Source organism: Pelodiscus sinensis, chromosome 1, assembly GCF_052426305.1.
Source record: "Pelodiscus sinensis isolate ZL-2025 chromosome 1, ASM5242630v1, whole genome shotgun sequence".
Lineage (NCBI taxonomy): Eukaryota > Metazoa > Chordata > Testudines > Trionychidae > Pelodiscus > Pelodiscus sinensis.
Window position 1 is genome coordinate 155,222,010 of NC_143052.1, and position 1,138,629 is coordinate 156,360,638.

At 42.5% G+C, this 1,138,629-nt stretch overlaps 13 protein-coding genes, 1 long non-coding RNA gene and 1 pseudogene across 83 annotated transcripts; 8 read left to right on the forward strand and 7 right to left on the reverse strand.

Moving 5' to 3' along the window:
- Positions 1–5,617: 5,617 nt before the first annotated feature.
- Positions 5,618–86,683, forward strand: DCBLD2 (discoidin, CUB and LCCL domain containing 2). 5 transcript variants are annotated; one of them, XM_075914424.2, is made up of 15 exons: positions 5,618–5,851; positions 35,066–35,293; positions 41,567–41,704; positions 43,211–43,262; positions 45,455–45,527; positions 47,706–47,839; positions 51,952–51,992; positions 53,401–53,616; positions 59,695–59,819; positions 75,796–75,943; positions 76,364–76,489; positions 79,104–79,197; positions 79,803–79,852; positions 81,443–81,583; positions 82,787–86,683. In XM_075914424.2, exons 1-15 carry the CDS (start codon positions 5,755–5,757, stop codon positions 83,212–83,214), a joined length of 2,091 nt encoding a protein of 696 aa, XP_075770539.1. In that variant the 5' UTR covers positions 5,618–5,754; the 3' UTR covers positions 83,215–86,683. The 5 variants fall into 5 exon arrangements, with proteins under 5 accessions (XP_075770539.1, XP_075770593.1, XP_075770710.1 ...); XM_075914595.2 differs by lacking the exon at positions 5,618–5,851 and adding an exon at positions 19,897–20,028; XM_075914478.2 differs by lacking the exon at positions 35,066–35,293.
- Positions 58,985–121,294, reverse strand: LOC102443686 (uncharacterized). 4 transcript variants are annotated; one of them, XR_016348573.1, is made up of 11 exons: positions 113,151–121,294; positions 109,704–110,415; positions 109,294–109,356; positions 105,662–105,764; positions 103,689–103,807; positions 100,317–100,418; positions 93,919–94,145; positions 91,803–91,866; positions 89,432–89,494; positions 87,333–87,904; positions 58,985–59,435 (listed from the first exon to the last, which is right to left on the reverse strand). XR_016348573.1 is itself a non-coding variant. In XM_075914979.2 (10 exons), the coding sequence occupies exons 2-10, from the start codon at positions 110,403–110,405 to the stop codon at positions 87,707–87,709; spliced, it is 1,641 nt and encodes a 546-aa protein (XP_075771094.1). In that variant the 5' UTR covers positions 110,406–110,415; positions 113,370–121,294; the 3' UTR covers positions 86,818–87,706. The 4 variants fall into 4 exon arrangements, 3 of the variants coding, with proteins under 3 accessions (XP_075771094.1, XP_075771020.1, XP_006130743.1); XM_075914979.2 differs by lacking the exon at positions 58,985–59,435 and having other exon boundaries at positions 86,818–87,904; positions 113,370–121,294; XM_075914905.2 differs by lacking the exon at positions 58,985–59,435 and having other exon boundaries at positions 86,818–87,904.
- A 142-nt stretch (positions 121,295–121,436) lies between these two features.
- On the reverse strand, positions 121,437–138,419 carry LOC102444078 (cell cycle control protein 50C-like). Its single transcript, XM_006130683.5, has 7 exons — positions 136,036–138,419; positions 133,403–133,513; positions 131,624–131,725; positions 129,028–129,118; positions 126,219–126,359; positions 125,037–125,246; positions 121,437–122,793 (listed from the first exon to the last, which is right to left on the reverse strand). The coding sequence occupies exons 1-7, from the start codon at positions 136,237–136,239 to the stop codon at positions 122,597–122,599; spliced, it is 1,056 nt and encodes a 351-aa protein (XP_006130745.1). The 5' UTR covers positions 136,240–138,419; the 3' UTR covers positions 121,437–122,596.
- Positions 138,420–141,549: 3,130 nt separating this feature from the next.
- On the reverse strand, positions 141,550–497,781 carry CMSS1 (cms1 ribosomal small subunit homolog). Of its 8 annotated transcripts, none has more exons than XM_089775796.1 (11): positions 497,444–497,781; positions 296,309–296,360; positions 167,357–167,457; positions 161,631–161,702; positions 158,467–158,596; positions 153,851–153,910; positions 151,528–151,630; positions 148,777–148,837; positions 147,226–147,313; positions 145,530–145,618; positions 141,550–141,814 (listed from the first exon to the last, which is right to left on the reverse strand). In XM_089775796.1, exons 3-11 carry the CDS (start codon positions 167,435–167,437, stop codon positions 141,731–141,733), a joined length of 768 nt encoding a protein of 255 aa, XP_089631922.1. In that variant the 5' UTR covers positions 167,438–167,457; positions 296,309–296,360; positions 497,444–497,781; the 3' UTR covers positions 141,550–141,730. The 8 variants fall into 8 exon arrangements, with proteins under 8 accessions (XP_089631922.1, XP_089631923.1, XP_075771417.2 ...); XM_089775797.1 differs by lacking the exon at positions 497,444–497,781 and adding an exon at positions 415,682–415,698; XM_075915302.2 differs by lacking the exon at positions 296,309–296,360 and having other exon boundaries at positions 497,444–497,779.
- Positions 186,517–484,473, forward strand: FILIP1L (filamin A interacting protein 1 like). Of its 6 annotated transcripts, XM_075914071.2 has the most exons (7): positions 186,517–186,791; positions 319,480–319,555; positions 358,291–358,565; positions 361,604–361,777; positions 377,832–378,010; positions 463,604–466,343; positions 483,035–484,473. In XM_075914071.2, exons 3-7 carry the CDS (start codon positions 358,308–358,310, stop codon positions 483,221–483,223), a joined length of 3,540 nt encoding a protein of 1,179 aa, XP_075770186.2. In that variant the 5' UTR covers positions 186,517–186,791; positions 319,480–319,555; positions 358,291–358,307; the 3' UTR covers positions 483,224–484,473. The 6 variants fall into 6 exon arrangements, with proteins under 6 accessions (XP_075770186.2, XP_006130747.2, XP_075769956.2 ...); XM_006130685.5 differs by lacking the exon at positions 483,035–484,473 and having other exon boundaries at positions 186,521–186,791; positions 463,604–466,711; XM_075913841.2 differs by lacking the exons at positions 319,480–319,555; positions 483,035–484,473 and having other exon boundaries at positions 186,521–186,791; positions 463,604–466,711.
- A 4,828-nt stretch (positions 497,782–502,609) lies between the features above and the next one.
- Positions 502,610–549,877, forward strand: TBC1D23 (TBC1 domain family member 23). Of its 2 annotated transcripts, XM_075914153.2 has the most exons (19): positions 502,610–502,766; positions 512,173–512,284; positions 512,526–512,631; positions 515,704–515,908; positions 520,632–520,755; positions 524,785–524,909; positions 525,015–525,061; positions 526,122–526,225; positions 526,895–527,017; positions 529,233–529,325; positions 533,209–533,379; positions 535,140–535,182; positions 535,970–536,079; positions 537,486–537,628; positions 538,848–538,892; positions 541,758–541,846; positions 544,488–544,623; positions 546,135–546,329; positions 548,165–549,877. In XM_075914153.2, exons 1-19 carry the CDS (start codon positions 502,615–502,617, stop codon positions 548,244–548,246), a joined length of 2,205 nt encoding a protein of 734 aa, XP_075770268.1. In that variant the 5' UTR covers positions 502,610–502,614; the 3' UTR covers positions 548,247–549,877. The 2 variants fall into 2 exon arrangements, with proteins under 2 accessions (XP_075770268.1, XP_075770345.1); XM_075914230.2 differs by lacking the exon at positions 538,848–538,892.
- A 3,424-nt stretch (positions 549,878–553,301) lies between these two features.
- Positions 553,302–574,278, forward strand: NIT2 (nitrilase family member 2). Its single transcript, XM_006130687.5, has 10 exons — positions 553,302–553,438; positions 556,616–556,734; positions 561,366–561,486; positions 561,626–561,714; positions 563,313–563,406; positions 565,248–565,322; positions 567,357–567,435; positions 568,231–568,329; positions 570,636–570,691; positions 573,271–574,278. Exons 1-10 carry the CDS (start codon positions 553,351–553,353, stop codon positions 573,360–573,362), a joined length of 912 nt encoding a protein of 303 aa, XP_006130749.3. The 5' UTR covers positions 553,302–553,350; the 3' UTR covers positions 573,363–574,278.
- Positions 574,279–577,857: 3,579 nt separating this feature from the next.
- On the reverse strand, positions 577,858–605,519 carry TOMM70 (translocase of outer mitochondrial membrane 70). Its single transcript, XM_075914866.2, has 12 exons — positions 605,202–605,519; positions 598,268–598,441; positions 596,974–597,100; positions 593,462–593,571; positions 591,397–591,545; positions 588,957–589,164; positions 586,134–586,268; positions 585,154–585,261; positions 584,332–584,448; positions 582,579–582,676; positions 581,893–582,015; positions 577,858–579,947 (listed from the first exon to the last, which is right to left on the reverse strand). Exons 1-12 carry the CDS (start codon positions 605,466–605,468, stop codon positions 579,794–579,796), a joined length of 1,770 nt encoding a protein of 589 aa, XP_075770981.1. The 5' UTR covers positions 605,469–605,519; the 3' UTR covers positions 577,858–579,793.
- Positions 605,520–606,199: 680 nt separating this feature from the next.
- On the forward strand, positions 606,200–639,475 carry LNP1 (leukemia NUP98 fusion partner 1). Of its 3 annotated transcripts, XM_075915954.2 has the most exons (6): positions 606,217–608,778; positions 609,276–609,439; positions 615,558–615,791; positions 626,725–626,970; positions 637,101–637,193; positions 638,623–639,475. In XM_075915954.2, exons 3-6 carry the CDS (start codon positions 615,648–615,650, stop codon positions 638,716–638,718), a joined length of 579 nt encoding a protein of 192 aa, XP_075772069.2. In that variant the 5' UTR covers positions 606,217–608,778; positions 609,276–609,439; positions 615,558–615,647; the 3' UTR covers positions 638,719–639,475. The 3 variants fall into 3 exon arrangements, with proteins under 3 accessions (XP_014432765.3, XP_075772069.2, XP_006130750.3); XM_006130688.5 differs by having other exon boundaries at positions 606,217–609,439; XM_014577279.4 differs by lacking the exons at positions 637,101–637,193; positions 638,623–639,475 and adding an exon at positions 629,448–631,653 and having other exon boundaries at positions 606,200–609,439.
- Positions 607,456–642,476, reverse strand: LOC149525657 (uncharacterized). Its single transcript, XR_016348580.1, has 3 exons — positions 642,265–642,476; positions 641,558–641,775; positions 607,456–607,591 (listed from the first exon to the last, which is right to left on the reverse strand). It is a non-coding gene; the product is annotated as an uncharacterized LOC149525657 (long non-coding RNA).
- Positions 642,477–650,237: 7,761 nt separating this feature from the next.
- On the forward strand, positions 650,238–677,334 carry TMEM45A (transmembrane protein 45A). Of its 6 annotated transcripts, none has more exons than XM_006130690.4 (8): positions 650,238–650,510; positions 656,012–656,074; positions 656,928–656,982; positions 662,498–662,708; positions 667,872–668,084; positions 669,174–669,358; positions 672,124–672,269; positions 673,756–677,334. In XM_006130690.4, exons 4-8 carry the CDS (start codon positions 662,519–662,521, stop codon positions 673,847–673,849), a joined length of 828 nt encoding a protein of 275 aa, XP_006130752.1. In that variant the 5' UTR covers positions 650,238–650,510; positions 656,012–656,074; positions 656,928–656,982; positions 662,498–662,518; the 3' UTR covers positions 673,850–677,334. The 6 variants fall into 6 exon arrangements, with proteins under 6 accessions (XP_006130752.1, XP_006130753.1, XP_006130754.1 ...); XM_006130691.4 differs by having other exon boundaries at positions 656,928–656,972; XM_006130692.4 differs by lacking the exon at positions 656,012–656,074.
- Positions 677,335–682,143: 4,809 nt separating this feature from the next.
- On the forward strand, positions 682,144–731,282 carry ADGRG7 (adhesion G protein-coupled receptor G7). The gene is made up of 16 exons (XM_006130737.5): positions 682,144–682,299; positions 696,666–696,767; positions 697,638–697,766; positions 699,157–699,266; positions 701,892–702,038; positions 702,547–702,653; positions 706,259–706,377; positions 706,477–706,587; positions 710,910–711,076; positions 717,037–717,189; positions 719,492–719,604; positions 723,000–723,331; positions 725,419–725,500; positions 726,610–726,771; positions 728,307–728,463; positions 729,959–731,282. The coding sequence occupies exons 1-16, from the start codon at positions 682,188–682,190 to the stop codon at positions 730,169–730,171; spliced, it is 2,316 nt and encodes a 771-aa protein (XP_006130799.4). The 5' UTR covers positions 682,144–682,187; the 3' UTR covers positions 730,172–731,282.
- A 16,309-nt stretch (positions 731,283–747,591) lies between these two features.
- Positions 747,592–782,211, forward strand: TFG (trafficking from ER to golgi regulator). 4 transcript variants are annotated; one of them, XM_075907627.2, is made up of 9 exons: positions 747,798–747,944; positions 752,148–752,266; positions 755,064–755,271; positions 763,168–763,251; positions 768,486–768,632; positions 771,172–771,339; positions 774,670–774,810; positions 778,565–778,654; positions 781,420–782,211. In XM_075907627.2, the coding sequence occupies exons 3-9, from the start codon at positions 755,088–755,090 to the stop codon at positions 781,791–781,793; spliced, it is 1,188 nt and encodes a 395-aa protein (XP_075763742.1). In that variant the 5' UTR covers positions 747,798–747,944; positions 752,148–752,266; positions 755,064–755,087; the 3' UTR covers positions 781,794–782,211. The 4 variants fall into 4 exon arrangements, with proteins under 4 accessions (XP_075763723.1, XP_075763734.1, XP_075763712.1 ...); XM_075907608.2 differs by lacking the exon at positions 752,148–752,266 and having other exon boundaries at positions 747,592–747,944; positions 781,423–782,211; XM_075907619.2 differs by lacking the exon at positions 752,148–752,266 and having other exon boundaries at positions 747,592–747,944; positions 771,172–771,249.
- Positions 782,212–782,834: 623 nt separating this feature from the next.
- Positions 782,835–1,103,498, reverse strand: ABI3BP (ABI family member 3 binding protein). 40 transcript variants are annotated; one of them, XM_075907457.2, is made up of 55 exons: positions 1,103,343–1,103,498; positions 1,012,117–1,012,290; positions 991,073–991,141; positions 987,559–987,691; positions 974,525–974,706; positions 963,558–963,622; positions 947,377–947,428; positions 942,713–942,784; positions 941,485–941,571; positions 941,018–941,095; positions 927,297–927,371; positions 926,485–926,559; positions 922,442–922,522; positions 920,415–920,489; positions 916,715–916,777; positions 916,250–916,324; positions 913,781–913,837; positions 908,624–908,698; positions 905,593–905,664; positions 904,491–904,565; positions 903,234–903,311; positions 902,650–902,724; positions 901,737–901,811; positions 899,938–900,012; positions 898,837–898,911; positions 896,064–896,138; positions 894,641–894,736; positions 891,731–891,811; positions 889,772–889,846; positions 889,350–889,424; positions 885,476–885,550; positions 883,779–883,826; positions 883,239–883,313; positions 879,626–879,673; positions 874,681–874,755; positions 872,155–872,229; positions 870,391–870,465; positions 868,802–868,876; positions 867,182–867,259; positions 860,331–860,405; positions 857,423–857,497; positions 853,545–853,619; positions 852,989–853,054; positions 851,867–851,941; positions 842,719–842,802; positions 838,227–838,337; positions 833,257–833,388; positions 830,984–831,052; positions 826,823–827,035; positions 822,574–822,682; positions 801,067–801,146; positions 796,016–796,045; positions 794,196–794,357; positions 785,845–785,967; positions 782,835–784,199 (listed from the first exon to the last, which is right to left on the reverse strand). In XM_075907457.2, the coding sequence occupies exons 2-55, from the start codon at positions 1,012,241–1,012,243 to the stop codon at positions 784,084–784,086; spliced, it is 4,587 nt and encodes a 1,528-aa protein (XP_075763572.2). In that variant the 5' UTR covers positions 1,012,244–1,012,290; positions 1,103,343–1,103,498; the 3' UTR covers positions 782,835–784,083. The 40 variants fall into 40 exon arrangements, with proteins under 40 accessions (XP_075763572.2, XP_089628983.1, XP_075763477.2 ...); XM_089772857.1 differs by lacking the exon at positions 1,103,343–1,103,498 and adding an exon at positions 1,093,315–1,093,389; XM_075907362.2 differs by lacking the exon at positions 1,103,343–1,103,498 and adding an exon at positions 1,061,548–1,061,735 and having other exon boundaries at positions 903,234–903,308.
- Positions 969,046–974,469, reverse strand: LOC149525658 (uncharacterized; annotated as a pseudogene).
- Positions 1,103,499–1,138,629: the final 35,131 nt, after the last annotated feature.

A 1,138,629-nucleotide genomic window follows, 5' to 3' on the forward strand; every position in this document is an offset into this window, starting at 1 on the left:
AACCTGCCCTGTAGAGTGGTGCCTATCGAGGTGTGGGGCTTCCTTCCACCCCCACTGGCCTAAATTCCTCATATCCCCTTCCCTGCAGGGCAGAAGCCTGTAGTTCCTCCACCCCACTGCAGGGCAGAATCCACAAGCCCACACCTCTACAGTCTTGTAGGTGGAATAGAGAAGAGGGAAAGGAGGCTCCGCAGCTGCATTTTAACTGTAAAATAGCCACATGCCGTTCCCGAGCCAATTTAGCTACACCCTGACAGACTAAGCTGGGATCCATGTGAGCACCACTGTTCCTATTAACAACCACATTCAAAGGTTGCTATTTAAGGAATTCTGCAGTTATTCTAATTAAATCTGATTTGTGTTGAAATGTATTTCTAGAAGCCAGCAAGAGACTGTTTGGATTTAGCTCTCATTCCCTGGAATGATTTTGCTGTGTTTAAATAAAAGGTATTAAAGTAATCACTTGTGATAGTTGTGCTCCAGTGGGACAATGCAGATCACAAAACCCAGAACAAGTGTATGAGAGCTTTGGACAAAGTGTTCTTAGTCAATGGGATCTGGTGATGGAATTAACTTCCAGAGGCAGTTAAGAAAATTCCTAATTTAACTGTCTTTAGGAAATTCTGCAAAACCCTTCCTTTTAGATAATGAAATAGCAATCAACCAAAAGAACACACAAAAATTATAATAAAATAATAAAGTAATTAAAAACCTGTAATGTAAAAACTAGCCCCTAATTAATGACCTAGAAAACATTCCCAGCAGATATTTTACCCCTAGAAGGGGAGAAGTGTTAGAGATTACATGAAGCCCAATAGGGACTTTCTATTGCTATTGATTGTGTGTGGAAGATGCTCTGACACTATGGTGATGATGAGGGCATAGATATATCCTAGAGGGTGATTTATCAATATTCAATAGTTACCACTAATCATGGCAAGTTAACACATTTTCTAATTCAGAAAGGATTATTTTACAATTATGTAGCTGCTTTATGTGCCAAAGGGTGAATTGAATTTCTGTGCCCGGTGAATAAAGCTCAAAGGAATGCGTACATAGATGACTTCTGATTCATGTTTCATTATATGCTGCAGAATTTCTCAGAAATCAGTGCATCCCACAAACTGACATAAAACAGCCTTAGGGAGGACATCTTTCCTTGTTCCCTGTTTTCACATGCATCTCTTCATTGACTGTTCTGTTTCCTTTGCGATAAGGAACACAATCAATTTCCTATGACAACAAATCATCAGTCTAAAATTTCATTTTCTGCACATAGAAAAAATGAAAAGACCCTCTCCCACCATTCACCAAGTATTTGAGACACCAAAGTATGCACCAACACTTTGTTGTATTTTGCTTAAGACCATGTTGAATTCTTGCTGGATTTGGTATATATGGAGTGCCACAGACATGTATAAGGTGACGTAAAGGGTAGGGATGGAGCCAGACAAAATTCTGCAGGTTTCTTTATGAAAGAGGCTCACAAAATCTCCAAATACACCTGAATACAGTTACATAGAATCATAAAACTGTAGGACTACAAGGGTCCTTGAGTGGTCATCTAGACCAGTCCCCTGCATACAACGCAGGACTATGTAATATTTAGACAAAATAGTATGGCTGTGCTAGCTGCATAGAACTGGAGTTATGTAGTATATAAAATCTCTCATACACCAAATACAGGAAGAGACCCTATAGTGTCTTCTTCCATTGGTTGTAAGACTTTAGGCAAACATGCTTCCAGAGAGAATCTCCTGTTAGTTTTGCATTGGGGCAGTTTATGGTTCAGGTAGAACTTGTTTTGTAAACCAAATCTGAGGTTGTTCTGGTCTCTTGCCATATGCCTCCCTTCCCCCCCCCCCCCCCCCCCCCCCCCCGGCAAACAAAACAAAACAAGGCAAGACTTCAGATATATAAAAAATAATTTGTGAATACTGTCCAAATAATAAAAGCAAAAGTCAAGGAAAACAACAGGTTGCAGGGACAAATATAACGCAATGATATGAATTACTGCAACTCACCTGAAGAGAACCATGTCCCAGTCAATGTGATGTGATCTGCCTTAGCAAATATTAACTAACTAATTCTCAAAACAACTCTGAGGTTAGTAAGATAAAGCATCTATAAAATCACTTCATCTACCATGAAACATAGCCGGTAGCCACCCTTAGCTCCAATAACAATAAAGGTTTGAGAGGAAATGTATATGAATACTTTTCAAATTAAAACTTAAAGAAGTAAGAATGGAATCATATGAATTGCAGTTTGGTCAGGGGACACTGTGGCCAGTACCTACAATGACTTTTTAACAGGAGAAGAGAGGAAACTGTGGAATCAGGTTTCATGGCTGTAGAGCAGCCACTTTTCAGAATCTTGGGTTCCAGAAGCCCCATTTGGGTTCCAGAAGCCAGTCCAAGGAGGTTGATGGATGGGAGAAGAGATTCGCAGAAATCTCAGTCAATGGGGCTCTGAGGAGGAAAAGATTCTGAGCTGAAGAATTTCAGCATGATTGCTGTCTCCTCTCTCCACAGCATGGTAAGGGTATGTCTACACTAGCTCGTTAGTTCGAGCTAGGTAGGGTAATGAGGGCAAGCGAAGTTGCAAATGAAGCTCGGGATTTAAATATCCCGGGCTTCATTTGCAACTCCGCTTGCCCTCATTACCCTACCTAGCTCAAACTAACCAGCTAGTGTAGACATACCCTAATAGACTGGAACAGAAAACACTGTGCTTAACTACTCTGACAGGAAGTTATTAATAATATCTAATTTAAACCTCCCTTTATGCAATTTAAGGCCATTACTTATTGTCCTGTCCTCAGTGGCTAAGGAGAACAATTTATCCTCCTTCACTTTATAACGGGCATTTTATATGCTTGAAGACTTGTTATCATGCACCTTCCCCCACCATTTTCTCTTCTCCAGACTAAAGAAACCCATTTTCTTTCAATCTTTCTTCATAGGTTATGTGTTCTAGACCTTTAATCATTTTTGTTTCTCCAATTTGTACACCTTTCCCAAAGTGTTCTGTCCAGAACAGTACACAAAACCCAGCTGAAGCCTTATCAATGCTAAATGGAGTGGAAAAATTACTTCTCATGTTTTACTTACAACACTCATGCTAATATAGCCCAGAATGATGTTCATATTTTTTGCAACTGTATTACATTGTTGACATATTTAGTTTGTGACCATATATAACCCCAGATCCTTTTCTGCAGTACTTCTTTCTAGGCAGTCACTTGTGCAATTATTATTCCTTCATAAGTATAGTATTTTGCATTTTTTTCTTAATGAATTCAATCCTGTTTATTTCAAAAAGTTTCTCTAGTGTGTCAAGATCATTTTGAATTTTAATCTTGTCCTCTAAAGTTCTTGCAACCACTCCTGCACCGCAGTTTGCATACCTTTTTCCCGTCTATACTGGCCCAAATTTTGGAAAAACCTCCTCTTTCGGAAGAGCCCTTCTTTCTCATGGCACAAGGAAGACAGTGCTTCTGAAAGCTCACGTCTGCTCTTCTGCAAAAAATGTCAGAAGAGCAGGCGCGTTCCCTGTATGCGACGGAGTTTTTCTGGAATACCTCTGGTATTCTGAACCCCCTCCCCACAGTCTAGACATAGCCCCAGCTTGGTATTACCTGCAAACTTTATCAGTATTCTCTCTCTGCCATTATCCAATCATTTATGAAAATATTGAATAGACTCAGACCCAGGACAGATCCTACGGGACCCCATTCAATATGCTAACTACTTTTTGAGTATGTTTTTCCAACCAGTTGTACATACAATTTATACTAGCTTTGTCTAGTCTATATTAATCAGACCTATTAAGTCTATGATGAAACATGTAAGCAGTTAGATATTGGAAGAAAAGCTGAAATGATAGTTGTGATACACTCCTTTTTGCAAGCTGGACATTATCAATAGAGATTGAGTGACTCTCTTTAAATTCATTTCTTGGATGTGAAGCTGCTGCCTACAGACAAAACAAAAATAGTAATGTCAAAAACATCACATTTATTTTTCTTCCATTGAATGATCTGCAAATCAAGGTACACATGTTGAACAGTTTTTTTTTATCAATTATGATATTTTTATCCTATGGAATACTTTGCAGGGTGCATTTTCTCCAAATCAGTTTTTTCCCCTTGTATGGGAATGAAGTTTAATGTGTTGACACACCTGTTACGATTCACGTGATTTTTTGGTGTTTTTTCTATACCCCCAGCTCTTGGAATCATATGATTACATAAAACTCTCACCTTCTCTTTTTTTTTAAACAGTTTGTAGCCCTCATTTTTGCAGAATAAAGTTTATAGACATGAACCCTAAAAGGTTCAAAAACTAGAAGACAAATAAAAGGACTGAACATTTTAATACATCATGATTCTAAGCCAATCCTGACTTGTGATTTTTGAATACTTGCAAATGGTTGGCAATACTGAGTCCAGTTCTCTTATGTAGGTGTTTTGACACTGCAAATTCATATTTTTCCGGAAAAAAGTTGGACATATGCTTTGTGAAAATATAGGACACTTAAAGGCATGTGCAAAGCACAGAGAATATATAGGAGTGTGTGGATGAGGCTTTGGGATATTTTAGTGCATAGGCATGTTTCTCCTCAGAAGAATTTGACTCAGACTGGCTACGTCTACACTGGCCCCTTTTCCGGAAGGGGCATGTAAATTTCACTAGTCGTCGTAGGGAAATCCGCGGGGGATTTAAATATCCCCCGCGGCATTTAAATAAAAATGTCCGCCGCTTTTTTCCGGCTTTTAAAAAAGACGGAAAAGAGCGTCTAAACTGGCCCCGATCCTCCGGAAAAAGTGCCCTTTTCCGGAGGCTCTTATTCCTACTTTGAAGCTGGAATAAGACCCTCCGGAAAAGGGCACTTTTTCCGGAGGATCGGGGCCAGTCTAGACGCTCTTTTCCGGCTTTTTTAAAAGCCGGAAAAAAGCGGCGGACATTTTTATTTAAATGCCGCGAGGGATATTTAAATCCCCCGCGGATTTCCCTACGACGACTAGTGAAATTTACATGCCCCTTCCAGAAAAGGGGCCAGTGTAGACATAGCCACTGAGTGACTGGTAGCAGAGAGGTAGCAGTGTTAGTCTGATCTTGGTAAAACAAACAAACAAAAGTTATGTAGCACTTTAAAGACTAACAAGATGGTTTATTAGGTGATGAGCTTTCCTGACTGCTGAGGCTTTGCACATTTGTAATGTAGGGCATGTAACCTGTGCACCTTTTCCTGTCTAGATCTGATTAGATGGGGGGGGGGGGGGTTGGAGCTATTAAGGGCAACCTAGGGAAGAGAGCAGGAGCTGAAGCTATAGGAGTGCAGCCACTTTTAGTGGGGTTCACAGGGGCCAGATTCAAACCAGGAGCAGGTCTCTGCCGCTGGCATTCTGTCCCAGTTCCCTACGTTGCCCTCTGGCTTGGGCACGTTCCCGCCCTGGGGTGTGCGGCGGGGGCACGCTAGGCTCTGGCTGCGGGTACCCGAGGGGCGGAGAGGACGTGGCTCTAGGCGGGGGGGGCAGCGGGCGCGCGTGGGGGAGGGGCGGTTTGTTTCTCGGTGGCGCCTCCCCCGCGCCCGCGCCGCCGTGTGCCTGGGCGGGAGCGGCCCCTCGGCCCCAGAGGCGGGGCGGGGGCGGCCGGGGGCAGAGCCGCGGACCCGGAAGCGGTTGCGCCCACGGCAGGGGGGCGGAGAGCGCGGGCTCGGCGGCGGGATGCGCTGGAGACGCCGCGGGGCATGCTGAGCCCGGAGCGCCCGCTCCCCGCCGGGACCCGGCCGGCGGCCGCGCTGCTGCTGCTGCTGCTGGTGCTGCGGGGCGCCGGGGCGCAGAAAGGTGCGTGCGGGGGCGGCAGAGGGGCAGCCCCGGCGGGAGGGAGGGGGTGGCCGGAGCGGCAGGGAAGCCCCCCCCTTGGCTCCCCCAGGAGTCCCCGGCGGCCCCCCCCCCCGAGGTACCGGGAGACCCGGGGGCGTTGCATCCCCTCGCTCCCCCGGGCCTCTGGCTGGTCCCGCCTGTGCCTGGCCGCCCTCGCCCCGTTCCCCCGCGGCTGCTGCAAACAAAGGGGGCAAGAGGGGCCCTGTGGCCGTAACCCCCTTCCCCGCCCCGGCTCCGGGACCTTCATCGCCGCTCCGAGGCGGGGGGTGTCTGCTGTCCTTGGCCTCGGGGCTTAGAGATGGGCCACCCGACCCAGCCCTCTGCAGTGGGGGCAGAGACGAGGGGCTGCCTGCCTCTGATATAGCCCCTCTGGCTGATTTCAGTTTCCCAGGAGAGCCGTGGTCTCTAGCGGAGGAGATGCCTTATGCAGCCCTTCTCTTTCCCATCAGTCACTGAATTCCCCCCCCCCCCCCCGATTGGAGAGGGAGGTGTGGAAACGCTTCATCGTGGGCCCTAATGTGGGAGAAAGTTGGCTTTGGTTGTATCACTTTAATGGTGCTTCGGCTCGCATTAAAAGATGAGGTGGGAAGCTTTCCTGCAAATGGGATGCATGTGGGAGGATGGCAAATGAAAGTATGATGGAGATGCCTTCTAGGATTTGGGGAACAGGAATCCCTTTCCTCTTGTGTTTTGCATCACACTGTCATGTATGAATTGTTGTGTGTGATTTTCTGGCATGCTCTTTTTCTGAATTGCATGTTGCTGTATTTCTGAGGTGATTTGAAGAGAGGCATGGAAAAAAAACTTTGGGAAATGAAAGTTCAGGAGCTAGAGAGCAAAAGGGCTATACTTATGTTAGAGTGGAGGGTGTATATTTTAAATAAAACATAACTTCTCTAGGATTTCATTAACTGACAACTTGCAGGTTTTTTATCTCTCCACCATGTATACAAACTGGCATCAGGTAGAAGGCAGGAGTTAAGGGTGGTTAATTTATGAAAACAATTACAAACATGGGAGATATATAACATAATGGCTGCGTCTAGACTGGCATGATTTTCCACAAATGCTTTTAACGGAAAAGTTTTTCCGTTAAAAACATTTGCGGAAAAGAGCTTCTAGATTGTCATGGACGCTTTTGCGCAAAAGCGTCCGTGCCAATCTAGATGCGGTTTTGCGCAAGAAAGCCCCGATCGCCATTTTTTCCTTCGGGGCTTTTTTGCGCAAAACAGTTTTTAGCTGTCTACACTGGCCCTCTTGTGCAAAAGCATTTGCGCAAGAGGGCTTTTTCCCAAACGGGAGCAGCATAGTATTTGCGCAAGAACACTGATAATCTTACATTAGATCTTCAGTGTTCTTGCGCAAATTCAAGCGGCCAGTGTAGACAGCTGGCAAGTTTTTCCGCAAAAAAAACTTGCCAGTCTAGACGCAGCCAATGTGTATAGGAACATCTTTTGTAAAACAGATCATAAAATGCACAATTATTTTAGGGAAATTGAGGAGTCTCCTTTTTTGTGAAATAACTGCACTTTAATTTGCTGAAATTTACAAGGCAGCATTTTTTTTAAGATGGTGAAAGAAGTGGGAATGTAACATTAACTATCAGTTTGATCGTATGCTAGAAAAATTGGTTGAGGGGAATTCTCTTAAAATATTAATTCTGTAACTAAGTTTTTAAATAAAATATTTTCCTTTAAATCACTTTTTTCCCCCCAGTTTACTTTATTTCTGACTATCCATTAGAAATAGTGATTCTGGCTATCCAGATATCTCTGTTCTTGCATATATCTTTCACATGGTAAAACAGTAGAAGAAAGCATTTTTTTTAAATTGCCAACTTCAGTGGGACTCAAAGACAGATGTGATTGTTAATCAACATTTAACTCGTTTTTTGAACGGTCGGAGATTGCCCAAAAAGTGGTCCATAGAGCATAGTAATACTATAGTTCTGGCTTGCCATCTTATTTCCAACTATACACATTTAAAAAATATTATTTTTACACATGAAGTAGTGTATTTTTAACATAGTAAAGCAATTGCCCTAGTAGCCACAGGAATGCCACATTGTGAATTGTAAGCAGCAGGAAAAACAGTCCATTTGTTTGTGATTGGGAAGGCTGTTGAACAAGATAAACTCTTAAGATATCAATGAAATAGTATAGGAGTTCCAAAACTAGTTTTCAAGCTGATGGTGTATTTTGAAATCACATTTTAGGACGTCTCTCCTGAATTTAAACATTGCTGTTGTGAGGAACATCACAGAAAAGTTAAATTTCTGTTATGGTGTTAGTTTGAAAAAACAAAAAACCTTTCAAAATACTTCCATCTGATATAATCCATGAAACATTCCATGCAAAACACGAGAAACTATTATATGCAAAATGCACACCTAAACCTATGTTTAAAAGAACATTATTGAAATTGCAAGGATTAACATGCAAAAGTAAGAAAATTCCTATGTAATCTTAATTCAGCCCCCTTGTGCATAGGCATTACGATGCAATCTTTAATTATATGATCATGCTATTTTTTCCCCAAAGGACCCCTGCCTTATTCGGTGTGCATTATGAACAGTGCTCACTTAATGAGAAGCTGATAACTATTTTTTTGCCTCATTGCCCAGTACGAGGGCCTAGGTTTTTTTTTCTGATCTGCACAAACCCTACTCTGAAGATAGCATAATTAATTTCCTTGAGAGCTTTTCTAAGATATTCATTATAATATCAAAGTGCTTGAAAAATGTTAAATTATCTTCACAACACTCTTGTGAGATTTAGCAGGTCTATGATTTCCATTTTACAGATGGAGAGTTGCGACACAGAAGAGTAAGATGAAAAGTGTCCACAGATTTGGGGTGCTCCATTTGAAACACTAGGACTTGAATTTCCAGAGAGTTTAGTGTCACATAGCATTTTATACATTCAGAGCACAGGTTCCATTGACTTCATTTGTGGATATTAATGCTTCTGCTAATCAGACACCAGGGTCTCAAGTCAGTCATGCATAAAATGAGGAGCACATCATCAGTGCCATCCTCTGAAAACTTTGGTTTAACTGATGTGCCCAGCCTCACAAGGAATCGGAGATGGGGAGAGGACTGATTTCTCTGGGGACATTTTCAACTGCCTTAATGATGAGACCAACCTTTCTGTTCTGCAATCCTCTGCTGCATTTACTAAATACCTTCTGCAACAAAGAGGTTGGGGTCATTCATTACACAGTCTTGATTCATCTCCAGAGCAAGTCCATACAGTGCACTGAATGAGACAGGGATTCTGTAGAAAAATGTGATCATGTTGTTAGATTGTTATTAATATGCCCAAGGCAGGGTGGATAAAAATCAGATATTTTTATTAAATCACATTTTTTATTTTTTAAAATCATCAATAAAACACTGAATTTCTCTCATTTAAAAATAAGTTACAATTAAATCGTATCACAAGCAAGCTAAACCTAGACTTAGTCTCATAAAAATGAATTAATGTCTCTAGTCTGTTCAGCCTAAGTACTACCTCCTTGCTTCTTGAAAGTTCTGAGATTCAAGTTTCTGTTTCTCAGCAAACTAAAATCACGTGCAAAGAAAGACACAGGCTGGATAGCATTGTTGTTCTGTGCTTATGTGGTGGTGGAGCTGAGCCAAACAAGGAGGAGTAGTTAGGCACTGTCTTAAAGACAGAGAAGTAATATATAGGAAAGGCCGGAGGCAGAGTTGAAAGGAACAGTGGAGAGGACAGGAAAGAAAAAGGAAAGACGTTATTCAGTACATGCACAGCTTCTCATATTCCTCCACACTTTTGCCACAGAAAAGCTCAGGGCTTCTGGGTGTAAGAGGAACCCTATCAGAATATATTGAAATTCCCTCCCTGGATGAAAAAGGAAAATGTAAGCAAGTGCAAGGAGATGCAGGGGCTAGCTGCAAGAATGAAATGTCACAAGGAAAATTATTGGGAGAATATTAAGTGGATGAAGATATGGATGTGTCCTGAAGTACAATGCGGATCAATTAGCTTGTAACTTTAACTAATTCACTTTGCAATGCAGCATTGTTCAAGACTCTCTCTATGCCTTTTAGTATAAATGTAAATTCGCAAGTTGTCTGTTTGTTAGAAGTTCCCAGGGAAACAAATTAGCCTACCTAATCTTTGTTTAATTAGCTAACTAGGTTTAGGATCTATTATCCAAGTGTACTGCAGATTTCTGTACTGTAAGAGAAATCTAGAGGTGTCCAGTAGTTACTGGGTAGGGATGTAACAATATAACTATTTAAATGGTTAACCAGTGTCCCGATCTTATCAGTTACCATTAACAGTTACATGCATGTTTCTTGTCCCACTCCTGGGGAGCCAGTTGCCATCCTGCACTGCTGGCTCTGTATCCGAGACTGGTATACCAGCTCCCAACCCTGAGATCAGGGTTGGGAGCTGGTATGCATTGGGCCCGAGAAGCTGGTACACGCCGGAAGGCCAGCTGCCATTCCACGCTGCATATTTTGCAGTATAAAGTTTATACTGCGGGGCCTGCAGTGCATTGGTTCCCCAGTAGTGGAGCTAGCCGGCTGTGCTCCTGGGGAGCTGGCTGCACTGTGAGCCCAGCAGTATAAGCCTGCAGTGTGTAACCACTGAGATTCATCAGTTACATGGTTACCTAATTAACCGCCTTATAACATCCCTACCATTGGGTGTAATATTCTTATGTAATAATAAATAATACATGCCCCTTGTCTTGGAACATCATGGCCACAGATCATAATGATGATACTATAAGTCTAGTCCCCGTTTCAAAGATTGAAATGCCCCGCTGGTGGGGAGTCCCTTGCTGACCTCCGGCTTCATGGGGCACTTCTGTTTTGAAATGTACAAGAGCCGCACCAGGGACCCTTGTACATTTCAACGGTGAAATGCTGCTGCTGCGTCCCTGCCCCTCCCACAGAGCTGAAGCTGGGGGCAACCTGCTTTTAAGCTACCTCCCCCAGCACCTCTCTTCTCCCCCTCCCTTGTTCCCTCTTTCTGATAGAGGAAGCATGTGGGGGGGAGTGACTAGCTGACTAGTGTGTTAGCAAACGCTTATCAGATAGTTTATTGGATAGTCGATTAGTCGCTCACATCCCTAAAAGATACTTAGAAGAAGAAACAGAAGAGTGATTCTTTATTTAATGATATATTGCTGCAGTGCCCATTTAATGCATTTTTTAGCCAAAGACTTAAGTATGTTTTCTCCAAGAATAAAAAACAAGTTTCACAAAATACTTCTGTAACAATCATTTTGCTGCAGCTTCACTGAAGAGAGCAAGAGGATCAAAACTTATTCTCCTTCAAGGTGTTCAATAGAATTCTGCACATGATCATTTGAACAATTTATTAAGCACTGGCCTATTCTCATAAAACTTTGTGTGTGTGGGGGGGGGGGGGGGTAGAAGGATATGATAAAATATATATGGAAGTATCTCATCCGAAGTATCTAACATTGGATTAAAGAGGAGTGTAGAGTATATGCTCAGTATACTGAAGCCTGCATTCATAGCCTTAAACAAACTGCCGAGAAATTGCTGCTGCATTGCTGATGTTGCTGAAATTTGGAAGGCACTTCTGGAGACATTGACAAAAGAACTACCTCACCAGAAAGTTAAACTGCAGGCAGTAAAGAAGCAACTCAATCCTGCACTAACTGCAGCTTATTTTCTTGCAAACATTCTCACCCTAAGTATAAAGATAGATGCTAACTTCTGAAGAAGCTAATAATGCCATGGTGTGGACATCTCAGAATCAGTTCTCAGTTATGCCAGTCATAATACATCTTAGGGCTGGAGAGAAACCATTTAATCAGTATATGTTTACTGATGATTTTGTGAACAAAGTCACTACCCTGAATTGGTGTAAATCATTAGCTAGTTACCTTGAAACAGAATTTGTTCAGTTTCCAGGCCAACTTTTCATAACAGTAGCTTCCTCTGCTGCACAAAGATAATATTTTCCAGCCCTATTATTCTGATTCTATTTTCATTTTTTGGTGGTATTCACTCAAAGCTAAGAAATTGACTGGGAGTTGCAAAGACCTGTTTAGGTCTGTGAATAAAAATGACAATGGGAGAAGGGAAGATCATAACTAGCTGTAAAAGTTTTAAGGACACTGTTTGTTTAGTTATGATGACTTGTCTTTTAGAGTTAATTCATTTTTGAAAATTAAAAAAAGTTTAAAGTTTAAAGACAGCTAGCAACTCAGACTGCTGTCATTGCAAATGTGAAACATTCATGTAGCAGTAGAAGACTTTACCACTGTTGTGAGTGCATGCCTCCCACCAGTGTTCCCCGGGTGGGAGGCCTGGGGAAAATGAGGTGTACAGGATCTTTTGAAATGGGGCATTACTGTTGAAAATGCCCCATCTAAACTGCCGTTTTTTTTTCAAAAAGTCCCGTTTAGGGGGAAAAAAAGCAGTGGCTGCCATTATGCAAATGATATTTAAATCCCAGCTTCATTTGCACTTTCCATACATCTAGTTTACAGCTCTCTGCCAACAGAGGGGTGTAGTTTAGCCGTAGCCAGAGACGGGGCCCCCAGCCTGGGGCTGCACAGAGAGCCTGCCTTCGCCGTCCACCATGGCAGTGCTGGGTAGCTTGGTGGTGCAGGGAGTGGGTGGGCTGTGGAAGTGGGACCAGCATTCCTAGGGCCAAGGGGTAGGAGTTTGTGAGGGAGTATTAACCTGGGGCAGTGGCAGGCAAGATAGTGAGCCCTACCCCCAGCCGTCCCCAGCCCCCTTGGTGGTATGGCTGCCTCCCACCGCTTTGGTCACTCTGCAATATAGCTGTCCCCTTGTCTCATTGCCCCTAGTGGTGACTGTGAATATAGCATCCCTCTGCTCAATCCCCTCCCTTTCAATGTTATGGAAAGCAATGGAATTCCTGACACAAACAACCCTGACTTTGCTTTAAGGAAGGCTAAGAGGAAGCTGCATACCAAATTTGGTGTTCCTAGCTGTTACTGTTTGTTAGTAGTTTTTGAACGAACAAACTCACAAATTGATGCACAAATCTCAAATATTTATGATTTAAGTTTTAGTTTAATAAAATAAGGAGTGCTATTGTGTGTGTTTGAGATTTAGTTCTTACCATCCCTAATATACTGGTGCAGCATCTGCAGCTTGACACAGGTAATGAGTAAAGTTAGCTAAAAATAACACAGAGTGTACCCTCCTAGATGTTGTAAAATGGAGTATCGAGTTATAAATTAACAAGTTTTGGTGGTGATATTTGCATAGTTCTTTAAAAATATGTGAAAAAGTATCAGTGGGAAACTTAATTTAAATCAGTGATTTTTTTCTTGATTGTTTAAATCAATCCACCTTAGAACAAGGGGGCTTCTTTAAGGGTTGCAAAGGTTACCCACTAACTTTTGAGTGTTGGACTTTATGTGCTTAATGTTCTTTTAACCTTTTTTTGCACAGGTTGAACCTCTCTAGTCCGGCACTCTCTGGTCCGACAAGATCTATGGTCTGGCATGATTTTAGTTAACCAGATGTCCACTTATCATGAGTGTGGCCAAGTTTGTTTACTGCTACCAGTCCTGGCTCTCAGTGTTCTGTGCTATTATTTAGTTCTAATTTACTTCTAAATGTCTTCTAAGAGCCCAGTAAGCAGTGGAAGTGTTGGTAATGCTGCTAGACAATATTGACCTCCCATGGTTCGGCAGATTCTGTGGTTTGGCATCAGTTAGGTCCCCGGGGAGCCAGACTAGAGAGGTTCAACATGTACATGTAATTTCTCCTAGGTTAAAAATAAAACTAACACAGAAAAAAAATTCCGTTATGTGCTATTGTATTGGCACAAGATTGGAATCTTTATCCATCCCATGGTCCCCTATTTGAGTTGACAGCAATAGTAATTTGTTATCTTGTATGTGTAGAACAGCACTAGAGCACGATGAGACAGTTTGCCTTGAGTTTTATGGCTATTTGCTAACAACAGAAGAATGGTGAAAATCAGGAATGTTTAATTCCATTACAGCTGCGAAGGAAAGTGTGCTTTATTGGGCATGGATTCTTCTGCCATTCCTCCCAAGCTTGATCCATTCTGAGCTTCCCCCTCTTCCAATACAGGGTAAGTCTAGACTACATGCCTCTGTCGACAGAGGCATGTAGATTAGGCTACCAGGCATAGGAAAATTAAGCAGCAATTTAAATAATCGCCGCTTCATTTAAATTTACATGGCTGCTGCGCTGAGCCGACAAACAGCTCATCAGCTGTTTGTCGGCTCAACAGCTCATCAGCTGTTTGTCGGCTCAGCGCTGTAGTCTGGACGCGCGGGTGTCGACATCAAAGGCATTTGTCGACCACCCAGGTATACCTCATCCCAGGAGGCATAGGCCATAGGCCATCCTAGCCTCTTAATCTGGATTCCTCATAACAGTCCAAGTCTCTGGTACTCCCTGGTCTTTTGTGGCTCCTTTGCTTAGCTGTGCCTTTCCTGCTCCTCTGATGTCCCCAATCCCACTGGCTTCCAGTTTCCCTACCTGGCCTCCTTCTCAGTATCTCATTCTTCCCTCAACAATTCCTTCTCCTAGCTGTCTCTGACACATACACACATGGTCTCATCTCCCCTTCCCATACCTCGTTCCTTCTCCCACACTAGTTCCCAGTTGTCTTGCCCAGCCATTCAATCTCCCTTCACCGTTTCGTCCTGGACAACCTTTAATCCCGGTTTCCTCATCTCCCCTCATTCACAGCTCCTTGGCCCGTGTACTCCCAAACATCTGACTCTTGTCCCATCTGCAGTTGAATCTGGCAGTTTCCTCTTCTGTGCTCCCTGGGCTCAGCAGGGAAGTCATTGAGAGCACAGGAGACACAGACTCCCTGTTCTGAGTCCTGGTGTTAGGCCAATGCTGTAGTTACAAGGAAAGTCCTGCTTAGGCCCAGGCTTGGGCATGCCCAGGCAGAAGGAATCCTCAAGGAATTTAGCTATGAAATTCTGGCAAGTGTTGACTGACCATGTGCAAATTGGGAATTTTCAAAGGCAATAACTTATCCACATTTGGGTGGATTTTCATGGGGATGGCAAGAGACATTCCTGACAGAGAGGCAAATTTCAAGTTGTGTGCTTCAAAAAAAATTCAGCCAGAGGCAAATACCCAGAACAAAATATTTCAGTTTAAAGGGCTACAGTTCAGTAAAGTTATAAGCAACTGAAAATGGAGTTTTTTAGTGGGAAGTGCTGGGTAATCTTAATTGGTTGTGCTGTCGCCTCACCGATAATAATTTGAAGGAAGTTTGATAATTTCTCAGGATGCCTGAGTGCTGGGAGGCTTCCAGCTGGGGCATGCCTGTATGGGAGGGTACCTCCAGACAATCCCTTCACCTGCTTGGTGACTGTCTCATTTCTGTATGGTTCTATAAGAAGCAATCCAATTTTCCTGGCACAACCAAACCCTTGCCTTGCTTTAAGTTATGTTAAGAGGAAGCTGTATGCCAAGTTTGGTGTTCCTAGCTCTTAATATCTAAGAAGAGTCCTTGAACAAATAGCTAGATAGACACGCTTAGACAGACAAACTCTTTCAAATATATAGTAGATAGGAAGTAATAGCAGGTAAAATATGCATGCCATCTTGTAATGTTTTTATTCAACATGGAAGAATGTACACTATGATTTCATCAGTATGACAGTAATTGTGAAATATGCAGGATCATTATAATCTCATTTCACAAATAAGAAATGCTACCAATTGCTAGAAAGTTCTTGTGTGTTCTTGGAAATGTTTAAGTTCTGTACTCCACAGTTTCTTCCACATTCTCATTAACAATCAAAAATTAATGTATCAGTTTTTGAGTCTTATGGCCAGAGCTCGACAATTAGTGTAATCTACTTGCCCGTGGCGAGTAGATTACAGGATGGCACAGCTGCGCAGCGCGGTCTGTGCATGTGCAGCGTGCCGAACCGTACGGCTGGCGAGTGGGGCTCGCCGCCGCTTGGCGAGCCCTGCTTATGACCATACTGAACTGTTATCATACATTTGTAAAATTGTCTGCTGTTATAAACACAATGACTATAGATGATAATGAGTAATTAGTGAGGTATTCAACATGCTGTTTCACAAGCTACTTTGTAGCAAGGGCCATATTTAATACAGATTCTCTTGGATCACCACTTATCCTGTTCACATTTGTGCAGACCAAGTTCCTTTGCTCTCATGATTCTATAACATCCCTGGGGTAATGATAGCAGTTGCTTACATGGAAAAGTGATATTGGGAAAGTATTTAATGTATTTTTTAAGCTGCTTTTAATGCAGTTTACCAGCTGGAAATGAGAGAGAGCCAGCATCACGTAATCAGCCAGCTCTCTATGGACTGCATTTTGGGAACTTCTGCATGTAACAGATGTTCAGCTATTGTCTTTTACTCAGTGTGGCCTATTTGTCAGTTAAACCTAAGTAATTTTGGCTGTCCAGGAACAAAATGACCAAGTGAGAAAAGGATGCTTACTTTTTTTCAGCATAGAAATTAAAAAATGTTTCAGTAAAGTGGAATTTATTTAGATCGCTTTCTCTTCTTTATATTAAAGCAATTGGTACAGTTGGGGTGATATATTATGGCGGCATTTGTAGTGACTCCATACTTAAGGTTGTGCTATGATTTACACTTAAAGAAGGAATACATTTCCTTTTTTTCCCCTTTGAATTGAGGCTCTAGATTTGACACACGCAAATGGTTGAGGATGGTTGAATATTCTGTGTCCATTTTTCAGTAACATCTTTTAACTCTTGGCTATGAATCATCTTACAATGTACCACTGTAAATTTAGTATTTTCTCCATTATGCTTTCTTTTAAATGACTATCACCACCACAAATGCCAAACTTCAGAAATACACATGTGGATATAAGCTATATTGAAATTTCAAAATTAAACACATGAAGAATTATTTTCCTTCTTATATCCAGGGTGTGAAAAATCCACTTATCCAAATATTCATGATGAGTAGAAATCTTTCCAGGATGCATGTCACCGACTTCTCAACAGTCTAAGCCTGTACTTAAACAACAGCAACAAAAATTTCTAGTCCTATGGTTGCGAAGATAACCATCCATATGTGAAAACTTCAATTTTAAAGCAATGCATCAGTGTCATTGCAAGCCTGCAGAGACACAATTCAGCTGACACCACTGGTGTTGGATTGCAGGGAAGCACGTGTGGCTGTGGCTGCTGTTAATTAGCCAGTGTAAGCAGGGCTGGCTGCCATTGGGGATACCTCCAAACTTCTGGAGCAGAGGGCAGTGGAGGAGTGCTTCCCCCTAGAATAGAGTAATGTAGGTGTCCAGTGTAGATTGATTTAAATCATGAAACAGGAAACCTTGAATTGAATAGCCAGTTTTAATCTTGTTTTGCATTTGCACTCTTAGTTGTTTTCCTAAAGGAAGGTTTGTTTGTTATTGGTTGGTAAACATTAAAACATGTTGATTTGCACCTAAATTTAGCCTTTCTACTAAATTTGATGCTACTTTTAGATGACAAGGAAGATGTATGGTATCTATACACATGTAGTTAAGTACTTTTTTTAGCTTTGCATACATTTATTCAAATTCTTAATTTTTCATTGTTATATTAAAAAGTAGTGAATGATGCATTTTTTGTTTGCTAGGGAAATGTTTTAGCTGTAATGTTAAATAGCATTTGGATAAAAATGTGCATTTAATTAAAAATGCACCAAAATCAGCATTTTAAAATGTATTATTAGCTACAGAAAATATGTGCAAGATATAGAAGGGAAAAAAAGCGTATCAAACATGTTTTGCATTTAAAACTGATTTTATTAAACAAAGTATTATCTTTAGGTAGTGACAAACTAGTTGAATAAACTTAAATGAAGAAAATATTCTTCCTGCATCTGCAGAAGAGGTTACTGTTGTCAACATCTGGATTAACATGTCAATAGACTATGGCTCCAGATGTTTAGCCAGTGACTTCCATTAGTTCTGTGGATTGACTTATTTGAAGCTGGTCAGCAAACATACTGCTTAGCATTAATTATTTAATATAAATTATTTGAATAGATGATAGTAAATGTAAGCCTCTTAACTAAGTTGTCAGCATTTCAAATTTAATTCAAGATAGATTCCTTTTTTTAAAAATGAACCTGTTTTATATTCAGCTTAGAAAGTCATATTTTAAAAAAAGAAATAATTGATTTGTATCCACCTTGTAGTGTTTCCGAAAAGCCAGGTAGCAAACTGTCTGGCTTCTTGGTACTATTTAATAGAGATCTACTAGACAGAAAGGAATTTTCTAAAGCTTTTTGCTTGGGTGAGTGATGGTGACCCAAGACCACCCCCATCCAAGAACCCTTTGCTGAGGTGGAAAGCTGGAGCTTTGCTGTTGCTGATCATTGGGTTCATTGGGATCTCCCTGCTCCTCAGACTCTTTCTCTTTGGTTGGTAGGACTAAGATCTGTTCCAGGAGGAAGGAAACCTGTATCTTTTACTACACCAGCAAAGGACAATGTGTTTGACAGAATTTATGGAGGGGAGCAGGGGCTTGTCTGGTAGTAATCTGTTTGTGTGGTGTTGGTAACGTACTTTCTTTTTGTGGGATGAGGGGCAACACTAATTTATTTAGTATTTGTATGGAGCCTCTGGCAATAATTAGGATTGCAAATGTCAGCCATCACGAGATAGTGCTCTTTATAAGAATGTAAAATCCCATTTAATTGGTTAACCGGTTAAACTGTTTAATCGATTAACCAATTAAAGGGGGGACTGATTGGAGGGCTGCTCCAGCCTGGAGTAGTCCCTCCCTGTGGGGCACCTGGACCTGCTGGGGACAGAGGCAGCTCCAGATGGCCGGAGCAACCCCCTGTCTGTGACAGGCCCCATAGGGCTGGAGCAGTCCCCTGCCCATGGCAAGCAAGGAACTGCTCCAGTCTAGGGATGTAAGTGACTAGTCGACAATCTAATAAGCATTTGCTTAGTGATTCGACTAGTCGCCTCCCCCCCACCACCTTGTCTGCCTCTGAGAGAGAGGCAGCAAGGTGGGGGACAGGATCTGATGCTGGGGGGAGGCATCTTAAAAGCCAGTCCCCCCCCTCCCCCAGCACTGTCTCCGTGGGGCAAAGGTACAGGGGTGCAGCGGGGAACTGGCAGCACTTCTGCCTTTGAAATGTAGCAAGAACACGGCTCTTGTTACATTTCAAAAGCAGAAGCATCACAGGGAGCCTGGGGCAACCTGGGGACTCAAATAGTCCCTGGCTGGCCCCAGACTCTTGGTGGCGCTTCTGCCTTTGAAATGTAGCATGAGCCGGCAGGGCTCTTGCTATATTTCAAGGGCAGAGGTGCCCTTATCAACTAATTGAATAGTTGATGCAAATTACATCAATTGGATTAGTTGATTAATCTAAATTTAACATCCTTATGACAGCCCCCACTGATTAACTGGAACCCGTAAGCATCACCCATTAAGCATGATGCTTAAGGGTTAACCTTTCACATCCTTAGTTCTTTGGGCACAAGAATTTTAGGGATACCTAATCAGGAGGGAGTATAGCCCAGAACACAGATATATTTGACTTTGCCTGGAGGTATTAGGTGACGTTTTCAAGTCCTGGTCATAACCTAATGCAGTTCTGTCCAGTTTAACTGACAGCTGCTGCTATCCATCAGCTAATTCTGTTTTGACTCTGCCTGCCTGATTCACTGCCTGTATTTTGGACATACTGTGGTGAGTCATGTTGGATATCAGGGATATGGGAAGATGGGGAGAGATGAAACTTTGAGGAAATGGATTAATAATACGGTTAGCAAGGATGTTCAAGAATCTTGGGAGGAACAAGCTTGTATTTGGAGGCTGTGGTAGAAAATATGGGAGGAGAGTGCAGTTCTCCTTGTTGTTGGTTATAGGCATTTGAAAGCCTTCCATGGGACTCTTTAACCATTGGTGCTAAAATTTACCAGTAGTGGTAAATTTCAGAAGAGATGCCTCTTAAGAGTCGGAATTACAATATACTTTTCCTTTTTCTTTTTCTTTTTCAGGTAGTGGTAGTCCTATTGGAGCAGGTTAGATACACATCTGTCAGGGATGATGGTGCTTGGTCCTGCTGTGAGTACAGGGGACTAGATTTGATGACCTCTCAAAGTTCCTTCCGTTTCTAGCATTCTATGATCGTAAGACTTCATATACTGCTCTGTGAATAGTTTCAGTAGTTGCTGTGTTTTCTGTTGCACTGAGCTTTTCCAAGCTGCAACAAAATTAAGTTGAGGTGATTTTTGTTGATTTCACTGCTGCCAACATTCATCTGAAAAATGGAAATGAAAACTGACAGTATTATTGGCTGTGGCTTGTGGAACCTGTGAGTCAGCTGCAATGAAGTGGTCTGATGGCTTAGCAAGACAGAATGCTTTGGTTTAACCTTGGTTTGTGCTATCTGCACATAACTATGAGAGCTAGAAATCTGTATTTAAAAAAAAAAAGGAAGGGAGAGAGAACATGCTCTTGTTTCAGAATATTTCCAGTAGAAGCCTTACCCTTTGGCCTCTTCACTAAACCCAGAGATTTTACCAAATGCCTAGCTTGGATAAGTATGTAAGGAGGCAAGTGATTTTTATCTTCCATTACGTAGACAATTGGTTACTGAAGCCCTTGCCCAAAGATGAATTAAAAAGACATGTTCTCCATTCAGAACCTTAGGTTCCCTCATAAACAAGACCTTGTCTTTCCTGGTCTTTGTCAGCTTTTGGGAACTGCATACTTGTACCCTTGAAGCTATTGCCTATCCTCAGTTTCCTCATTAGGGCACAGGTTTGTATAGCTGTTTATTCTTCGAGTGGTTGCTCATGTCCATTCGAATTAGGTGTGCGCACCGCATAAACTGCATCTTCTGGAGCGTTTTCCCTAGCGGTACCCATAGCGCCAGCAGGGCGCCCCCTGGAGTGGCATAAGTACCCCTGCTGGTGCTCCCCTACCTCAGGGTATGTCTACACTACCCTCCTAGTTTGAACTATGAGGGTAATGTAGGCATATCGCACTTGCAAATGAAGCCCGGGATTTGAATTTCCCGGGCTTCATTTGCATAAGCGGGGAGCCGCCATTTTTAAAACCCCGCTGGTTCAAACCCTCGAGGTATACCGGTAGTTCGGAATAGGAATCCTAGTTCGAACTACCTAGTTCGAGCCCCGTGTAGCCATGCTGCACGGGGTTCGAACCAGCGGGGTTTTAAAAATGGCGGCTCCCCGCTTATGCAAATGAAGCCCGGGAAATTCAAATCCCGGGCTTCATTTGCAAGTGCGGTATGCCTACATTACCCTGCTAGTTCGAACTAGCGGGGTAGTGTAGACATACCCTCAGTTCCTTCTTACTGCCCGTGACAGTCGTTGGAGCGTGTCTCTCTGTTAGTTCAGTTAATGGTTTTCGTTTCTCTTAGCATTGTAGATAGTTCTAAATAGTTCAATTAGTTAGATAGTTAGTGTCTCTTTGTTTTCTTCTCCCCCTTCAGGGGTGAGGAATGCCAGGGCTCCAAGGCTTTAAGGCATGCGCTGTCTGTGCAAAGTTTATGCCCGAAGGAGACCCTCACAACAGTTGTCTGAAGTGTCTGGGTGAGGCCCATCTTACAGACGCCTGTAAGATCTGCAAGTTGTTTAAGCCGCGCACTAAGAGGGAGAGAGACTTTTGTCTAAAACTTCTCCTCATGGAGCCAGCTTTACAGCTAGCACCAGCTGGACATTCTGCGGTGCACAGTGCACCGGCGTCCACGCGTGATGCACCATCTCGAGACCAGGCCTCGGTGTCGAGGGTTCGGCACCGGTCTCACTCCCTGGCACCGAAGAGGTCAAGAGCGTCCTGTGGTAGGTCTCCAAGCTGGAAGTCCAAGTCGGGCCTACACCGCAGTGCTGAGTCTCCGGGGCACACATCCTCATCATGGTGTGGTGTAAGCGAGCGGGGCGCCCATCCAGTCCGGGGCAACTGCCCTCGCACCACCCTTCCACGCCGGACACTTTTGAGGCGGTGCATGATCTTATTAGCCTCACTACCTCCCCTCTGTCGTCGGTTGAGGCGGAGAGGTTGAGGTCGCCTACACCGGAGGCCGTGTTGGCTCCAGTTTCGCCTCAGCACCGGCACGACCAGGCGGTACTGTGGGACCAGTACCATTTGCCTCCACATCAGTGCCGGCCTCGATGCAGGCCACCAGGCTTCACTCGGTGCCTGACTGGAGTTGACCTCCCTCGATGTTGGGGTCTCTTCCAGACCCTGTCTTGGCTGCACCAGTTCCGTATCACCCAGGCCTTGCGGCACCGTCTACGGCACCATCATCGGTACCAGCACTGAGCAGCTTTCCCGGGGTGCCGTTTCAGTCGTTGGCACCAGGCCCTTCAGCATCAGCCTCTTCAGACCGATGCAAGTTTCGGCACCATTACAGGCACCGGCATCGACCCCTGGCCATGCCGGTGCCGCCATCACCGGTGACGTTGGCCTCTTCGGGGTTCGTCTCGCTACCGATTCCGACTTCGGCACCACAACCTGCATTGGAACCTGTCCTCCCGGTACCGCAACCGGCTCCAATCCTGGCACCGGGCTTTGTCCTCCTGGCACCGCTCCACTCCCGGCACCGGGACTGGTTTTCCCAGTGCCGCAACCAGCTCCGCTCCCGGCACTGGGACCCGTCCTCCTGGTGCCGCAACAGGCACCGCAAATGGCACCGGGACCGGTTTTCCTGGTGCTGGCATGCCCTCATCGCATGCACGTGGGCAAATCCGAATTTATGGCCAAGTTTGCCCCCCACTTGGTGGCAGGGCGTTCGTCATCTCCAACTCCCTGGCCTTAGTCGGACTACTCGTCGGATTCTGATGGGGCGTCATTCAGGTCGGAGTCCTCGGGAGCTTCCTCGACTCATAGATCCCGTTCTCAGCCCCAGCGTGATCGTTTGCGGGTGCAGCAAACTTGGCCGCCTCAACCACAATGGCCTTTCTGGACGCCGTGGGCTTACCACCAGTGGCAGGGGCCTGTGCCCTCCTCTGTGGTGTCTGGTGGGTCGGGGCACCATGCGCAGCCGTTGGCGTCACTGTCACAACCCCCTCTTTTCCCCTCTGAGGTCGGTTGCTACAGATGCCGCTGCTGAGCCACAGGCCTCAGTGCCAGAGCCGCTTCTGCAAACGGTGCCGCCTGCCCAGCTGGCTCTTCAACCGGGCCCTACACTGGATCCGGTACTTGTCCAGGAATCGTCGTCATCATTGTCTCCTGATGAAGCCTTGGTGGATCCCGCACCAGCACTGCCTACTATGGATGCTAGAGCTCATCAGGCTCTGCTTAGGTGTCTGGCCTCCAATCTGGGTGTCCCAGTGGAGCCAGTAGTGGAGGACACGGATCCCATAATTGACATCCTCTCGGATGATGCGCCCGCCCGTTTGGCTTTGCCACTTAATAAAACCATGGCCAAGATTACTAATGCCCTGTGTCAGACCCCGGCGACCCTGACCGCTACCTTAAAGGGAGTTGAGAGGCGCTATTACATTCCCCAGTCAGGGAACGAACACCTATACTCCCAACCTGTCCCGGGGTCCTTGGTCGTTCAGGCTGTGGCTCAAAAGGAGAGGCTTCCCCAGCTGGGACCGTCCCTGAAAGCTAGGAAGCCTAAACGCCTTGACCTGATGGGCAGTAAGGTGTATGCCACTGGCGGGGTGCAACTCCGCATTGCGAACCAGCACGCAATGCTGAGTCGTTATGCTTATAATACTTGGCAGGCCATGGATAAGTTTAAGGATAAATTGCCTGCTGAGACCCATCAGGAGTTTGCAGCCATGACTTCGGAGGGCAGAACCATTGTCCGCACGGCCCTTCAGGCTTCCCTGGACGCTGTTGACTCTGCGGCCCGCACCATGGCGTCAGGTGTGATTATGTGCTGTGGTGCCTGGCTGCAGGTGTCTGGAATACCTCCAGACGTCCAAACCACGATCCAGAACCTGCCGTTTGACGGAAAAGCCTTGTTTTCAGAGCAAACGGACTCCAGGCTCCATACGCTTAAGGACACGAGGTCTACTCTCCGGTCCTTGGGGATCCACACGCCAGCCCCTCAGCATCATCAGCTGCCCTACAGACAGCAAGGGAGAATGCAGTCCCAGGTCCCCCATGGGGATTACTGGAGATGCCGTCCTCGTGCCCCCCATGAGGTGCGGGGGCTCTTGCGGGCCCCTCGTCCGCAAGGGGTCGTCGACGTCGCCCAAGAGGGGACAACCTCCATGGGGTTGGTCAAGGCTCCTCCCAGCAGCCCAACCACCAGTTTTGACGGGCTGCTAGAGAGTTGCGCACCAGCCTCCCACCCTGGCCCCCCCGTTTGGGGCCAGGTTATCCTGGTTTGCCCACGCCTGGACAGAAATCACCACTGATGCCTGGGTTCTAAAAATAGTCAGAAATGGCTATATCATCCCCTGCCTGGGCTCGCTCCCTTCCAACCTGCCCGCCCCATCCCTTTTCAGGGACACCTCTCATGAAGGCATCCTCCGTCAGGGTTTTACTCCCGGTATTTCGTTGTCCCAAAACCCAAGGGTGGGGTTCATCCCAGCTTAGATCTCAGGGACCTCAACAAGACTGTGGTGAAATCCAAGTTCAGAATGGTAATCCTGGCCTCGGTTATCCCGGTTTTACAGTTAGGAGACTGGTACGCAACTCTCGGTCTCAAGTTACTTCCATGTGGCAATAAGACCCAGCTACAGGAGGTTTCTACGTTTTATTGTTTCCTGATGTCACTTCCAATTTACAGTGTTTCCATTTGGCCTTTCAACAGCACCCAGGGTCTTTACAAAATGCATGGCGGTCATAGCGGCATGTCTCCACAAAAAAGGGGTACATGTTTTTCCGTACCTAAACGACTGGCTGATTCGTGGTCGTTCCTATGAACAAGTGGAGGCCCATGTTTCCCTCACAAGGGCCCTCTTTGTAAGGCTGGGGCTCATGCTAAATGAGGAAAAGTTGACTCCCTCCCAGCACCTTGAATTCGTAGGTGCCCTCCTGGACACCAGGGTGGCAAGAGCACTCCTCCCCAAAACCAGGTTTCTGTCCATAGTGGAGCTGGTCTCCGAGTTAACCTGGTTCCCCATCACGACCGCTTGGGTCTGCTCGAGGCTGCTGGGACACATGGCGGTATATATGTATGTGGTACGCCATGCTCGAATGAGGCTCAGGCCTCTGCAAGCCTGGTTGGCAAGGGCATTCAATCAGTCCAGGGGTCTCTGGGACATGGTTCTCACAGTGCCTCCGGAGTTGATAGCCTCCTTACAATGGTGGACCGAGGAGGCAGTGGTGTGAAGTGCGGTTCCGTTCACTATACCTCCCCCCTCACTTACACTGGTCACGGATGCTTCCGACCTGAGTTGGGGAGCACACCTGGGGTGTCACAGGACCCAGGGGTTATGGTCCCCTGCAGAGCGGGCTCTGCACAAAAATGTCTGGGAACTCAGGGCAGTCAGGAGAGCCTGCGAGACCTTCCTGTCGAAGCTCTTTCGCCGCTCTGTCCTGATCCGCCTGGACAACATGGCGGCTGTGTTGTACCTCAACAGGCAGGGGGGAGCCCGGTCGCCTCCCCTCTGCCACGAGGCTCTGTGCCTCTGGAACGTGTGCGTAGAGCACGACATAGTTTTGCAGGCAGAGTACCTGCCAGGGTGCAAAAACTTGCTGGCCGATGCTCTGAGCAGGTCCTTCGGAGCCCACGAATGGTCTCTCAAGGATTCGACACTCTGTCAGATCTTCTGCAGTTGGGGTTGTCCCCTACTAGACCTGTATGCCTTGGCACGCAACACCAAGTGCCGGAGCTACTGCTCCCTGTTGGGACTGGGGGAACACTCCTGGGGGTATGCCATGACCGTCCTGTGGCCGGTGGGCATCCTCTATGCTTTCCCTCCGTTTCCCCTAATTCCCAGGGTTCTGACCAGGGTCAAGACCTTCAGGTCCACGGTCATCCTGATAGCCCCTCGGTGGCCCAGGCAGTTCTGGTTCCCTATCCTGGTGGACATGCTCAGTGAGGAGCCTGTAACACTCCTGCTGGTTTGGGATCTCCTGACCCAACCCTGGGATGGGGGGACCATGGTTCACCCGAATCTCAGCTCTCTCCACCTGACGGCCTGGTTTATCTGTGCCTGACCCAACTGGAAAGGGAATGTTTCCAGGAGGTACAGATGGTGCTCCTAAGTAGTAGGAAACAGTCTACCAGGCGGTCGTACGCAGCCAAGTGGCGGCGCTTCTTGTCTTGGGCGTCCAGAAGGGAAATGCACCCGTCCCATGGACCAGTCCCGTCCATTCTGGACTACCTCTTTGAACTTAGGTCCAGTGGCCTCTCTACCTCCTCTATCAAAGTCCATGTGGCATCTCTCTCCGCCTTCCATGTTGGTTTGGCAGGAGTTTCTCTGTTTTCTGACCCTGTAGTCAAAAGGTTCCTTAAAGGTTTGGATAAGTTGTATCCCTCGGTTAGACCCCCTCTTCCCGCTTGAGACCTTAACCTCGTGTTGTCTAGACTTGTCACCCCCCTTTGAGCCACTGTCCTCATGTTCTTTGAAGCACCTCTCTATGAAGGTTGCGTTCATAGTGGCCATTACGTCGGCTTGCAGGGTCTCCGAGGGCGTTAACTGCGAACATGCCCTACCTAGTGTTTACTGACAATAACGTGAGACTCCGCCCTCATCCGGCCTTTCTCCCCAAGGTGGTGTCACCGTTTCATTTGTCCCAAGAAATTTACCTCCCAGTTTTCTTTCCAAAGCCCATGTCTCCCCTAAGGAGCAAGTGCTCCATTCCCTGGATGCTAGACGTGCACTAGCTTTTTATATTGATAGGACTAAACCCTTTCGCAAATCCATATAATTGTTTATTGCTGTTGCTGACAGAGTGAAAGGCTCCTCATATCGACCCAGAGGTTGTCCAGTTTGGTCACAGGGTGTATCAGGGAGTGTTATGCCTTGGCCGGGAAGGTCCCATCCCGGGTTACAGCACATTCCACCAGGGCACAGGCGTCCTCTGTAGCTTTTGAGGCACAGGTTCCAATCACTGAAATCTTCAGGGTGGCCATGTGGTCATCACTCCATACCTTTATGGTGCACTACGCGCTGGCACAGCAGACTAGGGAGGATGCAGGGTTGGGCTCTGCGGTCCTCAGCTCTGTATTGTAAATATGTTGGTTTTATCTGTGTCACATTGCACTTTCTACAGTTTTTCTGTGTTCGCTTAGTTCAGGCATGTCCAAAGTCTGGCCCGCGGGCCAATTGTGGCCCGTGTTCCGGTTTAATACGGCCCCCGCTTCCTCCCCCTCTCCTGGCTCCCCGGCGCTCTTTTGAACTGGCGCGCCTAGCGCGCCGCTTCCGGCTGCACCACCGCCGCCGCCGCCCATGGCCTCCGCGGTCCTAGAGCCTGCCCTGTAGGGCACGTCCGCAGCCCCGCTCCCCTGCTCGGCTGCGGGTTCGCCCTGTCCCCGTGCCGCCGTGAGGCCGGCGTGCCCTGCGCTCTCCACCCGCCTCCGACCCCGTGGGCCCTCCGCCTTGGGGCTAAGAGTGCAGGGACGGCCCTTATGCATGTTCACTTCTTCAAATCTGGCCCTCTTTGAAAAAAGTTTGGACACCCCTGGCTTAGTTGAATAAATTTGTTTGGATTGTTCAACTTTCGTGGACTTTTCTTTCTGGGTGCTCCGACTCCTCCTCCTTGAAGCAGGGTTGGCTTGGAAGTCACTTAATTCGAATGGACATGTGCAACCTCTCGAAGAAGAAAAGAACGATTACTTAACTGTAACTGTTGTTCTTCAAGATGTGTTGCTCATCTCCATTTGATTCCCTCCCTACCTCCCCTTCGTCGGAGCGTCTGGCAAGAAGGAACTGAGGTGGGGAAGCGCCGGCAGGGGTACTTATGCCCCGCCATAGTGGTGCCACTACAGGGGGTGCCTTGCCGGCGCTACGGATACCGCTAAGGAAAACGCTGTGGAAGACGTGTTACGCACACCTAATTCAAATGGACATGAGCAACACATCTCGAAGAACAACAGTTACAGGTAAGTAACCGTTCTTTTCTCTCATATTCCCGTACCCATTTTTTTGAAGCAGATAGGTTAGTTTGTGTACGGTAAAGAAAACAAAATTTGAGAGAGTTCTGTTTTAAAATTGTTACTGTATCCTACATGTTAAATTTAAATTTAAAGTCCAAATACTAAACGTTTGCTGAAAATAAATTTGGTGTCAGAAAGCGGTGCTTCACTTTTTCCATCTGTGATAAAGTGGAAGTGATGGATACTCACCTTACTAAAGCTTTTTGACATCTATGCATAACATTCATTGATTGCTAAGTTATATTAGTCTAGAGCATGGTTAGCACTAAGTAAGTGAAAAAGGATCAAATTGTTATTCTGACATATTTAAAATTGATTCTTTTAATGTAAGAACAAAAGGTTGTAAAATCCATCAAGCACGAAAGGCGTGTTTAAGGCTTTTGGCTTTTTTTCTCTTTGATCCGTAATCCATTGTTCACTCTTAACTCCTTTCTCCATTTGCTTTCTTGCCTCATACCAATGTTTTCTCCCACAGAATAACAGCAATATATTTTTATTTATATTTTGTTTCAAAACAGAACTGTGTGCTAGAATTTGCATTCTCCCAATGTAAAAATTGCATAAACATAAATGATAATGAGTGTGGATAAAGGGCAAACCTGCTTAGCTAGAAGGGAAGGAGAACTCTGAGAGGGAGGTGTCTGATTTTCCACACAATGAAGAGCCACTCCCGCTGAAGTCAGTAGGAGTTCTATGAGTGGGATTGGGTCTGAAAGCGGAAAAAGACTGAAAGACATTTGTAGTTTGGGAACCCTGTTTTCATTACTTTTTGGTATTTCTTTTCCATTTTTTTTTTTTAAGTTTTCCTGCCTTGGTTGAAAGGAATGTAAAGCTGACATGGTATCTTTGCTGCATGGAACAGCAGAACAGTTCTGTGCACATCACCTTATTGGCTCCTCAGAGCAAGAGAAGCCTATCAAAATAGAGGGTTGCATATTCAGAGTTAAAATGAGCAACTTGAAATTCCATTCTTTGCTAATTCATATAAGATCTCTGGTGCTGCCATCATTCCATGCAGTCGAGAGTTAATTTTTCATGATATTGTCTCTTGAATTCCCATTATTTGTTTTTAGAATCTAGTAACTTATGCAGACAAAATCTCAAGAAGCCTAACAGCTATTCTCTCTCCAAACATACACTGCATGCATTAAAATTCATTTATATTTTGATATGTATTTTATATATTTTGCATCCTGTACACTTTGCAGACTGTAATCAAAGTGTCTTTAGATTTGGTTTCGTTTCATGCCATTCCCTTCTCCATGTTAGGAATGGGAAGATAATTTTCTTGTATTAAGTTTCAGATTTTTAAAATGATTTTGATAGAACAACACTAAATGTCATTTGAGCTGCGGGCTGTAGTTCAATTTGTTCTCCAAACAAAGGTCTCCAAGGAAAATTAGAGCAGATTAACTATGCAATGCAGATCTCTAAATTACAAATTGCTTCCAAGATTGGTCTTTACTTAAACACCCTCTTCCACATAAGTACTGTCTTCTAACTTGCTACAAGGGGGTTAGCAGGCTTTTCACATTTTGTGTTGTACCTCATATGGTGGCTATAGCTTTACAATGTCTTTGTATTGGTTTCACACATTTCTTTTGAGAAATTGAAAAGTTAATTGTATTGCAGATTACTCATTCAATCACTTGGCCAGAGCAAATTTTCTGGATGATCTTTTCAAATGTCAGAGATGCCATTTATTAAATACAATAGAACTTGTCCTCCCATTCAAGAAAAATGAGGATGAAGGCTATTAAGATTCTCTGTCTGAATGCTAGTAATCCAATTTAATGCCCGTGTGTCCAGCTCATGAGAAGCTTGATCCTATGATAATTGAGTTTGATGATGACCTTCAGATCAATAAAACAGATGTCATAGTGGAAATGTGCCGGGAGTGCAAAGCACATTTGCAATGAATGTTTCCTCTTTTTCTTGAACTTGCCTTTAGAACATTGCCCCGGATCAAAGACGTCTGCCTCATATGATCAATAATGTCACGTAACTTAGAAACAGAGAAACACTTCTTATGCAGAGAGGTTCAAGTACTACCCTCTCAGAGCCAATAAAACAAAACAAGATTCCCTTGTTTAGCAAGTCTCAGTGGAAACAAATAAAAATAATCCAAATAGTTCTTGAATGATGATGATGTCCTTGACCAACAGTACACTGGGTACTAGACATGCAGCAATAATCCGTAAATTTTTCAGGCATAAGAATCTGAAATTCTGTTTTGATCCCAAATGAGACACTTACCAAAAAGACATTAAAATACATGGCCAGTGTGAGCCACCAGAGACAGTTGATCCTAGTTTGGGCTGCACATGCCAGGTGGCACAAATCAGACCTTCTATGAGTACATGTAATTTAGCAAATATACCCCGCACCCGAATATACCTCGCGTTTTTTTCTATTTGAGTAAAAAAATCTTGTATACCCCACGCACGAATATAACCCGCGGGGTATACAAGACTTCTCTGTGCCGGGGGTATATTTGCTGGGGGGTATATTTATGGTGCGGGGGGGGGGGGGGGATAGCCATTCAACGCCCCAGGTTCCAGCGCAGCTGCCAGCCTCTGGGCGAGGGAGTGCTCATCCCACAGGTTCCTCTGCAGCTACAGGAAGGGGCGGGTGTGCAGGGTTTGTAAAAACAAATATAACACGTGGGTTATATTCGCTAAATTACAGTACCTTGAATATTTCCTCCTATTTCTACCCCTGTCTAGTGTCTGTAAAGCTATTAAGGCCTGATCTACACTGGTTAGATTAGTACAGCTTAAAAAAATAAATTCACACTGCCTAACCATCATAATTACACTGATATGAACCCTTACGTGAACTCAGTTATATTGGTGTAAAGGTTCCTTATGTTGATATAGTTATTTCCCTTTCCATGTGAGAATATTTGTACTGGTACCAATTTAACTGAAACCACACTAGCAACATTGTACTGCTTTATACCAGCATAGTTAAAATTATACAATTTATGCAAGGCCTGAGTGTGATTTTGTTCACTTAACTTTCAGAGATTCTGAAGCAAAATGTACACTTTTGTTCATAAATGGATAGTCAGGTTCTCTACCAGTAAATAAGAAGAGGTTACTTAAGGCCAGTGGAAACAAAACTGAACTTTCTGTACTTTCAGGGGGTGAAACTGTTATATTTATATTGTGTTTAAAAATGCATGTTAACATGTTTTAACTGATACATTTTAAATCCCAATCAAAAAATTTTGCCCTCCCGGTTCAAAGTCAGTGCTGGATGTTTGGGTAATTATGATGATGACATAACTATGTACTACATTGAATACATAATTAACTAAGTCATTCCACATCATGATACAGGAAAAATGTAAGTAGGAAGTATAGAGAATCAGCTGAATAGTTTATTACTTAATATACAACCTGTAATCAGTTGCCATTTATGTTGAAATTATTTTTATGCTTGTGATATATAAATGGTTTTGAAATGTTGGCTATAGGTAAAATATATGATCTGTATGGATGGGCTAAAGAGCTAGATATTTATTTTATAGTTATTAACCCACTGAGTGAGTTCATGCTTTTGAAAGATAAAAATTTTGTCCTCTCTTCTCAGCAGGAAATCCTTTGACTTTGCTGATTACTAGCGAAGGAATTGGAATTTTTTTCCTGAGTTCTAAAATATTCTGAGCAGCAAGGATTTTTACAATTAAGGGCTGTTTTTAGTCAGTTTGCTATAAAATTTCTTAATAAGAAATCTTTCATTCACAATCTTTCTTTTATTGCGAAGCTGAAAAATCTTTTACAAACAAACAATATACAGCTGGTCCCTGACTTACGAACGCATCGACTTACGACCAACCTCCTATTAACCCCATTATGGCTGGTCCCCAACTTACAAACGCACCATCCGCACTTATGAACAGCGCGGCTGTATATAAAAGCATGTATTTCCGACTTACGAACAAATAGAGTTACGACCAGGTGTTTGGAATGTAACCTGTTTGTAAGTCGAGGACCGGCTGTACAAAGTGCACATACACCGCTTCAATGATGAAATGAGGCAACTATTTACTACAGGTTGAACCTCTGTAGTCTGACACTCTAATTCAGCAGCATCCGTGGTCTGCCATGATTTTCATTAGTCAGATCACTTATCATGGGTGTGGCCAACTTTCCATAAAGTTCCTTTACAACCCACCAGTCCTGGCTCTCAGTGATCTGTGCTGTTGCTGTTGTTTAGCTGTCTTCTAAGAGCCCGTTAAGTAGTGGAAGTGTTGGTAAAGGTGCTAGACAATACTGACCACCCATGGTTTGGCAAATTCTCTGGTTTGGCACTAGTCACATTTGGTATACAGCAATGCCTTTTTAGGATAGTAAATAAAAAAGACTTTGTTAATGGGGAATTTAGTTAGAGGTTATATACAGGCAGTCCTCGGGTTACGTACAAGATAGGGACTGTAGGTTTGTTCTTAAGTTGAATTCGTATGTAAGTCGGAACTGGTACATATTGTAGGGGAAACTCTACCCAAACATTTCTCCAGAGCTCAGTTTTATTCTCCCACACCTCACTTCCCTCAGTCCTTTATTCTCAAGCTGAGGTGTCTGCTGAGAAAAGCCGCTCCGCGTCTCCCTGGTCTGCTGGGGGGGGGGGGCGCTAGCTTCGCGTCTCCCTGGTCTGCTGGGGGGAAGCAGCTAGTGCGGGGTTGCCTTACATCGGATCCCTACTTACAAACGGGGTAAGTCGGATCCATGTAACCCGGGGACTGCCTGTAATTATTTCCATTTTGGTAATGGGTCAGTATTATGGAATATAATATATCAAGTGATGATGTATTTAAAACAAAATGCTAAAAATAAGATAAAACAAAGCATTGTCAAATGAGTGCTTTATAACAGAACTTGTGAGTACACAGAAAGCCATTTTGAATACGTTACCTTTCCCAAAAGAAAATACACACTAGGGATGTAAAATCCTGTTTACTTGGCTAACTGGTTAAACATATATTTTAACCCAGTTAACCGTATAGCTTGACTGGTTAGCCAATTAAAGGGCAGTTACCACCCCCCCCCCCACCTGCTACTGAGCTGGAAGTCCCCCTCTGCCAGTGCAGGCAGGGGCTGCTCCAGCATCCTGGTTGGAGCAGCCCCTGCTCGTGGGGTGCCCTGGCTTGCCACAGACAGTGCTGCTCTGGAACAGCTCCTGTTCATGGAGGGTCCTCTGTGGGACTAAAACAACCTCCTGCCTGCTGCAGGTGGGGAGCTACTCCAGCCCCACCATTTAACTTTAACCAGTAACTCTCACCCACTAGGGGTGAGGCTTACTGGTTAACTAGCAATCAGTTAAACCTTCACATCCATAATATACGCTATAGTTTTAAGACCTGTGACTCCTTTCTGTTTGAAATGCTAATCTGAATACTAGCAGCACCAGCAGCTGGAATTTTAGAACATACACGTATCTTGCCTTTTTGAGGTCCTTGCGAGTGCAAAGAAAATAGTTTTTTTTAAAAAATGGAAGGCTCTGCAGGATTAAATCACCAAATATTAGTTTTTGGAGGCTTTTCTGTGCAGTCAACTTGCTGCTACAATCGTTCTAGCAAAAGACACTGTCCATTTTAGGAGGAATTTCTTTTTTGTGCGTGTAGTCATTACATAGTCCTTTGACTTTTTAGCATGGATTGTTTTTTAATCTTAGGGCACAGAGTTGAAGTTTAGTTTATAAAACAATGGCATACCGTGAAAGCTTATATCTATTGTATCAGAAAGCTGTCTTGAAGAGTAATAATAATGATGTCTTCTGTTGAGAGCTGGATTCCCTAAAGAAAAAAGTGAGGGGTGAAATGAATCTCTGAATGGGGAATATAGTGCAGGGAGGGCAGTACTTTTAAAAGACTGTTGAATTGGATTTGTACCTGCATGTCTACTGTTCTTACTTGAATGTGTAAAATAAAGGCTTATTACCTGTACTTTGAATGTGATCTTGTGAGCTGTTGAATATTTCCAAAGGGCCCCTCTGGAAGTGCACTACATCTCCCAGGGTCATGCATTACAGGAATAGCGCAAACCCTAGTATAGTAATTTCATACAACTGACTTCAGTGAGTTGGCTCCTTTGCTTCAAGTGCTAACACAAATATTTCAGTTTGCAGAGAGTTGTTTTATTTCAAATGTTACAATTTAGCTGGGTTGTAGACTTACAGTGAGAACTACTTTCAGGAGAACAATGTTCATTGAGTCCTTATTGTTACTCATGTAGCACTCTCATTTTCAAAGCAGTTTACAAATGCTAATGCATCTTATTGGCTACAGTTCCTAGTCTGCTTTTGAGTAAATACTCATAGGCTGCTTATTTACTTTGCCCTTGTTATAGATGTTTTGCTAATGTGTTTGTAAATTTACAAGCATAAATCAATCACATGAGATCTTTCTACTCACAAATTCATAATTTTCTATACTGTATTATTATTAATACTTTATTATGCAATTATAGTGGGTTTTTTACATTTATAAAGTGGTGGTTCAGAAACCTCCTAGGCATTACTTAAACATAGAAATTGCAGTCCCTGCCCTAAAGAGTGAGCCAAGATTAATACAAATGTATTTTACTGGCAACCAAATACAGTCACCACCTTAAAATTATGCAGTTTATGGCCACACTTCTCTTTAGCTATTTCCAGGGAGTTGCTTTGTTCTCCATTTCCCAAGAGATCATGTTGCGCATCTGTTCCTATTGTCAAAATATTAAGAATGCAGAACCAGCAAATAAACTGTCTTCCTAATTAGAATCACAATTACAATAGGTTTGGATTTCCTCTCTCCTTTTTGTTAAAATAACTTTTGCGTGTGTGTGTCCATAAAATTGAAGAAACACCTATCCCACTGTTTGTGCTATATGCGCTTTTTAAAAAAGCCATCACAGGCATTACCTATTGCAGTTCCCCTGTCAGATGTGCTCAAGATGTGTATTAGGTAATGTTGGACAAATCCTATTTTGTCAGTTATAGTTTCACCCGTCTATTTTGGTTTTGAGCCTTTTCACAATTGTAGTTGGTAAAAATGTCATTTTGAAAAAAATCTCCTGCTGTTCCTAAAGATCAGTTTGACTACTAATGAATGAACGATTTGTGATAACGTTTTTTCTTGTTTTAAGGTGATGGTTGTGGACACACAGTTCTGGGGCCTGAAAGTGGAACTCTTACTTCAATAAACTACCCCCAGACTTATCCTAACAGCACAGTGTGTGAGTGGGAGATCCGTGTAAAATCTGGACAGAGAGTTCAGCTCAAATTTGGTGATTTTGATATTGAAGATTCAGATGCTTGCCATTTCAATTATTTGAGAGTTTATAATGGAATTGGACCTACCAGGACAGAGATAGGTAGGAGCTTTTGTGTCCCTTTGTTTTGTAATGTTTGAATGCTGTTGTGTGGGATAGAACTTGAAAATTTTTCACTCACTATTTGTTTGCTTTCAGAAATACCTTTCAGTAAACTGCACTGTCCAAGAACTAATGTATTAATAGTATATACACCGTAAGTCTTCCCAAAACTCTGGAGGATTGTTACAATTACATTGGGTTCTAAGCAGGCTGGGGCCTGGTCTACCTGTGTATGTGCACAATGCCTAGTGCAGTGAAGGACTTTGGGTGCTACATATATAATGAAATAGAATGAGATGTTTATTATATATGGAGCTAAAGAGTAAATAGGGTGAAGGAGAAAATTTAGTGTATAGTAAAGCCAAATATTCTCCTATTCCCAGAGCAAGAAAATCATGCAAAATGTGTACTATGATAGCATGTGCTCTTCACACTATCAGAAGAAAGTTCACTAGAATGCAGCCAATTTGCTGATGATAGCTCTGTCCTAAAAGCACTCTTTTAGAAGACTTGTTGTTGTACTGTATGGTTTTCTGTTACAGTGGAAGGAAGAATAGAGGTGAAAATCTAACCGTATAAAATGTAAGAAAATAATCCAAAGAAAGGGATTCTCTAGATTTTCTATGCATATACATTTTGGCTGTTTTACACCACCTTCTACAGATATTTCTTTTGGCAATTGTGTGTTTATGTATAATCAAAGAATATTGAACTGGCTAAACCAAATCTTGCTGTAAAAGCACTTGTGGAATACTGCTTTTTTTTCCCCTTCAATCTGACTTGTCTTACTGTTACCTAGATGACTGTGTGAAAATAAGTATGTACCATCTGAGTTCTTGAGCCAGACTCACTCTAAAATAACAAAGCACTGAGGTCCTTAAATGGCAAGGAACGTCCACTCTTGATCAGTGTTACTTTTACAAGTGAGTTAACTGACTCAAATAAATGTTCTACTTCATTTGTTTCTTTTGTCTTTCAGCTGCAGCCAGCTGGCGTGAGTACAGTATGTTGAGCAGTGTCTTTCTGCTAGTAGCAGATTAATTCATGGAACTAATAAGGATGCTAAAAACTTGCAGCCATGGCTAACTCAGTTTCTTGAATTTACATATTTTAAACAGCAGACAGTGGAGAATTTAGACATCTGATTCACATTTTGACCCTGGCTCTTGATGTTGTCTCTAGGCACTTAAGCAAAATATTAATATAGAATTAAGGTGGACAGCATATCTCAGCTGCCAAAAAACTCATAGGAAAATGTTCAGGATTTCATCTCTTCCTTTATAGCCCCTAAAAAATATCTAGGAAATTCCAACTCAGAATTCAGCTTAGCAGGCTTTGGATTTTAGGTTTTATTTATTTATTGCACTATTACGACCAGTAAAAGAATCTTCACTCTGAAGTGTCATCTGAGAACAACCTGAAACTTGGAGGCAATCTTGTGCACCCATGTGTGTATTTTGAATACTCCTTGCCTCTTAACTTTTCTGTGGCCAGCATTCAGACCCTTCTGGTAAGATTACCCAATCCATCCCTGCTGAGCCTCAACCACCTTCATCTGGACTAGGGATATAAAATCCTGTTTAAAAATGTGAAGTGGTTAAACTATATTTTTAACCAGTTAACTGAGATGTTACTGGAGCAGTCCCCCACCCGTGATGTGCCGTGATGGGCCTCGCCAGGCTGGAGTGCCTGCGATGCGGTGGGCTCAGCCAGGCTGGAATAGGCCCAGCAGGTGGGAGTGGGAGGACTGTTCCAGATGGGCCAGGAGCCAGTTAACTGGTTACCCTGGTAATCATACTGGAAGTGCTTACCGGGTAACTGGTTATCCCTTTATATCTCTAAGCTGGACCCCCCCCCCCCAGCAGAGTCCCATTTTCCCTACACTCAGAACTCCCTATGCATCCAGATCTCCCACTGAGATGCCTTCACCCATTGTCCCGCATAGAACCTCTTTACCCCACACTTCGATCCTCATTCCACACTAAGTCCCTCCACACTTGGATCTTGCTTGGTTGAGCTTGCCCACCCGTACCTGGTAGGTACACATTCCTGTGTTTTCTGGGGCAGGCCTGACCCTGGTGCTTTGTCAGGGTTGGGTGAAGCCTCATCACTGAGTCCTTGACTGGTGGAAGTAGTAATAGTAAATTAGAAAGAGTTGATGTTCCATAGTGACCATCACTGGCTAGCTGCTCATTTCAGCTATTAATTAGTACCCAGATATGGATTAGGTAGTTGTTTACTATTAAATATAAAAGCTTGATTAAAATATACTTTCTTCTGGGCTTCTAACTTTGGGATTTAATGCCACTGGTATGGTGCAGTGTGAGAGGCATGATGTATTAATGGAGTCTGCTTTATGACCTTTACATATGTTGGAAGATAATATCTGAATGCTCAAGATGATTTTAGTGAATATTAAATTAATTAATTAACTGCGTAACTTGTCATCTCTAAATGTAATAGTTCATGGATTCATCCTCAAGGAGTAAGGGGCTACGTCTAGACTGCAAGCCTCTTTCGAAAAAGAGTGTATAGACTGCAAGCAGTACTTTCGAAAAAGCAAGCCGCTTTTTCAAAAGAGAGCACCCAGGCAGTCTGGATGTTCTCTTTCGAAAAAGCCCTGTTTGCATTCAAGAACGCCTTTTTTCGAAAGAGCACTTTTGAAAAAAGGCGTTCTTCCTCGTGAAATGAGGAGTACCGCCATCAAAAGAAAAGCCGCATTCTTTTGATTTAATTTCGAAAGAACGTGGCTGTAGTCTAGACACAGGTGAATTTTTTTCAAAAAAAGACTACTTTTTTTCGAAAAAACCCTGCAGTTTAGACACAGCCAGGGAGAAGTTTCTAGTAGATCCCTAAGAGATTAGTTGTTAGTTCAGGTCTGATCGATATTTGTATAACTAACTGGAAAAAACTCCCAAAATAATTTCTGATCAAGTTTGCAGATGGAATCATGCAAACACATACATTTTTTTCACGCTATCTAGTAGTCTTAGCCTTTCAGCTAGTAGTTACTAGCTAAGATTTTTATGCCTTTTTTCTAGCTTCATGTTTGGACTTGCAATATACTTATGCTTGGCAGACTTCCATTTTTATTTTTTATAATTTTTCTGGATAACATCTATTTTTAAGCATTTTTTTATTTTTATCTATTTAAATGTTTGCCTTTGTAGGAAATTGTGGGGAGTGATGTGTCAGACAATTATTGAATGACAATAGATGTTTAGATTTAAAAAAATTAAAGCTTTATAATTGTTGAGAGACAAATAGTCCTCATCACATAATGTACAAAGTAAATATTTTTAAATCAAACTCTAATAAATTCTGATGCAATATTTGACTGTGTTTGCCTATCTGTACATTTTGAATACAGGCAGTCCCCGGGTTACGTACAAGATAGGGACTGTAGGTTTGTTCTTAAGTTGAATCTGTATGTAAGTCGGACCTGGCGTCCAGATTCAGCCGCTGCTGAAACTGACCGCCAGTTCTGACTTACATACAGATTCAACTTAAGAACCCCAGGTGTCCCCAAGTCAGCTGCTGCTGAAACTGATCAGCGCTGATTCCAGGAAGCCTGGGGCAGAGCAACTCTGCCTCAGGCTTCCTGTAGTCAGCGCTGGTCAGTTTCAGCAGCGGCTGACTTGGGGACGCCTGGGGCAGAGCAGCTGGGGTGCTGCTGGGTTGCTCCAGTAGCACCGCTCCTCGGCGCTACTGGACCAACCCAGCAGCACCCCAGCTGCTCTGCCCCAGGCGTCCTGATTCAGCCACTGCTGAAACTGACCAGCAGCGGCTGAATCAGGACCTGGGGCAGAGCAGCTGGGGTGCTGTCGGGTTGGTCCAGTAGTGCCCAGAGCGGGCGCTGCAGGACCAATCGGCAGCGCCCCAGCTGCTCTGCCCCAGGGTCCAAAAAAAACCCTGGTCTGCTGGGGGGGGGGGGGCACACTAGCCGTGCCCCCCCCCCCCCCCCCAGCAGACCAGGGACACGGAGCAGAGCGGCAGCGGGGTGCGCGCCTCTGAGGCTTTGCTCTGGCAAAGTCTCAGAGGCGCGGGACCCCCCGCGGCTGCAGCTTCAGTCCCGGTGCCTGTGGTCTGCTGGGGACGGTCCCCAGCAGACCACAGGCACCCGGACTCAAGCGGCAGCAGCGGCGGTTCCGCGCGCTTCTGAGGCTTTGCTCTGGCAAAGCCTCAGAAGCGCGGGAACCTGCCTGGTGCCCCTGGTCTGCTGGAGACGGTCTCCAGCAGACCAGGGGCACCCGAGCAGCTTACGAACTGGGCTTTCTCCCCCGGAGCTCGCAGGTAGCAATCCGCTACCTCGACCTCCGGGGCGAGAAAGCCCCGTTCGTAAGTGCGGATCCGACGTAAGTCGGATCCGCGTAAGTCGGGGAGTGCCTGTATTGATGGAAATATTTTTCATCAGTTTGTATATGTGTAACTTGACTTTTATTGATATTTACTAATAAAAATCGAATCCTTCCAATCCTAGGGTATACGGTGTTCATTAGGAGTCTGGGTTCATGGTAATCATCAGGCATTGCTACCAACAAGTGTTTTCCCAGAACTAAAACCAGACAGTATTTGAACTAGGGACATAAGTGAGTAGTCGACTACCCCATAAACCCAGGCTTATCGGGTAGTTGACTTGACTACTCGCTACTGTATCAGAGGCAGCGAAGTGGGTAGGAAGCAAGACCCAGTGCTGGGGGGAGCTGGCTTAAAAGCCGATTTCTCCCCCCCCCCCCCCTCCGCAGCACCATCTCCATGGTGCCACCTGCACTGCTGCAGAAGCACCAGGGGGAGCCAGAGGAGGCTGCTACAAAGCAGCCTCTGCTCACCGCGGGCCCAGGCTCACCATGGGTAGAGGCTGCTCCAGCAGCAGTCTCTGTCTGTGGGAGGTCTCAGCGGGGAGCTGGGGGACACACCCCCACCGTGGACAGGGGTTGCTCCCGTGAAGTAGCCCCTGTCCATGGTGGCCTGTGTTGGCCGCAGGCAGAGGCTGCTCTGGCAGCAGCCCCTCTCCATGGGGGATCCCAGCTCTTACCTGAGCCCTGCACCTCCAGCTCTTACTACTTTAAACTGCAGAGCACTGCGGGGGTAGCTCCTGGCCCCGGCATAAACTGGGACTGAGCAAGCCATCCCTTATCAGCTAACCATGTAGTCAATACAACTTTTATTGGCTACATGATTAGTGAATTACTCTCCTCTTAACATCCTTAATTTAAACCTGCTTTGTGCCCTCCAGATCTTAATAATATAGGAACCTGTTGATTTAGTCTTGCTGATATTGGGGCTTAATTCTCATGCAATCTGCCATATGATATTTTCTCCTATTTTACAGTGGGAAAAGGTTTAGGAAAATGTTATCTGAGGAAATGTTTACGAAAATCTGGAAATACTTTGTCTTGAAAAGAGAAGCGTAAAGGGGATATAAGTCTTCAAATGTATAAAGGTCTGTTATAAAGAGGATGGTGATTGGTTGTTCTCCACTGAAGTGACACATGAAATAATGGGCTTAATCTGCAGCAAGGGAGATGTAGGTTAGATATTAGAAAAATCTTTATCTACAAAGCTAGTTAAATTCTGGTAATACGTTACCAAGGGAAGTTGTGGAATACTTATTGGAGGTTTTTAAGAATAGGTGGAACAACCTCCTTTCAGAGATGGTCCAGGTTTATGTGGTCCTGCCTCAGAGCAGGGGTGATGGGTGAATGATCTCTTGAGGCTCCTTCCACCCTGACACTTCTATGATTCTGTGATAGTCCTATTTAAGACTTCTGCTGTTTTAAGATCAAGTTCATAGGTATCTGTGATTGAATCAACAATTGCAATGCAACCGCCTTGCTCTACTACATTTAAAAGGCAGAGGCGCAGCACGGAACCCCGGTGACTCTTACTACATTTAAAAGCACAGGTGCAGCATCTGGGACTGGGTGCGAGCTGGGACAACTAAGTCCCAGCTCGTGCCCAGTCCCCTGCTGCACCTTTGCCTTCCCTATCCCTCTGCAGAGGCGGTGCCAGGGGGAACCTGCTTTCAAGCCAGCTCCCACTAGTTCCTGCTCCCTCCGACCATTGCTGCCTCTGTCAGAGGCAGAGAAGTGACTAGTCAAGTAGTGACTTGACTAGTCACTTACATCCCAAATTTGTACTCTCCATCCAGTCGAATTACTGAGTATATTCTTCACTTAGGCATGTTTCTTTTTAGTATCCGTGTAGTAAGAAAAGTTAATGTGAACTTACACTGAACATAAACAGATTTGTTAATGAGTTTTTTCTTCCTAGGAAAATACTGTGGTCTGGGCTTTCCAATGGACAGTTTAATCGAGTCAAAAAGTAATGAAGTCACAGTACAGTTCATGAGCGGGACACACATTTCTGGTCGTGGATTTCTTGCCTCATATTCAACCACTGAAAAATCAGGTATTTGTCAGATTTAGTTGGTTATTCAGCATAATGATTAAAGTTAGACCTGTATGATGAGTACAAACTTTTTTTTCTGTGTTCTCAACATAAACAGTGGATATCTAAAAATACAAACTCTTACATGTCATCTTAACACTTCTCAACTGTCCTGCCCCCTAGATGCACTAAGTTGTCATTCAGGGTGGGTTAAGGAACGAAACACATGAAGCAGCTGCTTTAGATAGAAGATTAAATACGTTGTTTGGAGTATAAAAACCAAGATGTTAGATGAAAGATTTTTAGAGTAGATCATAGTAATGTGGCAGTACTATGGAATTCTGATCTCTTTCTCTCTCTCTCCGCCCCCTCCCCCCATTCATAGTCTCCTGTAATCTCTATAACTGTTGCATTTTTCTGTTGTGACACACACATATCAGTTTTATTTTTTCTGTCTGATTTAATCCATGTTACCTTGTCCCTGCAGAATCTTATGACTAGAGCCCAGCTTGTGGCTTCTTGTTTGTTTTTCTGCAAACTGCTTCTTTGTTCATCTTTCTTACTTTTATCGTACTGTGGCCTGAAATGGAGACTGCTATACCTGATCTTCCTCTTTCTTTATATTTGATTCTACTTGTGTTCCACCTAGACATCATTAAAAGTGGATGTAGAACTATGTGTGATCCTTTAGTTTTCTGTGGACCACCAGCAAGTATTTTGCTGGCCATATTTTGAAAATCTCATGGTTAGGATTGATGCTACAAAAACGTGGATGAGGTTGTCTTTTCATTCTAAATTTTCATTCTGTGTGTTAAATTTGTGCAAGTTAAATTAATGTGTATTTAAACTTGATAGCTCAGACTGACAGAAATAAACATGTCAAATTTTGATAATGTGGGAAAGGCCGTCCTATGCTTTGTACTTCATCCTGCTCCACATGTGCAAGGTGCAAGTGTTAAAACTCAAAACTCTTATGTAGCGTACTGATTTCATCCTCTCAATTCGGTTTCCTCTTGTAAGCAGAGAATAGGAAGTTCTGACTTAAAACATGCTAGAGTGCACTTATAAGCATTCTGTGAAGCAATACTGTAGATAATAAAAATTAAATTATGCAATATAAATGAACAAGAACAATTTTGTTATGAAGCTTCCGAGGGGTAGCTGAGTTAGTCTGTACAGGATAAACTTAAAAAACAACAATAGTCTGGGTAGCACTTTAAAAACTAACAAAACATATAGATGTTTTGTTATGATGTAACCTTAAATTTGTAAAGTTTACATGTTAAATTCTCAGTGGGTTTCCCAATCATTAGTACAAATTATCAAGGTTCTACTGTACTAAATTCACAGCTAGTATGTTATTTATCAGATATGATGTTTACATTTTGAGGGTTTTTTATTGAACCACACACAGAACTGATGAGCCTGAGAGATTCAATTTGATGGTCTTCATGTATTTTCTAAAAAGTTGGCTAACATCACTTGTCTCTACCTTCTTCCTGACTTAATTTTTTTTTTTCTTTCCAGACCTAATAACCTGTTTAGATAATGCAAGTCACTTTTCTGAACCAGAATTCAAGTAAGACCGATTTGCTTAGTTTCTCCCCGCTTCACTAGATGGTTATTTTAAAGTGGTTTTATTCAAGCTGTTACACAAATCATCTTCCACTATGTCACTTGTTTCGAAGAGAGTGCTTTGGATGGCAAAATCTAAATGATTAAATAACAATCATAAGTTGTGACCTTATTGTTACCAAAAATGAAGATAATTGTTTTATTATGCAGTAGAACCTCGCTAATTTGCAATAAATTCACACACTGAAAAACCAGCTGTGTTCCCACTTTCCAGCCAAAAGTTAATGGTGCTAATGAGCACTCATAGCACTAAGAATTCATTGCTTTTACAAAATAGATTACAAAATGTGCATTGCTTAAAGGGGAAATACACATGTCATCCCAGGTGATAGTACTTTTCTGAAACTGTTTACAGTGCTAGTGACCACCATCACGTCTCCCATACACACTGCTTTTTCATTCCTGGAGGAGGTGTGGTGACCACTCCCCCACGGCCCTTAAACATACTATGGGTGGCTACAGTATCTGTCATAACTTAAATCTAACATTTATCACGATAAAAGCACATTTTGTGATGCATTAGATCTTGATTTTCTATTATTCACTTACTAATTTGTAAATTAATTGCCATTGGCCTCACAATTGGTGTAAATTAACGAGGTTCTTCTGTGATGTAATAGACAGTTGTGTTCATTCTTATGAATGGTATACAAGCCTGGACATCAAGATACACTTATTTGGGAAAAACATGTATTATTTAAAGCTAGAAGGTATTGTAAAGCCAATAAATTAATTTGGGTTACAATACTTACATTTTGGAGGAGCTGTAAACTCATGGAATCCCCACTCTTTCAAGATTTAACCTTTGCAATCCCCACATATTCCACATTAAGGCCCCAATGAACCATTTGCCCATTTATTCAGCAAAGTCTTTAAGCACTTGCTCAAGTCCTACTGACTTTATTGGAATTTGGGCACATGCTTAAGTATTTTGCTGAATAGGGGGCCTAACTGATACCCGTGTATTCCAACTTTCTTCCTCAAGTTTTTGCTTATTTGCGGTAGAGAGTGGCACTAGAAGGTGAATATGTACTTTCATCAGAAATACAGCTATCTTGCCTCCTGCTATGCTCTAAAATAGGGATGTAAGCGACTAGTTGACTGTCCGATAAGCATAAGCTTATCGGAGAGTCGACTAGTGATGCGACTAGTTACTCCCTCCCCCCACTTTGCTGTCTCTATCAGAGGCAGCAATGTGGGGAGCAGGAGCCAGTGCTGGGGGGAGCCAACTTAAAAACCAGTCCTCCCCCTTCCCCCCCCCCCCCCCAGCACCGTCTGCGTGAGGCAGAGATATCATTTTAAAAATAATAATTATAGATCTATAGGCTAATATTATATAAAATAAAAATTACTATTGCAATTTTGACAGCTTCAAAATTTTCAGATATGTAATAATGGTACCAGATATAGGGATATATACTTATTAAAAATGTAGTTAAAGCATGTGCTTTTATGATATTCTTGTCAAATGCCTGGTTTTTATTGTTCTAACTCTTTTTTTCCTGTATATGTGTGTATATATATATATATATATTTCTGATTTATATGCAGTGTTGTATAGCCATGTTAGTCCCAGGATATTAGGGAGACAAGGTGGATAAGGTAATATCTTCTATTGGCCCAACTTCTGTTGGTGAGAGAGACAAACTTTTAAGCTTATGCGAAGTTTCTCTTCAGGTCTGGGAAACATACTGAGTGTTACAGCTAAATCATACTAATCAACACATTTTTCAACAGACCAATTTAACAGGCCTCTTCATCTTTAATGGCCCCTTGAAATGTGTTATCTACTTGTGTTCAACAATCACTTCCACCTTGTATTTAGCTGTGATGCTGAGTGCATTTCCCAGACCTGAAGAGCTCCTTGCAAGTTTAAAACCTTGTCTCTCTCACCAACAAAAATTGGTCCAATAAAGGATATTGTCTCATCTGCCTTCTCTCTCCATTTCTGGCTTGACAGTTGTCAAATTATAACACACTGATAGATGGTGGTTTTACACAGCAATACAGTACAGTATTACAATCCTACCATGTGATAAGTTGTCTGTTCAGAGTTTGATACACAAAACTAAATTACTTTCTAAAATGAAGTGCAATGGCATGCATATATTGACTTTATATTCCTTTTTCTTCCAGTAAGTACTGTCCAGCTGGATGTGTGATTCCTTTTGCTGATATTTCTGGCACTATTCCTCATGGATACAGAGATGTAAGTCTATTTAGACAAAAACATAATGTTCATTTTAAGTTTGATATAAATTTTGCACTTTTTTAATACAAAATCTGCTATACAGGCAGTCCCCGGGTTACATGGATCCGACTTACATCGGATCCCTACTTACAAACGGGGTGAGGCAACCCCGCACTAGCTGCTTCCCCCCAGCAGACCAGGGAGAAGCGAAGCTAGCGCCCCCCCACAGCAGACCAAGGAGAAGCAGAGCGGCTTTTCTCAGCAGACACCTCAGCTTGAGAATAAAGGACTGAGGGAAGTGAGGTGTAGGAGAATAAAACTGAACTCTGGAGAAATGTTTGGCTAGAGTTTCTCCTACAATATGTACCAGTTCCGACTTACATACAAATTCAACTTAAGAACAAACCTACAGTCCCTATCTTGTACGTAACCCGGGGACTGGCTGTATATACTTGTTTTCTATCAGCTCTTTTTCTTTGGCTCTGGGAGTAGATTCTTCCTAATGTGACATGTTACTGATTTTGCTTGGCTATTTAATGGCAGGATCTCTGGACCTTGTCTCTAAGTAGTGGTTAAGCACCTCGTGCTTTTGATTATATCCTCTGTGAAATGTAGATCACTAGAATAATCTTTGGTACTTATAATTCTGTTGGTGGGCTCTCTCAAGCCTGTAACATTCAGGTTTCTGGAAAGGAGTCTAATTTCTTAATGGCATCTTCTGATTTCATGACACTGTAATGGATTTCAATGAACAGCAGTCATATTCTAGCTCTTCCTTACAGAATGGAGTTTATCATGTTCACTATACTGTACTCTGGCTACAAAAATAACTGGTTATGTAGTGTTTACTTTTGTAATGTGAATAAAAGTATCTAAGTTGTGTCTTTAAATGCTAAAAAGAGTATTCTGTGCTGTCTGTTGTCATGGATGGTGCTCTGGCAACAAATAAGTATAGTGAGCAATTATATCTTCTTATACTTTCTGCTAAAAGAAGCAGGTTACAGTAACCAGTTTTTTCCAACTAACTTTTAGAATGTGTATATACACATATTTCCCTTGCCTAGTCTAACCTAAAAGATTCTCAAGAAAATAATCATAAACTGAAAATCACTTGAATCACTTTAGTATGTAAGTTCCAGATGAAGACCTTATTCAGTCATAATGTTGTATTCCATTCACGTTCATTATACTTCTCTTTTAGAAAACAGAAAAATGCAAAGATCAACATTTCATGCCCTATAAATTAAAAAATGAATAGTGCCTATGGATAATGGGGAAACAAATACTGTAAAACTCCATTAGTCCGGCATCCAATGCTCCGGGACTCCTGATGGTCCGGCACCATCAGCAACCCGGAAGTGCTGGGGCAGCCGGACAGGCTTCCCACATTCAGCTGCTGCTGAAACTGACCAGCAGCTGGGGTGCTGCCAGGTTGGTCCTGTAGCGCTGCCCCTCGGGGCTGCGGGACCAACCCGGCAGCACCCCAGCTGCTCTTGGGGATGCCTGGGGCAAAGCAGCTGGCGTGCTGCCGGGTTGGTCCCGCAGCGCCAAAGGACGGCGCTGCGGGACCAACCCGGCAGGATCCCAGCTGCTCTGCCCCAGGGGTCTCCGATTCAGCCGCTGCTGAAACAGATCAGCGGCTGATTCCAGGAAGCTGGGCAGTACCCCAGCTGCTCTGTCCCAGGCATCTCCAAGAGCAGCTGGAGTACTGCCAGGTTGGTCCCGCAGCCCCGAGGGGCAGCGCTATGGGACCAACCGGGCAGTACCCCAGCTCCTCTGTCCCAGGTGTCCCCAAGAGCAGCTGGAGTGCTGCTGGGTTGGTGCCGTAGCGCCGCCCCTCGGCGCTGCGGGACCAACCCGGCAGCACCCCAGCTGCTCTATTGCAGGCATCCCCGATTCAGCTGCTGATGAAACTGACCAGCAGCGGCTGAATCAGGGACGCCTGGGGCAGAGCCGGACTATCGTAAGGGGGGGCTATGAGGGGTCTGGGGTGGCATCCCCTCCCACCCTACTCCAGACGCCTCATAGCCCCCCCTTCTGATAGTCCCGCATATCTGATAATCCGGCACCCCCTGGGTCCTAAAGGTGCCAGATTATCGGAAGTTTACTGTAGCAGTTTCTTTATGGTATAAAATGTCACTGAAACAGTTTGGGGGAGAAAAAGAATTTGAATGTTACTTTCTGTTTTCTTCAAAGTCGTCTTCACTGTGCATGGCTGGTGTGCATGCAGGAGTGGTGTCCAATATTCTGGGGGGCCAAATCAGTGTTGTAATCAGCAAAGGCATTCCATATTATGAAAGCTCTTTGGCTAACAATGTCACCTCAAAAGTGTAAGTATATTTGCCATGCTGTATTCATATATTTAATGCTTACCTCTGGTTTTCATCTCCTATTACCAAATCTGTGATCATCAGTTGTGTCAAAGGGAAAATTATAGTAAAATTACTCATCCATAGGAAGAGCAGATTCTATTCTAAGTAGGTTTTTATGCTGTACTAGTCATTTTTGTAGTATATGATTTCCTGTCCAAATTACTGGAACATCTATGCCATAAGTGAAAAATAAGACTTCATTGCAAAACTAGGGAATTTTCCTGCAAAATTATGCAGCATGAACATAAACTCCTAATAGTTTTTTGTTCTAAATAATAATAATCAGGGCTCAACAAATAATGTAATCTACTCACCTGTGGCGCGCGCATTACAACCTGGAAGAGCCAGCGCAGAGCGATCTGCGCATGCACAGAATGATCTGCACATGCGTAGAGCGCAGAACCGTGTGAAACCACGTGGCTGGTGAGCGGGGCTCGCCACCACTTGGTGAGCCCTGATAATAATAATTATTTGATTGAATATATGCTTGTCTTGCTTGCTACTTTGTAGTTTGTTGTTCATATATACAGGCAGTCCCCGACTTACGCGGATCCGACTTACGTCGGATCCGCACTTACGAATGGGGCTTTCTCGCCCCGGAGGTCGAGGTAGCGGATTGCAACCTGCGAGCTCTGGGGCGAGAGAGCCCCGTTCGTAAGCTGCTCCGGTGCCCCTGCTCTGCTGGAGACCGTCTCCAGCAGACCAGGGGCACCGGGCGGGTTCCCGCGCTTCTGAGGCTTTGCCAGAGCAAAGCCTCAGAAGCGCGGGAACCGCTGCTGCTGCCGCTTGAGACCCGGTGCCTGTGGTCTGCCGGGGACCGTCCCCAGCAGACCACAGGCACCGGGACTGAAGCCGCAGCCGCGGGGGGGTGGGGGTGCCGCGCCTCTGAGACTTTGCCAGAGCAAAGCCTCAGAGGCGCAGCACCCCGCTGCTGCTCTGCTCCCCGTGTCCCTGGTCTGCTGGGGGGGGGGGGGGCGCGGATAGTGTGCCCCCCCCCCCCAGCAGACCAGGCTTTTGTTTTGGACCCTGGAGCAGAGCAGCTGGGGCGCTGCGGATTGGTCCTGCAGCACCCGCTCTGGGCACTACTGGACCAACCCGGCAGCACCCCAGCTGCTCTGCCCCAGGTCCTGATTCAGCCGCTGCTGGTCAGTTTCAGCAGTGGCTGAATCAGGACGCCTGGGGCAGAGCAGCTAGGGTGCTGCTGGGTTGGTCCAGTAGCGCCGAGGGGTGCTACTGGAGCAACCCAGCAGCACCCCAGCTGCTCTGCCCCAGGCGTCCCCAAGTCAGCCGCTGCTGAAACTGACCAGCGCTGACTACAGGAAGCCCGAGGCAGAGTTGCTCTGCCCCAGGCTTCCTGGAATCAGCGCTCCTCAGTTTCAGCAGCAGCTGACTTGGGGACGCCTGGGGTTCTTAAGTTGAATCTGTATGTAAGTCAGAACTGGCGGTCAGTTTCTGCAGCGGCTGAATCTGGACGCCAGTTCCGACTTACATACAGATTCAACTTAAGAACAAACCTACAGTCCCTATCTTGTACGTAACCCGGGGACTGCCTGTATAATAAAACTATATCATTTTTGTCATTCTTACTTCAGTTTTCTTACAGTGGGGTAACTTTTATTTTTTTCCTCTTCCCTTTAAAAAAAATAAATGGCCAGGGAAGGATTTAAACACAATCTTACCCATTTCAGCGTAAAACTTCTGTTTGAATCTGAAAAGCTAAACTTATAGCATGCCCTGTGGCTGACTGATACATTGAGGAAAGAGCAGGTGATTGCTCTTTTTGTTTTAACTGAAACCTGTTTTTCAAGGCTGACTGCTCAGGCAAACCTGAAATTCATGGTGTATGTTTAGATAAATTGTCTGTTTTGAGACCCTACCCCCATCTACATTTGGAAAAATTTCTGAACATTTTCTGCCATTGCTTACCCTTCTTCAGCCCCATTGATGACAGCTGTGTTGGGAGCACTAATGTAGAAAGGCTGTTGGCCACACCTGGCATCTTTAATACTGTATCCTGAAAACTTGTTCAGAGCACATCTAATTGGCATGGAGGAAGTGCCAGTGTGTCTTCTACTCTAGGGATCCCAACATTGCTAATAATAGTGGAGCTGCACTAGTGTGGGTTGCAATGGGAAATATTTAGAAAAAGTTAAGTTTAGACATGTTCTGAATGAGCAATTAAATTTATTTTTTAAGGTATTCATAGCCATGTTTTCTTCTGAAGAACCAACATACCATGTTACAGAGTCTCTGGGACTTTCTGAGGATTAAAGGTTTATATATTGTCAGAAGATCAAAAACTGAACTGGGCTGTTAGTATTTGTTTAATTTTGCAGCATCAGTGCTGCAAAGCTCTTTGAAATATCAGAACCTGTAGAACAGAGCTTAGATTCAGTTTGATCTGTTGATGTTTCAAGTATAGTTGTGCCTGGACGTTGGGAGAAGGAATTCAGAGTAAAGTGGTGGTACTCTTGATTTAGAGTCTCTGTTCTTCAAAAATCCCTGTAAATGAGAGAGGTTTGATTGGGGGTAGTATTTTCTTGTTCAGCTTCATCATTTAAATAGCCAAATGTTTTTAAGTGGCTTTTCTTTTAGATCTATCAATAGCTACACTTTTTAAAAACTTTTATTTGACATTTGAAATCTTTTAGAGTACAGGCAGTCCCCGGGTTACGTACAAGATAGGGACTGTAGGTTTGTTCTTAAGTTGAATTTGTATGTAAGTTGGAACTGGCGTCCAGATTCAGCCGCTACTGAAAGTGACCAGCGGCTGACTACAGGAAGCCCGAGGCAGAGTTGCTCTGCCCTGGGCTTCCTGGAATCAGCCGCTGATCAGTTTCAACAGCGGCTGAATTTGGACGCCTGGGACAGAGCAGCTAAGGCGCTGCTGGGTAGGTCCCCGCAGCGCCACATCTCAGCGCTGCGGGGACCAACCTGGCAGCACCCCAGCTGCTCTACCCCAGGTGTTCCCAAGTCAGCCGCTGCTGAAACTGATCAGCGGCTGATTCCAGGAAGCCGGGGCAGAGCAACTCTGCCTCGGGCTTCCTGTAGTCAGCCGCTGGTCAGTTTCAGCAGCGGCTGACTTGGGGACGCCTGGGGCAAAGCAGCTGGGGTGCTGCCGGGTTGGTCCAGTAGCGCTGAGATGTGGGACAAACTCGGCAGCGCCCCAGCTGCTCTACCGCAGGCGTCGTCGGCGAGAAAAGCCTGGTCTGCTGGGGGAAGGGGGCGCACTAGCTGCGCCCCCCCCCCCCCCCCCGGAGACCAGGGAGATGCAGGTGGCGGGACCGCCGAGACGCGCCGCGGTCCCGCCCGCATCCTCCGCGGCTTTGCTCCACGTCTCCCTGGTCTGCTGGGGGGGGGGGGGGCCTCCCTCCAGCAGACCAGGGAGACGCGGAGCAAAGCCACGGAGCACGTGGGCAGCGGGACAGCCCAGACGCGCTGCGGCTGTCCCGCTGCCCGCGTGCTCCGAGGCTTTGCTCCCCGTCTCCCTGGTCTGCTGGGGGGAAACCCCCCCCAGCAGACCAGGGAGACGCGGAGCAAAGCAGCGGAGCATGCGGGCAGCGGGACAGCCCAGACGTGCCGCGACTGTCCCACTGCTGGGACAGCCGCGGCGCGTCTGGGTTATCCCGCTGCCCACGTGCTCCGCGGCTTTGCTCCCCGTCTCCCTGGTCTGCTGGGGGGGCCCCCCCCCCAGCAGACCGGGGAGACGCGGAGCAGTTTTTCTCGCCCGGGAGGACGCAGGCGGCGGGACCGCGGCGCATCTGGGCGTCCTGCCGCTCGCGTCCTCCTGGGCGAGAAAAGCCCCGTTCGTAATTGCGGATCTGACATAAGTCGGATCCACGTAACTCGGGGACTGCCTGTAGATGCTACCTTGTAGGCCAGGTTTTGGACTGGAGTGCTGAAACAGAGTACACAGTGGTGTTAGCAGGGCTACTTCAATAAGAAAAAATATTTGGGTATGAATAGGTTCCTGGTGTGATGCAGTAGTAGGGAAAAAATAAATGTGAGAACAATTTGCCTTAAATGTTTCATTGACAGTCACAAAAATAGCTTTCTTCTGTTTCCTGCAGAGGACAATTATCTTCAAGTCTCTTCACATTTAAGACTAGTGGTAAGCATTATCACTCTCATATTAATTTTTATATAAACTTACGGAGTGGGAAAAGTGTGGTGTTTTTTTTAAATAGAGCTGTTGTGCTTGCAACGAAGACTTTTTTTAACTGAGTTAATTAAATACCTCTTATGTATTTATGAGTTTTCACTGGATTGTTGTGAGAGTGAATCAGAGTTTAAGGGCTTTGAATATACGGATAAAGGCTTAGTATGCTTGGTATTGACAATTTGATTAAATGAAACCCTTTAATTCAATTGCTCTGAGTCCTATTTCCACTTCCTCATTCTTAAATTTAACCTCTCCATTTCTAGATTTGAAACATTTGAAAATGTATTGTCTCCAGCCCCCAAAGTTATTGTTTAGCCTAGTTATAATTATTTGTCCTTTGAATCTTTCCCCGTATGCTAGTACTCAAGGTTTTTTGTGTGGCTACATAGAAAGAAGTTCTTCTACCTTTTTGTTGGTCTCTTAATGTAGTTTAAAATATAAGAATGTAAATATAAGTATGCTGAAAAGTGGAAAGGTCAGCATTTGCTCATTTTATATTTTTAGTAATTTTTTTACATTCTATTCTATTTTACTTAGTTTTTACAGCAAATGTATTACCTATTGCTGAGTGTTAACTGAGTTTGTTAAAAAATATAACCTTCAAGCCTCTTAATTTATATTCTTCTTTCTTAACTTTCTGGTATTGAGACAACACCTCTTCTCCCCTCTCCCCCAACTGAATGTAACATTTCAATCCAGATGTTTTCTTGCCTGAGCCTTAGCAAGAAACTGTCACACCCTTGCAGTGGTAATATGAATACTCCTGCACATAAAACCACAAACTTCTTTGATCCTTTTTATTGGTGAATATGAAAATTCATATTTATTTGCTGTTCAGCATAATCAGTGTTGCACCTTTTAGAGCATTACTGCTTTTCATGTTTTACCCTTCCTTCCAATATATTTTCCAGATGATTTTCTCCAAGATACATTAGCTGTTGTTTTCCACATTGAATTTCACTTTTCATTATTTTTGTCCCTATTGATGTTTGTAACCCTTCCTAATTTAATTTCCTTTGTAAATTTCATTGATGTGTTGTTTACCCACTATGTAACTCCATTAATGAAGAAATTAATATCAGATTAATGTTGCTCAGTAGCCTACTTGACAACTCTTCTGTAACTGTGTGTTGCTTTTTATCCTTACCCTTTATTTACAGTTTTCCAGTTTGAATTAACTTTGTGAATTTTTAGACACTGAAGTAGATAGTTTACCATGGTATACAATTAAATACCAGATTTGAAAAATCATTTTATTACACAATATAACTTTAATTTAAAAGGAAGAATTCAGAGCAAGAAAATTTGGTTGAGTAACTTTCGATTTTGTATTTTAATCATTTCTTATATTGTTCAGGTTGCTATGGGACACTGGGAATGGAATCTGGAGTAATCCCTGATTCTCAAATTACTGCATCATCAAGTCTAGAGTGGCCTGACCAAACAGGCCTGGTAAACATCTGGACCCCTGAAAGAGCCAGATTGAAAAGGGTTGGACCTCCTTGGGCTGCTTTTGCCACTGATGGATATCAGTGGTTACAAATAGACCTGAATAAAGAAAAGAAAATAACAGGTAAGCAGATCTAAGGTGGCTTTTAAAAGAATATTTGGAAATGTAGGGAACGGGTAGGTTCATAACTGATGGAGTTTTAATCTGGGGGTTATAAATGAATTTCAATTGGCTTCTGACTACGATCAGAACAATATTTCCATGGTCCCTACTTACTCTATCCAAGAAATTCTAGAATTAGAGATGGACAGCTTAGCGGATGGTTTTGCATAAGAGCCACTCAACAAGTTTTGTGTAACTGTTTCTGGTGATTGTTCTTTTGGATGAAAAAGGCTTTCCTGGCTTTCTTATATATATGTCAATTCTGAATTAATTCTTTGTAATGTAGCAGTATGCATTCTTTGAAGTGGATCACCCAAAGAAAAAATTACAGTTTTATGTAATACTTAACTTTTTTTGATCGTTGGCTTCAATCTTTTCGTTTTAGTGCTATCTACATCTTAATTTTCCTCCTTGTTTGTGGAAAAGAATGAAGACTAACAGATATCACTTTTAGATCTTGTTACTAGTCCTCTTTTCTGATTATGTAGTTAGATTTTATATCAACTAACCTTCCTGAGATTTCTTTTCCCCTTGACATTAACAAAAATTGCAGGGTTATACTTCTGCTTAAGATCATTCTTAATTTGAAGAATGATGGATTCCAAGACTCATGCCTTGTGTTGGTCTGATGCTTTCTTAATCACGTTGAAAGCCCTGTGCATTCACTTCTCATTTCATCATCTCTTTCCTTTTCCTGTGCATAAAGTGATATTCTTCTCCCACTTCAAAACTCACTATTTTCACCTTTCCATTTCCTATTAACCTGAACTCTAGCTGTTGTCACTCATCCCTCATTATATTAAAAATATGTAAACAGAACCAAAAAAACCCCAAAAAACAACCCAGGAAAATCACTACATTGAACATTGTCCTTTGCTCTCCCAACAACTGTTTAATTTTCCATTATTCCATGTGGCCTGTTGTCAATTTTTCCTGATTGTTGTACTTAGCGTATAAGGATGTATGAAATGAGAGCCTTGCCAAATGCCACTTTAAAAGGTTGTGTATGTCATGAAACTATAGAAATAGTTATGTTCTTCAAACATTTTCGGTCACATTTGTGTCATGGTGACTTTTTATTATCAGTTTATTAGTGTTTCATACCTTTGAACCCATATCAGTGTTGTAGACCAGAGTTACCTTATTTGATTACTTCAGATGATAAATTCACTTTTATTGACCTACCAAATTAACCAAGTTGGCATTAAATATATGCATATGATCTCCTTAAAGGAATTCCTTTGTTAGTGTTGTAGTTTTCTGTCTTTTAAAGACCTTTTGTCACAAAGTTGAGTTTGGGTGGCAAGATAACTGGTACATTTAATCTGGAAATTCAAAATTGATGCCATGATTTAAAAAAAGAAAAAAGACAGTGAATAGTTAAACAGCATTAACTCTGATCCTATTCACCGCCACTCTTGTGCCTATTTCATCTTGCATACAAAATAGAAGACATAGAATCATAGAACCATGAGATTACAAGGGACAGCAAAGGGTCCTCTACTCTGATCCCCCAGTCAAGAAGCAGGATTTGCTCTGGCTAACCCAGTCAAGAAAACTGGTTATCCAGTCTCTTTTTGAAAACCTCCAGTTAAGAAGATTCTATTGTCTTACTGTTCTTACAGTTCCAAAGTTTCTCCTGAGATTTAATCTAAATGTGCTGTGTTATTGTTGGAACCCATTGCCTGTTCTTCTGTCTGCTGTGGCAAGAGAGGACAGTTTTTCTCCATCATTTTATAACTACCGTGACATCTTGTTGAAGGTTTTTTTATAAGACTGAAATAAGCCTATTAAATCCAGGTGTATTTTGTCTGTGGAGTTGGGGATCTTTGATATAAATGTTACTTTATACTCATATTTATAGGATCCATCACTACCCTTCACTTCTTGTATGGAAACACAACACTTAAAAGGTTCGTCGTCTCCAATTAAGTACTTAGGAGTAATATGTAATAAGTCCTGAGGGAATTCTGCACCAAAAAATTACGAATTCTGTGCATAATATTTTAAAATTCTGTACGTTTTATTTTTCAATAAATAAATGTGGAAAGTCCAGCATGGCAGTGGGGAGAACAGGCCATTGGTTGCACAGAGGTGGGAGATCACCCAGCAGCCCCAGATATGGCGGTGAGGCTGCACATGATCCTGACACAGCGAAAGGGCTGGGAATGGCTTAGAAACATCCTGGGGACCCTGTCCTTCTAAGCCAGGTGTGGGCAAGTGAGCTCAGCTTAGCAGGAGCCAAGTTTGGTGGAGTTTAGTGTGTGGGGGGAAGAGGGGAAGGGAGATTCAGATGTGGAATGAGAGGATTCTATGTGGGGCAGTTTGGGTAGTTCAGCAGGAGATCTGGGTGCTGCAGAAATGGGTGTCTGGGTGCAGCTGGTTGGTGTGGGGGGCTTTCTGATGGCCCAGGTGTGGACTTGTGTGCATCAGTGAGGTGAGTGTTGAAGTGAGGGGGTTTTAGGTGGAGGGAGTCCAGGTGCAGGGTGTTGCAGCTTGGCAGCAGGGGTTTGGCTGCAGTGGGGCTCCAGATATGAGGGGATCAGTGAGGGGAGCTGAGTGAAGGGGAGGGTGGAGTAGGGTAATTTAGATATATGGGTTCTGGGTGCAGGGGAAGCTGCTTCCTGTACAATGACCCCTGACTGACAGGTAATGGGGACAGGAAGCTGAGGGGGGGGGGGTGAGAGTGAGGAGGTTCCTGCAGCCTGGGAAGGTTTCTGGGGGTGAATCTGACCCAGTCATGGACATTCCTTGCTGAGGAAGAGGAAGTCCTGCCCTTGTGCAGCCCAGCCAGGTTTAGCAGCTGAGCCCATTCCAGGGTAGGAGCCACCATCCCTATCTTACAACCGTCCTTACTCCACTGGTAGTGATAAACCACACCGTTCCAGGCACCTGAAATGATGCACCCACATTGCTGTGGAGAGGTGTGTGACCGCCCTTGCAGCTTCCTTTTGCTTTCCCATTGGAAAGGGATTTTTCTGCAGGGAAACAAAGAAATCTGAAGGGTTATGAATATTGTGCATGCGTAGTAGCACAGACTTCCCTCAAGAGTAGTTTGTACTGTATCTCATGTTTTGAGACACATTTGCATTAGGGATGTCAACGTGTAGTTTACTACATTAGTTAATCTTGTCAACTACACCCACGTCCCCTCCACTGTCACTGTATCCGAGGCAGTGGTGGGGCGGGAGAGCGGGAGCTGTTGCCTGTGAGGTGACTTTAAGCAGGCTCTCCACGAGCAGCTGATCTGCCTCCTCCCCCCACCTCTGCACTGCTGCCTGTGATAGCCAGCTCCCTACATGCGCCAGCTCTGCGGACCTGCCTTCGAGGCAGTGAGGGGGGTCAGACAGGAGCCAGTACTGGGGGGAGCTGGCTTAAAAGCTGGTTCCCTCCCAGCACCAGCTCCGTGGTGCTGCCTGCCCCCCTCGCTCATGCCACACTCCTGATTGTCTTGCCCCAGGAACTATCCAATAGTCGTGTAACCACTAAGGTTTGATGTGGTTACATGACTATTCAATTACACGATATCTAACATTGCTAATTTGCATTTCAAACTGCATTTTTTCTTGGGATTTTTCCCTGAGTTGTCATTTCTTGTAAGGAGATGTGAAAGCCTGCCTTGGCTATGTGTGATCTTAAAGAAAACAGATGTAATTTACAATAACTACAGATATAAGGAAGATACACTTCAGTATAAATGCTACATTTGTGTGCAAGCAGCCTCTCATTACATCTGATCTCTTCTCAGTTTTCCTAGTCACTAATAGAGAACAAACTATGAGAGATCTTCCAACTCTAATGCTAGTTGAATATATGCAGGGCTTAGATTGTCTTCAGTCCATAGGCAGCCATGTGATGAATAGAGCTGTAAGGTCCATGAATTACAAAAGTATAATATCCTCAGATTGTAATCTCATTTATGACTGTGTGGTTTTGAGTGCATAATATTTCACGTTCCTTTTTCTACTGTCTCATTCCCCACACTCTTACCATTGTTGTACAGCCTGTGTTCACATTGTTTAGGAGAGACTTTGGACAGACTTTATAGCAAATATATACTTTTCACTTTACTAAAATGGGGTATGTGACAACAAAAGGAGAAAGTAGCCATCTTTCGTTCTTCTATGTTGTGTGCATGTTACTAATATCCATGCATGTACTCTTTCAGCATTCATGTTTCATTCACTTAATCTGTGTGCTTCAAAAATATTTAATTTTAACAATATAGATGGCGGAAGTAGCAATGCTTATTTTAAATCTGCTTTCTGGGTTTTTTTCCCCTACTTTGTAATTTCCTCCATATTGTTACTAAGATATTTGGGTTGTGATCCAGCACAGCAGATATGTGTAAGCTCAACTTTTATGAATAGTCAAATGGGCTATTAGTCATAAAGTTAAGCAAGTGCTTATTGCTTTCCTGGATTGAAGCCTCAATGAGTGGGATGTTTGTGTCAGCTACTGCTACATAGCTGTTAATTCACTGATGTTTTGCAGTTCTACTGCATACTGAACAGGAATGGAGTTTGGAACAAGCAGGTGGCAACTGTTACATGAAGGGACTGATAACTATGAAACAGTTGGTCTTGGTCAGGGTCTGAGGATGTCCTTTACATCAGTGGTTCCCAATCTTTTTTTTATACCGGGGACCGGCAAACCCATTCACAAACTTTCAGCAGACCAGCAACATTTTATTTGCATAGTCATTATTTACAGAAAATGTTACCGGTTCTCCAAAATACGTGCCCCAGGCCCCTCATACACTCCAACCCTGACACCTCTGTTATTCAGCTCTGTCCGCCAGAGCAGCCGCCCACTGGGCAGCCTTGGCTTCTGCAGCTGGAGAAAACCCTGGCTCCCCCCAACCACACAGCAGGCCCTGGCTCCCTCCCGTCGTCTCCCCCTCCCCAGCACCGCAGCTGCTCTCCACGCAGCCCCACCAGGCAGGCTGCATAGCAGCTGTCAGAGCTGGAATTGGGACCACAGTGAGGCTGCCCCAGCCCCAGCTGTGGCACACCTGGCTGCCAGCTGCCCCATTCACCCTGCTGATGCATGGGGAAGTGGGTGGGAAGGGAATCCCCTTATGGGGAACCCCTGTGGGTGGGACTAATTAAAAGTTGGGGGCATGGCCTGGCAATGTGCTGTGTCCCAGCAGGATGGGATTTGCGATGCACCACCAGTCCGCAGGTGTAGGGCAACCATTGCATGAGAGGTTGCATTCTCCTCTTTTTTCTCTTCTGCATTAATTCTTCAAAGTTGTTTCACCTTTTCCGTGTGTGTGTGTGTGTGTGTGTGTGTGTGTGTGTGTGTGTGTGTGTGTGTGTGTGTGCGCGCGCGCATGTGTGTTAATCTGCCTCATGTCAAAATTTAATTAGTTTTAGGTGGAGCAGATATGTTCTTTAACACCTATACTTCAAGAAGACAATCCTAAACTATCCTCTTTTAATTGGTCAGTTCAGTGTTACAGCTGTCTCAGGAATGATCTTTGTAATCCCAGATAACAGTCTCACTGGAACATCAACTTTCATACAACAAACTTTTGTTCTCCTCTTTCCATCTTTGCTCTGATCTTTATACTCTTCTTTTAATTTCATGTCTGTATCGATGCTTTCTATAAAAATGTTTCTTAGACTATTATAATACTTGTAAGTACATGCTTAAGAAAGCTTGTGGTGTCTCAGTACTGCTTTATATATAGATAGTCTGTGAATTCAAAACCAGAGTGGCTTTAGTTTGTCTTTGTAAATCCAGAATACAAGGCCAAAATGCAGCAGACTGACTCCCTACAAAGAAATGCAAAGAAAAAAAAGTTAAGGACGTTTTAGAATAGTAAGTTAAAATAATTATAAGAACACAGTCACAAATGTTTAAAAGGAAAATATTTCAAATATTAACTGATGCAGAAGAGAACATATGCTTGATTCCTCTACCTAAAGTTGCCGTATCCTGGGTACATGCTTTGTATTCTAAAGCAGTGCATGAAAACATTGATGTAAACATTTTTCCAAGCAGACCTATAAATGGAAACCTTTATATTTACAGGTATTATAACTACTGGATCCACCATAGCTGAGTACTACTATTACATCTCTGCCTACCGAATTCTATACAGTGATGATGCACAGAAATGGACAGTATACAGAGAACCTGGTGTTGATCAGGATAAGGTAAAATTAGAATAGACTGTCTAAAGAGACAGTCATAATGAGTCTGTGTATACTGTGTGTATATATATGACTAGGCATAATGAAGAAAATCATCAAGTGACTTTTCTTCACAGCTTGGTAAATTAGTGTTGATCCTTGGGCCAAGAATAGCATATAAGCAAAATTAAATCTGAACTCTCACAAATATAATCACTCCTGAGATGTGGAAAATATACTATTATCCAAATTGATGAGGAATTCCTGGAGAGTATTCATGCTGAAGCTGAGGAAGCTGTCCAACTACAAAAGTCCATGGTATACCACTGGTGGAGGAGGAGATGGTTCAAGGGGGACATGGAAAGCTGGCCACCCCTGTTCCCAACCCTCCCACCATGATTCTGGAGAACTGTTATGCTGTAATGGATGCGGGAGATAAGGAATCACCCCTAGAGCAGAAGAGAAGCCTCATACCCCCAAGGCTGGGAGGTCTGCATCCACTGCTGCGAGAAGGAAATGTAGGGTAGTGGTGGTCGGAGACTCTTTTCTGAGGGGGACGGAGGCACCCATCTGTTGCCCTGACATTTCATCTCGGGAGGTATGCTGCCTACTAGGAGCCCCTATCCGAGATATTACGGAGGCAGTGTCAAGGGTTATCCAGCCTCTGACTACTACCCCATGCTACTCATCCATGTGGGAACTAATGATACTGCAAGGTATGACATTGAGCAGATCAAGAGTTGACTACATGGCTCCGGGAGTATGGGTGAAGGGATTTGGAATGCAAGTGGTGTTCTCTTCAGTCCTTCCTGTCAATGGTAGGGGCCCAGGCAGAGATAGGTGTATTCTGGAGGTGAATGCCTGGCTATGTAGATGGTGTTGCCAGGAGGGATTTGGCTTCCTTGAGCACAGGATGCTATTCCAAGAAGGACTGCTAAGCAGGAATGGGGTTCACTTTTCCAAGAAGGGGAAGGCTGTATTTGGATGCAGACTGGCTAACCTAGTGAGAAGAGCTTTAAACTAGGTTTGACGGGGGCAGGTGAGCAAAGCTCACAGGTAAGTGAAAAAAAGGGAGACCTGGGAGATGGGTCAGAAATAGGAAGGTGCCTGGGCTATAATAGCAGAGATAAAGGATGGACAACGCAGAACTGGGAGGCAAAATCAAATCAGTATCTTAAATGCCTGTATACAAATGCAGGAAATATGGGTAATAAGTAGGAAGAACCTGAAGTGCTAATAAATGAACACAATTATGACAAGTTTCAGAGGGAAAAGCTTAAAAAACAACAAATAGTCTTTAAGGTGCTACTAGTCTAACAAAACATGTAGATGGTGGTATAAGCTTTCATGGGCGCAACCCATTTCTTCAGATGACAGGAGTATTAGAAGTCCAGATCCAAGAATAAATTGGGGGGGAGAAAAAAAGAGGGGGAAAAAGGAGAAAAAAATAGAGAGACTGTGAGTAAATGGTTCAAATAGTTGCAACAGGCTGCTAAGAACAATTAGCACCTCCGTTGTTTGGTTGGTAGGTTAAGTCATAAGATGTGGAAAATAGTGTGCGAGCCAGCCGATGTCCTTGTTCGTACCATTTGCATAAGAATTAAACTTGTAAATGAAGTTGTTCTAATCCTTCTCTGTGTATTTGGCTGATGGAATTGGCCTGAAACAAAACGGTGACTTGGAGATCCATTAATGATTGTCCAGGTAGATTAAAGTGTTCTCCAACAGGTTTTTGTGTATTGCTTTTTTGGATATCTGATTTGTGTCCATTAATTCTTTCCTGTAGGGACTGTCCAGTTTGGCCAATGTACATGGAGCTGATTGCAGGGGTGGGTTCCTGGATGATTATGACCACATGTCATGGCTCCTTCCCCACTCATGGCCCTCAAAAGTACCCCAAAACTGTATCTTTCCAGGCTTTGATAAAAGCTTCCCCCCAAAATCTTAACCTAGATTTTGGGGATAAAAACTTCGCTGCCACCACCCAACTAATGATAAGAAAATCAGGGGAGGGATCGCTTGGGAAATCTTACCCCTAAGTACAAACCAGGACACAAAAATTAACCAATACCAGGTTAATACAATGAAAAGAGAGAGAACTTTTATTATCAACACAATATTCCTGTTGCAAGCATAATGACTAGATGGTAGAGTCACAAAGTAATAACTCATGGAGGGGGGAGCTTAGTTACAAAGGAGACCAAAACCCATTTTAAATGCATAAACATCAGATCCCACTTCCTAAACCATAAAACAATAAAACCTAAAAGATTTATCTAAACTTTACCCTACTTACAGAAGACTGAAGAGTCTATTCTTAGAGGGAGACATTCTGTTTGACTCCCTCAGTAGCTGGAGAGACAACTGCCCAGAACAAAGGAGGGAGAAACCAAACATTCCTTTGTTCTAGTTTGAAATTCCTACCTTCATTCCTCTTGGCCAACTCTACCTGGGTTAGGTATGTTAACCCCTTAGTCCTCAGGCTGCTGGCTAACCCTCATGATCATGACACCACGCAACACCCCTCCATCATAATCATAATCATAATCATCCCAGTGCCAACTCTGCCTACACATCTACACAAGCAATTTCATTACTGGATCCAACCACATCAGCCACCAAATCAGAGGCTCATTTAACTGCACATTCACTAATGTGATCTATGTCATCAAATGCCAACAATGCCCCACTGCCATGGACGTTGCACTCACGAAAGTTCATGATACCATTTACATATTTTGTTAGTCTTTAAGGTGCTACTAGTCTATTTGTTGTTTTTTAAATTATGACATAGTTGGTTTCACAGAGACCTGATGGGATAATATACACAATTGGAATATTGGCATAGAAGGGTACAGCTTACTCAGGAAGGATAAGTGGGGTGGGGGGGTGCCATGTATATTAAAAATGTATACATTTGGACTGAGGTGGAGATGAACGTAGGAGATAGACTTGTTGAGAGTCTCTGGGTTCGGTTAAAGGGGTAAAAAACAGGGGTGATGTCATGCTAGGGGTCTACTACAGACCACCTACCCAGGCAGAAGAGGTGGATGAGGCTTTTTTTAAACAACTCACAAAATCATCAAAAGTGCAGGATTTTTGGTGGTGATGGGATACTTCAACTATCCAGACATATGTTGGGAAACTAACATAGCAGGACACAAATTATCCTATAGTTCTTGGGCTGCATTGGAGACAATTTTTTTATTTCAGAAGGTTTAGAAAGCTATTGGGGGAGGGAGGGAGCTGTTCTAGATTTCATTTTAACAAATAGGAAGGAACTGGTTGAAAATTTGGAAGTGGAAGGCAGCTTGGGTGAAAGTCATCATGACATCATAGAGCTGATGATTCTAAGGAATGGTGGAAGGAAGAACAGCAAAATGGAGACAATGGATTTCGTGAAGGCAGATTTTAGTAAACTCAGAGCTGGTAGGTAAGGTTCCATGGGAAGCAAGACTAAGAGTAAAAAAAATCTGAAGAGAGTTGACAGTTTTTCAAAGGGACATTATTAAAGTGCTTAATGACTTCTTTGTTTTGGTCTTCACCAGGAAGTTTAATGAAGGGATGCCTAATGGAGTTAATGCTAGTGGGAAGGGGGTCGGTTTAGACATTAAAATAAAAAAAGAACAAGTTAAAAATTACTTAGAAAAGTTAGATATCTTCAAGTCACCAGGGCCTGATGAAATGCATCCTAGAATACTCAAGGAGCTGATAGAGGAAGTATCTGAGCCTTTGGCTATCATCTTTGAAGAATCATGGAAATCAGGAAAGATTCCAGAAGACTGGAAAAAGGCAAATATAGTGCCCATCTATAAATAGGGAAATAAAAACAACCCAGGAAATTACAGGCCAGTCAGTTTAACTTCTGTGCCAGGAAAGATAATGAAGCAGGTAATTAAATACAGTAAAACTCCATTAGTCCGGCATCCAATGCTCCGGGACTCTTGATGGTCCGGCACCATCAGGAACCCGGAAGTGCTGGGGCAGCCGGACAGGCTTCCCCCATTCAGCTGCTGCTGAAACTGACCAGCAGCTGAATCGGGGAAGCCGGGAGCAGAGCAGGTGGGGTGCTGCCAGGTTGGTCTCGTAGCGCTGCCCCTCGGGGCTGCAGGACCAACCCGGCAGCACCCCAGCTGCTCTTGGGGACCCCTGGGGCAGAGCAGCTGGAGTGCTGCCGAGTTGGTCCCACAGCGCCAAAGGACGGCGCTGCGGGACCAACCCGGCAGGACCCCAGCTGCTCTGCCCCAGGGGTCCCCAATTCAGCCACTGCTGAAACAGATCAGCGGCTGATTCCAGGAAGCCTGGGGCACAGCTGCTCTGCCCCGGGCTTCCTGGAATGAGCCGCTGATCTGTTTCAGCAGCAGCTGACTTGGGGACCTCTGGGGCAGAGCAGCTGGGGTGCTGCCAGGTTGGTCCCACAGCGCCAAGGGGCGGCGCTACGGGACCAACCCGGCAGCACCCCAGCTGCTTTGCCCCAGGCATCAGGATTCAGCCGCTGCTGAAACTGACCAGCAGCGTCAGTTTCACCAGCAGGCTGAATCCGGATGCCTGGGGCAGAGCAGCTGGGGTGCTGCGGGGTTGGTCTCGTAGCGCCGCCCCTCAGTGCTGCGGGACCAACCCGGCAGCACCCCAGCTGCTCTATTGCAGGCATCCCCGATTCAGCTGCTGCTGAAACTTGACGAGCAACGGCTGAATCAGGGACGCCTGGGGCAGCACCGGACTATCATAATGGGAGGCTCTGAGGGCTCTGGGGTGGCATCCCTTCCCACCCCACTCCAGACCCCTCATAGCCCCCCCTTCTGATAGTCCGGCATATTTGATAATCCGGCACCCCCTGGGTCCTAAAGGTGCCGGATTATCGGAAGTTTACTGTAATTCATCTGCAAACATCTGAAAGAAAATAAGGTGATAGGTAAGAGCCAGCATGGATTTGTAAAGAACAAATCATGCCAAACGAACCCTGATAGGATAACAAGTCTTGTGGATAAGGGAGAAGCGGTGGATATGGTATACGTAGACTTTAGTAAGGCATTTGATAGGGTCTCTCATGATCTTATCAGTAAACTAGGCAAATACAACTTAGATGGGTCCACTATAAGGTGGGTGCATAACTGTCTGGATAACTATTCTTAGAGTAGTTATTAATGGTTCACAGTCATGCTGGAAGGGCATAACAACTAGGGTTCCACAGAGGTCTGTTTTGGGACAGGTTCTGTTTAATATCTTAATCAACAATTTAGATGGTGACATAGAGTGTACTCTCATTAAGTTTGCAGATAATACCAAGTTGGGAGGTGTTGCAAGTGCTTTGGAGGATAGGATCATAATTGAAAATGATCTGGACAAACTGGAGAAGCGGTCTGAGGTAAATAGGATGAAGTTTAATAAGGACAAATGCAAAGTACTCCACTTAGGAAGAAATAATCCGTTTCACACATACAGAATGGGAAGTGACTGTCTAGGAAGGAGCACTGCAGAAAGGGATCTAGGGGTCATAGTGGACAACAAGCTAAATATGAGTCAACAGTGTGACACTGTTGCAAAAAAAGCAAACATGATTATGGGATGCATTAACAGGAGTGCTGTGAGCAAGACACAAGAAGTCATTCTTTTGCCCTATTCTGCACTGAGTAGGCCTCAGTTACAGTATTGTGGTCAGTTTTGGGAACCACATTTCAAGCAAGATGTGGAGAAATTAGAGAAGGTCCAGAGAAGAGCAACAACAATGATTACAGGTCCAGAGAACATGAACTATGAGGGAAGACTGAAAGAATTAGGCTTGTTTAGTTTGGAAAAGAGAAGACTGAGAGGGGGACATGATAGCGGTTTTCAGGTATCTAAAAGGGTGTCACAGGAAGGGGGGGGGGGGAGTGTTCTTCTTGGCCTCTGAGGATAGGACAAGAAGCAATGGGCTTAAACTGTAGCAAGGGAGGTTTAGGTTGGACATTAAGAAAAACTTCCTGTCAGGGTGCTTAAACACTGGAATTCTAGGGAGGTTGTAGAATCTCCATCACTGGAGATATTCAAGAGCAGGTTAGACAGACATCTGTTAGGGATGATCTAGACGGTGCTTGGTCCTGCTGTGAGGGCAGGGGACTGGACTTGATAATCTTACCAGGTCTCTTCAAGTTCTAGTATTTTATCCTATTCAGACATGTCATTCCAACACTTGGTTCTCTTGGGCAGGACCAGACTTTTCAATCAGCAAAAAGGAGCTTGGCTCACCCTTCTAGAAAATTTCCTGGTTCCCTCTGCCTCTTCCCATGAAAGCATTTCAAGCACTTAGAGGAAATAACTCTGAAGTCAGACTAGAATTATTTTGTTTGGCCTAGGTGGGAACATCTGTTTTGGTGTCCGGTATCTTTTGGTCTCTTCCCTCTACCTCAGGGCCACCCTCCCCAAGCTTCAAGCAGAGCCAGAGATAAAAATGCCTTACATGGACAGCTGCCCTGCTCCCAGAGATTCCAGGCAGAGAAATCTTGTTCTTTCTGTATCCGGGGGAACCCTTTTCAGTGAGTGCACTCCTGTTTCTAAAGAGCCCTCCTTCCAGTTGCTCAGATGAATTGAGGAACCTGGCAGGCTGGGATGAAACACATCAGCAATAATTCCCAGCAGTAGCCAAACAGGAAGTCCTAATCAAGAGAATTCAATAGTTGAGAGCAACATCACCATTGCTATAAACAATGGTGTCCTAGTTGTATGTAAGCAGACATACCAGTAACCCACCTCCAAAGCATCCTCAGATGCCTCTTTCTGCATCTTCAGTTTCCTGCATGCCCCTGAGAGTTTGGAGCTGATAGGTTGAATTCTGCTTCAGAGCAGAAAACCTTATTCAGCCTACAGTCACTGAAGAGTTGCCAGTGTTCTCAGCCAGCTCTGGGATAACTAATTCACCATTGCTGATTTTAAACCCTACAGTTACCTGAGAGGGTACCCTTCTGCAGCATTCATTCAGTGGCTGTTGCCAGTCTCAGACAATGAAACTGCTTGGTCGGCATCCCAATCATCAGTATGGATAGTGTAGGATAGCCCACCATCTGAGCTGGTTCTGAGAGCATCCTTTTCCCCTCTGTATACCAAATGTGCCCCCCCTCCCCCGGGAAGGACAGTAAAGGTTAAGTATGTGACTCAGAGGGAATTTCAAACGAGGTGACAGTGATCCCTTCTGCTTTGGACTCCTTTCTCTTGGAGGCGGAGAGAGTGTTCCTGCAATCTATGAGAGGAAGCAAAAGCAGTCTTCATCCTTCCCTGCCTAGCCTCCACCAGAATCTGAGAGAAATTAGACTCAGATCTGAAACTGTTGGAGCTAACCAGTCTCACTCATCCCTCCGTATAAAAGATTAAATCTATAGTTCTAGTGGTGAGAAGCCAAAAGACAGACAGGCATGTACTTAGCTCTCTTAGGATACATCTACATTAGGAAATTATTTCAAAATAACGTATTTTGAAGAAATAACTCCTGAAATAACTATTTTGAAATAGTGTCCACACCACAGGGAAGACCTGAAATTAGTCCGGGGCAGCTTCCCTTAATGTGGATGCGCTACCTCGACTTAGAGCCCCAGGAAGCACTGGGGAGTAATTACTTTGAATGACTCTGGGGAGTAGTTATTTCACAATAGCAGCAGTGGAGCATCCACACTATTGCTGTTTTGTTGAGCTGTATGTTACTGAGTGCTTTGCATGCATAGACAAAGCAGTTCTGGAAGTTAAAGATTAGGATGAGAAAATCCCACCTCTGGCAAGATACCAGAGGAAAGATTTACAAACCTCCAATTTAGGAACAAACACTCCTTTTGAGGTTCTTCTTCATCTGACTTCTGCCAATGAGACAGTAACTTGATGGAGAGAGTATTGGAGTGGATCCTGCAGTAAAAAGTACCAGGAATATTTTCCCCAGCTATCTACCCTGAACAACCAAAATACTTCCCTTTTCTTCTGTACCCATCCAAAAAAGGGATCCTTGTGAATCCATGCTTTTGTCAGCCAATAGTGCACCCCCTTCTTGGATCAGTGGGAGACAGAAGCCTGTAGTAGAATTCCAGTCCTTTTCCACTGATTCCTCCCACTGTGCCCCTTTCTCATTTCCAGTGTCTGATAGAGTATATCCAGAAGCTGGCTGCCCTGAGTCCTCTGCTCTGAATTTCTCCCTGCCCTAAAATCATGTATATACCTCTGTCCTGAGCTCCCCCACAGCCCCACACAACTCCCAGTTCTCTGCCCTGACTGCTGCTCCCCTACTTCCTGCCCTGAGCCCCCACAAGGACCTGGACAATGCTGGGTAAATCCTCTAGTTGCTTACATTAAAAAAAGAAATTGATCTTTGGTAATCCTAGGGAAATTAATCTTAACACATAGAACTGAACATATTTGTTCATCAGAGTCATCATTAGTGTCATCTCCACACATCACATTGACCCTCCTCTATGATGCTGCACTCCCACATGTTCAGACAAGACAGGCTACCAAACGTTTCCATGGTAGTGACCATCTTTGGTCTTGCCACACAAGCATTTGATTAGTTGAAGGATTGACTTGGAGCATGTGGTATTTCGCATATCCTCAGCATCAAGCACAAAAACATAATTGTGAGGAAGTCTTGCGTAGCATTTCCAGACCAACGATGTCTTATGCGAATATCCAAAGCTTAGTAGCACCTCTGTGACACAGTCTCAAAATTTTGTCTTTAAACTTTGTGTTTCTAATAGTTTCTAGGTTTAGGTCAGTCAGGTAAATTGTTAGCTTCAATAGCTCTCAGCATTAGCTTCTTCACCTCCCACTCAAGAACCAGTGGGGCTGACAATGACAGTGGGCCCCAGGGCACGTTGTCGGGGGGTGCGGAGGCTGTTCACAGCGGCTGTGGGGTAGCCGCAACACAGTGACAGGACTGGTCCTGCTTGCTGAAGCTACCCAGGAAAATTGATTAGGTACAGTGAACTTTGGGCAGCCTGAGAAGAAATATATTCAACCATTGACTTTTAATTCTAGCTTTGACTGTCCTCCTCTGGCCTTAAGGTAAAATCTTCACTCTTTAGCCTGAGAATTAGACTCTATGATTATTGTCGAAGATGATTTAATTGGATCATTCTCCTGCCTGAGAATAGAAAGATTTTCTATGTTTTTTTACTTGGATATAAAAGTGTATTTGAATTGTGTTTCTTACCCCAATGTAGTGATCTCCTGCAAACTCCTAATGTGGAATGTAATATGTACTTTGGAATTCCATTGTACAACCAGGACTTCCCTTGTCTGGCAGCATCTGTGGTCTAGCATCCCAATGGATGCTTCAGCCTCGGAGTACCCACAGGGAAAATCTGGGTGCCCTGCCAGCGGCATCAGCATCTTCTCTCCCGTCCTCTCAAAGCTTCTGGTGTTCAAGCTCAAGAAGGGGGAGGGGGAAGCAGTAGCAATGCGGGGGGAGACGCTTGAGGGAAGAGGCAGTATGACTATGGAGCTCTGCAGCCAAGAGTGCATCTCTGTGGCTGGCAGGGGGGCTGGGAATGCAGGCCACTGAAGAGAGGTATTATTTACACGACTCTCAAATAACCACATGAGTAGACTATAATTAGTATAGTATTTTAACTTTCAGTACTCCCTGGCCACAGCAAATTTGCTGTGGCCTCATATTTGGCCACAGAGAAAACTCATTTGAGGTGCCCCCTTCATAGATCAGGACCCCATCCTACTAGGTACACAACAAAAAGACTGTCCCTGTCTCAAAGCGCTTACATTGATCCACAGTCTGGCAGAAAATGCGTGCTTTCTAGGACGTACCGTGATTTCTAGGGGATTTGGCTTTATCTAGACTCTATTCCATCCTATGTAAAGCAGTGCAAAACTTGCAGTTGACCAGAATATAAGACTGTTGTGCATTATATGACTGTACCAGTGCCATAATTTATCTCCACAATTAGATCTTTGTATAAAAGCAAAGACTGTATTGGTATGTGTGTATCTCCACAAGGTGGGAATGAGAGGTTTAGGGTACATGTTCCTGCAATGGAAGACTGCCAATGATTTCTTCTATTAAAGCATGTTTTATAATCCACTGCAATTTGCACTCCATTCTTTTACTTATTTAATGACATAAAATTCCTGAATGAGAGGTCTTATGTTAATCACATGCAATTTACAGTAGATACATTTGTGTTATTGTATAAATAATCTTAAAGTAAGAACGGAGAAACTAATAGAAACAAATAGGAAGACAAAACTCACTCCACACATGGATTGAAAATCTCAAAGGGAACAATACCTCTGGTGTAGATGGGAGTTGATGTATTGATGGGGGGGAGCGAAAAGGCAGGTGTTTTGACTTTCAGTAGGAATTAGCTGTCTTTACAGCCTTTTTCCTGTAGATGGAGCTAAAAGTCCATGTGATTTGTTCTATTGTCAATCCTAGTTATCAATCTGGTTTTCTCAGGCTTGCTAGTGATAGATTATTTCAGCTGAAATTGCCATATATGAGTAAAGTTATCCTATTAACATGCCAACAGAGAAGTGCAGGCTCAAATATACCTTGGCTCCCAGGTTTTTCCCCACCAAGAACGGTCTAGTGATTAGTATTTTTCAAGGCATCCTTCTGCTTACAGTGCAGAGGAAGGAAAATAACTTCCTATTGGGAATCTCATTTCCCTCTCCCTCTCCTCCCCTTTGTAGTTTGAATCAACCAACTCATGCCCTCAAATTTTCAGAGTTGTCTGATCATGTTCAGTACCTCATAGGCAGTGGATTTGGTTTCTCTTTTCCCATAATACATTCAAAGTAGTCATTTTAATGTGTGTATCAAGTATAAGTGGTGATCTAATAGTAACTCTATAATAGGTAGCATTCATTTGATTTATTCGGTGAAAATGATTTGTGGCCAGTAAAGTTCCATGACCAAAACCATCCACTATTTTTTACCATAAACAAACTTAAGGAATTGTTCTTTGAGTAACTACTCGTGCATTTCAACAGGTATGCGTGCCGTGTGCATGATCATGGGAAGGCTTTTTTTCTCCCCACCGATACTCATTGGGCTGGCTGGGGAGCTTCCTAAAGTGACACCTGCATGGTGCGGTAGATGGGGCTCAGCTGGCCCGCTACCTCCTCAGTTCCTTCTTATCAACACTGATGATCGGTGGAGCGCTTGTGCTCTTGCTCTGCAAGATGTTTCTTTTACCCATTTCTTGTATATACTTCAGTAGTTAATACTGTTGGCAGTTAGTTAGCCGAGAGTGCAGTATTTGTAGGAATTTCAAGCCTCGGACTAAAAGAGCAAGATCAGCACTGGAAACTCTTGCTCGTGGAGTCAGCAGTTCAACACCCTGTGCTGGATGGACCTCAACACAGTTGTTTTCAGTGTGTAGAGTGCTGGTTTCTAGGGTTGTTAAAATGTGATTACTTTCCTAATCGATTAGTCGTCAGATTTTCTGTCGATTAGTCAATAAGGGTAGGCAGCGCTCAGTCTGGCGCAGTTCACACCATAAACTCCCCAGCTGCCGCTCTGCATTGCACAGCCTAGGGAAGCTGAGTATGAAGGTGCTGAGTCAGTCCCTGCTCCGTTCATTTCTGTTCATTCATAACCACATGCACACAGACTCACCAGGCTGAATGAAAAGAAACACGTGGAGGAAGGACTGACTCAGCACCTTAGCGTGCGGCTTCCCTAGGCTGCTCAATGGAGAGCGGCAGCTGGTATCTGTGTGGGAGGGGGAGAGGGGTGATGAATGAAAAGAAACATGGGGAGGACAGACTTACTCGGCACCTTCGCACACTGGCTTCTCTCAGCTGTACAATGCAGAGTGGTGGCTGGGAGATGCGACTAATCGATAGTGCTAATTGATAAGCTCCTGCTTATTGGTTAGTCGATTAGTCGCTAACATCCCTACCGGCTTCTGTGCAGAATGCACCAGCTTCAGTGGGACACATCAGTACCTCATAAAGAAGGCCCAAAAGAGCACTAGCATCACTCCCCAGCACGCAAGACAAGCTCCTCTGCCCATCACCTCTCTCCATCTCCAGTGCTGCATAAGGAGGTCAGGCCTAGCAGAGACCAGTTTCCAGCCAAGGCGACCAGCAATCACACAGTCTGTCGGTGCACCCTGCAGTGGGTCATCTTCAGGACAGTATAGAGCTACTGGCACTGACTCCGACCCCGAGGGAGAGGCCATCAATGGCATGGTGTCACTGGGCTCCCCTGGGCAGAAAGTCCTCAAAGACCACCTGGACCTCTCTTTGATGCTGGATACCTTATCTGAATGAGACAGCATGCAGCCCTGGCTCCGTTGCAGTCTGTGCCTCTGGCACTGAAACCAACTGTGGGCTACTATGCTCTGCCCTGGCCTCTGGCACTGTCCTCGCAGTCACCAGTCCTCATGCAGGCACCAGCCACCGTACGGCACTGAGGCAAGCCATGGTCAGCCGCAGAGTATACGTCGGTGTCAGAGGTGGAGTCTGTTGTGTCTTGCAGTGGCTGGTACTGCTCCAGTTCCTGCTCCCAGTGCCATAAGTGGGAAGTTCCTCCGGCCCCACCACTGGCTTGGTCCCCCATTGTGGTAGGTCTTTGCACAGTAACCATTTTGGATGCCTTGGGCTTACCATCAGGGTCAGGGCCTGGTGTCATGAGAAGCTTCGGCAGCCTCATTCCATCAGGCACTTGTGGTTACTATAGTGGCTCCTGATTTTCCCTGAAGGACCCTAAATCTGCACCAGTTCAAATGATGACTCAGCATTTGCCAACAGCCACTGAACCACTAGCCTCTCAGCCTTCCAGTGTCTCTGGGGACACGAGGAACCCCAAAGGACCGGATGATCCTCCCCCACGGGAATCTTCCTCTCCAGACAAGACTGTTGCAGATACGTCCTTATCGCTTCCTGCCCCTGATGCGAGATAACGTCAGGACCTTTTGTGGCAGGTGGCCTGCAATCTAAATGTGCCCACAGAAGAGGCATGGTAGATGCAGAATCAGCGGTGGACATTTTTGCCCCTCAAGACTATCCAGTTTACCACCAGGGTGGTGTGGTAGAACCCAGCCTCCCTTCTTCTGATGATGAAGATGTGGAAAGATGCTACTTGTTCCCCAGCAAGGGTATAAACACCTTTTGTTCACCCACCTCCTGAATCCCTCGTAGTTGACGTGGGTAACTATAAGAAGCAGCAGGGGCAGCTCAGGCTGGCCTCTAAAAACAAGGAGGCAAAGAAGCTGGACCTCATCAGCCGTAAGGTCTGTTCAACTGCGGGGGCTCCAGATTTGCAGCTCAAATCAACAAGCACCATGGAGCTGCTATTCCTACAGTTCTTGGCATGTGCTGTACGCGTTTCAGCAACTACCTGCAGATTTGCGCCCGGAGTCATGGCAGCCCTGGAGGAGGGCAAGACTGTATCCCACACTTGGTTTCAAGTGGCCCTGGATTCTTCTGACTCAGTCACTAGATCAATGGCTACAGGGATCGCCATGAGGTGCAACAACTGGCTGCAGGTGTCTGGTATCCCTCTGGAAGTCCAGACTACTATCCAGGATCTCCATTTTGACTATGTGGGTCTCTTCTCTGAAAAACCAGAGGCGAGACAGCACAACCTTAAGGACTCCCAGTAAACTCTTAAGTCTCTTGGGAGTCACACACCAGCACCTCAGGGCAAACTGTTTAGGTCCCAGGTTCCCTCACACTTCTCCCAGGGCCCCTTCCAGCAAGACTATTCCTGCAGATGGGGCAGAAATAGCGGTCGGTGGCAGCTTTCCCACTCCTCCTCAGCCAGGGACAGGGCCACTCTAAACCACCTTCTGGCCCTAAAACAAGGTGTGCTCAAGGACAGCGCACCAGTCCACTTTCCAGACCTGTCCCCCAGTTTGGCAGTCATCGATCCCACTTTTAATGTGTCTGGGCCAGTATTCCCTTAGATCGTTGGGTCTTCAGCCCGGTAGAGGCAGGATTTTCCATCCAATTCTCTGCCCTTGCACCTCCCTTCCCCGTTCCTCTTCAGGGACCCTTTTCACAAGCAGCTTCTCAATTCAGTCCCTCCTGGAGTTAGGGGAGATAGAGGAGTTTCCTCAGGAATTCAGGGGCTGCGGTTTCTATTCCCAATATTTCCTTATCTCCAAGATCAAGGGTGGGCTCAGGCCCATTGTAGATCTTTCAAAGCTGAACTTGTTTGTGAAGAAATTCAAGTTCTTTATGGCTTCCCTGGTCTCCATCATCCCTTCCCTAGATCCGGAAGATTGGTATGCTGCCCTCAATGTGAAGGATGCATATTTTCGTCATTCCTGTACACCGGCCATTTCTAAGGTTTGTAGCCGGTGGCTGCCACCACCAGTTCACAGTTCCCTCTGCTGACATCTCCATGACACCAAGGTTGTTCATGAAACGCATGACAGTGTTCACTGCCTTTCTACGCAAAGTCCAGATACCTCAATGATTGGCTAATGCTGGCACAGGCAACCTTTGCCACACTGGGTCTTAGTCTCAGCGTTCCCAAACTCAGCCGGTCTTGGCTCAGAGTATAGAGTTCATATCCATGTGAGGGCATTCCTCCCTGAGTTCCACTTTCACATGCTCACAGAGATTATTCCCACCCTGCAGTGTTTCCCTACCACTATGGCCAGGAATTGCATAAGTCTCCTGGGCTACATAGTGGCCTGCAGGTTTGTCGTATGGAACACCAGATTCTGCCTTTTGGCCCCACCAGATCTGGTTTGCCATGGTCCACAGGCCCAACAGGGATCCGCTCGATGTTCTGGTCACCGTAAGAGTCAGTTCTCTACTCTCTGAATTGGGGGCTGCAGCCCCCAAGAGATAAGTGAGTGTGTGTGTGGCGTGGGAGGGAGGGGAGCTCACTAGCCCCCAACCCTCCCTGTCTCTGTTCACAGATGCTTTGGAGATGGGTTGGGGAGCGCACCTGGGTGGACTTGGTACTCAGGAGCTGTGGTGTCAGGCAGAACTCCCCCTGCACATCAATGTCAGGAAACTCAGGACAGTTCGCCTTGCTTGTCAGGCCTTCCTTCACCATCTATGGGACCAGAGCATGGCCATGCTGATGGACAAAAAGGCCACAATATATTATCTAAACAGACAGGATGGTGCTCACTCTTCTCCCCTCTGCCATGAAGCACTCAACCTGTGGGACGTTTGCATCACTCACCAAATCCACCTGCAGGCCTCCCACCTGCTGGAGGCCCAGAACACTTTGGCCAATTATCTCAGCCGCTCTTTCAACACCCACGAGTAGTCTTTTTAGACAGATATCACCCTCTCCATCTTCCAGAAGTTGTGTTATCCCCACGTGGACCTGTTTGCCATTTGGAGCAACAGGAAATGTCATAGGTTCCGCTCCTTTCGGAAACAGTCATTGCTCCAGAATGGATACATTCGATGGTCAGGCCACCTGCTGTACCCTTTCCCTCTCTTCTTCCAGTGTACACAGTCCTCAGAATTCAGCAGGACAGAGGTAGATGTGATCCTTATTGCTCTAGTGTGGCCGTGGCAGCATTGGTTCATGATGTTCCTCAGCCTCTCAGTAGATGTGCCCAAAGGGGCCAGGGAGTGTCTTATATAGTATAGCATATGGGTGCCACTGTTGGCCCTTATGGGTACTGCTGAGGGAAAAACTTCCAGCACTGGTGCATGTGGCAGGCACACGCACCTATGTTGAATGGACATGAGCAACACATCTCGAAGAACACTCGTTACACAGGTAAATGTCTTTTTGGGTTCATACTCTCTGCAATCTTCTTAGTGTATGCCCAAGGTGCCTCAGGTGTTCTCTGCTCAGGATTCATCACTGAATTTGGTCCACTAGTTGGATCATTAGCTTCCCAGACTGGGTACTCTGCAATTAGTCACTCTTTCTTTTTGAGAAGGTTGATCAGTTGTTCAAGGAAACAGGAGGGAGACTCAAATTAAATTGCACTGCCTATTTGGTTAATTGAAATTGGTAAATCTTTCATAGTGAACAATGAACTGGTGTAGCATACATTGAGCTAATAATTCAGTTTTAATGGTGGTTTTTTCTTTTTTCTAGATATTTCAAGGAAACACTGAATATCATCAGGAAGTTCGCAATAACTTCATCCCACCCATTATTGCACGTTTTGTTAGGGTTAATCCCTTAAAATGGCATCAGAAAATTGCAATGAAAGTGGAACTGCTAGGATGTCAGTTTAGCATAGGTAAGAAATTAAAAATGTTTCAGCTGTGTAAGAAATCACTGTGAACCATTAGAATGTTTGTAAATATCACTTAACTTCTGGACTTGTTTTTAGAAAGAAATTAGCTCAAAACTTTTTTTCCTCTAAAATAATGTATTGAGGACATGCAGTAAATCTAATCTGATCATTTAACATCCACTGGATTAACATTTATACAGCTTGGAAAATGCCTGTGTGAAGGTGCTACATGGTTAAGATCTTTGTATCAAGGATCCTAGTAATTTGCTTTTTCTTGTCATGGGCTCATGTTCATTTTGATAAGTCAGAAAAGTGCTCTGGTAAATTGGCAGCATTTTCCTTCCGTACAAAGAGAGCTTCTTGTATGTAAACCAGCACGATGATTGGGTAATCTTTTTTTTTTTCCTAAATATATTTATACAGTTCGGGCTCCAAAATTTACACTACCACCGACATCACAAAGTAGCAACGACTTCTCCATCCAGACTGATAAAACAACCTCCAGTCCTGAGATCAAAAACACTACTGTGACTCCAAGTGTAACCAAAGGTATCAAGTCTTAAGTGGTGATAGTATTTGAGAATGATAGTAAAAGGTCTTATGTGAACTTATTTTCCATTGCTGTTGGTTTCAGGATATTGGAGACAAGGTGGGTGAAGTGTTACCTTTTTTGGACCAACTTCTGTTAGTGAAACAAGAGTTTTCAAGCGTCACAGAACTCTTCCGCTGTGTAGCTCAAAAGTTTGTCTCAACAAAAGTTGGCCCAAGATAGTACCTCACTCACATTAGCTCTCTTATGCCAATGTAGTTTATGTACATGTAAATCCCAAATATGGGATTTACTTTCTGCCCTTTATGGTGCTCAGAATTTATTTTGTTCCCAGGCTGCTTCGTAACAAAATATATCACACTCAATTTTTTGTCTTTAAATATTTATATTACTATAGTAGAAACCCATATGATGGGGGGTGAGGACGGTATTTATAGTGACAGTCTGCCCTCAGATATACAAATCCAGGGGAACAGTGGGGTGTGGCCCACCTTCTATATGAAAGATTTAGAAGACTGGGACTGTTGAGCCTAGAAAAGAGATGACTAAAGAAGGTATAGTAAGAGTTCTATAAAATCATGGTGTCGAAGAAATGAGTAGAGGAATGTTATTTACCTGTTCACATAATACAAGAACTAAGGGTCACCCAAGGAAATTTAATAGGTATCTTGTTTAAAACAAAACCAAGGAAGTAGTTCTTCACACAACACACTGTCAACCTGAGGAACTCATTGCCAGTGGATGCTGTGAAGTTCAGTAGCATAACTGGGTTTAAAAAAGATTTGGTAAGTTCACAAGTTTGCAAGATCATCCCTAGGGGACACGGGCATAGAGCATCCTCCCTCCCAGTGCCCTAGGCCAACCCCTCCCCTGCCAAAAGCCTCTCTTCCCCCCCCCCCCCCCAACAATGTGAACCAAACTGGGGAAGGGAGGGGCTTGCACAGGGCAGCAGCAGGGCTTGGGCCCCTTTCCATGCTCACAGGAGCTGTGGGAGCTAGAACCATCCACAAGCCGTTGGAATGTCATTGACACCTTCAAGGCAATTTTAAGTACTGTAAACTGTTCAGGTTAGGGATGTTAAGGACTAGTCGATGATCCAATAGGTCGATTCCTCCCCCTTGCTGCCTCTATCAAATAGAGGCAGCGAAGAAGGGGGTACTTCAAAGCGGCAGCGCCACACAGCTGGGCCCAGGATATCTCTGGGTTCTGGGGAAATGCTGTGCAGAACTCTGTCAGCTGGAAAGTCCCCATCTGGTCCCGGGTTGTGCTGAAATGCCTGCACGGAGCCAGGATCAACTGAGGGGAGTCTCCAGCTGACTCTGGCTCCTTGTGGCATTTCAAATCAACAGCACAGCATGGAGCCCGGGGTCAGCGGGGGACTTTGAGTCCCCCACTGACCCTGGGCTTCATGCTGCGCTGCTGCTTTGAAATTCACAGGAGCCCCAACTGCGGACTCTTGTACATTTCAAAGCTGGCACCACATGCAGCCCGGAGTCAGTGGGACTTCCCACTGGCCCCGGGATGCATGCGGAGTTCTGCTTTCCTCCTTTGAAATGTACAAGAGCCCTACTGGGGCTCTTGTACATTTCAAAGGAGGGATGCAGAAGTGCCTGTCAAGTAGTCGATGGAAATTCAATGAACTACTTGACTAGTAAAATAACTGTTACTTAACATCCTTAGTTTAGATTTGCATATTCCTGTTATCTAATTTTCTTTAGATTGATGTTCAGGCAAATAGTAATTTGAACTTTGTTTTAAAATAAACAAATACAGTAAACTTCCGATAATCCGGCACCCTTGGGACCCAGGGGGTGCCAGATTATCGGATATGCTGGAGTATCAGGAGGTACTCCGGCGGGGTGCTGTGATAGATCTGCCAGAACCTGCACTGCGTGGGGGGGTCAGCAGGGAACGGCGAAGGGAAGGGCGAACCCTCCGCCGTGTTGCGGGGAGGGGGTGGAAGCCCCATGCAGCCAGCTTGCAAATGGGGAAACTTGTAAGTGGCAGGCAGCGGAGAGGGGGTGAGAAGCAGGCAGCTGTTTAAGGCAGGCGGTCAGGACTGTGGGGGAGAAGGGGGTTGGCAGGGAATGATGCCTGCCTCTCGCCCCCTCTCCGCTGCTTACAAGTTTCCCCGCTAGCAAGCCGGCTGCATGGGGCTTCCACTGCCTCCCCGCAACAAAGCGGAGGGTTCGACGCCCCTCCCCTTTCCTTCCTTAAACAGCTACCTGCCTCTCGCCCCCTCTCTGCTGCCGCCTCTGGGTGGCTCCAATTGTCTGGCTGGCCAGAGCACTTCCAGGTTCCAGTTGGTGCTGGACTATCAGGTAGTGCCGGACCACTGGTTGCCAGACAATTGGAGTTTTATTGTACTTCAGAAATTGAGTCTGAGGCCGTAACTTATAAAAGCTGCTGATTGAACATATATGGAAAGACTGAGCGTTAAATGCATTATTATTATTTAAAATAAGGTGGCATATAGAGGCCAGCCTGGTCAGGACCCCTTGTGTTAGGTGCTGTACAAAACACACAGAAAATTATGGTGTCTTTCCCAAAGAACTTATGAACCAAAAATGCAAAAAGTTATTCTGTCCTACACTTTTGTTTAATGGATTTCAGATGTGGCACTGGCAGCAGTCCTGGTTCCAGTTTTGGTGATGGTCTTCACTTCTTTCATTCTGATCTTAGTGTGTGCGTGGCACTGGAGAAACCGGTAAATGAATAAATAATTAGCACTCATGTAAAATACTTTAATGTAATCTATAGGTATAAAATACACTGCATATATAAGTATGAAAATTGTAGTTAAATCATTTCCAGAAGTGATGTATTAGTTTTAAATAGTCTCATGTACAAAGAGGAAAGGGTCTGCATTTTGAAGACTCCACATTTTATTGATTGGTATTATGAAGGTTGCCTCTATTGATGCTTTTCTTGAATTTTTGGGTGACATTAGTTTGCTGTGGATTTATATTTTCAAACTTGAGCACCAGCTACAGCCAAGAGCGAGCAATCAGGATTTTCACTTTCCAGTCAACCCAAAGGGATCCATCCTAGTATAGGAGCCCAGTGATCTCCTGTCCTGTTGTCCAAGTGAGGAAAAGCTTGCAGAGAGCTGAAATTGGAATGTTCCAGCTTCGTATCCTCCAACAATTGCCACCAGTGATCAGGAATTACAGAACTCATACTAATCTGTAAACATTTTAGTGCTCTAACTTGTCAGTTTTTCTTCTGCAGGAAAATGTTTGTTAAATCAGTATTAATGTTTTTGTATTTGAAAATGGTAGAAAAATGTGCTCAATTTTTTACTTTTTCCAGGAAGAAGAAAGCTGAAGGAACATATGACTTGCCTTACTGGGATCGTGCAGGTAACAGAATGGTGGCAAAATCTCTGGACTCAATGCCAACTTTCATCAGCATTGTTTAGCACACATGGGGCATGTCGATGCAGTATTATTTTGGAATAACATTAGTAATTCTAAAATAACGTAGTGCATGTCTACACAACAAGCCTGTTATTTCAAAATACATTAGAAAAAATGGGCTTCTTACTCTGACTCCTGTAAATCTAGGAGTGTGTGAGTAAGGGAAGTTAGGGAAGAGTGCTCGATTGTGAAAAAACAACGGTTAGACATTGCCAAAAGCCGAAATAAGCTATTTTGACTTGAGCTATGCAATTAGCATAGCTTATTTCTAGTTTAGCCCTGCTATGTAGACATGCCCACACTGTAATGTATGTAATTTCTCAACCAGTGTGGACTGAAAAATGATTCTAACAGTAATACTGAAATCTGAATTTCTATTCCATTCAGACTTGTAACTTTTATTTCTGTAGCTTCAGGGGGTAGCCGAGTTAGTGTTACAGAAAAAAAAACAGGAAGCAAATGGTCTGGTAGCACTTTATAGACTAACAAAACATGTAGATGGTATCATGAGCTTTCGTGGGCACAGCCCACTTCTTCCGATGACCGGAGTTATGATTAGAGGATAAGGAAACTCGAAATAAATAGAAGGGAAGTGGGGGGAGGGTACGGGGGGGAAAGATGTTCTGTTGCCCACCCTCCTACCTCTATGCATAAAGTATCAGGAGAAAGGGTATTAAACCTGAGTAGATAAAGATCAAAGTCAGTGGATGGATAAGGCAGGAAGGATACTATTCGGAAAGTAGTTAGCAACTTCATCGATATTTCTGCGCATTAGTTTAAATAGAAAGACTTTGTTTTTTTCTGACATATATTATTAGATTGCCACTCAGAATCTTATTATACTGACTTGAAAATCTATTATACTGACTTGAAATTCTATAAGGTTCGAATCTTTCCATTTAATATATGAGAAATAAAACAAGGAATCTCATTTGAGCAATAATTTTGTATATACAGTAATCAAATATCCTATGAGTTCTGAATATTGAAGAACATATGTAGGTCTGACATTTTGTAGGACTTTATAGTATTGAAAGTACGTGGCTGTTACAAGAGGAAGGAGAAAAGGTGGAGGGTGGTTTAAATCTGTAGCATAGGAATTGTAATACAGGAGTCCCTTTTGACAAAGAATGCTTGTGTTGTTCAACACAAGTAAGCTTGTGTTTAAAATTACCTAAATGCCCCCAGTAATATTTTCCATGTTATATTTTGAGCCTACCAAAATATCTACATCTGCACAGCAGGACCAGCAATGGTGGTAACACAGAAATTCAGGGCTAGAGTAGTCATTCTGTCCCAGTTGCTTTAGTGAAATTATATAAGTGAAAATGTCCTGTACATAGGGTTAACTAATGTCTTGACATGTCATTTCTGAGGGGAGAGAAGAAAAGTCAGGCTAGTCTCACAGAGACTAAGAAATGTGTAGGATGCTTTTAGCTTCTTTAGTAATTTTACTTGAATGAATTACCAGGGTCTTTTTATTAGCAACATTTTAAGTTCTTACATTATTCTTTTATTTCTAAAATCTGGAAGGATGGTGGAAAGGCATGAAGCAGTTTCTCCCTGCCAAGTCAGCAGAGCATGAAGATACCCCTGTTCGCTATAGCAGCAGCGAAATTAGTCACCTGAGAGCAAGAGAAGTCCCAGCCATCTTACAGACAGAGGAGTCTACAGGTACCAGTTTTTGGCTTAATGTGTGATATGTTTTATACTGCATGAATTTGCTATCATTGAAATCCGGTTTGTGCTCGAGACAGAGAGCACAAGACTTTACTTTGGTATGTTCCTCCATCCTCTTTACCTGTTCTGTCATCTCGTTGTTTAGATTAGGCAACCATAATGTTCTTTCAACTTAATTTGTGTGCAGATGCCTGATGCCAGGTCTATACTGTAAACTTACAGTGGTATAACTGTCACTTAGAGGTGTGAAAAATACACACTCGTGCGATGCAGTTTTACCAAGCTGATAGCACTATATTCATGGGAGAAGCCCTCGTCAGAGGAATAGCATTCTCAATATAGCACTACAGCAGCACCACACAAGTGTTTTCAATAGGCAAACTGAAAAAACACATTCCATCATATGAAATCATATTAACCCTTTTAACAGCACTGTAGAAACCCCTGCCTCCACAGCACAGACCTCTACTATTTGAGTTAACAGAATGACTAACAGAAATAGTAGGTTCCATCTTCTTTGTGGACCAGCACTACAGGGGAATGAGGAAAGCTGCTGCTGACATCAGAGGAACGTAGAGATTCAGGAATCCAGGGTTTAATTCGACTCTGTAGTGGGCTCAAACCCTTCTGCCTGCATGTCGCCCACAACTTGTCCCAGACGTATCTTCCCATCTCCTCATCTTAGTCTCTTCCCCACCCTTTGGAATTGTCTTAGGGCTTCCCTTGCCAGTCTCTCTCACTCAGGATTTGTTTTCTTCCCAGTCTGCACCTCAAGTGACCTATCAAACTAACAAAACTCTACTGAGCATGTATAAAATTATTTTTCATGGGTGAGCAAAAACCACATCTTTGACATCTGGGAATTGGAAAGAGCTAAACCGTTTTAACTGAAATGTAGATCTACCAGGCAGATATCCAGCATGTGAAATTTTCAGCCCAAACAACTGAAGTTTGGCAGTTATAAAGCAAGTGAAATCAGGGTCTTTATAATAGGAAGTCTGTCAAGATTAACTATATATGGTGCTACTGCTCACACTAAAATAGTCTACTGCTGGATTTCTTGTACCTTCTTCTGGAATAGATGGGCCATTGGAATTACCACACTGGACCAAGTCAGTGTTCCTAATGAGGGGCTTCTCTTTTTAATGTAATGCCACTAATCTGTAAATTTCTCTCCTTTTTTGTGGTATTATACAGAGTATGCTCAACCACTGGTAGGAGGAATTGTTGGCACACTTCATCCAAGATCTACCTTTAAACCAGAAGAAGGAAAAGAAGCAAGCTATGCTGATGTGGATCCTTACAACTCACCTGTACAAGAGGTTTATCATGCTTATGCTGAACCACTGCCTGTCACTGGACCAGAATATGCAACCCCAATAATAATGGACATGTCAGGTCATCCCACTGCACCTCTTGGTGTCTCTTCTATTTCTACTTTCAAGGCTACAGGGAACCAAGCTCCTCCCATAATGGGAACTTGCAATAAAGTTACAGGTAGGACAGATAGCTCATCATCTGCACATGCATTGTATGATACACCAAAGGGGATGCCTGGACCAGGTTCTGTAGATGAATTAGTGTACCAGGTACCACAGAGTATATCTCATTTCACAGGAAGTTGAGGAGAACTGAGGTAAGTAATGAATGAGCTTGGGGTAGCAAATGTGGGTTCTTAAAACAAAATTCATTGAAGGTGACGGGATCATGTCAGCTTGCAATCACATTGAATTTTTGTATTATTAAGTTGTAATGTGGAGTTAAACAAAATGTGATATATCTAAGGTCTAGGAAACTAACAATTCTGCCATTTTGTGAAGGTATATACATATGATTAATGCTTGCCTGTTGAGAAATCATGAGAATCCAATTTACTACTGTAAATGAGGAGCATGCTCTAAGATGAACTTCAGAGATTGATAGTGGAAATACTGCCATGCTGAATGAAGAGGAATGATACATTTTCTATAACCTAAGCGCCAAACATTTAGACAATGCTGAAGGTACTGTTCCTGAAATCCACAACTAAGAACTGAGGAACTGCACCCATCTTCCCTAGAAGAAAACGTCAAAAATTCTTACGGAAGTTTCTGGGACTGTTCCTGTTAACTGAACTACAGGACAAAAGTCCCACCACCAACTGTATTGGAAACAGGATTTAGCACAAGTGTTATGCCTTTTGTGTGACTGGCAATCGAGTTGCTGAAAATCTCTAGGTGAGTGACTTCTGAAGGAACAATTTTTTAATGTTATCTTTGCCACGTATTCCAAGTCTCATTGATTTTTAAGGTCAGAAGGGACCACCAGGATCATCTAGTCTAACCTCCTGGCACATTACAGGCCACAGAACCGCACCCCTGCTCTTTTCTAGGGATAGGTTCCTCTCTGTACAAAGACTTGACTCTCTTCTAAACAGCAACTACATTATGATTAGTGTCCTTAATAATTGTTACTTGTGAGTTTATTGCTAGGAAGTGAGACTACTGAATTATCCTAATTGAAGCCTCTGATGTTCCCAGTTGCCTCTGCCATGTGGCTGACAATTTAGTTATTCAAAGAAATTGCAGGTTTATTTGAGACTAATCTTTTTAAAAACTCATAGTGGGTTAAATCAGTAGGAAAGTATTGCTGAGAGAGGACAGACTTTCAGACTTGTGCACAAAAATGCCCAATGAAAGCACATACATGAGTGAAAGTTTGTGCATATGGTTTATTTGCAGGTGCACTGTAAGCAGGTATGTTTTGGCACAGGTGCACTTGAAAATTGGGTCCTTGTGACCCTTCACTAGAATGAAGGGTAAAAATAAATTTTAAGAATCAAGATTTTTTTGTGTGCGCAACAGGTCAGAAGCCACTATGTAACTCATGGGATTTGTCATATACTGGATTGTTTCTACTTTACCTGTATTTTATAATAAAAGCTGTGCTCAATTTCATATTAAGAGAAACAATTTTCTAAAAAGAGATTAGGTCAAAGACATGTAGGTAGAAGTAGATTAGAAAACTCCATAGTTTTGTCAAATGAAAATTAAACCTTCTCTAAATGCTGTTTGAAGATGGCAAATACTGTGACAAATTATTTTAAATCACTTGTCTTGTGGAAACAAAGCACAGCTTGTTATGAGTAATGAAAAACAGCTTTATTTTAATAATATAATAGCACTGTTGGGAAGATAAACAATAATTTATAAATAAGTGACATCCTTGACTACACAGTAGCCCAGTTTTATGGACTTTAATGTTAGAATGTTTCCTATATACATATTTCAAAGGAGCCTTGCTTTTTGTCCAAGGACTGTATAAATGGATACAAACTAGTGACTGTGCCACTCCCCAGTGTTAGAAAATTTTATTCTTGCTGCAAATCAAAAAGATTTACTGACTTTTCCCTTGCTATTTAGTTTTTATAAAATGTGATACGTAATTTATTTTTCTCCTGTTTCTGAGGTACTAAGACTTATCACATTTGTGATTATCTACACTGTTTTAAGGACTGATCCTGCAAACTCTCAACTCATAAGGACTACTTGTACTGATCAGAAAAGTTTTGTAGGATTGGTCTCTAAATGTGAAAGAGGCCTACAAGCATCCGCCTTCTGATGGAAGTTTAAACAATGGACTAGTACAAAGAGGGTTAGTAATTTAGTGGAAGGATAAAATTCTGACAGCTGGTGCTTGTTCTGTGGTATGTGCCTAATTGTATTAATTTGTTTAAAGGAAACTAAGATGTTGGCGATTCTAACTTTTAAAGTGTCTGACAATGCTTTTAAAATAAATTTAATTACACGAACCTATTTGGTCCAATAGGACCATCAATGAAGCTGGACCAGAAAACCCCAGCAGCAGAGCACTGGTCCAACCTGTCAAAACAAACATCACAACTTATTTCATAATAGCTTGAATGGTGCAGGGAAAAAAGATTTGTGTCTGTACCAATTGGAGCACATGAGAACAAGTGAATTTTATTCAAAGCAACTCATTTCTTAAAGCAGATTCAAATTTTAGTAGGAAAAACCATCACAATGCAAAATCCTTCCACAGCAGTAAGTCTCTATAAATAGAAAGCAGCTGATGAAATCAGTAATGACTTAACTTCTTAAAATTTAGATTCTTTAAAGTTGATTTGGTTGTTACTGATCTTAAAAGATCAGGACTTTTTAAAAAAGCCTAAATATTATACAGTTCTCCTTCCAGGTTTACAAAATCTGTTCAGGTTTCTTTTGCTACGTTTAAAACATTTGCCCCATGCATTTGATGAGTTAAATGTATATGCTGCAATAGCAAAATATTGTTAATGTACAACTGCATAATATACATTTGGCAACAAACTTGAACCAATGGGCGTAGTGTAGATTTAACTCAATTTTTGAATGTGAGATGGACAGCTACAGGTGGCATTGTCCCCTGTATAATAAAACCAGAGGTACACTGAAGGGTTCTTTGCTATAGTGGGGGTGGGTAATAATTTGAGGGGGGAATGCACTCCAAGAATTTGGTCAAGGGCACTCTTCCATATTAATGGAGGAGGTTGGGGATAGAGGTTAGGAGCTTGAAGTTAGAGATTGGGATGCAGAGTCTAAGAGGGGGACTTTAGATGAAGGGCACAGTTGTGATCTGGTTTGGGGTGCCAGAGGCAGGCTCCAGCTGGGAGACTTACCTGCTCAGATAGCCTGCCACACCCCCCACACTGGCTCCAAGACCCTGTGGTTTTTGAACAGCTTGGAGGGGGAGGGAGGTGCTTCACAAGCTGCTTGTGGACAAGAGGCAGCTCCCAGTGGCCATTTTCCAGTCAATGGGATTGTGTGGGGGGCAGTGCATGAAACCTCTCCTCCCTCCATTAGACTCAAAGATGTTCAGACCCCCGCAACAGCTGTTCTCCAGCAATAACAACTACAAAATATTGTAATGTTTTGTTTGGTATGAAAAATGTCTATTCTTCTCCCAGAATGTACTTTCTTACCTCAGCATGTACTGTAGTTACTGATTTGTATATATTGCTAGAATTTAGATTGCATAAATAATGATTATGTATTTTAAATAAATGTGTGTATATAAATATAAAAATCATGTTCAAGAATGATCATGTAAAACAAACATCTAGGTTGTAATGTGTATCTTTGACAACTCATACTGAGTCTAAAACTAGAATGCCCTGTACACTTATTTTGTATGGAGGGTTCATTTTTAGGTTGCAGTGTAATTTCAGTGCCCTTAAATTATGACACTATTTCTAGCCTACATACGTTGCTCTTTTCTTGTAGGAGCCAAAGATGTACTCCTTCCACACTATGTATTCAGTTTTTGCTTAGGTGAATCTAGTTCTTCTATAATACATTTAACAATAGGAAGAGAAGGGGCCGATGCTATTTTAATAAATGTAAAATTATGTACCTTCATGGTTTCCTATAGAAACTACTAGCATTAATTTCACATTTTGTAAAAGTTTATTTTACTATGCTGACTGTAACTCAACTCCATTTATTACTTGTTTTAAAGCAACAGGATTTCTAAAGAACAGTTTAGAGGGAAAAGGCTTCCCTTTCCCCACCCCTCCATGCTATAGTATGGTGAATGAAAAGCACTGTTTCTTACAAAAATCCTGGTGTCATGTTGCAGCTAAAATTAATTCCTAACCTAAGCAAGTACTTCTAAATTCACACAGGCACTAATACATAAATTATATATAACTTATATACACACACACACACAATGTGGTAAAAAATAGTTTAACTTTACCACTCACCTTCAGTGCAAAATTCCTGATGGCTTTCACACTTGATGGTTCAAGCACATTAGAGTTCTCTTATGTCTTTCTCTCTAAACAGTCATTAGCCACAAATCTTATGATTCTGGCTGCATCTAAATTGTGAGTAAACAGATTTTATGTCTTTCTCTCTAAACAGTCATTAGCCACAAATCTTATGATTCTGGCTGCATCTAAATTGTGAGTAAACAGATTTTATGTCTTTCTCTCTAAACAGTCATTAGCCACAAATCTTATGATTCTGGCTGCATCTAAATTGTGAGTAAACAGATTATATAACGTGGAGAAAAATGCACGTATCCTGCCAGCCTTAAAAGCTGAGTCGACCTAGTCATCTGAGATTTGATGCAGACTCATTCCAAAAGACCAAGTCTTTTGATAATTTTTTCCCTTTCTAAAAATATATCTGTTCTTCGCAAGAGTCTGTTAAGTCTTCTCTTAAGATAATCATTGTCAAAACCTTGGACATTTTCCAGCACCTGAGAAACAGTAGTCTTCTCTTTTAAAGTGTGCCACTTCTCTATTTCAACTCTTGTGTTACAGAGCTGTACCTAAAAGGCAAAAAGTTAAATACAAACATATTAACTAAAATTAGATGTAGAGGCTATTCATATTTTCCCTCAGCCATAAGTTTTAAAAAAATGCCTGGTGTTTCAAAGCTGCCTTGGGGGCAGCAGCTATGACACTGATAACCAAGGTTTCAATAGTTGGTCAGGTTTTTCTTTGAACTGAGTACTGCATTGACCACACTGGAAAGATTCAAATGCCATCTAGCTCATCAGTGGAGTACCCACAACTGCCAGCAGCATGTGTTTCTACTAGTGGAGAAAATCTGCATATGCCTCAGTGCACATAACATTTATTCTGCACATGCATGGAAAAAGTCAGAGGGAACAGTAATCATGACTACACAGCCACCATACAGACTGTTCAAGGGTGTTAATGTTAGTAATTCTATGTGCACTTTCAACCTAACCTTAATCTCTTACTATGTTGAACAGACTGGGGGAGGAGGGCTGATACAGAGGAGTGAAGGTAGTAGGATAGTGAACCTGCTGCCACTTCAAAGCAATCCTCCTTGAAATTTAACAATTACTTTGTAATTAAGTCTCTATATTAGTATAAGGGAATGTATAAAATACTGAATATTGGGACTAGGGATGTGAAAGTAACTGTTTACAGTTTAACTGATGAGCCTAGGCTCATCAGTTAATGTGTACGTTATACACAGTGCCTTTCCCCTCTCCCCCTGCTGCCTCTGTATCAGCCTGGGGGGGGGGGGGAATACATGTAGAGAACTGACTTAAAAGCCCCTTCCCATGCACACCAGCTCCTGCCTGCCTTCCCCCTTTCAGCAGTTACACATTTACGTAACACTTTAACATCACTTAAAAATACATTTAGGAACCGTAGTTCTCTCATGCTACATAGCCAAGCTAAGATTGATCATGGAATATATATAGGTCAATCTGTCAAGGACAGCCATAAAAGTCTCAATGGGAATAATATCCTGCCAGGTGACATGCAGGGGAAGAGGGGAATGTAATAATGTAGTTAATTAACTGATAAACAAAAGTGTATAGACTACATGCCTTCTCTCCTTCCCCCCTAAAGTAAATTTTTTAAGCATGCTGGCCAGCAGCCCAACTCAGTGCTGGCTTGCACCAGGTCCAGAACCTACCCCTGCTGCAGCTCTGCAGTGTATTAGGAGCCAGGTGGGCAGGCAGCCTGACTCCATTTCAGCTTGCATCAGGTCTGGGAGCTCAGTCCCCCCACCCACTGGGCTACTACCGCCACTGGCTCCCTTCACAGACCAGCTCCCACCTGGCAGGGAGCTCCTTAGGAGCTGCCAGCCCCAGCCCCAGGGACTACAGAATAATCAAGTAACTGATAAGAATTCATGAGGTTAATCAACTATTCAATTAACTGATGATATTTAACATCTCTAGTATGGGCAGCTGAACAACAAAAAAAAGCTCAGGACTATAGTTACTATTTCTGCACAGTGGAAGCCAAGCATTTAGAGTGTGCCACAGCCCCACCTCCTCCAAAACACTGCACCCACATTCATGACTGACCTGAACTTCTGCTAGTTTTGACCTTGCTGCTTCAATTTTGCATTTCAGATGCTCCACATCTTCCTGGTAGAAAATAAAGATTAAATGCAATAGCTATTAAGTGAATTATAGATGGCTAATCCCATGGACAGAGTACAGCAGCCCCTGCAAATGGTGCAGGGCATAATATGTACTGGAATTTCGTATCTGCTCCCCAATGCCTGTGAAAATGATGGAGAAGCCACACTGTACATACATTTCTTGTTATCCTCTACAGTCACTGAAAATCAAATAGGAGGGCACCTTAAAGAAGTGGTCTCCAACCTTTTTACATGTCAGAACAAGCCAAGATCTACCATCCCATCCTTCCCCCAAGACCCTGCCCTGCCCTCGCTATTCTTCTCCTCTCCATCACTTGCTATCCCCAGCCCTTAAGCACTCTACACTGCTGCTTTTTTTTTTTTTTTTTTTAAGATTCTTCTGTAAGAAGAGGTTTTTTTCCAATATTTGGCCTGTCTAGACTGGACCAAATGTCGGAAAAAACCCTTCTTTCAGAAGCCCCCTTATTCCTTGTGGAACAAGGAATACAGGGGTTACCGAAAGACCATGTTTGCTCTTCCACTAAAACAAGTGGAAGAACAAATGCATCCCTGGATTTAGAAGAGTTTTTCCATGATCTCTCTGGAATCCTGGAAAAACTCCTGCACTCTAGCCGTACCCTCGCTGTGTTGAGACAGAATGTGTGGGCCCTGGGATGGGAATGAGGGATTTGGGTGCGGGAAGGGGTGAGGTATAAGGTCTGGGAGGAAATTTGGATGCAGAAGAAGGGGACACTTGTGGGGGTGGAGGCTCCAGGCTCAGGAGGGTTGGTGTACTAAGCAAGCTACAGGCTTGTGGATGTGAGAGGCTCGGGGCAGGGGGGTGCAGTGTATGATGGGCTCAGATCTAGGGTGTGTGCACGTGTGCCCAGGAGTGTTATGAGGCTGTGGCCAGATGGGGGCTAGGCCCCCAATTGAGGGTTTGTTGGCCAGGCTTCATTTTTAAATAAAATACAGTGTCAAACAAAAAAGTTTCTACGTTGTCTTTATGAGAAAGGCAGGGAACCTGTTTTGAGTCAGGGGTCACTGACCCAAAGAAGAGTCATTTGGAGGCTATACATGCGAGATGCAAAAAAAAAAAAAAAAAAAAAAAAAAACCACGCCACCAAAAAACTGCCAAGCCTCACTAATATGGCCCCAACTGTGCTGGTGGGAGGAAGGGACATGGTACTGGGTAAGGGTGCTAGTAGGGACAGGGGCAGGGTGCCAGTGGGGGACGGGGAGAGGGGACAGGGTGCCAGTGGGAATAGGGGACAGGGCACCCCCCGCACCTGCCTCCTCCCAGGATTTCCCCCCCTCATCCCCCGCCCAAGCAGGGAAGCCCCAGTATGTGCCTCCTCTGTTGACTCTGCCCCCCCACCCAAGTTTCCGGCACGCCACACAAACCTAGGGGAGGGGAACAGCCAGCACACTTCCAGAAGCTCCGGAAGTGGCGCGCAGCTGCAGGACTTCCATCCACCCCGCAGGAAGCTGGCACCATCTCCATTGTCGCTGGAGGTAGGTAGTGGGGCTTCTTGGGGGTGGGAAAAGATGGGGAGGGCCCCCGAACGCCTCACAATTGACGGGTTGGTGACCAGGGCCTTAAAGGAAATGCTTACAGCACAGTTCCAGGCTACAAAAGTTCTGCACTTCTAGTTTACTTATCTCTAGAGATGAGCAAAAAGGTTTTTCACATGGAAGGAAAAAAAAGTCAACCAAATTTGCTACCGATCCGTAAACAGTCCAAATGTTTGGATGTGTACAGCTTAGTTTTTCTTGTCAACATGATCAGCCTCATATCCTTCCTTTGTATTTCTAGGCTGAGGCTCCCCCATAAACTAAACTGAAGGTGCTGCAGCTGCCTGAGCTACTAAAGTATAATCTTTATTTTTTAACCAGAAAATTCATGAAAGCTCCATAAAAAACGTGCACAGGCTCTATTTGTAATAAGCAATTTTACCGTTCCCGCACCCCTGCTTTACAAAAATAAGTAATCTTAACCTGCAAGCTTTGTAATAGTGAGTGGGGAAATTGGGCTTCAATCTCTGCACCTTTATCATGCCGCCACCACCACTTACTACAAATCACCTACTTTCAATGGACCAGGCCCTCATTGTCTTTTTTCCATAAACACACTTTTCTGTACTCCCATAGCCCTTCCATCATCTTATGCTGCAAACCATTTTATCTGCTGAACTTGTATCCCAGATACGATTTCTTTACAAGTCTGTATACTGTACTCTAGAAAGCCATGGGAATTATTAGGAGGAGAGGTTATTTCTGAAGATAATGGCAACAAAGATAATGGAACATACTTGTGCTTGCTGTACGCTGTGTTCTGCTTCCTGTATCCGTTGTTTACAAAACCCTCTTTCCAGCCTGGAAAACACACACATTAAAAGTGTCCTTAGTATGCTCTCTAATTCTGATGGTCATCAGAACTCCTTTATGGAATTACAGCCTTTTTAATAAATTGGTGTCAACAGGCCAGAGGACAGGGACGAAAGGGGAATATTTAGTTAATTTAAGAATTTGCATGAGGTTATGTTAAATCCTTCAAAGAAGTGACTTCTTCAAAGAAGGGTTGTTCGAAAAATATAGGTGGTTTTAAGCCACAATGAAATCAATGCAGCAAACTGCTTCTTAGATACAGTTCAAAAGACCATTTAGTGCCATCAGTATTCTCAGATAGGCTCTGCATGCTTGTACCTCAGTATGCTTGCCACCACTGAGGAGTTATGCACGCCGAGCGGCGGTAAGCCCCACTCGCCAGCCGCGCGGTTCTGCGCATGCGCAGATCGCTCCGCGCCGGCTCTTCCTGGGTGTAATCTACTCGCAACAAGCGAGTAGATTACACTATTTGTTGAGCCCTGTGCATAAGGATCATATTCACTTTTAAATAGGTGTAATTCCAATTAGCATTGGGCATGGAACTCAAATCAGTTCAAATGCTGGTTATTCGAGTTACTGGCAAAAGTCTTAAATAAATACAGTGCCATTCTATTCTGAATGGAGCCTTGAGAGCATGATTTGAAATATGCACATTAACTGAAATGCAGTGAAATTAGACTTTTCAAGGGCTTAACAACTGGGGAACCTCTTCTGACACAGTGAAATCAGTGGGACTTGTTCACAGCAACTTTTGCATGCACCCACAATTTGGACCCTGATGTTTTGTATTTGTGACAGAAAAAAGAAATGCCATTGTAAAAACAATACAGCCTTGTGACATTTCTTATCTTCCCATATAAGGCATATGTTAACACTTGTTGCCCTCCCTCTCTGTACAGCTGAATGGACAAAGTGTAGGGAACATCCAGCCAATTGGAATTTGGGATGTAATAGTGTGGTCAATTAAACAGTTAACACTACCCCAATACATGCTTCCCCCCCAGTAAATTTTTTTTTAGAGGGCTGACCAGTAGCCCAACTCAGTCCTGGCTGGCACCGACTCCAGGAGCTACCGCAGCTCCTACAATACTTTCAGTGCAGAACCACAGTGAGGGTAGCTCCCAGAACCCGGCACAAGCTGGGACTGAGTGCTTGTCGTCAACATTTTTGTCAACTATACGATTAACGAATTACACACTTAACATCCCTAACTAGAGTGCAGCATTTAGACATCTATTCAGTATGCAGTTAACCCAATATCAACACAGATAGCTTAGGAACTGCACAAATGAGCCCCATGCTTGCCAGAATATATTACTCCATATTTATAGAAAGTTTCTCACAGCTCAACTTTTCTACTCCCGCAGAATGCACTACATACATGGTAATAAGTCCACCACACTTAGTTTCTTCTCTGCATCCCTTTAATGTAATTCAACAATCCAGCCTGAGACACAAAACCCAGCTTGCACTTGTATTATATATAAGGATGGCTTTTAAACAAGGGATGTTAGAGCGCAAACTAAATGTTTAAACAATGGTTAATGGTGTCAGTTACACTAAAGTCCTGGGGAAGGTGACTTCGCTGCTGCAGGTCAGTGAACTTCCTCGCTGGGAACTGGTTAGGCAAGAGCTGCTCACTCTGCTCCAAGGGAGGTTTCCCTCTGGCAGCAAAGCTAAGTTTTCAGGGGATAAGTTATCATCGGTTAATACTACCGACTACATGCATTCTCTCCCCCTACCCACCCAGTTATTTGAGTTACTGGTTAAAAAAAAAAGTCTTATGTAAATACAGTGCCATTCTATTCTGAATGGAGCCTGAGGATTCAGTTGCCCAAGCACAGCTTCCGAGTCCTCAAACTGGGAGAGGAGAGGGGTTGAGGGAGGAAGGGAAGCTGTAGCTTACGTTTATTCCACAGTCCTACTTTAGTCATGGTATGTTTAAACACTATGAAGTTGCAATTAAGTGTATTAATTAGAAAAAGATTTTCAACCTCCCTCCCCTCCAAAAAAACCTCTAAACCTACTGGTTTCTTCTACCTTATTTCCTGTTTCTGAGGCAACTGGGCAAGGGAATGTTTTAGCATCTTTAGCTCTTTTTGTAGTGCCTGAAGTTCAGCCTTCTCCTTCTGTTGGGTAAGCTGCAGTTTCACAGGATTCAGTTGCCCAAGCACAGCTTTTGGTGGCAACTTTTCAACAGCGTCAGGATCCGTTCTCTTACCCAGGAATGCTCTTCCAAGTTCGACTGTTCTATCATAAGAGGCTTTCTAAAGTAAAGACAGAAAAGAAGAGGTTACTTACCTCGTAACTGTAGTTCTTCGAGATGTGTTGCTCATGTCCATTCTGATTAGGTGTACGCGCGCCGCGTGCATGGATTCCGGAGCTTTTTTCCCTTAGCAGTATCCATAGGGCCAGCAGGGAGCCCCCTGGAGTGGCGCCAGTATACCAGTGCATATATACCCCTGCTGGCCCTCCCACCCCCTCAGTTCCTTCTTGCCGGCTCCTTCCGACACGGGGAGGTGGGTGGGATGCAGAATGGACATGAGCATCACATCTCGAAGAACTACAGTTACGAGGTAAGTAACCTCTTCTTCTTCTTCTTCAAGTGCTTGCTCATGTCCATTCTGATTAGGCGAGTCCCCAGCCATGTCCCCCCTCCGGAGGCGGGGTCGGAAGGTGACTAACTACTATTTTATTATTCTGCAGAACACAGAACTGCCGTCCCGATGGCAGCATCCTCCCTGGCCAGCTGCGTGATTGCATAATGCTCTGCAAAGGTGTGCACCGATGACCAGGTTGCTGCCCTGCAGATTTCCAAGATTGGCACGCAGGCCAGGAACGCCGCCGACGTTGCCTGGGCTCTAGTGGAATGTGCTGTTATGCGCGGCAGTGGTCTACCCGCGCCCTCGTAGCACAGTTGAATGCAGGAAGTAATCCACAAGGATATACGCTGCGCTGAGACTGGCTGACCACACATCCTTTCTGCCACTGAAATAAACAATTGAGTTGACTTACGAAACTCTTGTGTCCTATCTATATAAAAAGCCAACGCCCACCTAACATCCAGGCAGTGCAGAGCCTGTTCCCTGGGCGACGCGTGTGGCTTGGGGTAAAACACTGGCAGGTAAATATCTTGGGACATGTGGAAGTGCCAGACCACCTTGGGAAGAAACCCCGGGTGTGGACGCAACCTCACCTTATCTTTAAAAAACACCGTGTAAGGTGGTTCTGAGGTGAGATCCCTAATCTCTGACACCCACCTGGCCGAGGTAATGGCCACGAGGAAAGCTACCTTATAGGACAGATGTATCAAAGAGCATGAAGCCAGGGGCTCGAACGGGGGCTTCATAAGGGCAGTCAGGACCAGGTTAAGGTCCCAAGCCAGTACCGGAGGTCTCTCATATGGCATCATCCTGTTGACTCCCTTTAGAAATCTTTTAACCAACGGATTGGCAAAGATAGACCTTTGGCCCCCCCGGCGTGGAAGGCCGCTATGGCCACCAGGTACACCCTTAGGGAGGCTGTAGCCAGGCCCTGTTTCCACAGGTGGAGAAGGAATTCCAGGACAGTCGGAACCGCCCCTTCACCTGGAGCGAGCGTCCTGCCCTCCAGCCAAGAAGTAAACCTCTTCCACTTAGCCTTATAAAGGGCTCTAGTGGACGGCTTTCTGCTTTCTAAGAGGACCTCCTGGACTCCTCTGGAGCAGGCTCGCTCCGACACTGGGAGCCACTGAGGAGCCACGCTGCTAGGTGGAGAGATGGAAGGCTCAGGTGGAGTGTCACCCCGGCCTCGCAGCTCTGAGTGATTAGATCTGGCACTGGGGTAGCCTGAGCAGGCTCTCTACAGTCAGATCCACCAGGCTGGTGAACCAGTACTGTTGAGGCCATACTGGCGCTATCAGGATGATCCGGGCCCTCAACCTCTGCACTCCGAGGAGTGCGTCGTGGATCAGAGGGAATGGGGGGGGAAGGCATAGAGTAGGCCCCTGGCCCAGCTGACCTGCAGTGCATCTCCCCGAGAGCCCAGACCGTGCCCCATGTACGAACAGAACTCCCTGCACTTGGCGTTGCTCAGAGTTGCAAACAGGTCCAGGCGGGGAAACCCCCACCTTTGGAAGACCCCGTGAAGTACATCCCACCGTAGCACCCACTCGTGCGCCTGGATCGAACGGCTGAGCCTCTCCGCTAGCCCGTTCCTGGTTCCCGGAAGGTGAGATGCCTCCAGGAAAATACCGTGGGATACACAGTTCCCATAGATCTAGGGCTTCCTGGCACAGGGGAGAGGAACACGCCCCACCCTGCTTGTTGATATAGAACATGGCTGTAGTGTTGTCTGTCAGCACCGCCACCACTCTGTTCTGTAAGTGGGGAAGGAACGCCCTGCAGGCCAGCCTGACCGCCCGCAGCTCCTTGATATTTATATGGAGGTGAGCCTCCTCTGTTGGCCACGTACCTTGCGTCCTGAGGTTGCCCAGGTGAGCGCCCCATCCCACGTCCGAAGCGTCCATGACCAGCTGCACTGACAGGGACGGTTTGGTGAATCGGACCCCCGCACACACCATGCCCTCATCCTTCCACCAGTCCAGCGAACGAAGAATGTCCTGAGGGATAGTCACTACCTTGTCTAGCGGCGACCTCAAGGGGTTGTGCGCTACCTTGAGCCACCCCTGCAATGGGCGCATACGCAGCCTGGCGTGTTGGACCACGTAAGTGCCCGCTGCCATGTGGCCTAGGAGCCTCATGCAGGTCCTCGCTGTAGTAGTCGGGAACTCCTGCAGCCCCTCTACCCGAGAGCGAATGGTCATAAATCTGTCTCTCGGTAGGGACGCCTTGCCCAAAGGCGAGTCCAGATGGGCCCCCACAAAGTCTATGACTTGCGTGGGCTCTAGCAGTGATTTGGCCTCGTTTATGAGGAGGCCGAGACACTCGAACAAAACCCTGGCCCTTGAGACATGATCCAACACCTGTTCTCGAGACTTGCCCCTTATGAGCCAGTCGTCCAGGTATGGGAACACTTGGACCCTGTGCCGCCGCAGAAACGCGGCTACCACCATCATACATTTGGTAAAGACTCTCGGGGCTGTACATAGTCTAAAACGGAGGACTGTAAACTGGAAGTGGTCCTGTCCCACCGTGAACCGTAGGAATTTTCTGTGACTTGGAAAAATTGAAATGTGGAAGTACGCATCCTTTAAATCAAGAGCAGCATACCAGTCCCCCTTTCTGAGCGATGGGATGATGCAGTCTAGCATCACCATCCTGAACTTTGTCTTCCTTATAAAGGGTGTTCAGGTTTCGGAGGTCTAGTATGGGACGCATACCCCCTTTCGCCTTGGGTACTAGGAAGTAGCGGGAGTAGAAACCCTTTCCCCTTACGTCTGGGGGCACTCTTTCTATGGCCCCTAGCGTCAACAGGTTGGACACCTCCTGCTGAAGGAGTGTCTCGTGAGAGGGGTCCCTGAAAGGGAAGGGGATGGGGGGTGGGAGGCAGGGTAGGAAAGGAAGGGGATAGTATATCCCTGCTTCACCAGATCTAGGACCCAACGGTCCGACATGATCTTTAACCATTCCTGGTAAAAGAGGGAAAGATGGTCCCCAAAGGGTGGACAGATAGGCGCTACTGGTACTCTGCCCTTCAAAATGAGGGCTTAAGTTTGGTGACCGGGTGACGGACCTGAGCCTCTCTCGGAGTCTGACCGAGGGCCCCTACGCCTGCCTCTGAAGAGGTCAGGGCGGCTATTTTTGCGGCCTCTCCTGTGACCCCATCATTGTTTTGCCCCCTTCTAGGGTAGAGTCTAGTCTGGAAAGAGCGCCTCTGAGGCGCCGGGGTATGTATCCCTAGTGACTTCAGGGTCGCTCTTAAGTCCTTCAAGCTACGCAGCTTGGAATCAGTCTGCTCTGAAAACAAGGCCGGCCCCTCAAAGGGTAGGTCCTGAATGGTGGTCTGCACCTCGGGTGGGATGCCAGACACCTGCAGCCAGGCACTACGCCTCATAACAACCCCTGTGGCCATAGTGCAGGCTGCCGAATCAGCTGCGTCCAAGGCCGCCTGGAGAGAAGTACGCGCCACTGCTTGTCCCTCTTCCGTCAGGGCCCCGAATTCCTGGCGGGATTCGGGAGGAAGCTGGCTGACAAATTTCTGCATAGACACCCATGTGTTAAAAGCATAACACCCCAGCATCAGTTGCTGGTTAGCTATACGCACCTGGAGGCCCCCCGTGGTGTAGGCCTTCCGGCCAAGTAGGTCCAATCTCCTAGGCTCCTTCGCCTTCGGAGTAGGACCTGGAGGCCCTTGGCGCTCCTTCTGCCCAGCGGCCTGAACCACTATGGATCCCGGAGCTGGGTGGGTAAAAAGATGCTCGTGCCCCTCCTGGAGTACACAGTACCTTCTCTCGACACCCTTCCGGGTCGGTGCAATAAAAGCCGGCGTCTGCCACAGAGTTTTAGACAGCTTGTCCACCATTTTATTCAGCAGGAGCGCCACTCGACCAGGGCCCGCTGCTGCTATGATGTCCACCATAGGATCCAGGTCCTCGTGAACCTCCTTGTGCTGGACCGCAAGATTGACCGCCAGCCTTCGGAGCAGCTCCTGGTGCGCCCTGGAGTCCATCGATGGGGGCTGGGGCACGGGGTCAGCCAGGGCCTCGTCTGGTGAAGAGGACGAGAACTCCCTTGAGGGAATTGCCTCTTCCTCAGCTATCTGTGCCCCTGGTTCCCCCTGGGCAGAGATTTCCACATAAGTTGAGCCCGGCTGGGACATAGCCCCCTGCCCCTGACCAATAACCGGGGGTCTTGGCATCACCACCATAGACAAGCTGTCTCCAGGCGGGGGGGAGGGGGGCTGTCAAGGGGGTGGCAGACGGGGTGCTACTCCTTTGGGACGACCCCGCTGCCGGCCCCGTAGGGGGAGGCCCCTGGGCCTGATGGTATGCCCAGGGCGTCCAGAAAGCCCACTGGGGTTGCCCCTGCCACTGGTCCGCCGGCTCCCAGTGAGATGATCTGACCGATAAGCGGAACCTATGACGGGGCCATGACCTATATGAAGACCTGGCCGATGCCACCAACTCGGCCTCCGACTTTGAAGAGTACTCTGATGCTGACCAGGGAGGGGCCGATGAAGCCTGCACCCTTCCCTGGGCTGCCATGGCTGGTGGCTTGCCCCTGTGCACCGCACGCAGTGCTGGTGGGGGCATGAGTGGAGGTCCTTGCTGCGGCAGTACCCCGCCCAGCTGCATCTGATAGGCCGGTACATAACCCTCCGGTGCCGTCATGTGCAGCGGCGCCGCACCCTGCTGCTGCGCTCCCAAGGTGTAAGCAGGGATCGGTGCCGGGAGAGGCATCAGCGTCGGTGCCGTGCGGGGCGCCTGCTGTGGCTCCGCAGATGGCGCATAGTACGGTGCAGGGCCCTGCACCGGTATACCGGCACCACTCCAGGGGGCTCCCTGCTGGCCCTATGGATACTGCTAAGGGAAAAAAGCTCCGGAATCCATGCACGCGGCGCACGTACACCTAATCAGAATGGACATGAGCAAGCACTCGAAGAAGAATGCAGTGTTTCATTAACAGGAAAAAACACATTTATTGCACAAATCAGCAGGTTTCATATGTTAGAATGCACATATACTTGGTTAACAGATGGTAAATGCTATTAAACACTCATACTTCTAAAAACTACAAATGATCAGGTGTTTATTAGAAGATGTCATCTTAAAAGCAAGATCTGCAGCAGCATAAAGGTGTCTAGCACCATGCTTTGCCATTGGTTCAGTAGCAACTAATTTAGAAGCGTGACACTTCTGAATCAGTAAGACTACTTCCTGCACTATCTTGGTATTTTTAGATCTTCCACATCGAAGTTCTGATCCAACACAATAGCTTATGAAATACAAAATCATAGCACACCTACACAAGCATTCTTCATATGAAGGTTTAAACCACCTTCACTCTCACAACCACAACTCCTTTTAGGTCCTTCAAACAAACATAGGCACACTAGAGAGCAGGCAAACAAGTTATTGCTCATTTTCTATAAGTTGCTGTTTAGCACCACAAGGAACTCCCACCCTATGCACTCACAGGAAGATACTCTAGCAATACAATAATAATAAGAAGATGATATATGGAGATATACCATCTCACAGAACTGGAAGGGACCTTGTGGGGTCATCAAGTCCAGTCCCCTGCCCTCACAGCAGGACCAAGTACCATCCCTGACAGATTTGCCCCAGATCTCTAAATGGTCCCCTCAAGGATTGAACTCACAACCTTGGGTTTAGTAGGCCAATGCTCAAACCACTGAGCTATCCCTCTCCCTATATAGAACATTAAACCACAAGACCTATCCAATCAATATAAAAACTATTACTTGAACTGAAGAAAGGAAACAAAACTTGGCAGTATTAATCATGCATCATAGCTTATACAGAATTGGTCAGTTACCATATGTACAATCTCTTCGTGCACTTTCTTTCGCTGTGCCAGGAGCAGCTCCTTTGTCTGAACCACACTGATTAGTTCCTTTTGTAGATGTAAATATTTTGCCTGCAAAAGCAGTTTGGATCTTAGTATCACATACAAAAGTTATTTAAGTACTGTATATAAATACAAAGCATTTCCAGTTAATAAAAATAAAAAATAATCTGGAGTATACAAAAATAAAACAAACTTTTTACTAAAAACATTTGTGATTCATTTAAAAAAACAAACAAACAAACAAACAAACAAACAAACCCCAAGCCACTGTGTAAAGTTAAAAATCAGATAAAATATTGGAGCTGGTTGCTTACCAGTCTGTATTGCACATAACTTTGCTTTTACTGTTACACACATTTACAGAGCTATTCATCAGCATCTCTCACCCTAGGATGGCCAATATCTGTTTTTATTAAGCCATGTAAGTTGCAAGCTTTATTTCTGTGTTACCGTACAAACACAATACTATTTTGTTACAGAGAAAATGACCTGTTGTATTATATTTCAACTTCATAGCTTTTCAGATCATTAGGTTCCCAAGTGATTTTAATAGATGCTGGCACTGAAAACCTAGACCAGCTGTGTGCTGGAAGCAGGAGCCGGAGCAAGCTGCATGAACCAAAAAAGTGCAGTAGATGCTGCCAAAAGTCAGTAAAAGTACTATCTGCTCTGCACCGTAGTGAGGAAGCCTGGCACTCCATTGCCAACAAGAAACTCCACGGCAGTTGTGTCAAGCCCAGGAATGTATGTGAAGGGGAAAAGATGGCAACAAGGTCAAACAACAGCCAGCCTCCAGCCTCCGCCCTGATGTCTAAGCAGAAATTGGGGAATGAGTTAGGGCATGAGACTGCATGCTCCACCCATGCATCAGATCTGCCCTGCACCTTGGTGATGAGCTAGGTGTCTCCAGGCAGAGATCTGGAGGTCAGTGACCCTGTGTGCTCTGCCCACCCTCTGATCAGCATTTTTTTAAAATACAGGCAGTCCCCGGGTTACGTACAAGATAGGGACTATAGGTTTGTTCTTAAGTTGAATCTGTATGTAAGTCGGAACTGGCGTCCAGATTCAGCCACTGCTGAAACTGATCAGTTTCAACAGCGGCTGAATCTGGATGCCAGTTCTGACTTACATACAGATTCAACTTAAGAACCCCAGGCATCCCCAAGTCAGCTGCTGCTGAAACTGATCAGCGGCTGATTCCAGGAAGCCCAGGGCAGGGGCTTCCTGTAGTCAGCCACTGGTCAGTTTCAGCAGCGGCTGACTTGGGGACGCCTGGGGCAGAGCAGCTGGGGTGCTGCTGGGTTGGTCCAGTAGCGCCGCCGCTCTTCGGCGCTACTGGACCAACCCAGCTGCACCCAAGCTGCTCTGCCCCAGGCGTCCTGATTCAGCCGCTGCTGAAACTGACCAGCAGTGGCTGAATCAGGACGCCTGGGGCAGAGCAGCTGGGGTGCTGCCTGGTTGGTCCAGTAGTGCCCAGAGCGGCGCTACGGGACCAACCGGCAGCGCCCCAGCTGCTGTACCACAGGCGTCCGGAGCAAAACCGCGGAGCACGGGGGCAGTGGGACAGCACAGACGCGCCGTGGCTGTCCTGCTGCCCTCAGGCTCCGCGGCTTTGCTCTCCTTTGCTCCCCGTCCCCCTGGTCTGCAGACCAGGGGGACGGGGAGCAAAGCGGCAGAACACGCGGGCAGCGGACAGCCCAGACACGTCTGGGCTGGCCGCGTGCTCCGCGGCTTTGCTCTGCTTTGCTCCCCTGGGCTGTCCGCTGCCCGTGTGTTCTGCCGCTTTGCTCCCCGTCCCCCTGGTCTGCAGACCAGGGGGACGGGGAGCAAAGCAGAGCAAAGCCGCGGAGCACGCGGCCAGCCCAGACGCGTCTGGGCTGTCCGTTGCCCGCATGTTCCGCCGCTTTGCTTCCTCTCCCTGGTCTGCTGGAGACCAGGGAGAGGGAGGGCCCCGTTCGTAACTGCAGATCCGACATAAGTCAGATCCGCGTAACTCAGGGACTGCCTGTACCCCCACAGCAATAGTAGCAATTTCCAGAAAACATTAGCCCTAATTATGACCATACTAAGCCAGTAGGTTCATACTGTACTATAATGTCAATCCTGGAGACATTGATCAAGAAATTTATAAAAAGTAAGTTAGTTATGCTCTTTCCCAAACTTACTAGACTGACAGCTCTGGAGACCTCCATTACAGATAGAGCACTAGCAGTGCAAATGTCCCCAGCTGCCCTGCTAGTTTGCTTCAGCTCTGAACACGCATGGATAAAAGGATGCCCATTTAATCTTTGGTCTCTCAGACTACTAAAAAGGGTACAAATTATACTACCAGAGAAATTCTGCACCAAAAACTTAATTCTGCACATTATTTTAAAATTCTGCAAAATTCTGTGTATTTTATTTGCCAAAATAACACAATATCACACCAGTTTTAATTATTTTCTCAATGTATTTCAAAATGCCTATCAGCAAGTATGCTGTCAATGCAGAAAACAAAAATGATTCACTCAGGAGCAGACACTTAATGAAACCTCTAAGACAACTCATATCCAGTTGAGGGTGCTAGAGAGGGCTGTGAGGGACTCCCTGACCCAGACAGATGTCCCCTACCTCTCGAGCCCAGCTATAGGCTCTTCTCTGTATACTTTTTCCTGACAGAAGGGACGGGGCATGGCCCTGGCCTTCCTCGCCCTTTGCCAGAGTCAGATCTCCCAGGTCCACTCCCATCCCCAGGCAAATGAGGGTCAAGCTGGTCAGCCAGAGTGAGCACAGACTCTATCCCCATTAGGATGGCCAGTGGCTCTGCAACCCCAATTCTGCAGACAAAACATGAAATTTTACGCAAATTCTGCATTGCACATGCAGAATTCCCCTAGGAGTAAAATCAGTACCAGGACACAGTTTTGAGCTACTTGACTACTGGCTAGACTAAACTTATTTCACACAAATTACAAACTGTTATTAGATATTAACAATCTGGACTGAATTTGAAAGCTAACCCCCCCTCACCCTCACAAATGCAGGGATACATGTCATCAGAGGACAAATGAGCTGCCCAAAGGGGAAAAATCTCAATAACTGTGTAGGAGAGCACACCAAGAGTGGAATACATATGTACAATAACTCAAAAGAAGTGCACAACTTTGTGGCAGCAAAGTGATACCAGAGATTTAGAATTTGGTTTCTTATTAGAGAACTTGCACTGTTACAAAGTGACCAATAGTTCTAAGTGCCCTCTTCCTAGTCTATGTGGGGGTGAGGGAGTGGAAGAGAGATGACTAAACGGATTTTTGTGATCCTTACATTTTAAGATGGAGACTAAAAGACAGACAACCTTACCTTCAATTTCTGTGCTTGTTCTCTATTTTTCATGTATCGAAGGAATTCTATATCTTCTTTAGTGCATTGGTAGTCTTTTATTCTGTTAATCATCATTGATACATTCATCTCATTCAACCCTAATCAAAACAGAAAAACAGTTCAAGGAACTAGAAGCTGAAATAGAGGCTCATTACTGCCAAGTATCTGTATATGCTCCAAATCTCAGGATAGATCCAGTGCCACTATCGTCAATGGGAGTTATTTAGCATCAGTTTTAATAGGAATAAAGATTTAGCTCTTAAAATGCTCTGACAATTATGAGGTGAGCAAAAAGTCACTTATTAGCATGGTAAAAACAGGAAAGAAGCTGTCTGCTTTGTATTCGATAAGCAAAGCAAGGACTTCCTTTCTAATAACTTATGAGACGCTACAGAGGACGGTACTGGGAAAAACACTGTACAGGGAATTTTAAATGAAGATCTCCTGCTAATCTTTAAAGCCGCAATAAAAACAAAACAAAAACAAACAAACCAGTGCTGCCTGTATCAGACACCTCTTTTAGAAGCTGCCGTGATCAATCATTAAAAAGCTTTAAACAAATAAGACACAAAGTCAGAAATATTTTCAGTGTCATAACTTTCTGAAAGTGAGAGGAAGCAGAACTTCAAGTTTAATAGCGATGCTCTAGCATGATAAATAGAATCAAAGTTAAGTAGAAAAACTGCAAACAGGAAAATGCTTCTAACAACATCTATTAAGCCATGGACTTGTCTCCTTGGGAAGTGTTGGAAGCCCTGCAAGTCATTTTAAATAAGGCTGGACAGCAATACAAAATATATTGTGAAGAAACTGACAAGAAGCTGTGAGGAAAGAAGACAGAACTCATGTCTTCTGTTCTCCAACTTCTATAATAATAAGTGTTGCAAGAATGTGAAAATACATGGGCTTGGTGGGACGCTGCACAGCGGGTGACTGCCATTACTGAAGAAGCACTAGGCATAGCTACCATGCAGGGAAAGGTGTCTCCTCTGTGGAAGTGTGGTCCATTTAAAAAAAAAAAAAAAAAAAAAAAAAAAGCAAAAATCAGAAAATGGGGACTGCATGTTAGCACTTTTCCCAGAGATTCATATACAAGGCCTCGGAATGACAAAGGAGAATTAAAGTCATTTACTTAGTCCAGCGCTTGGTGAATTGATTTAGCTAGATTTTGTTTTGAATTTTTTCTGGTTCTAGATGTTAGAACAAACATTACTAAAAAACAAGGTATGCTGATGACCAGGGCTTGATGAATGGCAGAAAAAGCCACTCGCCAGCCCCGCACTGCGCATGCGCAATATGGGCCTTGCACATGCGTGCGCCAAAAACAAACGGGGCGGGGCGCTCAGCTGAAATCTACTCACCACGGGCAAGTAGATTCAATGCTTTGTTGAGCCCTTCTGATGACAGTAACCTAAATAAATTACCTTATAACTATGAAAATAGGCACTGTTAAAATTAGATAAATATAGAACGAGCAATAGATTTTATTTGCAATGGTACCGATTGAAACTTTAGTTCAGCACCCAAGCAGTTTCAAACAAGAGAATTTTTCAGACCACGAAAGGTCAATGTTGTCTAGCAACATTTCCAATGCTACGAGGTTTGTTAGAGGACATTTGGGGTAAATTAGAGATAATTAACAGCACAGAATGCAGAGCTAGGCCTAGTGGCTGTAGACAAATTGTATGGGACCGGGAGAAACTTGGCCACACTTATGAAAAGTGGACATCCAGATAAATAAAATAATTCCTGATAACAGATTTTTCCAGACCAGAAAGTTCTGGACTAGAGGGGTTCAACCTGTACTACTAAAGTCTTCACACCCATCCTAAACTTGCACATGAATTGTGATATATTTAGGAACACATTAGGAACACATTCAGAAGCAAACTAATGGACAAGCATATTTTAAACAAAATGCTCTCTATAAAGATAACAAAACCAGTACATGCCTTGAACTGGTATCTCACTTATTCTCCTGTTTGTTGAAGTAGTAGTGAAACACTTTGGTACCGGACAATCTTGCAGCGGTTCAATTTGTTCATGTAAATTTCGCTGTAAAGGGCAGATGTTTACTATTAGTAAACCAAAAAGAGGCTACATAAAGAATATAAGCTTCTTTGTACAATAGCTGTTGAACAGGAGGATAGAATTCAGGAGCAGGTTCTATATACAGGGATTCAATATACAAGTGACTGAGCATTCAATCCTTTCTACATAAAGCCTGGTCTATACTGGAAAACTAGGTTGATGGTATATCTCTAAGCGATGCGGTTAAGCCAACAGCATGGAACAGACAATTCTAGGTTGATGGGAGAATTTTCTTGTCAACCTAGCTACCATTTCTCCAGGAGGTAACCTCTCCTATTGCTGTAGATAGCATCTACACTGAAGCATTAAAACTGCTGCAGCTGTAGCAATCTGTGTATAGACAGGCTCTTGGATTAGTCAAAATGGGCTGTAGAAAGCAGATAATAGCTTTAAATACCTTAGTAGTAAGTTTATTCCTGGAAAACCTCACTTTTTCCTTGTGAATTATTTTAGGAGTTTGTCTTTTAAGAGCTCTTCTTAAAATGGTCATCTGGGACTTTTGCTTGGCTTTGCAATGAATTTTAGAGGCATTTGTGAAAAAACAACATGCACTTTCTAAACAACTAAACTACTACCTGTAGCTGTCTTTCCTGAAACTGGACTCATGAAGGCAGATATTTACACTCTACAGATTTCATCAGGGCAATCTGTCCACAAAAAATCCTATTCAAGTAACTGTATCTCCACATGGTCACAAAGATCTGCCTGTGCAAGCCAAATTCAGGATCAGAACCTAACTATGCAACAAATTCCTAAAAAAACTACAGTGTGGACTTCAAACAATCTATTTTTTTAAAAATCTTCCTATTCCTATCTCTAAGACTACTAGAAGACTTACTGGGCATTGCCCAGATCCCGTCCAGGGCAGTATGGGCCAGGCAATTTGCCTGGCTGACCTAGGGGCCACAAGGGGAGAGGGCCACAATCAGAGTGCGTCAAATAATCGATTTTAAAGAAAATGTTCACTCTCACTGTTTGATAACCATTAAAAGATGTTGATTTATAACTAAATATACACTTTCCACTAAATTTGGTTCTTCTTGCTAACCAGGAAGATGCTCTATCTACAGTAAACTTCCGATAATCCGGCACCTTTAGGACCCAGGGGGTGCCAGATTATCAGATTTGCTGGACTATCGGAAGGGGGGGGGCATGAAGGGTCTGGGGTGGGGGGGATGCCACCCCAGACCCCTCATAGTTCCCCCTTCCGATAGTCTGGCTCTGCCCCAGGCGTTCCTGATTCAGGCACTGCTGGTCAGTTTCAGCAGCGGCTGAATCGGGGACGCCTGCAGCAGAGCAGCTGGAGTGCTGCCGGGTTGGTCCGGTAGCGCCGACCCTTGGCGCGACGAGACCAACCCGGCAGCACACCAGCTGCTGTTGGGGACGCCTGGGACAGAGCAGCTGGGGTGCTGCCGGGTTGGTCTCACAACGCTGCTCCTCGGCGCTACTGGACCAACCCGGCAGCACCCCAGCTGCTCTGCCCCAGGTGTCCCCAAGTCAGCTGCTGCTGATACTGATCAGCGGCTGACTCCAGGAAGCCCGAAGCAAAGCTGCTCTGCCCCAGGCTTCCTGGAGTCAGCCGCTGGTCAGTTTCAGCAGAGGCTGAATCAGGACGCCTGGGGCAGAGCAGCTGGGGTGCTGCCGGGTTGGTCCCGCAGCCCCGAGGGGCAGCGCTACGGGACCAACCTGGCAGCCCCAGCTGCTCTACCCCCAGCTTCCCCGATTCAGCCGCTGGTCAGTTTTAGCAGCGGCTGAATCGGGGAAGCTGGGGGCAGAGCAGCTCCAATGGTCCGGCTGCCCGGAGCACTTCTGGGTTCCTGATAGTGCCGGACCATCAGGAGGTCTGGCATCTGATGGTCCGGCACATCAGAGTTTTACTGTATCTAAAAACATACATATTTTATTTAAGCAATTCTATAGTACAACTTTCATTTGTTCAGATTAATATTAATATTAAAATTTACATAATTTTTACAAGTGATTTATGTCAAAAGTGCAGGAGGTTTAGAACTTGGAATTTAATTAAAATCCAGCTATATGCAAGTAAACATTTTAAAATTATTTTATTAAATACAATTTCCTAATGCTAAATATGTAAGCAACATATTATCAAAACATATTTTGCATTTAAAACTGACTAAACAAAAGTAGTGTTAGCTAATCAATTGATAGATTATTTCACATCACCATGGACCTGATTTTCCAAGATATTTTATGTGGGATTTTCTGAAGTTTTTAACCAGCTTAGGTGTGTAACAAATCAGTGGAAGTTAGACACCTACTGGGGTTTTCAGAAGCTTCTAAGTGCATCTTGAGATAATCTCACCCCATGCCTTCAAGAGGTTTTAGAATTAGTAGAGCTCTTCCTCTCTCACCAGGTTTTTAATTTATTAGCGAAGAAGAAAACAACTAATCTCTGGCACTGATAAAATTGATCTGCAAAAACTAAGGTAGGGTATCAGTGTTGTATTGTCAAATTTCACACGTCACTGAAAATGTAACTAACAGCATTTTCAACTAGGGATGTAAGCGACTAGTCAACTATTCAATAAGCAAATGCTTATCAGACAGTCCATTTGACTAGTTGCTTCCCCCCGCCCCTTGCTGCCTCTATCCAAGATAGACAGTAAGGGGGGAGGAGGGGAGGGGAAGAGTAGGAGCCAGTGCACCAACTCTGCAGGGAGCAGGGTAGGCAGAGGCACAGCGGGAAACGACGTAAGCGGGGGCTGCTTCAGTCCCTGTTCACGCTAGTTCCCACTGCAGGCGCTTCTGCTGAAATGTACAAGAGCCCCGAGGCTCATTTCAAAAGCAGAAGTGCTGCAGGAAGCAAGGGGGAGCCAACTCAAAAGCTGGTTCCCCCCAGCACCATCTCGGTGTGCCGCCTGCCTCACCTCCTGCTGACTCTGTCTGCAGGGGTCCCAGCAGGGAGCTGGGCCCCATGGCCAGGGGCTGTTGCCGCCAAGCAACCCCTGTTCACAGCGACCCCAAACAGGGGCTGCTTCGGCACCCAACAGTCCCAGCTCACACTGATCGCTGTGCCTCTGTATTTTAAATGCAGTAAGAGCCCAGTGGCTCTTATTATATTTAAAATGCAGAGTTGCAGCATGGGTGACTCTGGAGCTGACACAAGCCAGGACTGCTCAGTTCCAGCTTGAGTCGGCTCCTCTGGAGCTACCAGAGCTGTGGCTCTGCAGAGGCGCTTATCAACTAATCATATAGTCAATACAATAATTGTATTGCATTTTAACATCCTTATTTTCAATAGACATGCCCACATGTTTGCAGAACTACTGGTCTTTTTTCCCAAAAAAGTTTGCATGTTTATGACAGTTAAAATCGTACATAAATAATTTTATAAAATCATTACACTAAAATCTCTTTACTCTGGCAACCCTAGGAAACAAGGTATGCTGGACTGAAGATTTTGCCAGGCCAGGGAGGGTGCTGTGGGATCTGAGTCTGCGCATGAGCAAGATGAGGAGAGGGTGCTTACCTGGTACCCTGCTCCTTGGGGGACACACAGCTCCATGCTGCTCCCAAACACCACCTCCTGCCACTATGGGAGCAGAGGGGAAAAGCCACAGGGGAAATGAGTCACTGTACTGCCCTACCTGTGGGGCACCCTGGCCTGCCACAGACTGGGGCTGCTCCACTGGCATGGCTGAGCAGCCTCTGTCTGCAGCAAGCCAGGGTGCTTGGCTAGGTAGGATGTGTGTTTTTCACCTCAGCAGCGTCCTTTAACTGGTTAAACACTATGTTTAACCAGTTAGCCAATTAAACAGGATTTTACACCCTATTCCATGCCAGAGGTGTTCCCAGATTAGGGACACCTGGAGCATGGAGGGTCAAGTGTATTTGCATAAAACACAATATCAGCTCTAAAACAACTGAAAAATATCTTACCTCATCCTCAACAATAGGTGATGCCACTTCTTTGCCATTTTCTAGAATGTCAGTGGTGTTGTGTTTGTCATCCGGCTGCTGCGTATGTTGGCAAATGGAAAATTTTCTCCTGGGGTAAACCCATGTATCTGAAGCACGAGTCTTTACAGAAGTCTCCGCCTTCAAAAGCTTCTCTAACAGATCAGCATCAACTTGTAATTGAAATGCATCACATTCTGAACGACTAGGTTCAATTACATCTGTTGGATGTCTCTCATTCAGTACCATATGGTCCTTTAAAGCTTCTAATAAAAATTTCCCTTGTTGATTTACATAATTAGGGGTACGAGGAAGTTCTCTTCCTGTGGGAATAATATGGTCTTTGAAAGTTGTTATACTCCATTCTCCTAATTCAGGAATTTTTTTCAAAGAGTAATGTTCTTCTCCCACAAAATCAGTTGCTTCAGATGGCAACAGTTGTAGGATCCCTGAAGCACTTCTTGGAGTTTTCAGACCAAGACAGAGAACATTCTGAGGAACTGGACAAAGGCTTTCATATTTGATTTCAGATTTTTTCTTGTATTTGCCATTCTCTCTCTCAGTCATGCTAAGATTACTAATTTCACTGAGAATATTTTCAGCTTCATCTTTATTCAGGGCAGTTTTAAAGAAACTTGCATCTAATTCCCTTGTCTCCATTCTTCTCCCAGTTGTAAAAAGCATCTCATATAGACTAAGGAAAATGTGAAGAAAAAAGTTAATTTTCTTTGGCCTCCATAACAGGAAAGAGTCTTTATAATATCCGAAGAAAAAAAAACTATAAATTATTTTCATATAACTTGAGACAAAGGTCCATCTAAAGTATGGTTCTATTCAATAAAATGCCACTTTCTTATTCAAAAGTGGAATTCTACTTGTGTATTCAGAATCAAATCTATTTACATAAATGACTAAAGTCTATTGCTTTTCAGCACTGTTAGCCCTGCAGAGCCATTACAATAGCGTAAAAGTTGGACTGTCTTCTGGCTCACTAATCATCAGCAGAATTGTGGCCTTGGTCATTAGGGATGTAAAAGGTTAACCATTTAAACCAGTTAGCATTGTGGCCTTGGTCACAAGGGATGTAAAAGGTTAACAGTTTAAACCAGTTAGTGTTTAAACTGGGTAACCAGTTGGATGGCCAACCAAGCCAAGCTGGAGCAGAGCTGGCTGCGTCACCTGCACTAGAATAGCAGGAATGCAGCCACAGTGGAGTGACCCACCAGGAATGGCAAGCCCTGACTCCAGCTAGGTGGCGCTGGCAGGCAAGGTCATAGCCAGAGCAGCCCAGAAGAACCCAGGCAGGACCCCAGCCTCAGCCAAGCAGGAGTGGTGGAACCCAGTCCCAGCTAGCCTGAGAGGGACAGCAGGACCCCATCCCAGCTGCACCAGAGCCCCAGCCATCCTGAGTTGGCCTTGACAGGCTGGTAGAATCCCGGGCCTGGCCACCCTGAAGTGGGCTGGTAGCTTCCAGCTCTGTCTGCCAACAGTTAACCAGTTATATTGTTTAATTGGTTAACAATTTTCATGGTCATTTACATCCCTATTGGTCACTGTTACTGAATTTACAATTGCCAAAATCCTGACGAGAATGTTTTGGTATTGAGGTAACCAGGAAAAATCACCTTTACTTTTAAATCCCCAATACGAACTTGCATGACTTCTAGTCGTAAAAATCAAGGTGTTGCTTATAAAACAAGCACTTTATATTGAGTCATTGAGAATCAACAAACATGAAGCCTCTCTATGCCATTTTAAAAGTCAATTTTCAGAGCAGAATTGCTCTTGAAGATCCTGAGAAAATCTGAGCTGCAGACTTCCTGGATTCTCTGCGAGAGCAAGTAACCTTGCAATAAATTACACAGGAAATTGCCATGATCAATGCAACTTCAGACATGTCAAAGGCTATAGTCATCAACATTGAAGACTTCTGCTGAATAAGTTTGAGCTACAGAAGGCATCTTTGAGAGTTAAAATAAAAAATTAAAATGAAACATTTTAGTCCACGTCTCCCTTGATTTTATAAAATTCCTGCCTCCTCCAAAAGAAAGTAAAAATTAAGAACAAAAAACCCATACATCTGGGCTTCCACTGTGAATGCAAGTTTCAGGCTAAAGGAAAAAAGATGTTATCCAATTTGGGTGGCAGAAACATAGGAGACTGAACTGGGGTAAGGTTTCCAGTGTATGTTTTTTACAGTATAGCCACCAAGTAAACTCACTAGTGGAGACACCACAAGCATGAACCTTAGGTCTTGTTTGTTTATAAATAACCCAGCATCACTAACTCAGAGGCAGGCAATAATTTTTAAAAGGGGACCACCTCAGAAATTTCTGAATTGGTGCTGGGCCTCCAACAGAAGAGGCAGGGCCTCCAGCGAAAGAGGCCAGGCCAGGCGACTTATTGTGCTCTCTCCCCATCCCTTGAAAGAAATACCAGCTGTTGTAAAACAGTTCCCTCTTGGTGCCTAGCAGGAGATGACCACACACACTCTCCCTGCCCCCAGACCAATCACTGTGTGAAGTCTGACACCCACAAGAGTGTGTGGTGGCTAGAGACACAGCCGGCTGTTTTAAAACAGCCAGTGTCTCTCTAGCTGCTTTGCGCCCCTGGAAGGGTGGGGACAGGACACGAGAGACTTTGTGCACTCCCAGTTCCCAGGCCCTGATGGACCTGGGGGCAGGGAGCACGCAAAGCTAACCCCTCTCCCCCGGCCAAAGGCACTAGCTGCAGGCACTCTTGCAGGGGAGGGGAGAGTTTGTGCTCTCCCCTCCCACCCCTAGGCCCTCACTGGCCTGGGGATGGGGGAACAGCAGGGAACCCAGGGGACAGATCCATTGGCTTGGCAGGCTAGATTTGGCAGCAAAGGGCTCTTTGCCCATTTCTGCTGTAACTACTTTGACTTTGACTCTGAAATAATAGGACAAGCCAGGGTCTGCACCAGCAGACGGGTACATTGAGTATTAGTTTGGTGAAAACGCTGGCTCACCCATGGTCCTGTTAAACCAGTTTTAACATTAGTGGTTTAGCAAAATTGATTTAAAAATCGGTCCTGTTAAACCCCTGAAAGTTCCGAGCAAAGGGGAACCTCAACCAGTTTAACACTGGTCTTTGATCCACTTTGAACTGGTCAGCTCAGGTCTCAGGTTTAACACACACACCCCGCCCCCGGAAGGGGAGAGTAAAGGAGGCAGCGCAGCCTGGTGGCTAAAGCACAGGACTGAGCCGGCGCTTGCTCCTGGATCTGGGCCTGGCTACACTTGTGCGGGAAGCACATGCCCGGCTAGCAGGGGTATATGGCAGCGGCGCGGGCAGCAAGTCCCCTGCGGGCCTGGCTACGCACCCAAGCGGCGCCTCCCCCATCTACTCTGCAGCGCGCAGCAGCGGGACGAGGCCTCTCCCTGCCGCGCAGCGCCCGCCCCGCCTCACCTCAGGCAGCGGGGAACGTGCCACCGCCAGGCCCCGCGGGCACCAACCTCCACAGCGCCCGGTGACCCGACAGAACCAGTATCACCCCAGCGCGCGTCTACACAGGAGCGCCTAATCCGAATTCAGGCAACCGGGAGTGGGGGGAAGAAGCGGCGTCAGGAGTCCCCGGCGCAGCTGCCGAGCAGGACCCGCGCGCCGAAGCACTCGCCGCCGCCTTACCCGCCGCGGCCGGCCCCGGTCCTTATAACCGCTTCTACCTCGCAGCGCCCAACGGCCGCTCTTTCAAACGGCCGCTCCTGGGGGTTTAATTGGGCAGAACGATCAACGCTAGTCGCCAGCTGATTGGCCAGCCGCTCCAGGCCGCTTGGCTGGCTACCTCTCCAGCCAATCAGAGGCGAGCAGCCATGCCGCTGCACCAGTGATTTCTTAAGGGGTGGGAGGGGCGGCCCGCTCGCTGCTGGCTGCCCCCTAGAGGCCGGCCCAGGAAAAGCAGGGAAGGGAAAGCCCTTACCGCCCCCCCCCCCATCTCCTCCCTACCTGCGTGTGCGTCACACACCAGCTTCTAGTCGCAGTCCAGTTCCCCGAGCAGGGGAAGAGAGAGTGGTGCCCTTTATTTTCATTGACAGCCACTGTAGCTGGAGCATCATTAACAGTCACACAGCAGTAAACAGGGAAGGGATGAAATGGAGTCAATGTGGATTTAATGCACAACACTGTAAATCTGACAGAAGGGAGCTGAATTTCACCAATATAAATGAGCCGCTTCAGGCCCAGGTTAATAATCTATAGGGTCAATAGAATTTCTTCATTCCAATAAGATACCTGGTGCTAGCAAAATGAACAAACTATTTTGGTTACATCTCATAAAAGGGCCATACTCTATCAGATCTGACCAATCAGGCTCCATTTTCAAAACACAACAAACGCTGAAAAAAACCATTTTAATTACAGTTATTAGGAGATAAAGAATAGTATACTACTGTTTATAGCATCTATGCCCTGCAGTAAACTGCAATAAAACATTATTTCATTTTTGTGACAGGTACTTAATACTTAGGAAGAATACAAATTACCTGATCAAAACCACATGTGCTTTGCAGAATCATCAGCAAATTTTTAAAGCTGAAATGTTTCCAAGTACTGGTTAAAGCATTCAGTTACTAAAGCAAGAAATACAATATAAATGCCTACAGACAAGATGAGCAAATATAGAGAAAATGCACATGACTTCCCTCAAATGCACAGGAGGATGTGAAAGGATTCTCATGATGGGAAAAATGTCACAAATGCAAATCTAGTTTTATTGAGACACCATGTGACGAGTGTCAGACTTTTCATTTGTACTTCCCATGAAAGATGGTGCCCGCAGGAGCAAAGAACTTCTAGAGCCAAATCAAGTTATTGTTTCAGGACTATCTTAGAGGAACTGAATCCCCAATACCTTTGATTTTCTTTGGAAACCCTTCATCCAAGTAATTGACAAGCCTCAGCTTGCGAGATCACAATCATAGCTCACAGATTCATTCATCACATACTTTCTGTAAGTCCATGCCAGAACTAAATCTACAAGTATGTCTGCCATGATGGTTTTGTGTTTCCAGTCTACCTTATTCTCCTGGAACTACTAGAAGCCTGTCTGATCTGCCAGGGAAAGAAGAGGGGAGATACAGCTCATATCTCCAGGAAATTCCTGCCTCTGTCCCTAAATTCATGTTTGCAGAATGCTTCATCAACCACAGATGACATCTTCAAGACAACTTTCTTCTCTTCAGTGACAGTGTCCCTTTTCACATAGGTATTTTTAACAGGCAAACCTCAACCAAACCTAAGCAAAATTGGTCTAGGGGAGTTCCCCACACCCCACCAAAAGCCTCATAATAATGTAAAACAGTTATTCCTCTGAAAAGCACTCCCTAGCTACACCACCAAAAGCATAAAAATCATACTTGGGTGAAAATTGTCATTTTCTTTTATACCGTATTTCAACCATCAAAGCTCTGAATAAAAATCTTTAACAATCTAGTCGTTACCAGCTGTTAGACTTTTATGGCTTTCAGACTGAAAACAATTAAAAGCTACTGTGAAAAATCAGAGTCTCACATTAAAACCATCTGTCAAATTGTACTATCCAAAGACAGTTGACTTGTTCTTTTGATGACTCCTCCATGCAAGAAGAAATGGCACTGTTAATTGTACTATTATAATCAGTGCATCAAAATGTTTGGGATTAGGTTAAAAGTTCATGGCAGTTCTCAAGTAACAGCAATGTGAATCTCCAGTGCTATCCTCGCTGGCAACTGTATATTGTGAAAGCATCACTGGGAGAATGGCATGTCAACATGAAACACCGAGTCAAGGTCAGGCACTACTTACATCTAACACTGTAATTACCCAGATTATTATAATGACTAACATTTGTAGAATCTTTTTTATATCCAACACCTTTTATAGACTGAACCACTTTGCCCATCAAAGACAGCCTCCTCTGATGTAAAATGGAACAGTTATTTCCCAACACACAGTAACATTACAGAATAGACACTTAGGACAGTTGGAGAGGACAAATAGCATATCCAACTGAAACTGATGGGGAATTTATGCAGGCATAATACAATTACCCAAACTGGAATTCGGTCAGGCAGTCAGTTACTCTTGGAAAATGTGTCACAATATTTTTAATGACTGTGGAGGTCAAGAATAGGTCCCAACAGCCCTGTGTCCATAATGCTATACCAAAGCAGGGATTTAATACTGACTCAAAAGGAAACATGCCACTGGTGCCCCATTATTGCAAGTAATGGAACTTGTTTTAAAATCCTACTTAAAAATAAAGTTGTTCAGATACAGTTCTTGTGTAGGCTGGCAACATGTTGGTTTTACTTTGCTTGTTTAGTGGCAGGAAATGTGTTTTACACTGCAATGCATCATTAAAGTTTACAGCATTATATATATTATTAATAATAATCTCCATGCTGAAGAGCTACTTGTATAGAATAGCTACAGTGTACTATGCCTTTCAGTTACTGTAGATCATAGGCCTTTCACAATAATCCGAGAGTCCATCCTTCTTTTATTTTTGGCCCAGATGAGCTAAGCAAATGTGCCTGTTTGCAACAGAAGAAAACTAACCAAGGCAGACAGATGTTGGATGTTTCTGCATTAGTAATGAAACTAAAAAGCCTGAAAGGGACTTGGCAAATATTATAACCCATGTGCTATTGAAATGTCCTGTAATTCATGCTTCAGTTAATATATATTTCCTATTAATGAAATTCAATCCTGATGGGAGCTGGCAACAAAATATAAGCAGTGTATCAGTTTTTGACATTAAAATATAAATCCCTTGTATGCTGCACTCTCACTTACAAAATAGATTTGGATTCAAAATAAGATTTTTATAGTAGTAAGATATTTTTCTGTATGTAGTTTTAAAGTCAAACTACATCACTTTAAAAGGTAAATATGTCAGAATTCAAATTAGCAATAGATTCAAAATTACAAGTAAATTGATTAAAACACATACACAGACATAAACAAAATACAGAAAAACCCTACTAACCCTAGTCACATTAGCCCAAAATTCCCTCTTATAGGAATCTAGATTGTCACTTGATTTCAATAATTTACCAGTATTATTCAATTATTCATCCCTCCAATTATTTTATTATCCCTAAAACATTCAGATGAAATAAGATTTCATTTACAATAATTTTCTCTGATATTTATCTGCTCTGTAAACAGTTGATGACAAGAAAACCAGATGCCCTGCAACGCTTTAAGCATCTATGATGTCATCAACTCTGGCAAGACAAATTTAGAAGCTTGTGTTCAGCTTTTGGCAGGTGTCCCTTCTTTTTCTGTGTGTAATAAAAATATATAGATCCATATGCTTCCAAGTGCTGGCTACAGTTTAGCATTATAAGATCAGGTTTTAAGTAGTCCTGGCAATGGCTTTGCAGCACTTTCCTTTGCAAGCAAGAATTATGAGTGGAATTATTTTAGACCATTAGGCCACTTATTGGGAAGTGCCAGCATCTTTAAGATTCAAAACATGACTAGTTTTCACAGTAAACAAGTTGACTACAGGCCTCTGTGAACGTAAGGTGACACTGTACAACAAAGTATACAACATTTGTTCAGACAACTGTAATGTTCTATGGGGGGTGAGCAAGGAAGCCAGATCTATATATAGAAAAGGTGGTCACTGCGAGAATTGGGAAAGGCAGAAACAAATAATTGAAAATATATCCATGGTTGTTGCACAGATTACTTGGAACCCTAGCAATATAAGTATTACTCAGACCTGTCCAAACTGCTCACATGCAATATAAACAGTTGTAAGAATGGAGAAATTATGAATGAGGAAAGTATTTGGAAAAAAGAAAAGGTCTGTATGTGTGTGGGAGGAAAGAGAGGGAGAGAGGCTAGATAGGAAGAATAGGTATGGCAGTTGGAATACTAAAAGCAGGTGATACAGAAAATCTGTGTAGGAAATTAGATTATGCCATGAATATAGGAGCCAACCTATGAGAGGTGAGCCAAAAGCAGGTATAATTCCTAAAAACCACCACAGTCATCAAGAAACATTTAAAAATTGTTCTCCTTAGTCTAATTTGCAATCCCAGTTGGGGGAAAGACTGTGCTAAATGAGACATGGCTCAATTACATTTGTTAAACGATTTCCTAAGTATAATTGGGAGCTTATTACATGGACATTGGCCAGTAGTATGGAATTCTTTCTATTCTGTAAAATTGAACGTTAGTTTCAAATGGACCCTAGGTGGTAGAAGGTTACGATTTGTGAATGGACTCAATGTGCTGTACTGATGGTCAGTCCCTTGAATAGAACTCTCGTAAATACCTATCCAATCATTAATGTTGTCATTTTACTATTGAGTCACTCATGTGCCGTATGAAAGATAATAAGTGGGCAGTAAAGGATGAGGAAGGAATGCTTGATCATGCAGATTTCTCTGGGACATGTTTGGGTATACATGGAGCTCAACATGCAGCCCATAGGTGGGATCCTTTGAACATGGCTTCTGTTGAGAACACGATCCACAATGGCGAGGCATCTCCCAGGTGGAGTGAGCATTGAAAGATGCAAGCAGACGGGCTGGCTGGAACAGACGGGTACAGGGTGTCGGCATTTCTAGCCCCCAGAGAGGAGGTGCCAGGAGCGCCAGGGCATAGTGGGAAAGAAACTCTTTGCATATATATTTGCAGGTGTATGCACCCACACATAAGGTGCAGCCCTTGGCATGTGCTGTGAGTATCATTGTGGCCCCCAGGCTTCCAAAGTTGAGTAGCCCTGATTTAAACAATCCTGATAATGTGTCAAATATCACTTTGGAAGGGCACAGAAATTGAGTAATACTCTCAGAAGGCACACAGTGCAGCAATGTGTCATTAAAGAATATTGGGAAATGAAAATTGGCAAATGGTGCCCCCCCCCCCTTATCACTCAAAATGTAACCTGGTCAGCGAAGATTCGAATGAGAGATTCTGTTATCAATGCATTGGAGGGCCTTGCTGAAGTCAGCAGAGGTTGTATGGGGCAATGCTCAAGAAACAAGAGTCACATATCCGCAGGTTAAGTGTGGGTGAGATGGGAAAACTACCACAAGGTTGGGAAAAGACAAGAGACTAGTAGAAGCCAATAACTTGTGGGATGACTTAATGCATTTTAACATAGAAAGTGGAATACAACACCTGAAGCCAGTGATAATCATTTGTCTTATACAGAAGTTAATTATAATTTGCATGTTTTGCTTGTGTTTTGCTTAATAGAGTGGTTATGTGTCTATTGATGCAAAATGTTCACCAAGACATTGTGTGTTCTGGGTTCAACATTTCCAGGTCCATGAACATTAATTGGGAAAGGAGTCTCATGCTGGTATTCTTACATAAGAACATAAGAAAAATGGCCATCCTGGGTCGCACCAAAAGTCCATCTGGCTCAGTATCCTGTCTGCCGGATGCCCCAGAGGGAGTGAAAAGAACAGGGGATCCTCAAGTAATCCCTCTTCTGTCATCCATTTCCAGCTTCTGACAAAGACTAGGGACACCATTCCTACCCATCCCGGCTAATAGCCATTGATGGACCTAAACTCCATGAATTTATCTAGTTCTTTTTGGAACCTGTTAAAGTCCTTGTTTTCACATCATCCTCTGGCAAGGAGTTCCACAGGTTGACTGTGCGCTGCATGAAGAAAAACTTCCTTTTGTTTGTTTTAAACCTGCTATCTAATAATTTCATTTGGTGACCTCTAATTCTTATGTTATGGGAACAAGTAAATAACTTTTCCTTATTCACTTTTTCCACACCAGTCATGATTTTATAGACTTCTATCATTATCCTCCCCACCCCTTAGTCTCCTTTTTTCTAAGCTGAAAAGTCCAAGTCTTTTTAATCTCTCTTCATATGGGACCCATTCCAAACCCTTAATCATGTCTGTTGCCTTTTTCTGAACCTTTTCCAATTCCTGAGATATGTAGGGCATGGATTTGAGTTGTGTATAGCAAGTCCACTGAAGGACAGAGCTAGGAATAATCATCAAATTGATGGTCACCTGTATCGAAGGACTCTGCCACGGACTTATTCAGGCGTGACAGAGGAACAAGGCAGCTAGTGATGCTACTGTAATAATGGACATTCTGTATGGAAATATTAGACAAGAGTGGCAGAACACAGATGGCACCCTGTATCACAAAGCCCACGTATTGTGCAGGAAGACATACTAACTGGAAGGAATGAAGAAGTGTAATAGAGTGTAGAAACAAGTAATGGGATAGTGAGTACACATAAAACAAGAAAAGGAGGTGACATGTAGGATGTAACATGCAGAATTGCATTAGGGATGTAAAGGTGTAACTATTTAAACGATTAACCAAGAAGTATCAACTTATCGGTTTCAATTACAATTACATGCAGGCTCCCAACCCTGCTCCCAGAGAGATGGCTGCTGCCACATGCTGTGGGCTCTGCAATATCAAGCTTATACTGCAGAGCCCATAGTGCAGCTAGCTCCCCGGGAGCGGGGACAGTGGCTGGGAGCTGACACAGGCTGAGAGGCGGCTTATAAACTGGCTCCCACCATGTACCGGCTCTTGGCCCCACTCCATGCTACTTATACTATAAGCCCGCTCCCATCTCTTGGCCCCACTCCCAGGGTGCTGTGGGCTCTTCAGTATATGCATAACCACTAGGATTTTTAACAGTTATATGGTTACATTTTTAACCATTTTTTACATCCCTAGAATGCATATTTTTAGGTGCTGGGACACGTGAAAAGAAGCCTGCTTGTCTGGAAAGAAAAGAGAACAACCAGCAACCTCATCCAGTAAACTGGGCCAGCAAACTAATCTTAGTGCTAGGGAGAAAACAAGTTTATGCCACATATAATGAGGAATTTCGTAACGTATTTATGACAAGCACCTGAATGTCTGGGAGGAGGGGGGACACTTGCATTTAATCCTATTCTGTGCACTGTTTCAGTGGACCTATTACCCACTAAAGCAGCAAATAAACTACATACTTCTTAGCTCAAAAATCTGTCTGTGTCTCTGTGCATTCTGGGTGGTGGGAAAGAATCAGGTCTGCACTATAAACGTACACTGGTATAACTATGTCACTCAGGAGTGTGAACAATCCACACCCATGAGCACTGCAGTTATATCGGCCTACCCCCAGCTGTAGGCTGCATAATGTTGATGGGAGGACTTCTCCCACTGACATAGCAACCAGCTCTCATGGAGGTGGATTAAGTACACTGATGGCAAAAGCCCTCATCAGCATAATAGCATTTTCAATGAAGTTCTACCATGGTGCATCCGCATCGGTGCAGCTGCGCCATTACAACATTTTAAGTGTAGACCCGCCTGTAAGCTCCTAAATGTAAAAACTCTCTTTGCCTCAACTTCCCCATTTGTACAATAAGGCTAATGACTATTTCACAGGGTGATGGGAGGATTACTTAGTTAATGTATGTAATAAGCTCTGGCGATCAATGTTAGGTTTTTTTTTTTTTTAATTTTGGGAAGTTTATAAATGACTATAAAATAGTGAACACAGAAACTCATTTTAAGTAAATGATATTAGCTTTAATTTCATTTGCACTTTCATCATGAAACCTCCCATTAATAGTCATCCATGTTCTCCATGGCAAATTTGACCTACATTCTGCAGCAAGGTTCCTAGATTCTGCAGCAGATTCTGTTCCCTTATGCTTATTTACATTTTAAAAAATGAAGGTTTATAAATGAACTAACCTTGAAAACGAATGACACAATTAAGCAGTCTGTGTATTTATTTTTAGATTAAATTCAATGAAGTTCATCCTGCCCTATATTTTCAATTTGTCTCTGATTTTTCAACTGGCAATGCCATAGAAGTCATCTGGTAAGAAGCTGGAGGTCTTGGCGACTGTAGCGGACTACTGAAGCTTTTTGGCACAGATGAGCAAGAGACAATTTGGGACTATGGTCTAAGCAAGTTAGCTAGATGTTTCTGCTGCAGCGATCGGCAGAGAAATAGTTCATACTGACATTTAAATGGTCATGTTTAAGTTTTAGCCCTATCTTTTTCTTGAGAGTCTGAACTTTAGCTTTTTGATCAGAGAAAATCACTGAACAGCTGACCCTTTACTCCAGCCTGACAGAAAACAGTCTTCAGCTAAATAGCTGCAAAGAAGGTTTAAATGCATTCAGCGAGGAATCAACTCTACTCAACTCCTTTCAGTTAAGCAAGATGATTCTCCCAACTCCTAATGTCCAAAGGTGTACTCCGAAAGGCCCAAATCTCAAGATCGTTACTCAGGCATCGACGCTGCAAAGCTCTTAGAACCCCAATTTTAAAGGCACTTAGGCACCTTACGCCCACTGAAATCAGTGTGAGTTAAGCCCTAAATACCTTTAAAATTAGACCCGTAAGCTTGTATGTAACTTCAAGCATATGAATAGTCCCACTCATTTCAGTGAGAGTGCCTGATGGGTTGGATCAGGGCATCAACTGTTACTCACAGAAAGCTCCCAGTGAAGTCAATGGGAGTTCTACCTGAATAAGGACTTAGATCAGAAGACTGAGTAAGGACCTGGGCGGTTGGCCAGTTGGCTTGGGTATTTGTACTCAATATCCTTTCTGGAGTTTGTAGTTCTAAAATTGCTAAGATTTCTCTTACTGATCCTCATCTTGGACTTTGACGGGCAATCATTAGGGGAAAATGTACTTCTATGTAATTCATATGCTAATAAGACCATAAGCCACCCTGACTGAATTATGTTTGTTTTGGGTTATGACAAATCATCACTTTGCTTATGACTCCTTTGCATTTACCAAATCCATGTCATGACTGAAATGAAAGACAGCATGAAAGGTCCATAGCCCGCCCCAGTGCCCCCGTACACTAGCTCACAGGTGTATCTTGATGTTTGTTCAGAAACCTATGTCATTTGGGATGTCTCTGAAAGTATGTTTTCTTTTTTCTCCGCTTTAAGTGAATTGCAGCAATGACAAAGCCTGCCAGCACTATTACTGCGCCAGAAACCGTGTAGGCGATTCCCAGAAAAAGGTTACTCCCTCCACTCCACGTGATGGTCGAGAGAACCAGCTGCTTTTTGCCTTGAAATTTGGTTACAGGGAAATCTGATTAGGCAAAGTTAAAGTTTCATTAACAATCAGGATGACATAAAAAGTGAGGAGAGTGCAAAAAATACTCTTCAAAGTAGGCAGGAATTTTTGCATTTTTTGTAAAAAAATTTATGGTACTTTTACCTATTCTATATCCCCTTGCCTCTTGTGGCTCCACAAACCCCAAAATGGTTGGGCGAGGGTAAGAAATTCATATACATTTGGTGCATCTACAGTCTTAGCAAAATTACACTGGATTTCTTTAATAATATGATGTCAGATTTATGCACATATAGCTTTGTACTGCAGTGGAGCTGCATCATCATATTTAAAAGCAGCCTGCAAAACTTACTGGGAAAATACCTTTTAGGTTGCTATTGTACTGAATGACCTTTTAGCATTGTCCTTGTCACTTCAGCCTCTGCTATGAGGACACTCAACATAGCATCTTTGTTATGGCCCCACCTCTCAATTCTAAGTCATATTTCTTCATCGAAGGCCTTGTCTATATGGAAGAGTTTTACTATGCATGTCCAAATAGCTATTCCGGTATAAGCCCATGTGTGGACAATTTAATTCAGTTTAACTTAAACCTCTTCCCAAGAAATGTAAACTGGAGGCTCTTAACCATCTAGTCCAGTGGTCCTCAACCAGGAGTGAGTCTACCCCCGGGGTACACAGAGAACTTCCATGGGATATATCAACTCATCTAGATATTTTCCTAGTCTGATAACAGACCACATACAAAGCACTAGCCAAGTCAGTACAAACTAATACAGGTTGGACCTCCCTGGTCCAGCACATTCAGGACATGATTGATTTTATAATTATATAGTTAAAAATGAGAAAGTAAGCAATTTTTTAGTAATAGTGTGCTAAGACATTATGTCTGATTTTTATAGGCAAGTCATTTTTAAGTGAAGTGAAACTTGGGGGTATGCAAGGCAAATCAGACTCCTGAAAGGGGAACAGCAGTCTGGAAAAGCTGAGAGCCACTAACATCAGCTGAGCCAGAAAGTAGCTCTCCCACAGTAGAGTAAGGGGCATCTACACTGCAGCCGAAGGTGTTAATGACAGCTCATGTAAATGTCTCCATGCTAGTGGGACTCTAGCTAGCCCACTAAAAACAAAAGGGAAGATTCTCCCACGATCTTCAGCACGGGCTCCACAAGCCAGCTTGACTCCCAGGACTGCGTACTCATGCACGCAGCCCTCATGGAAGTGCATGCCATGGCATTCTCACTTTTGTTTTTAGTACACTAGCCAGAGAACCACAAGCTGCCATTCACAACCTTGACTGCAGTGTAGAGAAACCTGGAGTGTGTCCACATGGGAATAGATAGTGCTTCCACTATCTGATCTGAGGAAGTGGGTCTGGCCCACGAAAGCTCATCATCTAATAAACCATCTTGTTAGTCTTTAAAGTGCTACATAGTCCTGTATTTTGTTCCACATGGGAAGCGAGAGGAGTATAATTATATCAGTATCAATCCATCCCTCCATTTTTGCTGTGTGGATAAAGCCCAGGTCTCTTATTTTCCCAGAATCTGTACCAAAGCTGGTGTTGCTTCCAGCCACAGTTCATGCCTGAAGCTGCCTCAGCAGTTAACTCTAGTGTCACATATTGGCCTGATAAGGACCATTTAAATGACATATCTTAACTGCACTAGCCCAGGCTGCAGGAAATCCAGGGCTGCCCCCAAACTAGGTTTTTTTTTGTTATATTACTGGCGTACATTACCACACTAACAGGCATCTCCTTTTTTTTACTTAGGATGTTAAATTTAGATTAATCAACTAATCGAATAGTCGATGTAATTTGCATCAACTATTTGATTAGCTGATAAAGGTGCCTCCGCCTTTGAAATGTAGCAAGAGCTCGGGGGGGGCTCCTGTACATTTCAAAGGCAGGGAGCGCGGGGCCAGCAAGGGACTGCTCGAGTCCACAGCTAACCCCAGATTCCCTACATCACTTCTGGTTTTGAAATGTAGCAAGAGCCTTGCTACATTTCAAAGGCAGAAGCGTCACCAGATCCCCACTGCACCCCATGGAGATGGTGCTGGGGGGACCCGGCTTTTAAGTCAGTTTCCCCTGCACCAGATCCTGCACCTCCTCCCTTGCTGCCTCTCTCTGGCAGAGGCAGCAAGGGGGGCAGGGAGGAAGCGACTAATCGAGTCACTCATCAACTACTCACTCACATCCTTATTTTTTACCTGCCTAAAAATTAAGGAGTGCCTTGAACAAGAGGAAAGGATACTGTAGGTAATGTGGAAGGTGTAATTCCCTGCTGGGAGACCATCAGCAAATTGGTTTGTACGGCTGAGGCGACGGTAAAGGTTTCTGAACGTGGCAAAGGCTGACACCCGCATCCAGACGATAAGGTCATCGTTTATATAGCCATTGTTCCTTTCATCCTTCTCATCCAGTAAATAGGCTGGTTTCTGCCAGTAAGGAGGCCTTGCTGTTCCTGCAGAGGAAGATGGAGACTAGGGATGAGCTATAAATGGTTAGAACACCTCTAAGATAGGTAGTTAAAATTATTTAATCCTTCTGGATTTCTGATGTTCAACCAAAAATACAGACCAGACAAAGGTTCTATCCATTATCCACAAGACACAGAGCAGAACACATTTTCCATCCAAAGATCTCAGATCACCTCTCAGACATTAATGAACCTCACCTCACAAAACCTCTGTGGGTGTAGGTACATAGTATTAGCCTCATCTGATAAATGGAGAAACCATTCAGAAGAGGCAAAGTGACATGTACAGGAATAGTACCCCACTCTAATTATAAGGCAACTTTCCCTCCGCATTTCATTGTTCACCTTTATTTTTTTCTTTTTTATTCACTGATTCTTTTCTGGATACGTACAAATGCTCTAAAAGAGCAACACCCATATGCATCTTATTTGTCATTAATTTGAAAGGTGTTCTACAATATTTAGGTTGTTCGTTCTGAAGGGACAGGGGCCGTTTTCGTGTTCTGTGTTTGTACAGCACCTAGCAACATGGGGTTCTGGGCCCATGACTGGGACTACTATATGCTACTGCAATACAAACTAATAGTAATAGCAAAACAGTGCTGATGAACACGTATTTAATATGTGATTCCATTTGGTTAATGCATTTTGCCCCGGACCTTTAGTGGGTGAGGATGAGGAGGAACATAGTGGGGCTCCACTGTCCTGACCGTCTAGAACATCTTTTTTTCTTCATAGCATCTCCCAGTCTCCTTCCCAAATGTGGTGAATTTCCCATTGAAAAGCTGGAGAAGATCTCGTGAGGTTGCTCTCACTGTGCTTCTCCTGGGCAAGTTCTCCTGGGCCTTCAGGAAGAACATTTAGACCCTTCTCCAAGAGATTGTGCCTGTCGCAGAAGATTTCCACAAACAGAAGAAACACTTCTGTACTAAGGCATGGCAATGGAATCATTCTTACCTGCAAATGCAGAAGAAAGATTGTATGATGTTGGATTCCGAAATTTCACATTTTTATCTGACCACCAACTATTTCCATTCTTCAGCAATGGCACTTGGATAGCAGTGGATGAGTTCACATAGTAAAAAAGTTGAACAGTATCTGCAGGTAGAGCCGAAGTAATATATGTTATTAATAGGCCTACAACTTCCAAGAGTCACTCCAGTAGTGAACGTGACCAGATGAAACTCTGAACAGAGTGAGAGGGAGGGAGAAAGAGAGAGTCCTGTGAACAAATGGAAAGAAAAGACTAGGTGAGGGTTTTATCATTACTTTATCATGTACACATTTTGTGTGCTTCACAAATAAAGGACCATTTACCTTTCCTGAATTGGCAATGTAAAAAGCTGACCATATCCCTATTGAAAATTCTCCTTGTGTCACTCTGACAGAATACTCACAGATGCTATCTCATGATTCCTCTGTGATCAAATTCTTGGGATTGTGTCACCTGAAATTGTTTGTTTGTTCTGAGATGCTAGACCAGGAATGCTAGTTACAGTCTATGAAAGGGCTTACTTTTCTAATTACAGGTACTCTGCTTTGGATTTTGTCAGATAGGGTAACTGAAATGAATGTGATCCAGTTTGCAGTTTGAAGTTTCCACTTGCATTTCAGAAACAGGTTCTATTATATGCAAAAATCAAATGTCAAAGTCATATGGAAGAAGACTCATTAACTGAAGCTGCTATAGGCTAAAGCTCCTTTGTAGTTTGTTACCAGCAATTTCTTCTAATCATCTTTTCCAACATCCAAAAAGAAATGAAGGGAAAGTATACTAGAGTTATGTGCTACCCTTGCATTTTTATGGAACAGACTGTAAATTTTTGTCCATGTTGAGAAAAATATGCAAAGAGATAATGGAACAAATAGCTACCACTTTGAACTAATGGATTTTTTAAAAACCTGATAACTAATTCTTTATTAATTAGCTTGTCAACGATAACTTGGTAGCTTCTGAGAACAAAATCAGAATAGCTTTCTCCATGTAAAATCCTGGTGGAGACAGAATACAGATAGTTTTCACCACAATGTTGCTAGCTGAGGTCAACACTAAACCCCCCCACCCGGGGTTTTCCTCAATAAAATACAAAGAGTTAAAAACTACCTGTCCCTTGTCTCTACCAGGATCTTACAGGAGAAAGTTACCTTGCTGTATAAATTGCACTTATTTTTCAGTAAAACTATAACCCACGCCATTCGTGCCTTGGAGAAGCATTCTGATTTGTCTTTATTTCTCTACACACTGAAGTTGTGAGAAGAGGAGCAAGATATACTAATATAACGGTGTCCATATTAGAGTTGCTGTATCAGTATAACTATATCGGGGGGGAAAAAGATACGATTTGCTGTAATTATGCTTGTACAAAAGCAGTTGATGTGCACAAGCTGGCTTTACGCTGATTTAAAACTAGCTAAAAGAGTTTAGTCTGCACATGTAAATTCATCGACAAGTTAAATCACTATAAGCCAGGATTATTTAACCAATACAAGTGTATCCATAGAGAGTTTTGCATCATCTTAGAAACACAATTTTAGTTAAGACAGTGCAACTGTTTGTGCAGATCAAGCCTAAATCAGATTCTCCATAACAAGAATGAGCCACGCACTTTTAAGCTGGTCTCTCTATTGAAGTACGGGTTGGACCTCTGTGGTCTAGCACCCTCAGGACCTGATTGGCCCCGAATGAGGGAATTTGTTGGACCAGGCGAGGTCCCCTGTTACTGGCCCCCCAGCCTGCCTACCCTCTCTGCTACCAGCCCTAGCCGCTCCCCCTGTTGGGCTGCCATGATGGTGCGGCCCCGGCAGCCTGGACTGCCACTTACCCAACCCTGCTGCCACGGCTACAGCAGCCTCAGCCCTGGCCTGGGGCTGCCAAGTCCCTGCCTCGCCTCTGCTACCAGGGATGCTGTGTCCCTGGCCCCACTACTGGGGCTGCCATGGCTGCCGCATCCCTGGCCCTGGCCCAGCTACTGGGGCTGCCACAGCCCCAGCTGTGCTACCACGGCTGCCACAGCCCCAGCTGTGCTACCAGGGCTCCAGCCCTGGTCCCAGACCATGGATGTTACTGGATGAGGGAGCCCCAGTTTTTGGAGGTCCAACCTGTAGAAGTCGAGTTTTTCAGGCTCACCCAGGCAATGTCTAGACCACAGAGTTTTTCCGGGATACAAACATTTTTTTGCAGAAGGGCAGATGAGTTCTTTCAGAAGCCCTATCTTTCTCATGCCACAAGGAAGAAGGGCTCTTCTGAAAGAGGTTTTCCTGAAATTTGGCTCAGTGTAGACAGGCCAAATTTCAGAAAAGCCTCTTCTGACAAAACTATCAGAAAAAGGTACACAAATTGCGGAGCACAATTTGCATACCTTTTGCCGATAAAAAGCGGCAGTCTAGACGTAGCCCCATAGCCTGTTGTCAAGATAGGAAGAATATAAGGTTCAGTCTGTAAAATACTGTCTTCCTCTTTTTCTAGGATACACATTCCACAGTTCCTCAGATCATCTGGGCGAATTCTTGCACTCGCATGGAGTCTCACTAGTAATGTAAGTGAAGTCATTGCAGTGCAGCAATCAGGGTGCTATATCACCTGCAAATGGTTTAACAGCCATATATGAGAGAGAGAGAGAGAGAGAGAGAGAGACAGAGATGTAAGGATCAGAGAACATGCGAAGATCAGCACTTAGACAGGGCTCTGTGAGGTCTCTGGGACACAGAGATATTTAAATTGACTACCTCTGTGCAGGTGAATATATCAGCTGTGGAAGATACTTACCATTGAACATACTGTTGGCGATGGCGCCGCAGGGAGCCATTGGAGTTCCATTTGGATAGGTTGCGAAAGGTGCACAATAGCTGTTCTGAATCTGAACTCAAGGTCAAAGAACAATTAGAAATGTCTTTTCCAGATCAACTTCTTTTGGTCAGTCTTTTACTCTTATTTCCCTCTTTCAGCAAACAAACAAGCAAGACAAAAACACCTTCCAAAAACAAAAGCACCAAATACCCAAGAGTGGTAGGCGTTGCCAGTGCTTTCCAATTACATTAGTGATGGGCCCAAATAGAACGAGACTAGGGTGAGACTTACCTGCTGTGGTCTAGTGGACTGAGGGTTATGTCTATACAGCTGCTGGGAGCATACTTCCCAGCATAGGTAGACTGTTGCTGTGTGACAAATCCACCCAAACAGGGAAAACCAACTGACTACACAGGAGAAATTATGAAGGTGTTTATGCAGAAACTAAACATATTGAAAACAATAGAGACTTGTTTTCTCTGGTCTTCTTTCTGTTCCTATTCATATTTTCCAGACAAGGGAATGCATGCAACACGGAAAAAGCAGCTTAGGTCTGTTAACAGGATTATAAAAAGGCTTTGTCCCATCTGCAGTGGAAGTCCATGGTATAATCACAGCTGTGCTACAGTGATGTTGTAACAATGGGCCTTAATGCTGCTGTAAGGGCAGGCTGATCTGTTAAAAAATGGTTTTGGTTGTCTCAGTCTGTCGGAACTCCATTTGAGACTCCTTCAAGGGGCCTGGCATTCAAAGGCTGACTGTTCAGCACTCAGGGCCCATCTAGTCTAGTACTACAAATAACAATTACAGCGAGTTACAATGTTATAGTCCCTGACTCAGGTGGTTCCATTTTTCAGCACAGACAGGACATTTAACTGTATTCCCAAACTCAGCTAAACACTGGACTTATTTAAGCCTTTACCATGGATTGAAGACATGCATAAAAATGGCTAGGTGTCATCAATTCCCCACGACAAATGCCATATAGCTCTGTCCCCAACTCATGTAAATTGGGTCTAAAACTGCTAGCAAACCTTCAATAATGCTAACAATTCTCAGCAATGGTGATCTGTAGAGACCTCGAAGCACATATCAAAACTCTTTTTCCAGGCACTGAGCTTAGGACAGCTTCCCTGTTCGCATGTTACAACTTCTAAGACAATCAAATCATTTATGTTATCAAAGTTAGAATACCGAATGTACTTAATTACCGAAGCGTTGCAACATCTCTGCAAACTGTGCTAAGTAGGAAAGGTTAGCAGAAAGGCTTATAGTGCCTTCTAACCTCAAGGAGATGACACTCACTAAAGAGCTGAGAAAGGGAACTTAGCCCCAGGGAGCTGACCACATTTCCTATTGCCCACAACTGAGATGGCCCAGATATAGAGCTTCAAAATTTAAAGAAACTGAGGAATAAAAATATTGAGGTCTGTTTTATAATTACAGCCTAGCCTAGAGGGGAAATAGAGGGGCTTTGTTGGAACAAGACACCCCAGGAGGAACTCTGGTGATCTGAAATTACACAGCAACAGAGGAGAAACATTTTTTTAAAAGGCAACTGTGGTTGTAAAACCAAAAAAAAGTTAGAAAGACCCAAAGGCAGGTGTAAGACTAGAAATGATTTTTTAACCAGAGAAATGGGGCACAGATTTATGACTCTCATTTACAGAGCTACTTTTAGTCTATTTCCTCTATAGTCAAGCTGTAGGTGCTGCGATCTTACGACATATCAAATTCTCATTATCCATTTCTGAATGGTGAAGTCACAACCTTTTCCTCCCGACCCTATACTTCCTACCCAACTGCTCCTCCGAAAGAGTGAGAGAGATAAGAAATAGGTCAATTCAGAATAATTCCCTAGCCCATACTAAAAATACCATCCAACAGACATGACTTTGAAGTTGATAAGCATCACTTGTGCGCTCTTGTTTTAAGCTACTATTCCTTTCTAGTTAGTGTTGTAAAAGATGAAGGTTTTCTCTGGAGTGTCAGCTGATAGCCTTTATTTATCCACAGAAACAATGCAGTACGGGCAGTTGCAGTGCAACCTTTCCCATGTTTCCTCAGCTATACCCCCAACCATGAACTGGACAGCCCATTTCTAGGGACAAGAAGACATTAGTCCACTGGGGCCACCAATAATAAATAATCTGTGCTTCTGTAACACCTTCTTCCAGATGATGTCAAAGTGCCAAGAAAACTCCTGTGAATGAAGTCCTGTTGTGTCTTATCCACATTTTACCAATGAGAAAACTAATGCACAGAGCAGCAAAGTGACTTTCCCAAGTTCACAGCAAGTCTGTGGCACAGACAGGAATACAATCCAGACCTCAACTCTCAGACCCATGCTTTAATCCTCCCTCTCTACAAAGACATCATCATTTTCTCACTAGCTCATTTCACATGGGCCACTGAAGAACCAGGAGAAGGACCTAATAGTCAAATGCTTTGTCTCATTACAATTCCCCAGAGCCATCCAGATTCCCTCATTGTGAGCCTAAACGAGGCTAAGGTAATTCTCCACACACTAAGAACCCCACCCGATGAAAATATTGATGCTGTAACAATAACTTACATTTACATCTTGGCCTAGCAATTGTGCATCACTTCTGGAGAGAACATACCGACGATGGTTCTGATAAAAGTTTTGCAGGCGATAGTACATAAAAATATCACCCTAGAATACAAAAGAGAATAACATAGGATGAGGAGAACATAACTAATATAGGTCTTTTTAACAAACTGTTTTAAAAAAACATAGTGGGGAGGAGAGGGGAGGAGGGAATGACAGCCTGATGGATGTGTTGTTAACATTTCAGCTAACTATTTTACCAGAAACATTCACTTACCTTGGGCTTGTGGATTGAGCCTGGAGAGAATACCATGATTTCCCAAGCAAGAAATTTTGTTTAAAGTGGCACTGTTGGCTGTAATTCTGGAAATGTCTGAGTAGTTCTACTGAGGTTACAGTCTCTTTATTTGTAAAGGTTGCAGGATTGGACCCACAGTTTTCTAACTATGTTAAGATTATTAAATGCAATTATCATTTTTAAAAAATAAATAAATGTAAAGTAAAGTTAGAACTTGTGCTTCACTGAAGTGATATAGATCGAGGGTAAAATTTTCAAAAATGCTTACCAGGTTAGGAGTATAAATCTTATTATTTTGAAAAGTGACCTAGGCACTTTGGGCTCCTAAGTCCCTATTGAAAAGGAGACTTGAAGCTTGTCTACATGGTGCCAAAGACCAATCAATGAAGATGTGAACTGCAGAGTGCTCTAATGACCCCTTCAGTACCGCACACCATGCACTGGCTTAGTCCACAGTATTACGTTAATGCTCGGTAGATAACTTTTAATTTGCACCATCCAGGTCTACAAGGGCTAGATAGAGAGCAACATGTTAGAGCAGTTTGCAGTTCACACCCCCATTGGCCTGTTTGCAGTGCAATGTAGACAAGCCCTTAGTTCTTTTGAAAGTGTTCTTGAATCTACAGACCAGCCCTAATACAAGCAGCAGAAATACCAGTTTATACATACAATATGAGAAACTGACATTTTTACTTTTCATTTCAAATGTTCTTCAAATCTCAACCCATTCTTATGGCTGAGGGATTTTCACGTCTAATGTTTTATAGCCCCTTTACTCTGAAGAATCCTAAAACTGCTTTATAAATTTAAACAAACACACAGTTTAAACTTTAAAGGATCACTTTATTCACTACTGAAATGCACCCTCCCTCCCCTAGGACAAAACAGAAGGTTTGCTTTAACAGCACAAAACAACGTTACCCAGCAGTGTAGCACAGGAAATGAAGAATGCCTTTTCCAACTGAAACTGAAGAACAAAATCACTAGCTTTGTCCTAGAACACTGGACAATTAACACTGTAACTTGTGGAAATAGCTGGAGGAGTTTAACTGACTAAAAGTGGCCAGCACTTCAGTTTTATGTCTTGTTTGAAAGAAGGTCCTACCCAACTGCACAGTACCAATTAACACCAGGGAGTGGCACTGGGTCACTACTAAGGCAATGACTCACGAATGATTCAGAAGAAAGAGAAGTCACCTCTTGAATCAACAGCACTTCTTTCAGCTCTGATTTTCAGCTGTGAGGTTTCTAGTCTAAGTATTAATGTAGCTGATCTTGCTTAATTTATGGGAGTTACAAAACGAATAGCAACAATGGTTAAAAGGACATATTTTGGGTATAAAGAGCTGTAGGTTTGTGAAAGATATTGATATAAAGCCCTTCAGGAACTGGCTTAGTGTCATTTAAAGGGCAAAATGTATACTACTTACACATACAGAAACATAGGAACTTTAGTCTATGCTGGGTTCCACACATTTACCTACCGGCATATTTTCCTGCAGAGTGAAGTGGGCGAAACAGTTGCATTCTTTATCCCAGTTAGAGGAGCTTTCACGCAGTTTTGAACAATTCAGACATACATCTGAATAGTCAATCTGTCAAAGAAAGAAACGTGCAAACATTAGGCTGCAAAACTCCACTTGGACTCTCAGCTCTCAGGGTCTACAGTCCTTTCTCTTCAGGCTTGCTTGAGGCAGGCATGCACGTAACCAGGGGTAAAAATTTCAAAAGCCCAAAAGAAACTCTGGAACTTGTGTCTTATTTTTCCAAAGTGACTTATACACCTAGCAACTCTAATCTCACTGGACGTCAGCGGGACTTAGAAGCCACTTTTCAAAGACACATTTGAAAAATCCGACCCCTAACTTAAATCCTGTTCATGAGACTTATGTGCTGATTCCTGAGGGGCCAGTACCCTCACCCATCTGAGGGCAGTGCCTTGCCCTGTTCTATAGCACTCCACCGGTCTCACAATGTGATAAATCCACAGACGCTCAAATAGCTTGGTGCCTGCCCTTCTCAGCCAGACAGATGGTCTGAGAGTGAAAGCTCCGACTGTGATTCATACTCCAACAAAGAGGGTAAGTATACAGAGCTAGGTTCCCTGTTATGCCTAATATCCCACCGGAGGTCCAATTCTTATGTTACCCAGATTCTTTAGCAAGCTTTCTACCAGCCTGGAAGGAGTTCAGACTGGCCTGAAGGCTGACCTGAATTCCGTCAGATGGTAACCATCCCCATAGGTTGTCTGACAGATAACAAGGTCTGGAGTGTTGGGGATTCCTCCCCTCTAATCCAGAGTTGCAGGGAGTTTGCTATAGGAGCCATTTATGCTGTCGCAGCACTGGGGCTACATCTAGACTGCAAGCCTCTTTCGAAAGAGGCTTTTTCGAAAGATACTTTTGAAAAGCCTCTTTCAAAAAAGAGCATCTAGACCGCAAGCAGTACTTTCGAAAAAGCAAGCCGCTTTTTCGAAAGAGAGCACCCAGGCAATCTGGATGCTCTCTTTCGAAAAAGCCCTGTTTGCATTCAAGAACGCCTTTTTTCGAAAGAGCACTTTCGAAAAAAGGTGTTCTTCCTCGTGAATGAGGTTTTCCGCCATCGAAAGAAAAGCCGCGTTCTTTCGATTTAATTTCGAAAGAACGCGGCTGTAGTCTAGACGCAGGGGAAGTTTTTAAAAAAAAAGGCTACTTTTTTCGGAAAAACCCTCGAGTCTGGACACAGCCTCACTGGGCATCCTTAGCAAACAAAAAACAAATAGGGAAATCCCCAGTTGAAGTGTGGGGGATGAAACCAGTTTCTGCTTTTTTCGTCCCACCTGAGCAGCACAAAGAGAGCAGAGCATGAGTGAGAGTCAGGCAAAATCTATATAGAAAAGAGCATTATTTTTAATTGTGTTTAATAGTTTGCACTTATTTTGTATCTTTTATCCAAAACGAGTGCATTTCACAACTCAAAAATAATACCCTGCTACTTTAACATTTAGCAAAAATGTATAACGAGGGCCGACAATTTCTTTTTATTTTTATATTGTGTCCATTATAGTGCATACTTAGACTACAAACGGTAAGAGGCCCAGTTTGGGTTGTGAGACCATCCTAATGGAAAAACAAGCCACATTTTTTTCCTAGAAGGTAACTGTCCCACGCAAAAGACCTTGTACTATTTTGTTTTGTCCCCGCCCCCACCTCCACCTCCAAAGCAATAATCTGGCTGTACGTGTCAGTTCTAGAGGGTGATATATACAGTATGTGTATCACAGATGGCAATGTGCTTTAGCAGTTTGAAGAGAGAACTTGAAGCCCATCCTCATGTGCTGGCCAAATAATTCACTGAGAGACCAAGTGTAAATCATTCCGTGTTTTAACATTACGCACACATCCCATAGAACTGATATTAAATTACCTAATTACAGCTAAACCGGGTTGAATTATTCACTGGGAATACTATAAATTGCAGATTTATCCTTCTTTCCTGTTCACAAGTCAATCACAAATCAATCCTGATGTTTGCTGGTTCTATTAATTATCTAGGCTGTGTGACTGGTACTCATAGCATTGTACTGCTTCCCACGTGGATGACAATTGTTCAAAACTAGAGAAGAACAAATAATGAACTTCTAAACCAATTTATCAGCCCAGTAACAATTTTTGCTAGAGTTGACCATGAATCTTGAAAGATTCGCGGTCATTTACACAAACACTAGAATTCTAAACACTCAAAAAGGACAATGTAATCGGAGGTAACAAGTCAGTGGACTGAATCTAGAACTTTCATTTTGAAAATGGCCTTCAACCTTTTCTATTTGCAGTAGTCATGATTAACAAATGAGGAATCTCTTTGTGTTTTAGAATTCTGGCTTGGCAAATATTTGACATATTTCTAGTGCCTAACAGCATCAGAGTTACCACAGTTTATTTCCTCCCAGGGACAAATGGCAATGTGCCAGATATTTCCATCTGGTAAATTACCACTTTCACATGATGGACTGTGAGCTAATTTGAGTACATCCATGATAGAATCACTACCCCTTTGGTCTGAAGCACAAACAGTTATTTTCTCCCAAACATGAGCCCCCCTCTACTAATACTCATTAAGAAAATGATCCCAAACAAACCTGAATTTCGTTGACGCTTCTTGCAGATAATATTAGGCAGATTCCCACAAGGAGGCAGAAGAGTCCAATGACAAAGAAGCTGGAGAGGACAGTTGAAGCTGTGAGCTTGGGCTTCCAAGCTGGCAGTTTCTGTTGCTTAAATGCGCTGCTATCTGGACATCTGGGGTTACTTTCCTGTGCACTTTGGTTGTCCTTATTTTTCATGCTGTTGCTGTTGGAGAGGAGTGTATCTTTTGGGGAGGGGGTGGAGGGTGAGGGTATCTGGTGTGTTCTTAAGCTTAGTTTTAAAATTGTGAGAGCCTCTCTGATGTCGGACGCTGTATTGTTTCTACAATCCTTTGTTACTTCCTGGGATTACTTATTAACTAGACCTCTTCCTCAATACAAGCGCATCATGTCCGTTGGTGACCTTAATCACTTTAATCAGCTGGTGCTATCAGCCGCAGGTGTACTTTAGTCAGCTACAGGGACAGCATCCCACACACACTGACACTCTGGGAAAGTTACTAAGAGTCTTCTTCCGCTGCCCCACTTAGTACACTAGAACTGTAGCGTGATAAACCCCTTGGAAATGGATGGTTGTCCAAAATGCGTGTAACTCTGAACAAAGCATTATGGTGGATTTTTCAAAAGTTTACAACTGAAAATTGATCTAATACAGCTTGGAAACTTTACTAAACAGAAGAAAAATGCTGCTTTCCCTTCCTCCCCCCTCCTCAGTAGTGGCTATATTTACTGTTTTCCTCCTCCTCCTCTTTTTTTTTGGGGGGGGATGTCTCTTGATTGCATTCTTCCAGTTCCAAATGAGGTGTGTGGATGACTGGCCAGTTAAATCATAACTCTGAGGTTCTACTGTAAAGAGTTTTTTTAAGTTCCACTAGGTTCTGAGCTGCTGATCGCTTGCAGGAGTACTGCCAGCTACTTGAAATGTCTGTGCATAGTCTGGTCCCTTACTCCTTCTCTTCCTTTTATTTCCACAGTCACCCTAAACAGAGCTGTGTTAGCAAAAGCAAGAATGGCGATTACAAGAGGATTCCGTCTTGAATGAGTCCCTGTATAGGATGAGTCCCAAGGCAAAAACTGCAATGCCTTTTGTAAGGGCACAGCATTTGGAAAGTTGATATGACCCTCTGAGTTCTCCAGTGCTTGTTTTGGTACACCCCTCCCTCTATTGTACTTTGAGCACAATGAGCACAACTAGTCCAATGAGTGTATTTTACTCTACATGCTCTATAGAGCCAACACACCCAAGGGACAGCAAATTGGATTCTGACATCACAGTAATCAGAATTATCTAAAATTCTAGTAACAAAAACTTTATTTGCTGTGGAAACCAGATAAACCTCTTGAAAAGAGTGATAAGATTTCTACTCATCACAAGTGTTCAGGGCTTCAGTTTAAAGTCTATTTGAAAGAGGGTCCTACTGCTGCAGCACCATAGCCACTAACACTAGGCAACAGCACTGTCTCACTACTGACTCAGAAGAAAGAAAAGTCACTTCTTGATTTCAGATTCCTACCGGAGCTTGCAAGGCCAGCAGTATGCCAAGAACTCTTTTTACTTGTAAACTGAGCAGCTTTGATCTGCGAGACAAATATGGAGCTCCATGATACTATTATTTACAAGGCACTTTTCAAGATAAGACGGCTTCCAAAGAGAGAGCGGAGGTGCAAATACAGCTCATTTCATGAAGGGTAGTAGGAATGACATCAGATGCACCTGACAAAGTGGGCACCAGCCCACGAAAGCTAATGCCTAAATAAATTTGTTAGTCTTTAAAATGCCACAGGACCCCTTGTTTCCAGTGGAAGACTCAAATTCTGAACATTCTCGTGAATCATGGTTTGTATTATTCTCCTGCAAATAGTCATTTGGCATAAAAAGAACAAACAAGTGGATCTGATTAATTCTTTCCTGGTCCGACATTAGCTGGATTGTATTAGAACGCTACTACGCCATAGTGCACACATGCTATTTAGTAAATATATTAACATCCAGCCATGAGTGTTTTGTCACCCACAATTAGTTTAAAGGTCAAACTCAGGTTCTAATACCAGTAACAGATATAACAGTCGCTGCCTTAGTCACAATGTAATAAATCCCATGGAAGTTAGAATCATAAAATAGTTACATACCTGATATGACAAACGATAGAAAAGGTTATTCTAATAATGTTTTGTTTGCTTGTCAGTGACTTTTCAGGATCCCTCTATTTTGTCCCTACTTACTCCTACTGCTTCCCTCTGAGGAAAAAAATATCACATAACATGAAGGCTACGTCTACACTGGCATGATTTTGCGCAAGAACTCTTTTGCGGAAGAGTTCTTGTGCAAAAACTCTTCCAGAAAAGAGCATCTACACTGGCATCTACAAGAGATGTGCTTTTGCACAAGAGCATCCATGCCAGTGTAGACGCTCTCTTGCGCAAGAAAGCTCTGATGGCCATTTTAACCATTGGGCTTTCTTGAGCAAGAAATTCACGTTGCCTGTCTACATTGGCCTCTTGCGCAAGAACAGTTGCGCAAGAGGGCTTATTCCTGAGTGGGAGCATCATAGTTCTTGTGCAAGAAGCACTGATTTCATACATTAGAACATCAGTTTTCTTGCACAAGAACTCACAGCCAGTGTAGACAGGCAGCAAGTTTTTGCGCAAAAGCACATGCTTTTGCGCAAAATCATGCCAGTGTAGACGTAGCCCTAGAAGATAGGGTGAAGAATATTTGTACTGTCGCGACCACCCAAACTGCTACCCTGGCTTCAGTCCCCAGCAATGTAAAGGGATAAATAGCTGTGTATTGTCTATGTAGTTTGACAATTTAACAAATAGACAATCAACTTTCAATTTAATGCAGTTTAAAAGTATAACTTACTATTCAATAAAAGAACAGAACGCTTGGGGAATATACTGGGTTACTCACCACGTAATACTCGACCAGCCAGCAGAACACAACAAGAAAGTGTTTGACAAACCAGTTATCTGCTGAAGACTGGTGCAGTTTGCTAAACACTATTCAACTGCCTCAGCACATCAAAGGCAAAAGTCCCTGTGTCTCAGGAGTCTCTTCAGGGAGAGCGAGTGGTAGGAGTTGTACTTACCTCCTTCTAGAAAGATGTACAGCCTTTGTCATCTCAGAGTGTGAGACACAAGAGTAAAGTCAAGTGGCAGAACAGGTCTTACACCTCTCTTTTCTAAGGGCTTTAGTCTACACTAGAAATGCTTGGCCAGTACAGAACTCATTAGTACAGAAACCCCAAATGCAGACAAAAGTTCTTTTGTCAGTCCCCAACTATGTTAGTTATGTTAACAGAACTGCTCTTCTTTCAACACAGTTGCACCTACACTAGAGTTTTTGCTAGCATAGCGAAGATGGGTATCTGGTGTGGTTGGTTTCACACTTAAGCCAGGCCAAGGTAGCTATGCCAACAAAACTTTAGACCTGGCCTCTTTTCCTTCCTTTGGAATTTTGTTCTTTAATGACAAATCAACCCTGTCTCCTGGAATCACAACGTGATTTAAAGTGATCTGAGGGCACTGCTAAGCCTTTCCATGCCAAATGGAGGAATGTAATGATATTTTTTGGTTGGAAGAGCTTGTTTAAATGCAATAGTTCTATTTCTTCCTTCAAAAGGGGCTGGGGAATGAATCTGAATCTTGGACAGCACAAAAAGATGGCTATCAAGGTAAAATCTACTAGTGATTAAGTGCTGCCTCTCTCTGCCCAGCTCTCTGGAGGGTGACCGAAAGCAGTGACACTGGAGAGTCTGACAAAACTGGGACCCAACTGCCAAACCGTTGCATTAAAAAAATCAGCAAACAAATCCAAAACAACTCTTAAAATACTCATATGGACTCTCTATACTGCTGAGAGAATCAGATCCTGAAAAGAGCAAGAAATAGGAAAATGCATCTGGGGACGGGCCACTCTGACCTGCCTGTGTTGCTAGGTGGAGAGCTGTCTTTCAGACCTCCCTCATGGCACTTTGTGACCCCTGCAATCCTGCTGTGGTCAAATCATGCTATGTTATAACCTAAGTAAATACTAAGTGAGGTTTAAACTTCTCACTTCTGAACGATATTCAATAATATAGAACTGGCTAGCTAGGTATATAAAAGCGCCCTAAAACGAAGTTCATTAGGCAAGTTCATTAAGCAAAAACATGAATCAAGATGTGTAGTCAAGTCCCCCCCCCCCCATTCCAGTTAAAAAGCAAGCGCACCACCAACCCAACTATCATCATGATCCTACAGCTTCTGCTTCCTAACAAGAGCAACACAGAAGCTGGTGAGATTACTTACATGAATAAGAGGTGCACAAATAGACCATTTTTATGCAGTAGGTATCATGGTAATTGCTCTGTCATAAGAAACACTCAGCCTCCAAAGTTTCCTGTCTGAGCATGAACAGTGCTGAGAGTGCAAGAGCCAATGTTATTTTCAGGATATAGCTTTATGAAATACAGCATTGACAGGCAGGGCCTTCCATAGGAGGGTGCAGGGCACTGAACAAATCAGCCTCCCCACTAGTGTCCTCACCACCTCCTCACCCCTCCACCTGCCACTCTCCTTCTCCTCACTGTCCACTCACTTGTCAAGGGCCTCCTCACCTGCCTGCCCACTAGTCTCCTCGACATGTATCTGGCACCCGCCTCATCCCCCCTCCTGTCGCTCTCCTCTTCACCATCCACCTGCCTCCCTCCTCACAAACCTACCTGTTAGTCTCACTGTCCATCTGGCACATCCCATTTGCCTACCTGCTGCTCATCTCAACATCTATCCACCTGCCTACCACTTCAACCCCTCCCACCTGCTGCTCACCGCCTCACCCACCTGTCTGCTGCTCCCCTCCCCATTAGACTCCTTGGCCTCCATCCCCTGCACTGTCCCCGTCTGCTGCTCTCCTCCTTGCTGTCCACCTGCTTCCTCACCCGCCCCTTGCCTCCCCATTCACTTCTCACCCTGTTTGTCCACACACCTCCTCACCTGAAATTGGGATAAAAGATGTCCCGATCATACATCAGTCAGAACGCAAGACAAAGATCTAAATATTAGGACAATCTGATTTTATCAAAGCATGGGGCCAATTTGCTTTTTCCAAGGGAGGGCTCTGGTGACAGGTTTCATAGAGGATGAGAGCGCTCTAACACATGAAAACGCGTTGGGGATAACTAAATAAGGTACTTAAAGAACGATATGGCTAAAACGTCCGGACTAACTCTGGACTGGTCTCGGTAATGGCCAAATCCAAATGGCAGCAGAGAATGATGGGAATTTTGGGGTCAGAAATGTTCAGAGCTTGCATAGGCTTTTATCACTCCTAGAGGGACAGTGACGTGTCCCTTTGGGAGAGTGGGAGAAGGAGCCAGAAGGAGCTGTGGGAGTCACTCAGGACAGGTACACTCATCGTCAGTATCCTAATGGTAGTAGAGAACCCACACCTCCTGTTTTACATACAACATACATCTTATTTCAATATCATACTGTGCATGCAAGAACAATCTCTGGTACAGAATCTACTTAAAACCCTTTGCTTTATTATAAGAGGGCCAGAAGCAGACAAAACATTGAGATACACGTTTCCGCCAAACATCTCAGAAACAGAAGAACTGAATCCAGTCAGCCACTGAACAGTTGCCTATTACAGACAGTGATAAGTGAAATACAGCTGTAAATTTCATCCTCATAAGTTACACCTTTAAAAGAGTCCCAGCTTCACAGAATCCTCTCTGCACAGCTTTATAATCCCCATTTCCAGAAGGTCAATTGTTTCTTTCCTGATCTGAAGGAAACAAAAATTAAACAAGACATGAAGCAAGGTGATTACTGAACGTGCTCTGTACACACAAAGTTATTCTGTTCAGCTACACACGTTTTATTAGAGGCTGAGTAAAAGAGAGACTTTCACGTACAATGCAAGTTTTACCACAGAAATAAAATGCACTTTAGAAACTGCCTATTTAGTTGAATATTTCCGAGCTTATCTACTTTAAATACCACAAGGTGTATTAGAGAGGAAATATCGAACAACACTTTAGCAAGGCCAGGAATTCCACTGCAGTTATGGTTACACAGAATTCCACCAGGTGAAAAATTAACTATGCACATCAACACGCCCAAGAAGGGTTGCTCTCTGCCCTGCCCTTAACTAGCTTACAGAGCATGCTCTTAGTCCTCAGCCTCCATCTGTTCTGCTGCCTTTTCCACTCCCTCCTAGAAATGAAGTAAATGGGCATTTGGTGGGAGCTGTGGGCACTTCACACCTCTGAAAATCAGGTTATGAGTTTTCCATACCCTACTATAAAAATGTGTGTGTATGTTTCCAATGGCTTCTATGTATTTAAACAAACAGTACTGTGTATTGGCAATAAGATGCAGTAAGTCATCCTGTTAACTCTATGCAACCAAAAGTTATTCTGCAGGCACAAGTTACTGAAGAAGCCACCATGGTTATATTGTAAAAGGGCCTCTGCCTAGTCCACAACTGTACTGGTGAAATTTTTCATCCATGATTACTTATGGATGCAAAAGAATTAGCACATCATCTGACTAAGTCTGCTAATTGAATTGCTAGCAGCTACACCTTTATCATCACTTCCACCTTCACTTAACTGGACACCCAATTAGTTGTGTGATCATTTGAAGGCTCAAAAACTGGAAGCCATTTCTGAAAATCAGGCATCGTCATGTTATTACTTAGAATGATTTATAGTGCTCTTGACATTTTACACAAGTAGCAGAACAAGATTCCTGGCTCAATGAGATTTTAATCCAAGTGTAAAGTTTTGTCTTTGCCAGCATCTAATGTAATTCATTAAAGATTTTTTATCAGATTTTATCTGTTATTTGGTATCTGAGTACAGTTTACTAAAGCCTTCCAAAGATACAATTTTCTGGACTCTGTCTAGTATATTCTGTAGAACCAAACACTGTGCCACAAGATGCTTCACATACATAAATCAGAGTCGTTGAGGGGAAAAACCTTATATATTGTGTTATTTGAGAGATAGCTCAGTATGATTGAAGGGTATTTCATAATGCAAAAGGTACACAAAAGGGCACAGTTTGGGTTACATACTCATCCTTAACTTGCACAATTCCTAAGCTTTTAATTGTGTATTCTTAATGTTTACACTATTTTTTGTCGGCAAACTAAAAGTTAGAGTCACTATTTTGCTACTGCTGTAAGGAATGATTAGGAAGCCTAAGTCTCAGGTTTGCAATAGTGCTGGTTCACATCCAGCCAGATCAGCCAGAATCTGCAGTTTACTGCCTGCAGCTAACTCACAGAAATCCTAGTCCATCTGTATGCCGCATAAGCCTGTATTGCTTTTTGTAATCATAAAGCTTTGTACCATGCCCTTTGCTAACATTTCTGTGATCTATTCCTCAGTATGCAACTAACTTACATATCCTTACAAAATACAAGACTATGTAGCACTTTAAAGACTAACAAGATGGTTTATTAGACGATGAGCTTTCGTGGGCCAGACCCACTTCCTCAGATCAAATAGTGGAAGAAAATAGTCACAGCCATATATACCAAAGGATACAATTAAAAAAAATGAACACATATGAAAAGGACAAATCACATTGCAGAACAGAAGGAGGATGCGGGGGGAGGGAAGGAAGGTGAATGCCAGTGAGTTAATGATATTAGAGGTGGGGAAGGGTAGATGTCTGTGAGTTAATAGTATTAGAGGTGATAATTGGGGAAGCTATCTTTGTAATAAACCATCTTGTTAGTCTTTAAAGTGCTACATAGTCCTGTATTTTGTTTCAGCTACACCAGACTAACACGGCTACATTTCTATCAATATCCTTACAAGTTTCAGTGCAAGTACTCCTATCAAACTCACAGGTTGAGAGGTCTACTACAGATTTACCACAAGGGGGAGCCTCTTTGCTTCACTAAGTGAAGCTACTCACTTTGCTAGTTGTTTTTTCAAGGTATTTTAGCAGACACTGTAGTTCATCCTGGAGCATGAACTTTACTCACTTGGTGGTATGTGATTCTACACACACTAAAATATGTTAAAGTACTGAGCAGGGTGTGGTTTGGGACAATTTTCTTCCTTGTGAAAAAGTCTGTGTTCTGTGCCAAACAGATTATTCTCTGGAGGCTTCAGGTACTGGCTGCTTAGAAAGTCTGGTAGCCCTGTTAGTCTGTAACTTTAAAAACAAGTAGTCCCGTGGCACCTTAGAGATATTCATGCATAGGAGTGAGGTAGCCTTCTCATACTGATTCAAGAGACTAGTGGGGAGTTCTCTCTCTGGGCTGAATACTACTTAGCTATATAGCCTACTACATGTGAAACAGCACAAATACGCACACTTAAGAATGAGAATCCTACAACATGCCACTGAGAAGCACATGGAATCATGAGGAGGAAAAAGTTCTACCGGTGGCCTACAGGCCCGTATGACTTGCTGCTTTATGGTGCCATATTGTTCTAGAGGAGGCTGTAGTGCAGCGATAAGAAACCTTTTTGAATCGGAGACCGCTGACCCACAGAAAAATTAGTTGGGGCCCACACACAAGCAGGAAGCAAAAAAACAAACCAAAACCAAAAGTCCCAAACCCTCACTGATGTGACCCCCAGCTGACAAAGAGAAAGACACTCCTCACATTCTCCTCGCACACCAGAGCTTGGGAGGGCCCAGTCTAGTAAATTTTGTCTGCTTCAGCCCTGCAGTGGGACTGCGGGGGGGGGAGAAGAGGTTGGAGCACCAGTATGGGCTCCCCAATATTGGGGGAGGGGGGTTGAGACTCAGGTGCTGGATCGAGGCATGCAAGGGGCCACATCTGGTCCTCGGGCCTTAAAATCCATACTCCTGCTGTAGTGTGACTTAACAGGCCAATGTGCTCCTTCCATCTTGGGGTCACGTAATGTGTCTTCAAAAATTGCTCAATCCTATTTCCTTTTTTTTTTTCAGTTTTTTAAGGAATCTCTCCCCCAGGAGCAGCTTGCTGAAAGTCTTTAGGAGGGACAGTGTTACTAGCTCACAGACACCTCAGCAGGAAAAGTAGGTAGAGGGCAGCTGGACACAATAGTGCTAGGGATGTCACCATTTAACCTTACCGGGTGATACTTACCAGTTATAGGTTAACCAGCGGCCTGACCGGGTTGAAGCAGCTCCCCACCCACAGGATCCTATTTAAGCAGTTAACTGGTTGAATTTGATATTTAACCAGTTAACTAATTAAGTGGGATTTTACATCCCTAATTGGCACTGTTTACTGATGCTCATGAGATGTGGAATGAAGAAACAAAATTCCTCAGTTCTGAGCTGGAGACACGAGGGGTGCCGAATGATTGGGAAAATGCTAACTCCTTTGTGTTCCTTGAGAATTGATGTCAGAAGTTCATTTCAAATGGAAAGAAGTCCATTGAACAGAAGAAAATCCTGACTTCCCAGGATTCATGCATTAACCATGTCTAGACAGAAAGGTTCAAATAATTACAACATTTTTTAGAAAGGTGGTCATAGTGTACCTCAGGGATATCTATCATCCTCCTCAACTTCTGATCTCTCCAGTTCCAATCCAAAATGAGATACTTCAAGGAGTTCAAGCTAAGGCCATCTGAAAGGGCAACACAAGTCTTACTATGATACAGATAACATGACGTGCTTATCCACATGATTTTTGTCTTTTTCATCCTTTGCTGCCTGTTCCCAGGGCAACACGTCTTTGAACATTATGCACCACATTTGCTGGTTAGAAAACTGATGCAGTGACACTGCAAGCTTAGCTTCCTTGCACATAATCCCATTACTTTTCCAGAAGATAAACACAAAAACAAAGCAACTGCTGTTTCCAAGCTTGCCAAGAGCTAATATCCTGCCTGCAAAGAATTCCCCAGACTTCCTCTTCATGAAACCACAGGAGTTGAATTTCCATGGCTGACGACAAGCTGGTAAATTATAAGGACATGAGCCAGCAAGAACCACGCAGTGGGAACTAAGGATGCTCAGCAATTTGCACAATCAGGCCCGAAACGAGCTTCAGGTCAGCAGTATTGTGAAGGGCTTTGATCATCTTCCATCTGAATGACAGGAGACAAGGCGGCAGCTGGTTCTTTAGGAAATGACCCTCTGCCAGCTCTGCTAACTCTTCCCTATCTAGCTGGTGATGCCCACAACTTTTTTCACTAGCTTTTTCTCAATAACCTCCCACTGCAGTACTGAACTATCAAACAGCCCTAGACATGAAGAACACACGGCCAGCTTCTGGTCCTGGCCTGCCATCTTTCCTGTTGACATATCTTTGGGCCGATGCAGCAACATCAGCTGTATGATGTGTGTTGAGTTTTTGTAACACTGTTGTTAAAAACAAAAACATAGCAACCTTGAAACATCTTGCTGTTCCTGTGGTTTCTGGAGGGAGACACAGTGGAGTCCCATGCCAGAGCCAGCCCTCACCCTCAACCAGGATATAGCTTGGCCAATTGACCTGAAGAAGGAACCATCATGACTGGACTATGGTTAGTATCTTGTGAAATCTTCACTACATTTTGTTTTTATTGCAAATATCTACTTGATAAGCAAAAAAAATATGGGAGAAAAAAAATCTTAGAACTGGGAAAGAGAAGGATGATGAAACGGGCTTTGTCTTTACTACACCTTAAGTCAACGTAAGTTATCAGACATAAGTCGACTTAGTGAAGTAACTCACATGGGCTCAACATGGTGATTACACCATACTTCGTTAGTGGAAATACTCTCCTGTCAACATAGTTTCTGCCTCTTGTTGAGGTAGATTAAGGAAGTCAACACGAAAACGCTCTCTCATCGATTTATCCTGTCTTCACCAGATCTGCTAAATCAATGCCATTGTTTTGATTGCAGCGGTGCTGATTTAGCACCATACTGGTGACAAGCCCAGGGAAACTAAATTCCTACTCAAGACTTTGATGCCTGTCAAATCTAGATTTTTTTTCTTCATTAAAAGCTTGAATTTAATTCTGAATTATGCACAACTCAGTTCCTTTTGTCAAAGTCAATGTGTTTGGCTTCTTGGATTTTTCAACCTTATATTCTTGGCCAGCATTCGAGCAATATCTGAGAGAGCTGATCCCCAAATTCACTGGCTCAGGTTCATCCAAAACCTTCAAATTCCATTGAAGTTTCACTTATTCTGCCAAGTTCAGTATGTCCATTACCAGAGCCCACTGCAGCCTCTTCTCTTACCTTGCTCTACTAGCGCTTTTATCCTTCCAGGTGTTCCTACACCCAGGTGGATGACACCATTCTCCAGCATGTGCATTTGTTCCTTTATCTAATTCAAGGACAGACAAAGAAAATATTGTATCAGCAATCCCTCAAGTGTTTAGGATTCCCTCTTTAAAAACATTTGATTCCACATTGGAGGTAAACTCCTAATATCCCAATAACTCCTCTTAAAACACTACGTAAAGATAGGTCTAAATATAGGGAGTAGTGCACAGCAAGCTGGGGTATAATCTACAGTATTCTAGAACACTGCACAAATCTATCCAGGTGGGCTCTGCTACCATGCATTAAGAGTTCTGTAAGCACACTAGGAATTTTTAGTGTGTGGTAGCGGGATCCACGTGGGCAGTTAATGTGTAGCAGCTAAAGCACAACATACTAAGACAGTCAGACACATATTGTTCATCTCTCAGATTGTACAACTGATACATACAGGGGAAAAGCACCAAGGGCAGTGAGGTGTCCAACTCCCTTTGAAAGTCAAACATTGAAATTCAGTCAGTTGTACCTTTGAAAATCTCACCTCAAGCTCTTTTTCTGAGGTTTGAATAGCACTGGCCTCCCCACAAATAAATCAGACTTCTAGAACTAAGTGCACAACTGGATTCACACTAATCTGCCAAAGTCTGGAGAAGGATGAAATATACTGTGTGTGACATTCACCTGTTTGATGATATTTATATAGAACACAACTTTTTCACTCACCATTCCTTACTTCCTTGCTTGCAAAACACACCCATCATTTGTACTCTCAAACAGGCATTTACTTTGGGTAGCTGAGCATCTGATTCTCCGATTTATGTCCATGAGTGTGGGTGAGGGTATTGTTTTGTGAACGCAAACATATACACATACTGTTTTGGGTTTCTTAAATAGGCACAAAATCAGAGGCTGGTTTGGGGTACGCATGTTAAATATAGATTAATCGGCTAATCGAACAGTTGATACAATTTGCATTGACTATTTGATTAGTTGATAAGTGTGCCCCCACCTCTGAAATGTAGCAGCAGCCTCAGTGAAAGCGCTGCGGGAAGCACGGGGCCAGCGGGGGACTCAAACAGTCCCCTGCTGTCCCCGTGCTCCCCCTAGCATTTCAAAGTGGCAGTGATGCTTGGAGCCCAGGGTCTGGCCCTGGGCTCCACGTAGCACTACTGCTTTGAAGCACCCCCTCTTGTTTCCTCCTCGTCCCACCCCCCGTTCCTGCCTCTTTCTGATAGGAGGGGAGGAGAAGCAACTAGTCTACTAGTCATTCACATCCCTAGTTTGAGGCACAAAATGTTTGCCTGGGTACCATGCAGATTATACAGGTTACTGATGTTCCGATCATAATGTAAGTGCTCACGTGGCACAAACACACACAGGAGAGTTTGAGGAATGAGCAGAGGAATGGCTTGGTTGAATGCCCAGCACTGTGTTGTTGGGGTACAGAGAGGAAGCTATGTGCATGAAAAATATCCTTATAATGTCAAAAGACCCATTTTTATCAAAACTAGCTCTGAAGTTGCTTACCTTTATGTGTTTTGCAAACAATTTCATAACTTTGCAGTCTCCTTTGAATGCTGTCATTGACCTACCAGAGGATAAATTAAAAAATGAGCTCACATATTAAAACTCATATTAGGAATAGACAGTCGGCACAAGAGGGAATCAAAACTTAAGTCAGTGTTTAAGACAAGAGTTCTAAATGAGTTAGGTGCCCAACTCCCACTGACTCCTATCTGAGCTTTGAAAGGCTCCTAAAAAATTATTATTTACATCTATTTGGTACTTATAAAGAGCTACAACAGGACATACATACTAGAGGGTACAGTTTAAGAGAGATGACTACGTATCTGTCGCATAGAGGTATTTATGTAATATGTAAAGGACATGTACTTCTACAACTGACTTCTTTCAAGACTACTGACTAATCAATTGCCAGATTTAAATACAAGAACAATTACAATGTTGAATTATAGGCATATGAGAAAGCATTCTTAACTGGAAATTTAAGGTTTTATTATGATTTATGCAATGCAATTATTGGAGAAATCATCTCTTCTGGCCTGTCCTAACCCTTACTACACAAAGTAATATTGAGATTCACACTCAAGATTTGTGGACCACAACTTGTTTATCAGAAGACCAGACCTGTGTCCTGAGCCTCTGTTCTGGGGCATGGTTCTACGTATAGAAAATGTCACGATCTGTATAATAAACTCAGCAGGAGAAAATGAGTATGGAGCTTAGAAAGCCCCCGTTGAAACAGACTTTTTCCTGAATTCAGGAAGAAAACAATGCCCCCAAGATCTTCCTTTACAACAAAGAAGACTAGAAAGTTTTTTAAATTTTGAAACACGGCTGAGATTCAGCTGTCATCATTTGAAGTCTAGAGCCAGGAGAGGAAACATGACCATCGTTTGCCCACCCTCAACCCAGCACTGTGTTTCTCTGTTCTTCACTCCATGACGTATTGTGGGCTAATCAAGTACAAGGGGAGAATAGGGGAAAGAAAGCAGTTTCCAGCCACTCGGAGCAAGCAGCCAATACAAAGGGTTTTGCCCTGTGATGTCCAGGTCATAGTAAGGGGCAAAAGCCTGCTCTATCTCCAAAACTGCCTTGGCTTAATACACTGAGTGGAAGAGGTGTGAAGGAAAAGAGAGGTAGCAGGGCAAAGGTAAACCAATTCCATCTTCAAGGTGGAAATCAGTATGTGATCTCAAATGCTTCCAGGTTCAGTCCTCCCCTGGAGACCGCTGTCCATCCGTTTGGAAAGGAAAGAATATGACTCCCACAAGTTTGCCAGCCACCTCAATTAATCCCCTTGTTTGGAGATGCCAAGATGTGAGATGCAGAGGCTTAGGCTGAGAAGCTGTGACAATTTGCCCCATTGCTGAGTATGTGTGCGTGGTGCCAGAATGAACAATGTGGACAGTTCTATTCCAGTTTCTAGGGCATTACAAATTGCAGGATTTGCCAAGTAATACAGAGTGATTGCCAGAGAGAGAGAACTTATTTTAAGGCAGCAGCACAAGGGAACAGAGATACAGTGGATCTTTCAACCTTCACTCAGCACACACTGATGTCTGACTGCTTCATTTTGGTCAAGCAACAGGCACATTTCCAGGTGACTGGGGAGTAAAAAATTTCAAAATTCCAAAAGGAGACAATTTCAATTTCCACACTGACCTCCTACTAGGGGTAGCTGAGAAGGAAGAAAGGGGTTCCTGGCCAGGAAGTGTCATTCCATGTCCAGAGCACAGCAGGGTGATGGAGGGGACAGGACTGCTTTCCTTCGAGTTCTGTCAGGGGGCTACTACATCAGTGTCCTGAGCACAGCAGGGTGTACAGAGGTCAGGGCTGGTGTCTGCTAGTCCTGGTCAAGTGGTACGTTAAGGATAGCAGCCTTCCTGACTCCTGATCAAACAATAAATGATTTCCAAGGCTTCACAAGGCACAAGGAAAGCAAAAGTGTCTTCTTCAGCCCTACTCAGATGGTGTATAAGAGCCAGAGCTGTTCAGAGTACGTGGGAGCCATTATAAATATACAGGCACATGAAAAGAAAGGAGTACCAATCAAGAGGAAGTCCAGAGTTAAAGTAAATTCAGTCAGAGAGAATGCTACCCCTCTCATACAGGTAGACTAGTGTTTCTTAACCAATGAACTGTGACCTTGAGGAGCAGCAAGCCCACAAAAGCCAAGTAGGGCCGAGATATGAGGCACTGAAAAATGTATTACAATCTATGATCATGGCTACATTTTCTTTACTTTTTTTACTTTTCTAGTAAATGCAAGGGGGAGGGGGGTCATGAAAATAATGGTGAATATGGGGTTGCCAATCTGAAAAGATTGAGAAACACTAATACAGGACAGATGCATTGGTCTACACAAGCTCTAGATCACTGTGTTTCTGTTGAACTTTGCAATGAAAATGTCCTGACTCTGCAATCGAAATGGTAGTGCTGAGCTATGCATCTTTATGCATTTAATCTGTTCTTAAGCGTGATAGGGTTGTATATCTTTCTAAGAGCAACTATAGTTTACTTTTGGTTTGTAACAAAAGCAGTAGATCAGTGCAGCTAAGTTATTAAGTTCTACTTTAGCCTAACCCAAATACCACAGTACCATGGTTTGGAGGAATGAAGGCCATTGCATCAGTCGAGACTGTAATTGTGTTGGCTAGCAAAGGACAGTGTCCCAGTTTTGCCTTTATGTTTAGAGTTCCAGACAAAACCTCTGACCAGGTGCCAGTCTCAACATCACATTTGCTCTCAACCTACTTAATGAGCTCCAAACAACGGAGAGCAGAACTGCAGACGATCAGCATCAGCATAGACTTCTTCTCCTTGTGGTTTTTACGGAGTTTTGCCCATTTGGGACAAACTGTAACAAGAAATAAAACATACACAGAGAAAGCTATGACTTAAATACACACTGCAATGCTAAATCACGTAAGTACCTGATGAATAGCTGCTGGCCAAAAGAATATACTTCCTGTACACTATTTCACAATCTCAGTTTGCAAAATATGTAAATTAAGATATTTCAAAAAAAAAAAATTAAACAAAATTTCTCATGTTCCAAACAATAAAATATGATTGCTAAATAGGTTACATGAGAAAACACATTATATAAGGGTCAAAATGCAGCCAGTGTGTGAACATGCACTAATCCATTGACTTCATTTGTCCTTAAATTTGCAATGTAATTTGATTTACAGCAGTGTTTTAGAAAGAAAACCTGTTAAATGTGATACACTAATTGCATGTGTACCACAAGAACATAAAAGCAGACCTACTTACCCAGGATAATTTCAGTAGCCAGGGATAAATAGAAATGGTTCAATAAAATAAAGACAACCCACTTAAGCCTTGTCTAACAGTGTTGGTGGCTATAGGATACACATAGTTACATCATGCAGTGACAAACGCAAGCTGCATCAACACTGAGGTGTGTAGCTACACATGGCAGTGAAAAGCTCTGGTGGCGGGGGAGGGAGTAGGGAAATGCTCCAGTGAGGCATAGTTGGCAGAGCCTTTTCCTGCGGTGTCTCCACTGCCAGAGTCTGCCCATGCTGCCAGGAATCTTTCACTGATGCAGGGAAAGGCCCCAGCTGCAGGGAGCTGCCTGAGGCTATGTCTACACGGGGAAGGTTTGGCAACAAAAGTGCCGTCCACATGCAAAAGTCATCAAAAGTGAAAACTGGTCAGATCAGTTTTTCTGCCTTCTATTGTCAACATTTCATGGCCACATTGCTAGTTCCCCTGTCGACACACAGAGTGAAGTAATGCAGGTGAGCATCGCACAGTGCAGTGCTGTGGGAAGGCAGAGCTGATCCCAGTGCTTCTTGGGACTCCCTCTTAGCTCTGTGAGCTCTCTGTGCTGAGAAATGTCAAAGCAGCACAGCAGTCTCTCTAGCCCTCCCCCTGTAGCCGCTGTCTGCCTGCTGCTGTGTTCCTAGCAGGGCAGAACAGAAGCATTCAAATGATTTGTTCTTTGTTCCCCAAATGGAGCATCTCACTCAGCTGTCAGATCTTTCTTGGACCTTTGAAAGGGGAGAGGTGCATGCTTGCAGAACAACAGAGATCACAACACACTGAGCACAGCCATCAGGACAGGTGTTGTGGGATATTGGCAGAAGCCAGTTCTCTCGACAAAGCGAACAGCAGAATCTACACCGGCTCTTTGTTGGCAAGAAAGGGAGGGGAAAAGACAAAAGTCTCTTGCAGGAGTGGAAGTTTTTTGTCACCATACTGGGTGCTTTTCCTAACATAAGTCCCATTGTAGTGTAAACACTCCAACTGTTTACTCACCAAAAGACAGTTTTGGCAACAAACATGCCAGTGTAGATAAGGCCTGAGCTTCTCTCTGCTACCTTGCCCTACTCCCTCCAGTTTTTCACCATGGCCAGAGCCTTTCCCTGTGGCAGGGAGAAGCTCTAACAGCAAGGAGGCAGTGGGTACTGCACTGCTAAAGACAGCAGTGCAAATAGGGCAGCACTATTTGGGCATGTAGAGAGCATGCAGGAGCGTCCCGAAGCCGGCTGCAGCAGCTGGCGCCCTAGGCGGAGCGGCGCAATCAGCGCCCCTGCCTGCACGGCTGTGACATCATCACGGGGCGCCGGGGCACGAGATGCCCTAGGCAGCTGCCTAGCTTGCCTAGGCTCATGGGCCACCCCTGACATATGCCATAAGGTTCTGGCATGTGTATATTTCACCAGCTACAATTCTATTTCTACCCACGCTAGGCAGGCTTGCACTGTATGTAGTCTTCACACTACTGCAAGCACAAACACAACCTTACATATTTAACAAAGCGTGGTCAAATATTAAGTAATATTTCCTAAATATTATTTAAAAGCTAAACTGAACTGAACTATTTCAATGCAGAAAATTAATTTTACAGAACAGAAACATACAGAAACATAAAAGATGCAATATAACTGATTTTATGAATATTTCAAGGTCAAGATTAATGTTCAGTGCGTAGATGTGCAATACTATCTTGTGTAAATCATGAAGCTTCTACTTTCTCTTGAATACTGAACTAGAAAAAATGTTATAAACGTAATTCCGCACTTTCTGTGACCAATATTTTACTCACTTTCCTTCAGGTACGAAGAAAAACTATGGGTGAGGTCATTGGCTGGCAGGAAACAGGAATCTGAAACCGTAAGAGACAAAATGTTTTTGTTGACAGATTTGCAACAGAACAATGGAGTGTGCATACATATATATATTTCTTGGATTAAATCTGTCAGTAATGCTTACTCTTTGAAAACCATGTAGATTGCCTTTTGGAAAAGTAGAGCTTCATGGTCTCTTCTATACAACTGTAATGAGTTTGTGAACTGGTTAACCAAATCATGGTAAAATCTATCAACATAACTGAATTCCTCCTCAGTTATCTGAATGATTTCTCCTCTCACCTACCCTAAGTACAGCATTGTACAACTGATCACATACATAATGGAGGGTTTTCACAAGCCTTTCTAGCATCCCTCAGAAGTTACTGTCAGAAGCATTATGACTTGTTGGACCATTGGTCCAATCTAGCATGGCAAATCCTATTAAAATAATCAGGATTGTATTACAGAATAAAAAAAGACATGGGTCATTCTCTTATCAATTGGGTTACTTTCTCTCCGGACTCCAACATTGCACAACTTTGTAAATTACACTCAATAACAGTTACATAAATATTTACATTAATTTTAATTCCCTATCCTGAATAGCAGGCTTCATCCCAGATATAAATCTGCCAAATTTTACCCTATTCAGTTAGACCAATAGCCATTAGCCTACTACTTTCTGTGAGAACACAAACTCACAGTTTTAACATTTAACTTCCAGATGCATCCTACTGCACCATCATCATGTTGCATGAAACCCAGCTCTTCAAGAAACTTATCTTTAGGAGGGGTATGTTTGGTCATGTAGGTAGGTTAGATTTATTTATTTTTTTATTCTGACAATGGTAAAAATCTCTCTGATCATTTGTAAAATAGCTTACATGTAAATTAAAGGCAATCTGTAAACCCCAATGAGAGGACACAAAAGATTTATGTTTCCACATGATTTGTGTCAAGTACCAAGACTGGGCCGTTTGTTTCCGATACTGTCACTGTGATTCCCCCTTAGAATATGGTTGAAAGGTGGATGGCAGAAAATTCTAGCCTGAGGTATTTCAAAGTGCTAAATGCAGAATGACTTGCACTGAAATCACAGACAGAACTTCACTTGCTAGTTTAACAGCTGTCCTTCTGTTTGCCTCTCCTAGTCTACTACATATTTTACAGAGTTTGTCTGTTTGATCAACAACACCTCCTAAACAGTAAGAACTAGGACCACCAAAATCAGTATACTGCTTCCTCTTATCATAACTAAATCAGTGTAAGGGTTTAGTCGTTTCAGGAAAACGGAATGTGCCTGGAATGAGATTGCTTCTCATAAAACCAAACAGAAAGGAGACAGAATTACAAAATCAAGTACAGTTCTTAAAACTGACATAATGGAGTGAATGTTGAAAGAGACAGAACCAAGATGAGCCAGAAAAACAGGATGAACCTGAAACAGGACTGCTTCTCAATAAACCTTACAGAAAAGAGATAAAACCGAGAAATTTGGAGTAGTACTCTGTTTTGGAGCAGCTAAATCAATAATTAAAGTTTGAAAACTAGAAGACAATATTATCAGAAACAAATTGACTATAGCCCTTTTTTATTAAAATGTAGAGAATGATAAGAGTTTATAGGGATGAAGAAAAAAATATACTGGATGGAATTCACATTTTAAAAAATGTACTAAAATTAAGTTCATAAAAATAACACTGTATTTTGAAAAATACAATCATTTCAATAAAGCAAGTATATTTTTCTTTTTAATTTATTTTTTAAAAATTAAAAGGACCCAAGCAATGCCAGGTAAATCTTCTAGTTTTAAATAATTGATATGAATTGATCATGAGAAATCACTTTGATTGTGGACGCACTTGTAATTATCAACATGTTACTTGTTAAAATGCTGAACAGATCTACCCTCTAATCAGACTAATCCCAGCAGATATCTCTTGTCAGCTGATCCCCAGGCACCCAAGGGGGGAATCACTGGGATTCAAATAAAGTGGAGGCTATATTATCGCTGCCAACTTCACACCACCATTTCTGACTGGGTAGATGGGAAGGCAGACTTCATTTGTAGCTGGAGCACGGCATTACTGCAGTCTTACATTTATACCACCAGAATCTGACCCCTTGTCAGTTCTTATTTGCTTATGTAGTGGATGGGGTCTAAGAGAGGGTGAAGGTGCTCAACACTTCACAGGATCAGTTGATTCATGCTTTTTTTTTTAAATTTACCGATACACCTTCCCTGCACTGTAAGATAAACTGCTAAGATTTCAACCGCAGTTTGAATTCCAAAGGTGAAGCTCTCAATGCTGAATGTGGCCAAAGGGCAGTACAGAAAAGACTTTACAAGGAGTAATTTCACAGCTCTAAATGTCTCTGTTTGGTGATGTCTTCTTATCAGTTCTTCAGGATAGTTGTGTCATCTGTCTTTGTCATTATTTCTCCTAATGAGGGCTCAGGCAGTCTGAATACTGTAACTCATTAATGACTTAATAATGCTGAATGAGTTCAGAGGAAGATATAGAACAGGGGGTGCCAACCCGTAGCTCTTCCTCCCCAAAAAGTGCAGCTCGCGAAGCCGCTCCTGCACCACCACCCCCCAAACAGTCCCCCTTAGTCCTCCTGTGCTCACCGGGGCAGTGATTCAAAATGGCAGCCTTCAATGGGAGCCGGATATGGCCAAAAAGCCTAATCTTGTTTCTTAAAGGGGCAGTCTCTTTTTTTTTTTTTGCTTGACAATTCGGGGGGGGGGGGGGACTTTCCTTTTTTTGGCTCTCTTTGTTAAATGGGTTGGCCACCCCAGATATAGAAGGATACAGTTATTTTAATTTTCTGACTTCAAAGGGAAACTAAATATAAGTTGTGGGTCAATGACTATTTGCACCAACCAGCAGAACTGGAATGCTAACAATACCTTAAAAAACCCAGAAAGGATTAAAACCACATAACTACAGTTTGCAGAAGCCAGAAACCACATTGGCTCAAACCTGAATATTTACGTTTAGTATTTTGCAAACACAACTAAACAACTTCAAGTAGCTGCTCTCTATACTGCCCAGTGAGTTGATATGAATGACTTGACAGCTACTGAAGCCACCAATGCCTTTAGCTTTGTACGCTTCCAATTCCTCCTTCAAAAAAAGAAAGAAAAAACACCCCAAGACCCAATCTATATGGAAATAAGCCGTTTCACTAGCCTAAAGGCCTCTCTAGATAGGAAAGCGACAGGGTATTGTTATTTGCACAAAACCCTATGGACAAATAGAAGTATAAAACGTAAGCGCTTCACAGCAATACAGAGGATAAAAGAGATTTTTAGGATGCAACATGGCAGCAATGGCAAAATTCTCTCCTGATTCAAGAAGAAAGATAAACTAACCCCAGGGAAAGAAGTGAGGGTCAATATAGCATCATATGTCTCTGCATGAAGCTGGGAAGAAAGTGCAGTTAGAAAGACAAGATTTAAACATTCAAAAACATAGAGTGCAGCACAAATCAAAGGCTCCTGGTGGGGGCAGAAGTCACACAGAGTTCAGTGACTATCAATGGGATAAAACAAGAACCAACAATTTGTTGCTGGGGCTTTATTGTCTCCAAGTATACAATATCAATAAATAAGAGCTCAGCATATCTTCATATATAACACAACAATAAGAATTAATACTACAACTTGGGCTCAAAATAAGGAATCATGAAACTTTTTAGGCTAATGCTGTTAGGGGTAAGGTAAGCTACAGGAGAGAGAAGCCATCTAATCCAAAAAGAAAATTGCATTTATTTTTATTACAAACTACTCCTCCCATGCGCACACACACTTTGTGAATTCAAGCTTCTGGAAGATGCTGCATTGACAGCACTGGAAAATTAATTCCACTTTGTTCATAGAACGAAACACACTGCATTGTAGTTTCCTCTTCATCTCAAACCTTTAGAGAGGTGCAATGGGAGCTCAGTCTTCATGCGCTGCCCGTTTTAGCAGTGGGTTCACGAGTCACTCTCTCCAATCAGACTGCCAACACACAGCCAGTTTTGGTACAAAATCCATCCACCAGGCCTGCCAGCTCATTTCATAAAGCTTACTAAATAGCCAACAGGTGATAAGAGCAGTGCATTCAGCATTCCATAACTAATCCAGAATACTATCTGATTACTCTTCCTTCTTTAGAATGTACTTCAGCTCAAGTGAAGCCTTATGTTAAATGTCTGAGTATAGTTCCACTAACTTTAGGAATAAAGCCATTTTGCTGGCTCTCTTTCCCTTGGAAACTGTTACTTAGAAATCTCCATACTTCTATGAAAAAGATACTTCCTGAAATTAATTTTCTGCGTTGATTGGATATGTTGAAACAATGCTTCTTTTTATTTTCTTAATGGCACCGTTTAGAAAACAAAACCATGTACTTATTCCAAAAGAACTCACAACTCAGCTTAAACAGCATAGCAATACCTCAGAAGAAAAAAAAATCTTACAAACACCCCTAGAACTCAGGAGATCTGACTTAGGAAATCCTTTATTTCCTAATACATATGAATCTCCATCCCCCACTCAGAAGGCAATGCACAAGATGTCTCTTGGATGCACACATTTTACCTGGCAGTTTTAACTCTTCTAGTTCAATCACTGAACGTTTACTACCAAAGTGTTGATTAAGCAGCTTTTGTAGGTCTTCAGGGACGCCTGGTTTTGGAGATGATTTTGCAAGAATATCAGAAATTTTCTTCTATTAACAAAAGCAAAAAAAAAAAAAAAAAGGAGATGTAAGGCATTTTCAATATGTTGTTCACTATTTGACAAGCTAACGACAGTCTGTAAGAGTATATTTCTTCATAATCTCAGTGCTAACGTCCTTATAATTGGGCAAATCTACCATTGCTTTCACTGGAGCTGTGTCTAAAAAGGGATGTAAATTAGACACTTCGAAATTGCAAATGAAGCCAGGATTTAAATTTTTTTGGGGGGAAAAAAAGCAGCCGCCATTATGCAAATGAAGCACAGAAAATTTAAATCCTGGCTTCATTTGCAATTTCGAAGTGTCTAATTTACATCCCTTTTTTGAGAAAAGGGATGTAGGCTAGACATAGCTTGGCGTGAAAATTACAGATTGGGTCTACAGCCTGTGAAGATGCACTGTGAAGTAAAAACCAAATCATTTTTACTGTGTACCTCTGTTGTGCATTACTGGCACACTAAAATATTCTCAAAGATTGTACTGGGGAAGGAGGTGGGGTTTTTTCGATGTATTACTTTAGCAGTGATACAAAGCCTCACAAACATATCACAAATCTTACAATAACAGGTGTTTTTTTCTCTTAAAACTCCAGCTACAGGACTCAAGAGATTACTAAACAATTTTAGCTCTCATTACATTAAAAAGATTGCATAGAACAGCTTGGAAACATGACTAGAGAATACCCTAACCACTCAAAACCCCAAAAGCTACAAAAAAAAACCCTCCTCAACTTTTATTTGAAATGTTATTCTTTTTAAATTGATCATGATTGGTGGGGAAGGAGCTAGTGCATGATTTTTGAATGAGTGGGGTTGGCAATAATGTACTAGAAATATCAAGACGAAGTGGGTCTTTGCCCACAAAAGCTTATGCTCCTATACATCTGTTAGTCTATAAGGTACTACAGGACTCCTTGTTGCTTTTGCAGATCCAGACTAACATGGCTACCCCTCTGATACTTGATAGAAATATCAAGAATACCAGGTCTCCATTTATATATTTTTTTGCTGCAGGATATTGGCAAGATCTTCTAGGACAGGAGATAGCTCGTGGGACTGAAACCTAAAGTACAGTTTTCAGTCTCCAACTGGGTGATGGGAGCAGGGATTCTGGGTTGTATACCATAAGGACATTTGAGCAGTTGAAATTTCAACTGCAGAACTATATATAACACTTTGAGACCCACATTTTCATACATCATCAAGGAGAATGGCAAACATTTTAAAAATTCTGAGCAGTCCACCTTTAACAAGCAGTCAAGAAAATGGCATTTTTTAAAGGAAGACTACATTTAGGGCTTCATCTTAATCCCACTTCGTAGTTATAATTTCACTTTCTAATTTCATTAAACCAAAGACAAAGAAAGAGAACCTGGGTTCCTCTTTATTAAAATGATTTTACTACTTTTTAAAAACAGGAGATTTTCAAGCAGAGAAAGCATCTTGGCATGACAGAGGATATTACAATATGGACAATCCTAACAGCCAGACTGTGAACTCTTTATTCGCGTCAGTGACACGTTACTCGCTTGAATGATCCCAGCTAACTGCTCACCCATGGGACTAAAGGGATCATAACCTGGCCCTAAGAAAGCTCTTGAAACCACAGATATCAAGTTCTTTGCCCAGTCCCAAAGCACTTAGGCCTTGATCCAGAACCTTTTGAAAGCACTGGGAGCTTTTGTAACAGATTTTGGCGCAAACCCTTGCAGTGTTCTCAGTGAACAGCAGTAATTAAAGTTCCATCCTGATTTGGTAAAATTTTCCTGCTGTGTAATGACTGCAAGCTGGGCCACATTTTGGAGATGTTTTATAGGGAGCAGTTATCTAGCAGATAATAACCCAAGATCAACAAGACTCTTTCTGCAGAGTACCACAGGATAATTGCCATTTCACTGGCTCATTACGTCATTCACTGACTCACTCAATCCCTTCTGGAAAATTATGGTTCTCTTGAGGAAGATGCTGATGTTAACAAGAAATTCCATAACAGTCAATGCAAGGACACCTGATCACACTCTTTTTCTTCAAGGAGAGCTGGGGGAAAATGTTCTTCACACAGGAAGTTTTATTATTTTTCTTCCAATTCATTCCAGATGCTTAAGGAGCAAAGGATTTTATGTATTTAATTATTTATAAAAGAGAGACTCGTTAGTTTGGGACCTTTAGGTTAGTATGATAAATTTCTTCATGATGATTACTTGACAGGTTATGTGTGCAGACTTTAGTGGCATATTACCACAGAAATAAAAAGTCTAATTAAGCCTCTAATGTTTGCATGAAAACTGGAGGTTTATGATAGGTCTAGTCACTCACTCATTTTCATCCTGGGATGTATTTGTTTTGGCTGCAGCAAAAGTGACATGGTTATTACTGCCGGTGTTGCCTTTAGGGCAAAATCCTCCCATCCCCTGAGGTGTGTGCAAGGTCTAAGATGAAACCAAAACCCTGTGCATCTACTCTGTGAGATAGCTAAGCATTTTAGTCTGTACAGAAAGACAACAAACTTTGTGTTGTATCATCTCCACCAGGACTGTGGAGGGTGCCTGTGGGCGCACACACAGGTCATGGACAGAAAATCAGTACATAACAAGGCCCCCCAATATATCTGCTCTGGGGAGAAAGGGGACCAAAGCACTTTTGCCCATGAAATGCAGTAATGGATTGCCTGGCTGCAATTCCATCTCCCCCAAATGCTCTTGCAATACCTACATTAAGCTCTTTCAGTCAACTTTGAACACAAGCTGTGGCTGGCTAGGTAGATGTGAAGCAGGTATTTGAGTGGAGTTGAGAGAGGTTTCTCTTCTAAGACAGAGCTGATTTTCTCTTTCATAAAACTGGATGCAACGTTGAGTTTCCAGTAAACTACACACAGGGAAACCAGTTTCTAAAACCATTTAAAAGACATCACTGTCATTGTGCTGTCCTGAAACTGGCATGTTTTACTAAAGCAACTGTACCCATCCAGCCCCCAAACATTGTTTGTGTTGAACTTTATGGCAGGAGCAGGAGAGACTTTACAGTACCTTCCTTCTCCTCTTCACCTTCGCAGTGCTTTCTTCTTTTTCCTCAGGCCGAGTCAGAAAACATTCTGCAGGCTGCAAAGCACATGTTGTAAAAAGAGATACATCATCAGAGATATATTACCCGGAAACACCACAGAGCATGATGGTGGGTGGGGGCAGAAGTTGCGTACTGAAATTTAGATTCTGGCAGAGAGAGGAGAAAAATTTATACAAGTCTGGGATAAAACTCTGCTCTATTACAGTGGTGTAAACATGAAATAACTTCTGGAACTACTTCATATACGCAATATGGTAACAGAGAACAGAATAAAAGCACAGAAACCTGAAACATGAGAATCACAGGCACACTTTTATCACCCAGTTTACAGCAGATTTAATACAATAAAAAATCAGATGGGAAATGCGAACAGAGCTTTCAGAAATTAAATACTTTTAATCTCTATTATTGTCTGAGATACTCATTCTAACTTTGCCAAACAGGCCTTTGTAATAAATGGGTACAACCAAACAACCAGCAGGTGAACCATACTGGACAGCCACGAGAGAATAATCAGAAATAATGATTTTTCTCTATTTCTGATTTCCGTTCTTTTATGTTTAAAATGTAACATTTTTCAAGAGACGTTTTCAAATTTTGCTCTGTGCTGTTCCTCATTTTATATCATGAAGACTAATTTTTAGCTCATGAAATGTCTCTTTGGTTCATTTTTCCCCCACTCATGTGTATTTAGGATGATTTGTTTATGAGCACTCAATTTGTAAAGGTGGCAACTAGTGATCTCTCATGTCCAGAGGTCACAGGAAAATTAAATACAGTGGCAGCTCTTGTGCTGTCAGTGGTACATATACAACAATTTGAGACCTGTAGGTGTAGCTGGTAGCTGGAGTATTATTAAAGGGGCTTAGTCCCACTAGCTCCTAAAACCTACCACTGTGAATATGATTAATACAGTTGGCATGTGTTACATTACTAAATTAAAGTCAAACCATCTTCCTAACTCTGCCTGAGATTATAAACGGAGCCAGCAAGGGGAAATCTTTCTGTTGTCCATTTCTTACCTCTTTTATCTCAATCCTACAGGTCACACCATTTCAGCTCCATTGTCTGTGCTGTTATCACTAGGGATATAATCCCGTTTAATCAGCTAACCAGATACATTTATAATTTAACCAGTTAACCCCTTAAATAGGGCTGGTGGGGGGCTGCTCCAATCCAGCCAGGCTGGAGTGCCCCGTCCATGGTGTGCTGCTCCGGCGGGGACAGGCCTGCCATGGACAGGGGCTACTCTGACCGGACTAAAGCATCTCCATCCCACAGCAGACCCTGCTGGGCTGCAGCAGCCTCCTGCCTGTGGCAGGTGGGGGACGGCTTCTGCCCCCGCCAGTTAACTGCACTGGTAAACATCGCCTGGTAAGGGTGGTGTTTACCAGTTAACCAATTAACTAGTCACACCCTATAGTCATCACTGCTATGAGAGGGACAAGACAGGTGAGGTAATAACTTTTATTAAACCAAGGTCTGTTGATGGAAGCTCTGTGTAGTTCAAAAGCTTGTACCTTCCATCAACAGAAGTTTGTCCAACAACACATATTACCTCATCTACTTTGTGTCTCATCTCCTGGGACCAACAGGACTACAACAATTCTGCAAACAATTATTGCTACAGCTTACTTCTATTGTGGTAGCATCTCCAGGATCAGGAGACCATTGTGCTAGATGCTGCACAAATATAATGCCCTGGCAATGTCTCTCTCCCCCTGGGTGCAAGTCTTTCTCTTCTTGTCTAGACACCCAAATAAACCCTACCCACAAGACTGATTCTATCTTGCTGGCCCAAACCAGTTTCATTAGTATCTTGTTTTTTTCTACCCTTCCAGATATATATGTCATAGCTCAGGGCAAGTCGACCTGCATTTTCCCCCTTTCCAGCCTCCTCAGAGTCACCTCTCTTGGGCGAAGACTCCAGACTCCCTTCCTTCTGACTTGGGTTCTTCCAGGCTTCACAGCTCTAGTCCATACTGTGAATTCCCCAATAATTCAGACCGACTAAGGAGCCCTGCTTTGCCTTCTCCTCAAAGGAGACAAGCAGCAGAGGTAGAAGGTACCACACAGTTCTTCATAGCAAGTACATTTTTTATTCTTAAAATAGTCTTATTGAAAGCATTACAGAAAATACATACGATAGAAGAGCCTACACATATGCTACCTCAGCTACACATATGATCACCTCAGCTCCCGTAGGGTTCTGTTAGGTGTCAGTCCTTCAAAACACACACCAGATTTTTTTGTCTGTGGTAACAAGTTCAAAACACCTTTTGCTCAGAACAAGACCACACAAGAATCTGAGAGTCACTGCTTTACACACTTCTGACCTTTGATATTGGGACTCTGAGAACATTTAATCAGAAGATAAGGAGAGTCTCCTTGAGACCTAGCTTCAAAAGGTTGGATCTGAAGGTGGGAATTTGCATTCTCCTCTTCCCCAGTATTTCCTATGAAACCCATTCAGCTAAAAATTCATTCTTGTTTGGCCCACTGTTTAAAAGAGTCCTTTGAAGATCTCGTAATACTTCCCAGCGTTTATATTAAGTCATGTCTCTCCTTTTAGCAATATTACATACAATTCCACATAAACATTTGCATTTTTAATACAGGTTGAATCTCTCTTAACAGGGACTCTCTGTTCTAGCAACATCCCTGGTCCAGCAAGACCATGGATGTCCCAGGACCAGAGAGTCCCGATGGAGAGCTGGGAGCTCTGTAGCAGGACTAGATCTTAGTAGCAGGACTGCTGCTTAGTGGTTGCGGTGTGCAGGGGTGGGAGGCAGCAGAGCCACCCAGCAGCACAACCAGGAGCCCAGCAGCCTTGCTTCCACCCAGCAGCTCAACTGTCCAGTGGGACTAGGAGGCAGCATGGCTGTCCTGTGGGGCCAGGAGCCTGACCGTGGGGCTGCCTGGTAGAGGGGCCAGGAACCTGGGAGTGGGGCTGCCTCCTGCAGCTCTGCCTGGTAAGGCTGGGAGGCAGCAGAGCTACCGACTGAGGCTGAAGCCCAAGCAGGGCTGTTGCCTGGTGGTGCAGCTGAGCCCAGCAAGGGGGCTGCCTTGCAGGGCCAGAAGCCCAGCAGTTGGGCTGTGCGGGCTGGCAGTGGGGCTGTCATGATGGGGCCAGGAGCCCTGTGTGCGGAGGGGCTGGTGGCAGGGGGACGCCAGCTGGGCGGTTGACAGCAAGGCCATGGCTGGGGGGGGGGCAGTGACAGGGAGCCCTGAAATGACCTTCCCTGGTCCCACAAAATCACTCATCAGGGACCGGTCAGGTCCCAAGGGTGCCACACCAAGGAGGTCCAACCTGCATAATGAACTCCCAAAATACTTAAGCAATTCAGTAAGGTTTGTACAGGATATTGCAGGAATGGCCATATTTGTCCCCATGTGGACTAGAGCTTCTCTCCATTCCTAGTCTCCATGTGCGCAGACCATGATTTTCCACTGGACCTAGCCTAGACACATTGGCTATTTTGTTCCACTAAGAAGCACAAGACTCCTTTGGGCCTGGGGAGCTGATGAGCCCAGGAAAACTTATTCAGACACAACTCCACACCATATATTACTGAAATATTCAGATAAATCTAATTACAGTGAATGACTGTAAACTTATGTAAACTTTTGTTGCTGGTTGGTATCTTCAGTAGCTTCAGCATCTTATCTACACGAATCTTCAGACCCTTGTATTGTTTCTCCTACTCTTGCTCATTCTGCAGCTTTTTGTAAATCGCCACTAAAAATAATTATTTGCATTTTTTCCTTCTGAAATGTACTGCGTAGACTACCCACTGATTTTGACCTGGCTCCATGAGCTCTGTATGTTTTTGTGCTATTTTTATATGGAAATTTTAAAAATGCAGAAAAACAGGAAATTTGTGTTGAGACCTTTGATTTATGAACTAAAATGCCATGAATTCCATGTTTGTTAATCATAGACAGAACATAAAATGTTTCCTGTGTTATGTTTCTTATGCAACATCTCTTCACATGTCGCCAAGTTACTGAAAACCCAAAATGTAAACTGAAAACATTCTTGTGTCTGAAAGAGAAAGAGTGAAAGTTTGCATTCCAATTAGTCCATCCACTGAATTTGGGAGTTACTGACAAAATAAACATTTAAAATGGAGACAAACTGTTCTTTTCATTGTGGGTCTGCTGACAGTCTGTGAATTAAACAAACTATCAAAATAGTCTGTAGACTGAAAATATAGATGTTAATAATTCCATTCATATCTCTCCTGACTGGTTCTAGATACCAAGTCCACAGTAAAATAGTTTTTGGAATGGATTAGACAGGAGTGAAATGAATTAAATCTGCAATATAATACGAAGCAGAAATGGAGGTTTCAGGTGAAATGCAAACATTTAGATTACAGGCACCTCTGTAAACATACCTGATTAGTGAACTTTCCTGCAACAAAAGATATTGTAATGAATTTGTGGCTTCATGACACCACACTTCATTGCCCCATGGAGCGTTATAGCTGCTATAGAGCTAAAACTCAGAGCCCTTCTTGGTCCAAAATCCAGGCTTTTAATCCTTAAACTAAAGATCTCTGTGAGCACCACATCATGAGTCACAGTTAAGCAGACTAATTCTATCCAGTAGGAGGCAGTGCTACACCAGCTTATTCTTTTGCGAGGACATTTATTTTATTTTAAATGTTAAGCTGTAGTTAGTGGTGAACTCTCTTTATCTGAGGTTCAAGACGGACAATTGTAGCATAAGCCTCCCCCACATTATTCTGCCAAAGGTCCCTTGTCATGACCAGGCGGTAGATAAATGTTCACTCTCCATGGCCCATTCATTCCCTGATGCCTCTGCACCAAAAAAGGTGGCAATAAATGCTAATGGTATTGCTGACACATGTCCATCACATGCTGGAACAATACCACAAACTTATTTCACCTACGCCACTGAATAGCCATCCTACAATTAGAACATTTGATTACTACTAATGACCTGGGTCAAATAGAAAACTGATGACCTAAAGCAGAAAGATTCTTATCTCATCCCTTAATACCCACCCAGTTCACTCCCATGTTTGTTACCTTGAAGGCAACCCTACAAGGAGACCTTTTAAACTCCATAGTGGGTTAAGGATGACTCTTCTTTCTGCCTACTTCTCAGCTTAGACAGTGAGCTTGCTGCATCTTTTATTAAGTGTATCCTGTGAGGTGCTGAGCATCCTCAATTCCTGCTGATTTCAGTGGGAGTTGAACGTGTGCAACATTTTGAAAAATTGGGTTCTAAAAACGTCCATTACTTGGGACTCAATCATTCCTCACTAAAGTCTAATGGTCTTTTCAATGAGGGCAGGTTCAGGTTGTCTCTCTGGATGCTGTAAATGATAAACTATAAGAATCCTCAGGCAATGTCAACATGAAAAGATTGGCACATCACTTATCCCTACACACACCACTGCACAGTCACCTGACATAAGCCTTGGGAAAGAGATGGGCTATGCTCCCCATTGCATCTGTATAAAATGAGACTAAAGTTATGACTGAACTCTCTTAAGATTAGCACCTAATCATTTCCAAATAATTCAGGCAACACTGCAGTACGAAGCAAGACTTCTGGACAGCAAGTGGAGAAATGCACCATTAATTTAGGGTGGAAAGCCTGATTTCACGATGCATTACTGTCTTTGTGATCAATACATTCACAAATCTTACCAACCTGCTTTCTTTTCTTCAGTGAAGCGGGGTTAGAGTCTAAATCATGCTGCACTGGTTTACTTGTATCGGTTGATTTTTCCATTTCTTCATCAGCAGACGGATCTGAGAAAAAATACAGTTTTTTAAATCCACCTGTTAACTTTCCATTAGAAAAAAAACAACAATAATAGTGACAATGGTTTCTACTAAGAGGGGAGAGGGCTGTCACTATAACATCAGACCCAATTTATTTACATGAAACAACTTCAGCAGCAAGTAGCATAGTTCCAAAATACAAGATATTGAAGATTACTTCCATACTCACTCTTAATATTTTCAATCCTCTGCTCTATAAGGCAAGCTATTTTCCTAGCTTTGTGGAATTCAGTGACTAACCTGACACATGCAGTATTTTTAGTAGCAATTTACAATCCATCCAAGAAATCTCAACAAAAATGGTTCAGCAAAATGACCAAAAATATTCATTCAGTTTTACAAGTTTGGTTACATTGCTCAAATTTATTTCAAGACAAGTAAAAGCTGACCTTGATCCCTGACCCAAGATTTATTATATTCAGTTGTGAACCAATCCTAGATCAGCAAACCAGCGGCAACTCTACTGACAGAATGAAATCATTTTTAAACCATAGAATTGCTGGGAAAACATCCCTTTTTTGCTTGATTTCATGGCATGTCTCTTGGAAGAAGTCAGCTACTTTTCCTCCTGCCCCCACTCTCCCAAAAAGACACAAGACTTGCAGTTTGAGAAAAAAAATACCTCAGGCCAAAAATCCAAACTGCTTTATTAATTACCTATAACAGCAAGAATGTGAAACTTAATAAAATTTTGTTCTATAAAGCTATATCTATTCAATACTAAGTGTAGAATTTTAGGCAATGCAACCCTTATTAGTGACGATTAAGCAATGGCACCATTCCCACTCTTAGAACAAAATGACTAGAAAGCAAAAAACGCTGATGTTTTGAGAAATATAATATGGGCCAAGGAACATTCTTAATTTTTTTAAGGTAGGCACAGGGAACAGAGGCCATTCAAAGACATAACATTAGCCTCTCACTGAAAGGAGATGCCAAGTTAACCCATGAAAGCAGTTTAGATGCTTTTATTCAACAATAAAACTTTCTATTGTAGAACAAATTACTATTGATAATTACTCTTCTGCTAAAAGCTGGAATCCACCTCCTCCTATCAATTTTAATTATTAAAAGTGACTAATTCAATTTCTGTATGAAATAATTTGTAAAATGGTATTTTTCTGCTCTTAATTCATACTGACAGTAGTTGAAATCACCTGAATTCTGTGCTCAGCAGTAGCCTGGTCTAAACAGTTTGCTATTGATTTCAAATGTGAACAATATGATACTGTAAGCCTCAAACTATAGAAGACATACCCATTCATTGTTATGCAACATCTGTGTGACCAGCAACAGTAAGTACTTACAGGCTCCAAAAGCTAATAGAGAGAGACAAAAGAGAGGGCGAATGACCTCTCTTTTGGTACTTACTAACTCACTTTGATTTATTTATTTATTGAAAAATGAAGCATCAGAATGAAAAAGTCTGTTTAGTTTTTACTCCTGCAGAGATGCACCAACACACATTAAAATTTTCTAATGGAAGTTTGGAGATTTTTATGAACTGTTTTTTACACATCAACACAATAATTTGGAAAACACATGGGAAAATCCTAGTATAACATAATGGCTATCAATGATTTTATATATTTATCCCTGGAGAATATTACATTCTAAGTTCCATGCCTTCTCATATTCTGGAGAATCTGAACAACAGTAAGTATCCTATAACTGGACTTTGACAGCTGCTGAGTATAAAGTTTGGAAGCTTGATAGCTAGTAATGGAAGAAAAAAAATCAGCAAACACTCTGTAACAGATTGGATATCCTCTGCCAATCTATTGGATATAGATGGGTGTATAGCAAACTGTAATCACTATAGAACTTTTTGGCATCACGCCCCCTTTTTGATTTTTAAGAAACCCTCACGCCTCCGCCCGCCCCGGGGCTGAAAAACAGAAAAACAAAAATAGCAGCAAAACTTGGGGGAGGTGGGACTGGATTGCCTCGTGCCCCCCGCCCCCGGAATTTCTTCATGCCCCCCCCCAGGGGAAAACGCCCTCCAGTTTGGGAACCCATGCTTTAGAAGGTACCCTGGGTACCACTCTAGAAGGAGGATGGGGATTGAAAAGGAAATGTGTTTTCTCTGTCACAGAAGTAACGGCCCCCTAACCTAGAGGGACCTATTAACAAGCTAATGAACTGTACTCACACCAGAATTGTGGGCCACGAAAGACTAGGCATTCATTTGTCACCTCTGAAAGACCATGGGAGATGTGGAAATCCTCAGAAGAAATTGAACAAAACCATATCCTAATATTGCAGATCTAGAATGGTGGTGAAAATAAGGTTGCCAGATGGTTTCAACAAAAATACCGGACACACTTGACATTACATCACAATCTACATTACATCTTATTTAGAAAATAATGGACATTTCTATTTTCTCATTTTGATTTTCTCAATTTGTTTCCTGAACAGAAAGCTCAAATACTGGACTGTCTGGTTCAAAACCGGACACCTGGCAACTCTAGGTGAAAAATATCCCTGGCTCTAAGTACTGAGTCAAAGGCCAAAGAGGTGTTAAGCTAAACACTTTATTATGAGGAGGAACTATGTACAGAAAATGAAGTAACAAAAGTTTCTACTTTTCTGCATAGGTGCAGCCTGCAACTGCCTTGTTCTGGGTGTCTGTTTCTGGCCCAACAGAAAGGGTGGCATAGGAAATCTAAGGGAGAGTTTGCAGGAAGTGTGGCAAGCCGGAAGCCCCACATGGGGCCAGAAGCAGCAGCCCCACGCAGCACTGCCACTTCCAGCCCTGCATGGGGGCCACCCACGGCCGCCATGGATGGGGAGGCTACTCCCCGAGTACCAGTTAACTGTTACCCGGTAAGCATCACTTATTAAGGGTAAACAGTTACCCTAGTTGCTACAGTATCTTCAAGTGTTTGCTTCTGGGAACTTGGGCAAGCAGCTCATTATACATAGGTGATCACGTCTTCCCAAGGTGAACATGTCAATTTCAATTTTATCCCATAGAATTGTGAGCTGTTTATGTGCTACCTTTGGTTCTTCCTGGGGATGTCAACATGTAGTCCACTACACGATTAACTGATAAGCCTTGGCATATTAATCAATCTTATCGACTACACGCACTCCCTCTGCCCCCGCTGCCTTTGTATCAGATGCAGCGGGGGGGGGGGGGGGGAAGAGGGTAGAGGGAGCCGCTGCCCATGAGGAGCTGGCTTTAAGCAAGCTCCCCACTCCCACCAGATCCGCCTGCCTGCTCCCAACCTTGTGCTGCTGCCTCTGATAGAGAGGCAGCAGCATAGAGGGTGAGGGGGGCAACCTGGAGCCAATACACGTGGGGAGTAGTCTTTAGCTCTCTGCATGTGCCGGCTCTACGGACCTGCCAGCCCCCCTCCTCACTGCCTCCTACAGAGGCAGCAAGGGGAGACAGGCTGGAGCTGGTGCTGGAGGCCAGCCTCTGTCTGCAGCGGGGCCCAGGCTCACTGCAGACAGAGGCTGCTCCATGAGAGGTGGGCAGCCACTGTCCACGGGGAGCTTCGATCTCCATGGATAGAGTTTGCTGCCACCCTATGCTGCTGCCTATCAGAGGCAGCAGTGTGGGGAGGCAGGCAGCTGGTCTGCACAAGGAGCTGTTTTTTAAACACTGCTCCCTTTGCAGGCTGGCTCCTGCCTGCCACCCCATGCTGCTGCCTCTGATACACAGTGGTTTGTGGGGGTACCCTGCAGCTCCTGACTGCATAGGATAGCGGAGCCCCAGGAGCTCTGAGCTACCAGTGATGGTGGGGATGCTACAGTTCCCAGTTGCTGTGGGCAGCGGGGGGACGGGACCCTAGAGTGCTGAGCCACAGCCCTACGTCTCCCCATTTTGCCTGGGCTCATCGATTAACCCTGACAGTTACATGCAGCCACCCTCCCCCACACTGCTGCCTCTATATCAGCCAGCTACCCATGTGTGCCACTCCCACAGAGCCATCTCCCCCCCCCCCCCCCATTGCGGCCTCCCACAGAGGAAGCAGCGTGGTGGGGGGGGGGGGCAGGTGGAAGCTGGCACTTGCAGGGAGCTGGCTTAAAAGCTGACTCCCTGCAAGCACCAGTTCCCCCACACACATGAAAAGGGGAAGTAGAGGGGGAGCTAGTGTTCCTGGGTAGCCAGCTTTCCGTGAGCAATGGCTCCCCCCCACATGAAAATGTCAGCAGTTACACATTTACAAAAATTAACGAATTTTAACATCCCTAATTGTTCCTCCATTAAAGTGTCCCCCACAACTTTTGACTCCAGTGTTTGGTGCTCTTTACATCTCTCTAATCCACGCCAACCTCTCTCGGCATGCCATCATCTGTACAGAATGCGCTGTATATACCGTATTTTCCGGCGTATAGGGCGACCCCCTAATTTTTTAATTAAAAGATAGGGTTTCATCTTATACCCCAGCGCCCCTCCGCCTCCCTGGTTTGCTCCCGGTGTCCCTGGTCTGCTGGAGACGGTCCCCAGCAGACCAGAGGCACCGGGAGCAAAGCCGCAGCAGCTTTGCAAAGCCTCGGGGGAAGCCGGCGGGGGGGAGGGGGGACAGCCCAGGCGCATTCTGCACATGCCAGTGCTGGAACAATTTAAATAGTGGGGATGCTGAGAGCCATTGCACCAAACATATAATAGAAATCACTTCATGTCAGCGGGCACAGCTGCAACCCTAGCACCCTTAGTTCCAGCACCTATGCCTGCATCTACAGTCTACAGGAAGTGTGGCATCTATACACTTGCTGGATGACTTATTCTACTCTAGCATAACTCAGGGAACCTCTGTGGCTACAAGAAGTGACCAGAACAAGGGTCACAGGTTACATTTTAAAAACTTCACATAGAATAAGTTTATTCAAAAACATACATTTCAGTTCAGTTTAGGATATAAAGGCCTCTATAATCTAACCCTGGACAACAGCCATGTCTGTAATATTGTAGATTCATCCGGTTAAACAAATTCATCTAGCTCTTAGAGCTCAGGGGTCTGCATCAGTCGATCACATTTTCACTTCCTTTGTTCCCCTTATAACATAGTAGCCTCTTAGAGGCCCATTGAGAGCGTTTCCTTTTCTGTGCAATAAATCCTATTTTCTTCCACTGTGCCTGTAGATTATGCTCTCCTGTCAGATAGGTGTAGTAGATGTGACCCTCCATTAGTATAAACTGGAAAACTAGGAGTTCCATTATATTTTTGAAGTTTTCACACACCTTTGGTGACCTGCTGGCATCAGAGCCCTATGTAACTCAGCCTAGGATGGTGTCTCTCTCCAGTCCCTTTACTAGCAAGTCTCCAAGGTGTCACCTGGGGGGAGCAACTTCCCTGGCTATAATGAAAAGGTATCCTGCTTTGGCAAATGATAGGTTCGCTCTCTGTTCCACCACCTCACAGGAAGCTGGTAGAGTTACCAACTTCTGCACAACCTGCTCTAACTCTGCAGCATACTCTAGGGCCTGGTTATGTGAATGCAGTCCACCCAACAGTTCAACTCCACCACCCAATCCAGCTGAGTCCATGCAGCAATATATTTGTTCATCTCAGTTCTCAGGATACTTGCCACATATTGTAACTACCAGGCACCGCACAGGGAACAGCTAGCCAAGAAAACAGACAACTCTCTAAACATTTCTTTATAAATCCTAATTTGGCATCTCCAGAAAGGGAAGAGTGAGAGTTCTTAACAGCAAGTTATAAATAACCCCTTCTCTTGTATCTATCCTAATACTCTGACGGTTACATAAATCTAAGAGAGGACAAATGGTGTCCTAGATATAACCTCACAAACAATGCACCACCTGTTCACTGCCTGTCTGAGTTTTGGACCACACTTCACGATGCAAAATCTTTGTCCTCTTCCAGCTTGGAATAAAAAGAAGAGCAGGCTCTGAACACAATAACAAATGTCCTACACGCACAGGCCTCCAGTTGGAGCATGTCTTAACAACCTATTTCTTATTCTAGATGATATCTGGACTTGGCATCTGTTCTGGAAAGAGTCATTCATATGCCCCAATATGGCTTCAAACTATCACTGTTTGTGATGTCATGTCAACTCCAGTTCTAGCAAAGCTAGAATGGTTTTGTGGTGTGTGTGTGCAAATGCCAGAAAGTCAGATTCTGCCACCCTTAATCACATTAAGCAATACCTTATTCTGTGGATAGTTACCCTTACAGTTAACGGGGCTGCTCACGGAGTGAAGCATTGTTCAATGTGAGTAAATGTGGTAGCAGCAGGCTCACAGTTATCAGCATACTCACACTAGGCTAATATGATTTGCTATTGGCTATATTTTCAAAATCCAGGTTATCATGAAGATTTCTCTCCCACAGAAAGAAAGGCAAAAATAGTTCTTGCTTCATTATGTTGGTTGTGGGGTTCCTTAGTGTTCCTTTCAAAGATCCAGAATCTGGTTTGTTAATAAAATGTGGCTCTGCACCTATACCGGCATGTTTGTGACTTGATATCCATGCACAGATGGAACAGTTTGCTGCATGGATGGTGTTATTTAAAGTAACAGGTGTCTGTATCAATTTCCCTATACTGATGTTTACTCTCATATAAGGATATTGCATTTTCAGGTATGGCTTTTGATAGGGATAACTAAATAAAATGGCTATGGCGCTGTTTCACTTTTTCTTTCAGCACCACCAGCTCTATATCACGTCTGCAAGAACTGACAGACTCCCTCTGATCCCAGACACCCCATATTCACACTGTACACACAACACAGCTGCAATAATTCTTGTACAAAACCAGCCTCGTGAGGTACAACATGAAAGCCAATAACACACTGATCATTAATATTACTGTATGATGTTGTTATGACTTCCCTCTGTATGTTGTTTAAGACAAGAGAAGACAGCCTAGCCCAGAGGATAAACAAATGTCTCTTAGCTGAATGTGGTCTATTTCAATTTACATATTAGCAGTAAACAAAGCTATCAGAGTAAACCAGCAGAGAATCTCTTGCTCCTGAGCTTAAGAAATAGTGAAATAACCATGGTTCTTACGTCCCAGAAAAACAAAGGAGACTGAATCCCCAAGAATCTTTCCTGACCTGTAAGATAAAAAAATCTCTACGTCATGGTATACACTTGCTGCTGGGTCACCTCCTTGTGGCTGGGTAAAGGGATTAGCACTTGCCTGGCCTGGCCCCTCCTTCCATTGGTTCTTGCACCCTGCCTCTCTCTGAGTCTTGGGGTGCTCGCTCTTCATGACTCAGCCCACTGATGTGGTCACTATACAGTCCTCTTCTTCTGACATCACACTGGATCAACTGTCCAGATGCCACCTGGACCAGGACTGAGCTATTTCCCAGTGGCTGTTAGAGGAAGTCAGGCCGGCTGACTACCCCCGGATAAAGTTCAGGGACCCTTCCATCAGCAGCTAAATCTGCACAACTTCCACCCTCACTGCTTTTTACCTGGGCTTCTTCCTACTCTGCTTTATGTAGGTTTTCTTCCCCACAACTCCTCTAACAAATCTCTCCCTCACGGCTAGGATCCTGTGACTTTTGGTTCCCTTGGGTCTTCTCCTCCCCCACCTCTCTCAGCCCAGAATGTGGCTGCAGATTCTCCCTGTATCCTCCTTCTGCTGAAAACTTCCTGGCCTTACACAAGCTCAGTTTACTCCTGCCCAGCTGGGCTTATCATTAATTAGCTTTTTTCAGTCCCTAGCTCTCTAGAGAGAGACCATATAGGTTAACTGACCTCTTCTAAGACACCTTAACCCTTTCAAGACTGGTGAAGGATAAACACCCCAATACTATGCTATACATAACAGACAGACTCCATCTTAAGAGACAGGGGCAATGAATCAGTGTTCTCGTCACACACTCCCTGAGGATCCAGTTCATACTGGACAAAATGATTATCCAATCAGCAGACTGTATTCAAAGTCCCTTCTAAGGCTGAATCGACCACTGAGTCTGACACTCCTGATGCAATTCTGACCTTCTCCCTCAACTAGTTCTGCATACTGCAGCTCAATTACTGAGGGATTGCCAGCAACTAAATGCAGCATTAACAGTGATTTATCCTGATTTAATTGCATGAAACATGAATCCCACACAGTCTACCTTAGACTGCTTTAGGGCGACTCTTTCACATATCTTAACCACCTGAGGAAATTGCAGCTAAAGTATGGATGCATAATAACCTCCTAAACAAATTGGTTGGCACTTCTAGGCGAGCAAACCCTCTGCTGTCCTATTATCTGATTAGCCTGCAGCAGAATGCTGTGCTCTGGTTCAGCTCCATTCACCTCACCTCAAGTTGGCTGACACACAATTACACACAACCATGTGCATGGAAGTTGGGATGAGTACATCAGTGCCGTGGTTCCCTGTGTTAAGGAACATCACTCCTCCACACATCAATTGGTGAGGATGATACAGCCAGACTGGTTGAAAAGATCAAATACACATTCCTTTTGGACCACCCAAGAGCTGTTGAAGAACCTGTTGTAGGCCCTCTAGCCTTACCCAGATTTCTCTGTGAAGTCTGTGTAGCTTGAAGAATGGTCTGCAGCTGACATCAGAAACAGGTCTCTTATAACTGACTCAGCCACGAGTGTATCCAACTTTGTCTCCCTACGCTGTTTATTAACCCTTCTGAACTGATTTTGAATGGTCCAGGGTCAATGTATAGCCAGCCTTCCCATCTCGCGCCAATGAGAGGTTCCCACAGGCAACTGTGGCCAGACAGACAATGTCACACATCACTTATGACTGCCCTCTGACCAAAATTGATGGTGGTCTGAGGGCTCTGCACTTTGCTGAGGAGGCTGCCACAAACTAGCCTGGCAAGCACTGCATCTAGTAAGAAGATCTGAGGAGACGAAGAAACTAAGCAATCTGATCTCAGTGATGCCTGCTGGCCAGTAAAAAGCTGGAAAGGAGACTGTACATAAAATAAACAAACACTGTATCTTGCCAGAAAAAGCTTTAGACTTTTAGGTGCATATTATCCCTTTTATTTGCTTGTAGCCATCTTGACCTTTCTCTCTTTCCCTCAAAATAATCTAATCCATGCTCTTTTGTTAATAAGTTTGTTTTACTTTTACTATAAATCATTTCAGTGCTGTGTTTCAAGAGAAGGCTGTATTAACCCTCAATTAAATTAATAAATTGTGACATATTGACTCTAACAAAGTAGCGAACTTCATATTTCTGTGCATACAAAGTGTCAGGAGCTGTGTATTGCACAGAAACAGAGAGAAGCTATGGGGGCTGGAATTCACTGACTGTTCTTTGCCGGTGAGATTTGGGCTAGGAGAGTCTGGAGAGATTTGCTGTGAAAAAGACAGACTGGTGCAGCAGGGGGCTGACATACAGTCTAATCACCAGCAAAAGTCACTTTTGCTGAGATAGAGAGATAACACCATCACTCAGAGCTCTGAGTATTCCTAATAGCATATTACATCCCCCCAGGCACTGGACATTTAAATATAGAAATACCGTCACACATTCATTCTCTCTCTCTCGGTAATCATGAAAGGTTTGCCATGCACATGTAAGATTTCATACTTATTTTTCAAAATTTTATCACATTTTGAACATATCCAGAGCTATAACAACTTTTTTCCATCCACACATAGCAGATCCCCTTTATTGTGTGTCTTATTAAACATCACATCTGCTTAACAGGAATATTTGCCAGGTAACTTTGTCCAGGCTGTACTATTTAATGACAAACAGCAATTTAATGATATACCTGGTCATGAAAATTAAGTACCATTTCTTAGAGAGGGATGCAAGTATGTTCATATTAGTTAAATTGCTGTGGATTTGTGTTTGCTGGCATGATCCCTCATTAATAAACCATTTATCCCTCTTCATGACACTCCTTTACTCTAATGTATGTGACAAATGAGTCAAAAAAATCTTTAACATAAATATCTAACTGCTTAAATGACTAAGAACAATTAATGAAATACATTTGAAATTCTTCCAGGACAACGCAGTCTTGTGAGCCACTGCACAATATGCTGCAGCAGTCAAAACTGCAAAGAAATGTCAGGATACAAAGAGTGCGAACAAATTCTGAAAATATGATCATGCCATTATGTAAGTCAATAGTATTATCTCACTAAAATACTGGATTCATTTCTGGTCTCACTCGTCACAAAAAAATTACAGAATAAAATAAAACAGGCTCAGAGATGGGTGATAAAAATGGCAAGAGGCATGAAGAGCATCTGAAGAGATTGTTAATTGCTTCCTTTAGGAAGGCTAATAGAATAAGAGAGGGATACAAAGTAATGGATGGCACAGACAGAGTTTATCAGGCACTTCTATTTACCCTGTTTCATAACATGGGAATAAGTGATCATTCAATTAAAAAGAAAGCAACAACTTACAAAGATGAAATACTTCTTGTTTCGTTTTTGATACATAACATGTTCCTGACCTACAAGAATCACATCTGTAAGACATCACTGAGGTCAAGATCTCAGCTGGATTAAGAAAACGACCAGATTTTGATATGGATAATTAAAACTATTCACCGTTGCATTAGGACAAAATGATGTTTAGAAGCCATATACTACTCCCGTTTTATGATACGAGGCAGCTGTTGTTACAGATTCATGAAAAAACTTCCCTTACGGGGAGACTAGGCTATCATTGTGCACTTTGGGGTTTCTTTCACCTTTCTCTGCAGCATTCAGTGCTATTCACTGTCAGCGACATGATACTGAGCTAGATGAACAGCAACTTTTCTGGTAATTCCTATATCCCCCTTCCCTTCTCCCCCATTGCCCTCTTTGTGCCATCATGTAGCTCTCTATGAATGGAACATACTTGAAACTGCTTACTTTCTTTTTCATCATTCAAATCATTCACTCCATTGTACATACAACCAAAACTAACCAAGATCAGGATACGCCTAGACTGCAGGCTTCTTTTGGAAGAAACTTTTCCGGAAGAGATCTTCAGAAAAAACTTCTTCCAAAAGAGAACACTGCCAAAGTGCATCGAAAAAGTGACCTGCTTTTTCAAAAGATAGCGTCCACACTGAATGGACGCTATGTCACATTTAAACTGTGATTACTACGGACGGAGTGGCCACCAGGGCACTCTTCTTTTCTCTTTTTCTGAGAAAACTCCCTCGTGTCCACACATGTCTTTTTCTGAAAGAGCTTTTTCGGAAAAGGTGTTCTTCTTCGTAAAATGAGGTTTACCAATGTTGGAAAACTCCCTCTGTTCTTTCAATTTTCTTTCAAAAAAATAAAATAGAGTGTGAACATAAGTGAAGGGTTTTTTCTGGAAAAACAGCTGTTTTTCTGAAAAAAACCTGCCATATACACGCACCCTCAGTCAGAGAATCAGGGAGTGTAACAGAAATGAGCAGGAAAGAAAATAAATTAAACAATAAAGGATAATGTAGCAGCCCTAGTCAGATGTTCTCATAAAAAACCCAAGTTACTACCTAATCTAAAATTAGAGTGTAAGCCTTCAGATTTTATTTGTTCTTACAAGGTGCCTTCTACCCCAGGTGCTGTAGAATAATCAGACTATTTTTTGGTATGCTGTCTTCCTAAACATACTGTGGCATAAAAACTTAATTTTTGATTCTGTAGGTAAGGTCCAACCAGTCAGGATATGAGGTCACCTATTAACAAGAGGGTTTTCTTGTTTAATCAATCAATCAATCAAACAAACACACACATACACCCACACCGAAAAAGAAAAAATGTGCCCTATGCCATACTCATTAACTTAGGAAGAGTTTTATTTTGCATAGCTGCCAGCACAAAGAGAAGTATTTAACTCCTGAAATTACTATGCTCTTGCTTGAAATTTCAGATTACTTAAGGAATAATAAATAACCACCACCACCCAGGCAATTGCACATATTTTTCTTACCTCGGTCATTTAAAAATACCCAAACCCCCTCCCAAACCTCAGAACCTACACCCCCCTCTCAGAGCTTGTACCTTCTCCCATACCATAGCCCCCTGCCTCAGTTCATAGACCCCTCCCATAATCTGAACCTCTCGTCTCCACCACCCATCCCAGAGTCCCTTCCTGCACTCCAAACCCCCTAATTACTAGCCCCACTCCAGAGCTCACATCCCAAGCTGGACCCATCACCCCCTCTCTTAGTCCCAACCGCCTCAGGCCGGAGTCCCCTCCTGCACTCTGAACTCCACATTTTTGACCCCACCCCAGGGCCCTCATCCCCTCCAATACCTCGAGTCAAGGGTGACAATGAGTGAGTGAGGGTGCAGAGAGTGAGTGACAAAGGGAAGGGGGCTGGGCCTCAGAGAAGGGGTAGAGCAAGGGGCAAGGCCACAGAGGAGGGTGGGGTTGGGAGCACGGCAAGTATGTTTGGTTTTGTGTGTGCAGAAAGTTGGCAACCTTTTCACGCTCTCCATAAATTACTTCAAATGTACATTTTACTTCAAGTGTGCATTGTATGACCGCTTCAATCAGGTTCTCCTTTAAACAGAACTGCTGCAAAACAAAACTGCCTTCCAGTTCACCCTAGCTCAATTAGAATTTGCTCGGTTGCCTCCATGCCAGCGCTGCAAACCATGGCTGCTTTTAAAGTAGCAGTACCCCCACACCACTATCCCTCAAAGCAGCTTGTGACAAGCCACTTTCCCTCCCAGCCTAGCTATGATGCTCCATAATGTCTAGGGGAACAGATTGGCTGCTTTTAACAGAATGAGGCTGAATTGGGAGCTGACCAGCAGCTGTCGCATGGGGCAGATTAAAGAAAGAGGCATCTTAGAGGTAGAGAGGTAGAGAGAGAGAGAGAGAGAGAGAGAACTGAGGATGGCAGGTAGGAGTACTTTGAGCTACCTACTGGATGGGATCGTGCTACCCCTAGTAGATGATCAAATGGTTGCCAAGCAGCTTTATTACAAAACCAAAACTACATTTTACCATATTTTTTGTTCTGTTTGTTCAGCCCTAGGCACAATGGGGTCCTGGTCTGTGATTGGTCTTTAATAAATAAATAATAAATACAAAAAATCAACATCATAGAAGAGATCAACTCATCATCAAAATCAGCTACAAGTGGTTGCTTCCCTCACTTCTAAAGCATCACGGTTAATTGGACAAAGAAAAGACTCGAATGGCCAAACGTTTCTGCCCTCCCTCTTAAAAGACTGTATTCAGACGTGCTAGAACTAGGAGAGCTGGTAATACAGCAGCAACCCTGGCTTGAAGTGGATTCACAGTTTGGTTAAATAACTCTAAGCACTCCCACTGTGCAAGCTGTTCCTGTGGCCCTGACTGTTGAGGTCTTCTCTCCTCTCCCCCTCACCTTCCTTTTCCCCGCAATGAAGCAGTACACTGAAGCACTACTGAGAAATCAAGACTGGAAAAAATACTCAAAATGTTTCCCTCTTGGCTAAGAATTAGCAAAACATGTTAAAATTCAGACAATAAAACAAGATTAAATACTAGAAAGCATTAAGATACCAAGTGTAATGACAGGAAATGAAAAATTAAAGTCTAATCACATAAAAGGGCAGAATATAGCTCACTAGATATCCTTGATGTTATATGGAAAGACAGGCTGATTCAGTAAAGTGCCTCTCTTCTTTAAAAATTAATACCGATCTTTCCTTTCCAATGTATTGCACAGGAGATTTTTCAACTTAATACAACTTGTAGAAGTAACTTTTTCAGGGCCTTTTTGGTCATGGGTCCATGACATGGAATCCATTTGAATGCATAGGTATCTCAGCACTTGGGTTCTAACAGCAACAAAGCAAGTAGCTGGGAACTAGCAGAATTACTAGTAGGCACAGTTCACAGTAGCACATGAAGCTTTGCTTTACAATGACTGTGTCTCTTTAGTCCTAGCACCTCTGTCAACCTTTGCCCAGTCTGTTCTTGGCTGCGTAGGCAGAAACCTGACTCCATGGTTACATCACCTCTGAATCTTGCTTATGTTTGACATTCCACTCCTTTCACCAACCATCACACTACACCCTGTCCATCTCCTTCCTTCACTTCTATGCACTGGGCTTCCCTTTTCCAGAACAGGCTTCCTCATTTATTAAGGGCAGTGGACCTCCTAAGCTCTCAAATTGACTTCAAAATCCCTTATTTTAATTGCAATGAGATTCCTGAAATGGTGTGTGTGTAGCCAAAGAAAGCATTGTAATGCACATCTGAGAGTAGACCCATTGGCAGCTGCCCTTTCTGACTGAGCAGAAACAGGCAGTAACTCTGTCCTGTACAAGATATCTTCCCTGGAGATCTTATGTAGCCTATGCCTAATCTGTGGCTGTTATAAACTATCTGCAAAGATTTATATTTTTGGTTCCAAATGACCGTTTCATGAAGGAAAATTCCTAGCAGAATGTGAATATTCATCTTGGCCAATTCATAAAAGAAATTTCTGATGCTGAATTGCCACACAAGTCTGCCGATAGAGTCATCAACATAACTCCCTTCTTCCTTTGCTTAGTGGCAACTTGATCTAAAACTCCTATCATTTCAGCTGGCAAGAACAGTGCTTGATGGCAATGTTTCATGTTATTTTTAGATTCACTCTGACGTAGTCCAGCATGCTTAGTATGCCGATATTAATAGCTGTCATCTTCTGTGTCTGCAAAGAATTCTTCACGGAGCATTTCTAAGAATTTCTTGTTCCTTCAACTCCTCTTTTCATGTTCAACTTTCACCTCCCCAACCCTTTCACAATCAGAGCTGATTCTTTTACACGATTTGTGAATTCACCCTGATTCACTAATTGGAAATGAACCAGACCAGAAAAAGGAATCTAAGAGCAACAGACAGGTAGAAACATCTAACCTAGCACACTGAAATAACATTACAGATCTGCGTCATATGAGATCAGTTCTACAACACTGTAAATTAGACTGACTACTTGACATTTAAAAAAATATTGGATCAAAAAGTAGCACTAGAGAAAGGAGGAACTGTACAAAAATGATAGCGAAAGATCAGCTAGAGATAAAATAGACTGTTATCCTCTTTCTAACCAGCAGTACCTCCTGATACTAACCAAAATTATTGTGTTCCTCTATAATTGAGGGGTATGATGTATTTCACTTCTGCTTTCTGACATAATATGAATACTTTTACACAGGGACAGAAGGCAAATGATTTTAGAAAATGCTCAAGGATTAGGGCGTTCCGATTATCTAAAAATTCCGTTTATCTGAGGGTCCCATCAACCTAGGAAAAACCAATTCACAATAATAGTAAAACTGATGTTTTTAATATTTGGTAGTTTTGTAGTATGAGGCAGTTGGTCTCACATTTCTATTTTGAGTTAAAGATGATTAGTACTTCTTAAATAAAAAAAATTGCTAAACCAGTCATGGTAAACCAAGCCAGGCCTGTGCGCCTGAAGATGTGACAGAAGTGGCTGAGGACAATGATGGTTAACAACGTTTTCTGGTTAACAGAGTGCCAGATAACAAAGGTTTCACTGTACCTGGTTTTCAAATTGTAGGTGGTCAAAGAACAAACCAACAGATACAGTGTGAAGCATCTGACACCCCATTTTACTGTTTTCCCATTCTTGTTGACTTCCTCAGAACTAGCACCTCATTGGAACAAACTGGTGCTTCAAGATGCCTTTATATTTTAACAAGATATGCAAAACAGACCCATCACCAGCCATGACAATGTTAAAGTAACTGATACTCTGTGAACCTTCACTAAACAACTCAAATGCTGCCAGTATTGGATTTAACATTGCGAACACCACTGCCCATTGTTTAAAACAGCAATGGAATACTACATCTAATTGAAAACCATAGAAGAATTGAGAGTTTGATTATAATAACCACCTTAAAATGTGGACAGAATACAGGGGGTTAACACGTCTAATCTTGTGAAAAGTGAGACAGAATTTTGATGGCAACAACTATCCAGGAATTGTGATTTTCCTCAGAAGGTAAGTCAATTGAAAAGCATCATCTAATGAACAATGCTCTGCTTAAAAAATGCCTTTATGTGGAAATTTTAAACTCACCCACATACCCCATTTATTCAGTACTTCTGAAGTACCTTCCTGTAGGCCATTGCCTTTAACACTGGATATGCACATATTACTAGAACTCACTACCTTAGAAGTACTTTCCAAACATTCTAAGGAGAGCACAGTATACAGACAAAGAGACAAAAGCTAGCAGAAGGGAAAAAACGGACAATTCACTTCACTAGACAGAAAATGGGTCTTTTAGAAAGATTAATACAGGGAACACCCAGGCAAAATATCCATAGAGAACTTCGCCTCATCATGAGTTAATATTTATAGTTTAACTTTAAAATTAAAAGGCTTCCCTCAGGCTATGAGGTTTAGGAACAGCCAGAATTTACATAGCCACCTTGCATCTACACCAGAATGTATCTGCAGAAAAGAGCACCGTTAATAAATGCCGTAACAATGAACAATATTCACTTTAGAAAGGATTTTTTTTCTTACTCTGTTCAGGACTGAAGCAATGCAGTCTGCTGACTTTCTGAAATTATGATCCTTCCTTCATTTTGTTATGGTGTGAGGGATGGTGAGGCGGGAGCAGTCTGGCATTTCACCCATTGCTGGTGAAATGGACTGACAGCTCCAAAAACAGACAGATGTTCTCCATACACAGAAGTCATGTTGCATAGGCAGTGGCGGAGCAAGGTTTCCTTGCATTGCCCAACCAATGCATCGCAAATCTTACCTAGAAGAAGCTCCCTCCACACAACCACTTCAACAGAGGATTTGGTCTTAAGAGCACATTCGTTATATACAACTGCCTGCACTCTGCGAGGGAAAGAAACTGGAAGAGGTGTAGCACAACCACAGGCCTCTTTATTAAAAGCATGCTCAAGATACCACAGGAATGCAGTACCAGAAAGCAGAAACCTTGCTAATCCAGTCCATAAACTAGATTATAGATTACTAGAGGGCTGCGCCCCCTGGTTGCTCTGCTCGCCAACCCACCTCTCTCTGGCTGCTTTCGCGGCCAGAGCGCCTGATGATGTCATTCTGTCGCAAAACAGAAAACACTGTTTTATATATAGAGAGAGATTTTCTATGCTAGTCCTGATATCACCTGGCGTCAGGATGAGGAAACATATTACCATAACATCATAACAGTACCAGGGAGTCAATCCCTGAGAATGTACATGAAGAAAACAGAGGCTCCCTAATTCATTTTTCATATTCTCTTTCAAAGTCAAACACCAATTTCCTTTATTAAAGCTGGCTTTTTTGTCCTACAGGAGCCAGCCATAAGATGTGATAACACACAGTCTAATAAATATTCCATTTAATTAATAACAGGGTTTTTTTATATCTTTGACTTTAGCATTGCTGCTCAGGGTATTGCTGTTTTGCTTCTTTCTATTGCTATTCAATCTCTTTTTTTATTTGTAGGCATAAGTTAATCAACGTTAAACTTGCAGTTAAATAAAAGTTTAATACAAATCTGGGGTGTATCTGCAGGGGGAGGGGGTCATATGTATGACACAAGAGGTGACTGTTCCACTCTACTCAGCATTGGTGAGGTCTCAGCTGCTGCACTATGTCCAACTCTGGAGTCACCCTATAGGAAAGATGCGAATGAACTGGGGAGAGAGTACAGAGGGCAACAACAAAAAAGATAAAAGGTTTAGAAAACCTGACCTATAAGGAGAAGTTTAAAACATGGAAACCGGAGAAAGCAAGATGGGGGTGGGGGCAGGGTCTTGATAATCTTCCCACACATTAAGGGTTATTTTAAAGAGGAAGGAGGTCAGCTGTTCTCCATGATCACTGAAGGAAGAACAAGGAGCAATGAACTACTGCAGCAGAGACTTACATTAGATATTAAGAAAAGCTTTCTAACTATATGGATAATTAAATTCTGGAATCGGCTTCCAAGGGAGGTTTTTGAATCCCCTTTGATGGAGCTTTTTAAGAGCAGGGATGTCAGGGAGGGTTTAGGTTTATGTGGTCCTGCCTCAGCATAGGGGGCTGGGCTTCCTTACCTTGAGAGGTCTCTTCCAATCTTACATATCCATGATTCTGTGGTGTGACATTCAATACAAGGGAGCCAACTCGAGGTTGCCAACAACAATCATATTGAAATGAAGAGCACTATTGCAAACAAGCCTATGTCCTGACTTCCCCAATATAATAATAAATGTGGATATAAAAGTTGTTTTTCACACAAGTCAACAAATGACAGTGTAACACAGTTTTATAATATATAGCAAGGTATTTCTGCATCAGCTTAAGAAGAGATATCCTGATACATTACCTCTTAGGGTTAGTGTAAAGCTCACTGGAGTATAAAGATGAATATTGGTTTAAAAGTGCAGTTCTCCATCAAAAGCCCAAAAGGTTTTATTTGTATAATTCACATATTTCCTTTTGCACAACTTTTTCTTCTGCATATACTCACTCTTCCCTGTAAATTGGTGTCAACGTCCCTCACATACAGTATACTAATTTGTAACACTTTCATACATTAAATTCCAGGGTTTAACCCAAACTTTTTTCAAAATCTCAGGAAAACCAGCAACAAAAGGGGAGGGAGTGAGGGAGAGAGAGAAAGAAGGAAAGAAAGAAAGAAAGAAAGAAAATAGATATATAGATCTTGTTATAATGTTATTAATTGAAGCACTATACTACACACATTGCTTTCAGAATAGGAAATGTCATGCCCTTCCTACTCCTACTCATTGTACTTCAAGGCTCTGTAAAATTTTAGGCTGGAAGGTACAAAATGATTCAAAGCAATACCCCATCTGTTATCCCTGTTCCAAGCTTGTATGAAGAATATATGTCTGAAATGACCAAATAAAGAACTGTAACTCTTGATGGAGACTGTAATTACCATAAAAATAGAGTTCATACCTACACTTGTTTGCTACAGACAGATGGCTGCTTGCTTTTTTGTCCCATAACACTGCAGCTCTGTCCCATTAGATTCTCTTTGTGGAGAGTGACAGCCTGTGAGGTCAGTTTTCTGACAAGGTCATCTGCCTTCAGAGTGTGAAGAGAACGGCATAGAAAGTGGGTTGGTTATATTTAGAGTTTGGTCCAAGTCAGTGCCATGGTTCTGCACTGTCTCTCCCTTACAGCGCTGTCTCATGTCTCTGGGTCTAACTCTCTGCTGTTACTCAGTCTACTGAATACAGAGAAAAATCATTTTGAATGACTGTTGGAACTAGGTTTCTCAACTTACTAAAACAACTAAATTTGGAGCTCCGAGAAGGAGTCCTTTATTCTGTAGCTTTAAATAGACAATATTCTTTACGGGAGTGGATTTTCCCCTTTGGAGTAAAAGAGAGAAAATTGAAATTGTCCATAATACAACAAAGGAAGACTTCCTGCACTAAGGTAAGCCTATTTTACACCTTGATGATATCAGCAACATTGAAAAAATTGGGTTGATTGTTTAATGCACCAGACATTATTCTTCTGTTATACCTATATTCCATTTACTCTTAATTTGAAGGCTTTTGGGGGTTAATGTACTGATTACAACTCTGGACAAATTCTCAGCTATTCAACTGATGTTGTACATAATATCAGTTTGCATTATTAATATAGGAAGGAAACAAGAAAATAATAATATAACAGCATGTGTGATACAGTAATCGCTGTATGATTAAACCAGACATAAGAACATCAGAGATATTACAGATTTATTATTAGAAAGAACGCTCCAAAAAAATAAACTGTTATATTCTGAAAGTAAGCAAAAAGCTTGTGTATCTGAGATTATATGTGAAAGTACGCATGTGTGTGCAGTTAGTGATTATATATTATGTGCGTTTAGTAAATGCAAGCTCAGAAAATATGCTGTCCATTGACAGTAAGCTTGCAAAACAGAGTTCACTGCAAGCTGCAAGGAACATTTTTAAATAAAGGTCACTCCAAAAGGTGCTCAAAGCGCTCTCACATTTCCAAGAAAGTTGCACATCTTTACCACAGCTGCAGGCAGGAAACAGGGGTCATATGACAGAGGTGTTTCTTTTCGGCAGAATGCTTCAGACTGATAGCACATTGTTTCCTTATAAACTTAAAAGCAAAAACTGTTTAATTGTTTTCCTTAGCCTTCCTTGGTCTGTTTTGATGTTTAAAAAAAACACACAGATGAAGTATAACATGCCATATGTGGTAAGGATTAGGAAGAAATCTATGCAACTAGAGAGCTAAGACATTTATCAATTACACATTACTGAATAATATAATGCTAATTTCCTTTCAACACTCTCATGATGAACAAAGGAATCTGTTCACTGTGAAGTCTGATATAAGTGAATCTTGGTTCATAATGGAGTAAAGAATCCTGAATTGTTTCAGTGCATTGAGGCACGCAGACTTTAGTTTTGGTTACAGTGAATTTCTATTTAGATCTAAAGACTTTTGGAGGGTGAAAAACTGGCTTTACTTTAAGAGGCTTTCCTATGTATATGCCAGTCCTATTAAGCTGTTTTAATGTAAACAGAAATGATGCTCAAACAATATCGCTCCCATACTTGAAGTATAAAAGTACAATACACTTAATGAAATTAGTATTTTGTTACTGCCAGTCCATTCTTTGGTCCTGAAGGCCTTATGGAGTAATCTGTGAGGTAAGATACACCAAAAGAAAAGATGTAAGAGCAGTTTAATACAATAGCCTCATCCATGCTTATTTCTGTAGCCTTAATAAACAGCTCTACAAGCCTCTCCATTCACAGCAAATGTGGTAGGACAATCAAATGTAATACTTTAGAGTCTATTTTTGCTTTTCTTTTGCTCATGTACCCCCCACTGGAGTTAATGACTGTTATAAGGATAACTGATAAAGCTATTACTAGCCCCCAAGATTGTGACACAGTCTGGATCCATCCCTTGTTCTGCTGGCTGGCAGAACAAATGAAACAGTCCCTAACATACTTCATCACAGGACGTGACCATACATCTTGGCTGTGTCTACACTGGGCCACTTATTCCGGAAAAGCAGCTGCTTTTCCGGAATAACTTGCCAGCTGTCTACACTGGCCGCTTGCTTTCCCGGAAAAGCAATGACGATCTACTGTAAAATTGTCAGTGTTTTTCCGGAAAAACTATGCTGCTCCCATTCGGGCAAAAGTCCTTTTCCGGAAAAACTATTCCAGAAAAGGGCCAGCGTAGACAGCACAGTAGTCTTTTCCGCAAAAGAGCCCCGATCGCAAAAATGGCGATCGGGGCTTTTTTCCGGAAAAGCGCATCTACATTGGCCACGGACGCTTTTCCAGAAAAAGTGCTTTTCCGGAAAAGCATCCTGTCAATGTAGACGCGCTTTTTCCGGAAATACTTATAACGGAAAACTGTTCCGTTTTAAGCATTTCCGGAAAAGGCACCAGTGGCAGTGTAGACGCAGCCCTTGAGGAGGTTGTTACTAATTTACTATGTGATGAAGCTATATCACAATGTATTAATGCAGCGTTTCTCAAACTGTGGGTTGTGACCCCCAGGGGGGCCGTGAGCAACTTAGAAGGAGGTCACAGCTGGATTCAGTTTTTCACTTACGGCCCCTCTCTCCTGAGCTGCGAAGAGTGGCAGGGCGGCGGAAGGTAGCCGCCGGCCAGCCATGCAACGTGGCCGGGGCCGCGGGACTCCAGGAGCGCTGCTCAGCTGCAGCAGGAAGCAAGGCGGCGGGAGAGTGAGGCCAGCGGCAGCGCAGGAGCAGACATGCGAGGGGTCGGCTGGGGCACGGTTGCCGGGCAACCGAACACTTCCCCAGCTGGGAGAGGGTGGGGTCCCTCAGGCAGCAGGCTGGGGGATTGGGACGGGGCAGAGGACCCGGAGGTAAATAAGGGCACGTGGGGGTCAGAGGAGGAGGCAGAGAAGAGGAGGAACCAAAGGGACACGGAGTGGAAAAGAGGCACAGAGGAGAAAGAGATGGGGGGGAAGGAGTCTGCAGGGGGAAGGGCATTGAGGACCGCAAATGCCTTGAAGGAACCCCAGGAGGGCAAGGAGTCTGGTGAGAAGGGGTGAGGAAGCGACCCAGGGCAGTGAGAGTGGGGGTGGGGGGTCACAAATTCATTTAGCATTTTAGGGGGTTGTGGTATCACAAAGTTTGAGCACCCCTGTATTAATGGAATGTAGGTGTATACACTAATTCAACACCACAATGGCTTTCTGAAAAGCAAATGCAATAGGTGGCCATTCTAGAAAACACTCAGCCAATAAGTTTGACATCATCGCACTAGAAGTTCTCCTTACCATCCCCAGTGCAAACTTTTTGCAAAAGCCTACACCTCAACTGAAGCAAAATGCAGGACAATGTAGCACTTTAAAGACTAACAAGATGGTTTATTAGAAGATGAGCTTTCGTGGGCCAGACCCATTTCCTCAGATTAAGTGGGTCTGGCCCACGAAAGCTCATCATCTAATAAACCATCTTGTTAGTCTTTAAAGTGCTACATTGTCCTGCATTTTGCTTCAACTACCCCAGACTAACACGGCTACATTTCTATCACCTCAACTGAGGCATTTGAAGGCTAGTGGCCTTTATTTTAGGAAGAATAATAAGGCAACAAAAGAACACTACCATTCACATGGAGTTAGTTCATCTATGTAACGCTGACCAGTTCAATTCCTGTAATTAATTCCGGCCTCCTTTTTTAATATACCTGCTATTAAACTCTTTTGTATAGCATAGTGTATTAGACTATAAAAATATAATGCTTACATTCTGGCACAATCTCTCACATGCTGAAGGAATTTATCTTGATCACTTCTCCTAACATATAGAAAATTATTCTCTGACCTTTCCTTCTTTCCAATTTCATTTAGCAATGTACTTGCAAGGCTGGAGTATTTGAATGATTTTTGGCACAATAAAATACATAATGGCTGACATCCATTTCCACAAAAGCTCTTCCTAAGAGTTCATGGCTTTTAACAAATAATTGTTCAAGGGCTCTGTCATTGCATAGATTCGGGCTAAGTAGGAGGTGATCGTTCAGATTTTCTGGAGGGTTTTTTAACGTCAGAAAATTGGATTGCATGTTGGACTGTGTGTTACCTTCATTACTGGTAAAGGACTTAGCAGTACAGGTTGTACCTCTCTTAACTGGAACTCCCTGGTCCAGCAACATCTGTGGTCCGGCAGGGACCATGGACGTTCCTGGACCACAGAGCCCAGGAAGAGGGAGGTCTGGCAGCTGGGTAGAAGCGTCATAAGGGGCACCGGCAACTCAGCCAGGAGTCCAGAATACATGTGTGTGGGGGAAGGACAGGCGGCATGGCAGGCAATTCTGGCCCCAGCAGCCGTGGACCCCAGTGGCAGCCAAGGAGCTCTGGTCCTGGCCGCACAGCTCTGGCCCCATGCCTCCGCCCCAACCCCAGAGCTCCAGCCCCAGCTGTGAAGACAGGCAGCTGCAGAGCTCTGTCGCTGCTGCGCAGCTCTGGCCGTGGCACTCTGTCCCAGCAGCAGCGGGCCCAGGGAGAGCCCTGGGGGGCTGAAGGCAGCAGTGGGGCAGGCTGGAGTCCTAGCCTGGTGGCAGCATGTCCACGAGAGGAGGGACCTTCCCTGGCCCAGCAAATCCCCTCATTTGGGACCAGACAGGTCCAGAGGGTGCCAGACCAGCGAGGTCCAACCTGTAGTAAGCAGTTACCAATATAAAATAAAAATACCAACTAGTTTTTGTAGATAGAATTGTCTTTAGATGGATGGAAAGTGGTGGTGCTCTCACATATGCAGAAAGAGGGTGACGGGTCAGCTATTAGATAGCCAGCAAGAACAACAAAACTGAAGTTGAGCAAAAAATTCACGGCATTATTTCATTTTCTGTTGAAGAATCAATTTCCTCTCCTAGTTTCATTGGTGACAGGAAGGAAGAAAAATCAGAGTTGATATTCACAACACAAAGCCCCAAGCTTTGTCTGACCTGCTTTTACAAATTTATTTCCCACAGCCAGACAGAAAAAAAGAATTTTGCCCTTTGTGTGTGGAGATGTCTCAGTGACAACTGAGTGTAGAACAACAGATATTTTGCTCTGAGAAAAACAATGGACTCTACAGCTTGTGCGCTCTCTCACAGTCTAGTACATAGTATAAACAGGAGCATCTCCGACACAAGGCAAATGTAGTGCCCATCTTTAAAAAGGACAATCCAGGGAACTATAAACCAGTCAGCCTTATCTCAGACCCTGGAGAAATCATGGAGGGGATTCTCAAGGAATCCATTTTGAAGCACTTGGAAGAGGGGAAAGTCATCAGGCATAGTCAACATGGATTTACCAAGAGCAAGTCATGCCTGACCAACCTGATTAGCTTCTATGACAAGGTAACGCCTGTGTGGACATGAGGAAGGCAGTGGACGTGATAGACCCAGACTTTAACTAAGCTTTTGATATGGTTTCCCACAGTATCCTTGCCCTTGCAAGCAAGTTAAGAAAGTATGGATTGGATAAATGGACTGTAAGGTGGATAGAAAGCTAACTAGATTGTCGGGCTTAACAGGTAGTGATCAATGCCTCAATGTCTAGTTCATGGTCTGAATTAAGCGAAGTGCCACAAGGGTCGGTTCTAGAGTCAGTTTTGTTCAACATTTTTATTAATGACGTGGATGAGGGGATGGATTGCACCCTCTGCAAGTTCGCAGATGACACTAAGCTGGGGGAGAGGTAGATACATTGGAGGGCAGGGATAGAGTCCAGAGTGACCTAGACAAATTGGAGGATTGAGCCAAAAGAAATCTGATGAGGTTCAACAAGGACAAGAGCAGAGTCCTGCATTTGGGACGGAAGAAACCCAAGCACTGTTAGAGGCTGAGCAGCAGTTTGGCAGAAAAGGACCTGGGGATTACAGTAGATGAAAAGCTGGATATGAGTCAACAGTGTGCCTTTGTAGCCAAAAAGGCTAATGGCATATTAGGGTGCATTAGGAAGAACACTGCCAGCAGATCTAGAGAAGTGATTATTCCCCTTTATTCAGCACTGGTAAGGACACATTTGGAGTAGTGTCCACTTCTGAGCCCCCTACTAAATAAAGGACGTGGACGCATTGGAGAGGTTCCAGTGGAGGGCAACCAAAATGCTTAGGGGGCTGGAGCACATGACCTATGAGGAGAGACTGAGGGAATTGGGTTTATTTAATCTACAGAACAGAAGCATGAGGAGAGATTTGATAGCAGCCTTCAACTTCTTGAAGGAAGGTACCAAAGAGGATAAGAGAGAGGCTGTTCTCAGTAATAGAACGAGGAGCCATGGTCTCAAGTTGCAGTGGGGGAGGTCTAGGTTGGGTATTACGAAAAACTATTTCACTAGGAGAATGGTGAAGCGTTGGAATGGGTAACCTAGTGAAGTGGTAGAATCTCCATCCCCTAGAGGTTTTTAAGTCCTTGCTTGACAAAGCCCTGTCTCGGATGATTTAGTTGGGGTTGGCCTTGCTTTAGGCAGGGAGCTGGACTCAGTGACCTCCTGAGGTCTCTTCCAGCCCTATGATTCTAGGATTCTATGATATAGCTGCTCCCCAAGTTACGACCACCTCCACTTACGACCAAAGCGGTCGTAAATGCAGATCCGAGTTACGAACGGCGATCTGCGCTTACGAACAGTGCGGTCGCCATGTAACTCTATGGGATCCAAGTTACGAACACTTAGAGTTATGGACCAAGTGTTGGTCCATAACTTGTTCGTAACTCAGGAAGTGGCTGTACTGCATTTCAACTGTGCACTAGAAAATATTACCTACATATGGGGAAATTCACCCTCTCTCTCCCAAATACAAAGCAGTTGGCTTTGTATTTTCATCCCAGGAGAGTCTGGGTACAGCTGCCTGCAGTTGACTTATTATGCAGGAACCACCTGAGTTTTGCATGCATGCATTTCTGTGGGAATTTGCATATCTTCTTCTGATCGTATTTTTGAAAGAGGATCTTTTGAAAGTGAAAGTAGTCTGGACCAAAAAAACCCCCCTTTTTTGAAAAAAACTGCTCTTCCTAAAAAAGGAGGTTTACGCGGTTTTTCGAAGAAGGGTTTTTTTTCTGTCCAGACTACTTTCCCTTTCAAAAGATCCTCTAAGACCTTCCTAAAACCAACTCCAGTAAGCAATCCCATTTTAAGGAGATATTTTAAAGTAACCTTTTCTCATTCATTTTCTCCAACTTTTATTTAAAGCCACCTTTTCTAACGGTCTGTTTACTACTAGCTCTATTAGGTCAGTCATTTTCATGGAAAGAAATAATAGTGGAAAAGCTCTCTTATGCAAACAATAAACAGTATTTAAAAATCAATATTAGTTGTGCCAATATATTTTAATTTACCAGAGTATTTGTGGAATCTCCTATTCCACAAACAATGCTGCATGAGAGAGAGAATGCATAACCAAAAGAGGGAAAAAATCAAGACACTTTCAACAATAGACTTTTTAAGATAAATATTTGGGAAGATATCTCTACAAAGAAGTTTAAACTACTTGAAAAATAATGTGCATAGTACAGTGAGCACCGGATGAGTTAGGCCAAATCTTCTTTGTCTTAGTTACATGAGTAGTCCCATTCAATAAGGCAGAAAATGTCACTTATTTTCACATCCTTTGTTAGGTGGGGCAGAAATAACGGTTTGAAGGGCAGTGCTTACTCTTTTGCTGATCCCCAAATGAGACACTAGCATTTGGCTTGTAAATTGTTAATCGGGATCACGCACTACACAAGGGACTTCAGTTGCTGTTGGTGTCACCATGTGAACTCATTTTAAGATTTGGTGTTTTTGTTTGGTCTTCAGAAGTGTTATGCCAAGATCAGCTGTTTGAACTCCCAAATTGGAACAGAAACCTGCGGTAGCTGCTTATGCAAGTAAAGTGGGGCTCAGATATGCTGCTGACAAGAGTGGCATTAGACTCTGAATAGAACAGGACTGCCTACAAGTTAGTTTTAGTCAGCTACTGCAAAAGTCACTCTACCGCTCTCCCAAAAATAAACAAAACAAATCTCTTTTTGATTCCTTTTTGCACATCTTTAGGTTTCAGAATTAAACTCTCCCATTAGCTATATATCAATAATTAGGAGGGGAAATCCCACTTACAAAAGGGTGGGGATGGGTTTTGTTTGTGTGTGTGTGTGTGTGTGTGTGTGTGTGTGTGTGTGTGTGAATACTTAATTTATTTGCACTCATGAAAAGTGACAGATTATAAACAGACTCTAGGGAGGAGGGATAGCTCAGTGGTTTGAGCATTGGCCTGCTAAACCCAGGATTATGAGTTCAATCCTTGAGGGAGCCATGTATGAATCTGGGGCAAATCTGTCAGGGATTGTACTTGGCCCTGCCATGAGGGCAAGGGCCTGAACTAGATGACCTTTCAAGGTCCCTTCCAGCTCTATGAGATGGTATATCTCCATATATTATATTATTATTAACCAATTGACTGGATGCAAATGCACAGCAATCGGTTGCTCTGCAGTTCTTCCTACATAGATGTGCCAGTGCACATCATGCCTCAGCAACAACATACCATGCGGTGTGAGTGCTCAGGAGATAAGTCAGAAAAATTGTTTAATTTCTTGTTGTTTAGATGCGGACAAGCAGACCTTTCAAGTTCAGACTGAGTTGACCCTCCTCGTCAGTTTGTGACACAGAACTTGTGTCAGAGTTAACTTTCTCAGTTAATCCCCCATTATAACTACCTTCACCTGCCCACTAATCAGTCTACATAGAGCAGAGGGGAGAATCCTTTTTGTTCAGGGGCTGCTGACCCACAGAAAAATCATTCGCATCCAACCCCCCAGGCCTTAGGCTCCCCTCCCTGACGTAGAGGGACAAGTATATTGCACATATTCTTTGTATAGATGCCTGTTCCAATCATTCAGAGGAGGTGGCCCCAGACAGTACACTTGGAGTGCAATTATATGCAGATCTGTGGGAAAGGGTGTCAGGTAGTTTTGATTAGGAGTCTGGGGGCAAGAATTCCTGGAGCGAATTCCTAGCTCTAAATTTGACACGGTTGGGATCTTTGGCAAGTCATTAAACCTCCTTTTGCCTCAGTTTGTCCATGTGTAAGTAAGGACCCAGTAACATTTTCTATTGTCAGGACTGAGCCCCTTCAACTGAGCCTGAGGACTGTCTGCCCAGCCTCCAGGCAGCTATATGAGCTCAGCCAGGTTCAGGGGCACGGGACCATTTTGTATAGCGAAGGAGCAAAGAGCCATTGAACCAAACTCTAAACCCTGTGCATAATGGAAAGTAGTTCAATCCAGGGGTGCAAGAACACCCCAGCATGCCCACTTCCAGCACCTATGACTGGGCTGCAATAGGACTGAGGGACTGGCAACCCACCCAATTGGCTGAAGGGTGCCAGGAGCAATAGCAGGTTGCCAGGTGCTCAGCATACTACCTGACTGTTCATGCTCCAGTCTGGCTCCTGACTTGTTCCTGCCCTCTTCAGCCCTGTGTCCCTTTCCCGGCTTCTGACATCAACTCTTACCCTTCACTCTGCATCCTGGCTCCTGACTCTGGCTCCACCCCTTGGCTTTGGTGTCTGGCTCCCGACTCCACTCCTTGGCTCTGGTTCCTAGCTCCTGAGTCTGGTTCTGATCTTTGGCTCTGCTTCTTGGCTCCAACAATTGGCCTCCAGCTCCAGTTCCTGGCCACTCCCCCAACTCCCAGTCTCGTTCTAATCACTGAGCTGGTTTGCCAGCGTTCAGGTTTGTGACACCTACCTTACTGGGGTGGTTTGAGGGTTAATTAAATATCTGTAAAAGGCTATGAGATCCGTATGGGGAGGGGAAGTGCTATAGACACACAGAATTATTAGTGAATTTACTCCCTTCATATTTCCCTGGTACAGTAAGGAGAGAAGGAACATAGAGTCTCTGTGTGATCCACTGAACAAGGAGTGGTTTGTAATGTGCTCCATGTATCTGCCATCGAAATGTCAAGATGAAAAACTAGTAGGCTGTCTCTACTAGAGGCAGCTCTGGCTAAATGAGATACAATTTAACTCTGAAATTACAATTCTGCATAGTAATAAGAAGTATTTGAAGTGTCACTTTCTCATAGCTCTATTAGACAGAAATAGTCTAAGAGAATGTGTTGACACTGAATAAAAAAATGGAGATGGATTAGTCCTATCCAAAGGGTTTGACTGCTGCACACAACCCTAAGGAATTACCAGAGAAAGATTTTGTAAAGACAGGATTGGAAAATATGGTATAGAACAGTGTTTCTCAACCTTTTTTTTTTTTTTTTTTTTTAAATAAAGTACCCCTTTTTAAAAAATTTTATATAAAGTACCCACAGTACCTACAGCTTTCAGACACACAACATTTTTTTCTACCATTGCAACACATTTGTTTAAACAACTTTATCATAGCCGGGCGAGTGATGAAATTTTTGGGTGTAAAATATACAAAAATAATAAAGTGCTATAAAACCTAAAACAAAAATTCAGTTTCCAAATTTCAGTTGTGTTGATGTACCCCCCCGCCCCACAGACTTCTCTCGAGTACCCCTAAGGGTACGCGTACCACTGGTTGAGAAACACTGGTATAGAAGATACAGAAGCAGTATGGGTATGTCTACACTAGCCCCCTAGTTCGAACTAGGGAGGCTAATGTAGGCATTCGAAGTTGCAAATGAAGCCTGGAATTTAAATATCCCAGGCTTCATTTGCATCTTCCCGGGTGCCGCCATTTTTAAATGTCCCTTAGTCCGAACTCCATGCCCGCGGCTACACGTGGCACGGAGTAGGTAATTCAAATTAGGATCTCTAATTCAAACTACCGATACACCTCGTTCCCCGGGATATTTAAATCCACGTGGAACGAGGTGTACCGGTAGTTCGAATTAGAGATCCTAATTCGAACTACCTACTCCGTGCCGCGTGTAGCCGCGGGCACGGAGTTCGGACTAAGGGACATTTAAAAATGGTGGCGCCCGGGAAGATGCAAATGAAGCCTGGGATATTTAAATCCCGGGCTTCATTTGCAACTTCGAATGCCTACATTAGCCTCCCTAGTTCGAACTAGAGGGCTAGTGTAGACATACCCTATCTTCTCCAGACCATGAAGGTCTCAGTGCAAGAGACAATGCTTTGCAAAGCAGATATCCACAGATTCCATGCACAATTTCACACACTGAATTTCTGACTCTAGGCCCTGCCAGTTGCTGTGGTTTCCTCTTGTTTCATCTATAGTAAAACAAATGGCAGGAAAACACACGAAGGTGGAACTTTATCACTGTTATAGAGAAGTCTGAATAAGAAGCACTACTAGTGAAGAAGACAGCAGCATCTAAATATACCAGCTTTCACAGTTGTTTGCCAGTTACCAAAACTAGAATTATTCAAAAGCATTCAATGGTTAAACTACTGAAATAATAAATGTGCTTGTGTCAGGGTCAGTGTGATGTTTTATTAGTTGCACATTGCTGGGAAGGAACATCTATCCATAAGTCACTTCATCAAACAACCAGACCAAAGTAGTGAGAGAAGAATTAATCCTATATACAGTGTTTGGTGATGATGTCTGGTCTGGCTAGAATTCTGACTCAAGTGGCCAACTAGCACTTCTGTGGTAGAGAATGGAGGTTCGGCAGAGAAGGTGTCATCAGGCTTTCATTGAACATAAAGCTTTGGAGACCAAAAACACACACTGGTTGAATGGAAGTTTCAATTGAGTAAGATTTAATTAATCAGGACTGTCTTGTATTCTGAATTCCCATTTACCTCAACTAACTCCACAGACTGAAATACTGATTTTAGAACAGCTTTTAACTTTTTTTTTTAATAAACTCTCTACCATTTCTTGCAAGCCTCAGAGGTAACTTAAGTTATTTTCGATGTTTTCCCATTCCTGTGATGGAGACTTTCAATCCTCTCTCATCCTATAAATCTGTATGGTGACGTAGCTGCTAAATATTGCATATAAATTCAGATGCCAAATCTTTTTCAATATATTTTTTAATTTTTAGGATCCCGAGTTTCCCAGTTAAAAATGATTTTTTATAATTGCAGAACATTTTAAAGATATATAGAGCTCCATTATCTGGATTATTAACAACTCTGATGTCATGAGGTCTGGATATCAAAATATTATTATTACAAAGACATGCCACCATTATATGTAGTTAAAATATTTAGTCACACGTTAGAAAAACAGAATTACTTACAATTTTCTAACCATTCATTATATAACATATATCCAACTCAACAGTGACTGCAGATAAGCAACAAGTTATCCATGCTGAAATCTTGCAAAGTTTCCAGAATAACCCCCAAAGCTGTGATGTATAGTAATTTGTTATATTGAAACTTATCCAATGATATACCTTGACCAATGACAAACCATCAAGCAGTTTAGCCCGACATTTAATGTTTGGGTAAAAACATTGTGAAACCTAGTAGAAATGACTCTATGCACATTTTTAAATTTACAGTAAACACAGGTTTTTTTAAATTTTCTCATTTGCAGACCAAACATAGGAGAACCAAAATCAGAAACTGAAACTTTCTAGAAGTCTAGTTTTATTGCCAGGAGAAGAGGCACGCAAAGAACAAAAACAATATTAACATGGAAACTTAAATTGGATTGGTGAAATCCTCAAGTTTTATTACCCTGAAGTGTTAACAGTAACACTGGAAAGGAGAGAGCATGTCTTTAAATACATGCATTTATTTTAACCTGATAGAGTTTTCTTTCAACATTTTGAAGTTATCACATACTGAATGGCTACAACCAGGCTTCTCAAGTACTTCTCATTGCATAGAAAACCTGAATATTTCTCTGCTCCATTCTGTGAAGGCGATTAAAATGGTATATTCTAGGTTAACATTTGCCTACAACACGACACAGGCAATAATGACCAAAACATGGGACATTTCCTGAGGATTAATTATAGTTAATATTGTCCAGTCGTTAATCCCCAGGAAATGTCCTGAGCCTATATTTATTACTAGTATAAACTAGAGGAAAAAAAATCCATCTTATTTTCTTTTATAGTGGGTAATGCAGTTTCAGTTGGTCTATGCTGCCTGTTTCCATATACAGTACACAATATGAATGCATTGCACGATCGCCGTGCAGACTGCATGAATGATTTCTTAAAAGTCAGCATCAATGATTTCTTAAGAGTCAGTTTGAGGTATACCATATCAAACTAGAATATATACTTTGCTGATCCCTTGTTTCAGGTCCCTGATTTCTTAGGCTTTTAACCAGTCTAGAATCTATCCTACTCCAACGAGTAAAACTCCATTTGCAACTTGTTTCTTTACTATATTTTTCAAATAACTGAACTTCAAGGACTTCACTCTCCTTAAAGGAGAGTGCATGTGAAAATACCTGGAACATAACAGCATGAACATTTCTGAAACCCATGTGTCTCAAAAGCGCAGCTGCACTTGATCCTGTAGCTTTAAATGGGTCCAAGATATCTAACAGGATCCTGGTTCAAAGATAGATATCATCCTCAGTGCTCTGATCTTTATTCTATTCTATTCTATTCTATTCTATTCTATTCTGACAGTCAATGTACTAAGTACAGGAATTTCACTCCAGAAGCTTTTACGGACAGGTCTACACTGAAATTAAATACCCATGGCTGGACTGTGCACACTGACTTGGGCTAATGGGATTCAAGCTATGGGACTGTTTAACTGTGATGTAGACATTCAGGCTTGGTCTGATGGCCAGATTCCCCGCCTCCCCCCATAATCCTAGAGCTCGGGCTCCAGCCCAAGACTAAAAATCTACACCGAGCCCCGCAAACTTGAGTCAGCTGGCACAGGCCAGCCTTCTGTGCTGAGTTCCAGTGCAGACGTTAACTTGCCAGAGTGCAGAGTGTTGCCACTTATAAGAAGAACTAGTGAGCAAATGAGTCTTTTCCTGCCTCATAAGTTTATCCCGACTTCTTAGGATAGAGAGTTCCTTGGCTCAATGCTTTTCGCTAAGAATGACAGCAGCACATTGAATGTACTGCTCACCAAACCCAGAACTTGTGAGCAGAGAGAAGGAGCTCTTTTAGAGAGATGGATCCTAGCCCAAGGAACACTTGAAAGAGAAGGACCATGACTCTGAATATTGACTGGGGCACCAGTGAAGAGTGTGAGCTGTTGCTGTCATTTTTTGTTTTTTGGAATATACACTTTGCTTAGGGCAGGGGTGAGGTACTTTTTTGGGTCAGAGGCCGCTGACCCACAGAAAAATCAGTTGGAGGCTGCACATAAGTGAAAAGAAAAAACCCCCAAATAAACCCTCATTGACATGGCGTGGCCTCTTACTGAGAAGGAGAAAGGCATCTCCCACTTTCCCCTCGCACACCAGAGCCTAGGGTGGCCCAAGCTAGTAGATTTTGTGTTCTCCAGCCCCTGGTGAGGTGGGGAGGAGAGGCTGGAGCACCATCACAGGCTCCCCAATACTGGGGGGAGCCCTGAGTCTCAGGGGCCGGATCCAGGGAAGTCGGGGACCGGAGACTGCATCCAGTTTCCCCACCCCCTGGTTTCGGGGATATGCTGCTGTATTTTGCACATCTCCTTTGTTAGCCCCATGAACTCGGAGAGTAGCAGTAGCCCTTCTCTAACAAAGGCGATAGCCATTGTTTCTAGGCTTTTATCTGAGAGAGGAGGAGGTGCAGTTATCTTACAGCTAGAAAGTAGAAAAGGGCATTTCCAGCAATAGTGGTTATACGGGCACTGGAGTAGGACCATGCACCTCTCTGGCAGTCAATAAAATAGGTGATCCCTCAGGGGAATCATGAACCTAAAAGATCTTAAATGTGTCCCCTTACTACAAGTATCACACCCATTTTACTTGGGTTGCGTTTGAGACAGCTGGAGTTTTTCTGCACAACAGGGAATCTGGGTGACAGCACCGTCTGCCTCAGACAAGAAGAGTAATGTAGAGCTTCAAGGGGCAGGGGTCTAGCCTTTTGGAACGCCATGGTGAGCACTCACAGTGAGGGAGAGCAGCTGCTCATTTCAGCCCGCTGATGAGAATGAGATGAACCACCTGAGACGGTTTCCATTGCCTCACATTTGGTTCTGCAGTCAAGTTAGCGGTCTCTTGGGGATGCCTGTGTTGAAAGCTGCAGACAACGCCACAACCCCCGGAGAGCTCATTTTTCGGGTGTGTGCACTTTCCAACTCTTTGAGAAAATACCCCCATTATTCAAGGCCAGAGCAAGAGGAACCTCCCGGTTTATACTTGTGCAGCTGAACGTAAGGATAGTGCAAACAGGCGTGGTCCAAGCCATTTTACCGGCCAGGGTAGAAAATATGTTCACTGCCCAGCTCTGAACAGCTGAGCAAAACACAACACGCAGCCAGCCAGTCAGAAGAGGGAAGGGGAAAAACAGCAATACAGCATCCTCTGGAGACAGGTGCCCAGAGCAGCCACCCTGGTCCGCTAACTAGAGCAATCTTGAGTACTGTACGAGATGCTCTGAAGTAGATACTAAAGAAGAATTTGAAAGGGCAGCTGGTATAGTAGTTGTTCTTGAGTGAGAATACCTAAAAATTATTTCTGGTATCAGTCAGAATCTGATTTGAATAAGAGAATCAGTGGGACTATTGAATACTTTTCCTTGACTGTGTTGCTTTCTTTCCTTCAGTGTGTTTTGTAGTGGCTTGGTACAGCTGAATAAAAAAAATGAAGTCATAATATTCAGTACCCTGAAATGACTGAGACAAAAATAATGCTCTCATTTATAAAGAGGCTAGCAGTTACCAATCTCACCAGACTGTAAAATAGGCAAGAACTTCTTAAGCATTGCCAAGAATGACTTGCTTCATCCTTGTCTGGAATTTTTTGCTTCTGGCAGGTTGGTTCTTAAAAAGAAGAGAAATTCACGTATTTTGTTGTGCCTAAGGAAGTACAGGCAGTCCCCGGGTTACGTACAAGATAGGGACTGTAGGTTTGTTCTTAAGTTGAATCTGTATGTAAGTCGGAACTGGCATCCAGATTCAGCCGCTGCTGAAACTGATCAGTTTCAACAGCGGCTGAATCTGGACGCCAGTTCTGACTTACATACAGATTCAACTTAAGAACCCCAGGCGTCCCCAAGTCAGCTGCTGCTGAAACTGATCAGCAGCTGATTCCAGGAAGCCCGGGGCAGAGCAGCTCTGCCTCGGGCTTCCTGTAGTCAGCCGCTGGTCAGTTTCAGCAGCGGCTGACTTGGGGATGCCTGGGGCAGAGCAGCTCGGGTGCTGCTGGGTTGGTCCAGTAGCGTGGCCGCTCCTTGGCGCTACTGGACCAACCCGGCAGCACCCCAGCTGCTCTGCCCCAGGCGTCCTGATTCAGCCGCTGCTGAAACTGATCAGCAGCGGCTGAATCAGGACGCCTGGGGCAGAGCAGCTGTGGTGCTGCCAGGTTGGTCCAGTAGCGCCAAGGAGTGGTGCTGCGGGACCAACCAGCAGCGCCCCACCTGCTCTACCACAGTCCCCGGGCTTTGCTCCACGTCTCCCTGGTCTGCTGGGGGGAGGGGCACTAGCTGCGTCCCCCCCCAGCAGACCAGGGAGACGCGGAGCAAAGCTGCGGAGGACCCGGGCCAGACCGCGGCGCTTCCAGATCAGCGCCGCAGTCCGGCCCGGGTCCTCCGCCGCTTGGCTCAGCGTCTCCCTGGTCTACAAGCGACGGAGCCAAGGAGTGGTGCTGCGGGACCAACCAGCAGCGCCCCACCTGCTCTACCACAGTCCCCGGGCTTTGCTCCACGTCTCCCTGGTCTGCTGGGGGGAGGGGCACTAGCTGCGTCCCCCCCCAGCAGACCAGGGAGACGCGGAGCCAAGCGGCGGAGGACCCGGGCCGGACCCGCGGCACATCCAGCTGATCTGGAAGCGCCGCGGGTCCGGCCCGGGTCCTCCGCCGCTTTGCTCCGCATCTCCCTGGTCTGCTGGCTTCCCCAGCAGACCAGGGAGACGGGGAGCAGCTTTTCTCACCCCGGAGGAGGCGGGCGGCGGGACCAGGCGTCCCGCCACTCTAGTCCTCCGGGGCGAGAAAATCCCCGTTCGTAACTGCGGATCCGATGTAAGTCGGGGACTGCCTGTATCAGAATTCCTCAGTAGGAAAAAGCCTCATGGAAAGGTGGATACTATACATGGTAGAGATTAGCCCTCCAATAGCGCAGGATGGCATTCTAAATAGTTATTTCACTTAAACAGCCTGAATACTATGTATCAGGGATGTTAAAATCGTTTATTTAGGTAAACAGGTAACTGCTGAAAAATTACATGTTTACACACCGGGGAAGGGAGGAAAGAGCTAGCACACCATGGAGACGCTTGTACCCCATGCTGCTGCCTCTTAAAAGCTGGCTTCCCACGTGCACCGGCTTTCACCTGTCCCACCCCTTATGCTGCTGCCTCTAATACAAAGGCAGCAGCAGGAGGGCAGGGCTGTGTATAACCGTGAAAGTTAACCGATGAGCCCAGGCATGTTTACACTTTCACATCCCTACTATTAATGTATAACAATCACACTTCAATCTCCTTCCCCAAACTTTATTGGGGAGATATTACTGCATTTCACACATTTCTGGAGCAAAAACCAATTTCTTTGTAATATCTGGGTGAAGTGTTTTAGGGAAGTGAAACATACAAATCCCACCATAAGGAAACTTGTTACTCCAAGGTGATATTGACTCTTTTGAGCTGTGTGTGTCTTGAGAGCTCCTATATTAGACCTAATGAATTCTAGAGGGAAGTCTGGAGCTTAACCATGTTGTTGTTACATGTGTTTCTACAGCACTCACCACTGTAACATGTAGGTATCCTGCAAAATTAAAGACAGATTAATTCTAGTTAGGAGAGTCTTCCTCCCGTGTCCTCTTAAGTTGCTCTGTTGTTCAAACATTCATTTTAGAGATAACTACTGGATATCTCACAATTCAGTTGTTAGGAAGAAACTCTTGCCTGCATACACACACCTAGCAAAATGATGTAAAGATGGTGCAATTCTGACATAATACTGCCAATCACAAGTGCTCACAAATCATGAGTCAGGGCCCCTAAAATGAGATTGGCATAAAATCTCATGATTTTTTAAAAAAGTGAATTCTTATTATTCGCCTTTTCATTCCTGAGCCTTTGCGCTTCATGTTTTCCTTTGTGATCATAAAGGCTGTACAGCTCTTTTTTTTTTTTTAAATGAAAGCTTAGATTCTCTAGTAACCATGGTTCCAGGAGTTGTGGCTTTAAGAAAACCACCAAATATCAAGAGACCTATGATAAAATTTCTAGATCTATGACAAATGCAAGTCCACAACTGCAAACTCTCAGTGCAGAATGCCTTGTTTCTGACATCATGGTTCAAACAGAGCTCCATCCCTGCTAAGTGGGGAACAGAGAGGGGTGAGCAATGAGATAGCTGTGTGCTAAGCCTATTTAGGAACTGGAAGGTTGAGAATTAGGACTTAGATGGTAGCATTTGGGTGACGGGATAAGAAGTTATGCCCCAGCTATGCTTGTTAGGGGGTTAACCTGAAGTGCAGCATATTGTATTTGCTTATTATTTAGAGGTATATAAATTGGAGAGTGGGAAGGAGAGATGAGAAATTAGGAAATTTCTAGATAAATTAAGGCAGTGCTGTGTGCACGCTGCTACTTTCAACCTTTCTTGGTGGGGGACTTCCCATTCCCATTGCTTGCCAGGGCAGTTAGATCAATAGTTACTGTTGTTCTGAGCTGAACCCAGTGCTAACCTTCAGCATACACAGCAGGTGTTAAATGCATCACTTCAGCTCTTTTGAAACCTGAGCTAAGCAGTCTGCTGGTAACACAGTGTGCAAAGTATCTGAATGCTTGGAACTTGCAAGTCTGTACTGAAACTGCCTCTCAAAATCAAAAAGCTGGGCTTTTGCCTTGTTCTAATGCAGTAATTTGATGCTTTACCCTTTTGGCTTTTTAGTCTAAACTCTCAAGCCTTGGTTCCACAAGCAATTATTGCTAGACACAAATGGTTGTTTTCCAGTCTGGAAATAGTTTAGATGGGCCCAAGAATGTAATTGTCTTTATAAAGCTGTGGTTGTTTCTGCTACAAATTACTACTGTAATATTTGCTGTAAAACCCACCATAAAATATCATAGTACTGTCAGATTAAAAACAATTAAAGGGATTGCAGAAATGGGTGCTTGGCAAGGGATCATTTTTCCCAGACAGGAGCCTATGTCTTTATCGCTTCGACTAGCGAAGGAAATCCACTATCATTACTGTAAATCATGGGTGCATTTTATTGCTTTTAAACTGAAATGTTCCGACCTCCTCCCCCTTTTTTCTTTGTTACTAAAGTAAGTCTCATCTCACGTTTTCTTACTTTGTTTTATGTGCAGCGGTCATGCAGATGCACAAAGGGAAGGGTGAATGCAAGGAGGCCTGACCCTTGCACAGAATTTGTGCTCCTCACAGGAAGCAGGCAACAGAAAACTAATCCATCATGGAGGAGAGTGCATGCTGTACTCCTTTAAGAGGTGTATTAGCAACCAACCACATTCCTCCTATACAAAGGGGAGCGCTGGGCTTCGTTCACCTTAACAGCTACTTCTGAAACATTGGTTCCACACCAGCCTAGATACAGCCTAGTGCCTTATATACACAAAAGAGTCTTCTTCCCCCCTAAAGATTGAAGACCTTGATGTCTCCTAAACATCAAGTATGCAGTGAAGATCTCTAGTTCATAGCACTGATTTTTTTTTCTGGGGGATATGGCAAGGGGCTATACATGCATACATGTGTATGTCTAAACCTCAAAACAGCCCACACATGATGCTTTTTTTTACTACAATAAAGAAACAGAACCCGCAAATGTGACTTTACCTATTTTTTTCTTTGTTATGGATTTGCACACAAAAATGTGAAAGTGTGATATGTTTACCCTCATCTTAGAGCTGTGAAATAATGGATTTTTTGTTTTGCTTGCAATCCATTTTTTTTAATTTAGTTAAAATGGAATGTTGAAATGTTTTGAAAATGAAAAAAATTGGAAAAAAAAGGTTCCATTTTGACCATTTCAGAGGATTTTTTATTAAATAAAACTAAGAAATGTATAACTGAAAGGTGGTTTGAACTGAAAATTCTACTCTATTCTTCTGTGGGTTTTGCACTATTGCCCTGTGATCTCAGTGCCTTTGGTGAAAAATCATCACCAAATAGTACGTTAGTTGCCTCAGAGCTAGAATTCTGACTGCCTCCTAATCCAGGCCTCCATAGCTATCTCCAGTCTTGCCATTGTACAGAGGCTATTGCCTCAGCTTTCATAGGCTTCTCTGCAGGCTGTCTTCTCTAATGAGCCCCAGATCCTCCCCCCTCTTTATTCCCCCTATCTCCCAAAAAGGAAAAACTCATGTAAGTTGCTACCAGTGACCAGAAGTCAGTGCATTTAACAATTATTTTCTTCAGTAAAAATTGGATTTAGAACATGTTAGCATGATAAACTTAGAGTCAAAGGAAGCTTCCTAAAGGGTAACAATATAAAAAGAGTACAGATGAACAGTGTCACCCCACCCACACTTCACCATCAAAACAAGTTGGAAAAGATATCATAGTTAATCACACTTTTTTGAAAAGCACATCTTTGATAAGATGAATTACCGATTTTCTGAAGTACTCAGCCCAGATCAACATGATTGGATTTATATCCCTGCCTACCTAAGCATTTATACCACACTCACTGTTATATTATCACATGGCTTCACCCAAAGTAAACAAAAAGTTGCAAAGATATGTAGGCACTCAACTTTATCCAAATATTTATACCTTGCACAAGACCGTGATTGGCAGCCAACATTCCCGTGTATCAGACAATACATGCACTAAGGATGTGAACAAGTAACCAGTTAACTTTACCGAGTGATGCTTACTGGTAACCAGTTAACCAGCAGCCACAGGGCTGCCAGTCCCATCTGTGGATGGGATCTTGCTTGATCAGTTAACGGATTAAATGGAACATTTAATTGGTTAACTGATTAAACATGATTTTACATCCCTAACGTGCACATTCAAGCATTTATCACAATGCATAAAAGCTCTCAAACACTAAGAAGGCTGAAAATACCAAGAGAGGAAACTACTTTTAAATTTCTCAATTTTTTGAGTTTTTAACTTGAGACCGCGTGAGCCTGATTTTCAGCAGTGCAGCTCAGCTTCTGAGGCTCCCACTGGCTGTAACCAAAGCTCTGGATATTCAGACCCACTGAAAAATCAAGTTTGCTCTTTCAAGGAATCTGTTATTTAAGCAATTTGAGGAGAATAAGGAGCTATATGTAATCATTTTGTTCTTTAGCTATACTAGTCTATTTACTTAACTAGTTCAAAGGAGATTCCTAATGCGAGGGCCACATTCAGAGATGATATATGTCCTACCCTAGCCAAATGGATTTGTGTCACCTGCAGTGGCTGTACCACATGAAGGGATTTATCAGTTTGCTACCACCTCTGAGTTGTTAGACTGGGTTTTATTAGCTCAAGCTGTATCTCCTGTTAGGTCCTGAGGTCTCAAGTTCAATCCTCACCACATCCGTTGTCACAAGATGGAAGTAGTTAGTCTCTTCATTCCCCAAACTCCACTGGACCAAATTTACTGTTATACAAGTGCTAGGAAGTCTAAATAGGTGGGAAGGAATCTTCAATCATCACATTGAAGGTCAGATAAACATGCATGTTGCACCAAATTAGATTCTTGGTAGACTCAGACTCCTCTGAATTTGGATGACAGATTAACTACAATTTTCTTTGAAACCATGGCCACATGGCAACAACTCTGAATTTCCCTATTGCCAGTCCACCAACTAAACAATAGTTTAGAGAATCTGCTAGCTAACAGACACAAGTTTTGAGCCAAGACCTTGCCCACGCATGTGGAATGTAGACACGCTCAAATGGACCTGGAGCAGAGAGTGGAATGTTGCTTATACTGGCCAGGGTAAATATATTTATTCAAGTAAAAATGCAAGGAGAGCAGAGAAGCTTTGAATGCTGAACAAAATTATGGTTGAGTCTCTCACACATTATAAATGTTTACAGAAGAGTTCATAATTGTTCTCAGAGTTGTCAGGCTGGATTACTGTCTGCTTAGGTGTCAGTGACAACAACAGACAAAACAACTTCTACTTTATTATGTATATTTTAGAGAGTTACTAATAATTAATCTACTATATATTTCAGTGAGTTTGTCAGTCTATCTGTCCGTCTGCCTGTCTGTCTGTTCAAGAACTCCTCCTAAATGGTAAATAGGACCATCAAATTTGGAATACAGCTTTTTCTTAGCATAACTTAAAGCAAGGTCAGGGATTGGTTGTACCAGGAAAATGAGACTGACTGGAATGGGATTGATTGTCATTAAACCACACAGCAAAGAGACAGAATGACCAGGCAGGTGAAAGGAGCGGGCTGGCGTCACACCCTCTCCCCTTCCCAAAAGTGCTACAGAAGAGCTGAGTGCTTTACAAAGGACGGCAAGTTATCCCCATAATAGGACATGAAGTACAGAAGGATAAAGTGACATATCAGGTGAGGGGTAGTGCCAGAAACAACACCCAAGTCTCCCATTTCCCAGTACGGCTCTTCATTCACTAAATCATGCTAAGTTATTAGTTATCTAACACAAGAGATGTCAGGATTAATTTTTGTCCAGTGCTTTAAAAATGTAATCGGCTATATATAAGCACTAAAGATCTCTATTGCCTTATTACATAGGTGTAATGTCACCGAGTTATCGCTACAGTGGGAACTATATATTCAAATAAATTGGCTTTGATGCAACTAAATTTCAGCCTTAATGCTGCAATTAGAATATGCAGTTGTGTGTTTAATGTTCTTGGATTTTTTAAGTACATTTGTGGAGCTACTAACCAAAGAGGCCCACTATACTTGGCCATGGGAGCAGGGAGGTTGGAGGACTGGGCAGTGTTCTGGCGCCACAAAATTGCTCACAGAGTGTCTGCTTTCTAGCGCCCTTGTCCGTGTGAATAGCTGGGAAGAATGGGCCCTAAAAAGGGTCTGACTGTACTTCCATTCCACAGCCTCTGTGAAGCAAATTCCTATTTCCTCAGACCCTGCAGAACTCCTCACCACACACACAGCCAGGTCACACAGGCTGTATGTGTGCACAAGCAATATAATATGGACCGGAGAGGCATTTTTTGACGATCCAATAATTCAATTGTTGCAATTAGCATGTTTATTCCCAGTATTAGGGCCTAGTTGTGCAATTCTTATTTATGTTGGTAAGCAGATACTTGGAAAAGTAGGGCCCCTTTATTTCAGTAACACTGTTCACATGGCTAAGAGCTCACCCACAGACGCAAGAGAGGCAAAATCAAGCTTGAAAATCAGTCCCACACCAGAAATAGGAAGAGAGTTGTAGTTAGAGGGTAGATTTTCAAAAGCAGTCATCATTGGACTAACATTTCTAACTGAAGTCAATGAACTTCAATCGGAGTAGAATTATGCCCACACTGACTTTCGCCCATAATTATTTAGAGAGGCTAAAAAATGATACAAAGCACGGCAAGTAATATCAACCTTAGAAGTCCCATTCCCCACCCCCATCCTTCTCCTGTCTTTCATACATCAAATTGTGTCAGATTCTTCCACCATTAGCCAAATGCAACTGGGCGAATAGTGATTTATTCTATGTTGGTGTAATCAGCTGGTGTAATCAGATCTAGCCTTACATTTCAGAAGGTATGAAGTTTTAAAGGCTTTATTCCCTCGCTTTCGCTCATACCTCCAGAGTGAGCAAGTAACATTTAAATATATTTTAAAATAATATGAGAACAAGAAAAACGTGGATGAGAACAAGAAAAATACCAGCACACAGGGTAACTTTTTGCAATATAGCATGAGCACCTAGACATAGGTTAAAACTGTCCATGCCCTCTGAAATGTAAGGCTAACTCTGGTTACTTTTACACCAGCATAGATTAAATCAGACTAAGAAGTGCCCGCAAACTCATAACAAAGATAAGAAAAAAATAACAATGTTTATTAAGGAGAGAGAAAAAAAATCTGAATTCGACAGCACTTTACCATCAGACTGAATCTTTTGGTGCCTACATAATTATATTTATTAGTGTCTGTGATTTGGGATCTGCAAATATCCACATAAGTTGAATTATACACATGATGTCCTTTTAAAATTGCTATACATAAGCCCTGCTTTCTCAGATTAGATAATTCATAGGACTCCAGCTCACAGATAAACTCACAACACTTAAATATAGTGAGTGGTATGATGTGTTGGGTCATAGAGATCCCCTTGAAACTGTCACCTGCTAGGCTGATCATAATGCTGAGCCCGCCTACCTGCCCTATGGGGTGCCCAACTACCAATGTTCCCTCTAATTGTTCTCATCCACGTACAGATTTTTTTTCCATTCATGTGTGGAATACATTTTTTCACGTGATCCGAGTCACATGCCAATGTGCACCACCAGTAGAAACACAAAACCTAGCTGTGGGCGCTCTGCTAAAATAGCTGGACAGCAACTGAATTTCTCCTGAGTGGCCACACAAGCACACAACTTATAGGAACACTGTCCACCACCTTATCCTGCTGAACCAAAAGCTGTAGTCTCCCCCCAGCAAAGACACAGAGATGGGGTCACAGCCCACAGCAGAGCAACTCAGCTGTGGAAGGGCTCAGTCGCAGGGACCTGACAAAGTACCCAGGTGCACAGCTCCAGTGGGAACCAAAAGCCCAGATAAATCCATCTTATGCAACATGAAAGTTTTACACAGAGCAAGCTCATAAGTTCACTCCCTTTATCAGTGAAAGAGAGGTATATCCAGATGTTGTCTCATGTATCCCCCCCCTTATTTACTCTGGATTTATTAATAAACAAAAGTGATTTTTATTTTAAGTATAAAAAGTAGGATTTAAGTGGTTGCAACTGATGACAGAAAGATCACAGTAAGTTACAAAGCAAAATTAAACAAAACACGCCAGCTAAGTTAATATTCTAAGAAACTTGTTACATGTAATTTCTTTTTAGGCTAGTCATCTTTCTCACAAGATAGGCAGCTTCCTAGTTTGGGCCCAACTCTTCTCTCTGTTCAGTCTTAGATGTTTCCAGCAGTCATGTTGATGATAAGCAGTGGATGTCATGATGTCCTGTAACTGCTAACTTCCGTATTGTTTGGTTCCTTGCCTATTAATAGATTTTGCCCAATGCTAGAATCCTTTGTGTTCCACTTTAACCCTTTCATTCCTCCATGGAAGAGTACCTCATTCAAAATGGGTTCCACCATCAGATGACTTGGCGACATGCCTTAGGACACAGGTGGGCAATAATTTTTGCCCAAGGGTCACTTCAAAATTTTTTGAAGTAGCTCCGGGCCACCCCAGAAGGGACGGAGCTTAAACAGGAAGGGATGTGGCCTAAATGGGAAGGGGCGGGGCTACCCCACTCTCAAACCATAATGGGGGTGAGGGTGTCCCTTTGCCCCCCTTTCCCACTAGGCACCTATGCCCTGGAAGAAGCTTGACATGTTCTCCCAGCCCCAGGCCAATCAGAGCCTGGGGGCGGGAGAGCACGGGAAGCCTCCCCCCTGCCCTGCGAGCAATGCTTTGAAATGCCACGGGCTCCTCGCAGGGACGGGTGAAGGAAGTTTCATGCAGCTCCCCTGCCCCCAGGCCAATTAGGGGCTGGGGAGCGCACGAAGCCTCCTCCGCTTTCCCCTCCGGCCTGCAAGCACCACATGGTGCCTCAAAGCACCATATGTCATGGCAGGGCGGAAGGAGGCTTCGCACACTCCCCCACCCCCAGCCCAATTTAGACCTGGGGGCAGGGAAGCGCGCGAAGCCTTCTCCGCTCTGCCCCCACCCTGCCAGCAATACACAGTGCTTTGAAGCGCTGCATGCTGCTCATAGGGCGGGGGCAGTGTGGAGAAGGCTTCGCGCACTCACCCACCCCGTACCCCTAATTGGCCTCGGGGCGGGGGAACAGCAGGGCTTCCGCTGGCTGGATCCGGCAATCCGGCCCCTCAGAAGCCTTTTTGCTCACCCCTGCCTTAGGAGGACCAACTCCAGGCTTATGGGAAGCACAAGACTATTCACAGATCATTGTTTTGAGCACCAGGCCATTAAATTCCTTGAAAGCACATACAGTAAAACTCCAATGGTCCGGCATCTGAAGGTCTGGCACTCCTGGTGGCCCGGCACCATCAGGAACCCGGAAGTGCTCCGGGCAGCCGGACCATTGGAGCTGCTTTGCCCCCAGCTTCCCCGATTCAGCCGCTGCTAAAACTGACCAGTGGCTGAATCGGGGAAGCCGGAGGCAGAGCAGCTGGGGCACTGCCGGGTAGGTCCCCTAGCGCTGCCCCTCGGGGCTGCGGGACCAACCGGGCAGCACCCCAGGTATCCCCGATTCAGCCGCTGCTGAAACTGATCAGCGGCTGACTCCAGGAAGCTCGAGGCAGAGCTGTTCTGCCCCGGGCTTCCTGGAATCAGCCACTGATCAGTTTCAGCAGCAGCTGACTTGGGAACACCTGGGGTAGAGCAGCTGGAGTGTTGCCGGGTTGGTCCAGTAGCACCGAGGAGCGGTGCTGCGGGACCAACCCAGCAGCACCCCAGCTGCTCTGCCCCAGGCGTCTCCGATTCAGCCGCTGCTGGTCAGTTTCAGCAGTGGCTGAATCAGGGACACCTGGGGCAGAGCCGGACTATCGGAAGGGGGGGCTATGAGAGGTCTGGGGTGGTATCCCCCCCTTCCCAGACCCCTCATAGCCACCCCTTCCGATAGTCCAGCATATCTGATAATCCGGCATCCCCTGGGTCCCAAAGGTGCCGGATTATCGGAGGTTACTGTACTAGGCTTTCACTAACGCACCTAGATCAATAAACAGCTTTATACTTCATATTTTTAACTTCAACTACAAGAACAACAACATACACACAAACAGAATATACACATTCACGTGATTACAAGCTCTCCAATAATGTTAAATGCCCCATTTTCATAAAACATATTTGAATTAGGCATATTCATATTCAAACATAAAAATATGGGAGCAGAACATTACAGTTGGCCATAGCTAAATTAGCTGGATAGGTGAAGAATTCAAAACTCATCATATCTAATGAACAAACAGACGGCAACTTGGAATGCACATAACTGATCCAATGCTGAATTCAATAATTCAAAAAATGTAGGGTAAAAACTTCTTTTTGTTTTACATCATTTGACAGATTCCAAATCAGAGCATGAGCACACATTTGTGGGGCAGGGAGAAGGGTTGGCAGAAAATCTGACCCTAACTCTTGAAATGCAGGACTTTTCCTACTAGAAGACATCCTTTTTGTTTAAACTCAGGAATGCCGTTTTCATAACGAATGATTACCACATTAAGAACATTCTATTTCCTTTTTTCTTTTTTTTTTTAAAAGCATACTTTCTTTGAATAAAGAACCCTTGTAGCCTAATGCCAGGAATATGCCACAGGTGCCAGTGAATAAACTGACAATTTCAGTGTAAGGGTATTATTAAAAATATCCTCAAACATTCCAGCCCTCTATGAATCAACTTCTGTCATTTTAAGTGACCCACTCAGTTTATTCTCTCATTTCCCAGGTGATGACATGGCAGGTCCTGGGCTTGCTCTTCTGTAACCAGTGCAGGAGAGGCCACTGACTTGGCAATAAGAAAGTGCTTTCGAGCCCGCTGAGGGGAGAGTGTAGGGAAGCCTGTACAGCCCAAGCCACATGACCGAGAGGGTACGCTGATAGTTTGCTATCATTAGTGTATTTTTTCCTCCTTAAAGGCTTTAGTGTCACAACAGCCTGTTTATGAGGAAGTTTTGCAAGCAGCTCCTTCACTGGTAACTTTCCCAACTGTTTGAAGTGGTTGCTAGAAAACTTAATAGGATGCTCTTCCTTCCCCAACAGCCCATGATCAGGATAACAGAGCTGATGTCTGGAACTCTTCCATGGCAAACCAAGGGACTAAATGACCCAGTACAATAGTTCCTACAATTTTGGGGGCTCTGTAGCAGTTTACCTCAGTTCGGCCTCCACCCCCTGTTTTTACTCAAACGATCTGAATTTCACCAGTGGCCAGCAACCCCACTTATTACCTTAATGACAAGCTTTGGATTAACCTTCATATTTTTCAATACTTTGTGCACACTTTCTGTTCAGTTATGTGTGTGTTGATTTGCTGTGGAGTTTGGGCTGCCTCCTACAGCTGCCTTGTGAACTCTGGGAGTCAGAGAACAAGTACAGTAGGGGAGGTCTATGTTGGATATTAGGAAAAACAATTTTACTAGGAGGGTGGTGAAGCACTGGAATGGGTTACCTAGGGAGGTGGTGGAATATCCATCCCTAGAGGTTTTTAAGTCTCAGCTTGACAAAGCCCTGGCTGGGTCGATTTACTTGGGATTGGCTCTGCTTTGGGCAGGGGGCTGGACTTGATGACCACCAGAGGTCTCTTCCAGCTCTATGATTTTAAGTAAAAGGAACACCATGAAAATGAAGTACAGTTAGGCACTGGGGATGCAGCCAGAGCACAGGACAAAGACTGAACCCAAACTGCTTATTAAGGTAGGGAGAGGAAGTCTACCAGGTGGGAAGGCAGCCAACCAGCTGTGTACTGACTAACTTCAATGGGAGTTCAGGACTGCTGTAAACAGAGATATGGGTCTTCCCCCTTCTCAATCCTGTAGCTGAACTGCCACTACATTACTGAACCTTAATGCTTCATTTGACATATAAAATATAAGGTGTGGTTGGTTTAAGAGGATCTCTGGCTAGTCTTGTACCTTTGTAGCAGTGATGCTACTTAACCATTATCCACTGCCTATTACTACCATTAAAACTACTATTTAAATCATTACTACTGCCACAAAGGCCAAGACACAAGATGCCTGCTCATCCATTAAAAGAGTGATAGAAGGATCCTTCACTGGAAAAAGTTGTGCCTGGGTAAGTAATGCAGCAGCATGTGGAAATAGTTGATGGAGATGGAGCAAGCAGACAGTGCCAGGAGGGAGAAACAGAGCTTGGTAAGGATGGCCATAAGGGAGCTGGTTACCTGTTTGAGGTCAGCGGGAGGGAGCTCTTGTTTATCCAGCTCTTAAAAGGTTCAGGTTTTGTTCAGAGGAAGAAGTGCAGTACTAACAGATGTCAAATCTGTTCACACGTTCCTGGATGACAGCAAGGGAACCGCTGATGGGATACCAATACAAGCACTTCCATCAACTGTGAGTACAACTAAGAAACCACGAAGCTATCCACATCAGGTGGCAGGAAGTATTAACTTAGTTTAAATACGGCAATTTAACAGACTTGTTCTTCCTCGGGCCATGCTGTGGAATTACTTTTCACTGCAGCCAACTCCCTTGCTGCTGCTGACATTGACGAAATACCAGGAAGACGAAATATTATTTCCAACAAGCCTGTTCTTTGACTTTGCTCTAAGACCTGTGGTGATTGACTCGCAGAGTTACTCCATCACCTGCTCTGGCTTGCGCACGAACTCCATGTCAAGTAATCTGAGGCAACTTTAGCAATTCAATGCTCACCGCAGCTTTATATCATGGTTTGACCAAGTGGCACAAACACTTAACCGCAATCCTTGACAGCAGCAGGCTGCATGTACTAATCCCCCACTGACATTTCATGTCAGCTCCTATTGTGAAGTTTCAATACACTTCAGTTTAATAACGCGGCTTTTCTAATGCTTTTGGAAGTAAGGAGATGTTTATTGATTATATCTAAATGGCATAACAGCCCTTCCTGGAAGTATGTCACCTTCAGAAACATTGTGCCTTACAAACAGCTAAAGCATGGTCAAGATTGCCTTTGCTAAAAGTACCTTAAACATTGAAGTTCCATGAGGAAAAACAGCTAAGAAATTGATGCAATGTCCATGTTAGCTGGCTCTGAAAAGTGACCTTGCCAACAATGGAAAAAGAACATAATAGTACTATTAATAAAGAAACATTTGAGTACATTATTCATTAACATGGTTAATCCAAACACAGCCACCCACACATTTTCAATGTTCAATATGCACAGTAACAAGTAAAAGCACAATGTACACTGGGAAGTGCTAGCCACTGAAGGAGATGCCCCCAGACTGACACACTAAGTCCCAGCTACAAAACAAAACAACAATTTCCAGTAGTTTCTACTGGTTTCAGTCTTTCCAGAACTTTCTTGCAACAAGATGGACTATTACTGAGAATTACATGAGCAATTCAAATAAAGAAACAATCCAAAATCCATTCAAATAGTGCTAGTGCCCCATAGAGAGTAATGTTACCTTTCCACAGAATATATAAGGAAGTAGCCTCCTAGATGTATTGTTGTCTCCTCAGTGAACAGTACAATAAAAAAAAAACCAGCTAGGTGAACAAAGGAAAACTAAACCAATTATATTTACATAACATTTCTCTCAACGCAGCATTTTGATACTGTAGGTTAAGCAACACTAGTAGAAGTCTAAAGATGAACTAAAAAAACCAAACCAAGTAAACAAAAATAATGCACCTGACACATGCATGGTTTTTCCAAAAAATTAAAACAGTATCCAGTTTTCCATGCTCAAACATGCTTTTTTAGGTAGACTGAGGATAAGGGGAAACAGGTTCTGGAAGCAGGCATGCTGAGGGGTGCTACCGCAATATCTAGATTGAAGTGGTTTCCATTATATATACAGGGTTTGCAGTTTGGCTCAGTGGCTCTCAGCACCTCCCCTATACAAATGGTTTCAGCAGCTCTGGATTAAGAAAAGAGAACCTAGCTAAATGAAGTTAAGAAACTGTCCCAAACTGCTCGCAGAAAAGTCAGTTATTTCCTTCCAACTCATCTCTTTCAGCTAGGGCAAACAATGTACTCAAGAGACATCAATGAGTTCAATCATAGGGATTAACTGAAAAATTAGATAGCCAGTAATTTTTTAACGGGAAATGAAGTCAGAACATGTTTATTCTCTCAGTGACAATATAATTTATGAAGCTTATTACTTGGTCATATAGTAGGAACCAATGTTCTGCTAAACATGAGCTTAAAATTTGGATTTCCCCCCTCCTTTAAAACAGTAGGTCTTTCCAAAAAACCTCTACATATAATCCTGAAGTTTATAAAATAGACAATACACATGCTGTTGCACTTCACCACAGAGAACTACATAATGCACTGAAAATCTCGAAGGAAATGCTAGGATAATATTTAATGGTTGGGTCCCTGGAGCAACGTTTTTCAAAAGACCTCAAGTTTAAAGTTACTGAAACTTCAAAGCTGCTTTGCAGACTTGTAGCTCTGGGCACTGGCTCAAGTTCTTTTAAAATATACTTTAAAATGTACAATAATATAGAACAACAAGGAAAGCAAACTGAGGAAAACTAAAGAAAGTACCTAACAAACAGAAGTAGGTAGACCCTGTATGTAATTATTAGCATACCTGGAAGAGTTTGAAAAGAGTGCCAAGACGACACCTAATTCATATATCACAGTGCATTTTATTTCACACTCTCAGGTGCTAATACTAAGAGTTCTGGGGTTGCTGTTGCACCCCCTGGCTTGAAGTGTTTTCCATTATGCATAGAGTTTACAGTTTGATTAAATGGCTCTAGCCACCCCCACTGTAAAAATCATTCTAGGTTAGAATGTGTTCAGGTTTTCCAAATTTGAGTGAGACTTACTACTCAGTTATGTCTAGACACCTTATAGTATGAAAAGTCACACAACTGCCATGTGACACAATGGCTGCATCCCAGATTACTACTTCTGAACCTTTCAGAATTTTTACTTTCCCAAATTACAGTGCTATCAGCTATGACCAAACTACTATACAATTTCTCCACGCTTGCTCTCTCTCTCTCAATATTGGCTCAGAACCAAGAATTCTGCTACTGAACAACAAGTGCGGAAGAGCTGAATCCCAAGATAAGTAAAAAGAATTACAGCTGACCTCATTAACTCTTCTCCATAGCACATCATCAAGATTGCATCAGGTTCCTGGAAATGTTTATGAAAATTAGGCTTTTATGTTTTACCATCCATGAGCAAATAGTAAATAGCGTTTGGCGCTAATTAAATATACTTGTTAGTCGAAGAAATTGAAAACAGAAAAATTGTAAAAAATGTTCCTAGGTTACAAAGTTACTAATACAATAAGGACACAGAGCTATGGTACCAAGAAATGGCAACATTTAAACCTGCAGATTGGACATATGTGCACATCTATAAACCTTTGGAAAGAACTACAGACCACAAGTTTTTGAACATTCCCTAATGTTCTGGTTTGCGCATTCTAGGGGTGAGATTTTTCAAAAGAACTCAGTGTTGGCTCATCTGTGATCCCATTGAAATCAATAGTAAAAGCTCCCTTTTCTGTCTATGGAAGAGAATTAACTGGCCAATACTAAACATTTTGAAAATTCTATCCTAAATGTTCTTTGTGTTGGGATGAGGACAAGGTGCATGATCCATGTAAATCATTATGTATTTTTCATTAAAAAGTCAAAAGCACAGAGGGTTTGTATTCAAGGAGGTGTTGCTAGCATTCCTTGTCACTGAGATTGTTCTTCCAAGGTGGTATGTTGAAAAATACACATGAACAAAGGCAACTCTAGAAATACTAGTATTTTTAGAGGAAGGGAAAAGGTAAACATTGTGTCCCTGTTTTTTAAATGATTTTGTGCCCACAGTGAAATGCATACCAGTCTTGTGCCTGCAGATCATTCATGTTTCTTCCTAGTACAATAACCCCCTAAATGGATGGTCTGTAGATTTAACATGGGATCTGTGGATCTAAAAGCCCTAGCCTCTGCTGACCAACCTAAAGGACTCAGTCCTGTAGCTAAAGACAAGGGCTGACAAACTTCCCTAGTAATCAAGTCATTAGTAGGGGACAAAGACCCACAGCAGGTTAGGGTGGGTTACACCAGCAATGCACTGCACATACAAAATTGAGAATGCCTGATATTAAAAGAATCATGTAGCAATGTAAGCATTTTTTATTACTTGACTCTGGCATATCTTCCACTTTCATAGAGATGTATATAAAGATTCTTGGTACTAATAAAGGACTGTCGATATGTTTTTAACTGCCATAGTAATTCTATCTCAGAGAATCTGATAAAAGATACCAAATTGAACGAAGACGAAAGAGGAAAAAGCACAGGTGCCCTGTTGGCCACTCTGTCCATAGTGATCAAAGCTAACATGCAAGATAGCGTCCATTCAGATGGCTTTTTCGATGCGCTTTTGCAGTGTGGACACTCTCTTTCGGAAGAACTTTTTCCAGAAGATCTCGTCTGGAAAAGCTTCTTCCGAAAGAAGCCTGCATTCTAGACATAGCCTCAAGTGGCATCTGGACACCAGACTCCCTAGAGACTATGAAAATTCCTGCCTCAATATTATTTTGCTCCAGCCCTGAGCTCTTGAAAGCTAACATGCGTTATCAAAAACTAGTCTTTTTATTTCACATGACTACTTAAATCAAAATTATATTGCAAAAGGTTAGCCCTGCAAAGATCATCTTGCTAAAGACATAAAACAAAGAATCCTGTAAAATAGAACAATTTCAGGGGAAGTGCTCTGTTGAGAGCAACACATTGAGCAAGACATTGAGCAACAAAAAGAGTATTTCCTTCCAACAGCCATTCTTTAATGTTCACCTATAATCTAAAAAGTTAACATTCTACAGATAGTGTTGGTTGAAAATAACATTGGTGGTTTTGGCTTTTGAGTTTTCTGACAAAAAGTCAAAATTTCCTGAGAAAGAGAAAGGGGCAAAGAGAAATTTCCAATCAGCTCTCTCTCATGCAACCTGGGCCATTTACACAGTAAAGAAGCACCCCCATGAACATCTGGAGCATTTAGAAAGCCCAAGTTTGTACGTTATTCCATTGCCAGTACACAGTGAAACAGGATAATGTGAATTTCTATATAATGCCCAATGAACGACACTGCAGATTTTAACTAATATATGCACATTCATCTCAAGTGTGTTGTGAACCTCAAGGCTGAAGGTCAAATGCTTACAAATCGCAAGTGCCTGTGCATTCAGTTCTGTCAAAGGACACAAAAGAATCACAAACCACAATATGTTCCAATAAACCAAAAAGTTTCTTCTGTCCTCTCTGCTTTGTAATTTTACATAGTACCTGGATAAATCCATCTTTAAATATGCTCAGTTTACAAAAGGTGGAGTAATCGTGTCATCTGATGAACTGTGACACACACAATGCACACAAGCATATTAGTAATAAGGACTGATTCCGAGCTCGCAACAATGTGAACGAGAAGTAAATCATCTGAAGTGAATGGTGTTACATCAATGTATGTGAGATCAGAATCAGGCTCCCTTCAGAATTATCTCTAATCCTAAAATCACAGTTACAGCATCCGTGGCCAATGTCCATATTAGCCACGTGTGCACTATCCCAAAAGGAGGTTTCAATTGTATTTATTGTGAGATAATGTTCCCATGACTATGTTAAAGTTATAGCAGGACAGACCAATTACATTTAATTCTTGAAGAGACAATAGCAAACATCTGCACCAATATAGCTACACAGGGAAGACCCTATTTTTTTCATCTTTTTAAGTAACCAGTGACATCGCGCAATGCTTTTCCATAGCACTGCAAAGCTATTGACCCTGCATTTGAGAAAAGTCACAGCTGAGGCCAAGCACACAAAGAGGCAGTATTTCACTTTGCCAGTTGCATGAAAAATGTGTAACACAACATTTCATTTGTAATGTAGTGTTAATTAACATATTTACATATTTAGTTTTGCAATGTAGTGTTAGTTAACATATTTACCACTCTTAGGGTGTGTCTAGACTACAGAGGTTTTTTTTTTTGAAAAAAGTGGCCTTTTTTTAAAAACAACTTCCCCTGCTTCTAGACTGCCACCGCATTATTTCGAAATTAAATCAAAAGAATGCCGGGGGGAGGGTTTGACCATGGTAAACATCATTTTACGAGGAAGAATGCCTTTTTTCGAAAGTGCTCTTTAGAAAAAAGGCATTCTTGAATGCAAACTGGACTTTTTCAAAAGAGAGCATTCAGACTGCCTGGGTGATTGCAGTCTAGATGTTCTCTTTCGAAAGAGGCTTGTAGTCTAGGTGTAGCCTCAGCCAGACAAACCTGACTTTCACTTTCAGAACTAAAAATACATTGCAAAGCTTTTTTTATTAATAGCTATGACACAGACCTCATATTTGGAATTTTCTTCCCTTCATATCTGTGGATTTTCAGGGCATGCGCTACAACCCATCTACCTACCTTACTTGGATTGTAAGTTTCTTGGGGCAGGGACTTTTTGTTTTGTGTTTGTGCAGAGCCTAGTGCAATCAGATCCTGGTCCAGCCCAGGCACTACCAATAATATAAATATTACCTAGCCTCATCACTCCAATATAGGAAAACTTAAACATGGATGAGTTTTCACAAGCCTTCTTGAGCTATAGGAATATTATTAACTCCACTTTACAGATGTACAACTGAGGCAGCCAGTAAAATGGCTGATTAAGGCATTTTTACTCAGGAAAAAAATGGTCCTTCTTCTATGCATTAGCTTGTCAGCATATCCCAGTATGGAGCCCAGGTTTACCTCCGCCAACTAACTAGGTTCAAATTACAATTGACATGGTCTACACTAGGAATGATGCATCCTACTCATCCTACCCGACTAAGATGTTGTAGTCAGTGTGGAACCTATTGAAAGTTCCCCTGTGCCTTATATACCCAACCCTGAATTCTTTTAGCCAGCCCTATCACTTGAGGTCAAGAATGCACCCAGAGCCTCTTCGTGTTCCTATACATGGGCATAAAGAGTGTAGCAGCCATCACACACTGTCAGCCTCCTTGCAATTGGAAGCCTATAATCTGATCAAAAACCACATTTCCTTCTTCATCCTCCCCATCGCACCCCAGTTTAGACATGGCCTTAAAATTGTATCTCTTATCTTTGTCGAATTGAAAGTACCAGCCACCATGCTGGGAAGGTTCCTATCAAAGTTTCTTTGCAGTGGGAGGATCAAGTATGCAAGCAGCATTCTGTACATGTAGAGTTGAAGTGAAGCTGTAATTAAGCCTACAGTGGCCTTGCTTTTGTCATATCCTTGACATCAGGCCAATACACGCTGTGCTTATGTTAAAACAATCCTAAATACAGTATATCTGCAAGTTCATACTCTATGCTGGCTTTTTTATAAGGATTCATATACAAGGAGTTTTAATCTTCTTTGACCTCAGTTACATCAATGCATTTCAGTAAAAGGATCCTCTGGAAAAAGGACAATTTTAATTTAGGAAGAAATCAAGTGGCTATGGTCCACATTAATTGCATTAAGTAATTCTCTTGGCTGTTTTGACAAGTAGGTGTGCATGTAACAACATTAGGAACACAGTAATTTAATCCCAGACCTAAATATGCATTTTTTAACAGAACATACAATCACTAAAACTGAGAGATAACTTAAGACAAAATAAAAATGGGAACACTAAACTTCTCCATAGTTGCTTACAGCAGGAACAAGTACAGAAATGGAAAAATCTATGGAATGGAACAGGGAATAAATTGATAATGTTTCATAGAACTTAAACGAGGTAATTGTTATTGCATGTAACAGAGCAGTGCAACAGAAATACGTATTTATAGTCCGACATATATAGTTAGACGAGACAAACTCTTGTTTACACATTTGTTTTATTCAAAGTATGACCAAGAAAACAATATGTGGTCTTGTTTGTAGCCACTCTGCTCTTGACTAACTTTTGAATTCCAGTGGCATTCAATTATATCCTAGTCCATTAAAAATAATGGAGTAGCGATGGAACAGTCCTGGGTACATTTCCCACAGAAATGTAAATTAAAACTCTCTAGAAGTTTTGTTATGTTAATGCTTAGAGCTAATTCCCGAATGACAGCCCTAGAGACATACCACATGGATATATACGCCATGTGCATCTATGATGGGCATCTGCCCTTCACTGGCCCTTTAAGGGTAAAACCCACCCCTGGGAGAAGGCTGGAAGAGTGGAGCCCACAGCTGAGGCAGAGACAGATAATTAGGGCCCAGGTGGGGCTGCATAAATAAGGGCTCCTAGAGGGAGGGAGGGACAGGCTCTTGCTCTAGCTGTGGAGCAGAAGAGACCTGGCTGCCAGGGAAGCTGGAGGCTTTGAGACAGGGCACTGCTGGGGAAAAGCAGGCAGGGCTGGGGAACTCTGGCCTGACCTCGCTCCCAGGCTGCAGGGCTTGAGGCAAAGCCTTAATGTAGGAGGGCTGCAGGGAAACAGCCAGGATAGGCAAAGGCAGCAGGTCCACACCCCCTTGCCAATAATGAGTGGCTGTTTCAGACTGCCGTTTGCCCTGAGGTAAGGAACTAGATGAAGACTGGCAGAGGGGTCGCTGAGGCAAGGTGGGTATAGGGGGATTGGGAGGGAGGACTCTAGAGTGCAGGGGCACTGACCTAGAACGGTATCAGCAGGCGTGACACCCGCCGAAAGGAGGCATTCCAGGGCTGAAGAACTAATTCCCAAAGTGACCAGCAGGAGGTGCCCTTGGGAATAAGTGCCCACCCCATGACAGCATCCCAGTAGCAATTTGGGGAAGGAAAGCATACAGAATCAATGTGTAAGTAACCCATGTTGAATTCAAAGATGACAAGGACATACACATCATCTCATGAAAGATAATATCTCTGACATAGTTGCTTTGATGTATCCAATTTGTGTGTTATGTTATGTTGGCATAACTACAACAAAGTAAATCAAAATAAAACTGTTGCATACTTGAGAATGCTGCAGCCGCAAAGAGAAAAGAGCTGGTATGTTGGCAACAGCTTTTATTGGCATGCCAAGAGTTCTAGGTCCTGAAAGCAAGATAAAACTGAAACTGAGTTGGGTAAAAAAAAATATTGTTTGTGCTTCATACAATCAAAAAATGTGATATTTCAAAGGAGCTTTAACTATGTGACAGTTTAACCAGCTGCAATGCACCGTTTTCCATTAAAGCCAGGATTTGCACCTAAACTTTATGAGCAAAACTAATTTTTCTTGACACTTGAGGATTAACTAGGACATGAGAGACAACTGTCTAAGGTACTTAACAAGGCCTCCATTAGCACAGTATCTGATCACCTCACAAACTTTTTACTGTTATCCTTACAGCACCCTCTGTGAGATGGGGGAAAGAATAGTTATTTGCATTGTGGTATCTGTGGCTTTTCCAAGATACTGTAGTCAGTGTGAAACCTACTTAAAGTTCCCATGTGCCACATATACAACACTTTAATTCTTTTAGCCAGCATTATCACTTGAGGCTATCCATGGACCCGGAGCCTCCTCATATTCCCATACACGGGCATAGGGTGGAGCAGCCACAACATTCCCTCAGCCTCTTGGCAATTGGAAGACATATCTGCTGAAGATTCTGTAAGTAGGGACAGAGATTGGGTCCACGGCAGTGTTCCCTCTAAGCTCCTGGCAGCACAACTTCACAGGTGATTAATCAGCCCTGCCTAGTCAGTCAGCTCCTGAGCCTCTGACTGGACGGGGCTGATTAATCACCTGTCAAGTTGTGCTGCCATGCAGCTTAGAGGGAACACTGGTCCACAGGATGCACACTGACTACATCTTGAAGAAACACAAATACTGCAGGGTGAGTAACCATTTGTTCTCTGCTTATGTGTCAGCATGAATCCCACTCTCCATGACTGGAAACCAGTATCCTCCTTGGATGGTAGGAATGAGGAGTCACAGTTGATCTAAGTTTGCAGTATTGACATTTCTGCCCTGACTGCCACATCAACTGTGTAAGTTTCAGTGAAAGTCAACAGCTTACTCCATGTGGTTGTCTTGCAAATCTTGGAGACTAACACATTTCTGAAGCAGGCTGTGCTTTGGGGCAATACATCCTGATATTCATTCCCAGGCAGCTAGCAACCAACAGAAATGTACAATATAATACACGTGGTGAGTCTCTGAAAAGACTCTCTGGCTCTTTGATATATCTAAAAAGGCCACAATGAGAGATGGAGAGAAGGATGGAAGGACTTAGTATTGTCTGTGTACTAGAGCTGAACTCCTGAGATGTCCAGAATGAACAAGAGAAGAATGAGATTTCAGAAAGAAGATCAGCAATGGGATACAATTCTGAGATCGCATTGAAATTCCGAGATCACCTTGGGAATGCAGTGGGTGGGTGTCTGCTTACCTGTGAAATATGAGTTCAGCCATTAGGCTTGGATTTTACTGAATCGCCGCATCGACATCATGACAACTAAAATGACCATCTTGATGGTAAGGTGGAAGAATAAACATTCTCAACGAGGTTTGAAGGGAGGTTCCATGAGCTTCAGGTGTGAACTGGGTCTTTAACTGAAGGTCTGGCATGAAGAAAGCCTTTGATCAATCTTGAGGCCACAGGATGTGAAAAAACTGAATGTGACTGAACTTATACTTGATGTACTGATATTGCTCCCAGTTGGACTCAGATTGCTAACTGCCACTCCTGACAGATTCAGGAGCAGCATCTGGTCCCAAATCTTTGGAACTGGAGCTTAGACCAAATTCACATTGTTCTGGGCTGGTTTGATGCCACCATTGGTGCTGGTTCTTTACTTGCTGCCACTTCTTTGCGGAGGGCCTTGGGCATCACCAGACTGCTTGATGAAATGTATAGGTTTGCTGGGTATAGGTGTCTGTGACGGGGCGAACAGGCCCCGCACTGCTGGGCCAGGAGTAGCCCAGGCCCAGCTGGCGGAGAGGGCCCCGCCCTTCTGGGCATGCTCCCAGCAGAGGCCAGGTATAAAGGCAGAGGGAGCCCAGCAGGCAGGAGGGCAGCTGGGGGAGGGAGGAGACCAGGCCAGGCCAGTGTTTTTGCAGCCGCTGGGACCAGAGCCGTTGCCAGTGCTGGACCCTGACACCAAGGACTCCGGGAGACCGGAACGTCCCCACAACCCCGGCAGGTCCTGCCTCAGAGGCCAATGGGCCCCCGGGGAACCGGGGCGCGGTAGGAAGCAGCCCAGGGCAAGGGATACAAAGTTGGGCTCGGCCTGTATCGGCCGGATCCCCCGCCGAGCCGGCAGGAGCCACAGACCCTGCCTAAAGGGCCCTGGGCTGGGACCCGGTGGAGAGGGAGGGCCCGGGTCCCCCTACCACGCAGGCCCCCCCCCCCCCCCGGATAACCAGGCCTGGGGCCAGGAGAGGCTCCTCAGAGGGACTAGGCCTGTGATACCGTATATCCCCTGATAGAGGGGCCTGGACTTTGTGTTGGGACATTGATACCGTATATTCCCCGATAGAGGAGCCTGGACTTTGTGTTGAGACATTGGATACCGTATATCCCCGGATAGAGGGGCCTGAACTTTTGGGGACCTTGGGGGGTGCGGTATAGGCCCGGACTGAGACGCGGGTCAGTATAAGGGAGTCAGCAGCCCCCGTCAGGGGTGTACCCCCTGACAGTGTCTTATCTGCTGGGTCTTCTCTCCTGAATATTCTAATGGTTGAAGATGGGGTCTCAGATCCCATGATTTTCAGATCTGAGTAGAGAACAAGATGCAAACCAAGCATTTACTTGGGATGTGGAATTAATCTATGCAGAAAAGGCATTTCCTGTGCCTATGCATGAGCAGACTAACTCCACCATAGAATGGGGAAAGCATGGAGTTTGTCACCTTAATGTCCTAGATCAGAGGGACTCTGCACAGAGAGGCAGGAATGTACAGGAGGGTCTAAACAAGGAGGGGAGGGACTGTAATGGGGATCTCTATGGATGGACGTCAAAGAATTTTGATCCAGGGTTATTCAGTCCAAGATGAAAGTTAAGCTTTGAAAGCTATTCAGAAGGTGTTTTCAGAAAGTTAGATGATGACAGCTAATGCTGGAGTTGTCAGTAGAGAGGATATCACTAGGGTCCATCCATGGACACACATACACGCACGCACACACACATATGCACACAATACCTTCACAGAGTATAACTGACAAGCAATTTGTTAAGAGAAAAGAAAGACAAAAAAGATCTACTATTCTTCCAAAGCAATATGTCAAAATAATTTTAAAAAATGAACACACCAAGAATGGTGGGAACTAAGTATGAAATCCACTTAACTGTCAGATATATTATTTTGAGATTTCCCCTCCTCAATTGATTTATTATTACACAGACTTTTTTTGTGCACATGCAAAGAAAATGTAACTGAATCCTGAAATAGGGTCAAGATACATGTTTATCACTAAATGAAATTAGTTTGAAAACACAAAACAGAAATAAAGAACCATCTTTTTAAAAAATCACACTTTCTGTGAAAACATGAAAGTCAAATTCATAACAAGGCCCACACTCAAGTGGACGATGGAAAATACTTCTTAACATGAAATTTCCGAAGTATGGCACTTCTGACACACTGCCAGCAATGTAGTAGATAAAACATGGCAGGATACTAATTGTTCTCATGTGTAACCACAGTGACATTACAGAACAGGTTATTTAAAGCCTAGGGGGATTTACTTATGACTCTGGATAAAGAATATTTTTAAAGTATTCCGCTGACACAGTCTGAAAATCTGTTCCAAAAAGCTGAAGCACAAATTTCACAGCTGCTAACACTGATTTACAGTAAGGCAGTTCATGACCTGTAAAATCATCAGAAATCTTTTATCTTTTTGGAATACTTGGCATCCTTCGCTCTTGCAAACAAGTTTTTATATTTTGCTCCTTAAACCATAAAAACGTCATGAGAGCTGTTGGTAGTTTGCAATGAGCTCAATAAGATCAGGGTTGTGTTTTTTTTAATTCCTCAAGCTGTCTAGTGATCAAAACTTAGCAAAGTGCATAAATAACATTTTGTAAGAGGACTGTAAGGTCAGCTGGCTTTATATTCAAAGAACTACAAAATAAAATATCCACAAGATATTATGGCTATCTATTTTTTAGTATGCCGATGGTACTGGCATGCATATCCCTCCCTTCCTCCCCCCAGATAGCCATTTACTTCCCTTTCCTACAAGAACATAGTTTAAAAGAGCATGGTTGCAGTACTTCCATGATATTGTTGTCAACTGGTCATTTTTTCTTTTAAAAACCCTGACATGGAGTCAGTAACATGACTACCAATTATTCTTTTGTGTGAGCATTAATTAATGCCAAAATAGCCAGCAGGACTGAGTTATTAAAATGTTGCTTGGGTTGCAACATTTACAGGATGGGAAACTGATTTATAATATTTTGACAGAATTACTGATGCCAGATTCTGCCTTCAGTTCTATGAGGAAGCTGCACTAGTGTAGCGGAGGACAAAGTTTGTCTTACAAGAAGGATCTTAGCTAGCATTTCCATGTCAGTTTACACAAAAGGGAAAATGAGAGAGAGCTAATACATATTTAGTATTTGCAGATGATTCCTGCGTAAAGATTTAGGTTTTGGCTTTGAGCTATATGCCCTTCTCCTCCTATGATACTGTGAACGTTGTAATCATCTGAGACAATCCATCTAGAGGCCTCCTAGTTTAAAACTATCTTTGTAAAACATGTACTTACATTACCTAACTTCTGTAGACTATTCACCTAAAAGGTACAGTGGGACAGGCTAAGCAAGTTATTTCACGTTTATACCAGTATAATGGAGCAGAATCTGGCCTAGATTTAATTGCCATAAGGTAAACCCTGATCCCGCTGATTTCTGCGGAATAGGACTCAGTTCCAATATTTCATAATGCAAGCACTTAAAAAGCACTTAGGGACCCTAAAACTTGCTCACTCAATATATACATGGAGGCAAAGTATTTTGCTACATCTCACAAATCACCACACAAAGTCAGTCAAAAATACTCACACAAAATTTAAATCCCATCACATTTATGCTCTGTAAATCACCATGCCCCTCTGTGGTATTTATTTACATAAATAAAAGCAATACGTTCTAACTTTACAAAAGAATAAATCAAACATAACAGACTTCCATGCACTCCTTCATAAATAGTATAAAATCAGAAATCAGTGCCTATAAGCACTTTAGTATTTTTTTTAAAATAGAAGTTTCTTTTTGCAAGTCCAGTAGTGTTGTCAACTTTTTTCACTAAGAGAAAAGAGACATTGTGCAACAAATTAGAATAAATATTATTTATTGAACATCAAAAAAATAAGCGAAGTCTTGGCAAAGCAAACAACGATGTTTAACAACCTTTTTAAATTGTCTTGCTGGCTTTTATATTTAGGAAAAAAAAGAGTACTGCGCCATAAAAAGCTTTTGCTAACGTAAAAATTAAACACATGTCTGCTAGAGTTACGAGCATCTTACTCACCAAATGTGATAGCCTGCAGTTATTTGCCATATTTCCACTAATGTGTGTCATAGGCATCAATAAGAATTGTTAGAAAGGGTTTAAAAGTCTCTGAGGACAGTTTAAAATGAAAAACTATGAGCAAGCGATGTCCATAGCATGTCAGTGACAGACATGGAAGCTTTCCTTAGTCTCATGAACAGTTAGTTTTAGACACATACAGTAATTTATTGAATAATAGGTGATTTGCAGAAGCACTACAAAAGGACCATTTCACTACAGGTTGGACCTCCCTGGTCCAGCACCCTAAGGACTTGACCAGCCCCAAATGGGGGATTTTGCTGGACCAGGGGAGGACTTCCTGTCCCCTTTACTTCCATCACTGGCACCTCCCAATGCTGGCTTTGCTACCAGCCCTCCACCGGGACTCTCTGGTCCTGCAACATCCATGCCGGACCATGGATGTTGCCAGACCAGAGAGTCCCAGTTAATAGAGAACAACCTGTATTAAATAGCATATTATACACAATGCTCTGTTTTAAAGCATGTTCTGTTTTCTCATCCAGGAAAAGCAGCACAAAAGCTTTCTTCTTCGAGCCTGACGCAAAATGTATTTGTTGCATTTGGGGTAGAGCAAGTTTTATGTAACTCAGTGAGAGAAGAAGAAAAAGGGGGGAACTTGAGCTGAGGTTTGTAGAATAAGCAGAACAGCAGAAGCACTGCATACTAGTAGAATGAGCATCATGTCTGTCCACACTCACCTAGGATGGGGATAATAAAAACAGAATTACTCATTTCTTGGAGGAGCTGCTGTTTTTCTTTCCAAGTACACACAGCTCTTCCACAGCACAGCAGGATATTCACGCTCCCCAGGTCAAGAGGAATGTAACTAGCCCAACCCACACTCATGTCATTGCATCCCAGCTAATAAACCTAAGATACTTAGAAAGCACCTGTAAAAGAGAGTACTGTACAGAATACAGTACTGCAGTTAGCCGCATCAGAGAGTGTACCGTGAGGAGTTCAGTATGTCAGAGAATGGAAATGGAGATTCTGCAAGTAACTGAGTTTCTGTTCATCCCTTCCTCCATGAAGGCAATTCTATAGATTTCCTGAATCACTTACTAAATAGAATGGGAGCTTTTTTAACGAGCATGAAAGCAATGGATCCTGAAAGAAAGGGGGAGGGGAACACAATAGGAGTGATTTACTAGACTAGTGTAATAATGTTTCCATCTGTAATGGAGACACTGAGGCAGCGAGCTAAAAGGAAGACCAGCTCCCTGTCCAACCAAGAATGCACAGAATCATGGATATGTCCAGAAGTTCTGTGTCCACATACTAACCAAATCAGTATAGCCAACAAATCGCAGGATGTCTCCAAGACAATAATAGGATACAGTGACAATCCAAATATGATCTATGTATCGAGTTGCTTTTATTGTATTCAGTAGGTCTTACCAAAGAGATTCCCACAGCACACTTCTTCTTTAAAGTCCTCCTTTCAAAAATACACTCAAAATTTGAAATAGAAATCTCCTCTCCAACACATTGTATCTGGATTTACAAAGATGGACAATGTGGCTTCTTATTTATAAGTTGCTGCACAGACTCCTCCTTAAGGAGTTTCACCTTGAGGCAAGCTTGAAGCTAAAGACTTACAATCAGGGGCTGAGTGGGTGATAGTGGAGAGGAAAGAAAGTAATGGTACTCTTCGTAGGTGCAACCCACACAATTAGCTCCACTACCTGAGATACTGCTCACAAAAGCCCAGGACACTCAAAACATGATTATGTGCACTCTAGTAGGCTCACTGCTCTTGGCTACTTCTTAAAAACTGAAGCTCCTTGAAGTGCAGATCTAGTCTGAAAAAAAAATGTGAAACTGACAATATGTTACTCAATACACTTTACAATCTGGGAAAAAAACTCCTCAAAAGGACAGTTACAGCCACTCAATCTCATTCTATCAATTTGTCTGATCTCAGAATCTGAGATGTGATGGATGCAGCCAGTTCTTCAAGGGGAGGAATTACAGTGTTCAGAAATCACTTCAGAGATTCAGTACTTTACCATAGACTTTACTTTGAATCCTATTCAAAACATTCTGCTCAGGTATTGCTTTAGGGGTTCTATCTTTTGCCGGAAACAGAAAACATAAGTCTTACCCACTTGTGCTCACCAAAGATGTTAATTCCCAACTCGCTCTCCCAGGCTGGCTAAACTCCAACCTGAATGATTTCATTCCATCTCCCAAGATTCTCTTTACACTTTCAGTTGGATAAGAGATTCTTCAATTTCTGTCCAAAACTGCTACGGTAGCGCACTCTTAAACAGCAGCCATGTTTCATCCCAGAGACGGCCGCATTTCCTCCATATGTCTCTATCTGTTGAATGTTCCTAGGGCATAGATGCCAGTACACTTTTCATTAAGAAAAGTCAAGCTCAAGACTTGTTGATAACTTCAAAGTTTTTCCTTTTGAAAAAAACTTTTTTTTTTCCCCAATGAGCAGTGTTTGGGTTGAGCAAACTACTAACATTTGAAGGAAAGTAACTGCTATTAACAGATACATTTGCAACTTCAGTGATGAATGAAAACAGAGCTGCTAGGAAAGTTTTAACAAGCCAAGTTGGCCAAGGATCAATGGATGAGGTGCTTGCACGCAGCTGCAAAATAACTGATGGAACTTCCTTAGCAATTTTAGCAGCACAAGGACAGATGTTATTCACATTTTATGCAGGAGTGAATTCTCACAAATCGCATCCATCAAGAAATGGAAGTTATGTTCTAATGTTAGTAATCTTGTCAATCACAGAAACTGATTATTGCTCTGTGTAGAAATATTACAACCAAAACGTGGAGATGTGAGCAGAATGAAAAAGCAGCTAATGCCTTAAGGAAGCATGAGAGACATTTGTACTTATCTACTAAATATAAGATTTACCCAGACTTGCTCAGGTCCTTAACTAAATTTTTGTTTTTCTTCATTTAAATCATTGCTTTGGGGTGGGGCTGGGAATGAAAGGTGCAGTATGTAGGCTTCCCCAGGGAGATAGGACTACCCTAGCCTTCTCTCAGTGCAACAGCTTGGGGCCTTTTTCATTTCATTATTAATTTGTTAAGTTCCGATAGTAGACCTGGCATTGTACATGACACAAAATATAGATGATTCATATATCTGAATGAATATATGAATCATTCATAATTCATGAATGAGTTTACAGGCTGTAAATGTACATGATTGCAGTTGCACTATCTATATTTGATATGGAATGGCACCCTAATTGCCCTCCTTTTATTTTACAATTTATGAACACCTGCTCTCACACTAGAGCACTGGGTCATATTTAAGGGAGGAAAGAGAAGCATTTACTCTTTATTAGAAACACAGATTGAGTAGCATTAGGAGACCAATCAACAGGAGGTCAGAATAGATGATTGCAGTGGTCCCTTCTGGGCCTAAAATGAATTAATCAATGAAATACCCCAAATTAAGAAAGTAAGAGCTGCCATACTGGGTCAAGACCATGATCCATTTTGCCCACTATTCTGTCTTCTACAGTGGTCCATTCCAAAGCTTCAGGGGGGAGTACAGAATAGGGCAATTTTGTCTTGATCAATCCCAATCTTCCATTCCCAGTTTCTGGTAAATACGGGCTTCGGGGTTATTTTCGGCATAGGGTTGCCTCCCAGATTCATATTAGCTAACAGCTATCAATGAACCCATCTATCACAAATTTACCTATTTTTTAACCCCGTTATGCATTTGACCATCACAACGTCCCATGATAATGAGTTCCACAGATTAGTTGTGTACTATACGAAAAAGTACTTCCTTTTGTTACTATTAAACCTGCTGTTAATTTCATTGGGTGATCTTGGGTTTTTTTTTAATTTCATGAAAAGGTAAACACACACATCTCAGTTCACTTTTTCAACATCATTCATGATTCTATAGACCTCTATACTCTCCCTTCATAGTCATCTCTTTTCTGAGCTGAGCAACCCTAATCATCTTAGTTTCTCCTTGTATGGAATCCATTCCATTTCCTTGATCATCTTTCTTGCCCTTCTCCCAACATTTTCCAGTTCCACATCCTTTTTTAAATGTCTGGTCAGAAATGGACACAGGGTACAAGGTGTGCACACCATGGATTTATCATTTTCTGTCCCTTACTACATTACTAACACACTGTTAATCATTTTGACCAGTACTACGTTTGAGGAGGAAGTTTTCAGAGAACTTATCCCTGGTTACATCCAAGATCTCTTTCTTGGTTAGTTAACAGTTCATTTAAAACATATCATTGCATGTGTAAAGTTTGGGATTATTGTTTGCAACGTTCATGACTTTGCGCTCAGCAATGCTGAATTTCATCTGCCGTTTTGTCATCCAGTCACCCAGTTTTGTGAGATCCCTTTGTAACTTCTCACCATCTGCTTTGGACTTAACCATTTGGCATATTTTAATATCATTTGCAAACTTTGCCACTTTGCTGTTTCCCCCCCTTTCCATATCATTCATAAATAGGCTAAACAATTCAGATTCCAGTGTTCTTTATTTCCTATCTTTTAGTCAGTTACCTATCCATGAGAGGCCCTTCCTACTTATCTCATGATAGCTTCATTAACTGATGAGCCTTTGATGAGGGACTTTGTCAAATGCTTTCTGAAAATCTAACTATGCTATATGCCCTGAATCACCCTTATTCACATGCCTGCTTGACTTTGACCCTTTTCCAAAGAATTCTACAAGATTGATGATTCCCCTTATAAAAGTCATGACTCTTTCCCCCAACAAACCTGGATACACAGGCTGATTTCAGTGAGAGGTTCAATAGTTCTACAGTTTCATAATGGCAAATTAAGGTTTGTAGACCTATTGCTGTCAATGGGAATAGAACATGATTAGGCACTAAGAGAGAGAACATCAAGTGCATTCAGTTTTAGTGAGAGGCAAGAAGTTACTATAGTCAACACCATTATGCCATAAATATAGTGCTGAAAGCAAATCTGTGTTATGGGCTCATGCCTACTTATAGTTCAACCATAGATTTACAGTAGGTATCTGTTTCATTGGTATCATGGTAACTGAGAAGAAAAACACACCAACCTGAAATAGTAGCACTCATATACCTTATTATGGAAATAGCCAAGTACAAGATTATCATGTGTCCTGAAAACTGAGAATGTTCCCATTTTCAGAGCCTGTCTCAGTTGTCAACACTGTTCTGAACAAAATAAGGTTGGTTTCAGGGCTGGCCTTACCATGAGGAGAACTGAGGTGGCCACCTCAGGTGCCAGAGGATGGGGGTGGAGGGCGCCACTATGATCCAGAGTGTGGAAAATTGTGTCTGCTGCTGGTGTGTATGTAGGTAGCAGAGCAGTACCATGAGAGGAGTAGAACAGGAAGAAGGCAGAATTGAGACCTTTCAAAGTTTTGGCCCAAGCGAGGGAGTATGGGGGTGTCATTTGAGCTCCCTGCCTCAGGTGCCAAAATGTTGTGGGCAGGCCCTGGTTGTGTAGTTTTTACAAGTCCTGCAAACTGTCCCCCTGAGGAAATGAAATTGAAAGGCTAGCTGAACAGAGGTGCACTTCCAGGATCTCTCCTACTTAGGGATGTGAACGGTTAACCAGTGAAGTGGTAAGCTTACCGGTTCCGGGGAACTGGTATGGGCTGGAACAGCTCCCTGCCCACAAGGCCCACTAAAGGCAGGAGCTGCTCTGACCTGCCGGAGTAGCTCCTATCGGGCGGGCCCAGTCTGCCCCCGCCCTCCGCCGCAGGAGGGGCTGCTCTGACTGGCTGGTGCTGCCCTTGTCCGCAGCAGGGGAGTGGCTCTAGCCCTCCTTTCCCAACCTTCCTCCCTTTAATCAGTTAACCAGTTAAACATAATATTTAAATGGCTGATCAATTCAGTGGGATTTTACATCCCTACTCCTAATCAGGCTGGTTACATGTTTCAACACTACCTCCTCCTGAGGCCTCTCAGTGAATGCTCCGATAACCCCCATTTAAAATCACTCACATGCAGGCCCTGATACCCACGCTTCTAGACATCCAAGCTCGCCTGCAGCCACAGAGAAGTCCATGTGGCTCCATGGAAATGTGGGGATCTGTTCACGAGGATCAGTTTGCAAGATCAAGGCCAAAGAGCCAAATCCACCTGATCAGCCTCATCAATATACCCTACCACTATTCTCCCCCGTGCTTCCTCTGCAACTCTACAGGACTCCTTTGTAAGGAGAACTATAGAGTTTAACAGGCATCACATAAATAAGGTACTACAGAAAATACTGTAAAAGCCTCTGCAATTTAATAGACTGCAATTCTGCATCTGTAAGTTTTGCTGAATAATTATATAATTTTTTATTAAATTCCATATGGCTGTTCAAAAAAATCTGCAGCAAGATTATAAATTTCTACTAAAATTCTATAGGAATGTGCCCCCACCCCCAGTTTTTTCCATTTTGAAAACCCAGTCAAATTTTTCAGAGTGGGGGAAAAAAATGATATCTTGTTAAGCATACTTAATAATACCAGATTTGCCATTTCAAAATTACGTGTATTCAAGTTCATCCCACAAAAATAAAGGTAATCAGGATTTCATTTTGAAGAGATATTTTAACCCTCTTGTAACTGCTAAACATATCAAAGCATACCTCCTTTCTCTCCCTTGCCCCTCTCCCAAAAACCCCACCAGCCTTCACATTTCCAGTGGCAGTGCATGAAAAATATCAGCCTGATTGGTAAATGTTTCAGAAGGTTGTGAAAACAGGGGACTGGAATATAAATTCTTTTGCAGTTTTTAATAATAGTGATGGCAACTAGCCCATTACAATTATTGTGCACATTTTCATTTCCACTAAAGCAGTGATTTTCAACAAGGGGTCTGCAGACCATACTTAAGAGGTCAGCAAGCAGTTGTCATTACCACAGAAAAGTGATTTTCAGCCTGTGGTCTGCTCACCACTGAAGGTCTGCAGACTAGGCGTAAGATTTCCAAAAGGGTCCACATCTCCATTCAACCATTTTTAGGGGTCCACAAATGAAAAAAAAAAGGTTGAAAACCACTACATTAAAGTAAGACTACCTATAAGCCCCTTAGTGGGAAAAAGGGATGACAATTTTCTTAGACTGTAATATCCATGACTCCTTTCAGTGCTAAAAGGTCTCAGACGGGTAGCCATCGTGGTCTGAAACCTTAAAAACAATGAGCCGTCGTGTGGCATGTTAACACCAGGAAATTATTTTGAAATAACTAAATTCAAAATAATGCCCATCATGTCCCCACTACAGAGGAGACTCGAAATTAATTCGAGGCAGGTTCCATTATTATGGACGCACTACCTTGACTTACAGCCCCAGGAAGCACTGGGGTAAGTAATTACTTCAAATTATTCTCGGGAGTAGTTATTTCAAAATAGCAGCAGCAGAGCATCCACACTACCACTATTTCAAAAGAAGTGTTATGCCCAAGGAAAGTAGGAGTACAGATTTCAAAGTAACCAGCCTGTTATTTCAAAATAATGGGCTTGGTAGTGTGGACTAGGGAATGTTAAATTTCAATTAATCAGCTAATCGAGTAGTCAATGGAATTTCCATCGACTACTCAATTAGTTGATAAGGGGTGGGATGGGTGCTTGGTGTCCTGGCTGCACTTCTGCCTTTTAAATGCAGTAAGAGTGGCTCTTACCACCCACTTGCTCCGGGTTCTCGCTGCACTGCCTCTGTCTTTAAAATGTGCCAAGAGTCCTGCGGGGCTCTTGCTACATTTAAAGGCAGAGGCGGCACAGCAGGAATCCAGGGCAAGTGGGAACTCAAGCAATGCCCGCCCGCCCCAGGGATTCAGTCCCTGCTCACGTTGTTTCCCTGCTGCACCTCTGCCTCCCCTGCCACCTCCTTATCAGTAGTCGACTAATCGCTTACATCCCTATTGTGGACGCTCCGCTTATTATTTTGAAAGAAGGGGTGTTATTTTGAAATAACTCCCTAGAATCATAGAACCATAGAGCTGGAAGAGACCTCAGAAGGTCATCGAGTCCAGCCCCCTGCTCTAGGCAGGACCAATCCCAACTAAATCAACCCGGCCAGGGCTTTGTCAAGCCAAGACTTAAACACCTCTAGGGATGGAGACTCCACTACATCCCTAGGTAACCCATTCCAGTGCTTCACCACCCTCCTAGTGAAATAGTTTTTCCTAATATCCAACCTGGACCTCTCCCACCACAACTAGAGACCATTGCTCCTTGTTCTGCCATCTGTCACTACTGAGAACAGCCTTTCTCCATCCTCTTTGGAACCTTCCTTCAGGAAGTTGAAGGCTGCTATCAAATCCCCCCTCACTCTTCGCTTCTGCAGACTAAACAGACCCAAGTCCCTCAGCCTCTCCTCAGAGGTCATACGCACCAGCCTCTTAATCATTTTGGTTGCCCTCCGCTGGACCCTCTCTAATGCGTCTACATTGTTTTTGTAGTGGGGGGCCCAGAACTGGACACAATACTCCAGATGTGGCCTCACCAGAGCCGAATAAAGGGGAATAATCACATCTCTGGATCTGCTGGCAATGCTCCTCTTAATGCAACCTAATATGCCATTAGCCTTCTTGGCTACAAGGGCACACTGTTGACTCATATCCAGCTTCTCATCCACTATAACCCCCAGGTCCTTTTCTGCAGAACTACTAGTTAGCTGGTTGGTCCCCAGCCTGTAACAATGCTTGAGATTCTTCCGTCCCAAGTGCAGGACTCTGCACTTGTCCTTGTTGAATCTCATCAGATTTCTTGAGGCCCAATCCTCCAATTTGTCTATGTCACTCTGGACCCTACACTAACTCCCTAGTGTAGACCAGGGCTGAGAACTAACAAATACATTATATCGTGAGCTTTCGTGGGTAAAACCCACTTCTGTTTGCTTTTCCCCGAATCGATGTTTAAAACACAGTCACTAGAAATGTCTGGCATTCTTTTTAGGCCAACTCAGAGAGACCCCAGTGGCCATCTGGTCTGCAGTTCTCAGAAAACACAAAGCTTCCAAAGCACGGCTGTCATGTGCTTTAATAGAAATGGCATTTTCCAATGGAAGCAAATCTGTTAATGTTTAAAGAAAATGGTCATAAGGACTTCCCCTTTTGAGGACTTAAAAATGAAGACGCCAGGAGTTTTATGAGTGAGGCTAAATGACTAAGTGACAACACATTAGGAAAAAAAATTCCTGTGTGTTTTGTACACTTGAAATTAGCTACATTTCTTGTCTGACACAGGAGGTTTTTTTACTATCAGCTCTTATGAAATACAACTCTCAGATGACACAGCTGCGAAGTGTAGGGTTTTTCTGTTCACTAGCTAGCAATGAGGTTTTGTAATTATTTGCTATGGTTGTTGATTGTTGTTGTTATTGTTTATAGTGGGGGTGTTGTGGTCGTTGATGTTAGCCAAAAGCGTGTTAGGCTCTTTACAGACAAGAGAAACCTGAAGACAAAGTTTCTACCTTGTATCTGCTCTATACACAGTATCCATAAGATATTCAACCTATCTGAATACATCAGTTTTATTTTCACAAAATGTTTATAGCCAAGCCATAAGTTATGACACAAGAACACAAATACAATGTAAGCAATACTTGGCCTTCCCCCCCCCCCCCCACCCCCATTTCAGTCTGCTAGCTCACAATGGGATACAACTTGTTGTGGTTTTAAAATCTAGCTTCAGTGCTTGAAGAACACATTTGTAGAAGGGACTGGTATTTCTGGTGTGACAGAGGGAGGGAGAGAGAGAGAGAGAGAAAGAAAGAAAATGTGTGTGAGAACATACAGATGCTCATGCATTTTAAAGTGCAACTATGCAACAATAAGAAGCTATGTGACAGGAAAACACTAGTCGATTAGACAGACATCTGAAAATAGTGTGTCCTTCCCAAAGATTCCATTAACTCAGGACACAGGCAGGTGTGAAGCACCTCCTCCCTGGGGCCTGACCCTGAGGCACTAAAGAGGCATAATAGGCCAAGGAAGACTTGGGAGCTTAGCATCCCTAAAAGCAACTCGTATTACATGGACTGCATGAGGAACATTGCTCATTCTCTACAGCCTTGATTAAGAGGGTCATTGCAGCAAGTCTGAGTAAAAGTGACAGCAAGAGCAAATCACATACAGAAAGAAATGGTCTCTCGGGGACAGTTTCCAAGCCATTATAAATCAAATCCAACACCTTAAACTCCACCCTGGAACTACTATGCAGCAACCGAGAGTGTCATGATCCTGCCAAATAGCAACACATTCAGGACAGTTTTTAAGTAGAGTGAAGGTGTAGGCCCAGGCAGAACACAATGTAGCCATCTAGTCTGAAAATGACAAAGGTTCATATCAAAAACAAAAGGGCTGCCAACCTTCTAGCCAGACATAAGAGGGAAAAACAAAAGACACTTTTGCTCAATACTGCTAGCTGGATAATCACCTGACAGCTGCTGGTGAGCTAAGAGCTCCAAATTGTCAACTCTATTAACAAGCAGTTGGGTACACAGTCTCCGGAGTTGATTAATTTAAACTCATTTGAGTGGGGAAAAAAGTAGAAAGAACCAGAAATGGACTCATTAGCTTAAAAGAGGCAGAGAGGAAAACCTCTGAAAAACAGAAGGGACAGATTTCTGGCAGGAGTTCATGTTAAATTGCTCTCACGGGGTGTTGCCTACTTGTGCAATCATAACATTAACAATTGGTTTGATTCATAAAATGCAACAACAACTAGATTCAGTAGCAATACTTCCTGCAGGCCAGACGATGTTTTCATAAGGCAACTAAGGAGATGTGCCCTCTTTCTGAAATCTTCAAGGGCTTTCCGATACGGATCTGTGGCACGTGAACTGCTGTCTAAACAAATTGTGGATTCTTGAGGAATGACAACAGCGTATCGGCTCCTTCTGAGGTGACAGTGAATGTTGAAAGGATCTATGTTTACTTTATCCCATTGTGGAAAAAAGTGTGCGTAACGTGGTATGGTGTGATGTGCTATTGTGGCAGTGTTTTCTGTCAGTGCTGCACTTCATTTCCAAAACATAGCTGTGTAGGATGAAGTAAGTGTTACACTTCAGTTTCTCTAGTTTACTGGTAAATATTACACTTGGGCTCTAATACTGCAGGAAGACAGAAAATTGAATGAGAGAACAGAGTGTGACACATCCCAGGCACTAGGGATGTTAAATTTAGTTTAATCAACTAATTGACTAATTGATGGATTTTCCATTGACAAGTCAATCAGTCGATAAGCGGGGGAGCTGCAGCAGGATTAGCTCCCACCCAGCAATGGCTCTTCCTTTTAAATGTATTAGGAGCCAACAACATCTTAATACATTTAAAAGATTGAAGCACAGTGGGGGACAGCCAATTCCTGGCTCGCACCGTGTTCCCCAGCTGCGCTTCAGCCCTTTAAATGTATTAAGAGCCTGATGGATCTTAATACAGTAATTCCTCATTTAACTCTATCGATATGTTTCAGAAAATGATCGGGTTAAGTGAAAACGTGTTATGTGGGGTCAATTTTCCCATTGAAAATAATGGAAAAGGTGGGGGTTGCGTTTCAAGCGGTGGGGTCTGTTGGGACTGGGACATAAGGTTGGGGGAGAAAGGGGACTGGGTTACAGCAGGGAGGGGAGGTGTTTGGCTCTGGGGAATGGAAGGGGAGGAGAACTGGATTTGAAATCTATTAAGTATAGCAGGAAAACCAGTCAGTTTTTCTATGCAGGATTATGAAAACCTAATCGAAATCACTTCAGATGGCCAATTAATACAAAAATTTAAAGAAGTTTCTCTGATTACGTTTTGAGGCGGCTTATGTAAAAAATATTCAGCTTTATCAAGATGTGCAGTTCGTCAGTTGTTAACCTTCACCAGCACATACTAGTGTGAAACTGGGTTCTCGAATTATGCAGCAACAAAAACAAAATACAGAAATCAACTGAATGCAGCGCCAGATATGCAAATCCAACTTTTTAGTATTAAACAAAATATAAAAAGAATTTGCCAAGAAAAGAAGAAAAACCACTCTTCACATTGAAAACTGCTAATATAATTCATATTAGTTTTCTAGTTTTAATTTTTTGGACACATTAAATGTGATTTTAAAAAATATGTGCAATTAAATTAAATGTTGCTCTCATGACCTTATTTACCATTTGTTCATTATTATTATCCTTACTTATTTGGGAGCTGAGCGGGGTTGCATGTCATGGTGCTCAGGACCGGCGGCTCTTTTTTTTTTCCCCCTCGACAAAATTTCCTTAGGGGTTTCTCGAAATTCTCCCGAGTTTAAAAGGGTTCTATGGCCAAATAAAATTGGGAAACACTGCTTTACTTGCCCAGGTTTTTAATCTCAGATACGCCCCTGATTAGGTACAGCAATTTTACAATAGCCATTGGACTATACCAGTGCTCTGGATTTGCACTGGTGTAACTGAGCCCGTAAGTGGCCTGATATCTATTACAGACATTTTACTGCTGGTTTTCCATTATTTCAAATAAAATATTTCTTCTTCTTCTTCTTATTATTATTATTATTTGCAGGGCTCGCCGAGCCATGGTGAGCCCTCCTCGCCAGCCGCACTGTCTGGCGTTCTACGCATGCGCAGATCGCCTGAACCCGGCTCTTCTGGGGTGTAATCTACTCGCCATGGGCGAGTAGATTACATAGATTGTTGAGCCTTCATTATTTGCATTATTGTGGGTTTTGCTCTAGTTACAAACCAGGACCCCACTGTGCTAGGCCCAGTACAAACACAGCACAAAAAGACAGACTCTGCCCCAAGGAGCTTACAATCTATGCAGATGGTTACTGACAAAGGAGGGGGAGTACAGGTGAACAATAAGACTACCACATACCTTGTTTCTCCATTGAGCATCGTGACAGGCAGTGGCCTCCACACACCTTCTATTCAACTGTGGTCACGTTTTTTGTAGGCATCACAAGAAAAGAGAGCTTTGAGCAGGGATTGGAAGGTGGATAATGAGGTATCTTGGCAGATATTTAGAAGGAGCACCCGAGCATGAGGATTGGCACACAAGAAGACAGAAAGATGACTGAAAATGTAACAAGTGGAAAATTGAGGCTGTCATTATGGACTGATTGGAGGCAAGCATCAAGAAATAATCAGTAAGGTGGGACCTGAAGGGATTCAAAGTGAATAGAAGCTGTTGGCATTTGATGCAATAAAGAAGAAGGGATGCAGAGAGAGGGATGACATGGCCATAAGAATAGCCATATGGGGTCAGACCAAAGGTCCATCTAGCCCAGTATCCTGTCTTCCGACAGTGGCCAATGCCAGGTGCTTCAGAGGGAATGCAAAGGATATGTACTCATCAAGTGATCCATCCCCTCATCCATTCCCAGCTTCTGACAAACAGAGACTAGAGACACCATTCCTACCCAACCTAGGCTAATAGCCATTGGTGGACCTAACTGAGATGAACTTATCTAGGTTTTTTTTTCACCCTGTTCAAGTCCTAGTCTTCACAGCATCCTCCGGCAAGGAGTTCCACAGGTAGATTGTGCACTGCGTGAAGAAAAACGTCCTTTTGTTTGTTTTAAACCTGCAGCCTATTAGCAACAAGCTAGAAAAAATTATCTTTGCTCCAGCACTGTAAACGGATTTAAGCAGGGAAAGATAGCATTTGTCAAGGACAGAGAGAAGTATGTTGCAATAATTGAGGTGTGAGCTGATGAGAGCCTGGAAGAGAGTTTAACTGTCGATGGGTAGAAAAAGAGAAGTTAGGTGGAAAGAATCTGAACGATTTAGACATAGCCAGGAAGTGAGGATCTACAGAGAGGTCTTAGACAAAATAGTCCTTTTTAAACTACTGCATTTTGTGGCATCTGAGATGCTGCCTAAAGGCTACTTCAATTTTGCAGTGACCACACTCAATAAACTGCTGCTGTGCTAATACACAATTTGTTACGTTTTCATGAAGTCTCATACTTTGATTTAAGGCCTTGCCATTTTAGGTGGACAAAATAAGATGAAAGCCAACATATACTCCTCTCCAAAGATTATATCCTTCCTATCTGGTGCAGTAGTGGTGACCATTTCAGGAAGAAAAATAACACTGCCAGCCACACATTCTGTAATTAAGAGGACTATTGACATGGTCTAACCAGTTAGATTGCTTGTATTTGTTAAACTGGTCGTTAAAGCTACCTTTGAGACCCTGCCTAAGAATTCAGAAACATCATTTCTCATATGGAGTTCTGATTCTAGTTTCTGAATTTTTCATACTTTTATTAAAGTAGACTTAAAACTTTACATTTTATACCCACATAAATGGAACAGTTCTTCCTCTCCTCAAGCTCCCAGCCTCAAACATCCTGGCATACAGTGATCAAACACAATAGGTGACTTATGTTTTTACTGGTTCCTCCAGACTATGATGACATTTCCTAAAACACTGAGCCAGGAAACTATTAATGTTTCTGAAAAACTGAAAAGGATCAGGCTATTCTGAAGGGCACATTCAGCATACAGTGGCTCAGAAGGCTTCCTTTTAGCTGATGATTCAATAAAAAATAATAATATTTAACATTACCCAGCACATTCCAGCATCAAAGTACTTCACAAATTTGCTTTCTAACACCTGTCTGGCAAGGAAGTATTATCCCCATTTTCAATATCAAAATCTAGGTGATTTGACCTAGATCACATGGAGCCAGAATTATAATTCAGGTCTTTTTTCTTCCAGTCTCAGTCCAATAGAATATGGTGACTTTTCAAATCTTGATTGTGTTGACTTCAGCAGCAGAGAAAACAATTGTCTGAAGCTATCACTCTAAAAAACTAGAAGGATCATCTTCTAGGTTTATCTCCGGTTTGTTGCCTCAAGTCTACAACCTGGTCTTTAAAGGGGGGAGGGGCGGAGGGAAGAAGGAACAACTCTCACATGCTTCAGATGTATCCAAGACCAAGTGACAGGTGGAACTAAAGATTATTGAAAAAGTCAGTTGAAATGTATGCACTGTTCAAACAGCTGAGTTTTTCAATGATAGTATAGTACTGAGGGGAAGGGGAGAGTGGAAAGATCCTACACAATATCCAAAAGCGAATACATCAGAACACTACATCATGTTCTACAAAACCTTGTCCATAAGGTAAAACAGGTTAAGGATTAAGCAAGAATTAGGGTCCTCTGATAATATGGGAATGCTATCTTTCATATGTTACATCAAATTAAACATGTTCAAAAGGCATCTGTGCTTTTAAAATAGTAATAGGACTCATTTCATTTGCAAAATATTCTGGGCTTGATTTGGATATTGATTAAATGGGACCATAGCAACTCACCTGAAATCAACAGTGCTAAATAGTTGTAAAAGTGGCCTACAAAGAATCAGGCCCTGAGTGTTCGCAAAAGAGTACTGCAATAGTGTCAAAGAAATAAATATTTAATTCTTCTCTCTAGGGACCCTATTCTGTGCTAGCAGTGAGTTGGACTCAACAATCTAATAGTTTTTTTTTACCTATTTCAATCCAATTACATCACATGGACACAAGATAAAAATCCCATTATTGCATAGTGCCATCTGCTGGGCAAGGAAAGATTGAAATAAATCCATGTCTGCAGCTTCAAAGCGTACTTCGTAGCAGTTGGGTCAGAAGTTACACTGTTCTCAATACACACGCAATGGATTCAGAAGACAGAGTTCAGTGTTCATGATTCCCCTGTAGTGAATTGTGGCTTGAGCAATTTCTGCTCTTGACTGCAATTATGTTCTCAGCAAATAAACCTAAACACTGAATTTGCTACTGTACTGCTGGTTAATCACAATGTACTGATCAGGGTTTCCTTTTAACATTGAAACAGGAGCACAGGAAGTGAAAGCACAATACATTCTTGTATGTTAACTAGTTAACACGAGGCATTTCAGTAGCAAGTTTTCTTAAAGTCCATCTAAAGCCAAGCACATTGTCTGTTCAGTTTCAAACATTTCATCTTTCTCCAACTCAAGCCATGTGTGTTAAAAGAGATATACATGTGTCACTCAACACTGCAGCCCATAAGCTTCACTTCAGTGACTGGAGAACCTCTGGCTGCAGTTTACAGCGGAGGATCCCACCCCATCTTAAACAGTTATTCAGACTGTCCTGTAAACTTCTCAGTGTCCATCTGAAATCTAATGCTGAGATTACTTTTCAGTCACTCTCTAGAGTGCTGTACCTCTGGTGGCCTCAAATTAGGAAGCAAGAGACTCAGATCTAACATAAGCCAGGGCTACGGTGCGGTTTCCGTTTACACGGGGTTCGACACGTGGCCTGTGGGAGGGATCCTTTGAACACGGCTTCCACTGGGAACATGCTCCACAATGGCAAGGTTTCTCCCAGGCAGGGTGAGCACTGAAAGATGCAAGCAGATAGGCTGGCTGGAACTGATGGGTACAGGGTGTTGGTGTTTCTAGCCCCCAGGGAGAAGGTGCCGGGAGCACCAGGGAATTGTGGGAAGTGCTTTGTATTCATGCCTGTCAGTGTAAAAGAAGCTATTTGCATATATACTTGCATGTATAAGCAATCACACTTAAGGTGCGGCCCTCAGCATGTGCTGTGAGTATCATTATAGCCCTCAGAGCTTCCAAAGTTGAGTAGCTCTGACATAAGCCCTAGTCTTCTCCTCATCCCCCATCTCCCTCAAAACCTCATTCTGCAGCTGCTCTTTTGTTGCAGCGCAATTGGGCAGAGAGTGAAATAGGAGTGAGAGTCACTTCATTAACACTCCCTCCTTACTCATGTCCAGGGGCGGGCCATGAATGTAGGCAACCTCAGCAGTTGCCTAGGGCGCCGCGTTATATGTGGCACCCAATGATGACGTCACACCATTGAGGGCCATGGAGGCGGGGGCACCAATCACACATTCTGCCTAGAGTGCCAGTTGCCAGCAGCTCTCCTCGAGCTGCTCCTGCTCGTGAACTTGCAGGGAGGAGGAAAACACAGGTCAAAACGTGGGGGGGGGGGGCATGTAGCCCTGGTATTGTGCGTCCTTCTTCTCCAAAACTGCTGGGTATAGTTTGGGAAGAGGAGAAAAGGAAGTGCTGAGACCACCTGTTCTCCCTCTAGCTCAAGATCTCCCATGGGGCAGAAGGAGGAACAAAGAAACCCTGCAAGTGAGTTGGAAGACCATGAAGAGTAGAGGATAGATGAGGGACAGGCTATGTAACTGACTGGGGTGTCAGGGCACAAGATAGTCTTCCTGGGGAACAGGAGATAGCTAGAAGACTTGACTGGAGAGCCAGAGTAAGGAGTCAGAGAATCAAATATTCATGGATTGTACGGGGGAACGGGGACAGAGGAGCAGCAAATCAGCTGATTAAGGACTGAAGCTAGATTAATGGAGCAGCAGGAGAGCAGAGCACAGACTAATGGAGAATAGTGTGAAAAGGCTAGAAAGAGATGGGAACCCCAGCAAGGGCAACAGAAAGGAAGAGTCGGGACACTGGAGAAGTTGGTCAGGATAAGGGGAGCAGCTACAAGCAGGAGGACAGAACACGGCTTCTTTTGTTTGGCTAGATGTGGGGATAAGCCATCATACGTCAAAAACAACAATTTCTCTGAAGTCCTTTGCTAAAAACAACAGGCCCTAACCTGTCAAGTAAATTTGAAAATTAACTGCGGGGGCTCTTGTACATTTCAAAGGAGGAATGAAGAAATGCCCATCAACTAATCGAGCAGTCAATGGAGATTCCATCAACTAGTCAATTAGCCACTAAAAGATGCTTTCGAAAAAGAGCATCTAGACTGCAATCAGTACTTTCGAAAAAGCAAGCTGCTTTTTCGGAAGAGAGCACCCAGGCAGTCTGGATGCTCTCTTTCGAAAAAGCACAGTTTGCATTACACAGCACCTTTTTTCGAAAGAGCACTTTCGAAAAAAGGTGTTATTCCTCGTGAAATGAGGAGTACCGCCACCGAAAAAAAGCCACGTTCTTTCAATTTAATTCCAAAAGAACGCGGCTGTAGTCTAGACGCAGGTGAAGTTTTTTCGAGAAAAGGCTACTTTTTTCAAAAAAAACCTGCAGTTTAGACACAGCCTAAGTAAGAGCCTGAGAATTTAGCTCTTGCATAGACTAACACAGTAGGTCATCAACCAAATTTTGCCCCCTATAATCCTGAGATCTTGGGTGCTACTGAGATCCATGCTGATGAGTTCCATAGAAAACCACAGACAACTACGTGCTTTCAATAAAATAAGACACAGACATGCTGCTTCTCTTAGCAGCATCCAATATATGCTCTGCTGCCAAACACTGTATTAAGTATCCACAAAACTGAAGATACTGTTGACAAATATCCAAAAAAGGAGTACAAATATTTCTTTTTTAAACATGCTGACTGACTGGATAAACAAGATTATACTGTAATGGATTATCTGATGTGTTTATCAAGGGTAAGACTGAAGCAGGCATAAAAATTCTCTGTGGATAGACCTGGTGTGTATATGTGTTGTGTGTGTATACATGTGTGTCCATCCCATGTGTGACAGGAGCAGAAATTCTGATGTTTGTGTGGCTTGAAGGCAGCAGGTGACCCATAAAAGGCTACATTTTAGCTAAGCCAAGATAAGTGGTATTTTTTGAAGCAAGTCACAGAAAAATGGGAGAAATGGGAAATTCAGGCTAAACTGTAGATGTTTTAATCTGAGATCCTGAATAGTGAGCTGGTCCACTAAGATTCATAGAAGGGTTGGGACAAGATCCCAGGGATAAGGAACATTACCGCCAAGGTTCCTAGAGGATATATGTCACTGATATATCACTAATATACATGCCATACTCAAAGTCTGGCTACAAATACAAATCAGGCAACCACAATTATCAGGAGTTTAAAGAAAGGGAAAGAAAAAACACCAAAGGATGCCAGTCAATCCTCCAGTTTTTCCAGATAAGGTCTTTCAATGATCTAGGTCAGTGGTCCCCAACATTTTGGGGCTGCCAGGCTCCCGTAGGTGGGACTGCGCATGCACCGCGTGTCCGGGGGCGGGGCTGCGTGTGTGCCACGTGCCCGGGGCACAAGAATGGCTTGGGCCAGCCCTGATCACTCGGTGGGTGCACAGAAATGCCCCGGCGAGCGCCATGGTGCCCACAGGCACCACATTGGGGACCACTGATCTAGGTCAAGGAATGCAAAAACTGGGGAACTGTAAAACAGCAAAGTGAAGGTGATTTCAATATAGAGACTGTAGTAACTGATGAAGAAAAGCAGAAAATGAACCATGTGATTCCAATCTAATGACTTCCAAAAATAGTTGAATGCCACAAGCTCAGAGGAAGGTTTGCAAGAAGCAGGAGAGAGTAATGTTGCGGTACTTATTGATTCCTGTTTTTTAAAGGATCCAAGATAGTGGCTCAAATACATTTCAGATTCTGTTGGTCAAATAATTGTTCCATCTGGTGCAATGAATTTCAAAAAATCATAAAAGTTAGTGAAGATATTGATGGCCATAGTTTACCTGCATTTCTTTTGAAATGTAAAAATTCTAACAGAGAACATGACTTGCTCGGAATGCTACTTACCAATCACTGTACAGCTCTCCATGTTCACAATTTTCTGAAGAGGAAGACAAACAAGTAATACAGTATACTGGTAAAAAGTGAATGATGTTTGCCAAGTTTGTAAAAATGGCAACATCTATGTAATAAACTTCCTGACTATGAAAAGAGCAACAGAAGATAAAACCAGCTGTTGCCAGTGGAAGGAATTAGAGCAGTCGCTGTCAGGTAGAATAGACGGGGAGATTCAAAATCAAGCATTAAGAGAAGCTGTGAGATGGAGAGCAATATTGGAAAGAATGTTGGATATTAGTTGATAACTCACTTCAAGAGGTTTTGCATTCCAAGATGATAATCTGACTGGTGATCCACACAACAGTAACCTTGTTGGAACTCTTGAGTTACTAGCTCATTATGACAGCATAACTCATGACAATTTGGCAGAAGTCAAACAGAAGCAGACAGGCAGAGGATGGATCAACCCATGAACTCTAATGAGAGAGTCAGGACACATGTATTGAATTATGCAGTGAAAGCTTGCAGAAAGCCATTCTTGCAGAGAGAGAGAGAAAAATCCATATATTATTTATCATATGGGAGGCTAGTCCTGATGACTCTCACTACAAACCAAATGGTAGTGTTCAGGTTTGTAGTTCAGGACCATGAGAGTAGTGCATTTCATATTCAAGAAAAATTTCTTGAGTTCACCAACTTTGATCAAAAGAGTAGAAAACAGATAAGCAGCCTAAATGCTAAGAATGAGAAGAAAACACTATAACATTCCACATGATGACCATAAAGGTCTGTGATTTAATAATAGTTCTAATATGTCAGGAAAATTAAAAAGCATTCAGGCCTGCATTATGTCAAAAAATAAACATGCTGTATATTCTCCTTACCCTTCTTATTCACTTCATTTCATAGGCATTCATGCTGCAACCACACATTCTGAAATAATAACTCTTTTTGGTAGTGTGCACTGACTTTTCAGGATTTTAGTTCCAGTCCCAGGAGGTAGAAGATAGTAACTAATTAGATGCTCTAATCCAGGGGTGACCAACCAGTTACAGACAAAGAGCCAAAATAGTGCTGGATACAGTGCAAAGAGCCGAGGGAAAAAAGTTGTTGAACCAAAAAACAAAAAAAATAAACCCAAAACCAGGCCATCACTCTTGGTCGAGCAAAAAGTTTGCCCTTTTAAGAGCAGAGCCATTTTAAGGCAGACATTTTAAAGGCCATTTTGAAGTCTGCACTTGACACCGTGACTCCAGCTCTGTCTCTTTTAGACAGAAACATGCTTCCCCTTTAAGAGCCGCGGGCATGGGAGCCGCAATTTTTTCTTTGAAGAGCTGCGTGCGGATTGCAAGCGATGGGATGGCCACCCCTGCACTAATCACTTCATTTTAAATCAGACACATGCTAGGGTGCATGTGCTGAAGCTATCTGTTCAATAACAAAATTTCTCTCAAGTATACTGGAAGCACTGGAATGGGCTCTTGACACACAAAACTTGACCAGAAGTGGCAGTGCTAAAATTGTATTTCATCTTATTTTCACATCTTTTAGTTGCTAGCTTCTGGTATAAAGTTCTTCCAAAATTGGTGAGAGATACAAGATTCTACAAGTGTGAGGAATCTTTCTCGGTTCAGGATCAGTTTTCATTGCCAATATTATGAAGAATTAAAGCAACTCAGAGATCAATGGCTCAGTAGTCTACTGGAAGCATGCCTTGTGGTGGTACTATGGGAATTTTACCATACTTACCACAGAAGAGAGAGCAAATGAAAAATATTTGAAGATGAGACACCTGAGGAATCATGTTCTAATGCCTCTGAAGATGAAACAACCTTCATTCAGAAGGAATGTGTTCTGTGGAACTGTGCATAATGTTACCTCTGAGCTGTAGCACTGATTCAAAGTAACTAATGACATATGTTTACCTTCAGTTCTAAAATATGTTACACTCCAGCCTGAGAAACAAGAACAAGCATCCAAGTGTCTAGTTCTCAAGTACCCCGTGGAACCACATGAAATGTTGCATGGAGGTTGGGGGGGCCTCCAGTGAACTTTTGGAAAAGAACTTGAAATAGCTTATCTGATTTCTCTGACCACTTATCTGACTTAGTGGAATTTAAAAACAAAAAACTATCACTAATTTTTAGTGAGGTATGCACAGTCCTACCCAATTTTTGCACATTGCCAGTAACTGTGGCAGAAACTGAAATAAGTGTCAGCAAGCTGGCACTCATCAAAACATGTGATTAATCTACAATGGTACAGGAACACTTAAGTTATCTTCCAGTTCTGTCCACTGGATGTGAACAGGGGCGGATAAGGGTTTTGCGGGGCCCCGGGCAACACAATTTCATGCCCCCCCCCTTTGACATGGCGCGTGCGCCATGGCACCACAGCGCATGTGCTGGGCCTCTGGAAGCGCGGGGCCCAGGGCAGCCGCCCCGCTCGCCCTGCCCTATATCCGCCGCTGGATGTGAAATCATAAGCAAAATTACTGTAGTGATCCCATTTGTGATTTTGCAATGAAAAGGGTTAAAAAGGCTGTAAAGTGAGAAGGTCTAGCTATGCCATTTCACAAAATTAAATACAACTTTTTCTTTCAGTAACTGTATGGGATAGGTAGGGACTTTGTATAAGAGAACCCACCTAAAACAAGGCATAATGTAGTTTCACACACATGGTCCCAGTTTCTGGGAAGAGTTCCATTGCACATAGTTCTAACCGGGTGTGCGTGTGTGGAAAAGACAAGCTGGAATGCAGACAAGTAACACAGACAGATGGTAGCCTGAACCAGGATGGTGGGTGGCTCTGGGAGAAGCTAGAAAGAGAGTTTTTTGGTCTGGTGCTGGCTGATACCTGGAGCTATAGACAAGGAGGCTATCCCATGCATTTGGTTCCCCCAGAGTTGCAAGAAGCAGACCCTTGTATATTATTTGTAAATAAAAGCATAAAATAAAATATCAGGCTTCATCACCAATTTATATTTTCAGCCGAAACAACACACAAGGCCCCAAATTTTGACTACCTGCTGCAGTTAAAAATGGTAACACTACATATATGAGGCCCTATGCATAGATACATCTTTAGTCTGTATTTTTCTGTTGTTAATATACCTTAGGTCCTTGAATCTTATATGGCTTACACTAGTTTCTCAGATATGAGCTCTGTCTACTAAAATGAAACAACCAATGACTTGAAAGGGAAATAAAAAGTTCAAGAAAAGAAAAAAGTTCTTAATCTCCTCTTCCTCTCCACCACCACATACCTAAAATTATCCACTTTCTCATTCCATAACACCTACCTATTTACTTCCCCCCCAGTAGTCTTCACATCCTAGAATCCAGTGTTGTTTCTACCAAAACCAAATAAAACCACTCCACCTTCTGCAAACAACAACAACTTGTTGAGTTCATTATGCCAGATTTGGCCACCCTTGCTATTTACATATAAGGACATGCACTTTTGATAAATTTACATATAAAAATGAATACACTGTCATTGAAAATGGCATACATTGCTCATTCCTAACGCGTCTATAAATGTAATTACTGTATCTATTTACATTTGGCATGTATCCTACTAATGGCAAGAAAAATATTTTTTCTCATTAAAAATTGATATTATATAGAAAATGTCATTCTCCCATTCTTCACAGAAACACTAAAGAGGGTTCAAATAAACCTATATTTTACTGTTTGGAATTTGGCGCTATTTTAAAGATGTTGAGATAAAACATAAGGGTGACTGACCTGATTCAGCAAGGTGGCTCCACTGACTTCATTAGAACTGAAGAATCCCACTGAGTTGGGGCTGAACTTGAAATGCACAGGTGGCTCCCACTGGCTTCAGTGGGAGCTGTGTGTTTGTGTAACCACCACCAGGCGGGCTTTGAACCTGGGACCTCAGGAGTTGAGTATAGGAGCCTCTACCCTCTGAGCTAAAAGCCAGCTGGCTCCTAGCCCACGCTGTGGAGGTCTCTTGGTCTTAACTGTTGCTGTGATCTAGGTACTACTTGCATTGCTCAGTAACCACACTAGGGGTATGTCTAAACTATATGGCTGTGTCTACATTGGCCCCTATTCCGTAATAGGGATGCTAATGTAGCACTTGGGAATAGGCAAATCCGCGGGGGATTTAAATATCCCCCGCGGGATTTGCATTTTCATGGCTGCCGCTTTTTTCCGGCTTGTAGATAAGCCGGAGAAAAGCGCCAATCTGGACGCGATCCTCCGGAAAATAAGCTCTTTTCCAGAGGATCTCTTATTGAAAGTAGGAATAAGAGATCCTCCGGAAAAGAGCTTATTTTCCAGAGGATCGCGTCCAGACTGGCGCTTTTCTCCGGCTTATCTACAAGCTGGAAAAAGCGGCAGCCATGAAAATGCAAATCCCGCGGGGGATATTTAAATCCCCCGCGGATTTGCCTATTCCCAAGTGCTACATTAGCATCCCTATTACAGAATAGGGGCCAATGTAGACGTAGCCTATGGCTCCGTCGACAGAGCCATGTAGATTAGTGTACTCAAAAAAGGGAAATGAAGTGTCGATTTAAATAATCGCTGTTTCATTCGCATCAAAATGGCTTCTGTGCTGTGCCGATCAGCTGTTTGGAGGCACATCGCAGTAGTCTGGACGCTCCGCAGTTGACAAGGGAAGCCAGTAAACCTCATTCCACAAGGGAGCCCTTGTCGACCGCGGCGCATCCAGTCTACCACGCTGTGCCGCCAAACAGCTGATCGGCAGAGCATAGCAGCCATTTTGATGTATTTAAATCGCCGTTTCATTTCCCTATGTCTAGAAACCTCATCTACATGGCTCCATCAAGGGAGCCATGTAGTCTAGACATACCCTAGGTGTGTGGGTTACATTTGCACATCAAGTGAAATAATCTGCGTTAAGGTTCCTCACCTCCCTGTTTCATCTGCAGTGGGGATTATAATTCTCTGAAAGACTGTGCTGCAGGCCACAGGTGCTTTTCACAAGTTACCTTTGTCACAGAAAATAGTAATTGAATAAAGGGAAACAGTCACCATGCAATCTAATTGTTTAAAAAGAATTAAAAGAAATGACACACACACACACACACACACACACACACACACACGCACACGTTGCCCTGCAAATTCTTACAGCTTTGCAATCAAAGTTTCCTAGCATTTGAGAAATGCTTTTCTTCTCCCTCGTTTCTGTCAGAAATCCGCACAAATAATGGAGGGAAACACACTTGGTTAGCTGGCTAAACAAGCAGAACAGTGAAACAATATATTTAAAAGGTACCAAATGTACAATTGAAAACAACTGAGAACTTTTTTTTTTTTTTTGCTCTGATCAATTTCAGTTAAAGCAGCTGTAGGTATTACTTGTAACAATTATGTACAAAAATGTTATGGCTGGTGTTTGAATTTTAAGGTGATGATGTCCATTTATTTTATCTGACAAAGTGTTGCCCAGGCCCGCCAAAACAGGCGGGTCGGGGGAGGCAGTTGTCCCAAGGCCTAGCGCTTCAAAGGGGCTTGAGGCTCCCAGCTGACACTGGTGCTATTGTGGCAGCAGCTGGAGCCTCCAGCTCTTTAAATTGCCACTGGAGTACCATGCTGCGTGCTCTGTGTGGCTCTGAGGGCCAGGGGACGGGGGCACACAACGCTCCAGGTGACACTGAGGGTTGGTTACCCTGGCTCCATCCCCTTTGCCAGAGGACCCACCCATTCTGGGCACACGGAGCTGCCCTCTCCCCCCTCCCCCTTGCCCAGGGACCCCTAGAGGCTGTTGTCTCCTCTGGAGTGGCTACATCTAATAATAACAAGAACATTTTGAGATTGGCCATAGACTGGCATTTGTTTTCTCGCTCACTGTGGCATACTTTTCGTCTTACACAATACTTACTGTACATATTATAAAGACAGATCGTTGAAAGCTCTCAATAAAGCTTTCACAAACAGTCATGGGGGAAATTTGATGCACCGAAACACACACAACACTTCTAATTGTTTTTCCTTTCCCTTTTTTGTACTCTTTGGTAGTTGTTAAACTAATATTTCCTGATTAGCTCTTCTAACCCAGTGGCTCTTACTTAATCTTTCCAGACCACTGTACCCCTGTCCATTTTGTCTTGTGTACCTCCAAGTTTCCCTTCACTTAAAAACTACTTGCTTACAAAATCGGACATAAAAATACAAAGGCACACTACTGATGAAAAATGGATGATTTTCTCATTTCTACCATAATTTTAAAATAAATCAACTGGAATATAAATATTGTCTTTACATTTGAGTATATAGTACATAGAGCAGAATAGTATACAAGTTGTTGCCTATATGAAATTTTAGTTTGTACTGATTTTGCTAGTGCTTTTAATGCAGATTATTGTAAAAGTAGGCAACTATAAAGATGAGTTCATGTTCCACCTCTGTGTACCCCCAGTTGAGAACAACTGCTGTAACCTCTCTCCCTGCCTTTATGAAGCCTTTTATCAGCCCAGTTTGAGATTTAGATTCCAGTTTCTGAGAGGAGAAGGGTTGGGTTTGCCATAAAAGAGACTGTGGGTCACCACACAAAAACAAACTGCACCACCATAAGTTCTGTTGATTTTACAGTGTCTCAGAGGAGCAGTAGTGTTAGTCTGTATCTGTAAAATGTAGGAGAGCATTTTAACTTCCCTGGATAGTCAATCGTAGATTTAAAAGTAGCCATTCTTCTACAAAGGAATTTCACTACCCAATTACAGAGACAGACAACAGAGCTGGAATTCATTTGCAAATGGCATTGTTACCCTGGACTTGAATAGAGACATTAACTGGTTAACACACAACAAAGCCAATTTCCCTGCCTTTAATATTCACATTCCTACATCCAAAAGTTATGAATGGGACACATCCAGCCCACTTACCGGTAATTAGCTTCATTAACACAGATCCTACAATTGACTGCTAAAATGCTTTTTGCTGTTTTATACATCTTAGATTCTGTTATTTCCGCTCCAACTCATCAGATAAAGTGGGTTTTACCCATGAAAAGCTTATGATTCTATATATACATTTGTTAGTTTCCCAGCTGCTACAGGACTACTAGCTGATTTTACAATATCATTCCATATTTTACACCCCAAATGCTTTCTTTTATACAATTTTTTTTTTCAGTATATGCGGATTCCACAATAGTTAGGAAACAGAGTAACTTTCTGGGGGACAGGGCAGCAGAAAGACCAATGAAATCTAGGACCATATTAGGTGGTCTTTCATAGAACAGTCCTAATTTAACTGTAGATGTCATCAAGGCAAATCTGTAGCAATCCTCATGAATCCAGGTGTCAATCAAGGTTTTAATAAAACTTGGAAGATATTTTCACCGAAGCCAAGTGTTTCATTAGCTATCTTTCTCTAGTTTCTCTGTTTAGATTTCTACATTTATAAAATCTTGCCAAAGCTACCTCTTAAAAGACTCAAGAATGAATTAGCTGATACTTTCCAGGTGGCTATTTGTCACTGAGAAAAGCTTGCAAATGTGGAAAGTTTAGCCTATTCGGATCTTGTTTCTTTTCTGTTGAGAAACTATGCTTAAATGTTATATTACTGGGCTGACTGTGAAAAACAGATGAAAAAGAAACATTCCTAGGCTCAGCCTCAGAGATATTTTAAGGGGTTTTAATTTTTTTATTAAATTATCACTTAATTATTAAAAGAGTGGAGTACTGCAAATGAGACCCAATAAAATAAACTATTTTAATGCCACACAAAGATCTCAAAGTTTTAAGAAGCTGTACAAAATGGAATTTTGAGAGACTAAACAGGTTTAGTTTATTATTAAATATTAAAATAAATTAAATAAATGGGAAATCACTTATTTCCCATAAATAATGAAATAAATGGGAAAGTAAGATGATATATACAGCCTGTTCATATTACAGTTCCCCTTTCTAAATAGCCTGAAGTTCAAACAATGTTATGAACTGCTGCTTAGCAGCAATGAAAACCTGCCTACCACTTCAAGCTACTATAAGGAGTAAGATCCTCCTTTCACTTAGGCCTTATCTACACTAGAGACCTTACAGCAGCACAGTTGTACAGAGGCAGCTGTGCCACTGTAAAATCTGCATAGCTGTTGTATGCCGATTAGAGACAGTTCTCCCGTCAACAATCACACTGCTCCCAAAAAGCGGTGGTTAGCAGGAGAGCATAGTTTGGTGAATTGTAATTTTGAAACCTAAACATTTTCAAAATGAAATCTCTACAACCATTCTTAAAATATTTTTGATGTCTTGTATTTTGGAAACAAAATATTTCTATCTTAGAGAAGGAAGGAGGGTTGGAAAAGGATGAGGAATTTGGTTTTTGAAGAATATCTCATAAGCTAAATAATTATTTGGACATTTGATTCGAGGGTTTGGAATACCAAAAGAAACGTTCAACAGCAAGGGTTAGTTTTCAAACTTTACAGTGATGGTATGCAGTTAACGTTTTGTAGGCTCTTGTGCAAAGGTGGAATTTTTAAGAAAAGATTTCAATGAGGTCATTCCAAGCAAAGGCAGCAGGGAAGAAGACAGACACAACTATGAGCAAGAGAAATGGAAGAGGAAGAGTCTGGTGTCACTATCAGAGCAGAGGGAGCTGGGAGGGGAATCAAAAAGTGAGGATAAAACAGAGATGTACGCAGGTCAGTACCGTGTTGAGCCCTGAAAGATAGAAAGTTAACATGTTCTGTACTGTGCAATGGAGAACGAGTGAGTCAGAGGGAGCAGGGTTAAGTGACATGAAGAAAGGAAGGATTAGGAAAGATGCTTTCGGCAAGCAGCAACTTGGACATGTTTGAGGAGGAAGATTAGCACAACGAAGATCTCAGAGGAACATAATGCAAAAGTTAAGGCACGAGATAAGTGATCCAGCAAGACAGAAAGGAGGGGTCATATTTTAAAGAACATAGGCCAAGAAGTAACAAGACTTTGTTATTGTCTGTGCATTGGGGGAGAAAGGAGAGGGCAGCTGAAGATGATTTTGAGGTTGTGAGTTTAGCTGATAAGAACAGAGAGATACATTTGCAGATAAGCACCTACCTTGACTCTCAAAGTATAAGTAATCTAATCCTATGGAGCACCTGGAACTCCTACTGACTTTCACTGAGAGATCAGGATGTTCAGTACCTTCTAGGATCAGACACCAAGGACTAAATGGTCCTTTCCAACTGAAGTTAGACACCATATTCCAGATATATACAATTAGACATGAATTTAGGTATCTAACTTGTAGGCACACGAAGATGGGAAATTCTGGTCCTAAGTGATTTGAGCAGCCAAATGAAAAACTCTGAACCCACAAAAAACATTCCATTAATCTCTCATATCACTGGAGCGGGCCTCAATAACAAAGGAACATTCCTCATTGTGGAGCCAATCTGACCTGAGGGCCACATGTACATCCTCAAATCTCAATTTTTACTTTTTACCAATTGCTGTTTTTTCCCCCAGAGAAGAAAGAACACTCACCCTGCCATCACCAATAAACTAAAACTGAGACTCACATCTGAGTGGTAAATCACTGTGTCTCAGTCCTGATGAGGATATTTCAGACCTGCAGGCAAGAAAGTAGTTTACTCACTAAGCTCTCAGCCAAGACCCCAATTATTAATATTAATTATATGTATTACTGTTGCTTCCAGATGCCCTAATTACAGAGCCAAAGTCCATAATGCTAGGTGCTACACAGACACAGCAAAAAACAGCCCTTACCCCAAGAAGTTTACAATCTGAGTAATGCTAAATATGGGGGGTGGGGTTGCAATGTAGACAGTTGTCCAGTGGGAAAAGAACTGAAACTACTAATTCATTTCACACAAGCCACTAAACAGTTATCCAATAAGCCAGCGTGTTATCCAATTGTACCTTCTTTCTGTTACTACTGATCAAGGGTGGATTTCAACTGGCAATTTGGAGATAAAGGGCATTGATAACCAGGAATACCTTACTAATTCCCATCCTTGTTGTGTCACCCACCTTATTACAGAAAAAAAGATCCAATAATGTGAAAAAGTTTGAGGTCAAGTACATAAATCCTAGACAAGAGAGCTACCCAGGTTAGATGTATCGAGAGATATGGACACGACGTGTCCCACTGCAACCCAGAAAGAATTGATTTGTCAGGCTTTCTGTGGTTTTGCACAGCTTTCCTGGCATGGAATATATTTCAATAAAAACTCTGGCCATGCCCTAAGTGATTACAGAGACATCCCCAATGTTTTTGGATGACAAGGGCAATAGAAAGCTAAACCATGACCCCCAAATTCCTCTCAAAATGAGAAGTGTAACGTGATTCCCACCCAACACACACATTTTTTTAAACTGTGCCAGAATGCAAGGCATGCTATGACAAATCCTGTATTAAATTTTCCAAGATTTATGCACTCCATGGGGGGCGGGGGGAAGGAAGGAGACAGTTTGAGCACAGTCCTACATCTCTCATAATGAAGAAGCAGCAGCTAAAGGCCCCAGAGCAGCACAAAGGTCAGCAGCAGAGTTCCCTATGATAACATGAAAATAAGAAAATAAAAGGAAGGACAGTTTAACTCTATGCAAACAGAAAATGACAAAATATCCAGTCACTTGCAGAAGATATTCTCCCCTCCCCCCACTATGTGCTACAAGATGCCAAAACCTACCACTATGAAAACCTTTTGCCATGACAGCTGAAAGCGTAAAGAAACTTGCCTGGTTTTTCAATGTTTCAGGTCCAAGATTCTGGGCTTGAGTTAAGAGTAAACTCCCTTCTTCTACAGAGCTTTTGGAAAAGCATTTAGGGTTTCATCTGAAAGCAGTGCTGTGTGAGGCCAGGCAATACAGGAACATTTTAATCACTGGGGTTTCTTTTCCTATAGCTATTTAGATTACAGTAGAGCTTCAGAGTTAATGAAACACCAGAGTTCCAAACTTAACTGTCAGCTAAAAAATAGACCTCGTCCCCAAAGCATGTTCAGTGATGTGCTATGTTAACCGTAAAGCTCTGCTCCTCCTCCCCCTTTTCCTCATGATAAGACCTGATAATTTGCCTGATAAGAAATGGAAACAGTTTCTATTTCCCAGTTTCATTTGGAAAGTGTGTGGCCCCAGAAGAAGACACCCACTCCCCATCAACTCCAGCCATGTTTCTGCCAGCCTAGCTAAATCAATCTCAGTTGCAGCACTGAGCAACAGACTATAATGACAAAACTGTGGAGAAAAAGATTTGAAGCAGAAGCTTCTGCTTGGAGTCACAGGAAGACTGGCCCAGTGGAGGAAAAACTGCTCAGGAAAATCTCTGGAGCAAAGGGGGATAATTTGGGCTTTCGTTCAGAAGTCTGAGAATTCCATTCTCAGACAGAAAAGCTTCATAAACAGACTGCAGAGAGAAAGTGCTGAGCTGGAATTTACATGCAAATTTTGCACCCTGAACCCAGGTCTAAATAAACACATGGGCTGCATCTAGACTGTCATGATTTTGCGCAAAAGCGGCCGCTTTTGTGAAAAATCTTGCTACCTGTCTACACTGGCAGCGAGTATTTGCACAAGAACACTGACTTTGTAATGTACAAAATCAGTGGTTCTTGCGCAAATACTCTGACGCTCCTGCTCAGGGATAAGCCTTCTTGCGCAAGAATTCTTGCGCAATAGGGTCAATGTAGACAGCAACGTTAATTTCTTGTGCAAGAAAGCCCTATGACTAAAATGGCCATCAGAGCTTTCTGGCACAAGAGAGCATCTACACCGGCACGGATGCTTTTGCGCAAAAGCAAATCTTTTGCGCAAAGGCACATGCCAGTATAGATGCTCTCTTGCGCAAACACTTTTAACGGAAAAACTTTTCCGTTAAAAGTATCTGCGCAAAATCATGCCAGTCTAGATGCAGCCACGGAGTAGTTCTGCCATTACAAGAGGTAATTTCCCATTCAGGCACTCTAGCTTTCTCACCGCTTTGGAAGATAAGCCAGATCCATTCTGATTTAGTTAGCGCTGTTGTCACACTCCCATAGCTGTATCCTTTTTTCTTTTCTTTTTTTTTTTCCCCTTCAGCATCTGAGGAAGTGAGTTGTAGTTCATAAAATCTTCTGCTCTAATTCCCTAATAAATTTGTTAGTCTTTAAAGTGTCAATGGACTCCTTATTGTTTTTCCCTCAAGAAAGAAATATGCAACTGACAAACAGATTCAGGGCTGTTAATTCACCAGCACTTGGCTGGTGAGCAGGACTCAACCTCTAGCCCGCATCACAAATGGACCAGGCCAGAAAAGAGGGGGAAAGAACAGATGGAGAAAAGAAGTTAGGAGGAGAAAAAGAAAACCCCAAAGAAGAAGAAGAAAAAAAAAAAAGAGGAAAAGGTGACTAGCCAAAACTCAAATCTGCGAGCAGGAGAAAGGCAGACATACAAATAGAGACATGGAAGTAGCCAAAAAGTTAACTAAATCTGACTTCCCTCCCAAAAAAACGGAAAGAAAAAAAACCACACTGAAATATAAAAGTAGAAGTGGAGGAAAAATAAGGCAGTGATTTTTAATAACTGTACAAAGTTGTTCTATGCAACAAACTGGGTTGAATATTTAATGGTGGCATGCCTGTTTCTAGCAGCATCAACAATTTACAAACTCTATTGGCTATGAACATGAATGGTGAAAGATCTTATGGGTGCTACCAGAATGATCTCCTTTTCTTTTTTGTTATTATTAAAATCAACTGCTTATATAGATGAACACTCAACTCTGCATGCTGGATCAGGGTAGACAGGAGTGAAACAGCTGCTGCTTAAAATGATAAATGCTTGCTCTTCCATTATGATGATTACTGCAAATGTCAAAAGGCCAGCAAATATGCTGAACCACAGAGATGCCAGACCTAATTCTAAAATTTTAGGGTGGGGGAGGGGGGACATTCCAACAATAGCATTCAACTCAGAAATAAAAAACATGATGGCCACAAAAGCAAAGCAGACCTTCCTTTATTGTCTGCAGATTGGAATGTGTCTCAAAAATAGCTACACAGCGATGCATGCTGTGTATGAGACTCGGTCAATGTTTTCATGCTAGCTGCCAATGTCAGAATAGTTTCAAGACCATTTCAAAAGATTACATGACTCCAGCAAGAATTAAAAGAAAAAACGTCTGGGGCCTTTAATAGATTTTTTTTTCTTACTCCTGTGAAGATGAAGCACACAGACAGGCTTTGTTTTAGAAAGGATAGTTCACTGTGAAACAAAGAGAACCAAGATAAAATCCATTATCAGTTTATTAACTGCTAATATGCGTCTCAATTTTCAAAATGGAGAGAAGTGACTAGTGGTGTTCCCCAAGGATCAGTACTGAGACCAATCCTATTCAATAATATTTATAAATGTTTTGGAGAAAGAAGTAAACAGTGAGGTGGCAAAATTTGCAGATGATACTAAACTGCCCAAGATAGTTAAAAGCAAAGCAAACTATGAAAAGCTTCAAAGGATCTCACAAAACTAGGTGATTGGGCCACAAAATGGCAAATGAATTTTAATGTTGATAAATACAAAGTAGTGCATATTGGAAAAAATAATCCCAACTATACATACAAAATGATGGGGACTAATTTAGCTATAACCACTTAAGAGAGAGATTTTGGAATCGCTGTGGAGAGATCTCTGAAAATATCCACTCAATGTGCAGCAGCCGTCAAAAAAGCTAACAGAATGTTAGGAATCATTAAAAAAGAGACTGAGAATAATGACAGAGATCATTTTATTGTCTCTACATAAATCCATAGTATGCCCACATCTTGAATACTGTGTACAGACGTAATCTCAAAAAAAGAGATCTTGGCATTGGAAAATGTTCAGAAAAGGGCAACAAAAATGATTAGGGGTTTGGAACGAGTGCCATATGAAGAAAGATTAAAAAGATTGGGACTTTTCAGCTTAAAAAAAGAGAAGACTAAGGGGGAATATGATAGAGATCTCTAAAATCATGACAGATATGGAGAAAGTGAATAAGTAAAAGCTATTTACTTGTTCCCATAACTTAAGAACTAAAGGCTCACCAAATTAAATTAATAGGTAGCACGTTTAAAACAAACAAAAGGAATTTTTTTTCCACACAGTGCACAGCCAAACTGTGGAACTCTTTGGCAGAGGATGTTATGAAGACCAGGACTTTAACAGTGTTCAAAAAATAATTGGATAAATTAATGGAGGTTAAGTCCATCAATACTTATTAGCCAGGATGGGTAGGAATAGTGTCCCTAGCCTCTGTTTGTCAGAGGCTGGAAATGGATGACAGGAGAGGGATCACTTGGTGATTACACCTGTTCTGTTCACTCCCTCTGGGGCACTAGACATTGGTCACTGTTAGCAGACAGGACACAGGCTATATGGACCTTTGGTCTGACCCAATATGGCCATTCTTATGTCTTGTCTGGAGACAAAAACTAATCTGACTCATCCATGGTTTGGCCTAGTGTAAAAGCTGATAAAGAGTCTTTAAGGTAGAAAATGTATCAGGAGGTGGTTCTGAGTTTTTGTTGTTGTTGTTTCACGGGCAGGGAGATACATAAATAGGCACTAATGGCTGGTGAGGGGCTAATGGCAGGTCAACTGAGAGATACATTGACTCACTGTATCCTTCAGCATCTTCTGCCAGGAGACTCTGGCACCAAATAAAATTTGCTCCTACCATATCATCTCTCAGGTCAATGTGTGTGTGTGGCAGAGGGGGGAGAAACACTACTTCCCCTCACTGAGGTTGAAGCCCACAGCAAGGTGCAGGGGTTTTTATGGGTTGAGGGACATACAATTTACCCACCACTACACTGACAACAGTTAATCTGACCCTATAACAATCACTGAATGGATTTAAACAAAGAATTTATTGTTCTTTGACAGCTCAAACTCCTCCCCACAACTAACTCAACTCTGTTTCTTGAGACGACCAGCACTAAGGTTGAGGACGTAGTTCAGTTTGCCATCCCTTTCAGTTTATGGCAGTGTTTCTTAAACAATTAAGTGGCCACTGCCATGGTGGCTTCTCCCATTGGAATCTGCCCACTGGAAACTAACCTTGAATCAACCCATTTCACATGAACATTCATCAGCTGATTACAGATCTAAATTAGAGACTCACTGATAAGCAGTTCTGGATGCGAGTCTTCTGAGCTGTTCAAGAAGCTTTTGCCTACCCCCTTACAGCCAGTGCTGCAACTTCCCAGTCAAAGAGGAAGCTTCCATTAAAAAAACACTTGCAAAAATACAAATTATTTTTCATGCTCAATACACAATTAAAATCTATATTTTTATTATATGCTTAGGTATAATAAGTGAAAAGGGGTGCACAATGTGCATGGATTAGATAAATACAAATATTTGTGTCATGAGCTAATTTAAACGGTTAAAGACTGATACTGCTACTTCAAAAATGGCACAGCATCAAAGGGGCTAAAATATTACAGACAGACACGAAAGTGAGAGAGCTCTGGCAAGTACTGATAGAGTAACATTTAATTTGAATGAGAAACAGGAGGAATTTAAAGACACATGGCTACAATTCATAGAAATTTATGACCAAGACATTTCTTTTACTGTGATTTTCTTTGTACCATGAGACATGTGTAATGGCTCATTCTTATAAGTGCAACATCCATTCATGTCATGTCTGAGAAATGTAAAGAGAGGGTTTTGAATTTAAGATCCATTGTCTGGCAATACTGTGTGTGTAACCTTAAGCAAAACATCTATCTAAGAAAATTGCCCTAAAGTACTCCTCAACTTAGTATCATTCTCCACCTCTTAAACATCTTTTCTATGTGTTTTCACAGTTCCACAATGTATTTTTGTGAACGTTGTGACACCTGCACTAATGGTCACTCCCAACAGGCTTGCTACATTCCCTTGCTTTCTCATATGATCCTGATCCTGGTCAGGCTTTAATTAAGAGACCGCTATATACTACTCAATTGATTTTTGCTAGTCTCTTGGATGGTACTTTTGCTAGTCCCTTAGGAGGCTTGTCTCTCACACATACACTATATTCAGGCTTATACGCCTTGTCATAAAACTACTGAAAGATAAAAATCACAGATGTTTAATTAATCTAACTCATGAAGTTATAAACAGTGTCCTCTTCTCCCTCATTGGACAATCAATATCCAGGATCCCAGATATGTTGATGTACTTTATAAGCTGGTAGAAAGACTCTGCACAGGAAAAAACACAAGTCATAGGCAGTGAAGTTTTTTCCTGTATTTAAGTTCATACACCTAAAAATTAAACAGAAAAACTCCCCAGCATGATGGTCAGCTCTGCCCTCTGACTTGTGGATGTGATGCCTGACCCTCCCAAAGGCAATCTCTTACCATACCACCAGTCAGGCAACTTCTCTGACAGTTCCTCCTATAACCATTTATTTAAGGAGAAAGGAAAAAAGAAGCGTGAGATCTTAAGAAACCAGGTAGTGCACCTCCATCCTATCACAGACTACTTTACTAACTTACTTTGATTCACCTTGTACTGTTCTGAGAACCTCAGGTAAATGTGTCTGGCTGTTGAGACAACTTGTTTTCCTCTTTGTATAAAACTTCCTGGTGTTTGCAGGGCTGTTTGTTATACTGCTGTAACCATGTTGGTCCAAGAGTATGAGAGAAAAGGTGGGTGAGGTAACATATTTTACTGAACCAACTTCTGTTGCTATGAGGGACAAGCTTTCAAGCTCCACAGAGCTCTTCTGGTCTAGAATACTGTCTAGTCAAAAATTAAATACAATGCATGAAAGAAATGCAGAGAATATATTTCTGCAGCGGGACCCTCCACAGTGAGTGGAGCCCAGCCTATGAATTATGAAGAGGTCTTATATTAAATACAGGCATATATCAGGGAGTCTATACAAAATATAGGGAAGCCAACAGCATGCTCTCCCTACCTGTGTTTCTTTATCAGATGTCAGCTAGGATGAGACACCAGGACAAAGAGAACTTGGGAGCTCCACACAGCTATAACTGCAGGAATGGGTAGAACAAAAACTCATATGGGATTTAAAAAAAAAAAAAAAAGCACAAACTCAAGCAATTTGCTTTTGAGTTTTAAACTCATTTGCTTTTGGCCAGCAAATGAAGGCTGGAATTTGGAAAGAGTGCCTTTGGATAAAATTTCAAAAGCACCCCACTGATTTAAGAGCCCAATTTCAATTTTCAAAAATGACTGGCATAGTACTTTGGGCATCTACATCACTTAAGCACTTTTGAAAAAATACAGTATGTGCTGGTAAAGTCTCATTAAAGACCAAAGAAAAATATTGTTCTGAAAGAAAGCAAAATAGTTTTAAGTAGACAGCCCTATCCAGCATCACTTCATTAATTAAGGATAACCCCTTTCAAAATCATTCTGTTTTACATGCTTCTTATAAAAATAATACATTTTCCAAACAGACCATCTTGTTTTGCTTTTTTTGTTTGTTTGTTTGCTTAATAAACCAAAAACAACACTTGAAGAAAAAGCTCCATGTGGGAGAAGCAGGAAAAAAAAGCACTTTCTCTTGGCAGGAAAAAAAAGCACTTCACGCACATAGCAGGAGCATCACCAATTGCATCACTCTATTGGAATGCTTTATAAAAACTACTTATATACCATTTGGTTTGAAATGCCATAACAGTTCTTGATACTTCACCTATATATTTTTGCATCTATCTGAGAGTCCATTTGTTCAAGAACTCCTCCTAAACGGTAAGAGCCAGGATTACCAAATTTGGTATGGTGCTCCTCTTAGCCTAACTTAAAGCAAGGTGAGGGTTTGTGCCAGGAAAACAGGATGTGCCTGGAATTCGATTGTTTTTCATAACATGGAAGGGGACGGGGCCGAATGGAGGGACGCTATATTCACAGTCACCACTGGGGGCAGTGAGCACAGGGGACAGCTATACTGCAGAGTGACTACTGGGAGCAGCCGCATCACCAAGGTAGTGGCCATCTGGGGAATTAACATGGAATTAACATGTTGCTGGCCACCAACCCTGGTAAATGGCTCCCCTGCCACAAAACCCTACCCACTTGGTCCTTGGCTCCAGCATCAGACTGGGGGGAGGAGGGAAGCATCCTTGGGAGCACTACAAGGGTTTGGTGGTGCAGCCCTGACCCTCATCACAGGAGCCACAGCCCGCTTTCCCCAGCACCACTGGGTTGCCCAGCCCAGCCCTTCTCTTCCCTTCCCCCAGCGCCAGGCCAGGCCAGGCCAGGCGTAGCCCCTTCCCCCCAGGCCAGACCCATGCACTAGTCTCTTTGTGTGCGTGCGTGTGTGTATGTGTGCGTGCGCGCGCACATGTGCACTCCAAGCATATATACAGGCAGTCCCCGGGTTACGTACAGGATAGGGAATGTAGGTTTGTTCTTAAGTTGAATTTGTATGTAAGTCGGAACTGGTACATATTGTAGGGGAAACTCTAGCCAAACATTTCTCCAGAGCTCAGTTTTATTCTCCCACACCTCACTTCCCTCAGTCCTTTATTCTCAAGCTGAGGTGTTTGCTGAGAAAAGCTGCTCCGCGTCTCCCTGGTCTGCTGGGGGGAAGCAGCTAGTGCGGGGTTGCCTCACCCCGTTTGTAAGTAGGGATCTGATGTAAGTCGGATCCATGTAACCCGGGGACTACCTGTACTTGGAACTCTCACAATATAGATAATATTGTGAGAGGTCCTCTTATGATATTTAGTCTACTTCCTAACTTTCATAACCTGATTACTGAGTCCATTAGATTTCAATTTCCCTCTTTACAACACCGAAGAAAAAGGATTATCACCAAGGAAAATAAAGAGGAAATAACACTTGCTATTGGGTAACATTTTTAGACGCGCTCACATGACTGGGGTGCCGAAATTCCAGTCATTTTACATTAACTAAAACACCATAAGCTGTTACTTAGTCCCTCATGCTGACTGGAAAAGATGGCGGATATGTACTAGGATGAGCAGAATGCAACAAGAATTTTATACCACTGGAAATCTGACTTTCAATTTTCCTGAACTGTGGCGATCTCTGCACCAATCCAACTATCCTCACACATCACATTGATAATTCAGTATTGAAGATGCTGAAAGGTAATGTTACTACACACAGCTCTCCATAACAATTTACATTATTCAGACATTTGAAAAATTCATGTTTTTCTGCCTTTGCTAAAACTTGACCCACCTTTGTTTCATTTACTACTGGGTCAACTATGAAAAAAAACCAGTTTTTAATCATGGAAAAATTAGGGGCACTGCCAGCTATTGATTCTGATAAGCTGCTTTAAAGCCTTTACTGATGTTTCTGAGGTTTTTAATTTCAAGTTCCATATTAAAATAGGAGATACAGTTACATAGAGATTACGACACATTAGGCTAAAGGATTATGAGACTTCAAGTGGTTCGACATGCACTAAAAATGAAGTGACTCACTATAGCTGAAATGGAACAGCATGCGGTATGGGAAACGCTCCTCCATTGCTGTAACAACAATTGACAAAGTATAATAGAAAAACACCCAAAAGAAAGCAATGATTCACTATATATTTACACTCAGAGACGTGCATGTTTAAAAATGGTTTATATGAATTAATTGCTGTACAACATATAAGCAATAAAGCTACTCTGATTTACTTGGGGATTAAACTGTATTTTTATTTTTTATATGGAATACTTTATATAACGAGTAACAAAGTATAATCCCTCCCATAAAACAAATAAAGGGGGGCAACTTCTGGGTTCAGCAGATGGGAAGCAATCCTTTGGCTCAATGACTCCCAGAGAAGACAAACCCAGATGAGGTTGTGAGAGACAGGAGGTGGTGTGAAGCTAGGCCGTTGGCAGCTCTTTCATTCTTGAGCTTTAAGGGCTAACCCTTCCCTCACCCCCCAATCATTCCATAGATGCAAAGGGAAAACTCTCTACACCAACATACAGAGCGAAGGATCCAGCCTAGTCTTTGCTAGATAACATGGATTGTTACACATGCTTATAATGTGGTCTGGTTTAGTTTACACAGGTGAGATCAAAACATGTTATAACATGGTCAGAGCTGTAAAGTGTTGGAACCTCATTATAGGAAAATGCATACTGTAGACAGAACTTGCCTGTACGCTACCGAGCCTTTTGACAGTTTGCCTGTGTCCCATTACTTGTATACTGTTGTTCCAGGGAAGAGAGCCTTGCAAGAAAATGAAATACAGAACAGTAGTATAGAGTCTGGCAGCTTCATGGGGTTCTATTTCCTATTTACAAATTAATAATTGTATCCTTAGTTAATGAACTCTGAGGCCAAAAAAGCAACAACATTTGAAGACCAGGATGCAGTTATTGCCATGAACTGTAGCCATTCTTCAAAAGCATTTAACGTCATATCAGTGGGGCCTTCTTCACTTCCCTAAGAGACTATTCCACAGCCCAATGTGTGTGTCAGTCAGAAAATTTCTCCTGCAATATTATTTTAATATTTTGGAGAAAGGGAATTGCTCCTTACCCTGCCCCCTCAAATCCCTGCAATGTGGTAGTACATGTGCTTATTATATGGTAGAGCAAACCACTGCAAGCCAACTAACTTTCCTTACTAGGTAGTTGTAACGCCAGGGAAACATGAGAAAAGTTAAGATTTCCAATGGCTAATCCTTGTACTGAATTGAGAGTTGCAAAATTTCCTCCTGTCTGAAAAGGAGAGGAAATGGGGGTCAATTTAAAAAAAAACGGGGAAGCAGAAAACATTCACCCTGTTTCACCCCTGCCTGTCATGCTGACTGCATTCTGTCTCTTTTTGTAACCAAAATGTATACAACTAATTCTGTTTTCTAGCACTGCAACTGTTGATTGTTGAGTCATCTTTCCTATAAATGTATTTTTTTAAATGATTTTGGCATTGTTCCTTGAAATTCCTGTCTAGCTATGTAATGGAAATTTTGACCTCACACTCTGGTTTCTTTAATATCTCAGATACCGAGATTATGAGTTTGGGAAGACCAGCCAGTTGATGAAGAGAGGCAGTGGAGAAATGCGTACTTTAGAAAGGAACAAAGCTGAACTAAACAAATGAGAAAGTAAATATTTAGTTCTATTGATGTTCGGGTACATTCATAATACTAGAACAACTCATTTGTTACAATTAAGGATATGTTTGGGGTTTTTTTCAGAAGTTTATCATTTGGCTATAGAAAGTAATTCTCAAATTAAACTTGGCATACAAGAACTCAGCCTGGAAGCAATATGTTCTTTTAAGCAGGCCAAATTATAGATTCTAAAAATGTTGTAATTAGTAGACAGAAAGCAAGATTAGTGATATAAGACTAGAGTTATGCATTTATGTAACTAGGAAGACCTCTAACATAATAAGCAATCCGTCAGCATAGTACCGGGTACTCTGAATGTTTTTGTTATTTCAATTATATTTAAGATCAGTGGTTCTCAGCCTCTCCTTCCCATTTGACATTGTGGGAAGAACACGCTGGCTGAGCCCCCTTCTCCCAGAGGGATAAGGCCTGGAAGTTGAGAACATGCGGCCCAGATATCAAAATTTTGTACTGCATCAATCTGCTTTGTAACAATAATACAGCAATAACATTATGTGAGAGATTAGAATGGATTTTCTGGAGGATCATATATTGAATCAGAGAAGCATATATGCACTTTTTTTTTTTATTTACACAGGAAATTGGAATAGGTCAGCTTCTAATTAAAGAAGTAACTTCACAAGACATATAATCCATATGCAACTAGTGAACCCCATCCCATTTAGAATACAGGCAGATACATCTACACCAGACAAAGCTTTTGAGTGGTTCCCATGGTCAGCGCTGGGTAAATCATGTTGTTCCAATGATATGTAGGAAGGGTCAAATGCACAACTCTCTGCGGCTAGGGCTGCCAACAATGAAAGGGGGCTTAATTCCTAATCCCCAGTGCTATCTGGAGTCTTCATATGGAAAGATATTACAGTATGGCTGAAACTGTGGACCGATGACAATCAATGGGTTGAGCTCCCTCAAAGAAGGATACTATTCTGGTCCCTGGCGTTTCTTCAAAGTGATGCCTCCAACAATCGTCTCTATCCTGTCCAGATTTAGTTTAAGATGACTGGTTATTAGCCCATGAGGCCCTCATTATGGTTGGGGACTGCTGTGCCTATACTTAGTGAAAAGGAGACAGAATTATGCTCCTTCAACATACTGATGACGCTGCAGCCTACACTGCCTCAGTCTTCCCCACAGATTTCATTTGCACTTTGGACAAGACCGACCCCAAAACTGGACCTTCTAGAATCTTTGTGGAAGAGCAGTTGCCCTTCACAGCTATCACAGGTCTCTCTGAAAGCAATGAGCACATCCCACACTATTAAAGCAACTATCCATACATGCCAGGACCGGCAATAGTGTTGAGAGCACCTCACAACCAAATGTGTCAAGGACTAATGATAGGTTTTATAATACTAGCATAGATGTCTGTCCTACGTCCATTGCCAGGGGAAAATCAGTTACCATTGCTGTGACACCTGATTGACAAGGATCTCAAGAAAATTTTGTGGGAATCAGCCTGCAACAAGCTTCCCAGTGAAGTTCCCAAGAAATAAACTCTCTTTTCCGGGAATAAGTTATCAGAGAATCTGGAACATTATTCAATGACTTCTCTCTGGCCACCCAGCAGTGTAACCAGAGATAACAAACCGGTGAACAGAAATACCAAATCTCCTGCGTAAGTGTCCCTTGAAATAGTCTTAGGCCAAGATGATTTATGTGGAAAAATTCCTTCATCTGTAATCGGAAAGCGGGACATAGAGCAAGAATCAGGTTAAATATTTACACACACACACATGCAAATGGAGGATGGCAGGATAAAATTAAAACTCAGCCCACTTGTGATTAAGTAAAATTCAATCCACCTGTGATCAAGCCCACTGACAGGGGTGGGTGGGAAGGGGGAAGTTGGCCCGTGTCCCAGCAATTTAAAAGGGTCCAGAGACCCTGGCCACTACTGCTGTTACAGCAGCAAGGGCAGAGGCTGGCGCTTCAGGCCCCTTAAATCTCCACCAGAACCCCTGGGTAGCACTGAAGAGCTGACTGGGGGAAGCTAGTCCTCATCACTGCTCCTTCCAAAGGCCCAGAGCCACCCCTCCCACACACCTTACCCAGAATCTTCGAAGTCGGTCAGCTGCCCTGCCTGTGATCTAAGATAATGCATAGACACTTTTAGTACAACGCATCCCAAAGCGTCCACTAACCACAAACAATCACTGAACACAGGAGTGGAAATGTCAAAAAGCTTCTTTATGACTGTGTTTCCTTTGCAAATAAAGCAGTCGTCGTACAAATCACCCTTTACAGGCCTATAAATATTAATGGTTTCAAGCTCAAGGCGTAGAAATGGAGCTATGGGGACCTAGCCATTGTAATGATGAACATGCAAATGTGCATAATTGAAAGAATTATGTTGGACAGAATATTAAAAAATTACCCAAGTTAATGTGTATGTAGTTATTTGAGCTCCTAAAGAAACTTGCACCAGATGTTTTTAGATGTTACCTCAGCTGCCTCCCAAACCACTATCACGTCTTGTTCTTCCTTATTAAAATACCAATGTTATTAACTGGAACCATGCATGTGTTTCTCCTGGGAAGAGTTTTAAATATTCCATTTATAGGCTTGCTGAGAACTGTGTCTTTATTAGAAATGAAAAAGCACAAGAAATGTAACAAGTCAAAATTCAGTAACAATGACTACATTTAAAAATATATAATATGCAAATGAAAGAGCAAGTAAATATTTTCCCCTGCTGGAAAATACAAGTAACATACAGCCAGAATCATTTTTTGCACACTGGCAGTACTTTCCTGTTAATTGTTAATGAGAAAGACTACACTTTAGTTTCTTTTCCCCCATAAATCACATTTGGAAATCTGGGCAAATGTACCACAGTCATTACCACAAAACCAAAGAACCACAAGAGGGGATGTACTAAAAATGAATTACAATAAACACAACATAAAAATCACAGCTTTACTAGCCACTTCATATCAGATGAAAAGGAACAATGTCAAGTGCTATACAAGCCTGAGATTTGGAAGACCCAGGTTCAATTCCCTGCTTTGCACCACAGAGTTACTGCAAGATCTTAAGCAATTAAATCTGTACCTACCTATTGCATCTGTAAAGCTCGTACGATACCACTTCCTCATCCAATGGTGTTGTGAAGATAAATGCATTAAAAAGCAGGAGGTGTTCTGATACTAGCTCACTTGGAACCATTGAGAACCAAAGATACATAGGTGAAAATTAATAACTGCATGTTATTAATGGGATTCACAAAAACTGTTTTATGCTTCAGTACTTTCTGTTGACTTTCTAGTATCAGCTAGCAGTCCTGTGGCACCTTCAAAACTAACAAATATATTAGATCATGAGCTTTCGTGGGTAAAACCCACTTCATCAGATGAGTTGGAGTCCAGCTCATCTAATGGAGTGGCTTTTACCCACAAAAGCTCATGATCTAATACATCTTGAAGGTGCCACAGGACTGCTTGTTGTTTTTAAAGTTACAAACTAACAAGGCTACCGCTCTGAGACTTACTATCAGACATAAATGCCACCCCAGTGGTTTCTGTGGGCCTATGAATCTGCTATAAGTGCTAGAACTAGCGGTGCTACCGCATCCCGTAGCTTGAAGTGATTTCCTTTATACACAGAGTTTACAGTTTGGTTCAATAGCTCTCAGCACCCACACTACAAATTGTTCCAGCATCCTGGATCTGCTTTCCTCAGCATAAATTTCTCTGTTGTGAATGCTGTGATATCCAGACATCCTCCACTCCTGTTGTTCTTCTGTTCAGTATGATTTAAAAGAACAGCAAGGGGAAAAAAAGATACACACATGGAGAGTGAGAGTAGGTAGAAAAGAACTGAAACAAACTCAGTGATGCAGGAGAAAGAAACTTCTGACACAGAAGGAGCCCAGCTCAGAAACATAATGAAGAGAACATTACATGGTGAAAGCGGCGAGGAGTCCTGTGGCACCTTATAGACTAACTGAAGTGTTGGAGCATAAGCTTTCGTGGGCAAAGACCCACTTCGTCAGAAAGCTTATGCTCCTACACCTCGGTTAGTCTATAAGGTGCCACAGGACTCCTCGCCGCTTTTGCAGATTCAGACTAACACGGCTACCCCTCTGATACATTACGTGGTGAATGATTCTATTCTTAGTCCTCTAAGATTAGTCCTCTTTTTCCCTGTTAGATTAAGGCAGCAAACATTTCTACCAAGGTAGTGATCTTTTATGTCAGGTCATCCTGGATCCAAAGTGCAGTAGCAGCTGAAGAAAGGTAGCTGAAGAAATGTCATCAACTACTGCTAAAGAAAAAAAGTATGAACTAGAGCACTGAGGTAGTATAGTAGTTTAACAACAATTAAAGACACATTGTCCAGTGGAGCAGTATATTTTATCTCAATACAAGAACAATAAGAGCAGGTCTACACTCCAAATTTACAGCACCGCAGCTACAGTGGCTCAGGTGCACTGCTCTAGCATGTCTGGTGAAGACACTCTAAGCCAGTGGTTCCCAAACTTTTTGGCATCACGCCCCCCTTTTTGATTTTTGAAAAACCTTCACTCCTCCCCCCCCAAAAATAGCAGCAAAACTTGTTGAGTAAAACAAGGGGGAAAAAAAGGAACTGAGCGGGGCAGCAAAACTTGATGGGGGGGGAGAGGCTGGGTTGCCTCATGCCCCCCTGGAATTTATTCACGCCCCCCAGTTTGGGAACCCATGCTCTAAGCTGATGGGAGAGAGGTTTCCCAATGGCTACATGACCTCCAACCATACGGAGAAGAGAAAGAATCATCAGGTATGTGAAAAGGGCTGGCTAGGGACGTGTTCCCCTCCCCAACCAAAACTCCCCCAAGCCTCCCACCACTCAGACTCCCTTTAAGGAGGGCACCTCAGCCACTCTACCGCCATTCATATGGGAACATTACTGGCTGTTTCCTTTATCATTGAGTGATATAATTCTGGCTGAAGAGTGCATGGGGCAGATGAACCTAGACCTGCCCCAGATGGGGGACATACACTCCTTCCCTGGCTGAGTCCGCTGGAGCTCCAGCGGCCATGGAAAGGTGCTTGTCACCTGGCCCCCAACTACCACAGTGAGAGATGGCTGGGCTGTCCTCTCTCCCTGAGGCAGCCTGCATACTGAACCCCCCAGCCCCACCCCGGAGCAATGATTCAAATGAAACATGTACATTTTAATTTTATTTTCCAAAAAACAAAAATTGAGTTAAGGAACTGAGCAATGCTGGGTAAATTTTCAAATAGGACTACAACACTGAGACAGGATGTCAGTGCATCAGCATATTAAATTTTAAGTATTCAGTCCCATTATGAAGGTATTATTACATATATAAACAAAGTGCTAATGGATCATGCCCAGCTGACCTCTATCAGTTTACTGAATGTTCCAAATAGGTTTGCCACAGCCCAGGCTGTTTACTCTCCGCTCCAAATAAAAGTTTATAGTTATTTATTATGTACCCTATTTACTATTCAATAGGGAAAAAGCACAGTAGAGGTTCAACAAATGACTCACAGTCAAGAATTATGCATTCTAGTGACACTGCTGCTGACCCATAGAGTAAGACTGGAAAAGTCATTTAGCGTCCCTGTGCTGTCATTTGGGTGTCAGAAAAAAAAAAAAGAGTATGCACTTAATGGCCACAGAAGTGATAGCAGGCTTATTTAACTATTGAAAAGCAGCTTGGGACCACTAGACTATAGATGCTACAGAAGTGGAAAGCATTCCAGAGTATGCAGCACACTGAAGATGAGAAGACACCTTCCCATCCTGACCATACACATTCGTTCCAAAAAGGACACATCAGAACTCTTATTTCCTATCTACAGTGCTCTGATTTTCATGACGTATGTAGGAGGGTTAGAGAATGGGTCTAGAAAAAAAGGTGGGGGGGAATACAGTAAGAGGCTCATACACTGGTGTAGTTTACATTTAGCCCCTTTCGGCATGGGAGCTGACCAAGGGCTTCATGTTGTTCAGTGAAACACAGCTGACTCTGCAGTACAGGATGGCACCCTCTGTACAACAATGTGGAGTGGGAACATTTTGTTCCAAGATACTGAGAACATCCTAAGGCGCTGTTAATAAGGGTTTCTTAGCACTAGGTTGTGCATGTAAGACTAAAACCCTGCATGAGGTGAGAGGAGGCATTGTGTATGATTCTGGGATCATGCCTCAAGAAATATCAGGTATCTGCAGAACAAAGTGGTCCTCCCTTAGAAAGAACACAGCAGGTGCAAATCCCCTGACCAGCCCAGATCAGTTGGCTGGTCAGGAGGGGGAGAAGGCAAGACTATAATCATGCTCAGCTTGCTGCTCTCTTTAGAGAGGCCAGCACCATGCTGTGCAGCAACTTAGACAAGACCGTGTTGCTCAGGAGCTGAGTGTGTAAGGAAAGTTCCGCTCTTGGTAGCAACAATGAAAGGTATAATGCAGGTGTACTTAGGGTTTGACAAGTCAGTGATTAAAACACTCAATTTTGCTCTCCATGATAGTTTCCAGTTGCTACCACTAAAGGAGATGCACCCATGATAAATAATGATTGCAAAGTTTGCTTGGGTAGGGTGCAGAAGATCTGAGAGTATGATGAGTCCGTTTGCAGGGTAAGAAAGAGGTGAATGGATAGAAAAAGCGTTTGGTATCCTCTCCCTCCACCATCTGTCCAAGTCTAGTCACAACCTAGTCTAGAGCAGAAAGGAATTTGGTTTAAAAGGCTTCCAACAACAGGAATGATCAAAGATATTTATATTACCGTATTAAAGGAATGTCATCTACTTCCTCTAGTCCACTTTAAAATAAGAAATAAAATGATTTTTCAGGTACCTGACGCTGAGTCTCCATGCCCGATGCTATGTTTTCACATCCACATTTTCCTAATTTCGGTTGATCTTTTTCTTTTCCTCTATCCCGGTGTCAAAGACCCATACAAAACAAAGAGATAAACTTACTCATCTTCCCTGACCGTACAAAGGAAACACTGAAAGTGACCACCCCTCTCCTCACCCAGCTAGGACTAAAAAAAAAAAAAAAAAAAAAGCTTCCCTAATTAGTAGTAGTAGTCGTAGTACTTCAATACCTACACGCCCCGGTCATGGGCCAGGACCCTGTTGTGTTATGTGCTGTATGAACACACAGCAAATATCCCTGCTTCAGTACCTTTTGTTTTCAACAAATGCACTGTTTCTTGTAACAATACAGTGCAAATATTTTTCTGACAGAACTAGGATTTCTGAGTTGACTGTGACCCTTTAATCAGCATTACCTCAACTTGTAACTCTTGTAATATATGGATAATGGAAATAAACATTTCTCCCTCTGTGCGTCAATTCATGATTAAGCTAAACAAAATTAAAAGTGACAGAGGGCATAACACCAATCGGTCTCTCTGAGTGTTCATCTATACTGCACGTCTGGTTGTGGTTTCAAAGAAATCTGGATTAAATAACATGATTCATATGTGAAAAGGCTGACAATAAACAGGATTTTAGTATCATTCGGTCGTAAAACAGCCAGCATTTGCTCTGCATGTCCACATTATGTCCACAACAATTTTTTTTCCTTTGAGAGCAACATATTAGGTGTTTAATCTGTTCACTTCAAAATTAAAACCTGATTTCTCTCCTCCGCCTCTGCACACCTTTCTATCAACGTTTTAAACTTAAAGCAGAGACACTAAAACCTAACTACTAAAAATACAAGCACCCTTTAAAAAAATCTCATCAAGATAAATTTGTCATTTTGAATAAAGCCATTATGGAATGCTCTCTCTTAGAGAATCATGTTCACTGCAAACCAGGCCATTAATGGCTTGCTTCTGTGAGTCATTAACTGAAGTGGATCTGAAGCCTTTGATCAGTGCAAAAGCTGTTCACTTGTGCATGTTACGGTGTTAGAGTAAATTTAGGCCTATTCCAGGGCAAAGCAACAGAAACTCCTACACAACACTGCATGTAAAGACCCAACCTCTCCCATACTCCATAAGGGTTGGGAATTCTTCACTCCTGCTGTCTTGAACATTCTGTCATGCCTCTGAGTAACAACTGCCTGAAGGAGAGTTTAAGTATGGTAATTATTTAAGTGCATGGGACAAAAAATGACACACTCTTGTGTGGAGTGGAAAAGAAATGATGCAGTTGGGCTCATGTAGGGTTCCTAAGGATATCTTTCTGTTGAGTGTCCTAAACTGCGGTTGACTGAAATCCTTATCTTTTTGGGTAATAATTATGTGATACAATCACATATTGCAGCATATAATACAGTATATGGACGATGACTAAAAGAAGCCAAGCAGAGCAGTCAGGTGCACTTAAAGTCACACTATTTATGTGTGGACACAGAGATTACTATCAATATTTGCCACATTGAAGAACACCACAATTTTTCTGATATTTGAAACAACGACAACAACAAATCTGCAACAAGAAAATTGCCTATTGGGAGACTAGCAATAAATGAGCTATAGCAGCTCTGACTTGGGTTATGAAGTTACCAGAACCTCTGAACAGCATTACATCCTTTATTTACATGACTGCTTAACTGTAGTTTTTATATTTAACAGATGTGGATTACGCAAAGATACTTACAAATGTCTGCTCTGTTTATCAACTATTCTGAAGTACAGTGTTCTAATTGGGCAAAGACAACATGAAGTTTGAGTAGTTTACAAAACTCTAATTGTCTGGTGTCAAGAACCAGGGCCCCAGGATTTCAATCTCAGTCCTGAAATGCACGCTCCCCTTTGTTGCTCTGGGAAAGTCACGTATCATCGGTATGTCCGTTTCCGCACTTGTAAAGCCTACTTCTTACAGGAAGTATTGGGAGGTTAAATGAATGAACATGAAACATTTAATATCACTGTCTAAACTCAGAAATAATGACTTGGCCAAATCCTTCTGTCCATATTTAGGCAAAATGGTAGTTGAAGTCAGAGGATTCCAAGGTGTAGCAGGAAACCTCAACTTGAAGCTACAGAGCCTGAATGGGTAGCAGCTGAGGCCTTTATATTCCTCCACTAGACAATGGTTTTAGTGGTCAACACCAAGAGGCCTATTTATATTATGTTGCTGTTAGATCCACTCCTTCCTCTGCCATATAATTAATGAGAACAAAAGAACGGCCATACTGGGTCAGACCAAGGGTCCATGTAGCTCAGTATTCTGTCTTCCAACAGTGGCCAATGCCAGGTACCCCATAGAAAATTAACAGAACAGGGAATCATCAAGGGATCCATTCCATTGCTCGTTTCCAGCCTCTGGTAAACAGAGGCTAGGGATACCATCTCTGCCTGGCTCATAGCCATCGATGGACCTATCCTCCATAAATTTATCTTGTTCTCTTTTAAACCCTGTTATATAGTCTTACAATATCCTCTGGCAAAGAGTTCCACAGGTTGACTGTGTATTATATGAAGAAATACTGCCTTTGTTTGTTTTAAACATGCTGCCTATTAATTTTGCTAATTCTTGTATTATTAGGCGTAAATAGCACTTCCTTACCTAATTTCTCTACACCAGTCATCATTTTATAGACCTCAATCATATTGACCCATCATTTTATATGTATAGTTGTGATTATGTTTTCCAATGGGTATTACTTTCATCTGCCATTTTGCTGCCCAGTTACCCAAATTTGACAGATCCTTTAGTAGCTCTACACAGTCTACCTGAGACTTAAGTACCTTGAGTATTGTTCAAGAGTGTTGCTTTACCATATAACTACACTTCAGCAGACTTCAGCTTCCTGAAGGGAGGTTCCAAAGAGGAGGGAGAGAGGCTGTTCTCAGTAGTGACAGATGGCAGAACAAGGAGCAATGGTCTCAAGTTGTGGTGGGAGAGGTCCAGGTTGGATATTAGGAAAAACTATTTCACTAGGAGGGTGGTGAAGCACTGGAATGGGTTACCTAGGGAAGTAGTGGAGTCTCCATCCCTAGAGGTGTTTAAGTCTTGGCTTGACAAAGCCCTGGCCGGGTTGATTTAGTTGGGATTGGTCCTGCCTAGAGCAGGGGGCTGGACTTGATGGCCTTCTGAGGTCTCTTCCAGCTCTATGGTTCTATGATTCTATTGCAGCTAGCTGGGGCTCTAAGACCCCATGTGGTGGGAGAGTCCCAAACTTGGGCAGCATGTTTAACCCGAAAGTCTACACTGCAATTAAACAGCCCCTGAGCCTGAGCCCTACATCCCTGAGTCAGCTGGCACAGGGCAGCCGGAGTTTTATTTTCTATTTTCTTATACCCATGGTGATTTCACATTCAGAGAGCTCCCTAAGCTAAGGATTTTCCTCTTAACTTTCTTGGAGTGGCCTTGTGCACTACTACCAGTGTTGTTTGTTTGCCTAAATGCTGAACAAATAGTGTCGTTCACACATTAACAAAGAATCTTTTTTTCCTCCAAGTGCAATACGACTGCCTACATAGTAAAAGGAAAGGAAAACAACTAAAAACACTAATTGAAGTGCATGCAGCTGGCAATCTTTCAATAATTTCCAAGTTATCTAACAGTGTGTCTAACTCCAATCAATCTAGGCTATCTTATATGATTACTTGTCACCATGCTGTCTCTACTGGCTGTATAGCAGGAAGCAAAATTTCACAGATGTGATATTGTTGTGTCGTCATGTTTCACGCAGAGAATGGTTTTAGGTGATCTTGTGTGATTCAACAGATTCCAATATATTAAGTCCAGAAGGGACTATTATGACCTGCTAGCCTGATTTTATGTATAAATACCAGGCATGGAACTTCACCCAGTAATTTCTGCATCAAGCCCATAACATCTGCTTGTGCTATAATATGTCTTTTAGAAAGATATCCAGTCTTAATTTAAAGACTTTGATGGATAATCAACCAAGGTAACTCCTTCCAATATACCCTAAGATGGTCAGTTTATTGTAAGTTCTTTTTTTCCAGTGTTTTTACAGCATTTGGCACAATTAGGTCCTGGTTCACAGTTGGGACTCTTAGGTACCATGGTAATACAAATGAACAAATACATAACACAGCAGTCAAATGTCAGACAAAAAGCTATCAGACAAAATGAGTACATTTATAGCAGTCATTTGGGCTGTAATAAAAAAACTACATGAATTTAGAATGGAGACTACTCTAGGCATGGACCAGACCTTCACTTCTACGTCCTGTAGGGTTCATCTACATCAATGGCTTTCAAACTACGGCTCATGACCCAGTACTGGGTTGGGGAATGTCAGGGTCTCATTGCTGCAGAGGGATCAGGCAATTAGTGTGGGTGCTAAGGGAGGCTACCTGCCTGTCCTGCTATCACAAATTGCGCTATGCCTCAGAAGCAGCTGGCAACAGGCCTAGCTCTTTGAGGGGAAGTCTAAGCACTACCCCTGCCCTGAGCACTGGCTCTGCACTCCCGTTGGCTGGGTACCTGCCATTGGTTGCTTCTGGGTCACAGCATGGTCTGCAGTGCCAGGAAGCTGCCTTACACCCTGTACAGCACTGTTGACCGGAAGCCACTCAAGGTAAGCCCCTCCTGCCCCAGCCCTAACACTCCCACAGCCAGAGCCCCCTCCTAGACCCCAAAGCTCTCATCCTCAAAACCATCCCAGAGCCCACGCTCTAGTCAAATTATGTTGGGTCATGGACATCAACAATTTTTGTCAACTGGGTTGTGAGAAAAAAGATTGAAAACTACTGGTCTACACTGTGGTGTAAGTTCAGGCTCAGGCTCAAGCCTAACCTGCCCTCCATCTACACACGCTAACCCAGGGCTCAGACCCAGGGTACAAGGGTTGACCCTACATTCCAGCAGATACCTAAAAGCCAACAGCTTTGCTAACTTTCTTGACCAGTGATGGGAGCAGATTAAGCAGTTCAAGCGCAAGTACCAGAAGCTCAGGGACCAGAATTGCACCTCATTTCAGGCAACTTGCCAATCTCATGCCCGTTTCATGAGGAGATTGACAGGGGACTGGGCACTGAATCTAGCACAGAGCCAACCATGATGCATGATGACCTGGCTGGCTAGGAGAGTGATCTGCTGTCCCTTGAATACAGCATGTGGACTGCTGGGAGCCAACAACAGACTCTGAGCAAGGAGTATGAAGAGAGACTGTTTCTGAAACCCATTCCAGAGCAGGCTACGGAACAGGATCAGCGAAATGTGTGTCCAAGCTCAATGTCACCATTATAAAATATCCAAACAAATACATGATACACTGGAACTGACCAGCACCACAGTGTGATGAAGTGAATCACATGGGTCCAGTGGGGATTTTCATCTGATGTGCAGATCATACCACTGAGTCCACCAACCTGCCCTCTGGGGCTCCCACCACCCTGTCCTGCAGGGCCAGAAGCTCTTGTCTCCCCCACCGAAGGCACAGAGTTGGGGTAACAACCCCCCAGAAGACACAGACATCGAACCAGTTCAGCTCTGGGAGGGCTCAGCAATAAGGCCATTAACAGCATCCAGGAACACAATCCCCAAAAGAGGACCAAAACTCTTAAAAAATTCAAAAGTTTTACATAGAGAAAAAGCTTTACCCAGAGAAAGCTTATAAGTTTGCCTTCTTTATCAATGAAAGAGAGCAATGCACAGTGGATCTTCTCCCCCTTCAGGTAACAATTATATACACTGGGCTTGATAATAAACTAAAGCGCTTTTATTAAATATAAGAAGTAGGAATTAAGTGACTGAAAGTGAAAACAGACAGATCAAAGTAAGTAACTAAGCCGAAATAAACCAAACATGCCAGCTACTCCTAATAAACTAAGAAGCTTGTTACATGCAAATACTTACTCTAAAAATTGCTAATTATCTCTTTCACGAGGTTGGCAGCCTCCTAGCTTGGGCCCAGTGCTTCCCCCTGTTCAGGTTAGATGCTTCCAGCAGTCATCTTGTGTGATAAGAGGGGGTCTCCTGGATTCTGGCCACTTCTCTATTGTTTAGTTTCCCCTATTTATGTCCCTCTTGCCCAAGGTGGAAATTCTTTGTGTTCAGTTCAAACCTTTCTCCACCTTGAGTGGAAAAGAACCAGATCCAAAATGAGTTCCAGCATCAGGTAATATGGTTATATGTCTTCGTAGTCCCAACCACAATTTGAACTTACAAGAAAAACAAAAAAAACAAGAAATAGTCTAGTAGCCCCTTAAAGACTAACAAAACATGTAGATGGTATCATGAGCTTTCATGGGCACAACGCACTTCACAGGTTGTTGACTTGATGACCCAGCTATTAAGCTCCTAAAGTATCACTAATGGCTTTTACTAGAACAGAGGGATGTAATAGTGTAGACATTTAAATGGGTAACCAATGATCATGAGCCAGGAGATGGCTTAAAAGCTGGCTCCCAGCATGTACCAACTCCCAGGAGTTCTCTACCACTCTGCATTGTTGCTTCTGTATCAGAGACAACAGTGTGGGAAAGCAGCAGGCTCCCCAAGAGTGGGGTGGCAGGAAAGAGCTGATGCGCACTGCTGCCTCTGTTACAGAGGCAGCAGCGTGGGGCAGCAGCTAGTGTTACCACTAAGATTTTCCATCCATGAGTGGAGTGAATTTTATCTGTTGCACCAATATTGAGGACAGGTGCCCAAGTTATTAACAAATATCATATATATATATATATATATATATATATATATATATATATATATATATATATATATATATATATATATATATATATAAAATAAATATTATGAAGAAAGAATACTAAAACATGCCAACTAAAACAAGGGCTAATTAAAGTGCATGACTGTAAATGTTTTTATATGAAGTCAAATAAAAAGAAAATTTATATTGCAAAATTTTCAGTAGCCAACTTCCTCTGTTTATAGCCCTCTCCCAGACCCTTCCCCAGCTGGACTAGATGATCTCACGGGGTCCCTTATGGTAAAACTTGCCTGGATCCTGTACTGAGGAGACAAGAAGTTATTTAAGAGATACGGTGTATATAAACTTTCCTCCATTAACACACATTTACATTCTGCCTCTTCAGGATTAAACTATATGTTTGCAGACTCCATTCACATAAGCTAATCTTAGCATACATGAACATTTGGAATCTTAGTTCATAATAATTACCAAAACAGTATATTTAATTTCCTTTTAACAGCTATTCCACAGCGTTAGATTGTGCTTTATATGTATTTTGATATATGATAGGAGGAACAAGTTTAGCATACTTTTCTAGTTGAAAATCCAAGGGGAAGAAAGGGGAGAATTACAGATAAAGACTATCTTAAGATGTCTGAAAGCTACTTTAGTTGGGTAGGTACTCAGCAGTAATAAGCCTGACTTTTCTGTTAGTCAATTGTATTATGCCACACTAAAACAAATCTACCACCCCAAACAAAAGAGCAGACAATTAAATTAAATACAAAAAAAAAAGTATTTGCGGAAAGTTTTCTTACAGATAAAAAAAGATAACGTGGTGTTTAAGGAAGACTAGAAGGCATACCTGTGTATAAATCAATTTACTGGAAACCTTTTGAACATTGAACAGAACAAAAATCAGTAAAATCAATTGTTGCTCTGACTTTTTTTTACATAAGATTCTAATTATGGAATGGTTGCTAGACTGAAACTAGGGGTCCAAAGAGGAGAAAAGTTGGATTTTCTATTAAAAATAGAAAAAAATAATAGATCAAAAAAGGATAAAGATACCTTATGTATATATATAAAAGTCTGAACTAAAGGCTATATGGTTTAAGTTTTGATTTTCAGTCATTCCTCGCATTGTAGTGGTTGCTGTAAGTTTCCTCGTGGGTGTGTTATTTGTCAGCAGCCTTACTTGCCTGTTTACTTCTTTTCTACTCCCACTCCAAATAAGCATCAAGCTCCAGGCCACTGCAGCCCTCCACCCTATACCTGATATTCTCCCTGTTCACTCAATACCGCTATATACGTCTTCCAAATCATTATTTCCCCCTTAATTTCCCAGTACCTTTCCAGCTCAACCCTGCGTTCCCCAATCGTTCTCTGAGCCAGTCGCAATACGTACTCTACTCCCCTCACCGTGACCCCGACCCCAGCCCCAGCACATAGAGCTGGCTGGAGCTGAGAGAAGTGTTCAGAATAGGGTTGCCACGTGTCCGGTATTCAACCGGACAGTCCAGTTTTTGAGCCCTCTGTTCGGTAAAAAAAATTCAGAAAATACCAGACATGTGCAATGTCCGGTTTTTTCTGCTTTTCCGGCTGGGCGCCCGATGGAAGCCTGGCGGGGGTGGGGGTGGTGGTGGTGGCTGGGAGCCTCTGGTTGTGTCTGACGTAGTAGTGATGCCTTGGGGAGGAGGAGAAGCCCTGTCCGTGCTCCTGAGCGTTGCTGAAGCGCATTGTGGAGCTGTAGCCAGACTCCTTATGCTTCACCGGGACAGTGACCAGGACAGGCAGCACCCTGGGATATGCATGTGCCTGGGTCTGTCCTGCTCCCCGCCAGCCGATTCTCTCCTCCACCCCGCTCCCCCCCGGCCAACCCTGCTCCCCCCAGTCCCTTCCTGGCCAGCCCTGCTTCCTGCCAACCGGTTCTCTTCCTCCCGATCTCCCCCACTATCTCCCCCGCCCCTCCCCCGGGACCAGCCCTGCTTCCCACCGGCTGCCCCCCCGACCAGTCCCGCTGCCCCCAACCCCTCCCCGCCCAGCCCTGCTTCCCGCCGGCTGCCCCTCCATCTCCCTTGGCCAGTCCAACTGCTCCTGAGGCCCCCCCCCGCCAGTCCTGCTTCCCATCCTCCCCCCACGCCCACCCCCACTCCCTTCCTCCTCCTCCCCCATCAAGTGACTCCGGTATTTTTTCTGAAGCTACCTGGTAACCCTAGTTCAGAAGTGCTCAGAAACAAAAACTGTGGCTCAAATTAACACCCATTTCCATTTTTTTTACTAAGCTATTATACCAAAACCCCTTAGCACTAGAATCAGTGGTGTTGGACACAGCCCAGAGATTAAAACCTCAGCAGGCGATCTATATACATTTTCTTCTGAGAATGACTCCTTTCTACACTGGATATGTATTTTAGTCGGGGGAAATATCTTGTAGCCTTTATACTCGCCACTTTCTCAGGCAGCGTGATGTCACCCTCAGCGCATGGTCCCTCTCTAGGACTAGTCTGACTGGTGCTAGGCCAAGCCAGACATTTTCAGTCCTCGCTCAGCCTGCTCCTCAGACTACAAGCCCCAGCCACCTTTGGAGTGGTTCATGCCAATCACAAGTGAGGGGCTTGTAGGGGCTGTGGAGAGGAAGGGACGGCAGACCCCTTCCCTGACAGATGCAACTCGTGGAGGTCATGAGAGGCAGGTATCTGCTTGTGGCTGTCTCAGGACCACTGGGACTGGGCAGAGGTGAGGCGGGACCAGAGTGTGCTCCCAAGCTGCCAACGGGGCTGAGCCCTGAGTGAGCCGGTGCCAATGTGAGCTCCAGGAGGGCAGCAGCTGGGGGACTCTGCAAGTGCAACCTAGCCCCTGGCTTTGCTTTATGAACAAGCAGTGCCCAAGTCCTGGCTCCTGGCTCCCCGAGCTCCACAGCACTGGGGGTGTGTCTAGACTACATGCCTCCTTCGACGGAGGCATGTAGATTAGCCAGATCGGAAGAGGGAAATGAAGCCGCGATTAAAATAATCGCGGCTTCATTTAAATTTAAATGGCTGCCCCGATCTGCCGATCAGCTGTTTGTCGGCAGATCGGGGGAGTCTGGACGCGATGCCCCGACAAAGAAGCCTTTCTTCATCGACACAGGTAAAAAAAAAAAATCACCAGTGATGGAGATTCCACAACCTCCCTGGGCAATTTATTCCAGTGTTTAACCACCCTGACAGTTAGGAACTTTTTCCTAATGTCCAACCTAACCCTTCCTTGCTGCAGTTTAAGCCCATTGCTTCTTGTCCTATCCTCAGACGCCAGGAAGAACAAGTTTTCTCTCTCCTCCCTGTGACACCCTTTTAGATACCTGAAAACCGCTATCGCGTCTCCTCTCAATCTTCTCTTTTCCAAACTAAACAAGCCCAGTTCTTTCAGTCTTTCTTCATAGGTCATGTTCTCTAGACCTTTAATCATTCTTCGTGCTCTTCTCTGAACCTTCTCCAATTTCTCCACATCTTTCTTGAAATGTGGCACCCAGAAGTGGACACAATACTCCAACTGAGGCCTACTCAGCACAGAGTAGAGCGGAAGAATGACTTCTTGTGTCTTGCTCCCAACACACGTTGTTCTTGGCTCCCATGGTCCCAGCTCCAGCTGCAGCACACAGGGCAGCCGCCTGCCATGCAACCCCACCAGCTGGGCCTCATGGCTGTTGATGGAGCAGGAATCCACTGTGCCACCCCCTTTCCAGCAGGAAGGTGAGTGCTGTTGTGCGGCTCTGCAAAGGAGGCAGGTAAAAGGAAAATTTTTTGTGCACAGCTACTCAGGCGCACACCTTACAGGGAACTATGGCGACAGCCAGTGCGCACCAGGAGCCAGAGCATGCTTTACGAATAGGCAGTGCCCAGGTCCTGGCTCCTGGTGAGCAGGCTGCCGCCCTGTGCTCCAGATGCATGTAATCGCTGAAAATTTCAGCACTTACTCGGATAGCCAATGACACTCATTTAACATCCCTACTAGAATACCTGGGCTAATGAAACAGTTTCCTACTTCATAGTTCACACACACGAAAGATACATGCACATTGATACGATATACAGATTCAGTGGATTATAACTTTTAAAATGATATCACACAATGTACTTTGCATAAAGAATTTTGAGTTATGTATATTAATAAGTCTAATTTTTATAAAGTGTGTGGGGGGAGGGCATGACAAACTGGATCAATGTCCAGGTGCTGAACATCACTATCCTATGGGAAGGTGTCATTCACATTACAGGCAGTCCCCGACTTACGAACGGGTTACATTCCGAACACCTGGTCATAACTTGATTTGGTCATAAGTCGGAAATAACCTTAAACGCGCTGTCCGCACTGTTCGAAAAACTTGACGTACATGGTTCTCAATTCTAAAATATTATAATGGGGTTAATGGGAGGTTGGTCATAAGTACGGATGGTCGTAAGTCAGTGTGTTCGTAAATTGGGGAGTGGCTGTATCTCTTAATTAGATAATGATACACATTAACTAGTTTTTGTGTTCCTGTAACTACAGAGCACATGCATCAAATAATGGAATTATTCAAAATCCATCACTAATCTTTAACCTCCGTGTCTCTAAACCAGAAGCCAGCTGACCTCCATCTGGTGGAAAGATGGTTCTTTCTCGGGGTATACTTCAGCCTCTGTGCAGAATCTATTTTGGTATTTCAGTTAAAGAAATGGAAACTTGTGAGCATTATGTTACACTTTTCCAATTTCTGTCACTATTATGCTAGAAGAGTATCAAAGAATTACAGATGCCATGTCGCTGATTGTACATTGGATATGTGAAGGCACTCAAAGGATTATCCTATTCTAAATGGTTCCATTTATTTTTTGCCTGGAAACTTCTGGATGTCAAAACAAACATGGGATAAATGTTTTCCTAAATTGAACTCAGAGACAAATAGACTTTCTTTCCACTGTACATACCATTTGTTAGTAGGCCGGTGCATATTTTCCATCCCTTTACATTCACTGGCACCATCTATACTACATTCTCATCTCTTCTCCTATGAAGAATCTCCTCTAAACCTCATTAGCTAAACTGAAACAAAGTAGTGGAAAGACTCACAAGGACTAACATACATGTAAAAACTACATGTTGATCTCCAATCAACTGTAAAAAGTGGCATTGATTTTAAAAAGCCATTTAAAAACTGCACTAAGTAGTCCTCTGGCTTTTTGATATACAGTTTATACATATGTAACACACACAATAAGATGTTGTATAATTAAGAATCCTCACCACATTACAGTTTTGTATTCACTTAAGCAAGGTCTATTATTTTTAACATAGATAGGGATGTGATTTTTCAGAGACAGACCACCACCTACCACGAGTACAGCCCACAAAGAAATTTCTGTGAGATTCCTCTCATGGAAATCCCTCTTATCTCACAGGGGAATTAGTGGTTCCCTACCCTTCTCTGAAGAAAAGCCACAGGGCCCGCTCCCTAACATGGCATATCCTGGGGCATCTGCAGCTAGGTCTCCAGCATCAGCTCTGGATCTTATCCCTGGCTTTCTGGCATCACAGCTCCATTACAGTCATGCTACCAAGTATTCTCCTTGGCCATGGCTGCCCCTAGCATCTCCCCAAAAAAAGGTTAGCAAGTCCTAGGTTGCATTGTCGTTTCTGACTAAGTTTCACGGGGCTGAAGGGGAAATATTGTGTGTTCTCTCTGACACCCATCTCCAATTATTTATCTATCCCCAAATCCACACCTGTAGAGGGATTTCTGCAAGAGAAAGAGAGGGGGGAAGAACAATATCATAGATATGACTGATTCCCCCTTTCCATAAAAAAGTGGGACGATCCAAGTGTAGAAGGCCTCCTCCTTTCCTGGATATTGGTTTGAGTGGGGTAAACTTACTCCTAATTTTAACTCTGTGGTTAAAAAGACTAAGCAACCATGGAAGCCAAGAGGAAGTTAGTAAGTACCAAAGAACAGCTGAGTAAAGGGGCTTTAAGATTAGCCCCCACTGCATAAGAGTTTCTATGTAAACTCACAGGTATTACATGAGCTAACAATGCAGTCCATTTTAAATATTTTCATTTTCATTTATAGCATCAAAGGTATGCTAAGAAACAGAGAGCACAAGTTTAGGCAGCACCAGAAATTCCATGTTTACAGTACTTTTAATGTGCATAATGAAAATTCATAACTTGGTTCCCACGACTTCAAGATACTAACCGCTTCATCTCTGATGTAAGAGTTGAGGGGGCTTAACAACTAACAACAGGTTATAAACATCTCAGATGGTCCTGAGTACACACTTAAATTCCTATGGCAAATCTGTACATTACTTCATTCTTCATATGTCCTGGATTTCCTTCTATGCCTATAGATAGGATCAGCATCTAGATACAGTACTTGGCAAATGACTATTGTTCCTATTCCTCAACTAATGAGACAGCTAATATGGATATTCCTGCCTTTCTCCTTAATTATCAACAATATTTATTTTAAAGACAGTGCACCAAAGTCTATTGCATTAGTTCTTTCATGTTGGTTACATTGAAACAAAACATTTTGGTCTGGAAAAAAAATGTCAAATTCATGAAGTTAAAACTCAAGATGCACAAAACTGAAGCATTCCAAAGTTAAAAATAATCATTTTAAACTGCAAAAGCTGTGCTGTAATTTTGTGCAGTACAGCATGACATCATGATTTATATAGGGCCAGTACAATAAATCAAACCTCACCTAATTAGAGATCCTACTGCATATCTACATTATTCAGACAAATAATTAAAACAGCACAATCCATAACACAAGCCAGATATGTTTACTAAAATATGTTCTTTTCAATCTTTTTTAGCTTCACTGTTGCTTACAGAGCTTTCACATTTACTAAATTACAGACCTGAAGCTTTTATTTTAGTCTGACTTCACTTTCAAGGAATTCTTCAATTAACTTTACACTGCTTTAAACTCTTCATCCAATGAGAAAACAATCTGTGGTTTCTAACCCCTTCCAATGCCAATGGCTGCCATCCATGTTCAACTTTCAGACATACTTTTCAGAGCCAGGCTCTGTTTGCTTAAAACCAACAAGCTGTCATAGCATTTTGACAAGATATATATATATTATATAAAATGAAAATAAAGGAACATTACTTTGTAATAGGTAAATTTATATGAATAATTAGGTTTACCGTCCCTTTCTAAACAGATTACATCAAAACCTTGGTTAAACCAGAACAATTAACTCAAAATGAAAAGCCCTTATTGATCAGGTTGTTACCAAGTCTTCTGTGCATTTCCTGATCATCCATGACCTGCTCCTTTTTTTTTTTTTTTTTTTTTTTAAATTGTGGAGTTTGTTGAAAGCAGAAGTTTGTGAAATGTCAAAATCTTTGAAGTTCAAGAGAAGGATGCTATCCAGCTAAGGCTACCATCAGTGGAAATGCAAGAACCTTTTCGAATCGCCAGATACCCTGCTGCTGGTGCAACAATAATTTATGATGTACAAGATATCAATGAAAATCATAGAAGAGTTTTAATTTTCTATAATATTTATTAGGAGTAAAAATTAACCAAACCACACTTAACACTATCACATGCAATGCATAACTATGTTTACAAAAGACACGTCAAATGGATTTCCCGTGAGTACATGCAGGATAAATAGGTGGACAGAAGGATCCTTCCAAACTTTTGCTAGACATACTTTTGGTTAAGAAAATATTATGCCCAATCTGTGAAAAATAGAACTGGAGAAATGTTGGCAAGGTAGCAAGAGTGTTGAGGTCAATGGTGTACCTGGGGGTCCTTGCCCAGAATGTTTCAAAGAATCTGACCTATAGAAATAATCCAAATAATTTTTTTTACAAGCTCTCATCTATAGTCAGGTGCACAGCTATTACAATTTCTACAAACCAACAGCTAAGTTAACAGGGCAAGATGCTACTGGAAAAGCACAACATTACTCAATGTTCCTTCCTTTTGTTCTCTTTCACAAGCCTTGCTCCCAAAGGTCCTTGGTGGGGCACAGTAGGAAGCACAAATCTATTGCACTTCAGCTCACGTGTTTATGCAAGCTACATTCTAGAGCAAGTAATGGCAAGTGCTAGGCGTAGTCCTATAATTTAAGCAGCAGTAAATCTCAAGCCCCTTGAAAGAATACATGCAGACATGGAATTATACACGGTCCTCAGTAGCTAACAAGGGGATTAGCTAAATGCTTCGCTCTTAAACCTGATTCTTCCTATCAAGCATGAGTAGTTGGGTGGTGGCACAGGAGCACTCATTAATGCAGGATCACGTTCTGCTTATCACTTTATATTTTGTGTTTCACATTTGTGCCATACACAATTATGCCCTTAATCTTCACCAGATGGCATTTATATTATCACAGTTTCAATGGGCAGCATACACAGAACTGTGATTAATTCTGTCAAGATTTGCTAAAGAAAAAACGATCTCCAGACTCTCTCCTCCCACCCCACCCAATATTCAAACCCTTCTTATCCTTTTCCACTTGACTTTATTTAAACACGGAATAAACAACATTCTTAAAATGTTCAGAAAACAAGTGGGTCAGACGTCCTATTAAAAATCATACTGCAGCAATGTACTGTAAAACTTTGTACATGAGCAAGGAGCATAAAGGTGGGAGGAAGCGATTTCAGTGACATCATTAATCTTAATTCTACAATCTCAAAGAAGCTTTTGGAGAAGTTGTGTAGGTCTTGAGGCCCACGTACGGGAAAGACCAGAATGGCTCCTCTCTATTATATTGTTTTTCCCTTCCCCTGCAAGGAAAAAAAGGGGGTAATTTCAAATTGTCCTGGTGGGCATCAGCATCACAAGATTTCTCTTCTGCAGCTGCCCGTTCTTCTTTCAGGCAAGTTTTGGGTTAGACAGGGATTCTTATTGTCAAAAAGCCTCAGGGGAGCTAGGGCTCAGTTTGAAGGCAAAGGACTTGTGAATCTTTAGGTTTTTGCTTGTTTATGAGGGTGGCATTCCAAGCTAGTTGCATGAGGGGGAGCAAACCCCACACACTTCGTGAAATTATACATGCTATGGTAATCAGTCCGAAAATTTTCCATGCCCCTGTGTGGGAATAACCCTATCAGGGATACGTACTGGCCCAGAATTATTGAATCAAGATCTTCTCTCAAGCTCTTCCACATTTTCCCCAAAACACTTGTCTTCCTGCTTCTTCATCTAATATAAACCATTTTTTGAACAATGGCCAATATCTAATATGTGAACTATTGCTCCTGTTAGTCTGATATGTAATTAAAAGAATCAAAGAAAGAAACCTTAAGTCTCATTTCTATTATAGTATGCCATAATAAACTAGTTTGTAAAGTAAATTTGCTTTGAAATGACTACCAGTCAGGCCAGAAACATAATGAATAATCTTTGGGACCACTATCATAAATGTTTCCTCTCATCACCAGGAAGTGACCAATGATCTTCTAACAAAACCCCAGGATTTCCCAAAATTACTTCTGCAAGCAATAGTAAAAATTAAGAGGTGTCCTCCCCAGAGCAAAGCCACAGACCTATTTTTGTAACGTGCATTTGAAGCCCTATCCTTATAAAATGAAATATTTTCATTCTCTTGTGTAAACTTGTACAGATTGCATGCTATTGATCTTCTGAGTCATGTTTCTGGCAGTAAATTAGTAACCTAGTAGAAAATATAAGTTCTATAGAACAAATGATGTAATGTATTAGTACTTTAAGCCTGCATTTAACTCTTTCAACATACTAGCAAGAGGGAAATGTCTGTACGAATAGGAACATTCAAAGACCTTGAAAACAAGAAAACAAAATATTTAGAGTAAAATTTAAAAGATCACATTTTAATGGGAAGGATTTGGATTAAACTTACTTTAAAAAAATACTTTAAGATTGTGAGCTACATAACACACTCTTACTGCATTTTTTAAAATCGAAAACAGTTCTTTCAATTTAAATGCTATAACAGACAGAACAGGACTAATCAAGCTGCTGAATTTCTAATTGCTTTCTTGTTATCTTGACTCCACAGTAGAGCATCTGCATAAGCCATAAAGAAAACAGCCTTCCCAAAAGTCTTACAATGCTTCATAGGATCACCTCTATTCTATCTGTGCTTACAGAAAGCCAATTGACTAAAAGCTAATGGAATATAGCTGGGGTGGCCAATCTTACCAACCCTCCGAGCAGCATACGACAACCTTTAGAAGTTTGAAAACCAGGGTGCGCCTTCCGGGGCTCAGGACTTAAGCCCCGAGCCCTGGCAAGCATCTTTCATGGGGCTAAAGCCCTGAGACATCCTTTCCTCTGCTGGGCAGATGCTAGAGCTGACACATGCAGTTATGGAGGATCACGTCCCACACCAGATTTTTTGCCGGGGTTTACTGGACCCCTTCAGACACATAGTGCTCCTAGGCCCTTCCCTATTAGGCAGTTGCTGGAGTTGGCAAGCTGGAAGCTAGGGCCCTAAAAGAGAGGTATCAGCAAACAGCTGAGGGCTGCAGAGAGACCCTGCTTTTGCTGCTGCCTCTCCCTGTGGAGCTAAAGTAGTGGCCTCTTCCTGCAGCTCCCCCTTCCCACACAGCTAATACCTGGAACCTGCAGGGATGGGCCACTGAAGGTAAAAGGAAGGGTGCGTTTGGGGCATAAGTAGAGCTGTTGGGAAGAGGAAGTGAACCTTTAATTGGGCCCCACTCTCAGCAGGCATCAGTGGGTTTCTGGCAGAAGGACTCTAGCCACACACATCTCACGGAAGAAGCCCTGAAACTGCCCCTCCCCCCACGTTGGTAGACAGAGAATGGGAGGGTTCTGTGAGCCACATTTTAACGGTAAAAGAGCTACACGTTCCAGTTTGGCCACCCGTGGAATACGGGTTAAAGAAAATTACACACATACATAGATGGCTGCACTCTGGATAGTGTATGTATACAAACTGTATGTGCATTTCAGGCCAAATACTGCACAACCCAGAACAGATGCTCACCAATAATACAGGTTCAGGGGTCCCTCTCATAGGAAGAGCATTCCACCTTCCTTACCACAAATTCATCCAGATAGTTTCAGGAAAATCAGAAATAGTCCGCAGGGGAAATATGTATGTACAAAAGCCAAATGGCAAGGTAGGGCTTGGAGTTTCTGGTGCCAGCAAAGATCAGCATAAAAATCTCCTGCCCTTTACTGGCAACAATGAACAACATGCTCCCAGAATGTGACAGACTCTATAGTGTTAACCAGAGAATACCATCAAGCCATCTAACAGGCAAAAGCACAGAAAAGAAGCACGCCTGCATCTTCTGAGCATTAGAGGACTTAGCCACACAACTTGCACTGATTTTCGTGGAGTGTTATGGCTAAATTCCAAGTAAGTCTTTTCCAATAATTATTTGATTGCAGGATGAAGTTCTTTAGCCTGTGTTATGCAGGAGGCCAGAGTAGATGAACATAAAGATCTTGCCTAGCCCTAAAATCTATGGATATTCAGATGGCATAATTTAAAGATCAGGAGATCTCATTTCCCAGCATGTGTTGCATTACTTCTTTATTTGCTGTCCTTTATAAATGTACAAAACTCAAATGAATACACAGTATGTACAGACTGCAGAAAATGTGCTCTCAATTGCCTTAGATGCCAACAGCTACATACTGTCTAAGTGACACATGGTTTTGACCAAGGAGATAGCAGTATCAGTGTTTCCATAACTCTTTGTGAAGAATTGAGGATTTAAAATGCCTCTTTCCAACATTACCTCATGTCTGGGCCTCTTGCTGATTAATTAAAACTATATAGATACAGAAAAAACAAACATCAGCACTGCAACACTATGTACCAATGTACAGTATCCTTGGCAAAAAGAAATGGCCTGCTGTTCTCAACCAACTCAATTTCCATAATTGTGAACTGTGATCAGACAAGATCTCTTTTCTAAAAAACATTCCAGCAACTGGCAAATGTGTCCAATACACAGGAAATTATATTTATAGTTGCATTACTCTCCACAATGTACCAATTCTCCTCTCACTAGAAGGACCAGTGGCTATTTCTAAATGAATGGTTTTGTCCCTATAAATCTATCATCACAACATACAATCGTTAATTCTAGAGTCCATACTGGTGGGGGGAGGGGAAATATTGCAGAAAGAACCCTTCCACTGCTAAAGAATCCATAAAATAATGACCTATAAGACTTCTCTACTCGAAAGAGCAAGAGTTTGAAATCTTACTTTTGCAATTCTTTGTCTCTTCATTAAATCTGTCTCATGTTAAACATGTGCTTAAGTTTATGCAGAAGAGAAATCCTATACTATCCATGTCCCTAAGTATCTCCAGGAAATAAGGCCTAAACAAGTTGCAGACTCACCTGTACCTGCTAATTATAAACTTCTTTAATATCCTTATATTTTTAACACTGAAAACTGGTTAAAAAACAACAAAAGCATTTGATGTGAAACTTACAAATGCCCTTACAACAAGCATTTAAGAACATGTATAATTACTTGGCAGTCATCGTGTCCTTCATGTTTTTTGCTACGGTTCAGAGAACCATGCAAGTCCGACTTTGAAAAGCAGAAAGCACGAAGCTTTTAATAAAGATCAATGAATACTTTACCACATGAGAAACTCCACCAAAGGCACAAGCATGTTGCAAGAAGTGTTCTTACCTAAAATTAAGAAAAGTAAGAATGATCACTCCTTCTTCCTATATCACACTTTAAAAACACAGTAATTCCAATATAGGGAATGGTGGATATCATAATAACCATGGAACAGCCCAAAGAAAACAAGAACATGAAATTGCCATTCCTTTGATCAAGAAATTAACATTAAGAGGGAGACCACTAATATATACAAACAAGCAATAAAAGAAATTTTGCATTAGTACAGTGAAAGCCAAAGGACTAGGGTGGTGGTGTTTTTTTAAGTTACTTAATAGAGCTGGGGGTTCAACTAAAATGCTAACAAAACTGTACTGAGACCCACATGTGGAGACTTTCAGATGGTCACTTAAGAGAGAGCTTGCCTGCTGGCAATGAAGGTCCTTCATTGAGAAATCTGAACAGGACTGTTCCTATATTTTTACATTAAAATCTCCATGTGCAATGATGTTTTAGAGACGCTTTATTTGTTCAGTAAGTATATGGCAAATCTCCAAAAAGAGTCATATTTTTTGGAGTTTAATGCACCCACATTACACACATCATATATTACTTGAAAGCTTATTTTTATGTCCATTTAGATGAGGCATGATGTAGAGCTAGCAAGTGGTGCTGCATGCCTGTAGGAGAGATGAAACAATGGTACCCCAAATGAAAAAAAGTGTCCCCTTTTTTAAAATAATTCTAGCCATGTTGCAGTATGACTATGTCTACAGATTTTACTATTTAAGTTAATTTTATTTCTTTAATGTGATGTTTATTGGTCAAAGCCACCAAAAGAGAATGTATTAAAATATTTCTATTGGTTTTGCATGAGCAAGATTTATTTTCTCCCAGAAATGACAGCACTATTTAGCATGTGGCAAAAATGGTGAATTTCAACATTTTGTGATAAGCTAACATGAAAAGTTTTCACATCACATATTCTTAATTCTTAAAGAATCTCACAAGTTTTCTCTATTTTTTGACTGAAATTTGATGACCAGTCAGTCTCACTGAAGACTCGGCACCAACAGGAGTATATTCCATGCCCTCAGTTTGTACTGCCTAGTGGGTAGATTGTACTGCCTAGTGGGTAGATATAAACGTATGTGAATACCTAATGTAATGCTATTCGATTTATGAGCTTTTGTACATACAGTGCTGCACCTAGTATGTCTAGTAGAACGGTATTTCTGAAAGTGTTCCGCAGAATCACTTTGAGAAACAAATTAATTGGCTGCCCCGGTTTGTTTATTTACCAGAGCCTTGGCCACAGAGCCTCGTGGCTCCTATTGGCTCCGTTTCACTCTTTGCAGCCCAGGGGAGCCGTGGGAAACAGCGGCCCAGCCCACACCGCTTCCCATGGCTCCCCTTGGCTGCAAAGGAGCCTTGTTACTTGGGGTGCTTCTTACTATGCTGATACAAATCCAAGCCCTGACACCAGTAGCTACCCTATGGCTGCGTCTAAACTGGCACGTTTTTCCACAAAAGCGCTGCTTTTGTGCAAAAACTTGCCAGCTGTCTACAGTGGCCACTTGATTTTGTACAAAAGCACTGACGTTCTACTGTCCATAATCAGTGCTTCTTGCGCAAATGCTTTGATGTTCCCGTTCGGGCAAAAGCCCTTTTCCAGAAATGTTGTTGCACAAGAGCGCCAGTGTAGACAGCTAAAAACTGTTTTGTGCAAAAAAGCCCCAATGGTGAAAATGGCGATTGGGGCTTTCTTGCGCAAAACCGCATCTAGATTGATATAGACGCTTTTCCGCAAAGAGTGCTTTTGCGGAAAAGCATCCGTGCCAATCTAGACACTCATTTCCGCAAATGCTTTTAACGGAAAAACTTTTCCGTTAAAAGCATCTGCGGAAAATCATGCCAGTCTAGACGCAGCCATAGGGTAGCTACTGGGGTAGCCTATAAGTATACAGAAGAGGTTTCATAGTGTCTTCCATCAGCCTACTTACTCTTTGCAGGGTGGCCCAAGAAGCCATTCCAGTCCCATGTCTCTACAGATCCATTTATCCCTAGTTCTTAATTACCAAACACTCAGACTTTTCCCCACGTGGGTTCATCACCCTCAACGGAATGAAACTTGCCCCCAGTTATCAGTTCGTTCGTGTTCGTTCTCGTTCTCGTTCTCGTTCTCTCTCTCTCTCTCTCTCTCTCACACACACACACACACACACACACACACACAATGTGCACAACAAGGAACTAATCGGGATAAAAATAAACAAAGGGTGTTTTTGATAGAAAAATGACAGATTCAAATATGAGAGTCAGCGGAAAGCAAACAGAGACAAGTCACACAGAAAATAAACAAAGACAGAACCTCATGTTTTAAATTACTATATTAGCTAAATATCTTTTTCTAATACATTACCTATTTCCTCTGAACAGTTTCTAATGTAGTTCTATCACAAAAAGGAATATCGGTACAGACAGCGCTCCACCTAGATGTCCTTCATTTCAAACCCCTTGTCTTTTAAGGATCTGCAGGTTTTCCTTTCTTTCTCTCAGACTGTGGTTGTGTTGCTCAGGGGTGTGCATACGCCAGTCCCACTGTGTGATGTAAGTTACACTCACCGAACCACTGATATGGACAGGGCTATATCAACAGGAGAGCTTCTCTCACCAATACAGCTATTGCCACTCACAGGGGCTGAAGTACTTAAGCTGATGAAAAAGTTCTCTCATTGGCTTAGCATCTGCACTAGCCGTGTAAGCTCTTTAGCGTAGCCATAATCTAAGAACATGTCTACACAAGTGACCTTACAGCAGCACAGCTGTACCGATGCAGCTGCATCACTGTAAGATCACTCATGCAGCTGCACTAAATTGGCAGATTCTCTTGTTAACAGCATAAAACCACCTAAACAAGTGGTAGCAGCTGTGTCATATGAGCACTCCCATCAGCAAAACTTACGTGACTTTGGGTGAATTTTTCACACCCTTGAGTGACATATGTTTTGCTGACATGAGTGATAGAGTAGACATGGCCCATGGGGTTTTCTTTTCAGTTTCATATTATATCAATGTTTTCCCCTTAACTCTAACGGTCCACCATTGTCTACTCCTGGCTGGCCAATGGAGTGGTGCATAAAGTTAGCTTCATGTAAATAGCTGGCTTTGGAGAAGACCCTTGCTACTATGAGTTGTACCTGAAATTGTAAAACCAGTCATGAGCATGCGGCTAGTCTATAAACGTAAAGACACATATTTACAACCACAGTCTGTCACATAGCTTATAATGACCAGCCAATTGAAAACATTACAAGCATTCACAAAACACTCTCTTTGGCATATTCTTATACACAACAACAATGTACACAGCCAGCTGATTCAATTTCTCATTCTTTGTGTTTCTCCAATTGGGGTGTCTGGACGTTGATTGTGATAGTCACTTCATACTTCTGCATGTCATTTGTGATGCACTCACTCCTGACTTCTGCAACATACTCCCTCCTTTACACGCATTAACAGAATATGACTTTGTCACTTCCCTATTTTATATTGGGGGGGGGGAAACTGTTGCCAAACTGGGAGAGAGTGACTGACAAGCTGCAATTTCTGCAGCAGGAAAGTTGATAATTGTTCTGTATGACCACCGTAGGAAACAAAACGGACACTTGAATTGCTTGCACCTCCATCTCACCTTCAAAAAGGACAAATCACTAGCTCAACTAACACCTGTGAAGGCTGGTTTGAAGAAGATGTCTAAAGAGCATCTTTGCAAACGAGATCTGGATTCTTTCACACTTAGGTGAAATGTTGGATCAAATGTTGGATCAACCCAGCAACACAGATGGAAAAAAGTGGATGGTGAACTACTGCCTGTGTGTCAAGAGCCCAGTCCCTGCAAAGAACTGTGTACATGTTAACGCAATGAAGATGATGGCAACGCACTGAGATCATAACGCTAAATAAGGTGGCAATGGTGATGTTGACTAGTCATGGCATCTGCAAGCCTACATTTCAATGATACCTGTACACACGGACTACTAGATTTTATTTTATCCTTTAGATTATTGGGATGCCTTGAAGCCACACAGAAATCCAATGTTGTGTCTTGAAATAAAGTACAGAGTCATTAAACTAACAGGAACAATACAGGTTGGACGTCCCTGGTCTGGCACCCTCAGGACCTGACCCGTCCTGAATGAGGGAATTTGCTGGATAAGGGGATGTGCCCTTCCACCGGCCTCCCAGAACACTGCCCCCCCCACCCCTCCAGCTGGCTCCACTCCAGTCCCACTGCCACTTGGCTCCAGCCCTACTGCTACAGGGCTTGGGCTGGGCTCTGGCCCTCTGCTGCCAGCCAACTGGGACTCTCTGGGAACAGAGTTCCCCAGCCGCTGTGATTGTGCTTCTGTCCTACCTGGCCAGGGCTTCCCAGGTCTCTCTGGAACTCCATGGCTGCCCCACTGCTGCCGCGCCAGGATGGAGTTCCACGGCTGCCTCCCCAAGAATGGGGCTCACCTTTACCGATAGTGGGGCTCCCTGCCACTGGACTCCTGACCGGCTTGCGCTCCTGAGCACCAGGGCTCTCTGAGGGTACGTCTAGATTACGTGCCTCTGGCGACAGAGGCGTGTAGATTAGACTACACAGCATAGGAAAATGAAGCAGCCATTTAAATAATCGCCGCTTCATTTAAATTTAAAAGGCTGCCGCGCTGAGCCGATCCCAGGGCATACCTGGGAGGTCAACAAATGCCTTTGATGTCGACCGCGGAGCGTCCAGACTACCCCGCTGAGCCAACAAACAGCTGATCGGCTCAGCGCGGCAGCCATTTAAATATAAATGAAGTGGCGATTATTTAAATGGCTGCTTCATATTCCTATGCCGGGTAGTCTAATGTACACACCTCTGTCGCCAGAGGCATGTAGTCTAGACGTACCCTCAGACCATGGATGCCGCCAGACTAGAGAGTCCTGGATTTAGGAGGTTCAACCTGTATTTCAAAGTGCACTGTTTGCCCTCATTTCAAGGTGTAACGTGTGGATCGTGTCACTGTTTGCCCTCATTTCTATGGCAACAGCACCACTTGATAGCTCCAAATCATGTCTCATCTTAAAGTAGACATGTAAGCTTTCAAATGAGAGCACATTAAGTTAATCATATTGGTGATATCTGCTGCTTCCTTTATCACAAGGCTCCTCTTTATCAAAGTTCCCCTACACTAAAATGCTTATGGCACCTCTTTATTAGAGACATTGGGATCCAAGGGAGGGATCTGGCTAACACTGCATATGATTGCCTTTGAGAAAGATTGAGACAAAAACCCACTGTATGCAGGCTTGTAGGCGAGCACCTTAGCCTCTCATCTACCACAGCTCAGTTCCTCCTCATGGTCTGTAGCATTTGGTAGCTGCTCTATGCACAGTGAAGTGGACAAGAAAGCCTAAGTTTAGGGAAGGAGAAAGAGTAACCTGAATAAAATAAACAGATAGAAACACTTCTGATGGTGAGGGGCTGGATTTTTTTAAAGACTTTGTTTTATAGATCAAGTAATATTTAAATTATGAAAGGGGTTTTCCTATTCTCCGAAGCAGTTTCTTGCAGTAGTAACAGTAAATAGATACAGACCTCTGCTGACACTTCACACATACAGGGAGGGACTACCCCAGGATAAAAGTCTTGTAGGAGAAACAACAACAGATTCCTGGCTAAAAAACCTCATGCATACCTAACAGAGGGATGCTGGCTCAATAAAATAAAGGACATGCTTTCAATGGAAAAAAAAAATTACAGAATCCTCAAACCTAACAAAAATGTACAATCTAGCCGTCACCACTAAACCAGACAGTCCAATGACCTTTTAAATCTCATTGCTGTAAGTAATGTAGCTTGGCATATTGCATTTAATTGTGAATTATCATCGAGCAATTAGTACTGCCCAAACACATAAGAGAAAGCACTTGCCCCCAACAGCTTACAGTGTAAATACACAAAATTGAGAAAGGAAGGGAAATGGGAGCAGAGCGAGAGAAATGGGCTTTATCTATAAACCATGTGGCATAGCCCCAGCTCAGGGCCTTAATGCCCAACACATTTTGCTAAAGTTACAGTCCCACACTACATCTGCCCCGGAATTAAGTCCTGTCTCTTTCCTGATTTTTGTATACTGAGTGTTATCTCTCACAACATGATATAAGCGATAGTTTTATTTCATTCATATAATATTTTGCTTTTTTCACCTTCAAAGTACTTGACAAACAGTAAACAACAGTACTGGAAATTTTGGGGTTTTGGAATTCTTTGGAAATTTGAAATATTAGTGAAAACTAAATTGAAAACAAAAAGGAGGGAATTGTGATTCATTTTCCCCTATATGTTCCTACTATTGATAATATTATCATCTCCATTTCACACACAGTTATTGAGACAGAAAGATATCAAGCATCATAGCCAAGCCAAACGGAGTGTTGGTGTTCAAAGAACTTGGGCATTCCTGGCTCCTTGTCCAGTGCTCAGGTCATTAGAGCATATCTTTTTCTCAGTAGCCAGGCATTTCGAACATGGTTAATGCTCCCTTTCACAAGAAGGAGAAGGAAAAGCAATCTTAAAAGGAGGCAGATAAGGTGGTGCCATATGTCCCCCCACCCCACACACAAATTATAACACAGATAGTCAACGCTGCTGTAATTAATACTGCATTTTCTATTGGAACTTTCAATCAAGATCCTAATGATACAGTTGAGAAGGGAGCAATCTGACCCAACACATGACTCTCCTCAGTAAAATACTGTGCTTTGCATGTTGGATTCTGACTCTAGGTTCTAGCACTGCTTCTCTTCGTATCTTTCAGCCACATTACATCTGTACACTGCCACTGACTGGCATGCACTTGACTGCCAAGAGTATCTGCATCCTGGTTTTGGCAGCTCTGTTTCTATCTGCTTAAGATTGTCTGTCCTTCCTTTAATATCATTTCCTTTCCCCTTCCTTATGATATATGGCACCAGTTGTGTAATTCTATTGGTTTCGTTTTGGGTCATGTTTGTTGTTTTTTTGCTCATATGATTAATTTACATACTAAGAGTGCTAAAAAAATCCACCTTTTATTTATGGGAGCAAGCTAAGCTAACAATTGAAGAGCAGATTTCATGGATTCTCTACAGCACATAAGAGTAATGCCATCTAACAAAGATACATACGTCATCTGCATCCTCCCTTTAGTCTTATTACTACACCATTGTGATTTATACACTGCAAATGGCAATAGAAATACAACACTTGCTCCCATTAATAAAAGATTTTTTCTGCTTTTTTTTTTTTTTTTTTTTTTGAGGAAATAGCACAGTGTTTCTTTTAGTCCTGCTCTATACTAGGGCTTTATTTCAAAATAATCCCCCTTAGGTTGAATTTATAAGCGGAGGGTCCACATTACCAAGTCCGTTATTTCAAAATAAGGGGCTGCTTTACTTCGAAATCTGTACTCCTGCTTTTCTCAAGGAATAACACTAATTTCAAAATAGTTATTTTTAAACAGTGGCAGTGTGGACACTCCAATGCCACTATTTCGAAATAACTACTCCCCAGAGTTATTCGAACTAATTACTCCCCAGTGCTTCCTAGGGTTCAAGTTGAGGTGGGAGTTAAGTTGAATTGAGTTATGGAGCAATAGTTTCCTTGTGTAGACATGGCCTTAGAGACTCATGCTATATTTAGACTGCAAGTTTTTTTTTGAAGAATCTTTTCCGGAAGAGGTCTTCCAGAAAAGCTTATTTCAAAAGAGAGTGTCCTCAGAGCAAAAGCGCAAGGAAAAAGCAATGTGCTTTTTGGAAAGATAACGTCCACACTGTTTGGATGCTACCTCGCATTTAAGTTGTGATTAGCATGAACTGAGTGGCCACCAGGGCACCTGTGTTATTTCCTGGAGGCCTCTTTCAAAGAACTCCCTCTTCTGCATCCACACATGCCTTTTTCCGAAAAAACTTTTTTGGAAAAAGGCTTCTTCCTTGTAGAAAGAGGTTTACTGCTGTTGGAAAAACCCCTCCATTCTTTTGACTTTCTGTCAAAAGCACACAATAGCAATGTTTTTGCACATGGTTTGCTACTTAATTCAAGGAGCTAAGTGAAATTTCCGTTGAAAATTAACTGGGCTGCTGCTGAAGTATAGTTTTTCTGGAAAAACACTGCAGTGTAGACATGTCTTCAGTGAGGGATACTGTAATGTTGTTGGCCCCTTTTGCATATTAAACACTTGACAGAACACAAGAAAAGCTTTAAAAATGAAACATTGAACTGGAAAAACTGTTTAACTTCGGACATTAACAACCCTGATGATTACAGTAAAAATAGTGATGGTGAAGCACTGTGTAGCACTGGCTACAGACAAACAACATGAGAAGGCAAGACACTATAAAGTAATGAACAAAATAAGTTACTTTTGTTCTGAATAAGACATATCATGTATAAGCAGTATACAAACCCCTTATAGAAACTAAGAATTAGATAATCATATAATAGCAGACAATGCACTATAAACGTAACTTGCCTGTCCATTAAAATAACTTGGTTATTTTGGCTCGTTACCCTTGTTATTAAGCTACTGGAGCCAGGATAGTCTTTAGTAATATCTCTTTCTTGCTTTTGGGCCCTTCCTTAATCAGAACTCACATTGAAATGAGGAAGGGGCTTTGGCTGCATAAGGAACACTGAATAGGCCTATTTGCACATAGTTTGCTACTTAATTCAAGTAGCCAAGTGAAATTTCTGTTGAAAATTAACTGGGCTGCTGCTGAAGTCCTTCCTCAAGATCTCAGGTGATAGGTTTTTACATAATACAGTGAAAATATCTATTTATATTTTATTTTTACTTTATTAAAGAAGTTTATGCTACTAATTTAATTTCAGTGAACAAAAGGAAAAAAATAAAACAATTTTTTAAACAAGTTTAAAATATTTCAATGAAAAGCTACTTATAATACATTTCTGAAACTTTTGCAGCTCACATAATGTTAGCATTAGAACAAGAAAGTGCAACACATCAGACTTGTTTCATTGCTCAAGCTGAAAATTATGTAAAAACCTCACACACAAGTAAATGGTGCAGAGTTAGATTTTTCAATTCTTTCAACATTAACATATTCACGGTTTTATCTATAACTCAGTGAAACCAATGCAGATTTCATAATTTTAAGTAGGAAAAACGTAAAAACAATGTTGAGGTGCGCATGAAATTTAACATTGTCTTTTTGAATATATGTATTACAATAATTTTTAATTTCACGATCACTTATTTCATAAATACAGTAACATTCATTTTCAAGCGTACATCAGTCTGAGGGATGTCATTCATTTCCGTCCCAACATTATCTATGCTCTACACAAACTTTGGTTCCCTCTCTTTTTTATTGTTAAAAATATAAGAAATTAATTATGAAACTGCGCTTATAGAAAGAGTTTGGCACGTTAAAAAAAAAAAAGAATCACGAGACATTTTAAAGTTTCAATGTGTCTTTTTTTTTTTTAATCAAACATTTTAGATCTTTTCCAACATATTGTGTCTCCTGTTAGGGCATGGACATGTTGAACAGTAACAGCTGGCTGAAACTTTTCACTACTGCCATACTTAATTTGGATTATGTTGTGTAAAAAGTGTGTGCTGTTTATACACATAGTTGCAGACACAGTGCTACCATAGGCTAAACTTGGGTGTATGAGTGTGCCAAAGACATCATGATAGTCTGATACAGGGAAAAGACTAAGCTTACAAAAGACTGAAAGCCTTCTGCACAATGGTTACTGTCCTCATGCCCACAGTGATCTCTTTAAATGGAACTTGAGACCAGTTGGCATCTCTCAGAATTATGCCCTAAGCCTAACAAATCTAGTGGCAAACTCTCAAGTACACACTACCAAGAGCCTGTACGAAATCGATGTCTTAAAGAAGAATAGAACATAACAGAAAAAGGAGACTGAAAAAGCCCAGACTTGGGAAATCATGAGCCTTCACCTGGTTATATACTGAACACCCCCACACATCCCATGTGCCAGCTAATCACAAGCTAATCACAAGCCTGACTCCCATCTGCTGGAGAAGATCCAAGATTTTAATACACATCAGGGATAAAAAACTTTAGAGGGGTAGCCAAGTTAGTCTGTTACAGGAAAAAAACAACAAATGGTCTGGTAGCACTTTAAAGACTAACAAAACATGTAGCTGGTATCATGAGTTTTCGTGGGCACTGCCTACTTCTTCAGAAATCCGGTCAACTTTTTAACAAGTTTTGTTAGCCTTTAAAGTGCTACCGTACTATTTGCTGTTTTTTAAATTTAGCAGGGATAAAGTTCATGTTCCATCTTCACCACTATCTTAAACTTTTTTGTAACCTTGTTAAGGAATCGATTTACAGTGCGCTTCCCTGGGCCTCAACTCAGGTGCCTGAAAAGCCACAGCAGGATTGAAACATTAGTGGCTTTGCTACAAATTTACCTGTGTGTTTACAATATAAACTTTCATGTGTGTACACATCTATCAGGATGACTAATGAAAGCCAATATCTGCATATGGTCCTAAAGGGAAGCTCATTACTGCTGTCAAGCTATTATCATTAAATCGTCTGGCATTTTAAAAGAGCTAAAGTTGATAAAAGCAGAATTCATCTAAGGACAACAATATCCCCACCGAGTCTTCACAGTTGCGTGAACCTTAAATATCAAATGGCTCTTTCTGCTTAAAAGCTAGGTCACTTATCTGCAAAAATTATATTTAATGCTTCATAAATATAGGGCTTAAAACAAAAGTGCTTCTAATCAGATCTGGCATGAAAAGAAGAAATGCATAGAATGAGGTAAGTGTGATCTTACCCCGCTGAAGAACAGGAGATGGCAATGCGTCAGCACATGACTCACACAGACACTAAACAGTAGAGAGCTAGAGATAATTCTCAGGTAAACTTTGCACGAGCCACTACGTCATCCCTCTTTAACCTTGCTGCATTAATCATGTCACAAATAACTTTATGCAACCCAAGAAGAATGTCTGATTTACAGGGAGAAGGGTAATGTTAACAGAACAAACACTTTGGCATGTCAAGAAATGCAAGACCAACCAGAATTTCATTTCAATTCCTTAACACACCCCAGCAGAAAATAAATCCTTTCCATTCCATAGGAAAATTGCCAGTTCAGGGATTACTGATTAATCAGTTATTGAGAATACAATAAATAATAAAGATGTGCAAATGGGGTGGAGTAAAAAGAGTCTGCTTGAACATGTAACTCAAATCAAAACTTTGTTTTGGAGCTTGTTAAGAAAGATGACAGTGTCTTTCATGGCAAGCGGGCCAGCGGGCAGCTGGAAGTATACACAAAAAAGCCAATCAAAAGAATCCCTCTGTTCAGGGGATTCTTGACTAGTCAGAGAGAGCAAACTTCTGAGATTTCACATAGAGGCCATACATAAGTATGGTCCAGGGTAAACAGGGATTGCTGAGCCCTGTTCATTCCATAAATGATACCTCTAACGGCACAGGAAGAATTCTGATCTTAAGAACAGAAGGTGTCTTCTTAGAAGGTGTCTGAAATTGTTGTGATCCTTTCCATAACATGACACCTGTGAATCAGTGATACAGAATCATGAAATCATAAAAATGTAGGACTGGAAGGGACCTCAAGAGCTCATCAACTTTAGCCTCTGGCAGTAAACCCAGACCACTCCTAACAGGTGTTTGTCCAACTTAATCTTACAAACAAACCCCCAATGACTGGGATTCCACCACCTCTCAGGAAAGTCTATCGCAGTGTTTAATTACTGCTATAGGTAGAAAGTTTTTCTTAATACTTACCTAAATCTCCCTTACAGCAATTATGTCCATTACTTCCTGTCCTGCCTTCACAGAACATGTTGAACAATAGATCCTTCTCTTCTTTATAATATCTCTTATTTGAAAACTATTACTCAGACTTCTTTTCTCAAGCGTAAACATGACAATTTTTTTTAACCTTTCCACATAGGTCAGGTTTTTTTAAACTTTATCTTGTTTGCTGCTCTCCTCTGGACTTTCTCCAAATTGTCCATTTTTCCTAAATTTTAGTAGCCAGAATTGGACACAGTACTCCATCTGAGGCCCCACTAAAGCTGAGTAGAACAGGATAATTACCTTCTGTGTGATAGACATGACACTTATATGAACAAATCTCAGAACAGCAGCAGCCTTTTTCACAACTGCATCACACTGTTGACTGTCATTTGTGATCCACTTCACCGCTCAGATCATTTTCAGCATTACTACCATACAGCGAGTTAGTCCTCATTTTGTAGCTGTGCCTTTGGGGTATTTTCCCCCTAAGTATAGTATTTTTCTCTTGTATTTTCTGAAATTCATCTTGCTGATTTCAGACCAATTCTCCAATTTGTGAAGGGTCATTTTGAATTCAAAACCTATCCTTAAAAATGCTTACAATCTCTCCCAGCTTGGTGTCACCCATACATTTTATAAGCATACTCTCCACTCTCTTGTCTAAGTCATTAGTGAAATACTGACTAGTACCAGACCAAAGACAGATCTTTACAGGACTCAACTAGATACATCCTGGCAGTCTGACAGCAAACCACTGATAGTTATTCTTTGAGAACAGCCTTTCAATCAGTTGTACACCCATCTCATAGTATCTTCATTTATACTACATTTCCCTAGCTTGCTATAAGAATGTGACCTGGAACAGTGTCAAAAGCCCTACACTCAAAATTCAAGATTTATCGTATCTACTGCTTCACCCATCCATTAGGCCAATAACCTTTTCAACAAAGGAAATTAGTTTGGTTTGACATGATTTGTTCTTGATAAATCCATGCTGGCATTTCCTTTTAACTTTATTATCCTCTAAGTGTTTACAAATGGATTGTTGAATAATTTGTTCCAGTATCTTTCCTGGTATTAAAGTGAGGCTGAATGGTCTATAATTTCTCTGCTCCTTCTTGTTCCCTTTTTAAAGAGAGCCACTGTTTTTCCTTCTTCAATGCTCTGACCAAACCCATCCTCCGAGTTCTCCAATATTATTGCTAACAGTTCCAAGGTTGTTTTAGCTAGATTTATACAAACTGTGCATGATTAACAGAATTGCACTGTGTACATAAGGCTATGTAGGACACATCATGTGTAGGCCTGGTCTACACTATCCAGGTTTGTTGATAAAACATATGTCAACACCTAATAGTGGACAAAACAAAAATCGCCAATGGGTGGTCACACTTGCTCCCTCTGTTGACCGATCATGTTCACATTGGGGGCACCATCATCAACAGTGTGAGCAACACATTGTGAGTATGTATCTCAGTGCAACGTCATGGGAAGGCGAAGTTGATTCCTGCACATCTTGGGATTCCCTCAGAGTTTTCCCACAGCCTCCTCAACTGCCGGGAACAGCCCCATGAGTAGCTTTCTGAGGTCTCTGTGCTGAGGAATGCCAAAACAGTACAGCAGTCTCTACCCTCAGTTTCACCCCTCTCTGCAACCTCAGTCTGCCTGTCACTGAGTTCCTAGTGCATGGTAGAACTGGAGTATTCTAATGATTTGATCTTTGTTTTCCAAACGGAGCTGCTTACTCAGCTACCAGATAGTTTCTGGAGCTTTGAAAGGGGAGGGGTACATGGTTGCAGGGCAGCAGAGATCAAAACACTGAGCAGAGCAATCAGGGCAGGCATTGTGAGATGCTGGTAGAAGCCAGTTGTCACAATACAAACAGAAGTGTCTACCTTGGCTCTTTGTCAACAATAAAGGAGGGAAAAGAAAACAAAGGTTCTCATAGGAGTCTACATTTTGTGTCACCGAAAATAGGCATTTTTTCCAACAAAAGTCATATTGCAGAGTGAACATTCTCACTGTTTTGACACCAACAAGCAGTTTTTGGTGACAAAACATGGTAGTGTGGACAATGCCTTAGTGTACAAGACAAATATTTTAATGAATATACCAAGACATCAATTAGGAAAATAAGTGTAAATGTAAACTGTGTTTAAAATTTTTCTTTTTAAAAGATTGCAATATAACCTGGTTTAGTAAAAATGTTTTGTGGGATATACAAAGACTGTTTGAATTAGAATGCATGGCGATTGTACCCTTTGATAGAATGGTTATTTGCAAGGATTGCTGATAATTTGCATGCACCCTACATGTGATTAAAGGTTAAACAATTTACTTTAAAGCTGAGGAAAATTATCCTACAACTGTTCCACTTACATTTCAATAAAGCTTTCATAGCAAGATAGGAATGCTGTTTATTAGACGCACTGCAAAACATGCAGGGCTTTTATCAGGGGAGCTGTGTGACTGACTTCAGTAGAAGCAGGTTCCTACTTGTATTTATTGGAGTGTCCATTGTACAAGAGCTTTCTGAAGTCTCTATATGTGTATGTAAATATCCCCTCAGCATTATTCAATATCCCAGAGCCTGTACTCGTTATTCAGATTATTGCAATTATAGGAAGTGTAATGAATAAGCAGGCAGTGATGCTAAACATGCTGCATGTTTCTCTCTTAGCTCCAGTTTTTTGGAACTTTATTTCATTATGTCACATTAGGGCCCAACCCTGTGAACTGCTGAGCAGCCTCAACTTCAGGACATCAAATCACAAGATAATGGCTTAATTTTCCATATCAAAACCATGTTTTTTCTTCTCCAAATTCTCACTACTCTCATGCATCCATCTCCTCCTCTTCCCCACTTCCATAGCCCACATCTGCATTGCCAGATGCTAGCTGTCAGCTTTACTAGTTGTCAGCTTTATTATTTCTGTATTCATTTTGTTGCTGCTCTCGTTTCCTTTGCACCATTTACTCAGCATGTATCACAACAAATAAATATAATGTTTGTAACTTAAATGTAATACAATACATATCTATATCTATTCTTCTTCGTCCTTGCCACTTCCCTATTAAGGGTCGGCAACTTTCTGCAGCATTCTTCCAAAACTCACGCTATCAGACTGGTCCAGCAACATCTGGTCCATGGACTGTATCTTTGGACTTCCCTCTTGGCTGTCTTCTATCCAATATCATTACAAGTGGCATCCTTCCAGTATAGCTCTCCAATCTCTACTGGCTACACCCACACCAACATGGCCTAGACCTCCGTTAACTTGTCTTCAGTTGGAGAAAACATGCCCCTTACAAACATGTTTCATTCCCTATCAGGAAGTGTCTAAACATTTTACCAGCTCAACATCTTCATTTTCATGACAGAAAGCAAACTGATTTCCTTTCTTGTGACTACCCACATCAAAGTATATAGTTTTACACCTTCTACCCTACTGGCATTTTTGTCACAGAGAACTGGGATGAGTTGCCATTGGCATTACTCTGCTTCAGGATGATCTTGGTATCAGGAGAGCACCAGCAACCATTTAGTCTAATGGCTGACATACTTCCACTCTTATAAGCTCTCAGCCAGCAATATCCTTTGTGGTGAGTCCTCCTCCCTCGGTTAGAGCCTTGGTCAGTATTCATGCTAGCATAATGTAACATGGTCGAGTAAGTGACAAAGATACAAACATTCTGTTCCAATACCTCTGATAGAGACAAATACCTACAAGACCTTTATCAAGCATTCTTAAAATTACAATACCCACCTGGGGAAGTGAGGCAACAGATTGACAGAGCCAGATGAGCACCCACCTACTACAGGACAGGCCCAACAAGAAAAACAACAGAACACCACTGATTATCGCCTAACAGCCCTCAGCTAAAACCCCTTCAGAGCATCATTGACAATATACAACCCATCCTGGAAAACGATCCCTCACTCTCAGACCCTCACCAGCAGCCCATACACCACACCAAAGGAACACTTACCCAGGAACCAATCCCTACTATAAAACTTGTTGTCAACTCTCTCCATGTATCTATACAGGCACCACCATCACAGGACCTAATCACATAAGCCACACCATGATGGCTCCCTCACCTGCATACCTACTAATGTGGTATATGCCATCATGTGCCAGCAATGCCCCTCTGCCACATACATTGGACAAACCAGACAGTCTCTGTGCCAAAGGATAAATGGATACAAATTGGACATCAAGAGAGTAACATATATAAACCAGTAGGAGAACATTTTAACTTCCAACAGCTACAGCGCAACTACAAAGCCCTTGGCCCGAGCCCTGTGAATCCTACTCAGCTGGCATGGGCTACTGCAGATATCCAATACTAGTATAGACATACCCAGAATGTCACAGCTATTTGCGAGATTGAGCAGATAGTTTACTATAAATAGTTTGCACATATTCTAAGGGACCATGCAAGGTGAAGTGGCTCATTTACAGCCCTGTAGTCACTGGACAAAAAGGGGAGTTAATGGATTACAGATTATTGTAATAAGCCTTAAATCCAGTGTCTTTATTCAGACCATGATTTGTAGCATCTAGCAAAGGAATTCAAGTTCCCAGACTTGTCTTTTGAAAATGCTGGTCAGGTTTCCTGTGAGGATGTGGTGTGATACATGGGTTATAGAGTGATTGCTTTGTGAAAACTGTTTCCCTACAGGGGAATATTACCTCACCCATCTTGTCTTGTTCATATATGTGATGTGTCAGTTTTAAACAGAAAAATGTAGAGAGTAAAAATTAAATATAAAGGAAACATAACTTTTTTTTACATCACTTTGGGTAGTGTCTCTAGTGCATTTCATGTATCTTTTTTTAAGTGATTAAAGCTATTTTATTAAAATTAAAACTTGAAAGTCAAGATGGTTCAAAGGCTTATGTAAATGGGTCCTTTCCACCTTCAGTTCACCAATTTAAAACCTGCCGAGATCAGTGACTGACAGCCATTTTCTTCTGGCATCTATTCAGTGACCTACATGACAGAACTTGTTGATGTACATTTGCAACAGGCAGGCATCTGCCTCGCAAATGCATCTAAGCTGTTAATCTCAGCAGACTGGTCGAGGGCTGAATGGACCACAGAGACTAAACTAGCCTCGAGAAATGGTCCTTCCAAAAATAGGATTGAGGCAAACTGGCAGGCCAGTGTCAGGGGAAGCTTGCCCTGCCAATGCCATGCCCTGAAAATGTATTTTACACATTTCTGTGGATTTCCTAGTCCAACCCTATTAATAAAGTATTAAAGTTCACTTCGATGGTTTTTTTTAAAACACTTGGAAAAAATTGAACAAAAAATACAAAACTGAAAAGAATGCCAAGGATCCAGAGACTACGGGCTAAAGAAGGAATTTTGTGAGAAAACAGATTTTACTTTCAAGTTACTCCAGGTTTAGAAACAGTGAACAACACTTATGAAGCCAAACTTGACTGTGGTCTTAGAACAATTACATTCAGACTTCAAATACTGAAATTTGCTTTGTTTATCCAAATCCAAAGCTTTGATCTATGTCCTTAAAACATTTATTAGTGGGCACGTCAGCAGTTTGCCCATAATGGGTATATCTACACAGCCCATGACAAGTCTTCCAGCCCATTTGACAAGACCAGCTTGCAGGGTTCACACTACTGCTCTAAAAGTAGCTTTGTAGACAACTCTTTCAGGTTGTGACTTGGGCTAGAGATCGAGATGTGAAGCATCGGGAGAAGGGTGGACTTCAGAGCCTGAGATACAGCCTGAGCCACAACTTCAAAGCACTGTCTACCCCAGGCGTGGGCAATAATTTTTGATGGGGGGGAAGGGCACCACTCTTAAGAATTTGGAAAGCAGTCAAGGGCTACACTCTTCCATATTAATAGAGAAGGTGGGGGTCTGGGATGGAGGTTGGGTGCAGAAGGAATTTGCAGTAAGGGATTGGGGTGCAGGAGAGGGTGTAGAGTCTAGGAGGGTGTTTGGGTAAAGGAGGCAGTCGTGACCTGTGTCAGAGGACTAGCATGCAGAGGTTTGGGCTGTAACCTGGGACAGGGGATTGGGCTGCTGGATGGGGGTGCAGAGGGTTTGGGTTATGTGGGGTGGGGAGCAGAGGGTTAGGGTGCCAGAGGCAGGCTCTGGCCAAGAGACTTAACTGCTTGACTCCCAGCTAACAGCCTTCTCAAGCAGACACCCTACCTGCTCCACCCTTGCACAAGCTACAGGGGCCATGTGGTTTTTGAACAGCTATGAGCCTGATGAGAAGGGAGGAGGTTGACAACAGGCAGCGCCCATTAGCTGGAAACAGCAGCATACCAGAATGCCAAATTGACACAAGATACACAAGAGTAAATGGAGCCTTCCCTGCCCCCTTTATGTTCCTATACAAGGACCATTCACATTTGCAGATCCTGCTCTGTCCTGACTGAAAAGGCTGCTGATGCAAAGTTAATTATGTTCTTGCCACTGCTCCATCAAAATATACCACTCCTGAAATACACAGCTTAAAAATCCACTTTGCAAAAAGCACGTTTTTCAAGATTAATGATAATTCTTGAGACACTTTTTATTTTTGCGTAATTCTTTTACATAAAAAATGTACAGATGTTTGCCTGGGAGCTTTCCAACAATGTTTTCAGATAGTTCTCTGCTAAAAAATGTTCACTGTGAAATGGCATCTGATTTTGTTCCTTGTGTAAACTTGATTGGTTTGTCAACTTTGCAAAACACATAAAAGTCATTTTATTATAATGACTTCAGAGTTTGAACATATATTTTCATTCTAAATTCCTTCAATATATCTTTTGGCTTTAAAAATATTAATAAGCAATATTATGAGAGGGAGGTCATAGGAATTTATATATACTCCATTTAAATAGAAACATGTACTATAACAGTTTGGTGGTCCAGCGTGAAGGATTACTGTTAATTTAGAAGTGCTATTTTAATATTTAAAGGGCATAACTTCTCTTGCATATATATTATTGAAAGGGCAAAACTGCAGAATTGCAAAGAATAACAATATTTGATGTTTTCTTCAAACAATGAACATAATATTTTGTATATCATATTTTAGATTACAGACGTGTAATACAAAGCAGCCCTTCTCTATTATGTCTGACTTTCTGACAATGGAAGAATGGAAGGTCATACTGTGAAAACATGACAAATTCTGAGAAATTAAAAAAATGTATCCACAGGTTGAACCTCTCTAGTCCAGCACTCTCTGATCCAGCAACATCCGTGGTCTGGCATGATTTTAGTCTGCTGTCCACTTATCATGGGTGTGGCCAAATTTCCCATGGTCCTATAAAGTTTGCTTATAGCCACCAGTCCTGGCACTCACTGTTCTGTCATTTAGCTTTAACTTACCCCGAAATGTCTTATAAGTGTCCAGTAAGCAACTGAAGTGTTGGTAATGCTGCTACACAATATTGACCTACTGTGGTTCGGAAAATTCTCTAATTTAGCACTGGTCAGGTTCCAAAGGTGCCGGACTAGAAAGGTTCCACCTGTACAACCTGTCTGAAATATAGAATAAAGATGAAAACATTTATGGCATTTTGACAATGGAAAGATATTTAAACATATAACTTTCGAAAGAAACTGGGTAACCAAATGCCTTTTGTTGATCTGGTGGGAATGCTGAAGGACCATATAAATTCGGGGTGGACAAAAGGGCTTCTTCGGGCCAGATCCAGCCTGCCAAGCGGGTGGATCTGGCCCACGGAAAATCTGCTGCTGCTCCGCCCCCAAACCAATTAGGGCCTGGGGGCAGGGGAGCACGTGAAGCCTCCTCACACCCTGCCAGGAGCACATGGTGCTGTGAAGCACCAGGTGCTGCTCACAGGGCAGGGGGTAGGTCAGGAGTAGGGTTTGCGCACTCCCCCGCCCCCAGTCCAATCAGCTTCCTTCGCCTGCCCTAGCCACGTGCTCCTTGCAGGGGAGGAGGAGGTTTCCTGTGCTCCCCCGCCCCCACGTCCTGATTGGCCTGAGGGTGGGGGAGCATGCCAAGCCTCTTCCAGGACATGGGTGCCTAGTGGGAAGGGGGGGCAAAGGGGCTCTCCCATCCCCAGACCACTTATGGTTTAGGAATGGGGTAGCCCCACCCTTTCCATTTAGGTCCCGCTCCTTCCTATCTGGGCCCCGCCCCTTCCAGGGTGGCACAGTGCTGCTTCAAAAAATTTTGAAGTGGCCCCTGGGCAAAAAATATTGCCTACCTGATATAAATAGCTTATACAGGTTGAACCTCTGTAGCCATGCACTCTCGGAACCTGACTGGTGCCAAACCAGAGAGTTTGCTGGGCCACAGGAGGTCAATATTGTATAGCAACATTACCACACTTCCATTGCTTGCTGGGCTCATAGAAGCCATTTAGGGGTAAATTAGAGCTAAATAACAGCACAGATCACTGAGAGCCAGAACTAGCGGCTTTAAACACACTTTATGGGACTGCAGGAAAATTGGCTGGACATCCAGATAACGGAAATCATGCTGGATCACGGATATTGCTGGACCAGAGTGTGCTGGACTAGAAAAGTTCTACCCGTATTAACAGGAGCACAACACTAAGGAGAGAAGTATGACAAAGAAAACAATAGAACTCTCCAGGGTTATTAGAAAAAAACAAAACAAACTAAACCCATCACTAAGTTTGCTGCTATCTAAAGAGTGATTAAAGAAAGCAAACAGCTGTTTGGTTCTTAACAAAACAGTTCTGTCACAATGAGTTAAGAGCTATTACACTGTCATAAAGTAACAAACAGCTGTGAAATTGGTCCAAATTTACTTTTCCCCTTTGGATTATTATTCTATTAAGTACTGCAATGAGATGGGATTTGCCACATAGAGCCAGCCCACTGGTCTATCAAGTCCAAATCTAATCTGCTTCTAAGACTGTCCAGTAACTGATGCATGAGAGAAAAGTGAAAATACATAATAAAACCATAGCTAATTATGCAAGATTATACATCAGTAGAGCTCTGCACAGATACAAACTTTGTATCGGCATCCGCATCTATATCCACAAAAATTAGCTGAGAATATCTGCACTGATGTCCGCAGATGAGGCAGACCCATGGATATAAAGTGTATATCCATAAATGTGCAGGGTTCTAAATACAAAATTTGTATTCACATACATATCTGTAAAAATGAGCCATGGATATTGCATCCTATTTGCATTCACATCCACATTTCTATAGATCAGGCAAAGAGTTCTTCCCCAACTCTGAAGCCTACATTTCAATTCCTCTTACTTTAGATCATCACTGATCATAAAAGTATTTGGTATTTTTTGTTTTTAAAGCTATAACAACTTAATGGCTTTCTTGCAGCCAAGAATTCAACTGGCTAACTATATGCAGGTGTGAAAAAAGTACTATCTACTATTCACTCCCACAAAGGAAGGGAGACTAGCTGATTGTCTAATATCTTGGCTTACCACTAACACCTACAATTTGTTATTTTCTTTTCGCTGCAAATGTAGCACTTTGCATAATAACTTAATTGAGCTACATGGGGAATATTCCTGTAACTTCCTCAAGTCCCTCTAAAAAATAAACTGCACTGGGGAATGAACCGGTTACCCAGGAGGAGGGGCTAGATTAGCTCCCTGCCTGCTAAAGGCAGGCTGTCACTCCAGCCCTGCGGGAGGAGAAGGGGGGCACCCCTCCAACCCAGTGGCATGCAAAGCCTAGCAGGGCTCGAGTGCCCCTCCCCCATTCCACCTCCAATTTAATCAGTTAACCCGTCAAACAATATGTTTAACTGGTTAAACAATTTGAAAGAAATGTAACTTGAAACAGAATACATAATTGAACTGAATGGGGCCATTAGGCAAATATCTTTGGATCTGTAAACTCTAGGGATTTAAAATCCCAAATAACTGGTTAACCAGTTAAATGTTAGGTTAGCGTTTAACCGATTAACCAGCTAAGCAGGATCCCTGGCCCCGGGGCTGGGTTGGGTTGGGCTGGGCTACTGCCAGGGAGGGGAGGAGGCTGCCACTGGCTCCCAGCCCCACTGGGGCAGCTCTCCACCCATGGCAGTATCCTGTAAGCATCACCCAATGACCAATTAACCAGTTACCTGTTCACATTGGAAGTAAACCCCAAAGTATATTTCATTAAAATGGACAATATTGTTCTAGCTAACAAAACATTAATCATCTTATTATAAAATTGACTAGAATAGGATTACAGTATATGGTACACTACCTGAAAAAGCACTACCTGTTGGTGGACTATGACATGACCTGTCAGTGACTTGGGAAAAGAGACAATTCATCATGTCAAAAATGCAGTGAGACATCAGCATAGAGTAGTAGAATTTCACAAATCTTCAGAGTTCACTGAAGAGTTATCCAGAATATATGAGCTAATGCAGACTAACTGGTGCCTTCTCCTTCTGCTCTGTCATTATCTATCAGTAATAGATGGTTTAATCCTAAAATTATATTATGTGGTTTTCAGTTTGGCACTAGATTCCAGATGCAGTGGGCAAAATATGAAATGTAATTTAGTTTGAAAGGGCTCTCTGTGTGAATTCAATAAATAAGTTGCCCAGTAAGACCAGAATAAAAATTGTTTTTGTAATTCCAAAAAGTCACATTCAGCTTTTGCTTTTTCTTCTTTATTAGGTTTTTGCTTTTTCTGAACACAGACATCGCTGATTTTATGCCTCAGAGTACAAGAGGCTTTTGGTATTTTTGTCTAGTGCTTTATTTTAGTGACCAGCCTTTATCTCCCTACATCATCAGCTCAACACTCTGTAACACACATGAAAAAAACAAAGTTCCTAACCATTTAATGATCAATATCAGTGCAACACCATTTCTCTGTCATGTCCCCAAATCTGCTATACAAGAGACACTGAACTACACAACAAAGAGGCATGCCTGAAATAGCTGTTTGCCCATTTTAGCTAATAAACATGAATATTTTTAATAGAAAATCCCAAAGTAAAATTTGCCGTATTTTTCTATTTTTCATTATGAAGAAAAATTACATTTTTACTGTTTTATAGGCAGAAGAAATATTTTTTAAAATAAAATACAAATAGAAAGAACACAATTTATATATTTCTTTCATGGACACAAGCCAATTACAAATGAACATGGTCTGTAGACTTTGTAATTTAGATTGTAGAAATTGTAAGGAGAAACAGACTTACTACTAAAATTATTTTTCAGAAATTTACCAAGTTAGGGTATAATCTGAAGCCCACTTAAATCAATGGATATCTTTGCATTAACTTCAATAGGTTTTAGGAGCAGGCATTTAAATAATGCTTACCTATGCTTGTTATAAAACTGTGTTATGAACTTTTTTTTTTTTCCAGATTCATACTATGACACATATTTCTGGACACTGCTACAGTATGTGACCGAGTTTTCAAAAAGAAAACTATAAGACTGGTAGGAAAGATTTTATTTTCATGTTTTAAGAAGTTAATAAATAATCAGTAATGCAGGTTGAACCTCTCTAGGCTGTCTTGGAAAGTGTCTGTTAATCAAACGTGTCAAAGTTTTTCCAAAACTCCTGGTCCTTGGTTTCTTATATCTCCTGAGCTGAATTTAGAATGGTTCATTTATCTGAAGAAGTGGGTTGTACTCATGAAAGCTCATGATACCATCTACATGTTTTGTTAGTCTCTAAGGTGCTGCAGGGCTATTTGTTGTTTATTACGTTTTTTCTATTACAGACTAACACAGCTACCCCTCTGAAATTTGTGCTAAAGGGTACTGTGTTAACATAACCCTTAACGTGAAGTAGGTACTATTTCATTGCACTAGCAATGACTACATAGGGCAGTTACAGCTCAATTAATGCACACTTCAGTTTACATCCGTGTAATTGGTACTGTTGGCTTGTGTAGACAAGCTATCACATAACACTAGCAGTTTCTTTTAGATGTTGTGAGGAGGAACTGAACTGTAGTCAGGCCTACCAAGTTCTTGTCTCTATTAGTTCCTTGCTCTAACCAGTATACATACTCCCAATTCAGTTCTACTCTTTCAGGACTGATTTGACAGTATCCCTAATCGCATGATTTTCTGAGGTAAACCTCCATTCATGGATGATAAGGTAAGGAAACCTTAAAACACCGTGCCATTTCTGTACAATTTCTTCCTCCAAACTCTCGCTCTTCTCTTCATATAACAAAATCTATCCAGGTTCCTCAACTAGTTGTGTCTCATCTATGATCATTCTTCCTCAGAAGCTTATGCCCTAAAAAATCTGCTAGTCTCTAAGGCAAGCTTGGGCAAAATACAGCCCCAAGACGGATCCAGCCCACCAAGACACCAGATCTGGTCCGCGGACACTGTGGGGAGCCCCAGGCAGGCTCTCTGCTTGCCTCGCCCCACGCACACGCTGCTCAGAAAATGGCTGCCAGGCCATTTCTCTTTCAAAACTTGGCCCAGGGTGTGTGTGGGGGGAAAAGGCTTCAGGCACTGACCACATCCCCAGCACAATCCCATTTGCCAGTTTCTGACCAGAAACTGGTCAATTGGAGCTGCCTGTTTGAAAAATAGGCACCACACGAAGCACCTCGCCTCCCACTCTGGGTGGTAGCTAATCACACATGCACATGACCCTGCAGCTTGTGTGGGAGTGGAGCAGGCTGCCTGCCTGAGAAACATGCTGGGCTGCTGGCCAGGAGTCACCCAGATAAGTCTCCCAGCCAGAGCTCCAGCCCTTCCCTTCCCCAACCCTTTGTCCCTCTCACTCCACATACCCAAACCCTCTGCCTCCCTTGTGCACCCATATCCCCTCCCAGATTCGGCACATCAATCCCCTGCTTCAAATCACAATCCTATCCTGTACTAGGTCACAATTCAAACCTCTGCCCCCCAGCCCAGTGCCCCAGGTCACAACTGCCTCCTTCTCTCACCTAGACCCCTCCTGCACCCCAATCTCTTACCCCAAGCTCCCTTCTGCACCCAAACTTTTTCCCAGACCCTGCATTTTCTCCATTAATATCATGGAAGACTGCGGCCCTCAACCACATTTCAAAATTTTGGATTGGCCCCCCCCCATCAAAAATTATTGCCCACCCCTGCTCTAACCATAGCTAATGGCTACTTCATGCCTCACAATATAAAGAGCTACCCACCAACTGTAATGCACAAATTCAATCAAAATCTGCATATCCCTGATCTGTCACAAGAACAATCTCAAACACAGAATTAAAATCACCATCCACAATGCCACCACTTTCCCTGTTAAATTCATCCATGAAAATTGTCATCACTTCTCATTCTCCTTGCCCCAAAGAATCTCCTTCCCATTTGCACATTCCTTATTATTTCCCGAGAACGTAGGCAAAAGGAAGCAAGGAGTGGTCCTGTACCAGCAATGTCCCTCTGCCAGGTAGACTGGCCAGACCAGACAGTCTCTGCATCAAAGGATAAAAGGACACGAATCAGACTTCAGGAATGGTAACACACATAAGCCTGTGGAACAACTGGATTATTCTTTGGGCAATAGGCGAGGAGCCTTTGGACTGGAGCTATTGAAGCATGATTCATGCAGGACAATGGGAGTCTTTGCACTGACTTCAAAAGGCTCTCAGTCAGGATATGAGATTCAAGGTTGCTTCATTTTTTTCTTCATCACACCACCTAGTGCTGGGTGTTGCACAAACACCTCTCCAAGGGGAAATCTGTCTCCTGCACCCGGAGTCCCCCGGCTGACAAATCATATCTTTAGGGGAAGGCGTTTGTGTCTCTTAGAAGGAGCAGGGCACACAAACGGGGGCGAGAGTTTCTTGTCTGAATCTGTCTCTGCTCAGGCTGTACCCAAAGAGACAATCTGCAGCTCCCTTTGTGCATTTACCAGCCAGTTCCTCCCTCCCTGTGGCTGTCCACTAAAGCCAGGAGGAAAATGAAGCTCTGGCTCAATTTTGCTTTCCTACTAGTAGCTTTGGAAGGCAGAAGTTTCGGGGGAACTTCCCAGCACATTATTCTCTCTCCAGAGGTGTCTCAGTCCAGCCTTACCCTGTGACCTGACTCTTACTCTGTCACTAACCCGCCGTAGCAGCCCCACTATGCCTGGGCCGGGGCTACATGGTTCAGTCTGCAATCCTCCTACAAATGGATAGTGATCAGGGCTGGAAGCAGTGCTAGGGAAACTGTCCTCTGTGGGGGCATCTGGTTCATCCTTTTCCAATCCACATGTGCAAACTGGGTCTCAATGCACGGCGTGGGCACTGCACACGAGGGACAGGACACCATCAAAACCAAATGCAGCCCACTAAGCCACCAGATCTGGCCCACGGATGCAATGTGGAGCATCAGGCAGGCTCCTTACTTCCCTTGCACCACCTGCACGCCGCTCAGAAAAGCGGCGGCCACAATCGTTTCTCTTTCGCAGCTGAGAGTCCAGAGGTTTAGGGAGAAAGGCTTCATGTGCTATCCTTCCCCCAGCATAATCCAATTAGCCAGTTTCTGGACAATGGGAGCTGCCTGTTTGAATAACAAGCAGCACATGATGCACCATGCCCCTCTCACCTCCGGCTCACAGTTATTCACACACATAGACTGTCTGAGAAATGTGCTGGGCTGCTAGCTGAGAGTCACCCATGTATTTCTCCTGGCCAGAGCCTGCCTCTGGCACCTCAGCCCCTCCCTTCCCCAATTCTCTGCCCCTCACTTCTGCCCCCCTACTCCACATAACCCAAACCCTCTGCCCCACTCCTGCACACATACCCCTCCCAGATCTGGCACCCCAATCCTCTGCCCCAGATCACAATCCCCTCCTGCCCTAGGTCATAACCCAAAACCCTGCCCCCAATCTCCTGCCCAAGGTCACAACCCAAACCTTGCACCCTCTCCTGAACCCCAGTCTCTTGCCCCAGGTCACAACAGCCTCCTTCCCAGGCAAACTCCCTCCCAGACCCTATACGCCCTTCTGCATGCCAGTCCCTTACCCCAAGCTCCCTTCTGTACCCAATCTCCATCCCAGATCCAGCACTTCTTCCATTAAAATCAAGAAAGAGTGCGGCCCTCGACCACTTTCCAAATTCTTGGCATGGCCCCGCATCAATAAATATTACCCATCCCTGCTCTAAGGAACCACAGGACTCCTTGTTGTTTTTGCAGATTCAGACTAACATAGCTATCCCCTCTGGGACTCATCCACAGAAGTTATGCAGATCTCCCTCATCTTGGGAATCTGGGTTCTGAGAGCTTTCACTGTGGTATAACACTGATCAGCAGAATTGAAGATGGGACCTCTGGAGCTTAGTGCATGAGCTTTAACGCATGCACTTAGCTAATGCTGTAGAGTAGACTGAGTATTATTCTCTCTGCTTCCCGCCGGCTGGTTCTTTCCCCCAATCTCCCCCAGCCAGCCCCGCTCCTCCCAATCCCCTCCCGGCCAGCCCCGCTCCCTGCAGCCAGTCCCTCTCCCCACGATCTTCCCCAGCCAGCCCTGTTCCACCCAACCTCCTCCTGGCCAGCCCTGCTTCCCGCCGGCCAGTCCTCTCTCCCCCCCCCCCCCGTTCCCCTCCCCCGGCCCCCCCTCCTGTTCTGAGATCATGTGTGTCCAGTATTTTTTTGAAAGCCATCTGGTAACCCTACTTCCTCACTCTTCATCTGTTTTTGTCGTCTTAGATTGTAAATGGTAAGGCAAGATTCTCCTACTGTGTATTAGTGCAGCATCCAGCACCGTGATGTCCTAATCCTGGCACCTTGACTGGGGAGTACTACAATACAAATAACAAGCAGATCCTAAATTCAGGTCATTATTCAGTGTTTCTTCTCTACTTGGGCAGAATTCCCACTGACTTCACTGTAAAATATAGTCATCATACAGGACTCCCTCCTAGCAGGGAAGTTTCTTCATATGCTATGAGCAATCACTTGAGTGTTGATGAGAAGCAATTTTACAAGACTGTGGCTATGTCTAGACTACAAGCTTCTTTCGAAAGAGGCTTTTTCAAAGCGAGCTGCTTTTTCGAAAGAGAGTCTAGATGCTCTCTTTCGAAAAAGCACAGTTTGCATTCAATAGCGCCATTTTTCCAAAGAGTACTTTTGAAAGAACGCGGCTGCAGTCTAGATGCAGGTGAAGTTTTAACTGCGGTTTACTGCAATAAAAAAACTGCCGCATTCTTTCAATTTACTTTCGAAAGAACGCGGCTGCAGTCTAGACACAGGTGAAGTTTAAAAAAAAAAGACTACTTTTTTCGAATAAACTCTGTAGTCTAGACACACCCTGTGTTTGAGTAACATAACATAAGAATGGCCATACGGGGTCAGACCAAAGGTCCATCCAGCACAGTATGCTGTCTGCCGAAAGTGGTCAATACCAAATGCCCCAGAGGGAGGGATCACAACAGGTAATCCTCGCATGATACCTCTCCTATCATCCACTTCCTGAGAAATCTAATAGACATACAAATAATCACAGTGCATCTTAAATATCTAACTAACACAGCCAGTGGAACTCATGGCTGAGCTGAAGCATTATTTTATAATCTGGACAGTCCTGAAGATCACTGTGCCTGATTCAGAAAATGAACTAATTTAGATAGCTGATTATTTAAATCACAAAATAGACTGATACTTTCACTCACATGGATCATCGGCCTGTCTGAGCCCTGGTCTACAAAATAACAAGCAGAGTCCACACTACCAACCCTGTTATTTCGAAATAACAAGGGGCTGGTTATTTCAAAATAATAACTCCTGCTTTCCACAAGGAATAAAGGTTATTTCAAAATAGCTATTTCAAAATAGTGGTAGTGTGGACACTTCACCGCTGCTCTTTTGAAATAACTACTTCCCAGAGTCGTTCAATGTACTGTAATTGCTCCCCAGTGCTTCCTGGGGCTCTCAGTCAAGATAGTGCATCCACATTAAGGGAACCTGCCTTGGACTAATTTCAAGGCTTCTCTGTAGTGTGGATGTGCTATTTTGAAATAAGTTATTTCAAAATCATTTCCTAGTGTAGATATGCCCTAAGATACTTATCTGGCCCCAATGACTATCATAAGATAATTACTTCACAGTCTTCAATTTATTTAGCCTCCTGGAAGTATGGAGGTTATACCCATTTTCCGGAAAAAGACCAAGTCACGGAGAGACTGAGAGTCACTTTTTGACTGGAATTTAGGGGCCTAACTCCCACTGCAATCAAGGGTATTAGGTACCTAACTGCATTTAAAAATTCTGACTCTAATTGATTTGCCTAAAGTCACAAAAAATGTCTGTGGCAGAGCAGGAAATTGAACCCAGAGTTCCAGGCTAGCACCCTGACCAACAGGCCAATCTTCTAGTATCCATATGATTAAGACTGATGATACAGAGTCTACCAGTTGTAATCCAGGCACACTAATTTTATCCCATGTGGAGAGCCAGGTTTACATCATTGATGTGGAGGAAAAGGAGAAAATATTTGGGGCAGAACACTGAACAACATAGGTGCTGGAATCATGGGTGTGGGTGTGCTGTGGTTCTCACTATATAAAGGGTTTACAGTTTGATTCAATGGCTCTTAGTGCCCCCATTATAAAAACTGTTCCAGCATACCATGTTTTAAAGCACATCATAAGGCTCCTCAGCATTGCTCTGCAGAGTCCCACTTGGCTGTTTCGCAGAATGCAAAACAAAAAAATATTTACTCAGATGGAACCACAGCAGCATTCCTAAGGTTGTACAAGCAGCAGAAAGTAAATGTAATTTGTTTAGACTCCATCATAAGATGGCACCTTTATTTCCTTCCCCAACTACCACCACAAACTTTGTTTGAGTTCTCAGGCTGGAATACTGGTTGTCTGACCCTACCCTACACTCTCGATATCAGGAGGATTAACAGAAACCATTTTTGTTTTCTCAGAGGAATTTTGCTGCTTTCCTTTGCAGCATGGCATTAAAATTCTCTTATAGTCTCACTGTTAAGATTACATTGGATTTGATGAGGAAGAACCATGACCTTGCAAGACATCAGGATCAAAATTAGCGTCAATGCAAAAAATCAGGATCAAAATTAGCGACAATGCAAAAAAAGGAAAAAAAGGAAGAAACAAACTTTAAAACTTGTGGCAATTGTTAAGTGCTACTTGGTGATTGACCAAATAACACATGCTCCCTAGGAAGATAATTGAGAGCCTGAACAAGAACATCCAGAAATATTCCAGTTTGTGCAAACAACTTTAAAATTACATCATTCCTTCAGGCTTCACTAACAATACATTTTAATCTTGTACTGAACGTGTGGTGTGTATAAATTGGCATCTAATTCAGTTGAGATACAAGCAGCAAGGTTCTTCAAAGATAAATTATCTTGGATGGAATGAAAAAGTTGTTTAATACTTACATAAAATTTAAGGGATCGAGATTCATTTTCAAGTTAAGGCCTTGATTCAGCAATATGTGCCTAACTTTAAGCATGTGAGTAATACTACTGACATTAATGGGACTAGACATGTTCTTAATGTTAGGCACCTTCTGAGATACCTTGCTATATACAAGATTTAGATGAAAAATTAAATATCAAGATTTCCAAGTAACCAGTTTTCATTTTGAAACTCTTTCTGAAGAAAGGAAAAAGTAGTATAAGAGAGTCTAACAAGTACAAGAATATGTACTTTACCTACCTTTTGTACGAGGTGTTTTACAAAGTTCACAGTACCCTCAAGAAATGAGTATCGTTATATTATCTTGTAAGTAAGAGGCAGCATCAGAAACAAAACAGGAATCCATTTGCTGGAGTTATCAGCAATGCAATCCCTGTATGTTGAGATGTAAGTTCAGTTATAGAATCCTATAAAGACCAACATGATTTAGACTAAATATAAAGAGAATTTCCTTACATCTTAAGGAGACTGTGAAATAATTTTCCAAGGAGAATGGTGAAAGGCTCATCCCTGGAAATACTAAAAACTGGACTGGACAAAGCAGTAGGCAGTAACTGAAGGGAACAGCCCTGCATTGGTGAGTTGATCAATTATGAGAGACTCTTTTCCCCATTGTATCTCCAATAGCTATCAACATTCTCTAGGAACTTGGTGAAGAAAGGTAGAAGTTTTGGTTTGGTGCTGCATACATACAAGGCTAGCAGTTACAGTTCCATGTTAAAATGTCAATTAACATGCTCAAAAATACTTGCAGATTCCTGATAATGAATCAATCCCCTCTATTATACACTATGTCAAGAGAAGCCCAGATTATTTCAGCCTAAAAAGATGTATGTATGATAACATTTTTTTTAATCTTATCATATCAGGTTGGCTTCATCATGCATCAATTTAATCACCTCTCCCCAGGCAGCCCTTGCGTAAACTCCATTGGGAGGAAGGAGATGTTGAAAGATAAAGGAGCCTGAAGCAGTTCCCATACTGCCTTTTTGATAAATGTGATAATCAGCTTGTAGTTGGTTTCACAATGTCAATGGCATTAAACTATCATAAGATGCTTTCTAACAGTGGGGATTACTCTGTCATCTTTCTTTTTAATGGCATATCTTGCAATGAAGAAATTTGTTTTTTGACCACAAGAGCACTTACTCTCATTTAGCGCTCTCATGGAAGTGACTGTTTCTTACTCAATAGTAGACCTGAGTCACAGTTTGATAAACATGTTCTAAGCTGCCCTCAAACAGTAGTAATACATAACGTTTTCCTCTGATTCCACACGCATATTATCGTTCTTATGAGACGCATCCCTTCACAAAAAAGCCAATTCCTCAGGATTTTGCAGGGTGTTACCCCAAACTTATATTGTTGCCGCTCATTAACCTAAGATTTTTGTTCAAATAGGGACACTGGACATCAGACATTTCTAAATTCCATTATCTCCCCTCTACAGCGTTTGTACAGTGAGTACAGAAGAGAAAACTGGCAATGTCTTAGGATTTAATATAGATTAGTTCCTAAAATTCTCCTTTCAAGAACTATTCCTTCCCAATGCTCCAAATGTAGTTAAGATAGCACGTATGTAGGACTGGTTTGGTCAGTTCTGCCCAAAAGGCCTTTCTGAGTTAAGTAATATCTCCAGTAAGTCATTTAGTTTGACAGTTCTTCTATTGCATGCAATCTAAGAATGCTCAGTGACAGCAAAATAAATCTTATTACAATTTATATTAAAAACAGCAAAAGTAGATCATTAGTTATGGTCTCGGTGCCATCATGAAAAGCACCATAACTAACTGCCTTCTCAGCAGAGAGGTTAAGGATTGTCTAGACCTGAAGAACCATCTAATGCCTGAAGATGGTTTCTCTAGATCAGGGTTGAGCTTTGTCTAGAATACTGTCTGCCTAGCTCATTCATAGCCACTGTCCATGATGTTTCTGATCTTTTAACGAGACTTCCTCATTCTTCAGGATTGCAATCACCTTTTGCCAGTACTAATTATCCATGGAAAGCTTCAGCGGCAACAGCAGACCTTAAAGTCTTCAACAAATCTGATGGGGAACATGTATTAAAATGTAATGTCTCAGCTCCATTCCATACATAATTTAAATACCCCTCCAACAGAAGGGTAGCAATTTCATTTCATTCCTGTCATAAGAACTTGGCACAGTTCTGTATATAGAAACATGAATAATTTTCTATGGAAATAATTACTCATAGCAACTACCATTTTCAAAATAAAGCATAAGACACGTGACGTTATTCTGCCTTGCCACTGTACAATAGTTAAAGGATGGAAAAAAACCATGTTATAATACCAACTTCCAAGAACTGTAAGTTGACATCGAAATTCTTCATTACACACTATTACATTCGGGATATCATTGGAAGCCACTGATAAATTTATAAGCTAGTACTCCATCTAGAGCATTTATTTTACATATGTAAATATCTGAAACCCAATTAACTCATCAACTGAATTTCAGTGCATTACACTGGACTTGAATTCATTTTTATTATGAAGGGTTTTTTTAAATGTACTTTTACCTTGGAAAGATGGGTGTTAGCTTCCTATGCCTAAATTTGCTTTGTACAGAGCACTTTCTTGTACTAAACAAATGATTTTTCATTTTCTAAATTTCCATGAGAATTAATCTCTACTTTCAAAATCATGGATAATTAAAAAACAAAGTAAAATACATTGTGTACAGGCCAAAATTATTAAACTTTGATGCCTAAAGTTAGGCTCACAAATCCATGTTTAAGTATCTGCATGAAAATTGCCTGATTTTCAGATGTACTCAATGTCTGCAACTCCAAACAAAGTAACTTTTGGGCATAGCAATTTTCATTCAACTTTCCTTCTTCAAAGAGCTGTCAAACTCACTCCTCAGAAGAGGCCTGTGAAATACATCATTCAATATTAACCTCATCATTCAGAAAAAATGGAGGTATGGAGAAGCAACTTGCTTAAGACTACACACAATGACTGTGTCACTGGAGAAAGTTCTTGACTCTTTGTCTTGCTTATTGGACCTCCCCCTCCCCCCGGAAGTGCTTTTCCAAAAAGATTTTAAAGTACTCATCAGATTAACTTCCACTGTTCCACAAAGCTGAAACGACAATATTTTCTGACATTTACCCCTTTCCCCAATGTTCCAGGTCCCATTTCCTCCACAATGAGGAGGAATTAGGACATTGTTTGTTTGCCTGTTTATTCCACCTATGCTGTCTCCTCCCGCCCCCCGTCAAACGTGGGGGAAGAGAATGATCTATAGGAGCAGCCCCCAGATGCTAGGGTTGCCAGGTATCCGGTATTAACCTGGACAGTCCGGTATTTTCACCTCCTGTTCGGTTAAAAAAAATCCGAAAATACCAGACATCTGGCAACCCTACACACACTCAGGAACTGGGCCCAGCCCCCGAGTCCCCCCCCGACCCAGTCCCCGGGCCTCTCCCAGACCCTCCTCCAGCCTCACCGTTCTCTCCCCCCCCCCCCACTTTCCTGTTTCCGCATGGCAGCTCTCTTCCCACACAAAGTAAGAAAAGAAGATGGGTGCTGGAAAAAAAACCAAAAAACCGTAAAGGCCTTAAAAGGGCCATGCTGGGTTTTTTTTTTGGGGGGGGGGGGGTTGGGGGGGGGGGTTGTGCTTAATAACTGTCAGGGTCCTTTTTTTCCCAACAACTTTGATCTCCCTCCCTTTTCCCCCCTCAACAGTGGTTTTTTTTGGGGGGGGGAGGGTGCTGTTCGGTATTTTTGGTTAAACGTCTGGCAACCCTACCAGATGCTCTCCTTTCCCTGACCTTCCCACATGCTAGGTTTCCTCCCTTTCTGGCCTCTCATGCATGACAGAGCAGAGGGATTCACCCTTCAGCACCCATCCTCAACACAAAGCCAAAGGAAGTGACTGGGAACTGCACATTCAGTCTCTCTCTTATGCTCTATTCAGTACAGATTCTTACACCACCCTCATCAAAGAAGTATCTGCACACCATCCAGAAGAGCATGAAAAAACTAACATGGCCTTTTTATTTAGTTCATTTTTCTTTTGTCTTTTTCCTGGCGTGGGGGAGACTGCGTGTGTAGGGTTATGTTTTGGTAGGGTGTGTTTTCTCCCCATTTTCCCCTGCAGATTTTCCTTTCCTTCTGCCCCTCTGTAGTATGCTTCTGGGAAGCAAACTGAATTCTACACCCACAGGAAAGTTTATTAGCAGGGGGCGGGAGCTTAAGACCACAGTCTGCGCCTGCTAATTAAAGCTCTGAGACTGTCACAAGTGGAAACCCTGCCAGGGCCAGGATGGGAACAAAGGTCTTAAGTGCCTCCCCACTCACAATAGCAGTTGTGGGTACACCTGGCACTCATGCATCTTGAAAATGCCTGTAATTCCACTGTCACGTCTGCACACCAAAGGAGCAATAGGCCTTGGCTAAATGAGGCAACTGCAAATTCGACAAAACTATTTCTTACAAGTACTTACAAAGCCAAAAGGTGTCTAACTCTCAGGTGGTCTGTATAATTTCACAAGGATTCTGTTCTTAATATTTTTCAAAGTCTGCACATTTATTACTATAGTCTTGCCTAAGCCCTCAAAACTATTTTTATGAGGCCCTGAACAATAATAATAATTCCGGGTCAAATTAAACTTGCTAAAATGAATTATATCTAGTACAAAATCTTAAGATCTAACAGCCCAACAATCCCAATTACCAGGGAGAACACAGGGCTTGTACTGAATGGAATATTGTTGGCTCTATAAATATATTTGAGAGAGTTTGTCGTCTGTGTGTCTGTCCGTCTAAGAACTCCTCTAAACGGTAAAAGCTAGGACTACCACATTCGGTATTCTGCTTCCTCTTATAACTTAAAGCAAGGTAGGGGTTTGGTTGTGGCAGGAAAATAGGATGTGTCTGGAATGGGATTGCTTCTCATAAAACCATACAGAAGAGAGACAGAATGAAAGGGGCTAGCTGGAGGCAAACCCACTTCCCCCATCCGTGACTGTCCCAGTCCCGAGCTCACACCTCTCAGGTGTTTTCTCCCCCTCCCCCCCCCCAATTTGCACAGGAACATTGCTGGCTATTCCCTTTCACCAGCGAGTGAGGGGAAGTGCATAGTTTGCTACATTCCTCACTCTGGCTGGGCAGTACAGAGGGCAGACAAACCTGGGGCATATGCACCCCACACTAACTGTGCCTGCTAGAGCCAGAGTGGCCATGGAAAGTGAGTCTCACCTGGCCCCAAGCTACTGCAGGGAAGCTACTTCTATACTGCACCCTTCTTCCGCAAAAGCTTATGCAAATGAAGCACAGATTAGCATATTGCCATGCGTCATTTGCATAATTAATTAGGGGCCATTTTTGCGCAAGAGGCTTTTGCGCAAAAAGGACCTTTGTAGATGGCTCCTTTTTGCACAAAACCCCCCTCTTGCGCAAGAGCTGTTCTTCCTCATTTTTTCAGGAAGTTCACTCTTTATTATCAATGTACAATTTAAAAGGACAGTACAGTAAGGTAAATTAGATACATGAAATGATTTTACTTCCATTAATAACACTGTCCAAGATTACTAAAATTGAAAGGATATTTAAAAATATCTTGTTTACCTGTAACCAGCAGTACTTTGCATTCACTTTTTTGCATTTTCCTTAGATTTTACTATGAAAACTATTCTTGGATCTATGAACAGCCCTGATGCTCTCAGTATTTTAATTGGAAATGCTGCAAGGAAATTACTATATCTGCAAGACAACACTATTTGCTCTTGAACTTAAAACAATTAATGAAAAAATATGTGCTTAATGTTAAGCTTTATAAAGTAGTGTTTTGACCAGATAGCCTCTTTGAAACTAACTAACTAACTAACTAATTTTCCCCATCAGATTTGTACTGGTAAGAAAGTTGCATAAATAAAGGCCCAATCCTTCAATTCTTAAGGCTTGTCTACATGCTACTTTAATTCTGTAGCATACTTCAGAAGTGTTGACACAATAGTTTGACGCAGTTTAACTCATCTACTTCAAATTCATACCTTATGTTCTTTCAAATACACTTTCCTGAGACTGGTTTACACTAGAAAATTGGAGCTACATCACAGTTGTGAAAAATTCACATTCTGGAAAGATGTAGTTAGAATGACCTACCTAAGTCTCCCATGTAGACAGCACTAAGTTGGTAAAAGAATTCTTCTGTCAATCTAGTTATTGCCTTATGGGGAGGTGGATTAGGCGTACTTCTTCTGTCAGCATATGTAGTGTCTACACTGAAGTACTACAGCAAAATAGAGCCTGTGCTGTTGCAGCATTTCAAGTGCAGACATGCTCGGAGTCTCCTCAGAAAGGCAAGCCCTACTCATATAAGTAATCCTAGTTCATGTGAATAGTCCTACCAACATCAGTAGGATTATTTGCATGAGTAAAAGTCAAAGGATTTTACCAGGTATACCCTCATTTCTGCAGCGTTCTGCTCAGTAGCAAGTGGAGGAAGGAACCTTTAATTTTTAATAAGGGTAACTCTGTTTTTTCTAACTACACATATTCAGACTGCAAAAAAAGTAACATTCTGCTGTCAGAAAAATATTACAATTTATTACCTGTGATCATGCCTTGCATTCTAAATGGCATGTACTCAAAGCAGGGGTTGTTCAAGTCTGGATATCCTCTTAATCAAGGTAAATCCACTCTACTATTAACGTGTTTTAAATACTTATTCACTCAACAATAACGGAATTGATCAGAATAGAGTGTTAAGAAAATTTATCCTCTTACAGAAATAATATATACTTTTAATCTGCTAGTATATTTTAACACTAAATTCTCACCCGTTCCCTGTTAAAGTACTCATTTCTTACCATTTATGAATGAAACGTCACACAAAACACCTTTAAAAAAATTAAGCAAATGTTCATAAACTAACCTCCTAGATGTTAAAATGTGAAAAACAATGAATGATCCTGGCAGCACCTTAGAGACGAACAAAAAATATAGATAGTATCATGATCTTTTGTGGGCACAACCCGCTTCTTCAGATGAGTGGAGCAAGTGGTCGGCTATGTCTAGACTGCAAGCCTCTTTCGAAAGGCTTTTTCTAAAGATACTTTTGAAAAAGCCTCTTTCGAAAAAGAGCATCTAGACTGCAAGCGGAACTTTCGAAAAAGCAAGCCGCTTTTTCAAAAGGCAGTCTGGATGCTCTCTTTTGAAAAACCCCTGTTTGCATTCAAGAACGCCTTTTTTCGAAAGAGCACTTTCGAAAAAAGGCATTCTTCCTCGTAAAATGAGGTTTACCACCATCGAAAGAAAAGCCGCGTGCTTTCGATTTAATTTCGAAAGAACGCGGCTGCAGTCTAGACGCAGGTGAAGTTTTTTCGGAAAAAGGCTACTTTTTCGGAAAAAAACCCTGAGTCTGGACACAGCCGTCCAGAGGTACAAATAAATAGCAGAAAACATGAGAGACTCCTAGATGTTGGAAGTGATTTTTTTTTCTTCTGATATAAATATCACCTCACAATGCAGGTATGAGCCTCTAGTCTCTAGCTAGATTGATTTGGAAAAGTGCTTTAAGTCATCAAACACAGAGGATGTGATGTACGAGGTTCATAATGAAGTGGACATACTACAAAATGCTAGAGTGCCCCTGTGAAGTGCTGAGCAACCTGAACTCCTAATCGTGTGGTGTGGAGGGTGCTCGACAGTTCTCAGTAGCTTCTATAGTGGGTCCAATGTGTGTTCAACTTTTTGGAGGGTGGAAGATTTGCACATGAACTCAAGTATTCAACAGCCATGTTGTTTCAGTCTCCATCCTCTCACCTCCAGCCAAACAACTGAACAAAGCCTACGTCTGTCCCACCACCAAAACAGCATGCATTGCAACCAAATAAAGGACCCAGTGATTTCCCTTCATTGTCCATGCTATGGATGTTAAAGACTAGTCGACTATCCAATAATATCCGATACTGCTTATCGGATAGTCTGTCGAATAGTCGATTTCCTCGCCCTCCCTTGCTGCCTCTATCAGATAGAGGAAGTGGGGGGGGGGATGGGAAGTGTGGGGGAGAGGATGGGGTACTTCAAAGTGGCAGCGCCACATAGCTGTGCTGCCCCAAGGCAGCATTTCAAAGGGGCAGCCACTGCACAGCTGATCCGCGGATGGAAATTCTATCGACTAGTCAATTTATCATATTTTAACATCCCGAGTCCATGCCACCTCAGTAGCCAAGGTCCAAAATAATATTTTAAATACCTCTGTTAGAGCCGTCTCACACCACCAGCACCCTGATTCCTACCGTTCAACAATCAAGCATCAGGCCACAAACAAGCAACAAACAAGAGAAAATTCACCACCACTCCCTTCTGTATCAAAAAAGGATACTTCAAAACATCCTTCCACCTAACCATGTTGTACTGGTGCCAGGCAGCTTTGCTGGGAATGATCAGAGCTTTGTTTAAAACTTTTATCAGACATATTTCTGAAAGTCCATGAGAATTTACACAGGGATTTACAGAGAACTAAGGGAGTTAAGGCAAACAAGTCCCATATACTTTCAGTGCCCTTATGCCCCTTTGAAAATCCAAGCTTTAAAAATAATATCATTGCATAGCCATGTGTGTTTCTGTGTCTTCCCTCTATCCTTGAATTCCAGCTACCATTAGGGTAAGAATTGCTACAACCCTCTTTATCTGAACAAGTGGAAAAACAGAGAAAGGAACAAATGACAATGTGTTCAAAGACACCTCTGAAATACATGTTACCCCAAGAAGACTGAATTACAACATAATCAGAAACAGAATGAAGTCACAGCTGTGGCTTCAAATCAGGAACATACTTCCTGACGTATGGAGCCTATGTAGCGGAATTGTGAAATCTGCTATCTAATAGCAGAGGACATTTACAAGTTCCACCTCCTCCCCTCCAATCAGAGATGACAACCTAAATACACAAAATTTCAACCAAATAGATTGGGGACATGCAAGAGGCAATTCTACCTTGCATACAGGCATCCATTCCACTTCCTTTTTTCGGTGTGAAGGCAATTTAATTTTACTGCTTTCAAGAAACTTCCTATGAGAAAGCTATGCTTTCCAATGGATTTTTATTGCATTTTCCAAAGTTACATCATTGGAGCTGGGTAAATTCCCAATGGAACTGAAGGGTCTAAAACTGTAAGCTACTACAATAAATAATAATGAATATCATGGCTTATAAAATTTGCAATCTGAACACACAGACAAAAAAGAATTTTCACCTTATATAGTTACTTCTTAAAAACCTGCACTTTTCATGCTCCTCTTTGCCTGCCTGCCAAACATGTACAGCCACCACCACCAATTAATAATATTAACCATGTAATATATATAAACAATCACTCAGAGCCAAAAGCATGATTTTACTTGGGCTCATTTCAGGCAATAAGAAAAAATTAATCACAACAAAAATACCTCTTTGCAAAAAAAGTAATGAGCAACAATAGAGCTCACGTGACAAGCTACATGGAGACTTGTATTTTCTTCAGATTATTATTCATTTGCCTAAGGCCTCAGACACTTTACAGTAGGTAGAAAGTAGAAAATAAAGGGCATGATCCTACTGCCAGTGAAATAAATGGACATTTTGCACAATGAAGTTTAACATAACAAAACAAAACACAAAATCCGTGCCCTAAAAGAGATTATAATCCCAAATCTCAATCATGCAGAAGTGAAGACTCCAACTCCAATCCCCTTCTCTGCGACTAACCTAAGCAGGGCCATAGGAAGCACTCTCTGGAAAGGAAGTCTTCAAGAGAACTGAAGATCTGATCCGGAGAGATCCATGTCCTACTGGTTCCAGTTCAAAAGGAGTTGTGGGAGCTCAGCACCTTTAAGCATTGGGCCCTAAATGTGCGCGGGGGAGGCGGAAGGGAAATGGAAAATATTGAATGACTTCCCATAGGGGCAAAAGTAGAGGTGAGGAAAACCCAGCAAAGCTTGTAAAATGTTTCTATTTTGTGCTACTTTTCAGATGAAGGAAAGCAGCTTAATAGAATATTTGACATAGAACACAAAAGACTTCTGCTGCCCAGTTTATGCAGGTTATTTGGTGTCTAGCATAATATTCACTATGTGTTAATTTACAATTATAAATGTTGTTGAATAAACAAACCAGAGAACAGTAACATGTGAGATCCCACCTTCTGTATTACACAGGGTGTACCCCGGGTGTGTGTGCAAAGGATGCAAAAGCACCCCCTCATGGTTCCCCAAGTAAGCATGCCCTGGCCGGCTAGGGGAAGGCTGGGGCTGATTTCCCTGTGTACTTGGGGGGAGAGAGGAGAGTCACAGAGAATACATTCACACCCTTGCAGTCCACATTTACAAAAAAAAAAGCACACACACCCTCACACAGAAATTTGTGCGCACGGGCCTGTTACAGTGTGCACAGAAGGAAAAACCACGATAACACTATATTCCCCAAACTACTGAAGCACAATGTAGTGGTTCACTGAACATAAAGCAAATCTGAACTCGAGCTTTAGCATGAAAAGGGGAAAATCCAGATTATGAATTAGATGAATGCCCAGAAGTGACAGTACAAAAGAAAACTTACATGGTTTAATTTCTGATTGAATGAACTTTGATGCTTACTTTCAGATTTCTGAGTGGCTGCAGAATAAGGTCACAGGGCTGTGTGAAATCTGTTATGAAACTCAACACCCAAGAATTAATTACAAACTTGAATCTCAACCTAGTTTTGTTGTAATCTAGATGCTTAGATACTATGCTGAAGAGTATGGTATACAATGTCTGGAATAAAATGCTGCACTAAACAGTCTTAAAAATAAGGAAAGTCTCAAACGGGTAGATGTGTTAGTCTATAACTTTAAAAAGAAGTACTGCCTCTCTCCAAGTTACGAACGAGTTACAGACCAAACACTTGGCTGTAACTCGAGCTGTTCGTAACTCGGACCCAATTGAGTTACACGTGACCGCACTGTTCGTAAGCACAGGTCGCGTTCGTAACTCAGGGACCGCCTTTACAACCGCTCCCTGGGAGCTTTGGTCGTAAGTGCGAATGGTCGTAACTCGACCGTTCGCGACTTGGGGAGCGGCTGTAGTCCTGTAGCACCTACAGACTAACCAATAGATATAGATATAGAATCATGAGCTTTCTTGGGCAAAACTCACTTCCTCCGAGCACAGTGGAGAGAAATGAGGGAACACTCACAATTTATAACAGAAAAAGAAGGGGAGAGCACCTGTCAATTGTAGGACCAGTGCTAATGAGGCTAATTGAGTGGGCCAGAAGTGTCCCATACTTAGTTTTTTTATGTCAATTGGGTGTTGAAAGTAAGGAGAGCAGGTTTTATAATGGGCCATCCAGTTCAGGTCTTTGTTCAAGCCACGAGAGAGTGTGTCAAATTTGTATATAAAGGCCAATTCCCCACTCTCTCTCTGTAGCTGGCTTTTGAAATTCCTTTGCAGAAGAGTTTTCAAAAGTTTGCAAATGCTGGATTTGAGAGACATTGACAAACATGTTTAGAGCAAACTTGGGCGACTCATAGTTTTGAATGGTTTACATGAAAAACCAGGTCAATCCAGACACTCAAGCAAGCCAAAAATCAAAGTGTCGATGAACCCTTGTAAACCAAATCTGATTATTGTACACCAATTGTAAAACCCATAAAATGGCTACAACTGAATTTTTAAAATGTTAAGTTAATGTCCCCACTGCACTTATGAACATGAAAAACACCAAATATTTTTGTCTGAAATTCAAGTAGATCATCCCACACAATGCAGGGGAAGCACAGCAGAGGTCTGGACTTGTGCACAGTTGTTTTATTCATGTCTTGATAAAATTATGGGACATCTGTGGGGCTTTTTATCTTTTTCCCTCTTAAAACAAGAGTCATTTACACTCAGACTAAGTAGCAAATGATCAAACAAGTGGAATAATGATCCTAATTGTCCTTTTACTCACTCACCATAGACATGAGTTCATGAGTGAGACAGGCATGCAGTCTCATCAGACATTAGTAAATACTTTTGATCTTCCTTTGAAGAAACTCTTCTCAGGATATTCAAAAGCCTGTGGTTTATTTTCATGTATGCAGGAGAGCAATGGTGAAGAGAACACTCCCACATACAGAAATCTCAGCAAAGCTATGCTTGTTAAACTATCCCTGAAGGAAAAGAGCAGCAAATTAGGATGTGCTCACTGAGCTGTATTAAGTGTACAGTTTCACTCTTCAATCCATGCTGCAATCTCTATTTTCGATTTGACATTTCTTTTACATGTGTAGAGTTCCCATCGCTGTGTTTTACAGTTTACTGTTTTCATTATAGCCTTATCTCCAACTCCACAGCAAAAATCAATGAAGATGGAAACAGAAGGACGCAAGTGGTTAGGAAGCTAATGGGGTGCTGAGAGCCCACACTAACTTTTCTCTTTAAAAATAAAATAATTTTTAAAAATAAAAACAAACAGTAAAATCCCCAAATCTGGTGGTTACTTCCTTTTAATTCATCTAGAACTATAAAGCTGACATTATAAAACCATTTGTTTCTCAAACTGAATTATCTTGAGAGAGCTCAAATTAACAAGAAGTTTTCAGAATATTTTATGCCACTTAATTGGAGTCCACAAACACACATAACCATATACTTTATCACAAACTCTGTATTAGAAGAGCAATTCTGCCTGTCACCACAAGGGGATAATCGGTATATTGCAAGTAACATACTGGCAGGTAAGAGAGTGAAGAGGTAGACTTAATCACAGAAGTCAGGTATGGAAAAGTCACATTAGATGACATCTCATTTTTTTTCCTACCTCTCTCTACAAAATTGTTCTATATTTTGTATCATGAAATCAAACAGAAACTAGACAGAATCACCAAGTCAAGTACAGTCCTCAAAATTAACATAATTGAACGAATGTTTAAAGACATGGAAACAAGATGAGCTAGAAAAAAAAGGATGTACCTGGAATAGGATTGCTTCTCAATAAAGCTTACAGAAATGAGATTAAACAGAGACATTTGGTAGCGTGCTCTGTTATGGTACAGCTAAATCAATGCTTAAGGTTTGAAAACTAGAAAAAAATGCTATTACAAATCAAGTTAATTATAGCCCTTTTTTGTTAAAACATAGTGAATGATAACAGTTTACAGGGATGGAGAAACAAAATACACTTGATAGCTTTCCCAAATTATGGATCTGAGCAATGCTGGGTAAATCTGCTAGTACAGGCAGTCCCCGAGTTACGCGGATCCGACTTATGTCGGATCCGCAGTTACGAACGGGGTTTTTTTCGCCCCGGAAGACGGGAGCGGCAGGACGCCCAGATGCGCCCCGGTCCCGCCGCCCGCGTCCTCCGGGGCGAGAAAAGCTGCTCCGCATCTCCCTGGTCTGCTGGGGGGAAGAACCCCTCCCAGCAGACCAGGAAGACGCGGAGCAAAGCCGCGGAGGACCCGGGCAGCGGGACTGCGGTGCGTCTCGGTCCGCCCCCTGCGTCTCCCTGGTCTGACCTCATCAGACCAGGATTTTCTCCGGCCTGTGGTAGAGCAGCTGGGGCGCTGCCAGTTGGTCCCGCAGCGCTGCTCTGGGCGCTACCGGACCAACCTGGCAGCACCCCAGCTGCTCTGCCCCAGGCGTCCCCAAGTCAGCCGCTGCTGAAACTGACCAGCGCTGACTACAGGAAGCCCGAGGCAGAGTTGCTCTGCCCCGGGCTTCCTGGAATCAGCCGCTGATCAGTTTCAGCAGCAGCTGACTTGGGGACGCTTGGGGTTCTTAAGTTGAATCTGTATGTAAGTCGGAACTGGCGTCCAGATTCAGCCTGTTGAAACTGATCAGCGGCTGATTCCAGGAAGCCCGGGGCAGAGCAACTCTGCCTCGGTCTTCCTGTAGTCAGCCGCTGGTCAGTTTCAGCAGCGGCTGAATCTGGACGCCAGTTCCGACTTACATACAGATTCAACTTAAGAACAAACCTACAGTCCCTATCTTGTATGTAACCCGGGGACTGCCTATACTGTATAAAACTGTTTTGTATACAGCAGGTTTGAAATGTTTTAAATGTGATTACATTTGCCCAGTTAACCAGCATTGCAAGAAATTATCCAATACATAAAAAATTGTATAAATAATTATAATGTAGCCAGGGCCGTCCCAAGGGGGGGCAGGACACAGGGTCTGGGGCAACCCCCTCCCAGTGCCACATGTGGGGCCAGAGGCAGCCCCCACACTATCACAGGCCCCATTCCTTCCCCCCACCACAGGCCCCATCCCCTTGTCTCCTCCTGTGCAAGGCAGCCTGGGGAATTACTGGGGCCTGATGCAGCGGCAGCAAGGTTCACCCGCCCCCACAGGCAGCGGGAGCCAGAACAGCTCAGCAGCCTGCTCCACCCGACTGCGCTACTCTCCCAAGCTGCTGCGCCTTGCTTTTCCATGAGCAGTGGGAACTGGAGCACCTAGGGTGGGGTGCTCTGCTTCCTGCTGCCCCTGAGAAGCCGCATGCCAGGGGCCGGAATACGGCAGCAGGACGGAACAAGCTGCCAGGCCTTTCTGGTTCCTGCTGCCCACATGGCACGAGAGTTGATCCTGCTGCTGCCACCGCCGTTGTGCCAGGCTCCTGTAATCCTCTGGTCCCTCCCAACCATAGGGCTGTTTGCGGGAGGCTCCAGTGGGGCACCCAAAGCATGAAGACTGGGATGCCTACCCCAATTCATCCAATGGATGGGCCGGCTCCAAATGTAGAACTAACATCAATAGCCTGTCAGTGACAGTAGCCTGTACCAGCTCCAGCAGGCAGTTATGGAATGACATGCCGACAGGGAAAGATTCTGCTTAACCTTAACCCTGACCATAAAGGCCAATTCTACACTATGACCCCCGCCCTCTGCCCCTACCATCGATCTAAAATATGAAACTTTGGCTATGCAAATAGTGCAGCTGAATTCGATGTACTTAGACCTACTTATTGCAATAAGGCCAGCAGCTGATGCTCTCCTGTCAACTCCACCTACTCTTCTCATCCTGGTGGAGTACCAGAGTCAACAGGAGTACATTCGGAGGTCAAGTTATCTCATCTAAGCAGACACAATAAATCGACTGCCGGTGGATTGATCACTACAGTAGTTGGAGACTAGGCCTAAGAGTCTCTCTTGTGCCCTAAAATACAAGAATGTATATCGCTTCCAAAACTTTTTAAAAAAATATTTACTTTACCACCCTGGATATTTTTGTTATCCATCAAAATCACAGAAATGTAGGAATGGAAGATGGGACCTTGAGAGGTCATCAAGTCCATCTATCTGTTTTCACCATGTAAACCTAGACCAATCCTGACCGATGTTTGTCTACCCTGTCCTTAAAAACCTCCAAAGATTGGCATTCCATAACCACCCTTGAAAGTCTATTCCAGGACATAAATTGCCTCATAATTAGAAAGTGTTTCCAAATATTTAAGATAAATCTCTCTTGCAGAAGGGTAAGTCCATTACTACTTCTCCTACATTCTCTAGACATGAAGAACAACTGATCACTGACCTCTTTATAACAGCCATGAATGTATTTGAAAACTTATCAGATCCCCCATCATGTTTCTTTTCTCAAGACTATACATCCCAATTTTTCAACCTTTCCTCATAGGTCAGGTTTCTAAGCCATTTATCGGGTTTTTTTTTTGTTGCTCTTCCCTAGACTCTCTCCAATTTGTCCACATCTTTCTTAATGACTGGCACTCAAAACTGGACATGATATTCCAGATGGGACCTCACCAGCATCAAGCTGAGCAGAACAATTGCTTCTCAAGTCTTACTTATGACATTACTGTTAGTATACTGCAGAAAAATATTAACTTTCCCCACTCCCAACTGCTTCATATTTTTGGCTTTTGAGATCTACTATAACCTCTGAGCAGTACTACTCCCTACCAATGTTCCCTGTAAGCCAGGGCTACTCAACTTTGGAAGCTCCGGTGGCCACAATGATACAGCACATGCTGAAAGCCGCAATTTAAGGGTGGTTGCATATATATGCAAATATATATGCAAATATATGCAAATAGCTTATTTCATACTGACAGGCATGAATACAAAGATTAAGGCAAGACTACACAACACCCTGGCCCCATTTAAGTCAGTTCTGCTGATTTTAATAAAATGCAATATTGACCTGATTTCCACCCATATGACAGCACTTTTAATGAGTAATGACAGTCCAGGAATTTAACTACTAAAACGAGCGTCAACAGAAGACTATTATATTGACTCACCGTTGTGGAGTGTGATCCCAGTGGAGGCCATGTTCAAAGGATCCTACCTGCAGGCTGTGTGTTGAGCCCCGCGTAAACCCAAACCGCACCGTGGGCCACAAACAAACGGGTTGTGGACCGCATGCGGCCCATGGGCCATGTGTTGAGTAACCCTGCTCTAAGCTTTTCCATCAATGTGCAGAATAAAATCTGTCATGTGCACCACGGCACATGCAGATGTGCACCACAAGTAGAAACACGTGCTTATGGGCACTGTGGGTGCTCTGCTAAACAGCTGGGTGGCATTTGAATCTCTCCTGGGCACCCACACAAGCACTCAGTTTACAGAGAACACGGCTCCCTACCCAATTATTCCTAATTTTGTAGTTGTGCATTTGATTTTTTCCTCCTACGTGAAGGACTTTTGCACTTGTCTTTATTTAATTTCATCTAGTTGATTTCAGGCCAATTCTCCAATATGCCAAGGTCATTTTAAATTCTAAACCAGTCCTCTCAAGTTCTTGTTTCTTCTCTCATCTTGGTATCATCCACAAATTTTAAAAGCATAAGCTTCACTCCATTATCGAAGTCATTAATGAAAATATTGACTAGTACCAAGCTCTGGAACGATCCTTGTGGAACTGCACTAGATACTCCCTTCCAGTTTGAGAGGAAACCATTTAGAGTACTGTATGGTTTTTCAACCAGCTGTGCACCCACCTTATAGTAATTTCATCTCGACCGCATTTCCCTAGTTTACATATGAGAATATTATGTGGGACTGTATCCAAAGCCTTATGAAAACAAGCCTTGGGTTTATTAATTCCCCCCATCCACTATACCACTAAGAAGGAAATTAGATTGGTTTGGCATGAGTTGTTCTTGAAAAATCCATCTTGGTTGTTATTTATCAACCTATTATCCTCTGGTACTTGCAAACTGACTGGTCAATAATTTGTTCCAGTAACTTTCTAAGTATCAAAGTTACGTTGACTGTTATACAATCAGGTCCCAAGATGCTGGACTAGAGAGGTTCAACCTGTAGTTAAGTAATCCTATAGAAAATAAGACAGGAAACTCCTTTTGTGATGACTACAGGTTGGACCTCCTTGGTCCAGCACGCTTGGGACCTGAGCTGTCCCGGACTAGGGAGTTTGCTGACCCAGGGGAGATCAGTGCTCCCCTGCTGGCTGGGCCGCTCCCGGGTTTCTCTCTCTAGGGGTCCCTGCCCTGCTGCTGGCCCAGCATGACTCCCCACCTTGCTGCCTGCCCTGCTGCCCCAAGGTCTCCTGGCGTCCCCACTGCCAGTCCTGCTGCCACAGATTGTTCTCTAGGGTTCTCAGCTGGGACCACCCACTTGCCACCGGCCCTGCTGCCACCGGAGGTTCCCCAGCTGGGGCTGCGCAGCCACCCCACCCCACTGCTAGAGCCACCTGCTGCCACTGGGGATACCGGTCACCTGCCTCTGCCAGCCTCACTTCAGCCAGGGGGTTACCCAGCTCAGACTGCCCAGTCACCCCAGCCCTGCTGCCAATGGGGGTTTCTCCAGATTCCTGGCTGGGGCCGCCCAGCTGCAGGCAGCCCAGCTGCAGCTGTGGATTCCCCAGCTGCCCCCACTAATGCCCCATGTGGCTCCACTAATGCCAGGAGTTCCCCAGCCAGGGCTGGGGTTCTCCAGCCACTGCCTGGCCCCATTAATGCTGGGGGTTCCGTGCCAGGACAGGGGCTCCCCAGATGCTGCCTGGTCCAGACCACAGATGCTGACGGACCAGAGAGTCCTGGATTTGGGTGGAACACTAGATTAGAATTAAGTAGTCAGGAATCTAGTTTAACTATAAAAGTTGTCATTGACAATAATTCCATGTTATATCAATCTCGAGTCCAGTGTCATTTCCTGCAGTTCCTTTGCTCATCTTTTTAAAGAAAGATACTATGTTTTCTCTTTTCCAGCCTCGAGGGCCTCACCCAGCCTCCATGAGTTCTCAAAGATAACTGCTAATAGTTCTGAGATTGATTCAGTTAGTTCCTTTTCCCTAGGGTAAATTTTTTATGTCTCTACCAACTTAAATACATCTAACTTTTCTAGATATTCTTTAACCTGATCTTTTGCTATTCTGGCTTGTGTTCTTCCCCCTTGTTAATACCATATTAAGCATCCACTCAAAATGAGCTTGCTTAGAGAAAAATGACAAAGTAGGCATTAAACACCTCAATCTTGGTGGTCTCCTTCCTCTTTAAGGCCACGTCTACACTAGACCTGGAAGGTCGGCTTATGGTCTGCAACTCCAGTTATGTAGAATACATCACAGGAGTCGGCTTACTTTAAGCCGACCCGTCAGCTTCCCTTCCTCCTTATGACTGCGAAGAATACAGAAGCCAGATGGAGCTATCCTGAGCATTCAATTTACAAGTCTATACTAGACCTGTTAAATCAAACGCCAGAACATCAATCTCTGGTATGGCAAGTGAAGATGTGCCCTAAGTGTCAAGCCTACACTTTCTTTCATCTTTCTCTTGTTCCCAGTGTATGTCTAGAACCTCTGCTTCAGACCTTTTAGGTCTCTTGCTATGTGAAACTCAGTTTGTCTCTTAGCCTCGCTCTCATTTTGTCCCTATATGCTTGTGCTATTCCTCTGAATTCATTCTTAGCAATCTGTCCACATTTCCACTTTCGGTAGGATCCCTTTTTTCAATTTTAGGTAATTAAAAAGCTCCTGATGGAGCCACATCAGCCTCTTACTTTTTGTGGGGATAGTTAGCTGTTGTGCCCTTAATATTATCTCTGTGTGAAAATGGCAGTTCTCCTGAACTCTAAGTTTTTCTTCTCCAAGCCTATGAACCTATGATCATATCCACCCAAATTTTAATCAATTTCCCAATTCACAACCAATTTCTCTCTGTTAGAATAAGGTTTAAAATTGCTCCTTCTACAGGTACTTTCTCCATGTTCTGAAACAAAAAGTTGTCCATAACACACATTCCAAGAATTTAGTGAACATTTTGTGTCTGCCACCTACCCCCTAACATCTAATCCCATCTTGAGTTAGTAATGTTGAGTTAGTAATGTTAAATTAGTAATGTTTAATCAGCTATTCAGGTAGTTGCTGGAATTGTCGACTACTTGATTAGTCAATAAGGAGGGAAACTGCAGAGCCACAGAAGGATTAGCTCCCAGCCCTAGGACCTAACCCCACTGTGGCTCTGCCTTTTAAATGTATTAAGAGCCTAGTGGCTCTTAATACATTTAAAAGGCAGAGGCGCAGTAGGGGGACCAAGCGCGAGCCAGGAATCAGCTGATTCCCGGCTCACACCCGCGCTGCGTTTCTTCCTTTTAAATATATTAAGAGCCTAGCAGCTCTTAATATATTTTAAAAGCAAAGGCACAGTGTCTGGGACTGGGCACGAACCAGGAATCAACTGATGCTTGGCTCATGCCTGGTCCCCTGCTGAATCTCTGCCTCCCCTGTCCTCCCACAGAGATGGTGCCGGGGGGGAGCCAGCTTTTAAGCCGGCTCTCCACAGCACCAGCTCCTGCTCCCCCCTTTGCTGCATAAGCTTATTGGTCAGTCAATTACTCAACTAGTTGTTTACATCCCTATCTTGAATCCAGCTTAACTTTCTGCCTCAGTGATATCCTGTGGTAATGAGAGCACCCCCAATGAGAGGCCATTTGAAAAAAAATAATTTGTTTAATCAGCTATTCATTTCCCATCTTTCAATTCCAATGAATGTCTCATATTCTGAAAGAGAGAAAATCAGTTTCTGGTCTACTTTCTCTATACCATTCTCTTTTTGTCCTTAAAAAAATACGAGAGTCACATACATCTTCAAATATTGTAAAAATATAAGATCTTAGTCTTTCTGTTACACAGTTGTCTGTTAGCCACTTAATTTTAGGGTACATAGATAAAGGCTGCATTTGGGTATATAATTTGTAAGGTAGGAACATTTTTCTTTTCATGTAGCAGTATTTCCAGCTTTTGCTTTGGATAGTCCTGTAATTACAGACTATACTTATATACTGACAGCTAAATTACAGCAGATGCATAATAAATATTAAACCACAAAAGCTATTTAAATAACGTGAACTGTGTCTTAAGCTCATAAAAAAGGCAAACACACATATACTTGGAATGCAACCTGGCATAATAAATGAACTATAATAATGTTGTGTTTTATTTCAATGGGTGATACTGACGATCCCAGGTGAACATCATGTCTTTGTTTAAAAGGGAGTAAAAGATAATGTAGCTCAGTTTCAGATGTTTAGAACTGTGTTCTTTAACCAGGTTTCTTCAAACACATCAAAAGTGTTTGTCCTCACTGAGAACTAAGTTCCACAGTAAGTTCAATGTATTAGAAAGAAACCATTAAAATTATAAACTAAGCATGTGAATCATTTAAATACAGGTTGAACCACTCTAGTTCAGCACCCTCCGGACCTGAGTGGTGCCAAACCAGAGAATTTGCTGAACCACGGGAGGTCAATATTGTGTAGCAGCATTACCAACACGTCCACTGCTTACTGGGCTCTTCGAAGATATTTAGGGGTAAATTAGAGCTAAATAACCGCACAGAACACTGAGAGCCAGGACTGGCGGCTGTGAACAAACTTTATAGGACCACGGGAAACTTGGCCACACCCATGATATTTGGATATCCAGCTAACGAAAATCATGCTGGACCACGGATTTTGCAATGTCAGAGAGTTCCAGACTAGAGAGGTTCAGCCTGTAGTGAAAAAACATTTCCTTCAGACACTGATATCTCATAAGCTATCCGGTGGAGTTAAATGAACCTCCCCTCTCGGAGAAGAAGGAAGATCAATTTTAGCTAAGAGTAATCTGTCTCCCTTTCCCCCAAAGTTATAAACTCCTGAAAATAGGGTCGTATAATGGCAGAGCTTTGTCACTCATCACTACTTTATAGCAAGCTATATACACTATGTATAGAATAATTTAACTTCCGAATGACTGATGCTAATCATCTTTCCATTGAAATCAATGGAAAAATCTTTGACTGGGCTAAATTCCGCAGGAAATCTAAGTACGTCTACATCTTCAGTATTTAAGTTATATTAGAATACATTCTGATCCCACAGACTATCACCTACATAGAAAAGTTTAAACACCTTTACTCAATCTAGAGGATTTGCAGCCAGTTTAAATGTCGCATATGAAAAAGGAAAGCAACATACAGGAAGGTGCAATAGAACATGTGTTTTTTGAGTAATGGTCTAGGTCTTAGGGTATAGCTACACAGCAGCTGGAAATTACACTTGCTATGTAAGCAACTACTATAGCTGTGTGAACAGAAGAGATAGCCCATGTAATCATGACTTAGAGGCTAGCAGATTAGCGTAAATACAAGGGAAGGTGGTTGGTGGTATCAGAATCAACAAGACAATCTGTAAACCACACTACAAAAGATTTGGAGACCCCTGATCTGAAGATCGTAAATTGAAAATATAGACAGCAAGAGATCTTATCGAAAAGTAGTTCCTGGAGACGTACAATATCTGCAGAATTCTGGTAAAAAAAAAGTCTTCCTATGCCAATTCTGCACAGTCTGTCAAATGATCCTTCCAGACCTTTCCCAGGCTCTCCACATCCTTAAAAAGGGGAGAAAAGTCATAAACTAGACTCAACTTCCACAGCACTGACAACCCACCAGCTGCTTCTTCAGATCATGAATGAAGGAACTAGACTCAACTTCCACAGCACTGACAACCCACCGGCTGCTTCTTCAGATCATGAATGAAGCAAAGACTCAAATCTACCCATCAGCCTAGGAGAGTTTTCTGGAGATGCGCTTTCAGTGCTCTTTTGCAGGCTTGTATTGGCTTCCGAGGCCATGCTGTCAGATCTCAGCAAGGAGTAGCGATGAAGGAAGCTAGTTTATAGGGGAGGAGGGTGTGTCATACCACTTTTACCATGAGTTATTGCTATGGAAGAATGCTCTCTGATGACCTCAAAAGACCCCTGGTGGCAATCTCTGACCCAGATGGGCTCCCTCATGCAAAGAGATGGTAAACTAACCATTAGTCAATGGGAAGAATGTATCAGGCCCCCATCACAGAAATGGCTGTCAAGATGCTCTTTTTTTCTTTCTTTGGAAACATTGAACATAATCGTTTGGAGCCAGATTCTTGCCCAGCTTGAATAACTACTCTTCTGTATTGTGTTGCAACTGCTACACGGTCCTGCCATGAGGGCAGGGGACTGGACGCAATGACCTCTCGAGGTCCCTTCCAGTTCTAGTGTTCTACAATTCTATGCTACTGCAGGATCCTGAAGAAGGTAGGACGAGGAGTGCAGTGCTCCCGCTAAACTGCAGTGGCAGCACAGCTTCACAGGTGATTAATCAGCCCCGCCCACTCAGAGGTTCAGGACTCTGTGCATAAAGCTGACTGACTGAGCCGGGCTGATTAATCTGTGAAGTTGTGCTGCTCTGCAGCCTAGAGAGAACATTGACCAGGAGTCCCAAGTTTTAACAAGACCCTATTACAGAGAGAAATCCAGGACACTTATTTACTCTCCCTGTGACAGCAGCTTGGCTTCCCTGTGATAGCACACCAGGAGGGTCATTGGAGAGCAAGAAGGGAACCTGTCCTGCCCCTGGATCTCCTGGACACCTAATTCCATCTTGCAGACCCTGTCAAGAAACAGAAGCGTTTGCTGAATCTTTGAGAGCTCCCAGGCGAGTTAGCTGTTGAAGAAAAGAACTCTCTTTTTTTGACCATATCCCTTTAAATAAGAGGGTTTTTTTTTTTTTTTTTTTTTTTTTTAAAGAAACACATAATTCCTTGCTTAGTCATGGACTGTTGGAAGGAATACCAAGTTCTCATCAATCCAGGACCTATATCATGGGATTAATGGACGACTTGCTCCTGTGAGCGATTTTGTTAGCTCATAAGTCAATCAATGGCTAAAGGAGAACATACTGATGGGAAAAGGAAAAAATATGTATATTACTTAAAACTGTACAGTATCTGTGGTGAAGTCATCTCTGCAGGATATTTCAGTCTTTCCCACAAAAACAGTGGGGATTTCTGAGCCACCTGCTTATCCACTACTGCCAAAGAGACTAATGCAGTTTCATCTCCCTCGTAATATGATTGAGAGAGTGAGACCAAATTAAAGTCATAGAAACATTCAATCATTTGTTAATGTGGCTCTTAAGGAGAGTACGTTTAAATCTACAGATTAGCCCACCAATACGATTTCTTTCTTAAATGTAAAGAACATTCATGTTAGGAGATTAGGGGGTAAAAACAATTTTACAGGACCTCAACCCCCAAGAGGAGATCCTAAGGTCTTAAACCTCCCTGAAGAAATTACTTCCCCTAACTTTGGCTTTCCAAAGGTGTGTCTACACAGCACCCTTACCTCGAAATAAGCTACGCAATTTACGCTATACAAATTGCGTAACTTATTTCGAGTTAATTTCAAAATAGCTTATTTTGAAATGTGGTGCTGTCTACACAGCACCAAATTTTGAAATAACTCTCTATTCTGAAATGCCCCTGAATTCTCATGGAATGAGAGTTACCGGGACGTTGGAATAAGCCGCCCGTTATTTCAAAATCTATTTTGAAGTAATGAGCTGCTCCAATAGACGCAGAATAGCTATTTCAGGATACTTCCGGTATCCCAAAATAGCTCCACAGTGTAGACATAGCCCAAATGGAGAGAGGGGGAGAGAGTGGAGAAATGCTGCAATTTAAGACCCACTCATTCGTTTCTGGCAATGTGACTGTGACAGGGTCTACAGAGCTGCACTGCCTCTGGTGAGCAGATATATCATCACCGTGCCATGTACACCAAAATGCCTTTGCAAACTCTACCATGAAAGCAAATAAGGGATCATCTGAAGGTAAGTAAACTGGCTGAGGTTGTATAGCTAGTCAGCAAGAGTTCCACATGGGAATGATCACATGGAATAGGTAGCAAGCATAGAATTCTATTGCAATGTTGTAACTAGACAGTAGAAGTACCACCACTGCCTAGTGAATGCTTTACAAACAATAAATACTAAAAGAGAGATGCAAGATGGTATAAGGTCTCCTCCTCCTCCTCTCCTTATCTCGCTGCTAGCAGCTGTTATTCTGTGCAAAAGTTACTGGGGGGAAACTTAATTAGCTCAAAAGAAGAAGATACTACAAAAAGTGATACAGTTGATAGCTCTGTCCTCCAATGGGGATTACATTAATCTTACCTCAGTATGATCTCCATCTCCGCTACAAGAGGGAAGAGTGTCTCTTGATGTGGTTATTATAGTGTATAGCTAAGAGACGGGTATGCAGAGGAAAACATTTTCCACTCATTAAGCTAATGTTCAGAGCCCTGGCTCTAAAGAGCTGACAGACCCTTTAGAGTGCCATGAGACAGCTGATATCCAGAAACTTCATGGTGCTATTAAAACGTTCTCCTCTTCCGTTCATTAACTTTCATGTGGGTGGAAAATGTTGCTTAATGTAAAAAGACAAAAACGCTAGTGGAATGTTTAATGACTTTGTTCCAATTTATGTGTTACACTGGAACCATTCAAAAGCTGACAAACCTTATACAGAAAATCAGTGTAGTCTACACTACAATAGATTATCTCTCTGCAGTGGCCACAGGATAGTACTCTGCAGCCAGTGGGTGGTCTAAACTAGAGGTTTTCAAACTCTGGGTCATGGCTTGTAGGGGCAAGCTGCTAGCAGGCCATGGGACACTTTGTTTACCTGTGCCTCCGCAGGTACGAGAAATTGCAGCTCCTGTTGACCGCGGATTGCCTTTTCCCACCAATGGGAGCTGCAGGAAGCAGAATGGACACAAAGTATCTGAGAACATCCACTATAGACTAAACAGCAAGCCAGCACAGAAAGGGATTTTTTTAACCTTATCTTCACAAACAATGGGAGCGTGAGAGTGATTCTCAATCTGGATTAAAGTAATTAACTGGAATAGTCTTTTGCATACTAATTCCCAACTGTTCTTGATCATCTGTTTATCTTTATTATTTGAAATACACATTGTATGATGTGACACAGTAATACAAATAAACTTTCTTGATTAAAAAAAAAAAACGATTTGTAAACATGTACTAGAAGACATACCCAGCATTGCCCAGGTCTGGCCCAGGGCAGGAGTGGTGCCATGCATCCTAGCAGCTGACTTCTCCCTGGATCAGCCAGGAAGGAGCAGAGGGGACTGTCTTGGTGCTGGCTGCCCGGTGGTCACGGGGTCATCAGAAACCAGCCCAGGGTCAGGTGTGCACCTCAGACAGTGGCTTGACCCCGGGGCCAACTCGGGAGTAGGGGTGGGTCACAGAGAACACCTGCCAGCGCTCCCCGGTGCCAATCCAGGTGTGGGGGAGGCCATGCAGCAGCTTGCAGCTATTCCCCAGGGCAGGCCAGAGTGTCAGCTGCTGCTGGCCTGTAGCTTCCCACTGGGGCACTTGCTGTCCTCCCCCGCTCCTCGCCCCGAGGCCATTCCACAGAATAACTTCCTCTTACTAGACTCTTCCCTTTCCATTTTATGAAAAACAATCAAATTCAAGCCACATCCCATTGTCCTGGCACAACCAAACCCTGACCTTGCTTTCAGTTAGGATAAGAGGAAGCTGCATAGCAAATCTGGTGCTCCTAGCTCTTAAAGTTTAGGAGGTGCTCTTGAACAAATGGACTCAGAGGTGGACAAACAAACAGACACATTTCTAAAATATATAGATAGATTAGAAAAGTACAATGTTCACTCATTGCCAGATAGGCAGGATGCCATTACCACACCAAAACAATGACAGAACTTTAAAAAAAAAAATCAGAACATCAAAAGAAAACACATAAAAGTGCATGAACAAGAGTAACCAAGTGAACCATGTACAAAAACTCTCAACTCTGACATGTTCCTTGTTCTCCTTTCTCTGATTGCTAAACACTTGGTGCTAGGGAGTAGGGATGTTAATTTCGATTTATCAGCTAATCAAGTCGTTGATGGAATTTCCATTGACTACTCAATTAGTCAATAAAGGGGAAGGAGGGTACTTGCTATCTCTGCTGCGCCTCTGCCTTTGAAATGTAATAAGAGCCGTCTGTGGCTCTTGCTACATTTCAAAGGTAGAGGCGCAGTGGGAAACCCCGCACAAGCAGGGACTGAAGCAGTCCCCCTCGCACCAGGTCCGGACTGCTTTTACATTTCAAAGGCAGAGGCATAACAGCTGGGACCCAGCACGAGGGAGGACTGCTTCAGTCCCCAATCACGTCAGGTTCCCTGCTGCACCAATGCTTCTTCTGTCTGCCCCCAACCCCGCACCATGAACATGGTGCTGAGATGAACCATCTTTTAAGCTGGATCCCCCCCAACACCGGCTCCTGCTTCCCCCCACCTCCTTGCTGCCTCTAAAATAGAGACCGGGGAGGGAAGGTGAGAGTACGTGAGTAGTCAACTCAACTACTCTTTTACATCCCTACTAGGGAGCTGGTGGAGGCATCCACAGGAGATGGGGCAATACAGAGGAATGATTGGCCAGTGTTGCCCTGCCCAGCTGCTCCTGGGGCCTGCTTGCCTGGGCCAAGCAGCCATGGAGATTTCCAAGCTGTTTCTGGTCAGCGTGACCTGGGACATAAGCCGTGCCATGGTCAATGTGACAGGCGCAGGTACGCTTGTGATCATAGTGTTTTCAACTGCTCAAACAGCTCTTGCTGCTGAGCTCTGCCCACCTCCCCCTGCCACCATGCTTGTTCCAAGAACTGCAAAGCAAGTGCTGGCTCCTATGCTGAAAGGCTGTCCTGAAGCTATGCAGCTAGCCTCGGCCTTCCCTCTTGTCTTTCCTCGAGCCTAAAATCCCTTTGCTTTGGTGTGGGAACTGCTTGTTGGCCCTGTCCAGAACTTCAACTACGAGTTCATCATGGAATCACTTCCTCTTGCAACGGTCCATGAAGGTACATTTGCCCAGGCTTCTGCCCCAGCATTGGTGAGCTGTGGAGGTTTTGTAGCCTCTACAGGTTGAGGGGCTGGACTAGGACAAGATAGAAAATTATTGTCTCAAAAAGCTCAGTGCAGGAGAACAAAAAAAAAATCCCTAAGGAATTTCTGACATAAAATGTTACTTTTCCAAACTGAGCTTCAGTATGTGGTGAGCAGGATGCTACAGACCACAGAAGCTCCCTAGACACAGCCTGGGTAATTGCAGCAAAAGAAATGCAGAGACAAAGGTAAGTACAAATTCAGACCTCTTTATGGTTTCCTAAAAATTCCAGAACTACGTGGATCTAGGCTACAGGGATATCAATGGCCATGCTAAAAAAGTTTTTTCCCTCCCTATCATTTCAGGCCTTTCATATTCTGGAGGACATATTTTGGTGGTGCCCAACTGGCAAGAGGAGATGCTATTCCAAACTACCAGTGGGACACTTAAAGCATATGCAACATAAGCATTCAAATGGATAGTGACCAAATAACACATCTATCAGTGGAGTAGGCTGGTCCCCAAACTGAGAGGAACACAGAACTTGCCATTCCTGTTCAGACCATTCCTCTGTGAAGTCCAGAATCCTGCTACTAGTTGTAGCCAAAACCTCATGTTTCATAAGAAGAGGAAAACTCCCTTTCCCTGGCCTAAAAGACAATTCTGTACCTGGGGAGGAAATGCCCTCTTGGAACTCTGCAATGCTCAGTTTATAACAAGCAGGCACTTCAGTTTAGAGTGCTGCATAAAGACTATGCAGAACCCTGTAGAAGAAAAATAGAAGTGGCTTTGTGTATTATTTATGCATTTGATGGCATTCTACACTTGCAATATAGTGGTGTATAACAATCAGATGACTGACTGACTGCTTCACCCCTGTATATATTGCAATGATTCTTATTGACCAATTTTACTGGGTCCTATTGTGGCAGGCATTGTACACACATACAGTTATAATCTAAAAGGCAAGGCACCACAGGCAGATAAAACAAACAAGCATGTTGGGTGGGATGTGAGGGGGGAAAAAAGAGGGTAACATAAATATTAGGTGCATCAGAGGGGTAGCCGAGTTAGTCTGTAACTGGAAAAACTTAAAAAATAACTAATAGTCTTGCAACACCTTAAGGTACGTCTAGACTACAGGGTTTTGTCGACAGAAGTTTTGTCGACAGATACTGTCGACAAAGCTTCTGTCGACAAAGAGCGTCTAGACTACATTCAGTTCTGTCGACAAAGCAAGCTGCTTTGTCGACAAAACCCTGTAGTCTAGACACAACCCTATATGCAATAACACCTTCTGTCGACAGAACTCTGTCGACAAAAGGCGTTATGCCTCGTAGAATGAGGTTTACCAGCATCGACAAAACTGCTGAGTTCTGTCAACGTTATGTCGACAGAACTCAGCGGTAGTGTAGATGCAGGTATAGTTTTGTCGACAAAAGTCCACTTTTGTCGACAAAACTCTGTAGTCTAGACACACCCTTAGAGACTAAAAAAACATGTAGATGGTATCATGAGTTTTTGTGGGCACAGCCCACTTCTTCAGATGAATGGAGTTATTAAAGGTCCAGTTTCTAAATAAATAGGGTCTCTAAGGTGTTAGTCTCCAAGCAGCAGCAAAACTATTTGCTGTTTTTATAAATATTAAGATAAGCACAATTCTTAACCAATCAAACTGTAATCACAACATGCCACCTGTCTCGCCATAATTATATTGCGTCTTCCAAATACATTCTAGAAAACGTAAGTTTTGAGGAGGCACTTGAATCAGGAGGTGGTGCTGGACTTATCGTGAGCTCCTACCCTTAAACAGGTATCATGAGCACTTTGCCCAAAACTGTTATATTCTGGCTCTGGGATACCAGAAGAAATAAGTTTCCTCCTATGAGGACTTTAAGAATACTTTAAATTCATTATGTACCTTTGACAATGAGACTTTACCATCATAGAAAATGTCCAACGATACAGGACTCTACTTACCTTTCTATAATGTTCTTAGTCAATATTAACTGATCAATCCATATTTATGTTGAAATACAAGCTTCCTCATCTCTCCTACTCTTTGAATCATCCTCCTGCGGTGAATGGAACATAGTTGCTACTGAGGGGTAGCCGTGTTAATCTGTATCTTTAAAAACCACAAGTAGTCCTGTGTCACTTTAAAAACTAACAAAGGTATAGGATCCTGAGCTTTCGTGGGTAAAACTCACTGCATCAGATGAGCTGGAGACTCTCTAACTCATCTGATGAAGTGGGTTTTACCCACAAAAGCTCATGATCTTTAACCTTTGTTAGCCTCTAAGGTGACATGGGACAACTTATTGTTCATAAATGCTATTATATTTGTTACTAGAAGATTTACCCGGCATTGCTCAGGTCCCTAACTCCATTTTTGTTTTTTGGAAAATAAAATGAAAATGCACATGCTTCATTTAAATCAATGTTCTGAGGCGGGGCTGAGGGTCAGAGGTTCAATATGCAGGCTGTCCCCAGGACAGGGGACAACCCCAGCCCTCTCTCATCACAGCAGCTTGGGGCCAGGTGAAAAGCACCTGTCCAAAGCCACTGCAATTCCAGCAGGCACAGCTGGGAGAGGAATGCACAACCTCCATTTGGGGCAGGACCAGGCTCATCTGCCTTCTGTACTCCTCAGCCAGAGTGAAGAATCCAGTAAACTGTGCACTTTCCCCTTGCTGTGTGACAAAGAGGAACAGCCAGCAATGTCCCCATTTGAAATGGGGCGAGGGGTTCCTTGGGTGGTAGGAGGCATGCCCCCATCCAGCTCCTTTCACCTGCATGGTGATTCTCTTTTTTCGGTATGATTTTATAAAAAGCAATCCCATTCCAGACACATCCCATTTTCCTGGCACAACCAAACCCAACCTTGCTTTAAGTTATGGTAAGAGGAAGCTGTATACCAAATTTGGTGGTATTAAATCTTACTGTTTAGGAGGAGTTCTTGAACAGACAGGCAGAGACAGACAAACTCTGTCAAATATATAGTAGATGTCGTGATAATTGACACTAATAGCCAACCTTATTTAGAGATGTGAACCACAGATCAGTGGTTCAATTCAAGATCAGACAAAAGGAAGAACTCTACTGGAGTATTATTATTCATAAATTCCCAGCAGATCTTTTAGAAAAATGCCCAATCTTGATTAAAAATTTTCCAGTGATGGAGAATCCACCCCAACCTTCGGTAAGTTAATTCAATGGTTAATTACCTTTGTTATTAAATATTTTCACCTTTTTTTCAAGTCTGAATTTCTCTAGTGTCAACTTCTGGCCACTGTAACCAATTGTACCTTTGCCTGCTAGATTGAAGGATTCTCAATTATCATGTTTCTGTTCCCCCTACAGGTATTTTTAGACTGAGGTACAGCCATCCGCTCACTTTCCTTTTGAGAAGCTAAATAGATTGAGTTCCCTGAGTTATGGAATGTTTGTAACAGTAATACTATTTATTTACAACAATGTTTAGGATGTTATATTTATATAAATAATAGTACAAAAAAAACCTCAGTAGGATTGGGGCTCCATTAGGCTAGGCACTGCCATCTGCTCCTTAACTCAAAATAGGATTGCCAGTATTGGTTGGATGTATTCCTGGAGAGGTCATTCCATGACCATCTTTAATTTCTGGAGACTGGAGAACAATCCTGGGGGGGGTTAACAACCCTATCCTAAAAGCTTACCACAAAAAAGGGAGAGCGCTTTAATTCATAAAGATATCCAATAGCAGTAGACAGAGTATGGTACATTATAAATTCCTTCTTGGTGAAAACACTCAATGCATATGTGCCCAATCTGCAAAGTCTCTGGTGAAGTTCCCATGGTCTATATTTAACATTGGAATTTGTGTTATGGATGAAATTCACAAGGCACTAGTTAAGATCCATTTAGATCCTCAGGGCAAAGTTCATCTCAATGCAGTCAGTTCACACAAGTGCCTCTGGATATACTGACCATATTTTCAAACTAATTTCACAGAGATCAGTTGTGGGCCAGAGGCTGACACCCCCCTCCTTTATGTGTGTCTGCAGAATGTGCAGCTCCTGATCACAGTTCTGGCAAGACCAGTATGGCCACAGAGATACCCAGCAGTACCTTGCAACTAGTCAACATCCCCCAGCTCTTTACCCATCTGTTGCAGAAAACAAATGAGGCAGCCTGAATGGCCAGCACCTGCGAGGACGTGCTTGCTCTTGCCAGGGCAGGACTAGCTGCATAGACACCAACACAACCAAAGAGAACACAAAGTGCACTGAACCCTCCATCTCTCTCCTGGTCCAAAGTAGGGCATCTGAGAAAAGGACTGTAATGGTTGGGGCCAAACAGGAGAAGGAGCATTGCTATTGTGGGAGACAACATTAAAAAATTAAGAGTTGGAAGCTCTTTTGCTTATAAAATGGGTCTCTCTCTGACAAACCAGGAGACTTGGTCTCCTTAAGGACCATTTACACCACTAATACAGGATTTGGGTTCCACTTAAGTAGAGTACTCAGACTTCTGTGGACTCTCTCTATACTGAGGTGAATGTCACCACTGATAATTCTCTATGTTCAGTGATGGTTAAAATATTTAACTTCCTTCTCCTCCTCTCCCCTCCCCTTCTAGCTCCAAGGACATAAAAAATGCGCTCCAGAAGTAACAGCACAGAAAGCCCAACCAAATCAAAACAGTGCCAGCCAAGATTAAGAGGACCCCATACGGAAGATACAGTTTATGATGGGAGAGTAAACGTGAAAAGGGAAGAAAAGGAGAAAGATACCAGCACCATCCTAAGAAGCCCCGAATCTGAGAAAAAACAAAGAAGATATTCCAAAAAAGGAGATGACCTCTCTCGAGATGATCTATTATTTCTTCTTAGTGTGCTTGAGGGTGAATTACAGGTGCAGTCTTTTTTTGTTTTATTTTCATTGCATAATTTACTCTGAGTTTGTGAAAATGTGGTTACTTTCCTAATCAAGTAATCAATAGAATTTGTATGGACTACTCAATTACTCAATACGGGTAGGCAGTTACAGTGTTTAGTCTGGCTCACACCAGGTGCCAGTACAACCTGCCCTGCTGCCATTCTGCACTGTAAGGGATGGGAGAGCCAACATGTGGGAAGAGGGCAGCTGGGGAGATTATGCTGACTGACGAGAGAGCTGGGGGACCAGGGACTGAGTCAGCATCTTTGCACACCGATTACCCTGTCCTTTAATATTGCAGAGCCACAGGGGGCTAATTGATAAGCTCCTGCTTATCCATTAGTTGACTAGTTGCTTACATCCCTACTGTAAATATATACTTGTTTTTCTATTTTAGATAGTATACCTATTATAACTGGTACAGGTGTACAAATGTGCAATGTGAGAATACAAAAAAATATTCATCCAAATATCACAGAAAGGAACTCCCAACCCAAAACAAACACTAGAGATTTTCCCTACTCGTCCCAGTATATAGCACACATATTTGAAATGTCAGTGCCATGGTGGCCGAATGGTCCTATTACTCTCAAAGTGTGCAATGACATGTGAATTCATTCCTATTACGAACTCATAAAACCACACAGTCCCCATCATGTATTCTGAATATGATATATTGGTTATATAAATATATTTCACGAATGTTTTAAAAAAAATTTAAAATGTTTATGGGGCATTTCTTGTATCCCTCCTGCAAAGCCAGATGCATTAATTACTTGGAGTCTAATTATACAGGGTTCAGAGGGAGCAATAAAATATCTTAAAATGTACTACAACAGACTTAAAATATCTCAAAAGGTCCATTATATCATGCCCTATAGAGATAGGAATGAGTGTTGGCTTCCACCAAGGCCATGAGATACTGGATTTCAAAATTGTGACATTTTCTATATGTAAAAGCTCTCAACGGCCGGGGCTAAAGGCTGCCCACCTAGGGCAAATATAATTTAGGAGTGAGAATGGAAGTCTGTATTTGCAGAAAAAAAGGAAGGGAGGTTTCTGAGGCAGGGTGATTTAATGAAAGTAAAGACAGCTGTTTGAAACTGCTCATGAGTTTGGAATGTGTGAGAGCAGAGGTCAGGTGAACTGGTCAAGGGTGCACGATAAATGGATTTATCACATGGTTTCACAGTTTAACTTCTGGGAATTACCCATGTTAGTAATTTTATTATTAATATATGTATATGTAGACACATGTTAATACTATATATAATCTGCATATATGTTCCACTGGTCATTCAGACATATAAACGACCAGCTGAGCGTGGCTACACGTGTACACCCCTCCCAAATCTATTGTAAATTCTAGTAAATTATGTTATTTTGGCCTTCTCCATAGGGAAAGTCCTAGCAACTCTTCCCCTCTCTCAAACCCACCAATTCTGCGCCCAAAATATAGGGTAAGTTATTTCATATGAAATCAGGAAGTGATGTGTACAATATATTAAGAAAAACATTGCAGTATGAAACTTTTCCAAAGTTATCACCCATTTACCTGACTTCCCTCTAACTCTAAATCAAAAACCAGATTTCCCAAACATTCTCTCTGAAAACACAATTCTAAGAGAATACATCTCTGTCTAGTTAAAAAAAAGTTTAATCTTCTTTGTAGGTTGTTCCTATAGGTCAGAGAGAAAATACCTTTGCAGAAGAAAGTGGGAACAGAATTTTTTTGAATTCTTTATTTGCCAGAGAACAGTACTGTCAACTCCAAGCCTTTTAAAATTATGACTCTATCCCCAAAAATGATGAGATTATCTTAAAAGTTAGATTGCTAAACATTATAAATCTTGTCTTATTTGGCTTCTGTTTTCCAAGACATTACTTGAGCCCTTTAATCTTTTCTCCATCTCCAGAAAAGCTAAAAACTTTTTTGAAGCTGTTACTTCATGAGAATCACATGACTACAGGAGCTGGAGCTTTAAGAAAAGTACGACACTCGTAATAAAGTTGTGAGACTTAGAAATACTGAGTGCACAACCTGAAGAGGTCATTACAAATTTTTTGTAGGAATTCTAGTATACAATTATTTTAACTGACTTGACTTCATGCATTTCTTTTTGACATTTTTAGACTTAATATTAACAAGCATTCCTTCCCTGCTCACTTCTTGTCATCTATCACCATGAAGAAGAAACAACTTATTCTTAAAAGGGGCATGACATTTTGGGTGGGAAACCTGAAACATCTTCAAGAGGACTAGTTTTCAGAAGCAGAGCTCAAGACCTTCTCTACTCAAGATACTTTATAGTGCCTTGAAGGGGCACACAGGATTGAGAACTCTAATATTACTAGTTACTGTACTTTTGAAAATCTTGGCCTTATGTATTTCATACGCACATGCTCCCTTAGACATAGTCACTTCTGCCTGCTTTAAGGGCAATTAATCTTGTTTTAAAGAGCTGACATTATTGCATGCTTTTGGAATGCATGTTGTGAAAGATCACATCCTCTGCACCATGTACCTCACTGGCTTCAGTGTACAAACATGTATATGTAACAATAAAAGCTGACTACCTCCAAGTCAGTTTAAACAATAAAATGCTGCCTTTATATCCTGTGTGTACAGAGAATACAAACTTCTTTGCTTCCCAAAGTACATGAAAAAACTAAATGAAAATCTAAAAACAAATGCCAATACCTGAATGACATTTTGTTCTAAATTCTTGTACAATGTAAAGTGTGTGCTGGTACAAAAAAAATGAGTTATATAATCTATCTTTAACAAAATACTCATTTATACATTTTAAAAAATTAAAAATTGAATTTTGAAAATACAAAGACCGATATTTCTCTTATAATTTTAAAGTGTTCAGTTTACTAATTATCTCAAGGGTACTTAACATATAATTTGAAGAACTGAAAAAAATATTGCCAAATGTTAATGTAGAAGCTACTCTCTGAAGATGCCAATACATAAAACTAGTTCACTGGAACTCTTTGTGTTTCTGCAGGCTCAGGATGAAGTCATCGGAGTTCTTAAGGCTGAAAAAATTGACCTGGCTTTGCTTGAAGCACAATATGGCTTTGTTACTCCCAAAAAGGTATTAGAGGCACTCCAGCGAGATGCTATTCAAACCAAGGCTGCACAATGGCAAGAGGATATCTATGAAAAGCCTATGGGAGAGGTATGCATAGTAATATACAATATTCACACACAGGGACTAATTATGTTATCAAAGTCAATAACAAAAGTCCCATTGACTTCAGTGGGAGAAGGATATTGCCCTGAGACAGCACAGACTACCAGGTAGCAGAGCAAAGTACAGAATACAGTTTGTTATAAATTATAAGACAACATGATCCAGTTGATTTAGCATGGAGCAAAGACCCAAGCCAATCTTGGCTCCCACAGAAATCGGGAACATGACCCTGGAGAAGTAATTTGCCTTCAGAGAAGAATTCAGCAGGTGAAAACTCCACTGTAGTCAATAAATTTAACCTACAAGATTTGCTTTCCTCATTCACCAGGAACAGGAGGGAAGTTGTAGTAAAAAGTGTTAATTTCTACTCAAACCTTTAAAAGTTAGCTGAACATCTATGTTGTTTAATAGATCAGTTTGCTTTCTGGAGGATCAAATACACACCTGGTACAAGCGGATGTATCTCCATTAGTTTCATGTGAATTTCTCTGCTTGTGCCAGGTGTGAATTTGGTTGCAAAGGCACAACCTTGAGTCTCTTCATGCTCTATGCTCCCAAGTTATGGTGCACAATAACTGACTTTTTATCATTTATTAATATAGGATAGTAGGATCTGATTTTTTTCTATTTATTCAAATTACTGAAGTTTACAATCATCAAAGCAGAAATGTAACACTAATAATTAAGCAAAAGAAGTCCTCCTTTCTAAGCTGTTTCTCTGAATTTAAATTGTGATCCCCAGTGTCTATCACTTACACAAAAAAACTCTGTTAATTCAAATACATTCTTGAATGTCCTCCTTCCATTCAGATAAACACGATTGTAGTGTTCATTATAGATTACTGTTATTTTAAAAAGTAATTAACATGACTTCTTCCATCCAAGTGTTTTCCAGGATCTGTAATAGAAAAATACCTAAGTATACAGAGTTCATTTCACAAAAAATAATGTCAGGCAAAAGGTCAGCAGTCATTCCAGGAGCTCCAAATTTAAAATCACTAGCTATAATCTAAAAACAGATAAAGTTAAATTGCAGAGGTTAATTTATTTTAGAACACTGTGGCATTATATCATAGATACTTTGAATATGAATGGAAATGATTTGAAGAACAGTCAAAAGAAGTTTATAAATGTTAAGTGCACTGTGCTGTTTTGCGTAAGTTTAGGCACAGGGGTTATTGTTTTGTCCTCTAACACTTAATAGCACCAAAAGGATTTTTTTAACATCGCTGGACTTAAGCAGTTAAAAAGACAGAGCTACACATTGTGAACATGGCACAAAAGAAATAGATCCTTGGTACTCTGTACATTTCAGTAATCCAAATGACTGACAAACTTCATAGCATATTTTTAAATGTTTTAATTTATTTTATGTTTTAGGGATAAATTTAGTTTTTTGTTTGCTTTTTGTAAATATGTACAAAAAGTGAGGGAAAACCATACTGTGGGAAAAAGGACTCTGTGAACTTCCCTATGTAGCTCTGGTATATATCTCTGTTCTGGCTTGTTGTGAGCATTTTCTACTAGGGTTACCAGATGGCTTAAAAAAAAATACCGGACACACTTGATCTCAGATCGCAGCCAGGGGGAGGGAGGGAGAGAGGGAGAAGAGAGTGGGGGAGGGGGGGTTGGTGTGATGCAACCAGCTGGGAGAGGAACGGGGCTGGCCGGGAGAAGCGGCGCTGGTTAAGGGAAGAGAACCAGCTGGCGGGAAGCAAGGCTGTCCAGGAGGGGGGAGGGGGAAGCGGGGAACCAGCTGGCGAGAAGCAGGGCTGGTTGGGAGGAGGGAACGGGGTTGGCCAGGAGGAGGTCGGGGGGAGAGAATTGGCCGGCGGAGAATTGGCCAGGGGGAGAGAATTTGCCGGTGGGGAGAGGGGCTGGCCCGGGCGCATGCAGATCCCGGGGTACTGCCCGTCCCGCGCACAGTCCCAGCAGAGCGCACAAGCAAGTTCAGCCCCGGGGATTCCATCCCCTCCCTCCTTTCTACTGCATAGTTGCATACTGCCTGGCTGGTAGACATGCTCACGCAGTGTGACTCACGCAGCATGAGCATGTCTACCAGCCAGGCAGTATGCAACTACGCACTGAAACTCATAATAAGAAAACTTAATTAGAAAATACCGGACATTTATATGTCCGGTATTTTCTCAATTTCTTTCCCGGACAGAAAGCTAAAATACCGGACTGTCTGGTTGAAAACCGGACACCTGGCAACCCTATTTTCTCCCCATCTTGACAACTATGAGATGGTTTTGTGAAATATGTAGAACAACACCTTCAAGGGGTGAAATGTAGAAGGCCCATATTCAGTTTAAACTGTGGACTTGATTCAAATGTTAAGTCTGATTAAGAGCACTGCTAAGGGCAAGAAAAATACACTGTTTTATCTGTCCTTGAACAGATTCCAAGTGGCGTCGTAGCAGCAGGGAACTTGGTCTTTTAATCAGGAAAAGTTTGAGGATCCCTATGTGATCTGATTGATCTCCAGGGGAACGGACAGCCACGCCAGCCCCCTAAGCGAAGTGGGGGTTGGGGCCTGGCTCTATGCTCCCAGAAGAGGCGGGGCCTCTGGTGGAAGAGATGGGGCCGTGGCAGCAAGTGCGCCATGCCAGTCCCTGCCCAGCCCCGACTAGAGCATGGTGCACCCTCCCCCCTCCACAGTCCTTAGAGCCAACTGGAGCACACTGGGCAGTGCTTTGGCAGCAATTTAAAGGGCCCAGAATTCTGGACCCTTTAGAATTGCTAAGCCCTGAAGCAGTTGCTCCCTTTGCACACCCTCCTCCTGACCCCCCATCGGTGGGCCTATTGATCTCAAAGGCTCTTAGGGCTTGTCTAGACTACTGCTCAAGTCAATGTAATTTATGTTGCTCAAGGTGTGAAAAAGCCACCCCTTTGACTTAAAGCGATATCTATACCACATTATGTCAGTGGAAGCACTCCAACCAACATAGCTTCCACCTCTCTTTGAGACGGAGTAATTTTGCTGATGTCAGAGCACTTCCTTTCGCCATAGAGCGTTTTCACCAGTCACACTACAACGGCACAACTGCTCAGATGTCAAGTGATAATGTAACTTAGCCCTTTGTTGGACTCTACTTCATTTCGTGGGTCACTCCACCTAATCATACCATAATGTTACGATTGTTTTAGGAGACTTAAAATTGTGCTGGGGGCTTTGGTGCTTGGAGAGCTGCTTTCTTAGGAACAAGACTGAGAACACCACTTGATTTCATGTAATCCAAGAAATCCACCAAAGCAGAGAACAGAGGCAAACTCTTTCCCTCATTGCAGAGCTGATTCTGAATAAGTGAGCTAAAAAGCTGGCCTTCCCTTGGCTGTGAAGGATTTTTTTTTTAAAGCAGAAAAACTATCAAATCAAATTTTCTTTAGTTAGGAGTAATTTCTCTGTACAACCAAAGGAAAGGTTCTTGCTCCCTATGGTCAAACATACAATAAATGATTTTATATTGATAGGAAACCTATTAAGAAAAAATAGGATTATTTTTATTTTGTTTTTGCTTTTTTAATTATATATAAAGAATGGTTAAAAGGATTTTTATTCCCTTGATAGGTTTTAATGGGAGAAATGCGGGTTCAGTCTCCTTCCCAGAACATAATGTATGACAGTAAAACCAATAGGTGTCATATCAAAATACCAAAAAAGTAACAAACTAATTTTTATTCAGACCAACTCCAACACCTACCAAAACATTCAGGGATTTTTGTTTGAGTTGTTGTTTTTCCTGGAAGGAGGTGGGGCAGTTGTTCTGTGAAGATTCATTGCTCTCATCCAGTTAATAAAGGCTTCCCAGAATTCCCAGTGTATATACCTAAATTCTCAATGGAAAATGATGTGACATTTCTGATATTTTCAGCTGAAAATTAGAATGAAAAAACTTCAAACATCCAAGCAGTTGTCACTGTTTGGAAGCAGGTGATTCTGAAGATCCATTGCCCTACAGGAAGGGGAAGTTAAAAGACCCTAGATCTATGGCTGCTAATGTTGAATAGGTTCCATTTTTAATTTTTAGTACAGGCAGTCCCCGGGTTATGTACAAGATAGGGACTGTAGGTTTGTTCTTAAGTTGAATCTGTATGTAAGTCGGAACTGGCGTCCAGATTCAGCCGCTGCTGAAACTGATCAGTTTCAACAGCGGCTGAATCTGGACGCCAGTTCTGACTTACATACAGATTCAACTTAAGAACCCCAGGCATCCCCAAGTCAGCTGCTGCTGAAACTGATCAGCGGCTGACTCCAGGAAGCCCGGGGCAGGGGCTTCCTGTAGTCACCCACTGGTCAGTTTCAGCAGCGGCTGACTAGGGGACGCCTGGGGCAGAGCAGCTGGGGTGCTGCTGGGTTGGTCCAGTAGCGCCGCCGCTCCTCGGCGCTACTGGACCAACCCAGCAGCACCCAAGCTGCTCTGCCCCAGGCGTCCTGATTCAGCCGCTGCTGAAACTGACCAGCAGTGGCTGAATCAGGACGCCTGGGGCAGAGCAGCTGGGGTGCTGCCGGGTTGGTCCAGTAGCGCCCAGAGCGGCGCTATGGAACCAACCGGCAGCGCCCCAGCTGCTGTACCACAGGCGTCCGGAGCAAAGCCGCGCCATGGCTGTCCTGCTGCCAGACGCGCCGCGGCTGTCCTGCTGCCCTCGGGATCCGTGGCTTTGCTCTGCTTTGCTCCCCATCCCCCTGGTCTACAGACCAAGGGGACGGGGAGCAAAGCAGAGCAAAGCCGCGGACCACACGGGCAGGGAGACCAGGGAGAGGGAGGGCCCCATTCGTAACTGCGGATCCGACATAAGTAGGATCTGCGTAACTCGGGGACTGCCTGTATTTCAAAAACTGATCTAACCTCTTTAAGCTAAAAATCGGTCTCAATTTTCTTAATTATTTGCTAACCACAAAGCACTGATCCATGGTCAAGAACATGTTTATAACTTATACATGAGATGTAACTTATTTTCACTGGGATCAAAGAGGAGAGAGTTGATGTTTTGGTGGAAAAGATTATAGCAGTCCTTTGACAGACTCCTAGGTTGTCTCTGGCAAGGGTGTCCCCCTTGAGGTAAACACTGAGGAAAAAACAGGGAGATTGGTTCATTCCCCTTCCTCCCCCCAAAAAAACAAGATGTATAAGACAAGACAGGAGTTATTAGAAAGGATTCCTCCCTGCCTTGGACTGGACAGTAAAGAGTCCAGACTTCAATTCCAGCTCACAGAATGACTGGCACGTCTCAAAACAATTCTTTCATGTTAGGCGGAGAGGTTCTCTTCTTAGTGACCGCTTTCAGAATGGAGTCCAGGTGTTAGAGAAGAGGGAGGAAATGAAGCTATGGTGAGATTGTTCCCCACAAGGTGAATCTAGAAAAACTATGAGAGCGTCCATGAACTGAGGATATAAGCTTCAAAACGGATGGACTTCAGGTCAATGCTGCTGAGGTTGTAAAAACCTATCAAAGCACATGAAAGGTTTCTATGGATCAAGGGATGTTGTCTTAGATATGAAGTAGCTACCCTAGAGGTATATATGGTGAAGATGAAAGTCGTCATACTCAGCCAGCTGGCAGGTTTTCCTGACTATATTACACACTGTATGATCTGGAGCAGTGGTCCTCAACGCGGTGCCTGCGGGTGCCATGGCACCCGTTGGGCCATTTCTGTGCACCCACCGAGTGATCAGGGCTGGCCCCGCCTGCAGGCGCACGGGCGGAGCCAGCCCCTGGGCTCATGGGTGGCGCCGGCCCCAGGCGCGCGGCAGTTAGGCGGCCCCACCCCCGGGTGCGCAGCGCGAGGTCTGTGCTGGCCCCGGCCCTGGGCATGCAGCGTATGGGGGGTGCCAGCCCAGGTGTGCGGCACAGGGGCGGCACTGGCCTCTGGCGCGCAGCACATGGGTGGCCCCGCCCCCAGGTGAGCAGCACAAGGGCTGTGCTGGCCCCGGGCTTGCAGCGTATGGGCAGTGCCGACCTGGGCGTGTGGCATGGGGCGGCGCCGGTCCCAGGAGCGCAGCACATGGGCGGCCCCGCCAGCGGGTACGCGGTGCATGGGCGCTGCCGGCTCCTCGGCGCGTGGCACAGGTGCCAGCTCTGGGCACGCAGCGCATGGACGGTGGAGGCCCCACATCCGGGTGCGCGGGACATGGGCTGTTCTGGCCCTGGTCGCGCTGCGTATGGGAAGCCCCACCCCTGGGTGTGCAGCACAGTTGTGGCGCCAGCCCCGGGAGTGTGGCACACGGGTGGCGCCAGTTCCAGGCATTCTGCGTATGGGTGGCCTCGCCCCCAGGTGCATGCGCAGCCCCGCCCCCGGGTGCCCGGCATATGAGCAGCCCTGTCCCCGGGAGCCCGGCAGCCCCAAAAGGTTGGGGACCACTGATCTGAAGCCTTAAAAGGCTTGGGTGATACCCTGAAGAGACTGTACCAACCGCAGCTGCCACTGAGAAGCAGGAGTACAACTTAGGGACAACTCTACTCTATCCTATATTAGTTCTTGTACAATCCTCATCACTGCAGAATCTGAGCACCTTCCAGTAATGCTTTTAGTAACGTGACTAATGCCTGTCTCATGTGTTTCATTTGCCTGCCCTGTGAGAGAGAGACTGGACTGCTCATGAATAACCCTGACTTCAGACTGGTTGCCATTTGTCAGACAGATGATAGGAAATGCACCAAACTTATTGATGGCAACTGCATGATAGAAGCTCCTTCCCCAACTTTGAATTTTTTTAATGGGATAGGAGGATTAACAGTCTCCTCTCTTTTTCTCTTTTAATATGCCGGTCATTAACAAACATCTTCATAATTAGAACTCTCTATGGCCACTGGTAGCTTAGCTATAGACCAGCAATTTTGGACCTCATGTTCTGAAGCTCAGAAGCTTGCCATCACCTTCCTCTCTGGTCAGACTCCAAAGGGTCCTAAACTGAGATCTGTCCAGTACACCTCCCATCATCTTGAATGCTCAACTTCCAGATGGGGTGGGATGGGACAGGCACTAACATAGTGCATCTATTTAGCCCCGATCAAGTTTTAATCCATCTGTTCAAGACCAGTGCTGAAAGTCAACCAGCTGTGAGAATGATACACTCTTACCACCTATTAAATAAAGCACATTCCATGGCGCATCTCTCTATTGTTGGCCCCAAATTTCAAATGTCCATCAAAGTAGACAGGCAGTGCCCATGGGTTACAGGAGGGCAACAAGTAACAACAGTACTGGAAACTTGGCAACTAGAACAAGCATATTTTCTCTAAATAAGCACTTGGCTCAAACAATGTCGGAAGGGAGAAAAAAAATGCCATTTATTCAGGAAGAGCTGAATCTCTGTCTGCACAGTGCTTTATCATACATAAACTTAAAACAATCTTATTTATATGCACATACTCTAACGGTACATTATTTATTAATTTATTATCTGAACACTGGATTTATATAAAGAAAAGCAACTCCGAGTTTTATACTGGCGCAGTGCCACTAAACACAAACCAGCCTAGAGAAAAAGTTTCAGAATCCAGCTCGAGCACAACAGATATCAGGCAAGCTATTCTGTTTTGCTTTTAGATAGCAGTGGGTGGTAAAAATGTTTCTAAATGATTAAATTCCTGTGACTTTCTAGCTTGTGAAACTATCCAGTCTTATGCAAGAACTAGGCTCTTATTTTTCCATTGTATTGTACGGTATGTCCAAGTGCTAGATGTAGCAAAAACAAAACAACAGATCATTTAATCAAAAATGTGTAATCCTATTTTTAGTGGATATTTGCAGGGTTGTTTGTCATCACTTTCTTGACTCTTTAGTCAGACACGGTATTTAGAGCCTATTTTTGCAGATGCAGTATTTGGCCAGGGAGATTTGTGAGGCAATCATGCCTATTCAGAATTCTTACATCCACTATTTATTGGGATTGCAGTTCATACCCTTCCAATCCTAGAGTTGCCGGTACAAAGTACAATGGTGAAGGATAGCGTTACCTTTTGCCCCCCCCTCCCTCAAGCGTCTTAGAGTGCACTCCACCCCGCGACAAGCCCTTCACCTGCACCACTCTCAAAGCAGAATCAAGGGGATTGCCACAGGTAGGCCTGGCTAGGCCCCAGTCCTCCCACTTAGCATGTGGGTCCATCCGAATCTAAGCAAGAGTGTAGAGCTGCCACGATCATGACTAAGGCAACTGAAATCCAGAACGGAGTCATGTGCCTTCCCTTCAGAAAACTACACTCTAGTCAGGGCCTACCCAAATCCCCATTCCTAGATACGCCACTGAGCAGAACTCCACAACTGCGCACTCTGAGATCTGTCCCCTGGCTACAGCACTGTGTGTACCAACAGTGATTGCTCAGAAGCTCTGGGGTCAGCTACCTACAAAACTTTCCTTCAGCAGTGAACAGTGACCCTACCAACCTTTTCAAAATGGAGTATTGTTTATTTTCAAAGGCACAATCAAAGCATAACAAGCAAGGAGGAGGCTTTTTTAACACAATAAACACTCCATACATCTATTTGTCCTATCTAGAGGCTGAGGCAAGCCTCATTATCACCCTCACCCTTCTGGGAACTGGTGTTCAGTCTGCTCTCCAGGATCCTTGCCTCACTCTCCCTTGTTCTACAAGAACCTGTCCCTTTATCCACACCAAATTCTTTGTCCTAGTTTTCTACCCAGCGATGTCCCCATCCCACCTGGTTATAGCCAGACTGTTGTCTCAGTGAGGCCAGAGGCAAAACATCAAAGTGAATGATAGCTGTGTTGTCCATTAAGTATCAACAAATGGAACAATGTGAATTTTTGTCCACTTTCTTGCATACATACAAGTACCACTGATTTAATAACCCCCCGGTAATTACAGCAAACACCACGATAAAACATCAACCAGATAGAACACATAATATTTATAGAATACTACAGGCAGCTCCCACGTCCCTCACACAAAAAAAATCACAAAGAAGAATATTTTCCCCTTGTTAATACCATTTATTCATATCAGATTGACTACCGTGAGCACACATTTCCAACATTCATTTATGTGCTAGGAAACCAGCCATTCCTTTATGTTTAGCTTTAATGAAATGTAAGCCAAGAAGTTTCATACAGTTTTCTAAGACCATAATTTCCACCCTTTGGGAATTGTATGCACATTTTTTGATCAGATGGACCTCTCAGCTTCTGGCTTCCTTCCTCCCTGTCCCCACAGATACATACCCTCAAAAATCTCAAGTCTGGCACCTCCTATCAAACCAGCGAGTGACCTGTGCCCCACGCTACAGAGGAAAGTGTAAAAACATCAGGGCCTCTGCCAATCAGATTTGGGGGAAATTTCCTTCCAAGCCTCAAATATATGATGATCAGATAAGGCACTGAGTATGTGGGCAAAACCTTCCAGTCAGATGCCTAGGAAAGAATGCTCTGTAGTAACTCAGAACCTTCCCCATATGTCAAGGAATTGAGAATTCTTTTTTATTTATAAGTCTTCTCTAACTCAGTCATTTAGATTGAAAGTAAATACTTGGATAATTGCAGACTTCTACTTTACACTCCTCCGATAATTTTTTGCGTAAGAAGGAGATCTCAAGAGCATCATAGAGGCCCACGTGGAACCATAAACCCCAAATTAAAAAGGCCCAACATTACCATGCTTGCCATTTGCACCCCAAAGTATCATACCAATCATAGACAATAAAGTATATATAAAGAAGAGTGTCATTACAAATCAGAAATAGTGCCTAAGTAAACAGGAAAGAGGACCAACTAAGGGCAGTAGGCTGATCTTTCAATTCAACAACCTTCAGTCCCTAGAATTCATGGCAGAATTTAGTCAAGTGTACTGTAAGGGGGAGATCGTGGTTGCTGGTAGAACAGCCATATGTAGATTTCAAAGAAGAAAACATTTTTCACAACTGAGAGAGAGATTCTTTTAGCCTGGGAAGTCAAGACTGTCTTGATCAAAGGACTTCCAATCCTGACTGACTGATGGAGGCTGGAGAAGAGCTGTTTCATTTTATGTTTTACTTAATCAGGCTCAAATACAGGTCCCTATAATAATAAAGGTCTTTTGCCACTTTGAAGAAGAACTGAAACGGATATTTACAGAAGTAGAAAATGTCTTCTCATTCTGAATTTTGACTGAAATGCTGGAATTCATTGCATTCTGGTTACACAAAGAACTTTCCCTCACCCAAGAAATAATGGCTAGGAAAGACAGGAAACAATAACTGGGAAGAAGCAACATATGAAAAAACACATATGAAAAATAATCTTTTCTGTCTGGATCATCAACTTGCCAATGCTTCGGATTGCCACATGCAGCCCATCTGTCATCCTCCGAACACTGCAAAGTCATCAAGGCTGTCACATTTTGGAGAGCAAACATCTACAAGCCTTATAGCATTAGCTGGGATCAGCAGAACCTTCCAAGTTTACCACGCACAGCTGTTTATGTCGGAGATTTCAACAGACGTCAAACAGCTACCAATCATCACATGCATAAAGAAGCATCAGTTGGACCTGCACAAAACCAACGTGGAGAAATATTATGCGGCACTGGGACAGAGCATAATAATGATACCATACCAGCACATCCCCTCAGAACAGGGTTACAGGCATTTCTATAGTCATCTACAAAGCAGCTACTAGAGCCATTCCATGCCCTGTCTACATCCTCTGCCTTGAAGAAGAGCATGCTGCTCTACTCAAGCAGTATGAGTCAACCAGTGACCTGGACATGGTCGAACCCATAAAACTTTGAGCTGTGCTCAGCATGCCAGATGAGAGAAAGAGACTAAGAACCCAGATTTTATTTCTTCCCACTGGAAATGCTTGCATTTACTTTGTTGCTTTGAAATAGCTCAGCAATCACCTACAGAAAACTGATCTTCTCAGAGTGCTAAACAAATAGCCAGGCACCTGCTTCATATGAGAAACGGACCACCAGAAAAAAGCAAAGAATCAAATCCAGAGTGAGTGGAGAGTGTTCTACAAGCAACACAAATTCCATAGTTTGCCCCGAACCTTTCACAGTTCCGGAAAGAAAGTTATATAATATCACATTTGGCATGACATCATTCCAGAGTGCCAGAAAATTCTTGGCTCACATGCCTGCTCTTGGCTAGCTCAATTCTTCACAAGGGTCACCATAAAAGGAAGATTGCTGAAAAGCTGGCATATCAAGTCACTGGTCTCCCAAAACCTAGTGAAGACCACCACCTAGTAAAGAACAGGCATTATACTACTACCCAATATCATTGCTTTCTATGGGCTCATCTAGACTATGCTGAAGTATCGAAAGAGAATATGCAAATTCCAATCTCACTTTCGAAAGCGGAGCTTTCTTAAGTGAAAGTAGTTAAGATGCGTTTTTTTCGGCAACCCTCCCTCTTTTTCGAAAAGACGTATAAACCTAATTTTTTGAGGAAAAGTGGCTTTTCAAAAAAGGGGAGGGTTGCTGAAAAAAACGCGTCTTGACTACGTTCACTTTCGAAAGCTCTGCTTTCGAAAGTGAGATCGGATGAAGATATGCAAATTCCCACTGAATTTGCATATTCTCTTTCGACACTTTAGCGAAGTCTAGATGAGCTCTAAGTGTCCCAAAGTTCTAGAGTACCTAATTTTACAGCAATACCAGAGTTGGAGAATACTTTGAATTAGGGATGTAATAGTAGTCAATTCACCAATAAGAAAAGCTTATAGGTTAACAGTATCGACTTCATACATTCCCTGAACCTTTGCCGCCCCCCCCCGCCTGTAATTTTTTTTTAGCAGGCTGGCCAGCAGCTCGGCTCACTCACAGCTTGCGACGGGCCTGGGACCTACCCTGCTGCAGCTCTGCATTTAAAGTGTATTAGAAGCTGGGCAGGCAGGCAGCCCAGCTCAGTCCTGGCTCAAATTGGGTCTGGGACCTACTTCCACTATGGCTCTATATTTAAAATGTATTAGGAGCCACATGGGCAGGCAGCCAAGCTCAGTTCCAGCTCACGCCGGGTCCGGGAGCTCAGACGTTCTCTGGACAGGAGCTGCTGCCACCCCTTGCTGCTGCTTCTTTATTAGAGGCAGCAGCACTGGGCGACAGGCAGCCTGTCTGCAAGGGGAGCTGGTTTTTAAACTGGCTCCCCTCATGGACCAGCTCCTGCCGGGCAGCCTATGCTCTGCCTCTGTATCAGAGGCAGCAATGGCACGGAGTGGCAGGGGGCTCCTTAGGGATGAGACCAGAGTGCACTGGCTGCTGGCCCTGCCCCCAAGGACTATAGAATAGTCGACAAACTGATAAGAATTCAACTATTCAATTAAGCAATATTTAAGGTTAATAAGGTTACTCGACTATTCAATTAACCAATATTTAACATCCCTACTTCGAATGTCAAGCAAGCAGGCTATCAACAAGGTCAAAGCACATCTAACCAAGATCTTGCACTAACCATATTCCTTTGAAATAGTTTTCAAAGAAACTTCAAAAACAGATGCTGTTTTTTGTGACCTCACCACAGTGTAATACATGATGTGGCACATGGGTCTACTTGTTAAAATATCAAGAAGCCTTCCTCTCATGGGTTACAAATGCCATCAATCTGCTACTCTGAGACAGATGGTTCAAGGTACATGTGGGTGAGAAAACAAGTGCTTGGAAAAAAAACAGATGAACAGTTCCCCCAGGAGTCTGTTCTAGTCCCAGTCTTCTTCAATCTACTTGCCACCAACCCAGTCATGGACATTCATTTATGCACACAATCTCTGCTGTGGGCTAGACCCTGAGTGATGATGCTACAAAGCTGGTTGACTACTACAAGATCTAGCACATTCAGTCTTGCACCAGCAAGACTGTAGCACATTCCACCTCCTCCATGCCAATTCTAAAAGGAACTACTCTTCATAATGAATGCCCAGAAGTTGAAGCATGAAGCATGCCCACTTTATCGAGGGCATGATCCTTGACTAAACACTGACATATATTAGTCACCTCAACAAGACAGCAGCAAAAGCCAAGACATGCAACCACCTTCTCAACAAATTGGAAGATTCTTTTTGTGCAGCAGATGCTCCAACAGTAAGGGCTTCAGTCCTTGCCATTTAATACTCGATAGCAGAGTATTGTGCCTCAGTAAGAGTGGGCTGGTGCACACTCAACTTGTTGACATCCAACTCAATTCAGCAATGCACATCATCACAGGAACTCTCTCTCTGACTCATCTTCCATGGCTTCCAGTTCTGAATCACATTGTTCCCCCTAACATTAGAAGGGAGAATACAGCTGGCAAGCTACTCGAGAAGCTCCGAACCAACCCACACTTGCCCTTGTTTGACGACCCTTTTAGCCCACATGTCTTTCATCATGACACCTACTGTGGTTGAAGCTGCCATGACAGGATATGACAGCAGAGTCTCTGTGGCAGGAAGACTGGTGCTTAACACCAACCATCAATCAGTTCCTCATCACAGAATCTACTGCTCACCCAACTGACTTTGACCTACCATGTCATCAGTGGTGCTTTCTGAACCAATTCCAGACTGAGTAAGGCCTCTGTGCAGCCAGCCAGCACCATGGGGGTCTTGGAGACAATCCAATCTGTCGCTGCAGGGCAGACCAAATATTGATACACATTGTTTAGAAGGCTCATTAACCAAATTCTGCTGTGCCCGTAGATCTCCTCTTGGCTACTAAAATGCTATTGCTTGGTTTGGCGAATACACACGTGCAAAAATAAATAAATAAATGTGTCTGATTTTGTCACTAATGTCAGCATCACCAAATCAGTCAAGAACGATTAAAGAAGAGGAAAGACAGCCCACCACATCTATTTGAAATAAACCATACACAGGCCAATAAACCTGCAGAAAGATTACAAAGAGTCTGGGTTATGTCCTAGGGATGATACTGGTCCTGACTCTGGGATCCACAGGGGAAGAACAAAGAATGTTTGTGCTCATCCAAGGAACGTGTGTGTTTGTAACAGGTTGGCACGCACCTCACCTGAGCAACTCTTGTCTGGCCAAGCGTGTTTGCCTGTGCTGCCCTTTAAAAGCCTTTCTGGCTACTCAGCCCTCTGGCCGAGTCACACTCTTTTACCTAATCACAAACTCCTTCCAGGGTAGGCCCATCCTGGTACCCTCTGTAGAGTGTCTCTCTGAGTCAGTCTCTCAGTCTGTTTCTCCACTCAATAGGAGAGTGGTACCTTCAGGGTTTCTCCTCCTGGAGACAGGGTCCTGAACAGCTCCTCACTCTGAGTTGTCCCTGGTTCTGCCAGCCAGCCCCCTTGACCTTCTCCCTTCAGATCTGGGCTTCAACTGAGCTGCCTCTGGTTCCGCAGCTCCTTTTGGAGTCCTCCCTGACCCGATTGGCCGGTTCTTCCAGCTCCTCCTTAGCCTCTTGGAGGACTTCTCTATGGCCCCCTTGGCCTTAGGGCTTAGCCCCATTACAGCGTAATTCTAGACGTAAGGGCAGAGGTATAGTGCCTACATTTTCCATTGTCTCATCTTGGCAGGACCTTCTATGAGCATTAACTGAAAATGAGCATAATGCTCTTTGGTATTAAATTCTTTGTAATGAGTTGTGGCCTGGAGGAACAGGAAGTGACTTATGGGGGAAAAGATGCAGCAAATGAAATCAAGATCTGGGCCTGCTGTACCAGTGCTGATGATTTCTGAATCAGCATAAAACACTAAAAAACAGTCATGACCTACTAATACTGAATGTGGTTAAAAGAAATCCCTAGCCTATATTGAAGACTACCTTTCCAGAAAAAAAGGGGGGAAATCAGCATGATCAAGTCAGCACAGGAATAATGACAACCTTCAAAACGGAAGAAAATGAAGTAATGGGACATAGATTCAGAATTCCTTCTAATTTCTCTGGCTGCTAAGCAATTCTTCTCATACTTCCACTACAAAGGGTCCTAAGTGCAAAATCCTACCCAGTTTTTCACAAGTATTCCTGCACATTTTAGGTGAACTGAATTTTAAAAGGTATCAAGTCTTCTCACAACATTCAGCTTAATCAAGTATCAATTAATAAAGCATCACTCCAGTTACACCAATTGCAATATAAACATTTAAGCCACTTCAGAAAATTAAAATATGTAGCCTAAATTTTCAAAAAGTGATTAGCAATGTTTAAGCATAAGACATATGTAAAAGGGACCTGAAAATGGTGCATGTTTACCCTCTGCAAGTCATGCTCATTTAAGGTATCTCAAGTTGTAGACCTACAGAACAAGGCAACCCAAACCACTAACTACTTGTAAAAATGTAGGCTTCTATTTCTAAGATGCATACTTTTCTTTGAAACAATCCTGTCACATAATGAAAATAACTCCGCATTGTTTAAAATTAGTTGGTCTCCTACCAGTTTTGTTATTTTTCGTAAGGTAAAACATTCAATTGTGTACATCCCACACAGAGGAGGAAGTGCAGCCAAGTGTAATAAACATAGTATAGAACCAGAAACTGAGTTCGAATCTAGGCTTTACTATCCATTGATTATAGTTCCTTGATGGAAATCACTTCTTGATATATGCACCTACCTCACAAGGATGTTGTGAAAATCACTGTTATAGTTTGTAAAAGGTTTAGTGTAAAACACTGAATTGGTGCTTAGTATTATTTCAAATGGGGAGCTGAAATTAGGATGGCTATTTTGCTTAACAACAACAACAACATCTCCTGCATAAAGTAAAGAGCACTCTATGCCAAGACATCTGCTTCTCAACCAAATTATTGATGATACGAGCACAGCTCTGGGAACAGTAAATGTTAATAGCGGCTAAGGACCTAGCTGTTGAACACAGCAAAGTTGAGAATCCCACAGAAAAAACCCTTAATTTACTTTACAATTTCTCAACAACAAAGTAGTGGAATTAAATAATAATAGATTCCGAAGAACTTAGCCATCCGGTGATAAAGTCTATTTTACAGTAGGTTAAACTTTGGGCCTTCACTATTTAAAAATGTCTCTCTAAAAGATTATATTGATAGCCAAGAAAGAATTTAGTATAATCTGTGGTGAACAAATAAACACTAAAGCAAGTAAGAATTTTACACCACTGCAAGAGTTTTTCGTTCTTTTGCAGCTTGACAAACTTGTTGAGAAACAGAAAGAAACTCACAGACGAATGCTGGAGCAGCTTTTAATGGCAGAAAAATCACACAGACAGACTCTATATGAGTTAGAGGATGAGAAGAGGAAACATACAGAGTACATGGAAAAGAGTGATGCATTTACAAATCTACTGGAACAAGAACGAGAAAGGTAAGGTTGCCTTGTATTTGTTACCAAAGTGTTACTTAATTAAAAAATGACTTCTAAGTGGCTCTCTACTTTCTCACTCTGCGTTAAGTCTAAAATCAGAAAATAATCTTCAAAACAAAATGTTTTGAACATTCACGTGTCAAAGAAAATACTACTAACACACACACACACACACACACACACACACAAAACCACCAATGTACACAATTCTGTGCAGCCGGTGAAGTGAGCCTCATCCCAATCAACTTACAGCTTCCTATTTTAACAAGGATATTATACTATAAATCACACAAATGTATGAACACGTTATAAGCTAAATGCAGCACGGAACAGGTGTAACTTTCAAAATTTTGAAGGACGTCAGTGTGCAGGACAGTATGAAAGAAAGGCATGCAGTCTGGGGTGGGGGGAAGGAGACTAATTATCTAGGTAGGAAATGGGCTGATTGAAAAGAACCAAGACAGGGTAGAAAAAGGCTGAGAGGAAGTTATTAACGGCTTCCAACAAGAGGAGAAAGCCTTCAAGCACCTTCAATGGTATCAAAACAAAAGTTTCTTTCTAACATGCAAGCCTGAATTGCCACAAACATCCTGCATAAGAACAGTATGAAGATTTTGTATTGCATCCCATAACAGAAGGATGAAAAGAGTCTGATGTTTGTCTGTTAGTTTACTGTCTTTAAGAAATAACTTTTAAAATATCTGGCCTCTTTGAAACAGAAATTATCCCTAAACATATCCCCAAAAGGTATAGGAAAAAATAATTGAGGATCATATCCTATTCCCTGGACAGCTACTCCAGAAGATATGAGAATATTGTCTCTATTTCCTTTTGCTTAAGAACAGCTTCCAGATGGAAATGTTTGGGTGTGAGAACGTCAAGCCTATTCTAAACCCACATGATGCGTAGATAATTCTTCCTCTGCTTCGCCTGTATAACATCACGTCTCATGTACTTTGGCAATGTTAACTACTTTCACCCTTCCTGCTGCACCCCTCTCATTCAGTGCTGTCAAAAACAGCATACATGCTTTCTACCAAGGACAAATCCATGTGTATGGAACTGCTATTAAAAATAAATGCTGTACACATAACAGAAGAAAAAACTGCCTTATTCATAGATAAATATAAACAGATGTAGAGGGACATGGACATAGAAGAGCAGGGTCCTCAGGAGACACATAGTGGGCTTTTACTGCAAGCACGATACTGTAAAATATTGATATATCAGGAGCCAAATCACACAATGGTCCATGTTGTGGTCTACACTCTTCTTCCCAAGCATGCACACCTCTCTCAAAAAGTAAGATAAACTCACTTCCAAGAGCTTGAGCATAATAACCCAAGAAACTAAATCAAACAAAATGTTACATGAGCTATATTCAAATCAGTGAGTGTGTACACAGAAGGAGAGCTGAACTCCACAATCCTTGTAAAATTAGAGGGGGGGGGGGGGGGGGGGGGGGGGGGGGGGGGGGGCAAACATACAACTAAGAACCTTAAGGAATAAATAAATAATAATAATATTGTAAAAGATTTACACTATTATCTGCTGCATTTAGTAATATCTGCAGATGGAGCAGGGTGGAATTACTGAGGTGACTAATTAGACCTTAGAGGATGTAATACTAGATTTCAGATTATGTCCCAATTTCTGTGTTTTCTTTGGAGAGCTCATTTTATGTGGAAAACCCTAAAGGAGTGTGATGTCACATGTTGAGCAGAGTCCAAAATGTTTGCCAAGTGATGTTGCCATCAAGATCTCTAAGCAATTGCCTGCCATATTGGGCGGGGGGCGGGGTAGGAGAGTAAAAGGAAATCTCACACAAGTTAAGGCAAAGCTCCCTTAATGTTATGCTGTACAGACTGAGGTTTGAAAAACACACACAAAATGATTTCTCCTTTCAATATTCCCACCTAATTATCAATATTCTGAGTACCTGAGGTTTACATCTGCTTGTGAACAAGCCGAGCAATGTGAAAAGCTTCCCATGTAAAGCAATGCCAATGATCTGGGGGTTTATTTTTTATTTTATTCTTTTTTAGAGAGCAGCCAGTTTTCTGTAAATGTAGTTTAACGGATTTTTCACATAAGAAAGAAGCAGTCTTCTCCTGCAACATTTCAATTTCAAAGCAAAATCCAGAACTTTTGTTCTACTTTGTCTCATGAAATAATGAAATTACAGTGTATTAAAGAAAGCTTAACTGTGGAAGGGTAACATGAATGAAAGCCAAATGGGATTATGAGTAATAAGGGATTATGCATCCAAAATAATACTTGGATCTCTTGGATCAGACTTTAGTTATGCTGGAACATTAGAGATTGTTATTTAAATGCTAGTGAGAATAGAAGAACTATCAGTCAGCTGCAGCTCTTATTACTGAGTGCCTTTTTCAAGGAGAGAATGATCATCTTCCAATCTCAACAGAAAGCAACCATCTCCTATTTCAAGGTGTGCAAGAGCCAAGAGCTGAAATGATGAGTTTTCAGTGACAATCTTGGTGATTAACCAGTCACTTATTTATCCCCTCCCCTCCAAAATAAAATAAAAACCACAATTCTCCATCTTTCTGCTGAGTTAGTCTCCTCATACATTGCTTTTCTTTGCAACCAAACAGATCTTATGGTTTAATCCTACAAAATGCTGAGTACCCTGGCTCTGATCCAACAAAGCACTTAGGCATATGTTTAACTTTAATCATCATAGGACTAGTTTGATAGACTTTGTGGGATGGCAACAACACATACATTGCAACATCAGAAATTTAGGTTTGCAAGAAGACTAACGCTAGATTTTGTCTCATCTTGTCCCACTATCTTGTCCTATTGAAAACCAGTCCGCTTGCTGCTAAAATTTTTAGTTTTTTCATTGTTTTAAAAATCTCCTTTCTTGTTGCCATCCTAGAAAAAACACTCCATGGCCTTTTCTCATTGGGAAATACAAAATGGTTTCTAAAGTGCATTTGAATAGTTAATATCCCCTTTCTGAGATTAACTGTAGAGATCAGATGACACATATTGAATTTATTTTTCCTAGGGTTTTTTGCTTTTTGTTTTTTAATTGCTGCTGGTTTGTTAGTAACAGGAGGAAAACTGAACAATGCTTTCATTACTTTTATTCATTCACAATCACATGTGCCCATTTTATATTAAACTTATTTTATTTATAAAAACATAATAAAATAAATAAAGGAACAGAAATTATTGCAAATGCTTCAGTAAATTTAAGGACTGCAATGAGTAAACACTGGTTTTCCTTTATTTTTTAACACACTGCCAACTGTACAACAGATTGCTCTTTGCAATTTTTGCCAGCCAACAAAACAAGCAGAATGTTTTGAAGACTACAGGGGCCACTGGACAACAAGGTGCAGACAACAGATGATAACTGGAAATGTCTTTCACATTTAGGCGCAAAGTACAACCCACACGTGCGCTGGCCAGGCAGGAATGCATTTGCATCAGTGCTTCATATGTAATGATAGAGGTGCAAGCAATTTTTTCTTTCTTTTTACTTTCGTAACTGATGTGGGTGGTTCGTCAGGGAGGCTGGGAGAGGCAAATGCCTCCCCAAACAGTCAGGGATGGCCTCACCCACGCTCCACACTTACACCCCTGCTTCAGCTGTGCTACTGAGTTCTAGGGGGTGGACTCACCTCTGTCTGCCTTCCGGGATCAGGGATGCTGCCGCAGCACCACTATATATTCTTCTCAGTGCTTCAGTGGTAGTGCCACATGCTCTCCCTCCTGGTGCTCCGGGACTGGGGCGGGTACAGGTACTAGCTACCTTGGGGTGGGAGGTGGCTATGAGGTGCAAGCTCTGAGTTCCAGGATGCACATAAGGGGCAAGGCCATGGGCAGTGGGTAAAGCCCTGGCTAAGGGAAGGAGCCCCCAGCCCTGCCTGAAGTAGGGATGTTAAATTCTGATTAATGAGCTAATCAAGTAGTCAATGGAATTTCCATCGACTACTCGATTAGTCGATAAGAGGGCGCTCGCTATCCCTGCTGCCTCTCTCCCTTTGAAATAGACAAGAGCTGCCCCTGACACCTGTACATTTCAAAGGGAGAGACTCAGCCTTGCCTCTCTCCCTTTGAAACGTATAGGAGCCCCCCACAACTCTCGTACATTTCAAAGGGAGAGAGATAGCAGGAATCCTAACTACTTGCCACAACATGCAATATGATTAATAAAGTGGGAGCCGTTTTACAAAACACTTAGGCAGTTTGATTAAAAAGCCTGAAGAATTTAAAAAAAAAAAAGTTACAAGAAATGTTAGGCTTTCATTTTAGCATCGATCAAAACCAGACAAGGTTATATACACTACCAGCCCATGAATAAGGGAATACATACAATAACATTCTCCTATGAGGAAGGCCAGGGAAGAACCTACTCCAGGCATGGGCAATAAGTGGCCCATAGGCCGGATGTGGGTTCACCAGGATTAGCCCCGGTGGGCCACCAGATGCTTTATTTACCTGCATGTCCACCAGTACAGCCACTTGCAGCTTCCATTGGCCCAGAAACGTGATCCACGGCCAACAGGAGCAGCAAGTGTCTATAACACCAAGGGCTTATCCTTGCAAATTACGTCTAGCTCATGGGCTGCTTATTACCAGCCTGACCTTAATTTTCCTTAAATTGATTTCCTAGTAGAGGAGATTTTCATCTCCATGAGCACAACTAATAATATACTTTTTTGAGAAAAAGCAAGTGCAATGGCATATAGCATGAATTTCAGGGGGAGGGGACTCTTCAGACAGTTTCTCAGATACCCAAAGCCCTATCGCACTCACAGACTCTTTGCCTACACAGACCTAGAACACCGGAGAATCCTAGAGAAGGATGCCCCTGGCATGCATCTGTGTGATTCATTTGCCTTCATGTAACAAGGAAAACAAGAATGCCTCGCAATTCCTATTGTTAGGCATGGAGGGAACAGAAGAATAGGTCCTTTCTCCCGCATTTAACTTGTCACTACTTGGTCAGACATCACCCATGCCCATCTTCTTAAAGATGTAAAACTTTTTCCTCTGTGCATTTTAGTTTTTCTCCAGCTATTTTTCATTCAAACTAAAGAGAAAAAAAATGTTACTATAGACTTTGTGGCATGCCAACAAAAGCCATCAATTAAAAAAATCCAAATATAAAATTAAATCAGATTATGGTATGCAACTGATAGTTTTACAATATTTAATTCTAGCAGAGTTATAGAAATGTTTCATATAGTTACGCATTGTTAGTGTCTGTATTTAAGTGACAGGTGAAGTAACTGACTATCAGACTATACTGACACAGTTATTCAATACTGATTGCAAAGACATTTGGAATCCATTTAGACAAAAAGGTACTATATACTGTAAATGTAACTTCAGATTTATTGTCTTTAATTCTGACATATTCAAGAGATACTTTATAGGATACAAAAACACCATACTGTATATTTTACAATGGAGAATTCACTATTCTACAACAACAATTCATATTTTCATTTTAAACAATTCATCTTTTTAGGTATTCTAAGAAGCATGACACTGTCTATATAAAATGTTACAAGCAAAAGTAAACACTTATGACTTATTTATTCTATGTGTGACCAGCAGTTTTTAATTTCATGCACACTAAACTATTGTTGTAGATTGCATTGTACTCAAATGCAATCATTTCCTTTCGGTTTTCTGGCAATGGGTTATATATTACATATGCCTGAGACTATGTCTTGCAAGTTGTGAAATGGATGCCAGATCTCTGTTCATTTGACCTTTTTTCATGGGTATCTAGTGTATGTAGGTGAATGAGTGAGACCCACCACAAACACAACTTTAGCACTGTAATTCTATACAACACCCCAATGGGACAGGTCTACAACTAATACCACTGAGGCATAAAGACAAACTTCAGGAAGTGATGCACACAGATTTTACCTCATGCTTGTGTATGAAAAACCTACATAAAATTACATAGCATAACTTTCAACAGATGTTGTGAAGCTTAGGTCTTGTCAAAATCCACATGATTCTAAGGTTTTCAGAGAGTTCCTTGAGCATAATGCAGGGTTAAAATAATGATACAAATATATTATTTTTTAAGTGAAAGTAAAATCAAAGAAAGCAGAAAGTCAGAGGTAGAACAGCTTTTGGACATACATTAAGAACTCGTTTTTTCTGTATGTTAGATTAAAATAAATGTCTTCAAAATGCAAAACAAACAAAAACAATTCACTTCCTTTACAATCAGTGTAAAATGCAACAGTAAAAGCATTCATTAGTTCAGTGTCATTTTAAAATGTTTTACCTATTACAAATTTGGATATAGACCAAAGGACTGTATGTCAAGTTCATTTCTGCCTCACTGAAGCCAGTGAAGTGAGAAATAGGAATTAGGAGGCTATTACTATTTATTTATTTATTTATTTATTTAGATAATCATTGAAAAGATGCCTACGTGCAGGACTAGACATCTTGAAACCAATTAAAATCATAGGCAACATTGCACAATACAAGACTTCAATCTGCTTAAAACTTTAACAAAATAAACAAACCAATAGTTAACTTCACCTCAGACATTTGGCTGGGGAAATTGACATGCCCTGTAACATACCCTAAAGGTCAATGGGGCTAGCCTGTATCAGACCAAGAAAGGAGAGTGAATTTGTAAATCATTTGGCCCTCTTAAAGTGTGCTTTACCAGTAGTTCCAAGTCTGTCTTTCTAGTTCGCAGGTACCAGAATATTTAGGGCTTCATAAATCATCACCAACTCCATATATTCTACCTAGAATTTAACCAGCAACCAGCACAGATCATTGAGCACTACTGTAATGCATTTCTCACAAGATGCTACTTTCACCAATCAGATAGTCACATTTGGCCTCGGTTTAACCTTACAAATTATAGAAGTGCAATGGCATCACTACAGTTAAAGTTGTGTTAACTTCCTTTTTATAGGTCATGCTTTATTACGTTTCTCTAAAACTGACATGCTTAATTGGTTTCCTTTGAAATTTGTATGCTTCCAGAGGACCCATGATCATCCCTAATGCTTCAGAGGGTGGTGTTTAAAAAGTAAACTACACAGAATATTTTTTCTGGGGGAGGGGTTGAGAGGGGAATCTCTGCCTTGCCCCTGCAAGTGGCTGGCTGAAACACTGAAGCATAGCTTTTAGAAACATAAGACAAATGGGAAGGGAGCCCCAATGCATTAAAGCCAGGCCCCCTTGAGTATCACAAGCAACCCCATCATACAATTACATTCACAAATTTGTTCATCTCGCTTAAAACTAAGTTATTTGCCCCCACAACTCCTATTAAGAAACTGCTCCAGAACCTCACTATTCAGTTGATTAGAAATCTTCTAATTTTCAGCCTCAGTTTGATTCTGACTAGGTTATAGTCATTTGTTTTCATGCCACCACTGTGCTTAAGCTTACATAGGTCTTTACTCTCCCCCATGGCTGCCCTGGTGGATTGAGGAAAAATGCTGATGCCACTGCACTAGTGAACGTTCCATCACTCACATATCTAGTCCGAACCTTTGCATATCTGTGTAATAGTAATTCATGTTTCTTGCTACAAGTTGTCTTTGTTATAACCTGTTTATTTTCTGGAGTGGTTTACTATGAACAGAGCAGAATAGACAGCAGCTGGTCTAAAACAATTTTTTTTATACTGGGTACAGAGAAGGATGGCTCACATAGGCTGTGGTGATGAGGCTAACACCATGATGAGCAATGAGGTGGGGTGGCAGACAAGTTTTTGGATTGGTTGTTTGAGAAAATATATATTTTACTAGTTCCTGGGTAATGGAGTGCAAGTGGCTATTTCTTGATCTAAAGGTAGATTAATATGGCTCTTACAAAAACACGTTGTAAAGGGTGTTTGGAAATTATAGTGTGGCTAGGTTGTGGGGGGAAGAAGGGTTATTGGTCCTTTACTAGCATTAGATAGGATCCTGTGGGGGAGATGAACAGGGTGTGAAAAAAGCTTGTACATTTCAGCAACTCTGGTGCTGGCAGAGTGAAGGCACGTGTGTTATTGGGCCATATTGGGGCATTGTGGAAAGGCAACAGAGTTAAGTTTCCAAGGGCAACCTTAATGGTTCACTTCCAGGTTTTCAGATGTTTTGAGTTTTCTTCAACTGTAAACTCTGCACAGAAATAAAATACCTCGAAACAATAATTAACTCTGCTCTTTTGTGGTGGAATAAGACTGGGCGTGTTGCTCCATGCATAGCACATTCTAATCTTAAAGTGACTATAAAGCATGGATGACACTAATAAGATCTGTGCCTGAAAGAAGCAGATATACATTTCTGGCTAAGGGCACGTCTTCACTACAAGCTGGATCCATGGCAAGTAACTGATCCAGTGGGGGTCAATTTATCACATTTTTATTACATCTAGTAAAGACATGATAAATCGATTGCCAACTGCTCTCCACTAAACTCCACCAGACAAGTGGATAAGCGGAGTTGACAGGAGAGCATCCACTGTTAACTTACTGATATGAGGACACAGCAGTAAGCAGACCTAAGTACATTGACTTCAACTATGTTATTCACATAGTTGAAGTTGCGTAACTTAGGTTTATGGTAGATAAGGCCTTAGTGGAAAAATGTGGCACTGACATTTCTAAATGGGAATCTGAAAAAATGTTTCGCGTATAGAAAATCTCTAGTTCATTTCCTTGGATGGAAGAAAAGGGTTGCGAAAGCGTTACTATGATTTTCCAAAATAAGATGTTGTCAAGGGAAAGGTTATATGCCTGTCTGAGAAGAAAAAGGTTATATGCAGTTAAGATCTCTTCCTGTGACAGAAATATTGATCAATGTTAAAGTGCTATAATTAGTCTTATAACTTAACAAGACAACAAGACAAAAATGACCATGAGAAGAAATAACATAAGCCAATCATCAGTAATGAGGCATTCAATCTAAACTCATAATTAAATTTCCCATGGCATAATATGAACATTAATTATTTAGGTCTTGGCTACAAAATTACTGAAGATTTTTACATTCGCTATATACCCATACATACAAGTGTTCTTATGGATCACATGTACTATTGGAGCTCAACAGAAAAATGAATGCCACAATACCAGGAATCTGTGCTTAAAACAGCAGTTTTAAACACAGGAATAACAAACACAAATAGGAAAAGGTAACTGAATTACTGGCTACAAATCTACTGAGAACTACAATAAAGACTGTTTTAAAATCACCTCAAAATTCCCTTAGCTGAAAATGCAACTTTTCATGCATCCACAAATATTTTCTTTCTTGAATCTGTAGTGTATACCACAAATGACAACCAAACGAACATGTACATTCAGAAAAGGTAATACATAAATGTACTCAAAAGTGTGACCATCAAGCAGAGTGACTAAGCTGAAATAGCAGTGCATTGTATTTGAACCACACAGTCTGTGTCTTTACTTAGGAAAGTTGGGACAAAGACATAGGATATGTGTATATGCAAAAATAGCTTCTTGGGAGTTACACCCCCCCCCCCCAAAAGTTAGGATGTAAACTTGAATACATTTGCTTTTTTATTTCTTCCATTTCAAAATACAATATTAGGCAAATGGATGCCTCATGAAATAGCAAGACGGACTGGTACAGGAATATCTATTAGCCTACTTGGACTTAGTAGGATTGCTCTCCACAATACACTGTCTACTGCTTTGTCCAGTCTAGTTTCAAATGTCCTAAGCTCTTTCACTCATTGCTCTGGGCACGTTAATCCTGGTTAGAACCTTTGTACTCTTTAAATATTTGTGGACAGTAATGTCCCCAATATAAGTTACACATTTTGGTCATCAGCTGAAATCAGTGGGGAATAAAAGGCATTAGCCTGAATGCAATAAGCTTGTTTGTCTCAGTAGAGTTCCAAAAGTCCACCTCACCTCAGAACTCGGGCATTCGGTAACACGCCAAAGCAAGGCTTAAAAACTGTCTTTGTTGGCAGACTGAGAAAAAAAAAGACAAGGAATGAAAAGACAAGAATCTAACATTCATTTTACCCTAGAGGCTCAGGTCAATGATGAGGGACATGGACAGAGAGAGGGGCATGTCAAAGCTTGAACTACTGATCCTCATATGACAGTTCTGTGGAGAGAAGACTTTAGTGTTCACGGCTATCCATACAGCACCTTTCAGCAACTATAAAATTCACTTTAAAGTGTACAATTAAAATTGCTGTCCTAGTTTGAGTGTGATCGGTTGATGAATATATCAAAGTAGTAAAAATATTTCTCCATAAGGCATATTTTTATTCCCCTCAGGGACACTTTCCAATAATTAGCTGGAAATACAATTATATTGAAAATGTGCAAATAACACCCTCCCCCCTCCCCTACCACACACCAGTGGGAATGAAAATAACGCGCGCACACACACACACACACACACACACAACCCCCCCCCAGAGGGAATGAAAATAAAAAATACCAAAACTGGAGAGGAGAGTTCAAACCACAGGTTCCCAAAATGCACGACTATGTTACAGCCAAAAAATTCATTCTTTATAGACTTAATTGTACCACTATAAGCCACATCTAACATCCAGGCTCATATCAGTCACTAGTACTATTGTCAGACTTCCTTCTGTGTTTCGTAAATGGGCCAACTCATGGAATCCAGAAAAGAAATTGGCCAGGCAATGTATCACCAAGAGCTTTGCTTATAGGACTGCCTTTGACAATTTGCCCCTGCATTCTTGTATCCAGGAAACTCTGTGCAACACAGAAAAGAGTATTGATAGTGTCAGCTTGGAGTTAAGTTATTATAAAAGGCCATTAAAGAGACTGCTCTTCAGAACAATAATACTTTATTTCTGTCTTGGGGATGGCTCTGAACATACATATCTTGGGCCAACTCCTGAGACCAAAATGCCTGTTACTATACTGACTTCAATGGTAGTTCCTGTTATTCCACACCTCACAGTGTTCGGTCCATTACCTAACACTGTAAAATTACTCATCCACACTGTTTGATGTAAAGAGCTGAGTATACTCAAACCCCAGGTTATCCAGAACCTTGAAGGAGATGCTTTACACCTCTCAGAATCAGTCCCTCACTCAAACAACTCCCAGTGAAGTAAATAGGAGTTTTAAATTAGTAAGGACTTAAAAAGGACTATATGATTTGGCCCATGGACAGCAATATTCCCTCTAATCTTTTCTATCCATGTGCGGAATAAAATTTTTATGTCCACCAAGGAATGTGTGAATGTACAGCACCAGTAATGCTCTGCTTCTCCTCTGGGCAGCATTTGAATTTCTCCTGAGTGGCCACACAAATGCATAGCTTACAGGGACCACTGATGAAGAGAAAATTCTAGTAGTTGCTTTGTTCTGTAATAGTTTGGTTAACAAGTTTCCTAGAAATACCCAGCGTTAAGGAACTTGATCTTCGAGTAAAAATAAGATTCTTCAACAGAACTGGGACAATTCAGTTTGGCATTTCTAACACTGTTTTCCAAGGCTGTTTTCTGTTCACAGCTTCTTTAAAAGTCAGATGTGAGGTAAGGGAACACATCAGAGGCAGCTTCAATTAAAGCTACTGGAACACATGGCAATTATTTATTTCCAAGAAAAATATAACGGTATTAACAGACAGACTTTTTAATACCTTTCAAGCTGTACCACTAGTTAAGACATCTCTGGTCATGAAATAGCAATGGGCAGAATTATGGAGCGGTCCTCTGAAGCAGCCAGTATTGACTGCTGCCAAGATACCATATTTGTTTTGGTGTCGCGATTCATGTTTTCCTGGGCCAAATCCTGAAGCATTTCTAGTCAAAATGCCAAAGACACTGCCTATGCAAACATGAGTAAACCGTGAATGAGGACCTAAGGATAGCAGTCGAAAGAACATTACTTTAGGTGAGTCATTTGCAGAGATGTACGCCCAGCTAGAAACGTTCCGGCAAGTAGCCACCTCTTTGTTTTTTATAATTAGCTAGCACAGTCAATGGATAGAAATATTTGTTCTTCAGTCACACATCTAAAAACATGATGTGATAGGGAAGAATATTTTATTTTTGTCTTCCTCTGTGTTTTCCAAGAACCTGTCACAACAGGGCCCTGATGCTGCTGGAGGCCTTTTAGCTCTACTGCAATATACATATTTATTTGGATTTGTGAAAGTGCACCCATCTGATACTCTTAGTGTATGTGTGTTAAAGACAAGTGATAAGTTACCAGCTCTTCTCCCTCTTCAAGCTGTCAAAAATGATGAATATGGCCCTACTTAAATCCTATTACACCCAAATCTAACTGCTCCTTCCTTGAAAGACTGGAAAAATCATCTTCCTGAACCCACATAGGGAAATAAAATTCACTAGACATAGGAAAATTCTTCCAACTTCTCTTGCAACTACCTCTTTTGCTCTGCTGCCTCATTTCAATTTGCACAGATACTTAGAATGTCATGAGATTGGAAAACTGACAGCACCGTACAGTAACCTGACATCTAACATCAAAACCAGTGAATTTGATTGAAAGTCAAACGGCCTGATTTTCAGGGATGCACAACACCTGCAACTCCCTTTCTAATGAAGTGTGCTCAATAGTTCTGAAAAATCACATCATTTATTTAGATGTCCAGACAGAAAATGAGGCATGCTCATACGAAAATTGAGACTATATTTTATTTGGGAGACTATTAGAGAAGAACGCTACATAACTGAAATCCTGAAAAGCCTTTTTTGTTTCTTGGAATAGTCTTGCCAGCAGAATTTTGAATTTATTTGCATTCGACCAGATGGGAGAGCGAGCCAGTTTGTGTCTAACTGGCTTTCTAACAAGAAAACTGAGAAATCTGATGACATATTTGGATAAACATGCTCACTGAATAGTTACTTCAGCTTTTATATCTCTTCAGTTTTCCATAAACTTCTGAAATCCGTATAGACAGGATGTAAGCTAACTTTAGCCAACACAAACAAAATAAACAATGAAAACTCAAAGGACCTTGTAAACATGCTTATCCAAGCCTCACAACTGGAATACAGTGGGACAGCCAGAAAATCTGAGTTATTAATCAGTAGTCACTCACATCTCTTACTGAAGCATCATACCTGTAGATCATCTTCATTTCAGAACTAAATTTTCTCATGATCTATGAGCATACGTTAACAGACAACACTGTAACTCTGACTGTCAGACTGATTAAAGAACAGAATTTGGAGAGTTCACCCCCAATTAAAAGTGACGGGAGACAATTGCTTGTACATCCTTCAGAAAATTTTTAATGTGATAGTCTGCCCTGGAAACAAGTGATGGTTGAAATATCTTATTTCAGCCCCACATACTAGGGCAAACACTGCACTGATTTGTATCCTCAAGAATGTGGCCCAAGAAAAAGTGACCCATTTGAAAATCTTTTCCCCAAAAGAGAATGAAACAACAGGATCTTCATTGCTCTTTGCCATTAAACATCACACACCCAATATCCCAAATGTTGAGGCAAATATTTTGCAGCGTACTACTACTGATCTGTTTGGGTTTCCACTCTTCTAAATTTTGCTGTAATATCAGCTTTTATGTCTAAACCATGTGACACCGTAAACTTTGCATGAATTCAGTTTTAAGCCACAAATCATTCCAGATTTGCTGGACAGGCCCTCAAACTTAACAAATAATTATAGAATTAGCTAAGTCTGAATTTCATGTATGTAACAAATCTTAAAACCATGACAATTTTACATAATGTTACATCATACTGCTAATATTAAACAGAGCACTGTAGCTTAAAAACTTGAGGTCATACCTACTGAGCGATCTCAGTCTTCTTAAATGAAGTATGCAATCCTGCAATGGAGACCTCAGAACAAAGCTGCAGCCCACCTCAGTGTAATAAATTAATACTTCTATTTAGACTAGCTATGTTATCTGCATTACAGTGTCACCCAGAGAACAATAGTTATTCCAAAAAACAAGATACATATCAAAATAGTTATCTTCCTGACAAAAGAAAAACAACTCACCCGTTTTAAATATGCAGTGCTAAGACAATGCAGTTCCCCCTCTGAAGTTACTAAATAAAAATGCTACCTCCTTACTCAACAGATCTGATCCCTGTGTGTATTAATTTATATCTGCTGACTGTGACAAAACATAAGGATTTTAGTGCTTTTTTATTTCTGTATGCCTTGCTGCAGAATTATTACAGCTAAAAAAAGAGACGCTGCTGGATTTGTACACCCAACAGAAATGTTTACCCCATTCCAGTCAGTTACATCTGTGCATGCCCATTTATTTTTATGATGATGATGAAGGAGAGTTCCCCCCCCCCCCCCTTAATTCTCAGATTCCAGGCAGAGTCTGAAGGCCTTGAAGTTAGCAAACAATCCATTGAACATGACTTGATGAAAATCATTCAGGGTCAATAAGGATGGAAATTCCTTTTATATAGGACACAGTTTCGAAAGAGAACTACACAAATTATTTGAAGGTACATATATGTCAACATGACAAGTTTGCACAAAAGAGATCTGAGGAAAAGATTTTGATCTGAGGAAGTGGGTCTGGCCCACAAAAGCTCATCATCTAATAAACCATCTTGTTAGTCTTTAAAGTGCTACATTGTCCTGCATTTTGCTTCAACTACCCAAGACTAACACGGCTACATTTCTATCACAAAAGAGTAGGACAGCTATATGCCTTAGCACAGTCATGCTGCTTGTGTTGCTGAATCACTTAAACACTTACAAATATCCCACCTGTAGTAATGAGTCCATTCAAATGAACCCAAAAAGTCAGAACACCTACTGTAAATTAGCGTATATAACCCACACCCATGCATAACCCTCAGTTTTTCCTAAACATGTAAAAAAAAGTCTAAGATAAGGCGCGCATGTGTATAGCCCGTGGGTTATATACGTTACTTTAAGGTACCTGGTAATTGCAGAGAGTGCAGGCGAGCTGGCTGGCCTGCATGAGGGGAGCAGCAGTCACGCCCAGGCAAGTAAAATTAAACTTGTATACCCCACGGACACGTATACCCCGCAGGGGGGTTGCGGGGTTTGTAAAACTTTGTATAACCCGCGGGTTATATGCGCTAAAACATGGTACTTTTTCTTGTAAGTTGCTGTTTCACTAAGCAGTAGCTCTACATTAAATCATGATATTTTCCACAAAGGTTAACATTCAAAAGCCTGCCTTTACCACACACAATTAAAGAGACAATCTTGTTTCTGAGGATTTTGAGATGTGGAGAGCTGTTGTGACACCTAGATAAGGAACAGAGGTTTGTTTGTTTTTCTTTAACAAAGAAACAGTGCAGGGAGGGAATTAAAAGCAGCTGTGCCTTTAAGAAAAAAACAATACTTTTATAAAGAAATATTTAACACCGGGATTTCCAAGTATTCAGCACCCACAAAACAGGCTCATTATGACAGTTCAGTGAAGTGAGGCCAGATTTTGAAAAGGCCCCCAGCACCTCCTATTGGAAAATCTGGCTCCTCAGTTTAGATGCCTAAATGGGAGCTGAGCTCCTTTGAAAACCAGGCTAATGAAGATTCTTTCTGGTGAAGCCGCAATATAGCAGAGGTGCTACATTATAACTGTGGCTTATCTGAATGCTTCACAGGTCCTGTTCAACAAGAACCACCCAAGTGTTGTAACCAGGCAAGAGACACATGTGATGCATCAATTCCTGAAACATGCAATGGGGGCTTCTAGGTACCTCCCTCCCATGCAGAGCATTCCTCTGCTAAATAGCAATATAGACAGTGTGGGCGGGGATGCTCAGACCCAGGATATTGGTAAACATGAGGGGCAGTCTACATTGTAGCTGAAGGTTTAATTTCCAGCTCAGGTAGACAAACACATTAATTTTGATTAAGTGAGCATGCTATAAATAGAGTGTAGTTTCAATGTCATGGGTGGTCCTACAGACAGGCTAGTCACACAAGTACTTACTGATGGTTTCAAAGGGAACCGTCCTGGGGCAGCTAGCCAGTGGTCCCATGGCTATACCGCTATTTTTAGCACCCTTGCTTAGCACTAGTGTGCATGCACCTACCCAACCTGTAAATTACAACTGCAGTTGCAGGGTACACAGACTAGGGATATTAAATATCTGTTAACTGAATAGTCGATTAACCTCATGAATTCTTATCAGCTGACTATTCTATAGTCCTCAGGCAGCCCCTGTCTGGGGGAGACGCAGCACAAGCAGTAACTGACTATGGCTGGCTGCCCGCCTGGCTCCTAATACACTTTAAATACAGTGCTGCAGCGGGGGAAGGCCCAGGACGCAGTGCAAGCCGGGACTGAGTTGGGCCGCTTGCTGCCCTGCTAAAAAATTACTGGCAAGGGGTGGGGAGAGAAATGCGTGTAGTCTATAGCATTAACGTATAAGCTTTTGCTTATCGGTTAATTGGCTATACTATTACATCCTTAACACAGACCTTAAGACTGCTTTTGCAAAGCAAATTCAGGACCCTGTGGAAAGCCACACCAGGTTGTTGTAACTCTCAGGTTCCTGTCCTTATTCGGTAAGGAAATCTTTGTCGAGATGTCTTCTCTACTCAACTTTCCTAATTAGACAATGGAAACAGGAATCAAGAAATAACTTGCTGTGTGTGGCTGCAAGACATCTCCCAGCACTGTGCCTCAGTTTCTCCACATGTTAAACTGGGATAATGATAAAAAACTAAAATATCAGCACTGGAATAATCTATTACCTTTCACAAAATGCAGGAGGACATTAAAATGACAAACACACAAGATAAAAGCACAAACACAGGAGTATAGGTAGTACAGATTATGGGGTGTAATTAGCATACACAGTTCTCTTAAAAATTTATATTTTTAAATGAATTTATTACCCTGGGTCCATCCTTCCTCAGATACGTCAGCTGTTAATACATTAATCATTCTAATTCTCTTAATTCTTTTACCTTTGTCATCATTTTAATACATATTCTATACATGTATTGCTGCTGTTGAAACACATTTATTGGCCATTGTCACAAGAATTCTCAGTATGTATCTTTGCTGATTTTAAGTAAATCAGGCCCCTTCTCTGATACCACAATAGGGATTATGAGCGCTAAGTTCCCAGAGTTGGCTCATGCGTCACTTTTCTATCACAGGCCTTTCAATTTGTGAAAATCCCAGAATCCTCTCTCCTGGGTCTTGTACTAATAGTTTGCTAATGGAATTTATGTGACCAAAACCCCAAAGTTAACAGGAAATGGTACAGCAGGGATTTATGCACAACTAACCAGAAACAAAATGGATGCCTTCTCATTAAAGGTCCCTGATTTTAATCCAAAAACTCTTCTCACATATACTTAGTCAGATATTTCTGGTCTAATGGCTAGAAGTGCACCACAGGGCCTCAGGAATTCCGAACTCTATTCCATACTTGGTCAGTGACTTTGGCAGCACCTCACTTAACTTTTCTGATACAGAAGCTTCAGGGGGTAGCTGAGTTAGTTTATAAAGTGCTCCCAGAGCACTTGTTTTTTAAGTTTATCCTGTACAGACTAACACCACATGTAGATGGTATCATCTTCAATGACCAGAGTTTTGAGTTTAGGATGTGCAGACCCAAAATAAATAGGGGAGAAGGGGGAAGGAAAAGAAAGGAAGGGGGTGGGAAACAAGGAGCAGAGGGTATGAAAATATCAAAGGGAAAAACAAGTAGGCAGAACTGGTAACCTATAAGCACCTAAAGATTGGATAGTTAAAAGATAGTTCCTCCCCCCCCCCCCTCCATTTATTTTGGGTCTGCACATTCTAAACTCAAAACTCCGGTCATATGAAGAAGTGGGCTGAGCCCACAAAAGCTCATGATACCATCTACATCAGGGGTCTCCAACCTTTTTAAGCACAAGATCACTTTTTGAATTTTAAGTGCAATCCAGGACCTACCTCAAACCCAAATACCTTTGCTGGGCCTCCTTAATGCCCCTTCTCCGGAGCCCCACCCCAGCTCACCCTACTCACTCCATCCTCCCTCCCTTTCATCAGGCAGCAGCAGAGAGTCGGGGACAGGCTCTGCCCTTGGTCTCCTTGGGCTAAGGGATTTGCAGTGATAGAGGGGCTCTGAGCTAAGCTTGGGGCAGGGAGTTGGGGTGCAAGAACGGGTTCAGGGTACAGGCTCTGAGAGGGACTTCGGGTCCAGGGGGCTCAGGGCTAGGGCAGAGGCTTGGGGTGTAGGAGGGGTTCATGAGCAGTTTGGGATTCTGGCTCCAGCTGAACAACTTCATATCTCAGGTGGCTCCTAGGTGGTGGTGCAGTGGGGCTAAGGTAGGTCACCCCTGCTCTGGCCCTGCACCACTCTCAAAAGCAGCCAGCAAGCTCCCTCTACCCCCGTTCTGTGGAATAGGATACAGAGTGGAAGAGTGGGCATCCTAACATCAACTCCCCCCAGCTTTCCCTTCCCTGCCCTGCCCAGCAAGCAGGAGGCTCGCAGTGTGCATATTCCCCCGATACACATCTCCAGCCCCACCTGCAGCCCATGGCAATTTCAAACCCACCAGGAGCCCCCACCACAAGTGCAGCCGGGATAGATGGCTTCCTGCAGCTAGCTCCATGCCACTGTTGGCATGTCCCTGTGGCCCGGGGAAGTTGTGTGCAGAATAGGGATGAAATAGTGTAGTCAATTAACCAATAAGCAAAAGCTTACAGGTTAATGCTATAGACTACATGCATTTCCACCCTCCCGCCAGTAAATTTTTTAGCAGTCTGGCTCAATCCTGGCTCGCATGGAGTCCAGGGCCTACCCCCGCTATGGCTCTGCATATAAAGTGTATTAGGAGCCAAGTGGGCTGGCAGCCCAGTTCAGTTCTGGCTCATGCTGTGTCCGGGAGCTCAGCCCGCTCCCCCCACATGAGAGGTAGCAGCGTGGGGCGACAGGCAGCCAGTCTCCAGGGGGAGCTGGTTTTTAAACTAACTCCCCTTGTGCACCAGCTCCCACCTGGCATCCATGCTGCTGCCTCTGATACAGAGGTAGCAACACGGAATGGCAGGGGGCTCCTCAGGAGTGGGGCCAGAGCACATTGGCTGCCAGCCCCACCCCCAGCAACTACAGAATAGTCGACTCACCGATAAGAATTCATGAGGTTAATTGACTATTAAATTATCCTTAGCACAGAACCGTCCTATCCATAGGTGTAAGCTGTGAAACTACTAACTCATTTTGTGAAATTAACTAAATATCAGTGATGCCAACTTTCCTGATTTGATCACACGCTTCCTGGTAATTGCCACTTCTTGTTATTTCTTTTCCCTGAGAAGCCCCAGCCCCATTATAAGAATTGAAACAGATCTGGGAACTTCACTACCCGATGCCTCCTGAAGCACTATCACCTGTGATTACTCTGACTTAGTAAGTTATATTTGTTTGTTGGGGCATGGTATTAGAAGAGACTCCCAGCCTTCTTTTCCTTTTCTTTTTTAAAAGGAAGACTTTGGGTCTCATGGTTTGTGGACGAAAGCTAGAAAACATGCCCCAAGTTCTGAACTTTTGGGGTTGGCAATACTGTACATGCAAGTTGATAGTGGACCCCCGTGTCCAAGAGCCCAGAGACCAGGATCCAAAAATGGACTGATCCCACAAAGGAAACTGAGCCCTCACCCTGACACCTCCATGTCCTCATGCTAGGATCCCTCCCCCCCCCCCCCCCTCCCACTAACATCCGTGTCCTTGCACTGATGTCCTGCTTCTTCCCACAGCTAACATATGCATCCTTGAGCAGGGATCCTCCGCCCATGCCCAGGGTAACCAAAACTGAAACCTACTGGCTGCAAAAGCTCATCAGCTCAGGTGGCTCTGGCCAGTGCAGTTTGCATCACAGCAGAGGCTTCCCGGACTAAGCAGTGCCCTCTGTGGCCAGAGGGGTCTGTGTGCTGCTGGCAGCTCTGTGCGAGGATGAATCCCTGTGTGCTGCCCACCTTCCCCACCCTGGACCAGCAGCTACACAGGCTTGATTAAATAATTTTTGACCTATTTCATGGGCCAGATTAGGGAAGTACTCAGGTCACAGATGGCCCCCTGGCTGGGAGTCTGAGACCCTTGTCGTAGAGGGAAAGCAAAGAGGCACCAGAGAAAAAGTCCTGAGGGACCCTGAGAGAGAAACAACTGAGAGGACTGGCTGCTGCAAAAGTATCAAGAAGGATAAGGAACAGAAGTTATCACTATCCTCTGTGTCTCCCAGTGCACCTCATTTTCTGTGTGTCTTTTGAAATGTAAGCTCCTCAAACAGGGTTTGTCTTTTGTGTCTCGTGTACATGTTGTTAGCACTTTCCTAATAACATTTATCATAAGGTCCCTGCCATAAGCTTACAACTTAATTCATGTTTGGAGTTCAATATTTATGAATAGCTGTGATATCTTCAGATGAAAGGTGCTCTCTCTCCTCCTCTCTCAAGTATTATTACTGCACAGCAGATCATTGTGCCTGTATAACAGATAGCTTGTGTGTTAGTTCTTTTCCTTCCATGGAAAACAACCTTTTGGAAACATCGTAAATTTGAAAAAACAGAATCCTAAAAGTCACTGGAAGCTATATATTTTACACATGCCTACCAACTTTCAGTCGCTCTTCAGTTGTCGGGAACAAAGGGAAGCAGGGTTGGAAAATAATCTGTGTGTAGAGGTTGAATTATTTCTTACAAGGTTCCACTTGGCAGTAAAAGACTAAAAGCAGTTAGAAAAATTGGTGCTACAGCCAAAAAAATACAATTAGGAGTAAAGAAAAATATCTTCCCAAACTTACCACTTTTTCCCCTCCATATTTAAGATCAATATTTTTATTTATCAACAAGGGAAAAAACTGAAATATACCCAGTCTAAGGGTGCCTATATTTTTTAATTACTGAAAACTTACAAAAATTTACATTTTACATTTACAGTTTACATTAAGAACCTGAGTTTTGTTTAAATGTTTAGTTTGAAAATAGGTAGAGCCAAGATGCTGGTAAAGTAAATTGTGTATTATCATTGTCAGCATAAATTACAGGTCTTACTTTGCTGTAATCCTTTGCAAAGAGATGCTGGCAAAAAGCCAAACAAAAGTGCATAATTTAAAACACTCAATCACTTACATTATGAGGCATTTGGTTAGTGTTTAATAGCTTCTCAAGGGACAGGGAAATTGCTAAAGTGCATTGTTTTGACATGAGCTAAAATGAGTCATCTCTCGTCACTACATTTTTGACAATTTAGTATTAATTTTTAGATTAATTTAAAAATTATAATAGAACATCTTATATGTATGCATATACATACACACATACATATTATGCACAGTATAGACAAAATTAATTTTGTTAAACAATTTTTCAAAGAAAATGTCCTTTATTATTGAAGCTATTAACTAGAATGTTTGTGTTTAGGAGGCTTTTTAATTGACATTTTATCCATTTTACCTGGCTTCTATACACCATCTTGTTACTTTACATAGTTTTATAAGAGGAGACTTTATAAAAGCAACTTAATAACGTCTTCAGAAGGTAGATCAGGATCTTCTGTTCTTCCTATCTCGTAATACAAGACATTCAAGTAAATTAAAAGGTGGCAAACTCAAAACATAAAAATATTTTTTCATGCAATTTCATGCATATTTCAGCTGTGAAACTCATGGTCACAGCAGGTTTTAGAGGTCAAGAATTTAGTAAGATCCAAAAATTGACCCGCCATCTATATGAATGACAAGAATATCCTGTAGGGTTGCCAACTCTAGAAGCTATTTCCAGGAGATTTTTTCCCTCCAATATGACGTAATGTCATTTGCTTAAAATATTCTACAGGTTGAACCTCTCTAATTTGGCACCCTCGGGATTTAACTGGTGCCAAATCAGAGAATTTGACGAACCACGGAGGTCAATATTATCTAGCAGCATTATCAACACTTCCACTGCTTATTGGGCTCTTAGAAGACATTTAGGGGTAAATTAGAGCTAAACAACAGCACAGAACAGAGAGCCAGGACTGGTGGCGGTAAACAAACTTTATGAGACTGAAAGAAAGCCATAATAAGTGGACATCCAGCTAACTAAAACCATGCTGCACTATTAGGGTTACCAGGTGGCTTCAAAAAAAAAAAAAAAAAAAAAAAAAAATACTAGACACACTTGATCTCAGATGCGGGGGAGAACTGGCTGGGAGGGGAGTGGGGCTGGCCGGGAGGAGATAGGGGGAGTCGGGGGCAGCGGGGCTGTCTGGAGATCTGGGGGGGGGGGGGGGGAGGACCAGCCGGCAGGAAGTAGGGCTGGCTGGGAGGTGGTCAGGGGAGCGGACCTGGCTGAGGGAAATTGGGGGGGGGAACCTGCAGGAAGCAGGGCTGGCTGGCGGGGGGGGGGGGGAGGAGTGGGACTGGCCGGGGGGTGGGGAGTGGGAGGAGAGAATCGGACAGCAGGGAGTGGGACTGACCCGAGCACACGCACTCCCGGCTCAGCACAAGCAATTCCATCCTACCCTGGCTCCTCCCACCCCCATGTAGATGCGTATTTCCTGGCTGATAGACACTCACGCAGCGTGAGCATGTCTGCTAGCCAGGCAATATGCAACTACGTACTGACACTCCTAATAATAATAAAACGTACCTAATTAGAAAATACCAGACATTTTACATGTCCGGTATTTTCTCAATTTGTTTCCCAGACAGAACCCTCAAACCCGGACACCTGGACTATGGATGTTGTTGGACCAGAGGGTGCTGGATTAGAGAGGTTCAACCTCCAGGATTGCTTTCAGTAGTCATCGGGAGGTCAATGATAATTCTGGGAGACTCCAGGCTAGTCCGGGAGGGTTGATAACCCAAATACCCAGAGTTACAGCATTTAAAAAAAATTAGAAGATTTTTAATTCTTCACGGCTTAGGCCTACATCTCTTGGAGATCAAAATAAGATCTAGTGTGGGAGACAGATTACTTATATCGGTGAGATTGTTATACAGGCAGTCCCCGGGTTACATGGATCCGACTTACATCGGATCCCTACTTACAAACGGGGTGAGGCAACCCCGCACTAGCTGCTTCCCCCCAGCAGACCAGGGAGACACGAAGCCAGCGCCGCCCCCCTCCTCCCCAGCAGACCAGGGAGACAGGGAGCGGCTTTTCTCAGCAGACACCTCAGCTTGAGAATAAAGGACTGAGGGAAGTGAGGTGTGGGAGAATAAAACTGAGCTCTGGAGAAATGTTTGGCTAGAGTTTCCCCTACAATATGTACCAGTTCCGACTTACATACAAATTCAACTTAAGAACAAACCTACAGTCCCTATCTTGTACGTAACCCGGGGACTGCCTGTATCTCACTCTGAAGCAGCTGGTGCAAGCCAGTGTTGGAAACAGCATACTATGTCAGATAAGCCTTACATCTCAACCAATATAATGAGACCTAAGGCCTCTGTTACAATCAGCAACTGACATCACTGTTTTTGCCATTATATCATGCCACACGTAACATGACAACTCAAAGGGAGAACAATAATACAATCTCCTATCTATACCAGTTCCAAAGACTTGCTTCCAAAGCTAGTTGTGTTGCGTCCTCTTCAGTGTTTTCCAGCGGTAGGTATGTTCTGTAATTCTTTATACTGTCTGACTTGTTACCTCATTTTAAACCCTCTGAATATGGATACAAATAAATTTTGGATTGCTCCTGGGATCTGGAAATGCTGCATGTGATTAACTGGAAACAGGAAGCCCTTCCAGATAAGGTAATAAACCAGGTAGAGGACAAGAAAGGAATGAGATGCAATGGGCTTTGCATGTGGGAAAAACCCTTTATATAAGAAAGCAGGGAGAAATATTATTGCCATGAGGGCAACAGCACTTTTCTAATTTCAATTGATTAATGAAGACTTACCTCTCCCTTCCTTTTCAAGCTATTCCATTAAAAACAGCTTAGAATGTGAAAAACTGGGGAGGGCCACTTTAAAATTGTCATTGATTTATTTGTGATGTACAAAGAAGGACCGTTCTTAAGGAAGAAGGACTTTAAGGCTTGTGGGTGGTTCTTTTTATTTCTGCATGTTTTTCTTTTAGAAATTCAGATCCCCTTTGGATAATTAGGAGGTCTACGGACACCAAGGCAGTGGGTATCCTAAAATTAAGCTTGATTCATTGAGAAGGGAAGTGTATTTTATATACAACATTTAAAAGATGTTTGTGCATGGTGGTAGTGACAGGACGGAATGTCAGATTTGACTTTTTGAGCATATATTTATCATTTTACCTACTGGGATGAGAAGCTCTTTTTGTTAAACACTCAATACTTAAGAAGCTATATTTCTGGATGCACCAAGGGAGATGTCCAGCAGAAAAAGAAGGAAGATTAAAAATGGCACGGCTAATAATTCTTAGATTAAAAAAAATGAGAGAGAAGTATTAGGGAAAATTTTCTTGTGACTTTTTTAATCCATCATAAACAAAGGACAACCCTGCAACCAATGTCCCAGTCAAGTCAATGGGACTTCCTACATGAGTGATAATTTTCAGGATCAGACCACTGTGATTTGGGATGTAAGCAACTAGTTGACTACCTCATAAGCCTGGGCTTATGGGTAGTCGAGGCACTACTCGACTAGTCGTGTCACTACTCAATTAGTCCCCACCCCTTGCTGCCTCTGAATCAGAAGCTGTAAGGGAAGGGGAAGGAGGCAATGCTGGGGGGAGCGAGCTTAAAGCCCGCTCCCCCCAGCACTGTCTCCGCAGGGGACAGTGGAGGCAGCGGTGCAGCGGGGGAAACAGCGTGAGCGGGGACAGAAACAGTCCTCGCTCATGCGGGGTCCTGACTGCTGCCTCTCTTCCTGCTGCACCTGCCCGCGGCTCTTGGACATTTCAAAGGGAGAGGCGCAGCGGGATAGTGAGCGTCCCTCCCGCCCCTCAACTTATTGAGTAGTTGATGGAAATTCCATTGACTACTCGATTAGCTAATTAATCAAAATTTAACATCCCTGTCTATGATGTAAAATTTCCAGCCAATTTCAGTGAAAACTCTTACTCTTGCAGCACTTTAAATTAGACTTTTTAAACAATAAACTAGAAGTTATACTGTAGGGAACAATCCTTCCTTAACAGGGAGAGAAAGATGATCTAATAGATTCCCTCCCTCCCCCCTCCATCTTTGACACCAGAGATTCAGCCTCATAGTTCTACCTACACAGGGTAGGTACTCACTGTTTTCTGCACTCATGTAGATAAGTTCTGTTCCTGCCAAGCTCCAAACATACTTTGCTCACTTGCTGGCAGCTGTACTGAGAACATGTATCTATGCAGGGCCTTCTGTTCCAAGGAAGACCAGTGCTAAGTACAAACTAGAAATGTGGGAAAAGAAGCCTTGGAAAGAGGGAAATAGACTGTAGATGGTGCCAGCAATTAATTGACATTAAAAGGACATGGATCAGTTGAGATACATCCTATGCCCTCATTGTTTCCCCTTATCTCTCATGAAATATTTAGCATTACAAACAGTGTGTGTTTAAGAAAAAAATTTCTTGTGGTGTTTTGTTTTAAATTTTATTTTATGAACCAACAATTGTTGGGTGGTGGTTGCATTATTACACAAGAAATAGTTTGTCAGTTAACTTTACTCAATTTTAATTGTGCTATCATATGGGTTTTTAATTGTCTTTCATATGCTTTGGGACTTGCCATGGCTGAATTAAAGGGTTTTGCCTCAGTATACTGGTTAAATGTACCAATCTAACCTCCATTCTCTGCTAGTGGGAAAAAGCAGACGGTCCTTAATGTTCTCAGAAAGCCATGATATATTGCTCAACTGTGAAGCTGTGGTCACAAAGTATGATATTTTTATCCACTGAGAAACTCCACAGAATTTGCACAACCTTTTTAATCATCAGGGTTGTAGGGTATACACTGTCAAGATATGTATGTGCATGCAGGTGGGCATTGATTCATCAAGTGTCTGATTTTTATTTCCTGAAGTTAACTTGTGTAACTCCTACAACCCTTCCACGATAAGCGAATTCAGCGCTTCTCCCTTACCTTTCTCTCTTCCTATCCCCTGTACCCAGCTACAACTCTGCCTCCCTCCCATAGCCTGAATGCTCAATGAGATGTTTAATATTGATAAATGCAAAGCAGTGCAAAAACATGATCTCAAATATACATATAAAATGATGGGGTATAAATGAGCTGTTACCACTCAGGAGAAAGATCTTTGTGTCACTGTGGATAGTTCTCTGAAAACATCCATTCAATGTGCAGTTCCAGTCAAAAAAGCAAACAGAACATTGGGAATCATTAAGAAAGGGATAGATAATCAGACAGAAAATATCATATTGCCTCTGTATAAATCTGTGATATGCCCACATTTTGAATGCTGCATACAGATATGGTCGCCCCATCTCCAAAAAGATGGCTTGGAAAAAGTTCAGTAAAAGGCAACAAAAACGATGAGGGGTATGGAAGGGCTTTCTTCTGAGGAGAAGTTAATAAGACTGGGACTTTCCAGCTTGAAAAAGAGAAGACTAAAGGGGGGGAGAGACACAAATGAGGTCTATAAAATCATGACTGGTATAGAGAAAGTAAATAAAGAATGCTATTTACTCCTTCCCATAACACAAGAACTAGGGGTCAAACGAAATTAATAGGAAGCAGGGTTTAAAACAAACTGAAGGCAGTATTTCTTTACACAATGGACAATCAACCTGTTAATCTCTGCCAGAGGATGTTTGGAAGGCCAAGACTATGAGTATGGCTAGCCTACAAGTTTTTGTCAGAAAAAGGTATGCAAAATACACTCCACATTTTTGTACCTTTTTCCCCGATTCTTTTGTCGGAAGAGGCTTTTCCAACATTTGGCCTGTCTAGATTGGGCCAAATGTCAGGAAAAAAAAACCTCTTTTGGAAGCCCCCTTCTTCCTCATGGAATGAGGAATACAGGTACTTACGAAAGAGCATGTTTGCTCTTCCACACACGAAAAAGGGGAAGAGCAAACACGTTCCTTGAACACGGCAAAGTTATATCCCCCAAACCCCACACAGTCTAGCCGTACCCCAAAACAGAGTTCAAAAAAGAACTAGATAGATTCATGGAGGATAGTCCCATCAATGGCTATTAGCCAGGATAGGCAGGGATGGTGTCCCTAGTTTCTGTTTGGGAATGAATGACAGGAAATGGATCAGTTGATGATTACCTGTTCTGTTCATTCTCTTTGGGACCCCTGGCATTGGCCACTGTCAGCAGACAGGATAGTGGGCTAAATGCACCTTTGGTCTGAACCAGTATGGCCGTTCTTATGAATTTCCTCAGACCCATTTTACAGGTCTCTCAGGCATTCGACTCACTTTACCTGAGCTACTGCCTCACTCTGCCTTGATGCTGGAATGACTGCCTGCTGCTTATTGCACTGCCATCTCCTTCTAGTCCTTAAAAGAAGGACCTCGGAAACTGGGAGTGATGGCAGGAATTCAGGAGACACACATGCCGAGGAAAAGGGAGGGAAGACAACCAAACATCTTCCTTTTTTCCAGTAAAACAATATGTCCATGTCCAGAATCATCTCAGGCTAAAGGAGCCACCTCTTTTACACAAGCTATTACACGGTTGATATCTTAATAGTTAATCTTTTGTGATCCATCAAACACAAGACATGAAAACTATGAGGAAGATTATGCACATTGCTCAGTGTGCTGATAACACTCCAAATTTCCACTAGCTTTTTGGAGATTATCATATTCAGAAGAAGTTATCTACAAAAGAGACATCACATACATTGCAACCTTTGGCTCAATTTTGCATATCTGCAGCAGGACCCAGATATCACCGTGACCTTATTTTCCTCTACTGTCTGAGTAAGACAGTGATGGAGACCAAGTTGTCTGGGCCTCCCCTAGAACAAACTGAAGTGATCCAAGTAAGCTGAGGACCCATTTGGAGACTCTGACAAGTCTATTGATGGGGTTTGTTTGTCTATTGTTCATGTAGTTTGTCATTGAAAAGCAGGGTTGAGTGTGTTCTTTCATTCTCACTTGCATCTGAATTATCTGACAACAGCAATAGCTTTGAGTATTTTATTTCATATCTGGCTAAAAGGTGGCATTTGTTTGCCTCAGTTGCAACCCCAACTTAGTTATCCTCAAGACTAGAGAAATGCAGTGGTTCTCTAACCTTTCGGGGGAAGAGGGGAAAGAGAGAGAGAGAAGCCTTGTCATGGATCTAGCTTCTTTCCCAAAACCTCACTTGTGGTTCGCTAAGTACATCATTCTTTAGACCACTAGGAAGATGTTCAAAGACTGCAGTTTGAAACTACAAGACTAGACCAAACTTCTATAACTGTAGTCACTTATAAAGATCACTACGAATTCAGCTTGTGCAGAATATTGTGACAAATATCCTTATTAAAAAATAAAACCTTTGCCTTCAAAGGTGTTGGCCAAATTAAGGGTAAGGTCTGTGTATAATTAGTTAGTAACAAAAGCCTGTGCATCTTCTCTGATTTTGTTTTATATCTGCCAACTCATTTTTCACTTGTTGTTTTAGTAATGCCTATAAAAAGGCCGGGAAATATCCATAATTACCAGAACTGACTAGAAAAAAAATCTAGTGAATTTAATTTGTTTGGTTTGGGAAATATTTTTATTCCCTATAACCATGCAGTTATAAATGAAGCTGACTGTTCTCATTTGTGACATATCCTACATAGACACACAAAAAGGGTCTTAAAATTCAAGGTTAAAATATATTTTGTGATGTTTATTCTATGAAAAAGAAGAAACATTTATTAGTGTTTTAAAGCCAAAAAATGTAAGTTCTTGTGAAATTCCTAACATGGTGAGCATGATATTTCAACATGTATGTATACAGCCTTCAACTCACAGTATCCTGTGTCATATCTTTTCTGTGCATACTTTCTAACATTTCATTTATTTTCCCATGAGTAAGCTATTTTAAATATATTTTAATTTTCAACTGCCTCAACTAGCCAGTATGTTGGTGTTCACATCATTTAAGAACATGCAAAAATTTGAAATTTATATACAAGGAGCATCAAAATGCATTACGGGCTTTAAAAAATAGGTTTACTCAGTATCTCCTCAATGAGCATATTACACTCCCGGATAATTTCTAAGCATCTGGTTAGTAAGAACCATGTTTTCCTCTACCTGTTAACAGGCTGCTTTGATTTGCTTATATAACACAGGGGTGGGGAACCATTTTTGGGTCAGGGGCCACTGACCCACAGAAAAATCATTTGAAACCCCACAACAAACCTTCACTGATGTAGTCCCCAACTGAGAAGGAGAAAGACACTCTCCACATTTTCCTCACACAGCAGAGCCTTGGTGGGCCCAGGCTTGAAGATTTTGTGCACTCCAGCCCCACAGAGGGGCAGGGGACTGGAGCACCATTGCAGGCTCCTCAGTACCGGGGAGCCAGATCCAGAATTCAGCCCCTGGGCCTGAGGCTGCCCACCCCTGATATAAAGGCTCCATAGCCAGCCTCGCAGCTCCCCTGGGCTTCACTTCCCATGGCTCCCCTTGGCTGGAAATGGCAAAGAAAAGTCCACGGGAGCCACAAGGCTCTGTGGCTATGAAGCCTTTATATAAACAAAACTCATTAGCAGCTTTTAAACCTCTATCACTCAAAATGAAATCTATCCAATAGGAAGGCATTGAGTGTGTTCAGAGGACTAGTAATGGGATATGAATATCATTTCTAGTTCACTATTTCAAATGCTGTATGCGTTGATAGTACTGGACATTTGTTCCCAACTAATGACTACTTGGCAGCCTAAGTCAAGTGAGCATGCTAGTCCTTCTAGCATGCATACAATAATTCATTTTTCACCTACACAATTGTGGCTAATTGGCTTCTCTCTTTTTGTCAGCCTCAGAAGAGATGGCAAAGATTGAATACTCCACAGAGACAAATCTAGCACCTGAACAATTGTGTCATGCTATAAAAGGGCAACAAATTCCAAGTGTAAGCTCCTGTAAGGTCATCTTACACACTGACTACCCAACTATAACTCTCCAGTGACTCAGTCACTATGCCAAGAGAGAAGAGAATACCTGGAGATATTTTGGTGAGGACTGGTTGAAAAATCTCTGGTAGGGAAAAAAAAATGAATCAATTCTGTGGCACTCCCACTCAAGCACCAGCACTCTTGGAGACAGATTATGGATAGAGTACTAGGAAACAGAGAGGGTTTCTCCTGACTTGCCCCATAGTAACCCACCTATTTCAAAACATGAATTAGACCCAAATGTCGGGGGTAGTAATTATGCAGCACAGTGGTAGCCATACCAGTCCCAGGATATTAGAGAGAAGATGACAGTAATTGTTCCAACACCAACACCCTAAAATTCAAGTACTAAATCAGTGTTTATTTAGCCTTGAAAATATTGTACAATATGCTATGCTACCTCTTCTTTATAGTAAGTATAGTGGTTCCCATAAGACTTTTACCACTTGATTTCCCAAGAACTTTGTTCAACTCCAGTTTTATCACTCAGGTTCCTTTATCTGGAATATAGGAAAGTTATGCTGAGTTGATCAGACTAAAGTGTTACACAGCAAACCTTTTCCTTCTTCTACAATTACAGATTTCATTGCATTTCTATATGTTGCATTGCACGTTTTTAGCTTGGCTGGATTACTTGGCAGGAACCAACCCCAGTGCAGCATGCTCTGTCCACATATTATCCATGTTCAACCTACTTTTTACCCCATCTCTACATTCCTAACTTACTTCTGTGCTCATTGTTATTTTATTTGGGTTAAATGGCTCCCTGGGTATTCTTCCTCCTATCTAAGCTGGCTCAAATATTCTGTCTTCACTTTCGCTTATTTAAGTTATACAAATGCTTATTCAAGTTACACAAATACGCCATTTTCAGCCTGTTAATTAATTTAGTCCCCTACCCCTGTCTTCCAAGAAATCAGGCCTCCCTCCATGTTTGTTTGTTTATTTCTGGCCAATTCTACATTCCTACTATGAATGAATACATAAAGTTATGTAAACTATGTCAGATTATTGTGAATTTAACGTGAATTAAAAGCCATTATACTTCCATTTTCAACTTTACTTACCCCCCTTCCTTATGATGTGCTAATTTTTTGTGTATGAGCAAGGGAGTGTTTTTATACCCAGGTTTCCTCACTCTACTTCTCGGCAAAGATTCCCTACATCACACACACATCCTTGTGTGCCACCCCCTTTGGAAGCTGCCCAGCCCTGGGTTTAACTTGCATGCAAGGCAAGCTATTAAGGAACTGGAAAGATACAGACTATATACAGAAATCCTGCCTAAGTGGGGCATACAGTTTTTTCTTTAAATAAATCATCCTTCAGTAGTTAAGTGTACCAATTATGTGGCTAACATTAGGGCAACAAATTTTCCCTTGCCTTCCTATTGCCATATGCCTGTCATTTTTTCCTACAGTTTCCATTCACTGTTTCAAACATGTGTTGCCACTTATGTGCCAAGAAAGGAATCTCTGAACTACCCCCTTTATGTATGATGAAATGGCAGACTGAATGGAGCCAGGGAGAGCACCATTAGCAGTTATTCACACTTCTGTTTTCTCTTAACTTCCTTTTCTTTAAAGTTTATTCCTTCTATGCAAGGATGTGTAACTATAAAGACATCCATGACTCATGCTGCAGAATATATAACTTTAGTCATGTATTGCAAAACCGAGGGTTTTTTTTAAAAAAAAAATAAAGGCCACCTTAAATAAACTTTTTCTCCTTTACATTTCCAGATGGCGAATTCTTTTGTGAATTGCTTACCGAAGCATCAAACACTGGTAATCCAACATTCTTTTCTTGTAAACTCATTGCTACAGTTTACCAGTGTTTAGGATCCTATCTTTTTAAGGATCACTTGTTCTTTTAGCATTAGATTAGGTTGTGCATTTTTAAGTTTTTCAAAAGCTGTAGACGTCAGAAAATAATGAAAAACAGCATTTTTCTCCCATAACAAAGCGATGAAGGGAAAAATCCCTGTACACATTTCTCCACAGAATACAGAAAGAAGTGTTCAGTAAGAAATTAACTTAAAAAAATCATATTGAGCCAGTGCGATGGCTCCATCCGTTCTCCTAAGGATTGCTCCTATTGCGAAATGGACAAAAGTTGGAAATCCAGCTGAGCGAGAGCCCAAGAGAGCAGGTTATCTAAGTTCTGTGCTAGCTCAGTAAAGCAAAGTCAGTTGTTAGGTTATGAGTCATGCACTGAAATGGATGATAGCTCCAAACTATCCATTGTAGGTTTCCCAACAGTGGAGCGTGGTAACAGGAAGTTAACCCATCTGAACACATGTTAAAATATGGGATAAAAATAACCAAACATTCCCAAAGTGAGTCATTCTAGCTGGACAGCATAAGTATAAAATAGATTGTAAAAACAGAATGTGTTGAATAGAGCTAAAGAGATAAAATAACATTCAGTAACAGCTGTAATAAATCTTTCAAAAATAAAAGATTGAAAAAAATACTAAAGTACAATTGAATCTTAAAATTGTCAGGATTAAGTAGAGTTTCAACTCAAATATAAAAGCAATTGGATGTGTGCAGTTTACAACCAATATATTATCTGCACAAAATGTCAACTTTGTGGGATCACATCAAGACTATGCAAACTCTAGGCAACATGTACTTAACCAGCATTAATGATGTACAGTAATGAATGGTAATTTCTACACACACACACACACACACACACACACACACACACACACACACACACACACACACACACACACACACACACACACACACACACACACACACACACACAAAGACTCTCTTTATAAGGTAAAAACCATTGTGAATAATTTGTGTTTAAAAATAATTGCATAAAATCATTTTTGTCTTAACATCATGCTCATATTGATTAACTTTATAAAATAATTTTTAAAGGTGTATTAAAAATAAGTTAAAATGAAATTACTAAAGAGAATGTATCTGCTAAGAGCCACTGACTTCTAGAGCTCTTATATTCTTATGAATTTTATTTCATTTAAATTATTCAGTGGACAAACAGCAACTCCCCATAACATGTTCTTAAAAATTATTGCATTTAAATAATATGCAGTTAGGTATAGAGGACTGCAGAGGTTAAGTATTGTCAAAGGAATTTCAGGTTTTGCCCTGCACTGCACAAGATTTAAGTCAGGGTATAATCTATTAATTTTATATGAAGATACAGGTTGGACCTCCCTGGTCCAGCACCCTCAGGACCTGACTGGTCCTGAATGAAGGAATTTGCTGAATCAGGGGAGGTCCCCGCCACCAGTCTCCCAGGACATGGCCCTTCCCTTCTGCTGGCTCTGCTCCAGCCCAACTGCTACAGGGCTTGGTGCTTGGCTCTGGCCCACATCTGCCAGCTGATTGGGGCTCTCTGGGGATGGAGCTCCCCAGTCGCCATGGCTCTGCTTCTGTCCCGTCTGGCTGGGGCTTCCTGGGGACAGGACTCCACAGCTGCCCCACTAGGTTGGAGCTCAGTGGCTGACCGGCTGCTGCCGTGCCAGGCTGCTGCTGCACCGAGTTGGGGCTCTGCAGCTGGGCTCCTGACCAGCTTGCACTCTTGGACACGGGCCTTCTCTAGTCCAGCAACATCTGTGATCCTACCAGAACATGGACGTTGCCAGATCAAAGAGTCCCAGATTTTGGAGGTTCAATCTGTACTTAAATAGTTGAAAGTGTAGGTCTGCTCTGCAAAAGTCATTGTAAAAATGACAGTTTACAAGTGCTCCACATTAATTACCTCTAAACAACATCCAATTAAACATGCTCCATTTACAAGGAAAATTATATTTTCCCTTAAGCGTCAGTCCTGCAAACTCAGCCTTTGATCTGAGAGTCAAGCTGAGTGTTCTTTTCCTCTTGCTCATCATCATCAATTCAAAAATTCTGCAAGTGACTGCTATCACTGATTCTTGTGCAATCTCACTGGCAGAATTTAGTAAGCAATTCTCTTGACTTGCAAGAAAGAGGGAAAAAATTCCAGTTCACAATCTCCTCATGGGGCTATCTGTGCAACCATAACAGACATAAAATGCACCTGTCACTTAATGTGAGCAAATATGACCTAAGAGTTCTCTAGAGTAAGTGTTGCACTATTTTCTCAGCAATTTTTAAGGAAAACTGTACTTCAAGTAGTTTTTACCAAAATGGTTTTTCAACAGCAGGAATGAGAAAAGAATTCATTAACGGGACCTATCAGCACATATTGTGTGCTTTGTGTCTTCAGCCTTCACTGATGGGATGCAGTACACAAGAAAGTTCTGTGATTTGAACAATCCCCCAGGAAAGGGCCTTTGGTATAAGCTAAGCAGGCAATGGACAAGATGGATCTAAACCTGTACTATATGATCTGTCAAAAATAGGTATGTCCCAAATCCCTCAGGAGTATATATCAGCCCAGATACCCATTCAACAAAGAATCCTTGTTTGTAAGGGCAGATGAACAAGAGGCACATTTAGTGCTCATAACCCATAATTCTTTGTGCTCACATCTGCTTTGGAACACTGCTAGGGTGGATACAAAGATTATTGGAAAATATGGAAAACAAGGGTATCTGCCCCCACCTTAATGAGCAACAAGGAGCTCTTCCAATGGAATGCCACACACAGAGGAACAGATCATTTGCTGAGCTGGATGGTTAGTGAGAGGAAGCAAATGTCAGGGCACCAATTCCCATCTTTGGCTTATAGTAATTACAATTTGCATATCATTTTACTTCTCCAAAAACACTTTTGAGACAATATTTACTAATTACCAAAGTAAAAAGCACAGCCTTATTCTTTCTTGGGAGGGTATAAGGGTAGAAGTATTAAATGGTTAGACGTAGAAACTCTCTGTTGTCAGATGTGAACGGATACAACTACTGCAGCATCTGAAATAAAAAGACTTCAAGCTTCTTTAGCATCTTTCATCCAAGGATCTCAAACGTTAGAAATGTTATAAGCCAGCGATATTGTCTCCAATTTATAGAAGAGAAAATGGATGCCTACACATTTGAGGGAAGCAGTCTCTGACTTTGGGTGCCCAAAAAAGAGTTCAGGTAATAGTGGGGGTGCTCTGAAGGACAAATCTAAAATGTTTGTGATAAAATCTGACGTAAGTCAGTAGTGTTTTGTTATGGTATCTAACCATCATCAACAATTTAGATGATGGCATGCAGTGGTTCCCAAAAAACCAAATAGCAGCAAATAGGGCCAAAAAACAAAAATAGCAGCACAACTTGCGCACAGGGCAGTGGGGGGGGGGGGGGCGGGCAGGGTTGCCTCACACATGCCCCCCAGTTTGGGAACCCATGGCAGAGAGAGTATGCTTATAAAGTTTGCGGATGATACCAAGCTGGGAGGGGTTGTAAGTGCTTTGGAGGGTAGGGTCATAATTCAAAATGATATGGATAAACTGGAGAAATGTTCTGAGATATTAAACTTCATCCTAAGGACAAAGGCAAAGTACTCCACTTAGGAAGGAACAATCAGTTTCACACATACAGAATGGGGAGCGACTCTCTAGGAAGGAATACTGCTGAAAGGGATTTCAGGATCATAGTGGACCACAAGTTAAACATCAGTCAACAGTGACACGCTGTTGCAAAAAACCCAAACATGATTCTGGGATGCATTAACAGGAATGTTGTGAGCAGGACACAAGAAGTCATTCTTCCACTCTACTCTGTGCTGATTAGGCCCAGTGGTGGCCATCAATACAAGCGAACTTGGCGGTCGCCTAGGGCGCCAAGATAACCGGCCATTGAGGGCTTTGGGGGCGGGGTGCCAATCGCGCATTTCGCCTAGGGAGCCAGTTGCCGGCAGCTTGTTTAGGGCCGCTCCTGATTAGGCCCCAATTGGAGTACTGTGTCCAGTTCTGTGCACCACATTTCAAGAAAGATGTGGAGAAACCGGAGAAGGTCCAGGGAAGTGTGACAAAAATAATAAAAGGTCTAGAAAACATGACCTGTGAGGGAAGACTGCAAGAACTGGGCTTGTTTAGTTTAGAAAACTGAGAGGGGACATGATAGCAGTTTTCAAATATCTAAAAGGGTGTTACAGTAAAATGCCAATAGTCGGGCATCCAACTGTTCGGCACTCCTAATACTCCGGCATCAAAATGCCAAGCACTCCTGACCAGCTGATTAAAAAGCCTGCCACTCAGCACACGTGCTGGCTGTAACCAGAGGGAGCATAAGGTTGTGGGAGGGGAGGATGGAGTGGGATCCTGTTACAGTATGGAGAAGAGCGTTTTGCTTCAGGGAAGAGGAAAGGGGAGGGGAGGGCGAGAAGGATCAGATTATAGCACAGAGGATATGCGAAGAGGAAAGGGGAGGAGAGAGAGAGGGAGATTGTGTCCTGGCCAGCTGTTAAACCGTGCAGCTGTATCGGACCTCCTGATTCTCCGGCAAATCTGATAATCTGGCACCATCTAAGTCCAAAAGGTGCCAGATTATCAGAAGTCTACTGTACAAGGAGGAGGGAGAAAAATTATTCTCCTTGGCCTCTAAAGATAGGACAAGCAGCAATGGGCATAAATTGCAGCAAGGGAGGTTTAGGTTGGACATCAGGAAAAACTTCCTGTTACGGTGGTTAAACACTGGTTTAAACTGCCAAAGGAGGTTGTGGAATCTCAATCACCAGAGATATTTATGAGCAAGTTGGATAGACATCATCAGGGATGATCTAGCTTGGTCCTGCCATGAGAGCAGAAGACTGGCTCAATGACCTCTCAAGGTCCCTTCCAGCTCTAGGATTCTATGATTCCAGCCTAAGGGCAGCTAATTACACAGACCTAATTCTAAAGTTATTGAAGATTTAACTATGATCCTCAAACTGAAAACTCAATCCACAGAAAAACTAAAAAATAAGTATATGCTAACCATATTGTTCAAGGTAGTGATTCTCAAACTGGGCAGCAGCACCACTCTGCAAAAGCTGCTAACGGGCGGCTCTGGTTTGTTTACTTAATGGCTTTGCAGCCATAGAGCCTTGCGGCTCCCATTGGTCGCGGTTCAATGTTTGCAGCCAAGGCGAGCTGCGGGAAGGGGAGCAGCCCATTAGCAGCTTTCACAGAGCGGGGCTACAGTCTACTTTGACAAACACTGCCGTAAGCTCAGTAGATCAGTTGCAATTCTTTTACATTGTAATTTTTGAGAGCTTTCATTTCAAACATGAGACACCTATTTTAAAAAAAATCAGTTTGTAAAAACAAACTTCATTAAAATTATAATAGAAGGAAAAATATCAGAACAATAACAATGATATTTTGATATCACTTTCACACAATCTGAGAAATATAAACCAATACCACATCCTCAATAAAATTCTTCCTCCATGTTAGATCAGTTTTGAATTTGGATATTTGAAGTGGCCTGGCAAACAATTTTCCACATATGGTATTTAACAAGTGAACAACACTAAAAGGGGTTTAAATTAGCATAATAAGACAAGCTTGATATTCTATAACTGAAGAGATTTCCTTTCCAAGATTTGTAAGTGGATCACTCCAATAAATTAAACCAATGATTGTGTGGAAATTGTGCTCTTTTATTTCAATTCATTACAGAAGCAATGAAACTATTTCAACAAAATGGTCAGTAAACCTAGCTGTAAACCCCCCCGCCCACAAACACACAAAAAACCCCAACACACACACACACACACACACACACCTTACCCAGTGCTTACATATTTCTTCCTGATTTGACCAATACACTGGTATACTTACAACTTATAATGTGATGCCTGGGAAAAGACTGATTTCATAAGGTTACTTCTTCCACAGGTAACTACCATTTAACAACTAAATAAGACTTTGCTCTGATGGTGTAATGTTCTTAATTTTATATCCCACTACAGACCTTTTGTGCATGCAAAGACGAGTATAGAAATGATTCCCCAATTTCTGCAGAAAAGGACCTGGGGATTACAGTGGATGAGAAGCTGGATATGAGTCAACAGTGTGCCCTTGTAGCCAAGAAGGCTAAGGGCATATTAAGGTGCATTAGAAGGAGCATTGCCAGCAGATCTAGAGAAGTGATTATTCCCCTTTATTCAGCTCCAGTGAGGCCACATCTGAAGTATTGTGTCCAGTTTTGGGCCCCCCACTGTAGAAAGGATGTGGACACATTGGAGAGGGTCCAGCTGAGGGCAACCAAAATGATTAGGAAGCCGGAGCACAATACCTATGAGGAGAGGCTGAGGGATTTGGGTTTGTTTAGTCTGCAGAAGAGAAGAGTGAGGGGGGATTTAATAGCAGCCTTCAACTTCCTGAAGGGAGGTTCCAAAGAGGATGAAGAAAGACTGTTCTCAGTAGTGACAGATGGCAGAACAAAGAGCAATGGTCTCAAGTTACAGTGGGGGAGGTCTAGGTTGGATATTAGGGGAAACTGTTTCACTGGGAGGGTGCTGAAGTACTGGAATGGGTTAGGTAAGGAGGTGGTTGAATCTCCATCCCTAAAGGTTTTTAACTCTCGGCTTGACAAAGCCCTGGCTGGGTTTATTAAGTGGGATTGGTCCTGCTTTGGGCAGGGGGCTGGACTTGATGACCTCCTGAGGTCTCTTACAGCTCAATACGGCAGTGCACAGGCAATCCAGGAAGTGTTTGGAGAATGTTGGAGATAACTTCTTGGCACAAGTGCTGAAGGATCCGACAAGGGGTTGTGCGCAGCCTGACCTTCTGCTCACAAATAGGGAGGAACTAATAGGGGAAATAGAGGTGGGTGACAACCTGGGAAGCAGTGATCATGAGATGGTAGATTTCAGGATCCTGACCAAAGGAAGAAAAGAGAGTAGTAAAATACACACCTTGGACTTCAAAAAAGCAGATTTTGACTCCCTCAGAGATCTGATGGGCAGAATCCCCTGAGATGCTAACATGAAGGGGAAAGGAGTCCAGGACAGCTGGCAGTATTTTAAAGAAGCCTTATTGAAGGCACAGAAAGAAACCATCCCGACGCGTAGCAAGAGAGGCAAACATGGTAGGAGACCGGATTGGCTTACAGGGGAAATACTTGGTAAACTTAAGCACAAAAAGGAAGCTTACAAAAAGTGGAAGCTTGGACAAATGACCAGGGAGGGGTTTAAATGTATAGCTCGAGAATGCCAGGGGGTTATCAGGAAGGCGAAAGCACAAATGGAATTGCAACTGGCTAAGGATGTGAAAGATAACAAGAAAGGTTTCTACAGGCATGTTAACAAGAAGAAGGTGGGTCAGAGAGGGTGTGTGGCCCCTACTGGATGAAGGAGGTAACCTAGTGAGAGATGATGTGGGGAAAGCTGAAGTACTCAATGCTTTCTTTGCCTCTGTATTCACGGACAAGGTCGGCTCCTGGACTTCTGCGCTAAAGTGACGCAAGATGGGATGAAGATGGACAGCCCGTGGTGGGTAAAGAATAGGTTGGGAACTATTTAGAAAAGCTAAACATACACAAATCCATGGGTCCGGACTTAATGCATCCGAGGGTACTGAGGGAGTTGGCAAATGTCATTGAGGAACCATTGACCATTATCTTTGAAAAGTCATGGAAATCGGGAGAAATCCCAGATGATTGGAAAAAGGCAAATGTAGTACCCATCTTCAAAAAAGGGAAGAAGGACGATCCAGGGAACTATAGGCCGGTCAGTCTTACCTTGGTTCCTGGAAAAATCATGGAAGGGATCCTTAAGGAATCCATTTTGAGGCACTTGGAAGAGAGGAAAGTGATTAGGAATAGTCAGAATGGATTCACAAAGAGCAAGTCGTGCCTGACCAATCTGATTAGCTTCTATGATGAGATAACTGGCTCGGTGGACATGGGGAAGTCAGTGGATATTATATACCTTGACTTTAGCAAGGCTTTTGATACGGTCTCCCACAATATTCTTGCCAGCAAGATAAGGGAATGTGGATTGGATAAATGGACGGTAAGATGGATAGAAAGATGGCTAGAAGGCTGGGCCCAGTGGGTACTGATCAACGGCTCGATGTCAGGATGGCGGTTGGTTTCTAGCGGAGTGCCCAAAGGTTCGGTTCTAGGACTGGTTTTGTTCAATATCTTTATTAATTACCTGGATGAGGGGATGGATTGCACCCTCAGCAAGTTTGCGGATGACACTAAGCTAGGGGGAGAGGTAGATATGCTTAAGGGCAGAGATAGGGTCCAGAGTGACATAGACAAATTGGAGGATTGGGCCACAGGAAATCTGATGAGGTTCAGCAAGGACAAGTGCAGAGTCCTGCACTTGGGATGGAAGAATCCCAAGCATAGTTACAAGCTGGGGACCAACCAGTTAAGTAGTAGTTCTGCAGAAAAGGACCTGGAGGTTACAGTGTATGAGAAGCTGGATATGAGTCAACAGTGTGCCCTTGTAGCCAAGAAGGCTAATGGCATATTAGGTTGCATTAAGAGGAGCATTGCCAGCAGATCCAGAGATGTCACTATTTCCCTTTATTCGGCCTTGGTGAGGCCACATCTGGAGTATTGTGTCCAGTTCTGGGCCCCCCACTACAAAAAGGATGTGATCGCATTGGAGAGGGTCCAGCGGAGGGCAACCAAAATGATTAGGGGGCTGGAGCATGACTTATGAAGAGGCTGAGGGACTTGGGTCTGTTTAGTCTGCAGAAGCGAAGAGTGAGGGGGGATTTGATAGCAGCCTTCAACTTCCTGAAGGGAGGTTCCAAAGAGGATGGAGAGAGGCTGTTCTCAGTGGTGACAGATGGCAGAACAAGGAGCAATGGTCTCAAGTTGTGGTGGGAGAAGTCCAGGTTGGATATTAGGAAAAACTATTTCACTAGGAGGGTGGTGAAGCACTGGAATGGGTTACCTAGGGAAGTAGTGGAGTCTCCATCCCTAGAGGTATTTAAATCTCGGCTTGACAAAGCCCTGGCCGGGTTGATTTGGATGGGATTGGTCCTGCCTAGAGCAGGGGGCTGGACTTGATGACCTTTTGGGTCTCTTCCAGCTCTATGATTCTATGATAATTATGACAATGTAATGTTACCACGGAAGTGACTTGGTTGTACCAGTTTCAAGCCTCTCAGCACATCTGCATGCCTGATGTGAACCAGAAGTCTGAGCATTTTGAGTTTGAGCTGATTTGCAATGTAACTGTTAAAGTGCTGTGCCTACTCTCCTGAACAACCTGGCTTGTGAGTTCTCCTTAAACTTCTGACACAAAATAATGTTCTACCTTTGATTTGAGAGAACAATTATTTCAAAATTCACTTCATTTTCTAAATAAGTTACCTAAAAATATGGTTTCAGTTTCACCTAGCAGTTCTTAAACTGTGATCCATGGATCACAGATGGTTGACTCATTAGGATGGCAGGTTATGTGGTCTAATTTACACTAAATCATACTCCAAATGGAATCAATCTCAAAAACTTGCATTTGTGATTAAGCCTAAGAATACTAAAGATATGAAGAATGTATTTTCTAGCAGTGTATTAAGATCATGATAATCATGAGAAATGCATCCAGGCAAAGGAAAACTTACATAAGAACTGCCATACTGGGTCAGACCAAAGGTCCATCTAGCCCAATAGCCTGTCTTAGAACAGCTGGTCACCAAGCAATCCCTCACCTGTAACCCATTCCGTGCTTCTGACAAACAGAAGCTAGGGACACCATCCATGCCTGTTCTGGCTAATAGCCATTGAGGGACCTAACCTCCATGAATTTATCTTGAATTTATCTAGCTCTTTTTTGAACTTTGTTATAGTCTTGGACTTCACAACATCCTCTAGCAAGGAGTTTTATAGGGACTGAGTGTTGGGTAAAGAATGTGTGTTTGTTTTAAACCTGCTGCCTATTAATTTCATTTGGTGACCCTAGTTCTTGTGTCTTTATTCATTTTCTCCACATTTTATCTTTAACTTTTTTCTTCCAGCAGCATCAGATCAAAGGAATATATGTAGGATCTGTGCATTTCTTAACAGATACCAGATACATGGGCAAATATTTTATAAATGCAATCTGTAACTGAAAGATGTGAAGGATTTTTACTAATCAGAACGTCCTTAAGGTTTAAGACATAAGTTTTACAATAAAGTCACACATTTCTACAATTCTCATTGTTAGATAAAGTGGAAACAGCAATATTTGTATGTCCTGTGACTACAGGTTGAACCTCTCTAGTCCAGCATCCTCAGGACCTGACCAGTGCCGAACCAGAGAATTTGCAGAACTGCAGAAAGTCATTATTGTCTAGCAGCATTACTAACATTTCCATTGATCACTGGGTTCTTAGATCATTTAGGGGTAAATCAGAGCTAAACAACAGCACTGAACACTGGGAGCCAGGACTGGTGACTGTAAAAAAAAACTTTATGAGACTGCAGGAAACTTGGCCACACCCATGCTAAGTGGACATCTGGCTAACTAAAATCATGCCAGATCACAGATGTTTCAGGATCAGAGATTGCCAAATGAGAGAGGTTCAACCTGTATTTACATTTTTTATACATCTCTGGCTTAGTCCTGGTCTATTACTAAAACTTAGATTAAAACATCTGGGAATTCATTCATTCCCTAGAGGGCTAGCTCTACTGCTTATAAGATATCCTTAAAAGATGCCTACAAGAATTAATTTCTGGTAACAATGGAGCAATGACAATGAGTCAAAATATATTTAAGCAACCCAGACTCTGACAGCTATATGCGTACAGTACTTGCATTGACAGCACTATTACAGTAATGCGTTGATGTCACCAAAACAAATGTCAATGCTGTATTTGAAGCAAGGTCTTGAGAAACACTGCTGATAAATCTCTCCTTCCAAAGCATACCCAAGACATCTCAAAAGCCACAAGAACTGAAGAAATCAGGAACCTCAGGCATATCAACCATAAGAGCTTAACCAGACCCCATTACATCACCCTGAGTCAAACAATGTTTAAAGTAGCTGATAAAAGAAATGCTATCATGTCCTGAAGCAAACTTCTTGGACATACTTTCAGATCTAAAAGTCTTTTAACACAAACATCTGTAAAAGATTTGAATGGGTGACAATACATTGCATGTGTCACTTGATTTTTCATTTCCAATTCAAAAGTAGTGCATTATTAGTTTCTGGTATTTGTGTACATGGGGGTACTCTTCTCTCTTCTTTTAAGGGTTAGAAAAATTAGTTTTGCCTACTGTCCCATTGCCTACTGTCTCTCAGACAGAACTAACAACTATGGTGTCATTATACCCTTTTAACAGTGCTAATGTTGTAATGTGAATACCTGTTCACTATGAATTGTATAGAAAAATCTCATTCCTGTCACAATATTCATCAATAACTTTCAGGCATTACTGACGCTGGTTTAGAGTCCCCATTAATATTACAAGTTAAAGTGTCAAGTACAATTTTCAGGACTCATAGGTCAAAGCCATTTCATCCATGCCAAATAAAACGTTTATTCCTATTGTATTTGCTTTATAATCTCGGCCATTCCTTAGCTGTGATAAGGCTTTCCTCTACCAGGATAGCTTCTGCTAATTTAGTGTCATTGTGTCCACTCCACCTTCTTCCTTTCCACATCAGAGATATAAAGTATTAACCAGTCACATGTGCTACCTCCTCTCTGTTCTCTATTAAGAATACCATGAAATAAACAAAAAAGACATAATGAGGCTATATCAGACTACACAAAAAATGCAAAGTATTCAAAAAATATTGAACATGCAAATAGTAATCTAGGTCCAATGGGTCATGACTGGATCTTACAGACCAGCACAGAAAGGTTCAGGGATTGAGAAAAGATATCTAGTGTAAATTATCCTTAAGTTCCTCATCACATGTTAAGTTCAAACTTTTGTATTGTATTGTATTGCACTGTAAAAACTTAAATACAATGAACAGTCCTGAAGCACCTTGCTGTGCCCATGAAAGCTCATGATACCATCCACATTTCTTGTTAGTTTCATAGGTGCTGCAGGTATTTGGTGTTTAAGGTTTTTCAGTAATAGACTAACATGGCTACCTCCTGAAACTTTTGTATTGTATTGTATTATTTACACATATAGAGCCCTATGCCCTGTACTTTGGAGGGCCCTGCACTTCAGGGAGATATGGGGTCCAAGATGGCCTGGAGGGGGACCTGGAGGAGGGCCTGACTGTGGCAGTAATGAATGACCTAGTCCCATCCTGCCCTGTTCTGTTCCGCTGGCTCCCAGCATGATTGGGAGAGAGACAGAAGCTGGAAAGAGGCAGGGCAAGGGTATGGAAGAAGGTATGGAAATGGGGGTGAAGCAGGGGCAGGAAGAGGCAGAGGGGCCAAAGGAGGTCATCTCAGGTCCTGCACCCCTCTAGGCATGGTCATGTGTGAGTATAAAATTAGCAAAAAAAAAAAAAAGATAACTTTGTCATTGTACAGAAAAGATTCTAGAAGTGCTGTTTATTGTACTGCAGCAGAGTAAGACAATTTTCCTACCTCGGCCCTGACTTCTGGGTGTACCTATGAATAAACATTTGCATTTTCTAAGGAGAAAAAACAGTGCCTAAATCTCTTTTATCTATAGAATCATCCAAGAGCAAGTAAGTTTTACATTCTTGTGAAAACATTCTTCCGTCGCAACATCACCATTAGGAAAGAGAGACATGTAAAAGAAATAGAATAATTATTATATGGAATATGCCTTATGCTAGGCCAGCTCAGTTTATCTTTCTATTAAGTAACAATGTAACATCTCTCAGAGGATCAATCATTAATACCCCTAATTTTAAAATTAATTTTGCAGAAGAACTGTATACTTTATTGGACATTCGATTTTTTTGAAATCAAAAGTTCTATCACTACAGTAAAACAAACCAATGCATCTCTTAGCATATACTTAGTCATATACAAAACAAAATCAAACACAAACATATGTGCTGTGATTATAAGCCAACTTTGTTTATGGACTGCATTTATCCTTCATCTAAAGAGCATTAAACTTTACATTATTATTATTAATTATTATTATTATTTGCATTATTGTAGTTCAAAGAACACCAGTCATGAACCAGGATCTCGTTGTGCTAGGAGTTGTACAAACACAGAACACAAAGATGGCTCCTACCTTAAGGAGCTTACTATCCAAGTATAAGATAAGAAACTAGAAATGGATACAGACAGGTGAGGGACTACAGGGAAATAATATGGCAACATAGGTTAGTATGATCAGTAGTGGTCTGAGCGCACCAACAGCATAACCATTGAACTGACTGTGAGGGGCAGCACGGGAGAAAGCAAAAGGTGTTTAACAATTTAAGAAGTTGATGGGAGCACTGACGGCTCAATATGGAATGAAAGGTGATTCATAGGCTGGAGAACTGGCTGTGAAGCTTGTGTTTGATGCAATACAAGGTAAGGAGTCAGTGGAAAAATGCAAAATGAAGGGGTGACATGATCCAAAAGCAGACTAGAAAAATAAGAATCTGGGTTTGAAGGCTGGAGCCAATGTAAGCCAAAAGTGAGATTCTATCAAAATCCCTTTAATTTGGAAAAAGTTATTGTGGGCAATAACATTACAAGGAACAGAACATAAATTTTATCCACCCATTTTATTAAAAAAATTATAAGAGAGCTGAAAAGTTAATTGGAAGTAAGTGAGGTAACACACACACACAAAAACCCACCAACGACACAATGTCTTCACACTATAGAAAACCATTTGGAAGAGAGTGTATGAGGCAACTGGAATTTCAGAAAATGGAAGTTTTGGTGTGGGGTTTTTTGTTAACTATGAATTGATTTGAAGGCAGTCCCTTGTGCCCCAGCAAAGTTTCCTGGAACAAAACACACTGTGATTTATTCAAGCATTTAGATTATCCCATTATATGGTATTCTGAGCAACAGTTCAGTCTTCTGGAAGTGTACCTGGAGGTATCAGATTGATGAAAGCATTCCCAAATATCAACGTATCCCTATTATGGCTGAATTTAAGAGGATAGCATCTCTGCTGACTTCTCCTTCAGAAGTTTCCATAAAAGGGCAGGTTAACCAGTACCCCTCTTAATGTATTCCCTCTCCTCCTACCTCAAGGACATTGTGAAATTTTTGTTGCAGTCTTCAGCAGCAAACTAGTATCAGAAACCTGCAAACAAACTCTCTCAAAACCCAAGAGACTCCCTTGAGTAGTACCAGCTATGGACAATGCTCATACAAAAAATGAAGTATATATTATACTCTAGGAGATCAAGAAATTCCATAAATACTTTTCCAGACTAGAGAACTGAACCACACAACCAAGACAAATTCCTAAATCATTAATTCATCAGATAGCACAGCATTTCTAAATCCCAAATGGACCAAAGTTTTTCAAGTCATGTAACATCCCTAGAAATCCACAGTTCAAAACAGTCCATCTGGGATGTATTAACCACTGTGTTAGTTCATCATACATTCCTCAAGCAGATACCAAAATGATCAGTATCCTTAAAATACTGTGATAGCTATTGTGTTGTTATTCAGCGATTAGTGTCTGGCTATTGGGATAGTGAGAAGCAGAGCTGTGTTTACTTAGGAAGGAAAGAGAACATTTTCTTTTAGTGACAGAGAACCCTAATAAATATCATTTGCGGTATATATTGTATTTATGTTTATACAGATAGAAAATAAGCAGTTGTGAAGCTGTAATTATGAGTACTGCTAACAACTCATTTATCTTTAGCAAAACCCCACTGTAATGGCTGTACTTTCACTGGCTAGAGCTGCAGGCAAGGGGAGATGGGAAGACACAGTAGAAAAAAAATCATAAGAATGGCCATACTTGGTCACACCAAAGGTCCATCTAGTCCAGTGTCCTGTCTGCCAATGGCGGCCAGTGCCAAATGCCCCAGACGGAGGAAACACAACAGATAATCATCATGTGATCCCTCTCCTTTCATCCATTTCCAGACAAACAGAAGCTAGGGACACCAGTCCTATCCATCCTGGCTAATAGCCATTGATGGACCTAACCTTCATGAATCTATCTAGCTCTTCTTTGAACCCTGTTAAAGTCCTAGCCTTCACCACATCATCTGGCAAGGAGTTCCACAGGTTGACTGTGCTGAGTGAAGAAAAACTGCCTTCTGTTTGTTTTAAATCTGCTGCCTGTTAAATTCATTTGGTGACTCCTAGTTCTTATATTCTGGGAATATATAAATAACTTTTTCCACACCAGTTATGATTTTGTGGACTTCTATCATATCATCCCCTCAGTCTCCTGTTTTCTAAGCTGAAAAGTCTAAGTCTTTTTAATCTCTCTTCATATGGAAACTGAGCCAAACCCCTAGTCATTTTGTTGCCCTTTTCTAAACCTTTTCCAATGCCAATATATCTTTTTGGAGATGAGGTGACTACATCTGTATGCATTATTCAAGCTGTGGGCATAGAATGGTTTTATATAGAGGCAATAAAATATTTTTTGTCTTAATCTCTATCACTTTTTTAATGATTCCTAAAATTCTATTTGCTTTTTTGACTGTCGCTGCACACTTAGTGGGATGTTTTCAGAGAACTATCCACAATTACTCCAAGATCTCTCCCTTGGGTAGTTGTAGCTAAATTAGTCCCCATCATATCGTATGTATAGTTGGGATTATTTTTTCCAATGTGCATTACTTTACATTTACCAACATTAAATTTCATTTGCCATTTTGTTGCCCAATCACTTAATTTGATGAGATCTTTTTGAAACTCTTCACAGTCTGCTTTAGTCTTAACTATCTTGAACAGTTTGGTATCATCTGCAAATTTTGCCACGTGACTGTTACCCCGTTCTCTACATCAGTGTTTCTCAACCTTTTTTTTTTTTTTTTAAACAAAGTACCCCTTTAAAAACAATTACAAGTATCCCCAGTACCTACAGTTTTCAGACACACCAAATTTTTTTCTACCATTGCAACACATTTATTTAAGCAACTTAATCGTAGCCATACGGGTGATGAAATTTTTGGGTGTAAAAAGTACAAAAATAATGAAGCACCGTAAAAATTAAAACAAAAATTTCATTTTCTCCCAATTTCAGTTGTGTTGACGTACCCCCAAGAATTCTCTCAAGTACCCCTAAGGGTACTCGTACCACTGATTGAGAAACACTGCTCTACATCATTTATAAATAAGTTGAATAAGATGGGTCCCAGGATAGACCCTTGGGGGACCCTACTAGTTACCTCTCTCCACTCTGAAAGCTTACCATTTATTCCTACCCTTTGTTTCCTGTCTTTTAACCAGTTATCAATCCATGAAAGGACCTTTCCTCTTAACCCATGACAATGTACTTTACTTAAGATCCTTTGGTGAGGGACCTTATCCAAGGCTTTCTGGAAATCGAAGTACACTATAGCCACTGGATTCCCCTTGTCCACATGTTTGCTGACCCCCTCAAAGAACTCTAGCAGATTAGTAAGGCATGATTTCCCTTTATAGAAACTATGTTGACTTTCCCCCAACAAATCACGTTCATCTAGTGTTTAACAATTTTATTCTTTTATTATAACAACAAAACAATAATAATGAAATAAAATATTTGAGCATATTTTAGTCCTAGACTGGTCCTGATCTGTAATTTTTTTGGTAGACCATGGCCCTTAATGAATCTTATAGCATTTGGGATTCCAGAAGCAATACACTAAATGCCAGATCACTTCAGCCTGCATGTTGGGCCTCAGTTCCAAGGCATCTCTGGAGCACTGAATATCAAGCAGGGTACATGGTGGTCTCAGTCGTGCATGTGAAGAGTCAGACAGAAAGAGAAATAGAACAGTGCTAAGAAGCTGAAGGGACTTCAGACACCATGAAATGCTTCCCTGGCCTATCTATTGTAAGGCCTATAGAGGCAATCCTTCTGCTGACACTGTTTAAAGCCTTGTCTACATGGAAAAGTTGCACTGGTTCAATTTACATTGTATTTTAAAATGCATTCAGTCATGGGTGGCCCATGAGCCTAGGCAGACGAGGCGGTCGCCTAGGGTACTGCCGGCCCGGGCGCCCGATGATGACATCACGGCCATTGATGGGGGGGCGCAAATGCAGGTGGGGGCACCAATCGCGCCTTCTGCCTGGGGCACCAGCTGCGACAGCTGGCCTCAGGCCGCTCCTGCATTCAGTTAAACCAATGCAAGAGGGTCCATAAATGAGTTTATAATGGTATAACTAAACGGATGCATTTCACTTCTTAAGTTAAGCCAGTGGCCCTTTCTCAAAAACACAAAGCATGACAGGAAACAGATCTAAAATTGAAGAGAAGTAGGGAAAACTCTAAACCTGAAGTTTTAAGGGAATGATGTTGGCCTGATTAAACATAAATGTTAGTTCATCAGCCTTATCTGCTGGAACACAATGACAAACCAGAGAGAAACACTCTTTCATACCCTGTTTTAAGTAGTCATGCATGGAAAGCATACATACACGATCCTCTCCAAAGCACACAACTACATGAGAGTCTATAAATGATAATGTCTCTATGGGTATGTCTATACTAGGAAATAATTTCAAAATAAGCACAAATGAAATAACTCCCAAAATAACAAAATCACAATAGCATGTCCCCACTACGGGGGAGCATCAAAATAAGTCAGAATTATTTTGAAATAGCGTGTCCATACTGATGAAGCCTGCCTTGGATTTAGAGCCCCCAGAAGAACTCTGGGGAGGGCGGACACTTCCTGCGGCTGTTTGGTTTGGCAATCTGCAATGCGTGCTTTCGGGTGCTCCTCTCTTCGGCCTCGTCTCACACACCGTTCCTCCGTGGCCTCCCCACTTGCAGGACACAAAATGGACACAGTGTACCCTGGTTGCCCTTGCGGATGCCACAGCACTCAAAGCATGAAGCCGGAGCTACTGCAAAGCAGTGCCAGGCTCAAGGGCCTCGTGCTGCCCCTTGTGCCGCAGTATTTCCACACTGCCTGCATGCTGCTCCAGCAGGATGAGGAGCAGCCTGGACCCCAGGACCTCATCACCCAGGTCCTGGTGCTTCTGCTGCTGTCTGGACACCATGGCACACTGCTTCTGGCAGACGGAGACCAGTTCGGACTGGTGGGACCGCATCGCCCTACAGGGATGGGACGACCAGCAGTGGCTCCAGAACTACCGCATGCAGAAGGCCACCTTCCTGGAGCTCTGCGAATGGCTCACCTCTGCCCTCAGGCGACAGAACACCCAACTGAGATCTGGCGATGCGTTTCTGCACGGGGTTGGCAACACCCCGTGGAAGCTCACCACACCAGACAGCTACCGCTCCATCAGGAACCAGTTCAGCATGGGGAAATCCAGAGTCAGGGCTGTGCTCAGAACAAGTAGCGAAGGCCATCAACCACGTGCTGCTATGGAGGGTCATTGCTCTGGGAAATGTCAACACCATCGTGGATGGCTTTGTCGCCCTGGGCTTCCCCAACTGCGGGGGAGAGAGGAGGAATAAATGGCACTCACATCTCCATCCTGGCCCCCGACTACCATGCCTCAGACTACATAAACGGAAAGGGATACCCCTCCATGGTGCTGCAAGCCCTCATGGGTCAAAAGGGACACTTGCTGGTCAGGGAAAGTGCACAATGCCTGCATTTTCCCAAACTCCTGTCTGTTCCGAAAGATGCACACTGGCACTTTTTTCCCCAACCACATCATCAGATTCGGAGAGGTGGACATGCCCATCTGTATCCTGGGCGACGCAGTCTACTCCTTGCTCCCCTGGCTCATGAAGTACTACACGGGCATCCTGGACCCCACCAAGGAGCACTTAAACACCAGGTTGAGCAGGTGCCGCATGGCCATCAAAAGGGGAAGTTCAGGAGTCTCCTCTCCTGCCTGGACCTGAGTGAGCACAACATCCCCTTTGTGGTGGCTGCCGGCTGTGTGCTCCACAACCTCTGTGAGAGCAAGGGGGAGACTTTCCTGCCAGGACATATGAAGAGCTGGACACCACCCGTGCCATTCAGAGAGCATATCAAAGGGCTTTGCTCATCAGGGAGGCCTTGATGGAGAGTTTCATCCAAGGCCAGCTGTGACACTCTCCCCCGTGTCTCCCCACAAGGGGCCCCTGCATGCCCTCCACGTGCCTTTCCCCACCCACTTCCCCTGTCCTCCCTTTCCACCTTTTTCCCTCTCCTGCAGAGCAAGTAAAAAAGCCTTAATTTGTGAAAAAACAGGATTGTTTATTGTGGGGGGGGGAGGGGAAGAGGAGGAGGAGAGGGCAGGATATACAATAGTGGAGGGACTGTGGAAAGAACCTGGAATGGGGAAGGAGGAGAGGGAGGCTCAGGGATGGGGCTGGGACTGGCATCTGAGAGGCTGCCTGAGAGGTCCCACCACTCTGTGTTCTGGGGCCCCGGTGGCCCCTGGGGGCTAGAAGAGGAAGCCATGAGGGAAGGGGAAGGTGGCTGGTGGCCTGCTCCATGTACGAGGCCATGCACTCCATCACCGAGGCAAGGGAGGAGCACATGGCCTTGTGCTGACGTGCCGGCTGGTCCCAGGCACTCCTCCGGTCAGCGACCAGCCCCTGCTCCCGCATGAGGTCCTCTTGGGTTCTCTTCTGCCTGCGGATCCCATAGAGTCATTCAGAGAGAGTTCTCCACATGGCACATGCCCTTCTCCTCCTGCCTGTAGTTTTAATCTCTACAGGAGAAGGGGAACAGTGGAGATGGCAGGTGTGGCCAGAGTAGTCACAAGTGCAGCTGTGAGAGGCCTCTGAAGGCCAGTTATTTTGAATTAGCAGTACTGGATCTTCCACACTAACACTATTTCGAAATAACAATTTTGAAAGAAGTGCTATTCCCCGAGAAAAGCGGGAGTACAGATTTCGAAATAACCAGCCCAAAGTAACGGGTTAGGCAGTGTGGATGCTCTGCTTATAATTTCAATCTAAGGGGGGTTATTTCAAAATAACTCCCTAGTATAAACCAGGACTGTGATGCTTCTGAAATACTTATTGATAGGGCCTTCAAAATCCGCAAATATCCACTTCATATCCATGAGTATCCACATCAGCAGTTGTGGATGCAGCTATAGTTGTGAATGCAAATACAAATTGTTTTATTTGTGCAAGGTTCTACTTATTGAAGCAGCTGCATCACTGGCAGGGACAGCTCAACCACCCACACACCCCCACCCCCACACGGTAAAACTTCAAAGCACAACCAAAAATGTCAAGTTTCTAGGTAAGACCACAGAATGTATGAAAATTATCCCAATTCAGTGTGGTTGGTGGGGGGGGGGGGGGAGAAGAGAACTACAACGGGGGTAGCACACTAACAAAACTAACATTACTATAGGCTTCAAAAGCCTACCAATTCATCAGACAAATAACGTTCAGATAACTAGTCAACTTACCACCTACAGACAAAATTTCAAAATTTCCCAATTTTCTTCTTTATGTCTCGTGTCCTCTCTCACCCTGTTGAGGCAAAGTTTGTAATAATTTATGCTACAACAGATTTTTCTAAAACTTTCTCCAGGTCACATATATACAATAAGGAACCAAATGCATTACTCTGTAGGGAACGTCTTCCAACTCTGTCAGAGAAAAGGAATCAGTAGCTAAGTGAAGAAATGCAGTTACTGTATGTCTTGAGGCTGTGCTTTGAGGAAATAGGACCTAACTAATCCTAATAAAATCTGGCACAGAAGTTAGACAGAATCTGCCATATAGGGTACAATACAAGAATTTGGATGGCTAATTCTCTCCCTTTGCTAAAAGAAGAAGATCTGAAACTGCTTCCATTGATGGCCCATAGCAAAAGCCTTTAAGAACTTTCCACTGTTTCCCTCCACATATACATTCAGACTCTTATTTAGCCATAACAGCCTCAACATTTATTTCAGTAAAGTGCAGAAACTAAATCCAAGAAAGAGTTAGTTTGAAACCCAGAAAAGCAATTTCATAGTGAGATCTAGTAGTCTACAATGTAAGGTATTAAGGGAAGGGGAAAATAAAAATAAATTGTTTTAATTATTTAATTAAAGGTTTAACAACGAATTATAAAAGGTACAGACTGATTTTGCTCGCATTTAAATTAATGGCAAAGTTCCCACAGACTTCAATAGGAACAAGGTTACATATGGATTCAGAAATAAAATAATACAAAGTTATTAGAACAAATATTTGGACATCATTTCACCTTGTTCATCAAGTATGTTAGGCAATGAAACTAGACCGATCAATTTCACTTTGGTTTTCATTCCCTAAATCAACACTGCTTTCTGTTATCTTTAATTTTCCAACACTGCATGTAAATGCTTAAATCCAGATTGCACAATCACCGTTCCCCAGAAGAAGAAATGGTCTCAAAATATGTACAATTTTAATTTAAAAAATTGACAAATTTTCCATGTGTGTCTATTTGTTATAATCCAAAATTTGGACCCAAACTACTTGACAGTATCCTGGTAAAAGTAAAAAACAAGAATCGTTCAGGCAACACAAAACATGAAACTAGCTCACTGAGGCCCTATTTCTGCCAAGCATTAAAATATGTGATAAAACTTAAGTAGGTTCTTAAGTCCATCCTATTCAGCAAAACATAAAAGCATATGTTTAAATGTTTTGCTGAACTAAGGTCCTTGATTGATATTTCCTTTATCTTAGACGCAAATCGCGAAGGGAAGAGAGTCAAATGCTAGAACGAACTTAAAAAACAACGAATAGTCTGGTAGCACTTAAGACTAACAAAACATGTAGATGGTATCATGAGCTTTCATGGCAGAGCTCACTTCTTTTAGTTCTGGACACCCAACCCTCTGGTCATCTGAAGAAGGGGGTTGTGCCCACGAAAGCTCATGATACCATCTACATGTTTTGTTAGTCTTAAAGTGCTACCAGACTATTTGTTGTTTTTTTAAGTTTTTCCTGTACAGACTGACTCGGCTACCCCCTGAAGCTTTTGAAAAATGATAGAATGGTTAGGATTATGAAATTGTAGATAGGAAGACTGGGTGATGGAAGGGAAGGGAAAAAAAGAGATTTAACAGAAGAAGTGAGTTATATATTTTGTCCTTAAAATTAAATTAACACACATACACACACAGAGAGTGATGAGGGTGATGATGGGTTATATATTTACCCTCATGTACTTGTATCATTTTAGTTCTTCAAATTAGGGACCTTTTATTCATGCAAGCTCCTGCACAGAGTAGACACTATCACAATTTAAATAATAAAATTAAACTGAAGAGTAATCAGCAAACAAAAAAATACATTTGTGAACACGCTACAAAGAGCAGTCCTGTTCTGGCATAGGATAGGCTAGGCTAGATCAGTATGTCTCAACCTTTTTTTATACTGTGATAGAAATGTAGCCATGTTAGTCTGGCATAGCTGGAACAAAAAACAGGACTATGTGGCACTTTAAAGAACAACAAGATGATTTATTAGGTGATGAGCTTTCGTGGGCCAAACCCACTTCCTCAGATCAAATAGTGGAAGAAAACTGTCACAACCATATATACCAAAGGATACAATTAAAAAAATGAACACATATGAAAAGGACAAATCAAATTTCAGAACAGAAGGGGGATGGGGGGGGGGGAGAAGGTAAATGTCTGTAAGCTAATGATATTAGAGGTGATAATTGGGGAAGCTATCTTTGTAATGGGTAAGATAATGAATGTCTTTGTTAAACCTAAGTGTAAAGTGTCAAATTTAAGCATGAATGACAGTTCAGAGGATTCTCTTTCAAGTGTAGTTTTAAAAGGCCTTTGAAGCAGGATGCAGGTAATCAAGTCGTTGAGACAATGTCCTTTCTGGTTGAAATGGCAAGAAACTGTTTTTTCTTTGTGATCCTGTCTAATATCTGTTTTGTGGGCATTGATCCTTTGACACTTCGCCAATTTTCTTCCACTATTTGATCTGAGGAAGTGGGTCTGGCCCACGAAAGCTCATCACCTAATAAACCATCTTGTTAGTCTTTAAAGTGATACATAGTCCTGTTTTTTTATAAAGTACCCCTTTTAAAAAACAAATATAAGTACCCCCAGTACTTATAGTTTTCAGACACACAATTTTTTTCTACCATTGCAACACATTTTTTTAAACAACTTAACGGTAGCCAGGTGGGCGATGAAATTTTTGGGTGTAAAAAGTAAAAAATAATAATCAAGTGCTGTAAAACTTAAAACAAAAATTCAATTTTCTCCAGATTTCAGTTGTGTTGTCGTACTCTCCAGATTTCTCTCAAGTACCCCAAAGGGTACTTGTACCTCTGGTTGAGAAACACTGGGCTAGATGACCTAAGAGGTTTTTTTTTTCTTTTTGTCTCTAATTTTCATGACTCTTTGGTTTTTCTATCCCACCGTAATACTTGAGATGGTAACAACAATTTTGAAAACTATGATTAGTCACTAAGGAAACAGAGCTTGTTTTCAGGGAGACAGAGAAGCAAAATGACCTAAATAATAGGCTCTCTCCTCTCTTATCGAATTATTTTATTCGAGAGAACACTTTGTCAGCTGTTAAGTGTTCTGCAGTTCCTCTCGATGCAGTAAGTTTCTGGGGTTTTTTTAAACACCGAGTACAAGGTGGGATCAACCATTTTGCAGAATGAAGGTTTCTTCACCCCTCCTGTTAAAATCTTAACTGACAGCAACGTGGGAGTTTATGGAGATTGTACACTTTTTTGTTCTGTTAGTACACTGCATAACTAAAACACTAATTTATGCCGAGAGGACTTTCTCTAATATACAAAAATACACACACACACACACACACGCACGCAACAGCATCTTGTAGGATTGTGCCCTGACACCATAGAAACATGTGAGCATAATCATTTCTGAAGGATGCATACATAGTTTTAAAATACAAAAATACACTTTTTAAAAAAAAAAGTGTTTTTATTGGTTGCCTATACATTTAATTTAAAAGAATAGGCTGCTCTAGCATCCTAACAACTTCAACCTCGTCACTGAAACCAGAAAACCTCAGCTTTAGCAGCTGAGTCTACAGAGGAAAAGTGATCACAGTCTGGATTTAAGCTACTCTGAGCTCTAAAACTTGAAGGTTCATGGGCAGCACAGAATGTTAGGTACATGCATTCATTATGAGAGAAACACGGCAAATCAGGATCATGACAAAATGGAGTCACTCATTGATTGGGAGAAGTAAATGAGTACTAACATGTACAAGGTGCATGGTTGCCATTGAGGACACATCTATATTGTAGCTGACTGACTCCTTGCCCAGGGAGGCTCTGCTCAAGCAATTACACTAAAAGTAACAGTGTGGATGTTAACCTGGGCTAGCCAACAAGCACAAATCTGCTTTACCTACTTGTGTCACTACTCAGGTGGATAGCTTGTGTCCAGACTTCTGTTTTTCACACGCTAGGTCGGTCAACCTACACCACAGTATAGACACATCCTGACAGGGTGAATTGCTGGCTTTATTGATGTCCAAGGGAAATTTGCCATTGAATTCAATGAGGCCAGGATTTCACCCTAAGACTCTGGGCTAAAGATCTAAGAGCAGGGGCAGCAGGTATCATAAGCGGGGGAAGGCACTGCCTTCCCAAACTGCCAGGCATGGTCCCACGCACACTGTCCCCAGAATACTTACTATAGGCATAATGGGGGCAGAATGTTGCTGCCCCCAGTGCCTGCCATCCCCAGTGCACCAGGGTCAGGGAGGCTGGAGCCGCACATTGTCCACCCTCCTCGGTGCTCCGGCGCTGGGGCCGCACGCCCTCTTCCCTCCCTGTTGAGCCAGGGCCGGGGAAATTGGGACAATGCACCCTTCTCCATCCCATGGTGCTGGGAGGGAGAAGCTGAGGCCGTGCATAGCCCCACCTCCTAAGGTGCTGGGGGCAGGGCTTGGGCAGAAGGGGAGGGGTTGGGATGGGACTGGGCGGGAGCTGCGTCTTCCAGCCCTACATTCACCCACTGCCCATGTCAAAGAGGCACCAAGGAAGGCTCCGGGCACACAATTACACAGAGACTAAATGGGAAAAAAAAATTAAATTCTTACTACATGTTTCCTTGACATACAATTCTTCACTATTTCAACTTAGTACTTGAAATAGTTTTCTATCTTAGGCACTATTAAACTGTGACATTGAAACAGGTAATTACAGACTTGGCAGATTCACTGTGGCAAAGCGGCTTTGCAACAGACCACAGATGTGAACATTTTTATGGTAGAGCAGGATTAATTAGGAACACTCCAAGGTCATACTTTGGCCATCCCTGCTGCAAACATGGATTTATAAACAGGGGGATTTGCATTCCCTCCCCCAGGCAAAAGAATGTCACAAGCTTATAATCAGAACTATCTGGGCTTTGTTCCTTAACAGCGGGATGTCCTTGTAGCAGCATCAAAACAGAGCCAGATTGGGAAGGATGGTCCTTTTGTTTTAGGGATGCTGGGACATGGGACCTTCTAGCCCACAAAGTTTTGCATTCACCATTCTAACAGACCATACTGTGTGGCATGGCACTTAGAATATAGGTAAACTTAGCATGGAGGTGGGCTCAATCAATGGAGCGCAGGCATGAAGAGAGAAGTACACAGAAAAAAAACAGAGTGGGGGAGGATGAAGGAAAGCAATGCTTACATTTCCTGTCTTAAAGTGTGATGTATTGCTGCTATGCTCTGTTGAACAGCTGCCGAGATCCACACTAAGGAGGTGGCTTTTCAGTGGAGAGTGAAGTGAGCTACAGCACCTCCCTGCAGTACGGTGATGGCTAATTAACATTTGTAAAGTACTCTGATGAAAGGTACTTGTACAAGTGTAAAGTATCATATCCTGGTCCAACAGGAGGGATCTAAGCACAAATGTCAGCCAGTGGACAGTTATCTGCCTATAATGCTAAATAAATTATTATGCACTTCTGTCAAGAGGACTGGTAAACCATAACAAGGCTTGAAATCTTGTCTCTCTCACCTACAGAAGTCGGTCCAATAAAAGATACTACCTCACACACTCTCTCACACAACAAGGCATATCAGTCTTCCCAAAAGACAGGCTTAGGGAGATTTCTATATTGATGTTTATAATGCTAACTAGGTTTGAAAGAAACTTAAAAAACTAGTGGACCTATAGCACCTTAGAGATTAACAAAAATATATATATAGTTTCATGGGCACAACCCAGGTCTGATCCCCTCCTATGTAAGCAGATAATAACCCTCCCTCCCAAAATACATACACATTATGTATACCACCCTCATAAGACAGAATTTGGAATGAGTTTGGCTGCAGTAGTGGTGCAAAAATGATCCACTGAAATTTTTGAGTAAAGTTTGAACATCTTGTAAAGGACAGGAGTTTGACTACGGAGCGTTTACTCTACTTATGTTTTTTCCTCATAAAATGCATATTTTTGGTATTTATTTTTCTAACACATGGAAACAATACCTCTATCTAAACATAAGTATTAGCCCTCACACTGGCCTTCTTAATCACATTTTAATAGAACATTTTTATTATGAGTTTTTAAACAGATTCAAGTAAACATACGTATCAACTCATCTGAAAACTAAAATGTCAGGGTGTGCAAATGAAGCAGATACATTCATAATCCATTTTGAAGAGCAAAACGTAACCGTTTAGAAAGCACTTAATGGTTTAATTCGGATATCAATTTGTAGGGGGATTTATTTAGTTAACTTCCTTTAACTCTAAATGGGGCTTCAGCAAGGATATCCCCTGCATATTGCAGATCTTCCCCCCCCCCCAATGTTTTTAGGGAATAGTTGGCAAAAATGGAGGGGAGGAAATAAGAGATATATTTTAAGTCCCACAGTTGTATTTTCCTGTTTGGCCTCTCAGTTTCTTCATCAAAAGATTAGTTTCTTTTAAAATCTTCTCACTAAAAATAGTTGCTCAAAACTCTAATGGCCTTAGCTGAAATATAAACATGCAAAAAGGAAAAAAGGGTTTTGTAGGAAAAACACTGAAGGGGAGGGGAGGAAGAGATTTCATCTGGCCTTCCCATCATCACTTGAAGAATTGTTTTGTAGTTACATCATCAGGAAATAAAATACTATCCTCTGTGGACCCAGCTCTTTACAGAAAGTAAAAAGGAGAAGGCTTGAAGTTCATATCACTTGCAGAGGAGTTCAGCTAAACGTACACTTTTTGTCATCTTAAGAAAAAAGAAAAGTGACAAACCCTTTCAAGACAACTTATTAAGTAAGATGCCCATTTTTTGTTTTTGGTTTTTTTACATGCTGGGCTAAGAAACTAAGAGGTAAACATTATCTTATAATCAGCTAATGACTTTCCGTGACTTTATTATCAAAAATAAAGAGAAACTGCTGTTACCCGTGCCTTCCGCACATTCTTTTTGGCCATGAATTGGGTACACAAATGAAATATTTCACACAGTCTTGAGCGTCAGCTGGAGCCAGAACACACTAATAAGCTTTCTAAGTTCTGGCTATCACTGAAGTACACTAGTCAGACACTACGAGTCTGCACAACACTGAGTTCCTTATATGGTAATGCAATGACGTAATGCTTCATAGGCTTGGGGCATGCAAGGAGTCTATCTCTCATTGTTTGGTGTAACTGCTGGAATGCTCACATCTCTGATGCTTAGGAGAACTGAAATCCCAACACCATAGAGCAATAGCTAAACCAGGGAATTCTACAGTCTATGCATATAAGGTAAGAGAGAGGTGGGAGGAAAACTTCTTTTAGCAACCAATGGCCATTTTGGGTTAAAAATATCATCAGCATCAATAATTATTTCCAAAAACACGGGATTCAAAAGATATGTTTAGTTGCTCAAAACTAGAATAACTATTGAAACAATTTCTGAACTTTTTTTTTAAATAAAAAAATCTTGCAGATGCATCAGATGAGGCATTTATTTAATGTTAAGTGGGCAGGGGGAGAGCTATGAATTACACACACTTTCCAAATGGGCTGGACAGAATAATGACTGCATTTAAACTGTGGAAAGAATCCAACTGTATTGTAATACATTACATAGAGCTACTGCATTTCTCTTTATATGATGTGTTTCTATGTGTATGCTATATATTAAAAGACATGCATACACACGTGTATACTAGAATGTATTTGTACTTTTGAGCATCTTTTATTGTAGTTTACAAAGAGGCATTTAAACTGTACTCAGAGTGTTAAAATACTGCTGGGAGCACTACTTTTTAATAAGATTACACTTTGTTTAAAAGCATACATTAATTTAATGTATACAAACTATTCAAGTCCAATACACTAGTTCCCTCTTCTGCATCTTGTGTGCAAATGTCAGAGAGAGAGAGGAAAGAACTGTCAATTTCAAGAATTCAATATTGACCATCTAGCAAGTGATGATGCTTTAAAAAATAGAGATAACTCATTACCTTCTAGGGCAGATTCTGCAAGGTCCTAAATACCCAGCAGTTGAGAGCATTCAACACATATCAGGAGGTGTTTAGTATGTTGCAAAGTCTAATATGATATTGTGTTTGGTGTCTGCATCTTGCAGAAACACACTCCATTGTAAATTGTTACTCACTGGAGTAATCCTTACTTATAGTCATAATCCCAGTTCAGGAAACTAATTATGAAAGCAAGCACAAATTCAAGCACAAAGGTTTGCAGGATCAAGTCCCAAGTGTACATTACATGTTCATTATTCTGCAGTCAATAAATTGATTGTGTAAATTAAATTCTATGAAATACAAAGTCAGACTAACACATCCTACACACTAACCCATCAAGTAAACAAAAAAGCCTATATGCATTACTTTTTCAAAGTAATTAGTAACTGTCCACACGATCAAAAGAAGTCTGCATAAACTATTGGCAGAGGTTTGTTTTTATTTAATGAAATGCTGAAAATCCTGAAGAATCTAGTTTGGAAATATACAGGGAAGAATGAAAACTATTGCATCCATGACCACTTCTATATTGTCACTTATATGTGGCTTTAAAGACAAGCTACAAAATTTACTGTTACGAATTTCTTTAAATAAGATCTTTTTTCCCCCACAAGAGACTAAGAACAAGGGCTGGCTGGAAAAGTAAATCACTGTCTTAACATACTCATAATAAAATGTTCTGCTTTTCAGCAAAAATTAGGTCAGTAGGCATTTCCCAGATGCTCCTACAACTTAATTTATAAACTGAAATTTCATATAATGGTAAATTGGGAACTCCTGTATTACAAGCATTGGCATTTAAGTAGTAATCTCTCTCATCCTTGTTTACAAGATAATCCTTATTATAATCAGACAGCGTTCACATCTCGATTGCTGCTTTCAGTCTGTCTGGCTACATAGCTGACAAGAAAATGCATTATTGATTTGCACAATGAAAAAAATCCTTGCTACCAAAACAACTGGTATTTAAAAAAATAAAATGCCAAATTTGGATTCCACTGCCGTAATACCCACAACTTACTTTTGCCATACCTGGGCTTTCTTATCCTCTGTCCCCCACAATAATCTTTTAACAAAACAAAGAGGTAACAGTATTCCCTAATTATTATGTCCAACAGATTTAATGTAATGCCTGGTTTAGTAAATTAAACAATGAAACTACCAGATGTACATTGGAGAAATATCAGTGAAGTTAAAAAAAAACCAACAACCGCCAGATTTCTTAAAGCAAAGTCCACTAGCAGATTCCCAGAAACTTCTCATTTAGTCAAAGAACAAGAAGGTCCATAACAATTTGATGAGGAAACAACAGACAACTCAGTTCTATGGAAATATTTCATTTGCGATAGAAAAACTATTTGATTAAGCCTATAACTGGAAATGGCAAAATTCTACCCATAGGAGAGAAACGGTTCTTGAATGTAACATAGAAGGAGGGAAACAGAAACCATTAATAACTGTTACAGCAACTCCCACTGTACCATCTGTACTATAAACTGCAGTAAGCCTGATGCAAATCATAGCATCCATCAGTGCATTAACACCTGGGTTCCCTGTAGTCAGCCTTTTTTTTAGTTGTAAGGGGAAACACTTATTCTGCACTTTCTTATATTAATTCTTTTTTGATTTATATTGGCATAAATCTGGAAAAACTTCACTAAATTTACACTGAAGAATATGGCCCACTGAATTTACACAGCTACAGCTCTTTGCTTTGCCCCTTCCATCATTTTTACCTCTCATTGCTAGTGTGAATTATTTCTCTCTACCTCTAGTTGCTTTCAATGTAATATAAAATTATTTAAATAGAGTAAAGCTTGTTTCAGGGAAAGATCTCATTATGACATCAGAGGTGCGGTCTTTATCTTTTTTTTCCCCACTCTTCAATATCAGTAATAGTTATTATTTTAATTAATTGCCCAAGGAATGTATTGAGAACATTTGATTAACAGTCTTCAAAAGTACAGCTCTTAATTTAAATGTAATATTATGGTAGAAAGCATTTCAACACTCAGTCTGAATTATCATGGACTGTTAACTTTTCATACTAACCCATTAGCTGGTTGTATGAAATACCATTTCTAAGTAAAAATCCATGACACTCCTATTTTCCTTTCCCCCAACAAAAGAAATAATATCTAACTGGTTTTCCATGTTTAAATAAAAAAAATTAAACTTCCCACACCCCAATCAATTCCAGATAAATCAGGTTACTGCTTGACTTTGCTAATTACTGACATTTTTGTCTGATTTTCATAATGCTGGGATGGATTCTTCAAAAAGCCCCAAAAAGCCCTTCCAAATTTCACTTCTAACTGCAATTCCTATTATGTACAAATTCTCAAAAGGCCCATGCCTTTTTTAATAAAGATCTCTGCCAAACATACTTAGAGATGGGGAAGTGAAAGATTACTAATGGTGTACATTCTTTTGCAATTGTTCTGCAAGCAACTTCTGTCAGCTCCTGTGTATGGCAGTAACTAAATAATGCTGATGCATTTAGAATTAAAAACTGGTATATAAAAGATAGCATCCTAAATATTTTATACTGTAGAAGTCATTAAACTTTTAAGACCAATAAGTAAAGTTTTAATTCCTAACTCTGAGAGTTCAACTCTAATATTTTCACCTATCATGTAACTGGTTAGAACACAACACTATACATTATTTCTAATGTAAACCATTTTGAATTGTTTATGTCCATCTGTCTGTGTCTTATTGAGTGGAACTCCTGAAATTTGATTAGATTGATAGGCTGCTCAGTTCAACCGCTGATTCCTCAAAAATAGTTTAATATTCAACTCCAGGTGGGCATGAGGCACTGCCAAAAAATTAAATGTAAGGCCTTTTTAGGTAAATTAAATCAGTGGGAGCTGAGGCGCTCAGTAACATTCAGGATTAGGCCTTTAGTTTGATATCTGTCACTGGCACTGTTTTCTCTTAAAAGAGCAGGTTTTTTTGGTGTTTTCAAGGTCCAGATTGTTCCTATTGAAGTCAATAATAAAACCTTCATTGACTGACCATGGGTGCAGGATCAGGCCTTTAGAACTGTCTCTCTCAAGCTTCATAGACTTAGGAGAAAAAGTCTATAAAGTTATAGACAGACAGAGATCAGTAATCTCCAGTCTGCAAACAATCCAAAGTCAAACTCTCTCCTGATGCTGTCTCCACATTAGGCTAGCTTACGTGGAGAAGAGAAATTAGAAGGGGGAAGAGAAAACTTTAAGCAACAGGTTAGAAACAGATTAAATTCTGTGAAGGCAACATTAAGGCATGTGTGACAAAATTTCATAATATAACCCTTTTTTAAAAATAAATGAAGTGGATGAATCTAATTAGAAACTGAACATTCAAACACATTAGAAAAAAGATTCCTTTCATCCTGCTCATTCAGGTGTAGAGTGCACCGTGCCCTTTTCTGCCGCAGAGGTCACCCTCTGCACACGTCCCATCATGAACGTGCTGGCAAAATCCATAGCCCCTTTTAGTTCAGCTTCAGGCAAAGCATACAGTTGGTTGACTTCCCAGGAACAGAGTATACAGAGGCTGAGTTATCTGAGCGGAACAGTCACCTAACAGATTAATGTGTGAGGGAGCTGAACAACTGGACTCCCTAAATTGGAACTGTGGGTGCTCAACTATTCAGAAAACTAGATGTTACGTATTTCAGGTTAGGCACCCAAAATAAGAGACTACTTTTCTGTCTTGAAAATTAAAACCTGATTGATTACCATCAGAATCAGGGCTTTCTGGTCCTTTAGAAGCTTCTGTGAGATTTGTGTGAGGTGAGTTTTCATTAGAAACAAAAAATAAAACAAACCCTTCCTGATCTTGCAAGCAAATCGTTCAAATAGACCAGATCTAAATGTCCCTTTCTATGTTTGAACAGCACCCAGCACAATCAGTCCCAATCCAAATTGGGTTATTTAAGTCCTATTTCAACTTTAAAAAATATAAAGCAAAACAATCTTTCTGGACAAAATTTTTTTCAAGGTTTTTTTTTTTTTTTTTTAATAATTCTAAAAAGAAGACATGAGTCCAATTGCATTTTCCTTTGTAGGCTCCCACAGAGCTGCCAAGGAAGAACAGCCTAGATATAATCCACCAACGTCAAAGGTAAATTTGGCAATAAAGATAGGTCTTAAACCTAACATTTCAACTAAGTTTCTTTCAAATTCAGTGTAAACAGGTGGACTTTTAAAAATTAACTGATTTCTCCGTCAGTGTTTGCAAAGCAAATATTAGAGCTTGTGCATGACAAATTAAAGAGAAAACTAACTAGAAATGCATCTAAACTATGCCATGTGAATAATGGCAATGTGAACTGCAGCCCACATACTCTTACTGCCCTGAAGTGTATTATGTTGGTGCAAACTGAAATAGTCAAGATTATGTTAAAGCAAACTAGGTACCTTTTAGTTCATGCAAGTTGTATCCATGCAGTACAGTTACAGAGCAGCATGCTATCGTGCACTATAGTTTACATCCCCCATAGCCCAAACTCAGGGCCACATAGACAAATCCTCAGTAGCATATTGTGGCTGCCCTACGAAAATTGCATAAACAGAAAAAAAGCAGATGAGACCTTAAACATTCTTACCTATTAAACACGTATTTGTGATGTTATGTGTATATCGACTACAATTGTTTTAAAATTATTTTTAACCTCAGTGTTTCTTTAAAATAGTTGTCTGTATCCATTTTATGGCCTAAAACTTACATGAGCTGTAGTCATCATATCCAAACTGTTAAAATCTCTTAATTTCTTATAATCTCAGACTTGCCTATAGATTTCCTAGAACTAAACATATGTATCATCCATCGCATCAGGAAAAACTCCTAAACCCTGAATATATTATAATTAGCTACAAATACTCCAAAGGGGGGAGGGAATGCCTAGTAATTTCCTTAAAACCTAGTTTTCAACTTTAAAATATTCCATACTTTTTCAGGTATAGCAGAACTTTCAAGAGGAACAGTTTTGTTTCAGATCTCTGTAAAACAACTGCATGAATAAAGTAGACCTAGTTTGTACAAATGGACACCTAAATAGAGCACCCAACTTCACAGCTGAATACCTGAAATGCATCACCGAACACACTAACTTGGATGTACATTTCTGAAAACTAGGATCACCAAGTGCTGCTAATGAATTTGCGTGAGAACAAAACAAGTTTTCAGTTAATTTATTTGCAAAGATTTCTTCCTATTACAAAAATATTATTGATTTACGAAGTAGAACTATGCATTGTTTTAGATAATGAGATAAAGCCTTTCACTTGAGAATTTAATTTATGTTGCAAGTATAACAACTTGCATTCTGAACAGTGAAATTGCTGATACTATCAATTACAGTTTTCTTTCTGAACAGGTCTCCCTGATACAAAGGGGAAAATGATTAACCTTTTAAAATAGGTTCTGCAACAATCTTATTATTGCATATAGTAACAATTGTAACACAAACAAAACAAACCATGGAGATTTGATTTGTTGGGGAACAGAGTATACCTTGCTCACTGTACTTCAGCTCCTTTCTGGCCTTGCAAGAGACTAGAAGAGACAAGACTCTTCAATTTAAACTCCTTGCTCACTTATGTAAAGTTAGCAGAAAGGCAATACAGTATCCTTTACACAACTACATCCCTCTTAGTACACTAAGGGCAACCTTATTCCAAATGGCCACTGATTTTGGATATCTCCATTTTTTGGTGCCCAAATAGACACCTTCTTCTTGATTTCCAGAGGTGCTGAACACCTGTCATCACTCCTATTTACTTTAATTGTAATTAAACCTCTCTGAAAGATGAGATTCAGAGCTCCTTGAAGTGGACACCTAAAATTAGTGGCCTTTTGGACATTTCTGGCCCAGACAAGCTGGGTTTGCTATTGCTTTCACCTGCTTCCTCAGCCTAGAGTTTTAAATTATTTCCACAATCTTTTTGAAGGCAGACTTTTGCAACTTTGATGAGGAGTCATTAAAAACGTGCAGGCTTAAAGAAGGCTTTGATTTAGTTTCTCTCATTGACCCTTAGATATTCCTCAGGCTACTGAGGTGTGTAACAAATCAACAGATCCAGAGATACAGCTTTTTTTCCAGATTCTACATTTGAACTGATTTTTAATGTAATATATATAATTATATAATAATAAACATTATTATTAATTATTATTATTATTAAGGAATAGAAGTGACAGCTGAAAATAGGGAAATATATCCTAAACAATATAGATCATCAAAGTCAGGAGTGGCATAGGGGTAGGAAAAAAACCCAGACAGAACACCCAAAATAATGCAGTTCCTACGTTGCATGAAAAAATATAGGTAATATAGATACAACAGCCACTTGTTTTCATAACAGCTTGTCTTTGGGCTTGGGTGTAATTTCTAAAATACACCAACATGCTGTGCATTAATTGGTCTGTGTGGACTCTGCTGGTATGCTGTGAAGATTCTGTAGTACACTTTAACATAAAGATGAATGCTGAAGTGCACTACTGAATCTTTAGGGCATGCCAGCAAGGTTTACGTGGACCCATAATGCACACAGCATGTTAGTGCACTTTAAAAAAAAAATCACACCTCCATAGTGTGCATTACCTACCATGTTGATAAATCCTTGGATTAAAGTAGTGAACATATTCAAAGACTATTAGCTATACAAAGATACAGAGACATAAATCAATTCTTGGTACAATTAAGTGCTATGGGAAATGCTGTAAAATGACCAGCTCATGAAAGACTATAAATCAGTACATCCACATTATTTCACCGGGGGAGAGGTGGGGGGAATTAAAATCGGCAGGGTGAACAAAGAAATATTTGGGTTTTAGAAGTAGGCATGTTTGCCACTGACAAATGTGTTTAAACAGCTAGACAGTGGCAAATTCTGGAAACACATTATACTGTTTGCATTTTAAATGGGTATATGACGAAAAGGATCTCCAATTATAACCTTCATGTTAAAGCAGAGAATGTGAAAGTAAATGCAGTAAAACAGAAAACCCTATTCTGATACACAAGAAACAATTGATCTTTGGTGCTTGCTATTCAATAGTAGACCAGTGGTTCTCAAACTTTTGCTTTTACTACCCAATGGGGTTTTGGGGTGGAGGCAGACAGCTTGCAACCACCCCCACAATAACCTCATAACCCCTGATGGATCATGACTCCCCACCCCTCCCATCTGAGACCTCATTACCCCTTCTTTAATTAAAAGCGTAAGAATAGTTGCTTCAAAAGGACTATTTTTGCCCCATCAAGTGTTATTAAAGGGGTTATTTAAATATATCAAATGTACCTATGAATAGCCCTTAGTCACAATTATAGTAGGATCCTTATAAGAGTACTCATGATTCACTGAGTAATAGAAACATTAAGTTTTGATTGCAGATTTCCATTCTACAATCTACTCTTAAAACAGCCAAGCCTACCTTACAATCAGCCCCTCAGGCAAGAGCCTGAGATAGGAAATGTTCTTATTGACATTAAGGATATAAAAATATAACCATTTAAATGATTAACCGATAAACCTGGGCTTATTAGTTACCATTAATGGTTATTTGCAGGCTCCCACCTAGCTCTTGGGGAGCTGGCTGCTTACCCATGCTGCCAGCTCTGTATCAGAAACAGCAGTGCAAACCAGCAGCTAGCTCCCTAAAAGCAAGATGGCAGGCGGGAGCCGGTGCATACCAGGAGCAGGCTTAAAAGCCTGCCTCCAGCTCATACTGGTTCCCAGGGAGCTGGCTGTCACCCCACTTTGCAGGTACGTGTAACCCCTGACATTTTCAGTGGTTACAGTTACACAATTACCTGCTCTTTAACATCCCTAATTGACATGTCTGAGGCTTATGGTCAACAGGCTCAAGTTTAACAGGCTGTTATGATTCAATTTCCACGCTTTCAGCTTTGCCTTGTTCAAATCTAAGATGTTTAGCAAGAATGACTGAGCTGACCTCAATAGGTTGGGAAAGATCATAACCAGACAGGTTTTCCCCCCCATGTATCCAAAGATCCTATCAAACCTTGTATCGCACTTGAAAGCTAAAAAGCTATCTTTGTTAATTTCAGAAAATACATTATCAAATCTCCACTCTAAAGCAGACCTAGATGGTGGCAGTCTGCCCCAGTGACAGCTTCAAACTTGGATTGAATAATAACCTCAGATACACCATGCTGCCATCAGTTCAGGTTGCCACATTAGCGAGAAATGGATGGATTAACCTTACCACATATAGATTACAAGATTCCTATTTAGATCATAAATGAAAATTATGTGTAAGCATTTTTTCCCACTGCAAATATAGTTCCCATTTTCCTTTGCTTTTGTTATTAAACAAATCCAGGCCATTTTTGTAAACCAAATTTATTAGGGTCTTTTGTTTGTTTGTTTGTAAAGGCTTGATTATAAAACTTCAGAAAGTTTAGCATCAACAAACATTTTATCAATTAAAGTTCTCTTTTATTTGGGACAGAAAAGTGATTTCACCACACATGTATTTCCAATAAAGTAACTGCACACAATGAAACTATAACCATATTAGCATGAATATTTAATATAATGGCTTACTACAAGTGATCACCATGGCTATGTCAACACAGCAGCATTATAGCATAGTCCACGTCTACACAGAAAGCTGTTATTTCCACATAATGTCGAGTTGGGGGACTTCTTACTCCAACTCCTATAACCCTCATTTTACAAGGAGTAAGGAAAGTTGGAGGAACAGTGCTCTAACTCGGACTTCCTGCTGCATAGACAGTGCTGAAAGCTGCAATAAGCTATTTCAACTTAAGTTATGCCAAGGGTGTCCAAACTTTTTTCAAAGAGGGCCAGATTTGATGAAGTGAACATGCGTGAGGGCCGACCATTTTGCCTGACATTCTTTGAACCATTAAAATTAAATGCAAATTAACTATTTTATGCAAAGTTTATTGCAAACGGCATACTTTTCATTTCGTCACATGGATGACAAATCTAAACAGGTGTTAAATCACTCTGCCTTTCATATCTGAAGGCCAGATGAAAAAAAAATCCAGGAAGTTGAAATATATGTCAGGAACATTGTAAAGTACATTACATATTATTGGTAATAAAGGTTGTCTGTCAACTTTTAAGTTCAAAAAATATGAACAGGAACATAACACCAAGTATATATGTTGTGTCCAAATATATTTATAACTGATTTAGACCAACTGACATTAACTGAGATTTTACAATGTATTCATCTCAATACATATGGATTCGGTGGGGGCCATAAAAGATAGATATTGCCAAATTACCTGTGGGGCCGTATTAAACCAGAACACGGGCCGCAATTGGCCCGCGGGCCGGACTTTGGACATGCCTGAGTTATGCAATTGACATAGCTCAAGTTGCATAGCTTAGCCCTGCTGTGTGGACGTGCCCTATGTGAGCTAGAGGCTGACACTGGCACCTACAGTTGCCTGCTACCAACAGCTAAGGATTTCTGCTTTAGTTTCATAGTACTGCTGAAGGTGTACATGAAGAGGGCCATAGTTCATACATCCAGGAGTATAATATCATGCCACCCATTCTGCCAATGGCTGAAAATTTGGCCCAAGAATGTGTTTCTATATAATACATGTTAAAATTGCTTCAGAGAACATCCAGTTCCTGGAAATGCTGTGGGAAAATGACATTTATGGCCAACCAGCCTCCTCTGAGTAACATGATGAATTATTGTTGGAAAACAGCCACTCTCAAAGTCATCCTAAAAATATTAGCTAAATTTAAGTACTTTTTTTGTTTTGGGATACTTGCATAACAATGATCTGTGCTGGTCAAGATATCAGCACAGCTCATGATCAATCATATACCAGAAATACCAAAGCAATCCATGGATCTACATATTATAGAAAATAATGGAAGAACCAACAAATTATAGTTATCCATGTAGAAACCATCTAAAGGATGCATGTCGGAGATATTCTTTAAGAATTGAACAGTAATATACTATTACTGTTCATGGATAATTTGCAGAGGTTGCACTTCTGATAGGGACCTGAATTTGAAAGTTTCATAACAAGCTTCATCTGCAAGACACATCTTCAGCCAATTCAGTCATTTTAATCTTTAAAAAAAATTCTCATTAGAAAGCAGTCAAAATTCAGTCATCTTCTACTCAGGCATTTTCATAATGTTTGCAAAAAGTGTTCAAACATAGTTCCAGTTAAACATATTTGAAATAAAGGGCTCTGTCCCATAGTCTCTGAAGTCAGGAGCACAATTCACACAACCAAAGGCTGTAAGACCAGGTCTGTAGTTTACCCACGCAGCTTGGGTCAAAAACACAGTTTCAAATCTGGTTTATGGATTATATTTAAACAAAATGTAGATAGTAAAAATAATATGTAGAGGAGCCTGTCACCCTTAAAATGTAACTATCTAGAGAATACTGTAGTATGTATATTAATTAGCAGTAATTATGCATGCTTAGCTCTAGGATCTGAAATTAAAGCAAATTTATTTTCCCCTTGAGACTTCAGAGCTGGGACAGAAAATGTTATTTTGTAAGCTCTGCTGCAATTCTATGAACAATAAATAAAATTTACTTAGAAATTTCAAACTTTGGGACTTGTTAAATAGGTAGCATTTACTGCAGTGCTTAATCACAGACTAGAAAATATTACTTCTATTTCCATCCCAGCCAGAGACTTCTTTATATTTGACAAGTTATTTAGTCTGTCGTTGACTTCATTTCCCCATCTGTGGAGAGAGAGGAAGAATACTGACCTACCACACAAAGGGGTTGGGAATATTAATGCATTAATTTTGGCAAAATTGTTTTGAGGTGCTCAAGAAAGGTTCTATAGAAGAATTATAAAAGATTTTCTACAGTAATCAAAGTTAACTCTTGCACATAATTTTCACTTGCTGTGTGATAGCAGCAACATACTAGCTGATAATCATATAACAAAACACACTTTCACATATACTTGGCCATAGAGAAAATTTAACAAGTTGTTTACCTGCAAGGCATTGAGCATTCTGTAACAGTAGATATTTGAAAGGATTTAATACCTGGCTACTGAGAAGAATAGAATTTTCCAGCAATACATTATACAAAATGCACTTAAAAAAAGGTGTAGAACACAGCTATCCCCCATAAATACAATGTATTAAAAATGTAATCAATTTGTAATCTTGGAATACAAAAATTATCAATGTATTTCACTGGATCTGCCTTGACTTTTGAGAAACAGCAGTACATAGCACTTTTAAAGCATTTTTCTACATTAATCATCCAAAATGTACCTATCAAATAAGTCAAATTTGTTATCCCCGTTTTATAGATGCAGAAGTTGAGATACAGTATTTAATTTATTCAAGACAAAGAGGAAGACAGAGGCATAGTCTGGATCAGAAGTCAGGAGTTCTTGCCTCATAGTCCTATTTTTCTGACCACTATACCACATCTCTAAAGACTCATCTTTCCATTTCCTTCTGTAAGCTTTCCATCTGCAAAACTATAATTTCCTGGCTGACGTAAATTCAAGGAGTTCCAAATTCTGATGTTACATCTGAAGTTACTTGCTTTATATCTGGCTTCATATGCAGTTTGCTTTGCGGAAAGGAAGATGGAAAAAGGATGCGCTATGGTAATAGTAAAAACAACAACAAACCATGAGCTAAGAAAATAAAAGCATCCTCCAGGTGTGACCACAACATTAATAATTCATAGCTTCAATTAAAACTGACAGTCAAAGAGGAAACAAGCCCTCAGAACAGAAACATTTACATTCACGTTGCATCACAATTATATGCCACTGACATTAACAATAGTAGATGTCAATTCTAATAATGATCAAGAATGATTCAAATAGCAATTAAATCCAAGACAGGGAGTGAGGGAAGAAAACAGTATCTCAGAATGTAATATCAGAAAAGTACAGCTCAGAATTCATCCTGCCATGTCATCCAAAAGCTGCCCTTCATCTGTGGGAATTCCTCCGGAATAATCTCATGTAAAGTTCATTATCACAGTCAAGTCAGTATAGAGATCAATTGTAACTATATTTTTTTTTCAAAAGACCATAAAGTCAAATTTGAGAGAAAAAAAATCTAATTAAAGAGGCACACCAATAACTTGAAACCCACATTTCCATGGGAATTTTTTTTTACAGCAACTGTAAGAAACAAGAAATAAGAACAGCCAGACATACTCAAATCAAGGGTCTGACTGGCCAATGCCAGGTGCTTCAGAAAGAATCAACAGAAAAGGTAATCAGTAAGTGATCCATCCTTGCCATTCATTCCCTTCTTCTGTCAAACAGAGCCTAGAGTCACAATCCCTGCCCATCCTAGGTCAATCATTGGCTATTAGCTATCACAAGCCTATTTTTGGGAGCAAAAAATGATGCAGTAAAGAGCAGGGGTTGGCTTATGAATAGGTCATTGCATTTTACCAATTTATTTTTAATTGGGAGGGGGGGGAAGGTTGCAAAATTCAGTTCCCAGCCCAATAGGGCAAACTGCTAGAGCCGTGATGTTTTATCTACCTGCCTTGTCTGGAGGCACAGAGCCCCTCAATTTCTAGTGGCTGCTGTTCACAGTTCTGGGTAACAGGAGTGGCAGGAAGTGGTGGCCAGCACATCCCTTGGCCCGCATTTCCCATTAGCTGAGAACAGTGATCAGAAACCAATGGGACATGAGAGGTTCCATGCCTGTAGACACTCCAGGAAAAACAAAATGTCTCAACATGCCAGCTGGGACTGGAAGTTTGCAAACTATCGCTATAGAGTTGGCTTACAAACGAGTTATTGTAATATTTACAAAAAAAATTTAACATGGGGTTGGGGGGGCTGGCATATGAACAAATGGACTTATGATCAAGTATTTACAGTAATTTCTTTTTTAAAATCCTGTTATAGTCTTGACCTTCACAACATCCACTGGCAAAGAGTTCCACGGGTTAACTGTGGATTATATGAAGAAGTACTTCCTTTCATTTGTTTAAAACTACTGCCTATTATTTTCATTTGGTGGTCTCCTTGGTCTTATACTATGTGGAGGAATAAATAACACTTCCATTTTACATACTCCACACCAGTTATAATTTTAATAGACTTTTACCATATCCCCCAGTCATCTCTTTTATAAATTGAAAAGTCCTAGTCTTACTAATCTCTCCTCCTACCCCAAATCATTTTTGTTGCCTTTTCTGTATCTTTTTTAATTCCAATACATATTTTTGAGATGGGATAGCAGATCTGCATGCAGTATTCAAGATGTGGGCATACCATGGATTTATATATAGGCAATAGAAAATATTGTATTGCTTGTATCCTTTCCTAGTAATTTGCAGGATTCTGTTCGTTTTTTGACTGGTGCTGTTCACTGAGTGGATGTTTTCAGAGAACTATCCACAATGACTCCAAGATCTCTTTCTTGAGTGGTAGCATCTAATTTAGACCCAATCATTTTATACAGATAATTAGAATAATGTTTTCCAATGTGCATTATTTTGCATTTATCAACACTGAATTTAATCTGCCATTTCAGAATTTTGAGAGATCACTTTTTTTAACTCTTTACAGTATGCTTTGGACCTAACTATCTTGAGTAGTTTATCATCTGCAAACGTTGCCACCTCCTTGTTCGCTGCTTTCTCCAGCTCATTTATTAATATGTTTAACAAGACTGGCCCCCAAACACACCTGTAGGGTGGACACCACTATTTACCTGTGTCCATTTTGAAAACTGACCATTTATTCCTACCTTTTGTTTCCTATCATTTAATCAGCTACGAGTCTGTGAGCTTCCCTCTTATCCCATGACTAAAGGGGCTAAAATAAGTCATGGAGTAAGGGCTGAAGGTAGAGAGATGGGATGAATAAAGCATCTGCCTCCAGAGCCTAGGGTTAAAAACCTATGGGTGAGGGACCTTGTCATCTAAGTACATGATCATCCTTGTTCACGTGCTTGTTGACCCTCTCAGAGACTTCTAGTAGACTGGTGAGGTATGGGTTTCTTTTACAAAAAACATGCTGATTCTTCCCCAACAAATCATGTTCATCTATGTGTCTATTCATTCCATTCTTGACTATAATTTCAAATCATTTGCTTGGCACTACAGTTAGGCTTTACCAGCCTGTACCTGCCAGGACCACCCCTGGAGCTTTTCTAAAAAATGGGCCTCAAATTAGCTATCTTCCAGTCATCCAGTGCAGAAGCGAATTTAAATGATAGGGTACATACCATCGTTAGCAGTTTTTCAATTTCACATCTGAATTCTTACAGAACTCTTAGTGAAAATCATCTGGTCTGGGTGACTTATTACTGTTTATCATTTTGTTCTAAAACCTCCTCTAATGATATCTTACTCCGGGTCAGTTCCTCAGATTTGTTGCCTAAAAAGAATGGCTCAGGTGGGTATAATCTCTCACATCCTTAGCCATTAAGACTGATATAAAGAATTCATTTAATTTCTCTGCTTTGGCCTTATCCTTTAGCATTTTGATCATTCGTTGGCCTCACTGGTTGTTTAGCAGGCTTCTTGTTTCTATGTAAAAAAAAAAAAAAATTCCTGTGATTATGAGTCTCTGGCTAACTGTTCAATTCTTTTTTAGTCTTCCTAATTATATTTTCACACTTCACTTAGCAGAGTTTATGCTCCTTTGTATTTTCCTCAATGGGATTTTATTTCTACTTTTTAAAGGATGTCTTTTTGCCTCTAACTGCATCTTTTACTTTGTTTGGTCTTCTTACTACATTTTCAATTTGGGGTATATTTTTAAATTGAGTCTCTAGTACAGGGCTACTCAACACGCGGCCCATGGGCCACATGCAGCCCATTTGTTTGCAGCCCACAGTGCTGTTTGGGTTTACACGGAGCTCAACATGGAGACCGTGCATGGGATCCTTTGAATATGGCCTCCAGTGGGAACATGCTCCACATCAGCAAGTCAATAAAATGGTCTTCTGTTGATATGCATTTTAGTAGTTAAATTCCTGGACTGTCATTGTTCATTAAAAGTGCTGTCGTATGGGTGGAAATCAGGTAAATATCGCATTTTATTAATATCAGCAGAACTGACTTAAATGGGGCCTGCGTGTTGTGGCCCTCGGCATGTGTTTTGAGCATCATTGCAGCGCCCGCAGCTTCCAAAGTTGAGTAACCCTGCTCTAGTATGTTGTCTAAAACGTTTCTATGCAACTTGCAGGGATTTCACTTTTGGTACTGTACCTTTTAATTTCTGTTTAACTATTTCATTTTTGCGTAGCTCCTGTCTCAACTTATATGCTACCATGGTGGGCTGCTTTAATGTTTCCTCCTAAAGAAGGGGCATCAACAGGCTTTGCAGGCCCTGGCCTAGGCAAGGGGTGGCCGGGAAAGAGGGGGACGAAAGATGGCTGGTTCTGTGCTCACAGAAGGAGTGGAGCCTCAAACAGAAGGGGTGGGGTCAGGGCTGCCAGTCCTCAGCTCTGTCTGGAGCACACTGTGCTGCCCCTCCCCCACAATCCTTACTGCCACCCAGAGCACGTGGTGTAATACTTTGGTGACAATCTGAAGGGCCCAGGGTTCTGGCCACCGCTAGAGGAGCAGTGGCCAGGAGCCTCGCGCAGCTTTGAATCACCAGTTCCCTGGGCAACTCCTGCCTTTGTCCCCCTCCCCATTAGTGTGTCTGTCCTGAACAGAGATGATATATTTTACTATGTTAAGGATACTATTATCAAGCAGTTCAGCTATAGTCACCTTATTTATTTAGGGCACTGACAGTATAGTGTACAGTCATTTTCACAGATTTTTTTGTTTATCAGTTAGATTAACTTCTACCTTATGCACAAGATGGGGTATCATTCTTGTGCATTTCTGATGGGGAGGAGTTTTTAGAAACACACTTCCCAAAGCCCTGCATGAGAACAGTTAGCAATAACAGCAAAGTTTGAACTGAAATCAAGGAGGCAGTCATATACAAAAGCAGGATAAAGGGGGGAAATGGGTAGAATCTTGCATGGTTTTTGCTGCTGTTCTCAGGACTGTCCAAAAGATGTAATAAACATCAAAAGTGGAGGAAACTGTTGAGTTTTCCAAGAAATGTTGAGAGTCTGTGCTCACAGCTTCTCTCTCCATGTGTGCATCCAGAATGTGTGCGCGCATCCAAAGCACACAGCCTTCAGACCTCCAGATGATTAGGGCTATATGGATGGATAATTGCCAAGGCACATTTAGATAAAAAGAACTGTGGTTGATAACTCAAGAGCTACAATTTCTTAGCAGTCAATACTGAACAGGTGCCTCTGGGAAGATGTTAAAGAGGCAACCGCCTTTTAGAGTAAGACTAAAACCCAACTCCCAGTCACTGTTGTTGTTATAAAGAGCCTATTACTTTTCCCCCCACTCCTGAATACAACTGCTCTTGTGTGAGTGTGCATACCCAGGATCATAAGTAACATCTGACTTAGATAAATATATTCTGGATACCTATTCTTTACAATTATAGATAAGGTATGCCTCATGTCTTGTCTTAAACTGTTGATGTCTGTGTTTCATCCCAGAGGTGGCAACAAGGTCGCTGTATAATTATTTATCTAGGAATTGTTTATAAAAATTAGGGATTATAAGGATGATATACAGATGTGATTAACCACCCAGTAGAAAACATAACTTATTGTAAGAGTTCCCATTTTAAATTAAACTGTCATATGACATTTGTCTAAAATTGCTCTCAAATCTTGTATCTGTGCCTTTAATTTTCTTTTAGTTCAAATCTGGACTTTATTTTAAAACAATTATTTTTTTAAATTATGTCAAATACTGAGATGCACAATTTTAAAATAAGGAGTTACCATTCTGTTGGGCAATGCTAACTGACCTAGACAAAGCCAACATATTATAGGATAGCTGTGGTATGATGTTGCTGCTATAATTTTAGAAGCTTTTTATATTTTCCTTTTATAAAAAAAAGTAAGCACCAATAAAGATAATGTAAAGGATATAAAAATAGCCAGAACATAGGTACTCAAACAGTATACATCAATAAGCAGAATTGTAAGGAAGGAAAAAAATACATGCATACACATTCTAAGACTGGAAAATAATTAGTAAAGTCAAGCTTTACTACTATAAGTTATGGAAGGGAATGCAATACTGGCTTTCTTCCGGAAAGAAATACTTAACTATATTGGTGTCAAAACTCGCACCAATTTGTAGGATTTACCAGAAGTGATGAAGCATGTTTCTTCTCTTGTTAATGACCAGGATTTGGGTTTTCTAGTTATTGGGAAGAATGCCTCAGAGTAAGACTCATGATTTTATATATATTTCCAACTTTCAGCTTAACATTTTTATTTGCATTTTACAAGGGAATTTCAAATATATGTCCAAAAACATAGAAGCAAGCCTCCTCAAGTTGACACCTGCATAATATTCACTGAATGACATCTTAAAATTAACTATAAATACATTTTAACCTTTACAAATACAGAAAATATTTTAGATTAACACATAGCTTCCAACTTAGACACCAGACTATAAAAATTCTATTTAAAAATATGAATCTGAAGCTTTATAAAAGTCTCTGGGTCTCTTAGACACTTAAAATACAGGCAGTCCCCGGGTTACATGGATCCGACTTACATCGGATCCCTACTTACAAACGGGGTGAGGCAACCCCGCACTAGCTGCTTCCCCCCAGCAGACCAGGGAGAAGCGAAGCTAGCACCCCCCCTCAGCAGACCAGGGAGATGCGGAGTGGTTTTTCTCAGCAGACACCTCAGCTTGAGAATAAAGGACTGAGGGAAGTGAGGTGTGGGAGAATAAAACTGAGCTCTGGAGAAATGTTTGGCTAGAGTTTCCCCTACAATATGTACCAGTTCCGACTTACATACAAATTCAACTTAAGAACAAACCTACAGTCCCCATCTTGTACGTAACCCGGCGACTGCCTGTATCTGTCATTTCTATGGCCTGTACCAAAATTCCAGCTAGAGCAGCTTCTTCATTATTTGAAGGGAGACTTGTCAAGGTCCAAATTTTGCAGGGCAGGAGTCTTTTCAAGAGTTCACAGTGCAGAAATGTTGTTTTGGTTTATTCTTAGTGTATATATATATATATATATATATATATATATATATAAAAAATCATTCTTGAACAGACTAAATATGAGAAGAGGCAAAAGATTACAAAAACAAGAATTTTATGATCTCACCTCTGCCACAATCTCTTAAGTTTCCTTACAACATAAATTTAAAGACCGCACTTCCCCTAGTCTTCAAAAAAATTCCAGTCAAACTATACTGATGTAATGTAATACATGATAATACTGGAAAAATCCCACTTACAAAACATATCACATGACACCGCAAAACAATGTGCTGTTAGATATGACTATCTGCCTCTTACAAAACATATGACACTTAATACAACTAGTGCAATCTATCTCAGGGAGCAGAGAAGAGTTGAATGGAGAAGAGTTGAATACATATGGAAACTCCAGCAGGCTATAATACGTGCACTGAAAAAAACAATTATGATTAAAAAAAAAAAAAAAAAGAGAATTTCAAGGATGATCATTTTTTTTAAAAAGAACGGGCAACTATCATTCCACTTGTAAATGTGATAATACTGTAAACCAAAATCACAGAATCATAGAATACTAGAACTGGAAGAGACGTCGAGAGGTCATCGAGTCCAGACCCCTGCCTTCACAGCAGGACCCAGTACCATCTAGGCCATAAATAAAGGTTAATAACTTATATCATCATAGCAGAAGCTCTAAAGACAGGCAGTAATAATACACTGCTTTTACTCTGTTTACCTAACAAACATTCAGGTCTATAAAACAGTTTGCAAGACCTATTTTTGCCCAAGTGTATTCAGTGAGTACACTTGTAGAACAATGGGATCAAGTATTTGGCATTTTCTATGAATGCTTTGTGTAAATGATGCCTGTACCTTTGTCTAAATTTAACTATATTGTTATGAAATACATCTCAAAATGAAAATAATTTAAATATTTAACCTAATTGGACAGCCTGCTGATTAACTGACAATTTTCTGTCTTCCCTGATCATTCTCCAGTAAAATTTATTAGGGTCATTTAGAGGAGACTTGGCAGGTTTAAAAAAAAAAATCACATTTAAAAAAAATAAACTTAGCTATATTATGGGCAATTTCAACTACAAAAACTAAACCTCAAAACATCATACAAGAATCAAATTTGCTCTTTAATGTTATGGTATTTCAAGATTGACTGAGTGATGCATAAAAAGTCCCACACCACCACTCAGGTGGCCAAGTACTAATCCTGCAAGGAGCTCCATAGAGGAAAACCCCTACAGAGAGCTCCTCAAGGTCTAGCCATACAGAGCACATTGCAGAATCAAGGTCTAAGTGTCTGCAGGAAAGAATTTTCCATCTGTTCAATGAAAGTTGACTGTAGACCCGTTTCATGTTTTTGCTGTCAATTTCACTTTGGTGTTCGCAAATCTAGTGTGATGTCTGAATTGCAAACACTACAGGCAAATGTTTACATCTGACCAAAAGAGACAATGAAAATGTTTAATGTTAAAGCAATTTATTTTACTTTTCCAATCTCGATAATGAATACAAAATTACACTCCCATAAATCTCATATTATATACACATATTGTACATGTCTAATACACAGAAAAAAAAACTAAAGTTTAACATACACATTAACATCATTGTCACCTTCCCAGAATTCCTTTAAAAAAAACAACTATTTTTACATTTTTGGATGTGAAGAAATTATGAGACCTAAAAAAATATTCCATCTTGCATTTGATTTTTGTTTCAGGTAACAATATTTTTAAGAAACCTACAGAAAAATCTTAAAAATTGAAATATTTTATTATAATTACTACACTGGACTAAGTGTAAGAGGTATGTTATTTGACATAGCATTTTTGTTTCCACTATTTTTTAAAAGAAATTTTAGAAAAACAAAACAGGAAACCAATGTATTCTGTATTTTTAATTTTGCACTGTTTGTATGTACTTGCATTTTTTTTTTTACTAACAGCATATGTACATGCAACAGGATTTTAAAGAAAGATAGAAGCATTATTTAAACACATGTCCTCTGTGCATTTTGTATTTTCTAAATACAGAGGAAGATACAATCCATGCCTCCCAAAGCATACATTTTATAAGGACAGATGAAAAGAAAGGGAATGAAGCAAAGTGATGAAATTACATGTATTACTGTTACTTGATTTGGGGGTAGGTTTTTTACAGGAGTGGGGAAAAATGTATCATTAATTATACTTATGTTTAAACACACTAAAAATTCCTTTTTTCTTCTAATGGTTTTTGAAGTACACATCATAGTCTACATTAGCATCAGTAATGTGATTTTATATAAGGCTTCTTCCCTTATATAAAAAAAGAGATGCATTTGAGTGTGCACAAACACTTTTTATTCCCAGTTAAGTTTTCAAAATTCCATTTTATTTTTACATTGGTTAGGTGAAAAATAATGTTTTCAATATACCACACACATCCCTTCCAGATCCTGACTAGCACTTCAGAATAATCACACAGACTGAGCCCCAGAGAATTTAACAGAGTTAGTCAATAACCCAGGACAGGTACCAGTAACAGAATTTGCTTGTTCAAATACTAACTAACACAGAGCAGACTTGATCAAAGCTCAATTTGTGTACCTCAGTCGAATCTCAGGACCTGATTCAGCAAGGACTTTATTAAGACTTGAGTTCCTTACTTTAACAAGCAAGCCCAGTTACTAAAGAGATAACACTATAAAAGAGCATGAAGATATGAACTAGAATGCATAAACAGTATGCATGTTGAAAGATTTCTGTGCTTACTCAGACACCAGCCAACTGAAATTAAAGAAAATTTTGTTACCTAAACTGCATTATAAAATCATTATAGAAAAACCATGGAAAAGTTAGAATTGTTTAAGGTTTTGTGGCCAATCACGTGCTCTAGAAAAAAAACTTTAAAGCACAACAAAGAGTTAAAACATTTTTGTTTGTTGGGCTAAATAGATATCACTAGCTAAAAGATAGATGTTGAATATATTTCTGATTAATTTAGGTATTACTCTTTAGGCTCTTGCCCAGATAGTATCCTTTTAAAAATGAATTATAAAAGTTAAGGAAACAATTTGATTAAGTAAAACCAAGACTAATAATTTGGAATAAATTCAGGCTGCATTACTGTAAGATGGCTAACCTCAGACACGGGCAAAAGCTGAACAAGTCCAAGTAAATCTGCTAGTTATGCTTCTGTTATGGTTTTGTATCTATGGTAACACCAAATCATCAACTGAACTTCTCTACTGAAGCTCTCAAGGGTAGGACTAGGGAAGACAGGGAGATTTACACCGTTGGGAACACAAATACAAGTTGTAATATATACAAATGAAAAAGAGTTATTAAGTAGAACTTTTTTTAATGCCAAAAATGTAGTAATAAGTCTTTGACTCTGTTTTTCCTGCCATCTTGAGCAGACATCCTGAATTTGTCTGCTTTATCAACCCACTATCATTTTTCAAAGCTCATTTGAAAACAATTCTTCCCTTATCAACATCTTGTAATGTCCATTTCCAAATTATATTATTAAGCTCTATAAATAATTTTAAATTTAAATAATGGTTTTATAAAGTATTCCTTAAAATAAGGCTGTCAACTAAACAAAAATAGAATACCATTTATTTAAATATTTTGGTTGTTCTCTATAATTTCAAATATATTGATTTCAATTAGAACACAGAATACAAAGTGCACAGTGCTCACTTGATATTTAATTGTTATTACAAATACTTGCACTGTAAAAACAAACGAAATATTTTAATTCACCTAATACCAGTACTGCAGTGAAATCTCTTTATCATGAAACTTGAACTTACAAAATGTAGAATTATGTACAAAAATTAACTTCATTCAAAAATAAAACAAATGTAAAACTTTATAGCCTAAAGTCCACTCGGTCCTACTTCTTATTCAGCCAATCATTCAAGTTCAGTGACAATTTGCAGGAGAGAATGCTGCCCACTTCTTGTTTATAATGTCACCTGAAAGTGAGAACAGGCGTTCACATGCCATTGTTGTGGCTGGCATCTCAAGAAATGTACCTGCGCTAAAGATTCTTAGTCCATACTTCAACCACCATTCCAGCAGATGTATGTCCATGCTGTTGACGGATTCTGCTCAATAACAATCTAAAGCAGAGTGGACCAATGCATGTTCACTTTTTTCATCTTGCTCAGATGACACCAATCAGAAGGCTGATTTTGTTTTTGGTGGCCTAGGTTCTGTAGTTTCCACATCAGAGAGCTGCTCTGTTAAGATTTCTAAAAACATGCTCTACACCTCGTCCCTGTCAGATTTTCAAAGGCACTTCAAACTCTTAAACACTGAGTGCTGTAGCTATTTTTAGAAATCTCAAATTGGTACCATCCTTTCGTTCTAATATGCTACGAAAGTGTTCTTAAAATAAAATGTGATGGGACATCATATGAGACTGCTATAACATGAAATATATGGACAAATGATGTACAATTCTCCCCCATGTAGTTCAGTCACAAATTTAATTAATGCATTTTTTTTATAATGAGCATCATGAACATGTCCTCTGGAATATTGGCCAAAGCACAAAGGGACATATGAATGTTTAGAATGCCTGGCACAAACACCTTGCAACACTGGTTACAAATTGCCATGTAAACACCCGTTCTGACTTTCAGGTGATATAATAAACAATAAGCTGGCAGCATTATCTCCCATAAATATAAACAAACCCGACTGTCTTAGCAATTGGATGAACAAGAAATAGGCCTGAGTGGACTTGTAAGGTCTCAAGTTTTACTTCTTTTTTTTTTTTTTTTTTTTTTTTTAAAAGAGTGCCCTTACCTAACAAAAATATCTACATTTGTAAGTTATACTTCTATGACAAAGACATTGCACAACAGTAAGTGTAGGAGGTGAATTGAAATATACTATTTCTTTTGGTGTTTTCCAATGCAAATATTTCTAATGAAAAATAATAATAAAGCAGCAAGTGTACACTCTGTATTCTATCCTGTACTATACATTTGAAAAAAGATATTAAAAATCCAAAAATATTTAATAAATTTCAATTGTTATTCTGTTGTTTAGAAGTGCAAATAATCACAAATGTATCATGTTTTTAAGCACTTGAGTTCATTGTATGTGATTTATAAAAGCCCTAAATTTAAGCTTATCACATTTCACTATTTTTGTTCATGCTGTCAATATTGCACATAAAGAATTCCACCGCAGAAGCAATGACTTCTTGGCTGCAACAATAATACTTTGTGTACAGCAAAGGTGATGAGAGAGAGATTGTTGGTAATCTAATGTCTGAAACCTTTACCCATTTCTACCATAAGAAAAGGACAAATACCAGATCAACTTGTTTACCATCACTAACTTTCTATTACCATGTAAGAATCTAGACTCAGTGTACTGCGAAACGTAGGTGTTGTGGAGTCTGCATGCAAAGCCCTCAGGACTGTGTTCTTCACGTCACTTAATCACTTATTAAGGAGCAGCATGGATGGGAATACTACCTAGTTCAGTATCAGAGGGGTAGCCGTGTTAGTCTGAATCTGCAAAAGCGGCAAGGAGTCCGTGGCACCTTATAGACTAACTGAAGTGTAGGAGCATAAGCTTTCGTGGGCAAAGACCCACTTCGTCAGATGCATCTGACGAAGTGGGTCTTTGCCCACGAAAGCTTATGCTCCTACACTTCAGTTAGTCTATAAGGTGCCACAGGACTCCTCGCCGCTTTTACCTAGTTCAATAGATCAAGATCTACTGGTAGAGCTTGGAGCCTCTGACAGGTGATTCTGACTGGTTTGGCTGGGAGGCTATCAAGTGCCTGCACTTCAGCTGCCCCTCCCTCCATTACCCTGCTGTTCCTGTCCAGAGCCTCAGAGCTGCCCCCAAGAGCCTCCTTGTTGTGCAGAGCAGGGGAGACAGACGAAGGGGGGTGTTGATGTCACTGTCCCCCTCCTCTGTACCCCATTTTCCCAGAGTGAGGAGGATGGGGCCTTGGTGAAGGGATGGAGCGGGTCCTCGGAGAAGAGGGGGAGGGGTATTTGCATTTGAAGTAGACCCTGGACTCATTTAAATTCAAAAAGTGATCTTGTGCTTAAAAAGGTTGTAGACCACTGACCTAGTTCTTCTTGAATGAGAAGGTGATGGTCGCAACATGGGCCTTTAGATAGAGTCCTACCACAATCTCTTTTTTCCTAACAAAGGTCATTTAATACAGATATTACTTTTTACACACACACACACGGATTTGTGTTTGTTTTATGTTTGTGCTTTTCTAATCTCTAAATGAGCAAACTTTATGGGAAAGAAATAAGTGAAGAGCTGATGGAGAGGAGGCAGAAATACTGAAGATGTCAAGATAAACTTAAAAAACAACAAATAGTCTGGTAAGTACTTTAAAGACTAACAAAACAGGTCGATGGTATCATGAGCACAGCCATCGACCTGTTTTGTTAGTCTTTAAAGTGCTACCAGACTATTTGTTTTTTTTTAAATTTATCCTATATAGACTAATTTTGTTACACCCTGAAGCTTTTGAAGATATTAAGTCACCTTTTATTTCAACCTCAAATATCACCAAGACAAAAAAGAAAAGCCAGTGAAAAACCCAAATACTAAGATTTTTTTTGCAGCACGCAAAAGCACAACCCTAACATAACAGCTGTCACAACTGAAATATCCTGCATCTCATAACAGGGAACGGTCATATTTGAGTGACATGTAAATCTGATTTTAGAAAAATCTCATGGAACACTTTAAGTCTTCAGGAAAAGGCAGGGTTTCATACTATATTTTCAGATACATCAGCAACTCAGAGTTTTACATAACGAATTTGGGGGTTTTGACGTTCAAAATAACCATGACCAATCAAAGCAGTTCCCTGTTGTACAGCAGAATTAGACTGCTACAAGATGGAAAAGAACCCTTTTCACTTAGGAGGTGCTGACACATAATATCTATTTATTAAACAGATAAATAGGAATAAAAACAGTGTGTTTAGACCAACTTTGGGAACCAGACAATTTAATTTTGTTCTAGAGTGGGGTGTGTGAAGCTTGCCCAACTGATGCACAGGAAAATACAGAAGCCTGAAGGTAGTACCTCTACTGCTCAAAGAGTAGAACCCACAGGCCTGAATAAGCCAGATGGACTGGCATGTCTGGTTAAAATGAAGCATTTAATGTGAGGACTTATAGTCCCCATGGCCTTTTCCATTGCACTGTAGAGTCAGAGGGCCTCGGGTTACATCATAGATTGCACTTTGTTCATCTCTACTCTAGATGGTATCAGAATTCTAAACACATCTATTTTGAAAAATCTACTGCAAAAACAAAATAAAACATCTTTTGTGTTTTTCAGATTGAAAAAGCTGATTGACCAAGAAACAGCCTATCAGGCAAAAAAAGAGAAGGAAAACAACAAGAAAATAATTAAACTGAAAGAAGAACTGACAAAACTGAAATCATTTGCTTTAATGGTGGTGGATGAACAACAAAGACTTACAGAACAGCTGAACCAACAAAGTCAAAAAATCCAAGAGCTAACCACTACTGCCGAGCAAGTACATGAGAAACTCACAATTGCTGAAGCAAAAGCACAAGAGGAAAAGCAGAAAGCCATCAGACTAGAAGCAGAATTGCAAGCCCAAACCAAAAAGATTTCCCAAGAACAAGAAATAATGATGGCCAAACTAACCAATGAAGACAGCCAGAATCACCAGCTCCGGTCAAAATTAACAGCTCTCACTCGACAAATAGATGAATTAGAGCAAACTAATAAGTCTTTACGAAAAGCAGAGGAAGAATTGCAAGACATACGGGAAAAAATAAATAAAGGAGAAAGTGGAAATTCCACCCTTATGTCTGAAGTGGAAGAATTACGGACACGTGTCTTGGAAATGGAAGGTAAAGATGAAGAGCTCATAAAAATGGAAGACCAGTGTAGAGAGCTTAATAAAAAATTAGAAAAAGAAGCAGCACAAAACAAGAACTTTAAAGCAGAAGTTGACAAACTCAACAAAAGAATTATGGAATTGGAGAAATTAGAAGATGCTTTCAACAAGAGCAAACAAGAATGTTATAACCTGAAATGCAATCTAGAAAAAGAAAAAATATTAACAAAGCAATTGTCTCAGGAGTTGGAAGGCTTAAAAGCTAGAATTGGAGAGCTTGAAACCACTGAAATCAAATTAGAAAAAACAGAATTCACACTCAAAGAAGATTTAACTAAACTGAAAACATTAACGGTCATGCTTGTGGATGAAAGAAAAACAATGAGTGAAAAAATAAAGCAAACAGAAGAAAAGTTACAATCTGCAACTTCCCAGCTTCAGGTGGAGCAAAACAAAGTGATGTCAGTTACAGAAAAACTCATTGAAGAAAGTAAAAAAGCACTGAAATCAAAAACTGATGCAGAGGAAAAAATGTCCAGTGTAACGAAGGAAAGAGATGAACTGAAAAACAAACTAAAAGCAGAAGAAGAGAAAGGAAGTGATCTCTTTTGCAAGGTAAATATTCTAAGGAAAAGGCTTCAGTCACTAGAAGCCATTGAAAAAGAGTTTCTTAAAAATAAACTCAAAGAGACCACTAAAGCAAGCACATCCTTACAGCAGGAGAACAACAAGATCAAAGAACTTGCCCAAGAAGTTGAGAGGCTGAAAAATAAGCTGAAAGAAATGAAGGCCATAGAGGATGATCTCATGAAAACTGAAGATGAATTTGAGTCTCTAGAACGAAGATACATCAATGAACGAGACAAAGCTAAATTTCTATCAGAAGAACTGGAGGGTGTGAAAATCGAACTGGCTAGATATAAGTTAGCAGAGAAGGCAGAGTCCAACCATGAAGAGTGGATTTTCAGAAAACTTAAAGAAGAAGAAGCAAAGTCAGGGCACCTGTCTAGGGAGGTAGATGCACTGAAAGAGAAAATTCATGAGTACATGGCCACAGAAGACCTAATATGTCATCTACGGGGTGATCATATAGACCTACAAAAGAAACTCACCCAGCAAGAAAACAAAAACAGAGAGCTAGCCAGAGAAATTGATAGCCTTACTAAAGAATTAGAGAGATACAGACGCTTCAGTAAGAGCCTTAGACCTAGTCTTAATGGAAGGAGAATTTCTGATTTGCAGGTTCTCTCTAAAGAAGTCCAAACAGATCCAGCAGACAGTGAACCACCTGATTACAAGAGTCTTGTTCCTTTAGAACGAGCAGTCATAAATGGGCAGTTGTATGAAGAGAGTGATAATGAAGACGAAGACAACGATGAGGAGCAAACAGTGTCTTTCAAATGCAATTCATCCATTGCAAATGCAGTAAACAAAAAATTATGGATCCCATGGATGAAGTCCAAAGAAAGCCATCCTCAAAATGGAAAAATTCATAGCAAACAGAATGGAAATTGTGCACAGCCACGAGATTTAGTTCTAAATCACACGCCTGGTCAACCTCTTCATATAAAGGTTACTCCAGACCATGGACAAAACACAGCTACCCTTGAAATAACAAGCCCTACTACAGATAGTCCTCACTCTTACACTAGTACAGCAGTTATACCCAACTGTGGCACACCAAAGCAAAGAATAACCATTATTCAAAATGCCTCCTTAACTCCTTTAAAATCAAAAGTAGTTGATGGTTACATGAGTCCGGAGCAAGCCATGTCACCTATTACAATGGCAACTTTTGCAAGATCTCAAACTCCTGAGTCATGTGGCTCAATAACTCCAGAAAGGACAACGTCTCCATTGGCTCTGACAAGTTCTCCAGAACAAATGCTTTCTTCAGAGCCTTTGGAAATTGGTGCCAAGCATACTGTTTTCAGAGTGTCCCCAGACAGGCAATCGTCATGGCACTTTCAAAGATCTAACAGCACTGGTTCAAGTGTAATAACTACTGAGGATAACAAAATCCATATTCATTTAGGAAGTCCTTATGTTCAGGCTCTTGCTAATTCAGCAAAACCTTGTACTCCCAGTCAGGATAACAGAACTCCAGCACTAACTAATGGAACAGCCATTAAATCTACTAGTAAAATCACAAGCAGTATCACTATCACACCAACAGCCACTCCTCTCCCACGGCAATCACAAATTACAGTAAGTAATGTCTATAACTGATCCCCCATCCATGCTGACTCCCTTACCAACAACCCATCCTATTTTTCACCCCAGCAAGAATTATTTGGAACACACCCTTTATTTTGGGAGAGACCTGTGCATGAACTATACAATGCTATTTGGAACTAACGTTAAGTTTTGCCTGCTTAGTCATATTGAGTGTGCACTTACTGTATAACTTCTCACTGAAGTATCTCTATGTAAAATATGTAGCCTTCCACTTGTATAAATTCATCTTTATGTATTTCCATTTTCCATAACTCACATTACTTTTGATTACTAGGTGTTTTGGTGAAGAACTATTTTAACATTACAAAAACAGTAAATCATTGGTTGGTTTTACCATTGCTTGCAGACTTTTTTTGTTCTTTTGGTGGGGAGGTGTGCACGCGTTTTGTATTTTTGCAAGTATGACAGACCTACTTTAATCCTGGAAATACCAACCAACTACAGATAAGAACAGTTTCATTATCTTCCTTCTATTCCCCAATTGTTCCTAGCCTTATTAGTCAAATTATTATTTTTAGATCAAACACACACATGTACAGTAGCAATTGAAAAGTTCATGATACATAAATCACATGTTTTGCAGCATGTCAATCACTGGGAACTTTGAGTGTGGATTTTTTAAAACACTTTGTCATTCTGTTAAAACTCAATCTGCTTCCTCCCTCAAATCTTTCCTTTGTAATTGAGTTGAGTTGAGAAGTTTATACCACAGAATTATTTTCTTTTTCCGTAAGGCAAGCTCTTGGTCTACATTAAAAATACTAGTATTCAAAAGACCTTGTAAAAAGGTTAACAGCAACAGTTACATTTTAAAAAGACTAACTAGAAGAATGGCACCACAAAATGATTTTAATATTCAAAGCATGAGAGAAGGAGGGTGCATGGTTGGAATCTAGATTACAGTCCATCATTCTACATATTAGATCTGTGAAGAAGAGAAAGCAAAATGAATGATAGGACAACTTATAGTTTCTGAAATGATAAAAGAAGTTTGTTAAAAAATTATACTATAGCCCAGCTAATATGAATATATACATCCTACAGACAGAGTACAAACATTAATACAGTAGTACAATGTTGCTATTTAGACAAAACTGGGTCACATGAAACAGTACTGGATGCTATATTAGTGCCTATAATAAATAATGACAATATCATAAGCAATGCTGTCTCAATTTGTATTTAAAAAGAGTAAGCAATCAATGCTAACCCTTTTGGAGAATATTACATCCAGTGATACTAGAACTTCATTTTTAATTATTTGTAAGACCAAACTGTCTTGAATTCATTTCCAACATTCCTCTTTCTCTCAATAAAGAGTTGCTACTGAAATTCACTCTTTTAAAAACAGCTTTTCAAAAAAATTAAACATCAATTTGAATTATGCATTTAGCAAACAAATCTATGTCACATAGCTAATTATCATCAAAATACTTGTGCTTAAATAGAAGCTGTCTACTTCATACATCCCAGCTCAAGATGAATGGGGAAGAATAAAGATGATAATCATTTCCGTGATTATGAACTGTGATATTAATTGTCCTTCAATCCCTGATTCAGCAAAGGACTTTAAGCATGCACTAAAACTGAATGGGGAGCTAGCAATTATGACAGAAGACAATGACCAATTGTAAAAGGAAAAGTTTCTATTCAGAAAACACAAAAATGTATCTTGATAATCAGCAATGATGGAAAAAGTAAAACCCATGGAAGTTTCAGTTAAATCGAAATTTTTAATAAGTGCTCTAAAGTATTGCAGGAGCACTTTTTAAAAGATTTAAACTACACAAGAGAGCATGAGCTCAATCCAATCTCATAGCCTGATCCAAAAAACAGGTTTTGGATCAGGCCCTTTAAACCTGTTTTACCAGTACAGGTTGTCCCTGCTATACGGCACCCTGGTATACATCCGTTCTGCACTAAAGTCATTGATGCTTGTAGGAAGTTATGCATTATAAGTCCTCCCATTTCCTGCTCATAAGTTGTACACAAAAAAACTGAGCAAATGGAAGTCAGCCACGGGAAAAAGATTCCCCGCTTTAAGTTGTTTCACTTTAAGTCCAAGTTTTCTGGAACGCATCTTGGACTGACAGCAAGGACAGTATGCAACTGCAATCACTTCAAAAGCTGAATTGTGCGAGATCAGAATCAGGCCCATTTTGTGACATTCCTAAGGCTATTATCCTACAAGATGCTTAGAAACCTCAGCACCCATTAACTTCAATGGGAGTTATTTCTCACTAGGTGCTTAGCATCTTATAGAATCCAAACCGAAAGGAGTATAATCTTATATGACAGTAATAACATACACTTTATTACAGTTGGCTTAAGCATTCTTTTCTACAGTGCCAATCCAAAACAAACATTAGATCTCTACACGAGTAATTTTCATCATACACCTTTAATATCCTGTACATACGCACATGTAGCATCAGTACATAACTCTGCAGTAAACTTCAATATTCTGTTAGTGGACATTTGAAAACACTGGAAATGCTCAGCAGGGCCGAAAGCTACCGCAGGCCCCAGGGCAAAATGTGAGGGGCACTGCCACCCTGACAGAAGGGATGGGGCCTCTATTGGAAGCGGTGGAACCAAAGGCAGTCAGACTTCGGTGTCACCCAGACCATGGCTCCTGTTCCCCATTACATGCTGGCAGTAATTCAAAAGGGGACTGTGGCTTCAAGCAGACACCACTGCTGCAATAGTTGTGGCAGCAGCTGGGAGCTCCTGACAACCTTTGAATATTCAAGTCCCGGGGATAAATGCCCTCTTTACCCCCACCTCCACACCCCCAGTCAGAAGGCCTGGAAATGATAGGTTCCATTTAAAAAAAAAAAAAAAGTCCAATTCTAGTTCTCGTACAATTAGCTTTACATTTTGTTTTTATTTTACAATTATATAGAAAACCAAATATTCTGTTTTGCATCTCCATTCTACACAGATATCATACACAGAAGATATCACAGAAGATATCATACACAGAAACTGATTGATTAACAACAATTAGGAAGCCAACTGGTATAACGTCTTCCAAAAACTACCTATACAGCAGGAATTAAGTTTAGTCATTTCTAATAAACACTCTTGTCCTTTGGACCGTTGTCTAATTCTTCTGAACAAAGACATTTAGAGTTCAATGTTAGGTGAATAAAAAAAATCTTAGACCAGTGATCATGCCATTAAAAAGTTTTAATTATTCAAAAGAATAGTGCTTATTCTTCCTTGTTAATTTTTTACTAAGAGACAATTTTCACTACAGGATACAAAAAAAATCAAATTTGTAATTAACAAAAGGCAAGGGAAACAAGCCATAGGATAATACTAGTCAATTATAAGTTGCATCAAACTTGCATGTAAGCAAGCATTTTTGTCACAGTTCCCCAGAACAGTATACCTTTTGGTTAAGATCAACAGATACACCTTTTGCCAAATCAGTTCCCTGACCTCTATGTGACCCCTTCTCCTAACAAATCTTTGAACAAATTCTTCCCTTCAACCAGGTAGAGTCTCAAACTGTCAGGAAAGGAGGATGGGGGGGTTAACTGGTTACAGAAAGGGAAGAGCCAGCACTCCACTCTACATAACCCTTTTGAGTACACTTCTTTGAAGCCCAACATGACTGTTCCAGGTATGTCCTCAACCACATCTTCCCATGACAGTCACCCCAGATTGCCACTTTGAAGATAAGGAGGATGGGAGCAGCTGGGTGCTCAGTATCCTTGAAAGTCAGGCCACTTATTTAAGATATCAAATACGGAAAAAAATAGTGTAATTTTAGGCACACAGATGTGAAAACCTTGGCCCATTTATTTTGGAGGAGAGCCAGCCTAGTAGTACTGCAGTACTCTCTACTGTTTTGCAAGAGACATACTTTTGACCTTTGGTCCCAGTCTCCTGCTGTGGGAAGGGGAGAAAAAAAAATCACAGGTTAAAATACTGAGAAAACAAAGTCCTCATCTGACAAGTGAGAGGCAGCGCCTGACATTATTCAACGACTACCCTTAATAGCCAACTAAGGAGATTGAATTTATGAAAACTGAAGGTACAGCCAGCTAAATGCTCCTTATCCAGAAGAATTTTAGAAAACAGTGTGTCTGGAGATAGTATAAAGCTGTAAGAAAAAAAAATGGGACTACTTACATCTCTTACAAGGTTTTAAAATGCATCCTTTCACACACAGAAATTAACTGTAGGGCAGCACGGAATTATTAAAATGAAACTGATGCTGCTGAATTGGGACAGAGATGCCAGAACTATGTGCTTGATGACTAGGAAATATCAGCTATTGAGACACATAAAACAAAAGATGACAACTCCCAAATCTCCAGACTTAAGCAATGGGTAGAACAAATACTATGTTACCAAGAAACAAACAAACAAACAAACAGAAAAAGATCTTAAGAGTTCAAAGCTTCATGGGTGGTGTAAAGAGACATTTTGATGCTAAAATCAAGTACCATGAATGGGAAACCACCCCAGAAATGGAGGGTTTTGACAAATATAATATGACTGTGAAATTTTATTACAAGGACAAATCCTTCAATCAACAGCCACAGAGCATAGCTGCATTCTCTACCTGAGAAAAGCCTTCTGGGACGAAATGCGGAGGGGACTCCAACATAAAGAGATATTTAAAATAATCAGATTAGTTAACTGTTACAACCAAACTTTAGTCACAACAGGGCACAGACTGGGATTCACATGAGAAGAGGTTTTTAAATATACCAGAAAAGGCTTTCATCTTGCTGGTGGTTTCTCTGAAATGTGACACTGTGTGTATTCACTTAATTATTACTACCTCCCTCCCTCAAAAATATTTAGTACATAGAGTAGGTAATCTTTATAATTAAAGTTCACTGTGCTCCATGAGGAAGATAAGAAACAATGTCTTCATTTTACAGCTGGAGAAACTGAGAAAGAGGAGTTAAGTGATTTCAAAGCAGCAAAATGAGTCAGCCCAGCACAAGATTAAAACTCCTGAGTCCTTAAACTCACACTCAGGCCATTATAAATCACATTTTTCTTTTAGAAGTAAACACCACAAGCAAACAAAAACAAACAAAATCACATCCCACTACACTACAAGATTTAACACACACACACACACACACACACACACACTTAAAAGCTTTTTCACAGAAGAAAAACCTTACCCTAAAATCTAAAGAACTTCCCAAGAATGCAAATGTGGATCCCACTTGAGAGCTCTTTGAGAGCTCTTTATTATTTTTCAAGTGCTTGTGCACAATCCAACACAACGAAGTCCCTACATAGTTGATCTCCGTGTGCTCCCACCAAGTATATTAAATAATAATGGGGGGAGGGGAATATAGATTCAATTTTTTGCATGAACAAAATTGAAGAATATTGAAGAAATTTCTGCTTTAAAATATATTTACATTTGGCCCTATGGCTTCATATGCATCTCTGTTTAGGGTGACCAGAAAGCAAGTGTGAAAAATTGGGACACTAATTTTTTGTTTTTAATTGGAGTGGGGTGGAGTGCCCTATAGAAGACAAGTGATAGAAGACAAAGTCCCTTATATCAGGACATCTGGTCACCCTAATATTTTTCAAAACAAACCACTATAAAAAAAAGTTATCACAGCCCTCCTTAGTAGCCCAGGACCTGCACAAAAGAATCTCTGCTGCCAACAATCTTATGGAAGGAAAAGATAAACAGATTTAAGCTAAGAGGAAGTGAGTTTACTGAAAACATTACCAATGTACATGGAGGTAACAGACAAGTGTCAACTCTGCCCTCTGCTGGATACAATCAATCCTATGCCAATATTTCCACCGTTAGGGACGAGCACAAAGTGAACAAGTCCTCTAATCAAACTATTAACAGAAAATGGAGAATTCTCTTTAAGCTCATGCAGCACCTTGGTTTTGGAGCACAGTCTTGTCTTCACTAGAAAACTGTATTGCATTTAATCACAATTTTTAACTCCTGAATTAAGCGACACAACACTGAGACTGCAGACAAGAACTAATTGTGTTCATCACCACATCAGCTACTCCTTGGATAACCCCTGGTCCCGGTAGAGTTTGTCCAAAGCTCAATGATGACAACCTGATGATGGGCATAACTAGTCTTTGCTTACACCGATCAGTTAGCACTGTGTCAGCTAACAACCATTTAAAGTCAAGTTTGAAGATGTTAAAATATAGACTCATAGACTTTAAGGTCAGAAGGGACCATTATGATCATCTAGTCTGACCCCCTGCACAGTGCAGGCCACAAAATCTCACCCACCTCTCCTAGAATAATCCTCTCACCTATATCTCAGATATTGAAGCCTTCAAATACTTTGAAGACCCCAAGATGCAGAGAATCCTCTAGCTGTGATCTGTACCCCATGCTACAGAGGAAGGCGAAAAACCTCCAGGGCCTCTGCCAATCTACCCTAGAGGAAAATTCCTTCCCGACCCCAAATATGGCGATAAGCTAAATCCTGAGCATGTGGGCAAGACTCAGCCAGACACCCAGAAAGTTCTCTATAGTAACTCCTATCATCCCTCCATTGACCTATTTCCCACTGATAATGAATGGTCAATTAGTTACCAAAATCATGTTCTCTCATCAAACCATCCCCTTCATAAACCCATCTAGTTTAATCTTGAAACCAGATAGATCTTTTGCCCCCACTACTTCCCTTGGAAGGCCGTTCCAGAACCTCACTCCTCTAATGGTTAGAAACCTTCGTCTAATCTCAAGTCTAAACTTCCTACTAGCCAGCTTATATCCATTTGTTCTTGTGTCCACATTGGTATTAAACTTAAATAATTCCTCTCCCTCCCTGGTATTTATCCCTTTAATATATTTAAAAAGTGCAATCATGTCCCCCCTCAGCCTTCTTTTGGTTAAAGTAAACAAGCCAAGCTCCTTGAGTCTCCTTTCATAAGACAGGTTTTCCATTCCTCGGATCATCCTAGTGGCCCTTCTTTGTACCTGTTCCAGTTTGAATTCATCCTTCTTAAACATGGGAGACCAGAACTGCACACAGTATTCCAAACGGCGTCTCACCAATGCCTTGTATAATGGCACTAACACCTCCTTATCCCTACTGGAAATACCTCGCCTAATACATCCCAAGATCGTATTAGCCTTTTTCACGGCCATGTCACAATGGCGGCTCATAGTCATTCTATAATCAACCAGGACTCCGAGGTCCTTCTCCTCCTCTGTTACTTCCAACTGATGTGTCCCCAGCTTATAACTAAAATTCTTGTTATTAATCCCTAAATGCATAACCTTACACTTCTCACTATTAAATTTCATCCTATTGCTATCACTCCAATTTACAAGATCATCTAGATCTTCCTGTATGATATCCCAATCCTTTTCTGAATTGGCAATAGCTCCCAATTTTGTGTCATCCGCAAATTTTGTTAGGACACTTCCACTTTTGGTGCCAAGATCAGCAATAAAAAGATTAAATAAAATTGGCCCCAGAACTGATCCCTGAGGAACTCCGTCCGCTAGTAACCTTCCTCCAACCTGACAGTTCACCTTTCAGTATGACCCGCTGTAGTCTCCTCTTTAACCAGTTGCTTATCCACCTCTCAACTTTCATATTAATCCCTATCTTTTCCAATTTAACCAATAAATTCCCCATGTGGTACTGTATCAAATGCCTTACTAAAGTCGAGGTAGATCAGATCCACTGCATTTCCTTTATCTAAAAAATCTGTTACTTTCTCAAAAAAGGAGATCGGGTTGGTTTGGCACGATCTACCTTTTGTAAAACCATGTTGTAATTTGTCCCAATTGCCATTAGCCTCAATGTCTCTAACTACTTTCTCCTTCAAAATTTTTTCCAGGATCTTACATACTACAGATGTCAAACTGACAGGCCTATAGTTACCCGGGTCGCTTTTTTTCCCTTTCTTAAAAATCGGAACTATATTAGCAATTCTCCAGTCAAATGGTACAACCCCTGAGTTTAGAGATTTATTAAAAAATTTTGCTAATGGACTTGCAAGTTCATGTGCCAGTTCCTTTAATATTCTTGGATGAATATTATCTGGGCCCCCCGATTTACTCCCATTAAGCTGTTCAAGTTTGGCTTTTACCTCGGATATGGTAATATCTACCTCCTTATCTTTAGCCCCATTTGTTAACTTACCATTATCCCTAAGCTCTTCATTAGCCTCATTAAAGACTGAAGCAAAGTATTTGTTCAAATATTGGGCCATTCCTAGATTATCCTTAACCTCCACTCTATCCTTAGTAATTAGCGGTCCTACTTCTTTTTTTGTTTTTTTCCTATTTATATGGCTATAAAACCTTTTACTTTTGGTTATAATTCCCTTTGCAAGGTCCAACTCTACCTGACTTTTAGCCTGTCTCACTTTATCCCTACATGCTCTAACCTCAATAAGGTAGCTTTCTTTACTGATCCCTCCCATTTTCCACTCCTTATATGCTTTCTGCTTTTTCTTAGTCACCTCTCTGAGATGCTTGCTCATCCAGCTTGGTCTAACACACCTGCCTATACATTTTTTCCCTTTTCTAGGGATACAGGCTTCTGACAGCTTCTGCAACTTTAACTTAAAATAATTCCAGGCCTCCTCCACTTTAAGATCCATAATTTCTTTAGTCCAATCAACTTCCCTAACTAATTTCCTTAATTTACTAAAGTTAGCCCTTTTGAAATCAAAAACCCTAGTCTCAGATTTATTTTTGTTTATCCTTCCATTTAATTTAAACTAAATTAGCTCATGATCACTCGAGCCAAGGTTGTCTCCTACAACCATTTCATCTATGAGGTCCTCGCTACTCACCAAAACCAAATCTAAAATAGCATCCCCCCTTGTTGGTTCAGCAACTACTTGATGAAGGAATTCATCAGCTATCACATCTAGGAAAATCTGAGCCCTATTATTATTACTAGCACTTGTTCTCCAGTCTATATCTGGAAAGTTGAAATCTCCCATGATTACACAGTTTCCATGAGTATTTACTTCATTAAAAACATTAAAGAGGTCTCTATCCATACCCAGATTGGATTCTGGTGGTCTATAACACACCCCAAGCACTATCCCAGGGGAGGATCTGTTAGTTTTCTTCCCCAATGTGATTTTTGCCCAAACAGACTCTGTCTTCTCCATTCCATCACTTTTTATTTCTTTACAATGTACCTCATCTTTGATATACAATGCGACTCCACCACCTTTTCCCTTATTTCTGTCTTTCCTAAACAGCACATACCCTTCAATACCTGTACTCCAGTCATGCCTAGTATTCCACCATGTTTCTGTTATTCCTACAATATCTGGTTTCACTTCCTGGACCAATAGCTCTAGTTCCTCCTTTTAGTTACCTAGGCTCCTCGCATTGGTGTACAAACATCTTAATTTTTGCTGTTTGGCCTCATTCACATTCTTTACCCAATTTGGCACAGATGTTATACCTCCAATATGACCTATTGGACTAGTATCCACCCCACCCTTCCTCATGTTCATTCTCCCACCCCCAGCTATATCCTTTCTTACTTCGTTTTCCTCCCTCTCAGTGTTAAAATCTGGCGTAGAGATTACCTGGGCATCTCCCAACCGTCTCCCCCAAATTCCTAGTTTAAAGCTCTCTTAATAAGTTGAGCCAGCCTCCATCCTAGAAGTCTATTTCCCTCCCCCTACTTAGATGAAGTCCATCTCTAGAGAACAGTCCTCTGTCCATAAATGCCTCCCAGTGACCATACATCCCAAAGCCCTCCTTATAGCACCACTGCCTAAGCCATCTATTGATCATCATAATCCTGTCACATCTTAGTTGCCCTTCTCTAGGAACAGGAAGAATCCCACTAAAGATCACCTGAGCCTCACTTTCCTTAAGCATCCTTCCCAGCCTAGCATAGTCTCCCTTAATTAGTTCCAGCGAGAATCTAGCCGTATCATTTGTTCCTACATGAAGGATGATCAATGGATTCCTTCCTGCTCCCTTAATAATTCTCTTCAACCTCAGTTCCACATCTCGTTTCTTAGCACCTGGCAGACAGCACACCCTTCTATTCTCTGGATCAGCTCTGGTTACAGGCCTATCTATTTTTCTCAATAAGGAGTCCCCAATCACATAGACCTGCCTTTTCCTAGCGACAGTGAAATTCTTTGGTCTATCTCTAGCTTCCTCTGGCTGCAAGTCCTTGCCATTCCTATTTTCCCTTGTAATCCTAATGCTCATTATTGGTGTTGTCTCCATTGAGTCTTCCCCTTTATCTATGGGACTAGCCACTCTTCTCTTCTTCCTTACCCTTCCATCTTCATTATCTACCTGGTGTACCCCTTCTTCATTTTCCAGCTCCACATACCTGTTCTTGAGCTCTATTTTTCCTTCACTGATCCATCTTTTCCTCTGCCTGGTCCTCTGAGTCACATGCTTCCACTGTCCATTTTCTTCACCCAGCAGTCCCCCCTCTGAGGCCCTTGATCCTGGTTCCATCTGCATATCTAAGCTTTCCCCTTCAGCCACGTCATGCCTTTGCCCCATCATCTGCTCAAACCCCCTTCTAAACTCGACCAGAGTTTCCACCTGCATCTCCAGTCCTCGGATCTTTTCTTCCATCAGCTCTATCAGGTGGCACTTCATGCAAACAAAACTCCTTTCAGGTACCCCCTCCATCATGTACATACCACAGCTACCACATCCAATCATCCTCCTTGTGTTCTCTACTACTTGGGCCATGGCCACTAATGCCTCTGTGTTTTATCTACTTTCTCACCAAAATCCTATTAGTCCGGTGAACACAAAAACAAACCAAAACACCCTCTCTACAGCAAAAATAAACTCCAAACAAATCCCACAATCCCAACTCCCACTCAAACTCCCCTGTTTACAGCTCTGTTTGCTTGGCTCCTGTGCCGCTGCAGCTATCTGTGTTAAGACAAGCCTGAAGAGAAGATGTTGGTAGCTACGGCTTTTGAAAGGGACTCAGGCTTCTATACCCAACTCTGCTCGACTCCCTTTGTGACCTCTCTCTGTAACTCAGATGCTCACCATCAAAATAGAGTTATTAAGACTTGCCTTTTTTAATAAGGTGCTCAGATATTGTGGAGGTGAGCTGCACAGAAAAGTCTATAAAATATCTTTATGTGCTAGGCTTCCTCTATGTAGCTGGGCTTTTGACAAGGATCATGCCACATGCGTAGACACTGCATTTACTTTCAGTATGGGTTTCCCTTCTGAATAGCACAAGTTTATGAAATTAAGCAGGTCTATCCTGTCCCTCCCAACACACACACACACACACAAAAAGTGAAACACTCTACAATAAAAATCAAAATAACTTAGGGACATCATATGCATTGTAAAGCAAAAATCAACACCACAAGTTATTACAATTAACTCCTTCCCAATCTTTTCCTCTTCCAATTTAAACAGTAACAGCTAAAAATGGTAAAATCCAAGAATATTTTGTTCCACAGCATGAGCTGTCCACTATATGCAGAATTATAGGGTTAGAATTCTCCAGTGATCCAACTGGCTCAACAATCATGGTACTTGATAATATGGTAATAGTGAGCCATTCATTCTGCTACAGTTAAGGACCTGTCAGCATTTCTACAGACACACCAATTTCTAAGGCGTTTACAATTCAACCATAAAAACATGCTTCAGTTTAAAACTTGGCATGCAGGCCTGAATACTCAGGAGTATTTCTTTTCTTTTTTTTTCTTTTTATCTCTGTATACAATTCAAAGTTAATTTGTTTTTTTTAAAGCCACTGTCAGAATTTTTTTAATTTCTCCCACAAGTTTTGAAATGCTTATGTACACTTTCAGTATAAAAGCAGCCATCATACAGTGAAAATGGCTTTATTGACATATTTTTCCCCTGTACTAATTGTAACAAAGACATTGTAATCACAAATCAATAATGACATGCACAGACTTAAAAAGACCAGCCTGTCTTATCTGTGTTCAAAAGGTACTTTATAGCACAAGTAGTCCCATCACAATGGGTATCACAGTCTCACAAAAAGCACTTTACAAAGCATTTTACAAAGAAGGAAAAGTATCATTAACCCCACTTTACAGATGAGGAAACAAGTGCAGAAAAGTGAAGTGACTTGCCCATAGTCAAAAGTGAGTCAGTGGCATAGCCATAATTAAAACACTGGAGTCTAGATTCTCCATTCTGCAATGTAACCATGCACTCCACTCAGTTACTGTAGTGTTTATTTATGGGCACTGCACAAGTACCTACTCCTCTGCAGCTCCTGCAAGCATCTCTACCGTAATAATTTTCTCTTTATTCAAGTCTCATCTTCAAAATGTCTTCTTCATCCTCAGCTAAGGAGGAACTGCGGGTGCTCCAAACCTCTTAAAAGCCAGACTACTAATTCAGATAACTTTCAGAGTGTATGTAGGCTGCCTAAAGTTGAGCATGAAGTTGGGAATTCTTGGCCTGAAGAGTGTTTTATAGGGTTCCATAAGGCTACAACAGAACATAGTACATTAGCAACTGTCAAAACTAAATACTACATGCAGCAAAATGCAGCATTTGGGACCTTTGCTGCAGAACAGTACAGTGTTTCTAAATAATCACACCCAGAGGAAGGCAGAACAGCTGAAAAGTAAAAACCTTCATTCTGACTTCCTGAAAGATTTCAGAATGAAAACACAAGGGGGGGGGGGGGGAGGAGCGCTAAGTAAAATAGACAGAAACTATTTGACATCTGAAGAGAATGATACTGGTGGGCCCAATTCTGCCATTTCTACTTAGCTCTAACTCACTCCTGAGAAGAACAGCAAGACTGAGCTTCTAATGAGCTCAGGAAGCACATGGAGAAATGTTCTAAAATAAGGGGTAAGCAATCACCACATTTCTTTTTGGCAGTCTCATACAAGTATCTCAAGATGTGAATTTGGTGTTTGCATAACTGGGCTACACAGAGCCATCCCACCTCCAAGGGAAGAGTTTGAGCAGAACAAAAATTAAGAAAGGACTCCCTCTGCTGTTCAAATCTTTCAAACTACTGGAAAGTGCTGAAAGAACCAAACCGAATGTTATCATTCCTCATACATCTTTCTGCAGCCATTATGAAAATGCTTCTAGGAAAGTCATGAGCAGTACATGCTCCCCTTTGCTCTTTAATGAAAGGCATAAATCCCTAAGGCAAGAAACATGCAGCCACACATCATGCTATATTCCACAGAGAAGTCAAAATGAGGGTTTAACAGGGTGAAACTTCTTTAGGTTGATGGAGACAGCCTGATTGCTAGAATAGGTACCTTTTAACATGCCCATCTTGTCCCCACCCCATCTGCTTTTCGTGCCCCTCCCCCACATCAGTACCAAAAAAAAGGTTAGTTTACATTGAACACTTTGAAAACATAAAAAAAGGAGAAAAAAAATCTAACTTGTTAAAATGTCTGATAGTGTTCATTTTAAGTCAGGCCATCATTACAAGTCCTTATCAAAGAAATGCAAATAATAAGTTACAAACATATAGTGAATAGAGATTTTGATGATCAGAGCACAAGCCAATCACTGACTGCCCCAGCATGTTATTCCATAATTGTCCCTTGAAGAATTTCTTACCCCTACCCACTGTCAAAAAAAGAACTCAGGGCTAGCTGAGTCACTGGTCCAATTATGCATGAAAATTTCCACATTACTAGATACTTGCTCTTCTGACTCAGTTTCTATTTCTGATAACTGACAACCACACTGAAAATTAAATTTAAAAAGCAGGAAGACAAAGTCTGGTTATCAAATTACTGTTCACCCTGGTTCTCAGCACCTTGACACTTATTTGCTTGGACAATTAATTTTAATAGTTCATTTCAGTGACTACTGATATTACTGACAAAAATCATTACCATATTTTATGGGGATGTCAACATGTAGATGACTACACAATTAAATGGTATAAAACAAAGATTATCAGTTAATTCTGTAGACTACACACATTTCCCTCCCCCTTGCTGCTTCTATCAAGGGCAGCTGGGGGGGGAGGTGGGAGTCAGTGCCTGGGGAGTTGATAGAAATGCAGCAGTGTGGCGGGTGAGAGGGGCAGGCAGGAGCTGATAAGCTAGCTCTCCTCATGTGCCAGCTCCATGGACCCCCTTGACCTCTCCTCGCTGCCTCCTACAGAAGCAGCAGGAGGAGGGAGCAGGCAGGAGCCACCTTACCCCCGCCACCCACGCTGTTGCTTCTTTCAGAGTGAGTTTTTAAACCGCTCCCCTCACAGACTGGCTCCCACCTCTAATAGAGAGGCAGCAGCACAGGGGGATGGAGGGCTCCCCAGGAGTGGGGTTGGGAGCGCACTGGCTGCTGGCCCTGCCTATGGGATAAGGATATTAAATTTTGATTAAATCAACTAATCAAGTAGTCGATGGAATTTCCATGGCGGCTCTTGTACATTTCAAAGGGAGAGGCACAGCAGCAGGGATTCCTCTGCCTCCCTGCCCCTGCGGAGATGGTGCTGGGGGGAAACCAGCTTTTAAGCCAGCTCCCCCAGCACCAGCTCCTGCTCCCCTTCCTGCCTCTCTCTAATAGAACACTTAAAAAGCAACAAATAGTCTGATAGCACTTAATAGACCAACAAAACATGCAGATGGTATCCTGAGTTTTCATGGGCACAGCCAACTTCTTCAGACGACCAGAGATAGGCAGTGGGGGGAGGGGGGGTGAGTGTGTAAAGTGACTAGTCAAGTGACTACTCAACTATCTAACACGCTTATGCTTATCAGATAGTCATCTAGTTGCTTACATCCCTACTACAGGGACTATCGAATAGTTTTGTAACCACTACATTTTTATGCAGTTACATGTGTATTTAATTATCCCTCTATGAAATAAGGGATCTTTCGGAAAAGGCTTTATTTTCCGAAAGATCAGCGTCTAGACTGGCGCTTTTTTCCAACAAATCTCCATGCGGGGAAAAAAGCGGCAGCCATTTTTATGCTAATGAAGCAGGGGAGATTTAAATCTCCGCTTCATTAGCAATTGTGATACGTCTAATTTACATCCCTTTTACGAAGAACTTGTGGCTTATTACAATCACCCTGTGTAGCAATCAATCATCCCTGACAGAGGCTTATCTAAGCTGCTCTTAACTGAACATTATGTCTGTGTTCCCTCTGTTTTCCCTCTGTTTCCTAAATAAAAATGACACTATTATTCTGAAATCATGCATTTTTCACAGTGGTTTACAAGGCAGTACCTGTACAACAGGGGGCAGATTGATAACTGTCAAATCATTGTCTGGTCATTCATGAAACTGGTTTTCAAAGTCTCTCTGATGTGCAGGGCATCTTGATGTACTCTCCCTCAGGGGCGGTCCATGAGCCTAGGCAAACTAGGCAGTTGCCTAGGGCGCCGCTGGCCCGAGCGCCCCATGATTACATCATGGCCATTGACGGCCGTGCAGGTGGGGGCGCCGATTGCACCTTCTGCCTGGGGTGCCAGCTGCCGCAGCCGGCCTCAAGCTGCTCCTGCTCTCCCTTACTGCCCTGGTGTCTGGCTGCTCTTCATTGTCTACCAAGTGATTTGCCTCAACCTCCCCACCCTGTCAGAATATTTTTCCTCTCACAAATATGCAGCACACTGCAAGCAACAACAACAGGAATATTGATTTCTCTGAGCTCCAACCTAGTCAATATACTTTGCCAGCATGCTTTTAAATGGCCAATGACACATTCTACCACCATTCTGCACTTGCTTATCCTGAAGTTGAACTATTCCTTACTGCTGTCCAGGCTACCTGTGCACGGGTTCACGAGCCATGGGAACAAGGGTTTAGCTGGGTCTCCAAGGATAACTATTGGCATAGTCTCCAAAGGGTAATTTTCTGGTCTGCGAAGAAAGTTCTGTCTTGCAACTTTCTGAAGAGACTGGGGTTTCTACAGATGCACGCATTATGCACCTTTCCCAACCACCCCATCTGGATGTCAGTGAAACAGCCAGTGTGATCCAACACCATTGATAAGTACCCCTTGTGGTTTATGTATGCTTTGTCAAGGTGGTCTGTGGCCAAAATGGGGATGTGTGTTCCATCGCCTCACCACAGTTAGAGAACTGCACTGCGGCAAAGCCATCCACTATGTCCTGCACATTCCCCAGAGTCACTATCCTTCCTAGCAGAAGAGCATGAATTGCCTTGGTTACTTAGATCAGAGCAGTCCTCATTGTGGATTTACCCACTCCAAACTGATTCCTGACTGGTAGCAGTCTAGAGTTGAAAGCTTCCACAGGGAAATCTTTGCTAACAGGGCAGCTCCAGCTCTTTTTAGTCTTCTCCTGTAAACTTTCACCGGGGTTTTATAGCTGGATATATGAGAGAGAGAGAGAGAGAGAGGCAGAAAGAGTTTAACACTAAGAAGGTGCCCAGAACCTATTTGTGTAACTGCAAAACCACATAAATTTTTCTAGTCTTTGCTGCATGCAAAGTCATGAAGCTTGCAAGAATCCTCAAAAAGTAATGGAACACTCATTTTTCCCCCATCATTTTCACATTCAAAAACTAACATTATGTCACATGCTTCATGGTATCTTCAAAAAAAACCAGAAAAATAAGGAAAGCTACACTGGCAACAGTTGTTAATCAGATCAATGTATTTGTTATTTCTGAAAAGCTGAGAAAAAGCACTAAAGACCTGTACAAACCACCTACCCTAACTGCTTACATTTTCTCTTGGTTTATTTCAAGATTGCTGATGTTTTCCATCGTACAATTCCTACTCGGATCCCCAAACCAAAGTCCACGAGCTTGACTAAATTACCTGTGAAAACACCTACTGGACATCTCAATAAACCACTTCAGGAAAGCAAAGTTGGAAAGCTACACATCATGAGAACTGTATCTAACACTTACCTTCAAAATGGAGGGAAAAGGTAAACTCCTTTCTGGAATATCAAGGAGTAAAATATATTTTTTGAGTAATATGAATCACTGCAGCAAATACTTCTAAAGGCTGTTTCAGAACCAAAAAAAAAATAGATAATGTTTCCACAAGTAGTGAGATAACACTGGTCTGTAAAAAAGAATGCAACAGTCACGTAAGAACATCAAGACTTCAGTAACACTGTCTGGACCAAACTCTGCTCTCCCTGCTCCAGTGTAAATTTGGATTTATACCAGGTTAAATGACTGAATCTGACTCTAAACATGAAGTGGCAAATTAAATTACAAATGAATTTTTATTATAAACCAAAATTTGACCTAAAACCTCTGCAACTAATAACCGCAATTTTAACTTTACCTTAATAGGATTATAACAATGTATTACGGTCATAATGATAAGTTATCATACAAGGATTTTGTTTTCAGTTGGTCTTATATTTGTGTTTCAATGTGGATATTTTTATGTTAAAATTTAAATGAGATGAGTTCACGACTGGAAACTATCCTGATATGAAAGAACATAAAGAAAGAGTAAAAGGCCAACTTGAATGTGCAAGGAGCTCTTTAAATAAACCGAAAAGTAAAGGGGAATCCTACAAAAAGTGGTAATATAGGTGAATGACTACAAAAGACTAGCACAAACATGAAGGGACAAAATCAGAAAGGCAAAGGCACAAAATGAGTTACATTTAGCAAGGACCATAAAAGGCAATTAGAAATTATTTTATACATAGATTAGGAGTCAGAGAAAGACTAAAGAAAAATGCAGATACTCAGCTTTTGGAGTGTAGTGTAGTAGGAAAGAGAACTAATAACTGACAATATCAAGACAACTAAGCTGCTTAATGCTTATTTTGTTTCAGTCTTTACTAAAAAGATTAATTGTGAACAGATGCTTAACACAATAAATATTAATAACTAGCTGGAGTTACCCAGCATTGCTCGGGAAGCCGGAGGAACAAAATGTAGAAAAACAGTAGTCCATTATCTTTTTTTGAATGGTAGAAAAGTTGCACTGATTTCTATAGGGATTAAAATATAGATCCACGTCATCCCCAGAAATGGGAGGGGGGTGAGACCCTGGGTAGAAAGGAGGTTACACACAGGAGAAGTGCCCCAGTTTGCGCCCGGAACTGGAGGTGCCACGGGGGGGCAGGGCGGAAGCCTGAGCCGTTCTGTGTGTGGGGAGTCAGGGAACTGCATGTCAGGGTGAGGGGAAAGGGGGAAAGAGTCGTTTATGTAACTTCACAGGCGGGAGGGGGCAAGTCCCAGATGGCGCTGAGGGCTGCAGGCAGTGGGCACAGGACCTACAGTGAGTGGAGTGGCCCCTCCAGCGCAGTACGACGGGTTGCTTTTTGATTTTTACAGCTTGAGCTCGGGCCTGATTGGGTCCAAAAGTACCTTAAAACCTTCTCCTGGAGGAAAGGTTATCCCATGCAAAGTTTGGTTGCAGTAGCTCTTATAGCGTCCAAGGGTATGGCTACACTAGCCACCCTAGTTCGAACGAAGGTGGCTAATGTAGTCATTCGAACTTGCAAATGAAGCCCTCATTGCAGGAGGAGTAATGGTAGTTTGAATTAAGAGTGTTAATTCAAACTATCTAGTCCGTGCCGCGTTTAGCCGCGGGCAGGTAGTTCGAGCTACCAGGCATTTAAAAATGGCGGCACCCGGGAACATGCAAATGAAGCCCAGGATATTTAAATCCCAGGCTTCATTTGCAAGTTCGAATGACTACATTAGCCACCCTAGTTCGAACTAGGGTGGCTAGTCTAGCCATACCCCAAGTTATTAGTGCACAAACATACATACATTCTCCTTTATATATTAGAAGATGGAGAAGTAACAGAACAAGTTACAAAATATTAGGTAAGTTAGATGCATTAAGTTGGCAGGGCCTGATGACTTTCACCTAGGACACTTAAAAAACAAACAACTAGCAATTATCTTCGAGAATCTTTGGAAGACAGGTGACTCCCAGAGGAATGTAAAATGGCAAACATAGTATCTATCTTTTAAAAAGGGAACAGAGGACAATCGAATTGTAGACCTGACAGCCTAATGTTGATGCCTAGACAGATACTGGAACAAATTACTAAATCCATTTGTAGCGAGAGGATAATAGCGTGACAAAGAATAACCAATGAGAACAAATCATACCAAATCAAACCAATTTTCTTCTTTGGGAGGATTCCTGACCTACTGCTTGGGGTGAGAAGCAGTAGACATGATACATCTTGAGTTTAGTAAGACTTAACACGTGACACTTTCATAAGCAGACTAGGGAAATGTCATCTAGATGAAAGTACTAAAAGGTTGTTGCACAACTGTCTGAAAGATTATTCAAAGAACAGTTATCAGTAGATTGCTGTCAAACAGGAAGCATGTATCTAATGGAGTCCCACAGATGTCTACAGTAGTCAATATTTAAATTAATGAGTTGGATAATAGAATGAAAAGTATGCTTATAAAATTTGCAGATGATACCAAGCTGGGAGGGGTTGCAAGCATTTTGGAGGACATAATAGAATTCAAAATGACCTTGACAAATTGGAGAATTGATCTGAAACAAACAAGATGAAACTAAATAAAGACAAGGGTAAAGTACTACATTTTGGAAGGGGAAAAAAAAAAAAATCAAACGTATGACTACCAAATGGGGAAGAACAGTTATGTGGCTTAAAAGGATCTAGAGGTTATAGTGGATCACAAGTTGAACGGGTCAACAATGTGATTCAGTTGGAAAAAATTGCTAATATTCTGGAGTATATTAACAAAAGTGTTGTATTTAAGACACGAGAAAAAATGTTCCTCTCTGCTCAGTACCAGTGAGGCTTCAGCTGGAGTTCTGGTCCAGTTTTGGGTGCCACACTTCAAGCTCTGGGTAAATAGGAGAGTGCCAAAGAAAGCAACAACAATAATCCAATATTTAGAAAGCCTAAGCTATGAGGAAAGGTTAAAAAACCCTGGTCTTAAGAAGAAGGCTAAGGGGGAGGACCTAATAACAGTTAAAGTTGTTATAGAGAGGACAGTAATAATTTGTTCTCCATGATCACTGAAGGCTGGCAAAGAAAGAAACTATGGAGGAAAATAAAGGCATTTTTCTATTGCACAATAAAGTTTTAAAGCTGTATTAAGCTTTTGAAAAGAAAACCATTGCGTTTTGTTCAGATTTACAAACAATCTCCATTGTTTGTAACTCTGAAGTTTTACAGTATAAGGATAAACAAGTCCTCTGAACCTCTTTCAGTACAAGGAATCCTGTATCACCACAAAAAACTAACAATTGAACTACAATTCATATGCATGTGTGACACCACCAGAATGGGGCTGAATAGGGACTGGGAATGGCTCTTTCCATACAATAAAAACAACACATGGTCTGGTGGCGTTTTATAGACTAACGAAACATGTAGATGGTATCATGAGCTTTCGTGGGCACAGCCCACTTCTTCAGATGACCGGAGTTATGAGTTGGGGAAATTAAAACTCGAAATAAATAGGAGAGGGGAAGGGGAAGGGTAAGAGAAAGAAAAAAAAGAAGGGGGGTGGGAGACAGAGCATCATTAAGTATCTGGAGAATGGGTACTTAAACCTAAACTGATAAAAAATCGAAGTCAATAGATACATTACTAAAACAGGAAGGATACCACTCAGGGAGCTGTTAGCACCTTCAGTGATTAAGTAGGTAGAGTCCCCACCAGCACATATCAGTATTTCAGTTTTAGAAATGCTCTATAAAGATCCTGTAGGTTACTGTCTCTGTCTGTGGCGTCGGAGCAAATCTGGTTGTATCGTAGGTCTTGGCTGTATACAATCGACTGAAAAATGTGTCTTATGTTACAATATGCCAACATCTTTATGGCTGACCTTGAAAAATGTTTCCTCAGCTCTCGCCCCCTAACACCCGTACTTTACTTATGCTACATTGATCCACGGTGAAGAGACTCTTGAAGACTTCCACAAGGATTTCAACAACTTCCACCTTACTATCAACCTCAGCATGGACCAGTCCACAAGGGAAATCCACTTCCTGGACACTACAGTACAGTTAAATAATGGACACATTTCTACCACCCTTTATAAGAAACGTACCAACCGCTACACTTATCTTCATGCTTCCAGCTTCCGTCCCAGACACATTTTTCAGTCTATTGTATACAGCTAAGTCCTATGATACAACAGGATTTGCTCCGACCCCACAAACAGAGACGTTCACCTTCAGGATCTTTACAGAGCATTCCTAAAATGGAAATACCCAGCTGGGGACGTGAAAAAACAAATTGACAGAGCCAAAAAAATACCCAGACATGAACTACTTCAAGACAGACTCAAAAGAGAAAACAACAGAACTCCTCTTGTTGTTGTCTACAGTCCACAACTCAGACCCCTCCAACACATTATACACAATGTCCAACCCATCTTGGAAAATGATCCCTCACTCTCAGAGGCCTTAGGAGAAAAACCTATTCTTGCTTACAGACAACCCCCAACCATGCCACACCACCACATAATAAACCTCCAGGAATCCAGCCCTGCAACCAAAAAAGATGCCTACTCTGCCCACATATCTACACTGGCGAATTCATCACTGGAGCAAACAACATAAGCCACAAAATCAAAGGGTCATTTGACTGTACATCCAGTAATTTGATCTATGCCATCAAATGCCTGCAGTGCCCCCACTGCTCTATATCTATATCTATATAGGACAAACTTTCTCTTCAAGAAAGCATCAATGGACACAAATCGGATATACCTAAAGGGAACATAAAGAAGCCTGTTGGTGAGCATTTCAGCTTGCCTAACTACAGTCTGACAGACCTGCAAGTAGCTGTCTTGTCACAAACCAGCTCTACAAGCCAAATACACAGAGAAGTCCTGGAATTCCAGTTCATCCACAAATTCAATTCACATGCTAATGGACTCAATCGTGATATGGGCTGGTGGGGACTCTACCTAGTTAATAATCACTGATGTGCTAACAGCTCCCTGAGTGGTATCCTTCCTGCTTTAGGAATCTATCTATTGACCTGCTTAGGTTTAAGTACCCATTTTCCAAATACTTAATGATGCTCTGTCTCCTGCCCCCCTTCCTTTTTTCTTACTCTCCCCCTTCCCTTCCCCTCTCCTATTTGTTTCAAGTTTTCATATCCAGGGCTCAACAATTAGGGCAATCTACTCACCCATGGCGAGTAGATTTTAGCCCGGCATGGTGCTGCAGCGCAGTCTGTGCATGCGCAGCATGCCAAACTACACGGCTGGCGAGCAGGGCTTGCTGCCGCTTGTCAAGCCCTTTTCATATCCCCAACTCATAATTCTGGTCATCTGAAGAAGTGGGCTGTGCCCACGTAAGCTCATGATACCATCTACATGTTTCATTAGCCTATAAAATGCTACCAGACCACCTCTTGTTCTTTTTCTGTAACAGACTAACTCAGCTACCCCCGAAGCTCCATACAATAAGTACATTTCCACTTTAGGTAGTCCCACCTTCTTATCCACATCTACCGTGATTGAATTAGTTCTGACCTAGCACTCCCATCACTGGATCTCTATTATCTGTTTCTTTTTCTTTCACTTCACCCATCTGACAAAATGAGTTGCAACTCTCAAAAGCTTATGTCATAATAAAGTTGTTAGTCTTTAAGGTGCCACTGAACTCCTTGCTGTTTCTGCTGAAAGACTAATGTGGCTACCTCTCTGAAAGAGGTTACCTAACAAGGTTGTGGAACGCCCTTCAAGTGGTTTTTAACAAGAGGTTAGACAAACATCTGACAGAGATTGTCTAGATATTTTTCCTCCAGACTCAGCGCAGGTACGGATGCACTATATGACCTCCCCAGGTCCCTTCCAGACTAATGTATATGATTCCATGAATGGAGGAATAAATTTAGCTTGCCATTGATTAAATAAGCTTAAATTAATGCAGAGCTTTAGATTGTGCACACCATTAATTTTTTAAAACGTAATCTGAAAGGGGTTGAGTTCCCTAATGTATTAGTTAACTAATGTGATGTAATTACACTTGTTTGTGAGCAAACACTACCTTATGAAAACATATGCAAGAATTATGATCTCCTTTTTTTTATTAGCTGTATTAATCTTTGCAGGTATTATAGTATATAGATCTCAGTTTATGCATGCTGTCTACTGAAGCAGAGTTGAAGTTGTGGTTATTTAATTAAAATTAACATAGAATTGCAATCTTAAGGTCAGTCTACACAACAACTTAGGTCGACATATTCAGCATATTTGTAATGAGCTTGTCTACATTACGCAGTCCCTCCTATTGATCTAAAGGGCTGTTAAAATCAATCCCGCTACTCTACCAGTGAGTGGAATAAAACCTGAAGTGACACTCATGCATCAAATTAAGGGCATTGAATGTAATTTGGAGTTACTGGCTTCCAGGTGATGAACTAGAGTGCTCCAGTGTGAATACTCAGGCAAGTACTTTTAACCCGAATGCTCTTTAGCCAGGTTCAGGACTGTTCTGCTTCATGCAAAACCATCATCTTGGCACCCAACCAACACTATGTATTAATTTTGTAGCTAGAAATGTAAATTACTTTAATCAAAGATATTAAGGCAACAATAGGCAATCTAGGCTAGTGAGCAACCTGCCTAATTGGTCCTCCATCTCGGTAACCTGCACGATTGTCATAACCAAGATGGCCTCCTGGAATAGGGTAGTTTTGCTAACTGCTCTTGCATACCTAGCATTTGTGGCAAATGAACTGTAGCAGCGCTTTGATTGGACGCAGAGGGAGTACATGGCTCTCACAGTCTATGTGTGTAAATAATCACACACCTCACTTCACATGCCCTTGCTTTACGTGCATATCATTTCAGTAATACCACTAGTCAACCAATGATGCGACTAGTTGGTTCCCCACCCTTGCTCCTTCTATCAGAGAGAGGCAGCAAGTGGGGAAGCAGGAGCTGGTGCTGGGGGTAGCCAGTTTAAAGCCTCCCCTGCCATCCCTCTTCCCCACTGCACCATGGAGATGGTGCTGAGGGGAACCGGCTTTTAAGCCTGCTCTCCCCCAGCATCAGCTCCTGCTCTCCACCTTGCTGCCTTTGAAGTAGATGCAACAAGGAGGGGAGGGCGAGGAATCGAGTAGTCAACTACTCTTTTACGTGCCTATTACAGAACTATGGGCTTGCTGCAGAAATTACTGGGTAAAGTTCTTCAGACTAAATGATCATAACGGTCCCTTCTAAGCTTAAAAATCATTTAATAATTAATCACACACAAATAGCATATACATCCACATCACCAGAAAGTGAGAACTATTAGCAAAGTATTAATTTTTCTTTATTCTACAATAGTTGTGATGATATAAATATGAAAGAGGAGTTGACATAAAACATTCTAATGGTATTGCAAAACAATACACAAAGGATTACTTACTCCCATTCACATGCTAGGATATTATGTTTTGTTTTCATCTCCATTGGGTGAATTTGAAAATCTGTTTCACACACTTTGCTTTTCATGATTGTTTCTCCTAATTTTAAATGTTGCTAAGATAAGGAACACACTCCGGGGTAGGTTGACAGAAAATGTATTGATTAGCAAAAGAAGCTTAATCCATTGGTTAGTATATATTTTGTGCACTCAAATTGGTCTGAATTGTCCTGTCAAAAAAGTATGCTGTTTTTCTAATTGTGAAGCCTAAATATTATTCTGATAAACACCTACTGCTTTAGGAAAAACACTTTTCAAAATACTGAACAAATAAAGTTTGACAAGAAAATAGTATTTTATTTTTTTAATCCCAAAATTGGCAGAATATTTTAAATGTATGCATCTCACATTGTAAATAAATGGATTAAAATAATGGAAAATTCTGTGACAGCTTCTTAATGTACTGGTCACTTGCGTCAAACTTAGTGCTTTAAATTCAATTTGCTAGAGTGAACTTTGCTTCAGTAATTATCGTAACAGATTGTTACTGTGTGGCTACGTCTACATTGCACTCTGTTGAGCAAGAACATATGCAAATGAGGTGCAGCGATGAATATCGCCATGCCTCATTTGCATACTTAACGAGCCGCCATTTTTGTGCAAGGGGCTTTTGTGCAAAAAAGAGCCATCTACATGGCTCTTTCTTGCACAAAACCCCCCTCTTGTGCAAGAGCCGTTCTGCCTGAAAATAAGCATCAGAATGGATCTTGCTCAAGAGGGGGTTTTTGCGCAAGAAGAAGTTGTGTAGACTGCTCCTTCTTGCACAAAACGGTGGCTCATTAAGTATGCAAATGAGGCGTGGCGATATTCATCGCCACGCCTCATTTGCATATGTTCTTGCTCAAGAGAGTGCAATGTAGATGTAGCCTGTGTGTTCTAGATTGGGGTTGGCAATAAGAGGCTGATAGGACAGAGGCAATTCACCAGGGTTATGCTTCACCAGGGTTATGCTTTATTTACCTGTGTGTTCACAGGTAAGGTGGCTCACAGGTCCCATTGGCCGTGGTTCACCATTTCCAGACAATGAGAGCTGTGCGGAGTGGCATGGGCTGGGTCACTGTTTCCTGCAGGTCCCAATGGCTGGGAACAGTGAACCACAGTCAACAGGAACTTCAAGCAGCTGTACCTGCACATGCTCAGGTAAATAAAGCATCAGGTGGCCCACAAGAGGCTAACCCTAGAAAACAGCATCTGGTCGAGGGGCCCCTTATTGCCCATGCCTGTTCTAGATAAACCGAGTAATATTTATATTTATGTGTTTATACTTGGCAGGTTTAAAAATTTTATGTCAAGGTCCTATCTTCAGGATAATTGATGACAAACTCAACATAAATGGAACTAAGATAGATAATGCAACTATATACAACATGCCAATTTGCTCACTGCAAGTTGTTACCACTTAACATTGCTGGGCTCTGATTAAGTGAAATTGATTAGGCCAGACCCAACAGGACTTGCACAACCTAAAAAGCTGAACTGTGGTTAGTGCTCACAGCCCTTTTCACAAGCCTGCAAATTCACCATATTGCATTTCAGAGCATTTTGTGTTTCATTTTTGCTGCTTGCTTCCAACATAAAACTCAACATCACAAGTGTAAAAATTCTAGGGAACTAGGTAGCCTAGGGAACTGGGGTTCAGAGCTTGTCACCTCAAACTTGCTGGTTCAAATCCACCATCTGCTGACAGTGGCCAAATGCTATTCCCACCTGGCAACTGACTAATGGAATGCATGAAACTGGTTGATGATGGCTGCACAGTTACTAGCAGAAAGCTAACCAGTGCTTTAATATTGACATCAGACAACACCATTAGCTGGCACGTTCAAAAGACAGGCCAAGGAACACAAATAAATATATTTCATTTATGTAGAGCTTTTCATTCAAAAATCCTAAAGCACTTTACAAAGTGGATAAATATCAGTAACTCCATTTTGCAGACTGGGAAGCTGAAACAAAGACAGTCTAAGTCAGTGGTTCTCAAACTTTTTGGGCTCCGGAGCCCTTTACATGCGTAAAAATTTATGCAGCACCCCAGCGGTCCACTGATTGTACGTGTTGAACGTATCGATGTTTCCAGTTTGTCAACCTCGCAGAGCCCCTGGAGATGTCTCGCGGAGCCTAAGGGGCTCCACGGAGCACAGTTTGAGAAACACTGCCTCCAAACAGCATCATTCTTCCGAGTAGACTTGGAGACTAAATTATCCCCAAAATTTGACATGGTTCACACCAGGTCTGAAATTAGACATGTTGGTAACAAACATTGAGATGTGAAGAGGAAAGGGGAGGAAAGAGGGAGGGAGATTGTGTCCTGGCCAGCTGTTAAGCTGTGCAGCTGTACTGGACCTCCTGATTCTCCGGCAAATCTGATAATCTGGCATCACCTATACCCAAAAGGTGCTGGATTATCAGAAGTCTACTCTACCATGTTTACACCCACACAAAAAACTGCAAGAGTCCACCTCACTTTACCTTACCAAATCTGACCGTGTAATAGTATTCAGTAAATCATGGAGGGCTGACTACAAGACAACTTGAATGTTACTATACATTTTATAACTGAGAGATACAACACAATTGAAAAATAACAGGAGGAGAGCACTGAGTTATGCAATCCATTACAAGTACATGGCCCTGCACCAATACTTCAGAATATAACTATCCACGCATTGGCCCAACATTGGCAATTTATCAAACATCACCCAATTGACTCCAGTTTATACCACACCTCACTCCTATCAGAAAATATTTTATGACATATTCCAGTAAGATTTATGGCCCATCGTTTTTATAAGACCATTTTGAGGATTTATCTATGTACAGTTTATGAATTCCAGTTTGGCATTATGAACTCTGTGTATATTTAGGGCTGTTTGACTGTCCAATGCATGCATTCGTGCATCACATGTCTTATGTTAAGAAGGGAAGAGGCCCTTGAGCATTTGACTCTAACAACGTGGTCTTTAAGAACCACTACCAACTGAATAGGTCAGAAGTGGGCAAAGGAGCCCCCGCGGGCTGGATCCAGCCCACCAAGCGGATGGATCCAGCCCGTGGATGCCCTGCCACTCCCCCGCCTCCAGGTTAATCAGAGTCGGGGGGAGTGCATAAAGTCTCTCACTCCCTGCCCCCTCTGCAAGGGGTGAACGGGTCCACTCTAAGCACTGCGCACCCCTTGCAGGGCAGGGGCAGAGAATGAGTGACTTTGCGTGCTTCCCCTCCACCCTCAGGCCCTGATTGATCTGGGGATAGGAGGAGCACATGAAATCTCCTCCTGCCCTGCAAGTGATGTGAGTGCCTAGAGGGAACCACCACCTATTCAGAACAGCTGACAGTTCTCTATAGGTGGGAAAGCAGGGGAAAAGACTGTACGTGCTCCCTCTCCCGTAGGCTAATCAGGGTCTGTGGGCAGGGGAGCACAGAAGTGTCCTGGCCCTGCCCCTTCTGGGGTAGTCCCCGTTTAAAATTATTGCCCACTCCTGGAACAGGTCCTGCTCTTACTCTAGATGATCAATAGTTATGCCAAAGAGTAGGACCAAAGCTGCAATAAAACAGTATGTCTGGATTCCAGAAGGGTGGTGACCAAGCATCAGACCACAATGGAGATGGAGGAAGACATACCTTGAGGTTGACCAGGAGGTTCACAAGGAAAAGGGACTTGACATTATAAAAGGACTAAAAGGACCTGCTCTTTCTCTCACAGTCAAGACAAGAAAACAAAACAAAACAAAAAAAGAGCGAGAGAGAAATATATATGCAGGAGAGAAGAGATTAGTCCAGGAGAAGGGTTTTGGTACCTTGAAAGGTCAATGATGAAATCCCAAAGAATGCTCAAGAGTGATGAGTAAACTTAGGCAGGGAATGGCATAGAGATTTTTTTTTACAATGACATGTATGTCTCTTATACTGTCTAAAATAAAGAGTGACTAGTTTAGAAATCCCAATGCAAACTTTTCAACTATCAAACTGTAAACCAGAGTATTCATTGTGACAAACTGAGAAAATGTCTGTATTATCTTTTATAAATATGTGACTCTTTTCCCCTCTTGAGTTTGGAATTATCTTCCTGCATGCACATTGTTGAATCAAAAGAGGCTACAAAAAAAAAGGGGGGGGGGCTGTTAAGGAACCTAGAAAAGGTAAAACAATGACACAAAAGACAGCCTCTAACGTACCCAGCTTCAAAGGAGGTAAGATATCAATGGCTGGTTCCATTCAGGTTAAAATGGGGCACCCTACCGAGGTCTGGGATCAAAGGAAGCAATAAACTTAAAAGACCCTAGAAAAGGAAGGTAAATTAGAGGGTAATTGGAGAGAGGCTGGCCAGGATGTGTCAGTGAAAAGGCTGGTAGTTTGATTAAGACATACAGATGCCATAAGCAAGACGTGCTGATACTCACTGGAAGAGATAAAGTTAACTGGGCTGGAGGAAACTTACAAAGGTACCAACAACACCTTTGCATGCTGCCCTTTTACTGTTGTTGAACTTCACTCTAAATGCATAGTGCCTTTATGAAATGAATTAACAATACGCTTGTTTTGAAGAGGCTGTTTAAAGTCATTTTTTGCATCAACTGCTGTCACTGGTTCCCAACTGGAAACCCTGGTAGGGTCCATCTGCAGTTGGACCTACTGACTGAGTCATGGTTAGTTACCAAGGGGTTGTAACCCATGTCCTAAGGTCTATGAGAGGGCAAGTTATGGAACTATCCTCCCAGCAGAGATGAAAGGCCAAAGCCTCATACCTGTGGGGTACAGTCAGAGAGACCACTAGAAGGGAGAGCAGTGCAACTAACCCCGTAGCCAGGATGCATTCTAGCGTGGAGCTCTGAAAAAAGATGTCCCTAACCAATAGGGGAGTGCAGCACTGGTTCTCCCGGGAAGTACTCCCTGTAAGCTGTGCACTTATGCAGCTGCTCAGGAGAGAGTCAAATGCTGCCCAGCTGATTAGCAGAGTGCCCCCCAGCTAAGTTATATGTTTCTACTGACAAAAAAAAAAATCCACAAATGGATGGAAAAAATTAGAGAGAACACTGGTCCTGGCATGAAGGGAGTTAGACTGCCCAGTCCCACTTGTGAAAAGGGCACCAGAGAGTATATGCCCTGGCAGTGAGCCTAAAGGCTAAAGAGTGAGCCTACTCAGGCCTAGGGGAATTTAACACACATGAACTCTGTGTGTGGGTCCAAACATGGGCCAGGCCTGCAACATAAATGTATTCTATTTTTAATTTATTTTAGGGTTTTATATTTCCGCACATTACCATAATATCAAGCACCTTCCACATAAAATAGATAGTAAAAGTGAAGTCCCTAGAGGACTTTGTGAAATATTTCTCTGGTGTCTCGAACCACAGATACACTCTCAAAGTTTAAAAATAAACCATTGGAAAAATCTAAAACTTTACAATAATTCCATTCTGAAAATTTCAATTACAAGATGTCTTACAAAAACAAAAGCACTCCATCCAACCATAACAATATACCACGGGATTTTTCTTAATATTCTTTCAATCTCCAATCCCTGTCTATGAATCCCTAATGTTCCCTCTACAAATACAATATAATCAGCTGTCATGTAAACCAGTTGCAACACAATTAGAGTTTGTGGCATAAACTGAAGGTTAATTATATTTTAACTAATTATATTTATTTATACCATAACTAGACACATAAGGGTCATCAACACTGCATAGTAAAACAAGGCTCAGACTCAAGTTTAAGACCAAACTCTATTCTGTTCATACACAAGTCCTTCTGATTCGTGCTAGAAACAGGACTCAAAGGTCTCCAAACCTGCTGAAAGGCACTGGTCTGAGTCCCACTAAGACACAGGTTGAAGCCCACTTGTTTTGCAGACACAGTTTTACTATGCAACATAGGCATATTTATACAGGCCTCATTTTAATTGAGGGCAGCTAACAGTTTATTTGGCTAACAAATCCTACCCAAAATATCCTACTATTCAAAAAATAAAAACAAAAAAACAACTACAATGTTAACTGTATCAGCTTGGCAGCAGCCCAATATCTTTAGCTATCCTCTGTCAAGTGCTTTGAGAGAGCTACTGATGAAACATGCATTATAACAGTTAAGTATTAATTCTTACAGGGCAAAGCAGTGGTAGAGCATCAGCTGAAAAAACGTGGTGGAGGGAGAGCTAGTATTCAGTTCCTATTCTTCTGAGGCACATGACAGTGGGGATAACTGGTGATCAAACCCACCAACTGCTGCACGTGTTTACCTCCAAAGATTTTACAAATGCCCCATTTCCTAAGTATCAGCCCTTCCAATACATAGAAGACCAGAAGTGATCAAATCAAGCAAAGCTTATAAAGCGTATGCTCAGTACAGCCAGGGGCAAGGTAAGCTCTAAACTCAAAAGCATCCAGTGCCTCTTAGTTATCTTAATTTACCTATAAATCGTCTGTTTCAGAGACTATTTCTCTTTGACGTGGTCTGTTTAGAACTCCTGCTGGGGAAGAGGCGTGAACATTATTGGGCATTTGGTTTACAAGCAAACTGGAAATACTCGCACCCAACGAGGGAGGGAGCGAGGCGGGTGGCAGGGAGGGAAGGAGCAAGGGCGTGGAGAGAGGGAAGGAGGCCCGGGATCGAGTGGGAGAGAGAACCAAGTGAGGAAGGGAAGGTGGAAAGCAGGAAGGAAACCACGCGAGGTGCAGCCAGCGAAGGAGCTGCTGGGAGCCCAGCATAGGGAGGAGCAAACTCCCCACGTGGCGAGCGGGTACCTGGGCTGTGACTGTCGCTGCTACTGTGTGTTCCGGGCTGAGGCTCCCACCAGGGCTCCTCCAGCGCGTCCCCCATGTTGTCCCGACCGCTCCGCAGGCCACGCCGCTGCCCTACACCAGGAGGAACCGAGGACCAGCTGCAGGACGCCGCGGCCGGCTGCTGACGCTGCCGCCGGAGACACGCCCCCGCCCGCTCCGCTTTAGGACCCCAGGGCGGGTTCGCTGCGAAGCGCGCGAGTCAAGCACAGAAGCAGCAGCCGGGGATGGGCCCAGGCTGCCCGCACACGGGGTGTGGGTGCAGACTGAGACAGAAGAGAAGGCCCCCGCCTCGTTAGGTGAGAAAACTGGGGACATTTTGACACCCATTGAAATCTAGTAGCGAAGGAGTAAGGAGAACGCTTCGGACCAGCATTTGGAAATAAAACGGGAGAGAAGAAGTTAAGGGCACAATTGTCATCACATGTAGTGGGGATGTGTCTTTAGTGTGCATGTGGCTCGCACGTGTGCGGGTGTTTATGTAATTTTTCCGATCCTTGCTTCATAAATATGTAACTATTTTATTAGTAAATAGCAAGAAAAAAATCGCTGCTCAGTTCTCAAGTGCAGGGATCAACTTAATGAAAGATTGACACGGGGAGAAAGCTGCAGATAGAACTTAATCATTGAAGGTGTTTATGTCCGATTTCATGTCTTGTTTGGCCCTGGGCGATCTATGTCTTTGGTGCTCCATAGCCTGTTCCAAGAAGATGTTATAAATATGTGAAAATATATAGTGATAGAAATGTAGCTGTGTTAGTCTGGTGAGGCTGAAGCAAAATACAGGACTATGTAGCACTTTAAAGGTCTGGCCCAGGAAAGCTCATCATCTAATAAACCATCTTGTTAGTCTTTAAAGTGCTACATAGTCCTGTATTTTGCTGAAAATATATAGCACTCTGTAACATTTCCCCCTTCACCTACAACATGGATGCTGCACGCTCTTACAGCATTTTTTGTAATTTTATTCCCAACAGCAATTATACTGAAGTCAAGGGTATTTGAATGGCACAATCAAACTAAATAAAGTTTATTTAGGTTCCTTAGAAATATAACTGGCTACAAAAATTCAAGTAGCAATTGCTTTGAAACAGTCTTCTCGTGATAATGTAATACTATTTGGTCATTGAGTGTAAATCTTCAAATTGCCTTGGACCTGTATAGCACAGTATAATCTTGCTATGTATATACAATCTCTGGAATCAATTCAAAGCAGCCCATAGCTAGGAATATGAAACTGGGAGCAGTATTAAGATTTAACAATTCTACTTTAAGGCAATAAAATATTGAGAACACATTTAATGAGAATAAAAAGGCCTGGTCCTAGAACACTTATGTACTGACTTAACTTGACTAACTCGAGTAGTCTTGTTGATATCAATGGGACTCACTACTCAATTTCTTGAAGCTAAGCATAAATGAAGTGTTTTCTGGATTTTCCAAGAATTCAAAGAAAATTGTGAACCTAGTCTGAGTGAAGCACAAGGTTTATAAGCAGAGCCTAAAATGTTAAATATATTTATAGTCTATTGTTCGCATCTGATATGCTTTAATGTCCTTTGCAACAAAAATGCTGTAAAAAGAAGCCACGTATGTCAGATTCATAGCAGATGTATAGCTTAAAGCTATACTCCAGTGGTGGGGAACCCTTTTTGGTCAGGTGTCACTGGCCCATAGGAAAATCAGTCCGGGACTGTACACAAGTGAGAAGCACAAAAAAAAAAAATCACCTCTCACTGGGGTATCCCCTGACTGAGAAGGAGAAAGACACTCCCCACATTCTCCTTGTACGCCAGAGCTTAGGGAGGCCCAGGCTAGTAGATTTTGTGTGCTGCAGGCGGGCTGGAGTACCAGTGTGAGCTCCACAATGCTGGGGAGCCCCAAACCTTGGGGACTGGATCCAGGCAACCCAGGGGTCACATCTGGTCCTTAGGCTCCCCAGCCCTGCTATATTCCATGGCTGTTCTTAGTGTCAAAGAATATACATGTGTAAACTTAAAAAACAACAAATGGTCTGGTAGCACTTTATAGATTAACAAAACATGTATGGTATCATGAGCTTTCCAAGGCACAGCCTACTTCTTCAGATGACTGGAGTTTATTCCCAACAGCACTAATGTGTAGTAATTTAACTGATCATTGGATGGCACTATTGTTCCACAGAACTTAATCTAATGCAGTCAATGCTTTTTTGGGAAAAGAAGAGACTGCATGTTTGAAGGCTACAGGGAGCTACATTTAGGCTTAATGATTCATTAGTCATTATAGAGGGCAAGTATTATAATAAAAGTAGCTTGTTATACATGTGGGCTGTGTCTACATTGGCACCCTTTTCCGAAAAAGGGATGCTAATGAGACACTTCGGAATTGCAAATGCCGCGGGGGATTTAACTATCCCCCGCAGCATTTGCATGAACATGGCTGCTGCTTTTTTCCAGCTCAGGGTTTTGCCAGAGAAAAGCGCCAGTCTAGACTGGATCTTGCAGCAAATAAACCCTTTTCCGGAAGATCCCTTATTCCTACTTCCAATGCTTTCAAGTAGGAATAAGGGATCTTTCGGAAAAGGGTTTATTTTCCGCAAGATCCCGTCTAGACTGGCGCTCTTCTCCGGCAAAACCCCGAGCCGGAAAAAAGCGGCAGCCATGTAAATGCAAATGCCGCGGGGGATAGTTAAATCCCCCGCTGCATTTGCAATTCTGAAGTGTCTCATTAGCATCACTTTTCCGGAAAAGGGTGCCAATGTAGACACAGCCGTATTATAGTTCTGTAAAAATGACTATAGACAGAGTGATTTGACAGAGCTAACACTCAATAGAAGTAAATATAAAAAAGTCCATTACAACCATTTAAGCAAACTTTTCTGGGAAATTATGTCTTCCTAAATTGACACAGTCTTAAATCTTTTAGAAGGGAATGTCTTTGGAACTGTTAATTACATCTGTTATTTTTCATGTTTTTTATTTTTTTCCCCTGCCATTCTGCTCTTTCGATGACCACCATAGGCCTCTGACTCCTGTAATTTACTTCTTGCCTGTAATCATATCATATCCAAGCTCTCAGTCTTCACCTTTGAGGAACCACATATTCTTCATCCCACTTACATGTCTGCTACCATTTTTTTAAGTTCTCCTGCTTTACTGCTACTTTGACACTCTTGGCTTTGTGGCTTTTACCATACTTCTTCCCCTTCTGTCTGGAACAGTCCCCACTTCTTGTATATCAAGGCAATGAACTGAACTAACAAAACCAAATATCTTTCCGTGTGATCAGTGGTATTCATAATAATTAAATAACCAGATGACAGAAGCAAAGCATAAGAACAGGTAACCTGGATAGACTAAATATTAAGGGATACAGAGTACAAGTGGCTATTTCATCCTACTACTGAAATGTAAAGTCCTAAGCAGTAAAAAAGAAATAAATAGCACAGATTTTTATAAAAGAGTACTGTAATGGCGTGTGACTCATCACCACCACCTCCTGCTGGTCCTTTTGAGAATTAGCTCTTAACCCCTCCAGGTCACCTTCAGCTAATGGTATCACATCTGCCATCAGTGCTGTCTCCAATTTTGACCCACATCACTCCCTGGACCACAGTGTCCAGTTCTAGGAACAGTCCTTCAACTGTCCTCTATTCAGTTTTTCCACCTCTGATGGGGGACCAACCATCTTCAGATCCAGCCACTTGACCCTGGGGCAAACTGCATTCTCAAGTCTAGCCACTCATCTCAGTGGTACACTGCAGTATGTCCTGAAGCCATTCCTCTAAGTGGCAAGTAGGGGAGAGACCCAGGCCCACCCACTGTACTGGGGCCTAACCACTGTTCCCTGGAAACTGTGCACTTGGACCACCACAAAGGAGAGGTTCAAATGATACTCAGCTGATTTAGCAGCACACTCACAGCTAGCAGCAGCTGGCAACATGTGTTTTTACTGGTACTGCACATGCACACATACCTCAGTGCATATAACAAAATGTATTCCACACGTGGTAGAAAAAATGGAATAGTGGATGCAATCCAGGGACCCTATAGTTAGCAGCCACATGTTACTTCTCCAGCTTTTGCTGCTTGTTTCCCTGGGCTTGAAGTTTTTCTGTGACATGGGGGGGGGGGAGGGGGGCGAATTTCTGCTGGTGCTCTTTTGTAAACTGTTTTGGGCTTAAGTAAAACAAAGTAATACCATTCAGCTACTCTGGTTTTACTCTACACTTTCACATCAGACTGACACACCTGTTGTTCTCAGGGAGTTTCTGTACCAAATTATTAGTTGTAGCCGAGTTGCTGATATCTGCTATGCACATAAAATAACTGCAAGCTGGTGTTGACTTTGCTGCTCCCATCTGCTGTGATGCCTCTTGACAACTTTGCTCAGGGACTCAAAATCTTTCCATAATGTGGATCATTTAGCAGAGTGTTCTTGTGGATCAACTCCTCCCTCATTCACAGGACAATAGGAAAATACATTTGGACAGTAATTAGGTTTAGAGTAACATATTGCCTTTTCGAAGAAAACAAGGTCATCACCCGGCAGGGGTAAAAGTAATTTAAAAATCATACCAGTATGGGGGCCTGGCGAGGGGCGGAAGGGGCAGGGCTGGGGGCTCTGGAGGCGCTGTAAAGAGCCTGGGGCTCAAAGTGCTGCCGTGGCAGCGCTGCTGGAGGCGGGGGGAGAAGCAGCGCGTTCACATCTGCCGGTACTAGCGGCTACTGCTCAGCGGTGCATGCCCTACTCGCCTCTACCGACCCACCGTCACCGCTCTCGCGTGGTCCCCTGCTCTTCAGTGCAGCTGAGCTCCCCACCAATGCCCCCACTCCCCCCGCAGCCTGGGCAATGGGTCCCACGCCGGGCCAGGGGGTGAGATGGGGGGAAACGCTTCCTATTGCATCCTGTGTATTAGCGGTGGTTGCACCGAGAGGCCCCGGAGCAGACCCGCCGCGTGCGAGGCGCTGGCCGGACCCAGCCATGAAACAGGCAGCGCCCAGCGAGGGGCTCCAGCAAACACTGCCCGCCTGCGGCGCGAGCCGAGCCAAGCCGCGTCCCCGGCGCCGCGTTCCAAGGGGGCGTGTCTGAAACCCCCATCGCAACCGCAGCGGCCCCTTCGCCTTCCGAGAGCCCCACGTCATCGACCGCCGATGCCGCGCTTTACGGCCAAGCCTGGACGTTACGACAGTGCCGGGGGAGGCGGATGTCTTCCCCGGTTGTCGAAAATAAACCGCGGTTTACGGCCAAGCCAGGGCACGTCAACAGCTATGGCGGAAGGGGAAGAGGCGCAGCCGGGTAGCTGGTGAGTGAGAGCCCGACCCCCCCCCCCCCCTGCCCGGGAGCGAGCCCCTGCCCCTGCGGAGAGGGAAACCCCGCCGCTTCCGGACCGGTCCTGGCTGGGTGCGCGGAGCCGCCCCGGCTACGCCCCCAGGGCAGGGACGGGGTCTGGACGGGGGGGGGAGCCGGGCCGGGGGAGGGGCTCGCGCCTCTGCCAGCAGCAGCGTCCCCCGCGAGCCCGGCTCCCTCCGCGCCCCCAGGGGAGGCAGCAGCAGCGGGGCTGGCGTCGCCCCCGGCGAACCCCTCGGCGCTGCCTCGGCGCTGCCTTGGGGTTGGTTCCGTGTCCTGCGCCTGGCTAGCGCGGGGGCAACTGGACCGAACCCCTCCCCGCCCGCGGCGTTCTCTGCCGCCTCAGCCCCGGGTCACATCTCCCGGCCTTTCCTTTCAAAAACAAGGCGAAGTCCGGTGGCGCCTTAGAGATTAACAGCTTCGTTTGGACAGACGGGTAAAAACCACTTGGTCAGCTGTGGTGGGTTAAAACCACTTGGTCAGCTGCATTGGAGTGGAAATGACTAGAGGCGGGGATTCTATGTACACACAATTATCTATCTCAAAGGGGGTTACTTGTCAAGTGGAGGGCCAGTGTTACCAGGCCATTTCATTCAGGGTGGATGGGGCTCATTCTCTAGCACTGATGGGGAGATGTAAATACCAAAATATACGTACAGGTTGAATTGCTGTAGTCCAGCACTCTCTGGTCTGGCAACATCTGTGATCTGGCACGATTTTAGTTAGCCAGATGCACACTTTTCATGGGTGTGGCCACATTTCCTGTGGTCCCATAAAGTTTATAGCCACCAATCCTGAGGCTCTGTATTCTGTTCTGTTGTTTAGCTCTAATTCACCCCTAAATGTCTTCTAAAAGCTCAGTAAACAGTGGACGTTTTGGCAGTGCTGCTAGGCAATATTAACTTCCCTAGGTTCAGCACTAGTGAGGTCCCGAGGGTGCTGGACTGGCAAGGTTCAACCTGTATATATATCTGTATATTATCTCTGTCTCTTGTAATTTCCACACAAATGCATCTGACAAAGTGAGTTTAACTCATTGCCCAAATAAATCTTTTAGGCAATGTCTACACTGCATGCTTCTTGCGCAAGAATTGTTTTGCACAAGAGCATCCATGGCATGGCAGTGTGGATGCTCTCTTGTGCAAGAAAGTTCTGATGGCCATCCACTCTGCCTTCTTGTGCAAGAGGACTTATTCCTTGTGGGGAGAGGAATAACTCTTGCGCAAGAAGCCCTCAGTTCTGACGCCTTACTGTAAATTTACTTGCGCAAGAACTCACGTGCAGTGTAGGCGCTCCACAAGGTTTTGTGCAAGAACAATTGTTCTTGAGCAAAAAGCCTGCAGTGTAGATGTAGCCTTAGTCTTTAAGGTGCCACAGGAGTCCTCGCTGTTTTTGCAGATGCAGACTAACAAGGCTATCCTTCTTAGACTTGGTCTTTACCTTGTGCCTCCAGAAAGTGTCATGCTGCTAGAGAAGCTCAGAGTGAGAGAGAGAGATAGCCCTTACATGCCTTCAGAAGCAATCTTCAGTGACCACTGTGATGCAGTTTTTGGTCTTTGTGTGCCCTATAGGCAACAAAAATGGCATTTGGAATAGTTATGTGACTTCTTATGGTCAATTGAAAATAAATGTAATTGTGGTTTTGGACAATAAAGTTAAGCACTTGCAGCACTATCTCCCTTCCTTTTTATTCCTCTTCTAGTATCCCTTGCCTTTATATGACCTTTCTCTGTTCTCTACTGTCTCCTTGCTCTTAGTCCCTTCCACATACATACCTACAACCTTCCTTTGGTTCCCTTAGGGCAGTCGCCTGTGCTCTTGCCCCACTGTTTGTGATTGTCATCTGTATTGATCCACTTGTCTTACTGTTAGTGTGCATGTATCATCTACACTTAGTACTAGGTATACTTTCTATTGGTCAATCTGGTCCTAATATAAAGGAACTGGAGTTGATGTGAATGTTGGTGTCAAGTAAGGTCTATGACTAAAATGTAAATAATGTAGTTAGGTCAGACTATAGATGCAGGTAGGTCAATGGAATCTCCTACCCCCACCTCCCATGGGGGTGGATTTATTACACCAACAGAAAAAACCCAGTTATTGCTGTAGGAAGTTGCTGTGCTACTGCAGCTATGCTACTTGTAATGTAAACACATATCTTGCCATAAATAGCTCTCATTTTGTACTATGGCCCTATGACCTGCATGTATGGCTCCCAAGGGTTTAAATCATTCATCTAGTTTTGTTCACTTGCACTTGTAAACTGACTATTAATTTTTCTGTAACCAGAAGAATGCAAAGTACAGTGTCCATTAAGATATATGGGTCCGTTGTACAGATAAAACACCATATAAAATGTTAATTGTTGTCATTTCTAAATAAAGGTCTAGCCATATGAATATATTATCATACACTAAAGCACTCACGTGTAAACCTGTTGGGTCTTGAAACACTGAAGCATAATTCTTCAGATGAAATCTAAATCATGTGGAAGAATCTCCACTTCTGGCAGTTCCAGTAAGAATTAGTGAGAGCACGTGCAACCTTGAAGATCTAAAAACATTGCTAAAACTTTTATTAAAAAATTAAACAGGGAGTTCTTCATGAGCTATGCTGGTTCCATACAGAATCACTGCAAAAATATGAAGTCTTTACTATGGGTGTCCTGTCTTTATACCATGATGAATCATAATGTTCAGTTGTAATCAGTGTTCCCTCTAATTTTTCTCAACCCTGAGTGGAATGAATTTTGTGTGTATCAATGTGGAAGAGATGTGAGACACGTCATCTTCATATTGGTGCACAAAATAAAATTTATGTGGCAGGAGTGGGGCAAAGGGATTCTGAATGTGAAAAGAGGCTCAGTCCTACGGTAGTGGGCTGGGGTACGTGGATCTGATTGCAGGAGAAACTTGTGAGAGAGTTTCAACTACAGGAGCGGCGCTGCGAGGACCTACCCGGCAGCGCTCCAGCTGCTCTGTCCCAGGCGTCCAGATTCAGCTGCTGTTGAAACTGATCAGCGGCTGATTCCAGGAAGCCCGGGGCAGAGCAGCTCTGCCTCTGGCTTCCTGTAGTCTGCCGCTGGTCAGTTTCAGCAGCGGCTGACCTGGGAACACCTGGGGCAGAGCAGCTGGGGTGCTGCCGGGTTGGTCCAGTAGAGCCGAGGAGCGGCGCTGCGGGACCAACCCAGCAGCACCCCAGCTGCTCTGCCCCAGGCGTGTCGGATTCAGCCACTGCTGGTCAGTTTCCGACTTACATACAATTTCAACTTAAGAACAAACCTACAGTCCCTATCTTGTATGTAACCTGGGGACTGCCTGTAGTTGAAACTTTCCTGCAATCAGATCCATGTACCCCAGCCCACTACCCTAGGACTGAGCCTCTTTCCACATTCAGAATCCCTTTGCCCCACTCCTGCCACATGCATTTTGTTTTGTGCACCAATATGAAGATGACGTGGAGCTGCTCTACCCCAGGCGTCGGCGTGAAAAGCCAACTAGCTGCGCCTCCCCTCCCACCCCCGAAGACTAGGGAGATGCGGAGCGGCTTTTCTCGCCGTGGAGGAGGGGGCGCAGCTAGTTTGGGGTTCCCTCACCCCGTTCTTAAGTAGGGATCCGACGTAAGTCGGATCCACGTAACCCGGGGATTGCCTGTAGTTATTTCAAGCTGGTTTCTGGTGGTTTTTAGAGGTTAAAGGTATAACTTTGCTTTCATTGTTTTTTCTAATTGGCGAAGTTCTGGGGAAGAAATGCAAAGTAATGCCTTTAGTATCTTGTAAAAAGCATCATTCAATAATTGTGCTTCCCAAATCCATCCAAAGTAGCACAGGTGAGCAGGAAAGTTCTGCATATGTAATTATTCATGTATAAAGCGACTATTTAGTTATGGAGGTCACGGCAGTCATTAGGGATGGAGGTCACGGCAGTCATTAGGGATGTTAGTGTGTAGTCGTTTACACAATTAACCAATAAGCCTGGTCGTAATGGGTAATCCTAACAAATCCCACACTCCACCCTCTTACAGAGGCAGCAAAGTAGGGGCAGGTTAGGGTTCTGTGGGGAGCTGGCTCCTGCGGAACCACCAGCCATCCCCCACCCCCATGCTGCCTCCCACAGAGACAGCAGCATGGTGTGGCAGGCAGAGTTGGTGCCTGGGAGGAGCCACTTCTCCTCCTCTTCATCCCCGCATGCAGGCAGTAGTGTGCAGTGAGGGAGGCAGGCGGGAACTGGTATGTGCGGGAAGCCAGTTCCATGAAGCTGCCTGTGCCTCCCTTTGCCTCCCACAGAGGCAGCAGTATGAGGGGGGATGCAAAGCTGGTGCTTGGGGGCAGGCAGCTTAAAAGCCAGCTCCCACAGAGCTGCCTGTTCCTTCCCCTCATGCTGCTGCCTCTGAGAGAGCGGGAGCCAGTATACACAGGAAGCTGGCTTTCAAGCCAGTTCCCTATGTGTATCAGCTCTTGCCGAGCTGACTCCCCTCTCCCTACCCCCCTGCCTCTGATACAGAGGCATCAGGGGTAGGGAAACAGGAGCCAGTGCTTGTGAGGAGCCAGCTTTAAAGCAATACATGCATCGACTGAAAATTTCTGCAGATACACATTTACACAAATAAATGCATTTTAACATCCCTAGCAGTCATGGATTCTGAGACTTTACTGGACCTCTATGACTTCTTTGGATTCAGCTGTCAGCAGATGAAGTTGGGACGGGAGGCAGGACTATGTGTCCCTACCCCACAGCTGGAAACTTCCTAGGGCCATGTGAAGAGATAGGTTTGCATATTTTTGACCAACTATGTGGGCACCAGTCAACCATGTTTGTCCTATGTGCTGAGGAATGCACATTTATTTTGCTTTGTTGGGTTTTATGCCTAAATTGCAAGCACTAAAATAATGTAGAACATAGAGCTGATAATATTTACTGGGCAGTGCTATCTGCAATGTCTGGTGTTTATCAAATGGAGTTTGACCCTGTCGTTTTTGCCTTTCAAACTGGACTTCTGACTAGGGATGTAAGCAACTAGTCCCTCAACTAGTTGCTCCCCCCAAACTTGCTGCCTCTGATAGAGGCAGCAAGGCAGGGGGGACAGGAGCTGGTGCTGGGGGAGAGCCAGCTTAAAAGCCGCTTGTCCCCAGCACCAACTCTGCAGTGCCATCTGCCCCGCCCCCCTCTTCTCCCATGGGAGAAGCAGCATGATGTGGCAGTGGAGGCTGCCATAAAGCAGCCTCTGCCTACAGCAGGCCCTGGTTCAACATGGGTAGAGATTCCTTTGAGGCAGTAGCCCCTGTCGGGTGCAGGGGGCAAGGGCAGGTTCAGAACCCTACGCAGACAGGCTGCTGCCAGAGCAGCCTCTGTCTGTGGCCAGTCCAGGCCACCGCAGACAGAGGCTGCTTCGCGGAAGCCTCCCTTGCATCCTTTGCCCTCCCAGCAGCCTCTGTCTGCGAGGAGCTCGGACCCCCCCGCAGGCAGGGGCTGCTGCTGCCTTTGTATTGGAGGCAGAAGTGTGGGCCGGCAGGCAGCCGGTCCATGAGGGCAACTGGTTTTTAAACTGGCTCCCCTCGTGGACTGGCTCCCGCCTAGCACCTCACACTGCTGTCTGAGGTGCAGCGCGTAGTGACAGGAGGCTGCCTGGGAGTGAAGCTGGAGTGCACTGGCTGCTGCCTCCACCCACAGGAACTATAAAATAGACGACTAACTGCCAAGAATTTATGTGGTTAGTTGACTAGTATATTACCGGCTGCCTAACATCCCTAATAGGGAGGTTGAATTTTGATTAATCAAGTAATAGATGGAATAAAAAGCCAGTTCCCCCTAGCACCGGCTCCGTGGTGCCTCTTGTCCTTCCTTCCCCTGCCCTGCTGCTGGATCTGGCAGAGGCAGCAGCGCAGGGCAGGGCTCAGGGCAGGCTGCCATGAAGTAGCTTCTGCCCGAGGCGGGCCCTGGTTCACCACGGGCAGAGTCTGCTTCATGGCAGTAGCCCCTGTCCGTGGGAGGCCTGAGCTCAATTATCTCCACACGACTACTCATTTTTAAAGTTACAGACTAATATGGCTTTCCCTCAGACTTTTTTTCTCTTTGGGAGGTTATTCAAGTGAGCAGCTTGCTTTCCTCGTGTCTTTCTTATAGATGGGAATGAAAAGATAGAACTGAATTTTGTTAATGAATGACATTATGATTATTTATTAAGGTTATAGTAGGAAGCATCATGCTACAATGGATAAAATGTTAAACTTTGCAGCCTACTGCTGTTTCATTAGACTCCCGGTTGAGAACCATATTCCCTGCTCTTCTCCCTCTTCACAAAACCATACTTCGAAGACAGGCATCCTTATTGCACACCTATGAAGACAGCTTTGTTGTTTCTCAACTAAAATTGGCAACTGCTCTAACGTAAACACGCATAACAGTTTTGGGAAAGGGGGCGGGTTCCTCTCCAACAGATATGTACCTGTAATCTCAGAGTCGTAACTAGCTAATTTGGCGCCTGAGGCATGAGCACAGTGTAGTAGTTGTCTTTTCTGCGCCCCCTCAGCTATGCACCTGAGGCAAGTGCCTCACTCGCCTTGCCCTGCGTAATCTATTTCAAAAACATAACTAGAACATGATGTGGCATCGGTAGGCAGCTGCTTATGAAACTAATAACTTTTAATTACAGAGTAATGTGTAAGAGCAGGTCTGTGGCTGTCCAGAGTCTCAGATTGTAAAATCTCTGTACATGTACAGTGCCTCTTACCAGTGAGATCAGATCTGGGTTTGATGAGGCGTTAAAAATACTTACAGCTAGAACTTTTTGGGTATTCTGTTAGACTGCAGTAATAGTGTTAAAAGCTTTTTGATATCTTTTCTATACATTTACTTGTTGGGAGGGGAGTTGTTTTCTTTTACATGTCGCATTAATTGTGCCAGATAAAACTGAAGACTAGGTTAGTTAATTGGCTAATATCTCATGACATGAATATGTCTGGGGGAAAAAAAGGAAATACGGAGTTAAGAGCTAATTATTGATAAACCACTGGAAAATATTTTCCAGTATTTAGGTAAGCTGATGTATTTTATGAGAGACTGCCACCTAATCTAGGTCTCAAATTTACATTTGAATCTGTTTGTAAAAAATGCTTCCTTAGAATCACTAATTTATCAATAAAAATTGTGTAGCTCATTGGGTTTAAACATTCTTCTCTAATGTTAGACCAGTTTTGTAGCAATATGCCACTTCATGAGAAAAATAAAATGAGATACAGGCAGTCCCCGGGTTACGTACAAGATAGGGACTGGAGGTGTGTTCTTAAGTTGAATCTGTATGTAAGTCAGAACTGGCGTCCAGATTCAGCCGCTGCTGAAACTGTCCAGTGGCTGACTACAGGAAGCCCGAGGCAGAGTTGCTCTGCCCTGGGCTTCCTGGAATCAGCCTCTGATCAGTTTCAACAGGCTGAGTTCCGACTTACATACAGATTCAACGTAAGAACCCCAGGCGTCCCTAAGTCAGCTGCTGCTGAAACTGATCAGCGGCTGATTCCAGGAAGCCCGGGGCAGAGCAACTCTGCCTCGGGCTTCCTGTAGTCAACGCTGGTCAGTTTCAGCAGCGGCTGACTTGGGGACGCCTGGGGCAGAGCAGCTGGGGTGCTGCTGGGTTGCTCCAGTAGTGCCGCTCCTCGACACTACTGGACCAACCCACCAGCACTCCAGCTGCTCTGCCCCAGGCGTCCTGATTCAGCCGCTGCTGAAACTGACCAGCATCTGCTGAATCAGGATGCCTGGGGCAGAACAGCTGGGGCGCTGCCGGGTTGGTCCAGTAGCGCCTAGAGCGGCGCTGCAGGACCAACCGGCAGCGCCCCAGCTGCTCTACCACAGGCATCCGGAGAAAAGCCTGGTCTGCTGGGGGGGGGCATACTAGCTGCCCCCCCCCCCCCCCTCCAGCAGACCAGGGAGATGGGGAGCAAAGCCGCAGAGCACGCGGGCAGCGGACAGTCCAGACGCACCGCGGCTGTCCTGGTGCCGGCGTCCTCAGAGGCTTTGCTCCCCGTCTCAGCAGACCAGGGAGACGGGCAGCAAACCCCGTTCATAACTGAGGATCCGACATAAGTCGGATCCGCGTAACTCAGGGACTGCCTGTAATTCATTTTCAGTATTTAAACTGTGTGGAATGAGAAGTCAAGCAAACGTAAGAACAGCCATACTGGGTCAGACCAAAGGTCCATCTATCCCAGAATCCTGTATTCTGACGGTAGCTAATGTTAAATGCCTCAGAGTGAACAGAACAGGGAATCATCAACCAATCCCTTTCCTGTCACCCATTCCCAGCGGTGTACATAGGGGCAGCACTGCTGATCCCCAGCTCAGCTGTGCAGCAGCTGCCCCTTTGAAACGCTACCTCAGCATTTCAATGAGGCAGCACCATGGAGTCCAGGGCCAGTTGGGGTTCTGCGTGGCATTTCCCCAGAAGCCAGGGTCAGCTGGGGAGTCCCAGCTGACCCTGGGTTCCATGGCACTTCGGTGTTTTAAAGGGACAGTGCCGCACAGCTGAGCTGGGTATCAGCTGTGCGGTGGCTACCCCTTTGAAATACCGCCATGGGGTTTTAAAGCAGCAGTGTTGCACAGCTGATCTCCAGCTCAGTTGTGCGGTGCTGCCACTTTGAAGTACCCCTTCTTCTCCCCGCCCCCTTTTGCTGCCTCTACCTGATAGAGGCAGCGTGGGGGTGGGGAATCGACTAGTCAACTGACTATCAGATAAGCATTTGCTTATTGGGTAGTTGACTAGTCCTTAACATCCTTAGACCCCACTAGTTACTTCTCTCCACTCTGAAAACTGACCATTTATTCCTGCCCTTTGTTTCCTGTCTTTTAACCAGTTATCAATCCATGAGAGGACCTTCCCTCTTATCTCATGATAATTAATTTGACTTAAGAACCTTTGGTGAGGGACCTTGTCAAAGGCTTTCTGAAAATCTAAGTACAGGATATCCACTGGATCCCCCTTGTCCACATGTTTCTTGACCTCTCAAAGAACTCTAGTAAGGCATGATTTCCCTTTATAGAAACCATATTTACTTTTCCCCAACAAATTATGTTGATCTATGTGTCTGATAATGTTATTCTTTACCATAGTTTCAAGTAATTTGCCTGGTACAGATGGCACACGTTATGAAAGATAAATCAGGTTTTACAATATTTGGTTTATGTAATCTGAGTTTTTATGAACAGCCAATCAGGACGCTTATTTTAAATGTTCTTTTAAGTTGATGGCATACTCTAGCTTGCAAGAATCTTTAGCGGATACAACAGGAATGTACATACAAGACAATATTGAATAATCAAAACATTTTTCTGTTTAAAGTACTTTTAAATGTTACAAAATATTTTATGTAGGGAAAAAGACCTTGAAGAAGCTTTAGAAGAAGGAGGTTGTGATCTTGAAACAGTAAGAAACATAATTCAAGGAAGACCATTACCAGCTGATTTGAGGGCCAAAGTCTGGAAGGTAACTATCTCTCTAAGTAGTATAATACTTGTAGACTTTTTTTTTTTTACTTTGAAACTGATGATTTCAGTATCATGAATAATTATAGAAGGATTATCCCCTCTTTGTGAGTGCATGTGTGCCATGCACAATTCTGACGTGTATATTAATTCAGTTTTGAAATGTTTATTCTCCTTTGAGCTTAATCTGAAGAGTTGACATAGGTAAAGTAGTAATGCTTTGAATAACTGTTTGTTTTCAGATTGCACTGAATGTTGTAGGAAAAGGGGACAATCTGGCATCCTGGGATGGTTGTTTAGATCTTCCGGAACAGAGCATAATTCACAAGGATTGCCAAGATCTGATTGGTAAGTTTGCTAATTACATTTCTATAATGCCTGCTCTCTTCCAGTCATGTAGTTAGCATAATTGCCTTCCCTATTATTTAAATTTTGATGGGTGTTTTGGATATGGAAGGTAAAAGCTTAGCACAAAAGAATCATTGGATATCTTTGATGTGCAAGCAGAACTTCATATTTGAATGGAAGATATGAAGGAAGTGCCAGGTATTATCTGTTATGTGATGGGCTGCATAATCCAAACACGATCCAGTGGAAAAAAGGGACTGAGACTGTTCAAACTGCAAATTACCACTTAGCAAAAAGATTGGTCTGTTGCATTTGATAATTTTTATGTAGTGCCCTTTGTGTTTTGAACTTTGACATGAATTGACAGCTCGTGCCAAAGAGCAACACAGTACTTCTTAGCATCATGATAAAATGTTGTTTCAGAGCTGACTCTCAAGTTCAGTATGCCCATCCACTTAACTATCAATACTACTTTCTACAGCTTTTGAGGGAGAAACAGTCTCCCACTGCACTACTTGTCCTGGCTTACCTCATTCTTGCACCATTGGATATTCAGATGGGGTACCAACTACCACAGTGTGTAATACTTCTGTAACACAGTTGCATGTATTTTGGTGATATTTGTAAAAGAAATGTAAAACAATGAACTCATTTCTGTAACTTAGAGCATGGTGACTTCCTTTGAATTTAAATTACTCTTTTGTCTAGAACTTTTTGTCAACTGTAGTTAGAAAGGACTGCTAAGTTTACTAGAACTGAAAGATGAGAAAGGGGTAAGTGACTGTGGCTTGTGGCTGAGGGCATGGAAAAGTGGGAGGCTGGCTGTGTTTCTGTGAGCTGCACATAGCCTTGTATAGATAATCAATGTTGTCAAGCAGGAAGATGGATTTTGCAGGACCAGAGAGTCCCAGCTATAGAGGTTGCAGGCTGGGAGCAGAGAGCCAATTTGGTGGCAGGCAACCTGGTAAGGCCAGCGGCCAAGAGCAGAGCCAGCCAGCCAGGAGCGGCTGTGCCTGGTAGGTAGGCCCAGGGCACCATGCTAGGTGGGCTGGGGGCCTGGAGGAAAGCCCTGCAGAACCCAGAAGCCTGAACTTTTGTAGGCTGGCAAACTCTCTTGTTTTGGACCACTTGGGTCCCAAGGGTGTCCAACCAGGGAGGTCCATGCTCTTGTGAGAATGAACCTCTCTTCAAGAAAATATCTAAAAAGTATAGTTGAAAAACATGATTAAATTGCAAGTTTAAATAAGTAAATGTAAATCAAGGATTTTGAGTTGTGATTAAAATTAGTGTTTTAAATTAATCCACCCTGAATAAAACTGTTAGTCTGCCAGTTACATCCTTTTTCCAATGCTGCCAGCTGAGCTTTTTGTGTACACCTCCCATCACCTTGAGCTTTAGGAAGGCAGTGACACAGGCTAGTCAAGCCTCCAGCCTTTATGCTTCCTTATTCCAAGGTCTGTATCCATCCCAAGCTCTGTTACTTAACTTGGTATTTGCATTTATAGGCTGGCTATTCTGAATGTAATCTGGTTAAATAGACAGCTGGCTCACTCATTAACCTATATTCTTTCTTCCACTCCTGTTATGTACTCCTCTTTCACTCCTTCCAGACTGCTGGTGACCAGTAATGTTTCTCAGTGAGAGTCCTATCCTGGGTTGTCAGATCAGGTTTCCTCTTGTGGTTCACCAGACAGACTTGCTGTTAAGAGATTCAAACTGTGTTTGTCAATCTGATTTTTCTGCAAGTCTTTCTCCTTTGTCTGCCACTTCCCCTCATTTCACAGTCCTTAGTAGCCAGAGGAGACAGGGTGGAGAAAGGTAGGAGGGGAAACTTTAAACTTTATTGAGCTGCCAAGCATAGCCAGCGCTAATACAACCTAAGAGATACGTATTTTGTGTGTGACATTTCTACACTTTTGCCATCAGAAGACATGTTCTGATAGTTAATCTATCCAAGACCCAAATTTGTGTTTTGTATGTAAGTGGATTTTTGAGGCATTGAAGACGTACATTATGGAATAGTCTGTTGAATCAGTCCCTTTTGACTTGTGGAGCTTGGGAGATTGTGCTGAGTGCTCCAAGTTGGAATAAAAGATGGGCATTTAGCACATTTTAAATCTACCTCTTTGTTTCACATAGGCTGGAAAAACCAGTCTTATCTGTTTCCACTTCATTGTGACATTTCAACTTGCTTTGAAAATTTAGTCCAATGACTTTTTCTTAAAACTCATTTTCACATCACTTCAAAAATCTGATTCAAGCTACTTGTATGTACATAAGAACATAAGAATGGCCATACTGCGTCAGACCAAAGGTCCATCTAGCCCAGTAGCCTGTCTGCTGACAGTGGCCAGCACCGGGTTCCCCAGAGAGGGTGGACCGAAGACAGTGATCAAGCGATTTGTCTCCTGCCATCCCTCTCCAGCCTCTGACAAACAAAGGCCAAGGACACCATTTTATCCTCTGGCTAATAGCCTTTTATGGATCTAACCTCCATGAAATTATCTAGCTTCTCTTTAAATTCTGTTATAGTCCTAGCCTTCACAGCCTCCTCTGGCAAGGAGTTTCACAGGGTGACTACACGCTGTGTGAAGAAGAACTTTCTTTTATTCGTTTTAAACCTGCTACTCATTAATTTAATTTGGTGTCCTCTAGTTCTTCTATTTAGGGAACTAATAAGTAACTTTTCGTTATTGGCCCTCTCCACACCTCTCATGATTTTATATACCTCTATCATATCCCCCTCAGTCTCCTCTTTTCTAAACTGAAAAGTCCCAGTCGCTTTAACCTCTCCTCATATGGGACCCGTTCCAAACCCCTAATCATTTTAGTTGCCCTTTTCTGAACCCTTTCCAAGGCCAAAATATCTTTTTTGAGGTGAGGAGACCACATCTGTACGCAGTATTCAAGATGTGGGCGTACCATAGTTTTATACAGGGGCAGTAAGGTATTCTGTTTCTTATTTTCTATCCCTTTCTATGTGCATTTATAGTTTTGTATATGAATGTAACTACCATATGAAACTATTCCTTAACTGTCTCGGAAGTATTTGTTATATTTTTCTATTTCCAGATCAGCTATCAGTGCCAGAAGAAGAGAAGTCAGTATTACTTTTGGATATTGAATCCATTATTACCTTTTATTGTAAATCACGTAATGTTAAATACAGCTCCTGCCTTGGTTGGATACATCTACTCAAGCCACTGGTGCATCTTCGAATTCCACGCAGTGATTTGTACAATTGCTTTTATGCTATCATGAACAAGTATATTCCCAGGTAAAGTGTGTATGTGCGTGCACATATATATGAGAGAGAGAAAAGAAACAACTGTTGCTGACATTGAATGTGTTAAATTTTTAGAACTAATTTCTTTGAAAAGATACATTAATGGTGAGTTTGGCAAACAATATACAGTAAAACTCCAATTGCCCGGCATCCAGTGGTCCAACACTCCCGATAGTCTGGCACCAACTGGAATCCAGAAGTGCTCCAGCCAGCTGGACAATTGGAGCTGCTCCATGCTGCTTCCCCAAGTCTTCTGCTGCCGCTGCTGAAACTGACCAGTGGTGGATTTGGGGAAGAGGCGCAGAGCAAAGCAGCTGGAGGCTGCCAGGTTGGTCCCGCAGCGCCGCCCGTTACCCCCCCTGCTCAGTGCCCGGCAACACCCCAGCTGCTTTGCTCTGCGCAGCTGCCGCTGCTGATACTGATGAGTGGCGGACTTGGGGAAGCTATGGGGCAGAGTAGCTGGAGTGCTGCCAGGCGCCAAGCAGGGGGGTAAGAGACAGGGCTGCGGGACCAACCGGGCAGCACCCCAGCTGCTCTGCCTGTGGCTTCCCCAACTCCGCCGCTTGTCAGTTTCAGCAGCAGCAGAGTTGGGGAAGCCGTGGGGCAGGGCAGCTGGGGTGCTGCCGGATTGGTCCCGCAGCGCCGCTCAGGTGAGGGGTGGCGCTGCAGGACCAACTTGGCAGCACCCCAGCTGCTCTGCCCCGCCACTTCTCCAAGTTGCCACTGCCGCTTGCAGCCCCAGCTGGCCTGTCACCGGCAGCTGCGCGGGGCTTCCCCTGCCTCCCTGCAAAACAACAGAGGGTTCTCCCCATGCTGCACCATTCCCCGCCGACCCACCTCTCCTTCCAGAGTACCTCCTGATACTCCAGCATATCCGATAATCCAAAACCCCCTGGGTCCCAAAGGTACTGGATTATCAGAAGTTTACTGTAGTTTTCTGCAGTAACAGAGTAGCATTGTTTGAAGCAAAACTGCCAGATTCTCTCAGATCATTGCAAAATTGGAGATATACATGAACATGTAATTAATCTAAATGCTACATATGTGTTAGATATGATCCCAGAAAATAAATACTGAAGTTTTCATGGTACAGGTTGAATCATTCTGGTCCAGCATGATTTTAGTTAGCTGGATATCCACTTACTGTAGGTTTGGCCAACTTTCCAATGGTCCCATAAAGTTTGTTCACAGCCACCAGTCCTAGCTCTGTGTTTTGTACTGTTATTTAGCTCTAACTTACTTCTAAATGTCCTCTAAGAGCTCAGTAAACAGTGTAGGTGTTGATAATGCCCGTGGGAGGAGCTGCTCCAGCCACTGCTGGTTACCAGTTAAATTGGTAATACTTTCCGATTCCAGTTAGGGTGATATTTACTGGGTAAGCAGGTATCCAGTTAACCTTTCACATACCTATTTAGTATGTGATCTGAAATAGTGATAATCACCATAGAATGCTGGTGGATGATTGATAGTAATCTACAGTATTTCCCATCCTCTTTTGATAATGCTGGCAGGTGTTAGGTTAAGAATTCTTCTACATCTGTTCTCTCATGGCAACATTACTTCTAGTGAGGGATGGAAAACAGATTCCTCTTAAGGTTGTCTACTCCTTTTTCTTTGGCTAGAAAATGATGTCTAAATTAGCATCTCAAACACTTTTTTTCTTTGCTTCATATTGCCTTTTTACCTCTTCAGTGACTGAGGAGGTTAACTATTTGAACTCACTGCTCTTGAGAGGCAGTGAGTTGCATTTCAACTAGACAAGTGACAGGCTACTAGAGGATTGATTGACCTGGTAAGTAGTAAAGAGCAAAGTTATTCAGCAGAGCAGTTTAAGAAAAATCCTACTACATCTAAAATTGAGGTCTTATTTTTGTCATTGTAAACTGAAATTCCGATAAACTAATTTTCTAAATTCTGAAAGATTTTTTTAGCCCACTTTGAATATTGGTAGCTGTAAAGTCTGAGTGACTTGAGCTTTTTTATTAACCATTCAGATGAAAAATAATTTTGATCTTAAATTGTTACGCCAAAAATAAGACAATGGAATGTCTGTCTTCAGTTTGTACCATTACACTGTTAACTGAATTAGAAAGCACAGATTTTAATATCCAAAATAATGCATTTAATTTGTGGAATATTTCACTTAAGTTCTAACACCACGGAACTGCCAACATAAGAGACACTCAAGTTAACTACATTGATTGGGAGAGCTGTGTATTGAATGGGTTTAACTTAGAAAGGTCTATTTTTATTGTCTTGCATACTATGATTTGACTCTATTCTTTTCCTACTAGTTGCTTAATATGAAATGTTTATTCAGATGTACATGGAGATTTTTTTTTAATCACTTTAGTCTAATGAAACTGACCAGTTAACAATTGTCTCTGTTTTGTTTGAGGCACACTCTTACCCAAAGAGCTTTTTACAAAAGAATGTTTAAACTTTATTATGATATTTAAATGTGGTGGCTTAAATTGTTTAAAAATCATAGAACACTAGAATTGGAAGGGACCTTGAGAGATGATCAATTCCATGGCAGGACCCAGTGCCATTCTAGAACATCCCTGATAGATGTCTTTCTAACCTGCTCTTAAATATCTCCAGTGATGGAGATTCCACAGCCTCCCTAGGCAACTTATTCTAGTACTTAACCATCCTGCCAGTTAGGAAGTTTTTCCTAATGTCCAACTTAAACCTCACTTGCTGCAGTTTAAGCCCATTGCTTCTTGTCCTAGCATCAGAGGCCAAGGAGAACAATTTTCCTCTCTCCTTGTGACACCCTTTTAGGTACCTGAAAATTGTTATCATGTCCCCTCTCAGTCTTCTCCTTTTCAAACTAAAAAGCCCAATTCATTCATCTTCCTTCGTAGGTCATGTTCTCTAGACCAGTGTTTCTCAACCAGTGGTATGCCTAACTTTAGGGGTATGCAAGAGAAGTCTGGGGGAGGGGGGGGGGGAGGGTTTATCAACACAAGTGAAATTTGGCATAAAATGTCCGGGACTGCCCTGCAAAGGATCAGGGAGGGGGCGGTGGCACATGCCTGTCAAATTGAATGTTTGGAGCCGCACGCCTGGATGTTAACAGCCGCTATGCACATGCACCCCAGCACTGGTGGGAAAAGTGTATGGCTGTGGCAGCTCTGGTGAGACCCAAGACAGTTCCAAGTTGGGGGGTGGGTTTGGGCAGGGAAGGGAAAAAAATCACTTCCACGGCTGCGACTCCTAGTTCTTTGCCTCTCTAGCAGCCTCCCTGGGGTGCTCCAGCAGGGAGGGTGGCCGAACCTGGAGATATGCATTACCCCCACCCCCACCAGCAGCTCAGTACAATGCATCCCCATCGCTCCTTCCCCATGGCACTGAAAAGAGGAGCTTAAAAGGCTGTGAAGCTTTGCTCCAAAGGAACCCCGGCATCAGTGGTGTAGTGAGGCGGGGGGGCATTTTCTTCCAGGTGCCATGCTAGGGGAGGCGTCAGAGTGAGGTGGGAGTGCACAGCCCCTCACAGTGAGCCCGGCACTGGTAGGGCTCTTGTGCCCTGCAGACAAGCTGCCGAGGCAGGGCCAGGTGGTGGGAATGGGCACTTCAAATGTAGGATTACCATACATCCGGAGCCTGGATCTGATGCAGGGAAGGGCATTGGGTTAGAGTGAGGAGGGAGGGGCGCTAGGGATACTTAAAAAAATTTTTAAAGGGGTACTGTATAAAAAAAGGTTGAGAAACACTGCTCTAGATCTTTAATCATTCTTGTTGCTCTTCTCTGGACCTTCTCCAATTTCTCCACATCTTTCTTGAAATGTGGTGCCCAGAACTAGACACAACACTCCAATTGAGTCCTAATCAGCACAGAGTAGAGTGGAAGAATGACTTCTTGTGTCTTGCTCACAACACTCCTGTTAATGCATCCCAGAATCATGTTTGCTTTTTTTGCAACAATGTCACACTGTTGGCTCATATTTAGCTTGTGGTCCACTATGACCTCTAGATCCATTTCTGCAGTATTCCTTCAGTATTCCTTCCTAGACAGTTGCTTCCCATTCTGTATGTGTGAAACTGATTGTTCCTTCCTAAGTGGAGTACTTTTCATTTGTCTTTATTAAACTTCAACCTGTTTACCTCAGGCCATTTCTCCAGTTTATCCAGATCATTTTGAATTATGACCTTATCTTCCAAAGCACTTGCAACCCCTCCTAGCTTTGTATCATCTGCAAACTTAATAAGCATAATTTCTATGCCAATATCTAAATTGTTAATGAAGATATTGAACAGAACCAGTGCCAAAACAGTCCCCTGGGGAACCCTACTTGTTATGCCCTTCCAGCAGGATTGTGAACCGTTAATAGCTACTCTCTGACAACAGTTATCCAGCCAGTTATGTACCCACCTTATAGTAGCCCCATCTAAGTTGTACTTGCCTAGTTTATTGATAAGAATATCATACGAGAGACCATATCAAATGCCTTACTAAAGTCTAGGTATACCACGTCCACCACTTCTCCCTTATCCACAAGACTCGTTATCCTATCAGAGAAAGCTATCAGATTGGTTTGACATGTATTTGTTAATTCTCCCCACTATCTTATCTGAGTAAAGGATGACATGTTTCCTCTTAACACACTTGCAGTTCTATTTTCTTTTTAGCTGAGACTTGTCAATATAAGCTGACTCGATTATTAAGATTTTTTTTTTCATAAACACTGTCATCCTGCTTGCTTTCTAGGGATTGTTTCCTGAAGGGGAGACCATTTCACCTATTTAGGCTTCTCCTCCAGTACCATGAGCCTGAACTCTGCTCCTTTCTAGACACAAAGAAGATGACACCAGACTCATATGCACTCAACTGGGTAATAAAGTGAAAGTAGGGAAACATAATGAAAAATAAATTTCTGTAGAAACTTTTAATTATATACTGCCAAGCTATGTAATAGTGATACAAAGAAATTTGGAGGTTTTACTTTTTTAATCCCTTCAAAAGTATTTTGAAGTAGAGGAAGAACACAAAGATGTATGTTTTTTAGGATGTCACTTTTATAGCCTCCAGCCTTTCCATTCCAAATAGAAGGTGAGATCTTGTGAACATTAGATTCTTACTGTCGATATAAAACCTAAGCTATTGATACTATGGATTGGAAGTGCTGCTTAATATGTATGCGTAGCAATTTCATGAATCAACTGCAACTTCCAAGAAGTAATTAAACAGCACACTTCCACACATATTCAGTTGTTTTGCATATCGACATCAGTTCAGAGATTATGGATTACAATAGGGCTGGTCAGTTTACAAATTCAAGTTACTTGTATGTTTTAAATTCCTCCCTCATAGCCCATTGGGGTTCTACATGTGGCCTCCACTGTTGCCCATGCACAGTCATCCGATTCTGCTGGTCATCCTCATAGGGTTTTTTTTTTCTTACTAGTAATACTAAAATGACATGCATGTAAAACAAGGGCACATAAAGTGAGATGCGTGCTGATTGCATATAGCATTGACTGAGAGAGCTCCTTTTCCTCAGCATCTAATCAAAGCACAACTACAATTCAGTTGGCATACCCTGTAAATTTTAGGTGCACAAGTGCAGTTAGCAAAACTACCACATCCCAAGAGGCCGTCTTGATTATGAAAGTCTTGCAGCCCTCTAAGATGGAGGGCTACTCGTGGTCCACCCACTATCCTAGGTTGCTCATTGCTAGGTTAGATCAAGCAGGGAAGATGAAGTGTACGCTAGGCCTAATACCCAAATAATTTTTTACAGTAGCCCAAGACTTTGCATCACTGTCTCTTAAAGAATTGGCTTTTCACAGACACACACACACCTTTAATTTAATGTGGTCTGGCACTTGTTTTATAGTCACACATCATATTGATGTCAGTGTGAGTGTATATGAAAAGACTGCAAGATCAAACTCAAATCTGATAACTACTGTTATGTAGTGTAGGAAATCCACAACTTTGTTTGAGACAATTTTCATAAATTATATTTTGCAGGATGAGTCTCTAAAATGCATATGTATTAGAGACACTGGTGGTAAAGCTGTTAAAGATCCTAGTAGTCAGGATGTCTTTTGTATCCTTGGGCTCTACCAAGTTTTTCAAAGGCTCTTCACTTTGCTTCAAGTTAAAGGGATAAGAAGCCAGAAAACTGGGTATAAAATAGCATCTTTTTAATTGGTGCTTTTTGTGCTGCCACCAACTTAATACTAAACTGCAGCAGGTAAAATCTAATATTAATATACACTAGGAATCTAAAATCCTGATTAATCAGTTAACTGGTTAAACATTAGGTTTGCCTAACATTTCACCAGTTAACTAACTAAAGCAGGATCCTGGGCTGGGGACTACTCCAGCCCAAGGGGGTCATCCCCTCAGCCTCAGGCTGGGACTGCTGCCATCTGGATCATCCCATCTGCAGTGGGCCCCAGCTCTTCAAAAACAGAGGTTGCTCAGCCAGAGCAGTCCCAGCCTGTGGGTTGCCCACGCTCCCCACGGACAGAGGTTGCTCTGGACATGGAAGCAGCCCCTGCCTGTGAGGTTCCTGGTCCTTCCGGGGACAGAGGCTGCTTAAAACAAAAGCAGCACCTGTCCGTAGCAGGGCCCTTGCCTGTGGCAGCTGCTCTCAAGGTAGCTTTTAAAAGCAGATGAAGTGCTATTGTAAACCATGAGAGTAACAATCCCATCTGGGATACAGTAAGGCTCAGCAAGCCACTAAATCAGCCAAGTACTATGCCTTTTTCAGTTAAATGTCATTACAGGTGTTGTCTGGCATGACAGCAAATTCACAGCTTGTTTTCTTTCATTCACGTTCTATGTAGTGGAAAGGATGCATTTTTTACAGTATATGTGCCCAAAGATTAACTTTTTATGATGATAATAAAACACTCTATTCCTGGTAGATAGATAGATAGTAACTCAACTGTCAGCCTAATGATTTAAAGCTTAAGTGTGTCTAACTGTCACAATAATGTGTGACTTCTTTAACTTAAAAGTCTGTCTCAGCTGAAAAAAGTGGTCATGTAAAAATGGGACCACTTTAATAATAAGTGTACACTATTTCACAATATGTATTCAAAGTCACGTCTGCTTGCTTTACTCACTTGAATAAATACTGTTACTACTTTTTGTTAATTTTAGCCCTGCCGAGCAAATAAAACAATAGGGAACGAATTCTGTTATAGCTTATGCTTCATCAGAATAATTCAGTTAAATTTTAAAACATGTATTGCTGAAGGTACATGAAGCATAAATAAGTCCAGCTTAACTTTCAGATCCTGAGTTTGCGGGCCTGACAGTTAAAAATAAAACAAAACAAAAAACTTCAGCTGTGAAGTGAGCATATATGAGAAGACATGCAGTCTGGATCCATGCTGTGCCACTTTTTCAGGAGTATTGCAGTGGCACCTTAGAGACTAACAACTTTATTATGGCATAAGCTTTCATGTATTTCATCGGATGCATGAAATGAAAGAAAAAGATCAGAAGGCTGTGGATAAGAAGGTGAGAATACCTAACATGGAAAATTACTTATTGTAATGAGCCACTCACAATTTCTGTTCAGACACCACCATTTTGATGGTGTCAAATTTGCCATTCTTGATGTCTGATTTGTAGTTCACCTGAGCATCTACTAACATGATATATGCCAGCAATGCCCCTCTGCCATGTACACTGGACAAACCAGACTGTCTCTAAACAACAGAATAAATGGACACAAATCAGACATCAAGAGTGGAAACACAATCAGTGGGAGAACATTTTAACTTCCTTGGACACACAATTACAGACTTAAAAGTTGCCATCCTCAGGCAAAAAAACCTTCAAAAACAGGCTGCAATGTTAAATTGCTGAGCTAAAATACATATGCGTATGTATTCCACCAGTTCATTGGAAAAAAATCAGAAAAGGGCAGCTAAAATTGTTAGGGGATTTGGAACAGCTGCCAGATGAGGAGAGATGAAAAAGATTGGGACTTTTCAGCTTAGAAAAGAGGACACTCCTAAAGGGGAATTTTATGTGATGTATAAAATCATGAGTGGTGTGGAGAAAGTAAATAAGGAAAAGTTATTTACTTGTTCCTGTAACACAAAACTAGGGGTCACCAAATGAAATTAATAGGTACCAGGTCTAAAACAAACAAAAGGAAGTATTTCTTCATGCAATGCACAGTCAACCTGTGGAACTCCTTGCCAGAGGATGTTGTAAAGACCAGAATTTTAACAGGGTTCCAAAAAGAACTAGATACATTCATGGAAGATAGGAACATCAATGGCTATTAGCCAGGATGGCTAGGAATGGTGTCCCTAGCCTCTGTTTGTCAGAAGCTGGGAATGGGTGACAGGGGAGGGATCACTTAATGATTACCTGTTCTGTTCGGAGGACAGGATACCGGGCTAGATGGACCTTTGGCCTGACTCGGTATGATTGTTTTTATGCTCAAATGGGTTTGAATAAGAAATGGGAATGGCGCTCTTATTACAATAAGTACTGGTAATTTTCCACTTTAGATATTTTCAACTTCTTATCCACATCCATCCTGATTTGAATTAGTTCTGATGTAACACTCCCATTCTCTGTATCCCTTCTATCTGTTTCTATTTCTTTCCCTTCATGCAACTGACAAAATTAGTTGCAACTCACAAAAGCTTATGCCATAAGGTACCACTAGACACATTGATTTTGCTGAAACAGATTAACATGGCTACCTCTGAAACTTTTTCAGAAGTCCTTGTCAAGGGTAGAATTATCCATTAATGCATAGTTTCACGTGTCTTGAATGTTTTTCTTTTAGCTAGCTTGTCTATCTGTTAGCAGTATTGTAATCCTGCTACAGTTGTTCCTTACTCTTCTCTTTCTCTCTGGCTATTCCCCAACTTTTCAGCTTGGAAGCCTCTTTTCATATTACTGCTCACCAGAAGTCACTCAGGCAATATGGGATGGATACCTACAACAAGCAGATCCATTTTTTATTTATTTCTTAATGTTAATCATCCTTGTCAATGCAAAGTGAGTACATAGTTAATAATGTGAATGTGTTGGTTACACAGTTTTGTCCATAATTGGTGTTTATTTTACTGACTTATTTCATACTTGTGTTTCTACTGTTTTCAGAGATGTTATTTTAGCACAAGAATCAGACAGCAGAGAAGAAATGATAAGTATGTATTGCTCTTGTAATGCTGCTACTAAAATAATCTTCCCCATTTGCCAGTCTGACTCACTCCTGCAGCTAATCCCTTTTCTAGCTATTTCTCTTCATAATGTTCCTGTTTGGCTCCTTCAAATATCTGCGTTGCAACATTGTTTTTTGCCCATATTCCGCTTTCATTTCTCCATCTCCGTTTTTGCATCCTACATGTTCTTTTTGTGCATTTCTCTTTTCTTCTCCCATACTTAGCAGCATGCCTTTCTTCATGTGCTTGAAACAACCACTCTCTATTTATTCTCCAGTCCCCTTACCAGTCTTTCTCTTTAGTCTTTTATGCACCCAGTTTTGTGTGGTGTTCTTTCTCATGTATATTGATGTATATGAATTAAACTGTAGGATCCTTAGGTAGGGATCTCATCCTCCATTATTCGTAATGTTGTGACCTTTTTTTATAAATCAAGTAATGCACAATAAAGTTGCTTGGGTTTTTTGCCACCTTGGCATACAGTGGTGATTTGCAGCCTTTCAGGATGGTGGCCAGATAAGCATCCAATAACTACTCAGAGTTTTCAATGCTTTCCCTAAATCTTCCTGAGCTTCCTCTTTACTAGCTAAAGTATTGGTTACAGATTAAACTTTAAATATAGACACAAATGTACTAAACATGAGCAATCCTGAGTTGAAGCTCAAACACTAGCAAATAATATGCTTGTGAGTGGTGTGTTTCTGAGGTTCAGAAACATTTAAGAGGATAACAGTTACTTTCTGAATTTTTCTGGTTCCATCAGTCTGTAACTAATGAGATTTGACTAGCAGTCTCATCCCATCATTCATCAATACAGGCAGCTTAAGAAGCTACTTCTGTATTAACAAAAGTACTGGTAAATACCACCATGTAGCTTTCAAAACTACTATGTTCATGAATGAAAAGATAAATTAACATGCAGATTAGTTGACACACATTCTTTACTAGAGCACAAAACAAGTAAGTTATATTTTTAGTGTTTGAAAAGACTATCTGCCATGTTTTGTGTATTATTTAATTAATGTATGTATGTTGCATGTTACAGGATCCTTAGAAACTTCCCCTGCTAGTTTGGATATAGAAGATATAGAGGACCTTTTCTCGTTGGCACAATACTATTGTAGTAAAACTCCAGCTTCTTTCAGAAAGGTAATAGCCACGCAGTTGTGGAAATTACTGTATAATTCAGTGATTTTTATGAACACTGAATAACTCAGGCCAAACAGAAAAAGTAATTCCTGCAGGGACCGGTTAGCAATCTTGAATGTAATTTTGATAATGTGAGCAGGAAAAGCTATTGAGATGAAGTCTAAAGAGGGATATAGGGGATAGTCCTGCATTTCCAACTGTCACAAGTTTGGCTTCAGAATGACTGATAACTTGCAACTGGTACTTATTGCTTTTGACTTGCTGCTTGTGTTTTCTTCTGAGTGTAGTATTTAAATGTTTTGGGGTAGACAAGAAATGGGGATTGTCTATCCCAAAACATCATCTTAACACACACATCTGTTTGCTGAGATGAGGAAAAAAATTATATCCTGTTGACACAATAATAGTGATATAGGGTTGTTGAAATTTTATTTTCACAAACTTAATATAAAGGAAGTCTGGCTGTGTTAAAGGTTTTCAGAAGTTTTCTGGTGGAGAAACTCATCTGACCAAGATATGGTTTACTTTTAATTTTAACTTGTCTATAAGGTCCAGTGTACATACGATAGTAATATTGTAGAAATAACAATCTTAGATTGGAGTCTAATTTTTAAAAAAGTATAGTAGCTGCAATTAACGTTCAAGGTATTTTGTCTCTCACTGTAATAGAACAACCACAGTCTCTTTGGCAGCAGCTTGTTGGGACTCAAGGATGACGACACAGACTTGAGTCAAGCTCTTTGTCTAGCAATTTCAGTATCAGAGATTCTTCAAGCAAATCAGCAACAAGGGGTCAGTAATTAGCTGTACTACACAACAGTTTTCTAAAAGGGGAGGAGAAATCTTTCATTTCTTCCTCCTAGCTGTATATTTTCCAGGAGTTGTATATACGAGTTACTGTTTGCTGATTTAGAAATAATTCCATCCCCTTGTAAGTGATCTCCTGGCCCTGTGCAGACCTGCCATGAGGGCAATGATTTTATTCCAAAAGAAAAAAAATCAGGCTTTTTATGGGAGATGAGTTTTAGTATAATGTTCACGTAGTTTGATTTCCTGAAATACGGATGAGGGGGGTTAAAAAAAAATTAAAACGCACATACACAATTTCTGTGACAGATCAACTTTTTACCTGTGACTGAAGTTCTGCTACAAGAGAATTCTACCTTTGTGTTAAGAAATGTTACTTTGTACTAATGATCGAAGTATTTCTGTAATAGCTTGTAAGACAAATATACTAGCATACATAGTCTTTACTCTTGAGCTGTGTCTACATTGGCATCCCTTTCCGGAAAAGGGATGCTAATGAGACACTTCGGAATTGCAAATCCGTGGGGGATTTAAATATCCCCCGCGGCATTTGCATGGCTGCCGCTTTTTTCCGGCTCGGGGTTTTTGCCGGAGAAAAGCGCCAGTGTAGACGCGATTCTCCAGAAAATAAGCCCTTTTCTGGAAGATCCCTTATTCCTACTTGAAAGTCCCTTGAAAAGTAGGAATAAGGGATCTTCCGGAAAAGGGCTTATTTTCCGGAGAATCGCGTCTACACTGGCGCTTTTCTCCGGCAAAAACCCCGATCTGGAAAAAAGCGGCAGCCATGTAAATGGAAATGCCGCGGGGGATATTTAAATCCCCCGCGGATTTGCAATTCCGAAGTGTCTCATTAGCATCCCTTTTCCGGAAAGGGATGCCAATGTAGACACAGCCTTGGTATTTTAGTATACTACTCCGAGAATGCTTTCGTTTGATGTAAGCCCAATGTTTTGTCTTTTAAAAAGGCAGGTACCTTTCTAAAACAGCTTTCTGACCTCAGTTCAACAAATCATTGAATGTATGCTTATGTCTACCCTTCGAGGCTACATCTACACTGGCCAGTCTTGTGCAAGAACATATGCAAATGAGCTGCCATTTTTGTGCAAGGGGTTTTTGTGCAAGAAGGAGCAGTCTACACTGCTCCTTCTTGGGCAAAAACCCCCCCATGTGCAAGAGTCGTTCTGCTGCTTATTTTCAGGCAGAATGGTTCTTGCGCAAGAGGGGGGTTTTGTGCAATAAGGAGTAGTGTAAACTATTCCTTCTTGTGCAAAAGCCCCTTGTGCAAAAATGGTGGGTCATTAAGTATGCAAATGATGTGTGGCGATATTCATTGCCGCCACTCATTTGCATATGTTCTTGTGCAAGACTGGCCAGTGTAGATGTAGCCTTAGAGTTAAGCACTTAAGCACGTGCTTAGCTTTAATGTTGTGGTGTTTGCCCTTTTGTAGTGGTGTGTGCTGTTAAATAGAACTGCATTTGTCCTATGGATGTAAGGGAGTAGTTGAGTAGACTACTCGCTTGTTCCCTCCCCCTCCACCCCCCCACTTGGTGCCTCTGTCAGAGGCAGTAAGTGGGAGGGAGCACGAGCCAGTGCTGCGGGAAGCCAGCTTAAAAGCTGTGGTGTGATGCAGGGGTATAAGGGAGGCAGAGCCACAGCAGTCCTGGAGGTGGCATGACCTTAGGATTACTTAGTCCTAGCTTGCACTGGCCCCAGAAGCTACTCCTGCTGCAGCTCTGCAATTTAAATGTAGTAGGAGCTGGGTTGCCTGCATGCAACTCCTACTACATTTAAACTTCAGAGTTGCAGCAGGGGTAGCAAGCACCCTCCATCGATCAATCAAGTAGAGTAGACAATGGAAATTGCATCAACTATTTGATTAGCTAATTAATCACAACTTAACATCCCTAGCTTCTTCCTGGTGATTCCATTGTGTATATAACATTTGGTAACCTTTGGAAATGAAAACTGCTCTGTTAATGTAAGATCTCTTTTATTGCTATTCTACTCTAGCCGATGCTCCCACACTGAACATAGTTTTCCGTTAACTAGTACGTTACATCAGGAGACCCTTCTCTGTAGCATAGGAGTTCTTAATAAATGATGATTGCTTCACAAATCCATTGGGATGGTGTAACTTTGCTGGTAATTATTTAAACTTTAAATTTGTAAATTGCAACAGGTAAACTGTTTTTCTTTCAGGAAGCAGTAAGGTTCTTTGTAGTGGATTGTCGTCCTGCAGAGCAATACAATGCTGGGCATTTATCAACAGCATTTCACCTAGACTCGGACTTGGTTAGTATGCTTTTTGTTTTGGATAAAAGTTTTCCTTTAACTTCCTTAGTTAAAACAGAGAGAGAGAGAGAGAGAACTGTCTGGTTCCACAAACCACTGTTTCTCAAATTCTAGTCAATGGGCACTTGATGCTGATCTTCGATTCGTATTCCTATGTTTCAGAAGTGAACTTTTTCTAAAAGTCCTGTCATTGGATACATGCTCAAGGTTTTTTTTTTTTTTTTTTAAGTCTCCACCCATTTTTCCATAGATATTGTCCCTTGAAATGTTATATTGGCAAATAGTATTCCTTAAAACTTAGTGTATGTTTTATCTAAAATTAAACGTGTATTTACATTGAGTGCGCTGCTAGTAGCAGTAATCTTGCAGATGCATCGAATCCTTTAACACCAGAATATGAGGTGTAGACCATCCTGACACGTGATCCCAGGAGAAAGCCAACACAAGCAAAATTCTGCTTGATTCTTGGATGAGGAAACTCCAAAGCAAATGCAGGGTGCTAGGGTGGTGGCAATAATTTGTATGTGGTACTAATTTTTCAGTCAGTACTAGAGCATGATCACAGTGTTTTTAGGGGGTACTGTGCTGCTGGGAGATACCGCTGAGTTTGTCCCTTAGTCATTAAAGTTTTGATTACACTATGAGAGAAGGTATTTAGCCAGGGGGTTGGGATTTCAATCTGAGATCCTGTTAACTTATGCCTCTGAAATTTCTGTACAAGTAAATCCTTATATATTTCTTCTCGAATTTGTCTGTCATTTCAGTGGTCTTAAACTGACCTGTAGCTCAGTTGTTTTGCCTCAAAGGTGACTACTTTTTGTTGCTCTGTGCAATAAATATGATATATATATCTCTTATTCACTTCACAGAGAAACAAAGTGTGTGTAGGCATCATAAAATGTTCTTTGATCATCTTTTATCATAAACCAGTCTAATCACAAATGTGGGTGACTGGACAACAAAATTGTAGATGAAATTGGGTGTTGTAGTGCAAAATTATGTGCATTGGCCAACAATCCCACCTATACGTACAAAATGATGGGATCCAAATTAGTTATTATCCGTAAAGAAAGATATTTTAAGTCATGGATAGGTCTCTGAAAACACCCACTCAGTATGCAGCAAGAGAGGGAAAAAAAAAGGTAGGAACCAGTAGGAACAAGATATATAATAAAAGAGGAAAATACCATTATGCTGCTATATGTATCTATTGTATACCCACCGAATACTATGTGTAGTTCTGATCACCCTATCTCAAAAAGGTAGGGCTATCAAGCAATTAAAAATTTAATTGCGCTATTAAAAGTTTAATTGCACGATTAATTGCACGTGCCTCCCCTTTGAAACGCTGCCATGGTGTTTCAACAGGGCAGTGCTGCATGCAGCCCAGGATCAGCTGGAGTCTCCAGCTGACCCTGGGCTCCATGCAGCACTCCCCCTTGGAAACGCTGTGGCGGCATTTCCAAGGGGCAGCGCATTAGGAGCCTGGGCTCAGCTGGGGACTTCAGCTGCACCCCAGCTCCACAATTGCAAAGCCCCTTTGAAGTGCCGCTCTAGCGCTTCAAAGGGGCTTTGCAACAGTAGAGCTGGGGATTAGCTGTGGACTCCAGCTGACCCTCAGCTCTGCTTGCGCTGCCCCTTTGAAGTGCTGGAGTGGCACTTCAAAAGGCAGCGCAGCATTAATACCTGCGATTAACGCATTAAAAAATTAAGGTATTAATCACAGGCATTAACGCAGGTCAATTGACAGCCTTACAAAAAATATAAATTAGAATTGAAAAAATACAGAGATGGGCAATAAAAATGATGAGGTATATGGAACAGCTTCCATACAAGGAGAGATTAAAAAGCCAGGGCAAGTTCTCCTTAGAAAAGATGACTGAGTGGGGATATGATAGCAGTTTATACAATTATTACTGGTGTGGAAAAAGTAAATAGGGAAGTGTTTACCCCTTCACATATCACAAGAATCAATTACCCAATGAAATTAATAGGCAGCAGGTTTAAAATGAACATAAGGAAATATTTCTTCCCTCAATGCAAGGTCTACCCATGGAAATTATTGGGATGTTTTGAAGGCCAAAATTATAACTGGGTTCAAAAAAGAATTGGACCTATCTTCCATGAATTTATCTATCTGTGGCTATTAGCCAAAAGGATCAGGGATGCAATCACGTATTCAAAGTGTTCTTAAACCCCTGACTGCCAGAAGCTGGAACTGGATGGCAGGAGTTTGATCACATAATAATTGCTCTGTTCTGTTCATTCCCTCTGAAGCATCTGGCCCTAGCCACTATAGGAAGACAGGATACTAAATGATTAAATGGGGCCATTATTCTGACCCCCATATAGCGATTCTTATGTTGTGAGAGAAGTTTTAATGCCCTTCATTTACATCACTCGTTTTCGTGTTTCTGTAATATTGCTGAATCATCAGAAAATGATTACATACTGAATATTTAAATACAATTGTCTTTACAGTTAAGTTATTTTTGCAACTTAACCAATATTAGTACTGGGGGAATTCTGCAATTGTTGTATTTGGAACAATAGTGTAATTGCAGAATTCCTCCATGACTGCAACATTTATACAAACTGAGATTAATTGAAGTAGTTGACTGACTATAATTGCCCGTACTTGAATAAATAAGAAAAGCTGTCCTATAACCATTGAAAATGCACTCAATTCATAAAAATGACCTGTTACTGTTTCAATTCTGTGTGTGATTGGTACACTGTGGAGGATTTACTATAAGAAGCAGTATAATAGCAGTATGTTCACACAATTGTCAATTGAGAATAACAGCTGTTGAAGTAATTTTAATGAGTTTTATTCATGTGTACCAAGTGCAATACTTTCACAGGAGCAGCAAGCATTTGACTTCATGTAACTTATATATGGCTTTAATGATTGGAAGTAGTGTGTTTTCACCCGTAATTGATAATTACAGCATTTGTCTATAAGAAGATCCTCGTTCTAATTTGGGCTGAATGATTAACTTGCAGTGTCACCTTGGGCAAGCTGTTAGATCTATATGCCTCATTACTCAGCCCAGCTAGAAAGCAGAATAAAAACAAATATTTTTAAACCTGTTGGGCAAGCTGAATGTTCCTGGTGGACTTAATTAAGTCTCCTTTCTTAAGCCTCAGCCCCTTTTGAGGAAAAACAAGTGTTTCACTGAGTTTTGGAAGTCCACTTTTCTTTCCCTTTCCTCCCTTTTTAACAGGTTGCTCGTGTTCTTATCAATAGTTGAGAGGCTAACACAGTTTTAGCTTTTGAACTGTACTGAGAACCCTTTCATCCATCTGGGTATGTTAAACCTGTCAGTTTTGTTTCAGGAGCTCAGAGTTATAAGGCATTACACAACTAGCTCTTCCCTACATTTCTGATCACCTCTTGTCACATCTCCCTCACCCCTCTATGCTCTTGCAAGCAGAATTCAGGTACCAATATCAAAGCAGCTTGGAAATGCCTAAATAGAGGCCGACTTCAATGTCCCATTTGTGTCCTTCTCAAGCTTTTATTTTTTGTTTCATTTTATACATCCTCCCACAGACATGAAGAATCCTCTTGATTCCAACTTGCTACCTTACCTCCTTTTCATTTGAGTCTTCGTATTCCTACTGTGTGAACAAGAATTAAGCTAATACAAATAAAGACTATTCCTTCTGAGAGTTTTTTTCTCAGAAATTATTCTATCTTTGTTATAATATGATCTCTGTGACAGACTGTCTTTAATTTGTGCCTTGTAGAGTGCTGAGCACACACTGGTTAGCAAATGACAAATAAATGTGAAAGCCCTGATGCCTTATTTTATTTTATTTTATTTGCTCTGGTAAGATGGATGCAAAATAGTTAACATTCTGTTGTTTTATTCCATAGATGCTCCAGAACCCATCAGAGTTTGCACAGTCTGTAAAATCCTTGTTAGAAGCACAGAAGCAATCCATTGAGTCTGGCTCCGTAGCTGGTGGGGAGCATCTCTGCTTTATGGGGAGTGGCAGGGAAGAAGAGGACATGTATATGAACATGGTGTTGGCGCACTTTTTGCAGGTACAGTAGGGATATTGGAATTATTATTTGAATAACTAAAGAAGTGTGTTCTTTCATTCATTATCAGTAAAAAGGGACAAAATAGACTTTACACATTAACAACACATGGTTTTGAGTTGTCATTTAATGACAGTCAAAATTATTTCACTTCAATCCAGATCTTGCTTACCTTCAAACAAACTCAGGGTAGAGGACTTTGGCATCAGGAAAAATCTGCAAGGATGCATTTGCCCAGTTCTCTCCATATTATTCTGTGGGGAGCTAAGATTCATTTTTGCCCTTCCCTCATGCTCTTTATTTTCCCCTGGGAAGATGCAGGGATCAGGCTTTCAGATACCTGGGCTGCATCAAAGAGCTAGGGATATAGATACAGAAGTGTTATGCCTCCACCCACTCACTTAGACTTCCAGGATCACTAGCTTAAATGGAACCACATTGTCAGAGTCCCTTATCTACAGCCTGCTTCTAGGCGCCTATAAGGATTAGTCTCATCTCAAGGAGCTCTGGAGGATAGTTCAATGCAGTCTGAAGCTACAGTCTCTTACATGAGCATTCCCATAGAAATCCTCCAAATATATGGCCACCAGTTCTATGATATCACAGTTACCATGGAGCAAGTCTGCAGAGATTCAGATAAGTGCTGTGGGTTTTTATACAATGACATGGTTTGGAATAGCAATTAAGAAATGTAATTCTGTATTGCAACAATGCTGCAGAATGGCTCTTACTGTACCTTCTCCAATTCTCTGTAAAAGCTGTCCATCACAAGATTCACTATGATCATTTATGTTTCATTACATCCTAGCTAAAATTATTGCAATTAACTCAGAGTTAAGTTTCTTTATAATTGTAAACAACATTTGTAATGCCGACTTTTTGCAGTCTTCCCATGAATTCATTCCAAAGTGTTGCTGACGGCATCTTCAGAAATTTAATTCCAAGAGAAATGAAATATTGTCTCCAAAATTATTACAACTTAGCACATATTGATTTTAATTTATTTTGGTGTCTTCAAGGAGTGTCAGATGGAAGACTTTTCCATTATTCTGTTCACTTTGACCATTTTTACTTCCCTTTATACCAGCTCTGCTTTTTGGATTTTTCCTCCACCTCATCCCCCATTGTTGGTGAGTGTGGCTGACTTTTCTGGGCATTCTTTTTTTAATGTAGTTATCAAGTGATTTAGGGCCTTGAAGATGGAATTTACACAAACTGGAATCTAATAAGTATTTTAAAACAAGCTTTTTAAAGCTATGCCTTAGTTAAAAATAAAATAATGTTGGCCTTTATGGAGTCACTTATCCACTTTGGTCATTGTGAAACTATAGATGGTGCATACTGGGGCATTACAGTGAAGAAGAAAGAACTGACTGCAGCTTTGTGATGTGAAGGAAAGTCAAAAAGCAAGCAACAAAAATATTTATCACCTACTTGCAGCATGCTTCTCTGCAGGGTCAAGGCCAGAGTATCCTAAATAGGAAATATATATGCTTAACTTTACTCCATGAGTAGTCCCATTGGTTTCAATAAGAGCATTCTAATGATTAAAAGTAAGTGTATAAGCTTCTGTTGGAATAAGGCATTAGGCCATAACTCAGTCACACTCATTTGAAAAATAAGACTTGCTTGGTTCAAAGCAACTCCAAATGTATCAAATAAAGTATGCTAAGCATATGTCATTCAGGGCCTAATTTTCTGCCTTACATTTGAAAATTCATCAGTGTCACACATACAATTTCTGATGGTTTTTCTTGTTGCAGAAAAACAAAGAATATGTAAGCATTGCCAAAGGAGGATTCATGGGTAAGCTTTTGATTTAATAATACCTTTTTATATTCGCTTTTGGCATGATAAAACTTTGATTTTTTTAATGTTTTTAATGCAGCTAGGATTAATGCTGTTTTCAGCTATCGGTAGTTGTTTGGGTATCCGTTAAATGGATAATTTTTTCCACTAGCTTTTTGTCGCGTGTTTGAACACTGTGCAATTGTATGTTAGTTAAGTAGGTTTACCATTATTACATCCAGAATTCTGAAATAATCATGAATGAAGCTGCCTTCCCAATGTCTTTATACTCCCTAGTGTTGTGTGCGTGTATAATGTTAAAACAACTACAAAGTTTCGTAATACTTGTTAACAGTGTAACAGTGCTGTAATTCTTCACTATTTTGTTTTCTAAAACATCAGTTACTAGGTTCCTGAAGCTGCAATTTACAATCATGGGCAAAAGTTAATAAGACTGCATTAGTGTAGGAGTCTAATTGTGCTAAATTGTAGGATCCGGAATTAATAGGACCATTAGTCAAAGTGGAAACTGTTTTGACATGCTCTCCATCTGATCAAATATGAAACAGACAATTATTTCCTGGTGTCTGTTTTATGTATTTTTTTCTTTTATTTCATTACAAGAAGTTTGTTTAGAGGCTCTGTAGCATTGAAAGGAGAAAGCAGAAGTAGGAGTAGCATTTGGCTGCATTTTTGTAAGTCGTTTAGAGTAAATGTTGTCATTCAGCAGTCTGCAGCAAGACATGATCAAATGAGTCATTCAGAGTTGGCTCTGAACTTCTTTTAAAAATTTTCTTTCTATCAGCACTCCAGCAGCATTTAGCAGACATCAATGTGGATGGACCTGAAAATGGATATGGCCACTGGATTGCTAGCACCTCAGGCTCAAGAAGTAGTATAAACTCCTCTGTTGATGTAAGTGTATTTATAGATCAGATTATGCATCTGAAAATGACAGGATGCAGTGATTTTGTTTTGATTTCTGTGTCCATTCCTTAGTGCCTTTCCATCCTATAATTTAGGACCCAATCTTGCAGTTGGATTTGTGTGAAGATTTTTGAACTAGTGTGACACCAGTGCACATCTGATAGAAGGATTCAAGCCATAATTTGTTGCTCTGTCCAATAGATGTAGATAAGATGGGTCCTAGATGGCCTAAGTCTACCCTTCTCTTAACTCAAGTTTTTCCTACAGAATGTATTGCAACAAAACGTAATTGTTCTTAGCTGTATTTTAAATTGCAGATTATAACCATATTCAGTCCATCTGGAAGTAGCCTGAAGTCATCTTTTCTTAGAGAGAATCTTTAGAGGAAATCTCACATTGTTTCAATAAAATAGATACCATTTTTAGATATTCATAATTTTGGAGTACAGGCAGTCCCCGGGTTACGTGGATCCGACTTACGTCGGATCCCTACTTACGAACGGGGCTTTTCTCGCCGCAGAGGATGCAGGCGGCGGGACCGCCCAGATGCGCCGCAGTCTTGCCACCCGCGTCCTCCGCAGTGAGAAAAGCCGCTCCGCGTCTCCCTGGTCTGCTGGGGGCGTTCCCCCAGCAGACTAGGGAGACGTGGAGCAAAGCTGCGGAGGACGCGGGCGGCAGGACCGTGGCGCGTCTGGGCGGTCCCGATGCCCACGTCCTCTGCGGCGAGAAAAGCCGCTCCGCGTCTCCCTGGTCTGCTGGGGGTGGGGGGTGCAGCTAGGTGCAGCACTACTGGACCAACCCAGCAGCTCTGCCCCAGGCGTCCCCAAGAGCAGCTGGGGTGCTGCCGGGTTGGTCCCGCCGCGCCAAGGGTCAGCGCTACCAGACCAACCCAGCAGCACTCCAGCCGCTCTGCCCCAGGCGTGTCCGATTCAGCTGCTGCTGGTCAGTTTCAACAGCGGCTGAATCTGGACGCCTGGGACAGAGCAGCTGGGGCGCACCTCCGTGGCATTTCTACATTCCTTCCTTTCTTGGAATATTCCAGGAAACACATTTCTTGAATCTTCTGTTCCCCTACTAGTAATTTTACTATAGTTGATAGAATATGACTTTGTTTGATATGCAGTTACATATTTACAGATTAGATATGTTTCCTCTCAGTGGATTTTCAGAGTATGGTTCCAAGAATTAATGGAGCTTGCGAGCTTATTTTGTAAAACAGTCTTTACTCCTGTATGGCTGCCATGCTTTATAAACCCTAGTTTCATAATAAACAATATTATTTAGAACTTTCTGGTTAACAATTACAAGTGATCACACTCAGTATTTTGTAATTTAACAAATTTATTATAATAAAGATGTTGTCACATTTCATCTTAGAGCAGTTACTTTTACAGGGTGATTCTCCTAATGGTTCAACTGATGGAAAAGGAGTCAAGTCCTTGGTAAATAAAATGACTGTTGCTTTGAAGACTAAATCTGTGAATGTGAAAGAAAAAGTTATTAGTTTTATTGAAAATACATCAACTCCTGTGGACAGGTGGGTTATTTATATGTGATTATGATTATGAATGACTCCCCTTTTCAACTGGATGTTTTTGCAAGTATGAAGATTAGACTAAATAATAAGAATCAAGAGAAGATAAACTGAAAGTTATCTGCCTTTGAATGTGTTTTATTTGTCTTCTCTTTTCTCCTTCTCTTTTGGAATTTCATTCACTAGCATTTGCAATATATCATCATCATAAAGTGGCCAGTATCTTCACCTCTATCTCTGGATAGAGATAACATTGAAACTACCATTATATCACTGGACAGGTTTCTCTCTTGTAAACTTAATAAAGGCATTTGGAATGGGCTTTTAAGTGTTAGACTCCTATTGACTTCAGTATGAGCAGAGCTTAATGCTCTAGAAAATTTACCCTTAATCTGTATTCTAAAGAGTTTTACCCAGCTCATGTGCATTTGCTTAAAAGGAAGGAGCTGAAGCAAAGAGAAATATGAAAGGTGATTGGTTGACCTGACTTTGTGGCTTGAACACAGAACTGAGATTTGTGAAATCCTGGATTCTAAGCATAGTCCTAGTATAAATAACTTCTCCTTTCAGCTATTTGAGTCTTGTTTTCCCAACTATAAAATAGGAAAATTGATTTCACAAGAGGTTCTATGACCATTTTAATTTTAAAGCACTTGTAAAGTTGAATATCTGTCATCTAAATATTTGTTGCAAATAAGTCTGAATTTGGTAGCCTATTATTAACTCTTTCTTTAAAATTACTGTAAGCCTTAATAGTTGCAAGATTGTTAAAGATGAATGTAGTGCACTAAGATATTTCCTTGTTAGTGCAGATCAGGATAGCCAATATGGTGAACAATGGTTTATCAAATCCTCACCTACTTAATTTTTAGTCAGACTAAAAGGGTTGTATTCTCTGTTGCAGTGATTCATTTACCACTTGCAGCATGGTTTAGGGCAAAGTATCTTGTAATAAAAACGCTCTTTTGTTTCTGTTGGACCAAGCATTCAAATAAGGCTCATGTACACATCACATCTGTTGTAGAGATTCCTCTTTAATAGAATTTAAACTGCCTGTGGTCTCTGGCTAGGTCTGCTGAAATATTGCTGGGTTTTATTTGTAAACATCATTCCTGATGAGGATGTGTAGGGGAAATTACTGATACAGAGCACTTATTTTTTACATAGGCTTTTTTTGTTTTGTTATTTATTGTGTTCTGTCCTCTGCCCCAATTTGCTATAGAATGTCTTTCAGTCTTCCCTGGCCAGACAGAGCAAGCATGGAGCGGTAAGCCAATGAATAGGCCAATCTGACTTAAAAAAGTCTTTGTCCTTTTTAGCATGTCTTCACAATGTTGGTAAGCATTGGTCACACTGACATAATCTCTGAAATTCTATAAATCATCTTTAAAAAGCTGTGCTTTGCATAAATCTGTTAACTTTTTCTTGTGCTTTTCTGCAGGTTAGGGAGGAAAAGGGCAATATTTGCAGTGCTTTCTTATTCTATTGGCTTTTCTTCAGTCTTTGTTTCCTTCCTCTTTATTTTTATGAAATCTTTTTTTAAAATCCAGTCACTTATGTTTTGCATTTTATTAATTATTTGTTGTAGGGAAAGGTGACAGAAGCTTTTATTTAACAGGCATCAGTGTTGAGCTTCAGAAGGGGAGAGACTTCAGCTTCAAAGGAGACCTTTTTTTACACGGTTCAGAAACTATCTTCAGAGCTCAGGGTGATCTAAGACTGTTAAAGTCCTCTTGGAAATTTGTCAGCAAATTTTAAAACTACTGTATTTCTACAGAGACATGGTGAGAGAGAAGCTTTTGAGCTTACACAGACTTCTTTAGATTAGCTCAAAAACTGCTCGCTCTCTATCTGTGTGTGTCTCACAGCAGCAGAAGTCAGTTCAATAAAAAAAATTACCTCTCCCGTCTTGTGTGTCTAATGTCTTGGGAGTGAAACGGATATTCCCAGCACATTCATAGCATGTGGTAATGGAATATGCTGTTCAGAAGGGAGATGGTCACATTATGAGACCAACTAACACTGAGCTACAGAGACAGGCATATCTCTAAACTGTCGCTCACCTCATTTCCAGAGTTAACTATTCCACACAAATTTGATATCCCTTCACTTTTAATCTTAAAATTATTTACATCAGAACCAATAATGAAACTGAGGCTATAAAAAGTTATTTATAATAAACCCAAGAATCCTCAGCATTTTCTGCAGGAAAAATACTTTGAAGTCCCTCATTTTGGGGTCTTCGTCACACATTGCATCCCACATATGAGTCTTGGCAGGTTGAACTGTGTGGAGATGGGTGTTGAAAAAAATCATAACTTTAAAATATCAGTTCTGTTTTTAAGGATTTTGGTTCACTCGTTTCTAGTAGATTTACACATTCTTTGAGATTGGGGAATATCATACTGTCTATGCTGGTCACCCAGTATTATTAGAAAAGGGAGATAGCATTGGGTGAGCAAAAATTATGATGTTAAGAGTATCTGTGTGTGTATTGGAAAGAAACAGGAATGACCCAGTAAATCTGAGACCTAGGATTATTTCAGGATTTATAAAGCTACTTTAAAAAAAACTCTAAGGGAATGTTAACATTAAACTATAAAATTGTTTATTTACAACTTTTTATTTATTTTTATTACTGACAGACCATGCTACCTTTGTTTGTTATTAAGAAATATTGTGCATTGATTTTGTACTTGTCCCTTAGGAATAGTGCTCCTCTACACACAAATCATCTTTCCTTTTCCACTAAAAAGTTGTATTTTAAATATTAGCCAGTTAGTGCATTAGTTTATCTTGATTTTTAAGTCTATGCTTTTCTTAAAATTCAGATGTAGAAAATGGAAAGAAAACATTTGTCCCATTGATTTAGTCACATCAACTCTAACTTTACTTGCAACAACAGTGAGATTTTGTAGGTTATCAACTGAATGGAATTAGATTAAATGAGATCATTGACCTGTACCAAAAATTGCTCTCATTTAATGCTGTTTAACAGTAATTCCAGTAGAATTCCCCATTTCTAATTAATATCGTGCAAAATTTTATATAATACGCCTTTCTTTTTTTGCTTTGGCTAACCGTACTCTATTAATGCAAATATGATCTCTCTTTAAACCCTAGCTATGAATGTCAATTAACCTATAATATTTTTAAACATACCTCCTCTTGCCAAATCAGTAATCTACAGTATTTTTCCTCATTCTTTTTTTCTTAAAATTCCATATGCACAAAAGTCTAGCTAAATAAAATAGAATCACTGTCCTCTTGGATTGTCAGTGTCACTGATGCTTAATGTTGTTTGTCTAAAGTCACTAATGAGAACATTTTTCTATTGCTTTTTTTATACAAGCATATTTCTGTTTTTTCTCAATTAACAATTCGTTTTTACATGTTCTTTCTCATTTGATAACTTCTACCCAATTAGTCCTAGAAGATTTAGTAACTTGCTACTTTTAAATAAACATTCATGGATAGAAAAATATCAACTTTCTTTTATATAGTACTAAAGCTATAGGTGCCCTTTTGGACCCAGTTCTCAGTTGTACATGAATAAGTGTGTATCAGTATATTGGTTCAAAACAGGAACAGAGCTTTTTAAATGTTTAACTGAAGCAATTTTTTCTGTTTGTAACTGCACAGTGTCATCTTTTAGGACAATCTCGTCAAGAGTAATCCTCTTGACAGTCTAGTAAACAGTCAAATGTTCTTTATTTTCCATCCACCCCAATCTAGAATCCTTCAGGGGACGTAGAGCATGTTAAAATGTTGTTCAGACAAACACTAGAGTGCTCATCTTAGTATGTCAAAGCACCACCTTAAATATGTTGGATTTTTAGAGTGTTTTTGCAGTTCGAGAGACTGGTTAGAAGTTGTATGTAAGATGCAGGACTGCCTACCTTTCAGTACAGTGCTTAAAAGTGTTCAATCTGGCAAATAACTGCATTGTCACTTTCACTAATCTGGGGCTTGCTGGGCCACTCCCAACTTTCTTGCAGTAGGCTTTATGAGACTGTAGTTTCCTCTCTGGTTGCAACTGACTCTGTGCATTTTGCTATTGCATGCTGTATAGGAGATGTTATACCAATGGATCTTAAAATATTTCCCCCCCTGCCCTCTTCCATGCCAACAGACACATTAGCAGCAGTGACAGATTGGGAAAACCCTACCGTGGTGTAAAACCAGTATTCAGCATTGGAGATGAAGAAGAATATGATACTGGTATAGTAGGAAACTATTCTTATCTGAAATCCTCTTATTTTAGACCCATACCATCACCTCTTGTCTATTTGATTAAGTCTCACAGTACCATTGTTGTCTGTCATTAACTACAAATAACATATTTTCAATTTACAAAAATATTTTAAAATAATAATTATTCTTACTATTAATCAGGTTTGTTACAGAGGGGCTTAACAACCAAGACAGACCAGGGCCCCATTGTGCTGGGAATTGTATAAACACAGAACAGTGAGAGTGGTTCTCCTTCCCTCCCTGACCTTCATAACTGCCAACTTTGCAAATTCATATTGCGGATCTGACAGTCAAGCAGCATTCTCTTTTTCATGCATTGTTATAAAGGTCTTGCAAGCCTATATCTGTCATCAGGTACTAGGGATGAGAAGGACTAGTCAACTATTCGACTATCCAATAAGCAAATGCTTATCAGATTGTCAAAGGATAGTTGACTAGTTGCTTCCCTCCCCCCCCTTCTGCCTCTATGAGAAAGAGGCAGCACGGGGGGAGAGAAGAGGGTACTTCAAAAGCTGCAGTGCCGCTTGAAGCCTGGGCTCCATGCGTCACTGCCACTTTGAAATGCCACGTGCAGCTTGGAGCCAGCTAGGGTGTCCCCAGGCTGAACGCAGCGTTCCAAAACAGCAATGCCATGTGGAGTCCAAGATCAGCAGGGGACTCCCCTGTTGCCCTGGGCTCCGTGCGGTGCTGCCACTTTGAAACGCCGTGGAGAGCCGAGCGTCAGGCTGCATGTAGCGTTTCAAAGCGGCAGCCACAAGGAGCCTGATGCCAGGTTCCCGGCAGCGTTTCAAAGCATCAGTGCCACATGGAGCCGGGTCAGCAGGGGAGTCCCCAGCTGACCGCAGGTTCCCCGTGGCACTTTCACCTTTGAAGTGTAGCAACAGCCTTAAGGTTGTTGCTACATTTCAAAGGCAATAGTGCCCTGTCTTCTAATTGAATAGTTGATGCAAAATGCATCGACTATTCGATTAGTCAATTAGTCGATATTTAACATCCTTATCAGGTATACCCATGCAACCTTGCTAATCTCCACTGATGGTACGCACTTTGGCCTGCAGCAGTGTTCCCTCTAATTTTTTGCCATGCATGTGCAGAATGCATTTTGTTATGTGCAGCAGTTGCTATGCATACCAAAATTCATGCTGTGAGGGTGCAGCTGAGAGGTTCAGAGTGTGGGAGGGGATCAGGGCTGCAGCAGAGGGTTATGGTATGGAGGGATGAGGCTGGGGCTGTAGGCTTGGGAGTGGGGCCGGGGATTAAGTGTTTGTGGTGCTGGGTGTCCTGAGACTATAGTGGGTAGAGAGGACTCTCCCTACAGCAGTACCGAGGTGCCTCTCCCCACAATGGCAGGGCTGGGACTTAGGCCACAGGATAGGCACCTTTCTTCCAGTTGCAGCAGATCTGGAGCTTATTTAGGGACAGTAAAGGGTTGCTTGTTCCCCAGCCATGGCAGGCCTGACTAACTGCAGGGTGCTTAATAAGCTGCTACACAGCTGTGCAGCTTGGAGTTTAGATCTGCAATACCTTTTATTACTTGTAACAACGAGCAAGAAGAAAATCGAATTTGATTGTCAAATCCTAAGTTGTTTGCTTGGCTGGCAGTTAGGCCGTGTGTATTCTGCCCGGCAGTTTAGACTCTGAGCGTATGAACAGCAGTGCAAACCAAAGTGCTAAGCTGTAATTCCTCTGCGTGGATGCTGCGGTCACAAACTAAAAGATTTTCTTATTCATATTAATAGCTGTTCAACCAGGAATACATGTTCTTTAGATGCTTTCTAGTTGCATCATTGATTCAGTCACTGAATGCTGCAGTTATATAACTGCCACCAGGATGGGCACAAGCTTTTCCACTGTCATTTCAGTAAATTCTGTCAGTGTACACTTGTTCCCCCCCAAAAAACCTCTTTCCACACTTATATTTGCAAACAGCTTGTGAAAGTTTTCTGCCATTTCCATTTGAGGATGTGATGTTACTTAGGGTATGTAAAATGTTCAGGTAGTTTAGGTCCCCAATAAGACTTTATCTCTAGTAGTTGTGTTTTTTTAATAAAAATTATTTAACAATTAGCTTGTTGGACTTCTTTAAATTTTACATCTTTAAAATAAATTCTGCAATATTAGCAAAACCAGAATCGAACAGATACATTGTGCTAATGCAGAAGAACCAAAAAAAAAAACCCAACCCACCCTATTTTCAGTTCAGTTGCACTGGATTTACAGTGGTGTAATTAAGAACAGAATTTGCCCCATAACTTGTAATTCAGTAAGAAATTACCTTTTTAGATGTGGATGTGCATAGCTATAACTCTAGAGGGCCTTAAAGTAAACATTCTAACTAGAGGATGTAAACATAGCTTTGAGAAAAGAATAATTTATAAAAATGGAGATGAACTCTCAAATGTGAATGCAAGATGGTTGAGCTTAGTAGTTAATGGGTTCCTTGCACTTATGTGGTTTAGCATCAAACATTCTGTTTGGAATTCCCCATTGTTCTAATTGGGACATGAAACTTAATTATTTTTATTTTAATAAGCAATAACATTGTAAACATTGAAGCGGTGACAAATGTTCTGTCTGTGTAAAAGTCAGTTTTTTCTCTTCCATATAGATGAAATTGATAGTTCCTCAATGTCAGATGATGACCGAAAAGAGGTAGTCAACATCCACACATGGATAAATAAACCAGATGTAAAGCATCATTTTCCCTGTAATGAAGTGAAAGAAAATGGGCACATGTTTCCTAGGTATTTAAAGAACTGTTTATTCGTACAAGTATTAAAAACCTATATGGAAAAGCTAGTGGTGATGTTAAATTGTTTCTGGATGTTGTCTATAACAAACAATAAGGCTGTGTCCACACTGTGCACCTCATAATGGCATAGCCATACCACTGTAAAGTACACAGTGTAGCCTTTCTTTATCAACAGGAGAGAGCTATCTTATTGACAAAATAAAACCACTCCCAGCAAAGGGCAGTGGATTTGTCAGCAGGAGAGCATCTCCCACCAACAAAGTACTGTCCACATCAGTGCTTTTAATTGGTAAAGCTTTTGTTAATCGGGGTGTGTGTGGGGGGGGCAGTTTCCGTATCTCTGAGCAACAAAAATTTTACCAGTGGAAGTGCAGTGTAGACATAACCTAAGTGTCTGAGCCCATAACTAAGAGCTATATTATTTGTATTATCACAGTGCCTAGGAGCCCTGTTCATTGTACTAGATGCTGTATAAAAATGCTTCTTGACTATTTCTATAGCACGTGTGCAGAATTTTATAGCTAGGATTACAATAGAAAGAATAGCGCTACCATCTTGGCAAAACAAGTTGTACAGAAAATATTCTCAGTAAGTTTGAGTTTATATTCAGCATCAGGACCCAGACATCCTAGTGTTGGCTACATTCTAACTTTTTCAGTATCCCCACAATAATGTGTTGCAGAGGTACTGTTATCTCTAAATCAGGACACAGTTGCAATGACTTTTCATCTGGTCATTAGAAGACATTGGAGCATATATAGAGAGCATCTTCTATTAGGTGGCCCAGAGAGTGTGACTGAAGGGACCTAGCAAACTTGGATTGAAAGTGAAACTTGGACTTGGTAGTGAAAAGCATGGTTTCCTTTGCTCAAACCACAGTGCTTTAAGTTTGTTTCTCTCTCATTTAAAGAGAGACAGACAGCTACTTTTATATTTTTATTTAAAACAATCTACTGGAAGATATAACTTTAGAATTTGACCAGCAATTTGACCAGAGGCTGCAATCAATAATGTTTTACTCTTGCATTTTATCATAGTTCCCAAGAATCATACATTTAAACCACTTGAAAAGTCCATCTGGGTGGGGAGGGGGTTGATCTTCTAAGCATTTTACCTAGGATGATAAAGCCCAAAAGCTGTAAATATTTATGAATGCACACAGGATGCAGAATCAGGACATCTGAGATGGATTCCTGTAAGGTGTATATGTTAGCTATTGGTTTCGGAGAGATTCTGAATGTCAGGCTTCTTTGACAAACTGCATGGTGTTGCTATGTGATATTAAACAGCTCCCATGTTTGACTTCAAAAGGACTTGCATTGCAATTCTGAGAGAAGTTTGTAACCGTGTTTAGAAATTCATTTGAATTAAATATGCTGCATAAATATAAAACTTAGAATTTGAAAACTGTGAGCTAGCTCAGAGTATGAGTTAACGTTAATATTAAACTTTTTGTGTATTTCATTTACTCCATTTGTTGGTAAATGCTTTTTCTTTTTAAAGTCATCTCTTAGTAACTGCAACACACATGTACTGTTTGAGGGAGATTCCGTCACGAAAGGGATTGGCTTACATACAGTCTCGTCAGGCATTAAACTCTGTAGTTAAAATTACATCTAAGAAGAAACACCCAGAATTAATCACCTTTAAATATGGAAACAGCAGTACTTCAGGCATAGAAATTTTGGCAGTTGAAAGGTAAGACTGTTTCTCAATTATGTACTGAACACAAAACAAAGGGCCTCATCCTGCAAAGGAGAAAGTGCCACTACCTTCCCTTGATATCAGTGGGAATCAGAGGCACTTGCCACTTCCAGAATTAGGCCTGAAGCTAACATTTTGTTTTTAGCAGCTGTAATATCCTGATATGAACCAGGACACCCAGCAGATCTGCACTATGTCTTAGGAAATACTTAGTTTCTGGATTTTACAAGAAACATGCCCTTATCAATCTGCAAGATAAATCAAGTGGCAAGAAATATCTCTCGCTCTCCATCCCATCTGTATAAATGCCTCTGAAATAATGTCCTCTTACAAGAGCCCCAAATGCATCATATGAAGAGGCATCATACATTCTTCATTGCTGAGATTTTGATCTTGGCTTATAATTTTGGAGAAGGGCAGAAAGGACATAGCTCTAAAGCAAGAGAACTATTTTGGGCTTGTTGCTCCTTTCATTACAGTGTATAGTTTTTCTCTTGGATCTTCATTTCTGTGCATGTGTGTGAAGCTCCAGTATTTAAAGGCATGAAGGAATTTTTTTTGCTTTAATACAAAAGGCTCACGACTCACACCCAGATCATGTAAATAATGGATTCCAGTTTCTTGTATGTCAGATTCTTTATGGTTGGGAAAAATCAGATCCAGAGCCTGTTGACTTCAGTGACTTGGGATCAGACCCAAAATAATTGTTTTCAGAACAAAATTAATCGAAGGCTATCTGTAAAATCTGTGTTCTGGAAGATATGCACCTAAGAGTGAATAAGGTAATGAGAGGAGCTACCTTTTTGTATGGAAAAATGTCCCTTTAATCTTCTGCATTTTCTCAATGTCAGTATTGATGGATGATTTTGAAAATTATAAATATCTTTTAAAAACTAGCCCCTCAGGAATTGGACAACTGAGAATTAGTAATATGATATAGAGCCTTTAACCTAAAGATTTCTGTTGAATTCTTACATTGGACTCTTGACTTTAGTACAAAGAGCTTTCCAGTAGTATGTTCTCTCATCCTCTCCCTGGGGGAGAAGTACATACAGTGAAGCATCTTGTTTTAGAAGAACTTAAAAAAAACAACGAATAGTCTAGCAGCTTAAAGACTAACAAAACATGTAAAGCTCATGCTACCATCTACATGTTTTGTTACTCTTTATGGTGCTGAAAGACTATTTGTTGTGTTTTAAGTTTTTCCAGTTACAAACTACCTTGGATACCCCTCTAAAGCTTTTGTTTTAGAAAGGTATTTTACCTAGATCAGTAATGACTAAAAGTAACTATTATCTGATGCTTGTTTGGGTGTCCTGTGTGAAATGAGTTTGGTGGTATTGATTCAGTTCCCAGCAGTAAGTTGTCCGTACCACAAAATCAATCGACACACATGTCACTAGTTCTCTACTTAATTGGCAGCCTCTATATAGTGAGCAAGAACTGAATAGTGAGCATGGAAAATGAACTTTCTCTTGTCCATAGAAGTCTTTCCAGATTAGGATTGGGGTGCATTGGTGGAGTAATGTATGGAGAAATGTTGCCCTGCTGTTGCCCATGCTATCTCTTTCGATGAATAAATCAGTCTTCTCTCTCCAGGATTCTCAGTCTAATACTTTTAATCAGCATTGAATTCACATGAAGAAAATTTTCTTTTCATTCCTACTATGAAGGATATTACTATTTATCCAAATAGTCTGCATTTTAAAGGCAGATTTTCTCCAGAATTTACTGAGACTAAGATAAGAAGATGAATTCAGACCTCAGTTTTTATGATTGGCATAGAAATTTGGTACAGTGTGTTGATGATCGTCCTTTCTCTTTTAAAGGTATTTGATCCCAAATGCAGGTGATGCTACCAAAGCCATAAAACAACAGATCATGAAAGTTCTGGACGCGTTGGAGAACTAATAACAACAAAAAAACTTTTAAGATAATGGTTTAAAAAAGAAGAGGAAGGCAAGATACTGTATATGGACACAAAAAGACTGCTTTCCAACTAATACTAAGCTTAGAGAACATCTCTACTGATGGAATACCTGAGTAGCAGGCTTAATATAGGGTAAATTATTAATTTCTCAGCAGGATTTCAATTCTTTTTCTGTTTAATAATTTTGTTCATTGCAAAGGTTGTTTATTATAAAGGTCAGGATTTTTAAAAGCAGCTTTAATGTAGCAGTTCAGTTGTGTAGAACTATAAAGGGAATGCAGCTCTTTCAGGTGTAGAAAAATAGTTGAAGTGTCTTAACCTTGAGAATTAGAAGTCAAAAAAACCTAAAGCCTGTAAATTTGATTTTGACTCCTGGTAGTATCAAGTGTTATCGGTCCTTAAATTTGTAAACAGAAGAGACAAAAGCTCACTAATGCTATGTACTCCTCTCAAAATGATTGGAACCCAATTCAGTGGATCTTCAACCCTAGATGATTGAAAAATGTAAACCATACCATGGAGGGGGAAAAAGTTTTAAACCTACTATGCACGATCAGGTAAATAATTTGAATGGTTAAATGACTGTTTTTAAATACAAGACTGATCTGTATACAATAAGAAATAACTTACCAGAGGATTGTAATTTTGTAATTATGCAAAATAAATGTTTCCTAGGTTGGGGCAGTATTACTATTGTAGTACAAGTGCATGAATAATTTTGAGTGAAATTGAAATTCGTGCTTCATACCACAAATTATGAGGTGAAAGTCTGCCTCCCTCAAAAGTGAAATATCTAATAAAATATATTCTTTTGGTTGTCGTTTCAAAATCTTTCAGTTCAGCACAGGTGGATTTGTACTAATGTGAAGGTGTGTTCTGCAACAAGACTAATGCATACAAATAAAACAAACTTATGATTCTGTGATTCTATGAACGTGGTCAAAACACTGAATATCTATGATAAGCATTTGTTGTTACCTGCAAAGCCATATGGATTTTTTTCCTTTGAATAACATTTTAAATTCCTTAATGCCAAATAACTGACAACTATTCTAGCAGCTTTCAGATTTGATCTACATTTGGATCACACATTAGCAAGTCTAATCCTGGAATGCCCTTATGGCCATGGAAGAGTTTCTGTGCATGCTAGTGCTGAAATTAGCAAAAACTGTGGAATGATGATTATGGGAATCAGCTGTACTGTGTGGAAACCACTTAGTATTTACAGTTAATAAAATGTAAAATTGATGTATCTTAAGAAAATAAACTGACCTTTATAAAAATCAGCCATTTTAAGTTATTTTAGTAGAAATCAAGCTAAGGCACCTTAATTCTGGAACAAATTTCCCTTTTAAAAAAAATCTGAATAAACACCAATAGAACTTGAACTATTGAAGGTATTTGCATGAAATTGCACCTGGCCCAATGCTCCTGTATTTATAGTTCTGCCTTGCGGCTGTTGTATTACATTCCCCTCTTCCTGTCCTCGGAGGACCTCTGGACTCTGTGCCTATTTCAGCAATGAGATTTTTTTCATAATGTTAATGTAAAGATGTTTGTGTTACTGTTTATAACTACAATTGTAAATAAACCAAGTACAATTTGAACATAACTTGTTCTGACAGAAGGTGTTTAATTTTGTATGGTTTGATGTCTGTTGGTCTAACTCATGTTTCTAAATAACTTTTTAAATGCGGGGAGGAGAGGAATTACATACTTGAAGTGAAAAAAGTAGTTTCAGACTACAGTTCACAGGCTGCTGGTGTGTTTTATATTTTTATTTTCAAATACCTTCATATGTCAAAGGAAATATAATAGTAGAAAATCTACAAAGTTCTCTTATGTCTGTAATATAATTGTAAGTATATGGTTTGCTTATCATTAAAATTCATTCTGTTAATTATATTGGCTGATCATGGTCAGCATTGCAGGAATCCAAGCTTAAGTTTTAAACATTGCTGTTTGTAAGTGAACAAATGGTAGAATAATTCAGAAGCTGATTACAAAGCATTCCTAATTCTGTTTCATAGTTTGCTGTTATACAAAATATTGACAGCATATTAATATATAACAATTTTTTATCACTACAGGCAGTCCCCGGGTTACATGGATCCGACTTACATCGGATCCCTACTTACAAACGGGGTGAGGCAACCCCGCACTAGCTGCTTCACCCCACCTGACCAGGGCGACGCGAAGCTAGCGCCCGTCCCCCCCCCGAGCAGACCAGGGAGACGCGTAGCGGCTTTTCTCAGCAGACACCTGAGCTTGAGAATAAAGGACTGAGGGAAGTGAGGTGTGGGAGAATAAAACTGAGCTCTGGAGAAATGTTTGGCTAGAGTTTCCCCTACAATATGTACCAGTTCCGACTTACATACAAATTCAACTTAAGAACAAACCTACAGTCCCTATCTTGTACGTAACCCGGGGACTGCCTGTATTTGTGGAAAGAGTGAAAAAAAATTCTGTGGTATGTTACTGACTTGAAGTCAGGATATAATTGTTTAACAAGTAGCTGAAGTATTTCTACTATCTTGAAGAATCCAGTTACCTACAGTGAAAATCACGTTCTATTTAAAACAATTAGGCATGCTTATCTCAAACATAGGAAGAAGATAATATAAATAACTGCATTAAACTTACTCTTATCTCTGTAGGTTAAACATCATATATGTTATGGAATTCCTAATTTATATAACCAAAAAGGGTGATAAAAAACTAATAATTTCTGAGAATTCACAGGTTGTTTGCATGCCTATAATTGTTAGGCAATCTGAAAAATATTTGCAATATTTTTTGTATGTCACAATGAAATTTACCCAGAATTGGAGGAGGAGACGGCCAGCTGCAGGATTTTAGTTTTAGTGTAGAATTATAAGCACATGCTCACCATACTTACTATTTATGAATTAATAAACCAGTTGGACTAATTATGTGCAGAAAGAGAAGCAAGTGCATAAATATTTGCAGTATTTTGGGACTTTATTGTTAATTCTTTTATTATTTCTGGTCCTATATCTAGGGACATAATACCTTCATAATTGCATTGTCCTCTTTAGATTTAATAAGTTTGCTGCTTTTTCAGTTTAGTTTGATATGAGCATACACCATTCTAGACTGTAACCTGCTTCTAAATAGCATTGATACTTACCGATTATGGTTTAAAATTTATTTTTCAAGTACTGAGACACACATTAACTTCCCTCTTTAGTATAGAGATTCTATTCAGTTTCATAGAGAATTTGCCCTTTGAAAGATACCTGCTGTGTACTAATTTGTGCGGTTGGGTAAAACAGTACCCTCTCCCCTCCCTTCCTCCTTTCTCCCCCCCACAAGTCTTCAGACCTTGTGAGTTCAACTTTTAAAAGATTGTTTTCAGGTTTTTTCAGTCATTGCAATATTACAAAATTTTAACTTCTGTCTATTTGATTATTTTAGTGGTTTTTTTAGGAGTTTTCCTAATGAGCTGGTTTCTCATGCCTCCAAGCCTCCCACTTCTCTCTACTGAGGCTGTCTTTCCCAATATTTAAGTCTGAGCTATGGCACCATCTCTTTTTCACACTGGATTGCCAACTGTGCTAAATTATGGGATGCTTTTGTGGGCTGAATAAATGTCACTAGGATGAGAATCAAACATCTCTTCCATTTACACCATCTGTAAGTTAACAAATTTAAGGCATTTTGTACTTTAACATACTGCATGATGCATATGCCCCTCTTCAAATGCATTTTTAGTAGGCTTGTAGTTTTTATAGAACGTGATAATCATGGGAGTTATTTTACATGAAATATTATTCATGCAAACTAACTCGTGTGTGTCTAAATACCTAGAATAAGGGTGTTGAACACTTCTTCAACCGGGTAGGTCAAGCTTACAAATACGGCAGTCCTCTGTATATTCCTCTGTTTCACACTAATAGTTTGTTCATTAGAGAAATGTTAGGTAATAGACACCACCCTTTGAATTGTTTGCTATAATTGGAACCTTGGCAGCCAAATGGGGAAAAAATACTTAAGAATGGAAAATAAGGAAATGAGGGTACAGGAGCATGAGTCATGCAAGATAGAATTCTGGGTCTTAAGGACTACCAAAAGTAGTCCTGTTGGCAGCCTGTAGGACTAGTTCTTTAAAAAAAAAAACTGTGTAGAGGAAGGCCTCCTTTGTAAAGGATGAATGGGATTAGGTTGATGTTTATGATAACCTGTTCACCAGAAGTTGGTTATATATAATCTCTACTGAATAGGCTTTAAGCATGCTAGTGCTGTTGGTGCACAGCTGGTACAAACCTAACTTTGCAGTACACTATCATATCAGAGATCTCAGAGGCCAAAATACACGGCTAGAATGTGTGAGGTGACTTTGGCCTATGAGCTATTTTCTCAGCTCCTCATCTGCCACATTGGTCTATTTTAAAGATGAAGGACAAGAAAATGATGATTAGTAGTTTGGGTGCATTCTTGTTTTAATCATAAAAGAAATATATATTATAGAAGAATGTAATGCACACTTTAAAATGCTGTTTTAAATATCAAAGAGGTCATCATGTGGACTCCCCTATGGTGGCCTAGGCCCTTTTTTTGGTTTTAGTTTTCCCATCTGTGGCTCTTCATGCTGCATTGGCATAAGGTTTTGAGCTAACCACTTAATCTCTCTTTCTCTCTCTGCCTTAAAGTCCCACTAATTCCCCTTCCCCTGTAAGGGCTGCGATGGCTCTTTACGATCTAGCTGAGAAGTTTTAATTTGTTTGTTACTCCACTGTGCCACTTCTACGGCTAGTTCCCATGTGGTCTGTTTCATATTTCAAGTTGAGACTGGGCAGACTGTAGGCTAGGGATGTGAAACCTCCAGGAGGTCGGGGGGAGGGCGGGAGAGCATATTGCTGCTGTCCTTGCCCTGAGGGAGGGATATGGCTGCACTCAGAAGCGCCCTGCCCTACGCTAATTCCCCAACAGAATAATGCGCGCAGAATATAGCAACTTCACTCCCCTCTTCTTCGCCAGCAACCACTGGCCGCTCCAGAGCGCCCCTTGGCTCAACAGAACTACATCTCCCAGCAGCCCCATGGGCGGGCTCCTCGATTGCGCATGCGCCGCGCTCTGCCCTGCCGTGATTATAAGCTGCAGCCAAGCTGGCCTGGGGCTGCGATGCTGCCGGCGCGAGGAGCCATGGCCAGTGAGTGACTGCCCCGGGGCCGAGTGCACCGCACCACGCTGCGCCTGCGCGGGGAAAGGGGGGGGGGCGTCTCCAAGAGCAGCGTCCACTCTGATGAGGGAGGGGGCCCCCATAGGCCTCTGCCTTCCTCCATCTCCCCCTTCTGCCCCCCAACCTCCTCCTGCCCCCCATAGGCCTCTGCCTTCCTCCATCTCCCCCCCAACCTCCTCCTGCCCCCCATAGGCCTCTGCCTTCCTTCCCGCCCACACCACCGCTCCCGTCTGTCCTGCTGCCCCCCATAGGCCTCTGCCTTCCTCCATCTCCCCCCAACCTCCTCCTGCCCCCCATCTCTGTCCTCCTCCTGCCCCATATTTGCCCCCCACCTCCCCTTCTGGCTGCTGCCCCCCCCCCCCCCCACCCCCCCTTCTGGCCCCATTCCTATGGGGCCCCTGGCTTCCTGCTTTTCACAGCATCTCCATTCCTCCCCTCCCCACTTGCTGCCCTCCCATCTTGCCCCCCCCCCACACACACACACCTCTGTGAGGCCCCTGGCTTCTTTTCCCCCATAGCACCTTTCCCCTCTGTCTGCTTCCCACAACCTCTTTCTCCCTCTATGGGGCTCCTGGCTTCCTCCTTCCACCATAACATTTTCCTCCCTCTTCTTACTACCCCTAGCCTCTTTCTTCTCCAGTGGGTGCCCCTGGCTTTCTGCTATTCACAGCATCCCCCCACACCTGCTGCCCTGCCATCTCCTCCTCCCCCCCCCCCCCCGCATGGCTTCCTGATCCAGCACCTGTCCCCTAAGCCTTCTGGTTTTGCTACTTTCTTTTTCTTCTCCAAACCCCTAGCACACCATATTCAGTTATGTACTGGGAGGGGGGAAAGTGGCTCATTGAGTCTGTAATTTACTGTATCTGTTCTCTTCTTTTCATGCCTAGTTCTTGTTATATGGTGTGTTTGGATGCTGCCAGATCTGACCAGGTGTGTTAGATGTTGATGATTTTAACCCTTCAACCCATTTCACAGGCTGTTCCTTTATGAAATATTAAAGACACACATGATTAAGCAGGCTTGTGCATCCTGCACTTAGTGGGAGAATAATAGAATGTTATTGTGATATATATTGGTAGTTCTGAATATGTGTTTTCAAACACTTTGTCTCAAATTTATTTAGCTTTGGTCTTTCATAAGACCATGTTAGGCTATTCAATTTCTGTACTGTTTGCATGTGCACCCTCTCTCTCTCTCACTCTCTGGTCTGTCTGAATAATTGAGATTGTTGAGGTATAAAGTTTTTATTTCGGCAAGTACATTTTCTAAAATGATTCTCCTGAATTTTCTGAGGAAGGACTTCAGAACACCACACACTTTTGACAATTGTTAAAGTTGATGAAGTTGAAAGCTTTGGTGTCCGTCTAAATTTTCAGTGAAGTTTTATTTACTCAATAAACCAAATATTAAAGCCATCTCCATTGTGAACTGTAGCATAGTGAGGATTTTATTGTTTACTTGACCTTTAGCATTTTAGGAATGTGGCTTACTTTATTAGTAACTAAAGTTGGAAGAAGGTCTTTGAAGGTATGTTACGGTCAGCACAGCTGCAGCTATGCCGTGGTAGCGTAGACAGTTGCTGCACTGGCTTTGTAGAGTTTCTGGTGGGCTAGAAAAAAACCCACAGTGAAATCTGCTCGCCTAGCAGCTCTCAACCAGGGATCTGAAGATCTCTGGGTAGCCACAAGCAGTTTTCAGGGGGCCACCAAGCAGGACTGGCATTATTAGACTCAGTGGGGACCATGGCAGAAAGCTGAAGCCCTGCCACCATGAGCTCCATTACCCAAGGTGGAAGCCGAAGACTGAGCAACTTAACTTTGCAGGACCCCCTGTGGCATGGGGCACTGGGGAACTGCCCTGCTTGCTACCTCCTAATTCTGGCCCTTCCTTTTATATGCAGAAAAACAGTACTTGTAGCACAGGTAGGCAGTGGAATTTTAATAGCGTATTGGGGTGGGCCTCAGAAAGAAAAAGATTGAGAATCCCTGTCTAGCTGACATAATTCAGAGGACCCTGAAAGGTTTCTTCTAGTAGAAATTCAAACAAGCACAGTTCTGCTTTCCCACTGCATACACTAACATTACTGTGTAACTCCTTAGTCAATCTTTTGTCTTGATAGGGGATAACCATGTGTCATCTGTAATGCGGAGATGCATCTAACAGTAATTTTGCTAGGTCTGTTATGGATGAGAAGAAGAAAATAAGCCATTAATATTATATAAGACTTTGTGTTTAGCCCAAAATATGCATTCAGTATCACTGTCTTATAAGTTCCAATAAGGTAATTCTTAAGCAGAGAAGGTAGGAGAACAGAAGCAGATTCAGAAGAGACCAGTTGTGAAATAGAAAAGACAAGAAAAGCACCATTAGGACTGGCATCTGACCACTGTTAAACTGAAAGAGACAAGGTGGGTGAAGTCATATCTTTTATTGGATCGATTTCTGTTGGTGAGAGGGGCAGCCAACCTGTTACGGTCTACTTAGTTTTTCTTCTGATCTGGGAAAGGTACTCAACGTCACAGCTTAAATACAAGGTGAAACAGATTGTTAAACATAAAAGGCATCGCGCATGTTACAAGAAACAATTGCCCAGTTCATTTTGAATGATTTCTTGCTATATGTGTAATTCGCCTGAAAAAGAGCTCTATGGAGTTTGAAATTTTGTATCTTTTTTGCCAGCAGAAGTTGGTCCAATAAAAGGTAGTACCTCACCCACCCTGCGTCTCATATCCTGGGACAGACATGGCGGCAGGATCAGTTCAAACACTATTAAACTGTCACTTTTGACCTTGTATACATAAAAACCTCCCCATTCCTTATACAGGATTTTGCAATCCAGTATTTAGTGGGTTTTTTTTTATAGGCTTGTCCACTTTGAATTAACATTTCAGTTTAAGGGTGTTAAACTGACTGAAGTCTTGTGGTGTGCAGCTCCTACCTAGTGGAAGGGCTGGCTATCACTACTCTCGGTAAAGTGGTCTCTCCAGAGGTGGCTGCAGGATCCTTCAGGCACTTATTTGGAAGTAGTTTGTGAAGTAATTAAGTACATCAGGACAAGTGCAAATTTTAATACTTATTCAATTTATTTTAAAAAACACTAATTTAGAAGTTTTAGCTATGCTGGTTATTTGTCTTCTCTGTCTTTAGACTTCCGTCTGGCGCTAATCCAACATCATGTATCTGCTGTCAAATCAGATAATCTGAACAAAGCATGTGGACTGATAAAACAAGCAGCAGCACAAGGAGCAAAAATTGTGGCTCTACCTGTAAGTATAGATCAAATCGCCTCAGCCTACTATGCCCCACACACCCGCAAAAATTGTTTTTTCTTGGGCCAAGTCTGCATTAAATAGGAGAACCTCAGTAATGAGCCTTGTTAGAGGTTAATGTCACATGTAAGAAACTTAAGTGTACAAGGAAAGTTGGCTGGTGCTAACAAGTCATCTGTATGTTGGGCCAGATGCTGATCTCCCATTAAACTGATTTAAATCCAGAGTAACTTCAGTCAATTTACTTTGGATTGATAATGGTGTAGTCAAGATCAGAACCTGGACGCTCTTGTACTTTTCTTTTTTCTTTTCATCGCTCTGCTAGTACTTCTAGTACAGAAGCATTATGTGCTGCAGCAGCAGAGAGAGAAGAATTTTTCTACACAGGTGAGAAAACATGGGGTTCCCATGACTCTGTGCCCCATTCCCTTTTGCTCCTCTCTCCAAAGGCATGCTCAGAATAAATAAGTGAAACAAAATGGATTCAGATCTTTGCAGTAGCTCCTTCATTGCAGAATTTCCTAGTACTAGCATTCATAAATGCCTTTAAAAACATGAAAGCTATGTTTACTCAACTGTAAAGTTGAAAATAGTTGAACTTGCATCCAACCAGTGCAATGTGTCCTGATCCAGATATTTCACCTTCCTATTATTGAACTCTTCTTTCTTACTGATCTCCATGGGTAGGATCATGATTTCCTTAAAATGTGTTAGTGGATCCTGATCTTTCTCATTTGTATCCTTTACCCATTCTTTCACCACCTTCTATTCTTCACCTAAGACCAGTAATATATATATACAGCACTGCTGTACCAATATAGCTGCACTGCTGCAGCTCATTGATAAAGACGCTCTATACCGGGGGTGGCCAACCCATTCCGGATGAAGAGTCAAGATATTAGTGGATCCAGTGCGAAGAGCCGGGGCAGAGTTGTAGAGCAAAAAAAAGGCCTGCTCCTTTAAGAAGCATGAGACGTTTCTATGCTTTTTGGCCTCCGCAGGCTCCCACTAGCTGCCGCCATATGGGAGCGCCGGATGGCTCCCCTGCCCCAGCGAGCACAGGGGAGGCAGAAGGCCATTCTTAGGGTCACAGGGGCATCTTTGCGAGCTGCACTGACCCGGGGGGGGGGGGGGGGGGGGGGGAGAGCTGCATGTGGGCCACAACTGCTCTATATTGACAAGAGAACTAGAACTGGAATAGAAAGTATCCACCTCCATGAGTGGCAGAAGCTACATCATCAGGAGAAGTTCTCCTGCCAACATAGTGCCAGGCACACAAGCTCATGTCAGTGTAACTTATGTCGCTTGGGGAGGGTAGTTTATTCACATCCCAGAGCAACATAATTATGTTGATTATAGGTTGTAGTGTAGACATAGCCTGTCTGTTCTTGTAGAGATGACTTTTCCAATACATCTGTCAGCTTTTTTTCTCTTACAAGGCCTATTCATTAATCCTCTGCTGTGCAATACGTAACTCAACAGTACAAAGTTCTTGGCAGAGTGAACTCTAAATCTAACTTTTTAACCGGGGAAAAAATAGCTTGGCTCTCCTACTATTGGGAGTGTAAGTGTTATAGGCAAAGTTCCCTGCTCACTTGTGCCAGTGCAACTCTCACATAACAAATATGACCTTTGATGTTGCTGTACTTGGCCTTCTGCACTGAGATTACTAATTGTTTGCTAGTTCTGCATGTGAACAAATGCTGAGACCATCAAACTAATTTTTTTAACACTTAGAGAGCATAGCTCTCTATATAAAGCTTGTCTTCATGTACAGCAGCATAGCTGCCTGCTATAGCACTGCACATGAAGATGCTATTATATCTAGGGGAGAGCTTCTCCTGTCAGTGTATTTAATCCAGCTGTGCAAGAAGCAATAGCTATGTTTGTGGAAGAAGCTCTCCTGCTGACATTATGCTGCCTGAACATGGGTTAGATCAGTATAACTATGTTGCTCATGGGGTGTGGATTTTTCACCTGGTCTTAATTATTCCTCTGTTGTCTGATGAGCTCAAAGCACTGAACAAACATCACTGAGTGAAGCCTCACCACACCACTGGGAAATAGGCAAGAAGAAGTATTCCCTCACCATTTAAAAAAAAAAAAAAAAAAGATGGAGAAACTGGTACACGGAGAGCTGAAAGAAGAGTCTGCAATTCTCAGTCTGTGGCAGAGCTGAGCAGGGAACTGTCAGATGACTCCCAATCCCATCCTTCCACCCCAAGACCACTTTAATCAATCCTCAACCCCTTCTAAGGACGCTAGTGCTGCATTGAGCTGTTTGCCACATGGCAAAAATGTTTGACGTTGTGGGGAGAGGAGCATTGTGTTTGTTACATGTTTACTGCTTGTTAACTTTTTCTCCCTTTCAGCCCTGAACAGAGAAATGGAAAAGCTAACATCAAGTTATAATACTGATAAACAAATATTAGACATGTAAATTCAGCTGCATCTCTATTGCAGTTTTGTTACAGCATTGATTTATTGTACAGCCCCATAGACCTGCACTATAGTCACTGGGTATGTCTAGACTACATGCCTCTGGCGACAGAGGCATATAGATTAGACTACCCGGCATAGGAAAATGAAGTGGCGATTTAAATAATCGCCGCTTCATTTAAATTTACACGGCTGCCGCGCTGAGCCGATTAGCTGTTTGTCGGCTCAGCGCGGTAGTCTGGACGTTCCGCGGTCGACATCAAAGGCATTTGTTGACCTCCCAGATATGCCTCCTGGGATAAGGCATACCTGGGAGGTCGAAAAATGCCTTTGATGTCGACCGCGGAGCGTCCAGACTACCGCGCGGAGCCGACAAACAGCTGATCGGCTCAGCGCAGCAGCCGTGTAAATTTAAATGAAGTGGCGATTATTTAAATCGCCACTTCATTTTCCTATGCCGGGTAGTCTAATCTATATGCCTCTGTCGCCAGAGGCATGTAGTCTAGACGTACCCACTGATACAGCTTTTCCCATTCTCCTTGGTAAGTTGTTCCAGTGGAACTCAGCTCCTCATTCTGGTGCTTTGATTCGTCTTGCCCCAGCAGCACTAAAGTTGGATTGATATTGTTTCAGTAATAAAGATCTGCTATCTAAGGAGAAATCTGCAGTACTTCTGATACAGAGGCAGCATCCTGGAGAGGCCGAGGGACAGACAGTTCTGTGGGAGCTGGTACACCCAGGGAGCTGGCCTTTAAGCCAGCTCCCTGTGGGCATCGGCTCCCAGCAACCTGCCCCTTCTCCCCCCATACCGCTGTGTGTAAACGTGTAACCACTGAAAATTTCAGTGGTTACATGTTTACGTGAATAAACACATTTTAACATCCTTAATGGACAGACATTTGAACTGCTCTCCAGAGTCTTGGCTCTTTTTCTTTTTTTTTTAATTATAATCTCTGAAGTCACAGATCATTAAAGGCAGAACAGACCATGCTGATCATCTAGAGCAAGGTTCTCAAACTTCACTGATCACAACCCTTTTCTGACAACAAAATTTACTTTACAACCCCAGGATAGGGAACCAAAGCCTGAGACTGCCCAACCCCACTGCTTTGGACAGGGAGACCAAAACCCAGGCCCCACCACTCCAGGCAGGGGGTCAAAGCTGAAGCTCATAGGAGTTCGCCCCAAGCTGGCAGCCTGAGTCCCAATGCCCAGGGCTAAAGCCTTCGGACTTTTGCTTCAGCCTTGGGCAGTGGGGCTTGGGACTGTGAGGTCTGACCCACAATTACAGAACTGTTGATGTAATCTGAATACCTACAAAGACATAGAATTTCACTCTGTGATTTCCTGTCTCAAGTTACATAATGTGTGGATTGTCTCTGATGACTTCAGCATTAATATGTCATGCCATCTCTGCAGGACATTCCAATCTTGACTTGAAGAACTTAGGTGCTAGAGAATCTCCCATAATCCTTGGGAGTCTTTCCCAGTGGTTAATTCACTCTGTGTTAAGGATTTGTACCTGGTTTCCAATCTGAATTTTTCTAGTTCCAGCTTTCAGTCACTGAAGGTCAAAGGAGAGCGGACACTTGATCCCACTAAACAAAGATTGCATACCACTTTCTGACTGATAGTAAATCTTAGCAATGGACTCAGTCTGGAAGACACAGTTCACTGGGTAAATAGTTTTTAACAGATTGCTTTGGAAGGCCTAGGGGAAAAAAAGAAAAACACCTTTAAAAAATAATTTGTCTTTAAAAAAAGCACTCTTCTGAACATGGGCTATGCACAGCCACAAATTCCACTGTGCTGATGGTTCTTCAACCCTTACTTGTCAACCCAGCCATCAGGAGGACCAGATAGCGAGGAGTTACAGGAAATAGATATTTCAACTCTAGGTTGCTCATTGAAATTCTTAGCAGATCATTAAATAACCGAAATTATCATCATGTTTGGCCTTCCTTAAATGACTTGGTTGTGAAAGTTTGTTCACATTAACCCACTATCAGAGTTGGTACCAATTGTTGGTCTTCCTCTGGTTGTCTGTTTGCCTTTGAATAACTTCATAGATGCTCGGATACTATAGTGCTGAAGGCTGTGTAAGTACCTAGAGAGTAAGGTTTCAGAGGTCACACCATGCCAGTGATGCTTTCAGATTTTAATTTTGTTTCTTTGTTTTCCACTTGTAGGAATGCTTTAACTCTCCCTATGGTACTAAATATTTTCCTGAATATGCAGAGAAAATCCCTGGAGAATCCACACAGAAGCTCTCAGAAGTTGCTAAGGAGTGTGGCATCTATCTCATTGGAGGTAGCTTCTTATTAGTGTTTATCTTCTGAGTTTAAATTTGGGTCTTATTTTGGGAGCAGCGTAAGCATTGTTGGCTTTTTTTATGTAGCTGGCGTGTCACTATGTGTAATAGTTGGAAATCTGTTTTCTTTTAATAAAGGATCCATTCCGGAAAAGGATGCTGGAAAGTTGTATAACACATGTACTGTGTTTGGACCTGATGGCACTATGCTGGCTAAACACAGAAAGGTGAGAAAAGAAATATTTTGCAATCAATAGATTTCTCTTGAGATGGCTGTGACTGATATTTAGCTGTCTTATAAGACATTGATGTGCTTTCTTTTTAAGTCTACATATAGGTTTCTAATAGGAATCTAACATCCACAGACTTCACAATTGAATATGAAAAACAAAGGAGGTAGTAGTTATGCGAATATGTTGTGCTGTAGTTTCATTATTGTATATAAAGTATTTTTAATTTGAGGATTTAAAAGAACTTTAAAAAAGGGGTAATATAGGTATTTTACAGATGAGGTAGGTGAAGTGCAGAAAGATGAGATTTCCTATTGTCATGTCAAATTAGCGATAGAACTGGTAAAAGAACCAGGAATTCACACTGAAGTCAGCGACATAATTTTAGTTGATTTCAATGGGGTCAGGATTTTATCTCATGTCTTCCCATTCCCTTGCTCTATCTACACGCCCATGCTGTTGCTCTTTTTGCTGTTATGTTAGCCATTTGTTGTAAATACATTTTGGGATTTATTTAGCCTTTTTGTGTTCATAGAAGTTTGGATTTTCCTATTCGCTATTTGGTGAATAATTACAAAGAGTTTGTCAACAACATTTAATCTGCTGGGTTGTTCACAAGCTGTTCACTTCCGCTCTGCTGCTTGTGGTGAACGATTGGTCACCCAAGTCATACTTAAGTATTGTGTCTGTTCCCTGATTGGATGGTAGAAACTTTCTATACAGAACAATAGCAAATAATAGATCTCTCAGACATCTTGCCTCACATGAGAATACACCTTTGTCTGCACATCCGTTGACCGAACGCTTGGGTGAAGAAGATCACTTTCTAAATACAAAGAGAATAACAAGAAGTGCACAAACATTGTCAAACTGAACAATAATTCAGAACTTGATTGAATTGGGCACTATTTATCCAGTCTAGTACTCAACTGCTCACCTATTCTGTAACTCAGTGCAACATAACTGATGCAGTTAGGCTGCCGTCCTAAATGATGTCTTAAAATTATTTTCTTATCTCCTTTTTCATGGGTGTTAGGAATGTTTGTACAGTTGAACCTAGGTTGTCAGGAGGGAACTCTTGTACTGGGCCATTATTTAATATGTGTATACGATAGTACCAAGAGGCATCATCAAGATTGGAACCCCTCTCCTGCTACTACTTGCAGAGACAGTGTAATCCTGCAATTGTTTGTGCATGGTACTAGTCATACTGAAGTCAGTGGAACTTTGTGACTGTGGAAAATTTACTTGCTTGATAAGTTTTGCAGGTCTGGGGCTAAGACCATGTTATCAGAAAGATAATTCTCTTTTATCTTTGACATAATGTCTTGTATTTTACTTATAAGTTCAATGTTGGTTTTGGAGGTGTAGTCGTATTAGTCTGTATCTGCAGAAACAATGAGGAGTTCTGTGGCACCTTAGAAAGCTTATGTCCGAATAAATCTGTTAGGGTATGTCTACATTGCATTCCTCTTTTGAGAGAGGAATAGTTTCTAAATAAGTTTAACATAGGCTCATAAATAATAAGGAAAACTCTGTTAATATCATTGTTCTTACAAATTATTCAGGAGTGTCTTGGATTATTTTTTAAACAGATTCATTTATTTGATATTAATGTTCCTGGAAAAATCCGGTTCCAAGAGTCAGAAACTCTGAGCCCAGGGGACAGTTTCTCGGTGTTTGATACTCGTGAGTATGAGAGAACAAATTATCTTTGTAAGAGGCCCTAGTAAAATGACAGCAACCACCATCTTGACATTATTTTTTTCCACCACAGTAGTAGTTTTTATGTTCAAGTGTACTAGGCATTTGACAAACACAGAGGAATACAGACCATGTGTTTCTCAAAAGCACCCAAGTCCTGTTGCTAAATGAATTAATTAGATGCTTTGGATGGATGGAACTTAGGCTCCTAAATCTCCCAGACACTTTTTGAAAGTTTACCTATTGTCTTATCTATTATTTAAAAAGACAAAGACGAGGTGGTGGAAATTGACGCAACATCCAAAAAAAATTATCTGAGCAGCACCGGACACGTGTCATGTAGGTTCCAGTCAGTAATGGTGATGGCTGAACGTTTATATTACTAGAAGTCTTATAATTTAGTCAAACAAATGAGTGACTTATGTTTTTGGAGGGCCTGGTTTGGAGTGTTGCACATACCACAATCTATATTTATTCGTAACAGTGATATTTCATAGCGAGAGATGTTGGTTTTTGTCAAGCCTTGGCTGGGCTCTTGTGGTTTGGAGTTATGGTTCCACAATTCCCAGTTGCATGTTTACAGATGTTGCCCAGATGACTAAGATTTTTCTCTCAAACTAGACTGGAAAAAATGGGAAAAGCAGTTGTTGAAGTAGCTTTCTTATGAGGGTTCAGTATTCCCATAGTACATACTAGGCGTTCACAAAGTTAGTTTGAACAATGGAATCATTTTATTTAGATCATTTATATGTACCTCATTACGCCTAAAAGTTGGCTGGGAAAACAAAGTATTGGACTGGACCTGCTATGAGTATGACATGGTAGTGTGGATCTGAAATATTCAGCTAACATAGTAGAAAGCCCCAGGTAATTTGTTTTATATCCACTCCCAAGACAACTTGCTTCCTTAGGTGACTCTTGCACTTGTTATAATCCCACCAAAATTACGCTGTCCCATTAACTGATCTCGAAATTCTCAAATCTCCCTTGGACTGTGGTCATCTCCTTCTTGCAATACATTTTGAATGGCTATGGGAGAAATCTTTTAGTAACAATTGTCTTATTATCTCAGGACATACATTGTATGCTTTTCTATCTGTATGCTTCATTAAGAAGTTGATCAATAATTTTTGAAAAGATACCTGTAAAAACCAGACAAAGACCTAATATGACAAGCTTCTTAGTGGAATGGCTGCTTGATAAAATAACTTTTATTGATAAGTGGGGGAGCTGCAGCCGGGTGAGCTCCTAGCCCGGGAGCTAACCCCGCTGTGTGTCTGCCTTTTAAATATATTTAAAAGGCTGGTGTGCAGCGGGGGAGAGTGCAAGCCAGGAATCAGCTGTCCCAGCTCACACTGGGTAGGCTCTTAATACATTTAAAAGGCTGAAGCACAGCATCTGGGAGTGAGCCGGGAATCAGTTGATTCCAGACTCACACCCGCCACCTCCTGCTTCTCCTGCTCCCCACAGAGCTGGTGCTAGGGGAACCAGCTTTTAAAACAGCTCCCCCCAGCATCGGCTCCCCCCTTCTTCCTCCCTCCCTCCCCCCCGCCTCTGATAGAGGCAGCCAGGGTGGGGGAAAGCGACTAGTCGACTACATCCCTATCTCAGATTGGTGCACTTTTTTTGGGTAATACGTGCTGAAATGCACTGCAGGTACAATGCTTGTAGAAAAGAAAGCATGTGTCTAAAATCAGTGCTTATTTCTTGTGGTGAAAAGTATTATACAAGGGCTTTCATGATTGCTGGATGGAAACTTGAAACTCTTTTCTGGCATTCAGCATGACCATGATTTCTTCTTTGTGTCCTTCTTGTTTTGGGAACAGCATACTGTAAAGTGGGACTGGGGATCTGCTATGACATCCGATTTGCTGAGCTTGCTCAAATCTACACACAGAAAGGTGAGGATGTGTTGCTAAATACATTTGCGTAGACTTAATACAACAGTGACTTGCCTTTACTTGAGAGGTGACCCATCCATAGAGGGCTGCTTCAGATATAGTGCTCTTTGGTGATCAGTCCACAGCTGCATACATATGATCAGACCACATGATTATCCACAAACTGCATAGACCGTATCAGGAATAGAGCTAGTGAGCTTCTGATTCAAAAATACAGTTATCCACTTGGCTAGTCATTGAGACAGTAGTGGGTGCTGATCCTACCTGTGAGCCAGTGCTTGGAAGTATTCGCTGCAGTTTACTTGGTACAAGTGCTTACAGTACCTACCCTTTGTGAAGGTTCTGCATATTCTAACCAGTTACAGATAGAGATGTCTGCAAAAAAAAAATACACTCAAAAGGAAAATACCTTTCTCTCTCCACCCTTAATCCCAGCCGTCCAGGTTTTACTCCTCCCCCCTTTCTTCCATCCCCCCCCCCCCCACCTCCCAACTGTATGATAGGAATGATTACCAGGCACTCAGCTACAGGAATGATTACCAGGCACTCAGCTACTGGAGAGGATGGAGAGTTCCTGACTTAGAGGAAGCTGGGCAAATCAGGACTCTTAGGTGGAATTGGTCCTGCTTTACCTCCCCCATAGTGCAAACTACCCTCCAAAAGCTGGATTGGGAGAGGGGAGTGAAAGAAGTGCATGACTGATGACATAAAAGGGAGGATGCAGGTAATGGTCTCTCTTCCCTTTCTTGTATGCTTTGAGAAGTGAAATAGTTAATAACTTTGCCATTTTAAAATATCAGAATTGGGTTTCAGAATCATTGACCCTGTTGTGATAAATCAGACCGTTCATGTTTATGGGCTGTTGCTTCAGGCAGTCTGCAGAGTGCAAGCATCTGATATTTGCTGCACAATATGAAGGTTTTGTTCACAACCATGGGGGAAAGAGACTTGCTTCTCTTTAAGGGAATATTGTGGAGCACAAAATGACACCTGTGACAGAAACAAGTTCACTCCTCCCTGGCGTAGGTTTTGAAAGGGGTGTGGAGGAGACAGGTCACATTAAGAGGTGAGATAATGGGGAATAATTTTGAGGTTGCAAGAGAGGGGAGGCATTGAGTTAAGCTCAGGACCCTGTACAGGAAATTTGAAAATGACCATATTCTGTCCTGGAAAGAATGCACATCTACTACATCCTCTTGGCTTGCTCCCAGAGGATGAGAGGCAGCAAGTTTGCTGCCAGGCACCCAGCCAAAAGCCTTTATGCTTCCCAATTGTCACATGGTTTTATAGCTATGTGACTTGTCCTGTTCTTACTTAGACTCATGCAACTTTCAAATGTTAGACAATGTAGAAGTCAAAGGCCAGTGACTTGCAAAGCATTTTAAAAATGAGAGAATACATCACCCCATGGTTACTGCAGGCGATGGAAGAACACTGGACCTCATACTACGTACAGGAGAGACTGGATTAGCCAACTAGTCATGGCAGTGGAATCAACCCTTGTTGTTCATGTTTCTCTAGCATCTTCCCTCTAAGGGTCTCAAAATACTTTCAGAATGTTGATTTGATTTAGCCTCACAACACACCTAAAAGATGCGCTGTCTACAGATGGGTTAACAAAGGCCCACAGACATTAACTTGCCCAAGGTCACATAGGAAGCCTTTAGCTAAGTTAGGGCTAAGGCCCAGATTGCCTATCACTCATAACAGGCAGGGATGGATGTTCTATGGCAGTAAATATAGCAGTGAGCCACACGGGTTTTAAATGTCTAAACACCAGCTGCTGTCTTTTATTGGAGGGTGGGCCACATTTTTAACTGCTAAGTACCAGTAAGTTTTGTAGTGATCATTGTTCAGGTAGCCTGTGCTGACTGACTCCTAAAGCCACCACGCTGTTTGACGCGATTTACTCTGGATTAACTGTGTGTATTGCACCAGTTCAGGTATACTGGTGCTCAGAACTGACATAGCTGTGCTTCCCCATGACAAGTGCCTTGTTGTCTTATAATACTGAGCCATTATTTTTTAACTAAGGTTGCCAGCTGTTAGTGTATCCAGGGGCTTTTAATATGACAACTGGACCAGCCCACTGGGAACTGCTACAAAGAGGACGGTAAGAATGAAGTAACAGCTTTTCCCCCCTCCTCCTCCTGAAAGGGATTTTAGCTTGTTGAACTGGGCTTTAGTGTGTCTCAATTCTTTCTAATCTAACTTCTTTATATATTCTAAGCCATGCACAACAGCCAGTAATTCCCACCCTCAATAGGAAAACTCTTAATACTTCAGTCATGATATAAACACCTTTGTGCCAGTCTCTCACATGCCAATCTCTAAGATCCTTAGACGTGGGAGTGCATTACACAGAGAGGTCACACGGATGGGGAAGCTTGAGCCACTGAGCAGTAGAAAGGGGTTAATTCTAAGAGTTGCTCGCTGTGATTTTTTTTTCCCCCAAGATCACTCTGAATCAGCAAAAGTCAGGAACAGAATCTACGTCTCCTGAATCCTGTCACAGTTTAGTCACTCAGTTGGTATGTTGGCTCCTTTGTGGCATGTTACTGTCTAGATCCTGGAATGGAGGCAGTGGCTGGTATTCAGATTGAGTGTGATTCAACCAGCCATCCCTATTGAGCAAAGGATTTTTACATTGGCATTAATGGGAGCTTAAATGCTTTGGGCAATTAATTTAGTCCTGTTTCTTTCAGCTCAACTCTCTGGGTTTTTGCCTTGCTGACCTTGACATTACTTATGGTTTTGGCTAGTTTGTATCTCCTAAAATTCAGCAAGGTGGAAAATCTAGATAATTTCTTTGGCATAATTTTTCCTTCCCTTCTGTTTTTCTCAAAAACAGTTAATCTGTGGTATACAAAGATGTGGACAGGTTTTTGTTGTTCTTCTTTGAATACAGAGCTGTTGATAACCAAGTCTACGTGGCTACTGCATCTCCTGCTAGAGACGAGAGAGCATCTTACATTGCCTGGGGACATAGCACTGTAGTAAACCCCTGGTAAGTGGAAAAGAATAAAAGAATTTTTCTAACCAAACTTCCAAAGACACAATTGCACCTCTGTCTGAAAACGTTTCTACCTGTACTTAAAAGTATCACCTAAGACCGCTTTAATTGCAAATGACACATGCAATTCCCTATTTTTACAATTAACTTTATGCCTCTGACAGTACTTTATGGATAGCAGCTTTGCTGTTTGTGTGGGTTTTTTACATAACAAAAAGAAACTTTGATAAAATGGGTTGTAAAAATGCAGAAATTGTCTGAAGATTTCAGAGGTAGGTGTAGCACCTGGGATTAATTATTTCACCATAAAAAATAGAGGCAGGATTTCAAGTTGTTAGTGTCCATCTAAGGAAATCTCCTTTCATTAGTTGAGTCCTTTAAACTAATATCCTGCAGAATTGTGAAATAGTCTTTAAAAGCAGGATAGTAAGAGAAACTTCCTGTGAGCTTGTGCATCCCTTTTCTAACAGAGAAAATATAACTTGGCTGTCAGTGTGTAATAAAAAAAAATTATTGCTTGGTTAAAATATTTTTAAGGCTAAAAGGAAGCAAACCCTTTACTTCAATGTGATCAGGGCTGCTTGGACCAAACAAACTGGGTTTCGGTGAATAATCACTGTCGAAATAAGTTTAAAGTTTTATTCTGAATACAATTGGAGCTGCAATTGGAACCTTGAAAGCTTTTTATGTGGATTAAAAACTAATCCCTGTTGAACTCTGCATCATCCACATTTTAACTACCTCTATATTTTTAACTTGTTTAAAAAATCAGAGAAAAAGATCCTGTCACAAAATGTAAGATATACCTGTCTTGGTAAGGATAGAACAATATATTGAATTTTTGTATCTCATCACATTCCACATGAAATCTGCTAATTTACAAAACACTTACTTTCTTCCATACAGATATTCTGGTTTTAAAAACCAAACCATCATTCAGAAAAGAATAAAATCAACTTGATCTGAGACACAGAATTAGCAGGGTATAGACCAAACAGGTCAAAGGGTATTCCATAAGCAGCAGTACTTTTCATATATGAGCTTGAGTAGCTTTGGATAAATTAGGATAAATATGTAGCCAAGAACATTTGTTGGCAATAATTACTTTTTTTTCTTCTTCCAAATAATTAATTCATGTGACTTATCTGTAGAAAACTCCATTCTGAACTTGTGTAAAGTTGAAATCTCTCTTTGATTGTTGGTGCATCAGCCCTTTCACTTTGCTGCAATGGCATTACTATGTTGCTTAATAGTAGAGATAGTGAGAATGATTGATGAGCAATAATTATTTTTAATCCTGATTTTAAAATAGACCCTTCTGTGCCTGCTCAATTTCTTGCAACACTCTGGTAGAATCTGAGATGGGAAGGACTTACTAATCAGTCAAACCCCCAGCATGTGCAGTACTGCTAGTGGATATCTGAAGTTAAAACTGATCCTACAGATAAACTTTACCTATGCAGCAAAGACAGTCGCGCCCCCCCCCCCATCTAAAGGACTCTTAGATTTATAGATTGTGTTGGTTTGTCTACAGAAAATTCCTTCTAAACAAGAGCTATGTACAGCCTTATACCTACCAGAGAATTTGAATCTGTCTTCAGTCTGAAGTGGTTCAATGCATTCATGCTAGCCATCCTGCTTGGGTGAAATACTCTCATGCATCCATCCACGTTACTCTGTTGCAATAGTGTGTTCTTTTAAGTATCTATCCTGCAGCTCCTTAAAGTGGTGGTCTGTGGGCCCTTCCCCCTTTAAGATATTGTGCCCCATGGTCAAGAGGCTTCTGGGAGAAGATCAGAACCCTGACATCTGATGTTCTGCCCCATTATCGTGTCAGAGTAATGTGAGGAACACAGCCGTGTGGAGACCTGCTCAGGGCAAGTGTAATCATCAAAGTGCTGATACAGTTATGAAGAGAACACTAATGAAGTGTAATCTTCATAAAGCGGTGTGAATCCGGAATGATTTACCATTTGTGTATTATGCTTGCTGATTTTTCCAAAATCTTCTGTCTCAAGTGAGTGCCGTTTAAAAGCAAGTATCTGTGGTTATACTAGAATCTGACATTGTTGTACGGGTAGGAAACATTCTACTTTTTCAGGCTCCCTCAGTCCCAAGAGAACTTGTGGGTGTGACCATAACCTTGTGCTTATGTTAACTCGTAGATTGAAGACTAGCAGGGGCAGAAACCATCTTTTTATTCTCTGTCTACAACACCCAGTACAACTGGGTTTGAGTCCCTGATGGGCTCCTAGGTGCTATTGCAGTACAAGTACACTAAAGATTGTTTCATTTTGCAGGGGAGAGGTCATAGCTAAAGCTGGCACTGAAGAGACCATTATCTACACAGATATAGGTAAGCCTGTATAGTGCAGTATAGTATAGTCGTTTTTTCTCTCTTCCCTCCCCCCCCCCCAAAAAAAAGGTAAACTGGAATCAGTGAGGTTAAGCCAAAGGCTTCCAAAATGGGGGGCATGTTGGCAGACATAGGCAGCCACCACAGGGGGCAGAGAGAGAGTGCCACAACCTCAGCTCCTGGCCACAGCTGCCAGCCTTGTGCCCAGGATCCAAACTGCAGGCCCCAGCCTTGCCCCCTCTTACTGAAATCCACATCCCACCCTGCTCTGAATGTGGGGAAAGGGGTATGTGTGTGGACAGAGTAAGGGGGGGAATAGAGGTAAAACATTTGGGGACCAGTGGGCTAAGCAGACTAGAACCCTCTGTAAGCCGAGCATCCTTGGGCTTATCTGACCATATGTACTTAGATGTGGTATGTTTAAGTTTTATTTTCCTGTTTTTAAAGACATTCTGGTGAAAGGTAAGAGCCTGATGGGCAGCCCTCATCTTTAGAAACTGAAGGCTTCTAGTCATTTGCAGAAACTGGTATAACACAGGTGGCAATAATGCCAGACCATGCCAATCTGCCTCAACACTGACCTGGAAGGCTCTCTAAGGGCTAACAGGAGTTCCATTTCCACGAGCCCTTCAGTCCTCAGCTTCTCTGCCTAGGCACCAATCTAGTGGTGCCTAGATTTGCTGTGCCTGCCAGGAGGTCAGCTCAACTTGACAAGCAATACAAGTGCTCCCCAGGAGGCCTACGTAGGCTCCTTTGTCTGTCTACAAATGTGGGATAGGCCCTTCAGCTGTCTCTTAGAGCATCCAGTTCTGTTCCAGTTGACACTCTCAGTATTTAGCTTTGCTACTTCCAAAGACAACCTGCACCCCCGCTTATCTGTTACTCCTCCACTCATCGTTAATGGTTATATTGAAAACAGACTTAAAGTCTAGTGTGGAGCATAGTGATTCAAATAGCAGCAAATAAATATTGGAACGAAATGGCTACATAGAAAATCATAATGCCGATTCTAGAACCTAGGCTTATAAGACTTTCCTGTTGTAAAGAAAGTCCTTTATATCTAAGTTAAAGTCCTTTTAGTATTTTACAGTCTGGGTTGGTTGTGATCTTAAATTCATGATACAAATCAGGCTGCGCGTTTGCCACCAAGGTGAAAGACCCAACATGTCTGTTTGCACGTCAGACATATCAGAACAAATCCATTGCCCTTACTGGAAAATAGGCTCTCACCCCCTTTCCCCCAACACATTTTGTAAATTTCTTCTCTTTAAGATTTCACACTCTCTTGATTAGCATTTGGCTTAGTATACAGACTAGGGATGTTAAATGAATAGTCGATTAACCTCATGAGTTCTTATTGGTTACTCGACTATTCTGTAGTCCCTAGGGGTGGTGCTGGCAGCCAGTGTGCTCCTGAGGAGCCCCCTGTCTGCACTGCTGCCTCTATATCAGAGGCAGCAGTGTGAGGTGCCAGGCGGGAGCCGGTATGTGAGGGGAACTAGTTTAAAAAAACCGCTCCCCTCGCGGACTGGCTGCCTGTCACCCTGCACTGCTGCCTCTAATACAGAGGCAATAGTGTGGGCTGGCAGCATCCCGTCCATGAGGGCAGGTCTGAGCTCCCAGGCCATGGGCAAGCCTGAACAGAATTGGGCTGCCTGCCTGCTTGCTCCTAATATACTTTATATGCAGAGCTGTAGCAGGGGTAGCTCCTGGACCTGGTGCAAGCTGAGCTGCTGGCCAGTCTGCTAAAAAATTGACCAGGGAGGTGGGCAAATGCATAGAGTCTATATAGCACTAAACCTATAAGCTTTTGTTTTTCTGTTAATCAGACTATACTATTAATCAGACTATACTAGTATATCCCGAATGCAGACAGGCAATCAGTGAGAGACACATAGTGCTCATACATACTTGACCAACAAGAGGACAAGTATTGTTACCCTCTGCTTGAAAGGAACCTGTCCTGGACATGTCACCACCTGGCTTTCTGCCTTACAAACATAATTTTTAATAGACACAATTCCTTGTATTATCTCTCCATGTATTTTGCAGTAATTGATGGCTACTGGCTCTTCGGTAGAAGCCTCACAGGCCATCCTTTAGTGAATAAGGTTTTGCACTGTGATACAAAAATCTCTTGGTGCCGGAGGGTGCAGACAGTTTCACAGGGGCTCCTTATGCATATATCTGACTGCTGGGACCCTTGTGAAACTATCTGCACCCTCTGGCACCAAGAGACTTTTGCATCACAGCGCCAGTTGTGGCAATTGGTTTTGTGATCTGGCCAACAACCATCTATAGAAATGCACATCCTAGAGTTATCAAACCCATTCAGACAAGTTCCTCTGACTCGTACAATTCAGATAATATACATCATCCCTGCCTTGCATGAGCATCAAACTCTGTGTTCATGCACATGGGTCAGGTACACAGTATGTGTGCAGGTTTGAAAACCTCACATTTTTCTGTTCCTCCGGTTCTGTACAGACTCTCATAGATCTTTGTATACAAAGTGATGTATAGTTTTTTCCAAGCATCAGCTAGCGTTGGTCTAATACGTTCAATTTTTCACTTTACAGACCTGACAAAACTAGCAGAAATCCGCCAGCAAATCCCCCTTCATGCTCAAAAGCGCATAGATCTTTACAGCATAGAGGCAAAGAAAGAGTGAGACTTCAATACAGCGCCATGATCTTCAAAACTCGGCTCCAGAGCAGCTCTTTTGAGAACTGCTTGCATCTCCAGAGACAGTAAAACAATGATTGACACATACTACAGCTGATCTTGCATCCCGAACTGTATAATTAAGCCAAAAAGCCTGTGCTTCAATGAACCCTAAGTGAAGATGAATATAAGTGGCTTCTATCGCCTTTAGCTGTTTCATAGCACTTTACACAGCAATCAGTTATCTGCTGGGGCAGAGACTGGAGCCAGACTCCCAGCTCAGCAGTTTTGCCTGAAGCTTAGACTGTATTGGATAGGAGTGAGTCCTGTTGTGGTCTAGAGATAGGAGTATGGCTTGCACTGCCACATTGAGATTACTAATGCTATATTTTCTATATGTAATGATATACAGTAAAAGGTGTTTCTACAGTATCCCTCTCTATCCTATCTAAGCATCAAATCAATTAGTTTCTTCTTCCTTTTTGCCCTCTGCATCCCAGCTTGTGCATAGAGGATGCATTCCTACTCCCATGTGCTGCTCCTCATGGTTCTCTAGCACTTTCCTCTGTCTTCCTGCCTCACATTTCCATTGCAATCAATCCTTCACAGGAGTGGGAGTTGGAAGAAGGCTGCCATGTTACGCAGAAGCCTTGCAGCTGTGTTCAGCATCGGTACCTTCTGAGTTAATTTTTATACTGTTCTTTATATTAAACACACTCTTTTTCTTAGTCTGGGGTTTATGCAAGTTATAACCTACTGGTGGTGCTGCAGCAGCATCCTTTTGATATGCTATAAGAGAATCCAGTTGAGACTGTCACTCAACATTGCTAACGGAATATCTTACACTGTACAAATAAAGCTTAACATGCAGAGGGGGGTGATCCTTCCACTCCTCCAGGTTTGGAATTCCCTCATGCGGGGGAGGAATTGTATGACTGGTTTTGTTTTAAACTGCAGATAATTTAATAGGTAAGCAAGTGTCAAGGTAGCAATTATAGTAAATTTGGTTATTGGAAAAAATGTAATAACTCCCCTAAAGAATGTGGAGCACCAAAAGCTAGGAAAGGAGGCTATTATACAGTTTCATATTTGTCTTAGAATCCCTGACTTTGTGGAGTCCTCTGGACAACTGAGACCTATTTCCTTGTCTGTCTTTTTAATAGCTAGGTCTCAAGATTTTTCTCCATGCTCTTACGTAAAAGTTTAAAAAAAAATTTTTGATCAGTAGTCAGTCACTATTAGTTCAGCTAATAACCAGCTACTGTTCCTCTTACCTTGCTCTTGACATTTTACACAAGTTTAACAAAACTTCTAATTTAGACTGAGCTAGTTTTGTAACTAAAGCTAGACTCCAGCCCCTGTAAACATACTGAAAGCGGGGGGCAAATTTTGCCCTGTAATGCCAAGGCAGAGCTGACTTAAATGTAATGCCAGCAGAACTGATTTAAATGGGGCCTGTGTGTTGTGTAATCTTGCCTTAATCTTTGTATTCATGCTGGTCAGTGTAAAAGAAGCTATTTGCATGTATATGTAACCACACTTACATTGCAGCCCTTGGCATGTGCTGAGAGTATCATTGTAGGCCCCAGGGCTCCCAAAGTTGAGTAGCCCTGCTTTATAGTGTAAGTTAATTATGGTGCAGTTCTTGGCTTTGGCAGGTGGTGGTGCAAATGTAGTGATGTGAAATACCTTGTGGATCGCTGGACTTAGCATGCAGACTCTGAGCTCCTGTACTACCTAAAGTACCTTTTTTCTACTTGTTCATTATACTGCCTGCTGTTTTGAATTAAGCAACGTGGAAGAGGTGTTAAAAAGGTACCTTCAGCTAAAGAGCTTTTGAAAACAGATGTATTACTGGAATTTGATTCTAAAGGCAGCAGGGATAGTAGGGAGAATTACATTTGAACAAAGTGGGCTTATACCCAAGTTATATTGAGCATCTGCAGCTCCTGCTGAAGACAACTGAACAAGGCTATGTCTACACTCGCAGCTTCTTGCACAAGAACATCTTGCACAAGGGTTCTTGTGCAGGAAGTCTTGCACAAGAAAACATCCACACTGCCATGTGCGCGCTGTGCTTTTGCGCAAGAGCTCCCATGGCAGTGTGGACGCTCTTGCGCAAGAAAGCGCTGATGGCCATTTTAGCCATAGGGCTTTCTTGTGCAAGAAATCCCTGCCGAGTGTCCACACTGCCCTCTTCCGCAAGAGGACTTACACCTGTCAAAAAAGAGCGTAGCTCTTGTGCAAGGAGCCCCCTCTTACCACGCTGCACTGTGAATTTACTTGCGCAAGAGCAGGCGGGCAGTGTAGACGCTCTGCAGATTCTCGTGCAAGAATGGTCATACTTGTGCAAGAAGCCACATGCGTAGACATAGCCCAAGTGTTTGCATTGCCTTGTAGTGAGGTATTTGCCATGTGGGCAGCGATGAAGCTTACCAGCTGCAGAGAATCCTTCATTTTTTCACCCTTCTCACTGAAATGAGACCGACAAACTTCATTAACATGCTCCATCATGATGAAGTTGGCAATTTAAGTGGTTAAAATACCTTTGCAATAAAATGTCTTTTCTACTATCAATTCTGAGCCTATGAGCGAGGCTATGGCCAGAACTTGGAAAAAAAACTGTCTTGAACTATCACAAAAAACAACCCTAAAAACCTGAACAGTGGCCACACTTTACACAAAGCTCTTCTACTAGCAATTACAGCAGCTTGCCTCTCAAATATAAAAATAGAGTAACTTCAACACTGTGGTTTCATCAAGTATACACACTACATAAGAATTCCCAAAAACAGACCGTAAGGTGAAAAGATTTATTAGTTAGAAAAATATAAAAGATTTAGGAAACAGTGCACCAGTTTGAGTCTAGTTTAATATAAATTTCTACAACGAGCCATGCCCCAAACCTCTCCTGTCTTACATTGCTACCTGCCACCTCCAGTATGATAACCCAAGACATAATCTATGACTTACAAAACACATCAGCTATTTGTTTAAGAATGAAAACATCTGATAGGTAGATGGATACTCCCCCCTTTTCCATGCAGTAGAAAGTAAACTAAAGTTTATTTTTCACCTTTGGAGAGTTAAAAAAGCAGGCTTCTGCACAGCATTATTCTTAATCTTGCAAAAGTAAAGTGCAATCCATATCTGGTAGTAGGATAAAGAGAAAATACATATATACAGTGGGGACAATTTTCCTAGAGAGCCAACCTGGAATACCATTTCTTAATGTGACAGAGGTCATAAAGGCTCAACCACAGCCCTGCTGACAACCTTCTTTCATTGGCTCTTTACGTGGCCCATTGCGCCTATATCAAAAGGATCTCAGTGTGATGTGTTGGAGGTTTTTTTTGTTTTCTCTCACAACCAAAAAAACGCCCACACAGTCTTATGCTATTTACGAGTTAAAGCAGGCACTAAAGTGTCCCATGCTGATAGAAGACAGGCACTTCAGATTATATTATATACACATGCACCAATTCTATAAATATAGAAACCTACCAGTCAATACCAGCACTGTACTAGTATCAGGATATTCCCCAAAGTTAGGCTGCCAGGAAAAAGTAGTTTTAGGAATGACAGAAAACATGGAGACACCTTGCACTTCTATAGAAGGCAGAACTGGCAGAGCACTGGGCAGAGCTATCCCTGCTGATTCAGCTGCTTTCATTCCACAATCCAATATATCTAGCACAGTTATGGAATAGTTACAATTTAGTTTTGGAAGGCAGTTCCTGCATTACCTTTTTTTTTAAACCTTTGGAACCTAGGTTCAAACCTTGATGATTTAAGTCACAAATGAAACATGAGCTCATCCTAACTTCCATTTATTCACCCTGAACTATTTGGCATCCTCCTCTAAGACTTTGTGCAAGAATTAGAATAGCAAGGATTTTACAAGTTCAGATTAAGCTGCATGGCAGAAATGTGTGGGGATCTTGCTTCTCTCAGTACCAGATGCAGCAGGCCTGTATCAAGGTCTGCAGTATCTGTTCACTTTCTCCAGCTTTTTTTTTTTTTAAATCAGCTATGGAAGACATGGCAATTAAAAGCTGATTTATATTCCGAATTGTATGGCAATCCTTGGAAGCCAGGGCTTCAGCTCAACGGCCATTCCTACAGCATGCCAATAATGGGATTCTGAGCAGAAACTGCACTGTAAAGGAGTGTTGCTGCATACATGTAAATGGAATACAGACTCTGTTTCCTCACTACAGATATGCTGTGGTGGATGACTTTTCCCTCATGTTAAGTTCTTAACATTGTGCCTTAGCAAATGAGGAAAGTCACAGTTTGGATTGTTTATTCCCTACTTCACCCCTCTCTTTTTGGAGAAGAAATGCGGAGAAGACAAAAAGGAGTTCTGAATATTCAGTAGTTAGAATTAGTCTCTCAGAAACCTCATTCACACAGAAGACAATTATAGATTTGCACAATTTCCACTGAGCAGGTATGTAGTTTTCCACCATAACCTGACCTTATTATGTAAAAAAGAGAGATTTGAATGTAATATTTATTCAGTGACTTTACAGGTGGTAAGTCATTTACAAAAAAAAAAAATTACAGACAAATGCATCTTTCAGTGTGGTTTCAACTATCTGAAGAACAGGCAACAGTCCATGATGTGGAATGCTAGTATTAGGCAGCACATGCTTTTTTCCCTTAATCTTTTGGAGGAGGAAGAGGAAAATTAACTTCAGCTGTAGATAAGGCCATGCAAATAAAAACCCTGCTGGAGAACAGGATACAATCAAGCTTAGGAATAGTTTGAGAATTTGGGCATGTTTTTATTCTCAACTCATAGAAGTACAGATTGAAAATTTCATAAGAAGCTCACTACTTTTCTTTAATGCAGTATCCTTTAAGACTGCTTGTGTCTTCAACACATCTTTCATTCCACACCAACACCACTGGTTCAGGAGAACAGGACTTCCTGACTCGAATAAATGGGAGGATTAAGCTGCTCTGTCTGCAGGCCCTCCTCCACCCCATTATTCAGAGCAATTGCTGGGAGGGAAGGAAAAGTAAGGGAAACTAAGGTAAAAAATACAGCTTGCCCCATTAGATGCCAGAAATAGCAGCTGACAATTTTGCACTTGCTTAGCACATTACTTTAAGTGACATGACATAGATTGGAAAGTCAGTATAGTTTTGCATATATTTTGATAAAGACCCAAACATTAAGGAAATGCAATGCGATGAGATGCAAAATAAACATCTGCAAGATATTAAGAGCTCCCTGTGTCCCATGAAGCTAGTGGGAGGCAGCCATGAACTCACTATGGTTCCAAAAGAGCAATGTGCGGCATCTACAAGTCCTCTGTGCAACTCCTAACCAAAGAAACACTTTGTTTATACTAGTGTTTTAAGAAAAAGTCAATCAGAAGGAACGTGTTGTTCATGGAACAACTATGTTATTAGTATAGAATATTTGTAGTTTAACAAATATAGACTCTAAATTACAAAAAAAAAAACCTTACGATTCCGAATCCATTATTGGGCCATCCATATGAAGCTTTATTCATTCTCTCATCCAAGCTGGTATTGGGTATTTACAAGGACTTGGTTAGAACAAGGATGTATCCATTTCTGAACTGTCACAAGTTTGAACTCAGTAATGACCATACCTTGCCACTTTCAGTCTCAGCAGTATATTCAGTTTCTTGAAAAATTCTCAGCAGCACTGGGAAACTTTTGAACAATTTCCACTGGCATTAGAGCGAGCACAACTGTAGAAGGAAATGGTATTTTCCTTTTCAGTATAACCTATACCTTATCTAGAAAGGTTTTTTTAAATAGCTCTCGGTTACAGTACACAAGTGCTTAATAGCTGCCACAGGACCATTTCTAAGTAGTTATGCAGAGGGTGGAAGAGGTTGTAAGGGAAGATTGTGCATGCTTGGATTTATTTACAGGCTTTGTCTTCACATCTATTGGCTTTTAAAAAAATCCGTAATATTAAATAGTTTTGTATATTAAGTTTTGTTTTTGCAAAACTAAAATCAACCCATAGAAATTAACTGCATATAAAATAAACCTATTTTACAGCACTATTATTAACTATAAAATCAACAGGAAAACATGCTGTAAAATACTATTTTGATAAAGCAAAAATCGTCCATAGCAATATCACCCAAGTATTAAAGTTTTTTATTTGCATGGCCAAAATATCCCTTGTTCTTTGCAACTTTTCCTTTCCAGATGATAAGGTTTCCACTGCATCCAGAACAAGGTGCAGCACAACATACTTCCTGAAAACAGCCACTCCCACAACACCTAAACATTTAACAGATATAACAAATGACAACTCCACAAACGAGAAAAAACTAAGTTCCACCATTCAACATAGTTTGCAACAGTGTCTTCAAAGCTAGGTTGAAGTGGGCAAATTTACTTTTAAAAGGTCATTCTCTCCCTCCCTCCTCCATTGTTCTTTTACAATGTTGGTGGTTTCAGTCCATATTTCTTTGCAACTTCTGTCTGGGCATAGGCAGCATCACAGAGTGAATAGAGGTGGGCCATTTCCATTTCAGATTTGGCCAGGTTAATAGCTTTGTTGAACATGTCGATGGCTTTATCCAGATTGCCTCTGAAATAAACCAGATTATTAAATTCAGACACAAATTAACATCTTACATTTATAGAACCTTCATTCCCAGAGATTTTACCAACCCACAGATATTGCACCAGTGAAACACAGCAGCAAATTTGGTAACCAAAGGTACCACAAGAGAGGAAACTGTCTTACAGGTCATGGTTTGAAGCTTTCATACAAGAACTTTCCATGATTGATGCAAGACAGCAAAGATTTAACTAGCTTTGTTATTACTCAATTATAACAGCCTTCAGTGGGCTCTGACGTGCCAAAAGGGGAAAGTTTAGAGATTACACAAACAACATAGGGGGGACCCATGGAGCCCACAGAGAAGTTTTCAATCCACGTTCTTGAAGACCTGGGCTCTGTTGCCCCATAAAAGCAAGTGTACTGATTTTGTAATAAAGTAGCCTTCTAGTCCAGGAGATGGCTCGAGTAATGGCTCGAGTAATTTTGAACAAAACTGCTTGCAAATTATTCCCTGCAAAAAGTACAACTGTCTGTTTTTCTGATGCCCAAGAATATCATGTGCTTGATCAGAATCTATACTGTACAAAACATTTACGCCAACCTGCTATTCCTTTGTCTCTCCCAAGTCAGTTTGTGAACCTGTAAGAATTGCAAGGGGGATGTAAACTCACATAACTGGAGGAAAGGGTAAAAGATAAAATACTGTAAAAGGTCTGAGCCAGTTGCCAGCTAACTGCTCTTACCCATATTAAGAGCAAAAAACTATTTCTTGTTGTGCTAAATGTTTTCCAACATAAATGCATTTTCACAGTTGTAATATTAGTTCTTGTATAAGTACTTTCTATCAGCAGATCTATGAGTATTTTACCAAGGAGGGTAATAGTGCTATCCCCATTTTACAGATAGGGAGACTGAGTCAGTAAATCAGCTGGGACTAGATCACAGATCTGGTGACTCATTACAGAGCCCTTGCCACAAAGACACACTGACTCTTAGACAAGACTTACAAGTAAAGACGGGGGGGGGGGGGGGGGGGGAGGGCACAGGGACTCTTTACTGAAACTAAATCAAAGAGGTCCCATGAGTATCTGGCTGAGCTTCCAAGTTTATGATTAGATACTCTGCAAATGGTTTCAACCTGAAATCATAGTGTTAAGACTATTTTGGAATTTCATGCAAGTAGTCCCAGAAAGGTGACACAACCCTCAGCCTCTAAGAAGACCTAGTTGAGGCCAGGATGCCTGAAGCCTAGTGTCTGCACAAAGCTTCTTGGGAAAAAGGGCCTGGATTAAGGAGCCCTCTTTCATCGAGATCTATTACAGGAAATGACTATTAGTCATGGATGTGAAATGAGTTTGAAGAGCAAGAAGTGACATGTAGATGAGTATTTAGTTCCCTAGCCAGAGAAGTCTTTTTTTTATAGGCTTAGGTGTGGATATTTTGAAGGTCACACCAAGGGTGTGTGCATAGGTTATTTTTAAGCAACAACTTACACCAAGTTACTACCCTCAACTATCACCTGAACCTCAGCTGATATAGCTGCCCTTCACAAATTGTATAAAAGATTTATTTAACTAACTTCTCCCATTCTCAGCATGTAAGTGTTAAAGGCTTGAATCATGCCTGGAAAGCAATTCATTGAATGCACTTGAAACTTGCACTATACCAATTACAGACAAAGGGGTTACTTCCAGACACTATACTTATCTCACTAATAGAAACTCCAGGCAAATTAGGGAAGTTTATGGGGACACTAGAACATGAAATGTCAAAGAGAAGGGAGACCTTTCCCCAAACTTTACACAAGGCAAGTCAGGACTCTTGGGTCCTTGCCCATAGCTTCCCACTGTACTGAACAGGAGTGTGAACAAAGTAATTTTCAAGAGTGATGAAGAAACCTACTGGATTACTATAATTTTAGGGCATCTTTAGTCTGTGCAAATTAAAGTGTTATATTTAAAAATGTTACCTTTGCACTTCAATCGTTCCCATAGTTTCATATGCAAAATCACATTTGTTATCAATTTCAATGGCCTTGCTTATGAGCTCCAAGCCTTTGTCTAGATCCTGCTTCCACTGAAGTTGAAGTAAACTGCAAAAACACATTTTGGTTACAAGACCAGATTTATTTCTATATATTCTATATAGTCCTGCCTATCTTACGAAATGTGAATATCCCACATAAAACAATTAAGATCCTTATGCAAGGGGGGCAATAATTTTTACTTTACTTATGAAAAGATACTTTAAAAACTAATGTAAACAACAGACTGTGGGCAGTTAAAGGACAACAAAGAGAAATGATCTCCTCCTCATATGTATATAATTCTTTCCATTATTAGGGTCAGCCACAAATTGTTTTTGTCATGAAAATTTGGAGCATAAAGTTCCATTTTAGAGTAGTTATCTACAGCATAAAGAAGTTTTAAGGTTTGTAAACTACCATTCTTACATTGATATCAAGTAGGTATGGGCTTTGGAATGCATGCTAATAAAACATACTGAAATTTCAGTTTGATTTACATTTCATTATACTGCTATTTTGATAACACTGAAAGTACTAAACTACTTTTAAAGCAAATATATGTAATCAGGCGATAAGGTCTGAAAACAGCAACTTATTTAGAAACGGAGAAACAGTGGCTCAATACATACCCTTTATGAACATACGTAGTAGCATTGTCTGGCTCAAGGTCAATACATTTATCATACATTTCATCAGCCTTCTCAAATTGCTGCTGATCTGTTAATGCCTGCATGAGAAGAGACACTCTTAACAAAATGAATAACCAACACACTGTGCACATCTAGAGCTCTTTAAAACTATGTCAGTGCCATTCCCTCCCAATTTGGAACTTTCATCATAGGTATGGGCAGACACAAGTACAAGTTAATCACCATTGTTACTTTCCAAAAATCAATATTTTTGGCCTTTTGGCTGATCAACTCTTTTAGAAACATGCTGTGGAGCTTTAACCACACAAATCAGTATTGACAATATACATAATGGCAGGAGCACAATAACCTGTTCTAATTATACTGTGTGTGAGGAACAATAAACCAGTGAGAGTACAATTCTCAGGCTGTTAGCTATGCCCCACACTTAAGAATTCTTGTCTTCCGTAACTTCTGCTGATAAACACACACAAACGTAACAGGAATTCTCTTCTGCTCCCCACCTGCATTACACCCATCTGAAGTCAGGGTACCAGTGTATGCATTCAGATAACTTAAAGTCAACTGATTGTTAACTCCAGTCATCCTTTCTTATACTGGCAGTCCCCGGGTTATATACAAGACAGGGACTGTAGGTTTGTCCTTAAGTTGAATTTGTATGCAAGTCGGAACTGGCGTCCAGATTCAGCCACTGTTGAAACTGACCAGCAGCGGCTGAATCGGACATGCCTGGGGCAGAGCAGCTGGGGTGCTGCTGGGTTGGTCCCGCAGCGCTGCTCCTCGGCGCTACTGGACCAACCCGACAGCACTCCAGCTGCTCTGCCCCAGGTGTTCCCAAGTCAGCCGCTGCTGAAACTGACCAGTGGCTGATTCCAGGAAGCCCAGGGCAGAGCTGCTCTGGCCCCGGCTTCCTGGAATCAGCCGCTGATCAGTTTCAACAGCAGCTGAATCTGGACGCCTGGGACAGAGCAGCTGGGGCGCTGCCAGGTAGGTCCCCGCAGCGCCGCACTTCGGCAATGCGGGGACCAACCCGGCAGCCCCCCAGCTGCTCTGTCCCAGGCGTTGGCGAGAAAAGCCTGGTCTGCTGGGGGGGGAGGGGCGCACTAGTTGCGCCCCTCCCCCCCCAGCAGACCAGGGAGACGCGGAGCGGCTTTTCTCGCCACGGAGGATGCGGGTGGTGGGACTGTGGCGCGTCTTGGCGGTCCCGCCGCCCACGTCCTCCGCGGCGAGAAAAGCCTGGTCTGCTGGGGGGGATGCGCACTAGCTGCCCCCTCCTCCTCCCCGCCAGCAGACCAGGGAGACGCGGAGCGGCTTTTCTCGCTGCGGAGGATGCGGGCGGTGGGACTGCCAAGACGCACCGCGGTCCCGCTGCCCGCGTCCTCCGCGGCTTTGCTCCGCGTCTCCCTGGTCTGTTGGGGGGGCTCCCCCAGCAGACCAGGGAGAAGTGGAGCGGCTTTTCTCGCCGTGGAGGACGCAGGCGGCGGGACTGCCGCGGCGTGTCTTGGCGGTCTGCTTGGGGCGGGGGGACGCAGCTAGTTCGGGGTTCCCTCACCCTGTTCGTAAGTAGGGATCCGATGCAAGTCAGATCTACGTAACCCGGGGACTGCCTGTAATGCAAAACCATATAAACAAGTGTAGTTAATGCAGCTATGCCAAATTTTACTTGCTTAGGGTATATGGTTCCTATCTGAATAAAACAATTAGTTTATAACCGAGAAAAGATCAAACACACCTGAGCATAGAGTGCATAGCCTTCAGCACACCTTGGGAAAGCTTTAATGACATCCTCAAAGCCTTTCATGGCTATCTGAACTTGTAAAGGATTATTTCCTGTGTAGGCCTGGCGATACTATTAAAGAACAGAGTAAAAAACATAATAAGAATATAAGGCAGGAAATCAGCCTCCCAAGAGGGAGTTAAATGATATCTAATACGACCATAAGCAAATTACACAAAGTGGTACACAGGCCATACATGCTGCTAAGTCAGTGTTTGTAAGAGTTGGCCACACTTCCACCCATCCAGTAGCATGGACCTTTGGCATGATGGGGAGGCATGGTAGTCACCAGCAGCCTCCCTCCAGAAGATGTGGATCTCTGCCTGCTCCCATTATGCCAGCTCTCCCCTCCAAAGTCTCTAATAAAGGTGGAGTATCCACTTGCTTAAAATAGATACTTCTAGAAGACCATCTTGTTTTTTCCAGTTGCATTAGTAAACAGCTGCATTTGATGTGATTAATGAGAAAAAATGGTATTGCTTTGTTACAGGATGTTGATAGACACTTGTAAAAGTATTGATATGGTAAGTATTGATACCCTATTGATAGGGTACTTGCCCAAATACAGAAAATTTATAAGAAATGACCAAATGAACAAAAGGCTGAATAAAAAGTTTGCCATTAGTTCTTGAATTTGATATCCAAGGATTGCAAAAAATATTGATGCATGATTTTTCTGTTCATTTAAGATGAAAACAGGAAACCAAAACATCAAAATAAACCTGGACAAGTTCAGTGAAAACAGCAAAAAACCCAACATACAAACGATATGCTTACCAATGCAAAACATTTCTGTGCTTGTGCCAACGCAGAATCCGGTCGTAATCGAATACATTCATCAAAGTCTTCCACAGCTTCTTCAACATGATCAAGTAGGATTTTCAGCTAAGGTGAGAGAATAAATCCTAATTCTGCATTTAGTCTGTGTTTTATTTTAAGCAGTACTTCTATGTTTTACTAGTTAGTTATGTGAAAAAGCTGTTTTTCAGTCATACAACTGTAGCATAAACCCTTCAGGAAAGTCCCTGCCACTAAATGTGCAAAACTGCTGTCAAAGAAATTGACCTCTGGCTTCATTTACAGCTGGCAGTGTTCAAATATAAACATACAGCCTATAAGTCTGCACCTCCTTTTTCTTATTTCTGATGTTGGTTGTCTACACTAATACTATGGCACAGATTTTGTGTATTTACATGTTGCACACACTTTGTGCTTTATTTTACAAAGCCACTTGGCTTCACTTCAGGTGATACTAATGGATTATCTGGAGATTCATAATATAATCTTAGTTCTCTAACCTTGCATTTTAAAATATCTTTTAACAAACTTAGAGTTCAAATTCTTCCTTTTCATTCACCAGGCATTTATTTTATATTTGCCAAGTCAAGCTGAACAGAAGTTTCACTCCTCTCAAAAGTAATAAACAACTGGTGTTTTTGTTTAATATGATCTTATTTCAACAGTTCAAAGCCACATTCTGTATTAAATTGCTATCTAACTCATGAACGGAACCGTTTAGTCAAAATGAATTTTGCCTATGTTTTTAACTATTACCAGATACGTAAACATCCACTCCTTTCTATTTCTAGTGGATTTAATGTTATGGTTATCAGCATATTACTGATAGAATTCATAGTTTTTGTCATGCACCATATCAAGTGTGTATAATAATTTATTGATTTTTGTGCTCTGTTTCCCTTAGTTCAAACTAATCAAATATTTAAACTTAAAAGAACTCTGTGCAATGCAGCTTTTACCTGTCCTCTGTGGTGGTACACATCTGCATTCTGAGGGTCAATATCAGCAGCCATGTTAAAATCTTGCGTAGATAGCATAGGCTGTTGCTGCTGCATATACATACTGCCTCGTTTGATCAGGGCATTAGCACGGAGCTATAAAAAAATTCAAACATTTTTACTTTTAAAGATTTTATATTGTTACTTCTTGGGTTGGTCTCAAGATTTTTAGTTGCAATAATGTTGACAACTTTAAAGTTTAAAAGCATTAATACTATTAAGCACAAGGATACTAAATCAACCCATGCTTCCTCCTTGACTTAAGTTTGCTTCTTTTTTTATGTCTTGTAAGAGACATATCTACCAGAAACAACAGCTATTTTCATAGCAGTTTAAATGTGCAAAAATTGACTGAGCTATTGTTTGACTTACTTACAAATTAAGTTTATACCTGACCTTACTGACTTCAAATCCGAACTGCACTCTAATTTTCATCATTCAGCATAGGCAAACCCTTCTTGTTTCTTCTTTATTTTCTAAATGGAGATTCCTCTCCCTTATTCTTTCTGCATAGGACATTAGGGATTTACCAACCTGAGCTTCCTATTCTAAGGTCATTTTTTTTTCTCATATGTAAACAGGTTGTCAATTAGGAAGTGATTTAACAGCCATGTTAATTATTTTCTGTATTTATATTTTTAGTCTCCTATAGTTTACAAACTATGATAACCACAAAGATAGATAAGCTGTGGCAATGAACATTTTCAGACCGACATCAGAGAACCACAATTAGCTTTTATTCAGAGACCACTCAACAGGACCATTTTGTAAGTTATTCCCTCGGGTAATATGTGGTACACGTGACAAAAAAGACCTTTCCAAATTACTATAAAGCTAACTGATACTTTCTTAGGCAACGTTTACACGCCAAATGGGCCTACACTCCCCACCCCTAGCAATGGCAAGTAATGCAACTGGAGCGACATGCTGCAGTGAAATGCAAGTTGTAGCAACACTGCGGTGTGTGGCTACACATCAATGAAAGGTTCTGACAGAGGGGAGGCAATGGGGAAAGGCTTCATTAGCTTCCCGCTACGAGAGCTTTTCACTGGGGTAAAGAAGATCTCCAGCAAACAAGGAGCATGCAGAGCCCTTCTCCACTGCCGGAGCCTTTACCTTCAGCAGGAAAAAGCTTCAGCAGTGAGACAATACACTGCTAAAAATAGCAGTGTAGAAGGAGTTGAATAGCTTCAGCAAGCAGAGAGCTATGTAAGATAATACGCTAGGGATGTAAAAGATGAACTGGTTATCTAGAGAGCTGGGGTGGGCTATAATTTTTGATGGGGAGGGGGCCACTCCAAGAATTTGGTAAGCAGTCAAGGGCCACACTCTTCCATGATATTAATGAATGAGATACAGGGCTCTGGAATGGAGGCTAGGTGCAGAAGGGAGCTTGGAGGGAGTTTGGGTGAAGGAGGGGATTGTGACCTGGGGTAGGGGTGTATGGGTTTGGGTTGTGACCTGGGACAGGGGATTGGGGTGAAGGGTCTGGGAGGGATATGGGTGCAGGAGAGGATTCTGGCCTGGAGAGGGGTGTACGAGGAGGGAGTGCAGGGCCTGGGAGGGTGTTGTAATCTGGGGCAGGAGTGCAGGGGTGTGTGTGTGCAAGGATTTGGGCTATGGCAAGGGATAGTGGATTGGGGAGCAAGGTCTTGGTGCGGGTTGTGACCTCAGGAGGGATGCAGTGTCTGGAAAGATGTATGGGGGCTGGAGCACAGGTGCAGAAGGTATGGGTTACATGGGGCAGGGATGCAGAAGGGGGATAGAAGATTGGGGAAGGAAGAGGCTGAGGTGCCAGAGGCGGGCTCTAGCTGGGAGACCTTACCTGGTGGCTCTTAGCCAGCAGCCCAGCAGGTTCCTTAATCAGGGTCCCTGTCTTCAGGCCATGTTTGCTGATGCGAACACTGTGAGCTGGGGGGATGAGAGGGGTGGGGCACTTCACATGCTGCCTATTCTGCAAACAAGCAGCTGCTATTGGCCGGAAACCAGCCAGAGGAAGCTAATGGGGGCAGGAGCAGTGTGAGAAGCCTTTTGCACCCTCCCCAGGGCTCTCAGCATTCACAGAAACACATGGCCCTGCAGCCAGCTTTCCTGACTGCCAAGCAGGTGCAGGACAGGCAGAGAGCTGGCTAAAGGCTCTTGTGGGCCAGATCCAGCAGCTTGGCAGACTAAATTCATCCCGCAGATCATATTTTGTCCAGCCCTGCAGTAAGCATTAGTCTTACAGGCATGCTTACCTGGTTATCAGTTAATTGGAGGGCTGGGCCAGGTGGGATCAGCCCCCTGCCCGCAGTGAACCCTGACAGGCTAGCCGGCAGGATCCCAGCTCGCAGGGACCCCTATCTAGAGCAGCAGATCCCACTTGCTCTGCAGCAGCCCTCAGTTAATCAGTTAAACGATATAATTTATTGTCTAACTGCTTAAGTTTTTTAATGGGTATTTACATCCCTAGTGTGTACTGTGGTATATGCTCTCTCCCTTCAGCTATGTCTTTACTCTTCTTGCCTCACCATGAACACTGCTGTTTATACCTGTGCTACGGAGGCTGCCTGAATATGTATTCTACAAGCTGGCAAAAAAAGTATGCAATGCAGACATACCTTTAAGCATGCCAGTCCCACTGCAATGAACATATCCACTCTCTGATAATTAGCATAAAGCAGGAATAATTAGACAAAGTGGTGAAAAGCTAATTACCAGAGAATCTGAAAACAGTGAACCGTTTTGCAAGCATTCACACTCTTTCAGTAGAATCAGCGCAAAGTAAAATCGGAGATTTCTTACCTTTACATTAGCATCTTCCATACTGATGACCTGATCTAAATCAGGTTTGGCAGCATTTGCATTGCCAATAAGCAGATAGAAAGTGGCTCGCAGCAGCAAAGCTTCTGCCATATATTTGCCTTTAACATCAATTTCTTTTGTGCTCTCACTGATGATTTTGTCATAGCTTTCTTCTTCCATATACTGTTTTGCCTTTAAATATCCAGAGCTGCAAATTAAGTGTAGGCCAATTAAAATATGTGAATGTGTCACTAGGAATTCAGATTTCTTGATTACAGCACATCTGCTATGCTATCATTTCTAACAATTATTGGCACCATGAGTAAAGTTACTAACATCCTTAAAATATTTCCTGGATCAGGAACTCTCTAAGCAAACTAGTTTGGAAGAAAATGCACCTTATGCAACTCTACGGAGGAGAAAGAATCCACTCCAGCCCTCGAATTCCACTTTAGAAAAGATAAGTTTGGCAGGGGATTACCTGTGGTCAAAGAACAAGAGTTCCTACACTGGGACTGTTTGGCCCTAGTACTTATGTCATCAGGGTAATCATCACCCAAGCCTGGAATCTGGGAGACTAGGACAAGGATACCGATCAGGGAATAAAATATTAGAAGTAGGGCTTTTTAACTAATATTTTTGAAACCTCAACTAAATTAACACATCAATGTTTACATTATGAAGAGGATTTGGTAGAAAGAATCACACTTTAAACAATAGTGTGTGTGCAACTGTGTGGCTCTGAATCAAAACAATTTCACAGAAGTAAAAAATCCAGTAACTAGTTTGCCCCAACTTGCTCTTAGAAACTTTCAATGCTGCTTACAATAGTTTCCATATTAAGGGTGAAGACATGATCTGACAATAACCCTAATGCAAAACAGTAAAATACACCAACTCCTCCATTACATTCAATATGCAAAATAGAAGTGCCTCAGCATGTGTTTTTCTTGGTAAACATACATTTCATTTTGGTATCTTTTAGATATTAACATTCTGAGTAATATCAGATGGGGCTTATGATATTTTTTTAAACTTTAGGTTTTTCAGCCTCCACTATTTTAGTTCAAAGCTGCTGCTAAAACAGGTGCTAGTTTGTATAGCACACTTTCCCATCTCTTCCCCCCAACATTATTACAGACAACACCAAAGGAAGGAAGAGAAACATCCCTCTCTAATCCAGAGTCTCCCTTTTTCCAACAGCACTGTTGCAGCTATCCACTTCCTCCCATCCACCAAACCTTTCTTCAGCATTGCTGATGTTCAGTGTCCCATCTCACTAAGCCAGTTACCCACACCATTACTACTATACCCTATGGAAATGCTAAGAGAGCTGGTATTTAAGGTGGAACAAAGCTATCAAAAGTTTGGAACGAATATGTCAGATCTAATAAAAATTTCATTTTACTTCAAAAAAGTTCCCATTTTGTATAGTGATGTGATAGCATATACGGTTAACCAATGAGCCCAGGCTCATCAGTTAACCTTCATGGTTACACACAAGCCTTCCCTCCCGCACCAGGCTGCTGCCTCTGATACAGCAGGTGGCAGGGAGGAAGGGGGGAGCAGGCAGGAGTCATTGTTTGTGGGGATCCAGCTTTTAAGCAGGCCCCCCACGAGCACCAGTTCCTGGGGAACCGTCTAACCCCCCCCACAACCCTCCCCCACACACATACATGTAAACATTTACCCACCTCCCACCCATGTAAACATTTACAAAAAACCCGCTTTTTATCATCCTTAATTTTGTAGGTACATTAATACTATAGCAGTTCCTACTCTAACAGCACATTATATAATACTAGAGTTACCCAGCATTATTTGGGTCCTTCAGGCAAGGGCTTGGGAATGTGGGGGTGCTGGAGTCAGGGAAGGGAGCTGGGAGGTGTGTGGGAGGGCTCCCCAGGGCACAGGTGGTGCTGCCCAGCCAGCAGCAGGGCCATCACGGGCAGCACTGCCTGCCCAGGTTCCCGCCCCCCCCCCACCTTGCTGTCTGGCACTGGGACCGATGTCTGGGGGGATGGGAGCGTATTGGGTTGTGACGGTGGGACATGGGGACCAGCACAGAGGGAGGGAGGGAAGGAGAGGTACTATGCCTGCATAGGAACATTCAGAGCCCCTCCCTCAGCCAGTCACGGTCTTAAGGTGCGCCACCCGCCCGTGGTCATTCTGCCATATAACTGTGTCTGCTAGCAGACTCCTGCCATAGAGTTTTACGACAAACAATTCGCACTCCAGGCACATCCTGTTCTCCTGTCACAACCAAACTCTGACCTCGCTCTAAGTTATGGTAAGAGAAGCTGCATAGCAACAGCTCTTACTGTTTAGAAGAAGTCCCTGAACAAGCAGAGGCACAAGCTCGTAAATACACATAGCAGCATCTGAGTGCAGAATATCTGAGGCTGAGACAAGTTTTTGTACCAATTACTCCCATACTCACTTTTCTTTAATTTCTGAAGCTTCCCCCTCCTTGTCCTTATCTTCATCAGATTTCTCACCCTTAAGCAGAGGTTGAGAGATGATGTCATCTGTGAAAGAGCTGAAGTAAGATTTGATGAACTGTGGTGAAGGCATCAAAGGCTCACGGTTCTGAAACAGGGCAGAAAATGTAATGTTCGTATATTAAATATTGAGATCAGGCAGTAAAGAAGGATGTGGATTGGGAAAAAATCCATTCTTGGCTTTTCCATCCCTTCCGAGGGTGAAAGAATATATTTTTGCACTGAGCATTTTTTGTAATCCCGTTAATAGGGCTGGCATGGGGTCATTACTCATACAGAACATTCTGCCTTACACAGGCAGACGCACTTCACCATCAAAAGAAATGGAAACAAAGATTAAATGAAAGAAGAAAAGGTCTATCTTATAAGAAAATATAAAATAGGGAATTACTTCAATCCTGATTGCCCTTAACACATTTGGGTAGACATACATCTCTTCCTTGTCCCTCCCACCACTGAAGTTCATTTATGCCTAGGATGGGGACTGTCTTGTGCTAGGGGATGTACTCAACTCTGCCTAGCACTCTGTTCAGACATAGCTCATTTCACCTTTGATCTGACAATTACCAGGGGGTGAGCTCCTTTGTAAGGCTGTACATAGTATGTTATTCAAAGTGAGGTTAATACATAAGGGCTACAATTTAGTCCTTCCTGATATAACAACTTGCATGCACTCGCCTTAATTTTCAAAATCCCAATTAGCACTCAAGATAGCTTAGAGCTGTTTGAAATAGACAACCTTGTTCAAGATTATTCACATATTCATCTATTATCTTGGCTTCCCAGTTACAAAAACACTTGGAAAAATCTGATTTTTTTAACCAAACTTAAAAAAAAAAAATCAGACACGTGCCTTTCATCCACTGTTCAACACTTAAACCACAAAATATGCAATTTGACTTAAATGTGTCTCACTCCGCTACCTAGTCCCTCTATGCCATCTCCCAGCCTTCCTCGCTCCTGGCTACAGACATGGTTCCACAACCACAGTTTGTATCTAAACATTTCACAACTGTAATAATGAATATGGTTATACTCAAAACACCCCACTTACTGTCCCCAATTTACAGATGGGGAAGAGAAGCTAAGAATAAGTGACTAAACCAAGCTCCAGTCTATAGTAGGTTGAAAACAAATCCACTGACAGAGTGCAGTCCTCTAATAATAAAGCCATATTTCCGACCGCATCCTGTTTCCTCATATAGCTCCTTCTGTTTTTCAACAAGCTATCATTTCTTTATTCTTTAAAAACAAAATTCTTCATTGACCCATCTCTTTCCCCTTATTTTGCCCTGGCAGTATGGAAAGATTTCAATTTCTAACTTTCTATGTTTATTAAAAATAATCAAGAACATGTAAAAAATATCTTGCCAATGCCCTTTTACATTTTAAGTCCATTATTACATCCAAAACAGAACTGATCACAACCACACTTCATCTTTCTAATTACCACCAACTGCCTTGCCTAAATTGACAAGCAGCGTAATTAAACTGATAGCCTGCTGTCTAACTGCACATTTGACTGATAGAACAGCAGCAGAGAAATAGCCTGGGGTGACATTTACTGAAATCCCTCAAAGTAGTTCCCATCATACTTTAATTCCATTAAAGTCCTGATTAAGACAGACATCAGCTTGCTCAGGGGTGTCACCTGTGCATAATAATAAATTGGGCTGAATTGTACACATTACTGAGATGAAACCACCAGTGTTTTACTCAAACACAAATTTACTTTTCCACAAAGCGTGAAAAGATGTAGTCTAGAAGTTAAAAAGCATCTTTGCCCCCTTTTTTACAGTTTTTAAAATAAAAGCCTATAACAGCATCTGTAAAATAGCAGCTCAGGAAGACAGAATGCATAGCTAAATTTTTATAGTTTTATTGATTAAAACAGTAACTAATAAATAATCACTGATATAGACTATGAACCATCATCAGTGCTTTTGAAATCCATGCAACATATCAGATGAAAGCAGAATGTTTAAACTTGTATTCCAGTCATACCTTATATTTCTCTTTGGCTTTTTCTTTTCCAAGTAGTTTAAGAACTTTATCAGCTAATAACATGCTTTGCTGGTTTTGGAAACCTTCTAAAATACACACTGCAGTGACATCTGGGAAAAAACAACACAAAGGCAGGATTGTTAACAACTGCCAATGCAGTGGTATCTAAAGTGCTACACAAACAGCTATCGAAATGAGTCGCCATTGAGGAAACAAAATCATCCATTTCATAGGCTGAAAGTCTTCACATGAAATTTGCTACTTTGTCTAGAATATCAAGTTGTTTTTCATTTTCTACCTATTCAAGTTCCTATCCTTTCCAGCCCTTTATCCTGCACCTTCCCATTCTGATCAGCGTTCTGCATGAGTTCCAACTTAAACTACAGGGCCTTCATCCATGCCTGGGGAAGAGGGCAAGTTTAAAAGAAAATCTCACGACTCTGCTACCTCCTTGCCAGTGTTAAGCCCACACTGTATCAATTCCACCCATCCATGATGCTACCTCAACTGCAAGAGCAGTGTGACAGGAAAATTATTGTTACATGCTGCCCTGAAGACACATTAATAAGATTGTATGGGCCCATATAGTATCAAGACCTAATTGGATATAAAAATCATCTTTTCCCATGTTTCCTTAAGAGATGGGAGACAAATTGAGAACATTTTTTAGAGAATTTTTTTTTTAAATACTCGGTATATGCATGCATGCAATGTTGGCAAAGATTTTTCTCATCTTATCATACGTCTACTCAAGGGCCTCCTTCATTCCTACAGATATAGTGGGGTGAAAGAAACAAAGAAATATCGGAAAGATGCCTACCATAAATCAGGAATATCATTCCCATTGACTTAGCATGCAAGGTTATTATTTTGCAATGAACAGGATTTCTATTTCAAATGTAGGTGTCTGTCCCCAAGTTATGTGAATTAAGGAGATCAACGTGTAGTCAACTACACAGTTAAATCGATAAGCCTGGGCTTATTTGTTAATCTTCTCAACTACATGCACTCTCTCCCCCCTTACTGCCTCTCCAACAGAGGCAGCAAGGGGGGGAGGGGAGAGCAGGAGCAAGTGCCTGTGAGGAACTGGCTTTAAGTCAGCTCCCCACAAGCACCAGATCCACCTCCCCCCACCATGCTGTTGCTTCTGATAGAGAGGCAGCAGCGTGGAGGGTGGGGGGGGGGAGAAGGCTGGAGCAGATACGCATGGGGAAACTGCTTTTGAGAAGGCACCCGTGTGTGCTGGCTCCACCTCCTACAAAGGCAACGAGGAGGGGCAGGCAGAAGTCAGTGCTGGGGGAGCTGGCTTAAAAGCAGTAGCAGCACGAGGAGAGGGAGCAGGGGAGGCTGCCGCCAAGCAGCCTCTCTCCACAGCAGTAGCCCCTGACTGCAACGGGGTCCGAGCTCCCCGCAGACAGAGGCTGCTCCGCATCCCACAGAGGCAGCAGTGCAGGGTAGCAGGGGGCTCCTGGGGACTGGGGCCAGGAGCACACTGGCTGTCGGTCCCGCACCTGTCAAATAGTCAATTACAGGGACTGTCAAATAGTCATGTAAATGCTAAGAATTCATTAGGTTACACGACTATTCAATTAAACGGTATCTTACATCCCTAATGTGAATAACATACTGGAATCAACGTAGCTTAGGCTGAATTACTGTAGAGTCTACTTGGTGCTTGATCAATGGGAGATGCTCTCCCATTGACTTCCCTTTTTCTTCTCAGAGTCAACCAGATAGCATTTCACAATAGATTTAGCAGGTTTTCACTAGATCGACACCTGCTGCATCAATTGCAATAATATGGATCTAACGGTTAGTGTAACGGGCCTTACAGTAGTTTTTGTAGTCCTGAATGGTTACAAGGAAAGTGTTCTCCACTGACCCATTATTTTTATAGTAATTCCTATAGTAACTAGAAAAGCATCTCAATCAATGAAGAAAGCAACAACCAACCAAAAAAACAACCTAAGGTTCTCTTTCCCTTATCCTAAGGAGCCTCTAATGAAAGCACCTGATGATTTCCTTACTACACCCACCAAGAAATGTATAGCATTGTTTTTCATCCCCTTTTTTGAGATGAACATCAGTATGGCTAAGACCAATTTCATTTTTCATGAACATATCAGTAGGAATGAAGTGCAGGCATGACCTAAGCAATGGTGTTTAAGGGGCAACGTTAAGTATTGTCAATTAGTGAAAAGGCAGTTTCAGGAAACATTTCACAGACATGCCAACTTATACATTGTTTGATTAAATGCTATGGAGGAACACAACACTGTATTTTTACTTATCAAGTGGCAGACTTGCCCCTCATTTGAAACTGAAGACAATTTGAAGCTTTCCTTAGATTGAAACAGGAGTTCTAGAAAATGCACATAACATCTTGCAATTTGGAAGAGACACACAACTTGCCAAATAAACTTAAACAAAGGGCAATTGCTTATACAAGATTATGTACAAGAATATTCTCAGTAGTAGACCAAAGAGATGGGTGCAAATATAGCCCTTTTGAAAAGATACCGGGATAGGCAAAAATACAAAATCAATGAAAGCATGTAACTGAAGGTCTGCTAGATTCAGGGTGAGTATTTATAGTTTGCTTTCTCCTCCTCCTCCCATGTCTTAAATGTTCTCCCTATAAGAAGGATTGGGGTTCTCAACAGGGTTTTGAAACAGAGATCTGGAATGAAAAACCAACTTTTCTTCTCTTCTCTTTTTTTTGTAATTTCATTTGTTATAGTTAATAGTAGACAATGAGTTTTGTAAGACTGTTATTTTTTTTAAGTTGCTGTTCTTTTAAACACCAGATCACAGGATTTAAGGGAATTTTAACAGCTATTTTTGGGATGTCTTCCCCACCATTTTAATGCACTTCTCTCCCACCCCTAAAAAAGAATCTAGGTTTCTAGACTAATTCTGCTCATTCAAAATAGGCAAGGAAGGAACAATTTTGTTATGGCATGAAGTAGAATGATAAACAGTGTAGATTCCCTTTTTTAACTGAATCGTGCTTTAAGGCATAGGGTTGTTTACTGAAACATGAACATAACAAATAGCTGCAGTAAGAACTAATTTATCAGACCTAAACCAATTAATTGTTCTTAGTCTGAAAGATGCACCTAAGGTTAGAGAAACTTTACTGAAGAAAACATTAACATATAGTAGCTTTTAAAGCAGGGTTGGGAACCTTTTTTGGGTCAGGGCCACTGACCCACAGAAAAATCAGTCTGCGGCTGCACACAAGTGAGAAATAACAAAAAAACAAACAAACCAACCCACCCTCATCAGCGTGGACTTCCCAATAGCTCCCGTCAAGGGCCAGATCCAGGCAAGCCGAGGACTGCATCCGGCCCCTGGACCTTAGGTTCCCCACCCATTTTAAAGGCATCACTTTATTCCACCAGATGTGCAGAAACAAGCATCCAAGAGTTCTAGAATGTGCTCCAAAATTTCACTCTTAACTATTAATTCATTAACTTTATTTCAAGTACGTAACGCACAAGAGTACCCACCTTCTAAACACTCCTTCTTATTATCTAGTTTCTCATGCGCCTTTGCACGTCTGAAGAGCGCTTTCACATATTTAGGATTAAGCTCAACTGCCTTTGTGCAATCTTGTGCCACTTCTTTCCATTTTTGCTGCAGGTATAAGAACAGCCTAGTTAAAAAGCTATCATTCATTCAAGGGGCATTATAATAATAGCTAATTTCTCTTAATTTCAGAGCCCCAGCCAAGTGCTTATAGCTGTAATTCGCATGACGCTGGTTCTTCCTCTGGTTTCCAGCTACTTCTGCATGTTTTTCAACTAGAATCAGAAACTGTGGGTCACTAATAAAAGAGAACAAAAGATATGGGAGAGGAATTTCCAGGGAAGGCAGGAACCAGGCTGCTAGGCAGACATGTAAGAGAAGACAACAAAATGGTAGGAAAGCATGTGCAAAGGAGCAGAGGACTAGAACATAACAGATGGGAAGGAAACATGAAATCATGAGCAAAAGTATACCATGAGATTCACTTTTTGAAGGAGCTCCTTCACAGGGATGTTATGCAAAAGCACACAGAAAAAGAGCTGATTCACAAGAATCTCTATTAAGGTGTGATCTACAGTATAATAAAAATGAGAACCTCTGAACAGGGTCTCATTCTTTAACATCTGTAGTATCAGTATTAAATCAACAGTGGTGTTTTAAAATAAAACAGAAAAGAGGGAACTCTCCCGTAACCTGTCACTGGGGTAGAACAGTTCATAAAAATGTACCTAAATTAAACTCTGGTATAATTACAGTCAAACTAGTGATGTTAAGAAAAAACACACATATATTTATTCCTTCTCTAACTTCCATGCTAAATTCACTCAGTTTTCAAGTTGAGATTTTTGTAACGGCTGGAGCCCAAGTCTCCATCTCATAGTTTTAAAATACAAAGCTCACATACAGTAGGCCAGTTCTTAAGCAGCAGGACTAAGGAGAGAAAGACAATCAGAATGCATATAAAACATACTAGGGAAAGTCAATGGAAATTAACTTTTAATTGGATCTTGAATATTTGGGATTGAGACCCTGGATTTGAGGGGGTTCTGTATTCCTCTGCAGCATGTGGCATGGGTCACTTGCAAGTTTAAAGTAAAATGGTGGATTCTATGTAACTTGAATATTGATGGTTCATGGTACTTAATCTCGCTCTGCTTTCTACATGCAAGAATGAAGGCAACACTATTCCGGCATGTGCTGGAGCGGGAGAGGCCAAAGAAAGAAGAAATAGCACTTTTTGGAGTTTAAACGCACTTTAAAATTCAAGCTTCATACCAGTTGTTCATATGCAGCAGCTCTGTTCTGGTAAAAAGTGGAAAGGTCAAAGTTCTTCTCAGGAGGACATAAACTGATGGCCTCTGTGTAGCACTGAATAGCTTGCTCATATTTTCCTGCTTTAAAATACTTGTTTCCTTTGTTCTTTGCTGCTTGGGCTCTATCAAGGGGGCTCTGAAAAAGAAAAAAGAAAACAAATGCTCAGCCTCACTTATCCTGAGCTACAGAGTGAGTAATAAATAAACATGGGAGGCTAACACCTAATTGTGTTTCTGATCATCATCCTTCAGAACATCTTTATGGCTCCTTGAAACACCCTCAACAAACAGAACCTTTTGTCTTTGGAAAGGTAGGCAATTTTGGATGGCGGGGAGGTTGGGTTTTTTAGGCCATATAATTGATAAGCTATAGAAAAATAAGAAGATGGTTTGTAAAAGGGATGTTAGTAAATAGTCGACTACTAGCTTATTGGGTAGTCAAGTAGAGTACTAAACTATTCATTTTGCATCTGTATGAGTGGCAGCAAGTGAGGGGGGGAGGAGACAGGAGACAATGCTAGAGGGAGGCAGCTTAAAAGGGGGGAGCCGCGAACAGGGGCTGCTGGACTCGGTGCAAGCCAGGACCGAGCAGTCCCGGCTTCCGCCAGTCCAGGACACTGCGCCTGTGCATTTTAGCTCTTACTACATTTAAAATGCAGAGCCACGGCGTGCGTGGCTTCCTGCAGACTGACTCCTGCCTGCTGCCCTGCACTGCTGTCTCTGATACAGAGGCAGCAGCGCACGAGTGGCACAGCCCCTGTCCGCACGGAGGGGGTGTGTGTGTGCGCGTGTCTGAGTTCCCTGCATATATATGCTGCTGATATGGGCAGCTGCCATGGAGCAGCCTCTGTCTGAGGGGAACCCAGGCCTGCTGCGGACAGAAAGTGCTTCGCAGCAGCCTCCCCTACACCCTCACCCACGCTGCTGCCTCTGATAGAGGCAGCGGTGTGAAGGGGGGGAGGCAGCATCATGGAGCCAGTGCTGGGGATTAGCCAGCTTTTAAGACAGCTCCCTCCCCCAGCACTGGCTCCTGCCTGCCCTTATCCCGCTTCCTCTGTAGGAGAAAGCAAGAGCAGGACAGGCAGATCCACAGAGCCAGTACATGCGGAGAGCCGGATCTGGCTCCCCACGCATATCGGCTCCTGCCAGCCCGCCCTCAGCCTCCACGCTGCTGCCTCTCTATCAGAAGCAGCAGTGTGGAAAGGGGAAAGCGGGGGGGGGGGGGGGGGGGGGGGGGGGGGGGGAGGTAGATCTGGTGCTCATAGGGAGCCAGGGAAACAGAGGCAGCAAGGGGAGGGGGAATGTGTCTAGTCAGCAGGATTAACTGATAAGTCCAAACTTATCGGTTAATCATGTAGTTATCTACACACTGACATCCCTAATTTATGTGGCTAAACCACATTGGCTAATTGCCATCTTCTACTTCTAAGAAAGTTCTTCATAACACTCCTCAGGTGAGTAGATTTGCAAGGCAAATAAAACATCATTCATGTTTACATAATTGTAGTGAAAACCAAGATATTTGCATCCTGCCTGATAGGTAATATTAATTGTGTGAAACTTCACATCCAGTAAATTCTTTCTGCTCTCTCCATCTTAAAAATTCAACATGCTTCCTGGGATAAGAATACCCGTATTTTCAAATGTAAACTCTCAGAATTCTCAATCACTAAAAAGAGTTTCAAAGATCTTCCTTGCAATAATCTGTACTATCCTTTGATACATTAATAATTTCTGAAGAGAATTTTTGTTCACTTGTGATTGACTAAAGGTGTAACATCTTAAAATTTAGTTTTAGTTCTATTTGTTGGGAAACATTTGTTTGAACTTCCTCAAATCCTATCATTCAGGTCCAAGAACATTTAATTCCTTTAAAACCATAGTTAAGTAGCACTCATCCAAGATTAAACACTGCATTCTCTAATTCCATAACCAAGACAATATATGGACTGTATTTTTAATTGTTAAATGCAATCTTGATGAATCTGCTTTTTCAACAGGATATTCTGAAATTGTACACAAAAGGTAATAACTAAATGGAAATACTGGAATGCCCTGCTCCTAAAGGAAAAGAGTAGTCACAAGCATTCATTAGTGCCAGCATGGTTAAAATGACAATTTAAAATACCCTTGTAATTAAGGCATGGTGTTTTTTCCAAACAGATTAAGATGTCAGCCAACTGATGACAGTGATTCAAGATTGAAACATGAGTGGTACGTTTCAGCATTTTCTTTTGGATTCCAAGCACCTAGATGTACTTCACACTAAATGTATGAACCCCTTTTCTGACAGGCAAAATACACAGGTATGCTGCTGCTTCTAGAACCAATCCTTGTTGGTCAAGCTATGAAAGGTGCCCAGTTAACTAATGGTGATGAGCAGGGCTCAACAAATAGTGTAATCTACTCGCCCGGAAGAGTGGGCATGGAGAGATCTGCGCATGCGCAGAGCGCAAAACTACGCGGCTGGCGAGTGGGGCTCGCTGCCGCTCAGCAAGCCCTGGTGATGAGGACGAGAGGTGCGCCTGGCTCCTGGGCCTGCAGGGCAGTCCACTGTCCTGCTAACTCACAGGGCTCTCAGCTGCCAGCCCTCCACCAGGACTCTTGGTCATGGAACACACGTGGTTCTGCCAAACATTGCCAGAACAGAGTCCTGATTCAGAGAGGTTCAGCCTGTACTGGTATTATGTAGGGATGCAATAGTGTACTTGATTAACCGATAATTGGGTGCTTATTAGTTAACACTACAGACTACACGCAATTCCCCCCTCCCCGCCCCTGCAAGTACATTTTTTAGTGGGCTAGCCAACAGGCTGACTCGGTCCCGGGCTCGTGCCAGGTCTGGCAGCAAACACCGCTGCGGCTCTGCATTAATAGGTGATTGGAGAGCCAGCGCATAGGCAGGCTGGCTCACTCCCAGCTCATGCCAAGTCCCAGCATCATCCCCTGCTGCGGCTCTGCATTATTAGAGGATAGAGAGCGAGCCTGGACTGAGCCAGCGTGCCTGTGTGCCAGCTCCCCAGTTCCTTCATAATGCAGAGCCACAGCGGGGCTGATGCTGGGACACAGCACAAGCCGAAACTGAATGCTTTCATTGCTAACCTTTATCCACTGTGTAGTCGACAAAATACATGCTTAATGAATTGCACGCTTCTTAACATCCCTAATTTTATGACAAGGTTTTAAAACAACTTGCTACGTATGCCTAGTGTTATAGATATCATGAAAGTATACTAATGTCATTATTGTAGGATAGACAAAGATTTACTGAATGCAAAGTATTTAAATGATATGCTGGTATTTGCTACAAGAATACTTACAAAATTTCATTACTGAACCAAAAGTAACACAAAAAATATCAACACAGGGACTGAATCTAGAATGAAGCTGTTCTGATGCAACAAAATAATGTAACTATTTCAACATGTTAGGGTCCAAACATACACTCAAAGCAATTTTGACCTTTGTGACCAATTATGTTACTGATTAATCTGCATCCAATTTACCACAGATTCTAAGAGAAACAATGACAACTGCAATAGTTTACAGACTATGAATAAGCCTTAACAAGCTGATCTTCAAAGTAACATGTCTGAAGAGAAAAGGGAACTTCCAAAGAGCAGAGCAGACTAAACCTGGCTGTCTTAGGAAATTAGGCTGATATAAATAACTACATCACTCAGGCAATGGGAAGATTTTTGACACAATTAGTTACCACCTCTCAAGGAGCTGGAAACAGCAAACTACAATCAATGAAAGCTGTGAGGCTCTGTGCCTAGGGACGCTTAAATAAACAAAGTAGCTTATCTGAGAGAGCCCACAACCCAACTTTGAAAACCCCTAAAACTCCCATAATCCCCACATTCCCATATATAAACATTTAACTCCTACTTCAAGTAAAAAAAGTCAGCAAAACAGCTGCAGAACCACTGCATGCCCTCCATGTTTAGATGACAACAGGATTTGAAAACAGTTTTAGATAGCAAAACTTGGATTCATGTTTGTGTATGTTCATCAACTAGGTTTGCCATTTAAAGTTTTGACTTTAAATGACTAAATATATTTGTCAGTTATATCATCAAAAGGATCTACTGCTAAACTACACCAAAGGGATCTGTGAATTAGATTGAACACTTCTGCTAAAGTGGTCAGCAGTGAAATAACTGTCATTTAACTAAAATCTAAGAATGGTTATCCCATTGAGATAATAGGGTAATTCAAAACTCAAAGATATTTTCCATTGTCTGCACACTTAGGAGAGCAATATTGTCTTGATTTGAACTTTCCTAGTTTAATTTTTTTTCCACAAAAAAAGAGAGCTAGAAATAGTTTATTTTTAAATGAAGGCTGAAGAGCTCTACTAGAGGAACTTTTATACTGATATAGCTGCATCTATACTGGTGATTTTACCAGTATAACTATCTCAGAAAAAACTCCATAGCAACATATTAAGCAACATATTATTGGCAAAGCTTTCTAGTGCAGACCTGCTATCAGATAACCCTTTTGATAATGAAAATATTGTACAACAATCAGAATGTAAACAAAAACTATTATGGCTAATGAAAATAAATAAAAATGTAAACACTAAAAACTTACAAAGTAGTCTGTCTTACATTTTGCTATAATTTAGAAGTCAATTTTCAAATATCAGAATTCAAGAATTTTCTAAAGAAATAAAAAAGTGCAATTTAAAAAAAAATTACCCCAACCAGCTCACTGATTTACTTGAAAATTCTCAATGTTTATTCTGCATACATTCAGCCTAAGTGTGGAAAGCCCACCTAATCATATATAGATTTAATCCTTGCTTTGAATACAAATGTCAATAACTACTATGGATCAGGAAAGGAAGATGATGTCAGTTTGGATCTGTGCAAGTTTCTTTGTGAAGTTGATCAGTTATGCTGGCCGCATATTTAAAGAAAATAAAATTTATACAAGTCTTCTGATCCTATGTTTATTTCTACTCTGTTCTACACAGCACGTCAGACTAAGAGGAGTCTGCACATCAGAGCCAATATCTACAATTTCCTTTTGCATCTTAATCTCAGAAACAATTTGCTTGTACGTATTTATTGTTTTAGAAAAAAAATATATTTATGGAGCAATAATATATTTCCAGATCCAATTACTTGTAGGTAATGCATACTGCATGATGTGATCCTCCCAATCATACACATATTCCTTCTCAAAATGGATGTATCAGCTCGGGGAAGCAGCCAAATTAGTGTTTCATAAGTCATAACAAATCACTTAAAAGACTAAATAAAGGAAATATTAATAACTAAAGAAAAAGCTGACCACTTAGGTTCATAAAATTAAAAACAAAAGCTAGCTGTGCACTGATAATAGGTAACAGAACCAAGTTAAGGCAAGATGATGCAGACTAACTATGCCTATTTCAGAACCACGCACCCCCTCCCACAGGCAGAAACAAAGACCACCACACTAGATTCAACAGTGGTCCATCCCATGGGGCCAATTCTCTTCTTGCACCATTAACCCACTGCGTTCACCATGTTACTATGCACTGACACCAGCAGGAAAGAGATTATGTCCACGCTACGAATTATATTAGCATAAATTACATCACCTAGGAATGTGTAAATCTACACCCTTGAGCAATGTAAATTATACCAACCTAAGTGTGGGTGTAGATAGTACTATGTTGGTAGGAGAGTATTACCTCTTGCAGAGGTAGGAGTTGCTACTAGGGATGTCACTACTCGACTACTCGCTCCGCCGGCCCCGAGCTGCAGCAATGTGGGGAGAGCAGGAACCGATGCTTGGGAGAGCCATCTTAGAAGCCAGTTCCCTTCAACACCATCTCCACAGAGAAAGAGGAGGGCAGGGGAGGCAGAGGTGCGGCAGGTGACCCGGCACAAGCCAGGAGACTCAGCACTCCCAGCTTGCACCTGCTGCGGCTCTGCCTTTTAAATGTAGTCAGTGCCAGGCAGCTCTTACTACATTTAAAAAAGCAAAGGCACTGTGGTCCCAGAGCCAGATCGTGCCACCCCTGGGAGCTAACTCTTTTATTAACTAGTGATGGAAATTCCATTGATTACTCAATTAGCTTATTAACCACTACTTAACACCCCTAGTTGCTACAGCTACATATATGCTAGAACACTTACAGCAGTAGCACTTGCAGTGGAGATGTAAGAGAGGGTTTAATAACTTTTGCCTCTGCAATAGCTACAATACTGTCCATGCTGTCACTTTATGTCAGTGTAATTACTTCACTCAGGGGTATGGGTTAATATTTACATCCTTGAATGATGTAAATTATACCGAAGTAACCTGCAGTGAAGACAAAGTCTAAATCAATGGGACAGCTCTAAACCACGTCCTTAGGGTATGTGTACACTACCTGCCTGATCCACAGGCAGCAATCAATCCAGTGAAGGTTGATTTATCGAGTCTAGAACAGAGGGCATAAATCAACAGCCAATTGCTCTAGTGTGGATTCCAGTACTCCACCTCAATGAGAAGCACGAGGGGAGCAGCTGGCACACCACAGTGAAGAAACCCCAGTAAGCCGATCTGAAGAGGTCCGCTGGGGAAGCCAGTGGTTAACTGACGGGGCGGCCCGGCTGGAGCAGCCCCGCCTTGAAGCTGACTTCGGCTGCCTGAAGTTGCGTAACCGATCAATTCCCCTTTCCGCCCGGAGTCTTTCCACGGGAAAGGCTACCGCAGAGCAGCGCAGCTCCGCCAACCCCTCGCCCATTCGCCGCCTCAGGCCACGCGCTTTGCCAGGCTCGAATAGAAACCCCACACGCGTCAAATCAGGGCCCCGGGAACGGAGCCAGCTCCCAGGGCGGCTCCTCGCCCCGCCCGGCGGGGGCGCGGGACTCTGTCCCCGGGGGGGAGCCCGCAGCGGCCCAGCCCCTCACCAGCTCCTCGTGCGCGAGCCCGTCGGGCTGGCTGTCCCCGTGCGCGGCGGGGCCCGGACTGGCCCTTCCCTCCGGAGTCTTCCTCTCGCTCGGGCCCTTCCCACGCGCCGGGCGCCGCCGCCGCCCCCACAGGTAGAGGGCGCCGGCCCCGAGCAGCAGCGGCGCCCCCAGCGCCAGCGCCACCTGCCAGCGCGGCAGCCCCGCGCCGCCGCCGCCGCCGTCTCCCCCCGCCACCGCCGCGGCCTCCACGGGCTTCGAGGCGGCCATGATCCCCGCTCCGCTCGCAGCGCCCGCCGGGGAAGGGTTGGGGGGGGGCAGGGAGAGGGGTCACCGGAAACGCACGGCATGCCGGGACGGGGTCAGGGGAGCACTTCCGCCTGAGCGCGCGGGGGCGCTGCAGGACTCGCCGCGGACAAGGGGCGGCGGCGCCACCTGCTGGCAGAAAGGAGGGTAAGTGTAGTACCCGCCTCAGTCACGTGGGCGCCACCTGCCGGCGGAGAGGGGGTGCTGCAACGGCGGCGCGCTCAGCTCCGCGGGGAGAGCTTGACGTGCATGGGGATTCTCTCCACCAACCCCAGTTAATGCACCCAGGCAATTGGTCCAGGCTGCAAGGGGCAAGAGCTCTGCTGCTTTCCAATGGAGCCATCTCCCCAGACTCAAAAGCCTCCTGATGTGGCTGCTGGGCGTGGACACTAAGGAAGCTGGGCCAGCCCCACTCTTCTGGCCTCCAAAGCCAGGAGATTTTCTTTAAAACAGTGCTGGGTCCTGCTTCTTTGCCTTCTGTCATTTGGACTAGGGATGTAAAACCCCGTTTAATTGATTAAGTGGCTCAACATACTGGCTGCGTCTAGACTGGCATGATTTTCCGTAAATGCTTTTAACGGAAAAGTTTTTCTGTTAAAAGCATTTGCGGAAAAGAGCGTCTAGATTGGCACGGACACTTTTCCGCAAAAGCACTTTTTGCAGAAAAGCGTCCATGCCAATCTAGACACGGTTTTGCACAAGAAAGCCCCAATTGCCATTTTCGCGATCGGGGCTTTTTTGCGCAAAACAATAGCGCGTTGTCTACACTGGCCCTCTTGCACAAAAGCATTTGCACTAGAGGGCTTTTGCCCGAACCGGAGCCGCATAGCATTTCCGCAAGAACACTGACAATCTTGCATGAGATTGTCAGTGTTCTTGCGGAAATTCAAGCGGCCAGTGTAGACAGCTGCCAAGTTTTTCCGCAAAAGCACCTGCTTTTGCGGAAAAACTTGCCAGTCTAGACGCAGCCACTGTGTAACCAATTAATCAATTAAAGAGGGGGACCGACCGGCAGGCAGAGGGAGGGAGGAGGAGTTGCTCCAGCCTATCTGCTGGAGCAGCCCCTGCCCACTAGAAACTTACTGGATTAGGGTTTTTTTTTAATTATTATTTAAATGAAAGCAGAAGTTCTCCTGAAACCATATGACTCCAGGAGCTGGGACTTTCAGGCAAATCCCAAATATCACAAAAAGTGTGATAAAAGCACAAGAGTTGGCAACCTTATGCAATGAGATTTCAGTCATACTGAGAGAGATCCTAAAAGGTGCTGAATGCATTCCCCACTTATTGAAGTCAAAGGGGACATTTTTCCCATCCTTAATTTTAACTCATATGAAATCAATGGGACTCCTTACATGATAAAAATGAAGCATATGACATATTGCCAACCACAGATATTTAAAACAAACATTTAGTCATCAACATTCATGAGATTGTCTTAAATAACAATAAATTGGGATGTTATTTGCCTTCTGGCTTTTGAGTCTTTTTGGTACACTCCGATTACATTATCAAACTGTTCTCTATAATCATGGAGTATGAAAACTGACTTTTTCTTTAAATGAGAGCTGTGATTCACCTGTGTGAACTAGCCAGAGCAGGAGAATTAAAGGAGGCACAGAGGTTCTGTGGTCTAGATTGCACATCGAGACACGTCAGACCATCCCCATATAGAGAGGTGCCTTTGGTGCTGTCCTTGACTTGTCAGGAGCACTCACCTGAAAAGATGAGGTTGTTGCTGGTGGTGTTGATTCTTCATGTTCAACAGAAGGGCTCAATGGAGGCAGCAAAGGGGGTTTGATCATTACTCCTGCTTTCTTATCTAAAACATTCAATGGAGGAAGAAAAACCTTTGTAGTTGAGGAGGAGGAAGAGGAGAAAGACATTTGCTTTTCTGGAGCTCTTAATGGAGGGAATGGAGCAGTTGCCATTGATGATGATGATGGTGATTGCTTGCCTGATGCTCTCAGGGGTGGGAGATGACTGTTGCTCATTGATGGTGATGGTACTTGCCTGCTTGGAGGTCTGACTGGGGAGAGTGGAAAATTTGCCATTGCTACCTCTGTTTGTTCTTCTGGAGCACTCACCTGAGAGTAAATAGGAAAGTTTGTTTTGTTATTATTTTTTGCTCAGTTGCACTAAGCATTTTTCACCCTGCAGGTAACTTGTTGGCTTTCTTTATAGATGGGAGAGAAATAAGATTAGGCTTGTCAGATGTTTTCACCAAAAATCACAAACATAGCAGGAAAAAAACTTGATTGAGCAAAAAAAAAAAAAAAACCACCCCTACCCCCCAGAAAAATGGGGAAAAGTTTTTTTTTTTTTTTTTTTACCGAACAGGGGCCAGAAATAACGGACTGTCTGGGTGAAAACTGGACACTTGGTAACCCTAAATAAGATACTTTAAAGAACTTTGATTATTATTCCAAACAAAAGTGTCAGTGATTATAAACATCACATGTTAAGGTTGCAGAGTGAAACACTTGAAAGTCAGATGATGCCAAAATGAAGGTTGCACATGCAACTGTTATTCTGCCCCCTTGTTCTGAGGCATGATGACACTATTTGACATGATCACCCGACAGGATATTACCCCTCTCTGTTTTCCCCCTGAGCAGATTGCAGTAACCATTGCTGTTTTTTTTTCTCTCCATTTTTTCTTTCCTATCAAAATGCTGACCAATATACTTTTGTTTGTCTTTTCTTTAGAGCAGGAGTGGGGAACCTAAGGCCCAGGAGAACCTCCCCAGCACTGGGGAGCTCATGCTGAAGAGGGATGGGTTTTTGTTGTTGTTTTTCATTTGTGTGCAAACCCCTGCCTGATTTTTCTGTGGGCCAGAGTCCCTGACCCCAAAGAAGTTTCCCCACACCTGCTTTAGAGAGCCCATAGACAAGAAAACTGGATTCATTCACTGAAAAGCAGTCAGTTCCCCCTTAGAAGCTGGCATAAAACACGGTGAAACAAGTGTAAGCAAGGTCTGAAGGAATGCTTCCATCACAGCTAGCTGGAATGGGAGCGAAACCCTGGATGTAACTATGTAAATAAAGTTTGCTCCTGCATTGCTTAGATTTGTTAGCTATTCAGCAGATGGAACGGTATTTTGCTTATTGTAATAAACTTAATTTGTGACCCAACACCAACTATGTTTGTATTCAATGCTGGGATAGCTAAATTATTATTATTGATGTTTGTAGTTTTGTAGGAATACAGAAAAGCAGAACTGTGCTAAATTGTTCCAAATGAAAGGACTCTCGGTCAGCAGAAAGAATCTTGGTAAGCAGGAACTCGGGCAGGGGGAGGGAAGGTTATTCTGCTAAAAAGGAGGCTGTGTAGCCTCTCTTGCCTTGACTGGTTTGATCTGTCCATTCTCTCCCCTCCCTGCTATTCAAAGAACAGACCTAAATAGGCATCATCAAGAACCTTTCTTAAGTTAATTGTATCAGAGTTGTATTTCTTCTACCCTGCTTCCTAAGAGTTGAAATCACTGGGAGCTGAAATCATTTGAGACTGATGGGTAGAAGTCACAGCCAAACAGAGGATTGCCGTGGATGGTGGCTGACACTCAGCAGGGTGGTGTCAGAGAGATATGATGAGCGACCAGCAGGGCCGCAGTGGAGAGTTGCAATAAAAGCAGCCACACAACAAGTGGCCAGTAGGATGGCAGAGTAAAGGCGTAATGAGTGGCCAGCAGGGAAGTGGCAGAGAGCAATGAGCAGGTGGATGACACGTGAGCAGCAGAGGGAGTAATCTCTTTACCTCCTCACACTCAGGACGGGAGGTGAACTCTGTGGATGCACCTCTGAACTCTGGGTCTGATCTAACCAAGGGCTGCAACTCAGAGGGCGTGAGAAAAGGGTTGGGTATGTGAAGAGGACATTTAGATTGCTGGACTTAAGAACCTGATTGGAAAAGGACACTGCCCAACCTACTTGTGGTGAGATTATTACTCTCAGTTTTTGTTTATGAACTCTGTGGTGTTTTCCCAAATTAATGCCCCGTTACTACTTTGTGCCTGCGAGTGGGGAAGCATTGCCTCTCACAGGTGCCCAGGGGTAATGTGTGAATTTCCCAGGTTACAGGGTGGGGGTTCAAACTAGTTCTGTATTGGATAGATGGAGAGGAACCCCTAGATATTGAACCTGGCCCTGGCTGCTGCTGACTTCACCTGGCAGAAGGATTACACAAAGCTGCAAAAACAATGTTAGTTGCTAACTCATGGTGTGCTTGAGAAGCACAGAATTCACCCCTTGCATTCCCGCTCCTCAGTACATGCAGAGAGATACCTCTGGTATGCACAGAAGGATTTAGTCTGTTTTTTTGCCTTCCCACAATGAGAAATGCAGGTGCCCACTATATGGCCTCGTTTGCTGTTTCTATAACTCCCTTTGGTAGCTTATATTTGAAACATGGCTCAGGATTTTCCAGGTTTACTTGGATAACAGAGGACAGAATGTTCCATCTCATCCAAGGTTTCATCTGAATGGTGTCTCACTCTTTTGAACAAGACTGAACATTCTCTCTTCTCCTGCATTTGTGTGGGGTAAAACTATAAGACATCTGGCAACCCTGGTATAGGAGAAGATCATTAGTGCTTTTGACATTACTAAGCTATGCCCTACAACAGTGTCCATCTTGTGTTGCATAGCAATGTTATCTGTGTCAGTTTGTAGTGCTGCCTCGTCCAATGCATATTGAGGGATATTTGATTTCTGCATCAACTGGGAATCAACAAACCTCGCTTGCAATTTCTCTGTCTCTGTTGGAGAGAAATTGAACATGTGCTAGTATCTGCCAGCAAAATGCTCATTATTATATACACATTCTTATTTTGAACCAGTGTCTTACCTGAATTATTCTTACCTATGTTTACACTGGCACTGTCTACAGAAAATCCAACACAGTTATCCCATGGCATCTCATATGATGTCATTCTCCCATCAATTTTGGAAAAAGATTTCTTTCCTGTGGCTGAATAAATGCCACTAGTGAGGCATAAGTCAAGTAAGTGTATTGTCACAAGATGTTTCTGGTTATCAGAAATCTTCACTGTCAAACAATTCATTTTGTCTAACTCTGTGTTGTTAGAACCATCAACAGAAAGAGAAAGGGCTTTAATCTCCATTTGCCTCACAAGACATGCTTGGAAACAGGGAGCAATGGCACTATTCTATGTACATTTTGACTCAGTTCTCATAGATGCACAATATTGAGCAATCTGGCTGCCAGGAAAGCTATCTTTAAACAGGTAACTCAGGCGGTCTGCAGTTGCAAGAGGTAAAATTGAATATTTTACTGAAGTGAAATATAAATATGGGAAATTAATAGGCAATTAAAATAATTCACACAATATAATCAAACTTTCACAAGCATTAATAATACACAAGTGGATATTTTAAGTGATATAATTATTGCAAGTTTGAGTCTGTATAGCTTTGTATAATATACTATAGTCTAATACAGGTTGAACCTTTCTGGTCTGAGACTCTCCTGTCCAGCAACATCCATTGTCCAGCAGGACTGACAAGAAATCTGGTGGCAGAGGGATGTATTTAACTCTCATCAGCACACACTGAAATCTATACATAAAACAGAAAATCTTGGACCCATTCAAAAATTAATTAATAAAAACAAACCTTTCTTGAAACAGAATTTCTGACAAAGTACTAAGAATAAATTATTGTACCACTGGAAAAATAAGTCTCCATGATTATATTTGAGGAACTCATGGGCTCTGAAGAGGGTTAATAATAATAATAATACAAATAACACGAATAAAATAAATTAATAATACATTAATAACAGAAATTATTATTTTTAAACATATTTGACTTACTTTATCAGTAAGGGGATTCACCATAAATGCAAAAGGAATTTGTGGCTGTAAGACACTGCTCTGCTGTTTCTGTATTTCACTTTCCAGATGATAAGATATATTTTTCTCCTTGCTGGCTGCAGGACAGCTCTCAGCAACACAGTGTACATTTAAATAAAAAAAGAAATCTTGCCTGCTACTTAGACAATGAAGGGTCATGAACTTGTCCAGTGTGGTTCAAATCTTGAACTGTGTTTTGCAGAACCTGCAAACTTTCTATCAAGTCCTACTCATTTTTTTGTCACCTTCGGGTATTCACACACTATTCCTATCCCCAGCATTGCCTCCTCTCTGCTCTCCTTGGGTCTGTCTACACTACCACCCTAGTTCGAACTAGGGGGGTAATGTAGTCAACCGGAGTTGCAAATGAAGCCCGGGATTTGAATTTCCTGGGCTTCATTTGCATGTTGCCGGACGCCACCATTTTTAAATGTCCGCTAGTTCGGACTCCGTGCCCCGTGGCTACACGCGGCATGAACTAGGTAGTTCGGACCAGGCTTCCTATACTGAACTACCTGTACTCCTCGTTCCACGAACTAGCGGACATTTAAAAATGGCAGCACCCGGCAACATGCAAATGAAGCCCGGGAAATTCAAATCCCGGGCTTCATTTGCAACTCCGGTTGACTACATTACCACCCTAGTTCGAACTAGGGTGGTAGTGTAGACATACCCCTTCATAGGAGGGCCTGTAGTCTCCATGGTTACCACAGTACACAAGCTTGAAAAGCAGCTTTCCAAGCTCTAACCCCTGTACAGAGGCCCCAGATGTATTGTTGTCTCTTTCAGCATACAAATAAAAATATTTTAAATTTTTATATATTTGCACAAAACGAATGAGATAAGCTTAAGGCTGTGTGTGAGACTGAGACAGCATGCTCATGAGGGAGAATTGACATTTTCTGCTAAGGTTTGAGGGGGTTTGATTTTTTTTTTCCAACAGCTAATAGGCCCCATCAATACGAGGCCAAAAGGCACTGCAGCCAATTGTTGGTTAGATACGCACTAACTCCTTGGGCCTGTAGCACCATAGAAAAAAAGAAGTGGGTGCTTAGTGTTGTATATTGGGTTGTAGATATAGATCTTGTTGTTATAGTAACTGAGTTAGGTCACTGGGGTCAGCCCAGCTAGTTTGGGTTTGTTCTAGTTAGTTCTGTGCTATGCAATAAAATGGACACTTGCAACTACTCAAGCTCTCTGCATTTCCACTGATTTCTTCCTATACTGTGAAACTCCCCATCGCGTAACACTTAGCACCCACTGGCAGCCAGCTTCCCCTCACTCAGCTCCTTCCATCTGTTAGTGGCTCCATCAATCAACTGTTCCACAGTGTGCAGGAGGTTGGGCAGGAGATGGAGGAGTGGGGAAGGGGGTCAGAACTGAGCAGGAAGCGGCAGGGCAGGGGTGGGGTTTGGGAGAAGGGATGGGGTGCAAGGACGGAGTTTCGGAAGGGAGCGGGGCAGCATCCATGGACTCCGAGACGTGGCTAGCTTTTCATCCCATTTACCGTATGCTAAGAGAGTGAGGGGACAGTACTTGCATTCTGTGCATTCCTCTCACACCTGGCGGGTGAGCTCCCTTCACGAGCCAGGTGTGAGAGGCAAGCTTGGATTGCAAGCACTTCCCCCTCAGTCCCTGATAGCTGCATCCCAGAGCACACAGCTGCTTCCCCCCCACCCTCCCAAAATTCCATCCTTGGTGGGGTGGGGGCAAGGCCTTGTGTGGAGGGTGGGAGCTCCACTCTCAGGGCTCAGAGGAAGCCACTTGTGGTTAGTTGCCATGATCAAATGCCTTTGGAATGCTTTGCATCCACACGGTGAATGTGTAGTCTACAATAACCCACATTTAGGGGGAGAGGCACAGATGTTGCAATGCATTCCTCTGGTCCCTCAAACTTTATCTCAAAATACATTGCCTTTCTTTTCTATCTAAGGCCCCCATCCCCATAATATCTGAGCACTTCTGTGAGAGGAGGGCCTGAAGAGAGGAGGGCCTGGCATCACAGGAGTCAAAGAAAGCCTTTTGGCCCTGTTAGCCCAGCCCCGCTTTACCAGTAGCCAGTGCCAAGCCTGGAAGCAGGATAAAAGGAAGGAGCCCTAGGGGCTGACAAGCAAGGAGACAGGAGCACGGTTCTGTAGTTTTCAGGACTGGAGCCAAAGCCTAAGCCTGTACACTTGCCTAGTCACAGGAGCAAGTGAACCTCCAACCCCAGCTTCTGGGGCAAAAGTGGGGAACCTACTTGGAGCCCTCACTGAGGGAGGGGAAATTTGGACTCTTGGGGACATACCCCAAACTTAAGGACTGTACTCAGATAATAGGCTGAAATTCCTAGGCCTGGGGCACCAGCAGTAGGGATCTGCACCCCTCTTCTGCCAGCTAAATCTGGGACCTAACCACATGGTTATCCCGCTGGTAGGGAGACCCGGCCACAACCTCGTAATCTTTAACACATTTATCCTCACAACACCCATACAACATAGAGAGGAGCTATTATCACCATAGTACAGGCAGGGAAATGAGGCACTAACAGGTTGAGTAACTAGGGTTGCCAGGTGTCCGGTATTCTACCAGACAGTCCAGTTTTTGGGCCCTCTGTCCAGTAAAAAAATCTAGACATGTGCAATGTCCGGTATTTCCTGGTTTTCCAGCTGGATGCCGGATGGAAGCCTTGCAGGGGTGGGGGAGTGGCTAGGAAACGGGGCGTGATTGGCGCTGGGAGCCCTGGCTGCGTCTGACGCCGTGGGGAGCAGGAGAAGCCCTCTCCCCACTCCTGAGCGTGTGGTGGAGCTGCAGCCAGACTTACTCGCGCTTCTCCATACCACGTGCGGGACTGACAGCACCTTGGGATCTGCACATGCCCAGGTCAGTCCCGTCGCCCTCTTCCCCCGACCCTTCCCGACCAGCTCCGCTGCCCCTGACCCCCTCCTGGTCACCCCTGCTTCCTGCCGGCCAGTTCTCCTCCTCCCGATCTCCCCTGGCCAGCTGCACTGCCCTGACCCCTCCTTCATCTCCCTGGGCCAGCCGCGCTGCTCCCACCAGCCCCCCGTCTGATCAAGTGTGTCTGGTATTTTTTCTAAACCTACCTGGTAACCCTATGAGTAACTTGCTCAAAGCCACCCAGGTTGTCTGTAGTGGAGCAGTGAATTGAATCCTGGCCTTCTAAATCCCAGTTAGTGCCCTAACCAGTGGACCATCTAGGCACTCTGACTCAGAGTCTCACAGCATTCTCTGCTGCTAGTATCCCACTGGATAATTCCACAGGCCATCTCCATTGCCCTGTGTCTTGTGCAGCCCTTTGCACCAGTCCAAAGAGACCATAGCATTCTATCAAAGCAGAACGGGAGCCTGTGTTTTAAATCCACCCTATGCTCAGTCTGAGCACACAAAGGTTAAGGCAAGGAAGAACTAGGCCCAGAGGGCCTAGCAATTCTTCTGTCCCATCTGGGGAGGAGCATTGGCCCTCAAACAATTCTGTTGCCTCAGAAATCCTTTTAGTAGCACTTGACACCCCTTTACAAGAATGTATTCCTATATGCACCTCTAGCACCAGTGTACCCTAATCTAGCCCCGATGGTAGAAAATGAAGTGGTCTTGGTGAAAGGCAACTGATCTGGCCTTAAAATGCTAAGATTCTGCAAACTAATATTGTTCCTAGTTGGTTAACATTGGTCACCCACAAAAGATGATGAGAAGGTTTCTGAGAAAAGTTCTGTGTCCTGCCATGCAGGGCATATTATTAAATACTAGCAGGAAGAGCAGAGCCAAAAGTTATTTCACAGAGTCAGTTAAGCTTCAATAAACAGCTGTGCCAGTTTCTGGCCACTGTCAATATATCCATTCGCCTTCTTCAAATTACAAGCCTGTTTCATATCAGTGTGCACCTTCCGGGCATGTTTTTGTGGGCAACTCTGCATTGTTATTGACAGTTGATGCACTCAGCAGCAATGAATATTAATTAGGCCACACATTTTTCCTTGCCACCCTCTAGGCTGTGTGACATTGGGCATTTCTGTAATGGAAAGATTAAAAGAAACCTCATTTAAAATAGATTACTGGGTATTGGCGTATATGTAAGCAGTGCCTAGGGCTGCATCTGGTTGGGTTTTTGGTTTTTGTTGTTGCTGTTGTTAATTTGGCAGTGAATGTTTGAAACTACAGTCCCTTTCCTTCTTGTTGACAGTTCAGTGTGGGACTATCTGCTTGGCAGTCCAGTCCAGCGTACATCTGATCTGTCTGGTTGGGAGCTCCCCCCAGTTTGGAGTATCTGTACATGGAATATGAAGAGGATGATGACATTTCCTTTGCAAAATGGATGAGCAGCTTCTGGGGCCACAGCGTGATTGATGAGAAAGAGGGTAGAGGCCACAGCAAACGCCAGACGCGATCCTTTAGTGAAAGGAGAGCCTCCCTTCCAGTAAGAAGTGTGTGTGTGCACGTGTGCATGTGTGTTGTGAGGGCTGGGAGGGTAAGTGCCACATGAAAGGTGTGATCCTGAGCTACTGTGGCTGTGGTACACATTTTGCTGAGCAAATGCACTTCCCGTGGGCTACATTGGAAGGTGTGGGTGCTCAGCATCTCTCAGCATCAAGCTCCCAATACCTTTTTAATGAAAGCAAGTAAGCCAACTTCATGCCAGAAATATAATGAAAATGTCACGAGGCTGGACAAGCAAAATGTTTTCACTCCGTAAGAGCTTAAGCCATAGGAGAGACTCAGAAGATATAGATGGGCTGTGCGTACAGCATTAGGGAGTACGTATATTTAATTATTTATTTAATGGGGATAAAGGGAGAGTGAGAGGGGTTTAGAGTTATTTCCTGATGGTTTGGGTTCTGGGAGGAAGGATTAGGTTATCTTGGAACTCTGAACCAGCTATTATATGTATCCTTTGCTGTTTAAGATTGATTTTAATGTAACTTTTTACTTGGAGTGCTATAGAAAAAAAATGACTAATTATTTGTTAGAAAATGCATCATAGAAAAGCAGCCCAGGATTAAGCCCCATGTAGAAGGAGTTTCCAAGAAGGTTTTTATCCAGGACCACCCTATTTCACTGCTTTTTCCTGTCCATCTCATGTTGTTCTTGTAATAACCAAACCTGTTCTTCTTGCTTGGGCAAAAATCCTATTGAATTCATTGGGAACGTTGCCTGAATAAGCAGTGCCGAATTGCAATCTCCCTCCCAAAAAAGGACAGTAATTTCTTAAACATTGTAGTATCAATAGTGGGGGCTGAAACAGATAAGCAGACAAGATAAACAGGGAATAAGTGGCTGGGGGGGGAGGGATTAATTAATTGGCTTGGGGTGAAGCGAGAGGGGAAGAGAGTTTGGGGAGGGGAGAGACTGAGGCAGAAACCCAAAAGTCTCTTCAACTCTCCTGGGCTGCAAAGGGGGAGGGTAAGGGGCTGACTGCATGGGATAGGTGGGAGAAAGAGGGGGTGGGTGGGTGCTGACATCTGTGCCGTGAGGTGGAGGCAGGGGGCAGTTTGTTTAGGGGTGTCCTGACTCACTTGTAGGGTTGCCAGGTGTCCGGTTTTGAATGGGACAGTCCAGTATTTGAGCTTTCTGTTTGGGAAACAAATTGAGAAAATATAAATGAGAAAATAGAAATGTCTGATATTTTCTAAATAAGATGTAATGTAGATTGTGATGTCATGTCAAGTGTGTCCAGTATTTTTGTTGAAACCATCTGGCAACCCTTGTCACTTGCTGCAGTCCTTGCTGTCTGTCTGGGTTGGAGAGAGGGAGGAAAACAGGCTGCCTGGTGGGTTTGTGTGCCAGGAGGATATTTGCATGATTACATTTCAAACAAAGTTTACATAGGTATTAATGACTTAAAATAAGAAAGAAGAAGATTATTTTAGCTGCAACACTCCAAAAAATTCTGAACTTAATGATTTTTTAAATCATGTGTTACTAATTAATACATAGTAAATTGTATTGCATTAAGGCCATAGCTTTGCTATGTGGTAGAGTTCTGGCACTTATGAGTCAGAAATAGTAATTAGCAGGTCTGATGCTAGTTGTTTTGTAGGATGAAACCTTATTTGCAAGCTCTTTGAAACATGCATCATGTAGCAGAGAGTGGGTCAGAGCGTCTCTAAGCCCCTACCCTCTCTCCACCTCTATCCCCTCGTGGCCCCTACTGAGCCGCTCCCCTCACAGTCACCAGCAGCCCTCTACGGGGAAAGTTCCTTTTTAACTTCTCCTCCGTCCACCGCCTCGCATCCGGGTCGCTTGTCCCACTGGGAAGGTCTTGGCTTCCTGCCGCCCAATCCATCCCTTGGGCTACTTCCGTTCCGCCGGCTGGGGTGGAGTTCTCTCTGCCTGCTGGGGTGAGAGCACAACCAGCTCCTGCTTCCCCCCCCCCCCCCGTCCTGCCGTCCGCCCTACCTTTTGTATCCCCAGCACTGCGTAACGCGGCATCCCTGAACAGGGGACGGCTGGCCACCTTGGGGTCCTGATACCCACAGATTCAGGCTGGGGCGCCCCTGCGCATGCGCGGTTGGCTGGTGACTTGTCGCTCGGCGCGCTGACCTCAGCTGCAACTGGGCGGCTTCTAGTGTGGGGGTCTGGTCCCCCATCACTCATATGTCTACTAACCCTGAAGCCATGTGTTTATTTGTTCTGGGGTTTCAACTCTTCCTTAAATGGAAGAAGGCTAACTCTCTACCTTTGTACAGCAACCTTTGTATTTACTAAGGGTACCTCACAGCAACTAGACACAGGAATCTTATTTTAATATATTTTTGTCCACACATATGGACTGCTTTACACACACACACACACACACACACACACACACACACACACACACACGTATGCGTGTGCATGTGCATGTGCTTTGTTTGTATTGGCGATGCACATCCACATAGTACCTCAATATTGGTGTTGCACATAAGAAAATTCAACCCACCCAAGGATAGAAAATGATAGAGGGAACACTGATCACCATCTTCTTCATAACAGCCCTTAACATATTTGAAGACTGTTATCAGGTGGGTCTTCTTTTCTCAAAACTAAACATGCCCAAGTGTTTTAACCCTTCCTTACAGATCAGGTTTCCTGGATTGCTGCTGCTGTCAAAATTACTGATACTTTTATCTATGATAGTGGTTTTCATCACACAGCCCAATCAACACACAGCTGTGGTCCACGTGATATCCTCAGGGCCATATAAGGAATATACATATTGTGTGGATGCAGCCCACGTAACAAATAGAGAGCTAGTATGTGGTCCACAATGGTAAATAGGGTGAGAACTATTGATCTATGGAGAAGCAAAATGAATGGATTGAAGCGTTGCCTATCACAACCCTGTTAAAGAATATAAACCTGCTTCTAGGCTCAAACCATTTTCAGGCTTTGAATGCTTGGTTATGAGGTTGTTCAAGGGAAAGAATCATGGATTCCCCAAGGGCAAGTCATGGCTGACCAATCTGATTAGCTTCTATGATGAGGTAACTGGCTCTGTGGACATGGGAAAGTCAGTGGATGTGATATATATTGACTTTAGCAAAGCTTATGATACGGTCTCCCACAATATACTTGCCAGCAAGTTAAGGAAGTATGGATTAGATAAATGGACGGTAACATGGATAGAAAGCTGGCTAGATTGTCAGGCTCAACAGGTAGTGATCAACAGCTCAATGTGTGGTTGGCAGTCAGTTTCAAGCAGTGTGCCCCAAGGATTGGTTCTAGGGCTGGTTTTGTTCAACATCTTTATTAATTACCTGGGTGAGGGGATGGATTGCACCCTCAGCAAGTTTGTGGATGACACTAAGCTAGCGGGAGAGGTAGATACGTTGGAGGGCAGGAATAGAGTCCAGAGTGACCTAGACACATTAAAGGATTGGGCCAAAAGAAATCTGATGAGGTTCAACAAGGACAAGAGCAGAGTCCTGCACTTGGAATGGAAGAATCACAAGTATTATTACAGGTTGGGGACCGACTGGCTAGCTAGCAGTTCAACAGAAAAGGACCTGGGGATTACAGTGGATGAGAAGCTGGATATGAGGCAACAGTGTGCCCTTGTAGCCAAGAAGGCTAATAGCATATTAGGGTGCATTAGAAGGAGCATTGACAGAAGATCTGGAGAAGTGATTATTCTCCTTTATTCTGCACTGGTAAGGCCACATCTGGAGTACTGCATCCCGTTCTGGGCCCCCCACTACAGAAAGGATGTGGATGCATTGGAGAGGGTCCAGTAGAGGGCAACCAAAATGATTAGGGGGCTGGAGCACATGAGCTCCAAGGAGAGGCTGAGGGATTTGGGCTTATTTAGTCTACAGAAGAGAAGAGTGAGGGGGGGATTTGATAGCAGCCTTCAACTTCCTGAAGGGAGGTTCTAAAGAGGATGGAGAGAAGCTGTTCTCAGTAGTGATGGATGGCAGAATGAGGAGCAATGGTCTTATGTTCTTATGTCTCAAGTTACAGTGGGGGAGGTCTAGGTTGGATATTAGGAAAAACTATTTCACTAGGAGAGTGGTGAAGCACTGGAATGGGTTACCTCGGGAGGTGGTAGAATCTCCATCCCTAGAGGTTTTTAAGTCCTGGCTTGAAAGAGCCCTGGCTGTGTTGATTTAGTTGGGATTGGTTCTGCTTTGGGCAGGGGGCTTGACTTGATGACCTCCTGAGGTCTCTTCCAGCTCTAGTATTCTATGAAACCCACTCACAAACTTTTGGCGGACTGGTAACACTGCATTTGCATATTCATTATATAAATAATGAATATGCAAACATGCAAATAAAGTATTGCTGGTCCGCAAAAAGCCCCAACTTTCAGAGCACCCCCAGTGCTAGTCTTAACCCCTAGAGCCCCCCCATCCCTCCATTACCCCCCCAGCACCACCCACAGACTCCAGGGTCCCCTGCACTCAGCCCCCGCCATGCCAGCCTCCTACCCTCAGATCCCTCAGTGCCAGCCACTCATCCCAAATGCCTCAGTGCCAGCCCCCTGCTCCTTAGAGCCCCCCACTACCAGACTCTCCCATTGCCAGCCTCCTGTTTCCAGAGCCTCACTGCACCCAACCCCCCGAGCACTCCCCATGTCATCCCCCAGTCTCCAATACTAGCTCTGTTCCAATAGCCCCCCAGTACCAGCCCTGCCCCCATAGTTACCCACTACTAGCCCTGCCCCCGAGCACCCACTTTGCCAGCTCCCCACCCCAGATACCCCAGGGCTCCCCAGTGTCAGCCCCCTGTCTCTTAGAGTCTTCCACAACTAGGAGCTCCCAGTGCCTGCTCTGCCCCCCTCACCTAGCCCTGCGCTGCCTCCCAGCCGCCAGCTGAGTGCTACTGCCTGGGTTGCAGCTGCTCTAAGACTGCTGTGCCGGGCTCTGCATGGCCCTTCTGCCATGCAGCAAAGCACTGTTCTGCAGAAGGAAGGAGACCCCACTCCTGCCTGGGGCTGAGAGGCAGGGCAGGACATGCCTCTCCCAACTGCTGCAGTGGGAGCAGTGTACCCCAGCTTGGCCCCCAGAGTTACCATGGCCTGACCATGGGCCGTGGACCGGCGGTTGGGAACGACTGACCTAGAAAACAGGCAGTGAGACCTTTAGTTGCCACATCTCTACATTTCCTCCAAACCACTTCCATGCCTGGTGTCAATCTGTCTTCTTCTTTGTTTGGGGTGGAATCTAGTCTGAGACACAACAATATGGCCCTATCTCGATGACCTGCACCAAGGTCTTAATCAGGTATCTTTAACATCGCCCATTCAATGATCTGCGCATTTTTGAGGAAGACCTTGTTCCATAGCTACAGCAATGTTGTTATGTCTAGTACAGTAAACTTCCGATAATCCGGCACCTTTAGGACCCAGGGGGTGCCGGATTATCAAATTTGCCGGACTATCGGAAGGGGGGGCTATGAGGGGTCTGGGGTGGGGTGGGGGGGATGCCACGCCAGACCCCTCATAGCCCCCCCTTCCAATAGTCCAGCTCTGCCTCAGGTGTCCCTGATTCAGCCGCTGCTGGTCAGTTTTGGCAGCGGCTGAATCGGGGACGCCTGCAGCAGAGCAGCTGGAGTGTTGCTGGGTTGGTCCGGCAGCGCCGACCCTTGGTGCGGTGGGACCAACCCGGCAGCACCCCAGCTGCTCTGCCCCAGGTGTCCCCAAGTCAGCCGCTGCTGATACTGATCAGCCGCTGACTCCAGGAAGCCTGAGGCAGAGTTGCTCTGCCCCAGGCTTCCTGGAGTCAACCGCTGGTCAGTTTCAGCAGCGGCTGAATGGGGAACAGCTGGGGCAGAGCAGCTGGGGGGCTGCCGGGTTGGTCCCACAGTGCCGAGGAGCGGCGCTACTGGACCAACCTGGAAGCCCCCCAGCTGCTCTGCCCCAGGGGTCCCCAAGTCAGCCGCTGCTGAAACTGATCAGGGGTTGATTCCAGGAAGCCCGGGGCAGAGCAGCTCTGCCTCGAGCTTCCTGGAGTCAGCCGCTGGTCAGTTTCAGCAGCGGCTGAATGTGGGACAGCTGGGGCGCTGCCGGGTTGGGTCCCGCAGCCCCGAGGGGCAGTGCTATGGGACCAACCCGGCAGCGCCCCAGCTGCTCTGCCCTAGGCGTCCCCGATTCAGCCGCTGGTCAGTTTTAGCAGCGGCTGAATCGGGGAACCTGGGGGCAGAGCAGCTCCAATGGTCCGGCTGCCCGGAGCACTTCCGGGTTCCTGATGGTGCTGGACCATCAGGAGTACCGGACCATCAGATGCTGGACTATTGGAGTTTTACTGTATGTGCTTTTCAGTCTGACTTTCTTCAGGGCTAGTTCTATAACTGCCTATTGTGAATGCAAATTTAAAAAATGTGTGAATCCAAAATTAGAATTCTTTCACATGCTACACAGAAAGAATGATAAAATGCATGTTGAAACTCTCTACATCGTGACTCCATGGTCTAGCAACATCCATGGTCTGGCACAGATGTTGCAAGACCAGAGAATCCCGGTGGAGGGCTAGCAGCAGGGATTCCTGCGGACTGAGCTACTGGTGGGGTCGCTTGGTGCACGGCAGCGGGGCTGCCCAGTGGGGTTGGGAGACCTGGTGGATAGCTGTCTGACAGCATTGGGAGCCATGGCAGCGGTGGCTCAGTGGGGCCAGGAGCTGCAGCAGGTGGCTGCTCAGTGTGCCAGGAGTGCTGGTGTGCAGCTGCCCAGAGAGGCCAGGAGCCATGGTAGTGGCAGCTGCCCAGTGGGGTCAACAAGGCAGCAGGTGGGAAGCAGGCCACAAGGAAGGATGCAGAGTGACAGAGTTGGGTGCAGAGTGTCAAAGAAGCCAGAAATTACTTCTCCTGGTCCAGCAAAATCCCTCATCCAGAACTGATCACGTCCTGTGGGTGCTGGACCGGGAAGGTCCAACCTTAATAATGCTGCATCTCAAAAGTCCTTCTGGTTTTTTTGCCCAAATCTCCAAAGAATTGGGTCTAAGAGATTTTTCTAGTAACCGATACAGTTTCTTCTCATTTCTGTAGAAATGGGTAGCTTGGATACCTAGGGAATAATACTCATCGACCCAAGAAGTAGATTTCAAAGCTAGTTTGGTTCAGCTTAACATAGTAGGCGTGCTTCCCCTCCAAGCATGATTGCTTTGATGTACTTTTAAACCGTAATACAATATGACTTAACAATAAAGAGAGCTTTATTGATCTGTTTGAAACAGTTATGCTTCCAAGTAAAAATAGTTTGACCAGAATCATTACAGCTTTTCTTAGAAGCGATCATACTGGTGCTTACTGAAGTAGTAAATTACATTTGGAAATGAGGACTGAGACGATCAGATGAATATTCCATCCGTAATAAATATGTGTGCAAAAGGCAAAGATTTGCAAAATTCTACTGCCAAATTGGGGTGTACAAGTTAACAATTAGCAGGACATGCAGTCACAAGAAAAATCTATAGAACAAGATTCCAAGAACATCTCTCTGGCTGCGTCTAGACTGGCAAGATTTTGCACAAAAGCGATTGCTTTTGCGCAAAATCTTGCCGCCTGTCTACACTGGCCACGACTATTTGCGCAAGAACACTGACTTTGTACTGTACAAAATCAGTGGTTCTTGCGCAAATACTCTGACGCTCCTGCTCATGGATAAGCCCTCTTGCGCAAGTATTCTTGCGCAAGAGGGCCAGTGCAGACAGCCAAGTTAATTTCTTGTGCAAGAAAGCCCGATGGCTAAAATGGCCATCAGAAATTTCTTGCGCAAGAGAGCGTCTACACTGGTATGGATGCTTTTGCGCAAAAGATGTCTTTTGCGCAAAAGCATCCGTCCCAGTGTAGACGCTCTCTTGCGCAAATACTTTTAACGGAAAAACTTTTCCGTTAAAAGTATTTGCACAAAATCTTGCCAGTCTAGATGCAGCCTCTGAGTATTGCTCTGAAGCTTGTTATATCTATCAAGTCAGTCTGAAATGTTGGAAGCAACTACAAGCACTGATGAGAGCTTTTTTTGATCATAACAACACTGTGAGATTTCATGTTCTCAGCCATTTTGACTTAACAAATTACACCTATGAGGTAGGTCATATACCTATGACAGGCCAAGAGTCCAAGACCATTGTGATATCAGAGGTAACTCTCCCAATCACCACCCTTCCTCTACAGTTAATATGCATGCAATAGTTTCATTGCTTGTATGAGGGAGACTGCACAGATGATGTATTACATGGTCCAAAAGCCACATGTGTGTGTCCAACTGACACAGCACAGTCAAACATAAATATCCCTGCATAACACCAACAGACACAGATCAGCACAGTCTTCCACACAACACTACCAGCATACACAATAATCCCAAACTCACATAGCCTCTCACTGCAGCACATACCCCTCATTTGCCACCTGTACAAATTTATACAACTTTCTCTGCACAGCAACACAATCAGCACACACAACTACTCCAAACATCACTTTGAAGACTGTTTTGGGTCAGTGTGCAGCAAAGGAAAGAACTACATATTGAAAATATCACCAGGTTCAATCACTGGGATTTCCAGCCTGTTACTATCCAATTTTTAAGTTCTCAGCCATTTTGAGTTTGACACACACGACTTTACTAATTATACCTGAGCCACAGCATGGGCTTTTAATTATTAGTACATTTGTAATTACTGCCAATGTGTGTAAATAGAAACAACCAATTAAAAAGTAAAAATCTTATGTATATGGGACTGTTGTATCTTGCTGAAAAATGCATAGCTCTTTCTTGCTTCAAATATGGCAGCATCTGGGTCTGTACAAATGAAAATGTCAATGAGATTTATTTACTTTTAGTCCCTTGGAATCTGCAACTTCATGTGTTCTTAAAAATCCACTCAAACTGCTTCATGCCATGCTGGTACTCTGATTTTTGCAGGCAGCCAGTTATTGTTCCCAAGAGCAGCGATAGGGTTTGCCTACACATCAAGGCTATAGTCGAATTAAGCTACGCAACTTCAGCTATGTCAATTGTGTAGCTTAAGTTGAAATAGCTTAATTTGGCTTTTTGGCACTCTCTACACAGCAGGAAGTCAAAGGAAAAACACTCCTTTCAACTTTCATTACTCCTCATAAAATGAGGGTTACAGAAGTTGGAGTAAGAAGTCCTCCAGTTTGACATCATTTTGAAATAAATGTTTGTAAGTGTAGACACGCACTATGTTATTTTGGAATAATGTCAGTTATTCCGAAATAATGTTGCTGTGTAGATGTACCCATTGGCTGTGTCTAGACTGGCAAGTTTTTCCGCAAAAGCAGCTGCAAAAGCAGCTACTTTTGCGGAAAAACTTGCCAGCTGTCTACACTGGCCGCTTGAATTTCCTCAAGAACACTGACGATCTCATGTAAGAAATCAGTGCTTCTTGTGGAAATACTATGCTGCTCCCGTTCGGGCAAAAGTCCTTTTGCGCAAAGCTTTTGCGCAAAAGGGCCAGTGTAGACAGCTCAGATTTGTTTTGTGCAAAAAAGCCCAGATGGCGAAAATGGCGATCGGGGCTTTTTTGAGCAAAAGCGCGTCTAGATTGGCATGGACGCTTTTCTGCAAAAAGTGCTTTTGTGGAAAAGCGTCCGTGCCAATCTAGACGCTCTTTTCCGCAAATGCTTTTAACGGAAAACTTTTCCGTTAAAAGCATTTGCGGAAATTCATGCCCGTCTAGACGTAGCCAATGTGTGCAATGTACTTCATATAGTAAGCTTAGTTATTTATTTAGGATATAGGGTGTTGTAGTTTGGCTTTTCACTGACTTTTCCTGTGCTAAGATAGGCATCCCAATATTTTTTGGTTTTCTGGGTCTCATGTTTGGGACCATTTTTTTACTGTTTGTCAGTATGGCTGATCCCAGTATGCTTAGCTTTGTGCTACTGCTGCTAATAAAAGAGCCCTGAAAACCTCTGTGACTAACAGAGCAATTATTAGTCCATCAGGCCCAGAATGCACAATTCAAAAATTAATGTAAGAAATCAGAGAAGTGAGGCTCATACGTTCTGTTGTGACTCCAAGAACTAGAGTCATGTTAGAGACAGGAAGAGGAAATAAATCACTTGAGTAGAACTAGCCAGAGGTAGCAGACATCAGGGCCTAATTTTAAGAGGCACTGAACATCAGATGTAGTTAATGGGGGCTGCATAAGAAACTCAGGCTCTGAGCGTCTCTCTATATCTGGAGAATAGGGGAGAGCGAGCTCCGCAGTGGCCCTTGCTAGACCATAGGTAAAGCACCTAAACGGTGGCTTCATCTACACAGACATACTCACACAAGCTCTCAATAGCTAATGAACAGGAGTGTAGTCATGACAGCACAGGTTCACGCTGATATCAAGGTTGTGCTATCATGGCTACACTCTTGTTTTTAGCGAGCCTCCTCTAATAATTAGAATGAGGGCTGGTGACAGACTTCACCAAGCCTTGGACAAAATGCAAGGGGCATGGTTCCAGGGTCCTGGAAGGACGGGTCCTCCAGCAGAAGGAGCAGGGCTAGAGGCAGCCAGCCCTCAGTGCTGCCTGGACCATGCCACACAGGGCTCAAGCAGCAATTTAAAGAGCTCAGGGCTCCAGCCTCTACTGCCACCATGGTAGCAGCGGTGGCAGCCCAGATCCCTGGGCCCTTTTAAATTGCTGGGCCCTGGGACAACTGCCCCCTTTCTTGCCAACAGCTCTGATTAGGCTAGTTATTTGAATGTCTACATTTAGGTATCCAGATTTGGGAAATTGGATTAAGGGGCAAATTCTGCTCCAGTCTCTGTGAAGGGTCTCTTGGTAGGTTACTTCCACTGCAGCGGGCAGGCAGGATATGAGAGGCTGAACAGGGTCCTTCTGTAGCAGAGTTTGATATACATAAATCGTTTTCTGCTTTTATTCATCATACTGAATATTGACCTCTTCTATTGCAGGCCAAGCTTTCATCTATCCATATGGCAAGACTTCATGCATCTACGAAAACCCCATCCTCAGGCCACTTGAGGGGCTGCAAGGAGTTTCAAGAGAGCCAAGATATTAAATGCCATTGTCACATGAAGGCATGCAAAATATCTTCACCAGAAGGCTCAGGATCAAATAGCAGATCAAGCTCCATCCAGGAATTTTCAGAATCCTTTGAGAAGCAACTACACTTCAAAAACAAGCGCTCATTTTCTTTGGTAGGTAACCACCATTATAAGGTGCTTAGTTCAGATAAGAAACAATGAGCCAAATTCATCTGATTGACTTCAGTGCGGGTATACCAAGGATGCATGTATCTTAAAGGAGGCAGCTGGTATGGTACTACAAATAGGCTTATTAAGATAATATACTTTTAGCCTGAACACTCGAAATGTGAAATTATGCATACCAGCTGTGGGCGGGATTCCAAAATAAGATAATTAACCTGGACTGACCAGAGCAGTAAGACATTTTGAATGGACTCTCCAGCTCAGCCAATCAAGTGTTACAATATTTAAAATGTTGCTATTTTTTATGGCTGATCAAGTAAGTACCTGCTCACCTTAGCTGTGAAACCCTGCCCTCTTCTCATTGCTACTAACCTGTTTAACCAGAGTAAGATGCTAGTTAGAGGGCCCCTGAAGAGCATAGGCATTTTATTCTATTTACTACCTTTTTTCGTTTCCCAGAATTTAACACCCATTCTTGTATTTTAGCTATTCCTGTTAGGGTTTTTTTTTTTTTTAATCTTCATGGCCTTTCATAAGAGGAACTCTGTCAACTTGAATCATACTGCCTGGAAAAGATTTTATTTATTCTTACAAATGAAAACTAAGATTATTAGGACTGAATACATAGAGGGAAAAACATTTCTATTTTACCAATTTGTTTGCTTTGCATTTGACAATACTTTGTGTATAGTAATTGTCAGCTGTCTGAGAGGGTCTTTTATACTGTAATATGGAAATGACAATCTCCTTTTACAAGAAGGAGATGTGATTGTAAAAGCACCAAAAATTGGTAGATGGACTCTGGAGCAGACACTGAAGCTGAAATGACTTTTAACTCGTTGTCATTTTTTGTTTTGCTAGATTTTGGGTTGATCCTGATTCAGAAAGGCATTTAAACAGGTGTCTTAAGCATGGGACTTCAATAGGACTTCTCCCTTTTGTTACATTCAAATGGGCCCACATACTTCAGGGTTAGACATCTGCATATGTAAGTTGCTGAATTCAGCCCCAAAGAGAAGAGATTGGCTACCCTATGTCTTTTAAAGACAAAAGTTGTTTAAAAAACCACAATTAAATTTCCAAGTTGTTAACTCTTAGGGTCAGATCGTGACCTGGCATTAATTTGCAAATCTCCATTTAAGTAATATTGGCCACACTGGTTTACATCAGCTGACCTGTAGTTTTAAAAAAGTTTTAAAATATACTTTAACTTGATGATTTAGTTTAAAGTAGATATAGAAAAGAAAGGGCTGGCAATGGAGAACAGTATGCACCAGATTCTGACTGACTTTGAATGGTGGGACAAAGAGAAGAAATATCATAAATGTCCTTTCTTTTGCTCATGCTCCCGGGCAGGAACCAGCCACAAAATCACAGTCTTTTGTCTCCTTGAACACAAGGAGTGCTCCAAGCTCATGAAGATGACAATTATCATGAAGAGGGTAATTATAGTGTATAAGGCCATTGTTATAACATTATGTATATCTCTGTAATCTCTTTTCTTCCTTTAGGGACTGCTGAGATGAGATTGTATTTAATTTAGGATTTGCACTGTCCCTTTTGCTTTTTTCCACATAACCATTCTGCTATATTTATTGTTTATAAGAGTGGCCTTGGCTAGATAGTCTGCAAATGCCCAATACACTTTGGATAAATGTTCTGCATATAATGCACAAAGCTCTCACTTCTGACTGTACTTTACAAGGAAACCAGAATGTGTGTGGATAACAATTAGATCTCCATGGGGTATAACTGGAGTATATTTTGGTTTGCTTTTCAGGTAGCGTGATACTTTAAGGTGCTGAGTTCTTTCAAAGCCCCTTGAAGTCAGTGCAAGTTGAAGGTGTTCAGCATCTTGAAATACTGGACAGTAGGAGACAAAAATATGAGAGAGAATGTGGGTGTGCACTTGAACTTGAGAATTATTATGTCTTTGAACACAATTAAAGTATTGAATCCATCCCTTATACTGCAACACAGGAAAGATACATGGGGAAGAGGTAATCCTATTAATCCTCATTCTCAGTGTATCGCTTCCCCCCTTGAAAGTTGCATGGATGACAGCTAATAACCTTCAACACCAGTGTTTGGGGAGTCTTCAAAACCAACAAAGGACATCATCAAGGCATGTGAAGGCTTCATTACAACCTGGATCAAGTGAGAGAGTAGCAAGACAGAGGCTGGGTTGAAATCCCAGGGCTCTTCCTCCCTCGGGAACTTTCAGATGGGTGGTCTCATCCTATAGGTATGCAGCAGACCAAAGTTATAGGGGAATACATATTGCACCCTGCTGAAGTCTAGGGTGACTACTCTGGGGCCATGAGTTTGAGCCAGTCATGTTAATGCTGATTTTGCAGAGGTAGGTCACCAGTATTTTTTATAACATTTTTTGATGAAATAAATTATAAATTTTGTGTCTCTGTGAAGATTTGTTTCTAATTTTCTCCATTCTATTTGCCTTTCAGCAACCTGATGGCATGAAAGAGAGAAGAGAGAGAGCAAGATTGTGTGTGTCCAGGAGCAGGTCTCACAAGAAAGAGGGAGAGAAGAGGGAGCCAAAGAAAGAGCAGGAGGATGAAGAAGGTCCAGTGGCTGCTGTTGGGAAACAAAGCTAATAGCTTCCATCATAAGCAGGCATTAAAAAGAGATATTCCTTCTGCTTAAAAGGTTACAGAGAATTGGAATAATTCACTTATGCATTCTAATTGAAAGAGTAAAGTGAGTTTTGTCATTTTGTTTTGACTACAGGAAGGGCACTTAAAATAAAGTAAACCCTAATTTTTTAAATAAAATTAATACAATGATACCTCTGAAGATGTGTTTCTATTGTCCTCTGCTTACTTTCTCCATTAGAAATGTGACACTTGCTTTAGAGAAAGTGGACACCTAGTTATATCCAGCTTTAAGTGAGCCCTGCATCATTTCAATCTGGATTTCACCCAAATTTAACTTTAGCATAGTAGTAGATATGCTTATGTAAGAGGAGAATACAGATAGCTTGCAGAGCCTTACAAAAACACACATTACCCACTTAATTTCAATTTTTGTTATAAATTGGAAACTCAGTCCAAAATGTTTGGGGGAAGGGGAGGAAGTCACATAAACTGCCATGCACTGCATAGCTTTGACAGTTGGTTTGGTTTGTCTTGAAAATGAAAAGTTTCTTTTTTAACCACCGCCACCACCACCACCATTTATTGAATAAAACTAAAGGAATACACAGCTTTCACTGAATACGTCACTGGCTCTGTCTAAATCCTGCCACACTCTTCCTTGCTATACCTTATCCAGCTATGCTTCCTCACCCATTATTATCCCTCAGTGTTACACTCCACCTCATCTCTCCCTCCAGTGGCAATTCCTCCCCCTCCCACGAGCTAATTCACCCTCCCACTTCTACCGCCCATATCTCACTCACCATCTACCTCAATCTCCCTTGTACTGGTCTCTCCCTACCCCATTTACTATCTCACCCACTCCACAGTTCCTGTGAAACCTCATTGCTTTATTTCAGGTCTTGCCTCTTGTGTGCCTCCTGGTAACCTAAAGATTTCCCCAATAAAAGACGGCTTTGCCAACCTGTCGCTTGCCAAGCTGTGTTGTTCAGGGGGTTGACAGAACACTGCTCCCACAATCCAACAAAGCAGGAATGCTCAGGGGAAGGGTCACAGTCCTTTTACCCTTACCCCTTGCTCCCCTTCCATGATTAGGGTCTTTATCAAATAAAGGGAGCTGTGCTCCAGCACTACCCTTTGTACATAGGACCTAGCCTTATCTCCCAAGGGTTGAAGTTTTCCTATACTTAGGGGAAACTCCCACCAAATGTGGGCAAGATTTCCTGCTGGGCACAGGAAAATTCTGCTCTAGTGACAGAGCTTCCCTCAGCAAAAGAAAAAAAGAACTAGGTAAATTCATGGACGATAGGTTCATCAATAGGTATTAGCCAGGATGGCTGAGTATGGTGTCCTTGAGTTTCTGTTTGCCAAAAGCTGGGAGTGGACAACAGGGGATGGATCACTTGATGATTACCTATTCTGTTCATGCCCTCTAGGGCATCTGGCATTGACCACTGTCTGGTCATGGACATTTGGTCTGACCCAGTAAGACCATTCTCATGAAACCTTGTCCATTGTGAGCAGGGTTTCACTAGGCCTTGCCTACAGAAAACAGGGATTGCATAACACCAGTAGGGAAGATGGAAGACTAATGATAGGCAAGAGTACATTTTTTTGGGTTGTCCTAACTTTGATTTTCCATGATTAGCAGAAATCTTGTCACTTTAAAGCAAAGTAATGTTTAACTTTGAATGTCCAAATCTTTTAAAAGTGTAAGTTGTCTGTAAAGCTTTTTAAAAACTTCGCTCCATCTTAATTTTTTTTGTGTTGGAGTATAAACCAGGTGACCTGTGGTTAATGTTCTGTAAAATGTTTTTCCTTTGTACCAAATGTTATGTAATAAATACAAATGAAAAAATAAAGATGTGCCCGTTTGTAGGTGTCATTAATGAGTTAATTACAGGTTCAAACTGGATCTTCACAAAGTCCTTCTTTCATACGAAACTGCTATGCAGATGCAATTTTCTTAAACTAAAATTTGAAAATCACATTATACAATATAGGATAGAAGCTGTTACAGATACCAGATGAGCTGTGCTTTGGACCCCTTTCCGGCATACCCGTCAAGTAGCAGGCTTCACCACTCTCAAGGGTGGAACCCTGCAATTCAGCCAGGTCCTCTGGGTTGCAAATCCTCATTTCCCAACCGTGTTGGCATTTCAGGGAAAGCTCTGTTTGGTACCTACAAGAAACTTCCCTCCAGGAGCATGAGACCAGTGGCTGATTAAAATTATTCAAAACTGCTGCTTCTTCCAAACCCATGTATTGTTTATTTGATCAAAGGCAAATAACAATCAGGAAAAAAGGTTAAAAGCCTATACACTGTGTATTACCCAAAGCTTAATTATGAATTGCAACTCGGAGGCAGTGGTGAGAACGTGCAGAGAGTTCGGAAGTTGGTTTAGAACAAGTAGAGGTACGAGACAAGGAAATCCGATATCACAGAGTATCTTCATGACACACCTAGAGAGAGCGATGGACAAGATCAAGGAAGAGGTAGAAGGGATATCGGTGCACAGGATGAGAATTAACAACTTGAGGTTCACGGATGATATAGTTATCATTGAGGAAGATGAAGAGAAGCTAGTGAAAACGGTGCAGGAGCTAAATGAGGAAAGGAAGTGGTATGGACTTATTAAGAATATCGATAAAACAAAGACAATGGTATTTGGAGATAAGGAAATAGGAAGGAAGATCAGTATAGATGGGATCTAACTAGAGAACACAGAGAAGCTCACGTCTTTGGGTAGCAACATGACGTATGATCTAGACTGTAAGAAGGAAATAGTGACTAGAATAGCGAAAGCAAGAGTGAGTTTGAAGGCAATAGATAAGATCTGGAAAAGTAAAGCGATTAGCTTAGAAATGAAGCTGAGCATCTTGAAAACATGTATTTAGCAGCATGTTATATGGATGTGAGACATGGGTGATATAACGAAAGATTTGAGGAGAAGGACATATTGGCATTCGAGAGGAGTTATTATAGAAAGATCCTGAGAATAAGAGGGATGCAGAAGGTCAACAACGAGGAATTATATAGGATGATACAGCCAAAAGAGAATTTCCTGCAGAAGGTTATACAACGGAAGTTACAGCTATTCGGGCATATCTGTAGAATGAATGACGAGCAAAAAGTTAAGACCCTGGCATTCAGCATAATGGATGGTCCAAATAGGAGAGGCAGACCCCACAGAGAATGGGCAGATGATATAGATTGGTGCAGAGCTAGTCTACAGCCGCTCCGCACTGGACAGGGAAAGTTGGAAGGAAATAGCGAGGGAGGCATCGGACACCAATGGGGGTTGAGCCCAGGGTTGTGGATGACGATGATGATCTGGAAAAACAAGTAATGTATTCCCTCAAAATCATCATCATCAACTAGCACCAATGAACAGAGCTAATTTTAAAGCAAAACCCTCTACCACTAGAGCTAAGGGAGAACTAGCTAGTTGTGGGAAGGACCCCGGATTTTCCAGGACAAGAGAGTCCTGGTGGAGAGCTAGAGCATGGGAGCCCTAGCAGCTGGCAGGTCAGTGGGAGACTGATGTGCGGCAGTGGGAGCCCCACGCACAGTAGTGGGGCCACCCAGTAGGTCAGCAGGAGCCCAGCATCCATAGAGGCAGTGGGACTGCCAGGAGCTGCAGCAGGAGCCCAGTGCGCATAGAGGCAATGGGGCTGTTAGGTGCTGCAGCAGGGGCTGACAAGACAGCAGATACCATTGAGAGGGGGATCTAGCTGGGGGGCCAGTAATCAGGCCAGAGTTGTAGGGGGCTGGTGTCAGGGGACCAGAAATAACCTCCCCTGGTATGGCAAAATCCCTGATCCAGGACCAGTCAGGTCCTGAGTGTGCCAGACCTGGGAGGTCCAACCTGTACACTGCACCTCCCCTGGCTCACAGGGGACAGGTTATGTTCTGTTAAAATAATCTCCTCTTCTGTGTTTCTTGACATCTGAGTCCAGTTAGTATACTCTGTTGTGCAAAATGAATTCAGGAGTACACAGAAAAATTCTTCTGTAATAGGCATCTGAATAGGAGGAGCCATCCATAACATAGGGTAAGTTTAGACTGCAGTCTTCTTTCAGAAGAAGCTTTTCCAGAAGAGAGCGTTCACACTGCCAAAGCTCATCGAAAAAGCGATCTGATTTTTTGAAAGATAGCGTTCACACTGAATGGACTCTATCTCACATTTAAGCTGTGATTACTATGGACGGAGTGGCTACCAGGGCACCTGTGCTTTTTCCTCTTTCCCCTTCTTTTGAAAGAACTCCCTCTTTCCCGTCCACACCCACCTTTTTGCAAAAGAGCTCTCTCAGAAAAGGCTTTCTTCCTTATAGAATGAGGTTTACCAATGTCGGAAAACCCCCTGTGTTCTTTCAATTTTCTTTCGAAAGAATGCAATAGCAGTACGGACGTAAGTGATGTTTTTTTCGGAAAAACGGCCATTTTTCCAAAAAAAACCCCTGCAGTCTAGACGCACCCATAATGATTTTTAAGAGGACTATCAAAACACTTTGCAGTGTCACTACCCATGCTTTTAGGTTTGTGAATGTAAAATTACCCTGATGCTTCTGATGTATTATTTAATCAAAGCATGATTTTGAGGATGAATCAAAGTTTAGGTACACATTTACATATGACTATTATTCAGTGTAACCACTGACAAAGAAAGGTAGCATGAAATTGTTGCTACATTTATTTATACACTAGCAGAACATTCTGAGAAAAAGGGAAAAATCAGAAACAGAAAATCAAAAACAAATAACTCAAAAGAATACATAAAGTAGAATATGAAATAAACACAGCAAAAGAAAAAGCTAACAATGAATATGCAAATATACAAATGAATACATTTTGGATTTGTTCTTAGCTGTATGAAATAATACTGATGGATGCCCCTAACACACTCTTTGGGCTTTCAATCAACACATAGGATACGTCTAGACTACATCCCTTTTTCGTAAAAGGGATGTAAATTAGACGTATCGCAATTGCTAATGAAGTGGGGATTTAAATCTCCCCCACATCATTAGCATAAAAATGGCTGCTGCTTTTTTTCCGCATGGAGCTTTGTCGGAAAAAAGCGCCAGTCCAGACGCTGATCCCTTATTTCATAGAGGGATAAGGGATCTTTCGGAAAAGCCTTTATTTCCGCAAGATCAGTGTCTAGACTGGCACTTTTTTCCGACAAAGCTCCGTGCGGAAAAAAAGCGACAGCCATTTTTATGCTAATGAAACGGGGGAGATTTAAATCCCCACTTCATTAGCAATTGTGTTATGTCTAATTTACATCCCTTTTACAAAAAAGGGATGTAGTCTAGATGTAGCCATATTGAATACAGTCTCTAACAGGCTGCTTAAAATTATCCATTAAGAAAACCAGTCATAATCCCAGGATCTGCCATTATCCTAGTAGCCATCAAAGCCCTGGAAAAGATATAGACCTTTTAGCATGTCAAGAAAGATTATACATCAAGGGTCAGATGGACTAAGCCGGGAAGTGAATTCCAGAGTCAACGGACCTGCACAGAGAATCAGTTCCTTTTCTTTAACACGGGGGCAGTCCCAGCTTATTCTCTGTTTAAATAAAGGAGGAAATAAATTCACTCATCACAGGACACATCACTAATGGGCCTGATTTTCATTTACACTAAGACTGTTTTACACTGCTTTGGTTATTTACACCCACTTTCAGGCCTTTTTACACTGCTTGAGGTTTAATTTGTAATGGAAGAAGTGCTAGTGCTCAAGTAATGAGGCATCAGGACTAAAACAATTTTTTTACTTCCATAATTGTCACGGCATGTCCAGAGGTACCAGGGCCTTGAACTGCCAGACCTAGAAGTGCTAGGACTCAGCCTTGACAGGCTCTGGCACAAATTAAGCAGTGACCGTGTATAAAATTCCTTTAGGCCAATAGGAACCAGACCAAAAGACTGACCTAGCATAACATGGCTCTTTCCCTTCTCACAGACCTTCCTTTGCTAGTCTATAGAAGGATACACCTATTCTGTGGAGCTGATGGGCTGGACTCCACTCATCCTCAAGGAAGATCTCTCTGAAATCCAGGTTGCCAATCACAAGCCCAGTATGACCCCTCCTGACCTATTGGCAAACACAGATTCCATTTTCTTTAAGACCATGCCGAGATTAGCCAGTAAGAAGCTGTAAGAGATGGATCATAGCTTTATCCACAACCAGCTTGCATGTTTTTAAACATGTCTGTCCTTGTCCATGCTCATGGCACAATGGTGTTTAACATCAAGCTGATTAAATTTGGTTAGTTAACATATTTTCTATCATGATGGATTTTCCCAATGAAGAGAAGGCCTTGAAGACAAGACACAGATGAGGGATGTATGACGGTTGTACTCATCAGTAAGGCTGTGGAGTTTCTCCAGTCCTTCCCACATTGCATGAGGGACCCTAAGGGTGTGTCTAGACTACAGGGTTTTGTCGACAAAAGTGGACTTTTGTCGACAAAACTATACCTGCGTCCACACTACCGCTGAGTTCTGTCGACATAACGTCGACAGAACTCAGCAGTTTTGTCGACGCTGGTAAACCTCATTTTACGAGGCATAACGCCTTCTGTCGACAGAGTTTCTGTCGACAGAAGGTGTTATTGCATGTAAACTGTCCTTTGCGTCTACACTACCATGTCGACAAAGCAGCTTGCTTTGTCAACAGAACTGAATGTAGTGTAGACGCTCTTTGTCGACAGAAGTTTTGTCGACAGTATCTGTCGACAAAACTTCTGTTGACAAAAGCCTGTAGTCTAGACGTACCCGTAGATACATTTATTCTACTCATGAGGCTGAAGTATGAATCAAAGAAGATCTCTGCTTCTGCTCTGCAGGCTGCAGGGAAGAATTCTTGGATGTTTTTCCCTTATACACATCACGAGTGCCTGGACAACTTATTCAGGCTGGGTTCCAAGCACAGAATTTGGTCATTAGAAGATAAATCTGCTCACAGATCTACACAGAAAATCACTGGCATGATTTAGCACAAATACTTTTAATGGAAAAGTTTTTCCATTAAAAGTATTTGCGCAAGAGAGCATCTGTATTGGCAAGTGCCTTTGCGCAAAAGATTTGCTTTTGCGCAAAAGCATCCATGCCCTGTATAGACGCGCTTTTGTGCAAGAAAGCTCTGGCAGCCATTTTGGCCATCGGAGCTTTCTTACATAAAAAATTCCTGTCCCTGTGTACACCGGCCCTCTTGCGCAAGAACACTTGCGCAAGAGGGCTTTTTCCCGAGTGGGAGCGCCCGAGTTCTTGCGCAAGAACACTGACAATCTTACATTAGATTGTCAGTGTTCTTGTGCAAATTCTCGCGGCCAGTTTAGACAGCTGGCAAGATTTTGCCAGTCTAGACGCACCCCATATGTAAGAGCACTCTTTGATTTGCTAATTTACCCAATACAATTTGGTTATTCTGCCACAATTTTTTTCTGGATTAAAGTCATCCTATGACTGACAGTGACTTATGTTCTTTTGAAGGATGAAGATTCGGATCTATGTGTTATTTGTCATGATGATCTCGAGGCCGGCAGCATAACAGAACTTCATTGCATGCACAGCTTTCACAAAGAGGTACAGCAAGAAACTCGAGGGGCCCTATTCCCTGTTTAGCCCTAGAAGAAGAAAGATTCCGTTTATGACCTTCCATGACAGCAACTAGACTTTGATCAAGCCCTTTGTACAGTTGGATGAGACAGGTGTATGTGTAGAAGCTGCTCCACAACATGATGCTCCTTCTACACTGCATGAATTCTCCAGTGTCCAGTTAAGCTGTCTCAACAACAACTTTGCACTAATGGAGAGTTCAGGGCTGGATCAGAACACCTTTATATATTTTGTATTTGTTCCTGATATCAGTTGATTGAAAAATATAGCAAAAGAATGGAAGCTGGATGTCTCAGGGCATGGGATAGAATTGGGATTAGGATAATGATAGGCATAAGAGAGTTTAACCTTAACAAGGTTCGAATCTGACCCAGGAAAGAAGTACCCAAGTATTGTTATAAATGTGGGCTGCTGAATGTGAAAGAGTTTGGTAAATTTGGTGCAATCCTGAGTGGACAGTTGATTAGATGGCAAAAAACACATATACATGGCATCTGTATTGGCATTCTATGGCTACGTCGACATTGCATCCCTCTTGCACAAAAGCCTATGAAAATGAAGCACGGATTAGCATATTGCCACACTTCATTTGCATAATTAATTAAGGGCCGTTTTTGCGCAAGAGGCTTTTGCACAAGAGCCATTCTTCCTGAAAAAATTAGGAAGAATGGCTCTTGCTTAAGAGGGGGTTTTTGTGCAAAAAGGAGCTGTGTAGATGGCTCCTTTTTGCGCAAAAGCCTCCTGCGCAAAAATGGCCCCTAATTAATTATGCAAATGAAGCATGGCAATATGCTGATCTGTGCTTCATTTGCATAGGCTTTTGCGCAAGAGGGATGCAATGTAGATGCAATAGGTAAAATGACCAAAGATCAAATTAGTCATAGAAAATGGATTATGTCCCTAGAAATTATTTTTCAAGCTGATGTTTTTGGCATCTCTTCTGTGGATAAACACACAGGATCTTTGTCTCAAGAATTGTCAATTTAGATGAGAGAAAGAGTGCGAGAAAGAGTGTACTAAGGTTCTTATACTCCTGAAAAAATTAAAATTGAACCCGATCCTGATCCTACTGAAATCATTTCAATTCAAGCAGAAATGAATCCAATCACAGCATTTATGGAGAAACTCAAGGAGGATGGGTGAGATTATCTAGATTTGGTTGGTCCTACCTCGGGAGGCTAGACTTGATAAACTCTTGAGTTCCCTTCCAGACCTATATTCTGTGATTCACCATAGACATGGGTTTTTATGCTGTTTTTTAAAAATTTTAGATCAAAATTTTAATAATGTATGGGAATTTAGCAGTCATGCCTCTCAAAATTCCTCATACTTGACTGTCAGTGCAACAAGTTTGGATTGCTAACTTTCTCTTTCCCATAATATTTTCCTCCAACAGTGTATCGGAAAGTGGCTGCTAAAGAAGCCCACCTGTCCAACCTGTCGCATCCATGTGCTTGTGTCAACTATTTTAGATCTTCATCGACCAGGATGAAAAAAGAGCTCAGAAGGACTCCATAGAGGACTCATTCAAAGCGCCATTTCACTTAGAAAAAAGAACAAAACAAAAAAGGATTGTCATGCCTTAGGTCACAGGGCACAAGCTAGTTAAAACCAGTATAGCTTTTTTTAATGATAGAAATTATTTAAAAAGACCAAAAATGACTTAATTGAAAATTAACTAACTCGTTCTGCCTGTGCATGCCACTGCAACATGCCAATGTTTGAGGGGGAAAAGGGGGGGGAAATTGTTTTTCCAATTGTACAGACAACTGTAAATAAAAATCATACATTTGCTACAAAAAGAAATAATTTAATGGTGAATTTCACTCATTTTTGTTAAATGGCTGGATGATATGATTTTGTACAATAGAGGCAACACTTTAATCCATATCAAGAGAATTAAGTGCCACACCTGCATGAAGTTAAAAATTAATTACAGTGCCACTGAATGACTTCGGATTTACAGATATTACAATGAAAACAGGAGCAGTGATGCTGTAATCTTCCCTTGTTCTCTAAGCCTTTCTTACACTATTATTTTTAATCTGTATTAATCAGATTCATCTTTTGGATTCCAGGTTCCCAAACTTGTTATGAAAGTCAGTTGACTAGTTGGTTGATCAGATCATACTGCTCTGGGCCAGATGAAGGACTAATTTTTTAAAAATTACTTATGCAAAAGACACTTCAAGAAAACATATTAACAGTATATAATTCCACTAATGGGCTACGTCTAGACTGGCATGATTTTCCACAAATGCTTTTAATGGAAACGTTTTCCGTTAAAAGCATTTGCGGAAAAGAGAGTCTAGATTGGCACGGATGCTTTTCTGCAAAAGCACTTTTTGCGGAAAAGCGTCCGTGCCAATCTAGACACGCTTTTCTGCAAAAAAGCCCCGATCGCCATTTTCGTGATCGGGGATTTTTTGCGCAAAACAAATCTGAGCTGTCTACACTGGCCCTTTTGCACAAAAGCTTTGCGCAAAAGGACTTTTGCCCGAACTGGAGCAACATAGTATTTCCCAAGAAGCACTGATTTCAGACAGTAGGAAGTCAATGTTCTCGCGGAAATTCAAGTGGCCAGTGTAGACAGCTGGCAAGTTTTTCCACAAAAGCAGCTGCTTTTGCGGAAACCTTGCCAGTCTAGACACAGCCACAGGATTTAAAAGATTGCAGATGTAATGATAAAAAATGAGATAGGAAAGAAAATTATTATAACTATAATCATATACCATTCAAATCTAAGGCTGATTCTCAGCTCATGTATCCCATAAAGTCAAACTATGCCCTTGAATGTGTATGTAGGATTCTCAATGGTGAGGATGGGAGCAGAACTTGGATCTCAGGGCAGAATTTGGCCTGTTACTTAGGGACTGCAGCATATATTGAGTTAGTCAGTAGGGGATATTGCTGGTATATCTAGAACAGTCCTGCATCAATGTTTTCTAGTTACTTAATCATTATATGATGCAATTCCCAAGCTATACATCAAATCCCATGGGCCAGATTCTTCCATATCACCACTGATAAATTTAAAATATGGCAGTTCCCAAGAATCAGCCCTATATTCCAGGTTGTTTAATGTACTCTATATATGAGGTGTTCCGGGAAGATTGTTCTGAAACACAGGGGTCAGCATTATCAAGAGAATGATAGTATATCCATCTTGTCCCATTTGGTTTCTACTCTGAAAGAGTGTAGACATGATGTCTTATCCTAGATATTTCTTATTGAGAATAGGGAATATTTCTTTTTCAAGATAGCATGTTTTCTTCAATAAATGCAAGAGAATCTCAATTTTATGAACAATAATCATATGAACAGCCAGTTATATGAACTATATTTATCCAAACAGAATTTACGAAAAAGAAGTTAGGTTGATGAAGAATAACATCCCTTCATGTTTCTAAGCCCTCAGTGCATTACACATCACTTTGCTATGGTTTAAAGCAGGGGTCTCCAAACTACGGCCCGGGGGCCGGATGCGGCCCGCGAGGCCCTCTCATCCGGCCCGTGGAGACCTTTTTGGATTCAAAGGCAGAAGAAGTGAGATTGTTTCAAAACCCATTTGAAGCAGATGTGGCCAGTTGCCCAGATGAACTGCAGCTGGAAGTCATTGATTTGCAAGCAAATGACCTCCTTAGGGACAAGTTCAAAATAGGACTGGTGGGTTTTTACCAGTTTTTGCCCAAGGAAGACTTTCCTAATGTCAAAACTTTTGCATCAAGGTACCTTTCAATCTTTGGAACAACATACCTGTGTGAACAAACATTTTCAAGAATGAAATACGTGAAGAACAATTTGAGAACAAACTTGTCCGATGATAATCTCAGGTCACTGTTGATGTTAGGGACAACAAATCTAAAGCCAGAAATGTCTGCTATTTTGGCATCCAGGAAACAATTTCACCATTCACACTAATACAGGTGTTCATGTGTAGTGTATGAATGTGTTATTAAATAATAACTGAATAAAATAATATTAAATACATAATTTAAAACAACATCCATGTTTTGATTGTTTTTTATTTGGACCTCAAGTGTGCAGTCGGCCCCCGAACTGCTGTTTGATAGTTAATGCGGCCCTCGGGCTGAAAAGTTTGGAGACCCCTGGTTTAAAGGAACAGAGGTGGGGAATGCACCACATTGCAGCTTATACACCTTACTTTTGTAATCTTGAGATGTTTAATTGTATAAATGTTTCTATTTTATGAACTTCTTGGTCCCCATTTTGTTTGTAAAATAGGGATTCTATTGTACATCTTCAGAAGCAGTTGTTTCTTAAAGCCGTCTGCCTTAGCAAGTCATTTAGAAAGAGCAATATTTTCTTACCTGACAATCTAATTTGAGTATGTGCTTAGTAGATCTATTCATGATTTGCATGAGAGGGTCACAGTTCTTCTTGTCTTATCAGTCAGGTAGATGGACATTTGGAACTCTGATTTCATTCCATCATCATTCACAGAAAAATGTCATTGCTTATTTTTTCTGGTCACAATGTCCGCTCTCTTGAGAAGTAAACACAACAAGCTATTTTCTGTGGTTGTTCTCTAAAAATATAATAGTTGAAAATCAGAAAAGTTCCCCATAAGTTTCAGAACATCTCCATTCATGACAGTATAAAGTGAACCATTAATCTTTGCTTAATATGTCACTGTTAATATATTTCATATAAAATCTAGGATAAAAATGATCCTTTTTCTGTAATATATTTCAGAGAAATTAAGCTGTACTGCACATTAAAACTTTGATTCTACAAACAATTGCACACATGCTTAACTTTAGTTCCTTGAAGAGTTCCAGGGAATAATTGTTTGCAGGATTGGGGCCTATGCTAATATTTTTTTCTGTTAAATAAAATAACACATTTCTTAAGCAACAAATAGGAACAGAGAGACATATAATACAGTTTACTTTTTCAAAAGACATCATTTTTAAAAGAAATTGGCAAATTGGAAATCGAAATAAAACAAAAATGGTAGAATAAATTTGATAGTGGATCTTTACTTAGTTTAGATAATTTACAGAAGGAGTCTTACCTCAGAGTTGAAGAAGGGACTGAACATCAGGAGTTACAGCTTTTATTCCTATGTCTGCCACTGACCAGCTGAATGATTTTGGGCTGGTCATTTAGACAATCTGTAAAATGAGTACTAGTTGTTAACTGTTATACCAGGACATTTCAGGGCTTAAAATACCATCACCAGATGTTCTTGTTAGCCAGAAGACATGCTGAAAAATTTAGGCTGTTATAGCACCAGTGATAAAGGTCATAGATCAGATGGATTGTTTTATCATTGGTGATGTCATAAAACAATGAAGTTCATTCTTCTCTTTAGTATGGCTATATACGTTTTTCTTCCAGTAAATAAATATATATTTGTAGCCTTACACGTATAAAACCCTATTTTATCTTTAGATGTAGAGATGCAACCTCAGAAGGAGTAGTTTCCAAAAAGCTGATCTCTTCTCTTTTCTTCAAGAAAGAGGATCGTTTACCCAAGTTTTGTCATTGAACAAGTGCTTCCATATATAGTAGAAGGTCACAGTATTAGTGGACTTTAGACAAAAAGAATAACTATGTGGCTTACTTCCTTGCTATTACAGTGAGCATTGGTGAAATTGGAATATGCAGCCTAGGCACAATAACTTATAGTTAAGGAAAGTTATTTTCTTTTCTTTTCTTTTCTTTTCTTTTCTTTTCTTTTCTTTTCTTTTCTTTTCTTTGAAGGAGAATTTTCTCCATTTTCTTAATAAGTGTCTACATTGACAATTATTCATATGGAACTGCTGTCAACACTGAGGCTGTGTCTAGACTACAAGGAAAAGTCAGAAAAAGATACGCAAATTGCAAAGTGCAATTTGCGTATCTTTTTCCCCTTTTCTCTGGAAAGAGGCTTTTCCGATATTTGGCCCATCTACACTGGGCCAAATGTTGGGAAAAAAGATTCTTTTGGAATATCCCGTCTTCCTCGTAAATGAGGTTTATGGGGATGCCAAAAAATGCATCTGCTTTTCCGATTTTTTTTTCCGGAAAAGCAGATGCATTACTTGGACTCTGCAGTCTTGACATACCCTGAGAGAGAGAGAAAGAGAGAGAGAGAGAGAGAGATACACCCTATCACTCAAGCCCCCTTTCTGTATTCTGTGCTGGGACCTCATACACTAATCCACTTGTCTCCATGTTTCCCTGACAGTTCTGCTTCCCAATTCTCCTAATTTCTTCACTTCAAAACATGCTTCCCCCATAGCCCACCCCTTCCAATTCCTTCTGCTTTCCTATCATGCTCTGTTTTTAAGCTGATGCTTAAACCCCTAAAATGCGATATTTTCCCATGTATCGGTGTTTAACTGTATCCCTATGTATATGAATTCCTGAGTATATGAATCAGTGTTGATACATACTAACACAGAGACAGGAAAGAAATGTTGAAACAGCTCAATTTGCAAAGGGGGATATGTGGCAGAGAGAAGGAACTGTGTGGAGGGTGGACAGTAATATGCTGGCAGTGTGCCTAACATACCCACCCTGTCATCAGTAACTCTAATTCTGGATAAGAAAGAATTAAGTGAGTTAACTGAGCTGCAGCCAGCACTTTAACCCATCTGAAATAACTGTCAGAGAGGAAGCTGAATGGACTGGCCTGGTTTGAGGAGATACAGCTAGTGTTTGCAATGGTTTGTTTTTATTGGAAGAAAGCTGAAGTGGGACTGAGCCTGGAGTGCAGGTTTGGCTGGAGAGTTCCTATAAAGGTGTATCCCGTGAGGACCCAGAATCCTATTGGTGACTTGTCTGTGGGAAATTATTTGAGTGAAAAGATCAGAATCAAGGAAAGGTAAATGTGCTGGAGGTTGTGGGGTTGTGCGAATAGAGGAGAATCTATGTAGAATGACCTTGGGTAAAGCCTGAAGAACTTGGAGACTTGTTTAAAGTGTGTGGAGGGGAAGAGGGTCCTGCGTCCAGGGACCATCTTATGGAGCAACATGAGAGAGCACAGAAGCCTCTAAGAAGAAGAGGCTTGCATGGAAGAAACCCTGTGCCTCAGCTCTGAGGGACACGCCTTTTTAAAGGGATTCTTCAACAACACCATTTCTGTTCCCCTATGCACTTAGCCCTTCACTACTGAAGGAATCTCTCTCATGCACCCATGCAGAAACTTGACTCTTTTGGCATTGTTGCCTAGTGCTGGAGGTGGAGAAAGTGTTGCACCAGCTTCTGTTCTGAGGCATTAGCACGGAAGGAGGAGCCCTCCATGGCAGTGCTGCACTGGTGTGTGGAGGGAGCTGAGGTGGCAGCTAGAGCTGGGTGACTTTATTTTTATACTACCATTTTTTGGTGAAAAAAAGGCAGGTTCAGTGATAAGAATGCTGTGAATTCATCTTGCCTTTGGCACATGCCATCAAACAAACAATTATACACAACATTAACTAGCATTTTGATACTTACAAAACATTTTGGTTTTGCAAATCAAAGTAACTTTTAATTTAAAAGCTTTGTCTACTGTTATTAAACAATCCAAAAACAATGAAAACTTTAAACTGAAATTTCTGATTTTGTTAAAAACAAAAAACCACCCCCAAATATTTTTCTTTTTGATACACCAAAATGTTAGAAAAATAGTTTTTCTATTCACTTCACATGATTTTTTAATTGCCAGTGGTCTGAACCATCCATTATTTGCCCAGCACTAGTGGCCATAACATGAGAAGCCTTTGCTGTACCCATGTAGAGATATGAGGCTCCGTTCATATCAGGTTGCCTGCACAACTACATTATTACTCCCCAAAAAGTATCTTTAGTTTGTGACACCTACAGATGCACACACACACATACAGAACCACTCTGATGTTCTCCAAATCACAACTCAACCTCATATAACCCTCAGGTCCTGCTTTGTCTGTCTGGCTCCCTGCCCACACACATCTGCTATTTCTATAGAACCAACCCAATATCCCTGCTAACCAGCCTGCTTTCCTGACTCACCAAAAGTACATGCAGAGGACAGCTAGTGAGTCAGAGACAAAGCTGGCTGGAAAAAAACATTGATGAAAATGAAATTGCATCATAAAAATAAGGTTAAAATAACATTAAGGTTGCAAAGTCAGGAAATGCCAAAACTGCAATTGCCTTATCAATCTTAACAAAGTCCCCTTTTATGTATGTATTATGATACCATCTTAATTACATGAATGCATCCTATTTTCTTCCCCATAGCACTTGTGTCTTCAGTGCTTAGAGAACAAATTGGTTCTCTTAATTTGCTGTGTGGCTTTAGGCCTTATTCACTGTATATTATTCTAACCTCATTCTGGCTACAGAAAAATATTAATTTTTACATGAACATTTGTATGGTATTCTCAGCTATAGCATCTGAGTGCTTCATAAACTTTAATTAATCTTCACAAGGTAAGGTGGCATCTCTATTTTCTAAGGGGGAATCTAATTATAGAAAATCAGATAAAAATTAACCATTAATTTTGTAATACACCTAAGGCCTGACTCTGTTCAGAGTATATTGCATTTTCTATCACTTTATAAGTTTGAAAACACAGCTCCAAAGAATTTCCGTTTAAGTCATGCGTACATCGCACTTCTGCAAATCTGATGTCAGGTGTCTTATATTGGGCTGACTGCATGTGGCAGACTTGCCACTCATTTGAAACTGAGGAAACTTGAAACTCTGGTTAGAGTGAGGTGGAAGCTCTGAAAAATGCTCATAACATCATCCAGTTTAGAAAGGAAACTTGACTTGCCAAATAAATGTATATAGAAGGCCCTGCCGCAACTACTTATACAATATTACATATGCAAGCATATTTATAGCAAATACTGTATTCGAGAGGTGAGTGTGGATTTAGCCCTCTCAGAAAAACCAGAGACAGCAATAGGCACAAAATCAAACAGAAGTGTACAGTAGAATGTCTGCTAGATCCAGAATCAATCTGTAATGTAAATAGATAACTTTCTCCTGGGATATCTTAAACCCACCCACCAGTAGGAAGTGTGAAGTTGGGATCTTAAATAAGGTTGTGAGGCACAAATAGAACTTGAATGATGGCAGTTTTAGGGGTCTAAGGACTTATTCTGGTCAGTCCCATAAAACAGATTATTCAGTAGGTAAAAGACATGAGATTAGCATCTATTCTGGAAGCCTTGGAGGAGAGAGACTGCCACTACATCTTGTGTGTGACTCACTTCTTCCTAAGTAGGAACTTTAAAAAAATACTGGTGTACCAGTACTTCCTGGTAAACCCTTGGAAGGATAAACTCCCTCTGTTTAAGGCTTTTGGACTGTATTGATAATCTCTGACATCTAATATTGTGCAAGTAGTGTATGGTACCCTTTATAGTGCAATGTATTATTATGCTGTTAAGAGCCTTTTCAGTTTACAGTAATTCCTGGTTTTTATTTCTAGTTCTGCCATAGACTTTCCATATGACCGTGGATAAATCACATAAATCTATCTGTGCCCATAGATTCTCTTTCTGTAAAATGGGAGCAATAACACTTCCCTAATTTTCTAAAGATTTTTATGATCTAGAAAACACGTTTTTTATAAGCAAAGACACATTTCTGGCTAATTAACTGGAATAATAGGGGATAGGAACAAAAGGTACTAGGTCAGATCAGTGGTCTATTGATGGATCTATCCTCCAACTAATCTAACTCTTATCTGAGCCCTGTTATGGTTTTGGGCTTCACAGTGTATCCTGGCAATGAGTTCCACAGGTTGATTGGTGAGATGACAAGTGCAAGGAAATGTAATTCTTACACTATAGTCCATTTTAGGGATATTAAATTTCGATTAATTAACTAATCAAATAGTCAATGGGATTTCCATTGACTATTTGATGATAAGTTGATAAGGACTAGTGCAGCATTCCACAAGGAGCTGGAGATGGGGGGGGACAGGCTTTTAAGCTGGCTCCCCCACAGCATCCCCTTGTCTTCCCCCCTTGCTGCCTCTTTCTGATAGAGGCAGCAAGTTGGGGGAAGTGACTAGTCAACTAGTGTATCAACTATCTGATAAGCTTTTGCTTACTGGATAGTCGACTAATCGATTAGTTGTTTACATCTTTAGTCCATTTTACATTGGAAAAAAAGTCAGCTGCAAAAAAAGCATTTCTTAGGAAATGTCTGCACTACAAAATTACATTGACCTAAATTAAGTTAACATACAGTTGTCACAGACATGAAATCACTTTTGCATGTCCACACTACACTCCTAGCCTTGTTGTAGTGCATCCTTAGCAGGAATTCTTGCACTGATCTGTCAGGGTATCTCTACACTGGGAAATTATTTCAAAATAACTTATTTCAAAATAACTCCCAAAATAACTTTCAAAATAGCATGTCCACACTACAGGGAAGCCTTGAAATTAGTCCAAGGCAGGCTCCCTAGGGCTCTAGGTTGTGGGTGTGCAACCTCAATTTACAGCCCCAGAAAGCACTGGAGAGTAATTACTTTGAATGAGTCTGGGAAGTAATTATTTTGAAATAGCAGCATCGGAACATCCACACTACTGCTATTTTGCAATAACTATTTTGAAATAAGCATTATTCCTCATGACAAGCAGAAGTTATTAGTTCAAAATAATCAGCCCATTATTTTGAAATAATGGGCTTGGTAGTGTGGACTCTCCACTTGTTATTTCAAAATAACTCCCTAGTGTAGACCAGGGCTCAGTGTGGAGCATTGTGGGACAGCTTCTGAAAGGCAGCAACAGTTGATGTAAGCACCACAGTGCCTACACTGACACCGCATCGACATAACTATCTAAGGTTATGTCACACTACCAGCTGGATCGGCGGGCAGTGTTCGATCCAGTAGGGTTGATTTATACTTGATAAATCAACCGTCAATTGATCTAGTGTCAACCTCAGTACTCCACCTCAATGAGAAGCCGAAGGGAAGTCGATGAGAGGGCATCTCTCATTAACATAGTGCAGTGAAGACTCCATAGTAAGTAGGTTTACGTTTTTATTCACATAGCTGAAGTTGCATAACTTAGATCCGTGGTCACCAACCAGTCGATCGTGAGGTGTTTGGTCCCCCTCATTTTCCCCCCAACCCCGAGAAGCCCCACTACGTACCTCCAGTGACAATGGAGGTACTGCTGGCTTCCCGTGGGGTGGACAGAAGTCCTGCAGCTTTGCGCCACTTCTGGGGGTTCTGAAGGTGTGCTGGCTGCTCCCTTCCCACAGCTCTGTGGTGTGCTGGGCGCACTGCGGGAGGGGCGTTGGCCCCGGAGAAGGAGCGTGGCAGCTTCCCTGTGCTACAGGAGGGGTGAGTTGGCCCCAGGGGAAGGCGTGTGTATGGGGGGGTCGGAGAATCGCCCGCTGAGAAAAGAATGTCCAGTACTCCCAATTTAGTTATCTCTCTTACATGTGTAAATTAAGTTCACAACTCCCTTGTAAGAACTGGCGTCACAAAGACGAACCAGCACAATTTGGCACCATAGATAAGAAAGAGAATATGTGACACCACGGGTATAAAGATGGGTCCAGCAACACACTCACTCTGAGCATCAATCTACCATCTACCTGTCGGGTTAGGTGATTGCCTCCCGAGGTCCACATGGGGATGCCCAGCCTCGTATTCGTCTTTCCCGGGGAATTGAGTGACCGGTCCTGGCCTGACACGCTGGAATCGAGGGACGCAGAAAGGGTAAAAATTGTATCTGTATGTGTCTTTTTGTTTTAGTGCATGCATAGAATAGAGCTCTTTAAAGATTAAGCTGTCACTTGGTACCGTTATTTTTCTATCTTCCTTTTCCTTTGTAACCATTTTAAGATCTGTACTTGCTAGCATTTAAAAAGTAGAGCAATAGCCACTGTAACCACATGCTTTAGAAACTTCTTCAATAAATCTGTGACTGTTTAAGCTTTAACCTAACTCCTCCTGTTGCTGTAACAGAGCCAAACTCAATCAAAAGAACTCCAGCCAGTCATAGGGGCAGACGCAGTGAGAGCTGGGCGTTTGGGCCCTGCTGCTTCCACGAGGCAAACCCTTGGGACATCCGTCAGCCTTCCTTAGGCTGCCTGCTGCTGAGGGACCTTGTGTCCTAGCAGTCAAAGACTCGGGTGTAATAAGCTCTCCCTGCAGACCCTTGGGGCGCCCGTCGGCCTTCCCTCAGCCGCCCGCTGTGAAGGGACTTTGCGTCCTAGCAGTTGAAGACTCGGGTGCATAACACACACACTGCCCTGACCATCAGCTGACAAGGCTACGTCTACACTGCGGCGCTATTTTGGGATACTGGAAGTATACCGAAATAGCTGTTCCGTGTCTTTTGAGCAAGCCCATTATTTCAAAATATAACAGGCTCGCTATTTCGATGTCCCTGTAAACCTTGTTCCATGAGGAATAAGGGATGTTTCCGAATAGCGCTTTATTTTAATGTACGTAGCTTATTTCGAGGTAAGGGTGCCGCGTAGACACACCCAAACCCTACTACCTTCTGACTATTCAAATGAGTGTAAGGGTGCCACTGACTGTGAGAAGTGCTGAGTCCTGCAGTGGTTTCAATGGGGGCCCCCCAAAAGGCTGGTAGGGCTTTGAGGGTGGGCTCTGCCCCCCTGTTGTGCCCCTGTGGACACCCCAATGGGTAAAACACACATTAGAGTGATACAGGACTAGCGTCTGGTTGAAACGCCCTGCAAAATCCATCTTTCCCCCCTTAGGAGCCCCACAGGGCGGGTGAAATGATGCCGGCCGGGCAGACCCAGCACCTTACGCTTCCCAGCTGGGGGATATTGCTCTCTGCGCCTTCAAGAACCCAGCCCAGACGCTCCCCTCCACGCCGCTGCGCGCCCGCCCCGCCGCGCACTGCCACATCACCCCAGCCCTCGCCGGCACCGCGCTCCCCCTGCAGAGGGCGGCGCGCTGGCCCCCTGCACGCGGAGCCGGGAGCCGCCTGACTGACAGCGCCTGCAGCCCACGAGACGGCGCCGGGAAGGCCGCGCGACCAATGAAAGGCGAGGGGCGGGAGGAGGCAGCGCTGGAGTGTAGCGCCTAGCACAGCTGGGCAGCTGCGCTGGGGAGGGAGCCCGCATCCTCTGCAGAAAGCGGAGACGTTCTATGCGTGCTGCACAGGAGGGCCTGGGGAAGGGGGTGGGTTAATGTATCACTTCCCCTAAGAGATGGGGGGCGGCGGGGACTCGGCGCACGGTCGGGCAGCGGAGGCGATTGAAGTCCCACGGAACAGCCGCAGAGTGGCCTCAGGTCAAGTTTAAGAAAGTAAGCAAGCGGGAGGAAGACATTGCAAAGGCACAGCCCGAGCTAGGTAAGGGGTTGCTAAACGGTGTGTTAACGTGGGTTTAACTTCGTACCGACTGCTGCGGGAGAGAGAAGAAATCAGCCCGTGCCTGCCTCCAAGCAGATGCCAGCCTCTGAGCAGCGGGAACGGCGTTCCCTTGCAGCCCCCAAAGTATTTGTTTTTAAATCTTGGTGGGCTGCTGTCTGCTGGGTGTGCAGCATTGCCTCCTCAGCGGGAAGGGGCTGCGTGGAGCAACTGCCTCCCTTACGCTATAGTAATGTCTTGCCTTCTCGCCTTCGTACAAAAGCTTTCAAGTCACCCCCGACTAATCAGTACACCAGTGGTTAGAGCAAAGAAAGAGCAAGGAGTTTTGTTTCATCCTGTGTACTAGTCTTGGCTCTGGGTAACACCTCTGAGGATTGCTTTGAGGACTTAATCGACATCCTTAACTTTTCTTAAGGTTCCTCTGCTGAAAGACAAAGAGAAGAGCACAGCAAGGAACTAGGGGCTAGAGCCCCCTCGTTTATGACCTTTTCACGATGTGTATTCTACTAGGCAAGCGATATTGACACACTCGTACATAGATCTTAAATTTCGATGGGATTATATAACGATGTACTTCGTTTTAAACGCTGACGTATTCTGGACCGTTCCAGGCAAAGTGCGAGCGACTTCTAACTTCAGTTGCTCTACATCATTTACATAAGCCAATCTGAATCATGAAATGGAGGCTGTTGAAAATATTATTCTGGATATGAATGAAACAAATCTTACTTAACTTTAAGTTGCTGGCACTGTTTACTTTTCTCCCTGGTTCTTGATCTTTCAGGTTGAAAGAAATCTGTGTTTCAGCTTCAATTTCTGGCTGAAAGAACAGAACTGGAATTTAATAACGATTACCTATTAAATGTTAGAAATCTCCAAACTAAGGAGGCTCCCTATTTTACTTCATTCTGAAGTAACAGCAGGAGGAATGTTTAAAATCTTCAAGTTCTCCATATTATTTCAGTTTTCAGAAATCACTCATTCTCCTCTGATAGTTCTACAACTTTATATGTTCACTATATTGCATGTTCCAAATATTTTGTTACTTTTTTAATAGGCAGTTTTTAGAGTTTTCAGCAGATGGCAACTGTGTTACAGAAGAAGTTACAGTTTTTCTGTGAAGTGCTACCAGACCATTTGTAGTTTTTTATAACATTTATACCTATACATTGTAAATCTGAGTTTGATCATTTTGTATTGGCATACCTGCGACTTATGACTTATTTGGTGTTACAACTTTATTCTGATAGCATGTAGGATCTTGTGTAACTGTTTTTGTTGGCCTGTTGAGTAATGGCACACTGTAGTTTGAGAGTTACCAGAAGTAGGTCACCATTCTAAATAAAAACGTGCTGGTGATGCTTTTGAGGACAGATTGATCATTCACACTGAAATCCCCATTCCTAGAATTAATCCAAATTAGAACTGCATGAAATTTGGTCAGTCAGTAGTATATTTTCTGAAAAATGGTTTTGGATGATCTGAAACTAGTTGCTCCCCTGCTGGCCACTGGCCCTGCTCCCGGGCTGCTCTCCGTCCCAGGTACCCGAGGGACGGAGCTGGCACCCTTGGAACAAAGGAAGGATAAGGGGGCCCAGAATGTAGGAAGGTTGTGGGGTTCAGTGAATTGTTGAGTTCACTGAATAGTTTTGATCAGACTGAAAAGTCAAAATATTTCAGTAATGCCAAAATAAAACATTTTATTCTGAGTCATTTCTATTTTTGTTTTACTTTTTAATTTGCCAAAAATATTTTTAAAAGTTGTTTTTTGTTTGACCCAAAATGAAACTTTTTCAATTATTGAATTGGCAGTGAACTGAACATCCATTATTCATCCTGCCCGAATACAAAAGTCCTCTTACAATTAACTAGCTTAACTCATGTAGACTTTCCTTATACAGGTTGAACCTCCTTGGTCCAGCACCCCTGGGACCTGAGCAGTTCCAAACCAGAGAGTTTGCCAGACCAGAGTTGGTCAATGCTCCCAGGCTACTGTGGGCTCTGAGTCTCCCAAGACTGGGGCTCTCAGCCCTGTTGCTGGCCCTGCTACCATTTGGAGTTTCCCAAAGTTCTCTGCTGAGACTGCCCAGCTGCTGCTGGCTCCACAACTGCCAGGTGTTCCCTGACTGGGGCTAGCACTACCCAGCTTCCGCCAGCCTCGCTGCTGCTGGGAGTTCCCCTGGGGTTCCTGGCCAGGGCTGCCCAGCCACTGCCAGTCCCACCACCATTCATGGTTCCCTGGATAGGGCTAGGGCTGCTTGGCTGCTGCCAGCTCCATTGCTGCTGGGCGTTCCCTCACTTGGCTAGGGCTGCCAGGCCGCCACTACTGCCAAGTCTCAATGGGCCAGCACTCTCCTGCTGGCCTAGCTGCTGCTGGCCCAGACTCCATGGGACTCCTGGCTGGCTCTTGCTCCTGGCTTCTGGGGCTCTTTGGTCCAACAACATCCATGGTCCTGCTAGACCGTGGGTGTTGCCGAACCAGGGAGTCCCAGATTTGAAAGATTCAACCTGCATTTAGTCTCTGTGGGTACGTCTACACTACAGCGCTAATTCGAACTAACTTAATTCGAATTAGTTAATTCGAACTAAGCTAATTCGAATTAGTGCATCTAGACCTAAAAACTAGTTCGAATTAGTGTTTTGCTAATTCGAACTAGCATGTCCACATTGAGTGGACCCTGAACCGGGGTTAAGTCTGGCCGGAAGCAGTGCCGGCAGGGCATCAGATTAGGACTTAAGAGTATGGAGCTGCTGTCTCAGGCTAGCCGACGGCTGTGCTTAAAGGGACCAAACCCCCACCCTGGACAGACAGTTCTCAGGGGTTCCTCGCTTCCTTGTCTACCTCGATGAGGGACAGCAAAGCAGTCCTGTCTTGGAGTGCCCTGAATGTCTACACTCGGCACATCACAGCACTCAGCCATCAGCCCGGCTGCACTTGCTGCAGACTGCCCCCTGGGGGGGTCAATCGGAGGGCTGCAGGAGAGCTTCCACCCTGAGGAGCCCGCAGAGCCACCCCAGTCTTCCCCATCAGGGGCTTGTACCCCATTCCTCCCTTACCTCTTTCCACTTACCCCTCCCTAGCCCCCCTTCCTGATGTAAAAAATAAAGGACACGTGTGTTCAAAACTAGAAACTCTCTTTATTTAACAAAACTGAGGGGGGGGGAGGGAGATTAATCTCTAGGGAGACTGGAAAAAGGAGGTGGGAGAGGGGAAGAGAGAGGGTGGGAGAGGGGAGGGGGAAACCTGGGAGGAGGGAGCTGGGAGGGGGAAGCCAGGGGAAGAAGGAGGAGGGGAAGTATAAAACTATGGTACGCCATATCTTCAGTACTGTGGACAGATGTGGTCTCCTCACCCCAGAAAAGATATTTTGGCCTTGGAAAGGGTTCTGAAAATGGAAACTAAAATGATCAGGGGTTTTGAACAGGTCCCATATGAAGAGAGGCTAAACAGACTGGGACTTTTCAGCTTAGAAAAGAGGAGACTGAGGGGGGATATGATAGAGGTCTATAAAATCATGAGTGGTGTGGAGAGGGTGCATAAAGAAAAGTTCTTCATTAGTTCCCATAATAGAAGGACTAGAGGACACCAAATGAAATTAATGGGTAGCAGGCTTCAGACTAATAAAAGAAAGTTCTTCTTCACAAAGCAAATAGTCAACCTGTGGAATTCCTTGCTATAGGAGGCTGTGAAGGCTAGAACTATAACAGAGTTTAAAGAGAAGTTAGATAAAGTCATGGAGGTTGGGTCCATGGAGTGCTATTAGCCAGGGGGTAGGAACTGTGTCCCTGGCCTCTGTTTGTAGAAGGCTGGAGATGGCTGGCACGAGACAAATGGCTTGGTCGTTGTCTTCGGTCCATCCCCTCCGGGGTAACTGGTGTTGGCCCCTGTCGGCAGACAGGCTACTGGGCTAGATGGACCTTTGGTCTGACCCAGTACGGCCGTTCTTATATTCTAAGCTCAGGGATCAGATTCGTGGGTCTCACTGGACCACCTTGATTTTCATGCAAACCTGCTCCTGGGTTTGCATGTGGCCTTTGGTAGCCAGGCTGGCAGCTATCCTGCCCTAGACAGCCACTTTCCTGTGCCTAGTGCGGAGGTCGTGGACGTTGGAGGCCTCCCCCGAAACCTCGAAGAGGTCTACAATCTCCGCACTAGACTAGGCGGGCGCCCGCCTCTTGCGGCCCCAGGGAAGCTCCTGGGAGCCACCAGCCTGGTCCCAGGAAGAGGCGGAGGGCTGGGTGGCAGCGGGTGGCTGGCTCATGCCGTGCCAGGTGCAGGGTCTGCTGGCTGGGTGCTGGCAGGCTTGCACCTGGCACGGGCACCATAGCCAGACCGTGCCCCTTTAAGGGCTCCGGGGCCGGGAGGGGGGCAGAAGAGTTTCCCTGGTTGTGCCCACAGTGGCCACCAGGGCAACCTGGGATGGGCTAGCCTCCCACTAGTTCGAATTAAGTGGCTACACAGCCCTTAATTCGAACTACTTAATTCGAACTAGGTGTTAGTCCTCGTGGAATGAGGTTTACCTAGTTCGAACTAAGCGCTCTGCTAGTTTGAATTAAGTTTGAACTAGCAGTTTGCATGTGTAGTGTCTATGAAAGTTAATTCGAACTAACGGCCGTTAGTTTGAATTAACTAAACCTGTGGGTTTAGTAGGTTAACATTACAGCTATTTTTTATCTGTGGGGAATATGGGTGGAGAAAAAAGCAGTGCTGTATTACTATAGTGGGAGAAAAATAAAACGGAGTGAATGATCGCAACTACATTTAGATAAACTTTCTTTTTAACTCTCTATTTCCTGTCTCCTCTTTAATATTGTATCTTTCTATGACTGTCCCATTTTTTTCATTTACTGCTTCAAGTGGCCAGAACAGTATGGAATGATTTAATTGGATTTGGTCCTGCTTTAAGCAGGTGATTGGAGTAGATCAGTGTTTCTCAACCTTTTTTTCATAAAGTACCCCTTTTTCAAAAAAATTATAAGTACCCCCAGTACCTATAGTTTTTAGACACAAAAATTTTTTTCTACCATTGCAACACATTTGTTTAAACAACTTAATCGTAGCTGGTCGGGCGATTACATTTTGGGGTGTAAAAAGTACAAACATAATAAGGAACTGTAAAACTTAAAACAAAAATTCAGTTTCCTCCAAATTTCAGTTGTGTCAATGTACCTCCCAGACTTCTCTCGAGTACCCCTAAGGGTACTTGTACCACTGGTTGAGAAACACTGGACTAGATGATCTCTTGAGGCCTCTTCATCCTAATCTTCTATGATTCTGTGAGTAGCACCAAAAGAGTTAAAGATCTTCTCCAGTTCAGTAGTCTTAAGACATTTTTGAACCATGATTTGTCAATGACAAAAGCGCCCATTGATTTCAATTGAATCAGGTTATGGCCCGTCTTCTGCTACATAGTCACCACAGAGTCATACCCCTTTTAGCTATAACAGACAGCAATAGTGATTTTTATTCTCCTCCCTCCCAGATGCTCACTGGACTAGGCAAAACTCCTGTGGCCATGGTAATTAGCTTGACAAAATTTCCATATGTAAGTAAAGAAACTCCATTAAAAGTTCTTAATATTTATTGTGCAAAGAAAGGAGTGCTACATCCGTTCTTTACTTTGGGGCATGGTTCAGTACAGGCCAGACTTAGAGTTCATCTTAGGGATGTGAAAGATGAACTGGTTAACAGGTGATGCTTACTGCCTTCGGGTAACAGGTGGGGGCTGGAGCATCTCCCCATCTGTTGCGGGCAGGGTGCCGCTCCAGTCCTGCAGGGGGCCCACTGTAGACATGGGCTGCTCTCATCTGGAGAGGAACAAAGAGAGAGGGAACCAGCTCATCGGTTAACCATTTACACAGTTACATTTTCACATCCCTAATCTAGAGTGTGTTTGGAATGGCATAGGTGTCTCTCTCATGTTCCTAACATTATTTGCTTTAATAGTAAACAACGAAGGTAATCGGCTGCCCACTCAGCCCTGTGGCTGGTTCACAGGCAGCTTCTGTAGCTGTAGGGTATGGCAGGGCCACCTCCGATAACACTGACAAGAACAGTCAATCATGCTAAGACATGCTGTGTGTTGCTGAGAGTTAGTCCTGCTTCAGCAGTAGTGGTCAGCAATCAGTATAGCTGCTGCCCAGGCAAACATGAAATTTAGATGAGGAAAGCAGCAAATTGCACAGGATGAATTAAATTTGCTTGAAACAGGAATAAGAAGTAGTGTAAATTGTAGCTTTCTTTATCTATGCCTTATAATCTGGACACAGATTGCTAAATCACTAGTATTGATATCTCTTGCTCTGTGTTACTGATTAGAGTGTGATTCAGGAAGAAGGGTTTTTTTCCTCCCCTTTCTGCTCATGTTTCCCATGGTGACTTTTCATCTTTCTCTGCAGCATCACGTGTTGGCCAGTCCTGGAGCAAGCATACTGGACTTGATGGTAAAAAAAAGTTAGTATTTTACAAACTGGCCTGGTTAACCCCTTCCACTAAGGTGCCCCACTAAGGTGTATTAAAGCTAATTGTCACCTTTTATTTTTTAAATGAGTGCTCTTGACTGCTGCACTATTAGATGCATTCCTCCGTTGTGTCAACTATAAGGGTAGTTTAACTCTGGAATAGGTTTCCTAGGGAGGTTGCAGAAAACCTACTATTAGAGGTGTTTAAAAACAGGTTGGACAAACTCCTGTCAGGAGTGGTCTAGGCTTACTTTGTCCTGCCACAGTGCAGAGGGCTGGACTTTATGACTTCTTGAGGTTCCTTCCTACATTTCTATGATTTTATGATCTATGTGCCAACATTGGTACTGAAATCAATGTTGCATTTCAGATGTTATAAGCTTCCCACGATTATTTCCTGATATAAGCAGAGCGAAGGAAAAAATGCTGACAAATGTAGACTTTCTAATAGGAGTTATTGTATTGGGAATGCCTCTCTCATAAAATTTCCTGGATGGATAGAACAGGAGGGAGGTCTTAGAATTTTGCTACTCTGCATTATTTTTAAGTGTTTTTGGTTAAGAACAGAAGAACGGCCATATGGGTCAGACCAAAGGTCTGTATAGCCCAGTATCCTGTCTGTCAATGGTGGCCAATACCAGATGCCCCAGAGGGAGGGAACTTAACAGGTAATCATAACATGATCCCTCTCCTGTCATCCATTTCCACACAAACAGAGGTGCTATGGACACCATTCCTACCCATCCTGGCTAATAGCCATTGATGTACCTAACCTCCATGAATCTATCTAGCTTTTTTTTGAACCCTGTAAAGTCCTAGTCTTCACAACATCTTCTGGCAAAGAGTTCCACAGGTTGACTATGCGCTGAGTGAAGAAAAACTTCCTTTTGTTTGTTTTAAACCTGCTGCCTGTTAATTTCATTTGGTGACCCCTAGTTCTTATATTGTGGGTACAAGTAAAACATTTTTCCTTATTCACTTTTTCTACATCAGTCATGATTTTATAGACCTCTATCATATCTGCCCCCCCCCCCCATTAGTCTCCTCTTTCCTAAGATGAAAAGTCCAAGTCTTTTTAATCTCTCTTCATATAGGACCGGTTCCAAACCCCTAATACTTTTTGTTGCCTTTTTCTGAACTTTTGATTGTCTTTTTTAGTGCAACATCCTGCAGGGGTTGATAAACACAGGAAATTACTAGACATATGATGCGGCAAAGGAATGTGCAGAGGAGAACTACATGCATGTATTGCATCATCCAACTTTATAGTAGTTTATTTCCTGATCCAGTATATGATACGTTGTCTCCTTTTGTCATTGTTAAAAAGGGATTGAATACTGACAAGGGTGCGTGAATAACTAGCGTGTTAGGTTCCATGTGCAGTACTGGGGCATGTAACCAGTCCTGTGTATCATATTGGTGTGGTGTGCACGAAGAGTCAATAGGGAATAGTCCGAGTGATGTTTTAACTTTGACTGGAATTTAATTTAGATCTTCAAATGTAGAAATCAATGCATGCAACAACCATGTTCCATTTGCTGCATGGCTTTTTTTATATCTAGAGAATATTGAATAATAACTGACTCAGATCTACTTAAGAATATTAAAGCATAGTTTACCAGACTGCTCCCTAAGTCTGTGAGCCCACAGCTTTGCTCCCATTGGCTACGTCTACACTGGCATGATTTTCCGAAAATGCTTTTAACGGAAAACTTTTCCGTTAAAAGCATTTTCGGAAAAGCATGTCTAGATTGGCAGGATGCTTTTCCGCAAAAGCACTTTTCCGAACGGGAGCAGCATATTATTTCCGGAAAAGCACTGACGATCTTACATGAGATCATCAGTGCTTTTCCGGAAATTCAAGTGACCAGTGTAGACAGCTGGCAAGTTTTTCCGCAAAAGCAGATGATTTTGCGGAAAAACTTGCCAGTCTAGACACAGCCATTGTGTGTTGTGACACCAAGTTGGGAGGTGTATGGTATAATGAGTAAGGTGTATGTTGGAACTAATGAATATGGATTTTGGGGGACTTGGAAGATACAGATTTGTAGGAGACACATCAGTTTCAACCATAATTCTTTTTTATTTCTTTTTTACAAGTGGCACCTGGCTGTATAGTAAGGATCAGAGAGCATGTGTCTTCATGTGTGCTTAGTTTGTTTACTTTGTACACTTGACAGCACTTGTGTGTATTCATTTTCTGTCCCTACTGGTGTGGGCCCAATTTGGATAAGTGTGGGTTTCCCCCTTTTTACTTTGTAAAAGAAATGTGAATTGTAAATGGGCTATCTAGACATGTTTTAGAGAGGAAATACATTTTGCAATGTCTGTCTCTTAATACTTTATTGTATAGTCTCAAGTATGATTGACTGTGTACTAAATATGGCAATACCATGCTGATCTGCATTTGAATTGGACATAATGTAATTGTAACCTCCTTCTAAATGAAGGTTTCTTATTGATTTAATTTGCATCTCTAATTTCATATTTTATTTAATTTTGTATGATATACGGTAAGGCTTTGAAGCTGCAGTGAATAATGAATGTAGACTGAATAAAGCATTTCTAATAAATAGCATTCAGTGAGATCAAAACACATGGAAAGAGAAGATTTTCCTCTTTGCTCAGAGGAAAAAATAACATGTCTAAAATAAGGCAGCAGTATCATTCTGGTCAGCAAGACTAATAATTTCCAGATAAGTGGAAACTTCAAAAGCTTGAACCACAAGAACCTCTAGGAGGTGCAAAGGGGTCTGCCATCTAACAAACCTAGTATTTCAGATTGTGTTGGTGCTACAAAGAATGTAAGACCAAACTAGCAAGGTCCTACTGAATATGTGAGTAATAGCTATTGAACCAGAATCTCTTAAATCAGATCTCTATGGTGGAGATCAAGAAATGGACTTGCTTTGGCAGACAATGCCATGTCTTCCTGGTATATTCGTTCGGTAGCAGCTAGCTCACAGATGTTTCCTCTATATTTCACACATTTTTTTACTTCTTTGATGTAGATACTCGGATGGGAGTTCTGTGTTGATAGGGACGCTTTGTATTTGTTCTAGCCCAGGGGTTCTCTGACACTCTCACAGTATGAAAAAAATGCTACAGATTGGACTTCCCTGGTCCAGCACTCCCAAGACCTGACCAGTCCTGAACCATAGAGTTTGCTGGACCAGGGGAAGGCCACTCTGCTGCCAGCCTCAGGGGTCTACTCTTGAAAGGCCGCTGGCTCTTGGGCTGTGCTCTTGGCCCTGGCTAGGCTCCCTGCCACCACGCTCCCTAGTTGCATCCCTGACTGGGAGTAACCCCATGGGTGCTCCTGGGCCTGACTCTGCTCACAGCCACTGGCCTGGCTCTTCTCCTGGCACAAGCTCCCCCGCTAGGCTTCACACCCAATCACTGGGCTCTCTGGCTCCAGGCTCCTGGCCTTTGGGACTCACTAGTCCAACAATATCTGTAGTCTTGCTGCCATCGTTTCTCCCTCGAGTGCTCCACCCTTGGAGCACCAACGGAGTCCCTGATGATGCCAGACCACGGATGTTGCTGGACCAGAGAGTCCTGGACTAAGGATGTTAACTAACGAGTAATTTACTAGTCGAGTACTCGATGGAAATTCCATCGACTACTTGACTACTCAATAAGCACTTCCTCATTCCTCCTCTGAAATGCACAAGAGCCCTCCCCCCCCGGGGACTCTTGTACATTTCAAAGGAGGAATGCAGAACTCCATGTGCTGCCTGGGACCAGCGGGAAGTCCCGCTGACTCCCAGCTCCATGAGGGTGCTTAGCCTTTGAAATGCACAAGAGCCCCCAAGGGCTCTTGTGCATTTCAAAGTGTAAGGAGGCACGTGGAGCCTGGAGTCAGCGGGACTTCCCGCTGGCCCCAGGCTGCACATGGTGTGCCAGCTTTGAAATGTATAAGAGACCCCAGCGGGGGCTCTTGTGCATTTCAAAGCGGAAGTGCCTTCATGGAGCCTGGGGTCAGCGGGGGTCTCAGCAGGCTCCATGCTGTTCTTCCACTTTGAAATGCCACAGGGAGCTGACCCTGGGCTCCACATGGCAGTCCCCAAAACCCAGGATCAGCTGGGGACTCCCCAGCTGACTCCAGGTTCTGAGGAAATACCGCAGGGAGCCCGGAGTCAGCTAGGTAGTCCCAACCCAAACCCGGGCTCCACATGGTGCTTCCACTTTGAAATGCCATGGTGTCAGTGCCTCACAGAGCCCAGGGTCACGTGTGCAGTGCTGCCCCTTTGAATTACCCTCTCTTCTCCCCCCCCCCTTTTGCTGCCTCTATCTGATAGGGTCTGCAAGGGAGGGGGGAATTGACTAGTTGAGTCGACTATCCAATAAGCATTTGCTCATTGGATAGTCAACTAGTCCGTAACATCCTTATCGTGGATCAGAAAGGTTGACGCTGTAGCTGACTGTCTCAAGGATCTCTTCTCTTTTTATTTGTGATTATATGGGTCACCTCCCTTCCCTGTGCAACTGGTCAACATCCTTATGGCAACTTCAGCCTCTGCTTCTGGAAAAGTAATATTGGGAAGGAATTTGATGAATTTTTAGCTTGTAATAGAGTTTAGCAGTTGAAAGCAGGGGGGGCACATCTACACAGCAGGGCAAAAGTCGAATTAAGATACGCAACTTCAGCTATGTCAACTGTGTAGCTGAAGTCAAAATAGCTTAATTCAGCTTTTGGCACTGTCTACACAGCTGGAAGTCAAAGGAAAAACATGCTTCCTTCTACTTTCCTTACTCCTCGTGAAATGAGGGTTACTGGTGTTGGAGTAAGAAGTCCTCCAGCTTGACATTATTTCGAAATAATGGCTTGCTGTGTAGACTTGCATTTTGTTATTCCGAAATCACGCTGCTGTGTATATATACCCCAACAGAGTGACACTACATGGCCAACCAATACTACATGGCAAGTCAGTGAGTACTTTGAGGCCGCAGGCCACAGTTGGAAAATTAAGTTGAAATTAAGAAGGAGAAGGAAAAGGTCTAGATAGTTCATATTCTATTTATATCACATTGATTGCATAGAATGGGGATTCTGTGATAATAATTGCTAAAGTGAAAAATTGAATCCATATTTGCTCAAGAATCTGCTGACCTGAATGGTACTGCTGTTTCAGCATCACCATGGGATAGAGGCAAAAATGGGCTCAAGTATTTATAGTATCTATTTATCTAACTTTCACAGATCTCTTTACCAGTATAATCTCAACACCTGGAATGTTGTGTTGTAACTTTTTTTAAGCTTTTTGACCTTCCAGAAAATCTTATAATCTTTCTTGTTCTGCCCAATTATGCGAACTTGTACCTCTCTGGCTAGGATTTTTAAAGCAGTTTAAGGGAATTAGGCACCCAAATCCCACTGAATTTCAGTGTTATTTGGACAACTTTTTTTTAGGGTCCGTTGAAAATTGCAGCCTATATATATCAAATTGTAACTCATAATCTTCCTAAAATACCTTACTCAGTCAGCAATCTGCATTTCTTTTCAGGTTTTTGCATTATAGGGAGACATGGGCAATTTCAAAGGTCATGCTATGCCTGGGACCTTTTTCCTCCTCTTTGGCTTGTGGTGGTCAGTGAAGTACCCACTAAAGTATGTCTGTCGAAAGAACAAGAATGCTTGTTACCTTGGTTCCAGGGCAGGATTTCAGCGTTTGGAATTTATTGAGGGGATTGTCAAAGCAGTATTCGCCTTGATTGGTAAGTCAGACTCTGATTTTCAAGATATATAATAAAAAGATGAGGGTCATGCTAGTTAATACTGTATTTTTATCTTTTAAAATTATGTAGTCAATGTAAGCTTTATTGCAGAAATCATTGTTTTAAAAACAGAAAAAAAAGCCACAAATTAATGTCATAATAACAATGAGGATGATTAGAACAAACTACCAAGGGAAGTAGTGGATTCTCCATCTCTTGATGTCTTCAGATCAAGACTGAATGTCTTTCTAGAAAATATGCTTTATCCAAACACAAGTTATTGGGATCATTACAGGGGTAACATATTAAATGTAATGGTCTCTGAGGGTATGTCTACACTACCCCGCTAGTTCGAGCTAGCGGGGTAATGTATGCATACCGAACTTGCTAATGAAGCCTGGGATTTGAATTTCCCGGGCTTCATTAGCATAAAGCCGTCGCCGCCATTTTTAAAAGCCGGCTAGTGCGAACCCCGTGCCGCGCAGCTACACGCGGCACGGGCTAGATAGTTCGAACTAGCTAGCCATTCCGAACTATCTGTACGCCTCGTGGAATGCCTATCGGGCTTCATTAGCAAGTTCGGTATGCATACATTACCCCACTAGTTCGAACTAGCGGGGTAGTGTAGACATACCCTGACAGACATACCATATTTTAACGAATATACCCTGCACCCGAATATACCCCGCGGTTTTTGCTATTTGAGTAAAAAAAACCCTGTATACCCCGCGCACAAGTATAGCCCACGGGGTATACAAGACTTGTATTTCAAACTGTGCCGGGGGGTATATTCGCTAATTTACAGTGCTGGGGGGAGATTTTGGGGGGGACTTAGCCAGCCTCCAGGCAGGAGAGACTCACACCCCTGGTTGCCGCGCAGCCGCACTTACCCCCAGGTGAGTAAAAAAGGTTTTGTATACCCCACGCATGAGTATACCCCACTGGGGTGGGGGTGGGGTTGTAAAAATGCATATAACCCGCGAGTTATATTTGCTAAGATACGGTATATACAGAGGTTAGACCAGATGTTCTAATGGTTCACTCTGGTCTTAGAGTCTGTGTATAATTGAAATCCTAATCAGTCATTCCATAGTTAAGGTTGTAACATGTTTTCTGTCTAAAGTTGAATTCTGAAGCCATTTTAAGATCCTCACAATCTCTTTTGCATCACTTAAGCCAGTTCAGGAGTTGGGATTAGGGATGTTAAGAAGCGGGTGATTTGCTGATTGCATAGGCAATAGAATTTGTATTGATTACATGATTAGTCGATAAGGGAAGGCAATTAAAGCACTCAGTCCCGGCTTGTGCCAGGTCTGGGACCTACCCCCCTACGACTCTGCATTTAAAATGTAGTAGGAGCTGAGCTGACTGCCTGCCCAGCTCCTACTATGTTTTAAATGCAGAGCCACAGTGGGGGAAGGTCCCCTGCTGCATCTCTGTATTTAAATGTGTGTAATCGATAGCATTAACCGATAAGCTTTTGCTCATCGGTTAATTGACTATACTATTACATCCCTAGTTGTTATAGAGGTTGCGGTGCAAATGTGTGGTCGTTGAGCCAGTGCTCTGATATGCAAACTGGCAACTGCAAGCTTAGCCTTTTTGAATGGACAGCATTATGATTTCTATCCATTGCTGTAAATTGGGTGTGAGGGCAACTCTGTGAGCACCTGTCAACTTTCAGATGTCACCAGCTTCCACTGACGTATTAATATAACATGGGAATGTAGAATGCTGCCTATCTGGTAACATTCAAAAATGAAAATATCTACCCTTTTGAAAAATGACTAGACCTTTGAGCTCCAGACCCACTACAGAGATTTCCACTTTGCATTCCACTAGGGGATGGCTTAGAAACAAAGCAAAATAGAAGTCAGATAGATGGCTTAGTGGACTAAGCAGTTGATATGAAACCTTTGCCTTATTCAAATCACAGCACAGTCTAATTTAACACTTTTCCCTTAGTAAATTGGATATTTGTGAGTTCACTGTATGTGGTCTCAAGAAATATGGTCACAATATGAATTTTAGCTATTTGCTCTGAGGGGGATAATAAAGATTCCATGGGATTTCGAATAAGGCATGAATTTTGTCCTCTTCTGCTCTGTCATAATCTCTTTCCTGCTTGTCCCCATACTATTGTCCTCCAGTTGGCTACTTCTCTTCACCTCACAGATGGCTGTACTTCAGTGATGCTGTATCCACAGTACATAGTTTGAGATACTCTGAGAGCAAACATGTACAATATATTATCTGCTTACAGAAAACTTATCTTTGGATCCATCATGAGATCTGTAGAGTTGATGTTCTGTTGGGATGGGACATACTAAACCAACTAGGGATGTGAAGGACTAATTGACTATCCGATAAGCAAATGTTTATCAGATAGTCAGTTGACTAGTCGATTCTATCAGATAGAGGCAGCAAACGGGAGAAAGAGGAGGTACTTGCACGGCTGAGTCCGGGATCAGCTGTGCAGTGCTGCCTTGTGCGGAGCCCGGGGTCAGCTGGGGACTCCCCAGCTGATTCTGGGCTCCAGTGTGGCATTTCCAGGGAAGCCGGGATCAGCTGGGGACTCCCCAGCTGACCCCGGCTCTGTATGGCATTTCAAATCGGCAGCTCAGCATGGAGCCTGAGGCCTCTGGAGACTCTTGTTTATTTCAAGGCTGGCACACTGCATGCAGCCCAGAGTTAGCAAGAGTTCCTGCTAGCCCCGGGCTGCACGCAGAGTTCCGCATTAGAACATAAGAACATAAGAACGGCCGTACTTGGTCAGACCAAAGGTCCATCTAGCCCAGTAGCCTGTCTGCTGACAGTGGCAGCACAAGGTGCCCTGGAGGGGGTGGCCCGAAGACAATGATCAAGTGATTTGTCTCGTGCCATCTTTCTCCAGCCTCTAACAAACAGAGGCCATGGACACCATTCCTATTCTCTGGCTAATAGCCTTTTATGGACCTAACCTCCATGAATTTATCTAGCTTCTCTTTATACTCTGTTATAGTTCTACCCTTCACAGCCTCCTCTGGCAAGGAGTTCCACAGGTTGATTATGCACTGTGTGAAGAAGAACTTTCGCTTATTAGTTTTAAACCTGCCACCCATTAATTTCATTTGGTGTCCTCTAATCCTTATATTATGGGAACTAATGAATAACTTTTCTTTATTCACCCTCTCCACACCACTCATGATTTTATATACCTCTATCTTATCCCCCCTCAGTCTCTTCTTTGAAATGTGCAAGAGCCTCTACTGTGCTTATAGAGTAGTCAATTATCCATTACTTAACATCCTTAAAACGAACACTTTCATTTTTACTGAAGCAGTTTATTGTTTTAATGTATTATAACTTAGCCCTCAGTCCAAATTGTGAGAGAGAAAAGACTGAGGGAGAGGGAATGAAAGCTCTAGTGCTGAAGTAAGTGGGTGTGCATGGCACTGAAACAGATATGGGAAAAAATGTGCATTTGCGCTGTCATATAACAGCTTGCATCGTTTAGGGGCATATTGGTCTCCATTATGCTAAATATAACCTTCAGTTGAAAATATATATTTATATAGAATGTCTTGACACAAAGGCTACGTCTAAACTAAACCCCTCTGTTGGCAGAGGGATGTAAATTAGGCGTACCGAAAGTGCAATTTTTTTAGGAATACAGGATCTTTCGAAACGGGACATTTCTGTAGAAAATGCCCCTTCTAAGCTGCCATTTTTTTCGAAAAGCCCCATTTTGAAAAAAAGCAGTGGCTGCCATTATACAAATGAAGCACGGGATATTTCAATCCCGGCTTCGTTTGCACTTTCGATACATCTAATTTACATCCATCTGCCAACAGAGGGGTGTAGTTTAGACATGGCCAAAGTGCTTCATAAACTACAGTGTACACACAAAGTACAACTCCAATGCGACCTTCACTGAGAGGAAGAACTGAAGCTAGCTAATAAACATACATGTGTTGAAGGGGAGTAAAAAAATCAGCATAAATCCCTACTTTTAACAAAAAGCCCCATTGGAGTTTTAATGCCCATGCACCCAGCAGAAGGGACTCCTGCCTTTAAGGCATCATAGGAAAGATCCCCAGGAAGTCAACTAATCAGCATACTAATATACATACTGCAGAGAGGGGAAAAGCTAAGGTGACCTTGCTGGGCCTTGAACTTGTAGTTTTAAGGAAGCCAGGTATATTAAACCCATTCTTAAGCTACTGTGTATCGAGAGAAAAAGACTGCTAAAGATTTAGTCAAATGATCACAGACAATAGCAAATGTTTGATTAGAAAGCAATATAAAGTGGTGATCTGCACTGTTACTGTCCGGGTGTCATGCATCCATTAGCACAACTGGCATGCTGCCACGATTGAGTAAAGTACGATCTTCACTTGAATGGCCTACATAACAGGGTGCACAATCAGCCCCCTCTTCTTGGGCACTGGTTGTCCTGTCAAATCAGGCTCAGAGAGACTGTGCAACACCCATGTCTTTATTCATCCAAGCTAAATACATTTCCCCCGGTATGTCTACACTACAGAGTTTTTTCAGGAAAACAGCTGTTTTTCCGAGAAAACCTGAGTAATATCCACACTGCAATCGCATTCTTTTGAAAGAAAATTGAAAGGACAGAGGGGGTTTTCTGACACTGGTACACCTCTTTCTATGAGGAAGAAGCCTTTTTCTGAAAGAGCTCTTAGTAACATAGTAATCACAGCTTACATGCGAGATAGCATCCACACTGAATGGACACTATCTGTTGAAAAAGCAGATCGCTTTTTCGTTGCGTTTTCTCAGTATGGACGCTCTCTTCCAGAAAAACTTCTTCCGAAAGAAGCCTGCAGTCTAGACATAGCCTCTTACAGGCAGAGTCAGTCCTCAGCTAGGAGGCCTCCAGCCAGCCAGCCAGCTAGCTAGCTAGCTCCCTCCCTCTCTCCCTGACTGACCTCACTTCTGACTCCTTCCCAGCCTATATAGCCCTTGGCTTGTCAGGATGCAGGTATTGCTAATCCTCAGGCCAGCCTCAGGACTCAGCCCCAATCTCTTCCCCTTGATTAGAGCTGACAGAATAGGGGCTAATTAGGTGCTCTTGCACCAGCATCTTGCTACAGTTTGTGAGACTTGTACCTTAATTACACCCTGGTATAGCCACCAACTTCTCTGTTATTTCATATGCAGGTATGATAGCTGAGCAGTTTGTTCCTGATGGGCCTCACCTGAAGTTGTATAATTATGAGGAAAAACACTGGGATCACTTGATGAACTGGCAGCATGCCACTATGTATCTCTTTTATGGCATCTCGGGGCTGGTTGACATTATGGCTCATGGCACCAGTGCATTGCCAGTGGCCTTGGATAGGCTGATGCTTTCGTTAGCAGTTTTCATTGAAGGTGAGTTTACTCGTGTGCACAGAGCTCGGAGGCAAATGAGGAGCCACTCAACCAAATATATTATTGTTATTCTTAAGTAGCCATCCTTTGGACTGGAATTGAAGCCTAAGGAAGTAAAGTGCCCAAACTTCAATGGGAGATGGGCACTTAAGGGAGTTTGATAAATCTCAGCTTTGATCCTCCTAGATTTTAACTAAGTGTATGGAAGATGTGAAGTAAGTGTATTATAGCATCACCTTTGTTATGCTGTAGAGACAGTTTAGTTATATTTTATGTTAATCCCATTTTTAATTAAGTTTTATAGGGCCAATCCCCACCCAGGGTATGTCTACACTACCCCGCTAGTTCGATTTGAATTTCCCGGGCTTCATTAGTATAAAGCCGGCGCCGCCATTTTTAAAAGCTGGCTAGTGCGAACCCCGTGCCGCGCGGCTACACGCGGCACGGGGTTCGCACTAGCCGGCTTTTAAAAATGGCGGTGCTGGCTTTATGCTAATGAAGCCTGGGAAATTCAAATCCCGGGCTTCATTAGCAAGTTCGGTATGCATACATTACCCCGCTAGTTCGAACTAGCGGGGTAGTGTAGACATACCCCCAGTTCCTGATCAGAATTACTGGGCTGGGCTTTGAGGAGAGCCGGAGAGGAACTATAGTGAGGAATCAACATCCTTACTCCCTGCCCTCCAACCTGGCTGTGGGGCAGTAACTGAGCTATTTTATGGGACTGCACCCTCCTTAGTGTTGTGTGATGATCGAATTATATAATTGTAAAACAACTAGAGAAGCATCTGTCTATGTACAATTACATGTCTCCCTCCCTCTCTCCTTTGTGCTTGCATTTGTCTTCTAGTACAAAGAGGCATAATCATGATTGGACCTCTGGGTGCTACCATAATATAAACATTTCCTTTATGCATTTCTGAGTTTAACTCACTATAGAATAAACATTTTCAAAGGTACTTGATCCAGAGGGAACAGTTCACCCTTTCTAGTGGGAGGTGAGGGGAACTGCGGGGTGTCATTAAAACAGTTGCTTGGGGATTGTACTATTCTCTCTTAAAAGATTGATCTGTCCCTGTATTGTCACAGGTTTTCTCTTTTATTACCACATACATGGGCGAGCCATGCTGGATTTTCATGTTCATCAGTTACTTTTAGTGGCTATCTTTGGAGCAGCTTTTTGCATATTTCTGGAAGCCTTCTTCCGTGGCAGCATTGTACTTGAGATGCTCCGGACGAGTCTCTGCATTCTGCAAGGTAGCTGGCTCTGGCAGGTGAGTTAACATTTCCAGCTGTTATATTTCCCTCCTTTTGTCTAGAATACTTGCTTTGTCCCTTTGCTGCTTCTCCATAGGCATGCTAGTACTTCAGACACGACCTACTGTGCACTTATCATTGCTTTGTTATGCACATGTCTCAAAGCACCCATTAATAACTACTAATCCTTTTTTCCCTGCAAGGATATAGACGTGCTTAGTAAACATTTTATAGATGGGGAAGCAATTATACCAGTATATTTGTTTTCCCAAGGCCAGTTACTGACTCAATTATTGAACTAAGAATAGAACTTAGGAGTTCAAATTTGGTCCTTTGCTGTAATCACTAAACATTCCCAACCCTGCAAAATACTGTATGAATTGTGTAAACCAGCGGTTCTCAAACTTTTTGGGCTCCGGAGCCCTTTACATGTGTGAAAATGTATGCGGAGCCCCAGCGGTCCACTGATTGTATGTGTTGTACTGATCCATGTTTCTAGTTTGACAACCTCACGGAGCCCCTGGAGATGTCTCGCGGAGTCCTGGGGCTCCGCAGAGCACAGTTTAAGAAACACTGGTGTAAACCAACAGTTAGCAGAGGTACAAAAAGATAATTTTTTTTTACAGATAAAGCTAGGCCACTATTCAGAAAATCTGTAGAAAAATTAGTAAGTAGATGCTCCTTGAAGCACACTCAAGATAGAAGATGGAGGAAAGGCCCATCTGTAAAGAGGAAAGAAAAGGAGAATCATGTGCTGGATTCATCTCTCTGTTTCCTAAAACCCATCTCTACTGATCACTCTAAATCCTGATTCATTTCTTATAAGCACAGTTTCAAAACGTTGGAAGTAGAACAGGTAAAACAAGTTCTCCAAACATTAATACTTCAGCAATATGGGCACTAGTCTTAGTCACTAGAATTAGCTCTTAAAAGTCTAATAAACATTCCTATCACTATTTTGTCATCCTAAATATATACTGGTTAGTATTCAGTAGCCATACACGAATTAATTTGCTATTCTCAGGGCAGTGTACTCAGAGAGAAATGGTGGCACATACACATTGCATAAATCAGTATTGTCTTATAACAGAAATAGGAATACTAGCAGTCCTATGTGGAGAACTGTGGTCACTATAGTAACTTTTCTTTCCGTTATGTCTAGACTGGCTTCCTTAAAAAAAACATGTTGGCTAGACATGGTGAATGACAATGTGTGGGGTTCTTTTGAAGAACTGGACATTTATTACCAAATCAAATATTTAAACACTTGAACTAGCAAATAAAAAAAAACAACTCTTAAATGGCAAAATTTTCCATAACTGAGCTCAAGAAAAATATGGTGTCTGAGAACTTAAATGCTGTATTTTGTTGTTTGGGGAGTTTTTACACTTGACTATCAAGATTTACAACAGAATAATTAGATATAGTCATTTAGCTTTCCTTGTCTAATTATCATTAAGACAGGTAACTGATTAGCTCTGGAGGGTGTTTGGTCTCTGAGTAAAACCCAAGTAATTAAATAGAAAAATAAAAGCATTCTCAGATGCAAAGGTGGCATTTTTCACAGTGGTAGGACAGACTTCAACTCTATATGTGATTGAATACCACACATTGGCTGCTGAACTGCATATTAGTAAAAGATGAATGAACTTTCCTTTTCTATCACAAATGTCCTGATTTATCAGTTTCTCTGCATGTGAAGCAAAATACATTTAATCCACCTCCAGTGTTCTCAGCCAGACAGCTAAGAACTGAGGTGAGAGGAGACTAGGTAGCTGAAGGAACTAGTGCTGTTCTAGTGAAACCCTTGTCAACAGTAACAGTTGCTACCATCTGTTGTCTGTTTGATGGCTTATGTGAAAATAGTTTGATCAGTCTGTTACAATGAGGGGCAACCTAGGCTAGTGAGTGGGCTGCATAGGTGGCCATCGTTTATCTCAGTGGGCCACAAGATTGTCATAACCAAAATGGTCTCCCAGGATAAGGTAGTTTTGCTAACTGTGCTTGTGGGGAATGCCGATTGAACTGTAGCAGCACTTTGACTAGATGCAGAGGGAGCGACAGCTCTCACAATCAGTGTTATGTGGAATCAGCATGCACCTCACTTCACGTGCCCTTACTTTAAGTGTGTGTGTGTCACTTTTGCAATACTGGTAGGAAAAGAAAATGACAGGAGCAAAAACCAGCAGAATCTGGCACCTTGGTGCATGGGCAAGAGTAAACAAAATTTCTCATGGGTCACACATAGAACCCCAATGGGCTGCAGGTTGCCCACCACTGACCTAGTAGAGGCTGGAAAAGTGTCCATGTCTTAAAAAAAACAAGTCACCATCATAATAGGCACTAGCTTGGAGCCTTAGATAAGTATGTTAATTTTTGTACTAATTTGGAAAGAAATCTCACTGACAGTCTGTAGAATACGTACAAGTTTCAGAGGGGTAGTCTGTTTCAACAAAAAGAATGAGGAGTCCTGTGGCATCTTAAAGATTTTTTTGGGCTTAAGCTTTTGTGGGCTGGAACTCACTTCCTTAGCTGCATGAAGTGGAAACATGGTAAGATTTCTTTGTCTTTCAGCATTGCAATACAATTTTAGAAATAATCTAATTTAATTATGACTCTGTAAAATTGTTTTGTTATAGTGTTCTTAGATGCCATCTTCAGTACAATTAAGGAAACATTCAGCAGATGATTGCCTTGTGCCCTGTGCCTCATATGTAATGCATGGTATGGCACAGAACAAATGTCTAATGAATGTAATTAAATATATTTAATGTATTTACAGATTGGCTTTGTACTTTACCCTCCAAATGGAAGACTGGAATGGAACCAAATGGATCACAATAATATGATGTTCTTGACAATGTGCTATTGCTGGCATTATGCCTTTGCTTTTCTTATTCTTGCTGTGAATTACGCTATTGTCAGCTGGTAAGTTAATTACAGAACTAAAACTTTGGAGCACCGTGTGTCAGTCGCACCACGAGTGTAAGGCTTTAAACTCATGGGATCACGTTTTTTTTCCCCCTTCTTACAAGATAAAATATAAATAAGCTTTGCTCATTCATTACCATTACATAACTGACCATTCTAGTGAAAGGGAAAATAAGTACTTTGTGAGCAAAATGGTATTTCACCCTTATTACCTGGCATCTTATATAAATTGAGCTATTTCTGACATTGTCTAGAATTGCATTCCAAAAATTAGAACTAGAAAATTTCTTCTAGATCAGTTGCTCTCAAACTTTCCAGACTAATATACCCAGGCCCGCTGACAGCAGCAGGCAAAGGGGGCAATTACCTCCAGGCCTGGTGATTCAAAGAGGCCCAGGGCTCCCAGCCGCTGCTACTGTGGTGGCTGCCAGAGTCCTAGGCCCTTTAAATCACCATTAGAGCGCCATGCGGTATAGGTGGCTCTAAGGGCTGGGGGGGGGGGGGGCAGGGAACTTGCCATGCACCGGCTGGCAGGGAAGGCTGGCTGCCCCTAACTTGTCCCTTCTGCCCAAGGGCCTGTCCTTTTCAGAAGCGCAGAGCCATTCCTCCCCCCCCCCCACCTTGCCCAGGAGCCCATGCAGGCTGTCAGCTTCCCTGACTGTACCCCTTTCAGTGGTCTGATTTGGCTTGCATAACCCAACTTTCACCTCAACTTAAGAACTCATTTCTCACAAAATCAGACCTAAAAATGTAAGTGTCAGAGCTTTTACTGAAAAATTGCCTACTTTCTCATTCGGTCTGCATGCAGTTTTAGTCTGTACTGACTCCACGAGTGCTTTTTACGTAGTCTGTTGCAAAAGTAGGCAAATATCTAGATGAGTTGATGTATCCCATGGAAAACCTCTGTGCACCCCCAGCAATGCTCAGATCCCTGCGAACCATTGGTTTAGATCTCTTGATAGTCAGAGTCCCTACATCATGCTAGCAGATTGTACTCATCTGTGCCAGTTTTAAATTGCTCGAATCAGAAGGCTATTACCTTGTAGACTGTTGCACAGATCAAACAGACTTCATTGTTCATACTTTCACCTGAATACATCTTTTTTTGGCCTCTGCGATAAGTATGTGCTTGTGTTTAATCTGACAAAACCCTCATGGAAATCCTGATTTTCTGTGGAATGGTATATGGGAAGTATCAGGCTTCATCACTGTGACTGCAATATCTGGGCCATCTACCTGTTATATCATCTTCCTTTTTGTTTATACCCATTTTCATTCTTGTAGGCAATTATGTCCCTGATTGGTCAGCCTTTGGCCATATTTTAGTTCTTCCAGTTTTTCCTCCATTCTGGCTCCTTGATGATAAAAATGATTCACTTTGTGCCCCCTTTACGAATAGCAAGGTCAGCGTTTGACTCACTTTATTTTAGAATGTAAAATGATGTTGCAAACCTCTTCTTTTCTTTCCCCACATTATCTCCAGGGTAGTTCGTTCAAAGATTAAACGGTCCCAGTCGATGGAGATGGGATTACTGAAAACATCTGAACGAGATATGGAATCAGAAGACGAAATCTAGTTTTGTATAAATTCTGTTTTACCACTTTGCCTTCTTCACTATTAGGATATTTTTTACCTCATTTCTAGACATGTTACAATCTTGTTTGTTCTTCATATAACTCGCTGTGTAAGTATCATCCTCAAAGTACTGTATATTTGTACATGATTACATTCTCATTTGCAGAGTGTAGGTCTGAGATTAATTTGTGGTGTTTCCATTAGTACATTGTTCATCACATGCTTTAATGGAAAAATATTTTCCTATTAGAGAACTTAGATTGGATGGGATGACATTGTCAAGTAAAAATCAATTCAGCCCATTAATAGCTTGACTAATATGTCGTCCTACTGTAAAAGAAACTGGTAAATTTCCATATAGTAATATGTCAAAAAAGTTGAATTGCCAGGCATGTGCATAAAATAATTGTACACAACTTTAAAACAATAGCATAAGCACATTATTGACAGAGACCTAATCTGCATTCTCAAGTGTATTGAAGAATGTCTTTGCTTGTAGTTTCAGATGAAATTGGGGAAAAAAATCCCTGCAAATTGCAAAACCATGTGGCATTTCTCTGCACAGTCTGTCTTTGTTCCTTACCACATGTGCTCCACCAGATTTCTGCAAGGGGATCAAATAAATGTAGAAATGACCATTGGTCGCTCATCATGAGGGGAAGTTACTCATTGCAGTGACTTGACACTCCAATCACCCTGTGCTTTAACAAGCAGTAAGTACATTGACACTACTTTATAGCCAGGGACATTGGAATAATATTTATGGTGGAGGTGCTGAAAGCCATAGAACAAAAACAACCGTGTATGTGATGGAAACTTTATGTATGTGATTGTCATTACTACTTCAAGCCAAGGGGTGCTGCCACACCCCAGCACTGTTTGTTCCACACCTTTGTTCACAGCAAGTGTAGCAACTGTGTAAATGCTGCTGTGTGTCAAACAGGGCAACAGCAGATGTCCAAGTTAATTCTGTACCCTAAATTTATCTTCTTTCCCATACTGCCATGTAGTGCGATTTCAGTAAGGCAAAGGGAGTGGATGCAGTGCACACATTCACCTTCTGTGCTCAGCAGTGGCAGCATATGCGTTTGGATGCATCCTGCAGCTGAGGGACCTGCTCTGTTCTCCCTGCACTCTTCTGGGGGATGTTGATCACTATAGAATAGAGTGCTTTGTGGACACACATACACAGTGATCATTTTAAAATCAACTCTACAGGCTTCTTTATGCAATTTCTGAATGTAAAGTAGTTTGCATTGTACAAATGTTTCTGAGGTGCACCAGATTCCTTCAGTTCTTGCTGCAGTAATGATGCAGTCCAATATGAACTGGAGGATTAGGAAGTGAATATAATACATGGCAAAGAACATTAGTGAGTTTTATTGCATGGAAGCATACTGCCCCCAGAGGGTTGAATACTTGAAGTGCATCTGTAAAACAAATCTTTAAAAAGGCCTAGAGTAAGTAACTGGGCATAATTGAGCATCTGCTATTTGGGTGTAATATGAACAGCAATATTCAGGTGTAATAACAGCAATTTGTAGCAATTCCTGTTATTGTAATATGAAAATTCCAGCCCAGTGGGACTGTAACTAGAGACATACTTTTTTTTTCTCTCTTAATGTTCTCATGTTTTCATCATACACTTCAATGCAAAATCCCAGTTCTGCAGTCCTTATGTAAGCAGTCACACTTACTATTCATAGAATCATAGAACACTAGGACTGGAAGGGACCTCGAGAGGTCATTGAGTCCAGTCTCCTGCCCTCATGGCAGGACCAAGCACTGTCTAGACCATCCCTGTCAGATGCCTATCTAACCTGCTCTTAAATATCTCCAGAGATAGAGATTCCACAACCTCCCCAGGCAACTTATTCCAGTGTTTAACCACGCTGATAGGACGTTTTCCCTAATGTCCAACCTAAACCTCCCTTGCTGCAGTTTAAGCACATTGCTTAAAGTGAATTAAGTGAATACAGGCAGTCCCCAGGTTACGTACAAGATAGGGACTGTAGGTTTGTTCTTAAGTTGAATCTGTATGTAAGTCGGAACTGGCATCCAGATTCAGCCGCTGCTGAAACTGACCAGCAGCTGACTACAGGAAGCCCGAGGCAGAGTTGCTCTGCCCCGGGCTTCCTGGAATCAGCCGCTGATCAGTTTCAACAGACTGAATCTGGACGCCAGTTCTTACATACAGATTCAACTTAAAAACCCCAGGCGTCCAAGTCAGCTGCTGCTGAAACTGATCAGCAGCTGATTCCAGGAAGCCCGGGGCAGAGCAACTCTGCCTCGGGCTTCCTGTAGTCAGCGCTGCTCAGTTTCAGCAGTGGCTGACTTGGGGACGCCTGGGGCAGAGCAGCTTGGGTGCTGCTGGGTTGCAAAGGACCAGATTCTCCTATTAATTACACTAGTGCAGCATCATTAAAATAGAATTGTCTGCTGGTACAAATTAAGTTGAATACAAAGAAATTTTGCTTGTTTATGCCAGCAGGGGATTTAATGCAGTGTGGTTGTTACTGAGCCTGAAAAACGATCACAGTCAAAAAGGATGGCCATAGGGCAGCCTGGGGTTGATCTCAAGCTACTAATCAAAGTTAAAAGCAGCGTTGCTGTGTCTTAATTGCTATTCTAACCTGAGTTATCCAGTGTGGATTAGCTAACCAAATGAAGAATACACTTCTTTGTAGACATTCCCTAAAAGTTTGTACCTTACTGCTACTCCTTTCCCTGTCTCAGCCCTAAAATGTTGACTCTGAACTCTTGGAATTCCCAGAATTCATGTTATTAAACGGATATAATTCCATTAGTGGTGATAGTGCCATAGGTTGTTGTGAGGGAAAAATAAAATATGTTTCACAATCTGCTGCTAGCATGGGCGGTTGGTGAAGGTAGGTCTGGGGGAGGCAAGCCCCCAAACGCACCTCCAGCCCCGCCTCTTCTGCCCAGGACACGCCCCCCATAACAGGGAGGGTTGATGGCACACAGCCTGCCCTCCCTAGCCCCAGAGCACGGGGAGAGAAGAGGGTGCACGGCCCCCAGCTTCCCTGACTCTGGAGCACAGGGAGGAAGGAGGGCGTGCGGCCCCCAGCCCTGGAGCACAAGGAAGGGAGGGCACTCTGGGGCAGAAACATTCTGACCCCAGAATACCTATAGTAGGCATTCTGGTGGCAGAGCGTGAGCGAGGCCAGCCTGGCAGTTTGGGAAAGCAATGCCTTCCCCCACCTAGCATACCAGCTGCCTATTGCTACAACGGGACATCGATAGCTCCTGTGCTAGATTCAGTGAATAACCTATAAAGTTGTCTGAGAATTGGATGGTCAAGTTTGCTGGATACATTATGTGTGCTTTGGGCAGATATAAATCTCTAGAAATGATATTTCCAGAATTCCAATTAAGAAGTTTGACTTTTAACACTTTTTGGGTATGTCTACACTACCCCCCTAGTTCGAACTAGGGGGGTAATGTATGCATACCGAACTTGCTAATGAAGCCCGGGATTTGAATTTCCCGGGCTTCATTAGCATAAAGCCGGCGCCGCCATTTTTAAAAGCCGGCTAGTGCGAACCCCGTGCCGCGCGGCTACACGCGGCACGGACTAGATAGTTCGGATTAGGAGGTGTACAGGTGGAACGAGGTGTACAGATAGTTCGGATTAGGAAGCCTAATCCGAACTATCTAGTCCGTGCCGCGTGTAGCCGCGCGGCACGGGGTTCGCACTAGCCAGCTTTTAAAAATGGCGGCGCCGGCTTTATGCTAATGAAGCCCGGGAAATTCAAATCCCGGGCTTCATTAGCAAGTTCGGTATGCATACATTACCCCCCTAGTTCGAACTAGGGGGGTAGTGTAGACATACCCTTTGTGACTAATCCTATCATTTCTTTTATACACAAAATATCTCCTTTTACTAAAAATGGCATTACAAAGAGCCAAAATAAAAATGGATTTTCAAGTGTTCAGGATGTTCAGTAATTTTCCCTCTTAAGTTTTTTTCTCCTCTATCTCATGCTATTTTTACCAAATCTGTCTTGTAGGCAATCTGATTACTCTACATTATAGATGAAAGTGAATCTATACCTTACGTCTCAACAAGTACAAACATTGGCATTAGAAACTGAATCTTAATATCAAGTCTGACTCAAACACTGTAATGGATTAAACCAAAACTCCAGAGCTGAATACATCTGCATCCCAAACCTTGAAATGTTCATAATCCAGATCTGAATCTTTTCTCTCAGGCCTATCTCTACTCTAAAGTTAGTAACCTGCTGCCTGCTCATGGTTCATAGTGAGTAGTTTTTAACACATAGGGCTTGATACTGCTAAGAGGTGAGAAATCTCAAAATCCACTGACTTATATGAAGTAATGGGTTGTGCTCACAAAAGCCCGTGATACTATTTATATATCTTTTTGTTCATCTCTAAGGTGCTACAGGATCACTTGTTTTTGAAGTTTTTTTCAAGTTACATAATAGCACGGCTACCCCTCTGTAACTAAAGGAGAGAATGATAAACTTTATTTCACTGTTGCTTCTGTTCCCTTTTCCCAGAAATATTACAGTACAATACCTGCCTTGAAATCATAAAAAAATAAGAGACTAACTTCAATACATACACAACTCTTTGATGCCGTGATGTAAATGTCTGTAATTTGGAGAAATGTGATTTGGTAAAAACAGATGCTAAAGCCTCAAGTTTTAAGACTGCTTGAATTTCTGTACAAATGTTGGGTATTAAAATGATAAAATACAAGAAAAAGCAAAGGGAAAATTGTAATATATTTATAATATCTATAATATAAAAGATTCAGACATATTCTCAAACTGCCTAGTATTGTTATACATTAGTATGATAAAAATCAACCAATATCTTTAGGAATAACCTTTTTTTTTTAATGCAGAAAGCTTCACCTGGTGTCTTGATTGGTTATGTTTTGAACACTGCTATATATTAACAAAGAAGTAGGACCTTTGATACTCCCTTACCAATAATTTGTTTGAATTCAAAGAAGGGTTGGAAGACTGCCAGGTTTGCAAACATACCATTTTAAAAAGGTAGTGCTCTAATTAAACCTTAAGTTATTGTTAAATATTGGTGCCTTTTTTTTTTAAAGAAAATGTAATAGTTTATAACAAACAAGATGTGTCTAATTTTATTTAAATAAAACTGATTTATTCATTGCTGAAGTCCACAATCTCTTCACTAGAAAGACTTGAATGTGTAAGGGTATGTGTGTGTATGTGTGTGTTTTTACACCTCTAGTACCCTGAAAAAACAGTTGACTGAGTGGTAACTTCCTGAATGGCAGTCATGCTTTGATTTCCTGCACTTTCCTTGCCATTTACAGGAATGAAAGAAGGCATTTTTGAGGCAGTGCCACTGAGTCTATACAAAGCACAAATCCCCAAGAGTCAAACACCGTGTTGGAGGGGAATGGCAGGCTATATGTGCACCTTTCCTGCTCATCCCATAGGATCATAGAACTGGAAGGGACCTTGAGAGATCATCAATTCCAGTCCCCTGCCCTCATGACTGGACCAAGTACCGTCTAGATCATCCCTGACAGGTGTTTGTCTAACCTGTTCTTAAATATCTCCAGTGATAGAGATTCCACAAACCCCACCACTGGCAATTTATTCCGGTGATTAACCACCCCGACAGGAAGTTTTTTGTAGTGTCCAAACTAAACCTCCCATGCTGCAATTTAAGCTCATCACTTCTTGTCCTAATAGCCAAGGAGAACAATTTTTTCTCCCTCCTCCTTGTAACACCTTTTTAAATATTTTCAGATACTTGAAAACTGCTATCCTGTCCCCTCTCTGTATTCTCTTTTCTAAACTAAACAAGCCCAATTCTTTCACTTTTCCCTCATAGGTCATGTTTTTTAGACCTATAATCATTTTTGTTGCTCTTCTCTGGACCCTCTCCAATTTTACCACATCTTTCTTGGAATGTGGTGCCCAGAACTCGACACAATACTCCAACTGACGCCAATCAGCGCAGAGTAGAGCAGAAGAATGACTTCTCGCGGTTTGCTCACAACCCTCCTGTTAATGCATCCCAGAATCGTTTGCTTTTTCATCGTGCAGTCAGTCAGCAAGGCCATGCATGCTGAAGGCCTTGTGTCACATGCTGGAACTGAGGATTCCTTTGCTGCTCTGCTTCCAAGTGCAACGGAGCCATTTCTCTTGGTATTAGCATCAAATACTAAAAATGAATGAACATTAAAGAAATACAAAAGAGAACACATTCCAAATGAATTGATGTGATGGTGCCCTTCGCTGGCAGAAAAGAGGTTGGAGGCAGCCGATTAAAAGAGAGCTGAAGAGAGCAGCCAATCGGTGCCAAAGGAAGTCAGTTCTCCCTGAGAGCTTAAGGAGGAAGGACTATATTTCTGGAGGGCTGAGAGAAATGCCAGCACCTTGAACGGTGCAGTCCCCCCAGCATGGACTGAGGGAGCAAGAAACAGCTCCTGGCTGGCTGGTGAGGTGTGCAGGCTAAGGACCTGACTCAAGGCAAAGAGGGAGCTGAAGCCAGGTGGGAGGTGGCCCTGGAGGAAGGGAGTGCAGTTGGCCACTGAAGTAAGTGGTGAGAAGGTGAACTGCAGGCCCTTTGGATGCGGGGAGCACAGTGTGTGGCACTGCCAAAGGGCTGCATTGCTGAAGAGGATGTCGCAGCCCTTGGAGAGATATGAGTCCTGGAACAGACATAAAGGAGGTGTGGTGAGGCACCACCTGAAGAGAGCACACTACTGTGCAGGGCTAATTGCCATGGCAACTAGCAGGAGGTGCCAGAGTGGCATGTGAATCTTGTTATAATTGGTTAAAAGGGATGAAGCCAATGCTCAGACCTCTATCTGCCCACATCATATATTACACATTGATGAGTATGAAAGAATTGCACGTGAGATTGATGAAAAATACCAGCAAGAATTCTTGAAGCTCTAGAAACAGTCTTCAGTGAATCAGAAAAGGTACCATACCTGTTATCTAGGAAAAAAGTGAACGTAGTGCCCATCTTCAAGAAAAAGGTGACTGGGAAACTGATGGCCAATTGGCCTCAGTGTCTTGTTCAACCTACCTGCATGAAAGGCCCCATGCAAGAGTATATGGGTAGGCGTTTTCTGTGCAGCTTTTGGCTCTAGATCTACAATGTTATCACTCATAAATCAACTCCTTTAAGATAAGTAGTGGAGGCTGCTAGAGATTAGGAATACGTGCAATGGATAAGGATAGGTAGCATTCTGCGCCCTCTAAAAGTTACAGATTCTGTTGAAAGAAAATGGAAACTGTCCTAGAAGTTAGCAGGCCAAGTAACTGTAATGACTGAGGAAAGTATTTCTCTAAAGCTTCACACTCTGTTTGTTCACAATACGGCAGGGGTTGCACAGCAGTGTTGTGAAGCCCCGGAGTGTTATCTAATATATCTTTCACCTCAACATGCAAAATTGGGGCTTCTTTAGAAACCAGAGACTTGGTGTTGGACCATTTAACCTTTACACAGTGCTTACTGGATGCTCAAATCTGATAGAGCTGCCCATTCTAGGGGTTCCCCCCCCCCCCCACACACACTGTGTGTTTGCAGACCCTCTGATAGGAAGGAGGGCAGTACTTTGTGGGGCAGGGGAGAGGGGTCACAAGAAGCCTCAGACTTGGCCAAAAATGTAGACATTAAAAAATGAGCTAGGTATCAAGACCTGAAATTTAAACACTTAATTGAAGCTGCTGCTACCCATTTATGATGGACCATTCACTCTTTGAGACCATTTATAGCACAGTAGAAGGGGAAATCCATCAGTCCCTGGAAAAATCCCTTTGGATGGGCTGCCTTTCCCTACTCCCTGACCTCCTGAGGTAGGACAATTGGAGCAGCTTCATATATTGAGTGACTTCTTCCTCCCTCAATGCATGGAACAGGCAGAGTTCCTTCTACAGAGACTCCTCATTTGGCTCTAGGTCTAACTCATTCATGCAGATCAGGGACTTGGAGAGAAAGGGGGTCTGAGAGCGATGGCTGAGGTAATATATTTTATTGGACCAACTTCTATTGGTGAGAGAGACAAGTTTTTGAGCTTACACAGAGCTCTTCTTCTTTTCCCAGACCAGAAGGAGAATTCTGTGGAAGCTTGAAAGCATGTCTCTCTCACCAACAGAAGTTGGTCTAATAAATGATAATCCTTCATCCATTTTGCCTCTGGTTTTGCCTGTCAATATTTCCTTAAATGGAACAGAAAGGGTTACATTTCTAGCCTTGACGATGAGAAAAGTAGTTAATAGTTTATCCATCACAAGGAAGTGAATTAAAAATATATTATAGTTGAGCATGCTTAGGGCATACACAAAATGCCTTCCTTTCACTGGGACAGCAGAGCGTTGATTGTGATTATTTTTGGGACAGTGACCGTAGTGCTTTGGATACTATGCATTTGGCAACTTGTTCTCAGGTTTAAATCAGGTAATACAAATATCTGTTTTATCCAGTTCACAAAATGATGTAATGAATACTGACTGAGTTCTTAGTGCCATTAGCTTCTTGAGCAGGAATGTCTCTTCTCACCATCGTTTGCAGTGTTATTGTAGCTGTGTTGGTCTTAGCAGGATTTTAAGGATGCAAGTTTGGAGAGGCAATACTTTAATCGCTACGATGGTTATATTTTCTATTTTGGCTGAGACAGTCCCCTTTTTTAGCCATGTCCTGATCATTCTGACTTTTTTGGCAACAGTGGGCTTTTGTCCTGTTTGCTTTTGCCATCTGATCAAATGCCAACTTTTGTCAAAAAGTGGGGTGCAGTGTAGAGGAATGAGTGTTTGTGTGTGTGTGTGTGGGAGGAGAATGAGCAGTGATGCCAGTCCCTCATGAAGTGCCAAGATTCATGATGAGGAGGGAGATGAGTAGACAGGGTTTCAGCAACCCAGCCTCATGGAGAGGGTCAAGTGGCTTGAACCAGCCCCATGCTGAGGTGGGGAGAGCTCATACCAGCTCTGGGCTATGTCTCATTTTTCCTTTGGGAAATATGGTCCTACTATTGATTGTAGCAGTTCTCAATTGGGAGGTGCGAGGCCTGCTAGGAGTCCATGAGCAGGTGTCAGGATTTTCAGAGGGGTAGCCGTGTTAGTCTGTAACTGGAAAAACTTAAAAAAACAAGGAATAGTCTTGCAGCACCTTAGGGTGTGTCTAGACTACATGGCTCTGTCGCCAGAGCCATGTAGATTAGTTTACTAGACATATACAAATGAAGCGGCGATTTAAACAATCACCGCTTCATTTAAAGTAAAATGGCTGCCGCACTGAGCCGATCAGCTGTTTGTTGGCTCAGCGCACTAGTCTGGACGCTCCGCAGTCGACATCAAAGGCATTTGTCAACCGCCCCGTTATGCCTCGTGGGATGAGGTTTACCGGAGCGGTCGACAAATGCCTTTGATGTCGACCGTGGAGCGTCCAGACTAGTGCGCTGAGCCGACAAACAGCTGATCGGCTCAGCGCGGCAGCCATTTTAATTTAAATGAAGCGGCGATTATTTAAATCGCCGCTTCATTTGGGTATGTCTAGTAAACTAATCTACCCAGAGCCATGTAGTCTAGACATACCCTTAGAGACTAACAAAAAATGTAGATGGTACCATAAACTTTTGTGGGCACAATCCGCTTCTTCAGATGAATGGAGTTTAAGGGGTCCAGTTTTCAAATAAATAACACAGAGAGGGGATGTGGAGGGGAGAAGAGGAGGAAAAAGGGGAAAGAAATTGTCAACATGTCCATGCTAAATGAAGCTGATAAGAATACTTAGTACCCACTCTAAGTACCTTTTTTTTTTTTTTTGTCATTAGGATGTGGAATGTAGCGGGCCATCCAGCCAACGTTTTTGTTTAGATTTCTGTTGTAGGAATCAAACTTTTAAATGAAATTAAGCTTCCCTGTCAAGCTGGCTTTTAAAATTGTTTTGAAATAATACGGTGACTTTGAGATCCATTAATGAGTGCTGAGGCAAGTTAAAATGTTCCCGAATAGTTTTTGTGTGTTCCCTTTTTCAGATGTCTGATTTATGTCCATTAATTTTTTCTTGTAGAGACGGTTCAGTTTGGCCAATATACATGGCCAAGAGGCATTGCTGGCACTTGATGGCATAGATCACATTAGTGGATGTGCAGTTGTATGAGCTTCTGATGTGGTGGTTTACGTGGTTAGGTCCTGTGATAATATTGCCTGTATAGATGTAAGGACAGGGTTGGCCCCGGGGTTGATTGCAGGGGTTGGCTCCTGGATCAGTATGATAGAAGTGTGCTGCGTGAGGTTACAGCGTTGTCTGTAAGTGAGGATTGGCCTGTCCCCCAAGGCCTGTGAGAGGGAGGGTATGTCTACACTACAAAGTTGATTTGAACTAACAGCCGTTAGTTTGAATTAACTTTAATAGGGGCTACACATGCACATCGCTAGTTTGAACTTAATTGGAACTGGCGGCGTGCTTAATTCGAACTAGGTAAACCTCATTCTGCGAGGACTAACGCCTAGTTCGAATTAAGTAGTTTGAATAAAGGGCTGTGTAGCCACTTAATTCGAACTAGTGGGAGGCTAGCCCTTCCCAGCTTGCCCTGGTGGCCACTCTGGCCACAACCAGGGTAACTCTTCTGCCCCCCTCCTGGCCCTGGAGCCCTTAAAGGGGCACGGTCTGGCTACGGTGCCCGTGCCAGGTGCAAGCCTGCCAGCACCCAGCCAGCAGACCCTGCACCTGGCACGGCACAAGCCAGCCACCCGCTGCCACCCAACCCTCCGGAGCCTGCCTGGGTCCGCGAGAGGCGGGCACCCGCCTGGTCTAGTGCGGAGATCGTGGACTTCATCCAGGTTTGGGGGGAGGCCTCCATCGTCCACGACCTCCGCACTTGGCACAGGAAAGCAGACATCTAGGGCAGGATAGCTGCCAGCCTGGCCACCAAAGGCCACATGCGAACCCAGGAGCAGGTTTGCATGAAAATCAAGTTGGTCCAGTGAGACCCCCGACCCTGAGCCCTGAGCTTACAACATAAGAACATAAGAATGGCCGTACTGGGTCAGACCAAAGGTCCATCTAGCCCAGTAGCCTGTCTGCCGACTGTGGCCAACACCAGCTGCCCCGGAGGGGATGGACCGAAAACAATGACCAAGCCATTTGTCTCATGCCATCCATCTCCAGCCTTCCACAAACAGAGGCCAGGGACACCGTTCCTACCCTCTGGCTAATAGCACTCCATAGACCCAACATCCATGACTTTATCTAACTTCTTTTTAAACTCTGTAAGGGTATGTCTACACTACAATGTTAGTTCAAACTAACATTCATAGGCGCTACACTAGCGCTCCTCTAGTTCGAATTTAAATCGAACTAGCGGAGCGCTTAGTTCGAACTAGGTAAACCTCATTTTACGAGGATTAAGCCCAGTTCGAACTTACTAGTTCGAATTAAGGGGTGTGTTGCCCCTTAATTCGAACTAGTGGGAGGTTAGCCCTCCCCAGGTTTCCCTGGTGGCCACTCTGGCCAACACCAGCGAAACTCTATTGCCCCCCTCCCGGCCCCGGACTCTTTAAAGGGGCACGGGCTGGCTACGGTGCCCATGCCAGGTGCAAGCCTGCCAGCACCCAGCCAGCAGACCCTGCACCTGGCACGGCACAGAGCCACCCACCCGATGTCCCCCAGCCCACCATCTCTTCCCGGGACCAGGCTGGCGGCTCCCGGGAGCTTGCCCGGGACCGCAAGAGGCGGGCACCTTCCTGGGCTAGTGCAGACATCGTGGACCTCGTCCACGATCTCCGCACTAGGCACAGGAAAGTGGCCGGCTAGGGCAGGAGAGCTGCCAGCCTGGCCACCCAGGAGCAGGTGTGCATGAAAATCAAGGGGGTCCAGTGAGACCCCCGACCCTGAGCCCTGAGCTTACAATGGCCGTCCTGGGTCAGACCAAAGGTCCATCTAGCCCAGTAGCCTGTTTGCCGACAGAGGCCAACCCTAGGGACCCTGGAGGGGATGGACTGAAGACAGTGACCAAGACATTTGTCTCATGCCATCCCTCTCCAGCCTTCCACAAACCTTGGGCAGGGACACCACTCCTACCCCCTGGCTAATACCACTCCATGGACCCAGCCTCCATGACTTAATCTCATTTCCCTTTAAACTCTGTTCTAGTTCTAGCCTTCACAGCCTCCTGCAGCAAGGAGTTCAACAGGTTGACTCTTTGCTTTGTGAAGAACAACTTTCTGTTACTAGTTTGAAGCCTGCTACCCAGTCCTTTCCTTTGGTGTCCTCTAGTCCTTCTTTATGGGAACTAATGAAGAACTTTTCTGTATGCACCCTCCCCACCCCACTCATGCTTTTAGAGACCTCTATCCTGTCCCCCCTCCGTCTCCTCTTTTCTAAGCTGAAAAGTCCCAGTCTCTTTAGCCTCTCTTCATATGGGACCTGTTCCCAACCCCTGATCATTTTAGTTGCCCTCCCCTCTCCCAGCCTCTCTCTTCCCCTCTCCCACCTCCTTTTCCCAGTCTCCCCCAGTTTTGTTCAATAAAGACAGATTCCATTTTGGAAGACACGTTATCTTTATTTTGTACATCAAGAAGAGGGGCTAGGGAAGGGTAAGTGGAAGGAGGTGAGGGAGGAATGGGGCACGAGCTCCCGATGGGGAGGACTGGGCTGGCTGTGTGGGCTTCTGGGGGTGGAAGCTCTCCTGCAGCCCCCCAATTGCCCCCTCTCCCCAGATGGCAGCCTGCGGCAAGTGCAGCCGGGCTGATGGCCGAGTGGTGTGATGTGTCCAGTGTGGGTAGTCCGGGCACTCCAAACGGGGCACCCCTGAGAACTGTCTGTCCGGGGTGGGGGTCGGGACCCTTTAAGCACAGCCCTCGGCTAGCCTGAGACAGCATCTCCACGCTCTAAGTCCTCCTCTGATGCCCTGCTGGCACTGCTTCTGGCCATCCTTAAGCCCGGTTCAGGGTCCACTTAATGTGGACATGCTAGTTCGAATTAGCAAAACGCTAATTCGAACTAGATTTTTAGTCTGGATCCGTTAGTTCGAATTAGTTTAGTTCGAATTAACTAATTCGAACTAAGTTAGTTCGAATTAACGTTGTAGTGTAGAGATACCCTTATAGTTCTAGCCTTCACTGCCTTCTGTGGCAAGGAGTTCCACAGGTTGACTATTTGCTTTGTGAAGAAGAACTTTCTTTTATTAGTTTGAAGCCTGCTACCCATTCATTTCATTTAGTCCTTCTATTATGGGAACTAATGAAGAAGTTTTCTTTATGCACCCTCTCCACACCACTCATGCTTTTATAGACCTCTATCATATCCCCACTCAGTCTCCTCTTTTCCAAACTGAAAAGTCCCAGTCACTTTAACCTCTCCTCATATGGGACCTGTTCCAAACCCCTGATAATTTTAGTTGCCCTTTCGGAAACCTTTTCAAGGCCAAAATATCTTTTCTGGGGTGAGGAGATCACATCTGTCTACAGTACTAAAGATGTTGGCGTACCATAGTTTTATACTTCCCCCCCTCCTTCTTCCCCTGGCTTCCCCCTTCCAGCTCCCTCCTCCCAGGTTTCCCCCTCCCCTCTCCCACCCTCTCTCTTCCCCTCTCCTTTTCCCAGTCTCCCCAGAGATTAATCCCCCCCCAGTTTTGTTAAATAAAGAGATTTTCTATTTTTGAACACACGTGTCCTTTATTTTTTACATCAGGAAGGGGGGCTAGGGAGGGGTAAATGGAAGGAGGTGAGGGAGGAATGGGATACAAGCCCCCGATGGGTCTCTGGGGTGGCTCTGCTGGCTCCTCAGGGTGGAAGCTCTCCTGCAGGGCCTCCTGGATCCTGACAGGCGCCCTATTAAGCCCCCCGGATGGCAGCCTGCGGCAAGTGCAGCCAGGCTGATGGCCGAGTGCTGTGATGTGCCGAGGGTGGGCACTCAGGGCACTCCAAGACAGGAGTGTTTTGCTGTCCCTCATCGAGTTAGACAAGCAAGCGGGGAACCCTGAGAATTGTCTGTCCGGGGTAGGGGTCGGGTCCCTTTAAGCACAGCCCTCGGCTAGCCTGAGACAAGTTCGGTTCAGGGTCCACTCAATGTGGACATGCTATTTTGAATTAGCAAAACGCTAATTCGAATTAGTTTTTAGGTCTAGATGCACTAATTCGAATTAGCTTAGTTCGAATTAACTAATTCGTATTAAATTAGTTCGAATTAGTGCTGTAATGTAGACTTACCTGGAGGGGTCATTTTCCCAGATAGGTTGTAGATGTTGATAATTCATTGGAAGGGTTTAATTTGGGGGCTGTAGGTGATGACAAGTGGTGTCCTGTTGTTTTCTTTGTAGGGCCTATCTTGAAGTAACTGATATCTGGGTACTTGTCTGGCTCTGGCACCCTGTTTTTCACTTTTCTGGGTGGGAATTTCAGTTTTAAGAATGCCCTATATCATGGCTACTCAACATTGGGCCTATGGGCCACATGTGGCCCGCAAGCCATTTGTTTGTGGCCCACACCGCGGTTTGGGTTTACACGGGGCTCAACACACGACCTGGGGATGGGATCATTTGAACATGGCCTCCACTGGAAAGAAGCTCCACAATGGCGAGGCATCTCCCAGGAGGGGTGAACATTGAAAGATATGAGCTAGCTGGAACAGACAGGTACAGGGTGTCAGTGTTTCTAGCCCCCAGGGAGGAGGAGTTGGGAGCACTGGGGCATTGTGGGAAGTGCTTTGTATTCATGCCCATTGGTGTGAAAGAACCTGTTTGATATATTTTCACTATATTTGCATGTAAATGCAACCACACTTAAGTTGCGGCCCTTGGCAGCTATGGGGAGACTAATCCTGGCCCAGCTGTGGCTTTTTGTCCTATCCCCTCCCCCAGGTCAGGCCAGAAGCCAGAGCCAGGCCAGGGTAAGATCAGTGTGAGAAGCTATGAGGAGACACAGGCCCACCACTTGCCCTGGATGGGGTTTAGGAAGCAGGGACATAGGCTGAAGGCTGCTGTTGGATTCCCCCACCCTGGGCAGGTGGAGGAGCTTGGCTCTTGTTTCTGATTTGACCAAGGGGCAGAGACTTTTGGGGAAAGAAAGGGAAAGGGGCAGAGCCACAGATGGGGCGGGCCTTATGCCCCTGTCTCCACTCTTTTAGGAAGAATCCATCACCCCTGGATCTACTTCTTTGGTGGAGTATTCTTGTCTGGTGAAGGAGCTTTTAAATGTGTTAAGGTAATATCTCAGGGTATGTCTACACTAGCCCCCTAGTTCGAACTAGGGAGGCTAATGTAGGCATTCGAAGTTGCAAATGAAGCCCGGGATTTAAATATCCCGAAGCTTCATTTGCATCTTCCCGGGCGCCGCCATTTTTAAATGTCCCTTAGTCCGAACTTCGTGCCCACGGCTACACATGGCACGGAGTAGGTAGTTCAAATTAGGATCTCTAATTCGAACTACCATTACTCCTCATGGAACGAGGAGTAACAGTTAATTCAAACTAAGGAGTTAGTTCGAATTAACGTTTAACTGCCGCGTCTAACCGCGGGCAGTTAGTTCGGACTAAGGAGGATTTAAAAATGGTGGCGCCCGGGAACATGCAAATGAAGCCTGGGATATTTAAATCCCAGGCTTCATTTGCAACTCTGGTTGCCATCATTTGCCTACCTAGCTCGAACTAACGAGCTAGTGTAGACATACCCTCATGAATTGACATTATGCTAAAAATAATGTGTGAACATCTATTCCAAAGTTGATACAAATAGAAAAACTTAAAATCAACAAATAGTCTTGCAGCACCTGAGAGACTAACAAAACACGTAAATGGTATCATGAGCTTTCGTGGGCACAACCCACTTCTTCAGATGAAGATGATCCCATCTACATGTTTTGTTAGTCTCTAAGGTGCTGTAAGACTATTTTTTGTTCTTTTAAGTTTTTCCAGTTACAGACTTACTCGGCTACACACATTGCTTGGAGTCTTAATAGAAAAGGATGCAAATGTGGGAAACCCGTGAAAGTGTCCAGTAAGGAAATTCCCATGAGAATTACCCACTAGAGTATCAATGGGGAGTGGAAATATGTGGTGATTAACCTTTGTCAGGTATTATCAGCCTCTGTGAATTTAACTATTCTGTATTTCTTGAATGTCACATGGGAAGCTGAAAGTACAACATAATTATTTTACCATATATGACCTTTATTCATGAGGATAAAGAACCCTTTTGTGTGCTTTTGACTTTGTCCTATTTGGAATTCAGCTATCTGTGACCAACAACTGGTATAGACTCAAAACCCAAGTGTAGTTAAGCAAATCTGCAATTTGCATGGACACGCCTAATACATGCTTGAAACTGAAGTGACCAATGCAAACCATAACTTTTTTTCTCTTCCTACACTTAAGTTTTGCACCAGTGTAGCTGGGCTGAAATGGAGCAAGACTAATCTCAAACATAGATGAGACTTTAGTTCTTATTTGATATTGGACTTAGGCATGCTACCTATAGTCACTGTTATAAACTTGTCTGGTTTATAATACTGGAGTTTCAGCATTGCCAGCTGTCCTGGAAGTTGATTTTCTGAGAATGCAGCTCATGGAATAATATGAGAATTTCAGTTTTCATTTAAAAAAGTAAAATTAAGGTGCCAGGCATCATCAGTAAGGAAAAAGGTTCAAAAGGCAAATCAAAAGAACTATCCTCGTGGAATGAGGAGTAACGGTAGTTCGAATTAGGATCCTTAATTCGAACTACCTACTCCATGCTGCGTGTAGCCGTGAGCACGGAGTTTGGACTAAGGGGGATTTAAAAATGGTGGCGCCCGGGAACATGCAAATGAAGCCCAGGATATTTAAATCCCGGGCTTCATTTGCAACTCCGCTTGCCCTCATTACCCTACCTAGCTTGAACTAACAAGCTAGTGTAGACGTACCCTACTGGAGTATTGAGCTCATAACTGCCTGCAGAGGGTACAAGTCCTCTTCCCTCAAAAAAAAAAAAGAGTTTTAAAAAGAGGAATCCATGTGAAATGGCAAATGTGAAGACAATACATTCTAGTCACATGAAAAGAGTACGAGCAGCGAGGCATGGGAGAGACTAGACAGCAGCAAGTACAGCTATAGTCCCCATCTTTGAGTTGGCAGAATTTGTGGGATTAAGATTTTGTTGCAGAATGAAATAGGCTTGGAAATTCTAAAGGCAGGCAGCCACGCTGTGCTAGCTTCTGTTCTTAGCTCCCATTCAGAGTCACCTAGGTAGCCATGTTGGTGCAGAAGCTGACTTTTTGTCATCACAGGCTTTTATTGTGATTTTCTTGTTTTAAAATGGTATGCTTTCAAGCTGGAGTATCAGCCTTATTTTTTTTCATTCCTTTTTACAATTGATGACTACCATGTCCTCAGCTAGGCCTGGATTATGCACCCTAAATCTGTGTGTGGATCTACCCTCTGTTCCTGAAGACAAATGGGCTGTCCTTTCTATGAATCTATGGAACCTACCCTCTCCCACCTCAGCACTGTACCTCCTAGACACCCCTTAGCAGGGTTGGGTTCTATAGCTCGGGAGAAACTAGGAACAGCTGAGTGGGGCTGGGATGATCAGGGATCCTTCACCAACACTGAGGGGAATTTGTTCAGAACTTCAATACACCCTGAGGCTGCATTGACTTCTGAGAAGAACCTGTTGGGGTTTTTTGTCTACTGGAGCTTTGCTGCTTGGAAGCCTGGAGAGTAATGGGAGAATGAATGGAAAGGCAGAGATCCCTGGCCTCCAGTAGGTGCCCTAAAATTTATAGATTCTGAAGGCTAATCCCATTGCTCATTGCATACCATGTGGGGGAGAGGAGCAAAGCTCCTCTGTGTTAATGAAATTATTCCGTTCCTGGACAAGTTTTCTTTCCCTTCTTCAGGTTTTCCCATGAGAGAGGCAAGCTGGATTTAATGGTTAACACAATGGCTAGTGATGCACTACATGAATGCATTGAGTTATACTACAAAAAAAAAAAAGAAAAAAGATAGTGTTCCATATTCGCCATGGGCATCTGAGTGTAAGACATCTGAGGGCTTGTCTACACAGACATTTTATTCTCCGCAAGCTGACTGTCCACACGGTCCCTGCTGATGCACATTAACAGTTTGTTATATGTTAATGAATGGCAGGAGCGTCTGCACAGACAGTTACTCTGAGGCAGGTTAGTGCAAGGTGGATTCATATCCTGCTTGCTGCAAAGTATTTGTGTATACAAGCCCTGGATAAAGCCAAAATAATAGTGTTAAATAACAACCCCTTACCCTAGTACAGATAAGATCACAACAAAAACAAAATCAAGCAATACATGTCAATATTCCAAAACCAGAATTAACTCAAACTGCTTTTCACATCCCTTATATTTTATATCGTACTTTCAATGACAAATAGTATTATTGAAAATAGTAATGTATTAAGCTACTGATTTGCTGTAACAAGAAAATAAGAACTAGAAAATAGTGTGTATACATGCTGCCTAGGTTTGCATTTGCCTAGGTTTGACATGCATCTGACGAAATGAGTCTTTGCCCACGAAAGCTTATGCTCCTATATATCTGTCTATAAGGTGCTACAGGACTCCTTGTCGCTTTAGGTTTGCATTGTTGATGGAATTCTTTAATTTTTGAATTTTCTGATTTGGCAATGTTTAGCCAGTGTGATATTAACAATGTGCTAACAAGTTCTGCATGTTAGTTTATTTTTTTTAAATAAAAGACTTGCCCATGTTCAGCGATATTAGTTATAATTAGGCTGTGACCATGATGGTCCACTTAGGCAAATGGGTGATAAGTGGAGGTAAATCTCCAATTTTGTTGCAGCTAGTATTATATAACATAAAACAGTTTTCTTATTAGTTTACAGTGGGACAGCTTTATCTTGATAAAGAAAGGAGAAATTTAATTTTAAAGAAATCTTAGAGTCCAGTACTTCACAGAATGCCACAAATATTATGGAGTGTCCTGAAATTTCTATTATCTGATTTTTTCTTCCATTCCTGAAATCTTTCTCTTTTTTTTGTGGTATGAGTTCAATGAATAATTTACATTTACCTTCTCTGCACACTGTCTCAGCATGATCGTGAGAGTAGCAGTATGCTCTCTGCCCGTCATGCCAGGCTCTTTGAGAATATTGGTTCATGTTATAAATGGGCCTGGTTTTATTAGGTTTAGCTAAAAATGCTAGCATGATCAGAAGTGATGCAATTCACTGAACATACTCTGAAAGGGGGCATTCAGTTATCTATTGAGTATGTGTATGTGTCCATGTGTCAAATGGCTAGCCTCTTTGTTGACACTGTAATAAAAAAAATATGCCACCAAGCTTCACAGCTCAGATCAACTGACTCAGGCTTGTGAAACTCACAGTGGGTAGCTAAAATAGTGTAGATTTTTGGCTTTGGGCCTGGATGTGGTTCAGAGTCCCCCGCCCCCGGCTCAAGTCCAAGCCTGAATGTCTACGCTGCAATTTTTACCCCTGAAGTAGAACCCCACCAGCCCAAGTCAGGTGACCCAGGCCAGCCATGGCCATGCTGCAGGTCTGTTATTGAAATGTAGATGTGTCAAGGGTATGTCTACATTTGAATTAGGAAGTGAGATTCCCACCAGGTGTCGACACACCTGTAGTAGCTTGGCTTGAGCCAGCACCTAGAAATGCAGTGTGTCCCCAGCAGTGTAGGTACCAGCTCTGGATAGCTGTCTTTGCAGGAACCCAGGAGGTTGGGCAGAGTTGTACTTGGGGTGGGCTAGCCTAAACAGTGCTTCTGCAGACATGCTGCTATTTTGAGGTACTACCTTCACCAGAGCTAGTGCACCAGGTACATCTCCACAAGCTGGGAAGCACATCTCCTCCCAGCTGAAATTAAATCTTAAGACTGTAACATCTTACTTCTTACTAAGTCCTGAAGGAGTTACTCCTCTAACTTACTGGTAAGGCGCTCTGTTTGATTCGACTTCCACTCAAGGTACCTTCACACATGCATGCTCAGGTAACAAACAAAGCGATTTTTCAATTGCTTTACCATGTTTATAGTTAAGCAAAGCCTATTCCACTGAGGGCTCTGTTCATGCTCAGTAATAAACATGGCAAAGCAATTTAAAAAAATATCACTTTATTTGTTACATAAGCATACATCAAACATTGGACACATGTGTAAATGTACCTTGAAGGTCAGCTGTTGTGCTCTCCATTTTTCTTGTGGCACTGTCTAGAATTGTTTTTGTGGGGAAAAATTGGACTTTTTCCTTCCTCATTCTCTCATGACTCAAAGATAACTACAGGGATTGTACTCAAATGCCTGAATAAATAGATCTCTTCTGCCAAAGACTAGGCATCAGAATTTACAGCCACAAAATTGAATATGGAAATAAAAGGTATTCACAGAAAGTTGTACAGCTCTATTGTAGTAGGTACGACCAGGTGTCTGTCTAAAAAACAAACCAACTGTAATTCCCTTGTGTATACTCTGAAAGGCCTGATTACATTATCCCAGAAGTGTTAAGAAAAAGAACAGGCGCAGCCCTGTTAGTTACTGTAACATAACTTTGGTCACGGAACTCCCCAAGCTGCAACTTTGGATTCCCCTTCAAGTTGCAGGTTAAAAGGAATCAGCAAGTTCAGGTCAGCTGTCAGTGACACCACTGTAAATCTAGTGATGCCAACTGAAGTTAGGGGCTTTAACTAGTTATCCCCTAGTCAGAGTAATGAAATGCAGAACAGAGTTTGGCTCAGTGGGTTTAACCATTAGAAAGTGGAACTAACCTAATACTTGATACAAGCTGACTTATCCAAATCTTTCAGCCAAAGACCGCTTTCAGTTACAGTGGTGTAAATTAAGAGTATCTCCATTGCCTTAATTGGAAGTATTTCAGATTAAAGCAGAATTTGATCCTGTATTTTTTAAAAGACATAATAATAATATCATTAATAATTAATAATAAATACCTAATTCTTACATAACATTTTCATTTATAGCACTTAAAGTGCTAAAGGAGGTCAATATCATTATCCTTATTTTACAGATGGGGAAGCCAAGACCTAGGGAGGTATACGAATTGTCCAGCATCACTGAGCAGGTCAATGGCAGGGCCAGAAATAGAACTCCTGTATCCATGCACCCAAAAGCTTAGCAATACACACGGACACTTGCTAGTCCTTCTTGCTATAGTTTTACAAGTGGTATTTTTGTACCTTTGGGAAAGTACTCATTTTCACTAACCTCCAACTTGCTTTATAGATTGGAATGAAGTTTTATTTTGAGCTTACAATGTAACCTCTATGTGGAAGAGTTTTTTATATTCTTAGATTTACATGCTTTTCAAAAATGTATTTTATGAGAGTCTGCATTGCAGGTCCTAGAGGTTTCATGTACAGATTCACAGTAGCCTTTTGTATATAAAGGTATTATATAAGGGTATGTCTAAACTACATGGCTCCATCGACGGAGCCATGTAGATTTGTTGTTTTGGCAAAGGCAAATGAAGCCGCAATTTAAATGATCGCGGCTTCATTTACATTTACATGGCTGCCGCGCTGAGCCGACAAACAGCTGATCAGCTGTTTGTCCGCTCAGCGCGCTAGTCTGGACGCTCCCCTGCCGACATCAAAGCCCTTTGTCGGAAGCCCCGGTAAACCTCATCCCACGAGGAATAATTGGGCTGCCGACAAAGGGCTTTGATGTCGGCAGGGGAGTGTCCAGACTAGCGCGCTGAGCAGACAAACAGCTGATCAGCTGTTTGTCGGCTCAGCGCGGCAGCCATGTAAATTTAAATGAAGCTGTGATCATTTAAATCGTGGCTTCATTTGCCTTTGCCTATCTGTCTAATCTACATGCCTCTGATGACAGAGGCATGTAGTCTAGACACAGCCTAATAGTGCTAATACTAGAAGGCAATACAACATATCAAGGATTAAAATATGGCTACTTTTTTTCTAATAAAATAACCTGTTCTGGTTAAAATGTCTGGTTTGAATGCAGGGAATAAGGACAAGTTGTGAAACTGCTGCCTACACCCACAACGCAAAAATCAGCATGACTGTGTTGCTGTGTTTTGGCTGCCTGCAACTTCAATATTGTTGGTTTTGCAGTCATAGGTGCATTTAATAAATTACACACTGTGGCCCCAGCTCAACCTAGAGCTCTTCTCAGTGAGTCTGGTCTGTGTGATTGTCTCCTTGTTTGTAGTATTTCTAGGGCTCCTTATCACTGTAGAATCAATGGCTCTCATCTTGCATGGAGCTCCATGTGGAATCTCATGGATATCTCCTGGATTCACATAGAATATGGATGTTCTCTCATGCAGAGCTCCTTGAAGGATGGGGGGGGAGGTCTAAGAAGGCATATATACACTGCAGCTGGGAGGGGTGATTTCCAGTCCAGATAAGCAGACTTGCACTAGCTCAGCTCAAGCTATTTTGGTAAAAATAAGTGTGGAGGTCGCAACCTAGATGGTTGCTTGAGTGACACATCGAGTCCAAGCCCACCTGGCTCCCTGGGGCTGGGCCTGGTTGGCTAGCTTAAGCCTCTGCCGGTGCTGCAATTGCCACGCTGCTATTTTAGCATCTCAGCTCAAGTGGAGCTAGCACAAATCTGTCTACCCCCGCGGAGGCTCTCACCTCCCAGCTGCATGTAGATGTACCCTAAACACCCAAGCCATAGAATCTCAGTGCCTCCTGTTGCCTAAGTCTTTAAGGGAGCCCAGAAGCAGAGGTAGGATGCTTATATGCAGGCTGGGGATAGAGATGGCTCATCCAGGTTATATCTGTTGCAATGGGACTCATAGATTATAAGTATTGTGGCAGCTTTCCTTTGTCAACATTTTCCTTTTTTAAACAGAACCCTCACCTCCATCCCCTTCACCCTGTGAAAACAGTGGAGCCTATGAAAATGGATTGTGCCTTTGCCCAGGGGAATGGACAGGGCCACGCTGTGAAACAGGCTAGTATGAACAATGTTGTTTTTATGGAGCAGTTAGAGGAGCTGGGGGTGCTCAGCCTGTCACAGGATTGGATCATTAGGTCATAATGTTATCATGTCACATACTAGTGGGGACTATTCTATTCCAGCCATTTCTGCTGGGTTTTTAAAAGGGAAGTAGCAGAGGAAAGCATTTAGTGTCATCTGACTCTGGCCTGTTCCCAGACAACTTAGGCTGTCTCTGTTTCTTTGAAATCTTCTGTTTGAACCGCTGACCAACACAATTGTCTAAAACTCTGTATCAGATTGTGGGGGGGAGGGGGCTGATATTGCTTCCTACAGGAGAGAGTCAGTTCCATGGCAAAATTAACCGGCCGACATGGGGGCCTATCTCTGACTTGTGGGATTAAGGAGGCCAATCTCTACCTTACATCTCTCTTCCCTGTCACTTGCACCCAGGGAATGAACCTCAGCATTGAAGGAATGTTCAGGTTAAAGATTTGGGAGCTTTTGAGCTATATTCAGGTCTAAATATCATCAGATTCACCAGCCCTTGCTGCTCATACATTTGTAGACATCTTATTGTCTCATGTCTTGGTGTCAAAAAAAGATATTACCTCACCTACTCTGACTCTGTATTTGTCCTATTAAGGCAGTGGTTTTGAACATTTATTCATTTGCAGACCACTACAATGTTTTGAAGGGACCCCTCTGAAAATCTTAGATGGTCTGCGGTCCCTCAGGAGTTCACAGACCACAAATGGAAAGCCACTACTTTAAGTCACATTTGTAAAGTTACTATCACCTTCTGTCTGGTTTTATATTTCATGGTCTTGAAAATTGCTCTATATGATAATAGTATTTAACCTGAATGTATTTTTCCCTACACAGTGAATTTCTGTGGCAATAGTACTTACTTATTCAACTCTTCTCAAAACTCTTCAGAAATTTTTACTTTTAAAAGAATTGTAGTAGACTCATATGGGTATTCTGAAGAAAAATGTGAAGATGCTGGAAATGGTAAGTGTTTCCTTTCTCTCCTCCTCTACCCATCTTACCCTTCTGGCCACCCAAAAGTGAAATTCAGGCTGGTGAAAGATGTCAGCTTATTAAAGCAGGAGATGGAAGTCCTCTATTTAAACTCTGATCCGATACAGTCCTTCCCACATTGCACTGCCACTATCATAGAATCATAGAACCATAGAGCTGGAAGAGACCTTAGAAGGTCATCAAGTACAGCCCCCTGCTCTAGGCAGGACCAATCCCAATTAAATCAACCCAGCCAGGGCCTTGTCAAGCTGAGACTTAAACACCTCTAGGGATGGAGACTCCACTATTTCCTGAGGTAACCCATTCCAGTGCTTCACCACCCTCCTAGTGAAATAGTTTTTCCTAATATCCAACCTGGACCTCTCCCACTATGTGTTGATGCTGTTCCCTATGAAGGTGAAGGGGTAATTTGCTCTCCATGTATCAATGTAAATAAATATAATTTACTCTTTGTGTCCCTGGCCTCCAAGGTGGCCAGCAAAAATGCTAGTCCTGAGCTTTGTGAGTGGGAGCTTTGTGAGTGGGATACCTGGTCACTTCCAACTGGACTGATATCACTAACTCATATCACATAAGCTACTGAACCGTTTTGTTGGTAAATAAGCCAGAAAATACTGCACAGAGATTTATTTAATTGCACCATATGACACAGAAAAAGATTTCAAGAAAAAGTTATTAAAATACCATTCATTTATTCTGATTTGATTGTGGGTATTTTATAAGTAAAAACAGAAGTAGGAAAGTGGTTTTTAATAGGGACAGTTGAATAGTATGTAACACAGTGAGTTTAAACTACTTACAATGTCTGATGATCTTGCAGTGGTTCTCAACCGTGGGCCATAAGGCTCCCCAGGGGCCACGCCCTACCTCTAGGGGGCCACATGGAAAAAATGGAACATTAGGTAAATTATGTACCTTTTTTTCCAACTAACAGTGGCTATGAGGGGGGGTCCACAGAGGTAAACGAGGCTCAGAAGGGGGCCATTAGCAAAAAAAGGTTGAGAAACACTGAATACGATTTGTTTTTGTTCAGTGACATTTATATTGTTACTTAGTCCTCTATATTTCTGCCGGTAACTTGTGACAAATTTTCAAACTCGTTGTGGGGAAAAAATTGTCTGCTTAAGGGGTATGATTCGCCAACCCTTACTTATGAGACTAATCCTTCCCTTATTTACATGAATAAACCAATGACATCAGTAGCATTTCTTGTTTGAATAAGCATTTCTTGTTTATATAAGCAAGAGTTACTAGAAAGAAGAAAGACGATTTTTAAAATCCTAAGGGTTGATGAGGACTTGCAAAGAGTGCTAACATGATATGACTGAATGGATTTCTTTTTTCTTTTTTAAAATTAAAGCTGCTACTCCAAAAGCAAGCAGGAAATGCTCCAAAATAAGTGGAAAACCTACGCTAGCTGATGTGAAAATTATGAATTGTAGTAGGAACCTGACAACGCTAATGGACGAGGTAACCCTGTCTTTTAATATGCCATGTAATAGGTTACTACAACTACAGTGAAGCTGTGGCTATAATAACCTTCATGGTCTGAGTTTGGCATATGGATTCCATATGTAGAGTTGGTTGAAACAAGAAACAGTGGGCTAAAATCATCAGTCCATTCTGGCAGCTTTGCTCTTCCCTAGCCCAATCCTAGGGACATCCTTTTTTTTTTAAGCCATAAACTTTAATATCAGAAAATTGTATAATTCATTAATTTATAAAGATAGGTTCATTAGAAAATAGGATAAACAGATTTATCTTCATCAATAAAACTGATATAAAATATTAGGATGTTTTCAACCCATTTCAGTCCCTCTGATATGATTCAATATTAGAATACAGCCACACATACAGAAAATAAACATAGGTGGGATTTTCAAAAGCACTCACTTTTGGCCCATGTCTTCCCATTTGACTTTAGTGGGAGCAGAGACCAATGATGAACATTTTTGAAAACTCCATTCTAAAATAAGAGAGAAGAGAGGAAAAGTAAGTTTACACATTGTCTCTCTGAAATGGGCATTCCAGATTATAGGTTTGTGCTAATTATTTTAAAACCCATGAGCCAACAACCTCTGTGAAGTTGCAAGGTTCTAGAACTCATTCCAACATGTAAAGAAAGTCAGTTGTCCTGTCTCCCATTAGGTTTTTGTTCTTCTAGTTGTTTTTAACCTTATAATTTACTTGGATGAAGTTTGGTACTTCCAAATCAAAATGTACACCACCTTCTTCCCCTAACCTTCACCCTTTCTATCCCTTGCTTTTTAAAAGTATTAGTGAGATTACTGGACAAATTGTAAAATAGTTAGTATGATTATTGTTATGATTTGGATCAACAGAAATGTTGACTCAGATATGACAATTCGATGCTTATTATCATTTATAGTTAAGTATGTTCATAGGTGAGATTTTCAAACATATGTAAGGATTTTAAGTACCTGAATTCCACTGAAAGGCAACAGGAATAACTCTAATAAGCACCTTTGAAAATTTCACTCAGGATCAAATTTTTTTACGGTTTTTTTTTTAAATGCCATGAATTTTTGGTCAGTTAAAATTTAATGTTTTACTTTGACTGTTCATGCGCTTATGTTTATTTTCTGTGAATATTTGCAAAATTTACTGATAGGAACATTCATGGAAATGATTGTAAGTATACCAGTATATTAGAAAATATTAATGTAAAATAATTATTGATCTTACAAACATGACTATTTAAACAGGAAATCTGATTGTGAAAATTATTTCATTCCAATTGGGATACAGAAACATGAATGACTTTCACATCTGACCTGGCCCGGAGATGTGGCAAAAAGCAGGTGGAAGCAGCTGTGTAGAGCTGCTTTGGGAACTGCTTTGTTCTTGCAGCGTAGTTTTGGGGGAGGGGTAATACCTCCAAGTCTCCCCAACTCTGCCCCTGAGCTCAGGGCTTTTGCCCTGTAGGGAACACTGGGGCTTGGGGCTCCAGAATTCAGCCTGCTGCCCCCAGTTTCAGGACTTCAGCTCCGTCGCTTCCAGCTTAAATCTTGCAGGAGGTGCTGGGGCTTGGGCTCTAGGTTTTAGCCATGGGACCTATAGACCCCCCCTAAAAAAATTTGTGAATCCCCAATGTTGTTAATGTTCTTTTAACCTAGGGTTTGTATGTAATATGCATATAATCCATCTCCCGTAGTTATCAGTGCACACAACCACTCTGCCATCTGAAAACCCACCTCTGTAGCTCAGAGATTCACTCAAGTATTATCATTTAAAGGTTTTCATAGGAGAACTATTTAGAGAAGGGCCAGGCTACTCTACTGTGGTGATTCCTTTGCTCTTCTGGTGGCTTCCTAAAGTCATTTCAATTCTAATTCTGTTTATGTAGCACACGTTGTGAGTGGGAGGGATTACAGAAGTCCATAGATTCAGAAGATCAAAGTACATCTACAGTGATAAAAGACACACAGATTCTCAGAGCCTGGGATCCAACCCAAGCCCAAACATTTAGCCTATAATTTTATAGCTTCATAGATCAAGTCTCCAGGAGACCAACTAAGTTGATCTGGCCCAGCTTTTTTTTTTATTGCAGTGTAAACATACCCTCAGTCATTTATGGTATGAGTAGCTTATTTCAAGTCAATTTCGAAATAGCTTATTTTGTATTTGGTGCTGTCTACCCAGCACCAAATTTTGAAATAAACTGCTATTCTGAAACTTCCCTTTCTCCTTGTGGAATGAATGAGGTTTACAAGGAAATTGGAATAGTGAGCTCATTATATTTTGAAATAATGGGCTTTCTTCACAGATGAAGAATAGCTATTTCGGGATACCAGAAGTATCCCAAAATAGTGCCACAGTGTAGACGGACCTTTGGACAAAGTCTTATTGCATTTCTATGTGAGGAAGAAGTGGCTGTGAACAGTGGGCCAAATTTCCTGCAGCCTGATATAAGCTGGCATCGATCTATTGAGTTAATAGGACCTGTGTCAGTTTACAGCAGCAAATAATTTGGCTGTGGACCTGCTATTCCTTTATTTCATTAGAAAATGAGTATTAAAATGGCCATTCTTTTCCCTCATGTTTTCTTTGTGTGATGTATCATTTTTCTAATAGTTACGCAACACAGATACCTCAAAGGTGAACATTTCTGCCATTGCCAGTGATACCCAGATCCTTACTTCCATGCCAGAGACGCTGACTACCGAGAAGATCTCTACAGCTGCTGATATTGTGGAGCAGATTCTGAAAAATCAGTCTGGGGTGAGATTCAAAAAAGCATTTTGTTACGTGGCTTAAGAAGACAGTCAGATTTTGGGGCACTTTCCTTAGACTCACAGAAAATCAGTCTAGTAATAGAAATGTAGCCGTGTTAGTCTGGTGTAGCTGAAGCAAAATACAGGACTATGTAGCACTTTAAAGACTAACAAGATGGTTTATTAGATGATGAGCTTTCGTGGGCCAGACTCACTTCCTCACTTGATCTGAGGAAGTGGGTCTGGCCCACGAAAGCTCATCATCAAATAAAACATCTTGTTAGTCTTTAAAGTGCTACATAGTCCTGTATTTTGCTTCAGAAAATCAGTCTGTTTAGTTTTAACTTAGTGGATCTGAATTCAGGTCTCAAGTGTCCCTGGATAAGGGTTACTTATTCTATTTCCTTTTATATAAGGCCAGTGTTAACAAAAGATTCTGTCACAATGAAGCATATTGAAAAAAGTGAGTTTGTGTACCCCTCTTACTAATTAGTTCCTGCTTTTCTATTTGTCAGGCAACTGATGCTGCAGTGGCTGCAGTGGTAACAGTTAGCCAACTTTTGGATGCCAGAGAGAGTGAATTCAACTTTACAAACAATAATTTTACGGATATTACAGCAAGGTAATTACAATTTTCATTTCTACTCAAGTTGGCAAATCTAAACCCTGTCCATACATTGAAACTTAAAAATGAAAGGGTACGTCTACACTACAGCACTAATTCGAACTAACTTAATTCAAATTAGTTAATTCGAAATAAGCTAATTCGAATTAGTGCATCTAGACCTAAAAACTAATTCGAATTAGCGTTTTGATAATTCGAAATAGCATGTCCACATTGAGCGGACCCTGAACCGAAGTTAAGGCTGGCCGGAAGCAGTGCCAGCAGGGCATCAGGTTAGGACTTAGAGCGTGGAGCTGCTGTCTCAGGCTAGCCGAGGGCTGTGCTTAAAGGGACCCGACCCCCACCCCGGACAGACAGTTCTCAGGGGTTCCCCGCTTGCTTGTCTAACTCAATGAGGGACAGCAAAGCAGTCCTGGCTTGGAGTGCCCTGAGTGCCCTCACTCGGCACATCACAGCACTCAGCCATCAGCCCAGCTGCACTTGCCACAGGCTGCCATCCGGGGGAGTCAATCGGGGGGCTGTCAGGATCCAGGAGGCCCTGCAGGAGAGCTTCCACCCCGAGGAGCCCAAGGAGCCACCCCAGTCCTCCCCATCGGGGGCTCGTGCCCCATTCCTCCCTCTCCTCCTTCCACTTAACCCTCCCTAGCCCCATTCCTGATGTAAAAAATAAAGGACACGTGTGTTCAAAACTAGAAACTCTCTTTATTTAACAAAACTGGGGGGGGGGGGCGGATTAACATCTGGGGAGACTGGGAAAAGGAGGTGGGAGAGGGGTAGAGAGAGGGTGGAAGAGGGAAGGGGTAAACCTGGAAGGAGGGAGCGGGAAGGGGGAAGCCAGGGGAAGAAGGAGGAGGGGAAGTATAAAACTATGGTATGCCATAACTTCAGTACTGTGTACAGATGTGGTCTCCTCACCTCAAAAAAGATATTTTGGCCTTGGAAAGGGTTCAGAAAAGGGCAACTAAAATGATTAGGGGTTTGGAACAGGTCCCATATGAAGAGAGGCTAAAGAGACTGGGACTTTTCATCTTAGAAAAGAGGAGACTGAGGGGGGATAGGATAGAGGTCTATAAAAGCATGAGTGGTGTGGAGAGGGTGCATAAAGAAAAGTTCTTCATTAGTTCCCATAATATAAGGACTAGAGGACACAAAATGAAATGAATGGGTAGCAGGTTTAAAACTAATAAGCGAAAGTTCTTCTTCACACAGCGCATAGTCAACCTGTGGAATTCCTTGCCAGAGGAGGCTGTGAAGGCTAGAACTATAAGGGTATGTCTACACTACCCTCCTAATTCGAACTAGGAGGGTAATGTAGGCATACCGCACTTGCAAATGAAGCCCGGGATTTGAATTTCCCGGGCTTCAGTTGCATGAAGCCGGCCGGCGCCATTTTTAAATGCCGGCAGTTCGAACCCCGTGCCGCGCGGCTACACGCAGCACGGAGTAGCTAGTTCGGATTAGGCTTCCTAATCCGAACTAGCTGTACTCCTCATTCCACGAGGAGTAACGGTAGTTTGGACTAGGAAGCCTAGTCCGAACTACCTAGTTCGTGCCACGTGTAGCCGCGCGGCACGGGGTTCGAACGAGCAGGGATTTAAAAATGGCGGCGCCCAGTTTATGCAAATGAAGCCCGGGAAATTCAAATCCCGGGCTTCATTTGCAAGTGAGGTATGCCTACATTACCCCGCTAGTTCGAACTAGCGGGGTAGTGTAGACATACCCTTAGAGAGTTTAAAGAGAAGCTAGATAAATTTATGGAGGTTAGGTCCATAAAAGTCTATTAGCCAGAGGGTAGGAATGGTGTCCCTGGCCTCTGTTTGTCAGAGGCGGGAGACAGATGGCAGGAGACAAATCGCTTGATCATTGTCTTCGGTCCATCCCCTCCGGGGTACCTGGTGTTGGCCGCTGTCGGCAGAAAGGCTACTGTGCTAGATGGACCATTGGTCTGACCCAGTACGGCTGTTCTTATGTTCTAAGCTCAGGGCTGAGGGTCGGGGGTCTCTCTGGACCAACTTGATTTTCATGTAAACCTGCTCCTGGGTTTGCATGTGGCCTTTGGTGGTGAGGCTGGCAGCTGTCCTGCCCTAGACGGCCGCTTTCCTGTGCCTAGTGCAGAGATTGTGGATGTTGGAGGCCTCCCCCCAAACCTCGATGAGGTCCACAATCGCTGCACTAGACCAGGTGGGCGCCCGCCTCTTGCGGCCCCGGGCAGGCTCCTGTGAGCCGCCAGCCAGGTTCTGGGAAGAGGCTGAGGGCTGGGTGGCAGTGGGTGGCTGGCTCATGCCGTGTCAGGTGCAGGGTCTGCTGGCTGGGTGCTGGCAGGCTTGCAACTGGCACAAGCACTATAGCCAGACTGTGCCCCTTTAAGGGCTCCGGGCCGAGAGGGGGGCAGAAGAGTTTCCCTGGTTTGGCCCATAGGGGCAAGCTGGGAAGGGCTAGACTCTAACTAGTTCGAATTAAGTGGCTACAATGCCCTTAATTCGAACTACTTAATTCGAACTAGGCGTTACTCCTCATAGAATGAGGTTTACCTAGTTCGAATTAAGCGCTCCGCTAGTTTGATTTAAATTCGAACTAGCGGTTTGTATGTGTAGCCCCTATTAAAGTTAATTCCAACTAACGGCTGGTAGTTCGAATTAACTTTGTAGTGTAGACATACCCAAAGAGAATGAGACAAATTAATCTCCAAGGTAACTTCATTGATTTAGGAGATATCCCAGGGCTTATGGTATGTGATGATGGATCAAATGATGAAGCTGGCCCAGTTTTCCTAATCTGAGGTCTAGAGTTGGGGATGTCAAATGAAGTCTCCTGCATTTAGTTCCTAGCTTTGCCACCGACTTGCTCTATCATCTTGGGCCAATCAATTAATCAGTACCATGGCCAAAAGGGTTCTTACCCAACCTCCTAGGGTGATGTGGAGTTTAATGAATAAACACTTTGAGATTCTTGTATCATAGAATCATAGAGCTGGAAGAGACCTCAGGAGGTCATCAAGTCCAGCCCCCTGCCCAAGGCAGGACCAATTCCAACTAAATCAACCCGGCCAGGGCTTTGTCAAGCCAAGACTTAAAAACCTCTAGGGATGGATATTCCACCACTTCCCTAGGTAACCCATTCCACTGCTTCACCACCCTCCTAGTGAAATTGTTTTTCCTAAAATCCAACCTAATCCAACCTAAACCAACCTATGAAAGGGACCAGAGAATTGTAAAGCATTATTATTACTAGTAGCATGTCCAGAGAGTGGAAAAGCAGAGTTACTAGCATGTTGTCTCCTTAAAAGAGAAGGTTCTTGAATACATTAACACACTTCTCCCAGGTATCTATCCAACTATTAAATTATAGAAATATTCTAGATTTCTCCCTCTTGATGCATAAAAGGTCAAATCCTTGTTCCATTGAGGTCAAAGGCAAATCTCCCTTTGACTTCAACAATAATGGTATTTGGCCCATTAGAATTAAATTTGTGACCAATTTCCACCCTGTCCTACACTCTGTGGAACAAAATTGAAGTCACTGTGGGCGCATAAACATTGGCTCCACATTCTGATACACTTTATTGTGGTAAAGACAATACACCATGCCTTATTTCAATGCAGCCTCACACAGACACTGGAAGAATTCTCTTTGGGTGGCTCTTCTGTTCAGCCCAATATTGCAGTTCAAAACCTTTCATTGGAGGTAGGATCAACTACAGCTTTTCTCTCTGTAAAGAAAGGTAAGCTTATTTGCTTTGTGGGAATTACAAGGACAATGAACAAATGTTTACAAATTCTAACAATTAGAATAAATTCTTTGATGTCTTTTGCCTGCACAGGATCAAAAAATTTACAGTCTGAAAATATTAAAGTAGGTAACAGTGTCTCTGACTTTAAAAATGATGCCAATACTGAAGTTCAAATACTGATCAACATTACAAACAACAACAGTAAGTATGCAAAAACTTGTGCTGGACAAATTCTACACAAAAGTGTTCTCACACTCCCTTAACTAAAATCTACAAAAGAATGTTTTTTTTTTATGTACATATATTAGGGCACATAGCATAGAACAAGAAATGTACACGACAAAACTAACTGTGACCTTATTTGTGAATCACTGCTGACTTACCTGTAACATGGCGAGGGATGTTAAATTTAGATTAATTAACTAATCGAATAGCTGATGGGATTTCCATCAACTATGCAATTAGTCCATTGGGGTGCCTCCACCTTTGAACTGTTGCAAGAGTCTTACTGGGCTCTTGCTACAGTTCAAAAGCGGTAGCCCCACAGGGAGCGCGCTCCCTGCGGCATCTGAACCTTTGAAATATACAAGGAAAAGTAATTTACATATTCCCACACTATAAGAACTAGGGGTCACCAAATGAATTTAATAGGCAGCAGGTTTAAAACAAACAGAAGGGAGTTTTTCTTCACTCAGCGCACAGTCAACCTGTGAAACTCCTTGCCAGATGATGTGGTGAAGGGTAGGACTTTAATAGGGTTCAAAAAAGAGCTAGATAGATTCATGGTCCATCAAAGGCTGTTAGTCAAGATGGGTAGGAATGGTGTCCCTGGCCTCTGTTTCTCTGGAGGTGGGTGACAGGGGAGGGATCACGTGAGGATCACCTGTTGTGATCCCTCCCTCTGGGGCATCTGGTATTGGCCACTGAGGTACAAATATTTGAAAATTGACACTTCTCTTATGTTCCTCAAGGAAATGTTGACAACTTGCCAAAACAAAGGTGACATGAACCATATCAACCGTGCAGGACCAGGAAGGTCCAACCCTGTAGCAGTAGAAAGCTGTTTTAGTTTGGTAGTTTCACTGGTGTAAAAGTCTGTGCTGCAGTACAGGACAGTTAAATTTCAAATGATGCATTATAATTGGATTGTCAGAGCTGCACATAAGAGTTGTGTTTTGTTTCAAAGTCAAGCAGTAGAAAGTTAGGAAATGCCAGATAGACAATTTCCCATGTAACCTTAATTCTGTCCATATTTATTATGGTATGGGCTTTAATTTCATAATTAAAATGTGATTAGTTTATGATTAATTTCATTATTACAAACATTTTTCCTACAGGATTCCTGTCTCATTCAATGATCAGGAGGGTGGTGCAAAAGGACAATATAGGCAAAAGGCTTATGGATCTGACCTTTCCCGACTTTCAAGTGCTTGACTTTCTAATCTAAATAATAACATTCTTTTCACCAATTGTGATGTAATTTCTGTCTCAGATTGAGCTACTATATTTTCCCTCACATGCAGACTTTATATATTTTTTCTCTTTCTTGTTATTTTCCTCTATCTGAATACAATCAGGTAGGCTAAAAAATTTACATCTTTTGCTCTTTCTGTGATGGAAGACTTTACAATAAACCCAGGAGAACTGATTAAAATAGCTACTGTCTTTCCTCATCTTCATTACAACTATAACATTTTAAAAACGTAATTCTATTCTTATAAGTTCTTTTCACAGATGTCCATCTGTTTCTTAACTGCTATAATGTCACCTCTGCTTATTTGATTATTCATTGATTTGATACCAGCAAAAATGTGTTATACAAATAATTAAAGTGTACCTGTAGGGGAACACTTCAATCTCCTGGACACACAATTGCAGATCTAAAAGTAGCCATCCTGCAGCAAAAAAACTTCAGGACCAGACTTCAAAGAGAAACTGCTGAGCTACAGTTCATCTTTAAGTTTGACACAATCAACTCAGGATTAAACAAAGACTGTGAATGGCTTGCTAACTACAAAAGCAGCTTCTGCTCTCTTGGAATTCACACCTCCAGATCAGCTGCTAGAAGTGGGCCTCATCCTCCTTGATTGGATCCACCTCGTCATCTCCAGCCTGATCCTGGCCTGCATATTTATTCCTGCCTCTGGAAACTTCCACTACATGCATCTGACGAAGTGGGTCTTTGCCCACGAAAGCTTATGCTCCTACACTTCAGTTAGTCTATAAGGTGCCACAGGACTCCTCGTCGCTTTTGCAGATTCAGACTAACACGGCTACCCCTCTGATACAAATAATTAAACACACCAGAAGTTTTTAAACTGGTGTTTTCTAATTGCTCTGTAGCACTTATTATTTTCACTGTCTCATTCACCATAAAGTAGAGAATTCTGATGCTTTGCTCAGCCTTCCCCATCCTAAAGGTGATACAGTCTACAGACTGATATGTTAGGGTAGGCTTGTCGATGTGGGGAGGAAAGAGGGCAAGTGCCCCACAGCCAGGTGATTTAAAAGGACTTGGGGTTCCCGGCCACTGTTGCTGTTACTGCAGCAGCCCTGGGAGCCTCGGAGCCTTTAAATTGCCACTGGAACACCGAGCCATGTGCTCCAATTGGTTCATAGGGCTGTTTGGAGAGGCAGGGGCATGGTGCGATGCATTCCAGGCAGCACTGAGGGCTTGTGGGGTGTGCTGTGGTCCAGGAGGCACTGAGAATCAGCTGTCCTGGTCACAGCCCTTCCACTGCCCCAAATACCTTGCTCAGAGGCCTGGAGAGGCTGTTGGCTCCCCTGTATTAGCATTTTCCTCTTTGTCTGCAATATTTTCTCTATTTTTTAAATATTACTTTAATTTGTTGTCTACGTTAATACATTGTATGAAGCGTTTTAAAATTAGGGGTTTTTTTGGTTTGTAACTTCTTAGGTTTTCTTAAATTGAAAAGGTAAATACAAATTCTACTATGTGCAACTGTAAACAACATCCCCCCAGCTCCACTCTGAGCCTTCAGCAGCATAGACTGCAACAGGAGTTCTTGAGGTACAGGTTTAACTGTGTTAGCTGGCAGAAAGAGGTGCTTGTTTTATCTTAGAGGGGCAGGTGGACCACCAGGTGAATGTGCTGTATTGGGAGCAGATGGGTGGAGCTTAGCCTGGCTTAGCTATTAGGTGAGAAACTGCTCCATCAGGTATCCTCAGAAGATGAGAATAAGCTGCTGAGACTAGGTGCTGTGTGGAGAAGGTGTATGTTTGGGGCAGACCCATATATCCCACTTCCTGTTCCATGTACTGCATGAGCCACTGAGGCCATGTTCTGGGTCTGAGGGGAAGATGCCAAGATCTCTTCTCTCCCATCCTCATAGCTGCTCTGATAACTTTCGTGTATTCTCAGTACCGTGTCTGAATCTTCTGTATTCTGGTTTTAATATCTTCATCAGTACCTCCCACTTTATTTACAATACTACCTAAATAAGTGAAGGTATCAACTTCCTCCAGTGTCGTTCCTCTCAGGACAATTGGGCTGCTGTTACTTGCTGCATTCACTTTCATGATCTTAGTCTTCCTCTTGTGGATCTTCAGTCCCATCTACTGTGAAATCTTGTCCAGCTTCACTGTTTTATTTTGCATTTGAAGTTGATTATTACAAACATTAGCTTATGGGAAAGAGCAAGGTAATGCCCAGTAGAGCAAGAGATTTTGAGAAGATGGCGATGGATTGGCCATACACTTAGGAAGCCACCAACTAGCATTACCAGACAATCCCTATCCTGGAACCCACAGGGAAAAAGGGGAAGAGGAAGGCCAAAGAATAGTTGGAGAAGAGACCTGGATGTGAATGTGAGGAAAATGGGCAAAAGCTGGAGAGAATTAGAAAAGGTGGCATAAGACAGAGAGGCTTGGAAAGAAATTGTTGATGGCCTATGCTCCCATAGAAGCTAAGGACAAAGAAGAAGATGTCTGAATCTAATGCTTGTGATTTTGTCATCATTGTGAACCTGGAGATTGGGAATATTCATGCATATTCCCTATTACCTATTAACACACACACCTAAATCTGAGTCAATGCTGGTTATGTACCATTTCTATCTTGTGATTTCCTAAGCAAGACTTTTAATTTTAAATAATCTGAGCATAACTTCAGATGCTCAGAGCCTTTTCTCTAATACTGTGTAATGTGAATTTTGATTTCACATATTAGCTTTGATAATTGTTTTTAATTAATTCTGGTAGAGTGCCAAAATTGCCCCAGGGGATGTGACTCTGAGAAAGGAAACAGTGATTTTTTTTAACAGTTACTGTCTCAGGAGAAACAGACTGGAATCTTAGGGAACAAAAAAAGGTACTTCCTTAGCTCAAGGGGTTTCCCTGGCAAATATTAAGGCCTATTGTGTATAACGGAGGAGTAAAAGCTTCTCAAAGGATCTTTTACAATGGAAGTGTAGGCAAGCTAAATATAGGAGTTGCTATCAGTTCTTCCTATAATAATCTATTTAATTAGTATTTATGACCTACATGTCTTTTCTCTTTGCCAGCTGTAGGTTCATCTACACCTGGAAGCATTGGCTTTGTCTTATATCAAAATGATAAATTTTTCCAATCCAAAACTTACAGGAGTCATTATAATTATACTAAACGAATTATCTCTGGCCGTGTTGCTAATGCAACAGTCAATGACGTCCAAATAGCCTTCAACCCATGGGTGAGTTCTCTTATATGTAGAACTGAGGGAAAGGGTATTCTAGAGAATGTTACATGGAACATCTTGCTGTTGCAGCCTCAATTATTTACCATTTAAATTCCCATAGCACCTACTGGCCACAATCTGATTGGACCCCATTGAGGTAAGCACAATGCAAACATATAGCAAATGCTGCTGTCCCCACAACATTATAGCCATATCGAGAGAAGGTATGAAGGTTACTGTTTAAAAAAGCGCTCCGGCTTTATTTATCTTTATTTTTTGTCTTCAAAAGAATAACATAATTGTATCATTGTTCAGTTATTGGCATGGGAGGGATGCCAACAAGACAGAAGAAGACTAAGGCCTTGTCTACACTTAGAAGTTCAGCTAATTGAGCTATGCCGGTATAGTTAAAATGGCAAAGCTGCGTAGTGTATATGGAGTTATATTCGAATAAAAGTGCTTATACTGGCATAGCCTTTTCCAGTTAGGTAAAGTGAAATAAACTATATCTGTATAAAGTGCCTTATATTGGTGATGTTGGTAGTCTATCACTGATGATGATGATGTTATTGTAAATCTCATCTGTGGCTACACATATATCTCTGAAGTCTGAACTTTGATGCATAGCATCAACCACTCTGGGGATATGTCTAGACTACACCTCTCTGTCGACAAAATTGCTAATGAGGCAGGGATTTAAATATCCTGCGCTTCATTAGCATAAACATGGCTGCCACTTTTTTTTGACACGGAGCTTTTTCGAAAAAAATGGCAGTCTAGACTGGGATCTGTTGAAAAATAAACCCTTTTTCAACATATCCTGCATTCCTCAAAAAATGGTGTGTCCGGGCTCTCCGGATGGCAGCTGTCCGGGGCTGCTCAAAGTGCCTCCCCTCCACATCAGCCTGTGTCCCCCATGCTGGGAGGAAAGCCTCCCCTTTCCTCGCCACTAGGTTGTGCAGCACACAGCATGCAGCAACCACATCGGGGATGTTGTGTTCCCCCATGTCCAGCTGAGTGAGCAGGCATCTAAACCTGCCCTTCAGATGGCCAAAGATGCACTCCACCTGGAAGTGAGCCCAATTCAGGTGGGAGTTAAAGAGTTCCCTGCTCGCATCCAAGATGTCCAGTGAATGGCTTCATGAGCCAGGGCATAAGGGGTTATGCCGCGTCGGCCACGATGCACATAGGCATCTGCACATGCCCGACTGCATAGTTTCACTCTGGAAAGAATGTCCCAGCCTGCAGCCTGCGGTACAGATATGAGTTCCAGAAGATGCGGGCATCGTGTGCCCAGCCTGACCACCTGACACAAATGTCTGTGAATTGTCCGTGGTGGTCGACAAGGGCCTGCAGCACCATAGAAAAATAGCCCTTTTTGTTAATATACTGGGCTGCTCAATGGGGTGGTGCGCAGATCGTGATGTGCGTCCCATCGAGTGTTCCACCGCAGTTTGGAAATCCTAGCCCTGCAAATCTGGCCACGATGGTATCCAGGTGTCCGAGGTGGACAGTACTGTGAAGCAGCTCTGAATAGATGGCCATCACCACATGCAGAAAGGGACACATAGAAACACACACAACAGGACATTAGAGGAGTTGCATGAGCTGATGAGCAGTGCTTCCTCACCCTTCCCGTCCCAGACCCCAAGAGACCCCCTTCAGGCAACCCTCCATCTCCCTTTCCCCCTTCCCTCGCACCATGGCAGGGTGAGGCCAGGAGGACTTTTACCACTGCCACCCCCATCCCCCATTCCCTCTGCCTGGTCCTGACTGTCCCCCTTATCTGCCCCCCCTCCCCATGGACAGTCCCCAGAGAGTGACTTACTTCCATCAATACAGCCCCAACAGTAGACCTCTCCACGCCAAACTGGTGTCCCACGGAGCGGTAGCTGTCAGGGGTGGCCAGCTTCTAGGGGGCAATAGCGACCCACTTCTCCAGGGGGATGGCAGGCCGCAAGTGGGTGTCCTGGTGTTGTAGGGCAGAGGGGCAAGCCAGGCACACAGCTCCTGGAAGGTGGACTTCTGCATACAGACATTTTGGAGCAAAGCCTCATCATCCCACTGCTCCATAACAAGCCGGTCCCACCAGTCTGAACTGGTGTCCAGCCTCCAAACTCACCTCTGTAGGAATAAGTTCGGTAGCAAAGGCAGTGGGGCTGCAGCCCGAGTGAGAAGCTCAAAGCTGGGCTCTGAATCTAGCTCTGCCACAAACATCATGATAGTCTCATGAAGATGCAGCAGAACTTCCAGCATCATAGTGTGAGGCCATCGCCTGCCCAGGGGCATCTCAGGCTCCATGGCCAAAAACACAGTGAAAAGCACAAAAACAAACCTGAAAATAAACTGCTGTGGTGTCCGAGGAAGCAGGGCAACCAGAGCAAGCACTGCAGCAGCTTTGCTTTCCCTCCAGTTGGTAGACAAGGCAGAAACAGGAGCAGAGCAATGGCTGTCCAGGGGGATCCCTTTAAGCATGCGTCTCTGCAAAGGGCATGCAGCAGCACCTGGAAATAAAGACTGCCCTCATGTCCTGCCAAAAGCACTTCCGGGTGCTATATTTATTTGAAAGAGCATCTGGCAGTCTGGACACTCTTTTTCAAAAAAGCAGATAGATTTTTCGATCCACGTCATGCAATCTAGACGCTCTTTTTTGAAAGATACTTTTGAAAAAGCCTCTGTCAAAAAAGGTGTGTAGTCTAGATGTACCTTTAGATATTTTTTTAAGGCAATTGATCGACAGCACCTTGATCAACTGTGTTGACTGGCATAACTGGATCTACACTCTGCTTTTACTGGCATAACTGTGTCAGCAAAAAAAAAAAATCACACCCTTAACTGACATAGTTCTGATGGTAAAACTTCTTATGTGTAAAGCAGAGCCTAAATCAGAAAGTTGAGAGGGATGAAAATAGCTATTTCTCTACAGAAAATAAAATATAATAAATTCTGGGAACAAGAGAAGGATAACAGGGTGGTCAAATATTGGAATAAATTGCCAAGGGAGGTGGTGGAATCTCCCTCTCTGGAGATATTTAAGAACAGGTTAGATAGACATCTGTCAGGGATGGTGTAGGTGGAGCTTGGTCCTGCCTTGAGGGCGGGGGGCTGGACTCGATGACCTCTTGAGGTCCCTTCCAGTCCTATTATTCTATGATTCTATGATTCTATGATAACATATCAAATACATCCAAACATGCCTATTTGCCATTTGGTGTTATCTGAATTCTATGTTGTTTTTTACCATATTCCTTAAACTCTGCCTTCTTCAGAGATAACTCCAGGTGTCCCTTGAAAGAGTTGCATCTTTTGCTTCAATTGTCTTTCCCCTAAACTTGTTCCACATGTTTAATGACTTCTTTGTTTCCATTTTCACCAAGAAGTTTGGTAGTGATTGAACAGCTAACATAGGGTATGTCTACACTACCCCTCTAGTTCGAACTAGGGGGGGTAATGTAGTCATACGGAGTTGCAAATGAAGCCCGGGATTTGAATTTCCTGGGCTTCATTTGCATAAAGCCGGCCAGCGCCATTTTTAAATGCCGGCTAGTTTGGACTGCGTGCTGCGCGGCTTCCTAATCCGAACTAGCTAGTTCGTGCCGCGTGTAGCCGCACGGCACGCAGTCCGAACTAGCCGGCATTTAAAAATGGCGCCGGCCGGCTTTATGCAAATGAAGCCCGGGCAATTCAAATCCCGGGCTTCATTTGCAACTCCATATGACTACATTACCCCCCCTAGTTCGAACTAGGGGGGTAGTGTAGACATACCCACAGTGAATGCCAGTGAAAATTTGAGTATGTTCACAAGCTAAAGTTGGAAAAGAACAAATTAAAAATTACCAATTTAAATATATTCAAGTCAGGGCCTGATGGAATGCATCCTAAAATACTCCTGGAGCTAACTGAGGAGATATGTGAGCCATTAGCTATCTTTTAAAAATCATGGTATAAGGTAAAGAGAATACTAGAAAATGGCAAATATAGTGCTCATCTATAAAAGGGGCATAATGACAATCCAGGAAATTACACACTAGGTCAGCATAACTTCTGGATCAAGAAAGATAATGAAATAAATAATTAAGGAATTCATTTGCAAACATCTAAAAGATAATAATGTGCTAGGTAACGGTCATCATGCGTTTGTAAAGAACAAATAATGTCAAACCAACACAATAGCCAAATTTTCTTTGATAGGATAACAACCTTGTGGATATAGGGAAAGTGGAAGATGTGGTATATCTAAACTTTAGTAAAGTCTCACGTGACCTCATTAGTAAACTAGGGAAGTTCAACCTAGATGGGTCTACTATAAGATGGATGCATAATTGATTGGACAACCATTCCCAGAGAGTAGTTTTCAATGGTTACACTTTACAATCATGATGGAAGGGAATAACAAGAGAAAGAGAAAGGAATGCATATAGAGACATTGATCTTTAATCACTAGACCTAATGAACACTTGTGTCCAAATGCACAGGAATTAGTGCTTTCCAGTTAAAGTTCTTCATTTACATTACATGAAGCTTCTTCAATGTAAATAGTTGAAGAATTATAATAGAATACAGAATAGAATATTATAGAATATAACAGAATTCAATATATAATAGAATATTATATATTAAATATAATAGAATACATTATAATAAAATACAAACAATGGAAAATGCATTCAGTGTCCCATTAGTTTTCCATGAAGTTTAAACACTAAATACATTATTACAGGTTTAACAATCACTTTGATTTACACTAAAACACAAGTGAATTGGTCTGACATCTAGCTATGCATTTATAAGTGTTCAATAAGGCCTGGGGCACTGACATGAGCTGGCACCTAGTTTGCGAACATCACATGCATTTTTTCTGGGAGGTAATATTTGGCCTCTTCCTACAAGCCTTTCTTATCATGTGACTATGATTTGGAGGCTCAAACCCCTTAATGTGATGGATCAAGATTCTCTATGATAGATCATAAAACTGGGTGGATTTGAAAATAAGTATCATTCATATTGATTACTGTGAATTAAACCCTATCTTTAATTTCAGTTTATTTTTCATAATACAGCTGCATACTTTCTTTTATGTGAGCATTTCAGAAGTCTTTCATGTATATTTGAAGTCTGTCATACACAAATAAAACAAAGGCCATTTCAGTAACAAATTTCTATAGTTGTTATGAAAATGTAAAATTTCAAGCTTTACTTATTAAATATATTAAACAGCCGTATATTGAGGCGAGGACTGCCTGGCTCAATGGGTTGCCAGTGGAATGTGGCAGTTTCTACCTCTTGGTTGTAGTACAAACTCACATCAGTCTGGTAGCATTTGAGTGTTACTGTTATCTGATGATTGCTGCTAGGCAAGGGTGGCCAACCCATGACTTGTGAGCTGCATGCGGCTCTTCACCCCCATGAAAGTGTGACTCGCGAAGCTGCCCCATGCACCCCTACAAATGGCCCCCGGCTCCCTGTGCTCACCGGGTACAGGGGAGCCGTCCAGAGCAGCAAAATGGCAGTGGCAAGATGGTGGCGGCCGGTGGGAGCCTGATGTGGCCAAAAAGCCTAAGGGCAGTGTCTTTTTTTTTTTCAACAATTCTGGTGGGGCTCTCTTTGTTTAATGGGTTGGCCACCCCGGGAATATGTGAAACAAGTTGGCCTTTGTCCAGCTGATATGTATTTCTATCATAATTAACAAAACAACTTCAGCAAATTGGCAGCTTATTGGCAGTCTCAACAATATTATAAAAGGAGACGGAACTATCATTTCCACTATCAAAAGGTGAGATGCACTGTCAGTTCATGAAGCCAAATTGTCTTTGACATAAGATCTCCCACAAGTTGATTGGAAACTTGGCAAGTGTCTCAGTGTATGTGTCAGCTCTGCCTTAAGAAAGAACAGTCTTCGCTAAACTCAGCTTCATTGGTGTATTTCTACTAAGCATTTGTTATCATTTTTTTCTTCTTGTATTTACGATCCACAGTACAATCCATCGATTCTGCTGCACAATTATGCATGTGTCTTTTGGGATTACAGTGAAAATGACTGGAACACCAAAGGCTGCAAAAAAGAAGGAGACATACTACAGGGACTAAGATGCAGGTGTAATCACACTACTAGTTTTGCTGTATTAATGGTAGGACATTGGTTTTTTAACAGCAAATCATTTGTCTTTTCTTCTCTGTTGTTAATGTCTTTATAATGGTAGAACTGAAGTATGAGGCCAGTTTCGAATATACAGGATTATAAAATATTTCCCCCCAATGAACTAATAACCTAAGAGGAGCAACAGAAGTGTATGGGGGGAAGAAAGAAAACTTTACAATCAAGATTTTTAAAAGATCAGCAACCCCAAATTCTCCTTTATAAAGACATTGTTACTTGACCAGTTTCTTATAGGTATCATGGTGTTACTTGAACAAAATGCTCTGTCACTTGCACACTCTAGGGCACCCACCCCTCCCTAGTTCTTAGGGCTAAAGGTGTAACCCTCTCGAGTTAGGTACCCAGCTGTACCCTGTTCATAGGGTTCAGGCATAACTCTGTTAATTTAGACATGCTAACTTTACCCCTCCTTGAGCTCTGGGATATACTCCTCTGGGTTCCAGGCTCTACTTCTCCAGGCTCTGGGAGGGAGTTTGGGCACAGGAGGGGACTCCAGGTTGGGGCAGAGAGTTAGGGAGTATGGGGAGGTCTTGGTTGCAGGCTCTGGGAGGGAGTTTGGGTGCAGTATTAGACTCTGGGCTGGGGCAGAGGGTGAGGTGCAGGAGAGGAGTGAGAGCTCTGGCTGGGGATATAAGCTCTGGGGTGGGCCCGGGAGTGAGGGGATTTGGGTGTAGGAAGGTGCTCAAGGCTGGGGCAGAAGGCTGGAGTGTGTGGTCCCTGTGGTGCTTCCTGTAGCCCTTAGCTGCTCTTGTGCCCACAGCTCCCATTGGTTGTAATTCCCAGACAATGGGAGCTGCAGACCTGGCACTTGGGGGGAAAGGAGGGAGGAGAAGGGGCAGCACACAGAGCCTCCCTGTGCCTGTAGGCCACAGGCACCCGGCAGCCACTTCCGGCAGCTGAAGAACAAAGGCAAGAACAGGGTCAGATTACTGCAGGGGGGTTAGGAGCTTCAACCCAGGCCCCCTGGGCTACGGGGCCCCACAAAAAGATCTCCAGGCCTCCAAGATGCCAGATCTTTTTGTGGGGCCCCCTTAGCCTGAGGCTCTTTGCTGCAGACATTAAAGCCCTTGCGTTAATCTGGCCCTGCCTGGCGGAAGGAGGGAGGCACCTCTGCACACTGCCATCCCTCCCCTCTGCTGGGTGCAAGTAGGTGCTGTGGTGGTGGGGTCTGCAGGCAAGGGCAGCGCATGGAGCCACTTCCCACCACCAGGGCTGCAGCCAGGGATGTGCTAGAAGTTTCCAGGAGTGGTGCAGGGCCAGGGCAGACAGGGAGCCTGCCCCAGCCCCATTATGTCACCAAACAGGAGCTGCCCAAGGTAAGCTTACTGCACTTTAACCCCCTACCCCACCACTACACCCACTCCCGCACCCTAATGCACCTGAGGGTGTACCATTGCATTGTGCAAAGAATAGGGATGTTAAAATGTATGTAATTTTGTAAACATGTAAGAACTGCAATTTTTAAGCGGTTACATATTTACATGCGGGGGGAGGGGAGGAAAGCCGGCAGCCTCTGTGGGAGTTGGCACACATGGGAGCTGGTGGCTCCTCATGTGTAACAGGCTCACACCTTGCGCCCTCTCTCCCCTCCGTCTCCCCTGGGCTGCTGCTTCTGATAAAGAAGCAGCCATGTGGGGAGAGGGAAGCCAGCTCAGTGGGAGCTGGTACATACGGGGAGCCGACTGATACAAAGGCAGCAGTGCAGAGGGGCGGGGAGGAGGCCTACGTGTAACTCTAAGGTTAACCGATAAGCCCAGGGTCATGGGTTAATTGTGTACACGAGTGCACACTCACATCCCTAGTAAAGACATTATATTATTTTCAGTGTTGTCTATACCAGTCATTATACATGCTAACATTTTGTTTTCTGCTTTTTCTGTTACTAGAGAGAGGATAGGTTTTAATTTGCTGTCCATAAGAATGCCCAGATTATTTTTCTACTGGTTACATTTAATTTATAATCCAGAATTATATATGAGTAGTTTAGATTCTTTCTTCCAAGGTACACTACATTTCTTAACAATGAATTTCATCTGCCATTTAATCTGCACAGTCACTTAGCACTGCTAGGCCCCTCTGAAGTTCCTCAAAAATGTTTTGACTAATTTTGTGTGACCTGCAAATTTTAACAGTAGCTAATAGTAGCCATAACATTAAAAAAAAACATCATTCTCATGTCCATAGACATTTTAGAGAGAAAACTATCTCCTCCACCACGTGCACACCCAACTAGCTAAATAACTTATTTATAACAAATAAAATTTATTTTCTAGAGCTTCAGGATCAATTACACATATGCAAAACCTCTAGAGATTGTCTCAGACATTGGTATTGGATTCTCCATTGGTGGTCTGGTTATTACCATTCTGTTTCAAACTCTCACCTGGTAAGAGAAAATACATAAAATAGTAATCTGCAAAAATATGTGTATGCTAATTTAACGTTATGCTCTGAGTATGGCCTGGAAAAGTGAGTGAAGTCACTTTATAACATAGAAGGATACTCTTAATATCTTACTATTGCACAGTATCAACAATCTGCTAAATATGTCGTAAGCCTAAGAGGCTGTATTGTTAGCTGTTAGAGTGAAGGACTGGAAGTCAGGAGATAAGGGTTGTCTTCTCATCTGTGTCACTCTCTTGCTGCGTGATCTTGAGCAAATCATGTAATCTTTCTCAGTAGTGGTTTCCTTTCTTTAAATATGGAAATAACAATGCAGTAAAATTAGTTACCAAAAGGCATCATGACAACTGATATTTGAAAATACTTTAGATTCAAAGAGAAGTGGCACCACAGAGTTCTGAAGAGTATCTCTCATGGCCCAATTTGTGAAGTGCTCTGCCCTTCCTAAGAGCTACTGAGTATTAACATCCCATTCTGACTCACAAAATGTTTAACCTTTGGTCCTGATCCTTCAAAGGGATCTACAGAGGTATGCTGTAGTGACACTGCGGAATCCCATTGAAGGATCATATCCCTATTTCAGTCTGAGTCCATTTGGTTTATGTATAGTTCTGGCTAATTGTATTTTGTTTTTTTAAGACAATCAGAAGTAACAAATGACACTTCATTGGCAATAATATGATAGATATCGCGAGTATCCTACTTTTGAATATGATAGAGAAAAAGAGAGATACAGAGACTGATGCAGGATATAAATGTATATTAGAAAAGTTAGTTCTATGGGATTAAAAAGAGAAAATGCTAGAAACTGCTGGTTTTAAGGTGTTCACTGCACTCAGGAGATAATATTTTAAAACCTTTAGTCTCAACACTCTATGGGCCAAATTCTGAAGCCTCTACTCAATGCAAAACTCCTGTTGACTTCCCTAGAACTTTTTGCCTGATTAAGGGACTAAGTAAATACCTCAGGCTTTGTCCCAGTGTGTTTTGATACGTGCTAAAATGATTTATTTTGCCCAGAATGTGCAGCAGCTTCTATAAAGAGAAACAATGTATTAATTAATATCACCTGATCTTTTTTCAGGCAATAGCCAAATGCCAGATTGCATCATGGCAGCTATCTCAGGTTAATGATAAAGGCTGTTTCTGGGAGTTGTTTTGATCTTGCTTACGCTACTGTAACTCAGGCAGGAGTGCAAGTAGGCCAGTACACTCTGTTATGCTGTACCAGCACGTTATTTTTAGCTGGCACAGCATATTGGCGTGACATGGGAAGAGCTGGTTGCCCCAAGCCTCCTCTTTGGCACAGCTGTATACCACTCACCCCCTGTCCTTCCATGCAGTTGCATCTCTGTGTACAGGGGGACAGGGCGGGGGACGGGGCGGAGGGAGGCAAAGTTGAGGGATGGTACAGCTGCCAGATGAGCTGCCTGCAGTCTGCTCCTTTCCCTGCTGCTCCTCCCAGCAGGGAAAGGAACAGAACGCCCAGTCCTGCCCGGCTGTACACTGATGGAGATGCAGCTCTGCAGAAGGACAGGGCAGAGGGTTCAGCTCCTTTCCATGCTGCGGTTCCTGGGGTTGCTGCGGTTCCTCTCCAAGGGTATGGCTACACTACATGGCTCCATCAACAAAGCCATGTAGATGAGCTTTGTAGACATAGCAAAACGAAACGGCAATTTAAATAATCGCCACTTCATTTACATCAAAATGGCTGCTGCACTGAGCCGACAAACAGCTGATCGGCACAGCATGGCAGCCATTTTAATGTAAATGAAGTGGCGATTATTTAAATCGCCGCTTCATTTTGCTATGTCTACAAAGCTCATCTATATGGCTTTGTCGACAGAGCCATGTAGTGTAGACATACCCCAAGTAGGTGTGAGGGAAAGGGGCAGAACATCATCAGCTCCTTTCTGGCACGGCTGTGTGGAAGGGCACTGGGTGGTCCCAGAGGATCTGCTGGAGTGAGGTTGTCTAGCAGTGCCCAGTTGTGCACCTTTCCTGAAGTCTCCAGTGCAGCAGGAGGACAGAATAAGCATGTCTCTCCCCACTCCCCCCTCGTAAAGTGGGATGGATTATGGGGAGGAGATCGGGAAAGCATGGGGACCCAGATGTGGGGATGACGTTGGAAGGAGACACGTGAAGGGTCATGTGCCTCTCATTAGCTGATCCCTCTCACCCATCCACCCCCACAGTGGTAAGAAATGGATTTTACTTGCACCACTGAGCTCAGGTGTCATTCTACTAAAGCCAACAGAGTTATACCAATGCCATGAAGGAGAGAGTTTTTCACAGGCATTTTTAAAAATATGTTGATGTGCCCAACTCCTTGTGTCTCTAATAGCAGGGCTAAACTCAAAATAAGCTATGCAACTGGCACTATGCTAATTGTGTAGCTTAAGTCAAAATAGCTTATTTCGACTTTTGGCGCTTTCTACACAGCAGTTATTTTGAAATAGAGCACCCTTCCCCCGACTTCCCTTACTTCTCATACAATGAGGTTTATAGGAGATGGAGTAAGAAGCCCATTATTTTGAATTTATTTCAAAATAATGAGCTTGCTGTGTAGACATGCACTATGTTATTTTGGAATAACTGGTGTTATTCTGAAATAATGCTGCTTTGTACACCTAGCTTGAATCTTGAGAAAGAATTCTGTTACACTGTTTTCTCCATTTTACACTTAGGCTAGCCAGCTTGAAAAAACCAGCAGAAAAATGAGGGAATATGTCCCAAATGGTATACTAAGGGCACAGTCCTGCAAGGTGTTGAGTGCCCTCAATTCTAATTGAAGTCAAGGACAACTGATTAATTTGAGAGAGAGATATGAAAATAAAAGTCATGTACAAGTTAGAGCTCTCTGGTCCAGCATCCTCAGAACCTAATGTGTCCCAGATGAGGGATTTTGCCAAACCAGGGAAGTCATTTCTGGTCCCCTGCCACCAGTCCCCTAGCCCCTGGCCTGGCTGCCAGCGTCCTGGCTGACTCCATCCCCTGTTGTTGGCTCCCCTCTCTGCCGCTCCCCTGAGCAACCCTACTGCCATGTGCAGACCTCCTGATCCCGCCAGGCTCCTCTGCCGCCCTCAGGGTTCCTATCCGCCAGCTTTACACCGGGACTGTCTGGTCCCGGCAGGACCACAGATGCTGCTGGATGATAGTGTCCCGATTTAGAGAGGTGCGACCTTAGTACTGTACACCAAAAGTTTATTGCTGGCGTTTTTTGGTTTTGGCTTTGTAAATCCCAGTCAATCCAACGTTTGTATTAAAAAAGCCTACACTCCCCCAGCTGACTTCTAACATGTTAAAAGATGTATCATAATTTCTTCTCTTGCTTTGCTGCTTTTTTTTCAAACATGTATGGTGCTTACCAACAAATAGGAAAACACGAAAATTCTCAGTTACTTGGATGTTGGTGAATCTCTGCACAGCTATGCTGATTTTCAACATCATCTTCATCTCTGGAATTGAAAACCCAAATGTCGTGAAAAAGAACAATGGCACTCCCCCTGAAAACACCTTACTTCATGTGGAGCTGGAAGATCCTCCTGAAAATGCCTTGTGTACGGCTGTAGCTGTCTTACTGCACTACTTTTTGTTGGCAACATTTATGTGGACAGCACTCAATTCTGCACAATTGTACTTGCTGCTGCTTAAAACCCTGAAGCCCCTTCCTGGACACTTCACCTTAATCATGTCAATAATTGGATGGGGTAAGAATTAGAGTTCCATATGCAGAGGGCTCTTCAAACTGTAAATAATGCATTCAGTGTAAGTTTGAAATGTGTTAATCTGATAGACAAAATGAAATGCAGTCAGTTTCCTTGGTTCAGCTGTGTGGTTTAATAGCTAGCCTGCAGTTACTTCTGATGCCCTTTTACTGATTCACCTGGAGGCTACCAGCTTAGTCTGCTGTCACTGCAATAACATGGAGACCAGTAGAATTATAGGATATACATTCATTATCACAGCAGCTCCCCTCTGCTGCAGGCAGCAAGAATTTTGACAATAGTTAAAGGCTTCAGGAACGTTTTATCACTTAAAACAAAATTGTTTCTGATAAATGGTTGCATCTTTGGAGTCAAATTCTGCCCTTGTAAGATTTCCATTGACTTTACTGGGAGCCATGCATTCCCTCAACCAAAAATTGGCTTATATTATTTATCAAGTACAGTGAAACCTTTGTTATCCGGCACTCTGTTAACCAGAAAACTTTGTTAACCGGCATTGCCCCCAGCCACAATACTGACACATCTTCAGGTGCACAGGCCTGGTGTGGTTTACCATGAGTGGCTTAACAATTTTTTATTTAAGAAGTACTAATCATCTTTAACTCAAAATAGAAATGTGAGACCAACTGCCTCACACAACAAAACTACCAATATTAAAAACTTGAGTTTTACTATTATTGTCCATTGGTTTTTCCTAGGTTGATGGGACCCTCAGATAACCGGAATTTTTAGATAACCAGAACGCCCTAATCCCCAAGGATGCTGAATAGCACAGGTTTTACTGTATTATTTTGTAATAAATATTTAGCACATCTTTCAGTGCTTAGCAACAAGCAGCACTGCTGCAAGATTAAGGGAACTACTGGGAGAACTGAGGGAGGCCAGGCGTACCCACTGTATAAGATAGAAATCTCTGGGAGCTCAACCTCATTCAGTACAGTATTCTAATAAAACAGGCATGTATATCTTAGGTCTCTTTGCCACACTAAGCATGCACTTGATGTGAGATACTGTTAGGGTTACCAGGTAGGTTTAGAAAAAATACCGGACACACTTGATGGGGGGGAGGACCGGCCACGAGGGAGTAGCGGGGGCAGCACGGCTGGCCGCGGGAGATGGGCGGGGCCGAGAGTTGGGGGCAGAGTGGTTGGCCTGAGGAGATGGGGGAGGGGGAGGGAGCAGTGTGGCTGGCCAGGGGAGATCGGGAGGAGGAGAACTGGCTGGCAGGAAGCAGGGGTGCCCTGGATGGGGTTGGGAGCAGCAGAGCTGGTCAGGAAGGGTTGGGGGAAGTGGGGGTGGGGTGGGATTGATCCGGGCACGTGCAGATCCCGAGGGGCTGTCAGTCCCGTGCACGGTCCGGAGAAGCGTGAGTGAGTCTGGCTGCGGCTCCTCCACGCGCTCAGGAGCAGGGACAGGGCTTCTCCTCCTCCCCAAGGTGTCAGACGCAGCCAGGGCTCCCAGCGCCGATCGCGCCCCACCTCCCAGCCACTGCCCTGCCCCCGCCAGGCTTCCATCCGGCGCCCAGCCAGAAATCCAGGAAATACCAGACATTATACATGTCCAGTATTTTCTGGATTTTTTTACTGTACAGAGGGCACAAAAACCAGACTGTCTGGTAGAATACCAGTCACCTGGCAACCCTAGATACAGTTGTCTCATGGCCTCTACTAAATAGTTCTAAATTGTGAAAAGGGGCTAGGATTGCACAATTGCGATAAGAGAGCCAACTGCAGCACAGCAGAGGAATTGGCTTTGTTATCAGGGTATGGGGAGTCTCTAGAAGGCATGTTTAGGAACTGATGTACCACAAGTAAAGTCAGTAAGGTTTGGTCCTGTGCTCCATATAGATAACTGCCCTACACCACCCCAAATCCTGCCTTTTCTTCAAGGCCACTATCCCCACTAAACTGAATGCAGGACAAATAGAAAATAGGCCTTGAGGGTTTTAGCAGGTAAGTTTCCCCCTTATTGAGGTATTTGTGCAATAGGGGATGATCCAGACTTTGGAAATTAAACATTATAAAATTGATCTCTCTCTCTCTCTCTCTCTCACGCACACACTCAATTAGGATTTCCTGCTGTAGTGGTTGCTATAACATTTGGAGCTACTTACAGAGACGGCAAGCACTTAAACTACCGACGAGAAGAGTTGTAAGTAGATGAATGGTTACAACCCTTGTTTTACTGTATCTTTAATGCACAGTGGTATTCATGCTACCCTGGATTTGCCATGGTAGTAATTGTAACTAACAAATCCAGTCCTGAACCTTTTAGTCCTTATCTAAGCAAAACTTTTATTAGATTTAGCTTCAGGTTTGGGTCCTTTGTTAACAAATGCTGATTTGGCCAACATTTGCCACTAATGCTCATGCGCAACTCCTCATTGACTTCAGTGGCAACTGAAGCTCTCAGCCTCTTTGAAATTCAGACCACTTATTTAGGATCCTAAATAGGCATTTAAGGGCTTAAATTTAGGCTTGTAACTTTTAAAATTTTGGCCTCGCTCACTATTGTCCACAATAACCCTATGTTATTTGGATCTGCTTTTCATGTGACTACAGCCACACCATAAGAGGCTTTCTTATAAAATATAGTGGGTTGGGCACAGTCTGCATTTGGTTCTAGTGGACAGTTCATATGTAATCAGAGGTGGATTCTTTCAAATTAGATGTAAAACCAAAACCCTTTCCACTTGGATCATAAAATATCCTACGGTACTTTTCTCAAGACTTAGGGAGTATTAATTTCCTGTTTGTTAAACAAGAACACTATAGTTACACTGTAATCTCATCCTCCCTTCCTTGGCCCCACTTCTCTGTTTCAGCTGCTGCTCCTTTCATCTTGTCATGAACATAGGTTGTAAACTTTTTGGAACAGATGCTGTCTTTTATACTCCAATGGGGCTCACTGATCCTTGACTGGTGGTCCATAGGCTCTAGTCTAACATAGACAATAATAATAATAAACACCTATGTCCAGGTCAGTTTAGATAAATAAATTTTAGATAAATTTCTCCCCCCAAATTCTCCTGAGCACTTTCAGTTTGATAACATATTCTTCACTTTTCCTGGGGAGAATTTTTTTAAAAAAATAGCTTTATTAATGCTGAATGCATAGCTATGATTGCATTTCACTAGTGTGTGAGTGATGTCTATAAAGTCCTCTGAGATCCTCCAGGATGAAAGATGGTGTATTATGTTATGGTGTTGCATTTATAATATGTCTGCCAAATCTGTTCATGATTTCTCTTTATGTTTAAGTTGCTGGCTTGCAGCCCTGGATGAAAATGGGAATGTGAGCAAAGAAAAGCCCATGATATGGGCATTCCTTTTGATAGTGGCAATCATCCTTCTGTTTAACATTATCGTCTTTGTCAAGATCACAGTCTTAGTTATGTGGAAGGAGAACACAAATTTGACGAGGTAAGAGAGGATGGAAGAGAATTCACAGCATTTAGAATATTCAGATGACATGGACTCAAATGTTTGATAGAAGCCTGTTGCATTTAAATATATATATTTTTTCAAAGACACTAGAATATCACAAAGTGCAATAGCCCTCACTATCCCAGGGTATGTCTACACTACAAAGTTAGTTTGAACTAACGGACGTTAGTTCGAACTAACTTCCATAGGCGCTACACTAGTGCTCCGTTAGTTCGAACTTAATTCGAACTAACGGAGCGCTTAGTTCGAACTAGGAAAACCTCATTTTACGAGGATTAAGCCTAGTTCGAACTTACTAGTTCGAATTAAGGGGTGTGTAGACCCTTAATTCGAACTAGTGGGAGGCTAGCCCTCCCCAGGTTTCCCTGGTGGCCACTCTGGCCAACACCAGGGAAACTCTATTGCCCCCCTCCCGGCCCCGGACCCCTTAAAGGGGCACGGGCTGGCTACGGTGCCCGTGCCAGGTGCAAGCCTGCCAGCACCCAGCCAGCAGACCCTGCACCTGGCACGTATCGAGCCACCCACCCGATGCCCCCCAGCCCTCCCCCATCATCCCGGGACCAGGCTGGCGGCTCCCGGGAGCTTGCCCGGGACTGCAAGAGGCGGACACCCGCCTGGGCTTGTGCGGACATCGTGGACCTCGTCGACGATCTCCGCACTAGGCACAGGAAAGTGGCCGTCTAGGGCAGGAGAGCTGCCAGCCTGGCCACCCAGGAGCAGGTGTGCATGAAAATCAAGGGGGTCCAGTGAGACCCCCGACCCTGAGCCCTGAGCTTACAATGGCCGTCCTAGGTCAGACCAAAGGTCCATTTAGCCCAGTAGCCTGTCTGCCGACAGCGGCCAACCCTAGGGACCCTGGAGGGGATGGACCGAAGACAGTGACCAAGACATTTGTCTCATGCCATCCCTCTCCAGCCTTCCACAAACCTTGGGCAGGGACACCACTCCTACCCCCTGGCTAAGTTGGGGGAAAAAAGTGCCAGCGTGCATCTTTCAAAACATGCAGGAGTTCTGGAAGATGCACCTTCCCCATCCAGCTGACACTGACATCACTGAAGTGTCCCTTGTGATCCACAAGGGCCTGCAGCACCATGTAAAAGGTACCCCTTTCTATTTATGTCATCTGAGGCACAGTGGTCGCAGGCCAGGATGGAGATGTGGGTGTCATCAATGCTCCCCTCCCCTCTGTTGGGGAAGCCTATGGCAGCATAGGCAGTGATGGTGGGGTTCATGTTGCCCAGAGTGATGACCCTCCACAGCAGGATGACGTTGATGGCCTTGACCACGTATAGAATCATAAAGACATAGAAACATAGGGTTGCCCCTACCGCTCCTACCCCCTTCCTCTAGCAGGGCTGCTCTGTCAGACACAGGACATAGCCTAGATTATCACTGAATAATCCTTAAATGCCGGGCACTACATAAAATGGTTTAATAAACCAAGACAATGAGATGTTTTATCCCTACATTTTATAACACTTGGAATGTTACTTTTTACTTTTCTCCTCTAGCAATAAAAAGAAATCATTCAGAACCAAGATACTTGGGACTTTATCTGTAGCTGTAGTGCTTGGAATCACCTGGGTCCTGGGCTATCTAGTGCTAATAAATAACAAAGAAGCAAATTATGTCTTCAGCATTTTGTTCTGTATTTTCAATGCCACTCAGGTACAGTATGTAGCTGTTTCAATACTGATGAATGAGACACTGAAAAAATGTATCTAACCTTTTCCCTCTATGATCGAGTATTTTAGTAGATTATTGGAAAAACATGTTGCTTCACACAGAAATTCAGAATCTTGGTTTAAAAATAGCTGTGAGTTGACATTTATTATTCATTAAACTCCTCTGGTATTACTAGCTAATAGGTAGAGTTCTGCACAGATACAAAATTTGTATGGGCCACTGCAGATCTGTAGCCACAAAAATGAGCCACGGATATCCACCTTGGTATCCACTGATGTGAATACCCACACATATAAGGTGGATATGTGCAAACTCGAAAGGCTGTAGATATACAATTTGTCTATAAAGTGCTACCAGACCATTTGTTGTTCTTTGTTTTCTAAGTTTATCCTGTACAGATTAACTTAGCTGCCTCCTGAGCTTCAAAACTTGTATTGTCATGCTACTTACTTGGGCATATTTCATCCAGTAGAGGGCACTATTGCCATTCTTATACATAGTAGCCAATACATGCAGCATTCTTGTAATACCACACTGTATTTCAAGATATTATTGTTATGGTTTATAATTATAATGATTAGGTGAGTAGACTAGGAATTGGAACACCCGGGTTCAGTTCCCTGCTCTGCCACATATTTCTTATGTGGCTAAAGGCAAGTCACTTAGGCTACGTCTAGACTGCAAGCTTCTTTTGGAAGAAGCTTTTCCAGAAGAGATCTTCAGGAAAAACTTCTTTAGAAAGAGAGCATGCGCACAGCAAAAACACATTGAAAAAACAATCTGCTTTTTTGAAAGATAGCGTCCACATTGATTGGACGCCATCTCACATTTAAGTTGTGATAACTATGGACGAAGTGGCCACCAGGGCACCTGTGCGTCTTCCTGGATGCCTCTTCTTTCGTAAAAAACCCCCCACCTTTTCCCTGTCCACACATGTCTTTTTCCAAAAGAGCTCTTTTGGAAAAAGGCTTCTTCCTCGTAGAAAGAGGTTTACCGCTGTTGGAAAAACCCCTGCGTTCTTTCAGCTTTTTGTCAAAAGAATGCAATTGCAGTGTGGATGTAAGTATATTTTTTTTCCAGGAAAACAGCCGTTTTTCTGGAAAAATTCTGCAGTGTAGACAAACCCTTAGTCTCTTTGTGCCTCTGTTCCTGACCTATAGCACTTCTCTACCTGACAGGGATGTTGAGAGGATAAATATATTCAAGATTGTGAAGTGCTTTAAGATCTACTGATAAAAAGTGCTATGTAAGATATTGGCATGCGCAGATCGCCCGAACCCGGATCTTCTGGGTTACAATCTACTCGCCCTGGGCGAATAGATTGTATTATTTGTCGAGCCCTAGGTATTATTATTTATTAATTATTATTTATCAAGTATTATTATTAATTATTTTTATTTTATTTTATTTAAGTCACATAAAAAAGATGTTGGTCAATTTTACCATGATTAACTCTGAGCTTTCATTTAACTCACAGGGACTTCAGATTTGTATTCTATACACTTTCAGATCACCAATCTTCAAGAAGAAGGTTACTGAGATGTTGTCCTTTGTCTCACCACCAGAGATACCAATTTACCTGCATTCAAAGACTTATTATCTTTTAAAGTTCCGTCATAAAAAATACAAAAATGAGACCTTCAAACCATCTGAGACCTTTTCAGAGGAAACCTCCTTTTCTAACAATTAGACACCTTCCAAGAATTAAAATGTAAAATTTCAGCTTTCTGTATTTGTTCTAGATAGAGACCATTGGTTTTTTGGGTGATGTGACTACCTCTCCTGCAACAAACACTGGGCACATAGCAGAAGACAATAGGAAAACCAGAAAAATGTAAGGCAGGATAACAGCAGTGCAGAGCCTATGTATGGCACTGTAGTTGTACACAACTAAGAAAGTTCTTACAAGAGAAATTGAAGATCATTATAATACTGCACAAAATAGTCATGTCTGTCTGTTCTCTAAATTGCATCTCTTAGGACAGGGGTGTCCAAACTTTTTTCAAAGAGGGCCAGATTTGATGAAGTGAACATGCGTGAGGGCCGACCATTTTGCCTGACATTCTTTGAACCATTAAAATTAAATGCAAATTAACTATTTTATGCAAAGTTTATTGCAAATGGCATACTTTTCATTTCGTCACATGGATGACAAATCTAAACAGGTGTTAAATCACTCTGCCTTTCATATCTGAAGGCCAGATGAAAAAAAAATCCAGGAAGCTGAAATATGTCAGGAACATTGTAAAGTACATTACATATTATTGGTAATAAAGGTTGTCTGTCAACTTTTAAGTTCAAAAAATATGAACAGGAACATAACACCAAGTATACATGTTGTGTCCAAATATATTTATACCTGATTTAGACCAACTGACATTAACTGAGATTTTACAATGTATTCATCTCAATACATATGGATTCGTTGGGGGCCTTAAAAGATAGATATTGCCAAATTACCTGTGGGGCCGTATTAAACCGGAACACGGGCCGCAATTGGCCCGCGGGCCGGACTTTGGACATGCCTGTCTTAGGATATGTCTACACAGCAAAGTTATTTCAAAATAACAGCTGTTATTTCGAAATAACTTTACCAGTGTCTACACAGCCAAACTACTACAGGCAGTCCCCGGGTTACGTACAAGATAGGGACTGTAGGTTTGTTCTTAAGTTGAATCTGTATGTAAGTCGGAACTGGCATCAGCCGCTGCTGAAACTGATCAGTTTCAACAGCGGCTGAATCTGGATGCCAGTTCTGACTTACATACGGATTCAACTTAAGAAACCCAGGCGTCCCCAAGTCAGCTGCTGCTGAAACTGATCTATTCCAGGAAGCCCGGGGCAGAGCAACTCTGCCTCAGGCTTCCTGTAGTCAGCCCCTGGTCAGTTTCAGCAGCGGCTGACTTGGGGACGCCTGGGGCAGAGCAGCTGGGGTGCTGCTGGGTTGCTCCAGTAGCGCCGAGGAGTGGCGCTACTGGAGCAACCCAGCAGCACCCCAGCTGCTCTGCCTCAGGCGTAGGCAAGAAAAGCCTGGTCTGCTGGGAGGGGCACTAGCTGCACCTCCCCCCCCCCCAGCAGACCAGGGAGATGCGGGTGGCGGGACCGCCCGCGTCCTCCACGGCTTTGCTCCGTCTCCCTGGTCTGCTGACCAGGGAGACGGGGAGCAAAGCCGCGGAGCACGCCCGCAGCGGGACAGCCCAGGAGCAGGGGGATAGGAGCAAAGCCGCCCAGGCGGCGGGAGTCCCGCTGCCTGGGCGGCTTTGCTCCCGGGCAAACGAGCAAAGCTGCCCAGGCGGCGGCTTTGCTCGGGTGTCCCTGGTCTGCTGGGGGGGGGTCCAGCGGCTTTGCTGGACCCCCCCAGCAGACCAGGGAGACCGGGAGAAGCTTTTCTCACTCTGAAGGGCATGGGTGGCGACCCGCCGCCCGTGAACTCCGGGGCGAGAAAAGCCCCGTTCGTAAGTGCGGATCCGACATAAGTCGGAACCGTGTAAGTCGGGGACTGCCTGTATTTCGAAATAAATTCAAAATAGCGGAGGGCTTATTTCGAATTTGGTAAACCTCATTCCACGAGGAATAATGCCAAAATCGAAATAGCTAAATCCCATCCCCAGAGCAGAGATCAGGGACCTAATTCAGGTTTGGGGGGATGCCTCCAACATCCATGATCTCCGCACTAAATGAAGGAACGCAACTGTCTACAGGCAGATGGCTGCCAGCCTGGCCACCAAAGCCACATGTGAACCGAGGAGCAGGTTCGCATGAAAATAAAGGAGCTGCGGCAGGCGTATGCCAGGGCCATAGGGGGCAGCTCCCAACCAGGGGCAGACTCAGGCCCCTGCCCCTATTTTGATGCCATGGACCACATCCTGGGGGGCAGGATGGTCCGTGCCCCCCAGGTGGTCATCGATCCTGGGGCAAAGCTTGCTGCCTTCTGCTGATCCGGCCCCTGCTGCCTCCCCAGCTACCGCTCCTCCTTCCACTTCTTCTCCCCCTCCCTTTTCTTCCTCTCCATCCTTCCCACACCCCCAGGGATGCTGAGGCCCCCACACCCACAGTGCTGAGAGACAGTTGGGCTGGTGAGACCCGCAACCCTGACCCCTGAGCTTCTCCTCCCACTTCCTTCCCTTGCCTCCCCCTGCCAGCTCCCTCCTCCCAGGTTTACCCCTCCCCTCTCTCACCCTCCCTCCTCCCCTCTCCCACCTTTTTTCCCTAGTCTCACCTCAGTTACATTCCCCCATCCCACCCCACCCCAGTTTTGTTCAATAAAGAGGCTTTGTTGTAATGAACACGTGTCTTTTATTGTACAGCAGGAAGGGGGATTAGGGAGGGGTAAGTGGAAGGATGTGAGGGAGGAGTGTGCAGTGGCGGTCAAAAAGGCAAATAGGATGCTAGGAATTATTAAGAAAGGGATAGAAAATAAGACCCAGAATATCTTACTGCCCTTGTATAAAACTATGGTACGCCCACATCTTGAATACTGTGTACAGATATGGTCTCCTCACCTCAAAAAAGATATTTTGGCCTTAGAAAGGGTTCAGAAAAGGGCAACTAAAATGATTAGGGGTTTGGAACGGGTCCCATACGAGGAGAGGTTAAAGCGACTGGGACTTTTCAGTTTAGAAAAGAGGAGACTGAGGGGGGATATGATAGAGGCATATAAAATCATGAGTGGTGTGGAGAGGTCAGATAAAGAAAAGTTATTTATTAGTTCTGTGACGCCCCCACGCCGCCCCGCGGCGTTTGCCCAGAGGGCTCGCTATGGTCCTTGAGTCTCGAGCTCCCTCGGCTAGTCTTTTCCGTGCTTTCGTCTTCGGTTTCCCCCCCGCAACAACGCAGGAGGGGAAGGGGGGCCCGGGCCCGCCCACTCTCACGGGCCCCAGCCCAGGGCCCTAAGGGTTCTGGTCCAAGTGACCCGAACCCGGCTGACGGGGTTCGACCCCTTAACTCGCCAGCCCACCAGTCATCCCTGACTCTGCCCTGGGCTGCTTCCTTCCCCTCGTGCTCCCGAGCTCACCAGTTCGCCGCCGTCAGGGGTACCCGCGAGCCTGGGGGTAGTCCGCTGTCTCGGCGTTGCTCCCCTGTCCGGTGTGGGGCTGTGCGGCGGGGTGCGGAGCCGCGCTGCGCTGCTCTGCGCCGCTCTCCACGGCGCTGTCCTCCGCCCGCGGTCGGCGGCCCCCCCTCCCCTTGGGGCCGCGGTCCCATTTTAAAGTTGGCGCCGGGGGCGCGGCCCCGGCGTCCTGCGCCGCCCCCGCCCTCCGCGCCGGGGCGTCTGTCCGTTGCCAGGGCAACGGGGCCTAGGCTCCGGCGCGCCCGGATGACGTCCTCCGGGGCGTCGGAGGCCAACGCGTTCCTCGCCGCCGCCGAACACCGCGGGCAGCGGCGGGGGGCGCTCCGCCTCCCGCTGTACAGGGCGGCCGGTGCGGGGCTCTCCGCCGAGGGCGGGGCTGCCCCGTCACACACCTCCCCCTTTAACTGCCCTCCCTCTTCTTCCGAGTCTGCCTCGTACCTTCTCGAAAAGAAGTCCGCATTTTGATGCTGCGCGCCAGGTCGGTGGGCCACGTCAAAGGCGTATGGCTGGAGGGCCAGGTACCACCGCATCAGGCGCGGGTTCGCGTCCTTCATAGTTTGTATCCACCGGAGTGGGGCGTGGTCCGTGACCACCTTGAACCGTCCCCCTAAAAGATAGTATCTTAACATGTCTAAGGCCCACTTTACCGCAAGGGCCTCCTTCTCAATGGTCGAGTAGCGACGCTCCCGTGGGAAGAGCTTGCGACTGATGTACACCACCGGGTGTTCTTCCTCTCCTTCACCCTGCGAGAGGACCGCCCCGATCCCCGTCTCGGAGGCGTCTGTTAGGACCGTAAAGGGGAGGTTAAAGTCAGGTTGGGCCAATACGGGGTCGCGACTTAAACTTTCCTTTAACCTCTGAAAGGCTACCTCGCACTCGGTCGACCAGCCCACCTTCTGGGGCATCGCGGCCCGAGTTAAGTCCGTTAGCGGCGCTGCTATCGTCGCGAAGTTTGGGATAAAACGCCGATAGTATCCGGCTAACCCGAGAAACTGGCGCACCTGTTTCTTTGTTTTGGGTGGGGGGTAGCTCTTCAAGGCTTCAACTTTTTCTACCACGGGACGTATTTGACCCCTTCCCACTACATACCCCAGATAGACTACCTCCTTTTCCCCGAAGCGGCACTTTCGTGGGTTCGCCGTCAGCCCGGCTTCCCGCAGAGCCTGTAGCACGGCCCCTACGTGTTGGAGGTGTTCGCCCCATGTCTGGCTGTACACGACGATGTCGTCGATGTAGGCGGCCGCCCATCTTCCCTGTTCTCTCAGTACCCGGTCCATAAGGCGCTGAAACGTCGCGGCGGCGCCATGTAGCCCGAAGGGCATTCGTGTAAAATGGTAAAGCCCAAATGGGGTCGAGAAGGCCGTCTTCTCTCGGGAGGTCGGCGTCAGGGGAATCTGCCAGTATCCTCGGGTCAAATCCAAAGTGGACAGGTACCGGGCGCCTCCGAGCCGGTCTAGCAGTTCATCGACCCGTGGCATGGGGTAGGCATCGAAGCGCGACTGCGCATTGACTTTACGGAAGTCGATGCAGAATCGTAGTGATCCGTCGGGCTTCGGGACGAGCACTATAGGGCTGCGCCATTCGCTGAAGGATTCCTCCACGACTCCCCACTGGAGCATCTTCTGCACCTCCCCTCGCACCGTCTCCCACATCCGCCGGGGCACGGGCCGTACTCGTTCACACACCGTCTTCCGGGGTTCCGTCTCTATGTGGTGGTGGATGAGGGTGGTTTGCCCCGGCTCGGCCGTCAGGACATCCCCGAAGGTCCGTAGCAGCTCCTCCAGGTCATTCCTCTGGGCCTCGGTTAGGTCGGTTCCTGTGGGGAAGGCCTGGGGCGGGGTTGCCCCGTCGAGGTCCCCGGGTCCTAACTCCGGGTCGGGGGGCACTGGGTTGATCCAGAAGGCCTCCCGTTGCTTCCAGGCTTTCAAGAGATTAATATGGTAAATGCGTGTGTCATTCTTCCTCCCTGACACTTTAACCTCATAATCGACGTCCCCTACACGCCTCAGGATCTCGAAGGGCCCTTGCCACTTGGCCAACAACTTCGAGCCGGGGGTCGGCAACAGCACCAGGACCCGTTGGCCCGGGTCGAACACCCGCAACTGAGCTCCCTGGTTATAGTACCGGGCTTGCTTGGCTTGGGCTTGCTCCAGGTTCTCTTTCGCGAACTCCCCTAGCCTGTGCAGCTTTTCCCGGAGGTTCAGGACATACTGTACCGACCCCTGCACTCGGGTCCCCTGTTCCTCCCAATTCTCACGAATAATGTCTAGTATCCCCCGCGGGTGTCGGCCGAACAATAGTTCAAACGGGGAAAATCCTGTAGAGGATTGGGGCACCTCCCGTATCGCGAACAGAAGCGCTGGCAACAACGCGTCCCAATCCCGGGGCTCCTGCCCTACAAACTTCCTTAGCATCTCCTTTAGCGTTCTATTAAAACGTTCTACTAACCCGTCTGTTTGGGGGTGGTAGATGGCCGTTTTCAGCCGCTCGATCCGCAACAACTTACACAACTCGTTCATCAGTCTCGAGGTGAAGTTAGTCCCTTGGTCGGTTAGAATCTGCTCCGGCAGCCCCACTCGGGCAAAAATCTTCACGAGTTCCGCAGCAAGGGTGCTGGCGTGCACGTTTCTAAGCGGGATGGCCTCCGGATATCGTGTTGCATAGTCTAATAGCACCAAAATATACTGGTGCCCGGTTTTGGATTTATCCAACGGGCCGACTATATCCATGGCGACCCTCGCGAAGGGCACTCCCACCACGGGCAACGGCACCAGGGGGGCTTTGGGTACCCCCTTCGGCCTAACCTTTTGGCACTCGGGGCAGGAGCCACAAAAGTCCTGTACTTCGCGGAAGATGCCCGGCCAATAGAACCGCCGAATGATACGCTGCACAGTCTTTTCTGCCCCCAGGTGCCCGGCCCAGGGGTTAGCGTGGGCTAGCTCCATGAGGCGTTGTCGGTACCTTTTTGGCACCAGCAACTGCTCGACCCCTGAATCGCCCCCCTGCCCTCCGTCCACCCGGTACAACCGATCGTGTCGTACCTCAAAGTAGGGGCTGGTCGGCCTGTCGGCCTGGGGAGCGTCCTCGTCCTGCGGATCCCGGGCGGCACTCCATGCATGTCGGAGTGACGGATCTTCCCGCTGTTCCTGTATAAAGTCACCATCCACTAGCTCCAGTATTCGCGGTCCTTCTGCCTCGCCCTCTCGTGGGCCGGGGCGGGGGTCCCCAATCATACCCTCCTCTCTCTGGGGAGGCCCTCGTTCCCGCCATGCGTTCAGGGCCCGGCGGAAGCCCCGCCAATCCCGTCCTAGGAGCGCGGGGTACACTAGCCTAGGGGCGACCACCACGTAGCACCACTCTTGGCGGTCCCCATCCGATATCTGGGCCCACGCAGTAGCGTATTGGTGGGAATCGCCGTGTACGCACTGCACCCAGACCGGCGGGCCCCGTGGTCCTCCCTCCGGGAGTAGATCGGCTCTTATAATCGTCTGGCTGCAGCCAGAGTCCACAAGGGCTACCACCGTCTTACCCCCTATCCCTACGGTCCTTAATATCCTACCTTGCCCGTCGCTGGCCTCAGGTTCGGCCCCCGCCAAGGCCTGGGCGTAGGAGCAGTCCATATAGGGGCAGTCCCGGATGAAGTGCCCCTCTTGGCCACAGCGGAAGCAGGTCCCGCGGGCCGGAGGTGGGGTGCCCGGCCTCTGACGCCGGGGGGGTTCAGGCCGGGGTTGCGGTGCCTCCCGTGGCCCCTCCTCGCCCCGCGCTGGCCTCACTGCGGCGGCCCATCTCCGCGGCCCGTCCCTCTCTGGGCTCCTTCTCCTTTGGACTCCTCGTCCGATGTCGAGACGCGGTGAGGGGGTGGCTTTCCGCCCGCGGTCGCGCCCGTCGGCCCGTTCGGCGGCCTCATAGTCTGTCATCAACTCCACGGCTTCCTGGAGGGTGGAGGGATGGTGTCTGCGGACCCATCGCTGTCCGCCGGCGGGGAGGATGTTGACGAATTGTTCCAGGACGACTTGTTCTGCCACCTGGGGCCCCGTGTGTTGCTCGGGCTCCAGCCAGCGCCATGCGGCCTCTCTTAGCTTCTGGGCCATGGCCCGGGGGCGAACCTCGGCGCTGTAGGGTTCACCCCGGAACTTCTGTCGGTGCGTCTCAGGCGTGATCCCCATTTGGTCGAGTATGGCCTCCTTCAATCGGTAGTAATGTAGGGCCTCGCGGTCACTTAAACCCCTATATGCTAACTGAGCCGGGCCCGTTAGGTATGGGGCCAGTATTGTAGCCCAGTGGGATTCTGGCCACCGGGCTACCGTCGCCACCCTCTCAAAGGTGGCGAGGTATGCCTCAGGATCGTCAGCCGGCCCCATCTTAGTTAGCCGTATGGGCAGGCGTACCACCTCCCCCTCTCCGGCTGGCCCCTCCTCTTCGGGGCACGTTGGACTCAGGGGGGTCACCATTGCCGGTGGATATCGTCTCATCCACTCTTCCTGTTGCGCCTTCATTTGCTCGGCTACCTCCCGGATCAGTTGTTTTTGCTGCTCTTGTTGCTGGGTGGTGAGCTGCTGGATTAAGGCTGACTGCTGCTGTTGGCTTTGCCTTTGGGTCTCCTTGACCCACTTCATGAATTGCGCCGGATCCATGGCGTGTCCCGGTGCAGTTCTCACTCCCCTTTTTCCGAAAAACACCACAAAACACCCCCCTGTTAGTGCTCCCTAAACCTTCTCACACCCCCTTTCCCTTCCTGGGGGGGGGCTGGGTTCGTGAGTAGGTGTGTGTTTTTTTTTTTTTGTTTTTGTTTTTTTTTTATAATTGCCCCTTACATCCGGGGTAGGATCCCCACTATGCCCATGTTCTCCACCATCTGTGACGCCCCCACGCCGCCCCGCGGCGTTTGCCCAGAGGGCTCGCTATGGTCCTTGAGTCTCGAGCTCCCTCGGCTAGTCTTTTCCGTGCTTTCGTCTTCGGTTTCCCCCCCGCAACAACGCAGGAGGGGAAGGGGGGCCCGGGCCCGCCCACTCTCACGGGCCCCAGCCCAGGGCCCTAAGGGTTCTGGTCCAAGTGACCCGAACCCGGCTGACGGGGTTCGACCCCTTAACTCGCCAGCCCACCAGTCATCCCTGACTCTGCCCTGGGCTGCTTCCTTCCCCTCGTGCTCCCGAGCTCACCAGTTCGCCGCCGTCAGGGGTACCCGCGAGCCTGGGGGTAGTCCGCTGTCTCGGCGTTGCTCCCCTGTCCGGTGTGGGGCTGTGCGGCGGGGTGCGGAGCCGCGCTGCGCTGCTCTGCGCCGCTCTCCACGGCGCTGTCCTCCGCCCGCGGTCGGCGGCCCCCCCTCCCCTTGGGGCCGCGGTCCCATTTTAAAGTTGGCGCCGGGGGCGCGGCCCCGGCGTCCTGCGCCGCCCCCGCCCTCCGCGCCGGGGCGTCTGTCCGTTGCCAGGGCAACGGGGCCTAGGCTCCGGCGCGCCCGGATGACGTCCTCCGGGGCGTCGGAGGCCAACGCGTTCCTCGCCGCCGCCGAACACCGCGGGCAGCGTTGGGGGGCGCTCCGCCTCCCGCTGTACAGGGCGGCCGGTGCGGGGCTCTCCGCCGAGGGCGGGGCTGCCCCGTCACAGTTCCCATAATAGAAGAACTAGAGGACACCAAATGAAATTAATGGGTAGCAGGTTTTAAACTAATAAAAGAAAGTTCTTCTTCACACAGCATGTAATCAACCTGTGGAACTCCTTGCCAGAGGAGGCGGTGAAGGCTAGGACTATAACAGAGTTTAAAGAGAAGCTAGATAATTTCATGGAGTTTAGGTCCATAAAAGGCTATTAGCCAGGGGATAAAATGGTGTCCCTGGCCTCTGTCTGTCAGAGGCTGGAGAGGGATGGCAGGAGACAAATTGCTTGTTCATTGTCTTCGGTCCACCCTCTCTGGGGCACCTGGTGCTGGCCAATGTCAGCAGACAGGATACTGGGCTAGGTGGACCTTTGGTCTGACCTAGTACGGCCATTCTTATGTTCTTAGGAATGAGGCTCAAATCCCCAGTGGGGCACACCAGGGAGACTGTTACTGCCTGCAGAACTTGCTGCCAGGCTTGCAGTAACAGGTCTAGGAGAAGCACCAGAGTGCCCAGGTGCGGCTCCGGCTCCATACTGCAGAGTGCTCTGGTGTCCTGAGTGAGGGCAACCAGAGCAAGCAGAGAAAAAAATGCTTTGCTGTCCTTCAGTGAGGTAGGCAAGCAATCTGGGAAACCTTAGAACCGGCTGTCCGGGGGAGGAAGGTGCGGGGTGCGTCCCTCTAAGCACATCTTAGATAGCCTCAGGCAGCAGCCACACAAGGTAACTCCTGACCTGATGCCCAGCCAGAACCGGTTCTGGCTGGCCTTACATGCGATTCAGCGTCCCGTGGACGTGCTATTTTGAAATAGCAAAATGCTATTTCAAAATGCATTTTGTGTCTAGATGCATTATTTCAAAATAAGCTATTTTGAAATAATGCTGTAGAGTAGACATACCCATACTGACCTATCAAACATGTTTTCTTTGAAGGTAGTCCTCTTTCCCTTTTCATAAGTAATTCCTGTTTAACTAAAAAAAACAAAAACAAACAAAATGAATAGCAGAGTTCACATTAGCTGTGTTTCCATATTCTAAATGCTATTCCATTCCTTAATGTAATTGCTATTTGATTGTCTTTTAGAAAAAAGGCCATTCTCTTAGAGTTGTCTATTGAGCTTCCCAGCTAACAGCTTTTTAGGATAAACTGCTGCTATAACTTGGCTGAACAATGATGTCTAATTCCATGTTAGGGAATAAACAAATAAATTCATGCGACGAAGCTCTTGCCATCCGTTGTGAGTATGTAAGGTGGTCAATTTGTTGGGGCCTAAGAACTAACCCTAGTTTTTACATTCACTCTATTGCCTCGAGAAAAACTCAGCTATACTGAGGTCAGTTCCTTATCTGTAAAATGGGGATGAGAATAATATTGGCTCTCCAATCCTATACAGAGTGTTAGGGAAAATCTGTAAGAATTAAATAGCTCCTAGATAAAAAGAAAATATCTTTTTTAGATTCAACAAGCCCTGATATAGAACATAGGCATGATTAGCGACCTCTGGTGTTAAAAAAAAGAATGCTTGTGGCAGAGGTTAAACAGCAGTCGGTCCTTAAACAATCTGTATACCCTTCTCTTTTGGTTTTTAATTAAATTAAATAAAATGAAACAAATGTGATGTATGGTTTGAAAACTCCCATGCTGTCTCATACCAGGTAGCAGTCTTGACCCAATATGACAGTCTGAACCTTGGTGGGTAATCTCTGGGGATACAAAGAACATGATTTGATGGAAGTCTTTAAAAATACCATATATCTGTACACATTCTGAGACAGACAATTCTGAAATAGGGCACAGCCAGTAACAAAAAGAGGGGCCTTTTGGTTTGAAGACCTCTCCAGCTTCCAGAAAACCATAGTGTTGGTGGGAGCGAGAAAACAGAGTTCTCTGTTAGCTGGGGACCTTTAAACAAAAGCAGTCATATTTATCAGATATAAAGCTGGAACTAACCATCACTACTAGCAAGAATGTAGTGAGGAGTACTTAAACTTCAATGTAGTTGTCCCCATTAGTCTATCATGAATACACCCTAGAAGACTCCCTATGGACAAGAAACTAATTTTCTGTGCAAGGAGGTCCTTAATACTTAATGTTGTAAATCCCTCTGATGTCTTTGGAAGAAAGAAGCTTTGTACAGCAATGTATTTATTATTATTATATTATTTTATTATTATTTTTAAACATTTGTTTTTATTGAAAGTCACTCCTTCAGTGGTGATTAATATTTACGATGAGTGTAATAATACTACCCAAGCTTTGTTTAATATATTTAATTTTTTGGACAAAAGCATAGTTATTCTATAGAATGACATCAGATAATTTTTCATTGTACATTTGAAATGAGATTACTGAAATATAGAAATAATTTCTATATGGAAGGCCCCCAAAATGAACAACAAAACAATACAAATTAGTGTGATTCCTTTTGCTAGAGGTATTGCTATTGGTATACATGCAAGTGGACATATTGTTGCTAGAGATCTGCAGTGATTAATGAATTATTACAACAATTTGTTTTGAATTCTGTGGACTCTCCCCACAGTAGAATAATCATGATAGAGAGCCAATTTTTATGAACGCAAAGTTTACTCTTTTAAAAAATCTTTTTAGCAATATATGATTAAGAGCAATAGTTCAACTCTTATCTACACGTGGAACATAGTGATCTTAATAATGGAGATGACCTTTGATTTTCTCTGCAATGTGGATGTTAAAGAGGTGAAGTTCCTTGATGGTACCTAACAGGAAGTGCTGCACCCATAAAAGCCAATTTGGTAGGAAGGAGTGAATTGTCTGATCAAAGGTAATGAAGGTGGAAGAAATTCTGAGTAGAAGAGAGTGAGTGTTTATGTGTGTCTAGTGGTGGTGAACAACAAAAGAAGCGTGACCTATATATTTGGTATTGGAAATCTATATTTTCTAACTTTTTTTTCAGGGGAAGACACCAGGACTAATTCCCCTCTCTTACTAAGTAACATTTAGAATTGAAAACATATTGCAAATTTAACTGAGGAGTCTTGTGGCACCTTAAAGACTAACAGATTTACTAGGGCATAAACTTTTGTGGGAAAAGACCCACTTCATCAGATACATAGACACATGTATGTTGACTGCATCTGACTGTGACAGGGCATCAAGACCCCGCACTGAGAGCCAGGGGCTCTGCGCCCTGGCAGAGAAGCCGCGGAGCAGATACCAGCTGTGCGCCGGCTGCTCCCAAGCCGCGGCTCAGCAGGGACGCCGCGGCTCAGCTGAGCGGAGGCGCGGCTTGGCGGGGCAGCCCCGCGGCTCAGCTGAGCGAAAACGCGGCTCAGCTGGGCGAGCGCCAAGACGCCGCCAGAGAGGTGCTGGGGCCAGCCCTGATGGGCCGAAAGGCCAATCAACGGCGCTGACCAGATCGGGGGCGGGACGAGCGCCGGTGTGCCGGCACAGCGGGAGCGTCAAATACCGCTGGGCAATGCGAGCAAAGGGCAGCAGGACGGAGAGAGGGGACTCACCAGGAGGGACCTTGACATTCCCCGACCCGTCGCCCTGCTGAGACTCGCTGCTGCCGGGGTAAGGACCATGGAGGGGAGAAAAGGAAGTAGCCCAGGGCAGGGCGGTGAGGAAGCCCGTGGGCTGACGCGTTAAGGGGCACACCCCCGTCTGTCGGACCCAGACTGGCAGTCATTCAGAGTCCTTAGGTCCCTGGGCTGGGGCCCGTGAGTGAGGGCGGGCCCGGGCCCTCCTTTCCCTCCCTCCCCCGCATGGGGGAACGTGTCGGATGAGGAGTACGCAATGGTGAGGGGCTAGAGAACCCCGCTTACGGGAGACCTGACGTCCCAGGACAGGGACGACGCGGGCAGGTCTAGCCGTGACGGACTCGCATCTTCCCATCCCCCTTTCTCCCGGATAGGAAAGGGGAGTCAAGTCCGTCACACTGACTAAGTGGGCCTTTGCACATGAAAGCTTATGCCTAAACCTCTTAGTTTTTAACGTGCCACAGGACTCCTCATTGTTTTTGTAGATACAGGCTACAGTACTTCTCTGACACTTATGAAAATTTGACTTTTTTAAAATCTTTTTCTACTTCCTCCCTATTTCAGTCTGAGGTCAAGTCTACATAATGGGGCAAAGTAGACCTAATTTATGCAACTTCAGCTACGTGAATACTGTACTTGGAATCGGTGTAATATAAGCAGAATTATAGCAGGGTCACACTGTGGCAGGTAGACAGGACTTCTCTTATACTTCTTGTTCTGGAGGAGTACTGGTGCGTAGCAGATGGCGATTGGCAGTTGATTTAGCGGTCTTCACTAGACCCGCTAAATCAACCACCAAGGGATAGATTGCCACTAGTACTACGTACTCTGCTAATAGGGTTTTGCTGTTAGATCCTTCTGAGAGCTGGTCTGGTTTACCCCTAAAATTTAGGATGACCTTGGCTAAGTCTACATTTAAAACATAAAAGTACTGCTGTGGCACCAGCACTGTGTGAAAGCATAGCTCCCAGCAGTGGGAGTCTGTTTACACTGTTGCTTTACAGTGCTGTAACTTGCTGCCCTCAGTGTGTGTGTGTTTTTCACACCGTTGAGCCAGAAAGTTGCAGTGCACTAAAATGGCAGTATAGACACAATCTTAGTGTCTTTGTTTTACACTGGCAATTGAGTGACAGCTTTTGTTATTCACAGATGCGTAGTCTGTTCCTTCCTCCAGGACAAAAGCTTTGTCCCAGCAAGTGCTAATTTGGGGTACGTCTAGACTACCGCGTTTTGTTGACGGAAGTTTTGTCGACAGATACTGTCAACAAAACTTCCGTCGACAAAGAGCGTCCAGACACATTGAGTTCTGTCAACAAAGCAAGCTGCTTTGTCGACAGAACTCCGTAGTCTGGACGCAATGTTAGGGTACGTCTAGACTACAGGCTTTTGTCGACAGAAGTTTTGTCGACAGATACTGTCGACAAAGCTTCTGTTGACAAAGAGCGTCTAGACTACATTCAGTTCTGTGGACAAAGCAAGCTGCTTTGTCGATAAAACCCTGTAGTCTAGACACAACCCTATATAGTGCTTTATTCATAGGCGTACTCACTTGCTGGCAAATCAAACACTGCTGAGGGGGGGGGGGTCATGGAAGATTTTTGCCATAACAAGTGTCGACAAACAGCATTTACACTGCCCCACTTGTACCAACATGGCCATGTCGCTGAAAGCTGTATAGTGTAGACAAAGCCTAAAACTTCTGTAGCAATGTCTGCTCTTTGGTACTAGAGCCACAAAGTATAAAATGGCAGGTGCAGCAGAACTGGGAAGGTTTTGTCTGCTATCAGGGGGTGGACACCACAATGGATAGTGTACACCATCTGCTGCTGACATGACCTTGCCCACACTGTGCAACGTCTGGGCCCCATGCCATTCTGGGCAGTACTGTAATGTCCGGTATTTTGGGCCACCCTATCTCCTTCCCAACCTGGGGCTAGTTGCCTTCTCTGTGGTACCTTCCCCTGTTGCCCCCCAACTGTCTGTTTGTGACATCAGAAGTCTCAGAGAAAGACATGTTAGTTTTAGGGTTAAACAAGGAACAGTCCTGTAGCACTCTCAGCCGACGGTCAGGGCAGTGTGTGTGTGTGTGAGTGTTTCCGAGAAAAGGTTTAACGTCTGTGTCTTTACTGCTAGTACCGGGGTCCCATCGCAGAGGGTGGCCAGCAGGCCAACAGACGCCCCGTTATATAGGAAGAGCTTATTACACCTTAGATTTTAGCTGCTAGAACACAGGGGTTCCTTCGCAGCGGGCAGCCTAGGAAAGGCTGGAAAGGTGCCCCAACGGATCTTGTCACCTGAGAGTGACACAGATCCAAACGCCCAAGCTCTCCCTATGTCTGTCCCTTTATGACCGGCTGAAGTTCTTTTAAATTGTGCTTGGTTCTGTTACAGCAACTGGAGGAGTCAGGTTAAAGCTTAAACAGTTACAGGTTTATTAAAGACTTATAAAAGTATATGGTTACAATGGCTATTGCTCTATTTCTTAAATGCTAGCAAATATATATATATATATATATATAGGTCTTAAAAATGGTTACAGGAAAAAGGTAAAGATAGAAAATAGAAATAATGGTACCAAGTGACAGCTTAATCTTTAAAGAGCTCTAACACTATGTATATATATACTTAAGCAAAGGACCACATCCAGGTAAAATTTTTACCCCTTTCTGTGCCTCTCGACTCCAGCGTGTCAGGCCAGGGCTGGTCTCTCAATTCCTAGGAAAGACGAATACGAGGTGGGCGTCCCCTCTGGAACCTCGGGAGATCAAACACCTAACCCGACCAGCAGATAGATGGTAGATTGATACTCAAAGAAAATGCGCTGCTGGACCCATCTATATACCCCTGAGGGCCCGTATCCTCTTTCTTATCTAAGATGCCGAATTGTACTGGTCCATTTTGTGGCGCCAGTTCTTACAAGCAAGTTTCAAGTTAATTTACACTTGCAAGAGAGATAACTAAATTGTGAGTACTAGACATTTTTTTACTGGGCGAGAGATTCCTCCCCCCGCGGATGGATGTGTGTTCGTATCAATATGGGTTTGAGTCAAGGGCACTCCTTGGCAGCCTCTTGGTCAGTAATTGGCATATCTCTGTTTATAGCCATTCACGGTCACACAGCCTGGGCCTTCTGCTCTGTGTGCCCTGGATGCTCCAGGCAAGCAAAAATGGATGTTACAAGGGGGGTTCCTGTCTGGCTACAAGCACCTTAGGTACTAACAAAAATATATAGCTTCAGAGGGGTAGCTGTGTTAGTTGGTAACTTAAAAAAATGAATAGTCTAGCAGCACCTTAAAGACTAACAAAACATGTAGATAGTATCATGAGTTTTTGTGGTCACATGAGTTTTTGTGGGTAAAACACACTTCACCAGACAACTTGGAGACACGTTTGTACAAACCTCTCCACACCACTGTGACTCCAGCAATCAGCCAATATTCCACATGAAGATGGATTACAGGCTATCAGGAACACCATCCCTGCTGACTCCACTGCACACCTGGTTACAGAACTCCGCGACTTTGTCCTCACCCACAACTATTTCCGATTTGTTTCCCCAGCTCTTGCCCTCTCGCCTGGATCAGTCCACACAAGATTTACTTCCTTGACACTACAGTATAATTACACGACGGACACATTTCCACCATCTTATACCAGAAACCTACTGATTGCTACACTTATCTTCATGCCTCTAGTTTCCATCCAAGACACATTTCTCAATCTATTGTTTACAGCGAAGCCCCAAAATACAACCAGATTTGCTCCAATCCCACAGACAGAGACAAATACCTACAGGATCTAGATAGAGCATTCTTAAAACTGAAATACCCATCTGGAGAAGTGAAAAAACAAATTGACAGAGCCAGGAGAATCCCCAGCCATGAACTACTTCAAGACAGGCCAAGAAGAGAAAACAACAGAATTCCACTTGTCATCACCTACAGCCCTCAACTTAAACCCCTCCAATGTATTATTAACAATCTTCAACCTATCCTGGAAAATGATCCCCACTCTCACAGGCCTTGGAGGAAAGGCCAATCCTCACCTACAGACAACCTCCAAACCTCAAATTCTTTCCAGTAAACATTCATCACACCATCATAAGCATAATCACATAGGAACCCACCCCTGCAATTAGCCCCGGTTGCCAACTCTGCCCATATATCTACACAAGCGATTTCATCATAGGACCCAACCATATCAGCCATTACATCAGGGGCTCATTTAACTGCACAGCCACTAATGTGATCTATGCCATCAAATGCCAACAATGCCCCGCTGCCATGTATTTTAGCCAAACTGGACAGTCTTTACAGGAAAGAATTAATGGACACAAATCAGATATCTGAAAAGGCAACACATGGACATTTGCTGGCGAACACTTTAACCTGCCTGGGCACTCATGAATGGATCTCAAAGTCACCATATTATTTCAGGCCAGTTCCACAAATCAAATACACAGGGAAGCCTTGGAACTTAACTTCATTTACAAGTTTGGGACCCATCACAAAGGTATGAATTCCCTGGCTAGCACACTACCTTCCATATCCCAATGACTTAACCAACCAAACAATGGGTACTTAAGAACAATTTGCACCTTCTCTAGCAAATTCTTGTTACCTGAACACCCTAATTCACTATTTTCCCCTTTCCTTCTCCCCCTCCCCAGCCCCTATTTATTTTGGACCTGGACTTCTAATACTCCAGTTATCTGATGAAGTGGGCTGTGCCCACGGAAGCTCACGACACCATCTACACGTTTTGTTAGTCTCTAAGGTGCTGTTGTTTTTTTAAGTTTCCCCAGATCAGGCTGCGCTGCCGCCCCCCCTAGAATTGGCTGAGCCCGACCATTCAGCTGCTCAAGCCTGACCCTTTCTGCCTGTGTTCCACGGCGCACGCGCACAACCCGGCGTGGGTGGGTCGCTCTGCTTAAGGTCTCTCACTAGGCACGCGCGCGCGCGGCTGCTCTAGCTGTCGCCGTGTCGGCGCATGCGTAAAGCTGAAGGCCGGCGCCGCGCTGAATGGACCCCAGTAGGTTCACTGAGTGCGCGCGCGCGGGCTCCTCCGTTTGCCCTTCCCCCCACCCCCTTCTACTCCCGACACGGTTCCGCGTCTCGCTCCCTCAGCCATTGGCCTCCGTCGGGGCGAGTGCGCCTGCGCGGCGGCCCGGCAGTGACACCACCAGCCCATCCAGCTCTTCGCCCCTGCCACGTACGGGCAGCGGCAGCGTCGGCGATCGGGCGGGGCCGGAGCCGCGGCCCGCTGAGGAGGAGCCGGAGCAGGTGAGCGGGGCCTCGTCGCCCGGGCTGAAAATGCCCCCTCCCCCCAGCGACCCCCCCGCCGCGCCTCAGTCTCAGGGCCGGGTGGTACCGCCCCCCCCCCAACGCTGCTGCTGGGAGCGTGGGGGGGGGTCAGAGGAGGCAGCGCCCCCCCCCCCCCAAAAAACCCAATCTCTGCCGTTCACGCGCGTCTGGTCCGTTGCCCTTGTGCGGAGCCGGGGGGGGGGGGGCTGTGGCGCGGAGCCGGTTTCTCGGGCTTGTCTACACGGGCGTAGCGAGGGTTCCCCATTCACGCCTCCAAGGCCGGCAGACCTGTGTGGGCATCAGCGCAGGGTGGGGGGCAATTCCCCCCCCCCCCGCAGCAGATGCAGCTGGCGCCGCGGGGTGTTTGCCCGGGGAAGCTCCTGCCCGAACACATCTTAGTCCGTGAGCGGCCCCGGGGCTGCCCGTTGTTTGAATGGTGACCGGCTACCCCGCCGAGACGCGTTGACGCCAAGAGTGGGGGCTGGTGTTGTGGCTTGAGGGCGCTGTATTCCGCGCTGGGTTCGCTCATTAGTTCTCGCTCCTCGGGCGCTCGGAGGGGCTTGGTTTACACTTAACAATGAGCTGCTCCAACTACCTCACTTAAGGATGTCCCTCCCCCCCCCCCAAAAAAAAAGTCAATTTTGTGGGACACAGGTCATCCTGCCCCCTTCTGGGGATCCTGTGCCTCTCAGAAAAGTGACTTAACTATATCACTCCCTCCCACCCCCCCAAATCCCTCCTGTTGATGTAGGAAGCATCTATGTTACTACAGTGCTCCAGTGGCACACCTGCAGTGCCATAGATGGGCCACTGCAGTAAACCCTGTTTAATTGGTTAACCGGTTAATCATGCTTAGCTAGTTAACCAGTTAAAGAAGGGGGTGAAGAGGGGTGGAGGGGGAGAGCAGACAGGAGTGCTGCCTCCTCCCCTGCTGGGGTTAGGGGCTGCTCTGACTGGGCTGGGGAGCTGCTCCGGCCCACAGTGGTGAACCAGTAAGCCTCACCCGTTAAGGATGAGGCTTTCCGGTTAACCATTCACATCCCTAGTGTAAACATACCCTTACAGCATAATATGAATGTCCATACATGTAATTAATAGGCAGTAATTAATTGTTTTTACCTCCCACCTTATTATGGATTAAATTTCATATGCAGACAGTCCTATATTCATTTTGCTCTGCTGCTGCCTCACTTACTGTCTTGTCAGAGAAACTTGTCCCATTTGAACTAAAGAGTGGGTTTTTTTCTTTTAAAGCTTTGTTTAGCAGAGTTTATTGTTTCTCTGCTCCTGCTATATGAATTTGCAGGCAATTCAGAGGATTATGACATTGGTTTGCTATAGAAATGATTGTGAGGTCACAAATTTAGCATGGATTTAAGCATCAGATGCAAATAGAAGATGGGCTATAACAAATATAGTAAGAAATTATGGAGAAATATAAAAAAAAGTGAGAAATTACCTTATTCAAATGTGGTAATTTTAAGAGAGCTTGTTTTTTTTTTTAAAGACAAAGTACAGAACGGTTTGTCACTACCAGAATTATATTGACATTCCTCCTTTGGGTATCTTCACTTGAAAGTTATTTCAAAGGAAAACTGCAAACAGATGCAGTCCTCAAGATGTTTATTTTAAATCCTGTATAATGAACTCATGCAGGCTGGTGAACAGTTGGACAGCCAAGTGCTGTTAAAAATTTTTCTTGTTCTCTTTATGTGAGAGACATATGAAATGGATTTCCATGGGTAATCTTACCAAATAAGCTAATGTGCTTATGTAAGCATGTTTACGGTAATTAATATTCCCTAACAGTATTTGTAGTGGTACACCCCATGCATCCAGAAGCTACTTTTAAGCCTGAGATTCAACGCTGTAGAGTTGTAATGGTTATTAATAAGGTTGAAGTGTGGTTCTCATTAGGGATGTTAAATATTGATTAATTTACTAGTCGAGTAGTCAATAGAATTTCCATCGACTAGTCGATAAGCACTTCCACATTCCTCCCAGCAGGGGCTCTTGTGCATTTCAAAGTTGGAACTCTGCATGCAGCCCAGGGCTGACTCAGGGCTCCACAAGGGCGCTTCTGCTTTGAAATGCACAAAAACATAATTTGAGACATTTTGATGTGCGTGTACATGCACATTTATGTATGTAGTGTACTCCCTGGGCTCTTGTGCATTTCAAAGCGGAAGCACCAACATGGAGCCCAGAGTTAGCGGGACTTCCTGCTGGCCCTCGACATGCAGAGTGCCAGCTTTGAAATGTACAAGAGTCCCCAGTGGGGGCTCTTGTGCATTTCAAAGCGAAAGCGCCTGAATGGAGCCTGGGGTCAGTGGGGGATGAGAATGTGGTGCTGCCGCTCCATGCGGTGCTGCCGCTTTGAAATGCCACATGGAACTGGGGTCAGCTAGGAACTCCCAGCTGACCCAAGGCTCCATGCACTTTGAAATGCTGGGGTACAGCCTCTGTGCAGCGCTGACGCTTTGAAATGCCATAGTGGGATTTCAAAGGGGCAGTGCCCAAAGCTGATTCTAGGCTCTGTGTGGCGCTGCCCCTTTGAAACGCTGCTGTGGCATTTCAAAGGGGCAGCACCGCACAGAACCTGGGGTCAGCTCCTGAAGAGCAGTCTGCCTTTCAGTTGGTGTGGCTCTCTGATCACAACTGCAGCTTCTTGTCCAGTTTGATTCTCCACTCCAGAGCATTCCTGTTCTAAGAACTTTCACTTAATGTCAGAGCACCTTCAGCCTCAAATCAGGAAGTTGAGGTCTGGGCTGTAATACAGGCAGTCCCCGACTTACGCGGATCCGACTTATGTCGGATCCGCAGTTACGAACGGGGCTCCCCCGGAGGACACGGACTGCGGGACCTCGTGGTCCTGCCGCCCGTGTACTCCGGGGCTTTCTCCGCGTCTCCCTGGTCTGCAGACCAGGAAGACGTGGAGTAAAGCCGCGGAGGGGCTCGGGCAGCGAGGCAGCCCAGGCGTGCCTGGGCTGCTCCGCTGCCGGCTTCCCCGAGGCTTTGCAAAGCCGCAGGGGGGCTCGGGCATTGAGGCTTTGCCTGAGCCCCCCCCACGGCTTTGCAAAGCCTCGGGGAAGCCGGCAGCGGAGCAGCCGCGCCTGGGCTGCCTCGCTGCCCGAGGCGCCTCCCCCCCCCCCCTCCCCCGCGGCTTTGCAAAGCCTCAGGGAAGCCGGAAGCGGAGCAGCCCAGGCGCGCCTGGGCTGCCTCGCTGCTGGCGTCCTCAGAGGCTTTGCTCCCCATTTCCCTGGCAGACCAGGGAGACTGGGAGCAAAGCCGCAGAGGACCCAGGTGGCGGGACCGCGGTGCGTCTCGGTCCGCCGCCGCGTCTTCCTGGTCTGCTGGGGTGGGGGTGGGAGGCAGCTAGTACGCCCCTCCCCCCCAGCAGACTAGGCTTTTCTCCAGACGCCTGTGGCAGAGCAGCTGGGGCGCTGCCGGTTGGTCCTGCAGCGCTGCTCTGGGCGCTACTGGACCAATCCGGCAGCACCCCAGCTGCTCTGCCACAGGCGTCCTGATTCAGCCGCTGCTGGTCAGTTTCAGCAGCGGCTGAATCAGGACGCCTGGGGCAGAGCAGATGGGATGCTGCTGGGTTGGTCCAGTAGCGCCAAGGAGCGGCGCTACTGGAGCAACCCAGCAGCACCCCAGCTGCTCTGCCCCAGGAGTCCCCAAGTCAGCTTCTGCTGAAACTGACCAGCGCTAACTACAGGAAGCCCGAGGCAGAGTTGCTCTGCCCCGGGCTTCCTGGAATCAGCTGCTGATTAGTTTCAGCAGCAGCTGACTTGGGGATGCCTGGGGTTCTTAAGTTGATTCTGTATGTAAGTCAGAACTGGCAGTCAGTTTCAGCAGCGGCTGAATCTGGACGCCAGTTCCGACTTACATACAGATTCAACTTAAGAACAAACCTACAGTCCCTATCTTGTACGTAACCCGGGGACTGCCTGTATAGCAAAACCAATCTAAAATGTAAACTTAATTTTTTAAAGTAAATTTTGGGATGCTGAGAAAATAGAGGTTACTAGAACAGATGTTTAAACAATGTATGTTACTCAGAGTTTAAATAGAAGTTGTTAAAGTAAATTATTTCATCCCTATAACATGCCATGATATGAAAAGTATGTAGCTGCTGTGAAGACTCGCAATAAGTTAACCTTTCTTGGCTTTCTGATGCAGATCTCATGTCCTATTTGTAATATACCATTGATCAGCATCACTTCTGGCAGTGCATGGCGGGACATCTGAACACCATCTGGAAGTAAAGTGGGAAGCCTGAAAAACAGTCTAGCAAATCTGTAAGAATTTATTACTACAAAAAGATATTGGTGTCAAGAAAATAAAGGAAGATCTAGAGGTGCTATAGAAGATATGTTATAAAAACAGTTTTCATAATGCTCCTTTCCCATAACCAGAGCTCGACAATTAGTGTAGTCTACTCGCCTGTGGCGAGTAGATTACAAGCTGGCACAGTCACGCAGCGTGGTAAGCGCATGCGCAGCATGCCGAACCGCGCGGCTGGCGAGTGGGGCTCGCTGCTGCTTGGCGAGCCCTGCCAATAACTAATAACATCTCACAAGCTCTGGAGTCGAAATTCCTCTGTCCAAAAAACTGAACAATGCCATAGCAATAGTACAAGCTTCAGTATTTTACTCAGCCATTATATCCCAAATCTGACCTGAAAGGCACTCTAATATATTAACTCACTCACTGTACCTGTCTAATTCCTGTCCTCTTTTCTGAACTATCAAAGTGACTTTTGTAATATAGCTGATTGTTTGCTTTTCTTTTTGTGTAAGCTGACATCTAGTAAGTACATCAGTTGGACCAAAGCTTGTTCATTTTAAACAGGAGAACCTATTAGATTCAAATGAAAACACAGAACGCTACCAGTCCTGACAAGGCTGTAATATTCTCACTTATATTGTAGCAACACAGTACAATTTGCTTTCTTATCAAACGTTAAAACACTGGGCTAAATGTGTGGAGAAGCATCAAGATGTAGCATATTCAAGGCTTTATTCTGTGAAGCTGAAAGAGATGTTCTTCAGCTTGAAAACTTTTAAAATTGATCAACTTGAGCAAGTTTCTGAAATATGTCCTTTAAAAAAAAAAAAAAGCGTGTGTCTGGTCTCTTGCATGTGCATACGAAGATTTTTTCCAGAGGAAATTGAGAAGATTCGAGAAGACCCAAGCCATTGTCATCTTCCTTTCTTCTGTATGCTCTGTCTGCCTTCCACTTTGGCAGTAGGGGAGTTGAAATATAAGGCTTCCTAAATTCTGAGCTCCTCTGATGTTATCAGGATAATGAAGAAATCCCTCTTATTTCCTCTCACTCCAGAGCCTTGTGTTCCCAGTAGGAATCCGGGGAAAAAAATAATGTTTTTCCCCAGCCCACATTCTCAGGCTTCCTTTGTACCTCTGTCCTCAGAAATATTATTATGTACACTGGAATAATGAAATATTTTTGGCAAACAAAACTTTACCTAATGTATACTTTTTGGGAGTTAACATTTCTTGCTAGGATTTCTGATACATTTCTCAAATTTGGTGTTTCAGGATAAGTAGTAATTTCAAGCTATATATTTTTATTGAAATTTATAAAGACTTTCATCGAAATTATGACTTCTAGTTTGAAAATTGCTCTAATATAGGAATAGTTATAAGCTTCAGAACTGCATTAGAAAGCACTCTACACGAATTTAACTCAACAAATTTGGGAGTGTAAAAAAGGCTGAAATAAAACTGAAATTTAAAAATACCTTAAATGAGTTATTTTTTTGCTCATTTAAAAAAGTGTACTGTGAAAAATGGGTTTGTAGTTTACTCAGTTTATGGTTGCATCCTAAAATGTGACACATGCATTAGAGATCTGGTTTTGCAGGAAAGCTTAAGTAGGATCTCTCAGCTGGTAGCTTTCTCATTTCCTCTTTTTTCCCCTTGCATTCAGACACACCTGTCCCAATTTGATCTTCCTCCCAAACTCTTATTTCATCAAAGCATCTCAACCTCCAAAACAATTTGAAGTACTGGGGCTTTGCATTTTATCTGCTTTGCTTGTGACTGTGAGATAGAAATAGAGGTCTCATAGAAATAGCTAGAGAGATGATCACATGCTTTTTTAATGTATCAAGGCAGTGCTTTTGCACTGTTACTCACCTCCATGAAATACACGCCTCTCTCAAATGCCATTCTTAAAATATTGTAAATGTAAATACTAGGAATGTAAAATGTTACCTGGTAAGCATTAGCATTACTGGCATACTTATCTGGTAACTGGTAGGGATGTTAAAATGAGAATAACCCCTGAATTTTTAAACCAGCTCCCTGCGTGTACTAGTTCCCATGGAGCTGTTTATTCCCACCTCCACCCCTCTGTTCCCTCCCTCCCCCCTCCGTGTGCTGCTGCCTCTGTATCAAATCTGGCTGTATAAAAGGCAGGCTGAGTGGATGGGTGGGTTTGTGTGTAACAGTGTAGGCGTGTAAATGGTTAACCGATGATCCTGGGCTCATCAGTTAACCTTCACGATCACATCCCTAGTAACTAGTTAACTGAAGGCCTGGGTTGGGGGTATAATTCCTCCTGTTGTGGCCTGGCCGTCAGGACCCCTGCTGGCTGGAGGAGACCCATGGAACAGTGGGACCCTGGTTAAACTATTAAAATGGTATTGTTTAATCCATTAATTTTTAAGGCGTATTTACATCCCCAATAAATATATCTACTCGAACGCATATGTTTTAACATGGTAACAGCTAAATATTGAACAGATTTTTTTGTTCTTAAACTTTACAGGAAGTAAAAACCCCATATTTCCATCTCAGAACTTTAAAATTTGGCTTAAAACAGAGAGGATAACTTTTTGAATATCTCATTTTGTAAATCTTCATTTTGTACATGAAGAGTTGTGAAATGCCTGATAAACTATGTTCTCTCAATTGTTAATTTGGTAGAGATGTGTCCAAGAAAGCTGCCCTAGAGAATAGTCTCATAATGTTTCTGAAATCCAGGAAGTTACAAGTACTGTGTCGGGCTATGGTGGTTGTGAAACAAATCATTTTCTAAAAGATGTCGTGTTAATGTTTTTTTGTTAACAGATTATAGGCAATCCAGAATCCATCATGAATGGACAACTAGATTTAAGTGGGAAGCTGATTATTAAAGCTCAACTGGGGGAGGATATTAGGAGAATTCCAATTCATAATGAGGACATCACCTATGATGAGCTAGTGCTGATGATGCAGAGAGTTTTCAGAGGAAAACTTCTGAGTAATGATGAAGTCACAATAAAGTATAAGGATGAAGGTAAGGTTTGCATATTATTAGTATTATAGTGTTTTTGTGAGACTACAAACTGTCATAAAAATATTTTTTAGAATTGTTTCTGGATGTTTCTGCCCTTGAGATGTATACATTTACATTATGAGATTATTCCAGTGTGTAAAAGCATTTCCTGAAGGATTAGAAGGTTACAAAAAAGAACCATGGCTCTAACCTCCTGTAATCTCTGGCTACATCTACACTATAACAGAAAGTTGACTTAAGCTGTGCAACCCCAGCTATGGGAATAACGTAGCTGGAGTCAGTGTACCTTAAGTTGTTGTTTTTTTCTGTGGGCTCTACACTGGTGGAGAGGGTGTAGTGATGGAAGAAACTCTACACTATTTTTGTCTGGGATAGAGTAATAGGGTCGATGAAGAGCTATCTGTGGTCATTTTGGTGGGTCAATTTGGTAGCTGGCTATTTTACATCTCTGGTTGGAACAGGGTTTCCTCTGGCCCTCACATAGATTTAAGAACTGGCTGACAGATCAAAAAGTAATTGTCAGTGGGGAATTTTCATTGGGTTGGGTAGTTTCTAGTGGGGACTTGTTGGGATTGGTAGTAGGCATGACTCAAAATGTTTTCATAATGATGTGGGAGTAATGTTGCATGACTGAGGTGAGTGTCTTCTTTTTTTCCTGCCTGTCAGTTGGGGGATATGTCTGTCAGGATGGGATTTTTGGGTTTGTGGGTTTTTTGGTTGGCTTTTTTTTTCTTCCTTTTTGCATGTGGTACCAGGCCAATTTTTCTATGGGTCAGTGAATTTACCCAAAAAAGATTCCCCACCCCTCATTTAGATTATCAAAAAGACAGATGACTCTTTAACTACAGTGTATATTTTCACTTAGAAGAAAATACCAGGTACTAAGGGGTCCTTTAATTTTATATCAGTTTTACATCTCCCTCAGTGCACAACTAGAAGGGACTGTTAATTCAGAAGTAAAGAAGGCCCATTGCTTCTCATGATGGTTGGGGGTGTGTGTGTGCGTGTGCGTGCGTGCTCGTCCGTCCGTCCAAATGTCTGAGCGAGTGGCTTTTTTTGTAAGAAAAAAGGTGCCAGTACTCCAGTCTCAAACTTGTTGAGGGGGGGGGAGGAAAGTTGAGCGTTGAGCGTGCCTCTTCTCCCCCCCCCAAAGTTGTTGAGCGTGCCTCTTCCCCCCCCCCCCCCCCCAAAAGTGTTGGAAGTCGAAATGTGGTTGTGGCCCCTTTAAGAGCCAAAGTGATGTAGGAGCCAGGGGGGAAAAAACTGCCTCACGTACTGAGCAGGCTTCTGTCAGGAGATGAGTGGCGCCAGGAAAACAGGAGCCAGTATGTGTGGGGGGGGAAATGCCATTCCTTTACTGTGTGCTGGGAAAATAGGTGACGGTATGCTGTTCCGGGCTGTATCGCCACCAAAAAACTCTGTGTGTGTGTGTGTGTGTGTGTGTGTGTGTGTGTGTGTGTGTGTGTGTGTGTGTGTGTGTGTGTGTGTGTGTGTGTGTGTGTGTGCGCGTCTATATATAAATAAATAAAAATATGCAAGGGGAAATTTAGTTGAGGTTATGCAGTTATCCTGAACTCAAAAGTAGAGGGAGGTGGAATTTGTAAAGTGGTGCACCTTCATATGCCAGGGAATTGGGATTAAGAATTTTACAAATGACCCAATTAGTAATATTTTTTTATTAAATCGAATATGGTTAATACCTTTCCTTTATCGCTGCACTACAATTAAGAGCTAATTTTTTCTCTACCAGAGAAACGCTAGCTAGAGGGAGAAATGAAATGCTGGCTACATGTAGATTAGGGATGTAAAATCCCAGTTAACTGGTTAAAGGCAGTGTTTAACCAGTTAACTAATTAAAGGGAGGGCAGGTTGGAGAGTTGCTCCAGCTTTGTTGGGCTGCAGCATCTCCCCCCTCCCCTCCCCCCCTTCCGCCTATGCTGGGATGGAACAGCACCCTCGCTGCAGACCAAGTCTGGTTGTTTAGAGTATGCCTGACTGGCCAGGCCCTGCAGAGCTGGAATAGTCTCCTGCCTGGAGTGGTCAGGGAGCTGCTGCAGTCCCCACTGTTGAACTAGAATTGGTACCTGGTAAGGATGAGGCTTACTGATTAACCATTCACATCCCTAGTGTAGATGGTGTGGGAAGGTTACGGGAAAAGAATCCCATGTGTATTTGGGTAATCTTTTAAAATGAATGATGCTTGGTTAAAAAGACATAATAGGGTAGTAGCTGCGGTTATTGATAAAATAGGTAAGTTAGGATGGAAGGTGATAGTGGAACCCGATTTAAGGGATAAAAATGGCTATTTGTATAAGCCCAGTATTGTTTTTGTTGGAGGAGAAACTGCAGGGCCAACAGGGAAAAGGCGACCTATTACTCTGATTTGGAGAAGGATATTAAAGAATTAACTGGGAGTAGAAATGTCCACATTTTTGGCCTTGTAATTGGGGCTTGAGGCAAACGGAGCCAAAGTAATGATGAACTGAATGAATTCCTTGGAATTGAGTAAGGCAAACTTCTGTGGACTCATGCCATTACCAATATGGTGGCTGTGTTCAGTGACAAGTAGTGATCCTGGAGCTCCATTCTGAGTATTCTGATATATTTATATGTACTTAACTTTTTTCTTTTTTACCTTGGATTATTGGTTGTCATTATCTCTATCTACATTTTCACCTGTCCTTTTATATATGAAGGTTTTTAACTTATTTCATACTTTATAATTTATTATATTTTAAGTTATATTTTTTAATGGATATGACCGTGGCCAATCCACAAAGAGTAACCAGAAAAGGGTAGTTTAGTCACGCCTGTGCATATATAGCAGAGAAAGGCATAATTAGAACTCATGACAGGAAGCTGAAGCCAGACAAACCCAAATTAGAAATTAGACACAATTTTTTAACAGTGGAGATGGTTAACCACTGGAACAAACTACCAAGGGAAGAACTTGATTCTCAGTCTCTTGATGTCTTCAGATCAAAACTGACTGCCTTTGTGGAAGATATCCTTCAGGCAAACTGAAGTTATTGTACTCAGTACAAGGTATTTGGGTGAAATTAAATGGCCTGTGATGTAGAGGCTACATGATCTAATGATCCCTCCTGACATTAGAGTCTTTGAATTAGGAAATGAATAAAAAAAAAGATTTCTGGTCTCTTCCCTTCCTCTGTTAATATCTTCAGGTAACATTCCCTTAACGAATTCTGGGCTGCATTCTGCTACAACAAAAATTAGGTTTTCCCAAACTCTTTTCAGGGTACTCCTGAAATTCCTTTCCTTTTTGACCTTGTGGTTCTTCTCCTTTCCACCCAATGCATGGAAGAAAGAAAGAGCTTGAGCCTCTTTGTCCCCCGCTTCTCTCCTCTCCTCGGAAAGGAGCTGGGGCTTGTGAGCTCTTCAGATACCTGCCTCATTTCTTCCTGTTCTACTTATTGAAAGAGTGATGAGTCCTGTTGAAACAAAAAACAGGACTATGTAGCACTTTAAAGACTAACAAGATGGTTTATTAGGTGATGAGCTTTCGTGGGCCATACCCACTTCCTCAGATCAATATGTGGAAGAACATCGGCACAACCATAAATACCAAAGTGATACAATCAAAAAAAAAAGTGAACGCATGTGAAATTGACAAATCAAATTTTAGAACAGAGTGGAGGTATGGGCGGAAGGTAAGTTTCTGTGAGGTAGTGACATAGGGGTGATAATAGGAGAAGTTTCTGTGAGGTAATGATATGAGGGGTGATAATTGGGGAAGCTATCTTTGTAATGGGTGAGATAATTAGTCTTTGTTTAAACCCATACATAAAGTGTCAAATTTAAGATTAAATGACAATTCTGAAGCTTCTCCTTGAAGTCTGGAGTTAGTCTCTTTGAAGCAATATGCATGTTTTAAGGTCATTAAGTGAATGATCAGTCTGGCTGAAATGGCAGGCAATAGCTTTCTCTCTGAGAGTCTTATGTCTGTTTTGTGTGCATTGATTCTTTGGCAAAGTGTCTGAGACGTTTGTATAATGTACACAGCAGACGGACACTTTAGGCACATGATGGCATAAATTACATTTCTGGATGAACAGGAATTTGTGTTCTTATAAGAACGGCCGTACTGGGTCAGACCAAAGGTCCATCTAGCCCAGTATTCTGTCTGCTGACAGTGGCCAGCACCAGGTGCCCCAGAGAGGGTGGACCGAAGACAATTATCAAGTGATTTGTCTCCTGCCATCCCTCTCCAGCCCCTGACAAACAAAGGCCAAGGACACCATTTTATCCCCTGGCTAATAGCCTTTTATGGACCTAAACTCCATGAAATTATCTAGCTTCTTTTTAAACTCTATTATAGTCCTACCCTTCACAGCCTCCTCTGACAAGGAGATCCACAGGTTGACTACATGCTGTGTGAAGAAGAACTTTCTTTTATTAGTTTAAAACCTGCTACCCATTAATTTCATTTGGTGTCCTCTAGTTCTTCTATTATGGGAACTAATAAATAACTTTTCTTTATCAGCCCTCTCCACACCACTCATGATTTTATATACCTCTATCCTATCCCCCCTCAGTCTCTTCTCTAAACTGAAAAGTCCCAGTCGCTTTAACCTCTCCTCATATGGGACCTGTTCCAAACCTCTAATCATTTTAGTTGCCCTTTTCTGAACCCTTTCGAAGGCCAAAATATCTTTTTTGAGGTGAGGAGACCACATCTGTACACAGTATTCAAGATGTGGGCGTACCATAGTTTTATACAGGGGCAGTGAGATATTCTGGGTCTTATTTTCTATCCCTTTCTTAATTCCTAGCATCCTATTTGCCTTTTTGACCACCGCTGCACACTGCATGGAAGTTTTCAGAGAACTGTCCACGATAACTCCAAGATCTCTTTCCTGATTTGTTGTAGCCAAATTAGCCCCCATCATACTATACGTATAGTTGGGGTTATTTTTCCCGATGTGCATTACTTTACACTTATCCACATTAAATTTCATTTGCCATTTTGATCTTGATCTTGTAACTGGCATGGTTAGGTCCAATAATGGTGTCAGCAGAGTAAATATGTTGACAAAGCTGGCACCGGGGTTTGTTGCAAGGGAAAGTTCCAGGGTTGATGTTAGTGTGATATGTCCTGTGGTTGTTGGTAAGAATAATCCTGAGGTTAGGTGGTAGTCTATAGGAGACTATGGGTCTGTCTCCCAGAGCCTCTCGGAGTGTAGTATCCTGTTCCAGTATAGGTTGTAGTTTATTGATAATGCATTGGACGGGTTTAAGTTGAGGACTGTAGGTGATGACAAGTGGTGTTTTATTGTTTCAGCTACACCAGACTAACACGGCTGCATCTCTATCACTATTCTTCATGTAGACTTGTACTTCTCTGCCTTCATCATGGAGAGACCACTGGGAGGAGATTGGAAGGTTTTTTTTATAGATCCCTAAGCAAACGTGGCTTCCCTTCTGCTTTCTTTTCTCTTGTGTCTGTGCGTGCTGGCAGTAATGAAATAGTCTAGAATCCTTTGGAACACAGTAAGAATGCTGAAGAGATAAGTGGTCAGTAGAATTCTAGTTATGCAGTTCTCTCCGAATTAGGGTGGTGAGGATAATCCAACACAAAATCAAGAATCCTAAGTATTCTACGTCCTTTAAAAATGGCTCCTTATAGTAAGAGATCAATTGATTTTTTGTTTTTGTTTCAGTTTAACTTAAAACAAAAAATACTGTTACATAATTAAGAAAATCTAATCATTTCATTCAAGGGCATTTTTTTTCTCCTTACCTCACCCTATTCCTAATACTATGCCTTTACAATAGGGGTGGGGAACCTTTTTTGTGTTGGGGGCCACTGATCCACAGAAAAATCGAGTTGGGGGCTCTCTGTTGCCTCCGTGGGCAGGATCTGGTCGTATTTTGCCCAGGACTTCCTTAGACGCTGAAGCTTCAGGGGAAGCCAAGTTAGGTACAGGCAAACTGAAAAAACAGCAAATGGTCTGGTAGCACTTTATAGACTAATAAAACATGTAAATGGTATCATGAGCTTTCATGGGCACAGCCCACTTGATCAGATGACTGGAGTGTTGGATGTCTGGGACCAAAATAAATAGGGGAGATGGGAGAAGGTGGTGGAAGAAGGGAAAATTGGGAGTCGGGGGGAGGAATAGGAAAAGGCGCAGTGGGTAAAAAATAAATCAAGGTAAAGCCGAGTCTATAAGCACCTAAAGACTAGATAGTCAAAGGGGGCAGATAAGAACCATTAATTAGCAAACAACAGAGTCAGGAAACACTTAAAGACTGATAAAACATCAGTGTGCCCCGACCCCTAGAGCTGCCGCAATGCGGACAGCAGCACAAAGCTAGGTGAGCGGGGCAGGGCAGGCACTGTTGGGCTGCAGGGACGGGTCTAGTACTTGGCTGGGATATGGAGGCTGAGCTAGTAGTAGGGCGGGCTGTGGAGGCAGTTCTGGCACTGGGAGGCTCTGGATTTGGGACTAATTGGGGGCTGGCACTGGGTTGGTACCCAGGAGGTTGGTACCGGGGTAGGGAGGTTGGTACCGGGGTAGTCTGGTGGTAGGAAATTCTAAAGGGCGGGGGGAGAGGGACTGGCACTGGGGGGCTTGGAGGGCAGGAGGCTGGGACAGGAGGGTTGAGTGCAGGGGCCTCTGGGGTTGGTGGCTGGCTGTGGGGGCTGGGCTTTTGGCAGACTGGTAATGTTTTATTTGCATGTTTGCATTTCCAGCATTTGCATAATGAATATGCAGATGTTACCAGTGCACCAAAAGCTTGTGAATGGGTTTGCTGGTCCCTGGTATCAAAAAGGTTGGGAGCCAGTATGATAGAACAACCCTTACATAGTGTCAGAAATATGTCAGTTGTCCTTGTGGTAGGAGTATAATATTAAGATCTTTGGAAGCAATCACAGTGGTTGTGGAACCTTATCGTTGGAGGTTTTAAAGAACAAGTTGGACAAACATTTGCCAGGGATGGCTTTCTTGGCCCTGCCTCAGCATAGAGGACTGGGGGCTTGATGATCTGTTGAGAGCCTGTCATTCTGCCTTATGATTGTGACACTAATTAGTACTGTAGTACCTTTATCAGCTTTCAATCAGATCTTTACTCAGAGTGCATATCGAAAGGTTAATGACATTTAAGAGCATTATTATTATTTTTCACCCTTGTTGTTTGTGCTGTAAAGCTATCTGCATTTTTAGAACATTATCCAAAAATGTAGAACAGGGTGCTAATGGCCTCCAAGTAGTTCTTTGGGAAGGAAGCATGATTAGGATAGGGGACTTGAGTTAGGACTGCACTCTATTCCTAGCTCTCCCTTGCATTGTAATCCTGAATGTCATTTATCGTCTTAGTCCCTCAGTTGCCTTATCAGTAAACAGAGATCCTGTGAGGTTTAATGTACTTGTAAAGCATTTCCAGATCTTTGGATGAAAAACAATGTATCATTAAAATATTCCTTTCTTTCCCAAAAGCAGTCTCATCTTGTAAGTTTTATTCTGTGTTTTTAATCTGAGCTTTATTAAAAACGTTACTTTAAATGTGACTGCTCTTGTGATTTCTTCAGTTGATTTGGTTTCATTTGAAAGGAATATTTTTCCAAATCTGCTTTAAATAGCAATTTATAGATTACCTTTGGTCATCCCATTAAGACTTAAAGGACGGGGTTATTTAGAAAAAAATATATTAACTCTGTCCATTTTAAGATTTTACATTAGTCCATAATTTGTTGTATAACATGCTTGTAATATTACACATAACTATCTCTTTTTTTTTCTAGTTGCTTGAAAACCAAATTTAACAAATTTATGGTTATAATTTGTAGGAAGTAAGCATCTTACTCTAAATGGGTGTTGGGCCTTTTCATGTTACTGTTCAATATTAACTATTTTTTAAAATTCTTTACAGATGGAGATCTTATAACAATTTTTGATAGCTCAGATCTTTCCTTTGCAATTCAGTGCAGTAGGATACTTAAACTGACATTATTTGGTAAGTACATATGTTTTATGTCACTTTTTTTTTAAATTAGGGAAGTAGGCTCTCTTCTTTGGGCACAAGAGTCCACCCGTAGCTTTATGTATGCTGGTGATATTTCCTTCAATGAAGGATGTTTATAATTAAAAGGATGCCATACGTTTAAAAATTGTCTTGCTGCCTGAAATAGCTCTCCCTACTATTGTAAGAGATGTTTAAGCTTACAGAAATTGCAAGTTAGGAGGCAAAATATTTTTGTAGCTTTATTTAATTCATTTTGCAGGGGATTGTTCAGGGAATTTTGTTGTTTCCCCACACAACCATTCACTTTCCCTGATTGGCGTGGGTCTTCCACACAGCAAGATAGGAGAGAAAAGCAAGAAAATGTGATTCTAAAACTACAGAAAGAGGGCTTCTGATAGGCATTATGCAGAAGATTAAGTCAAGTCATTTTATTGTTTTAAAAATTCAATAGATTTCAAGTTGCCTCTGTCCCTTTTAAGGAACTCTCTCTTTGAGCCAATGGCCACTTTTTAGGCAATAAGTAGGCTTGATATATAGTCTCATACAATAGTAAGCACCCTTCTGTCAAGAGACCTAAAGAGTCCTCTGCGCTATTATGATGCTGGCTTTGTGCATTCTGTCCTTATATTAAGGAGCAGAAAGAGTGGATGTCTGTTCCACTTTGATTTGTGGTGATTGTTACTACTGATGTTAAATTCTCGGGAATAAACTTTCAGAGAATATTCTCCAATGTGAGAATTTTTGAGAATTTTCTCTTAAATACTTGTTAAATAGTTTAAAAAGAATTTTACTGTTTTTATAATGTCTTTCTCTAATAAAACTTCAAGAATCATGAAAGTTTCCAATTATTAAAATTAAAATTTGGGAAAGTAAAGAAAAAAATACAGAGGTTTAAATTACTATAACTTTTATTACAAATCTTCTGTTGCAGGATACAAATATTTTTAACTTTCTGGATTCAATACAAGTCTAATCAAAATCTGCACTTTCTGAATCTGACCTATATATTCCTATCTCTTCCTCCTTCTCCTCATATAGATCCTCTTCTTCGACGACTTCTTTCTCTTCAGCATCATCAATTTCTTCTTCCTCATTTCTCTGGTTCTGTCCCCTTTTTTCTCTTGGGGATTTCAACAAAGCATCATTTGGGTTTTTAAGAAGCTTTATATTATGGGCTATGAATGTTAGCTTGCCTGCCTTTTCTTGTGTTAACTTGTTTCTTTTTGCATTATGAATGATACTGTAAGTACTGAAACTTCTTTCAGTTGCTGCCGTTGTTGGTGGCATATTCAATATGTTGATTGCTGCTTTCCCTAATTTTGATCCATAGCAAATACCTTTCCACCATGTTACTGCATCTACTGAGCCAGCTGATTTTGTTACGTATGATTTTCCAAAAAAAACCTTCTTTAGCACGATACTCTGGAAGCTCTGCAATGACTTTTGCTGAGTGATCAGTGCCATACATTCTTGTGACTAATTTATCGATGAATTCAGTTCCTTGTACTTGTTCATTTCTAGTAAGGCACTCACCACTGAATTTTGGATCTAGAATATTTGCAGCATAGTGAATGTCTTTTAGAGCCATATCTCTTCTTTTTCCAAAGCTTTTCATCACATCCTGTTTTTCTTGTTTGGTAAGTAGACTTTTGGGAAGTAGCCTATCAAAATGATCGCTTTATTCTCTGAAACATTCAGGAACTTTGCTCATTTTTGGCTGGTCAGCTTCAAGCAGCGTAATCCATTTAACAACAGGATTTATCAGTGCATGCAGTTTTTGGACCTGTACCCAAAATACATCTTCACCCAGGATTGAATTCCTGGTATGTTTTCTCAGTTTTAGTCTGTAAATCTTCATGCAAGGCAACAGCAAGGCATTTTAAGACATTTTTTTATTTCAATAAGATTTTCAAACAATATGAAATGGAACCCCACCTAGTTTTAACTGGCAATTTAAGTGCACAAGTTTGATTTTTCTCTTTTTGAAATGCAGTAAAATGAGCACGTAAAACTTGCGATTTAATTTCCTTCACAATAGTTTTACAGGTAGCTTCAGTTTCTTTAACAGATTTTAAGTTACTGATGTCACCAATTAGCAAATTTAGTGTATGAGCAGCACAAGTGTACATAGCAATGTGATTGTATTTTTTGTTAAGCATTGATAAGGATTTCACCATTGCTGCAGCATTATCAGTGACAATGGCACCAAATTTTTCAGTGCTTATGTCTGTCATTATTTCTTCCATACGGAATGCCATATACTCAGCAGAATGGCGTTCAACATCGGTTGCCACTGTCTTGTAAAACACTGGTTTGGGGTGTTGATATAATAAAATTTATAACAGATTCATCTCTTCGGTTGCTCCAAGCATCACACTGCAGTGCAAGAGAAGAGGCTTCAGCAATTTTTGTTTTTATAAGAGCATCAACACGTTGATATTCAGCTTTCAAAAGTTTGTTAGAAAGTGTGTACCTGGATGGCATCTTGTAAGATGGTCTCAGTTTTTGCATGAAAGTAATCCAATCTTCGTTTTCAACCAGTGAAAGAGGCGATCCCGATGAGAATATAGCTTGTGCAAAAAATTCACCCAACACTTTGTTTTCAGTTTCATTCATAGAATCAAAGTTGCGACTTAGAGTGAGACACCTGGGCTGAACTAGATGTAGAACGTGGTGATGTAAATTCACTATCACTATCACAGTGTTCTACAGATGTTGATGCAGTTGATGGTTGAGATGATCTGCTTCTGGACTCTGAGAATTGTTGCCTTTTCCTTGATATAAGCAGGAGTCTTCAAACAATTGGAAACATGCTTTCTCATTCTTGTCGTACTTCTGATGTATGCAGCACTTGCATTCATATAACACTTTGTCTTTAACTGTTTTATGAAGGAAATAATCCCACACATCATTTTTAGGCTTAGTTCTTCTTTTCATACTGATGAAAACACAATTACACCTTTCACAAAAGAGAATAAATCTGTTATTGCCTCTTCATATACTTTTTGTGATGCTTCCAGAAAGTTCCATAACAGTCAAAATTCCTGACTCATGAATGTTCTAGAAAGTTCCATAACATTCTGCAACGTTCTATAACGTTCTCAAACTATCTCGAATGATCAAGAAAGCTCTTTAACATTCAGGGTGTTCTAAAAGTTTAATACAATATATTATTTCAGGAGGAAATGAAAAATTAGAAAATTCTCAAAAATTCTCGGGAAATAATCTTTTGGAGAATATATTCACCTCACATCACTAATTGTTACTGTGCCATGCACGCACTTAGGAAGTACAGTGGCAAATGAATGATGCTCCTCAGAGCAACTACTCCAGTGCTGGCATTGCATATAGGTGCTGCCAGTGCATATAGACGTCCTTTCTGCTTCTCCAATGATGGTTTAAGGTTAAATTAACAAGGAAAAACAAGTGGAACTGGCAAGCACACGTAAGGAGTTTGAATCCAGAGGGTATATTTACACAGGGATAAAAGACCTGCATCACAGTTAGAGCTGGCATGGAATGGCTGACTGGAGCTTGTGGGTCTTGGGCTTGGATGGGAGCCCAAGCTCTGGGACCCTTTACCCTCACAGAGTTCTAAGGCTCTGACTGCAGCCTGAGTTTGTATGCAGCAATTATTAGGTCCTGGAGCATGAGCCCAAGTAAGTTCACCCAGGCCAGTCAGAGCTTTTTTTAATGCCTGTGTAAACCTACAGTAAGTGGATGGAAAAACCATAGGATAGTTGTAGTGGAAAGTTTTCTTGTTCAAAAAGTACATTTTGAAGATTGTTAAGCAACCCATTCTTATTTAGGCTCTCATCACAGCTGGTTTTGCACAGACATTAGCATATGTTTATTTGAATTTCTTAAACTGTTCCTGACTATTTTAAGGGACACTGACAACTTAAACAAAACTAACCTTTTTTTTTTTAACCTGCTATTTACAATTAACACTTAAATTGCTGAAACTAAAAGATCAGGAAAAAATTGGTAACTGAAAGAATAAATTCTTGGTTGACTGAAGCATCTTCCAGGCTGATGCATACAAACTTTTCCATAAGGATGTTAAGGACTAGTTGAGTATCCGATAAGCATTTGCTTAATTGGGTAGTCCAGTCAACTAGTCAATTTCCCCCCCCCCCCCCAGTTGCCTCTATCAATAGAGGCAGCATAGGGGGGGAGAGGAGGGAAGAAGAGATGGCAGTCCCACTTTGAAATGCTGTGGTGGTGTTTCAAAGGGGCAGCGCTGCACAGCTGATCCCAGGCTTTGTGTAGTGCTGCCCCTTTGAAACGCTGCCATGGTGTTTCAAAGCTGCAGAGCTGCGTGGAGCCCAGGGTCAGCTGGGGACTCCCTAAATGACCCGGGGCTCCCTGTGGTATTTCCGCAGAACCTGGAGTCAGCTGGGGAGTCCCCAGCTGATTCCAGGCTCCATGCGGCGCTGCTACTTTGAAATGCATGGGAGCCTGGGATCAGCTGGGGATTCCGGGTTCTGTGGAAATGCCGCACGGAGCTTGGTCAGCTGGGAGTCCTTCACTGACCCCAGGCTCCATGAGGGCACTTCAGCGTTGAAATGCTATGTGGAGCTCCTGCTGGGGGACTCTTGTACATTTCAAAGCTGGCACACCACGTGCAGCCAGGGTCCAGCAGGAAGTCCAGCTGACTCTGGGCTCCATGAGGCTACTTCCACTTTGAAATATGCTGTGGGCTTTTGTGCATTTCAAAGGGTAAGCGCCCTCATGGAGCCCGGAGTCAGCGGGACTTCCCTCTGGCCCTGGGCTGCAAGAGGAGTTCCATATTCCTCCTTTGAAATGTACAAGACCCCCAGCGGGGGCTCTTGTATAATTCAAAGGAGGAATATGGAAGTGCCTATCAACTAGTCGATGGGAATTCCATCGACTACTCGACTAGTGAATTGCCCATTAGTTAACATCCTTTCTTCTCCATACAGCTCTGATAATGTGCAATAAGATGCTAAATTGAGTTATGGTAAATTGTATTTTGGATTGTAGGAATTCAGTCTGTTTCCGTTTATAACTTACAATGTAGAAATGCCTACAGTGCCTACAATACACTTGAGTTTTAAACTGCCTCCTGCAAAGAGACAGATGTCAGATATAAAGAACAATATCTAAAAATACTGCTGTGTATGAATGCTGTTTTACCTGTGCCTGCATAAATAAATGTTACTAAGTTCACTCAGTTCATTTCTTTAATTACTGTTTTATAGTTAATGGGCAGCCAAGACCTCTAGAATCCAATCAAGTGAAATATCTCCGTCGAGAGCTGATTGAACTTCGCAACAAAGTGAATCGCTTGTTGGATTGTTTAGAACCACCTGCTGAACCAGGGCTTTCTACTAGCCTACCTGAAAATGGTAGGTAGGGCAATTCTGTTGTCAAACTGTGCTTCTACTTATTGCAAGAAAGAGTCTTGCCTACTAATTCTGTCAGTCTGAAGACTGCTTTTCAGCTCCTGTTTTGGAAGCTTACACTGTCAGTTCTCTTAAGGTTACTTACTTATTGTACTCGTCTTAGTCTTTTAACTAGGAGGAGTATTGTACCAAGTTAAGAAATATTGACTATTTCCTAACTGGTTATTTGAAGATACTGTTATCTTCCAGAGTAACTAGGGGTCTGCTCCCCCTGCTTGCTATGCCCACCAGCTCTTCCCTCTCTTGGGGGTAGGTGTCTGGCCAGGGAAAGGGTGCAGGAATGGGCTGGGAGCAGAGTGTCTGGCTGGGGGGAGGGTGCAAGAGCAGGGGTGGGAGTAGGAGCAGGTTGGAGGTGCAGAGTCTCGGTGGAAGGGGTGAGTGAGTAGTGGTGTGGAGCCCCAGCTTGGCGCAGGGGGTATGAGTGAACAGTTCTCGGCCGAGGTGTTGTGAAACGGAACTGGGAGTAGGGGGAGGGGAGGGCACATGGCTCCTGGCCCCTGCTCTGCCCTCCAGAGCAGCAGGGAGGGTGCGCTGCTCCTCCTTCCCCCAAAGAAGCGGGGAGGGTGGGCGGCTTCCAGTCTTCCCCCTCCCAGAGTTCCAGAGAGGGGAAGCTGTGTGGCTCCTGCCTGGCAGCAGGGAAAAAAATTATATATAGAGAGAGATTATTTAGGTAATTTAAACACCCCTGTGAGTTGGGTAAGTAGTAATATATTTATTGTGCCTAAAAGATGTGATGTTTCTTAAAATGAAAGAAAACAAATACTGATAATTCAGTAGTAATTGTCAGGGTGCATGGTCTTTTATGGGGATTAATAACCAGTTGGGAGCAGTTGATTTTTGAAGCATAAACTGAAAAGGATTTGAGCTTAAGTGGTTGCTCCATTTTGAGTAATAGCAACAAGATATCTGACATGGATTTTCTGGGGTTAGTGCAGTTTCGTTTTGATAAGCACAAAACTGTACCCTATTTTGAGTACTTAAAATAATAAAAGATACAGTAACACCAAACACTTAAGTTACCTGTTTTCCCCCTCTATTGGGCACCTTCCTCTGTGCTAGCTGTCCTATGCTGGGACAATTTAGAAAAGCAGGCACTTGCTTCAGGTTTAGGAAGAAGTCTTGGGCTCTGTAGCCAATGATTTTATTTTTTATTTTTTGTGTTCATTTATTGTTTCGTGTTATGGTTAATCAAGGTACTTGATATGTACTTGTGATATGTTAAGATTAATGCACAGAATTATAAAAATGTACTTAAGCAACTTATAAAAGTAAGTAACATTTAGAGGAATTAAGTGATAGGTCAGACAAGCTGAAGGTACAAAGAAAATGAAGGCTGAAGCCTGCAAGATTTAGCTTAGCTATTTTAGGCCTTGGATATAAGAAAGGGGTGACTTAAAATGATGTAATGCCCTAAGATTTTGAGAAAAGAGGCAGAAACTACTAATACTGTGGAAGCAGATATGGGGAAATTAAATATAATTGTAAAAGTGCTGTAATAGCTAAAATGTGTTCATAACACATGCCTTGACTAGAAGGCGATACATCAATGTGTATAGCCCATCAAATTTGGGGTCCCTCCTTGTCTCCAGGAGACATAGATCAGGGAGAGCACATGAGGGACAATGACAGCATGTACAAGTACATACTGTAGGTGTAGACAGAATCGAGATCTAAAAAGAGGGCATCTAGAATAGGCAAATTGAGCTTCTGATGGGAAACTCCAACAGGAACCTCTCTTGTATTGACAAGCAATCCATGTGAGGGCTGACAGGTTCTAACACCGTCTAGAAGGATGGGAGTATTTCCCTAGTTATAGTTCCTGCATGGCACACATCCTTTTTTGGAATGATATATGCTGCTACTTTTATGATTTTATTGGCAATTTTAATCTACTAAAAGATAGATGCTTTTGTAATTATACGTGTGATTTTCTTACAATTTCTTGTGCCTTAGATCTAGAACTAACAGATAAGTCTGATTTAAGACTGTAGTTGCCAGATTAGAGCCCAGGGAGTATGATTATAAATAGAATAAGGCTGTAGTTCTCAGGGTATTTTTTTAGTATTTGTAATACTATTCAGTCTAGGAGTCCCAGTCTTGAACCAGGAACCCATTATGCTTGGGGCTACACAAATAGAACAAAAAAGGGCCCTGCCCCAATGAGCTTACAGTTTAAATCAGTTTGTGTACTATGCAATTCTGCTTCAGAAGTGAGTTAAGACTGAACCTTTTCCTATTGACCTCTGCAGTGGGTATGTAGAAAATCTTAATTCTCCAGTTATTCTGACGAGAGTTACAAGTTGAGTGCAGCTTTTAAAATTTACTTTAAGTTTTATATATATGAGCTGCCATGGAACATTTCCCTCTGTTTCCTTGTTACAAAATGGTACTTCAAATTTATAAGCCTTTTCCAGAAATTTGTAATTGGTGGATGTGACAAACAGATCTCTTGCTATGTACAGATCTCTTGCTATGTTTTTAGACGCTGTGGATGGTAATGAAGAAAAACCTGCTGCTACTGACTCTTCTGTCAAGCCTTCTACTCAAGTTATAGCAGCAAGTATGTCTGCTTTTGATCCATTAAAAAATCAAGATGAAATCAACAAAAATGTCATGTCAGCATTTGGGCTGACAGATGATCAGGTGTCTGGTAAGGATATATATTTTATTGAAAATAAGCGCAACAGATTTTTATTGTTGGCAGTTAAAACTTCAGTCTTGTTATTAAATTACTTTGTGGTTTGAATGTGTTAGGTTACTATTTCTATTCAGTACTTTGTTTTTACAGAATCCCATAATGTGGTAGTTTTTAACTGCCTGGATTGAATTGGCTTACCATTTCTGATGAATATATGTAACACATTTATATTGCATTGTTTTTAGATATGTGGAGAGCAAAAATATCTTATAGTAACTTAAACTAAAACTATCAGCTTACTATTAATGTAAAGTTTTTGAGCCTGCTTAAATAAGTGGGCACAGCTGAATTAAATCTAGGGATTTGCACCTGCTTATGCAAGTTAGGCCTTTGTGTTTTTGTTTAAATCTCTCACTTAAGTAACATCAATAAACCAAACAAACCTTTGAGTCAACTTGACTTTGAGTTTCACATGTTTGTTAGAGTGGCAAATACTGGTCAGAAATTCAAACAAACTAACTCTCCATTGCTATTTAAAATAAACATTTATAATGATTCTAAATTCTGTTTAAAGGATATAACAAAAGAAGCAAGTATTTACAGTACTAAGTATTGTTAATCAAAGTATTGTTACTAAATTAAGTCTTGACAATAATACTTTCAGAGCTAGTACAATATCTATGCAAAGGTTAGATAGGACTAAACACTGACTACATACTCATCACCAGCTGATTCAAACATTCCAGACAGGTATTCCTGAAAAGAAAACATATTAATATCATCTTAAATCCCTTAAACAAAATTAAGGTCAACACACGAGCATTGATGTGTGAAATTAGGCTGTCAGTCTACAGGGTTTGTTTTCTGTACTTAGATTTTATAGCTGTAAAGATACTTTATGCAGGAATTTCAGCACTTTGGATAATCCTGTATCAGTCTATTTGGAATACAACAGATTGAGAACCAAGTGACAGCCTTGTGGCTTAATCGTGTAAGGGCTGCCACCTACACTGAGTTGCAGTGATTTACTAGTGGGAGGTTTCTTAATTTTGAAATTTATTATTTTGTTGGCTCAGACATCTATTGTATTTAATGTGTTGCCTCTAAAATCAAAACAGTGTAATCTCCCATTTTTATATTAGTGGCAATAAAGCCTTTGTCAATCTCTTATAAACTGTAACTTGCTATGAAGTAAAATTGGAATCCCACTCTTCTTATGCGAAAAAATTGCCAACCTAAACCCCTAATTTCCTATAAGCTTCCATTTTAGAACTTCAGGGGGTAGCCGAGTTAGTCTGTGCATGATAAACTTGAAAAACAACAAATAGTCTGGTAGCACTTAATAGACTAACAAAACATGTAGATGGTATGAGCTTTCGTGGGCACAGCCCACTTCTTCAGATGACTGGATTAATGAAGTTCCTCAGCACAAATCTTTTTTTAAGATTCCTTCTGGCCAAAGAAAGAATAGTGGAAATACTGACCATATTCATGTGCAGATGGCAGAGAACGCGATTATTTGTTAGAAACAAGAGATAACAGATATTGTTAAAACCAGACCTTCATATCAACACTATTGGCAGTATTCTATATAACAAGGGTGGAGAACCTGGCCCTCTGCTTACCTGGATTTGGTCCCAAGGATTGCTCAGGTACCCCCTCCTACCCAGACCCTGCACTGTGCCATCCTCCCAGGCCCACTAACCCAGACCCCACACCTCAAACCCACTTTCAAACAGCCCCCTCCCAAATACTAAACCCTTCATTTTTGGCCCCTCCCTAGAGCCTCATGTGAGTGAGATGGGTTGTGTTTTTGCTTTTTTGCTTCTCACTTTTTTGCAATCCCTAATTGATTTTTCTTTGGGTCAGTGGCCCCCAACTGAAAAAAGGTTCCTCACTCCTTCCATACAATAACTAATATTTGATTTTTAAAATAATCATAAAAATGTTACTATTTCCGTGCAGTTGTTAGTTGCATTATAGTAATTCAAAAACACAAATCTGTTGCATACTCATATCTGGAAAACATCAGCTTTTGCTATTTTCTGGATACTTGTTTCTGCTGTTTTTGGCCAATGGGAGTGTCTTGTACAAGCCTATTTTTTTCTGTCAGGAGCAAGTACCTATAGTGTTGAACATTACTGCTTATTGCTCCTGGTGAGGATACATTTTATAAGTTTTTAATATAAGAATTGCATTAAAATATTGGGTTCATAATTAGGTTTGGAGGGATTAGGGTTTTTATTGGTAAATATCAGTAAAAAACGATTTAATTGTATGCACACACACCAGTAAAAAATAAAGTAAGAAAAATGTTGCTTGAGTACTTATTAGAGTAAAAATCTAGTAATTTAAACTTTCTGAATTAGGCTTGTTACAAATACAACTGGGAATGAATAGCTTAAAAAAGACTTGTTGATTAAGGATACTTATTTTGTATATTTTGACATGTGACAGTGAGTTTATTTAATTGTTTATAAAGCTTACACTTTTTGAAGCTGTCTACTGCCATTAAATTATCTGACCTTCCTGTAATTTCATGCAACTATAAACATTTAAATAAAAATCTAAAATAACTTAAATAAACATACATACAAGTTGCAATTATAAAAAAAGTCAAGTTTATTGATAATGTACTATGTTAAAACAATATACTACATTTTTGATATTGTAGGCATAAAAAGTATACTATGTTCTGGAAAAATGCAGTCTAATCTGTAAATGTGTTGCAGTGTCAGATTTGTTACTAAACTTACATAAAACATAAATCACTTTAAGGTTACAAGGTTGCTCAAGAGATAAGTATTTGTGAGCTAGATATAGATCATTGGGTTGGTAGGAATGCAGCATTAATTTGCAGGCTTTGGGTCAAAATGTACATTAAATATATGTTGTTGTTTTTTCAGTTGGATATTCCAGAACTTTTTACAGACTTAAAATATCCCGAATCTACCTAGTCTTAGCAACTTCAAACTATTCATTAGCATTCCAATGACTACTTTTCGGTAATTATGTTCAAACAGAAACCTGCCATATCCTAAACAGAAACCCAAATGAGTCTTTAGAATATTGAGAACAAAAACTCTGTCAAATACTTATTTGCTTTAGAAAATAATGGTAAGTAACCCCAGCAGATATTTTCCAAATAGACTGGTTTTTAAATTGAGACTTCATTTACTGTTCCGTAAAATAGTTTAAACTCTTCAAATGTAAAGCTGTGTAAAACTGGAAAGTACTTAATCATTTCACTAATGTCTCTTGTTCATCTATCAAGTTTAAAATGATAAAGCTTTTTTTTGCTTGTTCTTTTCCCATGCTTACTGTAGTCTCTTGCTTCTTTAGGACCACCTAGTGCCCCTGTAGAAGAACGCTCAGGAACACCTGATAGCATTGCTTCCTCCTCTTCTGCAGCCCATCCCCCTGGGGTTCAGCCGCAGCAGCCGGCATATGCAGGAACTCAGCCACAAACTGGTCAGATGGAAGGTGGGCGGTACTTTCTCTTTGACTTACCTCATGAAAATTGCAGTCAAAGTTCAATAATTGAGTAGTGTCATTTTTTTCATTAAAAGATTACATTGGAACTTCCAATTGTATGTTTAATGCTGTATATCACTAGGAATCTTACAAGGAATATAAGGGTGCATCTAAACTGCACCATTATTTCGAGTTAACTAGGGTTATTTCAAAGTAACAATGTGAGCATCTACACAGCCATTCCATTATTTCAAAATAATTTTGAAATAATGTATGGCTTATTCCAAAATCTGTAAACCTCATTTTACGAGGAATAACGCCTTTTCTGAAATAGCTATTTTGAAATAAGGTGTGTGTAGATGCTTCACAGCTGCTATTTTGAAGTAGCCCTTCACCAGGGCCATTCTAAGTTATTCCTTCCCAGTGCCTTCTGGGGCTCTAAATCGAGATAGCATGTCTGCACTGCAGGGAAGCCTCAAAATTAGTCTGAGGCAGACTTCCCTAATGTAGACGTGCTATTTCAGAATAACTGTTCCGGAATAGCTTATTTTGCAATGAGCATGCAGTGTAGTCGTACCCTAAGACTCTTAAGGCCACCATTTCCGTTCTCAGAATGTTTTTATAAAGATTCAGTATTAAAACAGTAGATGGTGCTGTAGCTTTGTCTTAAAAGCCAGATGGTATTGAAAAATAACAGGGGAAAAAGAAACATTGCTAAAGTAATTACTTGTTGTAGTAGTAGTAGTAGTAAAACTGTAGTGCAGATGCAAATGTCATCATAAAAACTGACAGGAACGTTAGCCATTCCAGTTGTCAAGCTTCACATTAGAACTGCTTGAAAATTTAGTGTGTACATGTCACTTGGAGTGCTGTGTGTGTCAAGTTGTAATTGATGTCATTTAGTTTTAGAGGAACGATGGGGTAAATCAGTTAAAATGTTGGCCTGCATACTATAAAGTAAGCAGTTATACTCTGCTTACTAATTAAGTCTTTTAGTGCATGTTTCTTAGAAGACAGACAAATTTACTCTCCTGTCCAGAAATCCAGGCCAGCGCAGCTATTAATGCTCTAATATATACAACATATAATGTGTGGCAGATAAATTTGAATGGCCAGCATAGTGACTTACCGGTAATTCTTCCAAAACAGGTTTGGAATCATGTCGACATTATGATTGTAGTTGTTTTTGTGCTCACTTTCTTTCAGGGCCTTACTTACGTGTTACTTTAAAAATTCTGTTTAAGATCCAGACTTTTTGGTATCCTAAGCTCTTACCCATAGTGTGTGATTTGACTTCTTAATATATGGGTGCTTGAAATCTCCATTATATTCAAGTTCTTTATTGTCACTTGTAAAAACAGACACTCCTAACATGCATGTCAGCCTTTTAGATGGAATTGTATTCTAGGAAAGACCTGCTGTGCTCCCTTAACTTTATTTTAAGATGTAGCTTAAAGATCTTTCTCTAGTATTTCTAATTTGATTTTTGTGTTTTACTTATCTGAGGCAAAATTGCAGCCTTCTTTTGATTTCTATACTGTATATTGCGATCTATAGATCAGTGTTGAGCAGGTGGAGTGTAGTGAACACCAAAAAAATGTGACTAAGAGTAACCCAATATCATGTGGCTAACAAAGATTTTAGGACTGATATATATAAGGCACCCATAAAACCAAGGAGACATCAGTAAACTCAAAATTGGCTGATAGGAGCCAAGTCCTCATAATTACAAAATGTGTTGATTGGAAACAGTATAACAAAATATATTAATATATGCTGTTACTGAGTCTGTCAGCTACACAACAGTGTGTTAATATTAGCTTAATATTAATAAGTAACAGCCTCATCCATTTTGTTTGAAAATTCTGATTGAGTAGTTGGTTTGTATATACATTCTTTAGCACTTGAAGTAAAATAATTCTGTGAATTACATTGAACACTTAGTGTGTTCCCTATTTAATTTGTTTGGCTCCTGAGACGTGCTGTATATGCTTTTGGACACTAGTGATTTTAGGTCTATGTTGGCAGCCAGAAAACATAATTGAAAAGTAAGCCTTGTAACTCTGTTTCTAAGAACTCTTTTTGTCAGCAGTTCTTAGGAAAGGAATTCAAATTGACAAAAACAAGGTGTGAGTTTTTACATGTTGACTGTTAAAATATATTAAAGATTTAAAAAAAGGTAAATGGTTTAAATTGCTAACATAGGTCTGGAACCGTTGAGTCATTTGTCAATGTCAAATGAGTGAAAAATTACTCTGTTGGAAAGAGGCAGAAGAGATGACGAAAACTTCACCACAAATCCTTGGTTTTCCCACTAAAAGTCACTGAACATTTAAAAAAACCCACACGCTTATTTCACACTATTAGTATGAGCAAAATTCTTTATAGCACAATACTGAGAGTGAGAAACCTTTTAAAACAATGTAGTCTGGTTAGAAGCCTGTGGACCCACACATTGCTTCCATTTTGATAAATGATGCCAACAAACACAAAGGTTTGTGTGTGTTAGACTATTCTTTTCTAGCATTTTTTTTACAGACCTATTTATATTTCATTATATGCATAAGAGTTAAAATAGAAAATTCCAGGTCCTTTCTTGCCTCTCCAGAATTTTCCATTCTCATTGAATTGAGGTGATTTTATTTTCTCACAATTTTATATTTAAAATAGAATTCTAGTTAGTTTGATTACTGGAAAGAAATCATAGGTTTTGCACTTTGGTCATCACAAATATTTGTGCACTGTTGCTTTATTCCTTGATATACAAATAAGGAACCTTGCCCACAGTGGTCATTTTATTGCTAATATTTATTTCTAATATAAATGTTAGATTCATGAGTGAAAGTTTTGAATACTTTCTACTTTCATAAATTGAGTGAGTTTTAGTGGGGAGATATTGTTTAGTTTCTTTCCAACTCCACATAGTAAGAATGTTTTCCTTGTTTGTTTTCTACAATAGGGCACTAAATGCTTCAGTTGCAGACTGATTTGAAACATTGTTCCAATTTAAAATACCACTTCCATTGTTCTCTAAATTGTTCTTTCACATTTATTTACATTGGTTTAATCAGTCAACATTTTCACATCCTCTGTATTTGAATATTGAAGTAGTTGTCATTCTTGTACATCAAATATTAGGATTCTTTGCCAGAAATTATGGTAATTCTCTGCCTGCAGTATTTTTTTTTTTATGTTGGAAAACATTGCAGTTTGGTTTCTATATGCACTTGTGTATTGAAACTTATGAATAAGTTGGGAATTACTGATTTTTGGTCATTCCTTAATTTCTTATTGGAAAAACATTTCATTAATTTAACTGAGATTCATTTAAATCAACGATTGATGCAAATGTACTAGCATTTTAGTGGTAGGTAAAGTGAATCTTGTGGCAATAGATCATAAGTTTGTAAATCACTTCAGGATTTTTCAGGCTGATAGGTGCTATACAAATAGAATGCAATATGCCACGTTTTAGTGTCAAGTAAAATGAAACAGCTGCCTCTGAATTTCAGAAAATCTATAACAAATGCAGGGCTGTTAAACTATAGAATGCTTATATTTTTTTTCATTTGTGCTGTGCTACACTTAACTTTGTATTCAGTACGCTTTGCTTTCAGACTGATCATAGTGGAATGTTTATATAGCTTCAGTAATTATATGGCCACACTAGGATCTTGACTTTTAAAAGTTTAATTTGACATCAGATATTGGGTCTCAGGTTCTGTGTTTCTTTACTAAAAAAAAGTGTGTGTTTAATTCCTAGGCCAGATGTATCAACAGTACCAACAGGGCAGTTATCCTGCTCAGCAGCCACAGGTTCAGCCTCAGCAGCAATATGGGATGCAGTATCCAGGTAAGCAGTTGCTGCTGTTCTCAAATTGCTGTGTAGCTGCCAAATATGATCTTTAAATTGTTCTTAGTGCAAAAATATCAATTCCAGTTCTTCTGCGTTTAGGTGGCAAGGCATGGTGCTGAGGATTGTTAACTTCTCTTGACTTTTGTGGAATTTGAGGGCATTCAGCAGCCTTCACTTTGCCCTTAATTTGTCAGTATTTCTGTTCTAGCAATAATTGTAGAAATGTAAAGTTTACGCTGATGTGTAACTTACTATTATTTGGTGCTACTCTATTCTTAACTAGAGGACTTTTCATAGTTATCCAACAAAATGCCTTGTTACAAAGGCAAACAAATAGAAAGAAAATCATAAGGAGTTAAGCTGTCTAAAGGCAATGTTTAATTCTGTGAGGGTGAGGGGGTTGAAGCCTTCCATTCTAGGAAGTGATGCTGCCCAACCCAATAAAATGTAAAAGGAAATGTATCTACTTTTCAGTACCTTACAAATCAAATATAGTATCCAACCTGAGGCTTTTCCATTAGATTAGGTAAATACAGAAGAAAGTCTACAATCCAGTGTTCAAACCACGTGTAAATTATCACCCAGAAGAAACTAGTTTCTGGGATTGATTTTTAAATTGTAGAAAACAATAGTATTTAAACTTAGCTGTTTCATTTTCCATAGCTCTCAGCAGAATATATGAAACTTCTCATTGTGACATTGTACTAAATGACCGAGGGGGGTGAAAAGCTAGGCTTCTACAGCTCCAAAACAAAAGAATATTAGGTTTACTTTCATTTCAAAGACATGGGAAAAGGGAACTTTGAATTACTAACAATTGATCCTAGTGATCAGTTTATTTAGCTATTTAGTTACTGTGATAGTAATAAATTAATAAAGGTCTTTAATACTGCTCTGATCCTGTAACCCTATGAAAAGTTTCATAAGGTCAGTAGACATATCAAATATGAACATCTGCCAATTTTAAACTGAAGTTGGTACGATGTACATTCACAGTGTTGATGTCCTTAGTGTTGAATCACACACACAATCTTTTCACTCAAAAAATCAAAACAAAACAAGCAGCAGATCTTTGCTGAACACAGTACACAAGGCACAGAATTCTTTATATGTATGAAGCTATTGCTCCTTCAATAACTTGTCTAGCTAAGTGAATGATTGTGAAGAGTTTAATATGTTTTTAAGATAGACTGTTTACCCTTTGCATAACTGATTAAGCTAAGCTTTGAAACTTCATTTGGGTAAAAGCCCTGGAAACTTCAAACGTAGTTGTTCAGTCCTTTTTCCTCCTCTCAGCACTCTAAGCTGTGGCTGATGCTCTATGCAGACTCCCTGCTGTAAGTGTCATAATTTGAAGACGGTGTCAGACCACCTGAAACCTAATTTCAATAGAAGTAGGAAGGTCTGTCTTGAGATTTGAATTGTTCTTTTAATTTCACTCATTCCTAATAGGAATACCATAGCAGACTTAGTATTCTGCTGGAAGACTTTGTATGAAGGTTTGGCATATTGTGGGAGTTCTAATTTCTCATATGTCAGTTTTCTGAAAGTGAAACTACAAATCTGGAAACCTCAAATTACAACACACTATTTTTCGAAAGAAAATTATCTTTATGCTTGGATTAATTTGTAATGAAAACTCTTTACAAATGGGAGACCAGGTAGATCTATACTTTCCCTTTGTAGTTTTCATTCCTTGACCCTCACCACCTTCAAAAGGGATTTGGAATTCCTTCTGCTTCCTTTCTAGCAGCAGTTCCCCTAACAGGGGATTATAGTTTCCACTCTCCTCTTCTGGCAGGTGGGCTTAGCATAGTGCTGACTTTAGGGCATGCAAATGAAAATGGAACTTTTGAGAGGTTTATTTCATGAGTAAATTTTTAGGCTAATCTCAAGGTGAGTTCAAAGTTTACTTCAATGCATTCTTCAGTCCTTATTTTCTATCTTCAGGGCTGTGTGTTTTTAATTTTTCTTATGTATTTGGTGTTTAATGCTGACAGGATTCCAGTCAATGGAGAGGTTTCATTGCAAGTAGCTGCAGGTGTGTTTCTTGATAGAAAAGTAGCTATCAGGATTTTTGTTGTTTATATCTCTGGAGAAATTACCTTCGAAGCTGCTTTTACACAAACAAATCACATTTGAGACACGTTAAACTGATGCCAGCAGCAGCTATAACCTAAAGTGCTGTTCTGCAAAGTTTTCACATTTGTTTAGTGATGTAATCCTTGAATTATATCGCTGACTAATAAATACTAAAAGTTGTGAACTAAACAAAACAGTTGACCATGATTGAGCTGTCAGTGCAGAATACTTGAACTGAATTGACTTATGATCTGCTTAGTGAAAGAAAGTTAAAGCTCCTGTCCCAAATGAAACTTCCTTTTTCAGTGTACATTTGAGACCTTTCCATCCCTTCATAAGGGAAAAATGAAGCGTCAATATTCCATTTCCTCCTTGTTTCTCAAATAGAAACCCTGGTGGTAATTATCAGGCTAGAACAGAATCAGTTATTTTTCAGCCTCAATGCAAAAGCTGTATTTTGCTCTGAATTAAAATTTTTCCTGTTACTAGAAAATGTTCCATTTTAGCACACTAAAGCCAGTTCATGTGTGTGTGAAGGACAAGAAAAACTGCAGTTCATATCATCCAGCTGTGTACACTGTCTGGTGCATATTAGACCTATGGATTGTTGGTTGTGCTTATTAGCTATCACTTAAGTCTCTATTTACTAAATCTGTTGCTTTGTTGTTTTTGTCTTCTAGCAGGCTATAGCCAGCAGGCTGCTCCTCCACAGGGACAGCAATTTCAAGGATACAGTCAGCAGGCATCACAGGCTCCAGCTCCTGGTTTTCCTGCTCAGCAACTGCCTGCTCAGCCTCCTCAGCAGTACCAGGCAAGCGCCTACCCACCACAGAACTATACTACACAAGCCTCCCAGCCTGCTAATTATAATGTGACCCCTGCTTCTCAAGCTGGAATGGCTCCAAGCCAGGCGGGCACGTATCAGCCCAGGCCAGGTTTTACGCCACCTCCTGGAAGTACTATGACTCCCCCTCCAAGTGGGCCTAACCCTTATGCACGCAACCGTCCTCCCTTTGGTCAGGGCTATACTCAGCCAGGACCTGGCTACCGATAAGGAAGCTCAGCTGCTAAATGACACAGGTAAATACAAGCAGCTATTAACTACTACATCCCAACAGAGTCCAATATTTAAAATTGGTATTGATGTTCCAAAATGATAAGGCTGAGCATTCTTTCACTGTTGCTGGAACAAAAGACCAAGTGATTCTTATTTCCTGCTTTAAACTATATCAGCTTCCTACTTAGATTTTCGGGTTTTGGAAACACTTCCTAAATGTTTGTAAGGTGATTGACATTCTAGCTTGACCTGTCTGAAGGAAATTAAAATGATAGTTGGAAATTTAGCCCACTTTATCTGGCTTGTTTTTACTAATACCATGATGTACTAAATTAGACCCATTCTGGAATTAAAACTAGGTATTATGTATAAATTGTAACATTCACACCGAATGCTAATAAAAATATTGAGTTCAGTACTTGTTTTTTAATTATTAAGCACTCTTGATGAGATGACACAAGCACATTGTTTGTATATAATGTATACCTGTCAGGTTTTAGTTCAGAGTCTAAGTATATATAACTAGCACACACACACATGGGTTAAACATTACAAATGCAGATTGGGATTTAATGATGTATTCAGGACTATTATCATTGGATGCTTTTGTTAGACTACCAAATCATGTTTTTTGTTGCATTAGTACAGCTCACATTGAGTAAATACACTGCATTAAGGCACATACCCAGTGGCTTTAATCCATCATTCAGTGGAAGCTTTGACTTGATAGGAATTTCTTGGTGTTTAATGTTTCCCAGCCAAACAAGGAATTTAAAAAAATGTGCTACAAACTTTTTTTGCCAGCCAGAAAACCTAAATCAGTACCTGTAACAAAACCTTCAGTTACAAGGAAAAACAGTGTAAAGAGCTGTGCAAACCTGTTTACAAATATTCTCATCTTCCACTTTGGTAGGGGAGGTTGTAATGTATCCTTTTATGATCATATATAACATACTGAACAGGCAGTCTTCTGAGACACACAATGGTAAGTGAAAGGTAGCGCCAAAGTGGAAAGCCAACCAATATACAAAAACTTGACATGGTTAAAAAATATTTTATTCGAGTACAGTGTACCTGCAATGTACTTTAAGGCATTTTCTACAAATGACATTTATTTGGTGTTCCTGTTCATACCTTTTCTAATACAATGAATAAACACCCTGCTCAAAAAAATCTCTTTAGTTCATAAATGTTCAGGGAAGTACAGAATCTAGTCTGTAGAGAGGGGACAGGTTTTTAATGGAACAACTCACATTCAAAACTAACTGCTTTTCCCATGCTAACAATTTTGAAACAGAGGAAACTTGATTGTTAAATAAACTGGTATTTTGAGCATATCCTCCCACACCTCATTATCTTACTCTAAATTCTGTGGTGCTATATACATTTGGCCTGCAAAGTAGTTTATCAAAATTTCAGAAAACCCACTGCAAGAGGTGCAGATTTGACTTCTGTTGCTCAGGCAGTCTTGAAAAGCCTGATTAAGTAAAAACACCATCCATCAACTCAACATGGAAGAGTACTAATGCTAACTGGATACTGTTTAAGTAGCAACTGTATTTACAGGGATAGACTAATTTTAACCATGTGAACAGGCAATTTTAATATGGATGTGCAAGTCTGACTGTCACCAAGAAACTATGCTTGCATTTCTTTAAAAGCTTACAATTGCTTTCTTGGTGCACTAAAGCATTGAAATATAACACGTTTTCTTTTAATTTTGGCAAGAACACAAATTGTTTAGATACAAGGGGAAAAGCTCTTCAATCTGGGTATTTATAAAGTACAGAAGTCAGTCCCAGAACATTCTAATTTAATAATTTAAGTGTATGGAGAAATTGGAGACTTACAGAATTACCTTGATAAGCAGCATATGACACTACTTCAATAACAGAGTGAATATCTAAAGTTAAATGTATACTGCAGTTTCTTGATCAACTTAGCCATTACTCTCCCTCAAAACATTTATTACAACAATGTGATAAATAATATACAAATTGTATCTTTTAAAATACCATATAAACTGTACCTTATTAGCCAGAATATAGGGAGCCAGCTTCCCCAGACCTTATCCTTTTCCTTGTGCTTTCTGGTAAAAATGGAGTAACTATAGTAAGCAGCCTATGCTATTAAACACAGTTAATGCAGTATTGTCGTAAGTTTATAAACTTTATACATGACTAAACATGGAAGACAGGAAGACCATAAATGTTTCCATCGCTGAACTTGTTTGGGAGAAGGGCATGGTAGTGGTAGGCCTTTGTTCATTTTCGAGTTCATATAGCAACTACCATTTACCAGGTATTGACGTTCCACACTCATACCAATGGACATAGTTAATATGGGTCGAACCACCTATTTTTCCAAACTTGACAGGTTCCTGACGAACTGCTCTGAAAAAGCCTAATAAACAATGAGGAAAGATTTAGTGGGGGAGGGGGGAGAAAAAGACTACCTTTCACAGGGTGTATTTCAGAAGCTCAGGGGTTACATTCACACCTTTCCAAATGCCAGAGTACTGTTTACTGAATTTCAAGACATTGTTGCTACACAACAATCCATTCTGGACAAGCTGGGGCAGAGGAAGGGGAAACAATCCTTCTCAAAGGCTACAGCTACACTATAAACTTTTTCTGGAAGAGGAAATGCAAATGGAGCACTCATTTGCATATTCTCTTCTGATCCTTTTTGCCGAATAAGTTTTTGCACAAAAAAGCGCTGTGTAAACAGCACCTTTCTGTGAAAAAAACTTCCTCATTGAGTACTAACTCTAATTGGATTCTATTTTACTTTTTTATTAGTACTAACACTAATTTGGACTTATTGAGGAAGAAGGGATCTTGTGCATAAAACGATCAGGAGAGAATATGCAAATGAGCACTCAATTTGCATTCCCTCTTCCTGAAAAAGTTCATAGTGTAGCTGTAGCCATACCTGAGAAGGTTGAGGGTGCCTTCTCTGGAGCGCTCCCTATCCAGAACACACATGGAGAGTGGGCAGGAAGTGGAGCATTCTCTCTCCCTGGTGTCAGTGGAAGATGAGGGGAAAGTCTTATACCTTCCGCCTTTTGGATCTATGAAGCCCTCACAACATACAGTGACATCCAGGGTTTGCTATGCTGGAAAAAGTTGCAGCCTGTGTTTCTTACCTCTACTGTACTTCAGGGAGAAAAACTCCATAATTTAATTGGGGTGGAGGGGACGGAACCCAACTAGCTAAGCAAAAATTAGAGGTGGGACTGACCACCTGTGGGCAAGTTTCTGGTTTCCTAATTAGGGAAATGATTGACATTGTTACATGTCACTGACTGATGTACACGTTAAGTGCAGACCAGACGTGTGTCCCTGAATAAATGCTGCTTCCACTTTAGTACACAAAAAGAGGGGACCGTTGTCCAAAGCCTGCCTCACTGTCTACTACAAGTCACCAACTATTTCCTGGGTACGCTGGAACATCTGCTGAAATTGACTTTTGGAAAAGACTAGCCAGTAAGTGACTCCTGTAGTTATGTTAACATTGGGAAAAATTTCAGTTAGCTTTAACATAGCAACTTCAAGTGAAATGCACACTGAACTTGTCTTGTGAAAACTTCTGTAAATATGATCTTGCTGAAGATTTAGCAGCTGAGGTATGAACTGTTAAAACTCTGCTTGAAAGCAAACATTAATTCTCTTTGTCATGTTTGAAAGCTTAGCAGGTACTGGTATCTGGCATTTCAGAGCTTATTACTGACTTGACAATGCCAGTTTATAATATTTGTATAAAGCTCAGATAATGCATCTGTCCATCTAGGGCAAAGAGCTTTCCTTTCCATGATAAAGGGTTGAAAGTCATCTGACTCCCAGGTTGCGTAAGATCTTTAGGCTTGGCTAGTCCTCAATGGTTTTGAGTTCTGAGTTGGAGTAGAATCTTGTCAAGCATGAAGGATAGTTTGGATCTACTGGGCAGAGAACTAACTTTGGCACTAACTCGGACTGGTGTTGGCCATTAAGCCATTAGCAGGAGAGATTTTGAAAGTTTTATTGCAACAATGCTCTTCAGAACTTACCATCTTCCATGGGTAGCTGGTCTGAAGAAACTTGCTGCCCTGTCCTTCCATCTAAAAATGAGTCCACAAATTGACAATGATCTTCTCCATGTCCCCTCTGATCTCCTATGCTGTAAAATTTACCTGAAAACAGAAAGTATCATGATAAAAACCCTTTGAGCAACAACAGCAAAACTTTTGTTAGTTCCTTTGTAAGTAATCAGGTTCTGAGTTGAGTTCCAGCATTCATTGTGAAGTCTGATGCTATCTCAGTTGAGATCTAACTCTGCTTTTACAGCATTGTGTAAATACCTAAATGGTAATGCCAGTTAATGAAAAGGGAAACATTTTCTTTTGGTAAAAGCAGAAATTTCCATCTCTCTGTCCCTCCATCTGTGAGTCTGTCTGTTCAAAAACTCCTCCTAATGGTAAGAACTATGACAGAGGGGGCAATAACTTTTGATGGGAGTTGCACTCTAAGGTTCTGGAAAGTGGTTGAGGGCCACGCTCTTCCATGATATTAATGCAGGAAGTGCAGGGGGTGAGATGGAGGTTGGGTGCAGAAGGGAGTTTAGGATAAGAAACTGGGGTACAGGAGGGAGAGTGGATGAAGAAGGCAGTTGTGACCTGGGACACTGGACTGACTCATGAGATGACTTAAAAGTAACTTTAATTCAGAGAAGTAGCTGAGTGGACAAATAAGGGGCTGCAGGCTTCTGACCACTGTATATATGGATGCAGGGGAGGGTATCAGAAGGTGTGGGGTATGTGTAGAGGTGGAGTGGAGGGGGCAGAGGGTTGAGGAAGGGAGGGACTGGGATGGCAGAGGCAGGCTCTGGCCAGGAGACTTACCTGAGTGACTCCCAGCCATCAGCCAAGCATCTCTCTCAGGCAGACAGGGAGGCTGCTCTGCCCCTGCACAAGGCCATGTGCTTGTGTGAATAACTATGAGTTGGAGGGGAGGAGATATGGGGCTTCGTGACTGTTATTTCTGGCCAGGAGGGCAGGAACAGAGCCTGAAGTTTCCCCTCCAGGCTCTCAGTTTTGAAAGAGAAACAGCCACACAGCTGCTTTTCTGAGTGGCATGGGGGTGGTGCACAGCAAGCAGGAAGCATGCCTCAGGCTCCTCACACCCTCTGCAGGCTGGATCTGGTGGTTTGGTTGGGGCCGGATTCAGCCCACAGGCCGTATTTTACCCAGGCCTGAACTGGGACCACCAAATTTAGTATGCAGCTTCCTCTTATCGTAACTTAAAGCAAGATCAAGGTTTGGCTGCATCAAACAGAAAGGGAAGGTGTGACCGCAGGTTAGCACCATTAGTGAGTCTAGATTGAGTCCTAAGATTTTGAGGGGAGGAGTATGCATCATTCCTCCCTCAATGATCAGTCCCATTTAGTCTCTTTCAAAGCTATTTACGTCTGGGAAGGATCACCTAGTCACCACAAGCCATAAAAAGCTTTATCTGAGGAGATGAGATGCTCAGATGCTCAAATATTCATATTTTGGTTCTGTTTTCTTTATAATAAACAACTAAGGTTTATGTGTTGGAAATGTACTCCATTAACTTGCTATTATTAGACTTCTATTTCCCTTTTTGATATTTTTGCCTTCATGGCTCTGTGCGTCTGTCCATGTGTTTAATATAAAAATACAGTCGTGAGTTGTGTGGGCTTTTTATTGGATATTAAGTGTTATTTACATAAGAATATAAGAACAGCCGTACTGGGTCAGACCAAAGGTCCTTCAAGCCCAGTATCCTGTCTGCCAACAGTGGCCAGCACCAGGTGCCCCAGAGAGGGTGGACCGAAGACAATGATCAAGCGATTTGTCTCCTGCCATCCCTCTCCAGCCTCTGACAAACAGAGGCCAAGGACACCAATTCTATCCCCTGGCTAATAGCCTTTTATGGACCTAACCTCCATGAAATTATCTAGCTTCTCTTTAAACTCTATTATAGTCCTAGTCTTCACAGCCTCCTCTGGCAAGGAGTTCCACAGGTTGATTACACGCTGTGTGAAGAACAACTTTCTTTTATTAGTTTAAAACCTGCTCCCCATTAATTTCATTTGGTGTCCTCTAGTAGTTCTATTATGGGAACTAATAAATAACTTTTCTTTATCGGCCCTCTCCACACCACTCATGATTTTATAGACCTCTATCATATCCCCCCTCAGTCTCCTCTTTTCTAAACTGAAAAGTCCCAGTCGCTTTAACCTCTCTTCATATGGGACCCGTTCCAAACCCCTAATCATTTTAGTTGCCCTTTTCTGAACCCTTTCCAAGGCAAAATATCTTTTTTGAGGTGAGGAGACCATATCTGTACACAGTATTCAAGATGTGGGCGTGCCATAGTTTTATACAGGGGCAGTAAGATATTCTGGGTCTTATTTTCTATCCCTTTCTTAATAATTCCTAGCATCCTATTTGCCTTTTTGACCGCCGCTGCACACTGTGTGGAAGTTTTCAGAGAACTGTCCACGATAACTCCAAGATCTCTTTCCTGATTTGTTGTAGCCAAATTAGCCCCCATCAGACTGTACGTATAGTTGGGGTTATTTTTCCCAATGTGCATTAGTTTACACTTATCCACATTAAATTTGATTTGCCATTCTTGTTGCCCAATCACTCAGTTTGGTCTTGGAGTCCCTCACAGTCTGCTTCTGTCTTGACTATCCTAAACAGTTTTGTATCATCTGCAAACTTTACCACCTCACTGCTTACCCCTTTCTCCAGATCATTTATGAATAAGTTGAAAAGGATTGGTCCCAGGACTGACCCTTAGGGGACACCACTAGTTACCCCTCTCCAATCTGAAAATTTACCATTTATTCCTACCCTTTGTTTCCTGTCTTTTAACCAGTTCTCAATCCAAGAAAGGACCTTCCCTCTTATCCCATGGCCATGTAATTTACACAAGAGCCTTTGGTGAGGGACCTTGTCAAAGGCTTTCTGAATCCCCAAGGAGCCGAGCCACCACTTCAACCGTGCAAGACATCTCTGTTGAACACTGAAAAAGGTCTAGAACTATGGGCCACGACCCAGTACACCCAGCCTCAGCATGGCTGATGGGAGGGGAGCAGAGTGGGGCAGGCTGGAAGGAGGTGGGAGAGGAGGGAACTGGCTGCCGGGAAGCAGGATTGGGGCACTGGGGATGTCCAATGGAGATCCGGGTGGGCAGGTAGCCAGCGAAAGTAGGGCTGGGGGCAGCACGGCTGTCCTGTGGAGATCCGGGCAGGCAGCCGGCGAAAGCAGGGCTGGGGGCGGCAGGACTGTCCTGCGGAGATCCGGGCAGGTGGGCAGCGAAAGCAGGGCCGGGGGCGGCGGGTGCTGTCCCGTGGAGATCCAGGTACGCAAGTGGGTGGGTGGGCAGCAGGACTGTCTCGCAGAGATCTGGGTGGGCGGCTGGCAGAAGCAGGGTTGGGCGTAGCGGGGCTGTCTGGCGGCAGAGATTGGAGAGGGCAGGCGGCAGCGGAACCAGGGCTGGCCAGGAGCCGGGGGGGGCCGGCCGGCCAGGGGAGATCAGGAAGAGGACGACGGGAGAATCAGCTGCCGGAAGCAGGGCTGGACGGGGGCAGCGGGGCTGGTTGGGGAGCGGGGCTGACCGGGGGAGATTGGTGGAGGTGCGGGGAACCGGCTGCCGGAAGCAGAGCTGGACGGGGGCAGCAGGGCTGGACTGGGGAGATTGGGAAGAGAAGGGAGGGAGCGGGACTGACCTGGGCACATGCAGACCATGGAAGACGAGTGAGTTTGGCCAGGATTCCATTTTGCCCCCCCCCCCAACATACCCTCCCTCGAGTAGTTGTGAACTGCCTGGCAGGTAGACACACTCAGGCAGCGTGAGCATATCTACCAGCCAGGCAGTTCGCCACTATGGACTGATACACCTAATTATAATAAAATTTATCTAATTAGAAAATAACCAGACATTTTGTCTGGTAATTTCTCAATTTCTTTCCTGGACAAAACTTTCAAATACCGGACTGTCCTGTACAAAACCGGACACCTGGTAATCCTACGCTTCACTGCACTCCTACCCTCCTAGCCACATACCCTACCCCCAATCTGCTCCTGCTCCCGTATCCTGAAGTGCTCATGCAGCACCAGGTCCCCCAAGCCCTGGCCTACGCTGAGTGGAGGATGCAGCCGGGTGAAACACTGAAAATGTATTCATTTTTCATGCTTTTTTTTAATACGTGTTTATATTTTTGGACTGCAAAAGACAGTACTGAAAAAAAACCGGGTTCCAACTAAATTAAAAAGTTTGGGAAACCCTGATCTAGCCAGCTCTCTTATCCATCTTACAGCCCATTTGTCCAATCCATATTCCCTTAACTTGCTGGCAAGAATACTGTGGGTGACTGTATCAAAAGCTTTGTTAATGCTGGCACTGGGGGCTTTGGGAGGACCAGAAACAACTTATTTGAATATTCATCATTTGCTTAATGAATATGCAAATGAGTGTTACCGGTCTTCCAAAAGTTCGTGAATGGATTTACTGGCCCCCTTGTCAAAAAGTTTGGGAACCCTTGGTCTAGAACAGAAACATGCTAGAGGTGGTAACCACAGAGCAGCTGCTAGTTAATAGTTTGTTATATTTAGAGTTGCGTCAATCAAAGATTTCTCTGGTAGGATCCATAGGATCCTACCTGTTTCCGATCAAGCAGAACACTTAAACATATTTGTCTAGACTGGCAAGTTTTTCCGCAAAATCATCTGCTTTTGTGGAAAAACTTGCCAGCTGTCTACACTGGCCGCTTGAATTTCCGGAAAAGCACTGATGATCTCATGTAAGATCGTCAGTGCTTTTCCGGAAATACTATGCTGCTTCCGTTCGGGCAAAAGTCTTTTTCCGAAAGACTTTTGCGCAAAAGGGCCAGTGTAGACAGCACAGTGCGAAAATGGCAATCGGGGCTTTTTTGCGGAAAACCGCATCTAGATTGGCCACGGACGCTTTTCCGCAAAAAGTACTTTTGCGGAAAAGCATCCTGCCAATCTAGACGTGCTTTTCCGAAAATGCTTTTAACGGAAAACGTTTCTGTTAAAAGCATTTTCGGAAAATCATGCCAGTTTAGACGTAGCCATGGTCTTTTCAGTGCTTTGCTGAATCAGGGCTGACACCAGGTATCATTGTTATTGCTCATGTTAGTGTAGCTGAAGAAAGCTTGTTTATTTCCCATTGGTATCCTATGAAAACTAAGGTTTTTTTTAACTAAAAGGGAAACGTACATGCTTTCTTTAAACACTTGTATTTTTCAAATATACTGTGTTATTTTTTATTAATGTTTACTTTGGATTTCTTAGAGGGGGTTGTTAACATTTTTCCATTTCATTTTTTAGTATATTTTTTAAAATGGGAATTCTGTCAAGTTGGTGTTTTTCCTTCATTCCTATAAATTATCATAATTGGCTGTATTTTTTTTTTTTTTAAAAAGGGCTATAGTCATTTTGGTTTCCAACAATATTTTCTTTTAGTTTTCAAACTTTTAAGCATTCTTCTAGCTGTGCCAAAATGGAGCACTACCCCACATTTCTCCATTTTATCTATTTTCTGTAAGGTTTATTGAGAAGCAGTTCTATTGCAGGTTCATCCTATTTTTTGGGCTCATCTTGGTTCAGTCTCTTTCAACATTCGCTCAGTTATGTCAATTTTGTACACTGTACTTGATTTGATGACTCTATCTTTTCTGTTTGACAAATAATCCCATTCCAGGCACAACCAAACCCCTCATGTTGCTTTAAGATTTAAGTGATAAGAGGAAGCTAAATACCAAATTTGGTGGACCTAGGTCTTACCATTTAGGAGGAGCTCTTGATCAAACAAACTCTCTAAAATACATAGTTGATACTAAAAGATGTACCTGGCATTGCTCAGGTCCTTCAGGGCAGGGAACTGAGAGTGTGGGGGGTGCAGGAGTTAAGGCAGGGGCTTGGCAAGGTAGTGGTCTCAGGACAGGAGGGTGGGGGTGTGAGGAATCCAGGAATCAGGGTTTGGGGGGGGAGAGAAGGGGCTCAGGGAAGGGGGATGGGGAGTGCAGGAGTCAGAGCAGTAGGTGGGGGGAGGTTCGGGAGGGATGACCAGTTGCTTCACCCTTGCATTGTAGTGGAGATGGTGGGAGGGGTGGTTCACACAGTCCGCCTGCTGCCTTCTCCCCAGGGCCTGTGCAGGCCACCTTCTGGCTTCTCCCCCAAGAAGAATTGGACTGACCCCAAAGGTTTGCTCATATTTTGCTATCAGGACTTTACCAAAAATTTTAAAGATCAGCTAAATTTCTTAATATAACTAAGCCTCGATCGGTTCTTTTACACACTTCCAGATGGAAATCAGGACTTTGTGGCCCTTATCTACAGTAACAAAATATGGTTCCTCTCTTTGCTAGACACTACCCATTCAATTTGGCTCTTTCCAGAGGTGGGCATAGTTCCACTGAATTCAGTGGAGTTCTACTGACTTTCATGGCTGAATTTAGTCTAGAACTGGAAATGTTTCCACTACAGTACAGAAGCCTGTGCCATGTGAAAGAATGGTGAAAAATACAACACAATGTTATTTGTATTGGATAAACATTCCAGTCCATTCAAATATTGTGACAGTTGATCTGGTGTTGGTTAAACAATACAAGTGAGAGAAACATACCCTGTAAGTGTAATGAATACAATCTGGCAGCTTCCATCATTATTCTGCCAAGTTAAATCACCATTTTTTCAGCAAGAGCAGCAACAACAAAAAGCAAGTGGAAATAAGAAAATGGGCTATTGCTATATTAAATATTTGTTCTGAGGCTGAAACAGCGTAGTTTCAGTGTAGTGTTAATTCATCTGCTTTAGGACTGTGCGACAAGTCCTGCTAGATTAGCACTAGGGATGTTTAAAAAGCATGGTGGTTTTTCTTAAAATGTGTAACCTCTGACATTTTCAGTGCTTACACATTTACACACGGGGGGAGGAGACTCTGTGGGAGCCGGTACACATGGGAAGCCAGCTCTCGCCTGCTCCCCCGCACAGCTCCTCTCTGTTCCAACCCCCCACCCCACACACACCCCGGGCTGCAGCGTGGCAGGACATTGTGTGTAACTGTGAAAGTTAACTGATGAGGCCAGGCTCATAGATTAACCATTTCAATGTGTACATTATCACATCCCTAACGAACACTACTATTTCCACAAAGCAGTTTTACAATATGCTTTGCCTCACTGGCAGTTTTGTTATTTTGTGGGCTTTAAGCCCAGAAAGAAACATTGTGATCATCTAGTCAGGGGTTGTCATGATCATGAGAGATGGCCGGCAGCCTGGAGACTAGAGGGTTAACTACACCTAGCCAGGTGGAGTGGCCAATGGGAATGTAAGTAGGAATTTCAAACTGGGACAAAGGAATTTTTGGTTTTTCCCTTCTTTCTGGGAGAGTTCCCTCCAGCTACTGAGGGAGACAGACATGTCTCTCTCTCCAAGAAACAATTTTTCACTTTCTGTAAGTAGGGTAAAGTTTAGATAAATCTGTTAGGTTTTATTGTTTTATGGTTTAGGAAGTGGGATCTGATGTTTTGGCTTTCTTTTGTAGTTAAGTTCTAGGCCCATGGAGTTTCTCCATGAGTATATTATTTTGTTACTTTTCCATCTAGTCATTATGCTTGCTACAGGAATATTGTGGTGATAATACAAAGTTCTTTCTCTTTTATTTTATTAACCTGGTATTGATTCATTTTTGTGTCCTGGTTTGTACTTTAGGGGTGAGATTTCCCAAGTAGTCTCCCCCTGATTTCTTTAGCATATTTGGGTGGTGGCAGCGGAGATTTTATCCCCAAAATCTAGGCTGTTACAATTTTGGGGGGAGGTTTTATACCACAGCCTGATAGATAAGATTTTGGGGTACTTTTGCTGGCCCCCACTTCTGCATTTATCATGCCAGAGTGGGGAAGGAGCCATGACAAGGGTTCTTAAACTTAATTGCATCATGACCCTCTTCTGACAATAAAAATTACCTCACAACTTCAGGAGCCACCTGTCTATGTTTCTTGTGAGACTGCATCTCATAGTAGGTCCCAACCATGCACGAAGAACTGTGCAGGCACAGGTTTTTGATTCAAGACTGACATCACAGCATGTAAGCTCTTCAGGGCAGAAGCGGGCCCTTGTTTTTATACATGTACTGTCAAGTGCCCGTAACTGTTTTAGGTCCATAAAACAGGTACTATAAATAGTAACGTGTGAATCTTGGAAATACAGATTATGGATGATCCAAGGCAAGAAGTATATGAATACCTGATCATCCTTTAAAACCATTCATTCTAGGCCCGTGGATATGAAAGACCTAGATGGCTGTGTTACTTAGGTCATAGTTATAAAAATACATTAACACTGTCTTCGGTTTCCCTTACCTGTAAGTGAATCACTGAGGTAAATCTTATATCTCAGGGAGTTACACAGTTGCACACCTACAAACTTCTTGTACCAGGTCCTTTTGACGTACTGTTTCCCTTTGCATTCTGAATAGGCATTGGAATTGAAAGGGATTTCAGTCCAGATGGCATCTTTTCCCACTGCAGAAGAAGAAAGGTAGGAATTAATGATACCGCCATAAAACTGGACATGACAAACATACTCAAAGAGGTTCAGAGACTCAAATACAATAGGATGCCACTTGGAACATCACCTGCATTTTGAAGGACATTTTTATGAGAATAAGCAGCAAAACGTGCATATATACAGGTACTGTGTCAGACCCTGGCCAACTGCACAGCTCTCCCTTCTCAGGGTCTCTTGGAGAGAACTCCCACAGAGGTCAGGCCTCCACCTCTCCTGGTTTGGATTTACACACGTGCCCCCTCAGCCAGCATTTGGGTTACAACCTTCTAGGTACCAACCATGAATAATTCAGCAAGTCCAATTGGTTGGCCCCTGCCAGGGTTTCTCTTTGGGAGACCCTGACAGTGTACTTTTTACAGTGATAAACAGCTTCTGCAAACAAAACATTTATTTTGCCCAGAAGGTACACAGTGCTTAGAAAATAAGGTTATAAAGTAACCAAGACCTACAAGCATATTTCCTTACCTAAGCTTAACCTTTCCACCCACCACTCAGGTAGCTTTGAGTTATTCACCAGCTCTGAAAGGGAGGAACAGCCTATCCTGCTTTTAGTCCTTCCCCTCTCTCTGAATGTCTCAAACTGCCAGCCTTTTTGTAGACACTTCCTAGCCAGTCTCTCTCATTCCACCTAATACCTCCACCCTTTTTCTAGAATATTTAAGGGGTTAGGCCTCCTTTGACTGCAGACTTCACTTTGGGAAGAGAACAGCATTCTGCTCCGGATGGAGCCAGCTAAATAACTTCTTCCCACAAGAAGTTAAATCTGGAATAACTCCATTGAAGAAAACAGTTATGCCATATTTAGGCTGCTCTAACTCAGCTAAAATCTGAATTAGAACAGCCTAAATGTGCAGTGTGCATTGCTGTGTCAGGGAGCCAAATACTGTCTACTGCAATACAGTTACAACTTATAAAAGGGGGTACATACAGTAGCGGGGAGGGGGGATTTGTGATTGCACTGCTCTTCTAAACAGAGACACTGGAAACTTGTAGAATACTACACAATAAACAAGATGAGATGGCCTACCCTGTGGAATGGAAGAGTGTTCGCAGTACTAAATGCATTAACAATCCCTTCAGCTGAAATGGGTGTTGTCTTCTCTTCTAGAGCCTGACCCAACTCCCACTTCAAGTCAACAGGAGTCTTACCTCCAGCTTTAGGAGGAACTCTGTCAAAGCTTTTCAAAGCTATTTTTCATGGCACACATTTCAGCACAATGATAGATAAATAGCAGACTTTGACTTACATTCTGTTAAGTCACTTACTAAGTGAGAAATAGTTTATTCTTTTTACAGAACTTTATATTGATTTAATAGCAGGGCTGAGAAAATACGAGCTGTCCATAGCTCACTTGTGGACATTGGTTTCAAGCCATCCAAGCTGCCACAGGAATACCACATCACGTTGATTGTGCTGTGCTCAGGTAAACATTTAGACTGGCAGAAATTCCTTACAAGTGATATAGCTGGAAGAAGTGAAATCATGTGTGAAAGCTGTTCTGTTCCATGATATGTGTAACTTGGACAGCACAACCCTCTTGTCATAAAGTAGTACGTTATCTTATTTCAGAAAAATGTTCTGATTAGAGCACGCTATACATGAAGGGCTTACTTGAAATTGGCTCACTCACTCTTGGGTCCGCTGAGGAGAAAAACAAACATGTAATCAGACATTGTAAAAAAATCCTCTCCAGATATTTCAACAGAAGCACACTAGAAAGTGATTTTCTTTAGTTGACAAACTATAAACTGTAAAATAGCAACAATGCTTGGAAGTTGAGTTCACTACATTTTTGTGTACATTAAAGAAATAAACTGCTTATGTAACTATTTGGAATTGCTGCATCGCTGAACTTTTTAAAAAGGTTATGAATGGTTCATTTAACAGTAAAATTGGGCTTTGTAAAACAAAACAAAATTACAAAACTTATCAAGAAAAATATTTCCATGGAGTTTTTTTAAAAATTTTAGTGCCAACAATTTAACTTTTAAAAAAGGATTCCTTTGTAGTGCTTGCTGCCCAATGTCTCAGCCTTAGGTTAGTGCATGAGAATGACAAATAGAGAATGTGTGGAAACTGATTAGGAAAATATGAAACTGACCAGTTAATTTCCATTGACTGATTGCGTGAAGGGGAAATAATAAACATAAGAAATCATGAAATTGCATTGAAATATAACGGTTCTTTCAAATGTAATAATCTAAGATACATTAGTAACATAAGAGGGTATAAACTTTTCTTAAAATATGTGGGACATATATCAAATTCCTTATTTAGTTTCCACTTATCTTTTACTCCTAATAGTCAAAATTCCTATTAATTTCAGTGAGCAAACACTGAAGGATTTGACTTAAAATGTTAAACCTGATAGTGTCCCTTTAAAGAGGCATGGTACACAATAAGTGCCTGGTAGTTCAGCGTCCTATCCACAATAGGCAGCCAACTTTGAAAATAAAAGTATCTTCTGTTGCAGTTAGTGGCTATTTTGTAACTGGCTTCAAATGAAGCTGGATCTGGTCTTTTTGTTCCCCATAGCCAAGTCAGGTGGGGCTTTTGCTTAATGTATTATTTGAAACACACGACAGAGCTGCAAGTAACGCTCTAGTTTGCAGATGCATTGGCTAGCTAGATACATTTCTGAGGGTGCTATACCAACTGGTCTTCTTCGAGATGTGTTGCTCATGTCCATAAGTGTGTGTGTGCCTGCCACATGCACTGGTGTCGGACGTTTTTCCCAGCAGTTCCCTCAGCTGGGTTCCCCAGCACCCCCTGGAGTGACACACACACATCATGCTACATAGGGGGCCTCCCTACCTCAGAGGTTCCTTCTTGCCAGAACTCTGACAGAGGGGAGAGAGGGTGGGAAGTTGAATGGACGTGAGCAACACATCTCGAAAAAAGACCAGTTATTGAACGGGTAACTGTCTTTTCTTCGAGTGCTTGCTCATGTCCATTCAACATAGGTGACTGGAAGCAGTGTCTGTGGAGGTGGGTAGGAGTTATGAGAATGCAGACTGCAGTACACCCCTGCCAAATGCAGCATCCTCCTTGGTCTGCTGCGTGATGGCATAATGAGACAACAGTGTGTGCACTGACGACCATGTTGCTGCCCGACAAATGTCCTGGATTGGGCCATGCGCAAGGTAAGCATGTGAGGAAGCCTGAGCTCTGGAGGAGTGGACCCTAATCAACTCCAGTGGCTGGGCCCCTGCCAAGTTGTAGCACATGCGGATGGGGAAAGTGATCCGTTTGAACAGTTGCTGGGAGGAGATGGGGGAACTCCTCCCGCGTTCCGCAAAGGCCAAAAACAGCTGCATAGCGCTGCAAAAGACACATGTACTCTCCAGGTAAAAAAAGCCAGCACCCTGCGCACATCCAGAGCACGGTACACATAAAGCTTGGGAGAAGACTATCAGAAAAATGTCCTGGTCCACGTGGAAGGTGGACACCACCTTGGGGAGAACAGCCAGATGAGGCCACTGCTGGACCTTATCCTTGAAGAACCGGGTATATGGCAGTTCTGACATCAGGGCTAGGGACTCTGTCTAGCCAAAGTGATGGCAATCAGGAAGGCTACTTTGAAGGGGAGCAGTGACCGTGGGCATGTGGCTAGGGGCTCAAACAGGGCCTGGTCTTGGGAGAGCTAGTCTGGCCTCAGCAGCAGCCATCTGGGCAGCAGAACATCAAGGTCATCAGTGCCCTGAACCAGTGCTGGTGAGGATCACTGTTGCCTTGTCCCTCTCGGCCTTCTGGAGGACCTTGCCAATGAGGGAAACGGAGGGAAGGAGTAGAGGAGACCTTCTGACCACTTGTGCAGGAATGCATCTGGAAGAAACCCCTACTGGAGGCCAAATCAGGAGCAGAACCAGCTGCACTTTGCGTTGTCTCTCAAGAGGTCTGCCAAGAGGTCCACTAGTCTTCGAAGAGGGAGGAGGGTGGAGAGCTCCCTCATGGTTAAAGGAGAACTCTCTGCTGAGACGATCTGCGATCATGTTCCGAACCCCGGGAGGTGGCAGTCTTTCAGCATGATGTCATAAAGGACGCAAAACTCCTAGGGCCCTATAGCCTCTCTGCAGAGCTCTGGAGATGGGGCTTCTCCTTGTCAGTTTATGTAGTACATAGTGGCGGTGTTGTCTGTGAGGATGTGCACCATCCTGCTTATGAGGTGAGGGAGAAACACCTCGCACACATTCCCGGTCGCTCTTAGCTCTTTTACGTTTAATGTAGAGTGATCTCTCTTGAGGGGTCTACATGCCTCGGGTGCGAAGGGTCCCCATGTGGGCTCCCCAACCGCAGTCCGAAGTGTTGGCTACCTGCTCCCTCAAGTGGGGCTGAAGATGGAATGGAATGTCTGTCATAACCTGGTCTGGGCTCGTCCACCAGGCTAGGGCAGACAGGACCTGCCTTTCCAATGAGTGTTGTACCGGTACGTACATCAAAGCCAACCACTGTAGGAGGGGCCTCATTGTGAGTCTGGCCAGGGGCACGATGTACATGCAAGCCACAATATGTCCCAGGATCTGCAGACACACTCGCGCTGTGGTCATGGGGACAACTGCGAGTTGTTGAATGAGGGCTAAAAGAGCCTCGAACTTCTCTTGAGGGAGGATGTTCTGGTGGTAGTAGAGTCCAGAACCGCTCCTATAAACTCTATTTCCTGGGTAGGTCCCAAGAGAGACTTTTTCTCGTTTATGAGCAGGCCAGCTGGTGGCACGTGTCTAGGAGGAAATGCATGTTGCGTTGAACCTTTTGCCTTGATGGGCCTTTGACGAGCCAATCGTCCAAGAAACACAGAAGACTGCACGTTGTGCCCATTTCTCATGTTCAGACCTAAGGGGCCTTCAGAGCGCTCTCCTCTCGGACACCAGAGAGAGCGAGATTGGCCTGTGCCAGGAGATTGGCCTACCTCAGTTCCAGAGCCCAGTCGGTGTCAGTGGAGGTACCGGCATGGCACTGATGTCCTGCGCGGCCTGAAAGGCCTCCACCGTGGAGGGCAGACAGACCTCCAGCACTAATGAAGGTGACCCGGACACTGGGCTCGTTGCCTTTTGAGGCTTCTCTGGCCTAGCCACTGGCTGGTCACTCTTCTTCCCCTTATCTTTGCGAGGGGACTTACCCAGCTTCCTAGCAGGCTGAGCCGGGATTGCACGTGATGACTAGTGCCGAGCCGTCGAGGCCGGCAGTGCGCTGTGCACCGAGGCACCGTCACTCAGTGCCAGTTCTGGCTCCTGATCTTCTGGGACAAGCGTGGACTCCATTAAGAGCACCTTAAGACAGATACTGTGCTCTTTAATAGTTCTGGGACAGAAGGACCGGCAAATGCGACATTTGTCCAAAATGGGTCCCTCCCCCTGGGAAACCCAAGCGGTCAGCATGCGGACTGCTGACTGCCATAGTCCTGTGGCACCTGGCACAGGCGCTGAAGTCAGGGGAGTGGGGCATGCCCCGTCCCCCCATGTGGAGTTTTTTCAATGGGTTGAGGATTAACAGTTTACAGGTACCTCACAGTTCGTTAATGGGGAATCTCAATGCAAAGGGAGTATTTGCCACAGCCGAGGCTGAAGCACGCTGTTCCAAGCACCATCAGTGGCGGTAAGAAGGAACTGAGGAGGGAGGGGCTGGGGGTGCCCCATATAGCATGACGTGGGTGCACTACTCCATGGGTGTGCTAGAGACCCTGACCCTATGGGTGCTGCTTAGGGAAAAACTGCTGGCACCTGTGTATGTGGCAGGCCCACACCCCTAGGTTGAATGGATATGAGCAAACACTCAAAGGAGAAACCTTAATTTTAAAGAATAAATGACTTAATTCCACTAAGCATCAATCAGATGAGTAAAACCTTGAATTAGGAAGCAGGGATCTGGAGTCTATTCTGAGCTCTGCCACTGTCCTGCTGGATGATTCTGGGCAAGTCACTTAATCTGTTTGTGCTTTCATTTCTCTTCCTGCAACAAGTGTGTCCTGTTTATTTAGTGCGTAGCCTCATAGGGGAGTGACACTCTCTCTCTTGCAATTTATTTACATGCACATACACTGCCTACCGCAATGGGATTATCATCGCAGGTAAGCCCTGAGGCATTAGGGTCACATAAAAGTAATAAAATAGTAACAATATTGCAGACAATGGAAAAAGCACAGGGAATAAAGTAAAATTGCAAAAGTGTGCCCAGTGTGCAAATCTGTTATGTGTTTTGGATTATGTGCAAAGATATCTGAAATAGGGATAAAAACACAAACATTCATTATAATGATGCTTTGCATTTAAGATGCCACACTGCCCATTAATAATATGCACACATACGCAAATCCTGCTCACCGGACCCCCAAAAAAATATCCCCTGGATTCAGCAAAAGCCTTTGTACACATTCCATAGTTAAAACCACAACTGGTTTTGCATCCATAAAGGAGTATGGGAATATGTCATTTACATATGAGGTAACAGAGACACAGAGTGAGGTGAAATGCCCAAGGCCACCTATCAGGTCAGTGACAGAACTGAACCCCTCCTCCCCCCGGTTTCCTCAATCTGAGGCCCTATCTATTAGGCTGCACTGCATCCATAATCAAAAACACCCCAGGGGCAAGCTTACCTCATATTTTTGGCTGAAGGCATTTTCATGGTTTTCACTGATAAACTAATACACCTATTGAAGCTCTTACCTGATTCAGTATCAAATTGGACCTTATCGCTGGGTGGACCTTCACCGCTAGGGTTTATGGCTTTCACTTGGAATTCATAACTGGAGAATAAAATTGGAAACAAACACATTTGTATTCTTGGAAACCACCCATGCAGATACCATCGCTGATGTTATTCGTTTCCTGGACAAGCATAAAGAATCAAAACATCGTACTCTAAAAACATTAAGACACCCTGCTCCTAATACCAGAAGACCCTTCGGCCTATGCATGGCAAGTGTGCATGCAGATCCTTAATGTTTGTTTTAATGCTCCATTGGAACCTGCTCCTGTTTTTAATGCTGCTGGGGGAGCAGTGTAGGGGATTGGGCTGTTGCTGCGTGTAATGTACGTCCTCCAGGAGGCGGGCTGGAATGTTCAGCCAACCGAAAGATCCAACTGACTGAATGCACCTCAGCGCTGTATATCGTCCTCTAAATAACAACAACGTACCCACGTGGGGATCTCTCTTCCCTATCCTTCTCCACAGCAATATTTTTGGTGTAGTCCTAAATACCAATATTTCTGAATTCGTCGTGCCTCCTCTCCCCCTGCCCTCGGCCTATATTGGAAGTCGGGTTGCCACCTCTGGGACACAAAAGCCAGAGAGATGTGGGCTGATCCTGAGCCCATAAAATCAAACAGCTGGCAGAGTGCACCAAGCACCATCCCAGAACAGGTCCATCATAAAGGGGACAATCCTAGGAAAACACTGACCTAAGTTCCCTGAAAGCTGTGCAGCAGGGCAGCCGCTTAATGAGTCCCACCCAGATGCATAGGGCAGCTCTGCAGAGAGCTTCCTGACTGGGGAGAGGCCAAGGGCACCATTTAGGGAGAGCGAGGGACTGTTTCCCCCTGAAAGTATGAACCCCTGCATATGATACTTGAGGTCTGCTTAAAACTTCATGCAGTGGTTCCAGAGGCAGTTCTTAAATGCAACAGAGTTTAAGCTGCTTGCAGCTTTGCCTTTGGGGCAGGGAGTTTGTTATAAAAAGAGGGAGGCAAGTGATTAAGAATAACAAAAGACTGGTCCTTCAAGTAATTAAGGATTGTGAGAGCATCATGAAAACATTGCCGGGTACTTAAAAGGTTGGGGGGGGGGGGGCAATAGAAATGAGTGTTGTGCTGCTGGGATTTGAATTTGGATCACTGCTGTTAAACTTATAAATGTTCTTGAAAAAAGGGTAAATAGTGAGGTGGCAAAATGTGCAGATACTACAAAATTACTCAAAATTGTTAAATCCAAAGCTGACTGCAAAGAGTTACAAAGGGCTCTCACAAAACTGTGTGATTGGACAACACAAGGGCAGGTATTACTGCCTGAGGAGAGCCCCACTTCTCATTCTTTCTCTCTTTCACATGCTCAGGAACCCTGCCTTTTGTGGTCTTTCGGTTCTGTTGCTGTGCTGCAAGGAGAAGTGACCAGAGTATCCCCATTTTCTTACAGCACTACGGCTCGGGACTGCTGCCTGATGCCAAGTGACTCCTATACATGACATACACAGCAGAGCCACAAATGACCACTCCACTCAGTTCTGTTTCCCAAATTCCCATCTCTTCTACACAGATGCACACTGAGGTACGGAGCTAGCAATATGTGTAAAAATATTAATGGCAGTGCATGCTGTTTTTTCCTAACTCCCATGCAGCCAAGCACTGACCTAAGCACCACTCAGAATCAGCCTATAATAAGATACCATCACCTGCCTGCATTAACAACTGTAGTATCTCTACAACATACAGCCCATGGTGATCTGCCTGCCTCAGAGCAATGGAAAGTTGCATGATATTCTGATGTTGCTATACAAAGGCTCCTGTTTGTGTCTTTTTACTTCTTTCTATTCCTGTTTCAGTCTACGGCCAACACTGGCATTTCACGGTGCTGTAACATTCTGGCTCAGGTGTGAAAAAATATCCCTCCCTCTCAAGCATAGAAAGTTACAGTTTTGTAAAGTGCCAGTGTGTACCAGATTACAGCGCTGGGAGACCATTAGCTACTCCCCTAGCAGAGGTAGTTTATAGGGTACTGGGTGATCTCTCTCCCAGTGTCTGTGTCATGGTCACACTTTCAGTTTAAAGTGCTGTCTTCTGCTTTGTTTCAACTGACACTAAGGCAGTGCTTTAAACTGAAAGCATAGCCATGAGACAAGCACTGAGAGAGAGATCAACCAGCACTCTTAATGTCAGTTGAAATGAGGATTGTTATATTGTGCCTGGCATGGAAAGGAGAATGCTTCCTCACTCACTGAAGCCTTGAGACACATACAGCTCCTCTTGTTTGGTTGGTTTCATTTTAAATGATTGTAAGGAATGTAGTTGAGAAAAAACAGAAGATATAGAAGTCATCTCCTCAAAGTCTCTAACATTCAAAATCCTTTGTAGTTCATTTTCCAGCAGCAGCTTTCCAAGAGTTAGGCTGTGTGGGGAGTGTATGGTAATACACTCATTTACTTGTTTCCTCAATGTTATTATTTGTATGACAGTAGAGCTGAGAGGATTTATTCTGGGGTCACAGCAAGAAATGGCCCCTGGCTTGCAGGTTGTGAAAGGAGTAAAGCTGAGAAACACTGACATAAGTAAGTAATAGGTAACGGAGTATATTTTAAATGAGCAGACACCACAAAACAGTGGACACATTTTCAAAATGATGAGAGGTATTTAGGTTATTTTCTACCTTGAATGATATTTTGGGCCATTACTTACACTATTAAACATTACTGTGGATTCATAAATAATCACTTATTACTGGAAGGGAGTGCTTGGTGAATTTATCGCAGCACTATGAAATAGAGCAACAAAAGGCTGCTTTCCAAGCAGCAAGTTTCCAAAAGATCAATGATCAGAAGAGACAAAATTAAAAACAAAAAAGCCACTATTCCCATACTTGGGTTGCCAACACTTCATTTATAAGCCCACACAAAGAGTCTGAATAGTTTCATCTGAACTGTGAAATTTCCAACTGTTTCTTGGTCTCTGAAGACCTGAGCAGCATGCTGATTAGCCTCGGTAAGTTCTGTGTGTCCAAATACCAAAGGGCAGTCTCCCACAGCTATTGGTAGAATAATTTTTATTTTAACCAAATGTAATGCTTAAAACTAACAATCGCCTCAATTTTTGTAAATCTTCTCAAAAACAGAAATACTTGCAAGCGTTCCCATGGTGGGGAAATATTTTGTAAATGAGGAATCTACATTTATTAGCATAACTATGGTTTGTTATTTTTATTTAAAAAGCTTACCTAATCTAATTTAAATATGTATTCCATGCTCATCACTGTGGGTATCCAACCTGCTTTTAGGCAACTCTGAATAAGCTACATGATGTTTAAATGGTAAAAATGTACCTGGAGGAGGGTTTTTTTAATTTTATAAAAAGCAAAGGTAATTGTTTTTAGAAAATTTTTTTAATCTGAGCTGTTTGTGACCTCTCATTATTCTTCCCCACCACCCTTCCTCCATGCACCTTTTAAAATTCAGGTTTCCGGGATCTGTTCTTCTCAACCTTTCCTGTAGCGGCTCCCGCTCCCATTTGACATCATGGGATGGGCCAGAGGGTGGTCACAGCTCCATGACAGCTGTTTGTGACCCCACCAAGATGAAAAGAAATGATTATTCACACTGTGCAGTAACTGAGATTCTTTGAGATGGCTGCCCCTGTAAGTACTCCCTGTTAGGTCAATCTGCACCCCTGTGTTTATTATCAGAAATTTTTAGTAGTCAGCATCTGCTCGTGTTACGCATACGCTGTCCCCTATTTTATGCCACCACTGGTGATTACATAGTTCCGTGTGATCAATGCCCCAGTTCCTTCTCTACCACAAAGTCTCTAACGTGAAAACTCTAAAGTACAGTAAAGGAGAGTGTTAGTCTAAGTAGAGCATCTGAAGCCAAGGGTCACTCTATGGCATAGTGCTGTGTGAATGTATGGGCTGATGCCCAGACTACTGCTTTGCAAAGGTCCATAATAGGCACACTGTTAAAGAAGGTTATAAATGTAGAGAGTGCAATGGAGAAGCGAGTCTGGGTTCCTGGTGCAGGTTGTATCTTTTGATGGCAGCAGCAAAAGTCAATGCAGCTAGAGATCCATGTTGACAGCCTTTGTTTGGATAGAGCATCTCCCTTAAGACTGATGTAAAAAGCTAGCATCCTTCAGCTGGCCAGGGTATGAAACATTGCTTCTGGTTTGTTCCCATGAGGTTTTGGGAAAAAATTATGAGGAATGGCTGGGTTGATACAAATGGAATGATCCAACTATTTAGGTAGGAGCTTGGGATGTGGTTGTAAGATAACTATTTTTGGAAAATATTGTGTTTGGGGGTCATGCCAGAAGGCCACCTGTTCTCCCACTCAGTGGGTAGATGTGATAGCAACAAGGAAGGCCACCTTCATTGACAAGTGGAAAACGGAGCACATCACTAATGACCCCATAAAGCACCAGAGTCCCAGACTGAGGTCCCATGTTGGAGTTAGGGCTTGTATTTCTGGGTGGAAGTTAAGAATGCCCTTGAGAAAACATTTAGCAGTAGGATGGCAAAGATGAACGACTGTGGTGGAATGCCACACTTGCTGCGAGGTGTTCTCTAATGGAATGCATTCAGAGACCCAATTTCTTGACTTCTGGTATGTAATCCCATACCATCGGTAAAAGAGAGGTTGTTGACATTGTTGGCCTTTTCTGGCACTATGTATGGACTCTTCCATTTGTGAAAGTAGTTATATTATGCAGTAGGCCTTTTGCTATTTAAAAGAATGTCCATTACCCCTTCTCAACAGGTCATTTCAGTGTCACAGAACCATGGAGCAGCCATGCCTTCAGATGATGCCTTACCAGTTTCAGTTCTACTACTTGCTAGTTTCAGGTAACGGCCTATATCCTGAGACAGGAGATGAGATAGAAGTGGAAATGTGTGTGATGGGCCCACAGCCATCTTCAGGGGTAGGGAAACTATGGGTTTTTTTGGGCCACATAGGGGCTCTGAAGATGTCTCTGGAGCTGTTGGTCTTGTGCATGCCCCTGGCTAAGAAAGAGACTGGAGGAAAAGCGGACAGTAGATATATATCCTCTTCAAGAACAGAAGCACTGCTGAGAGATTGGAGTCCTGATCCCGCTCTGGACCAGAAGCATGTTCACTTGGGCATTCTTGTTTGTTGCAAAGAACATAGGCGCCCACCAATGCTCCCTTTAATATTTTCCATCCAAGTGCACAGCTTACAGGGAATACTGGTGCCTACACCAAAGATGCTCTGGGGTGGAGCACCCACTGGGAAATTGATAGGTGCTGAGCACCCACTGGCAGCTTTCCATAAGTTCCCCTTCTCCCCTCAGCACCCTCCTTTCCCCTGCGATCTGCTGTTTTGTTGTGTTCAGGAGGTTCTGAGGGGAAAGGGGAAGAGTGAGGTCATAGGGCACTTAGAAGAAAGGGTAGAACTAGGAGGGCAGAGGTGGGGCTGGAAAGAGGTGGGATCTTTGGAAAAGGGGTAGAAGTGGAGGCAGGAGGAGAGCGAGAGGTCGAACACCCCTCTGCTCTTTTGAAAGTTGGCGCCTACAGCAAAGAAGTCTATAGTTGGGAATCCCCAGTATGGGAACAGATTTTACAGTACACAGGTGTTCATTTCCCACTTGTGATCCTGGGAAAATTTTCTCCTCAGTGCTTTTGCCATGGTGCTTTGGCATCCTGGTGGGGGGAGGCTGAAATGTCGATGCTGCAGTGGGGACACAAATTCCATAGTGACATCGCTGTGCATAAGGAGTGGGACCGTGCCCTTCCTTGGTGATTTATGGAACACATACAAACAACATTTTCTTTCAGCACTTTTGTAGCCTTGTCACTGATCAAGAGTAGGACCTGTGAGCATGCATTTCAGACTGCCCATAGCTCCAGTGAATGTATGTGCTATGTTGATTCCAACGGCAGTTCAGCAGCTTTGAGTTATGCGGTCATACAGGTGTGTCACTCAACTTAGCAATGAGGCATCCATCTTATCACCAAGAGAAGTGGGTGAGGAGGTTGATCTGTGTGAAGAAAACTTCAATAGAAACATTGTGTGTTTGAATCCACCCATGTAGAATATTTTGTAACTTGTTTGACATCATGAGACACTTGTTCATACTGTGTCTGTGCAGAATATATGCTGTCCTTGCTGAGCCAGCATTGTAGGCATCACATGCGCAGTCTGGCATGTTTGATGACTATTGTCGTTGCTGATATATGGCCTGAGTCAGAGGCATGTTAAAAGTGGCACAAAAGAACTTATAAGATCACCAGCAAAATATGTGAGACTTTTTAAAAATAAAAATAAAATCAGGATGAATATAGCAGAGGGAGAGATTCTCTGTGGTGCTTCCATGCCTATTGTCATATTTCATTATTAGGGACTAGATTTGCACGGCCTTTTTAGTAGGTGCATAAAGGGGGACAAAGGACACTACAGCCTATTGTCTCATCGCATAGTTCATATAAAAGCCAGGTAGAGTTGCAGTCCTTGTGTTCAGAGGAGCAGGGGGCATTGTCATCTCCCTAGCCCTGAACGAATGTGGAGGCAAGACACAAGGTGCTCCAAAAAGGATAAGGGAAGGGAGAGGACTGACAGCCATGCACAAGCTGCACGCCACAGTATGTGTGGGCGTTTCTGTCTCTGGGAGGAACAGTAATCCCAGGGAAGGATGAGTGTGCAGCTCTATGCACATTCAATTGTGGCTTCCTTACAAATGGAATCTGGAAGAACAGTTTAGACATGCTAAAAACCTTGTACATACACACGGCCAGATTGGTGCAAACACTGATGTAGATTCTTATTACCTTTTAAGAGTGGCTTAAACCAGTTGTTCTCAATGTTTTTGGGATCAGGATCTATTTGTAAATGTTTAAGGCCTGTTGAGACCCAGTAAATATGCCCGGAGGTGATTCGGGTTGGGTCCTGCCTGGTATTCACTCTACAGTGGTGGCTCCCACAGCATCTGTGCTGTGGGGCCCATTGGGCTTGGCTCTGGGCATTGCAGCCTCTGGGATTGCAGCGACACTCAGGTTTGCCCCTTCGCCCCCGACTCTACCAAATGTGTGTGAGTGGAGCTGTGACCTGGCTGAGGAGGTTGCAGGGCTACTCACTCACATTCAGCCTTCCCGGGCTCCTGTCTTCGTGACAGCTGGGTCAAAGCTGAGTGGCAATGGGATCCCAGAGATTGCAGTGTCTGGAGCAGGAAAACGAACCCAGCCAGCCTCATGGGACAAGAACATCACAGGGCCCTTTGAAACATTCTGATCAGCTCTGGGTTCTGTAACTAGTACAATGCTGTATATAGATAAATCCCTCTGATTTATGCTTTTTAGATTAAAGGAAATGGCTATGTTATGAGAGAATTATGTGGACAAAGTGAAGAATGGTTTAGTAAGGTGCATCATCAATCCAAGGTTATAATGTAAAAGCTGCAAAAAAGTCTCTCCCTTGATTTACAGTGCAGCAGCTTGATAATAACTCAAACCTATCCATGTTTCAAGAAAGCTTGGATTATTATATAAAACTGTATTTATTTATATCTGTGTTATTATTCAATGGATCAAGTCCATGAAAATTCTCCATGAAGGCCAAATCATATATTTTTTGCTTGTTACGTAATACATCATGGTTTGCTACTTAAGCCAACAGCATGAGATATTTTATTAATGGAATTATCAATCACATTGATCCCAACAACAGAAAAACACGGTATGTGGCCAATTTTAGATTATGATATGTAGGTGATAAATACTTTATTCATACTAGTGGGCTGCATGCTGTGCTCACTACGCTCACCAACTCCCTTTCTCTCTGGCGGCTTTTGAGGCCAGAGAGCGTGAGAGCATGATAACGTCCAGAGAGCATGAGAGTGTGATGATGTTGTTCTGTTGCCTGGCAGGAAAAACTTTTATTTACACACACACACACACACACACACACACACACACACACACACACACACACACACACACACACACACACACAACATGTAAGAGAGAGAGATTTGATTTGTAGAACACTTTTTTTTTTACATTTTGCAGATTGAGCAGACAAGATAAAATAATTCTTAGCTCAAATGGCAATAGAGCACCAGATTTTTTTTTGACTAAACTAATGCAGAAACAGAAAGTTTAATTGGCATAAACAAATTATTTGTAATACTAGAGCCCCTATGTCCTAGACATTTCTACAACTACAGGGCTGAGAACAGGGGTGGGGAACCTTTTTTTGGGTCGGGGACTGCTGACCCATAGAAAAATCAGTTGATGGCTGCACAAAAGTGAGAAACAAAAAACAAAAACAACCCCATCTCACTGAAAGACACTCTTCATATTCCATGCACACACCAGAGCCTAGGAGGGAGAGCATCATCATCATCATCAACAACAACCATGGGCTCAACACCTGTTGGTGTTCGATGCCTCCCTCACTATTTCCTTCCATCTTTCCCTGTCCAGTGCGGAGTGGCTTAGTTTCTGTAAACTAACTCTGCACCAATCTACTATATCATCTACCCCAGTGGTTCCCAATCTTTTTGCTACTGGGGACCAGTAAACCCATTCACGAGCTTTTGGAGGACCGGTAACATTTATTTGCACATTTGCATATTCATTAAGCAATGATGAATATGCAAATATATTGTGTCACTGGCGCTACCTGTCCAGCGGGTTGTTCTGCCCCCCTCCTGGCCCCAATCCAGTCTGCTTTATTGGCTGGCTCTGGCTTCCCCGGCTGCATCCGGCGCTGGGTGTTGTGCGTCGGTGCGCACAGCGCCCGACCTCCTCCCTGGGTCCTAGTGCCTGCTGGATCTAGCCCCGTAGCCCGAGAGCATGCCCGGCAGAGACGCCACAGCGGTGGGCACTCTCCCAAGAGGGCCGCACCACCGCGCCTGGCAGTGCAGGGTGCTGCTACCCCATCACACAAATTAATAGGATTGTGCACGATAATTTTTCTAAGTACCGGTATTTTTTTTCTCTCTAAGGACTGGTAGTGGGCCACAGACCACACTTTGGGAAATGCTGATCTACCCATTCTCTGTGGGGTCTGCCTCTCCTATTAGGATCATCCATTATGCTGAATGCCAGGGTCTTAACTTTTCGTTCGTTGTTCATTCTGCAGATATGTCCGAATAGCTGTAACTTCCGCTGTATAACCTTCTGCAGTAGGTTCTCTTTTGGCTGTATCTTCCTATATAATTCCTCGTTGGTGACCTTCCCAGGCTAGTACATTTTGTGCCCCTCCTACCTCAGGTTCTGGAATGAAGCCCAAAAACGAAGGGGTCAGTGTGTGGGAGCGAGCTGCTGGGAAGACAGCTTGGGGAGTGAGGTCTGGGAGGGAGGGAGGGTGCAGAATTGGGTTGGGGATTGGTGGGTGGTAGAGTGGGACAGTTGGGTGGGAGGCAGGGTACAGGAGATGAGTGAAGGTGTAGAGTCTGGGTGGTGGGAGGATTTAGGAGCAAAGTAGGGGTGTGGGGTCTGGGTGGGAAGAGGTGCAGGAGGGGCGCTTACCTGGTGCAGCTGCCTAGGGATGCACATGGCTCCCAGTCCCCTGCTGCTCTCAGGCACTGTCCCCTGCTATTCCTATTGACTGTGATTACAGTCATTTGGAGTGGTGGTGGGAAAGCCTCCAGGCAGTGCTTTGCTGCTCTGCTGTTTCCCCCAGCGAGGGGAAGGGAGAGAGGGTTCAGCAGTCTGAGGAGCCACTGCCTTCTCCTGCCAGACAGAGCCTGTGGGTTGGATCCAGCTCTGGGCTTGCCTGACTGGCCTACGAGACTCCTGCTCCCACCATGGGGGTAGGGCCACAGGGTTGGAGAGCTGATGCCAGTTCCCTGCTGTGTGTGGGGGAGGTGGGGACAAGGGGGAGCTTCGAGCCTCAGGGGCTGGATACAAGCAAGCCAGGAGCAGGAGAAACTACAGGTTAGTTAATATAGTTTGTTGTGTTGCATTTTTTGGAGTTTGTGTTCTGATTTTTTGAAGGAGAAATGCTCATTACTGAATAGACATATGAATTGTGCAAGCTATAATCTGGAGAAAGTCACTTTGAATGGACAGACTGTGGACTCTGGCTAGGCTGGGAGCTGTGCTCAATAAACAGAGCTAGAGTCAAGAGATCCGCCTAGGAAGCCTGATCCAGAAATTCCAAGCTCTCCATAAAGCTGACTCTGTGGAGTAAGACTAGGTGGGACACAACAGCCACGGACAGGGGGTCGAGGTCTTTCTGACCTCATGGTGCAGGCGTTGCTGAAGGAAAGCGAATATCATATCAGGGCTATTTCTACAGCAGCGACTAACAATACGTCTATCAGTATTCCTGAGTGAGGATTTGGAGAGACAGGGATTGTTTTGTGATTAAGATTTATGGGTGTCATTGAGCTAGGTAATTAATAACTAGGACTCTGGGTTTAGCCAGGCACCTGAAATGCTGGGTTTTGTCAGCTTGAATTTTTAGGTGAATATACGATAATCAAGACCAGACCATTACTACTGTGAATGACACCTGAGAGAATAGTTACATGCATAATAAGGGAGTGTCAGTTTAAATAATAGGGCCCATTAATTCTACAAGTCACTTAAATAACTGGAACAGAAGTTGTAAACATTTTACAGGAAACCCAAATGTCTCCATTTCCTAGCTATGTGACAGGCATTTCAAAAAAAAGTATCCACACAGGAAGCATCTCTGCCTCCTCTCCCTGCTGTCTTGCAGCCAGGAAGCAACACCACTATGGGCAGCAGCACAATGACCAGGAGACACCTTTGGGGTGTTGGAGAGCAACTTCCCAATTAACAGCAGATTGCACAATAGTAAGGAGAGGGAAAATGATCAGCCAAGATAAGCAGTGGGGCAGAGGTGTCAAACTATACTCTAAAGAGCTCAGGTGACGTTTTCCTAAATGTCTACAAATCCATGTGTCCATTTTTAAAGGCTGCAGGTACAAGAGCTGAAAAATCACTACTCTACTCTGTACATATAAATAAAATGATGTAAAAATGATCAAGTGCTGGACAGCTACCGTATCCATTTCTACACAAGCCATCTGGGTAGGCTTGCCAGGCACTCAGTCATAAAAGGGCCCTGGCATCTCTGGTTGGCAATGTAGGGGGACCTAGGGCCATAGGCGTGGGAAGTAGGGATGTGGAGGGTGCATCCCCAGGTTTTGTACATGGCTTCCTCACACTCAGGGGCCCATCCTGCTGCCAAGTTGCCATAAGCTATGGCACCCCCAGGTCCCAGCTTCTAGGCAGCCTCACCCCAGTGGCCCTTCGGGCTTCACTCTACAGCCCACCCCCCGTCCCAGTCCTGCCGCTCATTGGCCCCAGGAGCTCTGCAGCCAACTGTCTCCACGGTCCAGGCCCCTGGCCTTGGAGACTCTGCTGCCGCTCAGGGTCCTGCCACGGGCCTGGATCCATACAGCTCCCGGAAGCATCCGCCAGCCCCTGGAGGCCTATTTGTGCAGGGAAGCTTCATGCGCTGCCCCTGCAGCTCCCACTGGCTGGGAACCATGACCAACAGGAGCTGTGGAAACAGCGCTTGTGGGTGTGGGGACAGTGCATGGAGGATCCCTGGCCACCAATGTGCTTAGGAGCTGCAGGGATCTGGGAGCCACATTAAGTGCCACCAGGACCTCACTCCACGAGCCTCCTCCTGCAGCCCAACGCCCTGCCCCAGCGTGGTATCCCATCCCTCACCCACACTCCCTGTGGAAATTGAAACCCGTACACACCAACCCTCTACCCAAGCCCTCCCCTGAGCCCACTCCTGCAGCTGCAGCTATCACTCCCTCTACACCCTAACCTCTGCTCCAGCCCAGTGAAAGCGAATGAGGGTGAAAAAGAGCGAGCAAGAGAAGGGGAATGGAGTGAGTGAGGGTCAGGGCAAGGGTGTTCAGTTTTGTGCAATTAGAAAATTGGCAGCCCTACAAACCCAAGGAAAAAATGACAGATTAGGAGACAACATGGGCTAGAGTTTAGCAAGCTAAGAAGAAAATCTCTATAATAGCTAATTATACATTAATTATGGGGAGGGGTGGCCAGTGTTCATGTTCATTAGAATCTATAGCCTATATTTCATTGCCAAAAACTCCTCAACTAACCCGCAAAAAAAGCAACTTAGAGCACATTTTTACTTCAGCCTACACTGGAATGTCATTCCATAGGTTCTGGAAAGAATAGGCCTCAGAAAATAATCCAAACCACAGAGGACAATAAAAGTACTTGTGCAGATTACATTTCTATTTATTTAAATTACTGTATGGGCTATTTTTTCCATAGGAAATTGTTATCCCACATGAAATTTTGGCAAGCAAAGGAAATGCCATCCTTTTCCAAATCATACAAAAGGAGAAAAATGTAAGATCACAGAACTGAAAAGGTGGAATTAAACAGAGCTTTTCAATTTAGCATTGTCGCTTGGCCTGCCACCCCAGCATTTTCAGACAGAGAAAGTGCCTGTGAAGTCCTCTTACCTTCTGACACTGCTGGTTTTTACTTACAAGTGTGTACACTTAATATATAAATGCGACTGTCAGCAGAACTAAAACAACATTCAATACCCTATTTGCCAAAGCCATTGCCTGCATCCCACCTGGATTCTCCAGGCACAAGGCCCTTTCAATGCGACTCTTCTTCAGGCATTTAGGCTGAGATAGAAAGAAAGACTATTTCTTAGGAGTCAGAAGCTATTTCAGAAAGCATTGCCACAGGGAAAATGGCAACACTTCCATCCAGGCTGCCAACAGAGGGAGGCAAAGGGAGCAATTGCCCTTGGCCCCAGTGATGGTGTTTGGAGTTCCCATCCCTTTAAATCGCCACCCAAGTGCTGCCACTGCCCTCTGGGCAGCACTTAGGGTTGCCTGCGGAGGTGGGGGCACCATATAACATGCTCCAGGCAGTGCAGGAGGGGGAAGGCACTGAGGTTCCAGGTGGCACTGAAGGCTGACGGCCAACTTTCTACAAGGAAGAAGCCTTTTTCTCAAAGAGCTCTTTTGGAAAAAGGTGTGTGTGGATGGGGGGGAGGGGAGGAGGAGGAGCGGGAAGAAAGAAGGAAGAAGAAAAAGCACAGGTGCCCTAGTGGCCACTCCGTCCATAGTAATCAAAGCTTAAATGCAAGATAGCATCTATTCAGTGTGGACACTATCTTTCAAAAAATAAAATGGTTTTTCGATGCGCCTTTGTGTGTAGACACTCTCTTTCAGAAGACATTTTTTTGGAAGATCTCTTCCAAAAAGAGCTTCTTCTGAAAGAAGCCTGCAGTCTAGACATAGCCTCTGAGGGCAAATGAGTAAACTAATTATACTGCTCATAGTGGTACTTTTCTCTGCTCAGAAGTGCCAAACTGTGACACTAGCATGTGAGTTAAGTTTTTTTTTCCAGACACACCACTACAAAAGAAATCTTCGCTTTCATTTGTGAAAAAAGGACAAAGTGAAAATTTATAAGATATGAAATTATCCACAAGCATAATCAGCATAATAGTGATGAGGTATCAAATCCTGATAATTTTGATTGAGGGTAAAAAGGAGTAGAAATTGAGTAAGACATCACAATTTGGCCCAGAATGAGTTCAAGTGGATGGAAGGATGAGTTCAGATATTAAAATATAGACAGCACTTGAGAGTGAAAGCCCATGGAGCTGGAGAAAGAAAACATTAGGAAAAAACTTCTGTGTGTATACCTATAGTGTGGGGGAAAGAGCTTGGATCAGAGCCATCCATGTTTGGAAACTTTATGTTTGATTTTGTAGATAAGCGTCTCAGAAAAAGGCGGATTCAGATGAGTCTAAAAAGAGAGCTGTTGTGAAACAAGAGGAGTAGAGAGTAATTACAAAAGATGAGTCAATATAATGTTCAGAATAATTAATAATTGTGTTTATGTTTAGAAGCACATGGGCAGAAAAGAAACTGATGCAACAAGAGAAAGAATTCTGTCACTAGGATGCCCCAGGGGGTAATCAATAGAATGGGCAGATTTATCAGACTCACAGGGCAGACTCCATGATTTTTGGGTGCTTTGAAATCCTTAGATGAAAACTGTTCTAGAAAGGCAAAGTGTTTATGCGAAGAAGCAGACAGCAGATCTGTAGTCAACATGTACTATTTTAAATGAGGGGTCAGGCATCTAGCTAGTTTCTCCTGTGAGCCAACATGTAGCCGTTTTGAAAAAGCTTAACCATTAAACACTGAATATTATGGTTTGCCCTTTCAGATTACTTGTACTTTTACCAGCATCCTATGGTATGTTAATTTCCCCTTATGCTGAAATTCTGCAAACATCCTTTTTGACAGTTCTCCAGGTACACAGGCCAAGGCACTCAACATCTAGGGAAAAGTTTTTCAATTGGCCAGTGACAAGTGCCAACTGTCAGGCCTGTCTGACTATGAGAAAATGGAACAGACAAAACGTCTATGTCTTGAGCAAACATGACATTTCTGGGTGATCCAATAAAATGGAATTAAAAAAAATAACATCAGTACATTTCATGCAGGCTGTTGAGCAACTTGACAGTGCCATATATTTATTTAAAGCAGTGGTCGCCAACCTTTTTAAGCACAAGATCACTTTAAGTTAAGTGCAACCCAGGATCTACTTCAAAGCAAATACCCTGGCCCTGCCTCATTCCCCACCCCTTTTTGGAGGACCCGCTTTGCTTTCTCCATCTCCCCCACCCTGCAGTGCAAGCAGGAGGTTTCTAGGGGGTACTCCAAGGCAGAAGAAGCATGGCAGTAGGTGCACTGGTAGCTGGAATGCCCTCGCTTGATAGCCAAACCTGTCAGTGGCTCCAAGATCTACCAGTAGATCCCAATCTACTTGTTGGTGACCACTGATTTAAAGGGAGTGCCTTTGATGCAGTAAAATACATTTCAAGCAGATTGTTATGCTCTCATTTAATTGAGTCTGGATGCCTTGCTCTACAGGTTGAAACTCTCTAGTCCGGCACCCTTGGGACTTGACCGGTGCTGCACCAGAGAATATGCCAAACCATGGGAAGTCAATATAGTCTAGCAGCATTACCATCACTTCCGCTGCTTATTGGGCTGTTAGAAGACATTTGGAGGTAAAAGACCTAAATAAGAGCACAGGACACTAAGAACCAGGACTAGTGTCTGTAAACAATCTTTATGGGACCGTGGGACACTTGGCCACACCTATGATAACTGGTTGTCCAGCTAACTGCAATCATGCCAGACCATGGATGTTGCCGGACCAGAGAATGCCACACTAGAGAGGTTCAACCTGTAGTCTGAAGTCACACCAAACAACAAAATTGAATATGAGGCAAGCAAAAGATGCTGCAGTTTGATTGAGGTTCTTACACTAATCATTGGATGAATGAAGTAACTAGAACTATTCAGTTGTCAACTGAATTACAGGCAGTCCCCGACTTACGCGGATCCGACTTACGTACGGGGCTTTTCTCGCCCCGGAGCTCACGGGCAGCGGGTCGCCACCCGTGTCCTCCGGGGCGAGAAAAGCTTCTCCCGGTCTCCCTGGTCTGCTGGGGGGATCCAGCAAAGCCGCTGGACCCCCCCAGCAGACCAGGGACACCCGAGCAAAGCCGCCGCCTGGGTGGCTTTGCTCCCGGGCAAACGAGCAAAGTCGCCCAGGCGGCGGCTTTGCTCGAGTGTCCCTGGTCTGCTGGGGGGGTCCAGCGGCTTTGCTGGACTCCCCCAGCAGACCAGGGGGACAGGAGCAAAGCCACGGAGCACGCCCGCAGCGGGACAGCCCGGGCGCGCCTGGGCTGTCCCGCTGTGGGCGTGCTCCAAGGCTTTGCTCCCCGTCTCCCTGCAGACCAGGGAGACGGAGCAAAGCCGTGGAGGACGCGGGCGGTCCTGCCACCCGCGTCTCCCTGGTCTGCTGGGGGGGGGGGTGCAGCTAGTGCCCCTCCTCCCTCCCCCAGCAGACCAGGCTTTTCTTGCCTACGCCTGGGGTAGAGCAGCTGGGGCGCTGCCGGGTTGGTCCCGCAGCGCCGCTCCTCGGCGCTACTGTACCAACCCGGCAGCACCCCAGCTGCTCTGCCCCAGGCGTCCTGATTCAGCCGCTGCTGGTCAGTTTCAGCAGTGGCTGAATCAGGACGCCTGGGGCAGAGCAGCTGGGGTGCTGCTGGGTTGCTCCAGTAGCGCCGAGGAGCGGCGCTACTGGAGCAACCCAGCAGCACTCCAGCTGCTCTGCCCCAGGCGTCCCCAAGTCAGCCGCTGCTGAAACTGACCAGGGGCTGACTACAGGAACCCGAGGCAGAGTTGCTCTGCCCCAGGCTTCCTGGAATCAGCCGCTGATCAGTTTCAGCAGCAGCTGACTTGGGGATTCCTGGGTTTCTTAAGTTGAATCCGTATGTAAGTCAGAACTGGCGTCCAGATTCAGCCGCTGTTGAAACTGATTAGTTTCAGCAGCGGCTGACGCCAGTTCCGACTTACATACAGATTCAACTTAAGAACAAACCTACAGTCCCTATCTTGTACGTAACCCAGGGACTGCCTGTACAGTAAATATTTTGTTTCTGAAGTTTATAGTGCTAGGCATGTCCAGAGGAGAAAATAGCCAATAGAAACAGATCTTGGAGTTATCGTGAAAATAGCCAATAGAAACAGCAGCATTCCTGAGGCAAAAGAAACAGATGCATTATAACATGATCTTCAAAGCTTCAGATTTGTCACAAGAGGCTCAGTCAAAGGAACGGGTGCTAGCAACCACTATATTTAAACATGGTAGTTAGCAAGGTACACCAACCAATAAGACACATTTTTGTCTTCATTAAGAACATAAGAATGGCCGTACTGGGTCAGACCAAAGGTCCATCTAGCCCAGTATCCTGTATGCCGACAGTGGCCAGCACCAAGTGCCCCAGAGAGGGTGGACCGAAGACAATGATCAAGCGATTTGTCTCCTGCCATCCCTCGCCAGCCTCTGACAAACAGAGGCCAGGGACACCAATTCTATCCCCTGGCTAATAGCCTTTTATGGACCTAACCTCCATGAAATTATCTAGCTTCTCTTTAAACTCTGTTATAGTCCTAGCCTTCACAGCCTCCTCTGGCAAGGAGTTCCACAGGTTGACTACACGCTGTGTGAAGAAGAACTTTCTTTTATTAGTTTTAAACCTGCTACCCATTAAATTCATTTGGTGTCCTCTAGTTCTTCTATTTAGGGAACTAATAAATAACTTTTCTTTATCCGCCCTCTCCACACCACTCATGATTTTATATACCTCTATCATATCCCCCCTCAGTCTCCTCTTTTCTAAACTGAAAAGTCCCAGTCGCTTTAACCTCTCCTCATATGGGACCCGTTCCAAACCCCTAATCATTTTAGTTGCCCTTTTCTGAACCCTTTCCAAGGCCAAAATATCTTTTTTGAGGTGAGGAGACCATATCTGTACACAGTATTCAAGATGTGGGCGTACCATAGTTTTATACAGGGGCAGTAAGGTATTCTGTGTCTTATTTTCTATCCCTTTCTTAATAATTCCTAGCATCCTATTTGCCTTTTTGACCGCTGCTGCACACTGCGTGGAAGTTTTCAGAGAACTGTCCACGATAACTCCAAGATCTCTTTCCTGATTTGTTGTAGCCAAATTAGCCCCCATCATACTGTACACATAGTTGGGGTTATTTTTCTCGATGTGCATTACTTTACACTTATCCACATTAAATTTCATTTGCCATTTTGTTGCCCAGTCACTCAGTTTGGTGAGATCTTTTTGGAGTCCCTCACAGTCTGCTTCTGTCTTGACTATCCTAAACAGTTTGGTATCATCCACAAACTTTACCCCTTTCTCCAGATCATTTATGAATAAGTTGAAAAGGATTGGTCCCAGGACTGACCCTTGGGGGACACCACTAGTTACCCCTCTCCATTCTGAAAATTTACCATTTATTCCTACCCTTTGTTTCCTGTCTTTTAACCAGTTCTCAATTCAAGAAAGGACCTTCCCTCTTATCCCATGGCCATGTAATTTACACAGGAGGCTTTGGTGAGGGACCTTGTCAAAGGCTTTCTGAAAATCTAAGTATACTATATCTATGGGATCCCCCTTGTCTGCATGTTTGTTAACCCCTTAAAAGAACTCTAATAGATTAGTAAGACATGATTTCTCTTTACAGAACCATCCCAAACAAACCAGGCTGCACATGAAGTCCTCGCTTTATGCACAGCTAAACTACCCACCTGAAGGAAGTTCATAACTTTACTTTATGGTACAGTTACAATACAATTCTTCAAAAATATCTTCCTAGTGTTCAATTGGAAACCATGTTGCGACCATGTTAAGGTATAGTGGTTACAGAGGGGATGGACTATAAATGTCCTATTTTAACTCCTTCCAACAGATGGACAGAAGTCCTTTAGCAGTCCAACATCGCTATTCCTTAACAGACCAGATTTTTAGTTGAGTGTTGACATGCAGTCATCCTCAACTTCTGTCCCCTCTGCCATGATAAATAAAGACTGTTGCAAGGTACAGTGTTCTTAGCCCTTGGTGACACTGTCAGAGACACACACGGAATTCTGTCCTTCTCACATTCCCGTCTCTGTGAATCATGTCCTGCCATTCCTTGTGCTTGAAATCTCAGTTCACAAACCACTACTCTCTTTCCCTTCAAATCTCTCTTAAATACTCGATCCTTCTATGATGCCCACAAGAAGTGAGCAACTCCTTCTACAAGGAATTACTGCAAGCTACTCTTTTGGTTGGACTTCCTAGTGAATTTATTATGTATTTACATGCATTACAATAGCACTTAAAGAGACTCTAACTCAGAATGGGGTCCTGTTGTGCTAGGTATGTTAGCCCCTAAAAGGAGACAGGCTCTGCCCTGAAGAGTTTACACAACCAAAACAGGGAAGATACACAGAGTGGGAAAGGAAACAAAGGGACAGAGAATGAAAAGTCATAACTGGTCAACTGCAGAGCTAATAAGAGAAACCAAGTCACCCAGCTCCCAATACTGCCATCACCTTCTTTAAAACTAAGTATTTTGTAGCAAAGATTTCCTTCACGTCATATCTATACAGCCTCAGGCAATTGATAAATACTAATAATATTAGGCTGTATAAATTTCCTAAAGGAAAATATGAATATGAATTGTTTTTTTTTCTTGTTCAATTACAGCAGATATACTGACCGTCACAGCTTCATGAAACAAGGAAACTGCTTTATTAACTAAAGCACTATTTAATAGCCAATGACAGGCAGGACAAAATGGCTGCTGTTGCGTCTATAATTCTTACCTAACCCTAATACTGACATAAATTATCATGACTAAAATGGTTGTAAAGAATCTCAGATGGGGGGAGATGTATGCTCACGTATGTATGCTGACAAATATAATCCTTTTGTATTCGCATTTAGCATGGGAAAAACGGACTTTCACTCAGTAGCAGAGAGTTGGGAGAACATACTACAGGCAGTCCCCGGGTTAAGTACAAGATAGGGACTGTAGGTTTGTTCTTAAGTTGAATTTGTATGTAAGTCGGAACTGGTACATATTGTAGGGGAAACTCTAGCCAAACATTTTTTTTTAGTTTTGGATAGCATAGGGAAAGGTTAACTCCCCTCTAATGTTTGTTTTGCTGTCTGTTCCCCTGTTCAGAAGATTTCACATCTATTTCTGTCCCTGTGACAAACTCAGGACTAAAGGAGTAACTCATCAAATACCAAACAGCTCTGCACCATGCTTTGAGCTAATAGCTTTATTTCCACACACCACCCAGGGTTCTAGGAGGAGGGTCCTTTTTTTGCTAACACAATGAGGCCAGCACTTTGTTTGTTTTGGTGGAGTCTTTGTTTGCCCAGGGAGCCCAGCATGTATAGGGGGAGGAGGGGCGGAGAGGCTGCTTTTGTCTGCTGTTAGGCAGCCTGTTGCTCAGGGGAGGGGGCAGCCTGTTGCTGGCAGGGGGGGGAGGGGGGAGGCATGCAGGATGCGAGGCCGCGGGGGGGGGGGGGGGCAGCGGGCGTGGGGAGGCACTTTTCCTCTGCCCGGCAGCTCTGCGGGATCCCTGTCCCTGTGGCCAGCTGCTGCAGGCAGAGGCCAGTTGGAGCCGGCCGAAGAGAAGGAGAAGGTGGATTCTAGGACCCAGGTGAGCGAGCCCCGGGGACGCTGCTGCGCTCCGGGAGCCCGGCATGTATAGAGGGGAGGAGGGGCAGAGAGGCTGCTTTTGTCTGTTCGGCAGCCTGTTGCTCAGGGGAGGGGGCAGCCTGTTGCTGGCGGGGGGGTGGGTGGGGGGGGGCAGCGGGCGTGGGGAGGCACTTTTCCTCTGCCCGGCAGCTCTGCGGGACCCCAGTCGGAGCCAGCCCGAGGAGGAGGAGGATCCTAGGACCCAGGTGAGCGAGCCCCGGGAATGCTGCTGCGCATGTGCGGGAGTTGCCTCACCCCGTTCGTATCTAGGGATCCGACGTAAGTCAGATCCACGTAAGTCGGGGACTGCCTGTACATGTATTTGGACTGCAATGAGACACTCTCTCTCTTTTACCTTTACAGCCCTTCTAAAGCCTGGTCTGCATTACTGCTAGTTACAAGTTACATAAGTAATTGTTACTTAAGTCAATGAAAATTAGCTCTTCTTACAGTAGCATCCACACTATGCTATGTCAATGAGAGACACTTTCTTGTCAACATAGCTTCCACTTCTTGTTGAGGTGGCTTATTGACATCAATGGGAGAGCGGAAAATTTTCCCACTAACTTAGTGCATCTTCACCAAACCCATTAAACTGACACTGCTGCATTAACTGCAGTGGTACTGATTAAGCCATGTGGTGCAGACATGGCTTAAGTCTATTCACTTTGAAGATAGATACATTGAGGCACATCAAGCATGATGTGATTATTCCTCAGTATGGAAAAGATTCATGCTCCACTCAACTTCAAAACATTTGGAAATTCATTAATTCTTGAGTGAAACATGAATATTGGTAGCTATGTTTTAATACTGGTATAACAAATTCACATCTGTACACATTTTATACAACTATACATGCTTGAAAATAATCCACCATTCTAATTACAATTATTCATTTAAAAAGGAAGTCACATGTGCAGTTTTTGATGAGACACTCCCATAGGACATTTTAATCCAACCCTTTATATTATTTGAAACCTGAATTGTACAGGATAGTTAAAAATATGGAAATATTACCACATTACTGAAGTCTAATACTCATGAGTTCTACTTAATTTAATTGATTTTATCCCTATTAAATTCTACGGGACTGTTATTTTCATAAGAGACAGTAGACCTGTAAAAACTGAACTGTGGATCTTTCTGCCAGGATGCAGAATGTGTCACCTTTTCATATACCCAGCCCTTACAGTCTGGGCCATCTGCGACATCTCGGGCATGAGATTACTTTCTCGGTTAACTATTTTTTTTAAAGTCTGCTTCCCAGCAGAATTAGAACACACTCATTTTGTTCTTATACTTTTGTGTCTTTTTCTTAACCTGGGATATGACAGACAGTCTAATTTAGCTGGATTAATTTGGGAAGTTCTTGTAGTGCATTACCTTGTGTTAGGTTTCAGATTTTCAACTGTAGAGTGGGTTTGGTTTGTAGTTAGAATGGACATCTCCTTTCCGGTAGGTGCTCCATTTTCAGTTGATACTACCTTATACTCTGAAAAGTTAAAAGAAACATAATTTTTCCTTTAATAAAATTCTAATTCCTCTAAATTTTTCACTCCTCTCTTTTTTTCTTGTCTGATTTCCTGTTATGAGGACTTCCCTGATTATGTTATCATCCATCACACTGGCATCCATGTGAACTACTCCTTTTTTATAACCTAAGTCCATTAAAAACTCTGTTTAATGATCCAGTTTTATGGAGCGGTGAGTGTAATGGTCCCTGAGTAGGGTGAGCTTGCTGAGCCCCTTTTCCTGTCCCTTTAGCACATCCCTTTCAAGTGAGACCCAGGCCTCTACTTCTCTTTGAGATGACATCCCACCATCCGGACATTGTCCAACTTGGTGTCTAGATCACACCTGTCTGTCAACAATGCTACTCAGCAGGCCCACTTCCCTTTTGCAAGTTTCCTTCCGGGAGCTTATGGTCAGCACACATTAGCTATAAATCTGAAACACCTTCTTTAAAACAAACATGATTTATTCCACCCAAAAGTTATGTAGTGCATAGACTTTAAAACTTCAGGTGGATTTAAAACAAGACCTGTATAAATATTCCCTTACTTAAGCTTAACTTCACTAGCCATTGCTCACATTGGTCTCGGTTATTTCCCATCTCCGAGATGAAAGAAAGAGCCTGAATTCCTTGCAGGTCCAGCCTTCTCTCTCTGACTCTCAGGATAGGTCCATACTACAGCTGAACGCTGGCTATAGGTATGCAGTTCCAGCTATGTAAAAAACATAGCTGGAGTCAATATTCCTTAAGCTGAGCTTCAGTGCTGTTCTCCCAGTGGGAGGTTATCAGGAGAAATGCTCTCCTTGATTTCCCTTACTCCTTAGAATGAGTAGGAGTTCCAGCGTTGACAGGGGCACCCTCAGTGTTAGATTTGGCTGGTCTTTAGTAGACCCAATATATCAAACTCCAGATTTTTACTTCTGTAGCATGACTCTTCTGGGAAGTGAAGAGGTGGCCTCAGACTGTCAGCTTTTTTACTGACACACCCAGGAATAGAGGGTGACCACCCATCCTGAGGTAGGTGAGACAATCCCAAAATGCAGAGTTCAAGTCCCAGTCCCAGGTTGAATGACTCTGGAACAGCATTTCTCCCAAATTCTGCAACACAAGTCCACACTAGCCTGAGACACCAGGCTCTTCCCACTTGTCACAAAGCCTTGTCCCTTGCTGCTCCCTCTCTCCCCTGATATTCCCCCCTTTGGCCAGGCCAGAAGCTGTGGCAACAGCCGCCCAGAGAGCCTGGGCTGCTCGGAGGAGCTCTGGGCCCTCTACCTGCCCTGAGTGATGTGGCCTAGGGGGCGGGGACATAGGCTAGAGGCAGTTTTTGAGCTCCCTGAATCCTTAATCTGAGTACTCTATCCTGTGCAGATAAGTAGCCCCTACCCTCACACCCCTAGTGTCATCAAAGGACAGGATTTTTTCCATCTGCTAGGGGATTTATTCTGGTCATCGTTTTTGGGAACCGAGAAGAATTTTTTTCTCTCTCTGCTAGAATGGTTGGGATGAGGTTTTTGCCTTCACCACAGCAGCTCAGAGAAATGGTGAGGAAGGTCAGGTGGCATGGTTAAACTATCCCCATTTAGCACGTATATAGTGCAAGTATTTGTTCCACAGGAGGTCTTGGCTCTCTGATAAACTGGAATTAAAGTGGATTTAGGAGAAGGCATCTTCTAGAGAAGCTGGAGAATTGGGGTTGGGCTTCCAGTATGTCTGAAATAGAAGGGAGACAGTCCCATTTCCCCAGTCCCCTCATACAAAGTAAGGTTGGTGGAGTCCCCGAAATGACTGGGGACCAGCTGTGGAAGACAGGTGGTATGACAGCTGCCCTCCACCATATGGACATGATTAAGAAAGAGATTACAACCTGCACTGTATGAGTTACTGCTGGATATTCTGAGATAAAATTAAGCTACTAATGAAATGACATTTTTTTGCATCTTTTCTTTCTTTATGTGCATCTGGAAAATGGGACCTCACACTATTTCTGCTACCACTACAATGTAGATGCTCTAGCTGAGTACCAGCAGCGAAGGGATTAGGGCCTGACATTGACAACCTTCAAGTAATTTAGGAGGTAACTCTCATCGCAGTTTTGTTTACTGTTTGTCAATCTTTTCATCATTGAAATATAATTCTGATCTTAAGAATATCTACAATTTTGAAGTCCTCACGCAATATGTTAGTGGAAAGGTAGCTGACATAATCGTCAATAAAGGAATCAACAAACGACATTGCTTTTTTGTTTTCAAAGTACTAATTATCCAAAACCTCTGAAAAATATGTATGTATGTATAAATATAAATATAGAGAAACACAATTTGGAAAATCCTTGACAAAGTCAGAAAATAAAAAGCTCAGAAAACTTAAATTAAGCATGTCTTAGCCAATAATAAATATTAAGCTGCTGCCAATATAAAGTGATGCTGTATGATGTTTAAAAATGGAATTCAGTGCTTTCACTCGAATTTAAAAATTATTGTGTCTGATCCACTAAATAAATAGAAATGAGGAAGACAAAACTATGTAATTGACAGGAATGTTGCTGGGTCCAAGAATTTTGGAACTTAGAATTAAACATACTGATAATAATAATAATAATAAAATAATAATAATAAAAACCTGGCTGGTCACTAGACACGAAGGTATCTAGTGGGATAGCATCCAAACAAGAGTTTCTTTAAACAGAAAAATGTTTAGATGCCCAATAATAATTAATGCCATTAATATGGCTTTTGCCATGTTTTCCTTCTCTTTCCTGGAGACTACAAGATGAATCTCTATTGGGGGGAAAAAAAAGAAGCTGCGGAAAACTGTAATAGACAAACTATCATTGTAGTGATGATTACATGGAAAAAAGACAGGATGTTGTGGGACTCTTCCTAAAGATTCTAAAAGGAATTTTCTCCGGGCAAAACCATAGTAAGCATGCCAAGGGCTGTGTGGCCATTGCCATTTCTGGGTGTTCCAACTCTTCAAATAAAGAATTGAAAAAGAAAGAATATGAATACAGGAGTTTCTTAGAAGATGTCAGAGACTTGTTTTCATTCATGCAATACATGGGTAAACCACATTCACATACTTTCAATTGAATCCTTTGTAATTGCTTTGGAAAGAGTTTCCTCTTAAATGTTGTAACTGTTACTTATGAGGAGATATTAAAACCAAAACCAGACAAGCTCGATGTGGAAAGGGGATGCAATGTGGGATGAGGAATGATTATAAAAATGGACACATCCTGCATTACAAAGTCTTAGAATAGACAGTCCTCCCCCCATCCATAGTAGAGAAAACCATATTATATGTATTTACATATGTTGCTCTTGAAAGAAAAGACTGAATTTGCTTCTAATTTATACAGATCTGTAAAAATATGTAAGGTCACCTGTTATGGGATTTTTTTATGAGAAGATTAACATGCATGCTCAGCTATCATCACTATTTTAAATCTAAAAATCTGACATACTTGCAAAAGAAAGAGATAACTATTTTAGGGCCTGATGCTCCTACAACTATCTACTCTAGGGTATGAAGCATATTACTGCATGTAGAAACACACTGACTTTTCTAGCTAGTCACAAGCTTTTGCTGGATCAGGTTTTTAGACTGCAAACTCCTGAAAGCGGGAAACATGTTTGTATTTTCGCTGTAAAAATGCTATGCTATGCACAACTGCAATATTGTGCTATATACAAATTTTAAATAATAACGCTGAACTTGCTTTTTTCCCCGTTTGTCGTCAAACAGTGGAATAACCATTATTAGATTCTAGGAGACAGTAAAGAATCCACTTACCAACAGGGTACGGAGGAGCCAGAAATAAATAATGGGGAGACACACTGTATAGCCTGATTCTACATTGTCCTGCATCTTGTGTAGTCACTCACATCAGTGCACAGTGAGTGTACAGAACTCCACAGTTCTGATTTGATAGTATTTTACACTCACCTTCTCCAAATGTCAGCAGTTACACAAGAAGCTAAGCAATGAAGAATCAGGCTCACTTTGTCTAATGATGCTTTTATCTATGGACATAAACAACAAACATTTAACTATAGTACAAATGAGCATACAGTGTTATATAGTGAATTAGTAGATGATCACAACTGAAATTAGACTAACCAGTAACAGTGTCATTTTCCGGTTTTGTCCAGTTCAGTACAACAAAGGAAGGACAGCCCTCAACTGTCACCACAGTCAGGTTGGAAGGAGGATTTTGTGGAGGATTAGTAGCATCTTCCTTGTTGCTGGCCTCCTCTTCTGGGAAATGTTCCAAGGTGCTTGTGATAGAACATGGCTCATTGTCACCTTTTGGCATGTACACAACGTAAGGAGCTAGGAGAAAAGCCATCACCAGTTAGTATTAGGTAGGACAGCAGAACAGAGATACACTTAAAATAAGGCATAACTTATGTAAGTGTCTAAACAAGAATTCCTGCCTCGCAAATCATGTCCAAAATCTAACATGGGTGCTGAAGAACAGAAGCATTCTCTTATGGTCAACCGACAGCTGTGTGCGCACTGTATTCTGTGTGTATGTTTTAACTATTTTCTTATTTTTTGTAATTAACCTTTATAAGGCCCACATGTGAGACACAGAATAATAAATATCCCAACACCAACATGTTGGTGTGATTTTTATACATCCAGAGCCTGTGCTCATTTCACCCGTCTCTCACTTGCACTAGTGATGGTGGCAGTGGACACTCAACACTGCAGGGACAGTGTCATGTAGGAATCAACAGACTGCAGGCACAGCTAATTATTCTGAGCCAGTGAATTAGTTTCCATAACAAACTGGGACAAGGACTGACTTTGATTACCTGTTTTTACAGTGCCTAGTAGAATAGAGCCCTGATCCAACAAGGATCTGCCAAGAATAAATCTTGCCACACACATCTAACCTCTTTCTCTGACAGGGTTAATGTATTAGAGGATGGTGAGAAATAAGAGAAGTTGTAGACATGATACATCTTGACTTTAGTGAGACTTTTAACGCAATCCCACAGCACTCATAAGAAAACTGGGGACATATGGTCTATATGAAATTACTATGAGCTAGGTCAGGGTGGCCAACCCATTCTGGGCAAAGAGCCAGGATGTCAGTGGATCCAGCCGGCTGGTGCCATCTTTAAAATTCCATCTTTAATGGCCGCGCCAGATGGTGCCCCTGCCCTGGTGACCACAGGGACCTGGGGAAGGAGAGGGCCATTTTCAGGTGCACGGGGGCGGCTTTACAAGCCACACCCGGGGGGGGGGGGCGGGGGAGAAGAGCTGTGGGTTGGGTACGGCTGAGGTAGGTGTATAACAGATTGAAAAAACACACTCAGAGAGTAGCTAATAATGGTTTTCTATCAAACTGGGAGATTGTATCTAGTGATCTACAGAGGTCTGTCCTGGGTTGTATCTAGTGGCTTAAGGCAGCGGAGTGTATGTATGCTTATAAAATCTGTGGATGACATCAAGATGGGAGGCGTTGCAGGCACATTGGTTTTAAAATTCAAAACAACCTTGACAAATTGGAGAACAGCTCTGAAATCACCAAGATGAAATTCAATAAAAAGAAGGGCAAAGTACTACATTTAAGAAAGAGAAAACAAATACACAGTTACAAAACAGGGAGTAATTAAATAGGCAGCAATACTGCCAAAAGGGATCTGTTGAGCATAGTGGATCACAAATTTAATATGTGATGCAGCTCTGAAAGAAGCTGATATAATTTTGGGAGGTCATGTGTGATGCATGGGAGAGAACTGTCTTGTTCTATGTGGCACTGGTGAGGCCTCAGGTGGAGTTCTGTGTCCAGGTCTAGGTACCACGTGGACAAAAATTGAACCCCAGGTGAAAAATGATAGAACATTAAAAAAACCCTGACCTATGAGGCAAGTTAAAACTGGCTATGTTTAGTCTCCAGAAAAGAAAACTGAGGGAGGAGCTGGGAAGAGTCTTCACATCAAAGGATGTTACAAAGGGGACAGTGATCAACTGTTCTCCTTATCCACTGAAGGCAGGAGAAGTTTCAATTGGCTTATCTGTAACAAGGGAGATTAGGTTAGACATTAGGAACGACTTTCTTTCTCTGAGTTAGTTAAGCATTGACATAAGTTACCAAGGGAAGTTAAAGAAATCACCAATTTTGGAGGTTTTAAAGAACAGGTGAGATAAACACTTGTCTAGCTTTACTTGGTTCTGCCTCAGCACACTGGTTTGGATTTGATGAGCTCTCAAGGTCCCTTCCAGCCCTACATTTTTATGGTCCTATGATCCTATTTGCTGCTCCAGCTGCTCCAATAAGACATAACAATCATTGTCTACTTTCTGCAAAATAGGTACTAAATTTAATGCAGGGTCTTCCATTTTTTAACTGTATGATCCTGCAATTACTGAAGTCAAGGGGAAATTTCCATAGACTTAAATAGTGCAAGATCAAGCCTTTAAAAGGCAAGAGTTTTGCTTCTGTAGTGACATTATAAAACAAGATTAATGAAAGTGATAAAGAATGTATTAGCCTTAAAATGGAAAGTTTTATTAGGTCAGAGACACAGAGTACTAATGTAGCTTTAATTGCCCATTCAACAATTTCTGTGCATAGACAAGAAAGAGGCAGGATTGGTCTGGGGAGGGTAAATTCTTCCTCTGTGTACGTGGGAGCTATTTCAGTAATTCTGCACTCTCATGCTTCAAGTTTCTTTTTAATACTCAACAGTGTCTCTCTGTTTGAAAGAAATGCATGATTTGTTTAAAAGACAATTACAACAGTGACTGATGTATTTTCTTGCCCAATGTAGACTTTATGGTCAGGTCCACTGGCAACAGTGGGGTTTAGCTGTAAGAAGGGGTTAACCACCCTATAATATTTGGTCGGGTGAGCAATCCATAGGGTAAAGCACAACTTGAGGCACAGTGGTAATAAACAGACAAAGCCTGCATGGGTCGGCTTGCAAAGTATATTAGGACACTCCATTATGATTTCAGTAGAGTATGAACAGCATGCATTAGCACAATGGTTGGCCAGAGGTGAAATGGTTTCTAGAAGATTTGTTTCCCATCTTCCAGTGTAGGAGCTGGCGGGTGTGGTATGAGATGCAGGGAAATTGAGATAAAATGCAGTCAAGAATGATTTAAAGTCCTGTTATCAAAATGTAACTGAAAAAAAAATCAGAAATTTGGAAGAAACAACTAAACAGATTATTGCAATAGGTTGTGTACCCCACAGTGGTATGATGAGTGTTAACTGGCACTAGAGAGCTCAATTATGGTACTTGGCTCTACCTGGAAGACAGGTCAGTCCCACATGTTGATGGGGAAGAGATGGGGATTAGTATAAAAATAGGAAACTGTGGTAGAAAAGGATAGCAAGAAAAGAGGCAGGTACTCCTTAGTTATTCTCTGCTGGCTTGTCTATACTCAGAACATTATGGCAGCACAGTTGTACTGCTTCAGTGTGGACATGACTTGCGCTGATGGGAGGGATTCTCCTGATGGAATAGATAATCCACCTCCCAAGAGGCAGCAGCCACGCTGACAGAAGAATTCTTTCCACCAACCTATGTGCTCTACCCCAGGGGTCAAGTTGGTATAGCTACATCTCACAGAGGTGGATTTTTCACATCCCTGAAAGATACCACTTTACAGATAAAATCACATTGTAGACCTGGCCAGGGATCACACAGTGGCGAGAGCCTGAGGAGGCGAAGATGGTGTGTAACTTTCTGCTTTTACTTTTGGATTTTCGTTAGGGGGATTCCAGCCCTGAAAGAAGAGTGAGCCCAGAGAGTTGTGGGGATGAAGGCCTGGGAAAGGCTGGGAAATCCAAGGAAACAACAGCAAGGAGTTGGATGAAGCACTCCTTGCTGATGGCGTCCCTGAGCTAGAAGGTGGTCTAGTGGAAGGGCCCAGGTTCCCTTACCAGCCACTGCTGAGCAGACATTAGGTCAGAGAAGGGGAAAGTGACAATGGAAAGTTCTGAGAAAAGGGAGTAACAACAATGGGACCAGAGTCAGGGCTGAAGACCTGATACATTTCTGGACTATTCTCTGTTACCTTAGGAGGAATGGACTTAAATCATCACCTGGTTGAAGGGCCACATCACAGGAAAAGATAGACCACCAGAAAATTACAGTGGCTGTTGGCAGGGAATGCCAGACTAGGATAGAACTGCTATGCCATTTCTGATCACGAGGAGGCACTCTACTGATCAAACCTTTCTACAGATATATACTGTAACGCAAGTATGGGGAGATACATGAAAGCTCACAAAGATTGCTGTCATCACAGTCATACCTTTGAACCGTGGTTGGCCCTGAACATCAGTCTCGGATGTAGGACTTGAGCTGAAGACAGTTGTATTAACTGATGAAGACATAATCACAATGAAACTCTTAGAAAAGCATGAAGTTGTAATATTAAAATGACAACACCTCATATTTCTTCTGCCATTCTACATGAGCTGCTTAAATCCTCTCAAGGGTGCATGCTTGCTGTCATTTTTGCTTTATTCTAGTAATCACCTGAATTTGGCTGTGATGGAAAATAAAGTCCTATCTTAGCCAAAACAAGGATAATCATTATCCAGATGGCTAAGCTCATCGTTGCTGTTGGATCCAGGCCATTCAAAATATTCACACTCTTCTTTAAAGCTCCTACCAAGTTTCTTTTTGCACTGCATTGACTCAGCACCCTTAACTCAGGGTCTAACTTAGGCTCTGAGAGCATGTTAGACTATTACACTGATTAAGTGGAACTTCCACAATCAAAATGGAGAACATGGGCTAAATCTGTCTTCGCAGCAAGCAACTCCCATTAAAGTCAATAAAAGCTATGTTAAAGTATGCCAGAAGCCAGTGGAAGCACGTGCAAAATATTAATTATGGCAAACACAATGGGCCAAATTCTGCAGACGTGAACCTTGCTTCCATCAATGTCTATGGCACCATTGCAGTTAGATGTAGGAAATCTTTCGAAGAAGTATTTTAGCCTAATAAATCTCAAGAGATTTGAATACATATTTTATAATACATTATATAAAATTAAGAAAAATACTTTGCATGTGTCTCGTTTTAATCTCAGCTCTCTAAACTATTTCAAACTACACTACAGATTGAACCTCTCTAGTCCGGCACTCTCTGATCTGGAAACATCCATGGTCCGGCATGATTTTAGTTAGCCAGATATCCTCTTATCATGGCTATGGTCAAGTTTGTCATGGTCCCAAAAATTTTGTTTACAGCTACCAGTCATGGCTCTCAGTGTTCTGTGCTGCTATTTAGCTCAATTTACCCCTAAATGTCTTCTAAGAGCCCAGTAAACTGTGGAAGCGTTGGTAATACTGCTAGACAATATTGACCTCCCATGGTCTGGAAAATTCTGTTTCAGCAGCAGTCAGGTTCTGAGGGTGACTGACTAGAAAGGTTCAACCTCTTGTACTTTATGCAACTCTCCAAGTGAAGCAACACTTATTTAGATTCCTATTTTCATTTATTTTTAAAGGTCTCCAAGAAAGACTATCATACGTTTGAATCTGGTGGCTTCTCATTATTATAAAAAAGCATACCAAATAAGGAACAGAAATTACAATTTTCCAATAGTAACTCAAGCTATGATCTTCTAGCCAGAACAAGTTTAATCCTGCCAACTCAATTATCTGCTTTTGGGAAAAGACCTGATTGGTTGTACACAATGTAAATTCACAGCATGCATTCTTACAAATCTAGCATGAAACCTGCTTTTGTTAGCAGCCTGGGCCATAAAGCATTCACCATCACTGCAAAGAGGCAAGAACCTTTCTGTTACAGCGAGTGAAAGAAGTACACTAAACAATCTTTACCACAGCTCAGCCATGCCCACATACACTGCAGCTACAATTTGGTAGAAGGATAGATTTAATGACAAATCCCAAAACATCTGAACTTTGGAATCATTCAGCATATGACTTCTAATCCAAATTTTGCACCTTGCTACTCACTCTACAACATATCAACCACAACTTTTCCAAAGCCAGAGGAGTTTAAAATCCAGGTCTAGAGATTTGAACCCATCTCATATGAATTCTTATATGCAAGGGGGCTGGGTTATCAGAATAAAAAGGCAGGTATTTACAACAATACCACCACTATGTAGATCACAGATGAGTAACAGCTTGACATGAATATGTAGCGTTACATATAGTGAAATTATCAGGAAAGAAGGCTATATCTGACTCAACACAATTCAAACAGCATCGCCATAAGTATGAAAAGTATACGAGACACGTGCAGATGTCTAGGAAGACAATGGATCTTATTCTGATCTCACACAGATGCGAATCAGGAGCAAGTCAGTTGAATTCAATGGAGTTGCACCAGAGCAGAAGTAGTGTGAGATCAGAATCAGAACCAGCCCACGGGGCCAGATATTAAATAGCTAAAATAAGCACAAGTGTTTGGGGAAAAGACGCAAGAAAAATTGAAATGACTGATCCAACCAGGTAACTGAACTGCAGGGAACTTTAATACAGGAGCTCCCTCAACTTAAGAAAAAAACAAACAAAGAAACTAAATTGCTATCAACATGCTTACCAGGTTCCTCTGGAGAAGCAGAAACTGTTGGCTTCTTTCTTGGTTTTTCTGTCTTTAGAGATTTGGTTGGGCCAGTAGGTCTCACTGCAGAAGTCGTGGAAGAAGCTGAAGCTCGTGATGTTGATGAAATTCCTATGTGGAAGAAGTGATCTTGTTTCCTTTTGAGCACAACTCAAATTTTTGATAATTACTTACTCAGAAAAGTGGGGCTCAGCACAAGTACATCATTTTCCGGTTGGACTCAAAAAAGATTGGACAAGCCCTGACTACAGCTGAAATAATACAGTCTATGCCTCCAATATATAAAGAAAATACTAAGACACTCAATCTTTGATATTTCTGAGGGATACAAGCAGATACAAATTGAATATAGTTAGTTGAATATACTACAGGGAACAATCCTACAGTAACTGGCAAAGGGACAAAATTATCCAATAAACTTTTCCCCCTCCCATCTATAATTCTCTGTTTCTAGGTTGGTGCTGATGGTTTTCACCCTTCACAAGGCACATAATGAGAGAGCTAAATTCAGTAACTGAGACTTGGGGTCCTTCACTGTAATACTATTTTTAAGTTCCTTTCACTTGCATACTAAACATGGTGGGCACATTACCAAGTCCAGAGTATGAACAAGGATAATGGATATAAACAAAGTGAGACAGCAAGGGTTGCCCTAACTACAGCTGAAATTACACAGCCAGCTATTGGATCCCTAAAAAGTTTGTTACAGTATTTCCACAGAGCAGCTCTAAAGGCATTCAAGACAAACAGCACAAGTTTCATTAGTTCTGCCTAACAATTTGTACCCCAATTTGAGCACAGAAAGTGAGTAGATGGTTTTATTCTGGGCTGGACAGATCTTTTATTATAAGCAGCAATATCCATCCTGAGAAGGCAGGGTAATCCTATTATTCTCCATTGAAAACAAATGGCTAATTTATTTGCCATTTTAAATTATTTTAGATCATTAGCTATTGTTTTTATTCTCTCATGGAATCAACTAAATAATGAAACCTTTGAAGAGGCGGATGGTTTATGTGAAACGATTTCTATTTTTTTTCAAAAAGGAAAGTGGAAGACCAAAAGTACATTTGAAAAAGGGAAGATATTTTTTGAAACAATATTGCCTGGCAAACCTCAAGAGCTCAAATACTATATAATCCATCCTTGGTCTCGGCTTGGTCTCACAAGGGATAGTTAATATTTTTCCCCACACAAAACATTTTTTGCTGATAAATACAATTTGCTAACTTTGAAACGTTTCTGCAAATTTGTGTCAGAAAATTTGTCAAGTTTTCAGTAAAAGCAAATTCCTCCAAACAAAACATTTAATTTTTTTTGGTGAAAAATGACTTTCCACTTCAAAAATGTCTTTAATTTTATAAACACACAGTTAAATGCTTTAAATAGAAACCTAACTTTTCATTCAACTAAAAAAAAATTACTTTGACTTTTCAGCTTGCCAAAAATTAAAAAAAAAAAATTTTCATCTGAAATAAAATTTATTTTTTATTTTTCTGAATTGCAACATATTTGTTATTTGCCCAGCTCTGAATGATACACAAGAACACTACTTCCCATCTACACTACAAAGAGTCCTTCAAACAGATGTAAGGACAAAAAGGGAATTTCCTATAAGACTTTAATTCTTCCCATCAAATTTCAGGATGTTTATAGAAATCTCTTACTACCTTTTCGGATATTTTGAATGGCTAAGCAATAATTCATCCCATAATATTGAGTGTGTGTGTGGGTGTGTGTGTAATATATATGTAACTGTTAATAAATAATTTCTAGCAGTGGTAGAAGAAAGAAACATTGGACAAAATTATGAAAGGGAAAAATCAATGCAAACTGTATCAGGAGGCAAATGTTTCCTGATCATGAGATAAATTAAGGCTGTGGAATAGTTTCTCAGAAGGATTAGTGGAAGCTCCATAATTCGGGTCATTTAAAACTAAATTGGACAAAACATTAGGAAATGTATGATAGAAGAAAATCCTGGCCCTGAGAGATGGACTGGATGATCTAACTAGTTTATTCCATCTTTAACATCCAGGATTCTATGACTCTTACTGGCTAATATGTAAAACTGGCCTCTAAATTGTGGGAATACAGAGGATGAAAATAGGAAACATTGGCAGATGAATTAAAGATTTAACTGAGAAAAAGTAGCACCAAATAACATTCAAAGTGTAAGACACACTGGGTCAATTTTTCATGTGCTTTATGACATAAGCATTTCTATATCTGGTAAAGCCATTATTAATACCATCATCATACTGCAAGTGTGGACACAAGGAGTAGATTTTTGGCACAGCCATTGTTGAGGAGACACGAAGTGTCTACTTTAAGCACTAGGATTTCTGCTTCTCATCTGCCATACAATGAGCTGAAGTATTTAGCTAGCAGCACAATACAGCTGGCTCTACTGCAAAGTCATCTCACCAATAGGACTACAGAGTGATTGCCCTTTGTGTGGTCATACAGAGAGGTGAGAAAAACAAAGTAGCTGTACCACTGCTGCAGTGGTGAAGAAAAAATGCAGTTCCTGCTGTATGTGGGGATTGTACTTGCCTATGTGCCTTGGAAATACACAAAACATCAAAGAGGACAAAATAAAAAGAGATGGCACCCCAACTTTTCCTGTCATGACCCCCTTGCCAGTAATGGAATCTATCTATGCTCCCCTTCAGGTCTGCAGCATTCCTCAATAGAGGAAGTTGGGCTGGAGGGAGAGAGGGAATGAGGGCAGAGCAGAGCTGGAGCAAGGGGGAGAGCAGAGCTGCATCTGGGGGTAGAACTGTGTTGGAAATAGAGGGGGGCTGGATGGTGCTCCATACCTGACCTGGGCCCTACCATGCACCCCAGCAATGTGCCTCATGGGGACACAACCCACAGTCTGGGGACCACGGCACAAGTGTAACAATGAGCTGAATCTGCACCCAATCTCAGATATGAGTCCATTAAATCAATGGAATAACACCAAGGATGAAATCGCCCCAACCTGTTTTAAGTATAACCAAAATTAAAATATATGTTAATCAGCTAATATTTGTCTTAGCTAACATCCGGAATTATTACCATGTCAATTGGGGCGGGGGGAGGGCCCAGAACATTTAATGTTCATTTATTAATACATGTGATTAGACAAGAAATAGGTTATATAAATACTTTGATGCAACACCAACATTTCAATACTGGAGACTTGGGGCAAATGGGTTAATGTCTCAACAAAGTGAGTTTCATCTGCTGAACAGAGTGCTGAATGCACATCAATTTACACAACTCGTAATCTTTACTCCAGAACTCACACAGGTCAGGATTGGGGTGTAATTAGAAGATCTGACTGGGATACATTTGAATCACATTTGCCTGCCTCTAGTTAGACCCAGCTGCCTCTCACTCTAATCAATGGTTAAATCCACCCAAAAGACGATCGATCGATAGATAGATATAAAGAGAGAGAGAGAGAGAAAACTATAGCTATAGATCTATCTATATCATAATCTAAAAATAATAATGAAGGCTATATAGCTAGAGCCATTCTTAATTTCTTTCTTTTATTTGTCAACTGACTTATACCAAGGTTTTCAGTTAACACAATTTTGCACTAAATCCCAAACCCATAGAACTAAATCTAATGTTGTCCATAGTAATGGATTTATTTTAATAAATAGACCACACAAATATTTGTAGTATATGATACAGTTTAACAGAAGTAATTCTGCAGTTTGGGCTAAACAGAATTAGTGAATTTGCAATACATTTACTGGATGTAGGCTCAAAACTGTCTACATAATGCATCGTACTAGTAATCTTTTAGAAGAATAAACCATGAAGTACAGTTTTATTAGGAAGTACTTCAGGATTTTCCTATTTTGTCTGCTTTATATATTTTATTGTAGGCATTGAAATATACTATGTAAACCCAGGAATACTGAAATTACAAGATGTATTCATCATATTAAAACAGATAAAATTAGTCTTTATAGTTCTGATTTCCTGCCTCTAGTAATAGTAAATAGATGAGCTGCAATTTTCAAAGCAGTGTATGGGATTTAGGCACACATTTTTCATTAATTTTAAATATAAAATACACGGTTAAATCCAATTAACTGCTTTGCAAACCTCAACCCTAATTATTTACAGGTAAATTCCCCTGAAAATTCTGTAATGCTGCATATGTTGGACAACATTTTTTCCTTCCTGCTTCTTACAAATAATCAGTTACTGATGTGTCTTGTGGCATGACATTTGATTACTTCTAGCTGAAGCGTGCATGAGATAACTGTAAATGCTATTACTGGTCAAAAAGGGTGCATCTACACTGCACTGTAACTCAAAACAAGATACACAATTTGAGCCAAGCAAAATGTATATCTTTTTTCAACACTATTTAGTCATTTGGCACTGTCTACACAGCACCAAATTTCAAAATAACCCACTATTCCAAAAGACCCCTTACTCCTCGTAGAATGAGGTTTATAGGGATGTCAGAATAGTGAGCCTGAAATAGTGGGCTTGCTATGAAGATATCCCAAAATAGTGTTGCAGTGTAGATGTACCCAAAAAGATCTACTAAAGCTCTTTTAAAGGGAAATACTGACATAACTTTCATCACTCCATTATGCTTTCAGTTGCATCAGTAGGACAGATTATACAGAAATCTGGTAGGAAGGAAATGATCTTATGTGTTTAGGCAAAAGAGTATTAGACATATTCATCTCAGAAGGATAACTTAGGTGCAAGTCATATTCTGCCTGTACTTTATCAGATATACCCTGTGTGTGCACAAAATAGATATCCAAGGAAATGTAAGTGGGAACTTTGCAGAACTTGCCTAAAAAAAGGACTTGATCCTGTGAAGTTCTGAGTGTGCTGAATTCCCCTGGATATCAATGGCAGTTAAAGCTATTCAGCATATCATAACAATCAAAACCATGAAAACTGAAAAGGCTGATATATACCTGGACTTCCTGGTTTACCAGTCACTGTGTTTGGAGGCAAAGGTTTTCTTCGCACCTGTGTAGGCCTCGCAGGAGCTACGGGAGGATGCCGACTGTCAGGTGGTATAGCTACTGTATAAAGTCACAAGGCAGTACTGTTAGCTGTGTAATCACAAGCCATGTAATCAGAAAGAGAAACAGGCCTAACAGCTACATTTTGACTTCCTAAACAAAATGTTATGGCACATGCTAACAAGAAAAGGGAAAGAAATGGAGTTATATACTGAATCCTAAATTCTCTGTAAGAAAAGTGCATGCCTGCAGACCAAGCCCTCATCAAAGGAAGGCAGTCAAGACAGTCCATTTGAACCTCTATTTTCTTTGACAGGTTACATACCTGAGACTATTTGGAATTTTGTAAAAGTGTCCTATTCCTAAATCTTATGAATGCTGTATTTTTTCACTGCCTTACATTTCTGTTTATGACAAAGCTAGCTACAGTGACACTGGAAGTATCATCCAAAACACTAAGTGATTATTTTATTTTTAACAACATTGAAGGAAGATGTAAATTAGTTATGAAAGAGGCACAGCCTGGGTAGTCCAAACTTCCCTAAACTCAATGTCCAATATGTTTCAATTTTTATCTGAAGATCTCTCTTACAGGGGTTAACAAACTGGAAAATCTGCCTCTCTCATTCTGTCCTTGTTTTTTCTACTAATCCTACTGACAAGAGTGGCAATAGTGAAGGCAGTTTGTACCATAGAACATCAGGAGTTATGAACATCTTGGAATTGGAGGTTGTTTATAACAGAACAAAATGTTACATTTTTTTTAAAAAAGCTTGCAGTTGAATAGTGATTTAATACAGCTTTGAAACTTTACTATGCAGAAAAAATATGCTGCTTTCCCTTTATTTTTAATACAATTTTGTGCCGCATTTGCAGTTTTTCTTCTTGTTGCTGCCTGATTATTTATTTCCCCTTTCAAATAAAATAAGGTGTGTGGTTGAGTGGTCTGTTCGCAACTCTGAGGTTTTACTGCACTGTGAACACGTCTTGCTACAATGCTGAAACAAGACTTTTAGCTCATTTTGGATACTACTGATGAGAAGTCACTCCCACACTTTTATTATTGTTGTGTCCAACGGCTGTGTTGTGCTAGAAACTATACAAAGAAATGTATAGTACCGTGTATACCTCAAAATACAACATTCCTAGGGGGAGGAAACAGCTATGTATGTAAACTGCTGTTTAAGTTTGCAGTGACATATCCATTTTTTTTTAAATAATAAAATAACCCATAGAAGATTCAGGTTCTTCAATTACAGATGATGACTATTTCAGACAAAACAGCTTGCTGGTCTTACTTATAAAAATGGCAAAACTGGACATAGAACCTAACCAGATCAATCAGATATTACTACCTCTGAACTGATCATTCTAATGTGCATCATGCATAGAGGAAAAGCTCTCTCAATGCCCAGTGAGAAGAGTGGGTTTTTTTTCCCCAGAAGATCACAAAAGCGTTTATAGCACACAGTATGTTTTGAAGAAGTAGCTTTAAAAAAGACAGTGTAAATGTGAATCACAACTGGCCATTGTTTTCACCAATACCTCGGAAAACAGGAGAAATAAAATTTAAATAAAAAGTGTGAGTTTTCTTCTATAATCCATGTTGAAACATGTCTGCTCTTTTTTCTTTTTTTCTTTTATTAAAGAGAGTTCATAAAGTTAGAGATGTGCATGATTTACATTAAAAAGAAGACTTCATGCATCTCACACAAGGAATTGTTCAAGAATAAGATAATGCTCATAATGCTGCCAATGTCAACAACACAGTTGGCTGTTAATGTAATACTGGCTGCACGTAGTACGTCAGATCATAAGAAGCATACACAGATTTATAAATGTAGTAAGGGGAGTGGAAAATGAATTCCGAGTTCATTTGGGGTGATATTTAGAAATGTCTAAGTTGGATAGACAGATTCTCCACTTTGACTTTATTCTTCTTCCATTTTGGACTTGAACACCCACTCGTGAATCATAATGGAAATATCCCCCAAATGAGGTGAAAAAGTGAGACTGGAGGTAATCTTGTACCCACTTGATTTAAAATTAGGTTATATTTGGAGACCGTAGCATTTTAAGAATCGTTATTTGAGGCTTTTATTTTCATTTTTAAATCCCTGACAGGATGAAATGCAGTGGTATCTACAATTAATGCCCTTTTTCCTAAGATTAGAATGAGGAATATCTGAGGTAAGTGGAACCACCACGGGCTCTTGGGCAAAGAGTGAGGGGACCCAGCTCTGTACTACTGGAAGGGGTGGAGCTGAGTACAACCCCCTCTCAACATCGCATGGAGCATGGTATCCCCCCGCCTTTAACACTGCCTGGAGTGCGCTCCAGCGGTGATTTTAAAAGGCCTAGAGCAGCAGGCCCTTTAAATTGCCAGGGCAATTGCACCCTGTCAGCAGGCCTGCCTGAGGTAATTGTATGATGAAAACTAGCAAATATTTTCCAGTAGTATCTGCCGTATATTCTACATATTATAAAAACCTTTGGTAGTGTCCAGAAGCTATGTAAAGGTACAACATATTACTTCTCAATGGAATTTATGCATGGTATTGAGCCTACTGCAATGTCGTCTGGAAAAACAACATGAACTACAAAAACACATCCACCCTGCAATGTTCTTGAATAGTTTCTGTTATTTCCATAACACCACCAAATCAACATATTTTATTTACTTTGGACACAGTGATCAGATATATAATCAATTACAAATAATATAATTGTAGGAAATATCTCATATACCTGACATTTGTAATGGAATCAGTTTCATGAAAACTTTTAAGGGCTCATTTTTTCTCCATTTTTTCAACTCTCATTCACCTCCATGAAAACTGAGGGTGCTTAACTGCTCAAAGAATGTAACAAGAGTAACAAGCTCAAAACAACCTGCATATTTCAATGTATTTTGCCTACACCTTATTTAAGGGCATCAGTGGCAGGGCTCCTAGATTTTTGGATATGCTTAATTTTTTTCAGAAATTTAAATGATTAAATAAAGTGTGTTAAAAATGAAGCCAGGTTTATGCTACCTTATTCCAAGTTCTGATTTATCTTTGAATCTGAATGTAGGTAGACCTCATGAACAGCACTGATCTTAAAAAAAATATATATTACAGTCCACTCTTATTTAGGAAAATGACAAAACAGCAGTATAGTCCACAGTCCATTTTGACTACAATTCAAGGTATTGGTTTACTCCAGAACTCTAAAGTCTTGCCATTAAATATATAATGTACCAAGTGAATAAGAACAGATGTAGATTTCCTTCAAAACTCATATGTATAATGTGTCATTTTAAACTCTTCAAATCCCAGAAGGGTATATATACCACTTACCTAAGTTGAGAAAAAGTGAACTAGTAAACTACAATTCATAGCCATCTTTGGCTTCACCTTAATGCTTGGATGCAGCTAATAACAGTTAATCCCCATGAAGTACAATTTTTAGACTGGATAAACTTTAAGGGACTGAAATGCCAAATCTCAACAGTAAGACTTTCTTCTCTTTTTTTTTTTACCCAAGTAAATTAACTGCCAGTATTCTAGGTAGGGATTACAGAAACCTCCACAGTTTATAATTAATTTAGGAGGCATTTCTTTGTACATATTCTTTCAAGTTTTCACCATACAGGATTCAAAAGGTAAAGCCCTTTCAAAAACATCAGTAAGAGCATAAAAGCAAATGAATGCACAACTTCACAGAGATGCTAATTTTTTCTCAGATTAAATGTTAGTGAACAGAAATGCCAATGCAACAGTTGCTATGCTTTTTTATAACCAAGACAGAAAGATACCACATATATATTTCTTTCATGAGTAATTTGTTGGGTGGTCCACAAAAACTTCATTAAAGCACAGAGTGATTTTTTTATTTTGATAACATGAAGGCTTTACAAAATTAGAATATCCATGGGATCCTCTCTTTGTCCACAAAACTGGCACAGAACAGAGGAAGCGCAGGTTCCTCACACTGCCTTCCTAACTGTCCTCAAGCTTAGCCTGTAGTGTGTGTCCTTACGGATTAGATGGTAATTTAGTCTCATTTACACTAACCCCATCTGCAGGTTTCTCCTGGAACATCCAACAAAAGTGCCAACCAGTGCCAATTCTGACGGTGGTTTTGTAACTTGGCCGCTTGACCATTAAGAATTGGTCACTACATCGCTTGCCAAACCGCCAGCAGATGGCAACAACATTTGTTCACAAGCAGCCTGGACTGGACATGAACTGATGATCTGGAAATGTAAATTTCTTTACTCTATCACCAGTTTCCTGAGCCATTAGGACATACTTTTCTGAGGAAAACTGAGCCATCCTTTTTTATCTTCTGCAGTAGAGATGTGTTTTGTTTTGTTTCACTGACATCTAAAAAGGCAATTTTATCAATACCCCCCATTTCTGAGTGACTGTGACATGGTCTTCATAATTAATCTTACCAGAATCTATCTTTTTCCTTGTAACATTGGATTCCAGTGATACGTTTGAGCCCATCAGAAATTTAGTAGAATCCCGGACTACTTCTTTATTACATGTGAAATAAAAGAAAAGAGAGTAAATGTATATATGACAAAGAATATGCAGTACGTATAACTCATTTACAAACTCTAGCTAAAACAAATACGAGTCTCGTAACATACACCGATTGTTCATTGTTGTTATATTCATTTGAAGTGTACCAGGCTGCTAGCCACCTTCTAGTACAAGGAAGAAGATATTGTCTTTGGCCTCAAAGAGATGGAAATTTAATTTTAGACACAGAACAATGAAGGAGGCAATAAACTGTAGTAAGGGGCAATAAGAGCAAGGGCTGAGTAACAGCAATGAGATTCCATGGTTAGTCAAGAAGGGCTAGTGCCCAAAATAACAGAGAAAGCTTGTTTCCTTTTCCAGTGCGTAAAATACATGTATGGACTGTTTTAGAGGGCTAGCTCTTTTTTCCTCCTAGAAGAATCTATTTGTTTACCCCCAATATGGAATCACTGGAGATGCATCAAACCAAACACAGACCATATTTAGACTATTGAAAGCAAAATGTGGGTAAAATTCCATTTGTATATAAAAGACTGTTCTACTTACAAGTAATGTAAACAGAGTTTTTTAAAAAAGCCCAAGTTGAGTGGCATTACAAAAATCAACATAATTCTTTTTGGTACAATATAACAGCTTTACATACTAACATTAAAGGCACAGCTAGACTAATTTTAATATGCCATCTCTTAACAAATGAAGTGCATTTACATATCCACATGTTGTACAATGACTAACTTTGGTAAAATGAGAGGAAGGAAATCACTGCAATTTTGTCACACTTGTGGAAAAACCATTCTGTATAGTTCTTCTCTCTGTGGTCAGTATGTTAAATTAAAAAATCAATCAATCAATCAATCAATCACAAGTTTTGTTGCAATTTATTTTTCAAATGACTAAGAACATTGTGTACTTATTAAACTTAATTTGGATAACATTTCAAACACATCAACTAAATTAATATAGCACACTATCTGAAAATGTAAACAAGTCAAATGCTTATCAATTTATCAATTTCAAATTCAATTCCAACCTGACCATGACATTACAACCAATGATTTTATGGGTTTAATAGTTATCATTAAGATTATTTAAGTGTTGGCTGCACTACTCCAAGGGTATATATCAATTTTTTTAAAGTAACTTCTTGATCATTGAATACCATTTATGAACCTAGTCCTGGCCAAACTCTGACCAGCTTCAGTGGAAATAGTATCTAACCTTAAAACTGTAATCCCGAGAAATTTTCTGATTAAAGCAGCAGACTGGTTCCAATTAGTCTTTTACGCAATCTTATGGCAGCTGCCTTGTGCAGACACTGTAGTGTCATAGTACCCAGGACAGGTACAGTCATGAATATATGATAACAAGCTCAAGACAAAATGATGCCAAAGTCATCAGTGGTCATTACAGATGAGCCCTGTCAAAGCAGCCACACCAGATATAGGTTGTGGTACAACAAACCCACCTGCCTCAGTTCTCCCTCAGTTCTAACTTAAAAAGAGCACAGTCTCTCTCACTGTCCAGTTCAAAGTCTCACCTGTGGGTGTAATTTATGCATGGCACACATAATATTCTGTAGAATCGTCATGGGAAAACCATTCTTCCAGTTCCTAGCTAGAGTGAAATTCAAAGTGTTTTCCATTCCCCACTTTCTCAGCATCACTTCAGATAACCCACCAAACGAATCCACCAGAACTTTGATCCCGGTTCCTTTCTGCCCGTGTCTAGGACCTCATCCTCCCAGCCATCCATTTGAGAGTGACTAGTCTCATGAGTCTTCTACCCAAACACAGGAACTCCCCTCTATTCGACGTCCTGCCTCTGGGGTTCCCCACCTCAGGAAGGTCATGAAGTTAGTTCCCATACTGGTCACAGCCCTCAGCCATTTTCAGTCCTCCAACACAGGCCTTCTGGCTCTGGAATATCCACAGGCTAGCCCCTCCACTGGTCTCTTTCCTTTTAGCTTTTTATAGACTCCCAGCACTGGCCCTCCATCTTGGTAAATCAGCAGGCTAGCACCTCTGGTAATCTCACCGATTCCTCCCTATTCACCAGGACGTCCTGCAGACCTTTCTGCTCTCTTCAGTTTCTCTGTCACTTGCCCTGTCAGTCTGTGCTCTGAGGAAGTTTTCCACATTTCCCCTAACTGATCCCCATCCTGCTAGGGCTCAGGTGCCCTCTTTTAAGCCCAGTTAGGAGGAAGCTAATCAGTCACAGGGGCATTGAATCCTGTTCACTTTTAAAGGGACCAAACATCATGTGACAGTCCAAGCCACAATACTCAAGCCTATATCTGGCCATGCTTCGAAATATGGGAGATGTTTGGAACACAGGATTTTGATTTGGGCCATAACCCAATAAAACCATTTTTTCAAAGTACTTTTAATAATTCTGTATTCTCTTATTATGCTTAGTAGTAATGATGCTTTGCATTTAACACTGAACAGGCCACAACCTCATCTAATGTAAACCAGTGTAGCTGCACTGGCTCCTTGTTGAAACCAATGTGAAACCAGAAGCCTCAAAAGATTTCAATGCAAAATAAAAAACGGTTCCTTACCTCTCATAACTGCTGTTCTTCGAGGTGCCCTGACTGGCTTGGGGGCGGGAAGAGCATGCGAAGTTTCCTCAGCCCTCCGCCCGCCCTGCGAGGCGTGTACGGCACTTCAAAGTGCTGTACGCTCACACAAGGCGCAGGGACAGGGCGAAGGAAGCTTCGCGCAGCGCCCCCAGCCACAGGCCCTGATTGGCCTGGGGGTGGAGGAGCGTGCAGAGCCTTTTCCCGCCCTGCCGGGGCATGGGTGCTTAGTGGGAAGGGGGGACAAAGGGGCTTCCCCTCCCCAGACCAATCATGGTAGCCCAGAAACATCATGGCCCTGCCCCTTCGGTTTAGGCTCCTCCCTTCCGGTGCCCACCCTGGTCTAAGGTGTGAAGAGAGCCTGCTCTGTTCCCAACGTGTGAGGTTTCAGGTAAAAAAACAGGTAAAAATAAATCCTGATTGACATGGAAATGAGACATCACTTTAAGTAAAAACATGGGGTGGGGTCAAATCTGACTTTATCTTTAAAACAGACTGTAAAAAGGGGAGCGTCTACAGTTAAGGCTCGCAGTTCTGAAACCTGCCTAGTGGAGGTAATGGCCACAAAGAAGGACACCTTCCAGGAGTGGTGCAACAGCAAACACATTGCTAACAGCTCGAAGGGGGGAGCCATCAACTTAAGCACCAAGTTAAGGTCCCACAGGGTAGGGGCTGATGCACATGAGGATATACCCTATCCAACTCCTTACAGAAACTGTGCCCCATAGGGTCTGCAAAGACCCTCTTATCCCAGAACCCCGAACGGAAAGCTGAGATGGAGCTTCCATGCCACGAGATGCAGAGACCAGACGTTTGAATAGCGAAGCCTGCCGAAATCCTGAGAGATCAGGTCCAGCTATGGGAGGGAGGGCCAGAGGGCACTCAATTTAGAAGAAATGAGGGTGGTTAATTGATGTCAGGGGAACTAAACTAATTTTTACCAAACATGGATCTGGCTGTCTTACTAGAGAACATAAGAATGGCCATATTGGGTTAGATCAAAGGTCCAGTTACCCCAGGGGTGGGCAATAATTTTTGCCTGGGGGCCACTTAAAAATTTTTTGAAGTTGCTCCGGGGACACCCCGGAAGGAGCGGGGCCTAAACAGGAAGGGGAAGAGCTACCCTATCCCAAGACCATGATTGGTCTGGGGGAGCCCCTTTGCCCTCTCTCCCCACTAGGCATCCATGCCCTAGAAGAGGCTTGGCACGCTCCCCTACCCTGAGGCCCAGGGGCGGATATAGGGCAGGGTGAGCGGGGCGGCCCCGGGCTTCAAGAAGTGCCGCATATGCACAGTGGCACCACAGCGCATGCGCCGTGTCAAAGGGTGGGGCCCCATGAAATTGTGCTGCCCTGGGCCCCGCAAAATCATCTGCCCCTGCCCAGGCCAATCAGGCCTGCGAGGAGCACATGGTAGGAGAGCGTATGAAGCCTCTTCCCCCCTCACCCTGCAAGAAGCGCATGGCACTTCTAAGCGTCATGTGCTCCTGGCAGGGCGGGAGGAGGCTTTGCATGCTCACCCAACCCCCAGACCAATTAGGGCCTGGGGGCAGGAGAGCGCCCAAAGCTTTCTCCGCTCTGTCCCTACCCTGCAAGCAGCGCACGGCGCTTCGAAGCGCCATGCTCTGCTCACAGGGTGGGGGCATAGTGGAGAAGGCTTCGGGCACTCCCCTGCCCCCAGGCCCTAATTGGCCTGGGGGCAGGGGAGCAGCAGGGTCTCTGCGGGCCGGATCCACCCACTTGGTGGGCTGCATCTAGCCCATGGAGGCCCTTTTGCCCACCCCAAGCTACTCCAATATCCTGTCGTCTGATAGTGGCCAATGCCAGATGTTTCAGAAGGAATGGACAGAATAGGGCAATCATCAAGTGATCCCTCTCCTTTTGTCCAATCCCTGGATCTGTCAATCAGAGGCTCAGTGCCACTCAGAGCAAAGGGTTGTCTCTTAGACAAACATGACTAATAGTGATTGATGGATCTATCCTCCGTGAACATATCCAATTATCTTTTGAACCCAGTTATACTTTTATCCTTTAAAACATTACCCTGGCAAGGAGTTCCATAGGTTATCTGTACATTTCATGAAGAAATACTTCCTTCTGTTTGTTTTGAATCTGTTGCCTATTAATATAATTGGGTGACCTCTCATTCTTGAGTTATTTGAAGGGGAAAACAGCATTTCCTTATTAACTTTCTCATCATTTGGGACTATTCAGACATTTGTCATGTCTCATGCTTAGTCATATCTCTTCTCTAAGATGTGCAATCCCAGTCTTTGAAATGCATTTAAAACTTTTACAAAACCGGGTGAACATTAATATACCAGTTTTGCTAATGGGGTGCCTGAGGCACAAAAATACAGTAACTTGCGTAAATTCTCACACATTCATTTGCTCCCTTCTCACTGCTACTTCCCTTTCAACAAGATTTTTCTGCTATTTTATATGCATGTAAGACAGAGAATGCAATACCTTTTATTTAATGCAATACATTGTATTTGAAACAAATCTATGCTTTCTGGCTTAAAAAAAACCCCTCTTCTTCAGAACACTCATTCTCAAGAATTCATATGATTATAAACATCTTCTGCTAATGTCTATGTTGTTTGGTATCAATGAAAGCAGTAATAATAAATCTAGTCTCGGCAAAATTCACTGCAAGTTTCTCCACTGTCCAATCTTTACTTAGAAACTACTTGAGGATGAAATTCATCCCTATGCAGAAGGCTGACACAAGGTCTATACATTACTTAAGCACTTTTTTGAAGGAGCTGAAGGAACTGGCATGGAGGAAGTCTTGGAGAAAGCGTGGAGATACTTGAGGAGAACAGTTTTGCAGTACTTCATGGGGGACTGCAGGAAGAGCCTCTTTATTTTGAGGAGAGAAAAGAACAGCTGCCAGGAGAGTTAGGTGAAGACCAATAAACTCATCCTCAGTGTGTCAGTGTCATTAAGAATGACCCTTCCCCATTTCAGTTCTCCAAGGGTTAAATCAGGTGTGTTCTGAGTCACACTGCCATTTAGACTGATCCATAAACGAAAATGGCTCAAACCAAAACTACGAATCCAACTGACTTGAACTTCAGGAAGTTAAAAATCCAGATCTGGGTTTTGTGTTCCACTGCAAGTATCTGGAACATGAGAGTGCTAGTTTACTATACCACCCCAGAGCTACTAACTCAATACAATGTGCAGGCATTCTGACGCAGTTCCATGTTTTTGTCAAACAGAATTAAATTAGGCCATCTTGAAGAAAACAAGTCAATCTTACATGACAATTTAAATGGTAGTTAATTAGGCAGTATGGAAAAATAAACCCAAGGTTTCCAGGAGAAAGGCTGACACAGCCATAATAGCAGCATGGTGGTTCTGTTTTTCCCTGTTGCCTGATTAAATGCAGTTCAAATTTGCAAGTAAGTGTGGTTTTCTTCATACTTCGAGGATTTAGTGCTATTTGGACTACCCAACAATATGCTCTTTGTCATGATAGCTGTCAATCTAGTGTAACAGTTTATCATGAGAATTTCTCCCACCCAAACTTTTGAATAGGGATGTGTGTGGCTGATGGCATTTGCATGTGTGTTTATATTTCTCTCTTGACTTTAATCATGCTTCCTGGAAACACTCAATATAGCCTGGAATAACACAATATCTACTGCCCCACACCCCACAAGTAGTAGAAATACTGCCAACCGTGCTGAGGACATATTTTGCTGGGGCTGCAGAGGCCTGGCTCTGGGCCCCATGGAAAGGGTGGAGCCTTAGCAGAAGGGGCAGAGCTGGAAATTAGCCTCCCCCAGCCAGTCCTTCATGCCGCGCTGCAGCAGCAATTTAAATGGCCCAGGGTCCAGCCGCTGCCGCTAGAGGTAGCAGTAGTGATGACTAGGAGCCTCAGGCCCTTTTAAATCACCATGCCCCAGAGCAGCTATCTCCTTTGCATACCCAGCCCTTCACCTCCCCACCCCATTGGTGGGCCTGAATATGAGAAGACCAAATTTCAACTTCATTTCCACAACATAAATGGCTATTGCCAGCACGTGCAGTGGGGGGAGTTTATAAAACAACAAACCCAGCTATCGAAACATTTTGAGTCCTGCGAGCCTGAGCACACAGCTGTAGCTTTAAAGAGGGTGCGGGGGAAGGGGTAGCACATACAGTGGGTGGCTATTGTGACAGAAACAGCCTGTTCAGTCCCTGCAAAAGGAGAAAGTTACTTTATAGGAGAGTAGTTGAGAACAACAAAAATACCGTGCTAGAACATTGTGTGATGCTTTAAATTGTCAAGATCAAGTCAATCTCTGAGACATTAAGAAAACCACATTTCCTATTGTGACACAAGCTTTGTTAGTTAAGACAAATAAGCAGGGAATCAAATTAAAAGAAAATTATAGAAAATGTTGCCTCACAGTAAGAAGAGAATTAAAAAGAAAAGCTATTCAGAAAGATGCTGCCTGTGTCCCATTCCCAATCAGTTTAACACCTGGCACCAGAGCCAAGAATGCAACCAGCCAAAAGGCTGAAAAAAGCCAGCCAGGACGCCAGCCACAGTCTCATATGCTGCTGCTGGAAAAACACATTCCACGGCCCAGCATCTGGAGCCTGCAGCTGCCAAGCACATTCTGCATGGGGCAGCCTGTCTTGGCACTGATGCCACCGACAAATGATGAAGAACTGGAGCACAGTCCAAGAACACTACCAGCGAGAAAGGAGAAAGAACCCAGCTGATATGAGAATGACAGACCAGCCAGAGTTCTTTAGTAACTGCACTTTTGCTCAGGGGAGAAAAACTATGAAATGTCTAAATTGATAACATACTACTTAAGTATTCTATAAGACACTGCATTTATTAAACATTTAGGCTAGCACTACTAGAATTAGCACTACTAGAATAATTATTAAGGCCTACATCTCTCTCTATATATATTTTAGAAATAAAATGTCCGTCTGTCCGTCCATGTGTCTGTTTGTACAAGAACTCCTCCTAAATGGTAACAGCTAGGACCACCAAATTCGGTAGGCAGCTTCCTCTTATCCTAACTTAAAGCAAGGTCAGGATTTGGTTGTGCCAGGAATATGGGAAGCAGCAAAAATGGGGCTGTTTTCCACAACATGGAAAGGGAGGTGCCAAGAGAGGAAGGACGTGATGCGATACACTCACCAATGAGATTCCCCCCGAAACCTACTGTGAGGCTCCTACAGGGGGCCTAGTGATTTCTCCCTCTGCCCTCACCGCTTCACCTCGAGTATGGGAATTCCCTTTTTCACCACCTGGGGACTTTCTCCCCTTCCCCCATGCCGCTCCACCCAGGGCCTGGGGATTCCCTCCGCCCCACTCCCCCCCCCCACCACACTGCTTCACCCGTGGTGGAGAAACTGTATGCTACAACTCAATTAACACAGTTGTGGATGTAAATGAAGCCATTCAATATCCCATGGAATTTCTGAATTCACTCAGTCCTAGCGGTATGCCACAACATCATCTGGTGCTGAAAGTTGGCTGACCAGTCATGCTTTTAAGAAACAGATATTCCCAGACTTTGCAATGTGAGGCAGTTGCGAAAAAGGCTTATTTTGGCATTCCTATGCAAGATGTGGGAGATAACCATCCTGTTCTACTTGGCAATTGTAGGCCTGGGTTGCGGCACTGTGTCCAGTTTTGAGCATCACACTAAGAAAGATATGGAGAAATTGGAGAGATTCCAGAAAAGAACATACATGATAAGAGGTTTAGAAAATATCATCTGTTAGGAAAGGTTAAAAAACTAGGCATGGTTAGCTTTGAGAAAAGAAGATTAAGCCCCTGACAACAGTCTTCAAATATGTGAAGGACTCTTCTAAAGAGGATGGTGATCAACTGTTCTCTGTAGTACAAGTAATAATGGACTTATACTGCAGCGAGAGAAGTTTAGGTTGGCTATTAGGAACAAAATTTCTAGTGATAAGTATAATTAAGTGCTGGAAAGGTAGAAAGAAACATCTTGGTTAACATTCACCATCACAGCCAGATCCCTTTCCAAATAGTCCACAGACGTGTTCATTTAAAAGATGAAGAGTTTACTCTGCAGCACAGCTACTTAGTGACAAGCTAATAGTCTCTTTCTAGCTACTGCAATCAGTCAATTACAGCCACTCTATTGAATGATACTTCAGCAAACCCATGACTGCAATTATACAGTGTTCTTGTTAATATCCAATTAGCTCAAATGAAACTATAAATGGGCCATATAGAAAACCGTAGGGAATATATATGCTTTTTGTAGTGATGCTCAGTCACGGTATGCACAAACTAAGCATCATCACATGATCAGAAAACAGTAAGTGAATTACAGTATTTCAGTGAGAGAATTCACTTCCATAACTAAGTAAAACTTGGTCAAACATGAATTCAGAGAAAGCTAGAAGGACTGAACAAGTACACTCCGTTTTTTTTATAGATACATTCAAAAAATATTACAGAGAAAGCATATATTTATGCATTACCTGTTGGCGTACCGCCCCATCTCACCACTCCAGCAGTTTTTGTTCTACCAGGTCCTGGTGTCGTTTTGTTTAGTACTGCAGAGACAATTTAAAACTAAATTGCTCAGTTTTTAATTAAAAACAAGGCCACTGGAAATTGAATTGCCCATTAGTTACAGAGTAAATGAGGCAATACTGGTATTGTAGCTCATGCATTTGATTTAAAAACATGCTATTTTTTGTGCACAAATTGTGTCTTCAAAAATCATTTCATGTGAACATATGCATACATTTTTTAAAAACTGAAACTACCAACGGGGGATAGTTTTATACTCTTTCATTCCACATTTACAGAATGGCTGCAGAATCCACCAGTTGCAGGACTTGATGGTAGAATGCAGGCTCTCATTTTAAAAAAAACAACAACAATTACGTGAGCGAATTCCAACTGCCCTCACAAAATTGTGGAGCACATTGAAAATCAAAATTGTAGGGTAATTTCATTTTTTTAAAACTGAGATTTGTATTACATTTATCAACAAGAATCAAAGAAGAAATAAGGAACTGTTGATATTACTCATTTACATATTTAATTAAATAAAAATTTTGCTCTTTGAATTGACTCGAGGATGCTGCAGAAATTTCAGTGGACCATATTGCACGATACATTCTTATGCACAACTCCACATTTACTTCAGTGGCAAACCCTGTGTCAGAATCAGTAAATATGGCTCGATAGATGACAGAAGTTAGCACAATGCACTGTGGAAATTGGGTGTCTGACATGAAAAGTAAACTAAATTTATGAGAGAACACGGGGGCCCAGGTTACTACTGTTAATTAAGCAGAACTGTAAGGGAACTTTCTAGATTATGTTCTGCATTATCTGTGTCAGCAGCCTCTATATACGTTGGGAAAATGAAACATCTTCAAATGGAAAAAAAATAGAAACCACCTTTTTGAAAGTTTATCTGATTATAAACAATTTCTAAATAAAAATCAGTCAAATTAGCAATGGAAAGACTACATAAATAGACGCACTCAACTGCAAATACCAACTACTTCACGGCAATACTTAAAAGATAAAGCCAAACATAAGCAAAGCTGATTAATTAAGGACATTTTTAATGAACATTTAATTACCAGGTCTGGTCTGTGGCTTATCAGATATCTTGGGTCTTGCAGGAGTGAGATGAACTTTATGCGGTGCTGAAAGAAACAATCTGAAGTTTAAATGCTGTTTGTGGGGAATAACAACAATCAAGGGAGACAGGCACTGTTAGTGCATGTGCAAATTCTGTAATTTTCAACATATTACTTTAGCTGCACACTGAAGCTTGTGCTAGTTCATTTAGCAGTCAGATGTTAACTGTAGCCAGAGTCTATCTGGCTACATTCATGCTTAAGTTTTAAAAGGAGAAGACATGAATTATTTTGCACTCAGTTACACAAATGATTATGGATACAGAGACAGTTCTGCAGCGTGTCTGTAGTCTAAAGAAATTTTTATTAGTGTCTGTAAAAAAAACAAAACCAAAAAACCATAGTCAAGTATTCCAGATAAAGGTGTGAAAGTTTTCAGCATTGCTCAAGAGAAAATATCTGCAAGCAAAATGAAGTAATTCATAGCAAAGACAGCATGGACTAGTGAAATGCAGTGATAGCATCATGTTTAAAAATGTGAAGTGTTGGCCATTACCCAGTGTTGCTTCTGTTTTGCCAAATGGTTTTGATATTTTAGGTTTAATGGTTTCTGTACGAACCACATAGGAAACTGTAAATGTAAAACAGAAGTCAGTAACAGCCAAGTTAATCACCATCACCTTATACCCCAAATACAGTCTAAAAGGCTCTACAATTCTTTGTACCATAAGCATAGTTTGTCTTTTAGCTGCTGAACCTAGTAGCCATTCAGTGCTAGCAACACTTTGTATAACAGCTTTTAAAGAGCATAAATGAAAAGTAATATCTTTTTCATATGAAACTATACAGGAAATGTTTAAGCAGACAGACTGTCATTGCTCAACTTGGAAAAAGTTATAGTCCTAGATTAAATATCTTATCCGAAAGATGGCTGAGTTTAATACTTTGTTTTTCTGTAACACTACTCATCTAAGAAACACATACAAGTTAGTAACATGAATGCATTAAACTTCATATGATCACTGTGAGGCAGACAGTAAATCTGATTTTACAAAACTAAAATATATTTAAAGCAAATGTTCCATGGGAGGAAATCATCTAAAGATTATTCCTCCACAAGATTTAGGGAAAATAGAGTTTTTTTCTTAAATCTGTTTTTTTTAAATAGCAACATTCTCTGCAAATTTCATTTAACTTGACTAAAAATGTGGAATGAGGTGAAATTCTGAAATTTGGCTTCTGAAAGTTCGTGTATTCATTGTCTGAAAGATGCACTCAGCTATCTTTTTGTGGATAGATTTTTTTTATATCTTCTCATCAATCATTAAGGTGGCACTTAGGGTACATCTACACGGCACACTTATTTCAAAATAAGCTATTCCAGAAGAAATACTCTGAAATAGCTTATTTCAAAATAGCGTGTCTACACTAGAGGGAAGCCTTGAAATTAGTCCAAGGAAGGCTCCCCTAATGTGGAGACACTACCTCGATTTAGAGCCCCAGGACGCACCAGGGAGGAATTACTTTGAATGGCCCTGGGGAGGAGCTATTTTGAAATAGCAATTTCGGAAGAGGCGCTATTCCTCGTGGAATGAGGTTTACAGAAGTCGGAATACGCCGTCCATTATTTTGAATTTATTTCAAAATAACGGAATTGCTATTTAGATGCTCGCATTGTTATTTCAGAGTAACGGCTGTTATTTCAAAATAGTGCTTCCCTTCTTCACCCTTCGACACATGTAACTCCCACTGATGTCCATAGGAACTGTGCCCATGCACGGCTGTATGGTCAGGGAAAAGGTGGAAGTCATGATTAATCTGGCTAATGTTAATTATTCACTCTATCCCAAAGACTTCTAATGACAAGTATCACACAACTGAGAAATGTTACTTACCTTGTACAATAACTGGAGTTCTTAAAGTCGTGTATCCCCTATTTGCACTCCACTGTGGAACATGCTCCATGTTTGAGACACCAGAAGATTTTTGTCTGTGCCCATTATCTCCTCACGTAAGAGGTGATGCAGACTGACTGCATCTCCAGCTCCTTCGCTACTATTAATCATGTGTAAAGGAACCAAAGCAGAGGGGAAGGAGGGCAGATAGTGGAATACCTAGAAGGACAACATACCTTGGAAGCACTCCAGATCCTAATTACTAGTAATTTCCTTTCTTATTCAAGTGATAGTCCCTATGTGTAGTCCACTGTGGATGATGGATATCAAGTATGAGGGAGGAGGTGCAGAGGACTTCTATGGTACCAATGATTTGAAGATTGCTGTGCTGGAAGATGCATTAGCTGTAGAAACTTGCAACAGGACATGTCTTTCATAAATGTATGGACCATGTTGCTGCTTTACAGATTTCAGTGAGAGAAACATCACAAAATGAGGATATCCAAGCACCCTTGGCCCTAGTCACATGTTCTCTGAGGAGCAGGGGATAGCTGGTAACTCACAATGCAGCAGATGGCAGCCTGATATTTTTGAAAGTCTTTGGGTAGAGATTCTAAAAATGTTCTTCGGTGCAGGTAGAATGCCAAAACCTCATGGACATCTAGAGAATGAAGTGTCATGTCCTCACTGGTATCATGTGATTCTGGGAAGTTGACAGGTGAATGAATTGTTTGATTGAGATGGAAATCCAAGATTATTTTAGGAATAAATACAGGCTCAAGTCTTAAAGAATCATTGCTATTTTGGAAGACTGTGTAGAGCAGATCAGCCATAAGGACCCCCAGCTCACCTAAACTTCTAGCTGAGGTAATGGCAACCACCTCATGGAAGTGGGTCAAGGCCTGGGATTCAAATGAAACAAAGCCTTGTTAATGCCAGACTGAGACTTCAACACAGGACCAGACTGAGACTTCAACACAGGAGAGATGTTTCTGACTGGACTTGAAGGTTCTGAAGCCAGGTGACCAAGTTGAACTTCAATCTGCAGATAAAGGCACTGAACTGTTTGAGATCTGAGTCTTCATCCTCCATTTTTTGGGACCCGAGGAAGTATTTCGAGTAAATACTCTTTGCCCAGTAATGAGGGATGCCTGCGGTATGGTACCCTGGTGAAGGTGACATTCTACTTCTTTAATGAGCAAGATCTTGTAAGAGTACGCCCTGAAGAAGGTGGAGAAGGGCTTTTGATGGGGGAGGAAGAGGAACTGTGTGCTGTAGCCAGTATGAATAATGTCAAGAACCCATCTGTTAGTCTTGATCATCTGCTAAGCTTGGGAGAGACAAGCTAGATGGCTGACAATAGTGCATAAGACTTTTAGGAGGAGATCTGGAACGATTTGCAGCTCTTGAAGGTCGCATCATACGTGTTTCTTAGCAGGGTTGTTGGAGTTGAAAGGAGCAACAGGGGGGATGTTTGCTTGCTCTACTGCATTTTCTGTCATTCCCATGGAGGTTTATGGTCCCTCTGAATATATACCCACTGCCATCACTTGGGAAACTGATTTTTTTGCATCATCAGATGCTTGAAGGAATGATCAGATAATGAATTTAACTTCCTCAATGAGTACCTGGAATTCCACTTTACCCTACTGCAGGAGCATATTAGTAAATTCTGTAAACTTAGAGTAATTCACAACACGGTATTTAGATATTAAAGCCTGGCAATTTCTTATGCAGAACTGCAGACTGGTTGAAGTAAAACTTTTCTTCCTAATAGGTTCAAAAATTTAGCTTCCTTATCAAAAGGAGTGGATTTTGGTTGATATTGCCTGGATCTTTCAGTGACTGCTTGGACTATGAAGGAATTTGGTGCAATGTGTGTGAATAAAATTTCTGCTCCCTAGACTGATACAAAGTACTTATTTTCTATCCTCATTGGAGTAGGGGACATGCAGCAGGGGTGGGCTAGACTACCTTAAAGGGTCCTAAGATGGAGTCATGACTGGGGAGTGCCACCAACTTGTTGGGTCTTGTGTTCTGCAGAAGGACGAGGATCTTATGTGGGAGGTTCCAGAATGTGTCAACAACCCGTCTTCATCAGTCTTGGAATTATGGAGCATGAGGAGGAGGAGGGCGCAGGCGGCAAACATCAGAAATTGCTAACAAAAACCTTTTGGTCTCCGGCAGATGTGCACCATAGTGGGATACACACAGAACTAAGTGAGATTTGCACATTCTGTGCATGTACCAAACCCAATCTTGCTCATGGATATGAATGCACCATTTTTTCCCCTCAATAAGAGCAGTATGTCTGCACTCCAGGGCAGAATTTGGCTCAATCTCTGAATGCCCAACCCCCAAAAACACAGAGTATGATATTTGGGCTCCTGACCAAAACCAAAATGTACCTGTAATATAAGTTTCTAGGTAATAATGTATACACTGTTTAACATTAAAGTGCAAAGTGCATCATCTACTTCTGAGACTGTTAACAATCCCTACGCACTGAATTAAGAAAAAAAACAAACAAATAAATTACCAGTTTTCAACTGTGGATTTTCTGTAGTTAGAGCAGTTTGGGGCTTGAATGAAATCGGGTATGTTTCATTTGGAACTGAAAGTGAAAACATCAGATCTGATTAAATGGACATCACGTCTCAAAATCACATCCTACAAATTAAATTCAAGGAGGAGGAGGATTAAAACTCTGTTTGTGTAGTCCAGAAATGAAAAGGTTCAGCCCCAGAAACCTGGCTCTAAGTTATGCTTTAATTGAAAATGTAATTGTTGAGACGAGAACACAAAGCATTAATAAGACAGGCAACAGAAGATTAGGGGATCAGGGTAAAGCTTTGCAGATGACAGTCTAGGCTTGTGCATGAGAAGTTTGTTCCTAGGAAGAACAGCAAACAAACTGACTGGAAAATCAGAAGCAGTATTATGTGTGAGCCCTAGAGCATGACCCCCCTGCAACCAAAGGGAGAGAAATATGGAAAGCTTTGCTGTTGATAAAATAATATCTTCAGTCATCTTTCAAAAGCATAAGGGAAAAGATAATGACAAAAACTGCCAAGAAAATTTCATTACTCAGTGTCATTTTGGATCCATCAACAACATGAATTGTCACAAGGTTAACTTATCTCAGGCACATTGTTTTTGGAGCAACAGAAAATAAAATATCAGTGGCACATGTAGTAAGTCAGGATTTACTGGTGTGGTGTCCTAATAGGTCTCCTGCTCCATCAGTGATGATAACCAGAAGGCTGTATGTGTATACTCAATGATGTGTGCCGTGTTCACTTGCGCAATTAGTCAACACAGCAGACTCCGAGAGAGCTCCCAAAGACCATACATCAGATGAGGATCGAAGGTGCCCAGCCAGGTTTATTGTTAAGTGAAGTACAGTAAGGGTGTGTCTAGACTACATGGCTTCGTCGACGGAGCCATGTAGATGAGGCAGGACAACAAAGGGAAATGAAGTGGCTATTTAAATAATTGCCGCTTCATTTAAATCAAAATGGCCTCCGTGCTGTGCCAATCAGCTGTTTGTCGGCATAGCACGGCAGTCTAGATGGGGATCTGCCGACCCCAGAACCTTTTGTCAGCAGATCCCGTAAGCCTCGTTTCCCTTTGTCGTCCTGCCTCATCTACATGGCTCCGTCGACGGAGCCATGCAGTCTAGACACACCCTAATAGTCTAGACACAGCACCATGTACCCATAACAGTGGGCTCAGCTTAGTCAGTGGGAGGTCTGGACAAAGACTTTCACCCGCCCAACACACCTGTGTATATATTCAGCTACAAACAAGTTTCACATCACTTCTGACGTGTCAGGCTGCCATCCTCTGACGCGACTTAGATACCACTCATCACCCTGCACCTCATGGTTCAATTAGAACATCTCTGTCCATCATGCTGTCAGTTTAGACCCTTTCCTGAGCCTGGGTTGGCACCTGTGGGAAATGTGGGTACCAAGGTCTTTTTTAAAAAGTTGGTGGTACCATCCTTTTGGAATGTGCTTTCAACTTGTGACCAGTACCAATTACTGTTCTACAGTCAGTGCCTAGTCCCAAATACTGTCCTACACCTAGGCCTATTGCCAATTACTATTTTACACTTTCAGCCATGTTCGTGCCAAGTTCTGTGAGCAGAAGCCTGCCTCTCGCTCCCAGTTTAGCTTTGCCTCAAACCAGGCCTGTGCTACATGGACTTTTGTTTCAGTCCCTAATCTTACTACAACATATGCAGAAGCAGCAAAATTAACTTGGTGGTATGTGAGGTTGGGAACAAAGAACAGGCTTTTCTTTTACAAAATAAATTAAGATTCTAATTAAACAATTGCCAGATGCAGAAAGTTCATTTTCCAAGTACTTAATTAAAATAATGCACATATATAGTAAAAATACTTTTACTATTTGTTGATATATTTACATTTTCTCACCATTCTCTTCTGATATGCACATTTCTTTGCAGTCATGCTAACCCTAGCATCCACTGATAGCTCTAGTCAATTGATTCTTCCATAAGAATGACTTGGTTACTTGTACAATGTTTCTCAAAATCATCTTTTAAAAAGTTAATCTCTTTTATTATCTGTTTCAATTTTTGTGAAGCAGAACAAAATTGTACAATTCTCTAAAGAATAGAGTTATTACTATCTTCCCTCCCAGTGTTAGAGGATCGAGAAAAAGGAAATGATTAAAAATTACTATGTCTACTTCAAGAGCAAATATAATTGACAAAGTCAAAGATTAGGTTTCCAGCTACCACTTTTGAAAAATTAAGAGCTCCTCTTGTTCCTGTCATTACTCGCCTTAAAAGTTAACCTTATTTTATAATCCAACTACAACTGAATATTGGCTGATTCTTAGACCTGAGTTCAGAGGATGTTTGAAAAGTGGAGGAAAGCTGAAGTGAACTGTAGTTCATGGTGGCTTATGCCCCAACACCCTAATACATTTGTGAGGCTTTAAAGTGTCACTGCATTCTTTGTTGTTTTTACTGAAACAGACTAACTCGGCTATCTCCCTGACACTTACCAAATCATGGTTCCCTTTCTCACAATTTCCATAAGAAGAGAATAGCTTTAATGCTATAGTTACAGCTGCTATAGAAATGCATGTGTATCCAAGGCACATCAAGGCGTTCTATGGGTTAAAAAACAATCCATGGCTATTACTTAAATTCAGCATGAAAAAACCATGGCCAAATGGCTTTCCACAAACTGAGATTCAAATTCTGCTAGCCCTTTCAATGTTCTCCTCTTTATCAATTCACTATTGTGAACTCAATGAAACAAAATGATCTTAATATCTTTCAAGATGCCGTGACTATCATAACATCAAGGCACTGACCAATGTCAGGATGTGTAACTAAGGTAGTGCCACAATAACATCTGTAAAGGTTGTAAAGTCTTTATACTGAATTGCAGAAATAATGCATTTACCAGGTTTAGTCTGCGGTGCTTCTGGCCGGACAGATGCTTTGGGTTTGGATGGAATGAGTCGTATTTCCTTTGGAGCTGAAAGAAAGGAGCAAGATTATTGTTGTATTCTTCAGGAATCATAGTCCAATGCCATGTTTAGTCCACAGAAAGTACAAGCCTGAAGTAAAGAGAATAACAATTTCATGGTTTTCTGGAAGCTGAAATAAAATGACTGCTCAAAAAGAGGAAAATTAGAGTGGGATGATTTAATATAAAAATGGACAAAATTCTTATACAGTATTCTTAAAAAATGGGACCACTCTGTTTTGACAGATAGATAAGAAATAATAGGTTAATGGTGCTTCCTAGCAGACTTTATAGTAGTAGTAGAGACCATTTCTAAGACAGAGCTATGAAATCTCATGTGGCAAAGGATGTGGATAAATGTAGAAGGAGAATGAAAGAGTATGAAATGCCATATCATTAAATAAGTTTCCAGAGCGGTTGTCTTTGGTGAAAAGGGAAAAATACCATATAACAACTTCAGTAAGGAAACTTCTATACCCATTGTTGCTTTTGTCTTGGAAGTAACTGAAGGTTTTGTTACAAGTGGTAGTGGGGATGTTTGACGTACTGCTGTTGAGGAAAAAATGCAAATATACTTAGAAGCTAAAATGAAAAAGAACTGATAAATTTTGATTTTATACATACATGATAAAACAAAAATACTGTAATGGAAATAGGTAAGCCTTTGTGTCATTCAAATTAATACCCTTGACCCTCACCCCACTCAAATGATCAAATTACAAATGACAGTGTAACTGTACTGACTGTTGAGAGAAACAAACTGAATAAATTCTTCTTGCTTTATATTTGTGCTGTCAAAATACACATTTTAAAATTGTTTTTGTTTTAATATAATACTACTTCTTAGCTTTCTATGGCACTTTCAATTGGTAAATCATAAAATACTCTGCAAAAGAGGTCATTATAATTATCCACGTCTGGGAAGAGTAAAACAAAGAGAGGAGAAATGACTAGAAATTAAAAAGGGTTTAATGCCTGCAGCCATTTAAACTTAAAAAACAAAACAAAATAACCCAAACCAAATCTTCCAGCACTGAAAATATGACAATCATTTGCCATTTCTTGAAATCCTTTGTGATCAACTAATAGTGGGATGGGACATTATAGTCCGTTTTTGGGACTATAAATCTGTCAGCTTTGAAGTATTTTTTGTTTTCACATGCAAAGGTGTTCATTTTTCCATTGTTTACTCCAGTGCAAATCCAGTGACTAAACTGAGTAGAACTGCACAGGAGTAACTAAGAAGAAATTGCCTCAATGCTTCTGAAATGCAAAACAGAGATTTCACTAAACAAATGATTTAGTGAAATGTATAGAATTACAAAAATGGCTCAATTAGCAGGTTTGGTTTGTGGCATTCCTAGCTTCATGGATGTTTTTAGTTTAGTAGGAATGAACTGTTTTTCACTGGAAGGTGAAATAAAAATAAACAAATCAAAATTCTAATTGCAATTTTTTTAAGGAACCACACTGTGATTGTAGCTTACAAGGAAATATGCATCCAATGGCCTGTGATGCAAATTGTGTAAGAGCAAATCTGAAAATTACTTGGTATGAATGCTCCCAAAAAAGAAAAAATACGCTGCATTTTGTTTCAATGTTAATTGCTATGTATGAAGTGGGTGGCATTCCTAGTGTCACGAGAACATCCACCTTTGGATGAAACAGATAAAGTTACTGACAAAAAGATGCACAGCACATAACATAAAGGGGCTGCCTAAGCTAACCCGATAAAAGCTAATTTCTCCTGAATGTGAATGCCTGAGGATAGAATTCGACACTATGTTATTTTCCTGTTAGTCCGTCCCACACCAAACTGTGTCTATGAATCAGCTTTCCGATTCCAGCACAAAAAGGTATTTACAAGAACATAGGAACAGCCATATTGGGTCAGATGAAAGCTTCATCATCTCAGTATCCTGTCTTCCGATTCCAGATGCCCCAGAGGGAATGAACAAAACAGATAATCATTCCCAGCTTATGGGAACCAGAAGCTAGGGCAGTGGTCCCCAACCTTTTGGGGCTGCCGGGCGCCCAGGGGCGGGGACACACATGTGCCGTGTGCCCGGTGCTAGTGCCACCCATGTGCCGGACTCCCAAGGCCGGCGCTGCTCCTGTACCACACGCTCAGGGGTGGGGCTGCCCATACGCCACACGCCTGGGACCGGAGCAGCCCATGTGCTGAGTGCCCGGGGCCGGCATCACTCCTATGCCGCACACCCAAGAGCCAGGAGCGCCTATGCGCCGTGTGCTTGGGGCTGGCACCGTTCCTGTGCCGCATGCCCAGGGGCGGGGACGCCCACACGCTGTGCACCCGGCACAGCCCATGCACCGCACACCTGGGGGCGGGGCCACCCATGTGCTGTGCGCCCAGGAGCCGGCAGCACCCATGTGGCGCGCGCCTGGTGCTGGTGCTGCTCCTGTGCCACGTGGGGCGGGGACGCCCATACGCTGCGTGCCCGGGGCTGGAATAGCCCATGTGCTGCATGCCCGGGGCCAGCGCCGCCCCTGTGCCGTGCGCCCGGAGGCGGGGCTGGCCCCGATCACTCAGTGGGCGCACAGAAATGGCCCGGCGGGCACTATGGCGTCCGCAGGCATCACATTGGGGACCACTGAGCTAGGGACACCCACCCTGTCCATCCTTGCTCCTATATACTGATGGATTTATAATCCCTGAATGTATCTAGTTCTTTTCGAACCCTGTTACAGTCTTGGCCTTCACAACATTCTTTGGCAAAGAGTTCCTCAGGTTGACGGAGTGTTGTGTGAAGAAATACTTCTTTTGTTTTAAATCTGCTGCTTATTAATTTCATTTGGTGACTCCTACTTCTTGTGTTATGAGGAGTAAATAATACTTCCCTATTTACTTTCCTTACAGCAGTCATGATTTTATAGCTCTTTTATAATATCCAAACTTAGTCTTCTTTTTTTCTAAGCTGAAAAGTCCAAGTCTTATTAACCACTCCTCATATGGAAGTTCTTCTATACCACTAATCATTTTGTTGTCCTTTTCTGAACCCTTTCCAATTCCAATGTATGCTTTTTTGAGAAGGAGCGACCACATCTACATGCAGTATTCAAGATGTGTGTATTTAAATATAGGCAATGATATTTTCTGTCTTATTATCTATCCTTTTCTTAATGATTCCCAACATGCTGTTTGCTTTTTTTGACTGCCACTACACATTGAGTGGATATTTTCAGAGAACTATTCATGACTCCATAATTTCTTTCTTGAATGGTAACAGCTAATTTAGACCTCATCATTTTAATTCTAAGTTGTTATTTGTACCTTTTAATTGAGAACTCTTACCATGTGGCATATTCTCAATTGAACTAGTATATTATCAGGAATATGCTTAACATGTATGGCTAATAATATTTTTGTTGGCATTGGTGAGGATTGTGATCCTCATTAGTGTGAAAGTCTTTGAAATGCAATGGACAGGGACTACCGTATTGTCACAATAGGCCTAGGCCTATCTCTGAAGCAGAGCCCAGATGTTTGGAGTTAGGAAGAGATACTAGGCGGTCCATTATGATTTTTGTATGATCTATAGTAATGGTTGGAATCCTGCAGTTTTATTTCAGTTGTCTTACACAAATTATGTAAAAAGCTCAAAATCAAGTATAGGTGCAAGAAATATTTCAATAAATACGCTACCTTTTAATGTCTTAAAAACCTGAACTTATGAGAGACAATGAATAGCGTTACATATCTGGATATGTTTCTGTATATCTGATACTACATTTCAGGCAATGCTTGCCTGTCCTATGAGTCAATTTTCTTCTTACTGGAAAAGATATGGATCTCAACAAATTAGGTGATAGCATTAATCTTAAAAATTAGCAAGGAAAAGAAACTGAGTTAAATACTATAAAGTAATGTCCTTATTAACAGAGTTGGGTAACACTCGTACAAAAACTGTGTCAAACAATTTTGTAACCTTTTTGCAAACTTGCTCCACATTTTGCTATCATTAAATTTTAATTTAAAAAAATCTAGGCAAGTTTAATATTATGCACAGAAAGCCCGAGAAAAAGCAACAAGCCACTCTCCTGAAACTTTTCACATGATCACTTTAACATAAAAATTCATGCTTGTGAACATTTTAAAAAATGTCACTAGAGGATAACTACCTCGGTTTACCCAACTTGATGAAGTGTTTTTTATGAGGCACTATCACAATCATCCTCTGTTACAAAATGGTGATTTTTTTTGTTCTATAGTTATTACAAATCTGCAGATAATGAAAAATATTTTCTATAAAATAATATTAAAAATGGTGGAAATTTAATTAAACCTCACATGTAAACCCTGCTTTCTTCACCAAATTCTATTAATTAAAAATCCATTGAGATATCAGAAGAGTTCTTCCTCAGAGTTTCCTCTGCAAAATGATCATTCTCCTGTTCCTTTCCCAAAGTCTTCTTGAGCAGCTGGAAATTGGATTTAAGAGATTATTTACTTCAAAAGGAGGGTTTAACCCAATAGTCAGACATAGCTGTCTAAGATCCATCCTTTTTCCCACTGCAGAATTGAGGAGAGACACAAAGAACACAGTGACTGGCAGGATGATCTCATGAAAGAATAATGCTCCTGGATTTCCATAATATATTATAGAACAGAGAAAAATATTTTGAAAGGCTATATTGTATATTTTGAAGAGTTACAAGTTTTCTCCTAGAAAATTCATACTAATGGTACGTCTACTCAGCAACATTATTTCAAAATAACTTAGTCCACGTCTACAGCAGGCAGTTATTTTGAAATAATGTCAAAATAAGGGACTTCTTACTCCAACTCCTGTAACCCTCATTGTACGAGGAGTAAGGGAAGTCGGAGGAAAAATGCTCTATTTTGAAATAAGTGATGTGTAGACGCTCTCAATTTTGAAATAAGCTATTTTGGAATAAGCTACGCAATTGACATAGCGCAATTTGCATAGCTTATTTTGAGTTACACCCTGCTGTGTAGACGAATGCTAGTTATTTCAAAATAATGTTGCTGTGTAGATGTACCCTTACTGAAGAAAAAGATTCTCTAAAGTTCGTAGGCACCTGAAATTTTTTTTAATTGTGACACATGACCAGAAATTTTAAGCAGCTCATCCACTAATTGACCCAAATTCAACCTTTAGAAAGTATGTAAATGGTTATTAGGGCCAATCCTTGTTAAAGCTCCAAACCTGTGTTGTTTGAGAACTAGAAGCTGTACAAGAGGTGTTTACTTGTATCTTGTCAGATGTTAGGAATTGTCTATTTATGTGGCTATCTATTAATATAGCCACTGAATCAGATTAAAAAGGTATATTAATGTTTAGATAAATCTTGGATGGAATAATATCATTGTCTTTAGGTCTCTTTAAAGTTTGTGGTAAACTGTACATGAACTGGTCAATGGATAATTACTTTGTGCTAATCCATATACTTAATTATCAGTGATGCTTAGGAAATAGAAGGTTACTCCAAAAGCCTATTGTTCACCCAAAACTACATGGTCAAGAAGCTGTTAGAAAATTGTATGAAAGACTCTTGGAACCTGATCCTTTAATCTCAGATCTCTAGTTCAATCTGGATCACCATAGATATGAATATTGGACTAAATCTGAAAGAAATAACTCTTTGCAACTACAAAGCCTACCATCTCTACTACGAGATAAGTGGTAATAGATAATCTAGACTCCATCGTTTTATATGTACCGTTGGCATGGGTTCCAATGTGCATTATTTTGCATTAATCTACAGCGCTACAGCACCAACCCAGCACTCCAGCTGCTCTTGGGGATGCCTGGGACAGAGCAGCTAGGGTACTGCCCGGTTGGTCCCGTAGCGCTGCCCCTCGGGGCTGCGGGACCAACCCGGCAGGACCCCAGCTGCTCTTCCCCAGGGGTCCCCGATTCAGCCGCTGCAGAAACAGATCAGCTGCTCTGCCCCGGGCTTCCTGGAATCAGCCGCTGATCTGTTTCAGCAGCGGCTGACTCAGGGACCCCTGGGGAAGAGCAGCTGGGGTCCTGCCGGGTTGGTCCCGCAGCGCCGTCCTTTGGCGCTGCGGGACCAACCCGGCAGCACTCCAGATGCTCTGCCCCAGGCGACCCAAAGAGCAGCTGGGGTGCTGCCGGGTTGGTCCCGCAGCCCCGAGGGGCAGCGCTACGGGACCAACCGGGCAGTACCCTAGCTGCTCTGTCCCAGGCATCCCCAAGAGCAGCTGGAGTGCTGGGTTGGTGCTGTAGCGCTGCCCCTCGACGCTGCGGGACCAACCCGGCTGCACCCCAGCTGCTCTATTGTAGGCTTCCCCGATTCAGCTGCTGCTGAAACTGACCAGCAGCGGCTGAATCAGGGACGCCTGGGGCAGAGCCAGACTATCGGAAGGGGGGGCTATGAGGGGTCTGGGGTGGCATCCCCTCCCACCCCACTCCAGACCCCTCATAGCCCCCCCCTTCTGATAGTCCGGCATATCTGATAATCCAGCACCCCCTGGGTCCTAAAGGTGCCGGATTATCGGAAGTTTACTGTATGTGGATTTATTTGCTCCATCTATTATGAATGCAAAACTTCAAATTGGGCTAAAGGATGCTGCTGATGCTGCAAAAATAAACAAAGTTCATGTGAGGGAACAGCAAACAACACTGTGCGCTCAGTGCCAAAGGACAAGCATGCATCTAGAAGCAAAGTTTGATGATTACATTTAATGATATAAGATGAGTTTCTCTTGGGAATTTCTCCTTTGATAAGAATGAAAAAGAACAAAACAGAGTGACAACCTATTGAATAAATATTATTACCGAGAGTTGCCTTCGCTCGTTCAAGAGAGTAAGGAGCTGTAGCAGTGACTGGCTCTTGGATGGATGGAATGATTCCTGCTAGAAAAAAATGTGGATAAAGCTTGAGAGAGATGAAGAGACTCAGTTTATACCACATGAGGACCTGGCCCATGAATTTTAAAATAGCAGCAAGCATTTGCAATCAGAGATTTACAAGACGTAAGTAGATGCTCTTTAAGGTTTCATTTAAATGAGTTTTGAGATTGTTTGAAGAGAGAAAAACATTTAAACATGGGGGCACTATATTCTACATTCAGATATGCTGTTTCTCATTTATATGAAATATCTCAATGGTAGGCTCTCTTTATAGATATATCTATGCTTGTAGAAAATAAAGATGGACTTATATAGGCAGCAATATTCAGACAGATCCAGATTTCCCCAAAAGCTAATTTTCTCATGGTATTGTTAATAATAGACTTCGCTTGGCTATAGTTGTTACAACAGTTTCTGATTGGGAGTGTTTAAAACCAGAGGGACCAACATTTTTCACGAAGAAAGTTCTCCCACCAAAACCATAAGTTTGTGAAAACAGAATTAATTTTACTGTGAACATTTTCAAAGTAAAAATTTGGTTTTCCTACAGGGAATTTCCAAACAAAAAAATTAATTTTGACTTGTGTAATTTCCTAAGTTTCCAAGAAGAAAAAGGTAAAAACAAATTTTGTTATGTGCAACTGTGACAACCTACCATGATGCCATCAGCAGCACGATTCAATCTCTGAATCTTCAGCACAGATTTCTATCATTTGAACTACAGGATTAACTACATTAGCTGGCATCCAGAAATGGCTGCTTACCCAAAGAGGGTGGAATGGCTCACATAGGCACCATATATTGGTTCCAGGGGTGTCTGAAGGGAACCTGGCTTGCCTCGGTTTTCCCTGTTTCCTGGCCACCCTTGTCCAGGAGTTGGGGCAGCTCTTGCCTTAAGTTATACCTCAACGTGGGAGATACAAAGAATTCAGGAGTCCTGTGCTGGCCCTACAGTGTGCTGCAAGCCTGGCTTAGCTCTCGATAAAAACACATACCCCACCGCTACCGCTGTTTTGGCAGGCTACAGATGTTCCCAAAGTGGTGTGGTACCGGTGGTACTTGGGCAGTGGTATAAATTGGATACTATGAATTGTTTGTTTAGTTTGTTTTGGCGTGCTGCCAAAATTTCCTGAAAATGGAACTAGCCAGCGAAAACTGATGATTGTTAAGAATTTATGTCTCAACTGAACCTGACGAGACCAGAGAGACATCACGTCCCTAATCTAAGGTCTTTTTCTCCGCCAAATTCCAAGGCATCCTGCAAACAATAAAATTACAAGAATATTTTTATGATGAAACCTGTTAGGCATCTTAAATACAGGGATTGATACCAGCTCTCACGGTCGCACAGTGAGCCCTCTATAGTACATCAAAACCAACTGCTTGATTTGATCAGACTCACTACTTAACGGGAGTAAAATGGAGACTGCAGTTTTAAAATGTTGCAGCATTTCTGCTGTTGCCATATTTTTTCCCAATAGTCCATTGCTAAGAAGAGTTGCTAAAAACATGAACCAAAGCACAATGAAATGCAAAATAATTTACCAGGTTTGGTGTGTGGCACATCTGGGCTGGCTGATGTTTTGAGTTTGGAAGGAATTCGCTGAATTTCTTTTGGAACTGAAAAAAAGAACCTCTTATAAATGTTTAAGTTCTCCAGGGATAAAAGTCTAATATCAGGTGTAAAGCTGAAGATACCATATGCCTTCTGCCTGCAACAAGGAAACAAAATGTTTATGGGGACAGTGAAGAAGACTGAAAGTCCTATGTGCCCAGCCCTTTAAAAGAGAAATGAAGGCATTTGAAATATGATCAAGCAAGCAAGGGACAGACTTCCTTATCCTGTTTGGAGTCAAGCTCAACAAAGATTAAGACAAGAATTTATTAACACAGAGACATGGTAGCAGAACGACTGAGATTTTCCACGTGTTTCAGAGTGGATAGCTACTGTAACCCAACCTCTTCTCTTCATGATATGCAAGCGTAACTCCATAGGTGGTGAGCATAAAAGAACAAGGGAGGCTAAGCTGGTGGGCAGGCACACTGACTTAGTCTTGGCTCGTGCTGTAGCAGGGCTGGCTGCAGGGGCCAGGTGTGAGCTGGGACTGAGCCTGTCTCCTTGCCTGCCAGCTCTCAAGCTCTTTTAAACGCAGAGCCACAGTGGGGGTAGCTACTGGGAGACGGCGTGAAATGGGACTGAGCCAGCATTCCTGTGCACTGGCTCTCAAAATACTTTAAATGCAGAGCCACAGAGGGGAAAGTCGTGTGTAGTCAATAGTGTGAACCAATAAGCAGCTGCATATTGGTTGATCGTTTAACTGGCTACACTATTATAGAGAAGGATTGGTGATGGGGTGGCAGGGATTTCCTATTGCATCAGCTGTTTGAGCAGCTGCTGCTGCTACAGGTCTCCCAACTATTTCACCAAATAGCTGTGGCTGCTGTTATTGGGTCTCTGTGAGATACTTAATAAGATGTTCCATGTTCATCGTTGTCATGGCCTCGAAGTGTCCGCAACTACTCGTTTCCAAAACCCCTTATGTCTGACGGCGGACGCTGCCTGTGTTCTTCACCCTGTACTGGATCAGGCCAGAGTCCCGATCCTGTCCAGGCTCAGAGAGAGACCAACCTGTCTTACTGCAAGCAAGCAGAACAGGTTAACAGTCTGTCCCAGACCCTGCTTCAGGGCATTGCAACCACCAGTCCAGGTACTTGGGCCTATCCCCTGGCCGAACAGGTGGTCAAAAATAGTCCAGGCACCTGGGCCTGTGTTCAGGCTGAACAAACAGTCAATAGGCCCAGGTCCTGGTACAGGTTGGGAGAGCAAACTGTTTGGGTGGCTCAGGCCTATACTAAGGCTGAGCAGCAGTTGGGTCTCTTAGCTCTGGTAGAGTATATATACACATTTTTATAATATAACGGATACAAAATGAAAATAGTCATTGACCCTCTGTACTTTCCATCTGCAGGTGTCAAATGTGAGATACAGGTGCTCGCAGGCTGATGGCAGAGAAGTAGATACCTGCTATGCTAGTATAACAACATGTTAGCATGTTAGTTAAACATTCAACTGAAGTACAATGGCTAAAAACAAAACCTTGAAATTAAAGAGTACAAAACAATTACGTAATTACCAGGTTTTGTTGGTGGTACCTCTGGGCTGGCTAATGTTTTGGGTCTAGACGTGATACGTCGAATCTCTTTCGCAGCTGAAAGGATGAACAAAATTATACATTAAATCAGGTGTGTTGCCAGGGAGCGGGGGAGCTTTCATTTAGATTTTCCAAAGGAAAACTGAAATATCTTTCAGAAAATCATTCCAACAGCTCTGGTAATGGCTGATAGTCTGTCATTACAATGCAGCATGGATCCTAGAAGAGGTCAAAGGCTGAAGTGACCCCCTGCCTGCTCTGCAGAGTGGGGCAATGGAATGAGTCCTCCCTGCCTCAGCAGCGCCAACTGAACTCTTGTGCAGCTGAAGATTCAGGGCTTATTTAGCTGGGATGCTGTGCACTCCAGCAGGGAGAGAACTTACAAAGCATTCTAAAGCATTGTGCATTAAGTGGTCTGTGTAGACCCTACTGGTACATACTAAAGGTTCCCTGTGCTTACTAAGTATCTCACATCTGTTAGAAATCAACACCACCGATTGATGTACACTAGCAGAATCTACACTCTACGTGAACCAGTTAATGTGCTACACATTAACACACTTTCGATATCACACCCCCCTACTGTGTACTGACATATCTTGTACACAAATCCTCCGTCTCTGCCATTTCCTGTTGTTGCTGCTGCCCTCATGTATTGCATTTTCTAAGAATTTTGCCCTCTTAACTCAGCAAGGCATAAAAATATTGCCTGATAAGCAACAGGAAGAGCAGAGATGGGAATATCTTCACCATTCACTTTCAGATGGAAGGCAACATACAAGAGCAAAGTGGAAGGATTGTTTGGAACCTTTATCTTTTGACACCAGATAAACAAACCCCTCAAAACTACAGATGTCAGACAGGAAATGAACAACCTTTCTTCTAACCTATGGAAATTAAAACAAAGGTTTTCTGTTGCATAAGGGCATAGTAAAGAAAAACCCTGAGTAGAACAGTGTAAAAAAAGATAAATGACTGTGTATTTCACTACAAGACTCATGTGGAGTTGCTCAGATCCAGGGCTGGCCCAGAGCAGGGAGTGGAGGATGGAAGAGGGGATTGGTAGCTTCTCCATGGAGGTGGCAGGGATCACATGGTGACCAGCAGCTGTTCCCTGGGGCAGGCCTGGGCAGGGGATGTGGGCGGGGGGCATGCAGGCTGCCCAGATGTTTTTCCCCTGGGCCACTCAGCCATGCAGCAGAGTCGCTGAGGGGTGGCCCAGGACAGCGGGGACCATGTGGTGGCTGGTAACTGCTCCCTGGGCAGGCCGGGGTTGCGGGAACCGTGCTGTCTGCCAGTGACTACTGCCTAGGGCTGGGGTGTTTGCTGCCCCCCTTTGGTCATTCTGAGATATAACTGTCCCCCGGGCTTGCTGTCATTCATCTGCTATCACATCCCTCTCCTTTCCATCTGATGAGAAACAATTGCTCTCCATGCACATCCCATTATCCAGACACAAACACTGGCCTTGCTTTAAGTTATAAGAGGAAGCTGCATACTGAATTCGCAAAGAGACTCACAGAAGGATGGACAGACAGACAGATACATTTCTAAAACATATAGTAAGATTAATACTTGTACGTATCAGATAGCTCAATCTTGCTCCATGACAGCCGCGGAGCAGAGTATTGTTATACTAACACACTTCTGCGATTGCCATAAATGTGCGTGCCAACAATTCATGGTAGGAAAGCTGCAAAAGCATAAACATCGCTATACTGAAATACAAAATTAAGATACAATTACCAGCTTTGGTTGGTGGTGTATCAGGAATGGGTGATGTTTTAGGTTTGGAAGGCACACGCTGTGTCTCTTTTGGAGCTGAAAGAAAACAACTGGGTTATATATATTGATAAAGTACTCCCAAGCATCACCATCTGACATCAGTCAAAACACAAGCCTGTATAGATAGTCATGGAGTACCTCCGAACTTGCAATGAGGACATAAAGGTGTGCATGTATTTAATGAACAGATAAAAGACAAATGGCACAAAGAAGTCTGAAGAGAAGAGGAACTATTGTGTGGGAAAGCATGGATGAAATGCCTAGTTCTGTTGGAACATAGCATTAAAATTAGCAAGAAGGGTAGTTTAAAAAAAAACCCAACATGATTGCAAGATGATTGAGCTGCTTGAAGGTGAGTTAGACTGATTCACTGCCTTATGACTAATAGGTAAAGTGCCCCAGGTCTCCACAGTACCTCAGGCTCACTTAGGTCATTTATTTTTGAGCGTTAAAGTCCAGAGAACATTATAGACAGAACATTTACAGACACTTTCACAGAGATTAATTTCATCCAGTGAGACTATACTGCTGTGAAGAAAACAAAGTAGGTAAGAGCCCAGTTTCACATCATGTGCAGACCAGGCAAGGTGAAAAATGATGATGTGAAGCAATCTTTAGAAAGCCAATATCTTAATTTTGACTGTTACATTGAGACGCAAAATCAAATGTAGGAATCCAATAAAGAAATGTTGATTTTGGTTGTTCAATTCTAAATGTATTTGGTTCCAGTGCTGCTTTAAACTGATAAATAAAAACAAACACTCACAAAATTAATCATGCGAATCATTAAATTAAAATAAATCTTGCCTTTTTTGCAGGAAATATTTTTTTAAAAAACAGACAGCTCCATAGTGAATCTGAACTCAATCTCACTTCTAACCTAGTAAGGGCTCAGTTCGACCTTTGCACATTCAAATAGACCATGACACTCAGACTGAGGTACAGGAGCCACAAGTGTTTCTTTAATGCATCTCTCTTTACAGCGCATGCTATTAAAACACTGTATAATTTAATTATTAACCAACCTTAGTTATTAGCCAAGTTGGATGCTTTTACTATGCTATGAGATTAAATAATTAAGTTATCAGCTTGCACTAAGTTATTAACTTATTTTCTGTGAGAACACACACACACACACACACACACACACACACATACTTTATTTCCTTTGACATACTGTTTAAATGAAACAATGAATTCTTGGGTGATTTTGATTGGTAATTTTACACCTGAGCCACTAAGGTCTGAGTATTGCTGAACTAGACAGCATATAACTAACATTCAACAAAGTGATCTCTTACTTTGCATCCTTTTATACCGTTCCAACCACTTACTCACAATAGATATGTTCTATGATCCCTATGTACTTTGACTGAAGCACATCAAAGCATTAAACATGAAACATTTCTTCTCTGTTACCTTGGATACAAGAACAGTAAGGGAAGGTTATTTCTATATGTTGAGATATACCTTGTACCATTTGTTGAAAGCTCTAATTGAACCCTCTCCCCACAGAGATTACAGAGCATGAAGACTACATGAAACTATCACCTTCAGCGGCATTTTTCATTCCCAGACAAGGAGAGATGGAAAGGAGGTAGGACCATGAGAGGAGCACATACTGCAGTGCAGTAGGTGGCGTACTGCCTACTCTTCCATTCCTCCTTGAGTCTTAATGCCTACTGGAAGATCCACTGGGAGTATGCACTCAGAACTACTTCCCATACAAGGCGATACCTACAGAACAATTCAGGACCTCAATATATATCTGGAGTCTTTGTAGCCAATCCCATAGTGTGGGGACTATGGCTTTTCAGAATTATCTTTTTGTGCTGGCTTCTTTACATTTGGATTACAAACCCTCTAGATTACATTACAGGAAGTACTATATCCATGATAACAAAACTCTGAGCAACATAACCAAATCTCCATGTAATATCAGCTGGAAAGTATCATTTGAAATAAGAACAATGAAGCAAAAGTTACCCTGGCTGAAAAAGAAAGAAAACCCATGAGTCTCATCTTCAGGAAACATTGTAAAACCCGCCTCTATGATAAACAATTCCACCAAGATACTCTACCCTGACTCCTCCTTCTATTCATCTGCCTGTCTCACAAAACACCTCCATACAAAGAAACCACGAGCAAACAAAAGAAGTAATTCCAAAAAGGAGAAGACCCAGACTCCACAAAGTTTTCCAAAGTCTTTCTGTTGCTAATTAAATCACATGTGGAAGATGTCAGATATTACAGAGATGGGTTACAGTATAAAATCTTTAGATAGATGCAGTGTGACCAAAAGTTTTACAGTTGAACAGAGTATAAGTGTCTGGATTGCAAGAGAGGCCACTTCTGCATGCAACCAGTTATAATACAGAATTATCATCTTTAAGAAATGGTTCAAGGTATACATCAAGATAAATAAAATATAGCAGGCTCTATAAAAGACACACCTCAATATGAGATACAAAACACTGATGTATTTACCTGGTTTGGCTTGTGGCACGTCTGGACTTGGCGATATTTTTGGCTTGGAAGGAACACGTCGTACCTCTTTTGGAGCTGAAATAAAAAAGAGAGGTTACTCCCTTTGTGCAGTAACTAGTGTTCTTCGACATGGGCGTCTCTGTGGGCACGCCACTGTAGGTGCCTTGGCACTCCTGCACTTTTAATTAGAACTTTTTAGCAGCAGTATTCCCCCAGGTGCCAACATGCATGTGCGGCACCGCTCATCTGTAGCAAACGTGCCAACGCACATGTGCAGTCAACCATCCCTCAGTTCCTTCTCTATCGCAGAGAAATGTCCCAACTCCAAAGCAGAAGGGAAGAGGGAGAGTCGTGGAGTGCCCACAGGGACACCCATCTTGAAGAACATCAGTTACTGCACAAGGTGAGTAACCTCTCTTTTCTTCTTCAAGGACTGTCCCTGTGGGCATTCCACTGTAGGTGACCACAGAGCAGTGCCCTGAGTATGGAAGGAGGGGCTTTGGACCTGACTGCTGAATGGCAGAGGACTGCTGTCCCAAACAAGCACATTGTGCAATGTAGCTATCTATTTCATAGTTTCGTAAAGTTATGTGTAGTTTCGTAAAGTTATGCCCTACAAATGTCCATAATGGGCATATTGTGGAGGAAGGCTGTGGAGGTAGATGCCCTGGTGGGCACAACTGAGTCAATAGTGACACCTTACGGATGTCATAACTAGTTTTAATACCATTTGTTATCTACTTTGAAAGCCTCTGTTTTGAAATTGCCTGCCCTTTGGAGCTATCCGCTATAGAAATGAACCATCTGGAAGAACATCTACATTGTTTTATTCTGTCTATGTAAAAAGCAATCACTTGCGGTACATCCAAGTGGAGCTAGGTGGCACTGGCATCAGGATGAGGCCTCTGGTGGAAAACAGGTAAGTATGTAGGTTCGTTGAGGTGGAACTGTGAAACTATCTTTGGTAGAAATTTCAGGTGTGGTCTTAGCACCACTTTGTCTTTGTGAAAAATTGTAAATGGCCGACTGGCCATGAGAGTGGCCAATTCGCTGATCCTTCAGGCTGTTGTAATGGTGAGCAGAAAGTCAACTTTCATGGAAAGATATGACAGTGTTTATGTTGCCATGGTCTGAAATCCCAAGATGGAACTATGGCTTTATTGAGGGGAAAACATTGTTGAGACCCTTCAAGAATTTTTTGGTGGTCGGATGAGAAAAAAATAGTGTGACTGTCTACATTACCATGCTCACTAGAAATAGATGCAAAGTGGACCTTTATCGATTCTGTTTCTTCAAGGAGAGAGAATATTCCAAGACTGTCAGCAGCTGTGTCATACGAGATTGAAGTGCTCTGTGGGTGGCCCACTTAGAGAAACGGTGCCATTTCTGCAAACAGGTCTTCCTTGTACTTTCTTTAGCACAGTTCGTGATTAGAGTACAAACTTCTTCCAACCCATGGAGGAGCCAAGTGTTGGGTTGGAGTTTGTGGACATTAGGATGAAGATGATGACCCAGGTCCTGAGAGGATATGCCTGGCCACTGTGGAAGAGGAACCGGAGGAGCAGCTGACAGGTGAAACAGGTAAGGGAACTAGATCTGCCTGGGCCATGAGGTTGCTATTAGAATGACTCTAGTCCTCCTGTTTTATTTTTTGTATGACTTTGGTGAGAAGGGGAAGGGGCAGGAAGACATATAACAGATTGTGAGACCAGCTAATCATCATGGCATCTCCCATGGAACTCTTGCCTAGTCCCGCTCTGGAGCAATACCTGGAGCACTTTGTGGGAATAGAATAAATCTAATCCCACAAAGCCCCACTTCTGAAAGATGGTAGGAACAGCTTGGGGATGTATCTCCCACTTGTATTTCTGATGAAATATTCAGCTTAAGTAATCTGCGGTAGCAATTTGCTTGCCTGGGAGCTATATGGCTGATATAGCGACTTGATGGTGAATGCACCAGTGCCACAAGGACACAGCTTCTTTGCAGAGGTAATATGACCTGGCCCCACCTTGATAGTTTATGGAAAATGTGCAAGAGGTATTGTCTGTGAGAACTCTCACTGACTTGCCCTGAATTAGGGGAAGAAAGTACTCACATGCTCTCCTTACTACGTGGAGCTCTAGGACATTGATGTGTAGGGCTGATTCTGTACGTTTCCATCTTCCTTGGATGATGTAGACATTGGTTTTGGCAGCCCAGCTCTCTAGGGAAGCAACTATAGTTATGTGAATGGCGCCTTTTGGAAAGGGACTCTGCAGCAGAGATTGCTGAGCTGCAACCACCATCCTTGACTTTGTGGGACTCAAAAGTTTGTGTAAAAGCTGCTTGTGAGGTTGGAAGCATGTGTGAAGCCTCAGCTGCAGGCACTGCATGTGCAGTCTGGCATAAGGGATTATGTAGGTTATTGCATACATAGGTCCAAGTAGCTGTAGGCACTGTCTGGCAGATACTGTTGGATTGTCCTTACGAGTGGAATCTTTGTGTTGGTACCCTCACCTGTGCTTGTATGCAACCCAATGTTGCGCCTATGAACTTTAGCTCCTGAGATTGGATAAGGTGCAACTTCTGAGTGTTTATCGGTGTGCCCAGAGGGCTGAATAGTCTGTGTGGTGCAGTCCATGGCCTTTTGTTCCATAAAAGCCAGTAACAAGCAATCGTCTAGGCAAGGGAAAATTACTATTCCTGCTTTCCTGAGATTGGCCACTGCCACATTGAGGATCTTGGAGAAAACTCTGAGTGCTGAAGACAGGCCAAAGGGTAGGACTCAATATGGATAGTATTGATCGTTTAGTGTAAACCTGAGGAATTTTCTGTGCAAAGTGCAAACTACTATATGGAAATATGCATCCTGTAGGTTGAGGGACACCATCAAGTTTCCTTTTCCCAGGGATGGAGGTTGGGTTGGTGGAAAGATAAGGAAGGGAATTGTGAGGCTTTTTGCTATTATTTCCAAGGCCCATCTATCTGCTGTAATACTGGCCCATGCATGGTAGAACGGTTGAAGGCTGAACCGGTACAGATTGGCTGGTAGAAACAGTACCCTTGACCAGATGTTGAACACTTCTGCCTGCCATTTGAGGACTGAGACATGATGGGCTGTTCTTGAGGCTGCTTATGTTTCTGTTGCCTCTCCCAGCTCCTCTGGGATGGTGTCCTGCCTTGTGACGTGTATAGGCGGTTCAACTTCTTTTTGGGTTGAGGGACATACATGCTCAATGTCTTTAATGTAATTCATGAGTCCTTGAGCAAAAATCTGTGGTGCAAAAAAACCTTCTGCTCCTCAAAGGGGAAGTCCTCAACAGAGTTCTGTACCTCTCTAGGGAATCCTGAGAGGTGCAACCAGGAGGCCCCAGTACTGACAAAAGTGCCAGTTCCTGATTTAGTGAGGGCTGGATTCATTGCAGTACCAAGTTGACCCAGGCCTTAGACATGGTTGGTACTGGGGAAACTTCAGTATGCAGTGCCAGAGCCAACTTCATCAGAGTCTGTACCAGCGGTTCCCATCAGCCCTTATCTGCGGTCTGCTGTGGTGGTCTGGGTACCGACTGTGGTGGTACCAACAGTGCAGGGCAGTCTTCTTTGGCGTTTGTGCTGAGACCACAGGGCGTGCATCTTTAGAGGGCACTGCCCCTGAGGGTTTATCCATACTGGATGGCCCTGGTGCCTGTGGATCCCCCGAAGCCTGTACTTTGGAAGAAGGCTTCTGCTAAGGGAATAGCCTCTTGGATGGATTGTCTGCCAAGGGTGAGGCATGTTTCCTCTTAGGCATTTTCTTGCCCGGAGGATCCCCTCAGTGCTGACGAACCCTGGTCAGAAGCTGCTCTTGGCAAGGTAGAGAGGCTTGAGATGCCAGTTCTGAAGCCGGCCTCTCCCTCTTCTCCATAGTAAGGAGTTTCAGCTGCAACTCCCTTGCCGTCACTTATCTAGAAGAGAGTTTTTTACAGTGGTGACAGCTCTTAGGAGAAGGATGCTGGCCCAGGCAAGGGATGCATTGGGTGTGCCCATCCGAGATGGGAATGATCATTCTGCATGTCAGGCACCGCTTAAATCTCGGGGAGCCTGCCATCACTACTCTAAACCTAACTACACTACTAACAAGAGAAAAAAACACATAAACATCACTAACACTTAAAAGGGGGGGAAGAACCATAACACTAAGAATACAACACTATCGAATTGCTAACTACTAACAACTAACACTATCTAAGAATTAAACACAGAGCGCTGCTGGGTTCCGACCAAGCCGGGAGTGGCTCAGAAGGAAGCGAGGGATGGTTGACAACACACACGCATTGGCACATTTGCTACGGTGCTGTGTGTGTGTGTCGGCATCCAGGGGGGAATACTGTTGCTAAAAAGTTCCCATTAAAAGCGTAGAAGTGCCAAGACACCTAGAGTGGAGTTCCCCCAGGGACACTCCTCAAAGAAGAACCTGAGTATTAAAATCACTGCCCAGAAACATGAACCTTACACCATGTACACCTGAACACAGATATAAGGTGTCTGTGGGGTCCACTGGAGAAGCAGAAATACTTATGTGAGTAATGGAGATGAATGAAAGTCAGGTGTGCAAAGGAATTTCAAAGAAATGTTGGGCAGTAGCTGTATCAAGATCAACTAAACAACAGGTGGGAATACTCATTAAGTTTGTGCCCAGGAAAAAAAAAAGGGGGGGAAATTAGAGAAATTGAAAAGACAAAGAAACATGGCTTTAGAAAGTTAGAGTACTTCTAGGTGCTCTAAAGAGCCAACAACTTAAATTAAACTATTTTCCTATAAAGAGAAATATGCAAAGATGGATATGAAAATGACAAAGATACCTAGACAAAGAAGACTGATGATAAGTGATGACAGATGGGCCCATAGAACAAGGCCCTACCATGCCTACATCTCTAATGGAAGGAAAACCAAATATGACTCCCCCCACAGTTAACATCATTACCTAATGGTGTCTTTGGCTGTTCAGTTCTAAAGGTAGTTGATTCCAGGGCTGATCAAAAACAAAAAAAAATAAAAATAAAAATAAAAAAAGAATAAATATATTTAAAGTAAACTTTATAGTTAAATAACAATTGTGCTTTCATTGGTCTGCCGACACTAATAAAGAACCATTATGCTCTAACACAGGATTTCTAAACCTTCATTGGACCTAGATCCCCTTCTGACAACAAAAAATTACGACACAACCCCGAGTAGGGGGACTGAAGCTGGAGCTCCATCCCCCCAGGCCGGGGCATTAAAGCTAAAGCCCAAACCCTGCTGCTCTGCTGATGGGTATAGTTTCCTGTAAAATGCGTGTCTGAGCAGCCGCACAGGAAGAAATTAAGATTGTCCACCTCATTAGTGGAGTCGCTCAGCATGCTTACACTAATTAGCTACCTCCTCCTGAGTCCTGACCCTGTAGATGGAGAGGGTAGAAAAAGGTAAACTGGTGGGCTTGATGGGGGGAATAGGAGTGAGGGAAGCCTGCGGGGGCAGGTCAGGAGGCTGAGGGAGAGTTGACTCAGAGTCCAACTTTCTCCAGCAGATCCAACTGCCATCATTGTGCCTGTAAAAGCAGCACTGACTCCTTCTTGGCCAGCCCCAGCAGCTGGGCTGCCTTCAGTGAGTGTGCCTGCAAAGAGAAGAAGCACACCTCCCCTATTTCCCCTGTGCTGCTTTTGAATAAAAGCCAATGGCAGCTCCCTGTCTCCTCTGCCCTCTTCCCTTCCCCAGCAGCCCTATGTGTTGTGCTGCCAGTGCTTCTGAATAAAAATGGGAGCAGATCCCCCCCCCCCCCCAGGCAACTCCAGCTGCTTGTCTGCTGTTCAGATACAAGGCAGGAAGCAAACAGAGTACCAACAGAAATAGAAATTCAGATCCGAGAATGAGACTTTGATAGCTTGCTGCTAAAATGCTGAAGTTTGCTGTCTATCCATGTTATTCAGATATTGCTTAGGTGAGAAAATAAAAATTAATGAATAAAATATTCAGAAGCATTTCATTCCTCAATCTTTCCACAGAGCTGAATCACAGCAAATGGTGAATGGCAAAGCAAATTGTCTGAAAGATTAGAGAAATGTAAATGGAACTGAACTATGAAAAAAAAATCCTGTTTCTTGAGTAATAGGGAGCAATATGTATACAGCAAGTATTCAGAAGTGAGCCCATTAAATAGCATTTAGCCAGTAGTTGAAAACAACATAAAACATCTCAACAGTCCAACCCAATCTCTGCCAGCTTAGGCCCCAGTGCCTTCAATTCTACTTCCCTGACAAAGACAAGAGCAGACACCTTTTTAATAAGATAACAAATGGCTACTGAAAATTTTGCAGTATTAATTGTCTGTCTTGATTTAATATAAAATCAACATTTAGAGTCATGCAGCGTGTTAATTAGCACTTGTTTTAGTAGTCCTTCTTCTTCCATAACATGAGAGAGACAGAGAGACAGAGAGAATGGGGGGGGGGGGGGATTATTGTTAGTAACTGGTGGGTGCTATGGTGGCACACATCTGCACAAGCGCACATGACCTCAATATCGATGCACGTGACAAAACTCACTCTTCTCACGGATGGAAAAACTTAGAGGGAACACTCCTGACTCCCTCTGAGGTTTCAGTCTTAGGGAGTGGGACTTGGACTTGGCTTCAGCCCTGAGCCCCAGCAAGTTTAACACCAGCACTGGTGACTACATTAAAATGAGCTCCTGACTCCCTCTGAGGTCTTAACCCACAGTTTGAGAACTGCTACTCTAACAAATCTAAACAGCTAAGGTATGTCTAGACTACATTGTTTTTTTGAAAAAAAAGCCCTTTTTACGGGGAAAAAAACCCCCACAAAACAAAACAAAAAAACCCAACCTTCACCTGCGTCCACACTGCAATTGCGTTCTTTCTAAATTAAACCAAAAGAACGCAGGTTTTTTTCCAACATTAGTAAACCTCAAATTACGAGGAAGAACGCCTTTTCCAAAAGAGCTCTTTTGAAAAAAGGCATGTGTGGATGCAGAACAGGGACTTTTTCAAAAGAAGAGGCAATCTAAAAAGCACAAGTGTCCTGGTGGCCATTCTGTGAATAGAAATCAGGTCTTTCTTTCAAGAGAGTGTCCATACAGTCTGGACGCTTTCTTTCGAAAAAGCAGATCGCTTTTTCAATCCGGTTTTGAGGTGGGGATGCTCTCTTTTGAAGGAAGCTTACAGTGTAGACATACCCCTAAAGACAGAACTGAGTCCTTAAATGTGGGCTAAATTTTCCTAGACATCTTTTTTAGTGGTCTTTAAAAAAAGATGTCAGAAACTTATTACAATCAAACACTTGGAAATTGTAGCCTGTGGTGTGAAGCACTTTCCGGACAACTGTCTTTTGTATGACACTCATATATAAAATTGAAGTGGGAGAGCTCCTTGCTTGTGAGTACCATGTTATTAAACGGTGTGATTATTTGGGTATTTTGCAATGCAAACATCAAAGGCCACACTTGATATCTTTGCAGACAATCCGAGGAAAATCAGAAAATAATGCTGAAATGGATAGAGGTCAGTTAAGAAATAACTTTCAGTACCTTATTGACATTTGTAGGAATTAAGATAAATTAAGAAGTGAAAATTATTTTAAAAATAGATACACAGGACAATACAAACATCTCAATTTTGTGATGGTAGATAGCATTTTTCGGTATCAATATAGGAAGACAGATTGACATACGAATAACAGAAAAATGGCCACAAGGAAAAAATATACAGTACTAACTTATGTATCTAATTTATCAGGAGGGTTGTTTTAAACTTGAGTTTCCAGCCAGTCTTTTGCAAACAAGTGCAATGATTTTTAAAATAACTTGGTAGCAAGAGTCAGAGTTTTCATACCAAGAGACCATATCTAGTTGGTGACTATTGTTTTTGAGAGTGATAATGTATCACACAATCATCCATGTTTACCCAACAGTATGAACAGAATAGTGTCAACAGAAAATTACTAGTGGACCAAAACAGAGTGGTATTTTGGATACCACAGTATATTAACCACTTTACAGTATCCCAATTTAAATCAAATTAACTAGCTGTTTGTATAAGTACTGAAAAAGTGTCTTGGAATACTGGATGACAGTGTACTGATATTGTGAATCCAGTTAAACAAATATTAGTTATATGTCTGGTAATTTACTAGTTCTTAAAAGGAAAGAGTGATAAGACAACATACAATAGCAATAAATACATTAAAAGCTATGCAATATCTTTTCTAAAAGTGCATAGCAGAGTTTCAAGAAATATACAAATGAATCTCTCACACAGAACTAATGCATTTTTTAAATTTCATTTTATGTAACACAGAATCAAAAACACTACAGAACATGAATAATTCTAAATCTCATCCATGTGTCTAAACACAGGTATTGTTATGCTGTTGGATGATGACTGAAAGCTAATCAGTTTCTGCTATTGCCGTAAATGGCTAGCAAAGAAAACACTCAACATATTGTAGCAGAGTTGCATTGTGTCTGATGTTCAGGGTATTTCAAATTACTTAAACAGCTGCTTAGAGATAAACTTCAACAGGACAGAGAAAATAATTTACCAGGTTTTGTCTGTGGCACATGAGGCTTTGGTGATGGTTTAGGCTTCAAAGGAACACGTCTTGTCTCTTTTGGAGCTGAAAGAGAGAACCGGAGTTACAAATTATTACCCAAAAATCAGTATCTAATGCCAGGTGTAAGACAGAGACATGGCACGTCACAAGCCTGTAATGGGTAACAGAGAAGATAAAGTTAGGTGTACAAAGGAGTTTGAAGAAAAACACAACATGATGAGTGTGTCTAGATTTATCCAAGCAGTGAAGTGGGATTCCTGATCATTTTGAATCCCAGCTGAAAGAGATTTGGAGGATAAGATGTTTCAAAACAGACAGCCTGAGTGCCTTAAAAAGGAATTAATATACCTCTGTAATAAACAAAAATTCCTAAAGAGCCTTTAGTGACAAACAACAGACTTAGCTAGGGGGAAAAAAAAGAGGAATTTTAAAGAAAGAAACTGGTGACATGAGATGAAAACTACAATGTGACTTTCTGTGAAGAGAAGAAAAAACAAACATGACTGGGCACTAAACAAATTTCTTTACCTATTGTTGACTTTGGTGGTTCAATTCTAAGTGTAATAGGTTCCAGGACTGCATCAGAAACAAAACAACAGTAAAAGCATGAGAATCTAAGCATGGAACACCCTTTCCCCCTTTAAAGATACTTCCTATGTAAGCAATAAATAAAATATTTTGCTAATGTGGTCTGTGCTAATGCCATGGATTATCAAATTACCCTTGGATATCTTGCTCTGATTTTTAGAAATTGTGGTCAATTAATTGTGAAGACACCATTACCATAAAGAAATACCATAAGCTGGATGAATTCTCAATTTTGAGATAGTAAAAAAAACCAGAGTCATAAAATCAGAGATAAAAGAGATCTAAGAGGTCATGCATTTCTTCTTGCAGGAATACAGCACTCTTCCCTGCAGTGCATTATCTAGTCTACTTTTAAAAGTCTGAAGCAATCGTGCATCCTCCACCTTCTTTGTTAAACTATTCTACTACCTAATACATCTCATTTTTAGCAAAAATTTCCTGATATTCACCCTAAATTTTCCCTCTCTCTCTGCTGCAGGAAGAATATAGCAAAAAATAAAACAAATCACTTTAGCTGTGCTTATGTAGCCTTTTTGGCAAACAGTCAAAATATTGTATCTCGCAGCATGGAATTTCACAGCAACAAGGGTTCGGTTTGCACATTCAGATGAAGTGGTATAACGGTAATACATTGTGTGATTGAACAAGGAATTACAATGTTGCCATGCTCCAACACCCACACCCACTGCACATGACTAATGTGTCTTACACAAGACTAATTTTATTTTATTTGGGAAGCAAGCCTTTGGCAAAGTTTTGTGGCTTGGAAAGGTAATGCTTGTAAAATTTCTCCATTCTGCTAATCTACTACCTATGTCCTTAAGAGTTTCAATCCTCAATCAGGGGCTAATCATGTGCTTGAAGTTAAGAATGTGTTTACAAAGCTTTACTGAACTGCAAACTACAAGGCTAGGTCTAGATTGCAACATTTTTGCAGAAAAAGCTACACAAAATGCACTCCACATTTTGCGTAGCTTTTTCCTCTTTTTTTTTTGGAAGAGGCTTTTCCACCATTTGGCCGCATCTAGATGGGGCCAAATGGTGGAAAAGCCTACTCTTTCAGTGGAGCTCTTATGCCTTATGAAACGAGGTATACAGGGCTCCCCAAAAGAGCATATTTGCTCTTCTGTGAAAAAAAGGAGAAGAGCAAACGCGTTCCTTGGACACAGCAGGGTAACCCCACAAAAACCCTATAGTCTAGACATAGCCCAAAAGTAACAGTCGTCCCATCAAACACCTGGAGATGTGTTACCAATCACTAATCAAACCAACTTAAATTCCAAAAACTGAGTATAAAGTATTCCTAGCAAATTTATCAATCAATCCACAGAAAAGGAAAAGTTACTGCAAAAAAGTGGCTAATTTTGAACGAATAAAGTAAAAGAAAATAAATTGCTACTGATTATTTCCTTTGAATTATTCAATTGGCTCCATTTACAACCTGTTATTACTACTTATATCACAGGAGCAATAAGTAATTCCTTTCAACCTTTGGCAAATTTAACCAACCTTGAAATATTTACAACCTTCAAGTAACGGATGACAAGAGTGTGTAACAAACACCTGATAGCAAAGTAAAGGAAACACATCAGATCAAAGGAGTTTTGTTAGAACCAGTTGCATGAACAGGTAATTACCAGGTTTAGAATGTAGTAGTTCTGGCTCTGGGGATGTGTTAGGTTTAGAAGGAATGAACTGTGTTTCGGTTGGAGCTGAAAAAAACAAAAACAAAAACCCTACATTTCTAACACTCTTAAGGAATCACAACCTGACTCTGGCATCACGTTCAAAGTATAAGAAGTGATACCTGCAATGTTGTGAACAGCAAAAACTCAGTTAAGTTGGCATATATTTTATTCAGCAATGACTGTGACACTCAGGGCTGGCTTAGGCATACACAGAGTACTCAGTTGCGTAGGGCACCACAGTAGTTCTGGGGCACCACTCTGCCAGGAGAAACGGGAAGCAGTGATCAGGCAACAGCAGGGCTGCTGGGTCCTAGAGAGAGCCCATTGCACTGCCTGCAGCACAGTCCGAGGGAAGGGATTGGCTGTTGGGGTCTCTGGGAAAGGGAGAGAGTAGGGATGGGGGAAGGAACTTACCTGTGTGACTCTCTCCCCTAGCATAAGGTGAGGCAGGCTGGCTGGGCGGCTCTGTGGCAGTATCCTTTCTTCTTCCCTCCCCCCATGGAGTATCCCCCCTTTCCCCCTCCCCCACGGAGCACCCCTCTCTTCCCCCTTCTCTCCGGCAGGGCTGGGTTGGGTGAGGTGCTAGGGGGAGGGAGGGTTGGGTGAGGTGCTGGAGGGGAGGGAAGGGGCTGGCTGTGTGCTGACTGGGGCAAGGGCAGACTGGCCCAGCGGGATGTCTGCCGAAGGGCCGGCTGGCGGCAGATACGCGGGGTGCTGGCACCGGCACTTTAAATTCCCCGGTGCCGGCCAGGGAGCGCTTGTGCGGCGTGTTTAAACACACCATGGAACAGTTGAGAGGAGAGAAGCCCTGGCGTCTTCCCTCTCAGCTGGTTTGAGCGGAAACACAGTCCCCTGGCCAGCACCAGGGAATTTAAAGTGTCGGTGCCGGGCTCAGGCTGAGGCTTGCCAGCACCCCGCGTATCTGCCACCAGCTGGCCCTTTGGCAGACAGCCCGCTGGGCCAGTCCGCCCCTGCCCCAGTCAGCACACAACCAGCCCCTCCCCTCCCCTCCCCTCCCCTCCCCTCCCCTCCCCTCCAGCACCTCACCCAACCTTCCCTCCCCCTAGCACATGGATGCTGCTGCCAGTTCTGGTAGGATTACCAAGTAGACCCCCCACCCCCCAAAAAAACTGGACACTTGATCGTGGGTGGTCAGGAAGAAAAGCTGGGGGGCCACAAGGCTGGTGGGGGGTGGGAAGCAGAGCTGGCCGGGGGAAATCAGGAAGAGGAACGGGCCGGCGGGAAGCAGAGCTGGGGGGGCGGTGCAGGGGGGCTGGCTGGGGAAAATCAGGCGGGGAAATGGGGGAGAACTGGCCCGCTGGGAAGGCAGGAGGTGGGAGGTTGAGGGCACAGGGTTTGGTACGGGGCGTTAGGGTTGGAGTATAAGATTACAGGGCTGGAGTCAGGGCAGAGATATGGGGGACTCTTGGTAAGGGGTAGGGGTTAAGATGTGGGGGCATCGGGCTGGAAGGTTTGTGGGGGCAGCTAAGGGCAGAAGGTGATAGAGTGAGAGCAGGAGGGGTGGATTCAGGGCACAGGGTCTGATGGGGGGGCTCAGGATAGGGAGGTGGGGGAGCAGGAGTCCGGGCAGGAAGTAGAGGGTACAGAGCTCAGGGAAGGAACTGGAAGAGGTTACGGGGCTTACAAGGGTGACAATGCTGTGCTGACAACTCCTCCCGGGGGGGCAGAGCTTCACTTTCCTGGGACTCCCCGCACCCTCCCCCCTCCTCACAGGATGGCATCGTGGAGGTAAGTTGCTGGGGCGCAACAGCCCCTGCTGCTCAGGCAGCTCGCATGCCGGCTGTTTGGGGAGGGGGAGTGCAGTCGCACAGTTCCCAGAGGTGCTGCAGGATTGCCAGGTACTGGTCCCAGCTGCCCCTGTCCCCTGGCAAGACTCTCCACAAGTACCCTGTCCCCAGCACCCAGCACCACCCTGTCCCTGGCTCCAGCACCCTGCCAGCATCCTTGAGACTGCATTAGTGAGGCTTGGGGTTTGTTTTTGTTTTTTGGCTTCTCACTTGTGTGGCCCCAACTGACTTTTCTGTGGGTCAGTGACCCTTGACTCAAAACAGGTTCCCTGCCCCTCTCCTATATAAAGACAATGCTAAAACCTTTTCAGTTTGACATAATATTTTATTTAAAAATGAAGCCTGGCCAACATGCCTCCAATTGGGGCCAAATCCCCATCTCACTGCAGCATCATAACACTCCTGCACCACCTGACCCCAAATCTGAGCCTATCATACACTGGAACCCCCTGTCCTGAGCCTCTTACATCCCCAAACTCCTGCATCCCCACATCCTCAGTCTTCTGCCACAACATTCCTGCACCATCCACACATGGCAAATGTATATCCTGACCCATCATACTCACAACCTTCTTGTCCTGAGCCCCGCACACATCCAACACAAACTCCTGCACCCTCACATCCACAAGCTTGTGGCTTGCTCAGCACCCCAACCTTCCACCTGAGCCCAACACTCCCCAGCCTGGAGCCCCCTCCCCGAGCCAGCATCCCCTTCTCCTGCATCCAAATTCCCTCCCAAAGCTTGTACTTCTCACCCCTTCCCACACCCAAATCCCTCATTCCCACCCCACAGCCTGCACCTCCTTTCTCAACCAAGTGAGAGCATATAATGGCTGGTGATAGCAAGTGATGGAGAGGAGGGGAACAGAGAGGATGGGGCCTCAAAGGAGTGAGGTCTTGGGGAGGAATGTGATTTTAATGTATTGGTGGGTTCCTTTTTTTTTTTTTGCTTGACAAACCTAGGCATAGGGGCACCAGTTTAATAATCCCGTGTAGGGCACCATATATCCTAAGGACAGCCCTGGTGACACTGCAGGGGGTGAGACGTGTTCGTGGAGAAAACTCTTAATCACAGGAGTTGACTTCAATGGCTATATTGATGAGCCTGAGTATTACTCCCAAAAGTGCAAGTTTGTTTAATAGAGCCCTGAGATGATGGGAACTGTAAGTTAGCAGCAAAATTCTGCCCTCAGATAAGCCAGTGACAGTAGTAAGAGAAGGATGTGTGTATCTGAAGGCAGAATTTAGGTTTTAAAAGAAAGTTTTATCCATTTTCCTTACATGATCTTCTGAAAGGTCCCATAGTGAAAATACTTTATTGTCATACATATAATTATAATCTATGTTCAAAATTAAACCTTTTGAGTGAAATTGGAATTTCTATGTCGTCTATTTTGGTAATAATTTTCCTGAGAACTAAAAAAATGGGAATTCAAACTTTACAGAGCGCTATTTTTTTCTAGTAACCAATGTCTAGATACTAAATCTGACAATTATTTGCCATTCTTTGTTGTGATTTCACTGTTCAAACTTCCCAGCAAGCCTTAAAGGTTAAACAAAAAAAAGTTCTTTACAAATACAAAGAAATTTTGGTTTAGATATCACCTCTGAAGAAGCAATTTTTTAAATTAAGAAAATACGAACCTACAAAATTCAAGTGGGTTCAAAAACACTAACATTAAAATACAAAATAAACTTAAAAAACAACACAGGCTAACTCTGCTAACCCCTGAAGCTATTAAAATACAATTAATTCATCCCTATTCCTGGTGCACAATATTTCCAAGATGGATCCAAGTTTCTTTCTTTCCACTAAGCACAAGATTGACCAAAAAATGTTGTCCTCCTTACATAGATCCTATATTGTAAAACCGGCATCTTTATATGCAATTTCTGTGTAAGGCATACTGTAAGAAGAAAAGTACATTCTCCTGAGTCAATACAGCTGTGTTTTGCAATTAACTAGGGTAATAATGAGCCTCAATGTACAAAATTTCAAAAATAAAGGTATTTACCAGGTTTATATTGAGGCATTTTAGGTTCAGCAGATGATTTGGGCTTCAAAGATGTGAAATGTATTTCACTGGATTCTGAAACAAAAACTTGGTTTATAGCTATCAGCATTTAAGCATTAGGGTATAAGAATGTGTTTATCCCCAAAACACAATATGCCTACAGTGAAGAAGCAACTTTTGATTTTTAATTAATATAAAAAAACTCAGCACCTAAAATATTGTGACTGTAGGTTTAACTGAAGCTTATAGGGCTTGAGAAAAAAGTAGCAGCTAAGCTCCTTGCTAACAGAAACTATCAAAGAGTTGGGATAAGATGATCTTTTGAAGCAAAATTATAATTTCTAAATTGGAAGCCAAAAGCAAGATAGCTATCATAAAATAAAATAAAAAACCCAAACCAAACAAAACAAAAAAATGGTTACCCAATGTTGCCCTGGGCCACTCAAGGTCATTAGAAGAAATTTTATGTGTTGCTTCCGGAGTGATAGGACTTTTTGCTGTAGAAAAAAGAGTGAATTTAAATGAAGACAATTAGAACCTGAGTCAGCAAAGCACTTCAGCAATAGACTTAAATACATATATAAGCACTGTGCTGATAATGGTTATAAAGAGCTGAGAGTGGTTACTTAAAAACAGATTAATGTACTTCCTTGAATATAATTTACATTAAGATAGGTAATATTTTAAAAGAAGAATATTCCCAATAAGATTTGATATTGCAAAGATGTAGTGCAAAAGACACCAGCCCCTCTTTGTCTGGGTGTGAGAATTTATGGTTATTTTAAATACAGGCAGTCCCCGTGTTACATGGATCCGACTTACATCAGATCCCTACTTACAAACGGGGTGAGGCAACCCCGCACTAGCTGCTTCCCCCCAGCAGACCAGGGAGACGCGGAGCTAGCACCCCCCTCCCCCCCAGCAGACCAGGGAGACGCGGAGCAGCTTTTCTCAGCAGACACCTCAGCTTGAGAATAAAGGACTGAGGGAAGTGAGGTGTGGGAGAATAAAACTGAGCTCTGGAGAAATGTTTGGCTAGAGTTTCCCCTACAATATGTACCAGTTCCGACTTACATACAAATTCAACTTAAGAACAAACCTACAGTCCCTATCTTGTACGTAACCCGGGGACTGCCTGTACACACACATACATACGTATAAATTCATACTAAAACTTCTGTTAAGAGTAATACATTCAATAAAAGCTCAATTACGTCTCCAACTAATTACATTCAGGCTTTTCTTTCCTAGAATCATTATTTGTTTAAAAAAACCCCACAGAATCTTAGTTTCTGTAGCAAATTTTGCAACATACAGAAAGCTAGTTAGAAGCCTAAATTTGAAAAAGGAGTAACGCTGTTTATAAGGTGTGTAGAATTCCCATTGTAGAAACTACATTTGAAGGCTTGCTGTCTTTCATATATATTTTAAATGTGTATAATATATCTATCTATTTGTTTTAGAAATGTCTGTCTATGAGTCTTTTTCTTCAATAACTCCTCCTAAACAATAAGAGCTAGGACCATCAAATTCGGTAGGCAGCTTCCTCGTATCGTAACTTAAAGCAAGGTCAGGGTTTGGTTGTGCCAAGGAAATGGGAAGTGCTGGGAATGGGACAGAGAAAGGAGGGATGCGATACTAAGAGGGGCCACTAGGAGCAGTGAGGAGAGGGAGAGTTATATACAGAGTGGCTATTGGGGCAGCCCGACCACCAAGAGAGTGGCCAGCAGGGCTGAGACTCTGCCATCTTGCCCGCCACCAGACTGGATGAGTAGCCCCCCCCGACCCAAAATTCCCTGGCTCTTGGCTGTAGCACTGGAGTAGGGGAGGAAAAAAAAGCCCTTGAAGGCCAGAAGGAGACAGAAGACCCCTGGTGGTCTGGAGGACTGGGGGGAGAGAAAAGGCCCTGCCGACCTGGGGTGCTGAGAGAGAAAGCCGTGCTGTATGGGATACCTCACCCTGAGCCCCTCCTCACCCCCTAACCCTCACTCTCACTCCCCCACACTCTTAGCCTCCTGCCCTGTCTCCCCACACAATCCCAAGGCCCTGCCCTGACTCCTGAACCCTCCACACTGCCCTGTAGGACCCAGGCAAAGCTGTGTAAGAGTTCTAGTTTTTAATAGAAGTAGGCTTCTGAAATCTTTATAACTGCAATAATTTCTTCTTCAAAAGAATCAGATATTAACCTGACATATATAAACCTTTTAAAACTTTAATATGTTTGGGCAGCCACTAAAGGTCTCAAAACAAACTCATGTACACAGTTTGCATTTCACATGTGCTCCAAATGCAAGTTAACTTCTTTGCTGGAGCACCGCTGAGTTTGGCTCAGAGGCTGATCCATGTTCAAGTAGTAAATTACAGAAAAATAGTTACTATACCAGGTTTACTATGTGGCATTTCTGGTATGGCACTGGCAGATGCTTTAGGTTTGGAAGGAATGTGTTGGGGTTCATATGAAACTGAAAGAAAAAAATCCCAGTTCACACATTATTACTGCATGCATCATTATTCAGACCACAGAAAGCATAGACTCAAACCCTACACTAGAGCAATAAAACTTAAAAGATTCCAAAATCAGGCTGTAATTAACACACGTTCAAAAAAAGGGGGGGGGGAGTATTGCAGTTAAAATTTTAGAGTAGCTTAAAAAAAATTGCAGGATTACTAGACCTTAGCCAAAATAAGGAATTTCCATTTCAATTATAAACTAATCTTGCCACCAACCAATCAGCACTCTCTTTACCAAAGTGTTTTTCCCTTGTGGCAAGCTCAACCTCCTTTTTGTGGCAAAGTTCCTGGATTCTGCAGCACTCTGGTGTGGCAGAAAAGAAATTTTGCAGGAAGTTCTTTTAAATTACAGAATTGTGGGGTTTCATGAAGTCAATATGAAAGAGACAAATACAGTCAATACAGAAATCACCAATTTATTTATTTTGAGATTAAATTCAATTTTATTCAGTCTACACTGTTTCAGTTTTGATACTCTAAAGATATTTCTACTAACAATACCTAGGTACGTCACAGAAACTGAGTAAGGTAGCAATCTGGGAAATATGATCATTCTACGCAAGAGAAAACGGGACAACCACAGGTGTTTGCTAGAGGGATCCTCAATGCTTTTACTGGAATTCTTCCCCCTCTCCCTGCGCCAGGCAGTTACCCGTTTTTGGAATCCTGCTGAGAGGGGTAGGCATATGGCCCCCCTCAAAAGGCTGTTGCTTGATGGCTGGAAACCTGTCACAGGGGCCTTGTATGCTGCAATTCTGAAGTACTACTTCCTCCTCCCCAGCCCTGCCTCCCCACTGTCGTGAGGTTGGCATCTCCACACCCCACTTTTTTTGGCACAAAAGGGGCATTGGTTCCATTTTCTCTTGCCAACCAATTAAATCAGGAAGAGTAAATGGCACAAATGTCCACCTTTTGGGGGGAAAAGTCAGGATGGCCAGGACCGGGCTTAAAAAAGGGACCGTCTTGGCCATAACAAGACATATGGTCACCCTGCAGCTAGGGCTTTTGGTAGCAGTGCAGGCACGAGAGGCAGTGTGTGACTGTGGGATGAATACATCAGTTGGATGCATCTACTAAATGAATATCAAGTGAAATAGCTAAAGTAGCCATTTAGGTAGTCATATTCAAGTTCCAGCGACTGCCTAGGGAGGCAATCTGGGTAGTCCGCACCTCCCAGAGTTATTGTTTCACGGTGTCTACAGAATAAGGACCTGTCTATACTGGGGATACCTATACAAATATAGACACACTGAAGCAGTTATATGCTGTTTCAATTTAAAATGCATCCTGCTCTAGTGCAACATATTTACGCTGGCAGTCTGCACCATCATGGCTACACTTTAAATATTTCTAATATAATCAGGACTTCAGGAAGACAACACAGCATTGGTTTTATGTTCTCATAATTTTTCCAATATTTTCTTCAAAATCATAAAGGCTAGAATAAATTTCATTGATGTAACATAGGGTTAGATTGTACAGAATCTACTGCCTGGGATCTACTGCCTGCAGCTAACTCCTCAGGATACACAGAACATGGATCTTAGTTAATGTTTGTAAAATGCCTTAAAACATAAAACAGTAAATATTATCTACCCCCAAAGAATATCACTCTTATCTTGCCACAAATGCTGCCATAAGTGGCACTTGGGACATTATAATGTATAGTGCCTTGAAATTATGGCAGCATTATTCCTTGGGAAATAAACCTCAATATCAACTCTGTTTAATTCCTGCAAGAGGTTTAATTTGTTAAACTGAAATAAAATAGAATAGCAATAAGTCTGAACTGAAATTCGGAAACCAAATCCACAGCCCAAACCAAATATCATAGCTGTACGCCCTTTTTATACAGGTCTGAATGCATCCCCCCCCCCCCAACCCCTCAAGTCTTGGGAGGTTTTGAATCCAAACCCAGAAATGGGCTGGAATTTCATAACTAGATGTCAACAGAAAAAAATTAAAAATGAGCCCAGAACACCTGAAAACTTTCCGGTCTTTGAAATTTGGATCTAAATTGATTCAGACACATTTTTATCTTCTTCAAGGTCTATTACTGGCCTACACACAAACAAAATCAATGATATGGACTAGGAGATGATTGTGCTTCCACTAGGAAAACACATTCTGTCCAGAGTTCCTGCACCAGGTCTCTATACAACTCACGTACCAAACCTTAGCATGAAAACTTTAGTGGAACTTAAGAGGTATATCTTTTGTACAACACTGAATTTAATCGTTAATGAATAACATGAATAGATTTTCCTTTCATTGACTGAAGACATCAACGCCTTGGGTAAAGGGTATCAGATTTTATGACTCTTGCACTTAATTTGTTCATTACTCATAATGAGATGACACTGTTGCCTAATTTGAGGTATTGAGGACTGTTTTTATTAGTCATTTAGGACTCAGTATTACTGCAATATGATTTCTGCCACTGATTTAAATGGGAATAATTTCACACACTTCACAAATACAAGAAAAAAAAGCTCTCAGACACATCACAAGCAGAGGTAGTACAGAAATGGATTTCTTCGTGGTAATTTCCCAAGTCATAGCTTAAGAAAATTAAACCAATTTCCTACAACAAAAAGCAAAAGGAAAGGTGAACAGTACAGGACAGATGGCAACACCAAACCAACGTGTATCTAAAAACAGAGTGAAATTCAGTCATTAGTTATGAATAAAGAGACACAAAAAGTCTTTCAGAAGATGAAAAATTCCTGTGATGAAAAGGAAAATGAAAGAGCTGACAAGAAGAAGATTATCATCATTACCCATTGTAGATTTCGGATGTTCAAGAGTCTCAGTAGTAGCGGTAACAGAAGAAATCTTACTAGTGACAGGCACTGCAATGGGTTTCCTGGTTGCTGCTGGAGTAAAGGACATTATCTTGAGAGAAATGAAGGTGGATCTACATCTTTTAAAACTATTTCCCAGTGCCTGTTATATGCATTTGGATATCAAGATTATGGGACAGATACTCCACAAGATGTCTCAACTTTAACCCTGACACTTTTGGGGAGGTTTTCATCCATTGCTGATGTCCATGTATTTATTGTTCAAATGTGAGAGACCCCTTCCAGGGGAGCTTGTACCTCAATAGATTTGCAATCTGGAATTACTGAACTGCATTGTGTGTTAAAGCATAATATCCTGGTATATTTGGGAACCACGGCTATAATGCAACAGGGATGTATCACTCACTGTCAAACATTTCTTCAAATGGAGCAGGATGGCAAGCACCACAAGACACTGATGGTATAAGCAAAACCAAACTTTTCTCTTTGAGGCCCTTTTTAGTATTTATATTACAGCTATCATGATTGTTTTGCTTCCCTTCTATTAGTTTAGTTCTGAAAATCTGAAGCCAGCCATAAGAAATATGTTGGTGACAAACTATATTAAAACATGGTGGACTAAACCCTCCTTCCACCTCACCAATCCTGAATAGCCAGACTTGGCATTGGGGTTCCTGGAGAGGAATCCTTCAGCACAGGAGCCTGAATTTAAGTTGCATCACTTTGCAGCAGCCATCCTAGAGTCACTAGCCCAACCCTCTCCTCTTATCCATCTCACCACTGTTCCAGCCCATGCATTCACTAGCATTGGGATACACAGTGAGCTAACGTGGAGCTGGGCTCTGCAGCATGGAGAGAGCTCCCCACAACCCAGCCCACTTGTCTCCTGCTCCACCAGTGCATCTGATCATATTTAACATCAATTTAAAGGGAATGTCTCTTGCTACTTTTTCTGATTTTTTTCCTCAGACCTTCTTTTCAGTCTTAATGAAAATTTAAACTCTGTTTTATTCAAGAAAAAAATAACTATTTAGGGAATTCAAATATGCAAATGGCAAGTAATACGGTAAAAGGCAAAATTCAGTTCCAAACTTTGTGGGATGTTTTATAAGAGAAAGGAGAATACTCTACTAAATGATAATAATGTTGCAATAAAGTGAGAACCTGTAAAATACATCAGTAAACAAAGTATGACTTATTTGGTTACAAAACAATGATCATGTTAAACCTGGAACAGAGAAAAATGACACAGGGCTGATCCTGGGACCACTTAAGGCAATGGTATGCTCCTGTTAGCGCAGGAGACTGCCTATCATGCTAATAGATTTCTACAGTGTTAAAAAAAAAGTCAGCCATCAGCCTGGAACAAAACGACAATAGAAGAACATATTGTTATTACCCGGTTTTGACTTGGGTTCTTCTGGATGGAGAGACACTTTAGGTTTGGAAGGAATTAGTTTTGTCTTACTGGGTGCTGAAAAGAAGAAAGAAGGGAGATTGTAAGCCCAAAGTTTGGAGGAAAGAAGAGAGTATTTACCAGTAATGCCTGCTCTTTGAGAAAACAATGAGAAGTTCTGTGACACTTTATAGACTCACACATTTATTGGAGTGTAAGCTTTGATGGGCAAAGATCCACTTCATCAGTTGCATGTAGTGGAAATTCCAGAGGCTCTTTGAGAGTCACATTTGTACATTCATAACAGTGGGATGTGGGACCCTGGCACTGAGCTAGAGAACTGCCTTGGAAAACCATGTCCATTGGGTTGCATGTTCATGTGATAGCTCAAGTGAGCATGATGGCATCACCCTACTCTATATATAAGGAAGTGCATTCATCCAGCCAAATACCTCTCTTCCTTTTCTCAAACCATAGACCTGATGTTATACTGAGCTCTGACACAGAAGGGCAGGTGGTTGGGTAGCGTGACTACATGCGGGTAATTTTCAAAGAACAAAAATTACTGTAAAGTAAACCTCTCTTTTTCCAATGATGGCCTCTGCATATTCCCACTTCTAGCAGATCAGCAAACATGATGGTGATGGGCAGGTTCTTAGATAGAAACTGTCTGTAATTTGATCTCTCAAACTGGACATCAAAAAGCAATGCTACTTTGTAAATCTTCACAAGTGGAACTTATCTAGGTCACATCATGGATGCCTTGTTGGCTATCATGGTTCTTTAAACAAGGGACACCTGGTTTCAAGCATTCTAATCCCAGAGTGAAGCACTGAATTTGGTAAGAAGCTTCTCCCTGACACCTCTCCCCCAGGCCAAAAACTATATAGCAGAACTTCTGAACAGCTCAGGCTAGTTCATGTAAAACCAGAATATCCTTTTAATGTTTTGATTATGGAGACATGATCCCAATGGGACCTGAGGAAGAACACAGGGAGAAAAATACATTGAGATAGCTGGTAATGTGAGACCATCTTTGGCATGAAGCTGTGTTGAGGCCTCATGGTGATTTTGTTGTTGTGATCAAAGGTAATGCTGAGGCTGGAGACGGAGACAAAGTGTATCCTCGGTACCATGTAAGAGGAGCTCAGCAGAAGCTGGTATTGGTGCTCTCAATGGGACCAATTTAGTATCAGGCTGTAGGATCTCTGGTATAGGTTGGACTTCCATGGCCCAGCACTCTCAGGACCCGAGTGGTCCTGAAGGAGGGAATTTGCTGAACCAAAGGATATCAGGCCTCAGGCTCTACCGGAACTCCCCTCCTAGCCACCAGCCTGGCCAGAGCGCTGCCCCCAGCTGCTGGCAGGGCTCCACTCCCACCAGCGGTGCTCCCTGCTCCTGATAAGTGGTGCTTCCGCCCTCTGGACACAGGGGCTTCCCTGCCCCCAGCTGGCAGGGGCTTCCATGCCCCTGGCTAGCAGGGGCTCCCCACCTAGCCCTGCTCTGACTGCTGGCTACTAGCTGGGCTCCCTACCCGCAGGCAACTGACCCTCCAGGCTGCCTGCCTGCCTGCCTCTGGCCACCTCTGTGGCTGGGGTGCTCTGGTCCAGAGTCATGATCCACAGAAGTTAAACCTGTATGATCATTGGCAAAGAGGTGAAATACTTAAATCCCTTACAGGGCTCTGTGCAGTCCCTATAAAACTCCCATGACAAGTTATGGGACATGTGTAGTAATGTACACTAATCAGAAGACAATAATAAGACAAAGGAAAGATCTAGTCTCAGGGCATGAAGATGATTCCATTTGCTCTCTGCTCTTGGGGGGGGGGGGGAATTGAGGTAGCTGGTCAATCACATTCCCTTCTATAGAGCAAAGGGCTGATGTAACTCTTGACTGAGATCTCAACTACTGCCTCCCGATCAACATAACTCTTCAAGGCAGGTCCACAACTCGATGTGAGGGCTGCCAAATCCCACATGTGGGAATGCAGAAAAGTCTTGGGAGAACACAGTATTTGTACCAGAAAGACACAAGAGACAGTTTGTACATGCCTAAGTCTACATGGAACACACAAAAACTTGGGTGCTCACAAAAAGATTGTTTCCATACGGAAGAATGAAGTTGCACATCTTCAACGGCTTGTAGAGCTGGTTAGAAAATAGAAAATCATTGCTGCAGAAATCTTTGGTTTCCATTGAAATCTGATTTCTTTATTATATTTTCAAACTATCTTACCAGCGCAACCTTACCAGAAATAGTTTTCAGGGATGTATGCATTAACTTGACCTGGTTCTTTGGTAAGTCAGTGCCAGTCTGCAGAGAGTCTACATTAATTTGAGCCATCTTGAATAGAAGTGTTTGGACTTCAAGAAAAGACGACAATCATTGCTGTTTCACCAGACCTAATTTTGGGTCAGTTTTTAGTGACACCGGGATGCAAATGGAAACGTGACTCCTTGTCATCATACCTCCTGGCTAACGGCCAGATTGTAATCCTCTGACATTGAATAGTATTCACACCTGAATAAGAGTAACCCTATGGAATAAATGCAGAATTCACAATAATCTATATAGAGAAGAGAAGATAGGGCAAATCATTCAAAGTTCAGTGATAAATTGATAGCTATTCTCAGGATTCCATCTGGACTCATCTGGGGGACTAGTAACAGAGAGATGACAGAATAGATACACTTGCACAAACACACAACCTTACCGATTTCTCTGTAGTTAAATGGAAAAATGAATTGATCATGCACTGTGGAAACATCATTACCTAGTGTTGTCCTTGGCAGTTCAAGAGGAATAGAAAATTTAGGTGTATTGCTCTCCAAATGAATTGATTTTTCTGCTGATGAAAAAGAAAGAATTCAGAGATACATATATGGAAGATAGCAGCATCTCTAGAAGGGATATTGACAAAATTGTCTTAGTAATAAAACAGTTAACTTTGAGCAGTGCAAAAACCTTACTAAGGAGTTGTAGTTATAGCAAACATGTTTTCAAAAGTTGGCCCATAATAATTGATGCAATTCCAAGACTTAAATACCCTAAGTTATAACAAACTTTAATGAGAACTATTTGTCATGAAGTGGGTAATTTTTTAACTAGCAAGATTTCAACATAATACTTTTCAGGGAGTCTGGAGATAATTATAATAATGTTGCTTGGTCTCTGACAAAACTGTTTAAATAATATATTTTTGCACTATAAAATTATTTATCATTTTAGCTTTATGACTTCATTATAAACCATGTACATGTTTCTATGGCTTTATCTTTATTCATGCAACTCCAGACAAGTCTGAATGTGTGAGATATTTTCTTTCATTTGACCTACATCACAGGTTCAATTAAACCATGGTGTAAAAACATAGTGCAGTTGGACTGCCTTCATTTTGTATCCACTGGCCTGACTTTCACCCCTCACAGTTCTACAATTTTAGATGAGCCGCATCATGAGCTAACTATCACTGAATCTGTACTCATCCTAGGGAAACAGATGAAATGGGACAGATTTTTCTCAAAAGCAAAGCAAGAGACCTTTGATTAAAGGACTTTTAAACTTACAGGCAAATCTGAGTCCTGTTGAATAAACATGGGCCAAGTTATGATTTCAGGTGGAAACCATGTAAAAGCTTAGTTCCAACCCCACACCCTGTGCTTCTCGGTGATTCGAGCTAAGTTTTGCTTCAATTTTTTTTTTAATTTTTCCAAATTAACATTCCAAATCTAACTCTAGAGATGCAAACCCACACTTTGCATAATCCTCCTGAGAGCAAAATCTGCTCAATTTCACATAGAAGGCTTTTAAAACAAAATACATTGCATTGCAAAAGTAATAAATTACTATAATGCTTGGCATGGAAAGTAATTACCAGGTTTACTTTGTGGCATTTTTGGTCTGGCAGAAGGTTTAGGTGTAGAAGTAACAAACTTTGTTTCCCAGGGAGCTGAAAGAAACAGATTGGATTATAGATTTTTTTTTCTAATTCTTTTCTTTAGAAATGGAATCACGCTGTGATGAAGCAATGATACTTCAAAATGGCTTCTGGAAACAAAATCATTGCTTTAAATAAGGTCTCGCAAAGTTGTCAGGAAAATGTACTTGCCCATGCACAAAAATTATTAATTTGACCTTTACTATAATGATTGATAAATAATTAAAATATCTAATTCTGTTTTATTTGCACATTAAAAATTATTCTGGGCAATTTAGGAATTTGAATTTTGCAAAACAAGTCTAAAATATAAAATATAGATGAGGTTTGAAAAGGTAACATGAATTCTTAGAACTCTCAGCTATTCAAGATGACAATGATTCTGGCAGAAGTAGAAAGCCATGAAATGAGTAACATGCAAAAGTATCAGAGGGGTAGCCATGTGAGTCTGTAACTTTAAAAACATGTAGTCCTGTGACACCTTAGAGACTAACATATAGGATCATGAGCTTTCATGGGTAAAACCTACTTCATCAGATGAGCTGGAGAGGAAATAACACCATCCAAAATATATATAACATAAAAAGAAGTTACCTGTCATTTGTAGATAATTAAGCTACAATTAATGAAGATAATTTAGTAGGCTAGATGTGTCCCTTTCATAGCTTTAGATGTGAAAATGCAACTGTCAAAGGCAGGAGTGATTGCCTTTGTAGTGTATTAGCCAGTTAATATGTTTATTCAAGTCTAGGGTAACAGTGTCAAATTTGTAAACGAATTTCAGCAAGATTAACTCACAACTGCAGCCCCTGGATTTCATTTATAAAAAATTCAGCATTGATTGTGGGAGAGCAGGAAATATTGATAAGACTAAGCAATTCTGCAAACCCTCAAGCTGTCTTTCTGTAATTGCAGGTGTTGAAACTGTAGTTAGCGAGTCTGATTACAAGCCTAAGGCTTCATCCTGGGAGGTGAAATCTGTGGAATTTGAAAGTGCCCAATCAGTACCTCAAAGATATGAACATTCAGTTTGCCTATTTTTATAAAATAGGATAATAGAGCTGCTTCCATGTTTGTTTCAGGAGAAAGAGCTTTAATGGCATAAGCAGAAGAGAAATGCACTCCTATGAATAAATATATGTGAAATGACTGAGAAGAGGTTTTCAAGCCCAAAGACTATATGACAGATACCTAGAAACAGGACTAATGAATATTTCTAGTGTCACAAACAGATCTCGTTAGAGAGAATGTCAGGTGTTTTTAATGTGAAAAAAGTCAAAAAACTTTGCTTTGAGAAAGCCTCTTTACCAGCTTTGAACTTAGCCTTTCAATAGTTTTTTTTTTTTTACGTACACTCGGGGGAGAGTGCGTGGTTGTATTTTTGTTTGTGATCTCAATCACTCTCAAACAATGAATGAGGGGCAAATTCTGCTTACAGAGATGCATGTATGCCTCCTACTGAGTATATTCAAAGGCAGATACTTTATCTTTCCAATAACATTGATAAAAAAATGTTGTGGACAAATTCATTTTAGAAAAAAAACTAAGCTCATGAATGTGAGTTCAGGACCATGTATATAATACTTCTTTCCTGACAATTCTCCTGTATAAACACAATAGATCCAGAAACAGAATGAAGTTGGCATGATTAGCAGTGATGGTATCTTCAGTGATGGAATTCTAATGATGGATTGAAGAGAAATATAGAGACACACATCTACTGTAAAAATTGTTACCTAGCGTTGTCTTTGACCATTCAATAGTCTTTGAAGCTTTGGGTGTACTCTGTCCTAAAAGCAGTGGCTTTTGTGCTATAAAACAAAAAAGAATCCAAGCACAATTGAATAGTACAATAAGAACACCAATAATAAGTTAAAGATGTATGAGGCTTAAAGGAGATCATGTAACATTTCCTACATTCCTTTTTCAGTATAACATCAAGTATACAAAATAACAGCACATAGACTGAATTGTTGAACATCTGGTAACCTAGGATCACCAGTCTTTGGATTGTGAAGGGGGCACTCCTCTCTTTTGATCATGACTGTGGCTGGGATCCATCTGTTTCTGATCAAAGGAGCAAAAATAAAGGTGGGGAGAGGAGGGGAAGCATCACATGACTTGGTTTATGTCATCATGGTCATCCAGCAAGATCCAGCCCACAGCTATGGACCTTGTCAGGGGCTTTCCTTCTGTCAATCATAGCTATTTTCACTGAAAGGAAGCTCCTTCTCTATGACATCCTGGAAGTGAAATGACCGCACAGGAGTAGAATATACTAGGCACCAACACTATGCTGGGACTAGTGATGTGTTGTATGTACCTCATACCTGTAAACAGTGACACATGCACTAAAATATGGAAACAATATTACTATATGGATATTGTGTAATCACATGCAAAAAATATTTCCAGATTTTTTTAAGTAACCTATGAAATTGACAACATTAGTTACTCCTGTTCAATAATCTGATGATCTTGTGTCTTTCTGTTCTTTAGGTCACTTTATCTGAATCAGAAAATGAAACAATGATCTGTATGGATCAGATGTCTGTATACAGTCTGCTGCCTTTGTAAACAACACTACAGGATTTTTTTTTAAAGTATCTTCCCTGATGTATGAATTATGTAAATGGACTACTTAATTACCAGGTTTCACATGCTGTACTTCTGGAAGAGGATATGGCTTCAATTTAGAAGGAATAAGTGGTATTTCATTTGGAGCTGAAAGAAAGAGTTTGGTTTATAACTAAGTACTTCAGGAATTATTAAATAAACCTCCACATGCCGCAAGTTTGCAGTGAATAAGACATAATTCAGTATGGAATGTGAAAGCCAGCTGAGGACATCAACATTCAAAAGGGGGTCAGGGATGGAGTTGTGTATTAATCAGAAATCAAGTCAATGTTTCAAAGATGGCTACAGCTTTCAAAGTAAAATCATACACATGAGGAAGACACATAATAAAAGGATGATGGAGTTCTCCATGCAAGTTTCACAGTTGACAGTTTTACTGCTTTATTTCACTAGCATCAACTACAGTCCTATAGAGAAGTGAAGCAAAAGGTGTTAAGAGTGTTTGGTGACACAGAAAAAACAAGAATCTAGAAGTAGGATAAAGGTTAATGATTCACTGCATGAAATGATCTTATGGAAGAAATGCATTCACATGGGATGGGATGTTCACTAAAGAGCACAGTGTGACCGTTCACTGTGACAAACAACAACATTACCCAATGTTTCCCTTGGCCATTCAAGAGCACTAGAAGTTTTAGGTGAGAAAGATTCCACAGTGGGCTCACTTGTTGCTGCTGGAAGAAATGTTGACAGTTATAAGAGAGAAAAGAGCTTATGGAAGAAAAAAGTTGCTTCATGAGAAAAACAAATTTGCTGTACAAGAAAAACTTAAGTATTCCACTGATTCTTGAACATTATTTTCTGTTTACCACCAGTTTAGTATGTGTTAGAAATGAGCTCAGCTTTTTGAATCACACAGTTACGGTAATCATAAATCATAGTACCTGTGTGTGAGTGCAGAGATTTTTTATATTAATTTAATTCCTTCCTGCAGTCACAGCAGTAAATTTGGACTAAATTTTCTGAATCAGGCATCAAATATTAGGTCCTTGTTTTTTTAGTTATGTTGCATCACTTAGCCCGGGTCTACAGTAGGGGATAAGTTTGAATCAAAATTGCACAGCTGGAGTTGACATACTTTGATTCGAACTTATATGCTATCCTCACTTCAGGAGGTCACCAAAGAAATGCTCCCGTCAACTTCCCTTACTCCTTGTGAGGAGTAGGTGTACCAGTGCTCATGGGGGCACTCTCAGCATTCGATTTAGCAGGTCCTTACTAGACCCGCCAACTCGAATGCCAGAAGATCGATCTCTGAAGTGTTGATCCACGGGTAAGTATAGATGTGGCTTGAGTAAGATGACAGAGTAAAACAAAGGAATATAATAAAAAGGACATGTTGTATTGCTAATTATTCAAATACTGACAGATTATATTTGGCTCAGAAAGCTGACAACTGATCCAACTATTGTCTCAGTTCTGGAGAATCAGCTGTTTAAATTAGTTAACTAACAACAGTGGCTAGAATATGCTTTTCCTTCGTATAAAATTATAACAGTTATACAGCACTGTCTTCAACTTTATCATCTACAATGCAACATTAACAGAATGTTTTGGACAGTTATTGCAGAGTACTATAGTACTTTTTATATTTGTGTCACAGTGTCATCCATGCAGTATATCTTTCAATATACTGACAGGAAAACTGACCAGTATGAGTTGCCACACACAACACAGCTGTGAGATAAAACAAGTTAATGACAATTTCTCAACAGCAATACAATTTGGATGTTTGCTGAAAGTACAGCTCTAAGTCCACCGAAATCAATTATAACACTTCCATTTATTTCAGTTGAGTTTATATCTGACTGAGAGCCATTGAATTGTAAAATCTGTGTAATAATTTATTGTACCTGGTTTGGTATCTGTTATATCAGGCTCATCAGATGTTGTGGGGCTTGAAACAACAGGTTGAATATCATCTAAAGCTAAAAAAAGAAATGAGTAATCATGTTTATTTTTTAAAATTTATATTTTTATTTTCCGAGGTACTCATTTAAAAATCAATGGTTCAGCCAATTGAATGTATGAGCTCATTTTACACTAACAATACAGCAGTGCTAATATGGAATGGGAGCTGAAGGGGAGAAATTTGCAGTTCAAATGGAAACACCCAGAATGAAGTGTAGGCTAATATTTACTCAGATGGTTCATTTCATGTCTTTATGCAACCTGGAAAGTACAAAGACAAAAAAGCTTCTGATACAGTCAGCTAGGACTCCATGAGCCTAAAGTGTTCAAGGAACAACAGTAATAAGGTATATGTCATTAGAACTGAGCAAATATTGCAAAAAAAAAAAAAATCTGCAAATATTTGCTTTAATTCACACCTCTTTAGTGCTTTGCTTTCTGTGAACCTTCTGAGATAAGAGTTTTACTAAGCCAAATGTTCATGGAAAAGAAACAATATCCTGAAACTTACGTAACAAATTATATAACTCAGACTCTCTGAATAGTGCATATTCACAGCAAAATGTTTGTGAGCAGTCCAAAAAGTTAAAAAGTAACCAGAAAAAAAAAAAAAGAAAAAAAAAAGGTTGAACAATTTTCAGTTAAGTGTGACCTGTTCATGGATATTCTGCCACCAGAAAAAGAAAGAAAATAATTAATTCACCAGATACATAAATCATTGCAAATTATTTACTCCGCTCTATTGATGATTCATCTGGTTTGATCAGTTACATGAACATTCATAAACAAACAAGAACAGCCAATAACTTCTCTTGACATTGAGAAACAAAAATCCACAACTGGTGACAAGCTTAGTAGTGAAATAAAGACTGGATGTTGGTTCCTTTAAAAAAAAGTGGTAGGTATAGCTACGAGATGTATTGATGACAATCAGCATGACTTATTGTTATGGCAGATGACTAAAACAAAGAAAGGATCCCAGAATTAGTTGTGACAACAAAACCAAAGTGTTTAATTAAAAAAAATAGGATGTGTCATTATTACCCATTGTTCCTAGCAAATGAGGTATTCTGGAAATTAGAGGCTCAGATGTCTCCAGGTCAGCGCTATTTGTAACTGCAAGGGGGAAAAAAAAGGAAATAAATCTGAGCTGCAGCCTCATACGGTGTAATGGGTGTGGGTGAAAATACATCACATTCCTTTACAAGGGCTTAACAATGATGTAGGTGTAATATACACAGATTCAAGGGCCTTTTGCACCCAGTAAGGAAGTCCTTTAATAAAGGTTTACAAAACTGTCCTTACCCCAGTACATGCTCTAATTCTTTACAAATAGGTTCAGCAAAGACATGTGCAACTGCATGCACACACTTGCCTTCAACTATATCTAAAACAACAGACTGGTTCCTTATGCTGCACCTTTGCATAAAAAGCTGGAATAAGGTTTAGACTTTCCACAGTAAGCACTGAAATATCCAATTGTAGGTGCCACAAAGTAAGTACTTCACAAGATTACTGAGCACTGGTAGTTTTCTATGTGCAAGTGGCTCTTCTTCCATGCTGGACTTGTGTTCCTGGTATGAATTAAGTTTAAAATCAGTGATCACAAGCAGCATGTTTATATTATAATCTAACAAAAAAACTGAACATTTAAGATACTGCGGGATGCTGAAGAGCCCAGAGGCAATACAGCAAGGAAGTTCATAATAAAACAAGTAATAGTTCATGATACGGTTATGACCAATGCTTTTCCTTCAAGCTTTCGTTCTGTTCTATTCACGCTTTTCTACTGTGCCCCTCACTACAGTATTCATCTACCTTCCAGCAGTGCATTAAGCAACCTGACCATACATCTATCTCGTTTGTCTTCTCATCTTCTCCCCAAAGGGAGAAATGTGTGGAGTGAGGTGTCCTGCTTTGCATGTGCAAGTTCTACCTAAGGTTTAGTCTACACTACAAAGTTTTGTCGTCAAAACCTGCCTTTTGGTAACAAAACAGTGAGAGCATACACACTACAATGGGACTTTTGTCAGGAAAAAATACCCAGTTTTGGCAACAAAACACTTCCATGCCATAAGACTTTTTTCCCCCCTCCCTTTATTGTCCACAAAGAGCCAATGTAGACTCTGTTTTGTCCATGGAACTGGTTTCCGACAGTGTTCCATAATGCATGCCTGTTGGCTCTGCTCAGCTTTGATGTTTGCTGCCCTGCCGGCATGCACCCCTCTCTTTTCAAAACTCTGGAGAGTGTCTGACAGCAGAGTGAGCTGCTCCGTTTGGGGAACTAAGAGCAAATCATTAGAATATTCCTGTTCTTCCCTGCACTAGGAACACAGCTGTTGTAGCGGGCAGGTCTGTGCTGCTATGACATTTTTCAGCACTGAGAGCTCACAGAGCTATTCATGATGCTGCTCCCAGCAGCAGAAGAGGCAGTGGGAGAACTTAGGGGGAATCCCTACATGTACAGAGACCAGCTCTGCCTTCCCACAAGACGGCACTGTGGGATACATACTCACAATGCATAGCTCACTCTGTGAATGATGATGTCCCCAGTGTGGACATGATCGGTGGACAGAGGGAGCAAGTGTGAACACCATCTGGTGATTTTTGTTTTGCTGACTTTTGGGAGTCAACCATGGACAGCCGGTATCATAGACGGGGAAGGCTTTGCCTTCCTAAACTGTCCACCTGGCCCCACCCGCACTTCACCGCCAGAATGCTTACTGCAGGTGGAATGTTGCTGCCCCTGAGCACCTGCCCTCCCCTGTGCTCCTGGCCAGGAATCTGTGCTCCCGTGCTCCCGGGCCAGGGAGGTTAGGGCCACATACAACCTACCCTCCCGTGTTCCTGGGACCAGGGAAGCTGAGGTGTGCACTGCCCATCCCTCTCCCTGTAGTGGTGGGAGGTGTGGGGAGCTGCCCTGCCTCCCTGTGATGGGAGGGGAGGAGGCTTGGCTCCTGTGAGGGGTGGGACCCCCGCAGAAGGGTCAGGGCTAGGGGCTTGCCCCCCCCCCCAGCTCTTCACCCACCACCCATGCTGTCAACATAAGTTTTGTTGACAAAACTTGGTAGTGTAGACATACCCTCACGCTACTTCTAGACTACAAGCCTCTTTCAAAAGAGGCTTTTTCAACAGAATCTTTCAAAAAAGCCTCTTTTGAAAGAGAGTGTCTACACTGCAACCACTTCTTTTGAAAAAGTGAGCCGAATTTTCGAAAGAGCACCCAGGCAGTCTGGATGCTCTCTTTCAAAAAAGCTCCGTTTGCATTCAAGAATGCCTTTTTTCAAAAGAGTACTTTTGAAAAAAGGCGTTATTCCTCGTAAAATGAGGTTTGCTGCAGTCAACAAACCCACTGTGTTCTTTCGATTTGCTTTCGAAAGAACGTGGCTGCAGCCTAGAAGTCTGCAGGTGAAGTTTTTTCGAAAAAAGTCTACTTTTTTTGAAAAAACCCTGTAGTCTAGACACACTCAGAAAACTAATTGCCCAATAAAGACATAGTCCTTCCAAGGTAAACAATAATACCTCATCAACTTTTTTAAAATTATTTGAGTGCTGGGGAAGGGAGAGCACTCCTGCTGACAAAAACAGTTTATACTAGTACTTGCAGAGGCAAAGTTTTTTTTCATTTGGGGGCACGTGTGTTATGTACCTGTGAAAGACAAAAGCTTTGTCACTCAATTGCCAATGTAGACTTCCCAAGAGGTGGCAACATACTAACTCCACATTTTTTTTCCACCAATAACCTTGTTTATCTGATACCTTGTCCCTAAGAAAAGTGATCCTATGATCCCAAATGATCCTAACGCCAACCTGCTTTCCTTTCCTGACCGTGCCCTTTGATAAATACCAGACTACACAGGCAAAATGCCTTACCAGTGTTTCTGCCTAAAATCTGCATTGCCCCAGCACAGAAATAGCAAGATTCATTTGCTGAACTTGGGGAACAACATGGAATGTGAAATCTCACTGAAATCAGGCAGAACTGAGTAACCAGTTGAAACCTTCAAAATGGAGACAATAACAACCCTTTTTGTATAAAATGTCAAGCTTCAGAAATCATGTAACTATAATTTACCAGAGTCTAGATCAAATATTTCCGAAATTTCAGCTGTTTGGGGAGTGGTAGCAACAGGAGGAAAGTCATATGAAACTGGAAAACAAAACAAAAAACTGGTTCATAAATTAATAACACAGAGAACCATTATGAAATAGTATCATCATCACTTAAAATTGAAGACTGTTTCTATGCTATTCGTAAGTATTAGGGACTGAAAACTGACAACAGCTGAAACCTACATTGCTGTATAAGAATGATTTAATAAAGAACTATATTTATTTTCCCAGACATGCATGAACATACGATGCAAATGATGGTGATTGCTGAAATCATAGTAAAAATATCACCAAAGATGTAAAAAAAATATATTATTGACAACTAGAAAGACCAAAATATAGATAAAAGATGACAGGGAGGATGAAAGGAGATTAAACTTTGCGGACAACTTAAGTAACAGGCTTAGAATGACTTGCTGCATAGTGAGCTACGCGTAGGACTGGCAGTTCTGATTCTTAATGGAATCACTCTAAAAACGTACCCCTAGAAAATTGCTTTAGAGAGCAATCATACATTTATACATGGGAGGATGATTTATGTTAGGTCTGATCCTTCAGTGATGTATTTGATCATATGCTTCTCTGTGGCCCTGAGAACAAGCTATTCTGCATTATTTTTCTCATTTCTAAAATGGAAATAACTACTTGACAGAGGTGCAATGAAGATTAACTAGCGCTCTGTTGGCACAGTATTGTAGTACTATGAAATATATGAAAAGTTGTTAGAGCCGAACCATAAATGGGCATGTATGCAAGAGTGGAAGAAAATCAATATTTCCCAATGTTATATTCTCTGGTACCTAAATGTATTTGTGATATTAATTTATGCTGAACAATTATCCCTTTCTTCTACAAAGTTAATATGTTCTTTGACAAAGTTTTAAATGTCATCAACAAAGAAAGATAAATCAACGTAGTCTATTCCCTTTATTACGTAAGACACTGCAGCACTATTCTGAGATACCGGAGGTATCCTGAAATAGCTATTCCACATTTTTTGAGTATGCCCGTTATTTCAAAATGTAACAGGCTCACTATTCCGATGCCTCTGCAAACCTCATCCCACAAGGAGTAAGGGACGTTTCAAAATAGTAATTTATTTTGAAATAAGTGCTGTGTAGATGCACCTTTTGAGGCCTGTAACATTCCCTCCCCCATCATAATGGGCAAACAATTTTTCTGCTTGTTATTATCTTACAAATATCAGGAATATCAAGTCTTGCTTTCCCTGGTTTTGCCTGAGGATTCCTGAGGGGACAAAAACTACGTGAATAGTCAGAAGTGTTCAATCTTTAACAAAATGAGTTTTCTTCCTCAGCATTTGCCAAGAGTTTAAGTTAAGTAGTTTTAGTAAAAAAACAAATTATTTATTCAGGGCTCATTTTCAGGGTGCTGGTGACAAAAAAAAATTAGAATAATTCTCCTGCAATCCATACAGTTTTCCAGAGGGAGAGGAGGAAGAGAGTTTTAAAGAACTTAATTTCTAATTCTAAAATAAGCAGGGAAAATCCCCTTTTGGGGGAAAAACAAACATTCAGGCTTTCTTTATATACTTTATAAACTCCAGCAAAACCAGAACAACTTTGCAGTTAGCCTTTATCATAGAATCATAGGGCTGGAAGAGACCTCAGGAGGTCATCAAATCCAGACCCCTACCCAAAGCAGGACCACTCCCAACTACATCATCCCAGCTAGGGCTTTGTCAAGCCGAGACTTAAAAACCTCTGCGGATGAAGATTCCACCACCTCCTTAGATAACCCATTCCAGTACCCTCCTGGTGCAATAGTTTTTCCTAATATCCAACCTAGACCTCCCCCACTTGTAATTTGAGACCATTGCTCTTTGTTCTGCCATCCATCACTACTGAGAACAGCCTCTCTCCATCCTCTTTGGAACCTTCCTTCAGGAAGATGAAGACTGCTATCAAATCCCCCCTCACTCTTCACTTCTGCAGAATCCCTAAATAAGCCCAAATCCCTCAGCCTCTCCTCATAGGTCATGTGCTCCAGCCCCCTAATCATTTTGGTTGCCCTCTGCTGAACCCTCTCCAATGCGTCCACATTCCTTCTGTAGAGGGGGGCCCAGAAAGGGATGCAGTACTCCAGATGTGGTCTCACCAGTGCAGAGTAAAGAAGAATAATCACTTCTCTAGGTCTGCTGGCAATGCTCCTTCTAATGCACCTTAATATGCCATTAGCCTTCTTGGCTACAAGGGCACACTGTTGACTCATATCCAGCTTCTCATCCACTGTAACCCCCAGGTCCTTGTCTGCTGAACCGCTACTTAATCAGTTGGTCCCCAGCCTGTAACAATGCTTGTGATTCTTCCATCCCAAGTGCAGGACTCTACACTTGTCCTTGTTGAACCTCATCAGATTTCTTTTAGCCCAATCCTCTGTCTATATCAGACATAGAATCGAAGATGTGGTCCTCCAGAGTAAAGGCAGAAACGACTGTGTGAATGGAATGGGACCTATAATAAAGGTGAGAACTACAACCAGATGAACTACTGCCAGAAAAATCTTCCTCTCAGAATATAGTTGGCTGGGTGTTTCTCTATCTAGGCAAGTTTGTAATCCATGTTACCTTTAAATACAGTGCCAGCAACTCCCTATACTTTTTACCCAAAGAAAGTTCTGAGTAGCTCATATGCTAGTCTCTTTCATCAACATAAATGGGTCCAAAATTAACTCACCCACTTTGTCTTCCTCATGTCAGAGGATTAACATGGCTACAACAGCACAAATTACATTTTTACACTCATTTTAAAATCCTGCAACATTGACATTAATTCCTGCTTTTCATCCATGCAGAGAATTTTTGTAGCTGGGTGGGCTGGACTAACTAAAACAAACACCTAGTGCATACCACACACCGGCTACATGTGTAAAACTTGACATCTTTAAACTATTTATTAGTCAACAAATATTCGTTATCCACAAAAACCTCTCTATATAACAAAGCCAAAAGCATGAATGGGGAAAACTATAATAAGTTTCCATTCCATTCACACAAGGTCAACTGCAAAATAATGATGTTGGTTATCAAAGATAATAAGCAAGTATATGGTGTTAACAACACCATAGTTAAGTTTCTGTTTAAACTGCATTTTCAAAGTGCCATAATACATTTGGATCCTGATTAACCATTGCTTTACTACAGTTTTACACTGATGTAACTGCATGGAATTACAAAGGCATAAAACTGGAGTAACATAGTAATGGAGTAGGCCCACAGGGTGGAGGAGCTCAAGAATGTTTAGGGGAGGCTTAAAGATTCAATATTTGATAGTAATGTCTGATCATTAATTTATGAGCTCAGTGATCAGTTTTTTACTACATGAGATTATTAAAAATAGTAGCTAAACATCCCTTCTTTGAGGAAAAAGATAGTGATAAGGTGCTTTAATGCAGTAGTCATCAATGGTGGTTCTGGTTTGAAAATGCAAATCAACATGTGCAGTCTACAAAAACAACAACAACAACAGGAATCAGAACTTACTAGGCTAGATGATTGAAACAATTGCAAATGCTGACTACTATCTTCCAATATCAAACCATCTGATACCAAGATCCAAATTAGGCATTGATATCAATTTATTTTTTGTCATTTGTTCAACTCCCTCAAAATACGCAAACATTTTTATATTTGGCCATCCATGATTTATTTAAAAAGATAAATGCCAGCAGGATCACAGCTCCATATTCTCGCCTTTCCTCGCTGTCATACGTGGTATAAAATGTATGATCCAGTGTAAAAAAAGAGCATGTGTATGAGTCTCTGCCAAGCAGAACAAGCAGTAGGAATTAGAAGCTTGTGCTATTCTGTCAGTTCAATACTGAGCCTCTAAGCCTTTAAAGTTAGACATGTGTCTATTTTACATTTAGAAATGATTGTTCTCAATGATGGGTGATTTCCAAATGAATAATAAATTAATAAAATGGTAATTCCTTGTTTAAAAGTCACGCATTACCTTCTCAAAATGTTGAATGGGGCTCAATCCTGGAAACTGGTCAGATTATATGGTAATAAGCATGACATAAAACCTTAGATACAAAAAAGTGATGAGTGCCCATAACTCTCACTGCACCATTAGGTTTTTTTGTCCCTGGAGGGAGGGGAAGGAGGAGAAGAGCTGTGCATCTTGTAGTAACAAGCCCTGAGGCCCTTTATGTCCAGCTCCTTACCAACCATCCACATTCCTAGAGGTGTTCTATGAGTAGAATTCTGTTTAAAAACCCATACAACCTAGATAGCAAGCCCGCATGCAGGAATTTCTGAGGGGGATTGCTTTTTTTGTAAATGTGGACCACAAGGGTGTGAATGCACTCCCTGTGGTCCCCCAAGTAAGCAGAGAAATAAGCCCCAGCCTATCCCTGGCCGGCCAGAGCATGGGGGAGGGAGACTTGGGAGGCAGGAACAACGCGCTACTCCCTGACCGGATGGAGCATGCTTACTTGAGGAATAATAAGGGGGTGCTTTTGCACCCTTCGCACACACACACAAGCCCATACAGGCCTGTCATTCATTTGGTGCATTAAAATCAAGAGAGATCGTGGGCAGCAGAAGATTACTTAATAAAAGATCGTGAGCTTTTAGAGACTGTGATTAACAGTTTTGGTTAGTGCCTTTTCTGAAGTTTTGGGTCTTGAAGGAAAAAACTGCATTTGACACTGGGCTGAGAGAAAAACAAGATTACAAGTTCCAAGAACGTTAACAGAATGCTTTATCAAGCAGGAAATCATGTCATCAACATATAGTGAAAAAGCAGTTGGGCTAGGGCTAAGTCTTCTTTTACATTTTAAATTTGAAGTTGCAACATTCCACAGTGCAGTCTAAATTTGAAACTGCCTCCATGGAATTATCTGCTATAAGAAGAAACAGACTATTCTGTTCACACAGGGACAAGACAACAGACATGCAGAGTCAGAACCATAAGCATGGGCACAATGTGTTCTGGAATGGACAACCGATTAAGGAGTTTCATAATGTGTCCAAAAGGGAAATAGAAGAAGTGTAAATAATAAAGCTTTGACAATATGAAAGGGAATGGAACTGAATTCTGTGGTACAGAAATCTAAAACACATGATACTAGACACTGAGAAAATAACATTTACCAGCTTCTGCTTTACTAGCTTCAGGTGTGACTGTTTTCATAGTTGTTTGAATAGTTACTGTAAGAAAAAAAATGAATCTATTTGAGACTGTCAGATTATATTGCACCGGTCACAAATGTCTTCATTTAATCGTGATTTTGTGTTGCTACATATTTTTAAAAGACTGTATGTTAAACATTATGTACAGTAATGAATAGGTCAGAATTGCAGATTACACTTTTTTTCCCTAAACGCAATAGCTTGGGAACTAAGGAAGCCATAATTGGTGACATTACAGCTGACTTTACAGGTTATGTGGCATCAACTGTGATAGATCTATTTTCAAATAAAGCCTTTACATTTAATGCTCCACTAATCTGCACCAGGGATGTTAACAGGTAACCAGTTAACTGTTAATTGGTAAGCATCACCCATAAAGGTTAGCTAATTAAATAGGATTTACATCCCTTATTTGCTCTCTGTGCAGTCATTTACTCTGCTGATCACAGATATGCAATATGCAAATGTGCTAGTGTTTTAATCCCTCTGCACTCATGTGGCACAGAAAAAGATGGTTACACAAGGTAATTTAGAGTCAAGCCCTCACTCTGTATTCTACATTGTATTCGTTTACATAGCACTTCAACTATCAAATCACTTACACAGCAGAAACAGGACATGAGTTATCTATGAAAAATAGAAGCCTGCTATTGGAGTAAGGTAATTGACCACTCTGAGCACAGTTTTCAAACCTGGGGAATTAACATTAAGCTGTGGATCTACATTGAGATGCCTTAAAAAGTTGCCTGATTTTCGTAAGTGCTAAGTGACTGTAGCAACTTCAGTGGTATTTGTTGATACTTAGCATGTCTTTAAATCAGGACACTTGAATGCAAATGCAATTGCTGAAACATGGATTTAGATGTTTACTTTAGATATCCATTGTTACCCTAGTCAAATTTTAAGGTGCTAAAATTTAGGACCAGAATACCTGGCTGAAAAGGGACCATGGCTGCTTTCGTCAACACTGCCAACCAGGCTGTTCAAAGTTCAATTGACCATCCAGTAGGGCTCAGGCAGGTTTCCTGGACATGCCATGGCTCTGCATGGGCCCTGTAAGCAGCGCCATGTCCCTCCACTAGCTCCTAAGTGCCAGCCCATGTGCCAGCTCTGTAGTGCCCGCTGCTATGAAACTGCAGCTAACGGGAGGCGCCTGCAGCTGGGGGACAGTGCTTGCAGCTGGGGCAACAGACAGAGCTGCCTTGCTGCACTTCCACATAGGAGTGACATGCTGCTGCTTCCAGAAGCTGTTTGAGGTAAGCACTACCCAGACCCCCAACATCCCTGAGTCCTCTGCTGTGTCCCAACCCCATCTCAGCACTGATCCCCTCTCCTCCTCCATCCGCTCAGCCACAGCCAGCAGCACCCTCCTACACCCCAATCCCTCATCCTCAACTCCACTGAAAAGTCTGCACCTCCAGCCAAAACCCTAACACCCCCCTACACCACACCTCCCAGATCCAAAATCCCTCATTTCTGGACCTGCCCAGGAACTTGTACCCCCAACTCAGAGTCTGTACTCCCCCTCCTACACCCCAACACTCTGCCTCAGCCTACAACCCCCTCCCATACTCCAAATGCTCTCAGCTCCAACCCTCAGCCTGAAGCCCCTTCCCGCACCCCAAACTCTTCATCCCTGGGCCCACCCCACATCTCTCACCCCCAGCCATAGATCTCACCCCAACCCCCTAAGCCAGCCTGATAAAAAGGGAATAGAGAGGGTGAGAAGAATGAGTGAGGGAGGGAGAGGAGATGGAGTGAGAAGGGTCTTGGAGAAGGGGTGGGGCAGAAGTGGGACTTCAGAGGAAGGGCCAGGCAGGGTGTTCACTTCTGTGTGAGTAGAAAGTTAGCAACCCTACTAGGACTATACAATGTAATACTTTGTTATTTCCACTTGTACATAATAGCCAACAGTAATGTACTTAAAATAGTACTGGATAGTCCTGCGAATCTAATACAGGTATACAAGAAATTTCATCATAATGATTCACGATTCTAAAGGTGTCATGGAAATTGTTGTAAATAAGTATGCTACTTCATGCAGAACATAGGGTAGGTTTAACTATGGGACAAAGTCAAAGTAGCTTAACTTGGCTTTTGGTGCTGTCTACACTGCCGGAAGTTGAAGGGAGAACACTCTCCCTTCAGCTTCTTGTGAAAGCAGGATTACAGTATCAATAAGAGTGTCCCTCTCAGTTCAAATTAGCTGTCTTAAAGAGACCTGCTAATTTGAACCCTGGAAGATGGACAGAGGCAGCTTTGATATTCCTCTCTAGCAGAGACATACCCATACTGATCACAAGTATTCTTGTTCCCAAGGGAAGTCATACAGGGTAAATTAAACTAACCCATTGATTAAAACCACAGAGCTGTCTCTTGTAAACTGTATTTACCTGCCACAAGGATTAATTTTACAAGAAATATAATTACCAGATTTGGTTGGTAGCTTTTCTGGGATGTCAGATGGTTTGGGTCTTGAAGAAACAATCTGTGTTTCATCAGAAACTGAAAAGAGAATCTGAATTTAAAATGTTTGGGGGTTTCAGAGCTGAAGAGACAGCATGGAACTCAGCTACAGCCAAGTTGCACATTTCAAGATGATGCCAATACAGGGGCAAGCAAGATGGTGGATGGGCTGAAAGTCAGCTGTGAGATGATTGTGTAACATGAACAATGAAGTTGGTGACAATGTCCTTTTAGCAGCCAGTCATTAAATCAGTTCAGAAAATGCTTCACAGATGGATGATTATGAGGAAATGATTGATACAGCAGGATCAAACAAAAAGTTTTGCATATGGGTTTTGAAGCCACGGTGTTTGAGCAAATCTTAAGACTATTCTTAGCAGACAAAAGATATGCCACGATGATGGAAAATAACAATCATATACTATTTACCCATTACTGTCTCTGGGGTTTCCATGAAAGGAAAAGAAGATTTCAGGGCTGGTTTCGTGGTCGCTAAGAACAAACATGAAAACAATCCTGAGATATTGGGGTAAGCAGTTTTGCACAAATAGTACCAACGTATAACTTTAAAACAGAAAAAAAAAACCTTTCTGTATTTGGTTTGAGGATATTTTTAAATTATACAGGTTGTACCTCCCTTAGCGGGACTCAGTGGTCCAACATCATCCATGGTCTAGCACAATCATGGATATTCTTGGACCACAGAGCCCAGAAATAAGGAGGTCTGGCAGTAGGGCAGGAGCGCAGTCGTGGGGACCAGCAACTCAGCTGGCTGCCCAGTGAAAGGAAGCGCAGCATGGCAGGGAGTTCTAGCCCCAGCAGCCAAGGAGCTCTGGCCATGGCCAGGGAGCTACAACCCCAACGGTGATCGTGGAATGCCAGCCACAGCCAGGAAACTGTGACTCCAGCGGGAGCCATGGATCTCTGGTCACAGCCCCTGCTGGGGCCAAGGAGCCAAGTGGCTGCAGAGCTCTAGCCCCAGCTGCAGAACTCTGGCTGTGCCGCTCTGGTCCGGCAAAGCCTCTCATTCGGGACCAATTAGGTCCCAAGGGTGCCAGACAAGGGAGGTGCAACCTGTATTCCCTTGCTGAAATGATGGCAACCAGCTGATGGGCATTCATGTAGTTTGCGTTCTAAACATTTAAGTAGTTTTATCCTCCACTTTAGAGCAGACACAAGTACAATAAAATCAATCATATTCAACAGATTGTGTTCTTATAGCACTTTTAGGTTTGTTGATAAACTGTCCTTTTGATATTGCAATTAAATACTACGGGGAAAGTGCCATAAGGCAGGATTAATTGGAACAGCAGCAGAAACAGTGAACTAAATGATTGTGGAAGGGACTTAAATATGTCTTCTAATGTTTACTATAGTGCAACAAGATTATAACATCCATAAAAATATTTTATATTGCTTTTATTTAAAGGTAGTCTGAAGTGTGTTTGTTTGAGTGACAAGAGGGTAAGTGAAGGGAGAATCTGCATTGCTGATGGAAGGTACATAAATATTGTAAATTAAATGTTGCAAGTTTTGCACTGGTATTTTTATTACACACAAATCCCCTGTTTTGACCAGGATAAAATTAGTGCTTTTTTGTTTTAGAAAGTATAGGTCTTTCCAGAAATTATGCCTGTAACACTCCCTTATACCTATTAATATTATCTTCTTTTATATATAGGAACCTTTGCTTTAAGTTTTTCCTACAGCACATAACATATGCATAAGTTTTGCAGAAGAGGCCACACTGAAACTTCAGATCTGAACTCTCTTGACCTACTGGCATTTATGACAAAATTAAAATATTGTAATTTGAGCACATTTTTAATGAGGATGATAAACATATGTTAAAATCTGAATAAAATCGAATGAACTAAATTGTGTTTCACATAATAGCTGCCTGATTCTACATTTATTTTCAATCAAATTCAGACTTTTTTTGTCAGCAGATATAATTCTATGTTGCCACCCTGAGCGACAGAGGGGAATACTGATCTTGGATATTGTGCATACAAATGCCACATGATTCACAGGTGTTGGCAGCAGGCTTTTCATTAACTGTATTTACATACAGTAAGAGCTATGTGATATCTCCCAAAAGCATCCCATTAAAATGCAGCAGGTATATAAAGAAACCCTTTTTAATAAGGGTTCAAATTCAAAGTAAACTGTCCGTCCACAAAGTTTCCAAATTAAAAAGATGCCTCTCTGTGGCATAATACAGATACAAAAATAAGAGTATGTCTACACTACATGGCTCTGTCGACGGAGCCATGTAGTGTAGACATTCCCTAAGTAAGAAAAACATTCTGAGAGAAAGTAGAGAAAAATAGATAAATCACAACTAAAACTATATTTACAGAAACTACATTTGACTCTATTGGTGATCTTATGTGAGATCTGACAGTTTCTTGATGCAATTAATATAAAACCCACTTTCCAAAATGTAACTTTTTAAAAAGCATGCTCAAGGCTTGAAATATCTAGGCTAAGGGACCTTGGTATTCAAATTCCATAAACTGAAACATAGCATCGTGAATGAAAATAAAAATATCCAAGCCCTATTCCTGCACATTATGCAGGGGAAAAGCCCTTACCAACCAAATAGAATGGCACTAACTTCATCTGGTATGTCTACTCTCAGAGGTGCTGTATAGTGGGGACGCTAAGAACCATTGAACCAAGCTGTAAGCCCTGCAGCACCTCTAGTTCCAGCACCTAACTCTGAAATGAAAAACCTGTGGTACCAAGACTCCAAGCCTGCATCAGCTGACTTGAGCTCCCAGGGCTTGGGCTGTGGGGCTAAAAATTGCAGCATAGACATTTGGGCTTGAGATGCAGACCACCCTCTCAGTCCCTCTCCACAATCAGGGTTTCAGAGCCCGGGGCTCCAGTTCGAGCTTGAATGTCTACATTGCTATTTTTATAACCCTGCAGCCTGAGCCCAAGTCAGCTGACCTGGGCTAGCCATAGCTATGCGTCAGGTCTTTTACTGCTGTGTGGATGTGCTCAATTAGATTCTGCCCATGTGGATCTCCTTCCTAAAATCAGGGCCCTAACCAGCATAATTAAATCACATTCCATACTATGTAGTCTCATTGGAAAACCTAAACAGTACAATTTAGAGCTAACCTGAAACAAATTATGTGCATGAAATACCAGCTTTACCAAACTCACTATTCCATCTTTTAACTTTTATTTCTGGAAAGCAGGTGCGAGATTATATTATAATTAGTAATATTATCTGTAATAATGTTGATGTAAGTCACTATATTTCAACAAACTATGCTCTTTACTGAATATCCTCTCTCTTTAACACTGACTTCAATGTCTTGTCTAGACCAGTGAGGGGCAACTTAGGCTAGTGAGAGGGTCGCATGAGTGGCCCTCCTTCATCTCAACAAGCTGCTTCTTGTTGTAACCAAGATGGTCTCCCGGGATAGGGTAGCGTTGCTAACTACGCTTGCGTACCTAAAATTTGTGGGGTGTGCCAATTGAACTACAGCAGCGCTTTGATTGGCTGCAGAGGGAGCACACGGTTCTCACAATGTTGTGTGCAATTAGCACACACATCACTTCACATGCCCTTGATTTAAGTGCAGGTCACTTTTGTAATACCAATAGGAAAACAACTACATGGATGAAAACGAATGGAATCTGGCAACCACACATGTGGGTAACAGTAAACAAAATGTCTCACGGACCTCACATAGAACCCCAATGGGATGCAACAGCCCTTGGGCCGAGAGTTACCCACCACTGACATAAGTGCTGTGGTGTAAGGTTCAGAAAAGTAACCAGTGACTCTAGATGCCCAACTAGAGACTAACTTAATAGAACCATGTCAGTTTATACCAGCTGAAGATGTTCTCTATATTTTTAAATTTTTTCTAACAGCATTTGTAAGTAAAACATTTTAAGTGTGGTGTCATTAAAATCAAAACAAGACGTATATAGAGTAATAATTTTTCATTAGAAATATCTCATGGCTCTAGCATTATAAATCATACAACTACATTATTGCAGCTGAGAAATTAAAACCACAAGTCCCACCTGGGCATAATACCAACAAACATGACTCAAATAAGATTAGTCTCAAAGCTCTCAACTTTAGAAATAAGGGAATTACCGGGTTTTGTCTGTCGTATTTTTGGAGCATCAGATATTTTGAATCCAGAAGAAATAATCTGCATTTCATTAGAAGCTATGGTAAAATAAATAATCAGGTCTTTATTTGCTACAGGTAATTGGGAAAACATGACACAGAACTATTCCAGCACACCCAGTAGGTGCATGCCTGAAGCCAGCAATATAAGAAGCAGCTGATATCTTAGATACAATTTCATAAATAACAGAAAGAAACATTGTGGAAATACAGAAAGGACCTTGGAACATGAATACCCTCAGCTATGTCCTGAAACATCATGAAGAATCATGTGGCCAAGGAAGACAGAAATAAATATCCAACAGTGAAAGTTTATCTGCTTGGTAAGTAAGCAAAGACAATTGTGATTTAGTTCTCATACTAGCATCCTCTAAAGCAGTGCAGCCAAATATAGTTAACCTTGCCAAAGAAACTGGAAAGGAAAAAAATGGGATTAAAATAAATTCAAAACAAACCAAAACAAAAATCATACACAACATATTCCCCTGAGCTTCTGAAGTGAGGGAGATGTTTTTGTGTTTGAAATTCTGGAAGCTTGTTTGGAACTGCAAGGGGAAAAGGGGAAAAAGAGAAAGTACAACATTTATGTGAGTCAGTAGAAATCTGGAAAAAAATGTTTGTTAATACTTCTGGTTGTCTTTGTATGGTGTAATGGAAAGAGAAACAAAAAGACACTTTGTCATTACATTCCGGTGCTGGTGAATTCAATAAAACACTTTCCTTTATTACTCATTTATATACCTACTAAGTACAGAGTTGCATATTTCATCCCATGTCTATTCATATCTGCATCCCTCTCTGGAAGAGGAGGACTAATTTTTAAGTAACTAGGGACCAAATTTTCAAAAAAAATCTCTGGACTTTTTTCATAATTTTTCATAGATTTGTGTGTATAATAAAGGCAGTGAATTTAACATTATGACATTTCTTAATGCAGAATTTTTACAGCAAGAAGACTGTGGATGCTGCTCCTAACAATAAAATGAAAATCAGAGTAATTGTTAATGGAGAAAACACATTTTTGCAACACAAAAGTTTTTGATCAGGATTTTGTATAGGAGACATTTCTTCTAAAGGAAGAAAATAATGACTGCATGCCATTATTAACCCATAGTGAGTCATAACTAATCACACATATGACTGTTTTATTTTAAATGAAAATTTGATGCCATCAGATTGAATCTGCCTTGATTTTTTATGTTTTGAGTATTTTATACACTTAAATTGGTTTTATTATATAACACAAAACTTATATAACTGCTGTTTTAACAACAGGAGCCTAAAGATCATTCCTAACTTTACCTATGTAGATGCACATTGCTTTCACCTCAAAAATCTGATATTTTACAAGTGTGTTTGTTAATTTTTCAGGCAATTTTTCACCAAAAATGGAGCACATGACATTCTGCAGAGATGTCAGTAGCATAGCACCTCAAATTGTAAATACAATGTGATATTCTTTTTCTGAAGGAATCTAGTGAGATGAATTTATTATTTTAATGACCCTTACTATGCATAATCCTGTTGCAATACCTGTGATTTATAATGAACATTTGTTTCCATGTTATAAGCAATGCATTACCAAGGAGAATTTCGCTGAAGAATTGTCTTGAGAGAAAACCAAGAAACTTGATGTTTCTTTGTATCTCTAAGGCAATATTACTAGCGCTACAGCTGGTTACAGACATCAAGAGACATACAGACAACTTGGAATTCAGTAAAGGACAGGACAGAATATTACTTTAAAAATTAGAATAACTGGTATACCTATCAAGAAAACACTACCCACAGTAGCCGTAGCAAGGCCTGGATAGATTTCTGTACTACATATAATCTGCAATATATATAAATTAGTAGCTGTATATGTAAATTGACAAGATTTTCTGTGGAACTGCTCACTTCTGAAGTGTTGTTGTAAAAGGTAGGAGAATTCTGGAGTGGAAAAAAGCAGCAAATACTATATATTGAAGCTAAGAAGTCAAATTAATTACCCAGTATGTTTTGAGTTTGTGCCAGTTCAGGTTTAGGAGTTGAATTTGTTTCTTCAAGGCCACTCTCAGTTTCACTGTGAGCTGGAAAAAAAAAATCTAGGCTTAATTTTGAATCAAGAGCATAAGAATGGCCAGGCTGCCAATGATCCATCTGGTCCAATTTCCTATGTTCTGACAGTGGTCAAGGCCAGGGGCATCAGACAGAATGAACAGAACAAACAGTTCATCATCATGTAGTCCATCCCTTTTGCTTTCTTCCACTCTGAGCTCCCAGCACACAGAAACAAGGGACAATTAAGAGCAGGGTTTTGCATCCCTGTCTATCCTGGCTAATGGCCATTAATGGACCTATCTTCCATGAACTTATCTAACTTTTTTTAACCCTGTTATAGTCTTGCCCTTTACAAACATTTCTGGCAAATAATTCCACAGACTGAGCATGCATAGTGTGAAGAAGTACTTCTTTTTGTTGGCTTTTAACCTGACACCTATTAATTTAATTGGGTTACCCCTATTTCTTTTGTTATGTGAAGGAGTAAATAAGATTTCCTTATTCACTTTCTCCATGCCAGTCAACATATTATAGACCTCTATCTTTTCCTCCTTTAGTCATCTCGTTTTTCAAGCTGAAAAGTTCCTGTCTTTAATCTCTCATACAGAAGCTATCCCAAACTTAATAATTTTGGGTACGTCTAAACTCTGGTATCCCGAAATAGCTACCCCGTGTCTTCACAAGCCTCCTTTTATTTCAAAGTATTTTGAAATAATGCACTATTTCGAGACATCCCTTAAGGGATGGTTAAGAGAGGTCTAAATAGTGCATTATTTTGAAATGTGGTGCTATGTAGATGTACCACATTTCAAAATAAGCTATTTTGAAATAGAATAAAAATAAAATACGTAATTTGCATAGTACAAATTGCGTATCTCATTTCGAGTTTAGGGTGATACATAGATTCACCTTTTAGTTCAGTGTTTCTTAAACTTTTTGAGACCATGGAACACCAAACAATAATATTTTTTTATGCGGAACACTTATGAAAGTTTTCTTCAAAAAAATAAATTGTTGTCAGACCAAAAAAGACAAAAACAAAGAAGTAACAAAAACAAAGAAGTAACAAAAACAAAGAAGAGGTCGCGGCACACCTGCGAGTTGTTCACGGAATACCAGTTTTCCGTAGAACATAGTTTAAGGAACACTGCTTTAGTTATTCCTCTCTGTACCTTTTCCAATTTCAATTCTGTATTTATTCCATTTATTTTACGATGGACCATCCAGATTTGCATACAGTATTAAAGATCAGAGCATACCCAAGATTTATATAGTTGCATTGTGATATTTTCTGTCTAGTTACCTATCCCTTTCCTAATGGTTCCTGACTTTCTTGAGCGTGTTGTAACAGTTAACTTAGACCCCATCATTTTGTATGTATAGTTGTGATTATCTTTTCCAATATGCATTACTTTGTATATATCGACATTGAATTTCATCTGCTATTTTGTTGCCAAGTCACACAGATTTGTGAGGCCCTTTTGCAACTCTTTGTAATCAGCTTTAGACTTAACTATCGTGAGTAATTTTGTATTGTTTGGGAATTTTACCACCGGTTTATCCCCCTTTCCCAGGTCAATTCTGAATATGCTAAACAGGACTGATCCTAGGACAAATCTCTGGGGACATTGCTACTTACCACTCTCCATTCTGAAAACCGACCATTTATTTCTATCCTTTATTTCCTATGTTTTAACCAGATATTGATCCAAAAGAGCACTTTTCCTCTTATCCCATGACTGCTTACCTATTGTAAGCCTATAAACTTTTAAGAAATCCTTGTAATCTTTTGTTTAGTCAATGTCCATAACCTGTGTGTGTGTGCATGCATGTGTGCTTTGAGGAAGCCAACAATCTATGCTTTAGGATTAGAACATCTTCTCCAGTAGAACAGCTTCACTATCATTAAAACCCTTAACTTTGATTGTACAAGTGAAATTCAACATGGATAGGATTTTGGATTTTTGGCCCCCACTTCTCCTCTTGCAAGCCTGTTCCTGAACTTTGCTCCTCTGAAGGTAAGAAACGTTCATTTAATTTTAAGACTAAATATGCTAATGGCCAATTTATATCCATTTGTTCTTGGACCAACACTGGCACTTAAATAGCAGTGAGGTAAGGAGTTTATTTAAATTATTACTCTGATGTATTTCTAAAGAATAATCAAATCTCCTCTCAGCCTTCATTTTATTAAGCTAGAGAAGCCAAGCTCCTTAAATCTTCTCTTGTAATGCTTTTTCTACATTCCTGTGATCATCCTAGTAGCCTTTCTATGCACCTGTTCCATGTTTCTTAAACATGGGGGACTAGAACTGCACACAATTCCAGATGAAGTCTCCCCAGTACCTTGTACAATGGTAACAATTCTTCCTTATCTCTGCTGGAAATACTGTGGCACAGGCTTACTGATAGGAGAGGCTGGGAGGAGAAGGTGGAAGCAAAGGGGTCAATTGCCCTGGGGCCCAGAGCTCCTAGCACTACCGTTGCCACTACTCCATGGGCTCCTTTGAACTGCTGCCAGAGCACCTCTCCATGTGGCTCTGGGGATTGGGAGGGAAGGGGGACATGCTGAAGGCTAGGCTTTGCTAAGGGCTGACTGCCCTCAGCTCTGCACCTTCTGACCAAGGCCTTGTGCGTGGTAGCTGTCAGCGCTGCTATGGTGCAAAATCAGAAAGATGTAACTCATGTGCTTTAACCTAACAAGAGGGCATAAATGACAATAACAAGTAGTTCTTTAAATACATTAGGAGCAAAAGAAAGAACAAGGAAAGTGTTGGCCCTCTGCTTAGTGAGGAAGAAGAGCTAATAATTGATGATATCAAGAAAGCAGAGGGGATTAATCCTTATTTTGCTTCTGTCTTCACTTAAATGGTTAAGAAAGAGCATGACCAGAGGCTCAACACAATTCATATTAACAGCATGGCTAAGGAAGACAAGCCACAACAGGAAAAGAACAAGTTAAAATATCTGAAATAAATTCCAAGTATTCAAACTTGCAGGGCCTAATGAAATTCATCCTATGGTACTTAAGGAGCGAGCTGAAGCAATCTTGGAACCACTGAATAGTATTTACTAGTGAATAGTAAAGGAAACAGCTGATGTGATGGATCTTGATCTAATGAGGCTTTTGCCACAAACCCACATGTTGTCCTCATAAACACAGTATGGCAATTCGCTGCAGGCCTCACGCTACTTGTCAAGGTAAGCTGATGATCGACTTCCAGAGAGGTTGTTTACCTTGCGGTCTGCAAGCACTGGTGAACCATGGACAATGGGAGCTGAGGGCATCTATACCTGCAGCTGCTAGGTAAACAACCTGTCTGGCAGCCCACCAGTGGCTTATCCTGATTATCCATGTACCCAGGGTTACATGTTGCCCAACACTGCAATAGTGAAATAACCTTAGGTGTAATTACTATAAGGTGGGTGTACAACAGTTGAATGACCATAATCAATGAGTTTGTTGTCAAACTAGCAAGGAGTGTGTAGTGAAGTTACCAAGGGTATGTCTATACTACAAGGCAAAGCTGAATTAAGATACGCAACTTCAGCAACATTAATTCCATAGCTGAAGTTGAAGTAGCTTAACTCAGATTTTGGTGCTGTCTACACAGCAGGAAGTTGAAGGAAGAACACTCTCCCTTCAACTTCCCTTACTCCTCATGAAAGCATGGCTACGGGCATCAACAAGAGCGCCCCTATCAGTTCAAATTAGCTTAACTAGACCACTAATTCAAACCCTGGAAGATAAACAGCGTCAGCTTCAATCCTCCTCTGTGCTGTAGACGTACCCCCAGAAGACAGTCCTGCGTCTGATACTATTTAATATTTTAATTAACGACTTGGAGAATGGAGTAGAAAGTATGCCTATAAAATGTGTGGATGACAAGAAGCTCTTTTTAAATTCCACATCTGTGAACAGAAGAGAGATTTCACTGGGGCAGTCTTTGGTAATCCTCACTCCACAAAGAGCTATAAACGTAATATTTACCTAGTGTGTTCAATGATAATTCAGGCGTAGGTGCTATGTTAGGTTTCGTGGATTCCAGTTCACTTTCATTGTAATCTATGAGAAGAAAGAATTATTTTTTTCTTTCAATAAATCACTACACTTTGTCCACAACCCACTAAACAGGCTTCAAGCCAAAACTGACTAGCCAGGTTTAAAAGCTGAGTCCCAAGCAGTTATGGAGCCATTATAAAAACTATGTTTCAATATTTTTTGCTACGAAATGAAAATCAATGCCACAAAACCACATATTACAACACATGCTGCTTCAGCTTCCACAGAAATCAGCAGAAGTGTTGCAACTGACACAAGTGAAAGATAGTCTAGGTCCTTACAGAGAAACCAGATCAAGCAAATTAAGTTTCTGAAAGCTTGGGACAAAAAGCCACTAACTAAGAGGGACAGAAAGACAATTTTAAAAGAAAGAACCACCATGCTTTTCTGAAGTACTTTGAAGGTTAGCAAGTTGCATGGTTCAATGCGAATTATATAAAAAAGAACAAAACACACTCCATTATTCATAAATGTGGGCTATTTTTAAAGGGGTACACTGTTTTTCCTTTTCATAAGATGTGTGAAGATGGCAGACAAGTTTGATGAACAATATATATCATAAGCTAAAGTATTTCAGGTCTGTCCACAATTAGAATAAAACAAAACAGGCTACTTGATGTTTTTTTCGTGCCTTCAGCAGAGACTCTGGGGAGGAACACTAGTCATTTTTGTAATAAAAGGGGCTCAGAGAGCAGCAAATGCAAGGGTTAAAATGAACATAGAGAAAAAGATGCTTTTACCTGAAGATGTGTCTGATTTTTCTGAGGCAGCAGGTACAGTAGGTTTAATGCTCTCCTGAAATGATTCAATGGTAGCTACAAAAAAAAAAAATAATTAACATAACTGAGTGAGATGAGGCTACTTAATTTCATGGCACACAAGGCGGCAAGAATGGGTTTAAGATTTAAAGTATTTACTTGTCACCACATTCCTGGATAATAAAACCTGAAATGGAATTATAGTGGTGGCTCTAAAGAAACTCGCTACATGATTAAGCAAGCTATTACCAAGATTTAAATGCATTTTTATAATAAGTACAAGAGAGTACGATGGACTGAAATAACAGTACCGCCGACTGAAATAACAGTAGATATCATTTATTTGAATAAATGTACATAATGTTTTACTTAATCCATAGTTGTTGTATAGGTATACCCCCTTTGCTAGAATTCCTCTTTGAGACAAAAGCCATTCAACAACAAGGGAGTGTGTTTACTGGTCAGAGCAGGGAGATTTATGTCCAGCAACTTGTGCCAACTCACTGTGAAACACAGGCACGCAGCTAAACTATTCTGTGGCTCAGTTTTATTATCTGTAAAATAGTGTTAAAATATTTACCCACCTCAAGACATTGCAAGTCTTAGTTACCACTTTACAAGCTTCAGAAAATAATTTGCATGAAAAATGCCATATCGGAGCAAAGTATTATTGTTATTCTCCTTATTATTTTCACTATGCTTAAGGTGTTTTGTTGGTAATTAAACCAAGAAAATTTATTGGGAAAGGAGCCTTAAAGAAATGTATTCATATTAAACTTTTAAAAGGGGGGAGGGTAAGACATAAGACAGCATTACGAAATTTGGGTTGTTGTGTTAAGAGAAAAAAATTCCGAAGTTGAAAATGCTGAGAAATGAGGTGTGGAAGAGATCACATCACAAAAAGTCTCACCATCACATTTCTGATGAGAAAATTATGGGATGTGTGGCTGACAAAAGCAACAACAACAAATATAGCCCTTCTGGCAGAATAGCATTAACAGTTTTGATTAGTAAAATTGGAACAAAAATACAAACAAAAATCAAGGCGCTAACAAAATGTGCACTCAACTATACAACCAGTTATCTAGCTTACTGTTATATCTCATCCCTCACCCTTCATTTGTTCATTATAAATGTAGCTTAAAAGATATTTGATGTATCTTATCTTCACTGTACATGTTTCCATAGCTTGTAAAAACACTAACAGAGATGTAGCCGTGTTAGTCTGATCTTGCTGAAACAAAAGACAGGACTATGCAGCACTTTAAAGACTAACAAGATGGTTTATTAGGTGATGAGCTTTCGTGGGCCAGACCCACTTCCTCAGATCAAATTCTGGAAGAGAATTGGCATGACCATATACACCAAAGGAATACAATGAAAAAAATGAAAAAAGTGAACACATTATAAAACTGACAAATCAGATTTAGAACAGAAGAGGGGTGAGGGGAAGGGCTAGTATCTATGAGATAACGATACTAGGCGCGATAATTGGGGAAGTTATCTTTGTAATGGGTAACGTAATTAGCATCTTGTTAAGGCCCATTTGTAAAGTATCAAATTTAAGCATGAATGACAGTTCTGAGGTTTCCCTTTGTAGTCTGGTGTTAAAGTCTCTTTGAAGTAAAATACATGTAGTAAGATTGTTCAGACTATGCTCAGGTTGGTTGAAATGAATAGAAACTGGTTTATCTTTGTGAAGGTGTTTGATGTCTGATTTGTGGGCATTAATTCTTTGGCAAAGTGTCTGAGAAGTTTGTCTAATATACACAGCAGAAGGACACTGTTGTCATATGATGGCATAAATTATATTTCTGGATGAACAGGATGAATATGTGTTGTTGATCTTGTAACTGACGTGGTTAGGTCCAGTGATGGTATCACCAGAGTAAATATGTGGACAAAGTTGGCAACAGGGTTTGTTGCAAGGGAAAGTTCCAGGGTTGGTATTAGTGTGGTATGGCCTGTGGTTGTTGGTAAGAATCATCCCGAGGTTAGGCGGTTGTCTATAGGAGACTATGGGTCTGTCCCCCAGAGCCTCTGTTGGCAATATGGGATAACAAGTCCATAAAAGTAAATATAAATATAATCACCTCTGAGGTAGACAACAGCAGTTAGCACACGGCATGCTGTACAATGTTGGGAAAAGGCAGCATCTCATTTTTAATACATATGTGCAAATACACACAGTCTATATGTAAAGCAAGCATCAATGGGAGACTAACACTGAAGGTGATAAGATGATTTCTTGAATTGTATTCTTATGACTATTTTGTGGACACTCACTAGTTTGCATGGTCAAGGCACTATATAAAGGATTACTTAACATTTTAATTTTGACCTACCTTACTCAACAAATTAGTTTCCTATGAGTATAACATGCTTTAAGAGAGTATTGTAGCCATGTTCTATCATGCAACAACTTTTAAACATCGATGAAAGCAGAAATGTATCACTGTTAGTTTGACCTTCACAGGGAATACAAAAACAATATTTAGATATTTTAAAAATTGTTGACACGTGGGAATCGAAACCGAAATTCTTGCTTGAATGCACAGTACTTCAAGTAAATGTTAAATGTGGCTAGGCAGAAATGCCACACAAACATTGGCATATGACTTCAAAGGATGTTTTCAAATTAGAATGCTGGCAACTTAGCGAAGTATACATTAACAGAAACAAAGGGCAGAACTACATGACTGTGGTGCTAGTGTTCTGAATTCTAAAAATATCTGAAATAGGGTTGCCAGATAGTTTCACAAAAAATACCGCACACGGTGGGGAAAAAATTGGATGAGCAAAACAAACAAAAAAACCACACACACAAAAAGACACGGTGGAGAAAGAATGTTCCAAGCGGCCTTCAGTCTGAGAAAAACAGAAATTACTGGACATTTTCTGTGGGGTTTTTTTTTTAACTGGGCACATGCCACAAATACCGGGCTGGCCAATACCAGACACCTAATCTGAATGGAATGATTACTGCACAAATTAAAAACATTGAAATATCTCTGAAGGTGAACATATGAAAATATAAAACGTATTTTAGTAAATAAATACAGATAATTATAATAATAGAAAGTGTAACTATGTCTTTATTTGGAAAAAAATTAATATACAGTCAGTATTTGCCAAGAGTTAACATACAGTTGTATTTGAAATGCCACATTATCCCTCTATTTCAAAATTAGGAAATAACTGATATTCTGTGGTATTTGCTTGCAAATTATGATTTTTTTTTCTGAGTGGCACTACTGTACAGAACATAAGTGTACACAACCGCTGAATGTATAAAGGGAAAAATGAACGGAGAAAATGAAGAATTGGCATATATGTGAGCTGCATGCCTATCTGCTTATTTAAGATATGCACAAAAGCCATGCATAGGATTTGATTTAAAGTCAAGGAATTGAAGTGGATGCAGCTGAAGTTGTTTTGAGAGAGAGAGAGATTTATTCTTCGAATCATTAGGAAAGATCGAATAAAGAATAGTGCAATATATTTATCATGATGTAATACTGAAGATGGATATCATCAGAAGGCTTAGGAACTACACAAAAAGATGGTTGGTCTTTAATACTTTGACTCAAAAAGTGAATATCCAGAAAGTCATAGTATTTTTGAAGCCCCCTCCCTTCCCACCAAATTATTAAACTAGCGGTATATGACACTGTTGTAAGAAGGGCTCTTCATCAGATAGGAAGTTGTTGTAGATCTCATTTATTTGGGAAGGACATGTGGAAATGGTTTATCAATGAGAAGATGTTAGATAATGAGATGTGCACATGAAAAAAAGATGTAGATAAGGATTTTCTCCTCTAATGCCCACAATCGTTGGCACAAAATATACATCCCAGAAAGCTCACCTGTTCAAAAATTACCAATGTAACTGATTATTTTGAAGTATTCCAGTAATAAGAATGATGACATTAAACAAAGTGAAAAATATCATGTCACTGAAAAGCAGAAATGGGAAAGCATTTGTGACAAATAATTTGAGACTGTTTCACTTCTTTTCTGTTCATTGATTGTTTTTTCATATGGGCCAGTTATTCCTGACTGCATCATTCATAATTATTTACCAAATTATTTCTATAATTATGAGTCTAGATTGTTCACAAAAGTGTAGCTGATATTCAGTACTCTATGTCTGCGATTGATGGGACACACAAGCCACTTCTTTTTCCTCCTGTTCCCTGGTTGGATGCATACAAGTCTCATGACCAAGTCTCCAGATCCAATAAATATTTATGTATTTGAGAAAGTAAATTTTATCTATACATTTGCAATATACATGTATAAATTATTTCCGTAATCACTCTGGCTATTGAACTCAATTACTAAAATATCTGTGAAAAGTGAATACAAAAAGGGAAATAGTAAAAATTAATTATTTTGAAAATTTTAAAAATAACCCATCCATCTCTAGTTAGAAATCAAGTGCTCAGTCTCTGTACTCTAAACAGCTATGGTTAATGCCTATGTGCAAAAGTGCCCTACTATTCCTTCCAGTACTTTAGGATAAATATAAAGAACAACTGAAAGGCAGACTTGTCTGTCCCACTTCAGACTGGAATTTTGGCAATAGTCTTACCTGGAGGTTGTAGAATAAGAAGTCTGCAAATGCTTTTAGTGACTAAAAGATGATGATAATTTCATCCAGAAGAGAGTTGGCAATCCTTATGCGTTTTTGCTGCATTACTACATTCTACATTTCTTTTATTCCCTCTATACTCTCCAAGAGTGCAAAAATCTGGTGAACCACTCAGTTTTGAATCTCAATACTGGACTGACTTAAGCTGTAGATAGCCCAAGGAATTTATTGTCCACAATATTCAACATACTGCTACAGAAATTATTTATTAGAAGTCCCACCAAATAAATTGCATTTTCAACTTCAATAAACTGTCTGGTCTACCTTCAAGACATTCACGGGGCCAGGAATTTTAAATGGTGAATAGAAATGCAATGTCTTTATGGGAATAAAGTTAGAGATCTTTAAAAAAATAACGAAAACTGAGCACATCTGATCAGTTGTAAAGTGGTGCTTCTTCAATGTGCTCTGGTATACAAGCAGGACTGAATTTGCTACTGTCAGATACATAACACAATTTTAATGCTACATAGTTTGAATTACTTTAAATAGAAATTATCAGGTGATTGTTAGTAATAACAATAATGGGTATGTCTACACTACAGTGTTATTTCGAAATAACACGTCTACACACAAAATGCATTTTGAAATAGTGTTTTCGAAACAGAGCATCCACACTGAATGGACACTGAATTGCATCGAAGGCTGGCCAGAACCAGGTCCTGCAGGGAATCAGGTCAGGAGTTTATTTGCATGGCTGCTGCCTGAGGCTATCTGAGGCTTGTGCTTAAAGGAACCCCCCTATCCCCCCAGAGAGCCGGTTCTCAGCTTTCCCTGCTTGCTTGCCTACCTCTATGAGGGACAGCAAAGCATTTGTGTCTCTGTGTGCACTGGTTACCCTCACTCGGGACACCACAGCACTCTGCAATATGGAGCCAGAGCTGACCCTGGACATTCCCATGAACGTGTTGCTGCGAGCCTGGCTGCACTTTCTGCAGGCTACCATCCGGGAGGTCCATTGGGGGGCTGTCAGTATCTAGAAGGCCCTGCAGGAGAACTTCCACCCTGAGGAGCACTAAGAGCCTCCTTGGTCTGTCCCACTGGGGCTTGTGCCTCATTCCTCCCTCATGTCCTTCCACTTACCTTCCCCCTACCCCCCGACCTCCTTCCTGATGTCAAATAAAATACACATATTTTCATAAACACAAACTCTCTTTATTTAACAAAACGGGGGGGGGGGATGAAACTCTGCTGAGACTAGAGAAAGAAGGCGGGAGAGTGGAGGAGAGAGGATGGGAGAGGGGAGGGGGAAACCTGGGAAGAGGAATCTGGAAGGGGGAAGCAAGGAGAAGAAGGGGGAGGGGAAGCTCAGGGCTCAGGGTTGGGAGTCTCACCAGACCAATTTGATTTTCATGCGAATCTGCTCTTGGGTTCGCATGTGACCTTAGGTGGCCAGGCTGGCAGCTATCATGCCATAGACGACCGTGTTCCTCCATCTAGTGCGGAGATCATGGACCTTGGGGGCATCCCCCCCAAACCTGAGTAAGGCCCACCCTGATCTCCACCCTGGACAAGTAAGGCACCTGCCTTCTCCGGGCCCTGTCAGGCTCCTGAGAACTGGCAGTCAGCTCCTGGGGAGCAGTGGAGGGCTGGCTGCCAGTGGCTTGCTGGCTCATGTTTTGGGGCCACTGGGTCAGGGGCAGTGACTGCTGGCTCTGGGCTGGCAGGCTTGGAGCTGGCACTGGCACTGTGGCCAGAGTCAATCCCTTTAAGGGCTCCGGGGAGGGGAGGAGGGTGAGGAGTGTTCTTGGTTGAGGCTGGAGTGGCCACCAGGGCACCCTGGGAAGGCTGGAGGCCCCTTAATTAAAAATAAGTGTCTACACGTCACTTATTTCGAATTAGCTATTTCAAATTTGGTGTTATTCCTTGTAGAATGAGGTTTACCAAATTTGAAATAAGTGCTTCATTATTTCGAGTTTATTTCAAAATAGCGCTTTGGCTGTGTAGATGCTAGTAAAGTTAATTCGAAATAACAGCTGTTATTTCGAAATAACTGTGATGTGTAGACATACCCAATGATATTTCATCACCCATCAATGTAGGCGGAGCATCTTGCTAAATTAGACAACTGTGCTAATCAAATTGATAGGATCCAACCCTGTAACCCTTAACCATATAAAAGATCCCATTCATTTTTGTAGGACCAGTAGTATAAGAGTATGTATCTCACAGAAGGGTTTTTCAAGGCCAAGCTCTTATTTTTAAATTTCATTTTGCTTATATTCTATGTGAGTTAATGGGTATTGCAGTAATATTCTTTCTTCACCACCCTTTCACAGCTAGCCAAACGAATGGAGCACTACAAAGAGAGACTGTGCCACACAGACACAGTTCCAGAGTAAGATCACCAAATGCTTCTGCAAAGTGCATTATCATTTGTAGTTCTCTCATTGGATTTTGCCCCAAAACAGAAAATAGAAATTCAAGTACAGTTCTGTCTTTCAGATGAGAGATATAAAGGTGGCAACTAATCCAATGCACTAAACCGCATAGCGTACATTCTATGACGGGGAACTAAAGCAGGCTTTAAACTCAACAGTGGTCAGGGGACAACAGGCACACTTACAGAAGTGAGCTTAATAAATCAGTCTGTGGAAGATTATACTGCTAACACCTGCAATTCTGATGTAGAGTAACAGCTGCAATTGTTCCTTTCTAGTACTTGACCTTACCGCCCACCTCAAGTATACTTGTTCTAGCAATGTGATGCTATTGCTGTTGCTAGGTGAGAATATTAATGTAGCATTTTGGAAATTAGAAATATTAGAAATACCAGCTCCGAAATGCTCTCTGATGGTGTAACCCTTGAGCAGTACAAATCCTAAAACCGCTAATGAGTTCATATATACTGCCCCAGACATGCAAGAAGAATGACAAGATGCAAGGGACATTATTTAATTAGTGATAGAAATGTAGCCATGTTAGTCTGGAGTAGTTGAAACAAAAAATAGGACTATGTAGCACTTTAAAGACTAACAAGATAGTTGAATAGGTGATGAGCTTTCGTGGGCCAGACCCACTTCCTCAGATCAAATAGTGGAAAAAAATTGTCACACCCATATATACCAAAGGATACAATTAAAAAAAATGAACACATATGAAAAGGACAAATCAAATTTCAGAACAGGAATATAACTCACTTATAACTCACTTGGTTAGGTCCAATAATGAGTTATAAGATCAAGAACACATATTCCTGCGCATCCAGAAATATAATTTATGCTATCATGTGCCGAAAGTGTCCGTCTTCTATGTACACTGGACAAACGTCTCAGACATTTCGCCAAAGGATCAATGCCCACAAAACAGATATCAGACAGGATCACAAAGAAAAAACAGTTTCTTGCCATTTCAACCAGAAAGGACATTGTCTCAATGACTTGATTACCTGCATCCTGCTTCAAAGGCCTTTTAAGACTTCACTTGAAAGAGAATCCTCTGAACTGTCATTCATGCTTAAATTCGACACTTTACACTCAAGTTTGAATAAAGATGCTAATTATCTTACCCATTACAAAGCTTCCCCAATAATCAGTCAAGATGCGGATCGGTCGACAGGGGAAGGCATAAGGGAGTGGCCGACAAAGACTTCCCCTGTCTTGACTTGCGCGCTGTGTCGACGATCAGCTGAGCCAGCACAGCGAGGCAGCCATGTTTATTTTAATGAAGCCGGGGATATTTAAATCCCGGCTTCTTTGACTATGTCGGGTAGCCTAGTTTACTCTGTCGGCAGAGGCATGTAATCTAGACATACCTTTAATGTTCATGTTCTATAGCAAGTAATAAACAACTTGAAGAGACAAGTTTAACATACAATATGTTGTGTAGGGCAAACTCATGTACAGGGGCACCAGTTCAGATTTTGGTGGGGGGAGGGGGGAAAATGATAACCTGTGCATGCTATGATGGGGGGAGGAGAAGAGAATGAGAGTATGGGGGGGAGGCGTGAGCAGTGTTACTAAGCATGCTTAGTACAAGCCGAACACTAAATGGGGTACTCTCCTCCCACCAATCTCATTCACCCTTCTCCCCACCCCACATCATCTCTATCTAGGGGCTACTATAGGACTGAAAATTCTACTTTTTTTGGCAGACAACTTAGCAGTTAGCTGACAGGAGCCCGGTATCTAATTCCTATATAAAAGAAAGAAAATTAAATAAATATTAGACGCATTCAGCTCTAACATTAACGTATTCTGACATCTTGTGGCAAGTCACTTAAGGGACACTGGTTAGGGTTAAAATTTTCATGTATATTCTTACTCTGTTACTAACTCTGTGGAGAGAGACAGATCCCATCAGGACTCCTGGGCTCTATCTCAGATCTGGAAGGGGAGTGGAGTCTAGTGCATTACAGCAAGGGGGAAGATAAATTTCAGCTCTATATAAGAACATCAGAATGGCCTTACTGAGGGAACAAAATATTTCTTGTCCGCTCTCTTATGTTTGGCCTGAGAGGAAGCTGGTGTCTGCCAAATCTCATTTGCGGTTTCTAGAATTGCGTCGTCTAATGGCAATGCCATTTTGGATTTTTGTGATGGTTGAAGATTTTTCAGGAGGCGGTGTCATTTCTGCTGAACCTCACTCAGTTGCATTTCTTGCGACTCCGCTACTCTCTTAAAGAGGTCATGGACTTAACAAATGTCATCTGTGGGAAAAGAGTCAATAGGAAAATCTGCATCGTCCGGTGAGGAAGAAGATTGGTCAGTCAGAGACTGCACTTGGGACGGCGTATGCTCAGATGCCGGTGGTTCTACTGGGCTTGGTGTCATGCTGGCAGAGGAACATCTCTGGAAGGTGTAGGTGGTCTGATAGGGGGTTGAGGAGGTGTTGGTAACCTAACACTACTATGTGATCGCTGTTGGTAGTGTTGCAGAGAACTTGAAGAAGAATGGTTTGAAGAACAGTGGTGCCAGTAGCGGTAGTCTCGATGTCAATGGTATCAGTCATGGTAATACCCTCTTGGGGAATAGTCCAGAGAGCACCTTCTTCTAGCCCTGTAGCAGTATCTGGAGCACAAAGATCGTGTGGGTGATCTAGGAGATCGAGATCTGCCTGTCATGCTGTAGTGGCACTGAGAAAACAGAGGCTGGTGACCGCAGTTGTGAGGAGAAGACAGCTGGTTCCAGCCTTAGAGAAGGCATTATTATCCTTCTGGATTTGTGTTTGGCTTTCCCTGGAACCGGGGAAGGGTGTCCGCCGGGCTGTAGTGCATGCTGTACCGGTGCCGACGATGGAATAGGGGCAGCGCTGTTGTGTGCAGTGCCGATAATTCAAGTGAGCCCAGTGCCACTGTACTTGGTGCCGTTGTGACAATTGGTGCCAAGCTTGCTGTAGATGAGCCACTCGTGAATGGTGCCGTAGTGCCCGGGGCTATCGGGCTCCATGCCGCTGTGACTGCGGGTGTCGGTGCCGAGATCGGCGCCGATGGTGCCTTAGTGGTCAGTGACGCCAACTTTTGTTTTGTCAGTGCCAGGGTGGAGTGAGGCCGTGTAACTGTGGCCGGTGCCAGAGCTGATTCCCTATGAAGAGTCAGACTCAGCTCTGATATGCTGCGTCTTGTTTTGTGCCTTTCAGCATGTCGGACTACGGTCCATCCTGAAATACCAGGCTTATCTCACACTTCTCCGAGAGGAGGATGAGTGTTGGACGGGTGACTTCTTGCCCGATGGTGCTCCTGCGGACGTTGGCGATCTGAGCAGCCCGGTATCAGTAGGCTGAAATGCCTTACTGAATAAGAGCATTTTAAATCACAACTCGCGGTCATGCCTGGCCTGAGCCGTCAGCTTACTACAGTGCGGGCATTTCTGAGGGATATGACACTCGCCCAAGCACTTTATGTAGGTTGAGTGTCCGTCCGATGCCGGCATTGTGTCGTGGCATGCCACACATTTCTTAAAACCAGGAGACCCCAGCACGTCGGAGATTTTTTTTTTTTAAAGTAAACTAAGAGTTAGTAAATGACTACAGCCGGTCCCCGAGTTGCAAACGGTCGAGTTACATCTGTTCGCATTTATGACCAAAGCTCTCATGGAGCGGTCATAAAGGGGTCCCCAAGTTACGAACGCAACCCACGCTTAAAAACAGCGCGGTCGCTATGTAACTCAATGGGGTCTGAAGAGGAACTGGCAGGAGCCAGACTGCGCGCAGACTCACAAATGGTGCGAAGAGCACACGCCGCCACCACACATGCGCAGTCTGGCTGAACCATGGCTGACGAGTCTCCCACCTGCGGCGCCGGGACGAGCCCGACACTTAGAGTGGAGCACTGTGACGGACTGTCACTGGTTGGGGGGCGGGGCGATCGGAGCCCCCGTGGGCAGGAGACTGACGCACGGGAGCGGGCTCCCCGGCGTTCCCCCAGCGCTAGCCAGAGGCGGCGGCGGGCAGGGGCACTTCCCCCGCGCCTGCGCAGGCTGCACCGTTACGGCTCCTTCCCCGCGTCCCCGGACGACGGGGGCGGGGGGGAGCAAATCAGCTGGGCGGCTGGGCGCCACGGGCGACGTGCCCGGAAGGGGCGGGGCCCCAGGGAGCGGCTAACGCGGCGGGCCAGCTCAAAAGAGCTGGCCGCCGACGGAGGAGGAGGGAGGCTCCTGGCAGGAGCGGAGGAGCAGACCCGGAAGCAGGACGGAGCCCGGGCGGCATACCCCATGGCTGCCGGCCCGGCGCTGGTCCCGAGGCCTTCGGGACAGCCACTGCCTGTGGCGGTCGCTCAGCCCCTCGGCCGAAGGGGGGCGGACCCCACCTCGTCACACCCAACGGGAGCGGGACGTCCGGAGGCGGAACGGCACCCCAGAGCGCTCCCCAGAGGCCGCATCCGGGAGCGAGACACCACAGGACACCGAACCAGGGTAGGTTCAGAGGCGGCGGGCACGATTGGCGAGAGCCGCCCGGAGGGAGGAAGGAGCCCGGGGCAGGGCGCTTTTGGCAACCTTGGGTGGATGAGTTGCGGAGGGATTAACTCCCTCGTCCACCGCGTCGGGGCATTAGCAAGCCCCGCCGCTTAGGGCCCCGGGCTGGGACCCGGAGAGAGGGTGGGACCGGGTCCCCCTCCCTCCACGAAGGGAACGGCCCACTACCCCCGGCCTTAACGGAGGGACGATACAAGCCGCAACCCCGCGAGGGGAAACTCTGAACCGGGGGCCTGCTGCCCCGGCCCGCAGAGACGGGTAACTATTGACGGGTTCGCTGACCCCCCCTTCCTCCTGGGAGGGGGTGATCGCACCCATTGTCGGGGGTTCGCCATCGGGGCCCCGGGGGCCAAATAGGCACTAAGAGGGGGCACTAGGGTTCGCTGACCCCCCCTCGGACCAAGAGGGGGTGATCGCACCCCGAAACCCCCACACGCACCCACAGGGACACTATCCAAAGAACAACATTTGTAAGTTTCACAGCAGTGATCCAAATACAAATGCCAGCAGCACAACACTCATTCCTACTCTTTCCTCCCACCCTATCTTTTTTAAGTGGCGTACCAAGCTATGTTTCCATGATGATCTAACGATCCTTCAATGACTTGAATGCCCAGCCGTTAGTTATTCTTAAATCACTGTGCCTCCCTCTTTTTATAACAAACTCCCTGCCCCAAAGGCAAAGCTGCACGCAGCTCAAACTCTGTTACATTTAAGAACTGTCTCTGGAGCCAGGGCATGTAGCTTTAAGCAGACCTCAAGTATGAAATCCAGGGGTTCCAATTTTTTGGGGGGTGGGGGGGGTTACTGCCCCCTACCGCTCCATACATAGCACCCTTACTTTTGTACTATGAAAAAGAATCCAGGAAACTGGGTTTTAATTTTGTTATACGTTTGCTTTCACAAAATTTAATTGTGGGGCAAAGTTGACTTGACTGTGTAACTAAACTGATTTAGATACTGTAATGAACATAGCTGATTTCAACTGCAGCCCTCAAGAAAAATAAAGGCTGCTTTTAATTTGTATGTGATTCTATCTTAGGAAAGGTTGTCATGTCTCTGCATACTTAATGAATATGCATAACACTGACAATGCTTTAGGGATCATGTGACATTTTTAGTTACAATGTGCAAAATGTGTATATTCTATTACTGTGCATGTATCATTCTTGTATATGAAGTTAGAAATATTAAGTGGAAATCTGATGTATTAATATAGGTTTTCTAATAGAAGCCATTAGTGGTACTTAATGATCTGTAAATGTCTTTGCTTTTCCTGTAAGCCCAAATTGTGGTGGGTCCTACAAAGACATGTAATCATGCCACTTGCTGCTGGAAACCATCTTGAATCTAGTATTTTTTCAAAGGATTGGAGGGATAAAACAAAGGATTCCCACCCTGAGGAAAGTCTATTTAAGGAATGAAAAGGAATCAGTCTTTTGTCTTCAGGTGACCTTTGAAACACCATCCCACAGAATACAGAAATGGCTATTAGACTCAAGACTGAGAAAAATCAGCTCTGGGTTGTGAAGAATTGCATCTCAGATAACGAGTGGGGTGAGGATTATGATCTGTAGCAATTTCTCTTAATGTATTAGGATTAGCTAGCATGTGTTGTTTATTTTGGCTTAGTAACTTTGATTCATCTGTTTACACTTGCAATCACGCAAATCCTACTTTTCATATTTAATATAATGCTTTTGTTTATTATCAAATCCAGTGTAAATCAAATCCAGTGTAAATAATTATGGGGGGATGGGAGGGCAACAGCTTTGCATCTCTCTCATTCATTGATAAAGAGAGCAAACTTATGCACTTTCTTTGTGTAAAACTTTTTATGCGGCGTAAGATGGATTTGTGTGTGTTTTGGTCCACATCGAGACTGTATCTGGATGCTGACCAGTTCCTCTAGCTGAGTTGGTTCAGCGTCTGTGTTGCTCTGTTATCGAGAGGGGCGCTGTTGGCTGTGGGAGATCAGAACTTCTGGCCTAGCAGAACACGGAGGTGGAGTGCTCCAGAGGGCAGTTTGGCAGGCTAAGTGATATTTCAGCAAACTGGGTGACAGTTCAAAGGGGGTCTCTGTTACTGAACCTATCACACACTGCATTTGTGAACACCCAAAACAGATCTGTAATTACCTGGGAAGGACTGTGGGGAGATTTCTTGCACTTTTGGTGTTTTGGATTCAGCAGGCCACATTTGTGTTTCATTCATAACTAAAAGGCAGAAGTTAGACAGTAAATACCAGAATCATATCTGCTTTGCTTCTGTGACCATACATTTTTAACCCTGCTGTAGTTTGCCAGACAATACAAAGTGAACACATACATGAAGTCAAATACTTTAGGGAATGACTGAACTTGCCTTTACCACACACGCATGTGACTAGCTCTCTGAAACATGCATTATTTTTAAGATGCTTTTTCTTACTATCTGGTGTTCAAAGCTTTGCAAGACTGGATACCTACTTACCCATGTGACTAAACAAATATTCAAAACAATAGAAAAAAAGAGGCTTTGCTTAAAGGCATATTCTCACATTAAAATACATTTCTACTCATAATGGTCAGAGATCATATGAACCTAATAAAATAATTCTACTTACTCAATTTTTTCTTTGGTGTTTCAAACATGCCCAGTGTTTTAGGGAACTTCGGTGGTGTTTCATTCAGACCTGGAACGATAAGATGCACTACACGAAAAGGTAAGTGAGCTATCATTCAATACAAAGTGAGCTATAACCTGCCCTCAGAGATGTCCATGCAATACTCTGAGTCAATGAAAATTAAGCATGACTCATTTTACCCAGAGGGAAAAAAATCTCCGTTTTGTAAATGTCTAATAATTAATACCATTTGCTGCTACTCCTTCACCCCAGTCTCTGCATTGCCACTGTCCTAGTTTCATTGGCTACAGAAACCAATTACATGCTAGAGTGTATGGACGTAGTATATTCAGCACCACAATATGTGTATTCTAACTGAACGTATCTTGATTGGATGGCAGTCTTGTGGCTAATGAGGAATAAAGTTAATAATGCTCATCAATTGTAAGCTAGGCTAAACAAATTTCATGCCACGTAAGGTTTCCCCACACACCCTGGGTCTAATCCATTCCTGTGTTCAGTGGTGTTACACTGGGGACAAACTTGTCTCCAGATATTTTAAGCAGAAAGATTTCCAATTTTTTCAGACAATAGTATGTGTTTACTCTAGTAAGTTGATATCATCTTACCACTAGGGATGTAAATGATTAGTCAGCTAGTCGCTTCCCCCACCCTTGCTGCCTCTGCACCTATCAGAGACTGCAAGGGGGGGAGCAGGAGCTGGTGTTGGGGGGAGCCAGCTTAAAAGATGATTTCCCCCAGCACTGTCTCCATGGGGGGCAGGGAAATAGCGGAGACCAGGCGTGAGCTAGGAATCAGCTGATTCCCAGCTCGAGCCCAGTCCCAGACGCGCCTCTCTTTTTTAAATGTATTAAGAGTCGATGAGCTCTTAATATATTTAAAAGGCTAAAGACCAGCAGAGGGGACTCAGCATGAGCCAGGACAGATGATTCCCCGCTCCTGCTGCGTTCCTCCTGCTGTGCTTTAACCTTTTTAATGTATTAAGAGCCATCAGGCCAGACAATTGATTGGAATGAAGGAAGCTGTGATGCACTGGGGCTCAGTACAGCTCTCAGTAACCCAGCAGAGTGGGGGATCATCATTCACAAAAGCCTTAAGTATCAGTACAGGTATTTTCACCAGTGGCTAGAAACCCTGATCTAATGCACACCTGGAGGGGACTCTGCATATATTCTCTTAACAGAGAAGTAAAGAATGTCTTAGTTACCTAGTATTGCTCCTGCCAAGGATGGCCTGTCTGTGGCTTTAGGCAGTATCCGATGTGTGATGTTTTGAATTACTGTGGAAATAGCAACAGTCCCTTAATCAGAGAAATTTTCAAATTTTAAGTCAGGAAACAAAAACATACACAAGAGGACTCTGAACATTCTGAATGCCTCTTTATTCTGATTCATAACTCTGACTTATCAGTTTCATATTTTCTTACATTATCTCAAACCTCTCTAAGGGAAGGTTTCCAAAAGACTCCAGCAAAGAAGAAAGGCTCTGGCCAGGGGAGCCGACAGGATTGGGGGTGGGGGGGTCTCTGGCCAGTGTGGGTGGGGGCCCAGCTTCACAGGCCCAGAAGGGGCAGGGCCTTTTGTGGAAGGGGCAAGGCTGAGGCAGCCAGCCCCCAGCACCACTTAGACAACACAACACAACACAACACACACACACACACACACACACCGGCTCTCAGAGCTGGCCGGAGTACAGAGCAATGTTCTGCTGGGTGCCTCATGCCTCTCACTGTGATGTGTGGCTATGTGCATTGTGCCTATGGTCTAAATGCTACCATATGTTTAGATATAGCCTGTGCAACAATGCTTCCTGGAACATGATTGCTTAAATATCACATAAGAACATGTTACTGAGCTTCAACTAGGGCAGTGCAATTCCACTTCATCCCAAACTCAAACTCTTATGGGCACAATTGAACCTAGAGCAAGGACTTCATGTAATAACTAAAATCAAGAGCTAAATTTTGAGCACATGGCATGCATATGTCCTCCAATGATCTGAATGCAGGAATGGGAGCCAAAAACAACTATGCTCTAAACTTGGTTCTCATACTGACTCACATCTGTGACCTTAGGCTTAAAATTGCACCCATCTGTAAAATGGGGACAATAATATTAATTTATCTCTTTACATGACTTTATGAGGATTCATCAGATGCCCAAACTAGCAACTCAAAACTTCCACTGAGCTTAAATGTGCTAGGAATGCAAAATGAGGCTCTGTTTATGAAGTGTTCTGAAAACGAAAAGGGCCAAGTGACCTATGGCTGGTTTGTCAAAATAAATCTGAGATTTTTACTTAGTCCATGTGTTACCCTCTTTATATATTGGTGTGTTTAACATTTCTCTGAGTAGGGGAGCTCCTGGCTTAAATGTAAAGGCAGTCATTTTCAGAACATATTAAATAAGCTCCTGTATTTCTGTTTCTATGGAAATTTGCGTTTTAAAATTCCCAAGAGCTGGTCCCTTAAAGATGCATTTCACATGCTTCAAATCCCAAAGTATGGTGAGCATGTTGGTTTAAGTCTATTCACACATGCTACTAATTAATAAAATAAATCACATCCACTCCACAGTCTACTCTATTTTATGGACATATGGGATTTTTATTTCTCTGAAATAAACGGGAGATATTATTTAAACATCTGGAAAACAAGTGCAAGAAGCCATCTCTGAAAACAACTTCTTCTCCAGGAATATATATTAGAAATATAAACTATTTGGAAAAAGTCATATGGAACATATTACTTTTTCTAAATCCTTCCCAATTTAGAAACCATACAGGTAAAGTTAAATATTTTAGTACTCACAGAAAACTAATTTAAACAAGGAATATTTCATGTTTGTCATAAGCACACCATATAAGGGGTTTACTAATCTATAAAACCCCTGATACCAAAGACTTCTAAGAGGACTGAAGACAAAGTGATGGAGACTCATTATACTACAATATTTCAAAATCCATGCAGGTGACACCACTAAAAAGATAGCACCATACTTTCTATTCAAATTCTCCATCTTAAAATTTCTTACAAGTCATCTCCAGGTGCAAGAACTTCCAGTACATCAAAGTAGATAAGATGTTTGTCACAGAAAGCCTAATATAAAATTGTATATGCCACTGTTTCAAAGCTGCACAAACTGACTATGCAATAATTATGTTTTGTAAAAATATAGCCAAGGAGTGGAAGAGGGGACTCTCTTTCTCATTTTTCTATAAATGCAGTTGTGCAGCCATAGCATTTTCTTGGTAAATATATTTCCAGAGGCCAATATATTGTCTCTTCCACTTAGACCATAGATGGCTATTTATCAGTTTCTGCTGAGACTTTTCATTGAAGTCCTGATGGAAGACAGCGCTACCCATACAAAGACAAGCTTTTATCTGCTACTTTCATGTCTCTCCTAAAAGCCTTCCCTCCATCTTCGTTGCAGTCTAAAGCACACTGAAAACATCTGCATTTTTAAAAAGTTCCAAAACATTCCCTGTTCTTGAGCTGGATGTTAAAAATATTTGTTGAGTTGCCCCAACTCATTCTAAAATTTAGTCATCTAACACTACTAACTGAGAACTCTGCCCCCTTCCGCCTGGGTACACTCCTCTCCCTCCACACGGAAGGGCTAATAACTGGGTTTAGTGAATTGTTTGTTCAAGAAATATTATAAAAACTGTCATCACTGTACTTGCACTTCTAGGTGAATAATAAGATTCATATTAATAAGCTTCATAAGTCGTCAAGTTTCTTCATAACATAGAAACTTAATACAACATTGACTCAGATTTGGCTATTTCTTCTATGGCTCTATATCTGTTAACACTGTCCTTTGGCCTCTATGTCTCAAGCAGTGTAGAGGTCAGAGAATGTAGCTAAGTGCATATGACACACTGATTGTAGATTTTATTACAGTGCTATGCAAGAACACAGAATACATGAGGTATGTAAATTTTTCTGTGACCATCACTCACAACTCATCAAAGGCCTGGAGGCTGTACCTAAATTGCAGATTGTAGCCTATCGTCTGTGGCGACTATAGGCTCTAGCATGAAATGCTCATCTTTAACTAACTAAAGCTATTTAAATGAAAATAGGATATTGATTTCTGGGTACCTGCTGTCTCCAACGACTAGACATCTACATTCAGTATGAAGAAGGCTATAGACAACATTTTAGAACACCATTGTCTGCGGCTGGATTCATGAAGGGCATGTTATGAGTACACTATATACACAGAGGCAAAAAGTAGTCAGATTGGCATGGATGCCAGGAAGGAGAGGGCTTTGCAGTTTGAGTACAGCACACAGATTTTATCCAGCTCAACAAATTCTTCACTGTAAGATGTAAAATAATGATTAGAAACTAGGGCTGTCAAGCGATTAAAAAATGTAATAGTGATTAATCGCGTGCGCCTCCCTTTTGAAATGCTGCCACGGCTGAATCCCCAGCTAGAGTCTCCAGCTGTGCCCGGGCTTCATGCAGCGCTGCCCCTTTGAAGTGCCGCAGTAGCGCATCAAAGGGGCAGCGCAAGACTGAGCCCAAGATCAGCTGGAGTGCCCAGCTGATCCCAGGATCCGTGTTGCACTGCCCTTTGGAAACGCTGTCCCGGCATCTCAAAGTGGCAACACATTAGAAGCCCGGGGTCAGCTGGAGTGCCCAGCTGACCCTGGGTTCCACTGCCACAGGGAGCCCAGGATCATCTGGGAGTCCCCAGCTGACCCTGGGCTCCACAGCTGTCCCTTTAAAATGCCGTCTCTGGCATTTCAAAGGGGTAGCTGCAGTGAAGACTGAGGTCAACTGGGGACTGCCCAGCTGATCCTAAGCTCTACGCAGCAGCAGAACCCGGGGTCAACTGGGAGCTCCCAAGCTTTATACTGGGCTTCCCACGGCAGCAGAACCCGGGGTCAGCTGGGGAGTTACCAGCTGATCCCGGGTTCTGGGGAAAAGTTGCGCGGAACCTAGGATCAGCTGGGGAGTCCCAAGCTGACCTCAGGCTCCACTGCCCTTTCGATCCTCTGCTCAGTAGTGAGTGGCTACTCCTTTGAAATGCCACCTCGCGCATTTCAAAGGGGCAGTGGAGCCCAAGGTCATCTAGGGGACTCCCCAGGTGATCCCAGGCTCTGCATTGTGCTGCCCCTTTGAAGCGCCACAGTGGCACTTCAGAGGGGCAGTGCAGCATTAACGCCTGTGATTAATGCACTAAAAAATTTAACATGTTAATCCCGGACTGCGTTAATCACAGGCATTAACGCATGTCTATTGACAGCCCTATTAGAAACATAAAGCTTTAGCAACATCTAATTTTCAAAATACGCAGAAGATGCCTGTATAAAGGAAGAAAAGAGAGCAACAAATGGAGAAAACCCAAGATTCGGTGTTGCCGGATGGACTACAATTTGAAGTTTATGAAGAACTGATCAGTGCATGATTCTGCACTGTAAATATTTCACTATGTAGTACAATTTTAATTCATGTCACACATGGTTTCTTTTCATACCTGGCTACTAGGTGGTATAAGGCAGAGAGAATGGAAAACCCAGATACCCTTATCAATATGGTCCAAATGTAACCTTAAGGATGGATACTAGCAAAAACTAGAATTGGTGGTAAGCTTCTGATTCAATGAAGTAGTTGTGTATCATGTAACAAAATAGCACCATTTAAAAATGAAGAGAGCATAATTTAATTTCTCTTGTAATAAAAATTCACAATTTTCCAAATTTCCATTGATTTTGATGAGAAGGAAAATTTAACTAGACTTTGCATATTATCATAACAAGTGTGTTCTGTTTTCATTCATTTTGTACTTTTTCATGAAATATCTATGCTCAAAGGCAAAAGAAACAAGCATTAAACATGAAAAACACACAAGTTACCTTGTTTGATTCTTGTAATAGGGACGCGTTTTGTACCATCTCCTGGTATGAACTATAAACAGAAAAAATAATGTAAGTATTAGGATCTGTGCCATAATAATAATTGCATTTTTCTTCGTGATCAAAATATAAGGCTTCAATCCAGTTTCCTACTTGTCCCAACTTAACAGTGGACCTGGCTCCAGCCCCAATCACTGAAGGTTACACTATATTTTTATTGGCAATAACTGTTATAAAGCATTTTGATCCTTTTCATTTGGCTACAACTAGTTGTTTTGCTGTATAAATACAGAATATCTTACTGTTAAGATCCTCTAACCTCTGTTCTCTTTGAGCTGAATCTCTCCAGCTTGTTCTGTGGACTACTGAAAAACTAGAGAAACCGGGACAATGAAACAATGCAAAGTCATTACAAATAAAACCTACAAAACAACAATAATCATCCAGTTGTGTGTTTTGTTACTAACTCTCAACTCAGACCAAGGTTATTGAAATATTTAACAAATCACTCTAATAAACCAAGACTATTTGATGGTTTTTAAAACCAAATCAAATGTTCATTTCTCATCTAATGTAAAATATGGAGGTAACGGGCATTTTATGAGAGTTAGCATTTGTGGTCTTTACTAAAGGCATCACCTTAGTTTGGACAACAGATTTATCTTGATGATAGGCCAGTCACAAGAGGACTACAAATTGAAAGGAATCTATAGTCTTTTTATATCTGTATTGCAAACATTAACATTTTTGCCCTACCCTTGTCTTTGATTGAGAAAGTTTTCCTCCACATACTAATCCGTTACTGATATTTTGAGGACCATGAAAATAAACATCTTCACACATGAACTGGCCCTGCATTTCTCAAAGTAGAGAAAAGAGCAGTTCTCCATGACTTAAGTAAGCCCTGAGCATCCTTCAGCTCATGCTGGTACTGGAGCCAACATTTCAATAGTACAATGACTGGAAAGGAATCAGGTACAAGTACTGCCAGCAATAGAGAAATACTAACTGTAACTATAAAATATAATCCTCTTTCAGTGAAGTCTGAGCAGTTTATTCTATATTTCATAACTAGCAGATTTACCCAGTGTTGCTCAGGTCCTTAACTCAATTAAGAGTTTTGGGCTTTTTGGAAAATATAAGGAAAATGTACAATATTTTATTTAAATTATAGTATTTTTCAATAGTGTTATTTTTATTGTTATTTTTTATTTCCGATATCTTTTAAAGAGGGATGATTAAAATTTGTGCCTAATTTTTTAGTACATTTAAAAATGGGAATTCTATCAAGTGTATTTTTCCTCATCCCTATAAACTTTTATCATTTGCTATGTTTTAACAAAAAAGGGCTGTAGTCAATCTGGGTTTCAATAACACTCTTTTCTAGTTTTCAAACCATAAGCACTGATTTAGCTGTTCCAAAACAAAATACTACTCCAAATTTATCAGCATTCTGTTTTCTGAAAGGCTTATTGAGAAGCAAGCCTATTCCATGTTCATCCTATTTTCCTGGCTCATCTTGGTTGTCTCTTCAACATTTGAGGACTGTACTTGATTTGGTGATTCTTTTTCCTTTTTGATTTTATGGAACACAATCCCATTCCGGGCATATCCCATTTTCCTGGTACAACCAAACCCTTATGGTGCTTTAAAAGTTATGATAAAATATGGTATGGATACCGAATGTGATTGTCCTAGCTCTTCCCATTTAGGAGGAGTTCTTGATCAAACAGACAATTTCCTCAAATATATAATATATATCACTCATCTAATCTATTTCATATAAAAGTACATTTATGGTAACAAATAAAATATTATGCAGGTTTTTTAAAAAAACGACATGGTTTTATCTGGTCAAATTTTCATGAGATCCCTTGAGATCTCATTATGTACCACATTTTTCTACTCTAGGTTTTTGCTCAGCCTTCGCTACCAATTTCAGGCCATCAAATGTTATTCTAAAATAAACAGCACTTCACTGTATAGAAAAACCTAATTCAAGTGGATTGCACAATTTTATCTGCTGATTCTAATTACAGAAAAATGATGTATGTTCTTTTTTTTAAGCAAAACTTAAAAAAAAAACCAATAGAATAGCCTGATATTGTTCAGTACAAGCATCCTTTAGCACATGATCTAGCTCTGCATTTCTCAGAATGGAGAAAACAGCAGTTGTCCATGAAATAAGTTAAGTCCTGACCATCCTTTGGCTCATGTAGGTACTAGAGCCAACATTTCAATAGTACAATGACTGGAAAGGAACCAAGCAAAAGTACTGCCAACAGTACAGAAATATCAAGAAACAATATATTTAAAAAAAAAAAGACTACTCCTAAAGGTAGTAGTAAATCTGTATATTTTTGTAGACTTTGGATCAGACTCACCGAGAATTTATGCATTTTTGCCTATTTACATTAATGGAGACGTCAGTATGTGGATAAATCCATCTGGGACAAGGTTGCAACAAGACAATGTGGCTGCAACTTCACTTATATAGCAGAGGAGAATCCCAGGAAATGCACTGGAAAGGGACTCTGACCAGAGCTGCACAGAATGCAGATTCAGAATGTTACCTGATTGTATTGATCCCCCCTTCTGTAACACAAGCTCAGTTGGTACCATGAGAAATATGATTTATACCTCCCCTGTACTAGGTTTTCTAAATCAGGCCCATAGTTGGGATGAAAACCTGCCTAATCAATTCAATGTAAAAGTACTTCCATAATTTCTACAAAAAAGTTCTGAGCCTTTCCTTTGTCTGCAACAAATTCTCTTTGTACTTTGGCCGTACAGAGCTCTCATTGTCCATTAAAAAAGCAAAAGATGAAATCAGATTATATGCCCAGCAGAAAACAATGATCAAATATAATTGCTAAAAGTAATATTAACCGTTATTGCAAATACTGATGGGGGTTCCAAAGAGTACAGAGAGAGGCTGTTCTCAGGAATGACAGATGGCAGAACAAGGAGCAATGGACTCAAGTTGCAGTGGGGGAGGCCTAGATTGGATATTAGGAAAAAACTATTTCACTAGGACGGTGGTAAAGCACTGGAATGGGTTACCTAGAGAGGTGGTGGAATCTCCATCCCTAAAGGTTTTTAAGTCCCAGTTTGACAAAGCCCTGTCTGGGATGATTTAGATGGGGTTGGTCCTGCTTTGGACAGGGGGTTGGACTTGATTACCTTCCGAGGTGTTTTCCAGCTCTATGATTATATACTGACATCCTATTTATAGTCTCAATATCAACATACTTTGGCTGTGTATATAAATATACTAAAATACATGTCTTCAAGCATGATGTTGAAAAGATGAACGAGAACATCAGAGATCACAGATCTGGAGCAATATAGAGGGCCATTAATTCAAGGAAAACTTATAACCACAGGCATGCAGAGAAGATGAAAAAAGATCCAAACTATAATGTGTAAGAGATTTCCAAGTCAAGTGAAGTGTTGGTGCATGAAATTAGATTCCTCCTGGAAAAGAATTTGAGTGATGTGCCCATTATATTGGCAAGTCAAGCCACAGGATTAAAATGCACATTACGTAAGTATTAATATGGAGAAGATTAAGACGATGTGAACATTAGAAAGATGCATTGCAAGGCTTTAAAACAAGCGGTTCTATGGTATTCTATCCTGTCACTATTACCACTCAGGGTATGTCTACACTACAAAGTTAGTTCGAACTAACTTAGTTCGAATTAGTTAATTCGAACTAAGCTAGTTCGAACTAACGCGTCTAGAACTAAAAACTAGTTCGAACTAGCATTTTGCTAGTTCGAACTAGCAAGTCCACATTGAGTGGACTCTGAACAGGGCTTAAGGATGGCCGGAAGCAGTGCCGGCAGGGCATAAAAGGAGGACTTAGAGCATGGAGATGCTGTCTCAGGCTAGCCGAGGGCTGCGCTTAAAGGGTCCCGACCCCCACCCCGGACACACAGTTCTAAGGGGTGCCCCGCTTGCAAAGAAGTTCTGGCTTGGAGTGCCCTGAGTGCCCACACTGGGCACATCACACCACTCGGCCATCAGCCCAGCTGCACTTGCTGCAGGCTGCCATCTGGGGAGAGGGAGTAATTGGGGGGCTGCAAGAGAGCTTCCACCCCCAGAAGCCCGCAGAGCCAGCCCAGTCCTCCCCATCGGGGGCTCATACCCCATTCCTCCCTCACCTCCTTCCACTTACCCTTCCTTAGCCCCCCTTCTTATTGATGTACAAAATAAAGATAACGTTTCTTCCAACATTGACTCTGTCTTTATTGAAAAAAAACTGGGGGAGACTGGGAAAAGGAGGTGGGAGAGGGGAAGAGAAAGGCTGGGAGAGGGGAGGGCAACTAACATGATCAGGGGTTGGGAACAGGTCCCAGATGAAGAGAGGCTACAGAGACTGGGACTGTTCAGCTTAGAAAAGAGGAGACGGAGGGGGGACAGGATAGAGGTCTCTAAAAGCAGGGGTTGGGTGGAGAGGGTGCATTCAGAAAAGTTCTTCCTGAGTTCCCATAAAGAAGGACTAGAGGACACCAAAGGAAAGGAATGGGTAGCAGGCTTGAAACTAGTAAGAGAAAGTTGTTGTTCTTGACAAAGCAAATAGTTAACCTGTGGAACTCCTTGCTGCAGGAGGCTGTGAAGGCTAGAACTAGAACAGAGTTGAAAGGGAAGTGAGATAAAGTGATGGAGGTTGGGTCCATGGAGTGCTATTAGCCAGGGGGTAGGAGTGGTGTCCCTGCCCAAAGTTTGTGGAAGGCTGGAGAGGGATGGCACGAGACAAATGGCTTGGTCACTGTCTTCGGTCCATCCCCTCCAGGGTCCCTAGGGTTGGCCTCTGTCGGCAGACAGGCTACTGGGCTAGATGGACCTTTGGTCTGACCCAGTACGGCCATTGTAAGCTCAGGGCTCAGTGTCGGGGGTCTCAGTGGACCCCCTTGATTTTCATGCACACCTGGTCCTGGGTGGCCAGGCTGGCAGCTCTCCTGCCCTAGACGGCCACTTTCCTGTGCCTAGTGCGGAGATCGTGGACGAGGTCCACGATGTCCGCACTAGCCCAGGAAGGTGCCCGCCTCTTGCGGTCCAGGGCAAGCTCCCGGGAGCCGCCAGCCTGGTCCCGGCAAGAGGGGGAGGGCTGGGGGGCATCGGGTGGGTGGCTCTGTGCCGTGCCAGGTGCAGGGTCTGCTAGCTGGGTGCTGGCAGGCTTGCACCTGGCACGGGCACCGTAGCCAGCCCGTGCCCCTTTAAGGGGTCCGGGGCCGGGAGGGGGGCATAGAGTTTCCCTGGTGTTGGCCAGAGTGGCCACCAGGGAAACCTGGGGAGGGCTAGCCTCCCACTAGTTCGAACTAAAGGGCTACACAGCCCTTAGTTCGAACTAGCTAGTTCGAACTAGGCGTTAGTCCTCGTAAAATGAGGTTTTCCTAGTTCGAACTAAGCGCTCCGCTAGTTCGATTCAAATTCGAACTAGCGGAGCGCTAGTGTAGCACCTATTAAAGTTAGTTCGAACTAACGTCCGTTAGTTCGAACTAACTTTGTAGTGTAGACATACCCTCAGTGTATTTGTATCTTTGCTCTGGGAGAAAGCCAAGATATTTTGTCACCAATACACTCAGATCTCCATCTCTGTTTTTAAATGTAGATGGTGCCCTAATTGAATGGGCAGTCATGGTTACCAGTGGAGGTAACTTCACCAGGTTATATCAGTAATGGAAGCAGGCTGTGATCTGGGATGAAATCTTCCTAGCAGACCAAGCACAGCCTTTCTTCCTGCCCACAACCAAAAACAAACAATTGTGTTGACTTGAGAAATGGCTTAGTCCTGTCAATGTCAAATACAAGTGCCCTTCTGAGGGCATGCAATTTGCACTCCTCTTCTGATTTATGAGTCTTTAGAAAGAAGACCAGTAAGTGTAGGTCTTGGCCGAGACGAAATTATGAAACTCCCTTGAACAGGAATGCTGCGTGTGGCCACAGCTGGGCCTTGTCTTTGTAGAACACTATGTATGTGAGCTTTGAAGTTAGCACCCTGATCTCAGAGACTCTAAAAGGCAGATGTTACTGCTAGAGCCCTGAAAATCCATGAATATGGATGCCTATGGTTATCCATGGATGTGAATACCACTTTTTTTTGTCTGCACATGGCTCTAGATTTTTTGTGTAGCACTGACCAGGAAAGAAACTCTTCCGGAGGGGTAAAGGGAGTAGGAAGCTAGAGGAAGCAAGGTTGCTACCAAAAGATCCAGGAGTGTGCCGAACCAATGCTGTCGAAGCCACGTGGGGACCTTCACCGTGTCCTGTCTGATCTTCATAAGGGGTCTGTGCATCAATGGCACTAGTGGGAAGGCATAGACCCGGGCCAGACCATGGGAGCAGAACAGTACCTGTCAGGGAGCCCCATGTCCTTTCTTCGGATAGAAGAGAAAAATGTGGTATTTCTTGTTCTGACAGGACACAATTAAGAAGTCCCCTGGTGGGTCCTCCACCTCTGGAAGATCACACTGACTACCTCCGAGCAGAGCACCCACTCATGGCAAGACAAGAAGGTCCTGCTATGGTAATCTGCTAACACATTCCTGGTCCTGGACAGATGTGCAGCTACCAGATGAACAGCATACTGCACACAAAAGTTCCAAAGGCAGAGAGCTTCTTGGCAAAGAGCCAATGACCTGGCTCCAATCTTCCTAGTGATGCAGTACAGTGTGGTGGTATTCTCCATCAGGATCAGCATTTTTCAAGTGGGGCAAGACAGCCTGGCAGGCCAGGCAAACAATTTCAGTTCCCTGATGTTGATATGGAGGGCCAGAGTTGTCTCATAGGCAGCAGTTTTGTATGCTGTGATTGCTCAGGTGGGCTCCGAGCACAGCTCCAAAGAACTGAAGACCAGGATCAGTGATGTGGCCTGGACTGTGAAGGAAATTCCCTTCAATACTGACTCGGGAGCCAACCACCAATCCAGAGATGAATGGATATGATCCAGCCCCCTACTGATCCAGTCTATGTGTGGATGTAGATTGACGCCAGCCATGCTTGCAGAGGCCAGTTATAGAGCTCAGAATGACTGACCACGTATGTACATACAGCCATGGGATCCCACCACCACAGGCAGTGTGAGCCATAGTAAGCGTGATTAGTCACATGGGAGATCAGGTCTGACATGGCCTGAAAACGCACTTTTGGAAGGAATGCTCTGGCTTGCATGGAGTCAAGTACTACCCCAATGAACTGTTGAATAAATGTTCTGTTGAATAACCTTCAAATGAACTGTTGAATAACCTTCAAAAAAGGTTCAGCTTCTTGGACTTTATATTTTTGGTGGCTGAACTGGTGTGCCACTGCTTGTGCTTTTTGGTCGTCACTTCTATTTCTAGACCAAAGTTCTCGGCCACCCATTGAAGCAAGGAGGGCCTGGTGCTCTTTACAATTGTCTGGCAGGCTGGCACTTGAGAGCCCTGACATCACCTCGTCTAGGAATGAGGACAATGACTGTAGCACCAAGGGAGGCTCCTTAGCATCACGCCCTGTGGGGGAACAGGGTTTTGGGGTGGGCACTTACTCCTTTCCCCTGACCTCCAAGTGCACTTCACACACCAATCCCCTACCACCAACACTTCCAAGTATTGCTCTGATGCAGCAGCCGACAAATGATGTAAATGGGGCATTGGCATGCCCCACATGCTCCAATAGGACCACAGTGCTGGCCATTGGCCATGTTGCCAAGGCAGCAGCACAAAGGTCAACAAAGCCTCAGGTGCCCAAACATACTGGTGATGCCTTGGTGAGGGGCTGAATTCCCAAAATAATCCCTTTCCAGTGATCACAGGGGAGCCATCAATGCCTAACCACTATGCTGGGGGACCAGCACTTCGAATGAGAGGACCAATGCCGGAGTCTGGGGGACCTGTACCACAACAGAGATCATTCCCACGGTGCAGGAGATAGGGATCTGTGCCAAGACGACAAATAGGCAGAAGGGCGAATAAAGCTGGCAATGTGAGGACTGTTGCCTCCCACTAGACAACCCATATCAAGGGGGTGGATACTGTGATCACAGTGCCGGTGACCTTGGGCATGTTGCAGAGGATCTGGGCTACGAAGCCAAAGGTCTGCGGCATGAAATCAGAGAGCTCTGCCTCAGCGCTGGGGATCAGCAGCACTCAACTGCCCTCTAAGGGTCCTGATGGCTGTCTTGCCCTTGTAGAGAGCCTTTGCTGTTTCCTGTGGCACACACGGTACTGGTGGCACTGACAGAGGCTGCTATGTTCTCGGTCCTGGGAGAAACTTGGAAGGTATCAGCCCTGTCTGGTGTCTGGGTCCCCTATTGCTCCCAGGAGTTGCTGGCAGATCTCTTTGGGGGCTAGAGAACCCAAATGAGGAAGCATGTCAATACTGCTCCAGTGAGAGCAGAAGCCCTAATAAGGTCCTTTGCCATATCCCCCATGGTCTTTCTTGCCAGTGCTAGGGAGCCATGATTCTTGAACTTCTTTTTGGGCTCCCACAGGGAGAGTGGAGCCTGACACCGAAGGTGTGCTACACACTAAGGCATTAAGGATACAATCCAGTTAGGAAGGTTTTGAAGCCAGGTAGAGTGCAGCCTGCATGAGGAGGGCCCTCAGATGGATGCCGTGCTCTGTCTGGATCCCGAGTTCCTATTTGAAGCCCTAGCAGTGGGCAGGCATCAGCCCACCCACTTCTCAAAGCTCCTCCCCCAGTGTTGCGGGAGGGATGACTAGACCCAGGACCCAACTAATGTCAGGGGACAAAAAATAACAAAACAGGTCAAGGGGTGCTGGTCATAGGTTTAAAATGAGGGAACCAGATGGGGACACTGAGAAAAGAACCACAAACAGCACCCACTGCTCCTCAAAGCTGTCGATGGAGCCAGTGGACGCTGCCCAGAGGAACTCTGCCCGGATATGTGACACTAGGGAGGAATGGAAGCAGGCCCCACAGTCACAGAGAACCCCCTTGTCTAACATCCTCTTCCTGGTGTTATAGATTGCAATTTTCGCCAGGGCCAGGAGGAGGCTGACAAGCAGGTCTCATGACTTTGTGGGGCCACAGATGGGGTACATATAAATAAAAAGGTGAAGGGAAACATGCAGCCAGAACCTCAAGATGAGGTTCTGGAGGAGCCGGAATAGGGGCTGCAACCTGGTGCATTCTAGGTATGCATGCACCAGGTTTTTCCTCACACCGCAAAAGAGGCAGGAGTCCGGGATGGGGGTGAACCACGCCAGGTTCATGCCTGTGCTCACGGCTCCATGAGGGAGCCACCAACTGATGTCCTCGATAGGCCGCGGAATTAACGTGGAATAAACACTGTTCCATAGGGGTTCCCCACCCTCTACAGGTCCTAGTCCTGTCAGTTTGTATCGGGGCGGGACACGAGGGAGAGGAAATGTATCGTATGAAGCACAAGAAAGCCCTAGGTGCAGTTCGGAAACAGACCTGCTGGGTCCTGAGTTGCAAGTTTTGTAAATGCAACACTTGACTTTCATATGTGATTCCCACAAGCCTTCAGGCAGCTGCTATGGGATCACTAATAGGCGTAGGCCCAGGGCATCCAAGTAGGGCTTAAACTTCAGTAACTGGGCATGCCCCACCTGGGGTGAGGTCCCCATTGGATCTAACTTCTAACTACACTGATCAACTACTTAACTTTAATTATTATTAACAAACTACTTACAAGGCCCTAAAGCTTGAAGTCAAAAGAAACGAAAACTGTTAACCCTTGTTATGCAAGGGACAAGTGCTTTGACAAAACACCACAGGTGGTAAGAAAGAACTGACTTCAGTGGTTACACAGTTACATGCGGGGGGAGGGAGAGGACTCCCTGGGAGTTGGTGTGTGTGGTGAGCCAGCTTTTAAGCTGGCTCCCTGCACATATCAGCTCTCACCTTCCTCCACATGTTGCTGCCTCTGATACAGAGGTAGCAGTGTGGGGAGGGAGGGGGAAGGTGGTTCCCCAGGCATACCAAGAGCCTGCATGTAACCAAGAAGGTTAAGCGATGAGACTAGGCTCATCAGTTAACCGTGTACACGATTACACTTTCACATCCCTACCATATGCAAATGCCAATCATGTAAAAGCCTTTAGCTGAAAAAAATGGCTAAAGGTTGAAACTCTGTGGTCTGGGACTCACAGCCGTTGGGGATGCAAAGCTTGCAGCTGGCGGGACCATGAACGCCCACAGAGCTGCTGCTGGAGCTTATGGGGCCACAGTCAGGGGGCCAGGACAGCAATGGCAGGTAGCTAGGGAGAGGAATCCAGTGGAGAGGCTGGCAGCCTGTTCCTCCAGGCACTCTCCGGTCCGGAAAACTCCCTCATCCAGGGTTGGACAGGTCCCGAGGGAGCTGGACCAGGGAGGTCTAACATGTACTTGTCTTCTTTTGTTTTAATTTTGACCCAAACAGATAGCTGCTATAAGCATATTTTAAAGAGTTAGAAATGAATTTAAAAAAATGAAACAAGGATCTAAACCTGTACCAAATTAGGTGGTATTTTTTGTGCTGAGGGCATCTATCCTCTGGAAAGTGAGCTGAGGCCACCATATTCATATTAGCATGGCCACCAAACAGCCAACACCCAAGAACAATTTTGATTCAGTAATTCAGTACCAAACTGGGGTGGATTCAGGAGAAGTCAACATCATGGTCATTCATGTGCAGTGGGTGAACCTAAGTGGGGTGGGCAGGCAACCTCCAGCCCTGCCTCTTTCACCCAAGGCCATGCCACCTGCAGGAGCCAACTCCGCCCTTCCCCTGAAAGTCACTTCCCTGCCCTCCCCCCCCCCCCACTACAGGGACAGGTCTTCAGCCCCTGCATGAGCCTCTCCCCATCCATGGAGAATGGAGAAGGTGGGCAGCACGAGGTCTCAACCCGAGAGCATGGGGAAGGCAGGCAGCATGTGGTCCCAGCCTCAGCGCGTCTGAGGCCTGGGAGGCAGCCAGGGAGCCATGACAAAGCCGGTGATGGAGTGTGGGCAAAGCCACACCATGAAGCTTGGGAAAGGAGCCCTGCCTCTTAATCCTGCCATCCATGTAGTCATGAGTGAGGAACTCAAATGATTTATTTTGTTTAATGCTCAGTATAATCCCATTCCTAGTGAGCAAGGTTTCCCACCAGCACCATTGCTATCTAATGCCTGGCCTTTCATCTGCTACAGTATCTATAATTCTTCTAATTGCATATCTTTGGGCCCTGCTTCTTCTAACGTCTGGATCCCATCCCATTGGCTTTTTCATTTAATCAGCTCTCCCATGAAGAACATTACTTCCTGAATTATGAGGGCTAAAATCCTGGTGGGATAATAGTGCTGGAATTATATCAACTCTATTATTGTCCCTTCTTCCATTACTACTATCTCATCCTGACATGAGCATCCTCTCTCTGCTAAATAGTAACAGATGTCCAGGTCCTCACAAGTCAGCTTTTCTATGTAGGGGAAACCAGTGTCCTGACGTCTGGGTGTACTTTATGCGTAACTTGTTTGTTTACACAGATTTCAGGACTATTGTCTCAGCTGTTCACACACAGCAAACAGAATATCCAGTTTTTTAGAGGAACATCAATACCCATTTCTCAAAGAGCAACTCTGCTCATGACCTGACTCTAGTCAAAGTCCAAGACAGGGAGCTAAATCTCCTGCCTCTTGCAGATCCCATCTGTAAGGACCAATGCTTCTATACAGGACTTTGAACAACAACTAACAACACGGGATGTTTTCCCCAAACGGAACGTTTGGTCACATGCTCAGAAAGAGAACTTGGAGAACTATCTGTAACAGTTCCATCAGGTGATGCCTGCCATAACAAACTCTATGTGTGCACATATATGCACATGCACACATGTATCTGAGTATATGACGTCATTCCAAAATAATATAGTCTATATCTACACTACACGCAGTTATTTCGATATAATGTTGAAATAATGGTCAGCTGGAGGAGTTCTTACTCCAACTCCTGTGACACTTACTTTTGTACGAGGAGTAAGGGAAGATGGAGGAAGAGTGCTTTCTCCAACTTCCTGCTATGCTCTTCTTCCAGCAGAGAGAGGACTTCCTGCTATGCTAAGCTTCCTCGCAGCTTGACATTATATAACTTCTGGGTTTTAATCAACTAAAAGAGGAAGCCAAAAGCCAAAATAAGCTATTTCAACTTACGCTACGCAATTGACATAGCTCAAGTTGCGTAGCTTATTTTGGCTTTAGTAGACGTGCCCTAAGATAGCAAACTTTTATTTCAAGTTGACAAATATTGATGCACCTTTTACCTTAAGCATTTCTAAAAACACTTTTCACCATGGTATTTAAGTTTCATAGCAATTATACAGATCTTTACATTATCAAACCACTTCATAAACATTAGCTAAATGGCACTCACTCAGAGTAGAGCAAGTATAATTATCCTAATTTTACAGACACAAAATAAACAGAAATTATAGGCACTCAGATACTACAACGATGAAAGTATTTGTAAGTATGGAGAGAGATAAGAAATAAATAAAAGTGATTTGCTCAAAGTTATACAAAAAGTCAGTGAAGCAGCCACTGCCAGAAGACAAGTCTCTTGATTTCTAGCCTTATCTGGTTTTGTCCAAGATATAAAAGAGTTTATATAGCAGTACAGCATTTGGCAGCAGATCTTTACTTCTTTCCGGTGTTCCTCTATCCCAAAGACACATGTAGTTTACATATTATTTTAAAATGTGAGACATTAGACATTTTTACTTTCCTTATTGCAGTACGGGATTCAATTTGACTGGACAAGACTTAAGAAAACAGTGATGTTTTCCTTTGGAGATAAATAAGTGACTGAAGTGTCCCTGTTGGATAGAGAATCAAGAGGGACTCCACCTCGCAGCTTGACATTATATAACTGCTGGGTTTTAATCAACTAGAAGAAGTTATTTTTCTACAGTGTTCTTCCTCTCTCCCGTTTCCTTCTCCTTCCCATTCCCTGCCCCTTGTTAATGAAGGGGAAAAGACATGATTGCCTCTAGGATTATTATTTATTTTCTTCCCTGTAACTATTCCTCACCCAACCCTAAAACTTAGCCAGTCTTGCTGGGTCAACCTGCCAAAAGAAACAAAAGCTGTTTTGTTGCAATGCTGTTAAAAGGGCAGAATGACTGTACACAATGACAGCATTGATGCACATGAAATGCAATAATAAAGCTTTAGAAAGGCACTCGTTATGGAGAGCAGTCAGAAATCCTCCAAAAAGAGACAAAATAAAAACAACATTTGGCCTAACTTATTGCCAATATGGCTTTGAAGAAATTGTGCGATAGCATCATTAAAACAAACCCCACCTAATTAGTATGAATGTTTCTCTGCTGTGGAAACTGAACAACGTAAATGTGGGAGTGATGTAATTGATAGCTGATTATCATCCTGTTGTGTTTTGTATCAGTAGACTGGGAATGATAGTTTGTGTGCATCAGGATTGAATATTTTCATTACAAATCAGTAGTCTCTCTCACAGTAGGGTGGTCAGTGTTTAAGCCCCAGAAAGCTGGCAAAAAGAGGACTCGCTAGCTCCCATTCTCTCCTTGCTCAGGCAGCACAAAACATCAGGAAAGCCAGCTTAATCAGTCATCTCAAAATTCCTCTTGGAGAAGGTGAATCCCTGGGTAGCCTGGAGCCAACATAATGTGTCTAAGATCTAAGAGTGGAGGGCTTGGTCAGGGGAAAGAGGGAACGACCAAAGTTTAACTTCACCCTGGTTATTCCCAGAAGCTACAATAACTTAATTGGGCATGAACTACCAGGTATTCCATTAGATTAGTCTTGACACTAGAGGATATACCTTGTTCAGCCTGGGGAATATAGAGATGGTCCTCTCCCCAGCATATCACCCTCAGCTGTACCAAGGGCTGCTCTGCTGCATTCAAAGATCTGGCCTACGAGCTTTAGATTACTATTCTAAAACTTTTATTCCAGTGATTGCCAGACATCCTCATAATGCAAGATGCTACAGATAAACTGCCTGCTTTCCTTAATGAATGACCTAAGTCTTTCCCTAAGGATTCAAAGAGAATGGATAAGGAAGGATATTTAAGGAGATTTAAGAAACAAGGTATTTAAGATTACATTCAAAGAAACAATTTACGATCTATAACAGGCCTGCACAACTCGGAAAGCGGCGAGGACCATATTACTCCAAAGAAAACAACTGTGGGCCGCAAGTAGGGATGCCCTCTCAAAAAATACCAAACACGCGGACTAAAAATTTCTGTCAGGAACCCCCCACCAAAAAAAACCCTTACACCATGTGTCTCCACTTGGCCCCTGGCATTTGTCTCTCCTGCACCTTGCCCCTTGGTGCCTTCCCCTTTCTCCTGACCTGCTTCCCTCAGCCCAAGCCCCTTCCCTACCTGGCTTCTTCCTTCCAATTTGCGGGACTGCTGGAGCCCTTTTAAATCCAGCGGTCGCCGGCTGTGATGTCACAACGCCACGTCACGCCAGCATCCTGGCATCTGCTGGCATCCTACCTCCTCGCACTGGCACTTCCCCCTCCCCAGTGGCACTCCGCCCGGCAGGCAGATCGGATGGGGTCTCACCTCCCGTAGTCGGCACGGGGCGCACAGTGAACCCCTGCGGGCCGCATGCAGACCTCGGGCCATATGTTGTGCAGGCCTGATCTATAACTTCTTCCCTCCTCTGATAAAAATAATAACCACAGAGATGGAAAAGACCTGTGAGATTAAGCCTTATGATTACTGTATTCAATCAGGTGCTCTATAGTGTGTTTTGCTAAATGAGTGACGTAATGGGGTCTTCTACCATTTTTCTTGGGAAGCTTTTATTCCATTGTCTAATATGTTTTTTATTGACAGGATACTTTTTTGTTCACAGACTCATGATTGTTGAAAGGATGACATTCTCTACAGAGAACTAAAAAAAGTCCTTTAAAAGTGTTTGTAAATCAGAGGATACCATAGAATGTCATAAAAGACAGGGAATTGCTCAACATTGTTTATTTACAGGTATTATAGCAGTTTTGAATGACTCATTTCCTACTTTGTTTTATGTCTTCTCTGTCTTTGTTGCAGTCAATTCATACTTTTAAAGAATGGGTTTATATGAATATGAACCAACATGTGCCATTCACATTTGCTGACTGCTTTCATGGAAGCCAAATAAAATATATATGAAAAAAACCTTTTGATTTTGATTCATGTGAAAATTCTGCAAATACACTAAGGATGTGTCTATACTTACAAGAAGATCGATGCTCCGGAGGTAAACCTTCTAGAGTTCAATATAGCAGGTCTAGTATAGACCTGTAAATCAAATGCTGAGGGCAGCCCCCACCAGAGTCCAGTAATCCTCCTTCCATGAGAAGGGAAGCTGATGGGAGCAAACACTCCCATCAGCCTCTCGCTGTGTGGATGCTGCCAGGGCTTGGCTTAAAATAAGCCGACTCCAGCTTCGCATTTTGCATAGCTGGAATTGTGTACCTTAAACCGAACTGCCTGGTGTAGTATAGTATAGAAAAATTTTAACACTCCTGTATCTAGCCATCAGTGAAGATATTATGGATTTCCTAACTATCTGAGAAAGCTATGAGTCTTTCCCAGCTACTTTGATCCTGTAACCATTACACGTGTAACTTTACGAATCAGTTGAATTCAATTCTGTATCAACTTACGTGTTCGGTATCAACTTATGTGAATGTTTACAGGATCACACTGTAAAACTCTAAGCACCTTACAATACTTATTACACATATAGGACAGATAGGTTCAATAGCCAATCAAACGATTGCCCCCCAAAAAGCCCCTCACAACTCATCACAAAACAAATCCTTCCCCACATGTCTCAGTTATACCCATTAGCACCACAATAGGAAAAACACAAGAAAATGTAGGAAGATCTTGCAGGTCTGCATATGTAGGCACTGTTGGACCAAAGAGTAAGCAAATTCCAGAGTCTAGAATTCACATACTAAAACTATCACCACTTTGTTCCTTTTAAATCAGGGTGCTGTAAGCCCAAGATGTCAATGCTCACAAACATATGTTTGAATTTTAGATTTCAGCTTCTGAAAAAGAAGATGTAATGATTTTCCTGTATTACAATCCTGCTGCTACATTCTTCTCATCTCATTTACAGCACCTACTAGAGAAGAAAAATTTGACATTGCAAAACATCAGGCTGACATTGAAAATACTATATTCTTTTTTGCATACCTGTGTTTGACTATTAGGTATGAACTTGTAGGTATTCTGGAGATGTCCATTTCCTTTGTTTTTATCTGATGCAACAGGAAAGAAATAAACAGACAGAACTATTATTATTCTTCAAGGCAAAGCAAAATAATAAGATTTCTTCAAGATTATTTTTCAATGGCTATGAAGGGAGCAAAAATTGTTCCTTCTGCCAATCTGCCATAGCTTATTTCACTCTTTCAGCAACTGTGTTTTAAAATTTATCTTGAACACTTCTTCCTATATTGTAAATGGGGAAAACAAAGTGTTGTAATTAGGCATGATTGTGGTAGGATGGATGCTAGAAGGGAGGAAGGAGGGAAAAGGGCAAGGTGAGCTGTTAGAATCTGCTATCTCTAAGTATTTTAAGTGTTATTTATTGGTTTCTGGCTGACACTATTCTGCTATTGTAAATGTAGAGGAGAAGTAATCCCTTTTCCTTAGGCTCTCAGAGCCAGATTTTCAATGGTATTTGGGAACCTACAGGGATTTTCAAAACCATCAAGATGCTTAAACCCTATTGAAAACAAAGTGTGTCAGGCACCTAGATGCTTTCATTATCCCAGTAGGCACTTAAATTCCATTAAAAATGTGGCCCTTAAGTTCCAAGTCCCTATTCCCCTAAACAGTATCTACTGCCCACATCTTCAATCCTATATATAATCCCTTTGACGCTAATGGGCCTACACTGAGAATAGTTACATGGGATAATGTATGTATTCAGTATTGAACCCCAAAGCGACAAAACACAGAAAACAATTTCAAATATGCATAGCAATATAAATTAGGCCTGCTCCCCAGAGATGCTGAGCATGAACAGTGAAAGTTGAACAGTATAACACCACTGGGAAAAAAAGTGAACATCATTCTGGGGTGTATTAGCAGGAGTGTTGTAAGCAAGACATGAACATTAATCCTTCCGCTCTAATCTACACACATTAGGCCTCAACTATGTCTACTTCTCAGTGCCACATTTCAGGAAAGATGTGCACAAATTGAATAAAGCACAGAAAAAAAAAGCAACAAAAAATTTTAAAAGTCTAGAAAAACATGACCTATGAGCAATATTCCCTATATTTTTCCATGTATATGTGGAATAAATTTTATTATGTGCACTGAGGCATGTGTTGATGTGCACCATCAGAAGCAACAAATTATGCTGGCTGAAGGCACTCTGCTAATCAGCTGGGTGGTATTTGAACCTCTCCAGGATAGACACCCAAGTGACACAAGCACACATTGTCTATTAGGGAGGACTGAAAAAAACTAGGCTTGTTTAGTCTGGTGAAGAGAAAACTGAGAAAAGACATGATAACTGTTTTCAAGCACAAAAAAGATTATTACAAGGACAAGGGAGAAAACTGTTTCCCTATAAGCTCTGAGGCTAGGACAAGAAACAATGGGTTTACATTGCAGCAAGGTTAGTGGTGGGTCAAGTTGAACATTAGAAAAAAAATTCCTGTCAAGGTGGCTAAGCACTGGAATAAATGTCCTAGGGAAGTTGTAAAATCTCACTCATTGGAGTCTTCTGAGAGCAAGTTAGACTAATACCTGTCAGGGACAGTTTAGGTCAGTGGTTTTCAAACTTTTTGTATTGGTGACCCTTTTTACACAGCAAGCCTTTGAATATGACCCACCCGTATAAATTTTAAAAAATAGGGTTGGGTATATAATTTAATGAGAGTTCGGGGTTATCAGCCCCCTGGAGCTGACAGTTCAAGACCTCCATGTAACCACCTTGTGACCCACTGAAGGGATTAAGAACTCCTTGTTTCTCCACTAAAAGCAGAAAGTATTTACAGCAAAATAGATTCTTAGTTTGACGTTTACTGGAGTGTTTTCATTTATTTTATTTTTACACGCACAATTAGAAGCCAAAGGACAATCGATATACAGAAGAAGTTACTCATCTTATGCAATAAACCAGAGTTCTTCAAGATGTGGGTCTATATGGGTGTTCTACTTAAGGTGCACGCACACCCCATATGTCCTTGAGCAAAGATTTTTCAGTGGCAGTGCCCATTCGGCCCACACCTACACTCTATGCATCCTCATGCCCCATATTGTGGATATTTAGAGCTATCGGGGCAAGCTGCTCTAGGTTTCTTCTCTACCACAAAGTCTGGCAAAGGAAACTCAGAAGCAGAGGCACTTGCTCTGACCCTCCCTCAAGGCTCGCTCCTTCCCACCCCCAAACACCTCAGCACCTCTCACCTGCTATTCATTCCCTTCTGCCCTCTCCTGCCTTTGGGCAGTGAAGGATGAGTGGTAGGGGTCTCCAGTTCAACAGCTGATGAAGGGTAGTCCTACTCAATAGCTGATCATGATGCAAGGCCAGCGGCTGAACAGTTGATTGGTGACCAATCCCAGGGCTGCCAGAGCAGCAGCCCTGGTAAGCGCCAGGGTTGCTCTGTGGGTACATGAGCTCCTCTGGGTGCATGAGTCAGAAACTATGCTCAGAAGCAGAGAAGAAGAGGAGCTATGCAAATTTCAGAGATTGGGACATCCTTGAGTAATGTCATAGAAGTAGACTGACATCTTGCAGAATGGTCTAGCAGTCTAGAAGGAGGCTGAATGCTGACAGACTTGTAACACTAGATAATACACACATCAACAGATCCACTCCAAGAATCTTAGTGGAGAGATTGTAGATCATTTGGATTTTTCCACAACTCAACAGATTCTGGAGAGACTAGCTGAGTGGTTTGGTTGTGTCCAGATAGAAGAGTAATGCTCTCTGGACATTGAAAACATCTAAGACAGCTTGAATATCTTGTGTGATGTGGCTGTGGGGAAAAAATAGCTTAATCTGAAAGTCAGAAGACGTTAAAAATAAAAATTTAGGATACGGTCATAGTGAAACTTTTTCCATAATAAAAGCATGGAAGTGATCTGCCATTAAATCTCCCTAGTTCCCTAACCTTTGGGAAGAAGTGATGGCCATCAAGAAAATCATTTTCATGGATAAGTGAAACAACAAACATGTATCTTAAGGGTTAAAAGGGCATTTTATAATGCAATTAAGGATAAAAGTCAAGAGCCTTATTGGAGAAGGTTTCCTAATCTGTGGGAAAAGATTTCTCTCTGTCTTTTGAGAAACCTTGATATTTTGGGTGAGCAAAAATTTAAACACCATCCACAGATGAATAAAAGGCTGCTATGGCAGACAAAGGAATCTTGGAAGAATTAGTAACAAGACTTGATTGTTTAAATTCCTTCAGGTAGTAGTACAGAATGGTAGAAAATGGAGAGAGAACAGGAGAAACTTGTCGACAGGTGCAACAATGGTGAAATCTCTTCCATTGGAAGGTGAGTGCTTGGTATAAATGCTTTTCTGCTATAGAACAATACCTATTGAACAGGAAATCTCTATTATTAAGAACCTCCTAAGAAACACTTGGAATTATAGAAATTTCAGTTTGAGATGGTGTCTGACTGGCCTCAGGGGCAACAAGGCAGCAATTGATCAGCAGTGTCAGTGGTGAACAGGAAGTGAGTTGAATTACATACACCAAATCTGTCTCAACCAAGCCAGTGCAAACAGAATGGTCTTGCCTTTGTCCTCCTTGATTTTATTCGGTACTTTCAAGAGCAATGGTCTTGGTGGGTATGCATAAAGATGGACCTTGACCCACGAAATAAGGAATTGAGTCTAGAATTCCCCTTTTAAGCAATATTTTTCATCTTTTGGTTGATAGCAGTGGCAGAGAGATCCATTTCTGGAACCCTCCCAGGTTAGAAATATGCAGTTGAAGACATGTGAGGTCAACTCCCCTTTGTAATTCTGGGAGAAGTGCCTACTGATGTCATTGGTTGTGGTATTCTGTTTACCCAGGAGGTAAGATGATGAGATGACTCTTTGGCTGGCTCTGCTCCAATTTCAGAATTGTATTGCTTCATCACAAAGTGAAGAAGAGTGTGTCCTTCCCTGACAATTAATGTAGAAGACCCAGGCCATGTTATCAAGGTCACGATCTTGACAAATTTAGCTTTGATCAGTAGAAGGAACCGAGTACAATCATTTCTGACTGCTCTCAATACTAGAAGGTTGATGTGAAGTAGTTGCTCTTGAGGAGAAATTTGCCTGGAAAGGTGTGTGATCCTAGATGTGTTCCCCAAACCAAAAGGGATGGATCTGATGTTACAACAATAGTGGGAGAGTATGTTGAATGAACGAGACTCCCTCACAGATTTTGGAGGAGTCCTTCCACCCACAATCCAGAACCAGCAAGAAACAGAAAATTGCTTGTCTAGACTATATATTCATTATAGAAACTGTCCTGTGCCATCCCCGGAAGCACTAGAGATATAACCTTGTATATTGGGTGTGACGGTGCAGGGCTGCCATGCACTCCAACCTGGAAAGGGGAGACAGCAGCGTGGCCAGGAATGCGGAGCACAAGCCGCGAACATGGCGCAGGCGCCGGAGGCCGAGCTGGCACCTTGGAGTGACGTCAGGGGCTAGCAACAGGGCGAGGGCATCATCATGCCCCCCCGGAAGCAGAGGAGGGTCCGGGGGAGGGAGGAGGCCACAGGACCCACGCCGGCAGACACTCCAGCAAGCCCCGCAGGGGGAGGGAGGGACGCTGGCGCAATGGGTGGGGCTGAGGATAAAGGAGGAAGAGGGGAAGGAGAAGGGGGGAGAAAGAAACCTGTCAGGCAGACAGGTGAGTGCCAGCAGGAGACCGGTCAGGAGAAAGTGACCCTGGGTAGGGCTGATTGGACACCCGAGATTTGGTGCGTTTAGGGGAAACACCCCACCAACTGAGACGGGGAGGATTCTCCGTCCTTAGGGCCCTGGGGAGGGATCTGGAGAGAGGGTGGGCCCAGGTTCCCCTTCTGCAGCTGGGGAGCTGAGCCGGCCGTGTGTCACGCTGTAGTGCAAGTAGATCAGGGGGAGGTCCCCCAGGTTACACCAGGTGGGCGCGAATATACTTGTAATTACTAAAAACTGTGCGGAGGATCATGTGGGTTATTATGTGAGCGATTACATAGGGCTATAAAAGTACAAGCTGACACACATCCTAATCGCTGGAGACAATTTACCGCTAAGGTTTGAGGATGTACATGAATTACTGAAATACGATTTTTTAGGTTCACAAGTCTGTTGATAGTTAAGTAAGCCCTGGCACTCCGAGAAGCTCCTACATACTCTATCCATTGACTTGAGGTCAAAGTGGACTTCTCAAGGTGGAGACAAAAATCTATACTATCAAACAGAGACCTTGTTGTTGTCAATAAAACCTATTGGTAAGACAGCCCTGAGTAAGCAAAAATCAAGGTAAGAGAAGACAATTATTCTAAATTAACGTAAGTGGGCAGCCACAACCACAATAATTACCAAGAACACCCTTTAGCACAGAAGCTGATAGGAGCACATGGTACTGTGATCATGGGTAACTGTAAAACAAAAAAAACCTGTTGTCAGAAAGGTGAACTCAGACATAGGATACATTTGCTAATGGTGGAGAGTTGCAAACGGAACTTCAGAATCTAAAGAATTATGGATGCTGTTATCACCATCCTTAATTTCTGTAGTTTCCTGCAGTTGTTTAGACACCTGAGATCTAATATTGGTTTCCATCCCCAATTCTTACTAAGGACCACAAAATATTTGGAATAAAAATCTTTTCCCCTACACTGAACTGGAACTGCATCACCCCTTAGCATATAAAAATAAGTGACTTCCTGTCTCAGAAACTGATCACACGCTAGGTCCTCGAAAAAGGGAATAGAAAGGAGGGATAGGATGTTATGCCTGCCAAAATCCCATTTGTCAGATGTTATTCTCTCTCATGCATGTTGGAAATTGGAAAGACAATATCAGAAGTGGGGGGAAGAGAGTGGAATAATGCAGCTGTAGATTCCTGTAGAGTAGGTGACAAAGCCATCATAAGTAGCATTTGGAAGAAAAAGGTGTCTGAGATCAGGTAGCTGTTGGAGTCTATAGCTGCTGCTTCTTCTACCTAGGACTCTTGTGTGGTTGTTTCAGTAGATCCCATGAAAACAGAGAAATGAATCAGTTAAGATCTCTGAGGGATCTGAGTTCCACTAGATTTTCTTTTAGTTGCAGGTATATAAATCTAAGTGTGGGCCTCAAATCCTTCAAAGAGTGACATGACTAGTCAGTAGACTTAGAGAGCACATTGACACCATCAAAAGATGGTCCCTGATAATACTCTACACTTCTCTAGGGAAGTCAGCCAACTGGAGCCAAGATGCTCATTGCATCATGATTGTAGGGCAAATGGACTAGGTTGCAGTATCAGCTGCATTCCAAGAGTCCGGCAATGATGTTTTCACTAAGAAACTACCTTATTTATGATATCCTTAAATTGCTTATGATGCAACTCTGATCATTCCTTCGCATAGCTGTTGAGTTTATTGTAATTCATACATATATATTATGAGGTCGGCACTTGGTGGTTAGTGATTCTGAATCGCAATATTGCTGAAGAATAACTCTTGTGTCCAAAGAGATCAGTTGCTTTTTGTCCTTGTTGTAAGGGAAAGACTTCTTACAGTGTTTTCTACTGTGCTCTTTAACCACTTCCATGACAAAGGATTTCTGTGTCAGATGTGAAAATAAAAACGTATAGGCTGGAGCAAATTATTTTTGTTGGCATGCTTCAAGTAGGGATGTTACATCTACAGTCTGCCAGATAGTCTTAGAAATCTGTAGTAAAACCTCATTCACAGTAAGGGCCACATATGCAGAAGGCAAAGTTTATAAAACATCCAGGAGCTTATGATGAATATCCCACACCTCTTCCAAACTAATCTGAAGAGAATCAGTGATGTGTTTCATCAGCTCCTGAAACTGACTAAAATCATCTGGCATTGAAGGAGGTGGAGGCCTTTCAACCTCATTTGGTGAAGAGGAAGAGATGTGTGCGTGTGTGAGGAGTTACCTGTCAGCTCTTGCTTCCTGGTCCTCAAAGACTTCCTCTAATGGATCACATTTTTTCAGGTGGTAGTGAAGGATGAGAAGAATGGATGCTCCCTCCAAGAGAGGCTTAGTATCCTTGAGAGTTGTTGGTGATATAGGGCTCAGCGATCCAAATAAGGCCACTGTGGGGGCCTATAAGACTTAGGAGACATTCATCGTTGGTAACACCAAGTAAACGGGTTGAGATCATCTGCTCCCAACAACCTTTATTGCGGTTAGAAAGTAGCGGCTGAGTAAACAGGAGATCCCTGAACTGAGTTTTGAGTGTCAGAAGAATCATCCTCAACATATTCCAAAGGAGGTTATAACTGTTCACCCTTGATGGTCTATGTCAGTGGAGCAGGAAGTCTAAATGAAAAATGTGGAGTCAGGGACCCAAAAGATCTCAGTGTGGATAACAGTATGGTACTGATAAGTAATGGAGACTCCAGTTCATCTAACACAAAAAGATCCCTTGAATAATTGAACTTTTGCAGTATTCATGGTACATGAGTGAGAGCAGAACAAAATTCTACAAAGGCTGTTGTTGGTAACAAAATAGAAATCTATCTAGAATCTATCTATCCAGTGTTGTAAGAACCAAACAGTTCAAAAGCCCATACTCTGACTCAGGCGGTACCAATGTAGTGATACAGGATACTAGTATATTTTATGAAGCCACAGAAGAGTCTGATGGTGCAGAATTCTTTGACATGGAATGTCTTCTAAAATGGATATGACCACCAAATGCTGATGAATTCTTCAGTACTAAATCCAGCTTAGTGGAAGAGTTATTTTTAGGATATCTTTTAGGAGTCTTGGACAATCTCATAATAATCACTGAGAACCTCAACAGTCTTCCCACTGGAACCTAAGGTTTCTGGAACATTCTTTTACATTGATGACCAAGACATTTTGGTAGGAGACTCATCAATCCTGCTTCTCTTGTGGTACCCACAGTCTTACTGTCACAGGCTCTTGGTACCATTGTCTCTCTTAAGATTCGTCTGTACATCTGGGTATAGTGCTTGGGTTATCCAGAAGTGCAGAGTTTGTTTCAAAAGTCATAAAATACATAATCAGCAATAACCCAAATTTAGGTGAATAAATGTAACAATAATTCAAGTATATTATTCATTAAAAGTTACACAGAGTTGGTTTTGGAAAGCAATTATATCAATGAGTGAATAAGTAAAGATTATCCCTCAGTGGCTGAGAATTTAGGGCAGATTGTCCTTTAGAAAACACAATCCATTAGGAAAGTATATGAGTTACTTTCCCAATCGAGCTTCTCGTTCACACTCCAGATCATCCCTCCTGGTATTGTCAACATGTTCCAGATAAATGGTCTTGACCACCCAATGGCATCTGACACCACAAGTTGCCACATCAGCAGAGTGTAGTGTTTGCTGATTATACATTCTCTTATCATTCACTTGTTATTGGGGTCCGATGTGCCCAGGGCCCTGATACTCAGGGCATGTGTTTAAACTGCATAGCCACTAGTTCTCAAGATGTAGGCCAGAGTGGTGTATTTCTCCAGCTTTTGAGATTGGCCCCATGGAAGACTGAGGTCCTGTCCTCAAAGGGCACTGGGACCATGATGATCATCTTGCCGTCCTCTTTGGAGGTGACAACCTCCACTTGAAATTGGCTATCTATTCCAGGGATGGTGGAGTTCATGGCAACCTTCCCCAGAGACGGCAGGATGGCTCTGACCAGTCAATTTTGGATGGCATTGTATCACAGCTGCCAGGCTATTGAGTGGGGCTACCAGCTACACATGATGTAGGGTAATGTCTCGTTGACATAGCTACATTCCCTGCGTTACTTGTCCTGATTCTCGTTTCAGAGGGCTCTGTTCAGAGGGATGCAGTTCAACCGGCCCAGTAGATGAATGGCCAGTCAGCAAACTGAATGAAGCTGCTCCCGGGGAGGAAGTAGTTGCTGGTACTTGCACATCACCTCAAATGCCTTTCCCTCTTTGGGCTTCTGTTCCAGGTTTTCCACATACTGGCAGCAAGTGGCATGCTTCAGGGTCCTCTCCAGCCTGGCTCCAGCTTCTGGAATGATGATGGTGGACTCTGTGTTCTTCACCTGTGGCACTAGGACTCCAAGCTCCTGGTTTTCCTTACACTACGTGCAGCAGCAGCTGATATGCTTCTCTAGTTGCATCATGTTGCGGGCATGAGTCCAGGGTGAAGCAAAGTCTCCTGTCACTGCAAAATTCACCTTCCAGGGAGGCACCTAGGTAGGTGGCGACATCCTTGGTTGGAAGGGGTCCTAGCAATTTGCAGATTGATGGCATCCTGCTTACCATTCATATTGTCAGAGCACATCAGAAGGCATAGGGCATGACTAATCATGGCAGTATTGCACAGATCAACCATTGGAGGGACACTGCTTGCCTCCTGGGGAATAAACATCCACTTTTTCACTAACTGACTGATGGCATTGTCCACCTTGATGGAAGCTACTTTCACCATGGCAGACCTCATTAGGACAAACAAAATATAGGGGATCTTCTGCCATAGCACCAGTAGGGAGGAGTCGATCCTGGCCATGTCTCATAGGATCTCTGCAATGGTATCCTTGGGTGTCTGCTGGACATGGAAAGCCATGGGCGTGCCAAGATGTTTTTATGCTTGCCCATCCTTATATAATGTTTGTGAAAAGTGAATTAAAGGAGGCTGTAAAAGTTTGCAAAGCAAACCTGTGGTTTTTATTTAAACAAATTTTTGCATAAAACATTTGAGTGCAGATTTTGACTTACTTTCTTTTTCAGTATAAAATGAAAACTATTGTGCCACAGATGTTCATATAATCAGCTGTGCAATTACTCATCAATTAAGATTTATTTCATTAAAAATAAAAATGTATTTTGAAACTTACAGGACCATCAACTTTTCACAGATTTGTTTTTTGTTGGGAATTTGCATAGTTCAGTAAAATAAGATTTGGAATAAAAGTCCTAGGTTGGCAGCTCAACTTCTGCCTAGGTCAACAGAGAATCATTACTATTTACAGCTGTTCATTATAAAACAGCCATAACACTATCTCTCTACTTTACAGTGGTATGGCGCAGATAAATTAGTTAATTTTTGTAAAGGTTAAACATTACAGTAATGAGAGCCATTAAAAAGCTATAAAAGCCATGAAGAACTATAAAAAAAATCTCCTCTGTGTTCAGAATTTACATGGTGTGCACCAAGTCTTGTTGCCACACATTAAAGAAAGGGAATCAAAATAAATATTGAACTGCTGCCTCCATTTACTGACTTGCTGTTTTTTCATCAGAAAATTTGTTCTCTCTGTGAGAATCTGTCTAAAGCACATTAGGTCATATATGTAAATGCACTTTGCAATGTCTCTTGACTTGGTCAAATTGCAGTAAGTTTTCACCAGAGCACTGAAAGGAAGCTTCAGTAAAGGGAGAATTACTTGTGAATTAGAATTCAACTTTATTATTACTATTACTACTACAATTTGTAATGTGATAGTGCCTAAGAGCGCCAGTCACAGACCAGGACCTGGTTGTATTAGGTACTGTACAAACACAGAACAAAACCACAGTCCCTGCCCAACCAATTAGAAATCAGTAAGTATAAAGAGGTGTGAAAATATTCAGACTAGGAGCCTGTTCTTGCTCATGCTGAAATAAACAGTGAAATTTCCATTAATGGCAACTGAAGGAAGATTGGCTCCAATCAACAGTGCAGCCATGCATGGACAATACTTAAAAGTGCACCAGTTTCATCATGGTTCCAATTATGCTGACTTGCAACTTGTTCTGTAGTTGAGAGCTTGAATTGAAAATGTTTCAATTAGGCAGACAACAGGTTTTTAAGTAGTATTTCAAGTTTTACAGATTCCTAAGAAAAATTGCTATAGATTTATTCACATGACTGACTACCCAACATGCCAAGAAACTGATCTGTAACAGATTACTTTAAAAGAATAAAAGAAAGTTTGCTGACAAATCAAGTATTTGTAATACAAGGAAATACTGCTAAGTACTTACTAGACAGAATGGTTTTGTGATTGAAAATCTTGCTCCAAATCCCATCTTCTGTGTTGTCTTTCACTCCAAATTCATATAGTGTGTTGGGCTTCAGATTATCCACCACTGTCTCTGTAGTTGGACAAAGCTGAAAACCCCATTTCTTGTTTTTATCCTTTTCCCTGTAGCGAACTGTATAAAATCTGTTCAAAAGGAATGAAAGAAATTTTCTTCACAATGAGGAAACCCATTCAAAAGAATGTTCTCTTAAAAGAATGTTTTCCCCTCTTTCAAAGACAGACAGACACAAAGAAAGAGAGAATAAATGAATGAATTTGGGATATGAGAAAGTTTCAGTTGAGGGTTTCTAGACAAAGTAGTATGAAAATTCTTGCAAAATACCTGAAATATTTTCTATATAAAAGACCAATTTTCTTGTTCTTTCCAGACTCTTGGAGTTACCAAAATAGCACAAGTTGCTAGTAAAGCCACTATCTTCCCAGCTGGGGCAGAATCATTTTAGCCAGTTTCTATGTAAACACCCTCCTCACCTTGCAGCTACCAGCAGAGGGAGGTGTGTTGGGAGTGGGAGTGAGTGTAGCAAGAGTGTTTGGGCTTGTCTACACTTACCAGGAGATCATCACTGTGGAGATCAAGCTCCTAGAGATCAATTTAGAGGGTATAGACAAGACCTGCTAAATTGACTGCTGATCACACCTCCATCAACTCTGGTACTCGAATGGGTCACAAGGAGTAAGGGAATGTCAACAGGAGAGTTTCTCCTGTCAACCTCTCGCAGTGGAACACCGCAAAAAAATTGACCTAAGATACATAATCTTCAGCTAGGCTATTCACGTAGCTGGGGTTGTGAATCTTAGGTCAATTTTCTCTCTTAGTGTAGACGTGACCTTTATGTATGTAACTATTCTCCTCTTTTGGACCAACCCCTTTGCTTGCCACAGTATTCATCCTCTGTGGTGCTCTCTAACACAGCCCAGAGCACTACTGATCCCTGGAATTAAGGAGGCATAAACAACTCCTTGCAATCCCTCTCTCCTGCACAAGAAAATGCTGAGAGCAGCAGAGAATCTGGTCCTACATATTTCTAAGAAAGATAAAGTGCAGTAAATCAAGATTTAGGCTTACATTTTTTCATACAAGAATTCAAGAGTTTTAATGTAAAGCTCAATATTTTTATTGCACACTTTTACAAATAGGAAAACTGAGGCATTACCTTCTGCAGTCTAAAATCTAGTATTTAGGGAGGAATGTAGGAGGGACTTTAAAATTAATAACATGGACCAGTAGTATTTGCCTGACTCACCCCCAACCACATCCACCATCTTCAAAAATGATGACTGTAAAGTTAATGAGTCACCATAACATCAACTATTAAGAATATGGAACAAAACTTCCATAGTTTGCCTCAGCATCTCATGCTTAATACACATACTATGTTACTGCCAAGGTTTGTGAGGGAATGCAAAGATATTTGGCAGCATCATAACTGAAGTACTGCTGAAACTTGTTAGACATAGCATAAAATAAATAAGTTTAATTTCCTCATCTGTCTAACATTTTCATCAACAGGAAAGACATACATTCTGTCCAGTGGTATTTTTCTTCACTTGAAAAATGACTTCAGAAGGAACTTAAGGACATATTAAAATATTTTTCCTACATGACAAAGAATCATTTAGAAATCACTAAACATAAGAAAAAAATTCAAATCTGTCTCTTTTATTTGATTAAGGAGCTTCAATGCATACATTGTGTATGAACAACGGTGGGAGGAAGATAACAGGAAGAAAGGCACCTTTGGAAAACTATTCAAATTGTTCTTTAATCCATTGCAAAAGTCTAAAGTAATTATATCCTGGTTAATTTAATTTCATGGGCCTAATATAACAAAGCCAGGGCAGAGGCCATCCATACTGCGGTATTAGACCTAGAGATAAATCAGAGTCCAAGAAAGGGGTCAGATGCCGGTCTGAGGGAGTCCTTGAGGAGCAGAAGCTTTAACCTCAGCTCACTGCCTTTGTGGGTCCTTGCTTTAAGTTTATTGCAGTGCACACATTTTTGAAGTACATGGGACTCCCCCAAACGGTGTATGCGTTGTGTGTATGGCCAGCTGAAATGGGGATGGCTTCTCAACACGAGGACCACCACTTTTATCCTGGGGAGCCAGGCATAGCGGTGAGCTGAGATCAACAGAGGTTTGGATTTTTTTGGTTTTTAAATAATTGAAGAAAAACAAATCCAGGTTAAGAAAAGAAAGAAGTAACAAGTAAAAATGCATATACAGGCAGTCCCTGGGTTACATGGATCCAACTTACATCGGATCCCTACTTACAAACGGGGTGAGGCAACCCCGCACTAGCTGCTTCCCCCCAGCAGACCAGGGAGACGCGGAGCGGCTTTTCTCAGCAGACACCTCAGCTTGAGAATAAAGGACTGAGGGAAGTGAGGTGTGGGAGAATAAAACTGAGCTCTAGAGAAATGTTTGGCTAGAGTTTCCCCCACAATATGTACCAGTTCCGACTTACATACAAATTCAACTTAAGAACAAACCTACAGTCCCTATCCTGTACGTAACCCGGGGACTGCCTGTAAACCATGTGGCGAGAGGAAGGATAGTGGGACTGCTGCACTCCCTCTCTAGCTGGGGACGGCAGAGAAGGAACTGAGCGGATCTGTGCCACGTATGCACTATTCAACCAATGACAGCTTGTGAGGCAGGCAGTGCATGCGCGCAGCCTGTGTAGGTAGTGGTGTCAAAATCTCCAATCAAAGGCCCTGGGAGCACCCACAGTGACATCTTTCGAAGAAGTATTGTCATGGTCAGTTGACAGCTAATTGATGCACAGAGCTCAATAACAAAATGTGCAGGGTAAAGGAAAAAACACACAGATGAGGAGTAAGCAGCAGCATCTTAACTCAGGTTTGTGGTTTCCAAGGCCAAAAGGGACCATTGTGAACATCTAATCTGACCTCCAATATAAAACAGGACATAACATCCTCCCCAAAATAATTCCTTTTGAACTAGAATGTATCTTTTGAAAAAAAATCCCATCTTGATTTAATAACTGAAGTTACTCAAAGTGGTCTTCCTCTATACAGATGTTTAAAAATCCATGAAGCAATTATTATTAAAATTCCCAACAGCAGGATGATATTCTGCCCAATGAAAAATGCACATAATTCCTAGGTTATGTCTAGACTGCAGGCTTCTTTCAGAAGAACCTTTTTTTTTTTTTGGAAGAGATTTTCCAAAAAAACTTCTTCCGAAAGAGAGCATCCACACACAAAAGCGCATCGAAAAAGCGATCTGCTTTTTTGAAAGATAACGTCCACACTGAATGGACGCTATCTTACATTTAAGCAGTGATTACTATGGACGGAGTGGCCACCAGGGCACCTGTGTTTTTTCCTTTTTCCTCTTCTTCTGAAAAAACTCCTTTTTCCCCGTCCACACACGCAAATAGGACAAAACCTCCTTTGCCTCAAACTGTGGAGCTATTTACACCTGTGCAAAGGGTCCCCCACCCCAACCCCAAACTGACTCCCCCTACCCCAAACCCAAGGCTTCTGCCCCATCCCTGAGATGGGCCCTCTACCTAGTGTCCGGCCATCCCCTCCCCGCTTTGCCAGACCCGGGCAGCACCGGGTAAGTCTGCTAATTTGAAAATAGTACTAAGAACTGGCACAGATAAAGCTTTTGTTGACATGGATACAGAGTTTACAAATACGTAGTCATTTGGCTTATGATTATCATCATGTATCTGCAGAACATTAATGGAAATTTGACTGGAAGTAATAAAATAATGATAATAAAGTCAACAGTGTCCCTGAAAATAAAGCACCTACTCACTCAATACTCCGGCATGCCATCTACTTACTGAGCCAAATTCCACTGAAGGTTACAGAGCTACACAATGGATGGACTTAGCCAATGTACTCATGCTTCCCCATATGTTTTCCATCTCTAGTGTAAGTGATGTGTCCAGAAGTCGGTTCCAAAGCAACTAGCTTACGTTATGCAACATTTGTATAACAGCCTCATGTCCATTTGGACACCTGTCAGATGGTAAAATCTCAGAGTAAGAACACTGACTCTGTTTCAGAACATTCAAAGATAGAAATGTAAACCCCTGACGTGAACACTAATACACATCTCTTGCTAAGAAATTACATTTAATGTACATTGCAGGCAACAATCCCAAATGCTAACCATTGTACAGAAATCTTAACACTTCACAGATGATTAGCTTTATGTGTTTCAAAATCTGGTATTAGCTTGAATGCGCCATGGTGAAGACTATCAAAAACATTTTAAAAAGCAAGTTACTTCACCACCACCAGCACTCCAGTCCCAAGAGTCAGACAGGGCTTTTTTGCGTCACCGGCTCCCAAAGCTGGTATGTGTGTGATGGAGGGAGAAGAGGGGAGGACGGGATGCAGCTTTCTAGAAAAGCTTCTGTTAATTACACTACGAGAAAGTGGACTCTTCTTGATGGTCAGGGAGCCATCATTTGGATTTTTCTTGACAGAACACGGATTTTTTTTTCAGTAAAATTTAATTTTTTGGGTGTGGAAAATTTCAGTTTTGCAGAAAGGGCATTTCTAGTTGGAAAACCATTCAAATGAACATTTTCCCAAAAGCTGTAATTGCAAATGCTTTTTTTCTTAAGGAGATTATGCTTTGCTAGCCCTGCACCTGGGCAATGTGAGAGTCACCTTATATCTATCATAGTTGTTCTATGTGAACGTGACATCTTAACACATTTTGCTTTAACATTTTATAGCTGTGAGATCTTAAACCTTGTAAGTTCTCTCACAGGACGGCAATTTTAGTTATGTACTGGAGAATGCTATACTACATACAGATGAATTTGATCTCTACTTGGAACTATAGAAACATATATTGTGTATTAAGGTCATGTGGAGAGCACAGTGCCTAGTATAAAAAAAATGAATCGCTATATCCATTAAAGCCAAATAAAAGGATAATGTCAAGGCTGTAGTCTGGCTTTAATCTCTTTTTAATCCTCTGCTCTATATGACATCTGATTTGAAAACTGGAGCAGAAAACTGTTTCTTTGCTTTAAATGTATATACAGGTCTATTTGTAAATGTTGTGCAATACATTTGTTTTTATTAAGCGGCTCAAGATTATTTATTTGTTGCCATTTATGAAAGGTTTCGTAGAGGGAGAAAGATATATCTTGACTTCTTCTTTCCTCCTTCTACATAACAAAACCCATGGATTTTTCAAACAAGTACTCTGTGAAAAATGATGAGTAGTTACAAAGTTACCAACTAATAGGGCTACTGAGACTTCTAAGAAAACTGGTAGATCATAATTTGGGTATATCAGTCTTGAGAGCCAATGTCCCTTCAGGAGCAATATTATGCTAAAAATGCAGGACAAAGTAAATGGAACCTATGAGTATGGTCCGACTTCAGCTAAGCAGTCAATTACAAGACCGCAATTTTTGGGAGATATGGGTTTTATCTACACTTCAGTGTAAGCCTAGGGTTAATGGGACTTGATCCAACTGACCCTGGGTTAATGAACCAAAGGCTTAAGTGGTTAATCTACACAGATTATTAACCCTATGGTTAAGAATTTTCTAATATGGGCTCAAACATGAGGCTCTTGTGTCCACACTGCAGCACACAGACCCAAGTCAAACCAACTATATCCTGGACTCTACATCTCTCTCTCTCTAGATATGTGGCTGCTTTTAGCCCTTTGACCATGGTGCTCTGTGGGGAAACCTGGCTGTCCACCCTGCATATTGAGGAAGTTTGAACAACCCGCTAACACATTCTGCCAGGAAATATTTTGGTCTATGTCCTCACAGCTACAGGAGACAGCAACATGGAGGACATGCCTTTTGGAAAACTAGCAACAATAAATAGAATTCAAAAGCTAATGATTCTATATATTTTTGTTAGTTTTATATATAATGTATATATAGCTATAGATACAGCAGTAGTAGTACCGTCAATTGTAGGAAGAGCTAATGAGGCTAATTAAGTGGGCTGGATGTGTTCCATTCATAGCTTTTGATGCTAAAATTGTGGATGCTGAAGGCAAGAGAAATTGGCTTTGTAATGGGCCAACCAGTTAACGTCTTTATTCAAGCCAAGGGTAACAGTGTCAAATTTCTAGATGAATTCCAGTTCTTCAGACGCTCTCTGTAATTAGTAAGTGAAATTCCTTTGTAGAAGAATCTCTGCCTTTAAACCCATGATTGAATGACCAGACAGGTTAAAATGTTCCCCTACACAGGCCTGGCCACAGGGCGAGGTGAGCAAGGCAGTTGCCTTTGGCTCTGTACCTTCAAGGCTCCATGCTGCCTGGCGCCACCTGCTCGCATCCACCAGCTGGGCTGGGCCCTGCTGTCAGCATGCCACCTTGGGCCCCACAAACTCTTTGGCTGGGCCTGCCCCTACAGGTTTACGTTTGTTACAATTTCAGATATCTGATTTGTGTCTATTTATCCTTTGTCGCAGAGACTGTTCCATTTGGCCAATATACATGGCAGAGACACATTGCTGGCATTTGATGGCATATCTCATATTAGAAGATGTGCAGTTGTACATCCTCTAATGGTGTCACTTGTATAGATATGTGGACAGTTTTGGCAATGGGGCTTGTCGCAGGCATGGGTTCCTGCTTGAGCGTATCTGAGGTGTGATGTGTGGCTGCTGGATAGGCTTTGCTTCAGCTTGGGGGGCTTGTCTATAGGTGAGGATTGGCCTGTCTCCTAAGACCTGTGAAAGTGAGGGACCATCTTCCAGGATAGGCTGTAAATTGTTAATGATGCGCGGGGGGTTTAAGCTGGGGCAATGACCAGTGGTCTTCTGTTATTTTTCTTGTTGGGCCTATCTTGAAGGAGTTGACTTCCTGGTACTGTCTGGCTCTGTCAATCTGTTTCCTCACTTCCCCAGGTGGGTACTTAAGTTTTAAGAATGCCTGATAAAGATCTTGTAGGTGTTTGTCCGTGGGACTGGAGCAGATCCAGTTGTATCTTAGGGGCATGGCTGTAGACAATGGACATGTGATGTGTCCTGGATGGAAGCTAGAGGCATGTAGGTAAGACTGGCAGTCAGTAGGTTTCCAGCATAAGGTGGTGTTTATAAGACCATCATTTATTTGTATTATAGTGTCAAGAAAGGAGATCTCTTTTTTGGACTGACCCAGTCTAAGGTTGATAGTGGGGGTGAAAATTGTCGAAATCCCTGTAGAATTCTTCAACGGCCTCCTCTGCATGGGTCCATATGATGAAGAAGATATCATTAGTGCGGTTTAAGCAGAGGAAGAGTGCTAGGGGACGAGAGCTGAGGAAACATTCGAGGTCAACCATAAAAATGCTGGCATATTATGGAGCCATGTGGGTGCCTATATACTGCTGACTGAAGATATAAATTGTCCCCAAATTGGAAATGGTTGTGGGTGAGGACAAAGTCACAGAGTTCTGCCACCAGGTGTGCTGTGGCATCATTGGGGATAGTATTTCTGACAGCTTGTAGTCCTTCCTCATTTGGCATGTTGGTTTAAAGAGTTTCAACATCCATGGTTGCCAGGATGGTGTTTTCAAGAAGACTACAGATGCTCTGTAGTTTCCTCAGGAAGTCAGTGGTGTCTCACAGCTAGAAGTGCTGGTAGCATGGGGTCTGAGGAGAGAGTCCACATAGACGGATAATCCTGCTGTAAGGGAGTCAATGCCTGAGGTGATGGGATTTCCAACTTTATGAACCTTGGGTAGGAGATAGAATGCTCCTGGTCGGGGCTCTGCGGATGTATTTATATAGACTTGGTCTCTAATGGTAGCAGGCAATGTAATGAACAGATGGTGTCATTTCTTTTGATATTCTCAGTTGGATCAGAGGAAAGAAGCCTGTAGAATGTGGTCTTGGTGAGTTGTCTGGCAGCTTCCAGTTCATAATCTGACCTACTGGGCATGTGAGAGTGAGCTAGTTGCTTCTAAGAACAGAATTAGGTATAACAGGAAAGAGCCACAATGCAGCATAAAAGACCAGCTGCGAGCAGGCAGTTTCAGAGTGAGAGCCATCCTGTTCATGGAATGGTTCAGGGTGGCTGACCCAGACCCCACACTTTGGAGGGGTGTCCCACAGCAGCCATCTCAACTGTCCTATGGATGGGCCTAGCAGGGGGCGGGAAGCAGCAATTGCCTCACCCCCTGCACTCACCACGGCAGCTGGAGCTGGAACAGTGCAGCAGCCTGCTCCAACCCACCGCTCTCTCCTGGCCTGCTCCACTCATTAGGAAGTGGAGTGTCCCAACCACCGCCGTGGAGAAGTGAGGCACAAAGGGCTGGGAGGGCAGTGCAATAGAACAGAGGTGAGGTGGAGTCTGCAGGGGTGCCCCCGACCCAGTGCCTAGGTGGTGTCGCCCCAGACCTCACACTCCTCCTCACCCCCACTCCAGGGACAGTCTTGTTCAGAGTTGAACTCTGAGTCAGTGAGAGAATGAGGGATTGAATCAGGAGCAGATGACAGAATTGGATACCAATGAGGAAAGACAAAGGAAAACTGCTGGAAATAAGTCAGAAAAACTGCTGCACAGATCGAGATGAAAACGAGAGTGGAACAAAGCTGGCTGACCAGGAGCAGAACAGTAAGAGTGATAAAAGAAAAATACCAAAGAATCTATAAAGCAACAGTGATTTTAAAGGGATACCAACACATTTATAAAGTAAGCTTACTAGCTTTTAATATACAATTTTTAGTGTTGTATAGTTTAACATACATATTTAATATGTACGCTTGAACTGTGCGTGTGTTTTTAAATGGTATCTCATGTAAAACTTAAAAGCAAATTTAAGATCTGCTTTCAGTGATTTATTTATACACCGGCCACTTTGTTTTGTTTAGGATTTGAGAAAACTCAATTTTAGTTACAATTACTAGTTACAGTAATAAAAAAGATTTGGTTTTGGAAAAAAATACTGACTGTGTCAATCGCTTTACTGGAAGGTTATATCTGTGTCCTTTAATGTTTCCTTAAGAAACCTGGAAACTTGTAACTCAGCAGGAATTGGCTGGGGGTAGGGGGAGATAACAGAGAACAGACAGGCCATTTGATGGCAGTGTCCCAAAATCCATTTGTCTGGGTAACCCTTAGAATGGCCCATGAAAGTATGTCGGGCCAGGCTTGTAGATCAGTGGACAGGCTGCGAAGGTACTACAACCTTTACTCGTTGAGGGGTTGGACTAGGATAAGACACAGAAGCTTACTATCTCACACACCTCAGTGCAAGAGCACTGAAAAAATCCTCATGCGACTTCAAGCACAGACAATGTTACTTTTCCAAATTAAAGTTTACTAAGTTGAAAGACGAATGCTTCAGACCACAGAAGCTCCCTGGCCACTACCTGATTAATCACAATGAAAGAAATATAGAAACCACACTTTGGAGGATACAACTGTTCATGCAGAGCCCAGCAGGCACAGGGAGGCATTATTTCAAACTGCTGGTGGGAACTCTGCAATGTATACAACTGAAGTAATCAACAGCTCCTTGGAGTATGGTTGAAGGATATGCTGCTGCAGCGGATACTATGGCAGAGTCTCCTGTACGACTGGTTTCAGCAAGTCACTTAGCTGGCCTCTGTCTGCACTTGTTGCTGGCTACCAGCAGTGTCCAAGCATCATTCTGGGGCCAGAAGGGCATTATCCTGGCTGACCAGATCATCAGGTACTATCACTGGCTCCAGGCTAGGAGCAGAGCTCCAGACCAGGTCAAACTCCTCATAGAGAAGACATGATGCTAGCAAGCTGCCAGAAGTGCAATTCTGCTCTCTGGCTTTTCTGTACTCAATCCTGTGATGCTTAATTTGCTCCTGTAACTGCTCCAGTATATTTGTAATGCTGCCAACTTCTTTGCTATTTGCTGATAGAAACAGCAGTCCCCGATACTCTTGCCAAAGTCCACTGTTTTGCTGGCCTTGCACCAGAAGTTTATCAAAATCCCATTGTGCTCCATGACCATGAAGCAGCATACTTTGCAAAAGGCTTGGTCAGTCTCTACTGTAAACACCAAAGACTTTCTGACAGCGTTTTTGCACTTTGGCAGTGAGAAGATAATGGAAGAGTTAAATGCTGACTCGCCAAGTTGCTGCATTATACCAATGGAAGTTACTTTTGTATTCCTTGGGATTGATGGGAGATTCTTGAAATAGAGAAGACAAAGAAAGTTGGCCTATGAGATGATGGGATACTTTCACAGGACTGCCAGGATTTCAATTTGTGGAGGGTAAGAGCTGCAGATTTTAAAGCAGTAGGGCTCAAACCCTGGCTCCTGGCTTGACTCTGGTTCAGACTCTCCACCTTTACAGGGTCCTAAAATCCCAGATCTGAAATCAATTATGAACCCGGAATGCCACCATATGTAGACTGGATGTGTTACAAATCAGCTTTTGCAGTGTCCAACAGAAGTAGCAGGACCTCTTATATTGAATAGAAATAGATGTAAATATAGTTTCACGCCAGTAAATGGTGAGAGGATAGAAAGTGACTAGCTCTAAGACCTACTGGAAACAAGATGTTTAATGTCTGGGACTGAGGAGCCAAAAAAAATAGTCACTTGGAGAAAGATGTGGACCAAAGGGTACAGGGATCCAAGTGCCTTGTTCTTCCTAATTTCTTGTAACTAAAGCAGCTTTCTGTCTCTGGTTGCAGTTAGTACTATGGCTGTAGTTGCTGCCCAGGCACATAGTGAGAATGTAAAACTGGACAAAAAATGTGTCACAAAATTTAAATGTGGACAAAAGACAGAATCATTTGTTAAATCAGCCAGTATTGGAGGTGACTAGCGAAGTGAAAGGATTTGTCCTCTGGGATTAAAAAAGGCAACATTAAACCCACACTGAGATGCCATTCTTTATTTTTCCCCTAAATTGTGGGCTGAGATATATAAAGCATGCAACGTGATCTGAATAAAATGAAATACAAATTGTTTATATTTAATAAGATTATTTTTTACATTCCAGTAATTTACAATTGCAGGTTTTATACTATAAATATGCAAGGCTCTTTAACAATATGTAGAAAGAAATGGTTCCCTCCCCAAGGAACTTCCTATCCCACAGGCCTGATCCAAAGCCTACTGAAAGTAATGAGAAAATCCCATTGGTTCTACAGCCATGGATCAAAGGTCCAGGAAATTGACATCAACGAGTTTTAGTATTCACTTCACTGAGAGGCTGACTGGGTCTTAAGTTAGACAGCTATAGGGATGCTAGCGTAGAGCCATTTAAACAATTAACCAATAAGCCTAGGCTTAATCCAAATGACTATACACATTCTCTTCCCCCCTTGCTTCCCAGGCATGCCAGTTCCATGGAGCCACCTTATCAAGGAGGATAAGGAAGTTATCTGGTAACTATTAATTCCAAAGCACAAGAAGAAACTTCCAAGCACAAGAAGTGGCAATGAATTTGAGGTGCAAATGTGGGCAGAATCGGTCCCTCTGTCACAAGTGGGAGGTTATAAAAGGAGTCCAGGAAGAGAGAACTGGAAAGAAGTATACCTTTTAATACCTACAACAAAATTAATTAATGAACTTCGTTCATTTGCTGAGCATTGCCTAAAACTTTATGGCAGATTCAGCTGCCAAAACTTTACCGTGTGACCTCTCTAGACAGTCTACCTAGTGAACATGCCAGGACTTTCTACTGACTCTCACTTAAGTAGCTGGCACTTAATTTCATAAGGAATGGTGAGGGTTTTTTTTGTTTTGTTTCATTTTTTTTTTTTTGCTCAATAGCTTCTACATATACTACGATATAAATTAAAATAAAATTCACAAGAGGAGATACAGGAAACAAAAATCATGTCTAATTACCAAAAGGCCTTATTTCTTCTTTCTTTATTCAGTGCTTCAAATCATGGGCATACATAAGAGGAAGCAAGAAGTCCCTCCCCTTCACCAATCTCAAGTGTCCCTTCAGCCTGGGGAGGAAGGAAGCAGCAGTGCAGCTGGTTGAGCTCCTCCTTCCCTCATGCCCACAGCTGCAGCCCGCTGCTTCTCCTTCCCTACTGCTGGCATCTTACACATTGCCTTTGCCTCTACTGCCGGCTCATCTCAGCTAGTGCTCTGCACACCAGGCAGCAGAGCTGGGATTCCAGAGGCAGGAAGGAAAAGCAACAGCTATAGACATGCAGGATGGAAGAGCTTAGCTGGCAGACAGCTCCCCTGCTCTGTCCTCCTTCCCCAGGCTTCAGGGATTCAGACATTGCCACTGCTAGCAGAAGCCGCTGCCTCCTTGCTGCTGGACATGCCCACTGTCCTGAGATAGGGTATATGTGTGTGGGGGGGTTAATGTATCCTTCCAAAAGCAGTGAAATTTAAATTCCTTATGCACAACCCTGGCTTTACCTGAAGACTAATTTTACTCACCTGACTAGCATATTTCTATTGTCTTCAGTAGAGTTACCCCTGAGCTAAACCAAGGCTAGGTCTTCACTACTGAACTAAATTGGTGCTGCTGCAATCGATGAAGCAGCATTGATTAACAGGTGTAGTGAAGACATGCTAAATCAATGGCAGAGTGCTCTCCCATCAATTTCCGTACTCCAACTCCCTGAGAAGAGTAAGGTAAGTCATTAGGGATACATCTTCTATCAACACATTACAATGTAGACACTGTGGTAAGTGGATCTAACTATTCTGACTTCTATTACATTATTCACATGACTAAAGTAGCATAACTTAGACTGATTTACCACTGTAGCGTAGACCTGGCCTGAGATAAGACACAGGCCCTGTGACTCTACAACACAAATGACCTATAGTGAAATCACAAGATCAGCACTTTGGCATATAAGCTCCTGCCTTAATTAGAACTTTAGGCAAGTAAATGCTTGCTAATTGGTGTTTCACAAATATATAAGAGAACCTTTGCTTCAGTGACTCGATGCCCTTGGTAGAATTTGGTCAGCCACTTACCTTCACACCCTTCCTTTAAATGTTAACAAAGCATTGCATTATTATCACTTAACCTGTTTTTTCGTGTATTACCTGTCACTAGCACAGCTACTCGTCGCAGTCCAGTCATGTTGCGGATTGACTAGGATCCCCCAGGACAGGAAGACAGAGTTTGGGGTCAAAGTGCCAACCACCAGTTGGAGCGGCTTTTGAGTCTTGGTCTTACCTATAAAAGAAAAGACAATTCTACTTCTGCTTAGTTCTTCTCTAGTTGGTGGGAGATATTTGTGTCTGGTTGAGACTAAATTCAAATGGAAGGTAGAGTGAAAGAGAATGCAGCCCTTTTTCCATCCTCACTTCTCTTTAGTAATGAAAAATATTCTATTTTCAATTGAATATAGTTCTCCATATCTTCTGTACATGGAGCATTCATAATAATGAGTTTTGCCCAGTGGCATAACTGGTCATGATTTAATGTGGACAGAGTACTTTTCACCAGGACTGAAATAAAACAAAACCTTTCAAAAACTTATTTCACCGAAAATTGGTGGCAGGTCTTGAGAGTGTCTCTGTCTGGTGATGTCTGTCTCTCACCATTCAAATAACTTAACTGCTCATCTCTTACATAAAAGCTCCCATGTAGCTTTGCTCTGAACACAGTGGTGCAAACCTCCCTCTAGAGCCAATCTGTGGAGCATTCCCCTCTGGGGGTGCACAATGAGGTCACCAGAGGAAGAGGAGCCTACAGCCAGATGAGTGGCCAGGCCAGCACCAAGGGAAAACATGCAGGAAGTCCCCGCTGCTCAGGGAGGGATGAGGAAATACAGTGCAACCCCACTCCTGCAGCAGCCTGCTGCTCTTTCCTTCCTCTCTTCCATGACTGCTGCGTACTACCTCTGTTCTACCTTCATACTCTCCCCCGCTGCTGCTTGCACTAGCCCAGGCACCTGACCAGCCACACAGTTCATGTATTTTAAACATTCTGGAGCATCGATGGGCAACCAAAAAATAGGGAGTGGCCCACATGAGTGGGCAACCCGTGGCCCACTGGGGTTCTACCTGCTCCCCCCCCCCCACACACAATCCCCGTTTTCCTCCTTCCCCCACACTGGGGTAGTGGAGCCCTGCACTTCCTAGGCCTCTTCCCTCTACTTCCCAGATTTTTTAAAGTGCACAAATTGCTTGATTTGTGCTTCTTCTCTGCTTCTCCCCCTCCCTCCCAGAGCTAGAACACCATGAATGAGCTGTTCACAGCTGGTTAAGCTCTGGGAGGGAGGAGAGGAGCAGGGCTGGAGTGCGAATTAGGCAATTTACGTGCTTCAAATGTATATGGGGGGGAAGAGTGTAGGAAGTGTGGTACTCCAGTGCCCCAGTATGCAAGTGTTGTGTGGGGAGAAGGGACAGACAGGTGGTCCATGGGCCGCAGGTGGAGCCCCACTGGGCTGCAGGTTGCCTACCACTGCACTCGAGCCTGCTGGAGTGAGAGGAACCAGGAACCCTAGTCTGCTCCACTCTGTACTAAGGATGATAAAATGCGATTAATTGACTAGTCGACGGAACTTCCATTGACTAGTCAACTAGTCGATAGGCACTTGCGCATTCCTCCTTTGAAATGTACAAGAGCCCCTGCTGGGGCTACCCCTCTGAAGTTTTTATTTATTAAAGAGCAGCCTTGCTATAATTTGAAATGGAGAAATTTTTATTAATAGAAAAATAATTTTAAATCATTCTAAGAGGTTTCTAAATCTCAAACTCAACCTTTAAATTTCTAAGTAATTATAATTTCTCTTTGAGCTCTGTAAAGTTGGACTCTGGCTTTATAAGTGGCAGACTAGCTTCACCTAATCACACCATCATTGGAGATGAAGGCTGGTATGCAGCATCACAAATGCATGAGATGATATGATCATCATAAAGATTCACTTCTTCCATGAGTCCCACAAGCACTAATTCATATCACTCCAAGAGCAGGGAAAGGGGAAAAATGTATACAGTAACTCCACCTTTCCTCACTGTCATCCAACAGATTTTGTCCTTTCTGTTTGTCATTTAAGAGCAGGAAATGTCTCTAATTTGGTTTGTCAAATAAACAAAGCTTTTTCAACAAGAAAACAAGCAACAAGGCTCGAAGGTCAAGGTTGTTATTTTATCAAAATTAGTTCACGCCACCCTAGATAAAAGACATTTGATTGTGACATTGTTTAGTGGGGTAGTGTTATTTTAAGTTATGTTGTTATAAGGTTAAGAATGAGACAATGCAAGTTTCAAAACAGAGTATTCCCACACATCAAGACTGCTTGCATCTGTGTTGTGGCCTAGCCCATTATAAAAAAGTAGGGCAGCTACAAATTTTAGATCAAGATCCAAAATTATTTATACTTAGTGTTTGATTAGTGAGTTTGGTTTAGGTCCATCTCTAATGGGAATGATCCAATTAAAATTCCCCATGACAGAAGCAGCTATTAAAATTAATAGTACTGAGCTGTGATTTTAGGCAGCTTATTTTTTAAATGGCATTTAATAGCTTTTTATCAAGTAGAGCAATCTGTTACCAAATATTTTCTACATACATCTAATGGAGAAAAAAATATTGCTTCATGCCTGCAAATGCCCAGGCAAAGACAGTAGTCTCCCTCCCTCAAAATATAATGATTAAACAAATTCCATCTGAAGATCTCAAGAACTTTAAAAACATTAATCAATTATTTTCCACCAGACCCCTGTGAAAAAGTGTTATCTTCACATTAAAATAAAGAATGAAAGTACTAAACACTGAAGTGACTCGTTAAGGTCACATAGGAAATCTGTAGCAGAGGTCAGAAACAGAATTTAGACCTTCTTATTACCAGAAAAAGCTTTATCCAGAATGCTTTCCTTTCCCTTCAGCAATGTGTATTAGTGATGTTGGTGACACTCTAATAATATATATACAGACTCTTACCTTTATCAATGAAGTGCATTAAAATTTATAAGGAAGATACTTAACAGGCATTTTCGGGAAATTATAAAATATTAAATCTGTCCAACTCAAGTTCAAGAAATACAAATATTATAAAGCAGTACATTTAAAGACAGATGCCTTTGTTTAAAATTATGTATCTAAATTCCACAAGCTAGGATATCTTTTCATTTGCATTTTTGATTCCCATATTTTAGGGAAAAGAAATTAAATAGGTTAAATCTCAGTTTTTGTAACGAGAACTTATTATAAAGGACCTCCAAGAACTGCATCTAGGTTTCTTAATTAGAACAACTCAGTGTTTCTTAAACTGTGTTCCCACGAGACAGTTGGAGGTGTGCCTCGGAGAACAACAATTCAAAATCGCCACCCTTAAAGGGGCAGGAAACCTTTTTTGTTTCTCAATAACTTCCCCCCGACCCTTTTTTTTTTTTGGCTCAACAAAAAAAAAAATGCTTGGTGTTCCTTGGTCTTAAAAAGTTCAAGAAACCCTGGCCTAGATGTACATGCCCACCTTTTTGTTTTCATCACACAATTGGGGATTTCACCATCTACATTGAAAAAACTGGTTCTCTCAAATAAACTAAATAAAACATTATTCTGTCTTCATTTGACTGTACATAGGAAAAATTGGTAATATTACAGTACCTGAGCAGGTTTTCCTGTGATTTCGAACGGGTGCAGCTCGTACTGTAATCAAGTACCTTGGCTCAGCATCTGGAAATAACAATTAGGTAATCAGTTTAAATTGACAATTTGTTTTTTTTTAAATGATAAGTTATTCCTGGTGAATAGTGGAATATTAATTAATATTCAACATTTTTTGTATTTTTTTCAGGCTATGGCCAAATTTACCTTCTACTTTATTCACTGATAATCCGGAAGCATTCTAGGTACTATCAGAGATGTTTATAAAAACAAGACACACCCCTAAATTTTAAAAAATTACAATCTAAGATGAGACATTACAAAACAGAGAGGAAGTAGGGAACTAGGTGATGGAATCCAAATACAACTCCCCTCTGCCATGTACATTGGACAAATTGGGATATCTCAACACAAAAGAATAAATGGATACAAACGAGACTTCAAGAATGGTAACATTCCAAAAAACAGCAGACGAGAACTTCCATCTCCCTGGACACAAAGAAACAGACTTAAAAGTTACCATTCTTGAACAGAAAAAAACCTTTAAAAACCAACTGGAGTGTGAAACTGCTGAATTTGAATTCATATGCAAACCTGACAACATCACGGTTGGTCTGAATAGGGACTGGCTATATCATTACAAAAAGTTATTTCCCCCTTTAGGTAGTTTCTTGTTCTTATCAATTGTTGGAAGTGGTTCCATATCCACCCTGACTGAATCAGGCCAGGTCTATACTTCTGGGGAAGATCAGCTTACATATGCAATTCCAGATACATAAATAATATAGCTGGAGTTGACATACCTTAAGCTAAACTTCAGCACTGATCCTACAGCAGGAGGTCAATGGGAGAAACAGTTCTGTTGATTTTGCTTATTCCTCGCAACAGCACAGAGTACAGATGCTGCCAGGGTACCCACAGCATTCAGTTTACTTTGGTCTTTACTAGAACCGTGAAATCAAAACACTGGAAGATTGACCACTGCAGCATCCATGTTCTTGTATGTGTGGAAGTGGCCTTCATCTCATTAACACTGATCTTGCTCGTAGTAACGTAACACTCCCATCCATGTATGTATATAGAAATTCCTGCCATATTGAAGCTTCCACTTCATGCATCTGACAAGGTGAGCTGCAGCCCACACAAGTGTATGCCCTGATAAATCTGTTAGTCTTTAAGGTGCCACAGGATCCCTTGATTTTGCTGAAACAGACTAACATGGCTACCTCTCTGATACATGTAACTAGTTTCTCTAATGTATTAAGCTTACCTTGTGTGTTCTGTTTTATTTTGCTTAGTAACCTACTTTGTTCTGTTTTTATGACCATTGAAATCTTACCTTTATACTTAATATAATCACTTTTGTTTATTAATAACCCCACTGTATCTTAATTAAAATAAAATGAACACAGTAAAGTTAATTTGGTTTAGCACTATCTGCATTAGGAATCTGAATCTAATTTAAGAAGATAAAATTTAAATTCATTTGAATTAACAGATGCACATTTTCAGCATATTCAAAACATCAATCATAATCAATGATGTAATGAAAATAAACTGAAACTGATGCAAAACTTAATTCATTCCACAATTTGAAACAAACCATTTTTGATGTTTGCAAATTATTATAAGAAAAATTATGGCACTGATTTTACTTAAGAATCCCAAAGCTGTTTAAACCATTAGTTCATTAAACACAACAGGCCTGCAAGATAGATATTATTAATATGAAATTTTATAGGTGGGTAAACCAAGAGAGATTAAGGCCTTACATTTTCAAAAGACTATTTTTTGGTGCCCGGTTCCAGATATTAAGTGCCAAGATTTTCCACCTGTAGCTCCCACTGAAATCAACTAGAATTAAGGGTTTAGCACTTTTGAAAATCAGCCCATGGATTTCTTAAGTTGGGCAACCAAAAATGGGTGTCCACAATTAGTGGGCACTTAAATTACTTGCCTGAGAACATGCAGTGTTGTTGTAGCCATGTTGATCTCAGGTTATCAGAAAGACAAGGTGGATGAGGCAGTATCTTTTATTGGACCAACATCTGTTGGTGAGAGACAAGCTTGCAAGCTACATAGAGTTCTTACAAGCTCTTTTTCAGGCTCAAAAAATGTATGAAGAGTTCCTTTTCCCAGACCTGAAAGTTCTGTGTAGGTTGAAAGTTTGTTTCTCTCACTAATAGAGCTTCATCCAATACAAGATATTAGCTCACTGACTTCGCTTAAGATCACATAGTTACTGTCTGAGCAAGACAAAGAATAGCAGGTCTGAGCCCCAGGACTCGGGTCAATTCAATACAGATTATATAATAAAATATTCCCTTGGACCAAGAGTTTGCAACTTGTGTGCCTAATAGGACTACAATCATATTTCAAGACGTAAATGAATGACATGATTTTCAAAACTTTCTTGGAAGCTGTGGCGGAGATTAATGAAAACCAAGCTACTTTTGTAGAGGTGCCTAAAAACTGGATGTAAAGGGCACCAAAAACCTTGAAAATAATGACTTGGTTTTCTTGTTCTCCCAACTCAATCCTCTACTGGATATTCAAGTAAGTGTGAGATCACACTGCCCTCTCTTCTTGAACAAAGTGTCTTGGAACTTTTAACAATCATGAACTTCGTTTTAAGTCTTGCCTTACAGTGCATTGGCTCATGAAGAGCAAATATTGCTTCTTGGAATGTAACACATGTCACATATTTTTATTAATAAAAGGCCTATTGGCTGTCTGAAATATATTATCTAGACTGATTAGAGCTGCCAGTTTTCCCCGGCTATTTCCTGAAGCAGCCTGAATTAATCCTGGGGGGTCCCCCACCCAAATACTGAGCAGACAAAAACCTGTTTAAATTGCTGATTAGATGAGAGCATCACATAACAGATGTGGGTTACCATAATGAAGGGTTTATTCAAAAAGCATAAGCTTCTTCCACCCACCTTCACTTTATACACCAAAGATCACAACATAATGTTTATAAACAGTTGTTGGTTTAATAATGTGTTTTTGTTCTATATCTGAAATCTGTTCTCAGAAAAAATGTGCTATGTTGGGCGTTGTTCATTGACCCTTCATGGAGGTTGGCAAGGACTCTACATGTGAAAAATAGAGCACTTCCTCATTTTCCAATGACCTCACCATTTCCCTGATAACACTATATAAAAGGAAGCACTTTTAAAAAATAAGAGGATTTTTTGGTACACTGAATCAGTTGTCAGACATTAAAGCCAAAACTACTAAACTAAATTTTATTATGTTCATTCTTATCAAGATCAGTGATTATGAAACTAGAACAATTTAAATCAGACAGTAAAGTTCATGTTGCAGTCCAGACGCAACACTAAAATCCAGGTTTAACCTGAGCTCACAAAACGTATTACAATACAGAAATATACTTGGGAGAGGTTATGAAGCAGACCCAAACATTTTACTGAATATGTTACTGATAGATGTCGATCCAACTTGCTCTTAAATATCTCCAGTGATGGAGATTCCACAACCTCCCTAGGCAATTTATTCCAGTGTTTCACCACCCTGACACTTGGGAAGTTTTTCTAACATCCAACCTAAACCTCCCTTGCTGCAATTTAAGCCCATTGCTTCTTGTCCTATCCTCAGAGGCCAAGGAAAACCATTTTTCTCCATCCTCCTTGTAACACCTTTTTAGATACTTGAAAACTGCTATCATGTCCCTTCAGTCTTCTCTTTTCAAAACGAAACAAACCCAATTCTTTCAGTCTTCCCTCACAGGTCATGTTTTCTAGACCTTTAATCATTTTTGTTGCTCTTCTCTGGGCCTTCTCCAAATCTTTCTTGAACTGTAGTGACCAGGACTGGACACAATACTTCAACTGAGGCCTAATCAGTATATTATTTATTATCATATATTGTTTATTTTAATTAATTTTTTGTATGAATGTGTAAAGAGCTAATCAGAATAGTATATAAGTTTTGTCGTCAGCATTCCCTCAAAGTTCAACGATGATGACTCATCCAATAAAATGATGGCCATTTATCACAGGTGGATCCACAGGTGACTAATGAGACCAATCCAGGATCTACAGATCTTATCTGCCAGATATTGGGCAGACAGTTCCCAGTCAAAGGGGCAGATCTAGATTATTAAATTGGGCTGTAATACATTCTTTCCTCCCTTCCCATTTCCCTGTTTCCTGATTTTTTGCTTAGATCTCAAAATACTAGCCTCCTTTCCACAAAGTCTTTTCTATTTTGGTCAATCAAGCGATGGGGTTTCCCATGACGATGAGCAATACTGACAAATTCATGTTGGGTGTCTTGATGGGTGTGCTGGAAGTGCTTTTATAGCCCACACCTGAACTGTTGACCATGGGTCTGTTGTGAGAACATTATCCGTTTTATGAATTGATTTTTTTTGCATTTGAAGAACATGAGTAGCCCAACAAAGGTGGCAGAGGATCATGGTGTCAATGTCGGATGCTCTGGCTCAGAACAGAACACTGATATTGGTGTATCAGTCATCTCACTTGTTCTGAAGGGCTACGGAGACAGCATTGATGGTATTTTTCAACAACCTAGAGGTGTTGACTGTACGTGACCTAGGTTTTGGCATATGAGAATAGAAATAAAAATTAGGGCTGCCAATTGACATGCATTAACTCCTGTGATTAACGCAGTCTAGAATTAACACATTAACGTTAATGCTGCTCTGCCCCTTTGAACTGCTACTGCAGCACTTAAAAGTAGCATCACAACGCAGAGCCTGGGATCAACTGGGTATTCCCCAGCCAACCCCAGGCTCCAGTACCCCTTTGAAATGCACAGAGGTGGCGTTTCAAAGGGGCACCCAACTCACAGCTGAGCCGGAGATCAGCTGTGCAGAGGCTACCCCTTAGAAACACCGCCGCCGCATATTTCAAAGAGGCAGTGGAGCCTGGGGTCAGCTGGGGACTCCTCTATTGATCCCGGGCTCTGTGCAGCATTTCCCCAGAACCCGGGATCAGCTGGGGACTCCCTAGCTGACCCTGGGGTTCTAGGAAAATGCCGCGCGAAGCCCAAAATCAGCTGGGAATCACCGGCTGACCCTGGGCTCCCCTTTGAAACACGTGCAGAGGTGGCATTTTAAAGGGGCAACCCTGGAGCCCGGGGTCAGCTGGGGAGTCCCCAGCAAATCCTGGGCTCTGAGAGGCAGCGGAACTCGGGGTCAGCTGGGGAAGAGCCCAGGATCAACTCGGCAGTCCCCAGCTGACGCCTATCTCCACAGCAGCGCTTTAAACGGGCAGCTGAGGAGCACCGCTGATCCTGGGCTCCCAGTAGCAGTGGAACCCCAGCTTCTGGAGTAATGCCACACAGAGCCCAGGATCAGCTGGGGAGTCCCCAGCTTACCCCAGGCTCCATGGCTGCCCCTTTGAAACGCCACCTTGGGGTGTCAAAGTGACAGTGCCGCCCAGCTGTGTGGTGCTGCCTCTTTCAAGTAGTCCTCCCTCCCACCTTTGCTACCTCTGTCTATTTTGGTGGGTATTCAAATTCACAGGAGAATTCTCCACACTGCCTCACAATTGAGAGTCAAATGCTTTCATGAGGTTGATCAAGGCCATGTAAAGAGACTGATGTTGTTCGTGGCACTTTTCCTGAAGTTGGCAGGCAGTGAAGATCATGTTGATGGCACCTTGAGGTAATCCGAATTCACACTGTGATTCTGGGAGGATTTTCTTCGACAAGGGGAGCAGCAAGTTGAGGAGGATTCTAGAAAGAATCTTTCCAGAAGTGGATAATATGGTGATTCCTTGATGCTTTCTACAATCCCATCTGTGACCTTTCTTAAGATGGTCATGATCATCATGACAGCCATAAAGTTAGCTGGGATTTCGTTTGAATTCCAAATCTTGAGAATTAAGATGCAAGTTCATGAGCCCATTTTTCTCTCCCTTCATTCAATATTTCAGCAGGAATTCCATCAGGTCTAGATGCCCTATTGTTTTTCAGCTATTTGATGAAAGCTGTCTAACAAGCCACACACTTAAATTGATAAACTTAGCCTTCAATATTCCTATAAGATAGCGAAATATTATCCCATTTTACAGATGGAGAATCAGAAATGTAGAAAGGAAGGATGACTTGCTCAATTTCACACAGTGAGTCTATTGCAGATTCAGGATTAGACATCAGAGTTCTTGACTCCTAATCTTATGCTGTAATTTAATGTTTCTCCCATTTGAGTGTGAAAGCTTTTGAGTTTTCACACAGATAAATTGTTGGCTTCTATATTGCTGATAAGCATACTGTCACTTACCCGGGAACACTCCCCTCGATGGACACTCTGCAGACTGCTTTGTTTGGATCTAAACAGTAGGGCCCGGCATGCTGCTAGTCCCACTGAGCCTGGATAGCATGCAGGCACTGTTTCTGGTCCAGGGCTCTCAGGCTAGGTCTATATGTGGCTGGCTGGTGTCAGCTGACTCATGCTCACAGGGGTCAGTGCTGCTGGGCAGTTTCACAGCTATGTAGACATACAAGCTCAGGCTGGAGTCCAGACTCTGGAACTCTCTCACCTCACAGGAAGCCTACACAGGAATGAAATAGCCCCACAGCCCAAGCTCCCTGAGTCAGAGTTGGCTGGCACAGGACAGTCACAAGTGTTTAGCTGTTGTGTACACGTATCCTCAAATTCAGTCCTGTGGTACAGATGTCCAGACTAGTTCCCCCCTCTGGGAAGTGGGATGTTGCAGTCCAACTGCCCTAGCCCCAAAAGTTCAGTGCCGAATCCCCAAATATCCCCAATAGTTTTGTCTCCCCAATTACATTTACTCCTCAGGGACATCTAACAGTTGCAGCAATGAATTCTGAAGAGTTACAAAGTAACCTCTTAAACACATCTGTGCTCATCAGATGGAGTGAGTTTTACTCACAAAAGCTAATGGTACAATATATTTTTGTTAGTCTCTAAGGTGCCACAGATCTACTCGTTGTTCTTAAACACATGAACACTTTATTCCTAGAAGAAAGCTGAGACATACAAATCCATCAAAACCAACAAAACCTGCATGCAAAAACATTCCTTCCTGTGTCCTCACTTCTCTGAAAGCCCTTGCAGGGGTCTGACAGCCCCTTTCCTCTGTTCAAACTTCATATTTTCTATGCCCCTGAAATAAGCTCCCTGGCTGGGTAGCCAAATGATTGAACCACATAATGCAGTGTACAAACAAAAGACAGGAATATGCAGCACTTTAAAAACTAAAAAGATGGTTTATTAGGTGATGAGCTTTCTTGGGCCAGACCCACTTCCTCAGATCAAATTGTGGAAGAAAATTGGCATGACCATATATACCAAAGGGATACAATTAAAAAAAAAGTGAACACATAAAATTGACAAATCAGATTTTAGAATCGTAGGGAGAGGGGGAGATTAGAGTCTATGGGATAATGATATTAGGAGTGATAATTGGGGAAGCTATCTTTGTTAAGGCCCATTTGTAAAGTGTCAAATTTAAGCATGAAACAAAAAACAGGACTATGTAGCACTTTAAAGACTAACAGGATGGTTTATTAGGTGATGAGCTTTCATGAGCCAGACCCACTTCTCCTATAGACAAGCACCTAACCTCAAGACGATTCTTACCAACAACCACAGGACATACCACCCTAATACCAACCCTGGAACTTTCCCTTGAAACAAACCCCGTTGCCAGCTTTGTCCACATATTCACTCTGGTGATACCATTATTGGACCTAACCAATTCAGTTATAAAATCAAGAACACATATTCCTGTGTTTATTTATGCCACATGTTTATGCCATCATGTGCCTAAAGTGTCCGTCTGCTATGTACATTGGACAAACGTCTCAGACACTTCGCCAAAGAATCAATGCACACAAAACAGATATTAGACAGGATCACAAAGAAAAAACAGTTTCTTGCCATTTCAACCAAAAAGGGCATTGTCTCAAGGACTTAACTACCTGCATCCTGCTTCAAAGACATTTTAACACCAGACTTGAAAGAGAATCCTCTGAACTGTCATTCATGCTTAAATTTGACACTTTACACCTAGGTCTCAACAAAGAAACTAATTATCTTACCCATTACAAAGATAGCTTCCCCAATTATCACCTCTAATATCATTAGCTCACAGACATTTACCTTCCCTCCTCATACCTCCTCTGTTCTGAAATTTGATTTGTCCTTTTCATATGTGTTCATTTTTTTGATTGTATCCTTTGGTAGATATGGTCATGCCAATTTTCTTCCGCTATTTGATCTGAGGAAGTGGGTCTGTCCCATGAAAGCTCATCACCTAATAAACCATCTTGTTAGTCTTTAAAGTGCTACATAGTTCTGTTTTTTGTTTCAGCTAGACCAAACTAACACGGCTACATTTCTATTCCAAATTTAAGCATGAATGACAGTTCTGAGATTTCCCTTTGTAGTCCGGTGTTAAAGTCTCTTTGAAATAATATACATGTAGTCAGGTCGTTGAGACAATGCCCAGTCTGGTTGAAATGACAAGAAACTAGCATCCAGTTTAAACACATTACATCTCACTATTGCTTTCTGGGTAACTGTCAGCAATCTTATTTACATTAGTTCCTTGGTATACTCTTGATGTACATTAAGGACAGCTACATTATTCAGTTGTGTCTACTCCACTGATGATTAGAAATAATTTTTGAGTCTTCAAGTTCTATCTGGGGTTAGGGCATGCCCTGTGAGCAGATATCAGGTACAAAATTATGGCTCGTGGATAGTGAGAACCCACTAATTTTTTTGAGCGTTGGCGCACCCATGGAGTTGATGCCTGTGGCTACAAATTAATGTAGATGCCCAAGCCCTACATTAATAAAGTTAGTAACTGCTAACCCAAATTCAACTCATACTGGGTTTACATTGCAGAGTAGAGATAGGATGCAGTGGATTCCCAGGGGATAAGGAGTGGGGGTATTGGGAGCAGGGGGCACAGGAGGCGGTTAGGGAGCAGGGAGGTTGGATAAAGGGCGTGGGGTCCGGAGGGGCAGAGAATAGGGGTGGTTTGATAGGGGGTGGGAGATCCTGGGGGACAGTCAGTGAGCACAGAGGTCAGATAGAGTGTGGGGGCTGGCTGTTTGGGGAGGCATCATCTTCTCTAGCCTTCCCTACCTGGCTCTCCATAATTTCTGAACCCTGATATGACTCTCTGGCCGAATAGTTTGCCCATCCCTGTCTAGATAATAGTAATTCCTGCTTGGAGTGCAGGGGACTGAACTAGAAAACCTCTCAAGGTCCCTTCCCATCCTATGATTCTATTAAGGCGGTCTCTTTTAAGAATCCAAAATGTTATAATCACCCTGACTCTGTTTATACACAAACTGTCCCAATGGCCAAAGCTGTTAACAGCACAGAAGTTACCACGTGTTTGCACAAACACTCCCAAATTCAGACTGAAGTTGCTCTGCAAATCCATAAGATGACCAGGGTCAAAAACACACATATGGAAGTAAAGTTCAAAAAAGTGTCATAATACATTCTAGCACTAACATATTTTTCATAGTTAAATTCTTCTGGGAAACTATGGACTAAGTCTGGGTTCACGCCTGTTCACTAGGACCAGAGATGGGATTAAAGCCTTGGCTCTGATGAAACAGCCAAACTCTGACAGAGGAAAAACAAAATCTCCCTTCTAAAACAGGGCTGTAATTCTGAGCTGTACTATAAAGTGAGATCATTGTCAATAACTGGGAAATTACAGAGTAAGAGCATATGACCTTTTCCAGGAATATATAAGGACTAGACCTCAGCTTGGATGCAACAACAGATTTCTGATCTCAGGAAAACATTTCCCTTGAAAATGGAACATGTTTATTAAATAGCCAAAATACTAAATAATAGAGAGACAATTAAAAATAGCTTGAAAAATTATACAAGACATTAATGTACCAGCTACTACCTGCCAGAATCAAATAGATTCAGGCTCAGAGAAAATGGGTTATATCTAAGGGCTTGTCTGCACAGGAAGTTACTATGCAGCAAGCCAGGGTATGAATCTGTAGTGCACCAGCTTGCCCCACGGTAACATCCCTCAAGGCTAGTCTCTGGCACAGCTACTAAGGGACCAGAACATCACTACAATATAATCTTTATTACTGTTAAGGGGTTATCCAATCTCTGTATTTTGAAAACCCAGTTTGAGGACTGAAGTTAAGGTGATGAATTGGGTTTCCCAAAGGCTCCTTTTTCTACAATCCCTACAATTCTACAAGTAAGGGATTGTCCTGAAAGTGATCCTTTCTCTCTGGAAATACTCACAATTACTAACAGAGTAGAACCAAAAGGAGAAAAGTTGGATATCTTCTCCTTCTGAGACGTACTTGGAGGGGAAACAAAATGGAGCCATCTGGTCCCTTACTCTACAACTACTCCTCCCTCCAGAACCAGAACTATCATCCTTCCGGCATTGCGGAAGGGACACCAGGCTTGCCCTTTCTCTTGATACTGCCACATCTAGGCTATCACTAGACTACTTCCCTCTTTCGAAAGAAGGATGTAAATTAGACATATTGAAATTGCAAATGAAGCCGGGATTTGACTTTCCCATACTTCATGTGCATAATTGCGTCATGCCTTTTTTTTGAAAAATGCTATTTCGAAAGTGAAACCGTGGTCTAGAAACCTTGTTTTTTGAGGAGTACAGGATCTTTCAGAAAAGGCTTTTCTTTTTGAAAGAACCGCTTCTAGACCACGGTTTCACTTTCAAAATAGCGTTTTTCAAAAAAAGCCGTGACACGATTATACAAATGAAGTGCGGGAAATTCAAATCCCGGCTTCATTTTCAATTTCAATATGTCTAATTTACATCCCTCTTTCGAAAGAGGAATATAGTTTAGATGTACCCCTAGTGGAATGGGGGGGGGAAAGCAGGGAGGGACAAAAGAAGGGGCAGAGCTGTGTGGCTCAAGAAGGCTTCAGCTCGGACCTTTCAAACTCTATAGAACATTCTGAGAACAGAGAACACAACGCTATAAGACAAAAAAAACACTGTCCTTGTGCTAAGGCAAAACTTGGGTTTAAATCCAGCATAGTAAACAGAAGCTGCCTGCTGTCAAAGAGATCACGTAGATAGATGTTGGAATTTAAGTCTATGAAATGCAACACAAACAATATCACTCTCTTGGTCATATTTAGTATTGTTTTCTTAGTCATTCTTCACATCCACGTATGGCATTTTCCATGCTAACAACATAGAATTCAATTCTTTCATGGTTCTCTTAGACATAGTCTGCAGATCCACAGGGGACAATGTTGGGTCACAGGTTGAAAACCACAGACTTAGACACAACAAATCCTTCTTTCCAAGGGATTACAGTCCATTCTAACCCTATGGTTTTATGATTTTATTCAATGACTCATTCTCTTAGTGAACTAAAGCCTGGATCAAATGTTAAACACAAATATTCAGTTTTCACTAGAAACTCTCAATATTTAATATGCTACTATAAAGAGCTGAGCAAATAATTCATAAGAAATAATATTTTTGCCACTTTTGGTCATGGAATATCTGTAATAAGATCAACATTTGCATTGACTGCAAATATTCAAAATTCAAGCTCTGTTGTTTTCAGTTTGATCAATTAAATTACAGGATGTTGTTTCTGCTATTCAGTTAGATAAAGCTTGTAAGTCCTGAAATACTTCTCAACATGAATTTAAAATTTAATTTCTACTAATCTCATTGTGTGTGATTGAAATTTGTCTTCCATGAATTTTTTCCAATAAAATTTAATCTCTCAATCATTCACATACAAATAAGTACAAGACAAGCATTAATGCAGGCAAAATGAATTAATTTTTAAAATTCAAACAAATATTCACTTTTCAAAAATGTTTTTTGCGAGCTCTTCTAGTAAATGAATACTGGCATGAAGAGGAAAATGCTTGGCAGGATTATGCCTAGTCCTTCAGCCTGAACAGAATAAAACTGGGATAATTAGATGGCTTGTCCAAACAAAGAACATTCTGTACAAATGTAAGAACTTAACAGCTCTGGGCTGTTATATATAATGCTGCCAAGTCTCCAGTCAGCAGGTGCTTGGAATGTCTCTCCATTTATTGTAACTCTGGTGGGAGCACCCTTCCTCTATTTAACAGGAGACCTACATTCACCATTTCATTAGCTCGCTCCATAATGCACCCGCCTCCGAAGTCTGAGATCTTACTTACCAGTAGACCTCCCTCACCCTCTCACCTGACATGGAAAAGAAATTTGGGGCAGGTGTGGAAGGCAGTTAGATTGTAGACTGATTCTTGCACCAAACTATGGGGTTTTTTTTTCTTCTGATGTTTCTCGAAGCTTTAGCTGAACCCTCCCCCCGCACACAGATTTGTTTAATTTATGTGAACAGTCATAAAGTAACTTGTGAATCTGGATGCATGATGACTTTTTATAAATCCCATTTTTTTCTTGGGAAATATATTCAATCTTTTTGGCCAATGACCTCAGAGTTCCATACTTACAGCTAGTGCTAGCTAAAAAGGAAAAAAAAAGTGTGAGCATTTCTTTGAATTTTTACTGTTGAAAAACTGAATCACTATGAAGCTGTTTGAAGAAATATAAAACATAACTATTTTGTCAAAAACCTAATTTCAAAAATTTCAATCAATCAGCTCCATTTACACGATGTCTTCTGCCACTATCAAAGTGTCATAAGTTTTCAAGTCCCTAACTGATAATGCTATCCCTGAAAAAAATTTGGTTGCAGACATGGCCGATAATAAATGTGTTTTCAAACAGCTAAGGGCTTCATTACCTTTATGTTAGGAACCAGCAAAAATACAAGACAAGATTTCAGACTTACTGACCATTCTTTTCATGTTCTCTTTCATTTCAACAACTCTCTGCAGTTTCCCTACAATCTCCATGGAGCATCAGAATTTATCCAAGTTCAGTTTGCAGATCTGCTACAGATTTACGCTCAGTGCCAGCTCTGTAATAGGCTTCCTGTGTGGCTTTTAGCAAGCCACTCAATTTTTTTGTGTGCGCCTTAGTTTCCTAGCTGTAAAACTACTTCTCTGCCAAGCTCTGTCTCTCTCATCTGTATAGATTGTAGGCTCTTTAGCAGAGGCACTATCCAGTGCCAAGCGCAATGGAGCCCTGATCTCTCCTTGTGCCTCTATGCTCTATTATAGTACAACTTATAAATAATTAAAAGAGATACTGATAGAAACCACCCATTGACTGCTTAACATTTATCATTATAGCCCCCATGTTCAGTTACTTAATAATAAACAATAGTCACAGCAACAGTGTCCTGGTAAATTTTGCTTTCACGTGGAATAGTCTATTAAAGACTGAATCCTTTTCCAAGACCTGGTGATCAGGAGGGCTGCAAAAGAGATGCTGGTAACTAACTGAACTGCCTCACTTTCTGCAGGTTCTTATTTATAAAAGACACCTGAAGAACTCAAATGACTTGTTCCCACATAGACCAATCTAGATTTAGAAATAAGAATGAATGTCCAAATAATCCCATGCCTGATTCTGTCTTAGTACAGCGGATCTCATATTGATAACTGTTCCTGTTTAGCAAACTACAAAAAAACCTTGGCTGTGCAAGACAACGCCAACCACTTGTCATGCCATTGTAGATGCTCTTACTTGATGGTGGAGCGGTTTGCTCAACTCAGAATGCCCACTGCTGAACATGAAGCAGGCAGAAAAGTAAATCACCAAGGCCACACATTGAGATTTCATTGTTGGTATAAGGAAAAAAGAAGATGAAGGTCCCAATACTAAATGCACGAAGCACTAGATTTTGGGACATTTTATGTTAGTATACTATACTATATTCAGTACTGGTTTCCCTCACTCAGTTTAATAGTCAAGTATCAGCTTCTGCTCTCTTGGAATTCACACCTTCAGATCAGCTGCTAGAAGTGGGCCTCATCCTCCTTGATTGGATCCACCTCGTCATCTCCAGCCTGATCCTGGCCTGCATATTTATACCTGCCTCTGGAAATTTCCACTACATGCATCTGACGAAGTGGGTCTTTGCCCACGAAAGCTTATGCTCCTACACTTCAGTTAGTCTATAAGGTGCCACAGGACTCCTCGCCGCTTTTGTCAGTTTAATAGCACGCACATTCACCTATCTTGGTATAGTCACTCACGGCAGTAAATTATCATTATCTGAACTCAAGCAATTTCCCATAGTTCATTTAACAGACATTTCTGACATCGAAGTACTATTTGTTCTGCTGTATATATCTGTACAACATAGTACTGTTTAAACCTTGCAAAGACTACAAGGCAGCATGTAAGAGTCACTGTAAACTAATCAGGTTCCTGCCACTGAATAAATCACTGCCACATCCTAATAACATAGGCCAATATTTATTTTCTTCATTATCTTACCTGCTACGCTATGACTTTTATTAAACATGCCAATGTCACTGCAAAACTCTAGCAAGTGTCTTAAAATTCAAAGTGTAAGTTTAAAAAAACCATTCCATTTTAATGAAGCCCATGTTTAGTTAAAGGAGTTCAGTTGTAATGGATAATATGAAACCTACAATAAAACAACAATATACATAATCAGCTAGTTCAAGGAACTGGCATTGGGAAACGAAACCAAAAGCTCAAGAGGACATAGATATTAACAAACTGAATATGAAATAATGTCAACAACTGATTATATGCCCTGGAAAATGTTGCAGAATTCCAGCCATATGTTTTGCCTGCAATCAGTAAGGAAATTTGTAAAAGAAAATGAGTATTTTAAGCAATAATCTGCCCACCCAGGGCATAAAAAACAATTTCTTCTTGTCTTTCAGAATTTCAAAAACAAACAAACCTAGTACTGAGGTGCAAATCAAAATACCACAAATTTACGGTCATGATGATGATTATGTTTTGTGCCGTCTTCTGTTTTTTTTGTCTTGGTGCTAGAATTGTTGTCTATTTTGAAATGTTTAAACATACCACATTAGACAAAACAATTAACTAGTATTTAAACTGTATTTAAAAATGCAAATGTTGCATAAGAGTAAAGGTCAAGAAACAGAAAAACATCCATAGGTTGTAAAGACACATTGAAAAAAAATGCATGCGACACAAAATTTAGTTGTAAGTATAAACAAGTTTAAAGCACAAAGTAAAACTACAAAAAAAATATGTAAAGACATTGGTTTCTTAAAAAAAAAATCAGTAATAATTGGCAAATCTTAATCACCTTTCAGCAGCCAAGTCCAGAGAAGTTCACTCAGGTATTATGAAACTGAATTTAAGAAAATTAAGGCCATTACAACACCTTACCTAATTACTAAAAGTCTAGTTAAGGTATTATTGCCCTACACTAAAGGTTATTGCATTTGCTTGTTAGCCAGGAGGGAAGGACAGCCTAAAGCAAAGGCATCCAAAAACTGCTTTGTATTGAACTGTTTTGTGTAAAACTGAACTAAAGGTTAACATATTGGATGCTGCTAACACAACGGTAATAGGTATTGTAGATGTTATTAAATAAAAAAAATATTTAAAATTAAAACCACAAGCCCAAAGTGCTTCTCAAAACATTGCTTTAAATAGGAGCATAAGATTTAGCAGGTTAACTGAGAAGCTCAAGCTTTTTAGTTCCTATTAATGGTTCAATGCCTGCAGGCCCAGCGGTACTGGCATTTGCTCTCTTACTTACAGCCCCTGCCATCTGCTCTGCCCACTTTCCACATATGAAGTGTTCTGGGTCCACTGTCCAACTGGCAGAACCGTCCACAGAAGACCTGTTCAGTCAGCAGAGGTGCAGACCTGCTGCTGCCCTAACTTTTGGCAGCAGTTAGGCTAAGGATCAAGGGGCTGTTTGCAGCCATCTTGTCTTTTTTCTCTCCTACCTTCCATTCAAGTTGTACTGAGTTGTGAGATAAATACAGCTTAGGATCTACCCTTCAGGTAATGCTATATACTTATGTGGGAATTTACAATACAGAAGATATTTTTCATTTAAAAAAAAATCAGCCCTGTAGGACTGTAAAATAACTAGGTAAATAGGGTTATGTAAAATAACCATCTCTTTAACCTGAAATGCCCGAGTTAACACAATTACAGCAAATGTTATCTTTAAATGCAATCAGATAAACACGCAGAATCTGCAGAGTACACTAATTGCCTATAGCAAATTTTGCAGCTGGTTTCTTTCTTGCTGTTTGTAAGAAAGATGTTTGCCTAAAGTCACAGAAGCTAGTGTTTAAAATTACAGCATATTGTTCTTTTCATACCATTATATTTATTCCTCTTAACTTTTAAGTGTTGCACTGCAATTAAGAAGTCTCACCAGATTATATTACAGTGTACATAGCTTGAACTTGTAATAAATGTATATGGGCTTTCTTTGTTTTGTTTTTTTTTAAACAAAAGGTCCTCCCCAATACTTCGGCATAACAAGACAGTGACACAGAGAAGGTCACTGACTTGGTGCTCTCTCTCTCTATTTTTATATATATCGAGAGAGAGAGAGAGAGAGAGAGAGAGAGACACACACACACACACACACACACACACACACACACACACACAGACAGACAGACAGACAGAATAGCACATTACATTCCAGGCTATAAATGTCATAGGTTTTATCTTTAAAAAAAAAAAAAAAAAATCACCGGAGCAGGATTTTGCTTGTGTAAAAACAATGGCTTCTGTGGAATTCTAGGATACTGCTGGATACTCTGATATACTGCATAACTCAGAGCTTCATCTCACAAGAAGCTACTAGTCTTACACATTAAAACTATTCAAAATACATTACTAAATGCAATATGTCACAGCTGAAGTCCACGTTTACCACAGACTCCATGAGTTCATATGATTTTACACAGCACTGTGTAGCAACAATAATATTCAATGGAAACACGTTAGGAGACCTACAGAAGGCTACATTGCTTTTTTTTTCCCACCCAAGGACCTCAGTACTTTACAAACATCAGTTAAGCCTCAGCATGCCTGAAATTTAATTACAGAAGGCATTATTTGCAGACATTATACAAAGAGTCTAATTCAGACTTGTTACCCAACTCCACTGAAGTCATATAATTTAAGTGTCTTTCCAGAAAATCAGTGACAGAATCAGAAAAAAAGACCTCAGGAGTTTGATTCTCACCTTTATAGCAGTCAAGCTTTTGCTGTAGTGTCCCTGAGAGGAAAGGACTTCACACCTTTTGAAATCCAGGTCGTCCCCCCCCCCCCCCCCATCTGTTTACTTTTAAACAAATCATTACATTCCTCTCCCATAACAAAGGAACACCCTCTGTTTCATTTTTGTTCTACAGTTGTATTATAAAATCGCTGCAAGCACCCAGAATCACAGAAGTAGGGGTACTTTAAGAATATCAGTACAGTTGTACCTTTTTCCCATAACCATTCAAGTATTCTGATATAGTAATGAGGCAGACTTCAAGGACAGAAAGGATTAGTATAATCACCTAGTCCAGGGTAGGGATGTAAAATCCTGGTTAGGTCGTTAGGAGGAAGTTACTCACCTTGTGCAGAACGATGGTTCTTCGAAATGTGTGTCCCTATGGGTGTTCCACTCAGGTGTCAGTGTGCCCTTGCACCTGCCATTGGAGATTTCTAGTCTAGCAGTGCCTCCCATGCCGTGCATGCTCAGTCACCATCTCGCAATGTTGTCATCCATTAGCTGCAGGCATGGCATGGGTTCCCCTGTTCCTTTTCTTCCAGAAATCCTATAACTGACTCTTAAATAAATAGAGGGGAGGAAGGGAGGGTAGTGGAACACTCACAGGGACGCACCTCTCAAAGAACCATACTGCAAAAGGTGAGTAACTTCCTCTTCTCCTTTGAGTGGTGTTCCTGTGACTGCTTCACTCCGGTGTCTAGAGAGCAGTATTCGCTGCCTGTGAAGGTGGGCTTTGGAGGCATATATGAGAGGAGGCAAGGACTATGTCACCCAGAGAGAAGGCAGGTATTGGTCCTTGCTACAATACATAATGCTGTGCAAAGGAATTACATGGGGACCATTTGGCTGCCTTGCAGATGTCAACAAGGGGCACATTTTGCAGAAAAGAAGTCAATGTGGCCATCGCTCGTGTGGAGTGCACACTCTGAGGTGGAGTCATTTCAGAGTCTGTAATATGTATTTATACAGTTTGCTATTCACTTCAAAATAACCTTGTGCGAAGACAGCTGTTCCCCTGTGGGGACTGGGCATAGAAATAAAAAGTCTGTTTGATCTTCTGAATTGTTTGGACATATCTATACAGAATGCAACAGCATGTCTTGCATCCTAGTTATGTAATATCACTTCCCTGGGTAAATTGTGTGGTTTAGGACAATAGGTAGGTAAATAAATGGGTTCATTAATATAAAATTCTGAGAACTTTTGGCAGAAGTTTTGCATGGGGCCTGAGGATAATGTTGTCCTTGGTGAATATATCATATGGGGTTCCACCACAAGAGCTGCAATTTCACCTACAAACTTTGCAGATGTGACTGCAACAATGAAGACCATTTTCAAGGCCGGTGTTGTGAAGCTGCAGTTGCCAATTGTTCAAAGGGAGGTCTCAAGTGTGCCCAATATGAGGTTCAAATCCCAAGGTGGCACAAGTGGACGTAAGTGCGGACATGTCTTACATAAACCCGTCAGGAAATGCCTGGTGATCGGGTGGGCAAAAACATCTTTTTCTGTGATCTCGCCTTTGCCTCTGGTGTTGGTGTGTGGTAGGTGTCATCAGACGCTCGGCGTCAGAAAGCTGTTCAGTGCTGCCATATCCATCGGTACCTGTGGAGGTGGTATGTCCGCTTTGGCCAATAACAGGTGAGAAGCATATTTTGGCAATGCAGGCATTTCTGCGCCACATGGCCCTCGCACCGAGATTTTATTCAGAAGGTGTGCAGTCAGAAACATGGCATACAGTCTCTTCAAGAGCCACACTTCTTAAAACTGGGGGACCCTGGAATGATGAAAAAACTGGAGTACAACGCACTTGGGTGAAAAAAGAAGAAAAAACGGGGAGGAACTTTTTTTTTTTAAATGAACTAGTACTAGCTTACACCTAAGAACTATTCAGACTCCTAAAAATACTAACAAACTAATTTTTCTCTTTTTTTCCAGTCAGAAAAGCACTGCTCCGAGACTCCATCTTCTGCTGAGGTTGGTAGAAAAGATCTGAGGGGATCCGCGCCATGCATGTAGCTAACAGATGAAAACAGCATGAGATGGCGACTGCACATGCTTCAGATGAGAAGGCACTGCTAAGCTAAAAATCTCTGATCTCTGGTGCAAGGACACACTAACACCTGAGTGGAGCACCCACATGAACACCACTCAAAGGAGAACCAGTTAAAGTGCTTAACCAGTTAACCCTGCGAGGGGGGCAACATTAGTCAGCATACTCTCCTAGGCCAACAATGCATACACTAGAGCAGCCAGAGCTATTCTCTCCTTCATTCCCATTCTGGGAACAGGTAGGGCATACTTGACTTAGTCTGATCTGCATAAACACAAGTGATCAAACGAACTAAAACAAATCTTTTGGAAAAGCCGCCCATTTCTGGTTTAAATACTCCAAGTGATTGAGAATTTGCAACATGCCTAGATACACTGTTGGCGACCTGTGCTGTTAAAAATAGAATTGTTTGATTTCCTGTTGCCCAACTTCAGTGACAATAACACCCACATCTCAGTGCACTGAGGCCATGGAACAAGAGACAATGCTTATAGGTCTTAAAGCAGTTCCCAAATAAATAGGATAATTGCCATCCATCACACAGTTTACTCCATTGAAGGTGTGGGGCCTACAGGAAAATTAAGATTCTGTGTGTGTTGAAATTATGAATTATTACAATTATAAATATAATTTGGAAGAGCATATTGCCACTAACATAATACCGCTTGATTATATGAATGTTAAAAATCAGACAATTGAAGCCAAGAAATAGAATGCGGAATTGATATTCATCTATAAATTTGACACTTTTGCCCTGGGCTTGAACAAAGACATTAACTGGATATTGCATTATAAAGCCAGTCTCCCCTGCCTTTAACAACTGCATTTTTACACCAAAAGCTAAGAATAAGACACTTCCAGGGCACTTAATTAGCCTCATTAGCACCAGTCCTTCAACTGACAGGTTTTTTTGTTTGTGTTTTTTGCTGTTGTATATATTTTCTGTCATTTCCACTCCAGTTCATCTGATCAAGTGGGTCTTGCTCACAAAAGCTACTGTTATATATTTCTGTTAGTCTCTAAGGTGCCTTAAAACTACTCATTGTTTTCCAAGATACAGTATCACTTTTTACATTGTAAGCCACCTTTAGTCCCACAGCCCTGAACAACATATGATTAACAAGTAACAAATGGCTGTAAATCTGAACACCAAATCTGCCTAAAATTGGTAAAACTCATTTTTACATCAGAATTGTATGGTTCAGTCCCATCTTTAGTTATGAATGAACAATTTACTAATAAGCAAAGTTGCATATTTAACTTTAGATGACTCTTTTAATGACTAGACTCCCAATCTTAATACGTTTACACACACATGGCTTATTGTTCAAACTTAGGCCACTTCCTGAGGTTTGAACTTTATTTACAATGAAAGTAAATATTGCAATGTATAATAGTGGTGTATTTACAAATATAAAACTTGATTTTCAAGTTCACTCCTAAGATAGCTGTTCTTAGGGTTTCTCTTTTGCAGTATTCCCTCAGATGGTGGTTTTAGGGGAGATATTTTTACATGCCCCGGTGCATCCCGTGGTGCAGCACACAGCATGCATATGGCCAATGTCAGAAAAAACAATCTTAACAGTTGAAAAAAATATGTAAACCAAATAACCAACACACGTCAAATTTTCGGGAACCAGAAATACTGTTTTTTTTCTTAAATGATCTCCCGATTCCTCTGTCACCTGAAAATTTTGCAAAAATCCCTAAAACAAAACAAAAAACCAAGAACAACCCCTCCCGCCCCCCCCCCCCACACACCTCACCACATCTTCCCAAAACAACAAATAGATTCCCATTCTTTTAATTCCAATACCCTATCCACTGACCAAAAGTAGCAGTCAAAACCATAATGCCTTACCAACTTCTGTTACATAGGACTTTCCTTCTGAAGGTAGGGGGATATACTGGTTAGAAAAGAAGCTGCTTCCATAGCCCAAGATGAAGCCGTGGAGTTTGGTGTTGGGAATTAGCCGAAGGTACTTCATGCAAATGGTATCATCAGTTGTGTTGATCTGGACTTTCAGGTTTTGTCCTTTAAATGGGGAAGAAAGAAAAAAGCTAGGAGTTATTGTCTCATTCACTAACAGAACAACAGAAGGCAGCTCAACAGCTGTTTAAAGGGGGCAGTCTCCTTGACATCTGGTTCATTTAAAAAAGTGAACTAAACGTCATTTAACTTGCCTCAGAGCCCCATGACAACTTTTGGGGGGTTTTATGCTCACATTTTTTAAAACGCTCTCTTTCCTTTGCTGCTGTTTGAAAGGCTTGAACAAACAACATTGGGGTTTTGTCTACACAGCACCTGGAACATGCCTCCCAGTCTGGATAGACAGGTATGTGCATATCTGGCTGTGGACAAATGGGTTAGTGCCTGAATATAAGCCCACTTGACCCCAGGTTTGTACTCAAGTGGCTAGACTATGCTGTCATCTATGCTGCAGTGGCCATACTGCTATTTTCGGCATGCTAGTTCAACTAGGCCTAGCCAAATCTGTCTACCCAGGCTGGAAGGCTCCAAGCTGCACCATAAATGCCCCACAACCAAGAATTGTGAAATGCATCAAGTAAATTAGAACAAAATCCTTTAATTTCAATAATCCTACCTATCACTTGTAACAAGCATAGCTGAAAAAATGTCAGAGAGAAGTGGTACATAAGCGTGAATTTAAGTTTACTGTATTGCTTTAACAATGCACTGCAACACTAAACAACTTATTACGGAAAATAATAACCATGCCCAGTGGAAATTATAGTCAGTTGTTCTGGGTTTTTGTTGCTGTTGTTGTTAACAGAATGTATTTTTCTAGTCAGAATTAGGCCTGGACACAAGAACAAATGTGCATATTGGCCAAAATACCAAGATTTTTTTTAAACCCTTATTTTTATTCTTTCCAACAGAACAGAAAATGAGAAACACCTTGAATATCCATATACAACAATTTAACTTGCAGCAGCACAGAACATCCTTTTGTCGTCATAAAATTATGACCTTCATAACCGAACAAGCAATTTTATAGACTACTAAAAGATTTACCTAGCATTGCTCGAGTCCTTAACTCAATTTTTGTTTTATGGAAAATAATGAAACTGTACAATGCTTCATTTAAATCACTGCTTTGGAGAGTGGGCATGAGGGATTTAGTTTCCTGTCTGCCCCCAGCCCTCTCTCACCACAGTAGCTTGGGACCAGGTGAGAAGTGCCTCTCCATGGCCACTGATGCTCTAATGGGTACAGCCCGGGGAGAGGCACTTGTCCTCCACCTAGGGCAGATGCAGGTTCATCTGCACTCTGCACTCCCCCAGCCAACAAACTGTGTACTCTGCTTTCACTCCCTGACAGAGAGTAGCCATCAACGGTCCCATACAAATCGGGGGGAGGGGCAGAGTTTCAGCCCTCTCACCCTCCCTAAAGAGTGCATGGGGGGGTGAGAGGCTCAGGGTTGGGGCAGTCCCAGACGAGGAGGCCACACCCCCAGCCAGCTTTTTTCACCTGACTGATGATTCTGTCTTTTCTGTAAGGTTTCATGAGAAGCAATCTCATTGTCCTGGCACAACAATGTGTTTCCCTTGCTTTAAGTTATGATAAAACAAGAGTATATACTGAATTTGGAGGTCCTAGCTGTTACCATTTAGGTGAAGTTCTTGAACAGGCAGAGACAGACACAAACTCTCTCAAATATATACAGGTTGAAATGCCCAAATCCAGGACTCTATGGTCTGACAGATGTTGTTGGATGTAAGAGCCCTGGAGGCTGGGAGTGAGAGCCAGCTAAGAGTCCTACCATAGCTGGGGACACCAGTGGCCGGGCCAGCCAGCGGCTGGGGAATGCTGTTGAACCCCCAGCAGCAGTGAGGTGACGGGAACCCCTAGTAGCAGCGGCCCCAGTCCCAGGTAGGGAATCCCTAAAAGCAGCAGGACAGTGGCAGTCCAGCAGCTACGGCATCCCTGGCAGCACATGCCAGGAAACCCTCAGTGGCAGTGGGACTAGCAGCAGGGCAGGGAGCCCTGGCTGGGCCTAAGTTAGTGGGTCCAGTGGCAGGGTGGGGAGCCCCAAACTTAGGCGCCCCAGAATTGTGAGAGGAACCCAGGAGCAGAGCAGCAGCTAGCAGGGGAGCACTGACCTCCCCTGGTCCAACAAAACTCCATGGTTTGGGACTGCTCAGGGTCCCAAGGGTGCTGGACTAGGGAGGTCCAACCTGTAGAGGATCAGTATTTTCTATCATGGTGGAATATAGTGGAGGAAGTGTTTCAGTTCTCAGTACTTACCATTTCAGGTGACACTTCACTGCTATGAGTGTTATATTTCCAGTAATTCCAACCCCCATGGTAAAAAAAAAAAAAAGAGTTAGGTCCCTCTCTCAAAGTTATGACAATGACATAAAAATACATTTTAGATGTTTATTTCCCTTTTGGTTTCTCAGCCCTTAGGCAGTATACGTGGTACATTTTCAAAGATTATCAGCCACCCTGGGGGCAAAAAACTTACCTCAAAAAAATGACAGCAGAGATGCTCATGAAATCAGTTTCCTCTAGGGGGAGGAAGAGATAAGGGAAACACCTTCAAAAACTCAAATGTGGCTAGACTTGCTATAATATTGCAAGAGTTTACAACACTGTCTTCTCCTTTCCCTGAAAGAACAACCATGTGCTTTTAGCCTGAATGATGCATTTTAGATTCTGGAGAAAATACAGATCCCAACAAAGCCTCCTTGAGAGAGCACAGTGCGCATCATCTTTGTGCAGGTGACAGCTTCTCTAAAAACAAAATGAGTGCACCCTCTGAAATCAGGCAGATTTTTCATAAATTTAAAGGTATATTACACATAAAATGAAAGCACCACCCAAAGGACTTTCAAATCAACAAGAGTACATCTACAATTCAATGCTATTTTGAAATACTAGCACTATTCCGAAATAACATTAGTCCATGTCTACACAGCAGCAGTTATTTCAAAATAATGTTGAAATACTGGTAGATTTCTTACTCTGACTTCTGTAATTCTTATTGTACGAGGAGCAATGGAAGTCAGCGGAAGAGTTCGAAATAAGTGCTGTGTAGACGCTCCCTATTTCAAAATAAGCTACGTCGAACTAAGATACACAATTGACATAGCTCAATTTGCGTAGTTTATTTTGAGTTAAGCCCTGCAGTGCAGATGCACCCTTAGCTGCCTTTGTTCTCCTTCCAATACTGAGGAAAAACCAACCATGATTTTGTCCAATATCATGCAAAGGATGCCATTCTGAAGAACATGCCAGACCACCCTTGGCAACATGATCACACATACTGCATCTGCTTCTCCTCAAGTATTATATTCTTCATCCCCATTTTTTTCTTTTGGTCTCAGTTTAGCAGCTTGGAGATGTCCAGCCTTTTTATTTATTTATTTATATAAGGTGTGAAATTGTTGCTGTGTGCTTCTATGAATGTCTGAGCGCTAAAAAGACCCCATGTACAAGTTACTAGAAAAAGAGGTTCCTCATGTTTAAACAACTGTAAATACCGTTTCATAAAAGACATTAAACAAAGTGTGTTTTGTGTTTGGAGACTCAGATTGTCACCTGCAATTTTTTATAAATAAGAACATTCTGTGAAAATCTGCATGTGGGAGGAAAAAGAATTATCCTTCATGCAGAAACTGAAGTTTAACAGGTAATCTTTATAATTAGCTCTGGTGTTGTGGTTCAGACATTAGATAATAATCAGACACGAATGATAAATGTACTTGATTTTGGTGAAATTCTGAGACTGGGATTTATACTTTAATGGGCAACACAAACTCCTCTTTAGAATTTATATAAAGATTAATTATATAGTTTCGTATTCTTTGATAATTGAATTCCAAAGCAATATTGAAAGTAATTTGCTTGATTTGATTCTGATTTGAAGGAATATTTGATTTTTAGCATAGTATTATTAATAATCACTAATCTCTGGTAATATCTTTTCTTCATTCTGTTTTAGTTTAAGAGTTTTGGTAAAATTCATAAAGTAGAAACTCTACAGAGTTAAAGGCCAGGGGTGGATACCAACTGGTAAACCTAGAAGCCCAGCAAGTTTCTCTTGAGAAATCCATGCTTTTCTTGTTGGGTTAGCAAGAAGCGGGAGCATCACAAAAATTCACAGCTGAAAGATGCTGGTTTAGCAGGGCTTTCTAGAAGGAACGGCTGAAAATAATTGTGCTTTTGCTTTAGACGTAGTGCTTTGCTATAATTCATGATCTATGGCATTAACTGACAATGTCATTACTATCAGAATAGAGGTTTTCTATGGTCAATCACTGGACTGAGTAATTAAGTCCAGCCACACTAAATCAGTCTCACATTATTAGAACTATTTACCATTCAAGCATAACACTAACACAGAGCCAACTTTACCATTCGCTGTAATATCACCCTATGTGGTGAGCATTCACATAATCATTCCTCGAGCTAATTAAACAGGACTGAATGCATCATATAAGTCACAAAAGCCTTTCTGCTACTACCACGTGACAGGGTATGTGCTTTACTAACCAAGTCAACCCCTTGGAATCACTGTGGAAAGAAAGCCTTAAAATAAACTAGCACAATCAACTAGGCTTTCTTCAGTTTTGAATCTGAGCCAAAATATACTGTACTCAATCATCACTTCAATCTTTCTGCTTCCAGTATGGCCTAGCTTAGCACCACACACCTTCAATTGAGGAGAGTAAAGTGACCATTGCACAGACTAAAAACAGGTTGATAACATTGTGTTAAGTATTTACTTATTATTTAATGACAAAGTACCTCAATTTCATCTTACTGCCTTTTTTCCCTATCCAAATCTGATTTTTTCCCCCTTGCATTTACTTTGTATTGACCACTACGTAACCAATATGTGATCCTGCTGAATACAGCAAAAAGATCAAAGTCAGAGAACCTGGGGTTTTTTTTTTTTCAAAATGTACAGAAACAAGTATAGGTTGGACCTCCCTCATCCAGCACCCTTGGGAACTGACTGAAGCCAGATTAGGGACTTTTCTGGACCAGGGAGGTCATTTCAGGCCCCTTGCTGCTGCCCTCCACCCTGCACTCTCTTGAACTTCATGGCTCACCCTGCCCCCTCAGCCACAGCCCAGCTGAGCCACACCCCAGACCATGGATGTTGCTAGACCAGAGAATCCCAGATCTTAGCGGTGCAACCTGCACATTCAAATCGTGCTACATATTCTCCCATATTACCCAAGATCACACTATAAACTCAGAGAATAATGGTGATCTCAAAACAGCTAGGAGTATTCATTTGCACCAGCCTTCCTTTTCTTCTACCTAAACTAACCACAAAATATTTGTGCCATCACTTGTAGTTCAGTTTCAGAAGTGATATTTATTTCATGTCTCTACGTGAATGGCAGGAATTCTATCAAAGACAAAGAGACCTATGGTGTAGTTTATGTGGCAAAGGGACTCAAACATTGTCAACTGAAGTTTACATGGGTGGAATCCTGAAATGTCCTGGATATAAATTGAAGCTGAATACTGGCCAAGTGGAAGTTTATTCAAGTTCACACCCACAACCAACTGACTTTTCTGAGGCGCAAAGGTGTAGCCATGTTAGTCTGTAACTTAAAAAAACAAGTGGTCTTATAGTCCCGTAGAGACTAACAAAAAAAATATAGAAGTTTCAGGGGGTAGCGCAGTTAGTCTGAAGACCCAAAATAAAAAGGGAGGGAGGGAGAAAGAGGGGAAAAAAAGGACCCTCTTCTCCCTGTCTCCCACTCTCTCCTTTTTTTTCCTCCTCCCCTGCCTTCTGTCCTATTTATTTTGGGTCTGCAAATCTTAAACGCAAAACTCCGGTAATATGAAGAAGTGGGCTGTGCCCATGAAAGCTCATGATACCATCTACATGTTTTGCTAGTCTACAAAGTGCTACCAGACCATTTGTTGTTTTTAAAAAATATATAGATGGTGGTATGAGCTTTTGCGGGTGCAACCCTCTTCACTCATCATCTGAAGAAGTGGGCTGTGCCCTTGAAAGAGCGTGATAATTTTTTTTGCTAGTTTCTAAGGGGCTACAGGACCACTCGTCTTTTTTTTTTTTTTTTTTTACTTTTCTGAGTGACCTCCATATTTAATGACCAACAACTGCCAAAACAAGAACATGGAATTACTGTGTGATTATTTTATCACTTGTACATATTCCAACTGTTTCATTTCCACTGCATCTAAAGTCAGGAAGACCTAATAATATTCCACCACCAGATGTTAGTTAAGAGCAGAACTGTGATTCAGCTTGTTGCTATATTCCCATTTCATCTCTGCCACACTAAAAGCTCAGTTTTTCTTCATCAACACTGAATAATTAGTTCAAACCTGACTTAACTTCCACTTAATAGCACTATTACCATTTTCACTTTTCTTCATACCCATTATAAAAATAAACCACAAAGAGAACAAACTACAGCGTTTTTAGCCCACACAAGAAAACCCAGAGAATGCGAGTCAATGGACTCCGTGGAGACACTGAATATTTACCACACAGAACCTACTTCCCGTAGAGGGGGAAAAGACAGAGGGAGTGAAAGCCAGCCAGCCACAGAAGTCTCTCCCAGGTAAGAGATGCCCAACTGGCAGTGTTGGAGTGGTTCTCCAAGTATTCCCTGCTGCCAAAGCTTTTCCTAGGGGGACCCTGGGCAACCCTCCCACATCTTCCCACCCCTGCTATGTCCCCATGCCCCCCACTGCACTCCTCCCACTAAAGCCCCACCCCTGCTTCACTCCTGCCCTGCCTCTTCCCTGGCCCTCTTGCCCCCCTTAGAAACACAATCCAGGGATTACCGTGGCATGGGGCAGCAGCAGGGGTCAACCCGCCCCCCCACACACACACTCTCTGTGGTGGTGGCAGCCGCTGGGAGTAGTGTGACCCAGCAGCCTACTCTGTTCCACTGCCCATCATCCCACCAGGTTGCCCCACTTCACCAAGGTGGTAGGAAGTGGAACACCCCTGTCCCAGCCTGCTCCCCTGAGTGATGCAGGACTTGGGGATGGAGTGGGCTGAGGCTCTCTGCTTCCCACTGCCACGTGAAGCAGAACAACCCAGCAGTGACAGCCCCATTGCACATCCCCCAGATAATCCCCTGGGCTGCCCTAGACCCCACAGCTAACATGGAAGACTATCCTGTCCATAAGACAGTTGAGGCAGCCATGTATGGATGGGACAGCTCTACCTGGCAATAAGACCTAGCAGACCGGTTGAATGCGTGGGACTAGCGTAATCTTTTGAGGAGCAAAATGGCCATGTCAGTTGCGGACTAAAATGCAATACCTCACCAGCTTCTGGCAAATTAAGTTTAAAATCCCAGTGCAACCCTAGGTTTTGGAGGAATACTCTGACCTTTTCCTCACTTGCATTAGCTTTTGGTATGTATTAGTAAAAATCTGTCCCTCAGTGTTTGCATTAAGGCCATCACTAAAGAAGGGATCTCAGAGCCATTGCTACCTGTGAAATATAAATCTTCTGACCCCACTTACCAAAAAAAAAACCAACAACAACACAATCACCCCTGTTGAAATGCAAATATTAACTTCAATGGAAGATGATCAGTGGCTAACAATACAGTGAAATGAGTATCTTAGCTAATATCCTATAATAAAAGAAAACATCTCCACATGTGATATTGGAAAACATTTTGGGAGAGAATTCCCCATCCACAAGGTTAGGGCCTTGAAAAGGACAGTCCAATAAAAACAACTTAGTTAAAGGAACAATTAATTGAGTGTTAATACTTTGGAAAGAGTGTACAGTCTCAAAACAGCCCGAGGACACCACCTGAAAGAAATAAGCAGCCAGGAATAGGCAGCAAGAGCCAAGAGCAAGCAAGGAATATAACTCTTGAAATGCTTATCCGTAAATGTTTCTAATTGATGCTCATAAATTTAAACTTTGAAAATCACTATTACAATCAAATATGCAATAGTCACTTGGACCAAGAAGCCTCAAACTTTGGGGCGCCCCGTGGCAAATTCTAGGAGGCCGCGGGGGGGAGTGGGGAAGACGACACTATCTGACACACAGGATTTCTTCCTTTGGATAATTCACGGAATGGGTAGTTCCTTGAAGGCAGCCAGGATCCTGAAGCCCACTCCCTGTTCCCTTCTTAGCCCTGCCCTCTCCCATTCTTAAAGCTCTCACTACTAAATAATTGATATTCAGCTGTAAGAGAGGTCCAGTTCTTTTTCCATTTGAACATCCCTGGTGATTTCGTACCAGAGTTCTTTGTCTTAATCTGATTTCTCAGCGCAAGAGTGTCACAAAAATGCCAGGTATAATTATTATTAACTACTCAAGCAGCTTTCATGTTATTCCATCACTAGTTCACATCTGTAAAGAAATAAGGAACAATTTATAGAACTGAGCCATTTGATTAGTTTCACAAATGGAGCACATTTTCAAAAGTGCACTGATACCCCAAGTTGGGTGCAGTGTAATTTCAATGTTAAAAGCAAACTGGAGCCATTTTCTTAGAGTTTGCTGCCTAATGAAGGAACCGTAGAGAAGCAAGAGATATAACAGCAGCTTTTGACTGAGTTAGCAACTTTATAACTCTAACTCTGTACCCCATTATGGACTGGATTGATCAACCAAGAATGTGAGCAAAAATATTAGAAAAGAGAAAAAATGTTATTCAAATTCATTTAAACAAATATTTTCTTGCTCTCAATTTCATATTCACTATAGCATTATACTATTTTAAATGAGAAGATACTTTTTTTGGACTTGTTGATTGCTTGTACCTTCTACGATCAAATATGATAAAGCTTTATAACATGAACTATTAAGCAATTCAACACTTGTATGTGGTAAGAGCTATACAGTATTCAAACGGATTTCCATTGAAAGGCAGCTACTGCTGGGATCAATGCTCTTTTTCGACTCAGTGCAGACCAAGGCAGGGCCCAGCCAGCTCACAGAAATACAGCCTTTGTTCACCACACACCACTGCTCCCCTCGCCGCTGGCTGCAAAAGCAAGTTCCAGTGCCACCGTCCACTCCAATCCCACCCTTGGCACCACACAGCAACTTACTGCACTGTGTTCTGACTGCAGTACCACAGATGCTGTGGCCAGTTTATCCAATGTAGCTTGGAAAGGCTGGGAGTACTGGACCAGCAACACAGGCATCCACCATGGGTTTCAGTACTGCCACTGAGGAGGGAGATTGCTGTCTCTGTTATGTTGGAACCAGGGCTGGCGCTGCCATAGTCTCTTGCACAAGGGAAGAGTCTCTACTTCTCAATGACAGGCTGAAGTCCCAGTCTGACCCTGAAGCTGCCCCTCCAGTGGGGCTGTTGAGGCCTGGGTATGTCTGCTGCCCCTGGTGGGCAAACGATGGGGCGAGTAGCACTGCCTGCCTGAGAATCGGTACCGAGGAAAACAAGATAAATGCCAAGATCCCAAACAATCGCTGCTGGACTGTGATTGACATTGAAGAAATCGCTGAAGATAGGGTGACTAACACTTGGATAACAACCTGTGGCCTGTATCAGTGGTACAGGCAATGGTGCCTCAACTCAGAAGACCCATATGTCTGGTTGGCAGGGACTCTGTTGGGAACCTAGACCTTCTGGCCAATGAGTTGGGCCACAGTACCAGGGACCAAGGTCGCAACAAAGCTGTCCAGTGACAAAGGGAGTTCTGCTAGTCTACCTGCTATACCCTATGGTCTTGGTCTTTGGAGCTAGAGCTGGAGCCACCTCAGTCCCCTGGTGTGGCACTTAGAGGGCTGGCTGGCTCTGTCTCTAGGCAACGGAACCACTGCAGGCACTGAAGGCCACACTGCAGGCTTGGAGTCCTTATAGCTGCCCAGAATGGGGAGACAGGTCCCAGTGGTAACCCCTTGGAGGCCTAAGGCAGGCACACGGTCTGATATAGGTTCTTTGCCCATAGGTCTTTGGGTTCTTTGGCTCTGCTTCTTTTGCCCCTTGCTGAGCACCGGTGAGGGGAAGAGCAGTGCCAGGCAGAGCCTGGTGCCAGTGGCACGTTTCCTACTGAAGCCAATCCACTCTGCACGGGGTCCAGTGATGGTGGTTCTGGCACAGGATGCTTCCTGTTTCCATCAGGAGTGCCCTCAAGTGGATATTCTGCTCTGAGTACAAGGATGAAAGTATTTACAAATATGACACTTGTCCGTCCGTCCGTCCGTCCGTCCTGTGGATCTCTCCCAGACACTTGAGACAACTGTCCTGTAGATCACTGACAGGCATCAGTATACCAAACAGGACTTGAAGCTAAGTCTGCCTCAGGCAAAGTCCCAACCAGGACTCTAATTTCTTCTAATGACTATTCTTAACAACTAATTACTAACACTATCAGCAAACTATCTACAGAGGCCCTATGGAGCAAAGTCCATTGAAGATGAAAAGACACCACTAGCTCTTTCTACCTATGGGAAGACAATCCAGGTAACCACCATGGGCAGTAACAAGGAACTGAGAGGGTACAGAACTGGTAGCACCTAATATATGGCTGCATGGGAATGCCACTCCAGGGGGGCACCATGGTCAGCCTTATGGATACTGATAAAGCAAAAATCTCCAACAACTATGCACTAGCTCTCTCAAGGAACTGGGGGGGGGGGGGGGGGGAACAGAGATAAAATGAAAAATACGGGGAATAAGTAACAATTCTGAGCCTTCAACAAAAGTATTGATTTTGTTTGGTTCTACAAATGGGAAAGAAAGAATTTGGGTGATGGGGTTAGTGGAATTTAAATTAACTATCTTGCCTTTGTCTGCCAGGATCCAAACCGAGATGTTTGCACTGTTAAAGCTGCCTCAAAAGAAGCATTCTCTTTTCCTCAAGAGAATGCTGCAAGATGTGGCTGACAATAAATTCATTAGTAACTATATCTTGGCACTAATAGCAACAAATTCTGGATTATGTGCCAAACATAAGACACCAGCAATCATCTGCAGACTGAAACTTATCAATCTGATTTTGAAAAAATATATAACTTTGCAGATTAATATGTTCACGTTTTCTCTGGTCCTTTGTTTCACTGAAGACTCAGAGAAACTGTTATGGTTTCAAGTATGCTACAGTTGCAAGATTACAGACTAGTAAATGCTTCAACAACTGAATTACTGGCTATTCTGGAATGTTTCTTTTTCTCTCCCTCTCGTTTTGACTTAGAGGTGTTAACGTTCCTTCCTGTTTAGGATAGATTGTGTGCAGCAGACGGCACAGCTAAATCAATAAATAAAATAATACACTTTGTTAGGTGATACTATTGAAATCCTGGCTGATGGAACATATGGCATGAGATTTGGAAAGTGCATACACCAGTTATGTTGTTCATGGGCATGGCTTTTTTCACTTAAGCAACATAATTTACATGACTTAAGAGACCATGAGACCTTAGACTCCATTTTTACAAGTAGATTTCCCTGCCCATGTGATCCTAGACCCCAAAGCGATCAGTAACTTTTCAGGCATGAGAAATGAGCTATAAATTGTAAGCTGTGACATCACTGCTTCTCTTCTCTGGTCTCTGGACTATGGTTTCTAACAAGGAAGCTGTGAACAAGGATGATGTCCCAGACTGTTTGGGTGTTCCAGAGAGCCTTGTTGAAATCTAGCAGACTTATCTGCACTGCTCTGATCCTGAGTGTAAGACTCTGAAATCAAATTGTCATGTATAAGGTTCCTTTTAACCATTTGATGATGCTTTTCTTTTTGAAAAGTTAATAAACCTTAGTTACTAAAGGAACAGGATGCAGCATAAAGTTTGATGAGATCCTGAAAGCATAATTTGACCTGGGTATGTGTTTGATCCTTTGAAATTAGGAGAATCTTATTACAAGTCCAGTTGTCTCAGGGGCAAGCCAGGAGCTGGAATGAGTAAGGGGACTGTGTTTTAGCTTCTTATTAACCACAGCATGTTGCTACAATAGCTTTCTTTTGTTACTGGCTGCATAATCACAAATCATATATATAGTAGCCCAATGTCTGTGAGTTTGTAACGTTGAAATGCTGGCTGTTCTCTCTGGGCGGCCCATGCTGCATGGGGAGTGTGGGGTCCAAATTGCCACTTGCTCCGCTTGTTCCCCCGCGGCGGCCCAGCTGAGCGGTGCAGAAGTCAGCAGAGTACCATGGCGGGAGAGGAAGGGGTGGGGCGGGACGGTGTCATGCAGCGTGACAGCGGCTCCAGGCCCCACCCCCTGGCCATGCACATCACCACCCTGCCCCCCTTTGCCTCCCGCCTTGGCGCTTGGCTGACTTCTGCGCCGCTCAGCCGGGCCGCCGCGTGGGAGCAAGTGGCGCAAATGACCGTTTGGGCTCTGCGCTTCCCATGCAGCACGGGGAGTGCGGAGCCCAAACGGCTGTTTGGGCTCCGCGGTCCCCTGAGTGAGAAGCAGGAAGGGGAGAAGAAGAGAAAGGAGGAGACAGAGAGAGAGGTAGGAGGCGGAGGAGAGCTGAAAAGGGGGGGGAGGCAGTAGAAGGAGGAGGAGGAGAGGGAGAGAGAGAGAGAGAGATGGAGCAAGAGACCGGAGGCTCAGGAGAGAAGACCAACTTGGAGGAGAGACCTGAAAATCCCGTCTTATGACGGGCTAATTGGCTAGTTACAGAATAAGCTCCAGTGTGGGGTGTGTCTGCCTTTTCTCAGTAGTCTGTCCTAAACTGGCACTCTCAGCTGTGTCCCTCTCTCAGCATTGTGATAGCAGACACTTCGGGGACAACCACACTCCTGCTTTTGTTGTTTCCACCCAGAGAATAAAAGACTCTGAACTACAAAACTGAGGGTGAAGACAGCTGTGCTTTATTACAACAAAGTCAGCCACATCACCAGAATTCCTCTTAGAAGTTTAGCTTATTTTACCATTTTTAGGGGGTACCAAGTACTGCCTCCCAAAGCTCTGAGCAAATGGAGCATACCACATTAGGACAATCTATTTTTGTGCAGGGTCTCACTCATAATATTCAAAGAGTTTGCACTGGTGTGTGCACTTTCCAAATCTCATGCCATATGTTCCATCAGCCAGGATTTCAATAGTATCACCTAACAAAGAGCATTATTTTATTTATTGATTTAGCTGTGCTGTCTGCTGCACCCAACCTATCCTAAACAGGAAGGAATGTTGGCTGGTTGAATTAACCACAGTTTAAAATGGCATATTTAAAAATAGGTTTGTTTCTATGCAGAAAGATAAACAAGCAACATTAAAAAGGGAGCTGTAATTCTCTCACTCAACATTAATATAGATATAAATCTCTCTTTATAATATAGAGGCACGAAACACACACAAGTTGTATGTCAGCAAATTGAGGGATAAATTTTGGGACCAAAAAGAGAAAACCCTTCATTACCAATTAAAATATGCCATTTCTTATAAACATCATGTTAAACAACCTGCTAAAGCTGATCACCTGAAGGTTCTGTGCTTGCTTTTCTCATTCACAGTTAAAGTCCCCTGAAGCAGTGTTTGGAAAATGAAATCAGTGAAGAAAAAAGTCAGTGTGTAAAGCTAACATTCCTCAGCAAATATGAACTGTCATCATGCAGAACACAAATTATTCATTACATGTTTACACAGGTGTATCTTGCAAAAAGTTCTAGTCTAAGCCTGCTCAATCATTTGGTTCCAACTTACTGTCAAACATGCCAGGATCAAAAATGAACTCCCTCTTTGCTTTCATAGACTCATAAGGCTGGAAGAGACCTCAGGAGGTCATCAAGTCCAACCCCTGGCCCAAAGCAGGACCAAACCCAGCTAAATCATCCCAGCCAGGGCTTTGTCAAGCCGGGACTTAAAAACCTCTAGGGGTGGAGATTCCACCACTTCCCTAGGTAACCCATTCCAACCAGTGCTTCACCATTCTCCTAGTAATATAGTTTTTCTTAATATCCACCCTAAACCTCTCCCACTGCAACTTGAGACCATTTCTCATCATTCTGCCATTGGTCACTACTGAGAACAGCCTTTCTCCACCCTCTTTGGAACCTCCCTCTAGGTCAGGGGTCTGCAACGCGGTGCCCACAGGTGCCATGGCACCAGCCGGGGCATTTATGTGCGCCCGCGCTGACTGCTGGAGAGAGCATATGCCGCCGCGCAACAGCTTAGAAGGGAGACGCCAGGTTCGCAAGACATCCGAGGGAGCGCATGTGAGGTGTGTTTAAACACCCATGCAACAGCTGAGAGGGGAGACGCCTGGCGTGCCGTGATGTCACAGCCTGGGACTTTAAATTTTAAAACAGCACAGCCCAGCTCCAGACCCAGCATGTGGTCTGATGTCATGGAAGCAGCTGGGGCCAGGCCCGATCACAGACTCAAACTGGAAGGCAGAACATGGGAGTGCAGGAAAAATAGGGGGAAGGGGTGTGAGAGGAAGGAGCTTGTGCTGAGGGGAAGGGGGCAGTTCAGGAGAAGAAAGGGGAAGGCACCAAGGGACAGGGTGGAGTAGAAACAAATGCCAGGGGGCCAAGTGGAGACAATGAGGAAAAGGGCTGGAGGGGAGGTGTCAGTGGTAGGGGGGACAGGGTGATGCTGGGAGAGGAGAGGGTAAGGGCATTGGAAGTTAGAGGGGGGAGGGAGAGGTGCTGGGAGAAGGCTTGAAAGAAGGGGTGGGCATGAGGAAGGCAGGGATGGAGCAAATCATGTGTGAGGGCACAGAGGGGCATGAGGGGAACAGGGGCAGAAGGTGGTGAGGGGTTGGGCATCAGGGAAAAAGAGGGCAAAAGGGGTAGGGGCAGTGAGGGAAGGGGGAGGCACCAGGAGGGTGCAGAAGTAAGGGAAGGTGCAGGTGCCAGGGGATTCTGGGGGTGAAGCAGAAGGGCAGACACCTGCAGGGGAGGGACCAGAACCAGAGGAGAGAGGCAGGGCAGGTGTGTAGAGGGAGGTGTTAGGAGAGGGAGTAGCTCACATGATCAGAGTGGGGCTACTGGAGGAGTGGGCACAAGGGGGAGAGAAGGGAGGATGGAGGGGGGCAGGTCTCAGGACGGCTGAGGGCAGTGAGAAGGGCAGGAGTCAGGACAGCAGAGGAGGGTGAGAAGTTGGGGGGCAGCAGGTACCGGGGAGCTGGTGGAGCAAGGAGAGGAGATATAGCAGCAGATGGTGGGGACATGGTGGGGATGGGGAGTGTGAGATTGAAAGGTGCCATGATTTTTGGGGGGGTGGGAGTGTGCTTTTTTTTGCTCAACATTTGGACATCCCCCCCCTTTTTATTAATGCAGAATTTTGTTTAAAAATGAATTACAATATAATTAAAATAAAAATTATCCAACTAAATTAAGTTTCTATCAAATTTACCCAATTCACATTTAATATGAAAATTTTATGCAAATACTTCAATTTGCGCATTTGATGCCTTTTTTCTATTTTTTCTCTAAAGGGGGGGCTGAATAATTGCCGAATAATTTAATACCTTTTACATGTAAAATTACCTTTTTTATCTTATGGATTCATATATTATGTAATATTAAATATGATGTTTTTCGTATTATTTAATGTACAAATACAAAATAAGCCTTGAAAAATTGTTGGCACCCACCACACTCTTCTGACAACATGAACGTGCTATTGGCCACAAAAAGGTTGGGGACCACTGCTCTAGGTAGTTAAAGGCCGCTATCAAATCCCCTCTCACTGTTCTCTTTTGCAGATTAAGCAAGACAAAATCTGTCAGCCTCTCTTTGTAGGTCATGTGCTCCAGCCTCCTAATCATCTTTGCTGCCCTCCTTCAAAAATATTTAATCTCTTCTGTTTTTTCTCCTTCACAGTCCTTTATATATTTACTACCTAATTAGAAATGCCTAATATCTACAAACTCCATACCACTTATAAATTTTTCTTGCTACACTCTGAATGGAATCTTTGTAGAAGTCATGGCTTTCCCCCTCCAAAGGCTCGCTTGAGTTGAAGAGGAAAAAGTCAGCTTTTCCATACACACCACTTGACATCCAACCTCATCATGCAGTTTCTATTCAGACAAAAATTCCCATTGATCTCAATTTCTACAACATTTGTGAGTTTGTCTTGTGAACCAGGCACATGAACACTATAACTAACATTAGAATTCCTGTCTACAGAACTTTTACTTTCCTATGATATTTGAAGCTCTTATCAGTAGAAAATGCAGGTTTTTCCATTGGTGAAACTTATTTTTCTCACACATTATCAATGATATATGACACACTGGAAAAATTCAGGCCTGTTATTTCAAGAGTTAATAGAAATATTAGGTTTTCACCTAAGTTGAACTCTCATATGGTAGGAAAGCAAAAAGTGACCTAAACGTTAAGTGATTTGGTTTGGGCCCTGGGCAAAGTGAAGGGACGTTGCTCTGGACCCCCAAAAGAGTTGGGGCCTCAGGTGGAAGAGACAAGCTGGGGCTTGCCTCTCCCAGGCAGCCCTTCAGACTAGCACATGCTGCTTGGGGCTCTGGTGGAGATTTAAATGACTCAGGGCTCTGGCCACTACCTAGGATCCCCAGGCCCTTTTAAAGCACCAGGCCCTGGGCAGCTGCCCCCTTTGCTCCTCTCCACCCCCTTTAAGTGGGCCTGCACAGTACTTATTTTGCTGTAGACTGGCACACATTTTGTCACTTTGGATTATTTTGTACAAAAAAAGGGGGGGGGGGGAGAAAGAGGGTTAATACAGTCAAGCCAAAAGTAACAAGTTCCTCTCAAAGTCAAACTCTATTGATGAATTCAGCTAATTAGTTTTTAATAAGATAACAACCAATGCTGTCATTTGCTATGAGTCAAGAAGCCAGCTGCCTCTCATCACTCCCTCCGTTCCTGTTCATAGGTCTCCCTTTCTCTGTTTTCTCCACTTCCTCCCTCACCAAGAGACTTTTCAGGATGAAACAATCACGTATAATGGTTTATAAATGCAAGTTGTGTTCACTCCTTTCCTAGAACTTCTCTGAGATGACACTAAGAGCAACTTAGAGGAATTTTGAACCTGATGTAACAGCATAGAATAAAATCTCTTCTATTTCAACACTTCAGACTAGCTTTCCTGTTTGTTTTGATGGCAAGAATCTACTTCAGAAAACATAACCATAATTCAATCCCCTATGCTCTGAAAATATCAATGGAATAATGCTTAGGTGAGTCTGATGGGCATATGTAACATAATGGAGCTATCAGAGTGGCCATTTCAACACCATTTGAGAAGTGATAGTAGGATTGCTAATATTGTAATGACTTTACTGCATAACCCAAAACAGTTTAAGACGCAAAAAAAGCAAACAAAAAAGGTGCTTCTTGCCAGGGCTGTTGATTATACACAGAGAACTCATGCAATTAACTCAAAATTAATTGCTATTAAAAAATCATCATGATTAATCACACTATTAGGCAATAGAATACCCATTTAAATGTATTCAGTATTTTATTTTTTCTACATTTTCAAGTGTATTGATTTCAATTACAACACAGAGTACAGTGCTCACTTTCTATTTTCATTAAAATATTTTCACTGTAAAAATGATGCAAAGAAGAAACGGTATTTCTCAATTCACCTCATGCAAGTACATTAATGCAATCTCTTCAGCATGAAAGTGCAACTTACAAATGGAGATTTTTTTGGTTACATAACTGCATTCAAGATCAAAACAATGTAAAATTTTAGAGCCAACAAATCCACTTAGTTCTACTTCTTGATCAGTCCAATCACTAAAACAAACAACTTTGTTTACATTTATGGAAAATAATGTTGCTATTTTCTTATTTATGTCATCTGAAAATGAAAGCAGAGGCCTTCACATGGCAATTTTGTAGCCAGCATTGCAAAATATTTACATGCCAGATATGCTAAACATTTTCATGCCCCCTCATACTTTGGCCAATATTCCAAAAGACACGCTGATGACACTCATTAAAATAATGTATTATTTAGGGATGAGATCATGTAACTGTAGATGGTTACCTGATGATCCTGGGTTCATTAGTTAGCCTTCTCGGTAACATGCAGATTCCCAGCTTAAAAGCCAGCTTCCTGGCACACACTGGTGCCCAGGGAGCCACCTGCCCCCCATTCTGTGTTGTTGCCTCTGTATCAAAGAACACAAAAAAAACTACTGCCTCTGACAGAACACAAACAAGTACCCGTGTGAAATTTCTAAAGAGCACTGCAGCACTTGACCCAAGGTTTAAGAATCTGAAGTGCCTTCTAAAATCTGAGAGGAACAAGGTGCGGAACAACCTGAGCAACACTCTGAAGTGGAAAGAATTTAAATAATTAAAAAAGAAAATCAGCATTATGCTGGTGGCATCTGACTCACAAGAGAGAAATGAACATGCATTGGTCTGCCCTGCTTTGCACTGTTTATAAACAGAACCCCTCATCAGAATGGATACACATCCTCTGAAATGGTGGTTGAAGCACGAAAGCAGTTATGAATCTTTAGGATATCTGACGCAAATATCTTGCGCTGCTGGCTACAACAGTATCATATGAATGCCTAGTCTCACTCTCGGGTGACACTGTAGACAAGAAGTGGGCAACATTATCTCCTGCAAATGTGAACAAACTTGTTTGCCTGAGTGACTAGCTGCACTTACATTTGTAAGTTCAATTTTTATGACAAAAAAGATTGCACTACAGTACTTGTACGAGGTGACTAGAAAAGTACTATTTCTTCTGTTTTTACAGCACAAAGATTTGTAATAAAATAAATATAAAGTGAGTATTGTACATTTTGGGTCTTGTGTTGAAGCTGATACCAATATATTTGAAAATGTAGAAAATATTGAAAAAATATTTAAATAAATGGTATTCGGTTATTGTCTGTTATTGCTTAACAGTGTCCAGGAGAAGGGAAGACATTGCAGAACACGCATTCTGTTGGAAAGTAAGGGCTGGGATGGTTCTGGGGCCATCCTGCAAGTAGTAGCAAAGGATACTGGAAGCCAGAGTGTGGCCGGTGTGGATGACTGGCTGCTAGGGTCAGAGTTGCTGGAGGGTCAGGCCTATAGCTATACACAGACACTTGAGGTCTGACCTGCATGCGGTTTCACTGATTGTGAACAATCCAGATTGGAAGCTACAACAGAAAAACATTAGGAGACACCCAAACTTGCAGGGCGGGTAGTGACACTGCCACTCACTGGTATGGATTGCATCCTGCAATGTACCAGGGAGGTTATATAAGCTGAGCCTGTGAACCGTCACACAACCAGGCTCATGGCAGATACATATTCCATAGGAGACCAGTTTCCTAAAAAAAATTCAGTTAGAAGCAGATGTAGGAGAACACTTCTCCTGACAGGGTGGGCAATGAGCTAGAGCCCCTAATGCCTGGTAGTGACAAGAAACAATCTCCTTTCCCCAGCCTCTTCATCTTCATATGGGGGGAGGTCACTGAGGTCCCAGTTACATTTGAGAATAGCTGAGTAACTGCCAGCCACTCTCCACTAGGTAGAAAGGATGAAGGAAGGAATCACGACCTGCATGGTATTAGTTGTTGCTGGAGAGTTTCTAAGAGAGTGAAGTCAATGAAGTTATATCCCTTGTATCTTGGGTTTTCCCCCTGCATGTCCAGGACAACAGGGAGTTCTCACCACAGGTGATAAGTGGGAGGCTCCATATTTCTAGCAGCACTAGCCAAAGAGGAAGGGGGATGCTACTCTCCACTTTTTGCAGAGAGAGGGGAACTGCTAATCCACTACAGCCTCTTGAAGTAAGAAAAAAGGAGAAGTATTTTGAGACCAAATTTTAGTCTTCACAGCTATTGAGCAATTGGTTAGGCATCAGGTAACAGTGGGAAAGCGTGTGAGGTGAAATTTATACTCGCATTACCCTCATTAAACATCAGTCAATTCAAGGCACTGCTACCAAGTTGTATCAGTTCCATGGACATTATCTGAAACTAGTTCCAGGTCCCAATTAAGCAGAGTTGGCTGTCTTTAGTTTTAAATGGATGACACTATTTTGGTATCTTTCCACCACCCTATGACATCAAATAGCTGACCTCTCATTGGAAAAATGTTACTGCTGCCACCTAACAATACTGAAGAAATATGGAAACTATTTTACTGAGCCGTAATTACAGGCTGCTTTTTTTACCTTCCCCATTTCCAAAAATAGGCCATTGCAGGCTCATTAGCCCATGCAGGACATTTTTTTAAAAAGAGAAATAGCTGTTCTGTCTTTAGAACTCCTAAGACTATAGCTGAAAAAAGGATAGTTGGAGGGGGAGAGGAGGACCACTGGAGAAAGATAAAGTTCATATCACATCTAAGGAGATTTCTCCACTTTCTATCTATTCACAGCTCTCCTTGAATCTCATCTGTATTATTCTCACATCTAGACTATGGAGATGATTGATGCTGCGGCAGTTGATCTTTTGGCATTTGATTTAGTAGGTCTAGTAAAGATCTACTAAATCAAATGCTGAGGGTGCCCCTGTCGACACTGGAACTCCTACTCCTCAGGTATGTCTAGACTACATGGCTCCGACGACGGAGCCATGTAGATGAGATTACTAGACATAGGAAAATGAAGCGGTGATTTCAGAAATCAGTGCTTCATTTACATCAAAATGGCTACTGCACTGTGCCGATCAGCTGTTTGGCGGCACAGCAGGGTAGTCTGGATGCGCCATGGTCAACTAGGGAAGCCTTTGTCGACCGCTCTGGTATGCCTCATAAAATGAGGTTTACCAGAGCGGTTGACAAAGGCTTCCCTTGTCGACCGCGGCACGTCCAGACCACCCCGCTGTGCCGCCAAACAGCTGATTGGCACAGTGCAGTGGCCATTTTGATGTAAATGAAGTGGCGATTTCTGAAATCACCGCTTCATTTTCCTATGTCTAGTAAATTCATCTACATGGCTCCGTCGACAGAGCCATGTATTCTAGACATACCCCTTGTGAGGTGTATGTGAAGTCGATGGGAGTGTTTCTCCCATCAACCTCCCTCTGTGAGGACGGCGCTGAAGCTTGGCTTAAGGTACGTTGACTCCAGCTACATTTGTTCAGCTATAGTGTATAGTTGGCCTTAAATGTCTTTACAGCACTGACGCTGAAAGCTAAAGAAAATAAAAAGTAAAGTTAACTTACCAGGGTGCCAAGCTCATTTAATGCATTTAGGTATCAATAACTAACCAATGATCTTTTGTGTACTAAATGGTACCATACAACCCAACTATTAAAATCAATGGACAGGCACTGAAAACTGTTAATCATTTTCTCTGCCTTGGAAATTATCTTTCATCCAAGACAGATATTGATGTAGAAACTCAACATCATCTGAGCTGTGCCAGTGCAGCCTTTGCTCGTTTACAGCACAGGACTTTTGAAGATCATGAGATTTGAACAGACACCAAATGTCTTGTCCACAAAGCCGTCATTCTCCCAACACTATTGTATATGAAACGTGAACAACCTACAGCTTTCGCTTGAAAGTCCTTTGAGAGGTATCACCTAAGCTGCTTCCGCAATATCCTGAAGATCAAATGGGAAGATAGGCACAAGTGTTCTGGAAGAGGAAAAAGACCTCCAGTATTAAGGCAATGATCACAAGTCAGCAACTTCACTGGCCTGGTCATGTTGTTCAGAAGCCTGACCAAACAGGTCCTGTTTTCTCAACTGAAAGAAGGGTACTGTAACATGGGAGGACAAAAGAAGAGTTATAAGGACTTGCTAAAGGAGAACTTAAAGAAGAGCAACACTGACATTGACACTTGGAAAACCCTCACCCAGGATTGCTCAAAATGGAGAGACGTCCTATGCAATGGCTCCCTGTATTTTGATTTCAGGTCTATGACTTTTTTTAATTGCCATGAATTTTGCAAGGCCCTAATTATGAGCTATGGTGAACTTCAGTATATATTACACTACATATCTTATATACAGGATTAAAAACATATTGTATGTAGCCACTTTTTTACGAAGAAGGATAAATTGCTTGTTTCTAACCATGGCTGTTTCAAGATTACGTAACTTAAACTGACATTCTAAAACTTCAGACCAATGAAATGCAGTCAACTTTTGCATGCAACACTGAACTGGCTCTTTAAAAAAAAGTCTCAGCGTTTATAGTCAATGGGATCTTCATTCAGTTCTAATTTACCACTGCACAACTCCAGCACAATCAATACTGCCATCAGTATGCAAACTGAAATAAAGTTAATGGGATCACATAAGTGTATCTACGGGCAGATTTTGGAAGATTTTAAAACTTAAAACCATAACACCAGCGTAACACTCCTTAGTTGTTAAACCTTGTGAGTGACAAACAGCTAATAAAATGTACACTCCTTCAAGCTCAAGTGATTAAAAAGATCAAAAGTATTAGTCTGATCTCATGTAGATTCTAAATTGTGCAACTCTCTCACTTATTTAAGCGTTAACTCCACTGAACAACAGTTCATAATCTGATGATTACAACAGGAAGATTACAGTAGGGAGATTGCAATTGCTTAGAGTAAAATTCAGCCAGGGCTTTGAGGTTAACACCTTTACTTTTACAAAAATACCAATGGGATTTTATAATGCTCACATTATCTGTTTTAGATTTCATCTGAAAGATGGATTAAATAATAATCACTCTTGTCATTAATTATTATATTTGAGAGAGTGAGAAGGTGGTGGAAAAATAAAAGCAGAAGGAAGAGAAACCTTTTCACGATTTTCTGAAATGATACTTTTCTGACTACTGAACATATTTATAACCTGCACCTCAGTTGCTTTTCCCCAACCTGCTAATTATATAGGTTTACCGTAACCTGCACCTTGAAAACTGTCTTTCCAGTCATTCAAACCAAAATGAATCATCATGTTTATTATTACAGTACTCTAGAGACTACAAAGAGGAGGTTCCCATTGTGTTAAGATACTGCACAAACATATGATTAGAGATCATTCCTGACTCAAAAACTTCACAATCTAAATAGACAGGACAAAGGGAGGGATATAAATACAAACAGAATGAACAAGATTGATGGCTGCAAATGTCATGCTAGTCTCATTTCTTTTCTTTTTTAATTCCTTTCCATGGGATTATGTTAGGAAGGGATTAGCTAGATGGAAAGAAAGGAAGGGAGGGGCAGGAAGGGTTAGAGACAGCGAAGGAGGGGTAGGAGAAATTAGAGCAAACAGCCAGTCTGCACAGGGGAGAGCATGTTCAAAGTGACAACTGCAGAGAACACAAGTGCATGTCTGTATGCTTGAATTGTTCTCTGAAGCTGCCGTGCCATCTTCAATCTCTGGCTGGCTCCAAAAGGCATTTTCTTTCCGAAAGGTCATGTGGCTGGGGGCAGAGGGGAAAAAAAAAATCACATGGATTCTAATACCTCCAGAAAGTGGGGTCTTCCCTCACACAGTTTAGGGTAGAAGTAGGCCCACAGGCCAGACACAGTTCACCAGGGTTAGCTGCTGGTGGACTGCAAGATGCTTTACTGACCTGAGTGTCTACAGGTATGGCTACTCGCACACCTGATTTGCTGTTCCTGGCCAATGGGAGCCGTGGGAAGCAGTGGCCTAATCCTGGAACTGCATCCAGCCTACAGGCCACTTACTGCCCACTCCTGGTTTAAGATCTGGAGAATTCTTGTGTGGGACAGGGAGGTGGCACTGGCTGGGCCCCATTTTAACCAACATAACAGCTTAACAGAGTCCTCAGCAGAGATAAGACAAAGGAACTTCCCAGAAGTATGGAATGCATGATAGACTGATGTGACAATCTGCTGCGATAACGGATATAAAACTTATTTAGTCACTGTTAAGGTTTTGTGGTACAATGCTAGTTTATTAAACTTGTGCTACATAGTACTTTTAGGAGTCTATTGGAGCCTTATGGAGTTCTGAAGTGTGTTTTCTGTAGTTCTGTACACAACAGGGAGGTGGAAAAGACCGTATTTATTCTTTCCCTTTTAATTTTGATGTTTTAAAGGGTTTGGGTGGATGTACTATGTCCTGCCACAACCTTAGCTGAAAATCAACTTAGTTTCTGTTTGCGAGTATGGCTGCTGTGTGTGTCTGAACACACACAACACGCCACTGCAGCTCCTTCATACCTGTAATAACCTCCTCCTTTACACAATTTCCTGTCCCATGGCTGCCAACTTTCTGCACATGTTCTATTTCCTGGCTGTCTCAGAAGACATGTTTATATTGCAGTGTAACTGAAGCCTGCATAGGCAAATGCAAGCTAGCTTTAATCTAGAGAGCATTGCTAGTAAGAGCAGTGAAGACATGTCAGTGCAGGTGGTAACGCCCACCTGTAACCTGTGCTAAGAGCTGCAGTTTGCAGCTCAAATCCAAGCCCATCTGACCCCCTCAGCCATCGCTTGTGCCACAATACACACACACAGCTATTTTTAGTGTGCTAGCTCAAGCTTGCATCTGAATATCCATGCTGGGAAACATGATCCCACCTGCAGAGCAGATTTATCCTGAGATTCAAAGTACGAAAACTGACAGAATAAGATATACAGTCTTCAAGCCACTGTGTAATAAATCAGTTTGCAATTTATTTGGATTTTAATAAAACAAACAGTCAGGTAAATCTTAATTTAGGTGATTAGAGATGCTCTTTCCCTTAACACAGCATTTTGGACAATCTGTGGCATCTTATAAACTAACAGATTTATTGGCGCATAAGCTTTCGTGGGCAAAGACCCACTTCGTCAGAAGTAGAATAGCAGGATGATGGTATTTGCAACTTATGCAAATTATACATGCAACCTACCATTCTCAGAGAGTAGTTATTAATAGTTCACAGTCCTGCTGGAAGGGCATAACAAGTGTAGTTCCGCAGGGCTCTGTTTTAGAACCAGTTCTGTTCAATATCTTCAACCATTTTAAATATTGACATAGAGAGTATGATTATTAAGTTTGCAGAAGACATCAAGCTGGTGGGGGTTGCAAGTGCTTTGTAAGACAGCATCATAATTCAAAATCATGTGGACAAACTGGAGAAATTGTCTGAGGTAAATAGGATGAAGTTTAATAAAGACAAATGCAAAGTACTCCAGTTAGGAAGGAACAATCCATTTCACACATACAGAATGGGAAGCAACTGTTTAGGAAGGAGTACTGCTGAAAGGGATTTAGCTGTCATAATGGACCACAAGCTAAATATTAGTAAACAATGTGACACTGTTGCAAAAAACAAACAAACATGATGCTGGGATGCATTAACAGGAGTGTTGTGAACATGACATGAGAAGTGATAATTGTGCTCTACTCTGTGCAGATTAGGCCTCAGTTGGAGTATTGTGCCCATTTCTGGACACCACATTTCAAGAAAGATATGGAGAAACTGGAGAAGGTCCAGAAAAGAGCAACAAGAATGATTAAAAGTCTAGAGAACATGAGCTATGAGGGAAGACTGAAATAATTGGGTTTGTTTAGTTTTGAAAAGAGAAGACTGAGAAGGGACATGAGAGCAGTTTTGAAGTACCTAAAAGAGTGTTACAAGGAGGAGGGAGAAAAATTGTTCTCCTTGACCTCTGATGATAGGACAAGAAACAATGGGCTTACATTGCAATAGGGGAGGTTTAGGCTGGACATTAGTTAGGAAGTTTTTCCTGACTGTCAGGGTGGTTAAACACTGAAATAAACTGCTTAGGGAGGTTGTAGAATCTCCATCACTGGAGATATTTAAGAGCAGGTTAGATAGACATCTATCAGGGATGATTTAGGTGGTGCTTGGTCATGCCATGAGGGCAGGGGACTGGACATGATGACCTCTTGAGGTCCCTTCCAATTCTAGCATTTTATAATTCTACGTGGAGCCAAAATCCCCTAATATCGTTCTTGATACAACTGAACCGTTTGTTGCAATTTTTCAAAATTTCAGCTTACGCCAAGTACCAAGATTGCAAGATTTCAACATGAATAGTTAAAGTTTGATACAGTTAGGAGCATCTGAAAACCTTAGCTACCAGCACCACCAGCAAAACTTGCATGAAATCTTCAATTTGCATTTGTAACTAAATTCAGCCTTAGTCACTTTTTCTACCTAAAATCAGTTTATTTTCTGTACTGTTCCAAGATTCTTGGGGCTGCTTTCTTCCAGTGTGTAACATCCTCCTTAATTACACTAGTGTAAATCTGAAGTAATCCCGCTGATTTCAATGAAAATACAGTATAAAATAGGAGAATCTGTCATCTGTTTTCTTGGTATGAATGTCTTCCTCACACATTTTATTAAAAGCTTAAGATACACTTACTCTTAACCAAACTTTTATAGCTATCTGCTTTTCATTACTTCCTCTGCAGATGAGGGAGTGAAGGGTTGTGCATTCAGTTTGCAAGAATTCCACCTGCTGTAAATCTGTATGGAAATCTGTCGAGGGCTGTGGCCCCCTTAGATGGGGTCTCCCTGTTAAAGTCCCCTGCGAGTCCGCTTGTTAAAGCCCACACAGCCCAAAGGCCAGCGCCTCCATAACTGAGGCCTCTCTGTCAATGTCAAACTGGCCCTGCGGCTCAATCTTTATAAGGCACCCCTTCTGGGGTAAATACGGCCCTGCAGCACAGTCTTTATAAGGCTTTCCTCTTGGGGTAGATATGGCCCTGCGGTCTAGTCCTTAGCCTTTTGGGCCTTCCTTGGCTCCAGAGCGCTGCAAAGAGTGAGGATAGGGGGATCTGGGCCCTCCCACTCTACCAGGTCCCAGCCCAGGGCCCTGTTGGCAGTGACTCAGTCCATTGCTTACTCAGCAAGGGGATTTCTCCCCTCAATCTCCCGAGCACTCGAGGTTCACCATTCCCCACACAGGGCTGCTTCTTACCGCCTTGCGTTTCTCCACAACTGTTCCTCTCCCTCTACTCCAGGTCCAAGGCTGTTGCTGTGGCAGCAGTGGTTGCTGCTGGTGTTGTAGTGGCGGTGGCGGCTCAGGCTGCCTGGGGTCCTCTGGCTCTGCAGGTCCTTCCCCTTCAGTGGTCCTCCCAGACTGAGCTGTCTCAGAGCCTTTTATAGTGCTGCTCACCAAAGAGCATGCCTGGGAAGGCCATGGGGGAGGGGTGCTCTCAGCCAGCTGGGCCCAGCCCACAGGCTGACCTACCACTGTACAGGCAGTCCCCGAGTTACGCGGATCCGACTTGCAGACCAGCGGGGGGGAGGGGGGGGGGCAAAGCAGAGCCAAGCCGCGGAGCGCCCAGCCAGCTGACAGCCCAGACGCGTCTGGGCTGTCAGCTGATCGCACGCTCCGCGGCTTGGCTCTGCTTTGTCCCCCCTCCCCTCCCCGTCCCCCTGGTCTGCAGACCAGGAGGACGGGGGGGGGCAAAGCAGAGCAAAGCCGCGGAGCACGCGGGCAGCGGACAGCCACGGCGCGTCTGGGCTGTCCCGCTGCCCCCGTGCTCCACGGCTTTGCTCCGGACACCTGTGGTACAGCAGCTGGGGCACTGCCAGTTGGTCCCGTAGCGCCGCTCTGGGCGCCACTGGACCAACCGGGCAGCACCCCAGGTGTTCTGCCCCAGGCGTCCTGATTCAGCCACTGCTGGTCAGATTCAGCAGCGGCTGAATCAGGACGCCTGGGGCAGAGCAGCTTGGGTGCTGCCCGGTTGGTCCAGTAGCGCCGAGGAGCGGCGGCGCTACTGGACCAACCCAGCAGCACCCCAGCTGCTCTGCCCCAGGCGTCCCCAAGTCAGCCGCTGCTGAAACTGACCAGGGGCTGACTACAGGAAGCCCCTGCCCCGGGCTTCCTGGAATCAGCCGCTGATCAGTTTCAGCAGCGGCTGAATCTGGACGCCAGTTCCGACTTACATACAGATTCAACTTAAGAACAAACCTACAGTCCCTATCTTGTACGTAACCCGGGGACTGCCTGTACTTATGATCTCATCTCTCTCACCCACTTTTAGGGTCACCAAAGCAATTTCTGAAGCCAAATTTTCGTATCACTTCCATTTGGTAAGGTTCTTTTTAAATATTGCCTCATTATGCCTTACAATGCTCCCTTCAGATAAGTACAGCCCTGCAAATCCATAGACACCTGCTGTCTATCTATTGGTATCCATATCCGCAAAAGCACATATGGATGGGGATACCAATTTGGTATCCGCGCAGGGCTCTACAGATAAGTCCAGTAACTAACATTCACATTGAAGAAAAACAAGGATGAAGAAAACAAGGATTCAAACTCAGAAGTTTCTGGACCTCACTTTTGTGCTCTTAGGGTTGCCAGATGGTTTAACCAAAAATACTGAACACCCCCACCTCAAAAAAAAAAAAACCCCCACCAGGGAAAAAATTCCGTTGGGGGGAAAAAAGGACCTTCTCCAATGTTTGGGTTCCACATGGGCCAGATACGTAAATAAGACTCAAAAGACGCAGCCTGTAATGAGAGTCAGGATGCCCCTGGGGCAGAGCAGAGTCTGTTACAGAGGTGGCAGCAGTGGCAGAGCTACTCACCACACACTCTGGCCTTGGCAGCATGCAGTGTCCTCCATCTGTGACCCATGGGAAAGTGGAAGAGGAGGAGGAAGGGTGGCTGAGCTCTGTAGAGCTGTGGCTGCTGGTGGAGTCTATAGGTCAGGGCTACTCAACTTTGGAAGCCCCAGGGGCCACAATGATACTCATAGCACATGCCGAAGGTCACAACTTAAGTGTGGTTGCATATACATGCAAATATATATGTAAATATATGCAAATGGATTCCTTCATACTGACAGGCAGGAATACAAAGATTAAGGCAAGACTACACAACACCCAGGCTCCATATAAGTCAGTTCTGCGGATATTAATAAAATGCAATATTGACCCGATTTCCACCCATATGACAACACTTTTAATGAGCAATGACAGTCCAGGAATTTAACTACTAAAACAAATATTAACAGAAGACCATTATATTGACTCGCCATTGTGGAGTGTGTTCCCAATGGAGGCAATGTTCCAAGGATTCTCCCATGTGAATGTTGAGCCCTGCGTAAACCTAAACAACACCGTGGGCAGCAAACAAATGGGCCATGGGCCGCATATGGCCCACAGGCTGCGTGTTGAGTAGCCCTGCTATAGGGACTCAGCAATAACCTTACATCTGGTGCACTGCCCTTCTGACTTATCTGGAGACAAGGGGATGGGGGCCTGCTTGCCCCAGATCCTGTATTTCTGCAAACCTGCCTGGCTCCTTTCCTGCTGGCAGAGGGGGCTAAATGTGACACCAATATGTATCACTCTCCCCTAAAAGCTAAACTAGCATGAGGGTCCCAGTTTTACCACCACTCTAGTTGTTGTCTCCTCTATAAACACTTAGAAGTCTCATCCCTATGCCCAAGTCTCACAGCCAAACTCTTCTTTGTTACAACACTCATCCCTGATGAATATTCTCCTCCAGAGAATAAATTCAGCTCTGCATTGGCCTGTAGATGTAATCATACAGTCAAATGTAATCACTTTTTCTTCTGAAGCTCTACTTGTCTTTCCCCACCCAATACTTCCACTATGCATGCCTGTAACTCATAGGAGAAGAGTTACAATCTACATACTACTCCTAAATCTGAATCTCCTAACAAATGTCTGACGTTTCAAAATGCTGGACTCCCACAAAACCATTATACTACTTCCCTCAGATTAACTAATATAGCAAATTTCTGGGAATCCCAGTATTCCAATTATTCAATAAATTCAACAGTGCAATCCACAAATATCTATTCATGTAGGCACTCCATGAACATCTACTGGTGAAATAAGATATAATCTAATAAATATAATGACCTAAAATAGATCAGTAAAATTGCTGTAACATGTATTGTTCAGGACCATTAGTTGAGAATGCTGAATTGTTATTATGTTAATGTTTGGCTGCCAGCAAAAACCTAATGACTCCTGGACAAAGTTAGAAAACACACTGTATGCAGTACATACATCTGAGAAAGGTGAGGGTGGTCTTTTGTAATTATTAATACGGTGTCTTAACCTGTCAACGGTGTGGTATTTTCTGCATTAATTGCTTCGCTTAAATGCTACTGAAGAGGAGACCTATGTGATCTCCAGGATGGAAGTAAAAGGTCATTTCTAACAGTACAGTCACCTAACAGCTTCCATTTAGAGTTTGTTAAGATACAACGACAGAACGAGCAGCCTCAAGGGCTTTAGCCTCAAAAATGATTTGAACAAGGGTGGGGGGAGAGTATGTGTCTAGGATCTGTCTACACTTGTGAAAGAACCCAAGACAGCAAAGAGACGTGGTTGATAATATGAACATAGACTCTCTCAAGGGGACAGTCAAAGAGAGCCAGACAGGGAGACAAATACCACCGAGGTATCTGATGAACCTAAATCTTCCTGGATTGTAAATTCATTAGTAAAACAAATATTTACATATAAACTAATTTCTCGCTGATGCTTTGTTCCATTTGCTCAATAAAAATATTCTTAAGGCTACTCATCATTCTCAGTAGTCAGTTTCCCAAGGGAAGGTCCAAGCAGTCACCCAAACCAAGATGGGGTGATAAGCATTAGGAACCCACAGATTAGTGTGCCCAAGTTCTGGTATAAGAGTGGAAGAATTGTGAGATTCTGTCTTAAAATGGATGAAGGCAAGAGGCCTCTCACAGACACCAGAAAGCAGTCAAAAGATGCAGCCAGCCATAGCAATTTCAATGCCGTATTTCTTTTCTTTCTTTTTACCTAAATACATATCTATGCAGAGTAGTTGGTTCCTAATTTCCCCAGATCCTAGATATTAATGTCATAAGCACTTTAACAATACTATAGATAAAACAAGATTAGACAGATATAATTATCCCTCATCTGATGTCATGATTTGTCTCCCTAACAATGAAACAAACATGTCAAGCCACACTAAAAACCTGAATTTTCCATTCAGACTCTCTTCATTACATCTGAAACACAATACAGGACTTTTAACAATGTGATGATTTAGGGCTTTGAAAATATAACTGCCATTGATGTTTGTAATATACTGCATTGTAGTTTTAGAATAGATTCCCTAGCCATCTGATAAAGCAATTAAATCTCAGGAATATGTTTAAAAGTGCTTAAGTCTTACTTTATATCACATGCTAGTTGGACTTCAGTAAGAGCAGTTTCTGGCAAACAGTGATTTAATTTTACTTAGTTAATTATATTTCAATATTCTGCAACTGAAATGTTACGATACCCTATTTGAGGGTTGTAATCTATTCCCTACAATCTCTGGGGACCATCAGTCAATCTTTCAGCTATGATTTCCCTTCCAATTTAGAATGCAAACATTCATCCCATATATATGATCCCAGGATTCCCAGATGAGCATGAGGCCTAATCACTTACAAAGAAATATTTTCATTTCATTTTTGTTTGCTCAACATTTCCAACACAGCATCCATAATAAGTGATGTTGCTTAAGCTTTAACTCTCTAGTTGAACAAACTCGCACGTGTACATTATGCAAGTTGGATCCAGCTAAGCTCTTTCAGTTCTGGCTCCAAGTGCATAGGATTCTCACAGCTGGACATATTTACCCTAGCTTGCATCATCAGAGAAGATGAATCCCAGAACTCAGATGACCTGGCCTCCTACAAAAGCAGCAGGTCTAAAAACAATGATGGGTGAGCTCTTTGTCCTTTTCTGTACTGCTTTACATTCTCTCTGACCTTGCAGAGCCCATACCTACAATATTATAAGCTACAGTCCTAGGAAGTGACTGGAGGAAGACTTAAAAGCTTTCAATATGTAGATCCCTGTACAAAATTTGTATCTGTATCTGCAGAAATAAGCTACGGATCTCCACAGCCATGGATACCTGCGGATATAAAGTGGATATCCACAAATTTACAGAGTTCTAGATACAAAATTTGTATCTGCGCCTGCATGCACAAAAATGAGCCACGGATAACTGCATCCACCTCCACAGCTGCAGATACCCGCAGATCTATAGTGGATATCTGCAGATTTGCAGGGCTCTATCGATGAATATTAGCCTATGATTAATGGATACAAGCAAGTATTGTTCGGTAATGTCCACTTCCACATTTTGACAAGGATGTTAATTTACCGTACTATGGACATTTTGCAGCCATGATATTTTAAGTATATATATGAAAGAAAATCCAAAACATGTAATGATATACTTGGTATAAAGCAGAGTTGTATGCATTACAGAGAAGGCATTTTCTAAAACCCATTGTACATATTACATATGTAAGCAGGGGCTGAACTGCTGCTTGCTATCAGCCAGCTAAAAGGAGGGGTGAGTGTGCCCACTACAGTTGTTTAGCTCTGCAAGGTAATTAACTGTTAACTGTTGATATGTAAATACAGCTCAGAAGAGAATCCAAGGTGTGGTTATGTAAATCCCATTCAGCCAGGGCTGATGGAGGGTCAGTGTTGGAATGGAATCTGGAGAATTGTAAATAATTTGGAACTGTTGTGGGGGGTCACTAATCATGCAACCTCTAAATGTGGGAACTGTAAAACATGCCACCAGTGCTTGCAGGAGACACACCACAATCGTGGTAAGAGGTCTTGGAGGAACAAGCCTCCCCCCTTCCAGACTTGAGTGAACTGAGCTGGGGGGAAGGGTTAAAGGACTTGAGTCAGCCTGTTTCACACCTGCCAGGTGTGAGCTGTGAGACTGACCCAACCTGCCCCTTTCCCCCTTTGTTTTAAGGACAGACCTAAAGCAGACTCCCTGAGAAGCCTTTTCTTTTGCTATTCCAGTGGAAGCTAAATTCCTTGGCCAGCCCAGCTGGTGGCTAAAGAGTTGAAATCACTGGTTTGGTTGAGGGCCAGACCTATTGCAGCCAGTGAAGTGGCGGCGACCAGCAGAGTGGTGGCAGGTGGCGTGGCATGGAGCAGCGGCAGGTGAGGAGTGGCAACCGGCGGTGGCGTGGAGCAGCAGCAGGTGAGGAGTGGTAACTAGCAGCGGCAGCAGGCAAGGAGTGGTGGCATGCGTCCAGCGGAGCATCCAGTAGCGTGGGACGAGACAGGTGGTGGAGCATGGCGGAGTTTCGTATAAGGTGCCCCCTATCTGTCCCCCCACCCCCATTTCTACCCAGGTTGGGAGGTGAAACCCTGTGGGTAAACTTTGGGACTCTGGGAGGCACGGACCAGGGACAGAGACTTTTGGGGTGTCAGACTCTTTGGACTTCGGGTGATTCTTGGCTGGGGGGGCTTGGCTCATGTTTGGTTTATGAACTCTGTTTGTGGTGTTTTCCCCAAGTTAATGCCGTATGACTTCTCTCTCTGTCTCATTAAATGTTTCTTTCCTACACTCAGACTCAGTGCTTGCGAGTGGGGAAGCATTGCCTCTCAGAGGTGCCCGGGGGGGGGGGGTGTGAATTTCCCAGATTACTGGGTGGGGGCTTGAGCCAGTTCTATGTGAGAAGGACCCCAAGATATCAAACACAGCCCTGGTTACTGCCAGGCCTACCCGGCAGAAGGGTTACACATATATAAAACTATGTAAAAATCAAAACGTTTAAAATGAAGAGGGCACTGTCTATGTAACAATATGTACTTGTATTTTGTTTTAACCTCGCTACTGAAAAAAATGTCTCTTGTGAATTTAAGCATAAAACTCTGGTGGTGCTTCCTTGTTATCTATTTCTCCCTGAACTTCCTTTTGTAACAAGAGAGAGTGGCAAGCTAGACTGAGTTTACACCAATTTGTAATTCCTTTCATTACACCACCTGCTCTTTCCTCCTCCATAATCGAGAGGGAAAGAAATATTGAGGTAACACCTCCATTTTTTGAAAGAAACTCCTCTATTTCTACCCCATTTTCCAAAGTTTAAGTTTACCTGCTTTTGTCTGATTCTTTTTCAGGGTATATCTAGACTGCAGAGCTTTTCTGGGATACCTCCCAGAAAAGCTCTGCAACGTCCAAGAACGTGTCCACTTTTCCGAAAAAAATGTCACAAAAGTGCATGTGTTCTGTCAGCATCCCTGTAAACCTCACAAATGAGAGGAAGAAGGGATGTTCCGAAAGAGGGTTTTTTTCCCAAAATGTGGCCCTATGTAGATGGGCCAAATTTCGGAAAAACCTCTTTTGGAAGTAAATCGGAAAAAGATTTATCTGATTTATCTTTGTAGTCTAGACATAGCCTCCGTTGTTTTGTACTCTTGAAAGGAAAATATTCAATATAGAGAAGTAGGTATTGAAAACTTCACCACAGCAAGAATATATTAGAAATGTATCCCTTCCCACATATACACAACCTGAATTGGTTTGGGGGGGAAAGAAAAGCTGATAACCTTTCTATTCTGGGATATGAAGCCATTTTTCTTGTGTATTTTGCATACAGTACTGGTATTTTAATGTTCAACCAAAAAGCAAATATTCTTCAACCAGGAACTTAACTGTTATGTAAGAGAAATCAAGCGTAACAGTAAAGCTTCAAAATTATATGTATGAATTAGTATTTATTCTTTGATTTGCTTGTAAATTGTATCTGCAATGAACATGTCCACACAATTCTGTGGTTTGCCCTCAAACCTTGAACTTCCTGTTTCTATGGAACTTTCTAAAGGTATATCCACACTTGTATTTGATTAACAAAAACTTTGTCATTCATGGGTGCCTCACCTCCCTCTCCCATGAACCACAAAGTTTTGCCTCAACAAATGAAAGTATGACTACTGCTTTGTCAACAGGAGCACTCTTCTGCTAACAAACTGAAACCCACATGTAGGGAGTGGAAGTATTTTGTCACTATAAGCACTGATAAACAGCATTCACATCAGCTGACATTTAGCCACTTTTAGTGGTACAGCCTTGTCGCTAAAAGCTGCACAGTGTAGATATACCCTAAGTGGAATGGTAGTAGTAGTCCTACTACACTAAACATAGGGCTGTTCAAAGCTTTTGCTCTTGTGTGTGATTTCATTGAAGACTCAATCCTACTCCACTAAGTCAAAATTAACTCTTTTAAATTGAAAACTCTGCTGGACCAATGGTGAAAGAGCTCTCTTTGCCACTGGGACAATATTATCTTTGCCAGACCATCCAGAAGATAGCTCTAAATTACCATCACTCTCTCTTTTTGAACCTGAGACTTTTGCCTCCTTTGCCTCTGAGATTGCAGGAAATTGTCAGGTCAATAACCTTACTAAAAGTTTAAGTATTTTAGAGTTCATTGTATTAAAAATGCAAATGCTTATGTATTATTGTGGGACTGTGTATGTAAACCTTGGTAATTGTCGTACATTTTAAAGTACTATTTGAAACAATGTGCCAAACAAGAATCAACTTGAAATACTGAATAGGTTTCCCAAGGATTCTATGGGGTGAAGTGTCTGCAGATATCCTCCCTCTGGTTATACAAGAACTCAGCCTTTTGAAACTTCAAGCTGAGGAGGGGACTTCTGTCTACTGATTACCTTGTATGTGAGGACAAGATCAGAGGTCCATATTGTATAAAGAAGCAAACTCAAAATTCCCAGGTGGGTTTGTTCTGAGGTAACCACTGTTATGAACTTTTGAGCACAGGAAACATAACCTCCTTGGTGGGGTCTGAAAGACTGATCACCTGTAAGTAAGAGCATTGGGATTTTGAAGAATCTCTTGTAAGCTTATTAGCACATTATAAGAATGTGTGTAGGTTCCACAGGGATCTGTTCTGGGTCTGGTTCTATTCAATATTTTCATAAATTATTTGGATAATGCCCCAGAGAGTATACTTAGAAAGTTTGTAGATGATACCAAACTGCAAGAGTTGCAAGCGCTTTGAAGGACAGGATTAGAATTCAAAATGGTCTTGACAAAATGGCTAAATGGTCTAAAAAATAGGATTAAGTTCAATAAGGACAAATGCAAAGTACTACATTTAGGAAGTAATACTCAACTGCACAAATGCAAAATGGATAAAAAGACTGCCTAGGATGGAATCTTGCAGGAAAGGATCTGGAATCACAGGGTATCACAATCCAAATAGGAGTCAACAATGTAAGACTGTTACAAGAGAAGCAAACAACTATTCTGTATTGCATTAGCAGCAGTGCTGTAAGCAAGCCAAGAAATAACTGTTCCACTCTAATCAGCAATGATCAGGCCTAACTTGAGTACTGTGTCATATTCTGGACACTAAACTACAGGAAAGAAGTAGACAAAGTGGAGAAAGTCCAGAGGAGAGCATGATTAAAAGTCCAGAAACATAATGTAGGAGGGAGTATTGAAAAAACTTGGTTTATTTAGTCTGGAGAAAATAAAATTGATGGGAAGGGAACAAAGTAACAGTCTTCAAGTACATAAAAGGCTGTTATAAAAAGGAAAGTGATAAATTGTTCTCAGTGGATAAGGAGAACAGGACAAGAAGTAATGAGTTTAAATTGCAGCAAGGGAGATTTAGGTTAGACATTAGAAAAGACGTCCTGACTAGAAGGATACTTAAAACATTGGAACAACTTACTTGGAGAAGTTGTGGGATCCCAGTCACTGGAAGTTTTTAAAAACAGATTAGACAAATATCTGTCAAGTATGATCTAGATAATATTTAGTCCTGCATGAGTGCAAGGGACTGGACTAGATGACCTACCAAGGTCCCTTCCAGTCGTACTTGTCTATGATTGTTTTAATCAGGGCCAGCTCAAGCCATTCCTGCGCCCCGGGCACACAGTGCCTGATGGAAGCTCTAAGGAGTGCAGCTGCGAGGCTAGCGCCCCCCCCCCCCCAATCCAGCCCTGGTTTTAATACCTTTTCTTTGTAATGCTTTCACCTTCCGAACAGACGTGTTTGCTTAGAAAAAGCTGTCTGTTAGCATATCAGTAGGCAACTAAGCTATTTATAGGCTGTGAAGAGAAAGCTGGTTATAGGCTGTGAGGCTTGCTTAGGCAGTCTAACTTGATGGGGAACTCCCAATGTAAGCCGGGAACCGGACAGTCTGGAAAAATCCCAGATGGGAGAGACAAAGATTCATGGGTCTCTACTCAAGAAAGGTGACAGCCGCGGAGCCTGGAAATTAGAGTGGACTACAACAAAGGAATATAGATACAACTTCCCTGTTCTGTGAAATCCTCATTAATTGCAAGCCTTCAGACATTTACTAAGGTGCTCAGTTACATGGTGTAGGTCAGACAAGACAGAAATCTGTTAGTCTCTACGGTGCCACAGGACTTCTCATTGTTTTTGCAGATACAGACTAACACAACTACCTCCTCTGAGATTTTTTTTTTTTTAGAGGCACTGCAAATGTCCATTACACCCTGGGTGTCGAGGTGCTCAGCATGCAGCTGTTGGACACATTTTCCATCAGCTGTATTCACTGAACACCTCCAATGCCCTCTGCTGCGTCATGCCACCACATGAGGATATAAAGGGAAGAGCAGCCCCTGTCAGTTCTTTCTTGCCATAGTTCTAATGCAGAAGGGCAGGAGGGCAAGTCATTGAATGGACACATTCGATATATCTTGAACAACAACTGAGCAGGTTTGTAACTATTTTACTTCAAGCAATAGTACCTGTGCATTCCACTGTTGGTGACTGACAAGCCATGAAAACAAGAAGTGGAATCAGAGTCTATTTAAATAAACATTGGAGTACAATTTGTCCAACTCTAGCATCATCTTTGGAATCATGAGCAACCGCACAATGGGAAGCAAATGTGTGGACTGAGGACCAGGTTGCTTTTCAGATGTCTACAATTGGAACAAGTGCCAGAAACGCTTAAGCTGTGACCTCATTAAATGAGCTGTGACTCTGCTCAGTAGGGTAACATTAGCCAGGTCATAACATGTGTAAATAAAGTGTGCTATCCAAGAAGAGATTATCTGAGTGGAGCCTGATTGTCCTTTTATTCTGTCTTCCAAAACTCTGAACAGTTGTGAGGAATTGCAGAAGTACCTGGTCCTGTCCAGGTAGAACTCCTCCAGGGTTCTTTGACATCCAAGGTATGTAAACACTCTTTTTCCTTGATCAATCTGATCTAATGCAGTACCATACAAATGAAGAGGATTGGGAGGAAAGCATAAAGGAGTCTGATAGACCACAGGAGCAAAAATGCATCTGCTAGGGAACCTGAGTCATGACCTTTTTGAGAGCAGAACTGCTCACACTTTCTGTTAGTCCTTGTTGCAAATAGGTTCACTGATGAACAATGTACCAGGACACAGCTGCAAGAAGAGACCACTCATGACAAGAGCCTTGTCAACAATCTGCCCAGAGGGTCTGCCAGGGAAGTCAAACATTCTATTGTTACTGTGGTTTGAGCAATTACTGAATACGTTACAAGATGGAGTCTGTCTGGGTTCCATTTTGAGGTTTTACCTCAGAAGCTCAGTTCCCGCCAAAATCAATTAGGTACACACCACCACACAGCCTCTGCACTACTTTCTACCAAAGGCGCACACAACACTACGCTCTGCACTCAACCCTCTTCGCTGTGCACCCAATCTATGCACTCTGCCCCATCACCTACTGCACACGACCCCCATATTCTGCACCCAGCTCCCTGTTATGATTTTCCCGCCTCAGAGAGCTTATAAACCTTGCTCTGAGGGGAGCTCAGGTTCCTCACTGTCCGTCCGTAGCCCTGTCAGCGTCTCTGTCCGTCTCCTGTGACGCTCCATATCCCCATATTCATGGATATTGGATTAGGATGGGTGTGGGAATACCCAGGCCGTGGGTGTGGGAATACCTCATCCATTGAATTATTGGCTGGCGCCATATGGACTTGGGACTTTTATACTAGAAACTGGAAACAGAGTAGCTCTACACTCCTTCCTCTCTCCTCCCTTCCACCCCCACCCCCATCTACATGAGAGCACAGAGAAGGCACAGTGAGGGGAAGATCTGGAAACTGGGGGGAAAAATACCTTGGGTTCCAAAAAGACCACTGATATGGGGCTGGACACAATTTTATGGCTGCTCCCATTGTTGGGTTACGATAGTAGGCAGGATAATTTATGGGAGACCAGCAGGTCCTGCTTCAGGTTTGTGAGACATAAAATCCCACTTCCAAGTCTGATAATGAAGATTCCCCTTCCTCTGACCATGGAGGAGCTGATCCAGTCAGTGCCAAGTATTGCAGCCAAACACCTGGTGAGCATTACCATCATCACTGATTCCCGCCTACCCCCACCCTTGCGTATGGATGGCAGACTGTTTGGGAAGTAGTCAACTGTGGTACTGTTGTACTGCTGGAGCTGGCGTCAGACAGGGCAACGATTCTGGGAAATCAAATTCCTGCACGGACAGACACACTGGCACTGAGAGACAAGGCAAATTCCTTGCTAGTGCAAACTCCTCTGGGGTAGTTGGCACTGAGATCATAGCTACTTGTGATGCTGATTAAGTTGATAGTTCCACTTCTAGCACTAGGCTCAATGGTTCCCCTTTTCAATACCAGAGACGACGGAGTACTGATATTTCACATGCACTCAACTCCTTCTCACCTCTCATCAGATTTGGAAGACAGATCTTCCTATGGCCAGAGTCTCTTTAGGGGTCTTCTAATGGTTCCTCAGCACGGGCGAGGGAGACTGGTGTCAGGAGTCTGATAATACTCAAGGCATGCTTCTCACTGAAGCTGCAGCACCGAAGCAAGCCAGGACCGCTCCAATGATGGCCTGTGTGCCTCCTCCACTGGCAGGAATTTCCACCTTGCTTCTCTCTCTCTTTTTTCTAGGCTTGAATTTCCAGCAAATCTGGCACTAGTCTTTCACTAGTGCTTCATCCAGGCACTTTGAACAACTACTTTGTGGGTCACTTACAACATAGGCTTGGAGCAAGAAGTACTCTTGGCTTAAAGTCCAATGACAGATGTCTCAGCACCAGAACCCCGAGATACAGGGAAAATAAATTCAAAAAGCTTTTATTTAATTACAACTAGAACTTAACCATAATAACTATACTAGTAAGAGTAGTAAGAATCATATACAAAGCTGAGAGAAAACTGTTCTGGTAATAACATCAAGGAATCAGGTGGTACCTTAAAGACTAACAAATTTATTAGGGCATGAGCTTTCATGAGATCTGAAGAAGTGATCTGTATCTCACGAAAGCATAAGCTCTAATACCTTAGGGATGTTAAATATTGGTTCATTCTTTCTGGTTACTTGACTATTCTATAGTCCCCAGGAGTGGGGCCAGCAGCCTGTGCACTCTAACCCCACACCTGAGGAGCCCCCCTACAACTCTGTGCTTCTGCCTCTGTATCAGAGGCAGCAGTGTGAGGTGCCAGGCGAGAGCTGTTGAAGGAGGAGAGTCAGTTTAAAAACCAGCTCCCCTCATGGACTGGCTGCCTGTCACCTAGCGCTGCAGCCTCTGATGCGGGGTGGCAGCAGTCCCTGTCCAGGGGTAGGAATCTGAGCTTCTGGACCCGGCTGGAGCCAGAATTGAGACGGGCTACCTGCCCGCCTGGTTCCTAATACACTTGGAATGCAGAGCTGCAGTAGGGGTAGATCCCAGATCTAATGCAAACCAGGACTGAGCCAGGCGGCCAGCCAACCCGGCTCCTAAAACACTTTAAATGCAGAGCTGCAGCAAGGGTAGGCTGCTGACCAACCTGCTAACAAATTTACTGGCCGGGGGGATTTATAGCTTAACCAATAAGCTTTTGCTTATCTGTTAAACAGATACACTATTACATCCCTAGAACATTTGTTAGTTTTTAAGTTGTCATCAGACTCCTGGTTGTTTTTACTGAAACCTCTTCTGACAATGAACTATGATTCTATCAACCATCATAAGCAGTAAGAATGAACTGAGAGGGGCTAGGGAGAAGCTCTCTCCTTTATGGCATGCAGCAGCAGAGGATGCTTGAACCATCCAATGAGTACTACTGAGAGGAAAAAGTTTTCAATGGCCATGCACTGGGCACACAGACACTGAGGTCCTGTCTCCATTACTGGTAGATCAAGGCTGTGGTGAACAATCCCCAATGGTTGACTTAGTGGGTCTAGTGGGACCCACTAAATCAACTGCAGATCATTCTCCCCTTGACTCTTGTACTCCACTGAAATGAGATGAGTAAGGTAAGATGAAGAAAGGGTTTCTCCCAGTGACTCAGCATGGTGTTATTCATGTAGCTGGAATTATGTATCTTAATTGACTTAACCGCATACAGTAGACCTGCCCTAAGAGTTCAATGTATATATGTAATCACTCAAAGAAGAACTAAACTGATTAATAAAAAACAAAGATTTGATGTGAAGTATTTTTCTGCATGTTCACATCTTGTTTATCTGTATGGCGTCTAAATGTATCTTTTTTCCTTGTTTAGACTTGAATTTCAGTAAGGAGTGAATCAATCCTGCCAGAACACATTCAATTGCTTCAAATAGGTATAGCTTTCTTGGAGGTTTTCTTTAAAAAACAAACAAACCGTACCTAACCACAATTATCTGTTATCCAAACAATTTCCATGCTCAATATCATAGAAAGGAAAAATTGTATGAATAATAAATATATTACTCTGAAGAGAACTGGACAGAGAAGATTTTTCCTTAAGCAAGTTTAAAAACAAACAAAACAAAAAACCCTGTATTCCCCAAATCCATTGCCAAACCTTTACACTTGGAGTAGTTCCCAAAATATTGTGTGAACTCATACAGAAAATGTTTTTTTAAATTGTTGCCATTTACAGACTCGCAAGGCAATGTTATAATTTCTGAATTAGGGCAGTGATGGGAGAATGTTACAATTTCTTGCTTTATTTTTCAGACATATGCTTCTCTTGAATAGGTTTAAGGACACTGCAAAAAGAAGACAGTTACTTTTTCCTGAAACTAGTATTTTTCAAGATGTACTGCTTATGTCCATTCCACATTAGGTGTGTGTGTGTGTTCACAACATGTACCGGTAATTGTGGAATAAGGGGCACTGGCTAGCTCCCCAAAGCCTCAGTTCCTTCTTGCTGGAAACTCCAACAGTGGGGAAGGAGGGTGGAACATGGAATAGACACGAGGAATGCATCTTGAATAACACCAGTTACAGAAAAAGTTATCTGTCTTTTCTTCTTTGAGTGCTGGCTCATGTCCATTTCATATTAGGTGATTCCAAAGCAGTACCAACAGAGGTAGGTAGGAGTTCACAGATATACAGATAGCAATACACTTCTGCTGAACACAGTGTCATCTCTGACCTGCTTAGTAATGGTGCAATGGCACCATGAACGTGTGAACAGAAGACCACATCATGTTTCTGGATGGGAATTAGGGATGTTAGATATCGTGTAATTGAATAGTCGTGTAACCACATAAAATATTATCAGTTACATGACTATTTGATAGTCCCGGGGGTGGGGACAACAGCCAATGGGAGCGCAATGGCTGCCAGCCCCACTCTTGGGGAGACCCTGTCATCCTGCGCTTGCCTCCCTATCAGAGATGGGGAACCAGTTTAAAAACCAGCTTCCCTCACAGACCAGCTACCTGCCACCCTGAGCTTCTGCCTCTGATTCTGAGGCAACAGTGCAGGGTAGCAGCAGGCCCGGTTTGTGGGGGTTCCAAATTCTCCACGGACAGGCTGCTCTACACAATGTGGAGCAGCCTCTGTCCATGGGGAGCGCGGATCCCCAGCGAGCAGAGGCTGCTGCCATTAAGCAGCTGATGTCCACAGTGGGCCCCAGGCTGGCCCAAATTCTTAGCAATTTATTTATACTTTTTTTTTTTTTGGAATAAAGGATCCTACTGGGATTTCTTCCAGAACAAACAATAGTGCCATTTCTGTAGCATTAACATAGGGAAACTATTTCATACAAGTTTATTTAACACGTTAAAAAGTGACTAATTTGAACTGCCTCTGAATGGGTTTTGATGCTTAAAGAATCTGTTTTTAAAAGCAGCCTCTTGAAAGTACTTACGTAATATATGGGAAATTAACCCATTTGGTTAAGATTATTGCAGTACTTGGATATGGTATTTTCATTATTTGTTCAAATAAATACATTTCAGGAGGATATTTTTCTCCATTATAATTTCTGGCCTTTAATCCTGCAGCTATCAAAAGAATGCTGTTAGGGGAAGCCCAATGAAAGTTTTGAGACTAACATTTGGCAATTCTGTTTCAACAACGACTGAATACACCATAATAAATGTTCATTGTTCTTAACTGTTTGACACAATTAAAGAAATACATTCTAAGGATTCATCTCTGGTTAGGAACAAGTATTACAAAACATAACATGGCCAACAAATTTAGAGTGGGTAAAACTAACCTCATGCACTTTTTAAAAGTTGACTGTAAGAAGTTGGGAAAGGTTCAGTAAATACACTGATCACTCTCCAAAAGCTGCCTTGTAAAAATAAATAAGGTTACTTCAGTATATGCCCTTAATATACCCAGAATAGTCTTCATCAGTTACAACAAATATTTCCAACATTGCAAACACTGAGGTTATTTGAGGTAACTGCCATGTTTTTAAGCGTAACATCTGCATACCCTTTTCTATTGCAGTACCACTATACTTTCCCTATTAGCTCCCTCTGCAGACAGGAACATGCATAGAAACTTACCAATCCAGGTGCCCTCAATAAGTCTGTGAACCTTCTGAGTAAGTGAGTATTAAGTCTATCTGTTACCCTGTTCTTCTGTACATGGCACTAGCAAGGAAGGTGAAACAGGCCAGAAGTGATTACAATTAAAGCATCAGGAATGCAGATGTATACCCTGCAGCCGGAAGCTCAGAAACCCAAAGCAAATTTTGTGTTGCTCTGGTGTAATGCAACCGTAAGGTCATTTTAGTTTATAAAACTGAGTAATCTTCAATTCCTTTCATCTCTAATTTAAAAGAAACATAGGAAGATAAATGGAAACAGCCAGAGAAAGTGAAATTATAGGAAATAGAAGAAGGAAAAAGAATAAGTATGATGGTCATTGAATGCCAGTTTTGTCTTTACTGTAAACTAGCCAGTCATCTGGGAAAGTAAAAGGATAAGGAAAGGCTGACCTGAATTTCTCTGACTAAAGAGTTTCAGATTCTAACCAGACTGCCTTCCTTTGCAGTCTGCAAGCCAACAGACTGTTGGCATTGTTTGTTAAACACAGCATCTAAGGTGCTCAAGAGATTTTATTTCTATGCACATCTGTGCTGTTCACAGAAAGTCCACCCAGAAAGCTAAAACAATACTTTTAAACAACACTTTGGAACTGCTATAAAGCGAATTATTTCTAATGCATATGGATTGCATCTTAAGAGAATAGGAGACAAATAAATGTGTTCTGAAGGAGATACAATCTTGTGGAGTGTGCCCCCGAAACTTTGTCTCCTGTCTCTTAACTTGTCTGATGCATCAGCATAAATTTTTCATGTTGCTCGGATTCACTTGACTCTGTTTATGAAGCAATTTTTCAGTGCTTTGTCATCTTTTGCATTCTAGTCATTATCCATAGAAGAGAGAAACATTTCTGTCATATATAGGAATGTAAGTTTTAAAATTTCCTTAATTAATTTTAATTTGGTAGCCTTCCCTGATGTGAAGACATTCCTCTTTTCTCATCTATTTAGCTAGATTTTCCCAAACCACACCTCTACATCCATTATGAGACATAATGGTGTTGCAAGGAAGTATAACATGATGAGACGTCTCCACAGCAGAATATTTGCACAAGAAGGGAAATGTAAATTCATAGTGAACTTCTAAATTTGACTTAATTGTACAGCAGAAAATCATGTTTCAATTCAAATTGCTCACAAGATAAAATAGTAAATCGGGGATATTTAATCAAATATTATTTGAACAAGATGGACTGTGAATGTGATGAAGAATTTTAAGAGAAAAGATGTTCTAATCTATTCAAGACACTGGATTGGGAAAGTTGGGTTGTAATCCTAACTTTTGCAGAAACGATCATAGGGAATTTTGCAGTTACCCAGCCTTGTCAGAGCTCTTAGGTGATTTGGGGCAAGACTGAATTATAACGCAGTGGTTCACAAGTAGTGGTACGCATTCCCACATGTGTATTTACAGGTCTTCCAGGTGTATGTTAATCAAGGATGTTAAACCGTGGTTATCTGGCTTATCATGTACTGGCAGTCCCTGAGTTACGCGGATCCGACTTATGTCGGATCCGCAGTTACGAACGGGGCCCTCTCCCTGGTCTCCAGCAGATCAGGGAGAGGAAGCAAAGGGGCGGAGCACGCGGGCAGCGGACAGCCCAGACACGTCTGGGCTGTCCGCTGCCCTCGGGCTCCGCGGCTTTGCTCTGCTTTGCTCCCCGTCTCCCTGGTCTGCAGACCAGGAGGACAGGGAGCAAAGCGGCAGGACAAGCGAGCAGCGGACAGCCCAGACGCGTCTGGGCTGTCCCGCTGCCCCCGTGCTCCTCGGCTTTGCTCCGGACACCTGTGGTACAGCAGCTGGGGCGCTGCCGGTTGGTCCCGTAGCGCCACTCTGGGCGCTACTGGACCAACCCGGCAGCACCCCAGCTGCTCTGCCCCAGGCGTCCTGATTCAGCCACTGCTGGTCAGTTTCAGCAGCGGCTGAATCAGGACGCCTGGGGCAGAGCAGCTTGAGTGCTTCTGGGTTGGTCCAGTAGCGCCGAGGAGCGGCGGTGCTACTGGACCAACCCAGCAGCACCCCAGCTGCTCTGCCCCAGGCGTCCCCAAGTCATTCGCTGCTGAAACTGACCAGTGGCTGACTACAAGAAGCCCCTGCCCCGGGCTTCCTGGAATCAGCCGCTGATCAGTTTTAGCAGCAGCTGACTTGGGGATGCCTGGGGTTCTTAAGTTGAATCTGTATGTAAGTCAGAACTGGCATCCAGATTCAGCCGCTGTTGAAACTGATCAGTTTCAGCAGCGGCTGAATCTGGACGCCAGTTCCGACTTACATACAGATTCAACTTAAGAACAAACCTACAGTCCCTATCTTGTACGTAACCCGGGGACTGCCTGTAGTCAGTACAATTTTATCAACACAATTAGTCAATAAGGGGCCACTCTGAAGAGCTGAAGTGGGGGTAGCTCTCGGGGCTAGCTGGAGCCAGGACCGAGCAGTCTTTCCTCACGCCAGCTCCGGGAGCCACCTGCTCTGCATTTTAAATGTAGTAAGAGTTCTTACTACATTTAAAAAGCAGAGGCGCAGCGTCCCAGACCAACACAAGATGGGACTGTTTGGTCTTGGCTTGGGCTGAGTCCAGCAGCCACTATTCATGACGGCCAGGACTGCCCAGGGCCAAAGCAGTCCCTGACCACAGCCAGCCCCAGCTGCTGTGAACAGGGGCTGCTTGACGGCAGCAGCCCTGTCTAAAAAAGGCTGAGTTCCCCACTGGGACCCCTGCATACAGCAGCTGCTTCTGGAGCAGTCTCTACCCATTGCAAGCCTTGGCCCACCGCAGGCAGAGGCTGCTTTGCAGCAGCTTCCCCTCTCCTCCTTCTCCCCTGCCCCCTGCACAGGCTCCTGTCCCCCCCACCCCCCCCTGCTTCCTCTGAGAGGCAGCAAGAGCTGGGAAAGAAAGTGAGTAGTTGAGTATTCCACTCAATCTGAGTAACTGACTACTTGCTAACATCCCTTACATTAACTCCACTATATATTTGCCCAATTGTACAACCGACTACATAAAAAGCAGTAGTGAAGTACAAACTAAATTGCATACAATGACTTCTTTATACTGTTCTTTAAACTGAAATGTACGCTGAAATGTAAGGATAATACATTTATATTCAAATTAATTTATTTTAAAATTATTTAGTAACAATGAAAATAAGCATTTTTCAAGTAATAGTATGCAATGCCATTTTTTAATTATTATTATGTCTGATTTTGCAAGCTAGTATTTTTTAAGTGAGGTGAAACTTTTGGGGAAAACAAGATAAATCAGACTTCTGGAAGGGATACAGGAGTCTGGAAAGGTTGAGAGTCACTGTTCTAGTGCATGTGCGCACAAAGGCAGAATTAATGTGACAACTTGTGACAACTTTTCCCCTGGTATTTCTTTACTTTTGAGTTCTTGACTCTACAAACTTGAAGTTCTTTTGATGTCCTGTTTTTGTATGTAATTATGTAGGTTTTCAAGGCATTCCTCCAACACTGCACTAACTTTTGGAGATGAAATACTTAAAGTGAGTGTTTGTTAGCAGGACAACTCCAGAATGGCAAAATGTCTGGCAGTCTCAGACACTTCTCATCATTTTAGTCTGACACATGCCAATGGGGTAGCAGCACATAAGCATCCTTGAAGAAGGAGCTATGATGTGATCCAACTTTACAAAAGGCATATTTGAACATGACAGTCTTTCCATGGCTCTGCAAACCACTGACATCCAAAGGTTTTGTTGGCTGCCTTCCCTGCAGCTGCAAGAGGCAAGATTGTCTTTCCTTCTTGGACCACTGAAAGGAAATCCCACTGCATGAGGCCAGGGATCAGTATATTTCATCTCATGGAGAGTAGACTCAAAAATTGGGATTAAAAGATTTATACTGTGAATCTACCCCATTATGAGATAATGAATTTGTTTGGAGCATCTCTCAGGTAATATGAAACTGATTCTACTATACTCTACAGTAGGAGCATCTCTGGAGTGTCACATAAGTGCGCTCTTTGTGACTGACTGAACAACACAGGAGAAAGTTTTCATTTGAACATCATGGATTGTTGTTACGAGACAGAGTGAATCACCCTAATAAAGAAAGAGAATTCTTCCACACTTCTGTTACTTTATAAGAGCTTAAAATCTAATAATCAGACTGCTCATTTATGGAAACAAATAGCATTTCTGCTTGACCAGAACTATGTAACAAATATCTCTCTTTGTATCCCCAGAGAAAACAACCCAGGAACCAATGTACAATGTGTCCAATACAACAAAAATAATCCTCTGAAAAGATAACTGCAAGGGTCAGAAACTGATGTACATTTGCAAAGGGGAACCCTTTCAAAAGCCAGTTAAACAACATGAACCTGGCATTTCCACCTGCAGCTTCAATGCGAATGACAAGTGCAACTGTGTCTTTTACTTTATTACAAGTCCAGAGATTACATCCTATGAGTGTAGCAAGAAAAATGACTCTGAGTTTTGCCAGAACTTTAAACACTATCATGGTTATCATCCTATCAAAATGAGCAGAAAGTTAAATAATACTGTCTGCATAATGTGGATATTGGAAAATCTCCATCCTCCAAAAGCAGACAGTACATACTTGTAAATACTGTTTAGCCTTGGTATGCTAACACACTATGTCTGCTGAGGGTAATTATTTTTTACTATTGTAAGGATACAAAAGTTCTAGTGTCAACTTACACAGAAGGGGTGGATTCTGTGTGTGCATGTATGTTCAGGAACTAATGGCTTAAAAATCTATTTGTAGCTAGCTGTACTTTTATATCAGCAAGGAGAAAACACAATCCATTTGTTGCTTCACTATTATTCTGTAGAAACACACTTGCAAAAATCTCTCTTGAATTCCAGGGTGTTTGAGGGCTCCAAAAAGCAAGACATTTTCAGAGGAAACTTCTAATCAGAAAACTAATAAGATGTCTTTATTTTGGGATAAGCATTGAGTCTTTCTCTCCTCTGAACACCCTTTTTACTCCCCCATCTAAGGTATGTCATACTCCAGAATATCCTCAAGGACGCCACTTTGTGGCACAACATGGCTCTAAACAACTAAATTATAAAAGAGGTACAACTTCTTCTGCAAACGATGCTGAGTGCAGCAGTCTGCAGATATAAAATGTAACTACAAAGCACAGACTGGACTTATATAGGCATTTCTACAAAGCGGAGGGCTGTACATGCAGCACATGAACTAGTAAAGTGAAGTGCTGCTTTAGTGCCAAGATGCTAAAAAGTACTTCATAATCTAGATTTAGAAATGGTATTTTAATCTCACACATCATCTTTCTTCTTGCAGCAATAAAATACTCACAAATGCCAATATTACACAAATCTAATTAACAAGGGAAAAGAAAGGGTCTCTTCCAATTTTGCAAGATTACTTCTAAACTCCAGCAGAGGGAATATTTAAACAAATATTCACATGACCTGGGTTTTTTTTTCATGTGGAGTGCATAGTTTTGAAATACAGTCTCTTATTAAATCCCATTTTTCTCTTGAAAGAATGCATACTGTAGAGGTGAAGTACAACACTAATAAGGATGGATATAATTGAAAAGCATAGAACATTTATTCCAAAACAGGAATGAAATCCCCTGCCAACAACTTGGGGTACACTCAACCCCATTTCCTTGACGATCTTACCACAAACTTACACAATATTATCTAAACCATCATACAAGCACTAGAATTAGTTCTCCTTGTTGCAAGGCAATTCTTACTGGATTCACAAGCTACAATGGATATGTTCATGTCTTTGCTTCAGTTTAGTTTAAGGGTTTTACACAACTCTCTCTTGTACCTGGATTTTGCCCTGCAGGCTGCTCTTCTCTTACATTTATCTTTCAGATGTCTTTAATCCTTCCTTACATTCTGAAAGCAAATTTGTATTGCAAAAACAGACATTTTCCAAAAAAACACAAAGTTTTCATAGCTACTTGCCTCTTGGCAATTTCTGAGCATTTCCCAGGTTTAGTGCAATATGTCCACAGAAAAGAAGAAAGACCAGTCTTGATATCATGGTTATAAACCCAAACTTGCACCGTGAATGATGCTGATGGGTAGCACAGAACAAGGTACTGCAGCTGCAGTTAAGTGAACTGTTCTTTCAGTGGCAGAAGCAGCAAACTTTGACAGCAGCTTAGTTTACAGTGGGAGGGGAGAAGATGACATCACACCCTCCTACCGGAAAAGGAAAATTAGCATTAAAATGATATTATCAGACTCCAACTGCAATAGACTTCTGGTTTTTGTTATAGGTTCTTTCAGCCTCTCAGGCATACAATAGATCAACATGTAATCACTTATATTTCAGGCAAAGAAATCACACAGATGTCAAAATTCCATTAAAACTGCCCTGGAAAGCTAGACTGGGAGACATATTATTACACTGCTTTGTCCAAAAAGGTGGAACTGCAAATGTAAAATTAAAGTTCTACATTATCCAGAAAATTATATTATCTTATGGATTTCAACATTTTTGACCTTAAGATCTTTAATAATTTAGCATGATTTTGGGACAGATCCTGCTGTCACTTTTGATCCGAATAAATATGGACTTAATTGAGCAGAATTTGACATCCAGTATTTATAAAGGATCTGTCTGTAAGACTAAATGCCACTGCCCATTTGTTTATTTTACTTTGTCCGCTATAAAAACATTTTACATTTTTGCTTTAATGCAAGCTTGAGAGTTACAAGCAAGCTGCAAAGCTGAAGCTAAGAGGAAGCTAAATTCCTGTGGGAGAGGAGATAAAACAGTAGGTAAAGGCCAAATTCTGCTATAATTTATGCCAGTGAAAATCAGAAGTTAACTCCATGGAAATCAGTGGATTTATTACAGTTTTAAACAGGTATAAATAAGAGCAGAATTTGCTCTAATCGTTAACAAATTGGATAGGGGGTAGGGGTGAGGGCTGAGGGAGGATTTCAAAAAGGAGATTTCAGAAACGAGGAATCTAACAAAAAAGGCCCTAAGGTCAAACAAAAGGAAATTAAAATTCTCAATTTCTCCCTGGAGGCTACTTTAGCATCCCATAAATGATTTCCTAATCTGGATGTTTACTTTAAAGCCTAGTGAGGTCCATTCGTTTTTAACCTGACATGAGGAACTCTTTCCTCAGTCCCATCACACTACAGTTCAGATAAAGTAGCAAACTGGAAGTTACTATTACAGATAGAGCCAAACTAAAATACCTGGATGCAAACACTCTCACACTGTGCACTTCGGGAAAATTCAGATCCTGGAGGCTGGAGCATCTTTCAGAAGAAGTATGAACATTAAGAACAGATGCCTGCAGCAGATGAAATGTGGGTGAGACACAACGGTGATACACGTTGGCTTCAGAGTTGTGGACTGGGCATTTCTCAACACCGGTTGGTAAAATAATCCACAAAAGAGCAGCACTGATACCACTCCTATATGCAGCCGCTCATCTGATTACTGGAATAAAGTATACAAATGTTGTTTTGAGGGATTAAACATGAAAGGGGGAAAACCGTATTGTTAATAGCAGAGAATTCTTGAAACTTCAATCCAGATCTTTAGTTGTAGTAATGCACTGTAAGCAGAGAAAACAGAACCGGATGCTCAGCAGTATCTTGCCTTTTACTTTTTTAAATCTAAATATATAATTATGGGAAAATCCTCTCTGAAACACATTCTAATTTAAACTGTTATAAAAGGGGACCAAAGGCCTTTTAGGTGATGGTTAGTATCTTAAGGGAAGCTACTACTAATATTAAATTTTGCAATGTGCTCTCTATAATGCTGCAGAAACAGGGGTAGACAGCATCAATTTGCCTTGCAGTCTGTCCTCCTTTTCACACTCATGACACTCCACTGGCCAATTGTAGTGATTTATTATAAGGAAAACCAATATTAAAACATTATATACTGTAATTATCTAATGCAATGTGTTTTATCCTTTCACAGAAAAAATAATTATATTCTTGCTCTTCATTTAATCTTCTGCTCCTCACATGCTTCTCTGCTGCCAACTCCTCTTCCCCTACTCCTCAATCCCTGCACATTTCTCCATCACTTGGTTCCCTTCTCTTTTGTACCTGCTGCTCAGCTATCTGGACTTCTTCTTGGCCATACTGCCTTCTCCCTCTGATCATTCCTGCAGCTAGTCACTCTGATTAGCTGGCTCCTGTTTCATTTCCTCCTTGTCTTCTGTAGAAGTGCTTATAATAGATGCTGTTACAGTTTAGTAACTACATGCAAGTGTCTAAAAGGAGGCCAAGTAGGTATAACATACATGCTGTGGATCACAAGGTAAAAAGATACACTCACTTAGGTTTTCTCTGACATACTACAGTTCCTCTGATACGGTCCTGTGTGTCTAAGCTGTCCATTCTAGGGATGTAAAATCCCAGTTAATCAGTTAGCTTAAACAGTAAAATCAGTTAGTTGAAGCATTAGGTTTAACTAATGTTAAACTGGATAACCGACTAATGCAGGATCTGGATTGGGAACCACTCCAGCCAAGCACGAGCAGCCCCCTATCCCATGGAGCTGGGGAGCTACATGCTCCCGGTTCCTAGTCCCTGCCTGAGCAGCTACTGTCTGCAATGGGCCCAGACTCCCCGTGGACAAATCTGCTCTTTGGGGTATCTGAGCTCTCTGCAGACTATTGCAGGCCCCCTGTGGGGCTGGAGCAGTCCCTTGCCTGGGGAAGGTGGAGAGCTGCTTAAGTCCCCGCCAGTTACTGGTTAACCAGAAGCGGTAAACATTACCCATTTAGCATATACTTTGTATGATTTTGTATCTTCCTTTTGCAGGAAACATTTTTGTCACCAAAACACCCTCTGCCTTTCCCTTTCTTTCACACAAATCTGTACATGTTATTGGCCACTGTTTACAGCAGTGATGGGAAGTTAAACATGCAGCTCTGTGTTCTGCAGACAACATGTATCTCTATGGCTATATATTTCAGCAGAATCAGCACGATTCAATTCACAGAAATAAAAGAACTGGACTATCTATCAATTCATGTGGAACAATAATGAAACTAAAGTGCCTTAGATTTGCTTTCAACTCCACAAACTACATGCTTCATCTTACTAACATACGAGAAGCAAGAAGGTTAAGGTAAGATTTGGCATTCGGATACCATTAGACAGTGCATTAAAAAGGTAGGATAAGTATTCCACATGAGAAAAGTCAAACTCATATTATGAGTTAACTGAAGATCCCCTAACTCCCAGTCTAAAGCCCTAGACGGAGTTGACAATTAAGTACTTAAAAGTTCACTTACTTACATAAGTAATGGGCAATCTGGGAAGCATTAAACTTTTTTAAATGTACATAAAGATTATTGTTGAGAGTTAGGCTAAAGTTCAAGATGGTTTTCATATTATCTAAACCAGGTATGGCCAACCTTAGCCTGAAAAGGAGCCGCAGTGTACCAACAGACATTGCCAAAGAGCTATAGTAATTTGTCAGTTCCCTTCAGGTGCCTCCTTTCCTGTCTCTAGTATTTTTTGCCCACCATCAGCCCCATTGATTACTGCCTCCTCTTCCTTCCCCGCGCCTCCTGCCCACTGCAATCAGCTCTTTTCATGGCACTCAGGAGGCTCTGTGGGGGAGGGAAGGAATGAGAGTGCAATATTCTTGGAGGAGAAGGTGGAGCCAGGAGTTGAGCTTTGGAAAACTGGCACCTGTAGCTGCAGCCCCAGAGTCAGTGCCAGAGCAAGGGACCACCCCTGATCTAAACTAATTTATCCATCATCCTTCAATATTCCAGCAAACCATATTCTAGCAGCTGACTCAGCTCTTCATTATTCTGAGTTAGATAAAAGGGAGTAATTCGATATAGAATTATAGAAGTCTACAACTAAAATAGACCTTAAGAGGTCATGTCCAGTCCCCTTCATTCATGGTAGGGCCAAGCACCATCTAGATCAGGGGTTGGCAACATACAGCATGCGCGCCATAAGTGGCACGCAAGATTATTTTCAGTGGCATGCGCAATGAACAGATTCCCCTCATTCTTCCCCCTCCACACACACAACAGGGAACCCATGCTGGTGATCCAGCATTTCGTCGCCCCGCAAGATTGGAGCCTGCGCCAGCTTCCTGCGGGGGTGGAGGGGAAGCCCCAAGGCTCTTTGCCAGATCCAGCTTGTGGGGAAGTGCATGCGCACTGCTCCTCCCCTCCCCACAAGAAAAACCAGAGAGGAGCCCATGGCAGGAGACCAAGCGGGGCACGTAGTGGAGAGAGCCGCTCCTCCCCCGCTGCTCAGGAGAGCGTGGACCAGGGAAGGAGGGTTAAACCTTGGCACGCCACTTCAGAAAAGTTGCCGATCCCTCATCTAGATCATCCCTGGCAGATGTCTGTCTAACCAGCTTTTAAAAATCTCCAGTGATGGAGATTCCACAACCTCCCTTGGCAATTTATTCCAGTGTTTAACCACCCTGACAGTTAGAAAGTTTTTCCTAGTGTCCAAACTAAGCCTCCCTTGCCGCAATTTAAGCCCATCGCTTCTTGTCCTATCATCGAAGATTAAGGAAAATAATTTTTCTCTTCCTCTTCTTTGTAACAGCCTTTTAAGTATGTGAAAGCTGTTATGTCCCCTCTCAGTCTTCTTTTTCCAGACTAAACAAACTCAATTCTTTCAGTCTTGCGCCATAGGTCTAGACCTATGATCTAGACCTTTAATCATTTTTGTTGCTCTTCTCTGGACCTTCTCTAATTGTGCCACATATTGCACCACGTCTTTCCAGAACTGGACACAATACTCCAGTTGAGGCCTAACCCACATAATTACGTACTTATGTACAGTTGTTTCATAATGTTTGAGGCAGGAAGGGGGGGTTGTAAATGGATATATAAAATGAGATTCTGTCTTTTCTGTGTCAATGTTGACAATCTCTTGATATTTTCTAAGAGTAGGGCTTTCTTCCCATTTCTTTGCTAGAATTTTTCTTCCCTTAAGAAGGCAGTATACCAATTGGCTTCTGCTGTCTCCCCCAAGATGGCTGCACTTCAGTGGTGCTATGTCTGTTTGTACAGAGCCTTGGGAACTGTTGGGATAAAATGCACTATATAAATGTTAATTATAATCATCTTTCTCTTGTGAGTGACTCAGTTATTGGACTACTTATCTTTCTTGTAAATCTGTCACAGGATCTTCTGAAAGCCTTCAGGAAAAGAGAAATGCCAAAAAAGCACTGAATCAGATGTAGTACTAAAAAAAACCAACCCCTTAATCCACTCCTTCTGTGAGCTTTTCATAATTCTCCTCTCCCCCTTTACTTATTTTTAAGTCTTCATCTACACTGGCTCTTGAAAACAAAACTTTTGTCATTCATAGGCGCTTAATAAAGCCTCCTTTCCCCTCCCCCCCACACCTAACAAAAGGTTTGCTATGGTAAATCGCAGTGTGAACAGCTCTTTGTCAGCAGGCATGCTCTCCTGAAGACAATGCAAAGCTGCTCATAGGGGGTGGAAGTATTTTGTTGGCAAAAAGTATATATAGCTAATAATCTGCTATTGCTATAACATTTTTTCATCCACATCTACCACTTTATTCAATGAACTTCCGCTACAGTGCATTCCATAGGCTGACTACATGCTGAGTGAGAGACATTTCCTTTTGAAGAGCACTAATTAGCAGCATGCTCATACCATTCCATGGTACAGCAATATGGGATTGCACTGAAATGATTTTTGAAGTTCCCAAAATACTGTGTATATTTTGTTGGAGGGCTCAGTCTCTGCAGGCTTCTCCTTCACTGCTGAATCATTACAGTGACAAACAAACCACTTTTCATTCAGCTCTTAAGGGTCAAGCTGATAAGGCATGCAATTATCTTGAACATGTATAATAAGTCCTGAACATTGTTATAGGGGTGACCAGTGCCTGAGATGAAGGCTGGTTTCCTCCTGGTATTTCAGATAATTAGTTGAAGGAGAATGACAAAGTCACTCCTCATAAGTTCCTTCAGGGTCTGTACTGCAGAACTCCTTCCAAGCACACATCCTCTCCAGAACTCTTTCCATCAAACTGCTTATTGACTTTCAGCAAACTTAGCTGATTTAGTGATTATACAGAATTGAGGAATAGGCAGGAGCAAGGAGCATAGAGTACAAAGCATTGAGTCTACAGAAGCAACTTCAGATATGATGTCTGGCATTTATTGCCACACAAAGAAAGGATACAACACTTCTGCTTTATGTTTGATGGTAGATTGCAACATGGCAGGTAATAATGAGGGGGTTTTATGTTGCAAAGAAGAAGGGATGCCTGTCTTTAGTTTATAGCAGCAGCAACACCACACTTCAATGATGGATCTCTAATGATTGATAACTCTGGGTATGTCTACACTACAGCATTATTTCAAAATAACATGTCGAGACACAAAATGCAATTCAAAATAGTATTTTGCTATTTCGAAATAGCACGTCCACACTGATTGGATGCTGAATCGCATTTAAGGCCAGCCAGAACTGGTTCTGGCAGGGCATCAGGTCAGGAGTTACCTTGTGTGGCTGCTGCCTGAGGCTATCTGAGGCCTGTGCTTAAAGGGACCCTCCCCCCTCCCCGGACAGCCAGTTCTCAGGTTTCCCTGCTTGCTTGCTTACCTCACTGAGGGACAGCAAAGCATATTTTCTCTACATGCACTGGTTGCCCTCACTCAGGACACCACAGCACTCTGCAGCATGGAACCGGGGCCGCCCCGGGCACTCTGGTGCTTCTGGATATGTTGCTGTGAGCCTGGCAGCGCAATCTGCAGGCAGTAACAGTCTCCCTGGTGTGCCCCACTGGGGCTTGTGCCTCATTCCTCCCTCACATCCTTCCACTTACCCCTTCCTAACCCCCCTTCCTGCTGTACAATAAAAGACATGTGTTCATTACAACAAAGTCTCTTAATTGAACAAAACTGGGGTTGGGGGGAGGAATAAAACTGAGGTGAGACTAGGGAAAGAAGGTGGGAGAGGGGACGAAGGAGGGTGGGAGAGGGGAGAAGGAAACCTGGAAGGAGGGAGCTGGCAGGGGGAGGCAAGGGGAGGAAGGGGGAGGAGAAGCTCAGGGTTGGGGGTCTCGCCAGCCCAACTGTCTCCCAGAACCGTGGGTGCGGGAGCCGTGGCATCCCTGGTCATGTAGGGAGGGTGGGGAGAAAGTAGTGGGAGGGGGAGAAGGAGTGGGAGGAGGAGCGGTAGCTGGGGAGGCAGCAGGGGCTGGAGAGGCAGCAGGCAGCACACTCTGCACCATAGTCTACAGGTGCTTGCAGACGGCACAGCCCTGGACAAGCTGCTCCCACCGGAGCTGCAGATCTTCCTGCACCCAGTAGTTGAGGGTGCAGTGCAGGGCTCGCAGTGCCCCCAGGTGCTCCTGCTGGTACCTCTCCACTGCACGGGTGGGGCTGCGGAGTCCTCGGGTGCGGGATGATGTCCCAGGAGGTGTGATGCGCCCTGCACTTGCAGCTGCTGCAGCTGTGGAGAAACAAGAGAAGTGGTCAGTTATCCTTGGGGACACAGTGGGTGAAGCCCAGTTCCCCTCTGCAAGGCAAGGACGACAGTTCTCCACACCATCAGAGCCGATGTGCTTGCACAGAGGCCAAGTTCAGGATGTCCTGCTATCGCAGGGTGTGGGAGCTGCCCCAGGACTGCATCCATGCCCCAGTGCAGTATATAGTGTGGGGGGAGAGGCGGGGAGGGGAGGAGATGTCCCCTGCCTCTGTGTAGAGGGGGCTTGTGGAGGGAAGGCGTCCTGCTGTGTCCCACCCCGGAGTCAGGAGCATGTCATGTCTCTTCACACACGCATGTGGCTAACAGGCCAAGGCCCCTGTGTGGCAGCCAGCTGGGGTCATGTGCCCAGGGGTGGCATGGCACATGCTCGCACGTGCAGAGGTTGCTGAGTGATCCGTGGTCGGCAAGGCCCATGTGTGCGGTTCCTGGTCTCCCTCTCCCGCATAAGGGAACAGTGATGGCACTTACATGTTGTTGCCTCTCCAGATGACACTGGCAACAGATCCGCTGGGACGGCTCAGGGGTCGTGGCTGCACGGCGCACTCCAACCAGGCTCCTGAGGCTCCTGGCCCTCCTCCTCCTCCGTGCTCTGGTCAGGGCCCTCTGCCCCAGGGTCGATGACCACCTCAGGAGCACAGACCATCCCACCCCCCAGGATGCGGTCCAGGGCGTCAAAATAGGGGCAGCTCTCTGGGTCTGTCCCTGGTTGGGAGTTGCCCCCTGTGGCCCTGGCATAGGCCTGCCGCAGCTCCTTAATTTTCATCCAAACCTGCTCCTGGGTTCAGATGTGGCCTTTGGTGGCCACGCTGGCAGCCATCCACCTATAGACGGCCACGTTCCTCTGTCTAGTGCAGAGATCATGGATGTTGGAGGATTCCCCCCAAACCTCAATCAGATCCATGATTTCCGCACTGGATCTGGAAGGCGCTCACCTTCTTCAGCCACTGGCAGGCTCCTGGGAGCTCGGGGACTGGGCCCGAAGAGCGGTGGAGGGCTGGCTGGCACTGGCTGCCTGGCTCATGCTGGGGCCACTGGGTCAGGGGCAGCGAATACTGGCTCTGGGCTGGCAGGCCTGGAGCTGGCACAGACACTGTGGCCAGACTCTATCCCTTTAAGGGCTCTGGGGTGAGGGGGAGGAGAGGAGTTTCCCTGGTTGGGGCCAGAGTGGCCAGCAGGGCACCCTGGGAAGGGCTGGGAGCCCCCTTTCGAAATAGCCCCCATTCCCAGTCTACACTGCGATTATTTCGAAATAGCAATTTCACAATACGCGCTATTCCTCGTGGAATGTGGTTTACCAAATTTGAAATAAGCCCTCCGCTATTTCAAATTAATTTCAAAATAGCGGTTGGCTTGCGTAGGCGCTAGTAGTTATTTTGAAATAATGGCTGTTATTTTGAAATAACTTTGCTGTGTAGACATATCCTCTGATATTTGCCAAGTGATAGATTTCTGCACAATTTTCTGTGATATATTATACCATACTACATAACCAATGTAGTCAAACTTTTCTTCAATTATATTCATAGGTCCTATTCATTATGTAGGAATGGCTTACTTTCCTTTTCTTTCCCATTGCAGCCCAATCTCTGGATTCAAGCACAGTACCAAACAGTTCCTAGTCAAAAATTTTATGAGGCTTAATTCATCTGAACCAGCTAGTTCAATATCACAACTTTCAATTTCTTCGTATTAACAGTGATTTGTAATACATTTTTCTGTGTCTTATTTTTGTAACTCTCTTATTATTTGACTTTTGATTGTTATTATTTCCTAACACCCAACAGTTTTCCCTCACTAAATGTAGCTTTCAAAACTAGTTTAACACTAGAGGGCATTCTCAAGATATTTTTAGTCAGTGCAGACTCTTCTGTTCCCTAATATTCCAAAAGATTATGCACATTCAAGATTACATTGCACTGTCAGCCAAATAAAACCTATTAACCTTCCTAGAATCACAAGCAGGAGAACTGTTAATACCAATGACATCTGTTGCAATAGTTTTTGTGCATAGATCAGTAAGTTGCACAAACAAAATTTTCCCAAAAATTTTACATACACATTTGGTTTTCATTTTGTTCTGAGCATGCTGCAACTCAGAAATTCATTTTTTTCACAAAACGTTGTTTTTGGCCACACACAGATTAAAAACATGTGATGCATAAGATGTCACTTTATGTAAAACACATAAACCACACTTAGATGTTCAGTGTTGCAACGTATTTCATATTTAAATACCTGTTGGGACTCCTGCATGCACCCTTATTAATTCAGTATATCTCTTTAAGATTAGGTTTGGAAGACAAATGGGGAGGGCAAAGAGCCAGTTGGGTCAGAAGTCTACTAATGAAACAGATCCATTCAAAGTCACCAAGTAAGACTGCAACTCAAGTTGATAGTGACTAAAGATAGTTGCCCTCTGATAACTATTCAGTGATGTATGTGGAACGCATCTCAAGTCCAATTTCCAATGAGCAAACATACACACAATGGCAACTAACTGCAATTTTTTTGTTTCAATATGCAGTCTCAAGCACAATCACCAAGGACAGAACTGAAGAAGGGAAGGGAGGCTGAACTGCTCTCTCCTCTCTCCTGATCCTCTGTGTCAGAAAAGAGGCATGCTGATGGGGCAATGTAGAAAAATGTGCATGTGCCTTACATATTTGCTGAATAAACAGAAAAACAGTCTTCAGAGATGTCAGTTCAGCGTCTTTAAATAAAGACATTGTATAGTAAAATTCAAAGCTGACATACATTTCATGATGCCTCACTGAAGTTAGTGGTACTGCACAAAATGTAATCTGGCACCGTCTAGGGATAGCAGGTGCAGGGTTAAACCACAAACATTCTTTGTCCCCCACTCAAAGGTTCTGACACTCAGCCAGGGACAGCACTGAGAGAGGCTGGAGTAAAATTACAAATAAAACATATTGTTCACATTTATCAAGTGCAATGAGGAGCTCTCACAGCAGACGTGGAAAGAAACAGGTTTTGTTGTTGGTTGTTTTTTGTTTTATAAAGAGTGCTTATTCTCTGTAAAGACGTGAGTCTTAACCTAACTAAGGTTCTTCCATAAAGAAAATTATTTCCTTGGCCACGATGACAAGATATGATGAATGTGCACAGGGACAAGAGAGAAGTAATTCATGTATGTTGTCTTCCATTATGAGTCACTTTGGCCTATAAAATATCTTCCACGGAATTCAGATAATGGGCTATAATGGAGAAGAATCAAGATCAGTGGGCTTTAGTAGTTCAAAATGCTATAAATAATTTTGAAGCAGAGCCACCAATCACTACTGTATATACAATATAAGCAGCTGGAACACAATATGAAGTGCCCCCTTTACTTGAATGAGAATAAGATTATGTCCAAAAGTCAAAAGTTACACTATCCCCCAAAAATGCAGTAGATGAAATATTTTTGACTGTAACAGCTCATGACTTTCAGTTTTAATTACCATCGTCTCTTTACTCGAGGGACAAACACAAATGTTTTACACTATGCATGTGCTTAAAATAATAGTTCATACAAAGTTTGCTTGAGGCAAAACAAAAGGATTTCATTAAAATTAACAAGTGCAAAAGTAACTTATAAAAATTAAATGTCCAATATCCCAATCTCTGCACTAAAACTGGTCTTATCAAATAATTGTGCACAAAAGCTCCAGAATGTATACATTCAGGGCAAAGCATGATGTTATCTGCAGAGCAAAAGTATTTTGTTTAATATTACATGTGCAGTGAATCTAGATAATCTAGTAATTAAATAAAAGATAATACATAGTTTGTATTTTGAAGTACCTTTCATCTAGAGTTAACCTAATATATAACTGGTTAACCGACTAAGCAGGATCCCGGGCAGGGGATGGCTCCAGCACAGCTGGAGCATCTCCCAGCCTGTGGGATTCCTGCTTCCAGCCTCATGCGGGGACTGGGCTGCCGCCACTGGCAGCTTCTAGCCCCAGCATTGGGGATGCTTCCAGGCGCTGATCAATCATTACCCGGTAAACATCTCCTGGTACCCATTCACATCCCTACTTTCACCCAAGAATCTTTAAGTATTTGGTGATATTTCTTTGAAGATCATGTCATGTCTATTGTAAATCTAATACTCAAAAATCATGCCAGGTTAACAGGTCTAGAGACTCCATTTTACCAAAGGACTGGAACATTACCACAAATAGTAAAGCAAGCTTCTCCTTACTGTCTGCCATTATGTTTCACTCAAGATGGACGGCATTATCTCTAGAAAAGAGTTCAGTGCTCAAGTCTGTTCAATCCTTGGTTTATGTAGAAAAGTAGCCAGTAATGTCAGCTTCCAGTTTTATATATAAAGCAGACTCCTGCTTTGTGAAATAGGATGAATAGTGTCAGCGCTGGGTGTCTTGAACCTCTTTAGAATTTGAATGTCTTGAAGAAACCATGAAATCAATACATATATGGCCAAAAGTGCAAGTTTGCAAGGGCTTGTAGCATTTGCAAAACCTGAGAGCTGCTAGAATGGGATGGACCTGGAAATGCAGTCTGGAATATAGCCAGATATGGATGTACATTTTGGAATTTCCCTGTGTATATTTTTTTGTTATAAATGAAGGGATAGAATGTTTATCTTGCAATGTCAGCATTTGTGTTGTTCTTCATGAAGTACATAGGAAGGACAAACTTGCACAAAATGATCTGGACATTACTAGATCCTTGTAACTAGGCCAAATTTTGAAGTCTCTACTCAATTTTTAATTAATCTTTACTCAAGCAAACCTTATTTTTGAAATCAAGAAAACCATTCTTTCTGGTGAGAGGTGTTTGAGGTGGAGAGGGAACCAAAAACTCTTGGGAAGACCTGCTTACTTCCAGCTATGCTGATTGATGGCAGAAATTTGGTTGGAAAGCAACAGCATCTTTTCTCTTGGCTCCTTTCTATTTCTGCTGGAATCATTCTGCCAATAAAATTTCCATTGGCTGGTTCTCACTGTGGCTGCTCAGTGGCAGCTGTGAATGGGGATACAATGCCACATTATATACCCTTTTAGCCACATTGTTGCATGGTGTTCCTCTACTTTGCCTTCTCCGACACAGAGTCTAATACTGTGAGTCAAAGTAAAAACTGTTTGCTGGCAGTGTGGCTTAATTACATTTTGAAAAGGAAAAAAAAAAAACCACCTGTCTCATACAATAGGCATAGAACTATTACTGTGATATATAAAGTAATGCAAGTCATTCTTCCACTTTAATTCCACAAACAACTAATCCATGTATTTCAAGGCGCATTTCAATCTCAAGTTAATAAAATTCATATTTGCCAAGATTAGCAATATTTTTCTGGAGATAATTCTCTAAGCAATCTGAGTATTTACCTACAATTCCTAGGCTATCAGCACCAGAGGAATGAGCACACATATTCTGGTGATTTATATACTATATTAATATCTCAATTCTCAGGGTTGAGAACACATAAAACTTGCATACCCATCTGTTCACCATTAGAGAGAAAGGATGAAAGTCTAATGTTTCAGATGGTATACATAAAAGATATAATCATGTTCTTACATGTAAAATCCAATGTTTATTAAAGATGTGACAATTAATACCAAACCCTTACATTTACAGCCCTTTGATCTCAAGACTCCAAAATGCTTTACTAGCAAGTAATATATCAATGAAACACAATCACTTCTGAGAAGGAGGGCAACAGGCAAGTGGGCAACCATTGCAGAGTATGTACACTTCACAACACAGGAGGAAGGAAAATTCTGCCAAAGCTTACAATAAATTAGATATTTGATTTTCCCATTCTCATCTGAAAGTTTACAACAAAAGTCAATGTAAAGCCATTTAAAGATTTTGATTCACTCAGTCACAAGCTTTGCCCATTTTACCAGACTCTGAACCAACTAATACCACCTCTAGCAAGCTAGAAATAAATTATTCTTTGTAGAAGTAATGACTTCCAGAGCTGCACAGATTGGGAAGGCATCAGAGCGGTTTTGAGGTCTGAGCCCTGGGAACAAACTAGGGCCATATTCCTGAATATACTGTTGTGCATTATATGAGCCTGGATTTCCCTATATTTAGCTTCCAAATCATATTTCTGTTATATGTGGGTGTATTGCATGGCCAACTCCAGTAGGCCAGAACATTTACACTGTCCCAAACAACCATAAAACATTTTTGAGAATACTCTTCAATTGATTAAATTCTGTGTGATGGGGTACAGTCACAGAAGACCAGTTGGGGGCTGCTTCCCTGTGTGCTGACAAAACCACTCATGCTTGCCATCTTGTTCTTTGGAGCTTCTCACCATCCTGTCTTGGTGGGCCAGATCTCCTGGTCTCCCCCATACAAGGTACAGAACTGAGATCCCTCACTTCATTTGCATAAATGCATAATGGCGCTTTTTCAAAAAAGCGCCATTTCGAAAATAAAACCGCAGTCTAGACATGGTTCTTTCAAAAACGGCAGGTTTTCTCGAAAGATCCTGTAAATCTCACAGCACCTTCCTTACTGGAAATTCTTCCTCCTGGAATCTGCATATACTTTCTTCTTCTAGACGCTCTCATTCATCAGCTCCTTCCCCACACATTGAGCAAATGAAAGGGAAGTCTTTTTAAACCAATTCAACTGGTTCTTAATTCACCTCCAGGTGTTCTAATGAGTATGTCTCCCTTGAGTCTAGACATCTCTTAATTCGTTACAGGTGTTTTAATCAATTGCTCTGATTCTATCAGGTTCCTTCCAGTTCTGGATCGGCACTGTTATTCTATCCTGGGAACCGAGGACAATTTAACCTGGGGCTAATATATTTCCTCTCCACTACTCTCCTCGAGGACCTGCAGACTGTGAAACCTATTTCCGCTCATGCATCCATTCATACATCTAGGCAGAGTTCCACTGGGTGGCATCTGCTGGCTCTCTTGAGACCTTCGAGCGGCAGTGAGTGCTCTCTGGGGTTGCTCAGGGATGCTCAGTGTCCCCATCCGGATCCCTCGTTTTCACCCTATCACTTCCACACCCATCCCTGTTTTCTCTTTATTTGTCTCCAGTAATCATTTGGTGTTCTGGGCTCTGTGGATCCTCCCAAAGGCTTGGGGGAGGACCTTTAGATGTGGGTGGGCTAATAACTGCTCACCTCCTGGAATCCAAATGGACTACTCTCCTCTAGCCTGAGTCTGTTACAGTATATTAGAACAATTCATGATCCTGGAATAAAATTCCTCTAATTTTGCCATGTTTGAAATGTGAATCTAATTTTTGCAGGTTGGGGCTCTCTGTCTTCAGCACTCAGAATACACTTTCATAAGTACTGCTACCTTAAAATAACTCAGAGGGGTAGCCGTGTTAAACTGTAACTAATTTTTTTTTTTAAATCAGCAAATGGTCCTGTAGCACCTTAGGCTATGTCTAGACTACAAGCATCTTTCGAAAGAGGCTTTTTCAAAAGAATCTTTCGAAAAAGCCTGTTTCGAAAAAGAGCATCTAGACTGCAAGCAGATTTTTTGAAAAAGCGAGCCGCTTTTTTGAAAGTCCAGACACTCTCTTTCGAAAAAGCAGTTAGCATTCAATAACGCCTTTTTTCGAAAGAGCACTTTTGAAAAAAAAGCATTATTGCTTATAAAATGAGGTTTACCGCGATCGAAAAAACTGCCACATTCTTTCTATTTACTTTCAAAAGAACGCCACTGCTGTCTAGATGCAGGTGAAGTTTCTTCAAAAAAAGGCCACTTTTTTCGAAAAAACCCTGTAGTCTAGATAACACCCTTAGTGACTAACCAGAGATTATAGATGGTATCGTGAACTTTTGTGGGCACAACCCACTTCTTTGGATCAAAGAAGTGGGTTGTTTTCATGAAAGCTCACAATACCATCTGTAATCTCTGGTTAGTCTCTAAGGGTACGTCTAAACTACACATCTATTTCAAAATAAGCTATTCTGGAAGAAATACTCCACAATACCTTATTTCTAAATAGCCTATCTACACTACAGAGAAGCCTCAAAATTATCTGACGCAGGCTTCCCTAATACAGATGTGCTACCTTGATTTAAAGCCCCAGGCGGAACTGAGGAGTAATTACTTTGAATGGCCCTGGGGAGGAGCTATTTCAAAATAGCTATTTCAGAATAGCAGTAGAATGGACATGCCATTGCTGCTATTTCGGAATAAGTGTTATTCTTCGTGGAATGAGGTTTACAGAAGTCAAAATAAGCTGTCCGTTATTTTAATTTATTTCAAAATAACAGAATTTCTGTATAGATGCTAACCTAAGGTGCTACAGGACCATGCACTGTTTTATTTTATTTATTTATTTATTTATTTATTTATCCTAAAATAAGACATTAGATGGTGTTTTGCTCAGTGGCACCTTTATTCTTTTCTATATGTTTTGAAAGACAACGTGGTAGAAGAAGTCTCTAGATACTCATATTTGTTCCAAATCTAATCCTGAACTGAACTGCTGAAGCAGATATAGAAGAGAAAAAGTACCTCTTGGAGGGGGAAAAGGCTTAAAAAGCTGGAATGAAGAAAAATTACATTCCTTTCTTAACTTCCTTAATTTATCAAAGATCACCCTATATATCTGCCTTTCTCCATAGATACTGGTAAAAGCAATAGACTATCCAGAAATAATTGCTCTTATCCTTACTAGATACTACAATGAGAGAACAAGATTGTCTCCATTCTTCTATTGAATGTACAGAGAAACACTTGTAAGTATGTGAAAACATAACTAGAGATGGAAGAAGAGATTATAATGCAATAAAAAGAGCCAGCTATAGCTACTTTCCCCAGCCCTTTCTCCCATTCTAGTATTTATGATGATAGAAGAGTGGATTGGCTATGCTCAGCTTTATTACAAATAGAAGTAGCCTGCAGTCTAACACTAAGCTTTTCACAGTCTGCTAACAGCATATTGAGAAATAGCAAACACCAACTGTGAAATTTTCCAGAAACAATAGTTTACCATTTCCAGGCTAGCCATCTTCTAGGAACAGACATTTGTAACTCATCCAGGGCCAAGAATTATCAATTTGTCACCCATCATACAAGAGGTGACAGAATGCCTTATCCTTCTTACCAGGTTTATTGCTGCAAAAATAAAATATGGCAGCAAAGATGCAATTCTAAATAGAAGTTGGTGGGTGTTACCTGGGAGACTATCATGACTTAGTTGGATCACAGCTCAGTATGAACAGGACTTATTGCTTAGAAATATTATATTGGTTTTAATTATCTCACTGATTGAAATTGAATGAACTTCACTTAGGCTATGTCTACACGAGCCACCCTATTTCGGACTAGGGTGGCTAATGTAGTCATTCGAACTTGCAAATGAAGCCCGGGATTTAAATATCCTGCAATGAGGAGTAATGGTGTGCACAATCAGACCCCCATAGATACTAAGCAACAAGGAAGCAAAAGGAACATTTGAATTAACCTGTATTTCATTTTATATCCAGATCACCACATAGGTGAGGAAAATGCTAAGGAGTAGCCAACGACGATCAATATTTTCTTACTAACGTCCCACATTTATGTGTCATTACTTCAATTGTTGGACAAACTGGTCTCTTCAGAGGCAACACAATCTAATCCTCTGGGTGTTTCATAGGAAACTCCAGTGTTTAAAAAAAAATACTCACAGGGAGATCCATACAGCAGTGGTTGACCAAATACATCTCAGCAAATGGGACACAAACTTGCTTTGTTGCAAGCATATCCTAATGGGGGATAATTCTATGCCTTTAGGAGCAACAAGAGCAAAATGACTCTTGCTGATGTGAATACTTGAAAGAGGACTACAACCACCTCAACTCCAGCTCCCTTTCAGCAAATCCTCTGAAATGTTATTTATTGTTGAAACCCAGGATTAGGGGCTGCTGAAGCGAAAGATGATATATAATATAGTCAGTCAGTCAGTCAGTCTCTCTCTCTCTCTCTCAAAAGAGTTAGCTGTATGTGTACCCTTCATAACAGGCTAGCATGAAGGCTGCATGACATTTACAGTTACACTGATGACTTTCCTTGTTGACTATTTTTCAGCTGATGTAATTCATGCTTGCCTAGCCAACTCACACATATTGATGGCAGTTCAGGAACAGAGAGAACTCTAAATATCTAGATGGGATTTGTCTGGTCTCTGGGACAGAGAGAGTCAGAATATGGTCAATAAAACCGTTTTAAACTGACCCATCAAATCAGGCAAGAAATTACCTCTCAGACTTAATTCCAAAAGTGGTTCTCTCTCATGTTAAAAGGGTATGGAAGTTTTTAATGCCTGCAACCAGAACACTATGGAGTCTTAGGAGTCACATAGCAGATATATGAAGCCCCCAATATGACAACTAACAATCCAGACAAACAGGACTATTTTAATCACTTTAGGAAATTATAACAAACTTCTATACAGGCACAACAGCCCAAAAGAGAAGTTCTACTGACCACGTATTACAGGTCAGTTCATGAACTGTATTTGTAGCTGCCTCCAACAAGCTAGTCACTGTAGACATTTCAAGTTGGTGTTAAAGTCAGAGCTGACATCAGCAAAAGACAAAATGACACAGAAAGAAACTGCGTAAAAGAAATGCAAACAATAAAGATTAAAGGGAATTAAACACCTCTCAAGGTGTTTTACCTTCAACTCAATATCCTGAGTCAAGACTCAGTCATCCACACTGACTTAAACTTGTCCTACATTAGCACATTTATGGGTCAACACTTTTCTTGGTCAGGGGTTTGATAAAAACCCACCTTGACCAACGTAAGTTTCACTAACAAAAGTGCTGGAGTGGACAGTGCTATGTCAGCAGGAGAGGCTCTCCTGCCTACATAGCTAATGTCGCTCACTCATGGAAGGTGGTTTAATTATGCTAGTAGGAAAGCTCTCCCCCACCAGCAGAGTGGTTACACAAGAAAACAACAGCACTGCAGCCGTGCCACTCTAAGGTCCATAGTGTAGACACAGCCTAAGTGAAAGGAGAAAAAGAACATGTGCTGAAGAAATGGACTTGGGGGTGGCCAAAAATAAGAGGAAAAGTGTCAGTGTATGACAGAAAGGGAGAAGGGGAGAGGGTAGCTGCTGATATTCTACAGCCAATATTTGCAAAAATTTAAAAAAAGCTATTTTTTTCACAAAATGATGGACAAATGAAACATGAAATGGAAATTCCTTGTGCATGGATTATGCTCTCTCCACAGATGCTAGCTGCTTTTGACTGAAAACGACAGTGTAAGGCACAAATTTTGCAGAAAACAGCTTTAAAGTCTTTTGATCAGAAGAGATTAATTTCAGCATCACAAGACAGAGTGTACAATGTTTGGCTAGCCATTTGGGAGCAGTATCTGGATACGAACAGATAAGAATTCTTGAAGCAATGTGACAACAAAGAAACTGGAGGTATTTGCTGTAATGTGAATGGACAGGGGAAGATGAGGTGAAACAGAGAATGAGGACTGGAGGGATTCTCAAGAAGAGCTTGCTAAGAAACCAGCCAAAAAACTGACACAGTATCAAGATCATACCAAATAGTATTCAATCTCTATGGTCCAAAAAGCTTTTTCTAGCATTCAAAACAAATGAAGCTGCCAGCTCTTACTCAATCTATCACCATAGTAAAAAAATCATATTTTTCTGCATCAAAAGAAAATATGAACAAGAAGCAAACTTCACACATTCAGCAGAATTGCCTTCCAGAAGAGCTCCAGCTAGCTACAGAGGAACTAACAGACTGGAAGGCAAAATGTAGGTAACGTGAATGGTACCAAAATCAGCCACTGCAACTAATCATAACTGGCTATTTGGGGGGGCTTAAAACATATAGAACAACTGGACTAAGGTTTAAAACATACACAACAGTTAACTAGGGAAAGTTGGCTGTGTGAAAGCACAACCCATTATACAGTCCAGAATAATTATACAGTGCTCTGAGAGCTGTTAATTGTGGAGGATGGCCCTTAATGGGTAAATGTTCACACATCAATAATATTATCCCTTAAGGTACGTCTACACTACAGCGTTATTTCAAAATAGTTATTTCAAAACAACGCGTCTACACACAAAATTCATTTCCAAATAGCATTTTGCTATTTCAAAATAGCGTGTCCACACTGATTGGCCGCTGAATAGCATTTAAGGCCAGCTGAAACCGGTTCCAGCAGGGCATCAGGTCAGGAGTTACTCTGTGTGGCTGCTGCCTGCGGCTATCTGAGGCCTGGGCTTAAAGGGACCCCCCTGGACAGCCAGCTGTCAGGTTTCCCTGCTTGCTTGCCTACCTTTTCTCTGCGTGCTCTGATTGCCCTCACTTGGGATACCACAGCACTCTGCAGCATGGAGCCAGAGCTGCCCCTGGGCACTCTGGAGCTTCTTTTGGATGTGTTGCTTCAAGCCTGTCTGCGCTTTCTGCAGCCCGCCTCACAGCATCGGCTGCAGCCCAACCCCCACGCTGTCATCCGGACCCTCCTGGGGTACGTGGAGGAGCAGCTGCAGCTCCTGGATGCCAGCATGTCCCACCGCATCTGGCGTCTGGACACCAGCAGCAACCGGTGGGACCACATCGTCCTGGAGCGCTGGGGAGAACAACAATGGAACCAGAACTTTAGGATGAAAGAGGACACCTTCATGGAGCTCTGAGTGGCTCACCCCTGCACTGCAGCAACAGGACATGCAAATAAACCCGCCATTCCCCTCCAGAAGCACGTGGCCATAGCCCTCTGGAAGCTCTCTGCGCTGGATAGCTTCCCATCCGTGGGGAACCAGGTCAGCGTGGGGAGATCCCGCGTTGGAGCAGTGCTCATGCAGGTACAGCAATCTCCGGCCATTGTGCCAGGAGGGGGGTGCAAGGAGGGGATGGGCTGACCTAGGGAAAAGAGGGGGAGGTGGTGCAAGTCCCCCTCCCCGGGAGGGTTTGTTCTGTCCCACCTGCACTACGGACTGCCCGCGGTAGACAGGATTTCAGGGGGGTTGCTCCTGGAGAGTGGGGGCCCAGGGCAGTGGCGGGGAAGGAGCACTCTCAGCCACCATGGCACCCCAGTGACTCTTGGTTTTGTGTCCCCCTCTGCAGGTGGTCAAGGCCATCAACAGAGTGCTGCTCCGCAGAGTCATCCGCCTCACTGATGTGGACGCGGTGATCGAGGGGTTTGGCACCCTGGGCTTCCCCAACTGTGGGGGGGCAATCGACGGGATGCACATCTCCATCGGTGCCCCGGAACATCAGGCCTCCCTGTACATAAACCGGAAGGGATACTTCATCATCCTGCAGGCTGTGTCTGACCACCGGCCCACTTCGTGGACATTAATGTGGGCTGGTCCAGCAAAGCACACAATGCGCGGGTTTACCACAACTCCTCTATGTGCCAAAGGCTGCATGCCGGGACTTTCTTCCCCGACCACTACATCAGCGTCGGGGATGTGGACATACCTTTGTGCCTGGTGGGGGATGCGGCCTACCCACTACAACCCTGGATGATGAAGCCCTACACGGGACACCTCAACCCCTCCCAACAGGCCTTTAATGCCAAGCTCAGCAGGGCCCAAATTGTGGTGGAGGGGGCATTCGGCTGGTTGAAGTCCTGTTTTAGATGCCTGTTAACCCACCTGGACCTCTCCGAGCAGAATCTTCCGCATGTGGTGGTAGCGTGTTATGGGCTACATAATTTGTGCGGGAGGAAGGGAGAGGCTTTCCTGCCAGGCTAGATGGCAGAGGACCATCTAGTGCAGGAGGACCGTCTAGTGTGGGAGGACCACTTGGCTGGCCTGTACACGCAGCACCGCACGGCTGCCAGCCGGGAGGCCCATTGGGAGAGCTTCCACACAGAGGAGGACTAAAGTCTCCCAGGTGTGCCCCACTGGGGGCTTGTGCCTCATTTCACCCTCACATCCTTTCACTGACCCCTCCCTAACCCCCCTTCCTCATGTAAATAAAGACACACATGTTGACAAAAACAAAAACAAAGTTTTATTGAACAAAACTGGGGTGGGGGAAAATGAGGGTGGGAAAGGGGAAGCGAGAGTGTGGGAGGGGGAAGAGGAAACCTGGGAAGAGGGAGCTGGAAGGGGGAGGCGAAGGAAGGAAGAGGGAGGAGAAGCTCAGGGCTGGGGGGTCTTGCTGTCCCACCTGTCTCCCAGCACTGCGGGTGCGGGGGTCTTGGCATCCCCGGGGGGGGAGCGAGGAAGAAGCAGGAGGGGGAGCAGGAGTGGAAGGAGGAGCGGTAGCTGGGGCGGCAGCATGGGCTGGAGCAGCAGGAGCCAGCAATCTCTGCAGCAGGGTCTGCAGGTGGTCAGATATGGCACGGCCCTGGTCAAGCAGCTCCTGCCAGCTCTCCCACCGCAGCTGCAGGTCTTCATTCACCCAGTAGTCCGGGGTGCGGTACTGGCCTTGCAGGACCCCCAGATGCTGCCGCTGGTACTCCTCCTGGTTACAGATCAGCCTGCTGGCCCGGGTGTGGGAGAATGCCCTGGACGGAGTGGTGCGCCCCGCACTCGCAGCTGCTGCAGCTATGGAGAAACAAGAGAAGTGGTCAGTTATCCATGGGGACACAGTGGGTGAAGCCCAGCCCACCTCTGCAAGATGAGGACAGCAGGTCTCCGCACTATCAGAGCCAATGTGCTTGCACACAGGCCATGTTCAGCATGTCCTGCTATCCCTGGGAGTGGGAGCTGGCCCGGGACTGCACCCATGCCCCTGTGCTCAATATAGTGTGGGGGGAGATGTCACTTGTGGAGGGCACTTGTGGAGGGAGGGCATCGTACAGTGTCCCACCCCGGGGTCAGAAGTATGTCATGTGCCTTCATACATACACGCGAGTGGGTAAGAGGCCAAGGCCCTTGTATGGGAGCCAGCTGGGGCCACATGCCCAGCGGTGGCATGGCACATGTTGCTGCATGATCCATGGCCTCCCTCCTTCCCTTCCCCCCCCCCCCACCGCATGGGGGGACAGCGACGGCACTCACATGTCGTTGCCTCCCCGGCCTCATATGACACTGGCAACAGGCTTGCTAGGATAGCTCAGGCATCCTGGGTGCACGGCACACTCCCTCCAGGCTCCTGGCCGTCGTCCTCCTCCTCCTCCTCCTCGGTCTCATGGCCAGGGCCCTCTGCCCCAGGGTCGATGACTACCTGCGGGGCACGGACCATCCAGCCCCCCAGGATGCAGTCCAGGGCATCAAAATAGGGACAGGGATCTGGGTCTGCAGCTGCCGCAGCTCCTTTATTTTCAAGAGCACCTGCTCCTGGCTTCACATGTGGCCTTTGGTGGCCAGGCTGACAGCCATCCGCCTGTAGATGGCCACGTTCCTTCATCTAGTACGGAGATCATGGACATTGGAGGATTCCCCCCAAACCTCAATCAGGTCCATGATCTCTGCACTGGACCAGGAAGGTGCCCGCCTTTTCCGGCCCCTGGCAGGTTCCTGGGAGAGGTGGAGGGCGGGCTGGCACTGGCTATCTTGCTCATATTGAAGCAACTGGGTCAGGGGCAGCGACTGCTGGCTCTGGGCTGGCAGGCCCGGAGCTGGCACAGGCACTGTGACCAAATAGACTCTACACCTTTAAGGGCTCCGGGGAGGGTGGGGAGGAGAGGAGTTTTCCTGGTTGTGGCCAGAGTGGCCACCAGGGCACCCTGGGAGAGGCTGGCGACCCCCTATATACAGCACTTCTTTCGAAATAGAAATTTGAAATTGGTCTTATTCCTCATGGAATGAGGTTTACCAAATTCAAAATAAGCCCTCCACTATTTTGAATTAATTTTGAAATAGCGGCTGGCTTGTATAGACGCTAGAGAAGTTATTTCAAAATAACGGCTATTATTTTGAAATAACTTTGCTGTATAGACATACCGTTAGTGTTCATTATGGGCATAACATGTTAATCTCTGCACAGGATACTGTTTATTATACGGCTGGGCCATCCAGCCCGCAGCCAGCATCTGGCCACTTTCTAGTTATATCTTGCTGTCTGGGCCATGAAATTTCCAGGCAGTGGGATCCTATTTAAATGCCTCCCTGCTCCTGGTCGCAACGCTACCCCAGCAGGGGCTGGAACCGCAAGCCTTTTAAATTGCTGCTATTTATAGCGCTTGCAGCTCCTGGCCCTGTCACTACCCTGTTGCCGGGAGCCACCTGAGGTTGCTGTGGCTATTTAAAGGGCTCCCGGTCACGATGCTAGCCCAGGAAGGGATGGAGCTGTGAGTTGTTCAAATAGCTACAACAACCCTGAGCAGCTGCCAGGCAACGCAGTAACCTGGGCCAGGATCCACAAGCCTGTGTTTTTACTTCAAAGCCTCTGACCACAGACAACTCTGAGGGAAGACTAGTCACTCAGCCCCTTCCCTTCAGCCCAAGGCCCCACCCCCCTTCTAGGGGGTGGAGCCAGCCCATGACCATGTACCAAAATTCATTAAGTGACTCTCCTATAAAAATTATTGCCCATGCCTGGCTTATTATAAGTTTCTCAAGTTCACCCAAGATGTCATTTCTCTGTTGCCTACCTTAAAGAGAATTTAACCTTCACGGCTACTAATCCAGAGGTGGGCAATCATTTTTGAAGGGGGGACACTCCAAGAATTTCGATAAGTGGTGACAGGCTGTATTTTTCTATTAATGGGAGGGAGGGGTCTGGGATGAACTTTGGGTGCAGGAGAGAACTCTGAGCAGGGACTGGTGTGCAGGAGAGGATGTATGGTCTAAGAGGGAGTTTGAGTCCTGTGGGACTTCTGACCTAGTGTAGGGGCTTGAGATGCAAAAGGGGAAGGCAGACATAGGCTCTGGCCCTGGCCAGCAGGAGCTTACCATAGGCCAATGGCAATACATATTTGGGGGGGCAGTGCATGCAGGCCACCATGGCATGCAAGCAGCCTGCGAGCTTGAGTGTTCTGTTGCACTGCTGGATGGGAGCCTAAAGAAGGCCATTCCCAGCCAGAGCCTGTGAGGATGATGCTGGGGACAGGGGCAGCCCATGGAGACCATGCATTGCAACAGCAGTGCCGCAGACAGCGGGGCAGAGTGGGACCACCCCCTCTATGTGCCCGCCTGGGACAACGATCGAGGGGATCAACCCTCCTATGAAGAACTGTGCCATTTGCATCAACTGGTGCTTGGGCAATACCACAGATTCAGCCATCTTTGGTACTAGCATCCCTGATCCTGGCTGGGGATGCCTGCCTCTGAAAGTCTGTGCTCCCGTACCAGAGCGCCATCGTGTGAGCCTCTGTGTCTGAGCTCCCAACTGAACCAACGGAGAGTGGTTAATGGGGTCAGCTTGTCGCAGTCCAGCTCCTGGTGGTCACGTGCTGGGGAATGGCACCTGGATCCTTTTCTTGACAGAGTCTGGGGACATCAGGACAGGGACTTAGTGGGACCGAGTGCAGGCTTGTCCCATATCAGGGGGGACGTGAAGGTCTGGGTGGCTGGCACAAATGTTCAGCATCTCATGTGATGCCTACAGGGCATCCGGCCTGGAGGGCACCTGAATATGGCTAAGGCTCCTGTTCGTGTCTGGCAAGGTAGGCACAGAAAGCTGAGCTGCTCCAGTCAGCTGGGGCTCGCAAGCCCAAGGGGAACTGAAAGCTGCCTAAAGAGGGTCTATGCTCACCCACAAACTTATCCCTGTATTTATGGGGCGGAGGTGAACAACCCTGCACTGTCCTCTTGGCTCGATACCGGCTCGTAGATGGGTGCCATAGGGGCACTATGCACCGAGGCTTCAGTGCTCGTTATCAAGTCAGGTTGGTGCGCCAGTGAAAGAGAAAGGGCTGACTCCATAATGAAGGCAAGAAGCTGAATGTCCCACTCTTTTTTTAGTCCACAGTTTAAAGGATTTGCAAATCTTGCACCTTTCACAAATCTGAACATCACTCAGGCAGTGCAAGCAACTCCTCTGTAAGTCACTCATCAGTAGAGGCCATTTCCAGGTATTGAAAGATTTGAATATGGGCAAAAGTATTGAAGGGATTTAATCTACTAAGGACTACTACAATAGGAAACTATGTACATGAACAAGAAGCAGTCTGAAAGAGGAGAAGGATACAGTGGGTAGCTAGAGTGAAGCAGATCCACTGTACCATCACTGGTAGCAAAAAAGAACAGTTACTTTATGTGAGGTCTGTCCTGCATGATAAATGGTCAGGGGAACATATTGCCTCGGGTCTCCCTGTCCCTCCCCCCCCCCCGAATCCCAAATATCCCCATCCCATGTGGTGGGGTCCCAATCAGTGGAACGGAGCACACAAACCTTCGCCTGCGAAGGCTGGTGGTCCCGGTTGTACTTATACTTCTGATTGGCATAGCAAACATCCATAACTTGTAGATTCTGACCCATCTCTGCTGTCTGCTTCTGTGCATGCTCTAAGGAGGCTCGCTGTATTCCAGACAGAGCTTTAACCCTGTCCAGTTCCTCCTGAAGCTGTGCCACCTCTCGCTGTAACCCCTCCTTTTCCTCACACACACTGCGGAGCGCATTGAGAAACAGCCATCCGGCCTGACGTACTCCCTTATCCTTCTTGTGGACGTCCAATGCCTCCAGCCCCTTTTGGATACTAGCGGGAATGACCCCATCAGCTAGCTCCCCCTCAAACGGCACGGCAGGCGTTACGTCATACCAAGTTTGAGATACTGAAGCCCAGGCTGATGTGCACGGCCAGCCTGGAATACGGTGCTCTGCCCTACTACCTCCCTTGCCCATCTGCTTCCCTTTCTTCCACATGCTGAGCAGTTTGTACCGAGAGAACCCTGTTCACTGCGCCAAATGTAGCCATCCAGAGTAAGTCTCAGGTCCAACACTAGGTTCTCAAAGTACAAAACACACCACACAGGTATCTGTCAAACACAAACAGTTTATTTCCTGACAGCTAACAGCCGTGCCCCAAAAATGGAAGAACAATATAACAAAGAAGCGGCATATCTTACGTCCCTTCCTGCAACCCTGGGACCCCGGGTAGGCTGTGGACGAAGTGGGAGGTTGTCTCAGTTTCTGAGGCGCCGGTACCCAAAGCCCATCAGTGAGGTCCAATTTGCTAGGCTCTGAGGCAGCCTTAAATACAGTTTTCCTACCTTGTTTGGCAGTTTGGAAATTTCCAGGGGTTACTCATTACATGCTGACGTAGGGCTTAACTGTTAGTTATCTATCTGGTTCTGATCTAGTTCTACTTGTTCTCTGGCCCTGTTTACGTGATTAGTACGTTAGGGTAAACAGAATTGTTTATGCGTTCTTGCCCTTTACCCTTATCTCATACTTGTTCTTGCTATACTGGCAACAATGCTTATCTTAAATGGCGTATCTTCCCAAAGACTTGCTTCTGGTTCATCAGATATAGGGAAAAGGGAATGGGGGAAAATAATGCAGGCCTCACCACCCCTAAACTAACGCGTACAAAGTTCTTCCACAATTGACCACTACAGGAGTGCACAGTACCCCTTATACGGTGCCATGTAGGCACCACCACAGGGGTCATTAGAGGTGCTGCCTTATGGGAACTGCTAGGGGGAAAATTTCCAGCCTTGTGCATAAGGTGAGTACACCCATCTGCTGTGGAATGCATATTGAGCAACCATGCGAAAAACTGCGTTGATCTCAATGGAGTGTTACTGTGGATATTTCTTAGTGTTACATTTAGCACTCTCAGGAGACCTTAATCACTCCAGCACTAAAATTCTGTGTGCTTCAAGTTGTGAGAGGAAGTAGCATAAATCAGTCTAGTGATTTGTCTAAGGATAGTATAAATCATGCATAAGATCCCAAGCCAAAGGAAAAAAGAGGAAGACCCTTAGACAGTTCCCTCTGGACTCAAGTGCCCTAAAAAATAAAAATAAAATGACCAGTAGCACTGTAATCCTCAATAATATATCCCAAAAGGAAAAACTGGCAAAACCATGGCAATCAATTTTTTGGTTGTTCTTATTACAAGGACTTTTCACAGCAGACTTGTACAAACAATGCGACAATAAATTTTTCAATGACTGAATATCCCACTAAGTGAACTGAGCAGATCTTAAAATGCTACACTAGGTTAGTAACTTATACATTAACATACATGAATCTGTGTAAGTATACATCCGCATATCATCTAGGCTGCTATGTGAACCAGTGGAGAAGTTATATAAAGAAGAAGCTACAGAAATATTTATAAATCCAAATTGTAAAGACAAGAAAGCATTACTAGAACATTAGCCAAGGAAAGAAGCATTTTGTTTATACACACCCGCTATTACATCAGCCATTATGTTACACTTTATAATAAATAGCTTATAATTGCAGTGATTGTATTATTGAGTGAGATGATTCCAACTCCCCCTCCCCACCCCCATCCAATAGCTTACCAAACCCAGTAGGGACCATGGACCATGTAGTTTGACGTCCTGAATAATACAGGTGGTAAAATTTCCCTGAATTGAACTGTTTAAACTAGAGTATATCTTCTAGAAAAAAATGCCTATTCTTGATTTTAAAAATGCCAGTTTAAACACAACCGGTGGTAATTTGTTCCTATGGTTAATTACTCCCTGTTGAAAATTTCCTTTTTATTTCCTGTTCGAATTGGTCTAGCTTCTATTTCCAGTCGCTTATCTTGCTATACCTATGTCTACTAGGCCATAGGCCCCATTCTCAATGTTTCCCCCTAACTTTATTTTTGTTAAACTATCACTAAGGCATGTTTTCCAATCCCTGGACCACTTTTTTGGCTGTTCTTTGAACCCTCTTCAATTTATAAATACCCTTCGTAAACTCTGGACATGCTATTGCAGAAGTGGTCAAACCAGCACCAACTGCCAAAGTAATTCAATCTTTCTACTCCTACTCAACATTCCTTGTTTATACAACAATGGACCACATTAATCCTTTTATCCACATCATTACACGGAGCTCTCACACAGCCAATTATCCACCATGTCCCCAAGTCTTTTTTCAGACACCTTCGCAGGATAGAGTTCCCCATCCTGTAGGTATGGCCTACTTTTCTTTTTTCCTAGAGGACTAACACTATATCTAGCCAAATTACAGCACATATTTTTACTTGCAGCCAGGTTACCAAGAGATACAAGTCACTCTGTCTCAACAACTTGCTCTTTCAAATATTTAGCACTCCTTCAAGTTTTGTGTCATCTGCAAACTTAACAGTGATAATTTTATGTTGTTTTCCAGATCATTGATAAAAATGTTAAGGAGAACAGAGTCAACTCCCTGTAGGAGCTCACTAGAAACACACCCACTAGAAACACTGATCATTTGTAATTATATTTTGAGGCCTGTCCACCAGCATTGAATCCACTTGATGTGTGCTGTTAGTTCTGCGATTTCTAGGTTTTTTAACATAACTATGATTTCTTTATTTTAAAACTTGTTTTGTTAACTCTGAAGTGAATGTGAAAGAAAAACAGTATCAAAGATTAAGGCAGTTGAGAAAAATCAGAGCTAAAACTTCAGTAAACTTCAGGACTTTTGTGGACAAATGCATAATATATCAATGACAGTTTCAAGCCGACAAGTACATCATTAGAAAATACATTAGAGGCATGTAGTAGAGTCCAAGCAACAAGTTTATTAGCAAACCTAGACCTCCTTCCAAACTGCCTTAAAAATGTCAGGGGTTTTTGTCTCAAGAATTATTTCCAGTCCATTGTGCTAAAACATCCCCCACCCCCTCACACAAAAAAGAGTCATTCACAATCTCTTTAATCATTACTTGTCTGATGGATCCATTGCAGTAACAAACAATTATAGTCTACATTCAAAAGCTCTAAACTCACTGTTGATGAAATATCATGAAAATTATTTGATTCATGACACAGGAAGTGTTTCTGCTCTATGCAGTTTTGGAAGCAGACCAATCCTGTCAAAGACAATGGAAGCAGCTCCACTTCTGAGAAATGGCCAGCTGAGACATATCTTAGCCTACAAAAACTATCCACTATATCAGTAAGAAATGCTAAGTATAAACTGAACACTCTTCGTGTCACACCAATACAAATTCCTCCCACCAAGGAAAAAAGCTTACTTAACTTTAGTAGTGATTCGAGGATAGATTTTGACTGTGTACACTGAACAACTCTCAGGCCGTATTGAATGGAAATATGGGGGATCAGAGATAAGAAATGAGGCAGAAAGAAAGAAATGCTGGGCCAAGAGACTTCTTGCTATTGTCCAGTTCAACATCAAGGCTACTATTGCCTCTTATTTCACGGCTATCTGTTGGTGTAATGGAATGTTAAACTCTATTATATTCTTCAGCCAGTTGGGGACTGGTGTGTTGAATACTTTATGTATATGAACCTCAGTCATACTGCCATTAAAGGATCTTACGATGAATATCTCTGGAGTGCATCTTGCTCAGATGCAAGCTCTGTAACCAATCAATATCTAGAACAAGGACCAGGACATGGTGTTAGGAAAGGGATTGGCACCAGAGGAAAACTGAAACTGAAGGAAAACAGCAACAAAGTTTGCTAACAGAAAGAATAAAGCCATAAAGGTTGCAGGTTCACATCAACATGCCACTATGCCTCAGAACTTCAGCTTTGACAAACCTACACAATAGACAGACTAGAAGCAGTATTTTGCAAGTTCTAAGTTGCAAACAAGTGCCACACCGATACTGGAGATACATAGGTATCTTCATTCATTTTTGCTATGGGGAAACTAGTACAGTGGATCTTTAAATCCTTTGATTTTACTAAAATCAGGCACAAAGAGGACTGTGCATCAAATATACCCACACCTTTTCATACTTTGTACAGAGAAATGTGGCTTATAAAAAAGCATGTTTTCACAAGAAAATTAAAAAACTAGAGGAAAATGTTACATGTTGTATAAGAGTTCTGGATACTTTGGCTAAAAACTCCAATTTGGGGGATGCAAAACATGACAATATCAGAGACACATATTGGTTATTGAGTTAACAATCTTTCACAGCAGGCACAGCTGAACACAGATTTAACCCTCGCCACAGCTATAGAGAAAGCAACGTAGTCTAAACTAGTAATACAAACAGAAAAGGCAGCAGGAGTAACTTGAAAAATCTCAAACTAGCTTAGAAGCTATAAATAGACAGTTGGTGTTAAAAGTCATAAAACCCATGAGGCAAGGACAGAGAACTCCCAGGCTTGAAGGGTCAAATTCTATCCTACATGTACAAGCTGAAGATAAAGTGCAGAAGCAACAAATACAGGGGCTCTTGGAGAATCTGCTACAGTTCTGACTGGACATTCGTTACCTTGTGCTAATCAATTGCTTTCCCTCTCTCTTCCCCTGTCCTGCCTTCATCGCCTTATTCTTTGCTTTCCAGTTAGTTTATCCCCTTCTAACCCACCCTCCACCCAAATACTGTGGAATTAACATGACATTTGCTGTCATAACATTTTCATTCCATTTGTGTTATATTCCTTCCTCCATCCTGTGACTGCTTCGCCTATACAAATTGTAAGATCGTCAGGATAGGGACCATGTGACTACTCTGCACAGTGTCTACCAAAGTAGGGCCTCATTCTTGGATGCCGTCACACACTATCCTAATAAACATCAGTACAGGCAGTCCCCGGGTTACATGGATCCGACTTACATCGGATCCCTACTTACAAACGGGGTGAGGCAACCCCGCACTAGCTGCTTCCTCCCAGCAGACCAGGGAGACGCGGAGCGGCTTTTCTCAGCAGACACCTCATCTTGAGAATAAAGGACTGAGGGAAGTGAGGTGTGGGAGAATAAAACTGAGCTCTGGAGAAATGTTTGGCTAGAGTTTCCCCTACAATATGTACCAGTTCCGACTTACATACAAATTCAACTTAAGAACAAACCTACAGTCCCTATCTTGTACGTAACCCGGGGATTGCCTGTAATAATAATGTTAGCAATTTTTCCCAAGACTTTAGACTTATTTCAGCATGGATGTGTGAAGACAAACACTTTTCCTCATTAAAAAATTTTAGCCACACTTTTTAGAAAAGGGAAACACCAAAAAATTTAAGATTTACACTTGAAAATTTGAGGGAAAAAAAAAGACAAAAAAAATCTGTTTTTGCTCCTATCTGGTTAACATTTTCCAAATTCACATTTATGCAAAAATGTTAATGAAAAATGTTCCCATTTTCTGATCAGATATAATGCTAAACTCCGAACAAGTCATTACAAAAAAAAAAGCAAACCTAAGTGGCTTCTGGATATGCTCAGTCAGCAAGAAAAACTTACCTATTTGTGACACTAATGCTGTTTTTTTCTGCTCTTCCTCACAAGCAAAGTAGTACTCACCTTGTTCAGTAACGATGGTTGTTTGAGATGTGTCCCCCTGGGGGTCGCTCTGCTCTAGGTGTCACTGTGTCCTGCAGCTGAAGATTATTACAGAAGTGCTCAGTTGGATTGCACATGTGCAGTATCTGTCTCAATGCGTTAGCACATAATATATCATGCACAGCCCCCTTTCGTTCCTTCTCTCCCCTAGAGTCACGAATCCAAAGTAGAAGGGAGGAGGGTGGCTAGTGGAGTACCCATAGGGAACATCTCAAAGAATCATCATTACTGCACAAAGTGAGTAACTTCTTCGAGTGGTGTCCCTGTGAGCACACTACTCAAGGTAAACCCCGAACTGAGTCCAATACGGAAGATGGGATTCGGACCCTCATTGTGTCCTGAGTGGAAGAAAGCAGAGCTAGGCTGACTGCTGTGTTGGGAATAGGGCCATAAGCGATCACAATGTTTTGCATAAGTGTTTTCTGAGGTCCAGGTAACAGCCCAGGAGTATCTACCCTGTATGGAATCAAATAATGAAATTTATTCCTAGCTGTAGCCATGAAGTTAAAGGAGAGAAAAGGAGGAAAAAAACAAAAGGATTTTTTTTTATTACAAAAAAAAGGGGGGGTAGACTAATTATCTAAGCATAAATTAACAACTATTCAAAATTTACAATTTATTGTTTTGTTTTTCAGAGACATGAGCACTGCTGTAGAACTCTGTCTATACCCAAAGACAATAGAGAAGAAACTGATGGGGGGGTCGGGCATTAGACATTAATGCTATACATGTGTAGCCCAAACCAGGCATTGCTGAAAAGACCTCAGATCCCTACGCTGGAACACACCAACACCTAGAATGGCGCATCCACAGAGACACCACTTGAAGAAGACACAGAGATTACTTTTGGGATACTGTTAATAATGAGATTTTGAAGATTTCATGAAATGGTTACATACTACAGATCACGGATTCTGCAAATTTAGCTGTGTAAGCCTGTAGGTCTTGGGGAGGGGCACATCCCCCTCGGGGTCAGTGGGCAGCCATTCCGCCCCACTGCCCCCTGCTTAGCCTCTCGGGGGAATCAGTCTGTGTATTCAGCTCTTCAGAGCTGGTGGCAAGTTAAGGAACAGTCCAGAGCCCGGGTCCCTGCTCAGGGTGGGCAGCAAACAGTTTTGAGCCCCAAGCTTCAGTTCGGAGTGGGGCGACAAAGAGTCCCAAAAGCCACTCTCTTGCTCAGGGCATGGCAGCAGGTAAATAAGCAGTTCCAAAGCCAGGCCCTTGTTCGGGGGTCCAGCAGGTGCAGGCTGCTGTGGAGTAACAGCTGAGGGGGGAGACTGCCACCCAAGGGTAGGGTTGCAGGGGGGATGAAGGCCCACCCCCTTCACCGCGTCCCAGCCCAGAGCTCTAATAGCAGCAGAACCGTCTACTGTTGGGTCAGCAGGGATCTGCTCTGAAACGCGCTGCCCTGGTTCTGGCTCAGCCACACAGTGGTCGGTCACCCCTGGGCTTCTCCCCTTCTCTCCTTCCGGTGATACCTGAGCCTGGTGCAGGTCTTCTGGTCCTTGTAGGTCTGGAACCCCTGGCCAGGCAAGCAGTCCCTCCAGGTCACTGTCTAGTAGGGTCCCCAGTGGCCCAGGCCAGTCCTCCACCACTCTTGGGTCCAGCTCTCTCTCTGGATGCACAGGGGAGGCTTCGGGCTCCTTCCGTTGCTGGCCTCGCACTGGCCTCTCTGGCCTGCCTTTTATATCCCTGGCCCCACTTCCTGGCTTCCAGTCAGGTGGGTCATCAAGGCCAGGTGCTGCCCACCAAGGCTCTGGGAGGGGCGCCTCCCCCTCGGGATCAATGGGCGGCCACTACAAGCTGCCATCTAAAACAGTACATAAAATGTAAGCTTTTCTTGTAAACGTTATGTTGTCTTTCTTTACTGCAGAGTTATGGTTGTTAACGTGGTCCTGCCATTTTAAAAAGCACTGAAGAAAACAGCCTCTATCCAAACAGTTGCATCAATGGTAGCTGTTCACCCTTCTTACCTTCCCTATTTACCTCAGAGAAACAGAGGTTTGGCAATTTGAAATCGTTAATATGCTAACATTAAACAGGCATCTTCCCATCTTCGTATACCAAGATGTTTAATTCGGCCACGTTAATGTTTGTGTTTAAACTTTAACTTCTACCTTTCTTTCCTAGTTGTGATCTTATCTGTGGTATTATGTTGAATTAACATTTTTATGAAATATGGTGTGTGCTTTATTCATTCACATACTTTCGCAAGGATTTCATGCACAACTTCCTGACCTTGAAAAACATTGTTGCAAGGGAACTGTGAGTTCTTAAAACCCATTCAAATAAGAGCTCACTTTCACCAATATTTTGCTCTCTCATACCTTACTGTACGAACTTATTGCCCTATTGTCATAAATTGTTTCGTAACAGCATTCAAAAACATGCATTTGTAGCTGTTTTCAATTTCCTGTACCACTAACACAGTTTATTGCTGTGACTAGATGCTCCCCAGAGCTGCAGTTATTATATTCTAATCACAGTCTCATATAAACTGTTAATAAAACACATTTTGAGTGACACTCCTCTCAACACCAATGCCATACTCTTCCATTTGTTAATCCAGTTTAAGCCTGTGTTTGGGTTACTAGCTTCTTAAAACGAGACTCCTATCCCCAATCCTCAAAGGCAGCTAAAGTAATGTTGTTCTATATACAATGAGCAATTATATACTTGAAATTAAAAATCTTGAATGAGTCTCCATGAGGACAGTCAATGTATGTTGCTTCTAACAGGCTCCCCGAAGTCTGAGTACAAACGGGCTATAGTGCCTGCACAAAGCTTGCGTGATAGAAATTTTAAGGTTTAGTAAAATATCACAAGGTTCATAGTTACATGCATCACTTATGTCAGATCAAAGACTTCTCAAGATTGCAAGAAATTCTCCAGAAGTCTCCAAAACTGAGACTCCTCTCTATATATTAAACTTTACCAAACTTCCAGTTGCATGTCCCCAACTTAAAATGACAAAGACACCAAATTTAGGTTTGATTCTCCTCATTGTCCTGGCAGTCAAGAAAATGAAACTCCAAACTTTTGTAAAAACAGCAGCTTTCCATGCAAACTCTGATGCCAATGAATAGAAATCCTTCAGATATGCTTAAGCACATGAGATCTTGCTTTCTTTTTACTGGGAACTACGATGATCAAAAAGGGAGCAGGAAGAAATGGTGGCTGTCTGGCATGGAAATAGGTATAAAATTCTCAGACATGCCAGCTGTTCCTGTTTAGGAAATACAGTACCTTTTAACTATTGTCCTACTCTATTCCAAAAGCACTCGGGCAAATAATCCCACCCCTTCAATATATTTTTGTTGAAGCAAAAGTTGTGCCTGTTTTTCCCCTCCCACGGGTTTCAAACTTTGGCAGGCATCAACATTGGCTATAGAAAGCTCAAGAAAGCAAACTAAAACACAAATATCAGCAGAAAAAGACAGCTTTATTAGTATACAAATTACAATATTTAAAACGACAAATTCTGCAAGAGATAAATCATATAAATGAGATATTTATGGCCAAATTCATTTCGGATCTAACTCCAAAAAAATGAATTTGAACTTTCAGTGCCATTTTGCATTGAAGTAGGCAGACCATTTCCAAATCAGAAATAAAAAACTGCCTTGGGAATAGCACTATTCCTTCCTTCTTAAGTGCTTAGTAACAATAATCAAAACAATAGTAAAAAACAGAACATGCATTAATAAATTGTTTTCAATCTGCCCTCTGCTTGGAGCGGACAGAGTTTTTTTAATCCTGAGAGGTATATGATAATAGACCAGATTAGAAAGCATGTAACCCAAGTAACAACGGTTGACTAGAACTGTGAAAACTGGATCTTGGAGTTTTTGAGGATCAGAGAAAAAATGCTATCCTTCATATCTGTGCAACTCTGCCATCCTCTACTACCCTCAAAACTGAGCATAGCTTTCTGCAGAGCCTCCAATGGAAGTTCCCTGTCTCCTATTACTACCAATGTAAGTGGCCTCTTTTGGAGAGCATGCAGAAAGGAGACTGGGGGAGGGAAAGCCATTTCAGAAGAAAGAAATTTGCAAATAAAATACAGCAAGAAAATGTGGATTATCGGCAGCGGTTTGCAAAAAATATTCTGTAAATTTGAGCAGGAAAGTCCCTAATTACTGCAATTTTCTTGCCTGCTTTCCCCCTTTTCCCTCCCCCCCCATTTTAAAATGTTAACATAAACTTGATCTTTAATGTTTTAGAAATATCTAAAACTTAACAGGTGGAAGCTTAAGCAGCTCTTTTCCATTGTTCTTTCTCCTGGGAAAAAAACTCCATACAATTAATATCACTGTTTGGATATTATATTTCATAACTTTACCAGTAATTAGGAAACCCACAAATGAGGAGGGGAAAGAGGCCATAGTCCATTAAGGATACCTTTTAAAATTTTCAATACCTTATTTTTAAGATTATAGGATAATTGTGATACTTTTGGTTTAAAAATTGCAACAGTTTGTTAATGCTCCAGTTCCATTTTTCTGTGCCTGTGAGTGGCATTGCAACCTGGCTTCAATGACAACCAGATCTGTGGCAGCTATAACAAATCATGGAGCATGTTACAAGTTCAAGATTCTGTAACAAAATAACGGCTATGATTTTGTTACATATTTACTTATTCTGCATGTTTGTTATACGATTAACATTCACACCCGGCTATTTTTTCATTAGAAAGACTGCGAGTAAGGCCACACAAAAAAGACAACATAGCTCATCCAGTCTGACACTATATTTTACAAGACTACAGTATCAACTATGTCAGTCCTACTCACAATTTATGTAACATGCATATATCCTGATTAATATGCAAGTGCCATTTACAGGCTCGTAATACATTTAAAAGGCTGAAAAGTAGCATGGGAGATCAGTACAAGCCGGGCCAGTTGATTCCCAGCTCATGCCAGGTGTCCCCGCCCCCCGCCCCCCCCCACACACACACAGCTTCTGATTTTTAAATGTATTATAATGGCTCTTAATACATTTAAAAAACAGAGGTGCAGCATCTGGGACTGGGTGCGAGCTGGGAATCAGCTGATCCCTGGCTTGCACCCGGTCCCCGCTACCCGCTGCCTTCCCTGCGCACCCCCTGCGGAGATGGTACTGGAAGGATCTGGCTTTTAAGTTGGCTCTCCCCCCCAGCACTGGCTCCTACTCCCCCACCTAGTCAAGGGACTAGTTGACTATCTGATAAGGAGAAAGCTTATCAGATAGTCAACTAGTAGCTTACATTGAACTAGTAGTTCAATCTGTACACTCTTAGAGAGGTAAGATTTCTAATAAGATTAATGATAAAAATTAATCACTATTAAACAATAATAGAATGCCATTTATTTAAATGTTTAGCTATTTTCTACATTTTCAAATATATTGATTTCAATTACACAGGATACAAAGTGTAGAGTGCTCACTTTGTGTATTTATTACAAACTTTCGCATTGTAAAAAACAAAATAAATCATATTTTTCATCTCTTTCATTACAAATACTATAATGCAATCATTTTACCATGAAAGTTGAACTTACAAATGCAGAATTGTATACAAAAAAGCTGCATTCAAAAATAAAACAATGTACAATTATAGAGCATACAAGTTCACTCAGTCCTTCTTCTGGTTCAGCTAATTGCTCAAAGAAGTTTGGTTACAATTTGTAGGAGACAATGCTGATTGCTTACAATGTCACCTAAAAGTGAGAATGGGTATTCACATGCCGGTGTTGTAGTTGATGTTGCAAGATATTCATGTGCCAGATGTGCTAAAGATTGATATGTCCATTCATGCCTCAATCACGATTACAATTGATGGTGGGTTCTGCTTGATAAAAAAGCAGTACAGATCAACACATGCTCATTTTCATCATCTGAGTTAGATGCCACCTGCAGAAGGTTGATTTTCTTTTTTTGGTGATTCAGGTTCTCTAGTTTCCACATCAGAATGTTGCACTTTTAAGACTTCTGAAAGCATGCTCCATGCCTCATCCCTCTGAGATTTTGGAAGCCACTTCAGATTCTTCAACCTGGGTCCAGTGCTTCATTTATCTATAGAAATCTCACATTGGTACCTTCTCTGCATTTTGTCAAATCTGCAGTGAAAGTGTTCTTAAAACAACATATGCTGGGTCACCATCGAGACTGCTCTAACATAGAATATATAGCAGAATGTGGGTATAACAAAACAGAACAGAAGCCATACAATTGCTCCCAAAGATTTTATTCATAAATTTAATTGACATGTTTTAATGAACGTCATCAGCATGGAAGCATGTCCTTTAAATGGTGGCCAAAGCACAAAGGGACGTGATTGTTTAGCCTATCTGGCATGTAAATACCCTTACAAAAGTACCACTCTGTTTTCTTAAGGAAACAATCTGAGGTTGAGGCATAGCCATCCTTCCCCAGGCTACATCTACAGAATGATTCTTCTCTGTTCATACAATAGAGAAAGCATGTCTCTCTAAATGTCTAAACGAAAAGTATGATCAGCATAAAAAGCTTACACTAAAAAAATGGAATCGCTTGCAATGTGGTTTAAAAAAAATAGACATTTATGGTGATGAAAAGTTACTAATTTCTTGTAGTAAACTGATCTAACTTTTCTTAAATCTGGAAAATGTGGTTAAGGGACACTAGCAGGGTAAAAAACCACATTATTAAACTAAATTGCTTCACTTTTGTTTTCTGATTATTATAATGGTTTGTTTACATTCTAGCAGCTTTCACTATTTGTGTTTTTCATATTTCTTAGCTTGGATTAGATTGGTTACATCATATTTACTTAATATAAACAATACATATTGGCTAAATAAAGGATTTGTGAATTTTTTTTTTGGCTATCTAGTCAGTATTCAAAAATATTTTAAGATTAACACAAGCAAATAAATGGCAGTCTGTTATTTATTAAATGAAGAATTTCATGGTTTTTGAAATACAATATTCATCACCCAGAGATTTGGCTGAGTAAAAAACATTCAGTCAATTCTCACAGATCAGTTTTGGAACTTTACACAGAGTATGAATATTAAAGGAATTGAATATGGTTCAAATGATCCAAAGCCCTGCTTTTTATTAGGTATTCCTGATTCCTTCCTCCCTTCTAGTGTATGACCAGCTCTAGTTCTGACAATGAAATTAAACTAGTCAGTTTCACTTTTGGCTATCTAGTCAGTATTCAAAAATAGCGCCTTCAGGTTCTCTGGCACTTGCATAGCTCTGCAATTTTCAGATTGCACATACTGTTGTAATGTAAATTAAATAACTTTTTACTGTGATTTTAAAAAAATACATAAACATTTTACACTGTATCTTTATTCTCATTATCTAAACAGGGGAACTGAAAGAATATTTCCAAATTGATCACAAAATCTACTCTATTAATGGGAAAAGACTTTTTAAAGGTTGGCATTGTGACCAAGAATCAATTATGAACCCCACCCTTTTTTGATGTACTGGCCAGGTAAGAGTAACCTCTTAATCTCTTTGGAGCAGTGGCAGGATTTATTGAGGTTCTGTTTTTGGCCTGCAATCCCCAGCACAAAAGTCAATGAATGAAGGTGTGTATGTGTGCGTGAGAGAGAGGGAGAGATGAAGTAGTGTGGGTGGGTGTGTATGGAGGCAGGCAGATGTATGCGGGCAGTAAACAAACACGCATATCAAGCAAACAACTGCTCAGGAGAGCAATAGCTGGAGCATCTCCCTTTATTCATAACTATAGCTTGTTTGATGTTGAAAGTGAAGAAACTTAATGTGTTTTCAGTTGTAGGATTTTGAGTCACATTATCAGGAAACTTAATATAACTCACACTTCAGACTGAACAGATTTGAAATTCCCATTGTTTGGCAGACATCTCATTTCCTTCATAGCTACTGAAAATTTTGTAGAATTAACTTTATTTATTTGATTTGATATTATTTAAAAGCTTCAGGGGGTAGCCGAGTTAGTCTGTGCAGGTAAACTGAAAAAACAACAAACAGTCTGGTAGCACTTTATAGACTAACAAAACATGTAGATGGTATAATGAGCTTTTGTGGGCATAGCCCACTTCTTCAGATGACTGGATTGTTGGATGTATAGGACCAAAATAAATAAGGGAGATGGGGGAGGAGGGAAGGGAAAATTGGGAGGGAGGGGGAAGGAAACAAGAAAAGGCAGTGGGTAAAAAATATATCAAGGGAAAGCTGAGTCTATAGGTACCTAAATACTAGATACTCAAAGGGGGCAGATAAGAACCATTAATTAGCATACAACAAGGAATCAGTAAACACTTAAAGACTGATTAAACATATAGATGGTATCATGAGATTCTTCAGAGACAAAGAACCATTGTCACCCTCATTGTTTGATAGGTAAGTCATGACCTAACCATCCAGTATCTTTGTTTAATCCAGATGTGAGAGAATTGAATTTGGGAATGAGCTGAAGCTCCAGTCCTTCCATGTGTATTTGGCTCCTGTAATTGGTTTGAGACAAAATAGCCACTTGAAGATCTGTTAATGCATGCCCAGGGAGATGAAAGTGTGCCCCCACAGGCTTTTGTATGTTCCCTTTAGAGATATCTGATTTGTGTCCATTAATTCTTTCATGTAGGGACTGTCCAGTTTGTCCAAAATATATTGCAGTGGGGCATTGCTGGCATTTAATGGCAAAGATTAAATTACTGGATGTGCAGTTGAATGAGCCTCTGATTTGGTGGCTTATGTGGTTGGCTCCAGTAATGAGTTCCCTTGTACAGATATGCGGGCAGAGTTGGCACCCTGGTTGATTGTAGGGATGGGTTCCTGGATGTTTATGATGTAGCTGTGTAGCGTGGTTATTGGAAAGAATACATTTCAGGGTGGGGAGGGGGGATTGTCTGTAAGTGAGAATAGACCTTTCCCCCAAGGCCTATTTATTATTTAAAGTTGTTGCCTTTTTCTGAATCTGACCCCGGGCTCCATGCTGCGTTGTGCTTTGACATGCACAAGAGCCCCCGCTTTTACCATTCTCACAGGATTATGCAAGTCTTCATGCGTCTAAAGAACTTTGGCATTTTAATACGAAGATTATCTCAGTAAAACCAATTTTTCCATTTTCTTAATAATGTAGGGAGTCACCAGATGACTACCACACAAGCGTTACAACATGAATGCTTATAGGCTGCCAAAGCTTGTGAAATGCTCTGTTAGCTATGGTCACTTCATTTGGAACAATGCAGACAATATTTACTGGATGAACTTCCCTGACTTGACTAATTTCTTAGGTGCAGAGCCAGTGCCCACAGGATGTACTTACAAAGACACAAACACATCCCTATCATTAAAAAAAAAACCAACAAAACCCCAAAACCCACACACTTTTTCTACATTTCAAAGCTTGAATGAAAGGATGCATCACGAACATCAATAAACATGCCTTGTAAACAGATGTTTATAATCAAATGCATCTGCTTTTAATACTGGCTTGAAAATCACTTCAGAGGCATGCAGAAAAAAAAATTCAATCCTAGGGGAAAAAAAAGGTTTTGGTTTGATTTTAGTCAGTTCTTGTTTTAATCTATACTGATTCACCAATCCCTGATTAAAATACATTGTTCACAGCCTGCATTCTCTTCCCAGAAAAATGAGCTCACTTTTGGGGTTCCTGTGGCGGCTGCCCCAACTGTCCTATGGATAGGACGGCTGGGGGAATTAAGAGGGTTTGGTGCAGTTGCAGCAGAGGTTACCCCCCACCCTGCCACACACGCCCCCCGCATGGGCAGCAGGAGCCAGAGCAGCCTGTTAACCTGCTCTCTCCCAACCTGCTGCACATGGCTTCTCTGGTTGGTTGCCCCAGGCTGTGCATTCCCCTCAGGCCAGCCCTGCCTATGTTTACAGTACAGACACTCCAACACTGGAATTAATTTTGAAGCTAGTCTCTCATTTTAAAGTCCGTTTTCACACAGATATTGCCTAGAACTTAGTGAAAACCAAACCACAGTATTTGAAATGCTACTCACCATAACTTTGTTGAGGGTTAAATTTCAGGCAAAAAAAGGCGCTCACGAAAGGACATGGGAAATGTCTGTATTACGACCAGCATGAGACCCATTCTTTGATTCTAATTGAGTGGCTGCTTCATGGAGTACTAAGGGCTTGTCCACTCCCTACGTGGCTCAGCAGGTCTATAAGAAAGAAGATAACAGGTTAAGTCATGTCAGTGACCAGTGCTTAACTTACAAGAGAGTTTGATATGAAGCATACATACAATTAATTTCACATCGTTATACAAGTTTCAGGCATGTTGGCCCACTCCCTCCATCATTGTACATGGCTGTCACCTGGTAACAGTTCCCTGATTCTAGAAGCTGTTCTAAATCACACCAGGAGGAAAGAGACAACAAAGCTGTCTGTCAGTAAGAACTTGAACTCTAACCACATGGATTCCTTGTCGTGTCCCCTCCCGCACCCCATTATGGCCCAGAAAAGAAAGAGTGGTATAGTAGTCTACTAATGCTGGAATTTATAGCAGTAGGAAAAAATCTCAGCTAGTAAGTTAAAGCACAAAAAGGCTGCATAAGCCAGGAGCATATGACCCTTCATTTATATATAATTTTTTTCAGATGTTTGTCCAGAAAATTGCATTGTGCACACAGCCCAAGCAGGTATCTATCTATATGGACGAATAATTCTATTTACAATCGGTGCATTCATGCATGACTATATCAGTCAGCAAAATGGGATTTCCCAAAACATTTACATAAACATTGTTTTTTCATTCCAACATGGCTCAGGTTTCTAGCCTTCTTAAACTCTATAATTCATAAGTAGCTATTGTAACAGACCCAGGCCAGCTGGCTACTTCCCTTTAATGGAGGTCAGAGATGCAGGGCTGTGGATAGTTTTCTCTTCCCTGAATAAATCCCAGAGACTGCTGCCACATAATGAAGGCAGGCAGACACCTAAGGTGAGTTAATAGCTTGCCTGAAGAAGCAGGCTAAACTGACACTTGCAGCTAATTAAAGCCTGTGGAGCCACTTCAAAAGCTTCCCCCATGCCCTGGGAAGGAAGAGGGACAGAAAAGAGTGAAGGACTGGGAGGAGGAAGTGCACTGCTGGAGAACTGTCTTGCTTAGGTACCAGAGGAAAGGTATTGGAAGCGATTGTTGGAGAAGTGGCCCAGGGAAAAAAAGCTGCTTCATTGAGACTAAAAATAATCCTGCCGGGCACCCTGAGATGAAACTCAGAGTAGTGGGCAGGCCCAGCTACCCCCAGCCCTCCCCACACCACTAGTTTGCCTCTGAGGGGGGAGACCAGGACTATGGGGGGGGGTTCACCCCAACAGTGGACTAGCCTATCATGAATATGGCTCAATAGTCTCTGACTCCTTGCCTCTAGAAAAAGAACAGGTTGTGCGGAGAGTCACAGCAAGTCTCTGAGGCACACATTGTCCGTCAGAAGTGAGAGACCCACAGGGCATGGTCAGAACTTTGCCACACTATACAATATATTGTATGGATACAGGGTAAATGTTTGAAGACAATTAATTTGTCTTATTCCCCGTGTTTAGTAAAGTGTAATTGTTGATATTTTATTGAACAAATTACAACTTGCTATCCTCTCGATAAATGCAGTAACATTATAACCTGCTTTTCTTTAGTACCTCAGCATGTTTTCTGCAAATCTTGGGTGGGCAACTTGACTAATCTTTTCACCAAGATTGCCAGTAAAGAGCTACATTTCTCTATTACAATTTCCAGGTTGTATATGTGGGTTGAGACCCTTTGCTGGAAAGGGCCTTGGGGCTGGGAAATCCCAACTCACATATCCAGAGATTAAGCACTGACAGCATAATTGTATTGCTGTATTACATCCAGGTGGGGACGGGAAGAACCTTTTGGCAGAGATTGTGGACTTTCCAAAGATGAAGTTTCATAATTTCCTTTTTCCCCTTTAAATTCAATGCAGACCTACCCAGGCTGTTGTATTTGGAGGCTTTCCCACTCGCTTACTCAGCTTGAGGCAAGCCGAGGGTAGTTCCAATCTCATCCAGATCCAGGTTCTGATGATAGTTTACTTCTACATAAAACACAATGACTTATTTCCTCAAATTCCTGTTCCTGAGGCTTTTATGCTTTCTGAACCCTTTTCCGCCCTGTTACATCTTCCCCAGGCAGGCTTATGGGGAGGAGGGACCCTCAAAAATCCTTGTTTCTGTTGGTGTGGAGAACTCAGCCTTTGAGGAAGATGATCACATTATGTTGGGAAAAATGAACTCAAAGTGCATTATGTCATTTTACAGTGGATTATGGAGAGATATTCCACTTCTGATGGAAATCAGTTCTTTACATCTACAAAACAAACAAAATAACCACAGCTTCTGACTTGTGGCATGAACAGAACCCTCAGTTGGGTTAGGAAAACTGATAGCGACCCCATCAGTGACCTTCAGAAGAGTTTAGTCAAATGGTTACATTAGGAAGCCTCAGTTCTTATTGAGCTCCGCTGGTGACTCAGTCTGACTTATTAAATGTAATTCTCCTTGCAGGCCAGGTGAAGTTTTAAAAATCTAGTAATTTTTTTTAAGAGACAAGATGATATATTTGCATTGTTTCATGATGAATCTCTTCCTTTGCTGCATTAGTTACTAGCTATGAAAGTTTACAGTTATTTATATTTTCCCATTTGTTAGACTGCTTAACCAGCCCAATACATCTTCCACTTGAGTCACAATCTCACTGCACAGCAGGCATTACAGTCCGCTAAGTATCAAGAGATTAGTTTACATCACTTAAGAATGTAGCTCTCTTTTTTGGGGGATGGCTGGGCAGGCTGGCTCCTCACTTGATAGAAAGTGCTCATGTTTGTTCCCAGGATGTTTGTTCAGTCCAGTTCCTGGGCTGCATATTGGGATATTTATTTTATCTAGTGAGATGCTTTATAATGTTCTTTTTGTGCAGAACAAACATTTGCAGATCGCAAGTTTTCTGAACGTCAGATTTTAAGCTGAATATTTTGGGGACATCACTGCCCAACAAAAGAGAAATTCTGGACACTGGACTTAAACATTGTTTGCACAGAAAATCTATAGTATAAATCTGTAATACTACAGATGTCAGTTATAAGAGCAAACGGACTATGAGAGCATCCAGCATGTATAGAAAAGGACCTGTATTTCTGAATGGCAGGGTACCCCTCTAGGAGTTAGATCTGAGACAGTATATAAAACCCCCCCAGGACATATCATTTAAAAGATATAGTTCTTCCTGGGGAGGGGCGGGGCATTGATGGAGAAAGACTTTACTCCTGTGTTTTATGATGTATAAAGGATGCCCTTGAAGGAATTACAGCATCATAACAGCATCATAACTCACTTGTCTGTGACTGGTGTATGCAATACTATAGTTTTCAAGTATACACAATGATGGAAAAGTTTGCCAGTGTGCAGCAACTAAGGATTAGAGCCCAGTCTGCAAGGTGACTGATGAAATAAACATGTGATTGGAAAATCTGGGGAAGATAAAACAGTTGCAGAAGCTTTGTTTATCTGTTGGAAACTTTCAAACAATACAATAAGCTTGGAAAATCTTTAATCTATTCTGCATGCATGTGCTGGCTTGTTAGGACACTAAATAAATAGGACAGTATACATATGCAGGCTATTCAGAGAAGTAACTACTATTGTAAGTACCAAAGAACATACCACAGTGCAATTTATTGTATAAAAGCCCAGTAGGTTTAGGCATGAGAAAATTGCTGCTCAATAAAAACCTGAAGCTAGATAGAGAGAATCAACTTAAAAGTTACCAAGAAAGACAAGGTGTTAATTTAATCATCAACAGAAACCCCGTGATAAGTGAAAGAGGGATGGGATGATGCACAGTAACCTAAGTTAATTTTTTTGAGTATTAAAAACAAACACCTTAACTTAAATTTCTGAAAACTATTGCCTGGATTTCTATGGTAAAGAACAATTACATCAAAATGTTAGATCCGCATAGCCAGTTATGCAGGCTATGTTGCTTTATTATGATCCAGGGTCAATCTACAACACTGAAGATCAGCCAATCAATCTCTAAGGATGCACTTAAGGTAATTTTAGTTACTAGTGAAAAGTACCTGGATGGACATTGGACTGAAACTGAATTCCTCTAGTAACAGACCAGGTACAGCAGAATCAGCACCACTACAGAGCAGGGATGTAAAAGAGTAATCAACTACTAGCTCCCCCCACTTGTTGCTCCAAGTTGGGGGGAGGAGAGGGAAACAGAAGCTGGTGCTGCTCCAAATTGAGGGGGGGGAAGCAGGAGCTAGTGGTGGGGGGAGCCATCTTAAAAGCCAGTTCCCCCCAGCACTGTCCCCACAGTGCCGGGTGGGGAACAGGGGAGGCAGAGGACCAGCAGTCCAGGACCTGGCATGAGTCCCAGACCTACCCCGCTCTGTCTGTGATTTTTAAATGTAGTAAAAGCTGGGCAGCTCTTATTACATTTAAAAGGCAGAGCTGTGGCAGGTAGGTCTGGGACCCAGCACGAACTGGGACTCAGCAGTCCCGACTCATGCCAAATCTGGAACCTAGCCCTGCTGCAGCTCTGCCGTTTAAATGTAGTAGAAGCCAGGCTGCCTGCGCATCTGACTCCTATTACATTTAAACTGCAGAGCTGCGGCAGTGCTCCTTATCAACTAATAGTGTACTCGATACAAACTATATTGAGTACACAATCAGTCAATTACCTGCTTCTTAATATCCTTAGTACAGAGGGCATTTCAGTCTCCAAGAATATTTAAATCCATGGTCTCTCTGCTGAAGTTACTATGGACGTTGACAAGGATCTATTTTAACTAGGATTTTGCAATATAAACAGCCATCTTGGGTGTGGGGAGAAAAAAGGCTGAGACAATCAACTACTGAGAAGGCCAAATGGTAATGAAGTTGTGGCATGTTGTCACAACCAACCTGTATTATATTTATGCTAACTTGGACGTACAAAGTTTAACATCCCTTACCAAAATTAACCAAAAAAGCCTTTTAAGGTGACACTGGCACTGTTCTTCAAACTTCAATTTAAAGCACATACCCCTCTTGGAGGACTATGTCTGAGCCAACCTCTATGATGCATGTTGAATAGGCATCTGATTCGTTCACCTTAACTGCTCCTATGATAGTTTAAGTGCACAGGAAACATCATGGCCCAAGACAGCAGCCAACTCCTAAAAGCCCACACATTCCCAATTGCAAGTGCAATGCATGCCTCATGCCCAGCACCCATAAATGGAGTACAAGATGGTCAATGGCTAATAACCTTACATTGAAACCATTTCCCCTGCAATCCCAATTAGTTAAAACTCTAATCCCAATGGGAACTCCATCCATCCTATATTTTGAACCTTGTTGCATGCTTAGTAGTACCATTACTTTTCCCATCTCCTGCCCTCAACCTTCACTGAAGCGAGTGAAAGGATTTCGATCTTTTTAAATCTATTTTGGGACATATGAAAAGTTCCATCCCAAATTGGAAATACTTAAGCATCTGAGGAAAAAAAATAGGTATTGTAACAGGCCTACAAACTGAAATACAACATATTAATTTTCCTTATAATGGATATGCATTTTTAGATCCAAGAAATTAAACTACTGTATTCGTGCCATGCTAACACTTCATTAGATACCATCTTTGAAAAGTCATGGAAGATGGGTGAGGTTACAGAAGACAGAAAAATGGTAAATATAGTACCAATCCATAAAATAGGGAATAAGGACAAACCATGGAATTATAGACCAGTCAGCTTTAACTTCAGTACCAGAAAGATAATGAAGCAAATAATTAAGCAATTTGCAAACACCCAAAAGATAATAAGGTGATAAGCAACAGTCAGCATGGATTGATCAAAAACAAATTGTGTAAAACCAATTTAATATCATTATTTGAGGTTAACAGGCCTTGTGAATAAGGGGGAAGTTGTAGTTGTGATATATTGACTTTTGAAAGGCTTCTGATACAGTCTCACATGTCCTTCTCATAAACAAACTAGGGAAATACAAACTAGATGGTGCTACAATAAAGTGGGTGCATAACTTTTTGGGTAACTGTTGAGAGAGTATCAGTGCTTTACAGTAAAGCTGGAGGGTCATATCGCGTGAAGTCACATAGGGATCAGTTCTGGGTGTAGTCTATTCAATTTCTTTATCAGTGATTTAGATCCTGGCATGGAGAGTACACTTATAAAATATGCAGATGATATCTAGCTGGAAGGGGCTGCAAGTGTTGTGGGCAATAGCTTTTAACATTCAAAATGATCTGGACAAACTGGAGAAATGTCTGAAGTAAAAAGGATGAAATTCAATAAGGACAAATGCAACATACTCCACTTACAAAGAAAAAGGCAGATACTCACCTGTGCAGTAATGATGGTTCTTCCAGATGTGTGTCCCTATGGGTGCTCCACTATAAGTGAATGTGTGCCCCCATGCCTCTAATCAAACATTTTTGGTAGAGTGCCCGTTGAGCCCCTGCATGTGCTTTCCTTCCCTCATGGTCTGCCTTGAGGATATCTAGCACTGTATGGGTGAAAGCCCCTCTTCCTTCTCCGCCACAGAGCCCTATACAGAACTACAAAGTAGAGAAGAGCGTAGGCTGTGGAGCACCCATAGAAATGCACATCTCAAAGAACCATTGTTACTGCACAAGATAAGTAACTTCCTCCACCTCTTCAAATAGCGTCCCTATGGCCGCTTCATTGTAAGTGACTCCCAAGCAATATCCACCACTGGAGGCTGGAACTTCGGGGTGGAATCTGTTTCTAGATAGAATACTATGGAGTCAAAGATGGTGTTCAGTGCTGAATCTCCAGGGGTCACACTCCGTACTGTGAGTGTGTGGGAAGAGGCCCAAGTCACTATTCTACAGATTACGGAGATAAGAATATCTTTAAGGAATGTGACAGAGGGTAGAAATGAACTCATGGATATACGAGAGATAGACTCTGGACAGAAGCACACTGTGCTCTTGATAATAGTGATTAATGAACCCAGAGACCCATTTGGGTAGTCTTTGAGCCAATATTACAGAGCTTTAGGATCTTTCTATGGAGGACAGGAAGCGTTTAGGGGCTTTCCAGACATCCTTAGTCCTCTCCAAGTAGAATGCTAGTATTCTTCTAACACTCTGAATATGCTGATCACAAAGTGGTTTTGGGGAAAACAACAGGAAAAAAGATTGATCTCGAGTCATATGGAAAATGCAGAGACAGTGGAGCCACTACTTCTCCTACGTGCCTACCTGTGGAGATGGCTATTAGAAACTGACTGTCTCTCATGTGTGTGTCCATGAAGACACATATACACAAGAGGGCAACTTGCCATGGATTCAAAGGGAGGTCTAGTCAAAGGTTAAGATCCCAGGAGGGAACAGGTACTGTCACATGAAGGAACACATTCCCATTGCCCGTTAAGGAATCACTGCAAGATGAACCTTCCTTAAGTGAACTGAATTAGAGTTTTGACCTCTTGAGGTCTAAAATATAGTGTAAAAATCAAAGAAAGGGAGATGAGGTTGGATCAATATGTTTAGAATAGGGACGTAAAATCCCATTTAATTGGCTAACCAGTTAAACTTATTGTTTAATCAGTTAACCAATTAAAGGAAGCAAGTGAGGCATCCTGGTCAGAGCAGCCCCTGCCTACAGTGTACCAGGGCACCCTGCTGGCAGGGGCTGTTCCAGCATCTTGGTGGGAACAGCCTCTGCCTGCGGGTTGCCCGGGCTAGCTAGCTGCAGATAGAGGCTGTGCTGGAGCATCCCCTCTCTGCAGTGCCTCCCATCCTCCCCGCAGGGCTGGAATAGCCCCACTGGTTAACCGGTTAAGCCTTCATATCCCTAGTTCAGAACAACACATTTGGAATTGTTTACATTTGTAGTTAAGTATGTTGAGTGGCCAACTTTGACTGTGTAGCAACATGTCTCCTAGCTCATCAAAGCATTCTGCCTCTAAGTGAGGGCTACTCAACACGCGGCCCATGGGCCGCAAGCAGCCCGCAGCCCGTTTGTTTGCAGCCCACAGTGCAGTTTGTGTTTACGTGGGGCACAACACATGGCACACAGGTAGGATCCTTTGAACATGGCCTCCACTGGGAACACACTCCACAACGGTGAGGCGTCTCCCAGGCAGGGTGAGTACTGGGAGATGCAAGCAGATGGGCTGGCTGGAACAGATGCGTACAGGGTGTCTGTGTTTCTAGCCCCCAGGGAGGACATTCCAGGAGCACCGGGGCATTGTGGGAAGTGCTGGCTACTTAGCTTTGTAGGCAGAGCATGAGAAGGTGTTGACTGGCTCACACTGGCCACGTTTGTGTCTGGCGCTGTGGCTTAAGGCTTGATCTTTATAGTCGTGCCCATCAGTGTGAAAGAAACTATTTGCATATATATTTGCATGTATATACAACCACACTTAAGTTGTGACCCTCGGCATGTGCTGCGAGTATCATTGTGGCCCTCGGGGCTTCCAAAGTTGAGTAGCCCTGCTCTAAGCCTTGGCACTATAAAGGAACTACAACTGGGAGGCAAAAGACTCACAGGCTGGGGTAAAGGAGTAGCTAATGGTTTTCAGAGATCAGGTGAAGAAGCACCTAAGGAGAAACAGGAGGGCATATTGGCACTTGTGTCAGGTAAGGGAGTCAGACTTGTCTTGGCCAAAAGGGGCCATCAGAATAACTTCTCACCGTGTCTTGCTGAATTTTCAACAGAGGCTTGGATAAAAGGGGAAACTTGGAAAAGGCATGTAAAAGCCATTCCATGAGAGGATGAGGGTGCCTCCCAGCAAACGTCTCCCCAGGCCAGACCTTGGGCCGTAACTGGGACGTTACTTGTTCTGGTAAGTAATGAAGAAATCTTTAGTCAGGATTTCCCTGACTAAAGGGTGAATAAACGTCAAAGCACCCAAGTTCAGTTCCCGTTCATGGCCATGACAAATACCAACAGACTGTCAGCTGTCACATTCTGTATCCCTGATACATAGAGAGCTGGGATGAGCACACCGTGAGGGATGCACCATTTCCAAAGTCTGAGTGCTTCCTTGCAGAGGAGGAGAAGATCTGGCACTCTTAGTGATTTATGTAAAACACAGAGGTTACATTAAGTCCATCATGACCTTCAAGTCAGAGTTCTTGATGAAAGGCAGAATGCGTGCACAGGCATTGCTGCCAGCAGTTAGCTCCAAAAAGAGTGATATGGAGGATCCCTTCTTTGGAAGGCTATTTGCCCTGAATCTTGTGGTTGGATAGGTAAGTTCCCCAGCCTATTGGGGAAGCATCTGTCCCAGGGTGATGAGTCTGTGTACTGTGGGAGGAACACACTTAGTTGTACTGCACTGGGAGAGGTGCTGATCAACTCTGGTCAGTGTACTGGGATTAGTGCTTTGGTTCAATGAGGAGAACCTTGGAGAATACCTTGGGGGGGAACAGTCTTTACTGATAATGGTCCTGCCCAAAAGTAAACTGTGGGGAATTTGTGAACATTCGTTGTATTGACACATGGAAATAGACATAGTGTAGGTTGAGGGTTGGAAATCAATCTCCTTGTTCTAAAGCTGGAATAGTGGCTGTGAGCATGGCCATCTTGAACATCTGTGCTTTCCCATATTTGTGCAATGCTGTTAGATCTAGAATGGGACTCTAATCTCCCTTGACTTTGAAGATCAGGAAAAAAATGGGAGTAAACCCCCTTACTCCTGAGTTACACCAGGACTGGTTCAAATGGCATAACAAATTATACGTTTCCTGATGAAGTAGGTTCTCATAAGAAGGGTTCCTGAAAGGGGACAGGGAAGGAAGGTTAAAATGAAACACAGAACACTAGAACTGGAAGGAACCTTGAGAGGTCATCGCATCCAGTCCCCTGCCCTCATGGCAGGACCAAGAGAAAGGATATCAATTGAATGGCAGAACTCATTGGTCCCCAACGCGGTGCCCATGGGTGCCATGACATCTGCTGGGGCATTTATGTGCGCCTGCCTAGTGACATAGGCCAGCCCGAGCCATTCTTGTGCCCTGGGGGCCCGGCGCACACGCGGTGCCCCCACCCCAGGCGCGCGGCACATGCGCAGCAGCCCCAAAAGGTTAGGGACCACTGGCATAACTCTTCAAAATAATCCCTAGGACTCATCCATCAGAAGTGATACAATTGCCCTGAAACAGGGCCAAGCGACTTCTGAAGGGGCATGACAGGTGTGGAGATGGTAACTGACATTGCAAGATATAATTGTTCAGGTCCTCCACCACCCCCATCAAAAGTGCTTAGAAGAGGTGGCATGAGAAGCAACAGACTGGGGTGCAGACTTCTTCCATTTTTGAGCCCTGGTTCTTTTACACTATGGCTTGTAACAGTGCTGAGATGGTGGGAATTGAGATGCTGAGAAGTAGATCTTTTCTGCCCTGCAGTATAGATCCACCGAGAGCATAATGTTATCCAGGAATCCAGAAATCCAGAATGTGCAGAGAAGACTGTCTTTTTTGCGAAGAGTCTGGACACTTCAAACTCTTTAAATTTTCCCTATGGTATACTCACGTCAAAGCCAGACAAAGTGTTCTTTAAAACAAGGGAGGGAAAGTGAACTGGAAAAGTAGAACATCAATCTTTGATTGAAAAGGTTACAAACACAGCAGAAAGTTGCAAAGACAAACAGAGATGACCAAGGAACTCAAAGAACTGCAACACACCAAGCTAGCTACACAAATGAGATGTCAACTTCAGCCTTACTCTGTAATAGCAAAAGGTACTGATTACTGGGATTTAGACACAGAAAAGAAACCTTTTGTAGCTCCTCCACTTTAAATACATCTAGGGATGATAGGGATGGAGGTGGGGATTATCAGGACACAGTCACTGTTCATTTGGGTTACAAAGAGGACATTCCTCTGCACCAAAAAAGAGAATACAGGATGGGAGAGGTAAAGCAGACTGTGCCTTCCTCAGACACACAGCCAACATTTTAATCACTGCTTCAAGGAATATGTTTAAGTTTACATGTTCAATAAGATTGTCTAAAAACTAACTGTTCCGCTGACATTTTTCCTCTTTTTTTTGAAATTGAGCTATCAGATTTTGTTTTTAAAATCAGATTTTTGCATATAGCTCTAAATTTGATATTTGATAATGTTTGTATTCTATATTGTACTCAAGCATTAATACATGCAAATACACAGAATTTTAGGGAATTTCTGTACCAATCCTCTAAATAATCAGGCAATTACTACAACCACTATAGGACAGAGATCCAACAGCATGTAATATCTACCAATCTTTTCCAATTCAAGACTCTTTCTTTTGCCATAGGAATGTGCAATCATCCCTTTCCATTACTGACACTGATTTTAGTACTACAATATTTTATTTTGTTAGAATCTTGCTATCGGTACTATCACGGAAATTGTTCATTCATGGATTGCAAAATCATCCTTTAAGCCTTTAATCCTTTAATCATTATTACAATGATTCTTTTTGATCATTTCTTGTTGCATATGTACTTGATGTATTTTGGCTTGAAATACCGCTGACAATGCTGATGTGTTTGAGGTGAAGTACATATGCTTCCACATTATTGATAAATTCATCCATCTAGCTCAGGAAAGCGAATTCCAGATGGAAGAAGAAGGTGGGAAAGAACAGACAGGTCAAGTACATGGTGCCAAATTCTGTGCTAACACTCTACTGGCTTCAATATGGCTGCACACGGTGTAAACTGGAGGGGGGGCGTGAATGTGCATAATATGCACTAATAACGGATGTTTTGATAATTTCAAAACTTTTTTTAGTCAAGAATTGATATGAACAGCCTTTTTCTTGTGAACAGTTTCAGTTTTGATCATTCAACATTTTGCTGGGAAAAATCTCATCAAAATTTTTCTCATCAAAAAATTCTCAACTAGATCTAGACACAAGGACACATCATAGTATATTTAGGGGGTCGGTAGTTGAAAACAAGTTTAACAAAGATGACATGTTTTATGGAAGTTTCACGCAGCTATGTCTTTAGTATAACAATAAAATTCCGACGAACAAACAGTCTTCTAGAAGAGGCACAAGTTTTATGATTGGGAAAAGTGTATTATTTCCATACACAAACAGCAAAGCATATACTTTTAGCCATAACATTAAATAAAAAGCATATGTTTTGATAACAAGAATGACAATAGACTAACAACAATAAAAAGGGATACTTGAGACAGCAAGTTCTCTCTATTGCTGAATTATTTCATACAGTAAGAGTGTTTACAAAAGAAAACTGCTCTCCTGTTAAAAGAAAAAAAATGTATCACAAGTTCTTAGCTGTATAAACCATAGTAATTGGAGATTTATGACAGTATGGCATGCCAGAAATAAGTCACATATGGAAATCATTTTGAATCAGACTGAGATTATGTGTATTAAAAAAATTTCACTATGTAAATATATTTTAACCATTTAATGAACTAAGCAACTTGTTGACTCTTCTAAATATGGGACAATCATTTTAGCTCTCCTCCAGTCCTGGCCTGGGACTGAGCGGACTTGAAGGCTCTAAAGTTTTACATTGTTTTGGTTTTTGAGTGCAGCATATTAAAAAAATTACCCCACATTTGTCAAGTATGCTTTCATGGAAAGAGATTGCACTACAATACTTGTATGAGGTGAACTGAAAAATGCCATTTCTTTGATTATTTTTACAGTCTAAATATTTGTAATAATAATAGTAATAAAGTGAGCACTGTACTCTTCATAGTCTGAATTTTAACTCAAATCTTTATTTTTGAAAGTGTAGAAAAAACATCCAAAAGATTTAATACATTTCATTTGGGATTCTATTAACAGTGCAATTAAAACTCAAACTCTACTCATGATTATTTTTTCATGAGTTTTTCTAATCAGGTGTATTAACTGATTAATCGAGAGCTCTAGATCCAGCCTCTTGATTTTACTACTATATGTTTTGAAGAGTTAGTTTATTTTGCACAGTGTCATACTTCATGATTACCTACAGATACCAAATTTTGCATAAACAGTCCTGCCACTTAAATGCGCTGAATGCACTACTTTTTACACTGGAATAATCATAATAAACTTGTCACCCAGAGTAGAGTTCATAAAAATATTTGCTAACAACTAAAAACGAATCACCTATTCAACTGTCATTTTAGTGAAAAGAAAATTTTTACTGTTACAAATCGCTAAATAATTCAAATTAGTTATGTAAAGAGTAATGGAAACTTTTGATTCAGTTACTATGTTTGGTGATTATTCAATAAAATTAATAATGTTTGAAGTTGAAACCCTACAAATTTAAAACTATTCTTTACTTCCCCTTTGCAAGCACATGAATAAAAAAAGGTTCTACTACATATATTTAATTTCTAGAACTTTCCTGTAGGTGTAATCTACGCAAAATGACTTTGCCCAGTCAATGATGGGCCTCACCTGCTAGTCTTATCAATAATGGAAGATTTCCAATTTTTGCCCTGGTTGATTGTTAGATATCTTATCACTTGCCCAGGACTGAATATTGCCTACCCTGGGCCTAACAGAATTGTGGAAGTGTGGAAAAGAAGTTACACATCTAACAGTGAACATATTTTTCTATCCTTTTATTTTTTATAAAAGGGTGCTGTTTGAATAGGCTGAGTACCTAGGTATGGCAAAAATGAGCCTGGCAAATATGGATCACCAGCAGTGCAAGAGGCAGGGTCAAAGAAGCATAATAATACATGGCTCTACAATACAGGTTGGACCTCCCTGGTCCAGCACCCTTGACACCTGGCCGTTCCCGGATGAGGGATTTTTCCAGACCAGGAGAGGTCATCTCTGGACCCTTGAGACTGGTCCCCCAGCTGGCTCCTCACCTCCTGCTGTCCCCACTGCCCTGCTGCGCCTTGGGCAGCCATCACTGCTGTGGCTCCAGAACCCACTGGGCAGCCATGCACTGTAGCTCTGGGATCCACTGGGCAGCCCTCTCTCCATTTCTCAGCTCTCAGCCTCACCAAGCAACCATGCACTTTGGCTCCGGACCCACAAGGCAGCCACACACTGCACACCACAGCTTCCAGTCCCACTAGGCAGCCCTGCTGCCAGCTCACTGCTGGTAGCCCATTGCCCTGGCAGCCCCACAGGAGTCCGTGCTGCTGGCCCTCCACTGGGACTCTCTGGTCCTGCAGCATCCATCATCCAGTCTGGATGTATAGGCATGATGAGAACCCACCACATAGTTGCCAATGGAATTATTTTTTAAATATAAGATTTTTCTGAACACAGGTATGAATTCTGATGTTTAAAAAAACCTATTTTGTTCCTTTTCATTGAATTGGCTTTCATCTGGAAAAAAAATGTTTTAATGAGAAACAGAGAGGCTTGTCATTTGTCTTGGCCTGCAGCTAGCACTAGTATCAGGAGCTTTCGTGGGCACAATCCACTTCTTCGGAAAGCTCATGATTCGTTTTCTTTTTAATTTAAGTCTCTAAAGTTTTTTCCATGTAAATGTCATCCAAGAATCATGCTGTATTGTAGGCTATAATCTCATTGCCTCCCTCATTATTCAAAACACATACATCAAGCAAGACATCATGAATTATGACATGATTGATTCCATGTGCACCACCACCAAGAGCCTTCACTATCTCAATAAGAATCCCCAAGATAATGGCAGTTAATGTATATAATCTTTGAAATACAGGACACACCTTCACCCCCAGCACCGAGCTACGTATGTTGGGGATTCCAATAGCCAACACATGATGTGGGGCTACAGCAATAATGATACTGCAGGTGAGGCATATGAAAAATGGTCATCAGACAAAGACACATAAAAGACAGGGGTCCTTTTTATTCTGCCTGCTGGAACAAAGTCTACAATCCAGATCTGTTTCCTCACCAAAGACAAGTTCACAGTTTCTCAGAACAGATATTTTCTTGCCAACTTTCCACACAGACATAATCAACCTATGCTAATCCGCACTGGGGTTGAACTCCCAGTAATTATGTCATCATAAATGAAATTCCCTTCTTCAGTCAATCAGCAGAAACAGGAAGAAAATTATCACTATTTCTTATTTTTCCCATTGTGTGTGCTAAAAACCTTGAAAAAGAAAGAATTCGATAACAAAATAGATCTCTAAGATTATTAATGAAAAAGAATATTATGTTCTTGACTCTGCATATGAATTTTTATATTAACTGGCTTAATTTCATACCCACAGAGACTTTAAATGGGAAAAAGTTATACCAAGAGAATTTTAGAAAATCCCAGCCTGGAGATCTAGTTTTTTTAATTCCCTGAAGCGCACAAATGTTTCTATCAGGAATACTGATTCAAGACAATTTCTCCAAAACATTGTAAAGATAATTCTAGCTAATAAAAGAATGGATTTCTCATTTAAAGCTAAGAGACACATATAAGAATAATCAGGAAACAAACCTAAGATTTCCCAAGGCTCTGGCAGCCATTCATAAACCAGATAAGACCCAAATTCATACAACAATGTTTATAAAAATTAGAAATAGTACGCAATAATATAAAAGATACCTCTCTGGTCCAGCACCCTCGGGACCGGAGTGGCCCTGAACAAGAGAATTTGAAGGACCAGGAGAGGTCAAGCGTCCAGACCCTCCTGCGATTCCCCTCTTGGCTGATGCCCCAGGAGAACCCAGAGGCCTGACCACCTGTCTAGGCCTGCTGCCCCCAGCCCACTCCCAGGGCTCTGCTCCCTGCCCCAGCCCAGCACGCATAGCAGCTACTCACAGGCTTCCCTGGCCCCACGCCTCCCACAGCAGCTGCCACCATGTGGGGGCAAGGTTGGGGAACCACAGGAACAGCTGACTGCTGTTCTAGGGCAGGGTGGCCAACCTGCAGCTCTTCAAAGGAAAAATTGCTACTCCCGCACCTGCATTCCCCTGCTCTGACCTTTTTTCCTTGTCTGGTTAGGGTGCTGCCTTGGGATAGTGAGATCTGACGCTGTGGCCAACGGAAGCCTGCTTGGGCCACACATGACTGCTTGGGGCAGCAGTTTTTTGGGTTTTTTTTTGTGCTCAACAACTTCTTTCCCTCGGCTCTTTGTGCTATATCCACTATTTTGCGCTATATCCACTATAGTTGGCCACCCCTGCTCTAGAGGCTCTCTACTCCCAGGTCACTGCCCCACAGGCTGCCACAGGCAGGACCAGATCAGCTCCCAGCTGCTTTCAACCACTGTGGATAGAGCTCTCTGGTGTTGGCAGACCAGGGAGTCCTGGACGAGTGAGGTTCATCCTGTAATGTTTCTCAGTGACAGGTCTGTAGATTGGCACTGCTCTCGGAGATCTCCCTGACAATTTAGGAAGGCAGAGAGCTAGTCCCTGGTATCAAAAAGGTTGAGCAACACTGAGATAGGGTGCTATCATACTTAAAGATGCTCATCTTATAAGGAAAGCAATTTCCATTAATTTTTGTTGGAGCATGGATAATCTTCAATAACTTTTTTAAATAAAATAAACTCTTATTTCTTCCTAGCCACAGTGTCAGCCAAACCATACAGCCTGAAATGATTCTCTGAAACTAATCTTAAAAATAAGTTAGTATCCAGCAAAAACTGTCATATGGACAAGACATTAGATCATGACCCTATATGGTACTAAAGACAAATAGGACAAGGCAAAAGCAATATATATACCAGAGAATTTTCAGAGGTAAGTGGAGTATTTTATTAAATTTGTCAGCAAGTTTTATAAATTGGAGTCATGGGCATCTGGTTTGTAAGTCAAAGAGAGGCTCTGCCCACTCAACCCTGGGGCTGTGCTCGCCCCGGCCCTCCCTTCTCTGCCTCCAACTTGCATGTGGGGTTGCTGTGGAATACAGGGTTGCCAGGTGTCTGATTTTGAACCAGACAGTCCAGTATTTTGAGCTTTCTGTTTGGGAAACAAATTGAGAAAATAGAAATGAGAAAATAGACATGTCCGGTATTTTCTAAATAAGATGTAATGTAGATTGTGATGTCATGTCAAGTGTATCTGGTATTTTTGTTGAAACCATCTGGCAGCCCTAGTGGAATATTGTTAATATGGTACAGGCAGGGCGAGGGCTACAGAGAAGACAGAGTAGAAAGGAACCGCCTCAGCAGCCTGCCCCTAGATCTGCATGATACACAAGGCTCCAATTACAGGCACAGATCTCTCCAGCACACCATCTCCAAGAGAAGTGCCAGCCCTGCTCTGCAGAGACCACCTCACCCAGCTAACTGTGTTGTTGCTGCTGCTTGCCCATTTCTTCCCCTCCTCAGCTCCCTTTCTGCTTGGCCCCTCACCCCATCCAGTCCCCCTCCATGCACCTTGGCCCAAGATGGTCAAAGTGAGCTCGCTCTCTCCTTTCTTACTCCCCCCTCCTTCTTTGTACTTTCCCTGCTTGGCTGGCTCCCCCCCACTTGTTAGTGTGTGGAGAGGGGGTGGCTTTGGTTTCATTTTCCCAGGCTAGTCGCTACTGAGCCCTCTGCTGGGGACTCTTCTCCCCACAGTCCTCCTCCCAACACACTCTTCTCCGAGTTCCCCTCTCCTTTGTTAGTGTGTGGAATGGTGGCGGTGGGGATTTTCCAGCCCTGCAGAGATAGCTGCCTGGTCCCCTTCCTCACATGTTTCCTGTGCCCCACTGTGGAGTTGAGTGGGTGGGCGGGCTTGGGAGAACTGAGGGAAGGGAGGGGGGATGAGGAGGGAAGAGGCAGTGGGGAAGGAATGGGGAGTGAGGAGGGGGAGATGGAGAAGGAAAGGGGATAAGGAATTGGGGGGAGCAGGAGTCTGGCATGCAGCATCCCCTAAGCAGCAGCTGGAGCTCCCTAGTTAAGGAGGCCCATCTAACCCTCACCCTGACAAGTCTGCCTGTTTGCCTACACCTGGACTCATCCAACAAGCCCCTCACACTCAGACTCCCACCAAGCTGCACCTGGCCTCCCTACCCTATCAAGTCCCACTTCCCCAGCACCTGGACCCCACACCAACCCACACCTCCCCCAATTCCTCCATTGAGCTCAACCTGAGTCCCATTCCCCTACACTCAGTACCCCCAACAAGTCCCTGTGCATCCAGCTCTCCCGCTGAGCCGCCCACACTCAGATCTCCCCACAATAACCCCCTCCACACTTGGCTCATGCTGGGTTGACCCTGCCCAGCCACACCTGGTACGTCTGGCACAGAGGGGCAACAGGGGCGGCCCGTGAGCCTAAGCAAACTAGGCAGTTGCTTAGAGCGCCGCTAGCCCAGGCACCTGATGATGACGTCATGGCCACTGGCGACCGTGCAGGCAGGGGCGCCTATTGCGCCACCCGCCTGGGGCACCAGCTACAAAAGCCTGGCTCAGGCCTCTCCTGAGGGGCAAGGCCAGCCCTTACCCGGTGTCAGATTCAGGTGCAGCCTCAGATTCAGCTGAGTTCCTGTACTGGGGGAAGCTGGGGTTTCAGGGTGACCTCCACATCTCAATGCAGCCAGTGACCTGTTCTCCCCTCTGCGAGAAATGTGAAGATCTGGGGTTTTCTTAATGGGCTTCCTGTCACAGACTTCCAGTGTGACTGACATTTCTAATTCCCAAATTTAGTGCTTTCAATTAGGTACATTCTGCTTCTCTGGTACACGGTACAAAACATGCTCCATTTTGTTGAGAAAAAAACTGCAGAAAAGTGGAGGGCTTTTTCAAAAATAACCTGTTTGGGTTCAGGGATTTGACTGGAAGCGGACAAGCACGCAGTCAGTAGGGACACAGGAAAGAGAGGAGGTTGACAGTGGGGAACGGGGTGGGGCCTGGATTGGGAAGGGGGAGGAGCCTGAGAAGGGAAACTACTGCCTCACCATGTGGAATCTTCACCAAGTGCCCATGGTTGGAGTGACTGATTTCTCAGCTTCACTGCATATAAATGAATCACTAGCAGGCTACCTTGTACCGCTATGACCTCTGCTGTAGAACTTTAAAAGCAACAGGGTTAACACACACAAAATGCGGATCACACTGAGCACGCTTCAGGGACTGGAAAACAAAAAGGTGAACTGTAATTTCTTAACATTTGACACTCAGTCTGATGCACAAAGACAAACAAGAAACTAGTATGAATCATTTAATTCAGCAAGATCTAACTTAATAAGCACAAAACATCCATTACTGAAGAATCTGCAGAGATTTGTTTTCAATCAGAGATAAGGAACAAAGGCCCAAAAGAGAAACATTTGGATGGTACTGACTAAGAAAGCTGCATCAGGTGGACAACGAAGACAACAGGAGATATTAAGAACCTCCTTACATGGAAAGAAAAGGACATAATTTCTTGTGAAATATTGCTAAGGACATGGGATTCTTGTCATTACAGCTGAAAATAATCTAACTTCTGTAAAGAACAGTTAGCCAGCCTAAAAAATTGTGCTGGAAGCATAATTGCGTTTGCAGACCACACACACCCCAATATACATAGCTGGTTCAACAAAACTAAGGAATTTTAACTTTAACAGACTGTTTACAAGAAAAACTTAGAATCCAAATAAAAACCTAAATTGTAAATGGATGTTATTAACAAACAAACGGTAATTATCAAATAAAAGCACACATTCCAGTCAAGTGGAAAGAGCCACAAAGGAAGAAAAATGTGGAATGAAAATGAGACAGTGGAAACCCAGAATATAACAACATGCTCTCCCCAAATGCACAAAAGAGATCAGTCATAAAACCAAGGGAACAGGATTGGGGGAAGGGGTGAGTGGTGGTGGGACATGCCACTGAGGCAGAGATCTATGTGGAAGTCCCAAGATGGGTTTACTCCAAAATCTCCTGGACGGCCTGCAGAGCTTCTGGCATCTATGACAGCTGAAGCTCATGGAGGACTTCATCACTATCTGGACTCACAGGCAAGGTATGGAATAGACTGTACCACTCAACTTGAGCTAGGAACTAATGTCCCAAAGGAAGCATTGAGCTGCCTGGTGTGCTTCCTGGCTTACTCCCAAACCCAGTCGCTTCCTTTGCAGGGAACTGGAGTTCCTCCTCCTACTTCCAGATTCTTGGCCTGGAATTGGTGCTGGATCATGGCTGGCACTACCGGGGCACTTGGCACTGACATCACAATGCTAGGTGCTGTGTTGGACTTTTGATCTGGTACTGGATGAAGTGCTGACAGCATTGGGAGCACTTTCAGCTAAATATCACACTCCTTTTTAGTCCAGGGTATGAGGGACTTGCACATCACCACACCTGTCACTTATGAGCCTTTAACCCAAACAACTAAGGCAGCTACTGTGAGGATCACTGATGAGTATAGACCATTTGCAACAATCACAGAGCTTAAACCCTGGGGACCAGGCACACCCCATTCTGCAGCCAAGTTCCAGTCAGGTCTCACTAAGATTTTAAACTACTGCTAAGAGTAACTAATTCAACTACTAACTATATACAATTCAATCACAGGTGCTGTAATGGAGAACAATGGACATTCCAGCACTGTGACTGTTGGGAAGAAGGAAGTGAGTATGTAGGGGGCAAGCCAGTGGCACTCTTTATATTGTGCCATGCAGGCACCTTTCAGAGGGTGCCAGAGGTGGACGCCTATGAATACTGTGGAGGAAAAAAAAACTTCTGGCACTGGTGCACATGGCAAGCATAGACACCTAATATGGAATGGACATGAGCAAGCACTCAACGAAGAACATTAAAGCACTTTAGTTAGTACAACATTGCATGATAGAAAAAATATAAATCAAGTTCGACTTTACAAATCCATCAATGGTACAGTCACTACTGCTGTCTCTGTCTGGGATCAAATGTAGATACGAAAAGTACTCCCTACTTTGCTAAGACACTGAAAATCCCATATGAAGGACAGAGCAGGGTCAGTAGCTTCTTGGAGCTGGGTCTGGAATATGCTTCAACCTTACAGCACCTTTGACAGAACAGGAACATGGGGAGAAGAGGAGCTCTGGGTGGGCTGCTGAGACTGAGGAAGGGACCGTGGCCACAAAGAAAGTGACCTAGGGACATGCAGCAATAGGAGAGCCAAAGAAATACAGCAAGGTTTGGAGAATCCATTTGGCTGGGACCCCCCACCCACTCATTACTTGAGAAGTGGCAGGACTAGCAGCTCAACTCCTTCAGAATGGGGGAACACAAACAGTGGCACAGATGCTGTGGATCCTGACGTGGTGAGAGAGGCTGTAGGTAGAAAATGGAGATTGAATGCAACATGCAGACTGTGGATGTGGGCATCAGAATCAAGCTAATCCACAAGCCAGGTAACAGGAGGTGCCATTCTGGTGGTGAGTGACACACAATGTGACAAGATTTCTCAAAAGCCACCACAAGGCAAAATTCACTAGTTCACTGTACATACAACTCTGAAACGACTGTAATTTATTTTTATTATTTTAATGTATGAAAGAGGCCGAAGCTGGAGCTTATTTACTTTATCTTTTATAAATGTTTAACAGCCTAAGAGTAGATGTTTAACAGTTCCCAGAAAGAAACACTCATGGGACCACAGGAAAACCCAGATAATATGTATGGAAAGTTTTTATATAACATTTTATTGGAAGTCCTACATTCCTTCTTAAAGACCAGGTACTTGGCTAATTTTATAGGTTCAGAAAAAGTTAAACAAAAACCCTAGGAAGAAAGGAAAGTGATAGAAAATAAAGGGCTTTTGAGGTGAGCTATTCAAAAGGGGACACAGCACTGAAAAACTATATCATGATTAAATTGTATATATCAAAAGATAATGTGTAGAATGAAGACCCATTCTGAAAATAATGGAATCCATTTAATTGGCAGAGACCTCTGCAACAAAAAATCATCAGTTAAACAATCTTCCTTGTGACCCTTTGGAAGCCCCATTTACCACTGAGCATACTAAGAGGTTTGCTTCTATTTCAAAAATGTCCACTGAAGCAAACAACGTAAAGAGTTATATAATGAATTGAACAGATACCTAAACACCAGATTTGATGTATTTAACAGTCATGAAAGCATAGGAAAGCAGATGGTCACCTCTACTATATTTAAACCTGTATAATAGAATCTGTTCTCAAGTCTGTTTGCACACAACTGTCTCGATGAAACTTTTAAAGCAAGTTTGAGCCCAGTGCTAACAGTATTGCAGTGAAAAGGACATACCTGTTTGTTGCTCTTTCTAAAAATATTATTTACGTTTGAAAAGCAGAACAAACCTTACAAGAGTCTCAGTTTGATTTAACTCACCCTACATCTTGCAATACTCTTCAGACAAAAAGGCATTAGTCAGGATTAAGTTAGGGTATGCAATATAAATAAGTCTAACAGAATCCCAAGGGTGGCAAAAAGTGAGATGCGCTCCCATAGTCCTCACTAATGTTAAACTACAGCACATTCCAATCCTCTCTGGAGGCCAAATTCATTACTACAGAAACTACAGTGAATCCAGTGGACTTACTCTTGTGACATGTTTAGTTCAGAAACCCTTTGGGAAACTAATAGGTTTCCTGCCCCAGCTACTCCAGGCACCAATCAATGAAAGGAGAAAGACAGACAGACAGATAAAAACGAACAAGAGCAGGCATGCTTAAGGAGTAAATGGAGTGGAGGAAGACACTATTGGAGGAGATGAAAATGAAGCAGCAGGAAAGGAAAGCATGCAGGGAACTGCAAGTGAAACACCAGGAGACTGTTTTTTCCTCCCAGTAACAGCTGTGATGGAGCGCCTCAGCAGAGAACTATGTAGGGCAGAGGTCGCCGGGCCATTTATGTGCACCTGCCAAACAGTCTGGGCTGGCCCCACCCCCAGGCGCGTGGCCCATGCACAGTGCTGTCCCCTGCCCCGTGGGACATGGGCGGCCCCTGCCCCGGGCACGCGGCACAAGCGCAGTGCTGGCCCCCGGTGCATAGGCGGCCCCTCCCCTGGGGTCACAGCACAAGCCGGTTCCAGTCCCGGGTACACAGGGCTTGTGCAGCCCTGCCCCCAGACACATGGTGTGTGAGCACCCCACCCCTGGGCGCCCGGCAGCCCCAAAAGGTCGGGGACCACTGATGTAGGGCTTTTCATGTTGCTGCCCCAGAGCTCCCTTTGTGTGGGTTTCTCATGAGCGCATCTCAATGGTGCGGAGATGGAATGGCACTGTGAAGCAACCTCCAATGGCCAGAGTATTCTGCTGGGGTCTCCTATCTAGGGCTCAAAGGAGGTAAGAGTGGTAAGATTTCTTTTTCTATGTGAATAGCAAATGGCTGCCTAAACTTTACTTTGAATCTTGTTTACACACCCTTTTCCACTCCCATTCTTCCTCTGTCATGAAAGCCTTGTACATCTTTTTCATTCAGTCCCACCACATTCTTCCCTTTCAGCGTGTGCCAGACAGTTTCACAGATGTTCAACTTGAGCTCTAATGATCAGTCATTTGGTGCCTACAAGAAGGAGGAGACTGCAGACAGCTTCAAAGCCTCTCCAGCCCAGCTCAGCCTGGACATGGCTGTTGCTCCCAGACTCCACTTCCTTAGATCAACTTGAGAAAGAAGAGCCCCTCTCCACAAATTCCCTTAGAAACCAGATGCTGCTGAGGGTGGGGTTCCCCACCCCACTGAAAAATGCTTCCTAAACACAATATTCAAAGTACAGGCAGTCCCCGAGTTACGTGGATCCGACTTATATCAGATCCGCAGTTACGAACGGGGCTTTTCTCGCCCCGGAGGACGGGAGCGGCAGGACGCCCAGATGCGCCGCGGTCCGCCGCCCCCGTCTTCCGGGGCGAGAAAAGCTGCTCCCCGTCTCCCTAGTCTGCAGGGAGACGGGGAGCAAAGCCTCGGAGCACGCCAGCAGTGGGACAGCCGCGGCGCGCTTGGACTGTCCTGCTGCCCGCGTGCTCTGCGGCTTTGCTCCGCGTCTCCCAGGTCAACAGACCAGGGAGATGGAGCAAAGCCGTGAAGGACTTGGGCGGTCCCGCCACCCCCGTCTCCCTGGTCTGCTGGGGGGGGAGGTGTGCAGCTAGTGCCCCCCCCCCCAGCAGACCAGGCTTTTCTTGCCTACCCCTGGGGTAGAGCAGCTGGGGGCTGCCGGGTTGGTCCCGCAGCGCCGCTCCGGACCAATCCGGCAGCGCCCCAGCTGCTCTGCCCCAGGCGTCCTGATTCAGCCGCTGCTGGTCAGTTTCAGCAGTGGCTGAATCAGGACGCCTGGAGCAGAGCATCTGGGGTGCTGCTGGGTTGCTCCAGTAGCGCCGAGGAGCCGTGCTACTGAAGCAACCCAGGAGCACCCCAGCTGCTCTGCCCCAGGCGTCCCCAAGTCAGCCGCTCCTGAAACTGACCAGCTGCTGACTACAGGAAGCCCAAGGCAGAGTTGCTCTGCCCCAGGCTTCCTGAAATCAGCTGCTGATCAGTTTCAGCAGCAGCTGACTTGGGGACGCCTGGGTTTCTTAAGTTGAATCTGTATGTAAGTCAGAACTGGCATCCAGATTCAGCCGTGATTGAAACTGATCAGTTTCAGCAGCGGCTGACGCCAGTTCCGACTTACATACAGATTCAACTTAAGAACAAACCTACAGTCCCTATCTTGTACGTAACCCGGGGACTGCCTGTAAACTGCAGCATTATCCCCAGCTGCTCTGAGGAGAAGGGGAACCTACTTCCCTTGTCCTTTATCAGTGGCAACAGCTACTATTCCCACTCCAATAATTGTAGGATGCCATTCCAGAGGCTCCACAGGGGTAGGGACTGGAGCACCTTAGGACAGTGGGGCCTCAGTCTGCAGTAGATGTGGACAGCTTTTACCCTTCATAGGAAGCAGTCTGCTATCCCAGGCAGGCATCAATGCATGGATGACATTCAAGGCCACATTTTCAAGCTTCTACTTGTACCATTAAACTTTTTCTTGTTTAAAAAAAATGATATTCTGATCTCACCAAGGGATTCAAAGAGCCAAGTACGCGAGCACATGCTTCTAGCGCTTGTGTCTACGTATGGCCTCCATCCTCTCCTTCCCATGCAATGCTTATGCTCGTGTCGTCAGCCACTAACTGTGGCTATCAGTAAGTCCCATAAAAAAAGTAAAAATAATAAGGTTAATACTAGGCAGTGGTTGGAAGCCTAGACTGTTCCTTAGCTGGAAATACTGGGCTGAATATAAACCATTTGAGTGTCCAGAGCTCGCAATCTGCTTCCTTTCACATACAAAAAAAATCAAAAATCAAGAAAATGTAAAATATGGAAAGGTATTTAAAGGAGCTAAAGAAACTACTTTCAACACTCACTCATTCTGCGCTCCTTACTACCAGGGCTCCAGGACTGTCTCTAACCTGCTACTGGCAACATTTCAGAATATTCCCCTGGCACCACAGAGACAGCTGCTCAAGAGCTTGTCCATACTGTATCATTCCAAGGTGAAGGATTTGGGGCAACTGTGATGCTAAATTAGAAAGTGGCCAGAATGGAAGGTGCAGAAGTATAGTTAATGCATGATCAGCTGTTCAATTAAACCCATGTGAAATCTGTATCAGATGCCTCATATCTATCATTTAGAGTCTCTTGCAGACGAGCATGAAATGCTTCTCTTGGCTGGCAAATATTCTTTTTATATTTTGCCAGCTCAATTAAAATGAAATCACTTTGGGATTCACTTAACATCCCTCACCATGTTTTCAAAGAAAACAACATTTATATCCATTTAAATTTGAGGTTCAGAGTAAAACAAATGCTGTCTTTGGTTAATAATACACAGGTCAGTGGATACTGAAACTTATTGCCTGCTGTGGTATTAAATGGAATATACCATAATTGGTGAACTCACACTTCTATCTAAAACAAGCAAAACTGACTGCTTGTGAATCTGAGCAGCAAAGCTAAGAACCACGCACTATCATATTTTCTTTTTGATCCAAGATCTCTGCCAGCCTGTAACACAAATCCAATGAGTAAGTGGAAGTTTTGGTTCAGAAGTAAATAATATTTTAATTACTAATATAGCTGTGAAGTCACGATCATTGTTGACATCTTTTTCAACTGAAAACCCTAGTATTTCACAGACTTATTTTCCCTTTACAAGCTGAGGTCCCTAAATTTCCACAGAGACCCAGATTTATTATTATAACTTACTATTCTCTTAACATATGGTTGAACAGAAACTTAAAAACTTTAATTAGCTGATTTTATGCAAACACTACCATGCTATAAACAGTCTAATATTTATGTTTAGCGAGTCTTCTCTGGACATCAACAGCTTGGTATAAGTCTTTGTTTATAAGCAATGGAATATAAAAGGAGTCATTTTATTAGGGAACTGGTTGCTTCATAGCCTCCCACACGCTTTAATTTGCAGTATGTTGGTCTATGGTTGGTTAGGAAAGCACTGAATAAGACAATGCTGCAGCTATGTACACAGTGCAGAAGGACAGCAAGGAACATTTATTTTAACTGGCAAACGTGAGTTTCAGTTGGTGTCACAGCGTGCGCGCAGCCCATCCCTCCTGGGCTACCGGGCTGGGTGCCTCACCTCATAGTCTGTCCCCAGTTGTAGCCTCTATTGGTTGGGCATTATGACCTGGTGGCATAGGCTGTAGGGCCCTCACTCGGTAAGGCCTAGCAGCCAAATCTATGGCGCCCCCCGTCTATGGGGCAGTAAGGCCCAGTGGCCAATTCTACTGTTAGGTTTGTCCCCAATCTGGGGGTCAAGAGAGGTGGGGGTAAGGGGACCTGGGCCCTCCCTCTCCACCAGGCCCCAGCCCAGGACCCTCTCAGTGGCAGGCGTATCCCATCACTAGCTCAGCAAGGAGTACACTTGAAACATGCTGAGCTTGCTGGGAGGCGTCCAGCTCCCCACCCTGGGCTACTTCCTACCACAGCCTACCGGTTGGCGTATTCCCCACCTGCGATGGCAGCAGCTGCTCGACCAGCAGGGGTGGCTATTCCTGAGTTCTGGTAGGAGCTCCTTCCCCTCCTGTGGTCAGCCCCAACTGAACTGCTCCTCTGGCCTTTATACTAGGTCTGCAGCTGGAGCATGCCCAGCAGGACTGTGGGGGAGGGGCCTTCTCAGCCCAGCAGGCCTGGTTAACCCCTCCCAGGGCAGTACGGATTTGGTACATCCCATCACAGTTGGTAACAGAGTTGCATTATCTAATGAGCGTTGTCTGTCTATATATTTTAGAAATGTGTGTCCATCTGTCCATCCATTAATCCATTTGTTCAAGAACTCCTGACAATATGAGCTGGGACCACCAAATTTGGCTTCTACTTTTCCTAACTTAAAGCAAAGTCACAATGGGACATGCCTCGAATTCAGCTGTTTGGGTCTGGCAGGAGGAACAATTATGCTCTGGAATGACCATGGGGGGGGGGAGCAGAAAGCACATGAGCAAGAAGCCGCTGGCCGGCAGCACCCAACACCCAGGCCTGCCCCAGTGAGTGCTCACAGGATGCCTGCATGACCTCTCCTCCCGCCCTCTGGGACAGTTCCAGGGAGAAGCCGGAAGCCAGAGGTGCGGCTCCACCCCACTCCAGGCAGGACCCAGACAAATCCAACTAAGTCTTTGAGTACACTATAACAATCTTTATCAGGGATGTCAAACTCACCTGGTGATGAGGAACAAAATCCATGTTAAATTATGATCTGTGGCCTGAAATAGAAATTTACGGCTCCACACTGTCTATAATATAGAGAGTTTTCCACAGATGTCAATGGAAGGTTTATAGAGAGCTCAAGAGAAAAATCTGGCCTTTCTGAAGTAACAAAAGCTCACAGTCTATTAGGGTTGCCAACTTTCCTCTCACACAAAACAGACACCCTTCCTCTACCCCCTACCCTACCCATACTCTGAGGCCCCAGCCATGCACTCTCTCTTCTACAAGGTCCCAGACTCCATTCACTCCATCACTCAATCTTCCCACTCTCAACTCACTCACTCTTTTTCACCTGGATGTCTCAGGGAGTTGAGTTGTCGGATGAGGTGAGGGCTCCAGCTGGGGATATGGGAGGAGGCTCCAAGCTGGGGGATAGAGCTGAGAAGTATGGACTATGAAAGGGGGCTCCAAGGTGAGGCAGGAGGTTCGGCTGTGGGAAGAGGTACAGGCTGGGGATTCAGTGTCTGGATGGAGCTAGAAATGAGTGTTTTGGGAGAGGGATGTAAAATCCTGTTTAACTGGTTAGCTGGTTGAATGGAATGTTTAACCAGTTAAAGGGTGGGGGGTACACTTAAGCCCAGCGGGGGGGCCTGTAGCAGGCAGGACACTCCAGCCGGGGAAGGGGCAGGTGAGGAGGCTCTGCTAGCCCCACACAGGTCTGCCAGGAACCAGCCCCACACAGGAGCCTGGCAGAGTTGAAGCAACTCTCTGCCCACGGCTGGCCATGGGCAGTGGACTGCTCCCAAGTTACTCTTTCACATCCATAGTTTGGGATGCAGGTGGATGCTCTGGGCTGGGCCTGACAGGTTCAGAATGTGGGAGGAGGATCAGGTCTGAGGTAAGGGGACTGGGATGCAGGCTCCAGGTAGCACTTATTTCAAGCTGCCTCCAGAAACAGTGGCACATCCCCCTCCCCCAGCTCCTATGTGGAGGCGCAGCCTGGCAATTCTGCATGCTGCCCCTTCTGTAGGCTCTGCCCCCGCAGCTTCCATTGGCCATGGTTCCTGGCCAATAGAAGTTTCAGGGGTGCTTAGGGCAGGGGCAGCAGGAGGGGGTAGCATGCAGAGCCCTCCGGTTGCTTCTCCATGTAGAAGCCGGAGGGAACATCCTTGCTACTTCCCAGGAGCTGCACAATATGGAGGCTAGCAGGGAACCCACCATCCCCAACAGGACAATCAATGACCCAGTCAGCAGTGCTGACTGGAGCCGCTGAACACCAGTAGTAAATAATATAGGTACCATTCACAACTTTAGCAGAAGCAACTGAGGGAGACCCAGCATGAAAAATCAATTGCCTAGTGATTAGAGCACTCACTGGAGGTGACGGGGGAATGGACCTGGATTAAAATCCCTGCTACAGAACAGGGATTTAAACTAAGGTGTCTCACGTCACACATGACTGCACAAAACACTGTAATGGCTGTAAGAGAGGCATGTTATTCAAGGGAAATATGTTCAAACCATTTTTTTTTTCAAATTTTCAATAGTGCCACTGCACTAAAACATCATTATTTCCCCAGCTCTCAAGTTTTACTCCACAGCCCTAAGGGTGGAAAGTTCTACTATGGTCTCACGTTTTATACTACTATATGATTCTTTCCTGAAAGTTTTGTTTTTATTTTCTAATTAAGGAATTCTTTTCATTTTTATCTCAATGTAATGAGATCAAAACAAAATCATGCAATCATTTGCCTATATTATGAGAACTGAGTCCACTAGACTGGCTTTCTCTGTAAATCCTGGCTAAAATTAACACAGTTTTGATTCTCTGAGATTATACAGGACTTCCAAGATTATAATTCATGAAAAACCAAAAATGCAAACCAAAAACCCATATAAAAATCAACAAGTGTCACTTTGTTTGGGGTCAAAGTCATGCAGAAAAATACCCTGTAATAATCTAATTATAAAATATGGTAATTAAATAGCAGAGATGCTCCGAACTCACTTCACACATAATTTTGTAAAGTAGAAATTAGTTCTCTCCTCTTTTAACAAAATAGGAAATTAAGGCACCAGCTCAAAGGCATACAAAAGCTTGCAACAGAGTTAATAATATACTCACCACTCTTGGTGCCTTAGCTGCAACAAGATCCTTCCTCTTCTGTTAAGAATTTAAGAAATGAGTTTTATGAGAAACCCCATCCACTGTGCATGTTCTCATTTTTAGGGTCCCTAACGTGAAGACTACCATCAGTGTCTAGTCTTGAAAAATAGAGGTTTATTGAAACATCTACACCTAACATTTGATGTGCCCATCCCCACACTTTAAACTGTGAACACTAGCTTTCTAATAAACAACATATAATGTACGACTGAACAAGTTCCTATATATCTGGCAGGAGAGTATCAGGGACTGAGAAACTGCTAAGATTGAATTCCATGAATGTTGCCTAAAAGAAGGCTTGCTATCAGAGGCAATGCAGATAAAACTGGGCGATATGAGTGGCTAGCCTAGTTTTGGAGTTAAGTATTCATATTGAAATGTTTAAGGTTTTTAATGTTAACAGTTGTCAAGTAATTTAAAAGGACTGTTTATATTGTTCCTCTTATGGTGACAATTAAGGTGCTCTTTCCGGATCAGTGGTTCTCAAGCTGTGGGTCAGGACCCCAATGTGGGTCATGATTCAATTTTAGAGGGGTGGTCAGGGCTGGCGTTAGGTTTGATGGAGCCAGGACCAAAGCCAGAGCACCATGGCCCGGGACTGAAGCCAAAGCCTGGGTAGCAGGGTTCTTGGCTTTGGCTTAAAATCTCTGGGGCAGGGCTCAGGGTAAGACCCCACGCAAGGCTGAAACCCTTATACTTTGACTTTTTCCTGCCCCCCCCCCGGCCTGGGGTGACAGGGCTCTGCCTTGAGCACTGGCCTCTCCTCCTAAAGGTCATGTGGTAATGTTGTTGTTAGAGGGGGATTGCAAAGCAATGAAGTATGAGAACTCCTGGCCTAGATTAATTTATTTTATAACAGTCACTTCAGATAAGGAACAGGCCTTCTTGTACTGCTGTAGTTCTAGTGACCACTTCTAATTTATTATCTCTGAATTCTAAAGAAACAAACCTCCGAACACTCCGTGAATTACCATTCATTTAACAGCTATATCAAAATTTCAGTTCCAGGCAGAAAGCATCAAAATCAGAATAGCTAGGAGATAGCAGGCCTATTTATTCCTTAGCTTTGCACCTCGTACAGGCACCTTGTGTAGTCTTTCACACCAGTGTCAGCGGAACACAGGATTTTACCACTTTGGTAGCAGTTTAGGAGCATTTATACCTACTTTGCACTTGTGTCAAGGAGGCAATGGCCCAATCACGATTTTCTAAACACTTGTTGATCGTAATTGTGAATTAACTGGATTTATTATGCCCCTTGAATTGTACTTTGAACTCAATTCCAGTGAAGCATCTAGGTTTTTTAATTTTAAGCAGGAGTAGGATTTCTCTCGGTCTAGTGGACCTTAGAGATATAAAAAAATGGAACTAATGCAGATAATCCATCCCTCCCACACAAATTTACAATACCTTTGTTCACGAATTACCTAAAATTGTGACAATGCTCTTATCTCACTGAATCCATTGACCTACAGTTCACTCCCTTGATAGCAGATATATCAGTTTTAACAGACAATATGCTACGGCAGGGGTTCTCAAACTTCATTGCACTGTGATTCCTTGCCTGTGGCCCGAGCAAGTCTAACACCAGTCCTGGCAACTCAATGGGGTCAAGACCAACTTTGGGGTCCCGACTCTCAGTTTGAGAACCTCTACAGACAGTACAGTAATGAAAAGGATTAGGAAGAGATTTAGTGGGTGATGTCAGCCAAAAGTTTCATTATTGGAATACCAGCTGAGAAATTGCTTTCTTAAAATTTGAATAGAAACATTTGATTATTAAAAAGATTTGTTACAAGTTATGTAAATATGTTTCAATCAGCTTTATGCTGATTAGTTTGGTCAATTAACAATTAATTGTGGTACAAAAGTATCCTGAAATTATTTTAAAGGCTTTCTTATTGTTAATTGTAAACAAAATTGTAAAAAAAATTCTAGTGGGTGGAAAACATCTTTTCCACATTAAAAATTTATTCACATAAATTCTTGTATAATTCATCTAATATGTCATCACAGGAAATCTGTATGTAAGGCAACACAAATAACTCAAGTATTCATCTCCTAATAAGCAGTTAATAAAACAAGTGGCTATATCTTTATTTATAGATACAAGAAAATGAGAACAGAAGTAGAAACCTCCCTGATCCTTTATTACAGATACCAGAACTGGAACAGAGTCAGCAAAAGTTCTCCCCCACCCGGCACAGTATATGCACACCCTAAGAGACCTTAAGTTAAGTGCAATAGACTTCAGCCCTACAGTAAGAAAAACTACATGGAACAAGAGGCACCTTAGCTCATGTTGCCCTAGACAACATTGCACAAAAGTCTGGAACTGGGAGACCAAAAAAAAGGGGGGGGGGTGTCAGAATTGAACTGAAGTAAATCTTACATTTTAACTCAAACATTTCTCCAAAAAGAGAATCCAGTATGAACAATGGACTTGTCCAAAAGCCACAAAACAAGCACTGATTCACGCTTGGTATTCTAGTGAGCAATATCTCCAATTCCATTTGAACCTGGATCCTGCATTCATAGTGCATTTTTCTTAACGAAGCTCAATTACTTATCATGAGCCCTAATACATCAGAGTGTGTATGTTTTGGGGAAGAGAGGAAGTTCCTCCAAAAAAAAAAAAAAAAACTGAGTAAAATACTACCATTAAAAAGTTTCCTCAACAGTGAAATAATATCCTTAGCTTTCCCACTTTGGGCATTAAATTTGCAATTCCTTGCAGATCATTTTACAACTTAAAGCCAGTTTTCAGTTTTACACCCTATATGAACTATCCATTTACCTGGGCCATTACAATAAGCAGAAGAGCAATATAGCTGTATTATTTTTTTGTTCTCCATCTTTCGATCCTTCCAAGAGCAAAATATATCCTTTTATGATATGCTGAATTTCCAGTCTACAACTCAAGAGTTTGGCCTCCATCTAGTTTCTACTCTTTCATTAAATTAGGGGTGAGGAATCTTTTTTGGATCCAGGGCCACACAAAAAACCTTCACTGATGTGGTGCCCAACAGAAAGACACTCCTCACATTCCCCTCGCAAACCAGAGGGTTCCAGCCTAGTAGACTGTGTGCTCCAGCCCCATGATGGAGCAATTGGAGGCCTGTAGCACCAGCACAGGCTCCCCAATGGGGGGGGCGGGTCATGAGCCCCAGGCGCCAGCCCCAGGCCTGAGGTTCCCCACCCCTGCATTAAATACTGAAAACTTTTATTTATATCTTTAATTGTTTCATATGCTCCTCAAAAAAAGGGCCTAACCCATGTTTAGAGAGTTAAAAAGTCCCTCAAAATACCCTGAAAGACTTCAGATTTTAAAAATTGCAAACTTCTAACCAGTTCTAACACGGGGCTTCTGTGTTTCCTGTGCAATTCATCTCGATTTCCAATTTGGAGAATTTGTGGAGATACTCACTGATCTACAGACCTCATCCACATTAATAAATAGACAGCTCTCAGAAGCCAATTAGTAACTGTTTCTGCCTTTAGTATAGGCACAGGTAGGGAATTGTCCTAATTATATAAAAATGTTTTCTCCCTAGTCACATTGATTGTGTGCGCTGTCATTCGATATCTTGCTTGGAGAGTTATATTCTGATTTATTTCAGAACTCTACTCACAATCCAGCTATAAGTTTACTTGTGCAGTTAGTCATTGATATCTTAGTCTGAACACATGCTAATAAAATCAGGAGCTTTTTCCTCCTGATTCCAGAGTAGTAGTATTACTAGAGAAGTGATGTCTCTAGAGTACAAGCAACACAATCTTATAAGAAACATTTTTCAACAATCAGATGTTTAAAATACCTTGGCTATGGGGAAAACAAGGACTTTCTGTACATTGACAAACCTTCCATCAAAACCTTTGCCTTTGATCCATTGAAGTGGGCATGAATGTCGGGTCCCCAAGAACTGTTCTCTTTTCCACCACAGTCTAGCCACAGCTCTGTAAAAACACTACTAATGCTGTTACCCTAATGAACAGCTTTCCATCTTCGCAATAGCAAGGCCAGGAAAACCAATGCAACAAAAACATTCATGTGATACAAAGGCAGTGTATAAATTCAACCACAAATTCCACATAAACAGACTCAAGTTTCTGCAATTTGCTGTTTTTAAGTTAAATGAAAGGAATTTGCTCAAAACATATTAACTTTAAATAAACAACCTGTTTCTCTAAAAGATTTCAAATATTAGCACTCTCATTCATGCTGGCTCTGTGTTTTCTTATAGTTCCAATGGTTAATTATAATTGCTTTGATTAATAGTGTGCCATCAGCTACCTTTTTTTTTTTTTTAAGTGTTCACAACATAAAACTTAAATCTCTTTCCAGTTTGAAATTTTATTCTATAGAGACTGAGGCCAGAAACACACAGATTATTTTAAAATAGCTATTTTTAGTGAAGGTTAAACATACAAAGCAGAGAATGGCACAATCCCAACCATTCAAAAACCAGGAGTGGAAAAATAAAGGGGATTTTTTTTTAGAGAGAGACCTCATTGTTTTTCTCCAGCGTTTTGATTTGTTTCAGCTTTTAGGGAGAAGGCCCACCCCCAATCTGTATAACCAGCTCAGTTTGAAAACTTAAATATGTTTGCCAAGTGAAGGGGACTCTTTCTGTACTCACCCGTTGCATGAGGATTTACCACTCATGCTCTCTCTAGCCCACCCCACCCCCCTCATCAACTAGACTAGGCATCTGCCTCACATTCACTTGCCAACTATTTCGCCCCAGCTCCCTGCCTATCACATTCTCCCTTCCTGTTCATTTTGGCCCATTTTCTATAGACCTCCCCATGTTTCCCCTGCTCCTGTTATGGCAACTAAGGCACCACTATCTCCACAAGAACAGCCCAACTTCAGCCCCATTAAAACAACAGGATATGGCAGACATCTTTGCTGAGGTGCCTCCCTGTCACCTCCACCCTTTGCATGAATGCAGCTGGCATGTTCCTTAAGGCCTCAGGAGGCCAGTCCCATTGACAGCAATGGAAGCCAGCAGCCATTCTGGACAAGGGCAAGCCAGAGGGCAGGAAGTTATTAAAAACTATCCTACCACCCACAACAAAAGGCTCAGCACTCACAAGTGGGCATCACTAGAAATAACAGCCAAAGTTCAGAGCGTCTGTTCTCCTCAAGGGGCATGCAGAGATCAGCACAGATGGCCTTTCCACTTCTTCTAGAACAGGGGTAGGCAATTTTTTTTGGGGGGGGGGCACTCCCAAGATTTTGGAAAGTGGTCAAGGACAGCATTTTTCTATGGATGGGATGTGGGGCTTGGAACAGAGGTTGGGTGCAGAAGGGAGCTCAGACTAGGGGATCTGGGAGAGCAGGAGAAGCTGTGGGGCCTGAGAGGGGAATCTGAGAGAAGGAGGAAGTTGTGAGCTGATTGGGGTGCAGGAGTGAATTGTGACCTGAGGGAGAGGCATAGCAGGAGGAAGAGTCTGGAAGGGAACTGTGATCCGGGACAAGTTTTATGTGCAGAGGATTTGGGTCGTGACCTGAGAAGAGGGAGGGCTGAAGACAGGCTCTAGCCAGGAGTCACTTACCTTGGTGGCTCCTGACCAGCAGCCCAACACAGTCACAGAGACAGGCGCCCTCCTGCAACAGC

Bases quoted from the DNA above. Each gene is read 5' to 3' on its own strand.
- DCBLD2 (XM_075914424.2), top strand. From the start codon at position 5,755: ATGCTGAGCCCGGAGCGCCCGCTCCCCGCCGGGACCCGGCCGGCGGCC. The intron at 43,263-45,454 runs GTAAGACCGATT...TTTTTCTTCCAG, and splicing joins TTTTCTGAACCAGAATTCAA to TAAGTACTGTCCAGCTGGAT. The intron at 53,617-59,694 runs GTAAGCAGATCT...TTATATTTACAG, and splicing joins TAAAGAAAAGAAAATAACAG to GTATTATAACTACTGGATCC.
- LOC102443686 (XM_075914979.2), bottom strand. From the start codon at position 110,405: ATGCTTTTTACAACTGGGAGAAGAATGGAGACAAGGGAATTAGATGCA. The intron at 109,357-109,703 runs GTAAGATATTTT...CTGCTCCCATAG, and splicing joins CACCTATTGTTGAGGATGAG to TGGCAGGAGGTGGTGTTTGG. The intron at 89,495-91,802 runs GTATGTTCCATT...ATTTTCTACCAG, and splicing joins ACAGCGTACAGCAAGCACAA to GAAGATGTGGAGCATCTGAA.
- LOC102444078 (XM_006130683.5), bottom strand. From the start codon at position 136,239: ATGAAAAATAAGGACAACCAAAGTGCACAGGAAAGTAACCCCAGATGT. The intron at 129,119-131,623 runs GTAAGTTATTGT...CCTTGAGTTCAG, and splicing joins TGCTAGGCCAAGATGTAAAT to ATTCAGAACAGCTATTGTGC. The intron at 122,794-125,036 runs GTATCCTTTCCT...TTGCCTAATCAG, and splicing joins CACCTTCCACATTACCTACA to ATTTCCCTGTAACCAAATTT.
- FILIP1L (XM_075914071.2), top strand. From the start codon at position 358,308: ATGCGCTCCAGAAGTAACAGCACAGAAAGCCCAACCAAATCAAAACAG. The intron at 378,011-463,603 runs GTAAGGTTGCCT...TGTGTTTTTCAG, and splicing joins CTGGAACAAGAACGAGAAAG to ATTGAAAAAGCTGATTGACC. The intron at 466,344-483,034 runs GTAAGTAATGTC...GTTTATTTCAAG, and splicing joins CACGGCAATCACAAATTACA to ATTGCTGATGTTTTCCATCG.
- CMSS1 (XM_075915302.2), bottom strand. From the start codon at position 497,519: ATGGGGGACGCGCTGGAGGAGCCCTGGTGGGAGCCTCAGCCCGGAACA. The intron at 167,458-497,443 runs GTACCCGCTCGC...ATTTTTTCTCAG, and splicing joins CAGCGACAGTCACAGCCCAG to ATCCGTCTGCTGATGAAGAA. The intron at 151,631-153,850 runs GTGAGTAAAATA...TTCTTGTTACAG, and splicing joins TTCTTCGTACCTGAAGGAAA to TTTGTCCCAAATGGGCAAAA.
- TBC1D23 (XM_075914153.2), top strand. From the start codon at position 502,615: ATGCCGCGCTTTACGGCCAAGCCTGGACGTTACGACAGTGCCGGGGGA. The intron at 512,285-512,525 runs GTAACTATCTCT...GTTTGTTTTCAG, and splicing joins TGAGGGCCAAAGTCTGGAAG to ATTGCACTGAATGTTGTAGG. The intron at 524,910-525,014 runs GTGAGTACATAG...TACTGTTTTCAG, and splicing joins ATCATCCTTGTCAATGCAAA to AGATGTTATTTTAGCACAAG.
- NIT2 (XM_006130687.5), top strand. From the start codon at position 553,351: ATGCGCCGCGCTCTGCCCTGCCGTGATTATAAGCTGCAGCCAAGCTGG. The intron at 561,487-561,625 runs GTAGCTTCTTAT...CTTTTAATAAAG, and splicing joins TGGCATCTATCTCATTGGAG to GATCCATTCCGGAAAAGGAT. The intron at 563,407-565,247 runs GTGAGTATGAGA...TTTTGGGAACAG, and splicing joins TTTCTCGGTGTTTGATACTC to CATACTGTAAAGTGGGACTG.
- TOMM70 (XM_075914866.2), bottom strand. From the start codon at position 605,468: ATGGCCGCCTCGAAGCCCGTGGAGGCCGCGGCGGTGGCGGGGGGAGAC. The intron at 598,442-605,201 runs GTGAGGGGCTGG...TTTCTTTTTCAG, and splicing joins GGCTCGCGCACGAGGAGCTG to AGCCCCCTTGATAGAGCCCA. The intron at 582,677-584,331 runs GTGTGTTTGATC...CTTCTCATGCAG, and splicing joins GCTATGCACTCTATGCTCAG to GCATTAACAGATCAGCAGCA.
- LNP1 (XM_006130688.5), top strand. From the start codon at position 615,648: ATGGAATATGAAGAGGATGATGACATTTCCTTTGCAAAATGGATGAGC. The intron at 615,792-626,724 runs GTAAGAAGTGTG...CTTCTATTGCAG, and splicing joins AAAGGAGAGCCTCCCTTCCA to GCCAAGCTTTCATCTATCCA. The intron at 637,194-638,622 runs GTACAGCAAGAA...TTCCTCCAACAG, and splicing joins TGCACAGCTTTCACAAAGAG to TGTATCGGAAAGTGGCTGCT.
- TMEM45A (XM_006130690.4), top strand. From the start codon at position 662,519: ATGGGCAATTTCAAAGGTCATGCTATGCCTGGGACCTTTTTCCTCCTC. The intron at 662,709-667,871 runs GTAAGTCAGACT...TTTCATATGCAG, and splicing joins AGCAGTATTCGCCTTGATTG to GTATGATAGCTGAGCAGTTT. The intron at 668,085-669,173 runs GTGAGTTTACTC...GTATTGTCACAG, and splicing joins GTTAGCAGTTTTCATTGAAG to GTTTTCTCTTTTATTACCAC.
- ADGRG7 (XM_006130737.5), top strand. From the start codon at position 682,188: ATGCCTTCCTTTCACTGGGACAGCAGAGCGTTGATTGTGATTATTTTT. The intron at 702,039-702,546 runs GTGAGATTCAAA...TCTATTTGTCAG, and splicing joins TTCTGAAAAATCAGTCTGGG to GCAACTGATGCTGCAGTGGC. The intron at 723,332-725,418 runs GTAAGAATTAGA...ACACTCAATTAG, and splicing joins CATGTCAATAATTGGATGGG to GATTTCCTGCTGTAGTGGTT.
- TFG (XM_075907597.2), top strand. From the start codon at position 747,684: ATGGACCCCAGTAGGTTCACTGAGTGCGCGCGCGCGGGCTCCTCCGTT. The intron at 755,272-763,167 runs GTAAGGTTTGCA...AATTCTTTACAG, and splicing joins AATAAAGTATAAGGATGAAG to ATGGAGATCTTATAACAATT. The intron at 774,811-778,564 runs GTGGGCGGTACT...TTTAATTCCTAG, and splicing joins ACAAACTGGTCAGATGGAAG to GCCAGATGTATCAACAGTAC.
- ABI3BP (XM_075907347.2), bottom strand. From the start codon at position 1,061,626: ATGATATCAAGACTGGTCTTTCTTCTTTTCTGTGGACATATTGCACTA. The intron at 927,372-941,017 runs GTAATTACAGAT...TTTTTTTTGTAG, and splicing joins CTCCCCACAGTCCTTCCCAG to CTACCATTGAATCATTTCAG. The intron at 879,674-883,238 runs GTAAATTATTTT...GTTTTTGATCAG, and splicing joins TGTGCCACAGACAAAACCTG to CCCTGGAATCAACTACCTTT.